The sequence below is a fragment of the Podarcis tiliguerta genome (assembly GCF_965153285.1).
Source record: "Podarcis tiliguerta genome assembly, chromosome: 1".
Classification (NCBI taxonomy): Eukaryota; Metazoa; Chordata; class Lepidosauria; order Squamata; family Lacertidae; genus Podarcis; species Podarcis tiliguerta.
In genome coordinates, this window is record NC_139534.1 from 15,457,478 (window position 1) to 16,610,910 (window position 1,153,433).

The 1,153,433-nt window shown below is 43.8% G+C and overlaps 7 long non-coding RNA genes across 9 annotated transcripts in view; 3 read left to right on the forward strand and 4 right to left on the reverse strand.

The window, feature by feature from the left end:
- Positions 1-148,674: 148,674 nt before the first annotated feature.
- On the reverse strand, positions 148,675-714,133 carry LOC310665027. The gene is made up of 2 exons (XR_014505150.1): positions 713,929-714,133; positions 148,675-148,829 (listed from the first exon to the last, which is right to left on the reverse strand). It is a non-coding gene; the product is annotated as an uncharacterized lncRNA (long non-coding RNA).
- On the forward strand, positions 163,248-176,806 carry LOC310665059. Its single transcript, XR_014505166.1, has 6 exons — positions 163,248-164,212; positions 165,508-165,681; positions 169,808-169,903; positions 170,005-170,217; positions 171,340-171,492; positions 175,952-176,806. It is a non-coding gene; the product is annotated as an uncharacterized lncRNA (long non-coding RNA).
- LOC310670902 lies at positions 251,596-252,537 on the reverse strand. The gene is made up of 3 exons (XR_014507643.1): positions 252,481-252,537; positions 251,962-252,102; positions 251,596-251,772 (listed from the first exon to the last, which is right to left on the reverse strand). It is a non-coding gene; the product is annotated as an uncharacterized lncRNA (long non-coding RNA).
- LOC310665239 lies at positions 349,637-353,044 on the reverse strand. The gene is made up of 3 exons (XR_014505317.1): positions 352,835-353,044; positions 352,565-352,674; positions 349,637-349,697 (listed from the first exon to the last, which is right to left on the reverse strand). It is a non-coding gene; the product is annotated as an uncharacterized lncRNA (long non-coding RNA).
- Positions 714,134-781,226: 67,093 nt separating the features above from the next.
- LOC310665162 lies at positions 781,227-795,149 on the forward strand. Its single transcript, XR_014505228.1, has 3 exons — positions 781,227-781,931; positions 783,231-783,273; positions 793,628-795,149. It is a non-coding gene; the product is annotated as an uncharacterized lncRNA (long non-coding RNA).
- The window catches only part of LOC310665447, a 434,943-nt gene continuing 66,634 nt past the window's right edge, over positions 785,125-1,153,433 (reverse strand). The window contains exons 2-3 of the long non-coding RNA XR_014505478.1: positions 785,751-786,212; positions 785,125-785,611 (exon numbers count right to left, since the gene is read on the reverse strand). This is a non-coding gene — a long non-coding RNA (uncharacterized lncRNA). The remainder of the gene's footprint in view (positions 785,612-785,750; positions 786,213-1,153,433) is intronic.
- Positions 1,124,057-1,151,526, forward strand: LOC310665163. Of its 3 annotated transcripts, none has more exons than XR_014505229.1 (5): positions 1,124,057-1,124,179; positions 1,125,016-1,125,066; positions 1,129,835-1,130,010; positions 1,133,134-1,133,283; positions 1,151,423-1,151,526. It is a non-coding gene; the product is annotated as an uncharacterized lncRNA (long non-coding RNA). The 3 variants fall into 3 exon arrangements; XR_014505230.1 differs by having other exon boundaries at positions 1,133,134-1,133,287; positions 1,151,423-1,151,472; XR_014505231.1 differs by lacking the exon at positions 1,151,423-1,151,526 and having other exon boundaries at positions 1,133,134-1,133,870.

Consider the following 1,153,433-nt stretch of genomic DNA (forward strand, 5'->3'; position numbering starts at 1 on the left):
ACATGATGGCAATGCAATGACCTTCAGGGAATAATATTCTGAGGTCCATTTATAGGCCCGGCTCCACTGGGCAACTCCTTCCCTTGAACTGTGCCACCTGGTCATTATAGAAATAGCTGTTTAGAAATTGGCACCTGGGTTTAGATTTCCTCTTCCCTCCATGTCCCTTCTCTCTTGTGTGCCATAGTTTTCGTTTGTTCATTTTAGATTGTAAACCCAATAGTTGGGGCTGTCTTGTTTTGACTGCATGTAAGCTGCTCTGGAAAGGGACACAGGTGGCGCTGTGGGTTAAACCACAGAGCCTAGGGCTTGCCGATCAGAAGGTCGGCAGTTCGAATCCCTGCAATGGAGTGAGCTCCTGTTGCTTGGTCCCTGCTCCTGCCAACCTAGCAGTTCGAAAGCACGTCAAAGTGCAAGTAGATAAATAGGTACCGCTCCGGCGGGAAGGTAAACGGCATTTCCGTGCGCTGCTCTGGTTCACCAGAAGCGGCTTAGTCATGCTGGCCACATGACCCGGAAGCTGTACGCCGGCTCCCTCGGCCAATAAAGCGAGATGAGCGCCGCAACCACAGAGTCGGCTACGACTGGACCTTATGGTCAGGGGTCCCTTTACCTTTACCTTTAAGCTGCTCTGGGAGTTTTTGACTGAAGTGCAGAGTACAAATGCTCTAAATAAAAATATATATATATAAATTTGCACCTTAGGGGGTGCACAGGCACTGAGGATTGGTGCTTCCTTTAGAATAAGCCAGTTGCCAGACTCTCTCCTTCCCTCTCTTCCTTCCGTTATTTATTATTTAATTTAACTTACTTAAAGCACACACACTTCTATAGCATCTTTCATCATATTAGATTTTAGGGTAGTGCACAACATAGAAGATCAATACAATAAAACACAAATATAAAAGAACCAGGAGAAACCTTGCTGCAGGGCTGGGTTAAGAGCCCTGTGAGGGAGTCATATATAACTTTGATATGAATTGGCTTAGTAACCAGCAACGGTATGTGGAACCTAATTCCAGCAGTCAAGATTCAACAGGCAATACTGCAAGGTTGTCACAGACCTAAGTCCATTGATTTCAGTGGATCTGCTCTGAGCGGGTGGCGTTGTGGTCTAAACCACTGAGCCTCTTGGACTTGCTGATTAGAAGGTCAGGGATTCAAATCTGTGAAACCGGGTGAGCTCCCGTTGCTCTGTCCCAGTTCCTGCCAACCTAGCAGTTCGTACCAATGTGTGTAGATAAATAGGTACCGCTGCAGCGGGAAGGTAAACGGCGTTTCTGTGCACTCTGGTTTCCATCACGGTCTTCTGCTGTGGTGGAAGTGGTTTAGTCATGCTGGCCACCATCGGTGGAGCAAGTCGATGGGGTGGGGTCAGCCAGGGCAGGACACTCCACGGGGCCTCCGGAGTCTGCCTGCCTCCTTCCACTCACCATCCTACAGCTGGGGGGGGGGGGAGACATTGAGCAGACTGTTTGGGGCCTGCAGAGAGACACGTGGCTCGGGCGCGCTGCAGAGCCCCCGGTGGGTGTTGCCTGACATTTTGTCACCCGCCTCAGTGGTGACTCTCACCCTCACCACACACCCCTTCCTAGACCCCTGCTGGCCACATGACCCGGAATGCTGTCAGTGGACAAACGCCGGCTCCCTTGGCCTGAAGCGAGATGAGTGCCGCAACCCCATAGTCGCCTTGACTGGACTTAACAATCCAGGGGTATGACCAACAATGAAAATCATCCATTGTGTTTGTACATCTGAGAAAAAAATATTTATACCACACAGGCAATTATTGTGTACAACAGATTGCCCCCCCCCACTTATTCAAAAAACACATTTTTTAGAAAACACAATTATTATTAAATATTGCTATTATTAAAATGAACAAAAGCAGACAAGACGGTACAGTGGTACCTTGGGTTAAGAACTTAATTTGTTCTGGGGGTCCATTCTTAACCTGAAACTGTTCTTAACCTGAAGCACCACTTTAATGGAGCACGATTTCTGTTCTCATCCTGAAGCAAAGTTCTTAACCAGAGGTACCATTTCTGGGTTAGCAGAGTCTGTAACCTGAAGCATATGTAACCTGAAGCATATGTAACCCGAGGTACCACTGTATTATTATTATTATTATTATTATTATTATTATTATTATTATTATTATTATTATCAACCTGTCCTTCACCATAAGGGTGCAGTTACAGCAATATTCGCAATGAAATATTAATATGGCAAAATGAAATATTATAGAGCATCCATGTCCAAAGTACATTTTGGTGGCCTAATCCAGCCTGCCGGTCAGTTTAATCCGGCCCTTGTGGCAGTTGGTTTGCCCTTTGGTCAGCCCTCACAGCCCTTCACTTCATCAAATCTGGCCCTCTTTGAAAAAAGTTTGGACACCACTCTTATAGAGCATTATAGAGCATTATAGAGTAAGCTCCATGTGGCAGACTTTGTCGATGCTGGTTTAGGAAAGCATAGAATCATAGAATCATAGAGTTGGAAGAGACCACAAGGGCCATCGAGTCCAACCCCCTGCCAAGCAGGAAACACCATCAGAGCACTCCTGACATATGGTTGTCAAGCCTCTGCTTAAAGACCTCCAAAGAAGGAGACTCCACCACACTCCTTGGCAGCAAATTCCACTGTCAAACAGCTCTTACTGTCAGGAAGTTCTTCCTAATGTTTAGGTGGAATATTCTTTCTTGTAGTTTGGATCCATTGCTCCGTGTCCGCTTCTCTGGAGCAGCAGAAAACAACCTTTCTCCCTCCTCTAGGTGACATCCTTTTAGATATTTGAACATGGCTATCATATCACCCCTTAACCTCCTCTTCTCCAGGCTAAACATGCCCAGCTCCCTTAGCCATTCCTCATAAGGCATCGTTTCTAGGCCTTTGACCATTTTGGTTGCCCTCCTCTGGACACGTTCCAGTTTGTCAGTGTCCTTCTTGAACTGTGGTGCCCAGAACTGGACACAGTACTCCAGGTGAGGTCTGACCAGAGCAGAATACAAAGCAGGGTGCCCGAAAGTAGGTAGGGAGTTGAATCAATGAAATTCATCACAATGTAACTGTTGTGGGTACACATAACTGACACACAACAAAGTGGCAGTGAAAATTTCCAGCTGGCAGTTGGACAAAATAGTGTGGCAGTGCGGGGGAGGGGGGACAGTGGAGTCAGATAAAATGATTAGTTTTCTTTACCGATATCGTGAATGATGAGAAATTGAGTCAATAACAAAACAAAGAAAGTGGTTCCTATCGTTGTGTACCTATTTTTCTGGCCACCCTGTATCTTTTCTTAACAAAAGATTTCACTGAATCCAAGTTGCCCTCCTCCACCCTCTCCCTTCTGAATAACATATGGTGTTGTAGTAAGCGATAGCTACAGCTATGGATGACTCAGAACCCACAATTTCATAATGCCCCTTTAATGCTCATAATGGGGCTCTCTATCACCCGCACAGCTGCGTGGTTGCAAGTTAACACGTAATGGTTCCGCTAAGTAGCTGTGCGAAAGACGTCCCAAATGGCCGCCAGCACTTTCTCGTCCCTCACGGCCAGCTACAAATCAGCTCCTATGGCAAAGCACAAGGCTGGAAGATATTAAAATAATAATAATAAAAAAATACCCCAGCCATTTATTTCTGACAGTGATTTGACACCTGGCTGATGGAAGAAGCTCACACTCTGACCTCTAGACTGTAAGTTCTGCTAAGAGAGAGATTCGCTTGAAATGCCCATGGGTTTTTGGATTCCTGCTAATAGCAGGCAGTCAAATGGATGATAACATTATGGCAAGGGAAGAAATGCTCTCTCAATTAATTTTCCATCATGTTATGGCCATTATCATTGGATGTCATCTAGAGAAATGTGATGGGGGTGGGGTAGAAAAGTTTGGAAAGTGCCAGTCGTTGAGCCCATTATGTAACAGCAAGATCAGAGAGTGGAGTAGCCCATATATATATAACTTTAATGCTACTGATTTCAAAGTTACTTTGGGTAGAAAAATGCACATGAGAAAAGGTAAAGATGTTCAATGGAGAAATGCATTCACTGTTACTTCTTATTAGTAATAATAATAATAATAATAATAATAATAATAATAATAACAACAACAACGTCAAAAACATAGAATATATCATTTGGTTAGGACATCCAGGCAACCTAGCTCCATTTTACTGAGACAGGATTACCTGGTCCTAAAGAAATCTGGTCAGGTTATCCAGGTATGTGTGCATTTGTTTCCTTGCCCAACCTGGCAGAGTTTGAGCTCAGCAGTGGTGTAACGGGTGTGAGCCATAGGGGCGATTGCCCCGGAGAACAAAATTGTTAGGTGTGGAAAATGTCAGTACCAGGTGCTGCCTCAGTACAGCTTCATGCTTCCATTTCTGGGCTCCATTAAAACGGGGTCCCCATGCGAACCAAGAAGTGACCTCTCCAGACAATGGAACGACTCTTCTTTTATTATCTTTGGGGCTGCGATCTCCTGGGTGAAGCAGGCACTGTTAGGCAGTTGAATATGCAAGTGTACTCCATCCATTTCTCTCCCTCTCGTGCACCCCTCTGCATTGCCCCGGGTACTGGCAACACACGCTATGTTACTGGAGCTCTGATGACATTGCACCTGGGTTGGGAGAGAGGTGGGGCACCTTGACATGTGATGTGGAGATCCACGTGCTGATGCCAGCCTTGGCTAGAACCTATTGGGCCATGAGGAAAGAGGCCATAGCTCAATGGTAGATCATTCACTTTGCATGCAGGAGGTCCCAGTTTCAATCTACTGAGAAAAGCCCATGTCTGACGCTTGGGAGAGTTGCTGCATGGCCCTATCCAGTATAAAGCAGTTTCCTATATAAGTCCATGCCACCGCCACCAGCCAATTCTTCATGCTACCTACTTTCCCACCATTGGAGTGCAATGCAGGAATAGCTGGTTGCTTATGGGCTGTGGAGGATCTCTTTTTTTCTACCTCTCAGACAGGTGGGCCTGGGTTTGTCTGTTTCCCCATCAATTCAACACTTCGTCCCCAGGGAGAGTGTAAAAAGGTAAAGGGACCCCTGACCATGAGATCCAGTCGTGGCCGACTCTGGGGTCGCAGCACTCATCTCGCTTTATTGGCCGAGGGAGCCAGCGTACAGCTTCCAGGTTATGTGGCCAGCATGTCTAAGCCATTTCTGGTGAACCAGAACAGTGCACGGAAACGCCGTTTACCTTCCTGCCGGAGTGGTACCTATTTATCTACCATATTTGCACTTTGACGTGCTTTCGAACTGCTAGGTTGGCAGGAGCAGGGACTGAGCAACTGGAGCTCACCCTGTCACAGGGATTCGAATGCTGACCTTCTGATCGGCAAGTCCTAGGCTTTGTGGTTTAACCCACTGCGCCACCTGCGTCCCTAGGGAGAATGTAGAGGAAAGTAAATAGGAAGCAAAGCAGTGTCAAGTACTGGACTGGAGAGGAGAGGAAGTGTAATGGTGGAGGCCACCCTCTACCCTTCTCTGTTAGCTTCCAGAGAATAGGAAAGCAGTCTTGAATTACAGCAGGGCTTTTAGGTCGATAACAGCTCAGAGACAGCCAAAACAGCAGAGTTATGAGGTGTTAGGAGGAGGAGGAGGGGAGGCAGAGCAGCTAGCTGACACCTCACTGGATAGCATAACCGACCCCCCTTCTCCCAAGTTCATTAAGGGCGGAAGAACAAAGGGCACAGAGACAGTTGTCCATGGGTGGGCGGACACTGTAGAGGCAGGTGTCATTGCTAGAAGGGGAGGAGGAGGAGCTCGGTGTGAGCAACGCCATCATTGAGGAATGACTGGACTTCTTTGTCTCTCGCCGTGATGACTCAATAAAATCAGAAGTGAGAACTTCCTGGTTTCCTCCCTGCTTCTTGGAGCCATCGAGAGAGGCAGAGAATTCCTCAAGCCTCACAAGCGGTCATGATAACAGGACTGTACCAGAAAAGTAATGCCATCTGCAAGACCACAGGCGAGCACTCCAGGACCCCTCTCAACTGATGGGTGACTCTTGAGACTGACCACCTAGGACTTTGAGTCTGGGTTGGGAGGGAAAGTCTCTTGTCAGCCTGCCTCATGGACCCAGAGTTATTGTTGTTGTTGCTGTTGTTATTAATTAAATTTGAATACCACTCTTCATCCGAAGATCACAAGGCAGTTCGCAACACAAAAATGTAAAATGAGAATACAAAATACACAATACAACGGTACCTTGGTTCTCAAACACCTTGGTTCTCTAACACCTTGGTTCCCAAATGCCAAAAACCCGGAAGTAAGTGTTCTGGGTTTCAGACGTTTTTCGGAAGCCAAACGTCCGATGTGGTTGTCGGCTATTGTTTCTGGGGCACCTGCATCAATCCGAAGCTGTGGCTTGGTTTTCGAACATTTTGGAAGTCAAACGGACTTCTAGAACGGATTAAGTTTGGCACTTTTGTATTTGCTATTTATTTTGCATTTTTGTTTTAGAGGCTTTTTTAGTTAATTTGTTTTTGTGACTGTGTGGAACACAGTTCAACTACTGATTTATTGTGTGATTGCAGAAATGGATAAAAGCCTCCCATCCAAACAAGGACTATCATCAGTGCAGGTAAGAATTTTTTATTATTCTTATTATTTTTATCATCTACAATACTGTCTTATTTATTTTATAGTACAGTACATTGATTATTGCTTTCATTTTATGGACAATGGTCTCATTAGATAGTAAAGTTCATGTTAAATTGCTGTTTTAGGGGTTGTTTTTAAAAGTCTGGAACAGATTAATCTGTTTTTCATTACTTCCTATGGAAAAGTGTGTCTTGGTTTTGGAACGCTTTGGTTTTGGAATGGACTTCCGGAACGGATTAAGTTTGAGATCCAAGGTATCACTGTAAAGCAAAACCAAAAAGCCCCCCCCCCATAACCCCCTCCCACAAACACATTATTACTATTCATTAAAATATATTTATTAAGATATATGAGAGTGTGAGTTCTGATGCCACATCCTGAGGGACTTCCGAGTAGTCACTGTTTTAGGGCCAAACTGTGGATATACTGTACTGTAGCTGCGGAATTGATGGTACTGAGTCATCAACCGGTGTCCCAACCAGAATGATTCATGTCTCCAGGACATGTGGAAATAAAGCCCAACAAAATCAGTTCTTTGTAGACGTAACAGCAGGTTTTCAAATCTCATGAAATCAACGGGACAAGTTGATTGCACAATCTGCTTGTACAATTTGCGAGGTCTATGGGAAGAGTGACCTGCCTGAATAGGTAAGGGAGCAAGAACCAGACTTCCTGGTTAGGTCAGAGTTATCCTAGGAACTAGCAGGTTTATTGCTTTTGAGTATCACCCCACACATTAGCACTTCCGTACAGATTCCTTGGCCAGAGAACCAAATTGCAAAATTCAGGGAGGCATGGCTTTCAAAGCATGGCTTTGTTTCGGTTCATGTGCTGTTTGGAAAATGTTAACATTGGGAGGTTTGCCTTTAAATATGAACTGAAAAGAATTTCTGCCCCATCCCTAGCAGTGGACAACTTTAAACTACAGTGGTGCCTCGCAAGACGAAAAGAATCCGTTCCGCAAGTCTCTTCGTCTAGCGGTTTTTTCGCCTTGCGAAGCAACCCTATTACCGGATTAGCGGATTAGCGCTATTAGCGGTTTAGCGGCTATTAGCGGCTATTAGAGGCTTAAGGGATTAGCGGATTAGCTGCTAAAAGGCTATTAGCAGCTTAGTGCCTTAGAAAAAGGGGGTGGGGAGCAGAAAAAAATCGCAGGAACTCACAAAACATTTTCGTCTTGCGAAGCAAGCCCATAGCAAATTCGTTTTGCGAAGCACCTCCAAAACGGAAAACCCTTTCGTCTAGCGGGTTTTCCGTCTTGCGAGGCATTCGTCTTGCGGGGCACCACTGTACTTTTAATTGTGCAAACTTAAATTTTCCAGCATTCACTTGAATCCCACCTGCAGAATATTGACGGTCTGGAACCACCTGGGGCCTCATGTTACACAGAAGACATGTTTATTCTTACTTGAAAACAGCTATAGAGCAGGGCTGAATTGGCTCGGACCTGTGGCACTCAGTGTTAATCCTTCCCATTCCTTTCTTCATCTAAACTGCCCTTTGATGGTGCTGTTAGCACCATGGGAAGGGGGGGGGGAATAGCTGCCCCTTGGGAACAGGTTTGCCCCATTAGTCTTGTTTTTATCAATGTTCCAGCCAAGGCACCGTAAGCCAATCATCTGAAACTCTTAGGAGTTGGAGAACCATTAAAATGGAAACAAAAGTTATTTTAAGCTTTTCGGCTACTGCGTTTCAAAGTAAGCTCTCTGGAAGCAAGCGTTCTTGTTTATTTCATTTTGCTTTTAGGAACTAGCTCATGTAATAGAAAACGGAGGCTTCTTGGCCTTCGGCAAGAGAGATCTGCACAAAACAGTCCATGGGACTATTTTATCTGGCCACTGTTTTAAGATTTAGATGGATATGTTTCTTTGTGGGATTGCGTTTCATTTCCCCCCAGTTCTCGTGTATATTTCCAATGCCAACAACTGTGTGATTTTTTTCAAATGAAAAGCAGTATTATCAATGGATTCAATAAATTCGCTCCACTTCGCAGTGGGGAGGAGTTGCGGTGGACCACGTGGCCACCCACTCCCCACCGGGGGTGGGGGACCTTGTCCCCCATTGCCTGGGGGATCCCAGACACGTCAGAGCCCGGCCAGCCAACCCGCTGGCCAGGGGGTGGGGGTGGCCGGGGCCGTTTAAACAGAGGAGAGAGCCAGAGGACTTCCTCTTTGGCTCGCGTCCTCAATCACCACAGATGCTCTTGCTGGTCGTTTTGCCTTGTGGTGTATTGGGTTGGATGTTTTGTTGTTTGTGGGGAAGCCTTGTTAAGCTTCATTGTAACCCCTAGTGGAATTACTGAGCTACGCGCCAGCACAACCTGAGGGAAATCGCTAGGGAACAGCTGACTGGCACGGAGATAAGGAGATAAGGAAACAGCCGGGGAGTGCCCCGGCAGCCTTGCAGCGGCTGCAGCGCAACTTCTACGAAGGACAGAAGGTTCCATAGGTATTGTTTCCCTGGGGGTGCCCCTGCATGCGTCACATTCTGTAATTTCAATAAAGTTATGGCCAAAATTTGCCCAATAACATAAACCTAATATCCGTGTCCTTGTGTGAGTTATTTCCAACGAGGGGGTGGCTGCGGGGTCTCGACATGCAAATGAATCCACCAAAGAAATTAGGGCAGGAGTCCCTGGTGTGCTCTGGTCTATGGGGTCACGAAGAGTCGGACACGACTAAACGACCAAACGGCTAAGGGAGCTGGGCATGTTTAGCCTGGAGAAGAGGAGGTTAAGGGGGGATATGATAGCCATGTTCAAATATATAAAAGGATGTCACATAGAGGAGGGAGAAAGGTTGTTTTCTGCTGCTCCAGAGAAGCGGACATGGAGCAATGGATCCAAACTACAAGAAAGAAGATTCCACCTAAACATTAGGAAGAACTTCCTGACAGTAAGAGCTGTTTGACAGTGGAATTTGCTGCCAAGGAGTGTGGTGGAGTCTCCTTCTTTGGAGGTCTTTAAGCAGAGGCTTGACAACCATATGTCAGGAGTGCTCTGATGGTGTTTCCTGCTTGGCAGGGGGTTGGACTCGATGACCCTTGTGGTCTCTTCCAACTCTATGAGTCTATGATTCTAACAACAGCAACAGGAATCAACTGAAACAGCTCTATTACACATAGCAGGTTTCTCTAGCATAGTGACCCCAAGATGTTTCTTGACTACAACTCGCATCATTCCTGGTGATTTGCTGTGTTGCCTATGACTGATGGGAGTTGTAGTCCAAAAGATCTGGATGGAACCATGCTGGTTGCACCAAAATAGACTCTCTTCTCTTGGGGCAGAAGGAACTGACAACTTTGGAAACGGGTGCAAGGAGCAGGTTAAGCCTAGAAAAGTTATGCTGGATGACATCAAAAGAAACTTGAATAAATTCATGGAGGATAATGCTCTCAGTGACTACTAGCCATAGTAGCTATGTCATAGTGAAGGAATGGGTTTCTGTGTAATAAGTTCAAAACTGACTCAACCCCCCCTTTTGTTCTTTCCAAAGAGAGCATTTTAAAATGTGTAAAACTTGAGCTCCTGAGCAAAAGCATAATAAGGACACAGCTGCATAAACAAGCTCTCTCCTTTATCAGTCATGGCAAGGGATGACCCTGGCTCTCTAGGGGAACAAAGAAAACACATCAGTAACTTATCTCATGTGCTGACCACAAAATACATGCAGACCAATGTCCAGGAAAAACGCCAAAAGCGTGTTCCCGGAGATGATGACTTCTTCCCAGATAAGAGTAGGAAGAGGAAGATCCTTTTATGGTCAGAAGTACAGGAAGGAAGATCTTTTATGGTTGAGAGTACCAAAGCAGGAACATATGTGATGTCAACCTGCGTACATAGGCCGACGTGGTTGGGCTCCTAGGGGAGGAGGGAGAGGGTGCCTGGAGGATATATATACTGCATGAAACTTGTCATTTCTTTGGACTTGCTGTGGACTCACCACGCAAGTGCCTTCTGCTATCCGGAGAGCAGAATAAACTCTTTCTTTGAACCAACTCGGTGTCATTTGACTTCCTTCCTCCTGTCCCGGAGCAACGCAGACCCAATCAGTGAACTCCAATAAGGCTTCCTTCCTCCTGTCCCAGAGCAACGCAGACCCAATTGGTGAACTCCAATAAGGCTACAATAGGTCTGGTATCGGAGGAAGTATTCCTTAGTATACCAGTTGCTAAAGCTCACAAGAGGGAAGAATGATGTTGCCATCCCACTAGACCAGATCCCATTTGTGGGCATCCCATTGGCCAGTATGAGGTCAGGATGCTGGACTAGTTGAGTCTTTGACCTGATCCAGCAGATCCAGATCTAACATTCTTAGATTCCCTCACACAATCCTAACAATGTGAGGGGAAACTAGCACTTTCTCTAAAGGCTTCACCCCACAAGACTTTTGGGAATTGAAGTTCAGCAAGGGAGCTGAAAATCATTGGGAATCAATTCCTGCTATTCTCACAGTACCACAATTTCCAAGGTTCCTTGGTGAGATGGAGTAGCAAACCTGTTAATGGCTATAGGTGAAGATACTGGCTTCTGTTTCAAGCACTGCTCAAATGCTTTGATGTGGGTTACCTGTTGGGTTTGAACTGACCCCCTAACTTTCACTTAGCTTCTTCCATAGAAAAGGGAATGGTTGGATTGGGAGCGGCAAATGCATCCCTTCATTCGTTTCTTTTCTGAGAACCGCCCTGAGACCTCCAGGTATAGGGCAGTATATAAATTCTTTTATTATCATTAAAAAGGTAAAGGATCCCCGACTGTTAAGTCCAGTCACAGGCGACTCTGGGGTTGCGGTGCTCATCTTGCTTTACAGGCGAAGGGAGCAGGTGTATGTCCGCAGACAGTTTTTCCAGGTCATGTGGCCAGCATGACTAAGCCGCTTCTGGCACAACGGAACACCGAAACCAGAGCAGTGCAAGGAAATGCTGTTTACCTTCCTGCCGCAGCGGTACCTATTTATCTACTTGCACTTTTTGGTGTGCTTTCGGACTGCTAGGTTGGCAGGAGCTGGGACCGAGCAACGGGAGCTCAGCCTGTCGCGGGGATTCGAACCGCAGACCTTCTGATCTGCCAGCCCAAGAGGCTCAGTGGTTTAGACCACAGCCTCATTATTATTATTATTATTATTATTATTATTATTATTTCATTGACTGTGTAAATGGCAGTGAAGAAATTTCCCTGTGTTTTGCCCCTTCAGTCCCTAAAGAAAGATATAGCATGTCGTTTCCCCCTCCAGTTGCTTAAAGTGTGAAATTCATTCAGAGTGCAAAACAAGCTGAAGATGACAGATCTAAAAGGAGTGAAGAGCAGAGCTGACAACACTTGTTTTGTGTGGAAGGGTGCCCAGAGACTAACAGCAGCTCTGAGTTAGTATCTCATTAGATAATACCTTGTAAAGTTAGTCTTTATTGAGTCCTTTAAAAAGAAAAGAAAAGATTATAGGACCATAATTTGAAAATCATTACAGCTTTAAATTACTCCAGCAACTTCTGTACTGTAAAACCAATAGATGGGCGTCTGGAATCAAAAGCCGATTAGATGAGGCAGGGCATGACCACAACGTAGGAATTTCTTACAGGGCTGGAAAAGTCAAAGATATCTTAGAAGCATTTGAGCTTACGGAGGGTTATGACCTGGTTTCAAAAAAAAATAAAATGATCCAGTTTTCCTGGATCATTTGATGGCTTTAAAAAGAGGATTCTGTCAGTGTTTGTAAAAAGCAAAAAAAAAGAAGGAAAGGGTTCTGACCTCCCTTTGTCTCTTCAGCCTGGTCCTCGGACCCTTGTCTGCATAAAAGAGTCCACGAGAATATCCTTGCAGAGTTTTATTCTTAAAAGTCTTTGTGCAAAACACGACTGAATAACTATACACACCAGCACTAACTAACTAACCAACCAACCAACCAACCCAAACACGAGCCTCAGCACCAAACTAACATTTCTCACTATATATATATATACAACCTCCTGCAGGCTGCTGAGTCATGCTGACCCAGCTTTATTCGCATTAAAGAAACAGCGGCCATTTTAGCCGTGACAGATTCGACAAAAACAAGAAGATAAGAAGAGCCTTCTGGAGGAGGCCAACAACCCATAATGTCCAGCATCCTGTTCTCCCAGTGGCTGAACAGTTGCCTGTGGGGAAATCATGGGGGATAAAGCTATCAGGGGCTGATATGTTCTTTTTTTTCTTTACGTAATTTTAATTGAATTTTCTGTTATGCAATTTAAAATATTCATTTAAACAACCTTAAAATATCAATCCCTTGCCTTCTTCACTTTCCATGGCTCATTTTGAATATCATAAATCCCTGCATATTTTACACAAAATATTTATGATATTTTGCATATCATAAATCCCTGTATATTTTACACAAACTAAGCCATTCATTATTCCCTTATTATATCCATCAAAACTTATTTACCCCATTGAATTTATCTTAATGCTGTCAACATTTTCAAATGTACACAATTTCCCACCATATATTCAATAAACATTTCCCAATCTTCTCTAAACATATGTTCTTCTTGTTCTCTTGTTGTGTCCGCAAGCTGCGCATATTCCATCAGTTTAAGTTGTCGTTCTTCTTTGGTTGGGTCCTTGCATGTTTTCCATTTTGGGGCTAACGAAACACGGGCTGCAGTAGTGGCATACATAAATTACCTCTTTTGACACCTGGGAATTTCCATCTGAATTATCCCCAACAGAAAGGTCTCTGGGGTTTTTTTGGAGGGGGAGTGCTTTTAACCCCCCCCCAATTCATTATAAATTATTTTCCAATACTCTTTAACCCTTTTACAGATCCACCACATATGAAAGAGCATTCCCTCAACCTCATTGCATCTCCAGCGCTTATCTGATTCAGTCTTAAACATCTTAGCAAGCCTACTCGGAGTTAGGTACCATCTGTACATCATTTTCATGTAGTTCTCCTTCAAGTGGCTGACATGTTCTACTTCCACTGTCAGAGACAATATGCCTCTGAATACCAGTTCCTGGAAACTGCAGGAGGGGAGAGGGTTGTTTCATTCAGGTCCTGTTCATGGGCTTCCCATGGCCATCTAGGCCATTCTGAGAACAGGCTGTCAAACTAGAATTGTTCACTGGCCCAATCCAATCGGCTCTTCTTATTTTCTTATGTTCTTACTTGCTTGAAGTGGGTTGCTTCACTTTCTTTGAATGATCAAGCTAGTCCAGCCTATTTGTATAGAAGGTGCAAACATTCTCTGCTTAAGAGCTTCCCATAGTGTATCTCCCTCACAGCTGGCAGCCAGAAATGGGAAAACAAGGCATTCTTACCATGGTATTTTATTCAATATTCACAGAGAGAGACAGATGATGCCGCCTCTCAGGTAATGGCATTGCTCCCAGTAAAGTCCCATCCCCTCTGTCTCTCCTATTCTACATCATCCCTGCGTCAGCTAATCTGTGCTTTCCGCCTCTGAGCTTTCTGTTCTACTACTCTCAATGCATGCCGGGTCCTGGGGGGGGGGCAGGTCAGGAATGCTGTCCAAAGACACAGAGTCTGTCGGCTGTCTCTTCCCTGGTGCTTCTTCTTCCTGCTCCTGCTCCCCTCCCAATGTCACCAAGCTTCTCCCCTCTGCAGCCTCTGAACTATGACCTTCTGCAAGCCACTGTTCTAAATCTATACTGTCTTCCTCTTCTAGGGTAGGTTCAGGGGGTGGACTCCATGGTTCCTCCTCAGACCAGTCCCTAACACATAGGCATCTGATTGGGCACTGTGGGAACAAAGAGGTGGACCTGGTAGGCCTTTGGCCTGTTCTAGAAGTCTCTTCTTATGTTCTTTCCCACAGTTGATTCTCAACATTCTCAACAAGCTTAACATTTTAGAGTGAGAAATAAACTCTTTAAAGTACTTCTATATACGGTATATAAAAGAACTTTTCTTTAAAAGCACACTGTACCAGATTGTACCAGCTGCAAGTTGGGGGGGGGGGGACACAGCACCAACATCTAGAAATGTCTTGGGAGAACATCTTGTGCTGTTTCTGTCCCAAGTTTGCAGAACTTGGATTTTTCTTACATGGCGCAGATAAGCAAGTTAGGGGGAAAAAAACTTGCAACGTTTTAAGAGGTCTAGTTTGTTCAATCAAAAACTGAACTGAAGAGTTTTCCTTCCACAGAATATATGGAAAGATAAGGCAATGAAAACTGTAATGTTTTCCTTGGATTAGCAAGGAATAGCATCTTCCAGAAAGAGGACTCAGTGATGAGAAAATGGATCAAACATGAAAAATAGCTGCATGACTGTTCCCATTTTTATGTTCTTTTTTTTTAAGGGGTGAGGATTCACTAGAGATGTAGTATATTACCAAATGATTGCCATGAGTCCTACTATGGGAGAGAAGATAAGAAGAAGAAGAAGAAGAAGAGGAGGAGGAGGAGGAGGAGGAATTTGGATTTGATATCCTGCTTTATCACTGCCTTAAGGAGTCTCAAAGCGGTTAACATTCTCCTTTCCCTTCCTCCCCCACAACAAACACTCTGTGAGGTGAGTGAGGCTGAGAGACTTCAGAGAAGTGTGACTAGCCCAAGGTCACCCAGCAGCTGCATGTGGAGGAGCAGAGATGTGAACCCGGTTCACCAGATTACTAGACTAATGCTCTTAACCACTACACCACACTGGCTCTCTTACTTTTCTCTTCACCTGTATATTTGTCGATCCATGTCTGTGGACCTTCCCAGGGTGTTGTGCAGTGGTCAGCAAACTTTTTCAGCAGGGGGCTGGTCCACTGTCTGTCAGACCTTGTGGGGGGCCGGACTATATTTTGAAAAAGAAAAAGAAATGAAAGGATTCCTATGCCCCACAAATAACCCAGAGATGCATTTGAAATAAAAGCACACATTCTGCTCATGTCAAAACACCAGGCAGGTCCCACAAATAACCCAGAGATGCATTTTAAATAAAAGGACGCATTCTACTCATGTAAAAACATGCTGATTCACGGACTGTCCACAGACCAGATTTAGAAAGCGACTGGGCCGGATCCAGGCCCCAGGCCTTAGTTTGCCTACCCATGGTGTTGTGGCACAAACTTTTTTCAGATTACTTCTTTAACTTTAGAACTTGCAATCTGATATACAAATTAGGGATGTAGAGGTAGTGCCTTTCCCCCCCTAAAAAAATATGTTTAGGGGTACTCTCATTTTGGCTGCTCCCCCTCGCTCCCTTCCTCCCCCAACCCCTGGATGAGGGACTCAAGGTGGCGGCGCTGAGAGGACGGGAAGGGCAACGGCAGGGTTGGCTTGAGTGAGGAAGGGTGAGTGCTTGCCAGCTGGCTCTAGCCCGGCAAGAGGAGGAGGAGGAGGAGGAGCGCTGTCCCCTCCACTGTAGCTGCCCCAGACTCCCCTCCCTGGGCACCGTTGGGGAGAATGACGGAGCTCCAGTCTGCACTGCTACTAAGGAGACAGCTGGCATGTCAGTCCGTTGGTCCATTGGGGCAGCACAAAATGTTTAGGGGTACACGTCCCTCTGTGTCCCCTCAGAAAAAGCACTGCCTAGAGGCTTAAGAAAGTGCCTTAAACCAAGTGAGGATACTGGTCCGCCTAGCTCAATATTATCTATATGGACTGGCAGTGGCTCTCCAAAGTTTCAGGAGATGCCAGCAATTGAAGCCAGAACCTTCTGCATGCAACACAATATGCTCTACCACTGAGCTTCTGGCCGTCGTCTCTTGTGTTTGTATTAGGCATGTGTTGTTGGAATGACGGCTGACATATTTTGAGAGATAAACAAAATACAGGAAGTGAACCAGCCATTGGTAGGGCACTTGCACAATCCTATGCATCAGAAATCAGCCACAGTGAGTTCAGTGGTACTTACTCCCAGGAAGCATTGCAACATCCCTTCCATTAATATCAAAGGGACTTGAAAGTTCCTTATTTTGGTTGAATCATGCCCAGACATTAGGTATGATCTATTTTCAAAAGCCCTCAACAGTCATCTTCTTGTAGTACTAGGCACAATTGCTGCAAGATTTTGACTTGCTCCTGTGCCTTTCATGGAAGTTTGACTGACATGAAATGAAACACTGGAACCTGCCCAGGCCTTAAAATCAGCCTCAGAGACCTTACGTTCACATCCACCATCAAAATCGACCACAATGATGGGCACCAGAGACAGGACTTTGTCAGTCGTGGCTTTGAATCTCTGGACACGGGTGGCGCTGTGGTCTAAACCACTGAACCTCTTGGACTTGCTGATCAGAAGGTCAGCAGTTCGAATCCCCGCATCGGGGTGAGCTCCTGTTGCTCAGTCCTAGCTCCTGCCAACCTAGCAGTTCGAAAGCACACCAGTGCAAGTAGATAAATAGGTACTGCTGTGGCGGGAAGGTAAATGGAGTTTACGTGTGTTATGGTTTCCATCACAGTGTTCCGTTGCACCAGAAGCGGTTTAGTCATGCTGGCCACATGACCCAAAAAAGCTGTCTGTGGAGAAAAGCTGGCTCCCTTAGCCTGAAAGCGAGATGAGCGCCACAACCCCATAGTTGCCTTTGACTGGACTTAACTGTCCAGGGGTCCTTTACCTTTTACTGTATATCTGGAACTCTTTCCCGAAGGAAGTGCAGATGGCCCCATCTTTTTGAGTTTTTCAATCCACATTAAAAGGAAAAAAAAAACACCTCTTGTTTAAACTTACATTTTACAAAAAGTGATTTACTGGGTTTTTAAATGACTACTGTTCTTCGTTTTGCAAGCAGATTTTTATTATTATTTTGTGTGTGTGTGTGTGTGTGTGTGTGTGTGTGTTTAATCATTTTAAATTGTTATTCATAGGCTGCCTTTGGAGGGCTTGAGAGATGGCACATACATTTCTTTAGTAAATAAATAATACTAATCTCCATGCTGTGAAAAGCTTTGCAGGCTAATTACTCTACACTGAGACACACAAGAGCAGGCTGGCCAATTTGTTCTGGTCAATTGGCAACTTTAATACTGTGCCCGTCCAGATTCTCATTGTTATCCACACATCATCTTGTTGAGCATGACATGGGTTGCTCTCTGTTTTGCAATGCAGATGGAAATACACATTTTCAAACAGTCCCAACACACATTGCAGCAAATTCCTCCTATCTTTTACAGCAACCGCCTGATATGCGGCTAGTAATTTTTTAGACTTCTGCCCTATGCATCCCAGCACCTCTGGGACTGTATGGAATATAAATTAAAAGCTTGAATAAACAAGTGCGCAGCAAAACAAGGTTAATACAATAACCAGACTTTCATGTCTATTTAGGGAACACACACACAAAATGTAACTAATCCCAGCCTTACAAAATCTTAAAACCACAAGACAAACACAATTGTAACCTGAATCTCTAATTTGTTTGTTAATGTATCTCTAATTGCTCCATCGCGGTGTTCGCATTGCTGTAAAGGCAGAGCCAGAGGCAGAATTTCCAGAGCTGCAACTAAAAGGCTTGGATTTCTGAAACTTTAAATAATTTGATGGATGATGCTGTAGAAAATATTAGTGAAAAGAAGAGGAAAGGAAGAGGAAGAAGAAAAAACAAAGAGAAAGAGAACAATGACAAATGAAACAAGCATCTGCATTCAAACATCAAAGGCTGCCCCTATTCAGAGTATATTTGATGCCAAAGGCTTTTGTGATTTTTGTGTGACTTGAATCGTATCCTTCACTTCCAAAGAGGGAAAAGGCATTAATCTTTTATCTGTTTTCTGCTGGGTTTCAGCTGTACACCGTAATTCAATATTTATTTGATCAGCAGAGACTCACCAGAAATGCATGCTCTGTGAACAAGGCTTGTAAGCTTCTTTACAATTGAATCACTAATGTTAGAGCACCTTATGTGACCTGGATAAGCCGGTGGACAGCTGCAACGGCCCAAGGCAAGCCACCATCTCTTCCCATTTCCCCGCTACCTCCTGATTCCTCAAGACAGTGCTGCAAAAAAGGTGTATAAAATCATATACGGTGTGGACTGAATGGGGAAGAGTCCTTTTTCATAGTACTGAAACCCACAATCATCAAGGTGAAGCTGAAGGATGGAAGATGCACAGACCAGATGAAGACATGCTCAGACCCTCCAAGTGTCCTTTTCCAGGGACAGTCCCAGATTTACAGAAGCCACCCCAATTTCTGATTTGATCCCAGATCCTTATGACATCCCTCTTTTCATTGGAGAAATATTGGAGGTTATGGCGTTATGTGACACCCCCCCCCCCCCCGAACTAAGGCAATAAGTAACTATACAACCTTTAGAATACATTTGAAGGCAGCCCTGTATGGGGAAGTTTTTTTTAAAAAATATCCATGTTTTATTGTGTTTTTGTTTATGTTGCAAGCCACCCAGAGTGGCTGGAGCAACTCAGTCAGATGGGTAGGGTATAAGTACACTGGAACCTTGGTTCTCGAACGGCTTAGTTGATGAACAAATTGGCGCCTGAATGCTGAAAACCAGGAAGTAAGTGTTCCAGATTTCAAACACTTTTTGGAAGCCGAACGTCCGATGCGCCTGTTGGCTATTGTTTCTGGGGCGCCTGCATCAATCGGAAGCTGCGCCTTGGTTATTGAACATTTCAGGAGTTGAACGGACTTCTGGAATGGATTAAGTTCGAGAACCAGGGTTAGAATCATAGAATCATAGAGTTGGAAGAGACCACAAGGGCCATTGAGTCCAACCCCCTGCCAAGCAGGAAACACCATCAGAGCACTCCTGACATATGGTTGTCAAGCCTCTGCTTAAAGACCTCCAAAGAAGGAGACTCCACCACACTCCTTGGGTTCCACTGTAATAAATTGTTGTTGTTGTTTAGTCATTTAGTCGTGTCCGACTCTTCGTGACCCCATGGACCAGAGCACTCCAGGCACTCCTGTCTTCCACTGCCTGCCACGGTTTGGTCAAACTCATGCTGGTAGCTTCGAGAACACTGTCCAACCATCTCGTTCTCTGTCGTCTCCCTTCTCCTTGTGCCCTCCAACTTTCCCAACATCAGGGTCTTTTCCAGGGAGTCTTCTCTTCTCATTGTAATAAATTACGATGATGAAATAGGGTGTCCCTATTTTCATCAGAGAAATGTTGGAGAGTATGCATGCCCTAAACTGTGTTTAAGGCCCCATCTGCACTATACAGTGGTACCTCTGGTTGCAAATGGGATCCGTTCCGGAGGCCCGTTTGCAACATAAAAAGCCTGCAACCTGAAGTGCCGTATCTGCACAGGTGCGCGGCGCGATTTGGTGCTTGTGCGCATGCGTGAGCGGCGAAACCCAGAAGTAACCCTTTCCGGTACTTCCGGGTCGCCGCAGGATGCAACCTGAAAAAAGGTATTGTGAAGGAAACATGAGGTATAACTGTACATTTAAAGCTGCTTTAAATGCTCATGTAGGATCCTGGGAACTGTAGTTCATTAAGGGTGCTGAGAGTTGATAGGAGGTGCTTAGTCCCCCCACTGGGCTAATATTTCCAAAGTGGTTTACCAATCCACCCCTCTTCCCAGCTGGTATGATACTGCCTTAAATTGATAGTGCAATTGGGGTTTAAGAGGCCTCATAGCATTATCCCTTTATCCCCACCAAATGGGTATGAAACAATGAAAATAGAAATAACAAACATTTATATTTGCATATCAGCACATAGGCAAGGCTGTGACTCAGAACCGACCATCTAACTAAAACATGTATCTTGCAATGAGCCTATTTGCCTATGGAACACCTTGTGTTTTCTTACTTAGCATACATGAAACATTTTAATGCACCACAATGCAGGCAAGAGGAGTTGCACACCGTTAAGCACTTACTAAATAGAAGTGGCAGTAAAGTATGCCCTGGATGTGTTCTGCACATGGCACATTTAAAGCACTTCCTTTCACGATTATGTAAAAATTAAAGTATACTCATAACCCAAGGCCCTAAACTGTTCCGTACATAGCTTGTGCATAAATCCAGCACGGATGAAACCCAGTGCCCATTTAAAGGGGCTGCAGATGATTTTTGTGTGTGGAGTCAAATAACACAGAAATGAGCCATAAATGGGCACTATATTCTATTAAGGTAAAGGTACCCCTGCCCGTACGGGCCAGTCTTGCCAGACTCTAGGGTTGTGCGCTCATCTCACTCTATAGGCCGGGAGCCAGCGCTGTCCGGAGACACTTCCCGGTCACGTGGCCAGCGTGACAAGCTGCATCTGGAGAGCCAGCGCAGCACACGGAACGCCGTTTACCTTCCCGCTGGTAAGCGGTCCCTATTTATCTACTTGCACCTGGGGGTGCTTTCGAACTGCTAGGTTGGCAGGCGCTGGGACCGAACGACGGGAGCGCACCCCGCTGCGGGGATTCGAACCGCCGACCTGACGATCGGCAAGTCCTAGGCGCTGAGGTTTTACCCACAGCGCCACCCGCGTCCCATCCATATTCTATTAGTTTCCAAGAAATGGCTTTTACATTGGGTGAAAGCTCAAACATACAGTGGTACCTCTGGTTACGAACTTCATTCGTTCCTGAAGTCCGTTCTCAACCCGAAACCGCTCGTAACATGAGGCACGCTTTCGCTAATGGGGCCTCCTGCTGCTGCTGTGCTGCCGGCGCACGACTTCCGCTCGCATCCTGGGGCAAAGGTCGCAGTCGGGAGCACCTACATCCGGGTTAGCGGAGCTCGTAACCTGCAGCGTTTGCAAGGGGGACGGTACGTAACACGAGGTTCCACTGCAATGTAGAAGTTACATACCCTCCAAGTGTCCTGTTTTTCCAGGGACAGTCCCAGAATTATGAAAGCCACCTCGGTTTCTGATTTGATCTCAGAATGTCCCTATTTCCCCCACCACTGCTGCCACAACCAAGCTCTGAGAGGAAGATGAGCTGGTGCTTGTCTTGAGTAAAGGCGGCGGCTGTGAAAGAGCACCCCGTTGCCTTTCCAGGGACTCTGCAGGGCCGCCACTGCTAGCCTGCTCCCTTGGGCAACTCATAGTGGCTGCTGGAGAGTGGTTGAGAAGGAAGTGATACTGCCACTGCCGAGGCCCAGCCCCACATGACGTGCTGGCTCTGAGGGGCAGGCAGAAGGGCAGGGCTGCAAAAATGTATAGAGCAAGTAAGTAATAAAATGTGTTGGAAATGTCAAACAAAAGACGGTGAATTTTTTCACATGTGGTGGACGTGTGAAAAAATGAAAAAATATTGGGACATGATATACAGTGGTGCCCTGCAAGACGAATGCCTCGCAAGACGGAAAACCCGCTAGACGAAAGGGTTTTCCGTTTTGGAGGTGCTTCGCAAAACGAATTTCCTATGGGCTTGCTTCGCAAGACGAAAATGTATTGCGAGTTCCTGCGGGGTTTTTTCCCTCCCCCCCCCCCTTTTCCCAAGCCGCTAAGCTGCTTATCAGCTGATCCGCTAAGCCGGCTAAGCCGCTAATAGCGCTAATCCGCTAAGCCGCTAATGGGCTTGCTTCGCAAGACGAAAAAAACCGCAAGACGAAGAGACTCGCGGAACGGATTCTTTTCGTCTTGCGAGGCACCACTGTATAACGAAATGAAAAAACTATTTAAATACACTTTCCCAAAGAAAGCAGAAGCATTTTTGCTAGGGATAACAGGGGATGACTTAAAAAAGGAAGATTACAAACTATTCATGTACGCAACGACCGCCACTAGAATCTTAGTGGCTCAGAAATGGAAACCCCAAGAAATCCCAACTTTAATGGAGTGCCAGACAAAACTGTTTGAATACATAGAACTGGCGAAATTGACTTATAAGATTCGGAACCAAAAAGAAGCAAAGTTCGAAAAGGATTGGAGTAAATTTGTCGAATATATATGGAGTAATTGTAAGAATTTAAAAACTGTAGCAGGATTAATGTAAATCTTGTGATGTGGATGGAGTGTAAATAAGAAACTGTAAGAAAAGATTTGAGACATGAGAACCGTTGAAGGGATGGAAGGAAGTCCGGGCGCAATAAGGCGCAGGGTAAATAAGAAGACATACAAATTTTTGAATGTAAGAGTATTTGTTTTATTTGTTGTTGTTACAAAAAGCAATAAAAAAGTATTTGAAAAAAAAGAAGAAGGGCAGGGCTGCTGTGGGCAGGGAGAAAGTGGGAGCAAAGTGGAACACAAGGAGTCTTGATTTTTTATTATTTAAAAAACGCTTTGAGCACCTGTGTCTGATCTTGCCCCTTTCTAAAAGTTATTTCTTTTTGTGTGCTTTTCTTTTTGTCAATCTACCAAATAATAAAATTAAATAAAATTGGGATTAAGGGATTTTCTCGGGATGGTAGAGGGCCTGTGTGCTGTATCCTATTTCATGCGTTCTTCTGATACGGAGTGAGAAATGTCCCTATTTTCATCTGAGGAATGTTGCAGGGTATGAAATTAACAGGGACTCATCAAGGAAATTGAGTAAACTTCAGTTCCAGCTTCCATATCACATACTCCTCTCAAGGAGGAAGCACCAGAGCCAAATCATCAATCAGGAATGCTCTGAGTCGACAAGTAACTCATAGGTTTCTCGTTGGCTAACTATGAATGGGTTGATCATCAGACAAAGTAAAAATTTATCTTCCTCAGAGTGGTGGGCTATGAAACCTATGGACTGATTTGTGATCTTCTGGAGCCATAAGGTCCTGAAATGATGCCATTTCAGAATATAACTAAGGCAGTGTGACAGGTGATTATAAACCAATGCCATCAGCCAGTGCTTTAAATGGGTCTTCCATGCCAGGCTACCTAGTGAATCTGTCCTGCAATTTGTGGAAAATTGGTGCCAGCTGGCTAGCCATGCCAGGTTTTGTGAGTGGTCTGGATAATATATTATGAGATCCTCATATTGTTTGTGGGAATCTGAAACAAAGCGTTCCGGCAGGGCCTTGGCCGTTTTGCTGGAATTTGAGCCAGCTTCTGTCATTATTCATGAAGTTTTCCAAAGAAATATCAAGCTGTCTAGCAGGGCATCGAGCCACATTATGGAAGCCTCAGCTCCACAGCAGTTACAAGGCAGATTAACAACATATAGAACTGGAATTTCCATGGTCAAGGAATGAACAACAACCCTGCTAATTGGGCAGGGTTGCCACATTTCAGGTAGTAAAAATCTGGACACCCCCAAAGTTGTTGAGCTCTTTAAAGGAAAACCTGAAAATTGTTGAGTTCCCCCCCCCCCACAAAAAAAAATGCCAATAAACTGCCACTTTCTAGAAATTTTCCCCAGGTATCACTTCTGCCTTCAAAATCCTGGGAAATCCCAGATGTATGGCAGTCTTATAGTTGGGGTAAAAAGGTAAAGGTATAGGACCCCTGACAGTTAAATCCAGTCGCGAACGACTCTTGGGTTGCAGCGCTCATCTCGCTTTACTGGCCGAGGGAGCCGCCGTTTATCCGCAGACAGTTTTTCTGGGTCATGTGGCCAGCATGACTAAGTCACTTCTGGCGAAACCAGCACACGGAAACGCTGTTTACCTTCCCGCTGGAGCGGTACCTATTCATCTACTTGCACTAGTGTGCTTTTGAACTGCTAGGTGGGCAGGAGCAGGGACCGAGCAACAGGAGCTCACCTCGTCATGGGGATTCGAACCGCGACCTTCCGATCGGTAAGGCCTAGGGTCAGTAGTTTAGACCACAGCGCCACCCGCGTATGTTGGGTGCATAGGCAGATTCTACACTTTCATTCAAAAGGGCCAGCTCTACCATTAGGCAGACCTTTGGTGTCTGCCTCAGAAAACAGATGTTGGAGATTGTGGCACGGGAGTGCAGTCTTGGAGGATAGGTAGCCTGTTGTTTATCCCCCTAAGCTAGACTTCTGCCCTCAAATGTGACGGAGGATGGTCTTGCATCCCCACTAGTGATGTAACATTCAACTACCAGTGTGTTTGGCATCTGTACATAGATCAGGTGAGGAAGGCATCTCCTTGCTCTTTGCTTCAGGCAGCAAAATGTCTTGGGCAAGCACTGTATTGTCTCAATGGTGGTCCCAATATGCTCTTAGCTTGTCAGTGATCATTCTGATGATTGTTGCTCTGCTTTTGGAAATAGTCCCTGAGATATTTTATACCGATCACAGTTGGAGACAGAAATTATTATGATTATTATGATTACGATTTCAACAGCCATACTTAGAGCAGATCCATTTAAACTGATGGCCTTAATTCCATTAGGTTCAATGAGTCAGCTCTGGGTTTGATATCGCCCATGTTTCTTCCTTTCGTTTCCATGCTGACTTTCTTCCTGAGAAAGCCCAGGATGGTGAACAGCACACCAATGAAATTTATTCAGTAAAAGCATCTTTTTTTAAAAAAAAATAATCTAACCCCCTCCCCCCCAAACTGAAACAAAGCCAGCTACTGAAATTTCTGTCTCCTCATTCCTTGTAAGTTGCGGCTGACTGTTCTCCTTCCTCCTTTTTTATAGTGCTTTGCTAGAATTCTTTGAAGAGAAGAAGAAGAAAACCCTAATTATTTACCTGCCAAAGCCCTGACCTGTCTTTGACTTACTGTTATTTAGTTCACGGTCAGATTTCTGGAAAGAAAATTGAAATGATGGTGATATTCACCTGTGATATTCACCTCTCAGCTTCCTCTTCTGGGTGCCTTTGTACTTTTCAAAACTTCTACTGTACAAGGAGGAGCCAGAGCTCAAGGACCAGCAGTCTTGTCCATTCATAATTGACAGTACCTGGAGATCCTCACAGGCCCACTCGAGAGACAAATTCTCTACATGAAAAATGAATTCAGGGGGAAACAGGCATTTGTGTCTGCAGAACGATATTATATTTCTGCTTTTTCCGTGTGAAGCTCGAGCTTGCCAAGTGTGTGAAGAGTTGACAAGTGCAAAAAATTAGTCATCTCATTTGCTTTCACATTTTTTTAAACTTATCCTTATTTTCTCTGTTAATTTTAAAATCAGTCTCAAAAAGAGCTACTGCCATTCTGGGCAGAAATAAACCACAGCAGATTATATTTGGGGTGGAGAAAAGGGGAGGAAGAACAACAATATATATTTAGGCACCAGGCAAAAACATTCCTCTTCTCCTAGGTCTTTGGCAAATTAGACCATCTATGTCCTTTTTAGATGGGGGGTGGGGTGGTGGTAATTGTTTTTGTTAGTTATTATGATATGTATTTTTGTGTTTCTATATTGTAAACAGTGCTGTGATCCTCAGATGAAGGGTGGTATAGAAGTTTAATAAATATATAAAATAATACACCACAGTTGGAGAGCCACCACCGAAAATGCTCTATTCCTTGTTGCAGCATAATATAGTTCTTCTAGCAATTTAGTTGGAAAAGAGTCTTGAGTGCAGGCCCGCCTATTGGACCTGGTTGCCTCAGCCACTCTGGGCAGCTTCCAACATATATAAAAACATTAAAAAAAACTTTTTTTAAAAAACAACAACAAACCCTTCCCTGTGTGGTGTAGTGGTTAAGAGTGGTAGACTCGCAATCTGGGGAACCTGGTTTGTGTCTCCACTCCTTCACATACAGCTGCTGGGTGACCTTGGGCTAGTCACACTTCTCTGAAGTCTCTCAGCCTCACTCACCTCACAGAGTGTTTGTTGTGGGGGAGGAAGGGAAAGGAGAACGTTAGCTGCTTTGAGACTCCTTAGGGTAGTGATAAAGCGGGATATCAAATCCAAACTACTACTCCTCCTCCTCCTCTTCTTCTTCTTCTTCTTCTTCTTCTTCTTCTTCTTCTTCCCTATTCAGATGTCTTCTAAAGTTTGTATAGTTACTTATCGCCTTGGCTCAAGAGTCACATAATTCGATGCCCTCCAACATTTCTCCAATGAAAAAATGGATGTCCTAAAGAAAAGCGGAACATTGCGGGATCGAATCAGAAACCGGGATGGCTTCTGTAAATCTGGAACTGTCCCTGGAAAACAGGAACACTTGGAGGGGCTGTCAGGAGGTCCTACACACGAGTAGGAGTCCGGCAGAGATACATGCCTGTCTGGCATATTCTCTTCCTCCTGGTCGTTCATTCGGGAGATTCAAAATCTTTCTCCAGTCAGCGTACAGACTCAGTAGCGCAGCATTTGGCTATACTATGTTTATTTACATATACACACTTGGAGCATCGTAACTCAGCTCCTTCCTCTTCAGCATCAGACAGCAAAGAGAAAGAGCAAAGGACCAATGTCTTACATCACTTCCCACAATGTGGAATGAAAACATACACCGTCATGTGATAAAAACAATCCCATATCTGCAACACGGGAAAAGAATCCTAACAGGGTCTGCCTTGAAACCTGGCCTGCTGGGTGAAGCTGATGGGAGTTATAAACCAAAAATGAGGGAGGGCACCACATTGGCTTTCCCTGTTAGAGGGAATTTGGTTATTGCAGGGTTACACTTTATTGGGCCCAAACTTATACATTAGCTGGCTGGTATAATTTACTGTGAATTCTGAGTAAGCGCAGCATAAAATCAGAATGAACTGGGCATGTCTCTGTTTTCTGGCAGAATTTATCCAGTGTGGAGGGAGACATGTAGACTCTTGGAACGCAATGCTTTTCTTCGACTCTTGAGATGCTTGTCCTACAGATAAAGCAAATGTAATCTGTAGTTAAGCTAACATTCTTTCTGCACTTACTCAGCTCATAGAAGCTGATGGCATTTTCAAAATCTCTGTAGAGCCCCTGGCAGATTTGTCTGCAATCTCTCACCTCATATTTGTCAATGGATTCTGAGCTAACATTTCAAGGCTATTACCCAAGGGTTAAAATGGTTCACTGTAAACAGCTGCAATATGTGCCTCCTTTAGTGTGTGATAAAGAGCAGTTACGTTTCATACTTGATTTATAATTTATAATTGAGCATGAGGCCTTTGCACCAAAGCTATGTTCACCATCACTGATATGTTTTAGGCATCATCCAAAAAAAAAAAAAAAAAAAAGGGCAAAAGAGAACACACATTTGCACAAAAATCATATATGCTCATTTATTTTTTTACAATTTGGAGGTCTTTTAATTTTTTTAAGGTGTTTTCAGACCCTCCAAGTGTTCCTATTTTCCAGGGACAATCCCAGATTTACAGAAGCTGTCCCAGTTTCTGTTTCCCCCCCTATTTTCATCGCAGAAATGTTGCAGGGCATGTGCTTTTCAGTGTTCTACATTTTAAAAGTATGTTTTTATTTTACTTTTAATTGCATTGGGTTTCTATCTTTTGCTTGTGCTGTCCTGATTCACTTTGGGAGGAAAGGTGGGATATGACTTGAAGCAATCAAGTAAAATATTTGTAGAGACACACTTTTAGAAGTAGTAACTGCAAACTACCTGCTCCCTGACATATCACAGAAGCTGAGGAGGGGGAAGGGGTTGGCTCCATCAGACAGAGGTGTGATGGAGCCAACCATCATTTCATCTCTGGGATCTGCGCCACCATCCCAATTAAACAAATGGAGAGGTGGTTGACAGCATCTTGAGGAACTACCAATGAGGACAGGGTTAGAGGAGAACATGCTCTGCTTCTGGGCTTCCCATAAGCTCCTCCTTGGCCAACAGAATGCTGGACTAGATGGGCCTTTGGTCTTTCCCAGGAGAGCTCTTTCATAGAATCATAGAGTTGGAAGAGACCACAAGGGCCATCGAGTCCAACCCCCTGCCAAGCAGGAAACACCATCAGAGCACTCCTGACATATGGTTGTCAAGCCTCTGCTTAAAGACCTCTAAAGAAGGAGACTCCACCACACTCCTTGGCAGCAAATTCCACTGTCGAACAGCTTTTACTGTCAGGAAGTTCTTCCTAATGTTTAGGTGGAATCTTCTTTCTTGTAGTTTGGATCCATTGCTCCGTGTCCGCTTCTCTGGAGCAGCAGAAAACAACCTTTCCCCCTCCTCTATGTGATATCCTTTTATATATTTGAACATGGCTATCATATCACCCCTTAACCTCCTCTTCTCCAGGCTAAACATGCCCAGCTCCCTTAGCCGTTCCTCATAAGGCATCGTTTCCAGACCTTTGACCATTTTGGTTGCCCTCCTCTGGACACGTTCCAGTTTGCCAGTGTCCTTCTTGAACTGTGGTGCCCAGAACTGGACACAGTACTCCAGGTGAGGTCTGACCAGAGCAGAATACAGTGGCACTATTACTTCCCTTGATCTAGATGCTATACTCCTATTGATGCAGCCCAGAATTGCATTGGCTTTTTTAGCTGCCGGTTAGGTTGTTCCTACTGGGATTCAGTGTTTTCTGTCCCCTCTGCCTTTGCTTTGCTCTCTTGAATCTTCCTCTTAGAAGAAAGAGGACCATTATCAGGGATGGACCAGGCGAAACCAGATGGCCTCAAATATATTTATTTCTTAGAAACATTTTCTCCCAGACGCTATTATTTTATAAAACCAGACTGTCTACTGTACCGTTCTTTAGGACATAGCCATAATGCAATAGAGAGGCATATGAACTTTAGCAAGCAACAGCTAAGATTAATGTATTCATAGAGCTTTATAGGGCTTTTGTTTGTAAAATCCATTAAAAGAAAAGTTCTAGAAATATATTTTGCAAAATAACATTTCCCCTCTTTTTCTATTATTTACTTACATACTTTGGAAATCCAAGAGGAATACCCCATTGCACCTAACTGTTTTCTTTTTCTTTATTGAAGTTACACTATTGAGGTACACACTATCGGTTAGAACACAGCCCTTAGGTAGCAATATACTCTTCCTGTTAAATTCAAATTTCTGGACTCCAGTTCTCTCCCAGAAGACTCCAAGTTTCCCCAAGCAGCTGCTGCATTTTGTCCTTGCTGTGAGCTCGGCGAGGTCCAGGAGTACAAATTGTTCTTTAGCAGAGCAAAACCCCTGAAAACGATAAAGGAGGTTTTGCAGACAACCAATTAATTTGTTAACATACAGAATGCACTGCAGTTTTCTACATCCTCTTTAATTCAGATCTATAGTTTTGCCATGAGGCTTCAGGCCACTGGGGCAATTGCCAAAATGACCACCGCATTAGTTGCCAACTTGACAAAGACTCTCCTCCTGCAAGAGAGGGGAGTGGCTGTGGGCGGGAGCCCGTCTTCGCCTCAAGCAGGGGGCGTTAGCCCCCTGCCTCCCACTCACCTGGCTGGCGCCCACGCCCACGGGCAGACACCCAACCAGGTGCCTGCGAGGGGGAGTGTACAGCAGCGTAAATTGCTGCGGTGCCAGCCTTCCGGCCTCACTCTTCGTCGTCCCGTCGCGAGTCACCCACCCTCCACTCCCTTAGAGCTCAGGGTCTCAGTTTTCTTTTGGCCTTGCTATGGATAATGGCTTCTGCGGAAACTGCGGCATAACACAAAATGGACTCCGCATCTAAAAGGGTGGAAAACACAAAACAATGTGGGCATGCCCCACTTCAGTCACACCTATCAACAGGGCACCCACATCAGCCACTGTCATGTTTGTTTGTTTGTTTGTTTGTTTGTTTCATAAATTATCCCTAAAAATATGCAACCTTAATTTAGGTACAGTGGTACCTGGCAAGATGAAAAACTCGCAAGACGAAAGAGTTTTTTGTTTTCTGAGTTGCTTCGCAAGACGAATTTCCCTATGGGCTTGCTTCACAAGACGAAAACGTCTTGCGCCTTTTCCTTAAAACCGTCAATGCATTCCTATGGGAAACCGTGCTTCACAAGGCGAAAAATTCACAAGACGAAAAAAACTTGCAGAACGAATTAATTTCGTCTTGCGAGGCACCACTGTAAAGGTAAAGGGACCCCTGACCATTAGGTTCAGTCGTGGCCAACTCTGGGGTTGCGGCACTCATCTCGCTTTATTGGTCGAGGGAGCCGGTGTACATCTTCCGGGTCATGTGGCCAGCAGGACTAAGCTGCTTCTGGCGAACCAGAGCAGCGCATGGAAACGCCATTTACCTTCCCACCGGAGCGATACTTATTTATCTACTTGCACTTTGACGTGCTTTTGAACTTCTAGGCTGGCAGGAGCTGGGAACAAGCAACGGGAGCTCACCCCGTCGTGGGGATTCAAACTGCCGACCTTCTGATTGGCAAGTCCTAGGCTCTGTGGTTTAGACCACAGTGCCACCTGCATCCCCAACCTTAATTTAAATGCATACAAAAAGTTAAAGCCATTTTCACTCACAGACAGAAACTCTTTGCACCCCTTTCTTCAGAAATGAAGGGAAAGAATCCATTCTTGACATCCAATGAAATGTTGGCATGTTTAAAGGGACGGGTTCAATGTTGAGAGGCCAAGGCCATGAAAAGAGGAACTGAGCCAGTGAAAACAGTGTTTTGTACACTGCGGATTTTTGAGGGAGTGTTCATTGACACCATTTGCTTTTTTTAAAAAAAATAAAAATTTATTAGATATTTTATACTTATAAAAGAAAAACAGTAAAAGAAAAACAATACACAAATTCAACAAACAATACATCAACAACAGAAAAATAAAGAAAAGAAAAAATACAATACAACAATACAACCTAAGAAAAAAAATACAAAAACACAAATCCAAATTTTTGTATCCAGATCTTTCATTAGCTTATTTCCTTGACTTCCTCGCACCTCCCTTTTTTGTATTCTGGTTCAAATTATCTGGTTCAACAAATCCTCTTCTTCAATTTAGTCTGTAGTTTATCATAACATAATTTAACTTTCAATTTCCCAATTTAACACATTAACACTTAATGTTCATATAATTCTTAATAACACTTCTGCTAAAACCTTATAATTTCATTCCAATATTCATCTAACATTCATTAATTTTGCAATATTTCTGTAAATATACTTTAAATTTTTTCCAATCTTCCTCCATCGACTCTTCTCCCTAGTCTCGGATTCTGCCAGTCATTTCCGCCATTTCCATATAGTCCATCAGTTTCATCTGCCATTCTCCCCGGGTGGGTAGCTCTTGTGTCTTCCAATACTTTGCGATGAGTATTCTTGCTGCCGTTGTAGCATACATAAAAAAGGTTCTATCTTTCTTTAACACCAATTGGCCGGCCATGCCCAATTTGCAGGCATCATAGGAGGTGTTGGCAACCTCTGAGCAAGAGTATTGGGCTTGGAGCAGGGAGATCTCTGTTCAAATCCTTGCTGAGACACGGCCAGTCACTATCTCTCAGCCTAAACTATTTCATAAAGTTATAAGTCACTACATCACTTCCCCCTCAGCTGCCTAAGGAAAGTTGTTTCATATGTGCAATCCATTGTACGACATAAGGTCAAAGGCTCTCTCCCGCTTTAGTTTCCATATGGGTAGTTGTTTGAAAGCACCCTAATGAAAATCATATTCATGTGAAAAGAATGTGGCTAGTGTACAATGGGAATCTTCAAACAAATTGTGTCCTACTTGAAAGCATCTGATGGACCCCCCTAGAGGAGATATGTATGCATATTTTGTTTTTTTAAAATATAATTTTTATTCAGTTTACAAATAAAACAAATTAATACAATTCATACAATTTATAAAACCATTCTCTCATTTTTTGACTTCCCTCAACTTGGCTGGTACTCCTTCCCTTCTCAATTTTCCACACATTTCTTTCAATCCATAATTTTAACTTTCATTTTTACAAAGCTTCACTAAACGTTACAAGCGTTATTTGTTTTTCACTTAAATTATGCATATATTCTGAGAATTTTTCCCATTCTTCAATAAATCTCTGATCTCGTCGATTCCTAATTCTTCCTGTCATTCTGTCCAGTTCTGCAAAGTCCATCATTTTCATTCTCCATTCTTCCAGTTGGTAGTTCTTCTTGTTTCCATTTCTGGGCTAACAATATTCTTGCTGCTGTTATGTATGCATATTTTGATGGGACCCTGGCTCACCTCTCTACCTTAATTCTGAGACAGGGAGGTAGCTGAATGTGTATAAAACTACCTGTACTCTGTCTGTGATCATTGTGGCTGCTGGTGGCAAAATAATTGGTACATTTTAATTTTCTCAGCTTTTGCCTTCCTTTTCTCAGTGAAAGTTACTGTACACAACTTGAAACCCCCTTTTTGAGAGGGGAAGATTGCCTTTTGCTACCTATCCATGGGTTATTTAGAAGTTCATTGGGGGCAGTCAGCAGAAATGGGGAATAATCAGGGCTCTTTTTCAGCTGGAACTCAACGGAACTCAGTTCCGGCACCTCTCAGGTGGACACCATTGCCATTATAAGAAAATAAGGGAGGTGTTCAAGGTGAGTTGCAGCACCTCTTTTTCTAGAAAATAGCACTGCAAATTATCTCACTTACACTAGGTCCCATAGTCACGCTGTCCATTCTTCTAGTGGGGAGATAGACAAGATCTCTGGTGGTCATATGGCTTTTTTTTTTTTTTTTTTTTGGCCTCTGGTCATATGCAGACATATAGCCTTGACAAGGATGCTAAGGCACACAACATTAAAGACTATGTTTCACAATACGCAGTGTTCCTAGCACAGAACCACCGACTATTATTTGCTCAATTTATAATAGGTCAACATTTTACCAGTCTGGGTATTTCCATTGCTTCACTGACTCTGCTGGCAGTATTTCACACTGAAATTTTTATAAGCCTGTCATGTGCTGGATAATCTCCCTATAAAATATCCCATCCAGTAGAAGTGTAGGAACGACTGGATCAGAAATAGCATATTGATCATACTAGACTGTAAATATAGTGAGACGCACATGGAGATCAATAGCCTACTATGTGCGGTTCTACTACTGTGAGTGCAGGTGAATCAATTTTAGCTCTTAACTGCAGGATTTTTGATTCCATTGTTTGAAGTCGAAGAGAAACATTTGTGTGTGCCTGCACACACACACACACACACACACACACAACGTCGCCTACAGTCCACCGTACTTTTGCAAGGAGAAAGAAGCAACAGACATATTTCTAATCTGGAATCTGAAGCATAGTTTTCTCTGCTCATGGCCATTTAAGCTCATATATTCTGCTATAAAGCTGCAGCTGTGATTGGCGCCAGGGAATGTTGCATTCTCTCCCTCCCTCCCTTGCTTGCTTTGAACACTTAGCTACACGCTTCTCTTGCTCATATCTAGAATTACAGTCATTCTCTTTCGCAACGTCACGGTTATGAATGTCACTGTTGAGGCAGCCGAAGTCATCCTGATGCAGGAAGTGTAATATGTAAATGTCATCCTTTCAGTGGTTAAAAAGAAATGACAATAATTTCAATGAATGGCAATTTGTTGTCCTTCTGTGATACCCCAATTCTGCTTTCTGAAGCACTTCCTTCACCTCCTTCTCACAGTAGGGTTGGATCATAGTTCATTCTAGCTGGGAGTAGAATTGGTTTAAAACAGAATTCCTAAGATGAAAGGGTGAGGAGCTGGCTTAAGAAACCTACACTCAGGTACATCACCCCTGTGAAATTGCAAAAAATGTATAAGACCAGAGATAATAGGTGTTGGAAGTGTAGAACTAAAGAAGGAAGTTTCTTCCACATGTGGTGGAAATGTGAAGAAATAAAAAAATTCTGGGAATCTATATACAATGAACTGAAAAAAATACTTAAATATACTTTCGTTAAAAAACCCGAAGCTTTTCTCCTGGGAATGATCGGAGATGAGATCAAGAAAGAGGATCATATAATGTTCCAATACGCAACTGTAGCTGCTAGGATCCTGTTGGCACAAAATTGGAAAACCCCAAATATCCCGACTGTGAAAGATTGGCAAATTAAATTATTTGAATATATGGATTTGGCAAAAATGACGCAGAATATTAAACAGCAAAAGGGTACAAAGTTTATTGACGATTGGACTAAATTTATAACATACATGGAATCAAATTCTGGAGATATAAAAATCACAGTAGGTTCAATATAACTCTTGTGATGTTTAGAGGACACAAAATGGAAACTGCAGAACAGAATTACCATTGTACATAGCCCAAAAACGAGATGGAGGGAAGTCAAGCATTATTTGTGTTAACTAATGTCTGTTTTTTCAATTATCTACGTTTATTTTTTTTCTTTTCCCCCCTCTATATTTTTCTTTTTCGTTGTACTGGTCTGTCTTAATTACTTTTCTTTTTCTCTGTTTGTTGTTTGGTATATAAAACTAATAAAAAGAATTAAAAAAAGAAAAAGAAACCTACACCCAACCGTTCCCATTCAAGGCTTCTCAGGAAGAGTGTTTGTTTGTGTGAGGCAAATTTTTCCCCACTCAAGAGAGAACATTGATATTTTTCAGTATACAGTAATACCTCGGGTCAAATGTTCTTCAGGTTGAGCACTTTCGAGTTGCGCTCCACGGCAGCCTGGAAGTAAAAGAGCGTGTTACTTCCGGGTTTTGCCACTCGCGCATGTGCAGACTCTCAAAATGACGTCACACGCATGTGCGGAAGTTGCAAAACGTGACTTGAGCACGTGCAGACGCTCCGTCATGTCTTATGTTCCATTCAGGATGCGAACAGGGCTCCGGAACAGATCCCGTTCGCATCCCGAGGTACCACTGTAATCACTAGGAAAGATGCACAGTATAGGAGAGTATGATGAGGGGGGTACTTGTTTTTCCTGTTCCTTTTGTGTTATTGTGATTCCTAAGCCTATTCTTAGTGATGTATGGAAGTGAGAGCTGGACCATAAAGAAGGCTGATCGCTGAAGAATTGATGCTTTTGAATTCTGGTGCTGGAGGAGACTCTTGAGAGTCCCATGGCCTGCAAGAAGATCAAACCTATCCATTCTGAAGGAAATCAGCCCTGAGTGCTCACTGGAAGGACAGTTCCTGAAGCTGAGGCTCCAATACTTTGGCCACCTCATGAGAAGAGAAGACTCCCTGAAAAAGACCCTGATGTTGGGAAAGATGGAGGGCACAAGGAGAAGGGGACGACAGAGGACGAGATGGTTGGATAGTGTCTTCGAAGCTACAAACATGAGTCTGACCAAACTGCGGGAAGCAGTGGAAGACAGAAGTGCCTGTCGTGCTCTGGTCCATGGGGTCACGAAGAGTCGGACATGACTAAACGACTAAACAACAACAACAAAGCCTATTCTGGGCAACACTACAGCTTTGCAAGGCAGTTTAGTTGCACTCTACACTTCAACAACAGATAAAAAGGTGTGCCACCTTCTAAAGTTGGCAAGAGCAACAATTTAATTCTATTTACAATTCCATCTTTGTATTCTTCTGGAACACCCGTTACTTTGCTTCCTTTCTGACACTTGTGATGGCTTCTTTAATCTCGGAAGCTTTGTAGGCTATCAATGGAGAAGACTAATACATGCAAATGTAACATTTAGACCACTGGATATATTTTTTGAGCAGTTCAAAGGGAACATCAGCTTGAAGCTATTGGTTAGATTGCGAAAGCGGAGGCAGGAGACCAAAGCGTCTTCCAGCTTCAAGGACTCTTTGCATGGGGCTAATTGCAAAACAAAGCCATTGGACTGGTACTGATTAGCTATTTACGTTTTTGATGAAATGTTCTGAAGTAATGTTTTGATCTCTAATTAGGGCTGGCCTCTAGAAGCAATTCTTTCCCTGCACTTCTAACAAGACCTACTCAGGAATCATTCAATCAAGTTGGTGAAAATAACTACCATCATGTTCTTAGCCCTCCCTGGAATAGACATATTTGTAAGTGCAATGGAGGGAATAGAGAGGTGGAATGGACCGGGGTGGGGGGTGGGGGGAGGGAGAAAGGATTTAGAAAGAGCTGCCATGTGAAAGCATTCCAATCACTCGCAAGTTGGAAATAATTTCAATTTTAAACTACAATAAATCATGTCCTCCTCTTTTCCATTCTTCATAACCTGTGTTACAGAATTAGCAGCTGTTTGTAAAGAAAAATATACCCCAAAGGGGAGTAAGTTATGATTGATCATTTTTTGACATGCTAGGGTGGGGAAGATAATGTTCCACTTTAGTTATTGATGCAATTTGATAGCATCCTGTTGTCTCAGAACATATGCTTTTCTTTAGATGAATCATATTTTGCTTTTCTCAACAGAGAATTACATGAGAACAGACTGGCTGGTCTATAATCCAGTTAAACTGAACAACATGGATTTGAGCTTGTTCGGTTCCCACTGGTGCACAGATCTTTGCATGAATCAGATGTGTGCCGGCTCTCGTGGGAAAGAATGGAGAAGTGGCAGCATTCAGCCGAACTTTATCCAATTCAAACAATTCTTGGCTAAACTAGAAGCTACACGAAAAGGTGTCGCTTGAAAGCCTGTCCGGTTTTTTGTTTTAAAAAAGCAGGTGCAGCTGGGGGCCATCTGCACTGCCCAGGGAGGGAAAGTTTAACCCTACCTTCCCCAGAGTTGTGCCACTAAGAAAAATCTCCCATTGATAATGCTATTGGCCTCAGGGCAGGAATTGAGAACCGCTGGACCTCCTGATGTCTCCAAACTACAACTCCCATTAGCCCCAGCAGCCGTGGTCAATGGGTAAGGAGGGTGGAAGTTGTAGTTCAGGCAAAGGTTCTTCACAGCTCCACTGGAAGAAGAAAAATGTTCCCATTGGTGCCAGCAAGAACCTTGGGGTGAGGAGAGATTCAATTCAAAGTGTTGGTGCTGACCTTCAAAACCCTAAATGGCCTTGGCCCAGTATACCTGAAGGAGCGTCTCCATCCCCATCGTTCAGCCCAGACACTGAGGTCCAGCTCTGAGGGCCTTCTGGCAGTTCCCTCACTGTGAGAAGTGAAGTTAAAGAGAACCAGGCAGAGGGCTTTCTCAGTAGTGGCGCCCTCCCTGTGGAATGCCCTCCCATCAGATGTCAAAGAAATAAGCAACTATCTGATGTTTAGAAGACATCTGAAGGCAGCCCTGTTTAGGGAAGTTTTTAATATTTCATGCTGTATTGTTTTTAACACTTGATTGGGAGCCACCCAGAGTGGCTGGGGAAACTCAGCCAGATGGGCGGGGTATAAATAATAAATGATTATTATTATTATTAATCGGAACATAGATGTAATTTTCATAATTTACATACACTTTTTAAAAAGCTGCCCACTTTGGCTGCAGAGGCCAACCAACTGAGCTCTGCCATCACTGACATTCTACCTTCCCCGGTTTTAGGGTACATAGACTGATGTGTCTGAAAATGTGGTAGCAAATCAGAAGTGGCTTTCTTCTTTCTTTCTAGAACAGAAACTTTTAAAAGATTGTAAGATTGTAAAGGTAGGCTGATGCGTTGTTTTCATGATTGCCCCTCAGTATTTCTACACTAAAAATGCAAAACAAAAACCCACATCAATTTTATAATGGGGTAACTGTCATGGCTTTCATGGAAGTATCCAGAAACTCCAGCTGCTACAAAATGTTGTGACTAGACTGCTGGTGGGGACTGCAGATGGTGACAGCCGTCATGAAATTAAAAGACGCCTGCTTCTTGGGAGAAAAGCAATGACAAACCTAGACAACATCTTAAAAAGCAGAGACATCACCTTGCCAACAAAGGTCTGTATAGTTAAAGCCATGGTTTTTCCAGTAGTGATGTATGGAAGTGAGAGATGGACCATAAAGAAGGCTGATCGCCGAAGAATTGATGCTTTTGAATTATGGTGCTGGAGGAGACTCTTGAGAGTCCCATGGAATGCAAGAAAAGCAAACCTATCCATTCTGAAGGAAATCAGCCCTGAGTGCTCACTGGAAGGACAGATCGTGAAGCTGAGGCTCCAATACTTTGGCCACCTCATTAGAAGAGAAGACTCCCTGGAAAACACCCTGATGTTGGTAAAGATGGAGGGCACAAGGAGAACAACAGAGGACGAGATGGTTGGACAGTGTTCTCAAAGCTAACAACATGAGTTTGACCAAACGGCGGGAGGCGGTGGAAGACAGGAGTGCTGGCGTGCTCTGGTCCATGAGGTCATGAAGAGTCGGACGCGACTAAATGACTAAACAACAAGACTACCACCAGAACAAAACACTGGTGCTTCAAAACATAACACCTGGCTGCCCAGGTGCTGACAGATCGTTTAAGGTTCTTGTGGTATAAGCTACTTAAGAACTTGGGCCCAGGATTCCTTAAGAACCACCTCATTCTTTATATCCCTTCCTGATATAACTGAGGTCTTTGATGAGTCAATGTTAGGGTCCCCCATGGCTCAGATACCTGCCTTGTGTCTACCAGGAGCCATGAGTTCATACTGCTCTGTGGAACTCCCTAGTAGTTGAGATCAGGCAGTTTCCCTCTGTGTTGAACTTCAGAGGCAGTCATACCTCGGGTTACAGACGCTTCAGGTTGCATGTTTTTGGGTCGTGCACCGCGCCAAACCCTGAAGTACTGAAACGGGTTACTTCTGGGTTTCGGCACTCGTCATGCACAGAAACGCTAGATCACACTTTGGGCATGCGCAGAAGACCGAATTGCGACCCACGCATGCGCAGACGCGGCGCTGCGTGTTGCGAACACTGTGGGTTGCGACCGTGCCTCCCGCACGGATCACGTTCTCAACCCGAGCGTCCACGGTACTTTTTGTAATATGTATCAGCAGACCATTTGCACAAGCCGCTCTGATTTCATGGTTAAATTTTTACTGATTTTATCTTTTGCATCTTTCATAGCCCCACAGCGTCAAGCAGCCTATAATTTATTGCCGCAAATGAAATATTGCATTTGGATTAGAATTCTGTGTTAGATATCCCTCACAGAACTACAGGGATAGTGCTGAGAGAAGGGATGAATCTTTTTTTTTTTTTAATAGAAATTTATTAGATATTTTATACTTATAAAAGAAAAGCAATAAAGGCAAAACAGTACACACATTAAACACAATACATCAACAACAAAAGAAGTAAAAAAGAAAAAAAAGATGCAACAATACAACATAAGAAAAAAAAAACATAAAAACACAAATCCAAATTTTTGTATCCAGATCTTTCATTAACTTATTTCCTTGACTTCCTCACACCTCCCTTTTTTGTATTCTGGTTCAAATTATCTGGTTCAACAAATCCTTTCCCTCTTCTTCAATTTAGTCTGTAGTTTATCATAACATAATTTAACTTTCAATTTCCCAATTTAACCCATTAGCACTTAATGTTCATATAATTCTTAATAACACTTCTGCTAAAACCTTATAATTTCATTCCAATATTCATCTAACATTCATTAATTTTGCAATATTTCTGTAAATATACTTTATTTTTTTTTTCCAATCTTCCTCCGTCGACTCTTCTCCCTGGTCTTGGATTCTGCCAGTCATTTCCGCCATTTCTATATAGTCCATCAGTTTCATCTGCCATTCTTCCCGGGTGGGTAGCTCTTGTGTCTTCTGAAGGGATGAATCTTTAAACAAGGATAAGACCTCGGTCACAGTCATACATGCCTATGCATCCTTTTATTTTTCTACACTCTGTATTTTAGAACTCATCATTGAGTGTGCGAATTGACTCCATATATAGCATTGTGTCTCTGGTGAGGTGCAGCAAGGAAACCGGAACCGGTTCAGACCGGTTGAAACCGGTTTAGACCAGTTGAAACTGGTCTGAGCCGGTTGATACCGGCCCATACCGATTGGAATCGGTAAAGACCGGTTGAAACTGGTCCGAGCCGGTTGGAACCGGTTCAGACTGGTTGAAACCAGTTTAGACCGGTTGAATCCGGCCAAGACCAGTTGGAACCAGTACAGACCGGTTGAAACTGGTCCCAGCCAGTTGGAACCGGTTCATGATGGTTGAAACCGGTTCAGTCCAAATGCTTCAGGCCGGTTGGAACCGGCCAGGACCGGTTGGAACTGGTTCAAACTGGTTGGAACCGGTTCTGACCAGTTGGAACTGGTACAAGACGGTTGGATCTGGTTCAGACTGGTTGGAGCTGATCTGAGCCGGTTGGAACCGGTTCTGACCAGTTGAAACTGGTCCGAGCCGGTTGGAACCAGTTCAGACCGGTTGAAACCGGTTTAGACCGGTTGAATCTGGCCAAGACCGGTTGGAACCAGTACAGACCGGTTGGAACTGGTCCAAAGCGGCTGGAACCGGTCCGAACCGGTTGGAACTGGTTCACATCTGTCGAAACCGGTTTAGACTGGTTGAATCCGGCCAAGACCGGTTGGAACAGGTTCACAACCGGTCCGAGCCAGTTGGAACTGGTTCAGACCAGTTGGAACTGGTCCGAGCTGGTTGGAACTGGTTCAGACCGGTTGAAACCGGCCCAGACCGATTGGAACCGGTTCAGAACGGTTCAAACTGGCCCAGACCAATTGGAACCTTTTAGAATCTTTTGAAACTGGTCCAAACCGGTTGAAACCGGCCCATACCGGTTGGAACCGGTTAAGACCGGTTGAAACTGGTCCGAGCCGGTTGGAACCGGTTCAGACCGGTTGAAACCGGTTTAGACCGGCTGAATCCGGCCAAGACTGGTTGGAACCAGTACAGACCGGTTGGAACTGGTTCAGACCAGTTGGAACCGGTTCAGACCGGTTGGAACTGGTAAAAGACGGTTGGATCTGGTTCAACTGGTTGGAGCTGGTCTGAGCCATTTGGAACTGGTTTAGACCGGTTGGAACTGGTCCGAACCGGTTGGAACCGGTTCACATCTGTTGAAACTGGTCCAAACCCGTTGAAACCGGCCCATACCGGTTGGAACCGGTTAAGACCGGTTGAAACTGGTCCGAGCCAGTTGAAACCGGCCCATACCGGTTGGAACCGGTTAAGACCGGTTGAAACTGGTCCGAGCCGGTTGGAACCGGTTCAGACCGGTTGAAACCGGTTTAGACCGATTGAAACTGGTCCGAGCCATTTGAAACCGCCCCATACCGGTTGGAACCGGTTTAGACCGGTTGAATCCGGCCAAGACCTGTTGAATCTGGCCAAGACCGGTTGGAACCAGTACAGACCGGTTGAAACTCGTCCCAGGCAGTTGGAACCGGTTCATGATGGTTGAAACCGGTTCAGTCCATATGCTTCAGGCCGGTTGGAACCGGCCACGACTGGTTGCAACTGGTTCAGACCAGTTGGAACCGGTTCAGGTCGGTTGAAACCTGTTCAGACCGGATGGATCTGGTCCAAGCATGTTTGAACCGGTTCTGACCAGTTGTAACTGGTCCGTGCCGGTTGGAACCGGTTCTGACCAGTTGGAACTGGTACAAGATGGTTGGATCTGGTTCAGACTGGTTGGAGCTGGTCTGAGCCATTTGGAACTGGTTTAGACCGGTTGGAACTGGTCCGAACCGGTTGGAACCGGTTCACATCTATTGAAACTGGTCCGAGCCAGTTGAAACCGGCCCATACCGGTTGGAACCGGTTAAGACCGGTTGAAACTGGTCCGAGCCGGTTGGAACCGGTTCAGACAGGTTGAAACCGGTTTAGACCGGTTGAATCCGGCCAAAACTGGTCCGAGACAGTTGAAACCGGCCCATACCGGTTGGAACCGGTTAAGACCAGTTGAAACTGGTCCGAGCCGGTTGGAACCGGTTCAGACCGGTTGAAACCGGTTTAGACTGGTTTTACTAGACTATCAAACAAAACATATTATCTTAAAACATATCATCCTTAATTTTTTCCCCCATCCCCCCCATAGAATGACCCCCCTTCCTCTTCAACTTCCCTCAGCTCCAGTCTCTGGTTTCTCTACAAATGCTATTCTCTGCATGTTACAAAATTGTATAAATCCTTAATTTATCTGACTGGTTATTGCCAATAAAAAGTTTTTGAGTGTTTATTCAAAACCTGCCAAAGAGTCCGGTTCACTTTGTTGCTTCTTTAAGTACTTTGTAAAAGCTTCCCATTCATCTTTAAAGTCACATTTATCCTTGTCCCGTAGTTTATGTGTCAATTTTGCCAATTCTGCATAGTCCATCAGTTTCTCTTGCCATAGTTCTTTAGTCGGGGTTTCCTCATTCTTCCATCCTTGTGCTATTAAGACTCTCGCCACCGTTGTCGCATACATGAAGATATTTTTCAGCTTCCTTGTCGGGTCTTTTCCTACAATCCCCTAACAGAAATGCTTCAGGTTTCTTAACAAATGTTAGATGGAACATTTTCTTCGTTTCACTGTACATCATTTCCCAAAACTTTTTAATTTCATTACACTCCCGCCACATATGGTAAAATGTCCCCTCCTTTTTCTTACACTTCCAACACATATTTGAGCTGGTTTTATACATTTTCCCTGACTGCACTGGTGTCATATACCATCTATACATCACCTTCGTATAATTTTCTTTCAACAAAGAATGATCTGTAAATTTTAAATCAATTTTCCATAACCTTTCCCAATGAGTGGGAAAAATTAACCACTGTGGCTGCCAGAAGCAAAATGAAAAATGGAAAAGGAAAAAAAAAAATCATGCTCACGTCCTGGCTTTGGAACCTAAACTCCTTTCTTTCTGAGCTTGTAACTTCTTATTCTTAAATCCTCCGTGTTTCTTTCTGATGCAACAATCACCTCTAAAGCATTTCTCTTTGACCACAAACTTGACATGAGCCAACAGTGTGACACGGCAGCTAAAAAAGCCAATGCAATTCTGGGCTGCATCAATAGGAGTATAGCATCTAGATCAAGGGAAGTAATAGTGCCACTGTATTCTGCTCTGGTCAGACCTCACCTGGAGTACTGTGTCCAGTTCTGGGCGCCACAGTTCAAGAAGGACACTGACAAACTGGAACGTGTCCAGAGGAGGGCAACCAAAATGGTCAAAGGCCTGGAAACGATGCCTTATGAGGAACGGCTAAGGGAGCTGGGCATGTTTAGCCTGGAGAAGAGGAGGTTAAGGGGTGATATGATAGCCATGTTCAAATATATAAAAGGATGTCACATAGAGGAGGGAGAAAGGTTGTTTTCTGCTGCTCCAGAGAAGCGGACACGGAGCAATGGATCCAAACTACAAGAAAGAAGATTCCACCTAAACATTAGGAAGAACTTCCTGACAGTAAGAGCTGTTTGACAGTGGAATTTGCTGCCAAGGAGTGTGGTGGAGTCTCCTTCTTTGGAGGTCTTTAAGCAGAGGCTTGACAACCATATGTCAGGAGTGCTCTGATGGTGTTTCCTGCTTGGCCGGGTGTTGGACTCGATGGCCCTTGTGGTCTCTTCCAACTCTATGATTCTATTCTATGATGCTATAATATTCATATACCGTTTAAGCAGCAATTCCTCCTTCTTCAGGCACATCATCAGAAGCATGAAGTGGGCACTCTCCAAGGTAGTCTATACTCTCTAGGGATAGCGGACAAAATCATTTCAGTTTGCATTTTAAACTGAACCTACCTGATTTTCACTTTCAGGCACAATTCATGAACCAAAACACACCCATCCCTCAATATTTGCACTTATTTGAATTTTGCAATGCAGTTATCCAGCCAAGGAATTTGTATAAAATATGCATATATTGGAATAAAGCAGGCTTCCTCAACCTCAGCCCTCCAGATGTTTTTGGCCTACAACTCCCATGATCCCTAGCTAGCAAGACCAGTGGTCAGGGATGATGGGAATTGTAGTCTCAAAACATCTGGAGGGCTGAGGCTAAGGAAGCCTGGAGTAAAGTGTCCATTAAAAAAAAATGTATTAGTGAACACAACATACAGCACAAAAATGCATTATTTTAGGGGAAACTGCTTTGCAAAAATGTGTTTATTAGGATAAATTTGCAATAAAATGCTGATGGATTTTCTTTGAGACCATTTTTCTTTAAAAAAAATTAAAAAAATAAGTCCGATTGAACTTTGTTTATCTTTGTTTACCCACACAGGACTGCACTATTAATCTCTGGTTCTCCCCAACACAAGTATAAGAAAACATGAGATGCCTTTAAAATCTTTGCATCTTCTTTTGGTTCAAGTGTCTTTGGCTTTCTGCAAAAACATTTAAACATTTAAAATAAAAATTAAAATAAAACCAAACATTAAATAAGTTTTTCAGGTTTAAAAGTAAGGTTGTTTGGAATGATGTGCTGTGATGGCATATATTAAACAAGCCTGCTACAACAAATGCCCTTACTAGGGACGGGTATTAACCATCAGTGAGTGGCAAAAGAGGCAGCCGTTTAAAAAAAAGAAGAAGTTGGCAGCCATTTTGAATTTCTCAAAATAAAGAAGTAAGAACCGGAACAACAAAATGGCAGCTAATTCTCCTCAAACAGAATTTTGTCCACCCATGAGATATAACTTAAACAAAATAGCTGACTTTGAGGCAGGTGAAATGACTGAGAAATGCTCTTTCTAAATTTCATAAGGTACGGCATGTCCTTCTAAGCTGGTTTCTAGCACCCATTTAGCTCTGACCTATTGGTGCTTCTCTTATTTTTTATTATTAATTTCTTCTTTTCCATGTTCATATTCACACCATACATTTAACATACTCTTATACCACTTCCCTCATGTTTTCTCACTACAGAAATGTGTCTCTGAGCCAGTTTGGGAGAGGGTGGAATAGTGCTGAAAGGAGGAAGTTAAAAAGTAACTGTGACGGGAGTGGGGGTGTTTTTTAAATATCAACTAAAAGGGTAAATTGGTTTGCAGAAATTTAATAAATGGTGTTGCTTTGGGATGGGACTTCAACTCTGAAAGTTGGAATTGCTGTACAGTGGTACCTCGGGTTACAGACACTTCAGGTTACAGACGCTTCAGGTTACAGATGCTTCGGGTTACAGACTCCGCTAACCCAGAAATAGTGCCTCAGGTTAATAACTTTGCTTCAGGATGAGAACAGAAATTGCGGGGTGGTGGCAAGGCATCAGCAGGAGGCCCCATTAGCAAAAGTGGTGCCTCAGGTTAAGAACAGTTTCAGGTTAAGAATGGACCTCCAGAACGAATTAAGTTCTTAACCCGAGGTACCGCTGTATATGGTAACTGAATTATATAAAAATGTCATTATCAAACTATCTATTAGCCCCCCCCCCAAAAGGGGGCGCTATGTCCATTACAGATTACAAATCTGTACTCATGACTACACCTGGCTAAAATTAATGATGCAGAATTTGTGGTCCTCAATACTACATATCACTTCACTCTGGACCATGATTTTGTTTCACCCTGAATGTGCTAGTTGGAGTTGCTGGGAACTGGAGTCCAACAACAACTGGGGGACCACATAAGTTTCCCACTTCTGGCTTAGGTAAACCTCTAAAAAATTATACTAGTTGGATAGTCATTTCCAGAGGGTGACGGTTGGGGCCCCAATGTGATCCCACATGCTGTTTAACATCCATATGAAACCACTGAGTGAGGTCCTCCAGAGGTTAGGAATACATTGTCAGCGATAACACACAGCTCTACTTCTCCTTAACATCTATGGGTGTGCAGTGGCTGTGCTGGACCATTGTCTTGTCTCGGTAATGGACTGGATGAGAACCAATAACCTGAAGCTCAATCTGGATAAGACAGAGGCACAGTTAGTGGGAGGTTCCCTAGAGTGGATGGAGGGAAGATTATCTACTCTGGATGGGGGTTACACGCCTTCTGAAGAAGCAGATATGCAGGGTTCTTCTAGATCCATTGCTCTCGCTTAAGGCTCAGGTGGTCTTGGTGACATGGAGTGCCTTCCATCAGCTGTGGCTGGTGGTCCAGCTGTAGCCCTTATCTGGACAGAGATAGCCTAATTTCTGTCGTCTATGCACTGGTAAGGGACGCGGGTGGTGCTGTGGGTTAAACCACAGAGCCTAGGACTTGCCGATCAGATGGTTGGCGGTTTGAATCCCCATGACAGGGTGAGCTCCCGTTGCTCAGTCCCTGCTCCTGCCAACCTAGCCGTTCGAAAGCACGTTAAAGTGCAAGTAGATAAATAGGTACCACTCCAGCGGGAAGATAAACAGTGTTTCTGTGTGCTGCTCTGGTTCGCCAGAAGCGGCTTAGTAATGTTGGCCACATGACCCGGAAGCTGTACGCCGGCTCCCTCGGCCAATAAAGAGAGATGAGCGCCGCAACCTCAGAGTCGGCCATGACTGGACCTAATGGTCAGGGGTCCCTTTACCTTTACCTTATGCATTGGTAACCTCTGGGTTAGATTGCTGCAACACATTATATGTGGGGCTACCGCTGAACACAGTTCAGAAACTTCAACTGGTAGAGAATTTAGTGGTCAGGTTGCTCACCGGAGCAAGACGCTTTGAGCATATTACACCAGACCTGGCCCAACTGTGCTGGCTGCCAAATTCAAAGTGATGGTTTTGACCTATAAAGCCTTAAATGGCTCAGGACCACAATACCCCAAGGACCATATCTTTCCATATGAACCTACACAGAATCTGAGATCATCTTCTGAGGCCTTCCTTCATGTTCCGCTGCCTCCTTGAGAGGTCTGAAGGGTGGCAACACAACGATAGGTCTTTTATGTGGTGGCCCCTCACTTGTGGAATACTCTTCCCAGGGAGACTCACTTGGCGCCTTCATTTTATATCTTTAGGTGCCAGGCGAAAATCTTTCTCTTTTACCAGGCCTTTGGCTGATTAAACATTCTATGACCTTTTATATGTGATTGTGGGAGGGGGGAAGACCGGTTTAGCATAAACAAGAATCACTTTGCACAGCGCATCATGAAAAGACCACAATAGATGGTGGTGTCTATAAGGTCTGATAGCTTTTCAGAAACTTCAGCAGTGATAAATAATTTGAACTCTTCTATTCCAGGAAAGCATAGCTCTGAGTATGAAATGACAGGGGACAAATCGCAGGAAGTGGCTTTCACTATCACACATTGATCACGAGCTCCCAGAGGTGCTTTTGGAGAAGGAACGGTGAACGTGATGGCATTTCATACTGACTCAAAAAGGTGGAACTGACATTCTCATGCAAGCAGTGCTGGAGATGAAAAAAGACAACCTTTTTCTCCTGGCAAGCTGGACAGCATTGGCTGAGTCTGCTCTAGTTCGAAAGAGCACCTTCTCTGTCTTAAGGAAAAAAGGCACACACAAATGCTGTCACAGGAGATGTGATGGCAGTTTCTGCAGTACCAGCAGGAGTTGAGTGGGTGTGGAGATGGCATTTTTAGTTTTCAAGGAAAGGGATAACTAGCTGATGAGATAAATAGAGATAGAGATAGAAATCGAGATCCACTAGTCTTCTAAATTTCATCTAATAAATTATAGAACGTAGAACATTTGAATTTCTCAGATTTTGAAAAATCTTGCAACTTGTCCTGAGAAGTAAAGAAGCCACAGTCAGAATGGAAAATCAGGTAGACGAATGCCATGTTGTGATTGGCTGTTGCTCTTTCTTGTCCCTATATAAGCATATAGGATGCTGGAATGATAAAAAGGGAGGAATTATTTTAAAAATCCACCACCCTCAGATGAAAACCCCTTCTTTCCTCATGCCGTTGAATCAGTCTCGCTCTCATTTGTTTAACTTTGGGGACTGCAGCAGAAAAGAAACCAGCCCCATCTCCCCCCCCCCACCTAGAATTTGGAAACATCCCCTGATATTCTGGCAGCAGCAGAAAAACAGAGATCATTTAGCTGAATTCATATTATGAATGTTAGCTCTTCAAGCAGATACATTATTGAAATTCAAGAGAGATAAGAAAGCTCCTTAGTTAACTCTGGAAACTTTTCATTTTTATGGTTTTGGTTGGCACTGATTCTGCAGCACAGGAAAGCACACAAAGGTCCCATAATATTCCAAAGGATTTTAAGTAAAAAGCTATTTAAATTAGCCCCACTCCAGTCTGAGACGTTAATTTCCTACAGAAACTAAAAGGCAAAGGTCTCTGGGGTCTTATGAATGTTTCCTAATTCTAGCATTTGGTGCTGTTAAAAATACTTAAAACCAGTCAATTTTGCTTAAAGATGCCAACTGCATGAAAATAACCCCCCACAGTTTGAGCTTCAACTATATTCTAAAAGCTACAATTGAAACATTCTTAACATAAATGTTTAGAGCTCTGCTGTTTCATTAGGAAAAGGAATCAAACAGAATATGCCATATTATTTCATCAATTCCGCATTGCTTCTGATATGCAAAGAACGTTACAGCCCTTGTATTTCCGTTCACATTTTAAAATCTGGATTTTGAATTTGAAATTTGACCTCAAAATTCAGAAGCTGACACTTTTGCTTCTGTTGCATTCTTGCAGAAAGGTTACACGATTGATGAAATACATGAGAAAAAATAGTAGAACAATGGCTTACTAATGCCATTGCTTTCCCTACTGAGGCCTCCCGCCGCTGGTGCCCTTCCACCGTTCGGTTTCCGTACATCTTCCGAAGCGAAGTTCACTAGCTGGAACACCTACGTCTGGTTTTTGCAGCGCTACCACTGTTGTTGTTTAGTCGTGTTCGACTCTTCATGACCCCCTGGACCAGAGCACGCCAGGCACTCCTGTCTTCCACTGCCTCCCGCAGTTTGGTCAAACTCATGCTGGTAGTTTCGAGAACATTATCCAACCATCTCGTCTCTGTCGTCCCCTTCTCCTTGTGCCCTCCATCTTTCCCAACATCAGGGTCTTTTCCAGGGAGCCTTCTCTTCCCATGAGGTGGCCAAAGTATTGGGGTCTCAGCTTCAGGATCTGTCCTTCCAGTGAGCACTCAGGGCTGATTTCCTTCAGAATGGATAGGTTTGATCTTCTTGCAGTCCATGGGACTCTCAAGAATCTCCTCCAGCACCATAATTCAAAAGCATCAATTCTTCGGCGAGCTACCACTGTAGTCTGAGCAAAATATCTGTTATTGCCCCTTTAAGAATCTACATTTTTCCAGCAAGGGGGTGGAGCCTAGAAGGATTGGACTTGCACACCCAGGCTCAACAGTTTCACGCCAGCATTTCTTGGACATTGTAGTCACTGGGAGCTGTCCATAGTGCTGAAGTCACTGCCCTGCTGTGTTGCCTTGCTTGTCTCCAGTTGCACAATGGTCCATTAGGCCCCCACCAACCTCAGTCTCCCTGTAGCTAAGCCTGCCTACTTTCTTATTTACAGCCAGTCCAGTGGGTCACCCTGTATGACAGTTTCCTCTTCCTTCGACTCAGTGGTGCCCTTGTACAACTCCCAAAGGTGGGTAAGAAGGCGTGAGGGCCCTGCCATGGTCCTAGAGCCCTCACACCACCTTCCCAAGCTGTGAAAGTGCTAACTAGGCTTTGGGAAGGAGATAGGATGATTCTAGGACCCTGTCAGAGCCTGCTAGCCTCCTTCTCAAAGCTCAGCGCCTTGCTTGCCTGGCTTTGAGATGGCACCCCCTCTGCTCAGTGCTGAGTGTGTGCTTGCACAGCCCTAAATCCATCCCTATTTTTCCTGGGTCCAGAGTGCCTTCCATCAGCTTTGCCCCTATCTGGACAGGGATAGCCTAACTACTGTTGTCTATGCTCTGGTAGCCTCAAGGTTAGACTAGTGCAATGCGTTATACGTACGGCTGGCTCTGAAGACAGTTTGGAAACTTCAGCTGGTGCAGAATTCAGTGGCCAGGTTGCTCACCGCAGCAAGATGGTTTGAGCATATTAGACCGATCCTGGTCCGACTGCACTGGCTACCAATTAGTTTCCGGGCCCAATGCAAAGTGCTGGTTTTGACCTATAAAGCCTTAAACGGTTCAGGACCGCAATACCTCAAGGACCGTCTCTTTCCATATCAACCTACCTGGACCCTGAAATCATCTTCTGAGGTCCTTCTTTGTGTGTCTCTTCCTCGAGAAGTCCAGAGGGTGGCAACACAAGAACAGGCCTTCTCTGCAGTGGCCCCCAATCTGTGGAATGCTGTCCCCAAGAAAGTTTGCTTGGCGCCTTCATTGTACACCTTTAGGTGCCAGGCGAAAACGTTCCCTTTTAACCAAGCCTTTGGTTGACCTGATGGACATCCTATACCCTTTTAAAATGTGGGTCTTTTTGCGGAGGGATATTATTAGGATATTGTTCTTATTTTGATTTTATATATTGTGATCTTTTCTGTGAACCGCCCTGAGACCTCCGGGTATAGGGCAATATATAAATACAATGTATAAATATATAAATTCAATAAATGAGGATAAATAGTGGGATACTACCATATTGTGCCTGTAGTGCTCCCTAAGCAACCATTTGTGTGGAGTCACAGAAGACTGATTAGTTAGGAAATACCATATTTTTCGCTCTATAGGACACACTTTTCCCCCTCCAAAAATGAAGGGGGAATGTGTGTGCATCCTATGGAGCGAATGCAGGCTCCTTGGCTTCAGCGATAGCAATGTGAAGCCTCCGAAGCGCAGAGGGAGAGCTCCCCCTGCGCTCCGGAGGCTTCGCGTTGCTTTCGCTGAAGCCGCCTGAAGCCCCCGGAGCGCAGGGAACTCCCGCTGCACTCCGGGGGCTTCAGGCAGCTATCCGCAAGCCTTCGGAGTGCAGCAGGAGTTCCCGCCACGCTCCGAAGGCTTGCAGATAGCCGCCTGAAGCCTGGAGAGCTCACCGATCCCTTTTGCTCTCCAGGCTTCGCTTCGCTGGAGAGGCGCTGCACAGTTTTCCCTCTCTGCGCAGCGCCCCTTCAGTGAAGCGGGAGGAGAAATGGAAGGGGCTCTGTTTCTCCTGCCTCTTCGCTGAAGGGGCGCTGAGCAGAGAGGGGGAGATCCCCCCCCCCGCTCTCCCTCTCCTATGGTGCGTCCTATAGAGCAAAAAATACGGTACTTATGTGGCTGGCCACTCAACTATGATTGCTTTGTTCACCCACATTCCACTGGTTTATGTCTCATGGAGGAATCTACTGCCACCGCCATCCCGGCTTTGTGTTCGTATGAAGAACAGCTCACTGATCATACTGACTTAGCAATGTTAATGTCCATGGTCTGTGCATGTAAGGCAAAGCCGGTCAGCCACTTGCCAGTTCTTTTCTGTTCCCGGGCAGAATATTACCCAGACAGCTACTCATCGCCCTTGAACTCAGGAGAGTTCATAAAATGGGTTGGGATCCTTTGAGGTAGGAGGAAGTCAGGTAATATTAAAAATGTAAGAAATCTTGAGATAATATCATTTCACTTTTCACTTCCATGGCACCTTTCATCTCCAAGGATCCCAAATTGCTTCATAACTATACATAATGGGTGCCATTAAAATTTTTATGCTCTCTGCAATGCAGCATTCACCTTCCTTGTAGAACTTTCTCTACTTCGGCATGTCATATTCAGTTTAACAACGGATAGAAGTGTAGCAAAAGGAACTTGGGCTGCAAATCTCAAAGGGGCTTACTCGGGCGAGGAACTTTTAAATTCTCAGGCCCTGTGCCAGAGATCCTGTTCAATGCTTGGGGTCCAGATGGTCCTTTGAGGCACATTCTACGATACTGTTCTAGAACCGGTTTGCAGATGCATGGTTGTCAATGGATGGAGACATGGTATAGACCAGGCTTCCTCAACCTCGGCCCTCCAGATGTTTTGAGACTACAGTTCCCATCATCCCTGACCACTGGTCCTGCTAGCTAGGGGTCATGGGAGTTGTAGGCCAAAAACATCTGGAGGGCCGAGGTTGAGGAAGCCTGGTATAGACAATGCAAGACAAAGAGCAGGACATAAGCAGCACTCCAATTAAATAAGAAAACCATTGACCATCCAGTTTGACAGAAGTGTCTTGCTAATGGACATCTTTCTGCAGGGCCTGTAAGACGGAGATGTTCCACCAGGCCTTTGGTCCGGGCCCAGTCTGTCTCCCTTCTTTTATGGGACCCTGTATGTAAGTGGCCCCCTTGGCTTTTTCTATCGGCCCATCTGGGACCAGCACGGGTGGCCAGGCCTGGTGAACATTTAATATTCCTTACCCCTATGGTTGTGATTCATGGGTTCCCACTTAATTTTATTTTGACTTTAAATGTGATTTCAAACTGTATTTTAACCAATTGTTTGTTTTGTGTTTTTAACGTATTATATATTTGGCGTTAAAGGGATATGGGTGGCGCTGTGGGTTAAACCACAGAGCCTAGGACTTGCCGATCAGAAGGTCGGCGGTTCGAATCCCCACGACGGGGTGAGCTCCCGTTGCTCGGTCCCTGCTCCTGCCAACCTAGCAGTTCAAAAGCACGTCAGAGTGCAAGTAGATAAATAGTTACCACTCCAGTGGGAAGGTAAACGGCGTTTCCGTGCACTGCTCTGGTTCGCCAGAAGCGGCTTGGTCGTGCTGGCCACATGACCCGGAAGCTGTGCACCGGCTCCCTCGGCCAGTAAAGCGAGATGAGCGCTGCAACCCCAGAGTCAGTCATGACTGGACTTAATGGTCAGGGGTCCCTTTACCTTTACCTATATTTGGTGTTAACTGCCCTGAGTCTGGTCTTGGCCAGGGAGGGCGAGGTATAAATAAAATTTATTATTTTTTATTATTAGTATTATTATAATTCACCAGTGAGACATTTCACGTTTAATTAACAGTTTGTCTTAGAATGCAATACAAATTACAGCCGCATGACAGGGAGGGAGGGTTTTCTCTTCTAGCGACTGCTGAAAGTGCCAGGCATAGTTAGCTTTTAAGGCTACCTGGTGGACCAGACTGGAAGCCTCCATTTCCTGGTCCACCAGCAAGGCTCTGCCCCTCTCTGGTGTCCATGAAAGGGCAGGAAATCCCACCCGGCAATGCAGCCAGCTGGATGGTCTTCAACAGCCAGCCATGCATTCGAGTCCTGGCCACTGGGAATGGTGGCTGGCCTGCGAAGTGCTGCAACAGCAGCCCATCCAGAATAGGGTAAGAGGCCAATGTGACCACTGACTGCTTTTCAGTGACATCCTTTTAATTTCAAACATTTTCTTTTGTTAGGCTTTTGGAATGGAAAACGTTTTCCACAGTCGACAATCGTTGAAATTATTGTTATCCTTTAATTGCAGCATACGCCTGCTCTGGGAATGATGTTATTCTTGCTAATCATAACCTGCCGTTATTTGCTTTATTGCTTCCTTTCACACACAGCAGTGTAAAAGCAGTTCTGAGCAAGCGAGTAGTTGTACGGTTGAGGCAGGTTGCAAAACAATATTTGATGAGCAGCAAATAAATAGATTCTCTCTCTCTCTCTCTCTCTCTCTCTCTCTCTCTCTCTCTCGCAGCAGATTTCCAAATCCCAAGCATCTGACAATACTTTTAAGTAGTGGTGTTTGTTGACAAGAAAGAGGACTCTTCCAGACTTCCACTTGTCCTGTACCAGAAGGCACGGGTCTGAGTGGATTCTGCTTATACCCCAGGCTTTCTAGACACCAGTCTGAGTCGTTTTTTGCTTGCCTCACCACTTTCCCCTTGATAAATTGCAGTAAATTGGAGCAATCATCAGTCCGGAAGAAACCTGATTGACAATTGCTCCAATTTGGCAGTAAATATTGGATTTCCTCGGGGAAAAGTGGTAGGGCAAGGGCAAGTCTGGATGAGCCTTGAAATAGAAAAGGGAATCTGGTAATCAATATGCCCGTATCTTGCTTGCAATTCTCCACTCCTTTCGAAGGTCACATTCCCTTGGGGGTAAATGGTTGGGTGCCAGATGCCCTCATTGTTGCAGATATTCATGTTGCAGATATTCATATTCAAAATTTGGGAGAAAAAGACTCAAAGGCAACTCCCTTCAATATGGATACTTTGCAACCTAATCCCTCTCACATGATCTAAAGTTACAAGACTCACATGTTAGCTACCAGAGAAAAAAACAATCAGTGAGTTAATAATTAACTTAGCAAGAGCTCAAAGTGCTCTTCTTGCTTCCAAAATAGCCCCGTGGGAAAACCCCCATGTTAAACCTTCTCAAATATACCTTTACCCATTTTTCATTTCTGTGTCAATTGAACCATTATACTTAATAATCATTGGATAGCGCCAGAGCCAATGGTGGATGGTATTGAAGCCAGTGATGGGCAGGTTCAAAGACAATGCAGGTGGGGCACCCCTTTTCTCTCTCTTTCAGACACCCATTTCTCTCCCTGCCACCTCCTCTCATACATTTTCCTTCTCCTTGTCCACTGCAGAAAACTAATATGAGGGCCACATAACCCAACTCCTCACTGTATGCAGAAGTTTCTGCTTCCTGAAAGAAAATATGTGCAGGGTAGTGATTTCAGGGCTAACAGTTGTCACATCCATGGTAACAAGTGTACTTAGGATGTTCAGGTTACGGGGAGCCACTGCACGGTCAAATCACAGGGTGTTTCAGATAATTGCAGGAATCAGCAAATGGGCACAGCAGGTTATGCAGTTAGAAACTGACAGTGTTCTTGGTGCCAGGAATCTGACCAAGCAAGCAAGAGGAAGGAATGCAAAATAATATGTGGGGAAAAGAGAGCAGAATTCCAGCGTGTGGTATCTGTTGCTGGGCTGTACCATTACATATGCCAGACAAGGAATCTGGAATCATATATTTGAATGCTCCTCAACCCAGAAGGTTTTATGAAAGCCAAATTGTGGTTGAGTCTAATGGCATGCAGTCCCATTTAGATATGACAATGCATCAGTTTTGCAATGATGCAGCCATTTCTATGGTGATTTGTTTCAAACTGTGTGTTTGAAACACCATTAATCCACTTGATAATGGATGTCTCACTCAATCCTGTACAGTGGTACCTTGGGTTACATACGCTTCAGGTTACATACACTTCAGGTTACAGACTCCGCTAACCCAGGAATAGTGCTTCAGGTTAAGAACCTTGTTTCAGGATGAGAACAGAAATCGTGCTCTGGCAGTGCGGTGGCAGTGGGAGGCCCCAATAGCTAAAGTGGTGCTTCAGGTTAAGAACAGACCTCCAGAACGAATTAAGTACGTAACCAGAAGTACCACTGTATTTGCTTACTTGGAAATCCTACTAATTTCAAATTGAAAATTTCAATGACATTTAAGCCCAAGCAAATGTGAGTTGTGATGTAAGAGCAAGTAGTCTCCCCCTCTCATTTTTAAAGAAACATTGTTCCCGGAATCGTTTTATTCATGGGGGCATGTTATGCATGGAAAAATACGATATATATATCCTGTCAAATTGCAAAAACGGAAGAAAAAGTCCAATCACCCAATATGGTCAGAATTGGAAAACATATCAATACATAGTAGAGCAGCCATGTAGTTGTATGATCCACATAGCTTTTGTAACATTACCTGTACATTTCTCAAACGTTACCTATCATAAAGTGACATTCAGGATGTCCCTGTAATAAATCAAAGAGACCCACCATCATTAAATACCCAGGGACACAATATGATGCAATAAGAAGATGTGAGATGCTGCCTGCAACTTGATTGATGGGTTCTCCACCTTACATGCTGTACCCATATGTCATCTGCTTAATGGCATAATTCTTGTGCATAATTCTTGTGTTCTGTATGCATTGGCATACAGAAAGGAAGAAACAAAGGAATTGATAATGGACAATAAGGGGCATAATCAAGACCACAAACTGTCTGCAATCTGCATTACCAATAGATCTCAAATCCAGAGGTAGCCCATTTGAGGCATGATCATACTGAAGGGACTTCTGCTTTACAGAAACACTTGCCTCCCCGAAACATTTCTGAAAGGATTACGAGAGAAGGAAGAAGATGGCAACAATGTTGTTGTTGTTTAGTCGTTTAGTTGTGTCCGACTCTTCGTGACCCCATGGACCAGAGCATGCCAGGCACTCCTGTCTTCCACTGCCTCCTGCAGTTTGGTCAGATAGCAACAATAACTGTGTGCTATTTCTACACATTTGTCCCGGTTTTGAAAAATTGGTTTGTATCCCATGGTTTTAATAGTGGAAAACAGTTCATACAACCAGTCTCTGTCTCTCACCACTTTTCTACCTGCAATCCCCTGTGCACCCCTCAAAAACCTCTATTGTACATGGCTGAAGGGAATTGCAAGAAACTGATCAAAGACTTCTTGCTTTGGGGCATCTTTGAGCCAGTGTGGTGTAGTGGTTAAGAGCGGTAGACTCGTAATCTGGTGAACTGGGTTCGCGTCTCCGCTCCTCCACATGCAGCTGCTGGGTGACCTTGGGCAAGTCACACTTCTCTGAAGTCTCTCAGCCTCACTCACCTCACAGAGTGTTTGTTGTGGTGGAGGAAGGGAAAGGAGAATGTTAGCCGCTTTGAGACTCCTTCGGGTAGTGATAAAGCAGGATATCAGATACAAACTCCTCCTCCTCTTCCAGCACCTTATTTCTAAAATGGGAAGGATAATAATACATGGGAACTAAGACATACATTCATACTTGGTAGGATCTCTGTGAAGATTAATATACTTTCCTTGGGTGGAGCTTGTGGTGATCACACAGGGTCCCCGGACATTTCACTGTCTATTGATCCCTGTGCCACCACTTTATTTCTCGCTGCCACCACCCAGGCCCTACCTAGTAAATTACTGAGTCCAGTCAGGGTTAAGTTGGAACATAAACTTCTGTTTATTTATTGCAGTTTAACAAGCGTGTGGTTTCATAAATGGTCTCAGTCAATCACAATCATGGGCTGCCTATCCAGACCTATAACGTCTTCTACCTGCTCTCACTCACTAAACCACCTCTCAGATATTTCCTTGTCTTCCTAGCTCCTAACTGTTCCTGACTCAGCTTATTTCACTACGCTAACTCAAGCTACCCACACACTCTATCCCAATTCACTCCCACTCCAACTAACCACCCAACTCCCAACAAACTCCACCCTTTGCCCCTCCCAGAGCTGGTTTTATAGTCCCTCTGACTCCACCCCCTGGGTAACCTGTTTAACTATTTCACCTCCAGCACTCTCATATGTTAACGTCACATAGCTTCCCTGATGAAGCTCTGTCTCTTAAGAACCTAAGGAGAGTCTGGTGGATCAAATCAATGGTCCATCTATGTCAGGAAATGGACTGAGAGAGGCTGGAATGAGGTGGAATGGATACCACCACTCCCCTCCTGAACCTTCCAGAGAAGGGGAAAGCAGTCTTGATTTACAGCAGTGGTTTAAGGAGGATCACAGCTCAGAGACAGCTGAACAGAAGAGTGTTAGGAGAAGAGAGGGGAGAGACAGAGCAGCCAGCTGACACGTTGTCAATGGAAAGCATTCCAGAGCCCCCTTCTCCCAGAACCCAACATGCATTGGAAGTGCAACAGCAAAAGACATCAGCAACAATTGGCCCCTGGCAGCCGCTGTAAGGGAAGGTGTTGTTGCTAGGAAGGGAGGAAGAGGAGCCCAGTTGGAGCAACCCCATCTTCCGAGTGGTTGCACTTTCTAAATCTCTCTGTGAATTTTGAATAAATACATTGGACACTGAGGTCCAGCACCGAGGGCCTTCTGGCGGTTCCCTCACTGCGAGAAGCCAAGTTACAGGGAACCAGGCAGAGGGCCTTCTTGGTAGTGGCACCCGCCCTATGGAATGCCCTCCCACCAGATGTCAAAGGAAAAAACAACTACCAGACTTTTAGGAGACATCTGAAGGCAGCCCTGTTTAGGGAAGCTTTTAATATCTGAAGCACTATTGTATTTTAATATTTTGTTGGAAGCTGCCCAGAGTGGCTGGGGTAAATCCACACTGTGATCAACTCCTGCCTGGAAACCTATGTCCCCACCATGGAAGGACATGTGGACCCAGAATTGGCCTCCACACTCCCTTACGGACTCATTGTTAAAACTGTGTTTATGGAAGACAATCTTACTCAACTACGAGTTATCGCCAAGGAAGAAGAAGAAGAAGAAGAAGAAGAAGAAGAAGAAGAAGAAGAAGAAGAAGAAGAAGAAGAAGAAACTTTCTATATTTAAAAAGAATAAAATATTATTATACTTAAAAAGGCAATGGGTGTAGATCATAGCCATTGTGGCTAGTAGCTATTGAAACCCTCTTGAGACCCTCATCTGCCATGAATTTGTCTAATCTTCTTTTAAAGCAATCAAAATTTTTGGTTTTCACCACTTCCTGGGGGAGCAAATTCCCCAAGGATTCTCTTCCACAAACTGAATTGAACCTCCCATTTGTAGAAAGGCAAGTCTGGACCCAACCCATTACAAATAATGGGTGAAACAATAGCAACTACCATATTTTTCGCTCTATAAGATGCACCAGACCACAAGACGCACCTAGTTTTTGGAGGAGGAAAACAATTAAAAAAATATTCTGAATCTCAGAAGCCAGAACAGCGAGAGGGATCGCTGCGCAGTGAAAGCAGTGATCCCTCTCACTGTTCTGGCTTCTGGGATAGCTGCGCAGCCTGCATTTGCTCCATAAGATGCACACACATCTCCCCTTACTTTTTAGGAGGGAAAAAGTGAGTCTTATAGAGCAAAAAATACGGTACTTAAATTTAGCACAGTCTCTCCTTAAACTTTTTGTTTTTGGGTTTCCACTGAAAATAGATTCAAGAAGCAGAATCTGTCTGCTTATCCAATAGTTTCTTCCCAAGACTCTCGAAAGGAGACAGACCTGCTTGCTGGTTAGATAGACCAGGCTATGACATACTGAGAAAGGTCATAAAATTACAAATGCAAAACTACAATATTTCCTGTCCTTCACTTATCATATGAATTGCAACCTGTCCGGGTATGTTATCTTTGCTTCCTTGCATTAGACAAGCTGCCTTGCCAGTAGCTTCCCAGATGCCAATCTCCGTATGCAGGCCTGGTTACTTTGTGCTAAAACAGAATGTCTTGTACTTAGGTGATTACATTGAAATGCTTCTTCCCCTTCAAAGTATGGCAGAGGACAATGGGTATTGGACAGACTTTGTTAATGCTTCATTTATATGCAGAGCCATGAGCTGCACCATGTAACCATCAAATTAATGAAAGGCATTCCTTCATATTTAAAGTCTTTCTATCACACCAGATAGCAGGATGTTTTATTAAAATAGATGCCTTCTCATCTGTTAATGCTCAGAGATTATTTGGGATCACCAGTATAAACTTGGACTTTCTTACTGTACCTTCAAGAAAATGAAAAGTGTTTTTTTAATATATAAAAGGGGGGGGGGGATCCAAAGGATAGAAATGCAAAAATTAACTAACTGAGTGACAGCTTACCAGGCTAGCTTCTCCATTGCTCCAATAAAATTGATCTCTGTGGACTAAAACTAGCATATGAACAAGTAGGGTTGCCATATTTCAAAAAGTGATAATCCACAAAAGTTGTCAAGCTTTTTTAACCAAAGTTGTTGAGCTATTTTTAAGGACATTTGGAAAAATCTACAGTTCTGACCAGGGCCAGATTTAGGTTTGATGAGGCCCTAAGCTACTGAAGGTAAAGGGGCCGTTTATATGTCCAGCTGTCCTTTGTCAACAACAAATTGTGGCTGTTTTTTGTGTGTTGAATATATGCCATATGGTAATTTATGGACCTAATGAAGCCATTTGCACATAACAAAATATGTATTTTATCAAAGTAATTGTTGAACTGAAATACAATTAAGAAGAAGTATATTAATATTGAAATACAATTAAGAAGTAGTATATTTGGCTGGAGGCTGCAAGAGAGTGAGGCCCTAAAGCTATAGCTTGTTTAGCTGATACGTAAATCCAGCCCTGCTTCTGACATAGGTTGTAATATGTCCAAATTTTCCCAGGCATTTAAGTGAGTCCCACCCAGGCACTGTTACAGATGGCCAAATCCTGGCTAAATCCAGGAAATTCTGGATGTACGGTAACTCTAGAACAAGCTAAGTTGTGCACAGGTGCTTTCTGGCTGGCACTGATCAATGAAAAGTTCTTCTCATGGCAGGTTACAGTATACAGAATGCCCTCCCTGGTGTATCTTTTCCATTCATATTAATCTTCAGGACGAATTCAGAAGCATTTCTATTCAGTCTGAAATTTACTGCCCCCAGTGGGGTGAAACTGTTGATGTTGGCTTCTCTCAGTTTCTTATTTTTCAATTCTTAAGTTCCTTTCTCCACATTTGCACATTAGTGTGCAATTATTATTATTATTGAGTGCCTGATCACCTCATCTGTCTCCTGAGAAATCTCTATGTGGGACAAGAAGCTACAGTTAGAACTGGATATGGAACAACTGATAGGTTCAAAATTGGGAAAGTAGTATGACAAGGCTGTATATTGTCTCCCTGCTTATTTAACTTATATGCAGAATTCATCATGCGAAAGGCTGGGCTGGATGAATCCCAAGCCAGAATTAAGATTACTGGAAGAAATATCAACAACCTCAGATATGCAGATGACACAACCTTGATGGCAGAAAGTGAGGAGGAATTAAAGAACCTTTTAATGAGGGTGAAAGAGGAGACAGCAAAATATGATCTGAAGCTCAACATCACAAAAAACTAAGATCATGGCCACTGGGCCCATCACTTCCTGGCAAATAGAAGGGGAAGAAATGGAGGCAGTGAGAGATTTTACTTTCTTGGGCTCCATGATCACTGCAGATGGTGACAGCATTCACGAAATTAAAAGACGCCTGTTTCTTGGGAGAAAAGCAATGACAAACCTAGACAGCATCTTAAAAAGCAGAGACATCACCTTGCCAACAAAGGTCTGTATAGTTAAAGCTATGGTTTTCCCAGAAGTGATGTAAGGAAGTGAGAGCTGGACCATAAAGAAGGCTGATCACTGAAGAATTGATGCTTTGGAATTATGGTGCTGAAGGAGACTCTTGAGAGTCCCATGGACTGCAAGAAGATCAAACCTTTCCATTCTTAAGGAAATCAGCCCTGAGTGCTCACTGGAAGGACAGATCCTGAAGCTGAGGCTCCAATACTTTGGCCACCTCATGAGAAGAGAAAAGACCCTGATGTTGGGAAAGATTGAGGGCACAAGGAGAAGGAGACGATGGAGGACGAGATGGTTGGACAGTGTTCTCGAAGCTACCAGCATGAGTTTGACCAAACTGCAGAGGCAGAGGAAGACAGGAGTGCCTGGCGTGCTCTGGTCCATGGGGTCACAAAGAGTCGGACATGACTAAACGACAACAACAACAATTATTTAAAAAATCCATGAAAATGCTTCAGCATTTCAGTGTGAATTTCTCCAATAATACACATGTGTGCATGCAATTCTGCCCAACATACACATTTTCACAAAGTAATTTCTCTCAATAGAATGCCTTTTTAAGCACACTTTACCCTAGGACATACATTTTTATTTTTATTTTTATTTTTTACATATACAATTTTTCAACTGCATTGAAAAATCCAGAGAAGTGAAAATGTCAAAGGGTGGCTATATTTTGGTTTGCCTGTTGCCTTGGAAAATGCAAATTATATAGAGTCACCTTTAAATGTGAACTGAATTCCATTTCTCTTCCCCACCACCATTCCGCACAACTTTGAAAATAGTAGCTATGAGGATAGGAGATGGTTTTAAAATATTTTACATATTTTATATTTTCTGGCTGCTTTGTTTTTTTGCTTCCCTGAGCTCCATCATCATCATCGCCACTTTTACCACTGCCATCTCCTTTCATTTGACACTTAAAAAGCAACTCACATTTCAATTGAAAATTGTAGCCTCATCATTTCTGTAAATCATGGCAGCCAGTCTAAAATCCACAATGCCTTGCCATCTGTCAATAAATCTACTAATGAGTCATGCTAACACAACCAGGCATTCTGCATTCTGGACATATTTGCATTTGTATGATGTATTTCCAGTGTTTGTTGCCAAGCTTCTTTTGTTTCCAAAACACGTCTGCATGGCAACAACTGTTTATTGCTGCCTTGAGACTACAAAACCCGTGATACAGTGAGATCCCAACTAGCACACAACTACAGGAGAAGTCCCTTTCATGCAGCCTTAAAGGTACAAAACCCGTGTGAAAACTCCCCTCCCCTTTATGTTCTCCATTTTAATACGTGGGATTAAAAATAATGGATGAAAAAAATGAACTAGAACTTGCTGAAATTTAAAATCAGCAGCTAGGTTTTCCATGGAAATTTGCTGTTTGAAAAAGGATACTCTTCCAGTAAGTAATAGTAGCAGTAGAAATGGTATTGGAAGGAAGCCCTCTTTAGGGAAGTTTTTAATGTTTAATGCTGTATTGTGTTTTAATATTCGGTTGGGAGCCACCCAGAGTGGCTGCGGAAACCAGCCAGATGGGCTGTGTTTAAATAAATTATTATTATTATTAGTAGTAGTAGAAAAGTTGATTTAGACCAGGCTTCCTCAACCTTGGCCCTCCAGCTGTTTGGGGACTACAGTTCTCATCATCCCTGACCACTGGTCCTGCTAGCTAGGGATCATGGGAGTTGTTGGCCAAAAAACATATGGAGGGTCGAGGTTCAGGAAGTCTGATTTAGACCAGACATGGCCAAACTTGGCCCTACAGCTGTTTTGGGACTACAACTCCCATCATCCCTAGCTAACAGGACCAGTGGTCAAGGATGATGGGAAATGTAGTCCCAAAACAACTGGAGGGCCAAGTTTGGCCATGCCTGATTTAGACCCTTGCCTGTCTAGAAGGAGCAGAGAGTATAGAAACTCTCTAACTTCATAGAAACTAGTCTACTGTACAAATGCAAATTTCAAATTGGTTCAACCCATTTTTATCTCTAGCTCCATCTACCTCCGTCCTCTGTACCCCTTTGTTGTTTGATACCACTACTGTCAGTTTGCATTTCTTAGTGCAGAAAGTCTTGATCTAATGTGTTACCTGTTCTGATTAGTTCAAGAGGGTTCTAGAAGATTTCTTCTCTTGGTGAAAGAAGTCTTTCTTTCTATGTGAAAGAAACAGGCAGAAGGTTTTGGTTTGGGTTATTTCTTCTGGGAAGCTGAGTACAACTGATTTAAAGTGGTTCTGTTATCTTTTTGTCAAGGTCATACTGACTATAAAAGTAGGGCCAGAAGGAGCTTGGGTCTCACTCACTTTCTCTTTTCTATCTCTTTGTTCTGGTATTCCGTGTGCTGTAGTGTTAAGGTTTAGCCTTATTATAAGTAATGGAAGTTTTATTGGAAGTGCTGCAACTGGATTTTTATGGACTATGCCAATCCTGAATGTTTCTTGGTTTATGACCAGTACGCTCATTTGCCTTCAGTAAAGTACAGCTCTGCTGGAACAATTGCCTCTGGTTTATTTTTTGGGAACTCTGCTATGTGTTTAAGTTTTTTCCTCCTCCGGCGCGATCTAGCAGTGCCATTGCATGACCATAACAGACTTGCACTCACGCAATGGGACTTCTCATTCCTCTCCCTGACCCTCAGTTCTGCTCAGGTGGTTGGGAATTCTCCAGTCACAGAGGCTGCAGGGAGCAGGAGTGGACTTTCATGTGCCATTAGAAAAAAATTAAATCTTCCGAGCATTTGGAAATATTTATTGAACATGTTACTAAAATAAACAAGCACAGACTGTGTAGTTCATCCCATTATAAGGGTTCAGCTATAGTTAATCGTTTTTTTTGTGTGTGTTTTTTTGGTACACACACACACACACACATTTAAATCTTTTATATCTCTAAAAAGAGCACAAGAGCTGCATATTTATGACCTTTCAATTTTCCATTACTGCTAACGAGAAAAGTTTTCTTATTGTCTATATATAACTCATAAGGTTCAAGATTCAAGTGTCATATCTGACTGTGAATTATCCTTCATTGCCTGGCCTTCACAAATTAAAACACAGAAGTGTTTTCCTGTCTTGTAATTAGACAATTGATTTGAAAACACACACACACACAGAGAGAGAGAGAGAGAGAGAGAGAGAGAGAGAGCTGTCCATCTGGTGGCCATGTTCTGAGAAACAGTGCTGGGATATTCCCTGTGTTGATAAAGGCACTGGCAGTGAATCCTTCCCTACGTTAAAATACAGATCCGTTTAATGCAGGACAACGAAGGGGTACTTGAACTACAACTGTTCAACTACAACTCCCATCATCCCTGACTATTTGGCTGGGTTGGCTGGGTTTGATGGGAGTTGGAGTCAGACACTACCAGGAGGGTCACAGGATCCCCTCCATCATGTAAAAATCTGTGGGGGGGGGGGTGTGGAGGAGCCCACGTTGAAACAACCCTGCTTGTACTTTTTTTAAAAAAATCTTTATTGGAAAAATTAAAAATTGCAAAACTGCAAGCGCGCAGAGTAAGAGAAGAAAGGGAAAAAACGAAGAAGAAACAAGAAATAGTACCCATGTAGAAAACAAAAGAGAATAACAAAAAAAATTGTGTGCATTACAAAAAGGGGGCTGGGATTTGTTATTATAGTTAACCAGACCTTAACCTAATATGGTATTTATAAAAATGAATTCCAAATATCGTTAAATTTGTCCATGGAAAATCTACATTTGTACACAACTTGTTCATGTGTAGCGGGTTTGTACATATTTTCAATCCAGTCATTAAAGGGTGCTGCATTTTTATTTCCACCGTTCATCAATGCCAGTCTTTTTGCCATAGTAAGGGTGCGGAGAGTCCAATCATATTGTCCCTTTGTTAGATTCCATGTATTGGGTATATAATTTAAAAGGATGTGTTCTTAAAACCTGCTTATACTTTATGCACCCATTCTGCAGTCTACATACACACAAACACACACACACACACAGAGAGAGAGAGAGAGAGAGAGAGAGAATAATACTTACATCTTTGCAAACAGTAAAGTGATATTCAAGGCTATTAGTACAGATTTCAAATGATGAACCTGCTAGGAAATTAAACTGCTAGGCAATCAGACAGCATTACATTGTTCGGGTACACATGAATTACCCTGTTTTACTGATAAAGTGATTTCCATTTTCCCCATTTTTTACTGGCGTCTCTTTCAATTAGGACGGTCCCTCTTCAAGGAGAATTAGAGAGATTCTATTTGGCCCATGGTCTTACATCGTAAGTCCTTTCTCTGCTCTTCATTTTAGCTGACAGGCCAGTGAGTTTTACACTTCTGAAATTATATTATATGGATCATATCATTCCATTTATTTCGGGAGAACTGAACCTGTGCCATGCTTGTTATATCCAAAAGTAGGAAGAAGCAGCTTTCACATCTCATTCATTCAAGTGGAGTTACAAGTACCTATTTAACCTATAAATGTGGCGGTTTATCAAAGTATAAAAAGCTTTCTACCAGTTAGGATGAAAAGATTTAAAGTCCCATATTGTTCAGCATTTACTTGGATTTTTCATTAATACTGGTTGCTGTATGCAAACGGAATTTTTGGTGCGTGATTTGACAAAAAGGTAGTTCTTAAAGTGTTGCCTGGTTCATTATCAGGTGGCCGTCTATAAAGGAAAATAGAGTGAAAATACTGAAGAGATAGAAATTTCATCTCCAAGAGACCACCCTCATTTTCGATTCAATCTAAAAAGCAACTAGACTCAGTCTTCAACAATGTAACAGACCCTCCAAGTGTCCCTGTTTTCCAGGGACTGTCCCAGATTTACAGGAGCTGTCCTGGTTTCTGATTTGATCCCAGAATGTCCCGCTTTTCTTTAGGACATCCCTATTTTCATCGGGGGACACGGGTGGCGCTGTGGGTTAAACCACAGAGTCTAGGACTTGCAGATCAGAAGGTCGGCGGTTTGAATCCCCATGATGGGGTGAGCTCCCGTTGCTCGGTCCCTGCTCCTGACAACCTAGCAGTTTGAAAGCACGTCAACGTGCAAGTAGATAAATAGGTACCACTCCGGCGGGAAGGTAAACGGCGTTTCCGTGCGCTGCTCTGGTTCGCCAGAAGTGGCTTAGTCATGCTTGCCACATGACCCGGAAGCTGTATGCCGGCTCCCTCGGCCAATAAAGCGAGAGGAGCACTGCAACCCCAGAGTTGGCCACAACTGGACCTAATGGTCAGGGGTCCCTTTACCTTTTATTTTCATCGGAGAAAAGTTGGAGGGTATGGAGTTATATGACCATCTGAGTCATTCAAAGGCCATATAGGGAAGCTTTTTTAATGTTTAAGGTTTTTATTATCTTTTTATATATGTTGGAAGACACCCAGAGTGGCTGGTGCAACCCAGGCAGATGGGTGGGGTGTAAATTTTAAAATTATTGTTGTTATTATTGAATAGAATGTCCCTGTTTTCATTGGGAAAATGTTGGAGGGTATGGTGTAAGTAGCAACTGCAAAAAATAAACACCCTGGCTCTGTGTATGTTTCTTTGTCCCCCATAGAGTTGGAACAGACTCCAAAAGTCATCTAGTCCAACGCGCTACAATGTAGGAATCTCAGCTACAGTATCCATAGTGCATATTATTGGCCATAGATCTATTTTGAGTTCATATAACTCCTGTTTCAAAACAGTTGCTCAGCTCAAGGTACTAACACCAGTGTTTAAAGCCCTAAGTGACTTAGGCCCTAAATATCAGCAGCAAAGTATGACTGCAGCTATTGTTGATTGACACTCAACAGTTTCCTCACCACTGCTGTCATTTCCTTTTATGGATCAAGTTCATCCAAGACAGCAAACCAATTACAGTTGTACCTTGGAAGTCAAACGGAATCTGTTCTGGAAGTTTGTTCGCCTTCCAAAGCATTCAAAAACCAAAGTGCGGCTTCTGATTGGCTACAGGAAGCTCCTGCAGCCAACTGGAATCCGCGGAAGCCCTGCTGTATGTTCGACTTCCAAAAGAGCGTTCAAAAACCGGAACAGTCACTTCTGGGTTTCGATCGTTCGGGAGCTAAAACGTTTGAGAACTAGGCTGTTCGAAAACCAAGATATGACCATACAAGCAGGAAAATGCAATGAGTTAATATTGTAATAAGCCCAACAGTACATTTAAACATAATTTGCTTGTCTTGACCCCATGATCTTTGGATTCCCTGATCCCTGGACCATCTAACCACATGGATTGCTATTCACTGGGCCCTAGCACTGGACGCAAGTACACCTCAACATAAAAACAAGATTCCAAGGAAAGTCTTGAACTTCCCTCCTCCCCTTTGGGGGTCCTATTGTTAACCATTTCCTCCTGAATCTCTTATGATAACCCAAAATCATTTACCTCTCCATTGTGTCCAAAATTCACCATTAAATTACAAATGATATTCCAATCCTGCTAACTATTTTAACTGTTTCTAACTTGCCTTAAAAACCATTGTCAATTTCCCCCATTCCTTATTAAATTTTTTGGTCTTCCTGATTTCTGACTCTTCTGGCCATTTTGGCATAATCCATCAACTTGATCTGCCATTCTTCTCTGGTAGGGACTTAAAGTTCTTTCCATCTCTGGGCCAATAACATCCGCGCAGCCGTGGTCACATACATAAATAATCTTTTCTGCTCCCTTGGAACCTCAGATCTTGTTCTGGTTGGCTGGAGTTCCCACTCCACTGAGCTCTGCATTTTGTGGCTTGGCAATGAGGCCATGACAGCTATTGGCTTTCTTATGCAAGTGGTAGAATTGCAAGAGAGCAATTCAGCCCTCCAGCCGAAATACTTGATGAGGACTGTTGTGCTGATGGCCCCAATTCCATTCTCATATATGGAGCAAGCAATAAGAAGCTGCCTTATACTGGGTCAGACCAATGATCTACCTAGCTCAGTAACGTCTACAATGAATGGCAGACCTATGTCCCTTCCCCAATGTCTTGTCGCCAAACTCTTAAAGCAACTGAACCGTGAGTGGGATTGCAGCCAAAATGATGATCATTTATTCCACTGTCTATTATTATTACCTAAAAGGGAGCCTGCTCCTCCATTCTGCGCTGTTCCCTGGTGCCATGGTGCTGATATACTTTGGCATGCTAACACTTAGCGAGAGGCTATAATAAATGAGCGTCTTCTAGCTCTTGCATTTTGCCTTTAAAAAAAGAGAAAATCCTGTGAATTTGGAGCCAAAGCAAGTGATAAAAAACACACCGAGTCAATGCCACTCTTGGCAGGCCAAGCAATCTTACAGAAAAGTCCCACTGGTGAGCCTGCTTAGGGGAGAAGGAAACAGGCCTCTGTGGAAGCTCCATCAAATCATGTCGACATTCATTTCCTATGCAACACCCTTTTCTCCCAGAATTTGAGTGTTTTTTATTTCCAACTTTTAAGAAACCCTCCTAATGGTGCTAAAAAGACCCAGTTAGAAAAGCTGTGATTTTCTGTAAATCTTCCTCTCAATTCTCTTTAAAATGATGCATCAGGGACTAGTTTCAGTAGACCTTAGGTCAGGCATAGGCAAACTCTGGCCCCCAAATGTTTGGGACTACAATTCCCATCACCCCTAGCTAAAAGGACCAGTGGTCAGGGATGATAGGAATTGTAGTCCCAAACATCTGGAGGGCCAGAGTTTGCCTATGCCTGCCTTAGGTGGACCCATGGACAGGGCCAGATTTAGGTTTGAAGAGGTCCTAAGCTACTGAAGGTAAGGGGGCTCTTTATATGTCCAGCTGTCCTTTGTCAACAACAAATTGTCACTGTTTTTTGTGTTGAATATGTGCTATATGGTAATTTATGGACCTAATATGTATCTGAAGCCATTTGCACATATCAAAATATGTATTTTATCAAAGTCATTGATATAGAAATGAGCTAACCAGTGATATTTTAAGGAGCAGGCTAGCAGGCGGGGTCCATGACTTACATCATGGGAGCCTACACAACACAAAACACTGTTGCTGTATGTAGGTTTTATTTGATTTGATTTTTTATCTTATATTTTGGAAATGTACATCCAGTTGTTGTTTTCCTTTAATTTTTTTTTTTTGGGGGGGGGGCCGAGAGAGTGGGGTCCTAAGCTATAGCTTGTTTAGCTTATACGTAAATCCGGCACTGAGGCAAGCACTTTGACCTTCTTTTACACTTTCAATTGGGGAAGTTAAAGAATGGCAAACAACATTTATGCCTTCACATGGCACAGTCTGGGCCATCATGAAATCAGTTGAGTTACGGACCAACTGATTGTTGAAAGGACCACCTTGGTGTTTGATTTAAGAAAGGCTGAGCAGCAGCTGCTCCATAGAATCTTATCTAATTAGTTTGGGGCTTGGATTCAACTGAACTGGACTGCATCAAAGTGCCCTAAACAGATTAGGGGACCTGTGTACATCCCAAGTTGTAGCACTTTGCCTCTTGATGTGGCTCTGATCCATATTGTCCTCATATTTGCTCCGAAGGCTGTCCCCCCCCCCCGCAAATAGCAGGTGAGAGGGGGCAACTGTAACTCTAACAGATAGCAAAGGGTGAAAACCACTATCCACCATGAATGGGTCCCAGTTGAGTTTGGGCCCTTGCGCCTCCCAATTTACTTTAAAAAATATATTCACACAAAAACTAATTACCTGATGGCACCTAATTTAGTGCAGCCCTAAATTGGTGCCAGCTGCAACAACTAAAAACAATTATTTTCCCCTTCAAATCTACTTTTCTAGTAATATACAATTTATGTAAATTAAACCCATGTATTAAAGTGCATGCAATTAACAAACGTAATTGCCTTTATTAGTCAACTAATTTATTTGAATGGGTGACTACCCAATACTTGAAACCTAATACACATTAAAAATCATGTATTCATTCTTAGGTAAAGGAGTCCATTTCATTCTTCTCTGGGTTGTATGGAACTTATTTTCTGTTTAATTAAAAAAAATATTTGTTGAAAGTTCAAAAAGTACTTAATTATATGTGCACTAAACATGGTGATATGTAAATAAAAGAGAAAAAGAGAAACAGAATCCAGAGAAGGGAAAATAAAGGGGGGGCGAAAACCCCAAAATTGTATATTTTACAATATTATTGTACTTCCGAGATCTTAACCTATCACAGTACTTGTAAGGATGGATTCCAAATATTGAATTTGTCCACGGCAAGTAAATGTTTATATGCAAGGTGTTCATATGTTGCTAGTTTATATAAGTCTTCAGTTGTATGAAACTTCAAGGGTACTTGGAAAGCTTGTTCAGACATTGCTGTCTCCGGTAGATTTAAAATAAGAAAGAAAAGATTTACCTCGCGCACAGGTCAAAAAAGATCTGGCTCTTTATCCTTACAGCTGGGGAGATTTTTGCTTGTCTCCTGTTACAAAACAGTATTGGAAGTCATCCAAAGCGTGGTGTTCTCTCAGCAAAATACATTTGAGAATAGCCTCTTCAGTAAGAATGTGATGTGACTCATACAAGGCTTGGTAACATTTCAGGGACTGCACTATATATTTCAGAAGCATCCCATGCATGGGATACAGACAGATGGAAAAAGTCCAACCTCCTGACTTCTGGAAAAGAAAATGGCTAATCCCCCCCCCCCCATTTGACAGAAGTGTACTAAATCTGTGAAGATATTGGTTCCCCCCATGTGGATAAACCCTACTAAGCAACAGGCAGCTAGATCAACAGACTTTTGTTCTAGGCAGCATTAAAAAATGGTTTGTGTGTATATACACACACACACACACATATATATATGTGTGTGTGTGTATATATATGTGTGTGTGTGTATATATATATATATATATATATATATATATATATATATATATATGGGAGGAGTGGAATTAGATAAAAGGAGCAGGCAGGATAACTTCTGAATTTTTTTTGTTCATTTCAGATGGATATCTGCAGACATGAGAGAGGTGTCTCTGAGCAAGAAGCCTGTGAACTTTCAGGCAAATAGGTCCAGGGGCTTTTGTGCTAGGCTGGAAGGTGGGGTGAACTGACATGGATTCACTTTCCAGTTTAAATTGTCTGCTCTGACTAGAATATTGACCTGTTAGTCACAATTGGCCTTTCCTCACTCTGGTGAGGAAACCAGCAGTTGTCCACAGACAGCTTTCCGGGTCATGTGGCCAGCATGACTAAACCGCTTCTGGAGCAACAGGAAACCATGACGGAAACCAAAGTGCACAGAAACACCATTTACCTTCCTGCCATAGTGGTACCTATTTATCTACTTGTGCTGGTATGCTTTCGAACTGCTAGATTGGCAGGATCTGGACAAAACAATGGGAGCTCACCCCATCACGGAGGTTCAAACCACCAACCTTCTGATCGGCAAGCCCCAGAGGCTCACTGGTTTAGACCACAGTGCCATCCACTTCCCATTACCCCACTGTGGTAAGCTTCACGGATCCCCACTTTGACTTCTGTCCCCCTTTTTAAATCCCATTGCACCTATGTTAAGTGATACAGAAGGGGGGGGGCATTTCTTCTTCACCTTCTTCTTTGCTACAATATATCCATTTATTTCCAATTGTCAATGTCAAAAGGGACTAAAAATCTATAAAATTCATAGAAAATCAACATGCCAATTTGCTCAATTTCTCTAGGACTCCATGACACCTCCCCTGTCCTCCATAATCGCTCAAGCAAGGTGTCAAGACCCTAATCCTGTCAAATCACTCTGCCAAGCCTTTCCTCTGGGCAATGTCAGGTGGCAGACTATGCATACATGGACCATTGTCTTCTCATCACCGGTACTCAAGATGTGCTTATCTGCGCATATCTCCAGCTCTGCATATTCCCCCCTCCCTCCTCCATATGCTAATCCTATGTAACCCAACCTCTTCTTAATGTATTCATGATGTAACTGGAATGTATTTTGCACTGTATTCTGGGACATGGAGGGAAGTTTCAAAAGTTCATGTCACTCCTTTCTCGCTGTTCAATCTCGCCTTGAACCTGTTGCGCAATAAACTTGGATCTTCTGCAGTTTGCTCCTGTCTCTAGCTGAGCTCATTTTCCTCTGCAGGGACCCGCGGACTTAGTCCGACGAGCTGGGTGACAGAGCAGCCTCGCACCCAGATTTTACCGTAACATAAGTAAAACAAATCTCTCCAAGCAACCCCACTCCATCTTGAAATTTAGGATTTGTTCCCTGGACCCAGCTCTTTTTTTGATCATCCTACCAGAACAGTTTTCACATGTTATTTCAGGGGAGCTGTTTAGATGCTAGAAATGTATTGTTTATTCATTTAGGTTTCTGTATCCTGCCTTCCTAAATGAAATCAAATTCCAAGAAGCTTGCACATGCAAATCTAAATCACAACAAATTAATATTTCCAGCCGAATGCTTTAGTTAGAAAATGTTGAACTGTCACAGAGAAGCTGCTTATCTATCTTTCAGGGCAATACTTCCCCTATAAAGATTTTCCATGCACTGTTGATTGAAACAGAGGCTGTAACAGCCTGGTCAGTGAATTTTATGACTTTCAGCCATATCAGGAGATTTTCAAAATGGAATCCTACACATCAGATGGGGTCTATTGGTTCTGCAGAGGGGGTGACTAACTCCTCCCTCCCCAATCACAGGTCTAACGGAAATTGCACTATCAAGTGCTGCAATTTAATAATAATGTAAAGGTAAAGGGACCCCTGACAGTTAAGTCCAGTTGTGACTGACTCTGGGGTTTGCAGCACTCATCTTGCTTCATTGGCCGAGGGAGCTAGTGTACAGCTTCTGGGTCATGTGGCTAGCATGACTAAGCCGCTTCTGGCGAACCAGAGCAGTGCACAGAAATGCCGTTTACCTTCCCGCCGGAGTGGTACCTATTTATCTACTTGCACTTTGATGTGCTTTCAAACTGTTAGGTGGGCAGGAGCAGGGACCGAGCAACGGGAGCTCACCCCGTCGTGGGGTTTCGAACCGCCGACCTTCTGATTGGCAAGTCCTAGGCTCTGTGGTTTAACCCACAGCACCATGTATCCCATTGCTAATTTCAGCATGGCACTGAATCGCTGGCAGGATCACAGCTGTGGAAGAAGGGCTAAACCTCCCTTCCTTATGAACACTAGCCCCCATGGAAATTGGGAGAGAGGTGGTATTCATTGCTATAAATGTATGTAGGTAAATCCCTAGGGCCTCAGTAAGAATTACCTTTACATAAACAGTCAGGCAGAGTTCATCCTTTGATGTGGACTGATTAAATTATGTTGTAATGCAATATTCTAGTTTATGCTGAATATCTACCATATGGTGTAGATATCTGTTCCATCAATTCCAAAATGAAAGGAAGAGGAGGGTATGGGCATAAGCAAATACACTGAAGTGGAAAAATGTTTGCCTTAGACATGGCATTCCTTAGCCCCCTTTTTTTCAGTTAGACTGTTTGAAAAATAGAAAAAGCAATAGCTTGAGAGGTACATTTTCAATCATCTTGAAATGGCCTTTTACCCTAGTAATTTACTTCCAAGACAGCACACACATTTTAAATGAATACTTTGCTAACATTTTTTTTTTTTTTAAAAAGGGAAAGTGGTTAAAAGTGAAATGAACACATCACGTTCGAAAGATGAATGAGGGTGGAAAATAGAGGTCATTTAAATTATACGCAACAGATCTATAACTCATGGTGACGATAACACTGACAATGACATAATGGCAAGGAAGCTGGGCAAGAGACAGGTGGGGAACTACCAATTCTACAGTCCCTTCTCCCTGAGATAGGAAACGTAGAGCAAAACCAGAAGTCAATAGTCACTGGTGTAATTGCTTAGTCTTCTCAACCTGGTGTCCTCTAGAAGTGGTTGGACTCAAACTCCCATCAGTCCCAGCCAGAATGGCCAATGGCCTGTGATGATGGAAATTGCAGTTTAGCAACCTCTTAAGGCCCAAAGGTTCTGCAAAGCAGTCATAGGTGAAGCTGCTAAGAAAGCCTGTTTTAAACTTTGCAAGCTGGCCCAATATAGCTCAGATATCAGTGATTTATTATTATTATTATTATTATTATTATTATTATTATTATTATTATATTTCTAACTTGCCATTCACCATGATGCTCCAGGATGGTTTACAGCCATTTAATAATCAAATGCAAATTAAAGTCAAGAGAATGAGGTGGAGATCTATATGGTGTCAAAAACCATAGAGAAGTAGGGCCTCTCCTGAACTCCTGAAGATCTTACAGCCTTAGTTGGGTTCAAGCAGACAACTGATAATCTCTATGGCTGCTAATAAAATCCCAAGGAGCCATGGGAAAGGGGAAGGAAGAAAGAATAACCAGTAGAGAAAGCAAACTGGCAATAATGAAGTCACAGTTTTGCCCAGTGGTTCCTCATGAGAACCATTCCTCATCTAGTCCAGCATCTGGTTTTCACAGTGGCCATTCAGATGCCTGTGAAAAACCCTCAAGCAGGAACTGAGCACAAAAGCACTCTCTCCTCCTGTGGGTTCTAGCAACTGGTCTTCAGAAGGATCTTGGTGACATCACATACCCATCATTGACAACCTTCTGCTCTTCTGTACAGATGACTTCGTCCATCACAGCTGCATGGACATGGAAGTCAGGCAACCTTTCCCAGCTCTAGGGAGGCAGAGCTTGGCTTGTTTTAATTTGGTTAATATAACACAGGTATGGTCCGTATAGTAAAAGCTATGGTTTTCCCAGTAGTGATGTATGGAAGTGAGAGCTGGACCATAAAGAAGGCTGATCGCCAAAGAATTGATGCTTTTGAATTATGGTGCTGGAGGAGACTCTTGAGAGTCCCATGGACTGCAAGAAGATCAAACCTATCCATTCTTCAGGAAATCAGCCCTGAGTGCTCACTGGAAGGACAGATCCAGAAGGACAGATCCAGAAGCTGAGGCTCCAATACTTTGGCCACCTCATGAGAAGAAAGACTCCCTGGAAAAGACCCTGATGTTGGGAAAGATGGAGGGCACAAGGAGAAGGGGACGACAGAGGACGAGATGGTTGGACAGTGTTGTCGAAGCTACCAGCATGAGTCTGACCAAACTGCGGGAGGCAGTGGAAGACAGGAGTGCCTGGCGTGCTCTGGTCCATGGGGTCACGAAGAGTCGGACATGACTAAACGACTAAACAACAACACAGGCATGTCCAACTCACAAGAGACTGCGATCTGCTCCCACTATAAAAAAAACTGGCAGTGATCTACCCATTGGATCCATCGCTGAGGATCACGCAATTGACCAGGATTGAACAGGGACGCCCCGTGATCGACTGGTAGATCGCGATCGACCAGTTGAAGATCCCTGATGTAACAGATAAGCCAACTCTTAAATTTGTTTATGCAACAGTCAGGAACACATTTCTTTCCTCTTACCTTTGTGTTCTATTTTCACCCAGCAATATTACCTGAGCTTCTGAGTGCACCGGGGATAATGATACTGAGGAGAGAATTAGCTCCATGGCAATTCAATAACTGAATTCTATTCAGATGCTGACAGCCTTAGAAACATGCCCTTTAAATAAATAAATATAAAGCGCTGACATCTAAATTGCTCCAGAGTGTTGCACAAAACTTCACTTGCCATGCTGATGAACAGCTGTGGCTTTTGCGTTCTCCTAAAAGGTGCCAAAACGGTGTGTATCCATGCACCGCAGCTGGAAAGGTCTAATCAACCACTCACAGCACCTCCCAAGGACAGACATGTCAATGATATGCAGAACCGAGTAATATAATATTGACTTTTGCATACAGTATGGTTTAAGGGATGCTTTGATTGCTTAGCGGTGGAGGGCGGCGCGTCGAATCGTGAAAGTTAAATAACACCGTTCCAACCATTTCTAATGACTTGTTTCGTGGGTAGCAATGCACATCGAAATGTCCCGTTCCAAAGAAAATGCCATTGCACCTGTAAAAAAATAAAGGTAGGAGAAGAACTGAAAATTTTGGTTGCAAAGGTAGAAGTGGGAATCCATCTCCACTAAAAAGCAGGGGGTGGGGAGTGGCAGGTCGTTGCACCTGGGACCATGGCTGGGATAAAGCTACCAGGAGAAGAATCAAGTTTTGCTATCAAATGTGTAGGTAAGTGATGGCAGAAAGTGAGGAGGAATTAAAGAACCTTTTATTGAGGGTGAAAGAGGAGAGCGCAAAATATGGTCTGAAGCTCAACATCAAAAAAACGAAGATCGTGGCCACTGGTCCCATCACCTCCTGGCACATAGAAGAAATGGAGGCAGTGAGAGATTTGACTTTCTTGGGCTCCATGATCACTGTAGATGGTGACAGCAGTCACAAAATTAAAAGATGCCTGCTTCTTGGGAGAAAAGCAATGACAAACATAGACAGCATCTTAAAAAGTAGAAACATCACCTTGCCAACAAAGGTCCGCATAGTAAAAGCTATGGTTTTCCCAGTAGTGATGTATGGAAGTGAGAGCTGGACCATAAAGAAGACTGATCACCGAAGAATTGATGCTTTTGAATTATGGTGCTGGAAGAGACTCTTGAGAGTCCCATGGACTGCAAGAAGATCAAACCTATCCATTCTTCAGGAAATCAGCCCTGAGTGCTCACTGGAAGGACAGATCCTGAAGCTGAGGCTCCAATACTTTGGCCACCTCATGAGAAGAGAAGACTCCCTGGAAAAGACCCTGATGTTGGGAAAGATGGAGGGCTCAAGGAGAAGGGGACGACAGAGGACGAGATGGTTGGATAATGTCTTTGAAGCCACAAACATGAGTCTGACCAAACTGCGGGAGGCAGTGGAAGACAGAAGTGCCTGGCTTGCTCTGGTCCATGGGGTCACGAAGAGTCAGACATGACTAAACGACTAAACAACAACAGTGTAGGTAAGGGTGGGAAACTGCGGTCTTCAGGATGTTACTGGGTGTCACCAGGAAGCTGACAGGCAGCACGCTTGGCTAACAGCCGAGAGAAAACTAGGCACCCAATGAGCTTCTTTTCCAGTTCATTTATTTAGTATCCAACAGAGCACTCCTTCAATAATAATAATAATAATAATAATAATAATAATAATTTATTATTTGTACCCCACCCATCTGGCTGGGTTTCCCCAGCCACTCTGGGCGGCTTCCAACAAAGATGAAAAATACACTAAAATGTCACATATTAAAAACTTCCCTGAACAGGGCTGCCTTCAGATGTCTTCTGAATGTCAGGTAGTTGTTTATCGCTTTGACATCTGATGGGAGGGCGTTCCACAGGGCGGGCGCCACTACCGAGAAGGCCCTCTGCCAGGTTCCCTGTAACTTGGCCTCTCGCAGTGAGGGAACCGCCAGAAGGCCCTCGGAGCTGGACCTCAGTGTCCGGGCAGAACGATGGAGGTGGAGGTGGAGACGCTTCAAGGCTGAACTGTTGCCCAGAATGTCTACTTCTCCACCCCAGCAGCCTACTTCCTACATATCAGACCCCTCCCGTTGTCTACGGCGGCTGCCAAGGGACTTCTTTTGCCTGTTTGGGTTTCTGCTCTGCGGCATGAATGAAACGCCTGGTTCTAGGGGAAGGAGGGTGTGGCGATCATGCAGGGTCCCCAGACGTTTAACGGTCTATTGATCCCTTTGCCACCACTGTGCTCACTTCCCCGCTGCCACCAACCCGTTACTCTCGGGTAAAACACTGAGTCCAGAAATTTGTTTAAAGTGAACCAAATAAACAAATTTATTTTATAAATATTAACAAGTTTCTCAGATAATATTCCTGTCAGTATCTTAACTTTGGTTTCTTTACCGGCCTATACCTTCCTAATACCTTCTGACTGATTATCTCAACTGTTTGACTGACTCCTCTTAACAAATTCTCTCACTCTCTCACATCAGACTAGCCCAACCCACAGACTTATCCAGGCTGTCTTCTCAACTACCCTATATCTAACCCTAACTCCTCCCCTTGGGTTCCCATTGCTTAGTCATTTTACAATTAGTTAACCCTTTCCTTATGAACCCAGTATGATGTCACACACCTAGGAGGGCAAACGCCACAGAGCAGGATCAGGCTCTCAAGGGACATAGCATCATCTGTCCCTGTTGCATCTGGCTTCTGTCTCTGTTCAGGACTAATGTCTCTGCTAGCTTGCTCCTGTCCCCCTCCTCCTATTATTTACCAGCTCTTTTCTTCTTCTGGTGTGTGTCCTGTCTCCCACCACAATCAACTTCAGTCCATTCTATCTTGATCTGCCTCCTCTTCAGAAGCATCTCCCCCCCCCCCCCGCAACCACCTCATCAGACCAGTCCCCAACACTGGGCTACCAATACCACCATTCCTGACCACTGATGGTGATGGATGGGGCTGGTGGATGTTGAAGTGCTTTAACAGCTAGTTTCTCATCCTTGGTATAGATTCTTCAAGTGCCGGTAAGGGAAGCATAGAGAACAATTGAAATGCAAGTTCTAGGCTCTCCAAGCCTGTTTCTTCTTCTTCTTCTTCCTCCTCCTCCTCCTCCTCCTCCTCCTCCTCCTCCTCCTCTTCTTCTTCTTCTTCTTCTTCTTCTTCTTCTTCTTCTTCTTCTTCTTCATCTTCTTCTTCTTCTTCTTCTTCTTCTTCTTCTTCTTCTTCTTCTTCTTCTTTCTTCTAAAAAAATTGGAGTTTATTTAAGTTGGGGAAATAAAAATAGGCTTGGCTTTGTAATGCACCAAAGAGTTCATGTCAACATTGTTACACTCTGACTAGATCAGGGCTGGCCGCCTTGTCTGTCGCCAAAGCACAGTGCTTCTGTCCTGCTGAGATGTCAAGCAGACGGGGACTAAATTAGGTAGGTCTTGTCTATCAGACTCTTCCACGCCTGATGAGCACCGCATTTACTGATGAAAACACAGTGGGAACAATGAAACAGATCATGGCAAAATAGAGGTCTCCCCCTCCCAAGAAATCAGTGTTGTCTGCATGCCTGTTGAAAACTTTGCTCAAATGTCCCCTCAAAGCAGCCTGATGAAGACTGAGCTTGCGCACTAGTCTGATAATAAACTGAAATAATAAACTGAAAGGAGTGTCTCCACAAGCATCGTTCAGCCCAGACACTGAGGTCCAGCTCCGAGGGCCTTTTGGCGGTTCCCTCACTGCGAGAAGTAATGTTAGAGGGAACCAGGCAGAGGGCCTTCTCGGTAGTGGTGCCCACCCTGTGGAATGCCCTCCCATCAGATGTCAAGGAGATAAGTAACTACACAACCTTTAGAAGACATTTGAAGGCATCCCTGTTTAGGGAAGTTTTTAATGTTTGATGTTTTATTATGTTTTTTAATATTCTGTTAGGGACACGGGTGGTGCTGTGGGTTAAACCAGAGAGCCTAGGACTTGCCGATCAGAAGGTCGGCGGTTTGAATTCCCACGACGGGGAAAGCACGTCAAAGTGCAAGTAGATAAATAGGTACCGCTCTGGCGGGAAGGTAAACGATGTTTCCGTGCACTGCTCTGGTTCGCCAGAAGTGGCTTAGTCATGCTGGCCACATGACCCGGAAGCTGTACGCCGGCATCCTCGACCAATAAAGTGAGATGAGCGCCGCAACCCCAGAGTCGACCACGACTGGACCTAATGGTCAGGGGTCCCTTTACCTTTAATAATCTGTTGGGAGCTTCCCAGAGCGGCTAGGGAGATGGACAGGGTATAAATAAATTGTTGTTGTTGTTGTTGTTGTTGTTAATTATAACTATTTCAGTATATGTGTACTCAGATGGTACATTTGTTGACTATAACATGTGAATAACACCTACGGGATTCCCCACTGAAAGACCACAGGCAAGAAGAATCGCATGGCTGTTTCTGCTATATTCAGTCCAAAAATGTGGTCTTATTGTAACCCTTTCTTTTCAAAATGACCTGCTTTCATTGGGGCAAAAACATTCCCCCTTCTTGACTAGGAACATCTATCATAGTTTTAACAGTATTTCAGAAATGACAGGTACCTTATTTTGATAAGGTGACACATTACTGCTTCCCTTTCCCCCCCTCATCCTTTCCCCTTATACCCTCTATACAGAGAGTAAATTACTCTATCACGCTAAGCAAGTATCAAAGTCAGACCCCATCTTAGTTTTCTGTTTCATATCCCCTTGAATCTGTCGTCTTGCCGTTTGAAGGACATTCTAGTAGCTTTCTGGTAGCAGCACTCTCGGAATCAAATATTTCTGTTGACTATGGCTAATGATCACCCTAACTGGATTTGTTATTTACTCTCCCCACTGCCCCATAGTAGTTTATTGCTTGGAATTGCATTGCTGCTGAATGACTGCCATGGGTTGCTTAGGAGCCAAATTTACTTCCTCCTCCTCCTCCTCCTCCTCTTCTCTTTTTAAAAATGAAATGACTGTGAATGTCAGACTCAGCTGTTTAAGATCAATTTTACATGTCAAATTTAAATTGCATTCTTCACAAGGAGAGGGAAAAGGGAGGTGGAAATGGCACGGATATGAGGAGTTGAGATTTCTCGGAGGACATTTCTGAAATGTCTAAGGGTCAGCCATAAAATATGTCCTTTAGACTCGAAGGATTTTGGATTGCAAAGGGAACTTTCCTCTCGGTTTTGAGGTCTAACTATTACAACAGCTCTATCGTAGTGCAATATATGATGACACGATCTAGGGAAATACAGCGGAATGGTATGTATGCGTAGAATAATAGAATCAAAGTTCATTTGGGATTCTACTGCACTTGCACAACAACATCTGAACAGAGTGTTGGGGGGGGGACTTCTGGCCAGCCTCCCTGCTCAATAAAGGAAATACCATATTTTTCGGTCTATAAGACGCACTTTCCCCCTCCTAAAAAGTAAGGGGAAATGTGTGTGCATCTTATGGAGCGAATGCAGGCTGCGCACCGATCTCTCTTGCTCTCCTGACTTCAGGGATAGCCACACAAAGCCTCCGGAGTGCAGCGGGAGGAGCGCTCCTCTTGCTGTGCTCCAGAGGCTTTCTGTTGCTTTCGCTGAAGCCAGGAGAGTGAGAGGGATCGGTGCGCACTGATCCCTCTAGCTCTTCTGACTTCAGGGATAGCCATGCAAAGCCTCTTCAGGGCTACGGGAGGAACACTTCCCCTGCCCTGAAGAGGCTTGGCATGGCTATCGCAGAAGCCAGAACAGCAAGATGGTTCTCTGCTTTCGCTGCACAGCGATCCCTCTTGCTGTTCTGACTTCGCTTCGCTGGAGAGGCGCTGCACAGCTTTCCCTCTCTGCACAGCACCTCTTCAGTGCTAAAGAGGTGCTATGCAGAGAGGGAAAGCTGCGCAGCACCCCTTCAGCAAAGCGGGAGGCGAAACGGAGCCCCTTCCATTTCTCCTCCGGCTTTGCTGGAGAGGCGCTGCGCAGAGAGGGAGAGAATTTTTTTTTCTTGTTCTCCTCCTCTAAAATTAGGTGCATCTTATGGTCGGGTGCGTCTTATAGAGCGAAAGATACGGTGCACAGGCACAGCATCTCCAAGTGACTGTATAGCCCATGGGTAGGCAAACTAAGGCCTGGGGGCCAGATCTGGCTGAATCGCCTTCTAAATCCGGCCCGCAGGCGGTCCGGGAATCAGCGTGTTTTTACATGAGTAGAATGTGTCCTTTTATTTAAAATGCATCTCTGGGTTATTTGTGGGGCATAGGAATTCGTTCATTTTTCCCCCTCCAAAATATAGTCTGGCCCCCCACAAGGTCTGAGGGACGGTGGACCGGCCCCCTGCTGAAAAAGTCTGCTGACCCCTGGTGTAGCCTATGATGGAAGAGCTCCAGTGAGGGAGAGCCTACCACTCATCTAGGTCTTTGCTTGCCTTGTTGAACTGCTCTTCCAGTTGATATGTTTCTCCTAATGACTAACTGTTCTGTGGTGCATACATACATGAAACATACATTATCAAACTCTGATGCAATATAATTGTGAGAAAATACCTGAGAGATTCAGCATCATGGCATCCCCATGGCATGTGTCAAGTGTGATGCAAAGGGAGATGTGGCCAAAACTTGAAGGACCAGGCGCACAGCCTGGGAGTCATTTTGGACTCACAGCTGTCTATGAAGGTGCAGTTAAATTCTGTGTCCAGCACAACTGTCTACCAGCTCCATCTGTTACGCAGGCTGAGAACTGCTTGCAGACTGTCTCGCCAGAGTGGTGCATGTTCTGGTTATCTCTCACTTCAACTACAGTGGTACCCCGCAAGACGAATGCCTCGGAAGACGAAAATCCCGCTAGACGAAAGGGTTTTTTGTTTTCTGAGGTGCTTCGCAAGACAGATTTTTCTAAGGGCTTGCTTTGCTAGACGAAACAGCCCTGCCTCTCCTGTCCTGGCGACGGTCACTGCACGCACGCACGCTCGCTTCCCCGCTCCTCCGGCTCCCTCCCACCTTCCGGCCGACCTTCCGACCTTCCGGCTGCCTCGCGCCACTGCCCACTGCCCTCGCGCGTTCCCCATAGGAGCCGTTGCCGCCAGCAGCCAGCGTTGCAGCCAGAGTCGCGCTCCTGAGCCCCGCCGCCCTCCAGCAGCCGCGTCACACGGTCTCCACAAGGCGCAGGTGAGTCCAAGGACCGGCTGCAGCAGCTGCCCTGCTTCTCCCCACCCCTCCCTGCCGTGGTGCTTTGCAAGACGAAAAAACTCGCTCTACGGAAAAACTCGCGGAACGAATTAATTTCGTCTTGCGGGGCACCACTGTACCGCAATGCACTCTACATGGGGCTACCTTTGAAGGTGACGGGGATACAACTAATCCAGAATGCAGCAGCTAGACTGGTGACTGGGAGTGGCCATGGAGACTACATAACACCGGTCTTGAAAGACCTACATTGGCTTCCAGTATGTTTCCGAGCACAATTCAAAGTGTTGGTGCTGACCTTTAAAGCCCTCAACGGCCTCAGCCCAGTACACCTGAAGGAACATCTCCACCCCCATCATTCAGACCAGACACTGAGATCCAGCTCCGAGGGCCTTCTGGCGGTTGTCTCACTGTGAGAAGCCAGGTTACAGGGAAGCAGGCAGAGGGCCTTCCCGGTAGTGGCGCCTGCTCTGTGGAACGCCCTCCCATCAAATGTCAAGGAAATAAAAACTATCTGACGTTTAGAAGACATCTGAAGGCAGCCCTGTTTAGGGAATTTTTTAAAGTTTGATGTTTTATCATGTTTTTAATATTCTGCTGGGAGCCGCCCACAGTGGATGAGAAACCCAGCCTCCGTCTGCCATGGCCACCGTGACACGAAGTGGCCAGCTGAGCCAGTGTGGTGTAGTGGTTAAGAGTGGTAGTCTCGTAATCTGGGGAACCGGGTTCGAGTCTCTGTTCCTCCACATGCAGCTGCTGGGTGACCTTGGGCCAGTCACACTTCTTTGAAGTCTCTCAGCCCCACTCACCTCACAGAGTGTTTGTTGTGGGGGAGGAAGGGAAAGGAGAATGTTAGCCGCTTTGAGACTCCTGAAGGGGAGTGAAAGGCGGGATATCAAATCCAAACTCTTCTTCTTCTTCTTCTGAGCCAGGAGGTGCCACGTCTAGCCTCCGCCTCTTCCCCGCCAGAGGAGCTGCCCTCTAACTGCTGCCTGCCTCCTTCAGCCCCGCCATCAGTGCCGTCCTCCCTAAAAAATACTCTGGGAAATGGGGGGAGGGCACCAGAGGGAGCTTTGCACCATGGCACCAGATAGATATGCTTAAGACGGCTCTGGATTTGTGGATCTTTTTGTATGATTCAGAGGAGAACCTAGAAGCCACCCCATGGGATAGATTCAGGGAGGACATGACTTGGTTCATCTCTGCAGAATAATGTTTGGCTTGTAAGGAATGGAAGACTGTAGAGCTAACCAGGTCTGTTTACTGTTAGTCTTAGAAACTCCACTGGGAGGGACTGCCCAATTAGCATGTTAATGAACGCAGACCTCTGATGCACTCTCTGAGAATGGCTGAAAGCGACTAATGAATATTAATAGCAAGGGGACATTCACATGCATTTGGAGTGGAAGGAAATGGGAATTATCCAGTGCCGATATCTAAACAACAGCCTGTTTTTGTCTTTGTCTTGAAAGAGAGGCCCTCGATTTTAAGTAGCCGAGGATTTAATTCCAATGGTTTGTTCATACCCGGGGCTTATCCCTGAGCAGCAGGTCTGCCACCCAATGTCAGCTGAAGTATTAACACAGGCTTTCAAGGGTAATTGACACTTAATCCCTAACAAACTGCACCTCATTAAAGAGGTTCAGACAACCCTTGTTAGCCAACCAGCTGATTCCATGGGGAGCACGATATATTTGTCCTAAGTCACAGGGGTGGAAATTGGGATGTCTGCCTTGATAGGCACACATTATTATTATTATTATTATTATTATTATTATTATTATTAGCCATTGTGAGAACAGGATGCTGGACTGGGTGGGCCATTCAATTGCCCTTGTGTTTTTATATAATGTCATTCATAGTACACTTGTACCTTGGTTTTCAAACGGAATCCGTTCCCGAAGTCCATTCGACTTCTGAAAATGTTCAAAAACCAATTGGAAGCCATGGAAGCTGAGTCAGACGTTTGGCTTCCCAAAAATGTTTGCAAACTGGAACACTCACTTCTAGGTTTGCAGTGTTTGGGGGCCAGAATGTTTGAGTCATAAGGCATTTGGGAACCAAGGTACGACTGTACAATGGTACCTCGGTTTAGGAACAGTCCTGTTTACGAATGATTCGGTTTACGAACTCCACAAAACCCGAAGTATTGTCCCCATTTGAGAACTTTACCTTGGTCTAAGAACGGAATCTGAATGGCGGAAGGGCGCTGGCGGCAGGAGGCCTCATTCGGGATAGCGTGCCTCGGTTTAAGAACGGTTTCAGCTTAACAAGGGACTTCTGGAACGGATTAAGTTTGTAAACCGAGGTACCACTGTACATTTAAAGAAAGCTAGGAAAGAAGCATGCATGCTTTATCTGCAAAGTTTCATAGTCCCAATAAAATAAAAATATGCATCAATGTATATATTTTAAATATGAATTTGAATGTGCATCTTCTCTCAAAATGCATGTTTGATCTGCTGAAAACAGAGAACTGCACCACAACATTAAAAGAAGTTTAAATTTGGTGCACAGCTAACTTCTAGACCAAGAGGTGATAGTCAGATAATTTCATATAAGTGTACATAAAGAATGAATCCCTAAAGCATGTGTAAATGAGCCATATGTTTCTTTACTTTCATTTGCTTGAGAGTATAATACTACTGAAGAGTACTTCTTTTTTAGGTTGTGTTTCACAGGGATCTTGTTTTTGCAAAGGATATAGGAAAACACAACAAAGCTGTCAGCATACACTCAAGCTGCTCATTTCCTACAAAACACACAGAAAGAGTTGATTTCTATGCCATCACTTCAACCTAGAGCTCCAATTTTGACATTAAAAGCTCCTTGCAAAACAACAGCATCCTTCTTCCCCTACCCTCTTGGTCTTGTCTTTGGAAATTTCATTCACAGAACTAATTCGAATTTGCAGAAATCATTGCATTTATTTATTTAGTCGATTCATTTCCACACTGCCCTTCGTATGATTAGATTCACAGTGCAAGGTGAAATATAGAGTGCAGACAATAACAGCGAGGAAGAAAAGCGGGAGCCATCTAAAGAAACCAGTGGGGCTGCATAAGGAGCTGGAGGCGGTTGGAGGATGGATGGCGGCTAACAGATTGAGGTTGAATCCTGACAAGACAGAAGTACTGTTTTTGGGGGACAGGGGGCGGGCTGGTGTGGAGGATTCCCTGGTCCTGAATGGGGTAACTGTGCCCCTGAAGGACCAGGTGCGCAGCCTGGGAGTCATTTTGGACTCACAGCTGTCCATGGAGGCACAGGTCAAATCCGTGTCCAGGGCAGCTGTTTACCAGCTCCATCTGGTACGCAGGCTGAGACCCTACCTGCCTGTGGACTGTCTCAGCAGAGTGGTGTATGCCCTGGTTATCTCCCGCTTGGACTACTGCAATGCCCTCTAAGTGGGGCTACCTTTGAAGGTGACCCGGAAACTACAACTAATCCAGAACGCAGCAGCCAGACTGGTGACTGGGAGCGGCCGCCGAGACCATATAACACCAGTCTTGAAAGACCTACATTGGCTCCCAGTACGTTTCTGAGCACAATTCAAAGTGTTGGTGCTGACCTTTAAAGCCCTAAACGGCCTCGGTCCTGTATATCTGAAGGAGCGTCTCCACCCCCATCATTCTACGCGGACACTGAGGTCCAGCACTGAGGGCCTTCTGGCAGTTCCTTCACTGCGAGAAGCCAAGTTACAGGGAACCAGGCAGAGGGCCTTCTCGGTAGTGGCACCCTCCCTGTGGAACGCCCTCCCACCAGATGTCAAAGAGAACAACAACTACCAGACTTTTAGAAGACATCTGAAGGCAGCCCTGTTTAGGGAAGCTTTTAATGTTTGATGTATGTCAATATTTTTTTGGAAGCCGCCTAGAGTGGCTGGGGAAGCCCAGCCACATGGGTGGGGTATAAGTAATAAATTATTATTATTATGAGCTGAGATTTAAGAAGGGCATGCACACTGGCATCTGTTTGTCTTGAGAGACAATGAAATACTCCTCCAGGGTGAAGTTCAACTGCTAGAGAATCACAGCGCCTGCTGGTGCCGCAGAGACCACTAACTCATAACCACTGCCTCCAGCATTGATGTGCTGCGTTAGCCAATGTGGTCCAAAGAAAAGCAGAGCAATATGTTTGGCAGCCGCTTGGCTGCAGGACTCCTGTGTAGGGTTTACTCCTTAACCTTTTCTTCTCCCCCCCCCCTTTTTATAAATAGTTTTTATTAAGTTTCTTACAAATATAACACATACTACAACAAAAAAGAAAGAAGCAAAATCACAAATATAAACAAAAAAGAAAATAAAAAAGAACAACAATAAACACCTAAACAACACAAATTAATTGGCTGTTTAAACTTCTAACCTCATAAACATATTTTGGACTTCCTCTGGGTCCTCCCATCTGAATTTCCTTGTATTTAAATGTAGCAGTTCCCTAATATCATTATTAAAACACAATGTTCCAATTAAAGTAAAATTTCTTAACTTTTCTTGAGGTTCTCGATCTCATTTATTTAACTAACTAACTCTTAATTTAGTCCTAGGCCTATTTGGTACTTTCAAGTAATTTCTAATTTTTAATGTCACAGTATTTATTCAAATAGTCTTTGAATTTCTTCTACTCTTCTTGATAGTCCTCTTCTTTCTGGTCGCAGATTCTGCCAGTAAGGTTAGCCAGTAAGGTTAGTCCATCATTTTCATATGCCATTCTTCCACAGTTGGTAGTTCTTGTGTTAACCTTTTCTTCTCCTGAAGACGTCCCACACATCAGTGGGTATGGATTATTCCTTGGGGCTTACTCCCGAGGCCTTTTGCATGAATAAGTATAGCTCCAAGGCAACAAAGGTTTAGGACAGGCATAGGCAAACTTGGCCCTCCAGATATTTTTGGGACTACAGCTCCCATCATCCCTGACCACTGATTCTGTTAGCTAAGGATCATGGGAGTTGTAGTCCCAAAACATCTGGAGGGCTGAGTTTGCCTAGGTGTCCTATTCCTAGATGGGCTACCTATCCAGGTTGCTGAACATCATCTGCCCCTGATTTCCCTTTACAGCACATGCAGTAACCAGTTGACCATTGGACCCAATATTGGTCTCATCTGCTCAATCCGCCAGAGCCTATCTTTGCATGCAGGGGATAAAGAAGTCCCCAAGTCACTGAGGATTTAAGATTGCATGGCTATTCCCACCCCCTCCCACAGAAGAGGTAAATAAAGACACCGGACAACAGAATTTAGGTTAATGGGCGTAAAATGGCCACAACTTTATTGATTACAGGTAAGAGCGGTATTGGCTTTAGGCATTGGCCCTTACAAACTATCCGGTCTAACCGGGAAGGGTTAAACACCAACAGGGGGAGCCCCCAAGATGCACATCCCTGGGGCACTCCCCCAGGGGTTACCGCTCCGGGGCGCGCTTTAGGCCCTAGCCTCTGTAGGTTTCGGACGAGGCGACGCCCCTCGGAGTCCTTTAACGAACTACCCTTCACGAATTGGGGGAGGTGATGGCGTACCTCCCCCCCAGCCTCATTTGCATACAACTACCCCTGCCAATGCCTAACCGCCAAAACCAAAGAGTTGTGATGTTTTGCTACGAGGTAGGCGAAAAAACCAAGTGACTTCAAAATTCCAGCCAATTAGCCAAATGAAAAAATTCCTACCAGGCCCCTGACGGCGACCAGCTGAAGCCCATAGCAAAGTCCGAAAGCAAGCCTAGAGGGTGGGAAACCGCAGCTAGAGCAGAAGGAAAAGGGGCGAGCCAGGGCTGCCCCGACCTTAAGTGCCCCCTAGTCAGCCCGCCCCTGTTGCCAGCCGATTGGCTGGTGCTGCAGGATATGAATATTGATGAGCCTCCTGATTCCCGTGGGGCTGTCCCCAGCCTCGCAAGAGTGTGGGCGTGGGCGTGATCCCGCAACCCCGCCCCCTCCTTAGTTCGGTAGCGGCTTTCTCTTTAATTGGATGTCTCTTTAAGCAGAGGTTGGATGGCCATCTGTTTTGGATGCTTTTGCTGAGATTCCTGGATCGCAGGAGATCGAATTAGATGATGATGATACTACTACTACTACTACTACTACTAGTAGTAGTAGTAGTATCTGGGCGGCTCCCAACAGAATATTAAAAACACGATAAAACATCAAACATCAAACACTTCCCTAAACAGGGCTGCCTTCAGATGTTTTATAAAAGTCAGATAGTTGTTTATTTTTTGACGTCTGATGGGAGGGCATTCCACAGGGCGGGCACCACTATTGTGAAAACCCTCTGCCTGGTTCCCTGTAACCTCACTTCTCACAGTGAGGGAACCACCAAAAGGCCCTTGGAGCTCGACCTCAGTGTCCGGGTAGAATGATGGGGGTGGAGATGCTCCTTCAGGTATACTGGGCCAAGGCTGTTTAGCACTTTAAAGGCGAACACCAACACTTTGTCCCTTCCACTCTATGATTCTACATCAATAGAAACATCAATGAAATTGTAAACCATTACCAACTCTCTCTAGCAGGTGATGAAAGAATACAGATGACCTAACCAAAAGATCTATTTGGTCCAAAGCCCTTGGACTAACTCAAAGCCTCTTGTTTTGCTAATAAAAAATGCCATAGATTTATTTGAACTAGTGCTGTGCTGAAAGCTGCCCTCCAACTTCTCAAAGGTCTTCTCCACATGAGAAAAAGTCTACCACTTTCACAGGGCATTTTTGTTTTGTTTTGTTCAACTTCTCTATTAAATGCTTGTATCCAAATTGGAATATCATACAATAACTGAGAAAGGACCTTGACATTAATATATATATATATATATATTGCAGCCGGGACCATACCAGATGCCTCTATAGGAGCATATGGAAGTCCATAACAATTAAATACGTAAGGACATTCAATCCATATGAAAGGTATCATATATGAGAAATACTAGTATAGGATTGAATCGTACTGAATGGCATCTAACAAAAGATACATATTGAACGTCGTGTGCATGTGTGTGTGTTTGTCATTGTTTTTGATTTGTCTTTTTCTTGTTTCTTTTTTTCTTTTCTTTGTATATATGTAGAGATGTAAGGTTTTTTGGGATTTGATATCATTTGATTTGGTTATTATTATTTGATTTCTATAGAAACTACCAGTGTATGCATTCGTTATCTATGTATTATCTGTATATTTGAAATATATATATATATTTTAGGAAGACGCTACATTTTATTCTATTCAAGGCCTTTTTGTACATCTTGGCATTTTTAATGGTCTCTGGCTTCTTCCAGGAACCTCAGTTTTTGTAGCTGGAGTCAAGGCCCTCCCCTCCCAGGGCAAGTGGAAAAAAGGACCTGTAAGTCAGGGAGTAGTTTTTTCAGGACTCACAGCCAAGATGGTGAACAATAGTGATGACACATCACACAATCCGTTCCCTCTTAAACTAAGAAGAAAGTTGTGTTGTATCCTTAGTAAGGATTAATTTGCAGTAGGTGGAATACTCAAGCCCCATTGAACACTGTGGGACTTACTTCTGTGTCAAAACACAGGAACTAAAATTTGATAAATTGTCAGATAAAAGCACAGCGCAGAATGCACCATTTTAATATGTAATTCCACCCTTTCACCAATAATTACAGACCTCCCATCTCATTTCTACACATACCTACCATATGTCACAATGTACATAAAGGAGTAGAGCATGTGCATTTATGTGTATGAAAGCATTGGCAAACCACCTCTATACGCATGAGTAATTTAATTAGCCATCCTTAATGGGTAATTATGCATGGCAACGGGTGCTCAGGGTTGGGTGTGGAAATGTTGCTTGTGTATGCAATTATCCAATTTGTGCATGACACAAAATAGTTGTATGGCAAAAGAAAGTTCAAAGTGACTATGTCTGGCGTTAGGCCAATAATAATATTATCATTATAAATGCATAAATTTCATTGAAACTTGGTGCCTTAGAATGTGAAATCTCTGTTCTCGGTTTTTGTATTGGTTCAGAACTTGTGATCTAGCTGATCATAACCTATAACACATTTATTGTGCTTTGCAAGATGCTCAACTTCAGTCCTCCATCCTGAGAATCGCAGGAAGTGGCAAATAATAATATATAATAATAATATCTTTATTGTCATTGCCCCCTTCGGGGACAACGAAATTACTTAGTGCTTATCTTATTGTTGTTAGCCGCCCTGAGCCCGGCTTTGGCTGGGGAGGGCGGGATATAAATAAAAAATTATTTATTATTATCGTGCCTATGCTTTGCCATTATGTATTTCTGATCTAGAATTGTGAGTTTTGAGCTGCTTAAGTAGTTGAGGAAGGTCTGTGGCCCAGTGGTAGAACATCTGTCTAGCATGCAGATGGTTTTGGATTAAATCCCTGGCACCTCTGTTGATCCCTGTACGAAACTACAGATGGGGCGGAGGAAGGGGTGTGTGGTGGGGGTGGTCTGCCCTGGATGTCACCACTTAGGGGGGGTGACAAAATGCTGGCTGGCACTCACTGTGGGGCATGCCTGAGCTGCGTGTCTCTCCTGGGAGTGACATGGTGGCTTGGGTGCCTGCATGCTCCACACTGCCCCAAACTGTCCGCTCACTGCACCCCCCCAGCTGTAGGCCGGCTGAGTAGGAGGAGGCGGCCATGAATGAATTTTATTATTTCGGTCACAAACCAGCCCCAGCCCACATAGAATATCAAGGAAGTCATAAAACACGATAGGGATACATTTGAATTTGCAATTAGGTATATCAGGGACAAGGGACGCGGGTGGCGCTGTGGGTAAAAGCCTCAGTGCCTAGGGCTTGCCGATCGAAAGGTCGGCGGTTCGAATCCCCGCGGTGGGGTGCGCTCCCACTGTTCGGTCCCAGCGCCTGCCAACCTAGCAGTTCAAAAGCACTCCCGGGTGCAAATAGATAAATAGGGACCACTTACTAGCGGGAAGGTAAACGGCGTTTCCGTGTGCGGCTCTGGCTCGCCAGAGCAGCGATGTCACGCTGGCCACGTGACCCAGAAGTGTCTCTGGACAGCGCTGGCCCCCGGCCTCTTGAGTGAGATGGGCGCACAACCCTAGAGTCTGTCAAGACTGGCCCGTACGGGCAGGGGTACCTTTACCTTACTAACATGATCTCAGGATCCTTGTCCTCTACCAGGGATTTTAGAAATTGAAGTTCGGATTCATTTGGAGATTTTTGCATAGTGGGGGTAATAAATACCAAGCGTATATCTCCATAGAAACGACAGTGTAACAAGGCATGAGAGACAGTTTCTACCTCCATCAAGCCGCAGGGGCAGACTCGTTCTGCATATGGTTTACCCTCGAATCTGCCCTGTAATAAGGCAGGTGGCAGCATGTTGACTCTAAAGAAGGTAAATGATCGTCTGTGAGGCAGGCAGACTCTCGGGAGGCCCCACGGAGCGTTCTGCCCCAGGCACCCAACCGGCTTGCTCTGCCGCTGACTACAGAGAGCCTCTGCCCATCAAAACAGGCAATCATATGCTAACCGTAGCAACGGCAGCTTCTAATGTTCCTAACAGCACAACATTGGTCCAAGGGTGTGTTCTGGAGGCATGTGATACAAAAACGTTGTGGACGATCATGCAAAACATGGAGCAAACTTGATCTCTGTTGGTCCAGAGGGTCAGAATAGAAGCAATGATTGGGGATTGCATGGAAGCTAAGTGTTAGGAGAAGCATCCTGGCGATGGGAGCTGTTCCACAGTGGAAAAGACTGGTTGTGGGGGTGATGGGCTCTCCATCATTGGAGCAGTGGTGGAACTATCTGCTCTGGCACTTGGAGTGGCGTACCTCCGGGGGCGTGGCTGGCACACATCCCAGGGGACGTGGTGCGTGTCCCAGGGGGCATGGCGTTGTCACTCCTCCCCCAGGGATGGCACCCGGGGCAGACTACCCCCCCCATCATCCACCTGTGGACTGGAGGGATTTAAACAGAGGTGGTGGGGCACACCTGTCAGGGGTACAGTAGTTGCAGTGCAGAGCTTGCATCAAGGAAAGAGAAGCACCGAATGACCTCAAAGATCCCATCCAAGCAGTGGCGTAGCGTGGGTTGTCAGCACCCGGGGCAAGGCAAGTAATTTGCGCCCCCTAACCCATGGATTTGCGCCCCCTAACCCGTGGATTTGTGCCCCCTAACCCTAACCCCCAGATGTTGCGCCCGGTGCAGCCGGCCCCCCCTGCACCCTCCACGCTACGCCACTGCATCCAAGTCTATGGTTCTATGATTTTAACCCAGGCTGGTCTAGATCTGGCTAGTGGTTGGATGGGAGCCTGACTGGGAATCCCCTGAGTGCAACAAAGGTAGGATATATAATGTAAGCAGTAAACTACCGCCACCAGAACAATTCAGCAAGTATGGGCCGGTTCACTCCAGTGGGCCAGATTTCCAGCATCTGCATCTGGGAACCTGAGACCCTCCAGATATTGCTGAGATCCATCTTCCATCAACCCCAGTCAACATGACCAATGGTCAGGGATGATGGAAGTTGTAGTCTGGTATCGTCTGGAGGGCCACAGGTTCCTTGCTGAATCTAGGGTCCTTGTAACCTGTCCAGGGTCCTGCTGGTGAAGGATGGGAAATTAATAATAATAATAATAATAATAATAATAATAATACAGTGGTACCTCGGGTTACAGACGCTTCAGGTTACAGACTCTGCTAACCCAGAAATAGTACCTCAGGTTAAGAACTTTGCTTCAGGATGAGAACAGAAATCTCGGGGCGGCAGGAGGCCCCATTAGCTAAAGTGGTACCTCAGGTTAAGAACAGTTTCAAGTTAAGATTGGACCTCCAGAACAAGTTCTTTACCTGAGGTACCACTGTAATAATAAAAATAAAACATTTCTAATTGATTACATTTATATCCTACCATTGTTGAACATGTGCTTGTATACATGTACTCAACACATAACTGAGGATACAAATGCTGTTCTTTGCTTGTATTTATTGTTTATGTTTTCAAAATCAAGAAAACATAATTTAAAGAAGAGGAACCACCACCTTTAGAAGGAGGAAGTTGTACTGTGTGGTCCTTAGACTGATAGAGTTGGGGCCTTCTTATGTTCTTAGCAATGCTGTTTTTCTTAAAAGAGAGAGAGAGAGAGAGAGATGCCAGAACTCACAATGAACTCACCTTTGTTCTCTTATAATGGCAATGGAGCCCACCTGAGAGGTGCTGGAACTGAGTTTTGGTGAGTTCCAGCTGAAAAAGCCCTGGTTCTTTGAGGGGGGGGGGGAGAGAGAAAGAGAGAGAGAGACACTAAATAATGCCAACAATTATCTCCATCTGGCTGGCTGAATATTTGTTACCTAATATTTGTAGAATGCTTTTGAAAATCTCCCACCGAGGAGTCAAGAGAACTGGGGACTCTTTGATTTTATTATTAGCATTCATTACCGACTTGGAGTTCCTTCTTCACGAAAACTGACTTGTTCACTCCCCTTAGTTTTTAAACAGTCAGGGAATGGAGCTTCAAAGCACATCTCGTGAAAGAGATACTGCAAAGGAAGTGGGCACATACTAATTTGCATGCCTTCGAAAACAACAACAACAACAACAACAACAACAACAACAACAACAACAACAACAACAACAACGCCAGTTATCGGAACACAAAAGGGTCTGACTCCGTATGAAGCTGCGCTCAGCTCAGAACAGTCAAGGAAAATTGTCTCTGGGGGACCTTGTAAGAAAAGAAAAAGACAAGAAAAAACCAATTAAAGAGAAGGTTTTGCAGTAAATAAGTGAATAAATCTGCTTCAAAAATCTGGAGGACATTATTGCTAGAGATACACATTAACTTACAGAATGGGGAAAAGTTCTGTGCGTATACATATCTGTATATCTATTTCTATCTGTGTGTGTCTGTTATACGCTTCAATATTTCTCCAATGAAAATAAGGATGTCCTATTTAATAATAATAATAGCCTATCTGACTGGGTTACCACAGCCAATCTTGGCAGTTTCCAACATATATGAAGACATATACATAAAAAAACTATAAAAAAAAGCATTAAAAAACTTCTTTATACAGGGCTGCCTTCAGATGTCTTCTAAAAGTTGTATAGTCACTTTTCTCCTTGGCTCGGGGTCGCATAACTCCATACCCTCCAACATTTATCCGATGAAAATAGGGACATCTTAAGGAAAAGTGAGAACATTCCAGGATCAAGTCAGAAACTAGAACCAGGCAGAGGGCCTTCTCGGTGGTGGCACCCGCCCTGTGGAACACCCTCCCGTCAGATGTCAAGGAAACAAACAACTATCTGCCTTTTAGAAGACATCTGAAGGCAGCCCTGTTTAGGGAAGTGTTTGATGTTTGATTGTGTTTTTAATACTCTGTTGGGAGCTGCCCAGAGTGGCTGGGGAGGCCCAGTCAGATGGGCGGGGTATAAGTATTAAATAATAATAATAATGACGGCTTCTCTAAATCTGGGAATGTCCCTGGAAAATACTTGGAGGGTCTGGTGGGTGTGTTTGCACGCACTGACGCACCACCTGACTTGTCGTTTCTATGAAGGCATACTGGGTATTCTGGAAATGTAATTGTAGGCAGACCTACAATTGCCTTAAAATGGCAGACCTGGGTAATGTTTATTATGATACCTGAGAGGAAGATCACCTATGCATGTCACTGCTTCAGGGATGGGCAACTTTCACCATCCTGGACCAGTGACCATGCTGACTAGGGCTGATGGGAGGTGGACCCCAGAAACACATTGAGGACTACAGATGGAGGACTGCCTGCTGAGAGCCTTAAGAGCCCCACCCTGGCCTCTCTCCACCTGACTTGGGGTGGGGCCTGACAGGCTCTTAAGTACTGCTGCTGCTCCTCAGCAGAGAGGGCTCCTCTTTTAAATTGTTTTTAATTTTTATCTGTGCTGTTTTAAATGAGACCATCTTGGCCGTGAGCTCTGGAAGACCTGCACCCTGCCTTGCTGGCCCTTTCGCATCTGGCCTGGGAGAGTGGAGTGCTGACTGACTCCAGCTACAAAAGCTGAGACTGTTGAGCAGATTCTTGGGCTGGAGTATTGTTCACGGGGGGTTGAGAGAGCGGTTGCTGTTATTGATATCATTTGTTGTATCTTTAGTTTTAGAGCTTATTATTTATGTGGAAATTGTTTCTATTTGGTTGTGTATAGTGGTACCTCTGGTTGCGAACGGGATCCGTTCCAGATTGCCGGATGGAACTCTGAGCACACCAGGCAGAGCATTTTCTGTACTCTTTTCAGTGGCTGCTTCAAACATGTTTGCTTAGGCAAACCTCTCCAGACACGTAGATGTTGAGAGATTTTTACATTTAATTATCTTTTAAATGTTTTTAATTGCTTTTGTTAATTGCTTTTAATTACTGCTTTTTTAAATGACAGTTTTAAGATTTCTTGTAAACCGCTTGCAGGTTTTATTGCAATCAAGTGGTATATAAATTTTGGTCAATAAATAAAGACATGCTCTGATAGTATGCATCTGATTTGGCTTTTCTCGGAGTGCCGCTGGGGGAAGTAAAAAGAGCCATCATGAAAGTTGAAGTTTATGCTGATCCCAACATACAACAGCCACAAAAAGGGATGCGGGTGGCGCTGTGGTCTAAACCACTGAGGGCTTGCTGATTGGAAGGTCGGCAGTTTGAATCCCCACAACGGAGTGAGCGCCTCTTGCTCTGTCCCAGCTCCTGCCAACCTAGCAGTTCAAAAGCATACTAGTGCAAGTAGATAAGTAGGTACCGCTGCGGCAGGAAGGTAAAAGGCATTTCTGTGCACTCTGGTTTCCATCACGGTGTTCCGTTGCACCAGAAGCAGTATAGTCATGCTGGCCACATGACTCGGAAACCTGTCTGTGGACAAACACTGGCTCCCTCAGCAGAGGCAGAGCTACATGTTCTGGCACCCAGAGCGGCGCACATGCTGTGCACCCAGGGGCGGTGCTAGCCATGCACCAGGGTGGTGCTAGCCACGCTTGTCCCAGGGGGCCTAGCTGCCCGCCTGTGACTCTCCCCCGACTCCTGAGCTGTCAAAATGAAGAGGGAAGGCCTCTGGGAAATGGTGCAGCCCCCCTTCCCCCGACAGTTTGGGACTACCCTAAGCCGTAGGGGGGAATGGGAGAGCTGCACCACTTTGCCGGTGGCCTTCCCCCTTCGTTTTGACAGCTCGGGAGTCGGGGGAGGCTTGGGATTTGCGGGTGGGCAGGCGGCACGCCAAATGTCACCCCTCCGGGATGACGTCCGGGGCGCACCGCACCCCACTGCACTGTTAGGATATTTCCGTTCCACCTTAAAAGGGAGCAGGCTTTGAGTCACAGAGTCTGCGCATTTCCTGTTTTCACAGGATGTTTCTGGTGTGTCTTTTTTTTCTCTCTCTCTGCCGGAGACATTGAAGCAGGCAGTCCTGTTTTTCTTTGTTCTGATCAACGCAGAAATAAACTTGTAAATAATGCTCTCCTGGGTGCATCTTTCGCTGTGTGCATTATCTGCTGATAGAGTGTGCATCGGCTCTGGAATGTGGGAAGCTATTTCTGGAGCTCGTGTCGCTAATTGCTGATACTGCGTGTCTACGGGAGATCGATGGACGTCCGGAGACGACATGGAGTCATGATGGACTTTGTCTCCCTGGCAGTATCCCAACATGCACCCCCTTTCTCCGCTACTGTCCCTCCACCTGAGAGCGAGATGAGCGCCACAACTCCATAGTCGCCTTTGACTGGACTTAACCATCCAGGGGTCCTTTAACTTTACCTGTACAACAGCCACAGGCAGGAACTGGCTGCAGATGCATTCAAACTCAATGCCATATCCACCTATAACACAACCATCAACCTGCCCTTTTAAATGAACTGACCCAACCCAACAAGCGTATAATGCTGTGATGCTCCTTCTATTAAGGACAGAAACACCTTATCAAAATCAGATTTGACTAGAGGACACACTCCTGTGTTTTTTCCTTAGCCTTATGGCATGAAATTTGCCTGGTACAACTTAGCATAATCCATGAATCCATATCACTTATGCGTAGTATAAGGGTGCAACATATTGTGCCCCCTAGAGCTTGATTGAACCCCTAGAGTTTGACAGGTGATGTCACACAATGCCCCACTCAGTTTTCCCCTTGCCCCTATTAACTGGTCGTCCCACCCCCCCCCCGAACCTCTGCCTACTGGTCCATGATAGCCTGCTATCATTGTAGAGGGGTCACATGACTCCCAGAAGGCGTGTCATGGCAGTTCTCTGGGTTAGAACCTCTTGGGCACATCTTCCTGGGCAGGTCATTGTCAAACTCTAGGGAATAATTCAAACTCTAAACGGGCAGAGCTTAAGCATGTGGCATAAAATACTACCCTTATACCACTGCTGTGACTTTTATTTTGCAGTGAAGTTCATGTCCAGTTTGGATCTTTGTGAAAGTTAGGACTGGGCACTGAATTTAGCTAAGCCCTGAGCCCTATACAGAGGGCACTGGTCTCCCACACCAGGCTTTCTATGGCTGTGTAAACACCATACATTTAAAACACCCGCACCCTGGCAAAATAATCCTGGGAACGGTAGTTTGTTAAGGGTGCTGTCTGGGGTGAACTATAGTTTCCAGGATAATTTGCAGTGTGTGTTTGTGTGTGCTTTAAATGTATGATATGTGTATACCCTGCATTTCTGCAGCCTAATTTAGAAGAGGAGTAGTAGTAGTAGTAGTAGTAGTAATAATAATGTTGTTGATGATGTTAAACTATACAGAGTCAGAAAACTTGCTCATCGACTACAAATCTACTAGATCCCAGATTACCTTCTGTCCACACCTGCTGTACAGAAGACAAATGCTGTATTAATACAAATTAATGCTGTATTCTTAGTTTTAGATTTTATGATTTATGTGGAAATTGTTTTCCATTTGGTTCTGTACTTTTTGATGTGTGTGGCATAGTTTGTCTGAGTATCTTATATTGTGTGTGGCATAGTTTGTCTGAATATCTTATATGACTCCACCCACCCACACATCCATTATCTACCCCTGACCAGAAAAGCCTACCAAATTTTCCAGGTCAGGTCAGGACAGGACAGGACTTCTCCTGAACAATGACTTCCTTCTTAGGCCTTAGACTAGTGCCTCTCCTTTTGTGATCATCATCATCATCATCATCATCATCTTATTTGTATGCCACCTTTCCATAGTTAAAACAATGCTGAAGGCAGCTCACAACATGTCAAGATTTACATAATTACCAACATAACAAAACAATAAATAAATCAACAATAAATAAAACACATCAAAAAGTACACAACCAAATGGGAAACAATTTCCACACAAATCATAAAATCTGAAACTAAGAATACAGCATTAATATCAATCACAATTTAAAATGGCATAGATAAAAAATAAAAGCAGATTAAAACGAAAAAAGAAAACTGCAATAACAGCAGCAAGAATATTATTGGCCCAAAAATGGAAGCAAGAAGAGTTACCATCGATCGAAGAATGGAGGATGAAGTTAATGGACTATGCAGAATTAAATAAACTCACAAGAAGGATTCAAAACCGGCGAGACCAGAAATTCATGGAAGACTGGAGTAAATTTACGGACTATTTGAAAAGTAATTGTGAAGGACAGACGACGTTTGTAGTGTTGCAAGAAGTTTTGTGAGGAGTATTATTAGAAGTATTGTAAAAATGGATAAGGGGGAGGATGATTTGTCAAGAGATGTAAAGGCAATATAAAGTTAAGAAATGCATAAGAAGTGGTTAAAACGGTGGATCATCAGAGGTGCTGATGGAAGTCCAAAAAGATGGTATAAGTGATAAGTTCTGTGGTACATTTTATAATTTATATGTTAAAATTAATAAAAATATTATAAAAAAAGAAAATGAAAAAAGAAAACAAAAGCAGAGCCCTCTTTGCCCGGTAACAGCAGCAGCACTCCTTTATGAAGCGTGTCAGGCCCCGCTCCAAGCCAGGTGGAGAGAAGAAGGGCAGGACTCTTCAGGCTCCCAGCAAGACAGTCCTCTTCTTTCTTGAGCCAGCATCAGACAGTGACTCACAAGCCCAAAGCTGGCCATTCCTGCAGTATACCAATTGGAAAACCTAGACTTATGACTTAATAATTTCTCCTGTCTAATCTGGTCCATTTCCCATCCAATGCATTATGGAAGTGCCACGGACAAATGCTGGCCTGCCTTACATTAAGAGCATGCATCCACTTTAATTCCAAATATATCAGGCTCTCCTGTTCTCAGTAAGGACAATTTAGGATAAAGCCTGTCTTGGTGCCAGAAAGAACGCCAGTTGTAGCCAGGACTGAATGGAAATCCATAATGGATGTCAAGCTCTGTTGATAGTAACACTTTGGTTTACTAATCTCTGCTTCTCTTCAGCAAACAAAGTGCTGAATACCAGGGAAAAAATAGAACTCCTTCAAAGGATGGCTTCCTCTGAAAGAAATGAACCACTTTGGATCGAATCCAGCAAACGTTTTCACAAAGGGAAACATTCCACAATATCAGTTCTGCAAAGCGTGTTCTCCTGAAAAGAGAGTGTTGCGGTGGGGCCCGCCGAGCCATCCCTCTGTTGCCAGGCAGGGTTGAATATGATGACCTGAAGCAATGATTGGATGGCTGGGTTGCTGGGGCAAATTGCATGTTGCAATGTGGTGGGTGGGATCGAAGGTTTTAAATACTGGAGCACTCAGCTTATTGCTTTCTCTTTCGCTGTGCGCATCGGATCGCCCGCCCGCCAGCCCGCCCTGAGTTCAGGGTGTTTTGGTTGACATTGCTATGCCTGTCATGGGGTTGTCTGCCGTTGGGGCAGGGGCCTGGTAGGAATTTTGTCCATTTGGCTGATTGGCTGAGCCATTTGGTTTTTGCCTACTGCGTAGCAAATCGTCACAACTTGTAAGGTTGCGGTTAGGCATTGGTTATAAATTGGTTGGAGGAGGGGTACGGATAGGCTGGGCCTGCCCCTCCAATGCTGGTGTGGAAGGGAATTCTGTTAAAGGAATCCAGGGCCTTGCCACGATTTCGTCCGAATCCCTGAAATGGGACCAGGGCCGGCAAGCCCTGGGGAGCATGTGGGTGAGCGGTGAGGGCCTGTGACTCAGCTCCATTGCTCCCCAATATTGTTTTCCCTTCACTGGCTTCCGAGGGAGTTCAGAAGTCAGTTCTGTCTCCAGTGGGGGTACAGATAGTCTTAACCAATGCCTAAGCAACCAATCACAGATTTATGTAAAGTTGTGGCCAAAATTATGCCAAAAACCTTAAACAAAAATTATGTGTGAGTTGTGAGTTATTTGAGGGGTGGCTTGAGGACCTCGACACGCAACTGGTGACTGATCCTCAAAAAAGAGAGCCTGGGAAGTAATGTGCCTAGAACTGCATTGAAAATAATATCCTAGACCAGCCTCTCTAACCTGGTGTTCTCCAGTTGATACTGAACTCCATCATCTCAAGCAGCATGGCCAGTGGTCAGGGATGATGTGTGTTGTTGTCCAACAATACTCTGGAGAGCACTAGTTTAGCGAAAGCTGCATTAGACCCATTGTCACCAGGACATCTCAATTCACTGTACAATTCTATGCTTGCCTACTTAGACGTAAAGCCCACTGAGGTCAAAGGGACCCACACTCTGGTAAATATTCACAATAGGATTGCAGTATCCTAACTTTTGTTGTGTTGTTGGTATCCAGCTGTCTCAGGAGATAATGGAGGAGTGTACAAGCCTGGGCAGTGTGTATGGAGGTCCTGGGCTGCACAGATGACAAGATTCTCCCCTCTTGGTCTTGCTGATGTGGTCCAAAGCAAAGCAAAGCAAAGCAAAGCACCATTTTGGTTGGAGGAGTTGCTGGAAGGAAGCATACAAGATACCATCCAGCCATATTTGGGACTCCACTCCAGATTTGTGTAAGGTTTACTCCTTAGCCTTTTCTTCTCCCAAAGATGCCCCAAAAGGCAGCAGATATGGATTCAGGTTTACTCCCAAAGTCCTTCTCACAAACAAGAATAGCTGCAAGTCAGTGGAGATTTCCTTCTTGTCAGTGGGCTACCTTCCCAGGTTGATGAGCCCCATCTGTCCCTAATTAGGGTGGTAGTAAGGTGGTACTGTGGTCTAAACCACTGAACCTCTTGGGCTTGACGATCAGAAGGTTGGCGGTTCAAATCCCCACGACGGGGTGAGCTCCCATTGCTCTGTCCCAGCTCCTGCCAACCTAGCAGTTTGAAAGCACGCCAGTGCAAGTAAATAAATGGGTACCACTGTGGCGGGAAGGTAAATGGCGCTTCTGTGCACTCTGGTTTCCATCACGGTGTTCCGTTGCACCAGAAGCGGTTTAGTCACACTGGCCACATGACCCAGAAAGCTGTCTGTGGACAGGCGCCCTTAGCCTGAAAGCGAGATGAGTGCCACAACCCCATAGTGGCCTTTGATTGGACTTAACCATCTGGTGGTCCTTTACCTTTTAACCTTTGGACAGGGGTCAGAAAACCTTTTCAGCAGGGGGCCGGTCCACTCCCTCTGACCTTGTGGGGATAGCTGTCAACGTTTGCCTTTTTTAAAGGGAAATTCCCTTATTCTGAATAGGATTTCCCTTTAAAAAAGGGAAAAGTTGACAGCTATGCTTGTGGGGGGCCTGGACTATGCATTTTTTTTAAAAAAGGACACATTCTATTCATGTAAAAACACGTTGAGTCCCAGACCGTCCGCGGGCTGGTTTTATTAGGCGATTGGGCCGGATCTGGCCCCTGGGCCTTAGTTTGCCTACCCATGCTTTAGTATCTGGCCCTCATTGCTGTGGGAGACCAATGCATAAATCCCTCTGCATAGGGCTCAGGGCTCAGCTAAATTCAGTGCACAGCCCTAGCTTTCACAAAGATCCAAAGTAAAGAACCTGCATTCCTGACCGTCCCTTGATAGCCTGCTGGGACCAGTTTCCAAGATACTTTGAGTGCAAACCTGCTCACGTTCAGACTGAACTTGACACCACAGTTATTACAGGCTTGAGGGAAGTGTCTCAAGTGCCACTGAGTGTGTATAAGTCAGAGGCAATTTACTGGGTGGCTCTGAGAAGTGGTTAAAGCTTCCTTGTGGGTGCTTGTTGTTGTGTCAGCTAACTTAAAGAAGGTGCTTCTGCTGCACCTCCTTCCCCAAAGGTTCTATCTACACCTGGAAGTATGTGACAACGACCACCCATCATCCTTTGGGTGCAAGGTCATAAAGAGGGTGATGGCTGCTCAGCTTCGGGTGTGCTTGGAAGAAGGTGACTACCTAGAGAGCCAGTGTGGTGTAGTGGTTAAGAGCGGTAGTCTCGTAATCTGGGGAACCGGGTTCGCTTCTCCGCTCCTCCACATGCAGCTGCTGGGTGACCTTGAGCTAGTCACACTTCTTTGAAGTCTCTCAGCCCCACTCACCTCACAGAGTGTTTGTTGTGGGGGAGGAAGGGAAAGGAGAATGTTAGCCACTTTGAGACTCCTTAACGGGAGTGAAAGGCGGGATATCAAACCCAAACTCTTCTACCTAGTCCTCCACCCATCTCAGTTTGGCTCCTTCAGTTGTCAGCCTAACTGCTGCATTCTGCAATAGCTGAAGTTGATGAACCAACCTGAAGGGCAGCCCTACATTGAGCAATGTACACTAGCCCAATCTTAGACTCCTTTTTATGGATATGGTATAAAAATAGCACTGTCTCATTACTTTCTTTTTAATTAGCATTCTATAAATGTAGATTGTTTTCAGAATGAGTTGTGTGTTCTGCACACAACAATGTTAGCAGTTCAGTTACATTTTCTCAGCATATCTTAGGCATGGAACAATGCAAAGCACACTTTATTTATGGAGTGACTCAAATTAATTCCATTCTTCCTTCTTTGTGTTAATTGTTGTTTAAAAACAAAAGCTCAGAAGCAATATAGTCTTCTACATAATAAATCTCCAAGAAAACAACAACAACAAATGAGCTGAAATCACACTGTGATCGTAATAGAACTACGGTTGTCACTGGTGCATGTAATAGTGATGGAGTCTGGTGACACTGTGATTTAATTCATTAGATTAACTGAAAAATCTTTGTAGAATGCAACAATATCTTCACCTTAGAGCAGGGATGGGAAATGTGGGGTTCAGGAGATGTTGATGGACTACAACTCCCATCATCCCTGATGGGACTGATGGGAGTTGGAGTCCAAGAACAACTGAAGGGCATCCATGCCTTAGGGAAGTATAGTTTGGAAATAGCTGGTGTGGTTCCATTAAAATTAAACACTTTAAAATAATGAATTTCAGTGGGAGAAATTGAAGCACATGCCTAGCTCTTCGTTTGATAGCCATGAGACTTAGTAGTTGCAGGGGATACACTCCGTGTTTGCAAAATTCACAGGAAAGCAAACTGTGCTGCTTCACACATATGCTGAGATCTCCTTCCTTTCTCCCTCCCTGTGCCCTTCCAGCAGGGCCTGTAAAATAGTGCATTCTGCAAGGTGAAAAAGACTGTCTAGTACTGATGGTGGAGATCCATAACCATATCCTGAGGATTGTGCAGAGAGGGCACTACCTACATCCTTGTTGTTGTTGTTTAGTCGTTTAGTCGTGTCTGACTCTTCGTGACCCCATGGACCAGAGCACGCCAGGCACTCCTGTCTTCCACTGCCTCCCGCAGTTTGGTCAAACTCATGCTGGTAGCTTCGAGAACACTATCCAACCACCTTGTCCTCTGTCGTCCACTTCTCCTTGTGCCCTCCATCTTTCCCAACATCAGGGTCTTTTCCAGGGAGTCTTCTCTTCTCATGAGGTGGCCAAAGTATTGGAGTGTCAGCTTCAGGATGTGTCCTTCCAGTGAGCATTCAGGGCTGATTTCCTTCAGAATGGATAGATTTGATCTTCTTGCAGTCCATGGGACTCTCAAGAGTCCCACATCCTTACCCTTGAAGAATCTTACATTAGCCTTGCACAGAACATCTGCCAACACGGGAAGCATTGAACAGGATAACGCTTGTGAGACTTTTCCCATTCTTGATGTGACACCAGGTTCTTCAAGATTTTCTCATCTACTGAATCTCAGTGACCAGGTGATAGGACTCCTTTCAAAGTGAGTCCCTCAGTCCTTTCCATTCCAATTGAAAGGATCAGGAGAATAGAGGCAATAAGGTGGAAGCAGATAAGATGCCATATTTTTTCCACGAAAAAGAGGTGCCAGAACTCACCATGACCATGGCACCCACCTGAGAGGTACCAGAACTGAGTTCCAGTGAGTTCCAGCTGAAAAAAGCCATGGGTGGAAGGAAGAATGTCCTTTAAAATAGCTCAAAAACTTGTCTTTTTAAAAGATTTAGAAGAGGAGGAGGAGGAGGAGGAGGAGGAGGAGAAGGAAGAAGAAGAAGAAGAAGAAGAAGAAGAAGAAGAAGAAGAAGAAGAAGAAGAAGAAGAAGTTGTTTTTCAACATCTTTTGTGTCTGGATTTTGAAATATGGCAATCCTATTCAAGGGTAAAGTGGGACTGCTCTATCTAGGGGCTATTCCAAAAAATAAAACAGAAGGAGCTGTACATTTCAAAATGATCTCTGCAAAAGCTAGCAAGCTGCATTGCTGCAAGGGGGGAAAAAAAGGCTGCTGGAAAGAATGGTTGCTTCGTGTTTTAATTAGTAGCAAATGGATAGTGTACACACACACACAAACACACACACACACACCCTGCACATCTCCCCCAGCTGCTTTGGAAAACAATGCACTCTTTTGACAGGTAAACTTGCTTGACCTCAATCTTCACTTGCCACAAGTGGTGTTAATTGCTTGACACTGGAAATATTCTTCCACAATGACAACTGACATAGCAGGGTCTTTTAGAAGGAAATAAACATGGTGCTGGAGAACAAACAAGAAACAACCTAAGAATTATAAAGTCTTGGCTGTTCACCATTGAGGAATTGTGACTTGATTGACCCTCTACCTTGAAATAACTGATCAGCTAAATGATTGCATTTAATATATCTACATATTTTCAACCCACACTTTCAGCTATTGAAGGAAATGTGCAGTAACTCTTAGCCTTTGTTGGGGCAGAAAGCCACCTTTAATATTCCCTTTTTGGTCTTAATTTCAGTATCACATCAGAATCAAACATAAATAAGCATTTGTTAGATTGATTATACTTCATAGTACTAGCATTAGTAGAAGCGGTACTAGTAATAATATTAGTATCAGCAGCTCTGGGCGAGTCAGGATGCAATCTTAGGACTGGGAGTCATTTTGGACTCACGGCTGTCCGTGGAGGTGCAGATCAACTCTGTGTCCAGGGCAGCTGTCTACCAGTTCCATCTGGTATGCTGGCTGAGACCCTCCCTGCCCGCAGACTGTCTGGCCAGAGTGGTACATGCTCTGGTTATCTCCCGCTTGGACTACTGCAATGCGCTCTACATGAGGCTACCTTTGAAGGTGACCCGGAAACTACAACTAATCCAGAATGAGGCAGCTAGACTGGTGACTGGGGGCGGACACTGAGACCATATAAGACTGGTCCAGAATGACCTATATTGCCTCCCATTACATTTCTGGGCGCAATTCAAAGTGTTGGTGCTGACCTTGAAAGCCCTAAATGGCCGTGGCCCAGTATACCTGAAGGAGCGTCTCCACCCCCATCGATCACTGAGGTCCAACTCTGAGGGCCTTCTGGCAGTTGCCTCCTTGCAAGAAGTAAGGTTACAGGGAACCAGGCAGAGGGCTTTCTCGGCAGTGGTGCCCACTCTGTGGAGCACCCTCCCCTCAGATGTCAAGGAAACAACTACAGTGGTACCTCGGGTTAAGAACTTAATTCGTTCTGGAGGTCCGTTCCTAACCTGAAACCGTTCTTAACCTGGGGTAGCACTTTAGCTAATGGGGCCTCTTGCTGCCACCATGCTGCCAACGCATGATTTCTGTTCTCATCCTGAAGTGAAGTTCTTAACCCGAGGTACTATTTCTGGGTTAGTGGAGTCTGTAACCTGAAGCGTCTGTAACCCGAGGTACCACTGTAGCTGGATTTTAGAAGACATCTGAAGGCAGCCCTGTATAGGGAAGAATTTTTATGTTTAATGTTTTATTATGTTTTTATATTATGTTGTAAGCCACCCAGAATGGCTGGGGCAACCCAGTCAGATGGGTGGGGTATAAATAATAAAGTTGTTGTTGTTGTTGTTGTTGTTGTTGTTGTTGTTGTTGTTGTTGTTGTTCTTCTTCTTCTTCTTCTTCTTCTTCTTCTTCTTCCTCTTCCTCTTCTTCTTCTTCTTCTTCTTCCTCTTCCTCTTCTTCTTCTTCTTCTTTAGGATGTCCCTATTTTCATTGGAGAAATGTTGGAAGGTATGCATTTGAGCCCTGGACATGAGGTTTTCTACCTCTGTGTTGGTAGATGGGTCAAAAGCTTTTTTCTTTGACAGCATGGATTTAGCCTTGCATTTTAAAAGTAATCCACACACTACAGAAATGCTCCGGAAGATTAGTTTGCCCCTCTTTGCCATCTTTAATATTTGTGAACAGCAAAAGCAGCGGCATCCCAACTACCCATGTTTACATTAGAAATATGTACCTTCCTCACAATACTGTAGTGCTTTTACGCTGCGGCTAATAGTTGATCAACTGGAGAAAATAGATTTTTTCTGACATTTTTATTTGTTCGCATTCAATAGCGTCTGCTTCAACAATAAGCCCTCTAATGTGCTGGAAAACGAGCTTTCGCTTTCAGTGTGTTGGAGAGGCAGCCACACATACCTTAGCTATTGGGGATAGTCTTGGGATGCAAACAAAGGCATTGGTCAATTGAATGAGCAAAGGCAGAGATAGTTGTGTTTGCATTTCCCATGTACATCTTTGTCACGTGTCGAGGTCCCCAGGACCACCCCAATAACTCACACATCACAAAGAAATTTTTGTTTAAGGTTTTTGGCATAATTTTGGCCACAACTTTATTAAAATACAAAAATGTGAGTGGTTGCTTAGGCATTGGTTGCGATTATCTGGGGGACAGATGGGGGACAGACTGACATTCCGCACGCCTGCGGAAGTCAGAAAAGGGGAATACATTTGGGGGTAGCGACGGAGCAAGGAACCTGCCCTCAGCCCTCCCCAAATGCAACCAGGGGCTCTTGCATGGCCCGAGCCCCTTGACAGGGTGGACAAAAGCAATAGTGAGCCCCTGTATTCCTTTAATGGAATCCCTTGCAGCAGCAGCAGCATTAGAGGGGCAGGCACAGCCAATCCATGCCCCTCAACCAACCAAACCCTGAACCAATGCCTAACCACAACCTTACAAGTTGTGATGATTTGCTACGCAGTAGGCAAAAACCAAATGGCCCCAGCCAATCAGCCAGATGGACAAAATTCCTACCGGGCCCCTGCCCCAAGAGCAGACGACCCCATGACAGGCATAGCAAGGTCAAAGCGAACAACCCTAATTCTAGGGAGGGGGGGGCGGGCAATCCGATGCACGGGGCGAAAAGAGGAAGCTCCACGCCTGTGCAGGGAGTTTTAGCATTTCTGGCTGTCAATCAACAAATGGCAACATTAACTTCTTCCCAACAACAAGGGAAGACCAATCACATCAGTGGCCAATGATCAATTAGCCTGCCCCACAACTTTGGAGTGTCCTGTCGGCCCCCGTGACAGGAGAACATGCTATGTCCGTAAAGTGGGGAATATTAGCCACCGGCTTCCTTGGAGCCCCTGTGCAAGAAAACAGAAGTGGGGAGAAGGAAAAGTAAGTGAGGAGGGGACAAATGCAAAATACCAAGAGACAGAACACCCCAGACTGCTAATTTATTTTAGTTTGTGGTTCCTCTTAAACCAGGGGTGGAGAAACCTTTAGAGCCAAAGGGCCACATCCCCTTGTGAGTAACCTTCTGGGGGCATATGCCAGTTGTAGGTGAGACCAGAAGCAAAAATTGGGTGGAGCAAATGGATGTGACTCTTACCCTGTACAAACTGCATTCCATCCATGCAAAACCCATGTCTCCAGCCTCCATCAAGCAAGGGGCACAACCAAAGGTGAGGACATGTTCCAGCTATGCCAGTGTTTCCCAAACCTGGGTCTCCAGCTGTTCTTGGACTACAATTCCCATCATTCCTGACCACTGGTCTTGCTAGCTAGGGATGATGGGAGTTGTAGTCCAAAAACAATTGGAGACCCAAGTTTGGGAAACACTGGGCTAAGCAAATGCAGTTGAGGAGGGTTCAGTGCAGGACTAGTGAAGGTTGTGGTCTGGGGAACAAGTGTGGTCTGAAGGATGTTCCAAGGCCCAGATAAAGGAAAGTCCCAAAGTCCTGGGGATGTTTCATCCCTGTAATACAGATGGATTGAATTCCATTAATGTGATTTAAAACTGTTTTGCATTCCTTGAAAGATACATTAAAAAATAGTGTTGCATGCCACCCCAATCTCCAAGCGATGCAAGATTCCAAGGGTTCCGGGCATTTGGTGTTTCCTTTGGGAAATGGGACACAACAGAGACTGTGGTGTCTTTATGATATAATGTTTATTTTCTGAAATATACTCGGAGTCGAGAGTGGATTTCATGCTCTTTATTCGGCTCATAGCGGTGAGGAGGAATGGAAGTTCCCCCAGAATGTCTGTTCTATATACATTATTTACACAATGGGCCCCACGTGATTGGCTAATTCCGGGATTCACCTGTAGGCCAATCTGGTTGCGGATTCACTTCCACCTGGAGCTGGACTGGGTGGCCCCTGTGGACCAATCAGAGTGTTGCATTCTGGACCCTATTGTTCTAGGACCAATCAGACTGTTGCATTCTGAATCCTATTGTTCTAAGACCAATCAGACTTCTGCCTTTTGGATCCTATTCAACTCAGTACATAACATTTATGCATATATTGAACTTGAGTCTGAGATGGAGGGGTTCACAGCATTAACACCCCAAAAGTGTCCCATGGCTGCTGCCTTGAATTCAAGCAAAAATCAAACGTTGCTCCCAAATGTTGCTCTGACTCTCTCTCCAGCTTGCTGCTTTCCTTCCCAGTTCTATCATTGCCACAAAAAATTCAGAATTCTGGCTTTGTCTGTTGAAGGGGGGGGGGCACAAATTTGCCATCTCACACCAGGCGCCTTAAACAGCCATCACCTCATCAGGAAGCTAGCTTGGTTTATTTATCTTCTAACACTTGTGGACCCAGGGATTAAGGGGTCTTTCACCCCAACCCCCAAACTCATAACAATAGATTCCAAGTTTAGCATGTGGGGGGGGGACCACTAGAAGTTTACAAATATTAATTCAGCCTTAAAAACTGTCATTCATTTGCAGTTTCGAAGCATTGATTACTTCCAATCAATCTTTATTGGCTTACATGTGCATTGGATCAATTGGACATTATGCAGACATGGTTTCATTTTGTCCGATGAAACTGTGGCAAACAGCTACTTTATAGGGTTTTTAAAATGACTTTTTACAAAATTGATTTAGTCTGCAATCCCAAACACACTTACTATGGAGTAAACCCCAACAAACACATTGCCAAACATAAATTAGTAAATACACAATAGCCTGACAAAGTTAAGTTGTGGATATGCAATCGTTATACAGTGGTACCTCAGGTTACATATGCTTCAGGTTACATACGCTTCAGGTTACATACGCTTCAGGTTACAGACTCTGCTAACCCAGAAATAGTACCTCGGGTTAAGAACTTTGCTTCAGGATGAGAACAGAAATTGTGTCCGGCGGTGCGGCAGCAGCAGGAGGCCCCATTAGCTAAAGTGGTGCTTCAGGTTAAGAACAGTTTCAGGTTAAGAACGGTCCTCCAGAATGAATTAAGTACTTAATCCGAGGTACCACTGTACTCAGGGACGTGGGTGGTGCTGTGGGTTAAACCACAGAGCCTAGGACTTGCAGATCAGAAGGTCGGCGGTTTGAATCCCCACGACGGGGTGAGGTCCCATTGCTCCGCCCCTGCTCCTGCCAACCTAGCAGTTTGAAAGCACGTCAAAGTGCAAGTAGATAAATCGGTACCGCTCCGGTGGGAAGGTAAACGGTGTTTCCGTGTTCTGCTCTGGTTTGCCAGAAGTGGCTTAGTCATGCTGGCCACATGACCCGGAAGCTGTACATCGGCTCCCTCGGCCAATAAAGTGAGATGAGCGCTGCAACCCCAGAGTCGGTCACGACTGGACCTAATGGTCTGGGGTCCCTTTACCTTTACCACTGTACTCAGTTTAGCACATTATGCAGCACAAAGTCATTTGAAGTCACTTCTGGTTGGTTTGAAGCCTGTTATTCCTTCTGATCTGGGGAGGGTGACCTTCATATAGAATACTAGCTACTCGTATCATGCTCTCCACTTGCTTTTCACCAATCTCTTCTCCAAAACATGGTGCATTAATGGAACACTGTTTGGAACCGACTTTGTTGGTGAACAATTCCACAAGAGTGGGCTGATAGTCAACCTGACATAACTGATCCCATCGTGACATTTTTCTAATGAAAGAAGTCAGCTTCTTACAAGTAGTTCATTGTCCTCTGCCTTCATTGTCCCTTTGTTGTCGCCCAGCAAAGAGAGAATCTCAATACGTACAAACATTTCTTTTGTTACTGTGCAACAACCATTTCTCGGGCTATTCTGTCAGTTTCATTAGTTGCTATCTCAAAGCGTCACACACACACAGGCTTGCTCAAATGACATTTCTAGAGTGTCGCCATCTGTTTGCCAATTTAAACTGGGATCATTGTTTCCTTTTTGACAAGAGCAGCAACTCGGGGAGAAATGAGCAGCCTCTCCCCAAAAGATAACTGAACAAACAAATATGACCCGGTGAAGTTGTTTGAAGAGTGCTCCTGAACCTCAGCTGTGCTGGCTCAGTACAATGTTTCTACCTTTGCAGTTTTTCCCTCAGGAAAGTGCTCCTTTGTTCTCTGTCAGAGAAATGAAATACGTTCTGTGAAAATTGAAATATGTTCTATTGTGAGGGCATGTTGATACCTACTGAGAGGCAATTGACCCTGTTACACCAAGTGGCTTTGAGACATTGATGCATCCAGAATATGGGCATAACTTAATAGATATGCTTCCTTCATAATGCCTCTGATATTTCAGGTGACTTCCCCCACTTCCTTTCTGCTAACATAATTGTTGTCTATCAGATTGTAGGCATTTCTATATTTCTGGGGGCACACGCTCAAAACTACACATTATTGACACAATGAAAGCAAACAGAGTCCAGTTATTATTTTAGTAAACAGGGTCAAGTTATAAAGATAAGTCCCGAGGCTTAAAATATCAATTTACAAAGAGTCTGTAATCCAATATTTGTTGAGGGATGATACTCCCGAAACTACCAAGATTGTTTCAGGGTATTTAGCCAAGATTTAGCTTTAAAGAAGCTAAATCTAAAGTTGCCTGATTTATTCAATGGTGGCCTTCTAGTTTTTTATGTATACAGTGGTACCTCGGGTTACATACGCTTCAGGTTACATACACTTCAGGTTACAGACTCCGCTAACCCAGAAATAGTACCTCGGGTTAAGAACTTTGCTTCAGGATGAGAACAAAAATCGTACTCCGGCGGTGCAGCAGCAGCAGGAGGCCCCATTAGCTAAAGTGGTGCTTCAGGTTAAGAACCGTTTCAGGTTAAGTACGGACCTCCAGAACGAATTAAGTACTTAACCTGAGGTACCACTGTCGTATGTGTTTGGATTATCAATGTATTTGGATGACTTTGTATGATTTTATTGTTTAAACATATGCTAATAAAGGCCAATAACAATAGCAATACTGAGCTAGGTGAACTAGTGGGCTTAATAATAATAATAATAATAATAATAATAATAATAATTTAATAAAATAAACATCCAACAAAAACCAATTCAAGGTTCAAATATCGAGATTGCTCTGAATCTTCTGACTTCCCTCCATCCCTCCCATGGGTCCTAGTGATAATATTTACATCTGCATATCAATGCTGTTCAAATTTTGTCTTTCCAAATTGTCCATACTTTCCATTAATTTACAAGTGTGGCTAAAATCCTGCTAATGTTTACAATGGTCTTGTAAATAAATTGTAAACTTTCCCCTTTCTTTTTTAAAGCTCTTGCCTTATTGATTTCTGAGCTTCCCGGTTAATTTTGCCATTTCAGGACTAATGGTCTGACTCTGATGAAGTTTGCTTGTAGCAAAATTTGAGGGCACCTCAATTCCCTTCTGGGTTTGTTTGTTTGTTTTGCGTAGGGGATGAATGAGCCTGTGTAGAAATAATAGTGACATCCCTGGCACTACAATGACTTCCTACAATGACTTCCTATCATATTCAGTAACCCACTGTCAACCATCATCAATGCACATCATCTTTTAGAGACTTCTGTCTCTTGTACTCGTATCCATTGATTCTGTCACAAATCTTTCATCGTAAATAGAGGCTTTCTCTAGAAGATGTGCAAAGAAGAAGAAGAAGAAGAAGAAGAAGAAGAAGAAGAGTTTGGATTTGATATCCCGCCTTTCACTCCCTTTAAGGAGTCTCAAAGCGGCTAACATTCTCCTTTCCCTTCCTCCCCCACAACAAACACTCTGTGCGGTGAGTGGGGCTGAAAGACTTCAGAGAAGTGTGACCAGCCCAAGGTCACCCAGCAGCTGCATGTGGAGGAGCGGGGACCCAAACCCGGTTCCCCAGATTACGAGACTACCGCTCTTAACCACTACACCACACTGGCTCTCTGTCCGCAGTTGTGTCCGCAGCCCGGCATTGAAGGCAAACAACACAGCTCTCTGAGTCTGCAACAGGGCATTCCATCCTAGTCCCTTTCCCTTGCATGAGCTGCCTTAGAATGCATTCAGACATCTGTGGACCCCATGGAGAGACCAAGTGTGACAACATCATTGTCTTTGCCACCACTGGTCCATCTCAGTATCTGAGGTAATGGTGGTGAAGTTATGAGCTGTGACAGATGAAGCAGGAAGATTAGAAAACCCAACACCGATGAGGGAAGAATCCACTTTACCAAAGGATTCACGAGGTATTTTGTAAAAGTCTGTTATGTACCGAGTTGAATAGGATCCAAACTGTAGCAGTCTGATTGGTCCTAGAACAATAGGATCCAAAATGCAGCAGTCTGAATGGTCCTAGAACAATAGGATTCAGAATGCAGCAGTCTGATTGGTCCTAGAACAATGCAGCAGTATGATTGGTTGGCAGGAACCACCCAATCATGCTCCAGATAGATTGGCTTACAGTAGAATTCCGGAATTAGCCAATCATGTGCAGCCCATTGTGTAAATAATGTATATAAAGCAGATACTTTGAGGGGACTTTCATTCATTTCTCCTCACCACTATGAGCTGAATAAAGAGCATGAAATCACTTTGCGACTCTGAGTATATTTCAAAGTCCTAAGTTGCTACGGCGATGGAAGACTAAGATGTCATTCACTTCCTTCATGGTATGGTTTGTTAAGTCACGACAAACAGAATGTTCTGGGTGATGAGCCATTTCATCAACCTGGGCTGCTGTTGCTAGGTGTCATCTTGGAACTTGCCAGCAGGTAAAAGACTTGAGGGAAAGGACCTATAAACGAAAGCTTTGGGACAACCGCTGATCCACAGTTATACATAACACTATAACATGAGCGCTGCTGTGCTTAACCCTAGATGGTTAAGTTCAGTCAAAAGTGACTATGGGGTTGCGGCGCTCATCTTGCTTTCAGGCCAAAGGAGCCGGTGTTTGTCCGCAGACAGCTTTCCAGGTCATGTGGCCAGCATGACTAAACCGCTTCTGGCACAATGGGACACCGTGATGGAAACCAGAGTGCACGGAACACTGTTGACTTTCCTGCCGCAATGGTACCTATTTATCTACTTGCTCTGGGGTGCTTTCGAACTGCTAGGTTGGCAGGAACTGGGACAGAGCAACAGGAGCTCACCCCATCATGAGGATTCAAACCACCAACCTTCTGATAGGCAAGCCCAAGAGGCTCAGTGGTTTAGACCACAGCACCACCCACGTCCCTTTAAAATGTGACCCTCTGGACCTCTGTGTCTTACCACTGGAACTCTTCCTAGGTCACAACCCGCATCAACCTGGCTCTAGGCCTCCCTTGTGCCTTTGCCTTGTGCTTTGGTCCAAAGGTGTCTAACAATCTTCTGGATAGCTCAGTTGGTTACAGTGTGGTGCTAATAATGCCAAGGTTGCAGGTTCAATCTCCGTAAGGGGCATCTGCATATTACTGCATCGCAGGGGGTTGGATTAGATGATCCTTCATGTCCCTTCCATCTCTGCAATTCTATGATTCTATGAAAACTGTAATAATACCATTTGCTTCCCTGGATAGAAGAAGAAATGTGTGGTTTGTTTGTGCATATAGTTCATGTGGCTGGCACATAGTCTATGACACAAAGGTAAGAGTCACACATGTTGCTCTGCCAGCATTTGCGTCTGGTTCCCATAGCAATGATAATGATAATGATAATGATGATGATGATGATGATGATGATGATAATAATAATAATTTATTTATACCCCCGCCCATCTGACTGGGTTTCCCAATCCACTCTGAATGGCTCCCACCAGAATATTAAAAACACAATAAAATATCAAACATTAAAAACTTCCCTCTACAGGGCTGCCTTCGGATGTCTTCTAAAAGTCAGATAGTTGTTTATTTCCTTGACATCTGATGGGAGGGCATTCCACAGGGTGGGTGCCACTACCGAGAAGGCCCTCTGCCAAGTTCCCTGTAACCTTGCAGTGAGGGAACTGCCAGAAGGCCCTCAGAGCTGGACCTCAGTGTGAAAAAACGGAAAGGGTATCTTCCCTGTGCTAAAAGATACTTGGCAAATACACAGGAGGACAAAAGGGAATATATAAATTCAAAATACCATCATCATCATTTTTAATTTGTATACCATCTTTCTATCTTACAATACTCAAGCCAGTTTACAAGCTGAAGAAACAAAAAATGTACATCTTATAACAATCTAATGCAATACAAAAATGTGATAATAAAACATAACTTTTAAATAGGCAACCTACATCAAAAACTAACATTCAACAATCATTAGAATAGTATTAAATAATAATAATAACATATACAAGTTTAACAGAAATCCACTAAACAGTTACAATAAATAATTTCTAAACTATAATCAATAAAACAATGGCAAGCCACAGTGCATAAAATAATACAATACAAACTGAGAAGCAGAAACTAGAGGGTGGGGCAAGGCAAGTGGAAAGAGGCCTTGCCTGACGAAATCTCTCCCCTCACTACTCAGCAGTTTGTTTCTCAAAGATTTTGGTCGATGCCCCATTGGCTATATGCTTCTTACCACACTAAATACCATTCATATGAATGTGTACCTCGACTCAGCTTCATCAGGGACACTCACTAGTGAAGCAGATGTACCAAAACTGCATGCAAGAACTCTGTGCCTGAGGCACAACAGATTATTTGAGCCTATATGCCTCCGCTTCACATTCCATATCAAAAGACATCTTCTATACCAGAGTGAAATGCGACACAACCTTAAGAGATACTCATAGGCTGGTATCTAAAAGATCTGGGTAGTGAGTTCATATCAATACCTGCAACTGTCAATATCTAACTTCAGTTCACTCACCTCTGAATTCCTCGCTGCGTTGACTTCCTGGCCTGCAGACCTCTGAGCCCACAGTGCTCTTATCAGCTCGTGTTCTTCTTTGTCAATATCTCATGGCCTACATGATTTGCCGAGCAAAATTAGAGCTACCACCTAGAGCAAATTTGGGAAGAAATGAGGCTGCAACACTGGACAACTAATCCAGAACGCGGCAGCTAGACTGGTGACTGGGAGCGGCCACCGAGACCACAGAACTTGAAAGACCTACATTGGCTGCCATTGCATTACCAATTCAAAGTGTTGACCTTTAAAGCCCTATATGGCCTCAGCCCAGTATATCTGAAGGAGCGTCTCCATCCCCATCGTTCTACCTGGACACTGAGGTCCAGCGCTGAGGGCCTTCTGACGGTTCCCTCCCTGCGAGAAGTGAGGTTAGAGGGAACCAGGCAAAGGGCCTTCTCGGTAGTGGCAGCCGCCATGTGGAACGTCCTCCCACCAGATGTCAAAGAGAACAACAACAACTACCAGACTTTTAGAAGACATCTGAAGACAGCCCTGTTTAGGGAAGCTTTTAATGTTTGATGGATTACTGTATTTTAATATTTTTTGGGAAGCTGCCCAGATGGGCGGGGTATAAATAATAAATTATTGTTATTATTATTATTATTATTATTATTATTATTATTATTATTATTCACATTTACATGGGAGGAAATCCAATGGGACACAAGAGAACTTACTCATTCATAAACAAGGTGTAGGATTCTTCTGAGAAAGATACAGCATTTCTTAGTCTATTAAAGGTGGAATTTCAATGTGTTGATACATAAGGAATAGTGACCTGCTTTTGATCTCATAGCCGCCTGATGAATCAATCAAAATCAAGCACTCTCTTCAGAGAGCATAATCATCAGACTTGTGGAACAGAGCTTGCCTATTGATCTTTTATTAATCTAATCTCCCCTTTAGCACTGTCCTATCATTAGACTTCTTCCACCCCTTGCAGAGCTCTCACCCTATAGCAATGACAGCTGGAGCCATTATTATTATATTGACAATGCTCTCATTAAACAGTTGCATTACCATATATTATCAAAATACAGTCGTTCGGTGGTGTGACAGTGAGCACAATTCATGTCCTTCAGCTAATTATGAAACTGACATGACTGCCCCTGCAGTTCTACTGGAACAGGAGTATTGGATAATGAGATATATCAAACAATATCTCTGTTGTTTTCATCTAACCACTGCTGGCTGCTTTCATTATGGGCAGATTAGTTATATAATGTTTCACAACCACGCAGGGATTGGGGGTGGGTGGGGAGTGCTTCATACAACTTGCATTTCAAGAAAGAAAATCAAGTTTTCTCAAAGCTGGATTGCAGTATTTCTTGCAGGAGTGGAATCAGAGATCACAATCCCCACTTGTGTGTCTAGATTACCTACATGAAGGTGATGGCATTCCCCCAACCTGGCACAATTTAGGTTTTTTGTTTTTTTTAAAATGATATTTTATTTTTTCACAGTCAATAAACAAAGAATACAAATCAACAAATACATCAAAGAAAAAAGAAAAAAGAACAATACATACATTGTACAAAGACAAAAAATAAAAATAAAATAGAAAAAAGTTAAAAACAAATATTGTGTCTTTATATTTTTCAGCATTAACTTGGGTCTGCGACTTCCCCATACCTTCCCACTCTGTATTCTAGGTCTTATATTCTGACAGTAAACTCTTTCCCTCTGGCGTATCTTTAGTTCAACTTAGTCTTATTATCTTAACAATCATTGCATTTCCATATGTCTTAAAAATTATTCTTTCTTTATCATTAAGTTTTTATACTAACATTCTTTTAAATTCAATCTGATGTCCTCAAACGTTCTTTATTTTATGATACTTCTGTAGATAGTCTTTAAATTTCCTCCAGTCTTCCTTCACCGTCTCTTCTCCCTGGTCTCTGATTCTGCCGGTCATTTCTGCAAGCTCCATGTAGTTGATAAGCTTCATTTGCCATTCTTCCAGCGTGGGTAGATCTTGCGTCTTCCAATATTGCTGGCACAATTTAGGTTTTTTGAACTACAGTTTCCATCATCCCCTAACCATTCTCCATAGTTCAGGAAGGACTGTATCCTATCTTCCAAGAAAGACGTTAACTCCATGGTATTCACAAATTATTATTATTATTATTTTAAGCAGTGTAGGAAGTGGGGCAATTGAGAACTGAGAAGTGATGGAGGAAGATGGCACACCTAATCCTTTCCTCACCTGCTTTCCCCTCACCATTCAGGCTTCCAAGTGTATATTTCTAAAGAGCAAATGCAAAGCTGATATCCTGGACAGGAAATAGTTGCATGCATTGAGAGTTTTGAAGCAGAGAAAAAGCAGGCGATGAAAGGGTTAAGCATTTCCTGCTGCTTCTGCATTGGGGAATGAAAGAGAGAGAGAGAGAGAGAGAGAGAGAGAGAGATGATAGATAGATAATTTTCTGTTTTACAATTTAGAATATCCATTTAAACAACCTTAAAATATCAATGACTTCCCTTCTTCTCTTTCCATGGTTCATTTGCATAACGTTAATCCCTGCGTATTTTATATAAACTAAACCCTTCAGCGTTCCATTATTACATCCACCAAAACCTTTACACTGTTGGATTTATCTTAATGCTGCCACAATATACACAATTTTCCTCCATATATTCAGTAAACATTTTCCAGTCTTCTTCAAACGTCTCTTATTCTTTATGTTACGTCTGCAAACTGCGCATATTCCATCAGTTTAAGTTGACATTCTTCTTTAGTTGGGACCTTGCTTGTTTTCCATTTGGGGGCTAACAAAACATGGGCTGCAGTAGTGGCATACATAAAAAAAACATTTTTGACACCTGGGGATTTCGCTCTGAATTATCCCCAACAAAAAGGACTCTGTTTTTTTGTAAAAGTGATTTTAACCAATTTTTTTCCAATTCATTATAAATTATTTCCCAATACACTTTTACCCTTTTACAGGTTCACCACATGTGGACGAACGTACCCTCAACCTCTCCAACACTTACCTGATTCAGTCTTATACATCTTAGCAAGCCTAAAGGTAAAGGTAAAGGGACCCCTGACCATTAGGTCCAGTCGTGGTTGACTCTGGGGTTGAGGTGCTCATCTTGCTTTATTGGCCGAAGGAGCCGACATGCAGCTTCTGGGTCATGTGGCCAGCACGACTAAGCCGCTTCTGGCGAACCAGAGCAGCGCACGGAAATGCCGTTTACCTTCCCACCGGAGCGGTACCTATTTATCTACTTGCACTTTGACGTGCTTTCGAACTGCTAGGTTGGCAGGAGCTGGGACCGAGCAATGGGAGCTCACCCCGTCGTGGGGATTCGAATCACCGACCTTTTGATTGGCAAGTCCTAGGCTCTGTGGTTTAACCCACAGCGCCACCCGTGTCTTAGCAAGCCTACTTGGAGTTAAATACCATCTGTACATCATTTTCAAGTACCTCTCCTTCAAGGAATTGTAAACTTCTGAATCATCCCTTACAGATGATGTTTATCTAAACATAAAAAATAGTGCTGAATCCAGTGTACATGTAACACCCCACCACCAACCCACAGCTAGCTATACAGTGGAACCTCTACTTACAACCATAATCCGTTCCAGAGGTCCGGTCATAACTAGAAATGTACATAAGTAGAGGCGCACTTTTCCATAGAAAGTAATAGAAAAGTGAACTGCTCCGTTCTAGACGATGAAAAACACCCCCTAAAACAGCAATTTAACACAGATTTTACTGTCTAACGAGACCATAGATCCATAAAATGAAGGCAATAATCAATGTACTGTATTATAACATAAATAAGACAGTATTGTAGATGAAAAAAATTGACTTTTTTTTCCTTACGTGTGCTGAGGGTGGGTGTACCTGGCTACAAGCTGGGGGTGGGGGCAAGGGTCAGTAAAGAGCTGATTCACTTCGGCCAGGGTCACTTTGTTTTCTTGCCAGGCCAGGATCTTCTCTGGACTTCCTCAGGTTAGTTCCTTGGTGGGGTTTGGGGCTTACAGCTGGCACCAATTCCACAGTTTCGGGGGTGGGATGGGGGCCCTCTCCCCGGCAGCGTAGGCCCCAGCACTGCTCTGCAGCCAAGCCAGGTGAGCTCCGGGCTGCTGGCAAGGCCTCCGTTCATATCTAGAGGAGAGTTCATAAGTCGAAGCACCCACTGAAGGTCGTAACTGGAATCATATGTAAGTAGAGTCGTATGTAAGTCGAGTTTCCACTGTATTTTGTCTAGCGTGGTTATCTTCAGTGAATGGAACTCAGTCAGGTCTTACCAATACAATCATAACTCGGGTTACAGACACTTCAGGTTGCATTTTTTCGAGTTATGGACCACCGAAACCCGGAAGTACTGAAACGGGTTACTTCCGGGTTTCAGCGGTCGTGCATGCGCAGAAGCACCGAATCACAACCCACAGGTGCGCAGATGCGCTGCTGCGGGTTGTAGACACTGCAGGTTATGAACATGCATCCTGCACAGATCACGTTCACAACCCGAGTGTCCACTGTATTTTCATTCACCTTGCTGCCTTACATTTCAGGTATATAAATATGCCTTGTATTTATTAAATGGGTAGTAGGTAATGCTAAAATGGGCACGTTTTGCAAAGGTAATCATTCTTTACTTAACAGATAAATGGTTAGGATGCAACAGGTAAGTGACTTGATATTATGCTGCCACCAGTTTGTAACAACAAAGTGCTAATGTATATATTTTAACAAAATACTTCCTTCTCCAATATCGTAGAATATAGGAAATAATGTACAACATTCTTTTTTTAAAAAAAAGTCTTTTCTATTTCCTTCCCCCCTCCCCCTGTGGTCAGAAATAAAAAGCACAGTGAACATGTATAAAGAGCTGATGAGTCCCAAGCAACCAGGTTCTCATCTTTGCAAGACTTTTATGGAATGTAATTAGATAATTACTGCTAATTGCTATAATGGGAAGGGAGAATATGATGGGTGTATAAGAACAAAATAAGTTCCAACAGTGTGAGAAATCTCGGCTTCTTAATCAGGCACCATGGGGGGATAATATATAATTTGCCATGCAGCGTTGCAAACTTATAATGTTTCTTAGTTTGCAGCTTTTACTAATACTTGCCTATTTATCACAACTTGATATTTAGTTTCTTTACCTGCAGGGCCTAGGAAATTTGCTACATCCATTATTTAGTTTTAAAAGTGAACTTAATGTATTTTCACATATTCATTAATTTGAAACTTTCATCTTCTTTATTTTAAAACAACCAGGCAGAGGATCTACAAACAATAAGTCCCATGGGTTGCAGCAACTGAGGGGAGGTAATACTCTGATGAGAACCATTTTGCTTGCGGGAGATGTGGGTTAATGATATCCCCCAAGCTATTTTCCCAACTGAAATCCAAATCACACCTGTCCCCAATGCTGCTGTTTACCAAGCTTGGGAAAATATGCAGGTACAATATGGAGACGGAGCCAGATGTGGGTTGACTCAATTAAAAACCAACTTCATCTGTGAGCATCTTTGACAGGGCAGATTATAGCTCTGGGGGATGCAAGTCATACTGGGGAGAAGGCATGGAAGAAAAAGATTCAGGAGAAGTGCCCACAGCCCTGATCTCCTGATCTAATTCTTCCCTTTTGCATGTCGAGGTCCCCAGGGCCACCCCAATAACTCACACATCACACGGAATTTTTGTTTAAGGTTTTTGGCATAATGTTGGCCACAACTTTATTAAAATACAAAAATGTGAGTGGTTGCTTAGGCATTGGTTGCGACTATATGACCCCAGTGGGGACAGACTGACATTTTGCAAGCCTGCGAAAGTCAGAAAAGGGGAATAAATTCTGTGGATAGCAACGGAGCAGGGAACCTGCCCTCAGCCCTCCCCAAATGCAACCAGGGGCTCTTGCGTGGCCCTAGCCCCTTGACAGGGTTCGGACAAAAGCAATGGTGAGCCCCTGTATTCCTTTAACGGAATCCCTTGCAGCAGCAGCATTAGAGGGGCAGGCACAGCCAATCCATGCCCCTTGACCAACCAAACCCTAAACCAATGCCTAACCGCAACCTTACAATTTGTGATGATTTGCTACGCAGTAGGCAAAAACCAAATGGCACCAGCCAATCAGCCAGATGGACAAAATTCCTACCTGGACCCTGCCCCAAGAGCAGACGACCCCATGACAGGCATAGCAAGGTCAAAGCGAACAACCCTAATTCTAGGGGGGGACGGGACGGGCAATCCGATGCACGGAGCAAAAAGAGGAAGCTCTACGCTTCGTGCAGGGAGTTTTAGCATTTCTGGCTGTCAGTCACAGAATGGCAACATTAACTTCTTCCCAACAACAAGGGAAGCCCAATCACAACAGTGGCCAATGATCAATTAGCCTGCCCCACAACTTTGGAGTGTCCTGTCGGCCCCCACCGCAACACGTGAAGGAGAACATGCTTTGTAAACCAGCATCTGTGTTTCCCATCAAAAACACCAACATGGTAGACCCAATCTAGTGTTTTGCCTAAAGCTTCTCCTGGGCTTGGCCACAGTAGTTAATACATTGGTTATTTCAATAGCAGATTACTACAATGCCGCTCTTACATGGGGCTGTGCTTGCACTTGATCCAGAAGCTACAGGTAGTGCAGAATGTTGCAGCACAATTGCCGACAGAAGTGAGACCTTGTTTCCATCTCACACCTGTACTCAGAGACAAGGCCGGATTTAGGTTTGATGAGGCCCTAAGCTACTGAAGGTAATGGGGCCCTTTAGATGTCCAGCTGTCCATTGTCAACAACAAATTGTCACTGTTTTTTGTGTTGAATATATGATAGATGGTAATTTATGGACCTAATAGGTATCTAAAGCCATTTGCACATGCAGAATGTAGGCACCCTATATATAGAAATGAGCAAACCAGTGATCTTTTAGGGAGAAGGCTAGCAGGCGGGGCCCCATTACTTACCTCATAGGAGCCTACACAACACAAAACACTGTTGCTGTATGTAGGTTTTATTTTATTTGTTTTTTATCTTATATTTTGGAGATGTGCATCCAGGTTTTTTCCCTTTAATTTTTTTTGGGGGGCCCCCAAGAGAGTGAGGTCCTAAGCTATAGCTTGTTTCGCTTATACGTAAATCCGGCACTGCTCAGAGATCTGCAGATTTGCTATTGGTTCCAGTTTGAGGTGTTACTATTATTATATAATGTCCTTTATAAACATGAGCCAGTTAATAAATCCTTGGCCATTGGCTGTGCTTGCTGAGACTGGTGGGCGTTGGAATCCAACAGTATCTGGGGTTGGAGTGAGGGACAGATGTTTCCCACCCCTACATTAACATGAGATACTCAAACACCAATGCACACCTTGAAACGTTCATATGCTTTATGACCTCAGTGTACCATCGTAATCAAACAAGGAGAACCAATTGATGTGCTTCAGGAAAACCAAATGATGTGCGCACCATTACCTGTGTGGTTGGGCAGGCAGCAAGCAAAATATTCCTACTCATCTTTCTTTGTCTAGTAAAATACAGTAGAATATTCCCAACACAGTAAAGAGTTCCAAACCTGTTAGTTTTCCAGCTGCAGCAGTGCTTAGCAAAAAAAGCAAAAAACCATTGGTGCACTGGTTAACAACTGCTGCAGCAATAATTCTGCTGTGATGACAAAAATCATAGACAGCCACAAAGAAAAACTGCTGATGCTGAAAGCCTCTTGGATGCTTTGTAGATTCAGGCCTTTAAGGAAGCACACAAAGGACACGATTCATGCTTTCCTTTGCATCCTCTTTTGGAGTTTCTCCATAACGGGTTAAAATAGAGTTGACTTGAAGGAGTTGCCATTTGAAGGCCATAATGGAAACTGATATAATGAGAGGTAACTTGATTCACAATTCCACATTAGAGCCATTGTACAAGGGCCAGTTTTAGAAAGGCAGCAGAATCTATCACTTGATTCGGGGGGGGGGGGTGCTCAATATGTATAGAACTGTTTATTGGAATAGCAATGAAACACGTAGGCTTCCACCTGCACCTTGAAGTGGTACAGCCCAGGAAAAAAGTTTAATTGTCTCTTTCTGCTGAAACATGTCTAAGGCTTGATATATAATGAATTGAAAAAAATGTTTAAATATACATTTGTTAAGAAGCCAGAAGCATTTCTGCTAAGTATTGTGAGAAATGAGATAAACAAGAAAGATAGGAAATTATTTTTGTACGCAGTAACAGCAGCGAGAATATTGTTTGCCCAGAAATGGAAACAAGAAGAACTACCAACGTTGGAAGAATGGAGAATGAAAATGATGGACTTTGCAGAACTGGATAGAATGACAGGAAGAATTAGGAATCGACGAGATCAGAGATTCATTGAAGAATGGGAAAAATTTTCAGAATATATGCATAACTTAGGTGAAAAACAAATAACGCTTGTAATGTTTAGCGAAGCTTTGTAAAAATGAAAATTAAAATCTTGGAGCGAAATTAGATTTAATTTAAGAAGTAGATAAGAACTAAGAAATGCGCGGAAAAGTGAGAAGGGAAGGAGTACCAGCCAAGTTGAGGGAAGTAAAAAAAATATATGAGAGAATGGTTTTAAAAAATTGTTTGAATTGTATTAATTTGTTTTATTTGTAAACTGAATAAAAATTATATTTTTTTAAAAAAGAAACATGTCTAAGGCTGTGTGGCGTTTTCCTCCTAGGTGGGTCATAAGGGTTAAATGAGTGTGATGTGATTGGCCAGAGAGAAACTGATAGGAGGAGTTAGAGTGAGAGTTGGAGCTATGTGGAAGTCAGTTGAGAGTGGGGAGTTGGAGAAGGAAGAGGGAGGTTAAGTCTGTGGGTTGGTCGAGTTGTGTTGTGAGTGAGTGAGTGAGAGGAATCGTTAGGTGGAGTCAGATAGATAGTTGGAATAATCAGTTTGAAGTTGTTAGGAACGCATAGGACAGTCAAGGAACTAAGATTAAGAAACTGCCAAGAAAATTTAACTAAAACCATAAGCTTGTTCATGCCTATAAATAAACTTGATTATTTGTTAATGTTGACAACTGTCTGGACTCCGTGTGTACCTGTGAGAAATGGGTTGGTGGCAGCGAAGAAAGCAATCACAGTAGTAGCACAGGGTCAATAGACCGTCAAACGTCCAGGGACCCTGTGTGATCACCACAGGCTGTGCACTGGATTTGTTCCAATACCAAAATATGAACCCACTTGGGGTCCTCAGTTCCATAAGGCTCTATAGGTCAAAGTCAGAACTTTGAATTATGCTTGGAAACTAATTGGTAGCAAATACAGCTGTGCAAGGGACGCGGGTGGTGCTGTGGGTTAAAGCCTCAGTGCCTAGGGCTTGCCGATCGAAAGGTCGGTGGTTCGAATCCCCACGGCGGGGTGCGCTCCCGCTGTTCGGTCCCAGCGCCTGCCAACCTAGCAGTTCGAAAGCACCCCTGGGTGCAAGTAGATAAATAGGGACCGCTTATTAGCGGGAAGGTAAACGGCGTTTCCGTGTGCGGCTCTGGCTCGCCAGAGCAGCGATGTCACACTGGCCACGTGACCCGGAAGTGTCTTCGGACAGCGCTGGCCCTTGGCTTCTTTGAGTGAGATGGGCGCACAACCCTAGAGTCTGTCAAGACTGGCCCGTACGGGCAGGGGTACCTTTACCTTTACTTTTACAGCTGTGCCAGAATCAGTGTTATGTGTTCAGATCATTCTACTCTGGTCAACAATAATCTGGCCACTGAATTTTGCACCAACAGCAGTTTCCAAACCATCTGCAATGGCAGCCCAACATATAACACATTGCAGTAATGTAACCTACAGATTACTGCAGCATAGACAGCAGGAGTTAGGAGCTGGGCCACAAACCTATGTTGAAGGAAGGCCCCTTGCACCATCATAGTCACCTGAGCCTCTAGAAAGTAGTAGAGCTAAAACAGGCATAGGCAAACTCCGGACCTCCAAATGTTTGGGACTACAATTCCCATCATCCCTAGCTAACAGGACCAGTGGTCAGGGATGATGGGAATTGTAGACCCAAACATCTGGAGGACTGGAGTTTGCCTGTGCCTGAGCGTAAAGCACCCCAAGCTACACTCTTGTTCCTTCAGAGGGAGTGTACTTTGCAGGCCACACCACAGCGATCTTATAATTCCTAACAATTGCCTCCAACCGGGAAGGTAGAGCATGGTTGTGGTGGCCATTTTGGCTTCTGAATGCCAGTTCTTGAAAGTTTACATTGACTGCTAATGCTACATAGCTAAATTCAAGGTGCTTATGCCAATTTACAAAGTCCTACAAAACTTGGGACCTAGATATTTGAAGGACCCATACTGACTTGCCTGCAGGTTAAGATCTATGGGGAAGCCCTCCTAGTGGTGCCCCAGATATCTGAAACATGTTATGTGACAACCTGAGGGGACGGCCCTCCAGTTCTAGAACTCTCTCCCCTCTGAGATGCAACTGGAACCAACTTTGAAGAGTTTTCGCTGCTAGCTAAGGCATGCTAGTTTGCTCAGGTATTTACTTAGTGTTGATGCTGTTAATTATTGTTTTACGGATGGTTGAGTTTGGAAATAATATTTTTTATACATTTTATCTTATGTACTGTTATTTCAGAATTGTCCAGGTACCCTGTTGTAGGAGTGTGAATGCAACTTAATGGGTTAAAAATGGATTGCCTCAAGGAGAAAGATGATGTGATTGTTTGCTACATGCAGGGAGCTTTTCATGTGGGAAAGCATTCCAAAATAAAACCTCCATACCTACTGCCTGAAGAATTTTACCACCTCAGTCTGTATAATTTTGTGGAGCTGCTTCTACTCTAATCCTCAAACGGGATATCATTTGGAAGATGTGCACCAGGAAGTAATGATTTTTGCATCTGATTAAATTGTCTCCATTATTCAATGCTCTTTGGATAGCAAGATAATGTCAGTCACCTAGGTGCTTGCAGTAACACAACAAAAAATGAACAGCTTAAGCTTCAAAAGGTTTGAAGGACACTCTGAAAGGGGGGCATGAAATAAGAGGAAGAAATGGATGATTAATATTGTTGCGGTTGTGGCCCATCCTATGAGACCTCTAAATTCGCTTCTAGAGACCTGTTGCTTCACTTTATTTAGTCATCATATTTAGAAAACATCCCATTTTTGTTCTGTCAGGGGCTGCAGACCATTTGTTTAGAGAAGTGCTGTTACAGATATATACAGTGCTTAATCACCACCGACACCTTATTGTGAGTTTCCAGAAATAGGCCTGAAAAAACACCGCCTAGACTAGAGAGATTTCTTTGGAGACAAAACATTTTTAATAATAGAAGTGATGGCCCAGAAATGATACACTGCAGGGAAGATGAAGAGGAAGAATGGATAGGAGGTGGATGTTAACTAGACCCTGAGATCTTTCATAAATGAACTTATACTTTTAAGAAAAAGGATATGTGGGAGGAGAACCTAAGATTCTGGGCAGTCTGGGAATTCAAATGACTGGATGGTGGAAAAGCATGGAAATCGACAGAGGCTGGCTAGGGAATTCCCCAGCTGTTGGTCACTTGACCCCAGAGTTGCTCTTTGGGGATGGGAGCCTGGCACAACAGGCCACAACAGCCACTGTGTGAGAAGGTGCATAAATTCATCATTTAAGCTGTTCCTTAGGCATGTGCATAAAGGTAAAGGTAAAGGGACCCCTGACCATTAGGTCCAGCCGTGGCCGACTCTGGGGTTTGCGGCGCTCATCTCGCTTTACTGGCCGAGGGAGCTGGCATACATGTGGCCAGCATGACTAAGCCACTTCAGGCAAACCAGAGCAGCGCACGGAAACACCGTTTACCTTCCCAGTGCAGTGGTACCTATTTATCTACTTGCACTCTGACGTGCTTTTGAACTGCTAGGTGGGCAGGAGCAGGGACCAAGCAACGGGAGCTCACCCCGTCGCGGGGATTCGAACTGCCGACCTTCTGATCAGCAAGCCCTAGGCTCTGTGGTTTAACACACAGCGTCACCCATTTCCCTAGGCATGTGCATAGCTCAGCACAAATAGGCATCAGAAAAAGGAAATGACCTAGGCAAATAAGCACTTTCAAATTATTATAAAATTTAAATTTGCTACTAATAAGTAATGAACAGGTATTAGCCAAATAACATTCAGGGATAGCAGGGATAGGTGAAATCTGTCGGTTTTGGTCTGCCCCCCGTTTCTCATTTTTCCATTTTCCAATTCAGTTCTCAAAATTCCCACACCAGTCCACATTTTTTTAGAAATGGAAAAACCATTTTGGAAATTAATCAGCATGGGGTAATTTCCCCCCCTCCTAATACATTTCCTATACAGTGGTACCTTGGGTTACATACGCTTCAGGTTACATACGCTTCAGGTTACAGACTCCACTAACCCAGAAATAGTACCTCAGGTTAAGAACTTTGCTTCAGGATGAGAACAGAAATCGTGCAGCGTCAGCAGCGGGAGGCCCCATTAGCTAAAGTGGTACCTCAGGTTAAGAACAGTTTCAGGTTAAGAACGGACCTCCGGAACGAATTAAGTACTTAACCCGAGGTACCACTGTATAAACATGAATTGAATCAAATTTCTGCCTATGTATTTATGGAATTCAGAAATAAAGAGAGCTGGAAGAGAAAGATGTTCCTTTTTAGTCGAGTGAAAGGTCTCCTTATGAGGAACAGCAAAATAATCTGTGAGCCCCACAACTAAGAGGCCAAAAATAGTCCTCCTTTTGGCTCCTCTATTTTATGTAGTCTAATTAAGAAGTTTGCCTGAGAGCAAAATGTCTTAGGGCACATTCACAGCGTGCATTTAAGGTATTATGATACCACTTTAAATGGTCATGGCTTCCGCCAAAGAATTCTGGGAGTTGTGTTGGTTAAATGGTTTGGAGAGTTGCTAGGAGACCCCTATCCGTCTCACAAAGCTACAATTCTCAGAGTGGTTTATAACCAATCCCTCTTCACAGTTCTTGATGTCTCTTATTAAAAGATCTCCAGTCTGGGAATTGGAGGGCCATTATATAACCATGCTGTGACAGCCCCAGCCCCCAGGGATCATAAGGAAGGAATAAAGACTCTGACAACGTTATATGGAATTAAAATTAGGCCACAACTTTATTAAACTTCAGAATGTAGGAAGACCTTGGCTTTGGCCTTGGGCATGTATCCCTCCCAGCCCCCCAGCCAGGGGGAACTGGGGCTCATCAGCATAAATGGGATATGAGACGTAAGTGTAGCAGGCAGCCCAGCCCATATCCCCACACACAGGGTAGTTCACTGACGACCTTTCAGTGTATGGCCGGTGACACCCAAAATATAACCCCTTTAAGAGGGGACCCTGGAATTGCCATCGCAGGGAGCTGAATCACCACTTCATGCCCCCCTCCCCCATATAGGGAAGAAAAGACTAAAGGATTCCACCCAATGCTGTAACTGCCAAAGTTGTGACGAATTGCTATGGGGAAGACAAAACCTGCCAATGCAGGAAAATTTCTTCCCGGTCCTTCAACAGCAACCAGTCAAAGCGCCAGCTAAACAGGAAGAAAAAGTTAACCTGCAAACAAGAAACATTAAACAAAGGGAGGGGAGGGAGGGTGAATCTCCAGAGCCAATAGCCTGGCTATTATCGGCTCCACCCTCTATTTATAAATGGTGATGGCCCCACCTTCCAGTGTGTTATGTACTGACTTGAATAGGATCCAAAAGGCAGCAGTCTGATTGGTCCTAGAACAATAGGATTCAGAATGCAGCAGTCTGATTGGTCCTAGAACAATAGGATTCAGAATGCAGCAGTCTGATTGGTCCTAGAGCAATGCAGCAGTCTGATTGGTCCTAGAGCAATGCAGCAGTATGATTGGTCCGCAGGAGCCACCCAATCCAGCTCCAGGTGGAAGTGAATCCGCAACCTGATTGGCCTACAGGAGAATCCCAGAATTAGCCAATCACGTGTAAATAATGTATATAAAGCAGATATTTTGGGGGAACTCTCATTCCTCACTACTATGAGCTGACTAAAGAGCATGAAATCCACACTCGACTCCGAGTATATTTCACAGTGAGAAACTTGATTACTGAGGATGAGCGTGAACCTCCAAAACTGAGACACAAGCCAGCCCCTGATTGCCAGTAAGCTCCCTGAGAAGTGTAGCACCACGCGTGTTAAGTGTGAGTGCTCACTGTTGTCCAGAGAGCTGATCCCCCACACCAAGAAAACCAGCATATCAGAAGGCTATGCTGAGCCCTTTTCTCTGACATGCTAACTTTCAACCTGTGGGCAGAGCTTTTTTTCCTTCAGAGAACCATTCAGGTGTTCTCTACCACCTGCAGTGTGAACCAGTGTAGCTCTCCTTTAAGCCCCCGCCCCTCCTTTTTGCGAGAATATTTTGCATTTGATTCCACAGGAATTCAGGGAAGATATCCTTTTAAAAACAGAGTTATGGAGTGATGCATTTCTTGCAATGTTTTTGAATTTGCTTGAGTTTGCAGAGACATGAAACACGGAGATTCACTACCTATGTCACTTTTGGGTATGCTTGACAAAGACGCACAACAGTTTGGGCTCATTCTTATCTATTATCTTTCTAGATATTTATTCTGTGCTTGTCATTGTGATTCTGAGCTTCTGTGATTGATTTAGTCACTGGCAGTATAAGACTATCTATAAGCCGTTCTATTAATCCTAAAGCTCTCTCATCCATCATCGGCAGTTCCTTCAGAGGAGTTATAAAGGAAGAAATTTAGAAGTGTGATTTAACATGGTCTGAATTAATATTTTTCCCTGTGCAACCAGATGGCCTAATTGATGGAGAACCTAACGGCATTCATGTCCTTGTCTCTAGAATGTTCTTCTTAACTCACTTCATAATGTCACGGCACAGAAAATGTTGAAAAAAGATAGAATCAGCTTTGAAGTTGACAATAGCAATGGGTGTTCTTTATGCTACCTAAACTGATGTCAGAGACAGGTCAGATCAGGAGGAGTGGTAGAGACTTCCACTCCAAGAGGCTTCTGGGCAGGAGGAAGATGATGGTAGTATGGACCCAGGTTCGTGGTGATGACGAACAGGACACGCCCCAGAAGAAGAAGCAAAGAGCTGAGAAATAATGGAGGGTGAGGATCAGCAGGAGGGTAGCAGATGCTCTAGTCCTGAACAGAAACAGGACTCAGAAGTGGGAGAAACACTACAGCCAACAGTGGACACTACATCACTTGAAAGCTTGGTAGAACCTCCTCCTTCTTCAAGGACCAGGTGCTCCCTTCGTATCATGGAGCAGAAAGTCAAACAGAGACAGAAACAGCCAGTGTGGTGTAGTGGTTAAGAGCGGTAGTCTCGTAATCTGGGGAACCGGGTTCGCGTCTCCGCTCCTCCACATGCAGCTGCTGGGTGACCTTGGGCCAGTCACACTTCTTTGAAGTCTCTCAGCCCCACTCACCTCACAGAGTGTTTGTTGTGGGGGAGGAAGGGAAAAGAGAATGTTAGCCGCTTTGAGACTCCTTAAAGGGAGTGAAAGGCGGGATATCAAATCCAAACTCTTCTTCTCTTCTTCTTTGTGTGGACAGGCAGAGTCCCCCAAAACCCTGGGTGGCCCCCGTGTGGAATAATGACTCAAGACAACGTGCTATGAGATTAAAATTGGCCACAAAATTATTATGTTTCAGATGAGGGTAGACCTTGGCTCAGGCATTGGCCGTTTATCCCTCCCAGTCCCCCGCCGGGGATCTGGGGAACATCAGGACTATCCAGAGTGTGGGGGGGGGATGGGCTGGCTCTGGAGAACATACGTTCAAGCAGAGAGAGCCCGTCTCCGTTACGCTGCCGTAGCAGAGGAGAGCAATGACAACCTCTTGGCGTACAGCCAAAGCCTCCCCTCAAAATAACCCCTTTAACAGGGAACCCTGGTATTGCCGCCACAAAGAGCAGGGGGGCGTAAGTCACCGCTACATGCCCACCCCCAATTTAGGGAAGGTAGACTAAAGGATTCCGCCCAAGGCCTGATACCGTCAAAGTTGTGATGTTTTGCTACGGGAAAGGCAAACCTGCCAAGGCAGGAGAATTCCTTTCCGGCCCTTCAACAGCAACCTTGACGTAGCAGCGCCCGCATACCTGTGGAGAAGAGGTTAACCTGCAAAAGAAGTCTAAACTGAGGGTGGGTAGGGTGGGAGAAGCTCTGGAGCCAACTGACGATTCCCAGGTAAGATCCTCCCCGTATTGTGTGGGCAGGGTGGTCCCTCCCCCTACCTGGCCTAATCACCTTGGCAATGCCTCCCAGATGGGATTGGGCAACTGGCTGAGGTAGGCAGAGACCTCCAGGTATCCCACCTGGAGAAGCAAAATCCAAGCCTGTGCTAATGGTGCCACATAGGGTCCAGGGGGATGTGTGGGAGCACGCAAAGGGCGCCCCCCCCCATTTAATGTGGGGAGTGGTCATTAGTGGCCACCGTAGGCAGTAAGGAGGGGTTTGGAAGCTAGGAAGTATCACTAGGGGGGTGGAGCAGACATTCTGAGTAGCGTCTCGAGACAGAGGGAGAATAATTCATGGTCTCTCTGTGTATTCGGTTGATTTAAAGAAAAGAACTGGAAGAAGCTCTCCACATCTCTGATTTCACTAGGCAGCTAGCCCCTTGAGTCGTGACAACTGATAATGCAGTCTGAATTATATTTTGCAAAGTCCGGAGTCTTGTGACCAATATGCATGTACCATTCAAGTTACCTTTAGCAAGGACCTGCCTGCTTAGCTACCTAGGAATATGGATAGCTGCATTGCAATGATCCAGAACATTAGTCCATCTTGTTTGCTGTTGTTTACGCTGATACACAGCGGATGGCTAGGATTTCAGATGAGAGTGTCAGGGATCAATGATAAGACCCTCTGCCTACAGAGTGTGAGATCGACTACTGAGTTATGGCTCTTCCATCTGCAGCCTCCCTGCACGCCTCTCATTTCCTGGGTTTGACAGGTGTCCCCTCATCAACACAATGTCGTGGGAGAAACGGCCTTCAAGAGGGCTCTGTCTTTTGTCAGAACAGTAAAGCCACTTCCGAGCTAGGGAGGAGGTGGGGTTGCGGGCTTCATGCCCCTTCCCCGCACTTGCGGGGGCTGGCCTCAGCCCCCACGATACCTGGGGAATCCTCGGCCGTGTCACTGCCGAGCCAGCCTATCGGCTGGCTCAGGGGGCGTGGCCTAGCTGCATTTAGGTCCGGCGTGGCCGAGAGACTCCCTCTTTGCCGCGCCACAGCCAGACAGGTTTTTCCCCCTTCCCTTCCACCCGTTAGGCTAGGCTCTCTGATGTTGCTATGAACTGCAGTTGGTCGCCGTCAAGGGGCCTGGTAGGAATTTTTCCTTTTTTTTTATGATGATATTTTATTAAATTTTACAATTAATAGACACACAATACAAATAAACAAATACAAAAGAGAAACAATACAACAACATATATACGTTACAACAACAAATGTAAAAAGAAAAATATAAGAAATAAAGAAAAAAGATTAAAAGCAATCATTGTGTCCTTGTATTTTTTAACATTAACTTGGTTCTGCGACTTCCCCAGATCTTCCCACTCTGTATTCCAGATCTTATATTCTGACAGTAAATTCCTTCCCTCTGTCATATCTTAAATTCAACATAATCTTAGTGTCTTAATATAGTTACATTTCCATATATCTTAAAACATTAGTCTTTCTTAATCCTTAAATTTTTATGCTAATAATCTTTTAGGTTCAATCTGGTGTCATCAAACATTCATTATCTTATAGTGTTTCTGTAAATAATCTTTGAACTTCCTCCAGTCTTCCTTCACCGTCTCTTCTCCCTGGTCTCTGATTCTGCCAGTCATTTCTGCTAATTCCATATAGTCAATAACTTTCATCTGCCCTGGTAGGAATTTTTCCAATGGCACCAGCCACTTGGTTTTCTCCTACCTCGTAGCAAACCGTCACAACTTGCAGTATTGGCGGTTAGGCATTGGTAGGGGTATTATTCTATTGCTATGCAAATGAAGGGGGGGAAGGAAGCGCCATCACCTCCCCTGAAAAAGGGTAGTCCGTTAAAGGATTCTGAGGGGCGTGGCCTTGTTCTAAGCCTATGGAGGTGTGGGCCCCCGGCACACCCCCAAGCGGTAACTCCGGGGGGAGCTCCTGGTTGACGTGCCTCAGCAGGACTCCCCCTACTGGTGGTTAACCCTCAACGGACTTCTAGCAACTGGGCTGAAGCCGGTTAGTTGTTAGGACCAATGACTAAGCCAATACCGCTCAGTTCCTGTAATCAATAAAGTTGTGGCCTAATTCGACCCATTAACCCGAATTCTTGTGTCTCGTGTCTTTATTTCTGAGGGGGGAGGTGGGAACTCGCCACGCAACTGCTGTAGCAAGAAAGAAAGGAGAAGTGAGAGGTGTGGGGAGTGGACAGAGTGAAAGGTGGGGAAGGATGAGGAAGAGCCAAAGCTCTTCGATAGCATCTGTCTTGAACATAGAAGGTCTCAGGTTCAATCCCTGGCATCTCCTCATGGGGAGGGAGAATAATAATAATAATAATAATAATAATAATAATAATAATAATAATAATTTATTTATACCCCGCCCTTCCCGGTTCAAAAACCGGGCTCAGGGCAGCTAAGAACAAATTTAAACACTTTAAAACACTTAATTATAAAGCAGCATAAAATACAGTATAAAAACATGAATAACAATAAAAGTCAAAAGTCAAAAATCAATTAAATAATCCCCGGGGCTAGCTGGCTGAATTGGTCCTACTTGGGAATTAGCTGTTGGAGTTTCAGAGTGGGCGATCTTCCTAAAAGGGGAGGGGGAGGGAAGAGAAGGGAAATAAAAGATCAGGCTGAATTCAAATTAAAATCCAGGTGGAATAGCTCTGTCTTACAGGCCTGACGGAAGGAGGTTAAATCCTGAAGTGCCCTAGTCTCATGGGACAGAGCATTCCACCAGGTTGGAGCTCTCACTGAAAAGGCCTTGTCCCTAGTGGAGGATAGTCTGACTTCCTTAGGGCCTGGGACCTCTAAACTATGGTTATTCATGGACCTTAAGGTCCTCTGCATACCAGGGCATACCAGGAGAGGCTGTCCCATAGATACGAAGGTCCTAAGCCACATAATCCTCTGTCTGAAATCTTGGAGAGCCATTATCATTCGGTGTGGACCAGGGCTTAGCAACCTAAGGCCCACGGGCCACAAGCACGGGCCCTCGAGCTGCCCCCAAACTGAGCTGCCCGCTTGGCGAGTCCCCGCACACTGCGCTAAATCGGCGCAGTGCAGGGACTCGCTTCCGTGGCACTGGAAATCTCGTTTGCGCAGACCTTGGAAATTGTATGCACATGCGCAGTCCAGCCCATGGAAGGATCTTTGCTGGAGTTAACCAGCCCAGGCGAGGTAAACCTTGCTGACCCCTGGTATAGACATTGCTGAACTAGATGGACCAAGTGCCTGAATACAGAATATAAGGCAGGTTCCTATGCTCCTAAGCAGTGGCGTAGCGTGGGTTGTCAGCACCCGGGGCAAGGCAAGTAATTTGCGCCCCGTTGCACTGTCCCTCCCCCAGATAGTCCCTCGCTCTCTCTCCGCACCGCACCGCACCGCACCGCACGCCTGGCACCCTCCCCTCCACAGTGGGCGGCGACCCAGCGGCTCGGATTGGATTCGCACAGCCAGCACTGCAGTGTGAGAGAGTGAGGGAGCCAGGTAGGGGCAGAGAGCTGCGAGTGCGAGCGCCCCCCCCCCCAGATGTTGCGCCCGGTGCGGCCAGCCCCCCCTGCACCCCCCACGCTACGCCACTGCTCCTAAGACAATGAAGGGTAGGGGAATCTATGACCTCTTCCTCATATAGGTTTGCTTGCCTATGTAGCCTGGCTAAATAAATTTTTTAAAAAGCCCTCATGCATAGCAATGGATTTATATCTCCAAAATCAGAACCCTTTGTAATTAACTCTGACAAGGATCTGATTCAATTGTCCAATATGCTCTCTTCAGTCTTTAATGAGAAGTGGATAAGAAACAAAAAGCAGTGAGTTAATAAGAAATTAAGGAAAATAGCTGAATGGCCAGGCTTGAGGGGAATTCCGAGAAGTGTCTTGGCTTAGATTGGAAAACCACATGGGGAAAATAAAGGGTAATTAAGAAGCAGATGGGCCGTCTTCCCAGACGAGTACAAGAAGACGGAGAATTTCATTGCGAGGAATGCAGTGGAATGTGTGTGTGTGTGCGTTGATTGGAACTGCAGCTGCATAGGAGGTGAGAGGTGTCTCTAATAAATGTTGGCAAAGGACTGTACTAAGCAAAGTTATTACGCATACAGGAATATGCTCTATCACATACAGGATTCTATTACGCATACAGGAATATGCTCAAGGAAGATGCTCTATCACAGCCAGCGTGGCGTAGTGGTTAAGAGCGGTGGACTCGTAATCTGGTGAACCGGGTTCGCTTCCCTGCTCCTCCACATGCAGCTGGTGGGTGACCTTGGGCTAGTCACACTTCTCTGAAGTCTCTCACTTCACTCACCTCTCTCACCTCTCTCACCTCACAGAGTGTTTGTTGTGGGGGAGGAAGGGAAAGGAGATTGTTAGCCGCTTTGAGACTCCTTAAGGGGAGTGAAAGGCGGGATATCAAGTCTAAATTCTTCTTCTTCTTCTTCTTCTTCTTCTTCTTCTTCTTCTTCTTCTTCTTCTTCTGGCATGCACAGATCTATCAGTTTTGGTTTCTCTCTGTTTCCAAATCATCTTCAAGGGCAGCCCCATGTGAAAGCACATCGCAGTAATCCAGTCTGGCAACTGGCAGAGCATGGAGTATCGTGGCCAGGATGTTGTGGCTGGCAAACCAGCCATAGCTGGAAACAGGGTCTTGTAGCCACTGAGGTTGCCTGAGTCTCCAATGACAGTGCTGGACCCAAGAGAATCCCCAAACTACATACCTACTGGGTCTAGGTTCCCTTAAGAAGGGGGCACAGCACCATCTCCTTCAAGGAATATGATATATGCCCTTCCTCCCATGAAGCAATAATCATTGCCTGGACATACCCATAGCCTCCTGTGGTTAGCTCTAACAAGTGATGATGGGCAAGCATCAAGGAGGCAGGTGATCTGCACTTGTTCGCATCCTTGAGATGCAATAATCTAAACTGACTCAGACCGTGCTCTGGACACCTCTATCAGACTTCACTGTGACATCCAACACTAAGCAATTTTGTCCCTAAAGTGCCTTAGAAAATAGTTACATCATGCTGCCGAGGGTATCATAGTAATAATAATAATAATAATAATAATAATAATAATAATAATAATAATTTATACCCCGCCCATCTGGCTGGGTTTCCCCAGCCACTCTGACCGACTTCCAACAAAAGATTAAAAATCCCTGGCCAGTTGGCCACAGCCCATTCCCCAGTTGGCCAAGTTCTGCTGGACTTGTTGATGCAATGGTGGTGGTAGAAGTAAGCTTCTGTTTCCTGCTTGGCAGGGGGTTGGACTCGATGGCCCTTGTGGTCTCTTCCAACTCTATGATTCTTCTTCTTCTTCTTCTTCTTCTTCTTCTTCTTCTTCTTCTTCTTCTTCACTGTTGCTGCCACCACCACAGGATAGGCATGATGATGTCTTCTCATCTGTGTTTGGTTAGGTTCAGACTGAGGTTTACTCCACCTGCAGTCCAGCTGTCAACCCTCATGTTTCATTGATTCAGGATCCCTTCTTGCATCTCATTTGATTCACATGTCGCTGGCCAATGTTTAGAGCTGTCGACTTTCTCCATTGTAGACAGCATCTTACACTATTGGGCCTACAGGGTAAGGTAGGCTGGCATCCCGACATACGACTGAGAAAGAAATACACGGACTGATTTGAGATGTCTTTTGAATTCTCATAAAAGTTTCTGGGATAATTTTATGGTTACAGTAGACTCCTCCCAGATTATACAAAACAGTCATCAAGACCAAGGGTTCGGCATACAGAGAGCACCAACGAACAATGCAATGGATGGATATTTTATTGTAAGAGTACTGAGAGATTTTACTTTCTTGGGCTCCATGATCACTGCAGATGGTGACACAAAATTAAAAGACGCCTGCTTCTTGGGAGAAAAGCAATGACCAACCTAGACAGCATCTTAAAAAGCAGAGACATCACCTTGCCAACAAAGATCCATATAGTTAAAGCTATGGTTTTCCCAGTAGTGATGTATGGAAGTGAGAGCTGGACCATAAAGAAGGCTGATCGCCAAAGAATTGATGCTTTTGTATCATGGTGCTGGAGGAGACTCTTGAGAGTCCCATGGACTGCAAGAAGATCAAACCTATCCATTCTGAAGGAAATCAGCCCTGAGCGCTCACTAGAAGAACAGATCCTGAAGCTGAGACTCCAATACATTGGCCACCTCATGAGAAGAGAAGACTCCCTGGAAATGACCCTGATGTTGGGAAAGATGGAGGGCACAAGGAGAAGGGGACGACAGAGGACGAGATGGTTGGATAGTGTTCTCGAAGCTACCAGCATGAGTTTGAGCAAACTGCGGGAGGCAGTGGAAGACAGGAGTGCCTGGCGTGCTCTGGTCCATGGGGTCATGAAGAGTCGGACACGACTAAACGACTAAACAACAACAACTACTATTGGTATATAAGGAGATACTGGCAGCCCACACTGGGACAAAAGCACAAAACATACTATGGTTGTTTTGCTGGTTGGCCTTTTTAGTAACCTATCTGTGAGACAGTCTAGCTTGATATAGCCAACATGATGTCATTTGGATGCTCTTTGACTACAACTTCTGTCTGGTCAAGGATGAATGGAGCTGCAGGCCAGCAACATCTGGTGAAAACTACATTAGCTACCCCTGAACTAGGCTAAGAAGTGGTGACTTGGGCATGACCACCTAGTGAGCTTCACTGAACTTGAAATTTGAAAGCGGATGCCTCTTATCCAGCTCTCCCGCTCTGGCTATTGCTCAGCAGATACGCCCTGTAAGAAAACAAAAATTCCTGGTTTCTCATCATAATGTAACTGGGAACAATTGCTCTAATGCCTCATTACCGCTGAATCTGTTGCAATAATGTTTGGTCTCTCAAGGCAAACCTCTTATGCTCTGTAAAGATTTCTAACAAATAGTGGTTCAATCAATGCTAAAAGTTTGCGGGTGCTTTCCGTTAGAAGTAAACATTGTGTTGGGGACAGACACCAAACAAATAGTCAAACAGTTGCTAGGGTCATAAAAACATGTTTCATGACTAGATTCTGATCATTCCAGAGCTAATTTTTGACAGGTCATTTTTACTTTCATCTCCCTCCTTCCCCATCCCATCTGATCATAATTTAAACTTAAAAGAATAACAACAGACCCTAAAGACCACAGGTAGCAATAAAATGCCTAATGACAGCTTTTCATAGTAGGAGCATATGGTTTATGCCATCTCCGGATGAGAAGGCACAGAACACACACTTTCATGGTCCATTGGATTCATTTGAGCAAGCAGCACAATGACAAGCTGTGATGTGGAATCAAGGTTGGCTATTGCAGAACTTGGCTTTTGCAGAAGCTGACTCTAAACTCTGAAAACTCAGCTGAAAGCAAGGCTCCTCTGAAATTGGGATGGCAATAGCAGCAGCAGGGGAGGAGAAAACATCTCTCAAACCCCTTAATTAATTGAAATATATCCCCTTTAAAAAATAATGTTCACCAAGTTTCCATTATCTGCTGCATGTCCTCCCCCCTTTCACTTCCAAAATGTACTGTATATCAAAGATCACATATATACAGTTAACAAAAACGCATAAATCAAAGTCGAATGGGTGCTGGAAATGAAAAGAGAAGGAGATTACTTTTGACCACATGTGGTGGTCCTGTAAGATAGCAAAAGCTTTCTGGGAAATGATATATAATGAATTGAAGAAAATGTTTAAAATTAGTTTTATTTATTTTTCAAATCAGAAGCTTTTGTTTTAGGGATTATTGGTTTAGTGTTTCCTAAAGACAAAACAACAACAACAACAACAACAACAACAACAACAACAACAACACACACACACACAACAATAGTTTATGTATGCTACAACAGCGGCCAGGATGCTTTGCGCTTAGAGACGGAAAGAAGATTGTGTACCAACCAAGGAGGAGTGACAGATTAAATTAATGAACTATGCTGAAATGGCAAAGCTTACGGGAGTTATAAGGAACCAAGAGGAGAAAGACTTCATCACAGACTGGGGGGAAATTGTGGATTAATTGAAATGTTATTGTACACATATAAGTTTGTTAGCAGGGTTAACTTAAACCAAACAGTTAAAATGAAATTCAAGGAGAAATCAAGGATTAACTAATAACTGGAATAATGAAGAAAATGCAATGACAGAAATTAAAATAATACAGTGGTGCCTCGCAAGACGAAATTAATTCATTCTGCAAGTTTTTTTGTCTTGTGATTTTTTTCGTCTTGCGAAGCACCACTGTGTATTGACGGTTTCCCATAGGAATGCATTGGCGGTTTTAAGAAAAAGGCGCAAGACGTTTCGTCTTGCAAAGCAAGCCCATAGGGAAATCCGTCTTGCGAAGCAACTCAGAAAACGAAAAACTCTTTCGTCTTGCGAGTTTTTCGTCTTCCGAGGCATTCGTCTTGCGAGGTACCACTGTATAAGGAACCACCAAAGGGGTGGGAGGAAGTCAAACTATTGATGTTTATTGTAACATTGGATTTGTACTGTTGTTCAAATATCTTTAAAAAAGTGAAAAATAAAATTTATTAAAAAATAAATAAATCACATGGTATACATGGCAATGATCGTCTTCTCCCCGTTGCCTTCTCTTGTTTGCATCAAATAGAACATAAGCCCAACCGTATAATACATTATTAACGCAAAAGTTTCTAACATGATGGAAATACCCATCTCCTTGCTGTAATATTAATACCCCACTATGGGAAAGCAAAGCCAAACAAGTGTATTTCCTTCTGCCGACATGCAGTTAGATCAATGGTATAAAAACAAACAAAGCAAATGTTGCTAGTAAGAAACATTCAGCACAAGCCTGAATATCAATGGCGTTTACAACCCGAGGGATCATAGAAAAGCGTATTAGCCATGCTGTAGAAAACTGCATAACTTTTTTCAGAATCCTCCTCAGATAAATTCCATCATTTTGTAACATATAGATGCTTCATGATGTTTCTGAATTGGATAATCCCTACACTACAATGGAAAGTATGCTCGCATAATGCAAAAACGGCGCTTGGGTTCGCAAGCATGGATTGAACTGAGGTTTGAGGGCTGAATCCTAATGCAAAATTGCTTCCGAATAGGACTGGGGCTGCCTGCTCACTATACTGCCAGCTCATTATACTCTTTCCCATGCTAAGCATACATAACTCCCTCAACCATTGCTCATAAGGCTTGGTTTCCATTCCTTTTATTGTCTTGGTCGCCCATTTCTGCACACATTCTAGCTTGTCAATATCCTTCTTAAACTCTAGTGCCAGAATTGGATGCAACACCTCGGGTGTGGTTTGATGAAGGCGAAATAGAGCGGTACTCTGACTTCCCTTGATCTGGACACTAGACTTCTGTTTATGCAGCCTAGAATGGCATTGCCTTTTTTATCTCCTGCATGACTGTTGACTCATGTTAAACCTGTGGTCTACTAAGGCCCCTAGATCCTGAGAGAACTGCATTGGCTCACAGTACGTTTCCAAGCTCAATTCAAAGTGTTGGTGCTCACCTTTAAAGCCCTAAACGGCCTCCGCCCAGTATAACCGAAGGAGCATCTCCACCCGCATCGTTCAGCCCGGACACTGAGGTACAGCTCTGAGGGCCTTCTGGTGGTTCCCTCACTGCAAGAAGTGAGGTTACAGGGAACCAGGCAAAGGGCCTTCTCGGTGGTGGCGCCCACCCTGTGGAACACCCTCCCATCAGATGTCAAGGAAATAAACAACTATCTGACTTTTAGAAGACATCTGAAGGCAGCCCTGTTTAGGGAAGTTTTTAATGTTTGATGATTTACAGTGTTTTTAATATTCTGTTGGGAGCCACCTAGATGGGTGGGGTATGTATGTATGTATGTATGCATGTATGTATAAATATATAAATAAATAAATAAATAAATAATAAATAAATAAATATTTCACATGTGCTGATGTCAAGCCAGATCTTCCCCACTCTAAATTTCTGCAACTGGTTATTCCTTCCTAAGTGCAGAACCTTAGAATTGTCTCCATTGAAATGCATTTTATTAGTACTCCAACCTGTTAAGGTTATCTTGAATCCCAATTCCACCTTTATGAGGTATAAACTGCCCCTCCCAGAGAGAGAGAGAGAGAGAGAGAGAAGTAAAGATAATTGGCTCTGTTGCTTTAAAAATATCTCTGTGTGTTTCTCGAATCAACCTTTCCTTGGAGAATTTGCAAAAAAAACCCACGCTGGCTGTGGCAGCAGGGATTTTATCCTTGTTTTCTTGTCATTAATATTGCATTATGGTTAAGCACTGTGCAGCAAGGAATTCAATACCCCCAAGCTCACACTTCTACCACATTTATCTGCAACGTCCTCTTAATTCATATTTCAGATAAGCATATTCATCTCATGGGCAGAGCTCTCATGGGGAGTCAACCCCACAAACAGGCCAGCAGATTGCAGATGGAAAACCTTCTTTGCTTGTTCAAATGGCTAGCAGCTCAAGGTGGCTGGTGATCGATCAATAAAAACTCATATGAAGTGTGTGTATTCTATAAAAATGAACAGTTTGATCATGATCATCATCATACATGTAAAGCCAGCAAACTTAAAAGTTGAAGCATAATTCGGGTCCTCCCTTAAAGAGGGCATGGATTGCGGTGAGACCTGGAAATCGACACCCGTGTTGTGGGTGGGTACGATTGGTCAGCCAAAACATCCGATTGGTAGGTGCCTCATAGCTGGGTGCAATCTGGCCAATGGGACTCAGTCTAAGTGGTTTGAGGGACCTATTCATACCCATACACGTGACCCAGAGCTTCCTCTTTCAGCGCGTGCATTCAGAACACCCGTCCACCTCTCCCTACTTTAAGGGTTTTGCGCTTGACCTTGCTATGCCGTCGTGTGTCGTCTGTCGTTGGGACAGGGGCACAGGAGGAATTTCCCACACTTGGCTGATTGGCTGTTGCCATTTGGGTTTCGCCTGCTGCGTAGCAAAGCGTCACAACTTGTAAGGTTGCGGATAGGCTCTGGTTCAGGTGATAGGGATGGGAGAACGCTCTCGCCATCCCTGTGTGAAGGGTATTCCGTTAAAGGAATCCAGGGACTCAATGGTTTGGTCAACCCGTGAGAGGGAGTTGTGCCTGTGCCTGAGTCCAGGGGGACATTTGGGTGGCGGAGTTAGTCTGTTCCTGGCTTTCCGCTTATCCAGGTGTTCACCCTTGGCCGACCTATGCTGGAACCCTGGGTCAGTGCTACCTGCATGGCAGGGAGCTAGTCGAACCAGAGCCTATGCAGCCAGTCACTTTCTGTAATCAATAAAGTTGTGGCCTAAAGGTAAAGATACCCCTGCCCATACGGGCCAGTCTTGACAGACTCTAGGGTTGTGCAGCCATCTCACTCAAGAGGCCGAGGGCCAGCGCTGTCCGGAGACACTTCCAGGTCATGTGGCCAGCGTGACATCGCTGCTCTGGCGAGCCAGAGCCGCACACGGAAACGCCGTTTACCTTCCCGCTAGTAAGCGGTCCCTATTTATCTACTTGCACCTGGGAGAGCTTTCGAATTGCTAGGTTGGCAGGCGCTGGGACCGAACAACGGGAGCGCACCCCGCCACGGGGATTCGAACCGCTGACCTTTCTATCGGCAAGCCCTAGGCGCTGAGGCTTTTACCCACAGCGCCACCCACGTCCCTTTGGCCTAAATTCTGCAAAAAACCAAAACCAAAATTTGAGTCAAGTGTGAATTTATTTAGGGGGAGGTTTCTGGGTCTGAACACGCAGATAGCAACCTAGCATGCTGTGGCATTCGTATGGAGCCACCGGTCGTTTCATGGACTATTGACCCGTACACCACTAATCCGCTGCCACCAACCAGGTTCCTCCTGGTAAATCACTTAGTCTTAATCAGGTTCTTAAGTTAACAATGAAGATTGTAGTTTATTGCAAACACAAATAAACTCTAAATGCATTCGAAATGCTGTTACCCTTTACCCTCTTAGTCTTATTTTATTCTGCCTCTAACTCTTCTATCTCCCCTCACACAAGAACCAACTGCACTGTCTCTCTATTTCCATCTGTCTGCCAACTGCCCTTTCCCAACTGCCCTTTCCCAACCAACCAACTAACTAACTAAACCTCAGGCTAAGCCCTTTTATAAACAGGTAGGCTCCGCCTCTCGCTTTTCTATTGGTCTACCTATTAACCCTTTCTCTCCTCCTGTACAGACATTTTCAAATGAATGGTCAAATGCCACTATGATGATCACATAGGGTCCCCGGACGTTTGACGGTCTTTGAACCCTGTGCCACCACTATGATCACTTCCCCGCTGCCACCAACCCGTTTCTCTCGGGTACACATTGAGTCCAGACAGTTTTTAACATTAAAACAAATAATCAAGTTTATTTTATAAGCATGAACAAGTTTATGGTTTCAGATAATTTTTCTTGTCAGCTTCTTATCCTTAGTTTCTATACTGGCCTATACCTTCCTAATAACTCCTAACTAATTATCCCAACTGTCTATCTGACTCCTCCTAACAGTTTCTCTCTCACACACACACATCAAAACTCGACCAACCCACAGACTTATCCTCCCTCTTCCCTCTCCAACTCCCAACTGACTTCCAAACAACTCCAACTGTAACTCTAACTCCTCCCCTTGGGTTCCCACTGGCCAATCACTTCACACTCATTTAACCCTTTCCTTATGACCCACCTAGGAGGGCTAACGCCACAGCCACACATACCCTCCAACATTCCTCAGGGTGGAGGCCAGCAGCAGTGGCCATGGAGAGGCAACATAGAGGCAATGAAATGGTCCCTCGCAGCCAATGCTACAGCCAACTTTGCTTGGAACAAGCGCCGGCTCATCCTCCTCCCAGTGGCTGCTCTGGCAGGGGAAATAGAGGCATTCTGGGATCAAATCAGAAGCCGGGATGGTGTTTGTAATTCCAGAACTGTCCCTGGAAAATCAGGTCACTTGGAGGGCATGACCTATTACTAAAACTTCAGCAAAGCACCAATAATTCCTAATACCCACCTTCAGCAGATCTGGGCCTTCCACCTTCAGATAAGTATGGTGTGTACCTTTTAGGAACATACTCCTAGATATTCCAAAGAATATGAGGATGATCTTCTTGTATGCAACAGTGGCAGCAATAATCTTAACAGCCCAAAAAATGAAAAGGAGACTCCACTCCGACCAAAATGGACTGGCAGACGGAATTATTAGAATACACAGAATTAGCAAGGATGACAGGAAGAATTAGAGATAATACAGAACAAATGTTTACTAGAGAGTGGGACATTTACATAAAATATCTTAAAGAGCATTGTAGAAATGTGAATTCTCTGGCGGGCTTAGAATGACCACTGTATGAACATATAAAACCTTATTGAAACAAAAAATTGGGAGAAGTTTGGAGTGATTATGAAAAGTGCGCTGACTAAAAGAAAACTGGGACTCTCGATAGGGTGACTGGAAGTCATAGTAGAAGTTGTATTGTAAGACGTTATTTTTATTTTTATTTTTGTAATTTGTATTATCCTTTGGTTTTTTCTTTGTTGACTGTTTCTTTTCTTTTTTATAATCAATAAAGCATTTTTTTTTTTTAAGGGAACATACTCCACTCCTTCAGGGCTTTGCTCCATCCCTGACATTCGTACAAAGTATTTTTTATTGACAGGGCTTTCAGAAGGGTTTGGCCCAGCATGTTTGAAAGAACATCTCCACCCCCATCGTTCTGTCCAGACACTGAGGTCCAGCTCTGAGGGTGGTACCTATTTATATACTTACACTTTGACATGGCTTCGAACTGCTAGGTTGGCAGGAGCAGGGACCGAGCAATGGGAGCTCACCCCATCAAGGTGATTTGAACCGCCGACCATCTGATCGGCAAGTCCCAGTCTCTGTGGTTTAGACTACAGCGCCACCTGTGTCCCAACATTACAACCATATACTAAATGGAATCAGTGCACAATAAACACCCCATACTTTAATACAGTGGTACCTTGGGTTACAGACACTTCAGGTTACAGACTCTGCCAACCCGGAAGTAGTACCTCGGGTTAAGAACTTTGCTTCAGGATGAGAACAGAAATTGTGCGGCGGCGGCGCAGCAGCAGCGGGAGGCCCCATTAGCTAAAGTGGTACCTCAGGTTAAGAACAGTTTCAGGTTAAGAACAGACCTCCAGAACAAATTAAGTTCTTAACCCGAGGTACGACTGTACTGCTGAGAAATGAAATATTTTGTAAAAATATTTTTTGTAAAAAAAGCTGCCATATTTCCTACTTTAATCAATAGGATTTGAATGGCATTGTTTAAAGCCCAAAGTTTCAAGCACTGGAACTGAAACTGTTACTAATAATTGGATATTTGTCTATTTTGACTGGCTAAAGTAAAGCTTAATCTTAACCCGCCTGATATTGAGGTCTGAAGGAAATGTGGTTGTAGTATTGGCATCTCTCTGCCATGGGGTGGAATGGGGGATTTATTCGTGCAGGCAGAAAACTGTGGATCTGCCAACTTGAGGTTTATTGTGTTGCAAATTTAGTTGCAACTCTGAATAAGTTTATTCTGCCACAAAGTTTGCTTGTAACTGGTGACTGGCAAACTTCTCCCGGCCTGGTTCAGAAGGGCCCTCAAGAAAGCGATTTACATTTAAAATAAATCCCCAAGATAAACTATTGGGGATGAGTGTTGCTTCCAACAATCTCCTAAAGGCCTCATTGTCAGCCTGTCTCCCCACTGCCCCCCCCCCATCTCTTTTCAAAATTGCTCAGTGGGATCTGGTGCAGAGAAGCCTATCACAGCAAAGGAGTAGATGCAAAGTCATCAAAATAAAAATGGCATTTCCTTCCCAGTATTACCGTTCAGAGCCACCAAAGTAGTTTAAAGATCATCTCATCTCATTTTTGACGTTGTTAAGAATTCCCTAACAAGGTCAGATGCTTGGCAAACATCTCAGTAGCTGCCGGTGAAGCTTCAGCTCCAAGTCATAAAAGTAGGATTAAAAAAGGTAAAGGACCCCTGACAGTTAAGTCCAGTCGTGAACGACTCTGGGGTTGCGGCACTCATCTCGCTTTAATGGTCAAGGGAGCTGGCGTTTGTCCACAGGCAGTTTTTCCAGGTCATGTGGCCAGCATGACAAGCCACTTCTGGCAAAACCAGAGCAGCGCACAGAAACGCCATTTACCTTCCCGCCGGAGCGGTACCTATTTATCTACTTGCACTTTGACATGCTTTCAAACTGCTAGGTTGGCAGGAGCAGGGACCAAGCAGTGGGAGCTCACCCCATTTGAGGGATTCGAACAGCAGACCTTCCAATCAGCAAACACTAGGCTCTGTGGTTTAGACCACAGCGCCACCCGCATCCCTCATAAAAGTAGGATAGGTACCCCTGCCCATACGGGCCAGTCGTGTCCGACTCTAGGGTTGCGCACTCATCTCACTTAAGAGGCCGGGAGCCAGCTCTGTCTGGAGACACTTCCGGGTCATGTGGCCAGCGTGACGAAGCTGCTCTGGTGAGCCAGCACCAGTGAAGCACACAGAAACGCCGTTTACCTTCCCGCTATAAAGTGGTACCTATTTATCTACTTGCACTTAGGGGTGCTTTCAAATTGCTAGGTGGGCAGGAGCTGGGACCGAAAGACGGGAGCTCACCGGGGATTCGAACCGCCGACCATACGATCGACAAGTCCTAGGCACTGAGGTTTTACCCACAGCGCCACCCGCGTCCCCTTAAAAGTAGGATACAAGAAGCCTAAAAATTAGCAATGGTAACAGCCTAGGCTTCAGAACGTTTCCTTGGATGTAAGTTCTATTTATTCCAAAGGGATTTACTTCCAAGCAAGTGTGCTTGCAATGGTAGCCTCCACTACCCCATTACTGGCTCAGATAACTGCTTACAACTTGCATAATGCACAAAAGCAGCTTCCAATGTACCTCACTGGGCTGATAATTACAATTTGGTGAGTAATACCAGTCCACTTATGCCCTTGCCATTTGATAAAAGGCAACTTTGAGTGATTGCTCTTTGAAAGAGAAGCAACAACAGAGCATTGCAGTCCCAGTTGCAGTGCCACCCTCCTCTTGACAGTGGTTAAATTAAGGAGTGACAAAGTGAACTCAAACAGATAATAATCTGGATTAAAAATGGCCACAACTTTATGGACTACAGATGAGGCTGAAACTTTGGCTCAGGCATTGGGTGTGCAGTAGATCTATTCCAAACTTCTCCCAGAGGGCTAAAACCGTTTCAGGGTCATGCCAAAGATTATGCCCTTCACCCCCCCACCCCACCCCCAAGATGCTGATCTCCAGAGGTGAAGATCATTCTCCACTTGAAGCTCAATGGCCCATCTCCCCCATGCTTGGCTTTGGGACAGAGCCTTCCCCGAGACCCCTCTAATGGGATACCCTGAAACCACTGCTGGTTCAGGACAGGGTGATGCCACAGGGTGATGGCAAAGAGTGAGGACGAGGCACCAACTGTCTCCCACCCAGGAAAGGGGCGAGCAGCTATTCTAGTACAGAGAGCAGCACTACATGGTCAACAGGACGGAGTGTGCAGCTCTTGCTGGACTGTACCACTTCAGTGCTGTGAAGGAATAGATTTCTTTACAGTGAAGTGAAAAGCCACAGTGTGGTGTTAGTATGGAGCCCCCAGTCGTCTCATGGACTATTGACCCGTACACCACTAATCCGCTGCCACCAACCAGGTCCTCCCCAGTAAATCTCTTAGTCTGGGTCAGGTTCTTAAGTTAACAAAGAAGAGTGTAGTTTACTGCAGACACAAACAAACTTTAACTGCATTCCAAAAGTTGTTACTCTTTACCTTCTTAGTCTTATTTTATCCTGTCTCTATCTCTTCTACCTCCCCTCACACAAGAACCAACTGCACTAACTGTCTCTCTATGTCCAACTGCCGGCCAACTGCTTTTCCAACTGCCTTTTCCCAACCAACCAACTAAAACCAACCAACGACCCGCACCCAACCTTGGGCTAAGCCCTTTTATAAACAGATAGGCTCCGCCTCTAGCTTTCCTATTGGTCTACATTTTAACCCTTTCTCTCTCCCCGTACAGACATTTTCAAATGAATGGGCAAACGCCACACACAGCATCACAAGTCATAGCATATTACATTAACCAACCTTCTAATGATACCCAAGTAAGTCTTTGCATTAGACCAGGGATGGGGAACCTGTTTCTCTGCCTGACTGCAGCTCCCATCCTCAACTAGGACTGTTACGTATTCTTGCTAGGGCTTATAGGCATCCAACAACATTCCTTCATTAGATAATTAAGAACATACCTTTCTTTGAGACCTCGTTGTGGTCTTTGTGGAAGTTGTTCAGTTTAGTTGTGTATTTTTTTAACGTTTCCTTTATTGCTTGACTGCTTTCCTTATACTGTAGTTGAAGTAGATGTGGGTTCACGAAAGACCCAAGGCAACGATTCAGCTTAAAGGCTTTATTGAGGCCTCAGGAACAAACCGGGGAAACAGGGGAAAGGGTCTGATTTATATACATTTTGGCCAACCCCTGGCAACACCCACCTAGTACATGATTGGCTGCTTTGCACCAGGCAGTGAAGCCTGCATTGTGATGCGGACTCAAGCTCAGAGCAGGAGACATTATGGAATATACCCAACATGCATTTTTTCATGTCATAAGCCACCTTGAGCATGTTTTGAACTGTGGAAAGATGGCGTACTGATATAATTATGTACGTATGCATGTATGTATGTACAGAGCCCTGAATAACTTGGGACCCAAATAACTAAAGGAGCACCTTCCTCAGTATCTACCAACCTTGGCTTTGAGATCATCAGGAGAGGTTCTGATGGTGGGCCTGTGGGACCTCCTTGGTGGTGGCACACCAGTTCTGGAATTCGCTCCTGGTGGACACTTTGTAGGCTCCCCACTCCCCACTATTATCTTTCAGACAACAATACATATTTGTTTGACTGAGCCTTGTGTACACAGCTGGAGTGGAGCTCCAAATAATGCAGAAGTCCACTGCCCACTGTGTTGTATTTCATCACAGAAATGGGTTTCAGCTGTTCTTTTATGTGGCTTTCATTAAATTTTTTTTGTTCTTTGTTAGCCCCCCTTGACCCCTATAGGGCTGAAGGGTGGGATACAAAAACAGTAACACTCCCCACCTCCCTGTTTTGGAGACCAAGTGAAACGTGAGACTAAGCCCTAGTGAGGATGCCACAGCTAACTCCCCAGTGCGCTATCTGTATCCGCATCTTCTCTTCATGACCCTTTACAGTGTCCATAGGGAGGCATCAATGTACGTAGATGTGGCTGACACATCTGCTGTGTAAGGTGTGAATCAGGCCTAAGTGATTTTTGTCATGCCTTTCCCTTTCTGTTATTTCTAGGCTGATGAAATCCCCATGAGATCTTGCAATGGAGCTAAAGCGTACGTACTGTATTCATTTCCCTTCTTGTGTCTGAGTCAGGCTCTGTTGAAATGAATTATAGTTAGAAATGGGCATGTTAGATATGAATTTGTTATAAATTAGGGGGAAAGAACATGGTGAGTGTATTTTTAAGCCACTAGGCAGGACATGTGAAGTCTGATATTTACAGATAAATATACCTATCGGTTTTGCAGCGACAACCGTTTAGGTACCTGGAAGTAGAAATCAGCATATGATAAAAACGAACCAATCCCGGGCCACATAAAGGAAAGGACAACAAAGAAAAACTGCAGTACTCCCCAGCCAGCTGCCATATCGTTGACCAGGCCACAATGACCGCTCCCCACATTAAATGGGGGGCGCCCTTTGCGTGGTCATGCACAGCCGCCGGACCCTATGAGGCACCATTAGCACAGACTTGGCTTCTCCTTCTCCAGGTGGGATACCTGGAGGTCTCTGCCTACCTCAGCCAGTTGCCCAATCCCACCTGGGGAAGCGCTGCCAAGGTGATCAGGCCAGGTAGGGGGAGGGACCACCCTGCCCACACAATACGGGGAGGATCTTACCTGGGAATCATCAGTTGGCTCCAGAGCTTCTCCCACCCTAACCACCCTCAGTTAAGACTTCTTTTGCAGGTTAACCTCTTCTCCACACGTAGGCGGGCGCTGCTACGTCAAGGTTGCTGTTGAAGGGCTGGAAAGGAATTCTCCTGCATTGGCAGGTGTGCCTTTCCCATAGCAAAACGTCACAACTTTGGCAGTATCAGGCTTTGGGCAGAATGCTTTAGTCTACCTTCGCTAAATTGGGGGTGGGCGTGTAGCAGTGACTTACGTCCCCCTTCTCTTTGTGGCAGCGATACCAGGGATCCCCATTAAAGGGGTTGTTTTGAGAGGAAGCTTTGGCCGTACGCTGAGAAGTTGTCATTGCTCTCCCCTGCGACGGCGGCGTAACGGGGGTGGGCTTTCTCTGCCTGAACATATGTTCTCCAGAGCCAGCCCATCCCCCCACATACTGGATAACCCTGATGTTCCCCAGATCCCCAGCGGGGGACTGGGAGGGCTAAACGCCCAATGCCTGAGCCAAGGTCTACCCACATCTGAAACATAATAAAGTTGTGGCCAATTTTAATCTCACAGCACATTGTCTTGAGTCGTTATTCCACACGGGGTTTGGGGGACTCTGCCTGTCCATGCAATGCAGACTTACAGGAGAGGGGGAACCACTTTGTGGAGTTGAAATCTGCAAGATCATGCAAAGAAAAAGAAAGAAAGAAAGAAAGAAAAGATGGTCTCAGACACATTAATAAGAGAATCTCCTCCTTCTTTGCTTCTGACAAAGCCTGATTACAATTGAGCATATTTCTGTAGGCAACTTGAACCGATCCACCTAAATATAATTTAAAGGGGAATGCAGCTTTTAAACATGGCATACACCAAGGTGATGTTGTTGTTTTTTTAGTTTGGAAAGAGTTCTTAGGGTTTTGATCAAAGTGATCCAAAGTGAAGAATGTCAACCAATATTTATGAGCATTAGCATTATAGTGATATGATTAATCTTCTTATGCCTTTTCTATTTGACAGGATTGTAGATAACATGGGTTGTTGTTAGCTCCTTATTCTAAATCAAGAGCCCATTTGTTACACCTGCCTGGTGAAATATGGGGCACACTAACCCTCAGTCACTAATGAAGAGCATCCTGAGGTCCATACGTCACTCAATGGACATGATTTCTTTACACTTGATTGCTTTGCAGCCGGCATCACATTTCTGCTTAGCTTTCAACTTCTATTCCATGCCCTCCAACTTTACTCCGATGAAAATAGGGACGCCCCATTCCATAATTACAATTTTACTATTTATACACTACACATCTAACTGGTTTGCCCCAGCTACTCTGGACAGCCTCCAACATATCTGATAACATAATAAAACATTAAACTTTTTAAAAAACCCTTCACTATACAGAATTACCCTCAGATAGCTTGGGGGGGGGCAGATAACTCCATACCCTTCAACATTTATCCAATGAAAATAGGAACATCTTAAGAGAAAGCGGGACAATCTGGGATCAGATCAGAAACCTGGATGGCTTCTCTAAATCAGGGACATCCCTGGAAAATAGGGGCACTTGAAGGGTCTGCTAAAAGGTAGAAAAGGTAAAGGACCCCTGAATGGTTAAGTCCAGTCAAAGGCGACTATGGGGTTGCGGTGCTCATTTCACTTTCAGGCCAAGGGAGCTAGCGTTTGTCCACAGACAGCTTTCCGGGTCATGTGGCCAGCATGACTAAACCACTTCTGGCACAATGGAACACAATGACAAAAACCAGAGCACAGGAATGCCGTTTACCTGCCCACCGCAGAGGTACCTATTTATCTACTTGCACTGGTGTGCTTTAGAACTGCTAGGTTGGCAGGAGCTGGGACAGAGCAACGGGAGTTCACCCCATCGTGGGGATCCGAAGCACCAACCTTCTCATCGGCAAGCCCAAGATGCTCAGTGGTTTAAACCACAGCACCACCCACGTCCCTTTTTAGGAGGGTCTGCTATTCCCTAGATTACTATATATTTTATTATTTTATTATTATTTATTAAATTTGTAAACTGCCCTTCACCCACAGATCTTAGGGTGGTTCACAACATTTTGTAACTGGTATCTGACTATATTGGGGGGGGGGGAGAGAGAGACACTTGGTCAGCTCAGGTCAGAGAGAATGTGACCAGATGGAGTCTTAGGGACCAGACAGAGGTACCTTCAGCCTGTGTCCCAGAGGATTCCTACCACTGAGTTTGCGCAATTGGACAGCAGCTCTTCTTCCCAGTTCATTTCCGAGCACAATTCAAAGTGTGGTGCTGATCTTGAAAACCTTAAACGGCCTTGGTCTAGTATACCTGAGGGAGCATCTCCATCCGCATCGTTCAGCCCAGACACTGAGGTCCAGCGCTGAGGGCCTTCTGGCGGTTCCCTCATTGCAAGAAGTGAAGCTACAGGGAACCAGGCAGAGGGCCTTCTTGGTAGTGGTGCCTGCCCTGTGGGACGCCCTCCCATCAGATGTCAAATAAATTAACAACTATCTGACATTTGTAAGACTTCTGAAGGCAGCCGTGTTTAGGGAAGTTTTTAATGACTAATGTTTTAATGTATTTTTAATCTTTTGTTGGAAGCCGCCCAGAGTGGCTGGGGAAACCCAGCCAGATGGGTGGGGTATAAATATATTATTACAGTGGTACCTCTGGTTGCGAACGGGATCCGTTCCGGAGGCGCAACCCACAGCGGCGCGCCTGGGCACACATGGGTTGCGATTCGCCACTTCTGCAAATGCGCACGATGTCATTTTGCACTTCTGCGCATGCACGAGCGGCGAAACCTGGAAGTAACCCTGTCCGGTACTTCCGGGTCGCCACAGGATGTAACCTGAAAGAACGTAACATGAAGCGGACGTAACATTGAAGGACCACACATCTGCTATTGGGTCCCTGAAGCACAGATTCATACAAAGCGGCAAAACGTCCTTGCAGGTTATTAACAGGATTTTTTATTTGAAGTGCATATGCAGAACAAAGGTACAGGGCGATAAGTACGCAACCTGCACACCCAGTCAGGGTGCGCCCCCCTTTATATGGTTTTGCAGAATAGAATACCACCTGATCTCTTGTAAGCCACCTGATTTCTTGTAAACTGAAAGTTATGGCAACTTCCTATGTCCTTACATGGGCTTAGAATCATAGAATCATAGAATCATAGAATCATAGAGTTGGAAGAGACCACAAGGGCCATCGAGTCCAACCCCCTGCCAAGCAGGAAACACCATCAGAGCACTCCTGACATATGGTTGTCAAGCCTCTGCTTAAAGACCTCCAAAGAAGGAGACTCCACCACACTCCCTGACAGCAAATTCCACTGTTGAACAGCTCTTACTGTCAGGAAGTTCTTCCTAATGTTTAGGTGGAATCTTCTTTCTTGTAGTTTGGATCCATTGCTCTGTGTCCGCCTCTCTGAAGCAGCAGAAAACAACCTTTCTCCCTCCTCTATATGACATCCTTTTATATATTTGAACATGGCTATCATATCACCCCTTAACCTCCTCTTCTCCAGGCTAAACATGCCCAGCTCCCTTGCCCCCCCCTTTCCTTCCTGCACCAGCCTCTCCATGCCATGAACCTCGACACGTGTTCAAATGCAAAACATGTGATTTATACTAGTAGCAATAAAATGGGGCTTTGTCTCTTGCATTACCCTCCTCCCTTTCAACTCGCCTCCTTGTCCTCAGTCTCCCCCCCCCCCCCCGTCTGGGGCCAGAATAACACACATTCAACCTTGCTCTTATCTTTCACCGCCTAAGCCTAGACATTCCAATGAGAGGCCCATTTGCACTGTAACATTTAAGCATGTCCTTCTGGTTGGTGTAGAAACCTCCCCTTTTGGGATAAAAATAATAACAATTATATTGTAATATGCCCCTTCAACATGAGGTATGACTGTATTGTTATTATTATTATTATTGGTTTTTGGACTGGAATCCTTCCCAGTCATAAGATGGAGATGCTGAGAATTGAAGCAAGGACATTCAAAGCATGTGCTTTGACACTGAAGGCAACACTTTCTCTATGGCACGATCTCTGTGGTAGCCCGTTCATATAGGCAAAGCATCACTGGGTGCTGTACTAAATCACCAAGTGATGTATATTCAAATGGGAACCAGGTTTGATGCCAGGGATTGGCTGGAAGAGGAAGAGAGGTGGCAGCCAATAGTCCAAGAGGGAAGCAGACTTTGAACCGGGTTCAGGCCGGTGGAGCAGGGAGGAATCATCGGCAGAGAATGAGGGGGAAGGGGAGAGGCCACCAGCCACACACTCCTAGAGGAGAAGCAGGGGCTGTGTCTCCTGTCCTGCAATACAGTTCTGATTCAGCTCCTTCCCCATCCCCCTTCTCAGCGCAGGAAAGAAGAGTCGAGGAAAGGCTAGAACAATTAAGAAAAGCTGAGCCACGGTGAAAAAGTGCATAAATACAGGGGAAGAGAGGACGGAACTTTAGCTTCTGCAACTGACTTGCTTAGCTGACAGATGTGCCATGAGCTGTCTCCTTGGTTACTGGGCAATAGAGTTAATTACTGTCAAGCCATGCCTGTTTCTGCTTACAGCATTGAACCACAGACGGAAGGGCTTTTTTGGCAGCCTGACACCTGATGACTGGCAGAAGAATCTATGAGCTGACTATATGTATGAGATTATATGAAAGTTCTGTTACATCTCCGATATCCCATTCATACATCGCTCCATGACTGCAACATCTACTGATGGGTATGCTGTGTGTGAACCACCCGATAGGTGTGATATTATCCTTAACTTGTCCATCATTATCTAGGCAAAGGGGGTAATGGAGCAAACCAATATAATCTTCTAATTCAGCTTGTCTCAAAAAACCCACAACAACCTGCAAGGAACATTAGGCTATTCTAGTTCTGCTCACCGTGTACATAATGCCCATGAATGAGGGAACAGATTTGCAATAAGTGGAATACCAGATGTAGCCAATTCTTTTGCAATTGAATAGATTTTGAATCCAGTCCTAATATACAGCTTTCGGTAATGACCACAGCAAAAATTCACAATATCCAATCTTAGCCCAAGCATGGGGTTGGCACTTACAGCATTTAGGAAGCAACTTAACTGCTATAGATGTGACCATAGAACAGATGCCTGCTATCTTCTTTTCCAGGCTTCACCAACTGGGCTGTAGCAGCTGAGATTCATGGAAACTGAAGTCCAAAACATCTGCAGGGAAGCAGGTTGAGGAAGGATGCTCTAGCCCAGGGATGCCCAACAGGTCGATCACGATCTACTGGTAGATCCTCGGGAGGTTTTGGTAGATTGCGGTCGATCCGTGGGTCCCTTTCCGCCCCTGCCCCCTCGCCCCGATTGTATCTAATGGGATTATTTTTGGTTTCTGAACACAACACATAATTGTGAGAAAAACAGGAATCCTTGGTGGAATTCATGTTTTGCTGGAGTTGGAATGGCTCCTTTTCTTGCTGTGCAGGCAGGGTCCATCTTCAAATGACCTACCCCGAGCAGTGGTGAACCTTGAGGTCTCAAATTTCAGCAGCACCCTGTGCAACACCAAAATTTGGCACTCCCGCATCTTGTGCCCCAGTGTCCCCTGCAGCCCTCTTGAGGCTCCATGCCCAGTGTGGCCAAACTGGCCGTGCTCCCCTAAATCTGCCTCTATCCAGTGGGGGAAGGACCGTTTTACACTTCAGACCAGCTAGTCGAGCAAGGATTACCTCTCAAAGCCCACAACTCCATTGATGCAGCAAGAACACATGACATGGTTATTCCCATCTCTCCCACAGAGCAACTATAAGGTTGCAAATTGAAAACAGCCCCAGCAGGAACAAATGGAACATCACTAACATGAACTGGATTAGAAATGGACATGTCAGGAATTCTATAGGGAGCCCTAGCTACCATCCCACTTGTACTATGCCAACAAAAGTCATTGATACAGACATGACCCAGGCAGCTGAAAGAGGAAGGGGACAACTGGCCTCCACGAATAATTTCCATTTCCCTCTAGAGGTCCCTGGATGGCAGCCCTGGTACTCAGTATAACTTAACCAAAGAACATAGACAAAATAGTTTTTTCCTAGATACTAGGGGTGGCCCCTCCTTCTCCTAGTGTGCAGGTAGGGTCCGTTTTCAAATGACTTCTGCAAATATGCGCTGCAAATCTATCTACATTATAGGTGTGTACTGATTTATGTAGGCTCCAGGGCACTCTTTCCCAAGTTCACAACAAAACTGTAGACATGACAGAGTGGTCGCCACATTTCTCTCACACGGAGTCCTTAAAAATGCCCTGACTAGGACATCATCCAAATTAGGGGGCACCGACCCATAGCCCCAGGTCCTCAGATGGGCTACCAGAACCATCAGTACCTTGGTAAAAACTCCAGGGGCAGAGGTGAGTGGAACAACCCTTCCCTCCTGGGTGTCAGGGACTGGGCTGGGGAGGAATGGTGGAGATCACCCCCCCTACCTCCTGAAACTTCCAGAGAAGAAGAGGACAGTATAGGTTTATAACAATGGTTTGCAGAAGGTCACAGCTTAGAGATAGATGAGGGGCAGAGCTGAAAAATAATGGGAGAAGGGGGGAGGGAAGAAAAGTAGAGCCAAAGCAGCGGGTTTGTTATCACTTTTCATGTTATCACTAGAAAGCATTCTAGAACCACCACCTCCCAGAACCTGGTGGGCCTTGAAAGTAGGAAAGCAAAGATCTAAGAGACAAGTGGCCTTAAGCAGCCACCGTAAGGGGTGGTGGTTGATGATTGAGAAGGCAGGGGGGGAGGAGATTACACTGAGCGACTACCTTTCTAAGCCTCTCTCTGTGAATATTGAATAAAAGACTTTGGTAAGAGCTTTTCCTGTCTGCCTTCCTGCTGGCTGCCATGGGGTGGGGGTCAAATTTTCAGACATGTGACATTGGGTGAAGTTGTTTGAAAAAGGACCCCCACCTACACACCAGGAGGAAAAGCCATCTGAAGTATCAGCACTGCCACCTGGAAACATCTTTGGAAAGAGCTAAACATTGGTCCCTACGTCTGTGGCTAATGTATATGAATGATGAGGCCAGCATTCCCATTATCCTGGGATGCTATTTCAGATTTCAGTAAGGGTGGGGGGAGTGTGAGGCCTCATCTGGACCATGTCTCAGGTGCGATTGCTGGCATCTCAGTTGAAAAAGGCTCTCGGGTAGCAGGCCTGGAAAGGACCTCTACCAGAGTCCTTGGCTGTCTGACACTGTCTGACTGTCAGAATAGCAAATGCTGGGCTAGAAAGACTAATGATCTGGATCACTATAAAGCAGATGTATACGTTCATAGATATGTAAGAGATTTCAGTAGCATGGGGACAATATTCTCATTAAGGTTTAAAGACCTCCTGTTGGATACATTCAAGGTTACATTGCAGAATTTTAAGAACTTTTGTTGTGGTTGCTTTCTGTACTTCAAAATAGCTACAGCAATGCAAGAGGACCAGTCCCACTTCCTAAGCTTCTGCCTTTGACATTGTAGCTAGCATTAATACATTTTAATAATAGTATCAAGGTTATTCTGCAGCAGGAACTCACTGGGACTCAGTTCTGGCACCTCTCAGGTAGGCACCATTGCCGTTACAAGAGAACAATGGAGGTGTTCGTGGTGAATCCTGGCACCTCTTTTTCTAGAAAAATAGCACTAACAACATGGGGCTTGTAGTCCAACAGTATATGAAAAGCACCAGGTTCCCTTCCTCTTTTTAAATGTACATATTAGACATAAGGTGGTTGGAGGATGGATGGTGGCTAACCACTGTCCTGACAAGACAGAAGTACTGTTTTAGGGGGACAGGGGACGGGTGGGTGTGGAAGACTCCCTGGTCCTGAATGGGGTAACTGTGCCCCTGAAGGACCAGGTGTGCAGCCTGGGAGTCATTCTGGACTCACAGCTGTCCATGGAGGTGCAGGTCAAATCTGTGTCCATCGCAGCTGTTTACCAGCTCCATCTGGTATGCAGACTGAGACCCTACCTGCCCGCAGACTGTCTCGCCAGAGTGGTGCATGCTCTGGTTATCTCTCGCTTGGACTACTGCAATGCGCTCTATGTGGGGCTACCTTTGAAGGTGACCCGGAAACTACAACTAATCCAGAATGCAGCAGCTAGACTGGTGACTGGGAGCGGCCGCCAAGACCATATAATACCAGTCTTGAAAGACCTACACTGGCTCCCAGTACGTTTCCGAGCACAATTCAAAGTGTTGGTGCTGACCTTGAAAGCCCTAAACGGCCTTGGTCCAGTATACCTGCAGGAGCGTCTCCACCCCCATTGTTCTGCCCGGACACTGAGGTCCAGCGCCGAGGGCCTTCTGAGGGTTCCCTCACTGCGAGAAGCCAAGTTACAGGGAACCAGACAGAGGGCCTTCTCGGTAGTGGCTCCCGCCCTGTGGAACGCCCTCCCACCAGATGTCAAAGAGAAAAATAACTACCAAACTTTTAGAAGACATCTAAAGGCAGCCCTGTTTAGGGAACCTTTTAATGTTTACTAGGTTATTGTATTTTAGTGTTTTGTTGGAAGCTGCCCAGAGTGGCTGGGGGGACCCAGCCAGATGGGCAGGGTATAAATATGATGATGATGATGATGATGATGATGATGATGACTGGTAGTTATTATGACTGAAGAGGAGACCTCTCCAGAGCCTTTCCTACTAACGGTATGGTCAAATCCACACTCAAACAATGGTGAATAAGGTGTTTCTAGAAGCATTTGTTGATTTCATTGTTGGCTGCTGCAAAATGATTGGAGAAGAAAACGCCATTTCAAAGCAAAAGCTTATAGCTACTGCAGCTGAGCTTAAGTAGGTTCAGGGGTACTGCAGCTCTGACACATCATTTCTCTCAGTTGCAGATCTAACCACATTTCAAACTGACAAGCAAATGGTGTTGCTGAGTTGCAGTGCAAATTTCTCTGTTCAACAGAAGGCATCGTGTCTTAAAAGCCCCATGCAGTATGTTTTGGAAGTAGTATCATACCACTTTAACAGCCATGGGAATCCTGGGAAATGTAGTTTGTTAAGGATGCTGAGAGTTGTTAAGTGAGCCCTATTTCCTCACAGAGCAACAATTCCCAGAGTTCCATGGGAAGAAGGATTGACTGTTAACCCTCTCTGAGGACTGTAGCTGTTAGGCTGTTCTGACTATTTTCAATTTCTTTTCCACCAGTCTATTTTAAAAAAGAGAGAACATAGTAACCGTAACATTTCCCTTGTCATTTTTTTTAAATGAGAAAACAAAACAAACAAACAAAAATCCATTGAAAAGTGAACCAAAATTGCTAACAACTTAAGACTAGGAACAGCATTATTAAGATTCACTTTGCCTACACTGTAGACTGATAAAAGGGGGGAAAAGGAATGCTTTGGGGAGATAATTGGTTTCATGTATCACATTCCTGAATATATCCTTGAGATTATTTAGTCACAGTTATGATGAAATATGATTTTTAAAACACAGGAAATGCACTGAGATTATGAAAAGCTATTGTGATGTTAGTTTGGGTGCATATGAACATCTCATTTTTTAAATATATGATTGCAGCGTTCACATTTTTCCATTTAGGGAGATCTATGTAATGAGATCCTGTTCATTATGAAAAAAGATAGGAAGAAACCATTTTCATTCATATTACTTGTTTCAATAATGCATTCCCACCAAGATCTGATTGGATAGCATTGTATACAATTATCTTACCTGTATAAAAACACAGTCTAAAAGCAGTAACTGCAGAAGAGGGAAATTATTATTTCATGTTATGAATATTTAAAATACAATTTATTTTCTAAAAGAGGGTAATTCCCAGCTTTATTCAAATACATAGAACAGCAAAGATTATTACCTCATTAAATAAATACAAGAAATAAAATGCACTTGGGGGGGGGAAACATTCTTTTTCTTTAAAAAAAGAGAAGATAACATGTGGGTGGCACAATAAATGGTTTTATTCTGCTGTGAAATTGAAGTTCCGTTTTCAATTTTTAAAAACCCAATATGTGAATTGCAACTTCAGATATTTATATGTCTCCATAGATGAGAAAAGTCATCTGCATTTCTTATTCCAATTTATTCTCTCTGAAAGATGACATCAATCAGGAATCATCATGTGAAATTATATCTCAGGTCTTTCGAATCTGAACTGCCGTGGTGAAAAGCATGGAACATAGTATACTGGAGTCACTTTCCATTGTGTGTTTGTTTGCTGCATTTCAGAGGAAGTTCTAGGAGTAGCAATTCACAGGATCTATTTTCTCATTAGATGAGAATACTGGTGCCAATGCTGTTTCTTTGATGTGTGCTTTTCATTTTACACTGCAAGCTACCTCTACACATGTTGCAAGCATTCATGTGAAAATGGGTGCAATTGTTGATTCCCCCAATAGAATTTTTTATTGATTTTAAGTAAGCAAGAACAGTTCAAATATTGTAAACATTCCAAGCCTTAGATGTAACTAGTAGACATTTCGCTTACGTAGCTCATATATTGAGTGCCTAATCATATAGACAACTCTAAATAAAATTTCTAGGTAAGTCATTGATTAACATTCTGCCACCTTGTGCACACAGATGCACAAACTACATACTCATTGCCCCCCCCCCCCCAAGTCTACCTGAGAAACTTAGCGTGTGAAGAGATTTGAATTGGTTGTTCCAGCTCAACTGTATGGCTGAACTTTTGCCACTTTGTAACTAGCCTAAGTATTACTTCCTGTGCAACTTTTCTGAAGCGCATGAACCAGACCTTTGAAGAGTTTGTAAGCAAGCCATTTTTTTTCCTACTCTGGAGGAAGTGGGAAACTTTGGAAGGAACTTTGAAGGGCATATTTCAAAGGTCTAACATCCTATACTTCCACAATTTACTTTGCTGTATATTTTGTGACTTTAAATTACTGTACTGCTGGGATTCTCTCGCCAAGAATACTTGTCCCAAAGTTGGATCTTGGCCTCCAGGGAATCCTTCCTTCCTTCCTTCCTTCCTAACCAATCAACCAACCAACCAACCAACCAACCTGCTTTTCTCTATGTCACACAGAGAAATGCAGAAGAGTGGTTTCACCCCTCATCTGCATCAGTAGATGTCTAGCAACTATCAGTTGCCATCATGGTCCACCAATGCTCATTTAAGAAAACATCCATGGCCATCTGTCATAGATGCTTTAGTTTAGATCAGGGGTTGGCAACCTAAGGCTCATGGGCCACAAGTGGCCCATGGGGGTTGTTTAACCGGTCCATGGACCCCCGCTGCCTGCTCAGTCAGCTCCTGTGCACTGCGCTAAACCAGTGTGGAGCAGAGCGGGGACCGTCTTCCGTGATGCTGGCTGGCTTCCCAAGCTGTGCACGCCTCCTCCGTGCCAGAAGGAGTGCTGGAAATAGCGTTTGTGCATGTGTGTGTGTGTGTGCGCGCGCGCGCGTGCGCATCCACACACTTCGGCTCACCGTGGCATCTGCGGGACCGTGAACCTTCCCAAGCCACAAAAACTTTGCCGACCCCTGGTTTAGATTTCTGCATCGCTGGTCAAATCAGTTATCATCAAATGGGCACAAGATATAGGGCACAATATACAATTTGAGTATTGGGGAAAGCTGTGGAAAGTAGATGTGAAATTTACAGATTGTTCTCTTTTGAAAGAAAATTATATGAAAATGATGTGTAGATGGTAAATCACACCAGTACAAATAGCAAAAATGTACAAAACCCCGGTCAAATATATGTTGGAAATGTAAAGAAAAAGAAGGTACTATGTATCATATGTGGTGGGAATGTAGAGAAGTTAAAAAAAAATGGGAAATGATATATAATGAATTGAAAAAAAATGTTTTAAATGACATTTGTAAAGAAACCAGAAGATTTTTTTTTAGGAATTTCAGGATGAGACCTGACAAGAAAAACAAATAATTTATTTATGTATGCCACAACAGCAACAAGAGTCTTGTTAACACAAGGATGGAAGGAGGAGGAAATCCCAACGAAAGAACAATGGCAAGAAAAACTGATGAGTTATGCAGAGTTGGCAAAGTTGACACATAAACTATGTGAGAAGGACAATCGTGACTTCAAGGAAGATTGGGAACTTTTTACAAACTATTCAAAAAACAACAACAAAATGACTTGGACTCCTTGGCAGGTTTTGAATAAACACCCACAAACTTATTAATAGAATATATGACAGATAAAGTAATGATATGTACAATTTTTAACATGAAGAGAATAATATGTGTAAACAAATCAGAGAGGGGAGCTGAGGGAAGACTTTGGCGGGGAGGTTAGGGAGGGATGGGGATGGGGAATAAAAAGGGGGGGTGTAATTGATTATTTGGATTGATAATTTGTTTTGTTGAAATTGTTTAATAAAAATATATTTAGATTCCTGCATTGCAGCAACTTGAATGAGTTGACACTTGGTGTCCCTTCCAACTCTTCAGTTCTATGATTTTATGATCTCTTCCAGCCACATGCGTCCATAGAGCAAGGCATTTAGCTGTTAGATATTCAGAAGCCTTGGGATTACTAATTCTTCCCTTGTCATGGCTCAATCACAGCCCTGTTACATCATGTATGCCTTGACAGAAGTCACAGAAAAGCATCAGCCGTCCATTACAATTTCTCACATACCATAAATGAGACCTACCTCTTTGATGTCTCATTTGGCAGATTTGTCATATTATCAGGACTTCAATTGACCCACGGTTTGCCATTCAACTTTGGGGCTTGTGAAGTAGGAATAGCTTATAAATATGTACCAAGTACTATTTCCAGCACAAAGGGCTGCTTTAGCCTGTGGTGTTTGCCTGTTCTTTTTAAAATGTCTGTACAGGGGGAGAGTTAATAGGTAGACCAATAGAAAAGCCAGAGGCGGAGCCTACCTGTTTATAAAAGCGCTTAGCCTGAGGATTGGGTTGGTTGGGTTTAGTTAGTTGGTTGGTTGGGAAAAGGCAGTTGGGAAAGCAGTTGGCTGGCAGTTGGACATAGAGAGACAGTTAGTGCAGTTGGTTTTTGTGTGAGGGGAGGTAGAAGAGATAGAGACAGGATAAAAATAAGACTAAGAAGGTAAAGAGTAACAACATTTCGAATGAAGTTAAAGTTTATTTGTGTCTGCAATAAACTACACTCTTCTTTGTTAACTTAAGAACCTGACTGAGACTAAGAGATTTACTGGGGAGGACCTGATTGGTGGCAGCGGATTAGTGGTGTACGGGTCAATAGTCCACGAGACGACTGGGGGCTCCATACCAGACATTCAAAATTCCTGCTCCATCTTGACTCTTCTGAGGCATGTATTTGTTCATGAATTACACCAGGTTACAAGGGTCATTGCAGTGATTTCCACAACTGTGGCAATACGTTTATCAGTCACCATAATAACAGGAACTGCTTGAAGGAAGCGACATTTATATTCCTGGACAATCCCAGTCCATGCGATGTATCAGCAGAGACTGCCTGGTTCTCAAAACATATTGCATGGATGAGTTTTTTTATATACAAAAAAGTTCGAATCAGACTGATTTTCAATACAATAAGTAAACATTATAATTATAATGAGTGAGGAAGCATTAGGCACGCACCTCCTATGTAAAATAATAATAATAATAATAATAACAACAACAACAATAATAATAATAATAATAATAATTAATGGAAAAATATCCTAGAAGATTGATATGTGGGTGTCTTCTTTTTTTGTTTTTTTTATATAATATTTTATTAAGATTTTCAAAACATTACAAAAGAAAAAAGAAAAAGAAGAAAAATACAAAAATAGAAAACAATTAAAAACAATTGATATTTCATAACTTATCTTGCATTTGCTTGTTTCCCGGACCTCCCCACACCTCCCCTCTTTGTATTCCAGTTCAATTTATTTATTCAGCAAATCCTTTCCCTCTTTACCTCTGTCCTTATCTTTGATCTTAATATATTATAACTTTAAATTTTCACCTGTTAACAATCCGTTTTTACATATTCCTTCATGACATTATTACTAAAAACCACTTAACCTCAATCCAACATCATTCTAACATTCATTAATTTTGTAATATTTCTGTAAGTAGTATTTAAATTTCTTTCAATCTTCTTCCACCAACTCTTCTCCCTAGTCTCGGATTCTGCCGGTCATTTCCGCCAATTCCATATAGTCCATCACCTTCATCTGCCATTCTTCCAGGGTGGGTAGATCTTGTGTCTTCCAATACTTTGCAATAAGTATTCTTGCTGCTGTTGTAGCATACGTAAAGAAAGTTCTGTCCTTCTTTAACACCAAATGGCCGACCATGCCCAGGAGGAAGGCCTCTGGTTTCTTCGGGAGGGTATATTTAAATACCTTTTTCATTTCATTATATATCATCTCCCAGAAAGCCTTAATCCTTGGGCACGTCCACCAAAGGTGAAAGAATGTACCTTCAGTTTCTTTACATTTCCAACATTTGTTATTGGGCAAATGATAGATTTTTGCAAGCTTGACTGGTGTCATGTACCACCTGTATATCATTTTCATAATATTCTCTCTTAAGACATTACATGCCGTAAACTTCATACCTGTGGATATGTGGGTGTCTTCTCATTACCAAGGCCAGATTCAAAGGAAGGAATGTCAAAGTTCAAGAAAAAGAAGAGAAAACAAGGGAGAGAAGATGATGGAGGTGGAGAGGATCTTTGATAACTGGCTCTTTGGTGTACAGAGCATTCATGGGGTGGTCCAATTGGCTGAATTTAAGTGGAGATGAGTGGAGCCAAGTTGTTAAGGTTGGTGCTAAGAGCTTAGACGCTGTTTGGTGACTCTATTGCAATGGACTAAAGTGAAGTCTTTTGCCAACAGAGCATTATAGGGCACTGGAGTCTTGTTAAGACACTGAGAGGCCCAGGGCAAAATGCTTATTTGAGGGCCCCTCCCTGAAATCCCACAGCACAATCCCACAGCACTTTGTGTCAGTTTAATTTCCCCCTCAGCCGGAAAAAATATATATAATACTTGAAAAAAACCCCAGCTATATTTGATATCAGAATATTAACATTTTATGACTAAAGTTAAAGAAAATATTTACACAAAATGACAAGCTGCATTCATAATATTTAAAAAGTCCTCTCATCTTCTCCCCGCCTAGTTTTCTTGTCAACAAATTCAGTGATGAGATTACCAAAAAATATTTCTCTCAGAAGATCCCAATCTATAGATAGAACAGATAATGATGACTGTCTTGACTGTAGCTTTGTGGAATGTAACTTATTTTTTTTAATAAAGACTAATTTGGAGAATGCTGTTTCTCCTTCAGCATTCAAAATTGGCAGAATTAGATAAAGGCTGAGAGCTATGATAGCATCTGGGGAAGCTTCAACCAGATCCTTACTGTAAATTATCTTCAAATGACTATGTGCAGGAGTCTCAGATCCATCACACACCCCAGCAGTATCTAAGAAATGAATAAAACATTTTAGTTTAGAGGATGGAAAAATTTGCAGATCATTTGGGTAAGCTCTCACAAAGGCTTCTGCATCCTTTTCCAGTGCACCATTATTTTGGGAAGAACTGTTCAGTTTTGCCAAGAATCCAAATATATTCACAGCTTCTATGTAAGCACAGGAGATTATCTAAGACACAGTAGTATGCTTCCACCCTAAATTTGTCTCTTCCTCTTTTGCAATTAATTTTTTTCCATCTGAGAAAACAGATCTGTGTCTCTGAAGATACAGATTCCACTTGATTACTCAGTTTCTTTGCCTCCTCTTCAAATTATTCAAAGTTGTTCTGTATATCAACCTGGACACTGAGGTCTAGCTCCGAGGGCCTTCTGGCAGTTCCCTCACTGTGAGAAGCGAAGCTACAGAGAATCAGGGAGAGGGCCTTCTTGGTAGTGGGGGAAGAAGAAGACGAAGAAGAAGAGGAGGAGGAGGAGGAAGAAGAAGAAGAAACAACGAGAGAAACAGCATCTCCCTCCCCTGACACAATATAAAGGGGCCTGGTTTTTGAATTTTTTGTGGACACAGTCAAATCTGTGCAGGACTTTGTGCCAGAATACAGCATAAAATATATTTCAAATGTTTAAAATTTCTAACTTCTTACTTAACTCACCTTTCCCTTTGGAATCATTGGCAATCTTTAGCAAGGCTTCCCTATTACAGTCATAAAAGATGACAAGAGTTTGTGTAGCATCTTCTCTACAGGACTATCTTGTTGGAGACTGGTTTTTCAATGTGTTTTTGGGTGTATTATTGCTATCTGTGGATCATTGATCAATATCGCCTTGAAGTATTCTCCACCTGTGTTGGGCTATCACACTATTGCCTCGGGCTTAGGGGCTAGTGTTTGCTTCCAAAACACTCACATTGCTTGTGGGTTCAGGCAAGTTCCCAGCACATGTGCAGGGTGGATGAAAGTTTCCAGCAGGTGGAAAATTGGTGCTTGGATTCCTACCAAACTCTGGTAAGGAAGCCTGTAACCAATACGAACTGTGGCCACTTCTAATCCACACCAATCTCCGCATTGTTGTTGCTCCCAAACAACACACCTCGCTACATGTGGAGACACAATGAATACACTTCCTTATATGCACTGTTTTCTGTGTTTATAAGACGGCTGCAATGGCAAAAATTTAAAACTCTTGCCGCAACGTAATTTACCAGGGATTAAATATTGTGGGGTTTCGAATAAACCATCCATTTTATTTGCCCTGATGGTGCCAAGCAAACCTTCCATGCTCTCTCCTTTGGAAAACAAATTGCGTTCAAAGCTATCAGATTAATGACGCTTATAAATAAATAAGAATCTTCCATTTACTGTTAATAGAAGACCAGCTGGCATCCCACTGTTCAGCCGGAGGGGCAGGAGGTGCCGACAGAGATTGGTGATAGGTTGCCGAGTCATTTTTCATTTCCTCGCTGCTACAGAATGCTTGCAAACGCTGCGATGCATAGATCTCTTCCTGAATGTTAGTTATCACACTTGCCTAACAGAGAAATAAGTAATTAAAGTTTAATATGCAGCATTTAGACTATCTACATCTCTCTGGAGGCTACTCAAAGGAAATTTGGAAAGAATGAAGCCAGGGTTTGTGTGTGTGTGTGTGTGTGTGTGTGTTTAAATAAACCTATTTGATACCCAATTCTAATTTTGTCAGGTTTGTATGGGAAATTGAATAGGAACCTCAAGGGGCAGGAGTCGCGTGGTTCCAGTACGTTTCTGCTTAATTAAACAGGACACATGGAAAATTGTATACTTGCTCAGTGGAAAATCTGTAGTTTTCATTGATTCAACATGGGAGATAACCAGGTTTGCACCGGTGGCTCTGACTACAAGATGTACTTATCTAGAGGAAGATATGCAACATTTTGGACCTTACTTGCTTATGTAGCCTGGAGCTACTTCAGTTAAGTAGTTTTGGCTTCATTTCTGTGCTTTGCATCTGTTCAGCATTGAATTATTATGTACAACTGTACAGCTTTCCCTCTACTGAACCATCACAGCCTACCAACTATGACAGGGGGGCCACCATTGGTTTAATAAACCTGCTGCCCTCCCCACACCAGTCTAGGACTGCAAAATCTAGGGTGTGGTCAAGAGTATGACCTATATGTTGTATTTTGTTTGGTAGGTCATGCAGACCTGTGCTTAAAGTGAGTTTTCTATTTTTTTATTTTTGAAATATTTTTTATTGGTTTTACAAAATAAATCACACAATTAACATTTTTTTAAAAAAATATTAAACCTAAAACAAGATTCTTCCGAATCTTAGGACTTCCCTCCTCAGGTCCTTTAAATATCTTAGTCAACTGCATATTACAGTTCATCCAAATTGCAGTCCTCCAATATGTCCAAAGTCTTTGTAACATTGCAAGAGTTATTCAAAGCCTGCCAGAGAGTTCAAGTGTTTACAGTGTTCTTTTAAATACAAAAACTCTCCTGGAAGAGAGGGGAGTGGTTGTGGGTGGGAGCCCGAGCTCCGCCTCTCGCAGGGGGGCGTGAGCCCCCTGCCTCTTCCGCCCACCTGGCTGGTGCCCACGCCCCCCCATGGCAGGCACCCAATCAGGTGCCTCTGAGGGGGCGTTTACAGCAGCCTTTTGCTGTGGCACCAGCCCCTCCTCTGCCTCATTCACCTTCGTCGAAGAGCTAGGTGTGGCCATCGCCCAAGCCTTCAATTTTTGGGTATTCCGTTAAAGGAATCTGGCGGTCATGTATTCTGTCCGATGCCTGCTTGGCGGGAGGCCATGGCACGACCCTCGGTGACATCAGGGGGGTGAGCCTTTAGTTGGATTAGCATCAACAGGCTCCACCTACTGGTGAATAAACCCCCCTTGTTTAGAAATCCAATGCCTAAGCCAATACCTTCTCACTGCTGTAATCAATAAAGTTGTGGCCTTTTCTTGCCCATTAACCTTATATCACGTGTCCTTGTGTGTTCATTTCACATCGCGGGGGTCAGGCCCTCGAACCACAATCTATATTTGTCCCATTCTCTATTGAAGTTTTGATCCTCCTGATTTCTGATTTTCCCAGTCAGTCTAGCCATCTCTGCATAATCAAGTAGTTTCATTTGTCAATCCGCATTTGTCAGAGTATTCTCCTTTTTCCATCACTGGGCAAGCAGCATCCTTGCAGCTGTAGTCACGCACATGAACAGTCTTCTCAAATTCTTCGGTATATCTGCACCTAAAATTCCTAAGAGAAAGGCTTCTGGTCTTTTGACAAAAGTTATTTTAAACATTTTTTAAAAAATTCATTATGTATCATTTCCCATACTTATCTTTTTTACAGTTCCACCACATATGATAAAAAGTGCCCTCTTTTTCCTGACATTTCCAGCAGTGAGTTTTCTAGGATAAAAAAATTAGAAAACGTTCTGAGAAAAATTGTAATTGTGTATGAATTTTCTTGCAGATCAATGCAGAAATCTGTTAGGACAGACTTTTGAAGACATGCAAAATTGATATAGAAAGGAAATATGCTGGCCCATCCAACCCCAATATGAACATGGTAACTTTGCCTATAACATAGGAACATCAGTGGAAATGTTCATGAAGTGTCTTATCAATACTGATACGGATGTATTTACAGTCTTCTGTTCTTATTTTAAGACAGAGTACAGATGATTCTCTGGTGTTCTCCAAGCAGTGACCACACCCAGATCTGCTTAGGTTCAACAAGATGACCTTGTCCTGTACCTTTGGATCATTTTTCTGGAATTGCACTGTGCATCAAGAATAAATGGTATTTAGACATTGCTTCCACTTCATCTATGGAACATTCGTGCAGAATTCATGAGGGCATTCATGAAAACCATTATTGAGGTAACAGTTTTTGATGTTCCAGGCCCAGAACAATGATGAACAATGATCTTAGTAACCAGGGCTGTCTTAAGCATATGCAGTGCTGGAGTGCAAAGATCTGTCTGGCACCCCCCCCCCCCAGTTTCCCAGAGTTGTTGACCCTTTTTTAGGGGGGGGGGGCAAAGTTGTTGGCCACCTCAGCTACAACACAGGAGCCCGAGGCGGCAGCCGTGGCAGCAGAACAAGGCCGGAGCCGAGCGCCTGGGGGTGGGGTGGGCAAGCACAGCCCAGCACAACAGCAGTTGAGCCCAAGGCTCATGTGAGCAGCATGTGCTGGGCGGGCCTCTCGATGGCCCGCCAATCCCAGGTGTGCAGGAGGGCGGAGCTTGCCCACAGCAGAAGAGCTTTGGTACTCCGATGGGCTCTTCTCCACTAGGCAGCAGCTGTCGGCTATTCCCAATCCCTGGACTCCAAATCTCAACCGCGGACTCTCGACCTGGCGCCCCCGTGAGCCCAGTGCCCAGGTGCCCTGCACCCCTAGCACCTATGGGTAAGACGGCCTTGTCAGTAACAACAACCCTGTAAGGCAGGTAAATGGGAGGGGGATGAAGTGAGAGGCTTTCCTATAACCACCAAACAAGTCCATTCCAGAGGAGAAACTTGAACGGGAGGTTTCCTTGCTCATTGCTCTTAGCTATGATATTACGCCATCTTCCTACAGCACTGTATTGCAAGTTGCACGCAGTGTAAGGGTGGTCTCTCGTCCTACTCGTGATTAATAAAAATTTGCATAAAGAGTAGAAATGCTGATTGATTTCTAAGGTTGTAGTCAAGGGTGCGGAAATCACACAGCCCAGCCACTTTGCTTTCCCGACCTTAAATAAATTCACCGGCACTATTCTTTCCTTTAGCGCCACCACAATGCTATTATACATGTGGCGTATTACATGATGAAGTGTTCTTCAGATAAAGGCACTGCAGGTGTTGGAGCTTAATGGGTTGTTCATGTACTAGAATTCAGTCATAAACCAGAAGAGAAAAAAAGGTGCTGTGCCGGGGAGGGGAGCTGTTGATGAAGCAAAATGCTGAGCTCAGTATTATAGCACTGTGTTGAATTGATGATCTTTGTGCTTTGCTATTTAGAGTGCCAGTTTCCAGAGTTAACAGTGCAGCTGGCGGCTGACCTCTTATTCACCAGCTTCCTCGACTAGATACAAACAGTGCTGCTGCCTTCTCCATGAACTCAATTCTGAAAATGACATTGTCTGTTCTTCTTTGGCGATCACTCATAGTCAAGTAAGATTGTCTTCCATAAGCACGGTTTTAACAGTGAGTTCGTAAGTGACTGTGGAGGCCAATTCTGGATCCACACGTCCTTCCACAGTGGGGACATAGGTTTCCGGGAGGGAGTTGATCATAGTGAGGGTTTGCCAAGCATGCCTTCCTCTTCCTCTATCCACATGCGCCTCCTCCCTCCAATGACAATGTGTAGATCACTGCCAGTTATTTTCATAGAATCATAGAATCATAGAATCATAGAGTTGGAAGAGACCACAAGGGCCATCGAGTCCAACCCCCTGCCAAGCAGGAAACACCATCAGAGCACTCCTGACATATGGTTGTCAAGCCTCTGCTTAAAGACCTCCAAAGAAGGAGACTCCACCACACTCCTTGGCAGCAAATTCCACTGTCGAACAGCTCTAACTGTCAGGAAGTTCTTCCTAATGTTTAGGTGGAATCTTCTTTCTTGCAGTTTGGATCCATTGCTCCGTGTCCGCTTCTCTGGAGCAGCAGAAAACAACCTTTCTCCCTCCTCTATGTGACATCCTTTTATATATTTGAACATGGCTATCATATCACCCCTTAACCTCCTCTTCTCCAGGCTAAACATGCCCAGCTCCCTTAGCCGTTCCTCATAAGGCATCATTTCCAGGCCTTTGACCATTTTGGTTGCCCTCCTCTGGACACGTTCCAGTTTGTCAGTGTCCTTCTTGAACTGTGGTGCCCAGAACTGGACACAGTACTCCAGGTGAGGTCTGACCAGAGCAGAATACAGTGGCACTATAACTTCCCTAGATGCTATACTCCTATTGATGCAGCCCAGAATTGCATTGGCTTTTTTAGCTGCCGCGTCACACTGTTGGCTCATGTCAAGTTTGTGGTCAACCAAGTTTGTGGTCAACCAAGACTCCTAGATCCTTTTCACATGTACTGCTCTCAAGCCAGGTGTCACCCATCTTGTATGTCACCCATCTTGTATTTGTGCCTCTCATTTTTTTTGCCCAAGTGCAATACTTTACATTTCTCCCTGTTAAAATTCATCTTGTTTGTTTTGGCCCAGTTCTCTAATCTGTCAAGGTCGTTTTGAAGTGTGATCCTGTCCTCTGGGGTGTTAGCCACCCCTCCCAGTTTGGTGTCATCTGCAAATTTGATCAGGATGCCCTTGAGTCCATCATCCAAGTCGTTGATAAAGATGTTGAATAAGACCGGGCCCAAGACAGAACCCTGTGGCACCCCACTAGTCACACTTCTCCAAGATGAAGAGGAACCATTGATGAGCACCCTTTGGGTCCGGTCAGTCAGCCAGTTACAAATCCACTGAGTGGTAGCATAGTCAAGACCGCATTTTACCAGCTTCTTTACAAGAATATCATGGGGCACCTTGTCAAATGCACCTTGTCAAATTTTACACTGGGAGTAGATCACAACCTCTTATGCGTTGGACTTGCCTGCACTATACAATTGGTAACCAACTAGGTGCCTTCTAGATGCTGTAATTCCATTCCCATCTTCCTCAAACAGCAAGGGCAAAGTTCAGGGATGATGGGAATTGTAGTCTACTAACATCTGGAGTAGGGATGTGGGTGGCGCTGTGGTCTAAACCGCTGAGCCTTGGGCTTGCCGATCGAAAGGTTGGTGGTTTGAATCCCCATGACAGCGTGAGCTCCCGTTGCTCGGTCCCTGCTCCTGCCAACCTAGCAGTTGGAAAGCACATCAAAGTGTAAGTAGATAAATAGGTACCATTCTGACGGGAAGTTAAATGGCGTTTCTGTGCGCTGATCTGGTATCGGTTTTCTATTGCACCAGAAGCGGCTTAGTCATGCTGGCCACATGACCCAGAAAAACTGTCTGCGGAGTGGACAAACACCATCTCCCTGTAAAGCCAGATGAGCGCCACAACCCCAGAGTCGTTGGCGACTGGACATAACTGTCAGGGGTCCCTTTACCCTTTACCTTTACCTTTACCTAACATCTGGAGTGCTCCATGTTGGCTAACCCATGTACTATTTATATACAAGAGAGTTAATTAAATTGTTTTGCGGGTGTCAAGTCTGATAAAATCCACTAGTCTTTGTTTCTCAGCGAGCCTCTTGTCTGTTTTTGCAGAGATCCTTTTTCACAAACGGCTCCCGTTCTCCCCCATTTAGCAATGCAACCTCAACATCTTGTCAGATTCATTTATTCCTATTGGCAAGCCAGTTAAAGGCTTGTAACAGGGTGAAGACCTTTTGCGGACCCCGGGGGCTAGTGAGGGCAGACCCCTGAAAAAGATAGAAAAAAGGAGGCGTCAGATTAATTGGGAGTAGATGCAACAAAATGGTGCCATCTCGGCCATCAGGGATTTGAAAAGGAGTTCAATAGAGAGAGAAGCTGAAGTGAACTTAATGAGCTGCATGGAGACCAAATGCTCCAAATCTCCTCAAAAGGGATTGAGGCTAGATGGAAGGGCAGAAACATAGCAGCTAATTCACTGACCAACCTCTCTTGCAGTTTCTGGATAGCGTCTTCATAACTAGAATCCGCTTTCAAAGTTTGGGGGACCATGTGTGCAGTGAAAACTGTCCACTCTATAGTTCAGATCCTTAACCATGCTTCTATAGTATGTGGCACATTGGGTAAAACGCACATGTTTGTTACTTTACGTTTTCCCCTCCCCAAGCCATTTCTATAAAGTTAAAGGGACCCCTGACCATTAAGTCCAGTCGCGGACTACTCTGGGGTTGCAGCGCTCATCTCGCTTTATCGGCCAAGGGAGCCAGCGTACAGCTTCTGGATCATGTGGCCAGCATGACTAAGCCGCTTCTGGCGAACCAGAGCAGCGTACAGAAACGCCGTATACCTTACCACCGGAGCGGTACCTATTTATCTAATTGCACTTGATGTGCTTTTGAACAGCTAGGTTGGCAGGAGCTGGGACCAAGCAATGGGAGCTCACCTCGTTGTTTGGATTCGAACCACCGACCTTCTGATCGGCAAGCCCTAGGCTCTGTGGTTTAGACCACAGAGCTACCCGCGTTTTTCTGGGGGTACTCAAAGGTATGCAGTGCCCACACCTTTCCCCATCCCCTGAAGAAGAATAGCATTGTCTATACCTGTTACTTAGCCTGCGGTAACTTAGATGCAATTGCTATAAGCTGATGGACCCAAGTCTACAAGTATGTCAGCAAAGGGATTTTACCCTCAAATTACATTTTACTCGTACTAGAAAACAAGACATGGGTTATGACAGAGGATTTGATCCACATTCTTAAACCCAGGGCTTTTTCTTTTTTCCTTAGCTAGAACTCAGCAGAACTCAGTTCTGGCACCTCTCTGGTGGGCGCCATTGCCATTATAAGAGAACAAGGAAGGTGTTCATGGTGAAATCTGGCACCTCTTTTTCTAGAAAAATAACACCGCTTAAACCTAAATTCTAATTTAGGGTTTAGAATGCTAAATTAGGATTTAGAAGTTTTAAAAGCCTTTCTCACTGCTGTGGAAATCCATAGCAGTGCATGTCAACGCCTGGCCTCCCCACCCAGAATTATTCTCTGAGAATAAGCATCTTCTTGGCCCTGTCTCAGAGCCCACAGGAAGTAGGAAGCTGGAAGTGGAGGTGAATGGCTAGCCAGCAGCTGCCGATGGGAACTGGACCCAACAATCAGTGGTGAAGTTGCACGCTCTGGCACCAGGGGTGGACAGCAGGCGAGAGCGTGGCTGATGCGCATCCCCTGTGGCATGGCCTCCCGGGTGGTGTGCGCCCTGGAGGCGTGGCACATTGCCTGCGGGGGCGTGGTATGCCGTCTGCTGGGGCGTGGTGTGCCGTCTGTGGGGGCATGGCGTGAGTCATGCAGTGGGGGGTGCACAGTGCGTGTCCGGGGGGCAGCCACGATGGTACCCCCCTCCCCGACGGTGCTGGGGGTGGTGCGCTCCCCCCACCCCACCCCCATTCCTCCACCAGTGCCTGTGATGAGTGAGTGGGTAGCAGGCTGGGCCTGGGAGGGGTCACGATGAGTTTTGGGGCCCGTGGTGTCAGGTCTGCCAGGATCCACTGCCAACGATGATCTCTTCTGGGGTGTTTGTTCTGGGTTCCCAGTAAACACAGCTGTGGCCAACATCTTAGTTTTTCCAAAATGCAATGCCCTGGATATTTTGTCAATCCATTACATTGTGGGTAAACAAAACCAAACAAAACCTGGTGCTGACTTCAAAACATAACAGCCATCATGCTTTGTCATGTGTGCTGTTGTTTTTACCCACAATGCTGTCGGACAATTGAACTTCTGGAGCACCATATTTAGGGGAAATCACAATGCTGACCACAGTCATGGCTGCTTGGGATTCATCAGATCATACACTGCCAATGAACCCCACCATCCTGGAGTCGGTCTGGAATGTACCCATACAGAATATCTGCCAAGGGCTACACAGCATTCCAAATTAGTAAAATGGCATTTAAAAGGTATAATAGAGATGGATTTTATTTGTCTTTCAGCACAGTTACAGCATAGGCTCCCATGGTGCAGAACACTATTTTCTGTTGGAAACTGCAAAGTTAAACAGCTTTTCCAAGCCTCCTGTTCGTGTCCACCATTTTTCGGAAATGTCAACATTTGAGCGATTGGCATTATGGGAGCCTGGCATACAGTTTGGCAAGGAGGTACTGTGCTGTGGGTGTCAGAGAGGATGTCATACATCAGCAAAACAATATTCACCAGCTGGCATCTCGTAAGTGACATTTTTAATTAAAAACATATTTTTTTAAAAGAGTTCACAGTTTATACATCGTGATATGTTCCCTTTTGGGATCACTATTGAGCCTGAATGTTAGCAAGTGTGTGTGTTGCGGGGGGTGCTATTTATTTATTTTCTTTCATTGAATCAATCAGCATGTTGATTTTCCAACAAGACTCTGCTCCGTCTCAAGAACAGGTTGTGTGCACATTTGCTACCACTCTGGGAGTGCAAATTTGCTATGGAATGACTTCTGCTATCACACAAGACTTTGAAATTTCTCAGTGCTAAACTATACATGAAACAGTTATGCTTCATCTATGTGTGTAACTTCTATATGGACCATAGCTCAAAGGTAGAGTATCTATGTTGCATGCCAAGGGTCTCTCGTGTCTATAGGTAGGACTAGAAAATGCTCCTAGTTTCTCTGTTCCTATGTCAGTCTTTTCAATCTTTGTTATGTTTTGTGCCATAGAAAAGAGCTATTTTGAGCCACATGCTCCTAATGAATGTCGATTAATGTCAGTCTTGGGGAATCAGATCCCTCCCCCAGTGGCAATAAAAGATGCAGATAAAAGAAAAGGAGAGTTCTTACCATTTAAAAGGTAAAGGGACCCCCGACAGTTAGGTCCAGTTGTAACCAACTCTGGGATTACAGCGCTCATCTCGCTTTATTGGCCAAGGGAGCCGGTGTATAGCTTCCAGGTCATGTGGCCAGCACGACTAAGCCACTTCTGGCAAACCAGAGCAGTGCACGGAAACGCCGTTTACCTTCCCGCTGGAGTGGTACCTATTTATCTACTTGCACTTTGATGTGCTTTTGAACTACTAGGTGGGCAGGAGCAGGGACCGAGCAATGGGAGCTCACCCCGTCACGGGGATTCGAACCGCCGACCTTCTGATCGGCAAGTCCTAGGCTCTGTGGTTTAACCCACAGTGCCACCCGCGTCCCTTACCACCAATTAGTTTATTCAATAATCACAGCGAGAGACAAAGGAATGCATCTCTCTCTAGAAACTGTGTTGCTCCAAGCAAAGTCCCACCCCCTCCATCTCTACTAATCCACGTCACCCCTATGTCGACTAATCTGAGCTTTCTGTCGCTGAGCTTTCTGTTCTACCACCCTCAATGCCCGCCTAGTTTTGGGAGGCCGGGTCAGGAATGCTTTCCAAAGACACCGAGTCTGTCAGCTGTCTCTCTCCTGGTGCTTCTTCTTCCTGCTGTTCCTCTTCCAATATTTCCCAGGTTCTCCCCTCTGCAGCTTCTGAACTATGCCCTTCTGCAAACCACTCTTCTAAATCTATGCTGTCCTCCTGTCCCCGAGGACAGGTTCAGGAGAAGGGGGTGTGGCCCCCACCATTCCTCCTCAGTCCAGTCCCTGACAATTAATTTCAGAGGTGGAGTTCCAGGTGAATTGGAGGTGGGATTTAACAGAATCTGTGAATAGTCCTGACAGCTCCCCAAATGTCTGTATGCTACATTAAGCTTTGACTAAGATGTGCAGAGGACTTCGGGGCATTGGACAGGTTGCTAGTGTTAGTCGTGGGTGCTTTCATACATGTACAGCGGTACCTTGGTTCTCAAACGTAATCCATTCCAGAATTCCGTTCCAAAACCAAGGAGCACTTTCCCATAGAAAGTAATGCAAAATGGATTAATCCGTTCCAGACATTTAAAAACAACCCCTAAAACAGCAATTTAACATGAATTTTACACTCTAATGAGACCATTGATCCATAAAATGAAAGCAATAATCAATGTACTGTACTATAAAATAAACAACACAGTATTGTAGTTTTTAGTTTTTTTTAAAAAAAATCTTACTTCATCTGATGATCATCATTGTTTGGAGGGGGGGCTTTTATCCATTTCCACAGTCACACAATCAATCAATCAGCTGAACTGGGTTCCACACACTCACAAAACCAAATTAACCGAAAAAGCCTCAAAAACAAAACCACAAAATAAATAGCAAAACCAAAAGCGCCAAATACAGTGGTACCTTGGTTCTCGAATGTAATCCGTTCCGGAAGTCTGTTTGACTTCCGAAATGTTCGAAAACCAAGGTGTGGCTTCTGATTGGTGCAGGCGCCCCGGAAACAATAGCCGACAGCCGCATTGGACGTTTGGCTTCTGAAAAACATTTGAAAACGGGAACACTTACTTCTGGGGTTTCGGTGTTTGGGAACCAAGGCGTTTGAGAACCAAGGTACCATTGTACTTTGGAGCTAAGTGTGGCTGTAATGTTACGGATTGATTTCAGGCCTGTGACATGTCCCTTCCACATGCTTACAGAAAGCATGGCAGAGGAAGTGGGACAATACCTACGAGTCTTGCTGCCATCCAACAACTTCCATCCATGTGCTCAGGCCAAAGGATTAGTGCCAAAGGACCAGTGTACGCTTGGCTTCTTCCTATGAGCAAAAGCTTTGAGGCAATCAGGGTTCAAATTGCATGGGGAACCAGAATGAGCAGGCATCAAGACATGGTACTAGTCTTCCCCTGCCCCTTTTCTGTGTGTATCAGTAGTGGGGGGCATGATGGGACAGTGGCACTCACCTGACAGCCTAACAGCTGAGATTTTTCTGCTTACCAGAAAGAGAGGAGAATGGTCAAGGTGGTCAGGAGTTCTGTGCGGTGCATATGCAATGGCAGGATGTTAGTTTAGTTCTGCCAGTGGGTTCGCACTGCAGCACCCTCCCCATTGGCTCACCCTCAATCTCTCCCACCCATTAATCAGCAGTGACTCAGCTGCCGAGAGATCAGGTGAGTGCCACCACCCCACCATACCACCTGCTACAGCTGTGGTTGTGTGTGTGTGTGTGTGTGTGTGTGTGTGTTTGTCTCACACGCCACTAGCATATTTCGAAATTTCCAGTGTTAATTTTGAACATGGTTTCATTTAACAAAGTAAAGGCAGCTTCTTAGCGCTGACTCTGATTCAGAGATCAGGCATGCATAACTCTAGCCAAGGCGTTGCAGACTGGAGAGAATGGATGGGTATCATTTAATCTGGTAAATTTCTAAAGCAGAGATTCCCATTGTTCAAGTCTACTTTGATGCTAGAGCTTTTGATTTGGCAACCATTATCTCTAACCCTGGATGTATAGGGGTTGCTTAAAAGTTCACTGTTTATACATCATGATGTATTTCTTTTCTGGGTGATCATTATGGAGCACAAGTTCAGGCACACCTCATTTAATTAATCATTCATTCATTCCCTGCCCATCCGTCTGGGTTTCCCCAGCCACTCTGGGCGGCTCCCAACAGAATATTAAAAACACGATCAAACATCAAACATTAAAAACTTCCCTAAACAGGGCTGCCTTCAGATGTCTTCTAAAAGTCAGATAGTTGTTTATTTCCTTGACATCTGATGGGAAGGCATTGCACAGAGCGGGCGCCACTATCGAGAAGGCCCTCTGTCTGGTTCCCTGTAACCTCACTTCTCGCAGTGAGGGAACCACCAGAAGGCCCTTGGAGCTGGACCTGAATGACGGGGGTGGAGATGCTCCTTCAGGTATACTAAGCTGAGGTGGTTTAGGACTTTAAAGGTCAGCATCAACATTTTATTGCATTTTGATTTAGGTGCTTCACGGATATTGTTCCTTACAAGGAAGCAGCTGTAGATGCAAGTAGCCCAGCCACTTCTAGGGGAAGGAATTCCTCCCACCACCACTGCCCCTCTTCTTGCCATGAGAATGGACCTGGCCAGTGGTGTAATATAGTTTGCTGGCACCTGGGACATGTAGCCGTGTTTTCCAGGGGGCATAGTGTAGAGGATGAATAGAGCCTGTTGTGCCATCCCAGCCCTCGCTGCCAACACCACCAATGGGCAGGGATGATGGGAAATGAAGGTCCAGTAATATCTGGAGGGCCACAGCTCCCCCCAGCCCTTCCACAGATGTTGCTACTTTGCCTGCACCATTCACGAGAAAATGTTGGCGTTGCTACTTTTAATTCAGATAATTTTACATGTTAATTCCAGCTTAACACTATACGAGACCCATCGCTCTGCTCCAAGATTGTTATCTTGTGGCTATTTTGTGCCACATGCAGTTCAGTTTTTCAATAGCTGTAATTTATTTTTTCTTGCCTTGTCTCCTTATTGCCATAATTGTGGCTGAATGTGGATAATAGAAGAAGGCCAATCTGAAGGCTTGGTATTAATCACCCTTTCATTTTTGAATGTTGTGGAAAATTAAGCAGTAGCCAAGAGTAATTTGCTACGTGACAACTTTTATTATTATCTTGAATGGTGGGATTATTTTTTTTCCTAGTGTTTAATGCGAACATTCCAACTTATATTACTCTCTCAATTGAAAACGGTTTTCTTCTTGCAGGGAAGGAAGTTAATGTATTTTTACCAGAGCAACACAATGTAGACATAATGAATGGTCTTCTGTAGGTGCAAGTGCTATGCTATGCTATGCTATGCTATGCTAAGTATGGATAGGTGGTTCTGTCAATATCCGTTTCTTTCCATTTCTCTCCCCGACCCTGACTCCTAAGGACATAGAACAGGCTGTAAATCTGTTCCTGGATAATAGAACTACCTTCAACCACACCTCCTTCTTGTCAGGATTCAGTCGGACTTTGCATTCATCATCTGAGAAGTTTCTTCATTTGCTTCCTCCATGAGAGTTCTGGAGGTTTGCTGCATGAGAATTGGCCTTTTCTGTGGTGGCTCCCCATTTGTGGAAGAGCCTAGGGCTTGCCGATCCGCTCCGGCGGGAAGGTAAACGGCGTTTCCCTGCGCTGCTCTGGTTGCCAGAAGTGGCTTAGTCATGCTGGCCACATGACCCGGAAACTGTACGCTGGCTCCCTCGGCCAATAAAGCGAGATGAGCACCGCAACCCCAGAGTCGTCCGTGACTGGACCTAATGGTCAGGGGTCCCTTTAACCTTTACCTTTACCTACTGAGGGAGTCTCACCTGGCACCTTCATTATATATCTTTAGGCACCAGACAAAAACATTTCTCCGTAACCAAGCCTTTGACTGATTAACATTCTATGGCCTTTAGGCTCCAACAAATGTTGGAAGCACACACACAAAAAAAGAAGGCATGTCTTTTCATATGTGGTGGAATTGTAAAATAATTAAAAACTATTGGGAAAGGATATATAATGAAGTGAAAATATTTTTTAATTATTTCAATCTATTACTTGCCCTTCAACCATCAAGTTTATGGGAGGGGGCTATTAATTTGTGTTTGTTTTCATTTTATTATGTATTTTGTGTTATCATTTTGTATTGTTATGTTGTGAACCATCCTGTGATATTCAGAAGAAGTATAGTATTCAAATTTAAATAATAATAATAATAATAATAATAATAATAATAATAAGTTTCTTGAGCCTCAGCAAGCCCACTACTGAACTTTACAAAAGAGATCGGCTCAGAGAAGGCGTTAATTCCAACGAAGAGTAGGATTGTATTCTCTTTTTATTTTTAAATTATTTCAATTTATTACTTGCCCTTCAACCATCAGGTCCTAAAAAAAGGTAAAGGTACCCCTGCCCGTCAGGCTCTAGGGTTGTGCACTCATCTCACTCTATAGGCCGGGAGCCAGCGCTGTCCGCAGACACTTCCGGGTCACGTGGCCAGCGTGACGAAGCTGCATCTGGCGAGCCAGCGCAGCACACGGAACGCCGTTTACCTTCCCGCTGGTAAGCGGTCCCTATTTATCTAATTGCACCGGGGGTGCTTTCGAACTGCTAGGTTGGCAGGCGCTGGGACCGAACGACGGGAGCGCACCCTGCCGCGGGGATTCGAACCGCCCACCATGCGATCGGCAAGTCCTAGGCTCTGAGGTTTTACCCACAGCGCCACCCGCGTCCCACTATCAGGTCCTAGGGTGGGCTACAAATATTTCAAATTCATTTTTAAAAACAGCTAAAACAAATTACAGTCATAGGAATAGGATGGTTCAGTGAAGGTGCCAGATTCACCTCTGTGTGGAGGGAGTTCCGCAACCTAGGACCGGCCAAGGGCAATTTTCTCTTCCAGGCCACCCCCCCCCCCGAACATCTGAGGGTGGTGGAACCAACAAGAGGACCTTCTTGGCTGCCCTTAACACCCAAGAGGGTCTACAGGGATTTCCACATTTCCACATCAGGTTGAAAATTTATTTTTTTAAAGAAGTCCTCATGGAAATTAATCAGTATTTTAATGCAAATTTATCCTAAAATACATATTTTTGTATGTAGTTTTGCTGAGCATATCCTTTTTTTTTGCAAAGCACGTTTCCTCAATATTCACGTGTTACCTAATAAAATTGATTTTTATGCACACTTTCCCTTAATGTACACATTACATGGTTGGAGAATTCCATTGAAAAATTCATCTGTGTTTCAGTTCATATATTCTTTAGGAAACATTATGTAGACTTATTTTTAAATGCGAATTCAATGCAATTTCCAGGTGCAGGCAATGTTGCCTTTCAAAGGTACAACAGGTAAGGAAGCTTTAGTTACTGGCTAGTCCTTATTCCGTCGTAATTTTATTCCGAGCCAGGTATTTGTTTTTCTTATATTATTGGGTGAATTGATTTTTCTCTTAAATTATACTGAACTAATCAGTGCTCCTTATCTGAAAATTACACTTGAAGTGTTACAATTATTATTGGTATTTTAAAAATTGCTTAAGAGATAGTGATGCAGCTAGCTCCAGGTGAACTCAGATTCTGCCTTATCCCCCTTTGTGCCTTATCATATGCTGAGCCACATAATAATATCATAATAAAAGCACAATTCTATGAATGTTCAATCAAAAGTAAGACCGCAGATGTTTATGGCACTGACTCCCCATACTTTATATAGAATCACAGCCTAATTTATCAAGGATTGACAGAGCCGTTTTTCATTTCAGTAATTTAATTATTACACCGTTATCTTCCACATTAGCTAATCTGGACCCCATCAGTTTAGGCAGCTGTACTGCATTGTTTTCATTTAACCTAATTTTTATTTTATTTTACAAGTATAACATTATAAAAATAACATTAACACATATCCACAATTAAGAGATTTCTCTGAATTTCTGGACTTCCCACCATGGGTTCTGTTATTCAATCTTTTCTACTGCATCTTTTTCTATACTCCATATTCTTTTTTAACAAAAAAAGTCATTATCTCGATAATACCCATTACATTACAAGTGTTGCTGCAATCCTGCTAATGTTTTCATTTGTTTACAGTGGTCTTTAAGGTAAATTATATATTTTTCCCATCCCTTGTTAAAGTTTTGGTATTCTTGGTCCCTGAGCTTTCTGGTCAATTTTGCCATTTGCCAGTCTTCTCTGCTGGGACTTTACTGTATCTTCTTTCTATCTCTGGGCTAATAGCATCCGTGCTGCGATTGTTGCATACATAAATAGTCTTTTCTGCTCCCTTGGAATACCAGCACCTAGAATTCCAGCTGTAATGCACTGTTTGTGGGGCCTCTTTTGAAGGCTGTTCGGAAACTTCAGCTGGTACAGAATTCAGCTACAGAGCCGTTGACCGGAACATATTGAACATTGCAAATGAACTTGGAAAAAGCTTCACTGACTGCCAGTTCATGCAAAACGCTGATTTTAACCTTTAAATGGCTGAGAACCAAGGTACCTGATGAAACATCCAGGAATAGCTTGCCTGGTGGGGCCCGACCATAGAAATAGCCTCTCAGCAGCAGTGTTGCTGCTGCGGACTGGGTGAAGGAGGGGTGAGACAGTGAAAAGGTTGGGGCTAGGCAGTTCTGCAAAGGTGCTGCTGCTATTAGGGAGCTCTTCATCCAGCTAGTAGTAGTAGTAGTAGTAGTAGTAGTAATAATAATAATAATAATAATAATAATAATGTAAATGTAGCAAATCAAATTATAAATCAAATATAACCAATTACATTTCCCCCTCCCTCCCTCTTCCACCCTCCAGAGACTTCCCTCAGATCCCCTCTCTGATTTGTTCATACATATTTTTCTCTGCGTATTGTAAAGTTGTACATTTAAAAAGTAGAGACATCACCTTGCCAACAAAGGTCCATATAGTAAAAGCTATGGTTTTCCCAGTAGTGATGTATGGAAGTGAGAGCTGGACCATAAAGAAGGCTGATCGCCGAAGAATTGACGCTTTTGAATTATGGTGCTGGAGGAGACTCTTGAGAGTCCCATGGACTGCAAGAAGATCAAACGCATCCATTCTTAAGGAAACCAGCCCTGAGTGCTCACTGGAAGGACAGATCCTGAAGCTGAGGCTCCAATACTTTGGCCACCTCATGAGAAGAGAAGACTCCCTGGAAAAGACCTTGATGTTGGGAAAGATGGGGGGCACAAGGAGAAGGGGACGACAGAGGACGAGATGGTTAGACAGTGTTCTCGAAGCTACAAACATGAATCTGACCAAACTGCGGGTGGCAGTGGAAGACAGGAGTGCCTGGCGTGCTCTGGTCCATGGGGTCACGAAGAGTCGGACACGACTGAATGACTAAACAACAACAACAACATATCATTACCTTATCTGTCATATGTTCTACTAATAAATTTGTGGGTGTTTATTCAAAACCTGCCAAGGAGTCCAAGTCCTTTTGTTGTCTTTTTAAATTATTTTTTAAATAGTTCCCATTCTTCCTTGAAGTCACGGTTGTCCTTCTCATGCAGTTTATGTGTTAATTTTGCCATCTCTGCATAACTCATCAGTTTTTCTTGCCATTGTTCTTTCATTGGGACTTCCTCATTCTTCAATCCTTGTGCTAACAAGACTCTTGCTGCCGTTGTAGCATACATAAATAAGTTCTTTGTTTTTCTTGGCAGGTCTTGTCCTAAAATCCATAGCAAAAATACTTCTGGTTTTTTTACAAATGTCATTTTGAACCTTTTTTTTTCAATTTATTGTATACCATCTCCCTTTTTTAAAAACTTCTCTACATTCCCACCACATATGATACAAAGTACCTTCTTTTTCTTTACATTTCCAACATATATTTGACCCAGTTTTATACATTTTTGCCATTTTTACTGCTGTAATATACCATCTATACATCATTTTCATATAATTTTCTTTCAAAAGAGAACAATCTGTAAACTTCAAATCTACCTTCCACAGCTTTTCTCAATCCTCAAGTTGTATGTTATGTCCTATATATTGTGCCCATTTAATCCTGAATGATTTAACCTCCTCATCTTTCGTTCCCCATTCTAGCAGAATGCTATATGCTTTCTTCAATAACTTCACTTCTTCTTCTATAACCTCCTTTTGGAATCTAGAGATTGTATAGCTAAACCTTTTTTTGTTATCTTCCTTATACATCTCATATAATTGTCTGTAATGCAACCAACTCTGGACATCATCCAGCTCCTGTTCTTGGGAGCACCTGCTCTCATATAAATCTGCCCAGTGAAGCTCCCTGAATGTCAGGGATGGGACTGAAGAGGAGAGGTGGTGATCGCCCCCTCCTACTCCTCGGCTTCTTTTGGAGGAGGAGGGGGAGTGGGGGGATCTCCCCCCTTCTCCAGTAGTTTCTGTCGGAATACGCCTGGGGGTCACACGTAGCCCCCGGGATGAGACAAACCTCTCCGGTGTCTTCCTGATGAAGCGCAACCCCGGGACACTCAAAAACATCAGTCCCGGTGCGCACCAGCGACACGTATCTTGAAGACTATTGCACACTCTTAACCAGCAGAGTTTAGCAGAAACAAAGTGGGGCATTTGTGTGTGCATTCTAAGTATTTATTAAGCAATATATACAGGACAAAGAAATCATGACGTCCTCTCGCTTCTTTTCCAAGAGACAGAGAAAGTACAACCGTACAATGGAGCGGAAGAGATAAGAGCGGCTTCCGTTCTCACACTTTCCAAGCCTGGAAAGTAAACACAGGCATGTGATATAACCATCACACATCCAGCAATGGAGGAGTGAAATGCTGACAGTTTCAAGAGGGAGACATGATTTCATTACAACAGAACTCAGAGCTGCCAAGTTATGAGGTGTTGGAAAGAAGAAGAAGAAGAGTTTGGATTTGATATCCCGCCTTTCACTCCCTTTAAGGAGTCTCAAAGCGGCTAACATTCTCCTTTCCCTTCCTCCCCCATAACAAACACTCTGTGAGGTGAGTGGGGCTGAGAGACTTCAAAGAAGTGTGACTGGCCCAAGGTCACCCAGCAGCTGCATGTGGAGGAGCGGAGACGCGAACCCGGTTCCCCAGATTACAAGACTACCGCTCTCAACCACTACACCACACTGGGAGAAGGAAGGGGAGTAGAAGTGCCAGCACGGACATCCTTGGAGAGCACAGAAGCGCCACCATCCCCATGTACTTGCCACTCAGAATTCAAGAGCAAAGGACTCAATGATAATTGATTCTTGAGGTCTCCCATAGAGCCATGGGCTGTTGCTGGGGAAAGAAGGGGAGGAGCTCACAGTGAGCAACGTCACAATGGAGTTAAGGACTGGATTCTTTGTCTTGCACCACGATGACTGAATAAAACCATAAATACAAACTTTCTTGTTTCTTCCTTGATGCTACTGGTGGAGGAGAGAATCCCCCAAGCCTGACACTAAAGGAAAGATGCTCAATACCGATGAAGCTCAATGCTAGCAAAGAACATTGGTAGAGTTCTGACTTAGGTGCCCTTCTGAGGTACTTCGCAGGTGAGATGGGTGTCTACCAGGTCTTGTGAACTCAGTGGTGCCACGTCAGTTGTGAAATTTCCACTCTTGGCATCAAACTTTGTAAACATCAGGTGCCTGGTGAAAATAATCTTATTTTCCTATTCTTTTAATGGCGTTCAAGGTGCTGCAGCTGCTGAAAACGACTGATACTTTATTTATCTATTATTTACTTATTTATGCATGCATGCATGCATGCCATTATAAATGTTTGTTGCAAGCTGACTTGGAAATATTTTATTGAAAAGTTGCCAGAGAAATGTTTTAAATCAATCATTCTCTCTCTCTCTCTCTCTCTCTCTCTCACACACACACACACACAGAGAGAGAGAGAGAGAGAGAGAGATTTCTGGACACTTTCTTCAGCATATATTTAACCTCCAATCACTTGAAAGGTAAAAAAGTACGACCAAACCACTTCTGGTGCAACAAAATACCGTGACTGAAACCAGAGTACACAGAAATGCCATTTGTCTTCCTGCCGCAGTGGTACCTATTTATCTACTTGCACTGGCATGCCTTTGTACTGTTAGGTTGGCAGGAGCTGGGACTGAGCAATGGGAGCTCACCCCATCGTGAGGATTCAAACCACTGACCTTCTGATCAGGAAGCCCAAGAGGCTCAGTGGTTTAGACCACAGCACCACCTACATCCCTACTTGTAAGAAATGAGGTTAATTCTAAAGGTGTAGGTGCAGGATTTCTTTCTCTCAGTTACATTAACATATTGGAGACAAGGGTCTCTGGAATTTTGGTACCCCAGGTGAAACCACCTTGCTTGTCTCTATGGTGGGGCATTGTTCTGGATCAGAATCAGGAACTGAGTCATGAGGGCACACACAGAGTCAAATTAGCTGCAGGAATGCTGAGGTTTCACATCTGCCTAAACCTATGTAGGATGAGTGAACGGGACAGAGACATAGAAGATGATGTGCTGTCAGAAATCTCTTGGAGAGCTTGCTTCATTTAATTCCCATATAACATACTGACAGGAATGATGTATCACTTAGTACTTTAAAAGATTCTTCAAACAGGCAGAAAAGTGATGAACAGTTCTTTTGACCCTGGCACCCGGCATAATTATGATTATCTGCACTATTTAACCTCCAAAGAATTGGACATCGTTCATGGTCTGTTACTTTAGCTATGATGGTTGATAATCTATATATGCAAGTCATTGAAGGTCACTCAACCTTAGAGCACTTCCACTGCAGTTAGTTAGCCTTTTCTCCCAATAATACCGCCAGTCCCACAGCTCTGTTGCCACTGCCCTTTTTGCAAGGCTTGGCCGAGAGATGAAAATCAATTTTGCTTCATATCTCGGGTGTAGAAAGATATGAATAAATCAATTGCTTGGCTTGAACTATTAGTCTGGAGGCTGTCAGCCACTGGGCCACTCCAAGAAGAAATGGAAATAAACTAAGAGTGCAGTCCTTAAAACAACAACAACAACAACCCATCTAATACTTACCTAGAATTAAAATCAACTGAAATCAGTGGGTATTCTGAATAAATATGCATAGGATTGGGTTGCAAGGAGTGCAGAGCCAAAGGGTAATTAATTATGGGGGAAATGTTTGGCTAAATACATATAGTAGTTGGATGAAAATTGCCTATTATTTTTTCAAATGAAGTAGTCCATTCATACATCCCCCTTTCCAAGATTAGAGCAAAAAACTATCACCATCATCATCATTATCATCATCATTTATTAATTTTGTACACCACCCTTCATCCATAGATCTCGTGGGTTCACACCATACAAATACAAGACAAAAACACAAAATACATAATAAAAGGAAGAACAAAAAACAACAACACAACAACCCACAAACCAAGAAACTCTGATCATCATCCAGAGGGCATGGTGCACTGAAGATAGGAAGATGGTTTATGAGAAGAAGCTGACAAGTGTGAGAGGAAAGAGGTAGGCCAGGACATCATAATATTTTTCTCCTCTCTTCTTTTTCTCTCCTTTTGGCCACTCTGGCTATAGCCTACTCTTTCCCTGACCCTATACAGTGACTAAAGCCTAGGGTTTCTAGATGAGTAGTGTAATTATTTGGTGGAAGTCAAACTGTAGTAGAATGGAAACAGTGCTGTGTGTGATCAACAGTAGATCTCTCTCTGGACTACAGATGGGAGAAGGGATGTTTTCCCATTCCACCCTGTTTCATCACACGCAGCACTGCTTCCATTCTACCACAGTTCGACTTCCACCAAATAACTACGCTCTGCTCATCTAGTAGTCTGACGAGACGGAACTGTGCAATTTATGTAATGAATTAGGTTATATCGTCAGCATGTTATTCTACCCCATTTGATTTAATGCAGAAGGGAAACAGGGCAAATGGCGATCAAAACATACCTAATTCCCATTGTGTATCATTTGCAGACTGAAAGCAACAAGAGTGAATATGGATAGCATTCTCTGGATCGTGTTCATTCTCGGACAAGGGAAGAAGAAGGGAGCATCACCCATTTTTTCCTCTTTTGTTGTCCTTGTTGGACTTTGCCAATGTCCCTTGTCTGCACAGTACCACTTCACGCTGTGGGTGAATACTTCTGTACCTCTTCTCAGGAATGTTTCTCTATTCCCCAGAAAATGTTGTCACACTAGGATGGTAAGTGGTGGATATAAGAATCTTTCTTCATACTTACTGCTTCTGGAAAGCTAACACGAAAACGTGATTTGGCTTCATGTCAATAAGCTCTTCTGCCTTTCCCCTCAAAATGTGAGTACTGAGAATAATTCTATCCTAGCTTAAACCCCTGACACACATAATAATAATAATAATAATAATAATAATAATAATAATAATAATAATTTATTATTTGTACCCCACCCATCTGGCTGGGTTTCCCCAGCCACTCTGGGCGGCTTCCAACAAAGATGAAAAATACACTAAAATGTCACATATTAAAAACTTTCCTGAACAGGGCTGCCTTCAGATGTCTTCTGAATGTCAGGTAGTTGTTTATCGCTTTGACATCTGATGGGAGGGCGTTCCACAGGGCAGGCGCCACTACCGAGAAGGCCCTCTGCCTGGTTCCTACTTTTCTGCTTGCTGGAATGTGATTTTGTGAGATAGTGTTCCATCACCTAAGCCCCACACCTGCAGACTGATGTAGTACAATTGAGAAAGAAAGAGTTATCAGTCCCCCTGCAATAGGAGTTTGTTTGGGATCAGCAGTTGGTGTAGTTAGTTACACACCGCCCCTGCCCCAACGTACGCATTTCCCAAAAAGTGGGCACAGATTTGCATAACATTTCCACATTGAACTATAAAGCCTTAAACGGCTCAGAACCACAATACCTCAAGGACCACCTCTGTCCATATGAACCCTGAGATCATCTTCTGAGGCCCTCCTCCGTGTGCCTCCTTGAGAAGTCCGGAGGGTGGCAACACAAGAACAGGCCTTCTCTGCAGTGGCTCCCCGTCTGTGGAATGCTCTCCCCAGGGAAGTTTGCCTGGTGCCTTCATTACACACCTTTAGGCACCCGGCAAAAATGTTCCTTTTTAACCAAGCCCTTGGTTGATCTGATTTACATCCTATGCCCTTTAAAAAAAATGGAGGGGGGTATTGGGTTTTTGTTTTATTTTTTATTATGCATTTTGTGGTTTTATATCTTGATTTTGCTCACTGGAAGGACAGATCGTGAAGCTGAGGCTCCAATACTTTGGCCATCTCATGAGAAGAGAAGACTCACTGGAAAAGACCCTGATGTTGGGAAAGATGGAGGGCACAAGGAGAAGGGGATGACAGAGGATGAGATGGTTGGACAGTGTCCTTGAAGCTACCAGCATGAGTTTGGCCAAACTGCGGGAGGCAGTGGAAGACAGGAGTGCCTGGCGTGCTCTGGTCCATGGGGTCACAAAGAGTCGGACACGACTGAATGACTAAACAACAACAATCTTGATTTTACTCTGTGAACCGCCCTGAGACCCCCGTGTATAGGGTGTTATATAAATTCAATAAATTATTATAATAATAATATCTCATTTATATACGGTGAAAATTAAGAAATTAAGAAATAATTAATAATTAAGAAAATTAAGAAATAATTACTATGGTTTGAAATATTGCCCACCATGGCTGCAAAGACTGACTTACTCAGTGAACTGTTGCGGGCAAGGCTTTTTTTTCCTTCCAGGGGGAACTCACGGGAACTCAGTTCCGCCACCTCTTAGGTAGGCACCATTGCCATTCTAAGAGAATGAGGGAGGTGTTTATGGTGAGTTCCAGCACCAGTTTTTCTAGAAAAACAGCGTTGGTTGTGGTCCTCACTGTTGATGGTCAAATTATAGGTCCCTGCTCTCTCTTATATTGCTTCCTTTAAGAATTTTTTCTCCCTGAGATTTACTAGACATATTGGATAGCTTGCAGTAACGCAGACCTTGAAAATAAACCAGTAGTCTCATGATAATGTTAATGATTTAAGGCAGCTGCTTTACATATTTAAATCAAAGCCTGGAATCAATAAACAATTATTTTTATGCATCTGTGTTTGTCTGGGCCTTCTTTGGATTCCTCGGTTAATCTTGAATTAATTTTACTTATGCAACAGGCATAGTGACATAATTGGTGTTCGCATGGCAAGATAAAATAAAGCACATCAAAAATTCTAATCTAATCTAAAATCCCAATATCATGGTAACAGATCAAAGTCACATATTTCATTTTTATAACCAAGTAACGAGATTGCTTGTTCTCTGGTTTAGCTCCAATAAATTATATCCAGTGGTAGGATGAAATAGTACAAGAAGGGCCATCCGATGGGAACATAGTTATCTGCATGTATCGTATTAAACTGAGATTTTCAGGGTAGCCAAATATCAGTTCCAAAGTTTAGCTTAATTCCTCCACATTATGACAATAGAGAAGACAGCAGATTGCAATTGCCGTGTGCTCCGGTATACGGTCCAAAGACCTCTTCAATGTGCTTTCCATAAAAGCAAAGGTGGAACATGCATGACACAGTTAGCTCAACACCTGATTTATTTATTTTTTAGAATGCTTCTATCCCATCTTCCAGCCCTGATAGGCTTTTTAAAAAGCTTGCAAAAAGATTAAACTTTAAAGAAACCTTCCCTATTGTTGTAAGCAAAATCTGCCCTTATTTCCTTATGGGGTACACAAGAGCCCTTATTGAGTCCTTTGTAGGTTCTCCATCGGTAGAATAAAATAACAGAGGCCATCCATAGAATATTGAGAAGCAAAGCAGCTAGGAAGCCTGATCTTTATTAAACTGTTGCAACAGGGTGCTCCCCCCACACGCAGGCGAGAGGAGGAGGACAACGAACCATGTGTGCTTGCCCTTATATAGCCATTTTGAAATTCCCTGCCCTAGAGCTCAAGACCACCCCTCCATACATCATACATACATCACAGAAGGGGTGTAACCCAAGACCACCCGCCACAAACATCATACCTACTTCACAGAAAAGGCGGTCTACAACAGAAATTTGAATGTTGTTGTTTTTCCTGTCTGCCAGGTTATCGGATAATGCCTTATCTGATTGCCTTTCCTGGTAGTCTGGCCATTCCTTTGAGATGGTAATTACCCAATTTCTGAGACAAGGGGAAGGTTCCCTCACCCTCTCCCTTCTTGCAGAGAAACATTTGGTCAGTTTGGGAGTCAAACTGGTTTCAGGACTGTCTTCCTGTGCTGCTTCAGACATGTGGTTTATATATTTATGTACAGTGGATGGGTTGCAAACATGATCCGTGTGGGATGCATGTTCGCAACCTGCAGCATTCACAACCTGCAGTGGCGCGTCTACACACGTGCAGGTTGCGATTCGGTACTTCTGCGCATGCGCAAAGTGTGATTTAGTGCTTCTGCACATGTGTGACTGTCGAAACCCAGAAGTACCCCCTTCTGGTACTTCCGGGTTTCGGCCGTCTGTAACCCTCCAAAAAACGCAACCTGAAGTGTCTGTAACCTAAGGTATGACTGTACGTGTTTGCTTGGTACATTTATGAACATCCATTATATATATAAGACCTTAAAATTTTTATTACACTGTGCAGGGCTGCCTTCGGATGTCTTCCAAAGGTTGTATAGTTACTTATCTCCTTGGCTTGGGGTGTGTGTGTGTCTCATAGCTTCATATTCTCCAACATTTTAGTCTCAGTCATCTGGACTTCAATATCATTTCACCCTGTTGAGCTTCTTCACAGGAAATGGAAAGCATGTGGTTCTTTCAAAGGAGACCACCTCCTGGATAGCAAGATTAATGATCCATTTTGAAGATTACACTGTTAACACTGAAGTGGAAGCCACATAAATCAGTTCCTGGCACACACACACACCCAACTTCAAATGGGATAAAAATGTCTCTAAACTATGGCACTGCTATTGCTCACTATCACAATGGAAGAAACTCGATGGGCAGAACACAAATAATTTGCCATATCTGGTTTTAATACTGGATTATTATATGGATATAACCAGTGCTATTTTCCTAGAAAAAGGTGCTCACCATGAACTTCTCACTTGTTCTCTTAGACTGGAAGTGGTGCTCACCTGAGAAGTGTGGGAGCTGAGCTCTGGTGAGCTCCGGCTGAAGAAAGCCCTGGTTATAACCCGCCCTGAGTCCTTATGGGGAAGAAATCCTGTAAATAAAATCTAAAAATAAATAAAACCAGTAATCATGATTTCTGTACTACACTGCCTTGTGGGATCATTCAGTTTTTAACAAACTTGGAAAATGGTGTTAGGATATCTATCTGTCTATTCCTTCCAAAAAGCAGGACGTCAAGAATAAGTTTGGCTGAATCAGCCGTTCTAGAGCCTGTTTTTGAACATGTGGTTCGGAGCTCTGTTGAAGCTTGGTAAATGGCTACCGCTGATGCACACTGGGGCAACGAGATCCATAAATAAGTGTTGGGCAAGCAGTACATCCTTTCTTCCACCACCACCTTTCAACAGCCAGGTGGAGGATCAAATTACTCAGTGCAGGAAGGCCAACTTTCACTAGCAGTGACTAATATGATTTTGATTTGTTATTGTTATTTTGCAGATTCAGAACACCATGCGGTATGACATGGCAGGTTTGGGGACACCCACCCACCCCTGTTCTCTTTAACTACTTAAAGCAAATTCAGCCCAAAATTATAGCATTTCCTGGCACCTCTAAGGGAAGTGAAAGGACCAGCCATATCTATGTTGCTAACAATCACCAGATGACTGCGTTGCTGACAGCATTTTGGTGCTCTGATCTCAGGTACTCCCAAATAATTCTGAGCACAATTCTTGAGTGGAAGTGACAGCTGGCTTCCTAGTTTGGAACGGCAACAGCTCTTCCTTCCACTTCCATAGAACAGCTCTTTTTCAGTTTGAATGAGATTAGTTGCAACAGTGATGGGAAACTTGGGGAGGTAGGAATGACGAGGCGGCCATTTTAATAGATATCAGACGATCAAGGGAAGTGTTTCAATTCCACCATTTTTGTTCAGATCCTTGAACAAAAGATCCTTGTTCTTTTAAGATGTTTCCATTTGAGGGTTTAGGCTAACTGATGACTCATCCCAGACACCCTAGCAGAGATCTCTGTCAGCATGAGATGAAATCCGAGAATTCAGCATTTTAGTCGATCGTTGGAGCCAACAGCAGTAGCAGTTCATCAGTGATGATGAACAAGTGAAATGGTTGCATAGGATCTCTCTCTGAGACCAAATAAAGGGAGGTTTATTGAACTGTATTAAGGACCAAAAAGAAGCTGGGACGACACTGCTTGCTGTTTAAGAGCACTGCACTATTTTGTATTTTGCAACATTTATTTGTAATTTATTTTAAGACTGTTCTGCAGTAACTCATTCTTGTGCTGGAGAGCAAATTCATTTCTACTCTGCAGAAGGGCCAGAGCAGGGATTCCATTTGCAGCAACTCTAACACATAGAACAGGATCCTGAAATGTACTTAACTGTGACTGGATAGTGCCCACCAAGCAACAAGGGAAATGTTTTCTTTAAGCAAGTTTTATATTTTTCCCATTCAAAAAACTTTTCAATTGGTATTATTATTATTATTATTATTATTATTCCTCTTGGAATATAACAAAAGTTCTCATCCTCCCTTTGTTGCTTTCTGTACAGTAGATGCTATTGATTACTAAGAAGCTGTTCATTTGTTCTCTGTGAACAGAACTTCCTTGCATTTGTCACTCGTGGTGCTCTTTGTTCTCCTTTGTCTGTTACTGGTTCACTTACAAGTTTTCATTAGTTTGTATCGACTTCATCCCCCATTTCCCCTGTAGTCTCCATTAATTGTTTATTCTCAGGTTCTCAATAGAGGCACCATGTAAAATGTTTTAAACGATTACTTCGTGACATTTTAGTTTTTAAAAAGAAAGAGGGGGAAAGGATGGGACTGAGAGAGAAACTGCCCATAGATAGATAGATAGATAGATAGATGAATGGAGACCTCAGGGCAGTGGCGGAGCTTCATGCTCCAGCACCAGGGGGTGGAGAGCAGGTGGGAGCGGGGCTGGTGCGCGTCCTGGGGGCGTGGCACACCATCTGTGGGTGTCCGGTGTGCGTGGCCTACGCGGGCGGGGGAACAGCCGCAATGGCACCCCATTGGGATCATGCGGCCAGGGGGTGTGTGCTCCCCCCGCACTCCTCTTCCTCCGCTAGGGCCTCAGGGCTGGAAATTGTTACCCACCTTTCACCATAAGGTCCCTGAGCAGGTCACAACAATGTAAAATGCAACATTAAAAATATTTTGAAAGACATTCCTATCACAACTGGGATGGGCCCATTCATGTGTGTGTGTTTGTATGTAATCTCAAGTGTCAAAGGTCAGGAGTTAGAGGTGTGTCTTCGGTGCATACACCGCAGACCCCCCAAGTGTTCTTATTTTGCAGGGACAGTCCCGGATTTACAGAAGCCACCCTGCTTTCTCATTTGATCCTGGAATGTCCTGCTTTTCCTTGGGCTGTCCCTATTTTCATCAGAGATATGTTGGAGAGTATGGAGTCTTGTGACCTCACCACCACAAACCAAGGAGATAAGTAACTATACATGTTGTATAGTGGGTAGACATGGCAGACGACACAGCGATTTCTCCAAAGCAGCTCTTTATTTTGTAAGCTGGAACAGAACTGAACAGCAAACAGCTCAGCCGGCCTGCTTTTATAGGCAGCCGGCTGTCAACATTGTAGCAACAACAACCCAGGGTTTCCCGCCTAAAATAACTGACGTGGACCTGAGTGAAAACTATGTACAGTATCCCCCTGCTGGCCCAGGGTGAGAACTTCAGTACATAACAATCTGTCTTTGGAAGACATCTTTGGAAGATAGGAAGGCAATCCTGTGTAGGGAAGGTTTTTAAAAATGTTTAATGTTGTATTATGTTTTTATATATGCTGGAAGCCATCCAGAGTGGCTAGGGCAACCCAGTCAAATGGGTGGGGTATAAATGATAACAGTTATTGCTATTATGGAACAGGACATCCCTATTTTCAGCAGAGAAATATTGTAGGGTGTGTATGATGAAAGCTATGTAGAGAAGGTATCAGCTGTATAACGACGGTATCAGGTACACCTCTGTAGGAAAGGAATTCTGTGATTTAGAGGCTGCACATTTTTATTGTGAGAATCTTTTTGCAAGCTTTTTAAAAAGCCTATCAGGGCCAGAAAATGGGATAGAAGCAGAGTGACTGAGGCAACTGAGACAGATGGATGAGTTGTTGTTGTTGTTGTTGTTGTTGTTGTTCTTCTTCTTCTTCTTCTTCTTCTTCTTCTTCTTCTTCTTCTTCTTCTTCTTCTTCTTCTTCTTCTTCTTCTTTCTTCTTCTTGAATAGGACATCCCTATTTTCACCTGAGAAATGTTGGAGGGTATGGCAGGAGTCTAAACTCTTGGAATTGTGCACGTTATAGCATATTTTGAAATCTGGGCAAGCTCAACAGCTTCTTGTTTCTTGATGAAAGTAATCTACCAGAGTTCAATTCCCGCCTCGATGTATTAAAAGCACAATTGCCATACAGGGTAGCCGGGAATGTGTCATATATGCTACTCCCTGTGCATCAAAGCTTGCTTGATTTGGTTTTTTTACCCCCAAGCTGGTAACAGAAGGTCTTCTGTTCTTCCATATTGCTGCAACAGAAATAACAAGGCTGTAAAGAATGGGCAACGGCTTCAGAATTCTGCATTACTGGCTTAATACAGGAATACCTAATTGTTTTGCAGCTCTAAATGGCTCTCTTCTGCGAGGAGTTGTACAGAATGTGTCACTACCGGTCAGCGAAGACCAGAAAACGGGATCACCAGTATGTAGCAAGGTACTGTGGGGAGGGGTGAGGAAGAGGGGAGCTTCCTCTGTTTTGCAGCACCTCTCAGTTTCATTTCATCAAAGGTGTTTATGTCACGCTTAATAAGATAAGGGACAGCAGAGGCCTCGGCAGTAGGGCTCCAACAGCACAGCAAATAACTAGATAACCAGAGCAGCCTGGGAATGAGCACTGACTTACATTTAACATTTTGAGATGTCTGGAGAGACATTGTGCTGAGCCAAAATAAAAATAAACACGCACCCACGTTAAATCATGCTGGGTTTGGAATTAATTCTTCCAATTTTACATTGGCTGATGGTATTGCAGTCGCATTGCGTCATCGTTTCAACCATACTGTAGTTTTGCTGTTGTAACTAACGTTTATATCGTTGCGTGTTGAGTCCCACAATGCCACCCCCCTAAAAAATTCACACTTCACACATCAATTTTTGTTTAGGTTTTTGGCATAATTTTGGCCACAACTTTATTTAAATACAAAAATGTGAGTGGTTGCTTAGGCATTGGTTATGACTATCTGTCCTTGCCCTCAGGGACAGAGCTGGCCTTCCGGACACCAACGGAAGCCAGCGTGGGAAACAAATATTGGGTGAGAAAATGAAGCTGGGCATCAGTCCCTCATTTCTCACCCTCATGTTCCTTTGGGGCTTGCACGGCCCAAGTCCGATGCCAGGGACAAGGACGAAAAGAATGGCAAGCCCCTGGATTCCTTTAACGGAATTCCCTTTCCGCATCATTTGGAGGGGTAGGCACTTACCCCTCCAAGCACCAATTTAACCAATGCCTAACCGCCAACCTTACAAGTTGTGACGATTTGCTACGCGGTAGGCAAAAACCAAATGGCACCAGCCAATAAGCCAGATGGCAAAATTCCTACCATGCCCCCGCACCAAGGCGGGCGACACCTAGACAGGCATAGCAAGGTCAAGCGAACAGAAAAAACCACCCTATTAAAGGGCGGGAGGGCGGGTGATCCGATGCAAAACGGCCAAGAGGACGTAACTACGTCTGGCCCCTGTATATATAGACTCTAACCCCTCCTCCAAATTGGCAACAATCAAAATTCCCCAGCAACCCAATTTTAACCCTTCAACTGCTTGGCTCCTCTCCAAAACTGCCAAGTCATTGCAGGGTGGCTTGTTCCCCCAACCGCAACACGTGCTCTCTGTTAGGGAGAACACGCTTTGGGGGACCATTGGTCAAAAAGCAGGATAAACCGAATGAGATAGTGAAATACAAATATTCACCCTGATCCAACTAGGGTCCAGATGCTCACGGAAACAAAATAATAGCTGGATGGGTAACTGCATTCACAAAATTGGTGCTACATATGCAATTCCATATCCTGATCCAAAAGCCAGGGCTGCAGACTTCATAGTGCTTTTTTTTTAAAAAAAAATGCCCAAATTCTGCCAATCACCCATTCAGGAACAGGAGCAAGGAAGCTGTGTTATGTCCTCTCCTTTCTCTTCTCAATAAAACAGCTGATTGGGATTTTAGCAATGTGGATTTAGCTCCAGATCCCCTGCACAGTTTGTTTTTCAGAGCCACTTATATCTTGATATTTGGCAGAGCACTCCTATGGGAGCTAGGGGGTAGTCTACTTTTTAAGCCCATTTCTTTTCTTCCCAGTGGCTTTTCTGGCATGCCCCCCCCCCCATTCTGGGAGCACTTGTCCAAGCAGTCTTCTTCTTTGGCGATCAGTCGTAGCCGAGTAAGATTGTCTTCCATAAACACAATTTTAACAGTGAGTCCGTAAGTGACTGTGGAGGCCAATTCTGGATCCACACGTCCTTCCACAGTGGGGACATAAGTTTCTGGGCAGGAGTTGATCACGGTGTGGATTTGCCAAGTGTGCCTTCCTCTTAGCACGTTTCTCCCTTGCGTCCTGAGTTCGAGTGTCTTCAAATCCCATGACACCTTTGGTAAAGGCTGTTCTCAAATTGGAGTGCTCCCAGGCCTCTGTTTCCCAACTGCTGGTGTTTATGCTACATTTTTAAAGATTTGCCTTGAGAGAGTCTTTAAACCTCTTTTGTTGACCTCCAGCATTACATTTTCCATTTTTAAGTTCAGAATAGAGTAGTTGCTTTGGAAGACGATCATCAGGCATCCCCACAACATGACCAGTCCAATGAAGTTGATGTTGAAGAATCATTGCTTTAACACTGGTGATCTTTGCTTCTTCCAGTACACTGGGGTTAGTTTGCCAGGTGGAAGTTCAATATCTTCTGTCGATATAGGAAGGAGTCTTCAGAAGGGTCATCTTGAGTAATGATTCTGGAGGCTTTGTCAGAGCCGTCCGGAGCTATCTGTTTGCTTTTGCAATAAAGACTCCTTTTTAATTACCTACATCTGTGTTATCAAGCTGGGAACGTACTAAGAGGAAGGCACGCTTGGCAAACCCTCACCATGATCAGCTCCCTCCCAGAAACCTATGTCCCCACTGTGGAAGGATGTGTGGATCCAGAATTGGCCTCCACAGTCACTTATAGACTCACTGTTAAAACTGTGTTCATGGAAGACAATCTTACTCGGCTATGAGTGGTCGCCAAAGAAGACGGAAAGTCTACATGGGCTGGCAACTGTTCTCCAGAATTTCAGAGAAGAATCTCTCTCTTTCCCCCTTGGACATGCCTGGGTTAGAAGCAGGGATGCTCTGCAATCAAAAGCAGATATTTCTTCTACTGAGCTACAGCCCTTCCTTATTTTACTTGTCTTGATTTTGGAATTCATTGCCAACCTTCCATACTTCCTGAGCGAAGTAAAATATTGGTTTTGCTTGGCTGATGTCAAGTCTAAAAGAAAAACTTTTAACGAGGTTTATATTTTTGTCCACTCATTAAAGCAGACAATCCATTGAGCATGTTCCTCTTCTTAAATGATAAATTTGAATAATAAGTGTGTTGGGACATATGATGGCCTTTTCAAGTGGGGTTAGCCAGTCATTAATTCAGAACGCAACTTATTATCATAATCTTTTGCACATATATTGTGAGGCATACATTTAGCCTTATTTGCATATGCAAAACGAGACGCCATTATTTCATTAATTTTAATGCTGCACTTTAATCCAAATGAGATTAACACGTTTCCTTAAAAGGTATTGACAACATATGTTTGTTAACTACCCATTAGTGTGTTAGCCTAATATTAGAAAGGATGAATTATGATGAATAGAAATTATTCATTTGAATGTGACAGATATAAATGAGGCACACATTCATCCATAATTCATATTTTCACACATTTTTAGACAGACTGTGGCATTCCTCCTATGAAGCGAGCTGGATAAAATTTACTTGAAAGGTGCTATTCTTTAATATTAAAGCTCATAACTCAAACAAATATGCCCCCCTCCAATTTTCCTCCGCAAATTTTTTTCAAGCAAATATCCTCCAAATATCTTGCAATGTGTGAACAATGAATATTTGATGTTCAGCATTAGTGTTTGGCATCCAATTATTTTTCACTAGCATTCAACATTTGAAAGAGCTTTTGACAGCTAATATACAATAGAAGCCAGCCTTTTAACAGCAGCTGACAGCTGATAAGCAGTAGGATTAGTTCATTTTGTAGTAACTTCATTAGTTCATTTAACTAATCTGGAAATCTCTCCTTGAATGAGGAAAGGGAATCACCAATAAGTTTTCAAATTTCATTGTCAATTGGCCCAAATCCAAACTTGACTCTGTGCCCCACCCCTCCTAAAGAATCCATTTAAATTCTTCTACTTGAGATTACAGTGGTACCTCGGGTTACATACGCTTCAGGTTATAGACTCCGCTAACCCAGAAATAGTGCTTCAGGTTAAGAACTTTGCTTCAGGATGAGAACAGAAATCTTGCTCTGGCGGCGCAGCAGCAGCAGGAGGCCCCATTAGCTAAAGTGGTGCTTCAGGTTCAGAACAGTTTCAGGTTAAGAACGGACCTCCGGAACAAATTAAGTACTTAACCCGAGGTACCACTGTATACTCTTATTCAATATGGGGGGGGGGGGTGGACTTGAAGACCCTACAGTGAAATGCAAGTGATTACATATAGACAAGTAGGCTCTGCAACAAAATGTTACAGTGCCTTTTCCCAGGATATTTAATTCCACTTTCCCTGTCATCGACTGTGCCCATGCAGCATGTGCAGTCCTCATTTCTTCCTCTTGAGTGCAGATGGTCTCAGTTTGGCTACACAAGGTCTGCCACTCAGAGAACTGACTTCGCTGTCAATAGATAAATGAGAAATGGGGAGCTGTAACAAAATGTTGCACTGCATTCTCACTTTCTAACAGCCAGCCAGCCACGGTCCCTTGCAGCATGCTACAACTTATAAGGAACACAAGCAAGTCAACTCACTTTCTACACCCTTGGTTAATTTTTCCCATTTCCATTTTTTACAATTGATGCTCAGCTACCTCATACCCTCCAACATTTCTCTGATGGAAATAGGGGCATCCTATTCCACACCCTCCAACATTTCTCCAATGAAAACAGAGCTGTCTCCTCCAACATTTCCCCAATGAAAATAGGGATGTCCTATCCTATAACCTCCAACATTTATTTGATGAAAATAGAGAGACCCTCAGGAAAACTGGGATCAAATCAGAAACCAGTATGGCTTCTGTAAATGGAGGGTCTGCTAACTGGAGCTTCAGGAAGCCACTGAACTTGGTCAGGACTCATTGGGCTCCTTATTTGGGTGTGAGTGGCCTCTGGGTTTTTTTAAAAAAATGTTTTGTACTTCTGCATACCTTGGAATTCACTCAAGCAACCTTCTCCCTCCCTTTTGATTCTCAGTGATCTCATTTTGGCTTCTGTTGGCACTCAACCACCCTGAGTTTGCTGTTAGTGGGGATGACAGTATGACAGGCAGACAGGAAGCAGGTATGGCAATGCAGACGTTTGACTTTCTATCTTTTCAAAATATTATACAGTGGTACCTCTGGTTACATACTTAACTCGTTCCGGAGGTCCGTTCTTAACCTGAAACTGTTCTAACCTGAGGTACCACTTTAGCTAATGGGGCCTCCTGTGGCTGCTGCACCGCCACCGCGCAATTTCTGTTCTCATCCTGAAGCAAAGTTCTTAACCTGAGGTAATATTTCTGGGTTAGCAGAGTCTGTAACCTGAAGCATATGTAACCTGAAGCGTATGTAACCCGAGGTACCACAGTATAGATATACATAATATCCTCCAAAGCATTTAAAAAACAAAAAAAAACCCTGCGTTTACAGTGCTGCCTTGGTTCTCAAACTTAATCCGGAAGTCTGCTTGAATCCCGAAACCATTCGAAAACCAAGGTGCGGCTTCTGATTGGCTGCTGGAGCTTCCAGCACTCAGTCGGAAGACGCGTCAGACATTCAGCTTCCGGAAAACATTCACAAACTGGAACACTTACTTCTGCGTTTGCGGCATTTGGGAGTCGATTTGTTCAGAAACCAAGCCGTTTGAGTACCGAGGTACCACTGTACTTTGTTTACTGTGTTTATCAATGCATGTTTATACCCACCATGTAGGGGGCTGGTGGAGACACAAATGAACTGAAGAATCAGAAGCTGCAGTTAATTACGCCTGTGCCAATTCTGAATTTTTTGGGGGGAAATTGTCCTTGTTAAATTGGAACTGAGTAAGAGTGAGGTGCAGGGCAGAGTGAAACTAGAGAAACAATCAAGGAACGGAAAAGGAAAATGTATTTTACATAACCTGGGAATGGCATTTCGAGGCTATAGGCTTTACGCCCACTTTGGTAGCACTGGGTGCAAAACCTCAGGGGCACCATAGGGGGCACCACAACTATGATGCAGAAGTGAAGGTGAGAGGCCAGGGCAATGAATTTTAGTGTTCCTGATATTTGAGACCCCAAGGTCCACTCTGAAATACATCTTTGGGTTCCCTTCCTATGAAAAACACTTTTCGCATACTGTCCCCCCCTAAAAAAAGCATTTTCTTACAAAAATGCAGTTTCGTATGTACTTTTGAACCAAAATCACATCACGAGATTCATAAAAGTGCAGGATCCAGTCGATACTTTCCAATCTGCATAAAAATCCAGGAACTGTGAATTTGCTTAATTTGCTTTAACATACAGACCACACGTGGGTGGCGCTGTGGGTTAAAACTCAGAGCCTAGGACTTGCCGATCAGAAGGTTGGCAGTTCGAATCCCCGTGACGGGGTGAACTCCCGTTACTTTGTCCCTGCTCCTGCCAACCTAGCAGTTCGAAAGCACGTCAAAGTGCAAGTAGATAAATAGGTACCACTCCGGCGGGAAGGTAAACAGCATTTCCGTGCGCTGCTCTGGTTCGCCAGAAGCAGCTTCGTCATGCTGGCCACATGACCCAGAAGCTGTATGCCGGCTCTCTCGGCCAATAAAGCGAGATGAGCGCCGCAACCCCAGGGTTGGTCATGACTGGACCTAATGGTCAGGAGTCCCTTTACCTTTTTACAGACCACACCAGCATTCTTTCCCATCCTATTCTCAAGGGTGGGGTGGGGGTCAGACTTTGTCCCTGTGTCACCTGAGAAACTTTTTCTGTATGGAAGTGCCCTCATCACAGCCACCCTTCACTTCCATAGAGAAAAAGTTTCTGTGCCTCACTATAGTCTTAAGAAATGCACAGCCTGATCTGGTGTTTACTCAGAGATGACAAAAATATTGATTCCAATGGGTCTCACTTCTAAGTAAATAGGAGAATGGTCTGTTTGTCGATGGCCACAGAAGGCTCTTTCTCTGAGGAATAAAGAATAACACAAATAAAGAATAGGAGAAAGGGCAGAAAGAAAGTGTTACTGCATAAACTTCTGAAATCTAAAAAACACACACACCAAGTTTCTTTCTCTTTTTTAAAGACTACACAGAATTTTTCAGAAGCCCCAGATCTCCTAGTTCTTGAGGGAATATGTTGCTGTTTTTAAATCATTTGAGCCAGTTGCACACTCGTAGGTGGTCATTGTGAAATATATCACCTGCACTTAAAATATCTCTCCTCCCCTCAGTTCCTTCAGAAGTGTTGTGTTTGGATGACTCAGCTTGCTTTGCTGAAACAAGTTCTGCTTCAGGCCTGCATTTCCCTGGAATTGAAATCGCTCTCTGGAAACTCTGATGATAACATGCCAAGGTTTCAGAAGTGCGGAATGACCGCTGACTGCTCTCTCCACCTTGATAGGAAAGCAAAGTGAAGCTGTAAATCATTGGTCTTAAAAACTCCTAACAGCTATCTACCCAAGCACACTTACTAAGGAGAAGTCCCATTGAACTCAGTAGGGCTTATTTCTGAATAAACAGACAGGTGTATTACACATCATGTGGCAATTTAACTACAGAGTTATTCCTTCCTTCCTTCCTTCCTTCCTTCCTTCCTTCCTTCCTTCCTTCTGTCTCTGCCTCTTTCTTCTTGTTCCAGAATTGAAGCCAGTTTAAGTTTGGGATCAATAACAGTCACTGTATCTTCATTTCTCCTTTATTACACAACTGTGATTCATCTCTGACTCTTGTGAAGTGTGTTAGCAGCCACCTCCTTCCCTGGCAGATGCTCCTCTGCCTTTTACAGCCCCATACTTGTGAGAAATTCAACAAGTCCAGCTTTTCTTATCATGAAGGTGAAAGTATGAGGGAAGGTGAGCAATGACGGAAAGGACTGCTGGGTGGAAGCTCACCCCCTCCAAACCCAGAGCTGACACTGGGGGTTGAGTAAGTTCAGGTGGAGAAAAAAGGGAAATTGTAAGTCATTCCACTACATGCTGTTCTTCCTCATGTGCTATAGTAAACAGTACTTTATTGCCCCCTTCCTTTTTATTGAGATGATGGACATTGAAGATGGACAAACCCTATAGGTTAAAAATGATGGTGGCTGCCACAGTTGGAAAAATGATGGATTCTTTCAATATCCTATCTAGAAAGCAAACTATGTTGTGATTAATATAAATATATTTTCAATTTGCACGTATTTCTTTCTTAAAAATAAATAAATCACCCTGGAGTAGATGAGGGGATGAGAGTGAGCAGAAGTTCTGGGGAAGAAGAAGAAGAAGAAGAGTTTGGATTTGATATCCCGCCTTTCACTCCCCTTCAGGAGTCTCAAAGCGGCTAACATTCTCCTTTCCCTTCCTCCCCCACAACAAACACTCTGTGAGGTGAGTGGGGCTGAGAGACTTCAGAGAAGTGTGACTGGCCCAAGGTCACCCAGCAGCTGGATGTGGAGGAGTGGAGACGCGAACCCGGTTCCCCAGATTACGAGTCCACCACTCTTAACCACTACACCCACACTGGGGAAATAATTAGAGGGATTTCTGCAAGGCAGTTGCACTATTTCCTGCTGAATGGCTAGCGTTACAGGTAAAGCTGGGCTCACCTTACCCCATCCAGGAGGCCAGATCTCATGATTTTGAACTAATCCTTGGAGTGGATCAGCAGAATCTCTGCTTTTGTTGTCTGAAGAGGCAAGTGCCTTCAGAGGATGGTGCCCATGAAATGAAAAGGTTGTTTATTTCCTAAGGAGTTAGAACTGCCAGGAGAGAAGTAAAAAAAGACCAAAGCTTACTACTGCAGAGGAATCCAGAAATGTGAAAGTACAGTGGTGCCTCTGGTTAAGAACTTAATTCATTCTGGAGGTCCATTTTTAAGCTGAAATCGTTCTTAACCTGAGGTACCACTTTAGCTAATGGGGCCTCCCGCTGCTGCCGGCGCACAATTTCTGTTCTCATCCTGAGGTAAAGTTCTTAACTTGAGGTACTACTTCCGGGTTAGTGGAGTCTGTAACCTGAAGTGTTTGTAACCCGAGTTGTTTGTAACCCGAGGTAACACTATAAAGACATGTTATGGTGGATGGTAGTAACACACACACACACACCCTTATTCTCAGGATGTACAACTAGCTATTATGTAAATGCAATGGAGGTCTATCTGCCTCTGATTCAGTAGACCCTGTGGTTTTGGGGTGACAGTACTCATTGGTATAGATTGCCAGGACCTTCTTCTTTTCTTTTTTTTTTTTTTGGCATCCCATGGCAGCCATTTTGTTCTGGCAACCACATCACTGTTAATAAGAGTACCCGACACCCAGAAAAAAACATTGATTAGACAGCATACATGTTCCTAAAAGGGCAGTACTTGCTGCATGTACAGATGAACACATTTCACATCACATAGTTTAAGGCACCTCAATTCAGTAAATATTTATAGCTTACTTTACCCCTAAGGGTGAGGTCAAGTAACATTTCCTTAACCTGTTTATTCAACCAACAGTTTTGCGAGGAAGGACAATATTACTCATAGTTTCAGTATGCTGAAAGGTTCAGTGAGGTCTAGCAAGGTGGAGAAGATGAGGGGAGCAACTATCAGTGTCTATGGCCCTCATGCCTTTTAGGGGTCCCCATGGCTATTGATCAAAATAATAATGATTTGATCTTAAAAAGAAATTACCATCAACCTTTCATAATTCAATGTTATCCCACTTGAGCACATGTGTGAGGCCCCCCCCCCACCCCAGTTTTCGACTGCCTAGGGGGCTCCATGGGGTTTAATCTGGCACTGGTACCTAAATGGAGAATGTGGGGAACTCCATGTGGTTAACAGCATCTATGGAATGTCCTCTCTCTGTGTGTGACAAAGCTCCCCAGCTTTGCTTATCTCACATGGGAAATATTCACTTTTTTGATGTGAGCATTTGCTTTCTGTGTATAACTGCTACATGATGCAACAGGAGAACTGGATGGCTTCATCTATTTGTCTGTCACACTGCTTCCTCTTCTTTCCTCAGATCCTTTCTTATTTAATAAATCTCCGTTGATCCAGTCTAGCCCTGCCTTACCCCCTCCTACTTCTGTGACCAGAATCTTTCCCACTCCATCTCTTCAACGCATTCATTGTCATGGTCTCTGAAATCAAGCTCATCCCATCTTTTTCTCCCATAACACAGACCACAAGCCCTTTCAGTGCATACTTTGTTGTTTCTGTGTTCTGTGTAGAGTTATGTATCTACCTGTGCAATATTTCATCACATTCTGGGGTGACCAATATCTTGGCCTTAGTATATGTGGCGCAGTGGTCTAAACCACTGAGCCCCTTGGGCTTGCTGATTGGAAAGTTAGTGGTTTGAATTCATGCAATAGGGTGAGCTCTCGTTGCTCTGTCCCAGCTGCTACCAACCTAGCAGTTCAAAAGCACAGTGGCAGAGCTTTATGCAGTAACACCACTGATCCTTCTAACTTAAAATTGTCTACGCTGAAGGAGTGGGTCCACCGCTTTCGTTCAGCCTGGACACTGAGATCCAGCTTCAAGGGCCTTCTGGTGGTTCGCACTGCAAGGAATGAAGGTGCAGGGCCTTCTCAGTAGTGGCACCTGCCCTGTAGGATGCTCTCCCAGATAATCAACTATTTGACTTTTAAAACATAGCCCTATTCAGGGAAGTTTTTAATGGTTGATGTTTTGTTGTGTTTTTAATATTTTGTTGGGAGCCGACCAGAGTGGCTGGGGCAACCCAGTCAGATAGATGACTTCTTCTTCTTCTTCTTCTTCTTCTTCTTCTTCTTCTTATTCTTATTCTTATTATTATTTCTCCAGAATTTCAGACATGTGGCATTACCAGTTGTACTTGGAGATTCTGGGAACAGAACCCAGGATCTTCTGCATCCATTGAGCTATAGCCTTTCTCCTGATCTTGATTCAGAAGAACCTTTGTTTTCCTACATGCCCTGTTCTTGTCACAATGGCAAGCATTTCAGTACTAAATAATAGTTATAGCGGGGTTGGCAGCTGACTCAGTTGGCTAATTCGTGTGCGGACTTCTACTTCGCTTTTTCTGCAATGCTCTGCTGTGCTGTGGCTCACACTGTCACACGACATGCTCGCTGGAGTATGTCAGATAAATGAATAATTATAATTACAGCTATGAGATGCACTGATTACAGTAGTTTAGGGACTGCATTAATCACTTATTGACACTTTAGGCTGCTGAGATTTTTATTTTTTTAAGGAGCCTTAAAGGAAAAGGTTGCTGCCAACTTTAGTTATTTCTCTGAACAACAGCTCTATTATTCACCAAGCTTTGAAAAGTGTTGGGTTTAGAGATAATAAGAAATCTATACTGTATTTCAGATTCTTCAGGCTTGGGCTCTTTACATCGGAGGTTACCGCTTTCAAATGTGATTTAGAAAGATGTAAAGTGTTTAATATTACAGTGACAAATGATCAAATATTGTGAACTACAAATATATACTTTTTGCAAACTTCTTTTTGGTTCAAATGGATTTCCCTCCTCATTTCTAAGGAATGTCAGTACATACACACAGAGAGAGGATGTATAAAATATGTATTAGCCTGTCTTCCAGCTTCAAAAGGAGATATAAATTCCCTATATTTTATAAGGGTTTTTTTTGGTTTTTTTGTAACTGTGTCATTAATAGCAGAATGAAAACATCAGAATTGCAATTTGAACATGAGCAGCAGAACATTACCAGTGACTTCTGGGAGGCCTTTTCTGGACTGTGCATGAATTTTGTCTATACAGTCGTACCTTGGTTTTCGAACAGCCTAGTTCTCAAACGTTTTGACTCCCAAACGCCGCAAACCCGGAAGTGACTGTTCCGGTTTGCAAACTATTTTTGGAAGCCGAACGTCCAATGGGGCTGCAGTGGCTTCCGATTGGCTGCAGGGGCTTCCTGCAGCCAATCGGCAGCCGCACTTTGGTTTCCGAACGTTTTGGAAGTCGAATGGACTTCCAGAACGGATTCCGTTCAACTTCCGAGGTATGACTGTACTGGAATGATGGAGCATTTGCTTTCCATGAAGAAGGTACCTTGGTTCAGCTGCCAGTATCTCCAGGAAGGACTGGGAGAAAAATAAACAACTGTGGGCATGACACTTTGTGCATGTGTGGAAGTTTTCTTAGTCTTCTGAAGTATATTTTGCATGTTAAGATTTAATCATCAAGCTGTGCATAAATTCTGTGAGATAAAATAAATGATCACAGAACTGTAGAGTTGGAAGGGACCAAGAGGAAGGTCTAAAAGTCCAAGCCAATGCAGGGATCTCTTTGCCCAGTGTGGGACTCAAACCCAAGAACCTGAGATTAAGAGTCTCATGGTCTACCAATTGAGCTATCCAAGGTGCTCAATTTCTTTCTTTCTTTCTTTCTTTCTTTCTTTCTTTCTTTCTTTCTTTCTTTCTTTTACATATTTTCTTAAATTAAATTTTCTCTTTTACAATTTAGAATATTCATTTAAACAACCTTAAAATACCGATGACTTCCCTTCTTCTCTTTCCATGGTTCATTCTGCATAACAGAAATCCCTGCATATTTTACATAAACTAGACCATTCAGTATTCCGTCAGTTTAAGTTGCCATTCTTCTTTGGTTGGGACCTCGCTCGTTTTCCAAGCTTTCTTTCTTTCTTTCTTTCTTTCTTTCTTTCTTTCTTTCTTTCTTATTTGAGGCATCATTAAAAAAAAAAATCTTTAATAATAATAATAATAATAATAATAATAATAATAATATTTTTTTATTTATACCCCGCCCTCCCCAGCCAAGGCCGGGCTCAGAGCGGCTTACAAGCAATAATAAAAACAAGATGAATGATTACAACTTAAAACAAAAGTAAAGTACAGCATTAAAATAATGGAACATTAAAATATTAAAATGTAGCCTCATTGGAGGAGGGGAAGGAAAAGAAAAAAGAAAGAGAAAGAGGGAATCAAATTGGCTCCAAGCCAAAGGCCAGGCGGAACAACTCTGTCTTACAGGCCCTGCGGAAAGAAATCAGATCCTGCAGGGCCCTGGTCTCATGAGGCAGAGCGTTCCACCAGGCCGGAGCCAGAGTTTAGGCATCATACAAATAAAAAAATGGATAAAAATGTAACGATAAGGCCATGCAGCAATAAAACCACAATAAATTTAAAAGCAGCGCACATATAACCACAAATACAAAACCAGCATTGTGAAATATTACACACACAAAGAATTATTAAAAACTCATTGAATACATGTATTAAAAGCACATATTCAAAGGCCTGAGAGAAAAGAAATATATTAATTTGCTGTCAAAAGGACAGCAGTGTGAGTACCAGGTGAACTTCCATAGGGGGAGCATCCCATAGCCAGGGGTGGGGGGAATCACTGAAAAGACCTTCCTTCTCATGGCTGCCCTCTAAGCTTCAGGTAGGGGGGAGCACACAGAGAAGTACCTTGTGAATGAGTCAGCCACATTCAGTAGCAGCAAGTGCTACTTTTTCCCTGGTCTACTAAAGTCAGCTTTTTCTCCCTAGGTCATTGCACAAAACAGTACAAAAATCAAAAGAACAGATCCAAAGTTACCTGAAATGGAGAGGCAGAGGTCGGAATTACTTCTCATCTTGTAGAGGAGCAATTCCAACACTCTGCTGGAAATGGACCCTAGATTTATTCCTAATTGGCTTGCTCATGGCTCCTTACTTTCCAATTCAAAACGCAGAATTTTATTAAGCAACTATTAATTTATGTCGCTGTATCTCTTATTTATAGCTCCCGTATTAGCATGTGTTAATTAAATTCAAGTCTGTAAATACAGTCATAATTTTGCATTACAACACGTTGCGGAAGCAAGGGAATGAGAATATTCTGTTCTGTAAAAAAAGAGAGAGAGATGTGTATATCCTGAAGGTCACATCTCCAACAATAGTTGTCATGAATCACTTTAGGAAATGAGATTACATTATTTCAGCATTACCAAAGTTTGTTCTCTGTAAATAGAGGAAGCTTAACTCAGCTCTGAACGTGATTTTAATGATGTCAATGTTTTTAAAGAAGCCTGAATGGACGTCCTACAGCTGAATTAAAATAAGAGGAGTGGACCTCCTTTTCTGGCTCCAATTTGGGGGATATTTGGTTTCAGTTTTTGTTATTGGCTCTATGACCCCCCACTGGAGGTTTGAGGCAAAGCCCAGAGCTGATTTAGGGGGTGCATAGGGGGAGGGGAAAAATCCCATTATGCTAATATAAATCCCTGCCCTGATGGGACTGTAACTTAGTACAGTGGTACCTCGGGTTAAGTACTTAATTCATTCCGGAGGTCCATTCTTAACCTGAAACTGTTCTTCACCTAAAGCACCACTTTAGCTAATGGGGCCTCCCACTGCTGCCGCGCCGCCACCACACGATTTCTGTTCTCATCCTGAAGCAAAGTTCTTAACCCGAGGTACTATTTCTGGGTTAGCGGTGTCTGTAAACATTACAGTGAACCCATAGCACCCTGACAGAGCTGCCAACTTGTGCCAAATTTTATTAGTGGTGTGGTGGTTAAGAGCAGTGGACTTGTAATCTGGTGAACTGGGTTCGCTTCCCCGCTCCTCCACTTGCAGCTGCTGGGTGACCTTGGGCTAGTCACACTTCTCTGAAGTCTCTCAGCCCCACTCACCTCACAGAGTGTTTGTTGTGGGGGAGGAAGGGAAAGGAGAATGTTAGCCGCTTTGAGACTCCTTTGGGTAGTGGGATATCAAATCCAAACTCTTCTTCGTCTTCCTCTTCTTCGTGTGTGATGTCATGTGTGGGGTGTCACATTGTGGCGTGGAGTAGCATCAATGGCTGGCAGCTCCTCCTCTCGAATGCTCAGCCTCCTTCCATCAAAGGAGGAGGAGGATGAGCTGGCCACTGAAACCGTACCACAGTCAGCTCTGCTCTTGGCCTCCTCTGCCCTCTCAACATTGGGATGGTCACTCCCACAAAAGATATTGGGTTCCACAAAACATCTTAGCCCCCCATGAATTGGCACCCCTGCACCCCGGGATGTGAATCATCTGTGCATCCCCAGAGTACAGGAGTTTTCTTGCAAAAATAGCCAACATTAGGGGTTCAATGCACACCAGCACCCCTGAGTTGGGACTAGAGAGGCTTTTAGCCCTTTGCCTCCTGCTGTGGCCTTGATCTAGATTGCCCCCTCAAACCTGCAATTTCCATGAGTGGGGAAAAAAAGACTTCTATTCCCTTTAATGCTCAGTGATACAGCACATGCATCATGAGTTTAGTCCTTGTCATCTCCAGTAAAATGGGTCTTGAATTATCAGGGCAAGGAATGATCCCTGCTTGAGTACCTTGAAAGCTACTATTAGTAGTAGCAGTACTTCTGCTAGAAGTAATAATGAATTAAAAATAGAGATTATAGGGTTAGACAGGCCAATCATCTGACTCAATTTAAGGAAGGTTCATGAATTCCTAAGAGCTTGTACACACATAGAAAACACTGATTCCCCCCCTAAATATTTCCCTTGAAAACAAAATTTATTCCTTTTCATTGAAGGAATTTATATTATTCTTAAAATGTACATACATGCATGTCACAGAATCACTATCTATCTAGCTATCTAGCATGCAGCTTGGGCTTTAAAAGGTGACAATTTCCCCCTGAAAAAGTAATTTAACACCCATATTAAGTGGCTCAATACAGAAAAGCACTTAGTTTCAAATCCATTTTAATGGGAGGCTAACCACAAGCTTAAAAATCAATTAATGAGCACTATAGATAAGCAGAAAAACTCCAGATCTTTTTTCCTATCTAAAACCTTTTCCTCCTCAAATTACTAAAATATTGAAATATACAATTACTATTGCACTATGATTTGGTGTTTCTCCAGCTGATAAAAAAAGTCTAGAAGTTAAAGTGTGCATGTAAAGGAATAGATATATTACAATATGATGACTGCAGAGGTGAACAAATATAGATTTCCCCCCAAATGATAAATTTAAAATTTAAAATTACTTTCGAGTTCTAGGCTAGAATCAATATGATGAAATTCAATAAAGGAAGACATGTAAAAGTGTTACTCATGTACGGTGGAGGAGAAACAGATATGAAATAGTGCAAAGCAATTTGGGGAGGGTTCCCTTTGAGCTGTAATGTAATTGTTTGGATAAACAGAGCATTCATTTCATCACGTGAGATGTAATTAATTGCAAGTAGAAAAGCAAAAGGGCTTCCTGCAGGTTTATCATGCAGGACTATATGATGAACAAATAATTGAAGACTTGGTATTAGTTAATTCATAAAATAAGAGCATTGCCATAAGGTTTTCAAAATCATATAAAAAGGTTTGGAAACAAAATTCCACCACCATTCTATTATGCTAGAATTTGGAATGCATGGTACTGTATTGTTTTTTTATTTACACACACAAACTTTATTGCGGTCTATAGACCCGAAATACACAATGCATTATTTTTTTTTAATTTACATTGTTGCTGCTACTTTAATTTCATTTTTGAATTATTCCCTTGTATTCATGGGTGCATATTTGTACTTACTTTCACACTGATTTGAAATCACTTTGTGTCCTTCCTAAAAGAGGCTCCTAGGAGGTGGAGGGAAATTGCTGGAACATCTCATGTTTTTAAATGTTTTAAACGGTTCTAATTTTGATTCCTCTGTTTTGTTTTTGTTGGGTTGATGTTGGTTAAATGTTTAGTTGGGGTTGGCAGTTATTTTAATTTTGGTAGAGCCATAAACTCTTTATTATTTTTATTGTTATGATTGTTGTTGTTGTTATTGGTTTCTATTGGTTTCTTGGTTCGTTTGTTGCTCGTATAGGATATTTTGTTTTTTCATGTTTGATGTTTTGTTGTTTTTTTATATATGTTGTAAGCTGCCCAGAGTGGCTGGGGAAATTCTTACTCTTATTCTTCATATTTGTCAGAGTTGAAAATCCCTGTTCACAACAATATGTCCCAGAGACCAAAGAAAAATAGCCAGTGCTCTTGCTTTCATTTTGAAAAGATATCTATTCCTATTCTGCAAATTAAAAAGATTATTTTGATACTACACTACACTACAGTGAAATGTATAAATGTTTCTTTGATTGTCCTTGAATCTTTCTGCAACACTTGCCGTCCTCTCCTGCCATACCAGTGTGGCACACTTTTGAGAATCACCGTTAGACACATTCCCTTGAATGGGGCACTGTTCAATTCTTTCATAGAAAATGGCAATTTGTGGACATGCCCTAAGATCTCATGTGTATTGCAGAGGAAGACTTGAGACTTCTGTACAGAGTACTAAGTCACTCTACAGAATTAAGTTGTGCTTTATTCCAGCTCTTGCTTTATGGTTTATATTTATGGACCATAACACACATGCAAGCACAGACCTGCCTAAATCACAGATGGCTTTAGGGAAATGCCAGATGGGCGGGGTATAAATGATAAAATAATAATAATAATAATAATAATAATAATAATAATAATAATAATAAACAACGATAAATGATAAAATAATAATAATAATAAACCATTTTGCATATAATATTTTATCATGCACCTTTCCTAGTAAGGAAGAATATATTGATAACCAGAAGTGCAGCCCGGTCTCAGTTTAGCTCCTGTACCTACTTAGCTTGCTAAATACATTGAACGTTAACATGTTGTTTATGACGTATGGATATGTTACAACTTTCAGTTTGATAACGGTGATACTACCTGAAAATTGTTCAAATAAACTTTGGTTACAGTGTTAAGTTGTAATTGAATAAACATAAAGGGAAGATAGCACCTATATTTAGAGTGCAAAAGTATTCATGCTAAGCCCCGACGAATCTTAAAGGTAAAGGTAAAGAAACACCTGACAGTTAAGTCCAGTCGCAGATGACTCTGGGGTTGCGGAGCTCATCTCGCTTTACTGGCCAAGGGAGCCGGCACTGTTCACAGACAGCTTTCTGGGTCATATGGCCAGCACGACCAAACCGCTTCTGGTGCAACAAAATACCGTGACTGAAACCAGAGTACACGGAAATGCCATTTGTCTTCCTGCCGCAGTGGTACCTATTTATCCACTTGCACTGGCATGCTTTCAAATGGCTAGGTTGGCTAGGAGCTGGGACGGAGCAATGGGAGCTCACCCCGTTGCGGGGATTTGAACCACCAACCTTCCGATCAGCAAGCCCAAGAGGCTCAGTGGTTTAGACCACAGCGCCTCCTGAGCCCCCCACCTCGAGACTTACTTCTGAGCAATTATACTTAAGACCTCTCCTAATCTTTTAGTAAAAAGTTCACTAGGTAGAGACTCCGTTATCAAGGACACATTAGCAAAGCACAATGAGCAAGGACACATCACATAAGGCAACTACAAGCAGAGTCATTCGAAGCAAGGTCAGTTTCAGGAAACTGGTAGGGTGCATTCATTGTCAGGGAAATCATTTCAGGACCCTGGAGAGCTCCCAGTGAACTTGTACTGACTGACACACTTCCGCTATTGTAGGAGTTTTGCCTCAGCAGAGAACTGAAAGCACTTGAAGACTTGTGAGACATGGCAAGGCCTGTTCTGTATTAAGTTTCACCTCTCTGGGGAAGCTGGCTATGTTCTTCAAAGAGCCATCGCCTAGTTCTGTATCTGCCAGCTTCTCCAACGATGCGGAGAGAAAGATTCTGCTCGGGACTAGTTCTCTGAGTGGAGCAGTCTTTACCTAGTCACTAGCTGAATTGTCATTCACAAGTACACAATTTTTTATAATTTACCCAGAAAAGTTCACCACACTGTCAGCTCTCCATTTTTAATGGACAAAGAAGTCAAAGTTTTACATATATGTAAAATTTATGCATAATTTTATAACGCACAAACATTTGCTGTTGTTGTTGACATCCGTCTGTCTCGAGAGACATTGAAGTGTGCCACAGGGGGCAAAGCCAAACCACTGTGATGGCAGCACGAAAGTGACCTTCCCAGGGGTGCAAGCCTGGGCAGTGTGTATGGAGGTCCTTTGCAGCCAAAATGACAAAACCTCCCCTGCCCCCACTCTCAGCCTTGCTGATGTGGTTCAAAAGAATTCAGAGTAATTCTTTGGCACCAGCTCAGAGACATCACCTTGCCAACAAAGGTCCGTATAGTTAAAGCCATGGTTTTCCCAGAAGTGATGTATTGAAGTGAGAGCTGGACCATAAAGAAGGCTGATCGCCGAAGAATTGATGCTTTTGAATTATGGTGCTGGAGGAGACTCTTGAGAGTCCCATGGACTGCAAGGAGATCAAACCTATCCATTCTGAAGGAAATCAGCCCTGAGTGCTCACTGGAAGGACAGATCCTGAAGCTGAGGCTCCAATACTTTGGCCACCTCATGAGAAGAGAAGACTCCCTGGAAAAGACCCTGATGTTGGGAAAGATGGAGGGCACAAGGAGAAGGGGACGACAGAGGACAAGATGGTTAGACAGTGTTCTCGAAGCTACAAACATGAATCTGACCAAACTGCGGGTGGCAGTGGAAGACAGGAGTGCCTGGCGAGCTCTGGTCCATGGGGTCACAAAGAGTCGGACACAACTAAACGACTAAACAACAACAACAGCTGCAGGAGTTGCTGAAGGAGGTGTACAGGATGCCATCCAACTGTCTTAAAGATCCCACTCTGGATTTGTGTTGGGTTTGCTCTTTAGTCTTTTCTTCTCCCGAAGATATCCCACAAGGCAGCAGAAGTTTAGGACCAGAGTTTTCCTTCTCCTAGATGGGCCACCTTCCCAGGATGATGAGCCCCATCTGCCCCCCGCTTCTCACTACAGCACGTGCAGAAAACACCTTCTACTGGTCTTGTCTGCTCAATCTGCCAGAGCCTGTCTTTGCATGCAGAGAAAGTCCTTAGCTCACTGAGGACTTGACACCCCCACCTGGTTTAGCCAGCCAGTCAAAGCCGTACCTGGGGTGTGGCTGCCGTTGCATGCTGACAAGGTCTAGAAGCCACAAGTGAGAGATGAGTACAGGTGGGGATCAAAGGTGGACAAACTCCCCTAGAGGGAGCATGATGTGTCCCCCACCAGGTACCTCCCACTCTTAACATCCTATACACCCTATAGGATGCACAAACTATAACCTCACCCAGTCTCCAAATGAATCTGAACTTCAATGTCTAAAATCCCTGGTAGAGGACAAGGATCCTGAGATCATGTTAAGGGTAGCCAAATTCTGTGCGATTGCCATAAAACTTAGGGAACAAGGTGTGTTATCATAATGATTAAGGCCTTAAATGATAATTTAAGGTTATATGTTAGTGACTAAGTTTTTATTTATATATTTTTCAACTGTTGCTATATCTGTATTGTCCCTGTTATAAAAAGGTAAAGGTACCCCTGCCCGTACGGGCCAGTCTTGACAGACTCTAGGGTTGTGCGCCCATCTCACTTAAGAGGCCGGGGGCCAGCGCTGTCCGGAGACACTTCCGGGTCACGTGGCCAGCGTGACAAAGCTGCATCTGGCGAGCCAGCGCAGCAAACGGAAACACCGTTTACCTTCCCGCCAGTAAGCGGTCCCCATTTATCTACTTGCACCCGGAGGTGCTTTTGAACTGCTAGGTTGGCAGGCGCTGGGACCGAGCAACGGGAGCGCACCCCGCCACGGGGATTCAAACCGCCGACCTTTTGATCGGCAAGCCCTAGGCGCTGAGGCTTTTAACCACAGCGCCACCCGCGTCCCTGTCGCTGTTATACCTAATTGTAAATTCAAATGTATCCCTGCCGTGTTTTATGACTTCCTTGATATTGTATGTGGGCTGGAACTGGTCTGTGACCGAAATAATAAAATTAATTCACTGGATGTACATTTCCAAAATATAAGATAACCTCACCTCCACCTCTCTCTCTCCCCCCCCCCCCCCGGTAATGTCAGAAAAGCAATCCTAGGATTCTAAGCTGCAGAAGTGGTGAAATGAAGGTACCATCTGTCGGTGTTAATTGAGATCATGATGTCATGAAAGCAACAGAGCCAGATCAATAGCCAGTGGCTAGACTTGGTGTCAAAATGCCCTAATGTCATTCCAGCATAATAAATTCTGGTTAAATGAAAGACCCTTGATTTGCTGATCTGAATCATGCATGGTCGTGTTGCGCCATCTGAAACTTAGCCAGCTTAGAAGCTTATCGTTGGCATGCTTAGAGAGCAAGCCACAGCTGTGTTTCCCTTTGACGGGCAGCTGAATGCATAGAGGAGACATCTGTGAGCACCCATAGCATCTAGGAGGTTGCACTGGGAAAATGGAATGTGACACAAGGAACAGAGATGGTGTTGATAAGGTCTGTGCACTGCCGAGCACATCAGACATGAGATGGCTCGGGGTGGAAAGCCAGCAGATTCTAATCAGCAGGGGGGACTCACTGTTTGTTAAAAGAGAGAGCAAGGAGCAGAAGCAGCTCCACCAAGCCAGAAGTGCCAGAGGCCACAAGCTAAGGGCTTGAGTCCAAGCAATGGAGGATGTTCCTTTTGCTATCGACTGGAAATTGCCTTGAGGAAGACAGTGTGATGCCCTCGCTTTCGAAGCAGACATAGCACTATAGAAATAAGCTATTAAGGCTTGTCCTCTGCAGGGTTTGAGGTTGGTTTTCGTCGTTTAAGGGAACAATGGCAAATCTGCCATTGATTTTGATAAAGCTGAATTGCAGTCCAATCCTATACATGTTTACTCTGAAGTAGTCTTCATTGTGTTCACACTGGGAGAAGAATTGTCATCTGACAGACCCAACATCAGGCCCAGTATACCTGAAGGAGCGTCTCCACCCCCATCGTTCTGCCCGGACGCTGAGGTCCAGTGCCGAGGGCCTTCTGATGGTTCCCTCATTGCGAGAAGCAAAGCTACAGGGAACCAGGCAGAGGGCCTTCTTGGTAGTGGCACCCGCCCTGTGGAATGCCCTCCCATCAGATGTCAAAGCGATAAACAACTACCTGACATTCAGAAGACATCTTAAGGCAGCCCTGTTTAGGGAAGTTTGTAATGTGTGACATTTTTGTGTATTTTTGGTCTCTGTGGAAGCTGCCCAGAGTGGCTGGGGAAACCCAGCCAGATGGGTGGGGTACAAATAATATATTATTATTATTATTATTATTATTATTATTATTATTATTATTATTATTACATAACCATATTTATTTGGAGGCAAGATCTCTCAAGCAGACTTCAACACCAGTCTTCAGATTTAGTTTACACCTTGGAATTTCCATCATTGTTCTTGGTCTCCAAGATTCAGCTTGCAGTTCTGCTCAACTCACTGCGGTTGGTGAAGGCACTTCACACCACATCTGACCGTGACCACAATGTGTATTGGAAACTGTCTGTGCACTCTGTCTTCTCTGTCTACTTTGTTTTAAAATGCAGATTTAATGCAGCTTCTCTACACTGTGATATGCACAGGCAAAAGCAGAAAATAGGGGAAATAACTGAATATACTTTGTTTTTAGGCAATGAGGGTTTTTTTCAGAAAAAAATTCCTTTTTCAGTGCAGCAACATTAAATCAACTTAAAAATGTATTTCTGCTCAAAATGTAGTACTTCTGCTCCCAATTTTTTTTTAAAAAAATATATGTTTGGTTTGTTTGTTTTTTACTAAGATATGACTTTTATTTTTTGTAAAATAAAACACCTGGAGAATACTTGCCGTCCAGCTCTTCTTTCTCTTCTTCTTTATAAAACTTGCAGTTCAGTAACTATATTTTCATGAATTATAATCTGCATAATTTTGGGGGTTCTATTTCCAAACATCACATCATTGCAAAATCATCATCATCATCACCATCACCATCCCACAGACTACCTTTCCCCCATTCCACACACCACTGTTGTTGTATATAAGTGAAGACTCTTTGTTTGTTATTCCCAGGAATGAGTGCTGTGCAGCTTTGGCACTGTGACCAGAGTTCAGTTTTGGCTCAAATTCAGCCCTGGTTATAGGATTAATTAACTACATACTATCGTGATCGTCCGGGATGCAACATAGTGCCATCTTACCTCAGAAATACCCGAGTTGGTATCTATTTGTAGGCTGCATTGAACTCATTTCTGGTAATTAGTTTAAATCACACAGGATGAATGCCAAAAAGTCACCTCCTGGTATAAAAGCAGCTGTGTGAACCAACAGCTATAGTGGTAGTAAAAGGGATGTGGGTGGCGCTGTGGTCTAAACCACTGAGCCTCTTGGGCTTGCCCATCAAAAGGCCGGTGGTTCAAATCCCTGTTACAGAGTGAGTTCCCATTGCTCTGTCCCAGCACCTGCCAACCTAGCAGTTTGAAAGCATGCCAGTGCAAGTAGATAAATAGGTACCGCTGCAGCGGGAAGATAAATGGTGTTTCCGTGCACTGCGGCAGTTGTCACAGTGTTCCATTCAGCCACAAGCAATTCAGTCATGCTGACCACATGACCCGGAAAGCTTGTGGGCAAACGCCGGCTCCCTCGGCATGAAAAGCGAGATGAGCGCCACAGCCCCATAGTCACTTTTGACTGGACATAACTGTCCAGGGGTCCTTTACCTTTTTCCTAGTGGTACTAAAGGACTTTCCTAATTGTCATATGGAAGGATGGTTGAAGAAGAGGCTTTCACTGGAAAGAGCTAAAGATGAGAAAGTGGGCTTGAGAGGATGATGAAAAGGTAAGGTCTGAATTGCCTGATTGTAAAACTTGTAAAGTCAGGAAATAAAACAGGGAGAACGGCACTAGAGACTGTCAAAAACATGGTATGTAGCCAACAGTGCAGATGGATGTGCTGTTGCCAGGGATGATGGCTGTGGTTCTTATGAGATAGCCACCATGATTTCTATGGGAACTTACTGTGTACTCAATCTGAAGTTGGCAAGCTTTTGAATGACAAAATACTCACTCTCACTGCACAGTACAAAAGGGATGGATGGAAGTTATCAGGCACAACAGCTTTGTGAGATCCCCCCACAACCACCTGGAGAGAATACATGGCCTCTTCTACAAACAGGGAACATGCAAAAAGGCTATAGGTATTTCGGTTCTTAGAAGATAGGCAAATATTTGAGGAGTCATATTATCCTGCACTTAATATGAGACGGCAGATGTGAAAGACTGTGTGTGTTTGTGTCTATGTCAGGAGCTAGGGGCTCTACAAGGTCAATAATCTCTCTAGTTTTTAACACCAGAAATTATCCAAGAGTCCTAGTTGGAGTTTATAAAATATCCACTTTATATATGACACATCTATTACAGATAGGCAACTATAGAAGCACAAACGTCTGTTCCATACATGTACATGCTGTTGACTTTTATCTATGAATAAACCATGGCAGATCATACGCTATCCACTTCCTGCTGTATACATTTCTCTGCTTCATTACTTAACCCAGAACTGGTCAAAGGTGTTGTTCAGATTTCACGTACGATTTTCGAAAGGCATTCCTTCGATCTTCTGTGTCATCTGCTGATACACAAGAGGCAGCCGGTGCAGAGTGCACCTGGCCTCATCATTTTGCTGTGTTTCATCAAACATGGAAAAGATCGTTTTTTATTGTGCGTGGCTAGGAACTAACTATGAGAACAAATTAGGTTGAAAATCCAAGCATCATTCTTCCTGCACCCAGGAGTAATGGCAGAGCAAGGCAGGTGTGTGCTACATGAACAGATGAAATCAAATGTGATTATGGGGAGCTGAAAAATGTATTTATTCTCTGGGTAATTCATGGATAAAGCATTTCTCTCTCTCTCTCTCTCTCTCTAGTATGAAACATAATCCAAATTTGAACAGTTTATTGCCAGGAATTACTCCTCCTGCCCAATCCTGAGAGAAGTTAAGGACCTAACAGAGAGCCCCTATTTTCCAGGGACAGTCCCAGATTTACAGAAGCCATCTCGGTTTCTCCCCCCCCCCCCACTTCCTTTCCTTATTATTAAAGATTTTCTTGTTTTACAGAAGTAAGTGTAATGTCTCTCATATTTTTTCCATGTAACATTTTTACAAATCTGTTTCATTTGTTGAGACATTAGGGGGAGAAAAAAAAAGGGGGTGGAGGGAGGGAAGATGGGTGGGGGTGGGGTCGGGTGGCGATGTTTCTATTATGCTTAATGTATGTAGGGTTTGGTGTCAGCGTTGCTTGTGCTGTTCACTTGTGTTCCTTTGGTGGTGAGAGAGGTTGGGGTTGGCCTAGGGTGTGGTTGTTTGTTTGTGATTGGCTGTGGTGATCTTTGTTTTCGCGTGTGAGTGGGGTGGGTGGGTGTTTTGGATCAGGTTAGCCATATTGATTTGTATGCTGTTGGTGGATTATTGTCATTGTCTTGTTGGGCTGTGTATGTGATAAAGGGGAGCCATACCGGGGTAAAGGCGTCTTCTTCTGTTTGTCCCCGTGTAAGTTTCAGTTTATTAGTTAATTTTTCTAGTAGGGCTGTTTCCCATACTATTTGGTACCATTGGTCCATGCTTACTCCTTACAGGTCTCTCCAGTGTCTGGCTATGATGTTTCTGGCTGCTGAAAGTAGGTGGGTTATAAGTTCGTTGTGGTGTAAATGGGCATTGTTGTATGTTTATTAGGGCCAATTCTGGAGTGATGTCTAATACTTGCTTAGTTATTTTACATATTTCTCATGTGGCGGTTTCTGACTTGATCCCGGAATGTCCTGCTTTTCCTTAGGATGTCCCTATTTCCATTGGATCAGGAGTGCCAACTTAAATTAAAAAATGAGGGGGAGGGGGGTAAGCCCTGAGCTGCATAATCGATCTCAAGACATTGGAAAAATGTTGGAGGGTATGATAGGTTGTCCCTGTTTTCATCAGAGATAAGTTGGAGGACATGGAGTAATGAGACCCTTGAGCCAACGATATATGTAACTGCAGTGCTTGTTTCTAAAAAAAAATGCTTAGGGGTACTCTCATTTTCCTACCCATATTGAAATACTGTCCCTCAATGAGGTCAAACTTAGATTCACAAAATGTTTAGGGGTATGCGTACCCCTGCGTCCCCCCAGAAAAAAGCACTGAGTAACTATGCAATCTTTAGAAGGCATGTGAAGGTAGTCCTGTATAGGGAAGTTGTCTAATGTTTAATGTTTTATCATGTTTTTATATATGTTGGAAGCTACCCAGAGTAGCTGGGACAACCCACTCAGATGGATGGGGTATTATTATTATTATTATTATTATTATTATTAGGCATCCACAACCTTCAGCCCTCCAGATGTTTTGGCCTACAACTCCCATAATCCCTAGCTAACAGGACCAGTGGTCAGGGATGGTGGGAATTGTAGTCCAAAACATCTGGAGGGCCAAAGGTTGGGGATGCCTGATTTAGGGCATACCTATTTTCATCGGAGAAATGTTGGAGGGTATGGGGAAAGGAAGAGGAGGGGGCTGCTAGCACTTCCTGTTTCCACACTTCTGATACATCTGAAATGAGGGGTGGAAGTGGCCAATCATTCAGTACTCTTCAGGTATTGGCTGATGCCCATTGGACAAAAAGCAAGGCCAACAATAGGTGGCACCAGAGCCAATGACAGGCAGAGTCACTTCTGGTTTTAACCGGCCCTGTTCCCTGTTGAGTTGTACAAGGACAACCCAGAAACTGAGGAGGAGGAAGCAGACAGCTAGAGCCACCCTCTGGAAATGCTCAGCAAAAGCTGAGTTTATTCTGAATCCCCGTTGGAGGAGCACACTTTACCCTGGATATAAACATGCCAAGACTCTGGCTTGAAGAGAACAAGAGAGCTATGTTTATTGCAGGAAATACACTGAAATGAAAGATTCCTAGTTCTGCTAACTAGGATAACAACAACAACAACAACAACAACAACAACATTTTTACTATTTACACTCTGTCTATCTGACTGGTTTGCCCCAGCCACTTCAGGCAGCTTCCAATATATATAAAAACCTAACAAAACAATAAACATTTTTTAAAAAAACAACTTCCCTATACAGGGCTTGGGGGTTGGATAACTCCATACCCTCCAACATTCCTCCGATGGAAATAAGAACATTCTAAAGCGGGACATTCCACAATCAAATCAGAAACCAGGAGGTCTTCTGTACGTTCAGGACTGTCCCTGGAAAATAGGGACACTTGGAGGGTCTGTGTCTGACAAGTGAATATGCAGTTAAAAACGGCAAATCCATGTGCTACATGGTGTGCCACACAGGTACACAAGGCAGACCTGCTAATTGTGCAATGGCTAGTGTAGCCCTAAGATGATACAAGGCAAACTCACAAAGAGCAGAGATTGTGCCTGGGTCTGCCTCAGGAATTTATTTTTCTCTCTTCTAATATAGTTGTAATCTTAAAAGATCTACATTGAATACTATGGCAATGCCATCTCTGAAAGCTCAACTTGTCTGTTGATCGTTTTTCTGCAAAGCCTAAGAGTGTATCTGCCTTCAAGCTGTCATGGGCATAGACAGGAAGCCTATGTCATACGTCAAAGGAGCAGGAAAAAAACCTGGGATCTGCTCTCTTATCACATCTGAGGAGAAAAGATAAAACAAACACTTTGGTTTAAGGAAGATGTTTGAGATATTCACTGCTTTTGACTCTATAGGAGTGGTGTATCACCCAGGGCCACAAGCAGTGGAAAGGATTGTCTTTGTAGCATCTGAATTTGTGTTGAAGTTAAAACTGAGCTGAAACAACTTCCTTTACATGTCATATCTCTGTTTGTGGGTTGCGAAAGACACCTCCTATTTCCACAAGCGTTTTCAGACCCTCCAAGTGTCCCTATTTTCTAGGGACAGTTCCAAATTTACAGAAGATTTGATCCCAGAATGTCCTGCTTTTCCTTAGGACATTCCTATTTTCATCAGAGAAATGTTGGAGGGTATGGAGTTTTGTGATTCCCTAAATCAAGGAAATAAGTAACTATACAGTCTTCAGAAGCCATCTGATGGCAGCCCTGTATAGGGAAGGGATTTTTTTAATGTTTAATGTTTCGTTATGTCTTTATATACAGTGGAACTTTGGTTCCCGAACTTAATCCGTTCCGGGAGTCTGTTCAATCCCTGAAACAGTTCGGGAACCAAGGCACAGCTTCTGATTGGCTGCAGGAGCTTCCTGCAGCCAATCAGAAGCCGCAGAAGCCGTGCCGGGTGTTTGTCTTCCAAAGAACAATCGAAAACCGGAACAATTACGTCCGGTTTTTGTTTGTTCGGGAGCTGGAACGTTCGGCTCCCAAGGCGTTCGGGAGCGGAGGTTCCACTGCATGTTGGGAGCCAGCCAGAGTGGCTGGGGCAACCGAGTCAGATGGACACAGTATTATTATTATTATTATTATTATTATTATTATTATTATTATTATATGGGACATCCCTATTTTCAAGAGAGAAATGTCGGAGGGTATGCCTTTTCAGTGATTATTTGGGAGGGCCCTGGGAATAGGAGGGAAGCGTTGACCTAACCTGGGGAGAAAATAGCAAAGACCTGATGAAGAGAGCACAGCAGAGGTTATATTTTCTGAGAATCCTCCGGAAAAACAATCTCTCAAAGGACCTGTTGATGGCATCTTACCATTGTACTGTGGAGAGTGTATTAACTTACGGTCTGTGTGTGTGGTTTGGGAGCTGCACGGCCAGGGAAAAAACAATGCTGTCCAGGGTTGTAAAGACTGCAGAGAGAATAATTGGGTGCACTCTTCCCACCTTAGATCAAATCTACGCTGCCAGGTGCCATAAGAAAGCTGAGAGATAGCGCAGGATAGGACGCATCCCGGAAATGATCTCTTTTAGCTTCTGCCTTCTGGAAGAACGTATAGGGTTATAAAGACCAGGACTAGCCACCTGAGAAACATTTTCTACGCAAATGCAATTCTGGTTCTAAACACAGCATAAAGGTAAAGGTAAAGGGACCCCTGACCATTAGGTCCAGTCGTGACCGACTCTGGGGTTGCGGCGCTCATCTTGCTATATTGGCCGAGGGAGCCGGCGTACAGGTTCCAGGTCATGTGGCCAGCATGACTAAGCCGCTTCTGGTGAACCAGAGCAGCGCACAGAAACACCGTTTACCTTCCCACTGGAGTGGTACCTATTTATCTACTTGCACTTTGATGTGCTTTTGAACTGCTAGGTTGGACCGAGCAATGGGAGCTCACTCCGTTGCGGGAATTCGAACTGCCGACCTTCTGATCGGCAAGCCCTATGCTCTGTGGTTTAACCCACAGTGTCACCCGCGTCCCAGCATAAGGAGCACAGCATAAGGAGTTTCTATAGTATATTGTATTTTAAAATGGGGTTTCAGAGTTTTTAGGGGTTTTTGAATGTTTTATGTAGATTTTCAATTTCATTGTTCTGTATGGGACTATGACAATAAAGATATTGTATATCGTGTATATATATCGTATACGCATCTTACTGGTGATAGTAGTACTGCCTAAATTGCGGCATCTGTGTTCCCTGCCACTGTCTGGCACTGTTCTTACTTCTTTGCCCACTGCATGATGCCTGTTATGTACTGAAGTTCTCACCCTGGGCCAGCAGGGGGATACTGTAGATAGTTATGCAAATAAGGGATCGAAAGTGACGTTCAGTGATTGGATAGTTACAGAAAGTGGTTACTGTTGCGTTCTAGTGGAGCTCTATATAATCAGGCTGACTGAACCCTTCAGTTCAGTTCTGTCCTGTCCTGTGAATAAACAAGAGTTGTTTGAAGAATCGCTGTGTCATCTGATATGTTCACCCATGCCAGAGCAACAGCATGAAGCATCACTAATCAGATTTGGCTGCTCAACAATGTCATGAAACCAATTCAGAGTGAGGGCAATATTTTCTTCAACATGTCCAGGAACCAATCAGCACTGGAGGAAGAAGAAGAAAATTAACCTAGCAGCACCAGGCAGGCAGCAGGTCATGGAAACAACATAGCCATGAGGACATAGAGAAAAAGGAATGAAATCGGTGACCAAAGGGGCCTGGTGAAACCTGGTCTTGCCAAGATTGTTTTCATTCACCAGCTGCTTTCCTAGCAAGGTCAATTTGCCACAGTATGCAAAAAGTTAAGTGAGTCAGCAGTTTAACATATGCAATCAATTCACCGTTCAGCGATCGTCTTCTACACTTTTCCATGCACTTGCCACAATGTGTTGCTCACCAGCTTAAAATGAGATTCTGAAAGCATTTTTTAATGTCATTCAGATGAATAGAGGCTTCCCAAAGCTGGGAAGTCTCCACTTCTGGAATCTTTTATTTGGGGATTTTGAGAGTGATGCTTGAGATGAAGTCAAGCAAGCCTTGATTTGAAGCATAGTGGTATTTGAGCTCAATCCAGATAAAGGGATCTGCATACATAAGCAGGCTTGTGTGTGTGTGTCACCTGTTATATCAGGAACTGCACGTGTAAATTGAATGGACATTTCAATGAGCAGAATGCACGTTTGATTGTGAGTTGTGTGCCTACAACTGACAGTCACTTTTTTAAAGACAAATTTTGAACAATTTTTACATTTTTATGTATTATTCAATTGTGGAATTGGAGGCCTCCGGTTTGAATTTTGTGAATCTATTTCAATTCTGGCTCAAAACCTCCATTTCTCTGTAGACTTCCCCCCATAACCTTTAATTATAAACATTGCAATCAAGAACTGTGCTAGTTTGGATCTTTAGTTTTTTGATAAGTGATCCAATACCATTGATTTATTTTGTATTACTTAAAGCATTTCCTTCCCACTCTTACCCTCCGCCCCCAAGGCTTCCAGAACAGCTGGCAAATACCAGTGAGACAATCTCTACCCTCTGGCTTGCAATCTAAAAGACATGGCACAGAATGAAAGAGGATTGGGAAGTATGGGGTGTGAGGGAAGAAATCAAACTCCGATACCATTTCTCAGTTACTGAGTTCTTGTAATGACCAGCTAGGCTCTTTGAGTCTTCTAGTTTCTAGCCCCCTCGAATTCAGCCCTGCAAATTTTGCTAAGGAAGTTCTTTAAAAGACATTTCAAATGCATGTCATTTCCTTATTCTCAATATGGATGGAGGCTGGAAAATATTATTCCATGCCTGCTGGATTCTATTTGTTAACTGACTTCCATGGTAGCCGAAAACAATAGTTCAACCAACCCAAATGACGCCACCCGCAAGCATACGATTTCCATGGACAATATGTGAATTTCAAGGCAACTTTCTTTCCGAAACAGTATTAAAGAAGTTTGCTTCTGTGTCCTAAGTGTTGCAAACTCTCCGACTATGAACAGAAGAAATCTATGGCTAGGAGCCAATCGGCAGCCCGATGTGCAAGATGCATCCCATTTATTATTAATGTGACAACATTCCATGCAACGGCTACAGCGAAGACAAGTGAGTGGTTACCATGGAGATACGTTACTCAAGATGCAGCTAAAAATATTCCCCTCCTCTCTTACCATGATAAATATTGCATTATATGAAGGCTAACAATGATGCTATCAAATGCCATTTCTCAGCAAGTATCCAGCTGTGAGCATTATGGCTATCTAATGGATTGCCCGATGGTCACATTGAATTTGCCATTTGTAAAATGTGTAACTCTCCCTCCCGCCTCGTCTAAATGGATTCATCATCCCATGGTGAAATGTTAGAAGACAGCTGTTGATACGATTAGGCAAAAGTGTCGCTCTCCGTATCTGGGCAAATTTCAGGTCCCTCTGTGGCATTTGAGCTCGTTTCAGTGGAGCAAATGGGAGCAGAATTGAATCTACGTATTAGAGTAATGTCGGAAGAAGGGATTTCCTTGACTCTACTTTGCATCATCCCCTCTATTAATTGCGTACCAGGTGCCAATGATTAGCAGCCTCATAGAATCATAGAACTGCAGTGGTAGAAGGGACCACAAAGGTTATCGAGTCCATGGGTAGGCAAACCAAGGCCCAAGGGCTGGATCTGGCCCAATCACCTTCTAAATCCGGCCCATGTACTGTCTGGGATTCAGTGTGTTTTGACATGAGTAGAATGTGTGCTTTTATTTAAAATGCATCTCTGGGTTATTTGTGGGGCCTGCCTGGTGTTTTGACATGAGTAGAATGTGTGCTTTTATTGTGGGGCATAGGAATTCATTCATCTTCTTTCTTTCTTTTCAAAATATAGTCTGAGGGACAGTGGACCAGCCCCCTGCTGAAAAAGTTTCCTGACCCCTGAATTCTAGTCCAACCCCCTGCAATGCAGGAAACTTTTTGCCCAATGTGGGGCTTGAACCCACAACCCTGAGATCCACAACCTCCTGCTCTGGAGGATAGGACTTGAACCAATGGCTTTCAAGTTACGAGAAATGTGGTTCCAACTAAACATCAGGAAGGATTTTCTGACAGTAAGAGCTGTTCAACAGTAGAACAGACTTCCTCCAATGTTTGTGGACTATTGGAGGTTTTCATGCAGAGATTGGATGGTCATCTGTCATGGATGCTTTAGCTGAGATTCCGGCATTACAGGGGGTTGGATTAGATGACTCTTGGGGTCCCTTCCAACTCTACAATTCTATGATTCTATTACTCTACCTCACTCTAGACCGGTCTAGTATGCAAGCAAAGCATCAGAGTGCATTTCCTGCTCACAGTTATCAATGGTTTGTTGCTGTGATTTTCCTAGAACCAAAGAGCTCTGCCCTCGCTTTTCAAGCACAGAAAACTAGTTTGGAGCAGCCAATTGTTAGATGTAGCAACCAAAGAGCAGTTGTAGGACTTGACACACCCATCACCGTAATGTGCAGATTAGCAACATGAAGTTAGATGAGTAACAGATGTTTCTAATGTTAGCCAACTTCCCTTAGTATCATTCCTAATTATTTGAAGGGTGGGCACATTCCACACCAGGGGTCAGCAAACGTTTTCAGCAGGGAGCCGGTCCACTGTCCCTTAGACCTTGTGGGGGGCTGGACTATATTTTGGGGAGGAAATTGATTTAAGTGTGGCGTTTGCACAGGGCCCCCTGTCGTTCCACAGACTACTGACCCTGCACCACCACGGCTTATCTCTTCCACTGCCACCAACCAGGTTTCCCCGGTAATATATTCAGACTCAGTCAGGTTGTAACATATTAACAAAGATTCCAGTTTATTGTGAAGGCAAACAAGTTTTAAATACTTTGAAACACTGTAATCCGATTCACTCTCTCTGTCTCCCCTTTGTCTCCAATTCACTCTGATTCCTCTGACTCCCACCCACAAGAAACCAACCAAACTAACTGCCAAAACCCCTGTGTTGAGCCTTAAACACAGTTAGGCTCCGCCCCTGGGCTTTCTTATTGATCAGCCTATTAACTCATGGGCTTTCTTATTGGCCAGCCTATTTCTCTCTCTCCCCCAGTATGACATCTCCATAATGAGTGGGCAAACACCACAGCAAGAGCACCATGAGCCCCTGTGGCTGCTTACCTGTGTCTTGGGAGGGGCAGGGGCTGGTGGCGGCGAAGGGATGATGAGTGGCGTGCGAAAGGGCTCCGGAGGGGGGCTGCTTAAAATGGCAGCCGCTCAAGCGCTGCTGCTGCTGGCATCATCAAAGCCCAGCCCCCTTTCTTCTCTAGGCAGGGCAGGGAGAAGCCAGGGGGAGGGGGGAGGGAGGGAGAGGGAAAGAACTTGTGCGCTGGCGATCCACGCCGTGATTCCCGGACCTTCCATGGGCCGGATCCAGAAGGCAATTGGGCCTTATCCAGCCCTCAGACCTTAGTTTGCCTACCCTAAATGGCCTCGGTCCAGTATACCTGAAGGAGCGTCTCCACCCCCATCGTTCAGCCCGGACACTGAGGTCCAGCACCGAGGGCCTTCTGGCGGTTCCCTCGCTGTGAGAAGCCAAGTTACAGGGAACCAGGCAGAGGGCCTTCTCGGTAGTGGCACCGCCCTGTAGAACGCCCTCCCACCAGGTGTCAAAGAGAAAAATAAGTACCAAACTTTTAGAAGACACCTGAAGGCAGCCCTGTTTAGGGAAGCTTTTAATGTTTAATAGGTTATTGTATTTTAGTGTTTTGTTGGAAGCCGCCCAGAGTGGCTGGGGAAACCCAGCCAGATGGGCGGGGTATAAATAATGAATTATTATTATTATTATTATTATTATTATTATTATTATTATTCCCATGTTCTACACCCATAGGATATTTCTTCTTTCTACAAGAAAGAAGATTCCACCTAAACATTAGGAAGAACTTCCTGACAATAAGATCTGTTCGACAGTGGAATTTGCTGCCAAGGAGTGTGGTGGAGTCTCCTTCTTTGGAGGTCTTTAAGCAGAGGCTTGACAACCATATGTCAGGAGTGCTCTGATAGTGTTTCCTGCTTGGCAGGGGGTTGGACTCGATGGCCCTTGTGGTCTCTTCCAACTCTATGATTCTATGATTCTATGATTCTTAAGTATGAAGTTATGTTGCTTCCAGCAGATATCCCCTCAAGCTCTCTAGCCCCAGTACAAATGCATGGCTTTTAAATAAGGTTTGTCTTTAAGTGACAATGCCTGTACATCTTGCTAGGTAAATGGAACAGTGCTGACCTCAAAGGAGGTCGTAGCTGGTTGAGCCTCTGGGGGTTTGCATTCTTTTTTTGCAGAACTTCCAGCATGATGATATTTGACATGGTGCACAAACCTGTTTGGATTTCTTACCTAGGGAAAAGCAACATCCTCTCACATGCCTTTCACTGGCAAAGCAAATAGGACCACACCTTGATTTCATTTAACATGTTGAAATAATGGGTGCTCTTGCTGGCTGTTTAATCTGTTTTTTCTACTGTACATGGAAATCCACACTTCACTATTATTTGCTATTTAATGATCTGGCGGGGAAAGTTAATTTAAAATAAACATGTTTAGCTTTAGTTGTGTCTTGAGCAAAATTAACCCTCGCTTTTTCAAGAAATAATCAATCTTAATTAGGACACATTGTAAACAGTCCATTAAGAAGATTGGCTTTCTTTTCGCTGCTGTTTTTATACAAGAAAAAGGAGAGAGAGAAAAAAATCCAATATATGAAATAGCACATACCACAAGGAGTTTGCATGATGGTAAAATGTCTAAGAAGGCTCAAAGGGGTGTGATGTAGAATATTACTTAGGAATTAAAGATATATAAAGACATCACATAACAATAGAAGGAATGAGCTACTCTGAATATCATCCTTCAAGATCAAAGGCTTATGCATACTTTCATAAAGTTATGTGAGTCAATGATACGATTAAATATTTATTAGGTCTGTAAGTACACGAAGTGTAGAAAAATTGAGCGCTGTTTTAAGAAGAAAAGTAATGAGTTATTGGGTTGTTTTTGTTTTTGTTTTTATAACGTATTTTGTGTTCTTCTATTGTGATTTTATGTTGTAACCAGCCTGAGGCCTGTGGGTATACAAATTTAATAATAAATAATTAAAGGACACACAAGTGGGCAAGAGAAAGCATATCTACTGTACAGTGGTACCTCGGTTTACATACGCTTCAGGTTACATACGCTTCAGGTTACAGACTCCGCTAACCCAGAAATAGTGCTTCAGGTTAAGAACTTTGCTTCAGGATGAGAACAGAAATCGTAGTCCGGCAGCGCGGCAGCAGCAGGAGTCCCCATTAGCTAAAGTGGTGCTTCAGGTTAAGAACAGTTTCAGGTTAAGTACGGACCTCCGGAACGAATTAAGTACTTAACCCAAGGTACCACTGTACATCAATATAAATTTTCTTTAAATCTTTCTCATCCCAATGACTCACAAACCACCTTTTCCAACATCTATGGGCTGTAACACAGGAACCCTTCTTGTGCCAGGCCATTGGTCCATCTAATTCAGAACTGTCTCCACTAAGTGGTCTAAACCACTGGGCCTCTTGGGTTTGCCAATTGGAAGGTTGGCGGTTCTAATCCATGTGACGGGATGAGCTCCTATTACTCTGTCCCAGCTCCTGCCAACCTAGCAGTCTGAAAGCATGCCAGTGCAAGTAGATAAATAGGTGCAGCAGGAACAGTGTTTCCATGCACTCTGGTTTCTGTCACAGTGTCCCGTTGTGTCAGAAGCACTTTAGTCATGCTGGCCACATGACCCGGAAAGCTGTCTGTGTACAAACGCTGTCTCCTTCAGCCTGAAAGCGAGATGAGCACTGCAACCCCATAACAGGCTTTGAATGGACTTAACTGTAGGGGGCCTTTACCTTTTTTTTACCTTACTGTCTCCACTAAGTGGCTGTGGCTCTTCAGGGTTTCAGATGCAGGGACATTCCCAGCCCTATTTAGAGAAGCCAGGGATCAAACATGGTGATCTCGTCTTTCCAGTGTCTAGCTATGACTCTTCTGGCTGCTGAGAGTAGGCGGGTTTATAAGCTATTTATAGTGTGAGTCGGCATTATTCTCAGGAGCAAACATGGGTATGGGAAACAGCTCTACTAGAGAAGCTAAGCAACAGACTGAAATGGACACTGGGTGTTATGTACTAAGCTTAGATTCTAGAACAATAGGCAAGTAGGATTCCAGAATGCAACAACTGATTGGTTTGTAGGAAAAGACCAATCAGGCTCCAGGAGGAAGTTAATCAGCCTATTAGGCTGGTAGGATCATAGAATGCAACAACTGCAGGAAAAGACCAATCAGGCTCCAGGAGGGAAGCAGAATCAGCCAATCAGACGGGAATCATTGTATAAATAATGTATATAAAAGCCTGAGGTTTGGGGGGCAAATCAATCACTGTTTTACAAGCTGCAATAAAGAGCATGAAATCACTACAGGATTCTGAGTATATTTCACTGGGACAAATAAAACAGGACGCCTGCAGAGGACGGTACGGCTCCCAACAAGACAACAACAAGAACCCATTGACAGCATACAAATCAATATGGCTAACCTGACCCAATAATCTCTCGCCTCCCACACACACAAGCAGACGACTCTCTCTGCAGTCAACTAAGGAAACCAACCATGTCGTTCCCTCACATGCCCACTTTTCCATGTATAACATGCCCCCATGTATAAGACGTCCCCTATTTGGGGGACTCCAAGCTACAAACATGAGTCTAACCAAACTGCGGGAGGCAATGGAAGACAGGAGTGCCTGGCGTGCTCTGGTCCATGGGGTCACAAAGAGTCGGACATGACTAAACGACTAAACAACAAATTTAAGAAAATGGCCCAGAGTTGTGGAGCTTTTGGGGGGAGGATTGCCCTGAGTTGGGGGGGGGGTTGGGGGGTGGTAAAGGTACCACTGAGTGTTAGGTCCAGTCGCAGACGACTCTGGGGTTGTGATGCTCATCTCGCTTTACTGGCCGAGGGAGCCGGCTTACAGCTTCCGGGTCATGTGGCCAGCAGACATGGCCAGCACACTCTGGCAAACCAGAGCAGCACACGGAAATGCCATTTACTTTCCCGCCGGAGCGGTAGCTTTTTCTCTCCTTGACTTTGATGTGCTTTTGAACTGCTAGGTTGGAAGGAGCTGGGATGGAGCAATGGGAGCTCACCCCATCGCGGGGATTCAAACCGCCAGCCTTCTGATCAGCAAGCCCTAGGCTCCGTGGAATGCAGTAAATCACTAACCCAAGGGTTGCAATTGCTAGCGCCACTCACTGAAAAATGCTCATGTCAGCAACAAACATCTGCCCAATAGCAGCAGGAAACCGTAAGCTCAATTCCTGCAGTGGCAGCCAATCAACAGCAGCCCTTGACACAGCAACCAATCACACACCCGTTTACCCCAGCATCAGACAATACAAAGCAGCCCTTCCCAGAGCCGCCAATCACACACCAAATCACCAATGACAATCTGCAGTTCATGGCTGCAACCAATCACCCATCGCCCCACCCACTATCTGAGTATAAGACACCCCCAGTTTTTAAACACTGTTGTTGTTTAGTCGTTTAGTCGTGTCCGACTCTTCGTAACCCCATGCACCAGAGCATGCCAGGCACTCCTGTCTTCCACTGCCTCCCGCAGTTTGGTCAAACTCATGCTGGTAGCTATGAGAACACTGTCCAACCATCTCATCCTCTGCCGTCCCCTTCTCCTTGTGCCCTCCATCTTTCCCAACATCAGGGTCTTTTCCAGGGAGTCTTCTCATGAGGTAGCCAAAATATTGGAGCCTCAGCTTCAGGATCTGTCCTTCCAGTGAGCACTCAGGGCTGATTTCCTTCAGAATGGAGAGGTTTGATCTTCTTGCAGTCCATGGGACTCTCAAGAGTCTCCTCCAGCACCATAATTCAAAAGCGTCACTTCTTCAGCCTTCTTTATGGTCCAGCTCTCACTTCCATACATCACTATTGGGAAAACCATAGCTTTAACAATACGGACCTTTGTTTGGCAAGGTGATGTCTCTGCTTTTTAAGATGCTGTCTAGGTTTGTCATTGCTCTTCTCCCAAGAAGCAGGCATCTTTTAATTTCATGACAGCTCTCACCATCTGCAGTGATCATGGAACCCAAGAAAGTAAAATCTCTCACTGCCTCCATTTCTTCCCCTTACAGTAAAAAAAACAACAACTTCGTCTTATACATGGAAAAGTACGGTATATAATGTTGATCACATACTCTACTCTATGGATGTTTTAGCTGAGTTTCCTGCACTGCAGGGGGTTAGACCCTTGGGTGTCCCTTCCAACTCTACAATTCTATGATTCTACTCATGAGCTATGGTTCCTCTCCTAAAACTAAAAGAAGTTGCCTGATACAAAATCAGAGCAATGGTCCCTCCTTTACCTGATCTGACTAGGAGCAGCTAACCAGGGTTCCAGGTGGGCTCTTATACCTCACTTGCCAGCTGGGCCTCTTTTCAAAGAAAACCAGGAGACTGGCAAACGTGAACTAACTGAAGAGCAGTTTTTGACAGGGTAGGCTGGTGCTAAGGAAAACTATTGCATATGGGAATTTTCTTAGGACAAAAGTAGGGGCTGCAGCCATAACATTTTCCAGCAGAATCATAAAAAAGTTGTTGCCTTTGTTGTCTTTTCAACAAATATTGCCTATAGCTTAGAAAAATGTGCACGGTTGGAAAATACATAACATCCTTCAGCGGGAACAGGACTAAATAACTTCTCCCTCCATCCTACTTTTTACACTCCTCCCAAAAAAATTAGGTATAAGTCGCTAGCAATCCCAGCAATAATTACCCATATTACACTTTGTTAATTGGTTGGTGGGATATTTCTTTTAAAAACCAGAGTGTTAATTGGGAGCAGCTCATGAAAGCGAGTGACTAATTGAGTTGGCAGGAGCCTGATATGCAAGTTTCACCACTAAAAAGACAACATTTACAATGTAACACTAATTTAAAATGTCAGCTTTTAAAAAAAAAAGGAAAAAAAAGGGGGGGGGACTTGTGATATATTTTATAGTTTGCTCCTGCCAGTTCAATTAGGCACTCACTTTCCTGAGCAGCCCCCAATTAACATACACTTTCCCTTAAAGGTATATTTCACTATTCAGTTATAGCAGTAAGTTACAGCTAATGATGTTTTTGATAATCAACTTCCTGTTACTCTAAGCTGCTGGATTGCTTTGATTATTTCCCTTACCAAATTGTGTTTTCCCCCATATATAGTTGCTGCTAACCTTTTGATCCACAACTCAATTTCTTTGGAGCGGTTCCCTTTTTTGTTTTTTGTTTTTGTTTCGTAATGATTGTAGATTAAGTGTATAGGAACTGAAGTCATAATGGTCCATCAACAGCCTCCTGAGATGGTGATTCAGATCTCTGTTCTAGATATCTGGAGGTGATTTGCTAAAATTAAAACTGCTAAGGTTGCCCCAGGGACACGGGTGGCGCTGTGGTCTAAACCACAGAGCCTAGGGATTGCTGATTAGAAGGTTGGCGGTTCGAATCCCCACGACGGGGTGAGCTGCCATTGTTCAGTCCCAGCTCCTGCCCTTCTAGCAGTTCGAAAGCATGCCAGTGCAAGTAGATATATAGGTGTTTCTGTGCACTGCTCTGGTTCACCAGTCATGCTGGCCACATGACCTGGAAGCTGCCTGTGGATAAATGCTGGCTCCCTTGGCCTATAGAGTGAGATGAGTGTGCAACCCCAGAGTTGTCCGCAACTGTACCTAATGGTCAGGGGTACCTTTACCTTTTTAAGGTTGCCCCTGGCTGCTACAGGCCTGGGGAACAAGCAGCTCACATTCCTGACCTTGCTAACAAAGGACACCTTCATGAGATTGTGTGCTTGTGTTTTTTTGTGTGTGTGTATATGTGTACATATACTGCCACCTACACAGAGGCATTCTTGTTCTCATACAATATTTAGCAAATATTAACCAACCAATTGCAATTATTTGACTGGTCATTTGAGCATTGCGCCAACCCAAACGCTTTTTGACCAACATGACAATCAAATCTTTGCTTACCAAGAGCTTGGGAGTCAGGGCTGGCTCTGATGTAGCTCAGCACACAAGGTGTTCAGCAGTGTATTTTAATTCTTTATTCAGTGAAACAGCTTATAGCTTGGCAATACTGCCCAGCTGAACTTGCTCCCAATGAGCAGTTGCTAGGACTGAAGGTCTCCACCCTCTACTTCCCACTAAATCTCCTCCTCCTCCCCAGCTGGCTGCTTCTCCAGACTCTGTCCGCTCCTCCTCTGTTTCATCTGCAGAGTCTGCACTGCTTTCTGCACCTGACTCTTCTTGCTCACTAAAGCCTGTTGCTTCTTCAGCCTCTAACCCTTCCTCCCCCCTTCACCCTCCGACTTGTCCTTAGTGTTCCGTCACCACTCCCCGGGCTCTGAGCTTTCCTCTTCTGAGGCTTCCCTAGTGGGTTCCCCACCTGGTGCCATCCACCACTCCCCATCATCCCTCCAGTCCCTGAAGGCCCCATTTGGTCTCCAAGCCTGAAGTTCCCACCCCTAGTTTCAAACATGTTTGCCTTGCTTGTTTTGGTTGATGACCATATATGAGCTAATCCAATGTAAAAGTGAGCTATCCCCAAGTCAACCCACATAACAGATGGCTGATATTACCATTTCATACTTTACCACCTGGCAGAATTGTGTGGCCCACCAGGGTGACGTGGTGGACTTCCAGATTCAGCGATCTCTCTTGCTATCTTACAAGAAATTGCCCTCCTTCCTGAATGCCTTCCTTGAATTGCCATTGTGTGCTCTGATGACACTATTCAAAGAGTGCCTATTGGGTTCGCCCACACAGGAAGATGATTGAAGGAAAACTCACTACCTCTGAAAGGAAGGATGGTGTAGCAGCAGCAGTGTCCCTGCAGTCCACTACTAGTAATCCTGGCAGCGGCAGCATGAGTCATTCATTTCATGCTTGGACTAAACTTCTGTTATTACTACTTGTCAAAAGTAGTTATCAGTGGGATCCCCCGTGGAGACCTTCACACTGATCTAAAATGTCATTACCCAGTGTGACATAGAAAAAGAACATACAAAGCTATTTGCCTTAGGATATTACATGCTTGCCATTGTCACAGCTCTAGCTAATGGCATTACCTAAAATTGTGTACAGGTGTACTTGTCACTAACATTTTCTGTTAAAGAAGCAGTGACTCAGAACTTAAATAAAATTCAAGCACATGTAGCTTTTTTGGGGTTGGGTGGGGTGGGGAGAACCCACCAGGCTTAAATTGCTTCTGGATATATATATATATATATATATATATATGGGTGAAAATCAGACAAACACAAGAAGGTGGATTCAGAGACTGGAGAGGGCAGAGAACACGCTGACATCCTGTATTTGGAGGCAGCTTAGCCACCTTTCGACTGTTATAAATAATGCTGATGAACAGCAGTGACTGCAATTAAGAAAATTAATTGCTGGAGCAAAGGGGTTGTTACGGGCAACCATAAAATACTTTACAAAGACAAGAGACCCCATCTAAAGAAGTTTGCAGGCAACAGTGGGCTGTTTCTTCTTTGTGGCATAGCAGGGTTTCCCCTCTGTCCCTTTTTCTTAATTAGGTGTTTTGCACATTGCCCACTTTGGCAGCACTGAGTCGTCATCCCCCCCAAAAAAAAAAATATTGGGGAGACGTGGGATGGGATATTTTCACTCAGGGCCTGCAAATGGGGACAGAGAAGGCATTGCTGGAGCTGAAAACACTATCGCCACCATCAGCATTATGACAAACTGCCTTGATAATTTCTGCAGAATGGACAGCGAATTGGACTCAACAGGAACTCCCCCCTATCAGTCCTGAGCTGGAACATTGCGGGCTGGAGGGGAAAAAAACTTGATCCAGAATTCCTGGAATTTATTAACCCATTTCATATCATCCTGTTCCAAGAATCGTGGGAAGTAGAGAAAATTGTCCTAAATGGTTTTGAGCTTCTAGAACTCCCAGCCTGTCCCTCCCTGAAAGGAGGCCGCCCTAAAGGGGGCCTAATAATAGGCATTTCTCTCAACCTTCATTCTAAATTTTCTCTAGTACAGGCCTTACCCCCTTACGCCCTTACCGGGCTGATAGCGGGGGAAAAGATCTCACTCCTAGTTACAAATGTTTATTTGCCTCCTGGGGGTTCCTCTCTTGAACTGGGCTCTAAATGGGCCTCGCTGGAAGATCATTTGCTCTCATGTTATGTTAAGTTTCCCAACACCCCGGCCATAATAGGTGGCGATTTTAATGCCCGCACAGCAGCAAACTGGGATTCGCTGACCAAAGCCAAATGGTGGGTTACCCCAAATCTTGATAATTATGATCTGGAACACATCATGAGGAGAACCTCTAAAGACCACAGAGTAAATGAGGCTGGAGTGCTCCTATATCAAATGGCCATCCGTTTAAATCTGGCCCCCTTAAATGGCGCTTGTCTCCCTGATATCCCAGGGGATTTCACTCACCTGAGCGTTAAGTCAAACAGCGTCCTCGATTACCTGTTGGTCTCCAGGGATTTACTTAAGTGTATTTCCACCTTTAAGATTGAGAATGTACAATCTAGTGATCATCTCCCCCTGGTAGCCAAGTTTTCCCTGAACTGGCAGCCAGAGGCTGATAGACACACGACCCAGATGGTAACCAACGAATCCTTCCAAATAAGAGGAATCAAATGGTCGGAGACCCAGGCTCAAAGGTATCAGGAATTCTTTCAAAAAGAAATCCTTGGGCCTCATCCCAACATAGGCTCTGCCCCAGACGAGCATAGCATAGTGTTGAATCGCTTCCACCATCATACCACTGTTCTTACGTCCTTCTTCAGGCTACCACCCAAAAATTTAAATCGTAACGAGTATACTCACGGTGCCCCCTGGTATAATTCTCAGTGTAAACAAGCAAGACAGCGCCTTCGTGCTATATATAATGTATATAAGACCTCTGATGCATCTACTCTGCCAGCTAGCTACGCACAAGCCAAGCAAGTTTATAAACGCACGCAAAAAATTGCCAAACGCGAGTGGCAACATAATCGTTGGCAGGCCCTGATTGCTGCTTCAAAACCACACAGATCCAGGGAATTCTGGTCCTTGATTAATAGAAGGGTGAGGATATACCCAAGGGCAGTCATCCCTGCACCGACATGGGAATTGTTCCTGAAGAAATGTTTCTCACAAGCAGATGCTCCCTCCGACCATCTGACGCACCTGTTTACCCATCTACCCATTTGGCCTCCCACCGATCCTGACGAAATAGTCAAGCTAATAGCCCAGCTTAAACCGGGCAAAGCCCCAGGGCCCGATCTGATCCCTGCCGAAGCCATCAAACTACACCCAAAATGGTGGGCTGGCATCTTGGCCAAAACCTTCAACGCAATCAACGCCTCTGGTCACATCCCCAAAATATGGAAGGAGGCCATTATAGTACCAATCCATAAAAAAGGTTCTCCAACGGAGCCGGAAAATTACCGTAACATCAGCCTCCCTTCGATTATAGGGAAAATTTATGCCAGCTTCTTGCTGACTAAACTATTGCGTTGGGTAGATGAGACTAATCAGATTGGCCATGAACAAGCAGGGTTCAGAATTAAACGCTCTACAACCGATCATGCGATAGTGCTCTATCACCTGGCACGGAAGTACTCCTCCCCTCCGCGGGGCTACCTCTGTGCGGCCTTTTTAGATCTAAAGGCAGCCTTCGACAGCGTGCCCAGAAATATTCTTTGGGAGAAACTTGCGAAACAGGGCATTGATAGAAGACTCTTATGGCTTATAAGTCAACTCCACGAAGGTACCCTTGCCAGAGTGAGACTCACTCCTGCGGGCGACCTCACAAACCCGATACCAATAAACAAGGGAGTGCGCCAAGGTTGTATATTGGCTCCCTGCCTATTCAACCTATTCATCAGCGACATGCGAGCACCCCTAGTTAATTCATCTCCAAGTACACACGCGCCTAGACTAGCGGACTATCGTTGCCCACTCCTTTTATATGCGGACGACGCAGTACTCCTATCTTTTACACGTGTTGGACTAACCAGAGCTCTGAAGATCTTTGCCACGTATTGTCAACTCAACCAATTAACCATCAACTATGCCAAATCCAAGATTCTGATTTTCTCCAGAAGCCGGAGATTATATAAATGGAAGCTTGGTGGAGCAAAAATAGAGCAAGTCCTAAAATTCCAATACCTAGGAGTTATTTTTCAATACAATCTGGGGTGGAAAGCTCATATACAACACCTACTTAATAAGGCCAAAACTCTGTCATATGCGCTCCTCCGATTTTTCTTTTCGGATGGTGCTTTGCATGTTCCCTCGGCCCTAAAGGTGTTCAAGGCAAAAGTGGTGGCTGTGCTCGCTTATGCTGCCCCGCTCTGGGCCGTGTTGACTGATCTTGCTCCCCTTGAGACTCTGCAAAACCAATTCCTACGCCGGCTCCTAATGCTTCCTCTGTGCGTAAGCAACGCAGCCATGCGACTAGAATTGAAGATCGCATCCTTAGAAACTTGTTTGTGGAAGCAAGTCTTCAATTACTGGTTATCACTGTGGCATAGATTACCAAACCATTACCTTATCCAATGCCTATGGCGAGATGAATTCTCTAGCCTTTGGTCTAGTAGAATTCATGCCAAACTCTTGAGCTATGGAATCTCTCCTGCAGATTCCCTAAAATTAGATCAAATCACAGCTCAAAGACTGATCCGCCAAAGACTGGATGACATCGACTTACAGCGAAATTATATGCTGGGGGGAGGTGTTTGTTCGCCCCAGAGCATTGGTATCACTTTAACTTACTGCGTCCCATCATACCTCTCCTCCCTTTCGACTGTTGCCCATAGACTGGCCTTCACCAAAGCGAGGTTTAACGTTTTTCCCTCCAATGTCCTGAGACATAGATTCTCAAAGGGCCAAGTCCCCGCCATGTGCGAATGTGATAAGGTGACGCCGGAGTCGCTCCAGCACATTATGTTTTCTTGCCCCTTGTTCAATGTGTTACGAGCAAATCTGCTGGGATCAATCATACAGAAACTAGCGGGTACCCCTCCAACATTCCACCTTGCCCAAATCCTGCAGGATAAGGATACCCATACGACCCTGAAAGTGGCTAGGTTCCTGGTCGCGGTCCTTACCCAAAAGCGACGCCAAGGAGCACTACAAGCTAATTAAGGCGTAGGATGCCATTTTATCTTATAGTATTTTATTGTTATAGCGGTGTTTTAGCGGCTGTTTTTTTCTTTTTTTGTTCCCTTCCCTATTTTTTTTTTTTCTTTCTTTTTTCCCCACGTGCACAAGTTGTTATTTATGTTTTTTCTTGTATGGGCCTATGGCCGTAATAAATAAATTGTTGTTGTTGTTGTCTCCTCCTCCTCCCCAGCTGGCTGCTTCTCCAGACTCTGTCCGCTCCTCCTCTGTTTCATCTGCAGAGTCTGCACTGCTTTCTGCACCTGACTCTTCTTGCTCACTAAAGCCTGTTGCTTCTTCAGCCTCTAACCCTTCCTCCCCCCTTCACCCTCCGACTTGTCCTTAGTGTTCCGTCACCACTCCCCGGGCTCTGAGCTTTCCTCTTCTGAGGCTTCCCTAGTGGGTTCCCCACCTGGTGCCATCCACCACTCCCCATCATCCCTCCAGTCCCTGAAGGCCCCATTTGGTCTCCAAGCCTGAAGTTCCCACCCCTAGTTTCAAACATGTTTGCCTTGCTTGTTTTGGTTGATGACCATATATGAGCTAATCCAATGTAAAAGTGAGCTATCCCCAAGTCAACCCACATAACAGATGGCTGATATTACCATTTCATACTTTACCACCTGGCAGAATTGTGTGGCCCACCAGGGTGACGTGGTGGACTTCCAGATTCAGCGATCTCTCTTGCTATCTTACAAGAAATTGCCCTCCTTCCTGAATGCCTTCCTTGAATTGCCATTGTGTGCTCTGATGACACTATTCAAAGAGTGCCTATTGGGTTCGCCCACACAGGAAGATGATTGAAGGAAAACTCACTACCTCTGAAAGGAAGGATGGTGTAGCAGCAGCAGTGTCCCTGCAGTCCACTACTAGTAATCCTGGCAGCGGCAGCATGAGTCATTCATTTCATGCTTGGACTAAACTTCTGTTATTACTACTTGTCAAAAGTAGTTATCAGTGGGATCCCCCGTGGAGACCTTCACACTGATCTAAAATGTCATTACCCAGTGTGACATAGAAAAAGAACATACAAAGCTATTTGCCTTAGGATATTACATGCTTGCCATTGTCACAGCTCTAGCTAATGGCATTACCTAAAATTGTGTACAGGTGTACTTGTCACTAACATTTTCTGTTAAAGAAGCAGTGACTCAGAACTTAAATAAAATTCAAGCACATGTAGCTTTTTTGGGGTTGGGTGGGGTGGGGAGAACCCACCAGGCTTAAATTGCTTCTGGATATATATATATATATATATGCAGGTTTTGGTGTCCTCGGGTGTCTTCCCGTGTAAAAGTTGGGGTGTCTAGGCGACGTTTCGACGAGGTCTCACTCGTCATCTTCAGGCTGGTGCTTTCGGCTTCTTGTTACTGGAACAGAGCAGGATCTCAGTGTTTGAGTTCCTATAAATACTGTTGAGGAGGTGTGGTGTATAGCCTCCAAAGTTCTGGGCAGAGAGGAGGTTCCCAGGCTAGTGTGCCTTTTCTTCTTTTGTTCCTTAATTACTTGAGGGATATCTTGAGTGATTTCTTGAGTGATTTCCTGAATCCCACTTAGGTGGGTCATTAGGTGTGGATTAGTTGCTAAAGCCTTCGTGTCTTGAACTCTTGAACTTTGTGAAGAGTTTTTCTGAGAAGATGGCTGTACTGCACTTGGTTGTGCTCTGGCTTGGCTTCGTGTATAGGGGCGAGCTGTGGTTTTGTGGCTTGTGCCAGCCAGATCTGTGTAGGGATTGCAGGGGGGTGCAGCATCCGGAGGTGCCACCCTGGTTTGGCTACTGGATGGTGTCTGTAATTTATCTGTGGAGAGGGTCTGGGTTTGGGTCTGGTGTGGTTGATTGGTGATGGCGTTCTGTGTGCCTCTGGATCTGGTGTCGGATTTTGTGGGGAGGGCTAATTTCCAGATGTCTGGCAAGCGGGATGTGTCGTCACGCTTGTTCATGTTGTGAGGGTGTTTCTCTATCTCGATGGCTTCCATGATTATTGCTTTAGCAACTAATCCACACCTAATGACCCACCTAAGTGGGATTCAGGAAATCACTCAAGAAATCACTCAAGATATCCCTCAAGTAATTAAGGAACAAAAGAAGAAAAGGCACACTAGCCTGGGAACCTCCTCTCTGCCCAGAACTTTGGAGGCTATACACCACACCTCCTCAACAGTATTTATAGGAACTCAAACACTGAGATCCTGCTCTGTTCCAGTAACAAGAAGCCGAAAGCACCAGCCTGAAGATGACGAGTGAGACCTCGTCGAAACGTCGCCTAGACACCCCAACTTTTACACGGGAAGACACCCGAGGACACCAAAACCTGCATTCCTGTACCCGTGAAAATCTACGAAAGCAAATATATATATATATATATATATATGGGTGAAAATCAGACAAACACAAGAAGGTGGATTCAGAGACTGGAGAGGGCAGAGAACACGCTGACATCCTGTATTTGGAGGCAGCTTAGCCACCTTTCGACTGTTATAAATAATGCTGATGAACAGCAGTGACTGCAATTAAGAAAATTAATTGCTGGAGCAAAGGGGTTGTTACGGGCAACCATAAAATACTTTACAAAGACAAGAGACCCCATCTAAAGAAGTTTGCAGGCAACAGTGGGCTGTTTCTTCTTTGTGGCATAGCAGGGTTTCCCCTCTGTCCCTTTTTCTTAATTAGGTGTTTTGCACATTGCCCACTTTGGCAGCACTGAGTCGTCATCCCCCCCCAAAAAAAAAATATTGGGGAGACGTGGGATGGGATATTTTCACTCAGGGCCTGCAAATGGGGACAGAGAAGGCATTGCTGGAGCTGAAAACACTATCGCCACCATCAGCATTATGACAAACTGCCTTGATAATTTCTGCAGAATGGAAGTACAGATGATTGTTGGTTACTCACAGATATGCAGACATATGCACATCGTTGACTGTGTTCAAGCAGTACCAAAGGAGCATGCATGCTCCTTAAGTGCCTCTGTGCATGTCTACCCTCCCCACTGGATCAGAGCAAAAGAGTCCTACAGGCAGGGCATGTGGGAAAACCTGCAGTCAAAATGACAATTATGTTTGCTAAATAACCATATGAGAAAATAGGTCTGTGTGATATCCTATCCCCTACTTCCTATCATGGGAAATAGGACAAGGGATCTCAATCTTTTTCTCCTTCCTCCTTGCCTCAGTCTCTCTCTCTCTCCCTTTCAAGCCAGTGATGTGAGCAGATACGCATGTCTGGGATCTGCTTATTTTGGAAACCTATTTTGTAAATAAGATGTATTTTTATCTACATACTCCTTTGATATATTTGCTGCCTGCATTGAAATGTAAGGAAACATCCTCCCGCCCTACTAAAACGTGTGATTCATTGTTAGCAACAGGGATAGAGAGGGGGAAGGTCAGCAGACCATAAATAAATAGGAATAAGGATGTAATTGCCTAATTCCTAGCTTCTTGCAAGCTGCAAAAGCACATAAGTGTTTTTACTCTGCTAAATAGCTTCACAGTTTAGAGTCACATTTCTCTCCCACACACATGGGACAGGAGGCTTAAATTTTAGCTTACATATTTAATCCACAATCCATCTCTACCAGGACTAGCACCAGGTTTTAACACCCCTGAAGAAAGTGGCTTCTAGTGTCTCCCATAGCTTAGGGAACCTCAGGACCAGAGTTTATTTAGGTCCAACACAGGGCTTAATTTAGCACACAAGGCTCTTTGCCTAAAACCGGACCCACCTTCCCCAGCCTGACATCACAGCTGTTAGTGAACAGCTGGGATCATTAAAGTGAACTTCCAGATGTTCCTTGGAAAGGGAGGGTAAATTTTGAAAGCACCACCAGCAGCTGCTATTTGTCTCCAGTGTTTCAATTCCAGTAAAGCTGTAACTTTTCTGGCAAACAGCAGCTGGCGAGAAAGTGAGTAACATGGGAGAGGTGCTTCTAGGACCAAGGTAAAACTGTGAAGCTCCCTTATCATCTTTGCTGCTGCCAGGAGGTGCAAAGTTGTAAATGAAATCTTGCTATAGTTACAGTATATCACTGAAATCTTCTTGTTCGTTGCATGTTGTTATATTCGCCATTATGTTGCTGTTTTATTATGTACTTGTGAAATTGTTCTTTTAATGTATTGAATATGGGCCTATGGCCGTAATAAACTAACTATCTTCTTTTAATGCTTTAATTTTATAGATGTTTTCCAGCTCTCTTTGTAAGCCGCTTTGAGCATGATGCTGCTTTTTGTGGAAATTTATGAATGGAAGTGATTTTCAGCAGGAAACCAGTGTGGGGCTATGATCCAGACTGAGAACGTAACATCGAGAGCATAAAGTGGTAGTGATGAAAACACTTTTTAAAAGCACGCATGAGACAAGCCAAAATTGAATATATCTGTCCACCCCTTTTGTTCAAAACCACTGCTTTATTTTTCAGTAAGCCCATTTTGCTCCCGAAACAATTCCCCCTCCTGAACTTACCTCAGGAAACAGAGGGCTCCATGCAGATGTAAGAGCATTTGTGTAAGAAACTGTTGCTTAAAAATACAGCCAATTTTTTTTTTAAAGGAGATGTCTTCTGCCTTTGCTTAAGGAACTTAAAAAAGTGGATACTCCCCATCCCCTCAAAGTTTTGGGAATGTGGTACATACAGCAGAAAAAGGCTGAAGTGTGCAATCTCTTTGAAGCCCATTGAAATGTTATGTGATACGGAATTTGGATCACTCTTGCCCATTCTGCTGCTCAGGAGATCTGAAATTCCCCTGAGGAAAGAAGGCAAGAGGCATTGCAAAGAAATGTTATGAAGATGGCAAAGAACAGAAGCTCCTGGCTTCCTTGGGAGTTCAGCACTTAAGAACATGTCTTCAGAGCTAACCTTGTGCATGAACTAGATAAAACTCCTGGATATGTTATTTTGGCTGTTGCATTTTCAAGGGTTTTGTTTCCCTCCTGCGTACATGACTACAGTGAGAGCTCACGTATAGCTTTGCACAAAGGAGCACAAATGACTTCTCTCTCCCTTAGGATTTGGGTCTCTTGGCATGGAGAGTAGAACATTCTGCTCAGAAAAAGCTATTGTTGCCCGAGAGACCCATTCTTCATGAGTCAGGGATATAAGTATTTGGCATAATAATAATATGTTGTTGTTGTTGTTTAGTCGTTTAGTCATGTCCGACTCTTCGTGACCCCATAGACCAGAGCAGGCCAGGCACTTCTGTCTTCCACTGCTTCCCGCAGTTTAGTCAAACTCATGCTGGTAGCTTCGAGAACACTATCCAACCATCTCGTCCTCTATCGTCCCCTTCTCCTTGTGCTCTCCATCTTTCCCAACATCAGGGTCTTTTCCAGGGAGTCTTCTCTTCTCATGAGGTGGCCAAAGTATTGGAGCCTCAGCTTCAGGATCTGTCCTTCCAGTGAGCACTCAGGGCTGATTTCCTTAAGAATGGATAGGTTTGATCATCTTGCAGTCCATGGGACTCTCAAGAGTCTCCTCCAGCACCATAATTCAAAAGCATCAATTCTTCGGTGATCAGCCTTCTTTATGGTCTAGCTCTCACTTCCATACATCACTACTGGGAAAATAATAACTCAGAGAAGCTATGAACTATGCTGAGCAGGGCACCCAAGATGGACAGGTCATAGTGGAGAGTTTTGACCAAACGTGATCCACCTGGAGGAGGAACCGACAAGCCACTCCAGTATCCCTGCCAAGAAAACTCCATGGACAAAGACAACAGGCATAATAAGATGGCAGTGTATTAATTTCTAAGAAGAACAAGGGTGGTCATTTATTTTTGAAAGCTAGCAGCATTAACAAGTGCCCCAAAGGCCACATCTGCACTACACATTAAAAGCAGGACCATGGCATTTTTAAATTGTCATGGCTTCACCCCAAAGCATTTGGGAAACTCCATAGTTTGTTGAGGGGCCTGAGCATTGTTAGAAGACCCCTATTCCCTCACAGAGCTAACATTCCCACTGTTCCCTATTAAGAGGGATTTTCTCATCCTGCAGTTCCAAGCCCCCTGCTGTTCATTTCCTAGCCTAGGCTCAGATAACTTGAGCCCAACTCTTGTCTCCCAGGAGATGCTCTTTGCCTTGCAAATTGATCTCCCATTATCTCTTTTGTTCTCTGCATTAAGCGTCACAATAAATCCCTAAGTAGAGAAGGGAACTGCCATTTACAGATTAACTGTTTGTTTGTTTTCATGTCTTTTAAATATATATATATCCATTTGCAGATATCTGCATTTAAAATCTGATTAATATTAAGACTTAATTTATGTTAGATGGATGTGGCAGAGGTGGGGAAGGGTAAAAGAGGGTCTATCGGTATAAGGCTGAGGCTACAGAAGCTCAACAACAAGGGTTGGTAAAAGGCTTTTCAGCCCAGGCTCACCTTTGTTTTCTTAACAGCTTCCCTGTTCTTGGTCTTCATTAGAAGTGTTCCTTACCCAACTTTGGGGCTGGAATTCAACCTGCTGGGCATCATGCAGATGTTGGGGCCTGGCTCCAGGCTTGTGAAGGCCTCAGAGAGCTCTCGTGGCTGGAGGCTGATTGCGGAGCCTCCGTAGGCCCCTCAGATGTCCAGGCTTGGCTCCGGCCAGCGGTGAGGCCTCCAAGAGCTCAGAACACTCACTTCCGGGTTAAAACCATTCATAACCCGAAAAAACGTAACCCGAGGCAATCGTAACCAAAGATATCACTGTATCTGCATCAGCATCTGTGGGGTGGGGCTAGCCTGGATGTTCACATGTTTGATATTTATGAATACCAAATAAGCCTAGATGGGTAGGGCAAGGCTACCACCGGCAGATGAGCATGTATGAATGTGAGAGACATAGAAGGTAGGGGTCTCAAAGAAGAAGAAACAGTTAGGAACAGAAGGCGTAGAGCTGTAAAAGTTAAGCACGGGGAGTTTGAAGACAGCAAAGAAAAGCAAAATGCTCATCGAAGGGAAGGACGACCATGGTAACAGCAGAATGGAACTTACTATATAAAGTAACAGCACAGAACAACACATACTATATAAGAAAGAGAGAGATTCCACTTGGGATTATCTTGATGCGAGGGGTAACAGATTTGATCAACAATATGTGTTAATAAACCAAAGTGTGAGAAATGTCTCTGCACTTTTTTCTTTTTTTACCAGTCCACAAGATCCTCTTGAAAGAGGCAGTAACAGACCTCGCACAGCATGTATTAGGAAAACTATGGAAAGTGCTGTTCATTCGTTCTCTAGATTTTTGTTGCAGGCTAACAGGGTTCTTAGAGGCCCTTGCACATGGGCATAAATAGTCACCATTCTCTTATGCAGTCAGGAGTTTTGCTAAGAACAACAATAATATCGGTTGATATTCAATGATGTCTGCCTATTTGTGTAACGGAAATCCACTTCCGTAACAGGACTTCAGGTTTCTTGCTTCCTCTTCCTACGCCAGAGCCGGATTTAGGTTTGATGAGGCCCTAAGCTACTGAAGGCAATGGGGCCCTTTATATGTCCAGCTGTCCTTTGTCAACAACAAATTGTCGCTGTTTTTTTGGTGTTGAATATATGCTGCATGGTAATTTATGGACTTAATAGGTACCGTATTTTTCGCCCTATAGGACGCACTTTTTCCCCTCCAAAAATGAAGGGGAAATGTGTGTGCGTCCTATGGGGCGAATGCAGGCTTTCACTGAAGCCTGGAGAGCGAGAGGGGTCGGTGCGCACCGACCCCTCTCACTCTCCAGGCTTCAGGAGAGCCCCAGCACCAGCCCCACAAGGTCGGGGGAGAGAGGGAGGCGGAACGCCGTCATCCCGCTGTCTCCCGAAGTGGTTTGGAGGCTGACAGCGGGGAGACCCCGCCGCCAGCCCCGCAAGCTCCAGGGACAGTGGGGAGGCGCAGCACATCTTCCCGCTGTCCCCGGACCTGATCTGAAGGTGGCCGATGGGAGAAGAGCGCTTCTACCTGCTGCCTGCCCCACAAGCTCTGGGGACAGCTGGAAGGCGCAGCACGTCCTCCTGCTGTCCCCGGACCTGGTCTGAAGGCGGGCGGCGGGGAGAAGAGCACTTCTCCCCGCTGCCGGCCCCACAAGCGCCTGGGGGGGGAAAAATATTTTTTTCCCCTTTATTTCCCCCCCAAAAAGCATGGTGCGTCCTGTGGGCCGGTGCGTCCTATGGGGCGAAAAATACGGTATCTAAAACCACAAATCACTGTTGCTGTATGTAGGTTTTATTTTATTTGTTTTTTATCTTATATATTGGCAGTGTACATCCAGTGTTTTTCCCCCTCTAAATTTTTTTGGGGCCCCCAAGAGAGTGGGGCCCTAAGCTATAGCTTGTTTAGCTTACACATAAATCCAGCACTGCTCCTACTGTATCTCCCCTCTAGACAACAAAATCTGTTCTGGAGGGTCCCAAAGTGCTCTGGAGCAGATTCGGGGAGGCAGATACAGGGGGTGGAGACAGGAAGGAGGAGGAAACCTGTTGGGTCTCCTATAGCAACAACATTTCATGTTAAAATTAAGATAACAACAACATTTTATGTTAAAATTAAGATATCAATATATGGCTATGCTACGTTTTATCAATGAAGAATGATGACGATGGTAATGGAACTCTGATTTTGCTGTTGGCACCTAATCATTTTAAAACTGATCACTTGAAACTGTAGAGAGACCAAATTTAAGGATGCCATGTAGTTCAGACTGGAGAACTTCAGGATTAGCTAGTTGAAGCATGAAGGTTCACATATGACATGCAAAGAAGTGCAGGTTTGGGAGAGTCTGGTTACCTGGGGCTCTGGATGCATCATGCAAAGGATGAATCACTGTAATTACTGGTACTTCTCCACCTCTCCCCTTCCTCCTCTTCCTTCAAGTAAGCAGCAGCGATGTACTTGCTGAGAATTTAGCATCCTACCTCCATCCCACGCAGGGAGCACCTTCTGGCTAGGCATTCAACGTCCAAACCAACACCTAATGAATGTTAGAATGATGTTGGATTGAGGTTAAGTGGTTTTTAGCAGCAATGTTATAAAGGAATATGTAAAAATGGATTGTTAACAGGTGATAATCTAAAGCTATAATATATTAAGATAAAAGATTAAGATAAAATCAAAGAGGGAAAGGATTTGCTGAATTAACTAATTGAACTGGAATACAAGAAAGGGAGGTGTGAGGAGGTCAGGGAAACAAGCAAATGAAAGATAAGATATGGAAAGACTGATCTGTTTTTAACTGTTTTTACTTTGTATTTTCTTTTTCTTTTTATTCTTTTTCTTATTTTTGTAATATGTTGAAATTTTAATAAATATCTTTCAAACAAAAAAACAAAAAAACAAAGTCCAAACCAACACCTTGGCTTGAGCCTAGGAGCAAATGTCATGTATGTCAAGAAGATGGCGAATTCGCAAAGCATGATATGCTGGCAGGCGAAGCGAGAAACTGGTTTTATCAAGGGAAAACGTATAACTGTGTCCCAAAGAACATTGGTTTTGCTTAATGAAAGCAAAAAAAAACCCTGATGCAAAAATCCCCGGATAAAAACAGGATGGAACTGGCGATGAACAACAGTAATAAATATCCTCTGAAAAGAACAAAGACAAGGAGGAACTGGTGGTGGGCCACGGATGGATGATAAACGTATTTCTGAGGTACGTATTTCTGAGGTACAACAGCACAGGTGACATGGTGGTCCAGAAGGAGAACAGGAGGAGAGTGGTGGAAGCTCAGCCGTTCTAAAAGCCAGCCCATAGATGTCAAGGGGGAAGAAGACTATACAAAGGGCACTCTGCTTACCCTCAGTGTCGCCGGGACCAGCGCTACAACCCAACACCCACAGCTCTTACGTGAGGCTTGATCAACCCACGTGAAGGGCCTTGTGTGAGTATTTGTGTGAATGTGTGAGTGTTTGCACCTCTTGGAAAAAGGTAATGGTAAAGGTACCCCTGACCGATAGGTCCAGTCGCGGACGTTTCTGGGGTTGCGGCGCTCATCTCGCTTTACTGGCTGAGGGAGCTGGCGTTTGTCCGCAGACAGATTCTGGGTCATATGGCAAGCATGACTAAGCCGCTTCTGGCGAACCAGAGCAGCACACGGAAACCCTGGTTACCTTCCTGCCGGAGTGGTACCTATTTATCTACTTGCACTAGTGTGCTTTCGAACTGCTAGATTGGCAGGAGCTGGGATCGAACAATGGGAGCTCACCCCGTCATGGGGATTTGAACCACCGACCTTCTGATCAGCAAGCCCTAGGCTCTGTGGTTCAGACCACAGTGCCACACATGTCCCTAACCTCTTGGTACCAATGTATTAATGTATACTTGCCTATATGAAATAAATGTTACATAAATGTTACATGAAATGTGTGTAAACCCAGATCTGGTCTCCGATGTGTCTTATTGAAAGTCCTATAGCATACAGGATATCACTGGCCACCTAAACCATGCAAGTGTTTCAGAGCACACCAGTTTCATTCTCCCCAACTCATGCTTCTCAATGCACAGGCAACAGCATTCTTCTACCAGGCTCACGTGGCTGCGGTGACTTGATCCTTGCGCTATGTAAACGAGCAGACATTCTCCTCTAGAGGTTTCTGTCACTGGTAAGACAGTCTATTATTCCCCTGTAGGAAAATTAGGGCGAGTGTAAATAGAAGTGCTTTTAAAACTCCAAGTGCAGCAAAATATTTGGTTAGAGTTTGACTTTCCTGCCTTGGAGATTGTAGAAGAACTGCTACATTGAACCCTCGTGAGAATTAGAGGATGAACAACAGCACAGGAAAACAAAACTCGGTCTGCAAGCCAAAAGAAAATCAAGTGCTTTTCAAGAGTCTCTCCTTTGCTTATATGCTGTAGGCAAGGGCACTTGCTGCCCCTGAGCGTCAGAAGTCAAGTTTGTAATTCTTTTCCTGCCAAATTATCCGCCATACTGTATTCCCTTGTGCCAAGTTGTTATTTTCTGCGATTGCTGTCAGCGCATCAAGAAAGCGAAGGGAGGGTCCTATTGTTAGAGCTTTATACAGAGGATCAAATTGCAGTTAGAAGTTGAAAAATAACAACAGACTTTGCAAGCTGTGGTGATTTTGAAGCCTCAAAGGTGAGCTCATGTTTGCCTAAGCTTAGTCGGAGGGCCAAATTAAACTTGCAAGTCACATTTCAACTTTTGGACATGCCCATTTGTTTACTACCCAGATAATATTTCTGAGAATCCCTCTTCCTCATGACAAGCAGCTGCTTTTTGTGGGTGTGGGTGTGTTAAAATTCAAATAAACCACCAATTTCAAAGAACCCCTCTTTTTTAAAACACACAGTTCTTCCTTTTCTTCTAGTCATACACTAAAATGGAGATGGCAGTGTTTTTAGTTTTCCTGTCTTGTTCTCAAACACACCTGGTCCTCTGTGGGTGCTATGAAGCTGATATTTGAGCCAAACACAACCTAAGAAAAGGGTTTACCAAGGTTCTGTGGCAGTCTACGGGTTCCCAGCCTAAGATGCAAAACTTAGACTAAATTATGGATTATACTTGAGGATGTTTTTGTGAACTTATCTGTCTTACGTTTCTATATCCAGATCTGGTAAAAAAAGTTGTGACATTTGCTGTATGCAGCTGATTTTTATTCAAAGTAGACCCACTGTCATCAAAGACCATAACTTAGATCCATTAATTTCAATGGGTCTACTCAGAGTAAAGGTTTGTGGAATACAACCCATTGGGTGCTATTCCAGAAAGTCATGCTTCGAGTAGACCCATTGAAATCAATTGACTTAAATTACACAATTCCACTTATTTCAATGGGTCTTCCTTGAGCATGACTAACATTGGATGTCATCCAATAAGGAGACAAATTAGATTTTATAAGTAATTAAACTAGAAAATATACTTGGAACCTATATTTGCTGCATAGGAAGATAATACGTAAGCATTTGGGATGAAGTGTGGGATATGAATAAAAATTAATAATCATAATCATATTGAAAATTATTATTTAAAAATCCCTCCCGTTGCATTGTGTTTAGCTGCTGCTGACTTGCTAAACTTGATCTTGGTTAGTTGTGTGGCTTTATTTTATGAGCTTATTAAAATGTGTACTGCTTTTAACTTTTCTGACCCGTCTTCATCACAAGCAGTGCTGTTTCCGTTCTACTGCAGTTCCATTTCCACCAAATACTGTGTTATCCATCTCACTGTATTCTACCTAATGCAATATATGTAATTATTTGCATAATTTACATAAGTGGCGAATTAAATTAATGATGTCATTATTTCCACCACTTTCAGAGACCATTTCATTTCAATTCAATTTAAATGGGTGGGAGAGAGATGATGTATTTTTCACAGACTGAGTGGTATTCACTGGGTTGACTTTTGTTCCACATAATGGGATGACTAAAGGAATACCAGAAATTTCTGCTCATTTTACAATTTTTTAAAATTCCCTGAAATCCCTAAACTCAGGTCAGTTGTGCATACAGAACTGCAACTTCACTCACCTTCTGGAGAGACAAGTGGGTTAGGGTTTTTAGAAGGAATAATAATAATAATAATAATAATAATAATAATAATAATAATATTTATACCCCACCCATAAAGAGAAATAAAAAACTTCACAGCAGCAGACCAAGGCCTGCCTCAACCACCTCTGTTTTATTTGCTATATTTTCCAAGCATACCTCATGCTGCCTAAAACTTCCCTCTTGCATTTGAAATGCCATAATCCTCATTCCTCTCACAGAATATGCATTGGCTCAGCACATGCTTTCTCTTCGTTGCTCTGAAGATTGGGGTTTCTTTCTTTTAAAAATAAAAAATAAAAAAGGCAGAAATGGTAGGTCAGTAGGGGCAAACAAAACAATACATACTTATGCGCTGAGATTCATAATGAAAGATTTCTTGTTAAGTAGGTAATCGTTTTTTATGATGTGGTAAAACTGCAATGTGAACAACAGGAATGCCATTGGAGCAGAACTTCGGAAGGAACAAACAAAGCTGCTGTTGAATAATTGTTATTGTTCAGGAACACTGGGGCATGTGCTCTTCTGCGGCAAAATTGCTCCGAACCACACTTGTGTAGCATGTTTTATGTGCCATAGCAAATGGTTTTCTAAATGAGTTTCCTTTCCCCCCCAATTTCCTTAGACAGCATCTAATTATCCTAAATGCCTCTGTTTATTTACAAAATGCTCAGAGTAGTGGCTGGGCTTGATATGGCTCCCAAACCAGCAGTCTGTTTAATTCAGCAGAGGACAGAGAATGTGCCTGCCACTTCTATCGCTTCTGCAATGGCAGAGTGGGGAAGCAGAGAGGAGAGAAAAAACAACCCCCCCCCTCTCCTTTCTGTACTTCTGACAAAGCATGGGCAACTAAACCAGAGAGCAGGACTTGCCAGCTGGCTTTTGTTCACCATTTCCCTTCCCTCTCTCCAGATCTGACTTGCTCTTCCTGTAAACCAAGCCTGCGCATTTTTCTTCGAAGCCAAATGCAGTCCATCAACCATGTGGCAGACAGCTTAGATAACACAGTGAGCAATTCAGTAAACTTCCTGGTTCTCATGCCTACCCAGAACGGCAAAAACAGGAAATTTGGCAAGCCCCTGGAAGGCCACAGGACATAGGTGTTTGACTGCACTCAGACTGGTAGGTCACAAGCAGAGCCTCAAGTGTTCCCATTTTCCAATGACAGTCCTGGATTTACAGAAGCCGTCCTGGTTTCTGGTTTGATTCCAGAATGTCCTGCTTTTCCTGAGGATGTCCTTATTTTCATGGGAGAAATGTTGGTAGGGCGTCCCTATTTCATCAGAGAAATGTTGGAGGGTATGCATAAGAAATGCAAGAAGTCCTCTGTACAGCAAAGTGAAACGGGAACAACATCACTTACTAGTAGCCAAAGAAAATATATAGACAATTAACTTCAGTGTACTTCTCTGAAGTTCAACACATTCTAATAATAAATAATAATATTTTTTTAAAAATTTATACCCCACCCTTCCTGGTTCAGAAAACCGAGCTCAGGGCAGCTAACAACAAATTTAAAACAATTGATGCTACAAAAACAACATAAAATATGGTATAAAGTGTAAATAACAATAAAATCAAAAATCTATTTGGGGGGAAGTAAAGGTAAAGGTACCCCTGCCCGTACGGGCCAGTCTTGACAGACTCTAGGGTTGTGCGCCCATCTCACTCAAAGAGGCCAAGGGCCAGCGCTGTCCGAAGACACTTCTGGGTCACGTGGCCAGCGTGACATCGCTGCTCTGGCGAGCCAGAGCCGCACACGGAAACACTGTTTACCTTCCCGCTAGTAAGCGGTCCCTATTTATCTACTTGCCCCCAGGGGTGCTTTCGAACTGCTAGGTTGGCAGGCGCTGGGACCAAACAGCGGGAGCGCACCCCGCCGCGGGGATTCGAACCGCCGACCTTTCGATCGGCAAGCCCTAGGCACTGAGGCTTTAGCCCACAGCGCCACCCGCATCCTATTTGGGGGGAAATCCATCCAATAAAGATTAGATGATCACCAGGGCTAGCTGGCTAAATTAGTCCCACTTGGGCCAGCGAGGAAACCAGGGGAGAACCAGCTGTGGGATCCCAGAATGGATACTCTTCACAAAAAGGGGAGGGGGGAGGAAGGAAGGGGAACAAAAGATCAGACCAGGTTCAAATTGAAAGCCAGGTGGAATAGCTCTGTCTTACAGGCCCTGTGGAAGGAAGTTAAATCCTGCAGGGCCTTGGTCTCATGGGACAGAGCATTCTACCAGGTCAGAGCCATCACTGAGAAGGCCCAGGCCCTGGTGGAGGATAATGTAAGGATGGGACTACAGCTTCTCTCATTCATGAACATTGGCCATGCTGGCTGAGGCTGATGGGAGCTGGCAGTGGCGTAGCATGAGGGGCACAGGGGCGGTTGCCCCAGATGCAAAATTGTTAAGGGCACAAAATTTTGACACCCGGTGCTGCCTTAATACAGCTGTGTGCTTCTGTCACTGGGCTCTGTTGAAAATGTCTTCTCCATGTGAACCAGGAAGTGACCTCTCCAGAGAATGGAACAACTCCTCTTATCTGTGTCCCCTGGGTGACACATATGCCATTAGGCAGTTGAATGTGCCTGCCTACTCCGTCTGTTTCCCTCCTTCCCATTGACCCCCTGTGCAGCCCTGGGCACCAGCAACCCATTCTACGCTAACTGGGAGCTGGAGTCCAATGGCGTTTGGAGGCCCAATGATAGCTCCATCCCTGCAACTGACTGAAGCCATGACCCTGGAGAACTGTTGAGTTAATGGGTTGCTAAAGAAACTTTAATGGGTTTTAACTCTATACTATAAATGGGAAAAGGTCATATTTTGGGGGGCCTTCAAGTGTTTTGAGCTGCTTGACAAATTGGGAAAATGAGATGTAATTTTAGCTGTTAGTCAAGGGTTCCAATCAAAGGTGCAGGACTCTGGTGACAACCTTGTCGGAAAGAAACAGCAGCCTGACTGTAGTTTGGAATATATTTGATGGAACTTTATTACATACTATCAAGGATTTTGAACCTCACTTCCTGTTATTTTATATCGAACTTCCTTCTTGTTATCAGATGATGGTAGCATTCTACTCCAGAGTTATCTGCATATTTATTTCTTAAGTTGAAGCATAGGAAAACATCTCTTTCCAATGCAGGGATAAAAGGCATTGTAAAAAGGTAAAGGTACCCCTGCCCGTACGGGCCAGTCTTGACAGACTCTAGGGTTGTGCGCTCATCTCACTCTAGAGGCCGGGCACCAGCGTTGTCCGCAGACACTTCTGGGTCACGTGGCCAGAGTGACAAGCTGCATCTGGCGAGCCAGCGCAGCACACGGAACACCGTTTACCTTCCCGCTAGTAAGCGGTCCCTATTTATCTACTTGCCCCCGGGGGTGCTTTTGAACTGCTAGGTTGGCAGGCGCTGGGACCGAACGACGGGAGCGCACCCCGCCGCGGAGATTCGAACTGCCGACCTTTCGATCGGCAAGTCCTAGGCGTTGAGGCTTTTACCCACAGCGCCACCCGGGCATTGTAGGTGCTAACAATTGTAGGCGTTGTAGAACTTTGCAAAAGCATTCACAGAAATCTCTAGTCGCACTGATTGGCCCAGACCCTTTCCTCACACAGAAAAGATATTTGTGCTGAGGTAGTTCATCCCATTTCTCCACGTGATGAGAAATGAAAATGGCCCCTCTGCTGCCCCTCCAAAGCCTTGCTCACCAGGATCAACTGGTGATGGCTTCCGGTGAAATCTAGGTAGAAGCCACTGCTTCTCCTCACCTCTCCAGTGGTGGTGGGGTGGCTGTCCATGGGGACACTGCCCCACAGCATTTCGTCATCTGAGGCAACTGTCTTAGTCCACCTCATGGCTATGTACAGGGCTATTTTTCCAGAAAAAGAGGTGCCAGAACCCACCATGAATGTCTCCCTTGTTAATAATAATAATAATAATAATAATAATAATAATAATAATAATAATAAATTTTATTTATATCCCGCCCTCCCCAGCCGAAGCCGGGCTCAGGGCGGCTAACAACAATTAAATAATCAAACAATCAAATAATCCAACATTCTAAAAACATTCCATTATAAAAATTAATTAAAATCAAATTAATGGCAACCGTTAAGCAAAATTCTGTGCAGGTTGCCAGAGGAGGGGGTCAGGCTGCGCCCTGACCAAAGGCCTGGTGGAACAATTCTGTCTTGCAGGCCCTGCAGAAAGATGTCAGGTCCCGCAGGGCCCTAGTCTCTTGTGACAGAGCGTTCCACCAAATTGGAGCCGCAGCCGAGAAAGCCCTGGCTCTAGTTGAGGCCAGCCTAACCTCTCTGAGGCCTGGGACCTTCAGGATGTTTTTATTTGCAGACCGTAAGGTTCTCTGTGGGGCATACCAGGAGAGGCGGTCCCATATAATTCTCTTATAATGGCAATGACGCCCACCTGAGAGGTGCTGGAATTGAGTTCTGGTAAGTTCCAACTTGGGGGAGGGGGGGAGCCCTGGCTATGTACACCATAACTGCTACAGCACAGTGGCTCTCCTCAGAGGAACTCTATCCAGATCTACATAAGCCACATGCTGTCCATTATGTAATAATCGGGAGCTGTCTGTTATTTTTGGCAAATCTCTTGCTTCCTGTGCCATTTGCTGTAAAAAAAAGGACAGAACTATGTCCTCCACCTTTCAAGGAAGATTTCTCCAGTATTCTCTTTTAGCTGTTACTGCTGCAACTTTCCTTCTAAATATTCCACTAGATGACATTTACACTTGAGAGTCCTTAAAACCCATAGCTGATCTGTGATATTCACAAAGCTCCAGCCTGTCAATGATGGATGTTACTTCTGTTTGATTAAGAACAGCTAGAGTTGTCCCTAGCAATAAACAAACATTTAAGAGGAACTTGATTACTGTCAGCTTTCATTAGGCTTCAACCGATAACTTTTTTAGTCCTTCCTATTCAGCACATCACTGTTTTTGTTTTGCTGGGTGTGGAGTCGATCACACGGCAACAAATCCTTTACAACCAACACACAACCCTTGCATGGGGTCCTAGTCTATGCAATTTTATCAGGGCAGGGAGATTGATCCCTGTAACAGGATGGGAGTCACCTGACTATAACTCAGCATGTTTTGAACATTCACTGTTGTTACAAATAGTATAATCTGGTTTGGAATGACCACTAGACAACAACACAGAAGTAAGGCATGATTATGCCCATATCAGATTGCTACCACCAGGATGAACAGTGCAACACAGAGTTAAGCATGCTTAGCCACTTGAGGTAATAATTTGCATCACTTTCTCCACAGTTCTAAAAATTATTCACAATTCAGCACAATGCCTCTCTCACATTCAAGCTGGACCATACCCAGGAAGATGTGCAGGCCGGCTGGCCAATCGGAGAGGGAAGGAAGCCAGGCTTTATAAGCTGGCTCATGTGGACATGAGAAAACATGATGCGGTACCCTCCATTCAGCTTCTCCTGCTTTCTATGCTCCTCTGAGAGGGGCCCTTCCTGAGTCTCAGAGAGGGCGATCAACCTTCCTTCTTCTGATTGCTTAGCAACAGCGACTGAGTGTTTAAGCATCCCTTGCAATTGTGCTGCCCGCCAAGTGCCAGAGCATTAGCGCTGCCTCCACAGTTTGTGTTCTAACTTTCTTCAGAAATGTCTCCTCAATGTCTCCTCAACTTCCTTTTTAAAAGGAACCAATACATGTGCAACCCCTCTACCCACTGATGGCACAGTACCCCAAGTCTTTTTTTAATGTATTTTTATTAAAGATTTTATTGGTTTGCAAAAGTATGTGCAATGTCTCTCTCTCTTTTTTTCAATTAACATTTTTTACAGATCAGTTTCATTTGTTGAGATATTAGGAAGAAAAGGGGTAAAAGGTGGAGGGGGGAAAGGTGAGTGGGGGTGGGGTGGGGTGGCAATGTTTCTATGTTACTTAATATATATGGGGTTTTGTGTCAGATCAACAAAAAGAAAAGAACTCACTCTGAAACTCACCTACAGGTGCCACCTAACACTAAGAAAAGTAGTGCTAATATGCCCAGGAACCTCACCAAAATGCTGGAGAGGGTGCACCTCCACAGGCACATACCTCCACATGTGGTGGACAACAGCCATATGAGAAATATGTAAAATAACTAAGCAAGTATTAGAAATTACCCCAGAACTGGCCCTACTAAAGATCTTCCAAGAAAATAATGCCCATTTACACCACGAAGAACTCATAACCCACCTACTTTCAGCAGCCAGAAACATCATAGCCAGACACTGGAGAGACCTGTCAGGAGTAAGCATGGTCCAATGGTACCATAGTATGGGAAACAGCCTTACTAGAAAAATTAACCAATAAACTGAAACTGACATGGGGGCAAATGGAAGAAGATGCCTTCACCCAGGTATGACTCCCTTTTATCACATACACAGCCCGACGACAAGAATCCACCAACAGCATACAAATCAATCTGGCTAACCTGATGCAAAAACACCCACCCACCCCACTCACACATGAAAACAAAGTTCACCACAGTCAATCACAACCAACCAACCACACCCTTGGCCCACCCCAACCTCTTTCACCACCAAAGGAACACAAGTGAATAGCAGAGAACCTATACCCCAAGTCACTGTACCCCAAGTCTCATCTGTGAGTGAGGCATTTAGAGGGTAGGGTCTTTTCTGTGGTGAAGACATAATTATGGAACACTCTCCCTAAAGATTCCTGCCATGTGTTCCCTTTGCTAACCTTTGGAATGTTAATTAAAACTTAACCTATTTGGCCAGGCATTTAAGGAGAACTCATGTTTCACCTTTTCTGTTTCAGAGTTTATATTTTAAGAAATGTTTATAGCAGGAGGCTCCTTTGAAGGTGCGCTTTTAGGCATGAACAACCAGCTGATTATCAGTGCTTGCAAAGGCACAGAGCTTTACAGGTACTGCCAATCAGCTGATCACTCATGCCTGCAAACCCAGCTTTGCTGCGTCTTTATCTCTCCAGGCCTTATGTTAAATATTACTATCCCCTACTTCACCAAAGCTTTATTAGGCAATACAACAATAGGCCATCATAAAACACCTGTATATAAAAAATTAAAATATATACAAATAAACATCCATGTAAAAAATATGTAATAACAAGGATTTTTATTGGAGTTTCTTCCTGCTAAATAGTGCCATTCACCACACCGGGAGATACTATTGATAAAAACTCAGTCACTCTTGCAATCACTTCCGGGTTATTGTCAGACAGCTAGAATCTGATATTTTCATTGTGCCGTGATATTAGACTACCCCAAAAAGTGGATAGCATGTGTTTGTGTAGCTGGTTGTACAATTGATTGTAGAAAAGAATATGTTCTACATTGTCCGGCACATTCAAAGAACATCTGCAATGTCTATCTTTTCTGGGGGTGTTTGAATATCTGCCCTTGACAAAAGCTGAGGGGAAAACGTTCAGTCAGGCTAACATAAAGGCCCTGCGCTGAACTGGAATTGTTAATTTTGAGATATAAGTGACCCTGTTATCTGTTGTATTTAAACCATAGAACTTGGGGGGTGCACATTTTATTTACAGCTGACTCAACGTTTTGTTTTTCCATGTCCCTTAATCTGATTTGAATATTGCGATAAATATATCTCTCAGTTGAATTCTGCAAGAGTTCCAAGTCAATACCAATAGATCTGTTTTTGCTATGTAAGAGTGGATTTATAAGAGTCCTTATGTAAGTCAGAGAGCAGACTTGAAGGCTGGCAATGAAAATGGCAATGCAACCAGTATTTTATAGTGCTAGCCCCCATTCCATCATGTGTATACCTCGTTTCTTGAGATGCACCTTGGGGCTCTCAAGTTCAATCAAGTATGAGATGATGTGTGCAGAAGTGGGTATACACACAATGGAAAAATATATATTACTGTGCATAGGGCAGGTGGGGGTGGCTTGCATTCTCATGAGCTAAATGAGGTCTTTAAATGAACTGGTTTACTGTTGTGCTACGATGTTATGTTGCGGCGATACGGTGCCTTTCTGCTTTGCAATATGACTATTGCGCTATTAGTTCTTCTTCCTTTATTATCTTTTTAGTTGCCTCATGCCCAAGGCTCTAGGTGGCATTTAAATTTCCAGCTTTCTGTGACGTGCTTTGAGCACCACATATTTGTGGGAAATGCAGTATATAAATAAACTGACTAGGGCTATGTATTCCCTCACACAACACACAAACTTCACAAGCCCAATTATAATGATATAGGATCTTCATTGTTCTGACAGCTTCCTGTGGCACCTGGGCATGTTTTTGTTCTTTCTCATTAGCTCCTCGGTTTTTGTCTCCCTGAGGAGAAGCTGGAGTCATGATGTATCAGATGATGCTGATATAACTGGTATTCCCAAACAAAGATATATATGCAATATCTCTTCCAGCCATATATTTTATGTAGTACCTGAAACAACTTATGCAGATTATTTCCCCTTTAGACTATAGCCTTACTAATGCTTTTCTTTTAAGATAAATAATAATAAGAAGGCCCCATATCCACTGTACATTTAAAGCATTAGTATACCACTTTAAGCAGTCATGGGTTCACCCCAAGGAATCCTGGGAGTTTTAGTTTCTAGAGTTGTTTGACAGTCAATCTCTCTTCCTGGGGAGTTCTGAAAATTGTAAATCTGTGAGGGATATAGGGGTCTTCTACCAATTCCCACGGGACGCGGGTGGCGCTGTGGGTAAAACCTCAGCACCTAGGACTTGCTGATCATCAGGTCGGCGGTTCGAAGCCTGCCAACCTAGCAGTTCGAAAGCACCCCCGGGTGCAAGTAGATAAATAGGGACTGCTTACTAGCAGGAAGGTAAACGGCGTTTCCGTGTGCTGCGCTGGCTCGCCAGATGCAGCTTGTCACGCTGGCCACGTGACCCGGAAGTGTCTGCGGACAGCGCTGGCCCCCGGCCTCTTAAGTGAGATGGGTGCACAACCCTAGAGTCGGACACAACTGGCCCATACAGGCAGGGGTACCTTTACCTTTACCTTACCAATTCCCAACACACTTAAATGATGGTTACTAACTTTGTAATGGTTTCAGCTTTGCAAATAAATAGTATTCATTCAATCAGTTAATAACGTCATGTTACTAAGGTAACATGAAGAAATAACTACGTGGTTGTGTGTGTTTGTTTGTGCATGTGCAAAGAAAACACCCAATTGTGTTTCAAATTTTGCTTTAGTCAAAATTTTGATGGTTCTGGTCTGGCTGGAGGCAATGTGCAACAGCATCATTATGTTAACAATTGTGATAGAAGGAATGCCTTTATGTTTCCAGCTTGCCCCTAATGAATAGATTTCTGGTTCCTGTGCTTTATAGTTAAGGGTACAGATAATCCTTTCCTGCAGGAAACGAAAAGCATTTTTCTATATCCTGCTTTTAAAACTAGTGGGATATTCATTTTGTATAATTCGCATAGTTAAACTATGGCATTTGCTACCTCAAGACATAAATTTTAACAGCCGTAAAAGGGGGTTAAACAAATTCATGAAGGGTAAAAATATACATGGGCTCAGGGCCCCTATATTTCCTAATAACACTTGTTGGGGAATGTAGTGGTTGCATATTTTTATTATTATTTCTTTACAACTACTGTTGATTTTAACCATATTATATGTTTTAGAATACTTGTTTTTAACGTATTTTATTGATAATATTAATGTTTCATTTTGCATTTTTGTGAAGCTTTTAAATGTTGTTGGAGGTTTTTTTTTCCAGTTGAGGAGTATATAATTATTGGTAAATAAAATAGCTAAAAATAAAACATCTGGAAGACATCAGGTTGGGGAAGGCTGGGTCCAAGCCTCTTTGTAACCTTCAGTCCTTTGTCACGTCAATAGTCCCCATCTGGGGGTATGGCAGAGGCGTCTCAGCACTGGCATTGCTTCAAGGTGGCCTTGGTTTTGTCCATAAATTATTCTTTCTAGCTGAAGCCCCACATCCACTCTGGATTCCTGTTGGTTAGGATAGGACCAGAAAGTATTCCTCCTTAATTCTTAATTCCCCCATTGTTCTTCTCTTGTTCCTCTCCAGAGTTTATGCTTAAAACTGGGTTCTTATTGCTGTAGTAGGTATACAAACACTTCAGTAAAAAGAGAGAGCACATTTGCATAATCATGACTGCCACTTTTACTGTCGGGATTAGAAGTGGCAAAAGGGGTTTATTAATTGAGTTTAGTGTCTCATGGCAGCTGTGAAAATAGCGTCTCACCACTTTACCTGGCTATATTGATTTTAAGACACAGCGAATCTCAGAGAAAAGAAGCGCATTGATTTGACAGATCTGAGCAGAAAATAAAGACAGCTCAGTAACAAATGCCCAGTTCAGTTGCTTCCTTTGGATATAAGCAAAGAACATGATTCATCTAGGCCAACTGAGAGAGACGGGAGAGGACGGCAGCAGCCTTGACTTTTTATATCAAAACTCATACTGGTGCCCCACTAAGAATACGGATGTGCAAAATTCAACATTGGACCTTGATTTAGGGGGTTACATCTCAGCGTTGCTTCTGCTCTTCTTTAGTCACAACACAGTGTAACAGTTTCTCTCAAACAAACAAACAGTATTTCAGCAAAATCGATAAAATCTTGAGCACAGCTCTTAATATTATGGAACCAACAATTTCAAATCCAGCTTCAAAGTCTTTTTACACCCCCATTACCTCTCACAGGATCTAGTTGGGTGGTAGCACCCCACAGAATCTTGTGATGGGGATGTGGGGGGGGGGCACACTCATGTGTGCTTGGGGCCATTTTGTCCCTACCAAACACCCCACCCCCACCCCACTCTTGGTGTTAGAATCTCACCAGGCTATTTGGGTCACCAGCTGACAGGGCCAGAAATGATTATTATTTTTCTCCCAACCTTAATTGCCCACCCTGGCTGAAGAGTTTTTGTTTGTTTGTTTGTTTTGCATTTCTCTCAGTGACTTAAAGCTTACCTTTTGTTTTTTTAAAAATATTTTATTAAGGTTTTCAGATAGAAAAAAGAGAAAAGAAAAAAGTACAAAATACAAAGATACGAAATACAAAAATAAAAACATGTAAAAACAATTCAATTTCCATGATATTTCTTACATTTGCTTGTTTCCCGGACTTCCCCACACCTCCCTCTCTGTATTCCAATTTCAATTATTTTAGTCAGCAAATCCCTTCCCTCTACCTTGTCCTTATCTTTATCTTAGTATGATATACCTTTAGTTTTTCATCTTTTAACCATCCATCTTTCCATATTTCTTCACCACTTTATTACTAATAACCCTTTAACCTCAATCCAACATCATTCTAACATTCATTAATTTTATAGTGTTTTTGTAAATAGTCTTTAAATTTCTTCCAATCTTCCTCCACCAGCTCTTCTCCCTGGTCTCGGATTCTGCCGGTCATTTCCGCCAATTCCATGTAGTCCGTCACCTTCATCTGCCATTCTTCCAGGGTGGGTAGATCTTGTGAAAGCTTACATTTTGTTAGTTGATGGTTGGAGTTGTGTATGTTGGTCTGTTGGAAATGGCACTAAGCAGGAATAACATATCAAGAGAAAATCTTACAAGACACCTTGGGGAAAAGATTGCCCATAGTATGTCCTAAACTTGGGATAGTCCACGACTTCTCAGGAGGTTGTGGACTATTGGAGGTTTTTAAGCAGAGGTTGGATGGTAATCTGTCATGGATACTTTAGTTGAGATTCCTGAAATTCTGTCAGGCTGCCAGACAAGGCTTAACTTGCTGCTCTCTGTAGATAACAGCACAAAGCGAAAGCAGTCTTTTGCAGCAACAGAGAGGTTTATTGAACACAACACAAATACTCAGTGTCGATTCTCACTGTGCAGGTACTCCCAATTGAGTTTCTCCCACTTCCCTCTAGTTAACTCCGTCTTCCCATCTCCTCACCAAGTGAGCCCTCCACCACTGGGCCTTCTGAGAGGCTACCCTATCCAGATGCCTGGCCCTCAGGCTCATGGGATGCATTTCTAGCGAGGGAGATTCAGCCAGCTCTCTCTCTTCCTGTTCCTCTCCCCTTGGTCACTCTTTTCCAGCTCAGCCCAACTGTCAGTTCCCGAACTGTGTCCTTCTTGCTCTAGGTCGATCCAGAGGAGCTTCAGGATCAGGCCCTTGTGCAGAGGGAGGGGGGGCTCCTTCAGTCTGATTCCTGACAAATTCAGAGGTTTCGGCTAGATGAACCTCGATATTCCTTCCAGCTCAATAATTCTATGATTCTATTAATTTTATAATAGCCCCAGGTTTTCTTTAACTCCCCGTGCTCTTATAATTTCCCTCATAATCATTTATGCAAAGTGTCATCCATCAAATTTTGCTAAAATAATGATATCCCATCACATTGCTTCACTATCCGAGCTTTAAGCTGATTAGTCACTTTGGCAACATATTTTACATTTAAATTTGGAACTGAAGGCCTCCTCTTTTCCTTTCATCAACTGACTTTTTTTTTTTTTTGCCCTCAGCCTTGGCTTTTTATTATTCCAAATAGAGTTAGAAATCATTTGTTGTCATTTATTTACTACAGAGTTTAGTATTATAATAGACACATTTTGAAGAAAAGATGATGCTTGCAGCTATCATCATCTTCACTGCAGAGATCCCACCTGAAAACAGGCGAAGATTATTTTTGCCATTCCAACAACAAGGGGAAGTTTTCACAGCTATTTTTATACATACACATGTTGCATTTCTCCTGATAAATTTGTGCCTCTTTTGGCTTTCTTCTCATCCCTCTGCAACCCTTAAATTCTGGCTCCTCAACATTGCCAGTCTCCCAACAAGTTACCTCAAAGACTAAAATGTGATTAAAAAAGAACTGTCATGAGAATGCAGAAGGCCTTAAAAGTCAAGAAAGTATGTACATCTTAAACAATAGAATCTGCTAAACTATCTTAAACTATTTGAAGACTATGAAAATTAAATGCTAGATGTAGTCAGTTACCTCATGCATGCTGACTTAATACTAAGTCCCACTAAGTCCTCCTATAAAGAGAAATGAATGTGAAAATGTTCTAAAGAGAGAGAGAAGGAGAGAGAAAAGAACTCCCAGGAGGAAAAAAAAGCACTGGATGTAGTGATGTCTGAAGTGTAGGTGGGTTCCCACAAGGCAAGACATAGTGATAACAACATTAACCTTTATTGAACTAACAGAACTGGACAACAGGGGCAAAGCAACTGCTTATATACCTTTCAGAAGGCCCGGGCCACTCCCACTCCCAATGTGATTGGCTATCTAAACTTCCAAGCTGCGAATCATAACTCAGAATTTAAGGGCCAGTGGCAGAAGCCCAAATCCTGAATTGTTCTGTGATTGGATATCATGTATCAAATCAGAACGCAAGGGCTCAGAATTCTTAGTCCAGACTTAAGCTCAGGCAAACACAGACCACTGAATACATAACAGTCCACCAACCTGGATGGCTTTAAAAGAGGGTGAGACAAATCCAGTGACGTTAAGTCTATCAACCATGACTAGCCACAACGGCAGTATTCTACCTCCTCTGTCAGAGGCATTATGCCTCTGAATACCAGTTTCTGGGAATCACAAGGGAGCGGATTGAAAATGCGCTCAAGTTCTGCTGGGGGGTTCCCACTGTGAGAACAGGCTGCCAGATGAAAATGACTTTTCTCTTGATCCAGCAGGATTCTTATGATGTACAAATGGCAATGGATAAAGGAAGAGATTTGATACAGTTTACATAGAGAAAACTATTTAAAGGATAATATTTCAGGAAAAACAAGAGGGAGAGAGGCAGCGCTTTTGCTTATGAGGAATAAAAGAGGAGACTATAAACATCAGTGTATTGACATAAATAGTACTGTAAATAATAATGAAAATAGATATATTATTTCATTCGAAATTTAATTGTACAATTCTCAGCTCCAAGCAACTGGCTTCAACGTCCGCATTTTACAAACAACGACATTTGATTTCTCCCTCCACATTTGTTTCAGAGTCTTGTGCTCTAACCATAACTGTATTTGCCGTAAGTTGTTTATCAGAGTTTCAGGCTGCAGCAAACAGGCCCCCATAAGACTTCATGAAAATCGGTAATTTATCCTCCATGCATTCATTAGATTCACATTCAACTTGTTTATGCCTTGCTGCTCTTCTGTAATATACTGGCTTCTCCCTGGTGTGGTGTGGCCAACACTGAAATACCATTTTTGTGCTATGCTGAGAAACTTATTGCTTCTTGGAAAATAGATTTTGGGATTACAGCAACATGATGAGAGAGATGAAATCTAGCATTTCTCAGTGGATTCCCCACTTTTCCCAAGCAACTTTCAGAAAGCCTCGGCTTCTCCTTGAGAACCAAGGAAGAGCTGGCATTCCCATTACAATGGAAACTCCTTAAACACACTGCTCTGTAGCTGATTATTTCCCCCTGCCTTATATGCCCCAGCCAGCTGCACTCTGTATGTGGTTGGACTCCAGGTGTGGTTGCCCTGATGCCCTGCTTGTGAGTTTTCCACAGTCGTTTGTTCTCATAGCTTCTGGGGAAGAATGCTGACTAGATGGGCCTTTGGTCAGGACTCTTCTCATCACTTGATGAGAGTGAGAGAAGAAGAAGAGTAGTTTGGATTTGATATCCCACTTTATCACTACCCTTGGGAGTCTCAAAGCGGCTAACATTCTCCTTTCCCTTCCTCCCCCACAACAAACACTCTGTGAGGTGAGTGGGGCTGAGAGACTTCAAAGAAGTGTGACTGGCCCAAGGTCACCAAGCAGCTGCATGTGGAAGAGCGGAGATGCGAACACGGTTGACCCGGATTACGAGTCTACCGCTCTTAACTACTACACCACACTGGAGAGAGTTAGAGAGAGAGAGAGAGAGAGAGAGAGAGAAGATCTTGTTCCTCCAGAAAACAACTGCGATGCTCACTGTCATATTGAAGGTAAGCAGTTATGTATTTCCAGAGTTTATTTACTGAACTAGATTTCTTCTTCTTCTTCTTCTTCTTCTTCTTCTTCTTCTTCTTCTTCTTCATCCAGAAGCATCCACATTGAATTGTCACTAGTAATTATGGCTGCTGAGGAAGATTTGAATTCAAATGAGTCAAACCTGTTTTAATATTTTGAACTTGCACTGAGTGATGATAACATTTGTAGCTTCAGAGCTTGATCTTATTAACAGTGGCTTGGAGAAATGATATTAAGTCAGTGCTAGTTATAGTTTTGAGGCTAGGTATTTCTACTCCAGCTGACATCAGTCTTTTCAAATCCTCAGGTTGAGTCCATTACTGGTTCTACTAACTGGAAACCTTTAATTTTAAAAATCCACTGAGGGACTTGAACCTGTGACCTTATGCGCACGAGGCATCCACTTTATCTCTGAGCCATGGTTATCCCTTCCCTATTTCCTCTATCTTTAGCTTTGCAAAGTTGGCAACTCTTATTTTCATAAGAAGTAGCCATGGTTTAACCTGCCCTTGCATTCCTAGGCCAAATACAGATTCTTAGTTCACCTTTTCAGCAACTGGCCAAATGTATTTCAATCATTTATTTTCAGTTAACAGTGTGGCATGTTGTGGGGAGGGGGGAAAGGAACAAATGTGATAAAAAGCTAGCTAATGTCAACCTCTTTTTGTCTTTCATTGTTAGAACATTGTGCACTCTCTAATTAAGCTGCAGCAGGCAAAGGCATTAGACCCACAAAAGCATGAAATCAAAGGCAGCTATTGGAAAGCACATGCTGTTTTAATTGAAATACAATGTGTATTTGGCATAGTGCAGTGTTTTTAAACTGATGGGAAAGTATGCATGGCTTTGTTTTAAATATTCAGAAAATCACAGGTTTTAAAGAGATGTCAACATGCTGGGTTAAGCACAGAAGCAGAGGGAAATACAAAAGAGTGTGTTAAATTGACCATACTGGAACAGGTTTTTTTTGTGCCTGTAGGTATGTGCACCATCTCTACTCTTGTCCACTTTTTGGATCCCAAAATGAAACTCTGTACGTTATTATGCATCTATTGCACTGACATTTTCCTTAAAAAGAAAACCCCAATAATCCTAACAGTAGTTGGCATGAAGGCTTCTCACTTTACGCTCACGACAAGAAATGGGGATGGTTAGACTAAGAGATAGTAACTGGCCCCAAAGTCCATCACAGAGAAACGAAGGTGTTCCCAGTCCACCTTATGACTCCATCCTCTACACCAGGGTTTCCCAAAGTCGGGTATCCAACAGTTTTTGGCCTACAACTCCCATCATCCCTAGCTAGCAGGACCAGTGGTCAGGGATGATGGGAATCGTAGTCCCAAAACAGCTGGCGATCCAAGTTTGGAAAACCCTGCCCACACCATAGTGAGTTTCAGGATGCACTGAGAACAGTGTGGGTTGAATTGCTCAAACTGGTTTGAATCATAGAATCATAGAATCATAGAATCATAGAGTTGGAAGAGACCACAAGGGTCATCGAGTCCAACCCCCTGCCAAGCAGGAAACACCATCAGAGCACTCCTGACATATGGTTGTCAAGCCTCTGCTTAAAGACCTCCAAAGAAGGAGACTCCACCACACTCCTTGGCAGCAAATTCCACTGTCGAACAGCTCTTACTGTTAGGAAGTTCTTCCTAATGTTTAGGTGGAATCTTCTTTCTTGTAGTTTGTATCCATTGCTCCGTGTCCGCTTCTCTGGAGCAGCAGAAAACAACCTTTCTCCCTCCTCTATGTGAATCAACAGCCATTTCCAACTCAATGGTCTGGGTGGTCCTCCATGAGATTCCACAAACACCCCACTTTCCCCACAACTAGTGTCCAACATTATTTAGAAGTGGATTCAGTAGGAATCACAGTGATGTACCTCATTTCCCTGTATCTATCTCCAGCAGTCCTTTGTAAAAAAATAAATAAATCCTTTCTGTGTTTGTTCTCCCCTTCTCCAACAGGTACTGAGAAAACAAAGAACATTTGGAAATGATGAAGAGGGAGAGGACATTTCAATGAAAATCTAATGGGTAGACTGCAAGGTTTATGTTGCACTTACAAAGACTCTTGACTACTTTGAAAGTGAAGGTGAGTGTCCTTTCTTCCATTCTGCAAATCATCTTCTACAAATTACCTGCATTCTTCAGCCTTCCTGGGTGTCTGAGGTTTCTGAAAGCTCCAGGGCATCTTTGGATTGGCTGTCCTGTAAAAGCAGGAAGCTGGAAAGACTGCTTAACAGGTATCAGTCAACTGGTTGTGTGTGTGTGTGTGTGTTCGTGAGTGCATGTCTTTTTACTTTAAAAGAAATCAAATCAATTTTTTGTTTTAAAAGCCTTAATTTGACGCTTTAGTCCAGGCTTCCTCAACCTCGGCCCACCAAATGTTTTTGGCCTACAACTCCCATGATCCCTAGCTAGCAGGACCACTGGTCAGGGATGATGGGAACTGTAGTCTCAAAACATCTGGAGGGCCGAGGTTGAGGAAGCCTGCCTTAGTCAATTCCAGATGACCTTAATAAATTCTCCAAATCTGGCTTTGACTGCACAAATAAATACAGAGGTGCTCCATTCTTTGAGCCCTCAAGTAAGCAGCCATTTTAGTCTCTCCACATTGATTATTTACACTCTACACTCTTCTTATTAGTATTAAATCTGGTGAATTTAGTGTGCTTTGGAAGCAAACACAATATCATGTAACCCAATTAGCTGTGTTTTGTTGCAGTGAAACAAATAGGTCAAAGAGTTAGAAATAACCAATATTTTCATTTTCATTTAACGTGTTGCCTTTTTTAAATTAAAGACTTCATGTTATTTTGTAACTATGATAGCTTGCAAGATAAACTTAAATTTAATGTTGACACTAAGGGGGTTTTTTTTTTGTGTGTGTCTATTCAAAGCTAATGAAATTGCTAATCAAAATGGTTTCTAAACACGCTTCATTAATATTTATAATGGCTGGGAGTCTGGAAAGCAAATATTGTCTGTGGAAGTAGGCCTAGCTACAGTGTGCAACCTTGACATAAAGAATAAAGGACTCTGTAGTCTGAGGTGACATTTAAAATGGCATGTATTGTAGATCATTAGGAGAGAAGCACATTGCATGGGAAGCTACAGGATGTATTTATCTGGTCCAACAAATCATGGAGAATCTAATCTAGGCCAGCCTCCTCCAAACTTGTGCCCTCTAGATGTTTCTGGACTACAGTTCTCCTCATCATCGGAGACCATGCTGAGTGGGACATGATGGGATTTGGAATCCAACAACAGCTAGAGAGCACCAAAATGGGGAATACTGAACTAGTGTCCTACTCTGTACATTAAGCAAGGAGAAATGCTAGACAGATTCACCACTCTTCCATGACCTTCATATAACAGCCTCTATTTTCATTGTTTGACCATGAGAGTGGCGTTGCCAAGAAAACAGCTTTGGTAAAGTCTTCCGGGTTCCATCTTATCTTCACCCCTTGGTCACCTGTCCCAGTGAAGCCAATATCCTGGCTCATTCTGAGACAGGAAACATTTCAAAAATCAAGGCATGAGCATGATTGCGAATGGAGCATGTTCCTCCCCATAGTCACTGCTTATTTTTTGTGCTGCCTATCTCCATAAAAACCGTATGATGTAAAATGCATACACATGGCAGCCCAAACACAGTCTCAAACCAGAAAAAAACAATGCTAGAGGAACAGCAGTGCAAAAGATATAAAAAGCAGCAAGATCACATTCTTAGAATGCCTGGAAGATTGAAACGGTTGTCATTTGGCATCCCAAAAGCCACAACTCATGTACCAACACATTCAGAAAAGAGTCTCTTCTTAGTAGTCGACTACACTACCACATTTGGCAGAGACACCCGGAGAAGAATCATGGAAGACAAATTAGGATTCAAGTACTTCTGCATGGGCAGAGATGTTCCTTCAAGTCCCTGGGCCCTTTTAGGGCTTTAAAGGTTAATCCTGCACTTTGAATTGGGTCTGGCTAGAATTGGTTACTGGATTCCAGAGATGTACAGAGCATCTAGTTTTTTCAGATTAGTGTCCACTTGTTAAAATTCTAGCCCTATCATTTTCAGGAGTTTGGGTTGCTTCCTCCTCAACCCCCCAGTGTAAAAATGCACCCTCAGTTTCACCAGTCAAATATAAATGAATCGATACCTTTTATCTATGAGCAGATGTGACTGAGCAGAGGAAGAGAAGGAGAAAGAGTTCAAAGCTGCAGCTGTGTCCTTTGATCTGGAAATGGTATACTTCTTTCAGAAAATGAACTTAAACCCCACTCTGGTATCTCCATTTGATAGCCAAGATGAGTGTGAGATCAGATGATAAATTTGTTATTTGGCATCGTTGGTCTAAAAACAGAAGAAGACTGATGGTGCAATCAGCAGACACAGCATGGTTTGTGTAGGTTCATTTTGGGCAGTGGACATCTGCTTTGGAGTGATCATGCTGAGAGAAAACAGAGAGGGTGCCATCTTTCATGTGAGCAAGTATTAGGAAAGAGCAATTAACTACAATGATTTATTAATTTTTCTTTTGAGTTCTATTGTTTGTTTTCTTCTCCCAATGCTGTTTATTCTCTGTGTGTGACATGATGGGGCCATTAGCCAATCAACTTGACAATCTTTTGTCAGTGATGGGAGATCTCACCCTGGCTGGTTCTATTGGGGATGGGTGTTGGGGAAAACGTGTGTGTGTGTGTGTGTGTGTGTGTGTGTGTGTATCTAACCTAACTCTACTTCAAACATTTCATGTACAGTATATATGAGTGGGGCTTCAGGTCCTCAATGTGTGCCCTTCGTGACCCCATGGACCAGAGCACGCCAGGCACTCCTGTCTTCCACTGCCTCCTGCAGCTTGGTCAAACTCATGTTAGTAGCTTCAAGAAGACTGTCCTACCATCTCGTCCTCTGTCATCCCCTTCTCCTTGTGCCCTCAACCTATAATTCAAAAGCATCAATTCTCTGGCGATCAGCACATCCCAATTAAAGTGGAATTGCCCGCCCCCAAAAGATAGAAATTAAAAGCTTGTATAGCATAGCAGTTAAAGCTGTAATCTTATGCATACTTACTTGGCAGAAAGCTCCACTGAATTAAATGGGTTTTTGCTTCTTTGTGCTGTTATGCGTGTGCCGGGAGATTCGTGGTTCAAAGGTCTGTTTTGCCAGGAGCTTGTCATAACATAAATCCCCAGAAAAGGAAGGAATAGGGAAATGAATGAAAAACAATGGCTACATTCCAAGAGAGGATTAGGCACATTTAAGCCAAATGATTTCAACGGACTGAAGTGCAGCTAACTATTTGCTAGATGATAGCCCTTGACTTTGACAGTATGAAACAAACTTGTATCCCACATTCTAAAGCGGAGCTGATTGACAAAGGCAGAGGGTTGGATCCTAGTCAGAGCAGATGTAATGAAATTGATAGACTTAAGTTGGTCATGCCCACTGACTATGCCTACCCTCTTTTTGCACAGCATGAAATACTGTACATGAATGAGCAGATCATCCGGTTTATATTTTGCACTATCAAACTGTTTCTTTTGTTTATGCGGCAATAAACTGTAAACGGAGCTTTGTCTGAAATCTTGGGTTCAGATAATTAAACACTTCCAGATTGCACACATCATTAGATTCCCCCTCCCCCTTTCTATTCCTATCTTTGTTTTGCTGTTATGTAACTGGGCAGATTTATTAAACGAAAGAAACAGATGGGTAGGAGGGGCTACAGAATTCACCTCCGGCCAATGAATTACATTAAAAAGTGCTTAAAACTAATTTACAAGGTGCTGCTCTTTTATATACAAATTTACAGTTGCTGAAGGATAGTTACTGAGATTGCTAACTTTCTGGATGACTTGCATATATTCAGCCAGGGATAGGTGGTGCGGTTTAGGAGGTCGGGGGGGGGGGAGCAGAAGCAAATTTGCACAGCTGCAACTGTATACTGCTCTTTACATTTCACTTGCTGGTATAGAGGCCAGCTCACAGCCAACGTCTGTGTCTGTGCCATGGTACAGTGGTACCTCAGGTTACATGCGCTTTAGGTTACATACACTTCAGGTTACAGACTCCGCTAACCCAGAAATAGTGCTTCAGGTTAAGAACTTTGCTTCAGGACGAGAACAGAAATCGTGCAGTGGTGGTGCGGCAGCAGCGGGAGGCCCCATTAGCTAAAGTGGTGCTTCAGGTTAAGAATAGTTTCAGGTTAAGAATGGACCTCCGGAATGAATTAAGTACTTAACCCGAGGTACCACTGTACTCATATAATATCCTTACGTGGCCTGAACATATTGGTTGTTGTGTCAGTAAAGCCACAGATCAGGTTAGGATAAGGTTACCATTTTTTTTCCAAAAAACCCGGGGACACTTGTTTTTTTGATAAGAGAAAAAAAGTTATTTTATATATATATATATATATATATATATATATATATATATATATATATACACAAGTAATATCATCTCTTCTGTAGTCTCCTTCTGTAGTTGTGCGGCCTTCCTCTGGGCCTTGGCCTGCTCTCTTGGAGCGCTAGCCACCGTGGAGTAGGCTTGGGTCACGCCTGGGCTCAGCCACATGTTCTTTCCCTCCCGGTGCTCTCCTACCTTTCCTCCTCAGTGGTAGTGCCGGTAGTGGCGCGGCAAGGTCGGGGCTCCCCTCTTTTTTCTCCTTCCTCTTTCTCTCTATTCCTTCTCCTTCTCCTCTCTTCCTTCTCCCTATGCCCGCTCCAGGACTTTCCTGGCCCCAGAGCACTGCTGGGCAGTCAGCCGGGTAGCCAGGCACTCTCACTCCTGGCTCAATTTGGGTCACGGGAGTGAGTCAGTGGTTCCCCCATTTGTCATGCCAGGCGTCCCTGGTTCTCCCTCAGCAGTGGCAGCGGCAATCTCAGCAGCCCAGAGCCAGCCTGGTAGCGCTGTTGGCTCTGGCTTGCTACACGAGCTGCTCGTTGCCATGGTGTCCGCCATTTCGCCTTGCTGGAAGTCCCCATATGACATGTCTTCTGCCGTTGAACCAACCACAAAACATTCATAGAATCATAGAATCATAGAGTTGGAAGAGACCACAAGGGCCATCAAGTCCAACCCCCTGCCAAGCAGGAAACACCATCAGAGCACTCCTGACATATGGTTGTCAAGCCTCTGCTTAAAGACCTCCAAAGAAGGAGACTCCACCACACTCCTTGGCAGCAAATTCCACTGTCGAACAGCTCTTACATTCATTCCCTACTAATAAAGCTACAACACTTGAAATACAAATCCGGGGACATTAAATGAAATCCAGGGACATTCCGGGGACGGATTTTCTCCAGGGACAGATTTATAGATCTGGGGACTGTCCCCAGGAAACGGGGACATCTGGCAACCATAGGTTAGGATCGATAATCAAACTTATCCAGCACTCTTATGCCTGAATCCAGCCTCTGCAGTGACATATGTAGCAGGAGTAGCTGGCAGGAAGGGACATCGCTGCACACCTGACGTCCAAGCATTGGCATTACTGCCACACAGTGGGATGGGGCAGTGGGACTAGTGGAAGTTTACACAAACTAGCCCAGCTTTGCCACCATTCTGATGCAAGAAAGCATAGTTTCCCATTCTGTTATGTTTTCAAAATGTGTTTTTAGGGGGCAGGGAGGGGGGTGTTATTGGGTTGTTGTTGTTTTTATTATCGGGAGCCAGGGTGGTGTAGTGGTTAAGAGTGGTAGACTCGTAATCTGGGGAACCGGGTTCGCGTCTCCGCTCCTCCACATGCAGCTGCTGGGTGACCTTGGGCCAGTCACACTTCTCTGAAGTCTCTCAGCCCCACTCACCTCACAGAGTGTTTGTTGTGGGGGAGGAAGGGAAAGGAGAATGTTAGCCGCTTTGAGACTCCTTCGGGTAGTGATAAAGCGGGATATCAAATCCAAACTCTTCTTCACCTTCTTATGCATTTTATGTTTTTTATTGTGTTTTTATCTTGTGAACCACACTGAGACCTATGGGTATAGGGCGGTATAGAAATTTAAATAATAATAATTAGAATTGGAATAATATACCATGAGAGGCTGTTTCCACTCCACCGCAGTTCACCTCCTGCCCAAGAAACTATGCTATACATCTCATTGTTCTCTGTGGCAAAATTACATAATTTACCTAAGCAGTTACATAAACTGCATTGTCACTATGTCATTCCACCCTGTTCATTTCAGTGCAAAATGGGGGGTGCGCAAATTGGGGTGGGCATAGGGAGTTATGCATCATTTGTGGACTGATAGCAGAAACAGCTTCAGAGAACATTGATAAAAAAAAATCTAGATAGACTTCTAATCTGTACATGGAATGAATAAGCTAAGATAGGCAAATCCTTATCCTGTTTCTGTTTTTGTTAGAATTCTCCAACATCCCTCATCTAGTGATACTAGGAGACTGAAAAGGAAGAAGAGAGGGCAGACCTTCTCTCCCCCCCCCCTTTTCAAACAAGTCCCCTCTAGAACCTCTCCAGAGGAACAAAGTCACCAGTGCTCATTGAGGCTAGTTTATTTTTCTTTCAATGAAATAGGTGGGTTTCAGGATTCCAAGAGGTCTCCAGTGAGGCTCTAGAGATCCATTTTAGACTCATAGAACATGTTTCTATCTATCTCGCTTCTCTTTAGGGATAGAACTGAAGAATTTTCCAAGGCATCAGAGCGGTGCATATAAACCAAATGTCAAGGTTTTACTTCTCAGCAAAACAATATTCAGAAATTTCCCCCCAAGAACCCAGAGACTGGGCATTGGCAACAGTCCAACACAAAGGAAGGATGCCGTGGGGCGCTTCCTCCGTCTCTCCCCCCCCCCCCTTTCTTCCGAATTTATATAGGGAAACAGAACAGCCCTTGATATAATATTGATCCAACTGAACAAATTTAGAAAGATCACTGATGTTGACATATGGGGAGAAGTGTCTTTGGAAACAAGACTGACAACAGCCCTTGCAACTGTAATGTTAAACGGAAACACTCAAGAATTCTCATGGTGGGCTGCTTCTGCCTAACAAGCTACCTGCAGACTCCGGCTCCAGACAGTTATGTAACTCTCTGTGTCCAATGCACTTGGCTGACGTCTCTGGCCCTGAAATGTGAAATTGAACATTCTTCTGTATTCTGCCAATGCCATGTGCAATCAGGGGTGTAATGCAGGCAGACAGATTCTATTGACTTCGCTCCATGGGCTCCCTGCATTCGACTAGGTGGGGTTGTGCCCCAGTGCTGCATTGCTACTTGACTCGGGGCAAATGTACGCCTTACAACTGTGTTCAGTGGAATTGCTTTCACACAGAGAGCCTGCAGGCAATGCTTTCCACTTAGATATAGTTCAATACCTAAGCGCTTTCTCCCGCAGAAACGAAGTCTGGTTACAGGCCAGACTTCACACAAGTACCAGAAAGGGCTCCGTAAAGTGCCTGGGCACAGTTCCTTCCTGGAGGGAGATGCTTTTTGTGCAACTGCGCTTTTGCAATATTCACTTCATACTTAAAAAAATATATATTTATCTGTCCCATTAGGGTGGCCGTATGTCCTTATTTTCCAGTCCTCTGTTTGAAACCACTTCCACAGCATGCATTTAAAGCACTCACTCAGATACCACCATAACCATCATAGCTTCCTCCTAAAGAATCCTGGGAACCGTGTGTGGCGATCACACAAGGTCCCCGGACGTTTCACCGTCTATTGATCCCTGTGCCACCACTTTATTTCTCGCTGCCACCACCCAGGCCCTACCTGGTACAATACTGAGTCCAGTCAGGGTTAAATTGGAAAATAAACTTTTGTTTATTTATTGCAGTTTAACAAGCGTGTGGTTTCATAAACGGTATCGGTCAATTACAATCATGGGCTGCCTATCCAGACCTTTAACTTCTGCTACCTGCTCTCACTCACTAAACCACCTCTCAGATATTTACTTGTCTTCCTAAAAAGGTAAAGGTAAAGGTACCCCTGCCCATACGGGCCAGTCTTGACAGACTCTAGGGTTGTGCGCTCATCTCACTCTAGAGGCCGGGAGCCAGCGCTGTCCGCAGACACTTCCGGGTCACGTGGCCAGCGTGACAAAGCTGCTCTGGCGAGCCAGCACAGCACACGGAAATGCCGTTTACCTTCCCGCTAGTAAGCGGTACCTATTTATCTACTTGCACCCGGGGGTGCTTTCGAACTGCTAGGTTGGCAGGTGCTGGGACCGAGCAGTGGGTGAAAAACTGACCGAATATATATATTTACACTAGGATTAACTGACTGTAATCTTACCTAACTGGACTCAGGACAGGAAATAACCGTGGCAAGTAGCAACAATCTTCATTTGATGTTGCATTAATCATATTCAGCAGTATTAGGGAAAGCTATAACTCATCTTGAGAAATTAATGCCTGGACTGTTTTGGATTCTCGTTCATTTTCAGCGCTGGTTAAATGGCAGATTTTGCAGTTAAGGGCCTAACTACATATTGCATGAAAATGTGGGTAGCATTAAATCCTGAAGACCTTAAAAACACCTACACACACAGTAAAAACACTGTGTTGGCAAAGGGATTTCCCCACTTTTTTTATAGCTGCTGTAGCAGTAGTAATTCAGTGGAGAGAGAGGAACTGCCTCAGTCTTTTCCCAAATGCTTTTACAAATTATCCTCACCCAAATGGCTTTTTTCCTGGGTAGGGAGACAAGGTTCCAGATATGGGAAACAGGTCACTTTTTGAATGTTTTTGGACAGCTAGCATGGCCAATGGCCAGGAACAGCCGCAGCTGTGGTTCAGCAACTTGTTCTTTGGTGATCCCTCATAGCCAAGTACGATTGTCTTCCATAAACACAATTTTAACAGTGAGTCCGTAAGTGACTGTGGAGGTCAAATCTGTATCCACATATCCTTCCACAGTGGGGACCTTCATTACTGGGTGGGAGTTGATCATAGAATCATAGAATCATAGAATCATAGAGTTGGAAGAGACCACAAGGGCCATTGAGTCCAACCCCCTGCCAAGCAGGAAACACCATCAGAGCACTCCTGACATATGGTTGTCAAGCCTCTGCTTAAAGACCTCCAAAGAAGGAGACTCCACCACACTCCTTGGCAGCAAATTCCACTGTCGAACAGCTCTTACTGTCAGGAAGTTCTTCCTAATGTTTAGGTGGAATCTTCTTTCTTGTAGTTTGGATCCATTGCTCCGTGTCCGCTTCTCTGGAGCAGCAGAAAACAACCTTTCTCCCTCCTCTATGTGACATCCTTTTATATATTTGAACATGGCTATCATATCACCCCTTAACCTCCTCTTCTCCAGGCTAAAGATGCCCAGCTCCCTTAGCCGTTCCTCATAAGGCATCGTTTCCAGGCCTTTGACCATTTTGGTTGCCCTCCTCTGGACACGTTCCAGAGGACACGTTCCATCATGGAGAGGGTTTGCCAAGCGTGCCTTCCTCTTAGCAAGTTTCTCCCTTTCATCCTGAGTTCAAGCATCTTCAAAGCCTATGACACCTTTGGTAAAGGCTATTCTCCAATTGGAGCGCTCCCAGGCAACTGTTTCCCAATTGCTGGTGTTTATACTACATTTTTTAAAAATTGCCTTGAGAGAGTCTTGAAACGTCTTTTGTTGACCACCAGCATTATGCTTTCCATTTTTAAGTTTGGAATAAAGTAGTTGCTTTGGAAGACAATCAACATGACCAGTCCAACAAAATTGATGTTGAAGAATCATCACTTTGACACCGATGAGCTTTGCTTCTTCCAGTACATTGCCATTAGTTTGCCTGTCTTCCCAAGTGATGTGTAAATTTTTTCAGAGACACCATTGATGGAATCTTTTGAGGAGTTGGAGATGGCGTTTTTAAGTGGTCTATGTTTCACAAGCGTGCATTAAGGTTGGTAGTGCAATAGCTTTGGAAACAAGCATCTTGGTTTCCCTGCAAATTCCCTCACAGCTACCTCTGGGCCCTTACATGATGGGCTCTGTATTCCCAAGATGTTTAAGAGCCTTATTATATTTAAAATATATACCCTGCTTCCCCCCACCACAAATACTTAAAGTAGCTTGGAAATAAAAAGCAAACACAGAAGCAATGATGATGCACCCATTAAAAATGAAAACAAAAAAAAATCAAGAGCAAAACACAACCCCCCCCAAAAAAAATCATATCCAGCATATCTCTCATGTAATATTCCTCTAACTTTGCAAGCTCTTCGTTGCTCTTCAGAATTCTTATATGCCCTGACTTACAGCCAAGAACCCTTTGCTGGTATAAGCCTTTTAACATTTGCAACACCTCTTAGAAAGGTTCCCTCCTGCTGTTCTCTATTTTAAAAGAAAGGTCCCCAGAAGTTTCCTTTTGGTATTAAACCTTTTTTTGTTGCTGTTTTTTTGACTCGTAAGGCAGATCTACCATTCAAGAGGTCACAAGGCGTGTGTGCTCAGTGTGTGTGGTTCATGTTAAATGCATTTACATCCCAAGAAGAAATCCATCTTAAATCATATTCATTGGCTATATAATATATTCCTGCTTCCTTTCTCAGTCTCAGGATTTTCCAGCATGCTCTTGATTATTTTAGTTTATTTTTGGCTTGAATATGCCTCATTATGGCATCCCATTTGTGCTCATTTTTGCTCTCATTTCCTGAGCTTTTTGGGCTGCCACAAAGGGATGATTTATTCTTACTTTCCATTTTCTTACTTGACTATGGATGACCACATACTATTTATTTATGGGAACATGTATAGACTATCTTTCACCCTGTAAGGAGCACCAAATGCTTTACAACAATTTAAAATGTTATGGTTAAAAAACCAGCACAAAATGGGTGCAATATTTAAAAACTTGATGGAACAAAAACAGCTTAGCTGTCCACCTCAAAGACATTGCAGAAGAGACCAATCTAACTTGCCTTGGAAATAAGTTTGGTGCCAACACCAAAAAAGGCCCTGTCTTATGTCCCTGTCAGATGCACCTAATTTCAAGGATAGAATGCAGAGCAGGGTCTCTGAAGATGTCCCAAAATGATGGGCAGGTTCAGGAAGGTGAAAGTAGTATTTAAAATAACCAGATCCTAAGCACCTCAAATTGAGTTCACAGACAAATTGGAAACCATACCAGGGCTGTAATCACCCTTCCCCAGGCTCTATACAGAGTACACTATAAATTTAAAGCACCCACACAAAAACCAAACCCACAAGGGAACTGTAATTTACCCATCACAGAACTGTAATTCCTTATCAAACTACGGTTCCTATTATTCTTTGGTGGAAAAATGTTCTATGAATGTGCTTTAAGTTTTGCTTCCATTGAAATCATGCCAAAATCCCAGAGCAGAATCTCTTGGTTTCATTTGCAAGAGGAATCTGGTGAGAAATGTGTGATTCTGGTAAAGTGTAATAGTATTCTGAAAAAGCTGGCTTACTTGCTAGAGTCCAAACATTTCCAATGAATTTAACCAAAACCTAGAGCAGTATGATTTTGGTCTGGGCATCATCGATTGAGCCTGCCTCTTCTGATGTTATACTAACTATGGTAACTAACCCTGATGGCTATCGGGGGTGCTGGATTTTACATTTTAAAGGAAACTGACCAAATTTGCACTTCCTGTAGACTGGAATGCAGTGATTTGGTTTGCCTTCAAGCCTCTTCCCCACCCCCAAGTCTCAGCTAAAAAAAGGAGTACTGGGGAAGAAGTACCAAATGTACCCCCAAAAAAGTACCAAAATGCATATTTTAGAAGGAAATTCACCGAGAAAATATAGGTTCATGGATTTTTTAGTTGGAAGGGACTAATCCACCCCCTGCAATGCAATCTTGTCGGGTTCAAACCCACAGCCCTGACATTAAGATTCTTGTGCTCTACCAACTGAGCTGTCCTATATCCTATTTATATACCTATTTTATGGTGGGGGGATACATTTAAAATAATGCACACACAGAGAGTACACACACATAGATACGGGAGTGGGATGGAACAGATTTATGAATGAACTCATTTGAAATGGACACAAACCAGAAATAGACTGATCCATCCATCCTAACTTGGAATTGATTAACATTTGGCAGCCTTTCTTCCTCAATGGAAAATCTTACCTAATTAGGCGATTATTTCTGCTTATTGAGGATCCTTTAGGATTTTGTACCCTTAGGCTACAACCTCACAGAGACCATACACTAGATTGTGGCTCTAATATACAATGGAAGACAGTTTATGTTTATTAACATGCTGAAAGAAGCATATATGAGGTAGCCATAAAAAGGAAGCCGACATATTTTACAGGTATTTCCCCCCTCCACATTTCTGTTTACTATTCTTAACCTTCCCAGTATAAAAACCACAGGATAAATCCTTTGGCTTAATCTTGGCTTTGGATTTTTATTTTTATTTTTATTTTTTAAAAAATGTCTTCTATCCTCTGCAGTTTTAGTACCTAGGGAATGAAAGTTCAACATATTGTAAATTGGGATAAAATTGTTGTCCAAAGATGACAGGCTGGAAATGGGGAGAAACAGTGATAGATGTTGATAATGTTTGTTTAAAAATTGCATGTAGAACTCTTGGAGGAGAAGAGCTACAGAAAATTATAAGCAGACGCTATTCCTGCCAAGCTAACAACTCACTTCATCCTATTGCCCTTGAATGCTGGGACTATTAACTCAAAAAGCAAGGCCATCTCCTTCCATATCAACCTTCTGTTGCTGTGCAGCAGGGGTAGCCAACACAATGACATTTAGAAGCTTTTGGACTCCAATTCCCATCAGACCCAGCCTGCAGGACCAGTGTCCAAGATGATGGCAGTTGTAGTATCATGGTGAAGCAACAAACGTAAGCTGGTACCCTCTTGGAGTAAATAAGGACCAGGCAGACTCAGCAAATGGAGAATTAGAAGGTGAAGTTTATTGCCAGGCAATAAGGACCCAGTTTGGAATCTCTTCCAAAAGGAACTGGGACCCTGATGACAGAAATCCAGAGGTCTTTATACCTGAACAGATCACAGCAAATCATAGATCATGAGACAACCATGAGGCAGTCACAATATCGCCAGCGAAATTAGCCAATTAGCAAGCTCCTTGCCATGCTTCCAGCTCCTGGTCAAGCACAGAGTTCTAGTTCTGCTTTCCGTTGCTTGCAGTGACGCTCTGTCTAACCTTTCCCCTAGTTATGACAGGACAGGGAGTTTGGAGATTTTGTGGTTTTGCTCTTCCTGTTCTGTGGATTAATTTAGCCTGTATCTGAGGGGATTTTGTACCAGAATCTCTGATTCACGCCTCCCCCTTGTCCAGGGTACACGGATGTTTGTAGGGAAAAGGTCGGCTCCTAATTTTGCTGTTTCAAGCAGTATGCAGTTAGCTAAGGCACAGCTTCCCTTTGATTCAAAATGGATTATAAAATACTGTAAGCCCTGATTATGTGTGAGCATATATGAATATATTGATTACTGATAACTGATTATATGGATAGCATAGGGGTAGCCCTTCTTCCTTGCCTCAATGGAATGGCAGAGGTGGAAGGCCCCAACTGGGGAACCCCCAAGGGAAGCAGGCTCAGAGCCAGGGGACTGGTGGTGGAACGATGATGAGTGGTCAGAGGGAGAACAAGGGAGTGTCAGGGATCTTGCTGAGGAGGGCTGCACTGAGGAGAAATGGTGGGAGCCTCCCCCTCCACTTCCTCCTGATCAGGATCCTGAATCTTCCCAGGAGCAAGAGGACAGTATAGATTTGGAACAGTGGTTTGCAGAGGGACATAGTTCAGAAGGCAGAAGCTGGGAAGTACTGGATGGGGAACAGCTAAGAGGAGGAGAACTGAGAGAGAGAGAGTTAACAGGCTCACTGTCTCTGGAAAGTGTTCATCTGCTCAGCCCAAGGTCAAGAAGAGCAGCACAGAAAGCACAGTGGTTGCGAGATCAGGTTACAAGACGTGAGAGTGACGTGGGTGACTAGGGAGGAAGTGGGTGGAACCCTTAATTGGGAGCACCTTCATTCCTGGGAAATGGAGTCTTTGTTCCCTCGCTGTGATCATTAAAGTTCTAACTAGTAAGAAGACTCCTTTCCCTTTGTTCTGTTTATCTACTGACAAAGGGGGGAGAAAGTCAATCCCCTGAAGCCTAACAGGGAGCAGCAGACTGGGAGGAGAATGTGTTGGAAGCTGAAGAGGCAACGGGGTTTAGGGAGCAGGAAGAGGCTGTGGCAGAGAGCAGTGTAGACTCAGAGGTGGGAGAGGAGGAGACAGAGATAAGGCAGGCTGCTGAATCATAGAATAGAATCATAGAATCATAGAATCATAGAGTTGGAAGAGACCACAAGGGCCATCGAGTCCAACCCCCTGCCAAGCAGGAAACACCATCAGAGCACTCCTGACATATGGTTGTCAAGCCTCTGCTTAAAGACCTCCAAAGAAGGAGACTCCACCACACTCCTTGGCAGCAAATTCCACTGTCGAACAGCTCTTACTGTCAGGAAGTTCTTCCTAATGTTTAGGTGGAATCTTCTTTCTTGTAGTTTGGATCCATTGCTCCGTGTCCGCTTCTCTGGAGCAGCAGAAAACAACCTTTCTCCCTCCTCCATGTGACATCCTTTTATATATTTGAACATGGCTATCATATCACCTCTTAACCTCCTCTTCTCCAGGCTAAACATGCCCAGCTCCCTTAGCCGTTCCTCATAAGGCATCATTTCCAGGCCTTTGACCATTTTGGTTGCCCTCCTCTGGACACGTTCCAGTTTGTCAGTGTCCTTCTTGAACTGTGGTGCCCAGAACTGGACACAGTACTCCAGGTGAGGTCTGACCAGAGCAGAATACAGTGGCACTATTACTTCCCTTGATCTAGATGCTATACTCCTATTGATGCAGCCCAGAATTGCATTGGCTTTTTTAGCTGCCGCATCACACTGTTGGCTCATCTGCCAATGAAGAATCTGCTGCAATCTGCTCCCCTCCTCCCTGGTCTCCTAGAACATGCAGAGAAATAAAGAGAGCAGAGCAAAGAGACTTTAGTCCACATTGCTTATTTTTGGGGTGTCTAATACACCCAGTCGCCCAACTCAAATCATTCTATGTTGCATCATGCATATATATTTTAATCCTCCTTATAACTTGAAAATTATAAGGCATAGGAGATGTTTATTCACACCAGTGACTTTGACATGGGAGATAATCTAGTACAGCAATTTTATTCAAAATCTGAGATGTATTGGTTACATTTTTTTTATAAAAAAAGATGATCTGTAATGGGACAACCCCATTGAAGAAGATAACGATGGTTACACAGAGCTCGTTGCTGGTTGAGAAAGGTCAGTGCTCTGGATATCATCATCATCATCATCATCATCATCAAAGTTGGAAAACAGGGACTTGTGAATCATACATTTGTTCTGCTATTCTTATTAATTTTTATTAAAGAAAAAAAGCTTTTTTAATGTTAACTGATAACTCAAGAAAGAAAAGGGAGAAGGGACATCATCTTAGCATTTGTATTCCAACATATTACAAATGTCTACTTTTTTATAAATATATTAATCTACATTCCACTGTGTTTGCTCCCTTGTTCAGCTTAGTATTGCATTGCATTTCTTATACATATGGATAATGTAACATTTTTCTTAACCATCCATTTCAAATGACTTTGGGGTCTGTTCCTCCTGCCCCACATTTACAATCACCCCAAAAGAGTGGTTGAAGAAATCTGTGCTTATTTGATTTTGCTCCTTTGCTCCCAGGAGAAAGTCCACTTTGTTAACTCCGAACACAATTCTTAACCTTGCTTTTAAATGATAGGAATGACTTGCTATCCATTCTTGGACACAATGAGAGTTTGCATCCTCTCTGCATCCTCTCTTTCTTCCTCTCTGCAATAACCAGACTGCTCTGAAGTCCAATTCCCAGCTGATTGGTTTTGAAATTAATCTTAAGTCACCCAACTCTAATTCATTCTTCTTTCAGAGAACGTATTAACCTGCTTCTTCTGAATTACCAATCAGTAAGTAACTGAATAACTATTTAAGGACTGTGTCTCTCGGGCCCATCAAAGTGTTCAAAGTCCCTTTGATGGCATTTCCTCTTTAGCTCATGACTTATCTAGAAAATTTTCACTAGGCACAAGACCTGACACCACAATGTCAAACACATTAGCCCTCTGCCTGCTGCCATCTTAACCTGTTAATTACAGTGGCTTACTTACCACTCGTGCCAGATTCTTCGGTTAGAACAAAATTCAGTCCAAAATTAAGATGTGAATTTGTTTAACTTTTATTCTGTTTATCTGACTTAACACTGGCTGTTCCCTTAGAGACTCTGTTGAGAAATTTCCCATCTTTTCCTCCGCCTTTGATCTAAAGCTGTCAGAGCTTTACTTCATTTGCATTTCTGACCCACTGATTAAAAAAATAAAAATTATATCCTTTGGGTACTGAAGTATTGTTGGATGTCAGAGCTAAGATATACAAATCTAACTTCCTCATTCAATTGTATCAACACAAGGTTCTCATCTGCTCTTGTTTATTGTTGGCTTTCAAAAAATCTATCCTACTGTATGTATATTATTATTATTATTATTACTCTGTTCCCATCATCTTACTTCTTGCTGGGAGACAACATGCCTACCTTATGTGGGTCTCTACAGCACTAACGGATCAGGGCATGTAATGTAGCTGTGTTGTTGAATCAGTGATTGATTCAATTCCTATAGAAGTTTTACAACTTATATTTGAGTTAAAGGATCTTCTGGGGAACAGAGATATCTCAAGCATCATTCATGCCTTTGTAATTTTGGGGGATGATGAAGATGTCATCCTATGCTCCCTATTTTAAAGCAACTGTACTAAATTCAACATAGGATGGTGGATATGAAGATCTGACCCCACAGACTTCACCTCAAGAGGGACTTTTCTCATCATCTAGTCTAAAGGTAAAGGTAAAGGTACCCCTGCCCATACGGGCCAGTCTTGCCAGACTCTAGGGTTGTGCGCTCATTTCACTCTAAAGGCTGGGAGCCAGCGCTGTCCGAAGACACTAGTCACTAGTGTGACTAGCCCAAGGTCACCCAGCAGCTGCATGTGGAGGAGCAGGGAAGCGAACCCGGTTCACCAGATTACGAGTCCACCGCTCTTAACCACTACACCACACTGGCTTCACCTCAAGAGGGACTTTTCTCATCATCTAGTCTAGTGAAGGGCAAGCTGCCCTCAGACTGATTTGGCTAATATTTGCCCCCCCCCCCCCAAGTTTTGTTTTGTTTTCCTGAACTCATTCTAAATGTAGAGATCATGTTTTCTCCCAATGACACAGGCAGGTCAGAAATAAACCCACAAATCATGACCCCACCCCCAGCCCATCTGTCCCCTTCTATTTACTCAAAATCTAGCTGATGGTCACAGTGGTGACAGATGCCCTTTGCTGCGAATAAAATAAAATAAAATGAAGTAGTGCTTTCATCTTAAAGCAGGCAAAGCCATATAATATATAGAGAAGAGGGGGAAGCCCCTGTCTCTCACTGCTGCAGTTATTGAGTTGAACTGGCCGTTGGCTGACTCACATCCGCACCTGCTTCTTATCAACACTGCAGTATCACTGTTATGATATCGTTAAGTTAAATTCCATTTTAAAAAGTCATCCTTGTAAGTTAGGAATATAGCCTCTTCTGTATCATCTATTAGTCTAGCCAATATATATGGTGATTAAAACAAAATCATAATAACGTATCCTTAGTTGTCCTTCCTTTGAATTTCAAAAGTCGGACTCTTGGCGGCCTATATCCGTAACCACACAAACCACCTTTCCTTTCTTTGTTCTCTCTTTTTTTTCTCCCCACAAGAGTCTCAGAGTCTCTGTGGCTTTGATAACAGATGCTTCTGAGTGATAAACAGGAAGATGGGAAAAATACATAACTGTGGTTATTCTTGCAGTCTTGGCAGATCAATGGTAGAGGCAGGTGTTTCAGGAGCATTTAATGGAATTGCCTGAAAAAAGGGAAGCTTTTGCTTCCATTACCTATATTGCTATGTAGTGTGACTTTGCCTTTTAAAGTATTGCCTTTTTGGAGGTCACTTAGACCTCTGGTGCACTTCGTTCTTCCACCCTCCATCACTTTTAGACATGTTCATGTTGCTTTCTTACTTTTTTGTGTGGAGGGCTTAGTGGCAGAGAAACTGCTTTGCATGCAGAAGGTCAAAGTTTTGATCTCCAATATCTCCAAATCAGAATAGGAAAGACCTGTTGGGCCTCCAACAGTAACGACAACGTTTTGTGTTAAAATTAAGAGATTAATATATGCAGTGCTTTTTTTGGGGGGGGGGGACACAGGGGTACGCATACCTCTGAACATTTTGTGAATTTAACGGGAGAAGAAATTTTTAAAAAATAATTTTTTAGTTTATTCTCTAGCATGGTGAATCATCAGTTTCATTGCTGGCAAAATGTTATAAACTTCTATCACAAGAGACTAGGGCCCTGCGGGACTTGACATCTTTCCGCAGGCCCTCAAGGCAGAGCTGTTCCACCAGGCCTTTGGCCAAGGCACAGACTGACCCCCTCTCTCCTGTAATCCTCATAGAACTCTAGCCCAATGGTTGCCATTCATTTGATTCTGAATTGATTTTAGAATGAATTGATTTTAGAATGTATTTCAATTAATTGACTGTGATTTTATGTAAACTGTGCTATTTTTACTGTTGTTAGCCGCTCTGAGCCCAGCTTTGGCTGGGGAGGGCAGGATATAAATAAAAGTTTATTATTATTATTATTATTATTATTATTATTATTATTATTATGTCACCTTTTGCTTCTTACAGTGGTACTTTGGGTTAAGAACTTAATTTATTCTGGAGGTCCGTTCTTAACCTGAAACTGTTCCTAACCTGAGGTACCACTTTAGCTAATGGGGCCTCCCGCTGCAACCACACGATTTCTGTTCTCAACCTGAAACAAAGTTCTTAACCCAGGGTACTATTTCTGGGTTAGTGTAACCTGAAGCATCTATAACCTGAGGTGTCTGTAACCCAAGGTCCTACTGTACTTGGATGTTTTTGATCCAAAGAATTTCTGTTTTGAACATATAGTTCTTCTGCAATATATAAGTACAGTGGTACTTTGGTTTATGGGACGCGGGTGGCGCTGTGGGTTAAACCACAGAGCCTAGGACTTGCCGATCAGAAGGTTGGCAGTTCAAATCCCCGCGACGGGGTGAGCTCCTGTTGCTCGGTTCCTGCTCCTGCTAAACTAGCAGTTCAAAAGTACATCAAAGTGCAAGTGGATAAATAGGTACCGCTCTGGTGGGAAGGTAAACGGCGTTTCTGTGCGCTGCTCTGGTTCGCCAGAAGCAGCTTAGTTATGTTGCCCACATGACCCGGAAGCTGTACGCCGGCTCCCTCGGCCAAAAATATGAGATGAGCACCACAACCCCAGAGTCGGCCACGACCGGACCTAATGGTCAGGGGTCCCTTTATCTTTACCTTTACCTCGGTTTAAGAACAGCCCTGTTTACGAACTATTCAGTATACAAACTCTGCAAAACCAGAAGTAGTGTTCCAGTTAGCAAACTTTACCTCGGTCTAAGAATGGAATCCGAATGGTGGAAGGGCACTGGCGGTGGGAGGCCTCATTAGGGAAAGCACGCCTCAGTTTAAGAACAGATTTGGTTTAAGAACAGACTTCCGGAACGGATTAAGTTCATAAACTGAGGTACCACTGTATCACAACCCCAATTAAGCAACAGTCCTCTGCTCCTTTTCCATTTCTTTTGAAGACAATACTTTTTGCCTGAAAGATCACATATTAAAACTGCTTATTCAGCAAATTAATTGAACTTGAAGAAAATAATATATATATATAGGCAGCCTCTGAGAACAACACAATCAAATGAATATGAAGGCTTGACAAGTTTTTTTAATCACTCACAGTGAAATTCTCAAATACTTCATAAATGTGTCATAAGTTAACATTTTATTGTGATGTTCTGTGGTGGAATAGTAGGAGGAAATAAAATTAGAGTGTGTTCATTCCCCCTTCAGATCAAAGTGTCAGCAAGCTAGACATATAGAAGATATTCACATATAGGAGAGTAGTAGTTTTATCTGCCATCCAAAGAGAGAGAGAGAGAGAGAGAGAGAGAGAGAAATCGTGAGGAAATTTGTTTCTTTCCATTTTCATTTGTGCAGAGGAGTCTTATCATCCAAACCTGCAGACCAGAGAGGATTAAGATGGAATGGATGAATTGGTGGAAAAGGACCAAGTCTCAGTGACAGAGGCATTTTTGTATGCCTATTTCACAAATGCATGAATTTATATGCCTATTGTACATGCATTTTCCCACACATGGTTTTGGTTGGGGAACTGCATTGCAAAATTCGCAGAAATGCAACACTCAAAGGATAATTGTGTTCTGCTTCATGTATTGGTTCAAAATATTTGAAACAGGTAGACCCTCATTAAAACGCAAGCAAAATGAAATTTCCTCATTTCTCTCCATGCGTGGATCTGGACTCCATTTAACTTGATGACTTGGAGAACTTCAATATTTCACTGGATTCATACTTATTTCTTCAAAAAAGGATAGCCACTTGAAAAATCTTAGTGAAACACTTTAAATATCCATCAAAATGTTGTGTGCTTTGCCTGAGAAGGCCCACCCAGACCATTGCTCCATCTGGCCCTGCATTGTCCATTCTGAATGGCAGCAGTTGTTCAAGAGTTCTGCAACAGGCCTTTCCCGATCCTTCTGAGATCCATTTTTAACGAGGGAAGCCAGAGACTGAAAACTGTGACCTCCTTCTGCCAAAGCCTGTTGTACAACTGAGCTAGGAAGCTTCCATTAGACAAAGTAAGTGGCAAGAAAGTAATAACGCTGCCCTTTGGAGAAACATCACACATCTTAATGTAATTCTTTTGAACTTATCTCAATGCCCTACAAGTAGGAATCACGTTAGCAGAGAAATCTGTATGCAAACAGCCTCTGTTACATACAGTACAAAGACTGGCTCTTTCTCTCCAATCTCCAAGTGCTTATCCTCCATCATTTCTCCTATGAAAATAGGAACATCCTAGTCTATTATTATTATTATTATTATTATTATTATTATTACCTTACCCATCTAACTGGGTTGCTCCAGCCACTCTAGGTGTCTTCCAACATATATAAAAGCATAATAAAACATTAAACATTAGACAACTTCCCTATACAGGGCTGCCTTCAGAAGTTTAGTTACTTATCTCCTTGGCTTGGAGGTCACATAACACAACATCTCTCCGATGAAAATCGGGACTCCTAAGGAAAAGGAGTGGGATATTCTGGGATCAAATCCAAAACCGAGTCGGCTTCTGTAAATCTGGGACTGTCCCTGGAAAATAGGGACCTTTGTGGGGCCTGCAAGTGCTAAGTGAAGGCCTGAACAGGGAGCCAATCGTACTTACATAGGCTCCTCTGTACAACCAGGAGCCATGATTTGGTAAAAAGGTAAAGGACCCCTGGACGGTGAAGTCCAATCAAAGGCGACTATGGGGTTGAGGCGCTCATCTCACATGCAGGCCGAGGGAGCCGGCATTTGTCCACAGACAGCTTTCCGGGTCATGTGGCCAGCATGACTAAACCGCTTCTGGTGCAATGGGACACCATGACGGAAACCAGAGCGTATGGAAACCAGAGCGTATGGAAACCAGAGCGTTTAATAATAATAATAATAATAATAAAAATTATTTATACCCCGCCCTCCCCAGCCAAAGCCGGGCTCAGGGCGGCTAACAACAATAAAAACAATCCAACATTCTAAAAACTTTTCACCATAAAATCAATCAGAAACAAATTGATGGCAACCAGCAAGCAGGACCCTGTGCAGATTGCCAGAGGAGGGGGTCAGGCTGCGCCCTGACCAAAGGCCTGGTGGAACAGCTCTGTCTTACAGGCCCTGCGGAAAGATGTCAAGTTTACCTTCCCACCACAGTGGTACCTATTTATTTACTTGCACTGGTGTGCTTTGGAACTGCTAGGTAGTTAGGAGCTGGGACAGAGCAATGGGAGCTCACCCCGTTGTGCAGATTTGAACTGCCAACTTTCTGATCGGCAAGCCCAAGAGGCTCAGGGGTTTAGACCCCAGCGCCACCCGCATCCCTTTAGCAGCAATGATTGGAGAAGGCTCCATCTGGAGGAACCAACCTAAGGAGACCTGGCTCCTATTGCAGACTTTTGCCAAACATAGAGCAGTCAAAGGGATGGAGTCAGATAAGAGCAGGGATTTGGGGGGCAAGGGAGGAGGGCATGTGGCACTGGAAGCGAGACTAGGACCTTTGCCATCACAAGTGAAACAAATTAGACCTCTGATCAGATGACTAACTTCTGGACAGGGTGTAATGAAAATTAAGGGAAGTTCAGACTTAAGGAATTCAAAGTAACAGTTATACATTTCTAGCTCTGAACGTAATAGGGGAATATATTTTTTGTTAAAAATGTAGGCATGCACCATCCTTTATAAGCAAAGTAATGTCTGTATAATATAATATTTTATCCCGGTAATAGGCTCATGTCTTTAACAGCCAATGTATTACATTTTATTTTTTAATAATGAGAGTTATAACTGTACTTCACAATGAGTAAGTGTATTAATTATGAGACAAATCAAGCCAGATAGTGTTTCCTGCTCTGTTTCCTTGAATTTCAATGACTAAGATTTTACCTTTAAAATTAAGGACCTTTTAATATATCTAATAATGAATAAATGAACTAATTACAGATAATAAATATATTTTTATTGAAATCTGAATGACTACACTTGTCGTTAGCCCATGAAAGTGAGTTGTACACCCTTGAATTATGCACCTCTATGTGTATTAATTATACATTTGTCTTATTACTGACTTAAATATCTGGGTTCTGCAAACATTCCATTGGATTCAATATTTCCCTGAGCTATGTAGATAAAACTCTCCTTGATTTAAATAGTTGTCTCTGTCGATCTGTCAGCAGAAATGGCTCTTTCTGAAAAGCTTGAAACATATTTTAATTTTTACCGCAGGAAATATATGGACTCATAAGTTGAGAGCAAATTCATTTCAATCTAATAACAAAAAAGGAAAATGAAAGAGCTGGAATAGTGGAACTCCGCTAGGAAACTAATAAAACTATTAGCTTCTGTCTGCCATGGTACGCTTTAAAACAATGAAGCCACATACACAACATGCTTTAAAAACATATTCAAAGCACATGACTTACCCCCCAAGAATAATGAGAATTGTAGTTTGTTGTTGGGTAACTGCAGTTCCCAGAATCCTTTGGGGGAAGTCATGTGTTCTAAATGGATGGTGTGCATACAGCCTGAGAATCTTTGAGTTCTCAGCCCTGTATACCTGAAGGAACATCTCCATCCCCATTGTTCAGCCTGGCCACTGAGCAAGAGCAAGAGGGAAGAAACCACTTCATGGTTCCTGTTCATTGTTCTTTGGCTGCACCTTCTTTGAAACTATTGATAATTCCTCAGGTGTATCTATATTGCTAGCCAGCTCTCACTGATATTGTACAATGAGTGACTATTGCTACAGTTGCATAAAAGGTAAAGGTACCCCTGCCCGTACGGGCCAGTCTTGACAGACTCTAGGGTTGTGGGCCCATCTCACTCAAGAGGCCGGGGGCCAGCGCTGTCCGGAGACACTTCCGGGTCACGTGGCCAGTATGACATCGCAGCTCTGGCGAGCCAGAGCCGCACATGGAAACGCCGTTTACCTTCCCGCTAGTAAGCGGTCCCTATTTATCTACTTGCACCCAGGAGTGCTTTCGAACTGCTAGGTTGGCAGGCGCTGGGACCGAACGATGGGAGCGCACCCCGCTGCGGGGATTCGAACTGCCAACCTTTCGATCGGCAAGCCCTAGGCGCTGAGGCTTTTACCCACAGCGCCACCCGCGTCCCTTACAGTTGCATAGGATGCTGTATTCTAATGGGTCAAACTATTTGTCACTTGATTAATAATAATAATGATAATCACTTTATTATTAATAACCCGCCCATCTGGCTGGGTCATTCAAGGAAGGTCTGTTGCCAGGGAGAACTGTTAAAGAATCAGAGGGAAGGGGGATGTATATTTTGTAGGGAGGAAAGAATTTGGCTTAAATAGTAGATCACATTCAACCCAGCAAAAACCATAGTGTTCCAAGCATCATCATCATCATCATCATCATCATCATAAATTTTATTATTCATGTCCTGCCCATCTGGCTGGGTTTCCCCACCCACTCTGGGAGGCTTCCAACAAAATATTAAAATGCAATGGTCCGTTAAACATTAAAAGCTTCCCTAAACAGGGCTGCCTTGAGATGTCTTCTAAAAGGCAGATAGTTGTTTATTTCCTTGACATCTGATGGGAGGGCATTCCACAGGGCAGGTGCCACCACCGAGAAGCCCCTCTACCTGGTTCCCTGTAACCTCACTTCTCGCAGTGGGGGAACCACCAGAAGGTCCTCGGAGCTGGACCTCAGTGTCAGGGCAGAACGATGGGGGTGGAAATGGTGCATAGATTCTCAGGAGAGCAGGACTGATATGTAAAAAATGATGAAGGAAACATCCTTCCCTCCCAGTCCATAAAGTCTTCAGATGGTGACCTCTAACATGTCAAGAGAATTCTATGGACAAAACTCCTGAGGCTCCAGATGTCTTCAGGGGAGAGTCCATCAACAACCTGTATGATACACTGTTAGGCATAAACTCCACGTCTGGTGTTTCTCCGCACTTTGGTGACCTGTTCTAATAATTTACTTTTTCCCTAGTACGTCAGACATATGTTTGGTATATAATCCTCATTCCCCTCCTGTCAGTCATCAATATATTTTATTTAATACAGTCGAACTGAAAAATTTAATATGCTAACTAATATAAAGCAGGCTTTGCTAATCTTAAGAGACTACAAGCAGGATGCTGTGCAAATTTATATGCTACAGAAAGAATTTAATACTGAACAGCTGAGTAATTTCCTGTACGATGGCACAATTTGGTCACGTGCTAAGTTTTCTCAGTTTCTGTTAAAATGAATAGAGGTGGAGGAAAGTCAGCCTCTGGCCCACCTAAATCTAAACTTCTCAAAACTACATTTTTTCTCAAATTGTGGCAAATGGTCTTGGAGCACTATCATTGTAGCATCATTTAGAAGTGTGTCTGTACCTGATCATTCTCTGCAGAGGAAACCACTGGGGACCCCATGTTAGCTATTCTGTTCCTTCCTTGAAGGGACGCGGGTGGCGCTGTGAGTAAAACCTCAGCACCTAGGACTTGCCGATCACATGGTTGGCGGTTCAAATCCCCACGGCGGGGTGCGCTCCCGTCGTTCGGTCCCAGCGTCTGCCAACCTAGCAGTTCGAAAGCACCCCGGGTGCAAGTAGATAAATAGGGACCGCTTACCAGTGGGAAGGTAAACGGCGTTCCGTGTGCTGCGCTGGCTCGCCAGATGCAGCTTGTCATGCTGGCCACGTAACCCAGAAGTGTCTGCGGACAGCGCTGGCTCCCGGCCTCTAGAGTGAGATGAGCGCAGAACCCTAGAGTCTGGCAAGACTGTCCCGTATGGGCAGGGGTACCTTTACCTTTCCTTCCTTGAAAATGCTCTGGGTAGAAATAGAACAAAAGGTGGTAGAATCTGAAAGCTGATAATAGGAGGAGGGCTGTGGCTCAATGGTAGACAATAATAATAAATTTATACCCTGCCCATCACTTTGGGTGGCTCCAAACAGAATATAAATAATAAAAATAAAAAGCGATAAAATATCAAACATTATAAACTTCCCTAAACAGGGCTGCCTTCAGATGTCTTCTAAAAGTCACATAGTTGTTTATTTCCTTGACAGCTGATGGGAGGGCGTTCCACAGGGAGGGCGCCACTACTAAGAAGGCCCTCTGCCTGGTTCCCTGTAACTTTGCTTCTCACGAAGCTGGACCTCAGTGTCTGGGTTGAACAATGGGGGTGGAGACACTCCTTCAGTGCAAGTAGATAAATAGGTACCTCTCTGGCGGGAAGGTAGACGGTGTTTCTGTGCGCTGCTCTGGTTTTGGTGTTCCGTTGCACTAGAAGCGCCTTAGTCGTGCTGGCCACATGACCCGGAAAAAATGCGGACAAACACTGGCTCCCTCGGCCTGTAAAGCGAGATGAGCGCTGCAACCCCAGAGTTGTCTGCGACTGGACTTAACTGTCAGGGGTCCTTTACCTTTACCTTTTACCTCAGGTATCTATGGAAGAGGCTGAACCCACAAGGAAAGAAACGTAATTCATACTGTGGCGAACCTCTGCTGAACAAAACTTACCTTCCAGTAAACAGAATAGGAAGATCTTGGGAACAGGGAAGGGCACTGCTGAATAACATTGCACCGTTTCCTGGAAATAGTTCTTAAGCTGAGCGTTCGCATAATGAGTCCACAATTTCCATTATTTCCTATGGAATGATTTATAATCCAGAGTTGTTCAGATCTCTCCTCTGACTTTTTCAGTGGTTTCTGACTGAAATGGCTGCAGCCAACCCAGCAAAAGAGAGCTAAAGGGGGGGGGGCTGAATTGTCCACTCTCTCCTGCTCTAAGGTTAGCCTGATCTGCTTCCCTCTCTCCCTGAATCAGTGGCGTAGCGTGGGTTGTCAGCACCCGGGGCAAGGCAAGTAATTTGCGCCCCCTAACCTGTGGATTTGCGCCCCCTAACCCTAACCCTCAGATGTTGCGCCCGGTGCGGCCGGCCCCCCCCCCTGCACCCCCCACGCTACGCCACTGCCCTGAATGCTTTCTGCCCCAAAATTGCTGCTGCTAACCAGCAAAGTAGAAACAACCAAGAAAATAAGGAAGTAAGCAAACTCCTGGTGTTTGGATATCTGAATCTGTGGCAATTAAAGTGAATTTTGGTATAGCGAGTGGGCAGGTAGCAGGACTTGCGTGTACCTTGTATTCCTGGAAATAAAGTAATATTTCAAGAAGGAAGTTGTACCCATATCCCCACACAAGTGAACCCCAAGCTGGAATCAGAAATAGAAAATGCATGTCACCAGCTAAAGGCAGCATTTGCTAAAAGCCAGACATTTTGCCGAAGGCCAAAAACAGCTAAAATCACGGCATCCCCATGCCTAAATCTGTTAATAAAAACACACAAGTTTTTTAGTGTGTGCCGCAGTACAGCAAAGCCCTCTGTTTCCAGGGGGCAGCTGGTCCTCTGGAGCAATTCTGACTCCTAAATTAGCGAGAAACTCAAACCAAAGAGCCAGAATTCTCTCAGAAGACATTCCCCCCTGGCACACCCTCTCTAGAAAAAAGGTGCAGAATCTTATCTGAATATTCTGCAGCATTTTGGTGGCATATGCCATTTCTCCCACCACAACCCCCCTCCCCAAATGCCCCAAAATTGCATTAGGTGGGAGAGGAAATAAGCAACTGGAATAACTAGTTACAAGTTATTCTAATGTTTAGATGGGATGGAAACATTCCAGGGGAGGAGGCACAAAAAATGATAAGCGATAAGATGCAAGCAGTATAATAGATCCATGTTGTACAAATCTTTGGGGGGGATAATCGTTTGTTCATGACAAATATTATATTTTTCTAGGATGGCCCTGTTTGTTTTATTCATAGAAGAGTGTAAGATGACATGAGGCATCTCCCTTCATGCCTTAAAGGCTAGCAAGTCCATCTGGGAGATAGAGAGAAGGAGGTTTAAGTGATTGCCAGAAACCCAGTTCAGACAAGCAGATGTAATAAACCACACCAAAGGGAGAATTAGGAAGCGAGAGAAGGGCAGAGAGGTGCCATCACACAAGCAAATCTGCAGAGATTAGGGGGAAACTCAGAAACGCCAGAGCGAATGGTGATAATGAGGAGGAGCTTGGATGTAGCAGCAAGCAAGAATGAATGAAAATTAGGTTGCCTGGGGGAGGAAAAGGGGCTTTGAACAGAGGAGTCGGCTTGTGAAATATAAATGCAAATGCCTAGGGCTTAAATTAAAGGAAATGCGAAAATACAACCTGGAGATCTGAAAGGGAAAGTGGAGCATCTGAATTTGGGCCAACGCATATACAGCTGGGGATTTCCTTCCCTACTTTTTTAGGTGGAGAGTAGAAATAAAAAAAGGAATTGTAGAATACAAAGTGCTGCTACAGGTGCAGAAGTGGAGTAACGATGATAAAGGAAGTCACACTGATGCCTCATCGTAGAGCTGGGGTGGATCTGCACTCAATGTCTTTAACGCTAAGGAAGGGTTAAGGAATGGTTTTGATAATGTAGATGAACATATGACAGCCTACTTTTTACATTCATAATGCGTTATTACTTTGCCCTTTTTATCGCTTAATCCCACTGGGATGTTGTTATGCTGTAGTGGCTGCTGATATCCCTTCAAAGGGGTTGTGTGCATGATCTTCCTTTTAAAAAAAAAGGAAAAAAAGAAGCCCAAATGTTATCCACTGTGTATAGTTTTGATGCTGGAATCTAAAATAACCGTAGACCGGGATAGCCAATGTGGTATCTTCCAGGTGTAGTTTGACTACACTTCCATTTTTGGGTTGTTGAATTAATTTTATTAGCATTTATAAAGAGAAATACAGAGCTTAATAACAAATAAACCATACTTTTCATTGTATAAGACTAGGATTTTTTTTCTTTAAAAGCTATGTTAAAAATTGGGGGTTGTCTTATGGGGGTATGTTATATACGGAAAAATGCGGTATATATTTTTTGTCCAAAACTAAAACATTGATCTAAATAATTTTTTACTTTCTTAATCTCTTGTCTATTTCATCTTTCTTATTCCTCCCTTCTTTCCTGCTTTTCTTTCTCTCTATATATATATGAAAAGAGAGAGAAAGAAAAGCAGGAAAGAAGGGGGGAATAAGAAAGATGAAATAGACAAGAGATTAAGAAAGTAAAAATAATGTTCAGAAATTAAAGAACTTTTGAATTTTCTTCTGACCACTGTCTATAAGCAATATTCACTTCAACCGCTCCAGTGTAACACCCTATAAACAAACATTATCTTCCATTCCAGATGTAGTTTGACTACAGTACCCGTGATCCTTTGACCATTGTCCATGATGCCAGGGGCTGATGGGAGTTGGAGTCATCTAGAGGGAACCTGCCTTAGACACTTGGACAAGAGGACCATGTTTTTATGGGCTCTGAGAAACCACTGATCTTCTGCTTATTTGTTTGATGCCCCACCTAGCGATGAAGCAGCATATCACAGAATCAGATCTTTTGTTTCCCCCAATGCTTTATTGTTTATATTTGTACATATCCCAGAATCAGATCTTAACTGGGTGCATTCCTTTCACTCCCAATGGAGCCCCCGCACCTCCGAGATCAACAATAATAATCCTGGGCTGGTCCTGTATAAAAATACTCACTGGTGCAGGAATGCAATTATTTTATATCTACACATGGGAGATATGATAGAAATCTTATTTATTACACTGCTGTTAATACTGGCAAACTTACTAGCTCAAGACAACCCAATCTATACACCACAATTTCCAGATTCATTATATACAACTGAATACACATGGGGAAATGTGGATGGGGCTTTGTTGTGTAAGGGTTTCTACTCGACCTAGGCATTTTGAAACTCTTGTTAATTCATAGCTGCTGCCCCTCCACTTCGTCCCCTCCATGTTGCAAGGGAAGATAGGTCATGGGTCCAGCCTAAACCCAGGTTTATTTATGATCATTTATTTCTGGGATTTATATCCCGAGGCTCAGCATCACAGATAACAGCTTACGAGTATAATGAGTCCACAGCAATGTAGTAAAACAAAGCTTCATAAAGCAGATTTACGCGAGTTCACCCACCACCACAAAAAAACAACAACCCAAATTTCAACACAAGCCAACAGCAAAGCACGACACAAACCGGTTCTAGAAACTGAGCTAGTAGCTCATCCATCCACTTCCAGAATAGCAAAAGTGGGTTGACAGGGAAACGTTTTCCGTGTTAAGAGCAAGACAGAAATGACTCTCATCCAACAGAGCGTGTGCAGAACAGCTGGAGTTGTACATGTGCAGCCCTTTAAAAAACAAAACAAAAAATGAAATCCTGCACATCAGATTTTGGGTGAGAAATGGGGTATGAGGAAGGCTGGATCCAGGCACTTTGTTTCTCACCACCTGATGGCTGAATTCTCCACCCAGTTAGGATTACAGACACCCAGAATGGACAAGGGATGTGCACTTGGGAGAGCAGTTAATTTAAAATTTCATTTTGGGGATTGAAATTATTCTTGGAATTTTATTTGTACAATGTTTTCTCCTCTTTTTTTGGTTAATTTCTATGTAGTTCATTCCGTTTTTGCATTTCGTTTTTTAAATTTGGCTGCTCTTGAGGAAAAGCTGGGGCTATACTGCCCCAATGGTCCTTTGTGTATGTATTGGGGGGGGGTAAAGTGCCCCCAAACCAATTCATAATCTTCCTTTTCCACTTGTGCAAGTTGAGATTCTTAGATTCAAAATGAAAACAAAATATGAATGAGAAATCCAAAAAACGTAATGTTTTAATTCAGAATTAGTTAATTTAAGAACCATTTAATTCTTGTTTATTAAATACAAATACAGTGGTACCTCGCAAGACGAATGCCTCTCAAGACGAAAAACTCGCAAGACGAAAGAGTTTTTCGTTTTCTGAGTTGCTTCGCAAGACGGATTTCCATATGGGCTTGCTTCGCAAGACGAAAATGTCTTGCGCCTTTTTTTTTAAACTGCCAATGCATTCCTATGGGAAACCATCAATACACAATGGTGCTTCGCAAGACGAAAAAATTCACAAGACGAAAAAACTCGCAGAATGAATTAATTTCGTCTTGCGAGGCACCACTGTACAAACAAGGATCTTTCATTTTTCATATGCTTTTCAGATAAACCAAATGGACATCTCGAGAACAGATTAAATGTCTGCACCAAGTGCAAGACTGAGTTCAGTACCAAACTTTGAATTTCTTAAAACAGCAAGTTTCAGTCCGAACCACTTCAGGAGGGTCTGTGATTCAGTTCGTGTCTAAATCCCAATTCAGAAAAATGAAAGTCCATACCTTCTCCATTCACTATGATGGGGAATTTTTTTAATCAGCTATAACTTTCCCCCTTGTGGCATAATTAGATAGCTTTCAGGCACAGTAGCTCCTGCTCAATGGATAAAGCATGTCAAATTACATACAGATAAATCCAGGTGTTTTTGTGCTGGGCACTATTTAAATTTCAGAAGAATAGCAGCAGTAGTTTTCCTGAAAGGGCAGCTTTCATAGATGGAGTGGTTGGGTGTGCTTAAAGATGACTCGATTAACCTCTTCTATTCTGTTGTGGACTATATACACATACACATACAAACACACACACACACACACACACACACACATGGAGAAGGAGAAGGAGAAGCTGCCAAATTACAAAGAGGCCCAAAGGTTTCTAGGATGGGCACCTTTACATATTGATTATTATTTTTAAAGGATCTAGCTATAATTTAACAATTTTCAGCAGAAGTGAATGAAATTTGCAGTCATTTCTGTGGGGACGAAACTTGCCAAATTTCAGAAGTAGACCTGAAATGTCCCATAAACGTGCTTTTTCCATAGTTATGTCATTAAAAAAAGAATCCATTGAATCTTTCATATTGTTTTGGGGCAATTTGTATGAAAATAGCATACATCCCACTTTGGTTTGGGATTGTGCAAAGGTGACACACACACACACCATTCCAGAACACAGCAAGTTAATTTCTCTGGAACACAATCTCCGGTACTGGGTGAACTGAGAGAATACACCCTTGTGTAAATTAATTGAAACAAACAATTAATTGAGTACAGTAGTTTATTGTACAAAACTCACATATAGATGTACAAAATTCACATATACGTACATTAGTAAAGGATATGACCGCCGCTATTTTTAAGCAGCATTTGAACACAGTTTGACATGGAGTCTACTAGTTTTGAACAGTCACTGTTGATTTTCAGATCCCTGTACCACACTTGAATCAGCGCCTGAATGAGCTTCTCCATAGCCTTACAGTCTACAACACAGAGACGACTTTTGCATATAGCCCACGAATTCTCAGTGGGATTTACATCCGGGGAATTCCCTGGCCAATCAAGTATCTGTATTTGCTGTTCTGTCATGAATTTCTTCGCCACTTTCGATGTGCAACAGGGGGCTAGTTCCTGTTGCAATATCCCAGTACCGTCAGGATACCTCTTTTCCAGCTCTGGAATAACTCTCCTTTGTAGAACCTCAATATATTGTGGCGAGTGCATCATTCCTTCTATTGGCTGCAGGCTTCCGAAACCATAATAAGTATCCCCAAAACATCTTCTTTTGTGGGTGCTTGACAGACTGATCGATGTGGCATAGAAAACATGCTTTGTTTCAATAAATTTGCACAAAGGTGTAGTGTCGTGCAAAATCCCTGCACTGTCTAGTCCTGCCAGGTCTCAGGATTGCTGGACCTATAGCAGCCATTATAAATTATATAATAATATCTAATAATAAATTATTATTTCTACCCCTCCCATCTGGCTGGGCTTCCCCAGCCACTCTGGGCAGCTTCCAACAAAGATTAAAAATACATTAAAATGTCACACATTAAAAACTTCCCTGAACAGGGCTGCCTTCAGATGTCTTCTAAATGCCAGGTAGTTGTTTATCTCTTTAACATCTGATGAGAGGGCGTTCCACAGGGCAGGTGCCACTACCGAAAAGGCCCTCTGCCTGGTTCCCTGTAGCTTTGCTTCTCGCAGTGAGGGAACTTCCAGAAGGCCCTCGGCGTTGGACCTCGGTGTCTGGGCAGAATGATGGGGGAGGAGATGCTCCTTCAGGTATACTGGGCCGAGGCTGCTTAGGGCTTTAAAGGTCAACACCAACACTTTGAATTGTGCTCGGAAACGTAGGTATTGGCTTCCTTCTGTTAGTCATTTGGTTATGTGGGGTTTTCTGTTTTACATTTATCAGCAATGCTAAAACATCACCGAGAAACCAACAACGATTGTGCAGTGTTGTGCATGGACTGCACTTTGACATGATGTTTAACGTCCTCAAAAATAGCCTTTAAATGAATTCTAAATTGGGTTCCCTTTTTTGCTTTTTAATGGCACTCTCAATCATTCGCATTCCCTCCGGTGGGAAGGTGTTTTAAACCGTTCCACATTTTCTAAGGTTCTAGTTGATGTGAATGATTGAGTTAGATGGAAATTTCCAGCTAATAATAATACCATCTGCAAATAGACGAGAAAGGGGGACTAAAATGCATTCCAATGAATGGCCTTCGCTCTATTTAGATGGCATGAATTACTTACTGGCATATCATTCAACCTTTATGAGGACTCATTATGTTGGCTACCCCTTTCCATCTTTCAGTGTGTACACAGATGGTCCCGGCAATGTTTATACCCTTTTCTTTAAGAGATGCATAAGGGGGAAATCTAATTAGGTTCTTCCTTTTCCTTCTTCTTCTTCTTCTTGACTTGAAGTTGAAACAGGCATCCCCCCTGAACTTACTTTCTTCCGGTTTCACAGACAGCTGTGGCCTAGTTATGTCTTATGGGCCAGGCTAAATCACTGGTCTTGTTTTCCTGGGTGTGTTATGTGGGTGATTCAGGAATGGTGTGCAGGATTCCTGCTTGAAATAATGAGAAAACGGAATCGAAGTAGTAAAACTGCATTTATAATTTAGTGAACTTGTTTATTTGCTTGAGCTTAAGAATATGGAATTTTCAAGCTGAGGAGCAGAGAGGGGAGAGAATCAGAATTCAGCTACAGGTTCTTAGCATTGTTTTGTCTTGCCTGCTGCAGAAGCTTTCAGATCCCCCCCCCACACTCTATACATAATTGCCTTTCCCTACAATGCAATCTGAGAGATGACAAGAGATCAGCAAAGATACTTTGTGAAGCTCAGTCTGGGCATACAAAACAAAGCAACAGAACCACTATTAGAAATGCTATACAATATTACAGCTAAGAACTATAGCACCACCATATTATGTGAGTAGTTGCTGCCGTAGATTTTACGGGGGGGGGGGGGGGAACCCTGATAACTTTTGAATAACATTTGAACAATCAAGACAATGAAAGGCTGCCTTCCTTGACATACCTGCATAATATATATCTGTAGTCTCCATCAAAATTGGAAATAGATGATATGCTTGTTTAAAAATCATAGGGGGAAAAAACCCAAACCTTTTAAATTTGCTGTAGTTGTGGATATTGTTATTATATCAGTTTGAAATTCGCTATACTCCTAGAACTCAGATAGGTGCTGTGTATCAAATTGCAAGTTGTTAGCTCAGTACGTGCCACTGCTATAACCTATAGAATTGTGAGGCTTATAATGGAGGGGTTTTTGTTTGCTATTCATCAATAATATTAGTTAATATCAGTAACAGTCAGTTGTTGTTTCTTTTGGTCAAGAATTTCCTTCCAGGTTCTTGGTAACAGTTGATGTGGGTGCCAACACAAAATGGGTGACAGCAGCAGTAAGGGGGGGGGAGGGAGGTGATAGCACTCCATACCAGTGAGTACCATCACAAAAAGCATTGCTTAAGACTTTCCATATTTGATCCCGTGGTTCACATTAAAGGTAAAGGGACCCCTGACCATTAGGTCCAGTCGTGACCAACTCTGGGGTTGCAGTGCTCATCTCGCTCTATGGGCCAAGGGAGCCGGCGTTTGTCCGCAGACAGCTTCCGGGTCATGTGGCCAGCATGACTAAGCTGCTTCTGGCGAACCAGAGCAGCGCACGGAAACACCGTTTACCTTCCCACTGGAGCGGTTCCTATTTATATACTTGCATTTTGACATGCTTTCGAACTGCTAGGTTGGCAGGAGCTGAGACTGAGCAACGGGAGCTCACTCCATCACAGGGATTCGAACTGTCAACCTTCTGATCGGCAAGTCCTAGGTTCTGTGGTTTAACCCACAGCGCCACCTGTGTCCCTGTGGTTCACATTAGGCATCACCAATTGACAGTTAAGTGTAAAACCATCCAGCTGTGCAGAAGAAAGTATGAGCCAATCCAAAGTTAGAAATGCTCAACAAACCAATTTGCTTGAGCATAAAAGATGAAAAACCTGGATAGTGGGAGAGACAAATTCACTTGCAACAACCTGATTCAGCTCTACATAAAAGGTAAAGGGTAAAGGGACCCCTGACCATTAGGTCCAGTCACGGACGACTCTGGGGTTGCAGCGCTCATCTCGCTTTACTGGCCGACAGGTTTGTAAAACATTTAGCGAAAATCCTCCAGTCCTGATGACATTTACATACAACATGAGAAAAGCAAATACAGTTAAAAGGCAGAAACACCATCATTTTAAAGTCCAAATGAAGTTTCAATGATCTTTCTCACACATTATAAAATTCTTTAAAAGTGAATATTCGATGCTCCGGATTCCCATTCCTTTTCAAACCCATTAATGAATTTTCTTTTCTGTCCTTTTCTTGCAAATTTCCTTGCAGCGGAGATAAGAACACGGAAGACCGTTCCCCTACAGTTCAGCATCACCATGCTCACAAATATGATTCACTGGTATGAGCTATATTTGGTTTCTGAGGAAGAACAAAGAGGTGTGTGTTTTTTTCACCCACAAGGGAAAAGTGCATAATATTTCTGACTCCCCTCCCCTCACACACATCAATAATTATCCTTCCGCAGGCTCAGCATGTGCTTAGAAGCCTGATGAAAGGAATCGCTCGGCTCCAAGTGGCTGATTCATCTGTCCCAGGAGAGACAGTGTGAGGAGAAGACAGATGCCTCCTCCTTCCCCCACTCGTAAGTGTTCCATGTGCAGGCTTACTGAGCACACGTTGTAAAAACGTGAACCCACCATTCTATTCGAGCACCTAGTTCCTCAGAATGTGGGATCTCACATCCAGGAACACAGCATATCTGCCATGCCCTGCAGTCCACTGCCTTTGTGTCTGAGACCAAACATCTCATGCCATGCATGCAAAGCCACTTCCGCCCTTTGGAGGAGGTGAAGTTGCGGGCTTCATGGGCCCCCCGCATGATTGGAGGGATTCCTGGCTGTGTCAACCTCCTCGCAAGCCAATCGGCTGGCTCTGGGGGTGCAGCCTGCCTTATTTAAAGCAGGACGCAGCCAGGGCTCTCCCTCTTTGCCGCTTACCAGATGTTCCTGCTTTTCCCTCCCTATAAGGTTTTCATGCTCTAGTTATCTCCCGCTTGGACTACAGCAATGCACTCTACGTGGGGCTACCTTTGAAGGTGACCCAGAATCTGCAATTAATCCAGAATGCGGCATCTAGACTGGTGGCTGGGAGTGGCCGCTGGGACCACATAACATCGGTTCTGAGAGATCTGCATTGGCTCCCAGTATGTTTCCGAGCACAATTCAAAGTGATGGTGCTGACCTTTAAAGTCCTAAATGGCCTTGGTCCTATATACCTGAAGGAGGGTCTCCATCCCCATCGTTCAGCCCAAACACTGAGATCCAGTGCTGAGGGCCTTCTGGCGGTTCCCTCATTGCGAGAAGTGAGGTTACAGGGAACCAGACAGAGGGCCTTCTCGGTAGTGGTGCCCGCCCTGTGGAACGCCCTCCCTTCAGATGCCAAGGAAATAAGCAGCTATCCTATCTTTAAAGACATCTGAAGGCAGCCCTGTTTAGGAAAGTTTTTAATATTTAATGTTGTATTGTTTTTAAAACTTGATTGGGAGCTGCCCAGAGTGGCTGGGGAAACTCAGCCAGATGGTTGGGGTATAAAAAATTATATGATGATGATGATGATGATGATGATGATTATTCTTTGACCTTGCTATGGACTTTGGTTGGTCACGTTGAGGGGCCTGGTAGGAATTTTTCCACTTGGTAAATTGGCACCAGCCACTTGGTTTTCGCCTACCTCGTAGCAAATCGTCACAACTTTCTTGGTACTGGCAGTTAGGCATTGGTATAGTTCTGTAGATTGAAGAGGGGAGGTTATGCCATATTGAAGGGTAGTCCGTTAAAGGATTCTGGGGGTGTGGCCCTGTCCGAAGCCTAAGGAGGTGAGGGTCTAAGGCACACCCCCTAGCGGTGACCCTGGGGGAGTTCCTAGTTGATTTGCATCAGCAGGACTACCCCTACTGATGGTTAACCCTTCCCGGACTTCTAGTGGACGGGCTGAAGTCGGATATAGTCGGTTAGGACCAATGCCTAAGCCAATACCGCTCATCACCTGTAACCAATAAAAGTTGTGGCCTTATTTAGCCAATTAACCTTAACAATTGTGTCATGTGTCATTATTTCCACTGGGGGGTGGGGGTGGGAACTCGCCATGCAAGCATTTCTTTTTAAACCAATATATATCCCAGATGCAGCTTGCAAACATGTATGAATAAGGGTTCCTTCAGTCTCACTTGGGCGAGGAGGCCTCCATATGCAAATCTTCCACCCCAGAGCAAACCAACAGGCTTCCTCACTGATGTATCTGGTGGAGGGCCACAGGATGATGATAACATGTGGAATTTGAAGCACTTCACATAATTATCTCAGTGAGCCTTACAGCAGCCCTGTAAGAACATCGGTATTGTTGCCCCCCGCCCCCCATGAAGACAACTGAAATTGATGGATGTGGTCAGTGTTATAGGAATTCTAAGGTCATATATATATATATATAAAAAAAATAAATGTTCATAAATGTACAAGACAAACACATACATAAGCATGTAAACCACATGTATGAAATGGTACAGGAGAACAATCCTGAAGCCATTTTGACTCTCCCAAATTGACCTCAGATATTTCTATGCAAGGAGGAAGGAAATGTGAAAAGCTTTCCAATTGTCTTTGGACTGTAGGGGCTTACACCTCCCTGTAAATACAGTCTGGCAAGTATCTGTTTAGCTGAGCACACTATCAATATGAGTAAGAGATACAGGAAGTATTTACCACCTCAAAGGAATGGCCAGGCTACCCAGAAAAGGCAATCAGATAAGGCATTATCAGGTATCCTGGCAGGCAGAAGAGAAGCAACACACTCAAATTTCTGCTGGGGACCACCTCTTTCTGTGATGTATGTATGATGTTTTCGGGGATGGTCTTGAGCTACAGGGTAGGCAATTTCAAAAGTCTATATAAGAGCTTGCACACCAATGTTCTGGGTTCCTCTCCCTGCATGGGGAGAGTGGGGGACCCTGTTGCAACAGTTTAATAAAGATCATGCTTACTAGCTGCTTTGCTTCTCAACATTCTCTGGTTGGCCTCTGTTATTTTCTTCTACCGATAGAAAACCTACATAAGGACTCTATACGGGCTCTTGGATACCCATAAGGGATAAAAAAGAAGTTTTTTTTTTCTTATAACACCAGAATATCAAACCAAGACCAGGGAGGTCTGAGCTGAAATCCCCAATGAGCCCTGAAGCTCACTGGGTGACCTGGGTTCATCACTATATCTCAGCCTAACCTACCTCACAGGGTTGTTGTCATGAGAAAACGTGAAGGAGGAGAATTTGTATGCCACAATTCTTGGAGGAAGGGTGTAATACAGGGGTTGGGAACCTAAGGCCCAGGGGCTGGATACGACCCAATCGCCTTCTCAATTCGGCCTGCGGACGGTCTGGGAATCAGCATGTTTTTACATGAGTAGAATGTGTCCTTTTATTTAAAATGCATCTCTAGGTTATTTGTGGGTCCTGCATGGTGTTTTTACATGAGTAGAATGTGTGCTTTTATTTAAAATGCATCTCTGGGTTATTTGTGGGGCATAGGAATTCGTTCATTTTTATTTTTCAAAATACAGTCCGGATCACCACTTGGTCTGAGGGACGGTGGACCGGCCCATGGCTGAAAAAGGTTGCTGACCCCTGGTGTAGTAGAAACTCAGCATCAACATCATCCTAGAAGCTCCTATTGAGATCACAGCTGTGGTGAGATTTAAACCAGGGTCTTCTCAGCTCACATCCTAAAGTTTTTGTCAATCCATTACACTAACTCACTAGGATGCTAGTGAAAGATTACTGTCAGTGATGGGTCCCCATTCAGCAAATGAGAACCTCTTCTATCCTTGCAGGGGCCATACATGCTAAGCCTTTTAGCTGTTGTACTTGCCAGAGCTTGAGAAAGTAATTTCACATCCTTAGATGCGACCCCGCAGTGCAATAAAAAGGGGCAATAAAAAATAAAGTCTTTTTAAATACATGTTTAAATAACACATTTTAACATTAGCTATTGGGTGTTTTATAAGCATTGGATCATCATCGAAGTTAGAGCAATTCCCTTCTAGGCTCTGCACGATTCACTGATCAAATATTAAGTACACAAATAACATTGTGTTGAGCTGCCCATTACAAATAGTGTGTTTGTGAAGAAACTGCAGAGAAAAGACAGCCTTTGATGTAAACACATCGGCGTGGCTCACATTTGCAGAACCGTGCTCTTTGCTGAGATTAAAAACCAATTCAATCACCTGTAATTTAGAACTGAAGATGGGATGGATTTGGTTCGAGGCGTTACAAATGTTACCATTCAGTTTCAATAAATCTGATGATATAATGCATTGCTGCAAGGTGTGATCCAACCAAGACCAAATGTAATGTTTTACAGCGACTCGCTGTGAAATTTTGCACCCCTGTCTCGGATTCCCTCTGCCTCTTTAACAACGCCACCCCCAATTTAGGGAGAACTTATATCGTATTTAATCATGTTTGACATGATCTAGCCAAAGTCCCGTTGAGATCACATGCTTGCTTCCCTATTCTGCTTCTCTGCCTTCGCACCATTCAGTCATTACTTTGCCCATTTTATTCTCTGTTGAATAAGTGTCTTCCTGAAAACAAGAATCTAATAATGAGGTGCAATATACAGAATATGGGGAACATGATGTCCTGATGTCTTAAAACAGATACCGGGGAAATGAAATGGGCAAGGAGGGAGGCAGGGGAAGAGCTCGCTATGAACAGAATTGTATTAGGATCAGACCTGTGTTTTCTCCCAGAACAAAGAGGTCCTGGCCATAGAAGAAGTGTGAACACAACTGCCCAGGGGCAATTTGAGACTGAAATTGACTCTAGCAATTTGTGCATCATTACTGAGGTGGAAATGATCACTTCTTCACTTGCCTTGCCAAATTCTGCCGAGACGAGGGGGTTTGTGATCCGATTCCTAGTCACCTTGGATTATAGGAGGAGTGTTTGACAACGCTGTCCTGCACAAAAGTAAGTCCCTCTGATTTCAGTGAGGCTTACTGTCAGGTAAGTGGGTACAGGATGACAGTCTCAAACTGCAAAGTAGCACATCCAGAGGAATCACTTCCACTGGAAAGGAAGCATTATCTCAGAGCTCCGAGGGCAATAGTTCAGTGCTAGGGAAATGTGATTCTTCCCCAGCAAGTGCATGCCATCTCAACTGATGCCATGGGCATATTGGCTACTGCCTGTGTGGTAACTGTGGGGATATACTGTTAGGATTCTTGCTCCGTGTTTGCAGTCATGGGATTGTTGTCTATCACATGACGGTGTACGTTTTCATTCCACAGTGTGGGAAGTGACGGAGACAGGATGTTTTGTACTTCTGTGTTCCAGAATGTAGGACTATTGTCCTTTGTTTCTTTCTCTTTGCTGTCTGATGAGAAAGAGGAAGGAGCTAAGTCAGAATGTTCCCAGTGTATTATATGTAAATAAACATGTATTAGCCAAAATGCTGAGCTACTGAGTCTGTTTCAAGAACCGCCAATACTCTGCAGGATCCTTAAGCATGCTAATGCCTTTTTGTATCAGTCGCTGTGATGTTTGGGCTGGAGAAAGCTTTTGAAGCTCCCGAATAACCGACAAGGAGGGAGAGAACATGCCAGTTGGGCATGTGCCTCTACCATGGTCCTACACGCGAGTAGGACAATCCTAACATATACAGCGTGCTTTTTTTCACTTCTATGCATCTCATATACCAATATCAAACTCAATTTTCCAGAGCTCCAATTCCCAGAGTTCCCTGAGAAGAGGGATTGATTGTTAAACCACTCTGGAGACTGTAGCTTTGTGAGGGGAATAGGATCCTCCTAACAACTATCAGTACCCTTAACAAACTACAGTTCCCAAAATTCTTTGGGGGAAGCTATGACTGTTTAAAGTGGCATCATAGTGCTTTAAATGTATTGTGTGAATGTGTTCTATCATGTCTTAGGTAACTGTAACAGGGCTGCCTTCAGATGTCTTCTAAAAGTCAGATAGTTGTTTATTTCTTTGACATCTGACGGAAGGGTGTTCCACAGGGCGGGTGCCACTACCAAGAAGGCCCTCTACCTGATTCCTTGTAGTGGAACCAGTGAGGGAACCGTCAGAAGGCTCTTGGAGTTCGACCTCAGTGTCCGGGGCAGAACGATGGGGGTGGAGATGCTCCTTCAGGTATACGGGGCCAAGGCCATTTAAGGCTATAATCAAGACAGAAGGGTGTTTCTTTTCAGCAACATGAGCTGCTCGAAAACCCCACAATCTGAACATCTAGGACTTAAAATCTGCCTGAGCATAATGAAAGTGTTTGTCTACTCTTGCCTGTAAAAAGCAAGAGTTGCCCAGAATGTCCATTATCAACTAATCAGAGAGGAAAGTCTGCCAAATGGAACGATCGCCTGTCTTTCTGGTATCTTAGCAAATAATAGTGATGATGCTTGTGGGCACCTGGAGCAAACACCAAGTAATCAACCTCTTCTCTGTGTAATTGTTCACCAGAAACAATTTGGGCGAATATGCCGACACTTTATCAACACTGTTATCAGGCAAATAAATGACTGCCAGCCCCATTCACACAGAAGCTTCAGATAACTGCTGTTGCCATAGAATGTACTCTTTGGGTTCCTTGGATTAGTTATTTTTATAAGCCTGTTAATTAAAAGAACAGAAAATAGAAGCATGGAAATGCTAGCAGAAGGAATAATGAGCAGAAAGACAAAGGGAAAGACTCCCCCCCCCCCACCGTTGACTGAGAGCTAAGAAAAGAATCCGTATTAAATAAAACTGGCAATTCCATTTCCCAAGACTGACATTTTATTAAGAGGAGAGCAGGGTGGGTCTGGTTCAGATATTGTTTTGGCTGCTTTCTGTACTCATGGAAACGAGAAATGTAACACGACAGCCTCAAGGTCACACAGATCTCAAGCAGGCCATTTCCCATGACCCGAACTGGAGGTGGCTACAGTTGAGCATCTGGTTCTCATGTCACAATGCTGACAATTTGTAGATGGACCTTGCGAGGAGACAAAGGTATGATCTGAACTGGCCCTCGGATTCCCTGAAAGATGGATAGCCCAGGTAAAACCATTGTATCCATTTGTACAGCGAAAGCCAAATTTGATTAAATCTGTAGCACACATTCTGCAGTCAAGGAGAGATGAATGGGGAGTCAAACTTAAGTGCCCCAAATGGAGATTTGCAAGGTTGGAATGGGCAGACGTCTCCTCTATAAAGCATTTCCTTTGCTTCTGCCCTATGGGGCAGAGTATACATGATGACAGGGGAAAGGCTTGGGCTGTGCATTAGGAGTGAGCTCAGCTGATATGTCAAATGCTTTCCAGCCACCTAATTTAGCTAGTTCACTAAGATTTCCTAACCCTGTACAGTGGTACCTCGGGTTACAGATGCTTCAGGTTACAGACGCCGCTAACCCAGAAACAGTACCTCGGGTTAAGAACTTTGCTTCAGGATGAGAACAGAAATCGTGCAGCAGCAGCAGGAGGCCCCATTAGCTAAAGTGGTACCTCAGGTTAAGAACAGTTTCAGGTTAAGAACGGACCTCCGGAACGTATTAAGTTCTTAACCCGAGGTACCACTGTACTAGATTTAGGAAGGGAACTGTGGCAAATGCAGCAATTTAAGTGATTTATGCTCTCATTGTTAAGAAACACACTCTTGGTTCTACATATGCTGTCAACGTCAAATGTTGAAATACTGCGTGACTCTGTCTGGGAGTCCACAGGGCCAATACACCTCCCCCAATGGCGGTCTGTGTGGGGTCGTGGCACCCAATCCATGTCAGAGTGACTACCCAGCACAAGCTGGACCCCATCAGGTTTCTATCATGTAGCAAGCGGGCTGCCTGATGATGGAGACATGCCCAGTGCTTTAGCCAAACATTTCTTTCCTGGAATCAATAAAATTGTGGCCTAATTCAACCCAGTGTCCATTCTTTAGGCCCTCCCTGCTCCAGCTGTGACCTTCATGCACTTGTGATGGCAAAGACGAGGAGCCTGTGAGTTTGACTTGCTATCTGTGCTGAATCTACATCTCTGGCTTTGAGACCCTCCATAGAAACCTAATGGAGAAGATCTGTTGGAAGTGTTGATGCTGTGAACCTTTAGGATCAGCCAGTATAAATGTGTGTCAGGCTTCGGGGAATCGGCTTCCTCCCCAGTGGCCATAAACAAGGATCAAACGAAAGGAACGTCTTACCAGTTAGAACTTTTAATAATCACAGAGAACAAAGAACACGTCTCCTAGAATGGCGGTGCTCCCAATTAAGGATCACTACTCCCTCCATCCCTATGAATCTACGCCACTCCTATGAGTTTGTAACCTCTGCACTTTCTGTTCTGACGCTTTCTGAGTTGTCTGTGACTTTGGAGACGGGGGGTGAATACTATCCAGAGACTGTGAATCTGTTAACTCTCTTCTCGTGTTTCTTCTGCTAGCTGTTCCCCTTCCAGTATTTCCCAGCCTTCTGAACTACTGTATATTTCTGTGTATAAGACGATAGGTTTTTTCTTAAAAATAATAGGCAAAAATTGTGGGTTGTCTTATACACTGATAGCAGAGGGGAGACGGGCGATTGGTGGCAGCAGCCAGCATGAGATTGGCAGTGACATTTGGGCGTGTTATTGGTTGCTGCAGCAAGGCCTGCTGACGATTGGCTGTGGCTGAGGCAATTGGATGTTGCTTTAGTGCAACGGCGAGGGCGTGCGTGCAATTGACTGTGGTTGCGTCGAGTGGGCAGGTGGGCTGTTGGCGGCGACGGTGCAGACGATTGGTGGCTGTGACGATGCGTGCAATTTGCAGTGGCGGGCAGGCTGTAGAGCGATTGGTGACGGTGACCCCCCCCCAAAAAAAGGTCAACAACTGTGGGCAATCTCCCCCCCCCCCAAAAAAGCTCCACAACTTTGGGCACCCCCCCCCCAATAAATTTTTGTTGTGGTTCCAAAAAGTAGGGCTCGTTTTATACATGGGGCATGTTATAGACAGAAAAATATGGTATGCCCTTCTGCAAACCACTGTTCTAAATCTATACTGTCCTCCTGCTCCTGGTAAGACTCCCACCAGTCTTCCTCGGTGCAGCCCTCTTCAGCATGGTCCCTGACAGTGTGCAAATAAAGCAAGAATGTCACAAAGACATCACAGTCTCCATTGACTTCATTCTATGCAAACAAATCTGAGCTATATGCTGGCATCCCTGAAAACTCTCTCTGCTTGGATATTGGGGTGCCCATAATAATATCAGCCCAGAGCATTTGGATATGCACTTGAGTCTCTTGTGGACTTTCCCTACTGACTTCACATGCATCAATTCTACATTGTAGCCTTGTTTTTCATGAAGGATAACTGTAAGCCTTAAAATAGTGACTTGCATGAACATGATGCAATTGCCCTAGTTTTAAATGAAGTTTCAGTGTTCCTATACTTTAAACAGTTCTGTTACACAAAGGCTTTGAAGTGTAACATTCCAATAACTTAACGTCATCCATCTATGGACCTTCTCCTGACATGCCTTATTGTTTTTTATCTGTATGGTTGTCCTTCAAAAATAGATGAAAACTGATCGTGGTATATTTAAGGCACAGCTGAATTATCACTGTTTTTGTACCGTCATTAAAGACATGTTGTAGCTTGGAAAATGTTATTCAGGCATTGTAGGTGAAGGCTTTGCATGAAAGGCAACAAGCAAGTGTGATACATCTTCGAAAATATGCAGAGAAACAATGGACACAATCAAACCAGAATTATGCACCACTGCTTTCTCAGGGCCAATTAAGTACACGTTTAAATCATTTATATTGAAATCAGTGCTCACCATGACTACAGGATTTTTGTCTTTTGGCATGCTGCACAGCAAACACTGAATTGGCATGCCTTTTTTCCATGACCCTCGGTTCTTCGTGTTTGAAGATGAAATTCTGTGACTTTGGTGAACTAAGAATGCCTAATCACAGCATGTTGAATGGATCAGTTGGTTTGTCATAAATTCAGCCAGGTAATTGTGAGCTGGAACCATAACTAAAATAGCAAAAGTTAACTTGAAATCTTAAAGGCTTCCTGTTGTTTATTACACAAAAGCTATATTTTCCCCCACTGGGGCTAAAAAGGTAGACTATTTTTGGCCCAAAAGACACATTAAACTGCATTATGCTAACTGAAATGACATTGTAATGGTCCTATGTAATCAAGCTAATCAGATTTTACTGTGACTTCTCTTTCTTTCTTTCTTTCTTTCTTTCTTTCTTTCTTTCTTTCTTTCTTTCTTCCTTCCTTCCTTCCTTCCTTCCTTCCTTCCTTCCTTCCTTCCTTCCAAAAATAGCCACAGACTATCCTTAATTTCCCAAAAATGAGGCCTGGGGCTATGCTCTCTCTGGAAGCACTGAGACAGATTGTGTAGTTTTGTGCAAGGAAGATGTTTTGTGCAGGAAATTCTCTTTGGTAGGTATTTCTTCGCATGTTCCAGGACATAGCCTTGATAAAATGCAGTATAAGAGTTTAAGCAGAGACTGCTTGATCAGACCAGTGGCCCATATATTCCAGCATCTTGTTTTCAAGTGCCCATCCAGATATTTATTTTATTATTCTATTTATGAAAGTACTTTCTTTTGTAAACTGCTTCAAGGTTTAATGCTCTATTAATATTAGGAATATTAATGTTGTGCAATTAATAAAGGTGTGTGTGCAGCCTCTTTCTTGGGCTCCATGATCACTGCAGATGGTGGCAGCAGTCACGAAATTAAAAGACGCCAGCTTCTTGGGAGAAAAGCAATGACAAACCTAGACAGCATCTTAAAAAGCAGAGGTATCACCTTGCCAACAAAGGTCCGTATAGTAAAAGCTATGGTTTTCCCAGTAGTGATTTATGGAAGTGAGAGCTGGACCATAAAGAAGGCTGATTGCCCAAGAATTGATGCTTTTGAATTATGGTGCTGGAGGAGACTCTTGAGAGTCCCATGGACTGCAAGAAGATCAAACCTCGCCATTCTGAAGGAAATCAGCCCTGAGTGCTCACTGGAAGGACAGATCCTAAAGCTGAGGCTCCAATACTTTGGCCACCTCATGAGAAGAGAAGACTCCCTGGAAAAGTCCCTGATGTTGGAAAAGATTGAGGGCAAAAGGAGAAGGGGACGACAGAGGACGAGATGGTGGGACAGTGTTCTCGAAGCTACCAGCATGAGTTTGACCAAACAGCAGGAGGCAGTGGAAGACAGGAGTGCCTGGCATGCTCTGGTCCATGGAGTCATGAAGTCGGACACGACTAAACAACAACAAACAACAACAAATGCAGCCTCTGTAAGAAGAGTGGTCCAAATACCTGCATTTCCAAATCAAGTGTTCCACGGATACATTTGCAGCAAGCCATTTATTGTACATCGACCAGCCGCTTCTTGTACGTTGACCTTTATGTAATTGTCAACCTTGTGAGACATTACCCCGAGATTACACTGATTTTTTTTAATCAGGGGGGATGCATAAATCAGTAGTAATTAGCACTTTCACAATGCCTTCCATTGTCAAACTTGGAGGAAAAGGAAGGACCTGATTGGACTTAATCATACTTCTCATGCTTCAGTGCAACTGAAATTGGCTTGACTTCACTGGAGCTATTTCTGCCCTGCTATGTATTTCCAACAGATAAGAATATGTCTCACAATGCAGGCAAGCAGATATCCTTATCCTCCGGCACCATAGCAGAAATCTGAAATGGAAAGAGCCACTGGAGTCAGCATGGTGTTAATTAAGTCCAGCCAAGAGATTTTCTGCCTGTCTTAACCCACCTGCCATAATCTTTCCCTTGCCTGCATCACATGAGTCAGGTGAGTTGATCAACAAAAGATTAGGAATGATGCACGGCCATGATGCATTCGCTCCACATTTTCATCATTTTGGGTCATCGTCGTTAAAAGAACCTAGCAAATAAACATGAGGCTGCTCTTTTTAGAGGTGTGCAGGAGAACGCAGCCAATGAAAGTACAGAAAGGTGGGGGGTATATGTGTGTTAAGGATTCATTTGTTGTTTAGTCGTTTAGTTGTGTCCGACTCTTCGTGACCCCATGGACCAGAGCACGCCAGGCACTTCTATCTTCCACTGCCTCCCACAGTTTGGTCAGACTCATGTTTGTAGCTTCGAAGACACTATCCAACCATCTCGTCCTCTGTCGTCCCCTTCTCCTTGAGCCCCCCATCTTTCCCAACATCAGGGTCTTTTCCAGGGAGTCTTCTCTTCTCATGAGGTGGCCAAAGTCTTGGAGCCTCAGCTTCACAATCTGTCCTTCCAGTGAGCACTCAGGGCTGATTTCCTTCAGAATGGATAGGTTTGTTCTTCTTGCAGTCCATGGGACTCTCAAGAGTCTCCTCCAGCACCATAATTCAAAAGCATCAATTCTTTGGCGATCAGCCTTCTTTATGGTCCAGCTCTCACTTCCATACATCACTACTGGGAAAACAACCCCTAACTCTATTCTAGGTTGCATCAACAGATATCTACTGTCCAGATCAAGGGAAGTAATCGTACCACTCTATTCTGCCTTGCTCAGACCACACTGGGCCCAATTCTGGGCATCACAATTTAAGAAGGATGTTGACAAGCTGCAATGTATGCAGAAGAGGGCAACCAAGATGATCAAGGGTCTGGAAACTAAGCCTTACAGGGAACTCTTGAAGGAGCTGGGTATGTTTAGCCTGAAGTAGAGGAGACTGAGAGGAGAGATGATTGTTGTTGTTTAGTTGTATCCCACTCTTCGTGACCCCATGGACCAGAGCATGCCAGGCACTCCTGTCTTCCACTGCCTCCCGCAGTTTAGTCAAACTCATGCTGGTAGCTTTGAGAACACTGTCCAACCATCTCGTCCTCTGTTGTCCCCTTCTTCTTGTGCCCTCCATCTTTCCCAACATCAGGGTCTTTTCCAGGGAGTCTTCTCTTCTCATGAGGTGGCCAAAGTATTGGAGTCTCAGCTTCAGGATCTGCCCTTCCAGTAAGCACTCAGGGCTGATTTCCTTCAGAATGGATAGGTCTGATCTTCTTGCAGTCCATGGGACTCTCAAGAGTCTCCTCCAGCACCATAATTCAAAAGCATCAATTCTTTGGCAATCAGCCTTCTTCATGGTCCAGCTATCACTTCCATACATCACTACTGGGAAAACCATAGCTTTTACTATACGGACCTTTGTTGGCAAGGTGATGTCTCTACTTTTAAGGATTCATAGAACCATGGAATCACAGAGTTCGAGAGCTGGAAGGGATCCCAAGGGTAATCTAGTCCAACCCCCTACAATGCAGGATTCTTCACTTTAAAGATGAAGCAACAAAAGCAGTGACTGAATGAGCAGGTATTCAGAAAATCATTGAACTGTAGAGTTGGAAGAGACTATGAGGGTCATCTAGTGCAACCCGTCTGCAATGCTGGAATATTTTGCCCAACGCGGGACTTTAATCCATGACCCTGAGATTAATAGTCTCGTGCTCCACTGACTGACCTAACATACTTTCCATTTACTGGAGCTTTCTTATTTACATATAAATTTATTTATTTGGTTTTTCATATAAAATTTTTACAGTCACATATACAACATACAACATAGAAACAAGATTCCTTCCTCCCCTTTGTGGCTCCTATTGTTAATCATATCCTCCTGCATCTTTTATAATAGTCCAAATCTTTTCCCTCTCCATTGTGTCCAAAATTCACCATTAAACTGCAAGTGTTATTCTAATCCTACTAACGATTTTTAACTGTTTACAATGGTTTTTAAGATAAATTATAAAATTTCCCCATTCCTTATTAATATTTCTGTCTTCCTGATTTCTGATTCTTCTGGTCATTTTAGCCATTTCGGCATAATCCATCATCTTGATTTGCCATTCTTCTCTGATAGGGACTTTATCTTCTTTCCATTTCTGGACCAATAACATCCGTGCAGCCGTGGTCACATACATAAATAATCTTTTCTGCTCCCTTGGGATTTCAGCACCTGGAATTCCTAAAAGGAAGGCCTCTGGGTTGTTTTTTTAAAGAAAAGCTTATTTTAATCATTTTCCCCAACTCATTATATATCATTTCCCAAAATTCTTTTATTACCTTATATTTCCACCACATATGATAAAAAGTGCCTTCTTTTTCCTTATGTTTCCATTTACTGGAGCTTTCTGTCCGGCTCCTCTGTCCTAATCTCTCTCTTTCCCTCCTCTCCCTTTCTTCTTCTTCTCACCATTCTCTACTGTGATTGTTCTGGGCAGCCGCAAGTATTTAGGAAGCTGTTATCTGGAAGGAATGGACAAGGACTAGAGCAAACCTCATTGGCAGTCAGGGGTAGGTTCCTTTTTATATAACAATCTCTTTTATTCAGGCAAAGCAGAAGGACAGATCCTGAAGCTGAGGCTCCAACATTTTGGCCACCTCATGAGAAAAGAAGACTCCCTGGAAAAGACCCTGATGTTGGGAAAGATGGAGGGCACAAGGAGAAGGGGATGACAGAGGACGAGATGGTTGGAGAGTGTTCTCAAAGCTACCAGCATGAGTTTGACTAAACTGCGGGAGGCAGTGGAGGACAGGAGTGCCTGGCATGCTCTGGTCCATGGGGTCACGAAGAGTCGGACACGACTAAACAACAACAAAAATGGAAATTATACTTTTTTTTAAAAAAGGCATACAATTCAAACTTCTAAGCATACCTACTTTCAGTGGAAACCCTTCCAAACACACACAGCAGAATGCTTAGAGTGGCTGTCAGAAGATTGCTAAAAGCAGAGACTCCATGTCTCCGACCTACAGATGTGGGTTCTTCTTTGCACCAGTGTGTGGATCACTGTGATCTTGCTGGTGAACCCTGCTGGAATTGTTTTCTTTCTTTTTTTAAAGCACAAGTTGCAACAGAGGCCCCTTGAGCCTCCTACTACAAGGATGATTCTAGGAGCTGCATTCCTTCAGATGCAGTGCAAAGCTGTACAGGACAGTTAACTTTCCCAATTCCCAGACCTGGAAACTGTCTACTTGATAGCATCTCACCCCCAGTCTTCTAATGACTATACCCAATGCCTTCATGTGCCCGTTAAACAGCACTGGGGACAGAATATAGATCCCCTGCTTTCATTTTATGATGTGCATATCCACTATTTGTTTTTTACTGTTTTTTAAAAGAAAGAAAGAAAAGTTTCAAGCTACAAGACTGAACACACTCCTCAGGGCCATGTCAGATCTTTTAAACAGCATGTTCTTATTTTTTTGTTTTCTTCAGAGGGTAAAGAATCCATCTCTACAGCATACTTAACTCCCCCCCCCTTTCCTTTAGGAATGCGATTGACTGGATTATAAGCCACTAACAATTCGGGCTAGTCAATTTCATTGCTGCATTAAATTCCATGAAAGGGGAATTAAATTCCATGAATTGGGGAAGTAACTGCAGTTAGGGAAAAAAAACCACAACGCTTCTATTTCCTCTCTCCCACTCCCCCCCCCCCCAAACAGATCAAGCCGTCATTGCTCAATTACCCAAGAAGCACAGGGCAGTCTGCTACCCATATATCATGGCCTGCAAACTGATTGCCAATGCATGTGGCTTTGAAGTGCCGGACAGGCCGTGAAAACAGAGATTCATCAAGTCCTTGGTGGGTTGCCACACATAACAGGCTGGTGGCTGGATTTTTCTTGATGGGTGACCGGTTGTGCAAATCTGCCGTGTGTGTTATTGTACTGGCTTTCATAAGTGATTGTAAAATGCCAGGCACTCACTATTAGTGGCAAACCCCCCATATTTTCGAATTGCAGGCATGAGCTAAAGGCAGAGGTTTTCAACCTTTTGGAAACCACAGCTCCCTTGGCCAATTATATTCTTTCTGTGGCTCCCCTGTAGGGAAGCATGTTCCTAGCCTCAGAAGCCCAGTTGTGTCGCCCCTTACCTGCAGAGCCAGCAGCCCCTCACCCATTTTCAAACACCCTTCCTTGTGGAGTGTTCCCTTAGCCCAGCAGCAGAGGAAGGCTCTCAGGCACCTGGGGCGGTGTGCCCAGGGGTGGGACGAACCGCCCATAGGGGCGGGGCACGGTGCCCATAGAGATGGAATGGGGTGTGTGGCGTCCTGTGCCATTCCTATGGGCACCGCAGCGCACCCCATCACTATGGACGCCACGTGCCCCATGCTATCCCGTGCTGTCTCTATGGGCACCCCATGCCATCCCTTTGGGTGCTGCACACCACAGAGTGCCCATAGGGATGAGACAGGGCGCACAGTGCCCATACGGGACAAGACAGGGCATGCGGCACACATAGGGACGGGGTGCGCAGCGGGGCCTCAGCTACCCTACAGCTGGGGGAAGGCAGCGGGTGGACAGCACGGAGCCTGCAGGCACCCAGACGCTGTTAGTTTCTGTTTGCCACTGAGCAGCTGCTTAGAGTCACAAGGCTCTGTTTACATTCCAGAGACAGCCCAGGCTATTGGAAGTCTCAAGGGAGAAGGGAGACGGATGTGACGTACTGGTTTCTCTGTTTCCTTTGTGGTTGTTCAGTTGCTCTCTGTCTTTCATAGAGAGAGGATGTATATTTCTTTGCTGTCTGCGTAGTAAGAAATAAAGCATAGCAATGTAGCCATAAATCTCATCACTTCTGCTGCTTTGGAAACTCTGTTGAATGGAAAAACGTGCCTGAGGCCTTATCAAAGGCTCGGGTCATTAATTATTCATCCATGGGGTCACGAAGAGTCAGACACGACTAAACGACTAAACAACAACAACAACAATTTGTAGAACTCAACAGAGGGGAGGGTGGGGAAATAGTTGGCTCCCCCTGTCATTGACTCTGGTTTTACGTACTGCTTGGAATACCTGCCTTCTAGCCACCCACCCCAGTCCCAATGGGCACCAGCCGCTACTGAACATCAGGCAGCTTTCTATGTTCAACATTGGCTAATGATGCAAAAGTGTGTAACATGCAAGGTGATGCAAGACTGTTATGAAGGGTGAAAGGAAAGCCAGATTATTGGCTGCAGTTTTTGGAGGCAGCCATGCGCTTACTATCACATATAATTTGGACCTTGGTCACTATTCAGGTGGTATATATGGGTGATAAGACAATTCTGGACCCAGCATTGTTCCTTGAGGTGACTGGGTGGTCAGGATTGCCTATTTACAGTTGGCTCACCAGTTATGGGTCCTTTTGGACAGAGATGAGCTGTGGGGAACTTCCATATTGCATTATTGCATTGCACTCTACATTGGGATGTCTTTGAAAATCATCATCATCATCATCATCAAAATTTTATTTATACCCTGCCCTTCCTGGTTTAAGAACCAGACTCAGGGCGGCTAACAGCAAATATTAAACAATGATTAAAATGCGACTTACAAGCAACATAAAAACAGCATAAAATACAACATAAATTAAGCATCAATGTCAATAAAATTCAAAAATTCAGGGGTCATTTGGAGGGGAACCCCAATCAGTAAACATCAAATGATCACCAGGGCTAACTGGTCAAGTTGGTCCTACTAGGGCCAGTAAGGAGACCAGGGAAGAGTTTAAATGTGGGGTCCCAGAAAGGTTTCTTCATAGAAAAGGAAAGGGAAAAGGGAACATAGAATCTGGCTAATTCAAATTGAAGGCTAGGTGGAATGCTCTGTCTTACAGGCCCTGTGGAAGGAAGGAGATCAAGTCTTGCAGGGCCCTAGTCTTGTGGGACAGAGCATTCCAGCAGGTCGGAGTCATCATTGTAAAAGCCCTGGCCCTGGTGGAGGATAGTATGGCTTTTTTAGGGCCCAGGACTAATGAATGGGAAACTTCAATTGGTCCAGAATGCAGTGCCCAGATAACTGGCTGGGGTTTCATTTAGAACTTGAATAACGCCTGTTCTAAAAGAGCTCCTCCTTAAATTGCATGCTCCTTTTGTGTTCTTCTTTTTTAAAACAACAACAACAACAAAAGCAGAGACAACTGATGTCCGCTTAGTCCCCAAAGTGTCCATGGTTCCTATGGAAACCTGGTGGATTTAAACTGAAAAAGCATTATTAGGATAAGACCACAAACCAACACTGTAAAATGGGAATGCGAATGCGTATGGATATTTTATTTTTGCAATGGCCAGTGATTAAAACCTTTGAGTGGCTTTTGACCAAGTCACACTCAGAGTAAACACACTGAAATAAGTCATGACTAACTTGAGTCCATTGATTTCAGGGGGTCTATTCTGTGTACGGCTTCGATAGTCACCATCCATTGTGGCTAATGACTTGCAAATAACCATAATTTTTATAGCATTTGAATGGCCTCAGTAAAAAAACAACAACTGTTACCATTGCAGAGAACTGAAAGCCTTCTTCAGGTGTTCATCTGAATGCACGGGTTAAGCATGTAAGCCCTGTCCGCAATGCCCCCCAGCATGCCAACATCTCTCTGTCTTTTGCATATTGAGCATGATGTCTAAGGATGTTTCTGTGCACGTTCCCCCTGAATGCACTTAGAAGCTTCTATTCACTAGGAATCAGCGTAAGGCAGAATAAAGCTTCTAAGTGCCTTTAGTAGAACATGCATAGAAGCCACTTTTGAGACCTTCTTCGTCAATGTGTGAGTTGTGGGGGTGGCATTGGAGGCAGGTCTTGTGTGCTCACCAGTCCACCCCTCTCCACTCCGTTAACCCTCACATGTTCAGGCAAACTCCTGCAGAGGGCTAGAGCAAGGCTGTTCTTTTTCCAAAAGATCCTGGTTTTCTTTCCAAGCTGGTTCAAAGATTGCCAGAATAATTTAGGGAGGAGTTTTTGTTTTCACAAGCAAAATCCCAGAAAAGCTGTGCAAAACATAATGTAGGTCTCCGCATGACCTCCCAATATATGTTATGGGAACCTCGCTTCTGATGCATCTCCCAACACGCATTATTGGGACAGTTTTGTAGTCGTTTCTGAGATGATGCCTTGTGTGTGTGTGTTTTTCAGAATTAATTACACTAGAGGACATTGGGCACAATCCATTGCCATTCAGATCCATGGGAGCGCTGCCATGTATTTCAATAGGATGTAGATGGAACCGACTGAATCTGAGTGGGAGATGTAGCTTCAGATTAGACTGGCAGATCTCCAGGAAGAATCTCCAAACTAGGGATAATGGAAAAGTCAGTACAGACCAGATGGTGACCAGCCACCATCTGGCATTCAGCTGCAATTGGAGGATATGCCTCGTATGAGCAATCAGATGGTAACATTTTTTTCTTTTCCAAAGAGTAACCATCACAGGCTGGTTTTAGATAACTAATGAAGATGGACATGGAATATTTTGCTGATGGGCAGAGAAGTACTTTGATTCTATGAAGAACTGTGGGTGGATGCTTGAAGACAGTTCCAGGAGAACCAATCAAGAGTGCCAATCCACGTGATCAAAGAGGAGATATCAGAGATGGCAAAATAGCTTCAGATTCATGTTCTTGCTCCAGCTGAGATGTCTCCTCCTCCCCACACAAGGCCATCTCCCACCAATTGTACCATGGAAAGAAACAGGAGAATAAGAAGGGCAGGCAAAGAGAACACAAGACATTTGTTCCTGAGCTAACTGCCCCTCCTGTCCAGCTTCTGGGCCACTATTCTCTCCATGACCCAAGGTGTACCAACTGCCTTTAAAAAAAAGTTAATATTTCTAATTTTCAAATTTATACATTTCATTAATTTTACAATCATTTTAACATTTCAGAATTTGACTTCCTCTCCCCTCTTTCTGCAGTTCCTTAAATTTATTTAAAGATATACTCTTCTGAAACTGCAGGTTATTACAATGATCCTGCCAATGTTTTTATCTGCTTGCAATTTATCTGTAAATGTTCAATAAACTGTTTCCATTCTTTTATTTTAAAAAGTTTGTTATCTTGTTTTCTTATTCTTCCAGGAAGTTTCACCATTTCTGCATATTCCATAAGTTTTTGTATCCATTCTTCCTTTGCTGGGACTTCTAGGTTTACCAGCTGCCTTGACAAGTTTTGATATTATCATTTTGTGATTTTATTGGTGTTTTTAAATCTTTAGTTGGGTAGGATCACTGGGGGGGAAATTCACATCTGCCAACCAATGTGCCTCTTTCATTTCAGATAGTACGTGGGAAGACAAGTCTAAAAAGCTTGGGACAGAAATTCCCACGGCCATCTTTCAACTATGGTGGCTCATTGACCAGAAGTAATGTAGTTAGCATTATCTCTGGAACCTAAGTTAGCCATGTCTATTAACTTTAATGGACCAGGATTTGATACCATCCTATTCCTGTATTTTTTTCCTGATTCTGCTTGTGTCCCATCAATCCGCAAAGACCTCAGGGTAGTAAACATGGACGTTCTCATTTTATTTTCAAAACAAACCTGTGAGGTAGGTGGGGCAGAGAGAAGCCAACTGTTGCAAGGTGCACCCAGTATGCTTGATGGCTTGGTGAGGATCTTAACCGAGGTCTTCTGAGTTGAACTACAACACTCTTAACCCCTACACCCCTCTAGTGCCGTAAATGGTGGAAAAAAATGAAATATAGGCTTCAAATGAAAATAGCTGTGTAGTGTGAACCTACTGGTCTTCCTATAATCAAGATTTTCTCCAATCCATTAGTCCATTACACCCCTTTTCCTCACACAGGCTCCATAAAAAAGTATTGAGAAGGCTTCGAAGAAGCTATTCTTTCTGATGGCAGCCCATTCTTCGTTGGGAAAAGAACAAAGCAATGCTTGCTCCTTTTCTTCGCAATTCATTTCCAAATCCTTTGTGATATATAAGAAAACATTAATCTACTGGAATTCATTTCTCTTGCCTTAAAAAAAGAACCCTGCAAACCCTCCGAGTGCCAGAAGAACATGCAAATTGTAATTAGTTTATATAATCACTTCACCTCCGTAAGTCTGCTTAAGTTTTATTATGCTAATGAAGTCTGGGTGGAAGAGTTACAAACCAGGTTCTCTGGAAAGGAAAGAAGCAGTGATTTGGCCAAACCACAAAGAAGGGAAGAAATGATTATATTACCCTACTTTGCACAGACAAATGCTGACCGATCACATCCTCTAGGAAATGTAACATGCTTGTTACCATAAAGAATTCTTAAACATGGATCCTGAATATTGTCTGGCCTCAGGAAACAGTTAATTGCCAGCTGAGTCTGATGTCATTCACCCATGGCTAAAAGCAGTGTCTGCCTGCCTGTCCGTCTACATGAATGTGTGTGTGTATTCACACGTACAATTATCTGACCCCCAGCAAAGTCTTCCGAGATATTCAAACCGCAACCTTCTGATTGGCAAGTCCTAGGCTCTGTGGCTTAACCCACAGTGCCACCCGTGTCCCTTACATTATAGCCTGTAGATGTGTGTATATATAGCTCACACTAAATATACTGCACTGAAGAACCTGGAACTCTGAGCATTTCTGCTAAAGCGCCATGGAGAATTCATGACAGCGCCATCCCCTCATTTGTGTGCAGTTGCATGTAAGGGAGGGGATATACCCAAGGTTCAATAAACCACTAGCTTCTCTTCCCTCTCCTCTTCCCCATCAACCTTTGCCAACACACAGCATCACAATGCTGGCTGATACCTGAAATCCCACCTGACCTGCTCCTCTTCACTATCCCTTTCTTATGACATCAGGCTAAGCACTTTGCAAGTCAATAATTCAAAAATAACTTGATCCTGTTGTTCAGATCAGTTTTAAAAAAGGACTGATTTCACTTGTGCAGGATTGAAAACTAAAATCAATTTATTTTCCGAACATTGCTATAGCAACATTGCTTTGTGATAGTGAAGTAGGAAAAAAAAAACCCTATTTTTGCTCGTATTATTTCAGTATTCTTTGCCTGATACATCATGGGCTACAAACACCTCAAATGTGCACCTAAAATCAGCCCCCGCGTATGTGGGGAGGGCGTGGGCCTGCAACCCCAGCTCCTCTCCAACTTGGAAGTGGCTATGTTGACAATTGGACCCACGGGAGGAGATGGTTGGAAGTTGGGGAATTCAGAGAAATCTCAATATAGGGTTATGTACTTGCGGTATTGTTATAATCTTTTGTTTTGTAAAATCTAATAAAAAAATTCACCGATAAATAAATAAATATATATTCCTCCTTCCACCTGAAAAAAACAACTTAAAAAGAAGGTACTTTTAATGGTAATTGGAAAACCAGGTTCTTGTTCTAATAATACACATCTCAGTGTAAGTAAACTTCACTCACCTAATAAGTGAGTATTGGTAGTCCATCCTTCATTAAATCTTACCCCAGGGCAATCTACAGTATAATTTACAAATATAACATTACACAGCGACAATTGCAATTCCCCCCCCCCAAAAAAAAGCATACAACCAAAAAGAAAAATCATCAAAATCCATCGAAGTAGAACATTCTGCTTTTTGCTAGGTACATGTCATGAACATGCCACACATTGCAGGGAGGCATCAAAATAGATGAACAAGTTCAGGAAATGAAAACCTGTCTGCATATTGATCGGGAGCCAACTCCTTACAAAATGCAGGACTGCACAGAAACAAGACTTTCTTCTTCTTCTTTTTCTTTTTGAGCAGTTGATAGAACCATCTTTTAAATTTTAAAGTCTCCCCTGTGCCGGGAAGCAAACTTTTGAGAGCGAAAGGTTGGGCAAAGTGAATTCAAACAGAACTGGTGAAAAAAAATTACACGGTATGGTAGACTGAGCATGCAGTGCTCCTTTATTCATTCTTGGAATTGGCTTCATACACCAATGAACATTTCTTGGTGTTCTAGACGAATTTGAATACTACCCCTGAGAGCATACCTGTATCTCTGGCAACGGAATGTCACCCAGGAGGGTATTTGTAATTTCTAAATAGGAGCCATAATTGCAGCAGTGTGTTTTGTGCATGCTCCAAACTAGGGTGGGAGGGAAACATTTACAAGATGTCCCTTATATAGCGAAGCATCAACAGCTGAGACAAAAAGAGAATCATTGCATCCTTATTGGTAACATAAAATGGCTATTGAGATTAGCCCAGTATACCTGAGGGAGCATCTCCACCCCCATCATTCAGCTGAGGTGCGGTCCCGGGGGCCTTCTGGCAGTTCCCTCACTGAGAGAAGTGAGGTTACAGGGAATCAGGCAGAGGGGCTTCTCAGTAATGGCACCTGCCCTGTGGAACGCCCTCCCATCAGATGTCAAGGAAATAAACAACTATCTGACTTTTAGAAGACATCGGAAGGCAGCCCTGTTTAAGGAAGTTTTTAATGTTCGAAGTTTTATTCTGTTTTTAGTCCTCTGTTAGGAGCCGGCCAGAGTTGGTGGGGAAACCCAGACAGATGGGCAGGGTATAAATAATAAAAATAATGAGGATGAGGATGCTTGGAACATTGTGGTTTTTTGCTGAGTTGAATGTGATCTACTGTTTAAGCCAAATTCTTTGCTCGCTACGGAATACACATCCCCCCTCCCCCTGCTTCTTTAATGGTTGTCCCTGGCAACATACCTTCCTTGAATGACCATGTTGCATTTTGGCCGTGTGCCAAGTTTTTTTAAGGACGCATTCTTGAAGAAAAACTCTTGAATTTTCCTCCCTCCACATTCCAATAAATGATTTTATTTTTTATTTTTTTTATTTTTATAACTCTTCTCTGGCCCAGAGACCTCTTCCCACCCAGTGAGTGGGGATTTGAACTCGGTTCCCCAAGGCCCTAACTCAGAATTATAACCTCTAAGCAACACTGGCTCTTGGATGCTGACCTATATGAGCAATTGTTCCTGGGTATGGTGAAGCCAGAAGGCTCTGGTGGAGGTCCATAGTGGTCCTGATGTGCCAACCAGTTGTCAGACCTGGGTATATGCCAGTGATGGTCAAACTGGGCCCTCCATCTGTTTTTGGACTACAACTCCCATCATCCCTAGCTAACAGGACCAGTGGTCAAGGATGATGGGAATTTTAGTCCCAAAACAGCTGGAGGGCTGAGTTTGGCCATCACTGGTATATGGCAAAGGACTAAGCTAACCATCTAGTAGCTGGTTAATCTGAAATATCATTGAAAGTTAAGTTATAGGCATGTCTTTATGAACCAGCTGCCTGAGAGATGTGTTTTGCAGCATATTGTTTACCACTTTCAAGGGTATGTCTTCCAATTCAGACCTCTGTAGAATCATGCTTTAGTCCAGCCAGTAGTGAGTATATATTCTGGTTAATGACAGAGTCAAACGTATTGGTCAATTCAGAACCTTCTTTTTAAACTAAATTGAAAAATATTACAGGAGGAAGGAATGGCATTTCAAGGAATCGGTGTTGCGTTAAAAAATGAAAACCCCCAAATGAAAAGCAGTTCATTTTCCTCCAGAACTAATCTCACTGTCTCAATATGAGACAATCAACAGATAAACAATGGAAGGTTTCTCCCCACCTCACCCCCCACCCCCACCCCATCACATTCTGCTTTCAGAAGAGTCCTCAAGAACACAACAATGGAACTGCGGAGGCTTTCTTTGGACTTCTTTTTATTTCATTATTAAAATTGTAAACCTGTTTTAAATTGAAGCACTCTGGCTTCATAACCTGCCAGCCTCACAAAGGAACTTTGACACATTCCCCGTTTTGAAAGCGTTATGGGGATTTACATTTTGCACTTTGCAATTATATCTGTATTAAAATGATTTAGTACCTTGTTGCATGGGAAAAGGCAATTCATAATAACAGTCGTAGAAGCATGCAGAGTTTGGGGCATCAAGAAGGAAATGAAGCAAGGAAGTCAGAAGGGCTCTGAACAAGAGAGGCTTAAGACAGAATACATATTTGTCAGGGAACTGCCATCGGAGCGGTAGGTGGAGAGAAGGCTCCTGAGGGATGCCGGAGAGGGTCCCAGCAGGGAGAGAGGCAGCCCATCCTCTGGGGAAGGAAATCAGCGTAACACCAGTGGAGAAGGGGGGCAGATGGGGGAATCGGAGAGGTGGCTCCAGGACTCCTCACCGGAGACCAGCGGAGAGAGTATGGGTACTCCGCTGCCCACACCCACCCTGCTCAGAAGACTTCCGCGCAGGGAGAGTAGGAGAAGACTGGGCGTCAAACAGCTTTTATGCTGGAAGAGGTTCAAGAAACGCCCACTGACGGATTCTGCCAGTGAGTGAGGCAGCCACGAAACTTGAGGCTGTCCAGACAGAAAGGGTTCAACCAGGTAACCTAGCCAGGAGTGGCGGCAACTTACGCACGAGCAACCCCTAGAACCATTACAATATTAGAGAGCGAGAACCTTTCTAGTCCTTACCATAACTTTATGTAACAAGATATCAGCAGGACTTGAAGCTAATATGCTTGTCTTTCTGTGTAAATAGAAGGAGGGAGGTGGATCTGGAAAAGGTGTACACACTTCTGCCTTTATTTCGTGTGACACACAATGCAAAGTTTCAATTGACCATTTTCCCCCAGTGTCTGGCAGGACTGTATTTTGGGCAAACGTCCTCCTGCTGGTAAGATTTCTTAAGAGAATTCTGGTTTGCAAACCAACATTCCAAACAAAAAAATGAATTTATGGGGGGGGGGGGGAATCAAGGGGCAGGAGTGGGAAGGAATCAAACTTGTCATCAGCTGCTAAAGCACACTGGAGAAGCAGCACAGTGTAGTGGTTAGAGTGTCAGACTAGGACATGGGAGACAAGGGTTGAAATCCACACTCGGGCATGAAGCTCACTGGGTGACCTTGGACCAGACTCTGACTCTCAGTATTACAGTGGTGCCCCGCAAGACGAATGCCTCGCAAGACGGAAAACCCACTAGACGAAAGGGTTTTCCGTTTTTCGATGCGCTTCGCAGGACGAATTTCCCTATGGGCTTGCTTCGCAAGACGAAAATGTCTTGCGAGTCTTGAGATTTTTTTTCGCTCCCCACCCCCTTTTTCTAAGCTGCTAAACCGCTAATAGCCTTTTAGCAGCTAAACTGCTAATCCCTTAAGCCTTTAATAGCCGCTAATAGCCGCTAAACTGCTAATAGCGCTAATCCGCTAAGCTGCTAATAGGGTTGCTTCGCAAGACGAAAAAACCGCTAGACGAAGAGACTCGCGGAACGAATTAATTTCGTCTTGCGAGGCACCACTGTACCTACCTCACCGGGTTGCTGTGGAAATGAAATGAGGAGGGGAAGATCATGTATATCATCTTGAGTCCCTTGAAGAAAAAGGTGGGATATAAATGCAATTAAAAAATAAAATAAAATGTAATTTGAAATGAACCTGGATGATGTTTGGCAACATGTACTGTAAGACCACCATAGCTTTAGAAAGTTCATCCACTTGCATGGTCAAGTCCAAATTGCTCACTATACTTCAAGAACATTTTCAGCCTGCAAAATTTTTCAGCTTTACTGACCTCAGTGATGTAATCACAAAACCACATCTGATTGGCTATCTAGCTTCATGATATCATCCTGTTTTTAGTGTGATTTTTGAGGGCCAAACTGAATGAATCACCATTCACACAATTAGAAATCACATTAATGGCCCCATTAAAAAAAGTAAATACTGTAGTATGTGTTAAAGAAATCAGAGTAGGTGTGTGTGTGTGTGTGTGTGTGTGTGCATGCGTGTGTAAAATGAAGCATTTCTCTTAAAAAAAAAAAATCAGTGTGTGCTCTGTTGTCAGCCTCCCTGGCCTCCCATGCTTCAGTTAACATCCAGGAGAAGATGCCATGGGGGCGTTCTTTAAAAAAATCAGGAAACAGGGGAAGTCTGTATGACTGAAGAGTGCTGGAGAAATGTTTAACAGGAAGAATGAAAGCAAAGTGGGATGCCATCTTTGGCCATCTTGAAACCTTAAAGTAAGTTCAACCTCACACCCAATGGAAGTCTAAAGAAATTTTGAAAAGACTTGCAAACGAGGCAGAAAAAGTGTCTCTTGGAGGTGAAGGAAACTTGCCGAAGGACATGTTTTGGCTCTGTTGCCAACAGTTGAGCAAAGAGTTAAGTGGCCTTGAGTCCATTGCCATCAAGACCTTGTGCAGTCTCGCATGGAGATATGGAATGCACACCTCAACAATCTTGGTCTTCCAAGCTCCAGAGTCTCTGGACAACAGAGGGAGTACCAAAGTTTTAAGATACACAAATCTTCCTAGAAACTGGCCACCCCACCCCACCCTGCTGATTGACTGTGGCTGCGTTTCTGCTCAAGGCTATGGCAGTAGTTTTGAGTCATATTTTGAGCCTGACTCCAAGGGGGAAAGAATGCCTCAAACATTTTCTTGTACTTTGTGTGACTTGGGAAAGGCAATGCTCACCCTGCCAGCTTGCCAGGTCATTGTCTGCATGAGGGACTTGTGCTGGTGTGATGGAACTCGAAATGCACAACGCCATCAACGATATCATGCAGAACAAATTCTTATTGCTCAAATAATAGAATTAAGTAGTTTGACTTTGGCTGGATTCAGATCAATAGTTATCAAGAGGGATTCAAGAATGGACAAGCACCCCCTGCAGTCCCAAATGAAATAGCGCCAAATAAAAACAATCATTTAAAAATCATTCTAGCATGGTCCTAAAGCATCATTTTAATGTCACTGGGAGCATGCCAGGGCCAAGCAGCCTCTTACTGTAGGATCCCACTACTGTAGGATCGGATGCTGCTAAGGATGTCAGAAACTGCAAGAACGATGTTTCCATAGTGTCTGGCAACATATCTCAGCAGCCTGTGGACCGTAGTGGAGACCTCACCACAAGCTCACCAAGCCACTGGATAGCTTTGCAGAGAAAGGACAGTTTATCACAGTGAAGGCCTCAAGGTGTGTCAAGGGGCTGTCGAGCAAGCCTAGGTCACCCACAGGGCAGGAAAGCACAGGAGGCACCAAATGCTTTTTATGAACCCAAAATAACAACACAGCAGTGTTACTCAGGCTCGACTCATTCAGCTTGAGACACTGCTGAAACTGACCCAACCCTTACCCCCTCTAGCCTCTCATTGTCTTGCTCAGCAACGTGCAGGACTCTCTGTGAGCAGGGTGTCAGAGGAGGATGGGAGACAGAAGGCCTGGAACTGTCCTGCTTCTGGGTGACAAGGGCAACCTCCTCTCTGTCTGAGACTGCACTCACACTTCAACTCTCATCCTCTAACCCTGTCCTGGAAGGGCCTCCTTCTCCTTGATCGCTCAATCCCCCTGCTTCTAGCATCTCCCAGCTCGTTCCTTCCCCAGACTTCTCTTCAGTGTCCAACCACCACCATCTGGAGTCTACATCATCATCTTCTGTGTCCTCCCTGCGGGGATCTTGGGCAGGTGACTCCCACCACTCTTCCTCATCCAGCCAGTCCCTGACAAGGTGGTGAGCCAAAACCAGTCCATCTCATGAGAGCCAGTGTGGTGTGAGAGCCAGTGTGGTGTAGTGGTTAAGAGTGGTAGACTCATAATCTGGTGAACCGGGTTCGCGTCCCCGCTCCTCCACGTGCAGCTGCTGGGTGACCTTGGGCTAGTCACACTTCTCTGAAGTCTCTCAGCCCCACTCACCTCACAGTGTTTGTTGTGGGGAAAGGGAAAGGAGAATGTTAGCCGCTTTGAGACTCCTTAGGGTAGTGATAAAGCGGGATACCAAATCCAAACTACTCTTCTTCTTCTTCTTCTTCTTCTTCTTCTTCTTCTTCTTCTTCTTCTTCTTCTTCTCCTCAAGCCAGGTATGAACTCCAAAGGGAATTGGGCATAATTTAGCATGACATTTTCAACTCTCTTCACAAGAAAGGAGATTGCAATCACTTGCTGTACAGGCCAGATCTGTACAACTAGGGCTCAATAAACACTTATTTTTACACCTCCCTGAGATTCTCAAAGACATGTGGCTTCTGCGCCCCACCATCCAAAACCTTCGCTTATTTTCCTATGCTCTTCTAATATCCCTATTAAATATTTAGAAAATGATCGATATACTCCCTTTCCCTTATTTGCTCCCGTTCTAGTCAGTTCTTTCAACCCCTCTGAAAGTCTCACTAGGGTCTAAGTACAAAGACACGGATGCATCAAATGGTTTGAGAATGTGAATATATTGTTTATGAATCGAAAGAGAGCTGAGCGATCTGGGTCGACATGAAACCTAACCGAGGGCAAAGGTCTATAAAACAGAAACATAAGCACGCCAGCCTGCCATTAAAGTGCTGCTTTTTGTTGTAAATCATTTTTCTCTTAAATGTCCATTTTGGTTCTCAAGTTTCTCGGCTTATCTGTAGGGTATCCTGTCCAGAATGGCTCAGCTGTTTTGTAGCGATGTGTGAAACTCCCGTTTATTTCACATCTCTTTTCTCCTTCTCATAATATTTAGATAGGGGAGAAGAGGTCTAGATTTTCCTCAGTTGCCCCAAATCCTACATTTTGAAGAATCCTATGTGCTAGCCTTCCACAACACAGTGTCATCCATATCCTTTTGATTCCCATCACTCCTGACCATTAGCTATGTTAGGGGGGCTGATAGGAATTGTGGTTCAAAACATCATGAGGCCATCACATTGCAGGATGCTGTTATGTGGTTACCCCACGAGAGTGATTTCTGTTGTTGTGCTTGTGTTTTGCCAACATAAATATGGCAGCTTAGGTAAGTACTGACATCAGTGCAGTCTTATGCATTATCTTCAGCGGAGCTAACACTCAACTTGTAAGTATGCATAGGACTGAAGCCTTGTTGCGCAATCCCACACATGTTTACCTGAGTAAAGAACATTGAGTTAAGTTGACTTATTCTCAGTTAGGAGTTATTGGGTTGCAACCCTAGTTTCCCAAGGAGCCATCACTGCCTTGGCATTCAATGCTTCCTTGCGCACAGGGCCAGATTTAGGTTTTATGAGGCCCTAATCTACTGGGAGGGACGCGGGTGGCGCTGTGGGTAAAAGCCTCAGCGCCTAGGGCTTGCCGATCGAAAGGTCGGCGGTTCGAATCCCCGCAGCGGGGGTGCGCTCCCGTTGCTCGGTCCCAGCGCCTGCCAACCTAGCAGTTCAAAAGCACCCCCAGGTGCAAGTAGATAAATAGGGACCGCTTACTGGCGGGAAGGTAAACGGCGTTTCCATGTGCTGTGCTGGCTCGCCAGATGCGGCTTTGTCACGCTGGCCACGTGACCCAGAAGTGTCTCCGGACAGCACTGGCCCCCGGCCTCTTAAGTGAGATGGGCGCACAACCCTAGAGTCTGTCAAGACTGGCCCATACAGGCAGGGGTACCTTTACCTTTAATCTACTGAAGGTAATGGGGCCCTTTATATGTCCAGCTGTCCTTTGCCAACAACAAAATGTCATTGTTTTTGTGTTGAATATATGCTATATGGTAATTTATGGACCTAATAGGTATCTAAAGCCACTTGCACATAACAAAATATGTATTTTATCAAAGTAATTGTTGAATTGAAATACAATTAAGAAGGAGTATATTAATAGTGAAATACTTTTAAATTTGGGGGGCACGAGAGTGGGGCCCTAAGCTATAGCTTGTTTAGCTTATACAGTCGTACTTCAAGTTACAAACGCCTCAGGTTACAAACGCCTCAGGTTACAAACTCTGCTAACCTGGAAGAGTTACCTCAAGTTGAGAACTTTGTCCCAGGATGAGAACGGAAATCGTGTGCTGGCGGCGCAGCGGCAGCAAGAGGCCCCATTAGTGAAAGCACATCTCCAGTTAAGAACAGATTCAGGTTAAGAACGGACCTCCGGAATGAATTAAGTTTGTAACTAGAGGTACCACTGTACGTAAATCCAGCACTGCTTGCGCACACCCTCCAGTCCTGGGAAGAATTGACCTGTCATTTCCCTCAAGTTTCTTAATGTGTGATATGGTCATTTCTCTGCCCTGGAAGCTGATCTCTACTTGTGTCTCAACCCCAGAGTGCTTGTTACACATGTTCAACTCTACTGCTCCACTTAGGTGCAAACAAAGTTTCCATGTAAATCAAGACTTTCCCGCTCACATCAGAGAGACCAAATGGGAGTTCCTTCCGGTGTCGTAAATAGTAAGTGCAGGGGGCTGATCTGGATCAGGACCAATTAAAGGCTTAAAACCACCTACTTCTGATCTCCGTACCAACTCAGCAGGTCCTGCTGTTAGTTAAAAAAATGCAACATCAACTTACACGATGAAATGAAAACATGGTCTCTTTGCCCCCTTCGTTTGGTCCTTGCTCTTTGGAAAGCAGGGCTATAAGAGTAAATATTTTTGCCTTGGTACCAATCACATTTTTGCTTCCAGTAGCAAATGTATTGCTAAATTTATTTTTGCAGTTTGTAAAAGAAGGAAAAAAGAGAATTAGGCACGACCATTGATAAAAGATAATACGCCATAAATCCATTTAGCCATACGCCAAAGTCTTGGGTGAATTTTCTTACTTACTTGTTTTTGCTGCATAAAAAAAGCTGCCTTTTTGACTCATATGAGCATATTCACATTCCCTTGTAGTGTTACAGGGAAGACGATGAAGAATATAAAAAAAGATTAGAGAAACTAACACGCTGACTTGGGAGCGGAGAGGGGGGGGAAGGCCTATAAATAAAAACAGATGAATTTGCAATGAAAACGCATTTGAACGATCACATTTTGTGCCGGTGGTACAGTGCATCTGTAATTATTAGTGTGCTTTGTGTACATATTTTCCAATTACGACATAAAACCAAAGCAGATGGAGATAAAGTTTATTTTAAAGATTTGTCTTTTTATTTAATCAGATTGTTTTCCAGCTCTGTGCTAAGGGACGCATCGGCATCTATGTAATAGCTCCAGAGGGAGAGAGAAGCTGATTCTGGGCCTGATCCTGTATGGCTGGTGGATAGCAGGCATCAGGAAGGCCATGGAACAGGCAGCACTGTCAGAATGGGACACGTGAAGGCAGGAATTGATGTCTGAACAGCACACCAATGCTTTCTGTAACGTGTTGGCCCCAGTATGGGTGCGGAGATACATATGGGCTCTGCTTCAGGCAGAAAGAAATATTGAACTGACACAGGATAAGAGCCCCAAATTCTTTATTCTGCTGTCACTCAAGCCATTGCTCAAGACACAGAAGCTCTGCTGGGGCCACTAGCTGGCAACCCTACACCAGATCACCATTACACCAGATCCTATGCTTTTGTGTTAAAGGTAAAAAGGTAAAGGACTGTTCAGTCCCGTCAAAGGTGACTATGGGGTTGCGGCACTCATCTCACTTTAAGGCCAAGGGAGCTGGCGTTTGTCCACAGACAACTTTCCGGGTCATGTGGGCAGCATGACTAAAACGCTTTTGGAGCAATGGAACACCGTGACGGAAACCAGAGCGAATGGAAATGCTTTTGTGTTACAGGTCTGCTAGCTCAGCTTCAGTACTGAAAACAAATTCCTGGGTAGGTGAGGGTGAATCTCTCAATTTTGGTTCCTTTGTTTCTCATTTTTACAGATACTTTCCAGTTTGCATGTATTAAAAAACAATAAATCCCTATGAGAATTGTTCAGCATTTTCATGCATATTTTTATAAATATAGTACACACTATATTTGGCCAAACTGCACATTTTTAGAAGCAATTTCCCCCAGTGTAATGCATTTTTTGTTCATTGTTACCAATTCATATGCATTTGTACTACATTTTCCTCTATTTTTTCCACACGTTCTTTTGGGTTGGAGAACAACACCACAAACTTTGGAAAAGTGTGAATTTTGAATGATAGGGTCATCTAATGTTTTCAGAAGTGTGAATTAGGTAGATTCACTTTCAAATGGGAACTGGAGTTTGTTGTTAATACGTATGGTTGGTGGATCTTGGAATTTTAATAAACCAAAAACAACTATTCTCCTTCCTGCTCTGACCCCTTTAGACTACTGCTTCAGTACCTTGGTTGATAAAGCAGAGCTGCGCTAGCTATCATTATGTTGTAATTTGTTGAGCAGGTGAGCTATAAGCAGAAAAAATAACAAGTGGCCTGAGAAGCCTGTTCTCAGATCTCCAAGAATGCTTCTATATTTAGCTCAAGGAGCAGGTAGCTTTGCCAACTTTTTTTTTAAAAAAGGACTAATTGCATGTGGATGATTTGCTAGTTGCCAGGAAATATGTTGGCTACATCTGCTACATCGCCACAGCAGGTATACTACAAAGAAAGAGAGAGGTGAAGGACTTGAGGTCTTAAGGAGACTCTCTCCTAAGGCAAGATGCTAGGTCCTGACACCAAGATTCCAAATGAGATCACTTCACTGAAAAGTGAAATGGGGTTGTATCTCTCCATTGAGGTTAATGAGCCCACCTTCTGCATCATGCTTCAAGGCTCACTTCCTTGAATTCACCCATTCATCACCTCCCCAAAACAGAGATTGTTCCTAAGGCAGAAAACCCAGATGGTGTTCCTACTGGAAATCTAATAGCAAATTAATTAATAACCATTCACTAACTGTTAATGATGCCCCTCAAATGATTGGGTCTGTGTAGGCAATCTATCTGGAAGATATTTGTATTTTGAGCAGTTACTGATCTAACTCAGCCCTCTTCCTGCCCCCTGTTTCTTCCTTTTCCCTATCGACCACGATTGACAGGTCGATCCCCGGCAGATTGCGGTCGATCGCAGTCGATCGCTTGTTCATTTCCATTCGCTGGGGAAGAAGAGCTGTAGAATGAATGTATCCGGCCCCGGCTCCTCGCTGTTTCCTTCATTTGCGCAGGATCACTAAAACGTAAGATGGAGTTAGCGCTGCCCGGCAAATTACCTAAACTCTGCTGTCCCCAGCTAAAAAGAGCTCAACAACTTTGACCTGCCCCCCAAGCCCCTAAACCTTGACTTGGCTCCCAAGCTCAGCTCAACAACCCCCCCCCCCAAAAAAATAATAATACTATGGGTAGACCACTGCCTTTTGTTTTTTCCTGGGAGTAGATCGCAGTCTCTTGGGAGTTGGACGTCCCTGCCCTAATCTATGGAAGGAAGTGATAGTGCTGGGTATCATCACCTTCTTTGAAGTTAGATATTGTTTGGAGAATGTAAGGCACTGGGAGAGGTGGCTAATGGATGATCTGCATGTAGTTAGTCCGGCAAGCCACACAGGCTAACAGGCTAGTTATCTATAAATCAGATGGTGTTGGGCATAGTTTTCTTAGAAGCTCGTGCACGGACTGATCGATCGCAGGGCCATGCAAACCTGAGGCTACCTGGGACAGTCACTTTGCCACTTCTTGAGGGCTTCCAAGTGGCAGACTGAGGTGCTTGCTTGGTATGTATGTACCGTATTTTTCGGTCTATAAGACGCACCAGACTACAAGACACAGGAAAACAAGAAAAAAAAATGTTCTGAATCTCAGAAGCCAGAACAGTAAGAGGGATCGCTGCACAGTGAAAGCAGCAATCCCTCTTGCTGTTCTGGCTTCTGGGATAGCTGCGCAGCCTGCATTCACTCCATAAGACGCACACACATTTCCCCTTACTTTTTAGGAGGGAAAAAGTGAGTCTTATAGAGCAAAAAATACAGTATATATTGCTTGCTGTTTGGAATAAAATCTTTAATCTTCTCACTCACTTGTGTTTGTATTGCCTCTGAATTTCATTTAAAAGAACCACCTTGCATTTGGCAAGACAGGGTCTCCTTACCCTACCTTACCCTTACCTGACCATGGTATGAGGAAAAAACACAAAGCCTAGTGCACCAGTCTAGTGTGGAGTCCTCTTTCCCTTCTAAAACAGGCAGGAGTAAATAGCTACTTGCTGGAACCCACCCTTCCTCAGCCCAACCCATTTCTTCTTCCACTACTTTCTGCTCACTGAAATTTCCTCTTCTACAGGACTCTTGAAGGTGCAAGACCACCTCAATACACCCTATGCAAAATCCTCTGAATGCCATCATGCAGATGAACAGGGAGAGATGTACACCAGCAAGAAAAACAAGGAGATTCTCCATCCATTGAGTGCTCTTCTCATTCCTTTCCTCTGGCAAAGAAAGGCCAAGGAACAGTTTTGAAAACTTCAAGAGAAGAGGTTTAATTATTTCTTTTAAAACCTGGCAGTCATGGATCAAACAAAGAGGGAGAAAATATATACACATCTCAGCGATCCTGTGAAGAAGAAGAAGAAGAAGAAGAAGAAGAAGAAGAAGAAGAAGAAGAGGAGGAGGAGGAGGTGTTTGGATTTGATATCCCGCCTTTCACTCCCCTTCAGGAGTCTCAAAGCGGCTAACAATCTCCTTTCCCTTCCTCCCCCACAACAAACACTCTGTGAGGTGAGTGGGGCTGAGAGACTTCAGAGAAGTGTGACTGGCCCAAGGTCACCCAGCAGCTGCATGTGGAGGAGCGGAGACGTGAACCCAGTTCCCCAGATTACGAGAATACCGCTCTTAACCACTACACCACACTGACTCTTAAGAAAACAGTTTCAACAAATGTTAGGTTATAAGAGACCCTGGAACTAGACATTTTCATGTTTGAACTAGGCCTCAATCTCCCATGGTGTCCCATTTTGAAAATAGTTTTAAAAGTTGCAGATATGTTCATAACATAAAATAGTTCAAATTGAATAAATCATACAAAATAATCATGCATGCAAATTGGAATATGATACCTTCAGAGCTCAGCATCTGTAACCTTGTTTGCTATACACAATGCAATTTGATGTACATATTCTCAAGTGTCATGGGAGTGGTCCAGAGAAATTTCAGTCTTGATTTCATCCATCCTATAGGCAAAGATTCATTTTATTTGTCATTCTGATTGTGCTGAAAGATTGGGTTAAGATTAGGAATCTATAATATAGCACATCCCCAGCTACCGTGGGCAAAGTCTATTCTCAATTTGGTTGACAGCCAATAAAGCTTTTTTCTTATTCTCCTTGGCTCTGTTCCCCCCCCCCCTTTTTTTTTTGGCCTTATTCTGATGCCTACAATATGCATAAATAATTTCTTCATTATTTCGGAATGATTCCCAACATCTATTTACAGGATCATCAATCATGCTATTGAATAACAATAGGCTTATAACATTTCCTTGCGGAGTGCCATTCGCCAGCACAAATTCATTAAAAACACTTGCTTCTCTTCTCACTTTACAGCAGCGATATCAAACCATTTGGCAATTAGGAGCCACTTAAGAGATCTAAGTAAGCATAAAGTGCCACCGGCTGCTAAAGGTACATAAATATGATGGGATTCGGGGATGAAGGCTGAAAGTGTTTGCGCTGGCAAGCTATTCTGTGTGTGTGTGTTCTCTTTCTGATTTCATTAATGTAAGGCCTTCAGTGTTATGCATGAAATCGGAAAACTGTGCTGGACCAAGAAGCAAGGAAGGCATCGCAAGCAAAGTGAGACTCTCTCTGCCAGCAAATAAAATGGACAGAATTTGAAGCAGCCCAAATGAATCGTATTCCATTCTATTTCATTTCACTTTTAATTTGTATACCGCCTTTCTATATTACTATACACATGGCTGTTCACAAGAGGAAGAAACAACAAAATAGCCAAGATCACACACCTAATAACAATCTGACCCAATACAGAAAAAGTCATAATAGAAAAATGTTGTTGTTTAGTCGTTTAGTCGTGTCCAACTCTTCGTGACTCCATGGACCAGAGCACGCCAGGCACTCCTGTCTTCCACTGCCTCCCACAGTTTGGTCAAACTCATGCTGGTAGCTTCGAGAACACTGTCCAACCATCTTGTCCTCTGTCGTCCCCTTCTCCTTGTGCCCTCCAACTTTCCCAACATCGGGATCTTTTCCAGGGAGTCTTCTCTTCTCATGAGGTGGCCAAAGTATTGGAGCCTCAGCTTCAGGATCTGTCCTTCCAGTGAGCACTCAGGGCTGATTTCCTTAAGAATGGATGGGTTTGATCTTCTTGCAGTCCATGGGACTCTCAAGAGTCTCCTCCTGCACCGTAATTCAAAAGCATCAATTCTTCGGCGATCAGCCTTCTTTATGGTCCAGCTCTCACTTCCATACATCACTACTGGGAAAACCATAGCTTTAACTATATGGACCTTTATATAGAATAGAAACATTAAATAGAAACACAGCATTAAAATAAATGACTTCTATCAAATAAAGTGATATTCAATAATCCATTAGAATATAACAGTAAATAGTAAAATTAAATACCAGCAAATAATAATTAAAGTTTACACTTAGCAATTACAATCAAGAATGAGTAAACTATATAACAGCCACTCTCAATGCATAAAATACCACAAAATCATGTGAAAGGATCAAATTGAGAAACAAGGAGACACAACTTTTTTAAAAAAAAATATTTCTGAACTTCTCACTTCCCAGCTGCTCCTGCTGTTTTCAAAATCATGGTCTAGGAAAGGTTCCTAGAGATGGAGGGTGGGGCGACGCAGATGGAAAAAGTCATTCCATGACCAAACAACCTGCTGGTTTAAGGACAGATTTAAAGCTATTCCATATTGGATCAAGCTCCATAAAGTTGGGGAATTGATAGCTGGCTGGTATCTTAATGCATGTGACCTGCAATCAGCAATTATGATGAACAATGTCACCAATTACTCTTGCCTGAAACTACCTTGTACACTTTCTTTAATGTTTCAGTCCTAAATTCATATGGACTAGCTGGGGCCCCAAATATTCCCTGTGTTGTCTTTGTCCTGTATTGCCTTAGGAAGCAACTGAGATTTATTGTGTTGCTAGAGGAATCCTCCGGAGAGATTACCCAGGCCTGTTTATTGCTTACAACAGTAGCTGCCAGGATGCTCATAAACCTCTAGGAAAGTTCTGCTTTCTCTCTGAACGTGTGAGGCTTTTTGCAGCTGATTTCCAGCTGGGAAGCTCCTCCAAGAATGACAGTGCAATGTTGCGTTTCCATTCCTGTAAGAGCTGCCTGGCCAGAAGCTGGCCACAAAGAACCTCATGCTGCTACAAGTCAGTGTAGAGTTTACCCTAAATGCTTTGGGGCAAAAGATGACCTTCTTCCATCTTAGCCCAGCCACCTTGTTAATCTCAAACACAAAATGCAATAATCATGCACAGGCCCTAAAAAACTATTGATTAGAAAATTCTAACCATCGCCAACACGTAGACATCTTGTTCCGTTACAGACCTTGGGTGGTACAAAATTAAAATATTGGGTGCATGTCAGTTCAGCACATCACTTTCACAACACTTCAGGAAGGTTGGTCCTAATTCTAACAACATTTTGTATAACCTGAAGAAAATCCAGAGCACAAACAGTATATTAAATCAATAACCTTGTGACATATCATTTTTGAAAGTTGAAAAATAAGTTGCAATGTTTCGTAAAACAAACTGCAGAACAGTTACATTCTTAAATGTTTAAGTATTTATGGAAGATAGAATATTGTCCCACTCACAGTTTTGATCATCTGTATTTGAAAGTTATAGTAGCATCTATGAATCATTACCATGAACAGAAAAAGGCATATGGCTGAACCTGCAGCGATGGACTTTGTACAATATCCAAAACATTTTGATAAAAGCTTATTACTTTTGGTTATAATATTTAGATGATTTATGCCTAATGATCAAAAACCTAAGCTAAAGCCTTTATAGTCCCACTCTTCAAAAAATTCACTTACAGGCGTTTCTCTCCAAGGGATTCTTCAACAAAAGAGAAAACATTTGTGTGGCCTCAGAAAATACCAAAGCACGAAGCATCATCCTTGCCAGAGGAAGGAGATGATGGCCTCTCCTGACACAGTGGACATCAACACCAGCCACTTGCTGTTTGATTGGCCTGGAGGACTGAATGAGAAACCGCTGCTCCCTTAGCTGGGCAGAACAAACCAAGAGCCAAAAGCAAAGTCCATTGGGGTGCCAAATACTGGCGAAGATCTCTGCAAAAGATCATGAGTGAACAGGGCGTGTTGAATTTTTCAATGTTCAAAGTACTTGAAAATCAGACCCAATATTGCTGCATGTAGCATCACATTTGAAACTGCAGGTACAGGCTTTTTCTCTCCTTAGTGGCTCGCTCAGCTTAAAATGCAAACCTAGGAAATTCAGGGGAAAGAGGCCAGCATTTGGTGGAAACCTCCCCATGTCTATATAACAATAGCTGTGGAGTCTGCTCCATTAGAGGAAATCAGGCACTGCCACACCAACCTTGGTCTGCCTTTAACTAGCCCCCACCTGCCTGCCACCTTTCTTTCTTCTTTGAAATGATTTTTATTGGTTTTACAAGATAAACCTCACATTTAGATTTTAAATTCAAACAAGATTCTTCCGAATTTTTGGACTTCCCTCCTTCCCTCCGTGGGTCCTTTATATATCTAAATCAACTGCAGATTATAATTCATCTGCATTATAGTCCTCCGAAATACCCAAAGTCTTTGTAACATTGCAGGAGTTATTGAAAGCCTCCCAAACAGCTCGAGTGATTGCAGTGTTCTTTTAAATACAATCTGCATTTGTCCCATTCCCTGCTGAGGTTTTGATCCTCCTGGTTTCTGATCTTCCCTGTCAGTCTCACCATCTCTGCATAATCATGTAGTTTCATCTGCCAGTCCGCTTTTGTCGGCGTAGTCTCCTATTTCCATCACTGGGCAAGCAGCATCCTTGCAGCTGTAGTCGCGTACATGAATAGTCTTCTCAAATCCTTCAGTATGTCTGCACCTAAAATTCCTAATGAAAAGGCTTCTGCTCGTTTGACAAATGTTATTTTAAACATAGGAAGATGGAGCCTATCATTGTTTCAACCTACACCTGCCATTAGCTCTGACTCCACCTACAGTTAGCCTCTCAGCCTTCTTCCCTGCCTCTCCCAATGGTCATCAGGTACCACTGAACTGCGGTCATGAACACAAAGGCTTTTTTAGAGCAGCCCTCTGCATTTCTCTGTCTCTCCAGAATACGCAATAGTTATGTGGCGCAAGAGACAGAACCTGGCAACGTCATGAACGCACAGATCATTGTTATAGTCAGTTTGAAGATTCCCTTGGAGAGATATCGGAGGCATGAAAGCCGCCAATATGAACACCATCTCTGGCCAAGGCAGCTCATTGCTCTTCTTTTCCACAGAGCTGCATTTGCGGCATTTAAATCACAAAGTGGTGTTTATTGCTGCCAGAGACTGAGGGAAACAAGATGAGAAAGAGAGCCTATTCTCTTCATAAAATTGTTAAATTGCCAATTTGTTTCATACTTCTTCTTCTCTCCCCCCCCCCCTTATTTTGAGCCTTGGTATCCTGCTTCGAGTGATCAAATAGGAGCCCACTTGTAACCCAAAGGAAGTGATTTTTAGCACAGTTTAAGTACCAACAAATTGTTTATCCCTTGCAAGCCAGGCTGCTCGAGACTATATTTAATGTAGCATCATTCCCACTGTTATCATTCGCATGAAAGAGATGATTATTTATGCAACAAGATGTAACTAGGGAAGCAGTTTTCAGAAATAATCACACCCCAGGGACATTGCAAGGCACAAGGTTCATTACCGTTGAGAGGGGAAGTATATTTTGCTCTGAAAAGGATGAAGCTGGAGTTTAGAATACTGAACTGCAGTTTCAGCTAAGCTGCTCGGTTCACTTAGATTAATCTGTCCCTTTAGACTGCTTACCTCATCAGTCCGTTGGAATTCTCCTGCAGCTCAAGTCATGTTCTTTAACCCCTTACATATGCAGCTGTACCTTGGAAGCCAAACGGAATCCATTCCGGAAGTCCGTTCGACTTCCAAAACGTTCTGAAACCAAGGCGTGGCTTCTGATTGGCTGCAGTGTGTGAACAGGGAAATCTCATACTCCTGCCTCCTATCAGAGATACATCTTGGCTTCCTCTCAAGTGCTGATTGCTATTCTGACAAGCTTTACATTGGGTAAGAGGGTCTCTTTAAATGAAAAGGAGGGGGGGGGGACTAACCAGCATTTTCTGTGTTGCATTCCTAAAAACATTTTCCACAAGTAAGCATGTTGTTGTTTAGTCGTTCAGTTGTGTCCAACTCTTTGTGACCCTATGGACCACAGCATTCCAGGCACTCCTGTCTTCCACTGCCTCCTACAGTTTGGTCAAACTCATGTTGGTAGCTCTGAGAACACTGTCCAACCATCTTGTCCTCTGTCATCCTCTTCTCCTTGTGCCCTCCATCTTTTCCAACATCAGGGTCTTTTCCAGGGAGTCTTCTCATGAGGTGGCCAAAGTATTGGAGCCTCAGCTTCAGGACCTGTCCTTCCAGTGAGCACTCAGGGCTGATTTCCTTCAGAATGGATAGGTCTGATCTTCTTGCAGTCCATGGGACTCTCAAGAGTCTCCTCCAACACCATAATTCAAAAGCATCAATTATTCAGCAATCAGCCTTCTTTATACATCACCACTTCATACATCACCACTAGGAAAACCATAGCTTTAACTATACAGCGGTACCTCAGGTTAAGTACTTAATTCATTCCGGAGGTCCGTTCTTAATCTGAAACTGTTCTTAACCTGAAGCGCCACTTTAGCTAATAGGGCCTCCTGCTGCTGCCTCGCCGCCGTAGCCCAATTTCTGTTCTCATCCTGAAGCAAAGTTCTTAACCTGAAGCACTATTTCTGGCTTAGTGGAGTGTGTAACCTGAAGCGTATGTAACCTGAAGCATATGTAACCTGAGGTACCACTGTACAGACCTTTGTCAGCAAGGTGAGGTCTCTGCTTTTTAAGATGCTTATTTCAAAGCAAACATGGATAGGATTGCTATACCTGAGAATATATCTACCATATTTCAAACTTCTGTCAATGGTCAAAATATCATATGCATTTTGTATATGAGCTCCATATGACAATGAATGAGCTGCTCAAGTTTATATATTTCTATTATTCTTTTGGATCTGTGCACCACTTAATCATAAAAACCTCTGTTTACATATACTGCCTTTCACATGAGTTTCAAGGTAGTATACAACAATAAATCCAATTTTGTTAAAAGTTCACAAATATACAACAAAGCAATAACTTTTTTAAAGGTCTGGTAAAGGTTTTCCATAGCTTAGACTTAGAAAGTCTGGTTTTCTTGTTTTCTAACCTCTTCCCCTCAATATCCTTCTAAGGTCTATAATATTTTTTTACCTAATATTACTCCTGATTCATAGCAGCATTTCCCCCACATGCTTAGTTGCAAAGAAAGAAAAGAGAAGTATCTGTCTGTTTCTTTTTGGGGAAAATGAAAAAGGGATATAGTCTTGGCATATAAAATCATTTAAAAATTGTTCATTTGAATTAAACATCTAAGAATGGTTGAGATCGAAATTAAGATACCAGCCAGTTATTACAATAAAATCCAATATTCTCATCGCCAATGCATTCAATACTATTATAATATATGATTTTATTGCACGTCTGTGCTTATCATAGCTGTTTTCTCCACAGGGACATGGGTGCTTCACTAGTTTACTGTAAGCAGAATCCAGTATTTTCACACTAATGCAAATTCCACAGGAATTTCCAGAGGACAGGAAAACCTCTCCCCTGAAGTTGAAAACTCACCTTGATCTCCCCTTGATGTGTATGTTGGCCCTGAATCAGGAAATCATGGTTGCGATTTAATCTCACCTTTGCTCAATACTCACTAGATGATTTGGGGCAATCCACCCAGCTCCCCATTTGTAGTATGGGGAGAATGACTTGACTTAAGAGGGTCTCAAGAAGATGAACTATACAAAGAGCTTTGACTACAGTGGTGCCCCACAAGACGAATGCCTCGCAAGACGGAAAACCCCCTAGACGAAAGGGTTTTCCGTTTTGGAGGTGCTTCGCAGGACGAATTTGCTATGGGCTTGCTTCACAAGACGAAAATGTCTTGCGATTCCTGGGTTTTTTCCCCCGCTCCCTACCCCCTTTTTCTAAGGCACTAAGCTGCTAATAGCCTTTTAGCAGCTAATCCGCTAATCCCTTAAGCCTTTAATAGCCGCTAATAGCCGCTAATAGCCGCTAAACCGCTAATAGCGCTAATCCGCTAATGGGCTTGCTTCGCAAGACGAAAAAACCGCTAGACGAAGAGACTCACGGAATGGATTCTTTTCGTCTTGCGAGGCACCACTGTATTTGAAAATGCAATATAAATGCTTACTTATCATCATCATCTTCATTGGGAGCAGAACAAAGAGACACATGAACAGCCGTGTGTTCATCTAAAGGGGAGAAAGAGAGAGAGAAAGGGAGAGAAAACAGCCTTCTGTCAATTTATCGAGAGTGTAGCTGAAGCATGTAATATGCATTTATGTGCTAAAAGGCCCAGAGCATTTTAGAGTGTCAAACACGTCATACATTTTTGGTATAGGCAATTTAATATGTATGTGTCAACACTGATCAGGCAAACATTAAGGTGTGAGAAAAGTGGCATTCATTACATAACATGCTGTCATAAGGAAAAGGTCACTTTCCCTTTAGTACAGCGCCCAGGATTTTCACGGGATTTTTAAACTGGCGAGCATCCTCTTTCACAGCAGTTCTTAGACAATCTTCAGCAGCACAATGGTGCACTTTTCTTTCGTATATTTGGGAGACAATTTAAAAACCTCCACCAAGGTATGGAGCATATTGGGTTGGATCCAGACTTACAGTGCAGTCCAAGCCAGTGGCTTTTTCCCCTAAAAAAAATCATGTTTAGGGGTACTCTCATTTTGACTCAAGAAAACCGCCATTTTATACAGTAGTACCTCGGGTTACATATGCTTCAGGTTACATACGCTTCGGGTTACAGACTGTTAACCCAGAAATAGTGCTTCAGGTTAAGCACTTTGCTTCAGGATGAGAACAGAAATCATGCTCTGGCGGCACGGCAGCAGCAGGAGGCCCCATTAGCTAAAGTGGTGCTTCAGGTTAAGAACAGTTTCAGGTTAAGAACGGACCTCCGGAAGGAATTAAGTACTTAACCTGAGGTACCACTGTAGTTCAAATCAGGGAAAATAAATACAGTAAATGGGCAAAAGTACAAACATTCACAAAATGTTTAGGGGTATGCATACTTCTTGCATCCCCCCAGAAAAAAAAAACACCTGTCCTAACTATGACCACTCAGAAGTTAGTCCTATTGAATTCAATGAAGGTCACTCGCAGGTAAGTCGGTTTAAGGTTGCAGACATAATCATTCTTAGAACAGACCCATTAAAATAAATGTGATTCAAGTTGCTCATGATTAACTTTATTAATTTATTTAGAAGAGGTATATGCTGCCTTTCATTTCTGTGATGAATTATGAAAGCGGCTTACAAATAAAACATAGTGCATAAAATACTTTTTTTAAAAGTAATGCAATCAAATAAAATATAATCAGTAACATTATATTATTAAAACCAAATCAAAATTGTGGGGTGGGGAGTGAATAAGCCACATCCCATTGATTTCCAATCAGTGGTTGATCCTATTGTTTTCAAATATGACCATGAGTAGAAATCACCATTAAAATCAAGCCAAAAGCTCAAGAAGGCAGTTACGACTTTGAGCTCACACAAAGCAAATCTTGGAAGCACATAGTTTAACAAATGGTTCTATGGGGCTGCCCAGCACATAAAATTTGATCTAGCGAATAAAGAAGAAAATTGAGTCAAAGGCTGACCTATATGTTGGACTGAATAGGAGAGTCCAGAATAATAGGAAATAACCGGGGCAGAAATACTTCATGCAATTGATTGCTGTGACATTAGAACAAAAACATATTTTTGGCTGCTCCTGGGGGCTTCTGTGGATGAAACTTTGCTAATGCTCTCTCTCTTTCTCTTTCTCTTTCTCTTTCTCTTTCTCTTTCTCTTTCTCTTTCTCTTTCTCTTTCTCTCTCTCTTGGCAGTTCCAATCCCCGTGACCGGGTGAGCTCCCATTGCTCTGTGCCAGCTCCTGCCAGCCTAGTAGTTTGAAAGCACACCAGTGCAAGTAGATAAATAGGTACCGCAGCAGGGGGAAGGTAAACGGTGTTTCCGTGTGCTCTGGATTCCGTCATGGTCCTCTGTGCACCAGTAGTGGTTTAGTCATGCTGGCCACATGACCCGGAAAGCTGTTTGTGGACAAATGCCGGCTGCCACGGCCTGAAGCGAGATGAGCTCCACACTCCATAGTCACCTTCAACTGGACTTAACCGTCCAGGGGTCATTTTCCTTACCTATATTGCCTAGCTAAGGAATACAAGGCAAGGCTGTAGCTTATACTACGAGAGCAGGACTGTTAGGAAGAGCTGTATAACTGAATTTAAATCATTTCTTGTTTTAACAGAAAATTTTTAATGAGGGTGAAAGAGGAGAGCGCAAAATATGGTCTGAAGTTCAACATCAAAAAAACGAAGATCATGGCCACTGGGCCCATCACCTCCGGGCAAATAGAATGGGAAGAAATGGAGGCAGTGGGAGACTTTACTTTCTTGGGCTCCATGATCACTGCAGATGGTGACAGCAGTCACGAAATTAAAAGATGCCTGCTTCTTGGGAGAAAAGCAATGACAAACCTAGACAGCATCTTAAAAAGCTGAGACATCACCATGCCAACAAAAGTCCGCATAGTTAAAGCTATGGTTTTCCCAGTAGTGATGTATGGAAGTGAGAGCTGGACCATGAAGAAGGCTGATCGCCGAAAAATTGATGCTTTTGAATTATGGTGCTGGAGGAGACTCTTGAGAGTCCCATGGACTGCAAGAAGATCAGACCTATCCATTCTGAAGGAAATCAGCCCTGAGTGCTCACTGGAAGGACAGATCCGGAAGCTGAGGCTCCAATACTTTGGCCACCTCATGAGAAGAGAAGACTCCCTGGAAAAGACCCTGATGTTGGGAAAGATGGAGGGCACAAGAAGAAGGGGACGACAGAGGACGAGATAGTTGGATAGTGTTCTCGAAGCTACCAACATGAATTTGACCAAACTGTGGGAGGCAGTGGAAGACAGGAGTGCCTGGCATGGTCTGGTCCCTGGGGTCATGAAGAGTTGGACACGACTAAACGACTAAACAACAACAACAAATGACACAATCTTCAGACAATATTGCACCGAACCATATGCAAAATGCAGTGCTCACCATCAATGCTTCCACTGATCGCACGGCAACTGATAGTTTCAGGAATACAATATATTTCCCTTTTTTGGTGGCAGTGGGGGTAGGGGTGTTCTCTTACACGATGGAGATTTCTGAAAAATATATATGACCAGTTGTATTCAGTTCCGTAAGACAGAGTCTAATCAACAATTGTTTGAAAAACACTTCAGTTTGGCCCATGTTCAAAGGATGTAAAATGACAGAAAATAGGAGAGTAGATTCAGAGAGAAGATTTGCAAAATATGTCTTTACAGTAAGAAATGGAATTGTGGCTATAAACAGATCGATATCAAGCAGTGGAATGAGAGTTCCAGAGATGTGGTTTAACATCTGATGTAACAACTACAGGGTACCAAATGGAATTCTCAGAAGAATCCAACATCACACGTTCCACGTCTTCTATTCCTGCTCCTCGGAATGAGCTCAGTGGCAAAGTTAATAGCAATATCATTTCACAAATGAAAGGGCCATGTGAAACCAATTACAGTGTAGGCCAGATAATGACAGGTGCCGGTGGGTGGGGACCACATGAAAAACCCAACAGAATTTGCCAGTACTTTAGGAGATAGTGAGTTACCTCTGCATAAAATCACATCAAAAGAGCAATTGTGAGTGGTGATAGCATTAAGGAATATTCACCCCCCCAAATGGAGCTTGATTATAAGTTTTGAACACATTCAAGAACAGCCTGGATCTCAAGGTTATTGCAGGAGAAGCAACTGGAAATCTTGTAGGACTTGCCAAAACAGAATCCTCTTCAGAGTTTTCTTTTCCTTTCAGTTGCAATTAAGGCAATTTCCCACACAACTAGCCTTTGTTCTGACCATCAACAAACAGTAAATGAACCCATAATAACTGAAAATTATACTTACCCATGGATAAATATAAAGACATATTATTATGTCTAAAGTTAGATCTTTTAAACAGAAATTCAGAGTAAGATATCTTGAGGCTACAATCCTGTTCACCTCAATGGGACTTCTAAGTAGACAGATACAGGATTGCGTGCTGAGGTCCCCCAAAACACCCTAACCCAATAACTCACACTTCACACATCATTTTTGTTTAAGGTTTTTGGCATAATTTTGGCCACAACTTTATTATCATACAAACTGTGAGTGGTTGCTTAGGCATTGGTTATGACTAGCTGTCCCCCCCGCCTTGGGGGACAGCACTGACTCCCGGACTCCGGCGGGAGCCAGTGTGGAGGAACAGGACCCAGGGATTACTGGAGCTGCGCCGTTCAGACCCTCAGTACCATCCCTGCCTGCTCCCAGGAGCTTACGCGGCCTGCACCCTGCACCAAGGGTTTGGACGAGGGGGATGGTAAGCCCCTGAATTCCTTTAACGGAATTCCCGTGCAGCAGCAGCATTGGAGGGGTAGGCACAGCCAATCCACACCCCTCCACCAACCAATTTTAACCAATGCCTAACCGCCAACCTTACAAGTTGTGACGATTTGCTACGCAGTAGGCAAAACCCAATTGGCACGCACTAATCAGCCAAAAGGTAAATTCCTACCAGGCCCCCGCACCAATGCAGGCGACCCCTAGACAGGCAATAGCAAGGTCAAAGCGCAAGCCCAATCAAGGGAGGGCGGGCGGGTGATCCGGTGCCCACAGCGAAAGAGAAAGGAAAATGCTGTGCACCTTGTTTAAATAAGCTCTGATCCCACCCCTAAATTGGCAACATCAAATTTACCCCAGTAACACCAACCACCAATCCAGTTCCATCCCTTTGAAACTAGCCTGCCTGTTAACCCTGGGGTGCTTTGTCTGGCCCCATCCGCAACACGTGCTCTCCTTTATTGAGAACACGCTTTGTACTATGAATGGTTTTCAAATGTAGGAGTGAGGTAAAAGGAACATAGCCTTCAAATGTGGTCCTCAAATAAGTTTGGAATTCAAAATGATTCAACTAAGCGGATCCACAATTATGAACCTCTGTACTCAACCTAAGCCTTGCTTCATAAGACTTTCTTCCTCGATCCTGACACTCCACAGGGCTATAGTTATGAGCCTCACGCCACTGTCAGGATCTGGTTTAGATTGGCAGGCTCTTATGCAGGAGGAGGAAGAAAAGGGAAAGGGGCTGAACCTGGGTTGGAGTGAGGAATCTCCCATTTCCACCCCAACTTGGACTGCTTCAGAAGGGAGAGCAGAGATGCCATTTCCCCCAGCACAACTTTCCTTTAGATCATGGAGTCTTAGTGGGGTCTAAAAAGGGCTTGGAGCAGCTCAGTGGTGGTGGTGGCAGAACCAGAGATAGCAGTGATAGAACAGGAGTCTGAAAAAGAGGGCAGAGCCTAGAACCAGATGTCGCCTTTGCAGATGGGAGCAACCTACCCTCTCTGAATGGAACGCACAATCTTAATATTCTCACAAGGCGATCAAGTCTTGTGAGTGAGTATGCCGGGTCTTGTCTTTAAAAGCTTGGCAGGTAGGGCGTGAAAACTTGTTGGAGCACCTTGGTTGCTTCCATCCAGTTCTGAAGTTCTTGCCCTGCTCCTTAACTGTGACTCCTGAGCCCTGTGTTGGCTGCTGAGCCTGGACCACGACTTGCCTGAATAAAGATCTCTTTCTTACTTACAAGTAAGAGCCTCTGCTTGCATGTTTTGGGGTAGGAGCCAGGGCAGCTATCATCTGACTCTTTTTCCTCTTTAGGAACTGTTGAAATTTATTTGGCATTTGCATGCTGACACTCTTCTCACTGGAGGCTTGCCAGTGATCTGTGAGGCCGCCGCTTCAGCTTGTCAGTTTTACAGGAGAGATTCAGAAGAGATGAACACATCAAAGGCTGAGCTCTGGCACTGCCAGCCCCACGTTTCATTATTTTTGGTCACAGATGATTCATATCTTCTTGTAAGGACATCAGCTTAAAAAGAAGAAGACACAATACAGGCATGTGTAGGATTCCAGAGAAAATACACAGATTGCCACTCATCTTGTAATGATCAGAAAACCTTATTGCTTTATATTATGAATAGTTCAGAATTCAGGGTCTTGTAGTATTTAAGGATTCCACTTCCTCCCCAGCCCATTTTTAGCTGGGCTCAAGCTTCTCTGAGTTTTGGGTTCAACTGGTAATTGGCAGGCTAATCTTTCTCAACCACTCTCATCCTTATGAAGAGGGCAGGAGTTGGTGGAACTGGCTACTGTATCTGGTAATGTTGAGAGCCTAAAATGCCCCATCCTTGCTCAGGGATGGATAGAAATTATAGCTTCTAACACACACACACACACACACACACACACACACACACACACGGTCCCATGGCCCAGGAGACACTGGAAACTACAATTCCCACATATCTCAGGAGCAATGGATGCTCCAGACAGTACATACAATTGTCCATGCCTTAGAACAAGGCCACAAAGGCATCGGAAATCAGGAGTCTGATCTCTCTGCTGCTAGTTTCCTCCTTCACAAGAAAATGTCTGCTTGGGGAAAGGGAGGTCTCTAGGCCAGGTGGGCAAGGACCACCTCCCAGGAACAACCACACTATGAGCTGTCTCAGATAACTCTTGAAAATATAACAACTTTTTGAAAAACAGAGTTCTCTAAAGGAACTGAAATTTTATTGCTGGCTGGGACCTTAACAGTGTTTGTGTGACTGCTCTTGGATTCTCTGCAATATCTGTATATATGCAAATAAATAAGAGTGGGATTTTTCAGAGCAATCCTCCTTTGTCCAGGGTGGTGTGGGGGTGAATGGAGCAGAGATATATCCATCCAATCACCCTGATGGCTGCTGATGGTCTCCTGCCAGCTCCCACCTGTGGAGAGATAGCAATGACACCTGTCCTTTCCAGCTGCCAGATGTGTGGATGGGTGGAAGTGCCAACAGTGGTATGCTCATTGTGAGAAACCAGCAGAAGGTATTGGAACAGGGTGTTCTGAAAAGGGAATAATAATTGGCACAAAAATGGAAGCAAGAAGAATTACCAACAAAAGAAAAATGGCGGATGAAATTGATGGACTATGCAGAATTGGATAAATTAACAGGAAGGGTTCAAAATCTGTGGAACCAGAGATTCTTAGAAGACTGGAGTAAATATATGAACTATTTCAAAAGTAATTGTAATGAACAGATTACACTAGTAAGATTGCAAGAAGTTTTGTAAGGATGATTATTTGGAATATTGCAAGAAATACTATGAGGAGAATTATTAGTTAATAATAAGTAAGAGAAATTAAGAAATACAGAATAAGTGATAAAGAACGGAAAATCATCAGAGGTGTTGATGGAAGTCTAAAATATTGTATAAGATAAGAAGTTGTGTTATATGATTGTTGGAAATGATATGTTAAAAAAACTAATAAAAATGTATACTAATAAAAATGCAAAAAAAGAAAAGGGAACAACAACAACAACAACAACAACAATATTTTGTACTCCATCCTATGGCTTCACAACAAAACATTGAACATTAAAATCTTGCCGAAACAGGGCTCCCTTCCGGTGTCTATGAGAAGGACTGAGGTGGGTTGGAATCCCAACAGATTGTGAGGTGGCCCTGACAGTGGCGTAGCGTGGGTTGTCAGCACCCGGGGCAAGGCAAGTAATTTGCGCCACCTAACCCGTGGATTTGCACCCCCAACCCTAACCCCCAGATGTTGCGCCCGGTGCGGCCGGGCCCCCCTGCATCCCCCACGCTACGCCACTGGGCCCTGATGTTGTGAGATGACAGCATTGGGCTGGTTGTAGGCTGGATCACTGCACCGGCTCCAGAATGACAGAATAATCTGCCAGTCCCCTCTATCTTCCACCTGCAGCAGGGATGTGGACATGGTGGTACCCCCCCCAACTCTATTCAGCCCTGCCAGAGTTAGGATAACAAATCTGCAGTGTATTTTCTCTTCCAAAAGAAACTGACTAGTAAGGGTTGCCCCATGTTTCTACTACCCAGGGAACAATCATATCCACAGCCTCATTTGCAAGATTGTCACATGAGCGCCTGGACTAAAATTGTCTATCAGAAACTTCACTCTTGTGCTTTATCACCACAACAGCTACTCACTTTGGGCTCTAGTCAAGCAAACAGTCTAATTTGTCAGTGCCTAAATGATATCAAGCGTCAGAACAACTTGGCCACAAGAAGGAAATTTGCCCATGGTATGACTATTTTCCACCTACCCATTTTGACTCTCTGGAACCCTACCTGCATAACCTAGCAATTCTAAAATATAGACGCGCTTTTACTCTCGCGAGATTGAATGTATTGCCCTCAGTTTTACTTGAGGGATGATTCCAACAGATTCCACACAAAAAATGCTTATGTCCCTGTGGAGATGACAGTACCGAATTGGTGGCACATGCCCTTCTGGCTTGCACACTTTATAAAGACTTCAGGAATGAGGTTATCATCCCTCTTTTATTGTCTATTCCAGGTCACTCAACCACTGCCACAGTGTCCTTTCTCTTGGCAGATCAAGAGGCGCAGGAGACAGCAAAGGTTGCAAGGTTTTTAGCTCGGGAAATCAGAATAATATTCCACTATTTGACTATTGATCCAAAACCCTATAATGTGTTTTATACAATTGACTTTTTATTTCTATTCTTTGTCTATCCTATTGTTGTTTTGTTGCTATGGCCGATGGCTGACGCAAATAAAGATTCATTCCTTCATTCCACATCCTCATTTGTATCTGCAGTGCAGTGTGGGGAGGACATCCAACTATGGAGGAGTCACACAAATTTTCTTATACACCTTTTTCTCCATAAGCTATTTAAGGTTATCTTCCTTATAAGGAAAACCCTGGTGATTCCATTAACAAATCAGGATCAGGGAGTCCTTCCCTATAGAATTCAAGAATAGCAAAAAACAAACCATCACCATTTCCAGGCCCAGCTGCCAGGCTCTCTGCTTCCACATAACTCTCCCTAAATAACTGGAGCAGAAAAATAACCCTGCAGCACTCTCCAGGGTAAAGGCAGATAAGCAAACTGCAGAGAAGGGCAGAGATTTGATTGCTTCCATTTTGATAAAACTTATTGCTTCCCGTCTTCTATTAATATAGCAGCACCTTGCTAGTCCAACGGCAAGGGCTTTAGAGCTGGGGGGAAAATGTTCTGACATCCTGAGTTGCAAAAGCATGGGGACGTACGAAAGCAAACACATGTCTCCTACAGATGCTCAAATCCGTTGTTATGCTCCAAATCTTGTGCCATGTCTGATGTGTTAAAAATAGCAACTCAGGGATAGGCAACATGGTGGCCCGCAGATGTCGCTGGACTCCAGCTCCCATCAGCGCCAGCTAACAAAGCCACTTCCGAGCTAGGGAGGAGGTGGGGTTGCGGGCTTCACGCCCACCCCACCACCCTCGCGGGGCTGCCTTCAGCCCGTGATAACCCAGGGAATCACCGGACGCGTCATCCCCCACCCAGCCAATCGACTGGGCCGGGGGCGTGGCCTAGCCGCATTTAGGTCTGGCGCGGCCGAGGGTCTTCCTCTTTGTCCCGCAGCTTCTAGCCAGGTTTCCCCCCCCAACCCACCCGTTAGGCTAGGCTCTCAGACGTTGCTATGGACTCCGGTCGGTCGCTGTCAAGGGGCCTGGTAGGAATTTTTCCATTTGGCAGATTGGCACCAGCCACTTGGTTTTCGCCTACCTCGTAGCAATCCATCACAACTCTGCGGTATTGGCAGTTAGGCATTGGTAGGGGTATTGTTCTACTGTTATGCAGATGATGGGGGAGAAGGAAGCGCCATCACCTTCCCCCAAAACAAAGGGTAGTCTGGTAAACTGGAGGGCCGAGTTTGCCTATTCCTGGCTTAGTGTCACTTGCAGATTTAGGACCAGCCAGTGGGGAAGTTGACTTCTAAAATGGCTCTCCCAAACTGTAAATAATGATGATGATGATGATGATGATGATAATAATAATAATAATAATAATAATAATAATAATAATAATAATAATAATTTGTAGCCCACCACTACTCTGGGAAGTTTCCAACATATATAAAAACATAATAAAACATTAAGCATTAAAAAGCTTCCCTATACAAGGCTGCCTTCAGATGTCTTCTAAAGGTTATATAGCTACTCATCTCCTTGACATCTGATGGGAGGGCATTCCACAGGATGGGTGCCACTACCGAGAAGGCCCTTTGCCTGGTTCCCTGTGGTTTCAGTTCTCACAGTGAAGGAACCGTCAGAAGGCCCTCGGAGCTGGACCTCAGTATCTAGTTTGAATGATGGGGGTGGAGATGCTCTTTCAGGTAAACAGGGCTGAGGCCATTTAGGGCTTTAAAGCTCAGCACCAATATTTTGAATTGTGCTCAGAAATGTACTATAATTACTAAAAGGAGCATCATATCGCCGAGACATATGTGTCTCCCAATTATCACCACTTAATGGTGATAATTTATCAGATGGAATACATTTGCAGGGAATAGTGTAAGGGTGGCATGGTGCCCTTTAGATATTGCTGGAGAGTCGCCCCCATCATCTCTGACCACTGGCCATGCTGGCTGGAACTGATGTGAGTAACAGTCCAAAAACATCTGGAAGACACCATGTTCTAAGTGAATGTTGGGTTGGAAGTACACCTCATAGAGCCATGAGGTCTGTTTCTTCCTCTTTTCACTGATTAAGGGAACCCCCTAGAAATTCTTATCTAAGGGTCTCAGAAATTATAGACCTGTCCCAGACACAGATGCTTGAATGATAAACTGGAAGTGTGAGCCAACAGAGAATAAACTGCTGTTAAGTTTCCTTGACTCATTGGGAGATAGTCTTAAGCCGTGAGACTGAAATCAGTGGGACTGAAAAATGTCACAATTCAGGAAATCAATTTACTATCCCTTCCACTGACTTGTCAAGTTACTGAAGCCTAGTTGTTGCTTTTTCTCTCAGCTGTTTGGCATGCACTGGATAGCATTTGTTGCAAATGCAGAATTCCCTGGGATTTTTCCAGCACGGGGTCTAATTCACGTGTGCAAAATGAGGCTTAGATTTATCAGTGTGGCTGTGAGACGCCCTGCCAGCCAAACAAACACACAAACAAACAAATCTGCTCCGAACCAGAATCCAAGCATTGCTCAGCAAAGATTGAATCACCACTTTTTTGACAGCAGTGATAGATTAATACCAGAGAAGGTTTAATAAAGAAATAATGTCAACATCGGCTATATAATATGCTTTCTACATTGCTGGGAAATCACCCAACACTTTGGCGGCAAAGGAAAGCATATACTGTATCCCCTTTTCCTTATTTCTCCCAACTGCACAGGGTTGATTACTGTGCTTACGTGTGTTATAACTGCATACTAGCAAATTCAGTTCACAGCAAGACGAAGGCCTGTCTCTCCAGATTTCCTGAATCACCTCCTTTGAACATAGCAGGTTTCTCCTCCAACACTGACCCAAATGTAATTGATTGACTACGTGGCCAAGTTACCTGAGAAAGGTAACAACTAATAATGCCCTGCCAGGTGTAAAGGAGCAATTTTTGGATCAACCTTGCACTCGGTGCAACCCCACTGAAACCAATTAGATTTCATAGCACATCGCTGAGGGCACCATTTTATTAGAGCCACTTAGAAGTTTGAAACTAACTTTTTTTAAAAAAAACGGAAACCACAAAGCATGAAACAAGTGCTTATTCATTCATTACAATATTTTGTCCATGTAGCAGCAACCTTTGCATGCAGTGGGCACATAAATACAGTGGTGCCTCGCAAGACGAAATTAATTCGTTCCACGAGTTTTTTCGTTGTGCGAGTTTTTTTGTCTTGCGAAACACCACTGCATTTAAACACTAACAACGGCGGGGAGGGGAGGGGAGGGGAGAAGTAGGACAGCTGCCACAGCCGGTACCTCAGACTCACCCGCGCGTTGTGGCCACCGTGCGACGTGGCTGCTGGAGGGAGGCGGGGCTCAGGAGCGCGACTCCAGGGAGAGAGAGGCACTGGCGGCAACGGCTCTCTGAGGGGAGCGCGCGAGGGGGGTGGGCAGCGGCGTAACCGTCAGCCGGAAGGTGGGAGGGAGCCGGAGGAGCGAGGAAGCGAGCGTGCATGCGTGCAGTGACTGTCGCCATGACAGGAGAGGCAGGGCCGTTTCGTCTAGCGAAGCAAGCCCTTAGGAAAATCCATCTTGCGAAGCACCTCAGAAAACGAAAAACCCTTCCGTCTAGCGAGTTTTTTTTTTTTAAAAAAATAATATTTTATTTTCCACATTCAATAAACAAACAGAAAACAAATCGACAAACACATCAAAAAGAAAATAGCAAAAACAAAACAAAACAATATTTGTTTTTAATTTTTTTTATTCTTATCTTTTTCATTATTTTTTTTTTCTGTATAACGTCTAGCGAGTTTTTCGTCTTCCAAGGCATTCGTCTTGCGGGGTGCCATTGTAATGGGAAATGTAAGTCAATTTCATTTTGGGAAAGCTGGGAAGGATATGCCATTTAGGAAGCTATTTAGGAAGGTCTGTAGAAATTGTGAAGCAACATTGTGCATAACCATATAACCCCTTATTCTCCTTATTCTCCTTCTTTCTCTCTGGCTTTCCTTGGTGGATAATTTGTGTCTTCTATGCGATCATTCACATGGCACAAATGTCACTTCTGGAAATCTAGTGGACTGCAGAGGATGTTCCAGCAGACGTCTCGTTACTGCATTTGTCTTCAGCAGGACTGGCCAAAAATTGGGGCAAAAGGGCATTAAAGAATACTGAGAGAATGAGAAATTTGGCAGGGAAACTGTCAAGGAAGCAGGAAGGCCTTGCGAAATGAGGAAATGTGATTATGAGATAATGACTTCAGAAACGGCTAACAAACTAACAGGCCTACCAAATAAGGAAATGCTTTAAAATTAATCCATAAACTAATGTGTAGCCGAAATGACATCACACGATTTGTTTACCATTGTGTATACTAAGGCTATGAATTTGTGCATTTGGGGTCTGCCATCATGTCAGATAGGTCAGGGCACACTATTCTTAATTAAGAATAAAACTGCTTTTTTTGCCAATTCTCATCTGGCTTATTGACCTCCGCCTGACAAAACAAACTCATGGATGAATTCACATAACAATGTGCAAGCCACTGACTACATTGTCTAAATGGACAATACTTCGACTTTCTGAACAGGTTAGCTATTGTGCAGTACCTGTGGCTTGCAGATGGATTTAAATCAGTCCATGTTTTCTGCATTTCAGCAGTCTAAGCTCCTATGCCACAGTCATACATGATACCTGAAGCAATAATGTTGCTGTCAGAGATGGGGAAGTCACACACACACACTTCTTGGTTTCTCTTCTATTTGTCCTTCCACCAAACCAGTCACTCACTCCTATGTCTCCAGTACTGCCTCCTTCCACTTAATTTATCTTCATGACCCTATTCACTCAGAGCTATAAACTCTTCCTTCTCCTTCTTCTGCAAGTGCATTCCTCTTTCCTTCTTTCTAACTTTTATCCATTTCCCCCCTAAAAAAAGAAGAAACTAGTGCTAAAGCAAAACCTTTTACTCAATTATTCCCTCATACCATCTTATCTCTTTTCCTGCTTCCCTTTTAAACTTTGTGCAGATACATGCCCTCAAATCTTGGTTTTATCTCCGAGCTAAGCCCAAGATAGCTCTTCTTCATGCTGAGCACTTCTTTCTCTAGCAGATATCGTGAATCATTGTCTCTGAAGCTGGCACTTCTCTAAAGGCCTATTTTGAGACACCTTTGTTTATTTTTAATACACCTTCCCTTGGTGACCTCACCTGTTACTCTGTCTAGTCACATGATTGATGCATCTGTCTTTAGCCCCTGAATCTCTCTCACTGTTCTGATTTTCCTTCCTTCCTTCCTTCCTTCAAAAGAAAAGAAAAAATCCCTCCAATCAATAATAATAATAATAATAATAATAATAATAATTTTTATTTATACCCCGCCCTCCCCAGCCAAGGCCGGGCTCAGGGCGGCTAACAAGCAATAATAAAAACAAGTTGAATGAATACAACTTAACAACAAGATTAAAATACAACAATTAAAATACTGAAACATTAAAATATTGAAATGCAGCCTCATCACAGGAGGAGAAAGGAAAAAGAAAAAAGAAAGATGGGGAGGGAATCAAATTGGCTCCAAGCCAAAGGCCAGGTGGAACAACTCTGTCTTACAGGCCCTGCGGAAAGAAATCAGATCCTGCAGGGCCCTGGTCTCATGAGGCAGAGCATTCCACCAGGCCGGAGCCAGTGTTGAAAAGGCCCTGGCTCTGGTTGAAGCCAATCTAACTTCCTTAGGGCCCGGGACCACTAGGGTAATAATAAACAAAGACTATTCAGTGTTATGTTGGAGGGGATGCCAGGAAACAGGGAATTATGTTCACATGTGATGGGGATGCAAATACGTACATTTTTTTTCTGGCAAAGAGTGTTTAAGGAGATAACAGAAATCACTGGGTTAAAGCTGACCTAAAGTCCGGAGGTAGCATTATTATCAATTTACGATGGGATGGAAGGTTCACATTTCTGCAGCAATTTATAATAAATCACCGTGAAAATTCTCCAGCATTTTGATGCAAATTTCATCTGCAATTCTGTATGCAGTCTTGACCATTCTTGCAAGCAACTTTCCTTAATGTAATACATTTCAGTATGTCATTTCCACTAATTTATTTATTTTTATCCCCGTTCCGCCCCCTCACCAACATACGAATTTTGGTACACATTGTTGGAGAATGGAATCACAAAATTCGGGTAAGTGCGAATTTTGAAAGAAGGCTGTGTACCAGTTCATTTATTGTTACAGAATGTGCAGATAAATTAAGCTTTACACTGGAGCTGAATAGAATTTCTCCCCCATCATTTGTCTTGATCTTGGTATCCCTCCATTTCTATGAGCTTCAGAGATTTTCCTTACAAACATGAGCTCACATAAGTAGCTGGGCTTTCTTACAGATTTGAGACTAACTATGGCTATTGAGAAGTAAGCCCCATTGATCTCAATTGGGCATACTCTCAGGAAAATGGGGTTGGGGATTCCTCTTTTTTAATATAAATTTATTTATTTGGTTTTTCAGATTAAAATTTTAAGGTCACATATCGAACATACAACATAAAAACAAGATTCCAAGGAATCCCTTGGACTCCTATTTTTAATCATTTCCTCCTGCATTTTTTATGATAATCCAAATCTTTTGCATCTCCATTGTATCCAAAATTCAACATTAAGCTACAAGTGATATTCCAGTCCTACTAATGATTTTAACTGCTTATAATGGTTTTGAAGATAGGTTATAAATTTTCCACATCCCCCTGGTCCTGTATACCTGAAGGAGCATCTCCATCCCCATTGTTTAGCCTGAACACTGTGGTCCAGCGCTGAGGGCCTTCTGGAGGCTCCCTCACTGCGAGAAGTGAGGTTACAGGGAACCAGGCAGAGGGCCTTCTTGGTAGTGGCACCCGCCCTGTGGAATGCCCTCCCATCAGATGGCAAGGCAATAAGCAACTATCTTACTTTTAAAAGACATCTGAAGGCAGCCCTGTTTAGGGACGTTTTTAATGTTTAATGCTGTATTGTGTTTTTAATATTTGGTTGGGAGCCACCCAGAGTGGCTGGGGAAACCCAGCCAGGTGGGCAGGGTATAAATGATAAATTTTGATTATTATATTATTAAAATTTTGATCTTCCTGATTTCTGACTCTTCCGGTCATTTTAGCCATTTCGGCATAATCCATCAACTTGATCTGCCCTTCTTCTCTGGTAGGGGCTTTATCTTCTTTCCATCACTGGGCCAATAACATCTGCACAGCCGTGGTCGCATGCATAAATAGTTTTTCTGCTCCCTAGGGATTTAAATCATACACCTTCGAAGCCTAAAATGGATTTGGTTGCTGGGGAAAAGAAACTTGCACACACTTTTTGGAACAAATAGACTGTAGGATGGGGACAAAATCTCTTCAACATGTTGATTTTATTATGGCTTTGTGATGGGAGTCACCATTTTCTTTAGACGGTGTCATTTACTGCTAAGTAAACATAAAGGATTAAAACAAAAAACCAGCAGCTTTGATAGATCCCCCCCCCCCATCTAATGGATATCCATCACGTTCATCTGCAACTAAGCCAACTGGCATGCGAATTGGACTGCATACAAATCAGTGCCCTTGTAGCTATTTATATCCAAACGCAGGTGTATTATTAATTATATATTTGCTGGTAACCAGCCAGCAGTGTGTGCTCGTACGAATGTTGCTCTCTCACAGAAGTCCACTATTCTTATGTGTTCTTCTCTATTCACTGTAATCCTCCAAGGTCCAAGATAGAATAATTGAAAATCTGGAAAGACTCCCAGAGTGAGGCTAAAGAAAATCAAGTATTCTGCACAGGGTTCATTGCAAGGTATATTTCAGCCTGTCACAAGAATATTGTTCGTAGTAGAGAAGAGGCAAAATAGCTGCTGTACTTTCAGGGCGTAAGGAAGAGCCCTGTGTTGTCTCACCAAAGCTTTATTACACACAAATGTGACCAGTTTCAAGCAATGAGGATCTGTGTGTGATACAAACATCCATGCATGTCTCCCCTGCAATGATCATCTGGGCACCACTCAACTGAGTGGATGTGTCTGTTGATGCAATTGGAGCCACATGGTGCACTCTGCAAATGCAGCAAGCTACAGCACTATCATCATTTCCCACCATTTTTTTCAGGAACTGGAAAGCTATGTCCCTCTAGATGTTGTTGCACTCCAGCTTCCACTGGCTCCAGTTGGTATGGTCAGTGATGGGAATTGTAGTCCGGCGATATCTGGAGAGTCAGAGGCTCCGATCACTCATTTAGTTGCAAGCCGAACCTTCATTTAGCACAACTCTGCATTGTGACATGTGGTTCCTGAAGGAGCCTCTCCACCCCCATCGTTCAACCTGCACACTGAAGTCCAGCTCCAAAGGCCTTCTGGCGGTTCCCTCACTGCGAGAAGTGAGGTTGCAGGGAACCAGGCAAAGGGCCTTCTTGGTAGTGGCGCCTGCCCTGTGGAATGCCCTCCCATCAGCTGTCAAGGAAATAAACAACTATCCTACTTTTAGAAGACATCTGAAGGCAGGCCTGTTTAGGAAAGCTTTTAATGTTTAACGGACCAATGTATTTTAATATTTTGTTGGAAGCCGCCCAAAGTGGCTGGGGAAACGCAGCCAGATGGGTGGGGTATAAATAATAAATTATTATTATTATTATTATTATTATTATTATTATTATTATTATTCCTGCCTTGACTGGTAGATCATGGGTGAGTATTGCTAGTGTCAGCTCCACTTTAAAGGAGAACTCAGCAAAGCCCCCTCCTACTGCAGTTATACGCTGGTCCTGGGCTAATATGGTGGCAGCAGTGGTTGGCTTTGAGCCACCATTTAAATTCTCCCACAATGCCCCAGAGCAGTCTTCCTGAAGCTGGTGCCCTTCAGGTGCAATAGATTACAACTCCCAAAATCCCTGACCATTGACAATGCTGACTGGTTCTGATGTGAATCATAGAGCGGCAACATCAGGGGGCGGGTACCATGTTGGAAGAGGACTGTCGCAAAGTGACAAAGGGGGAAACAAAAGAATTAGCTTCCCCACAGTGGACTCTAAGGTAGGTATCAGTACTGATGGGCCCTGGCAGGACACTGGGCCCTGCAATTTGCATGAAAATGCCAAATGTTGACCCAGGGCCTGACCAAACGATACACCTAAGGGGAAGGAAATCCACTTGAGATAGACCACCCTGTGGAACACCCTCCCATCAGATGTCAGGGAAATAAACGACTATCAGACTTTTAGAAGACACCTGAAGGCAACCCTGTATTGGAGAATTTTTAATGTCTAATGTTTTACTTATTTATGTGCTGTAAGCTGCCCAGAGTGGCTTTGGTTTTGCTGTGCGCACATGCGCCAAGTCACTAAACTGCGCCACACGCATGCACAGAAGCAACAGCTCTGGTTGTGAATTCCTTGGGATGCGGCAGGAGCTCCGGAACTGATCCCATTCGCAACCGGAGGTACCACTGTATTATTATTAAAGTTCTTTACCTAAGAACGGTAAAGGTAAAGGTAAAGGGACCCCTGATCATTAGGTCCAGTCGTGGACGACTCTGGGGTTGCGGAGCTCATCTCGCTTTATTGGCCGAGGGAGCCAGCGTACAGCTTCCGGGTCATGTGGCCAGCATGACTAAGCCGCTTCTGGTGAACCAGAGCAGCACACAGAAATGGTGCTTACCTTCCTGCCGGAGAGGTACCTATTTATCTACTTGCACTTTGACGTGCTTTCGAACTGCTAGGTTGGCAGGAGCTGGGACCGAGCAACGGGAGCTCACCCCGTCCCAGGATTCGAACCGCCGACCTTCTTATTGGCAAGTCCTAGGTTCTGTGGTTTAACCCACAGCACCACCCGCATCCCCCTAAGAACAGGCTTGGGTGATAATTATATTCCAGTTACATGCAGACCAAGCCTTTGTAGGTCTACACAGAAGTAGGTCTCATTCAATTCAGTGGAGCCTATCCCCTGGGACTGCAGCCTCCACACACTTGACAGGAGATTCCACTGAACACATTGAGACTTGCAGCTGAGTAAATACACATAGGATTGTACTCCACAACTTCCCTTTTGTTTGGAAAGACAATTAATATCCAATTTCTTTTATTTATAGATTGCTGACTTCTTCTTTTTTAGAATGGCATTAGCTAAGCATTTTCCAACCCTCCTGTCAAAACATTTATTTAACATATAAACGTTCAATAAATTTAGGGTTGCAATTATATAGACTTACCTAGGGCTAGAGAAAGTCTCACAGCGCACAATAGGACTTACTTCTTACGGTATATATGTATGCGATTATGCTGTGATTATGCTTACAGCACAGAAAGACACGCTTTCTCTAAGAATAACAGTGAGAATGATTTATTTGCAATATTTTAATAGCTGTGATTCTTATAGTTACCTAAGCCAGGGTTTTGGTTTAAAATGCTGGTGCTTTAGTTTTGAAAAAATTAAGACACCGAGCAAGAAAAATTGAATGAGAAAAGCTACCTTCCACTTTCTGCCACAATTATTTTTGTCAAACGTAAACCTTTTTAGGAAACAGTTTCAAGACGTATAACACACTCAGCATCCCATACCTTGTTGCCAGTAAAAGGGAATTGCTTCAATGAAGCCATTTTCTTTCAAGGGTAGCAAATGTGTACATGACTCTACACTCATTGAATTCAACATGTACAGCTAAACTGTTGCATACACAGACTACACAGACTGTGCACTCATTGAACATTGCATGTGAATATCTGTTATAGAATCATAAAATCTTGGAGTTGGAAGGGACCCAAGGGGCATCTAGTCCAACCCTTGTAATTTAGGAATCTTAGCTACTGCATCCATGACAGATGGCCATCCCACCTCTGCTTAAAAACCTCCAAGGAAGGAGAAAGTCTTGTGGGAATCTGTTCCCCTGCCAAACAGCTCTTACTGTGAGAAAGCTTTTCTGAATATTTAGTCAGAATCTCTTTTCTTGTAACTTGAAGCCATTGCCTCGAGTCCTACCTTCAAGAGCAGGAGAAAACAAACATGCTCCCTCTTCCATGTGACAGCCCTTAAGATATTTGAAGATGAAGCTCAACATAAAAAAAACGAAGATCATGGCCACTGGTCCCATCACCTCCTGACAAATAGAACGGGAAGAAATGGAGGCAGTGAGAGATTTTACTTTCTTGGGCTCCATGATCACCGCAGATGGTGACAACAGCCACGAAATTAAAAGACGCCTGCTTCTTGGGAGAAAAGCAATGACAAACCTGGACAGCATCTTAAAAAGCAGAGACATCACCTTGCCAACAAAGATCCGTATAGTTAAAGCTATGGTTTTCCCAGTAGTGATGTATGGAAGTGAGAGCTGGACCATGAAGAAGGCTGATCGCCGAAGAATGGATACTTTTGAATTATGGTGCTGGAGGAGACTCTTGAGAGTCCCATGGACTGCAAGAAAATCAAACCTATCCATTCTGAAGGAAATCAGCCCTGAGTGCTCACTGGAAGGACAGATCCTGAAGCTGAGGCTCCAAGACTTTGGCCACCTCATGAGAAGAGAAGACTCCCTGGAAAAGACCCTGATGTTGGGAAAGATGGAGGGCATAAGAAGAAGGGGACGACAGAGGACGAGATGGTTGGACAGTGTTCTCAAAGCTACCAGCATGAGTTTGACTAAACTGCGGGAGGCAATGGAAGACAGGAGTGCCTGGCGTGCTCTGGTCCATGGGGTCACGAAGAGTGGGATACGACTAAACAACAACAATCATCTCTCCTCTCAGTCTCCTCTGCTTCAGGCTAAACATACCCAGCTCCTTCAAAAGTTCCCTGTAAGGCTTAGTTTGCATACCCTTGATCATCTTGGTTGCCCTCCTCTGCATACATTCCAGCTTGTCAACATCCTTCTTAAATCGTGATGCCCAGAATTGGGCCCAGTGTGGTCTGAGCAAGGCAGAATAGAGTGGTACGATTACTTCCCTTGATCTGGACAGTAGATATCTGTTGATGCAACCTAGAATAGAGTTAGGGGTTTTTTTTTGCTTCTGCATCACACTGTTGACTCATGTTGTGTATAAATGCAGACAGTCCACACAGTCTGGTTTAAAAATAAAAGAAAATAAAAATGAGCTACAAAGAGGAGGGAGAGAGAGAGAGTTTATTGTGCCCCTGTGGTCTTTTACCTTTGGTTAATTCTGAGAATGCTGTCACTGCGATATGCATCTTACAAGACACAAATTTGCAGACAATCATTTACCCTCATTTGCTAGTTTTACACAAAGGCAGAGCACTGTGACTCATTCTGGGGGGAAAAAACTGCTCTTCACCTTATGGATTCCATAAAGGCAGGCTCTCAATTGGAACTCTATTAAGCCATCATAACATTCTCCTCAAGGAAATGAGCAGACAAGCAATTACTTGAAGCTATTTTCCACTTAGGGATTCTGTTTTGTAAAGCTGAGCGTTAACATTGGGATGGAAACAATTATGCTCCGACTTGTGGAATACCTCTTGAGAAATGTTCAAGAAAATTTTTAAAAGGATAAAATAAAAATACACCCCATACCTCCCCCCCCCAAAAAAAAACCAATGGCAAGCAAACAAATCTCAGACCAACAAGCAACCTCATTGTTCCCCAACCATACACATAGGGTTGCCATATTACAAAAAGTTAAAATCTGGACCATAGCTGTCAACGTTTCTCTTTTTTTAAGAGGGAAATTCCCTTAATTCTGAATAGGATTTCCCTTTAGAAAAGGGAAAAGTTGACAGCTATGATCTGGACACAAAAGTTGTTGCTGCCATATCCAGATTTCCCTGGACATTCCAGCGATTTCTGCCCTGACACTGCTTCCAACTGCCGTATTCCGACTATGTCTGGAAAAATCCTGACATATGGCAGCCCTACATATACATAAATGAACATGGGAAGGTATAAACCACTCAGGAGGGAAAAACACACTGGAATATGTACCCCCAACTTAGGGATGATCTACACCAGGGGTGGCCAACTCCCAAGAGACTGCAATCTACTCACAGAATTAAAAACTGCCGGTGGGGAGAGGGGGTTCAGGTCAAAGGTGTTGAGCTAGTTTTAGGGAGGAGGAAAACCATGTTTTGGAGCCATTTGGAGCAAAGTTGTTGAGCTTTTTTTGCAGGGGGAGGAGGAAAGAGCTACTAGTGATCTACAGCAGACGTTCAATGATCTACCAGTAAGTCAAGATCTACCTGTTGAACATACCTGATCTACACTCATGATTTTTAACGTTAAGGAAGGGTTAAGGAATGGTTTTGATAATGTATAGGGACATATGACGTCCTACGTTTAACGTTCATAATGTGTCATTAAAATGTGACACCAGAGAGACAGCAGAGCAACAGGCAACCATCAGTAGGGAGACAGCATTTTGATGGTGGGAGAAGCTTAAAAAACCCAGCTTTAGTGAACAAGTATGTCCTGTGATGATTTTGAACGATATATCTAATATCACTCCAATAACGTTAAACAGGTCAGTGTAGATCCAGCCTTAGTTGCAAAAGCACTCCAGGCTGAATGAAACATTTTAGGCAGGCATTCTCCTGTTAAAGTCAATCTCTCTACCTGTGTGGTAAAACATGCATGTACTAAACCAGGTATATTAATTGGATTGATTGATTATACTTTTGAATTATAAAAAATCACGTGTTCTTAAGTAATCCATAACAACTAACAACTGCAGGTTCAATACTGAAAGGAATGAATTGTTCATAAGGAAGTGGCTCTTTCTTAGCTGTGGTTGTTTTTTCAGGTTAGTAGGGTGAGAATCTGAGGTGCTTTGCAAATAAATACATAACTAAATAATTATCAATCAATCCATCTCCTTTATTGGCATAAAAGCTAAATAATTATGAAATCACACCAAGTCAAACTCATGCATGTCATTGATTTTTGAGTTTTATTAAGGTCAGGTTGAGTGAACAAAAGATCGAGTCTGATCACAGTCAAACAATGATGTTTTTCAAGTGGGAGAATATCTTCAATGAAATGTCAATGTATTCCGAGTGCAAGCTCAGCAAAGATAAACACGACATCAAAAGGTGCTTACTCATTGTGCCATCTTGAGCGAGTTGTAAAAACACGCAACTGTCACAGATGGAAAGATTAAAATAGGATGATGTTTCACACAAAAATTTGGGGACATTTTTATGAATCAGAAAATTAGATAGGAAAGAGGAAGGACAAATCTAGGCATACTCACTTGGAATTAAATAAGGTCATTTTGCATTGGTGGAATGTGAGTTGATGAGGATCAGAGCAATTGTGTAAAGATGAATAGACAACACCAGGGAACATTTTTTTTTTCATTTTCTGTTGCATGAGATTTTTCAACTGTTCTTATATGTTCTTTCAATGCTGATTTCAAATCTGAAATTGATTTTTGTGTACATGCTATAGTTATAAGTTTTGCAAACTTAATTTTTCTTTATAGTTTTGTAACCTAAATATTTTGTTATGTAGGTGGCTGCTATGCACTTCCTCGTCAAAGACACAATATAACTGTGTTCGTGAGGCGTGCCTATAAAAGCTACCGTATTTTTCGCTCTATAAGACGCACCAGACCACAAGACACACCTAGTTTTTGGAGGAGGAAAACAAGAAAAAAAATATTCTGAATCCCAGAAGCCAGAACAACAAGAGGGATTACTGCGCAGTGAAAGCAGCAATCCCTCTTGCTGTTCTGGCTTCTGGGATAGTTGCGCAGCCTGCATTCGCTCCATAAGACGCACACACACTTCCCCTTACTTTTTAGGAGGGGAAAAGTGAGTCTTATAGAGCAAAAAATACGGTATTTTGAAATTCCCCTGGGTGGCCAAGACTAGAAATGGGCTCCACATAATGTTTTTCACAATTGTGAGGAAATGCTTAGAGACTGGACAAAAGGAAAATGGGAGAGTATGCCTTTTGGGGTTCCCATGGTTTGGCAAAAACCCAAGGATCACACAAGTGACTGCTATTTTTGTTTCCCAGTGGTATCTACAATTGTTATTCAGGTACTTGGTAAAGCCTTTCTGTCATCCAAGCAAGACGTTGACCTTTTTGAGATCCACACAGATGATCCAGTTATGCTCCTCATCATGTTCATTTCCTTCATCTTCGGAAGAGACAAACCCCTTAAAAATTGGAATTGGGAGTTCCTCAGAGTGTGGGATAGGTCTGATTGCTGAAGGAATACTGGGATAGGCAACAGCATATCATTTTTTCTTGCCAATACCCTTCGTATTGACCAGATGAAAATAGCATAACAAAAGGCATCAGGCTTGTTTACACATTTTTGTCTACTTGAAGAAGCCATTGTCTGATCGGAAAAATACAAATATTTAGCTTACAAAACTGTAAAAATAAAGAAAAATTAAGTTTGCAAAACAATAATTACCATGTGGTTAGGGTAGCTCAACCTGTCAGTGTCCACTTATCTCCAGTGTAAATATGACATATCGGCAAAAGTCAGAAATGGAAGATAACTGTAGCATGTACACAAAAATCAATTTCAGATTTGAAATCGTCATATAAGAACAGCTGAAAAATCTCATGCAAAAGAAAATGAAAAAAAAAATCTCCCCAGTATACTGTGTATCCCAAGGGAATACATTTTTTCTGCATACCTCCAACTGTACATAGATATACATGTCATTTTCAATGCTATACATGTCATGTTCAATAACCCAATAACCCCCCCACCCCCCCAAAAAAGCCACATTCTAAAAAGGTGTTGGATGTGAATAAGATCAACCAAAGACCTGGCTAAAAAGGAACCCTTTTGCCTGGTGACTAAAAGTGTATAATGAAGGCATGAGGTGAACTTCCCTGGGGAGAGCATTCCACAGATGGTGAGCCACTGCAGAGAAGGCCCGTTCTTATGTTGCCACCCTCTGGACCTCTCGTGGAGGAGGCACACGAATGAGGGCCTCAGAAGATGATCTCAGGGTCCAGGTAGGTTCATATGGAAAGAGGCAGTCCTTGAGGGCCCAAAGCTTTGGTGGATGGAAGCATTATTGCCTGGCACCTAAAATGCAGGCAATGTTGGTGCCGGCCCTGAGGAGAGCATTCCACAAACAGGGAGCTACCACTGAAAATGGCCGTTCTCATGTTCCCACCCCCTGCGGCTTCCTTGGAGGAGACAGAAATAGTAACTAGTTGGCTCACTTTGTAGAAGGGGCCAGACTAGCATCATCATCATCATCATCATCATCATCATCATCATCATCATCATTTATTTATACCCTGCCCATCTGGCTGGGTTTCCCCAGGCACTCTGGGCGGCTTACAACAGAATATTAAAATACAATTATCTATTAAACATTAAAAGCTTCCCTAAACAGGGCTGCCTTCAGATGTCTTTTAAAAGTCTGGTAGTTGTTTACTTCCTTGACATCTGGTGGGGGGGGGGGCATTCCACAAGGCGGGCACCACTACCAAGAAGGCCCTCTGCCTGGTTCCCTGTAACTTGGCTTCTCGCAGTGAGGGAACCTCCAGAAGGCCCTCGGCACTGGACCCCAATGTCCAGGCAGAATGAAGGGGGTGGAGATGCTCCTTCAGGTATACTGGGCTGAGGCCATTTAGGGCTTTAAAGGTCAGCACCAACACTTTGAATTGTGCTCGGAAATGTACAGAGAGCCAGTGTAGGTCTTTCAAGACCGGTGTTATGTGGTCTCGGTGGCCACTCCCAGTCACCAGTCTAGCTCCCACATTCTAGATTAGTTGCAGTTTCCAGGTTGTGTGTTCTTCTGCGTATGACATTCGGAGAGCAACACAGAGGAGGCAACTACCACATTGTCTTTCACACTTCTGAGAGAATATCTGGAGGGGTCTGTGTGTACCATTTATGTCCTGATTACAACAAGATGCGGGAGGTGAAACAAACCTTAAGGATCACATGCTTTTGAATAAAGGATGAGTTTCCTCCAGAGTGTCAGCGAGCTCTAGTCTTTGTTAGGCTCGCACTGATGGCTATTTTATCTGAAGAAGAAAGCAGCTGAAATGCTAAGAGCACGACGTTTTCCCTCGGTTGTGACTCTCTCCAGCTGCGTGACTAATGTGCCCTTTTGATTTCCATTGTATGAAAATCCTTTGGGAAGTTTATTGCAGAAACCTATGGGGCCTCATTGGCCTTCCAAGCTGATTAGTGCGAGATTGGTTCCCGTTGCTCTTCTCTTCTTTATCCTTGAGCTGCCCCAGGATGGTTTATGATACTAAATCTTATTTCGTGGGACTGTGTAGGATGCTTTCAGTAATGTAGCTGCAGTATTGTATATAGAATTCCAGAAGATGTCCTTTGAAGAAGGGGGGTGGGGAGAAGATAACAAAAAATTGGTTGAGGCAGGTCTCACTTTTCACTTTATATGGTTTATTGGTCTTCAGAGAGAAAGCATACAGCTCCATTCAAACTCAGAAAGCGTCTAAATGAAAAAAAAGAAACAACCTTTGACAGGATAGGGAACCTGAACAGCCAACACGAGTAGAGAACAGATTGGTGTAGAGGTGATACAGCAGCCTTGCCTTCCGCTCCATCACAGGGTTTAAAGATACAGTGGTACCCCGCAAGACGAATGCCTCGGAAGACGAAAAACTCGCAAGACGAAAGGGTTTTTCGTTTTCTGAGGTGTTTCGCAAGACGGATTTCCCTAAGGGCTTGCTTCACTAGACGAAATGGCCCTGCCTCTCGTGTCATGGCGACGCGCACTGCACGCACGCACACTCGCTTCCCCGCTCCTCCGGCTCCTTCCCACCTTCCTGCTGACGGCTCCTCCGGCTCCCTCCCACCTTCCGGCTGACGGTTAGTGCCTCGCGCCGCTGCCCACCCCCCTCGCGCGCTCCCCTCAGAGAGCCGTTGCTGCCAGCGCCTCTCTCTCCCTGGAGTCACGCTCTTGAGCCCCGCCGCCCTCCAGCAGCCACGTTGCACGGTGGCCACAACGCGCGGGTGAGTCTGAGGTACCGGCTGCGGCAGCTGCCCTGCTTCTCCCCGCCCCTCCCCGCCGTTGTCAGTGTTTAAATGCAGTGGTGCTTCGCAAGACGAAAAAACTCGTACAACGAAAAAACTCGCGGAACGAATGAATTTCGTCTCGCGAGGCACCACTGTACATATCTGGGATGCAAAGTGGAAACGCTATTCCAGTTGTAAAGTGGTACAGTTTGAAGGGAAGGATGGCATCATGACAGCCTCCATACCTATGGCCCTGTGGATAGTCCCAAAGGTGTGTTGATCTGCATCCAGAGTAGGGAACCTCAGGTTTGTGTGCAGGATGAAGCCCTCCAGGACTCTCTGTATCAGGCACCCCCAAACTTGGCCCTCCAGATTTTTGGGACTACATCATTCCTAGCTAACAGGACCAGTGGTCAGGGTTGATGGGAATTGTAGTCCCATAACATTTGGAGGGCCGAGTTTGAGGGTGCCTGCCTCTATATGGTCCTGGAAACTATCCCTGTGATCTCACCTTGCTGGAATGTGTCTGGTTTTTGTTACCGGAAGTAACTGCTCTGGTTTTTGAACTCTTTCCAGAAGCCGAATATGCTATGCGGCTTCTATTTTGACTTTCCCCATTGTGTTGAGGCTTCCACTTTCAGTTTTCGGTTGTCAAACGTTTCGGAAGTCAAACGGTCTTCCAGAATGGATTATGTTCAACAACCGAGATTTGACATTTATCTGACACTGGAGAAGTAAGTTAGAGGGGTTTTTTGCATTTAGGTCTCCTTTTGTTTAGGCCTCTTGTTACAGGCCATTCCTTCGGAACACAACAAGCTGTTGGCTTCGGTCAGAAGGTTTCACTTCTATGATTAATGGCTGGAAGATCAAGCTTTAGACAATTTGTGTGGAAGGACCAAGGGCATATTACATCTCTTCATGTTATTGCCTCATAGATCTTTGGATAAAACCTATCCCTTTGCTTGACCTGAACTGTTGAGCAAATCTTAACTTTTTATATGGGCCTCTTACTCTGTTGGGAAAACCGAAACTACCTAAGGAGACTGAGATGCTGAAGTAGTTTTATGATGATTTGTAGTTTACAGTTTCTAAACCTCTGTAAGAGGGTTCAGAGTAAAGCACTCATAAAAGGTTTAAAGCACTCCAATAATTTCAAATCATTTTGCACAGTAGAGAGCAATTTAAAAAATGTTTGAAGTGCTTTAATATTTTTGTTATAAGTGCATCAATTTGGAAATAAGTCAGGCTGCATGCACTTATAAATAGTTCAAGACACACTGTACTTGAATGTTGCATCTAAAATTGAAATTTTTTTTTGGGGGGGTTGAGAATGAGGTAAGAAGAATTTACAGAAGAATGGGGTAAGAAGAATTTACAGAGTATTGGCAGAGTGGGGGGGGGAAAAGGTTAGTAGTTGCAGGAGCAATTAGAGTAAAGGTGTTTACAGTCACCTGTGCTATTAAGATGGAGATGATTAATTTGTGAATGGAAACATTTATTGTTTACTGACGATGAAAGATAACTTAACTGATTATAGGTTGCACTACTTTCTTGTCTCCTTGGGTCCTGGGGATAGGAGATGCATGTTTCTTCTCTTCTTCATTGACTGCGTAAACACATTTTATTCTAGAATAAATGGAGACTGGGTTCTTGGTTTTTTTCTGTGTAGTTCACACACACACTAGATCCATGGATCCCAACGTGGGGCATCCCCCCCCCACAGGGGGCAATTTGACTTTTTCGGTGGGGCAATTCAAGAGTTATTAACAGTTAATGGCTTTTTAAGCTTCCTCCACGTGAATAAGACTTCCCTTTTTGAATGATAGGAATTGAATGGTAAGAATGATAAGAATTATATGTCACATGGCATCAGGATTTTAGAGATGCTTAGGTGGGGCGTGGCTAAGAAAAGGTTGGGAACCACTACTATAGATGTACTGCATATACGTGTGTATACACACACACACACGCACAGGTACTTCTTGAGAAACTGTTTTTGCGTGTTCAGACCCAGAAACCTCCCCCCTAAATAAATTCACACTTGACTCAAATTTTTGGTTTGGTTTTTGGCAGAATTTAGGCCACAACTTTATTGATTACAGAAAGTGACTCAGTGGCGTAGCGTGGGTTGTCAGCACCCGGGGCAAGGCAAGTAATTTGCGCCCCCTAACCCGTGGATTTGCGCCTCCTAACCCTACCCCCCAGATGTTGCACCCGGTGAGGCCGGCCCCCCCTGCACCCCCCACGCTACGCCACTGAAGTGACTGGCTGCATAGGCTCTGGTTTGACTAGCTCCCTGCCATGCAGGTAGCACTGACCCAGGGTTCCAGCATAGGTCAGCCAAGGGTGAACACCTGGATAAGCGGAAAGCCAGGAACAGGCTATCTCCACCACCCAAATGTCCCCCTGGAGTCAGGCACGGGCACAACCCCCTCTCACAGGTTGACCAAACCATCGAGTCCCTGGATTACTTTAACAGAATACCCTTCACATATGGATGGCGAGAGCGTTCTCCCATCCCTATCAGCTGAACCAGAGGCTATCCGCAACCTTACAAGTTGTGATGATTTGCTACGCGGCAGGTGAAACCCAAATGGCAACAGCCAATCAGCCAAGTGGGGAAAATTCCTGCCGTGCCCCTGTCCCAATGACAGACGACACACGACGACATAGCAAGGTCAAGCACAACAAGCCCCAAAAGTAGAGGAGAGGTGGGCAGGTGTTCCGAATACACGTGCCGAAAGAGGAAGCTCTGGGTCACGTGCATGGGCCTAAATAGGTCCCTCGAACCATTTGGCCTGCATCCCATTGGTCAGATTGCACCCAGCTTCAAGGGACCTACCAATCGGGTGCTGTGGCTGACCAATCGTACCCACCCACAACACAGGGTGTCGGTTTCCAGGTCTCACCGCAATACGTGCCCTCTTTAAGGGAGGGCCCGGTTTGTTACAAAAATAAAAGCTCATCGCAGATTAATTCTGCTTCACGCCATGGTGTGCCCATTTGAAAACAGATGTAGGTGGTCCTGGCAATTGGGGGTGTCTCTGCATCTCCACGGTGGCCCAATGATGCTTAAGATGGGGGCATGCCAATTATCGCAATCACCACTCCCTTCTTCATTCACTTGGCGCAGGTGCAAGGAGAGGGAAACATGGTTAGCCTAATCAATGGGAGGCTTACCACTGGGGATCTCAGGATCTAGAATCAATCTTGATTGAGGGCAGCATGTTGAGGATGAACATAAAGAATTCCTGATTTAGAAAACAAACAGATGGGTTGGTGTGCATGCTGTGCCACGCCATAAACGAGACCGTACTATACGGCATCAGTCACTACTGAGTCCTCACTCCCGCTCAAGGAAAGGGTGACACTGTCATGTCATGCCTTTTCTTTTAATACCCACTACCAGAGGACAAGGGACGTGGGTGGCACTGTGGTCTAAACCACTGAGCCTAGGGTTTGCTGATCGGAAAGTCGGCGGTTCGAATCCCCGTGACTGGGTGAGCTCCCGTTGCTCAGTCCCAGTTCCTGCCAACCTAGCAGTTCGAAAACACGTCAAAGTGCAAGTAGATAAATAGGTACCACTCCAGCAGGAAGGTAAACAGCGTTTCCGTGCGCTGCTCTGGTTCTCCAGAAGCAGCTTAGTCATGCTGGCCACATGACCCGGAAGCTGTACGCTGGCTCCCTCGGCCAGTAAAGCAAGATGAGCGCCGCAATCCCAGAGTCGTCTGCGACTGGACCTAATGGTCAGGGGTCCCTTTACCTTTACCAGAGGACAAAGGAGAAGGAAATGCAGGGAAGCTGCCTTTTTGTGTGGCATTTAAGAGGTTTCCTACAAAATGTCGCCCCACCTTGCATCCCTTTGGGAATCAAATGCAGCTAAAGAAAGTACAGTAGTACCTTGGTTGCTGAATGTAATTCATTCTGGGAGTCTGTTCGACTCTTGAAATTGTTTGGAAACCAAGGTGCAGCTTCTAATTGGCTGCAGGAGCTTCCTGCACTCAAGCAGAAGCTATGTCGGATGTTCGGCTTCTGAGAAATGTTCGCAAAATGGAACACCTACTTCCGGGTTTGCGGCATTTGGGAGCCGATTTGTTTGGGAGCCAAGCCGTTCGAGTACCACGGTTCCACCGTAAAAGATTTCAGTTTGTCACTAAGGTGCACTCTACTTTTGCCATCCTAATCAAAGAAATCAACACAATCAAAACATCCAATTAAATCACTGAGTGCAATTAATTGCATGAAACTCTCCGTCATCAGCAGTGAACTGGAACGATAAAAATAGATAATCGTGTTGATGTTTGGGTTGCAGTCCAACATTCAGGCCGGTGCAGGTGCAGTAAGCAAGACAGAGCCGAGAATGAGGCATTCTGTCACGATCATTTTCTTCTCAAAACTGCTTCCCTCTGGATTGTCTCTTGGAATTCCATCAAAAGAGATTGGAAGTGTTTACCTATGCAGAGTGAGGACAGTACTCATTGAATTGGCTCTTCTGGCATTCATGGATGTCAGCATATAGTCAAAACTTACTTATAGTCACATGGCATTATGACATCAAGTCATGTGTCCTTTCCTTGCCAAGATAAGACTGACCCAGGAAGCATTTCCCTCGCCCTCAACTGGCTTTCTTTACCATCATTGATTACTGCCCCCCCATGTTGTTGTTTAATCGTTTAGTCGTGTCCGACTCTTTGTGACCCCATGGACCAGAGCACGCCAGGCACTCCTGTCTTCCACTGCCTCCCGCAGTTTGGTCAAACTCATGCTGGTAGCTTCGAGAACACTGTCCAACCATCTCGTTCCCTTCTCCTTGTGCCCTCCATCTTTCCCAACATCAGGGACTTTTCCAGGGAGTCTTCTCTTCTCATGAGGTGGCCAAAGTATTGGAGCCTCAGCTTCAGGATCAGTCCTTCCAGTGAGCACTCAGGGCTGATTTCCTTCAGAATGGAGAGGTTTGATCTTCTTGCAGTCCATGGGACTCTCAAGAGTCTCCTCCAGCACCATAATTCAAAAGCATCAATTCTTCGGAGATCAGCCTTCTTTATGGTCCAGCTTTCACTTCCATACATCACTACTGGGAAAACCATAGCTTTTACTATACGGACCTTTGTTGGCAAAGTGATGTCTCTACTTTTTAAGATGCTGTCTAGGTTTGTCATTGCTCCCCCCCCCCCACATAGCCAAATCTAATTGGCTATATAGGGTGGTGACATCAGTCCATTCACTATACAGTGGGACCTCGTGTTATGGATGGAAAGTAGTAGCAAGGCAGGAATACTCTCAGAATACACTGTTTCCAACCGGAAAATTAAAATGAGAGAACATGTGGCACATCCTGATGTTGAACTGACAGCATTGCTCATCTGGTGAAGAGTTCCCCATTACGCTTACCAAATGTGTTGCTGGGTGGAAGTGCTGCCTGTGAGATTTTTGCTTGTAGCAACCAGTAGAAAACCCTGAAATGGGAGTTTCTGGGTTTGGGGCAGAGCATGGCTGCCCCATTGCCTTCATGTGATAGCATTGGACCTTAAGGTAAAGGTACCCCTGCCCGTACGGGCCAGTCTTGACAGACTCTAGGGTTGTGCGCCCATCTCACTCAAGAGGCCGAGGGCCAGCGCTGTCCGGAGACACTTCCGGGTCACGTGGCCAGCGTGACAAAGCTGCATCTGGCGAGTCAGCGCAGCACATGGAAATGCCGTTTACCTTCCCGCCGGTAAGCGGTCTCTATTTATCTACTTGCACCCGGGGGTGCTTTCGAACTGCTAGGTTGGCAGGCACTGGGACCGAGCAACGGGAGCGCACCCCACCGTGGGGATTCGAACCGCTGACCTTTCGATCGGCAAGCCCTAGGTGCTGAGGCTTTTACCCACAGCGCCACCTGCGTCCCAGCATTGGACCTTATCTGGGCCCAATTGATGCACCAGTTCCAGGCTGGTGCCACTGTCTGCCTGCCCCCTTACTTTCTTCCATGCCTGCCATGGGTGGCCTGGCCAAGAGGTCACTAGATAGTCCCAAGCAAGCCACATATTAGCTGTCCTATCTTACAGGTTTCTTGCAGAGGTTGCATGAACAATGTCTCAAAACTGCTTTATTTGCAAGTGCACTGTGTATGACTGGTTGTTCCTTTCCTTTAAATGGCTCTACATTTTAAAAGCAACAGGCAAAACAAAATCCAGTCCACATGAATTAAAAAAGGTTTTTAAATATAATTTTAACAAAATACAAGAGGCATTTCTGTTAGGTTTAGTTGGAGAGGATATTCCAAAAAAAGATGTAAACAGCTGCAAGGATTCTTCTGGCTCAGAAATGGAATCAGCAGGAAATTCCAACATTGTAAGAATGGCAGATTAAGATGGTGGAATACGTAGAACTGGCAAAGCTGATGGGAAAGATCCGGAATCAGCGCGACGACTGGTGCAAATTTATATCATATATGAAAGAGCATTGTAAACATCTGAAAATGTTTGTAGGTTTAAGTTGAAATGTTTTGCAATGTGAATATAAGAAAGTGATTTACATATAATGAGGTGAAGTACAAAAAGAAGATAGAAGGTAAGTGAGCCAGTGGAGTGTAGTTAGAAGGTTAGTGTAGATAGAAGGTTAGGGAGCCAGTGTGGTGTAGTGGTTAAGAGCGGTAGTCTCGTAATCTGGGGAACCGGGTTCGATTCCCCGCTCCTCCACATGCAGCTGCTGGGTGACCTTGGGCCAGTCACACTTCTTTGAAGTCTCTCAGCCCCACTCACCTCACAGAGTGTTTGTTGTGGGGGAGGAAGCGAAAGGAGAATGTTAGCCGCTTTGAGACTCCTGAAGGGGAGTGAAAGGCGGGATATCAAATCCAAACTCTTCTTCTTCTAAAAAAGTAGTTATAGAAAGGCTAAGAGAGCCAGTGTGGTGTAGTGGTTAAGAGCGGTAGTCTCGTAATCTGGTGAACCGGGTTCGCCTCTCCGCTCCTTCACATGCAGCTGCTGGGTGACCTTGGGCTAGTCACACTTCTCTGAAGTCTCTCAGCCCAACTCACCTCACAGAGTGTTTGTTGTGGGGGAGGAAGGGAAAGGAGAATGTTAGCCGCTTTGAGACTCCTTAAAGGGAGTAAAAGGTATCAAATCCAAACTCTTCTTCTTCTTCTCTAAGAATCCAGTAAAGATATTTGGAAGTCAGAAAGAGGGAGGGAAGGAGGTCGATGCTCAGTTTGAGCAAGGTTTTAGGTTACAGAGTTATGTAATAGAATGTGATAATGATAAATATGGAAAACTTAATAAAAATATCCAGTCCACATCATTCCAGTATCATTCAGGAAAACGCACCAGGGAAAGACATAAATTTATGGGGCAAAGGCCTTCTGTAAATAGTAACCCTAGAGAGGCACTCTTTTGGGAGTTGGCAGTAGGAGCCTTAAAGCAGAAAACAACTCTGCATGTGAACATGCTTGAAATCTTGACCTTCTCTGTACAGATGTAAACACCCCTGACGATGACAGAGGTACCGGATTTTAAGCCCATGCATTTCCCAGAGTTCCTGTCATATATATGTCACCCGAAATACATAGAGCTGGTTTTCAACCCTTTGGCTGCCCAATAATGTCACAGCTCCAGAATAAATGAGCTGGGATATGAATTAATCAATATCTCTCATAACTCATGCTGGCCTCAGTACAGTGTTGCTTAATCCTTGTGCTGTAAATTGATTCTGAAATAATAACGTAGGGAAGTGGTGGGGAGCGGGGAGAGAGAGAGAGAGAGACCATTTTCTTGCTTCCAATTCACTTTAAGGTGTGGATTTTCTCTCTCACACACTTTTGAAACAATTCAATTTTTCTGACTGCATTGTGTCAACTTGATTGGCAGAACTGTGGGTAGACTTCCATATGGCACATGTTGGGGGAGGGGGGCGTATGCAGTTCAAATAAATACCTGTCAATATATTCTCCTACTCCTTCCCTCCCACATTTTGCATGGAAGAAAGGCATTAAAGATACTGGAAGTTGTTCTGTTCAGTTTTCAAAAATGGATTGTGTCTCGTAGCTCAATCAGCCCACAGAAGAGAAATCAATTTATCCCAGACAAGAGAAATATTTTTGGGAAGAGATTTATTCGTAAGCGTGGCAGTGATGTTAATCTGGTTTATACTCACGATTTTGAAAATAACAACCTTATATTGATAAAATTATCCTTAACAAGTGTAGCACAAACAAGTATTTCGTAGCTAGGATTTGAATGTTTTCCCTTCCATGAATTCACTAGGTGGCCTTGAGTGCTATCTCTTGCCCTCAACTTTCCACCTGCAGTATGGGGATAATAATACTGACTTACCTTACAATATACTGTATACGTATGGTACATATATATCAGTTGATTTCAGTAGGGTTTCCAATATGTAAAAGCAATACAAATAAAACAGCATCTGCTACAATTTACAATGAAACAACACAAGACAGAGCTCAGTTTAAATCAGTCAACGTATCTAAAAACTTTAGATGAACTAAAAGGGTTGTTTTATGGATTCTAGATATAAAGGGTTTTATCCAATTGGAATTAGTTTTTCTACATGTGGAAGAGTCTTTTTTATAGCAATTTTTATTAATTTTTCAGTTTACATCTCAAAATAAACTCAAAATAAACATTTTACATAATACCATGTAACAGTTGACTTCCCTCCTTGCCCTTTCATTTTTCATTTTACTTATCTATCATTCCTGCATATTCTACTGTAGCCAATCTAATTGTTTCTCCATTTTACATCCTTCAGATATTTACCATACTGTTGAATTTATCTAAATGGTACCAGCGTCTTCAATTGTACACAATTATTTTCTAAATATCCAGCAAAAAAATTCCACTCCTCTTTGACTAAAGATTCTTCTTGCTCTCTTACTCTATAATTTAAACCTGCCGCTTCCACAAATTCTATCATCTTAAGCTGCCAATCTTCCTTACTAGAGATCTCGCTCACTTTCCATCTTTGGGCTAGCAAAATTTGAGCCGCTGTGATTGCATCATTTTCATATAATTATCTTTCAAAGTAAATTTCAAATGATTCTTCCAGAGTTTCTCCCAGAGGTTTAGGTCTATATTATGTCCTATATCCATTGCCCAGTGTGTCACTGAAGCTTTGACTTCATATTTGATTTCCCATTCTAATAATAAGTTATACATTTTTGACAATAATAGATATTGTTGGGCTACAGCTCCCATCATCCCTGAACATTAGCTATGCTGGATGGAGCTGGATGGAAGTTGGAATCATCTCAAGAACATCTAGAGGGTCACGTGTTAGCTTTGGAAAATACATAAATTAGGCACACTTCCTGCCAGAACACAATCCTACAATGAGATTGCAGAAACGCTTCTAGGTGGAGAATGTAAGAAATCCCTCAAACAGGTCTGCCATTGGGATGTTGTACACATCACACAGCAATTTCCCATCCGTAGACACCAGGAATGCCACCTCCTCTTCCAAAAGTATCAGGATGTCTACCAACGGCCACATCATGAGCCACAGCTTATGAATTACGGATGCTTTTTGTGTCTGCAGAACTTCAACAACCAAATGCTCAAGAGGGACCATTTCAGCAAATGTTAGAAGTATTGTTGTGTTATTATGAAACTCTTTATACTGATGGCTGTGAGGCAATGAGAGAATTTGAAGAGTTGGGTTCCTCAGCCCTGATCTTAAGACATTTGTTTGAGGTGGGTTATTGTTGTCTGGGCCAGCAAGGTCAGCTGTTTCTTTCTCATTAAGAAAGAACCACAAGAGCTACTGTGGCTTGGTGACTAAATAGCCTGGCAGCACTTAGTTCAGTGAATTGGCCTTCTGCTCTTCCGTATTAGCTGGGGACTCCAAAAGCAGACTGAGATCCCAGTAAATTTCTAGGCCAGTTGCACTGAAATTAAAGGGGTGTGTAATAGGTCTTTTGGTTTTAATATTAAGGAGGCAATTCACTTTGGGGACCATAAATAGAGCATCTGTTTGGGGAGATAACTGGCTCTTGTGTAGGGATTTGAAAGAGCGCATTTGTGTTTTGCTGGTGATTTTATAAAATGAGGCATGGAGAACTTTTATGAGGTAAAATAATTTCAGGACCCCCAGACAATGTTCTTTGGCACATTTTGTAATATTTGGATAGAGCTGAATTCTTCATCTCTGAGGGCAAAGTCTTAGCAGCATAGAAAATGAAGCGACAAACTTCCTTTGTTACATAAAATAATGTTGCCAGAGTCATACGACATGGGTAGTAAGTCTGGCAAAAAGATTCATTGAAAAATGTGGAGGTTTTCTTTAGTTTTCCGAGTAAACCTAAAGCAAGTGCAGTCATGAGGATAGATTAAACAAAATGATTGAGTGAATTGTGCAAAATGACGGGAGAATTCCATCATTCTAACAAGAAGGTGGAAAGACATTTACAGCTTGTGAGTTTGTTGGTGCAGGGAGCATGCAGCTAGGTTATGTGTTGTAATGCCACAATCTCTCATTGGGGAATGGGTGAAGGTAGATGGGGGAGTGAGGAACGAAATAGCATTTTTCTAAAGAATGAGAACCTTGCTAAAATGCAACAATTTGAAATTTTGACACCGTGGAAAAACTGAGGAGACTGGTCGAAACAGAAATGCCAAGATGCTTCAGAAATGCTAGGATATGTTGTGTTTGGGGTTTTTGTTGTGTTTTGTATAGAGGGAGAAAAATGCACTCACGTTATCATCACCGTATCATGGGTGCAGCCACAGGTACAGTTGTGATGATGGGGCTGGTGGCAACTCTGGCATGACAGCAGGGACAGGGATGCAGATTTGTGACCTGGGAAGGGCATCATCATCTGGACAGGAGACACTTGCTTTTTTCGCCTACAGTGGCAAAATTTCTCAGGCTGGCCCTGGTTGTTGTGTCACACCACACCCACTGATATGAATGGAATTCAGCAGAGTGTGCCACTACTGTCAGTTTGCATTTCTTAGTACAGAAAGTATTGATCTGATGTCTTTCCTGTTCTAATTCATCCAAGAGGGTTCTGGAAGCTTCTCTGTGTGAAACAAACAAACAGAAGATTCACTATGTTTGGGTTATTCCTTCAGAGTAACTGAGTACAGCTGGCTTAAACTGGTTCTCTTATCTCTTCTGTCAAGGTCATGCTGACTATAATAGTAAGACCATAAGGAGCCTGGGTTTCACTTTTCTCTTTCTATCCCTTTTCCTTCTGGTTTGGTGTTCTGTACATAGTATCCTTAGAGTTGAGGTTTGGACTTGTTATAATAAGTTATTGTAGGTTTATGTTAAGTCTGCTGCGACTGGATTTCTTATGGACAATGCCAATCCTGAAATGTATTGGATCTGTGACCATTATGCTCATTTGCCTTCAGTAGCAGTAAAACTCTGCTGGGTGAAATATTAATTGCCTCTGGTCTATTTTTTTGAGCATCCGGCAATGTGTTTAAGTTGTTACTCTGCTCACTATACATTGGAATCTACTCTGCATCAATATTGAGTAGAATCTCAAATGACAACTATGTTGTTCAAAAAGCCACCATTCTGTGACACAACAGGTACGGCAGCATGAAAGGAACACTAGAAAACCAGGGGAACTGACATAATATACCCTAGGCCTGAATCCAGCCATCGCGCCGCCGCAGCCGCATGTGGAGGATCCTCTGTTCGCAGCTGAAGCCACAAGCAGAGGATCCCTGTGCCGGCAGCAAACCGCTATGTACAGCGCATGTACGGCGTCACACGCATGCGCTGTACATAGCAACACCGCACATGCACTGTACGTAGTGGTTTGCTGCTGCCGCCGCTCAAGCACCGTATGGACAGCGGTGGGATCCCTCCATCAACTCTACAACCACATGTAGAGGATCCTACTTTCACAGCTTCAGCAGTGATGGAGGGATCCCGGAACCATCTGGAGCGGCGGTGCTGGCAAACAGCTATGTAGCGCGCATGTGCGATGTCATTACGTACAGTGCATGCGTCTTATGTAGTGACGCCGCACATGCACCCTACATAGTGACGCCACACCCTGAGTGTCACGATGCTTTGGTTCGCCCCTGCCCCCTGGTCCACTGACCACATACCACTGCTTGCAAGGATTTGGTAACACTGCATCCAAGACGTTACCAAACATTTTTGAGACCTCTGTGCGGATATATCCAGATCCTAGCCTTAAAGGTAAAGGGAACCCTGACCATTAGGTCCAGTCATGGCTGACTCTGGGGTTGCAGTGCTTATCTTGCTTTACTGGCTGAGGGAGCCAGCGTACAGCTTCTGAGTCATGTGGCCAGCATGACTAAGCCGCTTCTGGCAAACCAGAGCAGCACACGGAAATGCTGTTTACCTTCCCGTCGGAGCGGTACCTATTTATCTATTTGCATTTTTGACGTGCTTTAGAACTGCTAGGTTGGCAGGAGCTGGGACAAAGCAATGGGAGCTCACCCCGTCACGGGGATTCGAACCGCCGACCTTCTGATTGGCAAGTCCTAGGCTCTATGGTTTAACCCACAGCGCCACCCGTGTCCCTGATCCTAGCCTTATGTCAATGCAAAAAAGGAAGATGAATTATGAATTCTATTTACATGCTTTCCCTTTTTTATTATGCCTATGAGAAGCAATCTATTCCAGATATCAAAGTGGGTGGCCAGCGACTGTTCTCTAGGCAACGTGGTTGGAGGCGGTATGAATAAGGAGGTGCTAGAAAGTGCAACACTTTCTGCCGAAATCAACAGCCTCCTGTGGTTTTTATCCCCCGCAATCAAATTCTCGTGTTTGCCGAGGTGGTTCTTTGTGTGCCCCCCAAGTCTTCTGTTACTGTTGCTCTAATTGGGGATTATGCAATCACAACATTAAAGTGCTGTATGGTATGCAGTGCAGAATTAAATACTTCCCACACAGAGTTCATTAAGCCCTGAAGTTTGCTAATTAATTAATTAGGTCTGCACGATTCCTGGGGATTACAATAAAATTAGCATTTGAATCTGTTTTCCATCAAGCCAACTTCAGAGCATACTTCTTGAGCATTCCGGCACTGGGAAAACACTGTGAATTCAAGCAAAAAAGGGGAGAAAAACCCATTTCTGATTTTTCTCATGCAGATCCAAAAGGCAACATAATGTAATAAGTTAACTGGGGTGGCGAGGTGGATATATATAGTTCACTGGTGACAAGTCTGGTCTGTGCTAGATTCCCATAATATAAGCTGCTTTAAAGGAGAACCACATCTGAAATAGCATACTTTTGCTGCAGAGTGGGAAAATTCTCATTTTTTTTTTTTAAAAATGAAGCAATTTCACAGCCAGCTTAAGGATAATTGAGACTAAAGGCTTGGTTGTATGCTAACAACACTCCCATCACTATGGCATGCCGGAGAGGGAAATTAATTTTACAAGAACTGTATTTTGAAAATTTAACTCATGAAATCATGGCCAGTTGATTCATAAAATGAGTGGAAAAGATTCCGAACTCTTTCATAGGGCAGACTGTGAAGCCTCCCAGTGACATTGCTCTGTGCAGATGTTATACACACAAATGGCAAGAAGAATGCAAATCGACAATTAGTGGGAAGAATGCATGCATGTGCATTTGTGCGCATAGCATATGCTGAACTCAAATAAATCCAGGGTACTGGTTGCATGTTCACCTGTATGTACATGCAGCCTGGTCTACATTCATTCACAGTCTATATGGTTCTTACAAGTACGCCTAATTTATGTGCATAAGATATGTGCGCATGGCCAAGTTTTTCTCCCACACACATACAGATACATTTGCTGCATGTGTGATGATCATGTGAAAAGTGCTAGCAATGCAAAGCAGTGCATATTGTTTGCCTGCCGTATGTTGCTCATTGTTAGCATTTCCCATTTAACTTCTTACTGTATTTGTAGGTACTAAATGCTCATGGTCCTGCTGGGGGTGGGCCTGGCAAACCCTACACAAGATTATCTGAAGTTCCATATCTGCACAGAGGTGAGTTTCAGCACTGACTGTTTGAAAAACTTGTAACTCCCCTCATGTTATCAATGTGACTTTGGTGCTTTAGATTATATATAACTATGGAACAATTTGTCAGGATTCCCGTTTTTTTTCTCCCAGTTAGGGGCTGAAAATTATTCCAAGTTCATCTGCCAAAACCAACAGCGACAATGTTGCCAACTGATCAGTCAAATGGTCTGGCCAACATCTGTGCTTTTAATAGTTGCTTGAGCTGCAGAAAGCAGAAGTTGAAGCTTTTCACAGCGTATAGATAAGCGCTCTCACCTGCTCGGGTTTGCATAGGAAGCTGCTATGAAACTGTTAAAGGTCCAGGCTCCGTGGCCAGTAAATAGTTTGAAGCTCTACATGGCAGGCGTTTGATGATTTGAATGGACTTTTCCCATGTCTAAATCTGATGCTAATTCTTTTGGCCTTATTTATTTATTTGTGGAGTCAGTAGAACCTTGCTGCAATGAGACCATTCCAGTCCCAATCATCTAGAGAGAAGCTTTGAAGTTCCAGATGGATAGTTTCCTTTCCCTGTTTTTACAGGACTAATTGGCTTTCTAATGAAAGTGCCCTGTCAATGCTAATTTGAAGGTCTTTTGTGAAGGAAACACCTGCCTAGTACAACTGAGATTACCGTCTCTCTGCCCTTAGCTAGCAAAAGATGGTGATTATTGTTGACACATGTGAAACGCATTGTTGTGGGAGTGTTGAAAAGAAAGGTCGCAGATGGAGCATCATCCTTAATTTAGCGGCAAGACCACATCACGTTTAAAAATATCTGTGGACCAGATATGATGATGGTGGTGGTGGTCCTTTCCTGTCATTCTCATGCCTGACTTGTTTCATGTACAAAGTGTGTGCAATTTTAATATTAAAAGGAGCCCATTGGTGGGAGGGTATGAACTCTTTCCTGTCATCTGGGCACTTCCACTTAAGTCAAGGAGAAAAGTACACGAGATTGCAGAGCACTTGAAGGTAAGGTATTGGGTGAGGAAGGTTTAATTTATTTCACCCACAAGCTATTTTTGATATACAGTGGCACCTCGATTTTTGAACGTCTCCATTGGCAAACGTTTCGGAACTCAAGCACCGTAAAGCCGAAAGTAAATGCTTCAGTTTTTGAACTTGCCTCAGAAGGCTTCCGTATTGAGTTTTCCTTATTGAAATTTTCGTTTTGAGTCTTCCGTTTTGAGTTTCCAGTTTTCAAAGATTTCGGAACTCGAATCCGAGGTACCACTGTATATGAAAAATAGACCCTTTCCCAGTTTTATAGGGAAACATGAATCCCCTCATCATGTCTGGTTTGGTTTTCATTTCCCCTGAGGCCTTAATCAATTTAACAGTACGATCCTCTACATGTTTGCTAAGTCCTCATTCGTTCAGTGGGGTTCACTCCCAAGAATTTGAGTTCAGAATTGCAATCAAATGTAGTATATTTGTTATTTATATCCTATGAATAGTTCCCATAGTAGCAAGTAATTGGACTTGCTAGCCTCTCTGGTTATGGCAGCTGAAACAAGAGTAGCATCTTCCATGTCAGCAGCTGTCCAATTACCATTGAATATAGTGAAATCATTCTCCGGATGTGCAAACATAGATAGGAAACTATGCTTTATGCCGTCGGTTGCACTCATCAGTTTCTGTGGGTGGAATAGCAAGAGAAATGATTAACTGCTATAGGACCAGGTCTACAAAAGTGAAGGCCTGGGATGGAGGGGAAATGCTCCCCCCCCCCATTTTTCTACGTCCCACCCCACATTTTATGAAAACAAATGGGAAAGAAAATGGGAAAAAATGTTTCCCCACTGCCGGCCTTCACATCTCTAGCCAGGTCATGCTATAAACTCTCCAAATGATGAATGTAATGTAGATAACATAGCAGGTCCAACCACATATGACTGTTCTGAGAAAGGCAAGTACAGGGATAACCAAAGTGGTGATTTCTGAAGTACCAGTCCCATGAGCCATGAAATCTGGATTATGACAACATTGGGTGGGCCACAAGTAAAAGGTAAAGGGACCCCTGACATTAGGTCCAGTCGTGACCGACTCTGGAGTTGCGGCGCTCATCTCGCTTTATTGGCCAAGGGAGCCTGCGTACAGCTTCCAGGTCATGTGGCCAACATGACTAAGCCACTTCTGTCGAACCAGAGCAGCACGCGGAAACTCCATTTACCTTCCCGCCAGAGAGGTACCTATTTATCTACTTGCACTTTGATGTGCTGTCGAACTGCTAGGTTGGCAGGAACAGGGACCGAGCAACGGGAGCTCACCTCGTCGCGGGGATTGGACCGCCGACCTTCTGATGGGCAAGTCCTAGGCTCAGTGGTCTAACCCACAGCGCCACCCACGTCCCTTGGGCCACAAGTAGGGGTGGACAAATTTGTCATTTTTGGTTTCTCATGCTTCCAGCCTTAAATTCAGTTCTCCACATTTCTGCTGCAATTTGCATTTCCTTGTTCTTTAAACAGCCTCGTGAATTTTTTTTACCACGAATTTCTCCTCTAGAAACACATTTGTTATGGGGTTGTGACAAACATACACACAACCTCCGATAATATCATGTGTTTTTATATTATTTTCACTAACACATGCATTTCTATTCACACTTTCCGTTACTATATGCAATTCTGCACACATCTGTTGGAAAACTACATTGCAAAATTCAGAGAAGTGTGAATTTCAAAGGATAGCTTTTTTCCGTTAGTGTATTGGTTTGAGAAGTGAGAATTAGGTAGTTTCTCATTAAAATACAAAGTCATATTTCTGCCTCACCCCAAGTCACAGGTTCCTTATCCCAGCAATACAGGTTGAATGTGCTTTCCCCCCTCCATGTGAACCCACATGAATTATTGGAAACCTAGGGGAAAGTCAGAAAATATCTGATAGTACAATGTTGCTGAAAATAAATAGATTAGTGCATCAGTAGGAAACCATCCTGGAGCTCCATATATCCAGTTTGGAGCTCAGCAGATGAAATAATAACAATAAATGATTTAAATAAAAAATAAACAAGTGGAGAGAGATATTCAATTGTATAAATTATGTGAATAGGTTTCCTTTCATACTTCCATACCCTTTCTTCTTTCAGATTCATAATAACTTTCTATTTAGATAGAAGATTAGGTTGGTGTGTATATACAATCCTGGTATACAATGTTTTATGCATGATGTTATAGTACTTCTAACAATGTTTTGTCCAAAGACAAACAGCATCCTAAGAAGTGTGTGTTTGTGCGTCTTGAAAAAAACAAAAAGAAGCAAACAAAATAATAAAATTGCAAGCTGGAGTATAGCATTCAGTACAAAATGAAATAATCCCAAAAGAGAATCACATACAGTGTGAAAAAATGAGAGAGAATAACTCAGGGGATACAAACATTTAATGCTAAATAGGGATCATGGCAGAAGTACCAATATATATATATATATTTCTTTTCATTTTACAGTTGAGAAACAGACAGAAACAGATAGCAAATTATTTGAAATCTATAATTTCTCTGTTTCTCATTTTGTTGGTGTTAAATCTGTTTCTCTTCAGGCATTTTGCAGCTGTGGTGATGATGAAGATGATGATGATGATAGTACAGTAGTGCCTTGGTTGTCAAACTTAATGCATTCCAGAAGTTCATTTGACTCCTGGAAGCATTCAAAAACCAAGGCATGGCTTCCAATTGGCTGCAGGAGTTTCCTGCACTCAATCGGAAGCCGCGGAAGCCTTGTCGGACGCTCAGCTTCCGAAAAACGTTTGCAAATTGGAACACTCACTTCTGGGTTTACAGCGTTCGGAAGCCAATTTGTTCAGGGGCCAAGCTGTTCGACAACCAAGGTACCACTATAACAGCAAAGAGTGACATCAAAAAAAAACCAGGCAAGAAGACAGGAAATGCTGCCTGAATGATACTGGAATCATATGGGAACTAAACTGATTTTGTCTCAATATTACACTTGAATGCAACTTTAACTGCACCTTTTGCAGGTCACTTGGTGAGCCTCCTGGGGCTACGAAGTGGAATGTTGTAATTCTAAATAACACATATGCAGAAATGGGCAACACTCTCAAACAGCAGGTTAGGCTTTCTGAGAAGACCCTTGCTGTCAACAGACTGTCTGCCACACTTGAATTTGAAATCGAAAGCACTGCACTTGAGAACTGAACCCAGGCACTTCTTGGTTCGTCAAGTCAACACACAGCAGACACTGCACACACCTTTGCAGCATTGTTGGCTAGCAAACCAAGAGCTAGAATGAATGCCTGCTGGTAGCTGGATTGGACATACTTTGGGTTTCCACTTCATGGTCACATAACCTCACATAACTTAGGGATGGGCAAATCCATTGCAGGGAGGTTTACCTGGCACTTTCATGAGATATTTTTTGGCACCAGGCAAAAGCGTTCCTCTTCAACCAGGCCGTTGGCTGACTAATATTCTACAGCCTTTTAAATAATAATTATGTTTTTATATATGTTGGAAGCAGCCCAGAGTGGCTGAGGCAACCCAGTTAGATAGGTGGGGTACAAATCAATTATTATTATTATTATTATTATTATTATTATTATTATTATTATTAAATGTGTCTGTCGGAAGGGGGGGTTGTTGTTTTGCTGTTTTGTTTTACATCCTTCTGCAAATTAATTGAAACAAAGCATGTTTTCTATGCCACATCAATCTGTCTATCAAGCACCCACAAAAGATGTTTTGGGGATACTTCAGTTATTATGGTTTCGGAAGCCTGCAGCCAATAGAAGGAATGATGCACTCACCACAATATATTGAGGTTCTATGAAAGAGAGTTATTCCAGAGCTGGAAAAGAGGTATCCTCATGGTACTGGGATATTGCAGCAGGACCTAGCCCCCTGTCGCACATCGAAAGTGGTGAAGAAATTCATGACAGAGCAGGAAATACAGGTACTTGATTGTCCAGGGAATTCCCCAGAAGTAAATCCCATTGAGAATTTGTGGGCTATATGCAAAATTCGCCTCCGTGGTGTAGACTGTACAACTATGGAGAAGCTCATTCAGGCGCTGATTCAAGTGTGGTACAAGGATCCGAAAATCAACAGTGATTGTTCAAAATGAGTAGACTCGATGCCAAACTGTGTTCAAATGCTGCTTAAAAACAATGGAGGTCATATCCATTACTAATGTACCTATATGCGAGTTTTGTACATGTATATGTGAGTTTTGTACTATAAACGGCTAAATTCATTGTTTGTTTCAATTAATTTGCACAAGGGTGTACTTATTTACTTGTTTTTATCCTGTCTTTTATTCTGTGATGCACCCTGAGATCTTATGATGAAGGGTGGTATGTACATCTAATGAATAAATAAAAATAAATAAATAAACATTCAAAGAAATGTGAATCTCAAAGGATGGCCATGTTTTGGTTCAGTTAGGTTTGCCTGTAAATGCCAGTTGAATCCAATCTCTTCCTCCATCCCTAATTCCACCTGCTTCTCCCCATGCAAATATCACCAGTGACAAAGTCTTTGCTTAAAGGGAGAAGACATCTAGATTCATTCCATGCACTTGTTTAACTCCCTGCTAAAATAATTTCCCCTGTACTTTAATTAGGTGATTCATTTTTAATTGCTGGATGAAATCAGTAGTCTGATGAATAACTAATATGCATATTCCTTTTGTCGTTCTTGCAGATCTAGCAAGCACAGGGCAACCAAGATTGTGGTCCTCCATGAAAGGGGCAGACATGGAAGATTGTTTTAAGGGAGGAAAGAAATTACCACAACCACCAACCTTAGTCACACTGAGATTCTCACAACAGGCACAATTAAAGGGCAAAGCTCTGGTTCACTCATTCAATGTGTGCTTGGAGACGCGGGAATCTTAGTCTATGCTCCTGACTGTGAGCATACTTTGAAGGGCGGAGCTGGCAAATTGTCAATGTGATGGGGGGGGGGAGAAATAATGGAGGGCTTCTGTGAGGAATGGTTGCCCTGCTCGCCTCTCCTCTGTTTGAAAAAGGTAAGACACTGGAAATATTAGCTTGAACCCAAAACGCCGCACAGCACATTTGGAAGGACTTGTGATATTGTGCAAGGGAGTGCAGGTTCAGAGTGGAATTGGTGAACGTTAATGACTACTGTGCTTTAGCAGGTTCTCAAACAAACCTGCTTGGGCAGTGAGATTTCCGGGCAGACCCTTCTCTTTTTTTGGGGGGGGGGGAGGGGGGAATATGTATGTATGTATGTATGTATGTATGTGCTGTGATCTGAACCACTGAGCCTCTTGGGCTTGCTGATTGGAAGGTCAGCGGTTCGAATCTGTGTGATGGAGTGAGCTCCCGTTGCTCTGTCCCAGCTCCTGCCAACCTAGCAGTCACTGCTGAATGTGGAGTGATGTCCCCACTGTGTGAGTGAATCAGCCCTCGGACTTGAGGACCACAACACTTCAAGTAACTCCCAAAATTCCATATAGGATTTAGGGTTGAATTCTGCACCTTTGAAGCAGGACTCAGGCACAAACACACCTATGTTTAATTGAGTATTTGTATGTTTTGCATTGAGGTTGCATCGCTTGAATTTACTCATGTTGCCAAAAAGAGAATACGTTGCTTTTGTCTTCATTTCCTGACTCCTGTATAATTATCCCAATCTCTATTTGAACATTTTACTGCTTCGTCGGTGAAATAATCTCCCTCTGAAGCACGTCCAAATTTATGCATTGCCATTTCTGCTTCTTTCATTTCTTTTGTTCTTCCTTTGTTATAAAGAGAACAATGGCGACGGAATGTGCAGGCACAAATTAGAGCCATTTATTCTCATTAACTGATCTCACAAAGGAGACTAGGGGAAAAATGAGCACTACTCACTACAGATTTGTCAAATGGTGATTTATGCTGCAGGATGGTAACTTATGGAAATGTGAACTTGAGAGTACTTGTTGCAGGCAGTCCCCCAAAAGCATGCGGCAAATCAGTTTCATCACATCTAATTCAGTTGCAGTTTGGTACCAAAATGCCAAAGATATCATCATAGTATAATTTCTATATATCAGTTTTTACCTGCAGGGTGTAATCTTTCTCCTATGGCAATAAGCGCACCACATGCTCAATAAACGGATGCTCCTCAGATTATATGGTGATTTACAATAAAATATGGGGTGCCTTCGAGAGAAAGTCATTTGCACAGCAGGCCTGCTGAAATCAATGTAATGGTGGCCTAGTCAAAAAACAAAAACAAAAAGGCAACGTACTAGAAAATAAGGTCCATTCAAAACCAGTGGGTTCTCCCTACACACAAATTAGCATATGGGGATATGTTCTGTTTACCTGTCTGGATACGTGTGGCATTCTCTGGATTCTTTTAATCATTGTTTAAGAATCTAATACAGGCATCCCCAAACTCGGCCTTCCAGCAGTTTTGGGACTACAACTCCCATCATCCCTAGCTAACAGGACCAGTGGTCAGGGATGATGGGAACTGTAGTCCCAAAACAGCTGGAGGGCCAAGTTTGAGGGTGCCTGATGTAATAGGTGCTAATAAGGCCACATTTCATGTGAGTGTGTGTGATCACAATGACATTTTTATGAGTGCAATTTGAACTAAGCATTCCGAATTGTGTAGCCAAATAAAGCGTGCATATTCTATATGTACGTATATCTGTATGTAAACAGTCTCCCTCGGGAGATTGTGGGCTCTCCCTCCTTGGAGGTTTCGAAGCAGAGGTTGGATGGTCATCTGTCATGGATGCTTTAGCTGAGATTCCTGCAGAGCAGGGGCTTAGACTAAATGACCCTGTGGGTCCCTTCCGGTTCCACAATTCTATGATTCTATAAGACTGTGAAGGTTTGCACAGAAAGCAACAATGCTGACCGTCTCTTGTTCTATGGGCCCAGCCATCCTGGCTATTGTCATGACTGTTCAAGGTAGCCAGATGTACTGGGAACTGTCACCTTTCCCAGTAATGGAGGTAGTGTCTGCTCACACACCATCAATCCACTGGTTTCCTGGTACAGTGGTGCCTCGCAAGACGAAAAGAATCCGTTCTGCGAGTCTCTTCGTCTTGCGTTTTTTTTCGCTATTAGCGGTTTAGCGGCTATTAGCGGCTATTAAAGGCTTAAGGGATTAGCGGATTAGCTGCTAAAAGGCTATTAGCGGCTATTAAAGCCTTAAGGGGTTAGCGGATTAGCTGCTAAAAGGCTATTAGCGGCTTAGATCAGCTGATAAGCGGCTTAGATCAGCTGTTAAGCGGCTTAGCGAACAGCTGTTAAGCGGCTTAGGGGCTTGGGAAAAAGGGGGGGGAGGGGGGAAAAAACCCAGGAATTGCAAGGCATTTTCGTCTTGCGAAGCAAGCCCATAGCAAATTCGTCCTGCGAAGCACCTCCAAAACGGAAAACCCTTTCGTCTAGCGGGTTTTCCGTCTTGCGAGGCATTCGTCTTGTGGGGCACCACTGTATGCTTCATGACATGCAATAAAGAATTATAAACCAGAAGGCAGTGGGGTTTGAATGCAACCCAAATAAATGCCAAGGAACATTGGAAGTTCTCCTTGATTGGGTCAGGGTATTCATCTAACCCAGCATCTGTGGCTCTCCCAGCTTTGGGGCAGTGAGACTTCCCATCACTTTCTGCTAAGGATGGGGGAGAAATTTGCATTTAAAGGCAAACCTATCTAACTTACCTGATCTGCATTTTCTGAAATAATACGTGAACCAAAACACTGCCGTCTTTTTAATTCGCAACTCTCCAAATTTTGCAACGCAGTTCTCCTGCAAAGAAATGTGCACAGAAATGCCTACACTAGAGTAAAAGATGCATTAAAATGCATTTATTTGTGTAAATAACTGCAAAAATGCACATATTTGTAAAAATAACTACAAAATGCGTTATATTAGGAGAATTGCTTTGCAAAGAAAAAGGTTTATATTGGGCAAAATTGCATACAAACACGTCCACTGGGAGAAATTTGCACAAAAATGCTTATGAATTGTCATGAGGACTTAAAAATTAAATAAAAAAGTAACCCGACACTAATGTGGAAATGTGGAGAACTGAATTTAAGATGGGGGGGGGGTGAGATTGGAGAGAAAGCGAAAATGGCAGATTTGCTCATCTCTACCTACTTACAGCTTCCGGGTCATGTGGCCAACATAACCAAGCCGCTTCTGGTGAACCAGAGCAGTGCACGGAAATGCTGTTTACCTTCCTGCCGGAGCAGTATCTATTTATCTACTTGCGCTTTGATGTGCTTTCAAACTGCTAGATTGGCAGGAGCAGGGACCGAGCAACAGGAGCTCACCCCGTTATGGGGGTTCGAACCGCCAAACTTCTGATCAGCAAGCCCTAGGCCCTGTGGTTTAACCCACTTACCTGATCATTTTAAAAAGCTGAACCTGGGACCTTTTCATCCAAGCAGTGTGTCTTGCCACTAAGAGATGGTCCATTCTTTCCTCCTGCTTTGCTGATGATATCTGAGGACCTTTCTAGGACGCAGCTTCACACCATGAACCAGGACACAGTAATCCAGAGTTCTGAAGAGCCCTTCATTCTTCTTGAAGAGAGGTGATGTGTTACCCAGCCTGTGATGCTGAGCATGGGATGGCCATTCCAGAACGATCAACAGAATGACTGAAACATTGGCATTGCATCAAATGGGTTGGTTTATGGCCAAAGAAGATGCCACAGCAAGCCAGAGTCTTTCCAAATTGACTGCTAGCTTTGAAATATTGCCCAGTGGAGTTTTCCCAAGAGTTGTTCCCAGATCTGCTTACGTGCTGCCATTGAAGAATATTTGCAGGGTCTCTAAAATCTGCTGTCAGTAAAATGTTTAGCTAATCTGCATATGTAAATGGCAAACAATTTGAAGTTAAGTGTCAATTTCCATAAGCATTACAATATCTGGCTCAATATTATACACGCACATTTGAAATTCAAAGCCTAATTAGACCTCAGGAGTATATATAAATAACTTTTATTGTTTTGCTATTTGAACCTAAGCTTGGAGGCAACAAAATACTGATATCAGTATTCCCCTCCCCCCCTTGCATACATAAACACCGTTTCTTCATTATATACTGTTGTCTTTTAACATCAGAACTCGTTTTGCTGTGATAACCCTCACCTCTGATCATAATTATGCTAATTATAATTTATTGCAACCACCAAAGAGTTCTCCCCACCATAGTTCACATCTATATCTAGAAGAAAGAATATTTTATTGCCTCCTATAAAATGTATTTTGATAGCGGTGCCTGGTAATAGTGAGAGTCAACTAATTACAGTGCAAGTTGTGTTTAGACAAATAGGGAAGAACACAATGAACATTTCCATCCTCAGTTTCTTTCAGACTTGATAATGGATATTTGATATGTGCTTGTGGTGGGAGATTGAGATTTTGATAATGGCACATGAATATTAGAAGGAAGCAGGTCATGATGAATAAGAGAGAGAGAGAGAGAAAGAGAGAGAGAGAGAGAGAAATAAAGAAATAAAGAAGTGTGTGTGTGTGTCTGTAATATGAATTTCCATGCAGTCAGATTTTCAGTGTAGAAAAGAGAATGCTGAACACCAGGAAGGCTTTACCATCAGAATAGGCAAAAAAAATTATACACATCAGTTGAGACTTATGAAAGATCAAGGCAAGCTGGAAATGGTTTATATTAAGCAGTCTCCTGAAAAACAACAACAACAACAACAACAACAACAACAACAACAATTCAGGTAGGTAGCCGTGTTGGTCTGACACTGTTGAAATACATAAAAAAATCAAAAAAATGTCCAGTAGCACCTTAGAGACCACTGAGTTTGTTCTTTGGTATAAGAAGTGTGCATGCACACGAAAGCTTATACCAAGAACAAACTTAGTTGGTTAATAATAATAATAGATGTTATTAGGTCTGTGTTTTCGGTTTTGGGTTACACTTTTACTGCTTCACATGTTAATATAAGAGTTCATATAAAATTTTAAACAGAGCCCTTTTCTCATCTCAGACCCATGAGTCAGGACACAGTGCGATAGCCATGATTTTGTTCAAACTGCAGAGCTGACAATGTAACAGAGTCCAGCCACAGGGCAGTGGCAGGCCTTGGGGGGTCTCCAACCTCAGTGGCACCCTGTGTGATGCCAAAACTCAGCACCCCTGCATCTTGAACTCCGCACTTGCATCCCCTGCAGTGCCCCCCAAGGCTCTGCATCCAGTGTGATATCCATCTCTGCATAGGGACTCAACAATCATGGATGGAATGGAGGGTGGATTCAGATAAAAACTACAACTGCTACATAATAATAATAATAATAATAATAATAATAATAATAATAATTTTTATTTATACCCTCCCCTCCCCAGCCAAGGCCGGGCTCAGAGCTGCTTACAAGCAATAATAAAAACAAGTTGAATGATTACAACTTAATGGGGGCAGGATTCAACTAAAGCGTTCCATCAGCAGAAGCCCTACGAGGGGACTTCTGCTTGTGAAATAGGGTTCCTCGCTCTCCCCTCCCCATGTTCTTTTTTTTTCTTAAATGTTTTATTAAGTTTTTTACACAAAAAAATAAGACAAAAAAGCAACAGAAAAAGTAGAAAAATACAAAATTACAAAAACACAGAACAACAAAAAACATCAAAAAGAAAAAGCAATAATAAAAACAATTCCATCTTCATAATATTTCTTGCATTTACTTATTTCTCCGACTTCCCCACACCTCCCTTCACTGTATTCCAAATCACATATTTAATCAGCAAATCCCTTCCCTCTGTCTTAATTGATCTTTGTCTTAATTTTGGTATCTTAATATAACTTAATCTCCTTAGTATCTTAAAATATTAAATCTTTTGATTTTACAACTTTTTACTAATACCCTTTACATTCAATCTGATGTCATTCTAACATTCATTGATCTTATAATATTTCTGTAGATAATCTTTAAATTGCTTCCAATCTTCTTCCACCGTCTCTTCTCCCTGGTCTCTGATTCTGCCGGTCATTTCAGCCAATTCCATATAGTCCATCACTTTCATCTGCCATTCTTCCAGAGTGGGTAGCTCTTGTGTCTTCCAATGCTGTGCGATGAGTACTCTTGCTGCTGTTGTGGCATACATAAAAAAGGTTCTATCCTTCTTTTTCACCTGTTGGCCGACCATGCCCAGGAGAAAGGCCTCTGGTTTCTTCAGGAAGGTGTATTTAAACACCTTTTTCATTTCATTATAGATCATTTCCCAGAAGGTCTTAATACTTGGGCACGTCCACCAAAGGTGGAAGAATGTGCCTTCAGTTTCTTTACATTTCCTCCCCTCCCCATGTTCTTCCTGTGCCCTAGAAATTGTCTCACCTCATTCATTTTGATTTGAAGGCAGCACCCTGCAAAATAAATTATGTATTCCTTGCAGACGGAAAGCTACCACCACAGGGAATGCCAACTGTATTTGTCAGAACGATTTCCATTCTGGACATGGGGCAAATAAGGGAGTGCCAGCAACTTCCGCTCCCGTTTCTGTAAAAATTCTCAGACATCCACAGCACTCCGTAAAGAAGTACTTTCTTTTGTCGTCTGTCTTCACCAGAGATCCCTGAATTCTAGGGGTACTCTCATTTTAAGTCAAGAAAGCCACCATTTCATAGTTCAAATTGGGAAAAATAAATACAATAAATGGACAAAAGCACAGAGATTCACAAATTGTTCAGGGCAGGCTTCCTCAAACTCGGCCCTTCAGATGTTTTTGGCCTACAACTCCCATGATCCCTAGCTAGCAGGACCAGTGGTCAGGGATGATGGGAATTATAGTCTCAAAACATCTGGAGGGCCGAGTTTAAGGAAGCCTGGTTTAGGGGTATGCGTCCCCCTGCGTCCCCCAGGAAAAAAAACACTGAGTTCTAGTATGATGAGAGAGGGAGAAAAAACCCTCATTGGACAATCACCTTGAGACATGTACAGTTCCCCCAAACCACCTTATATCCAACTATAGTATCCATGAGGGAAATAAGAAATGCCTCACTTTTTTTTTTTTTTTACATAAAGTGGCACTAGTGGAGATGAAGGGAGAGGACAAGAGATCCTGTCAGATTTGGCAGACTGGAAGTAATAGAAATGACTGAGCTTCCCATGCTGACGATGACAGTTCAGTCTATTCTTTGGTTTGGGGAGTGGAACGGAAAGGGGGAGGAATGTTCTCTCTTCCCTGGGTTGTCATTTAATGCCACAGAAGCTGTTCACTCTATATGTATGAACCTGCTTATGAATTATAACACATTTCATTACTCATGTGTCAAGTATCAAACATGAGCTTTCAGAGAAAAAGGGAGGGAGGGAAAAGTAATAAAAGAAGGATAAAGTGGGTGCACGGTCCTTAAATAATGCGAATGTGAAACAAATCTGAAAATCACACACCAAATTAAGCATCTTACGAGAAAACTGAAGGAAGTAGACGGCGAGGCACAAAGCTGTCGTCAGGGGAGGTCAAACGTCAGAGTATATTATACCGCTGCATCCATGCAGTACAAACAGCTCAAAAATTATTCCGATAAACATCGCTGAGGACAAATGCCACACAGAGCCTTTACATTTAAATTTAAGAGGCAGTCTTCAATTTCATGGTGTCTTTCTGATAACCCTCAACTAGTTAAAGTCCGTTGACACAGCTAAAGTTGGCCATTCCCTCCCCCTACTCTAAGCAGGACAACTGCATTAATTTCATACAGGGAAGTACAAGATGGTTGTAGCCCCTTTCAGACATTCAGTGTGAATACACTCGATGCATGCAGTGGTGTCGCAACAGGGGGTGGAGGAGAGGTGCACACCGGGTGCCATGTCTGGGGGGGTGACAAGAAGGCACCCTGCAGGGGTTTGCAGCGCTGTGAGCAGCCATCACGCCACCGCAGCCGTATGTGAAGGATCCTCCGTTCACGGCTGCAGCCACGAGCAGAGGATTCTAGCGCCAGCAGCAAACCACTATGCACAGCGCATGTGCCGCCAGTGCCGCTCGAGTGCCGTAAGGACGGCGGTGGGATCCCTCTGTCACCACTACAGCTGCATGTAGAGGGTCCTCTGTTCACAGCTGTAGCGGTGACAGAGGGATCCCAGTACGGTACTGGAGCGCCGCCACCAGCAGACCACTATGTACAGCGCATGTGTGGCACCACTACGTACGGTGCATGCATCGTACGTAGCGATGCAGCACATGCGCCCTACGTAGCAGCACCTCAGTGGCCTCTGATTATAAATATTGACCAGCATGTTGGATGGTCCTTGCAAGGAAGGTTGACAAACAAATACTGCGGCAGCTAGCCTACTAGCATCCTGTTCTCCACTGGCAGGGTCCCACCAATCATTTGGAGATGTCTATAAAAGGAAGAAAACCCTGGGGCAATTGTAGGTACTTTTAGGGTGCAATCCTAACCCCACTTACCTAAGACTAAGCCCCATGGAATACAATAAGACTTACTTCCGAGGAGACGTGGTTAGGATTGTAGCCTTACTCAGCAGACTTGGCAAAGAGCAGAGACAGAACAATTTCAATTGCAGAATATGCAATGCATATAGTAAGGAGTGTTATCGTTCAGAAAAGTGCTATATATTGTTTGTGTGTGTTTGTGGATGCTTAATTGTGCTTGATTGAAAGGTCAGATTTATTCAAAATAGGAGGACACCCAAAAATTGGGGAGTGTGGGGAGAGAAAGTTTCATCACTCATGACAATCTTGACATAAAGTTCCTGATTATGTTGTGAGTTCATTTCCCTTTTTAATGAGCTGGATTCTTTAAAAAGCACAACCCTCATTTGCTGCAGACTTTATGGGAACTGTTTATGGCATGTTTGTGCTTTCTCCGAAGAAGCTGTCAAATATATGTAAATCTGTGTAGATTGTTAAGCATAAATTGGTTTTTAGTACCTTCTGCTCTTATCTTAATGACTAAAAATATCTGTATTAGTGAAAGTTAAATTTGTCATGCTCCGATTTTATACCAGGGAATGCAACAAACTGATAACGAATCTATATTATTGTTAATTCTGAGTTAATCAAAAATGTAATTATGACTTTTAATTAGAAAAGAAAAAGTGGCTGACTCCACGCTTAATAAAGATTGCTTTTTTTGTCTTGTCATCATCTCAGGTTCTGAAAGATAATGGGTGTTCTCAATAAGCACAGGACCATCCATCTTCAAATGACTAAAAAGTGGATTTCACTTGACTTGAAAACTCATTTTAACTCATGAGTAATGAAGTTCCAAAATCTTTTTCCAATATGTGTTTAAACAACAGAGTTTCGTAATCACCTGAGACAGCCATCTTTGTTTCCCCAAGTCATTTTGCACTTTCATTTTAAACTTCTCCAAACATTTATAGCACACACCCTACCCAGGGTATTATTATTACCAGAGTCAATGCTCCATTTGCTGATGGACCAAGGGCATATGGCAGCTGGCCTTAATGTTTTACTACCAATTCTGGGATATTATCCACTGTGCATGAATCAACACCAGAGTCACAGCTGCTTGGCTGTAGACCTTTAAGGGATGCATGAGTCAGGAGAGCACAGGAGAGCAGCATGGCTCCATATTGCAACACATCTTTCTTCCATTTTTACTTTGCCCTAGGAGGACTGCAAGAGGTTGCATGACTCGATTACAGTCTTCATGATGTGATTATGCTGTCTGCTTCATCTATAACACTTGTCTATGCTTACTTGCTCCCAGATGAAGCCTTCAGAGAGGCCATGTGAGGTGCTTGGCTTGCCAAAGCCATCTGTGAGCTTTTATTCTTTTATTGTGATAAATCAGCTGTTTTGGTTCCATGGCTGATACCAAAAGTCCATCCTGAGATCTTGCTGTCATACCATCTCCTGCTCAGTGGGATTGGGGGTTATTCTATTTCCTTTCCTATATAACTATAGAGCAAGGGGCAGTCCTTTCTACCACATTTCCAGTTATCTGTCAGAGACCAGGCTGAGTAGTACAACTCTGATGGGGAATGGTGGAAGCCTACCACTTCCCTAGCTCATGGCCAGCATCTTGAAACTCCACAGCAGCAATGGAGTAGTGTTGATTTGAAACAATGGTTTGCTGAGGGCCACAGTTTGGAAGACAATAGTTGGGCAGAACTGGGAGGGGAACAGCAAGAAGAACGGGAAGAGAGTGAGCTAGCCGACTTTCTCTCACTGGAAGATATGCAGCCCCTCAGTCCATAGCTGTCAACGTTTTCCCCTTTTTAAGGGAAATTCCCTTATTCCGAATAGGATTCCTCACAAGAAAAGGGAAAAGTTGACAGCTATGCCTTAGTCTCAAGGCTAGGAGATTAGATAAGGTGGCTGTGCAAAAGGCTCAATGGTTGAGAAATCAGGTTGCTAGGAGGCAAGAGGATGGAAATGACTAGAGGGAAGTGGAAGGAACCTTAACTGGGAGCACCTGCACTCTGAAAATGGCCGCTTGTTGTTTTGCTGCATTCATTAAACATTTCTTTTACTGGTAAGCGACTGCTTTCTCTTTGTACTGCTTATCTATGGCCAAGGGAGGAGGAAGATGAGCCCCTGAAGCCTGACATTATCCCTTTCAGAGACTTATTTCCGCCGCCACCCCCCCCCCCCCAATTATACCTATCTTAAACCTATATATGTCAAAGAAACATGGTACATGCTTACAGGTCTTCATAACAACTTTACTCTTCATAACAGGGGGGGGGGGACCATACACACATGTGTATATGCTACACCATTCTGCCACTACACATTGGGGCAATGGCCTTGCGCCAAAGTCCTTTAAGCTTCTGCCTAGCTTAGGGAAGAAGGCGTGATGCTCTGAAAGAGTGTGAGAACCCTCCCGCTTCCTTCCCAAAGCCCCGTAAGTGCTTGCTGGCTTAGGAAAGGAGGCAGGAGGGCTCCAGGAGCCAGTCAGAGCCTCATGCCTCCTTCCCAAAGGTCAAGAAGCACTGCTTCTCAAAGCTGCTGCACTGCAGGATCTGCTTCCCCGAGCCCCATCCACAGCAGGTATGAAACTGGGAAGATCCCGGGGCACCTTCAAGGAAAGCATGGAAGGTATGCAGTTGTGGTCTGCATCACAGCAATGTTTATTGGGTAGATCAGTGTATGGTCTGAAGGCACTTTGCTTCTGCTCAGTGCCTGGGTCAGTCTGCCTAGTCCACGGGTAGGCAAACTAAGGCCCGGGGGCAGATCCAGCCCAATTGCCTTCTAAATCCAGCCTGTGGACGGTCCAGGAATCAGCATGTTTTTACATGAGTAGAATGTGTCCTTTTATTTAAAATTCATCTCTGGGTTATTTGTTGGGCCTGTGTGGTGTTTTTACATGAGCAGAATGTGTGCTTTTATTTAAAATGCATTTCTGGGTTATTTGCGGGGCACAGGAATTCATTCATCCCCCCCCCCAAAAAAAAAAAATTCCCCCCAAATTTGCTTTGGTTTTATTTTGGGCAAAAATTGAGGTGTCCACTCTAACTGGGACATACTAGGCTTCTTTTCCTCTATGGCACAATGCAATTACCACAATATTCCTTTTCTTCATTCTAAAAATGAATGAGTTTCCCAAGGGCAGAGACCTTTGTGTGCCACCAAAGACTGTAATCCTAATCTCTGGAAACCCGCTTCTTCCAGAATATTTGGAGTGGCTCTTGTCTTCTCTCCCTCTAAGACTCCTTTGGTGCAAAAGGGAGCTGGCAGCATCTACAGAAAGCAGCTGAAATAGTTTAATTATGTTATTTCTGTCGGCGAATGATAAAGACAAATCCAACCTTGAATCATGGCTGACTGATTTCTAATGAATTTTAATTTTATTTCTCCTTGTGGGGGAAAAAATTAAATGTTCTAATGAAAGGTTGGGAGCTACTGTGTAGGCCTTATTATGATTGCTGTATTGAGAATGATTGCTTTTTAAAGAAGTGAAAATGATGAGGAGACAGTATTTGCTCAAGCAGCAAAAGGGGCAAGCTATTCACCATGCTGAGGTGGATTCAGACTTTGTCACGCTTAATCCCCATTGATTTAAATAGATCTGTTGTATGACTAAGTCTGAATCCGACCCATGCTCTGTAACCATAAATGGAGAACTGACTGGCAGAGGAATGCTGCTTTCAAAATGGCACAGGAGCCAGACATAGCATACCCTCTAACATTTATCCATTGAAGATAGGGACATCCTATTCCATACCCTCCCAACATTTCTCCAAATAAAACAGAGATGTCCCCTTCGACATTTCTCCAATGAAAAGAGGGGCATTTTAATCCATAGCCTCCAACATTTCTCTGATTAAAATAGGGACGTCCTAAGGGAAAGCGGCCCATTCCAGGTATGGCTTTTGTAAATCCAGGGCTGTCCCTGGAAAATAGGGACAATTGAAGGGCTTCTCATTGGCATCTGATTGGCTACTGTGGGAAACAGGATTCCAGACTAGATAGGCCCTTGGCTGGTTCCGGCAGGACTATATTTAAGTTCTGAAGAGAAGCTTACAGTGAAAAATTAATACACATTAATACACCACCAGCAGCAATCAGTTCCATATGTTTACTGCTACTATAAAGATTGTGGGTTGCATCTAGATGGCCCTTCTGTTCACTGAAAGGCTTTGGGTACAGCAAAGTTCTGTGCCAACCAGGACAGTCTTAAGAATATCCGGTGCCGTGGTGCAAAGACCCCCAGCGACTCCCCTTCTCCTGTGCCAACCAGGACAGTCTTAAGAATATCCGGTGCCATGGTGCAAAGACCCCCAGCGACTCCCCTTCTCCGGAGTTGTTGACCTTTTTTTAAGGCTGGAGGAGGCAGGGAAGAGGCGGAGGCTGGACGTGGAGCCTTCGAGCTCAGCTGGCCGCTTCGTGCCACAGTGGCCACGGCAGGCAGCACACCGAGCGAGTGGGCCTGCACCAAGCGAGCAAGCGAGGGTGCATGGCCTGCTCCTGCCAAGCGTCAGCTCGGTTTTTCCCCTTTTAGCCTTCGGGCGCCCCGCAGAATTCGGCTTCTGCAGACTAAAAGGGAAAAAACCGAGCCAATGCACAGCGGGAGCGGTGTACGGACCCTCACTCACTCAGCGCGCTCATTCGGGGTTCCCCAGACTCTTGCCTGGCGCCCTCCAGAACTTGGCGCCCTGGCGCCCTGCACCACTAGCCACTATGGGCAAGACGGGCCTGGTGCTAACTAAAGGAGGGAGGCAGGTTTTCACTCATTCCTCCTGCCCCCTGTGATCCAGGGCTCCCCTGAAAATCCACTGTTGAGGGTTTGACAATTCTCCAAAGAAGCTTGGGAAGGGCTGTGCTGCAAGTGGAAGGAGGAATCAGTGAAAATTATACTCCATCCCCTTCTGTTAGCAGAGGTGTTTACTGGATTAAAAGCCCTTCCAGAAATGGGAGGGCACCAGTAGATGCAATTGAAAGGGAAAATTAGTGTTGTTACGGTCTAGCCTGGACCAGTTATGCATGTGAAGTAAGCTGATTTACAGGGCAGAGTTAGGGGTAATATAAAAGAGCAGCAAATTATACATTACACATTGTTAATTGTTAATTATACATTACATATTGTTAAGAGAAGCAGGAAGCACCATTTAGTTTTTCTACATCAAGCCATAAACATGTCTTAGGATGTTTCTGGACCCACCCAATTGTTCTGGATGGATGTGTGGAAGGAAGTCATGGGGCTGGCTGCGAAGTGACTGATGTGGACCCTGGCAAGTTTCTATCAAAGAAGCGATGCGGAGGCCACTGTGATCCTGTTAGCCAATAATTTATGGCTATTCTAGTTGCCGTGATCACAAATGGCCTGGAATCCTTAACTACTTCATCACCCCGCAGCCTCCAGTTAGGTGAGCAGTAGTCACATTGTTCGGAGATCCTGGTCTGAACCTTGTACATGAAAGAGATGGAGAACTTGTGGTTCTCCAGATGTTGTGAGGTTCCAGCTCTCATCAGCGTAGCCAATGCTCAGAGATGAAAGGAGCTGTAGCCCATCTGTCAGCATCGCCCTAGAGCCAGTGTCGCCAACTGGACTCATCCACTCAGCCCCGACTGGGCTAGGCGAGCTGGGTAGCACTTCCAGAAGACCACCTTTCTCACAGGAACAGGTCTAAGTGCTGTGGACTCACAACTCAGAGCTGTGAGCACCGCAAATCTCTCCAACAAGAAGACAGTCGTTGTACAGCAGAGTACAGCAGAGCATAAATCACTCGGACGACAGCGCTGAAGAATATCTTCTTTTATTCACTAACAGCTACTGTACTATACAAACTATATACAAATGGAGATGCTGGAGTGCACTGAGTGTTTCAGCTGCTTTCTGCAGCGACCTTATCTACACAGAGATAACACTCAGTCTTTTCGACACACTGACTGACTCACTCCCTGACTCTCTCACTGACCGACTCTCTCTTTCAGTGGCCGACTCACTCACTGACTGTGGTGCTGGAGCAGAATAAGTAGAGAGCAGAACACGCCTCCTCCTCTCTGCAGAATCAGCAGACTGCTCAGGAGATTCTTGGGTATGGGAGGGGTGAAATCTCCTCATCAACATGTGGAGGACCAGAGGACACAGGCGGAGGAAGGGGGATGCGGTGGGTGTGGGCTGCCCCAGTGGGGTGTCACCACTGAGGGGGTGACAAAATGTCGGGCGGCACTCAATGTGAAGCCTGCAGTGCACCCAAGCCACACATCTCTCCTGGGAGACCTGCAGTGGCTTGGGGGCACAGACGCCTGCACTGCCCTAACGGTTCGCCCGCTGCCTCCCCCTAGCTGTAGGGTTTGCTGAGTGTGAGGAGGCAGGCAGACTCCAGACGCCCCATGGGGTGGCCCAGGCGCCCGAATGGCTTCCTCCATTGCTGTCAGAGGATCCCCATCATAAGCAGTACCAAGGGTCCAGTCCTCTGTTAAATTTTTGTGTGTGAGATGGTTTCTTTTTGGTGTGCCAGGTATGCTTTTTGTAGACCGTGAGTTTGTGCAGATGCCTACTAGCACTCTTCTAAGCTTTCCTACATCTGGAGGACTGGAGCACCACAGCCAGGATCCAGATTATGTGTGTGTGTGTGTGTGTATATATATGAATTAAACTGATTCATGACCTTTTTCTATTCTTCCTCCTCTGTGTATAACCTTTTTGCCATCTGCAAAGCAACGGTCCGCCTGTTGTACTTGCTAGATCAATTTGCACTATTTTATAGCCCAACAATCACACATATTTTAAGTGGAGTTAAATGTCACGCTGGAGTTCAGAAATTCTCAATTCGGCTAATTGGAGCCGTGAAAAGTTGGTAAAACTTCTGACGGATAATGGAAAGTTTTATATCATCTTTCAGCTGCAATGGAGATTTTATAGCCACAAGAAGATGGGAACATGATAGAAGAGATAAGAGAATAATTAGGGTGTAGCTTAGTTCGTTGATTTGAGAATTAGCAGAGGGATAAAAGGGAATATTAGAAATATGGAGAGTTTGTATGTATATTTGGTTTCAATTATTGGTCGTATGCATATTTCACTTTACATCTTATTCAGGAAAAGTGATTGGCAGCTTTTCTCTGAACTGACAATAGCCTCTTAAATAAAACTCAAAGAGAAGAGGCTCAGTATAGGCACATCATGAGAATGATTCTGTTAAAAAATGAATCACATCTCAGAATCATTACCATAAGACATATGATTCATTAAATGAAGCTCCAGCATAATTTATAATAATGGGTCCAGGGAAAGGATGAGGTGTCTGCCTCAAAGACTTTTCAGAAGCTGCTTTATACTGAGTCAGTTCAGTGGCAGATTTTGGGCTCCCAAATTTCAGCAGCACCCTGTGCAATGTTAAAATTTCATGCCCCCCCCCCACCTCTCATGCTCCATTCTTCAGCATTGTTGTGGCGCCCCCTGCAGGGCACCTCCCAGTGTGGCTGCACCAGTCGTTCTACCCTAAACTGCCTCTGGTCATAGCACTGGGCCATCCAGCTCAATAGCTATTACCGTATTTTTTGCTCTGTAAGACTCACTTTTCCCCTCCTAAAAAGTAAGGGGAAATGTGTGTGCGTCTTATGGAGCGAATGCAGGCTGTGCAGCTATCCCAGAAGCCAGAACAGCAAGAGGGATTGCTGCTTTCGCTGCGCAGTGATCCCTCCTGTTGTTCTGCCTTCAGTATTTTCTTCTTCTTGTTTTCCTCCTCCAAAAACTAGGTGCGTCTTATGGTCTGGTGCGTCTTATAGAGCGAAAAATAGGGTATATTGGCTGTGAGTCCTCCTGGAATATGTTCTCCCTGCCTTGCAGGCTTTTCCCACCTCGCTTGGGTAGGTGAGGCCCTGACTGAATCCAGCTACAAAAGCTGAGGGTGTTGTGAATTTTTTTTGGGGGGGAGGGGTTGTTGTTGGGGGTGTTCGTTGCTGTTATTGATAGTATTTTTTTTCATCTGTATTTTTAGATCTTAGTACAGTGGACGCTCAGGTTGTGAACATGATCCGTGCGGCAGGCACGCTCGCAACTCGCGGCGCCGTGTTTGTACATGCGCGGGTTGCGATTTGGCGCTTCTGCGCATGCACAGATTTAGTGTTTCTGCGCATGCGCGAGCGCCGAAACCCAGAAATAACCCATTCCAGTACTTCTGGGTTCGGTGAGGTGCACAACCCAAAAACGCGCAACCTGAAGCGTCTGTAACCTGAGGTATGACTGTATTATTTAATGTGGAAATTATTCCATTTGGGTGTGTACTTTTTGATATTCTTAGAATCATAGAATTGTAGTGTTGGAAGGGACCATGAAGAAGAAGAAGAAGAGTTTGGATTTGATATCCCGCCTTTCACTCCCCTTCAGGAGTCTCAAAGCGGCTAACATTCTCCTTTCCATTCCTCCCCCACAACAAACACTCTGTGAGGTGAGTGAGGCTGAGAGACTTCAAAGAAGTGTGACTGGCCCAAGGTCACCCAGCAGCTGCATGTGGAGGAGCGGAGACGCGAACCCGGTTCCCCAGATTACGAGACTACCGCTCTTAACCACTACATCACACAGATGAGTTTCATCTTATCCAATCCTCTGCAATGCAGGAATCCTTTGCCCAACCTGGGGCTTGAACTCACAACTCCAAGACTAAGAGTCTAATGCTCTATCAACTGAGCTATGCATGATGTGCCTCATTGTTTATGACTATCTTTTGTTATATTTGCATTTATTTATTTTTCGCATGTTGCAAGCCACCTTGAGCATGGTTTTGAATATGAAAAGGTGGCATACAGATAAAATGACGATTGTATATTGGAGTGTGTGGTTTGCAATACGCTGATGGAACACAGCTCTGTTTCTCCTTTTCATCTGCAAGAATTGCAGCTCTGTGAGGGGTCTCCTAACAACTTCGGCACCCTTAAAAAAATACTGTATTTTGGGGGGAATCTATGCCTGTTTAAATGTATGGTACAAATGTGACCTGAGAGTCAAAACCATGGGAGGAGGTATGCGGTTGGGAAGCTCATGATTTGGGTTTGCTATATTGTATCTAGACTACAACTGGGGAATACAAAGGAACAGGAAAGTGTTATTTGTTTCTGGAGGGGGGAGTAGATAGGGGGAAAGGAAGAGAGAAAATAGAGCTAATGGAGGGGCTCGTGTAGGGTTGCCGTATTTCAAACAGTAAAATCCGGATAGAAAAGTTGTTGAGCTTTCTGGGCAAAATCAGTTTAAAAATGCCATTTGGGGGCTATTTTTATGCAAAGACGGCACTGTTGACATGGGCTGCCATAAATCCAGATTCTCCCAGACGTTTCCCCAATTTCCATCCAGACGCTGCTGCTGATTACAGTATTCCAGATATGGCAGGGAAATTCTGGACGCATGGCAACCCTAAATGGGGGAAATGATAAATCAAACATGTCAGATTTTATTTTGGTCACGGTTGTATATGTTTACATTTATCGTAACTTGCTCAGAGCCCCTAGGATTAAGTGGGATTAAAAAAATAAAAATCATTGAATCAGCCAATTCCATCGTGACAAATTGGCTGTGGCTATTAATTAGCATCCTACTATCAGATAAAATAAATGCAGAAAGAAAACATTCTCTGTGATTTGAAAGCAGCCAGAGAAAACAGGGGCATTGCCAGTTATTTGCATAATAAATGCAAAAGTGAAAATGAAACAAAAAGAGGCTAATCCATGATTGAATGGAGGGAGGAGGGGGTCCATCCCCAGTGTCCCTAATTAAGAATCCTCCAACTGCATAGGAGCACAGTCAACCAATCACACAGTTTACCCATTCAGAAAAGGTCATGGGTAGAGCCAATGGGAATAAGGGTGCTGGGGGTGGGGATAGCTGGTGTGGCCTCACCCTTCCTTCCAAGCATTCTGAGGATGCAGGGAGGCGAACGCCTCAAGAGAGATTCCTTAAAATGATGGCACTCATTGCTGACAGCAATCCTAAAGTGTGCACACAACCCCAGAGTATGCACAGGGTTCCAGAGGTCCAGCTCTGAGAGCCTTCTGGCGCTTCCGTCATTGTGAGAAGCGAAGTTACAGGGAACCAGGCAGAGGGCCTTCTTGGTAGTGGCGCCCTCCCTGTGGAACACCCTCCCTTCTGATGTCAAGGAGACTATACTAAGGTTACCAGACATCACCGTTTTCCGGGGACAGTCCCCGGATTTACAAATAAGTTCACATACATAATCAATTGAAGTTGAAAAGTGTCCCCAGATTCATTGAAAAAAATCTGGTAACCTTAGACTATACAACATCTAGAACACATCTGAAGGCAGCCCTGTTTAGGGAAGTTTTTAATGTTTGACATTCTATTATGTTTTTATATGACTTGGAAGCCACCCAGAATGTCTGGGACAACCCAGCCAGATGGGTGGGGCATTATTATTATTATTATTATGCCAGTTGAACTGAGATTCTTGGTAACAAAATGGGCCTGCTATGCAGAACAACGAGGTTCATTTTGTCTGGCTTTTGTTGCTTCAAAAGAGAGATGAACAGTTTCCAACCATGTTTTCTACTCACTAATAACCTCAGACCCACTGCCTTCTAAGGTGACCACTTGAACATTCATGCTAATTTCTACTGCCCTTGTTTCTCTGTAATACTTTCAAATATTCATGACTACAATTTTTAGCTAAATATATTCTGAAGAACGCATTACTCTTTTTTAACTATGTATGACATGTGCACTATTGGAAGTAGGGTTTGTAAATTATTAAGAAGACAGAAGAGAGAACTTTTTTTCCCTCCCCTGATTACGAAATGGGAGGGGGGAAGACAAATCATACACCTTTCAAGACTAAAAGAGATTTGGTTGCTGGGGAAAACAAACATGCACACAGTTTTTTGAACAAACACACTGTAGGATGGGGACAAAATCTCCTCAACATGTTGATGTTATTATGGCTTTGTGATGGGAGTCACCATTATACATTTAACCATGAAAACTACCACCATCTCCTCCCCCAATTTCATTATCATGTCCAAGTGACTTTAATGTCAATGTCTTGATTTGGCAATGTCATTCCACCTAATTTCCACTGCACCTGTACTCTTATCAAGTGATACAAAGGGTTATGTGTTTTGGTTGCTTGTGCAACCAAAATTTCCTTCCCTCTTCTCCCTGATGCCACTCTCAAATTTGTCCTGAGTTGTCCCCCAGCCCTCCAGAGCAGATTTGGAGGGGCAGGAACAGCTCTGCTGTACAGATGGACATCCTTCTGTGAATATAACAGCTTAGTTAGATACAACCCATAGTTATTTTTAACTGCCAGTGAACAAGGAGAAAGAAGTTAAGAAAAGAGCAGGCTTAAACTGCCTGGCTCTGTGTGGGATGTAAAAACATATTGCGGTCAAATACAACATTCCTACAATGCACATGCTGGGGAATGCTTTGAATCACTCAGGAGAAAACTTGCTAGTTCCTCCTGAGCTGGGACAGACTTCCTTTGCATGTGACTTAATGTGGGTGTGGCCTGTTCTTGGACAGAGGAGCACACGGCCTCCATGTTCTGCTCTTCTTGGTCTCCTTTTTGTGCTCCTAAGAGTTAGGAAAAGTGACTGCTGAGTCGCAGTCACTTGAGACCATTTGCCTTATGGGATAGTTCCAGTGGCGTAGCGTGGGTTGTCAGCACCCGGGGCAAGGCAAGTAATTTGCGCCCCCTAACACGTGGATTTGTGCCCCCTAACCCTAACCCCCAGATGTTGCGCCCAGTGCGGCCGGGCCCCCCTGCACCCCCCACGCTACACCACTGGATAGTTCACATAGTTATATGTTGTTCTGCCAATTAAGTCTGCCTTCAGGGATCTTATTCTGAACTGGATGATTGTCAGTAAACTAGTTTTATGTTAACTTTAATCAGATGGTCGTGTCTATTCTTTTAGGAGGGATATAAAAAGGGAAACCAGGAATCCTAAATAGTGAGGCTCAGACGAGCCAGCTAACCACTGTGCAATTTAAAAGGGGGATTGTTTAACAACTCTGCTAGGGTATAGAACTTGCTGACTCAAGTTAGGAAGGATATAATAAAATAATGTATCCTTTCCTGCCTCCCTAAACATCCCCACAAGAACAGCTTAGTTAGATACAACCCATAGTTATTTTTAACTGCCAGTGAACAAGGGGAAAGAAGTTAAGAAAACAGCAGGCTTAAATTGCCTGGCTCCCCCTGCCCTGCCTTCCCTACTGGCTCTTAGCCCACCACACAGATTTCCTTTCCCCCCTTCCTTCCAGGAAAATGAAACCCAGAGGAAACAAAACTCCAGAGCTCTCTTTCAATGGGGCATTGGCAGGGGGAATCTGCCTTACCACACAAGATGAGCATAGTTAACTGAAGGACACCCATAGCTTTGCCAAATTTGTATGCCTGATGGAACAGAGGGAATCACCTGCCACTTGCAATGCATTCTGTCCTATGTCATCCTTTTATGCCCCTGCCTAAAGTAAGTTCAGGAAAACTGTCGAATCAGCCTGAGTCATGTGGGCCCTTCTAGGAGGCATGAACTCCCTGGTAGCAGAGATTCTACAGAAGGCCACAGAAAAGGCAAACAGATATCAAACACTCACCAACTTCCCTCCCTTTGCCCCCTTCTTCTGGGTGGATTCACATCTTTCTCTCCCATGTCACAGGTGGTCTGAGGCTGGTCTTCTCAGTTTGTGTTGCGGTTTTAAACTCTCCCAATTTACCCTTGCAACAGCTCTAATTCTTGAAAGGCATTTGCTTCCCGTTCCAAATGTGTCAAAAGAGAACACCGTGAATGCACGCCAGACTCATAACAAAGAGGTCTCAGCTCAGCTGTGTCCCATGCCCATGTCCAAGATGCGGTGGTGAGGAAGCAGTGCCACCAGACGCAGATGTCACCAACAGACACAGATGTCGGCTAAAGCAACTATCTGAGGTGCTAGGTAGAATCAGAAGAGGCAATGAACTCAAGCGGGGTTTGGCCGTCATGGATCTCCAGTTTTTATTGGCACAAACAAAGCATCTGAAGGACATAAGAACTAATAAGACTCTTGCTGGGATAGGCAGAAGGCCCATCTAGTCTAATACCGGAGTCAGCCAAATGATCATGAGCAGCATCATGGCGGCCGAAGCAAGTCCGAAAGCACAAGTAAGCCTTGAAAATAAATGAAGTGGATATTCAGGATCCTCCATGAGCTGTTCCACTGGAGCGAAATTTGGCCTACTGTCAACACACTGTTTACTGATCTGTCTTTGCTGGAATTGTCTGCATTATTTGCAATGAGCAGGGGTTTCGACTCTAATGGGGCCAAGGTGTTCTCAATGTTGACAAGTGTGGTGTGGCTTCAAGGACCATTGAAGGCATGCCACACTCTGCTCTATGCTCGGCCTCCTCCCAACAACGCAAAGTTGTGCATGGAACATGTACATGATGTCACACATGCGTGCCAGGTGCATAATGCTCCACCTGGGTGACACATGACGTATATGTGATGTCACACTTGCACAACACGCCGGGCCCCCTCAATCTTGGGTGCAAGTTGGCGTCTCTGGGAATGAGTGATTTGCTCAAGGTTCCAGATAAGTTCATACAAGTCAAGGAACAGAGGTAATGAAATAGCTCTGTATGTTTTGCCAGAATATCTTTTCTCTCTCTAGGAGATAGCAAGCTACATTTCAAGGAACAAAGGAATCAATAAAGCTAGGAAGCTATAATCACACTATTACTGTGACACCCGCATAGTGCAGAATGCCAAAGGATACTGAGAAGATTCAAAGAAATTCAGGGGTGATATTCTGGGACAGAATGATTCCCAAGCAAACAGCAGAAAGACCAATTAAAGATAGCTAAAGGCTAGCATAGTATTTGCTCGTGGAAACTTTATAATAGATGTGAGCAGCACACTGGAGTGTCTGCAACGAAGGAACTTTACCTAGGCTGTGCAATGTTCACAATATTATTAAATGGCTGGTGTCTAGGATTTTAGTCCCACATAATAACTCACCTAATTGCAATGGGCTGAAAATGCATACCCAGGGCTTGCCCATATTTGCATAGGATCTTGTGTTTTCTCCATCTGAAGCTGACCTCATTAGTCCACACACACACATTTGAACATCAAATGTGCATGTTTCCATCCATATACATTTGCATGCTGAGGTCCCCCAAAACACCCCTACCCCAATAACTCACACATCACTCATAATTTTTTGTTTAAGGTTTTTGGCATAATTTTGGCCACAACTTTATTAAACATACAAATTGTGAGTGGCTGCTTAGGCATTGGTTATGACTATCTGTCCCCGTCCCCCCCCCCCCCGCCTTGGGGGACAGCACTGACTCCTGGATTCCAGCGAGAGCCAGTGTGGAGGAACAAGATCAGGGATAACTGGAGCTGCGACACAGACCCTCAGCTTCTCCCCGCATGCTCCCAGGGGCTTACGCAGCCCAAACCCGATTCCAGGGGTTTGGACGAAAGGATGGTAAGCCCCTGAATTCCTTTAACGTAATTCCCGTGCAGCAGCAGCATTGGAGGGGCAGGCACAGCCAATCCATACCCCTCCACCAACCAATTTTAACCAATGCCTAACCACCAACCTTACATGTTGTGACTATTTGCTACGCAGTAGGCAAAAACCAAATGGCACACACTAATCAGCCAAATGGAAAAATTCCTACCAGGCCCCCGCACCAAGGCGGACGATCCCATGACAGGCATAGCAAGGTCAAAGCACAAGCCCAAACAAGGGAGGGCAGGCGGGTGATCCGGTGCCCACAGCGAAAGAGAAAGCAGCTTGCTGTGGACCCTGTTTAAATAACCTCTGTTCCCACCCCCAAATTGGCAACATCAAATTTACCCCAGCAACACAAACCACCAATCCAGGCCAGGCCCCTTCAATCTATCCTGCCTGGCAACTACGGGGTGCTTTGCCTGGCCCCATCCGCAACACGTGCTCTCCTTTAGTGAGAACACGCTTTGTCTTCATTCCCGCCTTTCAATTTGTGGATTAAAATGTGTTAGTTTTGCAAAAATGGAGCATTTGTGTCCACCCGGGATTTGCCTAATAGAACAAATCTGGGAATCTCCAACTGCTGACAAACTTGGGATCAGATTCAACTAACCTGGTGCACCAATGGAAGCTAGGGTAGGTACTTCCAGAAGCTCAATGGGGCTCCTCCCACTTCCTTCCATTCCCCCTTGCCTCCCACACTTTGATTCTCGAGGGGTGGGAAAACCCCTAAAACAGTACACAGGGGCAGGAGAGGGGAGATCAGAGCAAAAATGCTCATTTTTCATTTCCTCCCTTCATTTTATATGTCTGTATCATCCCGCGGTGGGGGTTAGGGTTAGCGCCTGCCAACCTAGCAGTTCAAAAGCACCCCCGGGTGCAAGTAGATAAATAGGGACCGCTTACTGGCAGGAAGGTAAACGGTGTTTCCGTGTGCTGCGCTGGCTCGCCAGATGCAGCTTTGTCACGCTGGCCACGTGACCCGGAAGTGTCTCCGGACAGCGCTGGCCCCCAGCCTCTTAAGTGAGATGGGCGCACAACCCTAGAGTCTGTCAAGACTGGCCCGTACGGGCAGGGGTACCTTTACCTTTACCTTTATCATCCCAGTTAACTTTATAATTTCCAGCTGTTCCCATATCTTACTAATTAATTCGTGCTTTCACAGGACAAGACTCCACTCCCATCATTTATCAAATATTATTCTTGCTATAGTTAACATATACAGAATCTGTGATTGGTAACTTGTGATATTCACATTGTCTTGTGTACAGTTTAGAAGACATAATAGTGGCTCAGGGCTTATCTGAACCTGTAACGTTTCCTTAATAACTGTTATTATCATTTGCAAGTACAATTTAGCTTTCTACGCCTCCACCCCATGCAGGGGAAAAAATCCCCTTTGACCTCATGGCATATCTAACATTTACTATCCCATTTTATTACTTTATTCTTCCATGGGGTCTAATGCCATTGCACTGCCCATTTTTATGCGGTTCTCCATATAATTTCTTGCTATTGAAAAATCTAAACCTTTCTTGAATAAGAAGTCATAATTATCTCATTTTGCATATAGTTTTCCATTTTATCATATTGTTATATACTGGTTTTTTATATATTAAAAAAACCTTCCTGGTCTGTTTTTGGTTTTTTTACAGTAACTCAGACTCTTAGAGCCAGTGTGGTGTAGTGGTTAAGAGCGGTAGACTCCTAATCTGGGGAACCGGGTTCGCATCTCCGCTCCTCCACATGCAGCTCCTGGGTGACCTTGGGCTAGTCACACTTCCTTGAAGTCTCTCAGCCCCACTCACCTCACAGTGTGTTTGTTGTGGGGGAGGAAGGGAAAGGAGAATGTTAGCCGCTTTGAGACTCCTTAAAGGGAGTGAAAGGCAGGATATCAAATCCAAACTCAAAATCCAAACTCTCTTTCTTTCCTTTCTGTATCCCCTGATTTATTCTCGTTTAATTCAGAAATCCATAGATGGCAATTCCTTCATCTTTTATTTCACATGCTCAAAGGTTTGTATATGCTCCCAATACTGAAAGGCTTCCAGCGTATCTTATTTCTACAGTTGGATATTTTCCAGTCATTCCTCTAAAATTATTGTGAGTTTAGCCTTTACCTTATATCTGTGTGATTTTTTTCTTTCTAAGCAAAGGCTGCAGTTATATGCTGCAGAGGTGCCACCAGAATCTTAGCCTTTTGGAGACACAAGACTCGTTGGCTTTGAGTTGCGCTATGTCTTCAAACTGATGTTAAGTTGCAGCGATATCCTAACTGCTTTTCATCCAATATGTCCAGCTACATCATCATTGGAAAGTGAAATGTAGAGACATGTCCTAAATGAAGCAGAACCTTTCTCCCTGAGAGTCAACCATTGTGATTACATTTAGGGAGTTATATCATTGCTGTCAATTCAGGCAGACTCCAACATCTTGCATAGCTCCTGTAAAACACAGCAATGAGAATTCAGAGGACAGACGTCATGAAATTATACACATTGTGTTCCTGGGTCTAGCCAATCACAAAATGATATTAAAGCTCAGCAAGAGTCAATAAATTACACGTTCTTCGTCTCCTATCCTCATTCATTCCGCTTTCAGACAGTAGAAGCAAAGTTTCATTTTGGTCTAAGTGATATATACTATGAATTTACTTTTCTTACAGAATGTCTCAACTAAGGCTGAACTTTTACTTAGATCCAGGTCATTTTGATACCTCTTGAACAGCTCTCCCTAAGTTTTACATGAACTGCAGAATGGTAATTTTGAATGCTCAGTTCCAATCACTTCTCCATTCTCTGAATCCTGCTGAACAAAATATAATGCCTTCCATTTAGTTTAATTCTAAGGTGCCTGGAGTTTTTCAAGCTTTTACACCAGAAATTCAGATATCAGATTCCCTCGCCCCCAGTACTGTTTCTGAGCAAGTCATACAATATGGTCATATCTGAATATATTCTGCCCAGATACAAAAATGCTTTGCAAATGTTCCCAATAGCTTTTTTCCCTCCCATTGTCTACAAAGCACTTATTGTCTATCACAGTGGCTTTCAAACTGTGCTCTATAAAAGCCTCAAGCTCCTTGGGGGCTGCTCAGTGGTTCCTCAGTGGGATGATCAATATAGGGATGAACTATGCAACCGAATTCTGTCTTAAATCAGTTTCAACGCTGTATAGTCATAGCTCTGTTCCATCCTGACTTTTTGAAAGAGTGCACAAAAGTCCATTTTCAATAGTACATATTTTGTACATACTTTTAACATTAGAAAACCCATTTGGCAATGCTTTTAACTCCGTAAAACCTACTATTTTTTTAAAAAAATGTGGAATATATTTTTGTGCACACTAAAATTGCATTGAAAAAAGGTGTTCTGATCTGCAAAGTTGGGCTGCATACATAGCAATACATTTGATATTTATTTTTTATATTACATTCATTTCCCCTCTTTCCTCCAAGGAAATAGCGTGTGCGCACAAGCATGGGTGCTCCTCCAACCTGGAAGAGCGCACGTGTGCACACGCTCAGACGGAGCATCGACCGGACCATCCTCGGATAAGATTGCCGACCTCTGGCCTAAGGCTTTCATGGCAGATGGTGCATCATCAGCAGATATGCAATAGGGCTCTGTCGGTCAAAAGTCTGCCTTGTCACTTTGTCTTGGAATACAGCTCTGGTCATGGAGTGGGGCCTCCTCACCTTCCACTGACCACTGCAGCCCCTTCTTGTTGTTGTGTGTCTCTGCGCGCGTTATACAGTGGTACCTCAGGTTACATACTCTTCAGGTTACATACGCTTCAGGTTACAGACTCCGCTAACCCAGAAATAGTGCTTCAGGATAAGAACAGAAATTGTGCTCCAGCGGCGCGGCAGCAGCAGGAGGCCCCATTAGCTAAAGTGGTGCTTCAGGTTAAGAACAGTTTCAGGTTAAGAACGGACCTCCGGAATGAATTAAGTACTTAACTAGAGGTACCACTATATAAAATTCAGTGCTAATAAAATGCAACAGTACTGTTCAGCACTCTCACACTACAATAAATTCATACTTAACAAATAAATATTTCTGCGTGATTTGTATTTCCTTCTGCAGTATATAAAATAAGAACCTTCCCATTTCTGAAGTGTGAGAGTAATTAAATTGTATCACAATTCAACAAACACGTTCCATTTCTGCACAAATCTGTTAATAATTATTTTGCCCTTATATACCGTCTTTTTCGCTCTATAAGACACACCAGACCACAAGACGCACCTAGTTTTTGGAGGAGGAAAACAAGGAAAACAAACAAACAAAAATATTCTGAATCTCAGAAGCCAGAACAGCAAGAGGGATCCGTGCGCAGTGAAAGCAGCAATCCCTCTTGCTGTTCTGGCTTCTGGGATAGCTGCGCAGCCTGCATTTGCTCCATAAGACGCATACATATTTCCCCTTACTTTTTAGGAGGGAAAAAGTGAGTCTTATAGAGCAAAAAGTAGGGTAACTTATAAATTTAATATTATTGCATTTTAATACATTTTTTGATTCTTATACCATCACGGAGCATTTTTTACTACTATTCAAAATACTTTCCCTAATATTTTGCATGGCACGATATCTTTGGTATAGCCCTATATGATATAGAGTCCCTTACTTGGTCCAGGACATATTTTTCTAAAAGGACAAAAAAACCAACCCACCCATAATACAGTGAGTATTACCCTTGTTATTTTTTTCTGCTATGTTTCTTATTGATGAGAAATATCAATATTTTCCTTTTGCAAAAGTCATCCCTGAGGGTTAGGCAGTGGCGTAGCGTGGGTTGTCAGCACCCGGGGCAAGGCAAGTAATTTGCGCCCCCTAACCCGTGGATTTGCGCCCCCTAACCTGTGGATTTGCGCACCCTAACCCTAACCCCCAGATGTTGCGCCCGGTGCAGCCGGCCCCCCCTGCACCCCCCACGCTACACCACTGGGGTTAGGGGATCTTCTGGAACAAGATGGCATGTGGTGTGTCAAGGTTGTAGAAGGAAGAGCAAAATGAATTCCTAAAAACTGAGGAAACCCTGTCCTTGTGAGAGTGTAGATGTGTTTAGCTTGCACAACAACCCCTTTGGATCCAATCCATTATCTTGAACTCATCATTTATCTCCTCACCTGCAGTGTGAAGCAGTAAAGACCAACAATGGATATATGAATCTGGTGGTCATCTGTTTTGCTTCTGACATAGAGTCTAAATTCTCTTGCTCCGTGACCAATTCGTGTTTCTGTGCTTGGTGCAATACTGGTGCTATATAACAACAGCAGCCATTGCTGTAGTAATATCCCCCATAATGTTATTTATTTTCTTTCTGTACAATCCAATCTAAGCTTCTCTTGCTTGTGTCTTTGAAAATGATTTCCATGGCTGGGCACAAAATAAGTCAAGGCCTGTTGCAGTCAACTGTTACAGAAATAAACCCAATCACTCAAAAACTACTGTAGCCAGAATCCCAGTCAGCCTTAGGCAAAGGTCACTGAAGGCCATTTGCTTTCTTCTATCTATGCTGCCTTGAAGACACAAGGCAGGGCTCCCTTTTACATTCAGAACTCAGTGAAGCAGAGATGCTCATTTATCTTATAGAGATTTTGGGAGGAGGACATAAAAACCCCAGAAATGGCTACTGTAGCATACATTGGCAGACACTAGCAACAGTTTCATAGAATCATAGGAGGACACCCCCCAAAATCTCACCAAGCAGTAATAAGTAATAAACAGCCTCGGCCCTATATACCTGAAGGAGTATCTCATGCCCCCCACCTTTCTCTGATGAAAATAGGGACGTCCTATTCCATAATATTAAAAATAATAATTTCATCACTTATACTCCACTCATGGGTTGCCCCAGCCACTCTGGGTGGCTTCCAACATATATAAAAACAGAATGAAACATGAAACTTTATTATTTAAAAATCCCTATACAGGGCTGCCTTTAGATGTATTCTAAAGGTTGCATAGTTACTCATCTCCTTGGTGTGGGGGTCACATAACTCCATAGACTCCAACATTTCTCAGATGAAAATAGGGGAAAGTGGTACATTCTGGGATTAAATCAGAAACCAGGACTGATTCTGTAAATCTGGGACTGCCCTTGGAAAATAGGGACACTTGGAGGGCCTGGTATCTCCACCTCCATCATCCAGCCTCTGAGGGTCTTCTGGTGGTTCTCTCATGGTGAGAAGTGAAGTTACAGGGAACCAGGCACAGAGCCTTCTTGGTAGTGGCACTCGCCCTGTGGAACGCCCTCCCCTCAGTTGTGCTCCGAGCCCTAAAACCCATCCCCCATGGAAATAAAGACACAGTGGAGACAGAATTTAGTTTAAAGGTTAATGGGCAAATTTTGGACACAACTACATTACATACACAACTGTGACTGGTATTGGCTTAGGCATTGGTATCAAAACTATAACTGGCTCTTGCCCATCCTGCCGGATGCCTGGAAGGGTAAACAACCAGCAGGGGGAGTTCCACCAACCAGTATATTGACTGGTGTTCACCCCTGGGGTTCCAGGGAGTCCTGGCATGGCCCTAGCCCCTCCCTGGTCTTTGGACAAGATCCAGACCCCCAGATTCCTTTAACGGAATACCCTATTCATTGGAGGGGCAGGTGATGGCCGCACCTCCCCACCCCACCCCACATTCCCCTAAACCAATACCTAATCGCCAAACCTTACAAAGTTGTGATGATTGCTAAGAGGTAGGCAAAAACCAAGTGGTCACATCCAATCTGCCACACTGGAAGAAATTCCTACCCAGCCCCCGTTCCAAAACAGGCGACCAACCAAAGTCCAAAGCAAGGCCAGACACGACCTAACTAATGGGTGGGTGGGCAGGTGTTTGGCAGTGCAAAGCAAGACAGGGTCCCCATGTCACACTGCCGAATAAGTACCCCCAACCTTGCCACGCTGCCGATTGGCTAAAGGCCAGTGGCATAACTGTGGCACCACCGGCTGGAGCGAGGCAAGCCAGTGGTGCACAACATGGACCCTCTGTTAGGAGGATCCAACATGTCAGACATACTTTTAGAAGACATCTGAAGGTGGCCCTGTTCAGGGAAGTTTAATATTTTGTTGGGAGCCACCAAGAGTGGCTGGGGCAACCCAGTCAAATGGGCAGCATATAAATGATATAATAATAATAATAATAATAATAATAATAATAATGCACTACATTTAGGTTGTTGGGGCATCTAAAGTGGAGAGCCATGATATACCGTGACCTGAAAATGCATAAAGTTCCCTAATATTGCAGAGGCAGTCCTTTCAGCCAGCAATGCTCCTTCCCATTTTATGGCTGTCTAAGGAAGGAAGTTCACAACCAATATCTACCTCCACACAAGTTTCTTTACCAAGAAACACTGATGTGCTTTTTCTATGGAGCTGATTGCATTACGCCTGCTTAGTGTTTCAGAAATGTGGGCTTTCGAGTGTTTCTGTCCAGCGACTGTCTCCAAATAAATAAATAAAGGTTCTGCTCACTTTGCGTCACCAGAAACTGAGAAATGCGGAGCAACGGCACTATGTGTCTTCCTCAAAGAGAAACGGCTGTGTTAAAACAATTTCTATTGACTTTCCGTGTTAAGTGTGACAGTGATAAACACAAGGTATTTTAGCTCTGAAATACTAACACAAAGAGTCCATTAATGCTTAACACTGCAAGAGAGACACAAAGGTATTTTAGCTCTAAAATAGTAACAGTCACAGTACATTGATACTGGTAACATTGCTATTAAATATCAGCTCATGCACCCCCCCCCCAAAAGTCCCAGACTACTTCTATTGGATTAAAGTACCATAATATAACTAAAGTACATGCCTATTATCAGTAAAGATATGACTAGATAGTTGGTAGTAAATACAATATCAAACAAATGGGTTCACGGTTTTAAAATGTGAATCAATAATAATAATAATAATAATAATAATAATAATAATAATTGTACCCTGCCGATCTGACTGAGTTTCTCTAGCCACTCTAGGTGGCTTCCAACAGAAGGTAAAAGAAAACAACATATCCTAAGCGATAAAGATGCAATCCTGTCTCAATACTCCTTCAGCAGTTTGCTGATGGGGATTGAGCCAGGACTGAGACTGGGCACATTGTCTCTCAACAGACTTATTTTATGGTAGCAGATTTTAAAAAAACCTACAATCTATGTCCAGACTGTGCATTTCATATTTACCATCTGCACTCCAGGCAACAACAACAACAAAAAAGAGCAGTCGGCTGAGATCTTCAGTGATAGAGCCGCAAGCGATCAAATTCCATTTAAAAGTGGAAGTTTATTGTGGCAATCACATTAACATATTGAATACTACAACCGTTCACTAGAGGTCAGGTTCCCTATGTGCTGAATGAGACATAAGGCAGCAGACCTTGGCCACCACGGAGCAGCTGAAAAGTGGCAGCAGTCTATGATCTAGAACAGGGGTAGAGAACACTCCAAGTGCTGTTGGACTCCACCTCCCATCAGCCCCAGCTGCCATGGCCCATGGTGAGAGATGATGGATGCTTGAGTCTAGCAACAGTTGGAGGACCACAGGTTTCTCATCTCAGATATATAAGGCAGAAGTGCTGGGCAGGGAAAGGGGTGAGTCACCCTTCTCCTCCTACCCCTTGCAACCTGAGCCCCTTTCCTCCTCTAGTCATGGCCAAAACTCATGGGTTTTATTTATTTATCTTGTGTGTTAATATCACACTTTTCAGCCAGTACCATATTTTTTGCTCCATAAGACACACCTGACCATAAGGCACACCTAGTTTTTAGAGGAGGAAAGGGAGAAAGCCCTGGTTTTTTGAGGATCAGCTCAAAGTTGTTGAGCTTACTTTGCAAAGGGAAAAAATCCCTGGTTTTATGGGGTTCAACTCACAGTTCTGCAGTTTCTTTAGGAAAGGAAAGGGAGCCATTTCTACAGTTTCCAGACAGATAATCTAATCAGCCAGTCACACGTCGCTGGGGAAACAAACAGCTTCCGTCTGCAGAACATTCAAAAATGGAGGCCGGGGCAAGGGGCCAGAGCCGGAAAGGGAACCAGTGGTCGAAAACACATTCGCTCCATAAGATGCCTAGACATTTCCCCTTACTTTTTAGGAGGAAAAAAGTGTGTCTTATGGAGCGGAAAATACGGTACCGTGGTACCTCGGGTTACAGGCGCTTCAGGTTACAGATGCTTCAGGTTACAGACTCCGCTAACCCAAAATAGTACCTCGGGTTAAGAACTTTACCTCAGGATGAGAACAGAAATCATGCGGCGGAGGCAGTGGGAGGCCCCATTAGCTAAAGTGGTGCCTCAGGTTAAGAACAGTTTCAGGTTAAGAACGGATCTCCGGAACGAATTAAGTTCTTAACACAAGGTACCACTGTATATTTATTTCAGTCAATGACCAGTAGAGAGAGTAGGAAGAAAACAGTTTCTATGGACAATAGAGAAGGGTTTGCATGCAAGCTAGCCTATTGTACCAAGTCAAAATTTAAATTCTTTGCCCTCCCCATTGCACCCTCTGGCCCCACCAACCAATGGCATGTGGTCCATAGAAGGTTGTGCTAAAGAGAATGCATTTCTCAGGCTGAAAAGGCTTCCCCACGTCTGCAACCATCTCCCAATAATTTTGAAGTAGTTTCTATGCTCCACTCCTGCAAGAAAAACAGCAGGAAATTGGTCCCCACTTTCACAGGGGGTGAATATTCTCAGAAAACTGGGATGGGAATTTGAGCTTCATTTTAGTTAATAGTAGCTATTAGATTGTGGCATATGCAGCCGATAAATGGAAGCTGATTATAATAGTGTGTTGGTAATACAACAGCCAGTGTAATATTGCTCCATACCCGCGGGATTTGTATAATAAATGCATTTGCAATTAGAGGTTCACTGCTCATATATGATGTAAAGCTCATCTTTCTTTCTTTGTTGAGAACAGCTATGTTAAATAGAGTCACAATGAATATATATATATATATATATATATGCAACTATTCAGAATAATTGTGCTTAATAACCATTAGACAAAATTAAGGAGTGGAATGTATTCAAGGTATTATTTCACATACACATTTTTTTCAATTTGAAATTTCACTTCAACTTGAAATTTAAGCCTGTCGTCATTTCTCTGTGAGTTGTCCCATCAAAGTGACTAAAACTCCCTTTAGAATAAAGGTTCATGTTTGCTTCCCTTGGCTTGTATGTATATTATGTAGATGAACTTATCTGATCAATAAGATCAATCAAGAACAGGCTTCTCTATTGCATGCCAAGGCACCCGAGCCCCAAAGTTCCCAGGAGAACGATAAATCACACTGACACAGAATATTTGGTTTATGGGTTCAAATAGGCCACAACTTTCTTGGTTACAGATGCGAGCGGTTTGGCTTAGGTCATTGGGATGAAGCCAGGCTATATCTTGACTCTTGCCTGTCTGCAGGGAGTCCATGGAAGGGTAAACCACCAATAGGGGGTGCCCTATAACTTACGTCAGATAGTGGCACCCCATGGGGTCCCTGTAGGGGCTGTGACATGGCCCTAGCCCACGCCCAGGCTTCGGACAGTATTCACACCTCAGATCCCTTTAACAGGATGCCCTTACTGAGGAGGGGGCAGGCAAAGCAACAACCTCCCCTCCAACCAAACAAATTTACTCCACTTAACAGTGGGGAGGAGTTGCGGTGGACCACATGGCCTGCATCACCCGGAGGCTCCCGGCCACACCATCAGCCACCCAGCCATTCCGCTGGCTGGGGAGGCTTGGCTGGACCCCATTTAAACAGAGTTCTGAGCTGGAGAGCTTCCTCTTGGCTCGCTTCCTCAATTTCCTCCCCGCCCTCCCTAATTTGCAGGTTTCGATGATGGCCTTGCTATGGACCTCGTTTGGTCACCATTGAGGGGCCTGGTAGGAATTTTTCCACTTGGCAGATTGGCACCAGCCTTTTGGTTTCCGCCTACCTTGTAACAATCGTCACAACTTTGTAAGGTTTGGAGGTTAGGCATTGGTTGATTGTTGGGTTGAAATAAACGACAGACGAGTGACAAGTGTCATACGGGAGGCATCTCTCGAGCATGTCTCGGGGAGTCCCTTTTATTGAATATTATAGCATTGCCACGTATGTGCTTGTTGCTGATTGGTTAACACAAAGACAATGCAAGGGTTGCATATAAGCATTAATCATCAATAGATTAAAGGTTGGGAAAGGAACACAGAGTTGGACAGGTATGAAAACCTCCTTATTAAACTAGTGATTGATATAGCAAAACTTAAAGGGGCATAACCATCACATTCATAGATGTGGTCAACCATGCATTAAGAACAGGTCAGGATACGATGTTTCATGAACTCAATGTTCTAGGCAGAAGCAAAACTTCCCATCAGTTGATCTTATGATGGGGGAGGGGAAGTGTGGCCATTACCTGCCCCTCCAAGCTTAAGCGTTGAAATAAATAAATAAATAAATAAATAAATAATTCTCGAGTAGCACCTTAGTAACACCAAACTTAGTTGGTCTCTAAGGTGCTATTGGACAATTTTTTAATTTTTAAAATTTATTTTAACAATGCCTAGTTGATCTATGAAACTTACTACCACAAGACGTGGTGACAACAAATTAATATAGGATAAGACTGTAAATGGCTGTTAGCTATGATGGCTGTCTGCTACCTCCAGTATCAGAGAGATATTCTTCTGAATAGGTGAGAGGGGAGAGTGCTACTGGATTCATGTTCTGCTTTTGGACTTCCCGGGGGGCTTCCAGTATGATATTGTGGGAAATAGAATGGCCTATGGCCAGATACAATAGGGTTCAGTTTTATGTCCTTATGTTTCATTACGAAAAACATATTTTGAAACAAAAGCAAGAGGAGTGTATAAGTGAGCCACATTCTAGCCATAAAAAGAAATTGTTTCCACCTAAAATTGATGTTGTGAACTTGATGGAGTAATGAATGTGGTCAAGGTTTCAGCTCCACTATCTTCTGTTTCAATGTCTAGGCAACACAGTTCCAGTGAATATCTATTGTGTGCAATTGCTGCCCGTTACAATATATATTTTTGTGTTACCTGGAATGAGTTGTTCCACAGGCATTTTTTATGATCCCCCTGCTCTGTGCAATATGGCTGGTTGTGTGGGTTTGTAGTCTGTGGTGGGCAGAATCTAGTAATTTGTTTATTTTATTATGCCACTTTTTTACAAAGTAACTCAAAGCAACTTAAATTAAATCAAACTAAAAACAATCATAAAAATCCAAAAGCACAGTTATACAAATAAAATGCTTTTTTTATTTAAAAAACAAAGCTAAAGGAAAAAGGCAGCACCACATCTCATGCCCTACTAAAATGGTGGAGCTGTGGGTTAAACCACAGAGCCTAGGACTTGCTGATCAGAAGGTCGGCAGTTTGAATCCCTGCGACGGGGTGAGCTCCCGTTGCTCGGTCCCTGCTCCTGCCAACCTAGCAGTTCGAAATCACGTCAAAGTGCAAGTAGATAAATAGGTACCACTCCAGCGGGAAGGTAAACGGCATTTCCATGCACTGCTCTGGTTCATCAGAAGCAGCTTAGTCATGCTGGCCACATGACCCAGAAGCTGTACGCCAGCTCCCTCAGCCAATAAAGTGAGAAGAGTGCCGCAACCCCAGAGTGGTCTGCGACTGAACCTAACAGTCAGGGGTCTAGGATTCGGACTAAGTTAGTTGAACCCTTGTTCACATTAAATCAGTACAGTAGCTTAAAGCCATGACCAACTTCTATTGATTTCAATGGGATCCAAGTTTGTTTGGATCTATCTCTTAGCTCAGCTTGGATCCCATTGAATTCAGTAGATGAACGCCTGGGGAAAGGGGGCGGGGAGTCTCTGCATGCTGCCTAAAGGTGGATAAATATGGGATCAGACAAAGGCATTTTCCATACCAAAACTGGCCCTAGATCCCAGTTGAAATCAGAATCATAGAGTTGGGAGGGATCCCAAGGGTCATCTAGTTCAAACCCCTGCAATGCAAGAATCTCGACACATAGTCTCCCACCCAATTTGAAACCACACCAGACCCTGCTTAGCTTTTGCAAATGTGCAAACAGTTTTATTGCTGCACCGCGCAAAGATCTGAGAACCCTGTTCTGTCCCAAAGTACCTGGATCTGGCTCACAGCCACCCACTCAAGAACTTGTCCCAGGAAGGGGAGTTTAGGGACCAGTCATTACTTATTTAGATTTCTTTTCTGCCTTAGTTGCAACTGAATAGGCTTAATCATGAGCTAGTACAGTGGTACCTCGGGTTACAGACACTTCAGGTTACAGACGCTTCAGGTTACAGACTCCGCTATCCCAGAAATATTACCTCGGGTTAAGAACTTTGCTTCAGGATGAGAACAGAAATTGTGCCGCCGCGGCATGACAGCAGCGGGAGGCCCCATTAGCTAAAGTGGTACCTCAGGTTAAGAACAGTTTCAGGTTAAGAACGGACCTCCAGAACAAATTAAGTTCTTAACCCGAGGTACCACTGTATTTGATTGTATGCATCAGGAGTTTTCCTGCCCTTGCATTCCAGCTCTCTCCCATATATTTTTTTCATTGTCCTCTGCTCTGATGCATATCACGGGCTCTACAAAGCAGGAGAGGGCACTCAGTGGCCCAAGCCTCTCGTCTACTTCACAAATCATCCAGGGCTTCAACAGGAGCACCAGTCATATTAACCAGAAGATTCCCCAATTCAAATAAAGTTCTGAAAGCATCAAGAGAATTCATGAAGATCCTCAGGAGTCTCTCACACATCTTCATGTGCTATGGCAGGCATAGCCAAACTCGGCCCTCCAGCTGTTTGGGGACTACAACTCCCACCAAGCCTGACAACAGGTCCTGTTAGCTAGGGATGATGGGAGTTGTAGTCCCAAAACAGCTGGAGGGCTGAGTTTGGGGATTCCTGTGCTATGGAATATATTGTGTGGGCAATAAGCTGTGACCCATCACTCTGTCTTGAGCACCTCATTTTTCATTGTACTAGGATGGTACATGGGCAGGATTGCTATTCTCTGCGTAGCCATTGGTACCCACTAGTCAGCATGTGGTAGAAAAAGAACTGCCTGCTCATCCATTCCCATACAGAGGCTGTGAAATAAGAACTTTAAGGCAGACACTAATCTTGAAATTGGGGAGAAATGGTTTGGAATTACCTCATGTCACAGCATTAAAGACTTCTGCACGTCTTTAATATCATAAACACATCTCGCAGTGTGCTTCCACTTACTTGACAGATGATGTAGTACTGCATGTCGTGTCTGATGCATAAGTGATAGATTGACAATACACATCCTCACTTTTCATTACATCACCCTCTTCTCATGAGGCAAACCACTACTGCATCTTCCTGTTATTTCCTAATGCATGAGGTTTTGTGCCTTATCTTTTCCCCACAGATACGTAGATGACAGATAGGTAGATATATCTATCCATCTCCTCTCCTCTCCCGCAGAATCAGCTGGACCAATAGGCATGAGCTGATGGCTTTAGCGTGCCATTTACTGAAGTAAAACCAACTATTCCTTTGTTTACTGGACAGCAGCCTAGATCAACATTCAGACATGAAATTCAATAGAAACTCAATAATCAGTTGGCTGAGACAAGTCCTATTGATTTTAAAGGAGCTAAACAAGAGTGTATATTCCCTTACTTGCGGCTTGCCTTACATTATGTTCAAATTATGCCCTGGATGTAGCTATTTGTTTCTTAGTAGCCTGCTAATTAAAATAATTTTATAGCACTTTTCCCAGCCTGATTCTTTGAATTTTTAAACCGAAGCAAGCCCCACTGAATTAACAGGGACTCTGTGTGCAGAACTTTCATTTATGAACAACAGAGGAAAGATGCTGAAAATAATATTCTTACGAAAAGTTTACTTTATTTATTTATTGTAAGTAGGGCTTGAGAACCTACAAGCCTCCCAGACGTTGTTGGGTGACAACTCCCATCATCCCTGGTCAATGTCTATGCTGTCTGGGGCAGGTGGGAGCTGGAGGGCCACAAGATCCGGAGGGCCACATAAAACTAAAAATGAGCATTGAAATGCCAAGAAGAGCAAAACATGTTGGAGAGTATGGAATAGGATATCCTTATTTGCATCAGAGAAATGTTGGAGGGTATGCCCTGTCCTCTAGAATAACAGAGGACAAGTCTGATCCATCTGTTACATGACTAAGATATTTCAATACCATTATCATGCATGCTCTCAATCTTCTCCAGGTTAAAGATATTCAACTCTTTCAACTGGTCTTCATTAGTCTTGGTTTTTTGTTTTGTTTTTTTTTAAAAAAAAACACCTCACCATCCTAGTCACTCAAATTTGTTGATGCCTTGCTGAATATGTGGTGCTGAACATAAGACCAAGCACTCCAGATGTGGTCTGACTAATGCAGCCTAAGTTTGAATTCTCCTTTCAAGCATTCATATCACTGCTGGCTCATGTCCAGCTGATGACCAGCTAAGATATCTAGAACCTATTCACACAAGAAGAAGAAGAAGAAGAAGAAGAAGAAGAAGAAGAAGAAGAGGAGGAGGAGTTTGGATTTGATATCCTGCTTTATCACTACCCTAAGGAGTCTCTGAGCAGCTAACATTCTCCTTTCCCTTCCTCCCCCACAACAAACGCTCTGTGAGGTGAGTGGGGCTGAGAGACTTCAAAGAAGTGTGACTAGCCTAAGGTCACCCAGGAGCTGCATGTGGAGGAGCGGAGACGCGAACCCGGTTCCCCAGATTACGAGACTACCGCTCTTAACCACTACACCATACTGGCTCTTACCCAAGAGGCCAGTAGGCACACGAACTTCCATAGTTGGCTAGGAAGTTATGTTCTGCTTTCTGGCTCACAAGATAGGAAATCAAATAATGGAGGGAAACATAATGCATTTTCCCCCTTGGCAAACAATATAGGGTTCAGCAAGACATTATGGAATTGCCTTCTGCTGCTAAAAAAATGTCAAACACTGTGGAACATCTACCGTCAAATTTGAGTCCACAGAAAGAAAATTGGTAGGTACCCCGCAGCTCATATATTATGACTGTACAATAGAAGAAGATGCTCTCTTATACTGTACAACGGAGTATACCACTGAAGAATGCAGGCCAAATAAATTCCTATGGGAGTCCATTGTTTTATTACTCTAAAATTACAGTTCTGTTGAAGTCGACCTAAAGTTTGTTCAGAGTTGAAGACTGGGGTGTGTGTGTTTATTCTACTGTGGTCACTTTTCCTTGAAGAAGAGCCTATGCCTGAAACATATCACAAACTTTTGTAATAAAACACCAAACGCCTGGAGGAATTCACTGTTTTGTGTCTCTTACCCAAACTTCAGGGTTGGGGACCCTGAGACCTGCCAGATGTTATTAAATTACAACTCCCAACAACCCCAGTCACCATAATGAGTAGTTAGGCTGGCGGGGGCTGATGGGCATTGTAGTTCAGTAACATCTGGAGGGCCACACATTCCCATAGCAGTGCATATGCTACACATTTTAACCAACACACTTGTATAAAGAAAGATAAAATGATATTCAGATTGGGTTTAAAGATGGCTCTGGTCTTTTTAAGTATAAAGGATATATCTGTGAACCTACCTTGGATCATTAGTGCTGAATTAAATATGCCACATTCATTCACTTAATGGAGAAAATGAACTATAGAAAGCCAGTAATTTGGAGGAGATGGGTAGATTTTAGAATCCTTGTATAAGAGAAAGTACCTTTTAACTTTCAGCCACCTTGTAGAAACATAAACTCCTTTCCTGTTCTTCCTTGCTCTTTTCATGGCATATTTTCATTTGTTGTAAAATGAATGGCAAAGAAGGGGCTTTAACTGTCATTTAATTGTTCATAATTTAACAATAATTTGAACTTCTGATGGTGAAGTCTTTTCTGCACCTTCCATGTGTCCTGTCAAAATGCATTGCCATTTAGTTTAGAGTCTGAGATAAACATGAGACCCACATTTTTTTTTGTCAAACCAACAGGAAAAAGAAGTTGATTATCATCATCATCATCATCATCATCATTATTATTATTACTACCCCACTCATCTGGCTGGGTTTCCCTAGTCATTCTGGGCGGCTTACATAATATATAAAACACAATAAAGCATCAAACATTACAGCCACAATGCATTGCACATATTCAAAGCATATGTTCTGTTCATAAGGCGTAACAAGGCATATAATTGTTGGGTTCTCTGTTGTTTCATAATCAAGTCCTGTTCAGGAATTCAACTGAGCGTGCAAGTGCCAAACATGGGAACATACACAAATCCTGCTCCCAGTATCACTGTGTGTGCAAACTCTCTACTCACTCTGCAACCAGTCCTATGCTGTTTGATGAACCTGTACATGGGAATTCTATTTGAACATGAGTATAACTCTTGTGCAGTTGTGGACATTGATAAAGAAGGGTCTCCAATCACATGAAGCTTTCAAGTAGAATCACTATGCAGAACTTCCCTGAACAACAACATGTATTGAATTCTTTTTTTAAAAAAAATACTTTTTATTGCTTTTTTGTAACAACAACAAATAAAACAAATATTCTTACACTCAAAAATGTGTATGTCTTCTTATTTACCCTGCGCCTTATTGCACCCGGACTTCCTTCCATCCCTTCAACGGTTTTCATGACTCAAATCTTTTCTTACAGTTTCTTACTTACACTCCATCCACATCACAAGATTTACATTAATCCTGCTACAGTTTTTAAATTCTTACAATTACTCCGTATATATTCAACAAACCTACTCCAATCCCTTTCGAACTTTGCTTCTTTTTGGTTCTGAATCTTATAAGTAAATTTCGCCAATTCTATATATTCAAACATTTTTGTTCTGCCACTCCATTAAAGTTGGGATTTCTTGGGATTTCCATTTCTAAGCCACTAAGATTCTACTGGCAGTTGTTGCGTACATGAATAGTTTGTAATCTTCCTTTTCTAATTCATCCCCTATTATCCCCCCCCCCCCAATCCAAGCTGAGCTAAGAGATAGATCCAAACAAACTTGGATCCCATTGAATTCAATAGAAGTTGGTCATGGCTTTAACCTACTGTACTGGTTTAGTGTGAACAGGGGTTCAACTAACTTAGTCTGAATCCAACCCAATATATTTATCCATACTGTAAAAGGTAAAGGGACACCTGACCATTAGGTCCAGTCGCAGATGACTCTGGGGTTGCGGCGCTCATCTAGCTTTACTGGCCAAGGGAGCCGGCATACAGCTTCCGGGTCATGTGGCTAGCATGACTAAGCTGCTTTTGGCAAACCAAAGCAGCGCACGGAAACGCCGTTTACCTTCCCGCTGGAGCGGTACCTATTTATCTACTTGCACTTGGACGTGCTTTCAAACTGCTAGGTTGGCGTAGTGTAAAGGTAAAGGGACACCTGACCATTAGGTCCAGTCATGACTGATTCTGTGGTTGCGGCACTCATCTCGCTTTATTGGCCGAGGGAGCCGGCGTACAGCTTCCGGGTCATGTGGCCAGCATGACTAAGCCGCTTCTTGCAAACCAGAGCAGCGCATGGAAAAGCCGTTTACCTTCCCGCCGGAATGGTACCTATTTATCTACTTGCACTTTGATGTGCTTTCAAACTGCTAGGTTGGCAGGAGCAGGAACCGAGCAATGGGAGCTCACCCCGTCACGGGGATTCGAACCACCAACCTTCTGATTGGCAAGTCCTAGGCTCTGTGGTTTAACCCACAGCACCACCCACGTCCCCTGGCATACTGTACCATCCCCTAATTTCCTGCCTTATTGTATTTCAAGTCAAAGTGAGAAGGATTTAGTGGTAGTGATTTTTTAAAAAACACTCACACACAAACCACCTTCTGGTTTTAATAGAGGGCTGAAAATGCACAAACAGACACACACCAGCAGATTATCAGTACACATGGCAATCAAGGAGTTCTGCCGCCATTCTGCATTCTGCTTTGAAGCTCCAGTGCAACCAATGATAAATTGTGTGTTTGCTTTCAGCTGAGCCTGACATAGCATTTTCTTTCCTGCTCTTTTCCTTGTGGTACTTTAATCATTTCTCCATTGTACAAGTAGTGGGCTTCTCCTGGGATCTCCTGGGGCCAAACATTTAAACTTTTGAAGATTTGCTGCTTTAAAATATGTGGCAGCCGCATTACCAGCTAGGCAACTGCAGGAGTCCCTGGTGCTTTCAGACAGCAATCTAACAGGAAAGGCTGTCAATTCCACTAGGCTCCCTCAAAAACACAGGTCAGCTTTTCTCCAGGGCAAATCTTCAATGCTAGCATCCAGCCAAACCCTTTTACAAAGATTCACTTTTGATACGTAGCCAATTGAGAGTAGAGGTTCCGAGTTCAGTCAAGCTCATTGTAAACATTAGCGGTTTTAGTTCCAGAAAGAAAGCAAAAGTGACAGCAAAATAAATCAAGATATCACCTTTGAAGGCGTACTGGTGGGAGACTACTAACGATGATAGAAACAACCAAACCAAAACAATCATCAACCTTGTTTTACTACTTGAGAGGGGAAAAGCCACAGCCTTGAAACCTAATTTATCACTAGAAGAACATGCCTCCTCTGGAGGATTGCCCATCCATCCATCTATTTACAAAAGAATGTTTGGTTGGAGGGCAGGATCATGCCCACTAGCCTTGACCTTGATCTCCATGCAGTCATCTCAAGATGTGATCAGGCTGGTCCATTGGGGCAAATAGGGCATTATGGTCTAAACCTCTGAGCCTCTTGGGCTTGCTGATCGGAAGGTCAGCAGTTCAAATCTGCACAATGGGGTGAGCTTCCTTTGCTCTGTCCCAGCTCCTGCCAACCTAGCAGTTCGAAAGCACACCAGTGCAAGTAGATAAATAGGTACCACTGTGGCAGGAAGGTAAATGGTGTTTCTGTGTGTTCTGGTTTCCATCCTAGTGTTTCATTGCACCAGAAGCGGTTTAGTCATGCTGGCCACATGACCTGGAAAGCTGTCTGTGGACAAACATCAGCTTTCTCAGCCTGAAGCAAGATGAGCACTGCACCCCATAGTCGCTTTTGACTGGACTTAACTGTCCAGGGGTCCTTTACCTTACCTTTACCTTTTATCTGCCCCATCAACCTCCATCTGCCTTCAGCCTACTTGCTTTCTTACTTACACCCAGTCCTAGGGTTGCCTTGACTGTCAACCTCCTCCTCCTTAAACCTCAATGTTGCCCTTGAAGAATTCAACAGGGAGGAGGAGGAGGAGGACAAAACTACTTGGGTTTGCCTGTCATGGGGTATTGCTCTGCTTACTCTTTTGTCTCCCTGCCTTCTACTCTACTAGTCCCAACAGGTACTGGCCTCCACTGGGTAAGCATTTACTAATGGTATCCTTGGCTGCATCAACAGAAGTACAGAGTCCAGATCTAGCAAGGCAATAGTACCACTTTCTTCTGGCTTGGAGTACTGTGTCCAGTTCTGGATACTGCAATTTAAGGAGGATATCGACAAGTTGCAATGCATGCAGTGGAAGGTGAACCAAGGGTGTGGAAACCAAACCTTATGAAGAACAGTTGAGGGAGTTGGATATGCTTGGCCTGCTAAAGAGGAGATATGATAGCCAACTTCAAGTATCTCAAGGGCTGTCACATGGGAGATGGAGCAGGCTTGTTTTCTTCTGCTCCGGAGTGTAGGGCCTGAAGCAATGGCTTGAAGTTACAAGTTACTTCTCGTTGCTGGCTCAAGGAGCTGTGGGAAGGGTGCAGCCCTTGAGAGGTGAAGATTTTTTTTGGCCACTGGATGCTGACTAGCATGGATGGTGCTGAGAACCCCATGCCCCCTCTGCTCACCTTTATGGTAAGCAGGCAATGAAATGTTCCTGTTGCCCAAGCAAGATGGAGGGAGTCTCTTCCCATTCCTTCCTATTGTGTGATACATTTGCTGACTGAATATTCCCAATTATTTACTTAATCTACTAGCCCTTTGGATAGAAGAACCCGATTCCTTTCCTTCACATGTCATAAATTCGTAACTGCATCCAATGTTATATATTTTACCTTGCAGTAGCCACCCAACATTTTCACAGCCAGTGAGTTCATCATGCACTTACACCTTGGCAATGAATCTCATTTTATGCTTACTTTATCATCTCAAAGCATTAAGAAGATTTAATAGTCCATACATACAAATGAATGCACACTGTTAGCACATACTATGCTGCTAATGTTAAGGTGTCAGCATTAATTTTGCTTCTTACTTAAAAATACGTTTTTGTCTTGCACTTTTTTGTGAAACTATAGTGCATCATTCCCATACGGTTAAGGTGAGTACCAAATACAAAGTCCCACCATTATAACTCTCAACATACCATAATTCATAAAAATTGCACCTGTTTCGCTAATAGCTTAACAAGGTCTACAAATGTGCCAAATTCCGAACAGACCTGATACGAATTACCACAGGTACATCAAGTATAAAATATACTGAAAACTGACCCCGTTTTCTCAAGTTTTTCTCCAGGCATATTGTAGACTTATTTCCAACTTTTAGTGAAAACTACTGAACAGGCTCTTGTCAAGGAGCACATACTTTCTTTGGGATGATTAAGTTCTGAGCAGAGGCTATTATTATTATTTCCAAGAACTCTATCAGAACATTTCAGAAGTCGAAAGGCACCAGCGAATTAAATAGGACTTACTTCTGAGCAGACATGGTTAGGATTGTGCTGTCAGTTCTGACCTTCACGTTATTCTGGGCTATGAGGATTAGTTCAGTTAGAGTTCACAAAGACTGAATTCCTTAAACAACGCTAATTCTCTGTGTACCATTTATCTGCGCAAATGAATATGCCACTTTTCAAAGATATAGTTTTCCTAATGACTGGATCACATCCTAGCATAAATGTTTGAAGTGCTGACTGACTTGCTGTTCCACACAGTGTTGGACTCATAGCTGTCAACCTTCCCTTTTTTTGTGGGAAATTCCCTTATTCCAGCGCCATTTCCCGCTGCTATCCTGGATTGTTAGACATCCCGTAGACTGTCCCCGGGACAGGTGAGGCTGCCGATCCCTGATTTTCGAGGCTACTGATCCCTGATTTTCAAATCTGAAAGTTAACAGCTATGGTTGGACTGCAGCTTATCATTGATCCCCACCCCTTTGCTGACCAGACAGTTTCATACTCTTCTGTGCTCCTTGTAATTAGCTTAATTGTGCAACGTTGAGTAAAGCAGTTGCTCCACCATTTTGCATACATGAAAACGTCTAGAAACCTGTTGCTTTATTTGGACCAGGTTTATAAAAAAGAGATTTTTCCAGCGTGCCCCGAAAGGATTTTGCTGTACAGTAGTACCTCGGGTTAAGTACTTAATTCATTCCGGAGGTCCGTTCTTAACCTGAAACTGTTCTTAACCTGAAGCACCACTTTAGCTAATGGGGCCTCCCGCTGCCACTGCGCGATTTCTATTCTCATCCTGAAGCAAAGTTCTTAAGCCAAGGTACTATTTCTGGGTTAGCGGAGTCTGTAACCTGTAGCATATGTAACCTGAAGCGTATGTAACCCGAGGTACCACTGTATTTAAAAACTTTTCCAGTGACGTGTTCACAACCAACTTTTGCTCCAACCTGCTTCGTAATGTTGGAGAGAAGTGACTCTCTAATTGGGGCAAAGCCACAGCAGTGGCCTCCTGGCATGGGGACAAGACCACCAGCCCTGACCTCATCAACATCTTACCTTTTCTGATGAGGGGGGACTTGGACTTTCAAAAAGTTTTTGATTCAGTTACTTACTAAAGACTCATGAGTAAACTTAGCAGTTGTTGGATAAGGGGAGCGGTCTGCCAGCAGATCTGCAACTGGTTAAAGAAAGAAAGGTAAAGGGACCATTAGGTCCAGTCGTGACCGACTCTGGGGTTGTGGCGCTCATCTCGCTTTATTGGCCGAGGGAGCCGGTGTACAGCTTCCGGGTCATGTGGCCAGCATGACTAAGCCACTTCTGGCGAACCAGAGCAGCGCACAGAAACGCCATTTACCTTCCCGCCAGAGCGGTACCTATTTATCTACTTGCACTTTGACATGTTTTCAAACTGCTAGGTTGGCAGGAGCAGAGGCTGAGCAACGGGAGCTCACCCTGTCGTGCGGATTTGAACCGCCGACCTTCTGATCAGCAAGTCCTAGGCTCTGTGGTTTAACCCACAGTGCCACCCGTGTCCCTTAAAGAAAGAAAAGCAGAGTACAAATAAATAGACAGTTCCCCAAAGGGGAGCTATAAGAAGTTGTGTATCCAAAAGATATGTATTGATATGTATGTATCGTCACTAAATAATCAGGGGTTGGGCTGTGACCAAGTTTACTAATGACACCGTATTATTCACAGTAGTTAAATTAAAAAGGAACTGAGGTATTAAAAGAAAAACCTATCCAAATTCGGTGAATGGGCATTAAACTGACAAATGCATTTCAAGGTAAGTCAGTGTAAAATACCCCTCTCCCTCAATCCTGAAACATATATACTGATAAAGCGTGTTCTCACTAAGGGAGAGCACGTGTTGCGGCTGGGACCTGACAAGCACCCTTTAATTGCCAGGCAGAATTGAAGGAGGGAGCCTGGCATGGATTGGTGGTGTTGTTGCTGGGGCAAATAGCATGTTGCCAATTTGGGGGTGGGGTCAGAGCTTATTTAAGTCTGGCCCACAGCTAGCTGCTTTCTCTTTCGCTGTGGGCATCGGATCGAACACAGCTAAGGACTGGTTGTATAGAAACTTTCTCTCCCCTTTCTCCTTTATTTTCCTTCCCTTTTGTCTCTTGAATTCTTTGTCTTAATCCCTCTACCTGTTATTTTACTGTTTTGTTTGTCCCTGGTCACCTAGGCCTCCCACGCCTTCCCGGGGCTTCGGGCCCTGTGGGCCCCCGGGCCATAGCCGGCCGGCGCACGGCCCATTTCTGGCCCTAGCAGGCCTTGGGGGGGTGATCTGGTAGAGCCCGGGGACCGTTTATTTTAATTTCATTCGGTTTTCGTTATTTCCCAATATTTTCTCCCCTCTATTTCTTTACCTTACCTTTGCCGGTGGGGGGTTGATTTTCTCGCGTCGCGGCCTTATCGGGCGGCTGAGTCAGGCCGCGCAGGGCGTGGCGCCGAGCAGGCGCCTTTACCGGGCCCTCTGGGCTTGATTTTTGGGGGAGGCCTGCCCGAGGCCTACCCCGGCCTAATTTGAAACCTGTGAGGCCTTGACCGGGGGGAGCCGCCATTTTGTCAGTTTGGGCGGGAGCGCCATTTTGTTTTGCCTCCCTGAGAGTATTGGCCTCTGGTGGCCAGTTGCTGTAGGTGCGGCCTGGGCCTACCCGGCCTAATTTGGGGCCTGTGAGGCCTTAACCAGGTGGGGCTGGGGGAGCAGCCATTTTGTGAGGGAGCCACCATTTTGTCAGTTTGGGCGGGAGCGCCATTTTGTTTTGCCTCCCTGAGAGTATTGGCCTCTGGTGGCCAGTTGCTGTAGGTGCGGCCTGGGCCTACCCGGCCTAATTTGGGGCCTGTGAGGCCTTAACCAGGTGGGGCTGGGGGAGCAGCCATTTTGTGAGGGAGCCACCATTTTGTGAGTTTTGGTGGGAGCGCCATTTTGTTTTGCCTCCCTGAGAGTATTGGCCTCTGGTGGCCAGTTGCTGTAGGTGCGGCCTGGGCCTACCCGGCCTAATTTGGGGCCTGTGAGGCCTTAACCAGGTGGGGCTGGGGGAGCCGCCATTTTGTGAGGGAGCCACCATTTTGTGAGTTTTGGCGGGAGCGCCATTTTGTTTTACCTCCCTGGGTGCATTGGCCTCTAGTGGCCATTTGCTGTAGGTGCGGCCTTCTTAATTGGTTGAATACCGATTGCGCCACCTGCTGGTGAGCGGTATAATTGCACCTGCCTGGAATTGTGTGGATCTCTTTGCTGACTAATTGCTTATTGCCTGGATAAGTGAACTCCAATATTGGTGCCTCTGCTAATTATTCATTGTTTTTGCTAGTAGTAGGTATGGCTCCAAAGAAGAACGCGGCGAAGAGGTCTGGACCCACTCCCTCAGCGAAGCGGCCCATAAAAGGCCCGTCGCAGGCGCTGCGTTCTCCTGAGCCAAGCCAATCGTTGAAACGCCTCCAGTCTATGGTTACGGGTTTGGCTGGTGACCCGGTGGCGTTGGCACGTGTGGAAGCCGGGATGGACGGGTTGCTCCAACATTGCTCTACCCTGACGACGTCTTCTGCGGGCCTAGCCACCCATGTTGGTGCATCCCCCTCGGTGTCTTCATCTAGTGATGAGGAGGGGGAGAACTTGTTGGCGGGGGGTACCCCCCTCAATGTTCAATTGCCCCAGCCCGCAGTCTCACCTGCTTCCCAGACTGCCACCCCACGGGTGCGGGGTAACCCCAAGGGCGTAACCAGGCGAAGGGCATCCGCCCGCATCCGGGCGGTGAGGGGGTCAGCGGTGCAGCCCTCAGCAGGGGTGAGGTCAGTTCCTGGTCCCTCACAAGCTGTTTCTCTTCAGTCAGTTTCAGGTACTGTTCAACAGGATGATGTCTCGGAGTCTTCGGTGGAGGATAGTCTTCCCCCACCTCCAAAGCCCTCATCTGGCGGGCGCCGTCACCGTAAAAAGAGTTCTAAGAGGCGTGCCAAGAGGAGACGGAGGGACACATCATCCTCTTCCGCAGGTACTTCCTCCCAAACTTCCAGTAGCAATGAGGAGTCATCGCTTAAGCTTTACTGGGGTTTTGCAGAGGCTTCGGGGCTCCCAAGGTGGGCTTGGGAGAGGAGAGCAAACTCCCACAGGGCGAAGTATGGGGCGGTGCAGGAATGTCAGGACGGGGTGTTGGTGCCTGATGTCAAAGTTTCCACCAATTCGGCTAGGGACCTGATTCCCGGTGCCCACTTGCCCACGAAATTGCGGTCCAGGATTTTGGACGGCCGTTACGTTGATATTTTCAGCCTGGCTCCCCAGTTGGATGGGCTGGATTCGCAGGACAGGGTTTCGACCTCCGCTAGGAAGCGGACGGTCGTGGCAAAAACAGACAGGACTTTTGATCGCTGGCTGGATGGCTTCCAGGTTTTTGCTGGAGTCGTGGCAGCGGTTTATCCTAGAAGGCCAATGCATTTATGGGTGTACCTGTCTATAGTACGTTCAGCTTTTACGATGGGTGGAGAATTTGCTGCGACTTCCTATGGTGAGCACTTTAGACGCAGGGCGGCCAAGATCCCCACGGCCCGCTGGGACCGGAAAGACTTGGATGTGTGGACCACCTATGTGGCTCTGCGTATTGACAAAAAAGCCGCGGATCCACTGAGGCCTAAGGCTGTGCCAGTGAAGGTGGGTCGCAAGCTAGTCTGCTGGGTTTTTAACAAGGGCACCTACCAACGTCAATTTTGCAGATACTCACATGTGTGTGAGAAGTGCTCAGGGAGTCATCCAGCATCTACTTGCCAGGGGGTCTGACGGCCCTTTCGGAAAGGGGGGGGGCGCTCAGCAGCCCTCAAAAGCCGCTCCCCAGGCTCCAGCTGCTGGAGCGGGAAAGTAGTGTACTTTCTTCCCTAGCCCATACCCCGGTGCGGCTACAGCCGTTGCTTGCGTTGTTGCAGTTGTACCCACTCCAGGAGGCAGCGTCTTACTTGCGCAATGGGTTTTCATTTGGCTTCCGGATCCCGGTGGTGGCATCCCCTGTGGCCAGGAATCCTTCAAACCAGAAGTCTGTGAAAGAGATGCCAGAGGTGGCACGCAGGAAAATTGGGAAGGAACTGGCCCTGCGTCGTATGGCTGGCCCCTTTGTTATTCCCCCCTTTCCCAATTTGCATATTTCACCCTTAGGTATTGTTCCTAAAAAAGCACCGGGTGAATTTCGCCTGATTCATAACCTTTCTCATCCTAAGGGCACATCAGTAAATGATGTTATTCCCCCGGAGCTTTGTTCGGTGAAATATGCCTCGCTTGATCAGGCAATCAAGATGATAAGGAAATTTGGGCTGGGTGCCCTGTTGGCAAAATGCGACATTGAGTCCGCATTTCGGCTGCTTCCAATTCATCCTGATGACTTCTGGTTGCTGGGTTTTCAGTTTGACGGAGGATTTTACTTTGATAAGGCTATGCCCATGGGCTGTTCGGTGGCCTGTGCGGCCTTTGAGTGCTTTAGCTCATTCCTGGACTGGGCCTTGCGAAAAAGAACTGGCTTGGGCGGAGTCACACATTATTTGGATGACTTTTATTGGCCTCCGCTGGGGATACAGGGCACTGCGTGGTGCTATTGCAGGCCTTCGCCGCTTTGACTGAGGAATTGGGGGTGCCGTTGGCTGCAGAGAAAACCGAGGGTCCTTCTACGCAGCTGACTTACCTGGGGATTTTGCTGGATACGGTGGCGCAAACTTCCAGTTTGCCGGCGGATAAGATAATTACCCTAAGGGGAGTTATCGCGGAGCTCCTTCCTTTAAAGAAGGTTACTTTACGACAGCTGCAGTCGCTGCTGGGTCACCTGAACTTTGCTTGCAGAGTGATCGCCCCAGGGCGGCCATTCTGCTCCCGATTAGCCAGGCTTATGTCAGGCTTGAGAGCCCCACGGCATAGGGTGCGCTTGTCCTGCCAGGTTAAGGCTGATCTGCGCATTTGGTTGGAATTCCTGGAAGGTTACAACGGGGTGTCTCTGTGGCAGGACACTTTGAACCTCCACAATGATTTCCAGGTGCACTCGGATGCTGCGGGATCCTTGGGGTTTGGCCTGTTCTGGGATGGTAGATGGTGCGCAGAACGTTGGCCTTTAGCTTGGCGTGGGATGGCGATCACTAGGGACTTAACCTTTCTTGAGTTTTTTCCCATCGTAGTGGCCGTCCATTTGTGGGTCGAGCATTTCAAGGACCGGCGAGTATGTTTCTGGTCCGATAACCAGGCGGTGGTAAACGTGTTAGCCAAACAGTCTTCACGTTCACCAAGGGTATCTGCCCTGTTGAGGGTATTTGTTTTGCATTGCTTGCGTTTTAACATTGTATTTTCTGCTCGTTTTGTGCCTGGAGTGTCTAACGAGATTGCTGATGCTCTGTCCCGTTTTCAGATGCAGCGATTCAGGTCCCTGGCGCCAGTGGCTCGAGACCGTCCGGAATTTTTCCCGGATCATCTCTGGAACCTTGGCAGCATTTAGTTTTACAGGGAGTAGCTGCATCTATCGCCCCCTCCACATTGCGGTCTTATAAGAAGGCCTGGGCTGATTTTTTGCATTTCAGTGGGCAGTCACTGGCGGGGGAAGTCCGAGCACCTCATACTACTGCACAAGTGCTCCGCTACTTGGCCCATCTGTTTCAGATGCGGAGGGCGGCCAGGACCCTGAGATTGCATTCAGCAGCGATTTCCTTCTTTAGCAAGGCGTACTTTAACAAGGACCCATGTGGGAGGTTTGTGGTGCGAAAGGCACTTGAGGGATGGGGGCGGCTTCGTCCATCCAGGCCTGCTGCCAGGAAGCCCATCACGTTTGAATTGCTGACCAAGATGCGATGTAAGCTGAGGGGCATCTGCTGGTCTGGGTTCGAGGCGCGGTTATTTTCCGCAGCGTTTTCACTGGCATTCTTCGGGGCCCTGAGAGTCGGGGAGGTTGTGCTGGAGCCCAAACCTGATGGAGGTTCTAAGGGATTGTTATTGCAGGACGTGAGTTTGTCTCAGTCCGAACTCCAGGTCTTGGTCCGGAGCTCCAAAACTGATCAACTGGGAAGGGGAGCGGTCATTCGCCTATCGGCGACCGGGGAAGGTGGCCTTTGCCCAGTTAAGGATCTCAGGAGATATTTGGCCTTGCGGCCTCCAGGAGAGGGCCCCTTGTTTGTGCACGAGGATGGGCTTCCTTTAGGGCGCCACCAGTTTACGGGGGTGTTGCGCAAAGCTATTGCTGCATGCGGCCTTGTGGCCTCTGAGTTTGCTCCACATTCCTTCAGGATTGGGGCTGCAACAACAGCTGCACATTGGGGATTGTCGGTAAGGAGGATCAAAGACCTGGGACGTTGGAAGTCGGATGCATATAGAGGTTACGTGCGAAAGTGATGTGCTTTTCGTGTACTTACACCTCTGTTTTACCCTAGGTCTGGCCACTATTCGTGTCTGGATAGTGGGGCACAGTATTGTGCATTGGGCTGCTTGCAGAGCACGGCAATCCGGACTGGGAGCTGGTCTTGGCCTTCCGCAGCACGTACAAGTGTCCTGGTTCGCCAGAAGGGGGATGCGGTGGAAGGAACTCCTACCGCTTATGCAGAGGCGTGTTCTCCTGGAGGGCCCCCCTACGGTGATGGTGGTGCAGCTTGGGGAAAAAGATATGGTTTCCTCTGCATGTTATGTTTTACGTGCTGTTATTTTGCAGGACCTGAAGGAATTGGCGGCAATGGTGCCCAATACTAAGCTGCTTTGGTCACAGCTGCTGCAACGCCGCATTTGGCGGGGTAGCTCATGCCCAACTGCCACGGAGCGTGTCAGGAAGCGCATTAATTCGGCAGTGAGCAAGCTGGTGGTGGATCTGGGTGGGCTGGTGATTCCCCACCCAGATATTACTGCAAAAGCCGCTGAACTCTATCGGGGGGATGGAGTCCATCTTTCCTTGGTTGGAAATGATGTCTGGCTGCAGTCGGTGGTGGCTGAGTTGAGAGAGTGCTTGGGTTTGTGAGTGGCTGGCGGCGAGCATATGGGCTCGAATGGCGGTTAGGCATTGGTTTAAATTGGTTGGTGGAGGGGTATGGATTGGCTGTGCCTGCCCCTCCAATGCTGCTGCTGCATGGGAATTCCGGTAAAGGAATTCAGGGGCTTACCATCCTTTCGTCCAAACCCCTGGAATCGGGTTTGGGCCGCGTATTGCCCCTAGGAGCATGCGGGGAGAAGCTGAGGGTCTGAACGGCGCAGCTCCAGTCATCCCTGATCTTGTTCCTCCACACTGTCTTCCGCTGGAATCCGGAATTCAGTGCTGTCCCCCAAGGCGGGGGGGACAGCTAGTCTTAACCAATGCCTAAGCAACCACTCACAATTTGTATATTAAATAAAGTTGTGGCCAAAATTATGCCAAAAACCTTAAACAAAAATTAACGTGTGATGTGTGAGTTATTGGGCTTGGGGTGTTTGGGGGATCTCAGCACGCAAGGTTTGGACCTTTTGTGACCGACCAGGAAATGAAACTTTGGTTCATAAAGGATTGTTGGCTTAGAAATATAATCTAATGGGCCACAGCAGCTGTGAGAAAGGTGGATTCCATGCTAGGGATTATTAGAAAAAGGGTTGAAAATAAAACTGCCACTATCGTAATGCTGCTATACAAATCTGTGGTGCAGCTAGCCTTGTGTACAGTTATGGTTGCTGCACTTCTAAAAGGATATTGCAGAGCTGGAAAAAAGTTCAGCAAAAGGCAGTGAAAAGGATCAAGGGTCTGGAGTATCTCAACTGTGATGAAACGGTACATCATTTAGGACATTTTTTTTTAAAGTGAGCCAGGGGTGTGTGATAAAAAGGTAAAGAACCCCTGATAGTTAAGTCCAGTCACGAACGACTCGGGTTGTGGTGCTCATTTCGCTCTGTAGGCCGTGGGAGCCAGCGTTTGTCCGCAGACAGCTTCTGGGTCATGTGGCCAGCATGACTAAGCCACTTCTGGTGAAACCAGAGCAGCGCACGGAAACGCCGTTTACCTTCCTGCTGGAGCGGTACCTATTTATCTACTTGCACGTTGATGTACTTCGAGCTGCTAGGTTGGCAGGAGCTGGGACCGAGCAATGGGAGATCACCCCGTCACAGGGATTCGAACCGCCAACCTTCTGATCGGCAAGCCCTAGTCTCAGTGGTTTAGACCACATGCATAGCATGAAGAGAGAGAGTGTTTCTGTCTCTCTTTCTTAATACTCGAACCTGAGCCATGCAATTAAGTTGAATGTTTTGAAAAATGCTAGGGTATGTAGAGATGGATGAATCAGGCCTTCATAAGCAAGGTACCTCCTGATACATATTCAAAGTGCCCAGTATTTCAGATGGCAAGTTATATTTTCCAAAGCTTATTTTATAGTCTACAGTAGAACTCTATTCAAATATAAGTGACAGAGAGCTGAGAGGGTCTCCTACTAATTTCCCCCTTTTGTGTCTCTATTATTGAATTCATTTAGTATTTGAGAAAAGGAGGTGTGGACAACTCCTAAATTCAAGAAGAAGATTATATCCAGTAGCAGGACTATGTTATGAGTAAAATCAGTTGGGGTGAAATAATAATAATAATTTATTATTTGTACCTCACCCATCTGGCTTGGTTTCCCCAGCCACTCTGGGCGGCTTCCACAGAGACAAAAAATACACTAAAAACTGAGCCTCTTAGAGATTGGTGTCAACAGCAATGACTCTTGAGGCCCTAAAACGTAGAAACTGTCATCAAGAATATGTAAATCCACAAAGTAAATATCAGAATTCCCTTAATGTACAAAATATATCTTCAATAAACAATAAACAATATTAGTTCATTCGGCCTGTGACGCTGGTGCCAATAAGCTCCCTGGGAACTGTAGCACCACGCACGATCCCTCAAAAGGCACCCACAATGTAATAATAATAATAATAATAATAATAATAATAATAATAATAAATTATTTATATCCCGCCCTCCCCAGGCGAAGCCAGGCTCAGGGCGGCTAACAACAATCAAATAATCAAACAATCAAATAATCCAACATTCTAAAAACATTTCATTATAAAAATTAATTAAAATCAAATTAATGGCAATAGTTAAGCAAAATTCTGTGCAGGTTGCCAGAGGAGGGAGTCAGGCTGCGCCCTGACCAAAGGCCTGGTGGAACAACTCTGTCTTGCAGGCCCTGCGGAAAGATGTCAGGTCCCGCAGGGCCCTAGTCTCTTGTGACAGAGCGTTCCACCAGATTGGGGCCGCAGCCGAGAAAGCCCTGGCTCTAGTTGAGGCCAGCCTAACCTCTCTGAGGCCTGAGACCTTCAGGATGTTTTTATTTGCAGACCGTAGGTTCCTCTGTGGGGCATACCAGGAGAGGCGGTCCCGTAGGTAGGAGGGTCCTAGGCCGTATAGGGCTTTAAAGGTTAAAACCAGCACCTTAAATCTGATCCTGTACTCCACCGGGAGTCAGTGCAGCTGGTATAGTACCGGATGAATGTGATCTCACAGCGAAGACCCCATAAGGAGTCTCACCGCGGCATTCTGCACCCGCTGGAGTTTCTGGGTCAGTCTCAAGGGCAACCCCACGTAGAACGAGTTACAATAATCCAGTCTGGAGGTGATCGTCACGTGGATCACAGTGGCTAGGTCAGGGTGAGAGAGATAAGGGGCCAACTGCTTAGCCTGGCAGAGATGAAAAAATGCTGCCTTTGTTATAGCTGTAATCTGCGCCTCCATAGAGAGGGAGGTATTGAAGATTACACCCAAACTCTTAATGGATGGTGCTGGCACTAATTGCACCCCCGCAAGAGATGGGAGTTGCCCCCCCAATCCCATATCGTCCCGTCCCAACCACAGGACCTCTGTCTTCGAAGGATTTAACTTCAACCGGCTTCCACGTAACCATCCAGCCACAGCTTCCAAACATCTGGTCAGTGTGCCTGGGGCCGAGTCAGGATGGCCATCCATCAACAGATAGAGTTGGGTGTCATCGGCATACTGATGGCAACCCAGCCCAAAACTCTGGACAAGCTGGGCGAGGGGGCACATAAAGATGTTAAAAAGCATCGGGGAGAGTATCGTACCCTGAGGCACTCCACACACCAAGGAGTGGTGCGATGACAATTCCCCACCAAGCGCCACCCTCTGTCCCCGACCAGAGAGAAACGAGTGCAGCCATTGAAGGACTGTGCCCTGGATCCCCATGTCGGCAAGGCAGTGGTCCAGGAGTTCGTGATCGACCATGTCGAAGGCTGCTGACAGGTCTAGAAGAATCAGCAGCCCCGACCCGCCTCGATCCAGCTGCCTGCGGAGATCATCTGTTAAGGTGACCAGAGCTGTTTTGGTCCCATGACCAGCGTGGAAGCCAGACTGGAATGGATCCAGAGCCAATGTTTCATCCAGAAACCTACCAAGCTGTTCAGCAACCGCTCTCTCAATCGCCTTGCCCAGGAATGGAAGATTCGAAACCGGGCGGTAATTGGATAGATCTAAGGGATCTAATGATGTTTTCTTTAAGAGTGGGCGCACCACTGCCTCCTTCAATTCCCCTGGGAATATCTCGGTAAAGTGTGAGGGCTCATTATCACTTATTTTTTAATCATTTGATGCTCCTATAGTATTGAAACATTGCTCATATGTCCCTATGTAGCATTTTACCTTTTTTTTACTGCATTCAAACTCCACCCCACCCCCCTGGTGTGGCCAGGTATTACTTACATTTGGCGGGGGAAACCAAGGTAAAAAACATTTTCGTTAACAAGTATGCCCTGTGACATTCTGGAACAACTTATCTAATATCGTTCCAATAGAGGAAATAACATTAAACAGGTCATTGTAGATCCCGCCAAAGTCAGGGGTGGAATGAGGATTTTCAAGGTATGAGCAGTGGTGTTGTCAGAAGCAGTGACCACTACAGGTACACAGAGAGGCTTCTGTCTCTATGATCCCTCATTAAGAAGACCAAGCGCGAACCCGTTCTCACTGTCATCCGATTGCCCTTCTAGCTGAACAATGATGCAGCTGGCTTTGTTTTTACAAAGGATCACAATGCACTGTTCAACAGTTTGATGTTTTGTCTCCATTTAAAGGGTTTTCTTTAATGGGAGCTATTTAAAGTTTGGAAATGAATAATAGGGTATTTATTATTGTTGTGCAGTTCACATAGCAACTGTTTTAATATCAGGCCTAACATATATAAAGGGCAGGATAATGGATGATAAATAGGAGTGCATTTGTTATCAGGTTTTTGTTTTTTTTAAAAAAGCCAGATAACTCAATTCCAAAGAAAAATGGAACGGTATTAAAGTTTCCAGGCCTACCTTTGCAAATGGAAGAATTCACAAGCATACTACAAACAATTTATCAGAGATGTGCAATAATAGGAAACAATGGCAAGAGAAAACTATTACATTTAGTGCGCTGTGTAGAGGTTTATTATATTGATCTTGAAAGATTTGGAACAACGTATTTCAAATGCTGATCTTATAAGCAACAATGTGCATACATATGAAGAAAGAGAGGTGGAATTTAACCGTCTTCTTCCCATTTGAGATTACTTTTCTTTCCCACAAAAACTGGACTTCTAGACGTCAGTTTTGGGGATGCTTCCCTTTGCATCTTCATGTTTTAAATACTACATTTAATTCTTCCACATTAGATGCATTCAAGACCTGTACTTGCACAAAGGGACTTCCGTTTTAAAAAAAAGTTTCTATTGATTTTCTTTTCTCATAACAAATATCCAAAATCATTACAAAACATTCATTTTCCAATTTCCCCCCTCCCTGTTGACTTCCCTCAGCTTCCATTTCTGGTTTATTACATCAGATGATACATTCTGCTGTTTGTATATAATGCTATGTTATCATATTGTTATACTTCTTGTTCTTTATAAATTAAATTGTAAATGTTTATTTAAATCCTGCCAACGAGTCCATTTTTTGTTTGTTTCTGCAAATATATTGTAAAGAGTTCCCATTCTTCTTCAAAATCACTATTGTCCTTTTCACGCGGTTTGTTCGTTAACTTTGCTAACTCTGCATAGTTCATCAGCTTTCTTTGCCATAATTCTTTTGGTGGTACTTCTCCAGTCTTCCAGTTTTGTGCTATTAAAATTCTTGCCACTTTTGTGGCATACATAAATAATGTCTGTTTTTCTTTCGGCAACTCTTGTCCTAAAATACCTAACGAAAAAGCTTCTGGTCTTTTAACAAATGTTATTTTAAACATTTCTGTTCATTGTATATCATTTCCCAAAATTATTTCCCAAAGGGACTTCCTTTCCTCTCACCAAATGCTCCCAATTCTGTCCTGGGAGTTCCCCAATCTTCTGGAGGATATGGGGGAATGAGGAGCATGCAGGTAAGAGTGTATGGGATTGCAGCAAATCTGCCTTGTTTTAAAAGATTTCTTATTTTAAAAGATCTCACAAAGGGGTAAATTATGTGCTATATCTGCATCCACACTTTGATTTTCTTTAATGCTCTTCATTGTGTATTATTGAATGCCATTGTGTTGCCCTTGCTGTAATTGTTCCACTGCTTATTATGATGCATATATTTTCTAACCGATGCTAGCAATGTAAAAGTCAGCCAACAATTTTATAATATACAAATAAACCGCATGCTTGCAGTTAATGGAAACACACGGACAGGGTGCATTTGCAGGGGATAGCCAGCAGAGAATGTTAACTTTTCCGGTGCTACTGAGTTTCCCTGAAGGTGCCCACCTCACATCCACAGAAATGGATTTCCCAGCTGGAGACTGGCTGCATTAAAAACAAGAGGGGAGATGGAAGAAAAATACAAAGGAGCATTTTCAGGGACAGGAGGGGAAGAGTTAAGCCAGGCTTCCTCAACCTCGCCCCTCCAGATGTTTTTGGCCTACAACTCCCATGATCCCTAGCTAGCAGGACCAGTGGTCAGGGATGATGGGAATTGTAGTCTCAAAACATCTGGAGGGCCGAGGTTGAGGAAGCCTGAGTTAAGCCCTACTTTGTCTTGGAGATTCAACACTGCAAATTCACCCACTCCCTTGGTAGTGCTCTTATGGGAACATGGGGTTTGGAATCCTGTGTTTTCCTAAAAACATATAGTCAGACTCTTAACTGTTTACAGTTGCTTAACAAATGTATTACTTAATCTGTAGAAGCCTCAGTGAGAAGACAGTAAGGTCTGAGGCAAATTTAATTAATTACAGAACATATTGCCTGAAATTTGTACTGAAATATGTTTACAACATGAAGGAATGGAAAATCAATGCCAATATAGAAGGCATGCAAATCACCCAAAATCACCTTGGGCAATGGAAAATTATTCAATATCTGAAATATTTTTTTATTTTGGCTTTTCTCGTGATTATAGGTAGTCACATTGTGAATCTATTTCTTCATACATAGAAACATACGTAAATGGACATCCCTGGCTTTCCCCCTCACATCTCAGAATAAAAATGCAAGACAGGAAGGGAACTTAGGGCCAAAATTTTATTACAGTGGTACCTCTGGTTACGAACTTAATTCGTTCCAGGGGTCCATTCTTAACCTGAAACAGTTCTTAACGCCGTGTCACCGGCGCACGATTTCTGTTCTCATCCTGGGGCAAAGTTCTCAAACCAAGGTACTACTTCCGGGTTAGTGGAGTCTGTATCCCGAAGTGTTTGCAACCCGAGGTACCACTGTAATGTCAAAGATCTGCAAGGAATTAAACCAGCAAACAGGGACATGGGGGCCTACCTAACTTGGTGAAAGTGCTAGGAGGGTTTCACACACTTTCACTTGGAACATTCAAAGGTTATCTTTTCTTTCCATTTATTTTTTGCCTGTTCACTATAAAAGCATACTCCTTTAAAAAACGAGGCAACACTACCATATCTGAACCACATTACGATATGAAAGCATTCTCTGAGCTAAAATAAATAAATATAAAATGAGCATTGCAAACACAGTGTAAAAGCAGAACATAATCCATAGCACAGTAGTACCTTGGTTGTCAAACGGCTTGGCTCCCAAACAAAATCGGCTCCCAAACGCTGCAAATCCAGAAGTAAGCTTGCAAATGTTTTTTGGAAGCTGAACATCTAACTACCATGGCTTTCGATTGAGTGTGGGAAGCTCCTGCAGCCAATCGGAAGCCGCACCTTGGTTTTCAAATGGTTCCGAGAGTCGAACGGACTTCCAGAACGGATTAAGTTCGACAACCAAAAAAGCAGAAAATTGAAACAATTGTACTGTCTGAACAGCTTTAGTCAGAAGGGGTTACTTGAATGACTCCTATTGAACTTTCCAATGTCTAACAAATTATACCAATCAATCTGTGCATTATTTAAAAATACAGGTAACGTAAGAATATATCACCTATGAATCAGGCTTACACTCAAATTAGTATGAATTGGATTGCAGTTGTGCAGCAGATGCCTATTCCTATTTGTTTGGAAGTAATTCCCATTGGAGATATATCTCCAAGTAAACATGCATAAAATTGGGTGGTGCATCTGATTCCCGAGAACCTCTTCAAACGCCCCACATAAAAAAGGTTATGATGGAGGTCACAATTTGTTACCATATACACTTGTTACTGTGGGGACGCAGGTGGCGCTGTGGGTAAAACCTCAGTGCCTAGGACTTGCCGATCGCATGGTCGGCGGTTCGGATCCCCGCGGCGGGGTGCGCTCCCGTCGTTCGGGCCCAGCACCTGCCAACCTAGCAGTTCGAAAGCACCCCCGGGTGCAAGTAGATAAATAGGGACTGCTTACCAGCGGGAAGGTAAACGACGTTCCGTGTGCTGCGCTGGCTCGCCAGATGCAGCTTGTCACGCTGGCCACGTGACCCGGAAGTGTCTTCGGACAGCGCTGGCTCCCGGCCTTTAGAGTGAGATGAGCGCACAACCCTAGAGTCTGGCAAGACTGGCCCGTACGGGCAGGGGTACCTTTACCTTTACCTTTTTACACTTGTTACTGTATACACAGTATATACATATACTGCTGACATCTTTTCATTTATTGGTTTTCGGAGACACAATACCGGACTGGATAGCCTTCTGGTCTAACCACATACTGTATGATGGTTCTTATATTACAAAAGGTCAATGGGCATTCTGAAAAGGGCCATGAATGAAAAATCTTGCTTCAACAAAACCTAATAAAGGTTCTGTCAACACACAGCATTCACATTATAATTTGTTCCTGGCGTATTCCTTAGTGGATAGGATTTTCTTCCCCGGATGACTGCTGCTATCTGTGAGGACCAAATAGCAATATATTTTTGTTTGCTGTGTCACAGGTAATGAGAAAGCGAGATAGACTTTTAAATAGGACATCCATCCTGGTATCAACTGCTACCTATGTGATCATCTGACCTTAATGATACTGAAAGAGCATCCCTAAAAAGAAATAAATAAATGGATCCTCCACACAGCAAGTTAGCAAGCACCAGCAACTGCACACTATATGGAAGGGATGGTGCATTATATTTGTAGATGCATATCAACCCAGCTATTCAGAAATGGTTGGGTATCTTACAGCTGTTGTTATCTGTGTTCAAAGGTAATTTAAAGAAAAAGACCTGGATGATTCACGATAGCAACCGTGGGAAGCAGAGCTTGAATTCTGAATGGATGAAACACCCATTTAGAAGTTGCAGAAATTCATCAACAGAGACTCTGCGATGAGGGATGGGCAAGAAATCTAGTCTCATTCACAAGTCTTCCCAAACTGCACTTTCTGAAACACTACACAAACCAAAACACCACTATCCTTTGAATTTGAATTTTTGCAACCAAAAATAATGTACAAAAAATGCATGTACAGTGGTGCCTTGGTTTACGAACTTAATCCGTTCCGAAGTCCATTCTTAAACCAAAGCGTTCTTAAACCAAGGCATGCTTCCCCATAGCAGCGTGGGACTCAATTTACACATGTCAAAGAGAAAAAACAAGTACCAGACTTTTAGAAGACATCTGAAGGCAGACCTGTTTAGGGAAGCTTTTAATATTTAATAGACTATTGTATTTTAATATTCTGTTGGAAGCTGCCCAGAGTGGATGGGGAAACCCAGCCAGATGGGCGGGGTATAAATAATAAATTTTATTATTATTATTATTATTACTCAACCGGAAGCGGAACATGTTCTGCTTCCAAGGCAAAGTTCACAAACCAAAACACCTACCTCTGGGTTTGCAGCGTTCTTAATCCAAGTTGTTGATAAACTAAGCTGTTCTCAAACCAAGGTACCACTCTATTACTTTATTTAATTATGTTTGTTTGCAACTCCCCCTTCCTCAGTGACGAAAAAAGCGGTGCTATGTAACCAAAATAGCAACAACAAAACAACAAAACAACGAGCTATACACAAACAAAATGTAGCCATTTAATTAAAGCAAATGCTTGCAATGTTTGTGTCATGTGACCCCCAAACTAACCAGGCCTTAGGTCTTCAACTATCTCTGGCCTTTTAGAAGTGTGTAGGTTGTTTTTAATGTATTTCTCTGCCCTTTTGGTTTTAATGCATCTTTGTGAGGATCTTTGTTTCTTTGGTTATAAGTTGTTTTGGGTTGTCCTGGGCAATATGAATATGAAGTAGTAGTAGCAGTAGTAGTAGTAGTAGTAGTAGTAATAATAATAATAATAATAATAATAATAATAATAATAATGCATTACTGATGAGGAATTTATCACTTATTTATCAAACATGGACAAATAAAAATGTTTTCACTTGGCATGTGAAACTTGATAATGTGGAAGACAGGCACACCTCTAAAGGGATATTATTTTGGAGTTGGGTTCTACCCAGTGCTATTTTTTAGTTCTGGTGAGCCCTGGTCCTACCACAGAATAGTCCTTTCCACACATGTTGTCACCCCAAATTCCACTGATGGAACAAGCACCTTATTCTGGCATTGAATTCCTCCTATAGCCTCCTCTTTCTTCCCCTGCAGCTCACCCCGATATGTCTAAGTCATCACTGAGTTTTTCTTCCCTTCAGTGTTCAGACTACTTTCTTCTTTCTCTAGATAATGCCCCAAACGAGATCACAACTCTAGCGAGACGTTGGGTCCATCCATGCGCATCTCAGGCTTTTACTTGTTATGCAAGTGTTAAAATGGTTAGAGAGGGGAGAAACTGGGTTTCTGGGATTGCACTAGCCTGACCCAGATACAAAATAATGAATTTTCTTTGCAAATGAGAAACTGGGAAAAAGCGGTGCGAATTTTTTTTCTGTATAGCGTGTTCTCCTTCATGGAGAGCACGTGTTGCGGTGGGGTCTGCTGAGCCACCCCTCTGTTACCAGGCAGGGTCTCTAAAGATGGCCTGGGGCAGTGATTGGTTCACTGGGTTGCTGGGGTAAAAGTTATGTTGCAATTTTGGTGGGAGGGGTAAAATGTTTAAATACTCTGCACACAGCCTGGAGCTTTCTCTTTGCTGCGTGCAACGGATCACCCGCCCACCCGCCCTTGAGTAAGGGGTTGTTGCATTGACCTTGCTATGCCTGTCATGGGGTCATCTGCCGTTGGGGCAGGGGACTGGTAAGAATTTTGTCCATCTGGCTGATTGGCTGGGCCATTTGGTTTTTGCCTACTGCGTAGCAAATCGTCACAACTTGTAAGGTTGCGGTTAGGCATTGGTTATAAATTGGTGGAGGAGGGGTTAGGATAGGCTGGGCCTGCCCCTCCATGGTTGCTGCGGAAAGGGAATTCCGTTAAAGGAATCATGGGGCTTGCCATCTTTTCGTCCAATCCCTGGAATGGGACTAGGGCCAGCAAGCCTTCGGGGAGCATGCGGATGAGAATTGAGGGTCTGTGACTCAGCTCCATTTCTCCCAGACTTGCTTTCCCCCGCACTGTCTTTCAGTGGTGCCCGGAAGTCAGTTCTGTCCCCAGGCGGGGAGACAGATAGTCTTAACCAATGCCTAAACAACCACTCACGGTTTTGTATTTAAATTATGCCAAAATTATGCCAAAAACCTTAAACAAAAATTAAGTGTGCATTGTGAGTTATTTGGGGGGTGGCTTGGGGACCTCGACACGCAAATATTTATTTTGACACTTCCTGTGCCATTCTGCCAGCTCTTTGGCAGCACTCATCAAATGTGGAGGATCAAAATAACTTCTTAAAAGGACAGATGGAAATAGGATATGAAGCATTTCTTAAAGGAGAAACAGTTGAACCCATTTAACATGAATTTCCTTTTTGATTACATTTTTTTCTTTTTTAAAAAAAGAATCTCTCCCAGCTGATTAAACACAGAGAGAAAAAACATTTCCCACTGTGCCTACTATACTTGTTTTATTCATATAATCCACAAATAATTTATTTAAAACTTGTTACCCTGGACAACACAGTATCTGCTGACTTTAGTGAATGGCCACGGATGCATCACTATTCTCAAGGCATTCTCTCAATTCTTAGACAATTCTAAATTCTTAAACAAACGCCCCTCTTCCCACATACAAAGACACCTATTCATTTCTGTTTATGTGTGATAATCTGAAGTGAGATCATGGAATAGCGTGTTCTCCTTCATGGAGAGCACGTGTTGTGGTGGGGGCCGCCAGGACACTCCAAAGTTGTGGGGTGGGCTAATTGATCATTGGCCACAGTTGTGATTGGGCTTCCCTTGTTGTTGGGAAGAAGTTAATGTTGCCATTTGTTGATTGACAGCCAGAAATGCTAAAACTCCTTGCACGAGGCTAGGGCTTCCTCTTTCGCCCGTGCATCGGATTGCCCATCCCCCCCTCCCTAGAATTAGGGTTGTTTGCTTTGACCTTGCTATGCCTGCTTGCTATTGCCTACTGCATAGCAAATCATCACAACTTGTAAGGTTGCGATTAGGCATTGGTTTATGGTTTGGTTGGTTGAGGGGCATGGATTGGCTGTGCCTGCCCCTCTAATGCTGCTGCTGCTGCAAGGGATTCCGTTAAAGGAATCAGGGGCTAACTATTGCTTGTCCACCCTGTCAAGGGGGCTTGGGCCATAGCAATGAGCTCCTGGTTGCATTTGGGGAGGGCTGAGGGCAGGTTCCCTGCTCCGTCGCTACCCCCAAGTGTATTCCCCTTTTCTGACTTTTGCATCGTGCGGAATGTCAGTCTGTCCCCCACGGTGGGGGCAGATAGTCGCAACCAATGCCTAAGCAACCACTCACATTTTTGTATTTTAATAAAGTTGTGGCCAAAATTATGCCAGAAACCTTAAACAAAAAATAATAATTCTGTGTGATGTGTGAGTTATTGGGGTGGTCCTGGGGACCTTGACACGCAACTATCACAAATATGTGACAATGGGGGAAACTGGGCAAAGGTAGAAGCATCAAACACAATATGGTGGTGAAATGAAACGTAGGTAACACCACAAAGCTTGGTGGGATTATGTTACACCTAGGAAACAACCACAAGAAATTCTGAAGGGCACATAACTGTAAGGACAATATATTGGTAAGAAGAAGTTACAACAGAATCCACAAAATATTATTAGAATTGTGAGGCTTACAAAATGCTCTGAACAGCTGACAAATATCATTACACTCACAAATAGTACATTTCAGCAAGGCTTACAAAACACCATGTAGCACAAAAATTATTACTATTGTATGGAAGAATGCTGGTCACCTCTCTGTTGTTTAGGGTCCTTGCAGTGACACTGTCACCTTGGAACTGAGTAAATCAATATTATTATTATTATTATTATTATTATTATTATTATTATTATAGTTATATGCTGCCCATCTGACTGGATTGTCCAACAAAATATTAAAAACACAATAAAACCTCAAACATTAAAAACTTCCCTGTACAATCGTACCTTGGTTGCTGAACGCCTTGGAACTGGTATGTTTTGGCTCCCGGACGATCGAAAATTGGAAGTGAGTGTTTCGGTATTCAAACGATTTTCAGAAGCCAAACGTATGGCACGGCTTCTGATTGGCTGCAGGATGCAATTGGAAGCTGCGCCTTGGTTTTCAAACAGTTCCAGGAGTCAAACGGACTCCCTGAATGCATTCTGTTTGAGAACCAAGGGATGACTGTACAGAGCTGCCTTCAGTTGTCTTCTAAAGGTCATAGAGTTGTTTATCTGCTTAACTTTTGCTGTGAGAGCGTTCCACAGGGCAAACACAACTACTTTGAAGGTCCTCTACCTGAAAGAGATAGACTTTCCTGAAGGCCTCTCAGTTGTGAAAACAGCCATCAGGGCCTTGAAAAACTTTTGAGGTTTCATCGTCATTTGGGTCCAATACCCAACCCGTAGGTTGGATGATTGCAGTGTGTTATATGTGTAGCTGCCTCTGAAGATGGTTTGGAAACATCAGCTGGTGCAAAATTCAGCAGCCAGGTTGTTCACTGGGGCAAGATGGTTTGAGCATATAACACCAATCCTTGCCCAACTACGCTGGCTGCCAATTAGTTTCTGGGTCCAATACAAAGTGCTCATTCTGGTGCATAAAGCTGGCTCTGCACCACAATACAGTCGTACCTTGGATCCTGAATGCCCTGGAACTTGGACGCTTTGGCTCCCAGACACCAAAACCCAGAAGTGATTGTTCCAGTTTGTGAACTGGAAGCCAATCCTGCAGCCAATCAGAAGCCGTGATTTGGTTTTTGAATGTTTTCCAAAGTGGAACAGACTTGTGGAACGGATTCTGTTCGGCTTCCAAGGTATGACTGTACCTCAAAGACTGCCTCTCCCCATATGAACCAATGCAAACCCTGCAACCATCATCTGAGGCCCTTCTTCATGTGCCTCTCCCATGAGGTGTCTGGAGGGTGGCAACACAAGAGTGGATTTTTTCTGTGGTAGCTCATCTGGCAGCTTCATTACATATCATTAGGGGCCAGGAAAAAGCATTTAACTTCTCCCAGGCCTTTGGCTAATTAGACAATCTATGGCCATTTACAGGGACACAGGTGGCGCTGTGGGTTAAACCACAGAGCCTAGGACTTGCCTATCAGAAGGTTGGCAATTCGAATCCCCGTGACGGGGTGAGCTCCCGTTGCTCGGTCCTTCCTCCTGCCAACCTAGCAGTTCGAAAGCACATCAAAGTGCAAGTAGATAAATAGGTACCGCTCTGGCATTTCCATGTGCTGCTCTGGTTCACCAGAAGTGGCTTAGTCATGCTGGCCACATGACCCGGAAGCTGTACACCGGCTCCCTCAGCCAATAATGCGAGATGAGCGCCGCAACCCCAGAGTTGGTCACGACTGGACCTAATGGTCAGGGGTCCCCTTACCTTTACTTTTATGGCCATTTACACTGGGGGAAAGTATTGTTTTAGTTTGTTACTATGTCATGTATTTTTCTATTTTTCCATTGTAAACCACTCTGTGATTCTCAGATGAAGGGTAGTATAGAGATTTAATGAACAAGAACGATAATAAACATACACAACACATTTTCATTATATAAAAAAAGAACAGGAACTTTTTTTCTCCACATTTATGACTTTGCAGTAAATGTTTTTCTCATCATGACTTCCATATCTTAATAGAGGCATTGCTGAGGTTCATTTTTTTTCCTGGTTATCTTCAGATGAGAGCCTGGGGATCAAAATTAAGATTGTCTGCCTTTGTTTTTCCTTGTTTTACGCACCACTAGGATCAACAAGAATCAAACGTGAAAGAAAGATCTGAGCTTTTATAGAGCACAAACCAAGTATGTATTGAGAACTACAGCTGTTAAACCATTCCCACTTATAAAGCCTAACTTAATGTAGTGCTTCTAGGCTGCAGGGAAGATATTGCTCTCAGATACTTACCACCTATGGCTAAAATGCTTCATTTTTATACTCCTATAAAACATTACCTCCTCCTCCAATATGACAAGCAATAAGAACCTGAGAAGGAAACAAAAATAACCACCTGTGCTGAACCCAACTCATACTGTAGGATCCAGTTGTGCTTACTGAAAAATCTATAGTATATGTATATACTATAGGCTAGGGCCAATATATACATACCGGTATATATGTAAAAAAAAAAAAAAAAACAAGTAATAACTGTAATTCCCACTGATTTGAGGGGAGAGAGAAAATTGTAAAGTATAGAAATATGGATATTGTTCTCCTTCTGTATGTGCAGTAGAAGAAAAATGAAGAAAATGTCTCTTGCTTGATGATTCATACAAACCACATGCAGAGGTGCATGTGATAAACCTTGCTGGATTTGATCAAGTTATCCACATCATAGCAGATATTAGGTCCATTTAGCTTTCATGATGCCAATCATTTTTTTCCAGAAGTGTTAGAGAGACTGAATACAGATTTCTCCTTCACCCAAAGAGGTGCTCTGATGTCAAAACTGACTTCACTTACCATCAGTTCGGCAGGTATTCCCAGGTATGTAGAGAGCAGTATGCATGCAGCCAACAATTGCAAGTGAGCATTTTTAAATATGGTCTGCTTAATCTCAAAAAAAGGAAGGGACTAGTAAAAAGGAAATTGAAAGAGAACATTACAATGGTGAAATCTCTCCAGAATGCTTGGGTGAGGGAGGTAGTAGTCAAAACTGCAAAAACAGAAGCTGAGCTAGAATGCACACACACACACACACACACACACACACACAGAGAGAGAGAGAGAGAGAGAAATAAATGGCCAAAATTGTGGAAACCTTTTGGGAAAAGTGTATTTCTGAGGTTTGATGGCTCATGACACCACTTTTTGGGAAGTAATACCATAAAATTATATATCAATGGAAAGATGCACATAAACTTTTTTTGGGGGGGGGAGTAATGCAAACAAATGGGACGCGGGTGACGTTGTGGGTTAAACCACAGAGCCTAAGACTCGCCTATCAGAAGGTCAGTGGTTTGAATCCCTGCGATGGGGTGAGCTCCCATTGCTCGGTCCCTGCTCCTGCCCTCCTAGCAGTTCGAAAGCACATCAAGGTGCAAGTAGATAAATAGGTACTGCTCTGGCGGGAAGGTAAACGGCGTTTCCGTGCGCTGCTCTGGTTCGCCAGAAGCGGCTTAGTCATGCTTGCCACATGACCCAGAAGCTGTACGCCGGCTCCCTCGGCCAATAAAGCAAGATGAGTGCCGCAACCCCTGTCTAATGGTCAGGGGTCCCTTTAATGCAAACAAACAAGAAGGGATAAAAGAGAGAAGGCAAATAATATGAGGGACATATCACTAAAAAAAGTTAAGACAAACTAAAAAGAAATATAGAAATGCATCAGGATCAGAAAAATGGTTAGGGAAGCAGTTAGACTATAAGAAGATGAGGAAACTAAAGCTGTACTAAGGGAGGATAAGGAGATTGCAGAAAAGGTGAATGAATTATTTGCATCTGTCTTCACTGCAGAAGATCTAGGACAGATAACAATGCCTGAACAGACTTTACAGGAGGGGAGTCTGAAAAATTGAGGCAAATAGTGATAAGAGGTAATTTTTAATTTGCACATAACAGCCAGAAGCTTAACAAAATCATTGGGTCCAGATTGTATCTACCTGAGAGTTCTTACAGAACCACGATGTTTAATTGCTGATAGTCTAACAAAAATATGTAACTTTGTCCCTAAAATCACCCTTAATACCAGAGGGCAGGAAACGAGTCAATGGAATGCCATTTAAAAAAGAAAGAAAGAAATTACAGACTAGTTATCTTAAAGTTACTTTCAGGTAGATTGGTTTAAAGCACTACTGAAGATAAAGTCATTGTGTATATGGAATAACTGACCTTCCTGAAGAATTATCAAAATGACTTCCAGAAAGGTAAATCCTGTCTCACTAACTTTTTAGAGTTCCTTGAAAGTATCAACAAACATGTTGGTATGTGTGATCCAATAAGACATTGTGTGGTTATACTTTCAAAAGCTTTTGAGGAAGCCCCTCACCAAAGGCTGTCATAGTTGCTGCACACTCAGTTGAAGTTTTCATCAAGCTGTCAACTACGATCTCTTTTTCTAGTCAGCCACTGCTCCTCAGAAGCCATCAGTGTGGATATTTGTTTTCTTTTTTTGTTTGATGTGTAAATGTGAATGAATGAATGAATAAATAAATAATAGAAGCCATCAGTGTACATGCAAAGGCTCTTTTGAACCGTAAATGCCATTTTTACTGCACTTTCTTTCTTTTCTTTTTTTAATTTTGCTCTATAATAATATTTATTAGTTTTCCAACAAATTGAACACAAACTACAAAAAAACCAAAAAAGAAAAAACATACAAAAATACAATACAATACAAAACCCCCCCCACTACAATACACTAGCATACAACTAACAGAACAAAACAAAACCCATTTAAAACACAATCCAATTTCAATATCTTATCTTTCTTTCACTAATTTCCACGACCTCCTCACACCTCCCTTTTTGTATTCCACTTCTATTAATTGTTTCAGCAATTCCTTTCCATCTTCCTCTGTTTTCTATCCTGTAATTATCTTAACACTTTCTAACCTTATTTTTCCCTTTAATGCTCTAATAACCTATTTATACTTAGTTCCTTATAACATTTCTACTAAAGCCATATAACTTCATTCCAACATTATTCTAACATTCATTAATTTTACAGTATTTCTGTAAATAATCTTTAAACTTTTTCCAATCTTCTTCCGCTGACTCTTCCGCATTTTTTCTGCACTTTCACCCAAACTGGAGAGATTCTTCTGGAAGGCCTCACAATCCCTTTTTGGTTTTTATCACTCTGAATAAATTTGACAGCATCAGCAAACCTAGTCCCCTCACTGCTCATTCTGAACCCCAGGTACTTTATTAACAAGGCAAAAAGCATGCTGTCCAACAAAGCTCTTGAGAACATTCCACTCTTTACATCTCTCGATTGTGAGAAAAGCTCATTGATTCCTTCTCTTCACTCCCTATTTGTTATCCAGTTACTGATCCACAATAAAACTTGTTCCATTTACCCAATGGTGGGGAACATTCAGCATTTGGGTCAAAAGTAGGCCCTGCAGTGGTCTTCCTTTGACCTGCAAGGCTGCTTTTCTCAAGAAGCCTTGGAGCAAAATAACCTCCCTTTGCAGATACACTGATGGCTTCTGAGGAGCAGTGGTTGACTAGAAAAAGGGATTTTGGTAGGTAGCTTGATGAAAACATCAGTGTGCAGCAACTGTGGGGGAAAAGTGAACTCCATGTTAGAAACCAGTGGAAAGTATTGATTTGTCATCAGCAGATTTCCACAATAATGGATACCTGTTCTATATTCCCCTGAGACTAAGTATGCACACAGATATGCACAGTATTTTGGTTCCTTACCTTGACTGTTACAAACAGCATAGCAAAAAATATGATGTCCATGACACAGAGGCTGAGAAGAAGATGAAACGACCTTTCCCTCAATTTCTCCAAAGGTAACTTGAGCAAATAACTTCAAAGGAGGCAGAAAGAAGCAATGTCTTCATGTTCAGAGCTGGTACTCACCACCTACGGAGTCTTTAGCTGAAAATGTTCCTCTCCTCCCCACATCTCCCACCAGGAAATGATTCAGGCTCCCTGATTCTGAGGGTCGAACATGGCCTCCTGACCAGATAATCAGTTGGAAGATATCCAACAAATGTCTGACACAGCCATTGTGAACAGAGGTGAGTATTTTGTTAATCTGTGTTATCGGGTTCATTTTTGTGTGGACGTGCTTTTTGGAGGAAAGTTCTTATTATCAGGAATGTATGCCATAGAAACCACCAGCTGTTAGCAGGCAGATGGGGAGATGAGAGCTGTGGCCTAACATCTAAGACCCTCTCACCTCTTCATTTCCAGGTATTGATCACACCAAGTTCTCCACACAACTAAGTCCCAACAGAGGCCTGCCGGAAACTTGGAGAAACTTCCTTTTATTGGGTAGAAGGTACAGGAACGGGCCTCTGCAGTCATCAAAATACTAACTGTATATTTCATGAAGGTTCTGAAATTGGCTTCAATTAAAAATACATAGAATAAATTAGCCAAGCCGGCTGCAGCAGGAGCAATAAAAACTGCAAAGGAGAAATCTACAGCAGCCATGAAAATGGATCTGTGATTTCTAGTCACCTGCCCATTTTTAGAATGGATCTTCATGATGGTTTCCATTGTTACATCACTTTCTTGGCTTAAAAGTGGAGTATAAAATAAACAAACCACCCCAAACCCAAATGGAATATATGTCCAGAACTCACAAATAAATGAAGGATCTATCTCTGCTTTTCACCAGGCTTTTAATTAATCAGGTCCTGCTTGCTTGGTCTTGGTTTCTAAGGGTGCTCTCTCAGTGTCTGGTACGTCCCTGGAATTGCTGTGCAGATATACTAAAAGCTTATTGATCCTCGCGATAGGTGAAGAGTTTGATTGCCAATAGGAATCATCGAAAGAAAAAGAAAGAGAGGGATCAATATCACTTAGCTGTACAAAAGGAAAAAAAAATGTGCTGGAGCTGTTAAATGAGTAACTCAGAACTGAAATGGTAACCACAAATGGTACCTCCTTTCGACCTCTAAGCTGGACCAGCTGAGCAGCCATCCATTTTAACAGTCCCCCCGAGGAGCTGAATAGCAGATTCGGCTTTTTAGAGTTACCCATCTTGTTTTTAATCAGACACAATATACTATTATCACACAGAGTTTAGTACTCTGTGCTAAAGAACTGCCATTTCTATTACCAGAAAATTTGCATCAGAAAAAAAATGAAGCCTGCACACATTTGCTTAATTGCAGCATATTATTCTGATTACTTTTTTTGTGGGTCAAATATGGGTTGTTTCTCCAGGGGCAGGGGAAATGGGAATCACATAGAGAAATAGTTTGAAGAGGAAAGATTGATACAGCTCAAGAAGCCCCATCTGTCAAGCACAATGGTATCATCACTTAGAACAGCTGTAATCTCTAAATTTAACAACCCCGTACTAAACACACTTCCTATCCACTGACTCCTTGAATGCTGGAGATGTTCTGATATGCACACAGAATTTCAATGCACAAGAGCTTCTCTGTTCATTGTGATAGTCAGGGGCAGCTCTATGCATGTATCCTCTGCCGTTGTGGCACCAAAACCAAGCAGCAATCAAAATACAGAGCCAGAGACCACAGAGTTACCAGTTACCAAGAAGCTAGAAAGGGTTATCTGACTCTGGGCCTGATGTTGTTGACCAGCAAGCAACTAAGCCCAAGGCTGGTGGGCAGAGCACCCTGGTCCAGATCTCCACAGCAACAGGATCCATAGAGCCACAGCTGTGATCCTCACAGGCATCTTTCCCTTGGCCTGAGGCAGTGAGTGCCTGCCTCCGAACTTTCCTTGCTAGCCCACCAGCATGAAAACACATCATGCAATGTCAGGAATGAACCAGCTCCTAGCAAAAGTTTGCAGCCAACTGCAGAAAGCAGCCAGGAACAGAGAGGCTTAGATGTTTAGGCAGGGGAGAGCCAGCAGCTGCAGACTCTGGCTCTTCTTGACATTGAAGGGCAGGCTGATAAGGCAGTAGCTGAGAGAAGGCTAGAACACAGTAAAAGCTCGCAGGAAGCAAAAATAGGCACAAGTAGACTCAGCCTCTCAGAACAGGAAGAGGTTGGAGCTGACCCACCAAGTCCAAAGAGTAGATGAATGGGAAGGCTTCTAGACAGGAAGCAAAACAACAGATGCAAAGGGTGATGGTTCAATTTATTCAGTAGACACCAGAAGGAATTTTCAGAAGGGTCATCTTGAGTGATGATGCTGGAGGCTTTGTTAGAGTCGTCCAGAGCTATCTGTTTGTTTTTGCAATAAATCCTCCTTTTTAATTATCTACGCTTACTGTGTTATCAAGCTGGGAACCTGGACTCCTGACAGGCAGAGGCCAAGGAGCACACAGGAGTATCCATCTGCAGGCCGGAGAGATGGCCCTTGAGGGTCTCGCAAAAGGGGTGGAGCTTAGGAGAGGGAGACTGGATGACGAGAATCAAGTGGCTTTAGCCCATCTCTCACCTTTGCTAAAGCAAGTTGTACATGTGGAGTTTCCTGTGGTGTTGCATCTGCTCTGAGGGCTCTTTCAGTAGATCAGAAGAGAACACCCGTGTCTGCATGCAACAATGCATTATATTTTGCAAACGTCTCAGAGGTTGGGTTGTTTTTAACACTTAAGTGGCACATACCTTTTGTTAAATCATGTCCTCCTTCCAGAGAGCACGTGTTGCGGTGAGATCATCAAGACTGACCTCACTGGTGTTGTGGGTGGGAGCGATTGCTGGGATAAATCTGGCCAATGGGCAATTTCATGCATTAACCAAGGGACCCATATATATCGCTGCATGTTGCATAGAGCTTCCTCTTTTCGCTCTGTGCACCGGATCACCCGCCCACCCTCCATATATTTAGGGTTCATCATGACCTTGCTATGCCGTCGTGGGACGTCTGCAGGGGCCCGGTAGGAATTTTCCCATTTGGCTGATTGGCTGGTGCCACTTGGGTTTCGCCTGCCATTAGCAAATTGTCACAACTTTGTAAGGTTTGGTGGTTAGGCATTGGTTCAATGGTTGTGGAGGGGATGTGGATAGGCTGTGCCTGCCCCTCCAATACGAGAGTATTCCATTAAAGGAATCCAGGGGCTCGCCTTGCTTTTGTCTGATTCCCTTCCAGTTGTTAGGGCCATGCCAGAGCCCCTAGGAGCATTTGGGGTGAGTTTGAGTCTGAACCTGGTCCAATGCTCCCCCAGGATGTTCTCCCTTACTGACGTCTGCTGGAGTCCAGGCATCAGTGCTGCCCTGCTGTGTTGGGTTGAATAAATGACAGACGAGTAGTGGGTGTCATCTGGGAGGCATCTCCCCGACCAAGTGTCGGAGAGTCCCTTTTATTGTATTGCCTCATATGTGCTTGGTGCTGATTGGTTACACGTGGTGTGCGTTACAAGTTATAGTGTTGCATATACATACAAGGGGTTGCGTGTAAGACATTAAGCATCATTAGATAGAGGGAACACAGGAACACAGTAATCTATGATTGATAGGGTGGTACTCAGAGATTGTACAGAGGTCACTTAACATTCTTCCAGGCTACGGTGATAAGGAGAGGATGTATACAGTTAGATAGGAAGGTCGTGACATCACTTAACATTCCGGGCTAGCGGTGCCAGGGTAGCTTAGAAGGGAATGTACAGAAATACAGCCTACGCAGCATCTCAAGGAATACAATACTCTACACTGCTGAGGTCAGGTGCAGCTAGTTGGGAACCAATACCTAAGCAAACCACTCACGATTTGTAATCAATAAAGTTGTGGCCAAAATTATGCCAATAACCTTAAACTAAATTCGTGTGAATTGTGTCTTTATTTATTGAGGGAGGTCTTGGGATCTTAACACACAAATAAATAAAATTGTAATAAAGAGGGAAAACCTGGCTGGGACATTCCCATAGTTTTGGATCAGGTTCATTATTGAGATCCTCATTCAATTCAGTGGGACGTACTTCCTAAGAATGGGCCTAAACTTGCCAAGACGAATTGTCACCATTCAACAATTTTTCACATGGCTGAAAATGGGACAGGGACTGCTAGAAATCAGTGGCCACTGCAGCCACTGGGAGGCTTCTTGTTAAGAAGATGGGACTTTTGTATTACCCAGTTTCACGTCAAAAACAGTGCTATTCACATGTCCATCTGCCAGCTGCCAAATGTTGATTAATCAAGTACTGAATACAGTGGTGCCTCGCAAGACGAAAAGAATCCGTTCCGCGAGTCTCTTCGTCTTGCGGTTTTTTTCGTCTTGCGAAGCAAGCCCATTAGCAGATTAGTGCTATTAGCGCTATTAGCGGTTTAGCGGCTATTAGCGGCTATTAAAGGTTTAAGGGATTAGCGGATTAGCTGCTAAAAGGCTATTAGCGGCTTAGATCAGCTGATAAGCAGCTTAGATCAGCTGTTAAGCAGCTTAGCGAACAGCTGTTAAGCAGCTTAGGGGCTTGGGGAAAAAAGGGGGGGGGGACCCAGGAATCGCAAGACATTTTCGTCTTGCGAAGCAAGACCATAGCAAATTCGTTTTGCGAAGCACCTCCAAAACGGAAAACCCTTTCGTCTAGCAGGTTTTCCGTCTTGCGAGGCATTCATCTTGTGGGGCACCACTGTATAACCAACTGATGTCCATACATAGGTGAACCAGTCTTATGTGTATATCACAATTTGGGAACGATAGTGGTGGGATCAAAAGCAAGAGCAATTCACAGAAGGAGATGTGAAATTCCAGCTTTCCCTACAAAAGAGTTTATAAAGGGAGTTATTGTTTGTGAACAGAAGAAGCCATTATTTGGTTTGGCTCTGTGCTTTTGCATACAGCCTTTTTTAAAAATGTAATAGCTGCAGGAAGCAGAGCAGGGAATAATAATAATCGCTGCCATTTATATCGCTATTTTCATCCTCAAACATCCTTTAGTTCTTTATAGACTTTCCCAGGTGAAGCGAGCATTTGTCTGAAAGGGGAGAAGAAATGGACTCATCAAAATGCAAATGACATATAAGAGGGATGTAAAGAAAGTGAGGCAAGTTGGTTCCTGCCTTTTTTGAAATGGTACCAGATGGCCCAGTACTGGAATAAAGCTGTGTTAATTAAATCACAAAACTATCACTAATTCTCTGTTATTTGCTAATTCAACACATTGGGTTTTTCTTTTTTTCTTTTTGGCGCAATACAGCACATTTTAATTAACTCTCGTAAAGCCGATCGTATCAATAATGAATAGGGAAAGGCAAATAATATTATGCTCTGTTCAGAATGCAAGCAAAATGAGGGTGTGCCAGCATGTTTGAACACTGCTACTTCATCATGGCAAGAGGAGGGAGGGAGGAATGTGAAGCAGTCAGAGCTGGAGTGCTCTTCGCAAAGATCACTGGGCAATAACATAATGATGTGAGCATATCCAAAGGGAGACGCTGTGCAAGGAATAGATATTCATGTAACTTTTCTGGAGCTGTGTTCTGGACCTCTCTGACCATCTATAATCTTGTTGAGAGATCTGGAAAACATTGTAGTCTCCAGATCAGACTTCCCCTTAGATACACTCACAAGGTTCCCAAGGTTGAACCAATTGTTCAGCAGAGGTGTTCAGAATGGCAGCTCAGGAAAACTTCTCCTTTTAATGTCAAGGAGACATGTACCTCGGGTTACATACGCTTCAGGTTACAGATGCTTCAGGTTACAGACTCCGCTAACCCAGAAATAGTACCTCGGGTTAAGAACTTTGCTGCAGGATGAGAACAGAAATCGTGCTCCGGGGGCGCAGAGGCAGTGGGAGGCCCCATTATGCCCCGATGGTGCTTCAGGTTAAGAACAGTTTCAGGTTAAGAACAGACCTCCAGAACGAATTAAATACAGTGGTGCCTCGCAAGACGAAAAGAATCCGTCCGCGAGTCTCTTCGTCTTGAGGTTTTTTTCATCTTGCGAAGCAAGCCCATTAGCGGCTTAGCGGCTTAGCGCTATTAGCGGCTTAGCGGGCTTAGCGGATCAGCTGATAAGCGGCTTAGCGGATCAGCTGTTAAGCGGCTTAGCGGCTTGGGGAAAAGGGGGGGGGACCCCGCAGGAACTCGCAAGACATTTTCGTCTTGCGAAGCAAGCCCATAGCAAATTCGTTTTGCGAAGCACCTCCAAAACGGAAAACCCTTTCGTCTAGCAGGTTTTCCGTCTTGCGAGGCATTCGTCTTGCGGGGCACCACTGTACTTAACCCGAGGTACCACAGTATCAATTTCTTCTTTCATATAGGAAGAGGCATACCCAACACCAGTGTTGATGGTGTGTTCTGGGCAGTGCTTTTTTCTGGAGGGACACAGGGGGACGCGTACCCCTAAACATATTGTGTTGCCCCCCACAACTGACAGACGAACGGACTGACATGCCAGCTGTCTCTGCAGTAGCAGCGCGGACTGGAGCTCTGTTATTCTCTCCACCGGCGCCCAGGGAGGGGAGTCTGAGGCTAGAGCCATCTGGCGAGTGCTTGCTGCTCCTTGCTCAAGCCTACTCCATCGCAGCCGTTGCTGGGGGGCCTTCCCATCCTCTCAGTGCCTCTGCCTCAAGTCCAAGGGTTGGGAGGAGGAGGGGGAGCAGCCAAAATGAGAGTAAAAGGTAAAGGGACCCCTGACTATTAGGTCCAGTCGTGGTCGACTCTCGGGTTGCGGCACTCATCTTGCTTTATTGGCCGAGGAAGCCGGCGTACAGCTTCCGGGTCATGTGGCCAGCATGACTAAGCTGCTTCTGGCGAACCCGAGCAGCGCACGGAAATGCCGTTTACCTTCCTGCTGGAGTGGTACCTATTTATCTACTTGCACTTTGATGTGCTTTCGAACTGCTAGGTTGGCAGGAGCAGGGACCGAGCAACGGGAGCTCACCCCATCGTGGGAATCTGAATTGCCGACCTTCTGATCGGCAAGTCCTAGGCTCTGTGGTTTAACCCACAGCACCACCCGCGTCCCATAAAATGAGAATACCTTTAAACATTTTTAAAGAAAAAAAAACCCACTGGTTATAGGAAGCACTTTCAGGTAATGGGGAATGCAGGCATCTTTTTTCCCCAAGGTGGGGCTCAAACCCCCCACCCTGAGATTAATAGCCTCCTGCTCTACGACTTTTTCTGTTATTTTATGTCCTACCTTTCCTCATCCTGGTTCTTCATGGAACTCTGAAGTCCAGGCGCCAGACAGAAGAGTCCTGCAGTTGTTTACACTATCACTATCGCAGAACGGAAGGTGAGTCAAAAAGATTCCGTAAGGGTTTGTTCTGTCTCTTTCCTCTTGCTTCAACCTCAGACTCACCCCTGTGTTACGCAAACAGATTAGAGCTGGAAGGCCCAATGTCAATTTGACCTAGGATGGAGTCTGAAACGGCCCAGGACGTAGCTAGAATTTTAACCAATTGAAAAAGCACAACAAAGAGAGACTCACATCCTAAGGGAATGTTTTTTCCCTGTTTAAGTTGAACCTGGCAATTAAGCTTTGTATCTGCATTATAATTACACTCCTCCACTCCCTCAAGGGGGTCTTTAATTAAATGCTTATGAAAATATTACTTTTTCTCTTATTATTGTGCTATGCTAATCTATAAACTTCTTCATGCAATTTTTTTTACTGCCTTTCAGAAATACATTCTTATGCGTGGTTACAGATCTCTTTAGAAAAGATGCAGCAGTGCCTTCTGTGTTTTTGCTTGGAAGTAAATCTCATTGTATACAATATGTAGACAACTAGTGTGGTGTAGTAGTTATAAAGTGTTGTGCTACCATCTGAGAGACTCAGTCATGAACAGAGGCATGGCGCTGTCTGAAAGATTCCCATATGTGAACAAAACCACGCCTCAGAATGTGAGAAGTTACACAGAACTGTTTAACCCTGTAAGTTCTGAATGTGTAGTTCAGGTTTTTCTGAATGTGTAGTTTGGCCCTTGCTTTAACCTACCCATATGCCAATCTAGTATAGTGGTACGTTGGTTCACAAACTTAATCCGTTCCGGAAGTCCTTTCCAAAACCAAAGCATTCCAAAACCAAGGCACGCTTTCCCATGGAAAGTAATACAAAATGGATTAATCCGTTCCAGACATTTAAAAACAACCCTAAAACAGCAATTTAACATGAATTTTACTATCTAACGAGACCGTTGATCCGTAAAATGAAAGCAATAAACAATGTACTGCAGTCACACAATCAATCAATCAATCATCAATCAATCAATCGGTAGCTGAACTGGGTTCCCCACAGCCACAAAAAAAGAGCTGCAAAAACAAAAACGCAAAATAAATAGCAAAAACGGACAAACCACAGCGGAATACTCAAAATACTCAAATGTGTGACACTCAAAACGGAAGTGTGGCACTCAAATCAGAAGCATATCACTCAAAATGGAGCACGTTCGGCTTCCGAAAAAGGTTCGCAAACCGGAACACTTACTTCCGGGTTTGCAGTTTTGGGTTTCAAGTTGTTTGAGTACCAAGGCGTTTGAGAACCAAGGTACCACTGTAAATTGGTTCTTACTAGTTTAGCTCTGAGCGTGGCAGCTTTTAGGACTGGTACCGTAGATCTCATAACCTGGGTTGGATAAAAAGGATTTGTTTACTTTTTATTATTGCACAGTAAAAAATCCAGCCATGGAATAAAAAGACAATAGCTGTATGTAAAAGCCATAACCAAAAACTAGTGAGCTACATCTTCCACTAGCCGCCATGTAACCATAAACATGTTGTAGTATTAAGGCCGATGGCTGCTGGGCTTTTTATTTTTGCAATATTAAAAAAAACGTAAAGAATCACACATGAAGATTTTTTTCTTTTTTGAAGAAAACTCCTGCCAGCTGCCTCTAGCTGTTCTGCTTAGAAAGCGGGATATAATATCCTATTACCCAAAGACTGTTATTTCATTTCCCCACTGTTCATAGGCACCCTGACTGAAGTCTGGGTGATTCTCTGTTGAATAGGTACAGAAATTAGAAACCTAACTAAATTATTTAAATCATATGATTTAAATGTCTGAAACTTCTAGTTTCTCAGAGATTGAAGATGCATAATAGTAATAAGCAATAAATGTGTCTTAATCAGAACAAGGGCTACAGTCTCGATTTGACATTTTCTGCTGTCTCTACCATATAATTTGTGCAAGGCATAATTATGTTTTTGGTGCTTTTATCAGAAAACCGATAATATTTTCAGAGTCTACTGCTAAGGATGGCAGTTGAATGCTGTCAAGTCTGTGGATCCAGAGAATTGTGGGTAACGCCATAGCTTGTTCTTGAAGAAATTCTGTTTCCATTTATTTGCAAGTTTCTTGGCATCCAGTACTAAAAATACACATTATAATTAACATAATTTCTCAGACTCACTGCTTTTGATTATGTTGTACCTATTTGCATATTAGTCTCTGATCCCATAAGCCAGAATGGCACCTGTTAAATTAGCTGACTTCTGTCTCCTGCTGATCAGATTGTTTTATCCATACACTTGCCTTTGTTTTTCACTGCAATTCAGAATGGATACTTCAGAAACTCTGACAAAAGAGTTGAGAACATGACAAAAATAGATTAAGTGCAAATCTGAATTATTCATTGTACTCATGGCTTCTGTGTCAATGAAAACGGAGCCAACATAATTAATTTCACTTGTCAAAAACAATTGCGTGTAATAGATCTGTTAACCGACATTTTTAAAAAATGTAGAACTAATATAACAAAGCTCAATATATTTTACCAGGAGCAACTTCTTATGTCGGCAGTTAGACTAGATGATCCTTGGGGTCCTTTCAGCTCCACAATTCTGTAATTCTATGAATGCCAAACAGCAATTAAAAGAAGCTGCCATCTTTCTTTTCATAGAATTGTCTCCAAAACATGGGTCTCCAGCTGTTTTTGGACTGCAACTCCCATCATCCCTAGTTAACAGGATCAGAGGTCAGGGATGATGGGAATTGTAGTCCAAAAACAGCTGGAGCTTGGGAAACACTGTTCTAGATTCTAGATTCTAACAAAGTCCAGCATTTTAGCTTTGGTAGGGTGCAGAAAACATGCTTCTCCTTAGTTTCAGTAGTCAGGGATTTAGCCCATTCTGTTATCTGATGCCATGAGTATACCATTAATAAATGTCACAAGAAATATAAAACAATGATTAGGTAAAGGTAAAGGGACCCCTGACCTTTAGGTCCAGTCATGACCGATTCTGGGGTTGCGGCGCTCATCTCGCTTTATTGGCCAAGGGAGCCGGCGTACAGCTTCCAGGTCATGTGGCCAGCATGACTAAGCCACTTCTGGCGAACCAGAGCAGCGCACGGAAACACCGTTTACCTTCCCGCTGGAGCGGTACCTATTTATCCACTTGCACTTTGATGTGCTTTCGAACTGCTAGGTGGGCAGGAGCAGGGACCGAGCAACGGGAGCTCACCCTGTCGTGGGGATTTGAACCGCTGACCTTCTGATCGACAAGTCCTAGGCTCTATGGTTTAACCCACAGGGCCACCCACGTCCCTAAAACAATGATTATCCTGAGGTAAATACATAGCAATGGTGCCAAGCTGCTCTCCCGTGCTGCACCTAGATTTATTTTTGAAAAGGTGTTTATCATCATGCACCCTTGCATTCAATATTGGAGGAGCTGAAGATTAGCGCACACTAATTCAGAACAGACTTTTGCTATACATATTTGGGAATACTGAAGGGTCAGATTAGGTGGAAAAAACTTCAATAAGAGATCATGCCTTAGGATGAACAAACTGTCATAAAGAAACCCAGGCAACTTATTCTTAATTAATTGGTTCAGTGATCAAGCTTTAATAAACTCACCTATCTTCTGCAGTGATACCCACTAATTTCTAAATGCTTATCTTTTTTTATTTATTTGAATTTACATTGCTAAATGGGATTTGTCAACAGGTTGTGACTCCAATGTTGCTGTAATGCTTTGCATTTGTACCCACCCAGCATCGCCTTTGGAAAATATCTGACGTGTATCCTAGTATTTTAATTCATCCGTATTCCAGGAAAGTTAAAATACCAGAAATAACTCTCCAATAAGAAGCATTAGCTGTATTTGTTTATTGATAAGTCGAGTCTTGAAATAAAAGAACAAGAAGGAAGTCCGCTTTTTCAGGATTATATTTGTATGGATACATGTGGTTTGGATACAGGGATATTACCCTATTTTTGGATCTCATGAAGGTGAGTCTAAACATGGGTTGCTTGTGTAGACTGATTCCTAGTCGTGTTATATTGGTCTCTGCCAAATAGGCTTCCATTTAAATTTTTGAACATACATGAAATATCTGAGGAAGGCTATGTTTCTTAAATAATGTGTCAGGCTTCAGGGAATTGGCTTCCTCCCCCCGTGGCAGTAGATAAACAGAACAAAGGAAAATGAGTCTTCTTACCAGTTAGAAACTTTAATGATCGCAGCAAGAGAACAAATAACAAATTGCTTAGAAATGGCGGTGCTCCCAATTAAGTTCACCACCCGCTCCATCCCTATTACTTTATGTCACGTCTATGTCTTGTAATCTCAGCTTGTAACATCTGAGCTTTCTGTTCTGACACTTTCTGAACTCTCCGTGATTTTGGGGAAGGGAGGCGGATACTATCCAGAGACTGTGAATCTGTTAACCCTCTCTCTCCCAGTGTTCTCCTAGCTGTTCCCCATCCAGTATTCCCCAGCTTCTGCCTTCTGAACTATGCCCCTCTGCAAACCACTGTTCCAAATCTATACTCTTATCCTGCTCCTGGGAAGATTCAGGATCCAAATCAGGAGGAGGGGGTGGCTCCCACCATTCTTCCTCCCTCAGTGCAGCCCTCCTCAGCACGGCCTCTGACAAAATGTTTAGTGCAGAAATAGTCATCTTTTTCTCAGTTCTCTTAGGTACAGAAAGCTTTTGCTGGCATTTTCTTTCCTGGTTAAGGCATCTTTCCCCTCTCTTCGTTACTCCAATGGGACCTTTCTCCCCATGCAAAACTGAGGTGTGGGCACCCTGATGCAGAATGGGCTGAAAGCTGGAGAGCATTACAGAGCTAAAGCCCCCTTTCTTCCACCAAGTTTTTGATCTAGATTACTAGATCATTCAATGGCAAACCCAAGATGGTAAGCATATCATGGAGTATGGCCCTAAGAGAGTTGTTGGCCTTTTCAAAAGCATTTTATCAGTCCCCACAAAGCCTCTGAGATATTTAGGCTCTAAAATTCCTTTATTCACAAGAAGGGGGGGGGGGTAACCATCTTTTCCAGAATCAATCAGTAGTACTTATATCACTCCTTCCTGCATTTCTGGGAAATAATAAGAAGCCTCTTTAAGTCACCAATAGCTATTGTCTTGTATCTCAAATAAATGGTTACCACCAGCTTTGAAAACAAGGGGGAGGGGGAGAGCAATTAACTGCTCTAAAATATCTGACCATGATTCCTCTGTTGGCATATGTAGCTAGACTGGTTCTATTGGTACAATTTCATTAAATTACTATCTTTAATCCTGACAGATAAAGATCAAATGAATTAAAGGTTCCTCCCATGCCAGGGCCTTTTAATTAAACTTTTAAAGATGGTATATATACCCACATTTCAGTGACCTTATAGAGCTCTTTGAAAAGAAAGTGACAGTGGAAGTGCTTCTTTAAACAGTTATAAGATCTTTAATGCAGGAATTCAAACATCTCAGAATCATATGCCTTCTCTTTAAGAAAGAAATTGGTAGAAAGGAGGTTTGACTTTCTCCAGAAAAGGCGACTTGTCCGGCAGTCACTTGGTCAGCTGGCCTGAAGTCGAGACGAGACATTCGGCTGTCAATTAAATTAGAAAGGATTGCCACGTTTTGTTGCACCCAGGAACAGGTGGAATTGTTCAAGGTGCTAAATGAGTGAGCAAGCTAGGTGGCTTCCTCAGTACAGTCCCTGAGAATTTGCCAGCTTGGGGGATGTTGGGTTGAAATAAATGACAGACGAGTGACAAGTGTCATACGGGAGGCATCTCTCGAGCATGTCTTGGGGAGTCCCTTTTATTGAATATTACAGCATTGCAACGTATGTGCTTGTTGCTGATTGGTTAACACAGACAAAGCAAGGGTTGCATATAGGCTGCATATAGGCATTAATCATCAATAGATTAAAGGGTTGGGAAAGGAACACAGAGTTAGACAGGTATGAAAACCTCCATTACTAAACTATCACTAATGATTGATATACTCCTTTATTAAACTACTGATTGATATAGCAAAACTTAAAAGGGCATAACCATCGCATTCCATAGATGTGGTCAGCCGCACATTAAGAACAGGAACAGAACAGAAACAAGTCACGGTACGATGTTTCATGAACTTAATATGAACTGAACATTCTAGGCAAAACAAAACTTCCTAACTGAACATTTTAGGCAGAAGCAAAACTTCCCATCAGGGGGACAGTGTCTCCTTTTGAAGCCAGTTTTTTTTCCCCAGCTCAGAGCTAGCTGGAGATAACATTAGTTGCTCTGAGACCCCTCTGCACACTTTCAGGGTGTTTCAACTGGGAGGAGCCTCGCAGCTGTTCTGAAGCTCTGAGCTTGATCAGTTGCCCCAATATGACACATGGAACTATGAATGCACAGAGACAGCAATTTCTATTCAAACCTGTCTTCGTCACAATCAGCACTTTCCATTCTCCTGTAGCAGAAAATTTAAGAGTTACTGGATCAAAGCAATGGTTTTGGATTGCAGGCTTTTGGATCACAGGCATAAGAGAGAACTCTCACACTTAGATCTTGTGGCCAGGATCCAAAGCACAAGAGGTTTTGTAATTTTAACAGCAACCCTCCCATCCGCAATGCCACATGTCAAACTGATGAGGGTCCAACTGTTCAAGGGCGGAAAGGTCAACAATTCTACTAGGATAAGGTAAAGGTAAAGGTACCCCTGCCCGTACGGGCCAGTCTTGACAGACTCTAGGGTTGTGCGCCCATCTCACTCAAAGAGGCCGGGGGCCAGCGCTGTCCGGAGACACTTCCCGGTCACGTGGCCAGCGTGACATCGCTGCTCTGGCGAGCCAGAGCTGCACACGGAAACACCGTTTACCTTCCCGCTAGTAAGCGGTCCCTATTTATCTACTTGCACCCAGGGGTGCTTTCGAACTGCTAGGTTGGCAGGCGCTGGGACCGAACAGCGGGAGCGCACCCCGCCGCGGGGATTCGAACCGCCGACCTTTCGATCGGCAAGCCCTAGGCGCTGAGGCTTTAACCCACAGCGCGAGCCAAAGAAAGAATGAGCAAATCTGTCAGTTTTGGTTCCTCTCAGTTTCACATTTTTCCAATCTTAAGTATACTTCTCCACATTTTCACATCAGCTTGGGGTTCTTGTTGTTTTTTAAAAAGTTTTTATGAAGATTCATCCACATTTTACACTAAATTTATCCCAATATGCAGAAGTTAGCATGCAATTTTGCCTAATATGATATGTTTTCATCATCAACCTTTATTACGGTCCAGAGACCCAACAAATCGTTACAAAGCAATACACAATTCATACAGCCTACCTCCAGGTTAAACAAGCATTTCGTTCAGAATATCGGGATCATTGGTTCTTACAACCACAGATAAAAACTTGGCCACTGCTAATGTTCTAGCATTTGTCTGGTCTTCCAATAGGAACCTGACATAGTGAGCCTCTGATTTTCCCGGGAAAGGTACCAGCAAGGGTAATATCAGTTCAGCCCTGGCTTGCTCATATGTTTTATGGAATTGATGTCTTGAGCACATGAGCAAAGTCTGTCCTGGTAGGGAACTCTTCTCAACCTGCCATCCAACACTGTAGAAGGAAAGACGTTTAGTCTGGCTTTGGTGAAAAGCCTTCGATAGTTTGGTACTGTCAGGTTTTTAATGTAACATGTTAACTTAAAGACATGCCCATATTGTACTCCTACTGCCAGTGGACTACAGACTGCGTGTGATTGAGATCGCAAGTCACTGTGAGCATTATCCCATAATCTTTGCTTTAACATCTTTAGGGCTCCTTCATAACCCAGGTAATACAGTTGGGGGGGGGGTGCCAGACCAATAGAGGTGGCTTTTCTAGCCATGGTTTTCTGCCACTTGCTGACAAATTCCTCATTGGCCAGGTGATGTGTTTTGTATATTTGCAACAGTATATACGTTCCACGCATACTTTGCCTCAGTATATGCATTTTTGTACACAGTACTTGGGTGGGGAATGGCACTGCAAAATTCAGAGCAGTGCAAATTTCAAGAGATAGCTGTGCTTCAGTCTCGTGTTGTTTTGGAAAGAGCAAATGAGGTAGGTTGGCATTTAAATGCAAATTGAATTGATTACCCATCCCTATATCTAACCATCTCTTTGGCTCCCAACTATTGGGTTTTAGGAGACTTTATGGTCTCCATTCCTAGGCACACTGAGGAGAGGTCGCATCCAATTGAGCTCAGTGGGACTAATTTCTATGTAAATATGCTTAGTAATCTACAGCACATCTCTTGGTTCCCGGAATTTGTTCAAATAACTCAGAAAGGTGCTCTGAGATTACCATCTCAGTTAACATGATCATGTAAACAAGCTTTGCCTCCAGGATGCAAGAGGAGTCAAGATGGAAATGTCTCCAGAGTGGTTATGACATTGGCAGCCCATCGTTTGAGTCACTCCATTGTAGACTGTTCCTTCGATTTGTCCTTGTCATTTTTGCTTCCAATCAAAGGGAGGAGGGAATAGCACCGACCTACCCAAATATTTGTCGAAATCTCTGTGCTCTCCTAATATAATCAGATTCCTAATAAAATAAGCACAGGATCAAAGATACCCAATAATAACCTTCCACCTTAAATAATCCTTTTTAGATATTAGAAAAAATTATATATGTCTCTGCAGTTACATTATCTTCCTATTACATTTTTTGATATAATGAGTAAATAATCCTTTCATCATTTCCTCTGGATTTGGTTAGTATATAACATGCATCAACTCGCTGAAATGAAATCCATATTGTGTTCCTTATAAAGAACAAAATTGCACAGAACAGGTTTATTAAAAGTCGCAGCATACTTTGTGACTTTTAATAAACCTGCTCTGTGCAATTTTGTACCTGAACTCCTGGGTAAAGTGTAGATTGTTGTTGTTGTTGTTGTTGTTGTTGTTGTTAGGGTTTATTTCTTTGTGTATCCCTTAGAAAAAAAACCCTCACACAGTTGGTTTAAATCCAAAGAGGAAAAGAGCCCCTTGAGTGGGGGAAAATATTACCAGATCTGCTTATATATTGACACTTTCCACTATGAAAAACTTCAAACTTTACTTTATTCATTTAGTTTTTGCTTTCTCCTTTCTTTCACACTAGTAATAAATACAATCGTTGTGCAGGGCTATTAAATCCGAAGCATCTATGGTAAACTCCTATATGTGTTTACCTGGAAGTAAATCCCAGTGTTCATTGGGGCTTTGTTGTTGTTGTTTAGCCGTTTAGTCGTGACCTACTCTTCGTGACCCATGGACCAGAGCACGCCAGGCACTCCTGTCTTCCACTGCCTCCCGCAGTTTGGCCAGACTCATGCTGGTAGCTTCGAGAACACTGCCCAACCATCTCGCCCTCTGTCGTTCCCTTCTCCTTGTGCCCTCCATCTTTCCCAACATCAGGGTCTTTTCCAGGGAGTCTTCTCTTCTCATGAGGTGGCCAAATAATGGAGCCTCAGCTTCAGGATCTGTCCTTCCAGTGAGCACTCAGGGCTGATTTCCTTCAGAATGGAGAGGTTTGATCTTCTTGCAGTCCATGGGACTCTGAAGAGTCTCCTCCAGCACCATAATTCAAAAGCATCAATTCTTCAGCGATCAGCCTTCTTTATGGTCCAGCTCTCACTTCCATACATCACTACTGGGAAAACCATGGCTTTAACTATATGGACCTTTGTTGGCAAGTTGATGTCTCTGCTTTTTAAGATGCTGTCTAGGTTTGCCATCGCCTTTCTCATCGGGGCTTACTCCTAGACAAGTAGGTTAAGATTGCAGCCTAAAACTAGAGCTCTATTGAATTTTGGAGAACAGATATTTCACACATGAAAAATGAGGTTTTAGATTCCAAACATGTTATTCAAATGAACCATTCTCGCAAAGCAGGAAGAAAGGTATCCCCAAACTAAGGAGAAGAAGACTTCATCACTCTAGCTACTTAATGGATAAGAAGGAACCATGGTATAAAAAACTGTTTTTGCAGGTGTTGATGCTATCTATTCCCACTGTATTGTGTTGATGCCATCTACTCACACTGTGAAATGCACATATGGATTAAAAATTGGGGAAGACCATCCTTGGTACCCATTCCATTGAAAGCAACGGAAGCTTGCCAGTATCTGCACACTGCTATCCATTTTTATATGCGTGCCTGAGCTTTTAAATGATAAGTATGGATCAACCTGTTTCTGCACATCCAGCTCCTTGGTTGCCTCAGCTTGCACGTGTTGGCTGGGAGATTTAGTTCCAGCTCTTGCAGGTTGGCAAGACCAGGTAAGCAGGCCTTGCCCTGGCAACAGATCAACGTGGTCCCATGAACGATTGTAGGTCCTGTCGTGCTTTGATCTTGGTTGGGGAGGAGAACCAACATATGAGAATGGGGTTCAGGAAGTGCAAAACTAACTTAGGCCGCCTCCCTTATCTTCCAAATACCAGTTTGTGGAAACCACAGAAGAGAAGAGTGCTCTGGGGCTCCTATATTGCTTGCTGGTTTTTCTCAAACACCTGGTTGGCCACTGTAAGAACAGGATACTGGACTAGATATGTCTTTGGCCTGATCCTGCAGGCTATTCTTATGTTCTTATCTCTATTATATATTCTCTCTCTCCCTCTCTCCCTCTCCCTCCCCCTCTCTCTCTCTGTGTGTGTGTGTGTGTACTAGAATACTTCAAACCTTCCCCCACCTTGCAGCATAGCTGTCAAAGTTTTCCTTTTTTTAAGGGAAATTCCCTTATTCCGAATAGGATTCCTCGCAAGAAAAGGGAAAAGTTGACAGCTATGCCTTGAAGTCATTTGGCTTTGGAAGGAAGTCAGATTATCCTCCAGAAGGGCCAGGGCCTTCTCAGTGATGGCTCCGACCTGGTGGAATGCTCTGTCCCATGAGACCAGGGCCCTGCAGGTTTTAACTTCCTTCCGCAGGGCCTGTAAGACAGAGCTATTCTGCCTGGCTTTCAATCTGAACTTAGCCTGATCTTTTATTCTCTTTCCTTCCCTCCCCCTCCCCTTTTTATGAAGATTACTCACTCTGGGATCCCACAGCTAATTCTCCCCTGGTCTCCTCACTGGTCCAAATAGGACTAATTTAGCCAGCTAGCACTGGTGATCACCTAATGTTTATCGGATGGATTTCCCCCCTAAATTGATTTTTGAATTCTGAAATTATTGTTATTCATATTTTATATGGTATTTTTTGCTGTTTTTCATTGCATCAATTAAGTGTTTTAAATTTGTTGTTAGCCGCCCTGAGCCCGGTTTTCTGAACTGGGAAGGGCGGGGTATAAATATTTATTATTATTATTATTATTATTATTATTATTATTATTAACCCTATCATTTTACAAAGAATTGCAAGTATACAAAATGCATATGTACCAGTCAGACTACTCTCTGTTATGAGTGTGTTTTGTCATGTTTTTGCAGGGTTTGGCATTTCAAATACTTGGTCGTCATTTGTGTTGCTCCCCCTTCAGAACATGGCTCCCTTCAGAACTCTTCCTTCCGGGAACAAGGCTTCGCCTCCTCTCATCCAAACCCAACTATTTTAAATCCCCAGAAACTCATTGCGTTTCCTAATCCCCACATGAACCTTACATTTCGGAGAAGCATACACTAGCTATAGCCATTGTTCATCCTGAAATAGTTTGCATAGAAGCACTTTGTTAGCCCTAGAGACAGATTTATTGACTTCAGCTAAACCGGAGACCATTAAAACCCGAAAACATTAATCCTTTTGATTCAGCGGTGACTTTGGAAGGTAACATAAATAGATACCTGAGCAGAAAAGATGATATAGTTTGCAGACTCCTCGAGCACAACAAAGCCCATTGAAAATCATTAAAGCAGTGGCTTTAAAACCCAGAGTGAATTCACTTTTATTTACTCACTTTGTTGTACGCAGGCAGTATAGTTGCCAAAATATTCGGAGATGAATGGGTATGTCGAGGCCCTCCTAAGAAAGGTAAATGAGATCATGCAATATTTAGGCACGATATACACAAACCTTCAGAACCGTAGTTGCAGAGCTGCTTTTTAAAATGTACTGTGTAATGTTTTATAATGGGGATGGCGAGAAGGCAGAGGGTTTCTTGAAGGAGAAAAAGCACAGTCATAGACATTTTATTTCTATGCCACACTTTCTGTAGATTTGCACTCAGAAAGGTTTATGAAAAAACACCCTCAGAAAACAAACAAATTTCAGTCTAAATACAATAACATGATCATTACAGTGGTGCCTCGCAAGACGAAAATAATCCGTTCCGCGAGTCTCTTCGTCTAGCGGTTTTTTCGTCTTGCGAAGCAACCCTATTAGCAGATTAGCGCTATTAGCGGTTTAGCGGCTATTAGCGGCTATTAAAGGCTTAAGGGATTAGTGGATTAGCTGCTAAAAGGCTATTAGCAGCTTAAAAGGTAAAGGTAAAGGTACCCCTGCCCGTATGGGCCAGTCTTGACAGACTCTAGGGTTGTGCGCCCATCTCACTCAAGAGGCAGGGGGCCAGCGCTGTCCGGAGACACTTCCGGGTCACGTGGCCAGCGTCACATTGCTGCTCTGGTGAGCCAGAGCTGCACACGGAAATGCTGTTTACCTTCCCGCTAGTAAGCGGTCCCTATTTATCTACTTGCACCCGGGAGTGCTTTCGAACTGCTAGGTTGGCAGGCGCTGGGACCGAACAATGGGAGTGCACCCCGCCGCGGGGATTCGAACTGCCGACCTTTCGATCGGCAAGCCCTAGGCACTGAGGCTTTTACCCACAGCGCCACCCACGTCCCTATTAGCAGCTTAGTGCCTTAGAAAAAGGGGGTGGGGAGCGGAAAAAAATCGCAAGAATCGCAAGACATTTTCGTCTTGCGAAGCAAGCCCATAGAGAAATTCGTCCTGCGAAGCTCATTGAAAAACGGAAAACCCTTTCATCTAGCGGGTTTTCCGTCTTGCGAGGCATTCGTCTTGCGGGGCACCACTGTATAATCTGTGGTTGAAATTATATCACTTGAGCAAGTAACGACCCCCTCAACCTTCTCCCGCCTCCAATGTAAACCAGCTCCTTGAAAGATTCCATCAACGGTGTCTCCGAAAATTTTTACACATCACTTGAGAAGACAGGCGAACTAATACCAGTGTACTGGAAGAAGCAAAGATCACCAGTGTTGAAGCAATGATTCTTCAACATCAACTTTGTTGGACTGGTCATGTTGTACGGATGCCTGATTATCGTCTTCCAAAGCAACTACTCTACTCCGAAGTTAAAAATGGAAAGCGTAATGCTGGTGGTCAACAAAAGAGGTTTATAGACTCTCTCGAGGCAAATCTTTAAAAATGTAGTATAACACCAACAATTGGGAAACACTAGCCTGCGAGCGCTCCAGTTGGAGAACAACCTTTACCAAAGGTGTCATGGGCTTTGAAAACACTCAAACTCAGGACACAAGGGAGAAACGTGCTAAGAGGAAGGCAAATCCACACCGTGAGCAACTTCTGTCCAGAAACCAATGTCCCCACTGTGGAAGGACGTGTAGATCCAGAATTGGCCTCCATATTCACTTACGGACTCACTGTTAAGACCGTGTTTATGGAAGACAATCTTGCTCAGCTACGAGTGATCGCCAAAGAAGAAGAAGAAGAAAGAGAACCTACCCCAATGGCACTGACATAAAAACCTCACACATATACGAAGTTGGAAAAATGAAAAAAAATAGTTTATCGCTCACCGTCTCTCCTCTACTCCCTCCCCTCCTCTGGATACCATATTGTCTTAAATTGAATGTACCCAAAATACTTTATAATCTGAACAACGAAAAAAGAGAGAGAGATTGCACATTCTTTTGTAATTCATGAAAAGCTTTAATAAAAATTATTTAAAAAAATAATAATACATGCATATATTTTAAAAAATGTATGTGAACAGAAAGCAAATAATATCCCAAAGTTAATGCTCAAGTTAATGACACTAGGCTTGTTCACACATTACACTGGCATGACCCATCTCTACGCATGTATAAGTGTTTGTCTGAAAGAGCATACACTTAGTAATTTGTACAGTTCATCTGCTGTGTATAGAAGGTGATATTCAACCAAGCACACCCACAGAAATGAATGGATCAAACTTAGTCATGTTCCTTCAGTGAAGTTGGTCTATCCTGAGTAAGACTTAGTTGAGTACCACCCACAGAATGGGCCAGATTCAACTAAACAGTTGTGCTAGTGGGAGTCAGCACACCGCGTCCCACTAGTGCAACAGGGCTTTCCTTTGCTGTCTTCTCCCCAAAATCAGCTCAGGGGAGGTGTGAAAGTTTCCCGAAACAGCACACAAGGAAAGGAAAGGGGAGGTTTTTCTGTCTGGCAAGCACTGAATGATCATAATAGTGCAATGTTGAATTCTTCCCTCTGCACACCAACTGAACTTTATACAGTGGTGCCTCGCAAGACGAAATTAATTCGTTCCGCGAGTTTTTTCGTCTTGCGAAGCACCACTGCATTTAAACACTAACAACAGCAGGGAGGGGCGGGGAGAAGCAGGACAGCTGCCGCAGCCGGTACCTCAGACTCACCCACGCCTTGTGGCCACCGCGCGATGCGGCTGCTGGAGGGAGGCGGGGGTCAGGAGCGCGACTCTGGCTGCAACGCTGGCTGAGGGGAGCGCGCGAGGGGGGTGGGCAGCAGCGTGAGGCAGCCAGAAGGTTGGCCATCAGCCGGAAGGTCGGAGGGAGCCGGAGGAGCCGTCAGCCGGAAGGTGGGAGGGAGCCGGAGGAGCGGGGAAGCGAGCGTGCGTGCAGTGACCATCACCATGACACTAGAGGCAGGGCCGTTTCGTCTAGCGAAGCAAGCCCTTAGGAAAATCCGTCTTGCGAAGCACCTCAGAAAACGAAAAACCCTTTCGTCTAGCGAGTTTTTCGTCTTCCGAGGCATTCATCTTGCGGGGTACCACTGTATGTGAATATTTATGAGTGTGCAGGATAATAGGTAATTTGAATGATGTTCAAATTTAACAATGGACATGTGGTATGTTAATAAAGAATGGAACCAAGGAAGGGACTAGGAGAAAGTCCATTTGTTTTGTTTTGATTTGATTTTGTACTGTTGTTGCTGCTGCTGCTGTTGTTGCTGTTGTTTTGAAAATTAATAAAATATTATAAAAAGAGAAAGAGTGCATAGGTCACTTGTCAAATGCAATGTGTGAAAACTTAGGGAACTTAAAAAAATAAAATCTTAATCAAAACCAAAGCCAATCTTGATAACTGAGAAGATGGATAGCAACATACTGCATCATCGAATAAATCCAGTGGATCAATTCAATAATTCCAATGAAGGGTGCTATATAAATCTAATAAATAAATAAAAATAAGAAGATAATAAGATTTTTTAAAAAATAGAAATTGAGGGATTTAGCCATTCTTATTCTATGAGATGGTTTCAGTCCTTTTAACATCTAGCTGTGCCCAAAGATCCTTGAACTAGGATGTCAGACCTATTAGGACAAACTTTAAAACGAAAGAAAGAAGAGTTGTAGACATGCCTCCGATTTATAGCATTTAGCAGGAGAACGAGCTTTCTAATTTCCCCTGGATCTATAGGAGTTTGAGTTAATTAGGAGTCAATGAGCCACAAAAATCAGTTGTGTCCTCAGCCTTTCAATGTATCTCTAAGCAGCAGGCCTTGTGCTGGCAAACTCATTGTAATGTGTCTATGAGTTCCTATCGATTTCTGGTAATACGTTATTTTGTGTAGGTTTTTTTTAAAAAATGTTTATTTGTTTGTTTTAGGTAAACATTTCTGAATTTTGTAGATTGTCATCTAATGTCACAGGACAAAATATTAGAGTGATATAAGGTAGGGATGGTGATGATGATGTGGATGATAATAATAATAATAATAATAATAATAATAATAATAATAATAATAATAATAAATTTTATTTATATTCCGCCCTCCCCAACCGAAGCCGGGCTCAGAGCGCCTAACAACAGTAAAACAATAAAACATTCTAAATGGGGAAGAAAATTGCATTTTAATTCTAACCTACGTAATTTGCAACTCCCAAACAAATAAGCAAAGTGAAAAATGTAGCTGTCTTTCAAAATTTATAATTCTCTGACTTTTGCAAATCAGTGCTCAAGTAGAAAATGAAAAGAAGGAAGTGTCCCAAATCTTGCAAATTTGGGAAATGTTAATACAAAAATGTAAATGCACAATATATGCATTGGTGGAAACAGTGAATTCGGGGGACGCATTTGTGGAAAATGTGGAGAGTACAAAAATGCATTATATTAGGGGGAAATGCTTGGAAAAAAATGTGTATATTTGGAGAACATTATTCCCAAAATTCAAGCTGTATACTTCTGTACCTTTGGACTTCATCACTTTTTTTTTTTTAAAAAAAAGTTATATAGGGAAGGGGCAAGGAGAAGGGTGAATGTATGTGTGGTGGGTGGGTGTGTGTGCCTCACATGACTGTGCAAGGAGGGTAAAATGAGGAAGAAGATAAGGAGAATAGATGCCTTCTGGGCCACCTTAAACATAAAGGTAAAAAAGGTAAAGGATCCCTGGACGGTTCAGTCCAGTCAAAGACGACTGTAGGGTTGCGGCGCTCATCTTGTCCCTGTTACTAAGGGCCAGAGAAAGGACTAGGGGTGGGCAGGCTGGAATATATTCCCTGTGTAAGTCCCAAAGGAGGAAAGGAACAGTATCATGTTGAGGGTTCAGTCCTTGCTGCCTGTGGATTCCTTACTACACATAACAGATCAGTGGCCAGGTAGGTTGCAGCAGCTCAGCACAAGACGCTGGGGCCTCTGTGGTTTCCAGGTCCAGTACAGATGGTGCAGCTGTGTTCTCCTGTCAGTGGTCCTGGCCACATTCTCTATTGTGTGATGAACTGGTGCCTTACGCATTGGCAGCTCCTATAGGGAAGAACCACAGCACAGTGATGGAACCTTTTCCCTTCATACTGAAGGTACTTGGCTCAATCTCCAGCAACTATGGTTAGTCAGGTGATGGGGAGGTCCTCTCCCTGAGACTCTAGTGGGTTGCTTCCAGTAGGTCATGGCTGTCTGGTGGAAAAGCAGAAGTCAGCATTTTCACTGCTAATTAAAATCAAGTAAAAAAAGGTAAAGCACCCCCGGATGGTTAAGTCCTGTCAAAGGAGACTATGGGGTTGCGGCGCTCATCTCGCTTTCAGGCCAAGGAAACCGGCGTTTGTCCACAGACAGCTTACCAGGTCATGTGGCCAACATGACTAATCCGCTTCTGGTGCAACGGGACACTGTGACAGAAACCAGAGCGTATGGAAATGGAATTTACCTTCCCGCCGCAGTGGTACCTATTTATCTACTTGCACTGGCATGCTTTTGAACAGCTAGGTTGGCCCAAAAACAATATTTAGGGTGTGATACTGAGAAATGAAGCCTTTTAAACTTCCATTGGTTTCAGCTGGAGATATCTGAACACACGTTTTATGATTTCACTTAAATAATGGGAATTAAAAGTGCTTAACCGTAGAAATTATCCTTCTTAGTGTCTACTTGCTCTGGGCAATTATATTTGCAATAGCCAGAGCCATTGTGATAGCCAGTGAGCTTTCTATCTATCATCTATCTATCTATCTATCTGTCTATCTATCTATTCATTCATTCATTCATTATTATTTTAAGGAAAAGAAAGTTCAAAAATATGAAACCTTTAATGTTGCTGGAGCATGGGGGAAAGAAATGCAAGAGCATAACTTTCCTATTGCAATTTTGGAGTAAGTGTGTGTGTGTGTGATTTGGGTTGGTTTGATTTCTGCATGATTTAAAAACAAACAAAAAAAACATACAATATGTATCCAAATTAAAATGATGTAAATAGAAGTTAATAAACACTATTGCCCAAGTTATTAGAACTTTCTGCATGAAAACATTTAATCCAATTTACCCATATTTAGCCCTGCCGGCAGCAGTGGTGCATGCAGTTCAATAGTTCAGATTTTCCCGTTTTCTAATTGCTTGCAGCAGACCTTAAAAAAGCATTTATGTTTCAGGATACAGCTAAATGGAATAAATTACCTGCAATCACTTCAAATGCAAACAGAAAAGTGATTATTGTATGCTGGGGCAGAGGGCGTTTCTCCCCCTTTGAGGAGCATGAGGAAGAATTAAAAAGTGTCATTAACGAAGAAGTGAAACAAACCTCTGTGATCTAAGCATTAGGAAACCCAGGCATATTCAGCTTAACTTAATTGGTATATTTGAGGGGGGGAAATGTCAGACTGAAATTTCTATTCATTTATCTTGACAGCAACTAATTCACTGAACGGTGGCAGTCTAAATAATTCACAAATAATAAAGTGTGTTCATAATTTTGTTTTGTATAGTAACACGGAGTATTTGTACACCTGCAGAGAATGACAGAAGGATGCTTCCTACATTATGTTCTCAACCAAGTGTTTAACTAGGTTGAAACACGCATATGCTGAATTTTAGAATTCTGGTTGTGATGAAACCTGAGAAACTGGTAAATTAAAACTAAAAAGATATATGTGTGTGTGTGTATATATATATATATATATATATAATGATATAGAATCTTGTACAAATCTCCACGTTAATCCATATCCTTCTCCAAACCCACCTCAAGGCATGGAGATTCTCAGAAGTCCCTGAGCGAATGAAGATCTTTCCAGCTTTACTAATCAGAAACATCAGCTGGGTCACTGTAAGTTACATGATACAGGAAGTAGACAAGTGGAAGAATGATGGAGGTGGACCAAAAAACCCTTCCCCCCCCCCATGGCCCACCTCTACCACAAGGTTCTCGCTTGTCCTTTAGTACACAGAAAATTATCAGGTAGAGTAGGCTTCCTCAACCTCAGCCCTCCAGATGTTTTGAGACTACAATTCCCACCAACCCTGACCACTGTTCCTGCTAGCTAGGGATCATGGGAGTTGTAGGCCAAAAACATCTGGAGGACCGAGGTTGAGGAAGCCTGAGGTAGAGAGCTAGTGTGGTCTGATGGTTAGAGTGTTGTACAAGGGCTGGGGAGACATGGATTCAAATATATCAGGGACGGCCAACTTCCAAGAGACTGCAATCTACTCACACAATTAAAAACTCCTTTGGGGGGGGGGGTTCAGGTTAAAGTTGTTGAGCATTTTTTAGGGAGGAAAGCCCTGTTCTTAGGGTGGATCAGGGGAAAGGAATAAATGGGGAAAAAAAGTCACTCACCATGAGATCACTAATGAAATTGTCAGCCTCACAGTGAGATCTCTGTCTTCCATTCGAGCAATGGTCAAAGGCCTGGAAACGATGCCTTATGAGGAACGGCTAAGGGAGCTGGGCATGTTTAGCCTGGAGAAGAGGAGGTTAAGGGGTGATATGATAGCCATGTTCAAATATATAAAAGGATGTCACATAGAGGAGGGAGAAAGGTTGTTTTCTGCTGCTCCAGAGAAGCGGACACGGAGCAATGGGTCCAAACTACAAGAAAGAAGATTCCACCTAAACATTAGGAAGAACTTCCTGACAGTAAGAGGTGTTCGACAGTGGAATTTGCTGCCAAGGAGTGTGGTGGAGTCTCCTTCTTTGGAGGTCTTTAAGCAGAGGCTTGACAACCATATGTCAGGAGTGCTCTGATGGTGTTTCCTGCTTGGCAGGGGGTTGGACTCGATGGCCCGTGTGGTCTCTTCCAACTCTATGATTCTATGATTCTATGATTCAATCTAGAGGGCGGGGCAAGGGGCGGGGACGTATAGAGGAGCTAGTGATTGACTGCGATCTACCAAAACCTCCCGGGGATTGACCAGTAGATCGCGATCAACCTGTTGGAAATCCCTGAAATATATTATTAGCTATGACGTACACTTGGCCTCCTTTGGCTAGTCACACATTCTCTCAACTGAACCTAAATCATGATGATATACAATGAAATGAAAAGGGTGTTTAAAATAACGTTTGTAAAAAACAAAACAAAACCCAGAAGCCTTTCTCTTGCGAATTATAGGGATAGAACTACCTAAATTGTAGAGAAATATATTCATGTTTGTGACTGCAGCGGCAAGAATGCTACTTGCCCCAAAATGGAAAGAAGAAGAAGTCCCAGCAAAGTGAGAATGGATAGAAAAACTTATGGAATATGCAGAAATGGCAAAATAAACTTTTTATGAAAGAATGGAAATGGTTTATTGACTATTTACAGACAAAGTGTAAACAGGTAGAAACACTGAAAGGGTTATTGTAACAACCTGCAGCTACCTAACAGTATATATTTAAAGGAGATAAATAAATGAGTAAGTTGATTTGTATATGCAGAAGATATTAAAAATAAATTTAGGGAACGGCGGAAAGAGAGGGAAGGAAGTCAAATTTTAAAATGTTAAAATGACTGTTAAAGTCGTATCTGAAAAGTATACGGTGGTACCTTGGTCTACGAACAGCCCTGTTAATGAACTATTCAGTGTACGTACTCTGCAAAACCAGAAGTACAGTGGTGCCCCGCAAGACGAATGCCTCGCAAGACGGAAAACCCGCAAGACGAAAGGGTTTTCCGTCTGCAGAGGCGCTTCGCAAGATGAATTTCCCTATGGGCTTGCTTTGCAAGACGAAAATTGACGAAAATTCTCGGGGGGGTTTTCCCGCTCCAAAACCCCTTTTCCTGAAGCGCTAAGCTGCTAAAAGCATTTTAGCAGCAAAACCGCTAATCCCCCAAGCCTTAAAAAGCCGTTTTTAGCCCTTAAATCGCCAATAGCGCTAATAGCGCTACTCCGTCTATGGGCTTGCTTCGCAAGACGAAAAAACCGCAAGACGAAAAGACCCGCAGAACGGATTCTTTTCGTATTGCGAGGCACCACTGTAGGTGTTCTGGTTAGTGAAATTTGCCTCAGAAGCCGAACGGAAGTCGAACGGTGGAAGAGCACCGGCGCCGGGAGGCCTCAGTAGGGAAAGCGAGCCTTGGTTTAAGAACGCTATGCTTTAAGAACGGACTTCCGGAATGAATTAAGTTAGTAAACGGAGGTACCACTTGTGTGTGTACACATACCTACCTCACGTGGAACTGTGAATGGATGGATACCCAGGCTCAATGAAATAAAAAAGCACAGCAATCACAAATCAGGAATGGGATGCAACTTCTTGAGAAGCTTGCCATCAAGAATTTTTCCTACACCTGAGGGGAGCAGAGACACTCTACTGGGCTGCCACCCCAACCACTGGATTGGGCCCATGTGAGCAGGCCAGTTACATGGGTCACACCTGACATGACACCCAACCAGGAAGCAGGGAAGGCACCTACAAATGACTCTGCCTACGTGGTTGAGGTACACACACACACACACACACACTCCAGTGGTGTGAGATCATACTCTGGACAAAAAGTTCCCATGCCTACTCTCCTCTCTGTAATAGAGACTCAACAATCCAGAGATGTGGGAAGATTCCCCTCACTGTTTGACAAGATGATGTGGGTGACCACCTTTCTAAGTAGTTGTACAAACACTGCTGAAAGTTACCAGGTAGCATAAATGTTCGCCTGTATTTCCTGAGAGGCTGGACTCTCCATGCTTGCTCACTGCCTATTGCATCTTTCTTTATTACCTCTCATAAGGCCAGCATGGAGAGAGCAGGTGCGGCAGAGCAGCTAAAAGACTGCACTATGTATCCAAGCATCCTCTACATCAAATCTCATTTCTCCCACAACTGGATGGTGTATGAGGAGTGCTTGAACTATAGAAGCCGCAGAACACTTGAACCGTAGAAATGTTAAGTATTGATGATGGCTATGCCCTCCTGGTGACACAACCTTGATGGCAGAAAGTGAGGAGGAATTAAAAAACCTTTTAATGAGGGTGAAAGAGGAGAGCACAAAATATGGTCTGAAGCTCAACATCAAAAAAACAAAGATCATGGCCACTGGTCCCATCACCTCCTGGCAAATAGAAGGGGAAGAAAGGGGCAGTGAGAGTTTTCACTTTCTTGGGCTCCATGATCATTGTAGATGGTGACAGCAGCCACGAAATTAAAAGATGCCTGCTTCTTGGGAGAAAAGCAAAGACAAACCTAGACAGCATCTTAAAAAGTAGAGACATCACCTTGCCAACAAAGGACCGTATAGTTATAGCTATGGTTTTCCCAGTAGTGATGTATGGAAGTGAGAGCTGAACCATAAAGAAGGCTGATCGCTGAAGAATTGATGCTTTTGAATTATGGTGCTGGAGGAGTCTCTTGAGAGTCCTATGGAAGGACAGATTGTGCTCACTGGAAGAACAGATTGTGAAGCTGAGGCTCCAATACTTTGGCTACCTCATGAGAAGAGAAGACTCCCTGGAAAAGACCCTGATGTTGGGAAAGATGGAGGGCACAAGGAGAAGGGGACGACAGCGGGCGAGATGGTTGGACAGTGGAAGTCAGGAGTGCCTGGCGTACTCTGGTCCATGGGGTCACAAAGAGTCGGACACGACTAAACGACTAAACAACAACAACATGCCCTCCTGGCCCCAATCCCTCCCTTTCTCCTTGACTTATTTTAGCAGGAAAGGGAACAGCCAGCAATAATTGCTGGCATCCGTCTGTTTTGAGGGACAATGGGGAGAGTGTATCATTGGGGGTAAAGTCAAACCATTGGAGAGTTACAGCGCCTGCTGTGGCTGTAGAGACCAATATTGCAAAGGCATGTTTTATTGCAGCTGGGGCAGACGAAGATGTCCTGTTTTGCTGATACAGGTGTGCTGATACAGGTGTTTCTTCTCTCTGCTCTCCTCCCAGCAGTCATTTCTCCTCTGGTCACTGCTGTGGATACATAACCTGGCTGTCTCCATCCACTTCAGTCAGCAATCAAACACTTCAATAAATCAGATTTTTGTGTGTGTGGCTACTGGCTTCTCTGTCTCCAGAACTGGATTAATGCTTGCGGAAGGGGAGGAGGGGAGAGAATTCCACTTATAACGTGTGCTACTGCATCAGTGTCATATAAGCCCAAAGCTAAGCCTCCCTACGGAGAGGCCTCAGGAGTCATCTAGAAAAGAATAGAATCCTAACTAGGCTTACCGTGCCGCTTGCCGTCCAGACACCAAAATAACAGCAGCTCTTGAAAAGAGAGCAGTCAAAGGGATTTTTCACTTAGCAAGCAAGTGGCAAATGAGTCCAAGGAGATGAGCGAAGTTACTTTAGAACCTGAATGGTCAAACAGGCATGTGGGAGGCAAAAAACGCAGAGGGAAATCTCAAGTGTGATTGAAATGCACTGGGACTGTTTTCACATACATCTGCCAAGAGGATCATTGGCAGTGTCCCCCCCCCCCTCCATATCCTAGGAAGCATTCTGCAACAAGCAATCACAGTTCAAGAAGCCATAATGGCTTCAACAAAGTGATGCTATGAACTTGGACTCTGGACACAGCGGGGGTTTTCAGTAGTGCTCTTTTGCTCGCTCACCCTTCAGTTTGATCCCCCCCCCCCTGCTTTCCTCCTTACTGTTGAAAAGTCACAGGAAGAGGAGATGTGTGTTGAAGACACTTTTCTGCAGCCCCCCCAAAAAACCCAAGGCATGCCTGAAAACCCAAGGCATGATCTCTATCCACATGTTTTATGCATCTAGTTCAAGTTCACAGCTTTAACCTCCATTTCAAATGTTTTCCTAGATGACCATTGGTTCTTGTTCGGAACCCAGACTCTGTGATTCTAAAGCCCACTTTGCGTTTTTGGGTACATAATTTACAACCCCCCCCCCCAAGATTGTACCATTGCAGAATGCATGTGGGGGACTGATTCCATGTTTGAAAACTTACTGTATCAAAAATTTCAGTGTTACTAATGGAAAGTTATACCAATGGGTAGTTATAAAGTTGGAAGGAAAACCTGATAGCCTAGCTATCATTCTGATAGGCAGGATTTCTTTGTAACCTGGGAAAATATCCAATTGCATTTCCTTAAGCTTCATTCTGAAATGAAACAGCCCCAGAAGGCCACCTGGGTAGCTCAGTTGGTTAGACCGTGGTTCTGATAATGCCAGGATTGCAGGTTTGACACCCCCCCCCAAGGGACAGCTCAGGGTCCCTTCCAACTCTTTGAGTCTATGATTCTATGACCATTGAAACTAATTACATGGCCTGACCAATGGGCTGTTCCTGAACTTGTTCAAAGAGGTTGTGTGCTAGTGGCATTATAGAGTTTAATCACATGGTGCATTGTAGTTGTATCTATGACTTAAAGGTAGGTAAAGGACCCCTGGACGGTTAAGTCCAGTCAAAGGCAACTATGGGGTATGGTGCGCATCTCACTTTCAGGCCGAGGGAGCCGGCATTTGTCCACAGACAGCTTTCCAATCAGCTTTCTGGCCAGCATAACTAAACCACTTCTAGTGCAATGGAACACCATGACAGAAGCCAGAGCACACAGAAACGCCATTGGGACGTGGGTGGTGCTGTGGTCTAAACCACTGAGCCTCTTGGGCTTGCCAATCAGAAGGTCAGCGGTTTGAATCCCTGTGATGGGTTGAGCTCCTGTTGCTCTGTCCCAGCTTCTGCCAACCTAACATTTCGAAAGTACATCAGTGCAAGTAGATAAATAGTTACCACTGTGGCAGAAAGGTAAACGGTGTTTCCATGTGCTCTGGTTTCTGTCACGGTGTCCTGTTGCACCAGAAGTGGTTTAGTCATGCTGGCTACATGACCCGGAAAGCTGTCTGTGGACAAACGCCGGCTCCCTCGGCCTGAAAGCGAGATGAGCGCCGCAACCCCATAGTCGCCTTTGACTGGACTTAATCATCCAGGGGTCATTTACTGTTCCTTTTTTATCCAGTACTTAGTTGTATCTAGGTAGAGTCAGCCAGTTTCCTTTTGGTGTTCTGGTCCTGTTGCAGATGGACAGTCAAGCATATATTCCTGACTGGTGTGTCATCTAAACCTTCCATGACAGGAGGGCTGTCTTATCTCCATGGGCACTTTTATTTCAGACAGTTTTATGACACAAGGAGTCTCAATTATTCAAAGATACTGATTTTTTATGACACCATCTCCAATATAAAGTTCATTATTTCTCCCGATACAAGTATATGAACACCGTGAACATTGTATCTGGTTTTTGTCATCCACAGGCTGTTATGTAACAAGGTGACATCTCTGATAGCACCGGACATGTCGAATCATTATAACGATGCCCCAAAGTGAACAACTCACATTCACAGTGGAAATATATCCACTGCAAAATGGATTGGAATAATGATCTCGTTTCTAAAGAGAAGTGCCACATGTTTCCAAGCAGGTTACTCTCTGGGCAAAATGTTACTGGTGTGTGTAAAATTCTTCTCAACATTGGTGACAGAGTTGTCCAGAAGTTAAAACAATATGGTGATCACTGATGATAGGTTTAGGTCTCAGGCAGAGAGGCCTTTCTCAGCCCTCTGATATTCACAGACTATGCAGCTTAGTGGCAAAGTACAAGCCTTGTGTGTAGACCAGGGATGGAGAACCTGTAGACTCCCACTGTCAGGGATGGGCAGAGGAGGAATGGTGGAGACCGCCTCCCCATCCTGACCCTTCCAGGGAGGAGGAAGAGGAAGATAGTATAGATTTACAACAGGGAGTGGAGGGAGGTCACAGCTCAGAGGCAGATGAAGGGGAAAGTTGGGGAAACATGGGAGAGCCAGAGCAACACCTGGCTGACATGGTGTGGTGTCTTTAGAAAGTATTCCAGACCCACCATCTCTCAGAACCTGGTGAGCCTTAGAAGTAGGAGAGCAAAAAGCTCCAAGACAGAGGGCAGTTAGCGGTACCCATAGAGGAGATGATGATGATGAATGCGGAAGTGGGAGGAGGGTGGAGATTCACTTGGGACAATGCCATTACAGTGGTACCTCGAGTTAAGAACTTAATTAATTCCGGAGGTCCGTTCTTAACCTGAAACTGTTCTCAACCTGAGGTACCACTTTAGCTAATGGGGCCTCCAGATGCCGCTGCAGCACCGGCCCACGATTTCTGTTCTCATCCTGAAGCAAAGTTCTTAACCTGAGGTACTATTTCTGGGTTAGCGGAGTCTGTAACCTGAAGCGTCTGTAACCCGAGGTACCACTGTATTCAAGAGGCTAGGTTCTACAGCCTCTCTCTGTAAAGATAGAAATAAAAAAGACTGTAAGAAACTTTTCCTTGTCTTTATTACAGTGGTACCTCAGTTTAAGTACTTAATTCATTCCGGAGGTCCGTTCTTAACCTGAAACTTTTCTTAACCTGAAGCACCACTTTAGCTAATGGGGCCTCCTGCTACCACCGTGCCGCCGGAGCACGATTTCTGTTCTCATCCTGAAGCAAAGTTCTTAACCCGAGGTAATATTTCTGGGTTACCGGAGTCTGTAACCTGAAGCATATGTAACCTGAAGCGTATGTAACCCGAGGTACCACTGTATTTCCTGGGCAACCAGCCAGAAGCCACTGACAGCATCCTGACACCCGCATGTTATTGGACTCCAGTTGCCATCACCCCTACTCATTGGACACCTATGATGGGACCGAGCTATCAGATACGTCACATGTATGTGAGAGTATATCCCATTGATTTGAGTTATTGGAATTATAAGTTGACATGCATAGGATTCCCTGTGAGATGTTTGGAACTTGGAATCTTATACACCTATCACCAAACTATGGGTTCCCCCCCCCCCAAAAAAAAAAGATGGGCAAGAATCACAGGTCCCAGTGAGGTGAAATAATGGTCACAAAATCCAGCTAAAGTTATGCACTCTCAAGTTATATTGTTTTCAGTAGAAGAGGCTTATTGCACTCATCTGCTGAAATCAATAGGAATTAAATGTGCTTAACTTTGTGGCTGGCTCATCCCATAGCTTCCAACAAGCCCGTGGAAAAGGAGAGGTTTTGCATACAAAATATGCAGGACCCGAACTGAAGCTCAGTGTTTCTGTGTAGATAACAAAAGTTTTGATAACGGAGTGTGTGAAAGACAGCAAGAACAGCTACGCCAAATTAATTAGCCTTCAGAAACCAAGCTATTCCCATGAATGCTGGTTCAGCTTCTCTTGCATCAACCGGGCACCATTGCAGTGATGGAAACAGTCAGTTGTGTTGAGGAGAGAATCATCTCAATTATTGTTATTCATTTGCATTGCAGCTAAGTATGCGGGCCTGATTCCAACTTTGCTTGGAGGAAACGAGTAGAGGAGGACAACTTGCAGCCTTGTATACAACCACGAGTCACATCTTCCAGAGAGCCAAATCAATCCTAGAGCCTACATGAAATGAAGGTCGTCCTGGACACTGCATTGAATAGGGTTATGAGGCTCAAATCCCCTACTACTACTGGAACGGGCCAGGTGGTTGTTCCAGAGAGAGGGGCCAACCCAAAAAGACCCTGCTCATTTTTACCTTTGGTCTTCAGAAGGTTGGGCAGTGTCTCTGAGGGTGATCTTTATTTTTTTTCCCTGTTGCTCATAGTTCAAATCGTGCTTGCGTATTCATCATACAATAACATTTCCTTAAATAGTTCGAAAAAGGCTTTGATTCTTCCACAAACCTTTGCCATTAGGTTCTCTTATTTGGGTTCTTTACCATGCCAGTCCATCACTTACCCATTCTTCTTTGGTGGGAGCTTCTGGTTTATTCCTTTTTTGTGCGTAAAGAATCCTAGCAACCTAGATTCTCCTTAAGGAATACCTGCAAAACTGTAAACCTGAACCTCACAGATCTAACAGATTATGTGACCCTATACTCATGGCTACTCAGATGTAAGTCTTGTTGAGTTCAGTGGGACTGACTCCCAGATAAATGAGCCTAGGTTTGCAAACAAAACATTTCTAAGGGACACAATAATAAGGGGTGAACACACAATCCCTCAAAATATGCTCATGAAACCCCTTTCCCAAAGCTGAGAGTTGAGACACAATCAAAAAGAGCCACACAAAATTCTACCTGTGTGACTCTTTCAACAGCTCTCCTCATGTCAAAAGCTGACCAGGTACTCTTATAATGGAATCATGGCTTCAGCTAAGAAGGCACCTATGCTTTTGTCGTATAGAAGACAGAATTTCACCTGAGAACTCTTTTTTTCTATACTGTTGTATTCATAAGACAAGCTGCAGCTGGTGATATTCTGCCTTCTGTCCAACCCTTTCAAGCGCATAAACTACCTTAGGTTTTTCAGCAGGGCACTTTGCAATTTTTTATATTCAGGCACCAGCATTCCTTGCGTTTTTTTGTTTCTTTTTTTTTTGCTGTTGTTGTTTCTTGTTTACATAGGGAAGAATGTTATTGCTCAGTGTTTCCAGGAAGAAGGATAACCCTTGCATTTCTAGACCGGGATGCTCATTCAAACAAAACTGCTCAGCGAGAAGGAGAAGAAACAGCAGATGAATATGTCAAGCAGAACGCAGGCTGCATATATCTGGTATGGCTGAACAGTGATAGTACCAGCAAGGGACCATCTACAGATGAACAAAAAGGTCACAAATCTACCCGAAATGTCAAAAGAAATTGGGAGTGTGAAGATAGTCGAGATATACTGGTACTTTGGAGATGGAAAGCAGATTCATTGTGAATCTCATAAATTACAGTTAGATTAAGTACTAGTCCTTTATCAGAAAGAAACACAAAGTTGCTCCTTTTTTTCTTATTGTTCCATGCCGTAAGAAGTAGTTGAATGGTTGCCTTACAGCAGATTTGATCTGTGTGCGGATGCAAGGGAGCATCACAATGAAGACTCGTCCTGCAACTGTCTCTTGGGCCCTACCAAACTGGCTGGATGCATCTTTCAATGAGAGGGATATGCATCAGGGGCTATCAGTTCTGATGCACAGCTAGAGTTGCATCCAGGTCTATGTCCAACCACGTTGGGAACAGGAATGATAGATGAAAGCCAGCAAGGGAAATCAATTCATGTACGCAGCTTCACAATGCATTGCTCACTTTAAGCTTATTTCACCTGGGTACGTGGCCCTGGGTAACAGGCTGGTTAAGCTGCCTTGCTGATGATCACAGCTGGCATGTACCATGTCAGGAATGAGCCAGCTCCAGGCAAAGGTTTGCAGCCAACTGCAGAAAGCAGCCAGGAACAGAGAGGCTTAGATGTTAGGCAGGCAGGGGAGAGCCGGCAGCTGCAGACTTTGGCTCTTCCTGATCTTGACAGGCTGACATATAAGGCAGTAGCTGAGAACAGGTTGGAACACAGCCAAAGCTTGCAGAAAGCACAATTAGGCACGAATAGACTCAGCCTCTCAGAACAAGAAGATGTTGGAGCTGACCCACTAAGTCCAAAGAGTAGGTGAATGGGAGGGCTGCCAGATAGGAAGCAAAATGAGAGACGTAAGAGTTGTAAGTTCAATATCTTCTGTCGTGGCCGGAAGGTATCTTCAGCAGGGTCATCTTGAGTAATGATGCTGGAGGCTTTGTCAGAGCCGTCTGGAGCTATCTGTTTGTTTTTGCAATAAATCCTCCTACACTCACTGTGTTATCAAGCTGGGAACCTGGACTCCTGACACACCCTGTGGTTTGAAAGGGGAAAGAGGGAGTACTTTGGCTATCATGAATAAGACAGTAAGATCAGACAAAACACCCATGTGTTGGAAGCTGCCTTATACCAAGTGGTGACCATCTAGTTCAGTATTGTCCATACTGAATTTGCAGGACAAGGCTCTCTACCAGCTCCACCCATAGGTGCCTGGGATTGGATCTTGGACCTTTGCATGCACACCTGGTGCTCTGCCACTGTCCAAAACAGAAGCTGACCAGATGCTATGGGAAAGCAGCACTCTTCCCACTTGCAAATCACGTGATAGGAGCTTCCTCAAGCCAGTCCTGCCAGGTTGGTTGGTGGGAGAAGCACCTGGCTGGCTCACCATCACCCGAACCTGAGCAGTGACAAAGCCAGCCTCTCCCCAACATAATGTTAGGCATGTATGAGCAAGGATGAGACAGTAATCTGGATACTAGCCTTCGTCTTTGAACCAGGGTGGCTCAGTATATATATCTGTGTATGTTCATTTAAATGTGTGCTTTCTCTCAAAACAAGTACTTTAATTTGCATTGCCTCAAGAAATGCATATTATATGCATGTTTTGATAGGTTTGAACTGGCAAAAGATTGGTACAACTTTAAGAGAATGTGAAATCCTATTGATTGCTGTGTCCTGATGTGCACCTTAGTAAAGGTAAAGGTAAAGAGATAGGGATGCGGGTGGCGCTGTGGTCTAAACCACTGAGCCTCTTGGGCTTGCTGATCAGAAATCAGTGGTTCAAATCCCCATGACGGGGTGAGCTCCCATTGCTCTGTCCCAGCTCCTGCCAACCTAGCAGTTCGAAAGCATGCCAGTGCAAGTAGATAAATAGGTACCGCTCTGGCAGGAAGGTAAACGGTGTTTCCGTGCACTCTGGCACTCATCACAGTGTCCCACTGTGCCAGAAGCAATTTAGTCATGCCGACCACATGACCTGGAAAAGCTGTCTGTGGACAAATGCCGGCTTCCTTGGCCTGAAAGCAAGATGAGCACTGCAACCCCATAGTCACCTTTGACTGGACTTAAGCGCCCAGGAGCCCTTTACCTTACCTTAGTTCCAGAGGTGTAAATCAGATTGCTTTATATATGAATTTAGATGCATCCAATTTTAAATGGTGTTGCCATGGAATTAATTTGGGACTTTCTGTATGCAGATCATTTCCTCTTCTAGAAAGCTATGGGCTTAGCGAATGGCCTGAACTGGAGAACCAAGAGCAGGAAATTACTTCCTAAACTGGAACTATGGTATTGTGGAGGGTTGGGCTGTTGTTTTGCATTGGCAAGACCTGTAGCTCAGGCTGTCCCGATCTCAGCGATTTGACTTTTAAAGTTTCTCAGGACTGGAACATTCTGGTTATAGATTTTCTTAATCCATTCAGACCTTTGCAAAAGTCAACTGTATGCATCTAAATATTTTCATGCGCTGTTCAGTACTTTTATCACACTCTCACTGAAGGTCTGAATGCCTCCCACCCAGGTTGTGTTAAGCGCCAGGGATTTGACAATTCAAAAACCTCCAGGAAATCTTTTTCATTTGCATCCAGCTTGCCCATCAACATCAGCATTGCTGGTCTTATTCAGGTTAGTCCCACTGGCTGAAAAAAACAAAATCTCATTTCATTTCTTTTCCTTTCTAATTTTTATCCTACAAGTTTTGACAGATGGCAAGCAATCTTATCTACTTGCTTTCCCTTATTTCCATTTCTGCGAGTCTCTAAATCCTCAGGGTCTGATTCCATATCGGCTTGACATGTAGCTCTTCCATTAAAATCTTCTACTAGCTGATAAAACATTGTAGGCTAATGATTTCTTTCAGTTTGCGATGCACCCATCTGCATACAAGGCAAAACACTGAATCTCATGTCACCTCATTTGGGAGCAACTTTTTTTCTTACTCACCCCAAACAAATGTTCAATAGTAGTTGCCAAAATTAATCCTCAGCGCTGAGGGGTTATAGTTTCAGATAAACCTGGGTGAAAAGTAGTGGCTGTTTTCAGAAAAGCAGGGGCGGCCCATCCTATTTTGCCACCTGAGGCAAAACAGGAATTACTGCTTCCTGTCCCCTCCGCCACCATACCACTCTCAATTGCCTTGTTCCAGTTTTTGATGGGAGCTGGGGCACTGCTCCAAGTGTTGCCAATCAGCTTCCCCCAGGGGTGAGGAGAGAGCCGACTGGCAGCATGGCACACGGGAACACCTTGGCTCTCATCAAACTTGGTAGGAGCCAAGTGTTGCTTGGCTTCTCCCTGGGGGTGAAGAAGATAAGCAGCAACGCACCAGAAAACCTCCTTCTCACAGGTGGTGGAAGTGGTGGAGTGGGCACAACATCACTTCTTGCAATTCTGCCACCTGAGATGGGCACTGCACCCTGCCTTGTGGGCGAGGCTGCTTTGCAAAAAATCTCTGGACGTTGGTTGCTGTCCCAAAATGGGTGTATGGGGGGGGGGGAGGTGTTACACGTATGGCCAGAGCTTATATTTTGTTGGGTTTTTTTTACTACAGTGGTACCTCAGGTTAAGTCCTTAATTCATTCTGGAGGTCCCTACTTAACCTGAAACTGTTCTTAACCTGAAGCACCTCTTTAGCTAATGGGGCCTCCTTTAGCTAATGGGGCCGCCGGAGCACGATTTCTGTTCTCATCCAGAAGCAAAGTTCTTAACCTGAAGCACTATTTCTGGGTTACCGGAGTCTGTAACCTGAAGCGTATGTAACCTGAAGCGTATGTAACCCGAGGTACCACTGTACGTGCAATTCTGTGCAGCTTCCTACAGAGTCAATTAAGAGTTGGCCAACAGCCAAGGATGACTGAACAGAGAGGAGTTATCTAGAAGCAGCTTTACCATTGGTTGAAATCTCACACAGGAATAATGATTTATAACCTTACTGACTGGAATGTGTGTATTTGGTCAGTGTGGTGTTCTGAGAGTCGTTTGGAGTTTCTTAAGAGAGAGCTAGTTAAGATCCGTATCTATTCTGTTCTTGTAGACAGTAACTTGTAGGTAAAGGTAAAGGGACCCCTGATCATTAGGTCCAGTCGTGACCAACTCTGGGGTTGCGGCGCTCATCTTGCTTTATTGGCCAAGGGAGCCGGCGTACAGCTTCCGGGTCATGTGGCCAGCATGACTAAGCCGCTTTTGGTGAACCAGAGCAGGGCACGGAAATGCCGTTTACCTTCCCACTGGAGCGGTACCTATTTATCTACTTGCACTTTGATGTGCTTTTGAACTGCTAGGTTGGCAGGAGCAGGGACCGAGCAACGGGAGCTCACCCCGTTGTGGGGATTCGAACTGCTGACCTTCTGATTGGCAAGTCCTAGGCTCTGTGGTTTAACCGCATCCCAGTAACTTGCAGAGTCTGCTGTAAATAATAAACACCTCTAAGTAAACAAGCTACTGGTAGCAGCGTCTTGTTCCTGCTTCGTCCCTCCTGCCTGCAACTGATTGCTTTCTGGAACTCTGCGTATGCTCTGCTAAGGTCTGGCTAAGGTCCTGCAACAGGTCAAAGATGCAAAACACCAATATATTTCTACAATGTGTAACCAGAAAGTTCAGTGAATGGTCACAGAAACCGGATAGCGAGAAATATTCAAACATACAGTTGACATCGGAAACCCACAAAATGCTTAATTTTTGTATGGTGATGAAGTTGTTACTCAAGAGAAAGTTTATGAGTGTTTAAGTGCTTCTGGGAAGGGTGGCAAACCATCAAAGACAAGCTTCAGTCTGGCAGACCGTCAACGAGCTGAACGGCGGCAAATGTTGATAGAGTCAGTGAGTTATTAATGTGGGATCGGCGATTGTCCATCCGAATGATGGCGGAAGAATTTCATATTCTGCGTGAAATTGTTACACCTGGTAACAATCTGATCCAATACAAAAAGTCGTAATAAAAACATAACTTTAAAATAAGCTGCTTATATCAGATAAAGCAATGTTCAATAATACATTAGAATATGATAGTAAACAGCAAATTAAATACCAATTAAACAGTTGACACTTAACAATTACAATATACTAAACCATAATCAATATAAATAAGAGCCCGTCACAATGCATAGAATACAACAAAACATATGAAACCAGGTAAAAGGATCAAACTGAAAAACAGAACACACAACACACACACACACAGTCCCTGAACTCCTCTTCTCTCTTCCCAGCTGCCTCTGCTGTTCTTAATCTAATGGGTGGAATCTAGACACATAAAAAATGCTATGAAAATGTTTAATTTTATATATATATTGAATTTGTCATAAGCTCACCATCGCCATCTAGTGTCACATTTGTATAATGCAGTTAAAACACGCTTGAAACGCTATATTTGCAGCTGTATAGTTGAGTCCATGATCTGAGAAAGGTTCCTAGGCCTGATGGGTGGGGTAAGGCAGGTAGAAAAAGCGGTAGGAACAATGACTTTGGTTATTAAAGTTTGGAAAAATCATATGCAATTACAAACGGGACCTATTAAAAGTCATTTCCTCTTTTTTTTTCTGTAGTGAAGCCTGTATTTTGTTTTGGTGTTAACATTACCCAGAGCTGGCAATTACTGCCTCCGAGAATGTTACCTACATTGGCAAATTGTCTTAAACATGGTGATGGATGACAAAGGGAGAGGAAAAAATTGGAAGTGTCATATTCCCACAATCATGTGTCGGGTAAATCATTTTCAATGTAACTGCAAATCTGTCATGAGTGATCACAGGAGCAACTGATGAGACTTACTGTATCAGGAGCAGCAATGACTAACAGGGCCAGGTTGCCATATAAATAACCAGCTATGACAATGAGCTTTCACCTCTGACAACTGGCACTAAACTTTAAGTGGGAGCTATAATGAGGCATTCCTTTTGAGGATTTAGAAAGCAGAGGGGGTGGGGTGGGGAGTGACAGTCTCAGAGACTTGTCAGCTGCAGGGAATAAGCCACTTGGCAGAAAAGGAACTCTACACAGCTTAGCTCCCCATACTACTTCATCAGTCAGACGATGCTTCAAAACTCAGCATCAAAAAAGGGAGAGGAAAGGTTTACAGTAAATTAACTTGCTTCTAAACGCTCTCTTCTCTTACAAGGCTATCAACTGCATAGGATAACACAGCTGTCTTGCAATTGGGCTTTTACTCTTCTTTTTGGATAAAATCAATGTTGTCAATGACCACTATTTCCAGTGTTTTAATTTGTATTTTTATATAATAGCTGTATTTGTGCTTTGTTTTGTGTGTGTGTGTGTGTGTGTGTGTGTGTGTGTGTGTGTGTGTGTATATATATATATATATATATATATATGCTTTCGTAGATTTTCACGGGTACAGGAATGCAGGTTTTGGTGTCCTCGGGTGTCTTCCCGTGTAAAAGTTGGGGTGTCTAGGCGACGTTTCGACGAGGTCTCACTCGTCATCTTCAGGCTGGTGCTTTCGGCTTCTTGTTACTGGAACAGAGCAGGATCTCAGTGTTTGAGTTCCTATAAATACTGTTGAGGAGGTGTGGTGTATAGCCTCCAATGTTCTGGGCAGAGAGGAGGTTCCTAGGCTAGTGTGCCTTTTCTTCTTTTGTTCCTTAATTACTTGAGGGATATCTTGAGTGATTTCTTGAGTGATTTCCTGAATCCCACTTAGGTGGGTCATTAGGTGTGGATTAGTTGCTAAAGCCTTCGTGTCTTGAACTCTTGAACTTTGTGAAGAGTTTTTCTGAGAAGATGGCTGTACTGCACTTGGTTGTGCTCTGGCTTGGCTTCGTGTATGGGGGCGAGCTGTGGTTTTGTGGCCTGTGCCAGCCAGATCTGTGTAGGGATTGCAGGGGGGTGCAGCATCCGGAGGTGCCACCCTGGTTTGGCTACTGGGTGGTGTCTGTAATTTATCTGTGGAGAGGGTCTGGGTTTGGGTCTGGTGTGGTTGATTGGTGATGGCGTTCTGTGTGCCTCTGGATCTGGTGTCAGATTTTGTGGGGAGGGCTAATTTCCAGATGTCTGGCAAGCGGGATGTGTCGTCACGCTTGTTCATGTTGTGAGGGTGTTTCTCTATCTCGATGGCTTCCATGATTATTCTCTTGTGGTGATGTTCCATGTTAAAGAGCAATTTGGAATCTGCAAAATTAATTTCGTGTCCTGTTTCTTTCATGTGTTGGAAAAGAGAGGAAGTTTTTTCTTCTTTTTTGACGGCATTCTTGTGTTCTGCGATCCGTGCATTTATTCGTCTGTTTGTTTGTCCAATGTACGTGGCTGGGCAGACTTTGCAGGGTATTTCATAGACCCCTTGGTTTTCCAACTGAATTTTATCCTTGGGGTTTCTGAGGATATTGGCTATTTTTTGGTTGGTGCAAAAGGCTGTTTTGATATTGTGTTTATGGAGGATTTTGCTAATTTTATCTGTAGTGCCCTTGATATAAGGAAGGAGGGCTATGCCATTGTTTTCTTCTGTGTCTTGGTTTTTGGGGGGTGTTTCTTTTTGGATTAGCTTCGTAACCCTGTTTTGCTGGTATCCATTGGCAATTAACACATTTGAGAGATTCTGTAACTCAGTTGTCAAGTGGTCTTCGTCAGCCAGGCGTTTGGTTCTGGAGATGAGAGTCTTGGCTACGGAGTTTATTTGTGCAGGGTGGTGGTGTGATATATATATATAGGGCCCCATTACCTTCAGTAGCTTAGGGCCTCATCAGATGTTTTGTTTTGTGTATATATATCTTTGTGTATATATCTGATGACTTTGGTTATTAATGTTTGGAAAAAGAGTCCTAAAAGTTTTGATCACTTCCATTTAGGATGGCGTATATATGAAAGATGTTACTTGGAAGTAAAGGAGCACAGGGTGACAATATATATATATATATATATATATATCATATCATATGCAATTACAAACGGGACCTATATATACACGAAACAAAACATCTGATGAGGCCCTAAGCTACTGAAGGTAATGGGGCCCTTTATATGTCCAGCTGTCCTTTGTCAACAACAAATTGTCCCTGTTTTTGTGTGTGTTCAATATATGCTATATGGTAATTTATGGACCTAATAGGTCTCTAAAGCCATTTGCATGTGCAGAATGTAGGCACCCTATATATAGAAATGAGCAAACCAGTGATATTTTAGGGAGCAGGATAGCGGGTGGGGCCCATGACTTACATCATAAGAGCCTACACAACACAAAACACTGTTGCTGTATGTAGGTTTTATTTTATTTGTTTTTTATCTTATATTTTGGAAATGTACATCCGCTGGTTTCTTCCTTTAATTTTTTTTGGGGGGCCCAAGAGAGTGGGACCCTAAGCTATAGCTTGTTTAGCTTATACGTAAATCCAGCACTGGTATCTGGTAGGGAGGGGAATGGAGGGGTATGGAGGGGAATTTCCGCAGCACATCCACTTTTTGTGGAAAAGAGAATTTCAAAAACCAGAATTGAGGAAAAATTGCTTCCCCTCAACTTGAAATTCTGTCCTGCTTCTGTGCAGCCAACAAGGCTTTAAAAGTTTTGGGTCTTCTGCCTCTGCCCCCCCCCCCCAATAACATTGCTTTGTAAAAGTGCAAATAAGGACATAAGCATGGGAAAGTGGAATCCAAAGAGTCGTTAAATTAAGAAGTCAAGGCACAAGACAAATGGCTGGGGCATTTCAGCTGCGGAAGACTGATTAAATAAATCCATCTGCATCTTTGTTCCAGTGGACTTTGATTTGTCCTGCATAAGTTTTTTAAATGGTAGCTGACTGCTCTGCTCTCAGAACTCTCATTGGTGGGCCGTAATTGTCTTCCCAGCTTTGAACACAACTGCTGTGTGCCAAGAGACAGAGCATCCGTAACTGGTTTATAAAAAGCATTATCAGTGACAATTCTGTAAACTGGCAGGGTTGCCCCAATGCTGCATGCAAAGGGCAAGGCAACGAGATGCTGAATGGCACATAGAAATTTTGCAGGATGCTTTTGAAGTGAGCGTTATCATCCATTACTACTGATATCCTGGGTGGTGGGTGGAGAGTCACCTTTAATTGCCCGAAGAGCAATTGAACTGAAAAGTAATATCTGAAGAGGCCAGAGATTGCATGTGTAGTTCATTGGAAATATTTGACAAGTGAGCAGAATGATAAGGTAGGAAAGAACCACACCGGGAATGATTTCCTTTGAAACTACAGGCTTTCCACTTTCAGACAAAACAGCTCATTGTGCAGTGAAACCTTTCCTGAATTGCGCATTTGAATACTGCCCCAAAAAGGGGGTGGAAATTACCAGCTGTAGAATATTAGCATGCCAGGGAGAGGACCAGGATAGAACTATTATGCATTACATTTTAATTCTGCTTTTCTGCCAATAAACTTGAGTCAGGGAGCTTCCAGATGACCTGTTCATTGAGCATTCATCCTGATTTCTTTGCAGGGTGATGCAGACAATGCTGATTATTTAAGTGCAATCATTCTGAGTTGCTTGCAGGGAAGTTAGATGACGTTTCATCAAAGCAAGTGTTATCCCACCCTTTCCAGTACATTTTGTTCTCTTTTTGCCTCATCACAAAAAGTCTGATCTTTTGAGGTAGCAGGTTTGTTGTCCAAGACATCCCAATCTGCTCTAATTGCACAACCTGAATTTAAACCACAGAGCCTAGGAGTTGCTGATCAGAAGGTCGGCGGTTTGAATCCCTGCGACGGGGTGAGCTCCTGTTGCTCGGTCCCTGCTCCTGCCAACCTAGCAGTTCAAAAGCACGTCAGAGTACAAGTAGATACATATGTATGGCTCCGGCGGGAAGGTAAACAGCGTTTCCGTGTGCTGCTCTGGTTCGCCAGAAGTGGCTTAGTCATGCTGGCCACATGACCCGGAAGCTGTACGCCGGCTCCCTCAGCCAATAAAGCGAGATGAGCGCCGCAACCCCAGAGTCAGTCACGACTGGACCTAATGGTCAGGGGTCCCTTTACCTTTAACTGAATTCCACCTGAAAATAGCTAAAGTCTGTAGGCTACAGAGTAGATGTTTATAGATATGAGGTGGCAGCAATATCAATTCCATCCTCTGTTCATCACAACCAGCACTGTGTCCATTCTGCTACAGTTCAGCTTCCACTAAAACCTGCATGATTTATCTTGCTATCCGCTATGGCTGGAGCAAACATAATTAGCTATGCAGATAATTCCAATGCCATTCAGAGAAAGAGAAATGTTGAAAACAATGCAGAAAATATAATTTGCAGGCTGAAAAAAACAACAATTGCAAATACCATTTGAATAGGCATGCTTGATTTCCATTCATAACTATAGACGAACATGTGAATTGTGGGAAATTTCCTATCCAATTGCTACTTGAATTCTTTGACCTCCCTACCCACCTCTAGACAAACATTATACCTTAACACCAATACTGTGAGACAGTTTTTGGCCATGAGGATGCCGTGGACTTCATAGCTGAATGCCATAATTTGGCAGATATTCTGTTCGACAAACCGCACTACCTTTCTCTCCGATATCTAGATCTGAAGCGAAGATCTGCAACCAGCTAGCATTAGCAATACAGTGGTACCTCGGGTCAAGTACTTAATTCGTTCTGGAGGTCTGTTCTTCACCTGAAGCACCACTTTAGCTAATGGGGCCTCCCATTGCCGCTGCGCCACCAGAGCATGATTTCTGAGCATGTCCAGAGGAGGGCAACCAAAATTGTCAAAGGCCTGGAAACGATGCCTTATGAGGAACAGCTAAGGGAGCTGGGCATGTTTAGCCTGGAGAAGAGGAGGTTAAGGGGTGATATGATAACCATGATCAAATATATAAAAGGATGTCACATAGAGGAGGGAGAAAGGTTGTTTTCTGCTGCTCCAGAGAAGCGGACACGGAGCAATGGATCCAAACTACAAGAAAGAAGATTCCACCTAAACATTAGGAAGAACTTCCTGACAGTAAGAGCTGTTCGACAGTGGAATTTGCTGCCAAGGAGTGTGGTGGAGTCTCCTTCTTTGGAGGTCTTTAAGCAGAGGCTTGACAACCATATGTCAGGAGTGCTCTGATGGTGTTTCCTGCTTGGCAGGGGGTTGGACTCGATGGCCCTTGTGGTCTCTTCCAACTCTATGATTCTATGATTCTATGATTCTGTTCTCATCCTGAAGCAAAGTTCTTAACCTGAGGTACTATTTCTGGGTTAGCGGAGTCTGTAACCTGAAGCGTATGTAACCTGAAGTGTATGTAACCCGAGGTACCACTGTATCTTCATGTCAGTGTAAAAGCAGCCATGATTGCAGCTGGCAAGGTAAAGGTAAGGCAAATTCACATTGGTTCATGTTGGTGGATTGTGCTGCAGAGCCGGCCAGCACATTGCGTGAGCTGAAGCACCCTTCCGTCTCGGGCAGTGGAAGTGCAAGAGGCAACATTTTGACTGCCTCGCTACTTCCATCACTGAGAGGGAGGCACCTCAGCACAGGACATCACCACACATCTTCTCCACTCCCAGGTGAAGAAGCCGAGCAAACAGAAACACTTTCAGGAGCACCCCAGCTCCTGCCAACTTCTGCGAGAGCCAGGTTGCAGCGGCTTAAGTGGGGTGCGGCAGGCTGGGGGTGGCAATTCCCATTTTGCCTCAGGTGGCGAGATGGGTGTTAGTTTCTGTTCTTATCACTGTGCAGCTGCTTGGAGTCACAGGACTCTGTTTACATTCCAGAGACAGTCCAGGCTATTGGAAGTCTCACGGGAGACTAGAGACGGATGTGACGTTACTGGTTTCCTGCTTCCTTTGTTCCTTTGTTTCAGTTGCTCTCTGCTTCCATAGAGGGAGGATGTATTTTTCCTTGCTCTCTGTGTAGCTTAGAAATAAAGCATAGCATGTAGCCAAACCTCTCGTCTCTTCCCTGTGCTGGATACTCTGCTGTATTGGAGAATGTGCCTTGGAGCCTCATCAAAGGCTCGAGGTCGTTATACGTCGGGAGGCGATTCCGAAGGCTCAGCCGGAGGAAAATGAGCCTTTATCAGCTTGGCCGAGTGGAGATTCCGACAATGGGACGGGTCGCCCCCGATTGCTTGTGATGTTGTGGTGGAACTCATATATGTCACAGGGCAGAGCAGCCAACTACACATTCAGAGCTCCACACAGCTGCTTGCTGCTGGTATGTTTTGGGCCTCGGAATTATGGCTAAGAAAGCTTTGGACATGCCAATGCTTGTCTTAATTAACAGCTTTCCCCGCGCAACTGTGTATTTGTTTCTGGTTGTCATTTTAAATTTGGAACCACCAAACTTTCCTTCCTCTCTCTTATCTGCTACAGATCACATCTTTCAACATATGTAATGTACTGTAACATAACGTCAAGTAGTAGCAGTCATAAGATGTACACTGATGGGAGCTTTTCTTTCTCTGTACAGAAGCACCTCTTAAATACCAATTAAAAGCTCTTTATGTCCCGGTTAATGTAGCGTTCCAGTAATGACAAGTATAATTTTGTTATAGTTTACAATAATAGAACTTTGAAATTATGAAGAACTGGGAAGATGCCTTTTCATAACTGAATGGGTATTATGTTACTTTTTAGAACTCTCACTGCTGATTTATGAAGTTCTCCCATTTATTTTGCAAAGTTACCATGATCAAAAGTGATTTGAGAGAGAGAGAGAAAGAGAGAGAGAGAGACCCAGTTTATGTGAAATATAGGATGTCCAGATAATCTTAGAAATTTTCTTGAGGAAGAAGTACCCTACTACATTCCCCAAGTCATGAGGAGGGTTACACAAGTTAGAAGCACCAAGAGTTTAGGAGGAAGTGACTGGTTCAACCAGTTTCGATGCAGCAAATCCTTCCTCGAATTTTTGCACAAAACTTAGGGAAAGTGGCTCTTGTTTTATTCGTGTGATGGAAGCAACCTGAGAATGTGTGGCTCATTCATAGGGACATTGCCACATGTTAAATTGTTATGTTGCGGGTAGGGTAGGGTGGTGGAATGCAGAGAAAAGGGGAAGATTGCTTTTCCTGAGCTATATTTTTGTTTCTGTACAGCCTGCGAAGCATTTAAGAAGTCAATGGAAGTTGTTGACTTTTATACTTATTGTAACGTAGCATGTGAAAGTGATTACTGAGTTTATAGTGCACCACCTGGGTTAATGTCTTTAACATGTGAATGGTGGGAATTGTTAGCTCACGAAATTTTTGCTGTTTTTAATGAATCTGCTACTGATGGTGCTGCTGTCACTCACTGCTCCCAACGTTTATGTTTTCTAGCCAAAGGAAATTCTAATGCTCTTATAGCCATTCCATTTTCCCTTTTATAGCCTGTTCTTAGGTAATTTCATTTACTTAGAAGTAAGGGCCCAACTATTTTTTTTATACAATTTATTAATCTTATGATAAAAAACCCAATTTAAAAAACCATCATAATCAAAATCATACATCTTAATTGACTTCCCTCCAACTCCCCCTCCTAGTTCCATTTTTTTTACTTATTTATACACGTTCCACAGAATCTTATACTCTTAACTATCCAATTTTAAAACCTTATACGTATTATTACAAGTGACCTTTAAAAGTTCAACTAATGTAGAAATCAATACACAAAGCTTACTGATTATGCCTCAACATTTCCCCCATTTTTTAAAGAAGGTAAATGTAAAGGTAAAGGACCCCTGACAGTTAAGTCCAGTCGTGAACGACTCTGGGGTTGCGGCACTCATCTTGTTTTTAGGCCGAGGGAGCCGGCATTTGTCCACAGACAGTTTCGGGGTCATGTAGCCAGCATGGCTAAACTGCTTCTGGCGAAACCAGAGCAGCACACGGAAACGCTGTCTACCTTCCCACCAGAGTGGTACCTATTTATCTACTTGCACTTTGATGTGCTTTCGAACTGCTAGGTTGGCAGGAGCTGGGACCGAGCAATGGGAGCTCACCCCGTTCAAACCACCGACCTTCCCATCGGCAAGCCCTAGGCTCAGTGGTTTAGACTACAGGGGGTGAGGTTTGTCTGGTGTGTCTGGACATTAGTTCATTAGTTTGTTTTGCCAAACTCCTTTATCTTCTTTGGCAATGGCTTCTTCCTTCTATAGGGATGCACTGGTCTTGGCTGGTCCATACTCAGATGCAGAAACAAAGTCTTTTGCATGGTAAATCCATTAAATCCTGTACCTTCCAGGATCATTGTTGTTGTTTAGTCCTTTAGTCGGTGCCGCCCTGGTCTACGTGCTTGGCCTCCTCCCAGTGATGCAACATTGTTAGCACATTATGCGCATGACATCACACATCTGTAAAATAATAATAATAATAATAATAATAATAATAATAATAATAATAATAATATTTATTTATACCCCGCCCATCTGGCTGGGCTTCCCCAGCCACTCTAACAAAATATTAAAAAACAGTATTTCATCCAACATTAAAAGCTTCCCTAAACAGGGCTGCCTTCAGATGTCTTTTAAAAGTCTGGTAGTTGTTGTTCTTTTTGACATCTGGTGGGAGGGCATTCCACAGGGTGGGCGCCACTACCGAGAAGGCCCTCTGCCTGGTGCCCTGTAACTTGGCTTCTTACAGTGAGGGAACCGCCAGAAGGCCCTCGACGCTGGACCGGGTACAATAATGGGGGTGGAGACATGCACCTGCCCCCTCAATCTTAGGCACAAGATGGCGCCTCTGGTCATTATCCCAGCATAACCAAAAACGCACCTGGACAAAGAAGCAACGTTTTTAAACATTTCCGTTTAAATTCTGGTTTGCCACATGTTGGCCGTATAAGCAGCTATAATGACAACTCCCATGAACCCACTAGTGTTGTGTATGGTTTTTGTCCGATGTGAGTATAAAATTTTGCCATGCCCTGATCTTCAGCGCCAATGCCACAAAATGCAACCTGCACTGAAATTAGAGCTTTAATTTTCTTTTATGATAAAGGAAACAGGATGACACCCGCTGGCTGCCATCCTGCGACCAGTTGCACAATCACAAATTAAGCTTTTTCAGTGGGGACCTGAATATACAAGCTGAGCATATAATTGCATTTTAAAACAGCAGGTTTCCCCAGACTGCTTCTAAGCTTGGGACTGTCTTGAAAAATCCAACCTTTTATTTTCTTTGCCTATGTTAAATTGAGCATCACTAGGACCATCTTTTGCTAGCAGGTATGTTAATCATAAAATAATCCGCTGGAAGTTTATATATCGAGGCCGATGCAATCCATAGCATTAAGACAAAGCTCTACAGTCACTGATTTCTATTTATTCCTTTCTAATCATACAAGATTAATAAAGAAGTGAGAGACTGAATTAACTATGTGGTGCACATAGCCAGTTTTGCAGGCCAGAAAAGAAAAATACAAAATGCTTGGCTGCTACATTTGCATTCTCTTATACTTAAGGAATCGTGTTTTTCCTTTACCCTGTCTTAACACTGGGCCAGATTCTAGTCCTGCAAGAATAACAGGACTGTTGAAGTCAGAGTAGCAAAAACACAGCCAAGAAGCTCATATCATATACAGTCGTACTCTGGAAGTCGAATGGAATCCATTCTGGAAGTCAATTTGACTTCCAAAGCATTTGAAAACCAAAGCACGGCTTCTGATTGGCTGTGGAAACCCCGTCGGATGGTTGGCTTCCAAAAGAACGTTCGAAAATCAGAACAGTCACTTCCGGGTTTTGATTGTTCGGGAGACAAAATGTTCTAGAACAGGCTGTTCGAAAACCAAGGTACGAATCTTCTTTAGAATTTAAACCAACATCTAGACTTTAACATTCAAAAACTTTACTTGCAGAAACTTATAGATGAATTAAAGCATACTGTAATATTTGTAATCAAATGCTTCTCCAAGCACGGGTTTACAATCTCTTCTTCTAACTTCCAAACAACTGTACTTTTCTCTCTTTCCAGAGCTTAGCACTTTCAGCCTTCTGTATCTCAGGCCACGACTTGCAGCTCCTGTGAGAGATTTCCACTTTCATCTTCTCCTGCAACTTTGCTCTCTTTCTCTCAAGCACAGAAGAAGCACACCTATAAACACTCTATTCAACTTAGCAGTGTTCACAGTGGATTCTAAAGCACAGTCATCTTACTTCACATAAAATGGAGTCACTCTACACTCCCATGTAACCAAAGTTAGCCAATCACATGAGAACTACTAGAGAACTCTAGAATTCAGTTACCAACCTATCAAACTTAAACACATAGGTGGAATATATATAATGAGGACCTCCTCCTCACCTTCCCATTGGTGCTATGGACCCACAAATTAAGACACCTTTGCAGGAGAATGTTGTTGATTTATTTTATTCACCAAATACTCCAGGAAACCAGTGACCACTCCCGACATTTATACTAACTTGTGGATCGTTTAATAAGATTGTGCTTTATAGATATTGGGAGCCGCCCAGAGTGGCTGGGGAGACCCAGCCAGATGGGCAGGGTATAAACAACAATTTATTTATTTATTTAATATTGTGTGGAAATCTGGACACAAAAGTTGTTGACCTTTCTGTGGCAAAGTTGTTGAGGTGGTGGTTTGTTCGTTTTTTGGCCAACATTGTTGAGCCTTTTTTAAATTTTATTTTATTTTTTGCAAACCTTCCCATGAGTCAGATATTATTGGGAACAAGTACACTCCTAAAATGAGCCTGCACAGTTCCGAAGTCTGCGCTAGATATTCAAATAGAGCAACCGCAGTCCAAATGTCAGTTTTAGTTAAAGCTGCCTCAACTTCTCAGATCTTTCTGCCTCTGATGCAAAATCCAATAGCACCCTTTTTCATCCTCTCTCCACAACAAGCTGGAATGTGTTACATTTTAAAGGTAGGGGAGGACAGGAAGCCAGTCAGGTGAGGCTCAGCAGATCATTCCCAGCTATTAGCAAGACATAGATATAGTCGGGTCCATTTAATGCCTAAGCCAATACCGCTCACAGTCTGTAAACAATAAAGTTGCGGACAAAATTTACCCAATAACATTAACCTAATATCTGTGTCCGGTGTGTTTTATTCTTTACGAGGGGGTCTAGACACGCAACACCCTTTTTCATCCTCTCTCCATAACAAGCTGAAATGTGTTACGTCTTAAAGGACAGGAAGCCAGCCAGGTGAGGCTCAGCAGATCATTCCCAGCTATTAGCAAGACATTAGTTTAATGAAGGATTGTCACCCAGAAATTCTAATAATATTTATGCATGTTGTAGCCTCAGATATTACTTTTCAGATTGCTATGGGGCAGGTTCAGCAATTGGGCTGTTGAGTGTGCAAGTATCACTTGCATGAAAACTGCCTATAGCATGGGAGGATGTTGTCAAAAGACCCAAAAAGATGAGATCCAATTCCTTTTAAATGGGAATGTAGATGCAGCCTGGCAAACGCTGACCTCTGATCAATTGTGGGTCTAGCTTCTTTTTACCTCTGGCTCTTTTTATCTGTTTCATTTGTAAGCTTCCTTTTTCTGTGTACTGCATGGTCCTATCTGATGGCATGATATATATTGATTTACTTTTAAGCCTGAATAGCCTTTTCCACTGTGAATGGTGCCTGGAGGTAAACAGAAAATATCCACCGGTTGTCTGGTTAAGAAAACAGGAAAGACATGTAATGAGATTTGGGGGAAGAAATAAAAACCGTGTGCATTGCTTTTGAAAATGTTTTTTTATATATATATAAAAAGCTAATCCATATCCCTTTCTTTTATAACTTAATATATTTCCCTTTTTATCTATCAAGCCTAGCTCCTACCTCATTTGAACATTTTACAATTATGAATACTCATGAGTAAGACCAGGGCTGGATTTAGGTTTGATGAGGCCCTAAGCTACTGAATGTAATGGGGCCCTTTATATGTCCAGCTGTCCTTTGTCAACAACAAATTGTCACTGTTTTTTTGTGTTGAATATATGCTATATGGTAAATTATGGACCTAATAGGTATCTAAAGCCATTTGCACATAACAAAATATGTATTTTATCAAAGTAATTGTTGAACTGAAATACAATCAAGAAGTAGTATATTAATAGTGACATTTTCTGGGGGGAGGGGGCCAAGAAAGTGGGGCCCTAAGCTATAGCTTGTTTAGCTTATACGTAAATCCGGCATTGAGTAAGACTGAGATAAATGGGCTTGGATTTCTTGTTCTTATTCCAGATGTCAGTGCAAAGGCATAGTTTTCACTGAGGAGGTAAAGGTAAAGGTATGTTTTCAGACTGTACTACTTCAGATATCCTCCATACAAAATATTTTTATGGAAGCTTTTTCATAATACCAGGGAAGGGCCTTCTCGGTAGTGGCGCCCACCCAGTGAAATGGCCTCCCATCAAGTGTCAAGGAAATAAACAACTATCTGACTTTTAGAAGCCATCTGAAGGCAGCCCTCTTTAGGGAAGTGTTTAATGCTTGATGTTTTGTTAGGGACCAGACAGAGGAATCTTCAGCCTCTATCCCAGAGGATTCCTACCACTGAATTTGCACAACTGAACAGCAGCTCTTCTTCCCAGTATGTTTCCAAACACAATTCAAAGTGTAGGTGCTGATTCTGAAAGCCCTAAAGGGCCTCGGCCCAGCATACCTGAAGGAGCGTCTCCACCCCCATTGTTCAACTGGACACTGAGGTCCAGCTCCAAAGGCCTTCTGGCGATTCCCTCACTGCAAGAAGTGAAGCTACAGGGAACCAGGCAGAGGGCCTTCTCGGTAGTGGCGCCTGCCCTATGGAACGCCCTCCCATCAAGTGTCAAGGAAATAAACAACTACCCGACTTCTAGAAAACATCTGATGTTTAGGGAAGTTTTTGATGTTTGTTGCTTTATCGTGTTTTTAATATTCTGCTGGGAGCCACCAGTTGAGAGCCAGATGGGCGGAGGATAAATTAAATAAATTATTATTATTATTATTATTATTATTAGACGCAAGGAAGAGGAGGAGCAGAGCCAGGAAGATGCAAAAGTCCGCAACAGTGCCCCCCTGTGTGTGTGCAGTCTCAGCAAGGTGCCTGACACTACCACAACCTGAAACACAGTTAACTTGCACTAACATTACTGTGTAAATAAAGTATCTGACAATGAAAAAAAGGGGGGAAGGATAATGATTCATCTGGGACCAAAAAAGTGGAATTCCCTTTGGTTAATGGGGATAGTTAGAAGTGCTCACTACCTATTGATGGCCCTATGTAAATAAAGGCATTCCATAATGGAGGCAGAGGGCCTTCTTGGTAGTGGCACCCTCCCTGTAGAGATAAAGAATTACACAACTTTGAGAAGACATCTGAAGGCAGCCCTGTGTTGATAGGTTTTTAACGTTTGATGTTTTTAGATATGCTGTAAGCTGCCCAGAGTGGCTGGGGAAACCCAACCGGGTTGGGGGTGGAATAATAATAATAATAATAATAATAATAATAATAATAATAATAATACAGTGGACGCTTGGGTTGTGAACGTGATCTGTGTGGGATGCATGTTCACAACCCTCAGTGTTTGCAACCCGCGTCTGTGCACATGTGGGTTGCAATTCGGCGCTTCTGCGCATGCACAAAGCATGATTTAGCGCTTATGCGCATGCGCGGCTGCTGAAACCCAGAAGTAACCTATTCCAGTACTTCCAGGTTTTGGTGGTCCATAACCCCCCAAAAATGCAACCTGAAGCGTCTGCAATGAAAGGCAGAGTGAGGCCCAGCCATGAACTCTGAACAGGACAAGAGTCCAATCTGAATCACTGACCATCTGCATTGAAACATTTTGCAAAAAGTCAAATATTTCTCTGTTTTACAACCACCTGCAGAAGTCTGCCTCACTTTTGTTCTCCTTTGGTGGGGGCTAGATGGCTCTCTCAGTACTTTATGTGCGATTCCATTGTAGAGGCTCGCAAGACTGAATAGCTGGCGGGCTCGCGCCCCGCTTTCAAGCAATAAGGAATTCAATACTTTCAAAAGGAAACTCCACTATAACTGGAGCAAGCCATTGTGTTTTTCCTCTCCATCATTTTTATGGAAAAATGTATTTTCTACACAATGGGCAATTTATAGATTCAGTGAGCACATTCCGGATTTGAGTCTGGGGTCTGTTAACTAAAAAAAAAAGCATGAGCGGAAGAAAGATCGAGAGTGCTATAAAAAGGAGGAGGAGGCATGTCTGAGGGATATATATATATGGATCTGAGCCGAAAACAAGAACGGGGAACAAATCAGTCTTCAGAAAATGGGGGCAGAGAATTGTGTGTGTGTGTGTGTGTGTGTATAATTGCTCCAACTGAGAAGCAGCTCTGAAGCTTGCAGCTGGAGATGTTATGCCCTATTAATTATATCTTTCGCAAGAGCAGCTGTAAAGGGGCAGGCATCTTTTAATTTCTGCAGATATTGCTGATATTAACACAAAAAATCCTTAGGGCTATATTTACAAGTTATTAATAATTGAAACGACGCTTTCAGACGTTTTGAAATTTGTACGGATGAAGCGAAAAATTGCTGGTGATTTTTCTTCGCCGTTTATTATACTAATGTGTAGCAGGTATGCCATTCGTCGTTTAGCCCCTCCCAAAACATATATTTGATCCCCCCCCCAAAAAAAGCAACAGTAACAGTAATAAAAACAGCAACAACAATTATTGTTTTATTTTTAATGAAATTTATATCCCACCCCTCTGGGGTCTATACACCAGTTAGGGTAGCCAAGCATCAAACGCAACCATAAAATGCAATAACATTCCAAAATCACCCCCCCCCCCAAAGGTGAATATATATAATGAAAACAATTGAGACAAATTGCATCCTCCTAACTGAGGGTCCATGTTGCACGCAGCCCTGGGACTCCCCACAACCTGCCTGGAGGTGGGGCTCTTAGCCAATTGGCGTGGTGGGGTGATTGGGGCTTTATTAATTAAATGGTAGCGTGACGTGGGGAACCCCTCTTGCTTCATGCTGCCAAAAACCCACCCACCCATTGATAGGTCGGAGTTTGACCTTGCTTTGGACTTTGGTTGGTCGCCTGTTTTGGAACGGGGGTCGCGTAGGATTTTTTCCCAATGTGGCAGATTGGCAGTGGCCACTTGCTTTTTGCCTCTTAGCAATCGTCACAAATTTGTAAGATTTGGTGTTTAGACATTGGTTTAGGGCATGGGGACGTGGGTGGCGCTGTGGGTTAAACCACAGAGCCTAGGACTTGTTGATCTGAAGGTTGGCGGTTCGAATCCCCGTGACGGGGTGAGCTCCCGTTGCTCGGTCCCTGCTCCTGCCAACCTAGCAGTTCGAAAGCATGTCAAATTGTAAGTAGATAAATAGGTACCGCTCTGGCAGGAAGGTAAACGGCATTTCCATGCGCTGCTCTGGTTCGCCAGAAGCAGCTTAGTCATGCTGGCCACATGACTTGGAAGCTGTACGCCGGCTCCCTCGGCCAATAAAGCGAGATGAGCGCTGCAACCCCAGAGTTGGCCATGACTGGATCTAATGGTCAGGGGTCTCTTTACCTTTACCTTTAGGCAAACTAAGGCCCAGGGGTCGGATGCGGCCCAATCACCTTCTCATTTCGGCTCGCGGACGGTCTAGGAATCAGCGTGTTTTTACATCAGTAGAATGTGTCCTTTTATTTAAAATGCATCTCTGGGTTATTGGTGGGGCATAGGAATTTGTTCATATTCCCCCCCCAAAAAAAAAAATAGTCCGGCCCCCCACAAAAGCTGAGGGACAGTAGACCGGCCCCCTGCTGAAAAGGTTTGCTCACCCCTGGTTTAGGGGAATGTGGGGAGGGGAGGTGCGGCCATCACCTGCCCCTCCATTTGATAGGGTATTCCGTTAAAGGAATCTGGGGGTCTGGATCTCGTCCGAAGCCCAGGGAGGGGCTAGGGCCATGCTAGGACCGCCGGGAACCCCAGGGGTGAGCACCAGGCAATAGCCATTGTTGGATCTCCCTCTGCTGGTAGTTTACCCTTTGCAGTCTCCCTGCTGGGTGGGCAGGAGTCAGTAGACACCAATGCCTAAGCCAATACCAGTCACACTTGTGTATTCAATAAAGTTGTGGCCTAAATTTGCCCATTAACCTTTAAACTAAATTCTGTGTCCATTGTGTCTTTATTCCACGGGGGCAGGTTTCGGGGCTTGACGCGCAAGTGCCACAGATAAAACGTAGGCACTGTGTGACAACTTTTCTGTTAGCCTGAGCAGGATATGTTTTGCCATACAGTGAACCACCATAAGAGAAAAAAGCAATATACAGTTGTGCGTCGCAAGACGAAAAGAATCCGTTCCGCGAGTCTCTTCGTCTAGCGGTTTTTTTGTCTTGCGAAGCAACCCTATTAGCGGATTAGCGCTATTAGCGGTTTAGCGGCTATTAGCGGCTAGTAAAGGCTTAAGGGATTAGTGGATTAGCTGCTAAAAGGCTATTAGCAGCTTAGTGCCTTAGAAAAAGGGGGTGGGGAGCGAAAAAAATCGCAAGAATCTCAAGACATTTTCATCTTGCGAAGCAAGCCCATAGGGAAATTCGTCCTGCGAAGCGCATCGAAAAACGGAAAACCCTTTCGTCTAGCGGGTTTTCCGTCTTGCGAGGCATTCGTCTTGCGGGGCACCACTGTAATAATAATAATAATAATAATAATAATAATAATAATAATAATAATAATAATAATAATTTATTATTTATACCCCGCCCATCTGGCTGGGCTTCCCCAGGCACTCTGGGTGGCTTCCCCAAAAATATTGAAATACTGTAATACATCAAACATTAAAAGCTTCCCTAAACCATTTAGCTCACAGAAAAGGCCTGCCTTTCTTCTTTTAGCATAGCAGGGGCATAGCATGGGGGCCTGGGGGGCTGTGGCCCCAAATGCACAATTTTGAGGGGGCACGAACCCAGGGAGTCCTGTCCCACCCTGCCTGACACTGGGGGTCTCTGGGCCCCAGAGACAAGCTCCACAACCAAAAATGAGATAAAGGTTTACTTCCTCCCCAAACCATGGCTTAACAGAACTGAAGTGAAATCACAATCGTCTGCATATGGATAATTCACGGCATGTTTTAGGGTGTTGGCACGAGCTGTAAGAATTTCAGTGGCTTCATTTCAAACATTCGTATATAGGATTTAAAATGCAAGCACAAAGCATATTATGAAGTCAAGGTATTTGTCCTTTTTAAGATATCTAATGGCACGTGCTTAAAAAGGCAATAAAATATTGCAATAAGCGCATCTAATGACATTGCTGAATAAAGATTCAAAATCAAGTAATAATGTCCTTGATTCTCCAGTAAATTGAACTGGCTAAAATATTGCCAATATATTCCTTTTTCTAATCCATTTAAAGCGAAATGATTCTGTAATTATCAAATTGCTTAGAAATTGACCAATTTAGTACTTAAGTGTGATTTTCATTTGTAAACGTCTTTTCTTTCCTAAGGCAATTTTAGAAAGATAACATAACTCTGGCATTTAAAATGGCACAGGACCCATTGTAAGTTAAAGCATACAATAAAAAGGAGACATTGTTCTAAACAAAACAGTCCTTGAGGTATCTCTGGCCCTCCAGATGTTGTCAATTGCCAATACGCATCAGACCAAGCTAACATGGCTGTTGACCAAGGATGATTGGAGCTTGAGTCCAACAGCAGGTTGGGGGGCCACAGGTTTCCCATCACTGTTTTATGATGGTGGTTGTATATCAAATTGCCGCCATTTTAAATAGCTTGTGATGACCTGGCTACTATAATGTTAAACGTTCCACTTGTGACATCCCATTAATTGTAAATCAGGTTCAGGAAGAATGTTGTTGTTGTTCAGTTGTTTAATTGTGTCTGACGCTTCGTGACCCCATGGACCAGAGCACGCCAGGCACTTCTGTCTTCCACTGCCTCCGCAGTTTGGTCAAACTCATGCTGGTAGCTTCGAGAACACTGTCCAACCATCTCGTCCTCTGTCGTCCCCTTCTCCTTGTGCCCTCCATCTTTCCCAACATCAGGGTCTTTTCCAGGGAGTCTTCTCTTCTCATGAGGTAGCCAAAGTATTGGAGCCTCAGCTTCAGGATCTGTCCTTCCAGTGAGCACTCAGGGCGGATTTCCTTCAGAATGGATAGGTTTGATCTTCTTGCAGTCCATGGGCCTCTCAAGAGTCTCCTCCAGCACCAGAATTCAAAAGCATCAATTCTTCGGCGATCAGCCTTCTTTATGGTCCAGCTCTCACTTCCATACATCACTACTGGGAAAATAATAGCTTTTACTATACGGACCTTTTTTGGAGAATACAACTTTGCAAAGAACACAGCCTATCCCAAGGGAGGCATGGGAACGATTGTAGAATATGGATATAATATTTACAGCATGTTATGGTTTAAGAGAAAATGATATGAAAATGATATATCGATGGAATCTAAAACCGAGAAAACGAGCAAAAACATATAAACCTAAATCAAATGAGTGTTGGAAATGTAAAGAGAAATAATGCTATTTTTTATCATATGTGGTGGTCTTGTAGTAAGGTTAAAGCTTACTGGAAAATGATATGTAATGAAATGAAAAGGATGTTTAAAATCCGTAAAAATACCAGAAGCTTTTCTCTTTGGAATTATAGGCACATACAGGCATAGAAACTTAGTCATGAATGTGACTACAGCGGCAAGAATGTTACTTTCCCAGCAAAGGAAGAATGGATACAAAAACTTATGGAATATGCAGAAATGGCGAAACTTACCAGAAGAATAAGAAATCAAGATAACAAACTTTATAAAAGAATGGAAATGGTTTATTGCACGTTTACAGATAAATGGTAAACAAATAAAAACAGTGGTAGGATTAGGCAGTTTCATAAGAGTATGTATTTAAAGAAGATGGATAAATGAGCAAATGAAGTTAATTAGGATATGCAGAAGATATTAAAAATAAATTTAAGGAACCGCAGAAAGAGGGGGAAGGAAGTCAAGTTTTGAAATGTCAAAATGATTGTAAAATCAGGGAAATGTATAAACCTGAAAAGTATAAATAAAAATTCAAAGAACACAGCCTATAACAACGCACATACATCAATAAGAAGAGAGCTTATCAGACATCTCAGAAGCGAGAAGTTGTTAAGTTGGGGGCGAACATATCAGACGACACAGTGATTCTTCCACAGCAGCTCTTTATTTGCAAGCTGGAACAGAACTGAACTGAGGAGCTCAGTCAGCCTGCTTATATAGAGCTCCAGAACAATTGTAACTGTTGCCATTTTCTAAAACTATCCAATCACTGAACGTCACTTTCTATCCTTCATTTGCATAACTATCTACAGCATTCCCCTGCTGGCCCAGGGTGAGAACTTCAGTACATAACGGAAGTGACTTTTGATACCTCCACTCCCATTCACTCAGCTTGCGAAATTGTTACATACAGGGCTTTTTTTCAGCTGGAACCTGACAGAACTCTGTTCTGGCACCTCTCAGGTGGGTACCACTTCCATTATAAGAGAACAAGGACGAGGTTCAGGGAGAGTTCCGGCACCTTTCCCCCTGGAAAAATAGCACTCGTTATATATTCCCTGCAGGAAGTTACTAATTGGCATTTCTGGATACTGTTTGGTCGCCATTAAGCAATAGCAAAGAACCGGGGTGAGGATGGGTTGAAAGTTCCTAATCTTCACTTCCTTCTATGCACCAACAATAGCAGAAGAGGCTGTGTCAGTGAAAGCACTGTGCAAGGACTTCTGCTTGTGCAACAGGACTCTTACTCCTCTCATTCCCCCTCATGCCTCCCCAAATTGGCTGGGAGGAGAACACAGTGCCAGATTTACGTATAAGCTAAACAAGCTATAGCTTAGGGCCCCACTCTCTTGGGGACCCCCCCAAAAAATTTTTTAAAGGGAAACAAAAAAGGGGATGTACATTTCCAAAATATAAGATAAAAAACAAACAAAATAAAACCTACATACAGCAACAGTGTTTTGTGTTGTGTAGGCTCCTGTGATGGAAGTCATGGGCCCCGCCTGCTAGCCTGCTCCCTAAAATATCATGGGTTTGCTCATTTCTATATATAGGGTGCCTGCATTCTGCATGTGCAAATGGCTTTAGATACCTATTAGGTCCATAAGTTACCATATAGCATATATTCAGCACAAAAACAGGGACAATTTGTTGTTGACAAAGGACAGCTGGACATATAAAGGGCCCCATTACCTTCAGTAGCTTAGGGCCTCTTCAAACCTAAATCCGGCCCTGGAAGAACCCAACAGAATAAACACACAGAGGAAGGAGGGTGGGGGTCGTTCCACATGGCCAGGTTGAAATGCGTACACAGACAGAAGAACTGGGTTAGTATGATTGTGAATTCCACCCTAGAATTTTAAATAGTTCTGTGCCTACTATTTAGGACCAAATTAGGAAAAGGGAGAGTGGGGGCAATTTTGATGGGGGGCGAGCGGAATCTCTTGAGGGTTAAACAACACTCCCCCTCCCAATTTCTCTGCTCAAACTGGCAACCTCCCATGGCTGTTTTTCATTAACAAAACACGTCTCAAGATTTGTCCTCAGAGGCAGAATGAAATGAAAGTTTACCAGACCAAGCCACTGCATGTCATTTCATACCTTGGCTCAATACGCCCAAAACAATCAGATCGTTCGTCCCTGCAACGCTCAAGCTAATCACAAAATCTGGCATTGTACAAAGGTACGTTGGAAGCTATCTCAGCCTTTTCCTCCCTTCGTGATAAAGAAATCAAGGTTTTGTCTCGCTGCAGCTAAAGAAAGGAGGTATGCTTTTTGTTTGCCTTGGTCTCACATGGTATTTTCTGTTTGCTCTACTGTGCCGTCTCCTATCTTCAGAGAGCTACCAGTTGGAGATCTGGAATTCACAGTATTAGCAGGAGATTGAAATGGTTCATTCTATTCTCTCTAGTGGACTCAATAGCTTCAATTGATACACGGTGATAGCCCATCTTTCATACAAAAACAATCTAGGTGCTGCACATATGAAAAAGAAAAACAAATTGACAAGGCGAATGAACTCCAAAGACACACTACAGCTCTCAAGATCTGATTTTCTGCAAGCCGAATCACAGACTTGCTGTGTCAATATGTAAAACCCTTTCAATTTTGTGCCGCAACAGTTGTAGCCTGTTGACAAGGACCGGGAAGTCAGTTGGGATACCATGACAGCCTTCCAGAGAAATTCCCACTAAGTCTCTGAAGGCAAAGGAGGGTGGGCAAAAGGCTTGCCTCAATCTTCATTAAAACATATATTCCTGCAATGTAAATAAACTAGTTTCCCAATGCCTTGTTCCTGGGGAAATGTATTCCTAGCTGACATGACTGCTACAAACAATGTACTGTACTTTTTCATATAATTCTTCCCAAGCCAGTGAATTTTTCACACACACACACACACACACACACACACACACCTCACTTTCATACTATCTAGCTCTCTCTAAGTGATCAAGAAGTTGGAACGTACCCAGTCTTTGTAAAACTTGTTTAACTTTTCCGGTTGCAGCTGTGACACCCTCAAGCTCTGAAAGAATGTGTTGTTGTTTAGTCTTTTAGTCGTGTCTGACTCTTCGTGACCCCATGGACCAGAGAACGCCAGGCACTCCTGTCTTCCACTGCCTCCCGCAGTTTGGTCAAACACATGCTGGTATCTTCGAGAACACTGTCCAACCATCTTGTCCTCTTGTCGTCCCCTTCTCCTTGTGCCCTCCATCTTTCCCAACATCAGGGTCCTTTCCAGGGAGTCTTCTCTTCTCATGAGGTGGCCAAAGTATTGGAGCCTCAGCTTCAGGATCTGTCCTTCCAGTGAGCACTCAGGGCTAATTTCCTTAAGAATGGAGAGGTTTGATCTTTTTGCAGTCCATGGGACTCTCAAGAGTCTCCTCCAGCACCATAATTCAAAAGCATCAATTCTTCAGCGATCAGCCTTCGTTATGGTCCAGCTCTCACTTCCATACATCACTACTGGGAAAAACATGGCTTTAACTATACGGACCTTTGTTGGCACGGTGATGTCTCAGCTTTTTAAGATGCTGTCTAGGTTTGTCATTGCTTTTCTCCCAAGAAGCAGGCATCTTTTAATTTCGTGGCTGCTGTCATCATCTGCAGTGATCAAGGAGCCCAAGAAAGTGAAAACTCTCACTGCCTCCATTTCTTCCCCTTCTATTTGCCAGGAGGTGATGGGATCAGTGGCCATGATCTTCGTTTTTTTGATGTTGAGCTTCAGACCATATTTTGTGCTCTCCTCTTTCACCCTCATTAAAAGGTTCTTTCCTTTTCTTTTATAAAAAAATGTTCTTTTTTTTATAAAAAGAATATTTCCCCCTAATATTTTATCTCTTAGGAACACAGGAAGGACTACTGGACTGGACCAAAGTTCATGTCACAGAGCCAACAGAAAGAGCAGGTCATTCACTGGTGTGTGTGTGTGTGTGTGTGTGTGAGAGAGAGAGAGAGAGAGAGAGAGAGAGAGAGAGAGAGAAGACTATCTTGCAGTTAGTTCATTTATTAAGGAAAGAAGAAGAAAATACAAGGAGGCTCATTAAGGCAAATCCCTCAAATGATGCAGTTGTTTGAACTGGTGTGCTGCTCTCTAGCCTTCCAAGTCTGGGCCCCTCTCTCTGTGTTCGTCTGCTATGGCAAGTCCTATCATATGCTCCCACTTTGGGAACTAATTTTTACCACCTGCCTGAGGGGCCCCACCCTGCGATACTTGCTCACAGGATCACTCTTTCATGACAGGAGTAAGTGGGGCCAGAGAGCTGTCAGTAGAAAAGTTGTCAAAGTGAATCTGTGGAAGAGCTGTAGGTCCTGATTCCCCTCTGTCATCTCTGTCAGCACCTGTATCCAAACTGGACACTTCATAATCCTGCCCTGTGCTGGGTCACCTGCCTGCTTCTGCCTCCTCACTACCCCTCAACCTCCCTGCTTCTAGTACCTCCCAGCTCGTCCCCTCCTCTAAGGTGTGACCGGTGTCCCACCACCAGGATCTGAGATCTAAGTCATCTTCTTCTGTGCCTTCCCTGGGGGAGCTCTTGGGTGGGCAGCTTCTCGTCTGACGGTCCATCTTGTTCCCACAGTGGTGAATCAGATGCCACCTGAAGACAGTAGCCAACTTCTGTGGCTGTTGCACACTGATCACATCAGCAATAGAGTCATTCCAAACCCCTCACGCCCCAGGAACAATCTCACGGGAGGACAGACGTCATCACGATACATCAAAAGAAGAAGTAAGCATCTCTGGACCCCTCCTGAGGGCACCCAAGCTCCCTATTGGAAACCAGTAGATTACAGCTGCTTCAATTCATTCCATGTGTCTCGACTCTACATATCACAGCTCATTCCATGGTTTGGATTTCCCCACCTGCCCTCAACACTACCCCACACTTGGATGCCTTCAGTGACCTCCAAAACCTTGCTCATCCACGTGGCAAGCCATCACACCAGACCCTCCAAGTTTCCCAATATTCCAGGGACAATCCCAGATTTACAGAAACTGTCCTGGTTTCTGATACGGTCCCAGAATGTCCCACTTTTTCTTAGGACCTTCCTATTTCCATCAGATAAATTTTGGAGTGTATGGAGTTATGCAGCTCCCAACCCCAGGAGATAAGAAACTTCAGAAGACATCTGGAGGCAGCTCTGTAACTAACCCATTAACCAGAGGCCTTGGAAAAGGTGAGAAAGCAGTGGTGGAGAGTGGAATGGTCCTGACCTAGCAACCAGAGGCTTCGGAATAGACACCATCTATGCATTAACTCTTACAATTCTACTAGGACTCTAACTTCACAGTACTTCAAGCTACTGAATACAACAAAACCTTATTCACCATCTCAGACAGTGTCTATAGCACTACAGTGGTACCTCGGGTTAAGTACTTAATTCGTTCCAGAGGTCTGTACTTAACCTGAAACTGTTCTTAACCTGAAGCACCACTTTAGCTAATGGGGCCTCCCACTGCCGCCGTGCCGCCGGAGCATGATTTCTGTTCTCAACCTGAAACAAAGTTCTTAACCTGAAGCACTATTTCTGTGTTAGCGGAGTCTGTAACCTGAAGCGTATGTAACCTGAAGCATATGTAACCTGAGGTACCACTGTACCTTTTTTGTGGCCACGGGATTCCATGGTAATTGTGTTTTTATATAGGTTGGAAGCAACCCAGTTGCTGGGACAACCCAGTCAGATGGCATGGTGGTGGTAATAATAATAATAATAATAATAATAATAATAATAATAACAACAGAAGTAGTAGAAGAAGAAGACACCCCTATTTTCATTAGATAAATGTTGGAGGGTAAGCCACAAACAAATATCTTGTTGCAGGGAGAGCGCCATCATGTGGTTGAACCTTTTATTGCTCTCTTTAAAATGCAGCCTCATCTCATGCACCTGCCTTGCCTCTGGCCCGTCCTGTTAACTAGCAGCTAGCAAAGAGACCCACATGCACATAAACTGGATCTCACTACTTGTCAGCACTCTGCAAGTACCAGGGCACAAATGCAGTGCAGCTGCCAAGGTTTCCCTTTCCTCTGTTTCAGTCATCTGCAGCTGGCACGGATGTGGCTGTCCTCATGTGCTGCGGAGAGCAGATGGAACGAATTACATATTTCAACAGCCCTTGACATAGCATCAAACACCTTGGCTTTTAGCTCGGAAAGAGAAGCTCCTGGGACGCCAGGCTTTTATTCTCCCCACCTCTCCGCTGCTTCTTCAGCTCCGGCTTCCGCTTCCAAATAAAAGTCATATGCCATTATTTCCCTTCTTTATAGGCCAATAGAGCAGAGCCATATGCTGTACAGTTGCAAGCCTTGCATAACAAAAGGGTACAACAGCCGCAAAGGGAAGGAAGGCCCTGTATTAGACTCTCAGTTCATGGTACTGCATTGTACTCTGTGCACAACTCTACAGACACGGCTGTGCTGCATTTCTGTGTGTTTTGAACCCTGGTTTCCACTGGTGCTGGTGGGGTTCTACATGCAAAATGTAGCTATGCTGAATAAAAACGCCCTGTTTTTATTCCAAAGCTGGTCCTTGAATTTTGCTCATGTTAACTGCTAATATGAAAGGAAAGGAGGGGAGGGAGGAATCCAAACAAAATTGGAGCTCAGCAAAAGGTTTGCACTGGCGAAGACAACAGAGAGAGAGAGAGAGAGAGAGAGAGAGAGAGAGAGAGAGAGAGAGAGAGAGAGAGAGAACCACTCACTCACCCCATGCCCTCTGCATAACGTTGCTGTCTTTTGTTTCCTGCTCGTTTTGTGGCCTTTCCGGGATGCACAGAGATTATAAAAATATAATTATGGATATTACTCAGTGTCTCCAAATCAAATATCCTCCTGACACCCCACAGCTGAGAGACAAAAGGCTTTTCATAAAAGATTCTCCCAGCGCTTCCTGCCAGATGCTCATTTCTTCTACATCCCAAAGGTCTCAAAGAACAAACGGTCACAAAACATCGCTCAGGAGCCAAGGGAAAGAAAGTCTTTCAGGGAAGAGGAACAGAGGAAGCTGCCTTCTATCAGGCCAGACTATTTGTCCCGCTAGCACAGTCGGGTCTGCTCTGATTGGCAGAGGCTCCCCAGAGCCCCAGGCAGAGAGGCTTGCCTCCTGATCTTTTTTTTTATATATATAATTAATTTTTATTCAATTTCCAATATACACTTTATCCAAATTTAACATTCGCCTTATACATAAACATCTTTTGGACTTCCCTCAACCTATCTGACAATTCTCCATATTATCACTACATCTCACATTTCTTAATTTTATGTTGCACTTTACCTCTCTTGTCGGATTGTCAGATAGGTTGAGTGAGATGGGCGCACAACCCTAGAGTCTGTCAAGACTGGCCCGTACGGGCAGGGGTAACTTTACCTTTACCTTTACCTTTACCTTTACCTCTCTTAATTTTAACCTGTTTTTCAAACAACATTTCATTCAGTCTTTTTCACAAAGCTTCTTGAAAGCCAACAAGCGTTAGTTGCTCCTCACATACATTTTTGATATATTCTGTAAATTTATTCCAGTCCTCGGAAAATCTCTGACCGCGTTGGTTCCTTATTTTCCCAGTCAATTTGTCCATCTCTGCATATTCCGTCAACTTCATCCTCCATTCTTCCTTGGTCAGCATTTCTTCCTGCTTCCATTTCTGGGCCATCAAGATTCTTGCTGCTGTCACTGCATACCTAAACAATTTCACATCATTCCTGCTAATGTCATTCCCTACTATTCCTAATAGAAATGCTTCTGGTTTCTTAATAAAGGTATATTTCAACATTTTCTTCATCTCATTATAAATCATTTCCCAGAAGCATTTCACTTTCTTACATTCCCACCACATATGGTAAAATGTTCCCTCTTTTTCTTTACATTTCCAACATTTGCCTCCTGATCTTTTTACCTGGAGATACCAGTGATCAAACCTGAGGCCTTCTGCATGAAACTGACAGTGGCAGGGAAATTCAGATGACAAACCCAACACCAACACCCCAATCCACACGAAGCCTTGCTGCTGTTTTCTCACGGCCTCCATTTTCTATAAAACAATTAGCGGTCAAGAAAAAGGAACATGATGTTGTTTGCGTGCATCCAAATTGTTTTGGTCACAGGCAGAATCCAAGACCAGGGAGAAGAGACGGTAGAAGAAGATTGGAAGAAATTTAAAGACTATTTACAGAAATATATTAAGATTAATGAATGTTAGAATGACATCGGATGGAGGTTATTGGGCTATTAGCAACAATGCGGTTAAGTATGAAAAATCTGAATTAAGATAAGGATCAAGATATACCAAAATATTAAGATGAAGACTAAGAAAATATAGAGGGAAGGAATTTGCTGAATAAATTTCTAACCTGGAATACAGTGAGGGGAGGTGTGAGGAAGTCTGGGAAATAAGTAAATGCAAGGAATTCTATGAAAATGGAAATGTTTTTATTTGTATTTCTTTTGTTTTCTTTTTTGTATTTTTGCACTGTTTTTTTCTTCTTTCTTCTTTTTCTTTATGTAAAAGCCTTAATAAAAAATTATTATAAAAAACAACAACAAATTGTTTTGGTCACTTCTTGGAAATCCATTCTAAAGTTTTTGGGAACATGACATGGAGCTTTGACCTCCCTATCTTTCTTTCTTTGTTAAATTCATATACTGCCCTTCACCTGAAGATCATGGGGAAGTTTACAATATAAAAATACAAAAAAAAAATTCCATAGTAACAAACACAGAAACAACACACACGCACACACACACACACACACACACACACACAGCGAAAGAGTTTTAAAAGTCATAGACTGTTTAATTTGCCAAAGGCCTGGGAGGAGAAGAATGGTTTTCCTTGGTGACTAAAGATATGTACTGAAGACGCAAAGCGAGTCTCCCTGGGGAGAGCTTTGTTTTTCCATTTTCAAAAAGAAAGAAAGAAAGATTGGGGACAAGTGCTTTCATATAATAAATTGCTTTGGAACACCCGACCCTGGACTCCCCCCCCCCCTTTTTGCACATCTTTGGTTCAAAACGTATTTGAAGTGTGTGGCCTTGTAGATTCTGATCACTGGTGTCAATCTGTTTGGTTATCCTATTAAGCTTCTTCTTTTTTAACTCTTTGTGAACTTTAATGGCAGCTGCCTTCCCTCTTTTTCAAGGCTATTTTCTGACATCTGTTTAGCAATTCCACCCCCTCAACAACAACAACAACAATAACAATAACAATAACAGGAAGGCTACAAACTGCACATTAGTCACTGGTCTTTATGACTTCCTTTGCAAAAAAGAAAAATAAAAAAGACATAAATCACACACACCTATAGCATGTTTATTTTAAGCCTCAATTTATTTTCTTAATAATTACAGTCTGAAAAGCCTATGTAAAATTCACAAACCAGGACGCGCACTTCCGGGTTTGAATTGGTCGTAATCCAAAATGTTCTTAAACTAGGCTGTTCGCAAACCAAGGTACCACTGTAAATAAATCCATTAGGTAGCTGCCTTATATGATACCAGACTGTTTCTCTATCCATTCCATTGATGGCTACTCTGGCTGGCAGTGGCTCCCTAGGCTTTCAGGCAGAGGATGATTTTCCCTGGCACCTGCTACCTATGATTGCAAGTAAGTTTGAGATGTCAGGGAGTGGACACAAGACCTTCTGCTGTTAGAGACCAGGCTGAGGAGTGCTGCTCTGCTGAGGAATGGTGGCAGCCTTCCCTTCCCCTGACCAGGATCCTGAAGCTGCCCAGGAGCAGTGGAGCAGCATAGATTTGGAGCAATGGTTTGCAGAGGGACATAGTTTGGAAGACAAAAGCTGGGCAGAGTTGAGTGGGGAACAGCTAGGAGAAGAAGAACACACACACAGAGAGAGTTAACAGACTCTGGTTCACTGGAAAGTGTCCAGCCGCTCAGTCCAAGGTCAAGGAGATTAGATAAGGTAGCTACACAGAAGGCACAGTGGTTGGAAGATGAGGTTGCAAGACGAGGAAGTGACGAGGGTGACTTGGGGGGGGGGGAGTAGGTGGAAACCTTACTTGGGAACACCTTTACTCCGAGAATGGACTCTTTGTTCTTTCGCTGTGATCATTAAAATCTATTTAAATGGTAAGAGACTCTTTCTGCTTTGTTCTATTTATCCATGGCCAAAGGGAGGGAGGAAGCCACTTCTCTGAAGCCTGACAGCTGCACACACAGCCTATGTCTTACCACTGGGCTAAAGTCCTTTATGAATTACAGTATCATTGTATAGTCTCTGATACCCTGACCCTACTAACCTACATGAATTTATCTGCATAAAACATCACCATTTCTGTCATGTGCAATATGGATTTGATAATGGTTATGTACTGAAGCTCCCACCCTGGGCCAGCAGGGGGATACTGTAGATAGTTTTCACTCAGGTCCACATATGCAAATAAGGGATTGAAAGTGATGTTCAGTGATTGGATAGTTACAGAAAGTTGTTACAGTTGCGTTGTAGTGGAGTTCTATATAAGCCGCCTGGCTGAACCCTTCAGTTCAGTTCTGTTCTGGCCTGTGAATAAACAAGAGCTGTTTGAAGAATAGCTGTGTCGTCTGATATGTTCACCCACAACTTAACAATAATAATCCATAGTGTGGTCAGACTCAGGGAAATCCTTGTATCAACTGCAGTGTCAACTGTGACCCGTCCGGAATACATGTTTCCCTCCTGAGAAGTCAAGTGAGAATATCCATTTACTTGTTTGCCTTTGATCAGCATAGACTACAGCATAGACACTGGTGGTGTTGTGGTCTAAACCACTGAGCCTCTTGGGCTTTCCAGTCAGAAGGTCACCGGTTCAACTCCACATGACAGGGTGAGCTCCCGTTGCTCGGTTCCTGCTCCTGTCAACCTAGTAGTTCAAAGGCACGTCAGTGCAAGTAGATAAATAGGTACCACTGCGGCGGGAAGGTAAACAGCATTTTTGTGTGCTCTGGTTTCAGTCACGGTGTCCCCTTGTATCAGAAGCAGTTTAGTCATGCTGGCCACATGACCCGGAAAGCTGTCTGTGGACAAACGCTGGCTCCCTCAGTGTGAAAGAAAGATGATTGCCACAACCCCATAGTCACCTTTGACTATCCAGGGGTCCTTTATCTTTTTACAGTTAATAGCACAGAATACAATTAACCTTGAGCATTATATATATATATATATATATATATATGTATATTCTTTTTCAAAACCCAAACAGAATGGGAATCACTCATTTATTTATCTAAAGAACAAATGCTAACACTGTGTCTATGTGCCTTTGTGCTTAGCGCTCCTGAAACTTGCTGAGAGTTCAGTACACATTCATTATGCACAATGCTTTGCAGTTGCTGTCAGGAGTCAAGGAGAAATTTTGCCCAGCTAATGACTGAAGGATCAAGCTCTGCGAGGAAAGCGGAGCTTAGCTTTGAAATCCTGCTAAATGCTGAAACAAACAAGCCATGACTTTTACTTCACTCCTGGCAAGTTTCACAGTCATTTTGACCCAGAGGGCCCAGAGGGCTGATGAAATGGGCATAGGTCCACACAAGTGAATGGAGGCACGCCACCTTGTTGGAATGTCATTCCCAGTCAGCTGTGAGATTTATTTGGGACAGTTCCCCCCCAAAAAAAACCCGCCCCCAAATCTTGAAACTTCACCAGACCAGGCCCACTGTTCATTCTGGCCTCTTTAGCTTACCCAGATATGCTACTTTGAGGCAAGGGTAAAGGTAAAGGTACCCCTGCCCGTATGGGCCAGTCTTGCCAGACTCTAGGGTTGTGCGCTCATCTCACTCTATAGGCCGGGAGCCAGCGCTGTCCGCAGACACTTCCGGGTCACGTGGCCAGCATGACAAGCTGCATCTGGCGAGCCAGCGCAGCACATGGAACGCCGTTTACCTTCCCGCTGGTAAGCGGTTCCTATTTCTCTACTTGCACCCGGGGTGCTTTCGAACTGCTAGGTTGGCAGGCGCTGGGACTGAAAGATGGGAGCTCACCCCGCCGCGGGGATTCGAACCGCCGACCATGCGATCGGCAAGTCCTAGGCGCTGAGGTTTTACCCACAGCGCCACCCACGTCCCCTATGAGGCAAGGGTACCAACTTGAATAAAATTGAGGGAGCAAGTAAGCCCTGCTCCACATAATTGATCACAAGATGCGATACATGCCCAGCATTTGAATGGCAATCCCCATCAACTTTTGGGGGGCAGCCCTCTCAAATATTTTATCGGGGGGTGAAGGGACCTTGGGCCCTAGGGGTTGGCTTCTATGTTTGAGGACTTTTTCCTAGGGATGAAAAGATCTCCCCCGTTCTGTCCCTTTCATTGTGCCATGGGTTCTCTCTGTCTATGCATCCTTCTCCTCCAGGTAAACTCGGGGAATTTCAGAAATTAATTCTGGAATTGAAGCATGCCCACTTTTACTGGCTCATTTGGGTCTTCTGCATTGCCAGCGTCAACTGGTTTATACAATGATAAATTGCTGCATCATACAGTAAAAAAAAAGGTAGAGGTAGAGGACCCCTGGATGGTTAAATCCAGTCAAAGGCAACTATGGGGTTGCAGTGCCCATCTCTTTTGGGAAAGGAGTACGGCAAGGCTGTATTTTGTCTCCCTGCTTATTTAACTTATATGCAGAATTCATCATGCGAAAGGCTGGGCTGAATGAATCCCTAGCCGGAATTAAGATTGCTGGAAGAAATATCAACAACCTCAGATATGCAGATGACACAACCTTGATGGCAGAAAGTGAGGAGGAATTAAAAAACCTTTTATTGAGGGTAAAAGAGGAGAGCGCAAAATATGGTCTGAAGCTCAACATCAAAAAAACGAAGATCATGGCCACTGGTCCCATCATCTCCTGGCAAATAGAAGGGGAGGAAATGGAGGCAGTGAGAGATTTTACTTTCTTGGGCTCCATGATCACTGCAGATGGTGACAGCAGCCACGAAATTAAGAGACGCCTGCTTCTTGGGAGGAAAGCAATGACAAACCTAGACAGCATTTTAAAAAGTAGAGACATCACCTTGCCTACAAAGGTCCGTATAGTTAAAGCTATGGTTTTCCCAGTAGTGATGTATGGAAGTGAAAGCTGGACCATAAAGAAGGCTGATCGCCGAAGAATTGACGCTTTTGAATTATGGTGCTGGAGGAGACTCTTGAGAGTCCCATGGACTGCAAGAAGATCAAACGCATCCATTCTTAAGGAAATCAGCCCTGAGTGCTCACTGGAAGGACAGATCGTGAAGCTGAGGCTCCAATACTTTGGCCACCTCATGAGAAGAGAAGATTCCTTGGAAAAGACCTTGATGCTGGGAAAGATGGAGGGCACAAGGAGAAGGGGACGACAGAGGATGAGATGGTTAGACACTGTTCTCGAAGCCACAAACATGAACCTGACCAAACTGCGGGTGGCAGTGGAAGACAGGAGTGCCTGGCGTGCTCTGGTCCATGGGGTCACGAAGAGTCGGACACGACTGAACGACTAAACAACAACAGTGCCCATCTCGCTTTCAGGCCGAGGGAGCCAGTGTTTGTCCACAGACAGCTTTCCAGGTCATGTGGCCAGCAGGACTAAATCACTTCTGGCTCAACGGGACACCTTGACGGAAACCAGAGCGCACGGAAACACCGTTTACCTTCCCACCACAACCGTACCTATTTATCTACTTGCACTGGCGTGCTTTAAAACTGCTAGGTTGGCAGGAGCTGGGACAGAGCAACGGGGGCTCACCCCATATACATGATTGCGACAAAACTATATAATGTATTTTTGTGTTTGTATATTACAAGCTGCCCTTTGATCCTCAAATGAAGGGCAGTATAGAAATTAAATGAATAAAAACTCATTTACCCTGTTTCACTTATCAATTCCTACTCGTCAATAAAACACCACACAAAAATAAGCATGAAATGGACAGTTGTGTCCTGCTTTGCCTACCCCTGGCTCAAGATGTCAATTTTTGAAGGAATAAGCCATAGCTCACAGAAGGAGCAGGTGCTTTCGATGCAAAAAGTCGCACTCTCCGGCATCCTCATATTAGGGGAAAGATCCCTGCATAAAACCTTGGAGACTTGCTGATATTTAAAGGATGCAAAAGCAGGCTAGATAGACCATGGATGGTCTGCCTTCATATTAGGCAGCTTGGTATGTTCGTGATTTGCAGTTATGCAGCGGTGACACAGAACAGCTGGAAGCTGTTAACTGTCAAACAAGCTAATTGGTGATAAACACCAAATGATGGAGCAAAGCTGTTTAACAATACCTGTCAGTATTGCTACCAATCACAATCACAGCTACAGCTATCAACAATATGAGTAGGAATGGTGAGCAGTGATGCTTCTGCAAATTCCCTCTTCCCAATGTTTCCCTGGGTTGTGGAATTCCTAAATTATCTGATGGAGTTGGTGCAACAGGAATTCTCCCTTAGTTGATATTTTGGGGGGGTCTAAGTTTTGTACAGAGTGCTGTGCATGCCCCATGGATTTTTTATTATTTCAGTAAATATGCACATTTCTAACTATCTTCACAAACAATCTGCATGCACATTTCTTCATAATCACCCATAGTATGGTTACCAGACATCCCCGTTTCCTGGGGACAGTCCCCGGATTTACAAATCTGTCCCCGAACAAAATCCGTCCCTGGAATGTCCCCGGATTTCATTTAATGTCCCCGGATTTATATTTTAAGTGTTTTAGATTTATTAGTAGGGAATGAATGCTGTGTGATTGGTTCAACGGCACAAGACACATCATATGGGGACTTCTGGTGAGGCAAAATGGCAGATGCCATGGCAGTGAACAGCTCCTGAAGTCAGCTAGAGCCAACTGTGCTATGAGGCTGGCTCTGGTCTGAGACTGTCGCTGCTGCCGCCACTTCCGAGGGGGAACTGGGGACACCTGGCGCTTCATCTGGGGGAACCGCTGACCCTCCCCACGACCCAAATCAAACCGGGAGCAAGAGTGCTCAGCCATCTGGACGACTGCCCAGCGGCTCTCAGGGGCCAGGAAAGCGCCAGAGCTGACGCAGGGAGGAGGAGGAGAGGAGAAGGAGAAGAAAGAGAGAGAAAGAGGAAGCAGAAGAAAGAGGAGAGCCCTGACATTGCCGTGGCTCTACTGCCACTGAGGAGGAGAGGTTGGAGAGCACCGGGGGGGGCAGGGACATGTGGTTGAGCCCAGGTCCGACCAGAGCCTACTCCACGGTGGCTAGCGTTCCAAGAGAGCAGGCCAGGGCCCAGAGGAAGGCCATGCGACAGAGGAGACCACAGAAGAGAAGATATTCTTTTGAAAAATATATAAAACACTTATTTTTTCTCTTCAAAAAAAAAAAAGGTGTCCCCGGATTCTTTGAAAAAAATCTGGTAACCTTAACCTATAGTGCCTATTGTTGTATCTGTTTCAACCTTCAACAGTATGTTCATTTTGGTGGGAACTATTCCTTCTGGAATTCCCTTTAGCATTTCAGTTTGGCAGGAAAGCACCAAACTGGACACAGATACAGCTGGAAGCTAATGTATAGATGGACCGTGTGTGCTCCATATTTTGGGTTTCTTAGCTGCTACAATGTATAATTCTGGGGCTAAACTGCAAAGAGCATTATCCAGCGACTTAAGTACATTTACAGCTTGATCTGATGTAATGCATCATGCAAACAGAGAGCCCATCTAACACTGAACATGCTGCACACTACATCAGCGTGGGATGTATTTCTGCTCCCCCCAAATAATGTTTCTCACTCTTGGGTCTCCAACTGTGGTTGGACTATAACTCTCATCTTCCCAGATCACTGGCCCTGCTCGCTAGGGATGATGGGAGTTGTAATCCGACAACAGCTGGGGACCCACGTTTGAGAAACACTGCCCTAACACATCGACTGAATATGTGGAGGGGGGCAGGTTTCACTACCCCTCTTGTGAGTGGACAGGCCCCCAAAATGCAAAATTCAGGAGTGGCTGGCCAATTGGGACAGAGCCACAGTAATAGCCTCCCAGCAGCAGCCTTGCTACTATTTATTGGGATGGCAAGGGGGTGCAGGGAGTGAGATCAGAACTGCATGGTTCACTGATAGAGCCAGTCCAGCACTCCTGCCAATGAGGAGGCCTGGCCTCACTGTTGACACAACTCTCCCCACCCCGGGGAGTAGCAGTAACACCACTGTCAGGAAGGAATCATTCTTCTTCTTCTTCTTCTTCTTCTTCTTCTTCTTCTTCTTCTTCTTCTTCTTCTTCCCCCACCCATCTGGCTGTCAGATAGTTGTTTATTACTTTGACATCTGATGGGAGGGCTTTCCACAGGGCGGGTGCCACTACCGAAAAGGCCCTCTGTCTGGTTCCCTGTAACTTGGCTTCTCGCAGTGATGGAACCGCCAGAAGGCCCTCAGCGCTGGACCTCAGTGTCCGGGAAGAATGATGGGGATGGAGATGCTCCTTCAGATATACTGGGCCGAGGCTGTTTAGGGCTTTAAAGGTCAACACCAACACTTTGAATTTTGCTCGGAAACGTACTGGGAGCCAATGTAGGTCTTTCAGGACTGGTGTTATATGGTCTCGGCGGCAGCCCCCAGTCACCAGTCTGGCTGCCGCATTCTGGATTAGTTGTAGTTTCCGGGTCACCTTCAAAGGTAGCCCCATGTAGAGCGCATTGCGGTAGTCCAAGCAGGAGATAACCAGAGCATGCACCACTCTGGCAAGACAGTCTGCAGGCAGATAGGGTCTCAGCCTGCGTACCAGATGGAGCTGGTAGACAGCTGCCCTGGACACAGAATTGACTTGCGCCTCCATGGACAGCTGTGAGTCCAGAAAGACTCCCAGGCTGCACACCTGGTCCTTCAGGGGCACAGTTTCTCCATTCAGGACCAGGGAGTCCCCCACACCCACCCACCCCCTGTCCCCCACGAACAGTACTTCTGTCTTGTCAGGATTCAACCTCAATCCAATGTAAAGCTTCCATTAATATAGCATTCATATTTTTCCTCTCTAAAGTTTGATGAGCATATTAGGTTTTGCCAAATCCGTTCACCTTGAAAAATGTCCACAGCCTTATTCCCCCCCCCCCCTTTAGTCCCGATGATTAGCAGTTTTGGAAGTTGGGCATCTAGGGAGACAACACAGAACTTCCAACATCTGTTGCAGAAATGTTGCAGCCTCTTTGACATTTTCATTATGACGGTTGCCGCAGCCAAGGGTTACTGTAAATTGATGATTTAGCCGGATTAGTTGCTAATATGCGGTTTGATATATATTATTCATGAGAGTGAGTCACAGGCCTAATTAGAGGCATGACATGAAAAGCTTCCCAGCCCACAATCTGGATTTCTCCCCAACATGAAAGATTTGACATGCAAATAAATTTTCACTTACTGCGAATGACCTTTTACATCCAGATCTGGAGTGCTAAGTTCGACATTCCTGGGCTGTTCGTTTCTGAAAGCTGAGGGCGAGAGGGACACAGCACTGGCACTAAATTTGATTTAACCCTAATAGAAGTCCTTCAGAATTGTAAAGTGGTCCTCTCCCTCCCTGCCCCCCCAGAATCTATCTATTAAACCTAGTTCCTGTCGACTGGAAGGAAAGCAGTTGACGGATCCGTCCAAGGCTGAGTGCTTTGTTCATCACCTTTCCAGCTTTAAAAATATATTAAGTTTCAGTAAGAGGGCATCTGGGATCAGTCAATAGAATTCAGCCGAGTGTCTAGTGAATGACCTTGCTCCCAGTAGATGTGAGTGACACCATAATATTATGGGCTTGTAAGAAAAGTGACAATTGGAACTATTCCTCCGTGGGCTCAACCGATTTAGCCATTAGAAGATGAGGACAGCTGATGCATTATTTAGCAAAGTGTGCGTACAAACAGGCACACACACACACATGACCAGATTGACCCTCTTCCTGTGTTCAAAAGAACAAGCTGTTCACTCAAGTCCTATAATGCTTACATTTGTCCTTGTAAAACCTGGTTGTGTTTTTTTTTTAAGGGGGGGGGAATGAAAAAGTCTGGAGAATGTTTTCAATTTTCTAAGCTTAATTGATGATTAAACTAATCTTAGTGCTCCATTAGTTAACATTTGGCCAGGAGTACTGTATTAGCAGAATTAGCAACACTAAGTTCAAACAACAGCAGAAGGGAGACTCCATTCAATTAATGATAATGGCAAAATAATAGTAGTGGTCAATATATTTAACGGCGGAGGCATTAGCGAAGTCTCATGTAAGGGGACTGCTTGGTGCATTAGGTTAATGCACCAGACATTTATTTATTGAGGCATAGGTCCAAAAGGCAATGCGGTATAGATTCCAAGCGAAACAAGTAGGATAAATATTTGGCTTTATCAAACATTCCTTTGTTCAAGTGGATGAAATGGAAAGCCAAAGGCAGAATCGTTTTCTGCACAGAGACATTGAAATTGCAGGGGGTGGGGTGGATCATTGACTTTCCTAAGGTTTATTACATCCTATGCCCTTTTTTAAAAAAAAAATGGGGGGGGCGGCTAGTGGGTTGTTGTTCTTTTTTTTTTTTTTACAGTATTATGAATTTGTGATTTTATATCTTGATTTTTAATCTGTGAACCTCCCTGACACCCCCAGGTATAGGGCGGTCTATAAATTCAATAAATAATAATAATAATAATAATAATAATAATAATAATAATAATAATAATACAATTTAGTACCTAGTTCTTGTGCTCCACATTTCAAGACAATGCTGTAAAGGCACATATTTCATCTGCCACTGTTGTCATGCCTGTCCACCACTGCAACGTGTTCCTAGATATGGTTTTGGAGCTGAAAGCAGTGCTTTTTTCCCCTGGGGGTACGCAGGGGTACACATATCCCTAAAAAAAAAAGTGAATCTAAGTTTGGTCTTATTGAGGGGCAGTATTTCAATATGAGTAGGAAAATGAGAGTACCCCTAAACTTTTTTTTAAGGGGGGGGGAATGCACTAGACGAAAGAATCAGTCTATGAGATCTTCTCATCTGGTGATGAGAAGGGAGCTGCAGTATATACCCCACAGAGGCACACATACAGGCCTTCCTTTCCTGAGCTGCAACATGGCTACTTGAACAACTTGGCTACTTCTGAGTACAAGGGAATTCAGAAAATGCAAAACACTCCAGACCTTCCCACTTCCTTGTGTCGTCATTCTTTTGAAGTCTCTTCTTTTTTTAATTGTGGGCATTCAAACCAGTCACAGACATGGTAATAACATGTGAACAGTTTTTAATACAGCCATACCTTGGAAGTCGAACGGAATACGTTCCGGAAGTCTGTTTGACTTCCAAAATGTTTGGAAACCAAAGCGTGGCTTCCAATTGGTTGCAAGAAACTCCTGCAGCCAATCGGAAGCCGCGGAAGCCCTGTCAGACGTTCCAAAGAGAATTTGTAAACTGGAACACTCACTTCCGGGTTTACGGTGTTTGGGATCCAAGGTATGACTTTAATAATAACTATAACCATACCAGTGTTTTAAATAAGAAGATTAAAATTAATAATGCTATTATTTTTTCCTAATTTCACTTCTCAGATTTTAGAAGGATGGGGTCCACACTTAGCATTGTAGATTGTGTTGTAAGTTCATTGTTTGTTTTAGAAAAATCCTTCCCCCCCTGTGCAAAGGAATTAATCTACGTTCAGTTTACTGTATCATCAAAACAGCAACTTATGTTTTTAAGCAGCCTCACAGGTATTACCCAAGTATTTATGTAGAACAATGTGCCGCATGGAAGCATTAAAAGGGCACCTGAAGAGACAATAACAAAAAGTGGCATTAAAACATTTTGTAAAGGTGTAATGGATGTGGCTTCCCACGCAATGAAAACAATGCTAAACATTTGTTTTAAAATTCAGCTTACACACACAAACACAAAGAGAGAGAGAGAGAGAGAGAGAGAGAGAGAAACCACAATGCCATGCTAGAAAATTACAAGTACTTTCAGAGCATAAATAAGGAAGTGGGCAAATTGGGGCTTTGAAATAAGGGTGGGCATGGGTGATGGAGATGTAAAAGGTAAAGGATCCCTGGACGGTTAAGTCCAGTCAAAGGCGACTATGGGGTTAAGGTGCTCATCTCGCTTTCAGGCCGAGGGAGCCGGCGCTTGTCCACAGACAGCTTTCCAAGTCATGTGGAAGGACATCTTGATGGAAACCAGAGCACACGGAAACACTGTTTACCTTCCTGCCGCAACGCTACCTATTTATCTACTTGCACTGGCATGCTTTCGAATTGCTAGGTTGGCAGAGGCTGGGACAGAGCAACGGGAGTCCATGCAGAATGTAGGCACCCTATATATATAGAAATGAGCAAACCAGTGATATTTTAGGGAGCAGGCTAGCAGGCGGGGCCCATGACTTTCATCATAGGAGCCTACACGACACAAAACCCTATTGCTGTATGTAGGTTTTATTTTATTTGTTTTTTATCTTATATTTTGGACATGTACATCCAGGTTTTTTTCCTTTAATTTTTTTTGGGGCCCCCAAGAGAGTGGCTAGAGAAGGAACTGGCAAACCACTCCAGTATTTTGCCAAGAAAACTCCATGGGCATAAAAAAGGATAAGGTTTGGGAAGGAAGTTATGGAGTTTCCAGGGCATGTTTAGCTTCATGGGGTCACGGAGAGTCGAACATGACTAAGATGACTAAACAACAAAGAGGGTGCGGCCTTAAGCTATAGCTTGTTTAGCTTATGCGTAAATCTGGCACTGCATATGAATGTTGTGATGTAGTGCTTAGAGTGTCTGACTCAGACCCGTGCGTTCAAATCCCCACTCAGCCATGAAGCTCACTGGGTGAGATTGGGCCAGTCACGGAAGACACAAGAACTACTCACTCTGGAAGAATGGCAGATGAAGGTGATGGACTATATGGAATTGGCGGAAATGACCGGCAGAATCCGAGACCAGGGAGAAGAGTTGATGGAAGAAGATTGGAAGAAATTTAAAGACTATCTACAGAAATATTGCAAAATTAATGAATGTTAGAATGATGCTGGATTGAGGTTAAGGGGTTTTTAGCAATAATGTTATGAAAGAATATGCAAAAATGGAATGTTAACAGGTGGAAAGTTAAAGCTATAATATATTAAGATCAAGATTAAGATAAAGGTAAAGAGGGAAACCCCTTCATGGATCACTGCCTTGCCGTGGCGAAGGGGCTTGAAGAACTCAGAGAAGCTATGAACTATGCCGAGCAGGGCACCCAAGATGAACAGGTCATAGTGGAGAGTTTTGACCAAACGTGATCCACCTGGAGTAGGAATCGGCAAGCCACTCCAGTATCCCTGCCAAGAAAACTCCATGGACAAAGACAACAGGTATATAAAAGTTATGACGCTGGAAGATGAGCCCCTCAGGTCGGAAGGCGTCCAACATGCTACTGGGGAAGAGCGGAGGACAAGTACAAGTAGATCCAGAGCTGATGAAGCGGCTGGGCCAAAGCCGAAAGGACGCTCAGTTGCGGATATGCATGGAAGCGAAAGGAAAGTCCAATGCTGTAAAGAAAAATATTGCATAGGAACCTGGAATGTAAGAACCATGAACCTGGGTAAGTTGGATGTGGTCAAAAATGAGATGGCAAGAATAAACATTGACATCTTGGGCATCAGTGAACTAAAATGGACGGGAATGGGCGAATTCAGTTCGGATGACTATCATATCTACTACTGTGGGCAAGAAACCCGTAAAAGAAATGGAGTGGCCCTCATAGTCAACAAAAGAGTGGCGAAAGCTGTACTGGGATGCAATCTCAAAAATGATAGAATGATCTCGATACGAATCCAAGGCAGACCTTTTAACATCACAGTAATCCAAGTTTATGCACCAACTACTGGTGCTGAAGAAACTGAAATTGACCAATTCTATGAAGACTTACAACAGCTTATAGAAGTGACACCAAAGAAAGATGTTCTTCTCATTATAGGGGATTGGAATGCTAAAGTAGGGAATCAAGAGATAAAAGGAACAACTGGCAAATTTGGTCTTGGAATTCAAAACGAAGCAGGGCAAAGGCTAATAGAGTTCTGTCAAGAGAACAAGCTGGTCATCACAAACACTCTTTTCCAACAACACAAGAGACGACTCTACACATGGACATCACCAGATGGGCAGCATCGAAATCAGATTGATTATATTCTCTGCAGCCAAAGATGGAGAAGCTCTATACAGTCAGCAAAAACAAGACCTGGAGCTGACTGTGGCTCAGATCATCAGCTTCTTATAGCAAAATTCAAGCTTAAACTGAAGAAAGTAGGAAAAACCACTGGGCCGGTAAGATACAATCTAAACCAAATCCCTTATGAATACACAGTGGAAGTGAGGAACAGGTTTAAGGATTTAGAATTGCTGGACAGAGTGCCTGAAGAACTATGGATGGAGGCTCGAAACATTATACAGGAGGCAGCAACGAAAACCATCCCAATGAAAAGGAAATGCAAGAAAGCAAAGTGGCTGTCCAATGAGGCCTTACAAATAGCGGAGGAGAGAAGGCAAGCAAAATGCGAGGGAGATAGAGAAAGATACAGGAAATTGAATGCAGAATTCCAAAAAATAGCAAGGAGAGACAAGAAGGCCTTCTTAAATGATCAATGCAAAGAAATAGAGGAAAACAACAGAATGGGAAGAACCAGAGATCTGTTCAAGAAAATTGGAGATATGAAAGGAACATTTCGTTCAAAGATTACCATAATAAAGGACAAAAGTGGTAAGGACCTAACAGAAGCAGAAGACATCAAGAAGAGGTGGCAAGAATACACAGAGGAATTATACCAGAAAGATATGGATGTCTCGCACACCCCAGGTAGTGTGGTTGCTGACCTTGAGCCAGACATCCTGGAGAGTGAAGTCAAATGGGCCTTAGAAAGCATTGCAAATAACAAGGCCAGTGGAAGTGATGGTATTCCAGCTGAACTATTTAAAATTTTAAAAGATGATGCTGTGAAGGTGCTACACTCAATATGCCAGCAAGTTTGGAAAACTCAGCAGTGGCCAGAAGATTGGAGAAGGTCAGTCTACATCCCAATCCCAAAGAAGGGCAGTGCTAAAGAATGCTCCAACTACCGCACAATTGCACTCATTTCACACGCTAGCAAGGTTATGCTTAAAATTCTTCAAGGAAGGCTCAAGCAGTATGTGGACCGAGAACTCCCAGAAGTGCAAGCTGGATTTAGAAGAGGCAGGGGAACCAGAGACCAAATTGCAAACATGCGCTGGATTATGGAGAAAGCTAGAGAGTTCCAGAAAGACATCTACTTCTGCTTCATTGACTATGCAAAAGCCTTTGACTGTGTCGATCATAGCAAACTATGGCAAGTTCTTAAAGAAATGGGAGTGCCTGATCACCTCATCTGTCTCCTGAGAAATCTCTATGTGGGACAAGAAGCTACAGTTAGAACTGGATATGGAACAACTGATTGGTTCAAAATTGGGAAAGGAGTACGACAAGGCTGTATTTTGTCTCCCTGCTTATTTAACTTATATGCAGAATTCATCATGCGAAAGGCTGGGCTGGATGAATCCCTAGCCGGAATTAAGATTGCTGGAAGAAATATCAACAACCTCAGATATGCAGATGACACAACCTTGATGGCAGAAAGTGAGGAGGAATTAAAAAACCTTTTATTGAGGGTGAAAGAGGAGAGCACAAAATATGGTCTGAAGCTCAACATCAAAAAAACGAAGATCATGGCCACTGGTCCCATCACCTCCTGGCAAATAGAAGGGGAGGAAATGGAAGCAGTGAGAGATTTTACTTTCTTGGGTTCCATGATCACTGCAGATGGTGACAGCAGCCACGAAATTAAGAGACGCCTGCTTCTAGGGAGGAAAGCAATGGCAAATCTAGATAGCATTCTAAAAAGTAGAGACATCACCTTGCCAACAAAGGTCCGTATAGTAAAAGCTATGGTTTTCCCAGTAGTGATGTATGGAAGTGAGAGCTGGACCATAAAGAAGGCTGATTGCCAAAGAATTGACGCTTTTGAATTATGGTGCTGGAGGAGACTCTTGAGAGTCCCATGGACTGCAAGAAGATCAAACGCATCCATTCTTAAGGAAATCAGCCCTGAGTGCTCACTGGAAGGACAGATCGTGAAGCTGAGGCTCCAATACTTTGGCCACCTCATGAGAAGAGAAGACTCACTGGAAAAGACCCTGATGTTGGGAAAGATGGAGGGCACAAGGAGAAGGGGACGACAGAGGACGAGATGGTTAGACAGTGTTCTCGAAGCTACAAACATGAATCTGACCAAACTGCGGGTGGCAGTGGAAGACAGAAGTGCCTGGCGTGCTCTGGTCCATGGGGTCACGAAGAGTCGGACACGACTGAACGACTAAACAACAACAACAACAACAAAGAGGGAAAGGATTTGCTGAATAAATAAATTGAATTGGAATATAAAGAGGAGAGGTGTGGGGAGGTCTGAGAAACAAGCAAATGCAAGATATGCCATGAAAGACTGAATTGTTTTTAATTGCTTTTTACTTTTGTATTTTTCTTTTTGTGAAAACTTTAATAAAATATTATTATAAAGAAAAAAGAGATTGGGCAGTCACTGCCTTTCAGCTTAACCTACCTCACAGGGTTGTTGAAATGAGGGGTGGGAGAACCACTTACACCACCTTGAGCTCCTAGGAGGAAAAGATGGGATATAAATGCAATACAGTGCAATGCAATGCAATAAAAAAAATAAAATAAAATAAACCTAATTCCCTGCTAAATTGCAGGGAGAAAAGCTTTCACCACTCTGGGCTAAGTTAAGGTAAAGGTACCCCTGCCCGTTTGGGCCAGTCTTGCCAGACTCTAGGGTTGTGTGCTCATCTCACACTATAGGCCGGGAGCCAGCGCTGTCCGCAGACACTTCCGGGTCACGCGGCCAGCGTGACAAGCTGCATCTGGCGAGCCAGCGCAGCACACGGAACGCCGTTTACCTTACCGGTATAAAGCGGCCCCTATTTATCTACTTGCACCCGGGGGTGCTTTCGAACTGCTAGGTTGGGCTAAGTTAAAAAGGTAAAGGTACCCCTGCCTGTACGGGCCAGTCTTGACAGACTCTAGGGTTGTGCGCCCATCTCACTTAAGAGGCCGAGGGCCAGCGCTGTCCGGAGACACTTCCGGGTCACGTGGCCAACATGACAAGCTGCACCTGGCAAGCCAGCGCAGCACACGGAAACGCCGTTTACCTTCCCGCCAGTAAGCGGTCCCTATTTATCTACTTGCACCTGAGGGTGCTTTCGATCTGCTAGGTTGGCAGGCGCTGGGACCGCACAATGGAAGCGCACCCCGTCGTGGGGATTCGAACCGCCAACCTTTTGATCGGCAAGCCCTAGGCGCTGAGGCTTTTACCCACAGCGCCACCCGTGTCCCAGCGCCACCCGCTAAGTTACATGACATTAATTACACTGCTCCTCATCATATCAAATTTTAAACAAATGCATCCAATTTCTTGGCTTCGCTCCCCCCCTTTTTTTATTTGCGAGAGAGAGAGAATATGGAGATATTTTATCTCCGTCAGTGATTGTTGTAATGTAAAAAGGCCGTTCAGTTCACTGTTCATTTTAATTATCCGGTGTCGTTCAACTTCATTCCCTGAAATGAAGACATAATTTGGGGGAGAGGCAGGGAAGCTAGCATAGCCGAGACGAAGCTGAAATTCACCTGTCTAACTAACAAAAAAAAGTATTAAAACTACTTTGGGTTGCAAATCATCTTTCTTTCCCTCCCCACCTCACGGAAACGGGCAGGAATAACGTTGATAGATCTTCATTCATCATGGTGGAAGCTTTTCCTGTGCTCTACTCCCGGGGCTGCTGAGCAGTGATCAATATCATTCTCAGTACTAATTCAGCTAATCGTTAGGAAGTGCCTGTCAGCTGTGAAAACAATCAGTGTCTAGATTTGCGTGGTTCAGCCAACTGTAACCTTTTATCGCCTCTAATAAGGAAAGTGAGTCCCATCTTATATAAAACTTGGAATTGCAGCATATTTAAGTGTTCTGTGGGGGCATAGGAGGAGGAGAGAGAGCACCAGGTTTTTAAATCCCCACATGATAGATAATGAGCAAAGATTGTCCAAAGACAATACTGATATTTGCAATTTATATTTATTTAACACAATTTATAAGCTGCTTATTTGTAACAAAAACCACAAACCTAACTGAGATGAGCTAGATTATCTCAGGATAAAAGATACAGATAAGCTAGTTAAGCAAAGAAGCAACCCTGTTGCTCCCAGAAGATTGGACTACATTTTTATTTTTTAAAAATAAATTTTATTAGAGTTTATAAAGAGATATACAAAGATGATTGTCAAATATCTTTTGTTGTTGTCCAAACTAAACCATTAATCCAGTGGCAAAACAGGGAGAGGAGAGAGAAAAGGAAAAAGGGAAAGGGAAAGAGGGAGAAAGAGAGATAAAACAGAATAAAAGAGGAATTAAGAGAGAGTGAAAGTAAAAGAGAGGAAAGAGGAAAGCTGTGGAAAGGGAGAGAAGAAGAAGACGACGATGAAGAAGAAGCTAAAGATCTGCCCATTCTTTGTCTGTATGCTATACATAAACATATATATAGCATCCACTCCAGAATGACACTCAATATAGCCACTTTCTATAAACCGTTATGTTCAATCCTCAAATCCAAATGCTGTAACAGTGGTACCCGGGTTCTCAAAAGCCTTGGTACTCAAACAACTTGGAACCCAAACACTGCAAACCTGGAAGTCAGTGTTCCGGTTTGCATACCTTTTTTGGAAACCAAACGTGCTCCGTTTTGAGTGTTACGTTGAGGTCTGTTTGTTTTTGCTATTTGTTTTTGTTTCTGCAGCTGTTTTGTTTCTGTGGCTGTGTGGAACCCAGTTCATCTATTGATGATTGATTGACTATGTGACTGCAGCACAGTAATACCTCCGCGAACGTCCGCCTTGTCTAGCGGAAGTACCGGAACGGGTTACTTCCGGGTTTGCCACTCGCGCATGCGCAGAAGCGCTAAGTGCTCTGCATGCATGCGCAGATGCGGTGCTTTGCCCTGCGTCCTTTTCAGCTAGCGGCTGGGGATCCAGAACGGATCCTGGCCACAAAACAAGGTACTGTACATTGTTAATTGTTTTCATTTTATGGATCAATGGTCTCATTAGATAGTAAAATTCCAAACATTTCAAACATTGTAATTTTTGTTGTAATTTTGCATTGAAAATAAAATTATTTTTTTAAAAAATTAGTAAAATTCATGTTAAATTGCTGTTTTAGGAGTTGTTTTTAAAAGTCTGGAACAGATTTAATCCATTTTGAATTACTTTCTATGGGAAAGTGTGCCTTGGTTTTGGAACGCTTTGGTTTAGAACAGACTAAGTTTGAGAACCAAGGTACCACTCTATTTCTTTTCCTTTTCCAGGCAAAAGTCTATCAGAGTATTCCAATCTTTAGTAAATGTTAAGAATGCCTTTTCTCTGATTGAACATGTCAATTTTTCAGCATCTCAGCCAAGACCATTTACCAACCATTCTTCCATTGTTGGATTACATAAAATAATAGCACAATCCTCTGCGTATCTACTGAGCAGTAAGACGGGCTTACTCCTGTGTAGGGATAGGAGACAAATATGATTCAACTCACATTTAAAGATGATGTGTATTAAAATGCATAATAAAATAAAATAAAATAATTGCTGCAGAAAGAGGGAGAACTGAATTTATGATTGGGGGGGGGGAGAGATGAGAAACTGAGAGTATCAGATTTGCCCATCCCTACCCTCATGTTAATGGGATGCGGATGGCACTGTGGGTTAAACCACAGAGCCTAGGACTTGCCGATCAGAAGGTCGGCGGTTCAAATCCCCACGATGGGGTGAGCTCCTGTTGCTCGGTCCCTGCTCCTGCCAACCTAGCAGTTCGAAAGCAGTGCAAGTAGATAAATAGGTACCACTCCAGCGGGAAGGTAAATGGCATTTCCGTGCGCTGCTCTGGTTCGCCAGAAGCAGCTTAGTCATGCTGGCCACATGACCTGGAAGCTGTACGCCGGCTCCCTTGGCCAATAAAGCGAGATGAGCGTTGCAACCGTAGAGTCGGCCATGACTGGACCTAATGGTCAGGGGTCCCTTTACCTTTACCTTTTTACCCTCATGTTAAGTTTGTACAACATTGCAGTCCAATTCTGTTTTCGGGTCATTTAATTTCACACAAGGGTTAAATAACAACAAAATAAATATTTTCATCCGCTCTGCACCACATTAAACAATTGACTGATGCACATCCATGATTCTTTGATTTTTTTAATTCCAGTTCCTTGTAAGTCCTCCTGCAACGACCCTGCCAAGGTACACTTTGTCCCATAGTTTCATCCATATTTAAACAGCATTTAATTATTTCTGTTGCTAAATGGAGCCAAGACCCTCAAGTGCAGAATTTCATTTAAAAACATTTACTGAAAGTATTAATGAAGGCATCAGTACAGTATCTATCCAAGGTTGTACTGTGAGCATTTTCTGTAAAACATTTTGGTACTTCAGAGTGGGCAGAAATTATTGTACTTATCTGATCCCACCCGTTCCCTCAGGAGCTCAAGGAAGCAGTTTGTTCTTTGCTGCAGGCAGAACCTCTATTTGGGCAGACAAGGTGTAAAAAAGGTAAAAAGGTAAAGGACCCCTGGACGGATGAGTCCAGTCAAAAGTGACTATGGGTTGCAGCGCGCATCTGACTTTCAGGCCAAGGGAGCCAATGTTTGTCCACAGACAACTTTCTGAGTAATGCGGCCAGCATGACTAAACCAGAACATCATGACGGAAGCCAGAGTGCACGGAAATGCCGTTTACCTTCCCGCCGCAATGTTATCTATTTATCTACTTGCACTGGTGTGCTTTCAAACTGCTAGGATGGCAGGAGCTGGGACCGAGCAACAGGCGCGCCGCCCCGTCATGGGGATTCGAACCGCTCACCTTCTGATTGGCAAGCCCAAGAGGCTCAGTGGTTTAGACCACAGCGCCACCCGCATCCCTAGAAAAGGTGTAACCTGAAGAGGGAACATGGGTTCGTTTTGGGAAAGGTTAGGGCATAAGGTCTGCAACCTCATCATCCTAGGATGAAGTTCACTCAGGATCTATATCGTCAAACATTTCATCTCCCATGGAAATCAGTGCTTGGATATCCACGAGGCAAAACCTACTTATTTGGGTAAGTGTTTTGATGCCCTGGTGTGCCCCCTGTGTGGACTTCAAACTATCCCAGCCTGCTCCCTTTGTTTTCTCACAAGCTGCTGCTTGCTCTCATGCTGAGGAAAAGAGTCTTCGTGGCAAGTATAAAAGTTTTGTCGCGGTTGCAACTAGCACAGTGGGAGACTTGAGCAATTGTCTCCTTGGAGAGGCTCAATTTTCCAGGTTCGGAACCCCTACCAAAGAAGAAAAGAGCCTATGATCATCTTGATTATACCATGCTACATGCAGGGAACAGAACAGAAAGTTCCTAGAGCCTTTGCTTTTGTCAAGACAATCCTAGGGAAAAATAAAGTCACCATCATAACTTGATATAAATCATGCAGCTAACCAATCATGGCGTGAGACTGCCCCTGTTTTTTAAAGGCATATACAACAATGGAACTCTATAGGGCTGTACCCGGTCTCATTTCACACGCTAGCAAGGTTATGCTTAAAATTCTACAAGGCAGGCTTAAGCAATATGTGGACCGAAAACTCCCAGATGTGCAAGCTGGATTTTGAAGGGGCAGAGGAACCAGAGACCAAATTGCAAACATGCACTGGATTATGGAGAAAGCTAGAGAGTTCCAGAAAAAAATCTACTCCTGCTTCATTGACTATGCAAAAGCCTTTGACTGTGTCAACCACAGCAAACTATGGCAAGTTCTTAAAGAAATGGGAGTGCCTGATCACCTCATCTGTCTCCTGAGAAATCTCTACGTGGGACAAGAAGCTACAGTTAGAACTGGATATGGAACAACTGATCGGTTCAAAATTGGGAAAGGAGTACGGCAAGGCTGTATATTGTCTCCCTGCTTATTTAACTTATATGCAGAATTCATCATGCAAAAGGCTGGGCTGGATATGCTTGCACAAATGGACTTTCCCTGCCTCTCTTCTCCTCACATGTCTCCAAACATGCTCTGGAGCACATTTTGAGATCCGGGGAGGGCAGCAGAGGACAAAAAAAGAGAGGAGGGGAAAAGAAAGGAGTGGAGAGTTTCATTGTGCAATCTAAAGTCTGGACAGCTAAGAAGCTCAAATCATATATTTGACTGACACCCTTCTTTGGAAATTAAACCAATGTCCAGACCTTAACATTCAAAAATTTTACTTGCAGAAACCCATAGTTATAGATGAATTAAAACATAATATTTGCAGTCACGTGAGCTTACAGTCTCTTCTTCTAACTTCCAAACATCTGTACTTTCTTCTCTTTCCAGGGCTCAGCCCTTCTGTATCTCAATTAGGCTCCTATGAGAGCTTTCCACTTTTACCTTCTCCTGCAGTTCGCTCTCTTTCTTTCAAGCCTAGAAGAAGCATCCTAACACTCTATTAAACTTAGCAGTGTTCACAGTGGATTCTAAAACACAGTCATCTAGCTTCACATAAAATGGAGTCACTCTTTTACTAGATACCTCCCATGTGACCAAAGTTAGCCAATCACATGAGAACTACTAGAGAACTCCAGAACTCTGTTACCAACCAATCAAATTTAAACACATAGCAATGCATACAAGCATTTACAATTTCAGTGAATTAAATTACTATACTTAACACTCCAGATGTTGTTGGACTCCAGCTCACACCATCCCTGCTTATTGGCCATACCAGCTTGGACTGATAGAAGTTGGAGTCCAATGACACTGAGTGAACCACGGGTTCCTCATCCTTGTTCTATATTGAGGCAGGAGCACATGTCCTCAGCAAGCCTGCCCTTCTCTGTCCTAGAAGGCAGGGCTAAAATCTAGTGTATGGACTGGATTAAGCTGCCTCAACAACTGGGGCAAGTAACTCCTGCATTTACATGTCCAGAGTTCTCGTCTGTGGAAGAGGGCTGACTTTCAGTGTATACCGAGAAGGAAATGCCTTCTGTTATACTTAATTATATGATGATTTAAATATTTTGGGAAGCACACATATTCCCTTGCCATATTTCAATTTACATTGACTATCATAATCATCATAATTTTATGTTGATATTTCTCTTCTGATTCAGTGGCACACATTTATAACCCCCCATATTCACGGGTAATAGATCCTGGCAAGGACTTTTTGGTAAAGCAACACAATCTGTCAATTCAACTGGCAGTAGGTAACATTTCACAGATAATGGGCCAACAGTTAGCAGATTGATGGAGAAAGCCTATTATTTCCCCACTTACTGCAGACAAATATGGTTTGTTTTAGAATCTTTTGCTAACTTCATATGTTCATCCTTGGCTTCAGCAGTTGTCACAGTTCTTCTAAAGTTAGGTGAGATTCTGGTCAAAGTTGCTTTCAACTTCTGGTCCAACTTCTTTCAGACCCTTTGCCACAGCTGTAGCTTATCCAAGAGAGGAAGCCCATTTATCTGGAGGCTGCTGGGTTCAAATTTCAAGGGAGGAGAACCCTTATGCCTCTCTTCTTTGGCATGTGATGGAGATGAGAGCACTCACCGGTGGTTTTGGATGGGCTCCTAGGTGAGAGACTGGAGCAGCTTGAGAGGGATGTGGGGTTTACCTGTCTTCCCCTTGATAGTTAGAATGCTGGAGAGCTGAGTCTGAGTGCTGAGACTATGAATGCAACTCACAAACACTTATCCAGTATGAATGGCTGGTATTTTGTAATTTTGCTATTTTAGTGCCTAGGAAGTCAGACCACTGGTCTATCTGCCTCAGTGTTAGCAAAGTTTTTAATGTTTGATGTTTGATCGTGTTTTTAATATTCTGTTGTGAGGCGCCCAGAGTGGCTGGGGAAACCCAGCCAAATGGGTGGGGTATAAATAACAAATTATTATTATTATTATTATTATTATTATTATTACACTGAGTAGCAGTGGCTTTCCACGGTATAAAGCATAGTTCTCTTCCAGACCACCACTAGTAGATATGTGGGCTTCTGTAAGTCACAAGCTGATCAGGCTTATCTGATGTTTTATGCATCATAACTCATTCACAAATGCATGTCATCATTTCACGATGGTAATCAAGTCATGAACATGCATGTATGAACCCTCCCCAAGTAAAATGGTGAAAGTACAGGGTCCTGTTTTCTTTTCTTCCCAAATCTCCATCCATGGTATGTATCCTTCACCACATGTATTTTTTTGTTTTGTGTTCTGCAACACCCTCCTCTAGAGTTTCATATTTAAGGAAAAAGTGGAGCCACCCAGTTCTGTTCCACATAATTCTGAAGGATTGCAGAATGAAAGCATTCCACAGGATTGCAGAAGACAAAGTTGTTTACACAATTCCCTGAAGTGATGTAATGGGGAATCAGTAAAATACCATCCCCTTGCTGGATCAGAGATGCATTGGTAGGTTCAGTGCAAAACTATGCTAGACCGCCATTTTGAATTCCAATGCAATTCCAGAAAAGGAATTGTTGCTACATTGATTTGGAGACATTTGGGATGCTAGGCCCCTGATACAACTTGAGGAGCTGTCCTACATTTCTAGCATTCTTCAGGAATACTTCTGTCCCTGTCAGAAGTTGAGCTCTGCCCCAGATCCAGGAGTGGGCAGAATTGTCCTTTCTGTGTCATCTGTAATCTTAGTGGATGGAATGTCACCTCCATGTTTTTACCTGCCTTGAGTAAGAGGTTTACTTCTGAAAGAAAGAAAAGAAGACTACAGGCTATCCCAGCAACATCATCTTTCTCCCTATGGCTTTGAGCCTGGCCTGCAGTCGTACAAGAATATGAATGCACAGAGAGAGAGAGAGAGAGCACTTGAAAGGCTTTTTAGCAATTTGGCAATGGATCAACACGTAGCCAGCTTCAAAGGGAAGAGGAGAACCTGCAAACAATAATTTAAAAGCTGTTGAAAATGCCTCCCAAATGATAGCTGCACCTCAAACACATTACCGAAGTGCTGCATCTGGTATCCGTCACTTGCCAAAAAGACTTTATGGCTGTGGATGACCCACGAGGCATCTCACACAGCTGAGGCAGGTTAAAATAAAAGCCCCCCGAAACCAACTCCTGTGTGACTGACGCAAAACACTTCTCCGCTGAGGTTGCCCAATGCAGCAGTTTGGATGGGCTGAGCAAGAGGTAGGGGAGAGAAAGAAAATAACTGGCTCTCCCTGTAAAAGTCTCTCTCCCCGCCCCCCGGATGTCAGTTTTTATTGCTACTGATGTTGGTCCTGTTGCAAAGGTAGCAATGTTCAGATGAATGCTATGAGCATATCTGCCGATCCATTGGCTTTTGGAATTACATTCCTTAGCATCTATGGGGGGGGGGGGAGAGAGAGAAAATGGAAACTCTTCAGGTTGGACAAGTTGAATGAGTAAGTATTTGCTTGCATTTGGTCTACAGAAATGAAGAAACAACCTGGGAATGTGTGAGATTACAGTGGTATACCTCTGGTTGTGGACAGGATCCTTTCTGGAGCTCTGGTCGGATCCTGAGGTTTCCACAACTGGAGGGACAGCTTCTGTGCATGTGTGTGTTGAGAAACACTTCCGGGTTTGCTGGTTTCGCAACCCGAAGTTTACGTTATCCGAGGGTAATGTAAGCCAAGGTGCAACTGTATTTCTTTATTATTACGTTTTAAAAACAACCAATCAAAAAACATCATATTATGGAGAAAAGACTATGGCCGCATTCCAATCAGGGTTAGTGTCAGGCTTCATGAGGCCTGTGGAGCAATGCTGATGACGGGCCCCCTAACTTCCAACCTGTGTGGGCATATTCCTACCTGAACCTATGAAAATAGAGAATCTTATTGATTACATCTTGGCTGATTTAAAATGGCAGGCAGCTACTGTAGATGGGATCTGAGTTGGGCTCCCATTCAAAAGTGACTCCACCTCCCACCATTGACTAGCATTCAGGGATTCAGCGTGGAGGTTGGTGAATGAAAATGTGACCAGTTCAGACTGGTAGAGAGGCCCTTTCAAGTTCCTGGGGCACCCAACAAGTGCTCGTCTGGTGGTACAGCACCTGGTTCGAATGGAGCGGCCTTACTAAGGTGTACAGGGTCAAAGGAACAGACTGCCTATATCCTTAACAGGTGCTACTTGCCATGAAGGAAGTGAAACAAGCTGTACTAACTGAGATCCTTGCTCCACATTGGCTATTATTCATGGTATGTTTGTCTTTCACACAACTGATAGTTTGCAACTGCTTTGGTAAGAAACTAAAGAAAGGGATGGGGGGACGCGGGTGGCACTGTGGGTAAAAGCCTCAGCACCTAGGGCTTGCCGATTGAAACGTCGGCGGTTCGAATCCCCGCGGCGGGGTGCGCTCCCGTTGCTCGGTCCCAGCGCCTGCCAACCTAGCAGTTCGAAAGCACCTCCGGGTGCAAGTAGATAAATAGGGACCGCTTACTGGCGGGAAGGTAAACGCCGTTTCCGTGTGCTGCGCTGGCTCGCCAGATGCAGCTTGTCACGCTGGCCACGTGACCCGGAAGCGTCTCCGGACAGCGCTGGCCCCCGGCCTCTTAAGTGAGATGGGCACACAACCCTAGAGTCTGTCAAGACTGGCCCGTACGGGCAGGGGTACCTTTACCTTTTTAAAGAAAGGGATAAGAGCTGAAAGCACGGTGATCCCCAAGTTTCCAAACAAAATTATGATATTTGCCTGCTACAGAAAACTACTCTCACCTGTAATCCTTGCAAAACAAAAACAAAAAAACCCCACAATTTATTCCTAAGCATGCACAGCAACACTTCTATTATTTTTATTTATGAGTTGGCACACTTCTGCATGTGTGACAGCAACCTTATGAGTGGAACAAAGCACATAGGTCCCCTTGCCCACTTAACAGGAAATCTTTCCACCCAGTGTCCTCGATTTGTACTATATTTGTTAGAAAATGTATTTTACAAAGAATAAATTGTACTGGGGAAAAGAGAACCTATGTCAGGGTTTCCCAAACTTGGGTCTCCAACTGTTTTTAGACTACAGTGGTACCTCGGGTTACATACGCTTCAGGTTACATACGCTTCAGGTTACAGACTCCACTAACCCAGAAACAGTGCTTCAGGTTAAGAACTTTGCTTCAGGATAAGAACAGAAATGGGGCTCCAGCGATGCGGCAGCAGCAGGAGGCCCCATTAGCTAAAGTGGTGCTACAGGTTAAGAACAGTTTCAGGTTAAGAACGGACCTCCGGAACGAATTAAGTACTTAACCCGAGGCACCACTGTAGAACCCCCCATCATCCCTAGAAAGTAGGACCAGTGGTCAGGGATGATGGGTATCGTAGTCCAAAAACAGCTGGAGACCCAAGTCTGGGAAACATTGGCCCATGTAATGCAATGTAATGTCACAGCTGAAAATATTGTGACTCCAGTTATGGTCACGGAAAAACTGAATCATTGTTTTGATAATTGGTTAGTTCCCTTTAAAAGTGAGCATGTGTGTGTCTTAGGTACTTATAGTAGGGAAGGGATCAGGGCCGTCTTACCCATAGGCGATAAGGGTGCAGGGCACCCGGGCGCCAGGCTCTCTGGGGCACCAGGCCGAGAGTCCAGGGCATAAGAGTTGAGTCCGGGGAAGGCTGCCAGGCCCCCCTCCTCGGGTGCTGGCGATCACAGACAGCCCGCCGCGGTCGGCAGCGCCACCTCCACCCCCGACGCCACCTTGACCATATCTGGAAAGCGCCAAGCGCTCGCACTCCATGCAGTGCTGTGGCGGCGAAGAGCAGCAGTCGGTGCCCCCCTTAGAAGGAAGGAGTCGCAGGAGCTGGAGAGCAAGCGGGCAGGTGGGCAGGCGGGCAGACACACGCCCACCGAGGAGGAGGAGGACAAGGGGTGGCGGCAACAGCAGCGAGCAGAAAAGGCGGAGTGCGGCATCTCCTCAGAGCGTGGCGGAGCTATGAGCGAGCTGCTTCCTCGTCGCACCTTCCCCGCCTCTCCTTCGGCTTCGGCAGTGTTCCTTCACTCCTTCTCTGATGCTGAAAGCAGCAGCAGAAGCAGCAGGCAAGCAGCCCCTCCTCATGCTGCCCTGGGTGGCGGAAGGGACAGGCAGGCCAAAGGGTTGCCGCCGCTTGCCCTTCCCACGCATTTCTCCACTTTGGTTCGACTTTGGGACTTGAAACGCACCGGCGGCAGCTTCCTGAGAGAGAGAAAGAGAGCAACTCTGGGCAACCTGGGGGGGGGGGGTCGCCGGGCAGATCTTTGCACCCTGGCACCCCATATGCTTAAAACAGCCCTGGTAGGGAGTTTGAAGTTGGCTGGTTGCTTTGCCATTATTTTGGTGAGGACAGACTGATAATTTATGGACTGCTTTGAAGGAGTTTCAGAAGCAAGAAACAAGAAGACCCTCTCATGGGCTCAAGAGAGTGAAATGCATTGCATTGGACCTAGTATATACATATGCTACTGCTTGTAACAGTTGCCATTCTGCGAATAAAGATTCATCTTCAGAATCTTGTGGGTATTTTAATATTTTGTTGGAAGCTGCCCAGAGTAGGAAGCCCAGCCAGATGGGCGGGGTATAAATAATAAATTATTATTATTATTATTATTATTATTATTATTATTATTATTACTACTTCATCACTATGCTGCATCACTCTGCATGACTCAGACAAATAGCCAACAGGTTATTCTGTTGGTGTCTGGCTATAGATCACATATTTGTGACATAGCTTAGCCAACCAAGAACATACAGAAGAGAAATGTTTTGAAAGATGGAAAGATGGAACCTACATGCAATTTCACAGTTTTGTTTTAAAACTTCTCACAATCCAGCTGCTCAGGTTAAAATCCGAAGCTGCTCCCCTCCCCCAATAGGGAAGAGAGGGAGATACTGGTATTTTATTTTTCCTAGGGAAAATAAAATCAGTTGTGGGGTAGAAATTTTCACCAGGGGAAGCTCCTGGCAGGCAGGGGGTAGGGAAGGCATAGGACTTGGGGCAATGCGGAAAATTACAGGATTACAATGTGATTATAAATAGAGGGAAAATTGTCAGACAAAATAACCGCAAACGACTGAAGAGATACCTTCTGTACAATATCCCCCCCCCCCCGGAACTGAAAAGCTGAGTCAGAAACTTTTCCTTCAGATGGTTTCTCTCTACACAGCTTGAAGTAACTGGCTTGCCGGTTGCCTTAAGGCAATGTGGTGCTTCTCAATTTTCCCCTTAGGTTCCTATTTTATGTATTTTAAAAGCATTAACTATCAATGCACATTTGCAAAATAGTCTGAAATTTTATTGCAGAAAGGGGGTCCTGCAATGTTGTTGTTTTTTAATCTGGGTTTGTTTATTTTTTTGTCTTGGCACAAACTCATATAAAATGTCTCCAAAAGTACACTGATGCCCCCAAGCCCTTTTATTGTTGGTATCAAATTTCCTATTTTCTTTTTCAGCTAATAAGCTAAGAAACAAATTAGCTTCCTTTTTTCTTTCCCATTTCCAATTTTCTGATTGTCTCAGATCTTCCTGAAAGGCAGAGAGGAGCAGAGACGTTTTGAAAATGCTGCTAGGCGTAATCCTTTGACTTCACACTCCTTTTGATCCAAGGGGTGTCTGGTGAAACTCTCCATTTATTACACGCTTCTGGCATCATATGATAAAGCAGAAGGGACATTGTTAAGCCAGACAATTGAGCTTCCTACCTCGGACTTTATGAACAGGTGTGAATTTCATAGTGTAGCTATCATACCCATTTTCAGTTTTACTAACCACACTCAGGAGTTAAAATCTGGTCTCAGATGGCAGAGTTATTGGGTTCACCTCATAAAGCAAACAACTCTCTCCCTCTGGCCCATACGCACTACACAGTTAAAGTAGCATCACGCCACTTTAAACAGCTATGTTGTTGTTTAGTCATTTAGTCGTGTCGGACTCTTCGTGACCCCATGGACCAGAGCACGCCAGGCACTCCTGTCTTCCACTGCCTCCTGCAGTTTGGTCAAACTCATGCTGGTAGCTTCAAGAACATTGTCCAACCATCTCTCTGTTGTCCCCTTCTCCTTGTGCCCTCCATCTTTCCCAACATCAGGGTCTTTTCCAAGGAGTCTTCTCTTCTCATGAGGTGGCCAAAGTATTGGAGCCTCAGCTTCACGATCTGTCCTTCCAGTGAGCACTCAGGGCTAATTTCCTTCAGAATGGATAGGTTTGATCTTCTTGCAGTCCATGGGACTCTCAAGAGTCTCCTCCAGCACCATAATTCAAAAGCATCAATTCTTTGGCGATCAGCCTTCTTTATGGTCCAGCTCTCACTTCCATACATCACTACTGGGAAAACCATAGCTTTAACTATACGGACCTTTGTTGGCAAGGAGATGTCTCTGCTTTTTAAGATGCTGTCTAGGTTTGTCATTGCTTTTCAAATTTATACATTTTACAATCATATTAACATTTCAAGGTTTGACTTCCTCTCCCCGCTTTCTGCACTTCCTTAAATTTATTTTTTGATATCTTCTGCATATTCAAATTTGATTAATTTGCTCCTTTAATTATCTACTTTGAATATATTCTCTATTGAAACTGCAGGTTATTATCATAATCCTGCCAATGTTTTTATCTGTTTGCAATTTAGCTGTAAATATTCAATAACCTATTTTCATTCTTTTATAAAAAGTTTGTTATCTTGATTTCTTATTCTTCCAGTAAGGTTCATCATTTTTGCATAGTCCTCTGTCATCTCCTTCTCCTTCTCAGCCTTCTTTATGGTCCATCTCTCACTTCCATACATCACTACTGGGAAAACCATAGCTTTAACTATTCGGACCTTTGTTGGCAAGGTGATGTCTCTGCTTTTTAAGATGCTGTCTAGGTTTGTCATTGGCTTTCTCCCAAATAATCCTGGGAAATATGTTTATTAAGGGTGCTGAGTGCTAGTATGAATCATGGAATCATAGAGCTGGAAGGGACCACAAGGGTCATTTAGTTCAACCCCCTGCAATGCCGAGCTCTCTCTCCTCTCCCCCCTTAACCCTTACATGGCCTCACCACTTACATTCCTGCCTAGGAGGAAACTGCACAAGGCACTGGAAAGGATCCAGATCCCGCCGTGAGATCTCACTAGATTCAGGACATGACTCTGCAGCACTTGGCTAGACTCCCATGCTGGGAAAGGGGCAGACATAGGGGCCAGCTCCTAGGGGTGAACTCTTAAGGGCCCAGCTCCCTTGCGGGGGATGATGACAAATCAGAGGGGTGATAGGTGGGATGACTCAGTGGGACCAGAGTTAGCTGTTAGCTGCTCTGGCACCCGTAGTGGCACACATTTTGTGTACCCGTGGCGAGCGTCCCCGGGGGGCAGCGTGGTGATATCACACACCCCAGGGATGACACTTGGGGCGGACCACCCCCACCACAAACCCCTTCCTCCGCCAGTGCATGAAATTAAGAGTCTCGTGTTCTAAATGGGATTCAGAATGTTAGAGAGCCAGTGTGGTGTAGTGGTTAAGAGCGGTAGTCTCGTAATCTGGGGAACCGGGTTCGCGTCTCCGCTCCTCCACATGCAGCTGCTGGGTGACCTTGGGCCAGTCACACTTCTCTGAAGTCTCTCAGCCCCACTCACCTCACAGAGTGTTTGTTGTGGGGGAGGAAGGGAAAGGAGAATGTTAGCCGCTTTGAGACTCCTGAAGGGGAGTGAAAGGCGGGATATCAAATCCAAACTCTTCTTCTCTTCTTAAGAAAAGTGAATAAGATGGACTATAATTGGAAATTGTTTTAGTTTAATAATGATATTGGAAAGCTGTTACTTTTAACTACAAGGAAACTCAGAAGGGAGGGACTTGAGGAAGTCAACCAAGATGTTTAGAACGTTGGATTTGTCAAGAATTAAGCTTGTTGTTATTGTTTATCTGTTTATTGTTGCTTTTTTTCCTTTTCTTTCTTTCTTTTTCTGTTTTTGTGTATCATTCTGCTTTGTGGTTTTTGTTACCACTGTAGAAAATCTAATAAAAATGTATTTTAAAAAAGAGTCTCATATTCTACCAACTGAGCTATCCTTCATGAGATCCCCACTACTACCAATGCCTCTTCCTAGGGAATTCTGGGAATTGTAGCTGTGAGGGGAAGAGGGGTTTCCTAACAACTCTCAGCACCCTTAGTGAACTGCAATTCCCAGAATGCTTTTAGGGAAGCCATGGCAGTTTGAAGTTGCATACAGTTTTAAATATGTAGCACAGATGGGGCTTCTCTCTCTTTTAGTGTTATGAAGTTTTCATGTTATCCTCGCTAATGGTATCTTCTTCCTACCTGTCATAACGATTTAAGATGCAAGACATTCTAAAACCATTCTGCCAGGAACAAGCCAGTTTCCCCCATTCCTGCCTAGCTTGATTTATTTATATTTACCAGTGGCTTCATCAAAGCATTTATAAATCTTCTAAATGCGCAAAAATGTGCAACAGCCAGAGTTTAGTGTGGATACACAGAAACCAGAGGGCTGCATTAGTATGGCACCTCATGCCCTCTACTCAGTAATGACGCAAGCACAAAGAGGAACATGACTTTGCATCTTGAATCATGACTCCAGGTACACAACATAGCCCTTTCTAGCATGGGGATTTACTTATTTATTTAAATCATTCGGAACCACTTAATATTTTTTTTGTGGGGAAGGAATCTCTAAGCTGTGTATGACATGAAAACAGCCACCAGTGTCATTGAAACAAAAATACAACATACAGTAAGGCAGTACTATAAAACTTGCTGATCGGAAGGTCGGCGGTTCAAATCCCCGCGATGGAGTGAGCTCCTGTTGCCCTGTCCCAGCTTCGGCCAACCTAGCAATTCGAAAGCACACCAGTACAAGTAGATAAATAGGTATCGCTGTGGTGGGAAGGTAAACGGCATTTCTGTGCGCTCTGGTTTCCTTCAAGCTGTTCCGTTGCACCAGAAGTGGTTTAGTTATGCTGGCCACATGACCTGGAAAGCTGTCTGTGGACAAACGCCAGCTCCCTCAGCCTGAAAGCGAGATGAGCGCCGCACCCCATAGTTGCCTTTGACTGGATGTAACCGTCCAGGGACCATGTACCCTTTACCATTTATTTATTTTTAAAAAAATAAATTATAAAAGCATATAAAACCAGGACTTCAGGGACTTTCTACCAATAAAAACAGGGTCCAATCTTATATGACATGGAAAACCTGGACAAAAATAAATAAATGATGCATTTACAATTCTTGTGAGGCAACTGCTGGTTTTGCTGCTCAATATGTGGCAGAGGGAAGGGCATTTTTGAAGACAATTTGTTTTTGTTTTTTCTTTGATTGATAAGAGAATAGTCAGGGGGTAAGGGAGTGGGAGATTTTTTTTTGGCACAGCAGCTACTTTCCACCTCTCTTTTATTTTAAACAGCATTGACTTGAAAGTGCATTTTGTTCCAGAAATTGGCATGCAGTTCGTCGTTTCCATTGACTGAACACGTGAGCATATCATGAAGGGTGTTTGTGTGGGTTGTGGGGAGGAAGCATAACAAAACTACAGCCCATGGCTCTGAATGAATGCGGCCAGATTACTGCTTGAATGTTTTGTGTTTAGGAAAGACTGAGTAACTAAATATTGAAGCCTAATTGACTTTTTGCAAGTCACCTCGGACTGGATTTTGCCTTGACAGTCGTCAATGCGACATAGCTGAATAGCTTATTGAGTCTGGAGAAAGCAAGTCACTCACATTCTGGGCAGAGATTACATTTTTCAAGTACTAGGGAAACAGCTGCATTAAAAAAAAAATCCATCAAATGATGCCTGGCAGGGAAAGGATTTATATACATGACAGTAGAAATAGCCACTACTGCTCTCTCATTTTATTTCTATTGCTAAAAGAGGGCAGGGAGTTCTGTTTTCATGAGGAAACACAGAAATATTTGAGGATCTAGTTATTCATACTCAACATAGGTCAAGTGTAAAAATCAGGATGTTGGCCTAGAAGGGCCTTTGGCCTGATTTGGCAGAATTCTTATCTTCTTGTGAATATAAAGCAGTGAGTGGCTTGCCTTACTGCCTTTATCACCTGGAACCATCTGCACCCACAGACCCTCTAAGTGTCCCTAATTTCCAGTGACAGTCCTGGATTTACAGAAGCCAACCTGATTTCTGATTTGATCCCAGAACATCCTGCTTTTCCTTAAAGGTAAAGGTAAAAGGACCCCTGACCATTAGGTCCAGTCACGGACGACTCTGGGGTTGCAGCGCTCGTCTTGCTTTATTGGCCAAGGGAGCTTCCGGGTCATGTGGCCAGCATGACTAAGCCACTTCTGGAAAACCCTAGGATGTTCCTATTTTCATTGGAGAAATGTTGAAGGGTACAGAGTTATGCAACCCCAAAGCCAAGGAGATAAGTAACTATACAACCTTCCAAACACATCTGAAGGCAGCCCAGTATAGGGAAGTTGCCCCCCCCCGATGTTTAATGTTTTATTGTGTTTTTATATATGTTGGAGAGGGACGCAGGTGGTGCTGTGGATTAAACCACAGAGCCTAGGACTTGCCAATCAGAAGGTCGGCGGTTCGAATCCCCACGACAGGGTGAGCTCCCATTGCTCAGCCTCTGCTCCTGCCAACCTAGCAGTCAAAGTGCAAGTAGATAAATAGGTACCGCTCTGGTGGGAAGGTAAACAGCATTTCCGTGTGCTGCTCTGGTTCGCCAGAAGCGGCTTAGTCACGCTGGCCACATGACCCGGAAGCTGTACGCCGGCTCCCTCGGCCAATAAAGCGAGATGAGCGCTGCAACCCCAGAGTCGGCCACAACTGAACCTAATGGTCAGGGGTCCCTTTACCTTTATGTATGTTGGAAGCCACCCAGAGTGGCTGGGGCAACCCAGTCAGATGGGCAGGGTATAAATATTAAAGTTGTTGTTGTTGTTGTTGTTGTTGTTGTTGTTGTTGTTGTTGTTGTTACGGACTAGTACATCCCTATTTTCATCAGAGAAATGTTGGGAGGTATGCAGCCATATTCTTTCAGCCATCTTGCTTTTTATCTGTGTCATACATATGATTATGTCTTGCATTGGCCCCACCATTGTTCACTGTTGGCCTATCAGAATCAGTCTCTAGCCCCATCCACACCGAACTGCATTGTATTGTGGCCTGCCTGATACTTGACACCCCCTCTTTTGCCAAAACTTTCATGCATGGAGTAAAACTAGGAAGATGTTTATTGAGCCCCTGGTGGGCTAAATGCTAAACCGCCTTCACCTTAGTGGGTCGCAAGTTCTGCCACGGTTAAAGGAAACTAACTGAAATGTCTTTGGTCCTCCCTGTCCTTTATAATGATTAAAGCAAACAATCACACCCTATGCCAACCCCAACCTCTCTCACCACCAAAGGAACACAAGTGAACAACACAAGCAACGCTGACACCAAACTCTACATACATTAAAAATAATAGAAACACCGCCACCCGACCCCACCCCCATCCATCTTCCCTCTCTCCACCCCCCTTTCTTTTTTCTTTTCTTTTTTCTTCTCCCCCTAATGCCTCAACAAATGAAATGGATTTGTAAAAATGTTACATTGGGGGGGGGGGGGAAATACGAGGCATTACACTTACTTCTGTAAAACAAGAAAATCCTTAATAAAATATCAAGGGGGGGGGGAATAAAGTGTTCATTCTTTGCTCTGATTTGCTATATGTTATTCCGGCCTTGCTTTAATCCATCTTGCAATATTCTGCTGTGTTTCTGTTTACCCCAGTTCAGAATGATGTGGTGTTTCTTTTTTAAGTTCACAGGCTTTTCTGTTTTCTCTTTTGCTCCTTTGGTCAGGAAACTGTTTCCCTATATTTCATTCAAAAAAGCAGATGCTGTTCCTCACGCAAAGCAACATAAATCATGGCAGAGCTGGCTGGCGACATCGACCCTGGTTCGCATCAGATACCCAATTGGGTTGTTTCTTTTCAAACAAACTTGCCTGCGCTGTGTGTGCGGATTTGTGCCTTGTTTGCAACAGCTTAATTCCCCAGGCTTGGCAATCCTGCTGAAGAAGATGATACACATCAGAGAGCCCTTTATCTTTTCATGATATACATATTTGATATGTATTATTAAGGCATATGACAGGCCTAACTGCGGTGTTGTCATGCATATAAAACACATGTCATCAGTCACTGAAAAATGGGCCTGAGGGTATTTAAGGCTGAGTGGGTGGGTAACTTATTTGTAACAGTAATGTGACAACTCCTTTAATCTCGGAAGCGAAAGCCAGTAAATGTTTTCCCACAGCTAATGAAGTATTTCATCTGCCCCCCCCCCAAAGGAAGAGCTTTTGACATATCCCTTGTTTGTCAGAATTATGCTGCATTTCTTTCTAACCCATATGAAAGGTTTCACAAGACACAATGGATTTAAATCTCTCTCTGTGTGTGTTTGTGTCCCTGCGATATCTTTCTTCAGTTTGGGATTTTGTTTTCACTGGGTTTTAGTCAGTCTTGTAAACTAATTGTGCAGCTAGGTCAAGTATTTATTTATTTGTTTAATTGGTCTAAATGGATGCAGGACTTCAAGGCCCTGTAATGATACAGTTTTTGGTTTGTTTGTTTTTAAAAATCATTTTTATTACTTTTACAAATAAAAAGTTATAAACAGATAATCCATACAGTATATACATACAGTGGTACCTCGGGTTAAGAACTTAATTCGTTCCAGAGGTCTGTTCTTAACCTGAAACTGTTCTTAACCTGAAGCACCACTTTAGCTAATGGGGCCTCCCGCTGCCGCCTTGCCACCGCTGCACGATTTCTGTTCTCATCCTGAAGCAAAGTTCTTAACCCGAGGTACTATTTCTGGGTTAGCGGAGTCTGTAACCTGAAGTGTCTGTAACCTGAAGCATCTGTAACTTGAGGTACCACTGTACAAAGAGATTTCTCCAAATCTCAGGACTCCCCCCTCTCCATCACCTCCATGGGGTCTCATTATAAACATTTAATACTGCATATTCTTCCATACTCCATTTTTTATATCAAACCATATAATTGCAAAACTACAAGTGAGATCAAAATCCTGCTAATGTTTCCTTCTGCTTACAGTGGTCTCCTAAATAACTTATACATTTCTCCCCATTATTTTATAAAGTTTTTATCCTCTTGGTTTCTGAGTTTTCCATTCAGTTTTGCCATCTTGGCATAGTCCATCAGCTTGGTTTGCCATTCTTCTCTGGTAGAGACTTTGTCTTCTCTGGGCACCTGTAATGATACTGTTAACCCATGTCATATTCTACTGTTGAAGAAGAAGAAGAAGAAGAAGAAGAAGAAGAAGAAGAAGAAGAAGAAGAAGATTCTCCGGGCTTGCAGTAGCCTGCTTATCATCAGCACAGAAGGTAAATAGAGAGGACAAAGGAATTAGTTTAGTCTGCAGTGAACCAACTCAATCCAGAGGTGTAGCGCAGGTTCTCTCCATGACCACTGCCACCGGCCTCCTTCCTTGGGCAGCTCGCAGTGGCTGCTGGAGAGGAGGCGAGGAGGAGGGGAGGCTTCCACAATCACCAAGACTCAGCCTTGTGTGACACACCAGCTCTGAGGTACAGGCAGAGACCATGGTGGTGGAAATTCTCGGGGGGGGGGCAGGACCAAAAGGAGTGGATGGGGTCAGTTGGGGAGAGTAAGAAATGTCCTTATTTTCATCTGAGGAATGTTGGAGGGTATGGAACTTGGAACGCAGCAAGCCATATCTTCACTTCCAGCTGGAATCTTCTACAGTGGTAACTCGGGTTACGAACTTAATTCGTTCCGGAGGTCCGTTCTTAACCTGAAACTGTTCTTCTTTTTTTAAGAATAATTTTTTATTAACCGACCAATCACACCAAATCAAACCAAATTACATAAATTGCAAATTACACAGCCAAATTTTAAATTTTTGTTGGGGGTACCCATATTTCAAGTTCCAAAGGGATCCAATCAACTTCTTGCTTCTTACTGCTGTTTTAATGTCCACAAATCTAACCTATGATGTTCACAGTACTATCCAGTCCTTTCTTATTATTTTTCCACATCTCTTGTTGTTATTTTCATATATTTTTCCTTTCTCTTTGTGACCTGTGATAGTCTCCGCAAGCTGGTTAGACCAGTTTGTAATCCTGCGTGGGTATTATTTTATTTTATCCAGTAGCCATATCCAGACGTTTTCCATATAACATCACTTCCATACATCAAAACAGTCTTAGCATCATTAATCTTCACCAATCTGCCTCCTTTCTCAAAACCTCTGAGGAGATTCACTAGGAATGCAGTCTGAAAACAAGTCCATTCTTCCTCCCAGGTATAAATCCTTCGGCAAGATGGCGACTCCGAATTAATTGCTGCGCCATTCCCAAAAGCTCTTATTGCTTCTCGGTCTCCATAAAGCATACTTTTGGTTAAAGTTTATCTCCACACAGAAGGAAAATAAAAAAGCCCCCCCCCCCATTCAGCCCCGTTGTCAACATACCCTGCCTTTGGTGTATCTTCATCATAAAATATTCCTGTTTCTCCAGCCCGTCGTCTTCTTTCGCAGAGGTCACTTAAATTAGCAAACTTCACTCCCCTTCTTCTCTTGAAATATGTGCATTTGCTTCTTTTGTAATTAATTATTCCAAATTGCTGCAACTAGTGCGCGATCAGAGACAGCATCCAGGAGAGCTGAGGTCCACACGGGGGCATTCTGCCTAGGGCCCTCACCCCATTCTTTGGAATTAGGGGGTGATTTATGGGCACCACAGGCAAGGGCAGTGTTCCCCATTTCCTTGGGGCAACAAGGGAGGCTGCCTACTCCCATAACAGCCTCTTAATTACCCCGTGTGGGTCGGAGAGATGGTATTGTTAGCCATCTTCCAATGCGCCCCCTAGTGGCCCCCCAACCTGAACCTGTTCTTAACCTGAGGTACCACTTTAACTAATGGGGCCTCCCACCGCCACCGCACCGCTGACGTGCAATTTCTGTTCTCATCCTGGGACAAAGTTCTTAACCTGAAGTACTACTTCCGGGTTAGCGGAGTTTGTAACCCGAAGTGTTTGAAACCCGAGGTGTTTGTAACCCGAGGTATCACTGTATTTAGACTCCAGGGAATAATCGCATTACCCTTTTTCTTTCTCTTGGGGCATAACCCAGAAAATAAAAAGTATTTTTAAGGCCCATTGATTTCTGCTGAAGAGAGTGTTTAATTCTCTTATTGGAATCAATGGGACTTAGCAGAGCTTAGTTCGGGTTAGGTTGCACTCTTTGTGTCATTTTTAAAGCACTTTCTTCTGAGCTTGACTTTGTGATTCTTGAGATTTATTGGATTCTTGGAGAAGCCTTCTGGCTTCTCCAAAGGACACTTAGGACACTTAGGAACCCCTGTCCTGAATGGACTTGCAACATATAAAAAGAGCAGGCAATGTCTGTAGCACTTCTCTATTCAAGAGGTGCTTAAAGTGATATAACTGTGCTTGCCGTGTTTATTAACCACACATAACTACAATGGTTTTGCGTATTGATGTAACTTATTACAATCACATGGGACATGGGTGGCGCTGTGGGTAAAAGCCTCAGCGCCTAGGGCTTGCCGATCGAAAGGTCGGCGGTTCGAATCCTCGCGGCGGGGTGCGTTCCGTTGTTCGGTCCCAGCGCCTGCCAACCTAGCAGTTCGAAAGCACTCCCGGGTGCAAGTAGATAAATAGGGACCGCTTACTAGCGGGAAGGTAAACGGCATTTCCGTGTGCGACTCTGGCTTGCCAGAGCAGCGATGTCACGCTGGCCACAGGACCTGGAAGTGTCTCCGAACAGCGCTGGCCCTCGGCCTCTTGAGTGAGATGGGTGCACAACCCTAGAGTCTGTCAAGACCGGCCCGTATGGGCAGGGGTACCTTTACCTTTTATTGTTGTTGTTGTTGTTTAGTCGTTCAGTCGTGTCCGACTCTTCGTGACCCCATGGACCAGAGCACGCCAGGCACTTCTGTCTTCCACTGCCACCCGCTGTTTGCTCAGATTCATGTTTGTAGCTTCGAGAACACTGTCTAACCATCTCGTCCTCTGTCGTCCTCTTCTCCTTGTGCCCTCCATCTTTCCCAACATCAGGGTCTTTTCCAGTGAGTCTTCTCTTCTCATGAGGTGGCCAAAGTATTGGAGCCTCAGCTTCATGATCTGTCCTTCCAGTGAGCGCTCAGGGCTGATTTCCTTAAGAATGGATGCGTTTGATCTTCTTGCAGTCCATGGGACTCTCAAGAGTCTCCTCCAGCACCATAATTCAAAAAATACCTTTTATTACAATCACATAAACAATGTTTCCCAGGAGATCTGAACTATATTGCTGGTTCCTCTGTAGAAACACACAGCAACTTCTTTCTGCTGGTCCTGTTTTGTTTGATAGCACTTTACAACCTGCAAGACTGCCTGCTTTGCCAAGCCGTTTTAAAATCCAATTCTACAGCCCCAAAGTGCCATAATTGTATACATCCTCATAAGAAAGGTTTAGAATAAAATGTACAAATTGAGGGCTGTTAGAATGGTTGCCTTTTTCTTTGTTGTTTTGTTTTTGGCAGGCTTCAAACCTGAAAACTCAAAAGCCAGCAATTGTCAGCTGGTTACTTAGAGTCCACGTTTTCTACCACACTGTGCTAGTTATAAAATACTGGCAGACACAATATGTTCCTGGTGTGTGTTTTTTTAATCTTAAAGGTAAAATAAGGTTAGAATGTGTTAAGATAATTATAGGACAGATAACAGAGGAAGATGGAAAGGAATTGCTGAAACATTTGACAGAAGTGGAATACAAAAAGGGAGGTGTGAGGAGGTCGGTGAAATAAGTGAATGAAAGATAAGATATTGAAATTGATTGAGTGTTTTAAATTGGTTTTGTTTGGTTTTGTTAGTTTAATGTGTTTAGTGTTATGTAGTATCTTTATATTGTATTGTATTGTTCTTTTTCTGTTTTTGTTTGGTTTTGTAGTGTTTAAATTGTTCAAAAAGCAATAAACATTATTTAAAAAAACAAAAACAATATGTTCCTGGTTTTCAAGTTATCTTCCAGGGATCCCTAGATAACTTGGAAGGGGGTCATCTTTTTCAGTCCATGCTGAATGTGCCTCGGAATCCTTTGCAATGTGAAAAGGTCTTGTGGTGGGCAGATCGAGGCTCCTGAGCAGATGTCTATGTGGCAAGCAATTCTTGGGGGAAAGTTTGGAAACCACTACAATGTACCACTGAGTGCCAACTATCCATGCTGTCAATTGCTAAATATCACTTCATGTTAACTATCAAAAGCTGCAAAACACTAACTTTCAAATATGGAATACTGGAATCAGATATAGCTGTGCATCAAACAAAGATGTCAATCAGTCAGAGAACATTTGAAATGTATTCTGGTTTTAAATAATCCTATTTATTTAAACTTAAAAGTTTGCAAAGGAGAATTTTGAATATTTCTTTCTATAACAACAACATATTTTATTTAATTTTATCCCTCCTTTCCTCCAGATCTGGGACCTGAGTTAAGCTGTCTTGCCAAAATTAAAACAAATACAGATAAAACACACATAGCTAAAAGGTAATTAAACTATCTATGGAATCAAAGCCATGTAAAAAAGTATCTACTTGCTGTTGACACTGGGTGTGGTACCCATAGCATGTGAAGAGTTCAGACCTGTTGCCTGCCCAGGATAGGATAGGATTCTTTGGCAATTTTTAAAAATGTTATTAAAGGTTTTCAGCATATAATACAATAAAAACCAAACATAGCTGATATTTAAAGAGAGCAAAATGATAAAAAGAAAAGAGAGAAAACAAAACAAAAAAGAAACATACCCACACAAACACAAAAATTTATATTCTACCATCCGTCTATCTTAATCTTCAATTCGCAAACAGAGATCTGCGTCTTCTAAGCTCCTACCTTGGACAGCTCCCATCTTTCTCAGCCTCACACCCTGAGACAAAACACTCTATTCTGAAAAGACCATAAAATGATATCTGCTGCTTCTTGCTTCGTGCTTTGTGTTTCCTCATCCTTTAAATAAAACCTGTTAAACAGCAACTCAGGTGGTCTTCACTGACTATCTGAATCTGGAAGAACCACTATTATGTTCAAACATCCATCATTAAAAGACTTAGTCCTGCTGCTGTTTGTCTGTGTGTGCGTGCGTGTGTTTAATGCAACAACCTTTTTTGCTGTATGATTTAATTCAAATATTACATAATGCTGTTAGAATACAAAAAACACACTAGTTTCCATGCTGTGCAACTGCTTTACCCATCTCCCCTTTTTAGTACAGTTGGAGTATTGGAAAATGTATGTTATTTAGACCTAAATCTCACCCTTTGAAGGTTGGGATCGAAATCCCTTGACATGCTACAAGCATGAGAGGAAATGGACTGTTGCAAGCCTGTCTTCACAATGTATCACACAGATCCCTCATGTAAACAGCAGAGGGGTTAATTGGCATGAACCTGATTTTGGATTTGTGTGTGTGTTTGTGTGTTCTGTTACATTGTACACTTAAAACAGTCCTCCTAACTATGCTGCATTTTTATTTTTGTTATGGCTTTGTTTTGTGCTGTTCTGTTCATGTAGCAGAAATAAGTATTGCACTTGGTACCATGCTTTACCTCATTTCAAGGAGAAATATACTTAATTATATATACATCTGAAGGCAGCCCTGTTTAGGGAAGTTTTTAATATTTAATGCTGTATTGTTTTTAGCATTCGATTGGAAGCCACCCAGAGTGGCTGGGGAAACTCAGCCAGGTGGGCAGGGTATAAATAATAAATTATTATTAGTAGTAGTAGTACAATGGAACCTCAGTTTTCAAGCGTCTCAGAAGCTGAACGATTTGGAACCCAAATGCCGAAAACCCGGAAGTAAATGCTTCCATTTTTGAATGTGCCTCGGAAGTAGAATGGCTTCTGAGGTGAGTTTCTCCATTTTTTCAATTCATTTTGCCAACGGCCCATTGATGCTTGGTTTTCGAACGTTTCGGAAGTCTAACAGTCTTCCAGAATGGATTACGTTCAAGAACCGAGGTTTCACTGTAAAACCATCACACCAGACAATTAGCATATAATCATCCATCATTAAAATATGCAATAATTTATTTATTACATTTATATACCACTTTCTCCAAGGTGATCAAGGTGGCATACATGTTTCACTCTATCCTTGCAACAATCATGTGAGAAACGGTGACTAGCCCAAAATTGGTGAGATGCATTGTTGAGTGGGGACCACAATCCCTGTCTTCCAAGTTTCAGTCCAATGGTGTCACCTTTATTCCACTCTACATTAAAACAACGCACTATCTCTTGGGAGAGACTTTTTGTGGGGTTACAGGTGGTATCAGGGGGGAAGAGGATGAGGAGACTTTCCTTCCATGAATTTCAATAAGCTAGCTTCCCTGAGGATCTAGGCTACTGCTTTCAAAGGGTTTAAGCATTCTTTAGACTTCAGAAATCTTATGAAGTTACTTTAACTATTTGGCACTTCCTTAAGATCTCCATGTTAAGCCATGACAGCTGTAATTTCACTGATATTTCACAAAATATCATCCACAGCATAGCTCATAGCCACATAATAAGGCTGTTTTTCCCCTGAAACTGAGGAAAATGGGGCATTTTAGAGCTAAATGCTATTATTATTCATATACCCAGAGAATGATTTCCTCCCACCAATCACGATGCAGTCTCTGAAAAGGGCTCCACATTTCAGGTGTGATGAGTACCTTTGAAGCAATCTGAATGCTAAAGAATGCTCCTCAATTTCCACTTCTTCCTGTCCTCCCTTTGGCATTACTTTGGGCTCCTTATATATGGGGCCGGGTCTGAATTATTGTTATCAGCAAAGAAAATATATTTTCACAATGCTGCAGAAAGCACCTGTGTCCTGAATACGTCATTGATCTGGTGAGTCTAAGGGTTTTGCTTGAGGATTAGAACTTCCAAGGATCTGCCATTTAAGAAAGACCTATCCCCCGTTCTACCTATTTTTCCTCTCCTTCTTTTTAAGAGGAGTTCCTTCTAGAGAGCCCCCACCTTCAGTATCTACAGCAATCCGATGTTCTCCTTCAGAACATTGAGCTCCTGGGTAAAAACACAATTGTAGAACTGATGGATCTTCTGCACCATTTAGCATCTTCCTCAACAGAATGCACAAGGAACGTAAAAAAGAAAGAGAAAGGAATTACATCACACCCTTGGTTCCTTTAAAGCAATCATAGTGCACATGCTCAATGGTAAGGGATGATGAGAGTTGTAGTCCAGCAACACCGGCTAAAAAAGCCAATGCAATTCTGGGCTGCATCAATAGGAATATAGCATCTAGATCAAGGGAAGTAATAGTGCCACTGTATTCTGCTCTGGTCAGACCTCACCTGGAGTACTGTGTCCAGTTCTGGGCACCACAGTTCAAGAAGGACACTGACAAACTGGAACGTGTCCAGAGGAGGGCAACCAAAATGGTCAAAGGCCTGGAAACGATGCCTTATGAGGAACGGCTAAGGGAGCTGGGCATGTTTAGCCTGGAGAAGAGGAGGTAAGGGGTGATGTGATAGCCATGTTCAAATATATAAAAGGATGTCACATAGAGGAGGGAGAAAGCTTGTTTTCTGCTGCTCCAGAGAAGCGGACACGGAGCAATGGATCCAAACTACAAGAAAGAAGATTCCACCTAAACATTAGGAAGAACTTCCTGACAGTAAGAGCTGTTCGACAGTGGAATTTGCTGCCAAGGAGTGTGGTGGAGTCTCCTTCTTTGGAGGTCTTTAAGCAGAGGCTTGACAACCATATGTCAGGAGTGCTCTGATGGTGTTTCCTGCTTGGCAGGGGGTTGGACTCGATGGCCCTTGTGGTCTCTTCCAACTCTATGATTCTATGATTCTATGAACATCTGACATCAGTAAAGGATATTTTTTTTTAAAAAAAATACTTTAGTTCAAGAGCTGAGATTTCATTGGATAGCAAATTAAATCCATAACAACCAATCGATTCTCAATTTGCAAAGACACACACTACAAATCTTCCACGGTGGGGAGGAGGACACTGGTGGAACTTCATCCCTCTTGTTCATAATCTCCATTATGTTTCTACTCTTGAAAGTGGCATAGGTAAATGTTTCCACTGCTCAGACAAATGTTAGCTCCATGCTAGCAAAATTGATACAAAGCTATTCCATCAATCTGGCACTGCAACCACAGGCTTTTAAAGCCTGAGTCTTCTGAGCCCTACCCAGAGTACAGCCACAAGCCATACGTTTTGCCTGTGGATTTGGTTTACTCCTGAGAAACAGCTCATTAATGAGTATCCCTTTACTTCTAATGTGTTCTTGTACCTCAGGTGGGTCCTCTGAAGTCTGGCAGCTGACTGAGTCTGTAATGTCAGGTTCTTGCACTTCCTGGGACTCACTGACTCCTCAAAGTTCACATCTGTTTCCTTGAAGGGGCAATTTCTGTCTTGAGAAGGATTTTGGGTTGTCATGTTCTCTGAGGGATCTAGATTCCCCTGCTCTGCCTCTCGGCACCTTGACACTGCTCTTCCACCCAGCTGACACCCAGCTCTACCTCTCCTTTAAATCAGAACCAGTGAAGGTCCTGTGTGAGTGCCTGGAAGCGGTTGGAGGATGGATGGCGGCTAACAGATTGAGGTTGAATCCTGACAAGACAGAAGTACTGTTTTTGGGAGACAGGGGGCGGGCAGGTGTGGGGGATTCCCTGGTCCTGAATGGGGTAACTGTGCCCCTGAAGGACCAGGTGCGCAGCCTAGGAATCATTTTGGACTCACACCTGTCCATGGAGGCACAGGTTAATTCTGTGTCCAGGGCAGCTGTCTACCAGCTCCACCTGGTACGCAGGCTAAGATCCTACCTGCCCGCGGACTGTCTCGCCAGAGTGGTGCATTCTTTTGTTATCACCTGCTTGGACTACTGCAACGCGCTCTATGTGGGGCTACCTTTGAAGGTGACCTGGAAACTGCAATTAATCCAGAATGTGGCAGCTAGACTGGTGACTGGGAGTGGCCGCTGGGACCACATAACACCAGTTCTGAGAGATCTGCACTGGCTCCCAGTACGTTTCCAAGCACAATTCAAAGTGTTGGTGCTGACCTTTAAAGCCCTAAACGGCCTCGGTCCTGTATACCTGAAGGAGCATCTCCACCCCCATTGTTCAGCCTGGACACTGAGATCCAGTGCCGAGGGCCTTCTGGCGGTTCCCTCATTGCGAGAAGTGAGGTTACAGGGAACCAGGCTGAGGGCCTTCTCGGTAGTGGTTTAAAGTAGTCCTTTAGATGTGAAGGAAATAAGCAGCTATCTTATCTTTAAAAGACATCTGAAGGCAGCCCTGTTCAGGCAAGTTTTTAATATTTAACGCTGTACTGTTTTTAACACTTGATTGGGAGCCGCCCAGAGTGGCTGGGGAAACTCAGCCAGATGGGCGGGGTATAAATAAATTATTATTATTATTATTATTATTATTATTATTATTATTATTATTCCATGATGTTTACTTCAGGGTTGGGAGGTTCCAGATCATCCTCCAGAAAGGACCTCTCTGGCAGGGGCGTGACGAGGACCACAGTGTTGCACATGCCAATAAAAGCTGTGAAGGGCTGAATTGGATCTGAATGGGGTAGGGGCTGCTCAATCCTTTCTTCTCAGTTAGTTCCCCTCACAACTGACTGATTTTCTTTTTGTGAAATAAAAGGCATCAGGATGCATATGTATCTTTCTTGTGTTTGAAGTGGGGAATAGTTTAGGTAGTGATTTTTTTTTTTTTTTTTTTTTTTTGCAAACCTTTTGTGAAGATCACATGCCAGTGGTGGGTGTAGAAGAAGAAGAAGAGTTTGGATTTGATATCCCGCCTTTCACTCCCTTTAAGGAGTCTCAAAGCGGCTAACATTCTCCTTTCCCTTCCTCCCCCACAACAAACACTCTGTGAGGTGAGTGAGGCTGAGAGACTTCAAAGAAGTGTGACTGGCCCAAGGTCACCCAGCAGCTGCATGTGGAGGAGCGGAGACTTGAACCTGGTTCCCCAGATTACAAGACTACCGCTCTTAACCACTACACCACAAGCCAAAAGTGGGTGGTCCACCCCACAATTTCACATCCAGACACACCTGAACACCCACACCCACACACCTGCTGTCAAGTGATCCATGCATAAGTTTAGCCAAGGAGGGAGAGAATATTGATGAACAGGGAAGAGGCAATTTTTATCCCGGTCAAGGTGCTGGGCTCGATGGAGAGGTTTAAATTGTGGTCCTACAAGGGGCAGAAAAGGCACTTCAGGCAGCAAAAGGTCTTGTGCGAACCCTGTTGAGCAGATCCTCTCCAAAGTGACCTTGATTTTTTTCCCCTATAGGCAAAATTTGTGTTGCTTCTATCCAGTTTATTATGCACACAAAAAAGGCTGAAAAAAGCCTCAACGTATTGCTTGATTACATTAAAATAATGATTTCATTGGCCTCTCTCTGACATTTCTCCAGTGGTTCCATTGTGTAAGAAATAACAACGCTAGTTAGAATTTTATCTCCCTCCCTCTCACTTTTTCTCTTTCTCTCTGAACCCAAGTCGCCTCTTACATGCCACCAGCTCTTTTAAGCTTCTTCTGCATCTTCACTGACACACAAAATTGAGATGGTCTCTCGTGCCATTATTCTCAGAGGCCCTGACTCTCAAAGACAGTATGTCGGGGAATGACAGTTCACAGGCTCAGCACTAAAAAAATGCTGATTTGCAAGAGTTTTAAAAAATCACTCCTGTTAATGTTGGTTCCTGACATATTCTTGTGGAAATATACTCTCGCTGTGCCATGTACCATAAAGAGACAATGGCTGCATATTAAAATCCTGCCACTACCATTCATACGTTCCAAAGCCACTGGACTGGCTGAAAGGATAGCTAAAGGCCACTAGAGTGCAATTAGAACATCATATTTTCTCACACACAAGAACTGTAAGCCTGTGCCCATAAAGGTAGGGATGATGTTTCCAGGATGAACAGAGAAAGATTTCACTCTGTCCACTTTGTGCAATGGATTGACCTGATTTGACACTCTTGAATTTTGCTTCTGGATCAGATTGAGACACTTCTTCAGCTCTCCCGATGCAGTTTCAGGCTTGTTTTTTTCTGCATTGTTTTTGAATGTTTGCCTTCTGTTGAAATACATAGAAGTTAATGACATTATTAATTACATTCATTTTGACAATGACGGATAGCAAAACAAATAACATAGGTTTCAGAGGAAGCTGGACTGTAGCGGAAACAGAAACGGTGATGATTGCAAACGAAAACAAGACAGGATGGAAATCTCTATTGTACATCATTATGCCACTCTGGCAGCAACCAATCATGGTAATTTATTGCAACTAAAATGTTCACTCACATTGTTTGATTTTTCAACCATAATGTGATTTTTAAAAGCTGGTTTAAAGTTCTGGAAGCTTACAGGTCTTGGATGAGTAGGGAAGGTGAGAAGCAGAGCCAATCTAACAGCTCCAGAATAGAGGCAGAACAGAATTTTTGTGGATCAGGCATCAGGAACTGAGGTTGGAGGTGGAAAAACATGAAAGATTCTGGATTTGGGGGCCTATCAACTTCCAGACATAATATGGTTTAATCAGCAAACTTGCAAGCTGATTCCAGCAGTAGATTGGGTTTGCGTTGTACTTTTCCTTGTACTTTCCCCCCTATCCAATCTCCTAGGTTTCACTATTGTACCATTTTTCTCAGTAGGTTAAAACATAAGTTGCTTTCTATAAATCTTTGTGGAATGGCTCAAGGAAATCAGAGGAGAAATCTGGGACACAACACCAGGCTGATTTCATTTCATAAAGCAACCTCTGAAGACTAATGGAGGGGAAAGCTGCAGAAGAAAGTGCTTTCAGAGAAAATGTTCTGAGATTCATATTTGTCGCTTGGACTAGCCCAATAGCTGCTTTCATTTTGCAATACAAAAAGGATGTTAACACTCTTCATTTTATTTGTCTATTTCTTTAGGGTTCTGTTCTGTTACCCACCTACCTGGATCTGGAGCTCAACAATATCTGGATTACACTGAGTACCAGGGGATAGCAGCTGGAGACCCTGTGAGAGGGATCATTAATGGTTTAATTTCCTAAAATGGGAATGTTTACATATGTTAAATTACTGGGTATTTGTAACATGAGGGTTTTTCCTTTGGCAGTAGTTTTCATGTGATTGGCTGACTGTAAGTGACATGAGAGAGACATTCTATTCTGTTGTGACTGTTATTCAAGTAACTGTCGTTTTTAACAGTCGTTCTGTTTTCTGTGTGTGTGTGTGTGTGTGTGTGTGTGTGTGTGTAGAATGGCTGCTGAGAGAGACTTCTCAGGATACTGCAGAGGACATCGTGTGTCAGCATTATCTGTGAAAACAAACAGAGGAAGATCCCTAATTGTTAATAGGGAGAAACATGTGCAGGAGCTCTCTATGAGGAACAAAGTGAATAGGGGTGAGATTATCAATATACTCTTCTCAGTTATATATTTTTGAAAGTAAACTTCTTTTGACTATAAAGAGTCAACAACACCTGGATCACTGCAAGTTCCCCATCCCTGCATGTTGGATCCAGACTTAGTTGTGCTCTGTGAAGTTAGTCATGACCAATTTGTCTGTCAGGGACTGGGCAGAGGAGGAATGGTGGAGACCACCTCCCCAGCCTGACCCTTCCAGAGAACAAGAAGACAGTTCAGAATTACAACAGGGGTTTGAGGGAGGTCACAGCTCAGAGGCAGATGAGGGGAAAAGCTGGGAAATAATGGGAGAGGAGGAGGAGAAAGAGGAACTACCAGGAGGGCAACAGCTGATGGACACAGTTTCTTTAGAAAGCATTCCAGATCCCCTCTCTCCCAGAACCTGTCAAGCCTTGAAAGTAGTAGAGCAAAGGGCTCAGAAGCAAAGAGTAAGGCTACCAGATGTCCCCGTTTCCCGGGGACATTGCCCGGATTTACAAATCAGTCCCCTGACAAAATCCATCTATTTAGTAGGAAGTTGAAAAGTGTCCGCGGATTCATGGGGGGGGGGGGGATCTGGTGACCTTAGCAAAGAGCCCTCAGTTCTACCCGTAGAGGAGATGGTGATAAATGAGGAAGTGGGAGAAAAAGAGGGTGGAGAGCCACTCGGGAAAACGCCATTATTCCAAGAGGCTGTGTTCCAAGCCTCTCTCTGTAAATACTGAATAAAAAGCAGATGATAAAGGACTTTTCCTTGCCTTATCCGTTCCTGGCAATCTGCCATGGGGGTTGTTTCCTCTGCCACCTGACATTGTCCCATTGATATCAGTGAGTCTATGTCAAACATGAAAGGCTGGGCTGGATGAATCCCAAGCCAGAATTAAGATTGCCAGAAGAAATATCAACAACCTCAGATATGCAGATGACACAACCTTGATGGCAGAAAGTGAGGAGGAATTAAAGAACCTTTTAATGAGGGTGAAAGAGGAGAGCGCAAAATATGGACTGAAGCTCAACATCAAAAAAATGAAGATCATGGCCACTGGTCCCATCACCTCCTTGCAAATAGAAGGGGAAGAAATGGAGGCAGTTAGAGATTTTACTTTCTTGGGCTCCATGATCACTGCAGATGGTGACAGCAGCCACAAAATCAAAAGACGCCTGCTTCTTAGGAGAAAAAGCAATGACAAACCTAGACAGCATCTTAAAAAGCAGAGACATCACCTTGCCAACAAAGGTCTGTATAGTTAAAGCTATGGTTTTCCCAGTAGTGATGTATGGAAGTGAGAGCTGGACCATAAAGAAGGCTGATCGCCGAAGAATTGATGCTTTTGAATTCTGGTGCTGGAGGAGACTCTTGAGAATCCCATGGACTGCAAGAAGATCAAACCTCTCCATTCTTAAGGAAATCAGCCCTGAGTGCTCATTGGAAGGGCAGATCCTGGAAGGACAGATCCAATACTTTGGCCACCTCATGAGAAGAGAAGACTCCCTGGAAAAGACCCTAATATTGGGAAAGACTGAGGGCACAAGGAGAAGAGGATGACAGAGGACGAGATGGTTGGACAGTGTTCTCAAAGCTACCAGCATGAGTTTTACCAAACTGTGGGAGGCAGTGGAAGACAGGAGTGCCTGGAGCTCTGGTCCATGGGGTCATGAAGAGTCGGACGCAACTAAAAGACTAAACAACAACATGTCAAACATGACTCAAGGTGGAATTCAGTGTAGCATTGAAGCAATTGTTCCATCAGTGCAATAATTCCCCCTTTTCACAACTGGACAATTGCTGTAGCACTTACCCCTCGCCTTCCCCCCATCCACCCCCTGAATCTATTCTAGGGCTTCCCCAACCCCCTGAAACACATTTGGGAAAGGCGCAGTGTGCACATTGAGCAGGAAGTCCCATTGTGCCAACAGAAATCATCGTAGTGATGGGACTCATGGGTAGAATGCTGTCCTAAGTCTGGATCCAGCCCTGTGTGTTCCCACATAATTGCAGTGCACACACCTCAACAATCCAATCTACATTACATGTGTAGAACTAGATTTTGGGTAATATCCAAAGTCTATTGATTGAAATGGGTCTGCTTTGAGTATGACAAACTTTGAAGATCACCTTTTATACATAGGCCAATGCAATTGCATAACCACTTCTATGCATAGTAACCAAGTACTGATAAATACATCCTCAAATGGCTATCGGTTTGCACCTTTAGGCACCCCATGTTGGCTTTTCCTGGGGGCTACTGTCATGATATGTGAAAGTATCCTTAAAATATTTCTACATGGCAATCAGTGTCAGTTCAGCTTATCAAATTCACAAAGTGGCTTATATTGAGACAGACAGTAATTCCCCCAACTGAGCCTTCATCGTGCATGTAGAAAAGAAGATAAATAGCTTCTCATTAACCTAAACCGATCTGCTTTTGTCATTCCACTTCTCCCATCAGGGAGTGCCTATCATCTGCCATATTTGCATGCTCACCTTGGGATTGCTCTGCGTACTTCTGCACCGAGCTAAATTCCAAAAGACATTTCCAAAAGGAGCACTGCACAGCAGAACCAATATAATAAATGGGATTACATGGAAATGACGCACAGTAAAGTGAAAAGGCAAAGTTGAGGTAGAACATGTGCCCACCATGTGCCAGTTTTAGAAGGAGAAGTAGCCAGCCATATTTATGCAATAATTGTTATTCAACTTGATGCAGGGCAGGCCAGAAATCTAAAGAGAGCTATTCATTATTTTCCTTTTATTGTTCAGTATTTTTGAAATTAAATGACAACGAGCTTTTCTGTCTTGAAATTTAATAATACAGAAACAAAAAACAATATTTAGGTTTGCCTCCCTACTCTGCCAGTCTATTGTCAGAGCCCTAGAATGCACCCTTACACCACGGTCTATCGAGTGCTTCCTCAATTCCAGGGACGCAGGTGGCGCTGTGGTCTAAACCACTGAGCCTCTTGGGCTTGCTTATCAGAAGGTCAGCGGTTTGAATCCCCGCGACAGGGTGAGCTCCCATTGCTCTGTCCCAGTTCCTGCCAACCTAGCAGTTCGAAAGCACACCAGTGCAAGTAGATAAATAGGCATCACTGTGGCAGGAAGGTAAAGAGCGTTTCCATGTGTTCTGGTTTCCATCACGGTGTTCCGTTGCACCAGAATTGGTTTAGTCATGCTGGCCGCATGACCCGGAAAGCTGTCTGTGGACAAACGCCAGCTCCCTTGGCCTGAAAGCGAGACGAGCACTGCAACCCCATGGTCACCTTTGACTGGACTTAACCATCCAGGGGTCCTTTACCTTTTACCTTCCTCAATTCCATACTGACCCAGATGGACCAATGGTTTCATGCACTATAAAACAGCTTCCTGTGTTTTGAAAAGCAGCCATCCCCGTGGGAGGGTGTTCTACATTGTTGACTCAACATTAAGGGATAGCTCAGTCGGTAGAGCATGAGACTCTTAATCTCAGGGTCCTGGGTTCAAGCCCCACGTTGGGCAAAATATTCCTGCATCACAGAGTTGGACTAGATGATCCTCATTGTCTCTTCCACAGGTGCCATCTTCTTATGAGGATTGAGGGGGCCTGTGCATTATGACATATGGCATTATGATGTCATGTGTGTGATGCTGCACTACATCATGACATCATGTCATGTTGCACAATGCCCAGACATCACACGCGGGATGCTGCACAATGCCCTGATGTTGCAATGCCATGAAGAGCCAATTGGCAGAGCTGAATGCCTTCTGAATATTGGGAGGGCTGAAACTACCTTGGCCCCTAGGAATTGGCACGCCTGGTCCCTTTCAATTCTTTGATTCTATGATCAAGGCAAAGGACAAGATTACATCCTGCATTCTCATTCCATATGCAGAAGATGACTGGATTAGCAGACAAATCTTCAGTATAGAGGACCACAGGTTCCCCGCTTTTTTATTTCCAAAAATGAGGGAATCTGTTTCCAGGGATTGGCTGAGCTGCTCCGACATAATGGAATTCTTATAAACATTCTAGGGTTTAAACATGGGTAGGCAAACCAAGGCCCGGGGGCCGGATCTGGCCCAATCGCCTTCTAAATCTGGCCCGCGAATGGTCCGGGAATCAGCATATTTTTACATGAGCAGAATGTGTGCTTTTATTTAAAATGCATCTCTGGGTTATTTGTGGGGCATAGGAATTCGTTCATTCCCCTCCCCCTTCAAAATATAGTCTGCCCCCCCCCACAAGGTCTGAGGGACAGTGGCCCGGCCCCCTGCTGAAAAAGTTTGCTGACCCCTGGAATAAAACTTCTGACATGAAGGCCCAGAGAGGTGGAAGGAGTGTGGAGCAGCCAGAGCAAAGCACTATTTCCAGAACAATGTAACATTAAGCATGTGTGGTGTGAGCCTTGAGCACATAAAAGTCACTGCACACAAACAAAAACCTATGGAGGGCTATGCATCTTCACTTATTTTATATAATTAACCACAGCTTCGGCAAAAGAAGAGAGCAAGCAAGCGAGAAAACAAAAGAAAGGAAGAAAGGAAGACAAAATCCATGACCGACAATGAAAACGGGTGATGCCTCTTTTATCCAATTCTCTTTTATTTATTTAAGCAGAGAAAAATGTGAAGAGACATTCAGATACATTAGGATATTATGATAATTCTGGTGCATTAATAATGCAAATGGTATGTGAAGGTTAATTACTTCTAAAATGAGCGGCTATTGTTCAGAGCATTCCCCCCGCCCTCTTCTTCTTAGAAAACCTTCCAACTCTTTTGGAGACAAAGCAATTCCCTCTTTTGTAACCGCAGCTCTCCCATCAAAATGCCCCTGTGTATTTTTGATCTGCTGGATGTCAGAAAATTATGTGCTTGGGCTTTGCACTCAAGGCTCTGGAACAAACTGTCAATGAAATGCTCTGACCTTTTCCAGAAACCAGAAGTCTGGCAGGATACTCTTTGTGAGAAAGGGCCATGTGACTGATAACAGGCCCCAAGGATTTGCACAACCAAGGTCTCATTCCTTTAGCTAATTGAACTCCTTGTCTGTTCAAGTCAACAAGACTTCTACTACCAATGGTACACTAGGCACTTTATCTGCTACTCTGGTTGTAGACAACTGTCCTCATCCTCCATTTATTTGTGAATTGCTGTGGCGTTCGTACGGAGCCCCCGGTCGTCTCACGGACTATTGACCCGTACACCACTAATCTGCTGCCACCAACCAGGTCCTTCGCTTCAGTCTCAGTCAGCTTCTCAATTAATAAAGAAGAGTGTGTTTTATTTCAGACACAAACAAAGCTTTTACTGCATTCCAAACGTTGTTGCTCTTTACTTTCTGAATCTTATTTTCCTCTCTCTATCTCTTCTACTGTCTTTCCCAACCAGCCAACCCACTAAAACCAACCAATTACCCACCTACATCTCCCAACGAACTCCTCCCAGAACTGGTTTTATAGTCCCACTGACTCCGCCCCCCTAGGTCCTGACTGGGCAACCTGTTTAACTATTTCCCCTCCAGCACTCTCTCATATATGTTAACGTCACAATTGCTTCCTATGAAGAATCTTGAAGTGATTTCACAATTCTACATACACACAAACCAACATACACACACACACATACACATGAAACAGTTGCATATCCAAAAACAGTTGAAGAATTCCGTATATAAAAGCAGATAAAACAATTCCATATATATATAAAATAATAGCTTTAAAGAGAGTTGAAATTTGTATTTTGGGTGGGTAGGTAGGGAGTATCTTTTAACCTGTAGTTCTATGCAAAAACACCTCCCCAATTGCCCATGCTATGTATATGTGTGTGTGATTTTGTTGAATATTCTGTGCTGAGGGAAGGTGGGGCAGGTCATAAAAGCATTTAGAATCATTCCAAGTTGACAATTAATTAAATGGGGATCATAAAAAACCCTGAATGATTAAGGAAGGAAGAAGTGCTATATAGATTGTGCATCTAAAAAGAACATAGCTATATAATACACCAAGTTCTTCATTGATCTGTTACATTTTTTGCGGTTGCTTTTCATTTCCTTAATTGTTACCATTGATAGAAGGATACGCAGGACCAATTTCATAATGCATTTTCCCCCTGCCTCACTGCCTTATCAAACTGAATGCATTCTGCAGCTAAATAAGTTTTATTTTATTTTTTTATAAGAAATATATATTTTGCATGCTGAGAGTCTCATTTTTAAAACCATGTTACGCAAAAGTTTCTTACTATTTTTGAGAAAAATGAGAAAAACCCCACAGATCTACCCCACTGTGCTACCTACCTTTAAATAATAAAGGTAAAGGTACCCCTGCCCGTATGGGCCAGTGGTGTCCGACTCTAGGGTTGTGCGCCCATCTCACTTAAGAGGCCGGGGGCCAGCGCTGTCCGCAGACACTTCCGGGTCACATGGCCAGCGTGACAAAGCTGCATCTGGCGAGCCAGCACAGCACACGGAAACGCCGTTTACCTTCCCACTAGTAAGCGGTCCCTATTTATCTACTTGCACCCGGAGGTGCTTTCGAACTGCTAGGTTGGCAGGCGCTGGGACCGAGCAACGGGAGCGCACCCCGCTGCGGGGATTCAAACCGCCGACCTGACGATCGGCAAGTCCTAGGCGCTGAGGTTTTACCCACAGCGCCACCCGCATCCCATTAAATAAATAAATATTAAATAAATAATTTAAATAATACTAAGGTTTAATTTTGGGTGCAAGTACACCAGCCTAATTGAACTGTTCCTTAGTTTATTTTAAATGGATGCTCTATGTCATAGGCTTCAATTCAGTCTTAGTGCTACCTGTTCCACTAGGATAGATGAGTTAGCAGCAGCTGCCTGTATGGATCTTTTCATAAAGTTCAGGGATTCTGCTTGCTTATCTGGATTCTGTTATTGATTTATGCCTATCTATAAGACAACACTCCATAATGGATGTCACCCTGTGTTAGCATTTTCTGTGCCGTTTGATGGACCTACCCATAGACATATAATAGAATGCTCTGCCTTTCAATAAGAAAAAAAAATGTCAGAGCAAAAAAAGATGTAAGTTGAAAATCGGAATTTTGTGCTCACATTGGGGTTGTGTATGAGGATAAAGTTTCATGGCAAGATACACTGAGTGTGTGACTCAAGTGATCTCAGGTGATCTCATCAGTGTTCAAGGGCACAGCATGAAACTGACCCGACCACAATTTCCGATAGCCAGAGGTAGAACATTCTGCAATTTATACCTTAAGCTGGTTTAGTTGTAACTTGTGCTAGCAAGTTCCTTCACTTAGCAGAGTTTTCACATTCCCCTTTTATACACACAGCAGGTGTGTTTGGTTCCTGGTAAGTTCCCTTATATCCCTCTTAAAAGAATAAACATGCCACATTTTTTAAAAAAAAGTATATAAAAGAGGTTTACTCACATCATCAGTTCACAGTTGGATCCCTGAAGGCAGACTTAGTTACAAACTATATACATATGGATCTATCCCATATGAGGATAATCTCAGTGTCCTCTGTTGGCTGGAAGCAAACAGAACATCTCTAGCTAAAAAAGCTGCTCCAACTGTGGAGGAAGTCAAAGAGAGAGAGTGTGCTGCATGTCTTGCCCTTTTGTTACCTGGACAGGTAAAGTCAAGCCCACCTCTAGTCACATGCAAAGGAAGTATACTCCAGCCAGCATGAAACAGGAGGTTTTCGAACGACTGGATCAAACATTCCCCTGCATGTCCACTCTAGGAAAACAAGGAATGTTGTACTTGACTGCTACTTATGTATCACATCCCACAAGGAGTTGAACCTCCATCTTGTTTGTGAAGATGAAACAGTGGTAGTGATGGCAGGCATGTACTCTGCATTGAGCCACTTGGATAAGGGGCAAAATTCAAGAACCATACAGCATTTAAAGCAGTATCATACCAATATAAACAGTCACGGCTTCCCCCAAAGACTCCTGGGAAATGTAATTAGTCAAGAGTGCTGAGAGTTGTTAGGTGACCTTTGTTCCCTTCCCAAAGTTCCCTGGAAAGAGGAATTGGCTATTAAACAATTCTGGGAATTGTAGCACTGGGAGGGGAATAGTGGTCTCCTAAGAAATCTTAGCACCCTTCACAAACTACAGCTCCCAGGATTTTTCGGGGGGGGGGGCATATTTTTTCTTCTGGCAACTGTTCTTTTCTACTTTCTGGATTAGTTTGGCAGGTGATCCCAGTCAACTGGGAGATCACATAATAAATGGGATGATGGCATGACTTGATGTAACCCATCAAATTCGGCTATGTGATGACATTAGTGAAAGCCATTAAGATTTAGGACAATATTTCTTTCTGGCTGGTCAGATAACTGATTCATGCTAATTATGGGTCAAGCGGAGAATGAGATTATGTCATTACTTTATGTAAGCGGTTGAGTGCCAGCAACTGGAAAAGAAGGCACTGTAAATCATAGGTGAGCATTTGGGCAGGCATTGCTGGGGAAAATAATGCTTAAAGAGAGGCTGCAACATTGGCACTACCAGAATGTTTCCTCAAAAGTGAACCAGTTTAGCTCTGCACCTCTGATAATCTGAATTTCATTTATTCAGCTTAAGCAAAATAGGATGTTCCAAACTTTTTTTTTTTTAACCACACATACATTTCTCAAGCCTGAAATTCAAACCATAATGCATAACACACACACCCTTAACATAGTCGGGGTGCAATCCTATGGACCCTGGAAGTAATAATAATAATAATAATAATAATAATAATAATAATAATAATAATAATAATATATTATTTATACCCTGCCCATCTGGCTGGGTTTCCCTAGCCACTCTGGGTGGCTTCCAACAGAATATTAAAATACAATAGTCTATTAAACATTAAAAGCTTCCCTAAACAGGGCTGTCTTCAGATGTCTTCTAAAAGTCTGGCAGTTGTTTTTCTCTTTGACATCTGGTGGGAGGGTGTACCACAGGGTGGGTGCCACTACTGAGAAGGAAGAACCCCGGGGTGGAGTGTAGGGTGTATTGGATCTACCCCTTGACATCAGACAGGGAGATCCAAAGTAGCTTTGATCCAAAGGATACTAAACCATCAAAGTGCCCAGATATGTTCCAGATACAGGGAGGTGGTTAGTTATACCCACTAAGCATAACTAAATCCCAGCTGCTGCCCAGCAGGGGTTAACAGAATGAGAAGGGCAACAGCTGCTTCTGCAGCCCTGTTGCACATTGCATCTGGGGTGGAATTCAGAGCTGCAGGCAAATTGATGCTGCAGCTGGGACCTAGAGCAATGATTGGGTCTGGATCAGGCCTGTGATGGCAGTGAACCCAGGTGAGGAAGCAACACATTGTGTGGCGAGTTCCTCGCCACAATGACACGACACAATTATTAAGGTTAATGGGCTAAATAAGGCCACAACTTTATTGGTTACAGGTGATGAGCAGTATTGGCTTAGGCATTGGTCCTAACCGACTATATCTGACTTCAGCCCGTCCACTAGAAGTCTGGGAAGGGTTAACTACTAGTAGGGGTTGTCCTGCTGATGCACATCAGCTAGGAACTCCCCCAGGGTCACCGTTTGGGGGCGTGCCTTAGGCCCTCACCTCCATAGGCTTCAGACAGGGCCACGCCCCCCGGAATCCTTTATTGGACTACCCTTCAATATACGGGGCAGGTGATGGCACTATCTCCTCTCTTCCTGCTGCCAAATCAGCTGGAAGGATAGGCAGAGGTTGGCTTATCTTGTTGAGGGGAAGCTTCTGCTCAATACTAATAGAAAGCCCCAGCCCAGTGCAAAGTGGGAGTTGGATTGCACCCTAGACCTCTCCCTCCCACCCCACCAAGAGGATGGAAAATGTTTTCTAAAAATTGACAGCCTGGAAACAGATGGAGAGATGCAGCATGTTCCTGAAGCCTCATTTGTACCCTTTAGGCTCCGGGCCAGCAAAGCATCAGCTAAGATGGAAAAACAGCCTTCATATTTCACCACCACCTTGGGATTGCTCTGTTCATGGAATGAAAGAGGATCAGTTGGTTGAGGTGAAGCGGAGCTCATTTCATGCTAACTGTGCTTGCTTGGGGTAATTTATCCCCTCCTGTATTGTATTAGTAATAAGCATAATTTTCGAGCAACAGAAAGCAGGCCACAGCCCAAAGGCTTTCAGTCCTATCAACAGCCTATCATGCTGATATATCTCTTTAACTATTTCTATAATGCTACTTACGGTAAGCAAGGACAGTTAGTTTGGCCTTCCTGGAAGTGGGCTTAAACACATCCTTCATATTATAGATCAGCATGCTTCTGTTCAGAAAGATTTGTTTCAGGATAGTTACGTTCTCCCTCCAATGTCAAAGGAAGTATGCCTCTGAATGCCAGTTCCTGATAATTGCAAGCAGGGAGAGTGCTGTTGTGCTCAGGTTCTGCTTGCAAGCTTCACATAGGTGTGTGATTGGTCCCTGTGAGTGCAGCATGTTGCACTAGATTGACAAAATGGAAATATGCAATCCCTGTCACACACAAACCCTGAAGCATCCCTTGTAGGGGTCATGTACAGTGGTACCTCGGGTTACATACGCTTCAGGTTACAGACTCTGCTAACCTAGAAATAGTGCTTCAGGTTAAGAACTTTGCTTCAGGATAAGAACAGAAATCGTGTTCCGGCAGCGCGGTGGAAGCAGGAGGCCCCATTAGCTAAAGTGGTGCTTCATGTTAAGAATAGTTTCAGGTTAAGAACAGACCTCCGGAGCGAATTAAGTACGTAACCAGAGGTACCACTGTATTGTGTTTTTAATATTTGGTTGGGAGCCACCCAAAGTGGGTGGGGTATAAATTACTATAATAATAATAATAATAATAATAATAATAATAATAATAATAATAATTAATAATAATAGAATTGTGCATTGCTCTGTAATGATTTGTTGGGTCTCTGGACCGTAAGAAAGATTGATTGATTGATAATAATTTATTATTTATACCCCGCCCATCTGTCTGGGTTTCCCCAGCCACTCTGGGTGGCTTCCAACAGAATATTAAAACACAGCAGTCTATTAAACATTAAAAGCTTCCCTAAACAGGGCTGCATTCAGATGTCTTCTAAAAGTCTGGTGGTTATTTTTCTCTTTGACATCTGGTAGGAGGGCGTTCCACAGGGCGGGCGCCACTACTGAGAAGGCCCTCTGCCTGGTTCCCTGTAACTTGGCTTCTCGCAGTGAGGGAACTACCAGAAGGCCCTCGGAGCTAGACCTCAGTGTCCAGGCTGAACAATAAGGGTGGAGACGCTCCTTCAGGTATACTGAACTGAGGCAGTTTAGGGCTTTAAAGGTCAGCACCAACACTTTGAATTTTGCTCGGTAATGTACTGGGAGCCAGTGTACGTCTTTCGTCTTTCTTCTTCTTCTTCTTCTTCTTCTTCTTCTTCTTCTTCTTCTTCTTCTTCTTTTTCTTCTTCTTCTTCTTCTTCTGTGATGATGGCTTTCTTGTGAGATCTCAATGGAGGCCACCACTGCTGCAGCCACCACAGGCTAGCCCTGTGTAAAGCTGTATCAAAACTGCATATATGGCAGCCTCCGTGGTGAATCCTTAACCCAGATTTTTTTTGAAAGAAGCACTGTATTGGCTTTGCTGGGAAATTTGCACGCTCTCATGTCTTGGTCATTCCCCTCTACTTCCTGGTGACCAGCAATGACCCACCTATTGAGAAGCTAGCCTGCTCCACCTGATGAGCCATTTCTGATCCGATGGTCCCAGGGAGGGTCCCCCAAAGTCCAAATGAACTTTCAGGTCTTCCTCTCCATGGCAGGGTGGAGAGGGAGGTCCACCCTCCAGGGCTGGTGATTCACCCTTGGAAGACCTGCCACAGAAAGTCCTACCACTGTGACTTTTCTACGATCAGTGCTCTGATGGCAGAGAGGAGCCAAAAGGAACATTCCACACCACCTTCTGCCCTGCTGGTGAAAGTCCAGTAGAGCTTTGGGTTTGATAGTTCATCCACCACAGCAGCTTCTCACCAGATTGCTCTGGAAGGTCCTACAAGACTTATTATTCTTATTATTTCATTCCAGAATATAGGCCCCATTGAACTTAATGCAACTGACTTCCATAAAATGTGTAGAAGATCAGACTGCAAGGCTTTGAAGAAATCTGAAAGCCAAGATGACTCCGCACATGGCAAGGAGCCTGTGGCTAGAGAGGGGAGGAGTTTTGATCCAATTCACATTTAAAAGAAATACTTTCAAATTTGCACTTTATGGAACAATATGTGAACTGTTCCACAGCCTTTCTCTGAAATTCACATTTATTTGAATTTTGTGGTGCAGTTCGCTAACCAACCCTTGGTTCCAAAAAAGAATATTTTCAAGAAAAGTGTGCATGAAAATAAACACACGAGTGGACTTTTTAAATGCATCATATTAGGAGAAAATCCCTTGCAAAATTTGTTGGTCAAAACTGCATTTAAAGAGCATTTGTTGTGTGAAATTCACACAAAAATGCTGGTGAATTAGCATCATTTTTAAAAATATATAAATAACAGATTGGTGCAGAAATGTGCACAGCTGATTCTGAGACTGGGAAAACAAGAGAGAGTATAAGAGAACTGAACATGGACAGATCCTTTTATCACCTACCTGGGGCTGCTCTCTCCATTTTCCTCGTATAGACAAATGCAGTGCCTGTCGCATGTGGCATACAAATTGCTACACGATTCTATAAGCTGCTGTATAATGCATTGCACCGAAGCATTCAGCAGCTGAAATGACGCAAGTGAATAATAGGCAAGGATGAGGAAAAAGTACATTGGTTGGTTGCATTGGTTGTATTTTCTGCCCTCATGTGTCCCATGTATCTGATGGCGAAATAGCTGGCATTTATTATGTGTCCTGTGTCTGACCCTCATTCTGTTCTGCCTGCGTAAAAACGACCCAGCTTGAGACTGACCAATGCTGTAAAGATCCAGCTGTCTATTCTGAATTGGGCTTGAATGCAGCTTGTTTGTAGCCGAAGACTAGTTAATCTATTATATTTGCCTTTTCCCCTTGGGCTGGCCGGAAAAGATGCTGGCATAAAACAGCATTCAAAGGACATCAGGTCCTCGTTTTCTTTTCCAGTGGGGAACTGTGTAAGGTGATTCGAATCTTCTGAAAACCCGCCTTTTACAGTGTTTGGCTCCCGGTGTGATCAGATACACAACAATAAACAACAACAAGAAAGGCTTTGTGTGTGTCCTTTTTGTCCCAGGCAAAGGCAGAATTGGCCTCCCAACTGGCGTCTGGAGTCAGGAGGTAACTAGATCACATCTCTGACCTCCAAAACAGGACTGTTTCCAGGCCTGCCTGCTCCTCGTTGGCAAAATGTAATAAAAACACGTCGCCTCGGGAGCCAATTCTCCCAATAAAAAAAGCCATTGAGCGCTGTAATAGCAAAGCTAATCAGGAGCACTGCGTGGAGGTGGGGTGAGAGTGGGAAGTAAGATTTCAAAGGATTTCTGAGAAAGAGGCCCTGGCTGGTACAAAAGCAGACTTGAAGAGTAGCATAGGGCAATGAGTATAATTGAATATCTTCCTGGCAGAGGGCATGGCAGGCATCCCCCCTCAGATGCAATTACAGAAGATGACATCTTTTGTATGAATCATACTTTACAGCCTCATTTGAAAGGGTTTTCCTCTCTCTCCCCCCTCCCCCACTTCCCCTTGTTTGTAACAGCAGCAGAACAGTTCAGCGGATAATATAACCTGAAATAGTTGTATTAGGGTCGGCTGCTTTTCGACAGGTCAAAAAGGAGTAATTGGTCAACGGACAGATCAACATGCTCAAATAACTTCTGGGTACTTAAAGCACGAATGGTATGCAAATGGAAGCCAGACAAAACAGGCAGAGAGCACAGGATCCCCCTGAACTGCGACCCAGTTGTTTTATGGAATGCTAATTATACAATTAGGGACGTGGGTGGCGCTGTGGGTAAAAGCCTCAGCGCCTAGGGCTTGCCGATCGAAAGGTGGGCAGTTCGAATCCCCGCGGCGGGGTGCGCTCCCGTCGTTCGGTCCCAGCGGCTGCCAACCTAGCAGTTCGAAAGCACTCCCGGGTGCAAGTAGATAAATAGGGACCGCTTACTAGCGGGAAGGTAAACGGCGTTTCCGTGTGCGGCTCCGGCTCGCCAGAGCAGCTTCGTCACACTGGCCACGTGACCCGGAAGTGTCTCCGGACAGCGCAGGCCCCCGGCCTCTTGAGTGAGATGGGCGCACAACCCTAGAGTCTGTCAAGACTGGCCCAGACGGGCAGGGGTAACTTTACCTTTAATTATATAATTACAGAAATGGTTTTATTGGCTTCCGTTTACTGACTTGGTAATTTCCTCTGTGTGTGTGTGTGTGTGTGTGTGTGTCAGAGGCGCCAAGTTGCGCCCAACATTGGGGGAGGGGCGTCTCATGTGGGTGACATCACATGCATGACATGTGCATGTGATTCAAACGTGTCGCGACATCACGCAACTGTTGCAGACCTCCCAAGTGTCTGTGTAGTGTCTCCAAATGCTTTGCAGCCCAGGGCAACCTTCAGCCAGACAGTGCCAAGCCATGCAGCATCTTCCAAGGCAGTGGAGGACGGGCAAGGGGAGAAGAGAAGGGGGAGGGAGGGAGGAAGGGGCAGGCAGGTGAGGAATGGCTTGGCTGCCTCTGCCCCCCTGCGCAGGGCTCGGGGGGCTCAGTCCTATCCCAATGGACATTGGGGGATGAATACATGTATCTCATTGTACATTGATTTGGCAGCTGTCAGGGAATGGTCTGGATCTGAAGATTGGGGGATGCAGTCACAGGCAGATCAGCTTCTGAGCTGAACAGATTAGGGAGGAGCTACCCAGCTATGAGCTCCTTCATGGATTATGGTGCTGGAGGAGACTCTTGAGAGAGCCAGTGTGGTGTAGTGGTTAAGAGCGGTAGTCTTGTAATCTGGTGAACCGGGTTCGCATCTCCACTCCTCCACATGCAGCTGCTGGGTGACCTTGGGCTAGTCACACTTCTTTGAAGTCTCTCAGCCCCACTCACCTCACAGAGTGTTTGTTGTGGGGGAGGAAGGGAAAGGAGAATGTTAGCCGCTTTGAGACACCTTCGGGTAGTGATAAAGCAGGATATCAAATCCAAACTCTTCATCTTCTCCTTCCCATAAACTGCTGATCCATTCTGAAGGAAATCAGCCCTGAGTGCTCACTGGAAGGACAGATCCTGAATCTGAGGCTCCAATACTTTGGCCATCTCATGAGAAGAGAAAACTCCCTGGAAAACACCCTGATGTTGGGAAAGGTGGAGGGCACAAGGAGAAGGGGATGACAGAGGACGAGATGGTTGGACAGTGTTCCCAAAGCTATGAACATGAGTTTGACCAAGCTGTGGGAGGCAGTGGAAGACAGGAGTGCTGGCGTGCTCTGGTCCATGGGGTCATGAAGAGTCGGACACGACTAAACGACTAAACAACAACAAACCAGCTACGAGATAATGACAAGGGATCCAGAAGGGAGGGGGCAGCTGGGAGACAAATCAATTGAGAGTGTGGGGGAAACCCCTTTCCCACGGACTCAGAGGTCTGAATATATCAGAGAACAAAGGAGATAAGAGGTGGAGGAACTTCCTCTTGGCACACTCCTTGCTGCAGAAGTAGGACGTCGGATTCAGACTAGGCAGAGAGCTGTGTATTTTGTTGTTTTTTTATAATAATTTTTATTAATTTACAACAAAAACAAATCATACAATAATTTCACATCCAATTTTTCACAAAATCTTTCTTTTCTGGACTTCCTTCAGCTTTTCCGTAAATCTTTCGTAGTCATTATTAATTTACGCATTTCTTAGGTTTGTATTGTCATTATTTAAACCTTTCTTTTTCTTTTCCCTTTTAACAATACTTCTCGCGTTTCACAGTGCTTTTTTAAATCCCTCCAGTGTTATTTGACCATCACTTATACTCTCCAGATATTCCACAAATTTTCCCCAGTCTTCTGTGAACTTTTGGTCTCTTAAGTATCTGATCTTCCCAGTCATTTTATCCAACTCAGCATAGTCTAGCAGCTTCCTTCTCCATTCTTCCATTGTCGGTATTTCCTTTTTTTCCCATTTCTGAGCCAGTAACACCCTTGCGGCTGTCACTGCATATTGAAAGAATTTACTATCCTTTCTCTTTATCTCCTTTCCTAAAATACCTAACAGAAAGGCCTCTGGCTTCTTTATAAATGTATATTTTAATATCTTTTTTAATTCATTATATTTCATTTCCCAGAAGCCTTTCACTTTCTTACATTCCCACCACGTGTGATAAAATGAACCTTCTTTCTCTTTACATTTCCAACACTTATTGCATGTCTTATACATTTTCGCTAATTTTACTGGTGTTATATTCCATCTGTAAAACATGAGAGCTGTGTATTTTGTGATCGCAACATGAAGCTGTAATAAAAGGACTATAAATCTATCAAAATCTCATTAATTCTTATCTGTGAAGTTACCAAAGCGAGGGGAGGACTCTCAGAGCAACTTTTTGTTGTGAAGGAGTTTATAAACCTTCAGACAAAATAAAATAAATCACTATTAGCAAAAACGTGACACAAGTGTTGCTTTTCAGTTGTGGCTACAGCTACAGCAGAGGACAAAGGATCATTGACCTCAAATTAGATGTGCACAGGCTAACAGCTGCAGGCTGGGGAGCAAGGAACCCAATTTTCTATCTTAGTTATCATCCATGTCTTCATGTCTTTCATTTGTCACACACACACACACATCAGAGTTGAATGAGTATGGATGGATGGATCTGATTTCTTTCAGTTTCTCATAGCTCTAATCATAAGTTCAATTTATTCAGATTTCTGCATCAGTTAAACAATTTTTTTTAATGCCACCCCGAAAATTCATGAGCACTTTAGTATACATTTCTATGTATACATTAGTATACATTTCTTCAAGCACCCCCCTCCCACAATATTATACATTTTCAGTAACATATGCATCTGCCCCCCCCCCATTTCCCCTTAGCGTTCACATTTTTGTTACTTGATTGAAGAACTGCACTGCACAATTTGGAAGAGTGCAAGTTGTAAAGAACAGCCACGTTCCGTGTGATTTGTGAAAGAGCAAACAAGGAATTTTCACATTAAAATGCCAGCTGAACCAATTCTCTCTCCCATCCCTTTCAGAGTTTGCTTGCCTTTCCTTAAGCATGTTAAAGCACGATAGTGAACTTTTATAAATCCACCTTCAAAAGCAGTAGCTGTGTTAACCTAAGTCACTAAGGTAAAGGTAAAGGTACCCCTGCCCGTACGGGCCAGTCTTGACAGACTCTAGGGTTGTGCACCCATCTCACTCAAGAGGTCGGGGGCCAGCGCTGTCTGGAGACACTTCCGGGTCATGTGGCCAGCGTGACATTGCTGCTCTGGCGAGCCAGAGCCGCACACGGAAACGCCATTTACCTTCCCGCTAGTAAGCGGTCCCTATTTATCTACTTGCAACCGGGAGTGCTTTCGAACTGCTAGGTTGGCAGGCGCTGGGACTAAGCAACGGGAGCGCACCCCGCTGTGGGGATTCGAACCGCTGACCTTTCGATCAGCAAGCCCTAGGCACTGAGGCTTTTACCCACAGCACCACCCGCGTCCCTTACCTAAGTCACTAGAGGAAGGCATATCAGCAGGAAACATTTACAATGTAAGTTAACGTCAGTGTTAACTGAAATAACTTGTGCATTTCAGCAACTGTGTGTATGTGTAGACAAGTGGGACCTCTGCTTATACATGTCCCACTCTACCCCACCCCATACATCTGTTGGATAAATGAGAAGACTCCTAATAAAATATAGCATAGAGAAATATCATGTGGATATGTGCCATACTCTCAGAAGAATTTTGGGTTAGCAAAGCAATGAATAAATTACTAGAAAACATATAGTCGGGGACTTTCAAATTCCATCTTCTCCTTTAGAGAATTTCATGCCCTCTAGGGTAAATTTCTCTGAATAACAGAAAGATTCCCTTAAGAAAAAAGGAGACTCAAAATGATGTATATAAACTGTCTGAATGCACCGTCGGCTATTAAAGATGGCGAGGGATGAAACATCAGACTGGAAATCTCCCAGTAGTTACTTGGGTTCAAACTACATGTTACATTCAGTCTTATGATTGGTTCCCCCAAGATGTTTTCCCTTGGGGGGCAGAATTTGTAGGAGGGATTTTGATAGGAAAAACAACACACCAGGAAAGATATGAACACTTGTTTCCTCCCCTCTGCAAGCTTTCTGTTTTGGATGGTAAATAAAAAAGAATAAATCTGCAATTCCCTTAGGGCTTGGGTGGAGAATCTTTTTCACCCCAAAGGTGAAAGGGGGCATGGGTCAGTGGTGTGTGGGGCCGGAGACAACAGTGGGTGGAGCAATGGATATAATTGTTAGCTTTTGTACAGTAGGCTTCTGTAATGAACTGGCTGGGCACAGAAGAATGGTGGGAGGCAGCAGCTAGGGAACCCCCAAGGGAAGAAGGTTCAGAGTCCAGGGGTTGGTTGTGGGACAACGATGAGTGGCCAGTGGGAAAAGAGTGAGAAGCCTGGGAGGAGGCAATGTTGGCAGCTGAAGAAGTAGCGGGGTTTAGTGAGCAGGGAGAGTCTGTGGCAGAGAGAGGTCCGGAACCAGAAGCAGAGGCAGAAGCAGGAGAGGAGGAAAGCTAAGAGGCAGAAATGAGTCGAGCTGGTGAAGACGTCAGGGGGTCTCTCCCTCCTGCTGCAACAATCTCCCCTCCCCTCTGGTTTCCCAGGACCAGAAGCGGTATGAAGAGGGAGGAGCACAGACAGGCGCATCGGCATAGTTCCAGATTGCTTCAGAAAAGAGCTGGGGTGGGGGGAGGTTTGGGCAACTGTGGGAAGGCAGAGACCTTCAGCCTCCACAACTGCTTCATAAGGGCAAGAAAGAACTACCAGAGTTGCTGTGCTCATTAGGCCTGGCACCCTTGAGCAGGCTTGGTTTCTTCTAATAAAGTGTTAGCGTCACGTACTCTGTGTGATTTATTGCTGGCTGGCTCCCAGACAGCAAGCTTCTAGACACACACACACACACACACACACACCACTCTCTGCCCTCTATCCAGGTAACCGAGAGGTATTACCTTGAGGTTGAAGGACAAATTCCAGGGAGGCAGGAATTTTCAAGGGTGGTGTGAAGCAGGGTTTGTGACTGAGGAGGAGGTGTAGCCTACAAGGGTGAGCCTCTGAAGACAGCATTCACCTTGAGGCCGAAGTTTCCTACCCCTGCTTAAAGAAAAGGTTTCCACAACTATCTCAAGTAGCTTGACTCTGAAGGATTTGCCATGTGGAAGTTGAGAGCAGAGCAATCATTCGATGCCTGCAAACACTGTTGTCAAAACACCTTTAAAAACAACAACCAGAGAATTCAAACATACCAGAGACAGGCCATTGTTCCATGGTAGAGCATCTACACTACATGCAAAACTTCCCAGGTAAAATTCCAGATATCTCCAGGTGTATCTGTGAGTCACTCTTGCCTGAAATCCACTCTTGCCCTAGAAATCCATTCCCAACCATGGCTAGAATTACTGAGCTAGATGGATTGCTAGATCTGATTGTGTACAACGCAGTTTCCTATGTTCCAAGGCATGATTGGAAAACAACTTTTGGCCTATGGCTTACCCTCCAACATTTCTCTGATGAAAATAGGGACATCCTATTCAATAATAATAATAATAATAATAATAATAATAATAATAATAATTATACCCTGCCCATCTGTGCTATAGCCACTCCAGGAGGCTTCCAACATATATAAAAATATAATAAAACTATATATTTAAAAAATAATAATTGTCCAGTAGCACCTTAGAGACCAACTAAGTTTGTTCTTGGTATGAGCTTTCGTGTACACGCACACTTCTTCAGATACTAAATAAAATAAAAAATATTTTATTGCAGATAATAAAACTATACAGGGCTGCCTTCAGATATCTTCTAAAGGTTGTATAGTTACTTATCTCCCTGGCTTGGGAGTCACATAACTCCCTCCAACATTTTTTCGATGAAAATAGGGATGTCCTAAGGAAAAGTGGGACAGCTTCTGTAAATCTGGGACTGTCCCTAGAAAATAGAGGCACTTGGAGGGCCTGCTATGGGCTGTCTAAGAGTATAGTTACACATGGTTTTTATTGCACTAGGTTTACTGATTATACTGATGGCAATTTTGTTTCGATTTCTACTGTCCCTTTCACACTGCTGTACCTTTTTTTTTTGCATGTTATACCACCATGAAGTGTTAAATGTCATTCATAGCACAGTCATAGTGAATCTGAGCTCCTTGGGTATTTAATCCAGTCATTGCAAATGGTAAGTCAAAAGACAATGAATAAAGTAGAACACAAAGTGGAATCTGTAACATTTACAAGAAGAATGTGCTAAAAATCAATGTGTGTGTGTGGACGGGGGAATGTCTGACTTGACCACAGCGGATGTAATGATGGATGCTTTGAAGTCTTTCAGTCAGAAATAGCAAAGGGACCCCTGCTAAGGCTGAGCCTATTAAAGAAATTGGTATTAAAAATGAAACTGGAAACACCTGTGGACAGCAAAGGAAGAGTTGGGAAACTTGGACTAGAAGAGAATAACAACGAGAAGGAAAGGCTGTCAAATTCCACTCCTGTGGTTTAAAATGTGGGGTCGCCACTTGGCAGGTTTTAAATCCAAGTGGCCTTTTCATTCACCTCTAAGCCATTTGAATACCGCTCCCTTTGAATACCGCTCCCTTTGAATAGTTTTCGGCTTTCAGTCTGAAGGCATTCTAAGATTTCCACTTTATTATTGAGGAGTTCACTACCTCCTTCAGACATGGAGCAGACAGGGGAAGGGGCATGTAAATTCACTCCACTCAAAGTGATGCCCTTCAGAGACCATTGGACTACAACTCCCATCAGTCTCAGCTAGCATGGGCAATGGTCAAGGATGATGAGAGTTGCATTTCCTACAATTTGTGAAAGGGACTGTGGTGACTACTCTTGGATTAGGTGAAGATGCTCTGCATTGTCCTTAATGTTTGCAAAGGAATCCATTTTAAACAACCCATCTCTTTAAAATAATAATAATAATAATAACCATATGTCAGGAGTGCTCTGATGGTGTTTCCTGCTGGGCAGGGGGTTGGACTCGATGGCCCTTGTGGTCTCTTCCAACTCTATGATTCTATGATTCTATAATAATCCAATGATATTCCAAATAGAAGAATGCTGCTAATATATTTTTGTGGCTCTGAATTTCATATATTATCCTATGACATGCTGTTTATACTGATACTATGCAATCACTATGTGTACAGGATGTCTCCATATTACATATTATTCCTCTTGTTGATTAACTGGTTTTTTTTTTATAGATTCAGTTACTCCTGGAGTGCCATTCTTAATCTATTTGAAGTTTATAGGAATATATGAATGTATCCCTAGATACTTTGAAATTATCCCTTGAAAGAAATTAGCATTCGTTTAATTACTTGCATAATTTGGAGATGGTAGGACCCTTAGGACTTTGCTTAAGGAAGAATTCTTAATAGTAGGTATTTCTAAGCTATTTATAAAGAATGGCTTTAAGATTCCTGTTTGCACACTGGTGATTCTCAGTGCTATTTTATTTCTTACTTGTTTGTTGACTTGTCTCCGTTCAAAGCTGAGAAGCAGTCAAAGGTTCCCCCCTTTTTCTTCCCATAAACTGTATTAAATTACTATTGAAACAAATCAACTAAGTAATAGATCTAAGAATAAAAGGCATCCAGAAAATATTAATGTCTTATCCCAAAGAACTATAGACAATGGAACAATGGCAGTAGACTCTCTAAGGATGCTTGAAGAATTACAAATTCCAGTAGGATCTGACTTGAAAAACACCCCTTGGGCTAAGGTGAATATTCAAATTCAGTTGCCCATAAACATTCTCCCTTCTTGAATTTTCCAGTATGCTTATTGGCTCAAAAATGCATTACAAATTTATATGCTTAGATAGGTATGGATATGTGTGCATTAAAATATAAAATGAATTTAGAAATGCTTTCGTTTCATTGGAGAAATGTTGGAGGGTATGTGGGCAGAGAAATCCAACCATCACCACCACTCTGCTGGGCTAGAGCCTCTCTGCTGCATCAGTCTAGGATCTGCCATGGTGGAGACCACCACCATCTTCTTCCCTGACCAGCATAAGCAGCAGGGTTGCAGGATTTGACCGGCCAATGTATCTGCTCAGTTCCAATCTTTCCACTGACTCACTTCTTCCTCTCCTCGTAGGTGGCAGTGTCAGTAAGGGAAAAAATACTGGGGGAGCACGGAGCTGAGTGCAGGCTCCAGTTCACCCCTTATGCTCCCAGGGACTCTGGCGTTATCCTTGGCAGCCAATAGAAAACCCAACAGGCTACATTTCTGCCCCAGAAATTTCTGCCCCGACAACCGAGGGGCAACCAATTGGGTGTTGTGGCTATCCAAATGGTCCCGCCCCACAACAGGGAGGCAGTTTAGGTGATCTCACCGCAACACGTGCTCTCCATGATGAAGGACACAGTTTGTTGTTGGGCCTGTATGGCTTGGTAGGTTATACATTACGAAAAGCAGACGAGAGCTTATTGCAGAATTGCAGGTCTTGCTCTCCTCACTTCCTCCAGTAGCCAAGAGTTTTCAGGAAAGTAGCAGTCCTGTATGGGCTCTGTCCAAGCGTGTTTTAAAGGTGCCCATGCTTTTTATTAATTATTACTGAAGTTCATATTTTCGCTCCAACCTCAGTACAGGAGCTGCTGGAATGACTGAATTACGTATGAGGAGCAGGAGTGCTTGAAAGGAGTGTGATTTTAGTTGCTCATCGGGCCCCTCTCTCATTTCCTACCATACCCACAGGCTAACACAGTAAGGAGGGAAAGAAAACACTTCAAAGCAACACTTTAGGTGCAGTTCACATTCATTTCTCCCACCCCTTAAGACATTTCTGAAGCAATTTTTAGAGTTCATTATCAGTGTGAAGTTTCGGTTTCTCAAGGGAATTATCCTGTCACTTGAAGACAAGAAGGAATGCTTCTCGAAGCCTCTTGAAAAGAGGAGCAAAACTGGCTGCTTTACATGGATATAGGATTCCGGCCATTTTCCATGAAGGTTGGTGAATTTATGAAAGAACTGCCTTGTTTCTGAAAGGACCTTATAACTGTCAATCTTCTTTCTTTTTTAAAGGGTTTTACTGCATCTGCCTTTAATGATCAGATTGCATCTTCAAACTTGTTGTCACAGAAACTACCTTGGTTGCCCTAATTGCAGGAGGAGGAAGAGAGGAACAACATGACTCTGCTAATTCTCCTGGACCTCTTAGTAACTTTTGACACCACTGGCCTGGCACAGTTCTGCAGCTTAATTTCTGCCATTCGCCAACTCTGGTGCCCTTGACCTACGACACTATTATTTCTGCATTAGCTCATTTCTCTTGATCAGAGTACAGGGGTACCTTGGTTTAAGAACAGCTTAGTTTATGAACAACTTGGATTAAGAACGCTGCAAACCTGGAAGTAGGTGTTTTGGTTTGTGAACTTTGCCTTGGAAGCAAAACATGTTCCGCTTCCTGTTGAGTGTGTTCCATTTGCAAATTGAGTCCCCCGCTGCTATGGGAAAGCACGCCTTGGTCTAAGAACGCTTTGGTTCAAGAACGGACTTCCGGAATGGATTAAGTTCGTAAACCAAGGTACCACTGTACCTGCATTTACTTTTCTTTCTTTCTTTTTAAATGTATTTTTATTAACCAACACAATTCGCAAAACAGCTGCAATGCAGTATGAATCCCCCAAATTCCTATTTTATTTGTTCTTTTACATGCTTCTATACTACTATTTTACTGGTTGGATGCTGTATTTTTGTTTTAATGCTATTGTTTATTGTGTCTGTGTTTGTAAACTTCTCAGAGATCTTTTTTTTTTAAAAAAAGCAGCTTGCACATGCTTTTAAAGAAATAAATAAATTTCCCAAAATTAAGCTGGGACTGCCAATATTGTTTCTATCAGTTTTTGGGCATTGATAGCAGCACACACATTGCAGCATAGCTCAATGTCTTGCTTCCAATCACCTTTCCTTTTGTTTCCACTTTATCTTGGTAGCATCCTCTGGTAGCGTCATCATCCATCTATGTTTCCTTAGATACTGTCATTTACCTCCAGCGGGTGTTTTGTGTGTGTGTGTGTGTGTGTGTGTTTATGTATTTCCAGTGTTTTATTCAACTGCTATCAAAGCAATGCTGCACAAAAGTTTTCACTCCTAGCTTTTTGCATAAGACAGATCCCATCGGAGACTTGATGACAACTTTGATCTTGACAGCAAGAAGTTTTTCACTTCACAATGGGAACCAAATGGAACAGAAAGAGGGGGGAAACACAACACTGCAGAGTCTGATAACCTTGAAATTAAAGTTTGAGAATACAGAAGGCATGCAAATAAAAGCTCTCACCCTATTGTCCCTGTTCCTGATGATCAATACCCAGTATCTCTGCAGATCTAATTAGGAGGCACTAGAAAGGGCCTTCCTCATTAATCAACTATTTAGTGATTTCCTATTAAAATTTTCCAATTGAATTTCTGCATAAAACATGATGCTTATTTCTTTACCCCTTGAAACTTCAGTTCCTTTCTCTTTATAACAGCCATTTCAACCATCTCATCCTTTGCAGATCCAAGAGATTGGCCAGTAAAAAGAAAAGGGCAAGAATCCTGAGCTACAAGAAGAGGTCACCACCATGAGACAAATGCTGAGCGGATCAGCAAGGTTGTGGTGTGCCAAAGTTACGGTGGAAGGTTTGCATATCTCTCAGAGCCAGCACTGTAGGACAGAGATGAGGACCACCAAGAAAAGAGGTCTCAGGTTTTACAAGGCTCATACCCTTACAATGTGCCCACTTGTATGTTGAAGGGAACATAGGGATACCCAAAAGCGTAGCTAGACTCTAGGGGCAGCTAAACTGGTGGCTAGGAGTGGCCACCAAGACCATGTAACACTGGCCCTGAAAGACCTACGTTGGCTCCCAGTACATTTCCAAGCACAATTCAAAGTGTTGGTATTGGTGCTGACCTTTAAAGCCCAAACAGCCCAGTATACCTGAAGGAGCGTCTCCACCCCCGGTAACCTTCCAGTGGTTCCCTCAGTGCGAGAAGTGAGGTTACAGGGAACCATGCAGAGGGCCTTCTCAGTGTGGCGCCCATCCTTTGGAACACCCTCCCATCAGATGTCAAGGAAATAAAAAACTGTCATACTTTTAGAAGATATCTGAAGGCAGCCCTGTTTAGGGAAGTTTTTAATATTTGATGTTTTATTGTGTTTTTAATATTCTGTTGGGAGCTGCCCAGCCCAACAGAATATTAAAAACATTTATTATTATTATTATTATTATTATTATTATTATTATTATTATTATTATTATTTAGGGTTGGGTCCAGCAAATAAACATGAGGAATGACTTGCAACATCAGGCATCGCGTTCCCATCTCTAACCTTACTTTCACATTATTATGATTTTGAAGTTACATTTCATATATGGAAACCTTTAGCCCTCCAGATATTACTGAACTACAACTCCCATCAGTCCCAGCAGGCATGGTCAATAGCCAGAGATGATGGGAGTTGTAGTTCAGCAAACATCTTGAAAGTGCCTCGCACCTTTTATACCTGAACAAGGACATCACTCAAAATGTACTAGGGCATGGTTTTTTTGTTTCCCCCTCAAATTGTCCAGCCTTTAATTTCCTTCCCACTGTTTTTCAGTCTAGGATCATCCGCATCTGGAATTTCATTGGTGCATTCTGGATGCCGTTCTACCTGCTCATAATCACTAGCATGCAAACACAAGTAAAGAGGATCCAAAAGAGGGACATATGTTACATCAAAATCTCACTCCCCAATGATTGGAAGTAGACCAGAAGTCTGACTGCAGTGTAGTCTTTCCATTGGGAATCTTGTCAATGGTTGACTAGCCAGATGTGTCCAGGTGTTCAAAAGCAAAGGATGAAAGTGATGGCAATTCCCTGTTGGTTGGTTGCAGCATCTGCTATTCAGAGATCTCTGTATATGGAGCTATCATGTCTAATAGCCACTGGAAGGTCTTATCCCCCATAAATTTGTGGAATCCCTTTTCTAAACTATCTGTGTTAGTGGCCAGAATAACAACATGTAGCACCAACAAATTAATTGTGTCACTACATACACAGTGTGGAACTAACACTGGTTCACAGAATTCCAGGCTGAAGAAGGGATGGATCCTATCACCCCTTTTCATCAGAATCTAAGGTCAGTGACTTAACACTACTGCTACTGCTACTGCCAATGCTAATGTGATCATTTCCAAGTACAGTGGTACCTTGGTTTATGAACTTAATCTGTTCCGGAAGTCCGTTCTTAAACCAAAGCTTTCTTAAACCAAGGTGTGCTTTCCCATAGCAGTGGGGGACTCAATTTACAAATGGAACACACTCAACAGGACATGTTCTACTTCCAAGGCAAAGTTCACAAACCAAACCACCTACTTCTGGTTTTGCAGCGTTCTTAATCCAAGTTGTTCAAAAACTAAGATGTTCTTAAACCAAGGTACCACTGTAATTGGTGGTCAGTGCTAAGACTCGAGATAAGTCATGCTCAGAGCCAACCCACTGAAATCAATGGACCCAAGTGTACAATGTTTATTTATTTCAATGGATATTACCATTTACTTACTTACTTGTTATTACTTTAGATCTCAAAAAAGATTTTAATCCAGATTAGGTTACCCAGTCCGAAACATTTTGTAAGCCTCCCAGAGCACGTTATGTTGTGATTGGCATACAAATGCCATCAGCTCAAATACATTGTCAAGAATGACCCAAATGAAATGAGGCATGTTTATAGACAAAGGAATGATAGAATGGGGCTGTTGGCGTGTCAAGTCAGAAACTATACGGTCAACCAGTGAAAGATCCTGGTTAGGCAAGATGGAAATGAGCAACATTTAGAGGAGTTGGTTTATTTCACATAAGGAGTTTAGCCCCAGAGAGATTTGATTCCTAGCAATGCCCTTCATACATCAGAAAGTGTATCTATAATATGTGGTCAGGACTAATGGAGGCTTTAGGATAAGGCGAATAATCCGGTATCATACACACTCTTTTGAGTCTTTACAGCACATCAGTTCAATTCAGTGAGATGGATGAGAGACTGCAGAAGTGCAACAGAACGTTTGAGATAGTCTGGGTAAAGTGGAAGTTGTCCAAGGCCTAGAGTGAACTTATTTAGTGAGCTTTAGTCTCCTTGCAACTATAGAAACTACAAAGGTGTACAAATACAAATGTCCCTCATGTGTTGAATGAATGCTAGCCACACCCCTCCCAAATCAGTGTGTCAATTGGCCATGCCTTCCAGGTGGCGCTGTGGTCTAAAGCACTGAGCCTCTTGGGCTTGCTGATCGGAAGGTCGGCAGTTCGAATCCCCTCGACAGGGTGAGCTCCCATTGCTCGGTCCCTGCTCCTGCCAACCTAGCAGTTTGAAAGCACGTCAAAGTGCAAGTAGATAAATAGGTACCACTCCAGTGGGAAGGTAAGTGGCGTTTCCATGCACTGCTTTGGTTTTGGTATTCCATTGCATCAGAAGCGGCTTAGTCATGCTGGCCACATGACCCAGAAAAACTGTCTTCAGACAAACGCTGGCTCCCTTGGCCTATAAAGCAAGATGAGTGCCACAACCCCAGAGTTGTCTGCAACTGGACTTAACTGTCAGGGGTCCTTTACCTTTACCATTACCTTTTTCCCCAGCAGCCATGTTAAGGGCAGCTAATACTTTTGGTAAGGTGATGGAGAGAGTAGTGGTGGCACAACTGCAGATATTCTTGGAGGATACCAGTTTTCTTGACCCTTTTCAGCCTGATGTTGGGACTGAGTTACCCTGGCGGAAGAACTTTATCAGTAGAGGGATGAGGGAGTGTGACCCTGTTGCTCTTATGCAGCAGCTTTTGATAGCTTTAATTGTGATATCTTCCTGGCTCTATGTGAGGGAAACTGATGGCCTTCTAAATAATAATAATAATAATAATAATAATAATAATAATAATAATAATAATAATAATAATTTATTATTTGTACCCCGCCCATCTGGCTGGGTTTCCCCAGCCACTCTGGGCGGCTTCCAACAAAGATGAAAAATACACTAAAATGTCACATATTAAAAACTTCCCTGAACAGGGTTGCCTTCAGATGTCTTCTGAATGTCAGGTAGTTGTTTATCGTTTTGACATCTGATGGGAGGGCGTTCCACAGGGGGGGGGGGCACTACCAAGAAGGCCCTCTGCCTGGTTCCCTGTAACTTGGCCTGTCGCAGTGAGGGAACCGCCAGAAGGCCCTCAGAGCTGGACCTCAGTGTTTCCATTCCTACCTAGAGGAGCACCCACAGAAAATAGCACTGGATGACTGACCATCAGCCATCAGGAATTTACGGTATGGTGTCCACAGGATACCACTCATTGTTACCTGCATTTTTTTTAAAATGCATAACACCAAGGCATCACATCTACCACTTAACTTAAAAATGGCTTTGGTTGTGGGCTGGGATAATGAAATATAGTGGAGATGTCTTGGGCAAGCGTCTGGTATTGGCCTTTGTATTAATTGCCTCTTTGACTCTGAATTTATTGCTCCGTGGTCAAAGATGACCTGTCTGGAGAAAAGGGTGAGGAAAGAGAAATGCAGTAAAAGTTTAAATCGGCTTGCCTTAAATCTGTTGACAAAGAAAGACCTTTTGTCATGAATCAAAAGCCTGCATTTTATTGTCCATTTGACTTTTGAGTCAATGCAATAATATGCTCCTGGTGCTATCTTTGTAACGGCTGCGTGATTGAGTGAGTTATGTTTCCAGTCCTTGGATACAGAGGGCAAGTTGGTTCACATTGATTGTGTCAGTTGGTAGGCACTCAGTTCAAACCCTGATTTTCTGCAAGGGCTGGCTGCGCTCCTGGATTTTCCTTAGCGAAGCCTGTCAGGGATCTTGAACTGAGCACATGTCAGTTGGCACTGGTGCTCAGATCAAGCGCCACTTTTCTTCAATGGCCAGTTGCACTGCTGAGTATCCTACAGGGACCTCAACAGTATAGCACAGAGGTTTTCAACCTTTTCGAGTCTACAGCTCCCATGACCAACTACATTCTTTCTGCAGCACTCCTGTGGGGCTCAGGAGCCCAGTTATGTCACCCCTTGCCTGCAGAGCTGGCAGCCTCTCACCCTTTTTACCCTCCCTTGAGGAGTGTTCCCTCAGCCTCCTTTCCTCTCCCCTTTCCTTAGGAGCCCTCTGGGCAGCTGCAACTGCCACCCCAGTCTCCGAGCTGCTCCCCACTCACCCCAAATAGATCCCTCCTCACACTGCCCCCCACAGGGGCCTGGGAAGCGCCCCCTGGCCAGCCCCAGAGGCTCCATTCACCTGCGGAGCTTATAGCCAGGGCTGCTGCAATAAACAGCTGTGCAAGCCTTTGGGAGACAGAGATGCAAGAGGGCATCAGAGAAGGAGGGAAGGAAAGAGGGACAGAGGCCAGTGTTGCTCGTGGCGCCCCTGACCATAATTCAAGGCACCCCAGGGTGACACGGCACACTGGTTGAAAACCACTGATATAGCCAATCCCAGCTGATCAGTGGTGAGATTGAGCCTCCCTTAACAATGCACAAATGGTAGTGCACTGTAAGGCTCCTGGTTGCACATTGACAGCTGCATGCTCCTCAACTGACATCTAATATGATGTTAGGTGTGAGGCAGGTGGGTGGAAGAAGATTGGAAAAAATTCAAAGTATACTTACAGAAATATTGCAAAATTAATGAATGTTAGAAGAATGCTGGAATGAAGTTATATGGTTTTAGCAGAAATGTCATAAAGAATTAAGTAAAAACTGATTGTTAAGGAGTTAAAGTGGAAAATTTAAAGTTAGATTGTGTTAAGATAAATTTTAGAACAAAAATTTGAGAAAGATGGAAAGGATTTGCTGAAATAGCTAATTGAATTAGAATACAAAAAAGGGAGGTGTGAGGAGGTCGATGAAACTAGTAAATGAAAGGTAAAGATATGGAAATATTGGATGTTTTAATTTTTTTCTTTTTGTTTTTCTTGTTGTTTTGATGTATTGTTTTTTCTGTCTTTCTTCTTATTTTTGATGTATTGCTTGTTAAATTTTTTAAATAAATATTATTTTTTAAAAAAGGTGTGAGGCAGGTGGACATGGTTTGGGAAATGGGTCTCGTGAGCCAAACTGTCACCTTTTTTTAGAAGTCTGAAAAATTATTGCCACACAATAATGTTCAGACCAGAGTCTTGACAAGACTTTGCTTGATTTAGGCCAGGAGTCGGCAACCTAAGGCCCATTGGTCACAAGCGGCCTACAGGGGTTGTTTAACCGGCCCATGAGCTGCTCCTGAACCGAGCCACCCACTTGGCAAGTCCCCACATCCTGCGCTAAACTGGCACAGCGTGGCGCAGGGGCTCACTTCCGCGACACTGGAAATCGTGTCTGCGCAGATTCCAGAAATCGTGGGTGCGCACGCAATCTGGCCCACAGAGAGATCTCCACTGGAGTGAACCATCCCAGGCAAGGTAAACCTTGCTGACCCCTGATTTAGGCCACTGGACGGCATGCAGTAGACACATGGACAACCTATAAGTAGGGAACCAAGAATGGTTTTGGACTACCAACATCTCTCAAGGTTTTGCAGAACCTTTAGTTGCTAGTACATTTCACCAAAAACATAGTTTGGAATAAATCTTGGTAACATGAAACTAAGAAGAGGTTTTAGTTTAATAAGGCTGAGGACAGTCTCTCGTATCCTTACATTTGTCCCGTGTTAAGAAGGTCAATGTGAGGTTTGTATACAGCAAGCCTAGTCAGCCACTGGAATAACATCCATGATAGGTAACCATCTCAAGACCTTTCATCTTTGCCTGGGAAACTTCCAATATCCTAAAGACATGACAAGTGGAAAGCCAAGTAGCCCCTTATTGTACAGGAAAGTCCTCTTCTGCAGAAGAAAACTGGGGCTGAAGCATCAGCATCAGGGTTGGACATACAATCCACCTACTGATGTTCTGGTTCCACTAGCTCCTGAACAAAACCGTCATCAGAAGACTATGAGATGAATCCAGGTGTAACATGTAGTTTTGCCCATCGTCTACGTGCTAGCGTTTGAGCTTTTAATTATGCTAATATATTTATATACTTTATTCTTTGTGGGTTTATTTGACTTGAAATTTTCTTATGAAAACTGTCGGCTTGAATTCTGGGAATGGAGAGTAGGCAAAAGGGCAGACAAAGCCTTTTGTAATTCTGCCTAAGTTTTGCAAGTAGTCTGCCTGCCTGTCTTCTGTGATTTGCAAGAGGCAATGACAGAGCTCTTGTTAGATGTTGCTGTATTTCTGTGTGGTCTAAAATGTGTGGACCCAGATAAGCATAAGTAACAAAGTTGTTTGTGTTACAAAAATGTCTGCAAACATGACCTGAAGGCTGGCAACATTAACCCCACCATGTGGGAAACCCTTGCAGATGATCACAGTGCCTGGAGACAATCACTCAGGTTGTATATCCACAGCAGTGTCCAGGGAAGAGCGCAGAAAGAAGAAACATCATCACAAATGGACAGCTTTATCAGCCCCAGCTGAAACAAAATATGTCTCTCCCACATTGGTTTCTATAGCCAAAGCAGGAGCTGTAACTCTCAAGTGGTTTGGTTTCACCCTTGAAGGAGCACTCTTCCACTGTCTCCCGAGACAGACGGATGTCAGCAATGATCTGCACAATTTATGCATTGCAGGTTTGGGCATATGGCCTGAGCTATTCTGCTCTACATGCATGAAGACCTGATCTAGAATGCACAGACATTAGGCTTGAGATTTCATAAACACATACACACATGTGCACTTAAGGAATAATGCCTACAGTGGTCATCCTTGATTAGACCACCTGTTTCATAGTAAAGTAAAGGTAAAGGACCCCTGGATGGTTAAGTCCAGTCAAACTTGATTATGGGGTACGGCACTCTTCTTGCTTCAGACCAAGGGAGCGAGCGCTTGTCTGCAGACAGCTTTCCAAGTCAGTTAAGTCCAGTCAAACTTAATTACAGTGGTACTTCAGGTTACATACACTTCAGGTTACATAAGCTTCAGGTTACAGACTCCGCTAACCCAGAAATAATACCTCGGGTTAAGAACTTTGTTTCAGGATGAGAACAGAAATCACACAGTGGTGGCGCGGCAGCAGAAGGCCCCACTAGCTAAAGTGGTGCTTCAGGTTAAGAACAGTTTCAGGTTAAGAATGGACCTCCGGAATGAATTAAGTACGTAACCAGAGGTACCACTGTATGTGGTATGGTGCTCATCTCGCTTCAGGCCGAGGGAGCCAGCGTTTTGTCCGCAGACAGCTTTCTGGGTCATGTGGCCAGCATGACTAAACTACTTCTGGCGCAACAGGACACTGTGATGAGTGCTGGAGTGCACAGAAATGATGTTTACCTTCCCGCTGCAGTGCTCCCTAGTTATCTACTTGCACTGGCATGCTTTTGAACTGCTAGGTTGGCAGGAGTTGGAACAGAGCAACAGGAGCTCACTCTGTCACAGGGATTTGAACTGCTGACTTTACAATCAGCAAGCCCAAGACCACAGCGCCAGCTGTATTTTTGTCATAACAGTTAGTGCATATCAAATGACTTGCAAAGTGAACAAACCAAAAGGAAAGATTCCACCCACTTCAGTCCCCTTAAGAAAACTGTTTGCTGGTGTTAATGACTGCTTCTATTAATCCTCCAGCATTTTAATATCCCTATCTGTTTAAGGCATTCCAATCCATTCCTTTAGGTTCCTTTGACACACATATAATATGCATGAGAATGAAGTGGATGCAGTACTTGAGGCCACTGGAAAATTGCTGTTCTGAAACTCTTCATATGGTGAAAATGGCTCTTCTAAAGTCGTTAGTAATCATGAATACAAATAAATCGTTCCAAACCTCCGAGCACTGTAGAGGGGGCAGTATTTAAAATGTACAATGAAAAGTTTATCCAGCATGTTATGGTAGTGGTAAAATAAAATAAAATAAAAGTCAGACAAACCTGTTTCCTCCTTCACTTTCGGATGTTTTGTTTAGTGTGGATCTTTTGCAATGCTAATTCACTGGCAAAACAAAACCCTCCCCCCAAATAATATATTCCACAATAATCTCTAGAGATAATTTGAATCTATCAAGCTCAACTCACACCTTGTCAGTTTGCTTCACCTCATCTCATCCCCCCAGAATGACCACATTTTACTCATTCACAAATTTGATTATTCACATGGTCAATCAGAAAGCATGGCTTCAGCCATCTTGTTTACAGCTGGGCAAATATGTTGATTGTCTTGCACATCTATAAGGGCACAGCCGTGTTTGAATGCAGCTGTCGATAGTCAATGTAGAACAGACTGGAGTACAGTTAAACTGAAGTATGAGAAACAGCCACGTGCAAGTCATTCTACTAGTGCCACACAAACCATATCTATTCAGAATCAAGTCCTACTGAATACAACAGGTAAATGGCATTCAAACTGCAGCCTCCACTCACATCTTCAAGTTGTCCATTTGTAAAACAAACAACTTACAGGCTGCTTCCTGCAATCTGTATGCTATTTTTCTGTTTGCTTGTTCTCTTTTTTAAAAAAAAGAGAATTGAAAGATAAATTATGGAAGCAGCCCGGAAAATATCTTTTGAGCATTCTCCTTCCTTGTTTCTACTTCTGGAATTCAATATGTTCCTTATTTTACCCCTGGAGCCGTATATTTCAGTGAAAGGGTCTTTGAGGAACAGTGCCAGATTTAGGGCTGTGCGGGCAGTTCCCACACACAAGAGGTTGCAAAATAGTGCACTTGAGAGCATGCACAGAATGGAAGGCAAGAGGGGGGAAGATGCTTTCATTTTTTAAAAAACAACAACACTTTTTTAAAAAATTCAAAATTAAAACAAAACATATTATCCAGAAACATATCATCCTTATTCCCCCCCCCCCATTGTCCCCCCCCCAAAGGAATTCTTGTGAAAATAAGAAATATTTTGGGCATAGGGGTGTCAAATTTTGTTCTTGCTCAGGGCGCCATGTTACCCAAGTCCATCTCTTTTGAGGAGGGTATATGAGAGAGCTGCCTGTTCAGTGGTTACTTCCTTATTCTTCTTGTGAGGTGACTGTAATGATCTTACTTGGTTTCTTTGGCTTACATGGTATGTGTGTGTGAGAGAGAGAGAGTGAAAGATTGAGAGAGAGAAAGAGAGAGAGAGAGAGAAGGGGGAGCTCCTGCTGAGCCATCTTGCCCTCAGAGGAGTGAGAAGAAGCAGTAACAACCACCTTTATGCAAACAAGTTGTCTCTTCCATTTTATTGTAACTTTAAGAAATTGATGCATATTGGTGTAGCCATCTAGTTAAAACACTTTGTGGCAGTTCACGTAAAAAAAAAGTATATGAATGTCTTCACACACACACACACACACACACACACAGAGAGAGAGAGAGAGAGAGAGAGAGAGAGATTACATGTAATCTAGTTGATTTTGCCATTGCTAGGCTTTTATTTAATGCATACAGAGTAGGATTCTGAACCTTAAAAGACAGCAAACAAACTTACAAATGAATCAGGGTTTGGGCAACAATTTTGTTGTGCTTTTGCCAATTGTCAAGAAAGGAGCAATTATCACTTTTTTTAAAAAAAAAAAAAGGGTTCAGATTTTAGCTGAGTAGGCAGTTTTTGTGTTTGGTTCTGACTCAAGATCCCAGAAACACTGATCTCCATTTCCAGATCCTCAAAAAAACATTTCATTTGTGAAAGTGGGAAGTCAATTAAAAGAGAAATGTATAACAAATGTGAAATTAATTGGTTAAAGTTATGAAAGTCTAATAAAAATATTATTATTAATAATAAAACATTTCATATGCTATAACACTTGGGTTAGCTACAAGCCACGAGGCTCTACCCTTATTCAACTATTTCCACTTTTTCCAAAGCCAGACTGACTTTGGGCTCCACCCCTTGACCTAAATGTCTTTTAACAGCAATGCTCACATAGGTTTATATTGCTAGAGAGATTTGCAACTCCAGCTGAAAGTTCCTGTGAGCAGCATTCAGGTAATATAAACACAGGAAGGGAAAGAGGGAGGGAGGGAGAGAGAGAGAGAGAGAGAGAGAGAGAGAGAGAGAGAGAGAGATCACTGAAACAGGCTATCAAATTGGGGAAAACGATAAACTTTCAACATGGAATTAAAATCAAATTATATTTCCATAATTATAGTCAGGTTTATTTGAACCAAATGGCTACCTAAAATGAAACTCAAGCATACTTGACATTACTGAGTTATGTTCTCCAATAATTTCAAAACACATCTTTCTGAAAAGTCAAGTAGGTGTTGATTGCATTTTGGCAAATTGGTTAGGTTTTTGAGACTCTGTGAAGGGGGGAAGAACATATTAAAATGGCCAACAGAGCACATACTTAAGTGCTGTTTTGCATGCTCCTCGTGTTTGTTAATTTTGAAATGCTCCATCTGCTCTAAGGGTTAATCTTGGATGCTGTGTTCTTCAGCAAAACAGAAGCAGTGCTTTTTTGGGGGGGAATGCATACTCCTAAACATTTTGTGAATCTAAGTTTGGACTCATTGAGGGACAGTGTTTCAATATGAGTAGGAAAATGAGAGTACCCCTAAACATTTTTTAAAGAAAAAAAGCACTGAGCAGAAGTATAATAATCAGGAGACGGTAATGGTTCATGTTATGTACTGAAGTTCTCACCCTGGGCCAGCAGGGGGATACTGTAGATAGTTTTCACTCAGGTCCACATATGCAAATAAGGGATTGAAAGTGACATTCAGTGATTGGATAGTTACAGAAAGTAGTTACTGTTGCGTTCTAGTGGAGCTCTATATAAGCAGGCTGGCTGAACCCTTCAGTTCAGTTCTGTTCTGGGCCTGTGAATTAACAAGAGCTGTTTGAAGAATCGCTGTGTCATCTGATATGTTCACCCACAACTTAACAGTTCAGAAATAGTGGAATCTATTTTCATAATGCTAGTGTGTCTTAAGGCCAAACACACTGGAGGAACCATATTTGTTTCTCTTCTATATATTTGGGGAAAGTTGTTAATCTCTTTGTTCTCTATACATTTAGACACGCAAGTTGTTACTAGCACAATTTTGCATGATGGTTCCTGAGATCAGGGAGAAAGTTTTTCTGTATATAAACTGAGCCTTTCAAAACTGCAAGGCTTTTATACACTGATTTTGAAACTGCAGTGGTGATTATGATGGTGGTGATTTCCCCTTAGAATTGCTAAGCAACACTGGGTACTTTCCACTCATTTTATTTCATAGAATCATAGAGTGGAAGTGACCCTGAGCATCATCTAGTCCAACCCCTGCAATGCAGGAATATGCAGTTGCCCCATACAGGGACTGAACCTGCAACCTTGGCGTTATCTAGCCAACTGAGCTATCTAGGCTATTGCATCTCACTCCCCCCCCCCCAAGAAATTAAGGTCAGCATTGAGAGGTAGGTTCTACTAGTCCCTGGCCCACAGTTACCCCATGAGATTCATAGCTAAATGGGTATTTCAACCTGGGTCTCTTAAAGTCCTGGTCTAACAGGATGCACTACACAGCGCTGGCCTTCAAATCTTTGCTCTGCCTGTCCATTGCTTTCAACTATCAATGAATGTGAGTGCGTCATTTTGGGTGACACAACAAAATATACGTGCAGTTGAGGAGAGATGATTCCTCTCCAATCTTATTACACTGTGCTCCATCACTTCAGGATCTTCTCTTCCAGCCAGGCTCAGTTTCAGTCAGTTTGGCTCTGATCTGGTGGAACGCTCTGCCACAAGAGACTAGGGCCCTGCGAGACTTGACATCTTTCCGCAGGGCCTGCAAGACAGAGCTGTTCCACCAGGCCTTTGGCAAAGGCACAGCCTGACTCCCTCCTTTGGCAATCCTCACAGAACTGTAGCCCAATGGTTGCCATTAATCTGATTGGAATTAATTTTATAATGAAATGATTTTATAATGTTTTATCATTTTACTGTTGTTAGCCGCTCTGAGTCCGGCTTCAGCTGGGGCGGGTGGGATATAAATAAAAATGTATTATTATTATTATTATTATTATTATTATTATTATTATTATATGCTTACAGCAATAGATTGCCCAGGTGACAAGGAGGTGGCCTGTTGCTCAGCAATGTGCAGGACCAGTGGCGTAGCGTGGGGGGTGCAGGGGGGCCGGCCGCACCGGGTGCAACATCTGGGGGGGGGCGCTCGCACTCGCAGCTCTCTGCCCCTACCTGGCTCACTCACTCTCTCTCACTGCAGTGTTGGCTGTGCGAATCCGATCTGAGCCGCCGGGTCGCCGCCCACTGTGGAGGGGAGGGTGCCAGGCGTGTGGTGTGGTGCGGTGCGGAGAGAGAGCGAGGGACTATCTGGGGGAGGCACAGTGCAGCGGGGGGGGGGCGGAAATTACTTGCCTTGCCCCGGGTTAGGGGGCGCAAATTACTTGCCTTGCCCCGGGTGCTGACAACCCACGCTACGCCACTGTGCAGGACTCTCCTTGAGAGGGGTGTCAGAGGGGAGAAGAGCTAGCTAGCGGCAGAGTAAGCTGATTGGGTGCCTGGGGCTGGGCACATATCCTGCACCCAGGGGCAGGGCCAGCTGCCTGCAGGGGCATGGCCAACCACCCATGGGGCAGGGCGAGCCACCCGTGGGGTGGGGCCAGCCGGGGCGGGGCGCACCACAGGGCCTTCAGAGTCTGCCTGCGTCTTCCCACTCAGCTGCCCTACAGCTGAGGGGGAGACTGCGGGCAGACCGTTTGGGGCAGCACAGAGCCTGAGGGCGCCCAAGCCACCACGTCACTCCCAGGAGAGACGTGTGGCTTGGGTGCACTGCAGGCCCCACGGTGAGTGCTGCCCAGCATTTTGAGTCGTCCCCCCAGTGGTGACACCCCAGGCGACCCACCCCCACTGCACACCCCTTTCTCCGCCCCGGGACTATTCAGCTGTTGGGTAGCAGGGGAAACCTCTGACTCCTCTTTGAGTCTATGCTCACATGGAGATTCTCAGCCTCCAGCCCTATCCTGGAAGGGCCTCCTCCTTCTGACCGCCTTTGATCGCTCAAACCTCCTGCTACTAGCACCTCCCAGCTCGTCCCTTCCCCATATTGCTCCCCAGTGTCCCACCACCACGGTTTGGGGTCTAAGTCCTCCCTGAAGGGGCTCTCAGGCAGGCATCAGCTTATCCAGTCAGTCCCTGGCACTCCTGATATAGTCCTTACCTCTGCGCACGCACACACACACACACAATCTGTCAAGACAAGAGGCATTTCTCCATAGTAACACTCTAAAGGCAGATTCATACGGCTCATGACTGGTTCTTTGCAGGCTCTTCTGCTGCGAAAAAATGGAATATTTTGAAGAAGAAAAAAGTGGGAGAACAACAAAACAATGTAAGAAAAGAGAGTCTGTCACCTAGAAAACAATGAAAACAACAGCCCCAGAGTTTAGGGAGACATTTGACTGCTGTTGGTAAGTCTCAAGGAGGAGGGGAATCAATATTTATTTCTCTGAGAGTGCTGGCCGCGGCATGTGGTATCGATGTTTTCAACACGGCAGAAAAGCTTTTCACAGCAAGACTTACACTTTTTCCCACCCTTGGAGGTGATCTGGGCATCAACTGAATGCTGTTTGGTTGCACCTTTCTTTGCTTGTATACGAAGGCAAAAGAGAGAGGGATAACACCTTTTTATTAACTCCTCAGTCACACTGCCCTGAATATTCTTTTATTTGAGGGGGGGGCATGACAACTGTTTTCCCTTGAATTCATTTGCCTTCAAAGCCTTCTGAACAAAATCGCAAGCTGTGCCGAAGTGCAAGACTCTTTCTTCCTTTGAATTTAGAGAACAAAAGGGAATGCCTTCTCCCACTGCACAGGGTCTGAGTCACTGGCTGATCACAGGGTGGCCTATTGACATCTTTAACAAACTCATTCTCTACTCCTTACTGGCCTTAGAAATGCATTTATGGATTACAGAATAGCATTCACAATTGCCTTTCTCCGTTATCATTGCACATGGGATCTCTTTAATGATGGCTAGTTCTCTGACATTTGACTCGCTGGGAAGAAGGGCTTCACTTCCAAATGAACCATAGCGTGACCCGTTCTTGGGCTCCCTAGTTAAAAATGAACTTCGATTGGTGCCTCTTTCTCCCTGCCTTTCAGGACATTTTTGACCTTCGTATGTTTCTTTGGTTGCTACTGCATCTCATGGGTCAGTCGGGGAGGGGAAGGAAATGGTGGCTTATCCATGTTGAAAAAGAGGGGAATGTTTTGGAATCCATTTAGCATGACAACCAGGAGCGTGAAAATAAGAGGTGCCATTGTGAACCACGCTGTTAATAAAGCTAAAAGCTTCTAACTAGCTAGCCAGAAATAACCTTTAGAGACATTTTTACCCTCCCTTGATGGAAATGACACTCTGGGCCAGTGGAAAATGGATTAGGCAGCCATTCCGATGTCTCAGTGACTTTCAGCTTCTGTGCACCCCTGTTCTGTTGGTACAGGAGAGTTTATCTTCATCAGCTGGGTATCAGACAAGAGTTATAAGAGAAGCGTTACATGGAAGCTGTTCCACTCAAGGTTCTTTAGTTCCTTGGAGCGGCTAGAAAATGCAGCTAATGATGCACTTCATCAGCACCTTGAAAATGCCCCCTGAACTTTGGGAGTGATGTGATGGGATACCATCCCCTTTGTCCCAGGTGGTTTGTATGCAAGGGGGGAAACATGGCTGCCCCAACAGTTCCATAGACTGGTATAATAATAATAATTTATTATTTATACCCCGCCCATCTGACTGGGCTTCCCCAGCCACTCTGGGCGGCTTCCAAAAATATATTAAAATACTGCAATACACCAAACATTAAAAGCTTCCCTAAACAGGGCTGCCTTCAGATGTCTTCTAAAAGTCTGGTAGTTGTTGTTCTCTTTGACATCTGGTGGGAGGGCATTCCACAGGGAGGGTGCCACTACTGAGAAGGCCCTCTGCCTGGTTCCCTGTAACTTGGCCTCTCACAGTGAGGGAACCGCCAGAAGGCCCTCGGTGCTGGACCTCAGTGTCTGGGTGGAGACGCCCTTCAGATCTACTGGACCGAGGCCTTTTAAGGCTTTAAAAGTCAGCACCAACACTTTGAATTGTGTTCGGAAACGTACTGGGAGCCAATGTAGGTCTTTCAAGACCGGTGTTATATGGTCTCGGCGGCTGCTCCCAGTCACCAGTCTAGCTGCCGCATTCTGGATTAGTTGTAGTGCCCAGGTCACCTTCAAAGGTAGCCCCAAATAGAGCACATTGCAGTAGTCCAAGCAGGAGATAACTAGAGCATGCACCACTCTGGCGAGACAGTCCGCAGGCAGATAGGGTCTCAGCCTACGTACCAGATAGAGCTGGCAAACAGCTGCCCTGGACGCAGATTTGACCTGTGCCTCCATGGACAGCTGTGAGTCGAAAATGACTCCCAGGCTGCGCACCTGGTCTTCAGGGGCACAGTTACCCCATTCAGGACCAGGGAGTCTTCCACACCTGCCTGCCTCCTGTCCCCCCAAAACAGTACTTCTGTCTTGTCAGGATTCAACCTCAATCTGTTAGCCACCATCCATCCTCCAACCACCTCCAGACACTCACACAGGACCTTCACCGCCTTCACTGGTTCTGATTTAAAAGAGAGGTAGAGCTGGGTATCATCCGCATACTGATGAACACCCAGCCCAAACCTCCTGATGATCTCTCCCAGAGGCTGCATGTAAATGTTGAAAAGCATGGGGGAGAGGACAGAACCCTGAGGCACCCCACAAGTGAGAGCCCAGGGGTCTGAACACTCATCCCCCACCACCACTTTCTGAACACGGCCCAGGAGGAAGCAAACTGACTCAATATTGAGAGAATGTGGGTGTGTAAGTTACATAGCTGATTTTAAAAAATAAAAATAAAATAGGTATCTGTTCTTGATGCACAGGTGCCCAGAAACTTGAAGGGTGCCCACATAAGAGATATACAGAAACCATGGCATCAATGGGATCCCTTGTTTACACATGCTGAGTAAGTTTGTCCATCTTCACAGCCTCCCAAATGTTACCACTCAGCTGTTTTTCAGAAGGTTGTGTGGCACTGACTTTCCAGTCGCTTACCATCCATCCTGAAGCAGCTGTTTCAGGTTTGCATGTGTCCTATTCCGCTGCGTAAAATAAAAATAAAGAAATCTTGCTGCACAAACAACATTAGCACGCCGATTAGTTTTCTTTGTGAAAGGAGTTTGCCTTTGCTCTTAAAACAAATGAACTAACTCTGGGGCAATTGTTAAACATGGAAACTCACTACCATCAACCTGCAGCCACACAACCCAGGGGGGAAAATTGTCACTTGATTTCGCTGATTGCGTGTTGAGTCCCACAATGCCACCCCCCAAAAAATTCACACTTCACACATCAATTTTTGTTTAAGGTTTTTGGCATAATTTTGGCCACAACTTTATTCAAAATACAAAAAATGTGAGTGGTTGCTTAGGCATTGGTTATGACTATCTGTCCTTGCCCTCAGGGACAGAGCTGGCCTTCCGGACACCAACGGAAGCCAGCGTGGGAAACAAGTATTCGGTGAGAAAATGAAACTGGACATCAGTCCCTCACTTCTCACCCTCATGTTCCTGTGGGGCTTGCACGGCCCGAGTCCGATGCCAGGGACAAGGACGAAAAGAATGGCAAGCCCCTGGATTCCTTTAACGGAATTCCCTTTCCACATCATTTGGAGGGGTAGGCACTTACCCCTCCAAGCACCAATTTAACCAATGCCTAACCGCCAACCTTACAAGTTGTGATGATTTGCTACGCAGTAGGCAAAAACCAAATGGCACCAGCCAACCAGTCAGATGGCAAAATTCCTACCAGGCCCCCGCTCCAAGGCGGACGACCCCATGACAGGCATAGCAAGGTCAAGCGATCAAGAAAAAACCACCCTATTAAAGGGAGGGAGGGAGGGTGATCCGGTGCAAAATGGCCAAGAGGACGTCCAACGTCTGGCCCCTGTATTTAAAGACTCTGACCCCTCCTCCAAATTGGCAACAATCAAAACTCCCCAGCAACCCAATTTTAACCACTTAAAGGCTTGGGTTCTTCACCAAATCTGCCCAGTAACGGCAGGGTGGCTTGTTCCCCCAACCGCAACACGTGCTCTCTGTTAGGGAGAAGACGCTTTGTATGAACCGGCCCATCGTAAAGCTATTGCTAAGTTGGAAAAGTCCTGAAGAGTCCTGACGTATATGGTTCTTTCGCCATTCCCTGGCTGCAACACTTGGGAGGAGGCGATACTTTTGCAACAGGCCATTCAACCATGTAGAGTCACTGGACTCCAGTTACCATCAGTCCAAACAGGCACAGCCCATGATCAGGAATGATGGGAGATGCCTCCAGAATCATCTTGAGGGCTGCAGATTCCTCATCTCCGAATCAGAAGGAAATGAGGATGAAGGAGGTACTGAAACTGCGATGAAGTCATATTAATACTTAGCTGCCTTATACTGAATCAGACTCATTGGACTATTATTTTTTATTACATTTCTATCCCACTTTTCCTCCAAGTAAACGAGCCCAAGGTGGTATATGCATAGTTCCTCCCCATTTATCCTCGCAACAACCCTGTGAGGTAGGTCAGGCTGAGAGAGAGAAACTTCTCCAAGCTGCATGGCTGAGTGGGGATTTGAACCCTCGTCTCCCAGGTGCGTCTGGCACTCTGACCACTACACGGCCTAGGACCCTCGTACCTACGGGACCACCTCTCCCGGTATGCCCCATGGAGGACCTTAAGGTCCATAAATAGCAACACCCTTGTGGTCCCAGGCCCTAAGGAAGTTAGATTGGCTTCAACCAGAGCCAGGGCCTTTTCAACTCTGGCTCCAGCCTGGTGGAACGCTCTGCCTCATGAGACCAGGGCCCTGCAGGATCTGATTTCTTTCCACAGAGCCTGTAAGACAGAGTTGTTCCGCCTGGCCTTTGGCTTGGAGTCAATTTGATTCCCTCCCCCTCTTACTTTTTTCCTTTCTCCTCCTGTGATGAGGCTGCATTTTAACGTTTTAACGGTGTATTTTAATCTTGTTTTTAAGTTGTATTCATTCAACTTGTTTTTATTATTGGTTGTTAGCCGCTCTGAGCCTGGCCTTGGCTGGGGAGGGCGGGGTATAAATAAAAGTTATTACAGTGGTACCTCAGGTTAAATACTTAATTCGTTCTGGAGGTCTGTTCTTAACCTGAAACTTTTCTTAACCTGTAGCACCACTTTAGCTAATGGGGCCTCCTGCTGCTGCCACGCCGCCGGAGCACAATTTCTGTTCTTATCCTGAAGCAAAGTTCTTAACCTGAGGTACTATTTTTGGTTAGCAGAGTCTGTAACCTGAAGCGTATGTAACCTGAAGCGTATGTAACCTGAGGTACCACTGTATTATTATTATTACACCACGCTGGCTCAGTATTGTCTACATTGACTAGCAGTGGTTTTTAAGAGTTTCATACAGGAGTCTCCCAGGCTCACCTGGAGATGCTGAAGGATTGAACCCGGAACCTTCTAGATGCAAATCCCTTCCCAACTTACTTTTGGTTCATCCTGAACATTGCTTTTAGCTGGAGCCCATTGCCTTGCACATTTGATAGCACGCAATTATCCCCTTACGTAAGGCGGCCCCATTAAGTGTTAAATGTTTTTTTCCATGTGCCCTCATGAGATACCATCAATATTGAAGCAATTACCCAGGTAGGCTAAGGCTTCAAATGATGTCTTTGTGGTTTAAAATGAAAATCGAAGAAAGGCAACCATTCTAATAGGCTCAAGGTTGCACGCATATGAGGCAATGTATCATACGGCATTGAATTATGTTGTTTGTTCTGTTTAAAATAACAAAGAGTAAGCCAAGGAGAGAAGACACTTCCCCATTAAGACTAGTTTTATTAGACGTGCCTGGTGCTAAACGATGACAACGCTAAAGTAAGACAAAGGGAAACAATATGGAAATTGAGTAAATGGGGGACCATAGAGGAATCGTTTGTTCAGCACTCGAAAAAATATAAAGCACACTTCTAAAATGCTGAAAGCGTTTGACATCCACAACTTTTTTATCATTTAAGTTCAACCTGCCAAGCTTTTGTGCAAACCAAGCTGCAATCATCACAATAAAATATACATTCAGGCCAATTTAAGTGCCAATGAGAGATGGGTTTTTACAAAGCATGTTTACGGAGAGCTTTTTCATTTTTGGAAAACCTAACAATGAAGTGTTGTGCTAAAACACAAGCGCCTTGATTGAAATGACAAGCTCCAAACAAGTACTCATGTGAGACCCGCTGATTTCAGCTGCGGTGTGTATTACAAACTAATGACCAGTTCATAGATATGGAAATGGCCTATGTTTGATGAACTGGTGTGATTGCAAAGATCAAGAAATTCTTGTGTTTTTCTAGTGCATCTTTTCTAATGATGGGTGAGGAACCTGCCAAGGTTGGATTCTAAAGCAGACTCACCTGAGGCACTCATTTCCGTTTTCAGGCCAAGGGAGACAGCGTTTGTTCGCAGACGGTTTTCTGGGTCATGTGGCCAGCATGACTAAACCGCTTTTGGTGCAACGGGACACCATAACAAATGCCAGAGTGCATTTACCTTCCCGTCGCAGCGGTACCTATTTATCTATTTATGCTGGCATACTTTTGAATCCTAGGTTGGTAGGAGCTGGGACAGAGCAATGGGAGCTCACCCCGTTGCAGGGATTTGAACTGCTGACATTCCAATTGGCAAGCCCAAGAGAAGGGGTCAGCTAACTTTTTCAGCAGGGGGCCAGTCCACTGTCCCTCAAACCTTATGGGAGGCCGGACTATATTTTGGGGGGGAGGGGGAAGGGGGGCAAGAGCACCATGAGCCACGCTGGATGCTTACCTGTGTCTTGCGAGCGGCAGGGTTGGTGGCAGCAGCGGAGGGACGATGAATGGCGCATGAAAGAGCTCCGGAGAGGGACTGCTTAAAATGGCGGCCGCTCAAGCGCTGCTGCTGCTGGCACCAACGAAGCCCAGCTCCCTTCCTCCTCTAGGCAGGGCTGGGAGAAGCCAGGCGGAGGGAGGGAGGAGGCGCCGCCGCTGCCGCCGCGTGAGGGAGAGGGAGGGAGAGGGAGGGAGAGGGAAAGAACGTGCGCGCTGGTGATCCACGTGGCGATTCCCAGACCGTCCATGGGGCGGATCCAGAAGGCATTGGTCCTGATCTGGCCCACGGGCCTTAGTTTGCCAACCCATGTCCAAGAGGCTCGGTGGTTTAGGCCATAGCGCCACCCGTGTCCCCTGCCTTTCCAACATTCTCAGGGGGAACCAAGGCATCCCCCAGTCTTTACTTGGTTTCCCATTACAGAGATAATCCAGATCACCTTCTTCATGCAATTTGCATAGGAAAGTATAAACAATGAAATGAATGAGAATTCCCTACCCCCATGCAGATTGCAGACATGGATACCCCAGAGCTGAATCATTACTCTAGGAAGGGGGAGGGGTAAAATGCTTGATCCCTGCCATGCTAGAGTCCCAATCTCAATTGCTACCCCCATACCAGCAGTTTTATTTTATTTTATTTTATATTTTTTTTAAAGTTTGCACCAAAGACCAAACGTCAAAGTAGATATCATATATGACTGGACACTTATCCACTAAAGAGAGAGAGAGAGAGAGAGAGAAATGGAGATAAATAACAAATAGAGAAAATGGCCAGGGACTTGTTCTCCCCTGGGTGCTTGTAGCAATTCCAAGTATTGTCAATTTAGGACTTGAGGATGGTGACAACGGAAGTCATGGCCTTTTGTGTTGTGACTCCTATTCTACATAATGCCTTGTTGAGTGAGGACCAAGGAGCCCCATCACTAAACCTCTTCAGTCATCTAAGAGTCAGATTTGGCGGCGGCGGCGGCGGGGGGGGGGGCTTTGTTTAATTATATCACCTTTTTGCTGGCTCAGTTCTCTCTTAACTTTCTGCTGCTTGAATTATTTAAACAGGCTCAATTCCAGGTGCTTGCATTGGTGTTTTAAAATGGCAGAGGCTCCAAATATATGAAAGATCTGTCAGGAGCTCATCCTACACTCGAGTAGGACCCTAGCAGAGACACATGCCCGACTGGCATGTTCTCTCCCTCCTGGTCGTACGTTCGGGAGCTTCAAAAGCTTTATTATGCCCGAACATCACAGCGACCAGTGCCAACAGACATCAGCACACTTAGGGATCTGCAGAGTTTTTGCAGCTTGTGTAACAGACCTCAGTAACTCAGCATTTTGGCTAATCTACTTTATTTACATATAAACACACGTGGAACACTGCAACATGGCTCCCTCTCTCGCTAGCATCAGACAGCAAAGAGAAAGAACAAAGGACAATAGTCCCACTTCACAGAACACAGTAACACAAGCATCCTGTCTCCATCACTTCCCACTCTGTGGAGTCAAAACATATACCATCATGTGATACACAACAATCTCATGACTGCAATCACGGAGCAGGAATTCTAACAAGATCAACTCCTTCCCTACAGACCCTCTCTGGTACTGAGATTGGCAAGTGGGGCCATCTTCATAGTTCCATTGCCCTTGGAAGTTCAGGCAGTGGAGACCCAGGAGATTGCATTCTTTGTGGCAGCCTCTAAATTGTGCAATTCCCATCTCACAAAGGTGTGCCTGGCACCTTCCTTAGATAGTTTCCATTATATGCTGAAGACACGCCTTTTTAACTTGGTGTTTGTGACATATATAGATATACGACATATAGATATTAATTGTTTTGGCTGGTTTTAATATTGTTGCAAGCTACCTTATGGAGAAGGGAGGGGCAAGAAATCCAATTAATAATTAAAAAACAATATTAAGTTATTAATTTATGTGGCTACTAGACATGGGTGGCACTGTGGTCTAAACCACAGAGCCTAGGGCTTGCCGATCGGAAGGTCGGCAGTTTGAATCCCCGCAATGGGGTGAGCTCCTGTTGTTTGGTCCTAGCTCCCGCCAACCTAGCAGTTCGAACGCACGTCAAAATGCAAGTAGATAAATAGGTACCACTCCGGCAGGAAGGTAAACAGCATTTCCGTGTATGCGCTGCTCTGGTTTCGCCAGAAGTGCCTTAGTCATGCTGGCCACATGACCCGGAAAAACTGTCTGCGGACAAACGTTGGCTCCCTCGGCCAGTAAAGCGAGATGAGCACCGGAACCCCAGAGTCATTTGCGACTGGTCTTAATTGTCAGGAGTCCTTTATCTTTTTTCTTTCTTTTTTTACTAGGCTACTTTACGTTTAAGTTTGCTTTATTCTGTTTTATTAAAGTTTGTTAGCCACCTCTGAAGGTCTTCAGAGAAACAGGTGATGGGATATATGTATATATATGTTAGTGGTAAATAAATAATGTGCCTCAAGTAAGCATAGATGAATCTGTCAATCTTGGTTACTTTCCATTTCTCATTTTCCTGGTCTTCACTGCAGTTCACATTTCTGTATCAGTTGATGATATTTGTTTTATAAAAAAGATACAAAATTGTCATTTTATTGTGTATTTCTGTTCAGCTACACATTTTTTCTTGCAAGCATTTTTCTGAATAGAATACCTTTTTGTTGTATATTAACTTCACTGATATTTGCGTTTTTAGCACACTTCTTGCATTTATTTGAATTCTACACACTTTGGGGGGGGGGGTGGATGAGGCTGGAAAAGTGCATTGTAAAATCTGGGAAAATGCAAATTTTTGGATTTGTGCACTAGGCCTGAATTAGGTAGGCTCACATTAAGTGCAAACCAAGCTGAATTCCTCCCATATCCCCATACTCCAATGATTCTTTGAATAAAATGAACGGCTCCATCTATGCTGAGCTGCTTGGAAGGAGGATGGAACACAAACATGATTAATAACAATAACGGATTCTTAAAGTCAGAACTTGGCTAATGTCTTCTACATCATTTGGCAGCGCACTAACAACTTACTGTACATTACCTCACATTTCTGCAAATTTAAATTCAATTAATGTCATAAATTACAATGCTATGCCATTACTATTGGTAAATCTTGTAAATAATTAAATCTCTCAAGAGAAATGTAAATAATCCAATGCAGTAATATAGTACTGGGGTATACATGACAATAGCACCTCTACATTTCCATTGATTTCATTTTTGAAGCATTGGTACTATTGGAGAAATAACAGCCTCAGAAATGCATGGGGGTACTTTCAGATCTCATAAAATCAAGCCACCTTAATTATTTCATCGCACACAAAAAAGGATCTGCTGGTTATTTTGTTGTTGTTGTTGGGGAATATGTCATGAAGTTTATATTGAAGACATTTTGTGAAGTCTGGATTAATTATAGAACATGTTTAATGTACTGGGGACAGGGTAAAATGTAGAGATTTCCTTTCCCTCCAGATATGCCTGTTTAATGCTGGTTGTGACTAGAACACATCAGGTGAGATTTACCTTTATCACAGAGTAGACACATTGAAATTAATCAGCTTGAGTTACAGAAGTCCATTGAATTCAATGGATCTCATCTGCATTCATATTCAAGTTAGGCACCACCCAAAATATCAAGAAATAGAGGGGAGAGAGATCATTCCGAAGCATATTAATTCTCTACAGACAGTACAGAAACACCGTGTTGTAGGCGTATTGAAGACAGGTGTTCACGGGCAACATGCCAAACTGTTTGGAAGCAACGGCTTCAGAGATGCTTTCAGAATAATCTCTCCTGTGACTAATCAGAGCTCTCTCTCAGGAGGGAGCTTGTAAGTTAGCATACTGGCTGTGTGATCACAGCGCTAGAGACCACTAAGCAGACCACCCACAGAACAGCTGTCTCTTTGTTGGCATGCAGATTTGAGGTAGACTGTAACTTCCAATTGATTGAACTTCTTTATCAAAAATCGGTGCTTCCTTATTACAATCTGTTTTATTATAGCACCAGCATGCATCTCTTCTCACAAATATATTTGTGCACTAGTTGAAATTTGTTGGCATGGTTTAGGTCCAAGGTATGCTTCACCTGGGAACTCCATTTGGAAAGCTGTGGCTGAACAAGAGAGTTGTTGCCAAGTTTCGTTGGCTTGATGAGGATGAGGATTTGGGCTGGGCAAACAGAACTATTCCTTGTTCCAAGTCCAAAAGCTTGGTTCTGAGTCCAATTTGGACCCAACGGTGCTCATTCTGACAATTTAAGAGGTTCTTACATTATAGTGAAAAAGAGGGGGGGGGGAGAGAGGATTCAGAGGGAACCATGACAGGGGGGTTGAATTCTTATTTAGAGTTCTGCAATAGATATTTGTTATTAACAGATGTAATTTGGTTCTGAATAATGAATTGAATTGAAATGATCAGGCTGTTTTCCCAAGATGCTGCTGCTGCTATTATTACTATTATTATTATTATTATTATTATTATTATTATTATTAAGATTAGTTAGTCACTTGTTACCCAGAAGTCTCCAAGTGACTTGCAACATTGTTAAAAGCATAAATACTTTGTACCATAACACAGAAACAAGAAAGCCCCACGACAACCCTCTGAAATAGCCCCCATGTCAGGCATGAGAGGATCTAACCCCCATGGTAGGCTGCCAGGAATGAATAAGACAAGGGAAGTTCTTACCAATGCCTTTTATTTAATATTCACAGAGAGAGGCTTAGAAATGCAGCCTCTTGGAGTCATGGTGTTGCTCCGAGTGAAATCTAATACTGAGAGGCTTACACAAGCCTGCAACCAGCTATCCGATGCACGTTTAAAAGGGGAATGTAAAACTCTGCGAAGTTATAGAACATTCAACAAACAGGGAGCAGCAATAGAATAGACCCTCTGCCTTGTCTCCACCCTCTGAGACTCCCTCAGAGAGGAGACCTTGAGAAGGATTTCACTGGGCCCAGACAGGTTCCTATCAGCAGAGGCATACCAGAAGATATTGGGGTTCTGAGCCATAAAGCATTTTAAAGTTCAAAATCAGCACTTTCAACTGGGTTTGGAAATATGCAGGAAGCCAGTGTATTTAGAAAAAAATTGGTGTTACAGTGGTACCTCTGGATATGCACACCTCCGGTTGCGTATGCTTCAGGATGCGAACGTGGCACACCCGGAAGTATTTTCATGGGTTTTGCTGCGTGCGCATGCTCAAAAGCGCTCTACCAAGTCGCATGCATGCGCGGAAGCGGTGCCTCTGGTTGCAGAAACCTAGGGAACCGCCCGGAGCTCCAGAATGGATCCCATCTGCAACCGGAGGTACCACTGTATATGATCCGCTCACCTTGAATCTGTTAACAGTCAGGTGGTTGCATTCTATACTAATTGAAGCTTCTTCAGTGGCAGCCTCACACAAAGCACATTGCTGAAATCCAACCAGAACATAGATTACTGTTGCCAAGTTACTGCTGACAAGATAGCTTGTAGTTGGACCATCAGCCTAAGATGATGGAAGGCATTCCATGCTACCAACACCTCAGGCAGCAGCAATGGATACAAGGGAAACCCCACCACTATTATTTTATTCAGAGTAATTTTAATTTGTATTTGTAAAAACAAAACAAAAACAAATTCAAAATAAATGTGAATTAGGCTGTATCCTATTTATTTCTTCTTTTGGATTAAATGCACACACATACCTTATTGATTTCAACCAGACTAAACTTAGTATGACTCCAGATGCAAGCCACATTGTTCTAGATATCGGAAAGGCCATCTGCATCGCCTCTGACCTTCTCAGGTGATAAGCAGAAGGTAATTCCACCACCCTCAGAAATGTGAGGATTGGTGGCCTAGGAGGGGGATTTCTCTGTGGCAGATCCTAAATTGTGAAACATCCTCCCCACATAGGTATGTTTAGCATCTTCATTGCACCTCTTTCCCCTGTCCTTTCACAGTGAAGGTTTTGTTCTGTTTTGTGGGATCCACCTCTTTTTCTGAATCTATGCTTTTCTGTTCCATCTGAAATAGTGCTTTACTTGTTTTATAATTGCAGCAGTTGTATTTGTTTTTCTAATTATTTATTACATTGTTTTAACCCACCCTGGGACCTTACCACAAGGAACAGGTAAGAAATATTACAAATAAAATAAAACAACACACATACACACACATGAATCCACCTTGATATAGACTGGGGACTCCCATCATGCATTGTACCAAACCATAAAGCCTTTTCCCTGCCAGGCCCATGAGGAAAACTATTCTGTACGCATGGACCCAAGAGAACCAGACACAGCAACTTAATTTTCCTCCTTGTCTTTTATTCCCCACTTTCCCTGCACCTTTTCTGCTCTTATAATATGTTTTCAGCCTTATCATATTTCCAAGCTGCTGGGGGAAGAAAAAAGCCTTTGGCAAAGCTGAAAATGTATTTCCAATAAAGCTAGCTAGCTAGCTCACTTGCTCCCTCCCTCCCTCTCTCCCATTCTATGGATCCAACGATTAGGTTTTTGTACTGGTATGGTCAAGAAAAGACTTTAAAATTGCAGGAAATATTGCCACTTTTTCACATGTGACAGAGCCAAGTGGTTCTCTTAGAGAACGATTTCTTTTGGTTCCAGGAGAGTTAAACAAACCAAAGCTGCCACAAACTTTTCACCACAGGCTAACTCTGCGGAACAATTGCTTGTAAACTCAGGGGGCAGTGTGGGGTTACTTGAATGGCTCTGAGGCTTTATATATCCTGGATTATGGGGCTCTTTCATTCTAGGTCACCGGTTCAACTTTGGGCCATTTAAGGGTAAGCTGTTCTTGCTACTTGACTGGTTAATCTGTTCCACGAGAAATCTATGATCTGTAACCCTTGTGACCTAGATTTCCCCTGCCAGGATAAATTGTCCTGGTCTACAGGACAGCTTTGTAGCAGCCGGGCAGGGTTGTTTGTCAATACAAACATTTTGAGGATAGTTCAGTAGTCAAGCGCATCCTTTGCATGCAGAAAGTCCCAGGTTCGCTACCTGACATCTCTCCAGTTAAAATGGATGAGGTTAAAGTTAGGGATGAATGGACCTGTCTCCCTGTTGCCTGTGTCAATGTTGCCTGTATTCAATCTCAAATCCATTCCATACCCTCTCCACATTAATCTACAATATGTTTTCTTTAAATAAAAAACACCAATAACAACAGAAGCAGCAGCACTGCATGGACACTTGTATCTGCATGCTTATTTTATCTTATATTATCTTTATTTGGTTATAAAAAAGCAAATATATATCCATATATAGAGATTTCTCTGAATCTCATGACTTCTCCCCACCCCCTCCATGGAGTCCCATTTAAAATACTTAAAACCGCATCTTCTTCCAACCTCTAACTTTTATATTAATCCATATTATCCATGATAATTGTTACACTACAAGTGAAATCAAAATGCTGCCAATGTTTCCATCTGCTTACAATGGTCTCATAAGTTTAAGGCATGCTTACAATGGTCTCTTGGATAACTTATAATTCCCCCCGCCCATTCTTTTGTAAAGTTTTTGTCCTCTTGATTTCTCAGTTTTCCAGTCAGCTTTGCCATTTCAGCATAGTCCATCAGCTTGGTCTATAGTGCACATTTTAAATCTAGATTTTGAAAAGCTGCCTCACAAAATCTGGAGATGTGCAAAATCAAAGGGATAATTAATGTTACATCTGGGAGGCGTGGATACACACAAATTGTATCCCTCAAGGATCAACCACACAACATAATTTGGGGGGAGGGGGCCATTAGAAATCATGTCATATATTGCATAGAAATCATGTCATATATTACCAGATCAACATAACTGCAATAGCGGCAACAAAACCACCACCTTGTAAAAGTAATGTATGCATGCAAATCACACATGGAGCAACTGGATTGCATAGTAATTTCCCCATAGCAACCTGCAGAGGGTACAAAACAAGTCTGGCTGGTCCACGTGAGTAATAATTGTGTGTAGCTCTGGTGAAGCAGTGGCAATTCTTCAGTGGCAGCTATGTTGCTTGAGTAATGTATCAAACTGAACCACTCGTACCCATGACCCCCTATAATCCTATGAGCATTGGCTGCACAATTCATGCAGTCATTGGTGTTATTTTATTTAATCCTCTTGGGTCCCGCTGATGGAAGTATGCATTGTTTCATCCTACTATATCACACACCCAGGTTAAGTTCCGTGTGCTGAGCTGGTGCTGGCTTGCCAGAGCAGCTTCGTCACGCTGGCCACATGACCCGGAAGTGTCTCCGGACAGCGCTGGCCCCCGGCCTCTTAAGTGAGATGGGCGCACAACCCTAGAGTCAGGCACGACTGGCCTGTACGGGCAGGGGTACCTTTACCTTTACTATTTATACCCCACCCATCTGGCTGGGTTTTCCCAGCCACTCTAGTGGTGCCAGCAAACAACCAAACCTAAAATGATTTAAAAACAAATAAATATCTGAGTGAGGTTCATATGCCAATTTGCAAGTAGGGGCAGAAAGAGGAAATCTAATTGAATGAGTGGGCAAATGGTGATTCTGGACACCACCTCTGGGTTCTGGCCATTCCTCCTTCAGCTTCAGTTTTCTACAATGAGGATTAACTTTTAAAAACACCACCCAGGACATACCAAGTAATTCTTGGGCATTAAGCCTGTATAGTGTGGGATTTCACTGGAAAATGAACTGTGATCTTTTAATGTGATAGTTTAGTTCATTAACCCACCAATACCGCCTGCACAAATCTTTTGTGCTTGAAGGGCAAAGCATTGAATCACATTACACTGCACATTAGAATGAGTTACTGTCAAGCACCAGGGACTTTTCCTAAGCCCTAATAGCACAGTCAGGATTGTGTACGTGCAGCAAAAAAAGGTTTTGCAGGGACTTCCACCATCTGAAATAAACATGAGGGCTCCTCCCATTAAAAAAAGATCAATAGTGTTATACAAGGGCATTAGTCATGCTATTGTCAGAGGTGGTGCATTGCAGCACGTAAGCTGAGACCCCGTCGCTGGGCACTTAAGGTTTTCTCTGCTATAGTTTTGAGAAGGAACTAATGAGCACTGGTGTGTTTTTGTTTCCCATTCCAAGGAGAAACACACATGCAGAGAAAGAGAGAGGCAGAGAGAGTAAAGGATAAGGAGGAAATAACAAACTAGCCAGCTTGACAGTTGAGTCTGAAATGTCCTCTGCAAACCATCAATCCAAAATGTCACCAAGCGGATTACAGTTAGCTTTCCAGAGTGCCCACTTGTTTGTGAAAGCGTCTCAATTTTTACGCGCAAGTTGGCTCTGCAAGTAATTGCTCATAAGAAAGATTCAATTAAATTGTTCGTTGTTTTGAATGCACCCTGCATAAAAAGATAATTGAAACATCCCCGGCCTTCGTACAGAAGTGACTGGTCAGGGATTGAAGAATGCACCAGCTCCTTAATGGAGGGTGGCGGAGGGAGAAGGAAGTTGTTAATAATTTTTCAGTCAACACTAATATTTGCATTTGTTTCTCCAAGCGTAACAAAGACAAAAGAGGCATCTGAAATTGCCAGAATCCCCTTGGGTGGAGGCAGGAAGGATTAGCAGTACCAAGGCCACGTCAGCCTACATACAGCATCCTTTAAAATGCTCACATGTAGATCTATGCCAAGAATTTTGCAGATGGAAGTTTCAGACTCATAAGAATACCCTGCCTCCCAGAGTCACCATTTTGTGTTGTATTGTTTTGGGGGTTGGGATGAAATTCTTAGCAAGATTTCAAGGCCTGGTCTGGTGTATGTCCAAGATTAAAAACAATATGTTTTAAGAGAATTTGTAACCATTAAATAAATAAATGAGAGAGGGTAGTTCATATTAAATAGAATAAGGTTATAAACACATAAAATGTTTAGTTCACAGGCTCATTTAAGATGCAATCTGATGCACACTTGATGTAAGAGTATGTCCCATTGATCTCAATGGGAACTCAATGGGACTCACTTCTGAGTAGGAGCGCATGGTTTATTTCAGTGGATTAGACCCAACAGTCCTGTGAATTAAATTCTACTCAGGGGAAAAAAGGTACTCATTTGTCTGCTAATAAAATTGGATTTTTTTACCCCAATACCCCCCTTCCCCTTGTGAATCCACCAATCTGTGTTGCAGGGATGCCCACCACTGAGGAGGCTGGGGGATGGCCCAAGTTAGCGAAGATAAAGTAGTCCCTGGTTTCAAAGGCACAGGCAAATTGGAGAGAGAATGAGTTCAGGACCACGGACAGTGCTCCATCAACCAAACATTCAATATATCCAAGGACATCCTGGAGCAACTGGCTGAATTTTAGAGCAGGACTAGGTAGGCACTGGCCTTACTCTTTGTCTCCTGGCCAGTTAATGGCCAGTTAATAATAATAATAGTAATAGTAATAATTTAAATAAATAAATAATTAAATAAATACACCCTCTGGGCGGCTTACGGCATGTATAAAAACTGTGCACATTATGTTCTTTGGGATTCATTTAGGACTCCCCTGAAGGATGGCATCAAGCAATGGCTAGGGGAGATTTTTTTTTCCATTTTAAAACCAGACTAAGATGGCTGAATGGAGACCATATTAAAGTTGAAATTAAGAAGGGAGTGAAGCATCTTATCCTTTTGAGAGTTGATGAAAAGATCCCATGATTTGGGAAGGTGGTTGACTGTTATTTCCTGTATGTAGGGGATCCTGTGTAATATGTCTTTATTAATAGTCCTTGTGCTCTTTAATTTTCTGTACAGGCATTTCAAGTTGCAAGGCCGTTATTTTTACATTTAGATCATTTCCTCTTCTAATCAATAAAGATCACGATTGCAACAATAGTGCAATCATGGCTAGTTCTCTACAGCTAATCTATCGGTATCGGTTTTCATTGAGCATTCACGAATCCCCCAAAGTAAGCAAGGTCAACGCAATCCAATCTGAAGTGTGGAATTGTCGCGAAGAACGATTCCAAAAGCTGTCTCAGTAATTCCCCAAACAAATGCATTTTCATGCCGATATTGAAGGTAGAGTAGGCAAAAGAACTGCTAGGTTGGCAGAAGCTGGGACAGAGCAATGGGCGCTCATCCCATCGTGCGGATTCGAACTGCTGACCTTCCGATTAGCAATGCCAAGAGGTTCAGTGGTTTAGACCACAGGACCACCCGCGTCCCCGCATACCAGTGGACAAACATACCAGTGCAAGTAGATAAATAGGTACCACAGCAATGGGAAGGCAAACAGCATTTCTGTGCGCTCTGGTTTCCGTCACAGTGTCCCGTTGTGCCAGAAGTTGTTTACTCCTGCTGGCCACATGACTCATAAAAGCTGTCTGTGGACAAACACCGGTTCCCTTGGCCTGAAGCAAGATGTCGCCACACCCCATAGTTGCCTTTGACTGGACTTAACTGTCCAGGGGTCCTTTACCTTGACTGCTCCAATTCATGCCCTTTTTGAACATGTGTTAAAACAGACATAGCTAAGGATGTTGTCACTTAAAGCAGGGGCCTTTTTATTTTGCGTGCCAGTGCTGCATGCCAATGTGCTTAACCTATTTTATTTATTTATTTATTTTGGGGAAAATAAAAATCCTTCTGTGAATATTTTCAAGTGGTCTCCCCAGAATTGTCAGAAAGGAGCGGTAAACATTTAAGAAGCATTGGAAAAGGACAATAGTGACTTTGGAAGAGAATGGGAGCCCTTTACAACATATTTGCAGAAACAAAAACAACAAAAAAAATGGACTCGTTGGCAGGATTTAAATAAACATTTGCAACTTTATTTACAGAGAACAAGAAATACAATTAGTGGTAACAGAACATTGTGTATATACAGCAGAATGAAACATTTTGATGTAACAAACCAGAAATGAAAGTTGGGGGAAGTCAATGGGGGAGGGGAGCAGAAAATGAATGTTAAATGATATTGAATAATTGTTATGAGAAAAGAAAATCAATTTAATTTAATTTTTTTAAGAAGCATGGAAATGGAGGTGGAAATTAATTTCAGCTACGAAAGTTATATATACCGTATTTTTCGCCCTATAGGGCACACTTTTTCCCCTCCAAAAATGAAGGGGAAATGTGTGTGCGTCCTATGGGGCGAATGCAGGCTTTCGCTGAAGCCTGGAGAGCGAGTGGGGTCAGTGCGCACCGACCCCTCTCGCTCTCCAAGCTTCGGGCAGATATCCGCAAGCCTGGGGAGCCCACGGGAGTTCCCGCAGGGCTCCCTAGGCTTGCGGATAGCAGCCAGCAGCCTGAAGCCCGGGGCACACTGAAGCAGCGCGCCCCGGGCTTCGGACAGATATCCGCAAGCTGCTGCCCCACGGAGGCTAGAGAGGCTGTCCCTGAAAGCAGAAGAGCGCTCCGTCTCCCTCTTCTAGCTTGGGGATAGCTGCGCAAAGCCTCTGCAGGGCATTTGATTCAGAATATTTTTTACTTATTTTTCTCCTCTAAAAACTACGGTAGGTGCGTTTTTAAAAGCTCGGGCTTCCACTGCCCCAGCCCCGCGGCTGTGGGGGGGGGAATATATTTTTTTCTCTTTATTTCCCCCCCAAAAAACTAGGTGCGCCCTATAGGCCAGTGCGCCCTATAGGACGAAAAATACGGTGTGTGTGTGTGTGTGTGTATATATATATATATATATATATATATATATGCTTTCGTAGATTTTCACGGGTACAGGAATGAGACCTCGTCGAAACGTCGCCTAGACACCCCAACTTTTACACGGGAAGACACCCGAGGACACCAAAACCTGCATATATATATATATATATATATTCCCATGCCAATGGGGTGAGCAGGCGAAGGAGAGAAGAGAGAAGTCCTCTCAACAGCTTTGGGTGGTTGTTGCTCCCCCTAAAAACAACTTCCAGCACCTCTTTTTCTAGAAAAAAAATGTCCTGCGTACAGCAACATAAAATGAAAGTTGGATGCATATCTTTGCCTTTGTCCCACATCAATCCGAAATATAACATGCTTTGTTTCTGGTCTTTCTAGATAGTAATCTCTTGCGATCCAAAATATAATTATTTCCTTGCAAAAAGAGATAATAAAAATAAATTAATTAAACTTGCAATAAATCACTGTGAAAGAAAAAGAAGCTGCCACTGGAGGTGGTAACAATGAAACCAACTAATTGCCATGCTAGATTCCAACTCCTTCACACATTAAATGCTTGCTTCTGTCTGAGACTCAAGAAACACTGTGACAGGAAATGAGGCCCTTGAGGGTAGCAACGGAACTGACGATTCACCGCGCTGTTCAACAGAACTGACGATTCACTGTGCTAGAGAATCTCCCGTTAGATTCACAAAAAGCACAAACACATACACACACACACACACACACACACACACTCATGAAACTTCATTAGCTTGTGCACTCATTAACAATATACAAATGCTACTATATACATTTTTACAGAGCAATTTCCTCCAAATAATGCATTTTTTGTATGTTGTTTTCACCAATAACATGCATTTTTGATGGACTCTTCACCCCTTTATATCCTCTCCCCCCCCCACCTTCTTTTACACATTACAGTGTTACAAATGCTTTGGGTTACAAACACTTTGGGTTACAAACTCCGCAAACCTGGAAGTAGTACCTCGGGTTGAGAGCTTTGCCCCAGCATGAGAACGGAAATCGTATGCTGGCGGTGTGGCGACAGCAGGTGGCCCCATTAGCGGAAGCACACCTCAGGTTAAGAATGGCATTGGGTTAAGAACAGACTTCCGGAACGAATTAAGTTTGTAACCCGAGGTACCATTGTAGTTAGCTGGAGAACTGCACCTCAAATGACAGAGAAGTGTGCCTGTTTTTTGGTTCTCGTATTGTTTTGCAACACGAGTTCATCTTTCAATGCAAACTGAACCAAATTTCGCGCTAAAGGGATTAGGGAGACTTGGATGGGCTTATAAATGAGTTTGTTCTGTGCTATTTTGTCTTCCCCAACCTTGGGCCATCCAGAGGTGTTGGACCAGGGTTCTCTTCTGTACGGGTGTACTAGCTGGGAACGATACAAGTTTTAGCCCCAAATCTCTGTATGCCCCATTCTGTTCAGTGGAGGTTCCTCAACAGTTAGTGTGCTTAGGATTGCACTCTTAAGACTAAAGGGAAAGGGAAAATATTCAGAAGAGGAAGATCTCTTAAAACCCCTTTGGTATACGTTTGATTTAAATAAGCTTAGAAAGCATGCCATCCACACTGAGAACACTGTTCATGACATAAATAGCCAGACCTTTGCTAAAGTGCCCTTGGACATTTGTTCTAGATCAGCACTACTAATTGGCTACATTACAGTTACTGCTATTCATTTGAAGCAACGACTTAAGATGCATTGATTCCACACGCTCTCGCCTTATTGAAATAAACACCACCAATAAGGACCTCTCACTGGGAAGAAAAATCTGGTCAGAGTTGGAAGATGAAAGTGCATCTGAACCCCATGCTAACAATGCTCTTCGGTCATGGCCCACAGTAAATATGGCTGATTGAACGGTTTGCTGCAATTAATTTAACCAATTAATTTAAGCCCACCAAGAGAAAATATCTTTCAGGAATGTATTTATTTGCAGTTGGTTCTGCAAACACACTGCTGGCTAGGGATATGTCACAGAGTACTTGCTGTTAAATGGTCATTCATTATTTACTGTCTGCTGTTCGAGCGCCATGATGTACCACTAAAGCCATATGTTTAGCACTGCCTGATTTGCCCCAGTACTGCAGCCTCTGACACTTTATCAGCAGAGAGAAGGGAGGTGGGTGGGAGGAGAGAGAAAGAGAGAAATATCCACTCCACCTCTCTCAGCTCCCTCTGCTAATGTAGCACAGGCAGGAAACGTCATCAAAGCAATAAAGCAAATGTTAAACCCTTTTCAATGGTTGCGCATCAAGGTCCCCTAGACACCCCCACAAAGAAAAACACAATTGATTTTTGTTTAAGGTTTTTGGCATAATTTTGGCCACAACTTTATTCAAATTACAGCAATGTGAATGGTTGCTTAGGCATTGGTAGCACTAACTGACCCCGCCCGGGGACAGCTCTGACATTCGCACCCCCCACGAAGTCAGCAAGGGTAAGTCACCTGGGGAGAGAGACGGGACTGGGAACCATGCCTCACCTCTCCCCAGAATGCTCCCAGGGGCTTGCCCTAGCCCCTTGCCAGGGGGTTTCGGACAAAAGCATGGGGAGCCCCTGGGTTCCTTTAACGGAAAACCCTTGAAGCAGCAGCTGCAGCAGCATTTTGGAGGGGCAGGCACAGCCAAATCCATGCCCCTCCACCAACCAATTCCAAGACCAATGCCTAACTGCAACCTTACAAGTTGTGACGATTTGCTACGCAGTAGGCAAAAACCAAGTGGCACACACTAATCAGCCAAATGGACAAAATTCCTACCTGGCCCCTGCCCCAAAGCAGACGACTCCATGACAGGCATAGCAAGGTCAAGCAAACAGCCTAAAATTAGGGAGGGAGGGCGGGTGATCCGAAGTAAGCAGCAAAAGAGGAAGTTCCCCACTGCGTGCATTGTATTTAACAAATAGGGTTGTCAATCAACAAATGGCAACATCTAGATTTCCCCAGTAACAGCCCCCCCCCTGCTTAAAGGATGGCCAAACCATTTGCCTAGTAACAGTGAGCTGTCCTGTCAGCCCCGCCCGCAACCTGTGCTCTCCATGAGGGAGAACACACTTTGCAAAAAGTGCAAATGTTTGGTGATGATGACATTCAAAGAAAATGAAAGAAGCAGGCCGGCGGGAGGTGGGAGCATGTCTCAGTGAAGAGTCAATTAAACGTTGTGGAAAATGAATGTAACATGGTGCTGGTCAGGTGGGCAGTGTTTCACTCACTGGCCCTAATCCTGGACCCTATGAGCTCATCCAAACCCCTGCACAGAGTGCACACAGTTTATACAAAACATCTCTTTCTCATGCTAATTGGTCAAGCACAATGTGCTAGTGTTTGTGTAAAAGGTAGGGTGAAGGGCCCCTGGATGGTTAAGTCCAGTCAAAGGTGACTATGGGGTTGCATCACTCATCTCGCTTCCAGGAGGAGGGAGCTGGCGTTTGTCCACAGACAGCTTTCCGGGTCATGTGGCCAGCATGAATAAACCGCTTCTGGTGCAACGGAATGACCTTCTGATCGGCAAGCCCAAGAGGCTCAGTGGTTTAGACCACAGCACCACCCGCTTTTGTGTATAAAGCCCTATACAACATGGGACAGGAAGAAGAAGAAGAGGAGGAGGAGGAGGAGGAGTTTGGATTTGATATCCCGCTTTATCACTACCTGAAGGAATCTCAAAGCGGCTAACATTCTCCTTTCCCTTCCTCCCCCAGGACAAACACTCTGTGAGGTGAGTGGGGCTGAGAGGCTTCAAAGAAGCGTGACTAGCCCAAGGTCACCCAGCAGCTGCATGTGGAGGAGCGGAGACGTGAACCCGGTTCCCCAGATTACGAGTCTACCACTCTTAACCACTACACCACACTGGCTCTCTGAAAGATCATCTGACCCCTTATATCAGGGGTCAGCAACCTTTTTCAGCCATGGGCCAGTCTACCATCCCTCAGACCTTGGGGGGGGGGCAGACTATTTGGGGGGGTGAACAAATTCCTATGCCCCACAAATAACCCAGAGATGCATTTTAAATAAGAGCACACATTCTACTCATGTAAAAACACGCTGATTCCCGGACCATCCTTTGGCCAGATTGAGAAGGCGATTGGGCCACATCCAGCCCCCGGGCCTTAGGTTGCCTACCCCTGCCTTATTTACCCAAAGCTTTTTTTCAGCTGGAATTCACTGGAACTCAGTTCTGGCACCTTTCAGGATGGAGCCATTGCCATTATAAGGGAACAAGGAAGGCATTCAGAAAAATAGCACTGTATATACTAATTGAGTACTGTGCTCTGCAGGTGAGGGTCTTCTTATCATCTTATCCGGAGGTCTTCTCCACACAATGCCATGGCACTTTTCTTCTGATTCACTTTTGGAAATGTCTAGATTTGAAATGGAATCATTTGAAGGATTACAGCAAGCCTCCTTGCTGTAATTGGTGCAAGCAAGGAAATAGAGATTGCTAATATATACTAAGTAAAGAGAAACTTGAGCTCCTGGATTTGGAATATCTGATAGTACTTCAAAAATAGCCACTCAGAAAGACAAGTGGAATTATCTCACTGAGGTCACGTACATGGAAATAATTCTCAATCCACACAGCAGGCTCTCCATGTATCCCTATTCTCCAAGGACAGTCCCAGATTTACAGAAGCCGCCTGGGTTTTATGGTTTGATCCCAGAATGTCCCACTTTTCCTTAGGACATCTCTATTTTCACAAGAGAAATGTTTGAGAGTATGGAATAGGATATCCCCATTTTCATCAGAGAAATGTTGGAGAGTGTGGAGTTATTGTGACCCCTGAGCCAAGGAGATAAACCAAGATGCAACCTTTAGAAGACATCTGAAAGCAGAGGATTTTTTTTAATGTTTATTGTTTTGTAATGGTTTTTATATATGTTGGAAGCCACCCAAAGTGACTCGGACAACCCAGTTAGATGGGTGGGGTGTAAATAATAATTAAAAATTCTTATCGTCATCAGTATTACTTTTATTATTGAATAAAGGTAAAGGTAAAGGTACCCCTGCCCGTACGGGCCAGTCTTGACAGACTCTAGGGTTGTGCGCCCATCTCACTCAAAGAGGCCGGGGGCCAGCGCTGTCCGAAGACACTTCCGGGTCACGTGGCCAGCGTGACATCGCTGCTCTGGCGAGCCAGAGCCACACACGGAAACGCCGTTTACCTTCCAGCTAGTAAGCGGTCCCTATTTATCTACTTGCACCCAGAAGTCCTTTCGAACTGCTAGGTTGGCAGGCGCTGGGACCGAACAACGGGAGCGCACCCCGCCGCGGGGATTCGAACCGCCGACCTTTCGATCGGCAAGCCCTAGGCGCTGAGGCTTTAACCCACAGCGCCACCCGCGTCCCACTTATTATTGAATAGGACATCCCTATTTTGATCAGAGAAATGTTGGAGGGTATGTTGTTTCATCAAGACTGTCTTCATCTGGCTGAGCTCCTGAGCTGAGTCAGGAGCAAGCATCACAAACAGGTAGCTCTGCCCCCGAAGTGACCAGTAGAAGGATCACCACCTGTTCCTTCAATCTGATATTTTATTGATAGCTGTGCCAGTCAACAGCAGTGTGAAGAGAGGCGCTGGCCTCGATTGAAGCCCTGGCTGGAAGCAGCTGACGAGGTGACATTTTGATCTTTTATTCATTGTCCTCGCAAACCGAGGACTTGCCTGCTGATGTGAAATATTCTATTTGTCCAACTGCCTCCGAGAAATCTGGATGCAGCAAAATTGTAACTTGTAAATCAATACACCGAGTGTGATTTAAAGTTGCCTTCGGTGTCAGCATATGCAAGGGATTGAAGCGCATAGAGGAAGCACACTGCGGGTAAGGCTGGGCACAATTAACAATAGGAGAGTAAATGCATTTGTATGTCTCATGTAATTGGACTTTCAGAGACCACCCACCCACATCCTGAAGGTCAAGTGTTTTGAGAAGTACAAACATTATGATGAGAGGTTCTGAGAGTGAGGCAGGCTGGTAGTCCTATGACAGAAACTCTCTTTATTTGAGCTAGCATTCTGAAAAAGTTCATATTCATGCATACAATCTTATTTAGTTCGGCACATCTTGTGACCCACCAAACTGAATCCAGCTTACACCAGACCCTCCAAGTGTCCCTATTTTCCAGGGATGTCCCTGATTTACAGAAGCCATCTCAGTTTCTGATTTTTTCCTGGAATGTCCGCTTTTTCTTAGGATGCCCCTATTTTCATTGGAGACATGTTGGAGGGTATCGAATTATCTGCCCCCCGAGCCACCTGAAAGCAATCCTGTATAGTTCTTTTTAATGTTTAATATTTTATTGTGTTTTTATATATGTTGGAAGCCACCCAGAGTGGCTGGGACAACCCAGTAAGATGTATGGGGTATAAATAGTAAAATTATCATTATGGAGTGGGATGCCCCTATTTTTATTGGAGAAATGTTGGAGGGTATGTTTACACCACTTGGTGTGCTTTTTTGTGTGTTTTTTAAAAGGCCCTAAAAGTGGTTTACAAAGTGGGATTGGGAGCACTGGATTGGGTTTCCCTCATGTGACAATTTTGATGCCACCCTGCCCCGCCCCACCCCTCCATTTTCCTAGTAAGTACAACAACACTGGTGCTGGAAGACTACTGCTGCCTGGTCTTGTGCCTCAGCCTGTCATCCCAACTTGGAAAACTTTAGAGGAGACACCATTCAGGGACTTAAACAAGAACTTTATTGTCTCTCCAAAACAAGAACGGATCAAACATGCCAGATACAACAAAGTCCAGCGTCGTTTAGGCCCAATCTGTGCCATACATTTAAAACACAGACATGGAACTGGGGGTGCTGTGGTCTAAACCACTGAGCCTCTTGGGCTTGCTGATCGGAAGGTCAGCAGTTCGAATCCCCATGAGGGGGTGAGCGCCCGTTGCTCGGTCCCAGCTCCTGCCAACCTTGCCGTTTGAAAGCATACCAGTGCAAATAGATAAATAGGTACTGCTGTGGCAAGAAGGTAAACAGCATTTCTATGCACTCTGGCTTCCATCACAGTGTCTCATTGTGCCAGAAGCGGTTTAGTCATGCTGGCCACATGACCCGGAAAACTGTCTGTGGACAAACGTCGGCTCCCTCGGCCTGAAAGCGAGATGAGCGCAGCAACCCCATTGTTGCCTTTGACTGGACTTAACCGTCCAGGGGTCCTTTACCTTACCTTTTTACCTTTTAAGTATCTAATGATACTATCCACACAGTGGCGTAGCGTGGGGGGTGCCAGGGGTGCGAGCCGCACCGGGTGCAACATTTGGGGGGGCGCAAGTCCAGAGGGAAGGGACAAGCAATCGAGGCTTGGTTGGGGTGAGGGATCGTCGTCTCCGTTTGGCCGGCCCCCCTCGAGGAAGCGGGAGGGAAAAGAGCCGCGCAGCAGCAGCAGGGAGGAGGAGGTGGAGGAGGAGGTGGAGCAGCAAAGCCGGGAGGAGAGCGGGCCCGTCCAGGAGGAGGCGCGATGCTCGGGACCGATCGGGGCTCCGGTTCGACAGGCGCCGGCGGCCGGCTACAGCCTGCCGGCCCGCGTCTTCCTTCCCCCTCGGAGAACTCAGCAGAGAAGGGCAAAACTAGTTTGAGTTGGTTCTGCGGAGTCTCTTTGGCTCTGGCGCCCCCCTACCGCTTGTCTCCCTCCTGCCATACCAGTCCCAGGGGGCACCGACCCCCCACATTGACCCTAACTTCCATGTGGTTTGCTCCTGAGTAGCCTCTGGTTGGGCAGAAGAGCTTGTCCACCTGGAAAGGCAGCCCACCTAGGAGAAAGAAAACTCTTATCCTAAACATCTGCTGCCTTGGGAGAGATCTCCCAGTGGTGGAGTTTCCTTCCTTGGAGGTTTTTAACAGGTCGGTTGGCCACCTGTCATGAATGCTTTAGCTGAGATTCCTGCATTGAGGGGGTTGGGCTAGATGACCCTTGGGTCCCTTCCAGCTCTGTGATTCTATGAGAGAAGAAAAGGCTCAGGAGTAAACACTACACAAATACCGAGTGGAGTCCCCAACATGGTTGGATGGCACCTGGAACACCTTCATCAGTGAGGCCGAGAGGGGGGCTGTCATCTGGGCAGCAGTCAGTGGCGTAGCGTGGGGGGTGCAGGGGGTGCCGGCCGCATCGGGCGCAACATCTGGGGGTTAGGGTTAGGGGGCGCAAATCCACGAGTTAGGGGCGCAAATTACTTTCCTTGCCCCGGGTGCTGACAACCCACGCTACGCCACTGTATCCACATACCTCCCTACCTAACCATTCCCCACTCTCTCTTCACCAAACCAAAAAAAGGCCTTATTTCGAGGGGTGAGTCATAACATATGACAGAGGGCTTCAGAGCATTCTGTTGGAAAAGGCCTGAACTTAGCTGGCAACAACTGTACATCTGTAGGATCTGTATGCATAAGTGGGGACCCTGCTGTTTTCAGGGTTCCCTCATCACACAGAGAGACAACAAATAGACTCTGATCTGAATTTCAGCCGAACTGTAGACTCTATTCACACCTTCACTTGAACAAACCCACCTCCCTCCACATAGTCCCTGGACGTGTGAAGAAAACTAATATTTTGTTTGTTTGTTTCAACAATTTCATACTGTTTAGTTGCCTGTGTCTCTAAACAGTGTAAAATAATCTTAATAAACAGAACAGAGATTAAACCAATTAAAGATTAACTATAAAAACCAGTAGCACAAATCCATTTAGCCTGGAGAAGAGGAGGTTAAGGGGTGATATGATAGCCATGTTCAAATATATAAAAGGATGTCACATAGAGGAGGGAGAAAGGTTGTTTTCTGCGGCTCCAGAGAAGCGGACACGGAGCAATGGATCCAAACTACAAGAAAGAAGATTCCACCTAAACATTAGGAAGAACTTCCTGACAGTAAGAGCTGTTCGACAGTGGAATTTGCTGCCAAGGAGTGTGGTGGAGTCTCCTTCTTTGGAGGTCTTTAAGCAGAGGCTTGACAACCATATGTCAGGAGTGCTCTGATGGTGTTTCCTGCTTGGCAGGGGGTTGGACTCGATGGCCCTTGTGGTCTCTTCCAACTCTATGATTCTATGATTCTATGATATGTTCACATAGAGATAGTTGTTGCCTCCCTCCCTTTCTCTTATTCACACATACACCTCTAATTATTGTCAGTGGTATCGAGAAGTGAAGCTGTGCTTTCAGAAACAGGAATGGAATGGAGTTTAAGGGCATTTATGTAAGTACAGTGGGAATGAATGATTACCTTTCAAAAAGATACTTAAAAACTAGCATGCAGAAATAAAGATTTTACAACTCGCTATCTTCCGTCCTTTGAATAGAAATTTATTTGTCATTGTCCGTATATACGCAGTATACACAACAACGAAAATCAAACACTCACCCAAAGACCGGCTTCACATACACATTTGCACGTACCTCCAACACTCTCATCCCATTCAGACATAATCTATAAAACATACATAATCCAGAATATAACATGACCTATTAAAAGCATAACATGACCTAAACCCTATCTCATTTCTTCCTACTCCCTACTTGCTATTTCTTACAACTGGCCCTGAGATAATTATTTAGTGCAATCAGAGCTCTTGGATAGAAACTATTCAGAAGGCGTGTGGTTCGTGTTTTCATTGTCCTATATCTTCTGCCCGAAGGCAACAGTTCAAAGAAGTTGTGAGCAGGATGGGTGGGATCTCTCAGGATATTGTGTGACTTCTTCAAAGTGCGAGACGTGAAGATCTCATCCAGGGTTGGTAGCTGGAGCCCTATAACATTCTGGGCAATTTTTGTTATTCTCAGTAAAGCTTTTTTATCCGTTTCAGAGCTGCTTCCATACCACGATAATATACTATAGGTTAAGACACTCTCGATGGTACTGTGATAATAGGACAGGAGTAGGTGCTGAGATAGATTCAGTCCCCTGAGCATTCTCAGGAAATACAACCTCCCCTGCACCTTCCTCACAACCATGTTAATATTTGCAGTCCATGAGAGGTCCTCAGAGATATAAATGCCCAGGTATTTAAAACTACCAACCCTCTCCACCTCCTCGCCATTTATGTGCAATGGTAAAAATACACTTTTCTTTCTCCTAAAATCAACTATGAGTTCTACGGTTCTGGGAAATAATGGTGTAGTAAAGCACACCATCAAGGTAAAGTCACTTTGACAAATTCACTGTTGATGTAATTCCATTAAAGCTCAGTAGAGGTAAACTGTGCATGAATTTGCCCCATTAGTTCTTAAAAAGTACATTAAGGACGGCATTAGGTTGCTAAATTACTTGTGCATCTCGTCATGTATAAATCTGCAAAGATGCACCTCCTGATCAAGAGGGTAATTAGACAAGGAGGGATATCGTGAGTGATGTCTCAGCATTTATCCTTGAGGAAAGGGAAATGTATCCATTATTACACGGGTTAAAAACTTGTTCAAGGAGTAATTGCATTACCATTAAAAGAGTTACACCGGGGTTCAATGCAGCCCTCCGTGTTCTGAGTGTAAATAACATAATCATTAATAACTCCAAAGCTCTCTGCTCTTAATGAACTGATCAGGTTATACACCTCTCATAAGCTTGACAATGATGAGGATCATTATGCATTGTCAAAAGAATCGGGAAATAGCATTCATAATCCCGATACTTAACTGAAGTAACGATGTTAAAAGGCGGATAAATTAAGCAGCTTTAGAGTAGTCATTAAGAATGTCAAGCTGCACTACTGTATGTTTTGCCATAGTTAATGGGTTGGGTGACTAAAAGCAATTTACAATAGACCCGGGCCTGTAAATATGAAGGAAAGGCTTGTTTGTAAGTCTGAGAGTGCTGCTAATGAAAGGGCTTAAGTAAAGAGGTGAGAGAGAGAGAAAGAAGGTAAAATATCTGCGGCCAGTTTTATTCCCCCCCCCCCAAACCTTCTAAGTAATCTTCTTTTCAGAAGTAGACTTATAATCGGTTATTAAAACAGAGCAGATAGGCACAAACTGGCTACCTGAGCCAATGCTCATTTCGCATTTTATAGTCAGGTTTGTGCAGTGCTGTTTTTCCGGGGGGGGGGGGGGGAATGTACTCTCATTTTGACTCAGGAAAATCACCATTCTATAGTTCAAATTGGGAAAAACCTCCTGGCAAATAGAAGGGGGGGGGGGGAATGGAGGCAGTGAGAGATTTTACTTTCTTGGGCTCCATGATCACTGCAGATGATGACAGAAGCCACAAATTAAAAGACGCCTGCTTCTTGGGAGAAAAGCAATGGCAAACCTAGACAGCATCTTAAAAAGCAGAGACATCACCTTGCCAACAAAGGTCCATATAGTTAAAGCTATGGTTTTCCCAGTAGTGGAAGTGAGAGCTGGACCATAAAGAAGGCTGATTGCCGAAGAATTGATGCTTTTGAATTATGGTGCTGGAGGAGACTCTTGAGAGTCCCATGGACTGCAAGAAGATCAAACCTATCCATTCTGAAGGAAATCAGCCCTGAGTGCTCACTGGAAGGACAAATCCTGAAGCTGAGAAGAGAAGACTCTCTGGAAAAGACCCTGATGTTGGGAAAGATGGAGGGCACAAGGAGAAAGGGACGACAGAGGATGAGATGGTTGGACAGTGTCCTTGAAGCTACCAGCACGAGTTTGACCAAACTGCGGGAGGCAGCGGAAGATAGGAGTGCCTGGCGTGCTCTGGTCCATGGGGTCACGAAGAGTCAGACACGACTAAACGACTAAACAACAACAACAAATGGACAATAGCAGTGGCGGAGCTTCATGCTCTGGCACCGGGGGGCGGAGAGCAGGCGGGGTGGGGCACACTGCCTGCAGTGGTGTGGCGCCCGGTGCAGGCAGTGAGGAAGCCGCGATGGCACCCTGCGGGGATCGTGCTGCTGGAGGTGGTGTGCTCCCCCCGCACTCCTCTTCCTCCGCCAGTTGACAAAGATTCACAAAATGTTTAGGGGTATGCGTCCCCCTGCGTCCCCCCAGGAAAAAAGCATTGGGTTTGCGTTTTATTATTTATACTCCGCACATCTCACTGAGTTGCCCCATCCACTCTGGGTGGTTTCCAACATATAAAAACACATAATAAAACTTCAAACGTTAAAAAAACTTCCCTTTAGTTACTTATCCCCTTGGCTCAGGGACTGCATAACTCCAACATTTCTCTGATGGAAATAGGGATGTTTGAAGGAAAAGCAGGACATTCCAGGATAAAATCGGAAACTTGGGTGGCTTCTGTAAATCCAGGACTGTTCCTTGAAAATAGGGACACTTGGAGGGTCTGCGACTCACTGGCGGAGGAAGAGGAGTGCAGGGGGAGCACACCACCCCCGGCAGAGCGATCCCAGTAAGGTGCCATAGCGGTTGCCCCCCGCCCACGCTAGGTGCCACTCTGCTGCAGGCGGTATGCCCTGCCCCCAGGGACATGCACCAGCCCCGCTTCTGCCTGCTCTCCACCCCCCAGAGCCGGAGTATGAAGCTCCACCACTGCTGGGACTGGCTTCCATTTCTACATGTTAAGAGTGTCCTAGGTAAAGGTAAAGGGACCCCTGACCATTAGATCCAGTCGTGACCGACTTTGGGGTTGCGGTGCTCATCTCGCTTCATTGGCCGAGGGAGCCGGCGTACAGCTTCCAGGTCATGTGGCTAGCATGACTAAGCCACTTCTGGTGAACCAGAGCAGCACACGGAAATGCCGTTTACCTTCCCACTAGAGCGGTACCTATTTATCTACTTGCACTTTGACGTGCTTTTGAACTGCTAGGTTGGCAGGAGCAGGGACAGAGCAACGGGAGCTCACCCCGTCGTGGGGATTCGAACCGCCAACCTTCTGATTGGCAAGTCCTAGGCTCTGTGGTTTAACCCACAGCACCACCCGCGTCCCCAAAAATGTCCTAGTTCTGATTAAATGTAAGGTATTGGATGTGTTTATAATAGATTTAGGAAAGATTTAGGAAACTTATTGATTAGAATATTTGTGTGAGATTGTATGGGAAAAATATGGAATAACAGATACAATCTTGCTTAAAATGTATATAGGAAGTGCAGTGCAAGCGATGGAAGTCAATCAATGAAATTTTATTATTATTTTCATATTGAGATATTTGTAGAATAAACTTGGAAGAAATTCTTCCAACTTTTCTTCTTCTTTTCTTCTCTTTTTTTCTTATTTTTCTCTCTTTTGTTCCTTTTTTCATAAATATGTGCTTATTTAAAATATATATGTATGTATATATTTGCAATATTTTGCTTATATTGTGTAATATTTTTTTTAAAATAATTTTTTTAACAAATATTTTTTTAAAAGTGTCCTAGTTCTGTATGTTGCTATAAAAACAAAACAAAAGAAAAACCCCAGTTGTTTCCAATGACTTGCCATTTGTGTGTCTCTGCTTTATATATAGTTTGACTTCCCAAACATTTGGAAACCAAAGTGCAGCTTATGAAGCTCCTGTAGCCAATCGGAAGCCACAGAAGCCCCATCGGATGTTCAGCTTCCAAAAGAACATTTGAAAACCAGAACACTCACTGTGCCGATTTGTTTGGGAGCCAAGGCATGACTGTAGTTGCCTGAGCATTTGCGCCTGAGGCACTGAGCAGTGGTACATTGCGGAAATTGCCTGGCTTGCTGGTACAGTGATCAGTCTCGTGTCAAGCCTGATGCCAGCTGGTGTCAGCTGTGAGAAAGAGCTTGGGATCCAGTGGATCCCAATCCAACTCAGCCCTGCCCTCAGAATGCCCCATTTGGGGGCTTTCCACAAGGCTCTGCTAACTGCCAGTGGGTCTTTTTGCCTGTCCTTGGGCATAGGACAGAGGTCTACACCAGTAGGAGATCAGATGAGCCAGCAGATGTGAGAGGAAGGATGCCCCAGTTGAATCCAAATAGGCTCCTAGTCTGACAGAAGGGGAGTTTGAATTGCAGCCCAAAGCCCAGATGTTGTAGAATGGCACCGTTTTCAAGTGTGACTCATGTTTCAGAATTTTGTAAGGCACATTTTCTCCCAGGCAAAGGATAGGAAAACAATATTTGAACCTCTGAGACTTCAGTGGCAGTAAAATGAGGGTGTTTTTTGTCATTATATTGGAGGTGAATCAGATCAAGAAGGAAACCTTGCTGAGAGAAATTGCTGTTGGGTTTACTGAAAGCTCACCCATATTGTGCCTCTGACCCTCAACATTGACCCGCTTTTAAATGCAGGTGTAATTTCCCCCCATATTATTTTCTAGAAGCTCTTGTAATCTTAAAAAGACAGCTTAAATTGCTTCCATCGAATATGCTATTTTGAAGGCATCTTATAAGAGATTTGTCAGCGACGAGGGAGGAGAATTTGGATCTCAAGCCTGCTGGATACAATTTAACAAGATCACATATTTTATTTATTTTTTGAATTTATATACCGCCCTATAGCCAGAGGTCTCAGGGTGGTTCACAGAAAAAATCACAATATATAAAATAAAAATAGAAACAATAACCCAATAACACCTCCCGATAAAGAGCCACATTTTAAAAGGGTATAGGATGTCGATCAGGTAAACCAAAGGCTCGGTTAAAAAGGAATGTTTTCACCTGGTGACTAAAGGTGTATAATGAAGGCACTAGGCAAACTTCCATGGGGAGAACATTCCACAGATGGGGAGCCACTGCAGAGAAGGCCCCGTTCTCGTGTTGCCACCCTCTGGACCTCTTGAGGAGCAGGGCCTCAGAAGATGATCTCAGGGTCCAGGTAGGTTCATATGTAAAGAGGCGGTTCTCGAGGTATTGCGGTTCTGAGCCGTAATGTATGATATCTCATGTGTTACATCACTTCCTTACATCACTTGTTTTATTCTGGAGTCATACAGGACAATACAGGTGCCTGAGATGAGAAGGGTGTAATTATAAAGAGATAATTCTGAGAACTTTTGATGTTCTCTGGGTCTAACCATGTATGAGTGTTGAGGCCCTTCTCCAGCTTCTCTCACCTAAAGCTGTGAAACAGGTGATTACTAAGGAAGCAGGTGACACCCTGATGATGGAAGGTGCTCCATAAGAAGATTCGCCTGCCACCTAGGCTTAGAAAAGCCATTGGTATTCTAGGCTGCATCAACAGAAGTAAATAATAATAATAATAATAATAATAATAATAATACCATTCTACTCTGCCTTGGTCTGACCACACCTGGAACACCGTGCCCAATTCTGGGCATCACAATTGTTTTTAATATTCGGCTGGAAGCCACCCATAGTGGCTGGGGAAACCTAGCCAGATGGGCGGGGTATAAATAATAAATAATAATTATTATTGTTATTATTAAGGATGTTGACAAGCTGGAACATGTGCAGAGGAGGGCAACCAAGATGATCAAGATGTCTGACCACAGTGAGTAAAAGCAAAGCAAAGAAATCAAAATATACCGTATTTTTCGCTCTATAAGACACACTATTTTCCTCCTTAAAAGTAAGGGGAAATGTGTGTGCATCTTATGGAGTGAATGAAGAGGCTTTGCATTGCTTTCGCTGAAGCCTGAACAGCAAGAGGGAGAGCTGCACAGTGTCTCTTGTTGTGATGCCTTAGCCTGATCCTCCCTCCTCCTTCCTCTTCAACAACATTTGATTCAGAACATTTTTCTTGTTTTCCTCCTCTAAAAACTAGGTGCATCTTATGGTCTGGTGCGTCTTATATAGAGAAAAATACGGTATCTATTTTTCCAATACTGTTTGGTCAATTGCTGCAAGAGGAACCACATCCCAACTAAAAAGGTAAAAGGGAAAGGACCCCTGTTCTCAGGAAGGTTCAGAAGAAGGGGGGTGGTCCCCACCATTCCTTCTCAGTCCAGCCCCTGACACTTAGTTAAGGATCCTACTTTTTTGCCAGAGGTAAAGGTAAATACCCCCTGGACAGTTAAGTCTAGTCAAAGGTGACTATGGATTGTGGCGCTCATCTCGCTTTCAGGCTACAGGACCCGGTGTTTGTCCACAGACAGCTTTCCGGGTCATGTGGCCAGCATGACTAAACCTGTTCTGGTGCAACAGGATCACTGTGTCGGAAGCCAGAACACAGGGGAATGCTGTTTACCGTCCCGCCACAGTGGTACCTATTTATCTACTTGCCCTGGTGTGCTTTCGAGCAGCAAGGTTGGCAGAAGCCAGCAGCAGAACAACAGGAGCTCACTCCGTCACAGGGATTTGAGCCGCTGACCTTCCAATCAGCAACTAACCCCTGTGAACATGAGCATTCTCTTTGGGTGCTGTGGTTTTGATATTGAAATTATATTCATTGACTTGTTCAAAAGCTGACAAGTGCTGAGTATTCCCCATGTATTTCTTGTTTAGTGTCTCTACCCAACAGATGGAATTTTATGCCATGCAGCATTAGGCTACTGTTAAATTTTAATTTCAATTAATGGTCTTTACACTCTTTCTTTACACACGAGGGATATTTTGTGCATTCATTTCCCTTCTAATTAGCTTTTGCTGCTGAATTCACTCTGAATCTCCGGAAGTCATTAGATTCTTAAACATTCACAGCTGAATTTACTGACTTTAATAAAATTAATTGGCTCTCCGCAGGAGAAAAACATTGCCAAAAATTTGATTCACCTAGTATTCTTTGTTGTGTTAGTGTACTTCTGCATTCCATTACACTACCTCTTCTGTTATTGTTGTTTAGCTCACCTTATCTCTCACATAATAGGAACCTAGATGCTTTGGCTTCTTTAAAGAGACACAGTCCATTTCAATTTTTTTACTACCAATGTTGAGCTACAAGCTATGGGTTTTGGTTGAGAAGTCTTTTATTCTACAGGTTTCCTTGAGAATAATATTCAAGGCCATATGCATAGGGACATAACCATCTGCCTTATGTAGGAACATCTACCAATGTTCCGTTGCGGGTGGCGCTGTGGTCTAAACCAGTGTTCCCCAACCTTGGGCCTCCAGCTGTTTTTGGACTACAATTCCCATCATCCTTGACCACTGGTCTTGCTAGCGAGGGGTGATGGGATTTGTAGTCCAAAAACAGCTGGAGGCGCAAGGTTGGGGAACACCTGTCTAAACCACCGAGCCTCTGGGGCTTGCTGATCAGAAGGTTGGCGATTTGAATCCCCATGGCGGGGTGAGCTCCCGTTGCTCTGTCCCAGCTCCTGCCAACCTAGCAGTTCAAAAGGATCCCAGCACAAGTAGATAAATAGGTACTGCTGCAGCGGCAAGGTAAATGGCATTTCCATGCGTTCTGGTTTCTGTCACGGTGTTCTGTTGTGCCAGAAGTGGTTTAGACATGCTGGCCACATTAACTGGAAAGCTGTCTGTGGACAAACACCGGCTCCCTCAGCCTGAAAGTGAGATGAGCACCGCAACCCCATAGTCACCTTTGACTGGACTCAGCTGTCCAGGGGTCCTTTACCTTTACCTACCTCAGTGTTCTCTACACTGATTGGCAATGGCTGTCTATGTCTGTCTAGACCTAGACTAGGGCTGTCTAATGTCCTAAAGAGGGAATTCCCTGCTCTACCTTGAGATGCCAGGGCTTGAACTGGGAAAATTTGGCATGCAAAGCTAGTGCCATACCACCAAGCTATGACCCTTTCCAAGGATGAGGGTTCAACTACACGTGATGTGAAATGCATCATCAGAAAGCACATCTTTTATTCTAGAATCATAGAACTGTAGAGTTGAAAGGGACAATGAGGGTCATCTCGTTCAACCCCTTGCAATGCAATAAATCTTTTGCCCAGTGTGGGGCTCCTACCCACGATCCTGAGATTAAGATTCTCATGTTCTACCGTCTGAAGATCAAATGTGAGGGGGCACCTATAGAAGCTTCTCTTCCGTAGCAAGCAAGCCGCAACTATGGAGTTTCCATTGGACTGTGATGGGAGAAATAAAGGGTCAAACTTCTCCTTCCCGCATACTGTGGTTCTGATTAAAATTAAGGGCCCTAGTGCCCAGTATTACTATTTTTAAAGACATGTTTCCAATGATGCATTTAACTTCATGTCTAGCTTAGCCCTAAAAGGGACAGTATGCGTGGTGTGAAGGCATGAAATGGAGGCATGACACATACAGAGAGATAGAGTGTCAAATCATAGAGCTCTTCTGTATTCTGCTCTGGTCAGACCTCGCCTGGAGTACTGTGTCCAGTTCTGGGCACCACAGTTCAAGAAGGACAAACTGCAACGTGTCCAGAGGAGGGCAACCAAAATGGTCAAAGGCCTGGAAACAATGCCTTATGAGGAACGGCTAAGGGAGCTGGGCATGTTTAGCCTGGAGAAGAGGAGGTTAAGGGGTGATATGATAGCCATGTTCTAATATATAAAAGGATGTCACGTAGAGGAGGGAGAAAGGTTGCTTTCTGCTGCTCCAGAGAAGCGGACACGGAGCAATGGGTCCAAACTACAAGAAAGAAGATTCCACCTAAACATTAGGAAGAACTTCCTGACAGTAAGGACTGTTCGACAGTGGAATTTGCTGCCAAGGAGTGTGGTGGAGTCTCCTTCTTTGGAGGTCTTTAAGCAGAGGCTTGACAACCATATATCAGGAGTGCTCTGATGGTGTTTCCTGCTTGGCAGGGGGTTGGACTCAATGGCCCTTGTGGTCTCTTCCAACTCTGTGATTCTACTTTTTGCTAGAGGGGATAACGTGTGGCAGGGCAAAAAACTGGCTGGCTAGCTAGGGTGCCTTCTTAGGAGGGATGCCAAAGAAACAAAGCAAATTGGGATCCTCTAGATCAGGGGTAGGCAACCTAAGGCCGGATCTGGCCCAATCTCCTTCTAAATCTGACCCACAGACAATCCGGGAATCAGCGTGTTTTTACATGAGTAGAATGTGTCCTTTTATTTAAAATGCATCTCTGGGTTATTTGTGGGGCATAGGAATTCATTCATCCCCCCTCCCCAATATAGCCTGACCCACCACATGGTCTGAGGGATGGTGGACCAGCCCACGGCTGCAAAAGGTTGCTGACCCCTGATATAAGGGGTCAGATGATCTTTCAGGGATCTAGATCATACCATGACTTATCACCTATTCCTGTGGAAATTTCTGCAGGTATTCTGGAGGACCCTAGTTCCTGCTCTGGCAGAGGTGTGGAACTTATGCTACATTCAAAAACCGCTCCATCATCCTTGGGCTAGAATATATCTATGGTAGGCCCTGTAGGATTAGACCAAAGGCCCATCCATACCCTCCAACATATTATAGCCCAAAACTGGGCCAGACATCCTCCGCACTCCAGGGTGAATCACATGACCCACATGAGAGTACAGAGCCCAAAAGCACATATTCCTGGGCAACATGCTCTCGCACGTTTTTGGGTGAGCATGTCTCAATTCAATCAGGACAGTTGAGAAGTATTCCCATCTAGTCCAGCATGCTGTTCTTACAGTGGCCAGAAGCCCAGAAGCCTATGGGAAATCTGAAACTTTGGGATTACAGCTTCAGCAAAATTATGTCATTTTTTAAAATGACCTTACCAATGAAGTCAGATACAACAACAATAACAGAAATTGGACCCCACCTCAAATGGCACATTCTCCTTTTTCTTAGATATTATTTACAAGCATGGGGTCTGGGGAAGTCAATTCTGTGCCATTAACAAAGCGATTTGACTTCACCACAACAAATTTGCAGGCATTGCTCTATTCTAACATGAAACAAAAAAGTAAGTGCATGCATTTATATATTTAAAAAATGCATGGGCACAAAGCATGGTGCAACCTCATTTTGTGTTATTCATACTCACGAATAGTGAAATAAAATAATGTTATCATTCCCCCCACTCTCGCTTCAATCTTTTAAAAATGCTGATGGAGACAAAAGGCTGCCTCTCAAAAGCAGATGATCTGAAGAAAAGGATTGGTGCTAATTGAAAAGCTTTAATTTTCTCTCTCTTTCCAAAGCAGTTATGTGCTTTTGTCTACAGTTTTTGCATAAATGGCTTTAAACAATGGCTGCTCCAGATTTATGAATTTATCAGACCAGAATTTAAATAGCTTTAAGAAATCAGATCAGTCAAAACAAATAATAATAATAATAATAATAATAATAATAATAATAATAATCAGCCACCTGTTCCAATTAACACATTCAATTTTATCTTTGCACATTTTCTCCTCTGTGCATGCTCCTATTCTGAATGAAGAAATTCATAAAGAACGATCTCTTATTCTGCTATTTCACTGAGGACAATGGTGAAATCTTAAACCAGTTTATTCTTATTCTCTGTTCATATTTAAACACACACACACACACACACACACACACACACACACACACACATTTTTCCATGAAAAGAAAGACACTCAGTAACATATTCTTTAATATCTTTGTATAATTTTGAAACTTTTCTGAAGTGCTGAGCAAACCGTTCTCTGAAATTTACACGTGTTTATTGCCTTTTCTTTTTAAGCAAGTGTCTTGAGGCAGCCCTGCTTCGCATAAACAATACTGACTTCATTACCAGTTTCGTGCGCAAGCAGATCAGTTGCTGCCATAATATTGTCTGGGGTCCATTTCCCCCCTTATCCCTTCAGCTTTTGTTTGGGATCATTTTATGGTGCCAGTAACTATCTGGCCTCCTTGGGTTGTTGTCTTTTATCATCTGCATTTGCCAGCTGCAATTACAAAGGCTGCCTTTTAAAAGCATGAGTTGTTATGAGCAGGGGAAATGAGGATTTTCTGCACATATATTTCTCCCCCCAATCAGAAGATTATCATTCCTGAGTCATATTAGCCCCATTAAACTCGAAAGTAATGCAAAATTTGAAATAATCCTTAATATTAAACTCTAATAGAACACTGATTGTTTGGATTTAGCTCTCACCTTCACCCCTCTTATTGTTAGTAATGTGAGGAATAATGGTCAAAGTGCAGTTCTTGATTCCAGAAAATTCATTGTACTTGTTGAAGCTGTACAGGCGCTGTGGGTTAAACCACAGAGCCTAGGACTTGCCGATCAGAAGGTCGGTGGTTCGAATCCCCATGAAGGGGTGAGCCCCCGTTGCTCGGTCCCTGCTCCTGCCAACCTAGCAGTTCAAAAGCACGTCAACGTGCAAGTAGATAAATAGGTACCACTCCGGCGGGAAGGTAAACGGCGTTTCCATGCACTGCTCTGGTTTGCCAGAAGCGGCTTAGTCATGCTGGCCACATGACCCGGAAGCTGTATCCCGGCTCCCTCGGCCAATAAAGCGAGATGAGCGCCGCAACCCAAGAGTCGGTCACGACTGGACCTAATGGTCAGGGGTCCCTTTACCTTTACCTTTTACAGCCATTATCTGACCACCCAGTGGTTAAACTGAGTCCAGGAGCACTCAGTCTGCAAGCTTGGTATTTCCACATGAGTGCAGCCTCAATCAAAGCAAACTGTGTACCTCAGCTTGGTTTAACTTCACTATCAATCCAAAGTATATTTGTCAGATCAAAGAAAAGATATACAGTGGTCCCTCGGGATGCGAATGGGATACGTTCCGGAGCCCCGTTCGCATCCTGAATGGAACATAAGACACTACGGGTTTTTATTATTTCCTATCTTTAAAAGACATCTGAAGGCAGCCCTGTTCAGGGAAGTTTTTAATATTTAAAGCTGTACTGTTTTTAACATTTGATTGGGAGCCGCCCAGAGTGGCTGGGGAAGCTCAGCCAGATGGGCGGAGTATAAATAATAAATTATTAAATTATTATTACAGTCTGTCTGTGCATGCGTGGGTTGCGTTTTGCCACTTCTGCGCATGCACGTGACGTCATTTTGAGCGTCTGCGCATGAGCGAGTGGCGAAACCCGGAAGCAACGCACTCCATTACTTCTGGGTTGCCCCAGAGTGCAATCCGAAAGTGCTCAACCTGAAGCACATTCAACCCGAGGTATGACTGTACCTCTCTGTGATTTTGATGGGGAAATGGAGTCATGCTATGCACAGAATCTACAACAGGGATGGAGAATTCAGATTCCAGCTGTAAATTTCTGACTATGAGAGCAGTTCAACAGTGGAACAGACTCCCTCAGGAGGTGGTGGCATTTCCTTCATTGGAGTTTGCTAAGCAGAAGCTGGATGGCCATCTGTCATGGATGCTTTATTTGAGATTTCTGCATTTCAGAGGGTTGGATCAGATGACTCTTGAGATCCCTTCCAACTCTACAATTCTATGATTCTATGTTTCCTGCAGGACCCATAATGATATCTGAGATCACCGGGTTATTGGCAAAGCTTGAGAGACCGCATAGTTATGTCCGACAAAAAAGCATTGATACAAATGAATGTTTAACGTAGTTTGGGCTACTTTGCTGCACAACTCAATAGTAGTAGTAACCAGTGTTGTGCAGCTTCATTACCACGTATAAAGGTAAAGGTACCCCTGACCGTTAGGTCCAGTCACGGACAACTCTGGGGTTGCGGCGCTCATCTCGCTTTACTGGCCGAGGGAGCTGGTGTTTGTCAGCAGACAGCTTCCATGTCATAACAGCTTCTTATCATGACTAAGCCGCTTCTGGCAAACCAGAGCAGTGCACAGAAACGCTGTTTACCTTCCCACCGGAGTGGTACCTATTCATCTACTTGCACTTTGATGTGCTTTCGAACTGCTAGGTGGGCAGGACCTGGGACTGAACAATGGGAGCCCACCCCGTCGTGGGGATTCGAACTGCCGACCTTCCAATCGGCAAGCCCTAGGCTCTGTGGTTTAGACCACAGCGCCACCCGCATCCCTATCACCACCTATGCATACCAACAAAAGATGAAGTCTTTGTTCTGCATGACTTAATCTTAACCTTATCTCTGTCTGTCTCAGAGTTGTTGAATAGCAAACATTATAATAATGATAGAGATTAAAATGTTAGCCCGAAGTCACATACCTGATACAATAGATGAATCTTTAATTCAGCTTCAAAATTGCTAAAATAATGTTAAATTCAAATTTTTCTGCACCAGCGAGCAATAGCTCATCTAGAAAAGAAATGACGCATGTTTAATTCATCACTTCGAATGTGTTAGTGGTTTGGAGAGATTTTAATTCCACCTTTTCCTTTGGTAATTGGCGGCATGTCTAGCAAAAAGTCGCACCAACAGCCACAGAGGAGAAAACAAGAACAAAACCACCCTCCCTCCCTTTTTTTCTTAGGCAAGTTAAATGACATATACATAATTCAATAACAAATTCACTGTTGGTAGGGAAGTAAGCAATAAATAAAGTGGAATAGGGCCGAGGCATCAATTTGTAAGATATTTGACACATACAGGGATAGAGCAACCCTACTGGGATGTGGGCGGGAGAATCTACTGCACACCTACCACCACATCCTAAGCCATGGGTAGGCAACATTGCGCCCTCCAGATGTTGTTGGACTCCAACTTCCATCAGCCATAGATATAATGATCCCTGGCAGACGACCAGTCGGATAAACAGTAATGAGACGCTTTCAGTTCTATTTTGGTTTATTTACAGAAGAAACACATCAAGAGCAGGGCTTTCTGCTTCCACTCAGTAACAATAGTTGGCTAATCTGAATCAGTACTCTTCCACCAGCAGGAAGGATGCCAGGGCCACAACTTTCTTCCCTGCCCCTTCTGCTGATTTCTGAGCTTCTCTACCCTTCAAGTTTGAGGGTTCATGGCAGTGCTGGATTTAAATATAAGCTAAACAAGCTATAGCTTAGGGCTCCACTCTCTTGGGGGCCCCAAAAAAATTAAAGGGAAAAAAACTGGATGTACATTTCCAAAATGTAAGATTAAAAAAACAAATAAAATAAAACCTACATACAGCAGCAGTGTTTTGTGTTGTGTAGGCTCCTGTGATGTACCGTATTTTTCGCTCCATAAGGCACACTTTTTTCCTCCTAAAAAGTAAGGGGAAATGTCTGCGCGTCTTATGAAGCAAATGCCACGGAGGAGGGACAGATGGGAGTCATGGCTCCCCTTCCTTCCCTCTTCCGTGGCTAGCTTTAAAACAAGCAAAGAGAGAGCTGCTTACATTCTTGTAATGGAGGCTTGGCAGCCCTCTAGATTCTGATGCTGCTTTGTGACAACAAGATAAGAATGCTGGTGGTTGCATACCCCTAAACACTTTGTGAATCTTTGTACTTTTGTCCATTTACTGAATCCCCCCCCCCCCGATTTGAACTATACAATGGGGATTTTTCAGGAGTCAAAATGAGAGTACCCCTAAACATTTTTTGAGAAAAAAGCTGGATAGATAGATAGATGATAGATAGAAAGCCTCACTCCTGTATTAAGCAGCTAAAATATATGTCCACCACTGCAATTTTCATGCTTCATCTGTTGGATTTCCCTCCTTTCACCCAACAAGATGGGACTTGACAGGGAAAGATAACGACAATTGATTAATTTATTATTATCATTTATTGATTTTATATCAATAAGATAAAGTTAGATGGCAAGCCTACAAAGAAGAACCTTGACTTTACGCACACACATACACTCTCTTTTGTGTTTCTCTCTGCCCTGGAGAAGAGTGGTCACTCCCCTCTGGTGGGTTGTGGACCTCTCTTCCGTCCATCATCTCCAGCAGTTAGGGCGAAATGTTTTGCTGGTTGTCTCCCGGCTGGCAAAATCAAGGAGCAGGGATCCCCTGCCAAAATGAGCCAATCGATGGCCCTGCTGTATGGGCAGAGCCTTGTCAGCTGACCAGTCATTGGCTGCAGGCCATGTCTGGTCAGCTAGGAACACATAAAAGTTGGTTGGCCTGCCATTCACAGCACAGCCAGCCAACTTGGTAGATCAACATCTTGGAGTCGGCTTGACCCTGATGCAGTTTCAGCTGAAATGGATCTACATGTCAGGAGCCCAGGTTCCCAGCTTGATAACACAGTAAGCGTAGATAATTAAAGTGAGGATTAATTGCAAAAACAAACAGCGCCAGACAGCTCGAACAAAGCCTCCAGCATCATTACTCAAGATAACTCTTCTAAAGAGTCCTTCCGGGATCTACAGAAGATTTTGAACTTACATCTCTTAAATCTCCTGTTTTGCTTCCTGTCTAACTACCCTCCCATTTGCTGACTCTTAGGACTTAGTGGGTCAGTTCCACCTTCTTCCTAGTGTGAGAGGCTGCCTCTGAGACTCTTTGTGCCTTTTTGTGCTTCCCACGAGCTTTAGCTATGTTCAAGCCTGAACTCCGTTACTGCCTTATCAGATGGCCCGTCAAGGTCAGGAAGAGCTGGAGTCTACAGCTGCCAGCTCTCCGCTGCCTGTCTCACATCTAAGTCTCCCTATTCCTGGCTGCTTTCTGCAGTTGGCTGCATGCCTTCTCTTGGAGCTGACTCATTCCTGACACTACATGTATTGCCTGAGCCAAAGACCCACCTACACCTGTAATCAATAAAGTTGTGGCCATTTTTAATCCAGTTCATTGTCTATTTGAGTTCATCCTATCATACCTCAAGGTACTCTCTGTGACGGGTGCTGCAAATGCACCCTCCTATCTTTCTCTCCAGCTGCAATTATTTAGAGTAGATATCTCAACCATAAAGTTGCTCCGCCGGCACAAAGGCCCCTTGGAAAGGCACACAAGCAAACTCATACAACAATAAGATTCGTGATGGTAAAGCAGTTTGAGAAGTGCTTCCTAATTTACTGTAGCCCTCCGATAATAAATAGCCCAAGCTCAAGGATATACAGATCCATCTCATTCCTCAAAGATATAGGCAGGAGGGTGTTTTGAATCAGAGCCTTAAAATCCCATTGCATGTACAATCACAGCATTCATCAAAGACTCCTGGCATATCGTCCATTAAGAATACTGAATGGAGGCAGAGCGAAGATGTTGAAAGGGAAAATCTTTGACAGCCGCTGTGCTTTATTTGTGGCAAATAGTGTTTTGTGGAGTGTGGGTTTTTTTCCTCCCCCTTCTCTTGATAGGGACGAGTGAGAGATTAGAAGTGTACCATACAGTTAGTGCCAACAGAGCCTTTTCACACTGCTTTTACGCTAAACTATTTAGTTCTTCCATTTGTGTTTTTAAAATGTTTGGATCTACACAGATTAGGAAAGCCATATGTATCTATACAAACATTGGGATATTGTAGAACCCCTTGAAGCAATGTGACACAGAACACTGTATATCTGAAATCCTGTAACTTTATCTGTCACAAAATATTTGCGGTCTGAAGGGTATCAACATGAGAACGGGCCTTTTCTATAGTGCCTTCCCATTTGTGGAATGTTTTTCATCATAATCTGGTGAACCGAGTTCGCATCTCCGCTCCTCCACATGCAGCTGCTGGGTGACCTTGGGCTAGTCACACTTCTTTGAAGTCTCTCAGCCCCACTCACCTCACAGAGTGGTTGTGGTGGGGGAGGAAGGGAAAGGAGATTGTTAGCTGCATTGAGACTCCTTAGGGTAGTGATAAAGCAGGATATCAAATCCAATCTCTTTTTCATCTTCTTCTTGACTGGTGCCTTCATAATATATATTTTAGACACCAGGCGAAAATGTTCCTCTTCAACCAAACCTTTAGCTGGTTCTACAGCCTTTTAAATGTGTCTGTGGGAATTGGGGGGGGGGGGTATTGTTCTGCTGCTTTGTTTCACTTATTTATTTGTTTTTATCCTGTATTTTGTTCTGTGAACTGCCCTGAGATCTTATGATGAAGGGTGGTTTATAAATCTAATAAAGACTGTGGTGTCTTTATTCTTTTAGGAGGGATTCAAGGGGTCTTACCTGGAAAATATTAGAACATATTTCAGTCTGGACAAGGCAGACTGAATTGTGTATTATCTTTAAGAAACTCACACGAGTTCGCAACCAGTTTTCTGCTGTGCGTGAGAAGGGGAACGTAAACTCTGCTAAGTAAAGGAACTTGCTAGCACAAGTTAGGAAGGATATTAATATACAATATATCCTTTCCTGCCACCCTGAACATTGCCACAAACAATGCAGTAACACTGGGGAAACATGGCAGAACAAATCCTAAGGACTGTCCAGTACAAATCCTCCACTATTATTGTGTCAATGACACGTTGCAGAATGTCCCTACATATAGACCAACAATAGTTTGGAGAGGTCTGTAGTATCCCTCCCCCATTTCAAATGTATTTCTCTACACACAACTGGGCCACAACTGCTCTATGCTGGGGGAAATAAGTTGTGCAGATAGGTTTCATTTGATAGCAACTTATATGTCCAAGGGCTTAAGTTAACAAAAGGACCTTGCAATCAGTTACTCTTGGAACCTGGGCATAAAGAGGCTGCAGCAATGGTTTTTTTATTCAGGAAGGTATATTAATTAAAGTTAATGATATAAAATGGTTCGTCACCAACATTTCCCAATTAGACTGGGTCTATGTGAAAGGTTGCCCTTTGACATATTGTTATAGCAATGCAAAATGAAAGCTACTTGAGGCTTCTATTTTGCTTTTAACCGGTTTTTATTTATTTATTTTAAAAGGGCGACTCTCCTGACATGTCTATAATTAAAAACGCAAAATGTCTGCAGTTCTGAAAGGAACTGCGTGGATGCTCAAAGCAGACTTTACAGAATTTAATAGTGACTGTTCTGAATTACTCTAGAAGCACCAAAGGATTCAGCTGAATGTGATTACGAGCTCACTTTGGAACTTTCAGGGAGCTCAGATATGGAATGGGCTCGTTCAGGATGCCTGAGGACATTGGGAGTGGGCTGGCACATTTGTGCCAGTTGCCCCTTCCTTTCCAATTTCACCCCTTAGGCATGTTTTGCCATTATTAATAGTTAAAAAGGTAAAAGGTAAAGGACCCCTGGACGGTTAAGTCCAGTCAAAGACAACTATGGGGTTGTAGCGCTCATCTCACTTTCAGACTGAGAGAGCTGGCGTTTGTCCACAGACAGCTTTCTGGGTCATGTGGCCAGCATGACTAAACCGCTTCTGACCCAATGGGACACCAGGACGGAAGCCAGATCGCACAGAAACGCCGTTTACCTTCCCACCACAGCGGTATCTATTTATCTACTTGCACTGGTGTGCTTTCAAACTGCTAGATTGGCAGGAGCTGGGACAGAGCAACGGGAGCTGACTCCATCACAAGGATTCGAACTGCTGACCTTCCGATCGACAAGCCGAAGAGACTCAGTGGTTTAGACCACAGCACCACAGGCACCTGCTGTAGAGGGAAGCAAGAAGCAGATGGGGCTCACAACCCATCTAGGAGAAAGAAAACACTTCTTCTAAACCCCTGCTGTCTTGTGGGATATCTTCTGGGGAATAAAAGGTTAAGGAGTAAGCTTCATGCAAATCCTTAAGACGGTTGAATGGTGCCTTGTATAGCACCTTCCAGCAACTCCTGCAGCCAAGCTGGTGCCAAACTTTGTGCTCTGCTTTCCTTTGGACCACATCAGTGAGGCTGAGAAGGGGGTTCTTGTCATCTGGGCAGTCCAGGACCTTCATACACAATGCTCAATGGAGGTTGGTCTTCACCCCTGGAAGTGTGCTCCATTGTCTCTCAAGACAGATGGATGCCAACCAGACCATTGGTATACCTAGCTCAGTACTGTTTAGCCTTATGGGAAGCAATTCTGCGGCCTTGCAGGCAGGGAATTTTTCTCAGCCCTACCAGGAGCCTTAAAAAAACACACCAAAAAACCTGGGATCTTTTTAATGCCAAGGATGTGCTCTGCCACTGACCTAAGACCCCCAGAGCTATGTAGCTGATGTCACATGTCAAGCGATAAGTGTTGCTGCTTGTCAGCTGTCACACACTGTCACATGTTAATTGCTACATTGGCACTTGGAGTCAAATGTTCCCAGTGACGGGGAGAAAAAACAACAACATCATTTTGTGCCATGCATCAATTGGCAGGTGTCAGCTGGGGATTCATATAAAATTTTTACATGCTGTCGATCAATTTTAACTATCTTTTCTCTCTCTCTCTCTCTCTCTCTCTCTCTCTCTCTCTTTGCCAGATACCCCCATACCCCCAAAATATTCACTCTGAAGTTCTATCAATGTTTCTTCAGTGAATCCTACTGAGATCAATAGACTTACTTCTTAGTAAAATAAAATAAAATAAAATAAAATAGGAAGACTGCAGCAGAGAAGGTTGGTTGAGGGTTTTGTGGAAAATGTTGGGGAATCTATTGATTTCAGTGTCACTTTTTCAATTTAATCCAGTATTACTATAATGAAATATTAGATATTTAAACACAGAGACTTCAGAAATCACATTTTTAATATGTATACCTAAAACTGGAAGGCAACAGAATAGTAGTAGTAGTAGTAGTAGTAGTAGTAGTAGTAATAATGCTATTATTTATATGCCACTGATGTGACTGGGTTGCCTCTATCTCTCTGGGCAGATGTGTATCCTATAACAAAGGGGAATATTGTTTTGTTGTTTTTGTTTGTTTATTTACTTGTGTTTTATCTTGGGTTCTATTCTGTGAACCGCCCTGTGATCTCTTAATGGAGTTTAGTATATAAATTTAATAAATAATAATAATCCTTGTCACAAGATTATGGTTGGCTGCCATTGGCCTGTTCTAGCAGGCTCTTCTTACATTCTGGTGAAGACATTTTTATTCTGTCAGGCTTTTGTCTCCTGACTGTAAGTATTATACGTGAAGATGGTTTGTATGTGTGACCTCTGCTGCTCTTGCTTTCTAAATGTATTTTAAGTATTGCATGGGTTTGGGAGGGAATTGTTTTTCCAAATTATTATTATTATTATTATTATTATTATTATTATTATTATTATTATGTGATTTTGTACTTAGTGTAAGCTGCCCTCAGTGGTGCCATGGGCACCGGCGGAGGATTGGGGGGCGGCAGAACTTTTCCATATAAATAAATAAATAGCATTTGACCATGCCTAGAATTCTGAGAGCCTCCTGAGACTTCAAAGGTAGAGGACTTCCTTTATAAATGAGAGCGGTTCCTTTATCTGATCCTTAAAAACTTGCCTTTGAATTCTTCTTCCCTCAAATAGGAGTTGGTTAGACTGAACTGGAAGAAGCGGCCACTGAGTGAATCTTTTAACAGATCAGCACTTGAAAGGCAGTTTCAAGTGCAAAAGAAAAAGAGAGACTTGCTTCAGAAGTAGTTTTTTAAAGAAAAAATGGGAAGGAAAATGTGGGCACCGTCAGAAATGTAAATGTGCTCCTAGCATCTGAAAATGCCACCTGCTTTGCAGAACGTTTTCTGATATCTTCATTAATTGCAATTCTGCTAATAAGTGAGGGGTGAAATAGGCACCTTTTCTCTTGAGGTAGTCTGGTGGCCCCACTGATAAAGAACCAGCCTGGTGTTGCATGGGGAGCTAATTTCTGTTCGAGTTCCGAAACATTCAAAAGCCAAGGCACAAATTTAATTTAATTAAATTTAATTTAATTGTAAATTTAATTGAGAAAATTGAGAAACATGCAGTGGAAGTCGTTCGACTTTCAAGGCGTGTTTGAAAATGGAAGCATTTACTTCCGGGTCGTTGGCGTTTGAAAACCGAAACAATCGTCAACGGAGACGTTTGAAAACCAAGGTGCCGCTGTATTAGGAAAAATTACATACAAATTGTATTAGAAATCCACATTAAAATGCTGGCGAATTTCCATGAGAACTTGCTTTTTTAATAATAATAATAATAAAAAAGTGAAGACATGAGAAATTGAAAGGGACACATTCACCCATTCTTACCACCAACCCAGAACTACAGTATTTTAGGGCACAAAGCCAGGATGACCATGGAGGAGGATGTTAACATGAGAGCGCTGAATTTAAGTGATTATTCTTCATGTTCCAGAACCCAAGTAAATATGTTTTCTGCTGCTCCAGAGAAGCGGACACGGAGCAATGGATCCAAACTACAAGAAAGAAGATTCCACCTAAACATTAGGAAGAAATTCCTGACAGTAAGAGCTGTTCAACAGTGGAATTTGCTGCCAAGGAGTGTGGTGGAGTCTCCTTCTTTGGAGGTCTTTAAGCAGAGGCTTGACAACCATATGTCAGGAATGCTCTGGTGGTGTTTCCTGCTTGGCAGGGGGTTGGATTCGATGGCCCTTGTGGTCTCTTCCAACTCTATGATTCTATGATTCTATGAGTCTATGTCTGAAGCTTAGGGAAAATCAGTCTGTTTCCAGTTCAAGTCGCTTCTGCCCATATTCCTCTGTAAGTCCATTTCTTCAGTTATCCAGGAATTGGGGGGAGGGGGGGCTGCATGAAAAAATTCTAAATGTGTTTTCTGAATACACATTATTTTGTTAATGAACTGGGATCTGAATTAGAACATTTGGGAAATACAAAACTGAGTGGATAACATAGGTGGTAATCTGAACCTCACCTACTTAAGAGTGAGTGCCACTGAATTTAATAGGACTTGGCAGAGGAGTGAAAGGAATTGTACTTAGACAGGTTGGTAGATAGGTGGAACAGGGCTGCTGGGGAGCTTTCTTCAGCTTAGATTTTGATCTGATCTGAGCCAGAGAAGAATCTGGGGTTTTTTAAAATCTCGCTTCCTTTTTGCAGAGGGCTTCTATGAGCTTCCAAAGTGGGTATCCAAGTTTAGCCAGAAAGCATGTCACCAATACGTCTGATTCTTGGGTCCTGAAAAAGTGGGGTGGCACTGTGGTCTAAACCACTGAGCCTCTTGGGCTTGCCAATCAGAAGGTCGGCGGGTTCAAATCCCCATGACGAGGTGAGCTCCCATTGCTCTGTCCCAGCTCCTGCCAACCTAGCAGTTCGAAAGCACACCAGTGCAAGTGGATAAATAGGTACCACTCTGGCAGGAAGGTAAATGGCATTTCCGTGCACTGATCTGGTTTCTCCAGAAGCAGCTTAGTCATGTTGGCCACATGACCCTGAAAAACTGTCTGTGGACAAACGCTGGTTCCCTCCGCCAGTAAAGTGAGATGTGTGCCACAACCCCAGAGTCGTCTGCCACTGGACTTAACTGTCAGGGGTCCTTTTGTTAGAATTCCTGCTTCGTGATTGCAGTCATGGGATTGTTGTCTATTGCATGACTGTATAAGTTTTAACTCTCCAGAGTGGGAAGTGACGGAGGCAGGATGTTTGTGTTACTATTTTCCATGAAGTGGGACTATTGTCCTTTGTTCTTTTTATCTTTGCTGTCTGATACTAGAGAGAGAGGGAGCCATGTTGCAGTGCTCTTTGTGTGTTTATATGTAAATTAAGTAGATTAGCCAAAATGCTGAGTTGCTGAGGTCTGTTACGCAAGCTGCGAAGACTCTGTGGATCCCTAAGTGTGCTGGTGTCTGTTGGCATCGGTCGCTGTGATGTTCAGGCTGAAGAAAGCATTTGAAGCTCCCGAACAAACGACCAGGAGGGAGAGAACATGCCAGTCAGGCATGTGTCTCTGCCAGAGTCCTACCTGAGTGTAGGATGAGCTCGTGACACCTTTACCTTTTTTTTTTAAGACACAAGGAGTCATCCCCCTATTTGCCGTCTAGATTGTTGTCATCTTAGCAGGGCTGTATCACATGATTCTGCTTTGGAATAGACTGGCAGTAAGAGACTGCTGCAATCATGAGTACATAGATGGGCTCCTTTGAGAAAAGCAAAGAAGAATGAGTAGCCTTCATACTGGGGAGGGGTGTCTGTAACAGATCGTCATGAAATCCAAAAGTGGCCTGATGTATAGTGCTGTTGATTATGTGCCAAGCATTTCTAATCCCATTCTATATTCAGGGGTGACAATGGCTGTAATGAATAGGAAGTGAAACATTATGAATTCATTCTTGTGATGATAATTGTAACGAGAATAGTGATTGGTACTGCAAATCGAATCCATCCTTGTGACAATTTGAAGATGGCAATTTGGTTGCTATGTTGTGATTCTACCAAAGTAGGTATTGAAGCTGTAGAAAGGAATGAGACTCTAGGCATTCCACAGGAGAAAATAAAGCCTTAATTGGAATGAAATATGAATGTTTGTGCTCTTTGTCCTGGTACCCGCAAATTTCCAAGTATCATCTACACAACTTAGGTGTGAAAGGAAAGAGGAGGGGCAGGGGATCCGCTAAAATAATAGTCAGTGTCTCTGAATTCTCTACAGTATAATGACATGTACTCAATTTAACAGAGGAGAGAAATCCATGAAAGATCCACATTGAAAAATGTGATGAACATACACTGATCTGTCTCTTTACCATCTCTCTATCTTTCTACTATCTATTTATCATCTATCTATCTATTTATCATCTGTCTATCTATCTATCTAGCTAGCTAGCTCTCTAGTTCTCTAGCTTTCTATCTATCATTTGTCAAACATCTATCTATCTAGTCACCGTTCGAAAACATTTTTATGATTATCATCATGAAAAAGACAATGTGGATGACTTTCAAGAATAAATAGATTTACAGAAACCAAAAAAAGATACTTGAACTCCAAACAAGAAGGCACAACATCAGCTTTAGACAACTGTGGGTCCTTGCAGAGGACACCCACAGTGGATTTTCCTTAAAATATGATGGGAGGTGAGAGAATCAAAATAGCACCCACCCTTTCTGTGTCACCCAGAGTGGGCCACTTCCAAGTTGCCCAGCATAAAGCCAGGGAGTGTCTTTCCCCTCTATGAATTTCTGTGTATTGCAAATCGCTTGGAAGGCTTAGGGTCTCTCACTTCATGGTAGATGAAGCATGGAAGAATAGGGGGGAAGGGTAGCTGCTGGCGTTTTGCTCACTGTCACCTATCACCACCATCCCAGGAGGGGGAAGCAATTGGCCAGGCCATACAGGTGAGGAGTTATAAGACTGGGAATGCCATCTAGTCCAACCCAATGCTGATGTAGGAAATCCACAACTGCTGCATCCCTAATAGGTGTCAGGGAGTCTTGATAACAAACAAGCGTAGTTAATTAAAAGGAAGATTTATTGGAAAGAAACAACAACGTTCATTGGAGTGGTGAGCACAGACATCTGTCCATTAATCTAAGATATCGCTCCTAAGGCGAGTGTTTCCGGCGAGGCCAGAAACAGCCAAACTTCCTCTTGTGAAGTGTTCTGTCTTGAAGACCCCCCATACACCTAGACCTAGGGGAGAAGGGGTCAGCTCCCACCTCTTTCTTATTCTCTGAGAGTTTACTTCCATGCTCTTTCCCACTTCCTAAGCTGGTTTCATTTCTAACTCCTGCATTTTGCTCTTCGCTAGCATGCTGGCTCTCTAATAGGTTTTTATCATTTGGCATTCCTAACGGTGGGGGAGTTGGCTCACGGCGATAATCCTCTTGTTTTGTAGTTAACCCTCTCTCCTCCTGGCTCCTCTCTTGACTGGGAACTAGCTGCAAACTTCTCCTGGGGTCTGGCTCATTCATGACACCCAGCTTCTGCTTAAGAAATAACAAAGGAAAACCATCACTTTCCGAGACTGTTTCTTCCAGTGTTAGAGAAGCAGGAGCAGTTTCTACCTCCATCTTCCTCACCTTCTCTCCCTGGGCTTAAGGCTATTGTGCATTAGCTGCAGGTGGAGAGGAGGAGGAGGAGGAGGAGGAGGAGGAATGCTGGTTGACAAAGGGAACCAACCATGCCAGTTTTGATTCTGAGTCCAAGGCAGGAGAGGTAAGCCTGGTCCCCTTCTGGTCCATTTGGGAATGCCACTCCCGACATCCGGAGGGGGGGGGTTGCGGGCTCACGCCCCATTCACACCCTCGCGGGGCTGGCTGCAGCCCCGCGAGACCAAGGGAATCCAGGGATCATTAGTATTCATTATTCACTGCGCCAGCCAATCGGCTGGCGGCGGGGGCGGGACTTGTAAGGGGCATTTAAGGTCGGGGCAGCCCATACTCGCCCCTTTCTTTTCCTTTCAGCAGCTGCGGTTTCCCTCCCTCCCGCCCTTTAGGTTCTCATTTGGACTTTGCTATGGGCTTCGGCTGGTCGCTGCAAGGGGCCTGGTAGGAGTTTTTCCATTTGGCTAATTGGCTATATTTTGGAAGCCACTTGGTTTTTTTTCCTACCTCGTAGCAAAACATCACAACACCTTGGTTTTGGTGGTTAGGCATTGGCAGGGGTATTATTATGCAAATGAGATGGGGGGGAGGAACGCCATCACCTCCCCCAAATGCTGAAGGGTAGTTCATTAAAGGACTTCAGGGGGCGTCGCCTCATCCAAAACCTATGGAGGCTAGGGCCTAAAGCGCGCCCCCGAGCGGTAACTCCTCGGGGAGCGCCTAGGGATGTGCATCTCGAGGGCTCCCACTGTTGGTGCTTAACCCTTCCCGGTTATACCGGTTAGTCTGATAGGGCCAATGCCTAAAGCCAATACCGCTCTTACCTGTAATCAATAAAGTTGTGGCCATTTTTCGCCCATTAACCTAAATTCGGTGTCCTGTGTCTTTATTTATTCCATTCCATGGGAGGGGGCGGGAATAGCCACACAATTCTATCAGCCCAAGCCAGCGTGGTCATTAGCCAGGGATGATGGAAACTGTGGTCCAACAACATCTGGAAGATCCTAGGTTGACCACTCCTAGTTTAATAATAATAATAATATAATAAATTTTATTTATATCCCGCCCTCCCCAGCCGAAGCCGGGCTCAGGGCGGCTAACAACAATTAAATAATCAAACAATCAAATAATCAAACATTCTAAAAACATTCCATTATAAAAATTAATTAAAGTCAAATTAATGGCAACCGTTGAGCAAAATTCTGTGCAGGTTGCCAGAGGAGGGAGTCAGGCTGGGACCTGACCAAAGGCCTGGTGGAACAACTCTGTCTTGCAGGCTCTGCGGAAAGATGTCAGGTCCCGCAGGGCCCTAGTCTCTTGTGGCAGAGCGTTCCACCAGATTGGAGCCGCAGCCGAGAAAGCCCTGGCTCTAGTTGAGGCCAGCCTAACCTCTCTGAGGCCTGGGACCTTCAGGATGTTTTTATTTGACGAGCGTAGGTTTCTCTGTGGGGCATACCAGGAGAGGCGGTCCCGTAGGTACGAGGGTCCTAGGCCGTATAGGGCTTTAAAGGTTAAAACCAGCACCTTAAACCTGATCCTGTACTCCACCGGGAGCCAGTGCAGCTGGTATAGCACCGGATGAATGTGATCTCGCAGTGAAGACCCTGTAAGGAGTCTCGCTGCGGCATTCTGCACCCTCTGGAGTTTCTGGGTCAGTCTCAAGGGCAGCCCCACGTAGAGTGAGTTACAATAATCCAGTCTGGAGGTGACCGTCGCATGGATCACAGTGGCTAGGTCAGGGCGAGAGAGGTAAGGAGCCAACTGCTTAGCTTGGCGGAGATGAAAAAATGCCGCCTTTGTTATAGCTGCAATCTGCGCCTCCATGGAGAGGGAGGTGTCGAAGATCACACCCAAACTCTTAACGGACGGTGCTGGCACTAATTGCACCCCCGCTAGAGATGGGAGTTGCCCCCTCAATCCCATATCGTCCCGTCCCAGCCAGAGGACCTCTGTCTTCGAAGGATTTAACTTCAACCGGCTCCCACGTAACCATCCAGCCACAGCTTCCAAGCATCTGGTCAGTGTGTCTGGGGCCGAGTCAGGGTGGCCATCCATCAACAGATAGAGTTGGGTGTCATCAGCATACTGATGGCAGCCCAGCCCAAAACTCCGGACAAGCTGGGCGAGGGGGCGCATAAAGATGTTAAAAAGCATCGGGGAGAGTATCGCACCCTGGGGCACTCCACACACCAAGGAGTGGAGGGATGACAATTCCCCCCCAAGCGCCACCCTCTGTCCCCGACCGGAGAGAAACGAGCGCAGCCATTGAAGGACTGTGCCCTGGATCCCCACGTCGGCAAGGCGGTGGTCCAGGAGTTCGTGATCGACCATGTCGAAGGCTGCTGACAGATCTAGAAGAATCAGCAGCCCCGACCCGCCTTGATCCAGCTGCCTGCGGAGATCATCTGTTAGGGCGACCAGAGCCGTCTCGGTCCCATGACCAGCGCGGAAGCCGGACTGGAATGGATCCAGAGCCGATGTTTCATCCAGAAACCTACCAAGCTGTTCAGCAACCGCTCTCTCAATCACCTTACCCAGGAATGGAAGATTCGAAACCGGGCGGTAATTGGATAGATCTAAGGGATCTAATGATGTTTTCTTTAAGAGCGGGCGCACCACTGCCTCCTTCAGTTCCCCTGGGAATGTCCCGGTGCCAAGGGACAAATTGATGATATCCCCCAGGGGGGCCCGCACCTCGTCTGGACACGCTCTAATCAGCCAGGACGGGCACGGGTCGAGAGGACAAGTAGTGGGCTTTCCAGCTTGGAGGAGTCTGTCCACATCGGCTGGGGATATCCGGTCAAAGTGGTCCAATACTGGACCCGAGGACAGTTGAGGGGCCTCCAGTTCCTTTATTGTATCCAAATTGGCAGGGAGGTCATGGCGGAGCAACAAGACCTTCTCCGCAAAAAAGCTCGCAAATGCCTCACAGCTGTGTGTCAAATTGTTATTTAAATTTGGCTGTCCTTCAAGGGACGTTAAAGACCTAATTATACTAAATAATTGCGCCGGGCGAGAGCTAGCGGATGCAATGGAGGCCGAGAAGTAAGCCTTCTTAGCAGCCTTCACTGCCATCTCATAGGTTTTCATAAAAACCCTATAAGATGTTCTTGAAGCTCCGTCACGGGCACCCCGCCATACTCGCTCTAGCCGTCTGAGGTCCCGCTTCATTTTCCGGAGCTCCTCGGTAAACCAGGGAGCCCGGTTTCTGCGGGGTCGCAGAGGGCGCTTGGGTGCGATCTCATCGATGGCTGCCAGGAGCTGGGTATTCCAGCCCTCAACAAGCTCAGTCAATGAGTCGCCAGGGGGAGCAAGGTCCCGCAAGGCTTGGCGGAATCTATCAGGGTCCATCAGCCTCTGCGGGCGAGCCCAAATCGGCTCGCCACCTAAGCGGGGTGGGGGTGGAACATCAATCCTGGCTTTCAGAGCGTAGTGATCTGACCATGGCACCTTCGTCGAAGGAAACATGATCACATCTATACCGGCCCCAAAGATCAAATCCAGCGTGTGGCCTGCTTGATGTGTGGGGCCCGAAACAAACTGGGAGAGCCCTAGTGTCGCCATGGAAGACACCAGGTCCAGAGCCTGTGAGGAGGGAGTGGCATCAGCATGGATGTTGAAGTCCCCCAATACCAATAGGTTAGGAAACTCCAAGGCCCAGCCAGCCACAGCCTCCAGCAGGCCTGACAGGGTGGCTGCTGGTGCGCTAGGTGGCCGGTACACCAGCCAGACAGCCAAGCTCACCTCGGAGCCCCACACTAGGCCAACACATTCAATGCCGGGGATCGATGGCGATGGTAGAGCCCTGAAAGAACAATTTTCCCGGATTAATAATGCCACCCCTCCCCCCCGGCCCACAGTCCGTGACTGGTGGAGGATGGAGAAACCCGGGGGCGCCATCTGTCGTAAGGTAACAGTATCCCCTTCGCGCACCCAGGTCTCCGTCACACAAGCCAGGTCGACCCCCTGCGAGATGAAGAAATCTCGCAGGGTGGCGGTTTTGTTGCCTATAGACCTGGCATTGCACAACACCAGTGACGGAGGTGAGTAATCCTTGTTCACCCTACCCTCGTCTCTCGGGATGGGGCGCAGATTGGAAGGGGTACGAGCATATCCGTATCTCGATCCCCTTCGCCTATAACATCTGCCCCCACCGCCAGGTTGGATACTTATTACAGAAGTAAAGAGAGAATTCTAGCAGTCCTATTCAACTGTGGCATCAGTCCAGAATACACCAGCTTTTGGTCATGGATTCAAATACCAAGGTTGTATTCAACGTAGCGTTAAGCAGATTTATTGTTGTGCAATGGAATTATTTTCCTTCTCAGTTGCCCCCCCTAAATTTTGGGCTCCCCCCTCCCAATCCTCCAGAGCATTTGGGGATAGCACAGGTCATGGGCTGGAGAAGAGAGGAGGATAATCCTCTTGCACCAGCACAAAAAATGTAGTTGAATATTGCCCAAAGTTATAAATATAGAAATGAATGCTAAAACACAGGCCATGTTTCTACAGCTGTGACCTGTTTAGCGGAGTTTTATGAATTGGTCCTTCAGATAATTTTGATTAGTTTACTTTATAGATTTCCATTTTCACTGTCTTCTCAATGTGCTAACATTTGCAAATGAGTTCAAAATATTTTGATACGTTTTGGTCTTGGATCTGAATTAAGACCAAATGATGTCTAGTATGTACCTAATTAAGGCTTGCATTTGGAGGAAGGATTCAATTTTGCTTTTAAGGGGTAATTTATAGCTATCAAGTGCCTGTTCCATTAAAATATTAAGATAATATTCTGAAATCGTTAAAATAAAATATGTGTTTTTCTTTTTAAAAGAGAATGACAGCTTGCAATTATTATGTTCTGCTGTAAAAATAAAAAATACTTGAAGTTGAAAGTGCTTCGAAAAAACAGTGACTTGCATTGGTGTTGTCACCTTCATAAGTCACGGGCGGTCTTTATCAATTTTTTTTAAAAGAACGTTATTGATTTGCTTAGGAGAAAATGTATTTAAAAAGTGCCCCAGTGGTGTAGTTCTGCTTATTATGAAAACACTAAATAGCTGAGGGGCATTAAAATAGTATTTGAGGGGGAAAGGAATCTATTTTTAACAAATTAGCTTTGAACCATTTGTCCAGAGAATCCATGTTTTCAATCTATGCCAGCGTTTGGGATGTAATTGAAAACCAGCTCTCTATCATGCTTAAGTCGCCCCCAGTGTAGTACGATTCACTGTAGGGTGCATGAGTATTGGGGAACTTGTAAGAAGTGTCAACTGGAATGTTATTAAGTGAAACCACAGGGGTCGGGACATGGTTGTTAATGAGAAGCACTCCTTCCTGTGTAAGCATTGGCTGAAGCCATGATCCTGAGCATTTTTGGTCTCACTGGGACTCCTCTGCAAGTTAATGGATGTAGGGCTAAAGTAGTTATTCAAATGGAAGCGTTATCACTTTACCCAGTTGTTGGTAGAAAGTCAAGGTGGAGAGTGGGGTGGGGTGGGGTGGGGACGAAAGAATGGCTTGGATCAAAATGTAAATGTATCTGCTGGGAATAGATTTTCAATTTCTGTAAATGGTGTGCAAAGCTCTGTTACTGGAACACGCTGCATTATTTTCTGTACACCGTGATCAATAAGCAGGAATTGATTATTTAGGGAGCACATCTATAATGGCATAGAAATAATGGGGACCTAGCAGAATAAACACAGGGTTGCATTTTAAAATGTGCTTGGGCAGAGAATGTACGGTACTGGGAATGCACTCAGCTTCATTAGGAGGAAAATAAATGGGCCCAAGCTGGGTATAGAAGCAAACTGAGGATCATCCCGGGGGGGTGCCATTAGAAATATTTTATGAAGGCAAAGCCAACCTACAATGAAATGGCCAATTAAAAGTCGAATGAAGTCCGGCCCAATAAAAATATCTTTAGCAAGCTATTGAAAGAGCGTTGATGGGTTTTTAGGGGAAAGGAATTCTGTAGCAGCCAATCAGAATTGGATGCATGGATGGAATAAGTAAACAAGCATTGGATGATAATGGCGCTAGGGCATGGATTAGTGCTAGTATTCCACATTCCCCTCCTCTCCTCCCCCAAATGTGCTCCAGTGTGTTGGAAGAACCCCCCATAACAAATTTAGGGGACTTACAAGGAGAGGGGAGAGAACCTTTTGTTGTGCAAGGAGAAATCTTTGCACCAAAGAACAATTTGCTTAGTGCTACATTCTCAGCTTATTTGAGATACAGAAATAGAATGCAGGGAAAGAAAGAGCGTCTTGTGCTGTTTGAGATCTGGATCACTTAGAGTTTGTAGATTGAAGCTACAGTGGTACCTTGGGTTAAGAACTTAATTCGTTCTGGAGGTCTGTTCTTAACCTGAAACTCTTCTTAACCTGAGGTACCACTTTAGCTAATGGGGCCTCCCGCTGCCGCCGCACTGCCGCCACGCTGTTTCTGTTCGCATCTGGAAGCAAAGTTCTTAACCCAAGGTACTATTTCTGGGTTAGCGGAGTCTGTAACCTGAAGCGTATGTAACCCAAGGTGCCACTGTAGTGCCTTGAATTGTATTCAGAAAAATGGAGACACATTTCAGATGTTGGGGTTGTGGTGTAGCGTGTTCCTAATAGCCTACCCATACAAGGAAGTGTGACATTCTGTTTTGATATGATGAAGTTCCTGAGCAGTCACAACTTTATCAATTAAATATTTAGAGGCAGAGAAACTGATTGAAATATTCATTCAGGGCATAATAGGATAATAGAAAGAATACAGTCAGAAACACATGTGGACTAGGAAGAGAAATTCTGGTGCTCCTCCCATGAAAAAAAATGAGTAATGGGTGTTAGGGTATGAGACTAACAAGCAATTACCTAAGTGAGTACTCAGATTTGATTTCATCTCATCTGTCTGCCTATAAAATTGGGAAGAACTGCTGAAGTGCACATTCATGGTGTGTTGCGATTTTCTCTCAGCATATGCAACTGGACATGATGGGGCCAGTGACAGATCTCATTTCTTTAGCCACAACTCTCTCTCTCTCTCTCTCTCTCTCTCTCTCTCTCTCTCTCTCCCTTTCATGCTTGCTGTCATTTTATAAAGACAATATATTCTTTTTTATTATTATTTTGTACAGTGGATGCTCAGGTTGCAAACAGAATCTGTGCCGGATGCACGTTCGCAACCCGCAGCATTCACAACCCACAGCGGCACGTATGCGCATGTGTGGGTTGAGATTTGGTGCTTCTGCTGAAAGCACGATTTAGTGCTTCTGCGCATGTGCAACCCCTGAAACCCAGAGGTAACCCGTTCCGGTACTTCTGGGTTTTGGCAGGTGCGTAACCCCCCCAAAATGCAACCTGAAGCGGCTGTAACCCAAGGTATGACTGTATGGGGTTGGGATGTTTTGCACACCCAAGAAATTGTTCCCCGTTCATTTGGAATAGTGTTCCTATGTGCATAGAAGCATGCCGGGTGGTTTGTTTGTCCCCCCCCCTTCTAAGTTTGAGGAGAATGAAAGCTGAGGGGAAGATGAAACAGGCCGTTTCATAGAAATAGCATGGCTGAGCAGGAGTGCAGTGATTATTTCATACCTGTGAGTGGAGAAAACAACAGGCTGCCAAGAATCCCTAAAAACAAGCACAAAAAATGTGACAGTAGCATCCTAAGCAAAGCAAGGGGAGCAGGTTTGAAGTGATAACTATGGAGATAACTTCCAGGTGCTTTGAACAGGTGAGTTCATCAGAAATGGAACCACATTTTGTCTCAGGCTTTAAGATCTTGAAGGTTTTCAGGGTAAGTCTAAGCCCAAATACCCTCCCTGTTTCCAGAGGCGAAAACAGGGAGAGGAAAGGAGGGACCTCCCAGTGTCAACCGCCATTTCCCCCAGAATGCCCTTGTGGATGATGCTATGTGATGAAGCAAGGTCGCTGATTGCAGCTTTGTGAAGGGAAAATGGCAAACAGTGACTGATAGCTGCCGCTGGGGAAACAGGCATTACGAGCAAGCAATAGCAGAAAGGTAGATTAAAACAGATGATTCATTTATTTCAGAATTTATAAACTACTCTACATTCAGAGAATACCTTGGCAGTGTTCAGAAATAGATTGTAAAATGGAATGCAGATGTATCACAGAACAGTACTAAAACCAGCAGGAATTAAAAGATGAAGAAATGAAATAACAGTTACTTGGGAATGCTTGGAGCAAACTTGTTTTCTGCTGCTCCAGAGGGTAGGACATTAGGACGAATTTTCTGGTGGCAAGAGCTGTTTGATAATGTAATGGACTGCCTTGGAAGGTAGTAGGCTATTCTTCACTGGGTTTTTAAAAAAACAAATTGGATGGCCATCTTTCAGCAATTCTTTATCTGTGATTTCTTTTCCAACTCTTCAATTTTATGATGGGCCCAAAGTTTGAACTTTTGGCCACCTTCATTCTGAGTATGTTTATGGGTTAGCATATTTACCCTCATTCCAAGACTGGCGGTTCTAAATAAAGTTAATTAGATATATATATATATAGCTACTTATTTATGTTCCCAGTAGGTTCTTCTTAGTGTTAGAACTAGTATTATTGCCAACTTTCAGTTGAAAAAACTTCACCTGATTGTTAACTGCAAAGATATTTCTTTGAAGCTCGAGAAGGTGATGAATAAAAACTAGTAGGTGGCTCATAATTTGTAATGTGCTCACCAAATAATGAACCCAGTAATATAAACTCAGGTGGAAGTTCACTGTTGTGATATATTTTAAAATTATGCTTGTTTTTGTTTCGTTTTTGCACATGCAGCTGGGAAATGTGGTGTGCATAAGGTAAAAAAGGTAAAGGACCCCTGGATGGTTAAGTCCAGTCAAAGGAGACTATGGGGTTGCTGCGCTCATCTTGCTTTCAGGCTGAGGGAACTGGCGTTGTCCACAGGCAGCTTTTGGGTCATGTGGCCAGCATGACTAAACTGCTTCTGGCACAATGGGACACCGTGATGGAAGCCAAAGTGCATGGAAACGCTGTTTACCTTCCTGTCGCAGCAGTACCTATTTATCTACTTGCACTGGTGTGCTTTCGAAATGCTAGGTTGACAGGAGCTGGAACAGAGCAACGGCAGCTCACTCCGTCATGGGGATTCAAACCACCGACCTTCCAATCAACAAGCCCAAGAGGCTCAGTGCTTTAGACGACACATGCCACCTGTGTGCATCAAAACATCAGAAGAGTCCTGTTAGGTCACTGCAATGAACCATCTAGTCCAGCATCCTATTCTCACATTGCCCAACCAGATGCCTGTGGAAAACCGTCAAGCAAGACCCAAGCATTAGAGCACTTTCCCCTCCTGTGGTTTCCAGGAACTGGTGTTTGGAAAAGTACTGCCTCTGATCATGGAAGCAGTGCATAGACATCATGGCTCGTAGCCATTGATAGCCCTCCATGACTTTGTGCAATCTCCTTTTAAAGCCATTTAGGCTTGTGGCCATCACTGCCACCTTTGAGAAGGAGTCCATTAGTTTAACTGTGTGTGTGTGAAGTACTTAATTTCATCTGACCAAAGGTGCATGCGTATTCCCAATAAGACTTTTTCATTTCCTTCCCACAGTAAAGGGATATGTCAAAGCTGGCTGGATCAAAGCCAGAGCTCATAGTACATTAGATAATTCTGACACCTGCAAGATTCGAGTTACAAGCTGACCCATTTCAAGTTTCAGCAGTGTCACTTAGAATGACTTCTGTGAAATGCTCTGGGGAAACTGATGTGAGGTTCCCTATACTGTGGGGATGTCATTATGATGACACACCCCCCCCCCCCAGTATAGAGAGACCACCCTGGAAACGTACCTTGACGTTCCCATGCGGGCAGAACTGTCAAAGGGTGTAGTGCTGAAATGTGAAGAATTTTGTATTTCTCTTAGTGCTCTTTCTCTGTTTCCCTTGAAATCTGCTCTGTTGTTTGCTGCTTTTAAGAGAATTGAGAGGACATACTACCCAAAGGTCTATTAGAGCACTAGGTGAAGGTAAAAATAAAAAAGATAAAGGACCCCTTGACAGTTAGGTCCAGTCAAAGGTGACTATGGGGTGTGGTGCTCATCTTACTTTCAGGCCGAGGGAGCCAGCATTTGTCCACAGACAGCTATCTGGGTCATGTGGCCAACATGACTAAACTGGTTCTGGCACAACGGAACACTGTGCCGGAAACCAGAGCGCACGGAAATGCCATTTACCTTCCCACCACTGTGGTACCTGTTTATCTACTTTTGAACTGCTAGGTTTGCAGAAGCTGGGACAGAGCAACAGGAGCTCACCCCATTGTGCAGATTCGAACCACTAACCTTCCGATCGGCAAACCCAAGAAGCTCAGTGGTTTAGACCACAGCACCGCCCACTTAACAGACTCTCAAAGGAGCCCCAAACACACTTGGATGCATATTTTCTGTACATTAAGATTGCCTTCTTGTTTTCTTATTTTCTTTTACAACAGAAAGGAGATGCAAAAGTGATTCAACCTATTCTCCTTTAGTTCCCAACCGCAAAGGTCCATAGAATCCGGTGCTGTTGGCTGACAGTTCAGTTAAGTGAACTCCCCTGTGTCTCAGTATGTCTCTCGTTTCCTTCCTCTTGGGGTTTGCTTTCATCTTGTTGTGCATGTCCCCACTCCGCTTTCTCTTGAAAGGCGATCAGGAGCATGTCTGTTCCTGCAGGATGAGTCAGAGTGCACCACCACCAACTTCTAATGGCTTCAATTATTAACTAGACAGCAAAGGAAAAGAGGAAAGCAATTGACAGCATGACACAGACAATGCAGGCTAAGTTGTTTAAATCATCTGTAGGCATGCTCTAATTTGGCCCCTTATTAATTCCCTGCCAGGAAACCACTGGCCTCAACCTTCTTCAGTCATAAGTGGGTCCAAACCTTTGCACAGACAACGAACCGAATGCAAAGCTTTTGTCTCATTACTGAAACCTCAGCTATGTCATGTATTTCCTGCTAGAAAAGAAAAGAAATAGCAACTCACTAATTGAGAATGTTGTGGTCACTGCTGAACTAGGTTATCCTCTGAAGAATTTGCTTCTTCTGTACCAGTCCGGCATTCACATTTAACAATAATGCAATGTTGGTGCACACAAACATTGATGGTGATGCAACTGAGTTCCAACTGTGTCACAAAATGAATATTAGAAAACATATTATTTGGAGGCAAATGATGCGAAGAAAAGAAGGAACATCTAACCGGCTTTCTCAGGTAAAAGAAAATGTTTGGCCATTAATCATCTTGATTCACACCACTTCTTTCTTTTTTGGGTTTTCTTTTATGCCTGCTCTTTGTATGTGCCTCCTACATTGGAGGGATAAGGAAAGAAAAACAAACGAGGAAACGTTTCCTAATTGCCAAAACAGAAAGCAACAACAACCCAGAAGAACAAATTAAGAATGCTAGGGGAGAGATATTGGCAAGTATCTGTTGTTAGTAGATAGCTATCTTGACAATGGAGGAGAACTGCTTTCAAACATGCCAAACAACACTTGAGCCAAGGATACAATTAACCAGTGCCATTCCTACCTAACTGGCATGGCGGTGAATTTGCCACATGCGCAGTCCCCTCCAAAGAAGACTCTCTTGGTTTTGCCCTGGGGATAGGCTTGGGGAGCGTCAGGTGTCTGAAGTGAGCCAATCAATGGGAGGAGCAGAGCTGGTTTGCTCCTCCTCAGATTGTCCAGTCTACTCTTCGCTACTCTCTCCCTCCCTCAATATGCAGTATGGACTTGGGCTAGTCATCTTTTTAAGGGAGCTGAGTAGGAATTTCTAGGGGAGCCCTTTGACTGGCCCTGGACTCTCCTTTTTTGCCTACTTTATACTCTTGTAAATATTGTGTTGTTTTTGTTAAGTTTAATTGGGACTTAGTCCACCCAGAAAGACAGGTTATGAGTTGCAGGGTAATCAAATGATACAATATTGGGTTAAGGGCACTCTTGGTCACCATATGCTTTCTTGAGTTCATTGGGGTGAACCCTGAGCTGGTGAGGCTTGTTGACTTCACATATCCAAGGTACTTGGAGTAAGGAGGAGGGTTTCCTTCCAATCCTTTTCTCCGACACCACCGCTGATGCCTACAAACAGGCCCATGATTACGGAGGTTCTTCAACTCTTCAAATTCGGAAGCTTCACTGCCCAAAATATACATTGATTTGCTTAATCAGGTTATGTGTTTCTGTAGACCCTCAAAGTTGTTAAGATTCAATCATCCAAAGATTGTGTGCTGAGTCTTTTTTCCGAATGCTAATGCCTATTTCTTAAGCGTAAGTATGTGTCAAGTATGGGAGTTCCCCTCTTCCTCCTAATAGCTCAAACACAGATGGGCCTCCCTCTGCCAGGATCAGAGTAGCTCACTCTGACTCCTCCCCCCCCCCATTTCTGCAGCAAGAAGTGCGCCAGCAGAATGTCCCGCCTCCCCTGAGTCTCTTTTGCTCTCTGACATGCTCATATGTCCGAGATCGGGGGGTGTTGAATAGTGGGTAGACATGGCAGACGACACAGCGATTTCTCCAAAGCAGCTCTTTATTTTGTAAGCTGGAACAGAACTGAACAGCAAACAGCTCAGCCGGCCTGCTTTTATAGGCAGCCGGCTGTCAACATTGTAGCAACAACAACCCAGGGTTTCCCGCCTAAAATAACTGACGTGGACCTGAGTGAAAACTATCTACAGTATCCCCCTGCTGGCCCAGGGTGAGAACTTCAGTACATAACAGAGGGGGTCCCCCGATCCCCCCCCACTCTGTATTGATATACCAGTTGCTCCCTCCCTTCTGGTTGCCAAGCAACCATCTCAAAGCTGGGCAGCTCTGTGGCTTCCTGTCTCTCTGTTTCGGGAAATGCTGGAAGTGAGGGGGGAGAATAGTCCCCCTCCTCTTCCGTTAGAAGTTGATCTCCCTGTCCTCTCAGTCCTCGTCTTCAGAGTATACTCTGTCAGTATGGATCCATTTTACTCCATTTCCACCTGTCTACTTATGCAAGCATGGGCACACAGAGAGAGAGAGACTCAAGCCTGGCAACAGTGGTCAACTGGATCAGGCACTGGTCAAGGGCCTAGGAGCTTGGAAGGGTCCCTCACAAGCCCAAACCATTCACATTATCATTCACCCAGGTCTCCACCAGCCCCCTTAATGCTTTTCAGTGGTGGGCAGCAGTGCCATTTTGTATGGGAGCCTGGCTCATTCCCCATCTGTGGTGATAACTCCTCATTTTTTAAAAGTGCATGCACTGGGGCATTGCATTTTGGGTAACTTAAGATGGCGTAGGGAGCTGAGCATTCATTCACAACTGAATGAATGTCCTGAGGTCCAGAAGAAGGTGAGTGCTGCCGCCTAGGCCTGACCTCACAGCTGGTACTCTGCCAAGACTACCCCCAAGTCTGGTGCCAGCCCAGTGCAGACTTGGATCTAGACCTGCTCTTTCATGAGTGGAAGGGCTCCTTCAATCTGAACAAGGGTCTTTGGTCCAGTAGAGGTTCTGATAATGGAAGAAGCAGATGACAATTTCCATCTATTCCTTCTCCAGGTCCCCAGCATCATGTTCTGAAATGTCAACCAGGCACCCGGAACAAATTTTCAGAAGGCACAATGGGCTGTAAGCAGAAATTGAGGGGGAAACCCCTTTCTCACTTCCGCCACCTGGAAATCTTTGGGAACAATGATCCATTCACAGTACTGTAGTGTGCTCAAGTGGAAAATATCTACTAGTAATGCCAATATGAATATTCCTTGCTTGAGGTTAAAGACTGGTGCTCAGCTACATGGAAAATACATGTGGAACTTTTTGCTGTCCATAGTATACAATAGAAGCTATGCATGTTTTCCACACAAAGACTGAAATCTCCAGCATCCATCATCTCCCATATCCATATTGACTGGGCAATGTGCAAGAACCCTGTCAATTTGTGGACGTTCTCCACCATATTGTGAATGTGCACCATCATCTGTATTTACGGGCAGCCTCCAGAAAACTCACAGTAACTCATCTTTGTCTGTCAGCTGCAAAAATAATTATTTTAGAAGCTGCCAATGCTTGATTTGCACTATAATTGTAAATGGGTGGGGGGGTTTTTTTGCTGCTGATTTGAAAAAAAAAAATGCCCCTGACAAGGTTACATTAGTCATGAACTCTCTAGTTTTAGAAGCCCAAACCTTTAATCATCCTGCAACTGCTGAAAAGGAAATTTGGAATGACTGCCATTCTGCATTTATTCAAATCGGCCACTCTGCTATGCTCTCAGAAGAGATTTTCACAGCTATAGTGTCCATCAAAGCGAATTAGGGATTTTTTTGGGGGGGGGGGGAATGTCTTTTAATGCAAGAAATGCCAGATATAACAAAGAAATCAGCTTTATTAGTGCCATCACCTAATCACATTCTATTGCTAAGACAGCTGGCAGATATGCAGCCAGCAGAAATATTAGCCAATGAAGCCAGCTTCGACATTTCCCACTGAACGTTGGCTTGTATGCTATGATGATGGGTAGAGCTGAACAGCAGTGTGCACTTAAGAAAAAGCTGATTATCAACTCTAACAAATGATAGAGCTAACTGTGCATGGTTGCAGCAGTGCAGACAATTGGCTATCCAAGGCTAAGACCACATCTGCTGGCTCTGGCTGTGCAGCTCATGATTGGCACCTGCCCTGAGTTCCTTTTACATTGCTTGTTGGCAATTGTTTTTCACTCTCCTCTTGCTCTTCACAGGCTGCTGCCCTGCATACAGTGGTACCTTGGTTCTCAAACTTAATCTGTTCCGGAAGTCCATTCCAGAACCAAAGCATTCCAAAGCCAAGGCATGCTTTCCTATAGAAAGTAATGCAAAACGGATTGATCCATTCCAGACTTTTAAAAACAACCCCTAAAACAGCAATGTAACATGAATTTTACTATGTAACGAGACCATTGAGCCGTAAAATGAAAGCAGTAATCAATGTACCATGCCATAAAATAAATAAGACAGTATTGTAGATGATAAAATAAAATAAAAAAAAACTTACCTGCACTGATGATAGTCATTGTTTGGATGGGGGGCTTTTATCCATTTCCGCAGTCACACAATCAATCAATCAGTAGCTGAAGTGGGTTCCACACAGCCACAAAAACAAATTAACCAAAAAAGCCTCAAAAACAAAAACGCAAAATAAATAGCAAAAACAAAAACGCCAAGTACAATAGTACCTTGTTCTTGTACTTCTAATTGGTGCAGGTGCCCCGGAAACAATAGCCGACAGCTGCATTGGTCGTTCGACTTCTGAAAAACATTCAAAAACCAGAGCACTTACTTCAGGGTTTTCAACGTTTGGGAACCAAAGCGTTTGAGAACCAAGGTACCACTGTACGTAGGAACCATCCCACACCCTTCAGGCTATGAGGGAGACATTTTCCATAGCCCAGGAGTGTCTCACCCAGTGGGGTAGAATTGCACCAATAAACCGCTTCCAGTGTCAAGGGGCTGACAGGTCGATCAGGTCATTCCCAGGTCAGAAAGGGAGATGCGAGGCTAATGTGCAGTTAGTTTCTTTATTAAGGGAAGGAAAATAAATACCAAACATACTGAAGCTAAACAGGTGTAAGTATGTCCAGTCCCTGGATGGGAGATTACCATGCAATGGATCCAAACTACAAGAAAGAAGATTCCACCTAAACATTAGGAAGAACTTCCTGACAGTAAGAGCTGTTCGACAGTGGAATTTGCTGCCAAGGAGTGTGGTGGAGTCTCCTTCTTTGGAGGTCTTTAAGCAGAGGCTTGACAACCATATGTCAGGAGTGCTCTGATGGTGTTTCCTGCTTGGCAGGGGGTTGGACTCGATGGCCCTTGTGGTCTCTTCCAACTCTATGATTCTATGATTCTATGCGCCCCATAGAAGAAAAGCAAGGCATAAATATATTTTAAAATATTTAATTGTTTTGTCTTAACCATAAACATATATATGTAGCTCAACAACCCCACAGAATGCAGGGGGGAAACGCCATGCATGTTAAAGGTAGAAGACTGATAGATACAGATGATATAGCTGTAGCCATGGATAATTGATATTTTAGTCCTTAGATTTTTATCGACAGGCATCAGTTGCTAAACAAGCAATTGGGAGGATCGATAATAAATTACATTATATTTGCAGGCACTAATAAATATGCTTTCTTTCTTTTATAACCACTCTGCAGGAGTCTAATATTATACAAAGCACTCAAGGTTTTCCCCCGTTGTTCCACATGGCTACTACTCAAGGCACAATTGTTGAAGAAATCATTGGGGACTTTGTTTTTTATTTCATTTCATTTTCAATCATGTTCTGCTCTGACCCTCCTTTTGCAAATTCTAGTCACAATTTTGGCCTCCAAATTTTATGAAATACCCTCGCCTGCAAATGAGGTTATTTTAATTTGCACAGTAGGATTCATGTGGCAAACTGCAAGTAGGGCCTATAACAAAATGTGACAGTGTGGAGTGTTAAGTTGTGGGTGAACATATCAGACAACACAGTGATTCTTCAAACAGCTCTTGTTTATTCACAGGCCAGAACAGAACTGAACTGAAGGGTTCAGCCAACCTTCTTATATAGAGCTCAACTACAAGGCAACAGTAACAACTTTCTGTAACTATCCAGTCGCTGAACGTCACTTCCAATTCCTTATTTGCATATGTGGACCTGAGTGAAAACTATCTACAGTATCCCCCTGCTGGCCCAGGGTGAGAACTTCAGTACATAACATGGAGTGCTCCTCTGCAGGCTTTCAACCTTTCCCAGTATGTATTCCATCTCCCTCAATCCAATTTTCCACCTCCCCCCACCAACAGCTGGTCAATATATGAAGAGCCCCGTTGCCATTAGACGAAGCTCCACCCGTTCTGGATTCCGACAACCTCCTTCTTCTAGGAGGCAACCAGATGCCCCAAGGAAGCCCACAACCAGGGCTAGCAAGCCATCATTTGCTGCTGCTGTTCCATATCTATTCAGAGACATATTGCCTCTAATAATGCCAGCTTGGAAACTAGCTTTGGGAACTTCTAAAATGTATGGAAGTGAGAGCTGGACCATAAAGAAGGCTGATCACTGAAGAATTGATACTTTTGAATTATGGTGCTGGAGGAGACTCTTGAGAGTCCCATGGACTGCAAGAAGATCAAACCTATCCATTCTTAAGGAAATCAGCCCTGAGTGCTCACTGGAAGGACAGATCCTGAAGCTGAGGCTCTAATACTTTGGCCACCTCATGAGAAGAGAAGACTCTCTGGAAAAGACCCTGATGTTGGGAAAGATGGAGGGCACAGGGAGAAGGGGACGACAGAGGACAAGATGGTTGGATAGTGTTCTCGAAGCTACCAGCATGAGTCTGACCAAACTGTGGGAGGCAGTGGAAGACAGGAGTGCCTGGCGTGCTCTGGCCCATGGAGTCACGAAGAGTCGGATACGACTAAACGACTAAACAACAGCAACAAAAAGCCTGGCAATCAAAGGAGAGTTCCTCAGTTTGGATTAGAGTCCAAGCAAGAGAAGAATACACAGCTTACCTCCCACCAAACCTGGTCACCCTCTGTGACCTCTCAAGCCTTTCCCAGCAACAGGTATTCAGAAGCAACATACATGAATAAAGTTTAGGTAGTTTTTGCTGACTGTATAGAGCTTCTCCATCTTTGGCTGCAGAGTATATAATCAATCTGATTTCGATGTTGCCCATCTGGTGATGTCCATGTGTAGAGTCGTCTCTTGTGTTGCTGGAAAAGCGTGTTTGTGATGACCAGCTTGTTCTCTTGGCAGAACTCTATTAGCCTTTGCCCTGCTTCGTTTTGAACTCCAAGGCCAAACTTGCCAGTTGTTCCTTTTATCTCTTGACTCCCTACTTTAGCATTCCAATCCCCTATAATGAGAAGAACATCCTTCTTTGGTGTCACTTCTATAAGGTGTTGTAAGTCTTCATAGAATTGCTCAATTTCAGTTTCTTCAGCACCAGTAGTTGGTGCATAAACTTGGATTACTGTGATGTTAAAAGGTCTGCCTTGGATTCGTATCGAGATCATTCTATCATTTTTGAGATTGCATCCCAGTACAGCTTTCGCCACTCTTTTGTTGACTATGAGGGCCACTCCATTTCTTTTACGGGTTTCTTGCCCACAGTAGTAGATATGATGGTCATCCGAACTGAATTCGCCCATTCCTGTCCACTTTAGTTCACTGATGCCCAGGATGTCAATATTTATTCTTGCCATCTCATTTTTAACCACATCCAACTTACCCAGGTTCATAGTTCTTACATTCCAGGTTCCTATGCAATATTTTTCTTTACAGCATTGGACTTTCCTTTCGCTTCCAGGCATATCCGCAACTGAGTGTCCTTTTGGCTTTGGCCCAGCTGCTTCATCAGCTCTGAATCTGCTTGTACTTGTCCTCCGCTCTTCCTCAGTAGCATGTTGGACGCCTTCCGACCTGAGGGGCTCATCTTCCAGCGTCATAACTTTTATATGCCTGTTGTCTTTGTCCATGGAGTTTTCTTGGCAGGGATACTGGAGTGGCTTGCTGGTTCCTCCTCCAGGTGGATCACGTTTGGTCAAAACTCTCCACTATGACCTGTTCATCTTGGGTGCCCTGCTCGGCATAGTTCATAGCTTCTCTGAGTTATTCAAGCCCCTTCACCACGGCAAGGCAGTGATCAAACTGCGGGAGGCAGTGGAAGACAGGAGTGCCTGGCGTGCTCTGGTCCACGGGGTCACGAAGAATCGGACACGACTAAACGACTAAACAACAACAACAAGTTCTGTCCCTATAATTCCCAAAATGAAAGCTTCTGGGTTGTTGTTTTTTACAAACGGTATTTTAAACATCTTTTTCAATACATTATATCTCATTTCCCAGTAAGCTTTAACCTTACTACAAGACCACCCCATATGATAAAAACAACCTTCTTTCTCTTTACATTTCCAACACTTATTTGATTTAGATTTCTACATTTTTGCCAACTTACTCGGTGTTAGATACCATTGATATAACATTTTCGTATAATTTTCTCTTAAAGAGTGCCACACTGTTAACCCGTAACACATGTGCATACCAGAGAAAGGAGAACCCCATGGCTTGCAGGTTGAATGAAGGAGTTGTAATATATATGTGCTTAGATAGCTAAGTTAATCATACACCCTCAGCATACGAAGTCTTGTTCGGTATGGTTCTTAATCCTTCTTCAGTTTCTTTAACCAAATCATATTGTGAATTGGAAAGCTGCAAAGGAAGCAAGTAAATCATACTTAATTTGATCATTACTCAAAGATTCAGGTTATAGGGAATAAGCAGCTATGACACAAATAACGCCTCCATAATCAGGCCATAAATCAACATTTATTCATAAGACAATGCTCAGCATTTCTAATAAGAAACTTGATGATACGGTATCACACCAGGCCTGGGAATGAAGAAATTAATGCCCCTTCTCCCCCAGCACAAAAAACCCTCTTTACTGTCATATGTTCATCCATGTGCATTTACTGTTGTTTTTGTTCTTTAATTGTTATCCAGTTATATTAGGCCCTTGGGTTAATTCCACAAGAAGTAACAGTCAGTGCTCAGGAGTAGCCAATTAGTCTTGGCCAGAGACTGACAAAATCTGTGATGTCATGGAAAGGGGGCAGGAGAGAATCTGATAGGACATGGGTGGCTCACTACATGCCCAGAGATGAGATCAGTACTTTCTAAGGTCAGCTCTTGAAGATTGCTGCTGTTGTTTTTTCAGACTGCACACTGGTTAATCTGCCTTCCTATGGTTTTACTGATTGGATCATAATAAATACAGCTAGTGGTTGGCATTCCTAAATGCAACCCCCACTACACCCATAAGAATGTATTACCAGTCTGTAACCAACCTGATCAGACATATAAATCTGAAATTGCCAAACCAAGTGTTGTTCCTCAAAGGTGGCAAAGAATGTGGACGTTTTTAAATGAAGGGTTGTTTCATCTAAGCTATGGGTTACCAAGACAATAACAAACCATTATCTGAAGAAGAATGAGCCTTATGCTGTCCATCCGTGCCCTACTTCTCCTCTGCTTGCACACCCGGTTCCCATTATGGTTTATTAAACCAGTTTCCCATTATAGCTGAACCAGTAAACTGTGCTTTCATCACTGCTTACGGAGGAGGATTGAAACCAGGACCAGAAAACAAACCATAGTTTCTCTGATCTAATGTGGTTAGAACAGTTTCTCCTGATGTGGTTTAATAGACATCAGGAGTCTTTTATTGCAAGTGAAAGGGTGAGGGAAGGATGTTGTTGTTGTTTAGTCATTTAGTCGTGTCCGACTCTTGGTGACCCCATGGACCAGAGCACGCCAGGCACTCCTGTCTTCCACTGCCTCCCGCAGTTTGGTCAAACTCATGCTGGTAGCTTCGAGAACACTATCCAACCATCTTGTCCTCTGTCATCCCCTTTTCCTTGTGCCCTCAATCTTTCCCAACATCAGGGTCTTTTCCAGGGAGTCTTCTCTTCTCATGAGGTGGCCAAAGTATTGGAGCCTCAGCTTCACGATCTGTCCTTCCACTGAGCACTCAGGGCTGATTTCCTTTGCAGTCCGTGGGGCTCTCAAGAGTCTCCTCCAGCACCATAATTCAAAAGCATCAATTCTTCAGCGATCAGCCTTCTTTACGGTCCAGCTCTCACGTCCATACATCACTACTGGGAAAACCATAGCTATAACTATACGGACCTTTGTTGGCAAGGTGATGTTTCTGCTTTTTAAGATGTTGTCCATGTTTGTCATTGCTTTTCTCCCAAGAAGCAGGCGTCTTTTAATTTCGTGGCTGCTGTCACCATCTGCAATGATCATGGAGCCCAAGAAAGTAAAATCTCTCACTGCCTCCATTTTTCCCCCTTCTATTTGCCAGGAGGTGATGGGACCAGTGGCCATGATCTTCGTTTTTTTGATGTTGAGCTTCAGACCATATTTTGCGCTCTCCTCTTTCACCCTCTTTAAAAGGTTCTTTAATTCCTCCTCACTTTCTGCCATCAAGGTTGTGTCATCTGCATATCTGAGGTTGTTGATATTTCTTCCGGCAATCTTAATTCTGGCTTGGGATTCATCCAGCCCAGCCTTTCGCATGATGAATTCTGCATATAAGTTAAATAAGCAGGGAGACAATATACAGCCTTGTCGTACTCGTTTCCCAATTTTGAACCAATAAGTTGTTCCATATCCAGTTCTAACTGTAGCTTCTTGTCCCACATAGAGATTTCTCAGGAGACAGATGAGGTGATCAGGCACTCCCATTTCTTTAAGAACTTGCCATAGTTTGCTGTGATCGACACAGTCAAAGGCTTTTGCATAGTCAATGAAGCAGAAGTAGATGTCTTTTTGGAACTCTCTAGCTTTCTCCATAATCCAGTGCATGTTTGCAATTTGGTCTCTGGTTCCTCTGCCCCTTCAAAATCCAGGTTGCACTTCTGGGAGTTCTTCGTCCACATACTGCTTAAGCCTGCCTTGTAGAATTTTAAGCATAACCTTGCTAGCGTGTGAAATGAGTGCAATTGTGCGGTAGTTGGAGCATTCTTTGGCACTGCCCTTTTTTGGGATTGGGATGTAGACTGATCTTCTCCAGTCCTCTGGCCACTGAGGGAACATGTAGTCATCATGGCTCTGAGAAAGCCCTCTCTTCACTTTTGAGCTCACTTCAGTATTTTGTATTGGGCCCCATTTGCTTTGGCTCACTTCAGGGAGCCCCTCCCCTGATTCTGAAGTCCTGCCATTGACTTGCTTTGGGACTGCAAAGAGCAAAATGATAGACTACAGTTTCAGTGTGGTCTCATCCTTAGGTTGTCCCAAAATTCTCCTTTCCCTTACCCTGTGACTAAAAACACTAGCTCCTTGCACCTATCAGAAGCCTATTCCTCCGAATGGATCTGGTGTGATTAGGTGGGGAATAAGCAGTTCCTCGTTTTCTCAGTCTACCAATCTGTCAATCACACAGGAACTGATGTGACGGCAGCAGCAGCACCATCCATCAGTGTGTTAGTGAGCAGCTAGAGGTGGTGTCTGGTTGATCAGTCAATTTCCCTCTCCAAGGCCCATAACTGTCTCAAGCAGTACTTGCTATATTTGTCTACACTGATTTTGGGGATTCTATCTGGCTCTTCAGTGATTGTCTGCAGGAAACATATATCTGTTATTCTAAAGACAAGTTATTTACCCTCGCCGCAGAGACAAGATCAACACTAATGGCCTCGTGCATTCAAATGGCAGAGCCTTAATGGCCTTTGTAGAAAGCAACTGTGGGATGTTGGGTTTAGTGCGTCTATTTTTACTGCAGGGGAAATGATGTTTGCATCCTGTGAAGAACGCAACCCCCTTGCCCCTTATCTGTCAGAGCTCCTGCGCGTATAGAAAATCACTGAGGCTGTGATAAGCTTGTACCTGAAGCAGGGACTGACAGATGTTTGCCTTTTTACAAGGTGAATCAGTCCCCCCCCCCCCCCGCTCACTTTAAAACATATTAGGGAAGATGGTCTGTTGTTTTTAACTCTGGCAAAAAGAAATGACTTTTATGGAGGTCAGAGCTAAGATTTTGCAGGTGTCTTACAATTCTGAAAACTGTTTCTGGTAAAGAACATTGAAGCCCTGAAGTCGTCGTTCTGAACAGCATGGATTCTTAAGGACCTGGGTTTGCTTTTAATTTCTGATGGGAATGATCTAATGAGTGAATCAGAACATAACTTTGCTTAACAACAGCAACTTTCCTACTTAATTTTGCAATAAAAGTTCTTGGGTTAGGGAAAGAAAGGGGTGGGGAGATCTTTCTCAAAAATGTCCATCTCAGGATAAAGTACATACAGAAATGTATATGTTGAGATGAAAAACATAGTTATATGTGCTAAAATGGTTTTTTAAATATATATATATATTGCACATTTTTTAATACACAAATTAATGCGGTGGGGGAAAGGAAACATATGTATGAATGAACATAGGGAAAACTGGGGAATGGGGTGACTGGAAACAGACTGTCCCTAGTTATAAGTATTGGTTGTTACAGCAAGTAACTTACCATGACGATGATTTAGCTGATAAGCTAAAAAGGCACCCCACAAAATGTGCCTTAAAAATATTTTCACATTAACTCTTGCAGGAAGCAGTTTGCTACTGTGTTGTAATTGTGATCACTTTACTTGTTTTTATTGTTATTTTAAGGGAACTCACTTCTCTGTCTTCCTATACACACTGACATAAATCAAGAAGACTCCTCTGAGAAATCAATTAGTGCTTTATCCTGTACTGTTAGATCACATCTTTCCTCTGCTAACTAGATACTGGATCGATGTTGTGGACAAGATTTCTTATCAAATTATATATATTTTCAATAAAGTTTGGAAGCTGCAAAACTTTCTAAAAAGACTGGTCACACAAAGGGAGGCTCATATGTTGCTCAAATGAGAGGAAGAGACTTTAGGTCACCCCTGCGTTCCTGCTAATAGGCAATTGATGGACCTCAGGTTCAGGCGGCAGATGTGATAGAGGTCTGTATGAGCAACTAAAATTTAAAGAATCCTGTGAAATCCTGTTAATCAAAGTCTCCCCGTTTCATTTGTGATACAAAATCAAAGGTGGAAAAAAATCAAAGGCAAAGAAGAGTAACTGAGCTTTCTCAGAACGAAGTGAAATGTATAGACCACAGCGCCACCTGCGTTCCTTATATATACCTTATATATACCTATACCTACCTATAAATACATCCATACATGTGCATTACACATAAATGGAAGCAAGAAGTGTCCCAATCAGCAACAAGTTCTTTAACATAAATTTCTAGGAATTAAAATTCACCGCCATATTAGACAAGGACTGAATGCGAGATGTTTCCTTGCTCAAAAACACACTAAAACGAAAGACAGAAACAGCCGTCTATAAATGCTTCCCAGCAGGGGAACAAACCGGAACAAACTATCATGGGTACCACACATACACAACACAACCAAGCATAAATCACATATAAAGATGACTACAACACGTGCATTTATAGCTAGCTCCACCTTTCATCAAAGTGACCTTCCCTTCTGAAAACAACATTGTCTTAAAGATCCCAGACCAAGCTAAAAATCACTGGAAACCAGTGGTTGTCTTTTAAGGGAAAGGAACACAGTTACTTAATTATATTTTCTAGGCAGTATGACTCTTTGGCATCCTAAGGATATGAAAAAGTAGAAGTTGCAGAAACACACCACAAAAATTATTGATAAGGTGCTAGCCATTGTACTGAACTTCCAATTCTCCTCACCAGGGCTAGTCACTCTCCATCATCTCTGACTATTGGCCATGTCAACTGGAGCTGATGGAAGTTGTAGTCCAACAGGAACAACATAATTATCATCATTATCAATTACTATTATTACTATTAATTATATTTGTCAGTCACTTTATACAAAAGTCTCGAGAAAATGTAAAAAAAAGGGCAACATTTATTTATTTGAAGCCAATGAAAGGTGAACTAATGAACAATAACAAATACAGAAAATGCTTCTCCATTAACATAATAAGGACAATTGCCAGCCAGGTTGGCTACCCCTACCATATAACAAGCATCTGATTTCACAGGGAAGGAAAAAAAGTAATTTTCTGATTCATATTTTGAAGGTTGTTCTGCAGTTCCTTGAACACATTAGAGTCAGGTGCTGTTAACTTCTTGACAATTCCTTTAAAGTTGCTCAACTTGTCATACAGCCTGTCCAATTTGGAGATTTGTGGCTGTTGGAGCTTTAAGAGCCTTATATTGCAGAACTTTATTACCTCTGACAACCAAGAACTGACTCTTTGCAAGAGACTATCAATAGAAACTCGAACACTTCCAAGTGTTGTTTGGCAGTTTCGTTACATTCTTTCAACGCTTGCACTTGGAATGTCATCTAGATTTCCCAGCAATCATCTCATAAAGTAATTTTTTTGAAAAAAAATGTTGAGGTTTTTCTGCTTTCTGAAAACAGTAGAGGATTTGTTAACAAAGCCCGAACGTATAAGAGATCTAGCGCTGATAAAAAAATGCCACCGAAATTTGTCCGCACATTAATAGACATTTTAATGCGGGAGCTGTTTTGCCAATCTGAGGGTTGGCCATTTTCTAACTGGTTACAGGACCCACCAGTAGCAGTGATGGCAGACTTGTATCTCTTTTTTTAAACAAACAAACAAACAAATCCTGCCACTATCACTTGGGACTAGGGATGGAGGAGAAAATCAATTCTCTTAATTAAAACTTTCCAAAGCAATATACAGTGGTGCCTCGCAAGACGAAAAGAATCCGTTCCGGGAGTCTTTTCGTCTTGCGGTTTTTTCGTCTTGCGAAGCAAGCCCATTGACGGAGTAGCGCTATTAGCGCTATTGGCTAAAAAAGGGCAAAAAACGGCTTTTTTAGGGGGGGGTTAGCGGTTTTGCTGCTAAAATGCTTTTAGCAGCTTAGCGATTCAGAATAAGGGGTTTTGGAGCAAAAAAAAAAATATCGATTTTTTTCGTCATTTTTCGTCTTGCGAAGCAAGCCCATAGGGAAATTCGTCTTGCGAAGCGCCTCTGCAGACGGAAAACCCTTTCATCTTGCGGGTTTTCCGTCTGCAGAGGCATTCGTCTTGCGGGGCACCACTGTACAACTCCAGTAAATAAAATCTGATAATGTATAGGGTTGGGCGATATATTGATATATTGTCCAAAACCAATCTGAAGTCCATATCATGAAAACAGTTTCATAATTTTTAGAAGAAGAAGAGTTTGGATTTGATATCCCGCCTTTCACTCCCTTTAAGGAGTCTCAAAGCAGCTAACATTCTCCTTTCCCTTCCTCCCCCACAACAAACACTCTGTGAGGTGAGTGGGGCTGAGAGACTTCAAAGAAGTGTGACTGGCCCAAGGTCACCCAGCAGCTGCATGTGGAGGAGTGGAGGCTCGAACCCGGTTCCCCAGATTACGAGACTACCGCTCTTAACCACTACACCACACTGGCTCTCAATTTTTGACCTGGCAATATATCACAAATCATGGTGTTTGTGTGTATGTGTGTGTGTGTGTGTGTAAAAATCATAATGTGGGAAAATCTGTGAAGCCAGTCAATGCCTCTACATAGTTCCATCCTTATTTCAGACATTATGATATCACAATGTTTATCTGGTGAACCACCCAGAAACCTCTGGGTATAGGGCAGTGTATAATAATAATAATAATAATAATAATAATAATAATAATAATAATATATTATTTATGCACCACCCATCTGGCTGATTTCCCCAGCCACACTGAGTGACTTCCAACATAAGATTAAAAATACATTAAAACATCAGTCATTAAAAACTTCCCTAAACGTCAGATAATTGTTTATTTCTTTGACATCTGATGGGAGGGCGTTCCACAGGGTGGGCGCCACTACCGAGAAGGCCCTCTGCCTGGTTCCCTGTAACTTCACTTCTCGCAGTGAGGGAACCACCAGAAGGCCCTCGGCCCTGGACCTCAGTGCTCGGGCTGAATGATAGGGGTAGAGACGCTCTTTCAGGTATATAAATTAAAATAATAATAATAATATCACAATGCTGAAAAACAGGTTTCACCCAGCCCTACAGGGTCGCCTCTGCATAGTTCCAACCTTATTTCAGACATTGTGATATATCAATATATTGCGATGTTTAGCTGGTGATATATTGCGATGTTGAAAAACAGATATTGCCTAGCCCTAAACTTGTCCTGAGGTGCTTTATTTCACTGTCAGCAACTCATAACCATTAGGAAGTTCATCCCAATAGTTTTCAGATTAAATCTGCTTCTTTGATACATGGACCTATTGGTTGTAGCCCTGCTTATCTGTACAATAGAAAGAAAGTCTGCTGTATCAATCTATGACATGGTTGGATTTTTGTCCCCCAAAAGGAATGTTCCTTTCAGTGAACCCACAGCTGTAGCAGAACAGCCCACAGTGAGAAATAGGCCGTTGTCCTACAAGCCAGCTAGGACAATCGTGACTGAAGGTTATTTATTTTTTAGTTCCATTGAATTCTATTTCATTTTATCCTCTTCTCCAGCAATGTGCTGCGCAGGTGTGCTCTTTAACCAGGACGTCCCCCTTTGTATAACAGTGACAGCTTGTCTCCATCTCGTCTCAGAGGACCGTTTTGTAGCTTTGGCAGACTGCCTCGCGAGAATGCAATATGACCAAACAAATCAAAACACTGCCAAAAAGGCTCGAGCTGCAAGATCTGATAGATAGTCCAAAGTCCTTGCACTTTAAAGTTTGTCATCATGTTGTTCTCAAAAATTTGACACCAGCCTTTACCTGACTCGGAGCATCAGCTGAAAAACAACAATAATGCAGGACTTTAATCAGAGAGTTGGGTGCTTTGTGGCAGCTATATAGGGTATAGGTTTGTGCAAGAGCCTATAGGCTATAGAGGTCCCAAGGAATCCAGAAATCTTCTTAAATTATCATATACATGCAGGCTTAGCTATGCAAACACTTGTTATTTGGACATTCACTGAACTGAACACAACAGATTAGTACCCTGACTTTGCTATACACACCACAGATTCAGATATCCAAGCTACAAGACCTGCATGTGGTAAGGTAAAGGTAAAGGACCCCTGACAGTTAAGTCCAGTCATGAATGACTCTGGGGTTACGGAGTTCATCTCACTTTACAGGCTGAGGGAGCCAACGTTTGTCCGCAGACAGTTTTTCCGGGTCATGTGGCCAGCATGACTAAGCCGCTTCTGGTGAAACCAGAGCAGCCCATGAAAATGCTGTTTACCTTCCCACCAGAGCGGTACCTATTTATCTACATGCGCTTTGACATGGTTTCCAACTCCTAGGTTGGCAGGAACTGGGACCGAACAACAGGAGCTCACCCCATCGCAGGGATTCGAACTGCTGACCTTCCGATCGGCGAGCCCTAGGCCCAGTGGTTTAGACCACAGTGTCACCCATGTCCCTTCTAAAACAAGCCTTACTTTTTTGTGTTTTGCTGGATCGCAGCAGTTGTTTTGTTAGAAACCACTGTGGGAGAGAGAAGGAAGGGGAGACATTAGATAAATAAAAAAGCATCCCTCCCTATTTTTGCCTTATTCAAGGTTTCAGGGTGGGGGTGGTTCTGGGTTTTCAACCATTTTGGGGTCAAAATTCTTTGGCCAGGAACACATTATAAAATTTCCCATAGGAATCAGTGGAAAGCATTGACTTCTTATGAGAACGCTCACCTAACAATTTCCTGGGAACACATTGTGTTTGGATAGTGAGACCTGTGTCTATTTCCATCATACACCATGGTTATATGAGAATTTAAGTTCTTTTTCATTTTCCCCAAATCAAATGGTCATGTCCATTAACAGGAGAAAGATGTGTCTGCAATTTATATACCTTCTTAAAATAGGCATTTTATGGTTCAACCTCTCATAATAATGTTTCAGCTCTGATTAGAAGGCACGGTACATAATCAAACTAAACTAGGACACACATACAACAACCAAAATGTACTTCATACAAGAGCTCACAGCGCAGGACGGCTGTCAGTGTGGGCACTTGTGATATATTTTAGAAAAATGCTCTTTAAAATCAGATACTCACTAGCTGAACCTAGAACTCTCCAGCCCCAAATAGGCATGTTCTTAACACACAGGTGAAATCAACAAAATTCGTTGTTGTTGTTGTTTAGTCGTTCAGTCGTGTCCGACTCTTCGTGACCCCATGGACCAGAGCACGCCAGGCACTCCTGTCTTCCACTGCCACCTGCAGTTTGGTCAGATTCATGTTTGTAGCTTCGAGAACACTGTCTAACCATCTCGTCCTCTGTCGTCCCCTTCTCCTTGTGCCCTCCATCTTTCCCAACATCAGGGTCTTTTCCAGTGAGTCTTCTCTTCTCATGAGGTGGCCAAAGTATTGGAGCCTCAGCTTCATGATCTGTCCTTCCAGTGAGCACTCAGGGCTGATTTCCTTAAGAATGGATGCATTTGATCTCCTTGCAGTCCATGGGACTCTCAAGAGTTTCCTCCAAGAGTTTCCTCCAGCACCATAATTCAAAAGCGTCAATTCTTCGGCGATCAGCCTTCTTTATGGTCCAGCTCTCACTTCCATACATCACCACTGGGAAAACCATAGCTTTTACTATACGGACCTTTGTTCAACAAAATAGGGTCTTATAAAGGCAGAAACCATTTGCTCAGGGGTTCCATACCTAACCCTCATGTGTCTGTTGGAAGAGCATGTATAAGTGTCCCACACCCCCATTCCACCCTGTTCTACCCCCCCCCCCCATTCTGCCTTCTTCGTCCGGGTCCAAAAGGACTGCGTGCCAGTGATCCCACATCGATTGAACAAGCCCAAAATGGGCACCACCTGTAACTGAATCAGGGGCAGCTTCAATTGATCATTCCATGGGAGGCCATGTGTAAATGAGGGCACATTTTAACCCATTGGTCTGTGAAGGGCCAGGGGTGCGAGGGGTGCAGGGCACCCAGGCGCTGATTTGTGAGGGGCTCTTGCCACCCGCCGCTGAAGCCGCCTAAGCTCTTAACTATCTACCTGTTATGAAATAATAAATAATTTTGATCAAGCTAGAAGAACAAAATACATATAGGTATTACCGAAATGTATACCTACAGTTTCACTAAAGGACTTTCGCCTTTGTGCGCTCATTTACCAAAGACAAGCGGTGGCGCTTGTCATTCACAATGATGGCACTTGTCAGACTCAACGACGGCTCTTGTCATTCACAATGGCACAGGGCACGCAAAATTAACTCTTACATGAAAATATTATGTTACATATTGTATTGAGCTGCTGTGCAGCAGCGGGGTCATGACTGATGTTTCTCCTAAGTGGGTGCCTAAACAATACTTATAGGTTTAAGTGGGGTGGTGTTGTATACTTAAGTATAAGTGTATTGTAAATAAGTGAGCAAAGAAAAAAGTTTGTTTCTTTTTCCTCCCTCCTTTCCTAAACAAGAGATAAGGTGTAAGCGTGGTGTCTGACATAAGCATAATAAAAGTTAATTTGGGGGCTAAACTAAATTTGGGGGCGCTGGGAGGATCTTTGCACCCCGGCGGCGCATGTGCTAAAGACAGTGCTGGGTCTGTGAGTTAAGAAACCAGAGGCCTTTCTCCTGGGCATGGTCAGCCAATTGGTGCCAAAGAAAGACAGGACTTTTTTCTTGTACGCCACAACAGCAGCAAGAATACTTATTGCAAAGTATTGGAAGACACAAGATCTACCCACCAGGGAAGAATGGCAGATGAAGTTGATGGATTACATGGAACTGGCGGAAATGACTGGCAGAATCCGAGACCAGGGAGAAGAGTCGGTGGAAGAAGATTGGAAAAAATTTAAAGCTTATCTACAAAAACATTGTAAAATTAATGAATGTTAGAAGGATGCTGGAATGAAGTCATATGGTCTTAGCAGAAATGTAATAAAGAATTAAGTAAAAGTGGATTGATAACGGGATAAAATGAAAAATTTAAGGTTAGACTGTTAAGATAAATTATAGAACAAAAATTGAGAAAGATGGAAAGAATTTGCTGAAATAGTTAACTGAAATAGAATACAAAAAAGGGAGGTGTGAGGAGGTCGATGAAACAAGTTAATGAAAGGTAATGATATGGAATATTGGATGTGTGTGTTTAGTGTTTTTTTCTTTCTTTCTTTTTTTCTGTATTGTTGTATTGCCTTTTTATTGTAATTGTAATGTATGTTTTGTTAAACTTTTTATTGTTTCTTCTTCTTCTTTTTTCTTTCTTCTGTAATTTCTAAACTTCTAATAAATATTTTTTTTTAAAAAAAGCACTTGTTTGTTTAGAGAAACTATTTTGGTTTCGGTATGTAAGATGGTATTGTAAGGTAGAATGAACAGTGGAAATAAGGAACCCTTTTCTTTCAACAATAAACGGTAGTATCTGTATATTAAATGGCATGCTATTTGAATCTTCCTTCAGCTTCTTTTAAAAAAGTGAGACCTGGAAAGTTCACAGGCTATGAAGGCCTTTGCTCACAAATTTATTGACAGCTGCACAAATTATTATAGCTAGGAAGTGGAAGGAGCAAGCAGAATATAAATTGGAAGACTGGTATAAAGAGGTGTGGGATATAGCTATTAATGATAAATCAACATGTGCCATTAAGGTAAGATGGGGAATATGCAGGAGAAATGATTTTGAGGAGATATGGAGGGTGTTTGTAGAATTTGTACTGTTAAAACGGAAAGGGATCAAACCAGCGCAAGAGGTGTTGAAATTTTGGGAGGATGGATAGTTACAATGAAATGGTCTTGGGGGTGGGGTGCACATTTTTATTCTTATTTATTACTTTATAAAAATAAAAACAAAATAAAAAAGGGAGACCTATTTGGACATTTTCACAGGACGCAAACACATTTCGGTTTAACCAGTTCATTAATCAATCAGGGAAAATGTAGAGGATTAATCAACTGAAGTTTTTCTCATTGGTCAACAAATAAATAAGAATTGAAAATTAAATATCCCTTTCAGAACTATACTTGAACTATAGGCACGCACAGTGTCTGCATAACTGCTGATGCGTCCAGCCATTTATTTGTTTAAGCAAACCTCTCGCAGCTCACCTTGTGTGCCGTCCACCATTTCACTCTCTCGATTTCCCCTCTGGCCTTTTTCTCCTTGGACTTCCTGTCATTATTCAGTTCAGCTTGAGAAGCCGAATGGATTTGAGGGATGACATCTCGTCATCTCTTTCTGTGACTTTCGGTGCCACGTTCGGAATGGAAAGCTAGGGAAGCAACAGAACACACACATACAGACACACACTCTGCATTGCCAGGCACAATTCCCCACCACAACCACAACCACAGCAAGAAATCAACAATTGCAATTGGGCAAAATGGAAAGGCTTCACTTCTGAAAGGTAAATTCAAACTGAAATCAGCCTTACCCGGGGCTGCTTTTGTGCGCGCTGCATGTTTTCTTGGCATTATAAAGGAATTATAGTTCTCACAGAATATACCAGTTCTCTTATGTGTCTCTCTTCCTCCCCCATTTTTTAGGGGGTAAAGATGCTACATATTTCCTTTTTTCATCAATTGCTCCATAGTTTCCAGCTCTTGGGAGACTCTATGGCGCTGTGGGTTAAACCACAGAGCCTAGGACTTGCCGATCAGAAGGTCAGCAGTTCGAATCCCCGTGACGGGGTGAGCTCCCGTTGCTTGGTCCCAGCTCCTGCCCACCTAGCAGTTCCAAAGCACGTCAAAGTGCAAGTAGATAAATAGGTACCGCTCCGATGGGGAGGTAAACGGCGTTTCCCTGCGCTGCTCTGGTTCACCAGAAGTGGCTTAGTCATGCTGGCCACATGACCCGGAAGCTGTATGCCGGCTCCCTTGGCCAGTAAAGCGAGATGAGCACCGCAACCCCAGAGTCAGTCACGACTGGACCTAATGGTCAGGGGTCCCTTTACCTTTACCTTTCCAGCTCTTATGAGGGTACCTATGGGTTTAAATCCTCTTTTTTTTCCCTTTTCACCATTCCCCCTCTGCTCTTTCATCTAATGTTAATTAGAGACTGCTGGCTTTGTTCTTCCTATTCAGCCATCAAGGCATTCTTTCTACTTTTTCTTCCTCTCCATCTTTACTAGAGTCCTATGCAACTTTAAAATATTGATATCCTGTTCCACAACTGTAAAGTCAATAGGCAAAGGACGCCATGACAGATGTAGGCCAATATAGACATTAAAGAAGTCTTATATCTTATTATCCCCTGGGAGGCTGGAGTGTGCATGTTGATTAATGATGATTACAATTCTGGTGTAATTAAACATGACCCAAGATTCCTTTATTTACTCGTTAATCAGCATACCTTTTGTTAACCTTTCAGAATAAATATTCCTACCTGATTCAGTCAATCTGCAAACATTTTATCAGCACACTGTGCTTTCTTCTGACCACCACTCCACCTTGGAACATGGGAGGCAAAACTGGAACATTTATCATCAATATATTGATTGGATTATGCTTTTAGGGGTGTTATCATTGATCAGTCAATACATCTGATCTTGCCCTCCTGCTTCTCAGAAGTATGGTAAATTACAAGTTTTTTCTTTTCTTTTCTTTTCTTTTCTTTTCTTGTAACTCTTGTAGATAGTTTTGCCATTTTTATTTGTTATAATCAACTAACTGTACACAGTTCCTTAGCATGGATAGTTATTAATCTATTTGGTTTTGGTGGCCCTTGCTTCTAACTAAAAGCCAACATCCTGTAGACCAGGGATGGGGAACCTGCGGTCATCCAGATGTTTATTTATTTTATTTGTATTGCATTTATAAAAGTATTTCTATACCAGCAGCTCATACACTATAACGTTGGGGTGTATAGGAGCGTGTGCATCTGACACATAAAACACCATGAAAACAGTTCCAAATGATTAAAACGAAAAGAACAATTTCACCAAGACCATTTCATTGCGTATGCATTGCCAGAATGGCAATTTGCTGCCAAGGAGTGTGGTGGAGTCTTCTTCTTTGGATGTCTTTAAGCAGAGGCTTGACAGCCATATGTCAGGAGTGCTCTGATGGTGTTTCCTGCTTGGCAGGGGGTTGGACTCGATGGCCCTTGTGGTCTCTTCCAACTCTATGATTCTATGAAATAATACACAGCTCAGGGAAATGGAGAATTCTCAATTGGTTTTGGAAGTTGAACTAGACAGCCCTTTTTTGTGCATGGTACAGGATCTGCTTAGTCAGGCCCTGAACTGATATTGAGGAGCTGAATATAACTGCTGTGTGCACTGTATTGCAAATTGGCACGGATGCAGGTATAATAAATACCTATCCCTGAACTAATATTATTTTCTTTCACATTTGTATATCCCATAAGGTGATTTCAACGGAGCTATCACCAATGTATAAAAAAAAAATATATGTAAAAGGAAGGGATGGAGGACACCAACAATAACAAATTCCATTGAATGATTATTTTGGTCTGTTCCATCATATCCGTATGGTATTGATTAGGTTTCATTATTCTGATCGCTCGCAGATTGAAACTGAAAAATAGTAGATATGTTTTTAAAAATTGCACATTAGTAATGAAAAAAATGTTGTTTTTCTTGATAACTTCAGTTTCAAATTGCCTGGAGCATACCTTGCGGTGAATTATATTGTATTCTTATGTTTCTCAGTGAACACACACACACACACACAACTTTTAGAAACAACCACTCCAAGTACAGCATACGCCTTATTTGCCTGATAAAAAGGTAAAGGTAAAGGTACCCCTGCCCTTACGGGCCAGTCTTGACAGACTCTAGGGTTGTGCGCCCATCTCACTCAAGAGGCCGGGGGCCAGCGCTCTCCGAAGACACTTCCGGGTCACGTGGCCAGCGTGACATCGCTGCTCTGGCGAGCCAGAGCCGCACATGGAAACGCCGTTTACCTTCCCGCTAGTAAGCGGTCCCTATTTATCTACTTGCACCCGAGAGTGCTTTCGAACTGCTAGGTTGGCAGGCGCTGGGACCGAACAGCGGGAGTGCACCCCGCCGCAGGGATTCGAACCGCTGACCTTTCGATCGGCAAGCCCTAGGCGCTGAGGCTTTTACCCACAGCACCACCCGCGTCCCAATATTTGCCTGATAAGCAAACCTCAATTAAAAGGTTCTGGACTTCCTGGACAAAGAAAAAGCTTACAGACAAAGAAATATGAAATGCAAAGCTAGGGCTGCCATATTTCAAAAAGTAAAATTTTTGTCACTCGCAAAGTTGTTGATGTTTTTCTGGAAGACCCCAAAATTGTTTTTGGGGGAGAAACCTAAACCCCCAAAATAGTGATGTTTGAGCTGTACATCTGGGTTTTCCCTGATATTTTGCCACATGGGCAAAATCCCCCCTCCCGATACCATTTTTACACCCGAAATCTAGGACATGTCAGGAATTTTTGTTACGTATGGCAAGCCTGTGCAAAGCAAACATTTGATGGCTTTTGTTATCTCAGTTTAAGCTCTTTCACAATCCAGGCTTTCCGGTCCAGTGTTTCTATGGTACTAGGTAGGTCAGGATGCACATATACAGTAAACCGAAAATGTGTTGTTGACTCATTATCAGTCATCTACCGTTCTGATCCTAAATATTTGAACCACCGGATCTGTTAGTTGCACCAGAGTAACATCGTTGTCAACAGTGCTGTAGCTTCATGATTTTGTGTCATGATACTGATGCAATAAGATCAGCCACTTAACGCACTGGAACAGCAAACCCTCAGGAGAAGACTGTAAGTGCACCAAAGCACACGATAGCTGTTTCACAGCTATTTATGCAAGCTCTGGTCAAAGTGGAGTTTTGCATGACCAGATGTGGTCCTACTGAGGACTGCAATGGGATAATGTATATTTTGGTTGGTGCGCCACAAGAAACTGCTTGTGAAACGTCGGTGATGAGCAAATGGGTTTAAACATCCCCCTCAGTTCCCCCCACCCACCATATCCATTTCTCCTTATGGAAAAAAAAATGTGTTATAAATTTGAGAGCAGATATTCTTCCAAGGCACAGGCCAAAGTGTTTAAAATTCCATTTGACAGGTCTTCATCATTATTATTCATCATGCTCTGTCAAAACTGTTTAATCATCTGTAGGGCCTACAAAGGATTTCTTCCCTTTTCTCTTTTTAACAAACATGCTTTTGAAGGTAAGCTTGCATAGCAAATAACTTATGTGATAGAAATAATTACAGACAGAAAAGGGCGGGGGAGGGATCTAATCTAATCTGCCGGGAATTAGCTCTTGCTTCCATTGTCCTGCAGCACCATTTTATCAGAAAGAACTCTGAATAATTAAAGGTCTGCTAATATGATTGCAATGTCTTCTGATGTTCCCTACAATAGCTCTAAGGTTGCCTGGATAGGTGGTTGTATAAAGGGCTCAGAGGAAGGAAATGTAATGAACTCAGACACTGATGGCAGTACTATGCAATAGTCCTTCTTAATTAATTGAAAGATATCTGAAGAAGAGGAAAAACACAGGGCATATCAGCCATCATGAAAATGTGCATTCCAACATTTGTAAGTGGGGGGAAGATATAATCTATCTGCTTTATATTTTGAAAGAGGTCTGTTCAACACAAGGATATAAGCAACATGTACAGACTGTTTTTTGTTTTTGTTTTGTACAGTGGTACCTCGGTTTCTGAGCGTCTCGGAATCCGAACATTTTGGTTTTCAAACACCGAAAACCCAGAAGGAATTCCTTCCACTTTCAAACATGCCTCGGAAGTCAAACGGCTTCTAAGGCATGTTTTTTTTCCGATTTTCACCACTGAAATTGACAATTTCCCTTTGTGCCTTGGTTGTTGAATGTTTCAGAAGTCGAATGGTTTTCCGGGATGGATTACATTTGACAAGTGAGGTACCACTGCAGGTCCAATTGCAGCCTGGTAGGCCTCTAAGTTGGTGCTAGAGGAGACTCCTGAGAGTCCCATGGACTGCAAGAAGATCACACCTATCCATACTGAAGGAAATCAGCCCTGAGTGCTCACTGGAAGGACAGATCGTGAAGCTGAGGCTCCAATACTTTGGCCACCTCATGAGAAGAGAAGACTCCCTGGAAAAGACCCTGATGTTGGGAAAGATGGAGGGCAAAAGGAGAAGGGGACGACAGAGGATGAGATGGTTGGATAGTGTTCTCGAGGCTACCAGCATGAGTTTGACCAAACTGCGGGTGGCAGTGGAAGACAGGAGTGCCTGGCGTGCTCTGGTCCATGGGGTCATGAAGAGTCAGACACGACTAAACAACTAAACAACAACAAGGCCTCTAAGTCTATTCCAGAGGTGCCAACTTGAATAAAATATAGGAGGGGCAGGTAAGCCCAGCCTCACATAATTGACCATATGACACGTTGCACAAACACCATTTGAATGGCTATGCCCATCAACTTTGAAGGGGCCCAGCACCCTTAGATATTTTATTGGGGGGATTCAGCCCCTAGGAGTTGGGTCCTATGGTCTATGCCACGGGATTCTCCCCAGGCCACACCCCTTCTCCAGGCCACACCCTCCTTGGGTGCCAAGCTGAAGTTCTAGCAGCCCCTCCACTCCAGGGCTGGCAAAAGACAACAAACTGCACTGAGAGGAGGAGGCACTGAAACGAAGTTGACTCGAGTCCTGGGAATAGGTGGTTGTGGAAGCATCAGGAGTCTGCCAGTGGGCAGGCTGGCTACTGTGAGACAAGCCTTCTTTCAAGTCTATTTTCAGTGGGCCAGATGGGACTCTGTGGCCTTCACAGGCACCACATGAGGAGTATTCAAGTAAATAGCAGAAAGAATTTTTAAATAAAGCATTGAGGTTTCTTCCTCCGCCCCACCCCCTGTGTGTTCCCTTCACTGTCCTCAAAATCTGCTGTGTGGGGTTGGGGACCCCCAGAACATATTTAGGGAGTGCTGGGGGTTGGAGAGGTGTCAGGCATCAAGGAATTCTATCCCTCCCGTGGTGGGATGCCAAGAAGCAGATTGTGGCATTCAAATGGAGCCCCTGGTCGTCTCATGGACTATTGACCCATACACCATTAATCCGCTGCCACCAACCAGGTCCTCCCTGGTAAAATCACTTTAGCTTCAGTCAGGTTCTCAATTAATAAAGAAGAGTGTATTTTATTTCAGACACAAACAAACTTTTCTGGCATTCCAAACATTGTTCTTCTTTACTTTCTTAGTCTTATTTTCCTCTCTCTATCTCTCTATCTCTTCTACCTCCCCTTACGCAAGAACCAACTGCCCTGTCTCTCTATTTCCAACTGCCTGCCAACTGCTTCTCCAACTGCCTTTCCCAACCAGCCAACCCACTAAAACTAACCAACTACCCACCAACAACTCAAACAAACCTCAGGCTAAGCCCTTTTATACACATGTAGGCTCCGCCTCCAGCTTTCCTATTGGTCTACATCTTTAACCCTTTCTTTTTTCCCCCTGTACAGACAGGCTCTAAATGAATGGGCAAACGCCACACAGATAAACAAGAAGAGTTCTTACCTAGTAGTTTATTTAATATTCACAGAGAGAGAGAGAGAGAGTCAAAGGAATGAGGTCTCTCTTAGATAATGGTGTTGCTCCAAGTAAAGTCCACCCCCTCAGTCCCTCCTATTCTACGTCACCCCTGTGCCGGCTGATCTGTGCTTTCTGCCTCTGAGCTTTCCGTTCTACTACTCTCATGGCATACCTGGTTCTGGGAGAGCAGGGGTCAGGAATGCTTTCAAGAGACACTGAGTCTGTCAGCTGTCTCTCCCCTAGAGCTTCTTCTTCCTGCTGCTCTCCCAATATTTCCCAGCTTCTCCCCTCTGCAGCCTCTGAACTATGACCTTCTGCAAACCATTGTTCTAAATCTATACTATCCTCTTCTCAAGAAGGTGCGGGAAGAGGGGGAGAGTTTCCCACCATTCCTCCTCAGTCCAGCCCCTGACAAGAGGGGAAGAACCTTCCATTGCACAAGGAGAAATCCTTGCGCTGATGGAATATATTGCTTTGTGCTACACTAATACAACCCAGAGCCTTGCAAAAACGAGCAGATTCACATGGTAGGCATAACATACAGAGCAACTATGGATCACACAGTTCCTATTGAAATCAGTGGGGCATTTTGAATACAACTGATTTTCTTTAGATCAGGCCCTTTGAATTCAGGCAACAAAAACAAGAAAGATGTTGGATGCCGAATAGGCTCCTGTATGTGGCTTGTGGGTACATTCACCTTGTCACAAGGGGGTGGGGAGGAAGCACAAGAATCATATGAGCACTTTCACTCCTGCCCGTTTTACTGTGTGCACAGACAGTGAAATAGATTCAGGTCTGATCACCATGTGTCTGATGATCTACAGCATGGCTTTTGAACACTTTCTGTAAAAGAGGCAGCCCAAATTTGTGTAGGTTGTCCCTTCCTCGTGTTGAGAGCTATGTTCCGTGAAATGAGTTCTGACTCAACCAGTTGCTATACCCAACCCTTTTCTATTCCCTGGGCAAAAACCTCTAAAGAGCAGTGCAAAACGGACCTGAAATTAACCAACTTTTGCATGGTAGTCAAGGTCAGGAGTCCAAGCTATATGATTGAATGCTGTGAAGCCGGAGAAGAAAATGAAACAGAGGGGGGAGAAAAAGGGATGTAAATTCAAAGGGATAAAGAAGGGAGAATTTGAGGGCGGGAAGACAGGCTGGGCCTGGAAAAACACATGCTCATACGAAAGCTCCTAGGCGGTTCCCCAATAAAATATTTGAGGGAGTTGATGGGCTCCCCATCATGCGATCTATTAGCCGGGGCAGAGCTTTCCTGCCCCCCTCCCTAATATTTTATTCAAGTTGGAACCCCTAAATGCTCAGTACATTAACTTGGACTGCTTATTATTGCAGGCCTGTTAGAATCGAGCCCTGGGCAGGAAGGCGAGGAATTTTTCATTTGGGTCACAACAATGGAGAAAGGGTTAAACTTGACCTTGCATCCCCTGCTACTCATTCTCCCTTCAGATGCTATTGATGTAACAAAATACTAGCACTGTGGACTCAGCTACATTAGTGAAAAAACAGCACTTTGAATGTGTTGTTGTTGTTGTTTAGTCGTGTCCAACTCTTCGTGACCCCATGGACCAGAGCAAACCAGGCACTCCTGTCTTCCACTGCCTCCCGCAGTTTGGTCAAACTCATGTTGGTAGCTTCGAGAACACTGTCCAACCATCTCGTCCTCTGTCGTCCCCTTCTCCTTGTGCCCTCCATCTTTCCCAACATCAGGGTCTTTGCCAGGGAGTCTTCTCTTCTCATGAGGTGGCCAAAGTATTGGAGCCTCAGCTTCACAATCTGTCCTTCCACTGAGCACTCAGGGCTGATTTCCTTCAGTATGGAGAGGTTTGATCTTCTTGCAGTCCATGGGACTCTCAAAAGTCTTCTCTAGCACCATAATTCAAATGCATCAATTCTTCGACGATCAGCCTTCTTTATGGTCCAGCTCTCACTTCCATATAGACATGCAACACCAGATGGCTCTGGAAAGTAAAAATAAATAAATAAAAATTATTTGCAATTTTACATACCTCCCTGCCCCCATTTGTTATAACAATTCAATTTCTGACATTTATAGCGCCCCCCCCCCCGTATGTAGATCCACTCTAATTACCGTATATTTCCACAATGAATATTGCACCTCATATGGCCCTAAGGTCCATTAATTGGTGACATCAACCAGAAACTTTGATAGCTTTAAACAGTCTCTTAAGATGTATTTGTGCATTGTCTCTACCACTATATCCTTTTTTTTTTTTTTTTTGCACATTTTACGATAGTAAATAGACTTTTGCATACGTTACTGTCAGTTTGCATTTCTTAGTGCAGAAAGTATTGATCTGATATGTACAGATCTTTCCTATTCTAATTCATTCAAGAAAGATCTGGGAGCTTCTCTGTGTGAAAGAAACAAACGGAAAGTTCATGATGTTTGGGTTATTCCTTCAGAGAAGCTGAGTACAGTTGGTTTAAACTGGTTCTCTTATCTCTTTTTGTCAAGGTCATGCTGACTATGAAAGTAGGGCCAGAAGGAGCCTGGGTTTCACACTTCCTCTTTCTATCTTTTTTCTTTCTGTGTGGTGTTCTGGACATAGTATGCTTTGTGTTAAAGTTTCCAGGCTTCCTCAACCTCGGTCCTCCAGATGTTTTTGGCCTACAACTCCCATGATCCCTAGCTAGCAGGACCAGTGGTCAGGGATGATGGGAATTGTAGTCTCAAAACATCTGTAGGACTGAGTTTGAGGAAGCCTGGTTTAGACTTATAAGTTATTGTAAGTTTAAGTTAAATCTACTGCAGCTGGATTTCTTATGGACAGTGCCAATCCTGAATGTATTAGATTTGTGGCCATTAGGCTCATTTGCCTTCAGTAGCAGTAAAACACTGCTGGATGAAATACAATTGCTTCTGATCTATTTTGGGGGGAATCCTGCAACGTGTTTAAATTTTTACTCTCCTAACTATACATTGGAATCTACTCTGCTAACTATACATTGGGATCAATATCGAGTAGAATTCCAAATGACAGTTACATGGCAAAATTTGGGTAAGTGGAAATTTTGGAGGATATCTATGTTTTGATTTGCACATTGTTTCTGGGAGAGCACATTAAATAAATCCACTTTTAAATGTGAACTGAATCTGATATCCTCCCTCAGTGGACCTTCACTATTGTTGTTTAGTCTTTTAGTCATGTCCGACTCTTCGTGACCCCATGCTACTGTAGAATGTAGCAAAAGTTTACATACCTGTGACCGGAGAACAACCTTGCTAAGTGACCGCATCTTTCATCAGTAACAAGATGAAAAGCACAGATCAAATAACAAAAGCATACAACAAGAGAGGGTACCATATCACCGAGCATCTTCCTGATGTGTCTGTGGGGCATGGTGCTCTGAAAACAAGCTTGCATTTCTTTTTTCTTAAAAAAAATCCTCCTGACTCAAGCAATCATTGCATATAGCAAACATTACGCTGCAGGCAACACTGATTTGAGCTGCTTAATGCTTTACTGTGGGTAAGAAATCAAATCAGTCCACTTAGCCTGCTATATATTTGGAGCTTTTGGGGGCTCGGTTTCAAATCATTGGCTTGTACATTACACAAAGCCCATGAGAAACTCAGCTAATTGTCTCTGTCCATCTTTGTCCTTGTCATATACTTGCTGAAACAACAGCAGCTCTCTGAAGCTGGAAAGCAGATGCAGTTTGCAGACTGGGAGACAGATAATTTTCTAGTGCAATGGACTTCTCGGGCTCAATATGTCTCCACGACTTACAAAGTTTGCTGTCACACTGGAAAGAATTACTGTATTGGCCCGAATACAAGCAACACCCAAATATAAGCTGCACCTTTAAAATTCAAAGGGGGGGGGGAGAGACAATATCCAAATATAAGCTGCTCCCTTAAAATTCCACAGGCATTCACACCCGTTCCATTTTACCGTTTCAGCAGCAATATCGTAAAAGCCTATTTTTGTAAGGTCACGAATTTAAGCCACACTTTAACTTTTCATGGACAAAATTTGGGGGGAAATGAGGCTTATATTCAGGCCAATATGGTACAGTGGTGCCTCGCAAGATGAAAAGAATCCGTTCCGCGAGTCTCTTCGTCTTGCGGTTTTTTTCGTCTTGCGAAGCAAGCCCATTAGCAGCTTAGCGGATCAGCTGATAAGCGGCTTAGCGGATCAGCTGTTAAGCGGCTTAGCGGCTTGGGAAAAAGGGGGGGGGGAGGAAAAAACCCCCGCAGGAACTCGCAAGACATTTTCGTCTTGCGACGCAAGCCCATAGGAAATTCGTTTTGCGAAGCACCTCCAAAATGGAAAACCCTTTCGTCTAGCAGGTTTTCCGTCTTGTGAGGCATTCGTCTTGCGGGGCACCACTGTACTTGAATTGATCCTATTGGGAAAAGGTTGGGTTAATGGTTTAGGTGTCCTGGGATTGGCTGGGTTTCTAGAAAATCCTAGACTTTTGAATGGGGGGGAGGGGCATCAAAATGCAGTGCATCTGATTCGATGCACGTTTCCCAAACAGCACTCAAGCTTAACAGCATCTGTTCATCCCTTGCCCTGTCAATGTTTCAAAGGAGACAAATAACAATGAAATGAACTATAATCATATAATCATCTTGTTTTAGACAACAGTTAAGGCTGTTGCTTCATGTTTGTTTCATGTTTGCTGAGAGGGAGGGAGGGAGGGGAGAGGTAAAAGCTGCCATCTCATATTGGATGTCATGTGGACAAATTCTGCTTACATGAATGGGACTATTGGCTTGCTTCTATGCTCCATCATATTGGAATGATTATTATTATTATTATTTCAGCTGATGTTTGTGGCAGATACGTTTATTCACTTATTTAAGACATTTATTACCTGCTTTTCAGTGGAAATGCTGTTCCGGAGTGAGTTATAGTTAAAAGAAATACATAATACAGTTACACACAAACACACACCACCCCAAGGCAGATAACCACCCAAATACTGGTTCAATGCTATTTTGTGGTAGGTCCATATTGCTCCTTCAGACAGCATGGAGCCAAAATTAGTCCTAATTAGTCATCTGTCATCTGGGGCAGTGCTGGGCCTGGAAGGCCAATGAGTGGACCCATGTGGTTTCCAGGGGTGAGGTCTGAGGCATGGACCACAGTGAAAACTTGCCCTCTCTTGTACATGACCCAGGAGATTTAAACAAGGACACTTTGTAAAGGGAGAATAGCAGCTGCCCAAGAAAAGTGCCACAAGAGAATCCAATGAAAAGAGGGAAAGCAGTGGAGGAACTTCCCCTAGGAACATATTGGAAGAGTGGTCAGGCAGAGTAGAAGACCCAAGGTCCTGCTAGCTAGGGATGTTGGGAGTTGTAGACCAAAAACAGCTGGAGACCTAAGTTGGGGAAACCCTGATCTATAGCAACCTACTTCAAAGGATTGTTGTGAGACTATGGAGACTATGAGGAGGACTGCCTGCTGAGGGCCTGAAGGGTCCTGCCCTGGCCTCTCTCCACCTGGCTTGGGGTGGGGCCTGACAGGCTCTTAAGGACTGCTGCTGCTGCTCAGCAGAGAGGGCTCCTCTTTTAAATTGTTTTTAATTTCTATCTGTGTTGTTTTCAATGAGACCATCTTGGCTGTGAGCCCTGGAAGACCTGCACCCTGCTTTGCTGGCCCTTTCCCATCTGGCCTGGGAGAGTGGAGTGCTGACTGACTCCAGCTACAAAAGCTGAGGCCGTTGAACAGATTCTTGGGCTGGAGTGTTGTTCATGGGGGGGGGGGGGTTGAGAGAGCTTGTTGCTGTTATGGATATCATTGTCGTATCTTTAGTTTTAGATCTTACGATTTACATGGAAATTGCTTTTTGGTGTATTTTATGTATAGTTTAAGGGACGCAGGTGGCGCTGTGGGTTCAACCACAGAGCCTAGGACTTGCTGATCAGAAGGTCGGCGGTTCGAATCCCCGCGATGGGGTGAGCTCCCGTTGCTCTGTCCCTGCTCCTGCCAACCTAGCAGTTCGAAAGCATGTTCAAAGTGCAAGTAGATAAATAGGTACCACTCCGGCGGGAAGGTAAACGGTGTTTCTGTGCACTGCTCTGGTTCGCCAGAAGTGGCTTAGTCATGCTGGCCACATGACCCAGAAGCTGTACACTGGCTCCCTCGGCCACTAAAGGGAGATGAGCGCCACAACCCCAGAGTCAGTCACAACTGGACCTAATGGTCAGGGGTCCCTTTACCTTTACTATGTATTGTTTATGACTTCTGTTATGTTTGTAATTATGTAAAGCTTGTCATGTTGTAAGCCGCCTTGAGCATAGTTTCAACTATGGAAAGGCGGCATAACAAATAAATACAAATAAAAAGATGGTGGTGGTGGAGGAGGAAAGGTAAGCAAAAAATGGAGTAAACATCTCTTTGAAGTCCGGGAGCACCTCTGGTGAGTGATGTACCAGAAGAGTGGGCTGCTGTTTTTCTTAGGCTCCTGTCACTTGTGTTTTCATGACATGCTCTCTGCTTCCACTCCAACAGTGTATAAATGGCACGACTGCCTCTCTACCCCCATTGAATACTAACTCCCTCGCCGTGTCATATTTATGTATATCAGGTGTTTGGAAACTGTAATAGCAGCTCTCATAGACTAAAGCGGCAACATTTAGAGGTCTTTGTCTCCTCGCAGATTTTTGACAGATCCATTACTAGTTCATTAGCCTTCAGTGGCAAGAGACATTAGGTAAACAAATGAAAATAACTCTGTTTTAAAAGCTACTGAGCTAAATGTGGTTCTTCTTTGGCTCAGCTTGCTAATTACCTACGGTGTCATGCTTGCTTACACACTGAAATTGGTGCCGGCTTGCAATAAGAGGTTCGTTTTAAAAAACGGCAAGTGCTAGAAAGCCGCTTCCCACATTGCAACGGGAAGGCAGTCTTGCAACCGAAACCCTCAAGATCGCTCTGTATGCGATGGCTGGTGAATTCCCAGCAAGACTTTTGAGTCCCCGCCACCACTGCTACCTTGGAAAGCAGCCCCTCCGTGCTGAGTCCCTGGCATTTCAAAAGTGGTTTGGCACACAGAGGGCTCCCATGAAAAGAGATGTCAAAGCCTTGTTGGAGTTTCTCATGTGGTTTTCTGGATCATGGCCCAGGAAAGAATAGGCGCACTTGTTCCTTTGTGAGTGATAACAACTTCACGCATTACGTTTTGGAGCTAGGACATTCACTGTCAGAGACTGGACTGAGGAGGAATGATGGAGACCGCCTCCCCCCTTCTCCTGAACCTTCCTGAGAAGAGGAGGACAGTATAGATTTACAGTGGTGGTTTGCAGAGGGTCACGGCTCAGAGACAGAAGAGGGGCAAAGCTGGGAAATAATGGGAGAAGCAGAGCAGGAACAGTTGGCTGACACATTATCAATAGAGAGCATTCCAGACCCCCCTTATCCCAGAACACAGCGAGCAATGAAAGTAGGAGAGCAAAGAGCCCAGAGGCAATTGTCCCTAAGCAGACACCGTAAGGGAGGTGGGGCTGTTGGCGACTGAGAAGGGAAGAGGGGGAGGAGATTACTCGGAGGAATGCCATTATCCAAGAGATGGCATTGCTACGTCTCTCTCTGTGAATATTGAATAAAAGACCTTGGTAAGAGCTTCTTGTCTTTCCATTACTGGCTGTCTGCCGTGAGGGAGGGGGATCGGATTGGCTGAAGCCTGACATTAACTTGGGGTTTTTGTACATATTTTTCAAGCATATTTTTATTTTTGTGGCAAGCTGCCATGAGCAGAAGGTTGTAGTTTGCATATATCTGGGTGTTTGCGTGCATGTGTGTATCAAGCACACATATTCACTGTAACTCAGGCACAGGCAAACTCGGCAATCCAGATGTTTTGGAACTACAACTCCCATCATCCCTAGCTAACAGGACCAGTGGTCAGGAATGATGGGAATTGTAGTCTCAAAACATCTGGAGGGCTGAGTTTACCTATGCCTGCTGTAACTCCTTGCCTATTAATATTCACCAGATGCCTTCACTGCCTCATTTTCAATGCCTTCTAAACACTTTCTTTTGCCTACCCAAACATATAATTTTATTATGTGTATTTTTTATTTTTTTAAAAAAACACAAACCTGTTGATTGCACATAGCTTGATGAATTTATTTAGTTTATTGGTATTTCCTAATGAATATTTAATGTAAGCTGCTTAAAGGGATTTTGTTGTTATATGGTGTGTACGTATGTCTTTGTGTGTGTGTGTGTGTGTGTGAATATAAATGGACCTCCGGTCAAGATGGCGACAGGGCAGGCAGCTAGCTCTGGAGCTCCATAGAAATGCAATTTGAATTTAGTTTTAATTGAGTACTAATTTATTTTAAAACAATTATTTTATCAACAATTTATGTTTTGGTGCTGGAAGGTAAAGGGTATGCAAATATAAATGTACAGTGGTACCTCTGGATTGTGAACTTAATTCGTACCGCTTTAGCTAATGGGGCCTCCTGCTGCCACTGTGCTGCCACCACACGATTTCTGTTCTTATCCTGGGGCAAAGTTCTTAACCCGAGGTACTACTTCTGGGTTAGCAGAGTCTGTAACCCGAAGTGTTGGTAACCTGAGGTGTTTGTAACCCGAGGTACCACTGTATAGATAATGTTTTCCATTACCCCATTCATACACACACCCTTTGAGTCATAGTCTGTTTGTATTGGTATTTTCCTCCATTAGGATGGTCAGATGGAAAAGAGAACAGAATACCCATATCTGTAAGGGCTCCGTAGAAGACAGAGATGGGTGAAGTTTTCAGTTTTGCTTTCTCTTGGTTTCTCATTTTTTCACCACTCTTAAGATCAATTCTCCAAACTTCCTCATTACTTTGTTATTTAAACAAGTCCTCATGAAAATTGATCTGCATTTTACTGGGATTTGTCCTAATGTGCACCTCTTTGTATGCAATTTTGCATAATATACGCAATTTTGCAAAGCAATTTTCCATTGTCTAATGCATTTTTTGTATGACATTTTCACAAATGTGTGCCTTTTACTGCACACTTTACCCTAGCATTTGCAATTTGTAGTCCCTATATCTCCCAAGAAGTGCACTGCAAAATTCTGACAGGTGCAAATTTCAAAGGATAGCTGTGCTTCAGTTCATGGAACGTTTCAAAAAGTATGAATTTTGTAAACTTGTCTATACATGCAAGCTGAAATGAATTTCTCTCCCATCCTAGGGGAGGAGGACATTTCAGCAGGTATATTATTATTCAAGTGACACCTCAAAAATAAATGAATCCCCTATTCCACACAACTCTCACATGTGGAGGAGTCCCATTGTCTCTTCTCTGCAGGCCTAGCTCCAAGCGATCAGCTTTGAGTTTATGTGCAAGAAGGATATGCTCATACCATACTTACTGAAGAATGAGCATGGGCATTCAGGTTTAGAGGCCTGCTGTAGATGTGACAAAGGATGAATCAGGTTTCATTTCAGTCCCTCTCAAGTCATTTTTAACTTGCAGCTCTATAAGACTGTTCTTTTCCCCCCTGTTGTGTTTTAACCAGCACCATATCCAAATGAGATAAGCGTATATGATTGAGAACGTTTGTATTTTCCCAGCAAACAGTAATGGATCCATTCTCGTTGTAATTGCCTGCTATAGAAATATGTACACAGACAATTTTAAAACAGTTATGTTGTTTGGGGGCCTTTCGGAAACTGGTTTATTTAATCAACAGTCAATAATGGCTCATGCTGCTTGCATCCGTTTGCCATTTTCTCAAAATGCTTAGGAGAGGCAATTCTACAAATGCATAGAAAATAAAATAAGAGCACAAAAAAGTCTACATGCAGAACTGGGGGGACTGTTAAATGTGGGGCAAGGACTAGATGCTGGACTGGCAGTGGCCACCCTTGCTGTGAATGAATGCTCTGTTGACTTGACCTTTTTAGTTTATATATATGTCCATAGAGTTGTATATTTGAACGGGATTTTTCCCCAGGACCTCCCAGCTCTGCTTAGTTAATGAATGAAAGCTCTATGGAGCTTTTTAGTGCATCATAAAATGCTGCCTCCATAATGATATCTATCTGTCTGAAGTCATTTCCACATTTTATTGGTGACATCTTTCTCTGCGAGAAGTTAAAAGCAGTGCTACATTGCAGCAGTCTTTTTTATTTTATTTTAAGGTCAGTTCCAAACAAGGAAATAAAGCTAATGCTCATAAAAATAAAACAAAGATAGAAACCGGCTTCATAGTATCATGGATAGTAAAATGTTGTCTTTTGGGAGAAATCATGACAAAGCACTATAAATTCTTACGTTGGGTCACCAACTATGAGATCCCAGGTGTCCGTTTCAGATTAAAATGGATCTAGAAAGTGATTGGCTGAGCTTTCCCAAAGTCACAGAGGGAGAAGCCAATTACAAGGCCTCTCTCTGCATTGACTGATCTACTCAGATCAGAGAGGGACAAACAATGTGTCAGAGAATATTAAGAAATTGATTTTGTAGTATTAATATTGTCTGGGAAACATAGCGAGTCTCAGGGCAATAAGTAGAACAGAAGAACAGTAGAACAGAAGATGGTGTCAAAATCCTGGAGTTGGGGGAGGGCATTCTGGTTCATGTTCATAACATGAACAGATGAAGATGCTTTATACTATCTTAGACAATTAGTCCAATTGACTCCCTGGTCCTGAATGGGGTAACTACATGGGCCTACCTTTGAAGGTGACCCGAAAACTACATCTAATCCAGAATGCGGCAGCTAGACTGGTAGCTGGGAGTGGCCACCGAGACCATATAACACCTGCCCTAAAAGATCAACATTGACTCCCAGTATGTTTCTGAGCACAATTCAAAGCCTTTAAAGCCCTAAACGGCCTTGGCCCAGTATACCTGATGGAGTGTCTCCACCCAGATCATTCAGCCTAGACGCTGAGGTCCAGCTTTGAGGGCCTTCTGGCGGTTCCCTCAATGCGAAAAGTGAGGTTACAGGGAACCAGGCAGAGGGCCTTCTCGGTAGTGGCGCCCACCCTGTGGAACACCCTCCCATCAGATGTCAAAGAAATAAACAACTCTCTGACTTTTAGAAGACATCTGAAGGCAGCCCTGTTTAGGGAAGTTTTTCATGTTTGACTTTTTATCGCTTTTTCTTTTTCTTTTTAATAATTTTTATTAATTTACAACAAAACAAAACAAAACATACATTATTTTCACATTTCACATTTCAATTTCCAAGTCTTTGATTTTGAACTTCCTTCAGCTTTTCCGTAAATCTTTCGTAGTCACTATTAGTTTCCACATTTCTCTCCTTAACCATTGTCATTAATTATATCTTTTCCCCTTATACCTTTTAACAATGTCTCTCGCATATTCACAGTGCTCCTTTAAAACCTTCTAGCGTTATTTGACCATCACTTATATTCTCCAGATACTTAACAAATTTCCCCCAGTTTTCTGTAAACTTTTGGTCTCTTAGGTATCTAATCTTTCCAGTCATCTTATCCAGTTCAGCATAGTCTAACAACTTAGACCTCCAGTCTTCTATTGTCAGTAATTTTTATCGCTTTTTCATCATCATTATTACTAATAATATTCTGTTGTGAGCTGCCCAGAGTGGCTGGTGAAACCCAGCCAGATGAGTGGGGTACAAATAATAAATTATTATTAAATTATTATTACAGAGTTCCACAGCACATCTGCATTTTCACCATGCAACTCCCCGTTTTTTTGTACTGGTGCGGTGGTGTGGCTAACTTGCATCCGTTGTGCAGCCTCCTTGACTGAGCATAGCATCGTATTCTCACTCATGAAATGCTATGATTTCCACTCTGCTCCTGTCGTGATAGGCAAGGTTGGAGTCATTTTGATCAAACTGCTCAACACAAGGAAGCTGTTCTTACACACACCAAGTCTGTTAATGGCACGACGTTAGTTAATAATGAAAACATGTCACCAGCATGTCTTAGTCAGCTGCTAATTTATTTTCAAGGTAGGGGGAGTGGGGGGAGATGCCAGTCTCTTTTAGAAATGACACTGTTCTTTACAAATTACCACTATCAGGGCTTCCATATTCTGTAATTCTATCACCATACATGGTAACAATTATCTGTGGTGCCTTCTTCTCAGAGAGTTTAAATGCATGAGAAATGCTTTCTGTCAGGGGAGCTCAGAGTTTGTTTGAATATGGCACATTTCACAGGATCTTCCTGAGATGCATCTTTAATTTTTACCTCCCCCTTCAAAATATTTTAATTGAAGTCCTGAGGGAGAAAAAGCCATTCCCTACATTAAACATGAATCCCATTATGTTAAAATGTTCCTCAAAGGCTATTTATAGATGTTCAGCTTGAGCTGTGAAAACATAAGATACCACTAATGAATACGGATCCCCAAGCTCTGTTTAACACTTCTTGTGCCCTTGACATGTTTTTTTTTTAATAAATAAAATAAAATAATAATACTAATAATTATCAGTTGTTTTGTTGTTCAGGGTTTTTGGGCAATATTTGGCAAATTAACCATTGATGTGTATGTGTCCATGACAACAAACATATATGCAGTGGTACCTCGGGTTACATACGCTTCAGGTTACATACACGTCAGGTTACAGACTCCGCTAACCCAGAAATTGTGCTTTAGGTTAAGAACTTTGCTTCAGGATGAGAACAGAAATTGTGCTCTGGCGGCGTGGCAGCAGCGGGAGGCCCGATTAGCTAAAGTGGTGCTTCAGGTTAGGAACAGTTTCAGGTTAAGAACAGACCTCCGGAATGAATTAAGTACTTAACGCGAGGTACCACTGTATATATATATATGCACACATATAAACATACAAGCACATCCAGTGCTGTTTTTCTAGAAAAAAGAGGTGCCAGAACTCACCACAAGCACCTCCCTTGCTCTCGTATAATGGCAATGGCGCCCACCTGAGAGGTGCCAAGTTCTGATGAGTTCTGGCTGAAAAAAAGCCCTGTGGCAGAATATGGCCCTGGGAGTTTGAGGATTTGTCTTGTCAGAGCTTATTTTAGGGGAGGTTCCCATAGCTCATTCAGTACTAGAACAAAAGTCTGAGTGCACAAAGTCTCAGGTTTGTCCAGTTAAAAATGATATCAAGTAGCAGTGGTAAGAAAGACACCTTCAAGTAAAAATCGATAGCTACTACTGCCCTCAGTCAGTGCAAATGACCCTGGGCTAGATGAACCAATGACCTGACTCGGTATATAAGGCAAAGACAAGGGTAATAACTTGTTAACTTAAAATGAAAACAGTCAGTCAGAATGTCCAGCATTGCATACTGGTTAGAGTGTCAGGAGATCCATGTTGAAATTCCCACTCAGTCAGGAAGTTTGTGGCAGGAAGCCAGTTTTCTCTTGCTCCCTCTCTCAGCCTAATCTTCCTCAAATGATTGCCGTGAGAATAAAAAGGAAGAGAGAAGTACTGGGGGCCAGTTGAAAATAACAAAATAAATCACCTTTCACCTTTCTCTCCCCCACCCTCCACAACATTAGAAATGTGTTGACGTTGGCAGCATGGCACATCGTTCAAATGTGAGGAACCCCCACCACCACGAAAGAAGAGGTAGACTTTGGTGCTATGGGTGCCCTGAGCTAGGCCAAAATTTGGTTCTCCACCTCCCACCTTTGCACCACAAAGCGCTTTGGGAAGGAGGGATACGGCAAAGTACTAGAGCCCTCCCACCTTCCTCCTATAAGCAGGCAAGTACTTACTGAGAGCCCTCCCCAATGCGGGGAAACTGGGTACACTGCCTTAAAACCGCCTCTGACCAAAGCAGGGGGCAGGGACACTAACCATTTTGGGCCAAAGGCTTTGCTCATGTAGGCTTCCTCTTTGCTGAGATCTACAACCTATGTTAATACATTGAGGCAGGGCTAGCAAAGCATATTATGAGGCAAGAGGTGCAGTCCCCCTCCCTCTTCATATGTTCATATCTTCCCCACCTGTCAGGGGCTGGACTGAGGAGAAATGGTGGGGCCCACCCCTGCTTCTCCTGAACCTTCCCGAGAAAAGGAGGACAGGACAGATTTAGAACAGTGGTTGGAAGAAGGTCATAGTTCAGAGGCGACAGTGGGGAGAAGCTGGGAAATATTAGGAGAGGAACAGCAGGAAGAAGAAGAAGCACCAAGGGAGAGACAGCTGACAGACTTAGCATCTTTAGAAAGCATTCCTGACCCCCTTTCTCCAAGGACTAGGCGAGCATTGAGGGTAGTAGAACAGAAAGCTCAGAGACAGAAAGCTCAGATTAGCCAACACAGGGGTGACGTAGAATAGGAGAGACATAGGGGGTGGGACTTTACTTGGAGCAACCAGGGCCAGATTTAGGTTTGATGAGGCCCTAAGCTACTGAAGGTAATGGGGCCCTTTATATGTCCAGCTGGCCTTTGTCAACAATAAATTGTCCCTGTTTTTTGTGTTGAATATATGCTATATGGTAATTTATGGGCATCCTATATATAGAAATGAGTAAGCCAGTGATATTTGAGGGAGCAGGCTAGCAGGCGGTGCCCATTAATTCCATCATAGGAGCCTACACAACACAAAACACTGTTGCTGTATGTAGGTTTTATTTTATTTGTTTTTTTATCTTATATTTTGGAAATGTACATCCAGTGTTTATTTCCTTTAAGTTTTTGGGGGGCCCCCAAGAGAGTGAGGCCTTAATCAATAACTTGTTTAGCTTATACGTATATCCAGCACTGAGAGCAACACCATTTTCTAGGAAAGACTGCATTCCTTCATCTCTCTCTGTGAATATTAATAAATTATGTGGTCAGAACTTTTATTGCTTCTCTACTTCTTGGCTGCTACCGTAGGAGGGATCATATTCCCCAAAGCCTGACACCACCACAAACACACATGCAGAGGTAATGTCTACAAAGCAAATTTGTGGTTCGAGGACCCCCGACCCCCGTGTGGTGGAAATAAACACACAAGGACGCGTGGTATAAGGTTTATGGGCAAGGAAAAAGGCCACAACTTTATTGGTTACTGCAATGAAAAGGTATTGGCTTAGGCATTGGATGACCACAGCAGAGGGGTTGAATCATCAGTAGGGTAGACGGAGCCAGTTGATGCCTATCCAACTATAGGCTCACCCCTGATGTCACCGGGGGTCGTGCCATGGCCTCCAGCCAAGCAGGCATCGGACAGAATACACGACCGCCGGATTCCTTTAACGGAATACCCAAATCGAAGGCGTAGGCGATGGCCACACCTAGCCTTCCCACACAGCATAACACCCAAATCCAATGCCTAACCTACCCACCAATACCACAAAAGTTGTGACGGTTGCTACGAGGTAGGCGAAAAAACCCATAGGCCTAATGCCAACAGGAAAAACTCCTACCAGGCCCCCAGACAACCGGGCGACCAACCTAAGGTCCATAGCAAGGCCAGAAGAAAACTTGAGCCCTGAGCTAGAGGGAGTGGAGGGTGGGTGACTCTCGAAGCGGCTGCGAAGAAAGAGGCTGAGGAGGGGGCCGATCAGCATCATTCAACTGCATGGCAGATGAACAAATGCACATTTCCATAGTCTGGAGGTAATCAGGAGCAAGAAGACACTGATAACCTTGGAATGGGTTCACATTTTAGAAACCTGCCACCTCTGTTTTCATTCCATTAGGGCCAGTGCTTGATATAGTAGGAAGTAGCTGCTTCCTAGCCTTCCAGGCAAGGGGACCCCATATTGAGGTAGCCATATGAAAGCTGATACCGCATGCCGTAGTTTTTGCATCCCACAGCAAGAGTGAGCTTTTCCTCCACACTCTCAGTGAAACTGTGACTTGTATAGTGAGAGATGGTGATGTCGATAGGCTCCTCTGGTTCCACAGTTGAGACATAACAAAGAGAGATTTCAGCATTGCTTCTAATTACATTCAAGCTGCCTTTTATGGAGTCACATCAATGGTCCACCTGGCTAAACCTTGTCAAGCTTTTGGCAGTGGTTCTCCAGACAGGAAACATTCCCATTCCCAACAGGAAATATCAGGGATTGAACTGGGAACCCACTGCAGGCAAAGCACTTTTTCCCCCACGGATATATTTTGCTTGTGCTTCCCAAAACCTTGTGCTTCCTGTTCCAAGTTATTTTCCTTAGTGCACAGGCAATGCCTTGTCCTTGGTGCAGAACTGTCAGTTTTGCTTACAGTTGATCCAAGTCTAAAACAAGACAGTTTCCTCTCTGTTATCTGACCTAGTTGGGGCAGGGGATTGTTCCCTGGGCTCTAGGCATTAGTGGTGAGCTGAGGTCACTGGAGAAACAAGCTGTTTTCGATCACCTCTGTACAAGGGCTGATGCACCTGCTTTTAAATTACAGAAGGGGCTGTGCTCTGCTACGCTGGTACTTGCTGCAGTACGAACAAGAGCAGGAAATATCTGGAATTGACATCTATGTGTGTTTCCAAACAGCTACTTCCCTTGGAGGGTAGGGTACTCTTCCTCCAGGCGTAGTAATGACAAATCGGGTCCTCCCTTAAAGAGGGTACGTGTTGTGGTGAGACCTGGCAACCGAACCCTGTGTTGTGGTTGGGTACAATTGGATAGCCATAACACCTGATTGGTAGGTCACTTGATGCAGGGTTTGATCAGGCCAATGGGACACAGCCGAAATGGATCAAGGGACCTATATATATATATATACCAATGCACATGACCCAGAGCTTCCTCTTTTGGCCCGTGCATTGGAACACCCCCCACCTCTCCCTACTTTTAGGGCTGTGCACATGACCTTGTTATGCCGTCGTGTGTCGTCTGTCGTTGGGACAGGGGCACAGCAGGAATTTCCCCACTTGGCTGATTGGCTGGTGCCATTTGGGTTTCGCCTGCCACATAGCAAATCATCACAACTTGTAAGGTTGCGGATAGGCTCTGGTTCAGGTGATAAGGATGGGAGAACGCTCTCGCCCTCTGTATGTGAAGGGTATTCCATTAAAGGAATCCAGGGACTCAATGGTTTGGTCAAGCCTGTGAGGGGATTGTGCCCGTGTCGGGGTCCAGGGGGACATCTGGGTGGTGGACATAGCCTGTTCCCGGCTTTCCATCTATCCAGGTGTTCACCCTTAGCTGACCTATGCTGGTGCCCTGGGTCAGCGCTACCTACAACGGTGCAGGTAGCTAGTCAAACCAGAGCCTATGCAACCACTCACTTGCTGTAATCGATAAAGTTGTGGCCTAAATTCTGCCAAAAACCAAACCAAAATTTGAGTCTTGTCTGAATTTATTTAAAGGGGGGGTTAAAGGTCTGAACATGCAAATATAAAATGAATTATTAAAAGAGGGGAAATCTAGCTGGATCAGGCAAATCAGAGATAAATGTTTAGTGTCTTGTCAATGTGTTAGCTAATGTGCACATAGGGTTGTTTTTTTTATGTGGGAGACCATTCAAAAAATTATGGCACGCATATCCTCTGCAGTCTGAAGTGGAATAGGCCACATTTCTACCGCATTTGTTTACTATGTCCTTCTGTGTAGTTTCACCTCTTCCATTCTAGATTGTGATGGTAAAGTTCTGAGGTGGAAGAATGGACCATATTAGCAAGGAGAAAACTAGCACAGGTGGACAGAGGGTGGATGCTCACCAGAGCAGTAGGAAATGACACACCCCACCAGCAGCCTGAATTGGTACAATCCACTGAGCTACCTCAGGATTCTGCCACCATATTATGCTGACTGTGCAGTCCAGGCGAAAGCCTTCTGCGTTCTGGTCAGTAACAATGCTGCTGACCTCTTCTTCTTTGACGATCACTCACAGCAGAGGAAGGTTGTCTTCCGTGAACACAGTATTAATAGTGAGTCCGTAAGTGACTGTGGAGGCCAATTCTGGATCCTCACATCCTTCCACAGTGGGGACATAGGTTTCCAGGTGGGAGTTGATCATGGTGAGGGTTTGCCAAGCGTGCCTTCCTCTTGTACCTCACAGCAGTGCAGCCCTGGAGTCTAAGGCATCTCTCCCAGCCAGACTGCAGCCAGCCTTCCCAAGATGGATCCCAGTCATTCTACTTCCGTCTTCTTCCCAGAACACCCTGCTAAAAACTCTCTTTTCCTGTCATCTCACACCCAGTTACCCTGGCAACCTTCCAAACCCCTGTCTCTGCTCACACCTCAGGACAAGAGGGGAGGACAATTCTCTTGCATTGCCAATGTCCCTCAATGTCCCTGTGTTGTTTCTTAATGGCCCTAGCTTGTCCAGGTCATTTTGCATAGGCTAGCCCAGGAATTCCTCTGCAGCTTGTATTTCTCCCTTCACATCCCAAATCATCAAAAGCCAAGCATTTATTAATTTCTAGTGTTTGGGAGGGGGTCCCCCTAAACATCTATAGCACCATGATAACATTACACATACAAATAAACTAGAAGATTAAAAATGTCCTGGGAATTTTAGTCAAATATATGCTGAGTAAAAGCAACATCAGTCATTTCCTCTGGTTATATTTCAATTTTTATTACAAGCATTGATAAAGATTTTACAGTTTCCTACAATTGTTAAATAATTTTCATGAAAGAGTCTGGAACCTAACAGATTTTGTAATTTAATGCTATTCTTTACTTAAGCGACCTTTATATTTTATTTTTTCACATTGGGACTGGTTGACACTTTTCCCCTTAGCCAATTAAGCAAGCAATAGGCAAATGTGAAACTGAAGTGCTAAGCCATTACGATTCACCAGATGCAAAATATTTTTTAAAATGTTACAAATGAAGGTTTGCTATGCTTGGAATGACTAAAGGTGGACACACAGATACTACTTCTAATTGGGGTGCCATATGGGAATTTAAGAGGAAGGAAGCTCACTTAACTTCATTGGATGTGAATCTGACTGCATAGCAAAGCTGTGTTCAGATTTTTCCATTTTCACATTTCCTTATCTGATAATTTCCACATTTTAAATGAACAGAAATTAATTTTCCTCTGGCAGATTTTTTTTTACTTCCTCCTCCATTTGCCCCATCATCATCACCACCACGATCAAAACAGGGGCATGCATCGTGAAGTCAATTCTATATAACAGGGGGGTGCATAATTTGAATTATAGAGCAAATTGGGGTAGTTATGCTAGCAAAAAAAGGAAAAGTATGCCCTTTGGTCTCAACTCTAAATAGAATGCAAAATACAGTTGATCTAGCACACGCAAATCCGCTCTGAGAATGGATTACTTGATTCACGATTCAAAGACTGAGTCATCAACTTACCTTGTTGTTGTTGTTTAGTCGTTTAGTCGTGTCCGACTCTTCGTGACCCCATGGACTAGAGCACACCAGGCACTTCTGTCTTCCACTGCCCGCAGTTTGGTCAGACTCATGTTTGTGGCTTCGAGAACACTGTCCAACCATCTCGTCCTCTGTCGTCCCCTTCTCCTTGTGCCCTCCATCTTTCCCAACATCAGGGTCTTTTCCAGGGAGCCTTCTCTTCTCATGAGGTGGCCAAATCAACTTACCTACAATGTACCAAAACACTGAGTAAAGCATGACTTCAATAACATTTTCTTGCCTATTCTAAAGTGCATGGATCACCTGTGGTTTTCCAATTGCTCTTGGACTCAATTTCCATCAGCCCCATCCAGCATACCCAATGGTCAAGGATGATGGGAGTTGTAGTCCAATAACTTCCAGAGGGTTGCAGGTTCCCTATCTGGGGTCATCTATGTACCACAGTATTCTTCTATGCCATTCAACAGCTACAATACAAATTATACAGGTAATGATGAGTGCAGAACTTCTGATCCTATCTGGGTGGTTCACCTCAACTGACCTCTGGAACAGGTAAACGAATCGGACTTCATGTTCCTTCAGTGGCTGTTATGCTAGGATGATAGGATTTCCCCATAATGCACAAAAATGCATTTTTAGAGGCAAATTCTGAAGTGATTGCAGAATGGAGGTTTCAGCTGTAATTACTTTAAGTAACACATTTAGAATTGAGGAATATGGTCCTTTCTGCATTAACCTTTCAAAATTATAGTAGATCTTACTCCCTTTGCCTGATTATTTATGTGGGAAGTAAAATATCTGAAACATAATTTTCTAAACTTCCTCCCCTACTGCCTTACTGAAGTTTGCATTTAAAGCGTTTTCTCAAGCTGGTTCTATTTCACACCCATCGAAGTTTCTTCGCCATAGATCACTCCTTTGCCGCACCCACATTTCTTCGGCAAAGTTTTTAAATTGGAAATGCAGAAGCCACAGCTTTGTCTAGGAAACAGGCCTCTGGGATTAAACCTATCATCGCTGAAGTGTGAAGTTCTAATTGTATTGCTTTTCATAATGTATCTGCTAGATAAATATTATTCAATACCTGCACCTTCTCACTAGTGGGAAATGGGGAGAGGTTATAATGCAAGGAAGATTTATGCCCACTAGATGCTGGGCTGTCATGATTAAAAATTTTCCACCCATTATGTGAATCCTATTGATCATCTCAGGAAGCAGAAAATGGTGCTGTTCATTGATTTTGCGTGGCTACCGAATGCATTAGGCCTGATGCGTTTGATGGGTAGGCAACTTTTCAAAGGGAGCTCAGTTAAGCTAATCTTAGTTCAGAGGAATGTGCACAATGGAATAAGAAACCTTGTAATTGCAAGAGCAACTATAATGTAGTCCTCTGACTCTTCTAAGCCATATCAGCATAAGAATGAGACATGAGCCTTCCCAGGAGACAACAGTGAAACGCTATCAAGGCTTTGATGCTGGTTTTCATGAACGTAGCAATTACTGGATAAATTGGGTTTTAGCTTCTCCACCATCAACCAAGACAGTCAGCTGAAAGCAATTAGTCGGCTGGACTTCTTTAGCTGAAGGGGGTTATGGAGAAGCCATCGACTCCATAAGGCAGAAGCTAAAAAGCTAAAAAGAAAAATGGAGGGAATTGAGGCGACTGAATTATGAAAGGAAAAGGGATGGGAATGCCGATAATGTCAAGCAATGTTTTCCAATTAAATTATGGATGTGCTAAAGCCTGCCCTTTTATTTTCATAGATATTTTTTCCCTCTTGCATCACAAGCTTACATCACAAGCTTTGGATGTTTCTTACCAAGAAAATGAAATAAAAATAATATATTAATATATATGATTTTTGAAAAATGCTTTATTTAAATCAGTTTTTAATCAGTTATAAGAACTGTCGCTCTTTGAAATTTGGCCTGGTCGAAAAGAAAACATTTCAAGTAAGTGATCTTGTTTAGTGTCCTTGTTGGCATATAGCGAGAGTGACAAATAGAATTCTCCACTGAAAGTGTATATGGACTACAGGATAGAATGCTCAGATTTATTGTTCTTTAATAGATTTCAAAAATATAATTCTTCTCTAATCAGTTTTCAGATTTGTCTCAAAATGGAATTTGAAATAGGAACAGTGGTAGAAAATTGATCATATATGTTTTAGGTGAAGCATGTATTAGAATGCAGTATGTAAATGGGATCAGATTAAGAACAGTGTGAAGGGGAAGGGGGGAAGTCAACGTTCAAAGAGAAATGTATAACAAATTTGGAATCTGGAATTTATAGCTAAAGGTTTTTAAGTTCAATAAAAATTTGACACCTGCTGCCTTTTGTGGTGGTGGTGGGAAGATTTACCCACATGATGATGCCGTTTCCCTAATATGGTTTTTGTATCAGAAGCATAAATGTCTACAAAGCATCTCTAAATTTAGTACTTCTTTGTTTCCACTGATGTCATTTGGGGATTAGCTGTCTTTGGAACTGTCTGTTAGTAAGGTACATGTCTGACTCTTGGGCTCCTGTACCTTGACAAAGGCCTTTGGTGAACCTTATCTCTAAAATGAGTTCCTTCAGGATCTAATATAGGGAATAATTGCCATCTAGTAACTAAAGCTTGAGAGAGAGAAATACCTTGTATCCCACTTGGGCCCTATCTTGATGGCATGCTATCATGTGAGCTTATAGCATTTCGTCTCTGTAATACACAGCGTGTCAGAGGGTCTTGTATCTCTTTCCAGTACATTAGGTATCAGAGCACAGTGCACACCCACCCACCCCGCTTTTAAAAGCAGAATATTAATTAAGTCACCGTAAACAATGGGGGCCTTTCTGTCTCCGAGGCAAAGTTGTGTGCTGTATAATCAGGCCAATCTCATCCCATCGTTCCGGACCATTTAGTGTGCAGCCTCACTTTATATGAACAAATGAAGTTATATAGCCATTTAATGGCGCTCTCGAAACAGAAGCCTAATGCAAACAGGAAGAAAACAGATATCCCATCTAGAGACATTATGAGCCAGCCCCTTATCTGTTATCTCCTTAACTAACTATGGCATGGATTTCCAAGGGGGAAGCCATAAAGAGAGCCATTTGCGGCCTCAATGCACTCACGTGCCCTTAAATGCTATCTCAGGCCACAAAGTGCAAACACTGAATTTTGAACTCCATGATCCTTCTGAACGCAAGGATAACTAGGACATGCTCCCATTCCCTGGCTACTTACCCTGAGCTGAAATGCTGACCCTGAGATTGTTCTTCATAGGTCACAGATGAGTCAGGACTCACACATGCACTCAGCCATTGATACAAGGGCCATTTTTTCAAGCGTCTATAGAATATGACTTGCCCTGTGGTATAACATGTAGGAAACCAGCCCATCAATCTATCTTTTTATCTGTGGGGGTGCTCTTTTATGGGAGCAGGGATCGTCTTATATGTGATTCTCATCTCAATCTGAAGTAGCAGTCCACAGCTATGGGCAAGTATTTGTATAGACCTCAGCTCGTATCCAACTAGGGGACACGGGTGGCGCTGTGGTCTAAACCACTGAGCTTCTTGGGCTTGCATATCAGAAGGTGGGTGGTTCGAATCCCCACACAGGGTGAGCTCCCGATGCTCTGTCCCAGCTCCTGCCAACCTAGCAGTATGAAAGCACACCAGTGGAAGTAGATAATTAGGTACCGCTTTGGCAAGAAGGTAAACGGCATTTCCATGCGCTCTGATTTTCGTCACGGTGTTCTGTTGCACCAGAAGCGGTTTAGTCATGCTGGCCACATGACCCAGAAAGCTCTCTGTGGACAAATGCCGTCTCCCTCAGCCTTAAAGTGAGATGAGCGCCACAACCCCATAGTCACCTTTGACTGGACTTAACCATTCAGGGGTCCTTTACCTTGGACTACTGCAATGCGCTCTACGTGGGGCTACCTCTAAAGGTGACCCGGAAACTGCAATTAATCCAGAATGTGGCAGCTAGACTGGTGACAGGGAGTGGCCACCGGGACAGTGTAATACTGGTCCTGAGAGATCTGCATTGGCTCCCAGTACGTTTCCGAGCACAATACAAAGTGTTGGTGCTGACCTTTAAATCCCTAAACGGCCTCCGTCTTCTATACCTGAAGGAGTGTCTCCATCCCCATCGTTCAGCCCGGACACTAAGATCCAGCGCCGAGTGCCTTCTGGTGGTTCCCTCATTGCAAGAAGTGAGGTTTCAGGGAACCAGACAGAGGGCCTTCTCGGTAGTGGCGCCCGCCCTGTAAAGGGCATGAAGGATGTGAAGGAAATAAGTAGCCACATTATCTTTAAAAGACATCTGAAGGCAGCCCTGTTTAGGGAAGTTTTTAATATTTAATGCTGTATTGTTTTTAACACTCTTGGAAGCCGCCCAGAGTGGCTGGGGGAACTCAGCCAGATGGGCGGGGTATAAATAAATTAGTAGTAGTAGTAGTAGTAGTAGTAGCAGTAGTAGTAGTAGTAGTAGTAGTAGTAGTATTACCTCTCTTTTTTTACCATATCCAACTTTTAGCCAATCTTCATCTCCACACTCTTTATCAGCTTTTCCCAACATGGCACCCTCTAGATATTTTGGACTACAACTTTTCTCAGCCCCAGCTAGTATGCCTGAAGCACCTGAGGTAAAACAGGGTGCATCCCCCACTGCGCTCGTGGCCGCAGACCCTCACTCACTGAACCCTCGCTTACCAGGGTCTTGCAGCTAAGTGCAAATTTTGAAGAATGGCTGTGTTTCATTTCACCTATTGTTTTGGAATGCACAAATTAGTTAGGTTTGCCTTTGATGTGAAATGAATTAAATTTCTTCCCTTTCCCTGACTTGGAGGAACTTTAACTTCTTGACTGAAAAGTGCTTTTAGGTCAATTTAAACTCTAGACTTCATAAAATAGTCTGTGTAACGGTCAACAAACAAACGAAAAAAGTCCAAGACTAACTGGCTGAAAAAGGAGGAGAAAGAAATCTACTCAAGATGGAATCAGTGAGAGAAGACTAGTCTGCCTTTCTGTTTATCGCCCCCACTGGTTCGAGTAATGTATTACAAGCATTATTGCTTTACCTCTAACAGTATAAAGTAGAGTTTTCAGGACACTAACTTTCTGAGCCTAGATTGCGACTTGACTTTGGTTTCCTTGTTTTGTTTCGAACTGGCTTGCGCCTAAAATAACTACACAGTCCTTGCTTATTTTTAAGTATACTGTTCCTTAGGGTTGTTTTTGTTGGTGTTGATGTTTGAAAGAAACATGGTTTGTGAAACAGTGCCGTTTCTCTCTCGCTCTCTTTTTAATGATGATTTCAAAGCTTGTTCTAACTCTTTTGTACAGTGACTACTACATGGACTGTGTAATTATATTTTGTAGAATAATTAAACAGCTGAAATGGGTTTTACACTCTGCCTGATTGTAATGAATCTTTATGGGGAACTGTAATTAACCTCTGCTGATGCTAATTATACACCAGTAGGGGACCCTGAAATTGCTGACTGTGTAATCCCGTGGAATGCTCAGAACGCAACATGGCTTTGTAGTGTGTCTTTGAAGTGCTCCTTCAGATGGACAAGTTGCATGAAGCCCAGGTGGCCAGATCTGCGTGTCTTGAACTCAGTTGGCGTTCGTAGTATTCACTAGGGCTGGAAGCTTAAAGCAGTTTCATTGGCAGATTCATTAACTAATCTTTAATTGCACAAGATGGAATTTTGTCCCTCCTCTCAACCTAGTTAATCACAGGCTGTCCAAATGCACCTCTGTCTCCCCTCTCTGTGCCACATTTGATGAAAAAGAAATCCATTAAGTCACTCAAATCCAACTTTTCCCTTCCAGATTTATTTCCAAAGCTAACAAAGAGTTGGTACCGTATTTGCTGGAATGTAACATTTTTTGGCCAAATTATGTCACGAAAATTAGGGTGCACATTAGATTTGATGGTGTATTTACACTCACCAGCAAATACTTTTTTGGTTTAGAAGTTTTGGAAACTGAGGGGTGCATTAGATTCGATGGCGCATTAGATTCACGTGAATACGGTATTTGGGGATAAAATGACAATGACTGTCCTTTTGGCAGTGAATAACACAGGAAACTCAACGTGAAAGTGCACAGTTCAAATACCTATGCCTTTGTAACTTTTTAAGGGCAAGGGCCACCTGGAAATTCTCCTATATAAACACCCTTGTACATAAGAAGAGCCTCATCGGATCAAAGTATAGCTGGATCCCTTTTCCAGCCAGTGGGCACTAAATAGCAAGATACTGCAGAGTATGTATTTCTAGAGATGCTGCGTAGACGTGCATTTTCGCATTTTGGGTGACAACCCAAATTCAGGTTTCTGTGATGCAAAGTAAGATTTGAGATTCTGATGAGGCAAAAGCTGAGCATAGAAGAAGCCATTTAGGAAGAAGGCAAGGGTGAATGAAAGCAGCACCTTGGAGAGCTCATTGGAATGCTCGGGCTGGAGAGTCTCATGAACAGGCTTGATTGTTGCTTCAGAAAACAAGGAAAGCCAGGCTAAGACCACATGTGCTCCATACATTTAAAGCACTTTTATGCAACTTTCACAGCCATGGTCCCCCCCCCCAAAGAATCCTATAGGCTTGTAGTGGGAGTTCTAAAGAGTTCTATGGGAGTTCTAAAGAGTCTCTCTCACGCGACTCAGCTACATTACCCCAAAACTGTCCTTTGAAGGCATTATAAACATGCAAAACCCGATGGTGCTGAAGAGTAAAAAATAAATAAAAAATTATGCGATTTTCCATAACATTTATTTTCTTTTGTTGTACAATTTAATTTCTGATTTATTTATGGCGTTTTTTCCTGTGTACAGATCCACCCTCAGACAGCTACAATTCTCATGGTTCTCTGAGAAGAGGAAATGATTGTCAAACCACTCTAGGTACAGTGGTACCTTGGATTACAGACGCTTCAGGTTACAGACTCCACTAGCCCAGAAATAGTACCTTGGGTTAAGAACTGTGCTTCAGGATGAGAACAGAAATCGTGTGGCGGTGGTGTGGTGGCAGCGGGAGACCCCATTAGCTAAAGTGGTACCTCAGGTTAAGAACAGTTTCAGGTTAAAAACGGACCTTCTTAACCCGAGGTACCACTGTATGATGATGATGATGATTAATTTATTGCATTTATAAACCCCAAATTTATATACTCCCAAAAGGATTTTGGGTCACCATTCTCTGGTATCCTACAGGGTGTGGTGCCACAATTTTTTTTTTCCTCAGATGATCTGAGTTTTTCTCACCCCCACTCATAAAATGAGAACTCAGGGATATTCAATGAAGCTGAATGTTGGAAGATTTGGGACAGACAAATGTCCTTCATCACACAACACGTAGTTCAACTATGGAACTTGTTGGGTTGGAAATAATTGGCAGACGAGTTGAAGGTGTCCATGTGGGAGGCATCTCCCAGCTCGAGGCTAAGAGAGTCCCTTTTATTGTATATTACCCCCATTGCAGCATATGCGCTTGGTGCTGATTGGATACACGTGGGATACGTACAGGCATCGTACATATTACACATACGTATGATAGAGTTACACGCAGGCATTACACATCTTACTAGCTAGAAACAGTACAGGGACATGCTATCTATGATAGATAGGGGATGTTACGCAGGGATTATATAGAAGCACTTAACATTCTTCTAGTCGTGGTAATAAACAGGGGAAGTTTATAGTTAGATTACAGGGTCATGACATCAGCTTAGAGAGTTAGAGCTTTCCGTACCAGGGTACCGTACTGAAGGCACAAAGCGAGAACTTTCACCTACGCAGCGCCTCTGAGAGATATGCAGCAGGAACACAGGAAGGACAGGAAGAAACACATCCCCTCTAGTCACATAGGATCCGGAATACACACTACATCCCCCCCTTTCTTTTATTATATACGAGGTTTTTATTCCACTAGGGGAGGTAAGATAAGGAAAACAAAAATATTTCGGGATACGTGGTGTGCCAGCGCATGCCCAAAATAAGTTTGCTCCTATTTACCCCCAAGAGTTGCTGCTGGTGTTGCCACTTAGTAAAGTGGGCGGCAATGAGTTTTTGCGGAGGTTGAGGGGGAGAGAAGAGTTGAGCCCAGAGACGTATGAGACTAGGAAAGCGATGTCCACCAACTTGGATGGCTTTAAAAGAGGATTAAATAAATTCACTTGTTAAGAGGATGAGCGAGGAAAGGAACTTTTTTAATGCTTGATGTTTTTATTATGTTTTTAGATATGCTGTGAGGCACCGATAGTGGCTAGGGGGACCCAGCTAGATGGCTGAGGTATAAATAAAGTTGTTGTTGCTGTTGTTAACTAGTATGCATGCTGTCAAGGCTTTGGGAATTCGATCCCTCCCCTGGTGGCAGCAAGAAGCAGAGAGAACAAGGCAGAGTCCTTTTTAATAAGTTTATTCATTCATAACAGTGAGAGACAAAACAACGCAGCAAGCCCTGACAATGGCATTGCTCCAAACTGGGCTCCTCCTCCCTCCTTCCTAGCAATTTCCCTTTACGGTGGCCGCTCGTGGCCAAGTGCCTCTGAGTCCTTTGTTCATGCACTCTTAACAAACATTGAGTTCTGGGAGATGGGGGGTCAGAAATACTCTCCAGTGACAAGGTGTCAGCAGGCTGCTCTGCCTCTGTCTCCCCTTCCCCTTCTCCTAACACTTCCCAGCAGTGGCGTAGCATGGGTTGTCAGCACCCGGGGCAAGGCAAGTAATTTGCTCCCCCTAACCCGTGAATTTTAGCACTCGAGTCTCTTCCACTAGATTAGTTAGTGCGAGCGCCCCCCCCCCCAATGTTGCGCCCGGTGCGGCCGGCCCCCCTTGCACCGCCCACGCTACGCCACTGCTTCCCAGCTCCTCTCTTCATCTGTCTCTGAGCTGTGACCTTCCTCAAACTTCTGTGGTAAATCAAGGCTGCATTCCTCTTCTCCCGCAGCACCAGGAGAACAGGTGTGTGTGTGTGTGTGTGTGTGTGTGTGTGTGTGATCTACACCATTCCTTCTCCATCTCGTCCCCTTGGGTCCAATCCCTGGTTAAAAAAAAAAAAAAAAGGTAAAGGACCCCTGGATGGTTAAGTCCAGTCAAAGGCGACTATGAGGTTGTGGTGTTCATCTCGCTTTCATGCCAAGGGAGCCGGCGTTTGTCCACAGACATCTCTCCGGGTCATGTGGCCAGCAGGACTAAACTACTTCTGGCACAATGGGACACTGTGACAGAAACCAGAGCACACGGAAATGCCGTTTACCTTCTTGCGACAGCGGTACCTATTTATCTACTTGCACTGGTGTGCTTTCGAACTGCTACGATGGCAGAAGCTGGGATAGAGCAATGGGAGCTCACTCCATCACAGGGATTTGAACTGCTGACCTTCTGATCGGTAAGCCAAGTTTAGACCACAGCGCCACCCACGTCCCTATGTCCAATCGCTGACGCATGCCTCACCACAACTGAAGCTTCAGCCCCTTCCCCATTTCCACTACTATTGCACCTACCCCCAGAAGTTTATTTAATGTCTCTTATGTGGCATGTGTGCTCCCACGAGTGAATTGCCCTTTTCTGTGTTCCCTTCGTCCCACCCTGTCTGTGGACTCCCCAGTATAAAAACGTGCTGTCAAGACTGTCTACCACTGCTGTTCTGCTTCAGCCCTGTTTTTCTATGAAGTCTTTAACATGTAAAGATACACAAGTGTATATGATTGTTTGTTTTTAATGTGGGTACTAGCAAATGGAGAGCTAAGAAAGAAGAAGAAAAACATGATTTTTTTTGGGGGGGGGGGAGGCACCAGAGTAAGCATACCTATTATAGCTCTTCTCCCAGAACTCACTGAACTCATTAACTCATTTCTGGGATGCTACAAAATTAGCTTTTAATTGATACATTTTCATATCCGCTACATTCTTGTAAACTGTGATTATATGCATTTGTGAAATGCCAGTCACTACAGTGGCATTCAGCCAAAGCTGTCACAACATTGTCTCACTGGACTAATTTAAAATGTGTGTGTGTGTGTGTGTGTGTGTGTATGTGCATGCATGGTATTGACTGTGATTCAACAACTGTTTGTGTGTGAGAGAGAGAGAATGAAAGAATGAATCATTCATTGTCTGTATTGGCCCCTTCTGAAAGCAGCGCATCGCTGGTGCTTACTGAAGGAAAGGGATGATGTGCAAAGCGCAGTGCTGTGCAGTGCGGCAGAGACAATCCACTGTTTTTGACATGATGCACCTACACTGAGCACCCCAAAATTCCCACCTCCCCTACTTCCTCCAGTAAGCACCAGTGACATGCTGTGTTTGGAAGCCCCAGGAGAGCAGTGGTGTGCCACCTGCGCTGCTACTACACATTGCTCCAGTGCTCTTTTGATGGTGGCAGAAGTTGAGGTTGCAAAAATGCCCTTTTAAAATGTATCTGTCATAGAAATACAAAGGCTGTTGCTTCAGGAGAGAAAGAAGAGACACCAAGCTGAAAGCGTATCAGAGATGTTCTCTCCCCTTGCAATTAGTGCTGCACTGAATTTCTGCAATAAATAAATACATAAATAAATAAATTTCAAGGTGGAGAGTGGGTTAGGTGTGTGGTGTATGAACAACATTAAAGAAGAAGAAGAGTTTGGATTTGATATCCCGCCTTTCACTCCCTTTTAAGGAGTCTCAAAGCGGCTAACATTCTCCTTTCCCTTCCTCCCCCACAACAAACACTCTGTGAGGTGAGTGGGGCTGAGAGACTTCAGAGAAGTATGACTAGGCCAAGGTCACCCAGCAGCTGCATGTGGAGGAGCGGAGACGTGAACCCGGTTCACCAGATTACGAGTCTACCACGCTTAACCCCTACACCACTCTGGTGAAAACACACTCACACAAACCCCCCATTGCCTTGCTGGTCTTTCTTCATTTCTTTTCACAGCCCTACTGTTGAGGTGGCTAAGATATGTTTCCAAGTGTCTTTTCTTTCATTCTGCAAATCATTTCACCAGTGGTCTATAAGCTGCAGCATTTCCAGGTGCCTCTACTTCGATTAAAGCCCAGGGAATACATCAGGAGGTAGCTCTTCCTGTATTTTTCCTTTAAAAAAATAAATAATAATGTCAAGAAGCATGGACAACTAGGGAGTCTTTCTCTGTGTGTTTGTGTTCCACCCTTGGCTGCCTCACAACAATAATACAAGTTCAAAGCCCACTGCAATTCTAACAGAATTTTAAAGTGCCATGAGAATGAGGTAGAACAATGAAACCTCTTTTGCAGGGTAAGAAAACTTTCAAGAAACTGAAGAACAGAGTTTGGCAACACACTGTTTTATATGAATTTTGCAGCAGCCAAAATTCCACAGAGTCTCCGACTAGTACATCTACCTAGTACTGATGCCTAGAGGTAAGAATCCAGGTAATGGGCAACTGCCAGAACAACCGGAATTAATTTGCTTGCAAAATAGGGTGTGCAGTGTTCACCTGTTGTTGCCTACCGTCTCCTTAAGCGAGGCAAGTCCAGGACTTCTCAGGATGAAGCAGGCCAGGTGAGTGAAATGGAATGGCTTTCTGGGTTCAGTTCAGTGTGTTCTAACCCTAAGTGGTTTGGAACCCAAATATCTGCAAGCACATCTTCTCCCATATCAATCCAAAGTCTTAAAATCATCAGATGAGCTCCCTACATGGTCATTAACAAGCCTCCTCTCTTTATCAGCTTCACTGGGCTGATTAACAAACACATTTTTGGAGGGTACTGATGCTTTTGTTAGCAATTGTTCGCTTAGTTGCTGTGTTTCTGATGGACTGCATTTTAATGGGTTTTATGTTCTCTGCTTTTTGAAAAACATAAACCAACCTGCACAAAGGGTGGTATGTTAATGATCTCCAGTGGTGTCCAAACTGTTTTCAAAGAGGGCCAGATTCGATGAAGTGAAGGGCCATGAAGGCCAACCAAAGGGCCGACCAAAGTTGTTATCCTTTTTTTTGGATTGAAGTTGTTGAGCTTTTTAGGGTTGAAGTTGTTGAGGGTTGTGGGTTTTTTTTTTTTTAGGATTTTACCCCAGGAAATAAACTACCACGGGGGCTGGATTAAGCCGGCCGGCCAGCCAGATTAGGCCCCCAAAATGGACTTTGGACATGCCTGATCTAAACAGATACATTCAGCAGCCTTTGGGAACTATAATGAACTTAAAATTATTTTTTAACTTTCATTCCCAAACGCCCCCGAAGCCTTCCTGTTAGGAATAATGTCCGTGGAATTTTTTTTTAAAAAAATTGAGACCCCTTTTCACAGTGGCCATGATTTTAATAGATAAGAACTGGAAAGGTGATAATATCCCCACTAAAACAGACTGGCAAGCAAAAATGATAGAATATCTAAAACTTGCAAAGATGATAGGGAGAAGAAGAAACTCAATACAGAAAGTCAATAAAAACTGGATAATATTTAAAGAATATCTTAGAAATTTTTGTGACAATGTTAATCTCCTGGCAGACGTAGAATGAATCATGAAATACAGAGCAAGTATGTAATAAAATTAGTTGGATACGAAATGGGAAAGTAATATAATGATAACAAAATGTATATAGATTAACAAAATGTAAAATAGCACAATGAAAAGAATCAGAAGTTAGTGTCTATGGGTGTGGTTGGTGTGTTTCTGTTGTAATATGAACAGTGTGTATTGGATGTGTTGTATGTACTGTATAAGTTAAATGTTATAAGAGATATGTAATTTGATTTTAATTGATGTAGAATAAAGGTTATTTTAAAATTTTAAAAAATCTAAATAAATAAAAGCAGGAGTCATTGGGCCTGCATAATCTCCTCAGGGGCCTGATGAATCCTGGACATAGACGGACCATGAGCCAAGGCCAATTCTCAAACAAATTGCCTTTGTTTTCGAAAGCAACCCTGCTGAGCCCAAGTTCATAACATGTGAACCAAGAAACAACATTTCCCAGAAAGCTTCAAAATGCCGCCCACAGGGGCCAGCAACAAAGCAAAGAACAAGAGAACGGTCTTGACCGAACGTGCCCCCTCAAGTGGCCTGAGTGCCTGTGTACATTTCTTCAAGGTAATATGGAGAGCGATGTTTTCTGGCAGCTGCCAGGGAGTATCATCCATCACATCAAGAGTTTGGGCAAACAAACTGCTCACTAGGCTCTTGAAAGGATGTGGAATTCAATGCAGAACTGGCTTATATGATGGACGCTGCGACAGGTGATTGCCGAAGGAAAAGACCAAGCGCCTGCTTAGATTTGGTGAAGTTTCAAGAAAATCATTTGTTAACAACTGTAAGAAGGAGAAAAACATGCCCTCCACCCCCCCTTTTTTTATTTCTACCAATAATGAATTAGGTTGTTGTTGCTTAAAAGCCTCCAGATCCAAAGTCAGTCAGCATCTTGATTCTACATCACTTCCTTTGTGTATATGGCATTTTGTCTGTGTTGCTGTTTAGAGTAAATAAACTTGTTTCTATTAAAAAAAAATAACAACAATTATTTTGCTTTCTAAGAGTGAGACATGTTCTAGCCCTTCCCCCTTTTTTAAATGAAACCCAGTCTTTTCCATTACTGTCTCAGATAACATCCATTCCCACCAACCTTTCTTTACACTGAGCCTTGGTTCATAAAGTGAGTTTCCCACGTGAGAAAGAATTGCATATTACAATGAAAAGTTGCTTCCTGGAAGCATTTTAAAAGACATTTTACTCAGACAACAGTGAACTTTCTATCTGCTCGTAGCAGTTGTAAAATGTTTGTTTGTTTGTTTGTTTAAGTGAAAGGCAGTCATCAGGTCATCTTGTAAGTTCTTGTTGTCGTTGTCGTTGTCGTCATCCACATCAGCGCTTTTTTTCTGCGGAGACGCAGGGGTATGCATACCCTTAACATTTTGTGATTCCAATGGGAGAAGAAACTAATTAGTTTCTTCTCTAGCACAGTGAATCGTCAGTCCATTGCTACCCCCGATGGTGGCCTCATTTACTGTCACGGTGTTTCCTGAGTCTCAGACAGAAGCGAGCGTTTAATGTGTGAAGTAGGAGTTGGAATTGAACACTATGATTGGTTAGTTTCGTTGTAATTACTGTATTTATTTTTCCCAAGTTGAACTATAAAATGGTGGTTTTCTTGAGTCAAAATGAGAGTACACCTAAACATTTTGCTAGAAAAAAAGCACTGGTCATCGTCGTCGTCATCATCATCAAAGTATGTTGATCACTTCAGATTTAGGTGAAAACAAAAGGAAGTACTTCTTAACAAAGTGTTTGGTCAAATTATGAAATTTGCTTCACAAGATGAAGTGATGGTCATCAACACACCCTCCAATATTTCTCCGATGAAATTATTATTATTATTATTTATACCCCACCCATCTGACTGGGTTGCCACTCTGGGCGGCTTCCCACATATATACAGTAAAACCATAATAAAACATTTTTTAAAAACCTTCCCTAAGGCTGCCTTCCGATGTGTTCTAAAGGTTGTATAGCTACTTATCTCCTTGGCTCGGGGGTTGCATATCTCCATACCCTCCAACACTTCTCCAATGGAAATAGGGATGTCCTAGGGAAAAGCAGGACATTCCAGGATCAAATCAGAAACTGGGACGGCTTCTGAGAGCCAGTGTGGTGTAGTGGTTAAGAGCGGTAGTCTCGTAATCTGGGGAACCGGGTTCGCGTCTCCGCTCCTCCACATGCAGCTGTTGGGTGACCTTGGGCCAGTCACACTTCTTTGAAGTCTCTCAGCCCCACTCACCTCACAGAGTGTTTGTTGTGGGGGAGGAAGGGAAAGGAGAATGTTAGCTGCTTTGAGACTCCTGAAGGGGAGTGAAAGGCGGGATATCAAATCCAAACTCTTCTTCTTCTTCTTCAGGACTGTCTTTGGAAAATAGGGACACTTAGAGGCTCTTACCTAAAGTCCCGTGGTGGACTTCTCCAATAGAAGCCATAGCGGTAAAACGGAAAAACACCCAGGAAAGTTGGCCAACATACAAAACACTTTTAAAATATAAGATAACCAACTAAAATTAAAAAGCTTCTAGGAAATAAGAGAACACATCTCAAACTGGTTCCAAGGCCATCAGTTATTTGACAAATTTAAATCAGACAAACAAAAGGGGTTCTCAACAGAAATTTCCCGATTTGAATCCGATCTTGTAAATTCTAAAAGAAAAGTGCAAAAAATGCTAAAGATCTCTTTAAATAAAAAAAACCACAGGCCTACCTCCTAGGAATTACAGATCTGGATATTCCGCAAAAAAGGAAGGGTATCTTTTTTATACGCTACAGGGGCAGCAAGAGTTCTTATCACGGCAAAATGGAAGAGTAATGAAATTCCCTCTATACAAGATTGGATCCAAAAGCTGACAGAATATGCAGAATTAGATGGCCTAACAGAAAAAATAAAGAATAAATCAAAACAGGAATTTGTTTCAAAATGGGAGGTTTTCAAAGAATATTTGAAATATAGATATAGTAGTTTAAACTCAGTTGCAGCATTCGAGGAACATTAGTAATAATTGCAAGGCAAATATAAGATTTGAGATACAGTGGTACCTCAGGTTAAGTACTTAATTCGTTCTGGAGGTCCGTTCTTAACCTGAACCTGAAGCACCACTTTAGCTAATGGGACCTCCTGCTCCTGCCATGCCGACGGAGCACGATTTTTATTCTCATCCTGAAGCAAAGTTCTTAACCTGAGGTATTATTTCTGGGTTAGTGGAGTCTGTAACCTGAAGCGTATGTAACCTGAAGCGCATGTAACCCTGAGGTACCACTGTATATTAAGAACAAGTTTAATAATTATAAAAGTGTGTACTGGCAATAAATTATATGAAATCAAAATATGGAATAGACGGGAGGTTGGGTCTTTAGTGTTAAGACCAATTTATATCTTATTGTTTGTTAAGAAAACTCAGTATCTATTGTTATTCCTGTGTGTAATTTGGTATTGGTGTTTTCTCTTTTTTTCCTTTTCTTGCTGTATCAATAAAAAAAAAAGGCATGGCTTTAAACGAGGATTAGACAATTCATGGCTGGTAAGGCTATTAGTGGTTACCAACCATGATGACTATGACCTGTCTTCATGGTCAGATGTAGTATGAAAAGCCGTTGCTGGAAATCACAGCTTGGCTTTTGTTAAGGTCTTGCTTGCAGGCTTACCAAGGGCATCTGGCTGGAAATTGTAGATGGTAGAAATCTTTTCTTAAAGCAAGAATACAAAACCCACGTATGAATGGAACAACACAGATCTGTGATTGTGAGTACAGGAAGCCACCACAGGAGAGAAACAGGCGGATCATTTCATCCCTACTCACACAGATTGGTGGTTTTGATCTAATTCTCCTGGGTGCAGTCGCAGTAAGTCTTTAACATGTGGTTTATTGGAATGGCCTAGCTTATATCTTCCCAGGACAAGAACAGGCTTTGTGGGGGTTGGGTGGGAGTAGAGATTCAGTTTTAAAAATAATAATAAGCAAGACTATTGTAAATGTTAATGGTTCTAGGGGTTGCTCGTGCGTAAGCTTGTCCCAACGTCTGGCTGGGTTGCCTGAGTGAACCTTTCCTGTCCAGGCAGCCACTCGCCCATGACCGTCTCAATCGCTGGCAGAATCCGTCAGTGGGCGTTTCTTAAACTTCTTCCAGGAAAGAAGTTCTTTGATGCCCAGTCTCCGCCTACTTGCCATGCGCGGAAGCCTTCTGCGCAAGGAGGGCGTGGACAGCGGAGGACCCCTTCTCTCCCTGCTGGTCCCCGGCAAGGAGTCATGGAATCGCCTCGCCGATTCCCCCATCTCCCCCCCTTCTCCACTGGAGCTACGCTGATTCTCTCCCCCAGAAGATGGGCTGCCCCTCCCACTCTGGGATCCCTTCGGAGCTTGCTCTCTCCCTCGGACACTGATGGCAGTTCCCTGACAGTTAAGTACTAGTCATATAAGAATGTTCTGATTTTAAAATTATATATTGTTGGTTTCCAAAGGGATATTTTATCAGGGAAAAGATAAAATGGACATCTGGGTGAGAGTGTTCCAACAGACTGTGTGGAGATCTGGAGGAAAGAAGGAAATAATTGCAGCCACCGCCAGTCTGAAAGATCAGCTGGATTACAACATTGCTAGCCACAGGCTTTGAGTTTAGTACTTGGAAGTTAAAAGTATAAAATTGCTGAGTTCAGTCTGTACCAGCCCTTTGAAATGTTTGCTTTGTTCCATGATGAGACATTTTAGGATTATGGGTGCCCTTTGCCAGTATACTGAGGAGGAGAAGAGGAAGGAAGGAGGAAATAGTATAATTCAAGGGGATGGTAGGTTTCAAACGCAAGCACTTTCCTCTCAAATTCATAAGATGTTTGATTCCTCCCACTACAAATTAATAGGAATGTGTTTTCCTGTCTTTCATCCTTCATCTTATTTTCAACCATTACTTTGTTCTATAAATACATGGCCACCTATTGTGGTTGAACCATTTGAGACGTATAGCTCCTGCAGCTATAGAGCCTGATACAGGAGAGAGATGTTTTGCATGTTCAGACCCAGAAACCTCCCCCCTAAATAAATTCACACGACTCAAATTTCGGTTTTTGATTTTGGCAGAATTTAGGCCACAACTTTATTGATTACAGCAAATGATTGGTTGCATAGGCTCTGGTTCGACTAACTCCCTGCCATGCAGGTAGCGCTGGCCCAGGGTTTAAGCATAGGTCAGCCAAGGGTGAACACCTGGATAAGCAGAAAGCCAGGAACAGGCTTTCTCCGCCACCCAAATGTCCCCCTGGACTCAGGCATGGGCACAACCTCCTCTCACGGGTTGACCAAACCATTGAGTCCCTGGATTCCTTTAATGGAATACCCTTCACATAGGGATGGCGAGAGCATTCTCCCATCCCTATCTCCTGAACCGGAGCCTATCTGCAACCTTACAAGTTGTGATGATTTGCTACGTGGCAGGCGAAACCCAAATGGCAACAGCCAATCAGCCAAGTGGGGAAAATTCCTGCCGTGCCCCTGTCCCAACGACAGACGACACACGATGGCATAGCAAGGTCAGGAGCAAAACCCTAAAAGTAGGGAGAGGTGGACGGGTGTTTTGAATGCACGCGCTGAAAGAGGAAGCTCTGGGTCACATGCATTGGTATGAATAGGTCCCTCGAACTGCTTGGACTGCGTCCCATTGGCCAGATTGCACCCAGCTATGAGGGACCTACCAATCGGGTGTTGTGGCTGACCAATTGTACCCACCCACAACACAGGGTGTCGGTTTCCAGGTCTCACCGCAATACGTGCCCTCTTTAAGGGAGGATCAGATTTATTGCAGCTGGGGCAGAGGAAGACATCTGGTTGTTTTGCTAAAAGTGCATTCTAAGAACTGTTTTCAAAAATTCACTTTTCTACGTTTTTAGAGGACACTTGCCCTAAACAGCAAGCTAGAAGCACACAGCAGTCACATGAAAGGCGGGGACAGGGTATTGTTCAATACACCTTTTGTGCATTGTTTTGGGGGCCTCGTGGGACTACTTGTTGTCATCAGTCCCTCCAAATGTTCTTGGTGAGTATTGGCCCAGGATATCTCTGCTCAGCTCTGCTGTCAAGATGTGGTTCAAAAGAGGACCCATGGCGTTTCTTATCTTTCCGAGTTCCTTCTAAGTCTGAAAGGTGAGCTGTACTTTCTGTCAGATACAGAAACAACCATTCATGCTCCTCTGAAAATGCTCTAGTTGCTTTCTGTTTTGTATGTGTGAACGCAGACTCTCCAAGTGTCCCTATTTTCCAGGGACATCCCTGATTTACAGAAGCTGTCCCGGTTTCTGATTCGATCCCAGAATGTCCCACTTTTCCTTAGGATGTCCCTATTTTCACCGGAGAAATTTTGGAGGTTATGGTAGGATGTTCCTATTTTCATCAGAGAAATGTTGGCGAGTATGGAGTTATCCGACCACCAAGCCATCTGAAGGCAGCCCTGTATACAGAAGTTTTTTAATGTTTAATGTTTTGCTCTATTTTATATATGTTGGAGAAAGGGACGCGGGTGGCGCTGTGGGTTAAACCACAGAGCCTAGGACTTGCCGATCAGAAGGTCGGCGGTTCGAATCCCCGTGACGGGGTGAGCTCCCGTTGCTCGGTCCCAGCTCCTGCCAACCTAGCAGTTCGAAAGCACATCAAAGTGCAAGTAGATAAATAGGTACCGCTCCAGCGGGAAGGTAAACGGTGTTTCTGTGTGCTGCTCTAGTTCGCCAGAAGCGGCTTAGTCATGTAGGCCACATGACCCGGAAGCTGTACGCCGGCTCCTTTGCCAATAAAGTGAGATGAGCGCCGCAACTCTAGAGTCGTTCACGACTGGACCTAATGGTCCCATTACCTTATATATGTTGGAAGCCACCCAGAGTGGCAACCCAGTCAGATAGGTAGGATATAAATAGTAAAGTTGTTGTTGTTGTTGTTGTTGTTGTTGTTGTTGTTGTTGTTGTTGTTAGTAGTAGTAGTAGTAGTAGTACTATGGATTAAGTTGTCCCTAATTTCATCAGGGAAATGTTGGAGGGTATGTGAACAAGAAAAATACCTTTTGTTTTAATATAGATAAACAGATGGAAATGTATTCCTTTTCTGACCTTCAGAAATGGAAAGGCATTTTGAAAGCACCAGGGACCATTTCTGTACACACACATTACATCCCAAGGGCCCTTGGATTCCACACGGTTACCCATCCCACTGCCTTTCGGTTGTCTTGTTGTGAGAATCTGAAAGGTCACACACCTTTCTGACATCAGCATTGCAAGTCCTCCTGAACAGGCCCGCAAGCAGTTTTGCTCCACTGTGACAAGATTACCATAGAGCAACCTATTTTCCACCAGGGCCATATTTTATTATCAACATCACTGCGTACCACAAAGATTAAACTTGGCAGCTTGCTCCTCTGCATGCCCTTGCTGTGTGTGGTGCGTCAGGGCTGGCTGTGTCTTTTTGCACAGATCTGATGACAACGATGAGGCAGCACACTTACACACTTTGTTACTGCTCATGCTTTTGCTGCAAACCAGCAGTTATGAAAATAATGGCATCATTTGCTTAAGAAGGGTTTTTGCAGGAGTGTTGCATTTTAAAATCCCCTTTCGTTGCTTTTTTCCCTGTGTTACCTCGAAGGAGAAATGTGGGAGAAATTCAATTCAGTTCTCATTTAAAGGCAATCTTACCTAATTAACACTTTCTGAAATAAGATGTGAATGGAAACACCGAAGCCATTTGAAATTCATACTTCTACCGTTTTTGCAGAGCAGTTCTCCAGCCCAACAAGATGCTTCTACAAGCGCAGTTATTTAGCTGGATCTAGCCCATAGTGGGAGCAGGATAGGTGCGTTTTGGAGTTGATTGGCAGAGGCAGCAGCCAACAGAGTCCTTCCAAACACAGAGATTCTTTCAGACCCAGCTCAGGGGAATTGTAGTTGAAAACATCAATAAGACACTACTTTGGCTCCTCCCGACATAAATACTGGCAATATAAGAAGGAAGTCATCACTCTTATAAAATTCTAAAGATTTGTGTGTCCAGGTCATAAAAATGTGCCCCAATGACCATTCTCAATACGTGTTGACGTTTGCCTGTCTCGGGAAACAATGGAGAAGTGTGTCTTTATTACTGAACATTTTCTTTTCCCCTTTTTCCTTTGGCTTGGAAATGAATCTTTTTAAAATAAATAAATAAATAAATAATTTTTATTTAATTTTACAAATATAAATTTATAACAATCCAAATGCATATCTACATAGCGAGATTACTCTGAATCTCGAGACTTCCCTCCCTCCTCTCCATGGCATAATCTATATTTTATATCCATCTCAAATTTCCATAGTATTTGTTGCATTACAAGTGTGATTAAAATTCTGCTAATATTTTCATCTGCTTGCATTGGTCTTTTAATTTTATTTTTTTTAATTCCCATTTTTTTAAAAAAATAATTGTCCTCTTGGTTCCTGAGCATTTTCTTACAGAACATTTTCAACAATATTAAGTTTGCTGGGATGGTTGTCATTCCCAGAATGGCGACTGATCTGCTGCTTTTTCATCCTTTTAGTAAACAACACAGAAAGTCAATCTTTCTGATGTTGTTTTCCAGTCAACAAAGAAGATATTTATATCACTGGATCACACTTCTCTGATTCAGTCACCATGAAACTCCATGAAATCTCCAGTGATATTTTGAGGCGTTTACCAAATCAAACAGTCATTTTTCACAGAGAAAATTTGCACCCGTTTGCCACATATTAGCATGTGGGGACTAGCAGAGCATTTCAAATCAAGCTATGTAGCTGATGCTCAGCCTTTACATCTTAGCACCGTTAATTGTTTGCACAGTTAATTAATCTATTGAAGAGGTATTTTGTTAAATATCCATGGAAATGCACATATTGACTGTTTCAAGGTCAACACTTTTCTAAAGCTTGAGCTATTGAGTGTTGCCTCTCTGCGGTCCATTCCTATAATTGGCTTACTTTTTCCTCTCGCTTCCTCTCCCTCTTGTGGTTTTCTTCCCCATTTAAGAAACAAATAAGAACATCAGCGTCTGTTTCAAGGGGAGCCGCAGAAGACAATTCTGGTTATGTGTTTTAAGGGCAATTTCCTTGCGTGCTCGTATCACGGAATTTGGAAGTCATCCCATCAGCACATGTGTTTAGAAATATGTTTAGCTGGGAGAAAAAGGTTAGACATATAAGGTTGCAAGTTGTTCTAATTCAGTTCCATGGATTTTTCTTCCCTTTGGTGCAATTTGTTACTTGGCTTCCCCTTTAATTGGCAGGTCTACCAATAAAAGGAGGCAGAGATGAAGAGCCAAGACAAGAGGTGAGTAGATTCACAGAATCGTAAAGTTGGAAGGGACAGTGGAAGTCATCTAGTCCAGGCATAGGCAAACTCGGCCCTCCAGATGTTTTGGGACTACAACTCCCATCATCCCTAGCTAACAGGACCAATGGTCAGGGATGATGGGAATTGTAGTCTCAAAACATCTGGAGGGCCGAGTTTGCCAATGCCTGATCTAGTCCAACCTCCTGCTAAATACAGAATGAGCCAGACAGGATACAACTAGGTAAAAAAAGGTAAAGGACCCCTGGACGATTAAGTCCAGTCTAAGCGGGCAATGGGGTTGCAGCGCTCATCTCACTTTCAGGCGACAGACAGACAGCTTTCTGGGTCATGTGGCCAGCATGACTAAACCGCTTCTGGCACAACGCAACACCATGACAGAAACGCCACTTACCTTCCCCCCACTGCAGTACCTATTTATCTATTTGCACTAGTGTGCTTTCGAACTGCTAGGTTGGCAGGAGCTGGGACTGACAACGGGAGCTCACCCCGTTGTGCGGATTTGAACCAGCAACCTTCTGATTGGCAAGCCCTAGAGGCTCAGTGGTTTAGACCACTGCGCCACCCACTGTGCATCTATGTGCATCTGTGACAGATAACTGTCCAGTCTCAGATGGCTGTCCAGCAAAGGAAAGCAGGCATTCCCTACACTCTCCCTGCCCCAGACACATTTGTACATTTGTTTGGTTGTGTATGCACAGATCCTTTTTTCTCATCTAAATAGCAGGAAAACGTGTCCAGACATGGCCATAAATTTGTATTTTCAGAGAAAACCCTGCTGGGTACCTCTGTGGCAGATTTGCTGCACTAGCAGAGACACACGTCTTAAATCATTTCACCAGTAGGCCCCATACAGGAGAATTTCCTTGTGGACGGTGTCCTTGCAGTGTCACAACATCCCTTCATGCTCCTCACAAACAAGCAAGTGGAAGTCACTGGGACAGAAACTTGAACTGATGCAGCAATTAAAAAACGTATTTATCTTACCTGTATATGAAAACATCAAAGCAGCATCTGATATGCACAATTCTTTGTTTTTCAGTGCTAAATAGGCAGGTATGTGTATGTGTTTTATCACTCCAAGTGCCACTCCCTGCAGCGTTTGCGATTCATTGTTTTTCAGCTTTATTTTTATCTGTAGATGAGAAGATCCTTCTAATTAGCTAGCTTTCCCCTTTTTCTTTTGCACAAGAGGTTTGTGGCAGGAAATGTTGACGATGGGAAGAGTTGGCTTTGAAAATTCAGAGAAAGGGGTTTGGAAAATTAGAGGTGACTTTTTAAAAATGTCCCAATGCAAATAGAACTTCTGTTGGTGTGTGTGGGGGGGGGGGGGCAAGACAATCTAATATGGCTTGGCAACTGAAAGCTGGGATCCTGCATAGTCCATGATAGGCAGGTTGCAGGTATTAAATATTGCACAGTTTGAAGCAACTGGAAGCATAAGAACTGACTCCTATGGAAATGAAACATTGTCCAGGCCTAAGGAAAATATTATTCAAACTTTAGTGGCTGAACATTTTTAAAAACATAATTAAAACATTAAAAATATCAATACAATATCTTGTGCTGTCCAGCATCTTCCAAAATATGAAATAATCCAAACAGACCTATAAGCAAAGGTCTCACTCTCTTTCTCTCTCCAGCCAATTTTCCAGCTTCCAGGCTATTTGCTCTCCCTTCAGGAAGGCCATTTACTTGCATTGTTCTCCCTGCAGATTCAGAGAGACAACTCCATTTGCATCTTCACTCCACTGAGTTTGGGAGAAAAAAGACTCAAAGGCAACTCTTTTCAAAATGGAGATTGCAGCCCAATATACCTGTCACATGACCTAAGTTTACAACCCTCCCATGTTAACTACCAGAGAACAACAATCAGTTAGTTAATCATTAACTCAGCGGAAGCTCAGAGTCCTTTAGAAAACATCACTGGAAATCCCACAGTGATAGCAATATACATTCAGCCATTGTCCATTTTAAACCTTCATTAATACATAGACATTTTTCATTTCAGTGTGAATTAAACCATTATACTTAACAGGGCACCTCAGAGCTCTTTGACCGTTTACACACTGTGGGCAAGGCGTTCATGAGTCTTTTGTCGTAGCTGCTGTGAGAGTGAACTAACATACCCTTCAACATTTCTCCGATGAAAATAGGGATGTCCAATTCCATAATAATAACAACAATAATTTTATTATTTAAACCCTACCGATCTGACTCTGTTACCCCAGCCACTCTAGGTGGCTTCCAACATTTATCAAAACATAATAAAACATTAAACATAAAAAAACCCTTCACTATACAGGGCTGCCTTCAGATGTCTCCTAAAGGTTATTACTTATTTCCTTGGCTCGGGGGTCACATAACTCCATACCTGCCAACATTTCTCTGTTGAAAATAAGGACATCCTAAGAAAAAGCGGGACATTCTTGGATCTCTCTCTGCAGCCTGTGACAGAGCATTTGCGATCAGGCCATCTGGTTTGTGTGTATGTATGTGCAGTGGCGCTGTGGTCTAAATCACTGAGCTTGGATGATCTCTGAATCTGCCAACCTGAACAACCAGGCGACATCAGGGGATGGGCAGAGGAAGGCGGGGCAGGCTCAGTAAATGCCCTATTCGATGCCAATGCCATGCCCGATGGTCTCAGGGGGCCTTCCTCTTGCTGTTGCGCTAGCACTTGTAGTGGCAGAGAAAGTGTTCCTCTTGGCAGTAGGAGTCCTCTGGTTTCCCCCACAGCAGAACGATGGGAGTGGAGATGCTCCTTCGGGTATGCACAGGTAAACAACCCTGTGAGGTAGTCTAGCAAGAGGCTCAAGGTCACCCAGTGGATTTAGTGGCTGGATGGCAATTTTTACACAAATTCTTCACAATGCCTCACAGAAGCTACTGTGATAGCATGAGCACAGCTTTATATAAAAAAACAAAAACAGGCAGGAGTCAGTGAATTCAGATTCCAATTGATTTTATTATTGAAGCCCACCTGACAACCTGAAACAATGTTGAGAGTTTTGAAAATCGCAAAGGATTTGTTCTGAAAGAGAATATTGAAGGGCTTCGCATTTGACAAACCAAAGGCCCAGTTTAATACATTTGCGGACAGGTTGGTGCGGGGGGTGGCGGGAGAGGAGAGAAAGAAAGAGTACAGACTTTTAATCTTTCCATTCCTGTTTCACTGTATCTCCTTTCATGCACTGCTATTGACTTTGTGGCAAGCAGTTCCCCCATCTTGAATTGATTAATGGCACGCTTTGTAGCCATCCAGACAGCTTCCAGTGAAGTGACAAAGAAGTTCTGCCTCTATACCTCCCTAATCAATGAAAGTCAAAGTAAGACCAGATGAAACTTAAATTCACACACTGCAGTGCTGGAAGCCCCCAAATGTGTACAGGTGTGATAATAAAGCATTTCTACTTAATAGACAAGCCACGATCCCTTCTCTTAAGCATCTTCTGATAGGAGCCCTACAGGACAAAGCAAGCTGTCCACAAATCAGTAGATATCATAGGGGAGACACAGGAGCCCAAAATAAGCAGAAAACAATTTTCTGATAAAATTTCCAAAAGTTTTTCAATCTCCACCTGAACTATTGGTGAATCTGGTGTGAAATCCCTACATCATGGGTAGGCAAACTAAAGCCCGGGGGCCGGATCTGGCCCAATCACCTTCTAAATCTGGCTTGTGGACGGTCCAGGAATCAGCATGTTTTTACATGAGTAGAATGTAAATTTATTTAAAATGCATCTCTGGGTTATTTGTGGGGCCTGCCTGGTGTTTTTAAATGAGCAGAATGTGTGCTTTTATTTAAAATGCATCTCTGGGTTATTTGCGGGGCATAGGAATTCATTCATTATTATTTTTCAAAATATAGTCCGGCCCCCCACAAGGTCTGAGGGACAGTGGACCGGCCCCCTGCTAAAAAGGTTTGCTGACCCCTGCCCTACATCAAGGTATTTCTACAGGGAGTTCCTATAGAAAATCATCCTACAGTCGGGTCACCATATGTCTGGTATTTTCCAGACATAGCTGGTATTCAGCTGCCTTAAGCAGCAACTGAGTGGCAATCACTGAAATGTCTGAGAAACTCTGGACATATGGCAGCCCATGTCGGTAGTGTAGATTTTGGTGATTTTCATTAAAAAATAGCTCAAAAACTTTGGGCAAAGAAAAGCTCAACAACTTTTGTGTCCGGATTTTCACTTTTTGAAATATGGCAACCCTATTGGTCCCTCCAGCCCTGTACTGTCACATGTGATTGACTGGTTTGAAGGGCCTCGTTGTGACCCCCAAATCAAATGTGGAATATGGACTCTAGTGGCATCGGCTCTGGATCCATTCCAATGCAGCTTCCACGCTGGTCATGGGACCGAGAAGGCTCTGGTCGCCCTAACAGATGATATTTGTAGACAGCTGGATCGAGGCGGGTCGGGGCTGCTGATTCTTCTAGATCTGTCAGCAGCTTTCGACATGGTCGATCACGAACTCCTGGACCACCGCCTTGCCGACGTGGGGATCCAGGGCACAGTCCTTCAATGGCTGCGCTCATTTCTCTCTGGTCGGGGACAGAGGGTAAGGCTTGGGGGGGAATTGTCATCGCGCCACTCCTTGGTGTGTGGAGTACCTCAGGGTGCGATACTCTCCCCAATGCTTTTCAACATCTTTATGCGCCCCCTCGCCCAGCTTGTCCGGAGTTTTGGGCTGGGTTGCCATCAGTATGCCAATGACACCCAACTCTATCTGCTGATGGATGGCCATCCTGACTCGGCCCCCAGACACACTGACCAGATGTTTGGAAGCTGTGGCTGGATGGTTACGTGGGAGCCGGTTGAAGCTAAATCCTTCGAAGACAGAGGTCCTGTGGCTGGGATGGGACGATATGGGATGGGGGGGGGCAACTGCCATCTCTTGCGGGGGCGCAATTAGTGCCAGCACCGTCCGTTAAGAGTTTGGGTGTAATCTTCGACACCTCCCTTTCCATGGAGGCGCAGATTGCAGCTATAACAAAGGCAGCATTTTTCCATCTCCGCCAAGCTAAGCAGTTGGCTCCTTACCTCTCTCGCCCTGACCTAGCCACTGTGATCCACGCGATGGTCACCTCCAGACTGGATTATTGTAACTCGCTCTACGTGGGGCTGCCCTTGAGACTGACCCAGAAACTCCAGCGGGTGCAGAATGCTGCAGCGAGACGCCTTACGGGGTCTTCGCTGTGAGATCACATTCACCCGGTGCTATACCAGCTGCACTGGCTCCCAGTGGAGTACAGGATCAGGTTTAAGGTGCTGGTTTTAACCTTTAAAGCCCTATACGGCCTAGAACCCTCGTACCTACAGGACCGCCTCTCCTGGTATGCCCCACAGAGAAACTTACGGTCTTCAAATAAAAACATCTTGAAGGTCCCAGGCCACAGAGAAGTTAGCCTGGCCTCAACTAGAGCCAGGGCTTTTTCGGCTGTGGCTCCGATCTGGTGGAACACTCTGTCACAAGAGACTAGGGCCCTGCGGGACTTGACATCTTTCCGCAGGGCCTGCAAGACAGAGCTGTTCCAACAAGCCTTTGGCCAGAGCACAGCCAGACTCCCTCCCTCGGCAATCATTGCGGAGCTCTGGCCGAATGGCTGCCAGTGGCTTGATTCGAATTAATTTTATAATGAATGATTTTAGAGTGTTGTTTGTGCTCTACTTTTGTACTGTTTTATTGTTGTTAGCCGCCCTGAGCCCGGCTTCGGCTGGGGAGGGCAGGATATAAATAAAATTTATTATTATTATTATCCCTCTTGCAAGTCTCCCAAGCAGATTGGGCTGAAATTAGATCTGCCAGAGGATGGTGAGCCTAGAGGGAAACTGTGGTGTGCACCGTGGCTGTATTAAAGGCAGACTTCAAAAGCTCTAGGAGCTCTACATTTTTGAGCATGTATGGATGAACAAAAGGACTACAGTTGTACCTTGGTTGCCGAATGGAATCCATTCCGGAAGTCTGTTTGACTTCTGAAAATGTTCGAAAACCAAGGTGCGGCTTCCAATTGGCTGCAGGAGCTTCCTGCACTCAGTCGGAAGCCGTGGAAGCCATGTCGGACGTTTGGCTTCCAAAGAACGTTCGCAAACCAGAACACTCACTTCTGAGTTTGTGGCGTTCGGGAGCCCAAACAGACGAGTGCCAAGGCGTTTGACAACCAAGGTACGACTGTACAGGTATTGAGGAAGGAGGGGCAGAAATCTACACTGCAGAACAGGAAAAAAGCTAGAGGATTAAGTGTGCTTGAGCAGGAACATTGGGTAGGAAACTTGGTTTATAGGTGGGGACTAACTTGAATGCTTGTAGAACAGTCAGCAACCAGCACCTGCGATGAGGAAGATGCTTGTCTTCCAAGGCAGCTGGGGACCCACCAGGAGGGTCCAGAAATCTCTGATCTCTCCCTATAAGAGAAGGTTTTCAAGGACCATAATGAATTCCTTAAAACAGAAAAGACTTCTTCTTATAGATCTTAGCAACAGTAAAAAAAATAAAAAGCACTGGAATATATACAAGAAACAGAACAATACAGAAAACACTTTATGTGTCTAATACTTAGACGTAGAGTTCCTCCTTATGTATTTATAGGTCACCATACCAATAAAAATAGTGTAAATGGGTGACATTGGCAGAGATCAATCAAAGCAACAACTAATTAAGATATTAGAGTGCCTAAATGACACAGAGGTTTGGAAGGGGTCAATTTTATATATCTATATAAAGATCAAGTAACCCTTTCTGCCCCCCAACAGACTAAGTTTGAAGAGACGTGTATAATTCAACAGAGTGACCGTGTATCCAGCTGGCCAAGTCTGGCAGATTCCCATTGATTTTCTCTTTTCTCTTCTAGCCCTGTCTGTCACAAACAACTAATTAAAAGTGCCGTAATCCGATATAATCTGTTTTCCAATTGGTCGGGACATCAAGCTATCTAACAGAAGTAATTGATTTGTAAACTGCCAAACTTAATACACGTAGACCTCCATTGTCCATTTTTGACCATGCCTGCCAAACAAATTTGGCTGCTTTTGCATTGAATAGACTGCATGTTTCAGGTTTCCATTCATTTTGAATCAAGGGCAGAGGAGCAATAGTTTAATGCTGCCTTAATAAAGATGGAGTTGCACAAAGTGAAGCAAATATCTCTGCTTTCCCCATTTCATTTCTGACTTTGGCTCCATGTTTTTTCCTCCATAGAAGAGAAAACTGGATTTGAACAGCCTCTATAATGAAACCAAATTTCTCCACTGAAATGGTTGTGACAACAAAACCAATTAAGGCTGGTTCAGGCATGAATATTTGTCACTTGATCTCTTGTCACTGGAGCCGTCATGACTCAAGGACTCGGCTTAATGTGTGAGCTGTCTCCATTGGAAAGGATTAGGCTTTGGTTTTACAAATTCTGTTCTGTTTTGCCCATAATGACTCATGCAAACATGCAAATTATCACTTGTTGCTATAGTCAAATGAGTGATGTGTGTGTAGACCAGATGACCTTGGACAGCAATTAAGTTGTTAAAGTGGGCAGTGTCATTGATTTGAAAATATTTTGCACCGTCAGTCATAGACCTAGTCAGCTTATTTACATAGCACATTTTCCTCGGAAAGACATTGTGGTCAAGCTGGTTTGCAGAAAATAGGCAAATGCATGATGAGCAAAATAAGCAAAAACAAAAAACATGATTAAAATTGCAATGCAAGTGATGTCATAGTTGTAGCCCACACTGCCACAAGGAGTAAAGCACCTAACTCAACTCCTCCTTCTTTGAACCACTGCTTTGTATTGCTGCTGCCAAGTGGATTGTCCTTGTATTACTGATGAAGGGTACTAGAAATATTTTAAATATTAATATTTTTATTCTCTAGCAGCCTCCACTAAACAGTTCTGAACAGTTCCACTTCTGGAGTTTGGGACCACTGCACGATCTTCAATTCTTCTGATTCCAGCTGTTTCTTCACCTGTGCTCTAACTAATTCTGTTTCCTTCTGTTATGCATATCCCTATCCCAACCTCTTGGGCAATCCAAAAGACAGTACAGTTCATAAGCAGCATCTCTTTGTTTGCATGCCGCTTCAACACAAGTTTGTGCCCATATAAGTGTCTGGCAGTGAAAGTGTTGGTGCTGACCTTTAAATCCCTAAGTGGTTGCACTGTAAGAAGTGAAGCTACAAGTAGCCAGGCAGAGGGCCTTCTTGGTAGTGGCGCCTACCCTGTGGAATGCCCTCCCATCAGATAAAACAACTACAGTGGATCCTCGGGTTAAGTTACCTTTGGGTAACGTAACTTTCAGGTTGCGAACGCAGCAAACCCAGAAGTGTATTCTTCCAGGTATTCTTCTGTGCGCACACATGCGCAGAAGCTCTCTGCATGCCTCACGCATGCGCAGAAGCGCTCTATCGTGCTGTGCGTATGAGCAGAAGTGGCACCTCTACTTGCAGATTTTTCAGGGTATGTACGGACCCCTGGAATGAATTACATTCGTATCCATAGGGTCCACTGTATTTGACTTTTAGAAGACATCCAGAGGCAGCCCTGTTCAGGGAAATTTTTAATGGTTGATGTTGTATTATGTTTTTAATACTTTGTTGGGAGCAGCTCGGAGCAGCTGGGGCAACCCAGTCAGATGGGTGGCTAATAATAATAATAATAATAATAATAATAATAATAATAATGGAAGACAATGGAGGGAATTGCTTTTTATCTCTCTGATAGATGTTAGTAAAGGAGGAGACAGAAGTTGCTGGTTTTTCAGCTGAGCCAATGGAGAGGCCCCACAGACTTCTCTCTCTCTCTCTCTCTCACACACACACACAGAGAGAGAGAGAGAGAGAGAGAGAGAGAGAGAGAGAGGACTGCTTCTCTTCAGTGCATAGTTAAAGTACGGAGCTCGATCTCACAGATTCCAACTTGGATGGCTCTGAAAGAGGATTCAACACGTTCATGGAGGAGAAGGCTATCAGTGGCTGCTAGCCATGATGATTTTGCTCTGACTCCATGGTCAGAGTCATCAATGCTTCTGAATGCCAGTTTCTGGAAGCCACAGTGGGTTCCACTTGAGCGTTTCCCACAGGGATCTGCCTGGCCACTGTGTGAACAGGATCCTGGGCTGGGCCTTTGGCCTGATCCATCAAGACTCCTCTTACACTCTGTGAATGAACCCAAAATATAATCTATTCCTCTTTGTATGAGCAGACACCTTTTTCTTTTTTAAAGTTTGACTCATCCTTGAGAAGATACAATGAAAGTAACATTATACATTAATTGTGCATGATATCTCCAGCAGCATTTCCCAGAAAAGCACTAATGAAAACAAGTATTTATATAGTCTCCGAAGTTGATAACAATTAACTAGAAACTTGCTTTTGCTCTCTCCGTACTTCAGCTCAATAAAAACGACGGGAGTGTGGAAGTGGTGGGGGGTTATTTTTTAAAAAAGTGAAGCCTTTCCCCCCTTCCTGAATATAATGAATTCAGCTTTATTGTTCAGAAACTCTCTATTAATCTTTTAATAGAATTCACATTGATTCAAAAAGTTCAGCCAAGCACTTAAACGAAGCACTTAACTCTGTAGGCCCAGGCGATGAGACACTGGCTGCAACCTGAGTGCTGCTGAAGACAATGGGGAAATTTCCCACTGATTGTAGACTATGCTTTTGGCCTTTTCAGAAACGTGCTGGGAAAGGGCTGTAGCTCAGTGGCAGAGCAGCTCAATGTGGAAGGCCCCAGGTCTCAGACTCTATTCCCTGCATGCCCAGGTAGGGCTGGGAATGTCTGAAACTCTGCAAAGTCACAGCCAGTCATTGTAGACAATGGTCTGACACAGCTTCTTCTTCTTCTTTGGCGATCACTCGTAGCTGAATAAGATTGTCTTCTATAAACACGGTTTTAACAATGAGTCCGTAAGTGACTGTGGAGGCCAATTCTGGATCCACACGTCCTTCCACAGTGGGGACATCTGTTTCCGGGTGGGAGTTGATCACGGTGTGGATTTGCCAAGTGTGCCTTCCTCTTAGCATGTTTCTCCCTTACATCCTGAGTTTGAGTGTCTTCAAAGCCCATGACATCTTTGGTAAAGGCTGTTCTCCAACTGGAACGCTCGCAGGCAAGTGTTTCCCAGTTGTCTGTGTTTATATTACATTTTTTAAGATTTGCCTTGAGACAGTCTTTAAACCTCTTTTGTTGACCACCAGCATTACGCTTTCCATTTTTAAGTTCAGAATAGAGTAGTTGCTTTGGAAGACGATCATCAGGCATCCGCACAACATGACCAGTCCATCAAAGTTGATGTTGAAGAATCATTGCTTCAACACTGGTGATCTTTGCTTCTTCCAGTACACTGATATTAGTTCGCCTGTCTTTCCAAGTGATATGTAAAAAATTTCAGAGACACCTTTGATGGAATCTTTTGAGGAGTTGGAGTGGTGTTTATAAGTGGTCAATGTTTCACAAGCATATAGTAAGGTTGGTAGTACAGTAACTTTGTAAACAAGCATTTTGGTTTCCCTGCAAATGCCCTGGTCCTCAAACACTCTGCACTTCAGTTGGGAGAAAGCCCCACTCGCAGAGCTCAGGCAATGCTGGATTTCCGAATCAATGTTGGCCCTTGTGGAAAGATAACTGCCTAGGTAGGAGAAGTGAATGTTACACCATTGAGTTGGATTTGTGGTGCTGCAGAGGGGTTATTTTGTACTTGTTGGTGCAGCACTTTGGTTTTTGGGATGTTGAGTGATAGGCCAAGCTTTTCGTAAGCTTCTGCAAAGATGATATATGATTTCTGACACAGCAGAAGGCAGCTTTCTGTGTGATTGAAATCAATGCTGTGGAATCACAGAAATCTAGGGTTGTAAGGGATTCCAAGGGTCATCTTGGCTAACCAGCTGCAATGTAGGAATCACAGCTAAAGATATCTGACAGAAGCCACACAAGTTCTGTTTAACACCTCCAATGAAAGGGAGTCCACCATCTTCCAATGTAATAATAATAATAATAATAATAATAATAATAATAATAATAATAATGTTTTTGTTGTTGTCTTATTTATACCCCGCCCATCTGACTGGCTTGCCCCAGCCACTCAGGTGGCTTCCAACAAATATAAAAACATAATAAAACATCAGACCTTAAAGACTTCCGATACAGGGCTGCCTTCAGATGTCTTCTAAAAGTTGCATAGTTATTTAACTCCTTTACATCTGATGAGAGGGCATTCCAAAAGGAGGGCACCACTGCTCAGAAGGTCCCTGTAACCTCACCTCTAACAATGAGGGAACCACCAGAAGGCCCTCAGAGCAGGATCTCAGCGTCCAGGTTGGAAGATGGTGGTGGTGACACTCCATCAGGTATACAGGGCCGAGGCCGTTTAGGGCTTTAAAGGTTAACACCAACCCTTTGAATTGTGCTCAGAAATGTATTGGGAGCCAGTGTAGATCCTTTAGGACTGGTGTTACATGGTCCCGGCAGCTGCTTCCAGTCTCCAGTCCCAGCAATGAGCTGGGAAGGAATGCGTTTATCCAGGGGGCTGCCACAACTTCCCTGTCTATGTTTCCTGTCATAGTGACCTGGTTCTCACCAGTTAGTCACATTTCAATGCCTCACCTTATCACAATTTACGGTAAGAAATAGCTGACAAATTGTGCCCCCTAAGAGTTAATAAGGACACCTCCCCCCCAACATTCTTACTCAGTCCTCAAAGAGTGACTGGCTAACCCCACACTATGATATAAGGGAAGGGAGGGGAGTGAGTTGTTGGAGTGAGTGCAGTGTAAAATCAAATTTTGCAATTGGGTCTGTCTGTGCTGGTCACAGCTATGTAGCGCCAACCTTGTACTAGGCAATAAAAGGAGCTTATTCCATAAATTCTCGCTTTTCATGCTAAACAGAGAATGTGAGCTAAGTGTTCTTTCAGCGCTGAGCCATTAATAATAGGATCCTATGCTTGTTTACATGGACTAAAGTTCCATGGACTTACTCCCTTGTAAACGTGCCTAGGGTTGAAGCCTTATCTGAATGAATTGTGTCTGTGTGTGTGCATTTGGGCAAACACACACACACACCAAATTAGATTAGGCTGGCAAAAAGCAGAAAGTGCTATTGCAGGCTATTAGGACATTCAGACATGTACTGGGATCACTTAAACAACAGAATGAAAAATAGGTTATTTCTTTGACAGCAGACTCCACAAAGGAAATTAAGCATGCAACTCTGTCAAAAAAATAAAATAAAAAACACCACAGGTTGTTTACAGTGGGACCTCTAGTCCTTAGAAATATGGGTTCTGTCAGGTTATGGTGGCAAACTTAAAAAACCCAGTCAATTTCCATTACATGGTTTTCATACATACATTCATCAGGGAAGCTTTGTGGGCAGCAGCTCTGTGGAAGAATTCAGGCTGCACCTGCAGAAGGTAATATATTTCATCGCTGGCATCTTCACTCGCAAAAGAAGACCCCTGCCTAATACCCCGGAGAGTTGCTGCCAGTCAAAACAGACAGCACAGGACCTATTGGTGTGACTCATCATAGGACAGCTTAATGTGTTCAGCATAAGCTCAGTTGCAAATGTATTTTGGCCTCTGAGTAGTGTGTAAAATTGCATAAACTGTGCCCCCCAATTAGAGAAAATCCTATCTATGTATGTATGTCTCAGCCTTGAAAAAAAGGAACCTGGAAGATATGAAGTGCAAACTCAAAGACAGCTGCAGGTGGGTGTGTTTAATGAAACCGACTTGAACTTCCGCCTAATTCAATCTGTGTTTGCATGAAAATGTGGAGAGAGTTTTCTGCTTTATGAAACATTTGGCAGCTTGATTTGACATGTGTAGCCTACCTCTTTTCGTTACCTGGATCGTTTATTTCGGCAAGTCCCCAAGTGAAAGAGAGAGAAAAGGGAAATCTAGATATACCTCCTTTTCTCACCTGGGTAATTTGCCATCGCTATGAAGGATTCAGGTTCCCTGTCCAGACACCATTGCGATACTTTAGGTGCCAAAAAATGATAGCTGCATGTACACAGGTGAAATCTTCCCCCAAATGATGACTGGAACATCACACTTTCTATCTGTTGCAGCAGATGATGAAGAAGAAGAGTTTGGATTTGATATCCCGCTTTATCACTACCCTAAGGAGTCTCAAAGCGGCTAACATTCTCCTTTCCCTTCCTCCCCCACAACAAACACTCTGTGAGGTGAGTGGGGCTGAGAGACTTCAAAGAAGTGTGACTAGCCCAAGGTCACCCAGCAGCTGCATGTGGAGGAGCGGAGACGCGAACCCAGTTCCCCAGATTATGAGACTACCGCTCTTAACCACTAGACCACACTGGCTCTCAGATGTAAAGCGAATTGGGCTCTGATGAGCTACCAAAAATCCCTAAATGACCACTTTTTTAAAAATAAAATAAAAATAAAAATCTGCAATATTAAGAGCAAGAAGCAAATTGATTTTGTGAATTAATATTTTGTTAAATCTGACTAAACTGATTTTGGTTTGTGTATAAGAAGCAATGCATTTTAATTTTTATGTATTCTATTGCTGCTGAGAGCCATGCAACAATCAACAACAGTGGACAGAAAGCTGGCTGAGGGTCTGTATCAGGAAAGTCTTAGGCTGAAGTTGTTGTTACTGTTGGCACTCCCAACATCTCCAGGTAAGAGGGACCCTTGTCTGAGTTCCTGCAGAGACGCTGCCAGCTAGCATAGACAGACCAGTGTTCTGATACAATAAAAAACAGCTTATTTTAGTTTCCATGTCAGAGTCACAGGCATGTAAGGGAGGGGTGTCGCCCTCCCATCTATTCTTTCCCCCAGCGAAGTCCACAACAAATCTCCAATTGTTTCTAATGACCATGGATCACGTTCAAGATGCACTTTCATAAATTCTGCTCCATTTTATGCTCCCCACCACAATATGTCTAGATTATTATTATTTTTTCAAGGCTGGCTTTTCATTTCTTGGCATTTAGTAAAGGTCACCATTAGTACGTTTTCAAATAAAATTGTATAATTTATCTAAAGTTTAAGCAGCATCTGCTACAGTTGATCTATTGCCCTGCTTGGTAAATAATGTTGGGAGGTCAACGCTCAGTTCTTAAACTTATGCCTGCATACTTATTCTTATTATTTCCCCCATACAGTGCAAACTATATAGTTTTGCTAGGATGTCCGTTATGGAAAAAGAGGAGGGAAAGAAGCATCAGTTAAAAAGTGGATTGTTTTATACACACATATGAAAAGCACGGGACGCGGGTGGCGCTGTGGGTAAAAGCCTCAGCGCCTAGGGCTTGCCGATCGAAAGGTCGGTGGTTCGAATCCCCGCAGCGGGGTGCGCTCCCGTTGTTCGGTCCCAGCGCCTGCCAACCTAGGAGTTCGAAAGCACCCCCAGGTGCAAGTAGATAAATAGGGACCGCTTACTGGCGGGAAGGTAAACGGCGTTCCGTGTGCTGCGCTGGCTCGCCAGATGCAGCTTTGTCACACTGGCCACGTGACCCGGAAGTGTCTCCGGACAGCGCTGGCTCCCGGCCTCTTAAGTGAGATGGGCGCACAACCCTAGAGTCCGTCAAGACTGGCCCGTACGGGCAGGGGTACCTTTACCTTATGAAAAGCACTCTTTCTCTTTCCTTTCTCCTCCTGTGATGAGGCTGCATTTTAATATTTTAATGTTTCAATATTTTAATGTTGTATTTTAATCTTGTTTTTAAGTTATATTCATTCAACTTGTTTTTATTATGACTTGTTAGCCGCCCTGAGCCCGGCCTTGGCTGGGGAGGGCGGGGTATAAATAAAAATTATCATCATCATCATCATCATCATCATCATTTCCTCACAGGAAACTAAGCAAGCATCCTTACAATTGTGGTGGAGGGTTTCTTGAAAACTCTCCCCTCCATCATGCTTCCCATTCGTTAATATTCGGAGACACTGAGCACCACAAACAGGTTTTATGTGTTTTCTTCGGCTACCATAAATTCTTATTTGATGGTTTATTGTGCCAGACATGAGCCCAGTAAATGCCAGCCCTATTTTATGATACAAAGGAGAAAGGGGGATCCTTTTAATGATGTGCCTAATGACAGCACCCCATGAAATTTTTTTATGTTCTAACAATAAAATGACTGTTTGTTTTTAATCTTTTGCTACTCTCTTGGGCTTCATCCACACTCTTTATTGCAAAGAATCCACACACACACACACACACACACATCTATCTAGTGGACATTTCACAGATTTTACCCTAATTTGCCTTTTAGTATAGTGTTTCATATTTCATTAGGACTTTCCCCTGTTATTATTACCTTTCAGCGTGAGGCCACTGCAGACAGAAATGGAGTCAAAATAAGGCCACAGGTGAGTGTTTTCTCCAGGCACATAAGGAGTGGATGACAGATGGACATCTTTAAGGAGTCGTGTATACATCTCAGGGAGCCCTTCTTGGAAACCAAGTTCCAAGAGAGAGAAAAAAAAAACAGCAGTGAGAAAACATGCAGCACCGCAGAGCTGATGTGACAGAAATATATGTATTTACTAGTTAAAATTGGTACGCTAACGATGCACACACACCTTTCGCCAGGAGACTCTCTCTGTGTGTGTGTGTGTGTGTGTGTGTGTGCACGCACGTGTAGGGGAGAGAATTGATTTATAGACCAAACTAAATCTATGTGACAATAAAGTGTAGAACAAAAGAAAATGAAATGAGTTGGAAGACCTTTCCTTTTGTAAATGTGTCGGTAAAATAAGGCAACAACAGGAAGAAAAAATACCATCTAAATCCTGTGATGTTGTAAAAATTCAGCAATTTATCACAAGTGACATCTCTAAGCATCACACACTCCCTCTTTCTTTTTTGGTATGTTTGTTTACAAAGTATTTCTTTTGAGGTTGTTGACTGGCACCTCTGCTATAGGAAAACAGTGCAGTTCTGAAACAGCTATCTGTTTTGCTTCTTATAAAAAACTGTGTGTGTGTGAGAGAGAGAGAGAGAGAATACATTTGGGTCGTGGTCCGCTTGGCATGTATGCACTGCCTTGGGTATTACTCATATTCATTAATTTGCCAGACTTTGCACTGCATTTTTAATTAGGTTTACCCGTCACACCTCAGGAGTGTATTTCAGGTGATCCGGATGACCTTTAAAGGGCCAGCAGCAGATGGCTTGAAGTTCGTCTGTTTTGTCTGTTAAATAAGTACATAATTACTCCCAGACTTAACTTATTTCAACAACCATGCCAGGAAATGACTTAGCACGCCTGAAAGTGAGGTAATCCTTTTGCCAACCTGATAAGCTTTAGCTTGACTTGTTGGTAGCAAATGCGCACAATTGATGAGAATAATTCCCGCCCCCCCCTTTATTTTATTGGGGGGAGGGCAGAGGGGAAAAGCTTTATTGCAAGCTTCAAAACTTTTCCACAGAACAATGGTTGGGGAAATCTGACCATTTGGGTTTCCCCAGAGATATTTTTCTAGAAGAAGAGGTGCTGGAACTCACCATGAGTTTTCTTATAATGGCAATGGTGCCCACCTGAGAGGGGGCCAAGCTAAATTCTGGCAAGTTCAGGCTTAAAAAAAAAAAGCCCTGGGTTTCCCATTCTTCCAGTCCTAAATTCAGTTTTCTATATCAGTTTGTTTTCCTTTTTTCCTTTTTAAGTGCTTATCAGTATTTGTGTTCACGTTTCTCCTCATATATACGGTTGTATGCAATTTTGCCTAACATACTCATTTCTGCAATACACTTTTCCTTAAAGCAATACACACACACACACACACATTTTTATGGACATTTCACCCCAGTGTGTGCATTTTTATCCACATTGCATGGATGGGCAAACACATTACAACATGCAAAGAACTGCAAACTTGGTGACATGCAATAAATGTAAACTATTTTGGGAAAAGATTTATAATGAATTGAAAAGAATATTTAGATATACCGTATTTTTCGCCCTATAGGACGCACTGTCCCATAAGGCGCACCTAGGTTTTTTGAGGGGAAATAAAGGGGGGAAAACTTATTCCCCCCCCCCCCAGGCACGGGGCTGGGGTGGGGGAAGCCTGAGCTTCCCCTGACCCCAGCTCCCAGAACAGGCAACTCTCTGTAAGCCGTGGGAGCCCGGCACCCGGCTCCCACGCCTTGCGGAGAGCTGCACGAAGCCTGGGCATGCTGAGCTCAGCGCGCCCAGGCTTCGGCTTGCAGTCAACTCTCCACAAGCCATGGGAGCCTGGCGCGGGCTCCCACAGCTTGCGGAGATCTGTGCGAAGCCTGAAGAGTGAGAGGGGTCGGTGCGCACCAACCCCTCTCACTCTCCAGGATTCAGCGAAAGCCTGCATTCGCCCCATAGGACGCACACACATTCCCCCTTCATTTTTGGAGGGGGAAAAGTGCGTCCTATGGGACGAAAAATATGGTACTTTCCCCCCCCAAAAAAAAACGGAAGCGTTTTTATTGGGAATAATTGGAGAGGAAATAACAAAGACTGATGACTGTTTATGTATGCCACTATGGCAGCTAGAACTTATTAGCCCAAAATTGGAAATAGCAAGAATTACCAATGATAGAAGAATGGCAGATGAAGACGATGGACTATGCTGAATTAACAAAGCTGACGCGGGAAATCCAAAACCAGAGTGGCCAAGCTTTCCAGAGAGACTGGAGTAAATTTATTCAATATATAGAAAATTATTGTAAACATTTAAAGACACCAGTAGGACTGTGTTAAATCTCACAACGTTTAATTGACGGACCTTTCTACTTGTATTTAAAGTTGAAAACAATTAAGAGAAATGTTCAATTAAGAAAAATTGAGAAGGTATAAATGTGTACAATGATGAAGTAGTTATAAAAAAAACACCAGTTGATGGAGCGGAGGGAAGTCGGCTGGCTCAACAGAGCTAAGATATTGTAAATGGAAATCAGATGCTACATGAATGTTAAAAATGGAAAACTAATAAAAATATTATTTAAAAAAAAGAACTGCAAATTTGGAAGGTTGGCTGTGTATCAGTTCTCATATTCTTCCATATATAGCAAATTAGTATGTTTGCCTTTAAATGCAAGCTGAAGTGAAATTCCTCGCACCCCTACAGACACCCCTAGTTTGTCAATGGCTACTTCATAGTTAGATAGATCTGCTTCTCCTCCCCCTCAAACTGCCTTGCTTTTGATAATGTCTTCTCAACTTTCTAAGAGAATTATGGGTCACACAGTTGTGAAGGAAAGGTTAACCAAGGCCCAATACCCAGGAGGAACCTGGCAATCAGTCAGGCACAGGGCTACACAAAGACTTATAGTTTAGAGTTGATTGCAGAGAGTAAGTTCCTCTACATTCAGTTCCTACCAATTACCTGTTGGGGGGGGGGACAGCAGCAAATGGTCTCTCTGTTTCTTGTTATGGTTGGTTTGTCTTGAGACTTGCGAAAGTCTAAGTCTAAGCATATCCATCTGAATTAGTTTTCAGATCTCATCTTTGCATAGCATTCATCACCATCAATTTTATTTAGCATTTCCGAGAAAAGTATTCTATGGTCATTTTAAAGGTGATTTAATAATAACCATAAAACATAATTATTCATATAGAAGTTAACCTAAAGTTTTTGTAAACAACCAAGGACACCAGGGCTCTCTGCAAGAGTAGAAGCATTTTCTCCAGTGTGGTGAGAGCCAGCGAGAGCCAGTGTGGTGTAGTGGTTAAGAGCGATAGACTCGTAATCTGGGGAACTGGGTTCCCTTCCCTGCTCCTCCACATGCAGCTGCTGGGTGACCTTGGGCCAGTCACACTTCTCCGAAGTCTCTCAGCCCCACTCACCTCACAGAGTGTTTGTTTTGGGGGAGGAAGGGAAAAGAGAATGTTAGCCGCTTTGAGACTCCTTCGGGTAGGGATAAAGTGGGATATCAAATCCAAACTCTTCTTCTTCTTCTTCTCCTCCATATTGCAGTAACAGAAGAAACACAATTGGGCTAAGCATAGCTGTCAACATTTCCCCTTTTCTAAGGGAAATCCCATTATTCCGAATAGGATTCCTCGCAAGAAAAGGGAAAAGTTGACAGCTATGGGGCTAAGGTGCATTTCAAATTTCTTCCAGGCTCTTACTATTCAAATGGTGTGTGTGTGTTTTCCAGCAGAAAGAATATAGGAAGTAGCATATGGTGTGAATATAACTCTCCGGGTGCCCTATGAACATAGGTAATGACTGCTTTATAGGTGATATAAACAGAATTCCCTAGTTCGCTTGCTTCATTCTCATTGCATCTGCCAGCTTTAAGTTGAACAGGTTGCTCGCCACATAATTTGATTGCAAGTTGCAGGTCTCAGAGCAATATTCATTAACAACTCTCTCGGCAGTGCCTTCTGTAGGTTAACGTCTTTCTCTCAACAAAGGATTTGATTGGGCTTCCAAATGAGATATTCTGACCATTGTCCTTGGAATAACCTTCCTATGACCTCTCCCTTTCTTTCTACTTTCCAACAAGGCATATAGCATCCTTTGGTTAGGGGTAATGTAAGCTGAACAGGTATTGGCATAGTCTGTCCATGAAGAGAGATTTGTGTACAGTTCCATACCAATATGTATACTCTACAAGCAGGGCCGGTGTCAGGCTAGTTTGCATTCTAGGCAAGGCTAACAACTTGTATCCCCCCCAAAAAACACTGCATACTTCAGTTTTCAGAAACAAATCTAATGTATGATTTACTTCAAACATGATAAAGTGTGTTCTCCTTCATGGAGAGCATGTGTTGCGTTGGGGGCCGACAGGACACTCCAAAGTTGTGGGGCGGGCTAATTGACCATTAGCCACTGATGTGATTGGGCTTCCCTTGTTGTTGGGAAGAAGTTAATTTTGCCATTTGTTGATTGACAGCCAGAAATGCTAAAACTTCCTCCATGAGGCCTAGAGCTTCCTTTTTTCGCCCCGTGCATCGGATTGCCCATCCCTTCCTCCCTATATTTAGGGTTGTTTGCTTTGACCTTGCTATGCCTGTCATGGGGTCGTCTGCTTTGGGGCAGGGGCCCGGTAGGAATTTTGTCCATCTGGCTGATTGGCTGGGGCCATTTGGGTTTTGCTTACTGCGTAGCAAATCATCACAACTTGTAAGGTTGCGGTTAGGCATTGGTTTATGGTTTGGTTGGTTAAGGGGCATGGATTGGCTGTGCCTGCCCCTCTAATGCTGCTGCTGCAAGGGATTCCGTTAAAGGAATACAGGGGCTCACCATTGCTTTTGTCCGAACCCTGTCAAGGGGCTAGGGCCACGCAAGAGTCCCTGGTTGCATTTGGGGAGGGCTGAGGGCAGGTTCCCTGCTCCATCGCTACCCCCAAGTGTATTCCCCTTTTCTGACTTTCACAGGCGTGCAGAATGTCAGTCTGTCCCCCATGGTGGGGGCAGATAGTCGCAACCAATGCCTAAGCAACCACTCACATTTTTGTATTTTAATAAAGTTGTGGCCAAAATTATGCCAAAAACCTTAAACAAAAATTTCTGTGTGATGTGTGAGTTATTGGGGTGGCCCTGGGGACCTCAACGCGCAACATTCCTCAACATGTAAAAGTAAAATATTATCAGAAATTTATAAACTGTAACAACAACTAATCATTATAAAGCTCAAGGCCTCCAAGGCCAGCACTGTGCCCCTCTGGGACCTGCACTCTAGGCAGCTGCCTAGTTAGCCTAATGATAGCACATACCATTGTCTACAATAGGCCTTGGGGGTGTACATGTACTGACTACATTTTTGTGCATTTGCACAATCCCCAACAGGCCTATGTGCATATCTGGACTCTGTGTTGTATGTCCTCCAGCCATTATGCATGATCTCCAATGGCCTTGGGGAATGTGCATATCTTGACTGCATTTTGTACATTCTCCAGCCAATACGCACATTTTCTGGTCAGTGTGTGTAGCCTCCATGTAGAATAGCCTTGTTTTCTATCTCAATTTATAAGAAGAATTCTGTGTATACTGCCCTTAGCACCTTCAAGGAATGTCAGGGTAAAAACATGATCAAGAGATAATATGTCAAATTAGTCACTGGTAAAGTTGGACTGCTCTTCCTTCTCATCAACTCAATTGTCTTTACACTCCCATTCTCTCCCCCCACTAAAAAAATCCAGCATCCTTTTCTAATACCTTAAAATTACATTTTCATAATGTTGACTTGAGCTACTTTGTCACTGCATATGAAGATGTTTCACCATTACACAATCTCACCTTGTTTATGGTCTACTGGGTAGTTTGAGCTAAGTTTCTGCTTAATAGTTCTTCTTTGTCTTCATTAGTAGACCGTGGTAGCTGGTGCCCATTGCGACTGGTAGGGCAGTAGGCTGAGAGGCCAACAGTAGATGGAACCATCCTCCCTGTTGAGTTTTTCAGGGACTCAGAGAAAGAGGGAACTAACAGCCACTGCCACCTCTTGAGCTAGTTGTAGATCACAAGTAGACAGGTAGGGTTTGGCTGAAGGCAGAGTGGGGTCGGTGGGGCAGTGCTCCATCTGCCATAATGGACCAGCCTCCTTGGTTAGAAGATGGTGTTGTCCTAAGAATGTGAACCTCCTCACCCCCACCTTCCCCCCAAAAAACAGAAGTGGAGGAAGCACATGAATGGGAAAGGCTTAAATGAAACTTGCAGGATGGCTCATTCCCTACTGCAGAAGTAAAAAAAAAAGCGGCAGATGGCTAAGTGCTAACAGCACAGGAAGACATCAAGAACCACAGGATAAGAATATTTCAGAAAGCTATAAGGGGGATCAAGGGACATTATAGACAGTACCAAGTGTGAGGCAATCATCTGCACAACCATAAAATAACCTTCACCTTTTTTTCTCCTGGCAGAGTCTGAAACTGCAGTAAACAAGCTCACAACAGGGAGGGCACACATGGCGCGGCGTTACAGATGAACTCATAAAAGAGGCTGGCAACTGTGCACTTACTGTCCTTCATAAAAACCTGTCAACAGGCAAATGGGGAGCAAGGGACTGGCCAGAGGAGCAGGGCAAATCAATCTGCATCACGCCATTGAAGGAAACGGGAAGAGCAGAAAAATGAAAGGCTGCCCACCGCTGGGTTATATTAAACGTTCACATGGAGCATCACGAGGTGATGTTTTGGGGAGACTGCCGAAGTCAGAAGACAACAGCAGGGGTGGGCGGGTTTAATAAAAACTGATATCGTTCCAGCCTAATTCAATCAGTGCGGGCGTAGAATTTCAAGCAGGGTTTACTGTTCTGTGACACATTAGACATCTTGGCTGGATACACTGGGGGTACCATTTTAGGGGTGAAGCTTATTTTTTGCAGATTCTTCACTGAGGGGTCTTAAAAATATAATTTTGGGTGTCAGGGACTCAAATCTGCTATTATTTTGTGATTGGAGAACATTTAGCTTGATAAGTCTACGTCTGATGAAGAACCAAAGGATTTTAATTCTACCTTCTAAAAATGTCAGATAATCCTAAATAAATAAATAAATAAATAAATAATATAAATAAATAAATAAATAAATAAATAAATAATATATAATATAACTGCAAGTACTTGACAATCATTTTTAATTAATTCTACGCAATTTTACACACATTTTGCACACCCACCAAGCAAAACCAAATTATATTCAGTTAACCAAACTACCTTTTCAATTTCCCAGTGATGTTACAACTTTTTAGCACCCCTCATTTTTGGAATTTGAAAACTGAAAAATTCAACACGTCTATTTATTTTGGGTTTTCTAGGTTTCTTCATTCTTCACATGTACTATGTGGAGCGGTTGCATCGGGTCCTGGGGGTGAAGGCACTTTGCCCCCTCCCCCCAAAGTTTTCAAAGAGGGGGCTCAGCACCCTCAATAACCAGCGGCGACTTCACAATGTCACATGGCGTTGTGAGTGGGATGTCTTGTCTGCAACCCTAATCCCGCATATCTGAGTGTAAGCCCCATTGAATTCAATAGGACTCACTTCTGAGTAGATGGGGTTAAGGTTGCAATGTGAGTCTTGCTGAAAGCGATGGCAGAGGTCTTAGTTCTAAGTTCTGGTAACTCAGTGCTGTCAATTTCAGTCAGTTTCAGTTGTGACTAACATCTGCTGGATGGTATCTCTAAAGTGGATGACATCCACAGGTCTTTAAATGACTAGGAGCCCTGGCACATCATTCACTATGACGCCTTGTTGAAAGAGACTGAACCAACATTGTGAGCCGTCTCCTAAGATATATACTGCCATTGGCACCTGTTTAAATTGCCAAGGAAAAAGTTACGTTTTTTACTGTAAGGCAAGTGTCAGTAAAATAGCCCCTCGGGGACCTGGTGGGAATGAAGCATACTTTTCAGAAAATGAAAGATTTCCATCCTTGCACATTGGGAGGAGATGAAGAACAAGGTTCAAATTGAGCTTTCTGCATCAGCCGCTTGCAACTCGAAGCTTGCCAAGATTATCACTTTGTCAAAATGGAAGAGACTACAGCACTTCCCCATAAGACAAGTAGGCTGTTACGCTACTTGGGAAAGTGAGAAGCAAATAAAAGAATGAGATTCATCTTCGATTTTGAAAAAGGACAGAGAGAAAAATTAATTTGACTCAATGAACAAGAATGCTCACAAAACTAACCACCCTAGAAGAGAAAACAATAATCAATGATAATCCAGCAGATCCCTATTACCCCAGCTTTATTTATTTAACCCTCCTTTTTATTAAATTATTCCTTTCCCAGCTGAGAAATGAAGAATGACTCCTTCCACATATTCTCACCTGTTAGGAGAGGGAGCAAGTGTCAGAATGGAGAACTGGGACTCATTAGTAGCAGAGGAAAAGAGGTATACGAACTTTGGTAATCTTTGGTAGTACAGTCATACCTCATGTTATGTTTGCTTCAGGTTGAGCATTTTCAGGTTGCATCTCGCAGTGACCCGGAAGTACCGGAAAGGGTTACTTCCGGGTTTCGCCGCTCGTGCATGTGCAGATGCGCAAAATGAAGTCACGCACATGCGCAGAAGCAGCGAATTGCGACCTGCGCATGCGCAGATGTGGGTTGTGTTCTTTACAGGTTGCAAACGAGCCTCCAGAACAGATCCCGTTCGCAACCAGAGGTACCACTGTATGTCACCCTGAGTCAAAATTTGGTGCCTCCAAAGGAATCTTCTCAGTGATGGATCTTCTCAATTAATTTGCACCCCCTTGGCTTGACACCCCGTGAGGTAGAACTGCCCACACTGCCCTAAATCTAGCACTATTGGATGGATGAACCTGGCTGGTACCATTTCTTGCAGGGAAAGGAGGGGTGGACAACAAAGAGAGGGAAGTATCTCTGATCCTACCCACTGCCATTTCTGGCACGGTCCACGGCTGGCCAATTACTGCAGCGTGAAATGTTCCCAATTACACCCATCTTTGGAAGTGGAACCTATCTTACAGCACCCACTCCAGTTTTTCATAATGAGGTGTGGAAAATAAAAGTGTCATGTTTGGTCCATTTTTATTTCCCTGCTTTGGCACGGAAGCACCGTATTTTTCGCTCTATAAGACGCACCAGACCACAAGACGCACCTAGTTTTTGGAGGAGGAAAACAAGAAAAAAAATATTCTGAATCTCAGAAGCCAGAACAGCAAGAGGGATCGCTGTGCAGTGAAAGCAACAATCCCTCTTGCTGTTCTGGCTTCTGGGATAGCTGCGCAGCCTGCATTCGCTCCATAAGACACACACACATTTCCCCTTACTTTTTAGGAGGGAAAAAGTGAGTCTTATAGAGCAAAAAATACGATACGTGCAATGTTAGAAATGTCGGGGAAATATGGCTAACCTGGCTCAACAACAATACCCCCTGCACGCGCATGCACACACACACAAGCAACCAGCTGAACACAACCCACAGAGCACTGGATCCTCCGACCCCTCACAAATGCCAATCAAGATAAGTAAATATATAACTAAAGGGCCTACCCTCGTGATGCTGACACAAACCCCCACACTAACACTTTGCAATAGAACAATACCCCATCTCCTCCCTCTCTTTCTTTCCCCCTCCTTTTTCCCCAACCGTAAGATGTCCATGACATTAAATGTCTCATACTGAACATTAACAGATACCGTGAAAAAAAGACTTGATAAACTGAAAGTGGAGGCACTATATGTACTTTGTTTATTTTGCAACACAAGGAAATCTTCAATACAAACTTTTTTAAAGAAAAAAGAACTATTTGGGATAAGAACATATGCTATTTGACAGTTACTGCCTAAACACCAGTTACTTGGGTGGGGTGGGATATTTTGTTATTTACCTGTATGATGTTGCTGTGCGTTGAAAGACTTTAGTAAAAAAGTAATAAAAATAAAACAAAATAATACAGAAAAACAAAGAGAGAGAGAAAAGCATTCATTGGAACTGCTAGTTATGTTTGCTGGCACATAATACTTGCACTTGTAATGAAAAGACCGCAGTGGCCACTTACTGGACTCCACAATGCCAGTGTGGTGGAGTGGTTAAGAGTGGTGGACTCGTAATCTGGGGAACCAGGTTTGTGTCTCCGCTCCTCCACATGCAGCTGCTGGGTGACCTTGGGCCAGTCACACTTCCTTGAAGTCTCTCAGCCCCACTCACCTCATAGAGTGTTTGTTATGGGGGAGGAATGGAAAGGAAATTGTTAGCCGCTTTGAGACTCCTTCGGGTAGTGATAAAGAGGGATATCAAATCCAAACTTCTCCTCTTCTTCTATTTACAACAACGTCTTTCTTTACTATGTTGTAGGACACAAGCAGAAATACAGATACAAATTTGTCACTGCATCTTTCTTTCTGTTTGTTTGCTTCCAGGAGGGCACTGAGTATTTTATTTTTCTGAAAAGGGGATGGTAGGCCAAACACCATATTTACACAAATCGAATGCAAATCTATTTGGCCAATGGCAGGCGAGCTGCGGCACCAGCCCCACCCCTGAGGTGGTTTTGACTGAGCCGGCAGGCTTCACTCTGGTCCGCTCCATGAGTTTTAATAAATAATTTTATAATTTCAAGCTTCAAGGTGTCTGAGAGCCAGCGTGGTGTAGTGGTTAAGAGCGGCAGACTCATAATCTGGGGAACTGGGTTCGCTTCCCCGCTCCTCCACATGCTGCTGCTGGCTGACCTTGGGCTAGTCACACTTCTCTGAAGTCTCTCAGCCCCACTCACCTCACAGAGTGTTTGTTGTGGGGGAGGAAGGGAAAGGAGATTGTTGGCCGCTTTGAGACTCCTTAAGGTAGTGATAAAGTGGGATATCAAATCCAAACTACTCTTCTTCTTCTTCTTCTTCTTCTTCTTCTCCCACAATGCCCCACTGTGCTGTACCATTTTCCAGGCCATTGTCGCGTCTCCTCGGCTGCTGCAGAGGCTCATGGGTTCCCGCCAGGCCGACTCATTCAAACTGGCCAATCTGTGGCAGCCTAGGGGGCATGGCTTGGGGAGCGGACCTGAGGGCAGCAGGCTTCACTCAGGTCCACTCTCCATCTATTTATTCTGGCCATCGCTGCACTTAGCAGCCCTGCACTGTCACACTATGACCATTCAAACTGGCCAGGTAGCAACAATTCGGCCATCTAAGCACTCACAATAGCTATGTTTGTGTTCCCCTCATGAATCTGCAAAAATTGGTGATGATTTTATGTCCGTAAGCATGATTATCTTGAAGACAATACCTCCTTGCTTATCTATCTATACAGAATCTGATGCACATTCTTTCTGGTGGGAATAGCCACCATGGCAGCTGGCTAATGTGTTTCACAGTCGCCTGCAATTCAGTAAGTAAGCGAGGTTATCAAGTACTCATTTGCTTTCCTTTGACTGTGAGGAACCCCTGGGCTTCCACAAATGTAAATTTAATTTACTTCTGACATGCCATTAAAAACAAGGAAGAAATGAAAGAATATGTGAAATGAGCTTCAGACTTTGCAAATGTCCCTTTTTATTAGTTAATTTTCACAGGGGATTACTGTACAGATTTTTTTTTTTTTTTAAGGCTCTTGTTTCCTTACCGTTGGCACGTTTCCTTTGCAGTGAGAGAAATGTGGGGTGTTTCAAGAGGTGAACGTCTACATTTATCACTCTGGTTTCCCAATTTGTCCTCTGAGGGCGAATGCTGTAAGTGTGAGGCCTGTAAGGTTTACCTTTTGTCCTTGCTGAGAGAGAAACAAATTACTAAATTACTCTTCAGGTTTCCCCAGCTTTGTTAGGTCTCCTGTGTAACATGAATGGCTACGTCACAGGATAGATAAAAGGAAATACTTCTTCAGGCACTGTATGGTTAAACTATGGAAGGAAGAAATCAGTGATAGTTACCAACAGGGATGGCTTTCAAAGCAGATTTTTCAAAGTGGATTAGACAAAATCATGGAGCAGAAGGCCACCAATGGCTACTATTCATTGGCTTCATCCAGCAGTCTTGCCTTATGTTCTTATTACCAATATCTGCACTACAAAATTATAGTTGTCCTTATGCATATAGGTGTCAGGCGGTTGAGAAACCAACCCTCACAGCAGGTTGCGAGAAATGGACAAGACAAGGAAAAGTCCTTACCATCTGCTTTTCTTAAATATTCACAGAGAGAGGATTGGGAATGCAGCCTCTCTGAATAATCATAATAAATAACAAGAAGAAAGATGAAAAAATATTTTTAAATAATTCCAGTGGCACCTTTAAGATCAACTAAATATAAGCTTTCAAGGTATGAGCTTTCGTGTGTAATACACACTTCGTCAGATACCCTGAAGCAGAGGCCACTTCAACCTTATAACTGTTGATGACTGTTATGGCAGTTGGTTCCACAGGGAAGGGGAAGGGATTTTTTTTCCCTACGCCCAAAAAAGAATGAAAGTGGGGTGCTTCTTCTGTGAAACATTTCTCAAAAAGTGTCTCTCAATGTTAAACCATCTTTTCCCCCCAGCTTGTGTTTACATTTCATTATTTTACTTTGCTTATAGGTTAGTCGCTTCACCTTCCTGCTAATGATTTGATAGATTAGTTTTTCCCCTGGTGATTATTATTTAATCCTTTCAGTCACATTATCATTCAGTAAGGAAGATTGTTGTTCTTTTTTCAGGGCAGGAAGTTATCTGTAAGAGACAATTTCTGTGGCAAAACAGGTGGGAGTTGTTTACCTTTTCCTTTTTCTCCAGATCAGGTTGTAACATCCTGGAGACAAATAATCACTTTGCTTACAGAATAAACTTGCATAATTTCAACCGGCTATAAAAACACTCAGGAATCTATTTTGTACTTGCGACTTGACTGAGTCTTTACGAATCACCTTGCCTTCATTTAGATGCTTGTTAGTTTCTTTGCAGAACTCAACTCATGTAGCTTCATTATAAAACATAGAATAGCAAATGACTCCCTAAGCAAGGAAATCTTACTCAGAGGTAAGCCTCACTGAGTTCAATGGAACTTGCTCTCATATAAGATTGCTGACTTTTGGTGGTAGTAGGGTGGATTTTTTCTCCTCCTTCTACCATCTCCAAATTTCTTGGGGGGGGGGGGGTTGAGGAACCCCCAGAACAGTTATTTAGCTTACTTTGGGTACAGTTAATGCTATTTTTCCTAGGAAAAGAAGAGCCAGAATTCACCAGGAGCACCCCCTTGTTCTATTGCAATGGCAATGCCACCCACCTGAGAGGTGCTGGAACTGAATTCCAGCAAGTTGTGGCTGGAAAAAAGAGCTCTGGATACAGCCCTTTCTTTCCTCCATCTTTCCCAGTGACGTTTGTTGATATGAATGTAGTTCAAGGAATGGGGAAATCTGAATCCACATCTCGTCGACTGATGGGAATTTAAAAAGGGATTGATGTTGTTGTTGCTGTTGTCTAGTCGTTTAGTCGTGTCTGACTCTTCATGACCCCAGGAACCAGAGCACGCCAGGCATTCCTGTCTTCCACTGCCACAGTTTGGTCAAACTCATGCTGGTCGCTTCGAGAACACTGTCCAACCATCTTGTCCTCTGCCGTCCCCTTCTCCGTGTGCCCTCCATCTTTCCCAACATCAGGGTCCTTTCCAAGGAGTCTTCTCTTCTCATGAGGTGGCCAAAGTATTGGAGCCTCAGCTTCAGGATCTGTCCTTCCAGTGAGCACTCAGGGCTGATTTCCTTCAGAATGGAGAGGTTTGATCTTCTTGCAGTCCATGGGACTCTCAAGAGTCTCCTCCAGCACCATAATTCAAAAGCATCAATTCTTTGGCGATTTTTCCCCTTCATGGATCACTGCCTTGCGGTGGCGAAGGGGCTTGAATAACTCAGAGAAGCTATGAGCTATGCTGTGCAGGGCCACCCAAGATGGACAGGTCACAGTGGAGAGTTTTGACCAAACATGATCCACCTGGAGCAGGAAACTGGCAAGCCACTCCAGTATCCCTGCCAAGAAAACTCCATGGACAAAGACAACAGGCACTTTTCCTTAGGATGTCTCTATTTTCCTTGGAGAAATGTTGGAGGGCATGGAGTTATCCAACCCCTGAGTTATCCAACCCCTGGAAAAGACCCTGATGTTGGGAAAGATTGAGGGCACAAGAAGAAGGGGACGACAGAGGACAAGATGGTTGGACAGTGTTCTCGAAGCTACCAACATAAGTTTGACTAAACCGGGAGGCAGTGGAAGACAGGAGGACCTGGAGAGCTCTGGTCCATGGGGTCACGAAGAGTCAGACAGGACTAAATGACTAAACAACAACAAGGAAAAGTGGGACATTCCAGGATCAAATCAGAAACCATGATGGCTTCTCTAAATCAGGGACATCCCTGGAAAATAGGGACACTTGGAGGGTATGCCATCTTGCCCTCTGCTTCTCCTGTGTCACAGGAGAGATCTTGCAGAACCTATATGTAAAAGCAGTAATCAGGTGGAATGATCCAAAAGTAGAGTGCTTTTCACAAATACATTTTCTGTTTTTCTTTTCCCTTCCTCCTCGTTGATTTATTCATTGCCTTCTAAACAACCATCTCAAGGTGATCTACACTGAAGATACATAAAAACAGTCAACTTCTAATATGAAAGTTCTTGGAAAAAACAAGGAAGTTTTCAGGTGTACAATTAAGGCAGTGTGAACCTTCGGTGCAGTATATTTTATGATTTAACTTATTCACTAATTAGGAGTAATCTTCTGATCTTCAGGCACCATGCAGATAAAAAGCAGGCGTCACACAGCTTGCAACTATTTGTACGTAATTGTGAAGTTCCCTCCCTGCTTTTTTCCTTTAGTTTTATCAAGGCTGCATTTTCAAAGGATTCTGATGGGAACGTTAGATGAAGCAAAAAGAAAGAAAGTCCCGTCCCCCCCATATCTGAAAGGCTGTTTAACTATGCATAAATTCAAGGGGGAGAAAAATAACACATAGTTTTTCCAGTCTAATAATTTAGATTCAACTAAAAGTTCCATAAAATGTTACACAATTGTTTCTGTTCTCCGTCATTCTTTTATTCCATCTCTCTCTCTCTGTCTCACAAACACCTCAGTCGGTAGAGCAGGAGACTCTGGATCGCAGAGTTGTGGGTTCAAGCCCCATGTTGGGCTGGAGATTCCTGCATCGCAGGGGGTTGGACTAGATGACCCTCGTGGTCCCTTCCAATTCTACCATTCTACATAGAGCTGAATTGATTTGAGTAATGATTTGCAATGAAAATGCAACTAGCTTTGATGAGGTCTCTCCCAACCCATTAGCTGGAACTGGGGTCACTCCATACCAACAAAGAAGTCTCTTGTAGATTTCTTCTGAAAGAAGGAAGCAATTTCCTGCTCACCATGTGGTCTGCTTTGGCTATTAGATTGGAAGGAGCTTGCCTATACAGTCGTACGTTGGATCCAGAACCCCCTGGAACTCAGATGTTTTGGCTCCTGAATGCCACAAACCCGGAAGTGATTGTTTGCGAACATTCTTTTGGAACCTGAACGTCCGACGGGGGTTCCGTGGCTTCTGATTGGCTGCAGGAGCTTCTTGCAGCCAATCAGAAGCTGTGATTTGGTTTTTGAACGTTTTGGAAGTCGAACGGACTTCCAGAACAGATTCCGTTCGACTTCCAAGGTATGACTGTAATAGCTTGCCCTCTGCCCCCAGAGTTTTCCTTCCTTTGTTATATTTTACTAGCTGTGACTTTTGATCAATTCCATTCTTACGGCCCCCTGTAAGCTCAGTCCACCCACTTTTAAAGTTTCAGTTGCCTGCTTGAATGAGTCTGGCAGCAAGTGGTAGTTTTATCCTATTGATGCTTCCCCAGAATACCACCCAACATTTCTCAAAATGGGGACATCCTAGTCTATTATTATTATTATTATTATTATTATTATTATTGCCCTACCCATCTGACTGGGTTGTCCCAGCCACTCTGGGTGGCTTTCAACATATATAAAAACATAATAAAACATTAAACATTTTTTATTTTTTAAAAAAACCCTATACAGGGCTGCCTTCAGATGACTTCTATAGTTTGTGTAGTTACTTATCTCCTTGGCTCTGGGGTTGCATAACTCCATACCCTCCAACATTTCTCTGGTGAAAATAGGGATGTCCTAAGGGAAAGCAGGACATTGTGGGATCAAATCAGAAACTGGGATGGCTTCTGTAAATTCGGGACTGTCCCTGGAAAATAGGGACACTTGGAGGGTCTGAGTTGAGCTCCCCTGTACATTCAGAAGCACACAGTCCCAGGCCAGCAGGCAAGTGTACATACATAGGGATTATCCGCTTTTTCTAAAGGGGAGCAAGAGATTTTTGTCTCCTGATTCTCCCACCTCAGTAAAACAACCACACCTGGCCATCGTGAAGCTAAATGCTCATTGCGAATAACTGTCAGATTATGCATCTGTATCAAATGGTTTAAAGAACCCTGCCTGGCTTGATACAAGTTTCCTGATCGCTCTCTTGTGGGTGATTACTTTGATTAAACACCTTTCCCTTCATTTTTATTGCTTTTTAATGTTGATTTTGCAAAACATTTTTTAATTATACAGAGGGCAAACTTTTCCTTGGGTACCCAAAACTCGGGTGGAAACATCTGCAGAGGTGGATAATATGGCATGAACTCTCATGTGATCTCCCTGGCTGGCTATTTCCTTCCATAGTCAGGGGGCTATAAACACCTATCTTTTGATATTAAATCCTTATTTGCACTTAACCATTCACTGAACCTTTCTCCTGCCATGCAGCCAAATTAAAAGAACAACAACAAAAAAGCTTCAGGATTAAGGCATTTGGGGGAGAGATAAACCTATGATTCACTTTAGTTGCAATGTGCCCAAAAATGTCATCATTTTTTACATGATATGCAAACATAAAGTCAATGGGCATGATTCACTTGAGGCCTTCAAGGCTGCAATTGCATAAAAGGTAAAGGGACCCCTGACCATTAGGTCCAGTCGTGGCCGACTCTGGGGTTGCGGCTCTCATCTCGCTTTATTGGCCGAGGGACCCGGCGTACAGCTTCCGGGTCATGTGGCCAGCATGACTAAGCCGCTTCTGGCACAACCAGAGCAGTGCATGGAAATGCCGTTTACCTTCCCGCCAGAGCGGTACCTATTTATCTACTTGCACTTTGTCATGCTTTCAAACTGCTAGGTTGGCAGGAGCAGGGACCGAGCAATGGGAGCTCACCCCATTGTGGGGATTTGAACCACCAACCTTCTGATCGGCAAGTCCTAGGCTCTGTGGTTTAACCCACAGCGCCACCCACATATTGAACCCTAATAACTTTATTGTACTAGCCATCGGCCAAGACAAATCTGAATCAAAAATAAATACAAGCAAAAGGGGTGTCATGACCATAAATAATGATCTCTGTTTAGATCTCTGCATCTCCCTTACAGTTCACTACTATATTGTACTGGGTCTTTTTTCTGATCTTTTTGGCCGCCAAAGCAAAAAGGGTGACTTTACATTGCTAAGAAGCTATAGGACCTTCTCTGCCAGGGAGAGACATCTTTCCTGTATGGATGCTAAGGTGAGTAATCGCTTCTTGGGTCCAATGTATCATGGGCAATATAATAAATAGTGCAATATGTATTCTACCTGCAGTTGCCCACATATACAGAGTCTGTCTTCATATGGTACCCTTTTATATCGTCCATCTAGAATGGCGGAGGACATAGCTTGAAAATGCAGCTCAATAACAGTGAATCTAAGTAAGGCTGGCCAGAAATTCAACAGGTAACTGGCTCTAAAATGGACTGTTTGGGGGGACGCGGGTGGTGTTGTGGTCTAAACCACAGAGCCTAGGGCTTGCTGATCAGAAGGTCAGCGGTTCAAGTCCCCGTGATGGGGTGAGCTACTGCCAACCTAGCAGTTTGAAAGCACATCAAAAGGCAAGTAGATAAATAGGTACCGCTCCAACGGGAAAGTAAACGTCCCCGACTGGACCTAACAGTCAGGGATACCTTTACCTTTAGCTCATGTAGTGATTCTGTCCAGTGGCACCAATCCCTTGATTGGCATTTGTCTGTGGATATCATCGTCTCTAGTTTATGGCAATAATAAAGTTCAACTTAGGTTGGGTGTTAGTTTTCCACGATTGGTTGTTCACCAATTCTGCATATACCCACTTAACCTGAAGTCAACAGAACTGACTTCTGAATAGATACATATATATAGGATTGTGCTGTTATGGGTGCAGACTAAGTACATTTACATAGAAGTAAGCTTCATCAAACATTGATATTTAATGGCAAGTAAATGTGTAGGGATGGGATGAGAAATTAGTTCGGTTCTCTCATTGTTGTTAAATTTATATACTGCTTAACTGCTAGGTTTTCACGTGTTTTAGAGGAAACCTATCTCACACTTACTGAAGCAATACCAGACCCAAAATGCAGCTAAGCTTTGAAATTCCCACTTCTCCAAATACATTTCCAACCAAAAATGTGTACAGAAATCGATTTATTAGGGTAAATAAAGTGTGAATAAAATTTCCATACTTTCGTAAAAAATAGCTTAGAACATGCATTATAAGGGGAAATTGCTTGCAAAAATGCACGCAACTTTGCGTACAAAGTTGTGCAAGTTAGAAACACATTCTAAAACTCTGCCAAATGCTTGTGATGACTCTTTTTAAAAAATAAAATGCCGACTGGTGGTGAGCAGAATTTAAGATTGGGAAAACAAGAAAAAAATAGAGGATCTGAAATTGACATATTTGTGCAGTCCAATCAACACTACAGAAGATTGTATGACACACCATATTTATTTCATATTTATTTCAAATGGGACGTGGGTAGCACTGTGGTCTAAACCACTGAGCCTCTTGGGCTTGCCGATCAGAAGGTCAATGGTTCAATCCCTGAAACAGGGTGAGCTCCTGTTGCTCTGTCCCAGCTTCTGCCTACCTAGCAGTTCGAAGGACACCAGTGCAAGTAGATAAATAGGTATCGCTGCAGCGGGAAGGTAAACAGTGTTTCCATGCACTCTGGCTTCCATCACGGTGTTCCTTTGCGCCAGAAGTGGTTTAGTCATGCGGGCCACATGACCCAGAAAAGCTGTCTGTGGACAAACGCTCCTGCTCCCTCGGCCTGAAAGTGAGATGAGCGCCACAACCCCATAGCCTTCTTTGACTGGACTTAACTGTCCAGGGGTCCTTTACCTTTATTTATTTATTTCAAAGTGGATTAAGTGTATGCCTAACCTCCTAGTAAGATTATTGAAATTTAAAACTGGATTTCGTCTGCTTTTTCCAGGATCACTGCTTTGGTGTCCTCCAAAAAAAAACCTCTTTGCCTTTCAAAGTTGTTGGGATTTAAAGAGACATTCTCTTCTACTTCCTTAAAAAAAGAAAAAGAAACTAATTATCTCCCTTCTCCAGAGTACCTGTTTCCACACACCCCTTCAAATATAGTCCTCCCCTTCCTTTCAGTGATTGCACTGCACTCATTTCCACCGACTGTTCAAGGAGCTTTCGTAAATGAGGTTAATAACCTCCTTGCCCCTCATGTGATTTTTGAGACTTGGGAATCTTAATTTTTCTTTAAATGCGCCATGTAATGTGCTGGGAAAGTGTTTTAAATTTAAATGACAATCTCCCTATAAACGTTCACATATATCCTCAGGGGTGCTATTTCATTATTTCATGTTTAGGGAAGGCCAAGGCTATTCTGGTAAATGGACAAAATACACAATAAATGCCTATTATTGGCTACATTTAAGAGATGAGCAGTGTAGTGCTGTGTGCGCCTACTCAGAAGTAAGACCCATTGACTGACTCCCAGGTAAGTGTGAATAGGATTGTTTCCCTCTAAACCCCATTGGCTTATTTTAATATTCTTGTTCTGTAGACTAGTTTGTTTCTTATTGTATTTTATGTCAATGAATTTCAAAAAAACATATAAAAAAACTCCATTCACTTCAATGACACTCACTTTTCAACAGACATGCATTTAATAATAATAATGATAATGATAATGATAATGATGATAATGATAATAATAATAATAATAATAATAATAATAATAATAAGGCTGGGTTTCCCAAGCCACTCTGGGCGGCTCGCAACAGAATATTAAAAATACGACAAAAAATTGAACATTAAAAATTCCCTAAACAGGGCTTCTAAAATTCAGATAGATTTTAATTTGCTAGATATCTGATGGGAGAGCGTTCCACAGGGTGGGCACCACTACCAAGAAGGCCTGGTTCCCTATAACCTCACTTCTCACAGTGAGGGAACCACCAGAAGGCCCTCGGAGCTGGACCTCAGTGTCCGGGCTGAATGATGGGGGTGAATACACTACTTCAAGTATAAATTGTGAGATAAATAGTGAAGAAGCAGATTCTCAATGAATTACTGAAATACACAAATGCCAGAGGGGTGTGTGGACCCATTACCTTCTCTGCTACCCCCTTTACATACTGTAAAGAAGATTTTGAAAGGGATGGGAGTCGGGGTGTGACTTGTGGATTTGTGCCCCAGAATCAGGGATAAACATTCTTCTTTCGTAATAAGCAGTCAAGGCTATGCCAAACCTATTGGAAGGTTATCCTACAGAAGGCAGCGATAGCTTATATAGGATACCTAGAAACAAAACACAGTCGTACCTTGGTTCTCGAACGCCTTGGTACTCGTACGTTTTGATTCCCGAACGCCAAAAACCCTGAAGTAAGTGTTCCGGTTTTCAAATGTTCTCTGGAAGCTGAACGTCCAACGCGGCTTCTGCTTGAGTGCAGGAAGCTCCTGAAGACAATCAGAAGCCATGCCTTGGTTTCTAAACGGTTCCAGGAGTCGAACGAACTCCTGGAACAGATTAAGTTTGACAACCAAGATACAGTCATACCTCGGGTTAAAGATGCTTTGGGTTAAATCTTTTCAGGTTGTGTCCTGCGGCGACCCGGAAGTACCGGAAAGGATTACTTCCGGGTTTTGCCGCTCATGCAGGCACAAACATTCAAAATGACACATTGCGCATGCGCAGAAATGGTGAATCACGACCCGCACACCTGCAGATACGCGGGTTGCATTCTGCTCATGTTGCGAACGGGGCTCCACTGTACCACTGTTTGACCCAAAGAACTCAAAATATCACCAGAACACTTCATTTTGAAGTTTAGGGGGTATGTGAATCATTGACATAAATGTAAGAGTCCAGATTGTGGGGTGTCAGGGAACTGCCATCTGCTCAGGGGGAGGGGGGAAAGCTGGATGGATTACAGAGAGCCCCCAAAGATCGTGGGAAGCAGCACCTCCTCAGCGGAGGAGAGTAACCACACCTCCAGCGGAGAGGAGCTGCAGGGCTCGGAGGAGGCGAGGCGGTGCCAGGACACCTTGCCTGGGCAAAGCGGGGAGGGGAGAGGTCCACTGTTACCCACGCCCTCCTTGCGCAGTAGGCTTCCACGCAGAGAGGGGAAGCGCAGACTGGGCGTCAAGAAACTACTCTGCTGGGGAAGGTTTAAGGACTGCCCACACTCAGATTCTGCCAGTGAATGAGCGAGCCATGGAATAGTGGCGCTCTGCATGGTGAAGGTTTCTTTGGCACCAATAACAAGGCTTTACAGCCAACCAGGAAGGCATTTGCCTGATTGCTCTCAAGCAGCCCCCTGATACCCTTACACGGGGGATGCAATGGATGGCTGCTGTTATGTCCCTCTGTGACATTAGAAATTATTACAAGGTTCGGAAGGGTGATGGTGATTTGTATACTGAAACAGAACATCCATTTCCCACTCTGCTGCTCACTTGCTCCCTCCTGGGTCCTCTGAGGATCTCCATAAGCATACTGATCTGCCGATCAGCTCCAGGGTAACTTTTAGTCAGTGCCTACCTCTGCATTGCTTCATGGTTCCGGCCCAGAAATGTTGCCATTTTTCATCTTTATGTTCATCTTTATTTTTCATCTGACACTTGGAGCAACGTCCTTTTTCTAAAATGCAGTTGCCTTTGACCATTAGACTGTAGCCTGGATAATAGAACTACTTGAAAGTTAATCGCAGTCCTGCTCAGGAGTCCTGAATAACCTTGATCCTGTCTTGAATTCTTCATGGGGGAAGGAAAGTGAAGAGAGTTTGGAAAATGTCAGAGTATTCTCAACACATTTCACCAAGGTGGCCTTCAGGAGCCTCTTAATTCTACGTTTTCTACCCATGATATGTGGCAGTGTAGGAAGGAGCTTCTGCGAGCGTCTCCACCCCCATCGTTCTGCCAGGACACTGAGGTCCAGCTCCGAGGGCCTTCTGGCGGTTCCCTCACTGCGAGAAGCCACGTTACAGGGAACCAGGCAGAGGGCCTTCTCGGTGGTGGCACCTGCTCTGTAGAACATCAAGGAAATAAACAACTATCTGACTATTAGAATGTATCTGAAGGCAGCCCTGTTTGGGGAAGTTTTTAATGTATGATGTTTTATTCTGTTTTTAATCTGTTGGGAGCCACCCAGAGTGGCTGGGGAAACCCAGCTGGATGGGCAGGGTATACCGGTAAATCATAAATTAATATATTATTATTATTATTATTATTATTATTATTATTATTATTATTAGGAAGTGCTGATTCCACTGTCAACAGGCAGGACAGCCACACTTGCCCCAGGGCAGCGGCAGAAGGGAAGAGAAAGAAAAGAAATGCTTCAGTCTGTTTTCTCCATACTCAAGGTTATACCCTAAAACAATACATTTCATTCCAGGCTTTGTAAAAGGTAAAGGTACCCCTGCCCGTACGGGCCAGTCTTGACAGACTCTAGGGTTGTGCGCCCATCTCACTCAAGAGGCCGGGGGCCAGCGCTGTCCGGAGACACTTCCGGGTCACATGGCCAGCATGACATCACTGCTCTGGCGAGCCAGAGCCGCACACAGAAACGCCGTTTACCTTCCCGCTAGTAAGCGGTCCCTATTTATCTACTTGCACCCGGGAGTGCTTTCGAACTGCTAGGTTGGCAGGCGCTGGGACCGAACAACGGGAGCGCATCCCGCCGTGGGGATTCGAACCGCCAACCTTTCGATCGGCAAGCTGAGGCTTTTACCCACAGCTCCACCCGCGTCCCTTCCAGGCTTTGAGTTCTGGCCAAATTCACTACACTTCCAGTCTGATATTAAATTCAAGCAAACGTCATGATCTTCTTAAAAGTGTGAAGGAGGAATTTCTGCTTCCACCATCCATAAGATACACACAGTGGGAGACTGAAAGGATTTCCTCTGCACTTCATAAAGGAACTCAACATGAATATGGAAGGAAGCCAGGTTTTTGAAACCCCTGCTTTCTTCTTAATCCTTTAAAAAGCTTTATAGTATTTTTTTTTATTATAATAACAACCGAAAACTATACTGAATAATAACTTAATTATCACCTAGTTTTATGTTTGCAATGTGACTAAATGTCTAAAGACTACCATGCTGTTCACCCAATTGTTCAGGGCCCTGTTGTTTTGTTAATATTTACGTAACACCCTTTAAAATGTGAGGCCTTTAATTCTGGCAAGTGGTGAATACAGGATATAAAATTTATCCTCTCAAGGTGTCAACCAGTCTACTTTATTAGCTTCTTTTTAAAAAAAAAAAAATGTTGACTTAAAAATTGGAATGGCGGAGGGGGGGGGAATGCTATTAGAAGGAATCAAATTTATGAATCCAATTTATTCAGATGTGCGACACGGAAAAGCATATAAATGACATTTATTGCTTAGGTAATTACTCATTTTTATTGAATGGCAGCATAATTACTTGAACAGAGTCGTATGTTCAGTAATGTATGCACCAAATGTTAAGCTGCCCTTGGCTACAGTAACTTTACCCCTCCCCCCCTTTCACGGATTTCTGCATAGTATACTCAGCCCTTGTTAAAGGATTCTCTGTTAAAACCAATTGTCGTGGCAGTTAGACTTCAACGGCTGTTCTTTGAACAACTTCATGCTCCACGACACCCAACCACAATTATTTCCAACCAGCGTTGTATTCAATTTCATTAGCCCGGTTAGGAAGGGCAACATTCAGCTAAGGAATCCGCTGGCTGAGAAACAAAATTCTAATTATGTTGAAAAGCACATCTCGTCTTGTTTAGTTTTCTACAAAAGAATAGTCTACCATTAAAAAAAGAAAGAAGATCCAAAAGAATTCAGATATCTATGCTGAAATTTTTAAAAAGGCACTTTTTAATTGGAATGGGAATATTTTGGCCACCTAACAAGCCCAGTTTCTGAATCAGTATTCTTAAAACAGGACATCCCTGTCTGGGATTTCAAATTTACAGTCTGGGCTTGTGTTGAAGGGTTTTCTCCCTAAAGCAGAGGCTCTGGCTTAATTTAGGGTTGTCATACATCTGGAATTTTCTGGACGTATTCAGCCTCCTTAAGCAGCGTGCAGACAGAAACCACTGAAATGTCCAGGAAAATCTGGATGCATGGCAGCCATGTTGGTAGTGTAGATTTTGGCGATTTCCATTAAAAATAACTTAAAAACTCATTTTTTGGGTTGAGATTTCATCAAGAAAGCTCAACAACCTTTATGTCTGGATTATCAGTTTTGGAAATATGGCAAACCTAGCTTAATTTGAACTAGAAGAGGGTTTAGTTTGTGTAGGATACAAATCCATCTAGCTCAGAATTGTCTACTCAGATTGACAGCATGTCAGGCCATGCTGAGGAGGGCCTGTTACCTCTCAGTCTTCTCTATGCTAAACATACCAACTCCTTCAAGCATTCCTCATAAGGCCTGGTTTCCAGACCCTTTATCATCTTGGTTGCCCTCCTCTACAATATTATTTCAATATTATTCTTAAATTATGGTGCCCAGAACAGAGTACAGTACTCCAGTTGGGTCTGATCAAAGCAGGATAGATTGGTAATATTACTAATCTTGACTGGGACACTATTTTTCTCTTGATGCAGCCTAGAATTGCTTTAGCCTCTTTTGCAGCTGCAGCACACTGTGGACTTCTTCTTCTTTGCCAAACCTTTATTAGGCATTACCACTGTTGACTTGTGGTCTACTAAGACCCCTAGATTTCACATGTATTTCTGTCAAGTCAGGTCGCCCCCATGCTATATTTGTTCATCTGGCTATTCCTTCCTAAATGTAGAACCTTACATATCACAGTAGCATTCTCTACTGACAAGCACTCAAGTCACAATGGCATTACCAAGCAATTGCGTCTCACGTTCCAGCTACAGGCAACTGCACACTGGTGACTACACCTCACCAAAAGATAACATAACAAAACAAATAAAGAAGAGAATCCCTAGTGATGCTTACAATTAAATAATGGATGCTCAATTGCCTCACATTTGCAGAAAGCATTATCACATTTCTGGGGGGGCGGAGGGGATAAGTCATCACTGGAGATGCAAATTAGCATTTTCTCCTGTGGATAGTTTTATTTAAATTGGTGCCACAAGGGGGGAATATTATTGCAAGCCCTCCATTGTGATCCACCTATAACATTATTCCTGAGTGATTCATGCAGCATAGATGCTTCTAGCCAGATTTAAATTGCATGAACTAAACAAGGAAAAGACCTCCTCTGTGTAAATTATCAGAAATTGTGATCTATCGAGAGTAAAACGCTTTGTACACAACTGGGCAATTGACAGCAATTCAGGCAAATGCAGGCTGTAAAAAGAACATATGCATGTTTGCATGTATAATGAGGTAAAAGGGGAAGGAGGGAGGAATTTTCCCCACTGTAAATTTAAATTGCAGAAATATTTTGAAGAGCCCAGTCGCATTAGGAAGGTGTGAACAACAACTGAGCAGCCAGCTGCATTCACAAACACTGTAACAAATAGATCGGTTATTTGCATAAGTTAGATTTGAGTTATACTGAAATCTACAGCCTCCGTTAAGCAGCTTATTTTCGCATCACGTACAGATGGTGAGCTCAGTGATGTCCCATCTTAAAACTTGGATGAGGCTTTCCCCTGCTGCCTTGCATTCATACACTGTTCAAAACTAGGATTTCTTCTGAAACTTCCAAGGGAAGTTTGTAGACAGATTTATTGAAATTGTATAAGAAACGGGGGGTTCTTTCGTGATGTGCTGACGGTGTCCACAAAGGAATGACTTATCAGTTTATATGGAATGTACTTTTTTAAAAAAATGAATTTAGATCTCCAGCTAAATACAAGTGTGTGTAAAATTTTGATACAAATTCTCTTTGAGCCCTTAGACCATACCCATGGCATACACCCACTGTTAACAGTCATGGCTTCCTCCAAGGAATCCTGAGAACTGTAAAACGTTAAGGGTTCTGGGAAGCGTCGTTCGAACAACTTGCAACACCCCTAACAAATTATACCTCCCAGGATCCTTTGGGGGGGAGCTATGACTGTTAAAGTGGTATCTTTTAAATGTATGCGATGGTGTGACCTTAGATTCCACCCTGCTTAAACTTACAACTTACATTCATAGACTTAAACTGAAGATTATTTCTTACGGAATCCTAATGTTGATATATTTAATGTTGATATTGTTAGGATTTTTACTCCGTGCTTGCAGTCATGGGATTGTTTTCTATCACATGATGGTGTATGTTTTCATTCCGCAGTGTGGGAAGTGACGGAGACAGGATGTTTGTGTTACTGTGTTTCCGTGATGTGGGACTATTGTCCTTTGTTCTTTCTCTTTGCTGTCTGATGAGAAAGAGGAAGGAGCTAAGTCAGAATGCTCCGAGTGTATTATATGTAAATAAAGTAGTTTAGCCAAAATGCTGTGCTACCGAGTTTGTTACATGGACTGCTAATACTATGCAGGCTCCATAAGTGTGCTGATGCCTCTTAGTATCAGTCGTTGTGATGTTCGGGCTGGAGAAAGCTTTTGAAGCTCCTGAACTACTGACCAGGATGGAGAGAACATGCCAGTCGGGCATTTGTCTCTGCCAGGGTCCTACATGTGAGTAGGACAATTCTGACAGATATATCATGTCTAAATTATTTAAATGCACATAAACACACTTAGGTTATACCAGTGCTTTTTTCTGAGGGGATGCAGAGGTACGCATACATTTTGTGAATCTTTGTACCTTTACCATTTACTGTATTTATTTTTCCCAATTTGAACTATGAAATGGTGATTTTCTTGAGTCAAAATGAAAGGTAAAGGTAAAGGTACCCCTGCCCGTACGGGCCAGTCTTGACAGACTCTAGCGTTGTGCGCCCATCTCACTCAAAGAGGCCGGGGGCCAGCGCTGTCCGAAGACACTTCCGGGTCACGTGGCCAGCGTGACATCGCTGCTCTGACGAGCCAGAGCCGCACACAGAATCGCCGTTTACCTTCCCACTAGTAAGCGGTCCCTATTTATCTACTTGCACCCGGGAGTGCTTTTGAACTGCTAGGTTGGCAGGCGCTGGGACCGAACAACGGGAGCGCACCCCGCCGTGGGGATTCGAACCTCCGACTTTTCGATCGGCAAGCCCTAGGCGCTGAGGCTTTAACCCACAGCGCCACCCGCGTCCCACTGAATCAAAATGAGAGTACCCCTAAACTTTTTTTTTTTTTAGGAAAAGAAAAGCACTGGGTTACACTGTAAACCAAATGTGAGTTTGAAGGAATATTGGTGGTGGGGCAGGAGAGAGGTGCAATAGCCTGAGAAAGCTTTGGAAAGTGGTTTCTGGAGGGAGAAATGAAATTGATTCCCGCCTCCCTGTTTCGGAAGATAACTCTGTAGGCTAAGCATTCAGCTTCAGAGGACTGTGCTTCGGCTGGCTCAATGCTATCAGCTTCCTTCATCATATGAAATATTTCGGTTGCTTGGCTTTTTCTGCTACGTGGAAAAGATACCCTACAGAATGTGATCATTTTTGACAAAAAGGCATTTATGACAAAAGCTCTGCTCCTACCTGCTGTGAAAGTGTGTAGATAAATCATCAGTGCGCCTTTTCTTCTGTTGTTGACAGCACACTGAATTAAAAAAAGGGTATCTACAGAACTATTTTTATGCTGAGGACCCGCATATCAAACGCCTGACAGATTTCACTTGGGTGACTACCAACCTAAGTTACAAAACAAACAAACAAACATTTTATTGGACCCGTGTCACCAGGATGTCAACTCAGCTCACAGATTCTGAGCGAAACAAAGGTGCTGGATGTTAGGGAGGGGAGAGAAATTCAAGTTGGTTCGCATTTTCCTAATTTGCAAAATAATACGGAAACTGAAAGTCAGCCATTTTTCGAAATTGGCACTTAGATGAATTTTGCAGTGCAGTTCTCTAGCCAAGTAATATGTACAAAACTGTATATATGTACAATAGGCAAGAAGTTCTACACAGGCCCTCTTCAGAAGAAGAAGAAGAAGAGTTTGGATTTGATATCCCGCCTTTCACTCCCTTTTTAAGGAGTCTCAAAGCGGCTAACATTCTCCTTTCCCTTCCTCCCCCACAACAAACACTCTGTGAGGTGAGTGGGGCTGAGAGACTTCAAGGAAGTGTGACTAGCCCAAGGTCACCCAGCAGCTGCATGTGGAGGAGCGGAGACGCGAACCCGGTTCCCCAGATTACGAGACTACCGCTCTTAACCACTACACCACACTGGCTCTCTTCACTGAAAATCAGAAAAGAGAATTTAAAATGATGATGTTGGTGGTGATGCAACTGTAAATGTACATTCAGATGTGAATTTGTGTGCAAATGCATCTCTTCTGTAGGATTATTTCCCTTGTTTGTTTTGAGTGCGAGAGTTTATAGTTTGAATTCCTTTCGAAGAAAGTGTTTTGACTAACGCTGGTTATCTGCAGAAAGGGGAAGGAATCCTCCATCATTCTGGGAATTACAAATGCCTCATATGTGCTTCTGAGCCACACTCTTGCCATTCTATCTTTAAGGAGACTTTAATTACCACTTGCTATGACATAATCTCACAGTTAAGCTGCTTGTGGCAAATAGTATTGGAAACTGCACATGTTTTCTGTGTGTGTGTCAAATAGATGCGGGAGTATTTGTGACATCTTGACAAAACTATTTACTTGTCACTTCAAGGCTAAAAAGGGAACGCTATTAAAAAATGCTCTGTGGCCAAGATGGATTTTTATTTAAACAGCTGTAGAGCTCCTAGAAAAATAAGTAGATTCCCCCTGCCCTTTGAAGCAGATCTCACTAATATTTGCAAGGACTGAGTTGAATGTTAAGAGGTGAGGCCCAAAATCACCTCCAACAACCTACACATGCAGGTGTCACGTGAGATACCTGGGAGGCATATAAACCTGGGGGGGGGGGGGACTGATGGATGAGAACCCACTTTCCCCTCCACAAGTTGGGCATGAACAGCCTTATAAAGCAAGCCAGATGTGTGGGAGAGGCTAAATCAAGGTTCCCCAAACTTGGGTCTCCAGCTGATCTTGGACTGCAACTCCCATCATCCCTTGCTAGCAGGACCAGTGGTCAAAGACGATGGGAACAGTAGTCCCAAAACAGCTGGGGACCCAAGGTTGGGGAACACTGGGCTAAATGAAGAGGATGCAAAAACACAGGTTATATGGGGCAAAACATTTAGGGAAATAAATACTTAAAGAAATTGATCTATGTGACTTCTGATCTGAGATGCATCTCCTGAACTAACACACAGATGAGAACTTAGTGTTCCACCATGATTCACATTCCTCAAACATTATGATGATGCAGTTTGGGGCTCAAAAAAGTTGGAAGGCCACATTTTACCTTTGGGAGAAACTACATTCAGAAATGTTCTAAGACTAAACCTGCGTAAATATGAAGTACAGATTTTTTAGATTTTTTATAATTTTCAATTATATACAGTACAACAATTATTTAACCATAGTTTTAACATTTTCAGTTTCCACCCCCTTCCCCCTCTTTCTGCAGTTGCTTACATTTATTTCCGTCCTTTCCTGCATACTACAAATTGCTGTAACTTATTCAAATATATTTTGAAAACTGCAGGTTTCCACAATAATCCTGCCAATGTCTTGATCTGTTTACAGTTTGTTTGTAAATACTCAACAAACCATTTCCATTCCTTTCTAAAAAGTTTGTTATCTTTTTTTCTTATTCTTCTGGTAATATTCTCAATTTCTGCATACTCCATTAGTTTCTGTATCCAATTATCTTCCGTCGGGACCACTTAATCTTTCCACTTTTGGGCAAATAACATTCTTGCAGCTGTAGTTGCACACTATACTGTTTGGGTAGTTGTAATCCTATAACTCCCAAGAGAAAAGCTTCTGTGTGTTTTTTTTACGAATGTTATCTTAAAAATCTTTTTCAATTCATTATATATCATTTCCCAGTAAACTTTGACCTTATTACAAAACCACCACATGTGAAAAAGTGCCTTCTTTCTTCTTACATTTCCAACACTTATTTGACTTTGATTTACACATTTTTTTCCAATCTACTAGGTGTTAGGAACCATCTATCTAGCATTTTCATTTAATTTTCTCTTAAACCATAACATTGGCTGAATATTCTTGAGCAGTTGTTGTTGTTAATTCAGGTGAATGTGGAGATGGAACAGAGCAGACATATGGTGGACATGTGCAAATGGCACACAGGCTGTAAACAGGCTGATTCATTTAACCCAACCTGAGAACAAAGGGATGTTGGGGTTGGCAACCGTTTACCCCACCCAGCTATAGTCCATCTTGACATTATGGGCATGAAAACATGAGCCATCTCACTCATCTATTTTATTTTTATAGGCCACGGGGAATTTCTAAATCTAGGTTTGGTTGGTTGGCTAATTATTTCACACCAAGCATTTAAACCATCCACTCTGGTTACTTCAAATTCACTTCATTGTCCTCTTGCTTCTTTGAATGGACTAGCCACCAACATTTTTCATCCATGGCAATATATCACTGGAATGCAACGATGGGTGACATAAAGCCGTTTGATCACTCAGCAGGCACTGCAAGCCTTTTCCTTTCCAGAACATGTTTTTTAAAATGATATTTATTATTTTTATAAAAGAGCATTAGTCTCTATAAATAAATTAAAAGTTTCTAATACATTTTCATTGCTCACAGCACTTAATATTTAAATGTTTTGGCTTAACTCACAGTGCACGAGGAGCACTTTAGATTGTCAAACAGACCTCTTGCAAGCTGTTAAAACTGTATTTACATTTCAGATCCTCACAAATTTCAGTGCTGCCTGGGGGCTTATTTGGCTGAAATGTTCTTTCACAAGTTGAATTAATATGGCCAATTCAGAAGAAGCTGGGGACCGTGTCCTGTAGCTGCTTGAATAGCAGGGTTACAGTGACCTCCATTCTTTCTGACCCAGGAAAGTGGCCATGCCAGAGATGAAGTCCAATCAGATAAGTGAACAGCTCAATGAGGATATGTGGGTGATGATTAGAGAGGAAAGAGGGATGAAAGATCTTGAGAGCTATAGATGTCCCGAAGATGGAATGGCAATGCTGATACATGGATGAACTAATACCAGTGTACTGGAAGAAGCAAAGATCACCAGTGTTCAAGCAATGAATATTCAACATCAACTTCGTTGGGCTGGTCATGTTGTGTGGATGCCAGATTATCGTCTTCCAAAGCAACTAATCTATTCCGAACTTAAAAATGGAAAGTGTAATGTTTGTGGTCAACAAAAGAGGTTCAAAGACTCTCTCAAGGCAAATCTTTAAAAAAGGTAGCATAAACACCAACAACTGGGAAACACTGGCCTGCTAGCACTCCAGTTGGAGAACAGCCTTTACCAAAGGTGTCATGGGCTCTGAAGACACTCAATCTCAGGACAAAAGGGAAAAACCTGCTAAGAGGAAGGCACACTTGGCAAATCCACACCGAGGTCAACTCCTGCCCAGAAACCTATGTCCCCACTTTTGGAAGGACGTGTGGATCCAGAATTGGCCTCCACAGTTACTTACGGACTCACTGTTAAAACCGTGTTTATGGAACACAATCTTACTCGGCTACAAGTGATCACCAAAGAAGAAGAAGAGAGCTGCAACAATGACGACATCAACAATGGGCTGATAGTGTTGGGAGAGCCCTTTTACATTACAACCCACTATTCCTTCAAGGAACTTAAGGCTTGTGGAATTGTCTCATTTTGTCTGAGCAAAGATATATACCTGGGTTCCCCCGGCCCATATCCAATGCTCTACCTAGCATGACATTATATAAACTAGTCTCACCATTGCACACACCTTATAAATATGGTTATGTCTCTAGATTTACACAGGATCCCTCAGAATAAACTGCAAAGTAAGCGTAATTTCTATGCGTGTTGAGTGTGGGGTGCTTGTGTGGGGGTAAGTACTGTTGATTCTAAATTTTGTACTGAGAGAGCAGACGCAGTGAAGCTCTTTGAAATAATAGGGAATTCAATATTGCAGTTGTGTTTGGTCCAATGAAATAAGCCAAGTGGCGCATTCTTCTGCACTCTCGCATACTATTATGGCACAGGGGCTGTAGCAATCAGACCAAGAGCTATTTGGGGGGGGGGGGGAATCCCCATCCTTGTATCCCCATGGGGGCTTCTCAGTTCTGAACCCTTTATGTGGTAAAGTATGCTATAGCTGAAGCAAGTGAAGTGCTTCAGACCACAGAGAATAATGTGTTTATTTTAGTCTCTCAAAAGGTCAGTAAAGCCGAACAGCAGTAAATTACACTGCTAAAAATGCATTGTCTGTCAACACAACACACTTTCACAGCTGGTTTCCTCACTGTTTGTTAGGTTTGTATTTATTCAATCAATGGATTGTGCTGACTGCCAGGCAGGCTGGCTTTCGTTATTGTGAGAGAGCATCCAGGAAGAAAGGGCAGCAGAAGAAGGCTCCAGTGATTTTTTTTGCCCCATCTTTTCAAAATGCACCTCAAATGATGCAGAAATATTTTAAAACGGTGTTAATGTTCCACATCATTCACTCTCGCAAACCCTGCCTTTCACTGTGACTTGAGAAAACTTAGGCTGTGGCATCTACCAAGGTGTTGTGCTTGAAGACTGTGATCACGCTCCACAGAGTTGGAACTCTGCTGCCAGGGTGATCAGGAACAGAATAGGAATTGGCTGTGGTGGTGGGGTGTTCTTTGAAAAACTCTACTGCACATGTGACTCAGAATTAGAGCTTGGGCATAAATGGCGACCTGAAATGGAAACATCTAGCCTTTTCTGCCGCATTTGCCAGAGTGAAACTTCCTGCTTCACACAGACTTCTCTACTTTGCACCTGCAAACCTTTCCATAGGTTTTTCAAACTTCAACGCACACAAACATTACATTTTCTGCATATTAAACTCAATATCTTCAACACAACTCCAATGAATTGCTTTTGATTTCACGTATTTTTGCTTCACCATTTCTTAATAATTTAATTGATTTCATTATAAATTATATGCCAAGTGTTAACGTGAAATATATGGTGCACTTCAATTCTGCTAATATTAAGATGGCATCGATTATTGTACGGATACATTTATTGATTGAAAGGGAGTGGGAGAAAATATGTGTGGTACTTTGACTTATCCCCACTCTCATATTAAAAAAGCAAAACCCAACCGCAACTTTTGTAAGTCCTTAAAAAAAGTGATTCCCTAGGTGGCAAGCACACTGTTAGTTCTTCTGCCAGGAGCTCAGTAAGAGACGTTATCACTTGAAAACATTTTGAAGGGGCAAAAATAGTACATTCCCAAGAGATGGCAGCCTACCCCATTTATGCCAAAAAGATTAAGGCTGGTGTTCTTGTGATGACTAAGTATAGATTTTGGACATTTTCCAATGGGAACAGGCCTGATGAAATGCTCACTCAAGAGCACTGGCAATGCATGGTGAAAGTGTGTATACAGACAGGTGAAAATTGAGTTCTGCATCATGAAAGTGTATTGAATACCCATAATTGCATGATTAAGGCAATTTGCACATTGTACCTGTGTTATGTTTCCTTATCTGATTGGAATAGCAGGAGCATATGACATCTTATTCATGATGTGGAAGAAATGAGGATACAAATAAACAGGGCCTCTATTTATCACTGCAGATTTCTCTTAAAGTAATTGCTCTTGTTTATGAAAGAAATCATATTGGTGGTGAAGGAAAAAAATAGATGCTGCTTAATTCAGGGACACATTTTTTAAAATGGGCAGAGAGCATGTACATAATGTTTGTACACCTAGATGTTTGGCAGTCTCCCGAAACTCTTTTTCAGAATCATTTAAGGCAACTAAAGTGTCAATTCTGTGCTCCGTATAGGGTGTCATTGGGGCTATAGCATATCACTAATGCATTTATATTGCTATATAATGCTACGTTTCATATCACTAATGCATTTATATTCTTATATTCTGAGTTATTAGCGGTAGCAATGATAAACCACTGCAGATTTTAAAATAAGCTTTAGTGAAGGTTGTGTAAAATCTACGACCTATTTGTACATCCTATGTTTTAGATGTATATCTAGGATGCGAAGATCTAAACATGTGAAGATGACATCAGGCGCAGGGCTGCTGGTTGTGGCTTCACCAAAATGGCCTGCTGGGCTGAATAGGGAAGCCTAGTGGACAACCTAATTAGGACCTAATTAGAGCCACCAGTCCTCCCCATTTGGCCCACCATGCCATTTTGGCCAAGCCACACCCAGAAGTGATGTCAGCTTCCGATGTTTAAATAATTACATCCATGGGCTAGAGGTTAACATGCCAAAAAACCCAGAAACCAGGACAGCTTCGGTAAATCTGGAAATGCCCCTGGACAATAGGGACACTTGGAGGGTCTGTTGTGTGTGGACTAGACTGAAAATAACAGGATTTTGTCTCATTACATTTGCTCTAGGATTTCTGCAGATCACAGAGGTGAAAGAATTTCACTGGACTACAGTGACAGACTGGGATTGGTGTAAAACAACGGGACCTCTTGATTTCTTGCTGCCTTTTTTATGAATGTGAAGGGGAAGTTTGAAGGCCCAGGAAACCCACATAGTAATTTGTTTTAATCCATGGTTGGTCATAATTTGAAAGTGCCTTAGAACTCTGAGGCATTGTATGTTATGAGATTGCCTTTCTAAACAATGACGAGTATTTCATTCTAAAGCATATGCTATCTGGGGAATCAAATGTAAGGGGATGCAGCTGTGGGCTTGGGCTTGAAATACCTTAGGGTGTCAATTTATCTGACTTTGCTCCCGAAAAAATGGGATGCTGATTTATGCTTTTGTGCCCCGATCTTTCAAAAGCCTGAGCCTTAAACACTCATGTTAGACTAAAGAATATCTTAATAATGAAACCAGCCGGCAGCAAGACGTCTGCATTCTCTCTGATAAATGGGTAATAAAAATTCATTAAAACGTGGAGAATACTGTTGAGAATTTTCTTAGCTGGTGTGTAAATTATCATTTAGACCAGGGGAATCTTTCTTGGCCTGAGGGCTGCCTTCCATTCTGGGCAGCGTTCCATTGGCCACACGGCCGTGGTGGGAAGGACTAGATGCAAAAGTGGCAGAAGCAATGAGGGCACATTTTACCAGTGCCCAACATTGTGTTTTTTTCAGGTGCATGCCACCACCCATGCGTGATGTCACTTATATGTGGCACTGGAACTCTGTGTCAGGAGTGCATGTAGGAGCCAGGCCCTGTGACCAGTAGGGCTTCGCAGGACTGGGGCCTTCCTAAGTTTGTTCTGGAGAGGCAAGGTGCGGCCGCACAGGTGAGGCCGCTTGGTAACTCGCTGCACCCGGTGGCAAGAGCCGGGAAGGGATATAAGGTCAGCATTTCCCTTCAGCTCTTTGCCACAGCAACACGTTTCGTGCCTTGCTGCAATTGGCTCCTTGACTCCTTGCTTCTCGACCCTTGGACCCTTGACTTCATGACTCCTTGCTTCTTGACCCATTGGACCCTTGACTTCGTGACTTCTTGCTTCTCGACCCTTGGACCCTGGACTTCATGACTCCCTGCTTCCTGACCCTTGGACCCCTGGCTTCTGGACTCTCGTTCCTGCTCCCACCCCACCATCTTTCCTCCAGTCCCGACGTCCTCAGCCAGGACTTTGATCACCCATAGACCGGACTGTGACACTCTGGTCTCGTCAGAGAGATGTGCTAGAGTCTTCTTTTTGACAATCACTCGTAGCTGAGTAACATTGTCTTCCATGAACACAATCTTAACAGTGAGTCTGTAAGTGACTGTGGAGGCACCGTTTCTATCTCTTTGCCAGATCTGAAAGGCCTTCCTTTTCTTGTCAATAATGCGTTCAGTCTCACTGTCATTCTCATCAAACCAGTCCTGGTGTTTCTTGGTTTGGTCAGAGCACACCTGGAATACTGTGTCCAATTCTGGCCACCACAATTTAAGGACATTGACAAGCTGGAATGTGTGTAGAGGAGGCTGACCAAGATGATCAAAGGGTCTGGAAACCAAACCATATGAAGAATGGTTGAGGGAATCGGGTATATTTGGCCTAGTAAAGAGGAGACAGAGAGGAGATATGATAACCATTTCTAAACATCTAAAGGGCTGTCACACGGAGGGTGAAGCAAGCTTCTTTTTTTCCTGCTCTGTAGGCTGTGACCCAAACCAATAGCTTCAAGTTACAAGGAAGGAGATTCTGACTAAACATCAGGAAGACCTTTCTGATGGTAAAAGTGTTTTGACAGTGGAACAGACTCCCACAAGAGGTGGTGGACTCTCCTTCCTGGGAGGTTTTTAAGCAGAGGCTGGCCATCTGTCACGTATGATCTAGTTGAGATTTCTGCATTGCATGGGGTTGGACTAGATTACCTTTGCCAGGCCCTTCCAACTCTACAATTCTATGATTGTACCCATCTAAGCCGCATAGCCTATGATGCATTTTGAAGGGTTGCCATTCAGGCTCCTGCAAAATGTGTCTTTAAAATGTAAGCCCCATCTCGGCTTTTAACCATAGTGTTTTAGGTAATACAGAATTCATTGCAGCTCTTATCTATATGTGCCTATTGAAAAGATGATGGGTATTTTGCACACATGAACACACAGTGCTCTGTCTTTAACTGTTTAAATAAGTAGGCTCTCTGCTTCTATGCAAGTGAGAACTGGTAATACAGGAACTGGGAAAGTATTCTGTAATGCACTGATTATCAGCTGGCAGGCCACCACCATCACAGCCATTTAAATTTGGTTCAGACTATTCCTCCAGGTCTTTATTCCTCAAGAAAAGAGATAAACTAGGCAGAAAAGGAGAATAGGGTCACTTAATCTTGAATTGTTGTGGGGGGAAATGGACATGTTGTCAGCTTGCTATCACAAAATAAGGAATCACTACACACACCACACCACACCACACCAACCTAACCTGGTTCAATCCAAAATCAGGCTTGGCAAACAGAACTATTTCCCAGTAAGTCAGAAAAAGAGTATGATTTATTCAGGCTTGTAATAAAGAGCAAAATGTTAGATGTGCCTTTTGTGGCTGGGTTTGGAATATTGGCATGCTTTGCGTGTGTAGGTTCCCAGGCCACCCCTCAAATAACTTCACAAATAACACGTGATTCAGTTTTGGTTTTGGGGCACTATTTTGGCCACAACTTTATTAAAATACAAAATCAGTGAGTGGTTGTTTAGACATTGGTTATGACTATCTGTCCCCCCGCCTGGGACAGAATTGACATCCCGAGGTCTGATCGGTAGCCAGTAGAAGGGAAAGTCAAACTTGGGGGGCATTTGAGCTAAGCGGACCCACGCCGCTCACCCCAGCAGCTCCCCGAAAGCTTGCCGGCCTGGTCCTATGACAAGGATTCCCATGACAGGGATTGGGCGGCCCTGGTCCCATGACAGGGATTGGACGAAATCATGGCAAGCCCCAGGATTCCTTTAACGGAATTCCCTTCAGTGCAATAGGAGGGGCAGGCACAGCCTGTCCTGACCCCTCCACCACCAATGCCTAACCGCAACCTTACAAGTTGTGACGAATTGCTGAGTAGTAGGCAAAAACCAAATGGCACAGCCAATCACCAAATGGCAAAATTCCTACTAGGCCCCTGCGCCAAGGCAGACGACCCCATGACAGGTAAAGCAAGGTCAACCGGAAAAGAGGGCGGGCGGGCGGGTGATCAGATGCACTCTGCAAAGAGGAAGAGAAACCAGAGTGCACCAATATTTAAAGACTATGGTCCCACCCACCCAATTTGCAACATACAATTTGCCCCAGCAATCCGGTTATCCAATCACAATGCCAAGCAACAACTATTAACCTGCCTGGCAACAAGAGGCCTGGCCCGGTGGCCCACACCGCAACACGTGCTCTCATTTATTGGAGAACACGCTTTATGAGAATACCAAATCTGAATTGCAAGCCAGGTCATTACAAAGTCCAGCAACACCGCTACTTGTGACATTAAAAACAAGCTGCATATTGCAAAAGCTCCCTCTTTAACAGAGTTATTAAATATATTAGAGTCATGTTCTCTATGGGTGGTGGTGGGTTGTTTTGTTTTTTGTTTTTAAAAAGAAAGGTATAATCCTTTTGTACACAGATAATGTCCCCCTATGTGCAGGGTTGCACTGTAAGTGAGACACATTTCAAGTTTGGCATTAAAGGTGGGCCTTGGGTAAGCTTGGGGAAAATTCATTTCAGTCCTATTTGCACTGCCCAAAACCATATGAGAACTTAAATACAACCATTCTTTGCAATTCACAATTCTCCGAATTGTGCAATGCAGTTCTCCAGCGAATGTGTACAAAAATGCATATACTGAGGTAAAATGTGCACATAAATCTATTTCCAAATAGAATGCAGAAAAACACATTATCTTCGGGAAAACTGCTCTTCAGAAATGTGTGCATTCGACAAATTTGCATGCAAACATGTGTACATTAGAATAACGTTCCACTTAAATGCTGGCGAATTTTCATGAAGACGTTTTTGAACAAATAAATAAATCACCAATTGATGTGGATATCTGGAGGACTGAATTTAAAGGTGTAATCCAGCATAGTACTGTATTAAAGGTAAAAAGGTAAAGGACCCCTGGATAGTTACGTCCAGTCAAAGGTGACTATGGAGTGTAGAGCTCATCTCAATTCAGGCTAAGGGAGCTGGCGTTTGTCCACAGACAGCTTTCTGGGTCATGTGGCCAGCATGACTAAACCACTACTGGTGCATGGAGGACTGTTATGGGTACCAGAGTGCATGGAAACACTTTTTACCTTCCCGCTGCAGCAGTATCTATTTATCTACTTGCACTGGCATGCTTTTGAACTGCTATGTAGGCAGGAGCTGGGGCAGAGCAATGGGAGCTCACCCCATCACGGGGATTCAAACCGCTGACCTTCTGATTAGCAAGCCCAAGAGGCTCAGGGGTTTAGACCACAGCGCCACTCGCATCTTGGAGTAGACACAAGGGGAACAAAGACTGCTTGTGCAATGAGAATTTATTACCCTCCCCCCTCTAAACCTCTTCTGGGTTTCCCCCTAACCCTCCAGAGTAAATTTTAGAGGATGCAGGGGGGTGCACAAGGGAAGAAGAACAGGAAAAGTCCAGTTGCACAAATAGACCTTGTTCTGCACATGCAACAACTTAGTTGAATCCTGCCCTAAGATTGGAAAAATGAGGAAATGGAGAACCTGAAAATTCACCCATCTCTAGTTTTGGGTCCAGAAAGGTTGAATACAATGGTGGGATGCAATTAACAGACAAAACTGTGTGTGTGTGTGTGTGTGTGTGTGTCTGTCTTCCAGCAGGTGCGTGCACACACACACACACACACACACACAAAATCGATGTAAGGACTGAGAAATCTGCCCAGCCTCCTGGACAATAATGAAGAGAGGTGAATTACAGACAGCAGTCACACATAGCACATGATGAAAATAGGAATGGATTATTGCTATGGATCCTTCTTCTTTATTTTCCTCTTCAGCAAATCCCCTTGTAATTGATGAAGGAGATAATGAAACACATTCTAAAACAATGGCTCACCGCGATAACAAGAAAACCCTCAAGCTCCATTTAACACATAACTTTATTGGCCATGCTCCCTCATACCATTTACCATTTACTGTGATAATCTGGGAATATAGCCCCAAAAGGGAAGTTGCTGTCACTTTTGTAGAGCAACAGAAACAAGAGCTGAACGCTTGGAGAGCTCACCAGCCGGTGAAATGAGACTGAAGGAAATTGAATGTTAAAGGCCAAACGTTGGGTATGCGCACGCTTGAAGCCTTCCATTGAATGTAGCAGGAGATTAAAGGGGAGGGGGAAATGAACAAATAAACTATAAACTATATGAGAGAGAAGAGAGGAGGAAAGAGATTGTAATGAATTCTGAAGACAGTGTTGGCGCAGACTCAGAAGAAAGCTTTCTCACATGAGCTCAAGCGCCAAGGGCCTTCTGGTGGTTCCCTCACTGCAAGTAGTGAGGTTACAGGGAACCAGGCAGAAGGCCTTCTCATTAGTGGCACCCGCCCTGTGGAATGCTCTCCCATCAAGTAGCAAGGAAATAAACAACTCTCTGACTTTTAGAAGACATCTGAAGGCAGCCCTGTTTAGGGAAGTTTTTAATGTTTGATGTTTTCTTGTATTTTTAATATCCTGTTGGAAGGCACCCAGAGTGGCTGGGGAGGCAGATGGGTGGGGCATAAGTAATAAATGATGATGATGATGATGATGCAGGTGACGGGGCTCAAGTTGTCTTGTGAGATGATTGAGGAGTGTGCCTTTGGGGGCCTTTGGGGGGGCAGGTAAGCCCTGCCCCCCAAGATGTGGTGCACACACACCATTTGAATGGCAATGTCCATTAACTTGCGGGAGGGGCCCTGGCTCCCTCAAATATTTTATTTGGGGGACCGAAAGAACCTCAGCTCCTAGGAGTTGGCTCCTATGCCTGGGTGAGATTTCTCCTGGATGCCATTTCACTTGCCTGAAACAAAACCTCAAAGCAGTTTTTCAAAAGGATCATAGAATTATAGAATCATAGTTGGAATGGGCCTTGTGGATCATCTAAATAAAGCAATAAAATAAAATAAACAAGAAAAGAAAAAAAAAGAAATATCAGTGAAGGGGGCAGGTGCAATAACTAGGCGTTATTCCACCAAAAGGTGAAAAGTAAAATAACATTTGGATGTTTCGCTAAAAAAACGCACACCTCCCTATATGAACTAAAGCTTTGAGGAAGAACTTTTTGAGGTTGAAGCATCCACAATTGCCTCTCAGGAAGACAGACGGTGGAAAGAGATTGGGCAGTGCATTTTTATAAATATATCCTCCTTCAGGCATCAGTTTGCTTCCCTTTCTTTTCCCAGGATTATTATACCATTATATGTTTATTTCAAAGTATGAAGGTATGAAAAGATCATGCCAGCTCTTCAAAGGGCTGAGGGGGAGTCAAGAAAATGTTCCTCAGCACTGAGCTCCTCAACAAATTTTCTTTTCTGCATTGCGCACTGACACAGAGTGTGAAACATAGTTTTGTTTCCTGCGGTTATAGCTTGTTTGTTTCACCGGGAACATCTGTTACGTGGAAAAAAAACAGGATCCGGTGCTGCTCTGGATTTTAGGAACAATCTCATTAAATCTATTTTTAAAAGTGTGACGATTTGTACCTGTCTGCTCTTCGTATCCCAAAGGTACCACTAAACATTATTGTGGAGAGCAGTTGTCTCACAAGAAGCCATTAGAAGCTGCATATTTATGGCTTCTTGGGGTACAACTTGCACAGAACAAGTTTCTGAAGCGCTACTTTTGTGCAGTTTTATTAAGTGGAGAAATGGTAGGCCCAGCCCTGTGAGACAATGAGGAAGAAGAAAGAAAGGGGAGGAACCTCAAAAGAAGGCAGTATCAATCACTCCACTTTATCTGGGGCATCCGTAGAGACCAAGACATGCTCAGGATATGTTGGTGATGCTAATCAATAAAAACTAGGCCAGAAATTTATTTATTTAAATTAAGAAAGCTTCAACAACACTTGAAAACAACACTTTTCATTTTTTAAAAAAATCAGAGCTGATTAGAACAGTCAGTGCCAACCCAACCATTAGGCAGTTGAGGCAGCTGCCTCAGATGGCAAAAGCTCCCAGGTGGCATGCCTAGAGGTGCCCCACCTGCCCTGCTGCCTTCACCAGTGATGGAGAAGTGCCACCACAACTGGCGCCAATTTTGGGCAAGATTATGTCCATTTGGGGTGAGATCTGGCAACAGTTATAAAGGGGAACCACCGCTTACGTGGGGAGTTCCATTCTCTGCCACCACATGTGTCAAGGGGACATGCACAGGTCCGCCCCATGCCCACCATGCCCTGTTCCACCCTGCTCCCACCTCCCTTCCAGCGCCAAAAACTGTGCGCATTTCTGTGACTGCACATGTGTTGATCAGTGAGGAGTGGGGAGAGGCATGTACATAAAACCATAAAATAAAAAACATATTAAAAAAATGACAACCAAAAATCAGCTCACTATTTTGGATCTATGAAAAAACCCTGATGCTGGGTAAGATTGAGGGCACAAGGAGAAGGGGACGACAGAGGACAAGGTGGTTGGACAGTGTTCTCGAAGCTACCAACATGAGTTTGACCAAACTGCGGGTGGCAGTGGAGGACAGGAGTGCCTGGCGTGCTCTGGTCCAGGGGGTCACGAAAAGTCGGACATGACTAATCAACTAAACAACAAATTCTTAATTACCTAGATCAGCCTGATGGAATATAGAAGTTTTTAGCAGGCATTTTAGGATTGTATACCTGACGACAGGGTATAACCGCTTGGGGGCCTTTTTCAGCTGAAGAGTGTGATCAATACATTTTTTAAATAAAAAAAAATCAATAAATAAAGAAAGGCACCTCCTTCGCAAGTGTATATGTTAGAACACCATCTGCAAACCTTACCTAGAAGTAAGCCCCATTGATATCAGTGAAAATGAACTCTGAATATGCATGCTTGGGAGAATGAACGCGGAAGAGAGTGAGCAGCTGACTGGGGCAATGTTGCATTACCTAGATGACTTCTAACAGAAGAACTTCCATTCACCTGGATTTTTATTTTAATAAACACCTAGGGGTATACTTATCTAGCCAAGCTCCTGATCCTTCAAAATTAAATTACCTCCCCTGATGAACCACATCAAAAAGGACACAGTAAAGTGGAATAAGTTCAACTTGTTCAGCTTTTCCTGATGAGGCATGATTAAGATAAATATCCACCACCACCTTTTCCATGTGAATTGCCACTCTGAGATCCTCCTTGTCCTGCCGCCCTTGAGTCATCTACAAAAATGTGCAGAGAGATTTACTAATGAAATGGGGACAGGGATAGCTCTGTCTTCAAAACTCCCCACTTCTCTATACTTTAGGTACTCCATCTGCACCGCAAGATGGTAAGTATTGACAGAACAGTTTTGCGATTGCAAGTGTTAATGCCTTAAAGTGGGACTACTTAAGGTTTTCAATTATGCCCTTCATTGAACATTACCAGAGCGATCAATGAAGTGCACATATAGAACACTATGTTAAGACAAAAGCAGCCTCCAAACCCAGAGATGTCATGATTGTTTGTTGGGGTTTATTATTATTATTATCATCCAACACTCCTGCCACTGAGGTGGCAGAATATTAAGAGGGGTAGCAAGAGGGTCCTAAAATCCCTTGATAGTTGCTCTGCACCCTGATTCTCGGTTGTATGATCCAAGTCCAACATGTGCATGTCAGGAGGTCCTACACACGAGTAGGAGTCCGGCAGAGACACATGCCCAACTGGCATGTTCTCTCCCTCCTGGTCGTTCGGGAGATTCAAAATATTTCTCCAGCCTGAACATCACAGCGACTGATACCAAGAGGCATCAGCACACTACACTCCAGGATCAGCAGAGTATAGGCAGTCAGCATTCAGACTCAGTAGCACAGCTTTTTTTGCTATACTACTTTTATTTACATATGTACACTTGGAGCATCATAACTAAGCTCCTTCCTCTTCAGCATCAGACAGCAAAGAGAAAGAGCAAAGGACAAACATCCTACATCATGGAAACACAGTAATAAAAACATCCTGTCTCCGTCACTTCCCACAATGTGGAATGAAAACATACACTGTCACGTGATAAAAACAATCCCATGACTGCAACACGGGGGAATGAATCCTAACAGTGCAGTGCCGGATTTACATATAAGCTAAACAAGCTATAGCTTAGGGCCCCACTCTCTTGGAGGGCCCAAAAAAAATTAAAGGGAAAAAACTGGATATACATTTCTAAAATATGAGATAAAAAACAAATAAAATAAAACCTACAAACAGCAACAGTGTTTTGTGTTGCGTAGGCTCCTATGAGGTAAGTATTGGACCCCACCTGCTAGCCTGCTCCCTAAAATATCACTGGTTTGCTCATTTCTATATATAGGGTGCCTACATTCTACATATTTTGTTATGTGCAAATGGCTTTAGATACCTAATAGGTCCATAAATTACCATATAGTATATATTCAACACAAAAAACAGTGACAATTTGTTGTTGACAAAGGACAACTGGACATATAAAGGGCCCCATTACCTTCAGTAGCTTAGGGCCTCATCAAACCTAAATCCAGCCCTGGTTTGATGCATGAACAACTACTGGAAAAGTTTATACAGGAGGCAGGAAAAGCAGGTTGGGTAAAAGTTGCTTCCTAGGGTACCACCTGCCAGTTGGTGTGCTTGTTGTTGTTTAGTCGTTTAGTCGTGTCCGACTCTTCGTGACCCCATGGACCAGAGCACGCCAGGCACTTCTGTCTTCCACTGCCTCCCGCAGTTTGGTCAAACTCATGCTGGTAGCTTCGAGAACACTGTCCAACCATCTCGTCCTCTGTCGTCCCCTTCTCCTTGTGCCCTCCATCTTTCTCATCTTTACTTGGTGTGCTAATGAGTGACTATTTGCTACAAGCAACAAGCTCTCAGGAGTTAATTTTCAGATCAGACAACACAAGGAAGATTTCAGGGAAGTTAGCATCTCTTTTAAAACAGTTGGCATGGACACTTCAACCTTGGCAGAACATGCAGGACCAAGAGCTACGACCAACAATAAAAAAAAGACTTTATAATGCTTCTAGAAGCTGTTTGGGCAAGTCTCCAGGAGATGAGGATCCCACAGCGGCATATTTGCTTGCCCTTGCGAGATGGAAATCCCACAACCGCATATTTGCTTGTCCTTGTGGTTTTTGCCTCAGTGCATGTTTATTAAAGAGGATACCCTTGGATAACGGTGTACATTCTGATTAATATATAGGAGGCAGTCTTCTTTGTATCTAAAAGCTATGGGCATCATGATCTTTTATGTGCTCATCTATGAGCTGGACAACATGCCAAGGTATCTCAAAATGGCAGTGACTATGTAGCAGCTGAGAATGAGATACACTAATATAGTTTACCGCAACTTCATTTGCTCCATGTGTTGCTGGTCCGCAGCTCCCATCACCACCAACTATTAACTGGTCTTGCTGGGGTTGTTGGGATCTGGAGTTCAACAATATCTCATGGGCATATGAAGTCCTTCTATATGGTCCCAAAGCGAGAATCAGGTGAGTCAGGTCTCCTTCTGCTTCCTTTCCCATTTCCAGAAACATTTGTTTGTGGATAGCAATGTGTGTGTTCAGTTCAACATGTTTGCATATTAGATAATAAATAACTCCTAGATACATGTAGCGAGATATAGACTTGTAGTTAGAATTAAGTATATCCAAAGGAGAACTTTCACCTACGCAGCGCCTCTGAGATACGCAATAGGAACACACACAGGAAGGACAGGAAGAAGCACATTCTTAGTCACACAGATCCGGAATACACACTACATCACACGAAAACAAAGATCACCACAGCCAATCACAAGCAAACAATCACACCCTAGGCCAACCCCAACCTCTCTCACCACCAAAGGAACACAAGTGAACAACACAAACAACGCTGACCCCAAACTCTACATACATTAAACACAATAGAAACACCGCCACCCGACCCCACCCCCTTCCATTTTCCCTCTCTCCACCCCCCCTTTTCTTTTTTCTTTTCTTCTCCCCCTAATGCCTCAACAAATGAAATGGATTTGTAAAAATGTTACATGGAAAAACAACAACGAGGCATTACACTTACTAGTGGTTAAGAGCGGTAGTCTCCTAATCTGGGGAACCGGGTTCGCGTCTCCGCTCCTCCACATGCAGCTGCTGGGTGACCTTGGGCCAGTCACACTTCTTTGAAGTCTCTCAGCCCCACTCACCTCACAGAGTGTTTGTTGTGGGGGAGGAAGGGAAAGGAGATTGTTAGCCGCTTTGAGACTCCTGAAGGGGAGTGAAAGGCGGGATATCAAATCCAAACTCTTCTTCTTCTTCTTCTTCTTCTTCTTCTGTAAAACAAGAAAACCCTTAATAAAAAAAAATCAAATGCTTAGGTTTTGTTATTTCCTCGTTCCTTTTCACTTTCTTCTTTGAGAACCAATAATTTCACTGATAAAGCTTTTAGTTGCTAAGGCCTTGTGACCGGCAGTTCCCTACTGGATAAATAAACACACAGACAAGGGGATTTTGGTTTATAGGTTTGAATAGGCCACAATAAGTTACAGATGTGAGTGGTTTGGCTTAGACATTGGGTGAAGCCAGCCTATATCTCAACTCCCTGTTGGAGTAGTGGCATGGCCCTAGCGAGCGGTGCTTGAGGATGGTCTCCAGCCGTGCCACGGTTTAAATTTCCCACAGTCACGGCCCCCACTAGTGCTGATTGGAGAGTAAGGGCTGCCCCTGGGCAGGGTCTCACCCGGCGTCACAGCCAAACAGTGACAAGGAGGGCATCGAACTCCACTCCCGGCCAGACCACTGTGGGGGCTGATGCCTGGTCGCAACACCACCTACCAAATGTGGTAAGCAAACTTCTAGGTAAAATACTCTCATTTCTTCTTCTTAACTCAGTCCTCCAGCTGCAGCTACCATGGCCTCCAGACGAAGAGAACAACCTGCTTCTTTTTGAGGCAGTGCAATTGGCTTGCCGATCAAAAGGTCGGCGGTTCGAATCCCCGCGGCGGGGTGCACTCCCGTTGTTCGGTCCCAGCGCCTGCCAACCTAGCAGTTCGAAAGCACTCCCGAGTGCAAGTAGATAAATAGGGACCGCTTACTAGCAGGAAGGTAAACGGTGTTTCCGTGTGCGGCTCTTGCTCACCAGAGCAGCGATGTCACGCTGGCCACATGACCCGGAAGTGTCTCCGGACAGCGCTGGCCCCCGGCCTCTTGAGTGAGATGGGCGCACAACCCTAGAGTCTGTCAAAACTGGCCCGTACGGGCAGGGGTACCTTTACCTTTAATTGTCAAGCCAAGAAAAATGAGAATTGTAGGTTGGCAATATTCGGATGTCATCATGTTGACTATCCCTGAGTTAAGGCAAGAACTTTAGTCTTGCTGACATTTTGGGGGTGAACTTAAGCAGGCACTGAGCAGTAAAGTGAGATGAGCGCTGCTGCCCATGAGTTTGTTGGCTGCCGCTCTGACTCTTTTATTTATTTCATGTGTTCATATAAAGGTAAAGGACCCTCGACAGTTAAGTCCAGTCGCGAACGACTCTGGGGTTTCAGGGCTCATCTCACTTTACTGGCCAAGGGAGCTGGCGTTTGTCCACAGACAGTTTTACCAGGTCATGTGGCCAGCATGACTAAGCCGCTTCTGGCGAAACCAGAGCAGCGCAAGGAAATGCTGTTTAACTTCCTGCCGGAGTGGTACCTATTTATCTACTTGCACTTTGACATGCTTTTCAACTGCTAGGTTGGCAGGAGCTGGGACTGAGCAACGGGAGCTCACCCCGTCACGGGGATTTCAACCACTGACCTTCTGATCAGCAAGCCCTAGGCTCAGTGGTTTAGACCACAGTGCCACCTGTGTCCCCATATGTGTCCACATATATCACCTTTTTACCAAGATACCAGAGGCGGCTTACTATTTTAAAATATGAAGTGTTCCCCTGAAACAGGAACTGGTGTTTTTTTCAGGAAAGGCTTGGCTTGGGCTTCTTTGAGCAGTTCTATTTTTCTAGAAAAAGAGGTGCTCATCATGAATGCCTTGCTTGTTCTCTTTTAATGGCAATGGAGAGATGCTAGGACTGAGTTGCTTTTCTTCTTCCCTACACCAGGAGAAGGGGGGAAGATGGGACCTTTGCTCATGTAATGAGCAGCCAGTGTACATATGAGGAAACTTTTGCCATCCCCTAAGTTTCAGAACACACACACACACACACACACTCGTGAGTTGCAAAACAGTTTGCCCAAAGCCCACTGATTTTTATCTTGAATTAATTTTATTCTTTAGACCTTCTTCACCTGCCAATACTATGCTATTCAGTGCTTGGGCTGCTTGTCTGTGAAGCATAAAATGCAGAATGCCTTTTAATAACACCCTAGATATAAAGCTAGCTGGTGAGGATTAAATGGAAAGTAGATTGTTATCTGATGTAATGTTAGGAAAAAAGCTGCATACTAAAGGGGGGAAATGGTCTGGTCTTTTTCTCTGATTGGCAGTTCTTTTGTGCTACAATATTGTTATGGATGGCAAGAAGACAAAATGAAGGCTGCTTTTTATACCCCTAAGTAACTTTAAATAACAGTCAAAGTTATTCCAAGTTCATCAAGGAACATTGCGATTTGCAGATCCATCAAGCTGGGCTTTTCATCCGTTTGACTACAATGCCTCCTGTCTCACATCTGAAGAATGACTCATATGGAGTGGTATATATTACTATAGGGAAAGAAGTAATTCTCAAAGTTCTAATAGGTTCAACAGTTGTGGAACTCTTTCTTTCTTTCTTTCTTTCTTTCTTTCTTTCTTTCTTTCTTTTTCGAATTCAGCAAAAAAAAGTAACACATCAGTCAACATGGAGAAAGCTTTGCTCTAGGGCCAAAATGACATATTATGTTAAACGCAAGGTTTGGCTTTCCATCTCTCACCCCCTTTAAACAGGAACCCTGGAAGGGTGAGTAACCTACATCAGGACCAAGATGGAAGTAGAGCTGTAATCCTTTCATCACCCCTTGCCACAATTCCAAGGAAACCCTCTCTCCCCAAAGTGTAGTGCTCAAATGAATCTCAGCCATCTTTTATGGTGGGTTTTGTTTTCCTTTGCTTGTTCTCTGCCAAGAAATCTTCTGGGCAAATCTAGTGAAATAATGTCCCGTATGCATTATACATTTAAAGCAATATCATCCCACCTTATGCAGTTACTGCTATCCCCCAAATAATCCTGGAGGTTGTAGCAGACCCTCCTCCTCATCATCATCATTGTCATCACTTTTAATTTGTATACTGTCCTTCCATCTTACAATACCGAAGGCAGTTTACAAGCTGAAGAAACAAAGAATGTAAACCTTATAACAGTCTAGTGCAATACAAAAATGCAATAATAAAACATAGCTTTAAAATAAGCAACCTACATCAAATAAAGTGACATTCGTCATTAGAATAGTATAGAATATTAATATCAGCATATAAAAATTAAACAGAAATCTACTCTTAACAGTTCCAATAAATAATTCCTTAACTACAATCAATAAAACAACGGCAAGCCACAGTGCATAAAACAATACAATACAAATTGAGAAGCAGAGACTGGAGGGTGGGGCAAGGCAGGTGGAAGAAGGTATTGCCTGATGAAATATTTCCCCTCACCTCCAAGTGTCCCTATTTTCCAGGGACAGTCCTGGATTTACAGAAGCCATCCTGGTTTCTGATTGGATCCAGCAACGTCCTGCTTTTCCTTAGGACGTCCTTGTTTTCATCAGAGAAATGTTAGAGGGTATGGAGTTCTGCGACCCCAGAGCCAAGGAGATAAGTAACTACACAAACTATAGAAGTCATCTGAAGGCAGCTCTGTATAGGGAAGTGTTTAATGTTTTATTGTGTTTTCATATATGTTGGAAGCTGCCCAGTGGCTGCAGCAACCCAGTCAGATTGGTGAGGTATAAATAATAAAATTGCTAGTATTGTTATGGAATAGGACGTCCTTATTTTCATTGGAGAAATGTTGGAGGTTATAATGTTGTCTCTTTAGGGGGCTAAGAGCTATTAGGAGACCTCTATTCCCCTCATAGTGGACGCGGGTGGTGCTGTGGGTTAAACCACAGCGCCTAGGGCTTGCCGATCAGAAGGCTGGTAGTTTGAATCCCCGTGACGGGGTGAGCTCCCGTTGCTCATTCCCTGCTCCTGCCAACCTAGCAGTTCGAAAGCACATCAAAGTGCAAGTAGATAAATAGGTATCACTCCGGCGGGAAGGTAAACAGCATTTCCGTGCACTGCTCTGGTTTTGCCAGAAGCAGCTTAGTCATGCTGGCCACATGACCCAGAAGCTGTACACCAGCTCCTTCAGCCAATAAAGCGAGATGAGCGCCGCAACCCCAGAGTTGGCCACGACTGGACCTAACGGTCAGGGGTCCCTTTACCTTTACTTTATTCCCCTCAGAGAGCTACAGCTCTCAGCATGGTTTAGCAGTCAATCCCTCCACCCAACAAACTCTGGGAATTGTAGCTCTGTGAGAGAAATTGGAGTATCCTAACAACTCTCAGCAAGTTTACGGAACTACTGTTCCCAGGATTCAGTGGGGTAAGCCATGACAGTTAAAAGTGTTACAATCATCCTGCTTTAAATGTATATGCAGATGGGGCTTAAGACAGCAATATGAATAATTCACCACTATTCTTTCCAGAGGGCACTTCTGTCTCCCCCAGTGAATTATATGTTTTCACTCTGGAAGGCCAGCTGAAGTGTGATTTTATTACTCTCATTTATTACTATTATTTAAAATATTCATATACCGCCTCTCATTAAAATAATACTCAGGTGGTGTGCAATATGAGAATTCAATATACAACAGCAATTCAAAAGGAATTCCATATATATTTTTTAAAAAAATACAATAAAAATACAACAATTATCATAACCAGGAAACATTCAGCTGGAAAAGCTTGAATAAATAGATAGGTCTCGTGAACCTATTTTACTCTTTATTTTACTAACAAGACCTTACCTTTGTTATTGGAGGATTCAGATGGGACTTTATCACCTCTTCAATGCGCAATAGATACAGATATAGATACAGATATACATATACATATACATATACATATACATATACATATACATATACATATGGTCTTGTTTGTTTGGACTATATTGAATGATGGCCTTAATGTGATGAATAAGCCTGGACTTGTTTTGCATAACTACAAACGAGCAAATTAAAGCTGTAAAGTTAAGCATTCTTACCGGAAAGGCAGATAGTCCCATCCAAACACTATGAACTTTCTTCTGAGTAAACCTGCTTAAGATCAGGCTGCCTTGTTGGCCTGATTTCATATTCCACATCTCTCATTCTGTGGCACAAATATCATTATGATAGCCTGCATCACATGACTCTCATTAACCATAACTCCTAACGAGCTGATTCCACCATGGAATTCCCCATTCGTCAATAGCAGTGTCAGTATGGAAATGATTTATGAGCCAAATTTCTGAAAGATCCCCAGGCTTTTCCTCTGCATTCATATTTTGCAGTATTTACGACAACAAAATATGGGGAGGAGATACTTTCACCAGGTAGTTTAGATGCCTCTTTCCCACTCACAGAGGCCATCAGAACCGCCTACCCTTGTAGGATGGGAGGTTGAAGCAGATAGCAGGGTGGGTTTCTATCTTCACCATCCATCTCCAGAATAGACGGACCTGTCAATTGCTCACAGTTGGGGAGGGCAGACTTCAATGGGCCTGCAAAGAACAGAGTGGAGTTGCGTACCAAGACCCCAAGACCCCACAGTTCCCAGGGAGAAATTAACCAGAAAAGACACCGATATCTGAATATTGTAGATATCAATAGGTAAGCCACCATTCCAACAGCATGAAGCCTGAAGATATGATTAGTGGGTAGTATTCAACTAAGTTTAATCAGAGTGTACCCACTAAAATAAATGGACCTAACTTAGTACAAGTAAAACTTAGTTGAATACTATTTATTATTATGACTATTATTATTTAGCTTATTAGTCTTTCGTTACTAAGGTTTCCAAATGGCTGAGATGGGTGCTGCTGCTGGTGAAAGCAGTATCTGCAAATCTCCTGAGCTTGGAGTTCTTGCAATTAGCTCTCAGTGCATACAAGTTACGCTGCCCTGTCACTGACTCTTGACAAATGGTGATGACTTGCAAGCCGGCATAAGTAGAGCTTGCCATAGATGTTTCAAACATATGTTTAATGCTTATCTTATCCTATGAGCATAATGGAAATCCATTTTTAATCTATACATAATGTATAGAAGCTACGCACATACCCGTAGTGGATGTAAATATGCTTCTGGCGAAAGAGCATCATCAGTTATATCTCTTGAAGGCCTAGGAGCTTCCAGAAGCAATACGTAATTTGTTGTAAATGTTGGAGGGGAAAGCGAGAAGTAAGCATTATTGCAACTGTTCACTGATCGCTTAAGACTGTGCTTGTTAATCAGTTGGAGTGTACACAAAAAGTTTAGGTCTCTTTTCTGTACAGGGGGTGGGAAGTATGGGCTGGGGCTGGGGCGGGTCTTATATGTAGGCTTGCCATACAACAGGAAAATGATTTGGGTTTAAAAATGGCATCAGGGGAAATTTTGCCAAAGCGAAAACCCAGATGTATGGCAACGCAATGGAAAAAGCAGTGGGCTTTTATATTATTTTGCATATCTCGTGCTGCATAGTGTGTATCATTTCTGTTTCTAATAGCAATTTCCAATAAACCTATACTGTATGCCAAGGTTATTGTTTCTTTTTAGTCATTTTGCAGAACAGCAAGATGATAATGTGGTTGGTATTATGGCTAAGACAGGGAGGGGGGGAAAAACTCCTTAGCCTTTCATTGCACCCATTACAGAAGATGCGATGCTCATTCTATTTTATTTTTTTAAAAGATGCCTTCATACTCTGAGGGCACTCCAGAATCTGATTATAAGAGATAATGGATCATTATCGGGACAATATAAACAGCATTTGTATTGATTAAGCCATCTTGCAATTCTTTAAAAGAGCTAATCATTTTACTGCCAAATAAATAAGGGATTGCAGCTTCCAGTGAGGAAATGGGCCTAATTGCCATTTGGGTAGTGGATAAGGGATATTTATGAGACATCATCCATTACTCGCATCCAACAGTTTTTTGGCAATGGTGCTGATGACCACCCACAGCCCATTAATTTCCTACAGATGCTTGGGGAAAGAAGAGAACAGACATTCTTCATTGGAGAAAGTAAGAAACTGCTGGTGTTTAAGCAGGGAAGCTCAGTGGCAAATTCCTTGCTTTGCATGTGAGAAATGCCAGGTTCAAATGCCAGCATCTTCAGAAAGCCATTTCCAGTCAATGAAGATAACGGATTGTAAGGCGGCTTCCTGAGTAGTAAATGCAAATAGTGCAGTTGCGTGTGTAGGTCCCAAGGCCACCCCTCAAATAACTTCACACATAACACGTAATTTAGTTTTGGTTTTTTGGCACTATTTTGGCCACAACTTTATTAAAATACAAAATCAGTGAGTGGTTGTTTAGACATTGGTTATGACTATCTGTCCCCCCGCCTGGGACAGAACTGACATCCCGAGGTCTGATCGGTAGCCAGTAGAAGGGAAAGTCAAACTTGGGGGTCATTTGAGCTAAGCGTCGGACCCACGCCGCTCACCCCAGCAGCTCCCCGAAAGCTTGCCGGCCCGGTCCTATGACAAGGATTCCCATGACAGGGATTGGGCGGCCCTGGTCCCATGACAGGGATTGGACGAAATCATGGCAAGCCCCAGGATTCCTTTAACGGAATTCCCTTCAGCGCAATAGGAGGGGCAGGCACAGCCTGTCCTGACCCCTCCACCACCAGCATATTATAACCAATGCCTAATCGCAACCTTACAAGTTGTGACGAATTGCTGAGTAGTAGGCAAAAACCAAATGGCACAGCCAATCACCAAATGGCAAAATTCCTTCTAGGCCTCTGCGCCAAGGCAGACGACCCCATGACAGGCAAAGCAAGGTCAACCGGAACAGAGGGCCGGCGGGTGATCTGATGCACTCTGCAAAGAGAAAGAGAAACCAGAGTGCACCAATATTTAAAGACTATGGTCCCACCCACCCAATTTGGCAACACATGCTCTCATTTATTGGAGAACACGCTTTGTGAGTTCTTGCAAACCAAAAAAACAGACTACCCTACAAACTTTGGGGTGTGTACAAATAATATATTATTTGTACCCCACCCATCTGGCTGGGTTTCCCCAGCCACTCTGGGCGGCTTCCACGAATACCAGAATGACTGCTCCCCGCATAAAACGGGGGGGGGGGCGCCCTTTGCGTGGACACACGCAGCATCTGGATCTGGAGCGGCTCCATCAGCATAGGCTTGGCTTCGCCTTCCCTCAGGTGGGATACCTGAAGGTCTCTGCCTACCTCAGTCAGCTGTCCAATCCCACCTGGGGGAAGCGTTGCCAAGGAGACCAGGCCAGGTAGGGGAGGGACTACCTGCCCACACAATAGAGGGAGGATCTTACCTGGGAATCCTCACTTGGCTCCAGAGATTCTCCCACCCTACCCACCCTCAATTAATGTCTTGTTTTGCAGGTTAACTTTTCTTCACAGGTATGCGGGCGCTGCTACGTCAAGGTTGCTGTTAAGGGGCCAGAAAGGAATTTCCCTGCATTGGCAGGTTTCGCCTTTCCTGTAGCAAAACGTCACAACTTTGGCGGTATCAGGGATCTGGGGGACTCCACCTGTCCACGCAAATACACTAATATGTCATACATTAAAAATTTCCCTGAACAGGGCTGCCTTAAGATGTCTTCTGAATGTCAGGTAGTTGTTTATCTCTTTGACATCTGATGGGAGGGCGTTCCACAGGGTGGGCGCCACTACCGAGAAGGCCCTCTGCCTGGTTAAAAAGTGCTGCATTGATTTCCCCAAGGAAAGATGAGCCATACTCTGGGTCAAGAGGTCGCATAGCCCTGCCCTTTCCACCCGAGTGATTTCAATAGCTCTTGCTCAGGAATTGTGGGTTTATACTGCATTATTTCATAACAGAATGCTGTTGAACTTGAACAGACCAGACACAAATCAACCCAGCCAGGAGCAGGCAACTGCCCCCTGCTAGTCATGATGGCTGTTCCGCAAGTATGCCTTGTGTTTGTTGGAGCTTAGCTGACTATGTTAAGTATAGCAATTTAATTCACTACAATTGTAAAGGCTTGTATGCACTATTTGGTTGGTTGGTAACTGAATTCTAGAGAGTTCTCTCGTAATTCTCATGTGATTGGCTTACATTGGTCACATGGGAGGTATCTAGTGAAGGCGAGACTTCATTTTGTGTGTAGCAAGATAACTGTGCTTTAGAAGCCACTGTGAACACTGCTAAGTTGAATAGAATGTTGGAGTGCATCTTCTCTGCTTGAAAGAAAGAGAGCAAAGCCGCAGGAGAAGGTGAAAGTGGAAATCTCTCACGGGTGCTGCAAGGCGTGGCCTGAGATGCAGAAGGCAGAGCTCTGGAAATAGAGGGAAATATGGTCGTTTGGAAGTTAGAAGAAGAGACTGTAAGCCCATGCTTGGAAAAGCATGTGACATTAAATATTATGTTTTAATTCATCTATAACGATAAGTTTCTGTGAGTAAAGATTTTGAATGTTAAAGTCTGGACATTGGTTTGATTTTCAAAGGAGGGTGCCAGTCATATACAGTCATATCTCCGGTTGAAGTAGCTTTGGGATAAGTATTTTCGGGTTGTGTGCTCTGGCAACCCAGAAGTAATGGAGGGTGTTACTTCTGGGTTTCACCACTCGCGCATGCGCAGACAGTCGAAAGGACATCACGCACATGCGCAGAAGCGGCAAATCGTGACCTTCACATGCGCAGATGCAGACGCAGGTTCGGATCGGATCCCGGAACTGATCTACGGAACGGATCCCGTTCGCATCCAGAGGTACCACTGTATGTGATTTGAGCTTCTTAGCTGCTGTTTCACTGCTCTTACTTCAACATCACCACCCTTAACAAACCACAGCTCCCAGAATCCTTTGGGGGGAGCTAGGACTGTTTAAAGTGGTATCACTGTGCTTTAAATGTGTGGTGTGAAAATGGCCTGAGTTGGATGGATCAATGATCTGCCTGAGTATAACACAGCTGTCTATGTTTGACACGTGAGTCACCTTTACAAGACTGGAGCATGTAAGTGTTCGATCGTCTTTCCTTCAAACAAAACTTTCTATGGAAGAACAGTTCTGGACTTGCTAAGTGCAAAACACTTCCTTTCTGATTTGGCTTCAGGTCAAATTGACCTCATCTGACTCCATGTCCAGCCAGCACTAGTCAATGGAAGGAACAATTCCCTTCACATCTTCTTTTTGTTGTTGTTGAAAAACACTTTTTTAATCATAATGTGTATTCAGCAAGTATACCTCACTGCAACACTGTTGTTGTGGTGGTTGTTGCTGTTTTTGTTACTGCTGCTGCTACTGTGTTATATGTGTGTGTTTTATCACTGTTTGAGGAGGGAAAGTGCCACCTATAGGGAGGAAGCAGATCCACTGAGGAAGACCAATGTTTGTCTTCTTCAAATATGCCTTTGACTTACTCAAGGGTGTGTGTGTGTGTGTGTGTGTGTGTGTGTGTGTACTCAGCTTTCTTTCAAACATTTCAGGCAGGTTCCTTCCCCCCAATTCGTGTTTGATGGGGAAATAGTTTGAAAACAAACAGTATCCCAGGGATAGCCTGAAGGGGAAGGCGCTCAAGGCAAAGAAAGAAATCAACACAGCAAAATATTGTGATTTCTGAATACTTAATGTTGACAGTCTTGTACTGTTTCGTTGCTTACCTAACAGTATTTCAGAACGACACACGGGAAAAGGGCAACTTGCCGCAGACGGTTGCCAACAGAGCAATCCGAACCAGGGAATAATCATTACACTCCATTGCTTTCCTGAGACTTGAGTGTCAAGTGGGTGTGCAGACAGGTCACCTGCCAATGGCAACCTACATGTTTGCTTTCTTAAATTTCCAGATGTTTTATCACTCCCAACCTGGATGCCAGTGTGGTGTAGTGGTTAAGAGCGGTGGACTCATAATCTGGTGAACCGGGTTAGCTTCCCCCCTCCTCCACATGCTGCTGCTGGGTGACCTTGGGCTAGACATACTTCTCTGAAGTCTCTCAGCCTCACTCACCTCACAGAGTGTTTGTTGTGGGGGAGGAAGGGAAAAGGAGAATGTTAGCCGCTTTGAGACTCCTTAAGGGGAGTGAAAGGCAGGATATCAAGTCCAAACTCTTCTTCTACTTCTTCCAGATGTTTTGAACTGCAATTCCCTTCAGTTCCCAGTTAGCATGGTCAATGGTCAAGCAGTGGAGTAGCATGGGGGTGGGGGGGCACACGGTCAGTTGCCCCTGGTGCAAAATTGTTAGGGGTGCAAAATTTCAGCACCCACTGTTGATCCCACAAAGATCACTGGATGCTGGATCAAAGCCATGGGACATACTGTATGTAATTATTTACAAATATTGTTCTCATGGTTTCAGTGTGGAATGGTTGCCTCCATCCCAGTCTCAAAGATGATTTGGGAGTCTGGCTGGGGTGGGGTGGGGGGAATACATGTGTGTCCAAACCGACAATCAGGAAGAGGTGGGAGCCTGGATTTAGAAATCTACTCCTCCTCCAAGCTGTTCCTTCTTGCAATTTTCCAACCCACCATATGTGGTGTGGACTTTGCCAAGTTGCCCGTTAGCATTGGGTAGGGGTAGTTTTTGTAGGTGAATCCTTGACTGCCTCTAAAGACCTTTCCTTTTTCCTGTCTTCTCCACACTGCTGGGAATAATTCAATTGGCATTCTGGAGTGGATTAGTTGCATTGAATCTGGGCAAGTGAGGAAGTGAATGAGAAACGTTTCGGGTATCTTGAACTATTTCTGGTTTCAAGTCACTCCTTGGGGATGTTCCAGCTTTATTTCTGGTAAGCCTTGAGGGTGCCCTTGAGGCCTAGTGTACACATTTTGGGTATATGCTGGACAGCAGAGCCTGAGCACATGTGCCAGTTTATTTCCCAGGCTCACCTAGCACAAAGAGAGTCAATTCCTCACCATATTTTGCCGGACAGCCACTGTCTACTGTTATTCACAAGCCCAGTGGTCTGGAGGGATACTTTTCTACCAGAGCTAGATCACATTCGAGGTAGGTTTAGACAAAACCCTCGCTTTCTCATGCTTTCTGAATTCAGTTAATTTGGTTTGCCATTCCTCCAGGCTTTGATATTAATAAATATAACCATAATTCCAATGTCTTTGTCTCATAAGTCTTCATGGATGGGAGGACAAAGTATATAAGTGGGGTATCATGTCTCAGAACCTTCAAATTCCAACCAGTTCTTTGCACAGCTTTAGAGTTCAATTAATTTTGATAGCTGGTAGAAGGAAACTATGGTTTGAAGTTGGTGTTTTGAAACTATTAAACAAAGTTTCCTAGTCCAGAAGACTTCCTGGTTTGTTTGCTGGCTTGCATGAAGGGAGGAGGAAAGCAACTGCCAGTGTGTCCGTAAGTTTTATTTGTATCTTGCTTATGTGCTCATTTGACTTTGCAAGCTAATGGCTATTATCTCAACCCACCTCAGGATTGTACATGGATATTACAGCTTCCTGCAGCAACGTGTGGGATAAAATCAATGTAGGCAGGGTCACAGAGGGGTTAAGATGTGCGGCTGACTAGCTGAATTATTGATTTGCTAAGAGAAATGCTAAAACTTCTGATCATTTGATTCAACAAAGCAAAATTCATAAAAAATGTGGCATTTCTCCTATTCACTGGAAAATAATTTTTATGGGAACAGTATATATATATATATATATATATATATATATAAAACCCACCTTCCCTTTTATCCTTCTTTCTTGAAGGACAATCTGAATTGCCCACCACTTTAAATTCAATTATTTTCAAATGACTTTTGTATGTTGGTCTATGGATCCTCCTCCAATTTAGCACTAATTGGCACTCGAAGTAAAGAGCTGCCTATATGGAATTTTCAACATGCCTACGGAGTATATTTCTTTTTAATAAAAAAAAAGTTGTGCCTTTGAGAACATTAGACTTCTCCGCTATTGAGTTTCCTCTGACATCAAGCACTATGTTTTCTATGTGGATTCAGAATTATAACATAAACGTTTTAAAGAGATTATTCAGTAAGATATGGAGGCAATTATCTAGATGGTGTTGATCACGGCACCTATATAAAAAGCTGTGTTGGCATGCTTGCTGATGGCTAAATGGCCCCACGTTAAAGTGTCTAGAAATTGTTTCTTTTTCCTGCTCCGATGTGATGCCTGTTACTCATATTGCCTTTCAAACCTTGCTTTCCAATGTTAAATGAAGCACTCTGATAAATCCACATTGTGCATAGTGTTAAAGTACTTTGAACAAATAAATAAGAGAAATTCAGCAGCCACTGCTTCACTCTTCTTGACAAAAGCACAGTGACAATCCACAACAGTAGTCATTGCTACTGTAGGTCTTCCAGACAAACACTCTTCATTTGTTTGGGGGGATGGAGTCATCCTCAGCATCCATTCTTCCCTTCTGCACATATGTCAGGGGTTGGACTGAGGAAGAATGGTGAGAAACGCCCCCCCCCCTTCTCTGCACCTTCCCAGGAAGAGGAGGAAGTGTAGATTTAGAGCAGTGGTTTGCCGAAGGGCATAGTTCAGAGGCTGACAAGGGGGAAAGTTGGGATATATTGGGGGAGCAGGAGGAAAGAGAAGCATTGGGGGAGAGGCAGTTAACAGACTCAGTGTCCCTTGAAAGCATTCCTGACTCCCCCTCCCAAAACCAAATGTGCTGTGCGAGTAGCAGAACAGAAATCTCAGAGGCTGAAAGCACTGACCAGCTTGCACAGGGGTGACAAATATTAGGAGGGACTGAAGGCGTGCGACATTACTTGGAGCAATGCCATCATTATAGAGACAGCGCTCCTCTGTCGCTCTCTGTGAATACTGAATAAATTACGTTTCGGTTATCTGCCTTTTGATTGCCCCGGGGGGAGGGATCGTAATTCCTTGAAGCCTTGCCAGAGCCTTGACATATAGTGACCGTGGTGTATGCACATAGTCCTCCAATGTGGCATCCTGTACCAGTCGAGATTCCCCTTTTCTGTGTGCACATCAGTGTGCCCATAAGGTCCCTTCTCATGCTTGCTGAATGTGTGACCAGCAGGGGACATGGTCACCAGCAGGGTTAGGCCACATGGCCATGTGACCCCACCCCCATGCGTTTTTTTAACATGCAAAGGGGTTCACCTGAATCCCTACTATCCTCTTCCTTCATTTCCAATACACACAAAACACCTGCAGTGTGAGAGAAATCCACTCTCCCCACAGGAACTGACCTGGACCCTGCAATCATAATCTGAGGACCTTTTTCATGTGCCTCTTTTACAAGAGGTCTGGAGGGCGGCAACACGAGAATGGGCCTTTCATGTAGTAGCTCTGTGTTGGTCCCGAGGGTTAACCATGCGGCGAGGTCCGAGTCCAGTCCGAGGTTGAGGGTGCGGTATGGAGGCTGTCCGTCAAAGCTGAAGAGGGGTCCAAGGCAGGGAGTCGGGTGAGGTCAGGAACTCTGGCAGAAGAGCAGGACAGGGTGCGGGCAGGAACAAGCCAGCAACAACGTTGCTCCCGCAACCTGGGGCTGGCTGGCTTTTATCTGCCCCGAGGCATAGGGTGACTCCTGGCCTGGAGGTGAGCACTCCTCCTGCGGGAACTTAGTTCCCCCCGCCTCTCTGCCCTGAGCCTCTGCAGCTCAGGAGAGGCTGGAGGGTTACCGGACCCAGAGGCAACCTCAGCTTCCCCTGATGGGGCTGAGAGTGGAGCACCTACAGGCAATGGGTCCTCCATCCCCTCAGGAGCCAGAGCAGACTCAGCTGGTGCCTGCACCTGAGGATCCGGCACAGGTGAGGACCCTTCAGGCTCAAGCCCCAGCCCCGGCTCAGCTGGTTCTGGAGGTGGGGACTCCTGTGCAAGCTGGCATTCCTCAGGTTCAGCCTCCGAGTCTGAGTCCCAGGCCATCACAGGCTCCCGACTTGTGGAATGCTCTCCCCAAGGAGGCTTGCCTGGCACCTTCATTCGGAGGAAGGGTGATATAGAAATTTAATTAACAATAAAATAATAATAATAATAATAATAATAATAATAATAATAATAACAACAACAACAACAACAACAACAACTCCTGGTCTTTACAGATCCCTAAGCAAATGCTGGTGTTCTCTCTTGAAGTTCTTCTGTTGAAAAACATGCATGTTTCCTCAACAAATAAGTCCACAGGCAAACAGAACATGAAAGGTAGATACCATAACACTATAAGCATCTTAAAAAGGGGCTCCCTGCATTGAATCTGATGCAAATCCATGCATGAATCCATTCCTATAGCTGTTTCCCATAGGAAAGCACCCCAAAAGCCATTGGCCTTACCTGGAGCCAGGTCAATGGGCCCTCCAGCACTACAAAGTCATGAGTGACTGGCTGTGGCTTTTAGTTTCAGGCCAGTGGCTTGCCGGAGGTTACTGACATAGAGAAACATGGGGCTCCTTCCCATACTTAGCTGGTATACACTGAGCTGCATTGTGAGACACTGGAGCAACACTGCAGTTTTCTCAGTTCTGGAATAAAATGGTGGCACATGTTGTTTGATTGCTAAACCAGATTGTTGGACCAGAACATGCCGGCACTGCTCTCTGTGGAATATCTACATTTGGAGCCAGCACTTAAAAAATGATGAAACTTCATAACAATCCCAATAAAAGGGCTATATAAATGGTAATATTCTATGGCAGTGAAAGAATATGGCATATAGATTAACAGCTCATAGAACAAAAGAAATAAGGGCAGGAAATTACTGTTATCATACTAGGCACATCAACAGAGGAGCATAACAACACACACACCATTCTTCTTATCATTCTTCTTGGCAGGCAAGACTTGTTGGCTACCGTGTGTTAAGATGCCCATTTTTAAGCTGCTGTATCCTGAAGGATCTGGGCTAGTTGTATTACATAAAGTAAACGAAATCAGGCAGCAATACTAGGCTTAAAACATTGTTACTAGAAGGGACGCGGGTGGTGCTGTGGGTAAAAGCCTCAGCGCCTAGGACTTGCTGATCGAAAGGTCGGCGGTTCGAATCCCCGCGGCGGGGTGCGCTCCCGTTGCTCGGTCCCAGCGCCTGCCAACCTAGCAGTTTGAAAGCACTCCCAGGTGCAAGTAGATAAATAGGGACCGCTTACTAGCGGGAAGGTAAACGGCGTTTCCGTGTGCGGCTCTGGCTTGCCAGAGTAGCGATGTCACGCTGGCCACATGACCCGGAAGTGTCTCCAGACAGCGCTGGCCCCTTGGCCTCTTGAGTGAGATGGGCGCACAACCCTAGAGTCTGTCAAGACTGGCCCGTATGGGCAGGGGTACCTTTACCTTTTTATCCTGAAGGTACCCCTTTTGTCCTAGTTGTATTACATAAAGTAAATGAAATCAGGCAGCAATACTAGGCTTAAAACATTGTTACCCAGGCATGGAACAAAAAGATGAGGCACGTACAGCATCAGTCAAATACATTTTGTTGCCTGAGGTGAAAAAAAAGGTCATGCACTCATGCCCATTCCACCAGTGGCATAGCGTGGGATGTCAGTGCCCGGGGAAAGGGCAAATATTCTCGGCACTGCCCACCAATAAGCTGGAATGAAGGGGCAATAAATCAGTGAACAACCTGAGAGGCAGCCGCAGTGTCCTGTGAGACTCGAGCACAGCAGAGAGCGGGAAGGAGGATTGGTCAGGAATGGGTATTCTGAGCAGAAGGCACCCTGGCAACCAACCATAACCCAAATCCACTCCTCAGTCTGCCCATGTGAACACTGGGAGATTTTCTGTGTGAGGGGGAGGATGCGCTAATGTTTATTTGTTATTACTACTTTCTTTTTAAAAAAAATAATAATGCACCCCTTAGAATTTTGCACCCAGGGCAACTGCCTCTGTTTCCCCACCCATGCTACACCACTGTATTCCACCAGTAGAGGTCAGGAGGAGGGCTGTTATCACCTGGCATCCCAATGCCATGCATTGTGTTTGGTTACTGAGAAGGAGCTTGATGCAGTGTGAGCACAGAACCAGCCCATTGCTCCCACTGTGGTGCCTGCACCATGCAGAGCTCCCTGTTGCCTCACTCTCTCGGTAACCAGTAGTGATGCTCAGCATTGGGAAGCCAGGTGAGCAATGCTACCCTGCTGACCTCTGCTGCCTTCACAAGCAGGTGCTCAGACGGGCAGCTTGGTCTCACTTCAGCAGTGATGATGAAACAGAAACCTCCATCACTCCAGAAGCTCTCACAGGCAGGATGCACCTGAATACCAGTTGCTGGTAACCACAAGTTTGGAAAAAGGTGTTGCACTCAGGTCTTTCTTGTGAGCTTTCCATTGGCTCAAGAAAGGTTGGAGAGGATTAGAGATGGTTGGATAAGGTTGGAGGAGAAGGTTAGAGGAGGTTTAAGATGGGAGGAGAGGGTTGCAAAGGATGAGGGAGGGTCAGAGAAGGTGGAGAGGACAAGAGAGCACCAGATTTGGGGTGATGCAGGCAGTTCCCCCACACAAGTTGAGGGGGGGACAAAGATCCATAGTTGAGAAGATCCATTTGGGGGTGCCAGGTTTTGACCTTGCACAAGGAGGCATATAGGGAGTCGGGTGGCGCTGTGGGTTAGAGGAGGGTTAGGGTTAGAGAGCCTAGGACTTGCCAGTCAGAAGGTCGGAGGTTCAAATCCCCACAACAGGGTGAGCTCCTGTTGCTCGGTCCCTGCTCCTGCCAACCTAGCAGTTCGAAAGCACGTAGATAAATAGGTACCACTCCGGCGGGAAGGTAAACGCTGTTTCCGTGTGCTGTTCTGGTTCACCAGAAGTGGCTTAGTCATGCTGGCCACATGACCCAGAAGCTGTACGGCAGCTCCCTCGGCCAGTAAAGCGAGAAGAGCGCCGCAACCCCAGAGACGGCCATGACTGGACCTAATGGTCAGGGGTCCCTTTACCTTTAAGGAAGCATATTACTGAAGATTACCAAACGCTGGGGGTTTAGAAGGCCTGAGAGGGTCAGGGAGGGTTGGAAAAGTCTGGAGAGAGGGGTAGAAAGGCTTAGAGAACATTAAGAGGCTTGGAGAGGGTTGGCCCAGTTTGTTCCACTTTAAAGCATGCTCTTGTCTTCTCTTGAACTTGACATGAAATATACCTTGAGGTTAGAAAACAAAAAGTTAAATCTGAAGAACTTAAGTTTCTATATATTTTAACTGGCTGCTTACCCTGGTGCACTGCAGTGTTTGCCATGCTATATATATATATATGTGTGTGTGTGTGTGTGTGTGTGTGTGTGTGTGTGTAATTGGATATTCCCAGCTACATGAAATTGGCTACACAAGTGTGACAATGCTATACGCTGCTGCTAAGCATGCTTTAATCAACCTTACGTTGGGTTTATTTGCCTGCTAATCTCATAAGTCTATGCTTCATTTGTGTATTTGTGGATGTGTTGGAGGTGAGGTGGGGAGGGAGGAGAGGTCCCTATAAATATTCAAGCCATGCTAACTGCATATAATTATTTTGGGTTTGACAGGGTAGGTAAGCAGATGAATGAATGAAAAGCTGTGTTAAGCTTTAGAGGAGGGGAAGTCTCTTTTATTAGCAGACTTGTAAGTTAGCATTACAAAAAAGCTGTAGAGAGGCTAAGAAAGGAATACAGGCAATCTGTTTACTTTCAGTCAAGGTACATTTGAAGGGTTTGCTTTCAATAACAAGAGTGCCCTATTCATTGATTGTATTTGGGGGCAAGGTGCTAAGAGGGCACAAGTTCCGAGGTCCAGCTCCGAGGGCCTTCTGGCGGTTCCCTCATTGCGAGAAGCAAAGCTACAGGGAACCAGGCAGAGGGCCTTCTCGGTAGTGGCGCCCGCCCTGTGGAACGCCCTCCCATCAGATGTCAAAGCGATAAATAACTACCTGACATTTAGAAGACATCTTAAGGCAGCCCTGTTCAGGGAAGTTTTTAATCTGTGATATTTTACTGTATTTTTTGTTTCTATGGAAGCCGCCCAGAGTGGCTGGGGAAACCCAGCCAGATGGGCAGGATACAAATAATAAATTATTATTATTATTATTATTATTATTATTATTATTATTATTATTATTAGTTCCCTATCGCTTCTCCATCCCCCAACCTTCCTGTATTAAGTGGGAAGATCTGAAGGGGAATTCGTACAAGCACAATTATACTCCTCCCTGTGATGATAGGTCCAGGTTTTCTTTTGGTTGTGTGAATGTTCATCACCCGCCTCCCAAGCCTTCAAGCCTACTAGAATGAACCTAAGTGCTGAATCCTGGCAGTTTGAAAAGAGGTCAATGGGTGGAGGAGTGTTGTTTGTTTTCAGAAATATTTTTCATCGTAAAATATCTTTCTTTTGTCATTTTCTTTTTCATGCCAATCACTAGCCTTCAGATACTTCAAGGTGGTACATTAATTTAATGGATCCTAATCATCTCTCTTTCACGCATCTCTCTCTCTCTTTCTCTCCCCTTCCCTCCCTTCCTCCCTCTCTCTTTTTCTCATGTGTGATCTTTACAGCAATTTGACACTTGTGCTGGGTTGGCAATTTTGTTCTCTTCCTGTTTATTTAGATATTTTGCACCAATTAAACACACTGAAGATATTTTATGTCTCTGAGTGGAATGTAGAAGCCTGGCTCTTTTCCAGAATATTTTCCATTAGACATTATTCGGTTACCACAGAATATTATCTAGTGATGGGTGATGCACAGATGCACACACATCTCTCAGTCACTGGCGGAGGAAGAGGAGTGGGGGGGGAGCGCACCGCCCCGGCAGCGCGAACCTGGTGGGGTACCATCGCAGCTGCCCCCCTGCCTGTGCTGGGTGCCCCACCCCTGTGGGTGGGGCGCCCTGCTCCCAGGACGTCCACTACGTACGTACGTCCCTGTGCACCACGCCCCCAGGATGCACACCCCGCCCCTGTGAGCAATGCGCCCCCTGGGACACGCACCAGCCCCCCCTGCCTGCCCCCCCCCCCGTGCCAGAACATGAAGCTCTGCCCCTGCTCTCAGCTTAGATTGGACTCGGCTGATACATTTCTTACTCTCACCCCTCAAAAGAATTATGGTGGTAATCTATATTATTTCTAAGCCCAAACCGAATCATAGAATCATAGAGTTGGAAGAGACCACAAGGGCCATCGAGTCCAACTCCCTGCCAAGCAGGAACCACCATCAGAGCACTCCTGACATATGGTTGTCAAGCCTCTGCTTAAAGACCTCCAAAGAAGGAGACTCCACCACACTCCTTGGCAGCAAATTCCACTGTCAAACAGCTCTTACTGTCAGGAAGTTCTTCCTAATGTTTAGGTGGAATCTTCTTTCTTGTAGTTTGGATCCATTGCTCCGTGTCCGCTTCTCTGGAGCAGCAGAAAACAACCTTTCTCCCTCCTCTATGTGACATCCTTTTATATATATTTGAACATGGCTGTCATATCACCCCTTAACCTCCTCTTCTCCAGGCTAAACATGCCCAGCTCCCTTAGCCGTTCCTCATAAGGCATCGTTTCCAGGCCTTGGACCATTTTGGTTGCCCTCCTCTGGACACGTTTCAGTTTGTCAGTGTCCTTCTTGAACTGTGGTGCCCAGAACTGGACACAGTACTCCAGGTGAGGTCTGACCAGAGCAGAATACAGTGGCACTATTACTTCCCTTGATCTAGATGCTATACTCCTATTGATGCAGCCCAGAATTGCATTGGCTTTTTTAGCTGCCGCGTCACACTGTGAACTGAAGTTCAGACTATGACCACATTCAGGCAAACATAACTTAGTATATAAATGAGCCTTATGCCCCAACATAAAGTCACTGTCAGCTACATTCCTTCACTGACAGGGAATGAGAAAGCCTCTCCTCCTTACAGAGGGGAGGAGTTGTGAGCAGGAGCTGTTTCCCGCTGGCAGGGGGCATTCCAGCCCCTGCCCAGCTGGCCTTGCTGCCACTCCACGCCTCCAGGTAGCCAATACCCCCAGGTAGACAACCCATCAGGTGGAGGCTTGGGGGTGGGGTTTTGCCACTCACATTTGGCCACGGCAGCACTTTCCTTTCATTCCGCTGCTGGTTTTCGTCGGATCACCCACCCTCCCTCCCATTAGTTCATTGCTTGGTTCTTGACATTGCTATGGACATGTGGTTGGTCGCCTTGGTTGGCCAAGGGGCCTGGTAGGAATTTTTATCCAACTGGCAAATTGGCACCAGCCACTTGGTTTTTCACCTACCTCGTAGCAAATCGTCACAACTTTAAGGTATTGGTGGTTAGGCATTGGAATATATTTGTGTATTGGAGGGCAGTGTGTGGCCATCGCCTACCCCTCCACTTTAGGGGCATTCCGGTAAAGGAATCTGGCGGTTGTGGATCCTGTCCGACTCCCTTGCTGGTGGCTAGGGCCATGGCACTACTCCCGGTGACATCAGGGGGAGCTTTCAGTTGTATTTGCATCAACAGGCTCCTCCTACTGCTGGTTAACCCTTGTTAGACTCACCCCTCCCTGAGGGGGTGGAGTCACACGCTGTTGTTTTATCCAATGCCTAAGCCAACACCTCTCACTTGCTGTAATCAATAAAGTTGTGGCCTTTTTTAGCCCATTAACCTAATATACTGTGTCCATGTGTCTTTCTTATCCCCAAGCGGGTGGCGGGTCCTTGAACCACAACGCTGGCATAGAGAGAGAGCAGATAAGAATGGAATGCAGAGGGGAGAAGCAGCAGGGAGCAGCCGTAACTTGATCTCTGGGCACAGGGATAACGGAAGGGAGAGCCGGAGTTAAATTATGCAGTTTCTCAGCCCATACAGTGACTTAGACCCAGGAATACCAGCAGTGCCCTCTCCAAAATCTCATAGGATCATGAGACTTTATGAGAAGTGCAAAAGGGAAAGCAAGAGAAGGTGGGGGTTTTCCTGTTGGGGGGGAAAGGGGTGCAGCTAAGTTCCTGCAACTGTGCTATCTGAGGATGATGGAGATTAGCTGAGCTCCGACCTGGTTTGTTTGTTTGTTTGGACAATAAATCTGAAATAATTGACTGCTGGAGTCATCTCACATTTGTGGGAGAGACCCAAGCCACTACAGTCACTTTGTTCTTCCCTTCACATGAGCAAACGGACAAGCCAGGAAGTCTTGTAACTTTAGCTTTCCATTACATCTGAATTTGATGGTTTTGGAACAAGCGTAGATATGAAGTCACCATTTGAATATGACATATCATTGTCCAAATGCATATTATGCAGTGCTCTTTGTGACATTAACCTCTGGCACTCTGAGAACACATCTGACTATCAGTTTCCTTTCCGCCCTCCATATGTTGCACACAGCACTGTTTCTGTTCTGCTGCGGTTCAGTTTCCTACAAAAAGAACATTATTCGCCTCACAGGCCCCTGTGGTGAAATTTTACATAATGAATTATGTTATCGTCACATCGTTTCACACCGTTCATTTCAGTGCAAAGGAAACACAATGCAAAGTGAGGGAAAGCGAGTCATTGTTTTCAGTCTGTAAACACAACACAAAGGAATACAGGGAAATAAAGAAACACACCTCACACAGCTCTGTAGGCAGTTATATAGAACTTCCCAAAGACCAAATATAAAAATAAGACATTTATCTTCCACCAAGTGTCCATTTCTTGAAATATAGATTTTTACATTGTGTATGCAATACCGAAATCATATTCAAGTGCAACACAAGGTGTTCTGTAGAAATATTCCTTTGTCCAATAGAGAAAAGAATCTCTACACGTATTTTTGTTCCTAAAGGATAATTCACAGACCGGGGGGGGGGGAGTTTTCACATTCTCAGGAGTGCTGTAGCTTTGCTCTCAGTCACTCAAACCACAGTGGCAGTGCCCCAGCTGTGTGAAATCCTAAGCGGGACTCTGACGACAAGATCACTGGATGCAAATGTCTGTTTCGAATGACTTCCTCCGGTTGGCCCACAATGGAATGATATGACGGCAAAACACTAATTTTGTACAGAATGAGCAGAGTGCCTTTTCAATTTTTTTGGAGCTGTCTTTTCTATTTGAGCAAGTGTTTTGCTAGGGGAGACCTTACCATACTAGGTGTCATGTTCTCAGTGCAACAACCTTATGATTTGTTGTTGTTATTGTTTAATCGTGTCCAACTCTTCGTGACCCCATGGACGCCGGGCACTCCTATCTTTCACTGGCTCCCGCAGTTTGGTCAAACTCATGCTGGTAGCTTCGAGAACACTGTCCAGCCATCTTGTCCTCTGTCGTCCCCTTCTCCTTGTGCCCTCAATCTTTCCCAACATCAGGGTCTTTTCCAGGGAGTCTTCTCTTCTCATGAGGTGGCCAAAGTATTGGAGCCTCAGCTTCACGTTCTGTCCTTCCAGTGAGCACTCAGGGCTGATTTCCTTAAGAATGGATACATTTGATCTTCTTGCAGTCCATGGGACTCTCAAGAGTCTCCTCCAGCACCATAATTCAAAAGCATCAATTCTTCGGCGATCAGCCTTCTTCATGGTCCAGCTCTCACTTCCATACATCACTACTGGGAAAACCATAGCTTTAACTATACGGTCCTTTGTTGGCAAGGTGATTTCTCTGCTATTTAAGATGTTTATGATAACCTTATGATAATTTTGTTCAAACAACAAAATGTGTCATTTGATACTTTGCCGCTTAGAAAATCAAGGAGTGCCTCTGCCCAGAATAGTACTGTAGTTTAGCAGCAGGCAGCACTGTGTGTTTGTGTGATAAACACACCCACTCAAACGCATTAACTATGACTTAATAAGGCAGACAGGTTTGGCAATAAAATAAATAAAAATCACTTTGTTGTTGTTGTTTAGTCGTTCAGTCGTGTCCGACTCTTCGTGACCCCATGGACCAGAGCACGCCAGGCACTCCTGTCCTCCACTGCCACCCGCAGTTGGGACAGACTAAATCACATATACAAAAGCACTAAGAATTTAACAGCGCCAAGCATTCAGTGGCAGAATGAAATCACTTGAGACAGCGAACGCCACAGACTAGAACTATCCAAAGGGGAAGAGGATCTACCAAATGCAAAAGAAAGAAAGAAATCAAAATAGCAAGATTAAATAAAAAGGAGTAAATGGAGGGAAACCCAAATCTTTACTATAGTTCCCCCCCCCCTCATTTATTATTTTGATTTAATCTTGCTATTTTTGTTTTCTTGCCAAGGTACTTGTTTCATGATTTAAAAGCATGGGCATGGCAAAGGGAGAGTACTGGGGCCATGGGATGGTTATGTTTTGATATCCCCAACCCAAGACAAATTACTTGAAACAAAAGGTCATGTTCCACACAAGATCGCTTTGTCATGATCTAACGGTAGCTGCTTGAGAGGTGAGCAGCACGAGAGCAGACTGATAAATTATACCACAGCCAGGAAGGAGGGAGGGGGGGAAAGCAAAGGCAGATTTGACTGGAGCTTCAAAATATGAAAGAAGCTGGACAGGAAGTAGAAAGATGGGCTGGGTATCCATTGTTATTTAGAAGACAGTGCAGCTGTCCAATGACATGCACTCACCCAATGCTGGTGTTTACCAACTCTGGGTGTAATAACAACAACAACAACAACAACAACAACAACAATTGTATTATTTAAACCCCCCCTCCAACTGGCTGGGTTTCCCCAGCCACTCTGGGCAGCTTCCAACAAAAGATTAAAAATACATTAAAACATCAGTCATTAATAACTTCCCCAAACAGGGCTGCCTTCAGATGTCTTCTAAATGGCATATAGGTGTTTATTTCTTTGGCATCTGATTGGAGGGCATTCCACAGGGTGGGTGCCACTACCGTGAAGGCCCTCTGTCTGGTTGCCTGTAACTTCACTTCTCACAGTGAGGGAACCACCAGAAGGCCCACGGAGTTGGACCTCAGTGAACGATGGGGGTGGAGACGCTCCTTCAGGTATACTGGGCCGAGGCTGTTTAGGGCTTATGGTAAAGACTAGAAACTTGCCCCAGCGCTGTGCATCAGCCAGGTAAGCAGCCCAAAGGAGGTGCTTCAGGGGTCTCAAATGTCAACTTTACAAGCTCTTTTATAGTCCCAGCACCCTTTGAAAAACCTTCAGCTCTCATGATCCTTTCAGGGAAGGCATGTGCTTTAATTGTACAGTATGGAGGTGACCCAAGCCTTATTTAACAGAGTAGGTCCAACTTCCAAGGAGATATGCTTTGGCTTGCATATTAAAATTGTTAAAATTTACTGTGCCTTCCAAGCTCCTCTTTCCAGAATGACAATTTGATTTTAAAAAAAAATTCAGAGAGGCTTGCCAGCAAGAGACCACCTTTAACTGAGGCTGAATGTAAAATTACATTTTCGGTGAAATATTCAGTCCTATCCACTAACTATGTGCTAAACTGCTCCAAGTCAGAACTGATTAGCTTCAAATTTGACATACTTTTCTTCCTTTTAGAACCTATTCAATTTACTTTATTAAGATTTTCACAGTACTAAGATCTGTGAAGAAGACTGAAGGGTATCTGTAAAATTATAGAAACACATTCGTGCCACTTTGCTAAGGACGACGTCAATTTTAAATCCCCCTTTCCTATTCCATGAACTAGGAAAGGTTTACAAAGTAGCCAGCCACTAAAACTTCCAAAAGAATAATTGCAATCCACTTTTCAATGATAAAAGCATTTCTGCTCTAAATGTTTTAATTACAATTACACATATGCATGCACAATACTACTAAACTCAGGAATTCTGCACATAGCACTAAGTCAATGCAATGATTTCTGTTTTCTTCCCTTAAATCTGTTCTGGGTTTCCCCCCCCCCCCAACCCTCTGGAACAGATTTGGGGAGGGTGAAAAACAAGCAAATACCAAAACTGAGATTAATATTGCCCTGGATTTATTTAAACGACTAAGGACCACAATGCCTCAAGGACCGTCGCTCTCTGTAAAAAAGCCTGAAGCACCTTTGTTAGGGATTGTAGAAAAAGACCTTCCAAGGAAACTGAAAAACATCTTCATGTACGCAACAATGGTGGCAAGAGTCTTAATAGCACAAGGATGGAATAACAAAGAAATCCCAACCGAAGAACTGCGGCAAGAGAAACTGATGGACTACGCGGAACTGGCGAAATTGACACACAAACTACGTAACAAGGACAACTGTGACTTTTAAAGAAGAATGGGAACCTTTTACAAAGTGCTTAAAGAAACAACAAAATGAACTGGACTCCTTGGCAGGTTTTGAATAAACACACAAATTTATTATTGATAACATAAAGGTAAAGGGACCCCTGGCCATTAGGTCCAGTCGTGACCGACTCCGGGGTTGCAGCGCTCATCTTGTTTTATTGGCCAAGGGAGCCGGCGTACAGCTTCCGAGTCATGAAACCAGAGCAGCGCACGGAAATGCCGTTTACCTTCCCGCCAGAGCGGTACCTATTTATCTACTTGCATTTTGATGTGCTTTTGAACTGCTAGGTTGGCAGGAGGACGGACCGAACAACAGGAGCTCACCCCGTCACAGGGATTCCAACCGCTGAACTTCTGACCAGCAAGCCCTAGGCTCTGTGGTTTAACCCACAGCGCCACCCACGTCCCTTTATTGATAACATAAAAGGTAAAGGGACCCCTGACCATTAGGTCCAGTCATGGCCGACTCTGGGGTTGTGGCGCTCATCTTGCTTTATTGGCCAAGGGAGCTGGCGTAGAGCTTCCAGGTCACAGAAAGATAAATTAAGGATCTTTACAATTTTATAATATGCAGAGAATAATGTGTGCTGAAAACCAGAGAGAGGAGCTGAGGGAAGTCTGGGGGTGGGTGGGAGGTTGGTTTCTTTTTGGGGGGGAGGGGGAGGGGGAAAGGGGTGGGGGAAATGAGGATGATATGTTTTTGATAAAATGTCATGTTGAAATTCCTAATAAAAAAATTGGCTGCTCTCCATATGAACCTGCCTGGACCCTGAGATTATCTTCTGATGCCCTCCTTCATGCGCCTCCTCCCGAAGAGGTCCAGAGGGCGGCAACACGAGAACGGGCCTTCTCTGCAGTGCCTCCCCATTTGTGGAATGCCCTCCTCAGGGAGGTTCGATTGGCGCCTTCATTATACACCTTTAGGCACCAGGCGAAAGTGTTCCTCTTTAACCAGGCCTTTGGCTGATTAACATACAGTGGTGCCCCGCAAGACGAATGCCTCGGAAGACGAAAAACTCGCAAGACGAAAGAGTTTTCCGTTTTCTGAGTTGCTTCACAAGACGGATTTCCCTATGGGCTTGCTTTGCAAGACGAAAGGTCTTGCGCCTTTTTTAAAAAATCACCAATGCATTCCTGCGGGAAACCGTCAATACGCAGTGGTGCTTCGCAAGACGAAAAAACTCGTAGAACGAAAAAACTCGCAGAACGAATTAATTTCGTCTTGTGGGGCACCACTGTACAATGTGCTTTCAAAATGTGTTGGGGACAGCGGGGTTTATTGGGTTGTTCTTGTTCTTGTTTTTATTATGTATTTTGTGATTTTATGTTATGAACCACCCTGAGACCCATGGGTATAGGGCGGTATACCCAATGATGATGATGATGATGATGATGATGATGATGATGATGTAACCTGGAGTACTAGGGCAGATTCATATTTAAAGTATATTCAATACATGTTAACTCATGACTTTCCACAAAGAATCTCAGAAACTGCAGTTTCCACCTCACAAAGCTACCCTTTGCAGCACCAATAACAAATTACAATTCCCAGCATTTTCTCTGTGGGGGAGTCATGTGCTTCAAATGTGCATTGAATAAGCTCTGAGTGTATAGTGTATATGAGTATATGTACATTAATGCACATGTGGTGGGACTGCGCAAAGATACGAGATTTTTGGGAGACAATATATCATGATTTATTTATTTTTTAAACAAACTCTCCTTCAGAAAAAAGGCAGATATCTTCCTGTTGGGTATTGTGTCCAATGAAATTCCAAAAAATTGTAGAAGAACCTGTATGCAACAATGGCAGCTAGAATTCTTATAGCAAAAAACTGAAAGGGAGAATTGATTCCTACAAAATTACACTGGCAGGTAAACATGATTGAGTATTTAGGATTAGCTAAAATGATGGGAAGCATCAGAAGTAATTCAAACCAAATTCATGAGTTAATAAAGAATGGATGGTATTTAAAGAATCTATAAAAGAGCATTGTAGAAACTTGGACCTTTTGACAGGATTTGACTGAATCTTGTGGGGGAAAGAGATACTGAGAAATGTAGAAAATTATAGTTAAGGAATGGATAAAATAGAAAGTGCGAAAGGGTAAATGATGTATAAAATACATGAGGAGGTGGATCAGAAGTCAAAGAAATGTGCAATGTCTTTTGTTAACTAAAATGTAGTGATATTGTTATGGTTTTTTAAGCGTTTCTAATTCGTTTTCTTTTGTATGTATGTGGGTTTTGTCTTCTTTTTCTGTTAAAAAAACTTATTTAAAAATAAATAATAATAATAAAAGAATAAGCTCTAAGTGTATAGTGTATATGAGTCTGAGAATAGGCTATCAGGTGCTTTTCTCCTCTTTCAGTTCCCCAATTATTATTATTATTATTATTATTTTATTTTTTAGTGGATGGGGGAGAAGTTGTGAACAGAATGCTCCACCACTTTGGGAAATCGAATCGCCAGCAATAAAGGAAGATTTTCTACAATGAGGGAAGAGTTTCCATGTGTCAGTTTGAGAAGCGGTTATTGAAAAGGATGTTCCCTTTGGGGAAAGGAGAAGGAAGAGAGCTGGGGGCTGGGAGGACTGTATGAGCCTAGATTAATGGCCAGGGGTGGGAAGACGAGGCTGTGGAAACTGAAATCTAATGACTCAAAGTGGGTGTAATTGGTATCAATGCTAATGAACCAAGGAGGAAGTAGAACATTAGGGGGGGAAATATAGCAGCGTTACAAGCATTTTTAACCCATTTGAAAACCATTTCTGGCTTTAGGAATCTTAACTATCCATAAAATCTGTTGATGCTTCTAATTGTTTAAAATCCCATCAAGGTTTCTAATAGCCCTGATGAGGATGTTCACCGGATATTGTCTAATAATACATACAATGATTTAATCACTGAGGCTCTGTATAAAGAAGGCCACTAATGGTGTGTTAGTCCAGATTGTGTTAGCAGTATCCACTTAAGTACTGTAAATGGCAGAGTGCTTAATGCTGTTATTCCCCTCCCCCTTCAATTTAATTGAAACCAAACCATTCAAACAGTGAGTGCAATTACAGAGCTCTCTGCCAGCCTAAGCATGGAAGAAGAACAGGAGGAAGAGGAGGAGGAGGAGGAGGAGGAAGCGAAATCTGTCTATACCTGGAGTGTAATACAGTGGTACTTCTGGTTACATACTTAATTCGTTCTGGAGGTCCATTCTTAACCTGAAACTGTTCTTAACCTGAAGCACCACTTTAGCTAATGGGGCCTCCCGCTGCCACCATGCCACCGCCACATGATTTCCGTTCTCATCCTGAAGCAAATTTCTTAACCTGAGGTACTATTTCTGGGTTAGCGGAGTATGTAACCTGAAGTGTATGTAACCTGAAGCGTATGTAACCCGAGGTACCACTATACAGTGGTGCCCCGCAAGACGAATGCCTCGCAAGACGGAAAACCCGCTAGACGAAAGGGTTTTCTGTTTTGGAGGTGCTTCGCAGGACAAATTTCTCTATGGGCTTGCTTTGCAAGATGAAAATGTCTTGCGATTCCTGGGGGGTTTTTTTTTCGCTCCCCACCCCCTTTTTCTAAGGCACTAAGCTGCTAATAGCCTTTTAGCAGCTAATCCGCTAATCCCTTAAGCCTTTAATAGCCGCTAATAGCCGCTAAACCGCTAATAGCGCTAATCCGCTAATCCTCTAATCCGCTAATGGGCTTTTTTCGCAAGACGAAAAAACCGCTAGACGAAGAGACTCACGGAACGGATTCTTTTCGTCTTGCGAGGCACCACTGTAATGGAATACTGAATGGTTTAGTTTCTATAAAATATGCAGGGATTTGTGATATGCAAAATGTATCATGAAAAGAGAAGAAGGGAAGTCACTGACATTTTAAGGTCATTTAAATGAAAATTCAAAAATGTAAAACATATATATATATGAGAAAGAAACAACACCAGCTTGTCCAAATTGCAATATTTACAGTGGTCACAACAAAAGAAGATGCTTTATATTGAAACAGCCCATTTATCCAGTATTGTCCACTTACCATGAACTGGTAGCAGCTCTTCAGCATTCACAAACTCTTTCCTAGTTTCTGAGCACAATTCAAAGTGTTGGTGCTGGTCTTTAAAGCCCTAAAAGGCCTCGGCCCACTATACCTGAAGGAGCGTCTCCAACCCTTCATTCAGCCACTGACTGAGGTCAGTGCACACTGAGCACACTGAGGTCCAGCTCCGAGGGCCTTCTGACAGTTCCCTCATTGTGAGAAGTGAAGTTATAGGGAACCAGACAGAGGCTCTTCTCGGTAGTGGCACCCTCCCTGTGGAATGCCCTCCCATCAGATGTCAAGGAAATAAACAACTTTTAGAAGACATCTGAAGGCAGACCTGTTTAGGGAAAGTTTTAATATTTGATGAATTATTGTATAATTATTGTATTTTAATATTTTGCTGGAAGCAAAGATGGGTGAGGTATAAATATTATTATTATTATTATTATTATTATTACTACCGTATTTTTTGCTCTATAAGACTCACTTTTTCCCTCCTAAAAAGGAAGGGGAAATGTGTGTGCATCTTATGGAGCGAATGCAGGCTGCGCAGCTATCCCAGAAGCCAGAACAGCAAGAGGGATCGCTGCTTTCGCTGTGCAGCGATACCTCTTGCTGTTTTGGCTTCTGGGATTCAGAATTTTTTTCTCTTGTTTTCCTCCTCCAAAAACTGGGTGTGTCTTATGGTCTGGTGTGTCTTATAGGGCGAAAAATGCGGTATTATTATTTCTACTTTGATAGCTTTCAAAGACAACCTCACCAATGCAGATCAGTGGGTAACTATTCTTCCCTTGATTCCACCCAATATTAGCAACATGTATTCCACCTGCCAGATCCATTCCACAAAGCAATTCCATTGCAGGGATCTCTAATGCTGTGTTGCTGAGCTCAATGGAGCTTTCACATGAGCTTCCAACCAAATATTGCAGTGCACATCCGTGTTGCCTCTCTCCCAATGCTTTTTGACAATGGCAGGGCTGATCAGATGGGTAGCAAAAGGACCAACCAGCCAAGTAAATGAAGCAGAGGAAAGAGACAGCAGGATATGGCAGTATTTTTGAATTATTATTTTTTGTTTCTGTTGGTATGCAAAAACTAGCAGGAAGGGACTGGGCCATGACCAAAGCTCCAAGATGCAGCAGCTACCAATTCCATGCATCTTTTAGATATACACATGGAAGCAAGAGGAGAAACCAGTCTTTATGTGGAAGGTGCAGTGCATCATATCCCAAATGCTGAAAAATGTTGGATCCAAAGCAAATTTTATAATGTAGACTAATGTAGTAATGTAGTAAGAGCTGTTTGACAGTGGAATTTGCTGCCAAGGAGTGTGGTGGAGTCTCCTTCTTTGGAGGTCTTTAAGCAGAGGCTTGACAACCATATGTCAGGAGTGCTCTGATGGTGTTTCCTGCTTGGCAGGGGGTTGGACTCGATGGCCCTTGTGGTCTCTTCCAACTCAATGATTCTATGATTTGTTCACGTAGATTAATTTTCTCAGAAAGGTATTTCAACAAAGTGGTGGTTCTCATGTCGGTCAGTTCAAGACCTGATGTATAAGATGAACAAGTGAAATCTGTAATGATAATCTGGGTGAGGGATCTGGGATATAATATTCAACTTGCAGATTGGGAAAAGTTATGGAAAACTGACTTAAACTTCACAGCCTGCTGTACGCTGAAAGAAAATTATATGCAAATGATGTACCGATGGTATTTGCAGTGGTGTAGCATGGGTTGTCAGCACCCGGGGCAAGGCAAGTAATTTGCACCCCCTAACCCATGGATTTGCGCCCCCTAACCCGTGGATTTGCGCCCCTAACCCTAACCCTAACCCCCAGATGTTGCGCCCGGTGCGGCCGGCCCCCCCTGCACCCCCCACGCTACGCCACTGGGTATTTGACTCCTAGTAAGTTAGCAAAAATGTTTAAGACAACTACGAATACCTGTCAGAAATGTAAAGAGAAAGAAGGCACCTTCCATCATATGTGGTGGTCGTGTAAGGTAATAAAAGCTTTCTGGGAAATGATTTATAATGAATTAAAAATAATTTTTTAACATAACTTTTATTTAAAAAACCTAAAGCTTTTTTTATTAGGAATTGTAGGTGCCAATATACCAAAGGAGCAGAAAAGACTTTTTATGTATGCGACAAAGCGTGTTCTCCCTGAAATGAGAGCACGTGTTGCGGTGGGGTCTGCCAAGCCAACCCTCTGTTGCCAGGCAGGTAAATATGATTGGATGGCCGGGTTGCTGGGGAAATTGCATGTTGCAATCTGGTCCCTTGAAGACTCCCCACAACAGAACAATTTCTAAGGGGCCTTTTGTTCCTCACACTTCTATTTCTTTGGAAATATATGCAGTACACCTGTGATTTCACACCTTTTGCATTTCATGATACCTCTGTTTCATTATAATAGCCGTTCTTTCAGGTTTTGACAAATTAATATTGTCTGTTAAGTCATTATTCTCCAAAGCTTCCTTTAAAATTAATAAAATGCTTTCACACTTACAGATAGGAGTGCTTGCTATGACTTTTTTTTTTAAAAAAAGCCATTTTCTACCTGTATGATTAATCTGCAAGAGCATTAATAAATGTTTCTCCAAAGGCATTTGCCCTGCACAGCCCTATTAAGAAGAGAAGTAGATCAGAAAAAGCATTCACGCAGTTCATACTATGTGACAGGCAGCTGGTCTGGGCTTGTGAGCTGAATATTTAACTCTGGCGACAGCTAGGCCTACCTTAAACACAGAAATAGGGAGGAAAATGCCCTGTGGATGTCAACCAGAGATAGAGATAGAACCTGTCACCTTCAAATGCTGAATTCCACCTCCCATCTACCACAGCTATTGTGGTAAATGATAAAGGATGATGGGAGTTGTAGTTGGCTGTCCAGTAACATCTGGAGGGTCATATTCTGGAGCTGTTCGACAGTGGAATTTGCTGCCAAGGAGTGTGGTGGAGTCTCCTTCTTTGGAGGTCTTTAAGCAGAGGCTTGACAACCATATGACAGGAGTGCTCTGATGGTGTTTCCTGCTTGGCAGGGGGTTGGACTCGATGGCCCTTGTGGTCTCTTCCAACTCTATGATTCTATGATTCTATGATATCTTCATGACACATGGTGTAAATGGAAGCCAAACTATTGGATGCTGAAACTGAAATCCATTAGGCAGAAGACTAATTTTTAACAACAAACAGTTTTGATTGGTCAAAACTGACTTACAGTTTTGCTGACATAAGGTGTGGCTTTTCCCAAGCAATGGTGATGATTTTCTCAGGATAACCTGCCAAAATACTAGCTTTTTCCTTCAAAGAACTCCCCAAACAACCTTGGCAATTTGTTTGTGCATGTGTATATCTTAAATAGGTTTTGTTGAATGATCTCAAAAGTTGAACAATGTCCTGTCGCTCAACAACTTTCAGCAAAACCAAGAAATGCTCAACAACTTATGCGTCCAGATTGTTGTTGAAACGTGGCAAATTTGGGTATACGTAGTGAAGTTAGCTTGGGGCGCGGGTAGTGCTGTGGGGTAAACCACAGAGCCTAGGGCTTGCCAATCAGAAGGTCAGCGGTTCAAATCCCCGCAACGGGGTGAGCTCCTGTTGGTCGGTCCCTGCTCCTGTCCATCTAGCAGTTTGAAAGCACGAAGTGCAAGTAGATAAATAGGTACCGCTCCAGCGGGAAGGTAAACAGTGTTTCCGTGCACTGCTCTGGTTTGCCAGAAGTGGCTTAGTCATGCTGGCCACATGACCCGGAAGCTGTACGCCGGCTCCCTCGGCCAGTAAAGTGAGATGAGCACCACAACTCCAGAGTCGTCCGCGACTGGACCTAATGGTCAGGGGTCACTTTACCTTTAGTGAGGTTAGGGAGCATACAGAAATACCTTCCTTTCATTCCTTTTATTCACGATTGAATATGTAATACTGCAACCAAATTAACATCAGTTGCCACCTTTTGCTTGTGATTGACTATGAAACATTAATCTGGACACTATATTTCTGTTGATGCCGCCAGGGCCATAGCTAGGGGGTGGCAAGGTGGGCCCCTAACAGGGGTGCAGGTGAGGGGGGCTCGCAAAATTGGCTAAATTTTTTTTCCATTAGTATAAATAAAAATATTGATTATTGCCTCATAATAAAAGCTTTTAAACAGAGGATGAATTGAATGTGTAGAGGGGGCGGGGTTGGAGGACAGGTAGAAAGAAGAGCTAATTTGTCCATCACTAGGGGGCACAATCTGGACGGTTATGCCAGGGGCGCAAGGTCACCTAGCTATGGCTCTGGATGCAGCCTAGAATAGCATTAGCTTTTTTTTTGCTGCTGCATCACACTGTTGACTCATCTTAAGCTTGTGGTCCACTAAGACCCCTAGGTCCTTTTCACATGTACTGCTAATAAGCCAGGTTTCCTCCCCACCCCCAAATCTTATATTTGTGCATCTGTTTCTTCCTGCTTAAGAGCAGAACCTTACATTTGTCCCTATTGAAATTCAGTAGGGACAAATAGGGTTTTTTTTTGGGGGGGGGTTCTGTTCTCAATATTGTTTCAGAAAGTGAACATTAGGTAGGGTTCACCTTGACATGTGAACTGAGTCAAATTTCTCTCCCCATTACTATTATTCAATACCACATAGATAAAACACAATTCTAGTATGAAATGCTGACATGAAACTTATGAATGAACACGTGTGAAACTGACATGGACCAAAAATAGACTGAGCCACCCATCGCTGTCAGTTAAATACAGCTGCTTATTTAAAAGATCTACTTTAAAACCTTTTCTGTTCAGGCTGAGCTTTCAACTATCTGCAACTGTCAGCTTTCCCCCAGAAAAGATTTCTTAGGCTTTATGAGATAATTCTAAAACATTACAATTTGTCAGAAGGTTCCGTTCCCACTAAAGGAAATCCCACCTTCACAGGTTCGGAATCCATTTCTATTATAGGAAGAACAGTAATACAAATATAGAGAACATAACTGAAACGAGCATTTCTCTATACAAGCTGCTGAATCATATGAAGAAGTTTAGAGATTGTTGGAAATGGTGAAATATATCCATAACAGAATGTAAAAATTCATGGCAGTAGAAAACCCCTGTGAGTATAAAATGCAGCCTTATATAATATGAAAAAGTGGCACAAATACTTAGAGATCTAAATTTCAGAAGGAGGAATAGTTTTTGATTGTTTTGTTTTAATGATGTAAGAATTATCTTACTGCTGCCACCTTAGACCTTTGTTCATCTGGCTTTTCTGAAGCAGCTGCAATACCAGCAACTCTTAAATCTATAAAGAGAGAGAGAGAGAGAGAGAGAGAGAGAGAGAGAGAGAGAGAGGAGATGGTAGGTAGGTAGATGGATGATAGGTGGATAGATAGATGATGACAGATAGATGATAGATAGATAGATGATAGATAGATAGATGATAGATAGATAGATGATTGATAGATAGATGATAGATAGATAGATGATAGATTTAAAATCACTAAAATAAAATAAAAATATGTAGTACAGTCGTACCTCAGAAGTTGAACAGAATCCATTCCGGAAGCCCGTTCAACGTCCAAAACTTTCGGGAACCAAGGCACGGCTTCTGATTGGCTACAGGAAGCTCCTGCAGCCAATCGGAAGCTGCAGAAGCCACAACAGATGTTCGGGTTCCAAAGAAAGTTCGCAAACCACAAGAATCACTTCCGGGTTTGTGGCGTTCGGGAGCCAAAATGTTCATCTCACAAGGCGTCCGACTTCTGAGGTACGACTGCAAATCACCTCAGGAAGAATCTTACAGAATATAAATTTAGACATTTTAACAATACAAGACAGGATTTTCCACTGTGCGTGGACGTCTCCTGGCAGTTTGGGGGGAATCCCTTCTCTCCTCCCCCTTCACCCCACCCCCAAATTATAGGAGAACACCCCCCCCCCCAGAAAACACTGCCCAGCGGGAGGAGAGAGAGAGAGAGGATTGTTCCATGTGGCAAGCTGAAAAGCTTGTGTAGATGGAATATTTGTAAGTCCACCCGCAATAATATAAATAAAAACAGTTTTTGTGGGAGAAGTTAATGGAAGGGATAGGGAAGGTAATGAAATACATCATTTTATATACTTCCTAAGTGACTCTTAATTGTTAGCCAGAAACTTTGAAGCAATACCATCAATACTTGAAGGAGACATATATTTATTCTTGGTTGTTTTCTATGTCGATTTCCCCACCCCCTCTTTCTTTAGTCTTTTCTTGTTCCTGTCAGAGTGATTTCCTCATCTTTAATGTAAAGTAAACGGATACAGCAAACAGACAGTAATACACAAAGCTTATGAAATAACATGGTAACATTGTATGAAATGAGATAATGGAGCCGTGCCAGTACGATGCCAATTTTCATCAGTGTTAGTTGGCTCATTCCCCCACTGCATAGATTGATTCCATTTCTGCTAGATCTAGCCAACTTCTTCCATTGATGTCAGTAAAAAATACATTTAATAAGGTGCTTAATGGAAATTCTTGAAATAAGACAAACAAATAAGGCCACTAATACAGATTAGTTACCACTTATCTCATGCCAACCAACTTTCCATACTCATGATGAAGAGTTCTGAGCTAAAAAGATGTTACAGCGGAATCTTGGATTGCGAATGTGATTTGTGCGGGAGGCACGTTCACAAGCCGCAGCGTTCACAACCCGCAGTGTCGCGTCTGTGCACATGTGTGACGTGATTTGGTGATTTTGCGCATGCGTGAGTGCCGAAAGCCGGAAGTAACCTGTTCCGGTACTTCCGGGTTTTGGCGCACCCATAACCTGAAAAGGTGTAGCCTGAAGCGTCTGTAACCCGAGGTACCACGGTATTTCGTTTTAATAGATGAAGAAAAACCAGTAGTCTGTGTGATAGTAGTTCTGCAGTTAATTCACCTGAAGTAAATTAAATGTGAAAATTTGTATTTATTAATGCTTTTAAAAGGCATCTGAGATTGTTTGTATATGTAAATAATGGACTGATTCCAGAGATGGGGAGAAATTTGGTTTGGTTTCCATTTTTATTTAATGCCAAGCTACCTAATTTGCACTTCCAAAAAATTATATGCCAACTGAATCTTTTACCTCATGTTGGGCAAAATCTTCCTGCACTGCAGGCGGTTGAACCAGATGACCCTTGTGGTCCCTTCCAATTATACCATTCTGTGATCTATGAAACACAGCTATTCTTTGGAATTTGCACTTCACTGAATTTTGCAATGCAGTTTTCCAACCAATAAATGTGTTCAAAAATGCATGTGATGATAAGTGTGCTTTAAAAATGCATATACTAGTTGTAATTCACATTCAAAAGGTCATTATGTCAGGCAAAACGTCATACAAAAATATTTTATCAGGAGAAATGTATGCTACAATGCTGATGAAGTTTCATAAGGCTCTTTAAAAAAAAAAAAAAGCAAACTGATACAGAAATGTAGCAAACTGAATTTAGGATTGCAACAGGGAAAAATGCTTTTTAACGTGTTCATAATTCAGTGTAAGTAATCATGAAGTGAGGAGGGACGCGGGTGGCGCTGTGGGTAAAAGCCTCAGCGCCTAGGGCTTGCCGATTGAAAGGTCGGCGGTTCAAATCCCCGCGGCGGGGTGCGCTCCCGTCGTTCGGTCCCAGCGCCTGCCAACCTAGCAGTTCGAAAGCACTCCCGGGTGCAAGTAGATAAATAGGGACCGCTTACTAGCGGGAAGGTAAACGGCGTTTCCGTGTGCGGCTCTGGCTTGCCAGAGCAGCGATGTCACGCTGGCCACGTGACCCGGAAGTGTCTTTGGACAGCGCTGGCCCTCGGCCTCTTTGAGTGAGATGGGCGCACAACCCTAGAGTCTGTCAAGACTGGCCCGTACGGGCAGGGGTACCTTTACCTTTTTAATCATGAAGTGGGCAAAAAACCCTAATTTCACACATATGCTACTGGGATCTGACCTGGTGCCGACTGACCAGAAACAAGACCTGGGGTTCATAGTGGATAACATAGAGTCATAAAATCATAGAGCTGGAAGGGACCCAACCAACCCCCTGCAATGCAAGGATCTCAGCAAAAGCATCCATGGCAGATGGCCATCCCACCTATGCTTAAAAACCTCCAAGGAAGGAGAGCCCACAACCTCCTGAGGGTGACTGTTCCACTGTTGAACAGCTCTTCCTGTCTGAAAGTTATTTTCTGAATGTTTAGTCAGAATCTCCTTTCTTGTAACTTGAAGCCATCGGTTCAAGTCCTACCCTCCAAAGCAGGAGGAAAAAAGCATGCTCCCTCTTCCATGTGACAGCCCTTGAGGTATTTGAAGATGGCTATCATCTCTCCGATGATGTATGGAAGTGAGAGCTGGACCCTAAAGAAGGCTGATCGCCAAAGAATTGATGCTTTTGAATTATGGTGCTGGAGGAGACTCTTGAGAGTCCCATGGACTGCAAGAAGAGCAAACCTATCCATTCTGAAGGAAATCAACCCTGAGTGCTCATTGGAAGGACAGATCCTGAAGCTGAGGCTCCAATACTTTGGCCACCTCATGAGAAGAGAAGACTCACTGGGAAACACCCTGATGTTGGGAAAGATGGAGGGCACAAGGAGAAGGGTGGACAGTGTTCTCAAAGCTACCAGCATGAGTTTGACCAAACTGCGGGAGGCAGTGGAAGACAGGAGTGCCTGGCATGCTCTTGGGTTCCATGGGGTCACAAAGAGTTGGACACGACTAAACGACTAAACAACAACATCATCTCTCCTCTTTTTCCGGGCTAAACATACCCAGCTCCTCCAAGTTCTCCTCGTAAGGCTTAGTTTCCAGACTCCAGATCATCTTGGTTGCCCTCCAGACCCTTGATCATCTCAAAAATATGCTAACCCACTGTGTGGCAGTTGTGAAAAGGGGAAATTTCATGTTGGGGATCATTGGGAAAGCAACTGCCAGTAATGTTGTTATTCAAACCTGTCGTGTGGCCCCAAGATTTTGTGATGGCCAACTTGGATGGCTTTAAAAAAGAATTACTATCCACCATTCTATGTTTTACCTCAACTCTCTGCAGCATAATGCCTCTGGATATCAACTACTGGGAAATCACAAGTGAGGAGAATGCTCTTGCGCTCAGGACCAGCTTTGGGGTTTCGTACAGGCATCTGGTTAGCCACTGTAAAATCAGGATGCTGGACTAAATGGGCCTCGGGCCTGATCTAGCAGATATCTTTTATAATCTTATAAGAGAAACTGAAAATGGCAGATCCATGTATCCCTATCGGAATTCAGAGTGACTTTGACTTCAAAAATGGAAGGAGCTCTTATAGAACAAAAAAAGATTGAGAAAGATGGAAAGGATTTGCTGAAATAGCTAAATTGAACTAGAACACAAAAAAGGGAGGTGTGAGGAGGTCGAAGAAACAAGTAAATGAGAGGTAAAAATATGGAAATTGGATGTGTTTTTAAATGTTTTTGTTTTTCTTGTTGTTTTGATGTATTGTTTTATTGTTTTTCTTTTTATTTTGATGTATTGTTTGTTAAATTTTTTATTTTTTTTTGTTCCTTTTTTCTTTCTGTAACTACTAAACTTTCAATAAATATTACTTTTAAAACAAAAAAACAAAAATGGAAGGAGCTCTTGACACAGCAGAACAGGAAGATTTTGTTCATCTCCCTGCAATGCCACATAAGGAAAAAGCTTCTCAAAATGGTTGGAGAGTGCTCTTAAGAACAGCATGGCGACAACAAAGTTATTTATTTGCTTCTGTCTGCAATCTCCTCCCTTGGGATTTCCAGCTGGATTGTTTAATTCCAGATTTGAAAATCTTCTGATCAATCAACATAGAATTTTGTATGTACAAGCAGAGTACATATCAGTAGCAATAACGTGTTTGTAGCCATAGCAATCACATGAGTAGAAAGAATTTGATTCTTTCTCCAAACAGATCAGAATCAGTATTGTTGTACAGATGTGGTTTGGTCCCAGCAACTTATTGCAGCATCAATTTTCCAAGCCATTGATGGGGAACCTGCCACCTTACAGAGGTTGTTGGGCTCCAACGTCTATCAGTTCCTCTAGTGAAAAACAAGCATAGAAATTTATACTTATTTTAGTGAGAGTGGAAGACTTATGCTTGCCAGCAAAGGCAGGGTATGTCCCTTATACAAGGCGTAGAACTAATTTTTAAGTTTTGTTCACTATACAATTTTAGGCAATATTCTGAGAGAGGCCAATGACTTTAATCACAGGTCTTTAATCACACTACAGTTCTTGCCAACACAAGGGAAATAGGAGAGGTGTGAACTTGCTATGCCCTTTCCTTGCCCTCTTTCACAACAGGAAAAGCATCCTTATGATGTACGGTCCTCCAGAGCAGGCTACAGTAATAAAGCTGAAGAGGGAGCAAGCTGGCAATTTTTTATTTATTGATTGGATTCTTCACCTGCCTCTGTCCTCAGAGGCTCAAGCAGTTAATGTTTGAAAGAAGCCATTTAAAATATAAAAATGAAAATGCAGAAGTAGCTTTAAAAAAAATTGTACACTGCCTGGTTCGTACATGCCCACCATGGGCTCCATTCAACATGGAGAACATTGTGTCTGCCATTTCCTCAAATATTCTGAATTTGGCTCTTTTGCATTCCCTAGAGGACAACTTTCAGAAGGCTCATTGTGGGCAGCCCAGAGGAGAATTATTTAATTTTTTAAAGGCAAGTGAACTCAGTAGTAAGCTTGATCCCCTAGTAGAAAACTTGATCTCTATGGTCATTCAAAGAAAATATATAGCTATGATTCTAGATTCAGGTAGGTAGGTAGCCATGTTGGTCTGACGCAGTCGAAATAAATAAAAAATTGTCCAGTAGCACCTTAGAGACCAACTAAGTTTGTTCTGGGTACAGTGGTGCCTCGCAAGATGAAATTAATTCGTTCTGCGAGTTTTTTCGTTCTACGAGTTTTTTCGTCTTGCGAAGCACCACTGCGTATTGACAGTTTCCCGAAAGGAATGCATTGGTGGTTGATGCAAGCCCATAGGGAAATCCGTCTTGCGAAGCAACTCAGAAAACGAAAAACTCTTTCGTCTTGCGAGTTTTTCGTCTTCCGAGGCATTCGTCTTGCGAGGTACCACTGTATAAACTTTCATGTGCATGTATCTGAGGAAGTGTGCATGCACATGAAAGCTTATACCCAGAACAAACTTAGTTGGTCTCTAAGGTGCTACTGGACAATTTTGTATTTATATAGCTATGAACGAAGGAGTATAAAATGTTTCTTGGTGTTTTAGTGGATGCACGCTAGTTGCTTGGACATTGTAAGAGGAAGAGTCCTTGGAGCGTGGTGTGTTTATTTACTTGTTTGTTTATTTGCTGCCCAAATTCTTCAGAGACAGCTGCAGCTTCTGAATGTGACTGGGGCAAATTAGGAAGAGAACGGCAATTATCCAATCACAAAGGGAAAGCTAAATGGGAACGGTACAGAAATAGACTTGCTAATAATGTCAGCTTCTCCAGGTGCAATCTTGGAAGAGTATATGGGACAGCAGTTACTGTTATATTCACATAGGAATGGTTTGATCTCTGGGGGTGAATTTTCAGTGGGTACAGGGTGCTTCCAACATGCAATCAGGTGAGCAATATGAACAGATGCATCTTGGAAGATGTGTTTTGGTATCCTCAGCACAATCATATTTTCAAAGCAAGAATGCTTGGGAACATATACCAAAAAGAGAGAGGAAAGAAATCAATGTATTATCAAATATATTCTCGTGCCGTGGAACAATTGCTGCTACAGAAACCTATAACTTCTCAACCAAAAGCTTGATGTGAGGGCCATGAAAACAATAGAACAATCTCTCACTCGCACCTGCTTACCAAGAGGCGGAAAAATGAAGCCATGAAGTTTCATTATCTCCAAACTTAAGTCTCTCTCACTTCCCCATTTGCCTTCATCGCTGAACACAACCAGCGGTTTTGCGACCAATGAAGAACCAAAAATCTCCTAGAAACAGGGCTGAGCCAAACCGTTGTAATGAATGATTCCATCAAATTGTTCCCACACCCGACAGCAACACTCCCCATGCCCTATGTGATATACAGACATTTTTAGAAGCCCTGCAGCGTCTCATGTCTGGAGAAATGAGAGGTATGTAGACAGAGCAAATTTAAGAATTTGATGTATGCGTGGCTTTAAAAATTGTGAAGTCGTGTAACCCTAATATTCCTAACTATTGCTAAATTGCCAGGATAAATTCTGAGACTCTCCTCAAACGAATCTTCAAAGTGGGTGTCTCTTTTAGCCAAATGTTTTATATCTTTCATAATTTTGTAAGTGTGTGTGAGAGAGTGTATTGCAGATATTGGTTTAGCAATTTCTGTCTCCCAAATGATACAAAGAACAACTTGGCCCCAAAGTACTCTTGATTCTCATTTTGTAATTCTGACAAGTTTGTGGTATGTTGTTCTTTAAAATAAAATGCAACTGCCCCCCTGTTCAGTTATATTTTAGGTATTGCAGTGCTGATGCGCACATGTACCTATCCTGTCAGCCAGGCTGATCCTTTTGCATCATTGAAGGGTGCTGCTTTGCAAGCCATGCCATCTTCCAAGCAGCTATTGCCATTCAAATAAGGGGTGCATATCACTTGTGCTAGACAGCACCTTAAAAAGTAGAGACATCACCTTGCCAACAAAGGTCCGTATAGTAAAAGCTATGGTTTTCCCAGTAGTGATGTATGGAAGTGAAAGCTGGACCATAAAGAAGGCTGATTGCCGAAGAATTGATGCTTTTGAATTATGGTGCTGGAGGAGACTCTTGAGAGTCCCATGGACTGCAAGAAGATCAAACCTCTCTATTCTGAAGGAAATAAACCCTGAGTGCTCACTGGAAGGACAGAGCCTGAAGCTGAGGCTCCAATATTTGGCCACCTCATGAGAAGAGAAGACTCCCTGGAAAAGACCCTGATGTTGGGAAAGATGGAGGGCACAAGGAGAAGGGGTCGATAGAGGACGAGATGGTTGGACAGTGTTCTCAAAGCTACCAGCATGAGTTTGACCAAGCTGTGGGAGGCAGTGGAAGACAGGAGTGCCTGGCGTGCTCTGGTCCATGGGGTCACGAAGAGTCGGACATGACTAAACGACTAAACAACAACATCACCTGTGCAAGAACACCATGCATAAGGGGGTATGAGTGGATCAGGTGGTGACTTCATATAAAACATCAAAGTACAATTGCATTTGTCCAATCATAACATCTGGCCTATTCAATTAATTTACTACATCCATAATGACTAAAGCTTCGGAATAAATTTAATTTCCAGCATAGATTCACTGTGGCCAGTTCTTCCTCTTACCCCCAGCCCCGGCATATTTATATATATTAGAGGAGGGGAGAGAGAGAGAGAGAGAGAGAGAGAGAGAGAGAAAGACCATTTATTGCTTTTTGCCTTCTTAGCAACAAAATACATAAAACAAAAGCTCCACAGATGAAACGTGCAGTAAAATATTTTAAATGCTAGTAAAATGAAATGGCATAGCTTGTAAGGAAATATTTATTTTACTGGAAAAATTCATAGCAAGCATTAGAATGATGTATTTAATATTGAAAAATAGGAGGGCTGATGATAAAATATAAAGAAATTAATAACGACAAACCTGCTAGGATCTTTGGAAATTTTCTTCATATTTCTGAACATTATTAAAAGCAGTTCAAAGGCAATGTAACCAAGATGCAGTTAGAGTGGTGAAACAGACCTGGAGAGATCAAGCTTCACATTTTCAATTTGCAGCGATGCTCACTGGGTGACCTTGGGCAACTCGACTGTCAGGGAAATGCCAACGGAGCCGGAAGGAGAGGGAGGGCTCCAGAGGGATTCCGGAGAGCGTCCCGGGAGGGAGAGAAGCAGCACATCTTATGGGGAAGGAAATCAGCGTAGCACCAGTGGAGGAGGGGGGCAGATGGGGAAATCGGTGAGGTGGCTCCAAGACTCTTCGCCGGGAACCAGCGGGGAGAGCACGGGTCCTCCGATGCCCACACCCTCCCTGCGCAGAAGGCTTCCGTGCAGAGAAAGTAGGTGGCGACTAGGCGTCAAAGAACTTTTATGCTGGAAGAAGTTCAAGAAACGCCCACTGACGGATTCTGCCAGCGATTGAGACAGCCACGGGTGAGTGGTTGTCCGGACAGGAAAGGTTCACTCAGGCAACCCAGCCAGGTGTTGGCACCGATATACGCACGAGCAACCCCTAGAACCATTACATCGACATTTCAGCCTAAGCTATTTCATTGGGCTGTTATGATACTAAGAGAAGTAGTAAGAATCTAAAAAGCATAAGCAGAGCCCTGCTGAATCAGACCAATGGCCAATCTAGCCCAGGATCCTCTTCCCACAGTGGCCAAACCTGCAAGCCAGACAAGAGTACAATGGCACTCTGCCCACCTGCAATTCCCAGGAACTAGTAAAAAGTAAAGGTAAGGGACCCTTGGATGGTTAAGTCCAGTCAAAGGCGACTATGGGGTTGCAGCGCTCGTCTCGCTTTCAGGCTGAGGGAGCCGGTGTTCGTCCACAGTCAGCTTTCCAGGTCATCTGGCCAGCATAACTAAACCGCTTCTGGTGCAACCGAACACCGTGACGGAAACCAGAGTGCATGGAAACGCCGTTTACTTTTCCGCCACAGCAGTACCTATTTATCTACTTGCACTGGTGTGCTTTCAAACTGCTAGGTTGGCAGGAGCTGGGACAGAGCAACAGGAAATCACCCCATCGTGCGCATTCAAACTGCTGACTTTTTGATTGGCAAGCCCAAGAGGCTCAGTGGTTTAGACCACAGCACCACCCATGTATTCAGCATTCCAGTATTCAGAGGCCATCATGGCTAGTACCCATTGACAGCTTTGTACTTCTTGAATTTGTCAAAGCTGGTGGTCATCATTGCCTCTAATAGAAGCAAGTTCAATGGCCTAACTTTGTGCTGCTGAATTAAGTACTTTTATCTGTCCTGAATCTTCCAGCATTCTGCTTCACTGGAAGGTCAAGGATGGCTTTTCCCCATGTGAACTGAGAAGGACTCTGTGTTCATCATCTGAGGACCTTCTTTGTGTGCCTCTTCCATTAGAGGTCTGGAGAGTGGCAACACGAAAACTGGCCTTTTCTGTGGCGGCTCCACCTTTGTGCAATGCTCTCCCCGGGAGCCTTGCCTGGTGACTTCATTATATATCTCAACCGGGCCTTTGGCTGATGAACATCCAATGGCCTTGATAATGTGTTTGTGCGATGGGAATTATTGGTTGGTTATGTTATGTACTGAAGTTCTCACCCTGGGCCAGCAGGGGGATACTGTAGATAGTTTTCACTCAGGTCCGCATATGCAAATAAGGAATTGAAAGTGACGTTCAGTGTTTGGATAGTTACAGAAAGTTGTTACTGTTGCTTTGTAGTTGAACTCTATAAAAGCAGGTTGGCTGAACCCTTCAGTTCAGTTCTGTTCTGGCCTGTGAATAAACAAGAGCTGTTTGAAGAATCGCTGTGTCGTCTGATATGTTCACCCACAACTTAACAGGTTGGTTTCTTATTACATATTTTGTTTCTGTTTTATTATGCACTCATGTGCCGGACTTCCGTGGGGAGTAGAGTTGCAGCCAGCTGGCGGTGCTGGGCTGTCGCAGGCTGGAACCAGGCCCCGAAGGCCCTGCCCAGACATGGCTTCCCTCCCCGCAGCTCTGGCCTCGATGAGAGAGCCTGTCGTGGTGGCACCTGGTTGTGCCCCCTCAAAAATATGAGCCCAGGACCTTGGCCCCCAGCTCCCATGCTGCAAAATTATACCTCCATGGCTTTTTGTACCGAACATCTTGCAGATGAAGAAGACAGCAACGCATACAGGGAAATCCTAAAAATATTGGTGTGCGCAGTCTGTCTGAATGGTATTCCCCACACCCACCCAAACCATTTCGATTGTATTTATCGCAAGGAGAACAAGCAGATAACGTGACACAGGAACTGAACAACACAGATACTTTCCAACGGCAACAGCCTTTGGAATCAGAATGAAACTGCCGACTGAAATATCCATTGTTAAAGGGCGGGGGGAATCAAAATGCAATCTAGTTATGCTGATCTGAATGGTTTGCCACTGCACAGTTCCTTTTGCACATGGGTCATAACAAAACAGAGGGACTGAATTTTTGTCTGTGGGTTTAAAGCAGATATCAGTTAACAGCTACCGCACCAGTGAGCCTGCACGACAATGGAGCGAAACGACAAGAAACTGGGAATAAACAGAAATCAATGTTGAGATGAGTGTCGTCTGCTGTTAGCTGACCTCCAACATGCCGGCTGCCTTCCTTGGTGCTTGTTGAATTACATAGGGGGTATTGTACCAAGTGTCAAACAAAGCCCAGCTGCCTTAGGTCAATCAAAATAAATAAATAAGCATCAGATAGGAGCAAGTTGCTGCTGTGTTGCAAGATTCCGGGTTCCGGCTCTGTTTAAGTGACGTTTATCTAATAATGAAAAGTGGGCAGAATGATGAATGTGCTATACCGTGTCTCGGCAGAAATGGGTTTATAAACAAGCACCTGCCATAAATCACCGAAACGGCTTTGTCAAAAGTAACTAGGGACCAGATGCATCTTTATAATTACCTGTGACACCCTTTGTCCTGCTTTAATATCCACCGCTCGTCACTTAGATCATTTGCTTTATTTCACTTTGGGTTTGAATGATCTGCATTCTGTTTTGAAACACAGGGTTTATGTCTGGGGAAGCTTAGAGGGGCAAGTCTTTAACAATTACATTAGAGACAGGAAGGAACGTTCTGCTCATTCAGTGTCTGGGTGCCGAAGGCATTTCTCCAAGAGCGTAGAAAGATCTACTCCATCATTCTTATATAGATGGAAAAAATACTTGGATTTGGACAAATCTCCTTCCTACTCAACCTCTCCCCCACTCACTTGAAATGGCTTCGTGATGAATTTAGTGGCTGTGAAATGTGAAAAACTGACAGTGCCAGAGGACACTGTGCGCTCACCAGACAAGTAAGGCTCCAAGGAATTTATCCAGAGCTCTTCATTAAAAAAAAAAATAGAAGAATTTCATTTATAAAAGGATAGAGTGAAAAAAGAAGAAAGAAAAAAGTGAGTGAGAATTTTAAAAAGTATATACTGTTGCATTACCATACATTGATATGCATATATTCTTATCCTAATACACATATAATGGTCAATAATCTAATATATTCTGTGTAAACTCATTCCAAAAATCACCGTATTTATACAAAGAAAGTCTGTGCTTATAAGCTGTCCGTTCATATGTTGCCAATGTTGCCATGTTGCCAAGCCACTGATTAAAGGGAATCATATCTCTATTTTGCCAGTTCATCAGTATCATTGATGATATTGGCCGCCATTAGGGCACGTATAATCCATTTTCACTGTCCTGTTGTCAATTTCCATACAATGGGTATACAGCTCAAGACCAGGCTTCCTCAACCTCGGCCCTCCAGATGTTTTTGCCCTACAACTCCCATGATCCCTAGCTAGCAGGACCAGTGGTCAGGGATGGTGGGAATTGTAGTCTCAAAATATGTGAAGGGCCGAGGTTGAGGAAGCCTGTTCAAGATAATGTTCACCTCTGAAAATCTTAATGTTTTCCATAGTGTCTTGTTCATATAGTTCAGCAATTTCTCCCAAATCTTAGTTAGGTCATAGTAAAAGCATATGTTGCAAAGTAGCATTGTCCATATTACATCTCCAACAAAGAGCTACATTAGATAGTCCTTTCTTATACAAATGTATTCTAAATAGTAGTTTCTGTAGTAGAAGTCTTAGTTTAAGGTCCATTGATACGTCTGATACTGAAGCCAAGACATTTTCCCACCATCTAGGAGGTAATAGTCAGTACTCTTTGTGACAGAAGCAGTATCAAGTTACAACAGCTAAAACTGCCCCAAGCCCAAACTATACTTCCTGGTTCCCTTTTCTTTTGTATATTAGGTTCAATGAAACAAGACCATAAGCCGTGCCCAACATTATCTACTCCTTAGTGCAAGAGTCTTTTGAAGATGGCGCAACAAAGGAATCCAATGCAACATTTGTGGGAGTGGAAGATTGTCCTTCTTGTATGACAGCTGATGCTTCTTGTGAAATTATCTTTGCTAATGTATTTGCGTCCTTCTTTGCACAACAGTGTTCCGCCAGTGCAACAAGGATACCACCAATTGGCTTTCATTTAGTGCTAAAATAGATACAACCCCATGTTCTTCATGTTGGGGATTCCATTCCACCATTTGCCATAGACATGGGATTGTTACATGTCACATGTCTGTTTACATTCCAGCATAGATTGCTGGCGTGAGCGGAACTTCCGCTCCGTATTGCTTTTGTTTTTTGTCTCCCCCCGAGAAGACGGCAAGGAGAGATGCCATGTTTTCTTTGTCCTGGTTTATGTATAATAAATGCGTAGTTTAGTATGTGTCTACAGCCTCAAGCCTCTTCTGTTGCGCAGTTTACACTGCTGAGTAAAGTGTGCTCAAGTCTGCAAGCTTGAGTCACTGATGTATGTTGGAGCAGAGGTCGATGAATCTCCACAGCAGCAAGCCAGCTGGCCTTTCGACCCCCTGATTCCGACACTTCATAGGGTGGATGAAGTCAAGGGCCAGTGACAGCTTTGAGGTAGCTGCTGGCAAACTGGACCTCATCAATGAACTACCAGTGGGCCATCTACTCGTGGCAGTGGATATCTCACCACCCTGCAGTTATTTTAAAAGGTTGAGAGCCCCATATATAAGATGTCCCCTATTTTGGGGGACTCGAATTTAAGAAAATGGGGGGGGAGAGAGAGAGAGATGGCTCAGAGTTGTTGAGCTTTGTTTAGGAGGGGGTTGCCGAAAATCGTTCACCCACAAGCATCACAAAATCCTCCTCCCATCTGCCCCATTGCTAGCGGAAGCTGACAATTGCCTGCCCAACTCCTGGAATGTCAGCCAATCAACCATTGATGCAGCAACCAATAACACACACAATAGCCACTGACAGCCACAGCAGCAACCAATCAAACGTCCACCCTATGCACTACCCATGTATAAGACGACCCCCACTTTTTAGCATGACTTTTAAAGGAAAAAACATCGTCTTATACATGGGAAAGTACAGTATATATCCAGCTGTCCAGGGTTGACGTAAGTACTGGGACACTGGGGTCTTGTCAGTTCCCTGAGGATTCTGGGTGTGGATGCCAACCCTTACTCCTTGGGTTAAATACTTAATTCCTTGGGTTAAATACTTAATTTGTTCCAGAGGTCCGTTCTTAACCTGAAACTGTTCTTAACGTGAAGCACCACTTTAGCTAATGGGGCCTCCTGCTGCTGCCGCGCTGCCGGGGCACGATTTCTTGTTTTGAATGCGTTAGATGCGATTGATTGAAAGGCAGTTTATACATCTACACATACATGAATGTTACTACTAATAGTGAAAACAAGAATATTATTGGGCAGTGGTTTCTGTTTTTGGTTGCCCAAGGCTAGCTTCTTAGCTGATGGATAATTTTCCGGTTTTTCTGCTCTTATCAGTTATCAGGAAATGGCCATACCAAACACGCTGGTGAGTTTTCCAATAGATGGCTTGTGGGGGGAAGGCAATATTTAGAAATATATATATATCTAAAACAGCTGGAAGGGGAAAGCTGATTGAGTTTGACTTTTTAAAAACGCACTTGCATTTCCTACTGCGACTCCCCTGCTTTAATTGATGCTCAATCACAATAGTAGCATGCCTTCATATTGGTTTACAAAAGAGCTTAGCCATAATCGTGGCACAGAAAGCACAGAGGTAGACAATAAAAGCCGCTGCACTGAGGTCAGCCCATTTAATTTCTCTTTCAAATCCAATTGTTGGCCCGCTGTGCTTATTAAATACAAGCATACTGTCTGTGTTTGAATGCTCCGACTGCACCGTTCTGGCACTGTTTACCTGCTGCCTTTTGCAATTACAGGCGCACATGCCTCTTCTCAGCTGGGCTGTATTTTTCGGACTCATACATAAACATGTACACAGGTGTGCGTTCCGTGCACACACAAAAACACTTACACACGTGCATAATATGAATATATGTTTATAAAGATGTTTGGACTGGCTTGCAAATTGAGATATGGAGGTTGTGGGGGTTCTGTAGCAGCTACAGCCCCGAAATCTGATATGGAAGACGCTCCGCGTTGTTAGAAAAACTTGAAAACCAGGCATTTGGGCATTAGTTAAAGCACTGCCAGCCCAGAAAGGAAGCTGAAATGTGACTCTCCCTATCATCCAAGATACACTGATGCCAAAATATGTAAGAAGGGGGATGTTTGTAGCTCTTCCCATCACAATGGGGCATGGAGTTTGTGCCCCCAAATTGCTAAAGTACTTTCAGAGCACCTTGAAATCTAGGAATTGTAAAGGGTTGAAGGGCAACGAACATACAAGAATGGCTGAGGTGTTTAACACCCTCTCTGTCCTTAGAGCCCTATACAAAATGGATGGGGAGCTATGAACCTTTTTTAAGAAAAATAATTTATACTTTTCAGATATATACATTTCACTGGTTTTACAATCGTTTTGAAATTTTAGAACTTGATTCCCCCCCCATTTCTGCAGTTCCTTAAATTTATTTTTAATAGCTTCTGTATATCCGAATTAACTTAGGTAACTTGCTCATTTATTTATCTTCTTTAAATACATACTCCTATGTAATTGCCGGTTATTACAATAATCCTGCCAGTGTTTTTATCTGTTTACAATTTATCTGTAAATATTCAATAAGCCATTTCCATTCTTTATAAAAAGTTTGCTATCTTGGTTTCTTATTCTTGCGGTAAGTCTCGCCATTTCTGCATATTCCATAAGTATTTGTATCCATTCTTCCTTTGCTGGGACTTCTTCTTTCCACTTTTGGGCAAGTAGCATTCTTGCTGCTGTAGTCACATATATGAATAAGTTTCTATACAATTTAGGTAGTTCTGTCCCTATAATTCCCAAGAGAAAAGCTTCTGGGGTCCCCCCCCCAAAAAAAAACCCACACACATTATTTTAAGCATCTCATAGAATCATAGAATCATAGAATCATAGAATCATAGAGTTGGAAGAGACCACAAGGGTCATCGAGTCCAACCCCCTGCCAAGCAGGAAACACCATCAGAGCACTCCTGACATATGGTTGTCAAGCCTCTGCTTAAAGACCTCCAAAGAAGGAGACTCCACCACACTCCTTGGCAGCAAATTCCACTGTCGAACAGCTCTTACTGTCAGGAAGTTCTTCCTAATGTTTAGGTGGAATCTTCTTTCTTGTAGTTTGTATCCATTGCTCCGTGTCCGCTTCTCTGGAGCAGCAGAAAACAACCTTTCTCCCTCCTCTATGTGACATCCTTTTATATATTTGAACATGGCTATCATATCACCCCTTAACCTCCTCTTCTCCAGGCTAAACATGCCCAGCTCCCTTAGCCGATCCTCATAAGGCATTGTTTCCAGGCCTTTGACCATTTTGGTTGCCCTCCTCTGTACACGTTCTAGTTTGTCAGTGTCCTTCTTGAACTGTGGTGCCCAGAACTGGACACAGTACTCCAGGTGAGGTCTGACCAGAGCAGAATACAGTGGCACTATAACTTCCCTTGATCTAGATGCTATACTCCTATTGATGCAGCCCAGAATTGCATTGGCTTTTTTAGCTGCCGCGTCACACTGTTGGCTCATGTCAAGTTTGTGGTCAACCAAGACTCCTAGATCCTTTTCACATGTACTGCTCTCAAGCCAGGTGTCACCCATCTTGTATTTGTGCCTCTCATTTTTTTTGCCCAAGTGCAATACTTTACATTTCTCCCTGTTAAAATTCATCTTGTTTGTTTTGGCCCAGTTCTCTAATCTGTCAAGGTCGTTTTGAAGTGTGATCCTGTCTTCTGGGGTGTTAGCCACCCCTCCCAGTTTGGTGTCATCTGCAAATTTGATCAGGATGCCCTTGAGTCCATCATCCAAGTCGTTGATAAAGATGTTGAATAAGACCGGGCCCAAGACAGAACCCTGTGGCACCCCACTAGTCACTCTTCTCCAGGATGAAGAGGAACCATTGATGAGCACCCTTTGGGTCCGGTCAGTCAGCCAGTTACAAATCCACTGAGTGGTAGCATAGTCAAGACCGCATTTTACCAGCTTCTTTACAAGAATATCATGGGGCACCTTGTCAAATGCCTTGCTGAAATCAAGGTAGACTACATCCACTGCGTTCCCTTCATCTACCAGGTTTGTAATTCTGTCAAAAAATGAGATCAGGTTAGTCTGACATGACTTATTTTTCAGAAATCCATGCTGACTATTGGTGATCACAGCATTCCTTTCTAGGTGCTCACAGATTGTTTGCTTAATGATCTGCTCCAGAATCTTCCCTGGTATTGATGTTAGACTGACTGGGCGGTAATTATTTGGGTCCTCTCTTTTCCCCTTTTTGAAAATAGGGACAACATTTGCCCTCCTCCAGTCTGCCGGGACTTCGCCTGTTCTCCAGGAATTCTCAAAGATGACTGCCAGTGGTTCTGAGATCACATCTGCCAGTTCTTTTAATACTCTTGGATGCAGTTCATCTGGCCCTGGAGACTTGAATACATCTAAACTAGCCAAGTATTCTTGTACTATCTCCTTAGTTATTCTGGGCTGTGTTTCCTCTGCTGAATCATTTCCTCCAAATTCTTCAGGTCGGGCATTGTTTTCTTTATCGGAGAAGACTGAGGCAAAGAAGGCATTGAGGAGTTCAGCCCTTTCTGTGTCCCCTGTTTGCATTTCACCATCTTCTCCTCTGAGTGACCCCACTGTTTCTTTGTTCTTCCTTTTGCTACGAACATACCCATAAAAGCCTTTTTTGTTGCTTTTAACCTCTCTAGCAAGCCTGAGTTCATTCTGTGCTTTAGCTTTTCTGACTTTGTGTCTACACGTGCTGGCTATTTGTTTGAATTCCTCTTTGGTGGTTTCCCCCCTTTTCCATTTTTTGTACACATCCTTTTTTAATCTTAACTCAGTTAGAAGTTCTTTAGATAGCCACCCTGGCTTCTTTAGGCACCTTCCATGTTTCCGTCTCATTGGTATTGCCTGAAGTTGTGCTTTTACTATCTCCCTCTTAACAAACTCCCAGCCATCATGAACTCCCTTTCCTTTTAGTATTACTGTCCATGGGATCTCACCCAGCACTTCCCTAAGTTTTATGAAGTCGGCTTTCTTAAAGTCAAGAAATTGAGTCCTAGTATGCTTGGCTGCTCCTTTCCGTTGTATAGTAAACTTCAGAAGAGCATGATCACTTGCGCCTAATGATCCTTCCACTTCTACCCCATTAACCAGGTCATCGACATTGGTTAGGACCAGATCTAAAATGGCTGTTCCTCTTGTTGCTTCTCCCACTTTCTGGACAATGAAGTTGTCTGCAAGGCCAGTGAGGAATCTGTTTGACCTTATGCTCTTGGCTGAGTTTGACATCCAACAAATATCTGGGTAATTGAAGTCCCCCATTACTACTATCTCCCTTCCTTTTGCATGCTTGGCCATCTGTTCCAGGAAGGCATCATCTATGTCCTCCGTTTGGCTTGGGGATCTATAGTAAACTCCCACAATGAGGTCACTGTTATTCTTCTCTCCCTTAATTTTGACCCAAATGCTCTCACTTTGGCTTTGAGGTTCTAAATCTTGGATCTCTTCACAGGTATACACATCCCTGACATATAACGCCACTCCTCCTCCTTTCTTGTCTGGTCTGTTTCTCTGAAATAGATTGTATCCCTCCATTTTTACATTCCAATCGTGGGACTTATCCCACCATGTTTCAGTGATGCCTATTATGTCATATTTAGTTTGCTGTACCAAGAGCTCAAGCTCATCTTGTTTATTTCCCATGCTTTGTGCATTAGTGTACAGACATTGAAGTCCATTAGTCATTCCCCCGTGTCTCTTATTTAAGGATTTTTTCCTCCCACCACTAGGTCTGCTTGCTGTTTGCTCCATTTGGTCTATGACATTTGGATGATCATCTTCATCAATTAATAGACTCCTACCTTCAGGAGCACTGTCTCCCTCCCCCACATTAGTCAGTTTAAAGCCCTCCTGATGAGGTTTCTTAGTTTTTTGGCAAAAACATTCCTCCCAACCGTTGTGAGGTGCAGCCCATCGCTTGCCAGAAGTCCATCCTCAAGAAACTGCAGTCCGTGATCTAAGAATCCAAACCGTTCCTGTTTACACCATTTGCGAAGCCAGCTGTTTACTTCCACTATTTTCCACTCTCTCCCTGGGCCACGTCGTTCAACTGGGAGGACAGATGAGATGACGATTTGTGCATTTAATTGCTTCAATTTCCTGCCCAGAGCCTCGTAGTCTCTTTTGATCTTCTGGAGGCTATTGCTTGCAGTGTCATTGGTTCCCACATGAACCAAGAGGAAGGGGTATTTGTCAGTGGGTTTTATGATTCCTTGCAGTCGTTCAGTTACATCTTGGATCTTAGCCCCGGGGAGACAGCACACTTCCCGAGACATCTTGTCAGGCCCACAGATCACTGCTTCTGTTCCCCTCAGTAGGGAATCCCCTATCACCACTACACGCCTTCTCTTAGGTTTGGTCAGGGTTCTTCCGTGAGCGGTCCGTTCCAAGGTCGCCTGCACATTCCCTGAGGACTGACTTTGCTGCTCATCTTCATATACGTGATCGACTGTAATGAGGGAGAGATCCTCAAATGGAGTCTGCTCTTCGTCTTCCATGCTAGGGGAGAGGACCTCAAAGCGATTGCGTATTTCTAGACAATCAGAGCGAACCCTGGGCCTCCTACTTCTTTGAGTCACGTTTCTCCACATATCGTGCTCCTGTGTTGGTGAACTAGCCTCCTTCTCAGGGGAGTCCCTTGTCTCCTCCTTGGTGGAGACGGTGTGCTCTGTTGCTTCCAAGAAGAGCTCCAGCTCTCTAATTCTTTGGAGCGTAGCTACACGTTCCTCCAGTTGCTGGACTTTGTCTTTTAGGAGGGCAATCAACATGCAATTGCTGCACGTAAAGCTGCCTGCAACCTTTGGCAAGATGGCAAACATTCCGCAGGAACCGCAGGCGACTGCAGCTGTTCCCTCCCCCTCCATCTTGAGAATGTGTCGTTGGGCTTGAGACTAGCTCCCCTAAATCTAAAAGATGGTTCAAACTGCGCGCGCAGCCGCTGCCCTGCAAACACTGATAAGCTCCTCCCACAGCTAATCACCTGCCTCAACAGAAACCCTGCCCCCTCTGACCTTTGACCAGGGAAAGCAGCTAATCAGCCACAAGAATCACACACACAAGAAACACCTTTTGGCTCCTTCTTCAGCCGCTGCCCTGCAAACACTGACTGATCTTTTTCATTTGATTGTATATCATTTCCCAGTAAGCTTTAACCTTACTACACCTCATATGATATGACCTCATATGACCACCTCATATGATAAAAAGAACCTTCTTTCTCTTTACATTTCCAACACTAATTTGATTTAGATTTATACATTTTTGCCAGTTTACTCAGTGTTAGATACCATCAAGAAATCATTTTCATATAATTTTCTCTTAAACCATAACATGCAGTAAATTTTATATCCATATTCCACAATCATTCCCATGCTTCCATGTCTATATTATGACCAATTTGCGTGCTGAGGTCCCCAAGCCACCCCAATAACTCACAAATTGGTAACATTGAAATCTCCCCAGAAACACAAGTACCCAATCACAGCCTGTGGCCATCCAAACAGATCAGCCCAGCAACAGTGGGGTGGCCTGCTAGACCTCACCGCAACACGTGCTCTCTATTAAGGAGAACACACTATGTATTGCCCTAGAGAGCTTAGTATCATAGAACCACAGAACTGTACAGTTGGAAGGGACCCCAAGAGTCATCTAGTTTAAGCCCCTGCAATGTAGGAATCTCAGCTAAAGCATCCATGTGGCGGAATCAATCAAATGTCAGTATGCTGTGTGGGTTTTTTTACAGCATCCATTCAGAAGACTATTGGAAATCCACAAGCAGAGCATAAAGGCAAAAGCCCTCTGCTACTGTCGTTCTCAAGTGATTGGCATTCAGAGATGTGCTACTCTGATTCTGGGAGGAAAACCCAAACATATAGCCACAATTTTTACTAGTCCCTGTTAGCCTTAAAGGTAAAGGAATCCAGACAATTAAGTCCAGTCGCAGACGACTCTGGGGTTGCAGCGCTCATCTTGCTTTACAGGCCAAGGGAACTGGCGTTTGTCCACAGACAGCTTTCCAGGTCATGTGGCCAGCATGACTAAGCCGCTTCTGGTGAAACCAGAGCAGCACACAGAAATGCCATCTACCTTCCCACCGCAGCGGTACCTATCTATCTACTTGCACTGATGTGCTTTCAAACTGCTAGGTTGGCAGGAGCAGGGACCGAGCAACGGGAGCTCACCCCATCGTGGGGATTCGAACCGCCAACCTTCTGATCAGCAAGCCCCAGAGGCTCAGTGGTTTTTAGACCACAGCACCACCCACATCCCCTTAGCTTTAATCATCCACAAATTTGAATGCAGGAATCATTGGTTAGGTCCAATCAGAAATTTCAATGCAGGGCAAGGGCGTCATGGGGGAGGGGGCGAGGCAAGGGCCCCATTTTTTTTCCAAAGAGAAGATAATGGGCTCCAACAGATCTGGGTATGCTGGATGTTGACACTGGACCCCTGACAATATGCAGGGCTTTAAAAACCACATGTTTTCCCATTTACTCAAAGTGACTTTTTTCCCTAGTTGATTCATATACGCCAATATCTTGTTTGCTTTGCTGTCTGCTATAAATTCCACATTCTGAAAACTTTTGATTTATTTTTTAATTTTTTGAAGTTCACTCTGTTTGGTGGATTAATTCCTCTCTGGGGTTTGTACACAATGAGGTCGTCATGCAAACTGCAGTTTCTAAGCATAACAATTGTTATCAAGCTAATAGCAGTTATTATTTTCTCTGTATCGACCTTTATTACTCAGAGATACAACAGGATTAGACTGAAGCAGAGCTCAATGGTAATCTATACAGAACGTGTTCACATAAACAAAGGTGATTTGCATTTGGTTTTAAAGAAAGCAAAATAGGAAGTTATTCAAGAGTGCCTTAATGCTGTTTGCGTTTTCTCTGGGCATCCATGTCTAGTCACACGGGCAACTAGGGCAACTTCATACCCTCCAACTTTTCTCTGATGAAGATAGGGAAATCCTAAGGAAAAGCGGGGCATTCCAGGATCAAATCAGAAACCGGTATGGCTTCTGTAAATCCAGGACTGTCACTGCAAAATAGGGATACTTGGAGGGTCTGCAGCTAGGCCTTAAAAAGGGTTAAAATAGGGGTGGGAAACCTGTGGCCCTCTAGAAGTTGGTAGACTACAGAATCATAGAATAACAGTTCTAACAACAACAACAACTATATTATTATTATTATTATTATTATTATTATTATTATTATTAATACCCCACCCATCTGGCTGGGTTTCCCCAGCCACTCTGGGTGGTTCCCAACAGAATATTAAAACCACAATATACGATCAAACATTACAAACTTCCCTAAACAGGGCTGCTATCAGATGACTTCTAAAAGTCAGATAGTTGTTTTTTTTCCTTGACATCTGATGGGAGAGCATTTCATATACAGTGGTACCCTGGGCTACATACGCTTCAGGTTACAGACTCCCCTAACCCTGAAATAATATCTCGGGTTAAGAACTTTGCTTCAGGATGAGAACAGAAATCGCACGGCGGCAGCGCAGCAGCATCGGGAGGCCCCATTAGCTAAAGTGATGCTTCAGTACATCTGTAGAGCCAGTGTGGTGTAGTGGTTAAGAGTGGTAGACTTGCAATCTGGGGAAACGGGTTCGCGTCTCCGCTCCTCCACATGCAGCTGCTGGGTGACCTTGGGCTAGCCACACTTCTCTGAAGTCTCAGCCTCACTCACCTCACAGAGTGTTTGTTGTGGGGGAGGAAGGGAAAGGAGAATGTTAGCTGCCTTGAGACTCCTTAGGGTAGTGATAAAGCAGGATAACAAATCCAAACTCTTCCAAACTTCTTCAGGTTAAGAGCAGTTTCAGGTTAAGAACGGACCTCTGGAACTAATTAAGTACATAACCAGAGATACCACTGTATATGGCTTTAAGAAACTTCTCAAAACCTGGTCAGACCAGCCCAAGGACTGTACAGCTTCTTTTTCCAAGGCCTTAGAAGGAACACTGGACTCGTCCACAGGTCCCTGGAACCCAGCAAATCACATTGGGGAGTGTTTGCTCAGCTGTGTTTGAGCTGAGATTAGTTCTTAGGATTTGGGACAAAAATAGAGAAGCTAAAAGGACATTCTTTGTATCCACAGGCTCTTGTACATTTTGCACTGTAAAAGAGCTTTTAAGGGGAAAGGCATCTGACTGGATTTCTTCCAACATATATACCGTATTTTTCGCCCTATAGGACGCACCGGCCCATAGGACGCACCTAGTTTTTTGGGGGGGAAATCAAGGAAAAAAAATTTATTTCCCCCCCAGGTTTGCGCAAGCATACCCAAGCTAGAAGAGGGAGACGGAGCAGTCCGTCTCCCTCTTCTGCCTTCAGGGACAGCCTCTCTAGCCTCCGTGGGGCAGCGGCTTGCCCCGCTGTCCCCCGAGGTTGTGGGGCTGGCGGGGGGGGGGAGAAGCAAGCTTGCTTCTCTCCCCCCCCCAGCCTCCAGATGAGGTTGGGGAATAGCGGGGTGGCGATGCTCCGCCTCCCCGCTATCCCCCAAGGTTGTGGGGCTGGCAGGGGGGAAAAGCAAGCCTGCTTCCCCCCCCCCGCCAGCCTCCAGATCAGGTCGGGGAACAGCTGGGTGGCGGTGCTCCGCCTCCCCGCTATCCCCCGAGGTTGTGGGGCTGGCAGGGGGGGAAAGCAAGCCTGCTTCTCTCCCCTGCCAGCCTCCAGATGAGGTTGGGGAATAGCGGGGTGGCGATGCTCCGCCTCCCCGCTATCCCCCGAGGTTGTGGGGCTGGCAGGGGGGAAAAGCAAGCCTGCTTCTCCCCCCCCCCCGCCAGCCTCCAGATGAGGTCGGGGAACAGCTGGGTGGCGGTGCTCCGCCTCCCCGCTATCCCCCGAGGTTGTGGGGCTGGCAGGGGGGAAAAGCAAGCCTGCTTCCCCCCCCCCCGCCAGCCTCCAGATCAGGTCGGGGAACAGCGGGGTGGCGGTGCTCCGCCTCCCTGCTATCCCCCGAGGTTGTGGGGCTGGTAGGGGGGAAAAGCAAGCCTGCTTCTCCCCCCCGCCAGCCTCCACATCAGGTCGAGGAATAGCGGGGTGGCGGCGCTGCGCCTCCCCGCTGTCCCCCGAGCATGTGGGCTGCAGGCTGCTGCCTGCAAGCCTTGGTAGCCCGCGGGACCTCCCACCGGGTTTACAAGACTTGCGGATAGCTTCCTGAAGCCTGGAGAGCAAGAGGGGTCGGTGCGCACCGACCCCTCTCGCTCTCCAGGCTTCAGCGAAAGCCTGCATTCGCCCCATAGGACGCACACAGATTTCCCCTTCATTTTTGGAGGGGAAAAAGTGCGTCCTATAGGGCGAAAAATACGGTAATAAGACATTAAACAAATTAAAAAAAAATAAAAATCTCTATACAGGGCTGCCTTCAGGTGGCTCAGGGGTTGGATAACTCTATACTCTCCAATGTTTCTCTGATGAAAAGAAGGATGTTCTAAGGAAAAGCGGAATATTTCAGGATCATATCAGAAGCTTGGATGGCTTCTGTAAATCCAAGAAAATAGGGGTACTTGGAAGGTCAGTTTTCATTGGATTTTGTGGTGTTAGATTGTATGGGTGCATCTTTGGCGGAACGATCAGTTTGGGTTTTATTTGTACGCTGTCCTGATTAAATCCAGTTTTACAAATATTTGAATAATAAATAAACAAAACATATATCCCTAGTAAGCAGCATTCATAGCAACAACAAATCATGCAACATTATGCCTAGTATTGATGAGATAACATGTTGTTGCACTGTAATAGGTCAAATTGCTTTGTTCATTTTGCCTAGCTGTTTCCGTAGCCATATCCAAGTTTATTTTGCAGAAATCCTGGGTTCTGACGCCTAATTCCTCCCCATTGAAACACTCCTGTTTAGAAGAAGATGTGCTTAGCAGAACCAGGCAGACATTCAAGCTCTGCACATGTGTTTCAGCAATGAGAAAGTGCCAGACAGGGGGACCATTCAGACTTTACAAGCTTTATGAAGCTTAACAAAAACAAGATTCAGACCATTCTTTACAGATTAAAAAAAAACCAACAACAAATACAACGTGAACAAGTGGAGAGATGAGATAAGCAACTGCTGCACACAGAATCCTAGCTTTTCCTTTTTATTTTTTGTTCCTTTCTATCATGGAGGATTTGAGAGCGCTTGAAGGCGTTTCTGGTGGACAGGTGAGGGGTGAAAAGGAAGTATAGCAGACTTGATTCTACCAAATATTTATTTGTATCACATATATAGAGAGAGAGTCATGAAAGCACCAAACAGTACTTCAGATAAGTTTTGGATCCTGTAGAATGCAGTTAATCACTAAAAGTGTGTGTGTGGCTTTTTTTTCATAGCTGAAATTCACCGGAACTCAAACCATTGCCATTACAGTGGTACCTCGGGTTACATACGCTTCAGGTTACATACGCTTCAGGTTACAGACTCCACTAACCCAGAAATAATGCTTCAGGTTCAGAACTTTGCTTCAGGATAAGAACAGAAATTGTGCTCTGGCGGCACAGCGGCAGCAGGAGGCCCCATTAGCTAAAGTAGTCTTCAGGTTAAGAACAGTTTCAGGTTAGGAACAGACCTCCAGAACAAATTAAGTACTTAGCCCAAGGTACCACTGTATAAGAGAACGAAGGAAATGGGTGGTGCTGTGGTCTAAACCACTGAGCCTCTTGGGCTTGCTCATCAGAAAGTCGGCAGTTCGAATCCCTGCAGCGGGGGCGAACTCCCGTTGCTCTCTCCCAGCTCCTGTCAACCTAGCAGTTCGAAAGCATGCCAGCGCAAGTAGATAAATAAGTACTGCTGCAGCAGGAAGGTAAATGGCATTTCCATGTGCTCTGGTTCTCGTCAGTTTTCTGTTGCGCCAGAAGTAGTTTAGTCATGCTGGCCACATGACCCAGAAAGCTGTCTGCAGACAAACGCTGGCTCCCTCAGCCTGAAACGAGATGAGAGCCATAACCCCATGGTTGCCTTTGACTGGGCTTAATCATCCAGGGGTCCTTTACCTTTACCGTTACCTTTTATTACATATGGAGTAAGGAATCATGCAGGAATTCAAGGCTTCAAGGCTTGCTTTGTGTAGCACCTTTAATTCTATAGTAAATGATTTATGCATATGTTGCCTTTGGTTTATTATTCATTAAGCACAGTCCATTAGTTTCTCCTCCCCCTATCTTTCTGATGGTACCTCCCCCACACAAAGCTGGCAAAATAGTTCAGGAGAAGTTGATAGAAAAGTTGTAACACAACGAGACTTTGGGTTTCCCTTAAACTGTTGCAAAAGTTTAACCCTCTCCCCACCTTTCCTGGAGAATATTAGACAGAATGTGACCCCTCCACCCACAAGTGTGGGGGGGACTTTGAGAGCATCAGCTGATGCAACCCAATATATTTTAATATTACTGAATGAAACAGTGGGTCCAGCCCCTTCTCCTCTCCGTCCTTCTATTTTTTATCCTATTTATTTCCTTCCTTCACTGATCTAAAGTAGAACATAATTTCAGAATTTCTTAGAAATAAATTTGACTTCCCGCTTTACAGCTCTTGGATAATTGCTCCCACACACCCTGAGAATATCCAAACATTTTCTAAGAACAACATAGCACGCTCTAGTCTAGGGCTGCCATACAATCGGGGTTTCCCAGACATATCCGGGATTTTGACTTTGAAAATTGCATGGGGGGGGGAGGGATTCTAGTTCACAGCAAACTGTATGGGAAAACTCAGACATACGACATTGCATTTTTTTTTTATAAAAAAAACTCCCAAAGTGGCGAAAATAAGCCCCAAAATAATTTGGGTCAGCACGCATGTTGGGCGACTGTGGCTGAGAGATAGGCTTCACCAGGATGAGGGAGAGGGAAGGTACAGTGGTGCCCCGCAAGACAAATGCCTCGCAAGACGGAAAACCCGCTAGACGAAAGGGTTTTCCTTTTTTTGATGCGCTTCGCAGAACGAATTTCCCTATGGGCTTGCTTTACAAGACGAAAATGTCTTGCGAGTCTTGAGATTTTTTTTCGCTCCCCACCCCCTTTTTCTAAGCCGCTAAACCGCTAATGGCCTTTTAGCAGCTAATCCGCTAATCCTTTAAGCCTTTAATAGCCGCTAATAGCCGCTAAACCGCTAATAGCGCTAATCCGCTAAGCAAGCTAATAGGGTTGCTTCGCAAGACGAAAAAACCGCTAGACGAAGAGACTCGCAGAACGAATTAATTTTGTCTTGCAAGGCACCACTGTATATGGGGTTTGGCAGCAGCAGGGTCTCATAGGAAGGGGCTCTGGGGCCCTGGAGGGCGAGAATAGGTTGGGATGTTTCTGGTCAAGCAGTGAATAATGCCCCCTCCCCCACAGAAAATGACCCTCAGCTTTGCCGGGCTGAGGGGGAGAGAAGGCACTGTGACTGGGGCACCAGACGCTCCCCCATGGCGGCTGCAGGGGAACCGAGGGGCAGAAGGTTCCTGAGGACTATGCCAAAGCAGAACCCGGGGAAGGGGGCACCCGCTCTGCGCCAGGCCAGGCCATCAAGCAAACCGTGCCAGGGAAGGTGGGGAGCGGGCCAGGAGTGGGGTGGGGGTTTGAGGGGGGGTAGCAAAAAAGGAAAGTGTTTTTTCCCCAGTTGTTGAGTAGATGGGGGCTGCAAGAAGGCAAGCCAGTCATCAGTGCACAGCCAGGGAAGGGAATTTACGAGCAGTGTTACGATGTGCCCCCCCCCCCCCCAGGCTCAAAAGCTCAACAACTTTTTCACTTTTTAAAAAATGGCAACCTCACTCTGGTCCAACCCCCCTCAATGCAGGAATATGCTGCTGGGTCAAACCTGCAACCTTTGTGTTATCAGCACCATGTTCTAACCAACTGAGCTATCATTCTCCCTTGGTTGTTATTTATTTATTTCTTTACCGCTTTATATTTTTAATAAAAATGGTTTGTTGTTGTTGTTGTTTAGTCGTGTCCAACTCTTCGTGACCCCATAGACCAGAGCACACCAGGCACTCCTGTCTTCCACTACCTCCCGCAGTTTGGTCAAACTCATGTTCGTAGCTTCGAGAACACTGTCCAGCCATCTCGTCCTCTGTCGTCCCCTTCTCCTTGTGCCCTCCATCTTTCCCAACATCAGGGTCTTTTCCAGGGAGTCTTCTCTTCTCATGAGGTGGCCAAAGTATTGGAGCCTCAGCTTCAGGACCTGTCCTTCCAGTGAGCACTCAGGGCTGATTTCCTTCAGAATGGAGACGTTTGATCTTCTTGCAGTCCATGGGACTCTCAAGAGTCTCCTCCAGCGCCATAATTCAAAAGCATCAATTCTTCGGCGATCAGCCTTCTTTATGGTCCAGCTCTCACTTCCATACATCACTACTGGGAAAACCATGACTTTAACTATACGATCCCTTCATGGATCACTGCCTTGCCGTGGCAAAGGGCCTTGAATAACTCAGAGAAGCTATGAGCTATACCATGCAGGGCCACCCAAGATGGACAGGTCATAGTGGAGAGTTTTGACCAAATGTGATCCACCTGAAGCAGAAACCAGTGAGCCACTCCAGTATCCCTGCCAAGAAAACTCTATGGACAAAGACAACAGGCAAAGCGGTTTACAGCATATTTAATCAATCAATCAATAAAACAATAGCCGGGTGATGTTCCTCTGGCCTCATGAGGAGCCTGTTTAGTAGGGTTGGTGAGTCTGGGCCCAGCCCCTTAGGCCAGGTGGAAAAGACCTTGTGAGGAGCGGCCTTCATGCCTCACAGCCGGGTAATGTTCCTCCAGCCTCATGAGGAGCCTCTTCAGTAGGGCTATGTGAGGCTTCCCCTGTGTTACCACGCTGTTGCATCGTGAAGGGGCACTCTTGCACCATTGCACGAGGGCAAACAACGAAGCCAGAACATTTGTGATGTAACAAGTTACAGGATTTCAGCAGAAAGTTATGAGGTGTGTGGCAGTAGGAAATGAAGCAGCATGTCTGACCTGAAACAGTATTGAAAGTTGAACCACATATAACCAGCCCAATACCATCATAATGACAAGACATCATGAATGCACAATACAATGGATACTCAAAGAAGACTATTAGAAGTAGTAGTATTGTTTAGTTTTGAACATGGAATTTGTATCGTGATTTTCTTAATATTGAGATATGCAACCCACTTAGAGATTTCTGTTGAAATATGGAGCAGTATATAGATCAGGCAGGCAGTTAATTAAAGAAATAAAGATTGTACATAAGCATTTGTATTAGAGTAAAGCCCATTTTCATATGATGTGCCTTCTTCTGATGAGCCAAGGAGCTGGCCTATGACACTGTTACAGTAGATTAAGCGTTTGAGGCATGTGTTTCATATATGAGATGTTTACACATTTTTCTTCCTTCTGGGTTCATGCTTTTTTTCTGTGTTGGGGTCATTAAAAGCAGGATGATGCTATTCACTGAGGCATGCCACTTGTGACAAATGACAGACATTTGACAAACGGGCACTCTAGCAAAAATGCAAGAACAGAAACATAAAGCTTGTCTGCTTCTTACACACAACTGTTCATCTCCATGTTTATAGGGTTTGGTCTAGAGAGAATACAGCCATTTAAGAAGAACCTGGAGTGCTGTCATTTGGAAAGGATGAAAAAATGACTAGAGGAGCTCAGTAAGTATAAAGTCATATATACCATATTTTTCGCTCTATAGGACACACTTTTTCCCCTCCAAAAATGAAGGGGAAATGTGTGTGCGTCCTATGGAGTGAATGCAGGCTTGCGCTGAAGCCTGGAGAGTGAGAGGGGTCAGTGCGCTCTCACTCTCCAGGCTTCAGGAAGCTGTCCACAAGCCTTCGGAGCCCGGCGGGAACTCTGAATTGCAGCCCCAAGCCCCAAGCCCAGGGAGCACAGCGCTGAGCACCCTGGGCTTAGGGCAGCTACCCGCAAGCCTTCGGAGCATGGCGAGAGTTCCCACCGGGCTCAGAAGGCTTGCAGATTGCAGCCTGCAGCCCCAAGCCCGGGGAGCACAGCTCTGTGCACCCCGGGCTTCAGGCAGCTGTCCGCAAGCCTTCGGAGCGAGGCGGGAGTTCCCGCCCGGCTCAGAAGGCTTGCAGATAGCAGCAAGCTCTGGGAGCGAAGGCGAGGTTGCACTCCCGGACCTGTTCTGGGGTCTGGGGTTGGGGGAAGCTCAGGCTTCCCCTGCCCCAGCCCCGCGGCTAAAAACAAAGCCAAGACAGTGAGCGGGATCCATCTTGCTCGCTGTCTTGGCTTCTGCCAACGCGGAGCGCAGCCTCTCCCGTCTGGAGAGGTTGTGCCTGGCTAAAGAGGAAGCCAAGACAGCCAGCCCACCCTCCCTGATTTAGGGCTGTTGCGTTTGACCTTGCTATGCCTGTCATGGGGTCGTCTGCTTTTGGGGCAGGGGCCTGGTAGGAATTTTGTCCATCTGGCAGATTGGCTGGAGGCATTTGGTTTTTGCCTACTGCATAGCAAATCGTCACAACTTGTAAGGTTGCGGTTAGACATTGGTTAAAATTTGGTTGCTGGAGGGGTAAGGGTTGGCTGTGCCTGCCCCTCCAATGCTGCTGCTGCAAGGGAATTCTTTTAAAGGAATCCAGGGGCTTGCCATTCTGTCGTCCGTACCCCTGAATGGGGCTTAGGGCCGTGCAAGCCCCTGGAAGCATGTGGGGAGGGGTGACGGTATGGTGCCCAGCCCTATTCTGTCCCCAATATTGTTCTCCCTTACTGACTTTCGCTGCAATCTGGAAGTCAGTTCTGTCCAGCGGCGCGGACAGATAGTCGTAACCAATGCCTAAGCAACCACTCACATTATGTATTTTAATAAAGTTGTGGCCAAAATCATGCCAAAAACCTTAAACAAAAATCCTGTGTGAATTGTCATTTATTTAGGGGGGTGGCTTGGGGACCTTGACAGGCAATTGTACAGTATGGGTTCTCTTACTATTCACTTGTTGTATTTCCTTGGTGGTGAGAGAGGTTGGGGGTGTCTTAGAGTGTGGTTGGTTGTCAGAGAGCCAGTGTGGTGTAGTGGTTAAGAGCGGTATACTCGTAATCTGGTGAACCAGATTCGCATCTCTGTTTCTCCACATGCAGCCGCTGGGTGACCTTGGGCTAGTCACACTTCTCTGAAGTCTCTCAGCCTCACTCCCCTCACAGAGTGTTTGTTGTGGGGGTTGAAGGGAAAGGAGAATGTTAGCCGCTTTGAGACTCCTTCGGGTAGTGATAAAGCGGGATATCAAATCCAAACTCTTCTTCTTCTTCTTCTTTGGTTGGCCATGGTAAGAATTGTTTTTGTGTGTGATCAGGGTGTGAGTCTGTATTTTTGAATCTGTTTAGAAAGATTGATTCGTATGCTGATTCTTGTCGTTGTCTTGTTGGGCTGTGTATATGATAAAGGGGAACTTAACTGGGGTGAAGGCGTCTTCTATTTGTCCCCGTTTCAGTTTCAGTTTATTGGTTAGTTTTTTGAAGGATCCAGAAGGCTTGACCAACTAGCTGTACCCATGAAAATCAAGAACATGGACACAACTGTGGCTGCTTTTAGTGGGGGGTTGCTATTCATCTAGAGGCAGCTGTTGGGTTAGGGAGCAGGCAGATTGCAGTGAAAAGACTTTTGTTAGCTGTCAGGTGGAGACCAACCCCAGCTTCACCAACTATTTTTTGGCTGCACCTAGAGAACAGCAACTAGTTAAACACACATGAGAGTAAGCAAAGGTCCGTGCCTCTGTGGTGCAGCCCCAAAAGTGCCGCATTGACCCCTATGCCTGGAGCCTAGGACTTGCCGATCAAAAGGTTGGCGGTTCGAATCCCTGCGACGGGGTGAGCTCCTGTTGCTCGGGTGTCTGCTCCTGCCCACCTAGCAGTTTGAAAGCACATCAAAGTGCAAGTAGATAAATAGGTACCACTCCAGCGGGAAGGTAAACGGTGTTTCTGTGCACTGCTCTGGTTCGCCAGAAGCAGCTTAGTCATGCTGGCCACATGACCTGGAAGCTGTACACTGGCTCCCTCGGCCAATAAAGCGAGATGAGCACTGCAACCCCAGAGTCGGTCACGACTGGACCTAACAGTCAGGGATCCCTTTACCTTTACCTTACAGATACACAGTGTATGTCTAGATTGTAGCTTACAAAAAGTCACTGCTTGGTGATTGGCTGTCCCAACTATTTATTGTATCGTAAGCAACCCATTTTTACCATACACCCCCAACATTATCTTTTATGAATTTTCATATGTTTGTTCTGCTTTTCTGGAAGCTTTTCATATATATATATATATATATATATATATATATATATATATATATTCCAATTAGCAAAGTTCTCTCCCCCTCCCTCTCTCACCCGGTGTTTCTTGCAAACTTTTAACTAAACATGTTGTCACCAAGAAAGTCACCTCGCAGGTCTTTCATCTTCCTCTTGCCATTTTATTTTGCCCTTTCTCCAATTCTATCGAGAAATCTTAGTCCTAATGAAACTCTCGTGTGGAGCTGTCTTTTCAAATACAGCTCCCTAGGCGCCTTTGTGCTGGTAGACTGAGGAGTAGTCTAGTATGACAGCAATAAATTTGGACTCTGCTACTTCAGTGATCTAGCCTTTTGTAGAATTCTTCTCTAGGGCTCTCTTAAAAGCTGTCACGCATGTTCTTGCACCCCCGTTATGTACAAGATGATATGCAGCAGCTCTGATAAGCTTTCGTACGCTCAACCTTAAAAAACAGAAAGTGTCCCCATCTTGCAGATCTATCACTAAAGGTATTTGCTGAGATAGGTTAGAAATGTACTCATCCACAGGTTTATTACTCTAAGAGTAGAATTAATGCACACTGTGATTACAGCAGGATCCCATCGTAGCATTTGCTTCAGCAGTTTAGATGGAAAGATTCTAGGGCCTGGCTTCTGTTTAGGCCACTCTGCAAAGTACTATATACGCTGAGGGCAGTGTAGGCTACAGAACAGGGGCAGGGTACCTCTAAGTACTGTTGGACTACAACTCCCATCATCCATCATCATTGGCCAAGCTCGCTGGGGCTGATGGGAGCTGTGGTAGCAGTTGGTAGAGTGTGAGACTTATAATCTCAGGGTTGTGGGTTCACGTTCCATGTTGGGCAAGTCCGCTCCCCTCCCCCAGGGGGCGGTGTTGCAGGAGGGTACCTGGGCCATGCAGTGACCCAGCGGAGTTTGGGGGATGCCACCCACATCGCTGGGACTCCCAGCCACTTCACACCCCCTGGCTGACCATTTAAACTGTGACACGGCCGGGGAGGTGCCCTCCTTTTTGTCTTCTGGCCAGAACTTCCAGCCCACCCTCTTTTTAAGCTCTAGTATGGCATGACCTTGGGACGTGGATGGTGCTGTGGATTAAACCACAGAGCCTAGGACTTGCCGATCAGAAGGCCGGCAGTTCGAATCCCCACGACGGGGTGAGCTCCCGTTGCTCAGTCCCTGCTCCTGCCAACCTAGCAGTTCGAAAGCACATCAAAGTACAAGTAGATAAATAGTTACCGCTCCAGCGGGTAGGTAAACAGTGTTTCCGTGAGCTGCTCTGGTTAGCCAGAAGCGGCTTAGTCATGCTGGCCACATGACCCGGAAGCTGTAAGCCGGCTCCCTCGGCCAGTAAAGCGAGATGAGCACCGCAACCCCAGGGTCGGCCATGACTGGACCTAATGGTCAGGGGTCCCTTTACCTTTACCTGTATGGCATGACCTTGCTATGGACATATGTCGACTGCCATATTGATGGTGCTGGGTAGGAATTTTTCCTACTTGGATAAATCAGCACCAGCAGTTTGGTCTTGGCCCACCTTGTAGCAATCGTCACAACTTTATGAGGTTAGGCATTGGTTAAGCCTTGTTTACGGGAGGGGAGGCTGTAGCCTCCGCCTGCCCCTCCTCATTAAGCATATTCCATTAAAGGGATCCGGGGATGTGGATCCTGTCCAAAGCCTGGGTGTGGGCTAGGGACATGCCAAGACCCCATTGGTGACCCTGGGGGTGCCCCGATTTGATGTACATCATAGGGCTCCCCCTACCAGTGGTTTACCCTTATGAAGAAGAAGAAGAAGAGTTTGGATTTGATATCCCGCTTTATCACTACCCAAAGGAGTCTCAAAGCGGCTAACATTCTCCTTTCCCTTCGTCCCCCACAACAAACACTCTGTGAGGTGAGTGAGGCTGAGAGACTTCAGAGAATTGTGACTAGCCCAAGGTCACCCAGCAGCTGCATGTGGAGGAGCGGAGACGCGAACCCGGATCCCCAGATTACAAGTCCACTGCTCTTAACCCTTCTTAACCACTACACCACACTGGCTCCTTGTAGACTCCTTGCAGATAGGCAAAAGTTAGGACAGAGTCCGGTTTCACCCAATGTCTAAGCCAAACCACTCACATCTGTAACCAATAAAGTTGTGGCCTATTTTATCCCATTAACCTAAATATTCATGTCCGTTTGTTTATTATCTAAGAGGGCTGCGGGGCCCTGGGCCTCACCATGCAAAAGATGACCCTCATGGTCCCTTCCCACTCTACAATTCTATGATTCTATAAAGCAATTTGACAGACTATTTTTGCTTATTGCATGGAACCCTCCGAGGATCATTTTCTACATATTGTAACAATCACAGGAACATAGGAAGCTGCCTTCTTCTGATTCAGACTATTGGGCCTTCTAGCCTGGCATTGTCTCTTGTGACTGGAAGCAACTGTCTGGTATTTCAGAAGAGGACTCTCCTGGCCTTACCTGGGAGACTGAACCTGGGACCTTCTGTATGCAAAGCAGGTGCTCTGACACTGAACTACAGACCTTTTGCCATTTTGAAGTCAGTTTGTCCATTGAAAATGCTGGCTCCATTGAAGTCCAGCAGGACAGATGAGTGAAGGAGCTCCACAACCCCTAAGCTTGTGGAGCTCCCTAGGCATCAGCGAAGAGAAGGTGCTTGGACCTTTCAAAGATGGAAAGAAAAGAGCGAGATTCGTTTGTTGTACTTCCTGCCCTGCTGAATCACTCTGATCCTTTCGCCCAAACTGGTCCTCTCCCATCTACAGTGCTATGGGGCAAAACGCTTGATGGAAGGAGAATGGGCAAAGTGACCAGCACTTCAACAGTGGACCTGGTCTTGGTAGATACTTTATGGACCACAGGGCTCAAGGAAGAGTTGCATTGCTCTGATGCCCTTTATTGTGGGCTTTGCAAAGACATCCGGTAAGAAACAAGATGTAGATTAAATAGACATTTGTACTGATCCTGTAGGGGTCTTCCTTCATTCTAAGTGTGAGGTTTTCTCTGGTCACTGCCAGTTACCTAGTTTGTACTACAGCATCAAGAGTATTATTAGGGAAAGGCCTTCATGATGTCTATCATATTCAAAAGGAAAGAGCCATTTGTTACAGTTTGTTGCTCCATACCCTTTATTTCCAAAACTGAGAAACCATGTTTCAACCTTTCCTAGTTTTAGGGCTCTGCATTGTTACTTGTGATTCGAGGACCTGTTTCCCGCTTGGGAATAATAAAGACACGTGGACACAGCATATTAGGTTAATGGGCTAGAAAAGCAGCCCATCATAGCCCCTTTATTGATTACAGCATGTGAGAGGTATTGGCTTAGGCATTAAAGGTAAAGGTAAAGGGACCCCTGACCATTAGGTCCAGTCGTGACCGACTCTGGGGTTGCACGCTCATCTCGTTCTATAGGCCGAGGGAGCCGGCGTTTTGTCCGCAGACAGCTTCCAGGTCATGTGGCCAGCATGACTAAGCCACTTCTGGCGAACCAGAGCAGCACACAGAAACGCCGTTTACCTTCCCGCCGGAGCAGTACCTATTTATCTACTTGCACTTTGACGTGCTTTCGAACTGCTAGGTTAGCAGGAGCAGGGACCAAGCAACGGGAGCTCACCTCATCGCGGGGAGTCGAACCGCCGACCTTCTGATCGGCAAGTCCTAGGCTATGTGGTTTAACCCACAGCACCACCCGCGTCCCCAGGCTTAGGCATTGGACAACCACAAATTGCTTCTCTGAGCTCCCATTGCTCAGAGAGGGGTGAGTCTGATGAGGGTTAACCACCAGTAGGGGGAGACTGTTGATGCAAATGCAACTATAAGTTCTCTCCTGATATCACCGGGGGTCATGCCATGGCCCCAGCAGCACAGGGCATCAGACAGGATCCACAACCACCGGATTCCTTTAATGGAATACCCAAAAATGAAGGGGTAGGCGATGGTCACACCTTGCCCTTCCATACACCAACAAGAGATCGGCAGAGCAATGGCGGGGAGAGCTGGCGAGGCCACATTTGAGCGGCTAAACCACGCCCCCGAGCTGCCACCCGATTGGGTGTTCTTTTGGAAGGCATGGCGCGCCAACGACGGAGCAGGGCAGGGGCCGGAACGCCCCCTGCATAACACGGGAAACTGTCCCACTCACAATCCCTCCCCTCCTGGAGGAGGAGAGGCTTTCTGAATAACGTTTGAGGATAGCAACTCTGTATTAATCACAACTATTTCCTGGGCGCACACCAGCACCAACATTTCTTTCTAAACTGCCTTTGTTCTAACAAAACACTTGCATTTGTGTTATCTTTCCTTCCAGCTTCTTTATGCAAGCGGGCCAAGGAAATCTCATAAAACAGAATGTTTTTCTGGATCGCGTCCCAGAGTATGAAAGACACTGAGGGAACACTAACTGGCGCCATGTCGCCTCGCCAAAGTTAGAACAACTTCCTTATCAGCAACAACAGGATGAAATGGAATTGGGTGCTGGAGGGACTTCTGAAATGTCAAGAGGCCAGCGGATCACACTTAAGTTTGAACTTCCCCATTTCTCCATCTATAATGACGTCAAGGCAGTACGGGCAAATAAAAAATAGCACATACTTTATTGATCTTCTGTGCAGTGTATAAAAATGGCACTGTGGGTTCGTTCATATTTTGAAGCAGAAATGACTGATATCAAACTTCCACCTCTCTATTTTGATAGCCATGGATGAACTTCTAAGACTAGTTCCGCCATACGGTGGTCAGCTCAAGAGACAGGGTACCTTTACAGGGAAACATAGGTGCCAAATCCCTGGGGTGCTGGGTGACCGAGCACCCTTAAAATTCCCCATAGAAGGGGCAGGTACCCACAAATTTCAGTGCCAGAGCCATGCGCAATGCATGGCACCACGGTCGCAGGGCCAAGCTGGCACGCTTGCAGAGCAACAAACATCCACTCACTTTGTTTATTTTACCACCATGTAAAGGGCTGGTCATTAAGGGACGTGGGTGGCACTGTGGGTTAAACCACAGAGCCTAGGACTTGCTGATCAGAAGGTCGGCGGTTTGAATCCCCGCGATGGGGTGAGCTCCCATTGCTCGGTCCCTGCTCCTGCCAACCTAGCAGTTCAAAAGCATGTCAAAGTGCAAGTAGATAAATAGATACCGCTCCAGCGGGAAGGTAAATAGCATTTCCATGCACTGCTCTGGTTCGCCAGAAGCAGCTTAGTCATGCTGGCCACATGACCCAGAAGCTGTATGCCGGGTCCCTTTTCCTTTTCAAAGGTCTAGTCAAGCACTAAAATCTTTCTATGAACACCTTTTTAAAAAAGAGGAAAAGTTCAAATAGGGTTCTACTTTCAATTCATAGAATCTTTCTCACAGTTCATTTATATTTGGAGTGTGACATCTTGCAGTTAGGGGGAAAATAAAGAGGGGGAGGTGTGGGTGTGGGTGTGTACACACACACATTCTATTGCATAGTGTTAGTGTGGGGATTTGTGTCCGCATCATGTGGGTAGGTCCTTTATTTATATTCTTCTTTCTTTGGTGATCACACATAGCCTAGTAAGATTGTCTTCCATGAATGTGGTCTTAACAGTGTGTCCATGAGTGACTGTGGAGGCCAATTCTGGATCCACGCATCCTTCCACAGTGGGGACATAGGTTTCCGGGCAGGAGTTGATCACGGTGAGGGTTTGCCACACATGCCTTCCTCTTAGTTCGTTTCTTCCTTTCATCCTGAGTTCATGCTCCTTCAAAGTCCATGGTGCCTTGGGTAGAGTTGTTGGTGCTTTTTAAAATTTGCTTGGGGAACATCTTTAAATCTCTTTTGTTGTCCACCGGCATTACGTTTACCATTCTTAAGTTTGGAATCAAGTAGTTGCTTTGGAAGACAATAATCAGGCATCATCAGAACACCATGACCAGTCCACACACACACACACACACACACACACACACACACACACAGGCACTGCAAGGGGTTGGAGATTGTGTTCAGCTGGTTGCAGTGTGGCTTGTTTTCAGGTGGACGAACCACTTTTCTTACTGTTTTTTTTGAGCAAGTGAGAATAATACAGGTTATAGAAACATGACTCATGGCTGTCGTATTGCTCATAGAGGACTGCAAGGTAGTTCTGAGACAGTTTGCTGCCTAAGGCAAAGAACAAGAGGCTCCTTCCACACTCTGCAATTCCATGTATTGAAGTTGACTAGGCTTGCTATGGAATCTTATTTCATTGCTGGCAATGGGATAACATCTCCCAATCCTGCTGAGGGAGCTCAGAGGTGCACAGCAGGGGGTGCAGAAAACAGAGCTAAGATTTTCATGAAGCAGAATTTAAGCAACTGAAAGGCATTTAATATGCCTTGGCTGCCCTTTCTTGTCTAACTCCTAGTTTGAATCACATGTGGGGGGAAAAGAGAATATTGTGCTGCTGTTATTTCTTTTTTAAGATCACTGAATGCAAAACAGCATCCCTGGATGATTACATATGGGAAGAATTTAGGGCACAGTGGGTGGCTCCTGAAAAATATGCTGTGCAGTAAGTCAGACTGCCTTGATAGACTGAGGAAAAAGTAAAAGGTTCCACAGAAAGAAGACAAGCAATCTGGAATGAGAGAAAAAATGCCACCACCTATCATTTTGCAAGTGAAACAAATTATGTAAGAATGGATAACAACAACAACAACAACAACAACAACAACAACAACAACAACAACTGTTATTTATATCCCGCCCTCCCTAGCCGAAGCCGGGCTCAGGGCAGCTAACAACAATAAAACAGTACAAAAGTACAACACAACACAACACTCTAAAATCATTCGTTATAAAATTAATTCAAATCAAGCCACTGGCAACCATTGGGCCAGAGCTCCGCGAAGATTGCCAAGGGAGGGAGTCAGGCTGTGCCCTGGCCAAAGGCCTGGTGGAACAGCTCTGTCTTGCAGGCCCTGCGGAAAGATATCAAGTCCCACAGGGCCCTAGTCTCTTGTGACAGAGTGTTAAACCAGATCGGAGCCACAGCCAAAAAAGCCCTGGCTCTAGTTGAGGCCAGCCTAACCTCTCTGTGATCTGGGACCTTCAATATGTTTTTATTTGAAGACCGTAAGTTTCTCTGTGGGACATACCAGGAGAGGCAATCCCGTAGGTACGAGTGTCCTAGGCCGTATAGGGCTTTAAACGTTAAAATCAGCACCTTAAACCTGATCCTGTACTCCACTGGGAGCCAGTGCAGCTGGTATAGCACCGGGTGAATGTGATCTCGCAGCGAAGACCCTGTAAGGAGTCTCGCTGCAGCATTCTGCACCCGCTGGAGTTTCTGGGTCAGTCTCAAGGGCAGCCCCACATAGAGCGAGTTACAATAATCCAGTCTGGAGGTGACCGTCGCGTGGATCACAGTGGCTAGGTCAGGGCGAGAGAGGTAAGGAGCCAACTGCTTAGCTTGGTGGAGATGGAAAAATGCCGCCTTTGTTATAGCTGCAATCTAAATTAAATTAAAAGTGATGATGATGATGATAATGTAATCTGTTCTGACTTGAGAAGCACCCCAAAGCTTGGATCTTTCAATCCTTGCTACTCAGTACCCTTTTAATTGGAGAGTCAGCAACCGAACCTGATACTTCTATGTTCCATTTTACCCATTTCTATATTTTTAGAATTCTATAAGGCATTGTTCAAAAGAAAAGATTTCTGATTAAGCCAACTCTTACCCACCGCTTCTCTGCTGCAAATCACCCTTTCTCACTGCTTCTGCCTGTAGCAGAAGCCATCAAGATTTTGACCATTTGCCCAAAGACTGAGCAATCTCGCATCCCTTTCAAAAAGCAAGATGCTTAGACTGGTAAGCTGTAAAAATGAGGGTTTGAATTTGACCAGGACATTGAGGATAATACCCTCCAATTTTACAAAATGTGACAAGATCATGAGCAACCATGGAATTTTCACGCTTTTTCATCTCACCTGAAAGTGGTACCTGTAATACAACAGCGGCTCAAACACTGTTCTTGTTCTGCTTTTTAAGTGCTGAAATGGCCAGACCATTCTTTTCCCCAGTACCTATAAGGCCTGTTACACTTTCAGTTCAAGCAGTTGAACATGAGCGAGTTCAAAACTGGAAGTGATGGATATTTTAAGCAAAATCCATCTAATGTAATTGGACACCTGGTTCTTCTATGGACCACAAAGTCTTCTTCATTGGTTACATAAAGAAGTCATCCTCACTGCTGAAATTCAGGTGTGGATGGAGGAGGGTGGAAGTTAAAAGAACATCAGATACTGAAGCTTTGCTCAAGTCCTTTGCAATAAGTGATGAAGTAGTTTGTTTGCCATCTAAGGAGGATGAGGCCCTGTCAGGCAATTAAGCTCAGTTAAAAAAAAACAAGTCCAAGGTCTAAAATATTTATTTAGTTAGTTTAAGTATTACTTTGCTATTTATTGTTTGCCATCCCAAGTTCCTTTGGTAACAGAATAGAAATTTATGTATTTATTTAATTGATATACCTATCTACACTAGCTGTTTGTTTTTCAGTTGTAGCTCTTGTATTGTTTCAAAGCTATTAGCTCAGCTAAGCTTCTGCTAAGAAAGAAATGGAGCTTCTCTATACTGAGTCAGTAATGACACAGTTGTGTCTATATCTCCTCAGAGGTAAGTATACATCAAGGGTCCTCAAATTTTTTCACAGGCTCACTGTCCTTCATACAGGTTCACTGTCCCTCAGACCTTGTGGGGGACCGGACTATATTTTAGAGAGAAAAAATTGAATGAATTTCTATGCACCAGAGGCATAGGAAGGTCAGGTGGTACCTGGTGTGGAAAATTTCTTGTCACCCCCCCCCCCCGAACACACATTGATTTTATTTATTTTTTTGCCTGCAAAAATGGTTTTATGTTATTCCATATTTTCTTACAAAGGAATAATAATAAATAATAATAATAAACTTTTATTTATATCCTGCCCTCCCTGGCCAAAGTCAGGATTAGGGCAGCTAACATCAGATACATAACATTGGTATAAAATCAAACAATAAGTAAATTACCTCCTAAAAACATGTCAAAATCAAATTAAAGTCTAATTAGATGGCTTTCTGCCGGGTTAGGGTTGGGAACAGTAAGTGCCCCATTGAACTGAAATTTCAGCCTTCACGACAAAGGAAAACGGCCAAGTAAACAGCTAGTTTTGTGGAGGGGGGGGGGTCAAGATATTAACTGATATGCATGAAATGTCATATATAGCTATATACAGTGGTACCTCGGGTTAAGTACTTAATTCGTACTGGAGGTCTGTTCTTAACATGAAACTGTTCTTAACCTGAAGCACCACTTTAGCTAATGGGGCCTCCTGCTGCTGCCTCGCTGCTGGAGCACGATTTCTGTTCTCATCCTGAAGCAAAGTTCTTAACTTGAAGCACTATTTCTGGGTTAGCGGAGTCTGTAACCTGAAGCGTATGTAACCTGAGGTACCACTGTAATCCCTAGTGTAGTAAGATAAGACCTTTGGAGCAGGCATTTTCAAAAAAAAGTTTACTGCCTAGTAGGGCAGTAATTATTCCTTGATCATTTGTCACCCCCCTCCATGATGGCACCCGGGGCAACCTGTCCCCCCGCCCCCATTCCTAAGACCCTGCACTGCATATATATTTTTTTATATAATTAATTTTTATTCAGTTTCCAATATACATTCCATCCATATTTAACATTCACCTCTTACATATACATCTTTTAGACTTCCCTCAGCCTACCTGACAATTTTCCATATTATCACTACTAGTCACATTTCTTAAATTTATATTGCACTTTGCCAATCTTAATCTTATCATTATCTTTCAAACAACATTTCAATCAATCTTTTTCACAAAGCTTCTTGAAAGCCAACAAGCGTTAGTTGCTCCTCACATACATTTTTGATATACTCTGTAAATTTATTCCAGTCCTCGGTAAAACTCTGATCGCGTTGGTTCTGAATTTTTCCCGTCAATTTGTCCATCTCTGCATCAGCTTCATTCTCCATTCTTCCCTAGTCGGCATTTCTTCCTGTTTCCATTTCTGGGCCATCAAAATTCTTGCTGCTGTCACTGCATACCTATACACTCCTATAATTATCAATTTCTTGCCTTGCCAATTGACTTGGACTGCAATGTACCTTCCTTCCTCATCCTTAAATAATTGTTGTGCCTCTAATTTATTTTTTATGTACAAAACCACCCCTCTCTTTTTACTTTTATCCAATGAAATAAATTCGTTTCCTAATTTTTTGTTGACTAAAATTTTCCCGTGTGTTTTTTTAACATGTGTCTCTTGCACTGCATATATTGTATTTGCTGGCAGCAGCCAAAGCCCAGCCCCCTTCCACTTGGCTCTAGGCAGGGCGGGGAGAAGCCAGGAGGAGGGAGGGAGGAGGTGCCGCCGCCGGGTGAGGGAGAGGGAAAGAACGCGGAAGCTGGTGCAGCCCGAACGAACAGATCCACGCTGATTCCTCCCCCCCCCCCTAAAATTTTATTGATTTTCCACATTTATCACAAAAATGAGATAACAAAACACACAACAAAGAAAAACACATTACACTACAATAAACTAAACACAAAGAAAAATTGTTTCTTCAAATACCTAATTCTCATTACATTAATAACTGACTTCCTCGAATCCCCTCTAACTGAATTTCATTATGTCACTTGTATAACAGTTCTCCAAATTCATATTTCTAATAATATTAACTCCTTTCATTTACTAATCTCTTCTCCTTTATTAATATTTTAATCCTTAATATTTACTACCACATATTCTTATTCTATTCCCAAGCCTATTTATTATTTCCAAGAATTTTCTATTTATCTTATATCACAATATTTAGCTAAATATTATTTAAATTTCTTCCAATCCTCTTGTATCTCCTCTTCTTTCTGGTCGCGGATTCTTCCAGTTAGTTCAGCCAGCTCCAAAAAGTCCAACACCTTCATCTGCCATTCTTCTATTGTTGGTATCTCTTGCGATTTCTAGTTTTTGGCTAATAAAAGTCTTGCCGCTGTAGTGGCATACAAAAACAGTCGAACATCTTTTGGGGGCAATTCCAGTCCTAATATTCCAAGTAGAAAGGCTTCTGGTTTCTTAATAAATGTATTTTTCAACATTTTTTTAACTCATTATAAATCCTTTCCCAGAAGTCTTTCACCTTAGGACATGTCCACCACATATGATAAAAAGTACCTTCTTTGATCCACACTGATTCCTGGACTGTACGCAGGCCGGATTTAGAAGGCTATTGGGCCGGATCTGGCCCCCAGGCCTTAGTTTACCGACCCATGGTATACACAGCAGGTTTGAGCTGCATTGTGTCTTGGGCAAACTTCCAAGGACTACATGTTAGGGGTTGGGAGATCTGTGGGCAAAAGTAGGTGGAGTATTGCATGCAGCCCTTTGCACAATTGGCAGATTTCAGCCAGTCGTGCCAGAGGTTTCTATGTACACATCTCCTCCATGCTAACCAAAAGGCACAGTTCAAAGAAATATTCCGGATAAGTAAAAACACTCAAGCAAGGCGTGGGGCAGGGCTTCTGTGGGGTGTGGTCAGGAGAGAGTGGGTGTGGGAAGAGTCTCAAAGACTAAGGCCGCTGAGCCTTAGATTTCATCACCCCTCGTGCGTAGGGTTAAAATCCACAATTCCAGATACACTTGCCTGAGAGTAAGCCCACTTGAACTCAGTGAAGCTTATTTCTGTTCAGCAGTGCCAGCTTGGCAGCGCAACTGTGGGTGCCTGGCGGCATGGGTGCCATGCAGAGTGCAAGGCATTGGCACCAAAATTTGTGGGTGCCTGGCCTTTCCATGGGGAATTTTGTGGGTGCTCAGACACCCAGGGAGTTGGCACCTACGTTTCTGTGTATAGCATATGCATAGAATTACTGGATTAACTGGAGTCACTTGCTTTGGCCTATCTATCACAGATTATCAGTATTCAGGACAGCAATCACAGCTATTTCTAGACAGACAGCATACTCAATCTCCATATCTGAAGAAAAAATATGTAAATGCATTCACTTTGTTTTGAAAAATAAGCAATGCAATGGCGGCTTGCACACACATACACACAGGACTCTGCTTTGCACCTAGCAAGCTGCTGCAAGGTGGAAAACAAAACAGTAAAATATAATATTAAGGACAGGGATTGTTGCTGTATGATTTTAAGCCCTTGAGGTATTTCGAATATACTTTCAGGAAGCTTTGCTTCTCAGCAGGTGAGAGCACTGGAGGACAAGATTATAGTGTGGCTTAAGCAACAGCAATGCTTGTAAATGTGTGTTGTGAAACGGAAATTGTGTGACCTCACGGCACCTCACATAACAATAATGCATCAGTGTGTTCAGTAACGATCGTAATAGCCAAGGCGGTAGATTTGTCATGATTCTATAAATGTTGGTAATTTTCAAAGAAAAAGAAAGTAAGGAGGCTGCCATGGATTTTTGACATCTGTTGAGTTTTTGTGTGTGGTTGTGAGCAGTTGCTCTGGTGACTCAGTCTATTACAGGGGGCTGGACCAAATGACCCTGGTGGCCCCGTCCAACTCTACAATTCTATGGTACTGTGAACTAAGAAGAGGCCTGCATTTGTCACTGCCTCATCCAAAGAGATTTCCAGCAAGGGTCAGGGGGGCTGCAATTGCATCCTGCATTGCAGATCCTGCACTGAGCAGAGGTTGCATTAGATAACAATCAAGATCCTTCTCTTTTTTAAGGGTTTTATTTGTGATTTTCATTGTAATTTTTCCACATTCATAATAACAGTACATTATCATGGACTTCCCTTCCACCTTTCCATGGCTTCCTCCAACGATTACTGCTGCTGCATGTTCTAGTCACTCTCATTTTATCTCAACACAACCTAGACTGCTGAATTTATTCCAGCGTTTTATCCTGTTTACAACACTTTCCAATCCTTTTTAAACACCCTTTCCTCTTGTTCTCTAATTCTACTGGTTAGACTCGCCAGTTCTGCATGTTCCATCATCCTCATCTGCCACTCCTCCCTCATTCGGACAGCTCCTACATTTGTTGTTGTTGTTTAGTTGTTAATTCGTGTCTGACTCTTCGTGACCCCATGGACCAGAGCACGCCAGGCACTCCTGTCTTCCACTGCCTCCCACAGTTTGGTCAGACTCATGCTGGTAGCTTCGAGAACACTGTCCAGCCATCTCTACGCAGGGCTGCCCTTGAAGCTGTCCCAGAAACTCCAGCGAGTACAGAATGCTGCAGTGAGGCTCCTCACGGGGTCTCTGCCATGGGAGCATATTCACCCAGTGCTTTTCAAGCTGCACTGGCTCCCGGTGGAGTACAGGGTCAGATTTAAGGTGCTGCTTTTGACCTTTAAAGCCCTTCACGGCCTAGGACCCTCGTACCTACGGGACCGCCTCTCCCGGTATGCCCCACGGAGAGCCTCAAGGTCCATAAATAGCAACACCCTAGTGGTCCCAGGCCCTAAGGAAGTTAGATTGGCCTCAACCAGAGCCAGGGCCTTTTCAACTCTGGCTCCGGCCTGGTGGAACGCTCTGCCTCATGAGACCAGGGCCCTGCAGGATCTGATTTCTTTCCGCAGGGCCTGTAAGACAGAGTTGTTCCGCCTGGCCTTTGGCTTGGAGCCAATTTGATTCCCTCCCTCCCTCTCTTTCTTTTTTCTTTTCCTTCTCCTCCTGCGATGAGGCTACATTTTAATATTTTAATGTTACATTATTTTCATGTTGTATTTTACTTTTGTTTTTAAGTTGTAATCATTCATCTTGTTTTTATTATTGCTTGTAAGCCGCTCTGAGCCCGGCCTTGGCTGGGGAGGGCGGGGTATAAATAAAAATTATTATTATTATTATTATTATTATTATTATTATTATTATTATTATCTCGTCCTCTGTCATCCCCTTCTCCTTGTGCCCTCCATCTTTCCCAACATCAGGGTCTTTTCCAGGGAGTCTTCTCTTCTCATGAGGTGGCCAAAGTATTGGAGCCTCAGCTTCACGATCTGTCCTTCCAGTGAGCACTCAGGGTTGATTTCCTTCAGAATGGATAGGTTTGATCTTCTTGCAGTCCATGGGACTCTCAAGAGTCTCCTCCATCACCACAATTCAAAAGCATCAATTCTTCGGTGATCAGCCTTCTTTATGTTCCAGCTGTCACTTCCATACATCACTACTGGGAAAACCATGGCTTTAACTATACGGACCTTTGTTGGCAAGGTGATGTCTCTACTTTTTAAGATGCTGTCTAGGTTTGCCATTGCTTTTCTCCCAAGAAGCAGGCGTCTTTTAATTTCCTGACTGCTGTCACCCCCTATATTTTGGGGGCATATAAAATTCAGCCTGCAGTAGTTGCATAAAGAAATAAATTCCTTTGATCCTTGGGGACGTCTGTCTCAATTATTCCTAAAAGAAATGCTTGTTTTCATCTCATTATATATCATCTCCCAGAAGCCTTTAGCTGCTTTACCTGTCCACCTTCAAGATCCCTTTTAAAGCCTATGATTCATGAACACAGAAATGTGGGGAAGCTGTCAGTCAGATCTTTGGTCCATGTAGCTCGGCACTGTGTGGTCTGACTAGTAGCATCCTTCCAGAATTCCAAGCCAAGGACCTACCTGGGGATGCCAGGTATTGACCAGGGGACCACTTGCATGCAGAGCAAACACTCAGCTACTGAGCTACCTTACACTAGATTGGACAGCACTAAAAAATGATGTGCAATTAAATCTGATACTGCTTCACCCACCATAGCTTATTTGGAGCACAGCAACTCTTTTCTTTGCAGAGTGTCAATCTCTTATTAATGGCAACGGTTCCAAATGGTGATGTGAAAACACCAGCGAGGTTAACAACTTCTGTTGCAAAGTTACAGCTCTGTTAAATTACTGGAGCTTGTAATCTTGATCTCGATTAGCTATTTATGTTTTTTTCCACGACAAAATGCGACTTAAATTATTTAAAAGATATAATGAATTCCAAGCTAATTTTCTGCACAATAATGCCATTTCTTTTTGCAGCGTGTGTGCTCAGCTGGGTTCAGCTTTGGTTACTGAGACTAATTCAGTTCAAAATAGATTTGATTAAAATAAACGGTGGGGTTTATTTTATGTAATGTACGATTTCTGCACAGCGATGTTGATTTAAGTGTTGCTGGCAAGTTTAAAAAAGAATCCCACACAACCCACCCCCGTGGTTTGATTTCAGTTGCTGAATTTAAAGTTACTGGAATGAAAGAGCTATCCCATATTTTATTATAAGATTTCCTATGCGTTTTCCAGGTACAGCCCGCACTTTCATGGTCTGTGTCTTTGAGTGCTTTTTTATTTTTATTTTTGCTCTGGCTATTTCCCTCCAAAAAAACCCACTCTTTAAAGCTGAAGTGCAACTAAGGGTAATTCAGGATTTCCCCGGATTGCTGTTTGCTCCAATTCAGCTTTAAAGAGTGGGTTTTCACAAACTCTGGAGAAAGAAAAAGAAAGAAAACCCAAACTTGTACCTGTGTCCAATGTAACTGTGTGAAAAAGTTTAAAGAAGGTGGAAAATATGAAGTTATAATATGTTTTATTATCTCAATACTTTATGTTATCTTACCAATGCCTCTTCATGGCCATATGAAGTGTGGGTGTGACTCCAATTTACCATGAATCTCCTACACATTTCTCCAAATATATTCATATTTGTAAACAGTTTTGCATATTATTCAGATTTTCGCAAAAAAAAAAAGTTATCCCTTATGTAATGCATTTTCACTAATATAGGCATCTCTAGGCACATTTTACCCTAGCGCATGAATGGCTGGCGACCTGCATTGCAGAATTCAGAGAAGAACTCATTTCGAAGGATAGCTGTGTTTCGGTTCGTGCAAAATAAGTAGATTTGCCAGTGTGGTGTAGTGGTTAAGAGCAGTAGTCTCGTAATCTGTGGAACCGGGTTCTAGTCTCCGCTCCTCCACATATAGCTGCTGGGTGACCTTGGGCCAGTCACACTTCTTTGAAGTCTCTCAGCCCCACTCACCTCACAGAGTGTTTGTTGTGGGGGAGGAAATCCAAACTCTTCTTCTTCTTCTTCTTAAAGGTGAACTGGACATAATTTCTCTCCCATCCCTAATCATGATATACTTCAATGAATGTATGAAGTGAGTGGTCTAAACAGGGCTGGCCCAAGGCATGTTGGCACCTGACACAAACCACAAAAAGGTGTGTGAGTGAAGATCCACATCAGGAAGAAGGGGGGGGGGTAAACATTGTTACAAAAGTTGGGTGCCTCCCTCTCTCTCAAATTGTGGGAAGAGTCCATTGAGTTCCAGGCATTCACCCAGTGTCAGCATTCCTTTGGAGAATTGAGACACAGATGAGACTATCATAGTTTTAAGAAATATGATTTATTTATTTATTATTTACACCTTCAGTCTGAATGGGGGAAGTCCAGATTTTGAAATGAATGGTCACTTCAAGAGGGACTTGTCCCCCATAGCAGTGCAGCCTTGGAGTCTAAGGCATGTCTCCCAGCCAGCCTTCAGCCAGCCTGCCCAAGATGGATCCCATTTTTTTTTTTACTTTTTTCTTTTTTCTTCCCAGAATGCCTTGCTAAAAAACCTCTCTTTTCCTATCCCCCCCCACACACAGTTACCATCAACCTCCCAAACCCCCAGTCTCTGTTCACACCTCAGGAAAGGGGAACAGTTCTCTTGTATACCTGAAGAAGTGTCTCCACCCCCTTTGTTTACCCAGACACTGAGGTCCAGCTCCGAGGGCCTTCTGGTGGTTCCCTCACTGCGAGAAGCCAATTTACAGGGAACCAGGCAAAGGGCCTTCTCGGTAGTGGAACCCACCCTATGGAACGCCCTCCCATCAGATGTCAAGGTAATAAATAACTGACTTTTAGAAGACATCTGAAGCCAGTCCTGTTTAGAGAAGTTTTTTAATGTTTGGTGTTTTTAATATTCTGTTGTGAGCCACCCAGAGTGGCTGGGGAAACCAGCCAGATGAGTGGGATATAAACAATAAAATAATAATAATAATAATAATAATAATAATAATAATAATAATAATATCACCATATTGCCAATGGTCCTCAGTGGCTCTGTATTGTTTCTTAATGATGCTAGCTTGGCCAGGAATTCTTCTGCAGCTTGTATTTCTCCCTTCACATCCAAATAATCAAAATCCTACCATTCATTAATTTATTGAGTTTAGCTCCCGCCCCTAAATCTATAACAATATCTACTGCCCCTGTGGATCCTGCCACCTGAGGAAGTTGCCTTATCTTGCCTCATAGTTTGGTCAACTCTGGGTCTGCAATGAAGGCCAGTCACACAGTTCACAGTGGGCCCAGGTTAGCAGAGTTATCTCTGGAATTGCTTCTGCCTCCATCTCTGGTGGTTTTCACAGGGCTTGGCTTCCTGCCCCTGCATGGAGACATATCTGCCATAATCGGAGTGTTTTATCACAGCTTTCCGTGGGGAATGACCTTCAGAGTATGTAAATTACCTCAATCAAGTAGATCTATGCAAGTGTGAGTAACAACTAAGCATTATTTGAGACTCATTGATATGCAAGTTATCATATTTATCATTTCCATTGTTTGTTTCTGGCCCGTTTGCAGTCCCTGTGGCATTTTTGTTATCTCCTTTAGTTTCTGTTCCCGATGATTTATCTCTGTTTTGTTGTTTTATCTTTCTTACTGTCAATCAGCCTGACAATAATGTACATGAAGGTACCAAAGAACCAAAGAGTTATAAGGGCATCTGTTGGGCTGATAACTAGGGGAGGAGAGGTTATATCTTCCGGTAATAATTTATGGTTTTACTGACGACATAATTCAGAATTTCTTCCTGGGCTTTAATCTTTCAAATGAGCAATCATCTGCTCCTTAGAAGCATCAGACAGTGATGCTAGAAAATTACTGAATAAAGGTGCTGAAAACACCAAATATCTAGAAAGGGCAAATGAAAGAAAATAGGAATATAGGAAGCATGCTTTGGCACATCTTCCTCAGCATCACCAACACTGACTTGGCAAGAGCATCCCAGTGGTTTCTGGACAGATGTTCCATGCATCTGGAATTTCCTGGACATAGCTGGGAAATGTCCGGGGAAATCTGGACGTATGGCAGTCCATGTCAGAAGTGTAGATTTTGGCGAATTTCATTTAAAATAGCTGCAAAATAACAGCTCGACAACTTTTGTGCCTGGATTTTCACTTTGTGAAATACGGCAGCCCTGTGTTCCCTACCTGCGGAATGAAAATGTGTGCATTTGCTTCACCACTGAGCTGTGACTTTCCCCCCAAATATGTGGACTTTTAGGAATTCAAGGAGTTAAGAAGATTATGAAGAGACGGGCTTAGATATAACAGCCTATTAATCCAACCCATTGAGCTTCAGGGCTGCTTTGAACCTTGGTGATGTCACCTTTGGTAGAGTTTCAAGATTCTGCCCTTTGTGCAAGGAGGGAGTACCATTCATATTACCACTTGGGAACAGTCCCTCTATGCCAGGTACGCCCAACCTGAGGCCCTCCAGATGTTTTGCCTACAACTCCCATGATCCCTAGCTAACAGGACCAGTGGTCAGGGATGATGGGAATTGTAGTCCAAAACATCTGGAGGGCTGAAGGTTGGGGATGCCTTCTCTACGCCCTACTTCCTGGTATTTGCATGCAAAAATAATAAAGAGGTACAAACACTTATTGTAATTGGGGTTAAATGGTATTCATCTTGCTTCTTATTTCCTTGGCCATTATCTCACCCCTCCTCATTCCCTATCAGCGTATATTTATTTTCTTCTTATAACTGCACCTTTGCACCAGGCAAAAATCTTCAAAGTGGCATGTCATTGGGGGAATACATCTTTTATGTTATGATGACATACAGAATACATTTTAGGCAGTGCAAGGCTAGGCAGTGATATTCTGCAATTGTTGATATGCTCCTGCATTTAAATGTGACATTAAAAGTGGAAATACACCGGTCTGGAAGCAGAGGTGCTAAAATGAATGCCTTCCCCAAAGACTATAATTGAGAAAAGAAAATGAGATTAGCTAAACTGTAAACGCTGTACTCTATTTCAGGGTGGGTTACACTAATTCATGCCAGCTAAAGCACTGGCTTCAAAACTTAATGCAGCCATATATATTTTTTCTTAAGCCACTGGTCTCCATTTGTTTCTGAAATGAAGGCTGTTAATTTCAGGACTCTGAAATTCCAAATTAAAAAAGCTCCAAATCTGTAACCTAAATTCTGCAATTTGAAAGAAATGAGTTAGACACGCTTGCATAAATGTTCTTCATCTGCAGACTTTATTTTGATTGCACAATATGAGACGTGTGGGGAAAAGTTTTTAAAGAAGGGGTAGAATTCACAAGGTTTGGAGTACAGTTACAACAGAATGGACTGCTGAATACAAGAAGAAATTGGGACCGAAGCAGAATAAAAAAAACTTTTCCTGATAACTAGACTCCCTCTAGCTTCCTAACCATCGGCACAAATGTTCTAGAAGGCTAGGTCTTTTTCCAAATTATGAGGGCTGGTCATGCTCTTTAAAAATGAAGACTCAGTTCATCCACCTAATGGTCCAATCACAGAATGGTTGACCAGCCAATTAAAACTGAGCATAGCTGAGTTGTATTTCTTCTCTAAGATGTATATCAGACTGCAACCTCAGAATGAAATAACCCCTCATTGTCTCGCACATTGGATAAAGCCATCACACTCACAGTAAGCTTCTATTATGTGAGTCAACGCTATCAAACTAGTTTAAGGCTCAAGGCCACATTCCTAATGTTTTTGTAACAAACACTTAATGATACGGTGACGATGTGGCTAAAGGTTTAGCTAAATTGAGGTAAATTGCCTCTATTGGCATAGCAAATAGATAATTTGGAATCTATTATCCTTTTACAAGGGATTTCTGTTTTGATTCTTAGAGTAGAGTCAGGGGTCAGCAAACTTTTTCAGCAGGGGGCCGGTCCACTGTCCCTCAGACCTTGTGGGGGGCCGGACTATATTTTGAAGAGAGAGGAAAGAACGAATTCAGTCACTGTGAATAGCACACATTTCTGCATAAGTTGTTTGGAAGCACATTCTGCCACTTTTGGCTGCAATCCTTTTACCTAGGAGTAATTCCCATTGAATTCATTAGGACTTACTTTTAAGTAGTAAGTAGACACAGATGGATTGTGCTTTAAGTTACTGAACTATAAGACTAAAAATGATGATAATGATGATGATTAATGTATACAAAACTTTTTCATTTTATTTTTTTTAAATGTGCTTGCCTGCTTAAACCCTGGAATCACAAAGTTATTAAACTCAACATCCGCACACATACAATATCAGGAAATATCTCTATCCCCGCCCCATTCCCAAAGTTTCCCTATGTGTCATTAAACCAAAGTTATTCTCTTGAGACTTTTTAAATCTGAAGGTTAACTTTGCAAAAGGGTGATTATAAAGTATATGTGCAGAATGCGAACTTCAAATCCAGCCTCCGATGAGCAGGGAGCACATGAGCTTGTGCGGCAAGAAGCTCAAGAAATATCATCAGCAAACAGTGAAGTGAGGGGTTGGGGGATCAATGGTCCGGTATCTCGAAAATTCAGATCAAAGCATGGATTAAGAATGGTTCTTGGTTTGTGAACTTGAGGGATTTCAAAGGAATACAAGAGTATTTTTTGGTGAAAAAGGGAACTTTGAAGTCTGGAGCAGAGCTATCAACAGTACTCAGTGGCAGTGAAACAGACTCTGCTATGTCACTCCTTTGTTGATTAGAAAGCAAACCTCTTTCTTGTCGAAGGATTATGCTTGTTTGCTCAGAGCCAGCACTATTTTCTGAGCGGGAGTGACATATTTTGTGCGGATTCCTCTGTTAATACACCCCTCTGTTTCCTCTTTCCTCAACTCGCTTCGCATCTGCTGTTTAGGTGGCTGGATCCAGCTTTATTTCTATCCTCCATTAAAAATTTGTTTATTTACTAAATCCGGATTACAATGCTGAAAACAAAGCATATGAGTTCTTATCATATTTAGATTTGAAATTCAGGTTATAGACGCTTCAGACTCCGCTAACCCAGAAATAGTACCTTGGGTTAATAACTTTACTTCAGGATGAGAACAGAAATTGCGTGGCGGCAGTGCGATGGCAGCGGGAGGACCCATTAGCTAAAGTGGTACCTGAGGTTAAGAACAGTTTCAGGATAAGAACGGATCTCTGGAACGAATTACCGGTAAGTTCTTAACCCGAGGTAGCACTGTACTGTAGTCCATCAGGTATTATAATCATCATCATCATTCTATTTGTATGCCACCTTTCCATAGTTAAAACAGTGCTCAAGGCGGCTTACAACATGGCAGGATTTACATAATTACCAACATAACAAAAGTCATAAACAATAAATAAAACACATCAAAAAGTACAAATGGAAAACAATTTCCACATAAATAATAAAATCTAAAACTAAGAATCCAGCATTAATATCAATCACAATTTAAAATGGCATAGATAAAAAATAAAAGCAATTTAAAAAACAAAAAGGGAATCCTCTCTGCCCAGCAGCAGCAGCAGCAGTCCTTTATGGAGTCTGTTAGGCCCCGCCCCAAGCCAGGTGGACAGAAGGCAGGTGTATAATCAGTGCATCTTCAGCTCTGGGACTCCCCCATTTTCTTTTTATCTGCTGTGGTATGTCCCATTCCATTGGCACCAGCAATCCACATGGTAAATAGAGTGATTGGTCTTACCTGAAGTGTAGATTTGCGAGTAGGGATGCTAGAGCCAATGGGCACTGCCCTGGGAGATTTGCAGTGCACTGTTAGTGAAAATATAGTCTATCAATAATAATTTCCTTGCCTTTCAGACATCTAGCACATTTCTTCCTTTTTCATATTTGTGAGCACATTTATTTACTTTTACAAATCCACTTCTATTCATTCCTAGGAAGGTAAAAAGGTAAAGGACCCCTGACAGTTAAGTCCAGTCGTGAATGACTCTGGGGTTGTGGCGCTCATCTCGCTCTACTGGCCAAGGGAGCCGATGTTTGTCCGCAGACAGTTTTTCCAGGTCATGTGGCCAGCATGACTAAGCCGCTTCTGGCGAAACCAGAGCAGCACACGGAAACGCCATTTACCTTCCTGCCGGAGCGGTACCTATTTATCTACTTGCACTTTGACGTGTTTTCAAACTGCTAGGTTGGCAGGAGCAGGGACCAAGCAACGGGAGCTCACCCTGTCGTGGGGATTCGAACCACAAACCTTCCAATCAGCAAGCCCTAGGCTCAGTGGCTTAGGCCACAGCACCACCCGCGTCTTCTAAATCTAATTTCAATTACTGAAATGAAGTTGGCGGGTATGCCTTTTCAGTGGGGACACCTAGGTTTTGGGAACTGTTTTCTCCAGGATGCATGTCCACCCTTTTCCTCCTCCTGATGGATTGTGAATATGCCATTGAGCTTAAATCCTCTTCCCTAAACCCATCCACACCCAAACATTTTTTTAAAAAAAATTCCATGACATTGTTGCTCCCTCTTCAATTTTACTTTGGCACATTTGCTTTTTAAAGTTGTTCTGGTGTGCCTTTATTGGTGTCTTTTATAATGAGCAGCATCACTCTATAAGACACCCCTGTGTATAAGACTACCCCCATTTTTTGGGACTCGAAATTAAGAAAATGGGGGGAGAAGTTGTTGCAGAGGATTGCCCAGAGTTGTTGAGCTTTATTTGGGGGGGGGGGGTGCTGAAAATCGCTCACCTGCACGCATCATAAAATCCACCTCCCATCTGTCCCATCTCAGGCAGGAGCTGCCAATCACCTGCCCAACTACTGGAGTGTCAGCCAATCAACACCGCCCATTGACACAGCAACCAATAACACGCACAATAGCCACTGACAGATGTGGCAGCAACCAATCAAGTGTCCATCCTATACACTACCCATGTATAAGACGACCCCCACTTTTTAGCATGATTTTTAAAATAATAAAAAATTGTCTTATACACGGAAAAGCACTGTAACTATTTTTATTATAGTAGTTCAAGCTGTTCTGGGGATCTGTTTCTCACATTTCGTTAACTGCGTGAATGTCCCTTTCATGGAGTTCTGGCTGCCTAAATTCCAGCTGTGAGTGAGTGCGGGTGGCGCTGTGGTGTAAACCACTGAGCCTTTGGCTTGCATATCAGAAGGTTGGCAGTTCGAATCCCCGTGATGGGGTGAGCTCCCGTTGCTTGGTCCCAGCTTTAAAAACTCCAGCTGTATACCATCAACAAATGGTGAGTTTCTAATATAATATGAGAAAAGAAGGGATCTATCAGATGGTGACCTTCCTCTGCCATTCTCCTGTGTCAAAGATATTTTTGCAAATGCACCTCCGCTGGGTCAGATTTACAGTTTACTGCATCTGGAAGAAAGGTACATTCTGATAATTCCACGGATGTTTGCTGAATATAAATCTGACACTAGGGCATTGCATGCTCGCAAGAAAGTTTCACCTTGGGATAGGTGAGGAAAGGTCAACACTTGGTGACTTTTTATCATGATAAATTATTGTATCAAATTGCCCTTTTAACTCAACAGCATCTTGATGGAAATACACAAAATGTTGGGTTGTAATTCAGCTACACTGCTCCCACATGAGACATAACTAAGCAAGGAAATTAAAATGTGTTGTATGCATATTATGAGCCTGAAAAACAGAAGGGGGGGGGGACCTAATAAATTGAGGCAGAATTATAATATCAACTAATGAAAAACAATCACATTTTGCAGATCAGATTCTGCAGAGAGTCACATTTTTCTTGCTTATCTGTTACCACAGTGGAATAGGAGTTCTTCCTCAAGAGAACTGTCATATGAACTTAAAAAGTGCCCTTGTTGCTAATTAACATGAGCAGAGAAATGGATAAACCAGAATCGGGGGGGGGGGAGGGGGGGAGGGTGCAAGCACAAAAACTCTAATACCCATAAATCTTTGCACAGCAATGACTTCAAGTTACATGAAAGGATATTGCGTGTTGAGGTCCCCAAGCCACCCCCTAAATAAATCACAATTCACACAGAATTTTTGTTTTTAAGGTTTTTGGCATAATTTTGGCCACAACTTTATCAAAGTACATAAATGTGAGTGGTTTCTTAGGCATTGGTTCCGACTATCTGTTCCCGTCCAGGGACAGAACTGACTTCCAGGTTCCAGCAAAAGCCAGTAAGGGAAAACAATATTGGGGAGAACATGGAGCTGAGCCCCAGGCCCTCACGTCTCCCCACATGCTCTTTGAGACCTCTATCAGTTCTAATTGGTAAGGAGTGCATTTATATGACACAGTGTGTCTCACATAGCAAAAAATAATAATGATTCATTTAGCCTCATTGCCCTGGTCCAAAAATCTCTTGTGGGGAAGGGAGTTTGCTTGTACTCATTTAGCTCCCTTGTCCACAAGAGCTTCAGCTGTCATTTCACTTCCTTTTGAGTTTGTGGACACAGCCCGGGGTGTATACTGAGGCTTCCAGTGATTCCAACATTGCAGCGAATGGGAATATCTCTTCTTCCAAAGATCCTCCATGTGAGCCTTGAAAATGTACAGTGTTCTGGGCAAGAGCTCATGTATTGATTGTGACAAATCAATTGCATGAAGTTTGCAGAATGATACACAGCTGTGGAAATCCTTCCTTGACTTTGGTCTGCTTCCCCCAAAATGGCAAAGATGTCTGCCATATTATTATTATTATTATTGTTATTATTATTATTATTACTGCCCCGCCCATCTGGCTGGGTTTCCCCAGCCACTCTGGGCAGCTTCCAACAAAATATTAAGATACAATAGTTTGTCAAATATTAAAAGCTTCCCTAAACAGGGCTGCCTTCAGATGTCTTCTAAAAGTCTGGTAGTTGTTTTTCTCTTTGACATCTGGTGGGAGGGTGTTCCACTGGGCAGGTGCCACTACTGAGAAGGCCCCTCTGCCTGGTTCCCTGTAACTTGGATTCTCGCAGTGAGGCAACCGCCAGAAGGCCCTCAGTGCTGGACCTCAGTGTCCAGGTAGAACGATGGGGATGGAAACGCTCCTTGAGGTTTACTGGACTGAGGCCGTTTAGGGCTTTAAAGGTCAGCACCAACACTTTGAATTGTGTTCGGAAACGTACTGGGAGCCAATTTAGGTCTTTCAAGACCGGTGTTATGTGCCATGATTTGATGTTGATCTGCTCTAAAACTACACAATTTAATATTAATATTTTCCACACCGTCCGTTTTAGAGAACACTGAGTAAGAAATATAATAAATGTCAAAGAATAATAGTTATGTGATGCACTCAGTAACACAGTAAAGTATTCTTCCAAATGCTGATTTATTATGGCTACTAAGGGAAAGGGTTGGGTAAGAGTTCAGAATGCCAAGTCCTCTATGTCTATTTCTGTTTCAGTGGTTTTTGCACGCACTTGGAAATACTTCTCTATGAACATTAAAATTAAACAAGATGTACAGCTTTCATGGGCTGCGACTACAGCACAAAATTTAATGCGCAGCTATTTGAAGTGTTTATGGCCCCAAAGGGAAATGCATTAATGACCAATAGGATGGAGGAGATATAGGTAGAAGACAGTAAAAGCGGAGTGATGTAAAGGGGGGGGGGGAGCTGAAATTTGACCTTCTAAAGATATTAGCTGAATGTCGGGTAAATAAATGTGCCTTGCATATGTAAACCGAATATAAAATAATAATAGTTATGTGACATACTCACTAATATAATAAAACATTCTTCCAGAGGCTGAGATACTACACATACAAACTGAATGATTTATCCATCATTTAGAAATTGGTATAACTATAAACTAGATGATATGATGCTGTTTAATCTGATTGGTCTATAACGGCTACAATTCAGGGTCTGGTGGGAACAGCCAGCAGTCAGGTTTGGAGAGACACTAAGACTCCTGCTACCCCACCAGCATGGCTGTTTGCTCAGTAGACCCTAACCCTAACCCTTTGAAGGCATGAAAGAAGTAGGAGAAGAGACTGCATGAGTTCTGGCTTCAGGTATAGTGTGACTCCCAAATGGTATTGCTACAAAGGATCTAAAACTATGTAGAGTATGTTCTTTCATATGCAGTGGACCTGTAAAAGGGTAAAAGAGTTCTGGGAAACAATTCATAACAAATTGAAAAGAATGTTTAAAAGCACTTTTCAGGTGGGTGGGAGGAAACGGAGTCCTTTTTGTTGGGGACAATTCAGATGGAAATTCCCAGGTGTCGAAAAAGGTTATTTATGTATGCCACTACTGTGACCCGTGTTTTGTTAGCCCCCAAATGGAAAACAAGTGAGGTCCCAACTAAACAAGAATGGCAGCTTAAATTGATGGAATATGTGTGGCTTGCGGACCTAACATATAGAATAAGAGAACAAGAAGAACATAAGTTTAGAGAAGATTGGAAAATGTTTATTGAATATATGGGGGGGGGGGGTTGCGTACACCTGAAAATGTTGGCAGCTTCATAGCTTCTTCTTTTTTATGTCCATGGAGTTTTCTTGGTAAAATACTGGAGTGGCTTGCCAGTTCCTTCTCCAGGTGGATCACATTTAGTCTAAACTCTCGGCTATGACCTGTGCGTCTTGGGTGGCCCTGTATGGCATAGCTCATAGCTTCTTGGAGTAATTCAAGCCCCTTCGCCATGACAAGGCAGTGATCCATGAAGGGGTAATAGGCCTTAGTAAAGGTACCCCTGCCCGTACGGGCCAGTCTTGACAGACTCTAGGGTTGTGCGCTCATCTCACTCAAGAGGCCGGGGGCCAGTGCTGCCCGGAGACACTTCCGGGTCACGTGGCCAGCGTGACATCGCTGCTCTGGCGAGCCAGAGCCGCACACGGAATGCCGTTTACCTTCCCGCTAGTAAGCGGTCCCTATTTATCTACTTGCCCCCGGGGGTGCTTTCGAACTGCTAGGTTGGCAGGTGCTGGGACCGAGCAATGGGAGCGCACCCTGCTGCGGGGATTCGAACCGCCGACCTTTCGATCGGCAAGCCCTAGGCACTGAGGCTTTTACCCACAGCGCCACCCGCGTCCCGTAATAGGCCTTACCTTTCATTATTATTATTTTTTTACATTTCTAGCCCATGCATCCTCCATGGAGTACATGTTTCTTCCCATTACTTAATCCTCACCCTGTCAGGTGACCCTGACAGGGTGGTCAAGCTGAGAGATGATTGTGCATTGAGCTTCATCTCATGGGTTCTTTTCTTAAAAAGAAAAGAAAAGAAAAGAAAAAAAGACACTGTGTCTTTAATGAGATGAGATGTTATTGTGCCTGTTGAAATTTTGCCTTGTTAAAATTAAGGAATAGGCATGTACGACTCACAGATAAGGGTCTCTATGCAAAACCATTATCTAGGTGACTTCATGTTGGCCTTTCTTGAGAACTTAGGTCAATCTTGAAGCAATATAACGCCGTGTTCATATTGTTTGGGATTCAGTTGTAAGAATATAATTGGCACATACATACAGAGCGCTATCTCTTTTCTTACAAATTCTGTACTTACATTTTTCTGACCAGCCAGGCAACCACATACGCTGAAGGGTTTCCTTCATTCAGAATGTCACCGTACCAAGAATGCTTACTGAGTGTGTCTCCATAGGGGTCACCCAATTAGACTACAATTGCGCTGCTGAAATCCATGGGAGGTTGCAGAATCCTATCAGCAAATGGATCAGAAGAAACCGATAGGCAACTGTTTCCCCTTGATTGGAAATTGCTTTGTATCGATTCAAGCCACGGTCCAGTGTCATGTCACCTGGAAGGACAAGAGGGCTATTGTCAATCAATATTCAACTTTAGATGTCTAGGCAGATTATTCTGGGAATAATATATTTCTCCTCAACTAAATATGCATGCAATCAAAGCAGAGCAAAATGCATACAATTTGTTCATCCACAAATAGCCTTGGTGTGATTGTCCAAATCAGCCTCTGTCCTTCATTACAACATTGAAATGTTCTGTTTAAATACTTAGATAGGTATTCCTATTTTTATATACTTTGTCAGTGTTTTTTTCTGGAGGGACTCAGGCGTAAACATACCCCTAAACATTTTGTGAATCTTTGCATTTTTGTCCATTTACTGTATTTATTTTCCCTGATTTGTACTATAAAATGGTGGTTTCCTTGAGTCAAATGAGAGCACTCCTAAATATTTTTAAGGGAAAAAAGCACTGTACTTTACAGCTCATAACTCAGTCGCAATAATTTCTTGTGTTACCATTTTGGTGGGGAAATTGGTGTGGAATGGGTCCTTTCCTATATGCCAAAATGACTACTTGCAGTGGTAGAAACAAATAATAATAAAAAAGTCGACCCTCGGGGGGGGGGATGATGTGCTGTTGACATTGCTAGGATATGTTCATCACACAGGGTATACCCCTCACAGTGGGATGGTGATATTATTATTATTATTATTATTATTATTGTTATTATTATTATTATTATTCCTATATACAGTGGTGCCTCGCAAGACGAAAATAATCCGTTCCGCAAGTCTCTTCGTCTAGCGGTTTTTTCGTCTTGCGAAGCAAGAAGGGATTAGCGCTATTAGCGGTTTAGCGGCTATTAGCAGCTATTAAAGGCTTAAGGGATTAGCGGATTAGCTGCTAAAAGGCTATTAGCAGCTTAGTGCCTTAGAAAAAGGGGGTGGGGAGCGAAAAAAAATTGCAGGAACTCGCAAGACATTTTTGTCTTGCGAAGCAAGCCCATAGCAAATTTGTTTTGCGAAGCACCTCCAAAACGGAAAACCCTTTCGTCTAGCGGCTTTTCCGTCTTGCGAGGCATTCGTCTTGCGGGGCACCATTGTATATATATAAAAATGCAAGGTTGCCAACACACTGCAGTTTGCATAGCCACAGGTAGGTGGCCACACCAATCCCAGCATGATAAACTCAACAGGGGGAGGAACTTCACAGAGTGGTTTGGCAGCAATTCTTAGTCAATAATAAAACAATATCATCTTTGTGGTGTGGAGGCAGCTACAGTACAGACTCTTTCTGAGATTTTTGGAAAGAAAGACCACAAAGAAAATCTACATTTGAACCGTTCCCATTCCGTACATACTTTTTAGATGAAGTACGTATTTTCCAACGCATTGTAATGGATTCTTCTGTAAAATAATTCTGCCGTACGTGAAAGATGTATCTATGTATTAAATGAACTTTTTGCGCACCAACTCTGCATCACAAAATCTGAAGAAGGGTGGCCTTTTGACTGAGAGCTGTGTTCCCATCTGCAAGCCTTCTTTCAGGTCCATCCACTGCGAAAATCGGACGGAACAAATTCCTCCTCCATCGCTGAAAGAATCCTCCACAGGATTCAACAAGTCCATAACTTTTTGCACACTCTGATCTGTTGAAGGTTAAGACTGGGGCGAGAGAGAAGCTACAGCAAGGCAGCAATAGAAATAGCAACATGAAGTACCTTGGGGAGAAAAAAGGTAATTTTGCTTCTTTGATAAAATGAGGACAATCTGAATTTTAGGCTCCATTTCCCTGCTGCTGCCTCAGGCTTTCATTGTGGGTGCTCTCAGCTGAAGTAGGGAGCTTTACTGGGACTGAAGCACATCTCTGGGAAGTGTATACGTGGTGATGCAGAAGCAAAGTTATGTTCTACTTTCATAGCTATTGTAATTAACTATAAAATCACCTAGGATGGAACCACTCCATTGCTGCAGGCATGCTGTATCTACAAAAACGACATCATATAGAACATGCAGAAAATTCTGATCTGTCCACAGCCACTATGGAGCACATTACAACAACAGAAGGGAAATGAGCTGCTATTGTCCAGGTCTGCTGTGTGTGTGTGTTGAAGGGGGTGGGGTTTTTCTCTTTGATAAATTCAATGCAGCTGAAATAGAGGAGGAAATGGCTCACCATTCAAGTATCACCACCAAGCAAGGTGGTGGTGGTCATTGTATACTAACAGCAGAAGTAATAGAAACATCAGTTGCAGACCTGAAGGAGCGTCTCCACCCCCATCGTTCTGCCCGGACACTGAGGTCCAGCTCTGAGGGCCTTCTGGCGGTTCCCTCATTGCGAGAAGCAAAGCTACAGGGAACCAGGCAGAGGGCCTTCTCGGTAGTGGCGCCGGCCCTGTGGAATGCCCTCCCAGCAGATGTCAAGGCGATAAATAACTACCTGACATTTAGAAGACATCTTAAGGCAGCCCTGTTCAGGGAAGTTTTTAATCTGTGATATTTTACTGTATTTTTTGTTTCTATGGAAGCCGCCCAGAATGGCTGGGGAAACCCAGCCAGATGGGCGGGGTACAAATAATAAATTATTATTATTATTACTGCTACTGGTAGTTGCGCATCGAGGTCCCCAAGACACCCCCCCCAAAGAAAAACACAATTGACACTTAATTTTTGTTTAAGGTTTTTGGCATAATTTTGGCCACAACTTTATTCAAATTACAGCAATGTGAGTGGTTGCTTAGGCATTGGTAGCACTAACTGACCCCACCCGGGGACAGCTCTGACATTCGCACCCCCTGCGAAGTCAGCAAGGGTATGTCACCTGGGGAGAGAGACGGGACTGGGAACCATGCCTCACCTCTCCCCAGAATGCTCCCAGGAGCTTGCGTGGCCCTAGCCCCTTGCCAGGGGGTTCGGACAAAAGCATGGCGAGCCCCTGGGTTCCTTTAACAGAAAACCCTTGAAGCAGCAGCAGCAGCAGCATTTTGGAGGGGCAGGCACAGCTGAATCCATGCCCCTCCACCAACCAATTCCAAGACCAATGCCTAACCGCAAACCTTACAAGTTGTGACGGTTTGCTACGCAGTAGGCAAAAACCAAGTGGCACACACTAATCAGCCAAATGGACAAAATTCCTACTGGGCCCCTGCCCCAAAGCAGACGACCCCATGACAGGCATAGCAAGGTCAAGCAAACAGCCTAAAATTAGGGAAGGGAGGGCGGGTGATCCGAAGTAAGCAGCAAAAGAGGAAGTTCCTCACTGCGAGCATTGTATTTAACAAATAGGGCTGTCAATCAACAAATGGCAACATCTAGATTTCCCCAGTAACAGCCCGCCCCTGCTTAAAGGATGGCCAAACCATTTGCCTAGTAACAGTGAGGTGTCTTGTCAGCCCTGCCCGCAACCTGTGCTCTCCATGAGGGAGAACACACTTTAAGGTAAAAGGTAAGGGACGCGGGTTAAACCACAGAGCCTAGGACTTGCCAATTAGAAGGTCAGCGGTTCGAATCCCCACGAAGGGGTGAGCTCCCGTTGCTCGGTCCCTGCTCCTGCCAACCTAGCAGTTTGAAAGCATGTCAAAGTGCAAGTAGATAAATAGGTACCGCTCTGGCGGGAAGGTAAACGGCATTTCCGTGCACTGCTCTGGTTCGCCAGAAGTGGCTTAGTCATGCTGGCCACATGACCTGTACGCCGGCTCCCTTGGCCAATAAAGTGAGATGAGTGCCACAACCCCAGAGTTGGCCACGATGGGACCTAACGGTCAGGGGTCCCTTTACCTTTACCTCAGGTAAAAGGTAAAGGACCACTGGGTGGCGAAGTCCAGCCAAATTCAACTATGGAGTGTGGCACTCATCTCTGCTTTCAGACCGAGGGAGCCGGCATTTGTCCACAGACAGCTTTTCCAGGTTATGTGGCCAGCATGACTAAACCACTTCTGGCGCAACGGAACACTGTGACGGAAACCAGAGCGCACAGAAACACCATTTACCTTCAGCGGTACCTATGGTATTTATCTACTTGCACTGGTGTGCTTTCGAACTGCTAGCTTGGCAAGAGCTGGGATGGAGCTCACTCCATCACACGAATTCGAACCTCCGGCCTTACGATCGGCAAGCCCAATAGGCTCAGTGGTTTAGAACACAGCACCAACCACGTCCCATTTAAGATATTATCAGGAGTTAGTTGTGCTACTGGTGGTAGCAGCTGGTGTCTTAGCCGCAGACAAAGGATCGTCGGAGGTTCCTGTAAAGATAATAGTAGAAGAAAAAGGAATGGAAAAGGAATTAATGTAGTGCTATTAGTTAATGCGAGTTAATGTGATCAAGAAAGGAAGTGGATGCCTGGTTATGAATGGGAGATTTAAAATGGCAAATCTGCAAGAGACTTTGTGGATATTTAAGTTGTAATTAGAAAAATCTTAATAATTATTCAAAAAGGAAACAGCTTATAAGAAGTAAATATGGAGGCCCGATACAGGATAAAGGAAGTCTTTTATTTGGTTGTTTGTATTGTTGTATGTTATGCTTATTGTATGTCATCTTCACGTTTAATGAGGGTGGATTTCTGTATTGGGGGGGTGGGGGTATACGTTGTAAATAAAATTTCCAATAGAAAATTATTTTTAAAAAAATAAAAAAATAAAATGGCATATTTTATTTTAGGCTAGACTTTCCATTCAGACTGGAAACAGGATATAATAATCAAGAGTAAATACCCCCAAGGCACCACCATTTGTATGTATGTGTGTTTATGTACACTTTCTATGGTAACATGGGACCTGTCTGCAAAGGACACTCTGCCAGAAGAGCAACAGTCTATCAGTGGGGTGGGGTGGGGGGTGGTAGTGCTTAGGTTCCTAAACCATAACACTTTCTTCTAATTTTTATTTATTTCCCCCACAGTAATAAGCACCTTGCAAAGTGCTCTAGGAAAAGGAAGTAGAGGGAGAGAAACATCTTTGCCTGCAGTGAGCTGAAACTCGCTCGGGAGGCGAGAGTCACAGCAGAAGGAAATTGTTGTCTTTATAGGAGAACTGTTCCTATTTTTAAAGCAAGTTTTGGTCCCTCTCAGAAGCCAGCCACAGGCTTTCTTTTAAGAGACTGAGTCGCCTACAAACACAGCAAGACACATTTTTGTGATAGCACGTGGGGGGGTGTGGGGGAAAAAATATGGTGAACTACCTGGCAGCATGAAGAGGAGGGAGGAAAGGGGAGCGGGGAGGGAAAGGATGTTTACTGAGGAAGGAAATGCTTGTATCAGGTGCAAAACCCATCTAACAGCAGAAATACTTGTTACATTAACAAGATATACTGGCAGACTCCATCTGTGTCTTCGCCACTAAACAAGGTCACTCAGTCAGAACCTTAGAAGCCTAATGAGCAAAGTGCCAAGTCTCCAGAGTGGTAATGGAAGTTTGCTCTGACTTACGCCTCAGGCACAGGCAATATTTTAGCGCAGAAAAATAAAATAAGGTAGACAGGGCGGGGGGAAAGGTCATAATTTTTTATCCAGTTGCTCCACCTTGAGAAATACCGAGTGCTAGTCTGGAATTTGTGGCTGTGTCCATTATTAACCTCTAAGGGTCCAAGGGCCCATTTCTTATACAAGTCTAAGGACACAGACATCTTTGAGAGAGCACCCATTGGCCAACTCTTTGTGGAAACCCTCTAACAAATTTCAGATTGTGTTTCACCTTCTTAGCTATGAAAGCGCACACTTTGAAACTACTACACACTATAGTCAGTCTCCAAGCCACATTAAGAAGCTGCCCAACGCTGATTCAGAACAAAGGTCTATCTAACAGAGCACCATCTACTGCTCTCTCTGCTTCTTGCGAGACTTTATCTAAAGACGGTAAGGGTTGCCACTGGTATAGTCCAGGCATGTCCAACAGGTAGATCATGAACTACCAGTAGAACATTGGACATTTGTGGTAGATCACTGGCTCGCCCCAAAGAAGCTCAAAAAATTCAGTTCCCCTAAAATAAGCTCAACAACTTTGAGTAGATCACTGCCAGTTTTTAACTCTGTAAGTAGATCACAGTCTCATGGGAGTTGGCCACCCCTGGTATAGTCTATATGCCTTACTACTGAACTATGGCCAAAGGATTCAAGCTAGAACTCCCCATTTATGCAGGGGTTGTGTTATGATGCACATTTCTGCCCCACCTTGGGGTGCATGTCAATTGCACACAAATGTGGAGTTGCCTGTGATGCTCATATTACCGTCCTACCATGTAGAGTAGGGGTAGTCATTGCAATGTATACACAGGACCAAGACACACCCATAATAACAAAAAAAATGAGTGTTACATTCTGTATCATGGCCCAACCAGCAAGGTCACTCTGGAACAACTATAGAAGCATAATGAGCAAAATGTCAAGTGAGGGCTGATGCTCTTGACCAGTGAAGCAGGCGCTAAGCCAACATTTACAATATTGTCATTGGTCCTATCTCCTGTGTCAGAATGCTTCACAGGGAGTGTGATGCTCTGTAAACTCTGTAAGGCTTCCCACATTTCCCCCAAAGAATGGTCAGGCTATGGAATTCAGGGCATGAGACTACTGGAGGTCTTTTTCTGAAAGGTCCGCCACTTGTGTGTGAAGTGCATTGGTGGCAAGAGCCCATCAGCAACATCATGCCAAGGGCCCCAGGAGGTCTGACACCAGCCCTTTAGGCCCCAGTTAAATGAGGCTTACTCCCAGATAAGTGGATGTTACAGGGATAGGGAAACTTTTCAGCCCACCAGGCCAAGATTCTAATCCAGGGGCCAGCACACTTTTTCATCAGGGGACAGGTCCACTGTCCCTCAGACCTTGTTGGGGGGTGGATTATATTTTGAAAAATAGAAATACACTGCAAACTGGTCTCACAGCTGCCTCTGGACCTGGAGAAGGAATGTACTCTGCACGTGCTCAGGAGCGCGTCTTGGTGTCCCTCGCTCACTGGCACTGTTGACGAGCAGCAGCCGCTCAATCTGCTCATCCCCGCAGAGCTCCCAGGCAGTGTGCATCATGCGCTGCAGCCCATCGCCCGAGGCCAGGTCGATGGGCAGGCTGCGCATGTGGGAGCACCGGGCAGGTGGCAAGCAGCTTGCTCTCCAGCTGCTCCAGCGTGGCCGCCAAGTGCGCCAGCAGCAGCAGCGCCGGGCCCGGCCCAGCAGGCGTGCCAAGCTCCAGCTGAAGTCCTGCGATACGCCTGTCACGATGCCCATAGCGCTGCTCAGACCCACCGCCCGCACACCGGCCTCTCCGTCCATGGCCGCACTGGGTTTACCTCAGTGCGCAGGCAGTAAGGCTTCGGATTGGCTGCAGGATTGGCTGCAAAGCCGCACCAGCGTTGCCGCCTGCCCAGAGTTGTTCACAGCTTCAGATTGGCTGCAGGAGCTGCGCCAGTGTTGGTGCCTGCCCAGAAGGTGTGCCAACATCGTGGAAGTCAGTCCCTGCACGATGAGGCGTCCGCAGCGCACAAGGACTGACCGAGTGGGCAGCAGGGTCTGTGGCCTGGATCATCAGGCCCCCAGGCTATAGTTTGCTGACCCCTGTTCTAATCTGTCTCCAGCCCTATTGGCCAAGTCTGACAAGTGGGCAGGGCTACCTGTTAACAACATCTTTGAAGTGCATTTCCAAGCAGTTTCCATTTAGACTTCAGTGTGAAGGCCATACCTTAACCTTCCTGGCACCTGATGTCACCTCAGCGATGGGTCTAGTGGATGGGACCAAACTGCCTTGTAGGACAAATTAGAACCTCTGTCAGGCTATTGACACATGGATAAGAGGTCCCTCACCCCTGGTGTTATGACATTGCCCTGGTGTTATGTTCAGGAATGTCTAAATCACAGTTTTTGTTCTATCCCAGTGAGATGTCATCATTCAGGCATCTAAAAGGAACCCTCTGAAATTTCAGGAGTCTCCTCACTTCAGACTGTTGCCCTCTAGCTCATGGATGATATTGAGAACAAAGACAGGTGTGAAGCTTAAAAAATGTGTGAAGAAGGTTTTGGAGTGAGAAAATTTTGATTTACTATAGAGAGGGAGTGGTGCTGGGTGCCACTGACAATTTATATACATATATATATATATAAATCATTTTGTGTGTGTCAGTCTTGCTTGGCTCTCCATGAACAAAGTTTCTTGCCATTGTATTATTATGTAAAATGTCAACACAACCCCCCACTCTGACAGAAATCGTCATTTAACAGAAGTATTTAATTTCTTCAGTCTCCAATTAGCTGCAGTATTTTTACTGGTCACAGCTGATGTTTACAGCTAGCGAGTAGGAAACATTAATTGCTATTAAGACTGTCAACCAATTAAAGGTGCTTGGTCAATTAGCTGTTGTGCTTTTAACCAATAAAATCAATTAATTGAGCAATTAAAATATTGCAGTATGTTCAAGAGATATTTATTTGAGGATATTTAATTAGCAAAAGAGTTTCTCCCGACTAAATGAGAATTTGCTATGTGAACAATTTATCTCAGCGCATTGTTTTGATAAGTGACATGCAGAACATCTTTGCAAGGATACTCTTAGCTGCAATTGCGTTTTCCTTAGAATAACATGCATCTTTATTCCTTTACACGAGTCTTGTTTGTCACTATCCTGATATCTTCACGCTGGCCTTCAATCACCAACCCAACGGCACTTTTGTAGAGAGATTTGAAGGCAGAGAGACATATCTATAAATAGCATCCAAAATACTCCATGTTAATTACTATCTCCTGTTTACTCTAGGTTATAACACCTGTCTCCCTGTTGGTGCTTTAAACCAACTTGCCTGAAACAGAACAGCATGTTCTAAAATAATTGCTTGTTTTCCTTTTTACCTTCTCTGCTTCCTTAATCTCTTGTGATGTTTGCTGCCACTTCATGGCAGCGTGGAAAGTGACAGAATATGTGTTTTTTAAAGGGAAAAGGAAAATGCAATGTGGGAAATGACTCCCCAGTATGTGGGGTCACTCCCCATATCACATTCACATGGTGCAGAAATAACTCCATGATCACTCCAAAGACAATGGGTTGCTAGACATGCAGCCAGTTCACTACATTTGGCATTCTATTGCATCTACTATCTGCCAAGACCATATAACACCGGTCCTGAAAGGTCTACATTGGCTCCCAGTACGTTTCTGAGCACAATTCAGAGTGCTGGTGCTGACCTTTAAAGCTCTAAATGGCCTCAGTCCAGTATACCTGAAGGAGCGTCTCCACCCCCATCGTTCTGCCCGGACACTGACGTCCAGCGCCGAGGGTCTTCTGGTGGTTCCCTCACTGTGAGAGGAGAGGTTACAGGGAACCAGTCAGAGGGCCTTCTCAGTAGTGGCGCCCACCATGTGGAATGCCCTCCCATCAGATGTCAAGCAAATTAACCATTACCTGACTTTTAGAAGACATCTGAAGGCAGCCCTGTTTAGGGAAGTTTTTAATGTTTGATGTTTTACCGTGTTTTTAACCCCCAGAGTGGCTGGGGAAACACAGCCAGATAGGCAGGGTATAAATAAATTATTATTGTTATTATTATTATTATCTATATAGCCAACCTTCCAAGTGCCATTTTTTCCAGGGGCAGTCCTGAATTTACAGAAGCTGTGTCAGTTCCTGATTTGATCCAGAATGTCCCACTTTTCCTTAGGATGTCCCACTGCTATTTTTTGAGAAAAAGAGGTGTTGGAACTCACCATGAATGTCTCCCTCTTTCTCTTACAATGGCAATAGCGCCCACCTGAGATGTTCTCACCAAAGATGTTCCAGAACCCAACTTAGAGGTGCTAGGACTGGGTTCCAATAAGTTCCCTCTGGAAAAGAAAAGCCCTGGGGTGCCCCTATTTTAATCAGAGAACTGTTGGCGGATATGGTAGGACGTTCTTATTTTCATCTGAGAAATGCTGGAGGGTATAGAATCATGCGACCCCCAAGCCAAGGAGATAAATAACTAAATAACCTTTAGAAGACATCTGAAGACAGCCATTTTAGATCTGGTCCTAACCAATGTCGATGACCTGGTTAATGGGGTAGAAGTGGAAGGATCATTAGGCGCAAGTGATCATGCTCTTCTGAAGTTTACTATACAACGGAAAGGAGCAGCCAAGCATACTAGGACTCAATTTCTTGACTTTAAGAAAGCCGACTTCATAAAACTTAGGGAAGTGCTGGGTGAGATCCCATGGACAGTAATACTAAAAGGAAAGGGAGTTCATGATGGCTGGGAGTTTGTTAAGAGGGAGATAGTAAAAGCACAACTTCAGTCAATACCAATGAGACGGAAACATGGAAGGTGCCTAAAGAAGCCAGGGTGGCTATCTAAAGAACTTTTAACTGAGTTAAGATTAAAAAAGGATGTGTACAAAAAATGGAAAAGGGGGGAAACCACCAAAGAGGAATTCAAACAAATAGCCAGCACGTGTAGACACAAAGTCAGAAAAGCTAAAGCACAGAATGAACTCAGGCTTGCTAGAGAGGTTAAAAGCAACAAAAAAGGCTTCTATGGGTATGTTCGTAGCAAAAGGAAGAACAAAGAAACAGTGGGGTCACTCAGAGGAGAAGATGGTGAAATGCAAACAGGGGACACAGAAAGGGCTGAACTCCTCAATGCCTTCTTTGCCTCAGTCTTCTCCGATAAAGAAAACAATGCCCGACCTGAAGAATTTGGAGGAAATGATTCAGCAGAGGAAACACAGCCCAGAATAACTAAGGAGATAGTACAAGAATACTTGGCTAGTTTAGATGTATTCAAGTCTCCAGGGCCAGATGAACTGCATCCAAGAGTATTAAAAGAACTGGCAGATGTGATCTCAGAACCACTGGCAGTCATCTTTGAGAATTCCTGGAGAACAGGCGAAGTCCCGGCAGACTGGAGGAGGGCAAATGTTGTCCCTATTTTCAAAAAGGGGAAAAGAGAGGACCCAAATAATTACCGCTCAGTCAGTCTAACATCAATACCAGGGAAGATTCTGGAGCAGATCATTAAGCAAACAATCTGTGAGCACCTAGAAAGGAATGCTGTGATCACCAATAGTCAGCATGGATTTCTGAAAAATAAGTCATGTCAGACTAACCTGATCTCATTTTTTGACAGAATTACAAGCCTGGTAGATGAAGGGAACGCAGTGGATGTAGTCTACCTTGATTTCAGCAAGGCATTTGACAAGGTGCCCCATGATATTCTTCTAAAGAAGCTGGTAAAATGCGGTCTTGACTATGCTACCACTCAGTGGATTTGTAACTGGCTGACTGACCGGACCCAAAGGGTGCTCATCAATGGTTCCTCTTCATCCTGGAGAAGAGTGACTAGTGGGGTGCCACAGGGTTCTGTCTTGGGCCCGGTCTTATTCAACATCTTTATCAACGACTTGGATGATGGACTCAAGGGCATCCCGATCAAATTTGCAGATGACACCAAACTGGGAGGGGTGGCTAACACCCCAGAAGACAGGATCACACTTCAAAACGACCTTGACAGATTGGAGAACTGGGCCAAAACAAACAAGATGAATTTTAACAGGGAGAAATGTAAAGTATTGCACTTGGGCAAAAAAAATGAGAGGCACAAATACAAGATGGGTGACACCTGGCTTGAGAGCAGTACATGCGAAAAGGATCTAGGAGTCTTGGTTGACCACAAACTTAACATGAGCCAACAGTGTGACGCGGCAGCTAAAAAAGCCAATGCAATTCTGGGCTGCATCAATAGGAGTATAGCATCTAGATCAAGGGAAGTTATAGTGCCACTGTATTCTGCTCTGGTCAGACCTCACCTGGAGTACTGTGTCCAGTTCTGGGCACCACAGTTCAAGAAGGACACTGACAAACTGGAACGTGTCCAGAGGAGGGCAACCAAAATGGTCAAAGGCCTGGAAACGATGCCTTATGAGGAACGGCTAAGGGAGTTGGGCATGTTTAGCCTGGAGAAGAGGAGGTTAAGGGGTGATATGATAGCCATGTTCAAATATATAAAAGGATGTCACATAGAGGAGGGAGAAAGGTTGTTTTCTGCTGCTCCAGAGAAGCGGACACGGAGCAATGGATACAAACTACAAGAAAGAAGATTCCACCTAAACATTAGGAAGAACTTCCTGACAGTAAGAGCTGTTCAACAGTGGAATTTGCTGCCAAGGAGTGTGGTGGAGTCTCCTTCTTTGGAGGTCTTTAAGCAGAGGCTTGACAACCATATGTCAGGAGTGCTCTGATGGTGTTTCCTGCTTGGCAGGGGGTTGGACTCGATGACCCTTGTGGTCTCTTCCAACTCTATGATTCTATGATTCTATGATTCTATATATATATATTTTAAAAAATGTTTAATGTTTTATTTTGTTTGTATATGTGTTGGAAGCCATCCGCAGTGGCTGGGGCAACCCAGTCAGGTGGGCAGGGGATAAACAATATAATTGTTATTATTATGATGATGCAATAGGTCATCGCTATTTTCATCGGAGAAATGTTGGAGGGTGTGGCCGTGCATGTAGTGCTACCAGTCCCACGCTGTGGAATAAATCTTCCAACAGACATTCAGTGGCCATTCTCATGGCTAAACTGCCAGGGATATCTTGAAGAATTTTCTATGCCAACAGGCCTATTCAGTTACTTTTTTTTTTTTTTCTAAAATGAGCCAGTCATTTTTATAATTACAGTGGTACCTCGGATTAAGTACTTAATTCGTTCCGGAGATCCGTACTTAACCTGAAACTGTTCTTAACCCTAAGCACCACTTTAGAATAGAATCATAGAATCATAGAGTTGGAAGAGACCACAAGGGCCATCAAGTCCAACCCCGTGCCAAACAGGAAACACCATCAGAGCACTCCTGACATATGGTTGTCAAGCCTCTGCTTAAAGACCTCCAAAGAAGGAGACTCCACCACACTCCTTGGCAGCAAATTCCACTGTCAAACAGCTCTTACTGTCAGGAAGTTCTTCCTAATGTTTAGGTGGAATCTTCTTTCTTGTAGTTTGGATCCATTGCTCCGTGTCCGCTTCTCTGGAGCAGCAGAAAACAACCTTTCTCCCTCCTCTATGTGACATCCTTTTATATATTTGAACATGGCTATCATATCACCCCTTAACCTCCTCTTCTCCAGGCTAAACACGCCCAGCTCCCTTAGCCGTTCCTCATAAGGCATCGTTTCCAGGCCTTTGACCATTTTGGTTGCCCTCCTCTGGACACGTTCCAGTTTGTTTAGCTAATGGGGCCTCCTGCTGCCGCCGCGCCGCCGCTGTACGATTTCTGTTCTCATCCTGAAGCAAAGTTCTTAACCTGAAGCACTATTTCTGGGTTAGTGGAGTCTGTAACCTGAAGCGTATGTAACCTGAAGTGCATGTAACCTGAAGCGTATGTAACCCAAGGTACCACTGTATTTTGTATAGGTTTTTTATTTATCTTACATTTTATGTCTATATTGTCATAGACAGCCTTGATATTTTAAATAAGTGGATTGTATATAATTTTTAATAAAAACTATTAAAAATATATCTGTATGTCTGAATACCTACCTACTATCTATAGATATACATACTAGGTTGCATGTGGAGTTCTGAACTGGCCTTATCACGTGTGTTTTGTCCACCACTCCTGTTTAGTGAGCAACAAATGAAAGACTGATTAGGAGAAAAGAGTCAAGCTTCAAGTTGGAAAGGGCGGAAAAGAAAAGAAAAAAGCATCAACACTGAGCTCAACACATTTTACTTTTAAAATTCTCCTCGGAGCAATTAAGTTAGAACTCTCCTGTAATCCTTCCTTTTGCAAGCTTTCTCTCAGAAAAATTACGTGAGCCTCTTTGTCTTGTCTCCCAGTAAACAATTACCCCCTCTGAAAACTAAATAAAGTCCTAGAGAAATGGCCGTGTCCACAATTTAATTAAAGTATTTTATAGCGTGTGTGTGTCAAAATGGCTGCCTTCACGTCGGCGCAATTCCCTTTATGCCCCTTCTATGCAAAGAGGAGAGAGCATATTTTATAAAGCCAGTATTTTCCTGGGATTTCATCCAGTCACTCATTTGTCTTTCGGCTAAGCTCGGAAAACCCTGGATGAAATGTTAGCATCTCAAAGACAAACAAAATAAAATATATATATTTCAACTTCTAGTGGAAACAGCAATTATGGAGTGTCTGTGCACCTCTGCAGACTTTCACGGTGTGATACCCAAACTGATGGGCGGCCCTCAGATCTTTCTGCCATGCTTTCTGACTGATGAATTTTCATCATTGGTTTTCATCATTGTCTGCTTTCCGTCACAATTTGAGATAACTTTTATCCTGACTATGGCAGAAAGGAATGGAGAAGCATAAGGAGAAGGAGGGGAGGAGATGGGAGGTGGAAACAGTGTTGCATGTTCAGGCCTTTAAACCTCCCCCCTTAAATAAATTCAGACAAGACTCAAATTTTTGGTTTTGGTTTTTGGCAGAATTTAGGCCACAACTTTATTGATTACAGCAAGTGAATGGTTGCAGAGGCTCTGGTTCGACTAGCTCCCTGCCATGCAGGTAGTGCTGACCCAGGGTTCCAGCATAGGTCGGCCAAGGGTGAACACCTGGATAAGCGGAAAGCCAGGAACAGGCTAACTCCGCCACCCAAATGTCCCCCTGGACTCAGGCACGGGCACAACCCCTTCTCACAGGTTGACCAAACCATCGAGTCCCTGGATTCCTTTAATGGAATACCCTTCACACAGGGATGGCAAGAGCGTTCTCCCATCCCTATCACCTGAACCAGTGCCTATCCACAACCTTACAAGTTGTGACGATTTGCTACGCGGCAGGCGAAACCCAAATGGCACCAGCCAATCAGCCAAGTGGGGAAAATTCATGCCATGCCCCTGTCCCAATGACAGACAACACACAACGGCATAGCAAGGTCAAGCGCACAGCCCTAAAAGTAGGGAGAGGTGGGTGGGTGTTCCGATGCATGCACTGAAAGAGGAAGGTCTGGGTCACATGCATGGGTATAAATAGGTCCCTTGATCCATTTAGGCTGCGTCCCATTGGCCTGATCAAACCCAGCATCAAGGGTGTTGTGGCTATCCAATCGTACCCACCCACAACACACGGTTTGGTTGCCAGGTCTCACTGCAACACGTGCCCTCTTTAAGGGAGGACCCGATATATCATGTAAGAAAGTCTAGGGGCCCCTTGAATACCTTTCTAGCAAATGGTTTCGAGGTAGGGGAGAGAGGAGATGAGGCATATTTTCATTTACAACCCAGCCAGTGCTGAGCCCTTTGAAACTATATCAGCTTCAAGAGAAGTGGTTTAAGCAGGTATTTAACACATAGGAACCTAGGAAGCCATGGTTCATTCTAAGACAGACCATTGTTCCATCTAGCTCAGTATTTTCTACACTGATTGACAGCAGCTTTCCAGGGTTTTAAGCAGGGATCTTTTTCAGGACCATCTGAATATGACAGAGATTGAACCCAGGACTTACCGCCTGCAAAGTGGTTGCTCTGCACCTCTCCTGCTGAACTACAGCCCCTTGAAATAAATGGGACCGAATGTGCTTAACGTTGGTTGTGCTGTTCCAATGGCGTATAGAATTATTTGATGTTATGCAGTAGCTTTTCATGGAGAATAATGCAATTAAAGTGTTGAAGAAGACAAGAATGCTAATGTTGCTGCCAACGTTGACCTAAACATTTCTGTACAACTCTTCATAGGAAGATATTTCAGGGCAATATGCGACACATATAGATCAACCTTCCCCAACCTTGATTCCTCTAGATTTTGCTAGACTACAGCTCCCATAATCCATGTTGGCTGAGGCTAATAATAATAATAATAATAATAATAATAATAATAATAATAATTCATTATTTATACCCCACTCATCTGACTGGGTTTCCTCAGCCACTCTGGGCAGCTCCCAACAGATTAAAAACAGAATAAAACATCAAACACTACAAACTTCCCTAAACAGGGCTGCCTTCAAATCTCTTCTAAAAGTCAGATAGTTGTTTATTTCCTTATTATCTGATGGGAGGGTATTCCACAGGGCGGGTGCCACTCCCAAGAAGGCCCTTTGCCTGGTTCCCTGTAACCTCACATCTTGCAGTGAGGGAACCGCCAGAAGGCCCTCAGAGCTAGACCACAGGGTCGGTAGAACGATGGGGGTGGAGACACTCCTTCAGGTATACTGGGCCAAGGCTGTCTGGGGCTTTAAAGGAGTTGCAGTTTGGCAACATCTAGAAGGCACCAGGATGGGGAAGGCTAGCCTATAGCAAAATTCACAGAGACATAAGAGGCTGCCTTATATGAATGACTGAAGCTTGGGTCTTGCACTTCCACTGACCTATAGTTCTCCATTTGCCTGGACAGAAAACTCCAGAAATTCTACAGGACATTGAAGCCGCAATCATATGCAATTGTATGCGTGTTTAACTGGGAAATGTCAAAGTGTGGTCTGATCCATTAAAATACTATTTGAAGAGAAGACCACTTTTAGATCATCTCCCCAAGTGCTGTATTACTTGCTTCCTGTGGGCCCTTAATAGGTCTGGTTCTGTGTTTGGTTTTCCCATTTTTTGATGAGAAACAGTTGGCAGACATGTGGTCTCCCACTGGTGTTGAGCATTTCCCTGATCGTTTTGAAGGGGAAAGGAAAAACCCTGCATTCTCTCTGCATTCATATTCATTCATTCATTTCATTTATTATATTTCTATTCCATTTTTCATCCCGACATCCCGACATCCATTTTTCATACCGACACTGTGTCAGCGTTTGGGCTACTGGCATTGGCTCTTAAGCTCTGGGTTACGATTTGCAGCTTTGGGGGTTTAGACAGCCAATCACGTTGAGAGTGGGTGTGGCCTAGGCCTTCAGAAATACATATAAGCAGTTGCTTTGCCCCATTTGACTGTTCTGTTCTGTTAGCCATTGACTCAATAAAGTCTCTTACTGCTATCACTGTGTCTCGCCTCTTAGAAATCCTCGTACGCTTCAAATTGTATATAATATCTGATATCTGAGTTGCTGACCACTGAGTTTAGGATTCATACACATATATATAAAAAAATCCAATTATACTGGAAGGAATATATCGTTTGGAAGAGCGGTGTACATTATGCTTAGTCTCTGTTTACTAAAATTAATTGCCAATATGTGTAGGTTAGCGCTTTAGGCATCAGTGCTTCATCAGTGAAATAATTTAATGACTGGCTCTTAGAGGCTTTTAATTGGGGATCTCGTAGATGAGCATTAAGTGGCTGGTTAGCGTCCAACCTTTATTGAAAACCTCCACACCTCAGGAATTTTCTTACTGCACTTGCAAAGCTCCTTCTCAAACGCATTATAATTCTAGATTATAGAGTGGGCCTGCAGATTTTAGAGTAGGCCTGCAGTGACCATAGAGTCCAGGGCAAGCCCAGAAAGGACAGCAGGTCACATGGCATTAGGAACTCATGGGCTGCATGGGACTGAGGTCACAAGACACTGTTTCTCAGCACTGGGTAGATGTCAACGAGGGAGTTGAGAGCAAGTCAGCAATAACTCACAAGGTGTTAGCGAACTCTTTATTCAAAGAAACAAAACAGCTCAGGTCTAGTGATCACAGAAACTCTTCCTAGGAGGTCTTGCCCCAAGGAGACACTGAAAGTCCTTCCCTTCCACTGCTCTCTAAGGCTCCTCCTTCTCCAGTAACCTGAGACTCCTTCATCTTGTTTCTCTTTGCTCTGCCCTCTTCATTTCTCTTCACGTTCTGGGAGACCAGAGGGGAGGGGAGCTGGTCACAGCAGGAAGGGGAGACTCCCTGGCTTCTTCATCAGCCTGACTCCACTCTACCTCTTAACCCCCTCCTCACCAGCCTCTACCTCTGCCTGATTCTGTCACAGCCTCTTGCTGCTCATTAACCCTGTTACCTCTTCACCTTCGGATACCTCCTCCTCCCAGTCTGCTCCCTCTTCTCCCTCTGACCACTCATTGCTGTCCCACCACCAATCCCCTGGCACTGAGCCTTCTTCTCCTGTTGGGTTCATCCCAACAGATGCCTCCCACCACTTCTCTATGCAGCAGCTGCCAGTGCAGTGCTGTGTATTAGCTACACTCCTGATACTGGTGTCACTGCTGTTTACTTGAATGGTGTGGCAGCGGGATGAAGCAGGAGTGCCAACTTGGCCCCATGATCATGGGTGCCCGGGGCCATGGATGCCATGCAGTGTGTATGGCCCTGGCACCAAAATTTGTGGGTGCCCGGCTCCTTCACAGGGAATTTTGTGGGTGCTCAGGCACCCAGGGTCCCAGGGAGCTGGCACCTATGGGATGAGCTGGTTGTGGGGTTGTGGGCTCATGAGCACATCAGCACACATATTGTCAGGAGTATATTTCCCCCATGAGGGAACTCAGAGGTGCCGTTTGGAAATGTACGGAAAAAGCATGGCAGTTCTGTTGATTCTAGATTTATTCTACAGCTAACCATTGATTCAAAATCAACTGCCCAGCTCTGCCACAGCAAGAAACATTTGGGCTTAATCCAACTAAAGTTAGCTGTGTAAGGCTGCAGTCCTATTTAAGTACCATTCACCAAAGGTGGGTATGACTTGCCCATATGACTCAGCTATGGCTTGGCCTACTGTTCAGTGTATGCTTATTGAATTCAGAGGTACTTACTTCCAAAAACGAAGCATACATAGGCCCTAAGTCCTATCCCACAATTTCCAATGAAACTTAGTTCACAAATAAACTTCTGCTGGAACAGACCCACAATTTGCCCTGCCTCTCCAGCGAAGGGAGTGACAGCAGATTTAAATCATACATCTAAATCTAACCACATCTGTCAGGATTGCATACCACCTGTGGTCTCTTTCCTATTTTTGCCTCTGTCAGTTGAAGGCATTTAAGTACTTCAATTATAGCAACATCTGTCAAATGGACACATCTCCATTCATGTCAAATAGTTATTTGGAGGTGGAGAAAGGAGGCTGAAATCATTGCTTGACATGTATTTCTGCATCACGGAAATCTGTAAAGTACCTGACATCATGCTGTCCCGTCAAAGCTACTGAAGTTGAAGAGGATAGGGGCATCAGATGTTTGCTGGAAATTTCCTGTTTGAAGATGGGAGAGTGGAATCACACCTACTGTGATGTTAGACAGATAGTGAAGGTTTTTTTGCAAACTGTGGGAATGGGTTCACAAAGCTAGCATGAAACTTTCAGGACATCCCTTTCCTAATAATCCAGTCCCTTTCTCCAGGCTGGCAGCTAAAGAGCTGTTTATACTTTCTGTAGGATAGAAAATGTACTTCTTCCTACATGTAAAAATGTCTGCATCAAGACTTGGTCTTGTTATTGTTGTTTAGTCGTTCAGTTGTGTCCGACTCTTCGTGACCCCATGGACCAGAGCATGCCAGGCACTCCTGTCTTCCACTGCCACCCGCAGTTTGGTCAGACTCATGTTTGTAGCTTCGAGAACACTGTCTAACCATCTCGTCCTCTGTCGTCCCCTTCTCCTTGTGCCCTCCATCTTTCCCAACATCAGGGTCTTTTCCAGGGAGTCTTCTCTTCTCATGAGGTGGCCAAAGTATTGGAGCCTCAGCTTCACGACATAGATGTATGTACTGGAGAGAGCCTACAGGTAATGAAGAATCAGGTATATGTTCCGACAGTGTGCCTGCTCTGTCTCCCAAGCCCTCTGCCCTTGCACCAAGGTGTTGGCATGTTATATTTGTATAGGGGTTAGTTCACATAGATCACATAGAATTGTGATGGACAAAGGTGGGGGAGCATCTGATCAGGGGTTCCTCATGGTAACACAGCATCCTGTGTAAGGCCAAAAATTGACACCTCCCACCCCAGCTCTTGTCCCCTTCCCAAAGCTGGGTAAGCTAGGCTTTAGGAAGGAGGCACAAGGGCTCTGGCCGAGTCCTAGAGATACCCTATCTCCTTCCCAAAGCCAGGCAATTACTTTTCTGAGCACAATTCAAAGTGTTGGTGCTGACCTTTAAATCCCTAAACAGCCTCAGCCCAGTATACCTGAAGGAGCATCTCCACCCCCATCGTTCAGCCCAGACACTGTGGTCTAGCTCTGAGGGCCTTCTGGTGGTTCCCTCACTGTGAGAAACAAAGCTACAGGGAACCAGACAGAGGGCCTTCTCGGTAGTGGTGCCCGCCCTGTGGAATGCCCTCCCATCAGATGTCAAAGAAATAGACAAGTATCTGACTTTGAGAAGACACCTGGAGGCAGCCCTGTTTAGTGAAGGTTTTAATGTTTGATGTTTTATTTTATTTTTATTCTGTTGGGAGCTGCCCAGAGTGGCTGGGGAAGCCCAGCCAAATGGGTGCGGTGGGGATGTACAGTATGTATGTATGCATGTATGTATGTATGTATAAATCATCATCACCACCATTATCATTATAGCTAGGCTTTGGGAAGGTGCTTCCTTTGGCTCAGTGCCTTGAGCAGGGGAGTGGATCACACTTCCCTAAGTCCACCTCTGATCTGATTTGTCTGCTGATAGACCCAGGTTCAATTGCTGGCATTCCCCGGGAAATGGAAAATCGGAAAGTCCTCTGGCTGAAATCCTGGTCCAATTATATAAGGCAGCTTTCTTTGTCTGTGTTGTATAGAGCTCAGTTGGTTACAGTTTGGTGCTGATCACAGCAAGGTTTCAGGTTCAATCGCATCTACCTATTCCAGCTTTGCAGAACTAGCTAATCCTCGGGTTCACTTCTGATTCTATGACCTGAATGACCCTTAAGATGGGAGCAGGGTCAAAGCATAAATGATACAAGTTAAGTATTGTTGGGGGGAATGGTGCCACCTGTAATACCTGTTTCATTTTTTTGCTGCAGCAGCATTTGGGAAAACTGCGTCCCCTATAGGTCACTGGGTCACCATCAGTCCAGGACACTGCTAACCAGTCTGATGGAGCATCAAAGGAGGACAAGGAAAGACCCTCCCCTTCTTGGCAACCACTGCTTGTTCCACTGCACCTATCTCCTTTTACAAGGGAAAGGTGAGTGCATGTTGGGGGCTGAGCAAGGAGGGCTTCTGGGGATGTGCTGGGACAGCAACTATGAGTGGGTAGGCAGCTCGGAGGGGAATGTTCTCTGGCGTGGATTTAGATCCTAGCTGGAGAAGCAATGGGGACGGGGTTAGAAGATTCCTCAGGTGAACTTCTTTGGCCTCTCTAATTTGGTGTGCCTGGCAGGCAAGCCAGCATATGGCAGCTGGGCAATTCTGCATGTGCCGGGAGTCCCCAAGCAGTCAGAATTAAAGCAGTTGTTCTTGTATCCAAGATTTAATGGCATTGTCCCACGGAACCTAAAATTGGGCTTCATAAATTCTGGAGAACAAAATACAATGAAGTCAGGAATGGATGGATAGCTGTACAAGGAAGTAACTGTGATTGATGTCTCGTGAGCAATGTAATGTTCTGGACAGGTGCAGGTTTTTTTAAAAAAAATAATGAGGCAACTAAGTGTGAAAATTATAGAACTGAGTTCTGACTCATCATCAGCTATCCTACTTATTTTGCTTAGCAAGAGATGGGTCAGAATGTTATCTGATAACAGGGAGAGCTGGTAGAATGTATGCCATTTATCCTTACAAAACTCTGTTATGTAAAAACATTGTTATTCCAAGTGCACAGATGGAGAGAGACACAGAGGCTATGTTTTGATTTGTATTTTTAGATTCTGCTCCAGGTGTTCTCAAATGTGTTTGACCTGGCATACTTCGACTAAGTAGAGAAGAGAGTTTGAGCATCAGCCAGTGGAAGGAAGAGGGATGGCTCATCCATCCATTCAAGGGGAAATAATAATAATAATAATAATAATAATAATAATAATAATAATAATAATAATAATTTATTTGTACCCCACCCATCTGGCTGGGTCTATTCCCACTCTATCCTTGGTCAGACCACATCTGGAAAACTGTCTCCAGTTCTGGGTGCCACAATTTAAGAAGGATATTGACAAGCTGGAACTTGTGCAGAGGAGGGCAACCAAGATGGTCAAGGGTCTGGAAACCAAGCCTTATGAGGAACAGTTGAAGGAGCTGGGTATGTTTAGCCTGGAAAAGAGGAGACTGAGAGGAGATATGCTGTCACGGGGAAGATGCAGCAAGCTTGTTCTCTCCTGCTCTGGAGGGTAGGATTCAAATTACAAGAATGCTTCAAATTACAAGAATGCAGATTCTGACTAAATATCAGGAAGAACTTTCTGACAGTAAGAGCTGTTTGACAGTGGAACAGTCTCCCTCAGGAGGTTGTAGTCTCTCCTACATTGGCGGTTTTTAAGCAGAGGTTGGACGGCCATCTGTCATGGATGCTTTAGTTGAGATTTCTGTGTTGCAAAGGGTTGGACTCCATCTTGGAGTCCCTTCCAAAACAACAATTCTGTTATCCTATTATTATTATTATAATATCTGTTAAAAAAGAAGGAAAAAAGAGAAAAACTGTGATAATATATGTTGGAAATGTAAAGAAAAGGAAAGTACCTTCTATCATATGTGGTGGACTTGTCCCAAGGTAAAAGACTTCTGGGAAAAAAATTATAATGAATTAAAAAAAATGATGAAATATACATTTATGAAGAAACCAGAGGCCTTTCTCCTTGGAATAATAGGTTCTGAATTGCCCAAAAAAGATGTAAAAGTATTTTTGTATGCCACAACTGCTGCACGGATTTTAATAGCCAAAAAATGGAAAACACAAGAATTACCAACGGTAGAAGAATGGCAGATGAAAATGATGGACTTTATGGAGCTGGCTGATCTCATCCATGACCAGAAAGAAGAGGAATATCAAGAAGACTGGCAGAAATTTAAAGACTATTTGAATAAATATTGTAATATTAAAGATTTGAAATTACTTGAAAGAACTAATTAGGCCTAGGATTAAATCAGGATTAAATAAATAAATAAGAAATAGCAGGATAAGAAAAGTTAGGAAATTTGATTATAACTGGAATATTGTTATATGGAATAATGATATTGGAAACTGCTACATTCAATTACAAGGAAATTCAGTTGGAAGAGAGTAGAGGAAGTCAAGTAATATGTTGATGAAGTTGGAATTTAACCAATTAACTAAGTTTTATTTATATATGTGGTGGTGGTATATGTAGTAATATTCTATTTTCTTCATTTTCCTTTTTCTGTTTTTTTCATTATTATTACTTTTTTTTATTATGTTAAAGTTTTGTCTTTGTATGAAATTCAATAAATATTGTTGGGGGGGGAGAAATATTTAAAAAATACAAAGCCATCTCTTAAATGTAGATCTTAACCCTTATCTCACACAGAAGCGGGTGTCCCGCCCAGCTCTCACCTCGGAGCTTCCTTCCCACCCCCAGCCTCCCCCCACCCTGACTCTCATACAGGGTCTTTCACCAAGCACCCATCAATGTCCTGTGCATACTCTCATTAACCCAGAGTAGAGGACAAAGCAAAGCAAAAGCAAAAGCAAAATAGATAACAGAAGAAAGAAAAAGAGAAAAGACAGGAAGAAAAAAAGATAATAAAAATACCAAGAGAAATAAATAAAAATGACTTTTGATTCTCCATCTGTCAATTTTATATACAGTGGTGCCTCGCAAGACGAAATTAATTCGTTCCGCGAGTTTTTTCGTAGAGCGAGTTTTTTCGTCTTGCGAAGCACCACGGCGGGGAGGGGTGGGGAGAAGCAGGGCAGCTGCCGCAGCCAGTCCTTGGGCACCGCGCCTTGTGGACGTCGCGCGACGCGGCTGCTGGAGGGCGGCGGGGCTCAGGAGCGCAACTCCGGCTGCAACGCTGGCTGCTGGCGGCAACGGCTCCTGAGGGGAGCGCGTGAGGGCGGTGGGCAGCGGCGTGAGGCAGCCGGAAGGTCGGCCGGAAGGTGGGAGGGAGCCGGAGGAGCCGTCAGCAGGAAGGTGGGAGGGAGCCGGAGGAGCGGGGAAGCGAGCGTGCGAGCGTCGCCATGACAGGAGAGGCAGGGCTGTTTCGTCTAGCGAAACAAGCCCTTAGAAAAATCCGTCTTGCGAAGCACCTCAGAAAACGAAAAACCCTTTCGTCTAGCGGGTTTTTTGTCTTCCGAGGCATTTGTCTTGAGGGGTACCACTGTATATAAGAATTATTCAAAATGTTCAAATTACAAATAGCTGCAGAAATGCACAGAACTGAATTTAAGTCTGGAAAAAATGAGAAACGGAGAGGACTGAAACTGACAGATACTTCCATCCCTACTGAGGACTAAACTATAATTCCCAGGATTCTTGGGGGGAAGCCATGATCGCTAAAGTGGTATAAATGTGCTTTAAATGTATGGTGCAGATGTGGCTTCTCTGCTGGACAACTTTTCCTAAGCTGGTTATTTCCTTTTACTACTACAGGAAACTGTAGAGTAGCTAAGTTTAGCATCAGAAATATATTCCTACCCTTAACAACCACAACAAATCCCAGACAGACTTACATTTTCCTAATAAACACTGTGGTGTGTAAAAATAAATAAATGCATTTTTCTTCCTCAAATGGGGAGGGGGGAATCAGCTGTCTGCTCTTATTTCAAAGCAAACATGCATCACTAATCAAAGGAAATTGTATTCAAAATGACACTTTGGTTTGTCTCTGCAGGGGAGATACCAAGGACATTCTGTCTGAGCAAAATGCATTAAAAATCACCTCATTCTTGCATTAATTCAACATAACTGATTGTGAAGAGCCTGTTAGTCAAATTAATATTTTACAGTGGTGCTGGGAGGGATATTTTTAACGTGCAACACTCCAACCTCTGTCTTTTGTCGCTTGTGTCAGCCTGTCACTGTGTACACCTTCAGACACAAGAAGGCTGATACTAATGAGCTCACAACGCCATGTTTTCTCCTCACGAAGTTCCCTGCTAATGAGGGGAGGGCAGGGAGACAGAAAACCCTACACTGCATTAGGTCTCCAGATCAAATTGGCTCAGCAAAACAGTCATTAATGTTTGCCATTCTTCACACTGAACCAGGTCCTGATGTTTTTCAACGGCGGTGGACAAAACACTCTGCAATCTGCATTATACAACAGTTCAGATCTGCTCACTTCACCATCATTTGCTGCTGAGTTGGTGTACGTCACAGGCAGAGAACCTTTTTTGGCCTCAGAACCACATCCCCACATGGACAGCAGTGTAATGGGAAATTCAGATGTGCAGGACCTCTTTGTGATTGTCATAGCCATGCCCCTTATGAGATTAGACCACCTTCTCAGAATATGCAACAGTATTATAATAATGGGACACAGTGCAGCAATTAATGCAGATCTCCATGTGTTGCCTTTTGGCTAAATCTGCTATTTTCCATGCAGGTAAGGTAAGGTAAGGGACGCGGGTGGCGCTGTGGGTTAAACCACAGAGCCTAGGACTTGCCGATCAGAAGGTTGGCAGTTCAAATCCCCGCGACGGGGTGAGCTCCTGTTGCTCGGTCCCAGCTCCTGCCAACCTAGCAGTTCAAAAGCACGTCATAGTGCAAGTAGATAAATAGGTACCGCTCCAGCGGGAAGGTAAACGGCATTTCCGTGTGCTGCTCTGGTTTGCCAGAAGCGGCTTAGTCATGCTGGCCACGTGACCCGGAAGCTGTACGCCGGCTCCCTTGGCCAATAATGCGAGATGAGCGCCGAAACCCCAGAGTCGGACATGACTGGACCTGATGGTCAGGGGTCCCTTTACCTTTTGAAGGTAAGGTAAAGGACCCCTGGATGGTTAAGTCCAGTCAAAGGCGACTATGGGGTTGTGGCACTCATCTCACTTTCAGACTGAGGGAACCAGCATTTGTCCACAGACAGCTTTCCAGGTCATGTGGCCATCAGGACTAAATCGCTTCTGGCACAACGGGACACCGTGATGAGTGCCAGAGCGCACAGAAATGCTGTTTACCTTCCTACCACAGCGGTACTTCTTTATCTACTTGTGCTGGTGTGCTTTTGAACTGCTAGGTTGGCAGAAGCTGGGACAGAGCAACGGGAGCTCACCCCGTTGCGTGGATTTGAACTGCCGACTTTTCCGCGCACATACACAGGGAAATGATTTGGAGTGATCCAGTAACTTATTTCAGAGCGGCTTAAGTTGTGTTTTCCATGAGAGCTATGCTATGGCAGAGAGTTCCAAACAATGTGCCGTGATACATCAGTGTGTCAGCTGTGGCATGTAGGTGTGTCACACGAATGGTCTCTTCGCTTCTCCCGGGGCTGGAAAGGAGTTAGTTTAAACAACCTCCAGTTTGCCAGTGAATCTGAATTACTGTGTTGTGAAATGATGCATGTCTAAAAAGTGTGTCCACAGCATCAGAAGTCTGGAAAGCTCTTATCTATGGTACATAACAGAATATGCACATCAGCCTCTTGAAATGGAAGCACCTTGTTTTTTTCAGTGTTCCTGAATGCTTTGCTCTGGAGCATACAGTGGCTAAAAAAGCTCTCCTTTCGTGCTGATTGGGCATTCAAAACTTGAATGATTCTTGTAAAATAAAGGCTACAGATAACAACTTTCTTTTGACAAGAACCAAGAAAATAAAATGGTAATTTGAAACTGTGTGTAAAACAATAACAGGAATAACAGTACAATGAGTCTAATCAGAAGTCGAATTTATTTATTTCTCGATCTTCTCTTTTCTTTTCTTTTCTTTTTCTTTCTTCTTCTTTTCTTCTTTTCTCTCTCTTTTTGTTATGTAAAATAGATACAGATAAAAAACAATGGAATGTTGATCTATTTATTGCCATGTTTTGTAATGTTATGTATTGTTAAGGATGGCTGACTGTAGTAAATGGTGAATTGTTGTGTAAGTTACTGTTGATTGTTATTGTTATTGTTGATTGCTAAATAAAGCCTTTATAATAACAAGAAACTAAACAAAGCACAGTTTCTTGACTAATGTAGCTGAGTCCCCAGTGTCACCTTGCGAGGCACCTTAAAGGTACCCAGACTAAAAAAGACAATAAATATCTCCAATATCTGTCAACAAAGAACTCAGGGTGACCAATCGTGCCTTCGAAAGGCAGCATGCACAAAAATAGATGGGTGAATAGAGGAATTGTTGGGGGGTACCTGTGCAGAGAATGCAATAAATATTTTCCAGTTGAATGTGATGTTTCCATACTATCCTTTGGTCAGACATCTCCCCACCCCCCGCTGTGTCAGCTCTGATAAGTTTAGGTTAGTACACAGTGTCTTCTCCCCACATATTATTTCAAGATAAAGCACCAGACTCCGAGCCAAAAGTGACATTAGCTGACTAATACACAGCCAGCTGGCCTGAGTGCTAGGCTAGGTCTGGGCACCACATGTCAGAGAAGCACAAATTAGAGTGAGAGAGATTTACAGCTCTCAACTATGATGCTATCTGCTCTTTTGCAGGGACAGCAGAGCGAATTCGCGATGCCACTTGCATAAATGTCTCAAGCCTCGATTAAGTCATATATTAGTGAGCCTTGCTGGTTACTTTTGGCAGCTGAGAAAATGGCTATTGAGCATTTCACTTTGCTATTTTGATTAATTGATTAAGAACTATTAAGAAATCCTCAACAGACATGGGAGCCATTGATTATACTGTAAGGTGGAGATTCTGTGCTTAAAAAAAGCTGATGGGGGGTGGTACCATGTTGGACATTTGGGTCACCTTTTTAAAAAAGCTTGTTTAGAATCCACACATTTTTATATAGTACCCCAGTGATGCCTGGAATTCACTGTCTTGAATGAGTTGCCTTACCTTGCCTTATAGCAGGGGACTTCTTTGGTGATGACTTGTAGCTGAGTAAGTTTGTCTTCCATGAACACGGTTTTAACAATGAGTCCGTAACTGACTGTGGAGGTCAGTTCTGGATCCACATGTCCTTCCACAGTGGGGACATTGGTTTCTGGGTGGGGAGTTGATCACGGTGTGGATTTGCCAAGTGTGCCTTCCTCTTAGCACATTTCTCCCTTGCGTCCTGAATTTGAGTGTCTTCAAAGCCCATGACACCTTTGGTAAAGGCTGTTCTCTAATTGGAGCGCTCGCAGGCAAGATTTGCCTTGAGATTTGCCTTGAGAGAGTCTTTGAACCTCTTTTGTTGACCACCAGCATTACGCTTTCCATTTTAAAGTTCAGAATAGAGTAATTGCATAAGACGATAATCAGGCATCCGCACAACATGACCAGTCGAACAAAGTTGATGTTGAAGAATCATTGCTTCAACACTGGTGATCTTTGCTTCTTCCAGTACACTGGTATTAGTTTGCCTGTCTTCCCAAGTGATGTGTAAATTTTTTCAGAGACACCGTTGATGGCCCCCCAGATGGTGTTGGATTCCATTTACCATGAGTCCCAGCCAACATGGCCTATGCTGATGGATGGTGGGAACATAAGAACATAAGAAAAACATGCTGGATCGGAGCAGTGGTCCATCTAGGTCAGAATACTGTCCTTACAGTGGCCACCCAGTTGGAGTCCAAGAACATCTGGAGCTGTCACCAATATACAAAGGGCAGAGCATGAGACTCTTAATCTCAGGGCTGTGGATTCAAGCCCTGCATTGGGCAAAATATTCCAGCATTGGAATAGGTGACTTATGTGGTCTCTTCTAACTCTACAAATCTACGATTCGATGATTTCTCTTTTCCATCAGACAGAGGTGAGACTGTGGAGGCCCTCAGCTGGTGCTTACATGGGGATCAACTGCATGAAGGTCAACAGACTCAACTGAGTAAAAAACTGGTTGGTCCTCCACCAAAGTGTATGGTTTTCATTCATATATATATATATATATATATATATATATATATATACAAATCTCTCTCCTGTTTTACAATTTAAAATACTCATTTCAGCATCCTTAAAATATCAATGACTTCTATGAATGTTAGAAGAATGTTGGAATGAAGTTATATGGCTTTAGTAGAAATGTTATAAGGATTTAAGTACAAATAGATTAATAGAATATTAAAGGATAAAATAAGGTTAGAATGTGTTAAGATAATTATAGGATAGAAAACAGAGGAAGATGGAAAGGAATTGCTGAAACAATTGATAGAAGTGGAATACAAAAAGGGAGGTGTGAGGAGGTCGGAGAAATAAGTGAATGAAAGATAAGATATTGAAATTGTTTGAGGTGTTTTAAACTGTTCTTGTTTGGTTTTGTTAGTTTAATGTGTCAGTGATATGTAGTGTTTTTGTATTGTATTGTATTGTGTTTTTTGTGTTTTTTTGTAGTGTTTAAATTGTTGGAAAAGTAATAAATATTATTTTCAAAAAAAATTAAAATAAAATATCAATGACTTCTATTCTTCTCTTTCCATGGTTCATTTTGCATATCATAAATCCCTACATATTTTACACAAACTAAACCATTCAGTATTCCCTTATTACATCCATCAAAACTTATTTACAATGTTGAATTTATCTTAAGGCTGCCAACGTTTCAAGTGTACGCAATTTCCCCCCATATATTCAATAAACATTTTCCAATCTTCTCTAAACATCTGTTCTTCTTGTTCTCTTCTTCTATATTAGGTCCGCAAGCTGTGCATATTCCATCAGTTTAAGTTGCCATTCTTCTTTGGTTGGGACCTCGCTTGTTTTGCCTTTGAGGGCTGACAAAACACGGGCCACGGGAGTGGCATACATAAATAACCTTTTTTGACACCTGGGAATTTCCGTCTGAATTATCCCCAACAAAAAGGACTCTGGGTTTTTTTGGGGAAAGTACTTTTAAACATTTTTTTCAATTCATCATGGATTGTTTCCCAATACTCTTTTACCCTTTTATAGGTCTACCACATATGAAAGAATGTTCCCTTAACCTCATTGCATCTCCAGCACTTATGGTGTATGATTTTCAAAGTGTTCTAGATGGGGTTGGGTAAGAGATACTTTATGCAGTCTGGGGTTGCTTATTGAAACAACACTGTCATTAGAGGTTCAGAAGTACCATTTATCATCATATGAATTTGAATACAATATGAATACAAGATGGGTGACACCTGGCTTGAGAGCAGTACATGTGGAAAGGATCTAGGAGTCTTGGTTGACCACAAACTTGACATGAGCCAACAGTGTGATGCGGCAGCTAAAAAAGCCAATGCAATTCTGGGCTGCATCAATAGGAGTATAGCATCTAGATCAAGGGAAGTAATAGTGCCACTGTATTCTGCTCTGGTCAGACCTCACCTGGAGTACTGTGTCCAGTTCTGGGCACCACAGTTCAAGAAGGACACTGACAAACTGGAACGTGTCCAGAGGAGGGCAACCAAAATGGTCAAAGGCCTGGAAACGATGCCTTATGAGGAACGGCTAAGGGAGCTGGGCATGTTTAGCCTGGAGAAGAGGAGGTTAAGGGGTGATATGATAGCCATGTTCAAATATATAAAAGGATGTCACATGGACGAGGGAGAAAGGTTGTTTTCTGCTGCTCCAGAGAGGCGGACACAGAGCAATGGATCCAAACTACAAGAAAGAAGATTCCACCTAAACATTAGGAAGAACTTCCTGACAGTAAGAGCTGTTCGACAGTGGAATTTGCTGCCAAGGAGTGTGGTGGAGTCTCCTTCTTTGGAGGTCTTTAAGCAGAGGCTTGACAACCATATGTCAGGAGTGCTCTGATGGTGTTTCCTGCTTGGCAGGGGGTTGGACTCAATGGCCCTTGTGGTCTCTTCCAACTCTATGATTCTATGATTCTATGAATTTCAGGGGTTGGACTAGATAACCATTGGGTCCCTTCCAACTTTACAATCCTGTGATCTTTGGATGATACACTTACTTGGATGGAGATAGCTTGCCCATGCTCTGGTAACTTCTCATTTACACCATTGCAATATATGGTACATAGCTAAGTACTAATATGTTCCAGAAACTGCAATTAGCCTAGAATACTGATTTTTTTTTTTTTTTTTTTTTTTGCATTTATGAAGTTTCGCCCTCTTCTTTAATGGTTTTATGTTGTAGGTTGCATTTCTCATTTTTATTTTTACTTGTTTGTTTCAAGCTGCTCAGCAAATTCTGTCTTATGGGGAGAGAGGCAAATATCATTAAATTAATAAATCCACAAATGAGTATGTTTCACAGTGGGATCATAAATTCAAATAAACTTTTTTGGGGGGGGGGTGTTTTGGATTGTTAAACAAAGCTATACAATGCGTCCTAAAGCAATATCTTAACAAAGGTTCACACTGCAGAATATTTGCATAGCAGTTACAGAACATTCTGAATGAAAAATAATGTCTCTCATGACAAAGGATTGATGTATGAAATGTGGTGAGAATCCTGCATTAATAATCTGATCAGGGCTGAGGGGAAAAAAATAAGGGCTTTGTCAAACACATAAGTAATTATATTCTGGAAAACCCTGACATTTCAGACTGAAAATAAGATGACCCGGGGAAATAGCGTTTTTTTGAGGTTAATAAGAAATGTCTAATGTTAGTTTGATTTTAAAGAGAATAATTTCCCTAGACCAATTATTTTCTGCAAAACCTTTGCCATAAGTGCTGAAGGGGGGAAAAGGGAAGCGTATTCTTAAATATTCTGCTTTGCAACTAAGGTAACGTAAATGCTTTACACTAATGATGATGAGAGGATCTCAGCTTCTTCTATGTTATTGTGTTCACAGGCTCAGTAGATATATCTGGCAAGTGAAATTGTCGAGAGTGATATTTCTAAAAGGCATGCTGCCTTGTACAAAATAGTTCTCTTAATAGGCATGGTGTGACACCATCAGACACAATCAGACACTAATGGTTTGTTTATATGGTTTTATTTTTTTTAATACAACCATCCACCATTCCATGTATCAGGAATGTAAGCCACACCTACATGCCAAGGTTATTTTTCAAGGTTAGAGGAAGGTTATGAGTGTCAGGAGAGGGAATAAAGAGGCTGTTTTTTAATGTGGACGAAGAAGAAGAGGTGGAGGTGGAGGAGGAGAGTTTGGATTTGATATCCCGCTTTATCACTACCCGAAGGAGTCTCAAAGCGGCTAACATTCTCCTTTCCCTTCCTCCCTCACAACAAACACTCTGTGAGGTGAGTGGGGCTGAGAGACTTCAGAGAAGTGTGACTAGCCCAAGGTCACCCAGCAGCTGCATGTGGAGGAGTGGGGAATCAAACCCGATTCACCAGATTACGAGACTACCGCTCTTAACCACTACACCACACTGGCTCTCAGAAGCATTATATCCTGTGGGGTGCTGTTTCTTTGGCTACTCAGGAAGGAACAGCAACCAGCACCATACAAGACTGAACCCTCTGACAACCAGATGGTAAGTACATAAATATTTCTCCAATGAAAATAGGGATCTCAATAATAATAATAATAATAATAATAATAATAATAATAATAATATACCACCTCAATCACCTGACTGGGTTGCCCCTGCCACCCTGGGCAGCTTCAAAAACATAATAAAACATTAACCATTAAAAAATACTTCCCTGTGCAGAACTGCCTTCAGATGTCTTCTAAAAGTTGTGAAGTTACTTAGCTCCTTGGTTCAGGAGTCACATAACTCTATATTGTCCAACATTTCGCCAGTGAAAATAGGGACATCCTTGCCATACCTTCCAACAGTTCTCTGATAAAAATAGGCATATCCTAAGGAAAAGAGAGGGACGTGGGTGGCGCTGTGGTCTAAACCACTGAGCCTAGGGCTTGCCGATCAGAAGGTCGGTAGTTCAAATCCCTGTGACGGAGTGAGCTCCCATTGCTCAGTCCCTGCTCCTGCCAACCTAGCAGTTCGAAAGCATGCCAGTGCAAGTAGATAAATAGGTGGGAAGGTAGGGAAGGTAAACGGCGTTTCCGTGCGCTGCTCTGGTTGGCCAGAAGCGGCTTAGTCATGCTGGCCACATGACCCGGAAGCTGTACATTGGCTTCCTCGGCCAGTAAAGCGAGATGAGTGCCACAACCCCAGAGTCGTTCACAAGTTGTTGGAGGAGTTATGGCTTTGGAGATACCAACTCATCTCAGAATCCTTGGGTCATTTTAAACACCATCCCAAATTTCAAAGACCTCTTTCTTTTTATAATACTTTGCACATGGATTTTGGAAACGCTGGCAGCAGCCACCTCTTTGATGTATTGACACACTTCTCATGACTGCATGATTGCATATCCTTACAACAATAAAGTTATGGAAATGTAATAGCAAAAGAAAAATAAAATAGATTTCAGGAAAGCTCCACAAAATTGAGCCAGCTCTATAGACCATAAATGCAATTAAAATTGGAATAATAGTGCTCATCAGTCAATTCCAATCAGTTGCATTGGTAAAGGAGGGAGAAATGTTTCTGGAGTGTGAATTTGATTCTGTGTTAAGCATCACAATCCTTTCAAACTGCATGGCAGGTGCTACCAACCCAGTAAATGCAACACCATCGCAGTCCTTAAAATCATGGCTGTTTTCTTGACCGCCGTAATTGAACTCAAATACTAAGAGGAAGGACTGATGGCGTTAAGTCGTGGAAGGTTTGCAAACCAGACAGAGCAAAAGATCTGACTGGTGCTGAATATTACAATGTGATCAGGAGATCTCAAATGCCCCAAGCCACAGAGCTTGTGCAAAGGGATGCACAGCTAAATTTGTTCATCCTGAAAGATGTTTGCCCCTTGCAATTCAACCCTGATGTGAGATTTGATGCCTCTCCCTGCAGTGGCATCAGCACTGAGCAAACTATTACCTTAAAAAAAAATAATCAAAGTGTTTCCATAGTGCTGCAGAAAGGATAATGTTAAAAGCTTCGTATTGTCTCAGCAGACAGCGAACAGCTTTAAAATTCCACGTCTCCTTCTCTGAAACATTTCATAGCTATCTTTAAAATGGAAATACCCTAAACACAACCTTGATGGAATAGCAAGAACCATCTGGTTAATACTGATGCCTTTGCTCCAAAACAAGTTATACAAAATTCCCCCATGGACTTCCATTTCATGGAGGAACACTTAAGGCTTCTTTGCTAGTAACACCCCAGAGGGCAAAATACCTTTTTAATGCATCAGCATAATTGCAAGGGAGGATCTCAAGGTGTTCATCTCATGTCCCTTATTTTCATTTCAGTAGCATTTTTTGACTCCGCTCATATACACAATGTATAATCTGATGCAGTAGGCTCTTGGCTGTGAAAGTGCATGTCTGTTTTGTGATTACATAGTATTGCAAAACAGGTGCACATCAAACAAGCATTGCATTGTAAACTTTGTCTGAGAAAATCGGGTTGGCAAAAACGTAACTCCACGGCGCCCTCTGGTGTCACAGTGCATATAAAATGTGTTTTCTTTACCAATCTAGCTGAGTCCATAGTTTGTAAGTGCTGGAGATGGAAGAGTCACTTAAGGTCCATAAATAACAACACTTTGGAGGTCCCAAGCCTCAAGGAGGTTAGATTGGTTTCAACCAGGGCCAGGGCCTTTTCAGCTCTGGCCCCGTCCTGGTGGAACACTCTGTCAGAAGAGACCAGGGCCCTGGAGGATTTGACATCTTTCTGCAGGGCCTGCAGGACTGAGCTGTTCCACCTGGCTTTCGGCTTAGACTCACTCTGACCCCTTATATGGGATTTGGTATATAAATGTTCCCTTGGCTTTTTTGTTGGCCCATGTAAGACCAGCATGGAAAGCTGGCTCGGGTGAATGCCTGATCTTTCCTCCCTTGATGGTCTTGATTTATGGGCTACTACTAAAATGAGGCTGCATTTTAAGCTGTATTTTAAGCTGTATTTTAATTAACTGGTTGTGGTTGTTGTTGTTGTCTCTATTATGTTTTATTGTAATTCATATTTGGTGTTTGCCTCCCTGGCCGGGGAGGGCAGGGTATAAATAAATAAATATAATCATTATCACCATCACCATCATCCCAACCTTTAGGTGGAGGTGGGTTTGCTCCACACATTTGTTTGTTTGTTTGTTTAATTTGTATGCCTCTCTTCATCTGAAGATCACAGGACAGTACACAACGCAAAAATAAAAAAATAGATCACAAAATACATGCAGGAGCAAAACACATTTAAAAGGCCATAAAATGTTTAATCAGCCAAAGGCCTGGTTATAGAGAAACATTTTCTCCTGGTGCCTTAAGATATGTAATGAAGGTGCCAGGCGAGTCTTCCTGGGGACAGCATTTAACAAATGGGGAGCCACTGCGGAAAAGACCCCTTCTTGTTTTGCCACCCTCCAGATCTCTTGTGGGGGAGGCACACGAGGAAGGGAATGATGATTGCAAGCTCCACATTGGTTCACATGGGGGGCAACATTCCTCGAGGTATTGTGGTCTTGAGATGCTTAAGGCGTTATAGGTCAAAACCAGCACTGGAAACTGATGGGCAGCCAATGCAGTCGAGTCAGGATTGGCGTTATATACTCAAACTGTCTTGCCCTGGTGAGCAACCTAGTGGTTGAATTCTGCACCAGCTGAATTTACTGAACCATCTTCAGAGGCAGTGTTGTAGTACTCTAACCTAGAGATTACCAGAGCACAGACAACAGAAGTTAGGGTATCCCTGCCCAGATAGCGGTGCAGCTAGGTGGCCAGACAGAGCTGGTGACGCTGTGGTCTAAACCACTGAGCTTCTTGGGCTTGCCGATCAGAAGGTTGGCGGTTCAAATCCCTGCAACTGAGTGAGCTTCCGTTGCTCTGTCCCAACTTCTGCCAACCTAGAAGTTCGAAAGCAAGTCAGTGCAAGTAGATAAATAAGTCACGCTGTAGCGGGAAGGTAAACAGTGTTTCCGCACGCTCTGGTTTCCATCACAGTGTTCTGTTGCTAAACCAGAAGTGGTTTAGTCCTGCTGGCAACATGATCCGGAAAGCTGTCTGTGGACAAACGCCGGCTCCCTTGGCCTTCAAGCGAGATGATCACCACAACCCCATAGTCACCTTTGACTGGACTTAACCGTCCAGGGGTCCTTTACCTTTTACCTTTACTCCAAGCCACTAAGGCCAACTGAGCCTTAAGTAACAGCAAATGAGGCTTTCACTTGTGCTAGGCAGGGCATATGAGATTCACCAATCCATTGTTGCCCCCTGAGCTACCTTGCCCAAGAGAAGTGCTTTTCCGTACTACAAAACCACCACTGGATACAACCCAGAATGTTGTTTTCCACTTACTGCCACCCATAATTCCTACAGATGGACAGATCAATTCTGAATCAAATGTTTTCAGCTTCCAAGGCTGTCTGAACTAAGCTGGACATTTTGTTTAAAAGGCAGCACAGCTGAAAGCATATTTTCTTTAGTGCCTCTGTAGACCTTACAAGCTGTGGAGCTTTTATCTTAAATTGCCTTTCAAAACGCTTTGTTGCATTTGATTTTACGTTATGATATTGCGATGCATATCAGTATTTTTTATCTTTTCTTCTTTCATTTCAGAGGTGGGGAACAGTGTTTGAGTTTTCTGTGCATGGTGGAATCTACTTCCACACACTCACCCCCCCCCAAAAAAAGATTCCCCCTTCCTTTCATTGCATTCCTTTATTTCATTCCTTCTGGACATGCTTTGATTCAGCTGCAGAATCTTTTGGTAGGCTGTGTTAATATCTGCAAGCAAAATGCACGCACACACACACGGTACATTCTGTCAGTCGAAGGGAATGGAAAAACCAAGAAATTACTTACACCAAGCCTTTTGGTAGCTAGTTGTTTAATTTAAAATCACCCAGAAGAGCAGTGGAGAGGGGGGGGGGCATACTAAAACTTCCCTTCCCTTTCATAATCTAGACCAGAGGTTCCCAAATTTATCGTATTTACTCAAATGTAGTGCACACCATTTTTTTTTTGCCAAAGGCCGTCCTCCCCACAGGGGAGGGCGGTGGTTGTGGACGGGAGCTCCGACCCCGCCCACGCAGGGGCGGGAGCCCCTGCTCCTTCCGGCTCACCTGGCCGGCGCCGCACGCCCAGAAGGCGGCTCCCACCTGGAGCCGCCCGTAGAGGGGGCGGGTCTGGCCTTAGAATATATGCCGGCGCCGGCCCCCTCCTCGGCCTCTTGCCACGCCGCCGCTTCGAGAGTCAAGATCGTCGCTCCTGAAGACAGGGAAGTATTTTGCGGGTTAGAGGGGGAGAGCAGATCGCGTTGTTTTGTTCGCTCGGCTCGGTCCATCAGCTGCTAAAGCTGTCGCGGAGACCACGAGCGTCGCCCCTTTTCTTTGCCTTCAGTGCTCCGGCTTCCTATCCCTTTTGTATCACCCCCCCCTTCTTTAGTAAGAAGATAGCAGTTTTGGTTCTGCTGCTGGGGACACGCGGCTTCATTTCGCGATTTCCGACCGCTCTGCTGCTGGTGTCGGTCGGCTAACTTTTGCGATCCCCGCAAACGGTCGCTGCTGCCTGCAGTGGAACGCCTACACTGCGCTTCCCCTTTCCTTAGCTCCGCCCTCATTTTGTACTTCTGGCGCTCAGCTCCTGGTTGCTTCCAGGTTTGCCGTGAATTTCTGCTTGTTTCGTTAAAACTTGAGCCTCCACGTGGGCGGTAGGTCGCCTACTCTTACGTTTCTGTGCGATACCGTGTGCGCTTTCTTATTCCGGTTCTTTTCCCACTCGCTAAAATTTAAATCGCTCTGTCTCCCGCTCCTTGAAATTAGGCTGCTCTGTATTACTGGGCTTCGCTGCCGCATTTTAGACAATACCTCGCTTCGGCGCTACGTTAGCTGGGGCCTTTTTGGGGCTCCACGTGCTTTTCCGAGGGGTCGCAGAGTGGTAACCTGACCCTTAAGCGCGGGGAAGTTTATAGTGTGGGGGTGCTCACAGCGCTACCACGCTGCGAGGAGAGGATTTGAAGCAGCCACAAGTGGGGCGCTTGCAAAGTTAGCTCTATTTTGGTGCGGTTTTCCTGCTGTCGCTTATCTAGCAGTCCCATCACCCCCCCTCCCTTGCTGGCCTGCCTTGTGCTCCTCTGGCTGGCGCGTCGCGTTGCCGGACTTCTTAGCCCTCCATAGCCTGTTGCGCCTTTCCAGTTAATACTAAAACCTAAAGACAACCCCCCCCCCCTTCTTTACTCCTTGTTTAGTCTTCGGATCGTGGGTGGATAGCCGAGGTTCCAAGCAATTGTGCCTCTTCGATAGCGACTCATTTGTCGCCATAGCAACGGTTGCGGCTGGAGGGCTGGGACTTTGTTTTTAACAAGCGGAAGTTAGGAGTTTTTTTTTTGTTCAGCCTTCCTCTTTTCAGCCAGCGCTTCCTGGGATCATCCTTTGTCTTGGGCGGCTTGGTTTATTTCCAGCCGAATTTGCATTGCTTCTCCGGAGGGGAGAACAATAGAGGTAGCAGGGGCTGAGAAGACAGCATTAGTGTTTATTCCTCGAAGGGGCAAACAGGCTTTACCTGCATTGCTTAAGCCTCTGCTTTCCCTAGTGACGCGGTAGTTGACTGACCTCGTGGTATTGCTTATAGGCGCTACAGATAGCTCCATAATTATAATCAATAACCACTAGCTACGCTTGAGAGAGTGCCTGAAGGCTTTTATCCGATATCTGTTCAATCTGTTGGCGATCATCGTTAGTATTAGTGGCTATATAGCATTTGCCATTGTTTCACAGTGTGGTGTCCGACTTCCAGTTGGTTTTAAGTTTAATTCGATACCGATATCCAGTTCATTACTGTGCGTTCATCAGATTGGTTTGGTGTGAATATATGCTATAACAATATCTAATACTTATAAATAGAAGGGGCGATTTTAATTTTAATTCGATACTGAGTTTAGCTGAGTTGCAGTTCATTTGTAGAAGATCTGATTTAACAACTTAAACACATAATTTAAAATCAACCCTTTCCGTATAATAAGCTGAGGTGCATACTTTACTAACATTAATAATAAATAAATAAATAAATATACATATATACATATATATATATATATATATATATATATACATATATAATAAATAAATAAGTACATAAAAAAAAAAAAAATAATAATTAAAAATTATTCATATTAATATTTAGTCCTTGTCTAATAACAACTCCACACACACACATTCACACATATACACACACGCTACTTGCACACACGCACTACAATAGTTATACATAGTGGGATAATTAGCTCACCCACACATATCTGTATACCCACTTCGCAAGCACACACATTAATATATCCAGACTTATTGGGGACATATAGCTGGATAGATTGAAAGGTAAATAGATAGATAGATAGATTGATAGATACAAATTCTAGTGTATACTAATAGCAACAATAATAAGCATTAATAAGCAGTAAATCAATAATATCTGTGAGCCACCTTTCGTGTGCTGTTCCTGCCATGGCTCCAAAAAGGAAGCGCGCGCCCGATGCTGCACGCAGTGCAGTGGCAAAGTCATCGGGGAGGCCACAGGGAAAGAACAGTACTCCAAAACCTGTCTCCCATTTCCTCCAAGCTTTCAGATCCTTCATAGACGACTACGAACAGCGCTTCCCGGAGGAGAATGCCAGCCCCCCATCTTCCCCTGACGCCATCCCGGATACACAAGTGGTTTCCGAGAGCCCCCGGTCTTCTCCCGATGAGGAACTTCCGGGCACTTCCGCCGCCCTTTTCAGTGACACACAATTGGCAAGGGCGGGCGCATCAGGCAGGGTGGAGCCTGTGCGGACCAGATCACGGGCCCAGACCTCAACATCCTCAGCTAGGGAGGGAAGGGGTAAGGCGTCCAATAAGTCTGTGCGCGCTGACAATGTTTCCTTGTCCAGCTCTCCCACCCGGCGTCAGAACAGGCGGTCTAGGGTGCAGCGAACAGAGACAACCTCCTCAACAGAGGACGAAGAGCGGCAGGACGTGGACGAGGCGCCCGGCGGATCACCTGTGGAAAAACCTGCTGGCAAGAGACGGGAAAAGAAGAAACACACCTGCAGGAGGTCCAAGTCCAAAAAGAGCGACACCGACGATGAGACAGGTAGCTCCACCTCAGACTATGATAGCGACGCCTCCCTGGGATCCTATTGGGGTAAGGGGGAGGGGGTTTCAGGTCTCCCTGATTGGGCCATTGTTAGGAGGGCCAACTCTCACAGAAAAAAGTTTGGTGGCACTCTGGAATGGAAGGATGGGGCCCTGGTAAAGGATTCCCCAGCCTCCACTTATTCAACCTCCGACGTGATCCCAGGAGATCATCTCTCCCCCAAATTGCGTGCAAAAATTCTAAATGGAGAATTTGTAGACATGTTTAAACTAGTCCCTCCGGTGGAGGAATTAGGGAGGGGTGAAAGGAGGCCCTCCCATGGCAAGAGGAAGAGTAAGTACCCCTCTGTGCCGAGAACCTTTGAAAATTGGCTCGATGGCTTCCAAGCCTTCATGGGAACTATAGTAGCCGCTTATCCCAAGAGGGCGGTTCATTTAATTGCTTATCTTTCTCACATCCGCACCGCGTATGCCCTTTCTGGGGAGGCCGCTGCGATAAGTTACGATAAAAAATTCCGCAGAAAGGCCTCTAGGATCCCTACCGCACGCTGGGACCAGATTGAGAGCGGTATTTGGTCAATCGCAGTGGGCCCATATGTCAAGGAGAGGCAGGGCGACTCCTTGCGTGCTCTCAGGGCGGATCCCAGAAGAGACTTTAGGCGCAGGGTGTGCTGGGAGTATAATAAAGGTTCCTGCCAGCGGGTAGCATGCAAATACCCTCACGAGTGTGAGAGGTGTGCCGGAGCCCACCCGGTGACGACTTGTTTTAAAGGTGGGAAACAGCCCTTTCGGGGTGGCCGGGGGTTCCATCATACCAGTCCCAGGGGAGCCCCCGGATCTGGGAACAGAAGGTGAGGTGAGGCTGGAAATGGCATTTTCTCCTATTAGGTTGACCCCCCTTCGCGAGTTGCTAGCACGGTATCCCAACAAAACGGCAGCATCATACCTTTGGGAGGGCTTTTCGTTGGGGTTTCGCATTCCGGTAGTGGGCCACCTGTTGTCCAGGGACTCCCCTAATCAGAAATCAGTTAGGGCGAATCCGGATGTCGCGGAAAAGAAGATCGCCAAGGAAGTGTCCGCGGGCCGGGTTGCGGGCCCCTTCGTAAAGCCCCCCATACCAAATTTGCACATATCCCCATTGGGTATTGTGCCAAAAAAGACCCCGGGGGAATTCCGCCTCATCCACAACTTGTCATATCCAAAAGGGGGATCAGTGAATGATGCCATTCCGCCAGAGTACTGCACAGTGAAATACGCCACGTTTGACCAAGCGGTTAAGTTAATTAGGACTTTCGGCCAGGGAGCCCTTTTGGCAAAATGTGATATTGAATCGGCTTTCCGCCTCCTGCCGGTTCACCCCGATGACTTCTGGCTACTGGGTTTCAAATTCAGGGGTCAGTATTACGTGGACAGGGCCATGCCGATGGGCTGCTCAGTCGCCTGCTCGGCATTCGAGTCTTTCAGTACCTTTCTGGATTGGGCCTTGAGGTTTAGGACAAATTCCACCGGGGTAACACATTATTTAGACGATTTCCTCTTCGTGGGCAGGCCCGGGTCCGGGGAGTGTGCTTCACTCCTTCAGGCCTTTGCAGCCTTAGCGCAGGACTTGGGAGTACCCCTTGCGGCAGAAAAAACGGAGGGCCCGGCCACACGCCTCACATACCTAGGTATCGAGCTAGACACAGTCACCCAGTCATCTCGCTTACCTGAAGGAAAAATTGGCAACCTCAAGGAAATGATACAGTCCACCCTTACCCTCAAAAAGATCACACTCAGGCAGATTCAGTCTCTTCTAGGCCATTTCAACTTTGCATGTAGGGTTGTTTCCCCAGGGCGCCCCTTCTGTGCCCGGCTGGCTAGACTATCAGCAGGCCTTAAGCATCCGCATCACAGAGTCCGGCTTCCCAAGTCAATCAAGTCGGATTTGGAGGCGTGGGCTATGTTCTTGGAACACTACAATGGGGTCTCTTTGTGGCAGGACGTTACTAACCTTTCCTCAGACTTCCAGGTCCAATCCGATGCAGCAGGTTCTTTAGGCTTTGGAGTGTACTTCCGGGGTCGTTGGTGCGCTCAGCGTTGGCCGCGGAGTTGGCAAGGGACCGCCATCACTCGTGACCTTACTTTCCTCGAGTTCTTCCCTATAGCGGTAGCGGTTCACATCTGGGCAGAGGAGTTCCGAAATCGTCGGGTGTGCTTCAGATCTGACAATCAGGCAGTGGTAAAAATCTTGGCAAGCCAATCATCAAAATCGGCAAGGGTTTCTGCCCTCCTGCGATCTTTCGTCCTCCGGTGTCTTGAGTATAATATAGTCTTTTCAGCTAAATTTGTACCCGGGGTGGATAATAACATCGCTGATGCTTTGTCTCGATTTCAGATGTCCCGCTTCCGGTCGCTAGCACCTGGAGCGCGACCGTTGCCCGAACCCTTTCCGGAGCACCTGTGGAGCGTTGGAGACGCAAAGTGATCAAGGGAGTATTAGCGTCTATCGCGCCTTCCACTCTTAGGTCCTACAAGAAGGCCTGGTGCGATTTTCTGGCCTTTAGGGTCAGGGTATCCGGGCAATCTGCGGGCGTACCTCCCACCACTGATGACGTTCTAGAATACTTAGCCCACCTGGACGATTTGGGGCGAGCATCAAAAACCTTAAAAATACATACGGCCGCCATCAGTTTTTTCTCCAAAGCGACATTTGCCTCCGACCCTTGCTGTGACTTCCTAGTTCGTAGAGCTATAGAGGGATGGGGTAGATCTCAACCATCCAGGGCTACGGGCCGCAAGCCAATTTCCTATGGGCTGCTCAGCCAGATACGGGAAAAGCTAAGGACGATTTGCATGTCGAAGTTCGAGGCCAGACTCTTTTCGGCGGCCTTCGCCATCGCCTTTTTCGGCGCCCTCCGGGTGGGCGAGGTGGTGGCCGAGGCGGCGGAAAATGGTTCCATGCGCGGGCTCCTGATAGAGGATGTCCATCTGTCTGAGGCAGGCATGACTGTTCGGATTCGCCAGTCTAAGACGGATCAGGCTGGTAGGGGGGTCCTAATAAAACTCACAGCTTCGGCGGAGCCCGGGCCATGCCCGGTTAAGGATACCAGACGTTACCTCCGCCTGCGCCCCCCCGGTTCCGGTCCACTGCTGGTCCATGAGGACGGGTCTCCTCTGCTGAGACACCAGTTCTCAAGGGTACTCCGCAAGGCCATTGACGCTTGCGGTTTACCCTCACAGGATTACGCGGCGCATTCATTTAGGATCGGTGCCGCCACAACAGCCGCGTGCTTGGGGCTGCCTGCTGACAGAATTAAGGAATTGGGCCGCTGGAAGTCTAACGCTTATAAAACTTACATACGTTAATTCGGGGCCTACTTATCCCCCCCGCTTACCCCCTTTTTCTCTCTCCTTCATTTTCATAGTGGCCTTCGGAAGGACCGTGTGGATTTGTGGCCACAGTATCGTCCACTGGGCCCACAAGAGGGCTGTCAGCCGGGGCCTCACCGCCAACCTGGGCTTGCATCCAGGAGTACGTGTATATTGGTACGCCAGGAGAGGCATGCTCTGGCAGGAGCTTATGCCCTTGCTAAGGGCAAAGGTGGCAGCTTTCGGCCCCCCCGACATTCTGATCATTCAGTTGGGCGAGAATGATCTTGTGAGCAGGAAAAGCGTGGACTTATCTTGGGCCATAAGGACTGATATCGATGAAATCGCGGCTTTGTGCCCCGGAACAACGTTGTTTTGGTCATCCCTCTTGAAAAGAACTGTGTGGCGCGGTGCGCAGAACTGTATGGCCATTGAAAGATCCAGGAAAGTCCTGAACCGGGCCGTGTCCCGCTGGGTGCGCTTTTTGGATGGCCAAGTTATCAGTCATGACCGCATCCGGATTGGCGATGGCGCCCTATACCGGGATGACGGGGTTCACCTCTCGGATAAGGGGAATGACTTATGGTTGGACAGCTTAATCAGGAGTGTTAGGGATTGGTTTCGGCTTTGAAGGTATTGGCGGCAAGCCTTTTCGGCTCGGGTGGCGGTTAGGCATTGGATTTGGGTGTTATGCTGTGTGGGAAGGCTAGGTGTGGCCATCGCCTACGCCTTCAATTTTGGGTATTCCGTTAAAGGAATCCGGCGGTCGTGTATTCTGTCCGATGCCTGCTTGGCTGGAGGCCATGGCACGACCCCGGTGACATCAGGGGTGAGCCTATAGTTGGATAGGCATCAACTGGCTCTGTATACCCTATTGATGATTCAACCCCTCTGCTATGGTCATCCAATGCCTAAGCCAATACCTTGCATTGCAGTAACCAATAAAGTTGTGGCCTTTTCCTTGCCCATAAACCTTATACCACGCGCCCTTGTGTGTTTATTTCCACCTCGCGGGGGTCGGGGGTCCTCGAACCACAAAGGCCGTCCTCCCCACAGGGGAGGGCGGTGGTTGTGGACGGGAGCTCCGACCCCGCCCACGCAGGGGCGGGAGCCCCTGCTCCTTCCGGCTCACCTGGCCGGCGCCGCACGCCCAGAAGGCGGCTCCCACCTGGAGCCGCCCGTAGAGGGGGCGGGTCTGGCCTTAGAATATATGCCGGCGCCGGCCCCCTCCTCGGCCTCTTGCCACGCCGCCGCTTCGAGAGTCACCCACCCTCCACTCCCTCTAGCTCAGGGCTCAGGTTTTCTTCTGGCCTTGCTATGGACCTTAGGTTGGTCGCCCGTTGGTCTGGGGGCCTGGTAGGAGTTTTTCCTGTCGGCATTAGGCCTATGGGTTTTTTCGCCTACCTCGTAGCAACCGTCACAACTTTTGTGGTATTGGTGGGTAGGTTAGGCATTGGATTTGGGTGTTATGCTGTGTGGGAAGGCTAGGTGTGGCCATCGCCTACGCCTTCAATTTTGGGTATTCCGTTAAAGGAATCCGGCGGTCGTGTATTCTGTCCGATGCCTGCTTGGCTGGAGGCCATGGCACGACCCCGGTGACATCAGGGGTGAGCCTATAGTTGGATAGGCATCAACTGGCTCTGTATACCCTATTGATGATTCAACCCCTCTGCTATGGTCATCCAATGCCTAAGCCAATACCTTGCATTGCAGTAACCAATAAAGTTGTGGCCTTTTCCTTGCCCATAAACCTTATACCACGCGCCCTTGTGTGTTTATTTCCACCTCGCGGGGGTCGGGGGTCCTCGAACCACAAATTATGTTGTGAAAGGATGGCGGGTGGCACTGTGGGTCAAATGACAGAGCCTAGGACTTGCTGATCAGAAGGTCAGTGGTTCGAATCCCCGCGACGGAGTGAGCTCCCATTGAACGGTCCCTGCTCCTGCCAACCCAGCAGTTCGAAAGCACATCAAAGTGCAAGTATATAAATAGGTACTTCTCCGGCGGGAAAGTAAACGGAGTTTCCATGCGCTGCTCTGGTTCGCCAGAAGTGGCTTAGTCATGCTGGCCACATGACCCGGAAGCTGTACGCCGGCTCCCTCGGCCAGTAAAGCGAGATGAGCGCCGCAACCCCAGAGTTGGTCATGACTGGACCTAATGGTCAGGGGTCTCTTTACCTTTACCTATGTCGTGACAATTGAGATGTGCATTCAATTTGATGGTGCATTTGATTTGTGTAAACATGGTGTTTGGCCTACCATCCCCTTTTCAGAAAAATAAAATACTCAGTGCCCCCCTGGAAGCAAACAAACAGAAAGAAAGATGCAGTGACAAATTTGTATCTGTATTTCTGCTTATGTGCTACAACATAGTAAAGAAAGACGTTGTAAATAGGACACCTTGAAGCTTGAAATTATAAAGTTATTTATTAAAACTCATGGGGCAGGGCAGAGTGAAGCCTACTGGCTCGGTCAGAACCACCCCAGGGGCGGGGCTGGTGTCGCAGCTCGACTGCCATTGGCCAAATAGGCAGGCAGGCTGCGAACCAGCCAACCAATAAAGCTGCATTGTGTATAGTTAAACTATGGAACTTGCTCTCCCAGGAGGCAATGGTCGCCAACAGCTCAGATGGTTTGGAAAGAGGATTTGACCAATTCAATGTGCTCTACGTGGGGCTACCTTTGAAGGTGACTCGGAAACTACAACTAATCCAAAGTGTGGCAGCTAGACTGGTGACTAGGGGCGGCCGCCGAGACCACATAACACAGGTCTTGAAAGACCTACATTGGCTCCCAGTACGTTTCCGAGCACAATTCAAAGTGCTGGTGTTGACCTTTAAAGCCCTAAACGGCCTCGGCCCAGTATACCTGAAGGAGCGTCTCCACCCCCATCGTTCTGCCCGGACGCTGAGGTCCAGCACCGAGGGCCTTCTGGCGGTTCCCTCATTGCGAGAAGCAAAGCTACAGGGAACCAGGCAGAGGGCCTTCTCGGTAGTGGCGCCCGCCCTGTGGGACATCAGACATCAGATGTCAAAACGATAAACAACTACCTGACATTCAGAAAACATCTTAACGCAGCCCTGTTCAGGGAAGTTTTTACTGTGTGATATTTTAGTGTATCTTTGGTTTCTGTGGAAGCTGCCCACAGCGGGGTACAAATAACAAATTATTATTATTATTATTATTATTATTATTATTATTACTATTACTATTATCATGGAAGATGAAGCTGTCAGTGGCTTGCTAGCCATGATGATATTTTCTGCCTCCATGGTCAGAGGCAATAGCCTTCTGCAGGAGCGAAGAGGGTATTGTGCTTAGGTCCTCTTTGTTGTTTCCTACAGGTATTTGGCCGGCCAGCTGTGAGGATGCTGGACTAAGATGGGTCATGATCCAGAAGTCTCTTCTTATGTTTGTATGAAATAAGTATATGCTCTGCAGGTTAATGGTTCCTGCATCTTATCAAGTTGTCCTTTTCACACAATGTATGAATCAGATCTTTAGTGTTTGTGGTGCCAACCCTTTGGGATTCCTAGCCTTTAAATATTAAATTAAATGTTATATTAAATCTTAGGTGCTGCTTCTCTTGCAAATGGGTCTATCTTATGTCTTTCAACCACCATTTGTTTCTCTTCAATAAAATACTTTGAAGAGTCTCTTTTCTAGCCTAATGTGGCTTTAGGTGATCTCAGACAGAGAAATGCAAGGACAATAACAACAAACGTCCCAGACAGAGAAGGCGAGAACAAAAGCAACAAAAATTGAGGCTGGAGTCAACACAGCCAGTGTCTCCACTGAACAATTTGAATACAACAAAGGATGTGGTTACGCAAAACTAACATAGTGATCATGTTTTTGAAGAGATGCACATAACACAATGGAGACTATTGAGTTCGAGGACATTTTCAGACCCTATGAAACCACGGACGTAACTGGGTACAGTGGACTTGAAAGTCTAATGACCCAGTTAGATTTCTGTTGTACTGAGTTGCCTTAGCAACTGTAACAAGGACCTCATTGCAAGACATGGCTGGATCAAATGCCTAAACTGTGTCTGATTGATTAGAGGGAACTATATCTACCATGCTCACCTTCATGGGAAAAGGGTATCTGTCCTTATAATGTGGAATGTGAACTGGTGGGACATATCTGGCCCACACAGCCACTTCAGTGGCCCACCAGTCTTTGGTCAAAATTGGACTCCACTTTTTCTCTCTCTCCAGCACAGTACAATTACTACAAAGCTGTGAGTAGCTAAGGAAACAAGGAGTTCTAAGCACTTCTAAATAATTGTTGGTTATAAGATTATATCCCAGAGCTGATGACTGACAGTTTAAAACTGTGTACATAACTGAGCATTTGTCCTTGCTCAAAGGTGACTGATGTTTTATGTCACATAATGTGAGGCGTTTAGGCAAGTATCAGCATGTGCTGCAGCATGAAATGTCGGGCAATCATTTTACAAACCTCAAACTAATTCTCTGCTAAAGCCTCATCTACACATAGAGATTTTTGCATACTTCAGTCATTTACTGGATTCTATCGCATCAGGCCACAGATGGAGAATGCCATTTTTTTCTGTTTCCCAACATGAAATAAATTCCTTAAACTAGCCATTGAGTGGGGAGTTCTAACCCAGCTGACCCCCTGATGTGCTAGATTTTTGCTTGCAGGCTTCTGTTTTGTTTGGTTTAAATATACAGCATGATAGGCTGAATACATCCCAGCTAGAGAGAGTCTGTTAGCTCTCTCTTTTCCATATCTTATTCACTTTGTTGTTCACCCCCCAGTTCTTCCCAACTTTTGTCTTCAGAACTATGCCCCTCTGCAAACCACTCTTCCAAATCTATACTGCTCCACTGTTCCTGGGCAGCTTCAGGATCCTGGCTAGGAGCAGTGGGAGGCTCCCACCATTCATCATCAGAGCAGCACTCCTCAGCCTGGTCTCTGACATTATATAGGTCAGAAGCAGCTGACCTATAGCCTCACGAAGACTGTTGAATTCCAACTCTCATGTGCTGCAGCCATCATGGCTAATGGTTAGGGATGATGGGAAGTGAAGTCCAGCAACCACCAAATGGCACCACATTGGCAAACTACAACTTCTATAAATAAGATTGAGTGGGGCGAGAGTTTGGCTTACTCACATCTTCAACACTGGGGACCATATCAAAAACTTCCCACGAGTGCATTGAATTTTTAGTGCTTCAAACTATGAGAAAGAGATTTTTTTTATATAGCACAAACACTTTCCTGATACTTCCAGCCCTCCTGAGGCTGGTTTTCAAAAAGGAAAGCAAAACCCAGTGTCACATGTATATATTCTTACAATCAAAGGGAATAGAAGATCCGATAGTTCGCTCACTGTTTATACATGAGACATAAAAACAATGGTTCTTCTACATCTCAGGGCTCCTGGGAACTTCCTAACAGAACCACTAATAGAACAATGATTCTTTTCATGTATTTGCCAAATAACATTATCAATAATAATAATAATAAAAGATTACAGGATTTTCTCTTTGTTCCTATTTTGTTCCTCTCGCCGTCTCATTCCCTCTGTAGTTTTGAGCTGAAATGCTCACAACGGTGGGCAGGATCCAGTACTCAGGACCCCTACATAGGGTTCTCAGGTCACTAAAAGTTTAACCCAACACCTGTGGGCTCTTCAGGCAAAGTAGTAAATTGACGTAGAATGGGATGAGTGATACTGGATGAGTGGACAATATCCTGCATGATTTGTAGGGGATGTGGGATAGCAGAGTCTGTAACCTGAAGTGTATATAACCTGAAGCGTCTGTAACCCGAGGTACCACTGTACAGGGTTTATGTGAGGATATCCTTATCTAAGTATTGGTATGAAAATCCATCCGCAGTGCTTTTCCTCATACATATCCTCTCACAAGGAAACGCTTTGGGTGTCTGCCCCCCCCCCCCCCCCGCATGGGCCATTTAAAAATAATCATTGCTTGTACAAACTGACATACTATAGATCTGTATCATCTAGGTCATCACTAAAACAATTCGTGCGGAAAAATGCTATATCTGCGGAGCTTGTTGTTTCAGCTTTCCGGCATAATCCAATCGCTCAGTTTCCTGGCAACTGTATTTGCAGGGATCACTTAGAATAATCAGGGTCTTTTGTTTCACAAGGGTCCCCTATTTTAAAAGCTGTGTAATGCTGCCTCCTTAAGATCAGCCCTATGGATCCAGCAGCTCCTGAAACCTATTGCAGATTGCCAGTCCTGTATGCTGGCCCAGTAGACTCAGAAAACCCTCTTGGGTTTTGCAACCTACCTGGGACTGCCAAATTGGGAGTGGGGTGGTGGTCAAGTAATTGGCATGCCACAACGTGGGGCTGGTGGGTCACAGATTGCATAGAGTCAGTGGGCTTTTTCCTTACCAAGGAGGAATCTCATAACTTTGAAATTCCTCTGGCTCCACAGGCAGAAAGTTTTCAATGAGGTGGCATGGGCTGCATTCTTAAAGGGGGCCTTTCTGCCAAATACAGTGGTACCTCGGGTTACATACGCTTCAGGTTACATATGCTTCAGGTTACTGACTCCGCTAACCCAGAAATAGTGCTTCAGGTAAAGAACTTTGCTTCAGGATGAGAACAGAAATCGTGCTCCGGCTGCAGCAGGAGGCCCCATTAGCTAAAGTGGTACCTCAGGTTAAGAACAGGTTCAGGTTAAGAATGGACCTTCAGAACGAATTAAGTACTTAACCTGAGGTACCCCTGTACATACCCCAAGCTATCATAATATTGTTTGAAGTGTTGCTTTTTAAAAGTGTACACAGTGCTTTTTTTCAGGAGGTACTCAAGAGGATGCAGGTGGCGCTGTGGGTTAACACCTAGGACTTGCCGATCGAAAGGTCGGCGGTTCGAATTCCCGCGGCGGGGTGCGCTCCCGTCGTTCGGTCCCAGCGCCTGCCAACCTAGCAGTTCGAAAGCATGTCAAAGTACAAGTAGGTAAATAGGGACCGCTTACCAGCGGGAAGGTAAACGGCGTTCCGTGTGCTCCGCTGGCTCGCCAGATGCAGCTTGTCACGCTGGCCACGTGACCCGGAAGTGTCTTCGGACAGCACTGGCTCCCGGCCTTTAGAGTGAGATGAGCGCACAACCCTAGAGTCTGGCAAGACTGGCCCGTACGGGCAGGGGTACCTTTACCTTTACTTACTCAAGAGTAGTAAGGTAAAGGTAAAGGACCCCTGGACGGTTAAGTCCAATCAAAGGCGACCTTGGGGTTGCGGCACTCATCTCGCTTTCAGGCCCAGGGAGCCGGCATTTGTCTGCAGACAGCTTTCCGGGTCTTGTGGCCAGCATGACTAAACTGCTTCTGGTGCAACAGGACACTGTGGTAAGTGCCAAAGCACACAGAAACGCCATTTACCTTCCTGTCACAGTGGTACCTATTTATCTACTTGCACTGGTGTGCTTTCAGACTGCCAGGTTGGCAGAAGCTGGGATGACAGAGCAATGGGAGCTCACTCATGGATTCAAACCACCGACCTTCCAATTGGCAAGCGCAAGAGGCTTAGTGATTTAGACCACAGCACCATCCGTATCCCTACTCCCTACACAGTACCGGCACCTCTTTTGTTGTTGTTAAAAAGTGAGGCACTTACTGTAACGACATGATGAGTACCAGCACCTATTTTTCGGGGGGGGGGGCACTTTACATGCATACCTATGTGAGACACAACTGGGCCTCTAGAAGTGCCTTTTTTATCATAATAAATCCATACCTTGCCCCAAAATATAGTGTTCTCTTGCACTCTGATGGGAAATTAATTTATTTTACACAACTGAGGAGATTAAAAAAAAACCAGAGTGATCATCACCAGGTAAGAAGCATGAATACCAATGAGATTTTCACTCCACTGGCCAAATAGTCGCCAGTAATTGATGTATTTCGTTGACAAGGTCAGAATACTCTGAGTCCAAATCATTTACTTTTCACTCCATTTACAACATTCTTAAGTGAGCAGTGTCACTCAGAAAGTAACGAACTAAATGAAAGTGTGTCAAAACAAGTCAGGGTCATGTGGACATTGCTGCCAGAGCATTATATGAAGGCAGAACTTTATTTTTTTTATATTTTTGCAGCATGTGATTGTTGGTTCCGCATGCCATCTCAAAAAAGAGAGAGAAATAAATAAATTTCAGCTGCATTAAACATATATCACATCCTTCCATTCTTGCCAGGAACGTCTGAGTCAACCTTGAAACAAAGAGTAGCTCAGATGAAAAAGTGTCGCTGGCACACATTTCTGCCACATTCATTGTCCCCGTTTTATGTGAATCCTGACAAATCACTTTTACTCTTATTTTTTTTAATAATAAAAAAGAAGGTATATGCTGAGTATGATTCTGCAAAACTGACATTTACATGGCAATCCTGTCCATGTTTACTCAGGAGCAAGTACCAGTGTGTACCAGAATATTAAAACACGATAAAACATCAAACATTAAAAATGCCCTTAAACAGGGCTGCCTTCCGATGCCTTCTAAAACTCAGATAGTTGTTTATTTCCTTGACATCTGGTGGGAGGGCTTTCCACAGGGAGGGTACCACTACCGAGAAGGCCCTCTGCCTAGTTCCCTGTAACCTCACTTCTCGCAGCTAGGAAACCGCCAGAAGGCCCTCAGGGCTGGACCAGATGGCTTATTCCAAGGATGGAAGAACCTCAGACCCGAGAACCAAATGCAACCCTCCAGGTCCCTCTATCCCCCCCCCCTTGGGACTCTTGCTCTGGGGACCCTCCTCAGGTTATATTCCTCACTGGCCTTTCTTCACACCATCGTCTTCCTGGCTGGAATGTGTCATTGCACACAAATAATGCCTTTTGCTTTCCTGGATGGAGGACAGAGAAGGCATACATATGTTTAGAAGTGAGTCGACTGTACAAAGGTAAGGTTTACATTCATTGCTGTGCCATATCCTCCAACATTTCTCTGATGAAAACAGGGACCTCATATTCAATATCCTCCAACATTTCTCTGATGAAAATAGGGACCTCCTATTCCATACCCTTCAAGATTTCTCTGATGAAAATAGGGATGTCCTAAGGAAAAGAGGGACGCGGGTGGCACTGTGGGTTAAAGCCTCAGCGCCTAGGGCTTGCCGAACGGAAGGTCGGCGGTTCAAATCCCCGCGGCGGGGTGCGCTCCCGTTGTTCGGTCCCAGCACCTGCCAACCTAGCAGTTCGAAAGCACTCTCGGGTGCAAGTAGATAAATAGGGACCGCTTACTAGCGGGAAGGTAAACGGCGTTTCCGTGTGCGGCTCTGGCTCGCCAGAGCAGCGATGTCACGCTGGCCACGTGACCCGGAAGTGTCTTCAGACAGCGCTGGCCCCCGGCCTCTTTGAGTGAGATGGGCGCACAACCCTAGAGTCTGTCAAGACTGGCCCGTACGGGCAGGGGTACCTTTACCTTTACCTAAGGAAAAGAGGGACACTCTGGGATCAAATCAGACACTGGAATGGCTTCTGTAAATCGGGGACTGTCCCTGGAAAATAGGGACATTTGGAGGGTCCTCTGCACCCACGTTTGCCTCTGGTCCCACTCACCACTAGGATTTACTCCCTGAAAAGCATCCACATCTGAATGGGATTGGTACCCCTCTGTCAACAGTTGAAACTTGCAGGCAGTGCACTTTTTGGACAGTGTTGCAATATTTAAAATATACACATATATGACGTGAGTTGGGAAAGAAAATGCAGCTGATTGATAGTTGCATGTGAAATCGCCTGCCCAAGAGCGCTGATTTCCCCGGGGTCGTGAATTATATGATGCCCATTAGATGAATCTTGCATCGTCCACTCAGCCCCTCCTGATCCCTGACAGAAAGCTTTTACATCAGTGCAACCGGAGTTCAAAGAGAAAATAAATTGCTGCCGTGGTCATTTAGCATTTACACTTATTTTGCACTGGTGTAAATTGGTAGGCAGTTTGCAAGAATATTTTTTTTTAAAAAGGACAGTCTTACCCTAAGAATCTGTCTGCACAGCATCCTCCATAAATTTGCAGCTCTGACTCATGGTGTGAAATGAATCTTGCAAACAGCTCATCCACAGAGTCATCAGTCCTTGCTGGACGGGGGTGGAATCTACAGCCTGGATAGAGTGGGTTTTCATTTTGTCTCCTTGCTTCATGAATACAGCTTCTCTGTGTTCCTGAGCAATGGCATGTCTTTTATTAAGATGCTACCTGAGTCCTTCAGAACGGACAAACAACGATTCTATATACACAGACAGTTCATTTCTCCTCTTTCTCTCTCCAGACTGTTATCCCAGAATACCATTACAAATGTCATGGGGGGAAAGCAGAGATTTAGCAAGATGAAAAGGACCGTTTTTGTTGGGCAGCGTCAACAAAGTAGCAGGCTGTGAGATGGTCTGGACAGCTCGCTTGGTGCTAATAATCCATTTGTCTGCTCTGGCTAGTCAAGGCCTCAACTTGACCTTATGCTTGCTAAATTTTGGAAACACCATGTGACCGCAGTAAGTGGAACAACACAAGCGACGCTGAAACCAAACTCTACATACATTAAACATAATAGAAACACCGCCACCCGACCCCACCCCCATCCATCTTCCCTCTCTCCACCCCCCCTTTCTTTTTTCTTTTCTTTTTCTTCTCCCCCTAATGCCTCAACAAATGAAACGGATTTGTAAAAATGTTACATGGAAAAAAAAAATACGAGGCATTACACTTACTTCTGTAAAACAAGAAAATCCTTAATAAAATATCATAGAATCATAGAATCATAGAATCATAGAGTTGGAAGAGACCACAAGGGCCATCGAGTCCAACCCCCTGCCAAGCAGGAAACACCATCAGAGCACTCCTGACATATGGTTGTCAAGCCTCTGCTTAAAGACCTCCAAAGAAGGAGACTCCACCACACTCCTTGGCAGCAAATTCCACTGTCAAACAGCTCTTACTGTCAGGAAGTTCTTCCTAATGTTTAGGTGGAATCTTCTTTCTTGTAGTTTGGATCCATTGCTCCGTGTCCGCTTCTCTGGAGCAGCAGAAAACAACCTTTCTCCCTCCTCTATGTGACATCCTTTTATATATTTGAACATGGCTATCATATCACCCCTTAACCTCCTCTTCTCCAGGCTAAACATGCCCAGCTCCCTTAGCCGTTCCTCATAAGGCATCATTTCCAGGCCTTTGACCATTTTGGTTGCCCTCCTCTGGACACGTTCCAGTTTGTCAGTGTCCTTCTTGAACTGTGGTGCCCAGAACTGGACACAGTACTCCAGGTGAGGTCTGACCAGAACAGAATACAGTGGCACTATTACTTCCCTTGATCTAGATGCTATACTCCTATTGATGCAATATTAATATTCAATAATTCACAGAGAATGACAAAGGAATGCAGCCTTCCTAAAAATGGAGTTGCTCCAACTGAACTCCTTTCCCCCTTCTCTTCCTAACAACAACACTTTCCCTTACGGTGGCCGCCAGGGGTTAATTGTCTCTGAGTCCTTTGCTCTTCCACTTTCAATGCACGCCGGGTTCTGTGAGAAGGCGGGCATTAGAAATGCTCTCCAGTGATAACGTGTCAGCTGGCTGCTCTGTCTCTGTCTCCCCCTTCTCTTCTCCCACCACCTCCCAACTCTTCTGTTCACCTGTCTCTGAGCTATGACCTCCCTCAAACCACTGCTGTAATTCAATACTCCGTTTCTGGGAAGTTTGGGGGGCGGTCTCCACCATTCCTCCTCAGTCTCATCCCCCTCAATCCAGTTCCTGACAATAGTTTTATGGAACTCCCTTGCAACTGAGGTCAGACAGGCCCCCTTCCTGTTGAACTTCCGATACTAAATGAAGACTCTCTACTTTTATTCCAGCAGACATTTTAAGAAGATTCTGAGTTTATGACTTCCTCTGATATTCATTTTCATTTATTGAGTTAATTGTGCACCACTTAGAGACTATTGTAATTAAGTGGTGTATAAATTGATGGAGATAATTCCATCCCTAGTTTCCAGTCATTCTCCACGAGTTGAAGGGCAGCCATTTCTAGCAAAGAGTTTTCTTGGCTCATGAAGGCTCCCATCTGCATCTTCTGAATTTAGGGTTTCAAAACTAGGGGAACAAGCTTCTCGCGACGTACCGTTACCTTCCAACTTGTGGAGTACAACTGAGAATGTGATGGAGGAGGCCAAGGGAGCATCCCCACTTCTTCCTGTGTGTGATTAACATTGTATGAAGGAAGGAGCACCTATTAGGGCTGTGGTTATTTATTTATTTCAAAACAGATATGGGAACATAACTACACATATGATGGAGTGGGAAGACATTTGATTCTGGAACTTAAACACAGCCATCCTTTGACATTTTCACTTCTCCAATATTGGCAATGCAATTCTGTTACCAAGTAGTGTGTACAAAAAACCCACATCCAGTGGTACAAAGTGTGCAAATAAGTGCATCTAGTATTGAAAGCAACATACAAAGTGCATTATATTAGGGGAAAATGCTTTGCAAAATTGTGACTATTAGGCAAACTCACGTACCAAATTTGTCTGTGAGGAGAAATTTGCACTAAAACGCTGATTACTTTTCCTGAATATTTTTTTTTTATTGCAAACTGATGTGGAAATGTGGAGATCTGAATTTAAGATTGGAAAAAAGAAGAAATTGAGAGAAACTTAAATGGACGGATTCACACCTCCCCAATATAATGTAGTTCAGCCTCCAGTGTCCATCAATTATGCAAGACAACATATGCTGGCAACTTAAATTAATGGCCCAAAACTATTTGAAAGTTAGATATGCAACAGGGGAAGAAAACACTTGTTAGCCCCTCAACTCAATAATCAAAACCCAGTTTCTCCCTTTTCTTTTGAAATCCCCATCTGTCTTCAAGAGTAGCATAATGCAGAACCCAGAAACAAGCAGCAGCAGCAATTGCTGCTCTAAAGATAATTACATTCTCGTTCCTGCTATATGCATCCCTGTTTAACAGTTAAACATAAATATTCTCTGTCACTTCAACTTCCCTTTCATCTGCATCAAGACTTTAATCATGTTGCATTTGTACAACCATGTTCCAGTAGAACAGTTTAATATAGTCAGTTAGGAAATGTAATTTCAACATCAGTGGAACATGTTGCCATTATGAGCAGTTTCAGCAAAACACAACATAATGTTTGTGAACAACAACCAAAAAAAACAACCAAAGAACCCCCCTAAACAGTTAATGTTTATTTACTACATGCCACTTCTGGTTGTTCTGAAAACTCAATAATTGAATGTCTCAAGGAATATGATGAGTTGCATAACCAAAGTCATCAGCTGCAACATTTAATTTCTTTGTCCCAATATAATCCCTACAAGGAGAAGCCTGGCTCAAACAGCAATTATAAAATGTGACACTTAACAAGGAGGCACACAGATTGATATATGAAGCCGCATATATTATGCCATTTGTAAATCTGTGTCGGTGTAGAAAACTACATTTAGCAAGTAAGTGCGTAACATATAAATACGCTGCAAATAAGCTACAGCTTTTGAACAGCTTGTGATTAAAGCTGTTAAAAATACACTACACTGGACTGCCTTCTTTTAATTCTTAAGTAATGCACTCAGTGCATATAACAAGAGGAGAGAGTTCAGTTTTCCTGAGGCATCTGATAGGCCACTGTGGAAAGCAGGATGCGGGACTTAGGTGGACCTTTTGTCTGATAAAACAGGTCTCTTCTTATGTCCTTTGCCACTCTTCAGCAGAGTGCTTCTCAAACTTCAGATAACCCTATGCAAAGAGCTACTTGCGTAGCGTGGGTTGCCAGCACACAGGGCTGAGTGGGTGGGAGGGAAGGAAATGGACACATGAACATTCAACTGCTTTGCGGTGCATGCATCACCAAGGAGATCACAGTCACAGAGATAAGAAAGGAAAAAAGAGTCATTCCATTGACCTCTGGAGAGGTCGCTTCCTGGTTCACACAGAGAAGCCGTTTTCAACAGAGCTCAGCAATGGAAGCATGCAGCTATATCAAGGCAGCACTGGTTGTTGAAATTTTGCGCCCCTAACAATTTTGCGCCTGGGGCAACTGCTCCTTCCTACCCCCCCCCCCACTAAACCATTGTAAAGAGCCATGTTGTGGCTTTAAAGCACAAACTATCAGTTGACTAGAGGTATTTCAATGCACCATGCAGGACTCTTTGATCATTTTATTTTCTCTTCGTTTCTGACTTTTCCATTCTTAAGTTCCACCCTGCAGTTTCTGCATCCGTTTACAGCTGTGTTTGTTTGTTTGTTTAAAAAAGACAACATGAAAATCTGTACACATTTTTGTGTGCGCTTCACCCAATATATGGACTTATGCTTAATACACACCTTTTTGCAAGCAGTTTACCTTAAAATGATGCAATTTTGTACATTCTTTCCCCTGCTACAATGAATTCTTTTTGGTTGCTTCTTCCTAATGTATATTTTCTTTCTGTGCATTTGTTGGGCAGGGAGTGGGTTGAGAACTGTGTTGCAAAATTCAGAGAAGTGTGAAGTTCAAATGATATTTTAGCTTGCATATAGGTTCGGGAAACATGAATTAGGAAGGCTCATGTTAAACTGCAGATTGATGAATTTCCATCCTATCCCAAATTTGGACTGATTTAAATCAGCCTCCGTGTATTCTAACAGTGCAATCTCATGCATGTCTACTCAGAAGTGCTATTGAGGTTAAGAGAACACACTCCCAGATAAGTGGCTATAGAACTGCAACATTAGGCTCCAAATCCTAGGCACTTATTTAGAAGTTAGTCTCACTGATATCAGTGGGACTTACTCCCAGGAAAGATGGACAGGACTTGACTTAAAACCAATAAATCATCTTCCTATTTCTCTGCTGTAAGTACAAGATGAATCAGTAGCCCTTGTAGTTATTATATACCTAGAGAGCATATCAGGGTGAGAGCAAGCTATCGAAATATAAACTGGGTGCTGAAATTTTAACAGCCTCTCCTTCGGTGCTGCTTGGTGTATTCCTTGCATTTCATTTCTATTAGGGAACAGATAAATTATTAAACTGCTAAATTGTTCTTCAAATGCTCCAGCAAGCAAATAAATTAACTGGAGCCATGGCTGCAAAAACAACATTCTCTGTAAATGACAATCTACAATAATGATCATTTCAATCACAGTAATGGGGATGGAGGGGGTGTCAGAAAGAGCAGAGAATGAATCAATCCATCTACATTGTCCAAGCCTTATGCATTTATTTAGTTACGCACATGGCACAGAACTGGAACAAAATTTCCAAGAAAAGTCTTTAACATAAATTTTCTGAAAATTCGTTTTTGGGGCTAACTTTTGTGGGATGGGGCGCGGGTGGCGCTGTGGGTAAAACCTCAGTGCCTAGGACTTGCCGATCGTATGGTTGGCGGTTCGAATCCCCGTGGCGGGGTGAGCTCCCATCCTTCGGTCCCAGCTCCTGCCCACCTAGCAGTCGAAAGCACCCCTAAGTGCAAGTAGATAAATAGGGACCGCTTACCAGCGGGAAGGTAAACGGCGTTTCCATGTGCTGCACTGGTGCTGGCTCGCCAGAGCAGCTTTGTCATGCTGGTCACGTGACCCGGAAGTGTCTGCAGACAGTGCTGGCTCCCGGCCTCTTAAGTGAGATGAGTGCACAACCCTAGAGTCGGACACGACTGGCCCGTACGGGCAGGGGTACCATTGCCTTTACCTTTCTGGGATGTAAACCATTAGTACAGTCAAATGCAACATTCCTTATTTCCCTAGAATGGGCACAGGCAAGGGGACATCCAGTCAGTGTAACTTCCTGTTACACTGGTCTGGAGCTTCCTCCCCCTGCATGTGATCTGGGAGATGGGCATGGCTCTGGCTGACTCCATAAAAGAGCCAAGTCATGCAGCCATTTTCTCAGTCTAGTTTGTCTTGTTCTCTCTCTTGCTGCCATGCTGCTCCCCTGCAGCCATTTTGTTCTACTAATGTAATTCTTGCTGTCTGCTGGCTCTCAGCCAGCAGCACATGAGTTCAGTCTCCCTATGAGACAAACTCACTCCGTGTAACTACCAAGTAAAGCCTGCCTTTCAGGGATCAAATTGTGAACTGAAATGCGAGTAAACTTTTTGTTACTTTACTCAGAAATATTCTTGTGTCTTTATTCTTTTAGGAGGGATTAAAGGGGACACCATCTATGTCTTCTGGTTATCTAATTTAGAGAAGAGATGCTAAGGCAGCAAAAAGTTGATATTGTTCTGGGAGACATCAGAAGATACGGCTATTTAATCAATTTATTACATTTCCCCACCACCACCACCACATTTCTTCTAATGAGCTTAGGTTGATTTATGGGCTACCTCCTTGTATCTTTACATCACTAAGGAGCAGGTGGCCTTGTGGTCTAAACCACCGAGCCTCTTGGGCTTGCTGATCAGAAGGTCAGCGGTTCGAATCCCCGTGATGGAGTGAGCTCCCATTGCTCTGTCCCAGCTCCTGCCAAAGTAGCAGTTCGAAAGCACGTCAGTGTAAGTAGATAAATAGGTACTGCTGCGGCGGGAAGGTAAACGGCATTTCCATGTGCTCTGGTTTCCGTCATGATGTTCCATTGTGCCAGAAGCGGTTTAGTCATGCTGGCCTTATGACCCAGAAAGCTGTCTGAGGACAAACGCCAGCACCCCCAGCCTGAAAGCAAGATGAGCGGCGCAACCCCATAGTCACCTTTGACTGGATTTAACTGTCCAGGGGTCCTTTACCTTTTTACCTTACATCACTGTTTTGTGTGACTCATTACTGTTTCATTATTTCCTTTTCACAGATTACGTTAGCCACACTGATGGCCAAGTTGCAAATGAGGCTAAATGTATACTATGCAGTTGAATCTTTTCTCAGCCTCCCCACCCCCCAGTTAACAATCCTTGCCTAGTGCAGCTATGGGAGGTTTCACCCTCCAGTTGCGAATGGAATGAAAACCACTTACTATGAGAAAGAAGTCCCCCTGGGTACCATCAGCTCACAGCTTTCCGTGCAGGAGGGGAAGGGATATCTTTGTCCTGAGCACAGTTGAGTTCAGAAGGGATTAAGCTCCCCTCCCTGTACACTGTGGTCCCAATAACAAAATGCCCCCCACCTGTGCTTAATTAAAGGAAATCAGAGCCGCTACATTAGATTCAATTAGCATTACGTGTAATTGAAAATATGGAATTTGGCCTCAAGATGTCTAAAGAGTACTATATAAATTCTTTACATGCACACACGCACGCACAAATCCTTGTGGAGTAAATTAGTCTTAAAAAGTAACAGGTTGTTGAATGTTCCTTTCGCGCCTTCTGACTTTTCATGCACCTGGGAAAGAGGCCCATACAATATGGTTTTAAGGGTACAATAGAACTAGGGGCACTTGCATGCTGATTTGCATGTGTGGATATGGCATTACAAGCTGCCTTATACTGCATGCAGGTAACAAAATCCTGACAACCTACACCCTTGTGCAAATTAATTGAAACAAAGAATGTTTTGTGTTAAGTTGTGGGTGAACATATCAGATGACACAACGATTCTCCAAACAGCTCTTGTTTATTCACAGGTCAGAACAGAACTGAACTGAAGGGTTCAGTCAGCCTGCTTATATAGAGCTCCAGTACAACGTAACTGTAACAACTTTCTGTAACTATCCAATCACTGAATGTCCCCTTCGATCCCTTATTTGCATATGTGGACCTGAACTATCTACAGTATCCCCCTGCTGGCCAGGGTGAGAACTTCAGAACATAACATTTTGTATCTGACTTGTAATCCTGTACGCAAAACAAACACGAAGAGTCAGATGATCATGATGGTGTCAGAAGCCCGCAGCCAATAGAAGGAATGATGCACTCGCCACAATATATTGAGGTTCTATGAAAGAGAGTTATTCCAGAGCTGGAAAAGAGGTATCCTGACGGTACTGGGATATTGCAACAGGACCTAGCCCCCTGTTACACATCGAAAGTGGTGAAGAAATTCATGACAGAGCAACAAATACAGGTACTCGATTGGCCAGGGAATTCCCCGGATGTAAATCCCACTGAGAATTTGTGGGCTATATGCAAAAGTCACCACTGTGCTGTAGACTGTAAGGCTATGGAGAAGCGCATTCAGTGATTGTTTGAAACTAATAGACTCCATGCCAAACCATGTTCAAATGCTGCTTAAAAATAGTGGAGGTCATATCCATTACTAATGTACGTATATGTGACTTTTGTACAATAAATTACATTGTTTGTTTCGATTAATTTGCACCCGGGTGTACATCTTATGTGTCTAGGGAAAACAATTTCGGGAGGAAGCAATCTGGAGCAAAGAAATGGAGCCCAGTGAGGTGTTGCTTAAGCCACATAAAGCAGCATTCAGGGAAAACATCTATGTGGGGCTGCCCTTGAGACTGACCCAGAAACTCCAGCGAGTGCAGAATGCCGCAGCAAGACTCCTTACGGGGTCTTCGCTGCGAGATCACATTCATCCGGTGCTATACCAGCTGCACTGGCTCCCGGTGGAGTACAGGATCAGGTTTAAGGTGCTGGTTTTAACCTTCAAAGCCCTATACGGCCAAGGACCCTCGTACCTACGGGACCGCCTCTCCTGGTATGCCCCACAGAGGAACTTACGGTTTTCAAATAAAAACATCTTGAAGGTCCCAGGCCAGAGAGAGGTTAGGCTGGCCTCAACTAGAGCCAGGGCTTTTTCAGCTGCGGCTCCAACCTGGTGGAACGCTCTGTCACAAGAGACTAGGGCCCTGCGGGACTTGACATCTTTCCGCAGGGCCTGCAAGACAGAGCTGTTCCACCAGGCCTTTGGTCAGGGTGCAGCCTGACTCCCTCCTTTGGCAATCTTTACAAAACTTTAGTTTATGGTTGCCATCAATTTTGAATTTGATCTTAATTAATTTTTTATAATGTTTTATAATGTTGCACTATTTTAGTGTTGTTAGCCGCCCTGAGCCTGGCTTCGGCTGGGGAGGGCGGGATATAAATAAAATTTATTATTATTGTTATTGTTATTGTTATTATTATTATTATTATTTCAGCTCACCTGTGGAGGAACCCCTGTGTACAACAGAGGATGCTGGGGCACATCTCATGCTCAGTTCACAGGAGGGCATTTGAAATGATTCTTAAGGAGAGCCATAATTCAGTGGAATGCAGAGGCAGCTCCGGTGCAGTTTCTCGGGCATGGAGCTTCTGGGGCACTGCTGTAGGTGCATCCAATGGAAGCTGCTCAGAGTGGCTCAGGTAATCCAGTCAGATGGGTGGAATACAAATAACATCATCATCATTATGGCAAGAGGTGAAGGGCAACAGATTTTGGCATCACACTGTGCGCCACAGAAATTTGAAATGCCAAGGTCTGCCCTTGTGATGAGCACAAGATTAATATATTTATTCATTCATTCATTCATTCATTCCTCGCCCATCTAGCCAGGTTTCCCCAGCCACTGGGCGGCTCCCAGCAGAATATTAAAAACACAATAAAACACCAAACATTAAAAACTTCCCTAAACAGGGCTGCCTTCAGATGTCTTCTAAAAGTCAGGTAGTTGTTTATTTCCTTGACATCTAATGGGAGGGCCTTCCACAGGGTGGGCGCCACTACTGAGAAGGCCCTCTGCCTGGTTCCCTGTAACTTCACTTCTAGCAGTGAGGGAACTGTCAGAAGGCCCTCAGACCTGGACCTCAGTGTCCGGGCTGAACAATGGGGGTGGAGACGCTCCTTCAGGTATACTGGGCTGAGGCCGTTTAGGGCTTTAAAGGTCAGCACCACAGTGTCTCCAGTTCAAAATATGGCTTATCCGTACTTGTTGGGATATACTGTGGTTGTGTGCACTCACTAGTTCTCTGCATCCACACATTACTTAGGAAGATCAATGTTGTTGTTATTTAGTCATTTAGTCGTGTCCGACTCTTCGTGACCCCATGGAACAGAGCATGCCAGGCACTCCGGTCTTCCACTGCCTCCCGCAGTTTGGTCAAACTCATGTTGTTAGCTTCGAGAACACTGTGACACCATCTCGTCCTGTCATCCCCTTCTCTTTCCCAATATCAGGGTCTTTTCCAGGGAGTCTTCTCTTCTCATGAGGCGGCCAAAGTATTGGAGTCTCAGCTTCAGGATCTGTCCTTCCAGTGAGCACTCAGGGCTGATTTCCTTAAGAATGGAGAGGTTTGATCTTTTTGCAGTCCATGGGGCTCTCAGAAGTCTCCTCCAGCACCATAATTCAAAAGCATCAATTCTTCGGCGAAGAATTGAAGATTATTCAATTCTTTGGCGAAGAATTGAAGATTATTCAATTCTTCAGTGAAGAATTAAAGATTATTCAATTCTTCAGGAAGATAAATAGTGGTGGATAAATTGTCTGGCAGGAAATGTCGCCAGTGCTGTTTTTCCCCATTGAGGGAACCCCAATTACCTTTTGCATAACTGCAGGTCTCTGTGGGACAGTTTGAGAACCGCAATTGTACAAAGTGTTAAGCTGTATTTTGGAACACTCAGTGCTCTTGACCCCTTTGGGGTTGATTCTGAGAAGATTAAAGGCTGCAAGACTCCCTCCACCTCTATGGTTCTATGAAACCTGGTGATCCTTCTTATTCTTCTAGTGACACTCCTTGCTACATAGCCATATTCCTTTGCCTGTGCATTGCTGTTGTGAAGACACGCTCCCTGACCTCGAGGGAACAGCTGTGGCATTTTCAGTGAATCCAACAGAATTCAAATGCAGCCTCAGCATCTGAGCAGTGCTCTGAAATGAGACACATGCTCTGACACATGTCTCCTTAATTGCAGCGTAGGTCTTGCTATGTTTTGGATGTGCTGTAATAAAGATGGCATCCTGATAAGCCACTTTCCCCAGGCTGACAGGTTTTTAAGAAGCGCTTCTTAGGAAATGGCTTGGACTTATTATTTGATTTCATGCCTGACAGCTGCCTCCAGCCATGGGGGCCTCCGTGTGAGCTTAAAATGCAACAGCAACAACTTTGAAATGCAACCGATGGTTTTCTCACCATTTCTCCAAAAGACTGATTAGGGGGGAAATAACATTTGAGAGTTGGCAAGGTAGGGGTCAGTAGCAGAACATATGGTCTGCATGCGGAAGGTTCAATCATTAATATCTCTCCATAACCTCCAACTTTTCTCCAATGAAAATAGGAACATCATATTCCATCATCATCATCATTTTATTATTTATACCCCGCCCATCTGATTGCATTGCTCCAGCCACTCTAGGTGGCTTCCAACAAATACAAAAACATAATAAAACATTAAACATATATTTTTTTTAAAAAAAACCTTCCCTACACAGGGCTCCCTTCAGCTGTCTTCCAAAGGTTGAATAGTTACTTATCTCCTTGGCTTGGGGGTCACATAACTCTATACCCTACAACATATCTCCAATGAAACTTGTTGTTTAGTCCAACTCTTCATGACCCCTTGGACCAGAGCATGCCAGGCACTCCTGTCTTCCACTGCCTCCTGCAGTTTGGTCAAACTCATGTTGGTAGCTTCAAGAACACTGTCCAACCATCTCATCCTCTCTCGACCCCTTCTCCTAGTGCCCTCAGTCTTTTCCAACATCAGGGTCTTTTCCAGGGAGTCTTCTCTTCTCATGAGGTGGCCAAAGTACTGGAGCCTCGGCTTTAGGATCTGTCCTTCCGGTGAGCACTCAGGGCTGATTTCCTTCAGAATAGATAGGTTTGATCTTCTTGCATTCCATGGGAGTCTCAAGAGTCTCCCCCAGCACCATAATTCAAAATGAAATGAAAAAAAGGGATGTCTTAAGGAAAAGAGGGACATTTCAGGATCAAATCAGGAACCAAACGGCTCCTGTAAATCCGGGGCTCTCCCTGTCAAATAAGGACACTTGGAGGGTCTCTCTCTCTCTCTCTCTCTCTCTCTCTCTCTCTCTCCCTCCCTCCCTCTCTCTTAAAAAAAGATTGCAGGAAGCAGACCATGGATATAAGTTTTTAGGCCTTCTTTCCCTTAGTAGGGAGAGTACTCAAGTCTTACTTGTGGGTTTCCCAAAGGCTTCTGATTGGCCACTGTGAGAGCAGGAGGCTGGACTAGATGGGACTTTAGCCTATCCCAGCAGGACTTTTCTGCTGTTCCTGACAACACTAAACAGGTGTTATAAGAATTCTAAGGTCTCAAATATAAAAGAAATGTTCATAAATGTAAAAGGCAAACACATACACAAGTATATAAACCACGTGTCTGAAATAGTATAGGAGAGCAATCCTGAAGCCATTTTGACTCTCCCAGTGAGCCTTCCCCTTGTCTTTTTGCTTACAAATCCTGTCTTAAAGGGTGTATTTGTGTATGAATAGGGTGAGCCTGTCACCTGGATTCCGGAACTAATGGTGTGATGGGTCACAGAAGAATGGCCATCTGTGATGTATGTATGATGTTTCAGGAGGGGTGGACTTGGGCTACAGGGTGGGCAATTTCAAAAGTCTATATAAGGGCTTGCGCACCATTGTTCTGGGTTCTCTCCTCCCTCTTGTATGTGGTGAGTGGGGACCCTGTTGCAACAGTTTAATAAAGATCAGGCTTACTAGCCGCTTTGCTTCTCAATGTATTCTGGTTGGCCTCTGTTATTTTCTCCTACCAATAAGGAACCCACTTAAAGACTCTATACGGGCTCTTGGATACCCCATAAGGGAAAGGGAGCAGTTTTTTTCTTATAACACAGGGGAAACTGTCTTATACCAAACAGAGTGTCTAGCTCAGTTGCTGTTAGTTGCTTTTCTTATGTTATTATGAACCCCACCATCCACCAGAGGTCAAAAGCATCAAGTTTGATGCAGCAATGGAGCAATCAGGAGAAGACAACTTCCTTCAGTCTGTAATTGCATGTTAAGTTCCCAGGCGACAAAGATGGCTAAACTATATATGCAGAAGAATGCACTATATTTCTCTTCTCAGTGTGGACTAAACCGAGAACAAGCTGGATGTCCCCCCCCCCCCCCCATTACGTTGCATTACATCTCCCTAAACTCACTGCTCCTCAATCTCATTTCCAGTCTGTGGTACCTGGGCCAAGGGAGAAATGTCTAGTTTATTCATGCTGAATGAGAGACAGGGGTTTTTCAAATGATTCCCTTGACCAAATGAAACACTTGTTCAGAAGCCATAAGAGAATTAAAAGCATGTGCAGCTAAATTAGCCTGGTGGGGGTGGGGAACATATTTCATGTCAACAGCATCTGAAGATGCAAACCTATGCATATTTACTTTGGAATAAACCCCACCAAATACAGTGGGACTTTATTTCTGAGTTAGCATGCACAGCCTCACCTGTAGGACCTAGTTCAAACTGAGATGATAAACCTGTGTCTGGGGTATACCAGACTGATGATAGGGCCTCTCATGACTAAATGTTCATGCATACAAAATGCTCGCTGCGTACAGAGGGGATACATACTGCCAGGGAGGATGGCTAATTTTCTCCCAGACATGCTAAATTTCTGCGTGTGAGGATTCTTGTTTAATTACATTTGGAGCACTGGTGGACAATCAGAACACTGAGTTTATTAACCAAGGACTAAGCTTTATGACAGAGGCAGCTGAGACCACCTAAAAAAGAATATGAGAGAAGGAACTTTCCCCATATACCCTGGAACAGAGACATGAAACAATATTTACAGTCAATACAGTGGTACCTCGGGTTACATACGCTTCAGGTTACATTCGTTTCAGGTTACACACACGGCTAACCTAGAAATAGTGTTTCAAGTTAAGAACTTTGCTTCAGGATAAGAACAGAAATTGGGCTCTGGCAGCACGGCGGCACAGCAGCAGCAGGAGGCCCCATTAGCTAAAGTGGTGCTTCAGGTTAAGAACAGTTTCAGGTTAAGAACGGACCTGCAGAACGAATTAAGTACTTAACCTGAGGTACCACTGTATTACTTGTTAAGAACCTGCAATGGGCATTTACCATTCAACCCCCTGCAGGCATGCCCTGCCACTAACTCAGGCAGCAAAAATACAACAATGACCACTCCCCACATTAAATGGGGGGTGCCCTTTGCGTGGTCATGCGCAGCCCCTGGACCCTATGTGGCTCCATTAGCACAGGCTTAGCTTCCCCTTCCACCAGGTGGGATACCTGGAGGTCTCTGCCTACCTCAGTCAGTTGTCCAATCCCGCCTGGGGAAGCGTTGCCAAGGTGACCAGGCCAGGTAAGGGGAGGAACTACCTGCCCACACAGTAGAGGCAGGAAGTTACCTGGGAATCTTCAGTTTGCTCCAGAGCTTCTGCCACCCTACCCACCCTCAGTTAAGACTTCTTTTGCAGGTTAACCTCTTCTCCACAGGTACGTGGGCGCTGCTACATCAGGGTCGCTGTTGAAGGGCCGGAAAGGAATTCTCCTGCATTGGCAGGTTTTGCCTTCCCCGTAGCAAAACATCACAACTTTGGAGGTATCAGGCCTTGGGCGGAATCCTTTAGTCTATCTTCCCTGAATAGGGGGGGGGGCGTGCAGCGGTGACACACGCCCCCTTCATCATTGCTCTCCCCTGCGACGGCGGCATAACGGGGCGGGCTCTCTGCTTGAACATATGTTCTCCAGAGCCAGTCCATCCCTCCCCCACACTGGATAACCCTGATGTTCCCCAGATCCCCGGCGGGAGACTGGGAGGGATAAATGCCCAATGCCTGAGCCAAGGTCTACCCACATCTGAAATATAATAAAGTTGTGGCCTATTTTAATCCCATAGCACGTTGTCTTGAGTCGTTATTCCACATGGTAGGGGGGCGCCCAGGGTTTGGGGGCCTCCGCCTGTCCACGCAAAACATTAAATGATGAACTATTTGCTGCCCTTTCATGATACTCAAAATCAGCCACCTGAAGCAGCTTCATCAACCTACCTAATGGTAGGAGTAGGAGAAATAAGCGCCTCTCTTGGCCAAACGTCACCCCAAAAGTGTTGTCTGGCCTCTGTAGGCAACCACTTGATCCAACACTGTTATATTGGGATGGGTGAACAGGTAGCCATGATGAATCCAAAGAGATTGTGCAGGAGGCTGTGATGCCTTCATTTTAGTCGACGTGTCTCTAGCAACCAGGACGTCTCCTTTGGGAAAAGGGGGGCAACCCTACCCCTGGTGAATGCCAACAGGAGCAATGTTCTGATTGAAGGGTGTTATGTACTGAGTTGAATAAGATACAATAGGATCCAAAATGCAGCAGTCTGATTGGTCCTAGAACAATAGGATTCAGAATGCAGCAGTCTGATTGGTCCTAGAACAATGCAACAGTGTGATTGGTCTGCAGGAGCCACCCAATCCAGCTCCAGGTGGAAGTGAATCCACAACCTGATTGGCCTACAGGAGAATCTCGGAATTAGCCAATCAGGTGCAGCCCATTGTGTAAATAATGTATATAAAGCAGATATTTGGGGGGAACATTCATTCCTCCTCACCACTATGAGCTGAATAAAGAGCATGAAATCCACTCTCGACTCCGAGTATATTTCAAAGGGGATCATAGCCCACCCAACAACTAGCCCATGTTACTCTTTCTCTAACACTGCCTTATGCCATGTATGGATCCTGGTCTCCTTGTCAGTCAGATTCCCATTCCCTTCCTTCAAATCTCCTCCATGAAATACATGCCAATTATCTCTGAAAAGCCTGCCATCACCAATATTCCCATCTGCACTCTGCACATGACAATTTGCGTTTGATTTCTCCAGTGGAATACTCTGAATATTCATTGGGGGGGGGGTTCCCCAAGGGCATAAATATTGTCTTATATTTGTTCACACAGCATACTCTGTATATACAAGGTTTGACAAATAAGGATGAAAGCTAAACAGCTTGAGAATTGTGGGTGGGTATTTCAGATATGCCCATCTTCCCTCCCAAAAAAGCTTTGTAAATATATCACTTCAGTTATATATCTTTAATTTTGTGTGAAAGAGAAAGTAAAAAGGTTGTTGCTTGCCAGAAGAAAAGATGAGCCTTGGGCTTGGTGACAATGTTAGGATTTTCTCAGAAACAAATTCTGACAAATTTTTGGTTTCAGTGGAATCTTCCAGTTAAACCCTTTCAGCAATACACACAGGCGTTCTCCATTTCAGTGTGAATTAAACAATTATACTTAACAGTCCCCAAACTTGATTTACAGCACATTCCTTAACCTTTCAGCCAAGGGTTTCTTGGTGAAAAATCACGCAGCACGTTCCATGGGGATTGCAATCCTATCCAGTTCTCTCACTACTTCATTGGACACCACTCCTGAGCCAGTGTGGTGTAGTGGTTGAGAGCGGCAGACTCGTAATCTGGGGAACTGGATTCACGTCTCCGCTCCTCCACATGCAGCTGCTGGGTGACCTTGGGCTAGTCACACTTCTCTGAAGTCTCTCAGCCACACTCACTTCACAGAGAGTTTGCTGTGGGGGAGGAAGGGAAAGGAGAATGTTAGCCGCTTTGAGACTCCTTCAGGTAGTGATAAAGCGGGATATCAAATCCAAACTCCTCCTCCTCCTCCTCCTCCTCCTCTTTTTCTTCTTCTTCTCTAAATATTTTAAAGATGGAAAGTAGTTCACAGCTTTGATAGTCAACTCACACCTATGAAAATAGAGTTTTCCCTTTATAAAAACTGGGGTGCAATCCCTTCCTCTTTTCTAAGTACTCTTGTCACTAATAGTGAACAAACCCACCGGTGGAGGAAGCCTCCTGGGCACATGGGGTGGTGTGCCCAGGGGCGGTGCATACTGCCCATAGGGGCAGGGGACACAGCTCCTATAGGGGTGGGCTGTGCGGCACCCATAGGGACAGGGTGTGTGGTGCCCATAGGGAAGGGGTGCACAGCGCCCTTAGGGAGGGATGGGACTGGGCTCATGGAACCAATGGGGGTGGCAGCGGGTGGAAAGTGTGGAGGCCTGCGGGCACCCAAGAAGCATGGCTGTTGCCCACCATTTTGTCAACCCACTCAGTGGGGACACCCAGGGAGGACCACCCCCACAGCACCCCCCTTGATATGTCCCTGAACAAACCTGATGGACATTTTTTTAAAAGAGAGAGAAGAAGCTATTGAAGGGGAACCCTTCTATAAACCCTGTCCATTCTGAAGGAAATCAGCCCTGAGTGCTCACTGGAAGGACAGATCCTGAAGCTGAGGCTCCAATACTTCAGCCACCTCATGAGAAGATAAGACTCCCTGGAAAAGACCCTGATGTTGGGAAAGATTGAGGGCACAAGGAGAAGGGGACGACAGAGGACGAGATGGATGGACAGTGTTCTCGAAGCTACCAGCATGAGTTTGACCAAACTGCGGGAGGCAGTGGAAGACAGGAGTGCCTGGCGTGCTCTGGCCCATGGGGTCACGAAGAGTCAGACCCGACTAAATGAATAAACAACAACAACAACAACATATTGAAAGAAAGACTTGTATGAAACAATATGATTTGTTCTGACTTTGATCAGATCTGGCGGAACCACTTCTTTTCCTCCCACCCATTAACTTCCTAAAATAACATTACACATATTGCCCTGCATATGAATTAAATCAGATCCTATCGCTTCACACACATGCTCTGAACTGCAGCTGGAAAGACCTGCAAGGATAGGCAAATGCTCGTGTGCTCGACAGAAAACCCGACCACACTGTCATTTGCTCCAAAACAAAAAGGCAGAGCTGTCAATGGGATGCCCTTGCCTAGTTCTGCTGTAGCTACTTGTGCAGAATTTTATATGACTGCAGAAGATTGGATCCTACTGTACTACAGAGCAGGAACGCTTTCCCTGAAATGTAACTTTCTCGTTTTGCTGCCGTAGTGTTCCTGATGAAATCAAATGTCGTTGCATGAACTGTATCCCTGAATGAAGAAAAATGCTGTCTCCTTCTTACAACTGGTGGTGGTCTGGAATACATTGGAGCATAGGTAAAGATAAAGGGACCCCTGACCATTAGGTCCAGTCACGGACGACTCTGGGTTTGCATCGCTCATCTCGCTTTATTGGCCAAGGGAGCCGGTGTACAGCTTCCGGGTCATGTGGCCAGCATGACTGAGCTGCTTCTGGCAAACCAGAGCAGTGCACGGAAACGCCGTTTACCTTCCTGCCGGAGCGGTACCTATTTATCTACTTGCACTCTGCTGTGCTTTTGAACTGCTAGGTGGGCAGGAACAGGGACAAAGCAAAAGGAGCTCACCCCGTTGCGGGGATTTGAACCACTGACCTTCTGATCGGCAGGCCCTAGGCTCAGTGGTTTAGACCACAGTGCCACCCGCTGTGGAGCATAGTTAAGAATAAATCAATAACTTAAAAAGGACAGAAAACAATACTGAGAAAATGACACTCACTGGAGAGTTCGTCTTTCAACAATGTTTTTGCATCAAATCTCCTGAGACGGCCACATAAAAACCATTCAGGTTAATTTGGATGGGAAACATTTCTCATGACTTGCATGGGATTCCTTTCTTCCCCCAGTATCCCCTCCCCTCCCCCACTTTTTTTTTTTTAGATGATGCAGAAAAATAACTTATTCTAAAGTCGTTGCTCCCAGTTGGTCTGTGTTGTGTGTATAAATCAATAGCTTTCTGCTTTCTAGACAGAAATGGTGCACTAATAAAGTGTTCGAACTTAACAAGTGTGTTGACTTATATACACTACTTCTGATGCTGCTGTGATTGTTCGTACAATACTTGATTGCCCTGTCACATGTACATCAGAGAGATGCCTTTCAGAATAAAATAAAGGCTATGCAAAACCTTTCATAGAATCATAGAGTTGGAAGAGACCACAAGGGCCATCGAGTCCAACCCCCTGCCAAGCAGGAAACACCATCAGAGCACTCCTGACATATGGTTGTCAAGCCTCTGCTTAAAGACCTCCAAAGAAGGAGACTCCACCACACTCCTTGGCAGCAAATTCCACTGTCGAACAGCTCTTACTGTCAGGAAGTTCTTCCTAATGTTTAGGTGGAATCTTCTTTCTTGTAGTTTGGATCCATTGCTCCAACCACTTCAAAAGTAAGGTAAGCGCACACACCCAAAAAACCCAACACCCTGCACACCATGAGAATTTCATTGCTCCCTCCCCCCCCCCGCCAAGGGAGAATTTGCAACAGTTTTGCACCATTTCTGAGTAAATTGGATGACGTCAGATTTTTGACGAAATTGTGAAGAGAAAAAAAATTTCCGCAGGTTAAGGTTTCAAGGGCTGATTTTTTGGCCTATGATAAAAACCCTTCTGTTTCCACTGCCAAACCTTCCAGGGGAGAATTTGCAACAGTTCGGCACCATTTTTGATTGAATTGGATAATGTCAAATTTTGGGTGAAATTGTGACCACGCGGGTTAGGGATTTTTTCGAAAAAATGTTTTTCCACGGGTTAAGGCACTGAGGTCTGATTTTTTTGGTTTATGATACAACGTGGTTTTTGCACTGCCAAATCTTGCAGAGGAGAATTTGCAACAGTTTGGCACCATTTTTGAGTGAATTGGATAACATCAGATTTTGGGTGTAATTGTGAACCTGAGGGTTAGGGACTTTTTCCCTAAAAAAGTTTTTCCACGGGTTAAGGCATAGAGGTCTGATTTTTTGGCCTATGATAAAAAGCCTTCTGTTTTCACCACCAAACCTTGCCTGGGAGAATTTGCAACTGTTTGGCACCAATTTTTTAGTGAATTGGATAATATCAGATTTTTAGTGAAATTGTGACCCTGAGGTTTATGGATTTTTTTCACAAAAAAGTGTTTTCATGGGTTAAGGAGCCGAGCGCTGATATTTTTGGTCCATGATAAAACGTGCTGTTTCCATTGCCAAATGTTGCAGGATAGAATTTGCAACAGTTTGGCACCATTTTTGAGTGAATTGGATAACATCAGATTTTTGGTGAAATTGTGACCCCCGCATCCACAGAACAGATTTCTCTTGCCCTTGGAAGGAAAATTTAAGGTTAAAAAGAAGAAGTGTCTCTTTAAATAACTACCTCTTTTGTTTTGCAACTGGAGAATGCATGAGGGGAGCAAAATCTCTAGACATAGCACTTAGCTAGTTATAAGCATCTTGGGAAATTTCCACTTTCTTTTGAATTCAACCCGACAACAACGATGATCAAATGTCACCGATCACTTAATTGAAGAATGTTTCCCACTTTATAAGCATCTAGAATTCTCAGAACCTCACGCATTTGCAAGGTCAAGATGTAACATTATCTAGCAAAGGACAAAAGTACCACTGATACTTTTGAAATAAAGTTTGAGTGGGTGGGGGGAAGTAGATAAATTTATTATTAGCCCACTAGGACTGGGGACTTCCAGCCTCTTTTTTTGCAACTCTCTCCTTTGTTTTCCCTGCTGCTCCATTTTACGATCCAGTATCGAGAAAAAACTTGAGACCAGTCAGATGGGTGGGGTACAAGTATTGTTGTTGATATTTTTCTTGTCATTATTCCTAGGCTTCATAGGGCTCCACCCCTCTGAATGAAGCGGTGGTGCATTTAATATATTGTTTCCCAGTTAGAATTCTAATTCCAAGATTGGTAAATACAGTAAGGTGGCTTAAGTCCCCTTTCAATGTATGTTCCATGTGCTGCTTCTGCTGCCTATCTTCTGCTTCCTTCATGTTTTAGTATCAATTATATATAACTGATGAAGGGCTTTCAAATTTCTTTAGGGATGGAAGTTCTGTAGCCATCCAAATATTGCTAGACTACAATTCCCATAATCGCTTACCATTGGCCATGCAAGCTGGGGCTGATGGGACTTGTAGACCAGATATTTTGGGACTACAATTCCCATCATCCCTGACCACTGGTCCTGTTAGATAGGGATCATGGGAGTTGTAGTCCCAAAACATCTGGAGGGCCGAGGTTGCCCATGCCTGACGGATGTGTAGTTTCTTCCAAAGATTCTATTCCTGGCCTCTTCACTGATGTACAATGTGTCTCAAGGGATGAACAATGAAACTGACAGGATTTTCTTGAATGTTTGACAAGTAGAAGAAGGAAAAGAATGAAGAAAAGTAAACAGAACGAAACCACAACTTCGTTCTAGTTCTTTCAGTTCTCCATTATTTATGGATTCTTGGCTACAAGAATATCTAATTTTGTCACCATATCCTGCCTCTTTGCTTGCTTTCATCAGTACGATTCAAGAATGAATCTAGATACAATGCAATTTCCTTTTTAAAAATTATTCATACTTTTCAGGTTTATACATTTCCCTGATTTTACAATCATTTTAACCTTTCAAAACTTGACTCCCCCCCTTTTTCTTAAATTTATTTTTAATGTTTTCTGCATAACCACATTAACTTAATTTGCTCATTTATTCATCTGCTTTAAATATATGCTCTTATAAAACTATATGCTCTTATAGTTGGATCCATTCAGTGCCTAAGCCTATACCGGTCACATTCTGTAACCAATAAAGTTGTGGCCAAAATTTGCCCAATAACATTAACCTAATATCTGTGTCCTTGTGTGTGTTATTTCTCAACGAGGGGGTAGCTTCGGGGTCTCGACACACAAATGTCTCAGTGATTATTCCCTCAAAAAAAACCTGCATTGTATGTGAGACTGTTGTTCTTACTGCTCAGATTTTGCTTATACAGGCTCAAGCCTCTTCTACATTGAAGCTACATTAAGCTTCCCCACATATACCATATTTTTCGCTCTGTAAGACGCACCAAACCATAAGACGGACCTAGTTTTTGGAGGAAGAAAACAAGAAAAAAAATATTCTGAATCTCAGAAGCCAGAACAGCAAGAGGGATCACTGTGCAGCGGAAGCAGCGATCCCTCTTGCTGTTCTGGCTTCTGGGATAGCTGCGCAGCCTGCATTCGCTCCATAAGACGCACACACATTTCCCCTTACTTTTTAGGAGGGAAAAAGTGAGTCTTATAGAGCAAAAAATACGGTAATTGGATGCCAGGACTGGACACAAGCCCTCTCTTCCATTCTGAAGAGAGAAATGGTGCAATTAGCTTTTCCTTGTGGGTTTATAGGAATGATACTGCTGCCTTTTTCCCCTTGAAAGGGGTGGCTGATGGGGAAGGCATGCCCACAGCATTTTGCATTCCTGCCCCCTTTTCTGCATCATTTTATAAGTGGCAGTCATTTTGCATTACGCTCCATAACAGTCATTTTTTAACTAGTGCCTATAGCGCAAAAAGCACTTCAAAATTCCAAATATGTCCACTGGGTTGTCAGGCCCCTGGATACAAATTTGTGTTATTTTCCTTCTGGTTTTCCTTCCTTCTCATTCTCAAAGCATTCTTTTGCTACTGCCTGTGTTGACAGGGGCAATAAAATTTCTCTCAAAGGTTGTCGCTCCTCATTTTGTTTACCCAGAATGCCCCACCGTGGGAAGGAAGTGGCAGCCCTGCTCAAGCCACTCTGGCTAAGTAAAATAGCAGCTGGCAGAAGGCAGCCAATGAGAGAAGCCCAGGGATATGCATGTTGTCTGCCAAAATGTTGTCCCCAGTATGGAATGCCTGTGCTTGGGGAAGCTTTGGAGAAATAAATAAGAATGTTTTACACTTCTCTGCTCAGAAGGTGTGAGACCAACTTCCACTTCTGTGACAAGAAAGCTAACATTCTGATGCTCTGATTAGGCTGGGCCAAAGGAAAATGCAACTTTCGCATGACAAAGAGTTGTGCTTTCACATCACAAAGAGAACGTACCACTGAGTACAGTCCCTTTCCTTTTTTTTTTTCGTGATTGGGTGCCATCAAGCAGAAAGCAGAATAAGAACTCCATTTTCTGAACCAAATAATATATACATGCTTTGTGTCGAAACAAAAGCTATGAGCCAAAAATCGATCTGAGTGAAACTCCAGAAAATGTGTGTGTGTGTGTGCGTGCAGGGCATTTCCGCTTCACCTGTTCATTTTCCAGCTGTCATTTGGTCTCTACATTCATGCGTAGAAGCTTAGATGTTACAGTTCCTCTTACAAGAAACGAAAAACAACATTCTGTCATTGGTGGGGTGAAGCGGCATCCTGTCCCAAAGAAAAATTAAAACCACCAAAACCAGGTCAGGAATCTTCATCCTACCAAGACTCCCTGTTTGGCCCATGAGGCCATTTTGGCCAAGCCATGCTCTACGGTGTGGGGTTAGTTGTGGGGCTTTGCTGGGCCAATAAATTGTCAGCCATTTTGGAAGCACCGTGCAAAGTGCTTAGCAATCCCTGTGCCCAGTGCTTCCCCACCTATTCTTCCTTGCTTAGACTGTCTCTGATAGAAGCAATCCATTTTGTTGTCAACAAGCACCGACATGTCACTTTGACAGAAATATTCCCAGCCTGAAAAAGATTGGTCCAAGAAGGTGTGCTTAGACTTTTTAAAGAGAGCTCTAAGTCATAAGTATTTTTAAAGAAGTTTAGTGCTGGTAGCTAGAGTGCTGGACAATGGTCCAAAATCCCCTGCCCCAGACTTCTTGAAGATTGCCAAGTGTCTAGAGTAGACCATGCGTAGGCACACTAAGACCCAGGGGCCAGATCCAGCTCAGTTGCCTTCTAAATCTGGCTCACAAATGGTCTGGGAATCAGCATGTTTTTACATGAGTAGAATGTGTGCTTTTATTTAAAATGCATCTCTGGGTTATTTGTGGGGCATAGGAATTTGTTCACCCGCCCCCCCGCCAGAATATACTCTGCCCCCCCCCCAAGGTCTAAGGGATAGTGGACCGGCCCCCTACTGAAAAAGTTTGCTGATCCCTGGCTAGACTGATCAGTTAATGATTTTTCTGCCTGTTGTTTAGCAATTGTAGTTCATGGTGCTATGTGCTAAAGTGTTTTTAAATATAAAGAAGGCAAAAATATACAATTAAAAATCAACGCAAATACTTTAATGTGATGGATGTGCCCATTGTGTTAAACAAAGTTCTCTGATATTTGGTATAATGTTTATCAGCTAACAACTACCGCTTGGAGTCTCTCTCTCTCTCTCTCTCTCTCTCTCACTCTCTCTCTCTCTCTTATGAACTGTTTGCCTTTTCCTCACTGCTTCCTTCATTCCCATGCGTTGACTCTCCACTCCTTTCAAGTGCCGAACAGAAGGTCGGCGGTTCGAATCCCTGTGACGGGGTGAGCTCCCGTTGCTTGGTCCCTGCTCCTGCCAACCTAGCAGTTTGAAAGCACGTCAAAGTGCATGTAGATAAATAGGTACCGCTCCGGGGGAGGGGGTAAACGGCATTTCCGTGCACTCTGGTTTCTGTCACGGTGTTCTGTTGTGCCAGAAGCGGTTTAGTCCTGCTGGCCACATGACCTGGAAAGCTGTCTGTGGACAAAGGCCGGCTCCGTTGGCCTGAAAGCGAGATGAGTACCTCAACCCCATAGTCTTCTTTGACTGGACCTAACCGTCCAGGGGTCCTTTACCTTTTTTAAAAAAACTTTCAAGTGCCTTGTTAGCATCTTTCCCCCACTCAGTACCTTTCCCCATCTTGCCACCAGGTGGGGCTTTATTCCTTTGAGGAAAGGCCCTTGTCTATTCTGGTCCATCCTGCTAAACCTCCACAGGGTTCAAAGAACAATGGAGCTGCTATGGCCCCCGCCATTCTTCACACACACATCATTCTTTGCAAAAAGAAATACTAGGCTGCTCCCCAGAACCATCACCATAGAACACCTGAATGAAGCTCATGGACCAGTGGTGATCCACGGACCACACTTTGGGAAGCCCTGGACTAGGAGACAAATGGGATCATATCAGAGGGTCCTGGTTGCGCTCAGGACCCAAGAGCTCACCTGACAGGGTTAAAATGGGGGGGGGGGAGGAGCAGGAAGTCCTGGCCATTCCCCTGGGATCATGCCAGGCAGTTTTAGCCAATAGCCAGTAGGTGGCGTGATCCCAGGGGCTTTAAAAACAGCAGTGTGATGCAAGTGGGGCACTTGCATTTGCACGGCTGAACTCCCTAGTTTAGGTAGAGTTGCTTGGCCTTGCTTTGGTTTGGGTCGCCTGTTTTGGAACAGAGGCTGGGTAGGATTTTTTCCCCATTTGGTAGATTGGCTTTAGCCATTTGGTTTTCACCTGTTGTTGTTGTTGTTTAGTCGTTCAGTCGTGTCCGACTCTTCGTGACCCCATGGACCAGAGCACGCCAGGCACTCCTGTCTTCCACTGCCACCCGCAGTTTGGTCAGACTCATGTTTGTAGCTTCAAGAACACTGTCTAACCATCTCATCCTCTGTCGTCCCCTTCTCCTTGTGCCCTCCATCTTTCTCAGCATCAGGGTCTTTTCCAGGGAGTCTTCTCTTCTCATGAGGTGGCCAAAGTATTGGAGCCTCAGCTTTACGATCTGTCCTTCCAGTGAGCACTCAGGGCTGATTTCCTTAAGAATGGATGCGTTTGATCTTCTTGCAGTCCATGGGACTCTCAAGAGTCTCCTCCAGCACCATAATTCAAAAGCGTCAATTCTTCGGCGATCAGCCTTCTTTATGGTCCAGCTCTCACTTCCATACATCACCTACCCTTTTCACCTACCCTTTAGCAAATCGTCACAACTTGTAAGGTGGTGGTTAGGCATTGGCTCAGTTGGATTGTGGGGAGGGGAGGTGCGGCCATCACCTGTCCCTCCAGGGTATTCCATTAAAGGAATCTGGAGGTCCTGGATCTTGTCTGAAGTCCACTTGAGGGGCTAGGGCCATGCCAGGACCACAGGAACCCCGGGGTGAGCTTAGGTTGGTCCTCATCGACCTAGCTCCCTCGTTTAGTTTACCCCATTTGACGATCACCCTGAGAGGTGGAGTCAGTTATAGTGGGGAGACAATGCCTAAGCCAATACTGCTCACGTGATTGTATTTCAATAAAGTTGTGGCCAAAATTTGCCCCAAAACTTAAACTAATATAAGTGTCGGTGTGTATTTATTTTGGGGGTGGGTCTTGGGGGCTCAAGACGCAACCCAGGTTTGATCCCCATTTGCCCATTAATCTCAACTGGGTAATATTGTGCCAGACACACTTTCTCATCCAACCCTACTTCACAGGGCTAGAGTGAAGATAAAATTGGCAGGTGGGTAACTGTGTATGCTCTTTGGAAGAAAGGCAGGCTAGACGCACCATTTTTAAAAACAAAAACGGAAATTGTGCATTTCTTTTTGTTAAATCCTCTGCCATTCCAAATTTCAAATGATTAAGTTTAAACTTGCCAGGAAGAGGAGTTGTTGGGAAAGTGCTGACAGGCCCCCTACTTGCCCGGATGTTGCTAGGCAACAATATAATTAGCTATCCGTTGCCACTGTTGATTTTTTTGCAAGCAGTGCGAAGCCTTCTATGTAGATGCCTGTTAATTTGAGATCAAGAACTATTTCAACTTGAGCCAACTTGAGAAGGCAGACAGAAAAGAGCTTTGGGGGGCTCGCTTTCTCTTCGTTCTTTCCCCGGAGATGAGTCTACACAAGCCTTAGGTCTTGACTGTTGTGAGGTTCCTTTGGTCAGCAGAAACTGGCAGCCGCTGCAAGATCTGAGGCCTCCGCAACTCAGTCAAGATTTATTTCATGGAGTGAACTCTGCCTGAAAGATAGACTGTTCAAGAACCAGAAAATGACAGAGAAATATCACATTAGCATCCTGCGATGGGGAGTCAGCAAGTGAGTGAGAGGTAACATGAAAAACCATCTTTTCTTTTCTTTTCCTCCAGGAAAGGAAGGTGGGGCAGAGAGAGAGAGCTATGAAAATGTGCAGCTTTACGACAAAAGGAAAATAAGAACAATGGAGGAAAGGAGGACATTGGATGGCCTAAGGCATGAAGTCCATTTACATTGCAGAAGGAAAGGAACAGAAAGCTAAATTTCAGTTGGTGAGAAAAATATACGAGCACCCAATAAATAAATAATAATCAATGAACATTTTAAGAGCGAATACAGCCAGACTTTGAAGCTCCAGTTATTACAGATCAAATGACGTGGATTCTACCTAGGGAAGCAATGTGTTTTGTTTTGGTTTTTTGCATTGCCTGCTTGAGGCAAAATGCATATTACAGAATGGCTTACCTTATGCTCAGGAATGTGGGGGAAGCATTAACTGCCAATGAAGTGGCAGAAAATCAACAGGTGCAGCTTTTTGGCATGGAGGTATGATGGAGGAAGCTGTGCCTAGTGGATTAAGTCTTATTAGCTGGTGGTGAAAGGCCCAAGGGAAGAAGTTGGCAAATGTAGTTACCGATTTTTTTATGATTATTTAATGTATTCCACCTTTATGGGCAAAACCCTCTAAAGGCAGCCAACAGAAGACAATAAATTTATATATCAAGCAACAAAACATTAATAAGCTAACAGCCAAAATATGAAAGCCAGCATAAAATGCTAAACAACAAAAAAGTAGTAGCAGTAATGTGATCAGTGAGGGGGCCACCACTGAAAAAGCCCTCTGCCTGGTACCTGGCAATTCTGTTTGTTTGTGTGTGTGTGTGTTGACCCCTCCTTTAGTTCCTTTGTCACCCAAATATCCATCTTTTGTATTCTTTCCAAAATGAAAGATGGAAAGAGATGGGGCTCCTCTTATCTATTTCTTGCCACGTTCTCTCTGCTTTCCCTATGATGGTCTTACTTATGTAATGAATACACTGCCTCATCCTATATGTCTTGTTGTCACATGTAGAAGCAGCCATCGTGATACATTTTTGCTTTGCTGGTACTGTTCAGCTTCCTGGGTTTATGAAGTATCTTGTCTAAAGCAGTATCTTCTTCAGCAGCCTGCCTCATCTCTGCCTCCTGACTCCTTTGTCCTCAGCCTCCACTTCTGCCTCTGATTCTTGACTGTTATCTGCCACAACCTCTTCCTGCTCACTAAACCTTGTTACCTCTTCAGCTTCTGATATAGTCATGGTTTAAGGCTAGGTTAAGGCTTTATGTTCAAGCTAGCACCCTGGACAGCTCCTGTTTGAGTTCAAGCCAGAGGCTCATACAGGTTGTTGCCACAAACAGTCCTGGACTTGGGGCAGCATTCAGCTAAATAATAGTACAAGCAAAGTGTCTTCTTCTGCTACTTTGGGACTTTCTCCCCCTCCCTGCACCATCCCCAAATCTGTTCCAGATGGTAGGGGGCATGCAGCAGGGAGGAGAGAGGGAAACTGTTCCACTGTACAAGGATAAATTCTTGCACAGATGGACAGACCCCAGTATAGCAAAGACAACTGCCTCTCTCAACCTTTCAGCATGAGGGGATGTAGGGATGGAGCTACTCATGGATTTGACCCACCTAAGGGTGTTCATCTGTGGTGGAGGGGAAGCTACCAGGTACCTTCTTGGCACATCAGTTCAGTGATCAAGCCAAGGAAAGCACAGATCAGTCAGTGGAAACCAATTCAATTTTGAATTGAGCTCAGAAACATACAAGGATCAATTTGTTTTGAAATTCGTATTTTAAGACCAAAGACATGGGTCAGACATGTATGTTTAAATGTGAATTTTCAAAGCTGCAGATTAGTTCAGAATCAAGTTGGCATGGACTTATGGGTGAATACTTATGAGAGTGACATAGTAATTGACTGAATCATTAGTTCCTGCTCATAATGTAATAATATAGTTAAACCCATACAATGTCTTCATCCCGAGTTATAAGGAGGGACAAATGGCTCTCCATCCGTAAAGGCATTTTTCTGCGAGTCCTTTAATCCATGGTTCTGTGCACTTTCTTGGGCAACAGTCACAATCTTACAAGCTTCCCCAGTTTCTTTTATTTTTCTTCTACATTAACCAGCATAAAAGAAAAAGGACACAATAGACAGCAGTTCTCAGAACAGATAAATTTCCGGAGGTGTCGGAGGGAGGAGAGGACTCCGTGCACCTCACAGTTAGCTGATTATAAAGAGAAGGGAGGCTGCTTTGATGAAGGGATTCAGTAACGCAATGAATTGGCACAACTATTGCGCGCGCTCTCTCTCTCTCCCTCCATATATATATATATATATATATCAGTCACTCTTTCTCCTTCGGAGCATGCATAAACATGCTCAGACGGGGAGTTGAGATAAAGGATTTCAAGCTACATTTATGATCAAAGGGTATTCAAAAGACAGAGACAGCACTCTAGATAGAGGGAGAAAAGTATTAATAGCTTGTGGCATCTTGTCTTTGCAACAAGCACACCAAAGGGGTGAAACATGACGTATATATCCGCATGTATACACACACACATGTATTTGGGTCCATATGATTCACTAATGAAGATTTCTAACCCTCTCCATTCCATAGGTTCAGGGTTGGGGGGTAATGATACTCTAAATAGAAGAATTATTAATGGGATGGCCACCATACAGAAATATAAAATGTGCCAAAGTAATGATTCACTGTGTTCCTACACCCATCTATGCACTTCATTCATGGCCACCAGGCGCACTCGGCATGTGCTCAGCCGCAGCTGGAGCCACTCCAGAGATATGGCCAGTCAAGGCTCCGCAAAGCAGGGCTTACTCACTGCTGCTGCTACTACATCAAGTGCTCCGGATGACTGACTGGTGCTGCCTCTGACTCCTCCATGGCCACCCCAAGCATTCATGTGCTTCAGCGGCATGGCTCCCTCTACTCTGCCATGAGGAGAAGATGGCACCTCAGCCCCAAAGACCCGACCCGGGCCTAGTTGCAGCCTCTCAAAATTTTGTGCCCAGGGAAGCTGCCTGGGAGCCCCACCACTACCACCAAAGCAGTGGATTTCGAGACTCGAGCTTGAATAATGCTTCCTTAAACAATAAGCTTCACTGTTGCATGCAGAAAGCACAATCACTAATCCAGAATGCGTTAACTAAACTTGTGACTGGGGGTGCCTGCAGGGAATATATAACACCAGTCCTAAAGGCTATTCGCTGGCTCCCAGTACGTTTCTGAGCACAATTCAAAGTGTTGGTATTGAACTTTAAAGCCCTAAACAGCCTCAGCCCTGCATACCTGAAGAAGTGTCTCCACCCCCATGATTCAGCCTGGACACTGAGGTCCTCCTCCTAGGGCCTTCTGGTGTTAGTGCCCTCCCTGTGGAACACCCTCCCTTCAGATGTCAAAGAGATAGCCACACCATTTTTAGAAGACATCTGAAGGCAGCCCTGTACTGGGAAGTTTTTAATGTGTAACATTTTATTATGTTGTTATATTCTGCTGGAAGCTGCCCAGAGTGGCTGGGGAAACCCAGCCAGATGGGCAGGGTATAAATATTATTATTATTATTATTATTATTATTATTATTATTATTATACCAAGGAAAGAACATAGGAAGAGCCTCCTTGATCAGGCCAATGGCCCATCTAATCTGGCCTTCTGTTCTCACAAGCCTTCTGTTCTTTAGCCTGGAGAAGAGGAGGTTAAGGGGTGATATGATAGCCATGTTCAAATATATAAAAGGATGTCACATAGAGGAGGGAGAAAGGTTGTTTTCTGCTGCTCCAGAGAAGCGGACACAGAGCAATGGATCCAAACTACAAGAAGATTCCACCTAAACATTAGGAAGAACTTCCTGACAGTAAGAGCTGTTTGACAGTGGAATTTGCTGCCAAGGAGTGTGGTGGAGTCTCCTTCTTTGGAGGTCTTTAAGCAGAGGTTTGACAACCATATGTCAGGAGTGCTCTGATGGTGTTTCCTGCTTGGCAGGGGGTTGGACTCGATGGCCCTTGTGGTCTCTTCCAACTCTATGATTCTATGATTCCATGAACCAATTTCCTGTGGGAAATCAACAAACACATTGGCAATTATTGGGTGCTTTCTCCATCAATAGGCTCCCCACTGGCTCCTGAAACCACTTTTTAAAGTTCTTTCAGTTTTCAGGTAGCTTGAGGTTTGGCAGGGAGAGCTGCGGCAGCAAAGAGAAACATCAAAGACGAGCATGAATATGCATATAGACATGATATCCATGCTAGAGTTATGGTGAAAAGGATGCTCTCCATCTGCCTTAGCGATCACGATGACAAACAGGAGATAAGCTTGTGTCAGGACTCAATAGCCCAAGCTGTCTGGGGTCTTCAAGGCGGAAACTAGCACCTCTAATTGTATCCAAGAGAAAAATAAAATAAAAAACCAATGCAGAGTCTGTGAAAGGACAGATAAGGCACTCCTTGGCAGAAAGAAATTAGGCAGGAGAACGAAGGGAAAGAAAACTTCAGTACCAATAAAGGACTTGAAAGCACAACCCCGGAGGACAGACATGCAATCCCGATAAGCGAGTTGCATCTGCGGCCTTCAGTCAGTCAAAATAGTATGACAGAATAAGGAGCCAAATATTGGAATAAAAGGACCAATAATGGTATCTCACCTGACATAAAGAAATGGCCAATTGAGGCAGTTTCTGGGTGGAAACTATAAACTGACTCAAACGAACGGCAGTCGCAGATAATAGGGATACATGAAATTGAGAAATAAGGAGAGAGAGAGAGAGAGAGAGAGAGAGAGAGAGAGATGTGACGTAATGTCTTTTGAAATCATTCCAGGATGGTGGAAGAGAAAGAATATTGTGCTCTTGTTGCTTATTCACCTACCAGGGTGGATGATGCTGTCAGTTTGCATTTCTTTGTATTGTATTGTAGAAAGTATTGATCGGATGTGTAAAGATCTTTCCTGTTCGAATTAATTCAAGAGGGTTCTGGAAGCTTCCGGAAGGTTCTCTGTGTTGAAAGAAACAAGCAGAAGCCTCATGATGTTTTGGTTATTTCTTCAGAGAAGCCAAGTACAGCTGGCTTAGACTGGTTCTCTTATCTCTTTCTGTCAAGGTCATGCTGACTATAAAAACAGGCCAGACTTTCTCTTTCTATCTCTTTTTCTTCTGGTGTGGTGTTCTGTATATAGTACTGGATGCTTAGTGTTAAGTTTTAGACTTATTGTAAGTTTAAGTTAAGTCTGCTGCAACTGGATTTCTTATGGACGGTGCCAATCCTGAATGCATTGGATTTGTGACCATTTATGCTCATTTGCCTTCAGTAGCAGTCTTCTTCTTCTTTGGCGATCACTTGTAACTGAGTAAGATTGCCTTCCATGAACACGGTTTTAACAATGAGTCCGTAAGTGACTGTGGAGGCCAATTCTGGATCCACACGTCCTTCCACAGTGGGGACCTAGGTTTCCAGGCGGGAGCTGATCACGGTGTGGATTTGCCAAGCGTGCCTTCCTCCTTGCATGTTTCTCCCTTGCGTCCTGAGTTTGAGTGTCTTCAAAGCCCATGACACCTTTGGTAAAGACTGTTTTCCAACTGGAGCGCTCGCTGGCCAGTGTTTCCAGTGTCGGTGTTTATACTACATTTTTTTTAGATTTGCCTTGAGACAGTCTTTAAACCTCTTTTGTTGACCACCAGCATTACACTTTCCATTTTTAAGTTTGGAATAGAGTAGTTGCTTTGGAAGACGATCTTCAGGCATCCGCACAACATGACCAGTACATCGAAGTTGATGTTGAAGAATCATTGCTTCAACACTGGTGATCTTTGCTTCTTCCAGTACATTGGTATTAGTTTGCCTGTCTTCCCAAGAGATGTGTAAAAAAATTTTGGAGACACCGTTGATGGAATCTTTCGAAGAGCTAGAGATGGCGTTTATAAGTGATCCATGTTTCACAAGCATATAGTAAGGTTGGTAGTACAATAGCTTTGTAAACAAGCATTTTGGTTTCCCTGTGAATGTCCCAGTCCTCAAACACTCTGCACTTCAGTTGGGAGAAAGGCGTACTCACAGAGCTCAGGCGATGCTGGATTTCGGCATCAGTGTTGGCCCTTGTGGAATGATAACTACCTAGATAGGAGAAGTGATCTACATTTTCCAATGTTACATGATTGAGTTGGATTTGTGGTGCCTCAGAGGGGTTATTTTGTATTTGTTGGTTTAGCACTTTGGTTTTTTGGATGTTGAGTGATAGACAGTAAAGCTCTGCTGGATGAGATACAATTGCCTCTGGTCCATTTTTGGGGAATCCTGCAACGTGTTTAAGTTGTTGCTCTGCTAACTATATGCTGGAATCTATTCTGGATCAATATTGAGTAGAATTCTATGGCAGGTGCTGTGTAGTTTCTTCTTTTTTGTGAGTTGGTACCCTTCAGGGGATATGGGACGTGGGTGGCGCTGTGGGTTAAACCACAGAGCCTAGGACTTGCCAATCAGAAGGTCGGCATTTCGAATCCCCGAGAAAGGGGTGAGCTCCCGTTGCTTAGTCCCTGCTCCTGCCAACCTAGCAGGTCGAAAGCATGTCAAAGTGCAAGTAGATAAATAGGTACCGCTCTGGTGGGAAGGTAAACGGTGTTACTGTGCGCTGCTCTGGTTCGCCAGAAGCAGCTTAGTCCTGCTGGCCACATGACCCGGAAGCTGTACGCCGGCTTCCTCGGCCAATAAAGCGAGATGAGCGCCGCAACCCCAGAGTCGGTCACGACTGAACCTAATGGTCAGGGGTCCCTTTACTTTTACCTTTACCCTTCAGGGGATCCATGGGGTGTTGGATGCAGCAGATCCAGAGCTATTGGCACTCACATTCTGCCTGCTACTACCAGGGAGAAGCAGCTGGCAAGAGCATTCTGCCTTATTGGGTGCAGTTGCAGACTCCAGCATTAGGGTGTGTCATTTTAGGGGGTGGAACTTATTTTTTTGCAAATTTCTTCAATGAGGGGTTTTAAAAATACGTTTTGGGGTGTGAGGAATTCAAATCTGCTCTTATTTTTGGTTTTTCACATTTTATATTCTTTACTGAAAAATAAAAAGTACATCATTACAAGTGCACAAAGTAAGATAGGACACAAAAAAGAAGAGATAAATAGTACCCATGTAGAAAACAAAATAGTACAAACAAACAAAAGGAAATGGCATACATTACCAAAAATAAAAGAAATAAATGCTATTGTAGTTAACCAGACAGTAACCTAATACAGCGGAACCTTGGCTGTCAAATGTTATCCATTCTGGAAGACCGGTCGGCAAATTCCTTGTTAAAAATGGAGAAACACACCTCAGAAGTAGTTCTGACTTCCAAAGCGTGTTTGAAAACAGAAGCATTCACTGACAGGTTGTTGGCGTTCGGGTTGCGAATCGTTCAGCTTCCAAAGCGTTCGACAACCAAGGTTCCACAGTACAGCATTAATAAAAATGAATTCCAAATATCATTAAATTTGTCACTGGCAAGTCTACATTTGTACACAACTTGTTCAGGCATAGCAAGTTTGTACATATCTTCAACCCAATCGTTAAAAGGAGTCACATTTCTATTTGCTATTATCTTTGTGATTGGACAACATTTAGCTTATTATGTCTACGTTTGATGCTTTGGAAAACCAAAGAATTTTAATTTTGCCTTCTGAAAATGTCAGGTGATGCAATAATAATAAGTAATAACAGTAATAATAACAGTAATAATAATAATAATAATAATAATAATAATAATAATAATAACTGCAAAAACTTGACAGTCATTTTTAATGATTTCTAGGCAATTTTACACACATTCTACTTGCCAAACAAAACTAAATTATATAAATTTAACCAAAATATCTTTTGAATTCCCAGGTCATATTACAACTCTGAAAGTGGAAAAATTCAATATGCCCTTCTCTAGCATGGCAGAGCCCAGCAGCAGCCAGCTATGTGTCTCTCTCGTAGAGGGTGACAGCAAGGCACCAATATGTTCCCTGATTGGCTGGATCATTTAGCTTCCAGGAAGGAGAGTAAAGAATAACAAAAGGGATTGTGAATATGCATGACATGCAAAAGAGTGGGAGGGTGTTGGTGGGAACACAAGGATGCCTTCAAAAGCGCATTGTTCATGCTAAAAACATTTGGTGTATTGCTAGTTATTAATTTTAAAAGGCCTTGACTGAAACACTTTCAGCATCTTGCAAGGATTTCATGACATGGCTGTGTCATGCGATGTAATCCCTTTGGATTTTAATTGTGTGCAAATTGACTCCTTGGCTATGTGATTCCTCATTCTCTGACTTTTGTTTCTCATCTTTAGTCCAACTCCCAATCCTCTCTTCCGCCTCACCATCTAATGAAACGGCTGGGTTAAATGGGGCTGGTTGTTAAACAGAAGCAAGAGATCCTCTTTAACCCCTATTATTTGATACCTGTTGTGTAATTTTAACAATTAACCTTTTGGAGAGCAGCAAAAGGGATGTTGCGCAGGAGACATAGCACCGGGAGCAAGACTCTGCCGTTAAGTAAAAGCTGCTCTCGGGGCAAATTAGTATCCCTGAAGAAAATATCATAAGCTTTTTCAGTCATCTCTTCCTGAAATGCAAACTCAGTACAGTGGAAACCTTTTCCTTAGCATTTGAGTTGGACGTCAAAGTTTCTTGCCATTTTCTTAAGCAATGTGACGCCGATGTGCCTTTATGGAAACGTTTGGAAGTAACAGCCTGGTCCGGTTTCCGACAGCAAATAACTATTGCACAAGCACAAAGCCGTATGGCCATCGTTCAGTGGTGAAGCATCTGGTTGGCATGTACAGAAGAAAATCCCCGGATCATTCGCTAGCAACCCCAGGCAGGGCTGGGATAGAAGCTTTTCTGAGATCGCCCCAAGATCTCCTGCAACGATTTTGCAAAGTTTTTTGCAGATAAAAATCACTCATATTCGGAAGGAGCTAGACACCACCGTGGGAGCAGGGCCGGGGCGGGAGAGTGCTAGAGCTCTGTCTGATCAAGTTGCATGGAATCAATTTCAATCCGTTACCCCTGAGGATGTGGACAGGCTGCTTGGACGCATGAAACCAACCACCTGTCTCCTTGATCCTTGCCCATCCTGGCTAATAAAAGCAAGCCGGGAAGGGCTGGGCGATGGGCTCTGCGGGGTGGTGAATGCTTCCCTCTGTGAGGGAACATTCCCAGATCCGCTGAAAGAGGCGGTCATTAAACCGCTTCTTAAAAAACCATCTTTAGACCCGGCCAGTATGGCCAACTATCGCCAGTCTCAAATCTTCCATTCTTGGGCAAGGTGATTGAGCGCGTGGTTGCTGAACAACTCCAGGCACGCCTGGAGGATGCGGACCATTTGGATCCCTTCCAATTGGGATTCAGGCCTCATCATGGGACTGAAACTGCCTTGGTCGCGCTGCTTGATGATCTGAGGCGAGCTAGGGACAAAGGTGAGAGTTGTTTCCTAGTTCTGCTGGATCTCTCAGCGGCCTTTGATACAATCTACCATAACATCCTTCTGGACCGTCTAGAGGGGCTGGGAGCTGGGGGCACTGTTATACAGTGGTTTCGCTCCTTTCTCCTGGGTCGTGTTCAGAAAGTGGTGGTGGGGGGATGAGTGTTCAGACCCCTGGGCCCTCACTTGTGGGGTGCCTCAGGATTCCGTCCTCTCCCCCATGCTTTTTAACATCTATATGAAGCCGCTGGGAGAGCTCATCAGGGGGTTTGGACTGGGTGTCCATCAATAGGCAGATGATACCCAGCTCTACCTCTCTTTCAAATCAGAACCAGTGAAGGCGGTGAAGGTCCTGTGTGAGTGCCTGGAGGCGGTTGGAGGATGGATGGTGGCTAATGGATTGAGGTTGAATCCTGACAAGACAGAAGTACTGTTTTTGGGGGACGGGGGCGGGCTGGTGTGGAGGACTCCCTGGTACTGAATAGGGTAACTGTGCCCCTGAAGGACCAGGTGCGCAGCCTGGGAGTCATTTTGGACTCACAGCTGTCCATGGAGGCACAGGTTAATTCTGTGTCCAGGGCAGCTGTCTACCAGATCCACCTGGTACGCAGGCTGAGACCCTACCTGCCTGAGGACTGTCTCGCCAGAATGGTGCATGCTCTAGTTATCTCCCGCTTGGACTACTGCAATGCGCTTTACGTGGGGCTACCTTTGAAGGTGACTCGGAAACTACAACTAATCCAGAATGCGGCAGCTAGACTGGTGACTGGGGGCAGCCGCTGAGACCACATAACACCTGTCTTGAAAGACCTACATTGGCTCCCAGTATGTTTCCGAGCACAGTTCAAAGTGCTGGTGTTGACCTTTAAAGCCCTAAACGGCCTCGGCCCAGTATACCTGAAGGAGTGTCTCCACCCCCATCGTTCTGCCCGAATGCTGAGGTCCAGCACCGAGGGCCTTCTGGCGGTTCCCTCATTGTGAAAAGCAAAGCTACAGGGAACCAGGCAGAGGGCCTTTTCGGTAGTGGCGCCCGTCCTGTGGAACGCCCTCCCATCAGATGTCAAAGTGATAAATAACTACCTGACATTCAGAAGACATCTTAAGGCAGCCCTGTTCAGGGAAGTTTTTAATGTGTGATATTTTAGTGTATTTTTGGTTTCTATGGAAGCCGCCCAGAGTGGCTGGGGAAACCCAGCCAGATGGGCGGGGTACAAATAATAAATTATTATTGTTATTATAAGTCCTGCAGAGCCTCTGCCATTCACTGTAGACAACACAGAGATAGATTGACCAATGGTCTGAAGCTGTACAAGGCAGTTTCCTTGTGTTTCTTAACAATGCTTTTTTTCCCTCAAGAAAAATAGGTGCTCGAACTCAGGGCCAGATTTAGGTTTGATGAGGCCCTAAGCTACTGAAAGTAATGGGGCCCTTTATATGTCCAGCTGTCCTTTGTCAACAACAAATTGTCGCTGTTTTTTGTGTTGAATATATGCTATATGGTTATTTATGGACCTAATAGGTATCTAAAGCATAGCTGCCATCCTTTCCCTTTTCTTGTGAGGAATCCTATTCAGAATAAAGGAATTTCCCTTTAAAAAAGGGAAAAGTTGACAGCTATGATCTAAAGCCATTTGCACATAACAAAATATGTCTTTTATCAAAGTAATTGTTGAAAAGTCCATGCAGAATGCGAAGTCCATGCAGAATGTAGGTATCCTATATATTGTAAAGGAAAAGGACACATGACAGTTAAGTCCAGTCATGAATGACTCTGGGGTTGCGACGCTCATCTCGCTTTACAGCCGAGGGAGCCGACGTTTGTCCGCAGACAGTTTTTCTGGGTCATGTGGCCAGCATGACTAAGCCGCTTCTGGCGAAACAAGAGCAGTGCACGGAAACACAGTTTACCTTCCCGCCACAGCAGTGCCTATTTATCTACTTGCACTGGTGAGCTTTTGAACTGCTAGGTGGGCAGGAGCTGGGACCGAGCAACGGGAGCTCACCCCGTCGCGGGGATTCGAACCGCCAACCTTCCGATCGGCAAGCCCTAGGCTCAATGGTTTAGACCACAGCGCCACCCGCGTCCCTATCCTATATATAGAAATGAGCAAACCAATAATATTTTAGGGAGCAGGCTAGCAGGCAGGGCCCATTACTTGCATCATAGGAGCCTACACAACACAAAACACTGTTGCTGTATGTAGGTTTTATTATATTTGTTTTCTATCTTATATTTTGGAACTGTATAGCTTGTTTAGCTTGTACGTAAATCCGGCATTGCTTGAACTCACCATGAAGTTGTTACAGTAAGTTGCCGAGAGACTCGGGGCAGCCCTGAACAGATCCTGGTGGCCCTAATTCTGGTGCAGGTCAAATAAATGCACCCCGCCATATAACTCCATCCCCTCCATCATTTCTCTGAGGAAAATAGAGATGTCCTAAGGAGAAGCAGGACATTCTGGGATCAAATCAAAAGCCAGGATGGCCTCTGTGAATCCAGGACTGTCCCTGGAAAACAGGGACACTTGGAGGGTCTGATTTACATGGCAGAAAGTCCTGTTGAAATATGCCAGCCTAGAAGAATGGAGGATGAAGTTAATGGACTATGCAGAACTAGATAAACTAACAGGAAGGATTCGAAACCGGTGGGACCAGAAATTCACGGAAGACTGGAGTAAATTTACGGACTATTTGAAAAGTATTTGTGAAGATCAGACGACGCTTGTAGGTTTGCAAGAAGTTTTGGGAGGAGCATTATTGGAAGTATTGCAAAAATGGAGAAGGGGAAGGATGATTTGTTAAGAGATGTAAAGGCAATATAAAGTTAAGAAATGCATAAGAAGTGGTTAAAACGGTGGATCATCAGAGGTGCTGATGGAAGTCTAAAAAGATTGTATAAGTGATATGTTTTGTGGTACATTTTATAATTTATATGTTAAAAATCAATAAAAATTATTTTTCTTAAAAAAGAAATATGCCAGCATAACCTCAGAGTGAACACACATAGGAAATGGGGCTATATCTTATTTACAGCAAAATCTTATATATGCCTACTCAGAGGAAAAGTCCATTGAGTTTAGAGCTCAATCCCAGGGATCGTTTTTAAAAAACCAATAATAATAATAATGTCCATGTCTAATCCCTTAAGTGCCCATAGAATTCCCTGCAATTGTCTCAATGTGGCATTTGCTACTGCAATCTGAAAGGTCCACAGCAATTTTGCATCTGTGAATTGTTTTTTTACGAAGAGTTAGATTAAATTCAAGAGATATTTTTAATACACAAAGGTGTTGGAAATAATGGGCGGCTGAACAAAGAGATAAAGGGGCCTAATCACAGGGTTTTTAAGTCATTCATGAAAAGCAGGTTTCGATGCAAATTATAAATGGAAGCTGAAGTGTCAAAACTGGAGCATTAGGTGTGAAAATAATGTATTAAGAGTTCTGAGGAAAGCAAATGCTTTTGATGTGAGAAGGTTAGTGGATTTTCCTAGTCTTCAGACAAAGCATCAGTTAGGAAGGATTATGAAAATGGTAATGAGCTGGCTTTCCCTTTAGTGTCGTATTTTTTCCTGCTTTTGAAACCAGTGAAAGAATGTCTTCTAATAATTAAGTGGCTGTCCTGTTCCAGCAATTATAAGCCATGTTGTGACATAGGTATTGTTCTCAGGAAGTTGAGCAGTGCTAAAACACATTTAGGGTAAATTTATGACACAGGTAGTTGGGACTTCTAAGTTCAACAAACTTGAACTATTTTAATTACATTTATTTTTGAGGCAGCCATATCCATACAAGCATTACTTTAACAACAACAACACTACTAATACTACTAATACTAATACTAATACTAATACTAATGGAGTGTTATCTGCATTAATAATAATAATAATAATAATAATAATAATAATAATACCTTTATTGTCAATGTACAACCTGTGTACAATGAAATTAACCGTGCCTCCCCCCCCCCCAAACACTCAGTCTCATTGCACTCTGTGTGCTTGTCGCACAACACACCAACCCCAAAAGTCAGTTGCACCCTCGGAGCTGGACCTCAGTGTCTGGGCAGAACAATGGGGTTGGAGACGCTCCTTCAGGTATACTGGGCTGAGGCCGTTTAGGGCTTTAAAGGTCATCACCAACACTTTGAATTGGGCTTGGAAACATATTAGGAGTCAATGTAGGTCTTTCAGGACCAGTGTTATATGATCCATGGCTGGGAGAGACCCTCAGAGAGTTGCTGCCTACCAGTGTAGACAACACTGAACTAAATGGACTAATGGTCTGATGAATTATAAGTCAGCTTCTTGGGTTCCTTTTAGCTAGGGGAGATTCTGGTCTAAATTTTAGTCATAAAATTGTCCTTTCCTAGTTTCCAGGACTGCTGTGGGAAGATATGAGATGGAAACAGTTCTGGGAGCCTTTGGTTTGAAAGTGCAAGTATTCTTCTTATTCTTATTCTTATTGATTGTAAAGTACTTTGTACACTGCAAAAGTGATTCATATTAAATAGAAGCATTGCCTTGGATCTCTGTGGGAGAAGCCTTTAATTTTTGCATGTAGGTTATACACAGACCCAACATCTTCCAGAGATGTACTTATTAAGGTTATAGATAATAAATAATGTGCATTTTGAGCAGGAGTGTGGCAATTAATTAAATACTCCCATTGCATTGGCGCTTCAATTTACCTTCCTGAAAATTGCTTTCTAGGAAAAGAAAATTGTTTCCAAGTGACAATATAAGAGGGGCATTCGAAAAGCATCTTGCTCTCCCCCCCCCACCTCTTTCAGCACAAAAGATTGGCCCGTAAACCATTGCCGCCTCTGCAACTCCCTTGCATAAACTGTGATATATAGTTTAATGACATGCCTGAATTCCATTTAACTTAGAATGATCTACATTCATTTGTAGCAGGAGGCAAGGTTGCATTTGTTGGAGTACCATCTTTGCAGACAAGAGGCAGAAAATAGATGAGGTCTTGTATTGATGCGCTTGGATTTCAGCTCTGAGCAAATACAGGGATTGCTACCCCACATGGGTTAAGGAGTGTACACAACAACAACACCACTCCATCAGTACTACACACATTTTGTTTGGGGAAGTGAGTAGTTTAGAAATGAAAGTATCCTGCAAACTTTGCTATTAACAGAGGTGTATTTATGTTCAGCAAAAATTTACTAGGGAGGAAATCGGAAAAGCAAGTGATGTGAAGCAGCTGAGGGCACAGAAAGCTGTAAAGATTCAAGGTATGCTATGTCTCCTGGATTTTTCAAGACAGAGGGAAAATCCCCTGCACAGCTGGACTCAAAACATTGTTAAATAGGAGGGAAAAATGGGATACACTCCTTGATACATCTCATTTCAGATATTAATACTGTGTAAAAAGGATGCGGGTGGCGCTGTGGGTAAAAGCCTCAGCGCCTAGGGCTTGCCGATCGAAAGGTCGGCAGTTCGAATCCCCGCGGCGGGGTGCGCTCCCGTTGTTCGGTCCCAGCGCCTGCCAACCTAGCAGTTCGAAAGCACTCCCGGGTGCAAGTAGATAAATCGGGACCGCTTACTAGCGGGAAGGTAAACAGCGTTTCCGTGTGCGGCTCTGGCTCGCCAGAGCAGCGATGTCACGCTGGCCACGTGACCCGGAAATGTCTTCGGACAGTGCTGGCCCCAGGCATCTTGAGTGAGATGGGCGCACAACCCTAGAGTCTGTCAAGACTGGCCCATACGGGCAGGGGTACCTTTACCTTTACCTTTAAAAGGTAAAGGGACCCCTGACCATTACGTCCATTCATGACCGACTCTGGGGTTGCGGCACTCATCTCACTTTATTGGCTGAGGGAGCCAGCATACAGCTTCCGGGTCATGTGGCCAGCATGACTAAGCCGTTTCTGGCGAACCAGAGCAGCGCACAGAAACGCCGTTTACCTTCCCGCCGGAGTGGTACCTATTTATTTACTTGCACTTTGACGTGCTTTCAAACTGCTAGGTGGGCAGGAGCAGGGACCGAGCAACGGGAGCTCACCCCATCATGGGGATTCGAACCACCGACCTTTTGATCAGCAAGTCCTAGGCTCTGTGGTTTAACCCACAGCGTCACCCACACCCCTTTAATACTGTGTAGCTTGAAGCAATGGGATGAATAAAAACTGAATCCTCTTGAAATAAAAATTGTCCAGACCTAAATAGGGTTCCAAAGCTTTAGTAACAGAACTTTCTTCAAAACAGACTAATAATAATAATAATAATAATTTGTTATTTATACCTCGCTCATCTGGCTGGGTTTCCCCAGCCAAATAGTTGCATAAAATCATGTGCTTGTCCAAGCACAGGTTCATCTTCTTAGTAAATTATTGCCATATGCCCTCTTTTTCCAGGACACGTCCTCTTTTTCATGGGAATGTAAAATGAGAGTTGTCGTAGTGATTCATAGTTGAAAGTAGAAGTCGGCAAACCTGAAATCAAAGGTCTTTCTCTCAGCACACAAGACTCCATTAGCCGGCATTCCAGCCTAAGGTTGTTTTCTCTTCAGTAGAGACTTTAGCACACTTTTCTTCTACAGTGGCTTAAGAAAAAAGGGCAACTCCCTCAAAATGGTGATGTGCAACTCAATACTTTATTCATGTGATCTAAGGTTAGGCACTGACAGAGCAACGGAGGTACATCAACAGTTAATTATCAACCCATTAGGTACCCAGAGAGCCTTAACTTTGCTTCAATTGGATTCTTCCAAGGTTCCCTTTAGCAATACACATACAGATTCATTTTCCATTTCAATGTACAATTAAACAATTGTTCTCAACACATCTCAGAAATAGATCTCCCTACTGGCAGTGGTACAGAAGTTCTGGGAAGAACTGAGAGGGCAAAGTGATGGCAAACAACAGGAAAAACAGAGAAGGACATTGTTGTGTAAGGAAGAAAGTTCTAGAATGTTCCAAACCAACGCTTTCCAACTTTGGGTCCCCATATATTTTTGGACTACAGGTCTCATCAGACCCAGCCAGTTTGGTGAATGGTCAGGAGGGTCTATGAGGGTTGTAGTCCAATCTAGGGAGGAATCAGATTGAAAAGTTCTGTTCTAAGCTGCTGGAAAAAACATTTAACCAAATCTATCATTAAAAAAAAAATTAGAAATGGGTTTCACTAAATACCAGAGAGTTTATTCCTAAATAATAATAATAATAATAATAATAATAATTTATTTATACCCCACCCATCTGGCCGAGTTTCCCCAGCCACTCTGGGCAGCTCCCAATCGAGTGTTAAAAACAATACAGCATTAAATATTAAAAACTCCCCTAAACGTTCAATTGCAGCTTTAACTAGGACAATGTTGGTTGAATTAGAGGGTGGAAGATGAGGGAGCTTCCTAAAACTGTGTTGCAGCAACTCCTCTTCTTCACCTATTGGGCTGTTTCAGACTTTAATCTTCAGGTGCAATCCTTTCCAGACAAAACTGCCATACCCCACAAGGAGACAAGGAGCGTGCCAGGCTAATAGAAATCAGAGGGAACAATCCTTCTCAAGGAACAAGAGTTAAAATCTCAATAAACACTTATCAGTAAGACATCCAGGAGCTAGAGACCAAGTTCTAAGAGCAGCTTAAAAGAGAAATAGCGGGAGAAACTGTGCTAATCTCTGTTGCTCATGTCATCAGATAAGCAAGCTGGAGTGTGAGAAAGCAACGCACCACTCTATGTGTATCAACAAAACAATTTACTTGTGCATATTTAGCAGTTAGAAGAGCTTAGATGAGTCAGCCCTTTATCTTGCCTTCATCGCTGCAGGTTACAAAAGAATATTTCCCATGAAAAGGAATAGTTTAAAGTGGGATTTTTCACACGGAGGGGAGGACATCTTTTAAAATGGATCACCAACACTAATATGATGTATTAATTTATTGAAGTCTCTCTGTGGGCTTCACCAGAGTAAAGGATTTTAGAAACAGAACTAGTAACAATGTTATTGGTTAGCAAGTCTATTAACAGAAAGCTATTGGTGTCCAATGTGCTTGAAAGAACTTATTCCATAAGCCTCATCATGTCTCTTTGTGGAGTTTCTCCCCATTTTGCAAGAAGCTGGAACGTGTTGGATCTCATACAGTGGCCTGGCTTGCACGACACACAAAGGTAAGCTATGGTTTTCTGGGACCACACAAATGTGTGAGCACTCAGAGGGGAGTTTGCAGCCACTTTGCTTCTGCCAAGTCTCTTTTACTCCCATGACATGCTGAGCTAAACCAAGGTTTAGTTTGTCATCCAAATCTGGGTTTGTGATGAAGCTTTGTCCTTGCTAGCCATGAGCTGTAAGCCAAGGTTTACTGTGTTGTATGAACAAAGTCCCACCTGGTCCCATCATCTCCTGGCAAATAGAAGGGGAAGAAATGGAGGCAGTGAGAGATTTTACTTTCTTGGGCTCCATGATCACTGCAGATGGTGACAGCAGTCACAAAATTAAAAGATGCCTGCTTCTTGGGAGAAAAGCAATGACAAACCTAGACAGCATCTTAAAAAAGCAGAGACATCACCTTGCCAACAAAGGTCCGTATAGTAAAAGCTATGGTTTACCCAGTAGTGATATACGGAAGTGAGAGCTGGACCATAAAGAAGGCTGATTGCCAAAGAATTGATGCTTTTGGTGCTGGAGGAGACTCTTGAGAGTCCCATGGACTGCAAGAAGATCAAACCTCTTCATTCTGAAGGAAATCAGCCCTGAGTGCTCACTGGAAGGACAGATCATGAAGCTGAGGCTCCAACACTTTGGCCACCTCGTAAGAAGAGAAGACTCCCTGGAAAAGACCCTGATGTTGGGAAAGATGGAGGGCACAAGGAGAAGGGGACGACAGAGGATGAGATGGTTGGACAGTGTTCTCGAAGCTACCAGCATGAGTTTGACCAAACTGCGGGAGGCAGTGGAAGACAGGAGTGCCTGGTGTGCTCTGGTCCATGGTGTCACGAAGAGTCAGACACGACTAAACGACTAAACAACAACATGAACAAAGTCAGCAAAAACTTTACTGGGAGCTCAACAGAAGCTCAACTTTTCTGTTCAATCCAGTCTATCAAAAATGTTCTGGGAGATTTTGAAGCACTCAGTACTATGGCTCTGGAGGTGAGCTGCCATGGAATTCCACCTATGGTTCCTCAACTTAAAAAGTAAAATTTTGAACGCACACTAGTACCTCTGCAAAAAAAAAAAGGGGGGGGGGGAGACCGCAGCTCAGAGGTAGAGGACTTGCTTTATATGCAGAAGGTCTCAAGTTCAAACTTTGGCATTGGCAATTAAAAAGAAGACCAGGTAGAGAAGGTGATGGGAAAGACCATGGCTTTTGAGACTCAGGAGAGCCATCGTCAGTCGGAGGAGGTAATATTGAACTAGACTTGGGATGGGGAACTTCCACAGTCAGAGGCAGTAATGCTTCGGAATTATGCATGGCACAGAGAAAATTGATAGAGAAATGGCATGGAGAAAAATGGATAGAAAAAATTTTTTTCTCCCTGTCTCATAGCACTAGAACTTGTGTATGTCAGATGAAGCTGAAAGCTGGAGGAAGAGGAAAGCGGGAGAAGAACAGAACTGAGCAAGCATCTCTTCCCAAACTTACGTGCACCTACTAATCATATGCATGTTTGCACATAACCAATGCCGGATTTACATATAAGCTAAACAAGCTCTAGCTTAGGGCCCCACTCTCTTGGGGACCCCAAAAAAAATTAAAGGGGGAAAAACTGGATGTACATTTCCAAAAGATAAGATAAAAAACAAAAATAAAATAAAACCTACTGTACAAACAGCAACAGTGTTGTGCATTGTGTAGGCTCCTATGATGTAAGTAATGGGCCCCGCCTGCTAGCCTGCTCCCTAAAATATCACTGGTTTGCTCATCTCTATATATAGGGTGCCTACATTCTGCATGTGCAAATGACTTTAGATACCTATTAGGTCCATAAATTACCATATAGCATATATTCAACAGAAAAACAGCGACAATTTGTTGTTGACAAAGGACAGCTGGACATATAAAGGGCCCCATTACCTTCAGTAGCTTAGGGCCTCATCAAACCTAAATCTGGCCTTGCACATAACCAAGTCCTATTCGCCCTCAGAAGGTTGTGGACTCTCCTTCCGTGGAGGTTTTTAAGCAGAGGTTGGATGGTGCTCTGTCATGGATGCATTAGTTGAGATTCTGTCAGGGACTGGACTGAAGAGGAGGGCTGGGGATCTCCCCCTCCTTCTCCTCTGCCTCCCTCAGAGGAGAAGGGGGAGTGAGGAGATCGGTCCCAGCTTCTCCAGAAGAGGGAGAAGAGGGAGGCAGGATTGCATTACAGTAGAACTCAGAGCTGCCAAGTTATGAGGTGTTAGGAGAAGGAGAAGGAGTAGAAGTGCCAGCAGAGACATCCTTGGAGAGCATAGAAGCGCCACCATCCTGTGTACTCGCTGCTCACTTAGAATTCAAGAGCAAAGGACTGAACGACAATTGATTCTTGAGGTCCTCCATAGAGCCGCAGGCTGTTGCTGGGGAAAGAAGGGAAAGGGCCAAAGTGAGCAATGTCACAATGGAGTTAAGGACTGGATTCTTTGTCTTGCACCACAATGACAGAATAAAACCATAAATACGAACTTTTTTGTTTCTTCCTTTGACCCTGGATGCTACCGGAGGAGGAGAAAATCCCTCAAGCCTGACAGATTCCTGAGTTGTAGGAATTGTCAAACTCTACAATTCTATGATTCGAAACAAAACAAAACACACCAGAAAATATTGGTGGTCGTTATGGACCCTCTAAATCAAAAGTTGTTCGGCAGATAAAGTTAAACATTGTGGTACTGTCATGAAGCTTCAGAGTGGACTTCATACGATTCATTATTCTTCACTGGACACTCAGGGACAGACAATTCCTAACTGTTCAGTCTATTTTATCTCCACAGCTACACACAATGTAGCATTAAGAACCTCTGTACTCTTGGATCATAGGTGGGAAATCTGTGTTCTTCCAGAAGTTTTTGGTCTGTGATTCCCATCAGCCACAGCCAGTACTCAGGGGTGATGAGAGTCCAGGAACAAGTTCCCCATCTCTACCGGTTACCAACCTGCATTTCATTCTCTTAGATTCTTTACTGTCTGTCGCTGAATTCTTGACTGTGGCAGTTGTATATTGAGATGAGTTGCTCATCCAACCATCCCAAACCATTAATGTCATCCCTGACTTTATCGTCATTCCCCTGTTCTTGACACAAGCTTTGCTGCTTTACATCTTGTACCCCAGTCTCTTCTTTCTCAATATCAAGTTCTACCAACCATTAAGAGCTGTAATAGAATGCAATAAGAGAATCAATATAGGGGATATTTGCAATATTGCAAGAAGTATTTGCTCGTCGATAAGCAACATGTGCTTACAGGCCGTGCCTAACCAAACCCAATCATCTTTATTTTTAAAATGTAATTACTGATCCGGGAGATAAATATAATGATGGTGAGATTATAAAAGCAAAAGCCTGATAAAAGCATAGGCAGACATAGGAAAAGACTTTAAGAGTTGCACTGGCTGCTAGTTAGCTACTGAGCAAAGTTCAAGGTGCTGGCCTGGTGGACGCGGGTGGCGCTGTCTAAACCACTGAGCTTCTTGGGCTTGCCGATCAGAAGGTCAGTGGTTTGAATCACCATGAAGGGGTGAGCTCCTGTTGCTCTGTCCCAGCTCCTGCCAACCTAGCAATTCGAAAGCACGCCAGTGCAAGTAGATGAATAGTTACCACTGAGGCGGGAAGGTAAACAGTGTTTCCATGAGCTCTGGTTTCCGTCACGGTGTCCCGTTGCACCAGAAACTCTTTAGTCATGCTGGCCACATGACTTGGAAAGATGTCTGTGGACAAACGCCGGCTCCCTGGTCTGAAAGCGAGATGAGTGCCGCAACCCCATAGTCACCTTTGACTGGTCTTAACTGTCCAGGGGTCCTTTATCTTTACCTTTTACAAAGCCTAAAGAGTTTGGGACCAGGAGAACACAAAAGTGTATACAATATAAAAAGGGTTGCCATATGTTTACAAAGACACATCTGCAAGTCCCTGAGCCACAACTTGAATCTGACCCTGACCATTAATCACCAAACAAGAAGACAATAACTTATTGTCAAAATGTCACCAGCTCTATTGGCACCATGAGATGCATGACACTCTCACAGCCAGTATTACCCCTACTGAAAATTGATTGCCTATTGACTTGTTTCTGCTTTTTTTCCTACTTTGTCAGGTTGGTAGGTTTTTCTCTCCTCTGTTTTCTCTCCACCTGTTCCCATGACTGTCCTGGGGAAGCTCTCCATACCTAACAAGCTAATCCACTGTAGAATATGGAACTGTTGCCTGATTGCTAGAACACATTTGCCTGGCAGGTGGATGACAAGAAGCATGCTTGTACAAGGTTAGGACATTAAAGCATTTTTTTTAAAAAATGCATCATATATAAATAACCCCACTCTTCTCAAAATTGCAAATTTGTGGAACTTCCTTCCCACAGAAGTTTGTGTGGCACTTCATCATACAGCTTCTGGTGAATGCTGAAGACACACCTCTTTACCTTGACTTTTGGCACTTGGGATATATATATATATTAGGAACCACCTTGTTTTTGTAAATGTAACTTGTTTTGAACTGTTTTCAGTACAGGGTTTTAATGTTGTAACCTGTCCTGGGACCTTAGGGTGAAGGGTGAGTAATTAGTAGTAGTAATATTTGAGGTGGCTATATTTAGGGATGCGGGACGTGGGTGGTGCTGTGGGTAAAACCTCAGTGCCTAGGACTTGCCGATCGCATGGTTGGCGGTTCGAATCCCCGCGGCGGGGTGCGCTCCCGTCGTTCGGTCCCAGCGCCTGCCAACCTAGCAGTTCGAAAGCACCCCTGGGTGCAAGGAGATAAATAGGGACCACTTACCAGCGGGAAGGTAAACGGCGTTCCGTGTGCTGCGCTGGCTCGCCAGATGCAGCTTGTCACACTGGCCACGTGACCCGGAAGTGTCTGCGGACAGCGCTGGCTCCCGGCCTATAGAGTGAGATGAGTGCACAACCCTAGAGTCTGGCAAGACTGGCCCGTACGGGCAGGGGTACCTTTACCTTTACCTTTATATTTAGGGATATCAATTTTGGCTCCTCTTTTTTCCCAGTCTGACTTTATTTTCTTTCTTTCTTTTTTAGAAATTTGCCAGCATTTCTTGTACATTTCTCCTAAAATGCATGTTTCCATATGCATATGTGCACATATTTCATAAGGTATCTTGTATGTTATTTTTCCTAATACGTGCATTTTGTGCAAACTTCCCCCTAGTGAGGTAAGCAAAGGATATTGTGTGATTTCTGTTAGATACAGGGATATGCAAGATATGTAAGACCAGTGCTATTTTTCTAGAAAAAGTATCCCACCATGAATGCCTTCCTTTTCTCTTACAATGGTAAACGGCGCACCCACCTGACAGGTGCCAGAACTGGGTTCTGGCAAGTTCCAGCTGCAAAAAATGCCCAGTGTAAGACAGAATTTGGGTGTTATGTGTATATGTTTCTGGGGGTGACTGTTGTATGCTGTGAGTCAGAATGTGGAGGGTTGCCCAAATTGAAGGGTTATCCAAGAGATTTCCCCAGTGGCCAGCAGCTTCCATTTCATAGTTTCCCATTCCTTCTCCCTGGGTATATTTAACAGACTTGGTAGACTTTGGAAAGCCAGTACAGTCGTACCTTGGTTCTCGAACATAATCCGTTCCGGAAGGCCGTTTGACTTCCAAAAACATTCGAAAACCAAGGCACAGTTTCTGATTGGCTGCAGTAGTTTCCTGCACTCCATCAGAAGCCATGGAAGCTGTGTCAGAAGTTCGGCTTCCAAAAAACGTTTGCAAACCATAACACTTACTTCCAGGTTTGCAGCGTTCAGGAGCCAAAAATTACAAGAACCAAGGCATTTGAGAACCAATGCACGACTGTATTCTGGGTGGATATAATTATTCAGCTCCTAGTTTGCTCTGTCTGGTCAGCTGAAACAATGCAGGATTCCAGCTGAAGTCCTGAAGAAGAAGAATCTGCAAAAGCAACAGTGACTACATGATCAAAACTCTCAAAACAATTGCATATATTTTGCTGAAGTTTCCGTTTTCAAGTTCCACCAAATCTCTTTGGTTTTTAAGGTCACTGAAAAAGGCAAATGTCCAAGTGTCATCTATTACAGGATGCCGCAACCAGAGATTTGACATCACATCACTCACATGAGGTTTAGCATTCTAGGACAGTTGCCCATTAAATCATATAAGAAATTGCCTTATTGACCTTCAAAGCACTACAGCGACTTGATCTCAATACTTCACAGATCTGCTGTGTAATTATCTTGCAAGTTGTTCCCCAGGGTTAAGCAAAGCTTGCCCTCCTGTCATTTGAATTGAAATCTTTGGCCACAGTGGCTTTATAAATTGTGCTCCATTTTTTTTTTTTTTAGTTCATTACCCAAGAATCGTTAACAAGGGGTCAAGCAAAAGGGAGCTCTCCTATGTGGCAATCACTAGCTATAAAAGCAGCCTGTGACACACCTGCTATAACACTCATCTTGTTGTTACAGGTCTGGCTGAAAAGATGGGCACCTTTCACTCTAAAAAGCTATTTAAAAAGGGGAGGGGATTCTGCTCTTCCCACGCCTTGAATGAAAGTTGTCCTCTGGGTACAAAGGTGATGATGGAAAACTTTGGCTTTCTGAACTAGCAGAGCAGTAGAGCCCATTACTCCTGCCCCAACTTGCCTATACTGACAGATTTGATGAAAGGTGCTCTACAAATACTATGAATGAATACATGAATGAATTATCAAGGAGGAGGGCTTGGGATAATGGCAACCACAAAATCATGTTTCCAAGGGAAATGTCCATTTTACGCGGAGACACAAACACATGTAAATAGCCGCCAAAGGAGTTAAATCTGTATCACCGTGAGCTCCGATGTGTGTCACACATTTGACAACTGCAACTGCTTTATGACTGCAGAAGGTGAAAGGAATGAAACCCAGAGCAAATTGCGGTGAGGTTAATTCAGATGTTTGAATGGCTGGAAGGCTGTCCTAAGTAAGTACTGTAATTTATTTCCATTGGGGACAAGAATGCTGTTTCTGAAATTGGAAGGAAAGGATGAGGAACCAGTGGCCCTCCAGATATCGGTGGACTACGACTCCCATCATTCCTGCCCATTGGCTATTCTGGATGAGGCTCATGGGAGCCAGAGTCCAAAAATATGTGGAAGACCAATCCTGTTTTAGAAGGATATGCTCCAACCAATGCTGTTATTGTTGTCACCATATTATTATTATTATTATTATTATTATTATTATTATTTTCAAGAAAATACATTTGGGGGCTCAGAGTGTAAAAGGCACACATACACAGCTTCACTGTTGATAAGTCCACCTAGGAAACCTTCCCAGCTACTTAGTATAAAAACAGCCAAGACCTTGCTTTTAGAAGTTGTGTGCATTATGAAGATTTAAACCTACTACTACTACTATAATTATTACTACTGTAGGTACTACAGTTGTACCTTGGAAGCCAAACGCCTTGACAATCATACATTTTAGCTTCCAAACACCACAAACCCAGAAGCGAGTGTTCCGGTTTGAGAACGTTCTTTGGAACCCAAACATCCAGCGTGGCTTCCGATTGGCTGCAGGAGCTTCCTGCAGCCAATCAGAAACCACACCTTGGTTTTCAAATATTTTGGAAGTCGATTTGACTTCTGAGATACGACTGTTTTATTTTGTGCTACAACTACTATGGATGACAATGATGACAATGTACTTGTTTGATTTGCAATGCTGCTGCTATGAATGTCAACTGACTGCCCATTATAATGGTTTATTTAATTGACCATTTAATATGCCAATTTAATGGTTTATGATTGCTGACCTGGTTTTATCATTGCAAGAGGCCTGTGAGGTAGCTTAAGCGGAAAGATAATGAGTGGCTAAAAATCACCCAGCGAGTGTCATGGCTGAGTAGGGCCTTGAACCCAGATCACCCCAGTTCCAAATGCAGCTTTCATTTCACAATGTAACCATGGCTCTCATTGTACCTTTCTGTTACATTAGCCCTGGGGAACTGGAGGATGGCAATAAAATAACTGGTGAGGGAGTGGAAGAGACCCTTTTGAAAAACATCTGATCACTTCCTACTCCCGGACATTATGGACTACAGTTTCTTGCTATAGAAAAAGACAGAGAGATGTATTCAAGTGTGTTCTACTCAGAGTAGAACCATTGGAATTAAACATTATAAACATATTCATTAACTTCAGCGAATCTACTCTGAATAAGACTAGCATTGAATACCACCCAAAAAGATGATGCAAGTGGCACAGTGGTCTAAGCCACTGAGCCTCTTGGACTTGCTGATTGGAAGGTCAGTGGTTCGAATCCCCATGATGGGGTGAGCTCCCATTGCTCTGCCCCAGCTTCTGCCAACCTAGCAGTTTGAAAGCATGCCAGTGCAAGTAGATAAATAGGTACTGCTGTGGCGGGAAGGTAAACAGCATTTCCATGCACTCTGGTTTCCATCACGGTTTTCCGTTGCACCAGAAGCCGTTTAGACATGCTGGCCACATGACCTGGAAAGCTGTCTGTGGACAAACGCTGGCTCCCTGTGCTTGAAAAGCGAGATAAGTGCTGCACCCCACAGTCGCCTTTGACTGGACTTAACCATCCAGGGGTCCTTTACCTTTTACCGTTTACCTACCGCCCAAAATAACCATGGTGGGGGTGGTTGCTGAGTGATCAGTGGGCCATAAGCACATGAAATGAGCACACCTGAGAACAAGAATATTTTTTTTTTTGCAAAACTGTCCTCAAACACAGCATCCTGGCAAGCTGCTTATTAAAAGCTGTTGGGCAGGAAATTTACTAGAGGCTACAATTTGCAAAGTTTGCAAGAACCCAACTCTTGTTGAATAAGCATGTGAAACTTCATGAAGACACACATCACTGTTTCCAGCCTGACAATACTTGTGATAAGTGAGAGAGCAAGAGAGCGAGCGCAAGATTTCTGTTTGATGGAGTCTTGAGGGACAAGCTCAGCTCTGTTCCAGTGTCATCCACGGCCTTATTCTTATCCCCCTACTTTTATGGCTGACTTCACATTGAGCCACTTCAGTCACCAGAGATATCGTTCAGAAAAGCGCCTGCCAGCCTTTCGCTCTCTGTCTGAGCTGGCCTTGCCTTTGAATCCCCGTGTTTTGATTCTTTTAGTGGTTGGATTCCTAAAGAGTTATTTAAAAAGAAAAGAAAGAGGTGATGAAATTCAGCACCCCCCTACTTCAGCCCTTTCCTTTTGCACACTAATCAAATTAATTGGCTTTTTTGGGAGAGCAGGCATGCACGTGCTATGGAAAAAGAAAAATTAAAGGAAATAGGTTTTTGGAAGCCGAGTGTAGAACAAACATTGGGCAGAAGACCCTCCTTTAATTTCACAGTATAGTATTTTCATTGCATGAAACATTTTATCTCTCTGTGTGTATGCATGTGTGTGTGTCCCTCTAAGAAATCAAACTCAACTGTTAATCAAAATACATTTGGTTCTGACAGATGCAATTCTCCCACTGACACCCCCTCTCAAACTCTTGTATTTTTAGTCCTCGGCCTTAGATTCTCTTGCAATCATTTCTCATTTACAGAAGAAGTTATAAAAGAAGTAATTAGGCAGCAGCCTGAGGTTATGCCTATTCTTTCACAGAAGGAGGAGGGGGGTGGAAATACTGTAGTCAACATTCAAACTAAGCAGAAGGGATGGACTTTCAAATGGAAAAAAAAAGTTGCCTTTGCTCACCCCATCAGCAGTATTGCAATCACAGACCTTAACCAGCCACAGTTCATTTGGTATAAAATAGTTCAAGCAATTCCAATCCATATTCAAAACGTACAGATGCTCAAACCATTATTTGTTAAAAACAACAACAACCAAACCACAAACACCTAGAGCAAAAAGGAGAACGGCAAACCTCCTGAACAAAGCCACTAATTTCCATTGAGTACCGAAACCTAAAATGTCATAACCGATCTCACAAAAGGCCCTGATTGCTCTTCTTTTTGTTACTTTATAGCTTGCTAATTTGCCTGGTGCAATCAAGTGCAACTAAGCCGGCAATCCTCAAACCAGTTAAAAGAGAATTTATGCTGCTTCATTCCAATCCTGTATCCACTTCAGTGGTTCACAGGTAAATCACTCTCTCTACTTAGCAAGCCAGAATCTAGATCTTCCTTACTCTTCTCAGGGAGTATTATGGATTTCCCACTATTGAAAGCTTTATATACCCAGAGAGCGAACCCAAGTGAAACCTGCAAACCCATGTTGAGCCCTCCCCCCTGGAGTGGCCCACCCCCTTGCCTGTTCATGATTGGGCCAATTGTGTGAGTGGTCAAAATACACTCTCCGGGCAGCAAGCTCAGCCCAGAGACCACTTTTGATGCCTGGGAAGCAGCCCAAGGTGCCTCCATCGTTTGGGAAGAGAACCAGCCCGTAACGGTGCCCACTGAGGAGGGTGTTTGGAGTGGACTATTATAAATTTGTTACTACTGAAAGCCAGGAGGGGCCATCTTCTCCATTCTCCGCACTGTGATTCAGGGGCTCCCTCCTCCTACAGGTGCTCATATACAATACTGCCAGTAGTTGAGATGGCTACCAATTGGGTAACCAATTGGGTAACTTTTAAAGAAGGTTACACAAATGCATGGAGGCAGAGACTATCAACTGCTCCTAACCATGACATCTAACTTCATTGTTGGAGGCAGTGTACCAAGAACAAGATGGCAGATTAAGTTGGCCATTGGCCTGATCCAGCCAGACTCTTATTGCCGTATTTTTCGCTCTATAAGATGCCCCAGACCATAAGACGCACCTAGTTTTTGGAGGAGGAAAACAAGAAAAAAACTATTCGGAATCCCAGAAGCCAGAACAACAATATCTAAAAATATTTCTTCATTTATTGCTAGGAGACAATAGTTTCTTCTTCTATTGCCCTCATCCCACCTCCTTAAAAAATGACATCCAGTGGCATACTGGCTTTGATCCTAATGGCCCCATGTAGCCATCTTGACTAGCAGGTGTTTGACTAAAGCTAACAAACACCAAAGTCCTGTTTACACGTTCTCTACTCTGAAGTAAATCTCACTGAGTCCAATGGGGCTCCCCCCTGGGTAAGCATGCATATGATTGCAGCCTCAATTCTGTTATGGAATTCTATTGATCCAAAGCAGAACTCGGATATATAGTTAGCAGAGTAAAAACTTAAAATACATTGTGGGATTCTCCCAAAAATAGACCAGAGGCAATTGTATTTCATCCAGCAGAGCTTTGCTGCTACTGAAGGCAAATGAGCATAATGGTCACAGATCCAATACATTCAGGATTGGCACTGTCCATAAGAAATCCAGTTGCAGCAGACTTAACTTTAACTTACAATAACTTATAAATTAGTTTAAACTTTAACACTAAGGATACTATGCACAGAACACCACACCAGAAGGAAAGAGAGCTAGAAAACAGTGAAACCCAGGCTCCTTCTGGCCTTACTATTATAGTCGGCATGACCTTGACAGAAGAGATAAGAGAACCAGTTTAAGCCAGCTACTGTATTCAGCAGTGGCATAGCGTGGGGGGTGCAGGGGGGGCCAGCTGCACCGGGCGCAACATGGGGGGGGGGCGCTCGCACTCGCAGCTCTCTGCCCCTACCTGGCTCACTCACTCTCTCTCACTGCAGTGCTGGCTATGCGAATCCGATCCGAGCCGCCGGGTCGCCGCCCACTGTGGAGGGGAGGGTGCCAGGCGTGCGGTGCGGTGCGGAGAGAGAGTGAGGGACTATCTGGGGGAGGGACAATGCAGCGGGGGGGGGGGGCGCAAATTACTTGCCTTGCCCCGGGTGCTGACAACCCACGCTACGCCACTGGTATTCAGCTTCTCTGAAGAAATAACCCAAGAATATCCCAAACATTATGAACCTTCTGCTTGTTTCTTTCACACACAGAAGCTTCCAGAACCCTCTTGATTCAATTAGAATAGGAAAGATATCTACACATCAGATCAATACTTTCTGTACTAAGAAATGCAAACCCAACATTTTCATTACAAAGCCCCCAGAGAGAGGTTTCTTTTTGATTCTTTAAATGCAAGTTGCATCCTGGTTTGTTTTCAACATTTAAAACAATTTTAGAAATGCAGGACTTACTGTTAAAAAAATAATAATAATCCCAAACCTTCAAATGCGTCTCGCAATTTTCCCCTCTCACATTATCACCCACACAAGGAAGGCATTTGTATATATGCATACATTTCAAAAAGCCTCATTCGCTTTGCCAAGGCGATTTTTCGTTTTTAAACATATAGATATGTGGGCTGTGTGAGGTTCCAGTAAGAAGCATGATTATCCCATGTGGACATATGGAATGGACCACTAACTGCTATAAAAGCAGCCTTCAGTTGCAGAAGGCATCACTTTGCCATTAATAAACACTGAGTGGCTGGAAAGACTCTGATACCTTGTTTAGTAACCCAACTTGCTACATAAATTGTTGTAACAAATGGAGAGAGGTTATAGGGCTTGTGTCAGCTCTGTGACATCCCTCTCCATGGAATGGGCACTATCTTGAACGGAAGGTTTTAAGATTTAGACACTGAACAGAAATCGACATTACCGAGAGACATTCAGTATCAGTCAAGGACAGGTTCACACAATCAGTTTGCTTTGCTGCCTGAAACCATTCCTATGTACATGACTGGAAAAAAAAATGAATCCAGGTAAAAAGGTAAAGGTAAAGGACCCCTGGACGGTTAAGTCCAGTCAAAGGTGACTATGGGGTTGCGGTGCTCATCTCACTTTCAGGCCGAGGGAGCTGGCATTTGTCCACAGACAGCTTTCCGGGTCATGTGGCCAGCATGACTAAACCGCTTCTGGCGCAACAGAACACCATGACGGAAACCAGAGCGCATGGAAATGCCGTTTACCTTCCTGCCACAGCGGTACCTATTTATCTACTTGGACTGGCGTGCCTTCGAACTGCTAGGTTGGCAGGAGCAGGGACTGAGCAATAGGAGCTCACCCTGTCGTGGGGATTCGAAACACCGACCCTTCTGTTCGGCAAGCCCGAGAGGCATTAGTGGTTTAGACCACAGCACCACCCGTGTCCCATAAAAATGCATGCATATATTGTATGACGCAAAAATGCACATTCACTCTGTGGCAACTCTCGCATGATCAGTGACTCCCAAAGCATTACTGTGATTACAGACATTGACATGCCTCATAAGGAGGATTAATTTGCAAGTGTGTGTGTGTGTGTGTTTTACATGGCAGCACACACAAGGGCCTTGTCAATTTCAGCTTCCCATTTGTGGAATGTGCTTTCCTCATGCATTTCACTACCTCTGACCCTGATGCGATTTCAATGCTATTTAAAAATCTTTTTGATAATAATAATAATAATAATGTCCAGCTTTTGGCTCAAATGATGTGTGAAGCATGAGGGCATGTCCTAGCTAGAATTGCTCCTTTTCTGCATGTAAACAATAACGGAGTATTAAGGATATTCTGGTTCTATGTTCTTGATTTTGGTACGTTGTACACTTATCTGTAAAGTTAAGGGTAAAGGGACCCCGGACCATTAGATGCAGTCGTGGCCGACTCTGGGGTTGTGGCGCTCATCTCGCTTTATTGGCAAAGGGAGCCGGTTTACAGCTTCCGGGTCACGTGGCCAGCATGACTAAGCCACTTCTGGTGAACCAGAGCAGCACACGGAAATGCCGTTTACCCTCCCGCCGGAGCAGTACCTATTTATCTACTTGCACTTTGATGTGCTTTTGAACTGCTAGGTGGGCAGGAGCAGGGACCCAGCAACAGGAGCTCACCCCGTCGCGGGGATTCGAACCGCCGACCTTCTGATCGGCAAGTCCTAGGCTCTGTGGTTTAACCCACAGCGCCACCCGCATCCCACACTTACCTGGGGAATTTTTAAAATGAAGAGCAGGCTAAAGAAACATTAAATCTTAGATCCGTAGAGTTGGAAGGGACCCTGTGGGTCATCTAGTCCAACCCCCTGCAATGCAGGAATATGCAGCTGGATCAAACCTGCAATCTTGGTGTTACCAGCATCACGCTCTAGCCCAGGGGTCAGCAACCTTTTCCAGCCATGGGCCAGTCCACTGTCCCTCAGACCATGTGGTGGGCCGGACTATATTTTGAAAAAGAAAAAGAGATGAACGAATTCCTATGCCCCACAAATAACCCAGAGATGCATTTTAAATAAAAGCACACATTCTACTCATGTAAAAACACGCTGATTCCCGGACTGTCCGTGGGCCGGATTGAGAAGGCGATTGGGCTGCATCTGGCCTCTGGGCCTTAGGTTGCCTGCCCCTGCTGTAGCCAACTGAGCTACCCCGGAGTGCCAAAACGAATATATCCATAAATAAAAGGAAGTATCCAAATCCCAGCTCATAAGAGTTTTCGCTGCTCTTCCCTCTTCATGACTGTTGAAGGCATTCAGCAATACATGGCACATCCTTTGATCTGCGGGCGCTGTCCATGGTTGCTGATTCTATCTAGGGATTGAGAAAGCACTCCTGAGTCAAACTAACACCTTCATGTCTTTTTAAATACCAGCTTGACATCTCGGAACACCTTTCTCCATTTCTTTTTAAAGTGTTATTCCCTGGAATCAGACAGCCATTTTTATTTTTTATTTGTGTGTGTATGTGTGAAATGTTGATGTGGCTGGTTAGGTGACGGCAGTGGCGTAGCGTGGGTTGTCAGCACCCGGGGCAAGGCAAGTAATTTGCGCCCCCTAACCTGGGGCAAGGCAAGTAATTTGCGCCCCCCCCCGCTGCACTGTCCCTCCCCCAGATAGTCCCTTGCTCTCTCTCTGCACTGCACCGCACGCCTGGCACCCTCCCCTCCACAGTGGGCGGTGACCCGGCGGCTCGGATCGGATTCGCACAGCCAGCACTGCAGTGAGAGAGAGTGAGTGAGCCAGGTAGGGGCAGAGAGCTGCGAGTGCGAGCGCGCCCCCCCCCCAGATGTTGCGCCCAGTGCGGCCGGCCCCCCCTGCACCCCCCACGCTACGCCACTGGGTGACGGCTTCCTTCAGTTTCGTATACATAGAAGTCTTGATGCTGGCCTGGACTTCAGCTACTTATTGCATTGTAGCATTTGCAGAAAATAAATTGGTGAGAGTCCCTTATTTCAGATTCAACTGCCCGAGGAAAGGTGCATCTTGGTTGTCAGAAAGACAGGAATGGCAAAAGGGGGACCTGGAAGGGACGCGGGTGGTGCTGTGGTCTAAACCACCAAGCCTCTTGGGCTTGCCGATCAGAAGGTTGGCAGTTCGAATCCCCGCGACAGAGAGAGCTCCTGTTGCTCTGTTCCAGCTCCTGCCAACCTAGCAGTTTGAAAGCACACCAGTGCAAGTAGATAAATAGGTACGGGAAGGTGGGAAGGTAAACAGCATTTCCGTGCATTCTGGCTTCTGTCACAGTGTCCTGTTGTGCCAGAAGCGGTTTAGTCATGCTGGCCACATGACTTGGAATGCTATCTGCGTACAAACACCAGCTCCCTTGGCCTGAAAGCGAGATGAGCGCCACAACCCCATAATTGCCTTTGACTGTCCAGGGGTCCTTTATCTTCTTTTTACCTTTAGAACTAAGGAGATTAAAAGGTTTTGAAAATAAAACAGGAGAAGGAAAAAATATGTGCTCTAAAGGAGTGGGAGAAACAGCACCTCTTAAGAACCCCAGTCATCTTTATAACCAGTTGTCTAAATAACTCACTCATCAATTACAGTTCTGAGGTCACTCACTGGCTGAAAAAACTGAGTGGCAGGACAAGGTAAGATGGCATATCTTGCAAAAATAACCTAAAGGGTGCCTGCACATTTTACTTATAACCCTCCTTGTAGTAGGGCCACACACACTCACACACACAAATATTTTCTTCTGGAAAAAAGTGGGGGAATAATAATAATAATAATAATAATAATAATAATAATAATAATAATAATAATTTTATTATTTATACACCGCCCATCTGGCTGGGTTTCCCCAGCCACTCTGGGCAGCTTCTAGCAGAATATAAAAACATAATGTTTGTTTGTTATGTATTGTGGGCCCTGTTGCAGTGGCACCCACCCACCCTTGGCAATGGCGAAAAGTAAGATGTGATTAATAAACTCAAGCAGACAATGATCTGAATTAGAAATGGCCACAACTTTATTGATTACAGATATAGGCGGATTTTTGGCTCAGGCATTGGGTGTATATCCATTCCAGTCCCCTCCCCCTTGACAGAAAATATAATTGTTTAATTTTGAAAAGGTAAGGGAGCTCAGTTTCCCTGAGTTCCTGCTCAAAAAACCTGTGTGTGTGTGTGTGTGTGTGTGTGTGTGTGTTTATACATTTATCTATCTATCAATGAATCCCACTATTATTAATCCAGCCATGGTTTGAGAAATGTTGTGGATAATCAGGGGTATATTTCTGCATGCATAATTCTGTAATGTCTGTCTATGAACGCTTTCCAAGAACCCGATTGTGGTCTTTACCTTTTCTTTGCACTCGTCACACCTGCCACAAGTGTTGAGTCCAAAAGTACGTGGGCAGGTGGAAGGGAAGGAGATCTGCAGCAAAGACATGCAAACCAAAGTTTACTGCTTTTCTGTAGTTTTCAACTATTGCCTGCCCATGCTGGCACAATTACAGCTACCAGTGCAAGATGCATAAAAGTCAACTCGCCATCTCATCTCCCCATGTCCATTCCTTTAAAAAAATATTATTATTGCAATCTAATGTTGCGTGCTTGCTAAGGCTAGGAAGACTATTTATCTCCAGATTTCCTTTCCTCTGTTGCTGTACAAAGCTAATAAATAGTAATAATACTAAAATATGGCTCGAATCCATGAGGCAGCTCTGTTTGTTAAATATTTACAAGCCAAATAAACATTGCACAGACAATTTAAATTAAGCAGAGAACTAACCTACTTTCCCTGCTGCAAATGTCTGACCGAACTCCAATAAATTTTGCATATCTGTAAACTGTGACCCTTTGCCCTTCTCATTTACCCAACAGGTATTCAGTTCTGTATATTCTTGCTCTTAAGAATGTATGCTGAACAGGGATAACTCCCACAATGAATTCAAAAGTAGTAAACTTCAGAAGGGAAATCCAGAAGATTTCATGTGAGCAGGGGTACAATTAATAAAATCAGCGAAAAAGGAACACACATACTGTGAGTAAACCAATATACAGAGCAATATGGCCTACTATTTGCATATGAGTCTGCATTGTGAAGTCTCGCATTGTGAATCTTTGGTCACGATGAAGCAATAATGTTTACATTGTATTCAGCTGTATATCCATGTGGAATATCACTGTGTCACTGACACTAATGGTGATACGATGCCTTTTGCTGAAAAGCTGCAACTCAAGTTCCTGTCTGGATTTTATTCAATACTAATAAAATACATTATAGAAATTAATGTGTGTGTGTTGTGTATATATTGTATATCCAGCTCTGAGGGTCTTCTGCAGACCCTCCAAGTGTCCCTAATTTCCAGGGACAGCCTTGATTTAGAGAAGGCGTCCCGGTTTCTGATTTGATCCTGGAATGCCCCACTGTTCCTTAAGGTAAAGGTAAAGGGACCCCTGATAGTTAAGTCCAGTCACAGACAACTCTGGGGTTGTGGCGCTCATCTCGCTTTATTGGTCGAGGGAGCTGGCGTACAGCTTCCAGGTCATGTGGCCAGCATGACTAAGCCACTTCTGGCTAACCAGAGCAGTGCACGGAAACGCTGTTTACCTTCCTGCCAGAGCAGTACCTATTTATCTACTTGCACTTTGATGTGCTTTCGAACTGCTAGGTGGGCAGGAGCAGGGACAGACCAACGGGAGCTCACCCCATCGCAGGGATTCGAACTGCCAACCTTCTGATCGGCAAGTCCTAGGCTCTGTGGTTTAACCCAAAGCACCACCCGCGTCCCTCACTGTTCCTTAGGATGTCCCTATTTTCATTGAAGAAGTGTTGGAGGGTATGGAATTATCTGATCTCCGAGCCGTCTGAAGGCAATCCTGTATAGGGAAGATTTTTTTAAATGTTTGACGTTTTATTATGTTTTTTATATATGTTGGAAGACCCCAGAGTGGGTGGGGCAACCCAATACGATGTGTGGGGTATAACTAGTAAAATTATTATTATGGGATGGGACATTTTCATTGGCGAACCATTGGAGGGTATGCTTCTGGTGGTTCCCTCACTGCGAGAAGTGAGGTTATGGGGAACCAGGCAGAGGGCCTTCTTAGTAGTGGCGCCCGCCATGTGGAATGCCCTCCCATTAGATGTCAAGGAAATAAACAACTATCAGACTTTTAGAAGATATCTGAAGGCAGCCCTGTTTAGGGAAGTTTTTAATGTTTGATGTTTTTTTTTTTTTTTATAAATTTTTTTATTGCGTTTCTTTCCATAATTTTATAGGTTTATAAACAAATAAAGTAGTTACAAGAAACAAATTTTCTCTTTTTTAACAACAAAAACAAAATAAAACTTGGACTTCCCCACCCCTTCCGATTCTGCGTTCTTTGCATTAACAATGTCAGCATTTTGTTACCTTATTTCATACCTTGTTGTAACTTTCGAATGTTATGTATCCAAATACAATATATTATATCTCAATTTCAATACCTTTAAAATAAACATAACATATTCAATTTAAATTGTCTCCTTTTCTCTTTTGTCACTAATTTTACCATTTACTTAATCATATTCGCAGAAGCTTAACGTTTCCTAATCATGCACTTTCTTAGGATTCATACAGCTTATAATATTTTTTCAGATAATCTTTAAATTTTCCCCAGTCCTCCTCAATTGTTTCTTTATCCAAATCTCGGATTCTGCCGGTCAGTTCAGCTATCTCCATGTAGTCCATCAACTGCGTCTGCCAGTCCTCCAGCGTGGGCAAATCTTGTGTCTTCCAACTCTTTGCAATGAGTATTCTTGCTGCTGTGCTAGCGTACATAAACAAAGTTCTATCTTTCTTTGACATTTTCTGGTCCACCATGCCCAACAGGAAGGCCTCTGGTTTCTTAGGAAAGGTATACCTAAATACCTTTTTCAATTCATTATAAATCATTTCCCAGAAGGCCTTCACTTTTGGGCAGGTCCACCAGAGATGGAAGAAAGTCCCCTCTGCTTCCTTACACTTCCAACATTTGTTGTCAGACAGGTGATGCATCTTGGCTAGCCTGACTGGGGTCATGTACCACCGGTATATCATTTTCATAATGTTTTCCTTCAAGGCACTAGATGCCGTGAATTTCATTCCGGTGTTCCATAACCTTTCCCAGTCTTCAAACATAATATTATGTCCAACATCCTGTGCCCATTTTATCATAGCAGATTTAACTGTCTCATCCTGTGTGTTCCACATAAGCAGCAAGTTATACATTCTAGATAAAATCTTGGTCTTTGGTTCTAACAATTCTGTCTCTAGTTTCGATTTCCCCTCCTGGAAACCAACCTTTTTATCCATTTTAAAAACCTCTTGAATTTGAGCATAATGTAACCAATCTCGCACCTTGTTTTTTAATTTGTCCTGGCTCTGCAACTTCCAACCGTCTCCAATTTTTTCAATTAATTCCCAATATTTCGGCCAATAGGCCTCCATATTGGGTCTTTTTCGAGCTTTGGCCTCCACCGGTGATAGCCACCTCGGTGTTTTACTCTCTAATAAGTCTTTATATTTCATCCAGACTGCAAAAATCGCTTTTCTGACAATATGGCTTTTAAACAATTTGTGAACTTTAACCTTGTCATACCATAGATATGCATGCCAACCAAATGCATTATCAAAACCTTCCAGATCTAGGACGTCGGTGTTTTCTAGCAAAAACCAATCTTTCAGCCAGCAGAAGGCTGCAGCTTCATAGTACAACCTCAAATCCGGCAGGGCAAACCCCCCTCTTTCTTTTGAATCAGTTAATATTTTATACTTTATTCGGGGCTTTTTGCCCTGCCAGACAAACTTAGATATATCCTTCTGCCATTTTCCAAAACATTCCTCTCTGTCCACGATCTGTAGGGTTTGAAACAAGAATAACATTTTCGGCAATACATTCATTTTAATTGCTGCAATCCTTCCCAACAAGGAAAGTTTCAATCTTGACCAAATTTCTAAATCCTTCTTTACTTCCAACCAGCATTTTTCATAATTGTCCTTAAATAAATTCAAATTTTTGGAAGACAAATAGATCCCTAGGTATTTCACTTTCTTTACCACATTTAATTCTGTTTCTCTCTGAAACCCCTCTGTTTCTGTAAGTGTCAAATTCTTGGTCAAAACCTTGGTTTTTTGTTTGTTCAACTTAAACCCCGCCACCTGACCAAACTCAGATATAAGTTCAAGAACTCTTTTTGTACTGGATTCTGGCTCCTGCAATGTCAAAACTAGGTCATCTGCAAAAGCTTTAAGTTTATATTGTTTCACTCCGACCTCTATCCCTTGTACCAGCCGGTCCTCCCTTATCATGTTCAATAGCACCTCCAGGACTGAAATGAATAAAAGAGGGGATAGAGGGCACCCTTGTCGTGTCCCTTTTTCAATTTTGAACTCCTCCGTCACCACATTGTTCACTATTAATTTGGCCTTTTGCTCTGAATAAATTGCTCGTAACCCATTTTCAAACCCCCGCCCCACTCCCATCCCTTCCAAGTTTTTCTTCATGAACATCCAAGATATATTGTCAAATGCTTTCTCCGCATCAACAAAAATTAACACCGCCCTTGTGTTCCTGTTAGTTTGTAAAAGTTCCAAAATATCGATGATGTTTCTGGTATTCTCATATAAATGTCTACCAGGGAGAAAGCCTGCTTGGTCTTTGTGAATTACTTCAATTAAAACTTTTTTAAGTCTACTTGCCAAAATGTCTGCAAATATTTTGTAATCCACATTCAGGAGTGAGATGGGGCGGTAGTTCTTGAGTTGAGTCTTTTCAGATTCTATCTTAGGTATCAATGTGATGAACGCTTCTTTCCACGTTTCTGGTGCCCTCTTCCCATCCATGATCTGGTTGCATACCTCCAACAAGGGTTGTGTTAAATAGTCTTTCAAAGTCTTGTAGTATTTGGAGGTAAGCCCATCCGGGCCTGGAGATTTGCCTAGTTGCATGTTCTGAATGGCACTTTCAATTTCCTGGGTGGTTATTGTAGAGTTCAAGATTGATCTTTTATCTTGAGTTATTTTTGATAGTCCATTTGTCTTTAAAAAATGATCTATCTCTGATTCTTTCTGAGGCCCCTGTACATAAAGTTCTTTAAAATATCTGTGGAAGCACTTCCTAATTTCCTCTGGTTTCTGCACCGTTCTTCCTTCAATCTCTAGATTTGTAACTGTATTCAACTTTTGTCTTTTTTTCAGCTGCCAAGCTAGCAGCTTTCCACATTTATTTGCTGATTCAAAGGATCTTTGCTTCATCTGTTTTATTTTCCATTCAATCTCCTGATTAATCAATTTTGAATATTCTGCTTGATGGAATTTAATTTCTCTCAACAGATCCTTTGACTTTGGTTTAGTTCTCAATTTTTTCTCTCCTTGATGTATTTTCTCCAGTATTTTATCTTTCTTTCCATTCCAGAGCTTCTTCTTAATTGTATTCTGTTGTATCAGAAACCCCCTCATGACAGCTTTGCTTGCGTCCCAGATCGTTCTTTTTTCTACTGTAGTATTCAAATTTATCTCAAAATAGTCCTTTAATGTTTTTTGGGCCTTTTTCACAATCTCTTGATCTCTTAAAAGAGTGTCATTCATTCTCCATCTGAAGGAACCGGTTTGAGTAAGTCTGAGATCTAATTTCAGAGCGTTGTGGTCGGAGCATGTTTTTGGGCAGATTTCCACCTTTTTAGTCTTGGGTGCCAGCCCCCTGGAGGTCCAGATTTGGTCGATCCTTGACCAGGACAGGTGGGCCTCAGAGAAGAAAGTTCCTTCTTTACCTAGGGGGTTCTTTGTCCTCCATATATCAATCAAATCCAGATTGTCAGTCATTTCAAAAAAAGTTTTAGGCAGTCTGCCGTCTGATGTTAGATTTTGGTTATAAGACTTATCCATATGTGTAGACACCACTCCATTCATGTCTCCCATCATTATGATGTTAGCATAGTCCAGATAGTCCAGCAGCGTCTCATGCAGCTTCTTGAAAAATTCTGATTTCCCGTCGTTTGGAGCATAAATTCCTAGTATCAATATTTTTTCTCCTTGGGTCTGGATTTCAATTGCCAGAATTCTTCCATATTCATCTTTGAATAAAAATTTAGGTATCAGGCTCTCCTTAGCATAAATCACCACTCCTCTTTTCTTTACCTTGTCTGAGGAAATAAACTCTTGGCCTAGTCTTTTGTTGACCAAAACTTTCCTGTGGAGCCTGGTCACATGGGTTTCTTGTAAACAAATAATATCCAATTGTTCTTTCTTCAATATATGAAACAGTTTCCTTCTTTTCTCCGGGGAATTTCCGCCATTTATATTCCAACTGAGTAGCTGCAGAGACATCCTGAACTATTCTGTTACACCTAGAGCGGTGTATCTTCTTTTTCCTCTAATTCCGAGGGTTTAGGCGTCCCTCCGCCTGCTGGCAGAGTGGGTCCTGGTTTAAGTATAGGCCAAAGGGCTGCTGCTTCTTTTTGGAGATCTTCTCCGTGGTCGTGCTGGAACTTTTGTAGATCCTCTGGTAATCTTATTTTAACCTTCTTCTGTTTGTAAGTAAATGATAGTCCTTGTGGGAACTCCCACCTATAAGGGATTGAGTTAAGTCTCAACAACTTAGCCAATTCTGAATAGGTGGCTCTCAGATCCAATAGCTGTTTAGGAATATCTCGGTAGATTTCCACCCTTTTCTCTTGTATCTCAATTGAGTTTTTGAAGTGTAGGCCTAATATTTTGTCTCTCTCCTCTCTTGATCTCAAAGCTATTAGACAGTCTCTAGATCTATCTTTTCTTACCAATCTTCCCAGTCGAAAAGCCGATACTATTTTAAAATCACTTTCTTCTTTTAAGCCCCAGAACTTTGAAAATTCTGTTGTCAAAAATCCAATCAAATCTTCTTGTTCGATTTCTGGGACCGCCCTAAGCCTAAGATTAGTCTCCCGGTTTTTCAGTTCCACCAAAGAGAGATAGGTTTGTTGGTCCCCTATCTGTTTATGCAGAGGCTTGACTTCTGCTTTAACTTCCTCAACCTCTTTTTTAGCTGATGTTGCAATTTCAACGGCTTCCCCTGCCAATTTACGGTTCTCTTCCGTTGCTCCTTGCAATTTTTCAATTGCTTGGGTGTGTTGGGAAACCTGATCTGTCAATTTCTGGATCGAGGATGTAGCTTGGTCAATTTTTGTTGATTGGTTATCAATTTTTTGATTTAATGTTGACAATTGTTCCAAAACTTGTTTCAGTGCTGCCTCTGCTCCTCCTGATGCCATATCTTCCTCTTCAGATTTTTCAGGCTTTTCACTTTCTACTTTTTGTGTTGCAAGCACAGCAGGCACTGATAGTCTACGTCCCTGAGTTAAAGTTGTTTGCAAAAGCTGTGCCTGCTTTTTTGCTTTTTCTTTTTCCTTAGCTTCCTTAGCTTTGGCTGCTCTTGTCTTTCCTGTACCACTCATCAGTCAATGTTCAAGGTCAGATGTTGTAATCCCATGGGAAAGACAAGTCCAAATTTATAAACAGTCTGGAGAAAGAAAGTAAGCAAAAAAACTTTTCCCAGGCCTTTGTTATCCAATGTCCTCTAGGGGGAGTGCCACCAAAAGTTAGTAAGAAGAAGGTAACTTTTCCGCCATTAAAGTTTCCGTTTTCAAAAACAATTTTAAAAGCAAGTTAGTTCCAAAACACTAAGAAAAAAGTCCTGCAGAGCACTTTAAAACGTTTAACAATGTTCCAACAAGGTGCCTGCAATTGTATCCACTCAAACTAAGTAAGCCCAAAAGTTGCACTTCAGTTACAAAAGTATCTGGAAGTTTGTAACAGTTCCGCAGTCAAGCAACTTCACCCGGCCACCCGAAGATTTGGGGTTAGAGTCTTCCCTCGCCCCATGGGGGACCGCTCCAAGTCCAATTTAAACTGTATTTTTTCTTCCTTTAAGAATAGAATTTCAAGTGTGCACGAAAGTCCCACTTTAAAGCCTTAAAGCTTCCCTGTTCACAGCGCTTTCCGCTCTTTAAACAGTCTGCTTTGATCTTATAAGCAGTGCCGGAAGACGGACTTCCTCTTTCTCGTCTCCCGGTTTCAGCCAAATTTCTTCAAGTTATTGTAACAAATCTTAAGTCCTTACTCACGGGTTTGCTGTTTCAGAGTAGTATTTTTTGGAAGAAAGGTCAGCGCTCATCCGTGACAGCCGCGCGGCTTCGCCTCCGCAGAAAGAGCGATGAACTCACAGCACCGCTCCCCCTCCTTCACTCCGGAGCCCCTTACGGGGTCCCTTCCGCGAATTTGGGGTCGCTCCAGGTGCCCGCCGAGTCCCACGGCCACGGACTCTCTCTGTCCGTGGTTTTTCTTGATGGGTTGCCGCTGCGCCGTAGCGAAACAACCCTTTTCTGCGGTGCCCCTCTTCAGAGCTCGAAGAGGTCCGCCATCACGGTTTCGCGCCGCCTCCGGAAGTCTAATGTTTGATGTTTTAATGTGGTTTTATAATTGCTGGACGCTGCCCAGAGTGGCTAGGGCAGGCTCCCTCAACCTCAGCCCTCCCGATGTTTTTGGCCTACAACTCCCATGATCCCTAGCTAGCAGGACCAGTGGTCAGGGGGTGATGGGAATTGTAGTCTCAAAACATCTGGAGGGCCGAGGTTGAGGAAGCCTGGGCTAGGGCAACCCAGTCAGATGGGTGGGCTACAAATAATAAATTATTATTAACATTAGCCAGGTTGCTGGTGTGAAACTTTATTGTCTCTGAAACAGAATGGCCACAGCAAATCTCCCCATTTTGCCCTAGGAAGAATTTATTCCAGTGCCATCTACTGATTAAACCACAGAATGGCACTATCCATATGGTTGCACTGCAGGCAAAATGAGATCAAAATAAAGTGATAATCAAAGGAGAGCATAATTGCATGCAAATTCCAATTGGCTAGCCACATTCGGCTGTCAAGAACTCACAGCACAACACCACAAGCCGAGTGAGATAATCAGAAATCAAAAGAGATGACGCTTCATATTTGCAATGCCGATGACATGTGAGGGGACAGCAGCCAATTCTTTCATGTTCCGGCATATGTATCACAGAATGAAGATTGAAATGCTTGGGAATAAGCCCAGAGTTCATAGCCTTGTCTCTACAAACATAACGTATGAGCTCTGCCACTTTCAAAACTCTGTTGGTAAGATACGCTGTTCTGAAATGGCCATGAAGATTATCCCTTGGTACAATAAAATAATAATAATTTGTTATTTATGCCCCACCCATCTGGCTGGGTTTCCCCAGCCACTCTGGGTGGCTCCCAACAGAATTGATGATGATGATGATGATGATGACAATAATAATAGCAATAAAACATCAGACATTAAAAATTTTCCTAAACAGGGCTTCCTTCAAATGTCTTCTAAAAGTCAGGTAGTTGTTTATTTCCTTGACATCTAATGGGAAGGCGTTCCACAGGGCAGGTGCTGCTACCAAGAAGTCCCTCTGCCTGGTTCCCCATAACCTCACTTCTCACAGTGAGGGAACTGCCAGAAGCATACCATCCAACATTTCTCCCATGAAAATAGGGACGTCCCATTCCATAAAGATAATTTTACTATTTATACTATTACTGTTTATACCCCACACTGTGAGGAAACCGCCAGAAGGCCCTCGGCGATGGACCTCAGTGTCCGGGTAGAACGATGGGGGTGGAGATGCTCCTTCAGGTATACTGGGCCAAGGCCGTTTAGGGCTTTAAAGGTCATCACCAACATTTTGAATTGTGCTTGGAAACGTACTGGGAGCCAATGTAGGTCTTTCAGGGCCAGTGTTACAAGCTAGGACTTGAGCAGATTCTACTCAGGGCCAGCACAAATCATGTTGCCAGCACTAGTCAACCCTAGCTGGCAGCGACTGCTGATCTCTGAGGAGCATTGTTTGCAAAACGCACTCAGGTTTGCTGCTGTTTGGCGTTGTCCTCCCTGTATGTTGTGATTTCCCATTACCTTAGACAGGTGCACATTCACGCACCAAGTTGAACTTAGTCAAAACAAAACGCACTCCACCAGTTTATCCGTTATAGCAGTTGGGCCCAGAGGCTGACATCTGGTATTGTTCTTCACATTTCAACAACATTATGACCTCACTGATCATGACATTACAACTCAGGAGCTATAAAGCAGCCCAAAGAGCTACCTGCCATAATGAGGAATGAATGAGAGGAGAAATCAGCCTCCAGTTAAAAAAAAAGAAATGTCCTCTCCAAACACACGTTTATTTATGCACCGAACAAAGCCTTCAAGCTGACAAAAAACAGCACCGCTATGCTTTGAGATGCCAGGGGAATTGTGGGTGACTGGAAAAACAAAAACTAAGTCAGTGTCAGAACTGGAATACTTATCTTGGGGACAGATTCAATAGCCTGCTATGCACAATGATTCACGATAGATGAGAATGTATTTCAAGAAAAGAAGTGAAAAAACTGTGATGAAATGTTATTGGGCAACAGAACTATAGTTTTAGAAGTGACCAGGACTCATCATTCAATGGCCAAACAAGTTCTTGTGGCTGATACTGAAAATGGCACCTGCTTGTTTAGTTAAGAATCATATAAAATCATAGAATTGTAGAGCTGGAACGGACACCAGAGGTCATCTAGTCCAACCCCCTATAATGCAGGAATGTCAGCTAAAGTGTCCATGACAGATGGCCATCCAACCTCTGCTTAAAAGCCTCCCTCAAAGGAGAGTCCGCAACCTCCTGAGGGTGACTGTTCCCCTGTCAAACAGCTCTTCCTGTCAGAAAGTTTTTTCCTGATTTTTAGTTGGAATCTCCTTTTTATAACTTGAAGCCACTGGGTTCAAGTCCTACCCCTCAGAGCGGGAGAAAATAATCTTGTTCCCTCTTCCATGGGAGATCCCTGGAAATATTTAAGTATGACTATCATATCTTCTCTCAGTCTCCTCTTTTCCAGGCTACACATACCCAACTCCCTCAACTGTTCCTCATAAGGCTTGGTTTCCAGACCCTTGATCATCTCGGTTGCCTTCCTCTGCACACATTCCAGTTTGTCAACATCCTTCTTAAATTGTGGTGCCCAGAACTGGACATTTACTCCAGGTGTGGTGTGACCAAGGCAGAATAGGCAGATTATTTCCCTTGTTCTGGACTTCCAGCAGAACTATTCTTACACACCCACCCTCCCATTTTATCCTTACAACAACCTTGCAAGGTAGGTCTGCTGAGAGGCAGTAACCCTTCTTATGTTCTGAAAAGCAACACCCATATTCCAGGCAACCCCCTCAAGAGACCGAGATCATTCTGCCGTAGTCAAACCACACCCTGAGTATTGAGTCCAGTTCTGAGAACCACAAATTAAATCATATGCCTGATAATAAATGTTGGAAATGTAAAGAATCTGAAGGCACTTTCTTTCACCTTTGGTGGACGTGCCCAAGGATTAAGCCCTTCTGGGAGATGATTTATAATGAACTGAAAAAAGTGTTTAAATACACATTTTGGAAGAACCCAGAAGCCTTTCTCCTGGGTATGGTTAACCAACAGGTCCAGGTGAAGGATAGGACATTTTTCATGTACGCCACAACAGCAGCAAGAATACTTATCGCACAGTATTGGAAGACACAAGAATTACCCACGCTGGAAGAATGGCAGATGAAAGTTATTGACTATATGGAATTAGCCGAAATGACTGGCAGAATCAGAGACCAGGGAGAAGAGACGGTGAAGGAAGACTGGAGGAAGTTCAAAGACTATCTACAGAAACACTACAAGATAATGAATGTTTGATGACACCAGATTGAACCTATAAGATTATTAGCATAAAAATTCAAAGATTAAGAAAGACTAATGTTTTAAGATATATGGAAATGTAATTATATTAAGACACTAAGAATATGCTGAACTAAAGACAAGCCAGAGGGAAAGAATTTACTGTCAGAATATAAGATTTGGAATACAGAGTGGGAAGGTTCGGGGAAGTTGCAGACTTAGGGTAATGTTAAATAATGCAAAGACACAATGATTGATTTTAACTTTTTCTTTATTCTTTCTTTAGTATTCTTTTGTTGTTGTATTGTCTGCATGTATTGTTTTTGTTTTTGTTTTCTTTGTATTTGTTTATTTGTATTGTGTGTTTATTGATTGTAAAACTAATAAAATATCATTTAAAAAAAAAAAGAGAACCACAAATTAAGAAGGATATGGGCCAAAAGTTCCATAAATGTTGTGCAAAGGAATTAAAATGGACTCGTCTGCTGAAAGCATTAACCTGCTTGCCTGCTGATTTGCATCTGCCTGATAAGAGAAAAGAGAATATTGTGGGTGTTGCTTAGCACTAAGAATATTTTGCCTCTTGTTTGGAAGAAATCAGTGAGGCCTATACAAAAAGCAGTTGCCTGTTGATTAATCTCTAATGTGAACATTGTGCTAGACTCTAGTCCAGGCGTCCCCATACTCGGTCCTCCAGATCTTTTGGGACTACAACTCCCGTCATCCCTAGCTAACAGGACCAGTGGTCAGGGATGATGGGAATTGTAGTCTCAAAACATCTGGAGGGCCGAGTTTAGGGATGCCTGCTCTAGTCCATTGTAAGTTAGTGAACAGCAAATTCTGCTAAACTGAGTAGGACAAATTTCTCCTGATTCTTGTCATCCCCATGAACTTTAATAGGACTTGATTGCGACCAACCTGAGTTCAATTGTCAATTTAGACTCTCCTTTCACCTAAATTCAAAGTATTGTGATTCCTTATTTATTTTAAACCAACTCCATTCCGCTCCCCCAAGTAGGCACGTTAGCGAAGACTTCCCTATGCCACTAGTGCTGTGTTTAAAATGCAATTAGATCCCAGCGGGAGATTGCCAAAATATACCAGAAACCATGTTGTGCAAGTATCTGCCTCGTTCTATTTTGAGATGTCTTCACAATATCACCTTGTAGCAACAGCTGTTGAGAGAGATGGGATTGGTGCGAATTCCGCTTCTATTGCTTGGCAAGCTTAAAAGCTGTAATACATTTTCAGTTCATTTTAGGTTCAGGTATCCCCATGAGCAATTTCCCTCATGTTCATTAAAAAAAAAAGGAACGAGATACGAAGATTACACAACAGAGATTTGGAAGCAAGATGCAAGCAGTTCTCGGCTGGAACCCGCAACTGAAGTTTTACTGCAAAAGGGTTGTGCTGATCTTCTATCAGCTGCTAAATTAGCCAGAATAAACATCCCAAGGTGCAAGCCTAATGCCAAGCCAAGCCGCTCACTTCGCAACAGACAAGTAGGTTGGCAGTAGTCCTGAGTACAGACCTCCACAAACAAGCCCTAATTCAAGGACCAATGTAGCTTGCTATCTCTGCCGTGATAAGAGCCAAGCCTAGCTTAAGTTACTGTACTTGGTAGTGCCTTAAGGGAAAAGCGTGTTCTCCAATAAATGAGAGCACGTGTTGCGGTGTGGGCCACCGGGCCAGGCCTCTTGTTGCCAGGCAGGTTAATAGTTGTTGCCTGGCATTGTGATTGGATAACCGGGTTGCTGGGGCAAATTTCATGTTGCAAATAGGGTGGGTGGGACCATAGTCTTTAAATATTGGTGCACTCTGGTTTCTCTTTCTCTTTGCAGGGTGCATCGGATCACCCACCCGCCCGGCCTCTTTTCCGGTTGACCTTGCTTTGCCTGTCATGGGGTCGTCTGCCTTGGCGCAGGGGCCTAGTAGGAATTTTGCCATTTGGTGATTGGCTGTGCCATTTGGTTTTTGCCTACTACTCAGCAATTCGTCACAACTTGTAAGGTTGCGGTTAGGCATTGGTTATAATATGCTGGTGGTGGAGGGGTCAGGATAGGTTGTGCCTGCCCCTCCTATTGCGCTGAAGGGAATTCCGTTAAAGGAATCCTGGGGCTTGCCATGATTTCATCCAATCCCTGTCATGGGACCAGGGCCGCCCAATCCCTGTCATGGGAATCCTTGTCATAGGACCGGGCCGGCAAGCTTTCGGGGAGCTGCTGGGGTGAGTGGCGTGGGTCAGACGCTTAGCTCAGGTGACCCCCCAGTTTGACTTTCCCTTCTACTGGCTACCGATCGGACCTCGGGATGTCAGTTCTGTCCCAGGCGGGGGGACAGATAGTCATAACCAATGTCTAAACAACCACTCATTGATTTTGTATTTTAATAAAGTTGTGGCCAAAATAGTGCCCAAAAACCAAAACTAAAATTACGTGTTATGTGTGAAGTTATTTGAGCGGTGCCCTGGCGACCTACACATGCAACTATTGTTTTGCGTTAAGCAGTGTATGCATGAGAAATTGGTCGAGCTGAAACATTCAATGGTGGAGCGAGCACTTCTCACACCAACGCTCTCAGACTGAATCCTCAGCATCATCAAGAGTTTGTGAATGCTGAAGAGCTGCTACCAGTTCATGATAAGCAGACAATACTTGATAAATGGTCTGTTTCAATATAAAGCATCTTCCTTTGTTGTGACCGCTGTAGACATTGCAGTTTGGACAAGTTGATGTTGTCCAATGAAAATATAATTTTTATTAAATTTTCTGTTTTACACTTTAGAGCATGGGTAGGCACACTAAGACCCAGGGGCTGGATCCGGCCCAATTGCCTTCTAAATCTGGCCCGCAGATGGTCCGGGAATCAGCGTGTTTTTACATGAGTAGAAAGTGTCATTTTATTTAAAATGCATCTCTGGGTTATTTGAGTGGCATAGAAATTTGTTCATTTTTCCCCCTTCCAAAATATAGTCTGCCCACCCACAAGGTCTGAGGGACAGTGGACCGGCCCCCTGCTGAAAAAGTTTGATGACCCCTGCTTTAGAATATTCATTTAAACAACTTTAAAATGTCAATGACTTCCCTTCTTATCTTTCCATGGTTCATTTTGCATAACATAAATCCCTGCATATTTTATATAAACTAAACCATTCAGTAGTCCATTGTTACGTCCAACAAAACTTATTTACATGGTTGAATTTATCTTAATGCTGCCAACATTTTCACGTATATGCAGTTTCTGTTAGGATATTTCCGTTCCACCTTAAAAGGGAGCAGGATGTTTGTGTCACAGCCTGCGCATTTCCTGTTTCACAGGATGTTTATGTTGTGTCTTTGCTTTCGTTTCACTCTCTATGCCGGAGACACTGAAGCAGGCAGTCATGTTTTTCTTTGTTCTGATCAACGCAGAAATAAACTTGTAAATAATGCTCTCCTGAGTGCATCTTTCGCTGTGTGCATTATCTGCTGATAGAGTGTGCATCAGCTCTGGAATGTGGGAAGCTATTTCTGGAGCTCCTGTCGCTAATTGCTGATACTGTGTGTCTACGGGAGATCGATGGACGTCCGGAGACGACATGGAGTCATGATGGACTTTGTCTCCCTGGCAGTATCCCAACAGTTTCCCCCCACCCATATATTCAATAAACTTTTCCCATTCTTCTTTAAACGTATGTTCTCTTATTCTATATGTTAGCTCCACAAGCCATGCCTATTCCATCAGTTTAAGTTGCCACAAGTTGATGCTGTTTCTAATCAGGAGCGCACTTCTTATGAGGTTTGGGGGAGGCAAGGAACCACGGATCCTGCTGGCCCATGTGGATGAGCATGGATGTTGTTTTCTATCATTTTCATTGCGTTTTTATATTTGGGTTGTTATTTTGCATTTTACTCTACATTTTATGGTGAGCTACCTTGAGCACCATTTGACAGAAAAGTGGGATGTCAGGGATTCTTATGAAATTCTCCCTGTGAAAATTTTCCTTCTGGATTTTAGTGTTCTGAATTACATTGGCTCCCCAATCCTGAATTGCCACTAGGGATGGAAGGATCTGTCAGTTTTGGCTATCTCAGTTTCTTGTTTTTCCCTTCTTAAATTCAGCTCTCTACATTTCTGCAGCAATTTTCATTAAAAAAAAAATAAATTCTCATGGATATTCATGGGCATTTTAGTGCAAACTTCTAATAGACACATTTTTTAATGCCGTTTCAACTAATGTAACATATTTGCGGAAGCCATTTCCATAATAGATGCAATTCGTATGCAATTCTCACAAATATATTTATTTTTACGCAGACCTTCCCCTAAAACCTACATTTCCCTAATATTCCCTAACATAAAACATTGTTTGCTTGGAGAATTACATTGTGATAAATGTGAATTTCCAAGGGTGTGTTTTGATTCTCATATTGTTTTTAAAAAACGCAAATCTGATACATTTGCAAACTGAATCCAATTTATCCCCTCTCCCTACCTGCCACTCAGCCATTTTTCCTTTCTAGATTTTGTCAGGATCAATAGCATATCAGTTAGCACAGGAGGCTTCTTTATAAAGGTAAAGGTAAAGGTACCCCTGCCCGTACGGGCCAGTCTTGACTCTAGGGTTGTGCGCCCATCTCACTCAAAGAGGCCGGGGGCCAGCGCTGTCCGAAGACACTTCCGGGTCATGTGGCCAGCGTGACATCGCTGCTCTGGCGAGCCAGAGCCGCACACGGAAACGCCGTTTACCTTCCCGCTAGTAAGCGGTCCCTATTTATCTACTTGCACCCGAGAGTGCTTTCGAACTGCTAGGTTGGCAGGCGCTGGGACCAAACAGCGGGAGCGCACCCTGCCGTGGGGATTCGAACCGCCGACCTTTCGATCGTGTCAGGATCAATAGCATATCAGTTAGCACACGAGGCTTCTTTATAGGTGCCTATAATTTCCCCATGGCATGCCTGTAACAAGAGAGGGTGTGGGATTTTTCTCCACCCCCCCATGGTCTGCCATCAGCCAGCTGCACCCTGCAAATGTTTACTAATGTGAACTCAGTAGATGCTCACACCTTGGCAATCAATAGAATTTATCATCTTCCCAATAAACCGTCTCACACTGGTACACCAAAAACTGTCTGATAATGGAAAGGATTCATCTAACAGTGTTGAGACGATACATCACACCATCACATCCTTCTTTAGTGAGGGGTGAAACACCTGTGGCTCACATTGCCTTGGTCTCAGAAATAAGTTGAGGTACTTCTCTGAATGTGGGGATATTTAGCTCAGCTTATTTCTGAGCCAAAATCAAATTTGCTGCCCTCTCCAAAAGCTCCTAAAACTGTTTTCTAATCTGCTAGCCCGCTCCCCGTTCAGTCGCCATTTACCTGATGGAACAGGGCAATAGAGTTTTAGCTGCAGGGAGTGAGAAGGCAAGAGGTGGGATGTAATCCACTGGGAGTAGTCAAATACAACATTCCTTGTTTTCCTAGAGTGGACATGCAAGGGGATGTTTGGTCTAGCCAGTCGAAACTTCCTGTTTCCTCCAAGGCTGGAGCATCCTTCCTTTGCATGTGACTAGAAGTGGGCGTGACCTTACCTATCCAGGTAACAAAAGGACAAGTCACATAGCACTCTCTCTCTTTTGACTTCCTTCTTCATTGGACCAGCTTTTTATCTAGGGACTGCTATGCTAGCTTTCAGATAGCATAAGCACTGGGATTATTCCCCCATATGGGGGAGATCCACATGTACATATTTGTAACTAAGTCTGCCTTCAGGTATCCAACTATGAACTGATGTGAGTAAACTTCTTTTATTGACTTTAAATAAGATTGTCGTGTCTTTATTCTTTTAAGAGGGATTAAAGGGAATTTACTAGGAATATACAATTCAGTCTGACACAGACTGAATTGTATAATAGTGAGAGGCTTACACAAGCCTGCAACCAGCTATCTGCTGTGCTTGAGAAGGGGAATGTATACTCTGCTAAGTAAGGAACTTGCTAGCGCAAGTTAGAAAGGATATTAACAAACAATATATCCTCTCCTGCCATCTTGAACATTCCCACAACCCTCACCAACAGGACCAAAGGCCTCAGTGGCCACGGGAAATATAATTTTCCAAAGGCCTATTGCCATTGAAATAGTCCTCCCAAGACTCAATTTGGGCCTTTCCTTCAACTGCACTGCAGTATTACAGCAGCCTTTGGAGAAATGGCTGCTCAGCCTTCTATGGTGGGCAGCAGTTGTGGACCTTCACCCCATCCACCATCCCTAGCAGCAGAAGCCCAGATGTTGGCTGGCCATTAAGGGAATTTGCTGGCTGGAAGAAGTACCAAGTGGGATTCCCCACAAGAAAATCCAGATAAAATGAGCCAGTCAGAGGCACTGCTGGAGAGACTATGTCTTGCCACCTAACTGTGGCATAAAAGCTGGCTGTGAGTGCCTCATTTGTCTTGAAGCAGCGGCATATACAGGGCATCCCATACAGGGTCTCAGTGGAAATCTCCAAGTGTAGGGCAGACAGGCCATAGAACTTTGGTAGATCAACGTTTTGGGGGATGCCCACATTCCTTAGCGGTTTCAACCCTCTGGTAGGAGACTGGAATGGATATATGCCCAATGGCTGAGCCAAAATTCCACCTACACCTGTAATCAATAAAGTTGTGGCCGTTTTTTAATCCAGATCATTATCTGCTGGAGTTTGTTTCTATCACCCCTTTTATTACTCGCTGCCTGGGTGAGGGTGGCACTGCGACCGGTACCGCAATTACATTTGCAATGGGCAACTTTGTGTGCCGTTTTGACTCATGTGCACAATTTTGCAAGCTATTGCCCCAATAGAACGCATTTATGTATGCTATTTTTACTAACAGATGCATTTTAATACACACTTTCCGCTAATATATGCATTTTTGCAAACGTTGGTTGGAGAATTGAATTGCAAAAGAGTGAGAATTGTGAATTTCAAAGGGTGGCTGTTTCACTGTTCTCACATTGTTTCTGAAAGGCAGTTTCACTTTAAAATATGAACTGAATGAAATTTCTCCCAAGCCTTGATTGAGCTCCATAGCAATTACCTGCACCCAGAATGTATCAGTCCTTACACACTTGAATTATCTAATCTTACACTTGTTGGACATATGTATTTATTTATATGCTTAATTTTTGTTGCATACATTGGCTGTCATCCAGTATTTCAAAACCAAAATATCTGTGATTCTATCCATTTCTGGATCATGGTGATTTTCTCATCGTTATCATTATTACATTTATTTCATGAACAGCTGAAATTACCCCCCCCCCCAGTAACCCTGCAAAATGAAAGATTAGACTCTGTGCAATAAACAAGTTATTCATGGCTATTCTGTATATAGGGATTGGATCCGTTCCATATACATGGGATGGCATATTTCTCAAAAGTTTTTCATTTCTTCAGTTAGCGCTACAGCTAGATCATTAGAGTGGTCCATCAGGGCTAATTTGGAAACAGATCAAATGAGTCTGTTTCTTGCTAAAGGAGGAGGTGCAGTTCTGTGATATAAATATAGTTCTCTTCATAGCTGAAGCCCCCAGGTTGACCCATAAGTAAACACATTTGTGACTGAAAATCACTTGAGGCTATTAATGATTTTCTAAGCATGTGCCTTTCCCCTTCACAGCTGTTCTTGTATATATTTCACAAATGCCATCTATACTGTGCATCAATACATTGTATCTGGGTACAAAGATGATATCCCTGTAGACAGCTGAATATTTTCATGCATCTCTGTGTGCAGCTACTTGAAATACTGTCGTCTGTCAATGTTTAAAGTATTTCTTCTGCCTCAATTTTAGGTGCCCAGAGTTTTTCAGAACATTGGAGCATCAATTGAGATTGTGGATAGTGCTCTGGTAAGCCAAGACTCTTAAGAGTATTATAGGAGTACCTCCAGTGTGGTACAAGAGTGCCTATAGATGTCAAGAAACGGGATGATGGACAAACTGATGAGCTGAGGTGGGGTGGGGGGCCAGGACGACTGAACTGACAGCAGGAAATGATGTGACAAATGATACCCCTGGGTGGTTGCAGAATAATAACGTGTCCAGAGGAGGGCAACCAAAATGGTCAAAGGCCTGGAAACGATGCCTTATGAGGAACGGCTAAGGGAGCTGGGCATGTTTAGCCTGGAGAAGAGGAGGTTAAGGGGTGATATGATAGCCATGTTCAAATATATAAAAGGATGTCGCATAGAGGAGGGAGAAAGGTTGTTTTCTGCTGCTCCAGAGAAGCGGACACGGAGCAATGGATCCAAACTACAAGAAAGAAGATTCCACCTAAACATTAGGAAGAACTTCCTGACAGTAAGAGCTGTTCGACAGTGGAATTTGCTGCCAAGGAGTGTGGTGGAGTCTCCTTCTTTGGAGGTCTTTAAACAGAGGCTTGACAACCATATGTCAGGAGTGCTTTGATGGTGTTTCCTGCTTGGCAGGGGGTTGGACTCGATGGCCCTTGTGGTCTCTTCCAACTCTATGATTCTATGATTCTAATATTCTCAGGGACATTAGCAGCCCCATTTTTATAGGAACACAGGAAGCCTGTCTGAGTCAGGCATTTGTCCATGCTAGTTCAGAATTGTGTACACTGATTTGCAGTGACTCTCCGAGGTTTCAGGAAGGGATCTCCTTCAGCCTTACCTGAAGATGCTGGGGACTTTCTACAGGTAAAGCAGATGATTGGCCACTGAGCCACCGCTCTTCCCCCAGGTGTGCACCAGGTGAGTTACATCCCAAATCCTGTCAGGGGCTGAGCAGAAGAGGAATGGCGGAGACCACCTCCCCAGCCTGACCCTTCCAGAGAAGAAGATGACAGTTCAGAATTACAACAGGGGTTTGAGGGAGGTCACAGCTCAGAGGAAGATGAGGGGGAAAGTTGGGAAATTATGGGAGAGGAGGTGGAGGCAGCGGCAGAGCAAGCCGCTCGGGTGCCTGGGCGGTGCTTGTGCCGCTCTGGGCGGTGCTTGTGACACTCTGAAGGGCCTCCAAGGAGCCTCTCTGCCTCCTGCCACTCAGCTGCCCTACAGCTGGGGGGGGGGGTGTGGAGGCAGCGGACAGACCATTTGGGCAGCGTGGGGCCTGCGCATGCCTAAGCCACCATGTCTCTCCCAGGAGAGATGTGTAGCTCCGGCGCACTGCAGGCCTCGCAGTGAGTGCCAACCACCATTTTGTCACCCCCCTCAGCGGTGACACCCGAGGCGGCCTGCCCCCACCACACCCCCTTCCTTCGCCCCTGGGAGGAGGCAGAGCCGGAGCAGCTGGCAGACACGGTATCACTAGAAAACATTCCAGACCCACCATTTCCCAGAACCCGGTGAGCCTTAAAAGTAGGAGAGCAAAGAGCTCGGAGGCAGATGGCCCTAAGTGGCAGCCATAAGGGTGTGTCTGTGTGTGTGTGTGTGTGTGTTCTGTAAATGAATGAGGAAGCGGGAGAAAAGAGGGATAGAAATTTACCGGGGACAATGCCATTATTCCAAGAGGCTGCATTCTCAAGCCACTCTCTGTAAATATTGAATAAAAAGCAGATAGTAAGGACTTTTCCTTGTCTTATCCATTCCTGGCAACCTGTCGTGGGGGTTGGTTCCTCGGCCACCTAACAGATCCTACAGAATCAGTCTGAAAGAGATGGTGCTATGTTATTTCTCCAATACATGGCTACTGACGCTTCAACAATTGTATCAACAGATCCTTCCAAGTAATTTATTGAAATCCTAATGGGTTCATTTGGGATGTTATATCCCGTAATCTGTTCAATGGGATACAATACTAATTGCACAAAGCTTTTAATTTCGCCACACCTCCAAAATGTGTGCTTATAAATCTGCATGAGGTCTTTCACCTCTGCAGCAATTAAGCTGAGATCAGCTGTAGTTTCTACAGCTCTTGCACCAGCAGCTGTGGGGCAAGCCGAAAGCAGAAATTTGACTGCTTGAGCAGAAACTCAACTCTTTAAGCCTTTCTTTAGTGGATAAATGCAGTTATGAATAATGCTTCAGCTGTTGACATTCTGTTTGCCACATTTTTTACTGTTTGTATGTGATCAGGTTCTTTTACCCCCCTATATAGAAATATAGAGAGGTTCCTCTTCCTGGATTTACAGACCCTCCAAGTGTTCCTATTTTAGAGGGACAGTCCCTGATTTAGAGAAGTCGTCCCAGTTTCTGATTTGATCCTGGATTGTCCCGCTTTTCCTTAGGATGTCCCTATTTTTATTGGAGAAATGTTGGAGGGTATGGAGTTATCCTACTCCCGAGCCGTCTGAAGGCAATCCTGTATAGGGAAGTTTTTTATGTTTAATATTTTTTATGTTTTTATATATGTTGGAAGCTGTCCAGGGTGGCTGGGCAACCCAGTAAGATGTGTGGGGTATAAATAGTAAAATTATCATTATGGAATGGGATGTCCCATTTTCATTGAAGAAATATTGGAGGGTATGGCTTTATTCTGGACAAGGAGGTCCAAACATGGGTGAGAAGTCAGTTTTGCGAGAAGCAAAGCTACAGGGAACCAGGCAGAGGGCCTTCTTGGTAGTGGCTCCCGCCCTGTGGAACGCCGTCCCATCAGATGTCAAAGCGATAAACAACTACCTGACATTCAGAAGACATCTTAAGGCAGCCCTGTTCAGGGAAGTTTTTAATGTGTGGTATTTTAGTGTATTTTTGGTTTCTGTGGAAGCCGCCCAGAGTGGCTGGGGAAACCCAGCCAGATGGGTGGGGTGCAAATAATAAATTATTATTAAATTAAATTATATTATTATTAAACAGGGCTGCCTTCAAATGTCTTCTAAAGGTCAGATAGTTGTTTATTTCTACAGGGCAGGCACCATTACCCAGAAGGCCCTCTGCCTGGTTCCCCATAACCTCACTTTTCTCAGTGAGGGAACTACCAGAAGGCCCTCGGAGCTAGACCTCAGTGTCCAGGCAGAACAATGGGGGTGGAGACGCTCCTTCAGGTATACTGGGCTGAAGCCGTTTAGGGCTTTAAAGGTCAGCACCAACATTTTGAATGGTGCTTGGAAGGGACCCAACCTGTTAAGGATCTCATATACTAATGGTAGCACCTTAAATTTGGCTTGGTGATACACTCCTTCCAGCAACCATGCTGAAGCATACTGCACAGATTTCAGTTTCAGGACCAAGAACAAGGGAAGCCCCATGCGGAGTCCATTGCAGTAATCCAGTTTTGAAGTGATGGCGATTATTTCAATATGGCGTCTATCCATATACATTCATAAACATGTGTCCTACACAATACAGTGGTGCCCCGCAAGACAAATGCCTCGGAAGACGAAAAACTCGCAAGACGAAAGAGTTTTCCATTTTCTGAGTTGCTTCGCAAGACAGATTTCCCTATGGGCTTGCTTCGCAAGACGAAACGTCTTGTGCCTTTTTTTAAAAAAACGCCAATGCATTCCTATGGGAAACCGTCAATACGCATTGGTGCTTCGCAAGACGAAAAAACTCGTAGAACGAAAAAACTCGCAGAACGAATTAATTTCGTCTTGCGGGGCACCACTGTATATAGGACCCAGAAAATTATGCTGACCGCCCAATTGTGATCCACAAAAGTGAGCCAAAATTTAATAGCAGCCCAATCTTTTGTCACCTTCTCAGGTTCACAGAAATAGGTGAGGCCCTTAAGAGAGGTCAGTGCTTAATTCTGTGAACTATAAACTATGCACACTTGGATTACTGCATATTATATGACTCTCTCCCCAAATCTCTGACTGCTTTCTATTTTATTCCCTTCTTTCCCCCACAGCAAGATCCAGCCCCCAGCCCCCGGGGGAATAAAATAAGAAAATTATTCCGAGCTTATAGCTGAATTGTGGTTTCCCCTAGCAACAGGCACTGCGGATCCTTTTAAAACTTTATCTCCCTGCAATCAGCTACATTCTGAGGGTTTCTTTCAGGATCTTATCTCCGCTAATGTCTTTTTAAATATGTCTATATTTGTCTCTTGGAAGGAGCTGCATTGTTGTTGTTGTTGTCACGCCAGAGGAAAACATATCTGCATGAGTTTCGGGAGATATTTAAACACAGGTTTCTGTCTGCACAATGACAGTTGTATTTTCATATTAAATGTTTCCCTTGTGGAATGAAAGGGTACATATTTTTTCTAAGACTTGTATATGTGTTTGTGCATGTTTGTGTGAGCATGTACTACTGAAAGCAAGAGTGGAAATCATTTCAATCAAAACGGAGATAACCATGACTGCGGTTGGGGTTTTGTCAAATCTGTAATGTAATCTGGGTGGTAATTGGCAGCAAGATTTGTAACTTGGTAAATGTCCCTTTTTGGTCAAGTGTCCATGTTGTGTCACCGCATGAAAACGTGGCATCCATGCAGATCAAGCACATTTTGCCACAAGGCTTCAATCCTATGTTTTCAGAACATGATGTTTAACAGAGTTGTTTTGGACCCAATGCATGGCCTGAATCAAGCCAACCATCTCACAAAACGACTCAGAAGAGATTGGGCTGCTTCCCAAAGATCCGAATGTTATGTTGTGGTAGTGCCTGCCCCTCGTGCTTTAACATAATACCGTGGTACCTCGCAAGACGAATGCCTCGGAAGACGAAAAACTCGCAAGACGAAAGAGTTTTTTGTTTTCTGAGTTGCTTCGCAAGACGGATTTCCCTATGGGCTTGCTTCGCAAGACGAAAACGTCTTGCGCCTTTTCTTAAAACCGCCAATGCATTCCTATGGGAAACCGTCAATGCACAGTGGTGCTTCACAAGACGAAAAAATTCACAAGACGAAAAAACTCGCAGAACGAATTAATTTCGTCTTGCGAGGCACCACTGTATATGGGTTGGAACCAACACTGTGTGCTCTGAGGGGGGCGGGGAAGCGATATAAGTCCAAATGCAACACAGGGACGCAGGTGGCACTGTGGCCTATACCACTGAGCCTCTTGGGCTTGCCGATCGAAAGGTCAGCAGTTCAAATCCCCACAATGGAGTGAGCTCCCATTGCTCTGTCCCAGCTCCTGCAAACCTAGCAGTTTGAAAGCATGCCAGTGCAAGTAGATAAATAGGTACTGCTGCAGCAGGAATGTAAACAGCATTTCCATGCACTCTGTTTTCCGTCATAGTGTCCTGTTGCACCAGAAGCAGTTTAGTCATACTGGCCACATGACCCAGAAAGCTGTCTGTGGACAAAGGCCGGCTCCCTTGGCCTGAAAGCAGGATGAGTGCCGCAACCCCATAGTCACCTTTGACTGGACCTAACTGTCCAGGGGTCCCTTACCTTTACCTTTTTAAATGCAACATGCTTAACATTAAGGCTTGGCACGAAAGAGAAACAAAACAAAAGCATAAGAAGAAAACAGAATGAAAACCAAGTGATTACCATTTCTTGGTAAGGCTGTTGGAAAGATGCAGGAGACATTCTAACTAGTCTACCATTTTTCTAAGTGTCCTGTGTTGGGAAGAATGAATATGCAAAAGAGTTCCAACTCAATACCAATAGATCTGATTTTGCTATGTAAGAGTTGGAGCTATTGGGATTCATAAGAGACCTTAAGTAAATTAGAGAGAAGACTCGAAGGTTGGCAACGAAAATGGCAAGCAACCAGTATTTTATACTGCTAGCCCACACCCAATATTCCATTGTGTGTATACCTAGTTCTGCACACATCGTCTCATACTTGATTGAACTTGGAAGCCCCAAGATACATCTCAAGAAACTTGAGTGTACAGTGGTGCCCCACAAGACGAATGCCTCGCAAGACGGAAAACCCGCTAGACGAAAGGGTTTTCCGTTTTGGAGGTGCTTCGCAGGACGAATTTCTCTATGGGCTTGCTTCGCAAGACGAAAATGTCTTGCGTTTCCTGGGGGGTTTTTTTCCGCTCCCCACCCCCTTTTTCTAAGGCACTAAACTGCTAATAGCCTTTTAGCAGCTAATCCGCTAATCCCTTAAGCCTTTACTAGCCGCTAATAGCCGCTAAACCGCTAATAGCGCTAATCCGCTAATCCGCTAATGGGCTTGCTTCGCAAGACGAAAAAAACGCTAGACGAAGAGACTCACAGAACGGATTCTTTTTGTCTTGCGAGGCACCACTGTATCTTATCTAAATCACTATTATATGCTTGTATCCATATTGGAATCCCCAAAAGTAGCTGAAAAATCCAAATAGCAGACCAATGAAGAAGCACGTCAAACAAAATGTTTTCATTAACATCCTTCCCAAGAAGCACTCTGATTTGTGATCCCCAGTAAAATAATTCCTTCTGATGATGATGATGATTTTATTTTGCAGGGAGGGGGGTTGTGACTGCGTTAATGGACTGACAAGAGGCATTTGAGGTGTTGCTGCTCTGACTCAGGAAGTCTTGTTAACATTGTGATTTTACTCCGGCAAGTAAATGAACATCCGAGACACCCTGATTGGCTAAAATGTTTTGTTTTCCCTATCCTTCTTATTAATATCATGGATTTTATTATTGCATGTTTTTATTTAAAAAGTATGAATAGAACCTCTTAAACTATGAGGCCCCTGTGCAATGCAGTTCTCATATAACTTCTGGCTTTAAGCATCATTGCAGATGTCTGCAACTTGTCTCTCACCATATGGGTAAAGGTAAAGGTAAAGGGACCCCTGACCATTAGGTCCAGTCATGACCGACTCTGGGGTTGCGGCGCTAATCTCGCTTTATTGCCAAGGGAGCCGGCATACAGCTTCTGGGTCATGTAGCCAGCATGACTAAGCCACTTCTGGCAAACCAGAGCAGGGCACAGAAACGCCATTTACCTTCCCGCCGGAGTGGTACCTCTTTATCTACTTGCACTTGGACGTGCTTTCAAACTGCTAGGTTGGCAGGAGCAGGGACTGAGCAACGGGAGCTCACCCTGTTGCGGGGATTCGAACTGCCAACCTTCTGATTGGCAAGTCCTAGGCTCTGTGGTTTAACCCACAGCGCCACCTGCGTCCACCATATGGGTACATAGAAAAAAAGAAATGATTCACCAGATAGAGCAGCTTAAAGTGCTGTCTCTTTCCACAACATGGCTATATGCTCCTTACTGGGCCTCATTCTAGGAATTAAAAAGCATATGGACCATAGCTCAATGGCAGAGCACAATTTTTGCATGCTGGAGGTCCCCAATACAATCTCTGGCATCTCCATACATGACTAGGAAAGACTCCCTATCCTGTGTTAAGTATAATGGTTTATTTCAAAGAGAAATTAAAAATGTCTATGCATTAATGAAGGTTTAAAATGGAAAATGGCTAAATGTGTATTGCTAACACTGGGAGTTTTCCACAAGCGTTTTTTCTAAAGGACTCTGAGCTTCTTGGTGAGTTAACGGTTAACTAGCTGATTGTTGTTCTCTGGTAACTAACATGTGAGTGTTATAACCTTAGATCATGTGACAGGTATTCAGTTGCAAATCTCCATTTGGAAAGGGAGCTGCCTTTGAGTCTTTTTCTCCCAAACTCAGTGGAGTGAATATGCCAATGGAGTCGTCTCTCTGAATGCCACAGATATTTGGTGCAAGTTATGACTGTCCTGAGGGGGACGCGGGTGGCGCTGTGGGTAAAACCTCAGCGCCTAGGGCTTGCTGATCTCATGGTCGGTGGTTCGAATCCCCGCGGTGGGGTGAGCTCCCATCTTTCGGTCCCAGCTCCTGCCCACCTAGCAGTTCGAAAGCACCCCTAAGTACAAGTAGATAAATAGGTACCACTTTATAGCGGGAAGGTAAACGGCGTTTCTGTGTGCTGCGCTGGTGCTGGCTCGCCAGAGCAGCTTCGTCACGCTGGCCACGTGTCCCGGAAGTGTCTCCGGACAGCGCTGGCCCCCAGCCTCTTAAGTGAGATGGGCGCACAACCCCAGAGTCGGTTACGACTGGCCCGTACGGGCAGGGGTACCTTTACCTTTACCTTTACTTTATGACTGTCCTAAAGGGAGAGCCAACAGCTGGAGGCTGGAAAGCAGGCTGGGGGAAGAGAGAGAAAGACCTTTGCTTATAGGTCCATTTGGATTCTTTCTTTCATATTTTGTAAGATGATGTGCCTGTGCTGGACAGAACAAGATATTGTATGGATATTTTTGATGCTTTAATTCTGTTTTAAAGAATGTTCTGCCAGCAAAGGTTTTAAAAAAAGCCTGGGCAATGTTTCATTTCCAAAGGAATCATTTTATATGCTTCTGGTCACTTCAAACTGTGCAATATTGAATACCCGCAGCCTCTAAAAACCTGAAGAGCGTTTGCCAGGTAATGGAGACAATGCTGAACAAGATGAACTAGTAATCTTACTCGGCATATGGCAGCTTACTCTCTACAACAGCATTTCCCAACCTTGGGCCTCCAGCTGTTTTTGGACTACAACTCCCATAATCCTCAGCTAGCAAGACCAGTGGTCAGGGATGATGGGAATTGTAGTTCGAAAAACAACTGGAGGCCCAAGGTTGGGAAACACTGCTCTACAAGATGGCAGCAGGTAAAGCAAGTAGGGACTGTACCGGATGTGTCTACTATGATTTGGAGAGATACAATGGGGTACCATTTTTAAACAAGATATTCCCAGGTACATTTGGGATTGGGCTTAAAAAAAAAAACTCCTTAACAACATCATGACTTTAAGAGCCGTTTTGGTGAAAGCCACCTGTATTAGTCAATTATTCCATGCACAAGTAGCTCCATTCAAATATTTATGTTTCCAGCTCCCCCCCCCTCCTTATTTCCTTATACCAGTCTTGTAAACAAGTCGCACAAACATTCATCATTAGGCAGTAATGTAAGTGGGATAGCAGATGTCGAATCTGAATATTTCTGGGCTAGCAAACTCATAACACGGTTTTAAGGAGCAGAATACAAAAAAGGCAAAAAAGGGAAGGAGGGGGGGACATCCTTTCTGCAGACAGTGCCATAAATTTGCTGTCAAATCAAATATATTTTGCAAGCAGCACGTGGCGTCATGAAATTGTTAAATAAGCAACTCCAATATGTTTTTGCTGTTTCGACAGGGCATAATTAACTTGGCGGCATTTTAAAGCCAGACATGAAAAACGTGTGACCATTCAATATATTGTTGGACTCTAGTTCCCGTCAATCCCAGTCAGCATAGCCACTGAAAGCTGCAGTACAACAATATCTGAAGGGCCACAGGTTCCCCAATCCTGTTTTAAAAGCATCTGGTTTCCAAAACCAGTACAGTGGTACCTCAGGTTAAGTGCTTAATTCGTTTCGGAGGTCTGTTCTTAACCTGAAACTGTTCTTAACCTGAAGCACCACTTTAGCTAATGGGGCCTCCCATTGCCGCCGCCGCGCCAGAGCATGATTTCTGTTCTCATCCTGAAGCAAAGTTCTTAACCCGAAGTACTATTTCTGGGTTAGCGGAGTCTGTAACCTGAAGCGTATGTAACCTGAAGCATATGTAACCTGAGGTGCCACTGAATTTCTTATGTATAGCTCACAAAGGCAGTTGCAATCATGGATTTCCTACATTTCTTCTGCGGGAAAGGTGCTACCTTACCATTTATTCTATTTAATTGTCCCTCTTTTTTTTGAAGGGGGGGACAGGTGGAAGGTTAATGCTATAATCCTCCTTTTACTATGCAACCCATTTCCAACTAGCACTGAAAAATAGATTTGAAATTCATCTCCCCATTGCCACATTTTGATCTAAGCTTTTTTGCCTGGATATTCTTGGGTCAAATAGAGAAGTAACTCTACATGTGACATGACAACTGTGTGTGCAGCCAACAGTTAAATGGGGAAATGACAGACCTCTTTGTGTTGAAGAGTTGCTTCTCCAACCAATCCAAGCTCCTAGGTGTGAGATAACCAGCTTCATATAATCAATATGCTTAAGTCTAATTAATACATGAAGGGTTAACACCATAAAGTAAGCTGTCCTGCCAGGCTTAGCTAGGTCCTCCACTCACCTTGGAAGGAAGGTAATCAAGCCTTTGTTCTTCAATCAACCTAAGAAAATCACTCTGTAAAAAGGACTGAGCATGGCTCTACAATCCCTTCTTGAGTTCCTATACCAAAGATTTAGGAACTTCCACCACTGTAACTAAACCAAGTTTTACTGCCTGTGTTTTCTGAATGCTGTATGGAATAGCACATGAATCTGACCTTTGGAGAGTTTATAAGTAAACCATTTTAAACTTATGAAACACATGGTCTTTTTCTATGCTTCGGAACTCATTTTAAAGGGCTCATTTGAAAAGTTAAAGTGCAGCTTAAATTCGCGACCTTGCAGTATGCAATTAGGAGTGCGGGGCAAATAATAATAATAATAATAATAATAATAATAATAATAATACCTTTATTATCAATGTACAACCTGTGTACAATGAAATTAACCGAGCCTCCCCCCCAAAAAAAACCACTCAGTCTCATTGCACTCTGTGTGCTTGTCGCATAACACACCAACCCCAAAAGTCAGTTGCACTATATTATTTTCCATTCAGCAGCCTCAAACCCCCGGATAGAAATTGTTTTTTAGCCTGTTGGTACGGTTGATTATACTTCTATATCTCTTGCCCGAGGGTAGAAGTTTAAAGAGGTGCTGGCAGGGGTGTTAACCGTCCCTGAGAATTTTTCTCACTCTCCTAAGGCAACAATCCTTTGCAGTGTCATCTAGCAGGCTCAGAGGACAGCCCATGATATCATGTGCTGTGTTCACCACCCTCTGTAAAGACTTTCTGTCTGTGGCTGTCAAGCCAACGTACCACACTGTGATACAATATGAGAGGACACTCTTTATTGTGGACGGGTAGAAGGAGGTCATCAATTGTTCTTTAACATTGTTCTTTTGCAAGATCCTGAGAAACTGGAGTCTCTGTTGGGCCTTCCTAACCACCTGAATTATATTGTTTTTCCAAGTGAGGTCTTCACTAAGGTAAACTTCCAGGAATTTAAAGGAAGAGACTCTTTCCACACAACCCCCTCGATATACAATGGGGCTAGTTCCCCACTCTTCCTCCGAAACAGCGCCAGGAGTGCCGCAAAGCAGCACCCACCTTATGCATATTCCCCCGTTCTCTCCCCTAAGGCAGGAAGGGAGAGAGCGAGGAAGGGAAAATGCCGCCAGTAATGGCTCTCCGCCCCCTGCCCAGTATGCAGTCAGAAATAGAGCAGCTTATATTCGGGTATTGTTATGTACTGAGTTGAATAGGATCCAAAATGCAGCAATCTGATTGGTCCTAGAACAATAGGATTCAGAATGCAGCAGTCTGATTGGCCCTAGAGCCAGTGTGGTGTAGTGGTTAAGAGCGGTAGACTCGTAATCTGGGGAACCGGGTTCGTGTCTCCGCTCCTCCACATGCAGCTGCTGGGTGACCTTGGGCCAGTCACACTTCGTTGAAGTCTCTCAGCCCCACTCACCTCACAGAGTGTTTGTTGTGGGGGAGGAAGGGAAAGGAGAATGTTAGCCGCTTTGAGACTCCTGAAGGGGAGTGAAAGGCGGGATATCAAATCCAAACTCTTCTTCTTCTTCTTCCTCTTCTTCTAGAACAATAGGATCCAGAATGCAGCAGTCTGATTGGTCCACAGGAGCCACCCAATCCAGCTCCAGGTGGAAGTGAATCTGCAACCTGATTGGCCTACAGGAGAATCCCGGAATTCGCCAATCACGTGGGGCCCATTGTGTAAATAATGTATATAAAGCAGGCATTCTGGGGGGAACTTCCATTCCTCCTCACCACTATGAGCTGAATAAAGAGCATGAAATCCACTCTCAACTCCGAGTATATTTCAGGTGTTTTTTTATTTTTTCATTCCCCCCCCCTCCAATTTTAAAGGTTCAGCTTATATTCAGTTGTGGCTTATATTTGGGACAAAACAGTGTTATTTGAGTGGTGACACACACACTGAAGTGTAGCCTGAGAAACCAGCAATACGAAACCAGCATCCACATGGACTGAGCATAGCAATTTGCATCTGTCAGAACCTCCTATGGAATGAATTAAGCATGATAGCTTTATTTCATGAGTTTTTCACTGCACTAATACATAGTTCACCCACATTGATCGAGTCTCATTGAAATCCTAGCAGGAGCAAAATCCCGATGCCTGCTAGTCAGAAAAGACTTGGCTGCCAACAACTTTGACTATCGCCAGTGCCAAGTTCTTGTTTCACTTAAGCAGAGAAGTCTAATTCGGAATCTGATTTGAAAAGATGCTTTCCAGAGGCTACCTGGGCCAAAGCAATTTTAGTCTTTGTGGGCTCTGATCATTACTTCGAATTCCACCTGACAGTTAATTGGCAAGCAGCTGTGAAAGCTAAGTCACAGCAGCCGACTGCACTCAAAGGCAGAGCAGCTGTATGCAGCTCTTGCCAAGTTGCTATCTTGCTCAGTTCCACACATGGAACTGGGGGTTGCATAACTCCATGCCTTGAAACGTTTCTCTGATGCAAATAGGGATGTCCTAGTCCATGATAAGGGGATGCGGGCGGCACTGTGGGTTAAACCATAGAGCCTAGGACTTGCCGATCAGAAGGTCGGCGGTTCGAATCCCCATGACAGGGTGAGCTCCCGTTGCTCGGTCCCTGCTCCTGCCAACCTAGCAGTTTGAAAGCACGTCAAAGTGCAAGTAGATAAAGAGGTACTGCTCCAGTGGGAAGGTAAATGGCGTTTCCGTGCGCTGCTCTGGTTCGCCAGAAGCGGCTTAGTCAGGCTGGCCACATGACCCGGAAGCTGTACGCCGGCTCCCTCGGCCAAAAAAGCGAGATGAGCGCCACAACCCCAGAGTCGGCCACGACCTGACCTAATGGTCAGGGGTCCCTTTACCTTTTTTTAATTCCATGATAATAATAATAATAATAATAATAATAATAATAATAATAATAATGTTTTTTTTAAATACTTTAATTTTGCTTTAAACAAATACATATAAATATAGACAACCAAAATTACAAAAGAAAATTCCTTAATAATAATAATAATAATAATAATAATGGAAAAAACTACAAAAACTACAAAAAATATCAAAGTACATGGCATAAAACATAAGCCACTATGGGAAAGAGAAAGGAAAAAAGAAAAGAAAAAAGAAACAAAGGGGGAAAGGGGGGGAGGGGAGGGGAGGGGAGGGGAGGGGAGGGGGGGTGAGAGAAAAGGAAGATGAGCCAAAACACAGGAAAGCTCATCTATTGTACACTTCCGTCAAGGTCACAACAGAGCATTATTCTTATCAGTTCTCTCTATCTGCATTCCAAAGGAATCCCTCATCTTGGTATCAGGGAGCATTTCTGTATGCGGTATAATAATAATAATGTTAATAATGTTATTATTTATCATTTATACCCTGCCCAAATGTCTGGGTTGTCCCAGCCGCTCTAGGCAGCTTCCAACATATATAAAAACAGAGCAAAACATTTTTTAAAGCTTCCCTATTTTCATTGGAGAAATGTTGGAGGATATGCAGAAGACAACGTGGTTAATCAGAACCTCTTTTCCCTCTCATCACTAGATAGCTGGTTAAAGACATTCATGGGAGATCAACAAGCAGGCAGGTGGACTCTTGCTACCTATTTGGCTCTCCAGGCTGTTTCGAAGATGTCGCTCAGAATCAGATCAGTCACTCTTCTTCTCGGCAGGTGTCCCTGTGCCAAAATTCTCCCTCCCTTTTCCTGCCCTCTTTTTTTCCCTCTTTTGCAAAAGTCCTTCCTTTCCTGATTCCCACTTCTCTTCTCGCAAAGTGCTTCCGAGAATGTCACACCAGCCTCTTAATTCCTCCTTCCTCACCTAGATCACGCTTCTTCCAACTTTGTCCTCATTCTGTTTGTCTCCCCCTCGCACACATCTCAGTTCCCCAAAACCCTGTCAATGATTTCTTATTTATCTGCCTCCCCACTGAATGCTGATGTGCTAATAAACAAACTCTACAGTGTGCCGATATACCTGTGGGAATAACATCTCCTCTTTTAGGAAACAGACAGAGTAATTACTAGCACAGCAGAGTTCAGGTCATATTACATTTTATTACAGGCAAACACACCCCACAGCCATTTACTTGGGACTGTTCTATAAATACGTTCCTTGCATTCAGTCACTGCCTGATTATTTGCACAGACTAATAAAAGGCAATTCAGCTTGACATGTAATTAATGTGATAAAAAAGAAATAATTTACATACCGAATATAGCAAACATTGAGTGCTGTCTAATGACACCTGACAGGTTTTGAAGTTGACTGATGGTTCTGGAAAGAGTTGGCAAAATCATAGACTCTGAATCTGAGGGGGGCAGTAAGAGGAGGAGTACTGGCTAATGGCAAGTCATGGGCATGGAGGAATTAAGCTATTGAATCCTATTTCCTTGTTTTGTGGGGAAGGCAGTTTTGTGAAACTGGGCTGCCATCCTCTGGAAAAAGAATTGAGAGGGTTTTTTTTTTTTTTTTGCCCTGTGGATGAGGATTTTTACACATATTTTCAGTGCCAATATTGTTCACATCTCACAGAATCATAGAATTGTAGAGTTGGAAGGGATCCTGAGGGTCATCTAGTCCAACCCCATGCAAGGCAGGAATCTCAACTAAATCATACATCTCCTAGAAGTAATAATAATAATAATTTTTATTATTTATGCCCTGTCCTTTCCGGTTCAGAAAACCGGGCTCACGGCGGCTAACAACAAATTTAAAACACTTAATTGATGCTACAAAAAAACACACCACAAAAACAAAAAAAACAAAATACGGTATAAAACGTGAATAACAATAAAATAAAAAATCAATTTAGGGGGAAAATCCATCCAATAAACATTAGATGATCACCAGGGCTAGCTGGCTAAATTAGTCCTATTTGGGCCAGTGAGGAGACCAGGGGAGAATTAGCTGTGGGTTAATTAGTAAAGGGAAGAGGAGCAAAATTCTTAATATTTGAGATACAAAGTACAGCCTTACATATCTATTGGTACATTGACATGTGGAAGATGAAACATATTCACTGCATGAATCTCAAAAGTAGGACAATTGTAGGAGGAAGTAAAATTTACATGTTTCTTTAAGGTTGGTGCAAATACTATTCCACTGTCTCCCTGCTCTTTAATAGGCTGATAGCATATCCTCCAACATTTCTCCAATAAAAATAGGGATGTCCTGTTCCATCATCATCATCATCATCATCATCATCATCATCATTATATCTCACCCATCTGACTGGGTTGCCCCAGTCACTGGGCAGCTTCCAATATATATAAAAACATTAAATGTTAAAAAACTTCCCTATGTAGGGCCGCCTTCAGATGTCTTCTAAAGGTTGCATAGTTACTTATCTCCTTGGCTCGGGGGTCGCATAATTCCATACCCTCTAACGTTGATCCAGTGGAAATAGGGGAGTCCTAAGGAAAAGAGATGGCAGAAAAGGAAAAGGGATGCCGGTGGCGCTGTGGGTAAAAGCCTCAGCGCCTAGGGCTTGCCGATCGAAAGGTCGGCGGTTCGAATCCCCGCGGCGGGGTGCACTCCCGTTGTTTGGTCCCAGCGCCTGCCAACCTAGCAGTTCGAAAGCACTCCCGGATGCAAGTAGATAAATAGGGACCGCTTACTAGCGGGAAGGTAAACGGCATTTCCGTGTGTGGCTCTGGCTTGCCAGAGCAGCGATGTCACGCTGGCCACGTGACCCGGAAGTGTCTTCAGACAGCGCTGGCCCTTGGCCTCTTTGAGTGAGATGGGCGCACAACCCTAGAGTCTGTCAAGACTAGCCCGTACGGGCAGGGGTACCTTTACCTTTAAGGAAAAGAGGGATGTTCCAGGATCAAATCAGAAACTGGGACTGCTTCTGTAATTCTGGAACTGCCCCTGGAAAAGAGGGGCACTTGGAGGGTCTGCCCTAAACACGTTTCATTGGGAGGATTTCATTTGGGAACACAAAGGATTCGATCTCAAAACAGAAGGGTGGCTTGCATGGACATTTGGGAGGTAGGAGAGAAGGCTGGCTCATTCCAACTAGGAGAGAATTTGGCCTCTATGGATGCAGAGAATAGACAGTAGAGAATGCTGGCAACATTTTTGAGGAAGTGCGCATAATGGGATTTGAGAGATTACACATACATCATTTGTTTCATTCCGAGCAGTAATTTATGTGGCTCCATTAAACACGGCAGTGACATTTTAAGCTTCAAGAGGCATGCAACATGGGCCAAAGGATTTACATTACCACTCTCTAAAGCACCGCTGGAGATTGAATTGAAGGCCACTGATGTTAAAGATCTACCCCCCCCCCATACACACACTGATTCACACACTGATTTTCAGCAGTCGGCATCTTTTGCAACATGCTGGGATTCCCAGAGCCCCCTCACTGCAGCCCCACAGATTGTCAGCGGTTCTCCAGGATTTCCAAATAAGAGTCTCTCCCAGCCCAGCCCTACTTGGAGATGCCAGGGATTGTACCTTCTGCATACCAAGCAAAATCATAGAATTATAGAATTGTAGAGGCAGGTGGGGATTCCCAAGGGTCATCAAGCCCAACCCTCTGCAATGCAGGAATCTCAGCTAAAGCATCCAGGACAGGTGGCCATTCAACCTCTGTTTGTAAACCCAGTGGCGTAGCGTGGGGGTGCAGGGGGGCCGGCCACACCGGGCGCAACATCTGGGGGGGGGCGCTCGCACTCACAGCTCTCTGCCCCTATCTGGCTCACTCACTCTCTCTCACTGCAGTGCTGGCTGTGCAAATCCAATCCGAGCCGCCGGGTCGCCGCCCACTGTGGAGGGGAGGGTGCCAGGCGTGTGGTGCAGAGAGAGAGCGAGGGACTATCTGGGGGAGGGACAGTGCAGCGGGGGGGGGGGCAAATTACTTGCCTTGCCCCGGGTCGCCGCCCACTGTGGAGGGGAGGGTGCCAGGCGTGCGGTGCGGAGAGAGAGCGAGGGACTATCTGGGGGAGGGACAGTGCAGCCGGGGGGGGGGTACAAATTACTTGCCTTGCCCCGGGTGCTGACAACCCATGCTACGCCACTGTGTAAACCTCCCAGGAAGGAGAGTCCACAGCCTCCTGAGGGTGACTGTTCCCCTGTCGAACAGCTCTTCCTGTCAGAATTTTTTTCCTGATGTTTAGTCAGAATCTCCTTTCTTGTGACTTGGCTCAAGACCTACCCTCCAGAGCAAGAGAAAACAAGTTCGCTCCCTCTTCCATTTGACAACCCTTCAGAAGATGGTTATCATATCTCCTTTCAGACTCCTCTTTTCTATTCCCCAAATGCATCAATATGTGATGCAATTGGAAATTTTGCTTCTTCCTCCCGGTGATGACAGTTTCCAAATAGGTTATCCTACCAACTCTCTCTCTCTCTCTCTCTCTCTCTCTCTGTGTGTGTGTGTGTGCACGTGTCCACAGCTCCTTAGTTTTTTATCAGTCCTCAGCAGTTGTTTGAGCTCCTATGTATAGCTTTTGATAAGCATCTTTTCCTTTAAGAAGTGATGCTACTTGGATTGGCTCACCCAACCCTTGACAGAATTGAAATATCATCACTGATGGTAAGATGGTTGGTGGGGAAGTTTGGTTGTTTATGCCTTTCAAAGAAATGCCACAGTAGCAGAGTGAACAGGCTAAAAGACAAACGACCAAGGCAAGCACATAAATTAGACAACAAGTGAGACTCGGTTCACAGATCTCAGAATACAGCAGTGAGTGTGCATGAGCATACACTCATAAAACAAAGGGCTGCCATGTTTAGCTTCTGTTAAGTACCATTGATTTAACTTACACAGAAATGAAAATTGCATGTGTATTAAAGAAGGTTGAATATGGGAAATGGCTAAATGTATATTGCTAACTTTGGGGTTTTTCCACAGGAGTTTTTCTAAGGACTCTGAGCTCTTACTGGGTTAATGATTAACTAATTGATTGTTGTTCTCTGGTAGCTAACATACGAGTGTTGTAACCTTAGATCATGTGAGAGGTATTGGGTTGCAAATCTCCATTTTGAAAGGGAGCCGCCTTTAAGCCTTTGTTTCCCAAATTCAATGGAGTGAGGATGTAAATGAAGTTATCCTGAAGGAACAGTAAACGATCTTAGGCCAATGAAGGCATGAATGTAAGCTATGGAGTGAGACATTTGCTTATAGGTCTGCTTGGATAATTTCATATTTTCTAAGATGTTGAGTCTGTGCTGGACAGCACAATACATTATATGGATATTTTTGGATGTATCATTTGATGTTTCTGTTTTATTTTAAAGAGTTCTGTTAGTAAAATTTCAATAACATTTTCATGGGTCTGGACAATGCTTCATTCCCAAAATAAGACAGTTCTCATGCATCTAGTCCCTTCAAACTGCAACAGCTTTAACCTCACTGATCACCTGTTGGGGTGGGGCTAAGAGTTGGATAAAACCACTGCTATCCATTTGGTCTTCTTCCTCTTCCTCTTCTTCTTCTTCTTCTTCTTCTTCTCTTTAGAGATCACTCGTAGCCAAGTAAGATTGTCTTCCATTTTTGGATGGGTTTTTGGAAGATGCCTGTGCTTCAATTTGTTTTGTGAGTGGAGATCAGTGCACGCTGATCAACGCACGGTCTTCACAGTAAGGTTTTATTCTGATGGCAAGAGTATCACGACAACCAGTAGTTTCTTATCTGCTACAGCCTTCATCCACCTTCACAGCCATTGTAACATACTGCTTGTTATCTTCTGCCTGTTCTGCCTCTAAGAACTTCTTGGATCATTCTTTGTCTAGCTCATCCCCCTTGACCTTACCACTTTGGGTGAACCTCCTCGGAGTAAGAAACTCTCGATGGCTTTGTTTACAAGGATCATAGGAACGTGCAAGCCCACTCACCACGACAAGGTGATATCCAGACAGTGAGCTGCAAATGTATAACAAATCTAGCAGAAAAAGCAGTGCACCTACCACTTTGTTCTGGATACAGTGTTTTGTATCTTAGCAAACTTGTGGTCAGGTGAAACCTAATTCGGGGATAATATAAAATACAAAACCAGCCTGCAAACAGTTTGGGTATTATCCTTCTATGTGTTTGCCAGGCCCAGAGGTCTCCTTCACTTTCCCTGGTGGGTCCTTGGGCCTTTGCTTGGTTCCAGAGCATGGCGATGCTAGACATTTTCCATGCTCTGACTCCAGTGGTAGCTGGCAACCACTGGAACTGGTAAGGCAAAAGACAGAGAGGCCAACAGGATGTGGAATAAGAACCAATGACAGGAGAGCAACTAACAGTCTGTCCCCAGGAGGAAACTGACAGCTAGCACCACACACTGGATGTAAGTATGAAGGCAGACAGTGGGGTCTAGCTGAGTGGAGGATTGTCCCTTATGACATCATTCTTGTCCTTTTAGGACTCCACAGGGAGGAGGATGTTAGAATTAATTGGTTCTGTCTACCATTGGCTATGGCTCCACCTGCTGTTTGGTTCCCTGCCTTTCACCCCACCAGCCCCATGACACACCAGCCACTACTGGTCTGAGGGCAGATTGTGGTGGCTGCCACATTCCCTTTGACATGTCCCTTTCACAGTCTGACACAGAACCCAAGAAAAACCACTCATTTTCACAGAGCTCCCAGGAACATGGGAGACAGCATGGACAGTTTCTTAGGACTCAGCTATACAGCTGCAAATAAAACGTTTTAAGTGTGCTTTAAGGGCAATATGCAATGTGACACTAGATGGCAATGGTGAGCCTTATGGGAAATTCAAGGTATTTTTAAAAACGCTTTTTAAAAAAGCATTTTCAGAACGGTTTTTATGTGTGCGTAGATTCCACCTTAGTCTTCATACACCCACATGCTCCAGATTGAGACTGTGTGTGTGTGTGTGTGTGTGGTGCTATTGAAGGTGCTTTGCCCAAATGAAACACAGTTACTTTTCGTTTTAATTCACACCAGAAATCGTCAAAAATATATTTCTTCATAGTGTCCAACTTTTTGTCATTTTTTGGTGCACGCTTCCAAAACACATAAGACAACGGAGCGTTACAAAATTCCACTTCTTTCAATTTATTTCTTGCTGTTTCCAACATATGCTGACTTGGTGAGGCAATTAAAAGCTCCACAGTCATAGAAGGGATATTTATCTTATCATGGGGTGCTTACTAAATTATTCCCAGGACTAGCCAAAGTTAAAAGAAAGAGCTTGACTTCGTATTACTTTTGCCACACTTCTTACAATCCACGGCACCCAGGCCCAAGTGGACTGCTTTAAAGTCTGGGCTAAAGTCTGCACAGGTAAATATCACAAAGGAGGAGAATGTTGAGGTGGTAGAATGGACTGTACCATGGCTGAATATTAGTAGGGCATGCCAGCCAGGACTGTCCTACCCATGAAGCAGACTGCAGCAGCTTCCTCGGGTGGCAGACTCCCATGGGACGGTGCCCCTGTGGGTGTGTCACCGGTCTCTGACACTACCGGGGTTGTGCGGTTGTGGCTTCTGGTGATACCTTGTAAAATCTTACAGGGAGCTGTGGCTGTGTAGCCCCAGCAAGCAAGGCTTTGGCAGCAGGCAGAACCTTCCCATTTCACCTCAGGCCACAAAATGGGATGGGCCGTCGTCCCTGATGCCTACTTTGAATGTTCCCCCACGTAATAAAAAAATTAAAAAAATAAAAAATCATCTGAAAGCAGAGAAGTATTTAAACATGAGATTTCGCCCCCCCCCCCCTACAATCTGAAGTGGTGCAGTCCATTCCACCACTTCCAGATTGCATCACTGCAGGTATAAGCCAAACCGTTTGCGGAAGGGCTATAGCTGTTTTGCATGCAGCATCTGTTTTGCATGCAAAGGTCACAGGTTCAATCCTCGGCGTCTTCAGGTTAGGACTGGGATCGTCTCCCGAGTCTGAAATCCTAGAGATAGCTGCAGCCAGTCAGGGGAGACAATACTGAGTTAAATTAACTAATGGGCTAACTTGGTCTAAGGAATTTTCCTGCGTTGAAGCCTCATTGATTCAAGTGATTGATTTACAGGACAATGCACATATGCACTAGAATTCATTGGTAGACTGCAACAAAGGAAAATGTGAATTAACATGGCAGCAAGTTATAAAACAATTTCACCAAAGAAAAAGATACCAAAAATAGTATTGGCCAGTAGAATCAGTGGGGATTCTGAGGCCCCATTAGCTAAAGTGGTGCTTCAGGTTAAGAACAGTTTCAGGTTAAGTACGGACCTCTGGAATGAATTAAGTACTTAACCTGAGGTACCACTGTATTGCCTTTACAAAAAGTGAGCCACCTTCTTGTTTCGTCTTCAGATGCCGTTTCTGATCCAGTAACAACAACAGTGCATGTATTGTATCTCTAGAGGCTCGATGAGGTCTGAAGCAATGCTGGGGTTCTCATTGTCCACATGGCTCCTGATTCAACAGGAGATATCACATGAAAACCTGCCTTTGAACAGCTATTGTCCTGCTCAGATAGGGGGCCTATTCCACTGAATCCCTAACAAATGGTATCACTCTGTAAGAATACACAGCGCTTAAATACAACAAAGGGATTAGAAGGAGTTTTCTTGTTACCCAGAGCATGCTCAGCATATTGCTTTAAAATAGCTCTGTGGTACAGATATGAGATACATTATGAGACCTATTTAATTCAGGCAGGTTGCCAAGAGGCAGCAATGATCTTGCTTACAGTTTATTAATACTGAATAAAGGGAAATTATATTCAATTTCTGCATCTGGAGGACATGGTTTACAAAAAGGTTAGACAATTAAAAGGCTGACCAGGTTCCACAGAATAGAGAAGTTGAGAGGCTCTGACCCAGAGGAGCCCCATAACAGCATTAAGGAAGGATGTAATTGAAAGGCATCTGATGCAAAATGTTTATTCTCTTGCAAATTGCTGCATCACACCCATCTCATGTAAATTAATTTGAGCGATGGCATTTCCCGAGCCAGGCGTTCAAGGGCTCCGTACCAAGAAAATGCATTTGGAAGAATGACAATTTCTTAAAAGCAAACATTGACACATCAGACCCCAAATTACATCTAGACAGCTTGGCATATCCAGAGTTCAGGAAAATGGGGAATTCATTTAAGCAACCCAGTTCTCCGGGGCAGCATTACAGGCATGTCTGAAAATAGCTACCTACTGTCTAGACTCCTGATGAATGTGCTGGGTGACCAGAGCATTCGAGATGCAAGCTATGCACACCTGGCAAGTACCATTCTGAGACCACCCAGACCATTAAAATTAGGAGGCTGCTGCAGCTTCAGTTGCATTCCTGCACATAGTTATACACTTAATTTAGGATTGTAGAATCATAGAGCTGTAGAGATAGAAGGTACCCCCAAGGCTCATCCATGTCTAACCCTCTGCAGTGCAGAAATATGCAGCTGCCCCCAACGGGGATCAAACTTGCAACCTTGGTATTATCAGCAGTGCATGACATGCTCATGTCACATCTGCATGCCGTGAGATGTGCTGAGGTGTTGCACACACCACATGACAGGCTGATGTGTCGCCCACACGTTGCCATGGAATTTTGAGAGGGTTCATGTTATGTACTGAAGTTCTCAGCCTGGGCCAGCAGGGGGAAACTGTAGATAGTTTTCACTCAGGTCCACATATGCAAATAAGGGATTGAAAGTGACGTTCAGTGATTGGATAGTTACAGAAAGTGGTTACTGTTACGTTCTAGTGGAGCTCTATATAAGCAGGCTGGCTGAACCCTTCAGTTCAGTTCTGTTCTGGCCTGTGAATAAACAAGAGCTGTTTGAAGAATCGCTGTGTCGTCTGATATGTTCACCCACAACTTAACAGTCCGGCCCCCTACTTGAAAATTTGGGGGTCTCCGTGGGTGACGAGGGTGCAGTTCCCTACCAGACAGATATGCCAAGCTTTGGGGCACAGTGGTCAATCATCCCCTCAGGCCCCCTATACTATGGGGGGGCCCTATACTAGGTTGATCCTGCCCAATGCCATTTCTGCTCTCATACAAACAACATTCTTTGCCCAACAAAGGAAGGCCATCATTTTGCTGATGGAAGACAAGAAAACCCCAAGTACCAATCAGAATGAGAGGGGGGCGCGGAAAACATTTCTTCCCCTGTCAACCAGCAACCCAAAATTGCTCAGGGAAGGCTCTAATCTGAGAGTGGGTGGGTGGGAAGCTCTCGAGACAAAATGGCCCTGAGCTCCAGGGGAAGCAACCCTTTGCAAGGGCTCATGGGACAACTTTTTCCCATGAGCCCATCACATAGAGAAGATGGGCCACAGTTGTGCCAGGCAAAGGCGCCCCACACTTATTGGGCATGAGACTTATTTCATTTGGTCAAACAGCTCACAAAGTTTAGAGCTAAAACAATAAGCATTCACCCCAGCCAGTCATGTATGAAGTTAACTGGAAACTCTTATCACTGAAGTACTGAAGACCAATCTCTTCAAGTTTTGTGCCCTCAGATTACACAAGGGCTGAAAAACAATTAGGGGTTTTACTCTGCTTTTATTTCTCAGGGGGTAAACCTTTGGCTGGATCGTGCCCAGTATTCCTCCTGCCTACTAAAGGAAGCAATAATGTGAAGCAGACTGTTTCTCTGAAGATACAAGAGCAATCTTTGGGAACAGAAAGAGTTGTGAGGACACTAGCCAAGTGCCTGTAGCAGTTATGAGGTGTTGGAAGGAGACTTTAAAAAACAGAAACCACCACAGCACTCTGAAGTTCTGTTCCAAGTCTGTGATGCTCACTCATGTTTTCCTAGTGATTATACTACTGTGGAAGAAGAAATTAGAAGAACAAACATTTTTTAAAATCCCCCACACCTTTGTCCAAGTAACTACGCATGCCAAAACCTCACTTTTGTTATTGGCTAGGACTGTAAATATTTCCATAATGTACAATTCAGTCAGTGTGCAGTTTTGATTATCGGTCTTCCCTATAAACAACTGGTTGGCCAGTGTGAAAAGAGAATACTCGACTAGATGGGACTTGGGCTCAGGACTGCCAGCTTGGTTCCATGACTGTGGGTGCCAGGGGCCGTAGGTGCCATGCAGCCTGCACGGCCCTGGCACCAAAACTTGTGGGTGCCCAGTCCCTTCATGGGGTATTTTGTGGGTGATCAGGCAACCAGGACCCCAGGGAGTGGGTCCCTATGCATGGGCCTGATCCACAAGGGCTCTTTTTATGTTTTCAATCCCTTTCTTAATCCTAAAAAAAGGATACCCCTGAAATTTCTCCCAAGGCAACATCCAAACCAAATTCGCCATCCAAACCAAATTCACCAGCCTTGAACTTATCTCAGATAAAGTTAAGATTGGTTCATCTGTTCTTATTTAAGGACAGAGCTCTGAATAATAATAATAATAATAATAATAATAATAATAATTTATTATTTGTACCCCACCCATCTGGCTGGGTTTCCCCAGCCACTCTGGGTGGCTTCCAACAAAGATGAAAAATACACTAAAATGTCACATATTAAAAACTTCCCTGAACAAGGCTGCCTTCAGATGTCTTCTGAATGTCAGGTAGTTGTTTATCGCTTTGACATCTGATGGGAGGGCGTTCCACAGGGCGGGCGCCACTACCGAGAAGGCCCTCTGCCAGGTTCCCTGTAACTTGGCCTCTCGCAGTGAGGGAACCGCCAGAAGGCCCTCGGAGCTGGACCTCAGTGTCCGGGCTGAACGATGGGGGTGGAGACACTCCTTCAGATATACTGGACCGAGGCCGTTTAGGGCTTTAAAGGTCAGCACCAACACTTTGAATTGTGCTCGGAAATTACATTAATTTAATATAATATAATGTTATATAATTACATTATATTATAAATTATAATGAAGAATGCATGATCATTTTAAAAGAACATTTACCCAATTCATGGACTCAGCCCAGTGGCAGATAAAGATGTTGGAGACCAAAACAGAAAAGAAAGTGGAAATTGCTGCAATTTGCGTCTTCATCTGTGGTCAGGAATGGAAATCTGTCAAGTGAACACAACCGGTCATAATTGCTGTTTTTAAGTCTGCAAATGTTATTAATGACCATTTTCACATTGTTTTGACATTTGCTTTACATGAACGTAATGTAAGTCATGTAAATGGTTCTATAAGTTGTACATAACTTGCATTGAATAGTGGGCAGCTTTTAGTATTCGACGGAAACCGAATTGTAATAGAGTGGAAAAGGTGCTATTTGTCATTAATACAGGCCAGAACAGAAACGTCTGTCTTCTTGCATCCTTAGTGGCAAAATATTTGTTTTGCATGCAGAGAATCATGAGTTCAGTCATTGGCATCTCCCGTTAGGGCTACGTAAGACCCTTCTCTGACTCAGTACAAGGCAACTTCCTGTTTGTGGATCGATAGATACACTAGTAGCCAAAATTGTGGAAACCTTTTGGGAAATGTATTTCCCAGGTTTGATGGCTCATAACACCTGATTGGCTCTCTAAATGCTCATTGGCTACATTCAAATGATGGAAAACTACTGCGTATCAACCTAAGCAAGTTGTGCTTCCTTTTTCTGGTTATTTGGTTATAACTTCTGATAGAATACAGATAATTGAACAACTTTTGTTGCATTACATTCTTCATTAAATTATCTTTCCATTGATATATAGGTTTATGGTATTACTCTCAAAAAAAGTGGTGTTATGAGCTATCAAACCTCAGAAATACACTAGATAGATGCAGTGCTTTTTTTCTTTAAAAAATGTTTAGGGGTACTCTCATTTTCCTACTCATATTAAAATACTTCCCCTCAATGAGGGGCTCTACCTCTCTTTTAAATCAGAACCAGTGAAGGCGGGTGAAGGTCCTGTGTGAGTGTCTGGAGGTGGTTGGAGGATGGATGGCGGCTAACAGATTGGGGTTGAATCCTGACAAGACAGAAGTACTGTTTTTGGGGGGCAGGAGGCAGGCAGGTGTGGAGGATTCCCTGGTCCTGAATGGGGTAACTGTGCCCCTGAAGGACCAGGTACGCAGCCAGGGAGTCATTTTGGACTCACAGCTGTCCATGGAGGCACAGGTCAAATCTGTATCCAGGGCAGCTGTTTACCAGCTTCATCTGGTTCACAGGCTGAGACCCTATCGGCCAGCAGCCTGTCTCACCAGAGTGGTGCATGCTCTGCTTATCTCCTGCTTGGACTACTGCAATGCGCTCTATGTGGGGCTACCTTTGAAGGTGACCCAGAAACTACAACTAATCCAGAATGCGGCACCTAGACTGGTGACTGGGAGCAGCCGCCGAGACCATATAACACCGGTCTTGAAAGACCTACATTGGCTCCCAGTACGTTTCCGAGCACAATTCAAAGTGTTGGTGCTGACCTTTAAAGCCCTAAACGGCCTCTGTCCAGTATATCTGAAGGAGCGTCTCCACCCCCATCATTCTGCCCGGACACTGAGGTCCAGCTCCGAGGGCCTTCTGGTGGTTCCCTCACTGCGAGAGGCCAAGTTACAGGGAACCTGGCAGAGGGCCTTCTCGGTAGTGGCGCCCGCCCTGTGGAACGCCCTCCCATCAGGTTTCACAGCGATAAACAACTACCTGACATTCAGAAGACATCTTAAGGCAGCCCTGTTCAGGGAAGTTTTTAATATGTGACATTTAATGTATTTTTCATCGTTGTTGGAAGCTGCCCAGAGTGGCTGGGGAAACCCAGCCAGATGTGCGGGGTACAAATAAATTATTATTATTATTATTATTATTATTATTATTATTATTATTATGAGGTCAAACATAGATTCACAAAATGTTTAGGGGTATGTGTCCGCCTGCATCCCCCCAGGAAAAAAACCACTAGATAGATAGATAGCTATATAGATAGATGATTGATTGATAGATGATAGATAGATAGATAGATAGATAGATAGATAGATGATAGATGGGTAGATAGATAGTTGATAGACAGACAAAGCTTCAAAGAAAATACTGCATATGTCTCCTTGAATCCAGCTGTATAACTGCTTAAACATATGTATAGCCACATGTGAAGTACAAAAACAAAAAAATCCTCCTCAAATATCTAACAGATGCAAGAGCACATCTTGAAGCAAATGTATTATTTAGGACCACGAAATTATTGCAGGTGTATTGCCACAGGTATAGATGGCATAAGCAGATTTTTAAAAGCAGTTGTGAAGGGCTTTTCTAACAGCTCAATATTTATAATTCATTCATCCCTGGGTGTATCACTGCATCTGTTATGATATGTTTTTCTATGGATGTTTAATAGTTATTTAAAAGCTGAATTTCAAATAAGACGACAAAGTGAAATAGCAAAGTGAAAACAACCCACGCTGGGTGTTCTAAAAAGACCCAGGGAAAGGGAGATGGTTAATTGGTGGGAAAGGAGGCAGGATAAAAGTCGAGACATAGTAGCTAGCAGGTAAGGAACTGGTAGTTTTTTTACTCTAATTAAAGAAAGAATTTGGTTGGTGGTGTCAAATGTTCAGCTGCTGCTAGAGATCAAGTAAAGGAAATGCCTGAATCGCCAGAGGAGGCAATCCTTTCTTTCAAAAAGTTTAGCATCAGTTCTGTGAAATTGGAAAGAAAGACAGTACTGAGTCTAGGGATTTTTAAATGATTTGATCTTTGCCAATTTCAATATGGATTGATCTGATCTGCATGTCTTGGACTAATGTATAGATTGCAACATAAAAATGTAGGATTTTGCACTTTTTTTACTGTGGCAATTCAGTTCTAAGCTAAAAACACACACACCACAAAGTACCAAATGTTTTCCAAAGCATATTTTGTGATTAAAGATAGAGAGGAAGTAAGTTTACATATTTATGAAAATGGGAGTTCTTCTGCAGATTGAATTAAATATTCACAACTTAATGGAGGGAGGGAACGGTCTTTAGAGCAAATAAATGTGAAAGCCACACTGATTGGAAACAGTGGCGTGATATTTTTATTTGTGGAATTTATATCCTGCCATTCCTCCTGAAGGAACCCAGGGTGGCGTGTCCCTATTTTCACTGGAGAAATGTTGGAGGGTATGCAAACAGATACCCAATTGCAATACGAAGCAAAACCAAAACATTCTGGAAACCATTGCAATTAAATACATCTAAAAGTGATTGTAGCTAAAAACATTCTAAAAGTAGTTACAGTGGCACATTGGTTCTCAAACGCCTTGGTAATCAAACAACTTGGAACCCAAACACTGCAAACCCAGAAGTAAGTGTTCTGGTTTGTGAACTTTTTTCGGAAGCTGAACGTGCTCCGTTTTGAGTGTTACACTTCTGATTTGAGTGCCACACTTCCATTTTGAGTGTTACGCTGAGGTCTGTCTGTTTTTGCTATTTATTTAGCGGTTTTGTGGCTCTTTTCCTTTCCTTTTGTGACTGTGTGGAACCCAGTTCAGCGATTGATTGATTGATTGATTGTGAGACTGCAGTACATTGTTTAATGCTTTCATTTTATGGATCAATTGTCTCATTAGAGAATAAAATTCATGTTAAATTGCTGCTTTAGGGGTTGTTTTACACAGCACAGCAGATAGCTGGTTGCAGGCTTGTGTAAGCCTCTCACTATCATACAATTAAGTACTGAATTGTATGTTCCTGGTAAGTTCCTTTTTTATCTCTCTTAAAAGACTATAGATGCCACAATCTTATTTAAAGTATATAAAAGAATTTTACTCACATCATCAGTTCACAGTTGGATCCCTGAAGGCAGACTTAGTTACAAAGTATCTACATTTGGATCTACCCCATATGGGAGAATAATCCCAGTGACGGCAGACTAGCAGTCACTGTAGTTCACACGACAAAAGGAACATGGAAAAGAGTCAAAAAGAAGAAAGTGTGCTGTGTGCCTTGCCCTTTCGTTACCTGGGCAGGTAAGGCCACGCCCACCTCTAGTCACATGCAAAAGGAAGTATGTCCCAGTCAGGAGGAAACAGGAAGTTTTCGACTGACTGGACCAAACATTTCCCCGCATGTCCACTCTAGGAAAACAAGGAATGTTGTACTTGACTGCTACTTATATATCACATCCCACAGAGGAGAGAGTCATCCTGCTTCTTGCTGGCCACACTTCCTTGGGAGCAATGCTTTTCATGAGGTGTGGCCAGTGGAAAGTTGAAGAGATCTTTCCAGAAAGCACAGCAGCTAGTGTAGCTGGTTGAAGAGGAGCAGAGAGCAGGGCAACGATTTTCATTTTCATTTTCTTTTTTAAAAGAAAGTTAAAAGGACTTCCTGCTGTCATTGCCATGCTTTTTAGTCTGATCACTCTCTTTTGTTCCTTGACATTTCCTTGTCTTCGGGGAACAAGCATCATTTGAAATGTTAATTGAGGAAGAATGGCAGATAGTGCAATAGGCACACTGCAGATCAAGGGATCAGTATGTAAAGCAAGTTCGCCGCTTTCCCCTGGGCCAAATGTCATTACAAATGATCTAAAGCAGACTTGCGAGCATTAATAGAATTGCCCTTTCTGCTTCCCTTGTCCGCAATATAAGTGGAGGCTTCAATCATGTTGCAAATAAATTAATACTTTGTGGGAATATAACCTTGTTTTATTGGGAACCAACATTTTTGTAATGCAAGCAGAGCCTACATTGGGCATTTTCATTTCTAAGCCACCTAAGGCTGGCATTTTCACCCTTTAAAGCCCTTCATGGCCTAGGACCCTCGTACATACGGGACCGCCTCTCCTGGTATGCCCCACAGAGAAACCTACGGTCCGCAAATAAAAACATCCTGAAGGTCCCAGGCCTCAGAGAGGTTAGGCTGGCCTCAACTAGAGCCAGGGCTTTCTCGGCTGTGGCTCCAATCTGGTGGAACGCTCTGTCACAAGAGACTAGGGCCCTGCGGGACCTGACATCTTTCCGCAGGGCCTGTAAGACAGAGCTGTTCCAACAGGCCTTTGGTCAGGGCGCAGCCTGACCCCCTCCTCTGGCAATCTGCACAGAATCTCGCTTAATGGTTGCCATCAATTTGATTTTAATTAATTTTTATAATGAAAGGTTTTTAGAATGTTGGATTATTTTGATTGTTGTTAGCCGCCCTGAGCCCAGCTTTGGCCGGGGAGGGCGGGGTATAAATAAAATTATTATTATTATTATTATTATTATTATTATTATTATTATTCTAGGCAACTTAAGGCCCATGGGCCACAAGCGGCCCCTTGGGGGTTGTTTTACTGGCCCATGAGCCACCCCTGAACCAAGCCGCTTCCGCGGCGCCAGAAATCGCATCTGCACATGTGCAGATCCCGGAAATCACACCTGTGCAGACACTGATGCCGGAAATTGCATCTGCGGAGATGCAGACCACGGAAATTGCATCTGTGCAGCTACCAGAAATCGCAGGCACTCACTCATGTGCACTGGTGATTCGGCCCACAGAGGGGGCTCCACTGCAGTGAACCGGCCCAGGCAAGGTAAGCCTTGCTGACCCCTGTTCTAAGCCATGGCAGGGGAATTTGTAGCCCTCAACAAAGCAGAGACATCACCTTGCCAGCAAAGGTCCATATAGTTAAAGCCATGGTTTTCCCAGTAGTGATTTATGGAAGTGAGAGCTGGACCATAAAGAAGGCTGATCGCTGAAGAATTGATGCTTTTGAATTATAGTGCTGGAGGAGACTCTTGAGAGCCACCTACAAGAAGATCAAACCGATCCATTCTGAAGGAAATCAGCCCTGAGTGCTCACTGGTGATATATGGAAGTGAGAGCTGGACCATAAAGAAGGCTGATCGCCAAAGAATTGATGCTTTTGGTGCTGGAGGAGACTCTTGAGAGTCCCATGGACTGCAAGAAGATCAAACCTCTCCATTCTGAAGGAAAGCAGCCCTGAGTGCTCACTGGAAGGACAGATCGTGAAGCTGAGGCTCCAATACTTTGGCCACCTCATGAGAAGAGAAGACTCCCTGGAAAAGACCCTGATGTTGGGAAAGATGGAGGGCACAAGGAGAAAGGGACGACAGAGGGCGAGATGGTTAGACAGTGTTCTCGAAGCTACCAGCATGAGTCTGACCAAACTGCGGGAGGCAGTGGAAGACGGGAGTGCCTGGCGTGCTCTGGTCCATGGTGTCATGAAGAGTCAGACACGACTAAACGACTAAACAACAACAACATGTTGTTAGGCTCCAGCTCCCAGTCATAAAGAAAAGGGAAGTTCACATGGCAGCCTTTGTGCTGTCATCTACCTGCACTTAGCTTCCAGTCGGAGAAATATCGACTTTGAATAAGGGACTCTGCTCTCGGTTGTCAGTCATGGCTCGTTGCCACTGATACTATTTGCAAACCTGTTGGCCACCCTCAACAGCTGCACAAATCTAGTGCTCTTAGAAACTATGTATTTTTTTGTATTTTGTTGCACACGGCTTCAATAGCTCCTGGCTGTGAAGCAGTCTTTAAAGCCGTAATACAAATAAAATAGCCCATTGGCTATTTTCCAGGCATTGCTATGAAAAGGATAAAAGCATTTCCCTCACTAGGCTTCAGTGATATTGAATCAACTACATGGTCAGTCCAAGAAGCACTGCCATTGCTCTAAATTAGCTTCATTTGTCACCATCTGTGATGTCAAAACGTAGCCAAATCTGTTTGGTGTTGTAGCATTCGCATTCACTACGTGATCTCTGATTGGCTGGAATGAAGATATGAAGAAGAAGAAAGCCCTAAGAATGTGGTGTCAAAACCACCATTATACAGAATACAACAAATGAGTCTGAAAACGGATCAAAGCTCTCACTAGGTATTTTCAGGAAATAAGTCGCACAGGAAAGGAATTGATACAGTCCTAGTTTCCATCACTGTCCTCATCTAGAACTGAGTACAACACACACACACACACACACACACACACACAGCCAAAGTGGTTTGGGTCACATCCACACCATATGACTTTCCCCAACAATTCCGGCAACTGTAGTTCATTAAAAAGGTGCTAGCTCTGTGAGGGTTAAACATCAGTTCCCAGGAATCATTGGGGATGGATTAACTATATGGTGTGGATGTTGCCCCTTCCAACATGTGGAAATAGCATCTGTATCTGCACCTTGTGATGCAGACATTGCTTGTCTCACATTTAGATGCCTGCCTAATATTAGTCTGCAAATCTACAGCAGTGTTTGAGGTCTGGCACTCCTCACTTCTTGTTTGCCTTAACCCAAGGCCTATTCCTTTCTGCGAGCCCCCACCTTTTGAGAAGTAAAAGGAACCATTTTCCTTCTTCACTATATCTGCACTGCAAATGATTTAATAAACCTTTCTATCATGGCTCTTCTAGCCACACACTGTAATTTCAGCTTGGGGAAAATCAAAGCCAACGTTTGCTTTCTTGGTTCAAGTTGCTGGGTTGGAAAGCTAAATAATATTGAGATGAGCTCTGCTTCTTCCTCACTGAAACCTTCTTAAGTGAACAGGACACACACAGGGCTTTAAATCCCTCTCTTATTGTGGAAATATTCCTAATTTTTCTTATAACCCATGCAAGTTGGAACACTACCTGGGAGAAGCAGAAGGAGCCAGCAACTGTCAGGCATTTGTTCGTATTTCCATATTTCCATATAGAATACTGTCCCATTTTTCTGCTTCCTGGGAGCTAAGATGTTAGAGGCAAGTGTTCTACTCTAGAATTTCAGCTCAAACTAATTTCTCAATACAGACAGGGACTTTTTAAGGCCAGAGAGAATTCAGTTATGTGATTCCACTCTTGCACAGAACAGTCCTAGAGAGTTCAGTTCTGAGAAGCAACATGCCCACACGTTGTGGGAGGGATTCAATCACATACCAAAAAATTAGGTTTGCACAATTAAAGTGGATTAAAAAACTATTCTGCAACAGTCCACAAATGGAGTTTTTGTGGTTAGGAAAGTGACAAGGAAATGGATTTAAAAGTGTGGGTTGCCTATTGGTTGACAGGATGTATAACCTCTGTGCAAACAAATCAGGATGAACGCTTATTGTTGTATAACCTTGCTGCAAACAAATCAGAAATCATGCTCCATAAAGAGTGAGTATCGCACAGGGCTGCCAACTCTAGGGGGCTGGGGTATCTTTGACCCTCTCAATATTAGGTGCAAGTTGACTGTGCCCCCTCAATATTTAGGGGGCCTATTGCACATTGTGTGCATGATGTCATGTGTGTTGCACATCACAGCTTCAGCAGCCAGCCTCCAGGCGATGTGACATTGTGCGCATGCTGTCACATGTGCACTATGCGCACTAGACCCCTTGGGGACAACCTGGCATCTCTGGTATCATATGACCTCTGTGTAACTTTGTGGCAGCAAATCAAGATGAAAGCTCAAGAAAAAGGCCATCTGGGGCAGCCAGTATCCCTATAATTGACATCAAGTTCTAGAAATAGCTGGAATCTGAACGTGAGTTTAGATATAAATTTCACTATGCTCCTTTGTGGCTATAGGGATGGTTCCTCATCCAGTTCTGGGCTTTACTAGGCTTGCACTAAAACAGACCAATGCAACATACTGGAAGGATAAACAGTATGGCTAGAGAGGAGATGAATATTGGCTCATGTCTCACTCTGCTTACCCTTTCCCTCATAAACACCATCTGTTTTCATCAAGAAAACTGCATCATTTTTAAAGGCCACCATGAAGCACTATACATGTAATTCAAAATAATGGGTCACAGAAGAGGAAGAGGAAGAAGGAGGAGGAGGAGGAGGAGGAGGAGGAGACAGTAGTAACTACCTTTTAATAGGATGATTCCCAAAACTACAACAGTATCTGATTTTTAGTGGGACTTTAGCTCTTAAAGAGCATTCCATTTCAATACACACTGTGCACCAATCAATTTTCCTTTAATAGGGTGGTTCTATCTAGCAAATGAACCCCAAACCAAGGCAAATACATCTATTAAGCACTTGTGGGGATATGGTTTGGAAGCAGAAGGCTGAGAAGTCCATGTGGTTGTTCCAGTCTTTGCTCTTACAACACCCATGCCCAGTGCTGCCTGCACCACACATTAGTCAGTGGTTGCCAACAGAGGCTGCAGTGTCTGTTAAGGATCTGGTACTAGTGCTAGATCCATAATACTGAGAGCATCCATAGACCCAAGACTGTTCAGCAAACCTCTATCCCACACACGTACACCTGGTTTCAGCACCCACAAATAGCAAGTGGAATTTGGGGAGGCCATCTGTACTCATCCCTAACATTTTTACCATTTGAACTGCTGAAGGCAATTTGGTACAATCAGTTGCCGTTAAACAGTTGAAAGCTACACCAAAAAAAACCCACAACAAAACCCAGCAGAAGCAGTCCCTGCAAATGCCTGCTTCAAGTCAGAGGCAGCTGTTGCCTGTAATTTCCAGTCCTGACTGAGAGGTGAACTCATTCAAGAGAGGAATGGCTGTAAAACTAAATGTCTACAGCCAGATGAAGAGACTGGAGATGCCCGTTAAATCCCATTAATGCCAGAAGCAGAATTCGCAGCCCTTTCAGTGTGGAGCTAACCAGCACTGCAAAATATTATCTAATATAATGGTTCATTTTTATTACCTAAATAAGATGAAGTAATATTCTGAATCTGCTGTGTTCAAAAAAAGGGGGGAGGAGGAAGTTCATGAAATGAAATATTACAGACTTTCCCCTGCCCCCATAAGATTTGAAAGGTCAAAAGGGTAAGCAGATGGCTAGCAGCAGGATTTATGGCGCTTTTAGCCATTGTTTGGACGTGCCAGGCAAATCTCTGCAAATTTATGAGATTGTAAAATCTAGTGACACCCACATTAGAGGAGGGTGGTGCCCCTGATATATATGTGTGGTTTTAGACATCACATTGATCATTAGTTTACTATCTGTCAGAACTTGGACTCTGAAGATTCAGTTTTTATTAACCGCCTCCCCATCTTTATTTTCCATAGGGAATGTGTGTTTGTGTATGTTTATGGATTCTCTATGTCAAAGAATGGAACTCAGCTTGTGGCGATGATGAAAACAGAAGCTCTTTACAACAATGAGTGATTTTCTCAACATCTTTTTTGCTAATAAAAATTTACGGGAGGTATAAAGTAGGTAGATCGTTTGCACCACGCAAGTCCCCTCGTGAGCCACTCAGGTTGTCATCGGTGAAGCCCTAATGAAGATCAAAGGCAGAAGAATGTGATCACTTTGTGTGTGTGTGACTGTCGTACAACAAGGAAATTATTAGCTCATAAAAGGAACTATGCAATAATGCTGACCTTGGAATTCGCTGCTTGCCCGACAAAGAGAAACCGAGGGCTGGAATTTGGCTGTTTCTCGACGGCTTCTGCTTTTGTTGAACTGTGCCATTGGCACTGGGGTTGCAGTGTGCAACCCCAACTCTACTCTATGACCTTCTCAGTCAATGCGGAATAGTCTTGTGTGCGACTCGGAAATTGTGAGAGACATTAAATTGGTATAATGATCCATTCTGTGGAATATATGTGCTGTTGAGCCTGTATTTCCTTCTCAGCACCAGCACTGAGTATCACAGGAACAGATCAGAATAAGTGAATAGCATTTGTATGCAATTATCAGTTCGCTCCTAAGTGAAATCCAACAAGTTATTTTTGCTTAAATGAAGGGAAATGAACGATGCAGCTAAACCTTCAGTTCCTGCAGCATACATCACTGTGCAGATCTATCACAAGCAGAAGCTCATTTTGCAAAGCAGCATGGTTGGTGGTACCCCACGGATATCTGCAGGAATGATCTCTCATTTTATATGCATTCTGACCTGAGCCTGCTTAGAATGGCCTTTTTCCTTAAGGTAGTCTTTAATAACTCCCAAAAGACAAGGCTAACATGTCACTAATTCAGAAACTAGTGCTGCTCATTCTCAGCTGATGAACTGATGCTCCTCAGTCTGAACTGGTAAATTAACTGATTGCTCAGCAATGCCATGGAATTGGGAGCTTCCTGAACATCAGAGATCACCTTGGAAGCAAGTCTCAGAGGCTTCACACCATCCCTGAGTATGCATTTGTGTGGGCAAGGTGTGAACTGGTCCTGAATAGGGCAACTGAATGGGGCAACTGTGCCCCTGAAGGAGCAGGTGCATAGCTTGGGAGTCATTTTGGATTCACAGCTGTCCATGGCGGCGTAGGTCAATTCTGTGTCCAGGGCAGTTGCCTACCAGCTCCATCTGGTACGCAGGCTGAGACCCTATCTGCCCATGGACTGTCTCGCCAGAGTAAGGCATACTCTAGTTAACTCACACTTGGACTACTGCAACACACTCTACATGGGGCTACCTTTTAAGGTGACCCGGAAACTACCACTAATCCAGAATGCGGCAGCTAGATTGGTGACTGGGAGCGGCTGCCGAGACCACATAACACCGGTCTTGAAAGACCTACATTGGCTCCCAGTACGTTTCTGAGCACAATTCAATGTGTTGGTGCTGACCTTTAAAGCCTGAAACAGCCTTGGCCCAGTATACCTGAAGGAGCGTCTCCATCCCAATCGTTCTGCCTGGACACTGAGGTCCAGGGCCTAGGGCCTTCTGGTAATTCCCTCAGTGCGAGAAGCAAAATTACAGGGAACCAGGCAGAGGGCCTTCTCAGTAGTGGCAGCCACCCTGTGGAAGGCCTCTCATCAGATGTCAAAGAAATAAACAACTCTCTGATGTTTAGAAGACATCTGAAGGCAGCCCTGTTTAGGGAAGTTTTTAATGACTGGCGTTTTAATGTATTTTTAATCTCTTGTTGGAAGCCGCCCAGAATGGCTGGGGAAATCCAGTTAGATGGGCAGGGTATAAGTAATAAATTATTATTATTATTATTATTATTATTATTATTATTATTATATTAAGCAATCTCACTGGTATGACTAGCAGGCCTGTGGTTGAGATAGGCAGGAAAAGGTCTGTTATCATGGGATCTAATTTTGCTCCTATTCCAAGATGATTCAGTGCACATCTTGATTTGTGGGGAGATGTAGCTGAAGACAGGAAGTGCTTGCATGTAAGAAACCAGAATGTATTGAGCAAAATGTTCCTAGATGGATAGACCGACAGACACAGACTCACCACTTTCTTCTCATATCTGCCTTTCCGTGACACTCCCAACCCCCTGATGTATAAGGATTGGGCTCAGTGCCCTCCCACATACCAATTGCACATTTGACCAACACATTGAAACTCTGGCTGTACTGACATATTGCATACTTGTCAACTGAGAGGAATATCCCAGAATTACGGAAGCCATCCGACTTCTGATTGGCTCTAGGGATGTCCCATTTTGGCTCCTACGAGAGCATGGCCCCAAAAGATGCTGCTTTTGGGGGGGAGCCAGGTAACTCACATGAGAGCACAGCCCCCAAAACAGGCATCTTTGGGGCCACACTCTCATGTGACTCACCTGGTTCCCACGAGGGCATGGCCCCAATAGATGCACATCCCAATTTCCCTCTGTGACCTGTTGGAGGGTACAATATTGATCCTCTATTTAAGGGAGGAACCTTGGCCCAAACAGAATTCCACCTTGCATGGAGGGCTTTCTAAGCAAGTCTGTTAGTAAAGATCCCTATTTCTTCCAACTGCTCACAACGAGTTCCCTGGGAACAGAAATAACTGCTTAGTTGGTGGCATAGACAAATATTCCATAAGAGTGAGTCTGTTTTGAAAGTGGCCCCAAATCCTCAAGCTCAGTGGATCTGTGAGGAAGTTTGGGAATTACGCTGGAATGTCGCTGCTTAAGACGGGCTTGTAAAAAGAAATGTATACAGCAATTTCTATCTGCAGGATAATTACTGCTGTGCTCCTCAAGGTAATTTGTTTACAATTGCTCTTTTTCCTCATTCTATGTGCTTCTGGGTTCACTCGATTCTATGCACAGAGTTTTCACACCAAAATGAGCAGTTAGCTAAATGCTAATTAAAACCAGTGTGCCAGTTTAGCAAGCACAGCAGGAGCCAGAGCAAAAGAGCATGCTCTGGAATTAATTTTTCAGTGTTTACCTCCATAGCTTCTTTTTTAAAAAGACAAAGAAAATGTTAGATAAATTCATGTCACCGAGCCTGACCACTTTATGCCCGGAGACCATCTTTCTCCTGGCACAATTGCCATAGTAATTCCTTTGGAAAGACGGCTGCAGCAGGGGCATAGCTTGGGGGTGGGGTGGGAGCAGGCGGCACAATTTTGATGGGGTTCCACCAGGTGCCCCCATGCAGGTGTGCAAAAGAGTTTCATTCGTGGTGACGTGTGCAACCCATCACACCGTCGCAGCTCAGTTGCTCTGACGGTGTCAGTGGTGATGGCTGGGTGGGTGCTGCGGGCTCCGCTCACCCTCCACACCTCATCCCCTGGTGTGCGCCTGCCCCAGGCACCGGCAACCCGCACTACACCACTGGGTTGCGGTTCAATCCTGTGCTATCTATATTGCCAACAGCCTGATTTTCCTGAGTTTCCTGTTCATAGGTACCATGCCTGTATTTCAAAAGGCCATCTCTTAAGTCTAAAGCACACGATTGATTGTATTTTTCTGTGGTGGCCTTCCTCAACATGGTGACCTTCGGATGTTGCAGACTACAACTCTCATCTCCCCTTGACCATTGGCCATGCTGACTGGGCCTGATGGGAGTTGGAGTTCAAAACATTTGGACCCCATCAACCTGGAAAAGGCTGGTTTCCTGCATTTTGTTGTTGTTTAGTCGTTTAGTCGTGTCCGACTCTTCGTGACCCCATGGACCAGAGCACGCCAGGCACTTCTGTCTTCCACTGCCTCCTGCAGTTTGGTCAAACTCATGCTGGTAGCTTTGAGAACACTGTTCAACCATCTCGTCCTCTGTCCTCCCCTTTCCCAGCATTAGGGTCTTTTCCAGGGAGTCTTCTCATGAGGTGGCCAAAGTACTGGAGCCTCAGCTTCACGATCTGTCCTTCCAGTGAGCACTCAGGACTGATTTCCTTAAGAATGGAAAGGTGTGATCTTCTTGCAGTCCATGGGACTCTCAAGAGTCTCCTCCAGCACCATAATTCAAAAGCATCCATTCTTTGGCAGTCATCCTTCTTTATGGTCCATCTCTCACTTCCATACATCACTACAGGGAAAACCATAGCTTTTACTATACGGACCTTTGTTGGCAAGGTGATGTCTCTACTTTTTAAGATGCTGTCTAGGTTTGTCATTGCTTTTCTCCCATACACACAACTTATTCCTGCATACACATATCTTCTTCGAATGGGCTGCATAGGGGAAAGAAGGCTCTTGAGCAGTATAGTGACATGCTAGTAAAAGTGAAGTTATTAATTAATCATATTAATATGCATCTCTTATATGGCTGTTCCAAACTACTAATTAGGAGATGGTGGCCCATAACGGTGATGTGGGTTTTTAAGTAATGAGCACTCAAGAGAATCGTGTTTTAGTCGCAAAACAGCCTCTTAATGTTCTTTCCAAGATACAGTATATCGTTCTTTTAGCCCTTGATTTTGAGGTCCCGTTAGGATCACTAGATTAATGGGGAGGGGGTGTTAATCGCCAGATCCCACTATCCCTGCAGCATGAACAACAACAGCACACAGACTCAACAGCATACAGTAGACCAAATTGGATGAAAATTTCATCCTGAGATATTTAGTGCAGGCTGCGGGTTCTTGGTGTTAGTTGTTTGAGGCCACAGCATCTTGGATGGGGATAAGATAAAAGGAAACATCATACCATCAGCATAAATAAGACGCTAAAGAATAATGAAGAAAAAGAATAATGTGGAACCATGCCATGGTTGAAAATGAAATGTGGAAATGACCCAAGTAAAGCAATTAACTGTTATGCTATTTTAATGGGCTTGTTGTATTGTGCATTTTAATGATGACCTTCTGAATGTTTTGGTGAAATGGTTGTATTTTCATAGACAGTCGGAAGTGACCCAAGGGTCATCTAACCCATCCCCCTGCAATGCAGGAATCTCAGCTAAAGCATCCATGACAGATAGCCATTTTAATTGTGTGTGGATATATTTATGTGATTGGTTTTACATTTGTAAACTGCTTAGAAGCCAGTTTGGCAAGTGAGCAGTATTTAAATTGATAAAAGATACTTATGCTGCCAGGCTCTTGGGTGTTCCTTCCGCCAGATACATTATTTTATTATACTGATTGGTTCGTTTTATTTAATTTCTGTACTGCCCTTCATCTAAGGATCACGGGGCAATTTACAATATAAAAACAAAAAAATGCATAACAGAGTAATAAACAAAAGCTCACACACACACTCGCTCACACACAAACAAACAAACAAACAGGCAGTTTAAAAGGGCATAGATTGTTTAATTAGTCAAAGACCTGGAATAAGAGGAATGTTTTTGCCTGGCACCTAAAGCAATGTAACAAAGGTGAGCCATTCCACAAGCACAGAGCCAGTGCAGAAAAATACTCTGGACCTCCTGCAAAGAAGAGCCTCAAATGATGATTGTGGGGTCTGGTTCAGTTCATATGGGAAGATAAGGTCCTTGACGTATTCTGGTTCTGGGTCATTTAAGGCTTTATAGCTCAAAAGCAGCCCTTTAAATTGGGCCTAGAAACTAATTGGCAGCCAGTGCAGTTGGGCCATGATTGGCATTATATGCTCAAACCATCTTGTCCCAGTGAACAGCCTGTCCCCTGAATTCTACACCACCTGACGATTCTAAACCATCTCCAGAGGCAGCTCTGCATATAACACATTGCCGTAACTTATCTAAATATACTCGGAGTTAAGTGTTGGTGCTCTTTATTTCAGCTCATGGTAGTGAGTGAGTGAGTTCCCCCAAAACCTCTGGCTATATATACATTATTTACACAATGGGTCCCGTGTGATTGGCTGATTCAACTCCCCTCCTGCAGCCTGATTGGGCGGCTCCTGCAGGCCACTCTGGTTGCTGATTCACTTCCTCCTGGAGCCGGATTGGGCGGCTCCTGCAGACCAATCAGGTCGCTTCCTTCCAGGATCCTACCTGCCTACTGTTCTAGGATCCAACCTCAGTACATAACACTATCCTAGAGGTGACCAGAGCATAGACAACAGGTGTTAGGCTATCCCTGTCTGGACTGGGGTGCAGCAGGGCCAACAGCCAAAGGCACTGATGCCAACCAGGCCATCTGAGCCTTAAGCAACAACAATGGATCGAGAAAGTCCCCCAGCAGTATATCTGCTCCTTCAGAGGGAGTGTAACCCCATCAAGGGAAGCACTCACTAAGTGTTTCTCAGTCTTACCTCGATAGAGCTTTAGTTTAATTACTGAGGCAAGAAAATGAATAAGTACATTCACTGCTATACCTGCAGGTGTAAAGGAGAAGCAGAGCTGTGAGTCATCATCATATTAGAGACAACCAGGGCAGAGTCTGGTCATCTTTCGTAATATGGCACCCTGTGTGAGGTTGAAATGGATCATCTCAATTATGGAGCTTCTCAATTTTGTGCCACCTCAGCTTGACCCTGTGTGAGGGAACTGCCTGCCCTGCCCAAAATCTGGTACTGCTAATAACATACTCCAAAACTCAGGATGATCCCATTCCCCGTCCCTCAAATCTGCCATAATACTGCACAAGGTAGGTGCAATTATGGATTCTCAAAGTCTACATCTGTTCACAGATACTATGAGGACATAGACGCTGGCAACTGCCAGGATCTCTATAGCACAACGGAGGGAATCATTAAGAAATCTGACTATATGCTTATAAAAATCTCTGGAATTTAGTTATTTCAGAAAAAGCAAAACACATAAGTTATGAGTCTCTAAGGAACAGAAAGATTCTGATCCTTTCTATTCAGTATGATGCAATTTTATTTCATCTAGTTTAGTTTCAAATTTACAGGTATCTCCCCAAGCCATCTAGAGAAATACAGGTGTCATCATTTCAGATTGCCTGTTATTATTTAATATGTTTAGTTTTCGTATGCCCAGCCTTTAGTTGGATATATTATTGAATACTTTTTAATGTATACTTGTCTCTGTGGCTCCATAATAATGTGAAAACTATTTAAGAAACCAACCTACACCAGTAACAAAACTGACATGAAAGGTAGAAAAATCCATCTATCTGGTTCAGTTCCTAATCAATCTAAAATGTGTTCAGAGAATCATTCTATCCCTCATTCTTTTTCTTGCTGCTTTCTGCCTAATTAACTTTTCTTCACATGCATTCACCAAGCCGAAGGCAATGGCATCCTGGCCCATCGCTGGCTTGGTAATCATGAACATTATTCCAAATTGCTAAGAGTGCTAGGAAACCTTAGAAATTAGGATATGCCATGGAATGTAGAAGTTCTGTTTCACGACTAAAAGGGCTTGAGAAAGTTAGAAGGAGTCCAACACTACGGTTCGGGTTGTGTTGTATTCTAATCCCATGGGAAAGTTTCCAAGGCTGGAGGTACAGAAAGGCAATATGAGCCTTGAGGCAAGACAAAACTTCAGCACCATGGATACCTCCAAGTGAGCAGCGTGCCTCTGGTAAGAGTTGGGGCCTTTTAATCCTCAGTCTTTGACCATGGAGTTTTCCTGGCAGGGATACTGGAGTGGCTCGCCGGTTCCTCCTCCAGGTGGATCACATTTGGTCAAAACTCTCCACTATGACCTGTCCATCTTGGGTGCCCTGCTCGACATAGTTCATAGCTTTTCTGAGTTATTCAAGCCCCTTCGCCATGGCAAGGCAGTGAGAAAGGAGTACGACAAGGCTGTATATTGTCTCGCTGCTTATTTAACTTATATGCAGAATTCATCATGTGAAAGGCTGGGCTGGATGAATCCCTAGCCGGAATTAAGATTGCCGGAAGAAATATCAACAACCTCAGATATGCAGATGACACAACATTGATGGCAGAAAGTGAGGAGGAATTAAAGAACCTTTTAATGAGGGTGAAAGAGGAAAGCGCAAAATATGGTTTGAAGCTCAACATCAAAAAAACGAAGATCATGGCCACTGGTCCCACCACCTCCTGGCAAATAGAAGGGGAAGAAATGGAGGCAGTGAGAGATTTTACCTTCTTGGGCTCCATGATCACTGCAGATGGTGACAGCAGTCACGAAATTAAAAGATGCCTGCTCCTTGGGAGAAAGGTGATGGCAAACCTAGATAACATCTTAAAAAGCAGAGACATCACCTTGCCAACAAAGGTCCGTATAGTTAAAGCTATGGCTTTCCCAGTAGTGATGTATGGTAGTGAGAGATGGACCATAAAGAAGGCTGATCGCCGAAGAATGGATGCTTTTGAATTCTGGTACTGGAGGAGACTGTTGAGAGTCCCATGGACTTCAAGAAGATTCAACCTATCCATTCTTAAGGAAACCAGCCCTGAGTGCTCACTGGAAGGACAGATCCTGAAGCTGAGACTCCAATACTTTGGCCACCTCATGAGGAGAGAAGACTCCCTGGAAAAGACCCTGATGGTGGGAAAGATGGAGGGCACAAGGATAAGGGGACGACAGAGGACGAGATGTTTAGATAGTGTTCTTGAAGCTACCAGCATGAGTTTGACTAAACTGCGGGAGGCAGTGGAAGACAGAAGTGCCTGGCGTGCTCTGGTCCATGGGGTCATGAAGAGTTGGACACGACTAAACGACTAAACAACAACAACAATCCTCAGTTATCAGAGTTCCTAAATAAAATTAACTTTGTCCAATCTTAACACAAACTGGATTTATTTTAATCAAATAACATGTAAAATCACAAGCTCTGAGGCCCTTAACACAATCTGAAAATTTATTAAACACAGTTGGGTGAAGCCAGGAAGTATTAGTTTCTAAATTGTACTTTATATTGCTCAATATAACTGATGAATCTATGGAACCCAGCAAAAAGATATGGGAACAAAATATTGGCACACACATTATTTCTAAGTACTGGAATAAAATTTGGGAATCACAGCCCTTAAAATCTGTTTCCAGTTTTCTTATGGAAAACTCCTTGAAATTATTACACAAGGTGGCATTGCACTCCGTTGCAAATGTCAGAAATGGTTTCTTTTATATCACCTAATTGTTGGAGGGGTTCCCATAAACTTAGTACATATTATCATTTACGGTGGGAATGTGAGCTGGTGCAAGGTTTTCGGAATTTATTTTTGATGGAATGATAAAGAAACTATTGCATGTGGTCCAGAAGTAATGTTACCAAATATTTTTGATGATGCAAGCTACGCATCATGATGGCTTTGTGCTGTCTGCAGGATCAGAGGCAGTTGGCCTCTGAATGTCAGTTTTTAGAGATCATGAGCAGGAGGTATGGCTACACACATGTCATGCTTGTGGGCTACCCAGATGCATCTAGTTGCCACTGTGAAAACAGAATGCTGGACTCCTTTGGAGCCTTCTTAAGGGGAAGAAGAGTTTGGATTTGATATCCCACTTTATCACTACCCGAAGGAGTCTCAAAACGGCTAACATTCTCCTTTCCCTTCCTCCCCCACAACAAACACTCTGTGAGGTGAGTGGGGCTGAGAGACTTCAGAGAAGTGTGACTAGCCCAAGGTCACCCAGCAAATGCATGTGCAGGAGCGGAGAAGCGAACCCGGTTCACCAGGTTACGAGTCTACCGCTCTTAACCACTACACCACACTGGCTTCCATTGGGAAGTCAATGGAGTGCTGAGTGTCCAATTTCATTGCCTACAAATGCTACAGCATTATGCACCTCTGCACCCTGCTGGAATGGATTATTCAACAGCATTCTCTTGGTTGAGATTCACTCATTTCTAATCACCCCCCAAGGCTCTGGATCAAGGTGAAGATGTTTATCATGCCAATGAATCGCTTCTAAGCATTATGCTGGAAAGGTTATAATAGTATTCTATTGCTATCCATTAATGATTTCTACATCTGTACCCTGAGTGGCACAGATTCACTCCTTTGGTTTTAACAGCAATCAATAGATATTACACCAGATGAGATTTTAAAACACTGATTCGACTAATGCCTCAGTGCAACATTATATATATATATATATATATATATATATATATATATATATATATATAACTTGCCAACCCATTGAAAAGTGTTCGTATGCCCCAAAACACGAGATTTGATTACCCTCATCATTACCCTACCTTAGAAGCTACAATTCTTATTAATGACCTTCAAATTATCTGGCTTTTTACATTTTAACTCAAAGCCCAGCATATGTTTAAATGCCATCTCTTTCAGCAGAGAATTTCACAGACTTAAATGAGAGCAGTATTTCTTTTGGTGAACTCCAAGGTTTGCATACAGAATTTTCCAATTTGTTTCCCAGGGCTGAAAGCATTTGTCAGTTCATTGGTAGCAGAGATGAATTGCTTATACCTTTTTTAAAAAAAAATAAGAAAGGGATTTATATATTTATTGTTCAAAACAAATTAATTTGTACATGAATTGTTGTTACCTGTGTTCAGGCCCTGCTGAGCTGCAGAAGAAGAAGAAGAAGAAGAAGAAGAAGAAGAAGAAGAAGAAGAAGAAGAAGAAGAAGAAGAAGACACTATGTTCAGTGATGGAGGCAGTCTGATGCTTCCACCACTGCATCCACAGCATGCCTGCACCATGGTGAGCTTCTGTCAGGAATGAGCCATCTCCAAGCGACGGTTTGCAGCCAACAGCAGAAAGCAGCCAGGAACAGAGAGGCTTAGATGTTAGCCAGGCAGGGGAGAGCTGGCAGCTACAGACTTTGGCTCTTCCTGACCTTGACGGGCTGACTGATAAGGCAGTAGCTCAGAACGGGCTGGAACATAACCAAAACTCTCAGGGAGCTCAAACAGGAGCGAACAGACACAGAGAGAGTTTCTCGCAAAAGAAAGAGGCTGCAGATGATCCAATAAGTCTGTGGAGTTGGTGAATGGGAGGGCTGCTAGACAGGAAGCAAAACAAGAAACTAAGGTGCGAAAGTTCAATATATTCTGTAGACACTGGATGGAGTCTTCAGAACGGTCATCTTGAGTAATGATGCCGGAGGCTTTGTTAGAGCCGTCCGGAGCTATCTGTTTGTTTTTGCAATAAATCCTCCTTGTTAATCACCTACGCTTACTGTGTTATCAAGCTGGGAACCTGGACTCCTGACAGTTCCCCAGCCTTGTCTGTCCTTTGGTAAGTGCAATATGTGTCAGTAAGGCAGGAGAGCAATGCAGGCCCAATGCAGCCCCAGCCCCACATCTCTGTTGCCCGCTATTGAATTCAGATATCCACAGACCAAAACAGGATGGGACAGACTGAAATAGCTTGGTCCATCCCTACTTTCTCCCCTCCAACTATGCTCAGCAATGTGGTGTCTAGCTGCAGGTCAGTTACTGTGCTGTTCCCGGGGGGGGGGGTACCGTGAGGTGTGGTCAGAGTCCGGTCCTGGGCCGAGGGTCTGGAGACTGTCCACCAAGGGCTAAGCGGGGTCCAAAGCAAGAAGTCGGGCGAGGTCGGGAACTCTGGAAAAACAGATCTGGGTGCTGGCAGAAACAGGTTTCCAACGTCGTTGCTCCCGCAACCTGGGACTGAGCCGACTGGCCTTTATCTTCTCTGAGGCCAGGGACGGTTCCGGCCCACAGGTGACCCGCTTCTCCTGGCCTTAAAGCGAGCACTCCTCCTGAGAGAACCCAATTCCCTCCGCCTCTCTGCCCTGAGCCTCTGCAGCTCAGGAGAGGCTGGAGGGTTACTGGACCCAGGGGCAGCTTCACCTTCCCCTGACAGGGCTGGGAGAGGCGCACCTGCAGGCAATGGGTCCTCAATCACCTCCGGAGCCAGAGTGGATACATCTGGTGTCTGCTTCTGAGGATCCGACACAGGTGCAGGCCCTTCAGAGTCAAGCCCCTGCCCCGGCTCAGCCGGTCCTGGAGGCAGGGACTCCTGTGCAGGCTGGTGGGACTCCTCAGGCTCAGATTCTGAATCAGATTCCCAGGCCATCACAGTTATGCAAATGCTGATGCCTGTGACCTAATTAGAATATTATCTAAGGTCCATGAAGTCTTAACATGGAAATAGATTCAAATCACTAGGACAAATTGCTCTTGGACTAACTTTATCTGTGCCAGATAACAGTCCTGGTGCAAATATTTATGGCCTGATCATAAAACGCACACGAATGTGCATTTCTCAATAAAAATAAAATGCTGACACAACCCCAATACAATAATTCTTGGTCAGGTTTCAAGCCACTGGACTGAGCGACGAGTAGAAATAGCTCTAAATAAGCCATCTCTGTCTTTTTTGTCAAGCTAGTGAAATTGGCTATCTAGAGGGTAAAATGTGCATGTATTTCATAATTGTATATTACTGCTTCCCCTCAAAGTCTGGATTGACTTAAAATGTGCTCTCCTGGTTATGAACACACACACACACACACACACACACACACACACTGTATTAAGTTGCATTTAGTTCTGTATTCTCAACAGTGTGAACTAGTGAAGAGATCACCATGAAGCCAAATTTGCTTGAGCATTTTTACAGACTAGTGACCTTCATTCTGGCTTGACATAGACAATGGGTTGGTGCCTGGGATAAGTTAACTTGCAGGGAAATCTTATGCATATCTGTTCACAGGTGAGCCAAGCTGAATTCAATGGAACTTACTACAAGGTAAGTATATGATTGCAGCCTTAAGATAATTCATGGAAGGAAAAATCCCCCAGTCTAAACTCATGCGCTATTGCAAAAGTATTCTGCTTCATTTTTTAATCTGTCCTTTATTGCTTTGGACAGCTCTTACTCTATAATTAAAAGCCTGTCCGCTGCAGAATGATTAATTTAATGGCATTTCTATCATTCCACTCCTCTCGGTAAGTACTTCACTTGAGCCTATCACAGACAAACCTATTATTGGCGCAGTTGACTGTCAAGAGCAGAGCAACATTAGAACATAAGTAGAGCCCTGAAGGGTCATAGAGTCACAGAATTGTAGAGTTGGAAAAGACCCTGAGGATCATCTCGTCCAACTCCCTGCAGTGTGGGAATATATGGTTGCCCCATACAGGGATCGAACCTGCAACCTTGGCATCATCAGCGCCATGCTCTAACAAACTGAGCTATCCCTGGCTCAAGCAAAGCCCCATCTTGTCCAGCATCCTGTTCTCTCAGTAGCCAACCAGATGCTTATGGGAAGCCTGAAAGCAGGACCTGAGGTCAACAGCACCTTCCCCACCTGTGATTCCCAGAAACTGGTATTCAGAGACATACTACCACCAACGGTGGAGCAGCAAATGGGATCACTGTTTTAGTTTCTCATTGCAAGTGAGATTTGCATGAAGAGGATATTGGCAAAACCTATCTGGTGCTTCGCAACTTTCTGACTAGTTGCAGGACCTTAGCCAGACCTAGCAGAGTACACGCAGAATCCACGGAAGCAATTGGCGACTTCGCTGCAGACAGGATAGACGAAGCAGGTACCAGGAACTTGTAGTTAGGTGTTTATTATATACAGTGGACTATTTACAGGAACAGAACATGGATCTTATGCTAGCTCTCTCTGACACGACTCTCAACTCCTACACTAACACACTAAACTCTGAACTACAAATTACCAGTTAATAGGCCATTAATTATCACTCCCTTGAGAGAGCTTGACCAATCAGGGAGCGGTCTCCATGCCTTCGTTATCACCAGGCAGACTTACTCCTTCAGATTGCCTTCTGGCTGTCTGCCAAACCTTAATTGACTCTGTGTGAGTAGCTGCACGTACACAGTTTCCCAACAGAGGAAGAGTGTGATGGCCTGGGAATTGGATTCGGATGCTGAGCTTGAGGAATCCCAGCCTGCACAGGATTCCCTGCCTCCAGATCCAGCTGAGCCGGGGCTGGGGCATGAGCCTGAAGGGTCCTCACCTGTGCTGGATCCTCAGGTGCAGGCACCAGCTTAGTCTGCTCTGGCTCCTGAGGGGATGGAGGACCCATTGCGTGCAGGTGCTCCACCCTCAGCGCCATCAGAGGAAGCTGAGGTTGCCTCTGGGTCCGGTAACCCTCCAGCCTCTCCTGAGCTGCAGAGGCTCAGGGCAGAGAGGCAGAGGGAATTAAGTTCCTGAAGGAGGAGTGTTCACCTCCAGGCCAGGAGAGGCGAGTCACCTGAAGATCGGGGCCGTCCTATGCCTCGGGGGAGATAAAAGCCAGCCAGCCCCAGTCCCAAGTTGCGGGAGCAACATCGTTGGTTGTCAGTTCCAGCCTGATCCCTGACCTGCTTCCCTACCGAAGCTCCTGACCTCACCCGATGCCCTGACCTGCACCCAGCTTCAGCTTCTATGGACTGCCTTCATATTGCACCATCAACCTCAGACTGGACTCAGACCTCACCTCTCGGTTATCCCCCGGGACCAGCACAAAGAGGTTTTCCAAAGATGGATTGTCTTCACCAGGAAAAGGGCTGTTCATGGAGAGCAGAGAAGGGAAGCAGAGGGTTGGATTTTATAATTTATCTAGATGACTATCATGATGTGGTTTTTGTATATATGCATGGAGCTTTATTGAGTACAAGCAGGGCTCTTTTTCAGCTGGAATTCACTGGAACTCATTCCCAGCAATTCTCAGGTGGGTTCCATTGCCATTATAAGGGAGGTGTTTGTGGTGAGTTCTGGTACCTCTTTTTTGAGAAAAAATAGCACTGAATTCAAGAGACCAGGGCACTGCCCCAAGGACTGTACAGTACAAGGAGAAAAATAAATAAATAAATATGGAAGGGTTTGGATTGCTCTGTTAAAGGTGGATATGGGAACTAGATCGTTCTTCCCAAGAAGAAGAAGAAGAGTTTGGATTTGATATCCCGCCTTTCACTCCCTTTAAGGAGTCTCAAAGGGGCTAACATTCTCCTTTCCCTTCCTCCCCCACAACAAACACTCTGTGAGGTGAGTGGGGCTGAGAGACTTCAGAGAAGTGTGACTGGCCCAAGGTCACCCAGCAGCTGCATGTGGAGGAGCGGAGATGCAAACCCGGTTCCCCAGATTACAAGACTACCGCTCTTAACCACTATACCACGCTGGTGCCCTCTGAACATTTTAGACTACAACTTCCATCACAGCCAGCTGGCATGTCCAATAGTCAGGGATGTTGGTAGTCCATCAACATATTGAAGGGGAAAGATGAACTAGACTAGGGTTGTGCCAAATGCTTGCTTTATTTACCTGCTTTCTAAATTTGCACCAAATCTGCAAAAGCCTCAACACAGCTAACCACAATGTAGTTGAAAAACAGTGATCAGCTCTAAATGACTACCAACAGCAGAAAGGAAATGAATGAAATCAAGATGAATTCTGCACAGTGTCAGGGACTCGCTTTCTGCCAACTCCAACTCTTTGCCTGCCTCCAACCAGTCTCCACTGGTGTCGGGTCATTTTGCCCTGTTCAACCACTCTCAGTGATAAGAGACCCTTTCACAAGGCTGCCTGTCGTATCTCTGAATGAGTTAGTGCTGTGGTTTCGATACTTTCAAAAGCAGGGAGACTCACACAGACACCCATGGGCACAGAAGGTGAGTCATTCTAAACACAAAACTTCCTTCCTGTATGAGTGATGCTTACATCCAGTTTGGCTACCAGAAGTTGGAAGATCTGCCTCAGGAGTTAGAGAATTAAGAACATAGTGTTCTTCCAGCAAACATGCTGAGTGAGACTAAAATGTGCACCGCCTTTTGATTAGCCTCATGTTGACTATGGTTTTGTGGGGGGGCGGTTGTGTGTTTTGGGTTTTTTTACAAATTAAGCATATTTTCTTATTAATTAGAGAAGGTTTCTTTAATTCAATCACTTATGACAATATCTCCAAGATGCAAGTTAATTAAAGCTGCTGCGATGGCTGCTTTCAAGAATTCTTTCTTTCCATTAATCATGATACGTTTTCTTTTCTGGAGCCCCATAAAATGAAGTGACATGAATAAATTAGAAAATGTACACAACGTGATCAGCAAAGTTCGAGTAAATGCAACGTGCAAGGGATATTGCATAAAAGGTAAAGGTACCCCTGCCCGTACGGGCCAGTCTTGACAGACTCTAGGGTTGTGCGCCTATCTCACTCAAGAGGCCGGGGGCCAGCGCTGTCCGAAGACACTTCCGGGTCACGTGGCCAGCGTGACATCGCTGCTCTGGCGAGCCAGAGCCACACACGGAAACGCTGTTTACCTTCCCGCTAGTAAGCGGTCCCTATTTATCTACTTGCACCCAGGAGTGCTTTCGAACTGCTAGGTTGGCAGGCGCTGGGACCGAACGACGGGAGCGCACCCCGCCACGTTGATTTGAACCGCCGACCTTTCGATCGGCAAGCCCTAGGCGCTGAGGCTTTTACCCACAGCGCCACCCGCGTCCCAACGGATATTGCATACCCTCCAACATTTCTCCAATGAAAATAAGGACATCCTATTCCATGATAATAATATTTTTTTTTTATGTATATCCCGCCCATCTGACTGGGTAGCCCCAGCCATTCTGGGCAGCTTCCAACACATATAAAAACATAATGAAAATTAAACATTTAAAAAACTTCCCTATACAGGGCTGCCTTCAGATGTCTTCAGGGTCAGCCAGGGCCACATCCATCTACCTGGTCACACACAGGGGGAGGAGCCATCATCCCTTTTTGCCATTTTCTCCTTTCAGACCTCTCTGCAGGCCTTAGGTGTTGCCATTGCGAATATTGTTTCAGCTACTGCTGTTCAAAGATGTCCTTGTGTCCAACACACAACCCCCAGATATGTGTTGCCAAGCAACCTGATGATTTGGATGGGGGCAAGGCATCTCCAGAAGTAGTATGGGATGGGGAAACAGAGCAGCAGTGATACCTGCCTCCCAGTGGCAACAACACTGAGCTCCCTAGGGTGGGGTGGGACTGTTGGGATGCGTCCAAGGAAACAGGGTCAAGTGGCAGGCCCCCAGCTGGCTCCATCCCACCAGCCGGCAGCTGGGCGATCTCCGGTCCTTGGATCAGCGTGTAACTGCGACTCGAGCTTCAGAAACCTTCAGAAGCTGAGCACGCAAGCCAGCGGAGAATAAAACTCTTCGCAACAGAAGGGCAGATAGAGGCTGTGTAAAGCGTATTTACAGGCATTTTATTCAGCATCAGGACAAAGGGAAACACATGTCTTCTCCCCTTCATGTCCATGCAAGCAGCATAAGCAAAAGCTATACACACAACAGAAGTTCCCAGCAAGCTGTACTGGAATGTAAACAGACATGTGACATACAACAAATTCGCACATCTGTTAAGGTGGAATAGAATATCGTAACAGGAACAAGGTAGTGCTAAAGTGGGAGGAGTTCTGGGCTGGCAGCAACAACCCCAACAGAGAGGAGAGTCTGGCTCCTACTTGAGCAAATGAAAGGAGAAACCTGCCATAAATTTGACTTGTGTGTGAGGGCAGAGCTTGTATGCACACTTTTGTCCTCATCCTTACATCCAGTATTCACTGAACATGGCTAATGACTCCACACACATTCCTTTCTAACTGATTTTGATGAAATGAGGAAATCTTGGGGTGCGGGCAGAAACCAAGCATGGATTTCCTTGTGAGAAAACGCATTTTGGTACTGAAAAACAAAACCCTGGACTCAATTTTAAACTTCTAAATGTCAATCCTTTGCACTTCATGCAGGTTGGGGTTTCTAGTAAAACATTAAAAAACCAAACTGATGTTGCCAGCCATTCCCTGTATTATACCATGCGTTTTTGTAGCTTCAAAGTAATTTAAGCAAGACATGTGCTTGTTCACTATTTCGTCTTAAATTACTATTCAAATATCTTATTACCTTGTAATTTTCCTCTAAATCCCCCTCTGGGAAGATCTCTGCTTTAAACTGTCTGCATTTCTCAATAGATTGATTTTCACACTCTCACACCTTTTTTCACCTATTCACCTGAATTGGCAAGGAAGGTCTTAACACAAATTAGAGGGAAATAAATTGGAATCGTGTTTGTATCTGTTTCTTTTCAAGATAATTAAGAAGAGCCTCTTGGATAGAGTCGTTGTATCTTGCTTTTTGGAATGCTGTGGCTTGGCTGGACAGCTGCACTATGGCTGGAAGGTATTTTGAAACAGGTCCTCCGTTGCCACCTTGGCAGATGAGTGGTGGAGTTCAATGCCACCGGTTGTTGCCATCAGAAGCAGGGGTTAGCATTGCAATCCATGGCTGGGCTCCGGGCCACTTTGGCAAAAAGGCAGTGAAGCAGGTGGTTGCTCACAGTGTGGCCACTCGGGAGAGGATGTGAAGCCATTTGGCGCATACATGCTTTCTGGATGGAAGCAAGCAACACCTTTAGCAGAGGCAACTGGCCCGTTTGCTGAGGACACACAAAGGCCTAGGAAGCGGAGAATCAAAATTTGCAAACGCTGCATTAGAGACTACTGGAAAGTGAGGCTGATTTTGACTTCACAGCATTGAATAGATTGGAGAGCCAGTGTGGTGTAGTGGTTAAGAGCGGTAGTCTTGTAATCTGGGGAACCGGGTTCGCGTCTCCGCTCCTCCACATGCAGCTGCTGGGTGACCTTGGGCTAGTCACACTTCTCTGAAGTCTCTCAGCCCCACTCACCTCACAGAGTGTTTGTTGTGGGGAGGAAGGGAAAGGAGAATGTTAGCCGCTTTGAGACTCCTTAAAGGGAGTGAAAGGCGGGATATCAAATCCAAACTCCTCCTCTTCTTCTTCTTCTTCTTCTTCTTCTTCTTCTGTTTGTTTGCTTGCAGCAAACAAATAAAATAAAAACTGTACACATCAGTGGTGCCTTGGTTCTCAAATGCTTTGGTACTCAAAAACCTTGGTTCCCAAACACCAAAAACCCGTAAGTAAGTGTTCCAGTTTTCGAACGTCTTTTGGAAGCCAAATTCTGCTGCGGCAGTCGCTATTGTTTCGAGGGCACTTTCACCAATCAGAAGCTGCACCTTGGTTTTCAAACATTTCTGGGCTTCCGGAACGGATTAAGTTTGGCGCTTTTGTTTTTGCTATTTATTTCGCACTTTTGTTTTTGAGGCTTTTTTGGATAATTTGTTTTTGTGACTGTGTGGAACCCAGTTCAGCTACTGATTGATTGACTGATTGTGTGATGGCGGAAATGGATAAAAGCTCCACATCCAAACAATGACTATCATCAGGTGCAGGTAAGAAAAAAAATTAATTTAAATTTTTATCATCTACAATACTGTATTATTTATTTTATTGTATTGTATTTTATTGTACAGTACATTGATTATTGCTTTCATTTTATGGATCAATGGTCTCGTTAAATAGTAGAATTCATGTTAAATTGCTGATTTAGGGATTGTTTTTAAAAGACTGGATTAATCTGTTTTGCATTACTTTCTATGGGAAAGCACGCCTTGATTTTGGAACGCTTTGGTTTTGGAACATACTTCCGGAATGGATTAAATTTGAGAACCAAGGTACCACTGTAGAATCATGACTCAATGGGAAGAGCACATGGTTTACATGTTTTAGGTCTCAAATTCAATCCTTGACACCTTACTTCTCCGGCTAAAAAAGATCTTATCATCAGGGCTGGTTAAAACCAGTAGTGTACATAGTTGGCTGAAGCTGACAGTGGCCTAACTCAAATCTAAAGCAGCAAACTAGAAGCATAAGAAGCTGCTTTGGTCCAACAAATTCAGTATCGTCTAACCGGCTGGCATGCTTCTGCAAGGTTTCAGGCAAGGAATTAAACCTGGAGCCTTCTGAATGCAAAGCAGATCTTCTTCCATTGAGCTGTGGTTACATTATGCCCCAAAATGTTAGAAAGGTTCCCTATCCCTATTAAAAGCTGGTCACCAATTTAATGATAATAGATTAGGAACTTTTAAACTCCCATCACAAGAAGCCTTCGAGTAAATAGTGTTCCTTTCCTGAAGAAAGAAATTCTGAACGAACAATGCCAAAGGACAGCGTATAAACGAAGGCGGTAAATTCTCAAATTATTATTTTGATCAATGTACTAAGTGGTTGCAAAAATCTGGTCAATCCATTAAATGCAAAAGTTAATAAGGAGATAGAACTATCTCACACTTCATAAAATAGAACAGCAAAGTATAATTTTTCAAGTCTTAGCAATTACATTGCCTATCACACCATTACTGATATAATGGGAAGCTAATAAGCCAAGTAATTAGATGCACTAGGTCAGAGTTTTCACCTTCGATTTTGAAGGGTACCACAGAGACTATGCTTTACAATATTTAGCATATAACTCAAACAGCAGAAATTGAATGTAAGCGAAGGTTTGCTTGTGGGGGTGGGTATCCTGTGAGCTTCATCATAGCTGAGTGAGGATTTGAAGCCATGTCTTCTGAGTTAATGATCTGTGCGTCTTTGTTTTTAAATAATATTTTATTTTCCACATTCAATAAACAAAAAAAAGAACAAATCGACAAACACATCAAAAGGAAAAAAGCAAAAGAGAAACAATACATACATTATACAAGAACAAAAAGAAAAATGAAAACGGTAAGAATAAAAGAGTTAAAAACAAATATTGTATCATTGTATTCTTCAGCATTAACTTGGGTCTGCGACTTCCCCATGCCTTCCCACTCTGTATTCTAGGTCTTATATTCTGGTAGTAAACTCTTTCCCTCTGGCGTATCTTTGGTTCAGATTAATATTATTGTCTTATTTATCCTTACATTTCCCTATGTCTTGTTAAATATACTTTCTTTAACATTGTCATTTTTATAATAACATTCTTTTACATTCAATCTGATAACCTCAAACGTTCGTAGTTTTATAATGCTTCTGTAAATAGTCTTTAAATTTCCTCCAATCTTCCTTCACCATCTCTTCTCCCTGGTCTCTGATTCTGCCGGTCATTTCTGCAAGTTCCATATAGTCGATGAGCTTCATTTGCCATTCTTCCAGCGTGGGTAGATCTTGCGTCTTCCAATATTGCGCGATGAGTATTCTTGCTGCTGTTGTAGCGTACATAAAAAAAGTTCTGTCCTTCACTTGAACCTGTTGGTTTACCATACCCAGGAGAAAGGCTTCTGGGGTCTTTCTAAATGTGTATTTAAATATTTTTTTCAATTCATTATAAATCATTTCCCAGAAAACCTTAATCCTTGGGCACGTCCACCAAAGGTGAAAAAAGGTACCTTCTGCTTCTTTACATTTCCAGCATTTGTTATCAGGCATATGATACATTTTTGCAAGCTTGACTGGTGTCATGTACCACCTATATATCATTTTCATTATGTTCTCTCTTAAGGCATTACATGCCGTAAACTTTATTCCAGTGGTCCACAACCTTTCCCAGTCAGCAAACATTATGTTATGGCCAACGTCTTGAGCCCATTTAATCATAGCCGATTTCACTTCCTCATCCTGTGTGTTCCATTTCAGCAACAAATTATACATTCTAGACAATATTTTTGTTTTAGGTTCTAATAGTTCTGTTTCCAATTTTGATTTTTCCACCTGGAAGCCAATTTTCCTGTCCATTTTAAATACCTCCATTATTTGATAATAATGAAGCCAATCTCGGACTTTACTTTTTAGTTTGTCAAAACTCTGCAGTTTCAGTTTGTCACCATCCTGTTCTAAGATCTCCCAATACTTCGGCCAATTTGCCTCCATATTGAGTCTCTTTACTGCCTTAGCTTCCATTGGAGACAACCACCTTGGGGTTTTGTTTTCCAAAAGATCTTTATATCTAATCCAGACATTGAGCAGTGCTTTTCTGACAATATGAATTTTGAACATTCTATGCACTTTAACTTTATCATACCATAGATATGCATGCCAGCCAAATGCATTATTGAACCCTTCTAAATCCAATATGTCTGTGTTTTCAAGAAGTAGCCATTCCTTCAACCAGCAGAAAGCTGCTGCTTCATAATAGAGTTTTAAGTCTGGCAGGGCAAAGCCCCCTCTTTCTTTAACGTCTGTTAATATTTTAAATTTTATCCTTGGCTTTTTGCCCTGCCAGACAAATTTAGATAGATCTTTTTGCCACTTCTTGAAACAGTCAGTTTTATCAATAATCTGCAGTGTCTGAAACAAAAATAGCATTCTTGGCAATACATTCATCTTAATTACAGCAATGCGCCCCAGTAGTGAGAGTTTCAAGCTAGACCACGTATCTAGATCCTTTTTTATCTCCGTCCAGCATTTCTCATAGTTGTCTTTAAATAAGTTCCCATTTTTTGCTGTCATAGTTATTCCCAAATATTTAACTTTCTTCACTACTGTTAAACCTGTTTCTTTCTGAAACCTTTCATTTTCAATTTCTGTCAGATTTTTTGTCAAAACCTTAGTTTTTGTTTTATTTAATTTAAAGCCTGCCAATTGGCCAAATTCTTGAATCAGTTCTAAGACTTTTTTTCCACTAGATTCTGGCTCCTGCAACGTCAAAACCAGGTCATCTGCAAAGGCTCTTAATTTGTATTGTTTAGCTCCGACCTGTATCCCTTTAACCAATTGGTCCTTTCTGATCGTATTCAGCAACACCTCCAGGACCGATATAAAAAGTAATGGGGAAATTGGGCACCCTTGTCGTGTTCCTTTTTCTATTCTGAACTCTTCTGTCAAAACATTATTTACAATTAATTTAGCTTTTTGTTCAGAATAGATTGCCCCTATACCATTTTCAAATTCTTGGCCTACCCCCATGCCTTGGAGATTCTTCTTCATAAAACTCCAAGAGATATTGTCAAAGGCTTTCTCCGCATCCACAAATATCAGCGCCGCTTTTGTATTTATATTTTCCTGTAAAAGTTCCAAAATATCAATTATATTTCTTACGTTCTCTGATAGATGTCTTCCTGGGAGAAAGCCTGCTTGATCTTTATGAATCTCCTCTGTTAGTACCTTCTTCAATCTTCTCGCCAAGATATCCGCAAATATTTTGTAATCCACATTTAACAATGATATAGGCCGGTAATTCCTAAGTTGATGTTTTTCAACGTCTGTCTTTGGTATAAGAGTCACAAAAGCTTCTTTCCACGATTCTGGAGCCTTTTCCCCCTGAAGTATTTCATTACATATTTCTTTTAAGGGTTGAGTTAGCCAGTCTTTCAATGATTTATAATATCTTGCAGTCAGCCCATCAGGTCCCGGAGCTTTGCCTAGTTGCATATTTTGGATGGCACTCTCTATCTCTTGTTCTGTTATCCTACTGCTCAGTTTAAGTTTGTTTTCTTGCGATATTTTTGGTAGCCCATTCACTTTCAAAAATTCTTCTATCTCTGTTTCTTTCTGTGGTTGTTGAGAGTAGAGCTATTTAAAATATTTTTGAAAAGCACTCCTGATCTCGTTGGGATATTGCAGCATTGTTCCTTCAACTTCCACACTTGTAATAGTGTTCATTTTTTGTCTCTTCTTTATTTGCCATGCCAATAACTTTCCACACTTATTTGCCGAATCAAATGTTCTTTGTCTCATCTGTTTGATTTTCCATTCAATCTCTTGGTTTATTAATTGCATGTATTGTACTTGATACAACTTTATCTCTCTTAATATTTCCTGTGATTTTGGGTTTGTTCTCAATCTCTTTTCACCTTCCTTGATCTTATCCAAAATCTTTTCTCTTTTTTCCTGTTGTAATCTTCTCTTGAGTGCATTTTGTTGGATCAAAAAGCCTCTCATAACCGCCTTACTTGCGTCCCTTATAATTCTTTTCTCCACCGTAGTGTTCAAATTTATTTCAAAATAATCTTTCAGAGTTTTCTGGGCTTTCTTCACAAATTCCGCATCTCTAAAAAGAGAGTCATTCATCCTCCATCTGAAGGATCCAGTTGGTTGTAAGTTCATTACCATCTTAATAGCGTTATGGTCGGAGCAAGTCTTTGGGCAGATTTCCACCTTATTTATCTTTGGGGCCAGTTCTCTAGTGGTCCAAATTTGGTCAATTCTAGTCCAAGTCTTTTGGGCTTCAGAAAAGAAGGTTCCCTCTCTTTCCAGGGGATGTTTCGTTCTCCAAATGTCAATCAAGTCCAAGTTATCAGTCATTTCAAAAAAGGTTTTCGGTAGTCTCCCATCTTTAGTAACTACCTGTCTTTGTGCCTTATCCATATTCGTTGAGACTACTCCGTTCATATTTCCCATTAGAATCACATTGTACTCCATATAATCCAACAATGTCTCATGCAGTCTTTTAAAGAATTCTGATTTTCCTTCATTGGGCGCGTATACGCCCACCATCAAATATTTCTGTCCATGATACTGTATTTCAATAGCCAAGTATCTTCCTTGCTCATCTTTAAAAACAAATTTTGGCGCCAGGCCTTCTTTAGCATAAATTACAACTCCTCTTTTTTTAACTTTGTCCGATGAGATAAATTCTTGTCCCAACTTTTTGTTAATTAAAATTTTTCTGTGAAGCCTGGTCACATGTGTTTCTTGCAAGCAAATCAAATCCACATGTTCTTTTTTTAATATGTGAAAAATGGATTTCCTCTTCCGAGAAATGTTCAAACCATTACAATTCCAACTCAAAAGCTGCAGAGACATGTTGTATTATTGTTATTCTGTTCCTCCCGTTGCTTCTGATAACTTGTCTTCTTCTGCTCCCGGTGGAGTCTTTCCATCCAAATTTAGATTCAATATTGCCTCTGCTGTCTTCTTCCTTCTTTCCTCTAGTAGTCTGCTGTCCCTTTCTGTAGGTCCTCCCCGCAGGCCTCCAGAAAACTGTCTCTGTCTTCCACTGACTTTATTTTAATCTTTCGTCCTTTGAAACTAAAGGAGAGTCCTTCTGGGAATTCCCACCTGAAGATGATATTATTTCTTCTCAGCAAGGTCACCAAGTCTTTATATCTGGCTCTGAGATCGAGCAAAAGTTTGGGGATGTCTTTAAAAATTTCAGCTCTCGATTGAGAAATTTCCAAAGGTTTGTGAAAATGCAGACCTAGGATCTTATCCCTCTCCTCCTTGGATCTTAATGTGATCAGACAATCTCTGGTTTTAATCTTTTTACTTGCTCTTCCCAGTCGGAAGGCACTCAAAATTTTTATTTCTTCCTTTTCTAGATCTAATTCCCAAAATTTCACAAACTCTTGTGACAGGTAGTCCCGCAGGCTCTCCTTCTCAATTTCAGGCAAACCTCTGATCCTGAGATTTGCCTCTCGTTCTTTCAAGTCCAATAGATAAAACTTAACCTTGTAGTCCTCCAGCTGTCTGGTCATCGATGGTAATTTCTCCTCCGTGGCAGCTGCGACCTGTCGAGCTTCTTCTGCAATCTTTCGCGTTTTATCGGAGTCGCCCAATAATTTCTCTATTGCAGCTGTATTTTGCCGGATGCTCAGCGTATTTTGATCTATTTTTGAAGATGCATCTGCAATCCCTTTGTTCGTTTCTACCACCTGATTTTTGATTTCTGCAATCTCCTTCTTCGTGCCTGACACCTCCGCTGTAAGTTTATCAATGGCCCCTTGTAATTTTGAAAAGCCAGAACTTATCAGTTCATCTGTAGTAGACATTCCTTTCCCCTTCTGCTGTAAGGCAATGCCTCCTGTAGGGTCTAGAGAACCTCTTCTTCCTGGAAGAAAGGATTTGCCCGATCTTGTTGTCTTTTCCTGATAACTCTGATAACTCTCTTTCTCAGCCATAAGCCAAGCTTTCCCACGGTCAGACTGCAGCTGCAGCTGAGCTTGTGGCACAAACAGACAGTCCGATAAGAAATTGCAGTAAGATGTTACAGTGGAAAATTACCAATAGACTTGTGACGATGTCTGTGCCCACTAGGGGGACTCTAAGATTCCATAATCAGAAGAAACAAAATGTCCTTTGGTTTACAGTCAAGACCGAATTATATCATCAATCCTTTTGGCGACAGTTTTATGGTTCTAACACCTTTATAACAGTTTTATAGCACCTTTAACTCTCATTAATCAAGCGCCGTCCACTATCCCCTTTCTGAGGCTAGTATTTTCAAATTCGACAGCTCAGAACCTGGGAGTCAGAGCGATGTTTCTGTTACCGCAGCCTCTTTCTCCGGGGGATTTAGTCTTTCCCAAAATACTCCCCCTCCTTCCAGTTCTTGGGAGGGGGGTTGCAATCCTTTCTATGGCTTCAGAGTAGCTTTTTCAGTCTCTTATTTTAGAATGTTAAAAGCATAGTCTTTACTTTCTACTATATACAAAGCGGAAGGCTGACTTCCTGTTTAGACCTTCCCGCCTCTGTTCCGATCATTCTTAAAGAAATTTAAAGTCCCGATTCTTTTCCAATTCAAGTTTTCCAAATTAAAGTCCTTCAAATTTACTGTAGTTTACTCACGATTATTCTGTTTTGTAATCCAAATTGTAACAAGAAGAGGTCGAACGCTTTCCGATTGGCAGTGCGACGTCGCTCTGAGAAGGTAGCGATAGCCTCACAGCACCACGCCGGCCCCCCCTCCGTTCCCCGGGGCTATTTACGACCCGGAGACGATCTGGAGCTGTGCTTTCGGTGCCCGCTGAGTCCCACGGCCGTAGGCTTTCCCCGCCTGCGGTTTTATGGAGTTTCTGCGTCGTCGAAGCAGTAAAACCCCGTCCTTCTCAGAGCTCTTCCTCTGAGACATCAGAGGAAAGCAGCCATCTTCCGATCGCGTTCAGACCCGGAAGTGATCTGTGCGTCTTTGGACAATGAATATATAAAGGGGGGAATTCTATGTCACTCTTTTTCAAAGGTTTCATCAGCACAAGCATTTAAAAAGCAGAGACATCACCTTGCCAACAAAGGTCCGTATAGTTAAAGCTATGGTTTTCCCAGTAGTGATGTATGGAAGTGAGAACTGGACCATAAAGAAGGCTGATCGCTGAAGAATTGATGCTTTTGAATTCTGGTGCTGGAGGAGACTCTTGAGAGTCCCATGGACTGCAAGAAGATCCAACCTATCCATTCTTAAGGAAATCAGCCCTGAGTGCTCACTGGAAGGACAGATCCTGAAGCTGAGGCTCCAATACTTTGGCCACCTCATGAGAAGAGAAGACTCCCTGAAAAACACCCTGATGTTGGGAAAGATGGAGGGCAGAAGGAGAAGAAGACGACAGAGAACGAGATAGTTGGATAGTGTTCTCGAAGCTACCAGCATGTGTTTGACCAAACAGTGGAAGGCAGTGGAAGACAGGAGTGCCTGGCATACTCTGGTCCATGGGGTCACAAAGAGTTAGACACGACTAAACGATTAAACAACAAGAACAAGAACAACTGAACAATCCCTCCTTTCCTCACCCATGCACTGTTCTGGAGCATCTCCTGACACACATACCATGAGCAAGTTGGGTGTGGTGCACAAGAGGAAGAGAGTGAGGGCAAGCTCCATTACACTAGTGAAACTCCTTGCATGGGCTTCCAGTAGTGAGACTGATGAGTTGAATCTGGCTCAGAATCTGTGTGTATATGTGAATGGATGATATACACTGGAACCTGGGGTTGCGAACATGATCCGTGTGGGAGGCACGTTCGCAACACGCAATGTTCGCAACCCACAGCACCGTGTCTGTGCATACACGGGTTGTGATTCGGCGCTTGTGCGCATGTGCAAACGCCGAAACCTGGAAGTAACCATTCCGGTACTTCTGGGTTCGGCGCAGCATACAACCCGTAATCGCGTAATCTGAAGTGTCTGTAACCCAAGGTACCACTGTACAGCCATACCTTGGAAGTTGAATGGAATCTGTTCTGAAATTCCATTTGAAAATCAAATCACAGCTTCTGATTGGCTGCAGGGACCTCCTTCAGCCAATCAGAAGCCGCGGAAGCCCTGTCAGAAGTCCAGCTTCCAAAAATAGTTCGCAAACTTGAACAGTCACTTCTGGGTTTGTGACGTACGGGAGCCAAAACGTTCGAGAACTAAGCTGTTCGAAAACGACTGTACATATAAGTGATATACCCACATGCTTATATACTAACACAGATATTACACAAACACACATATTGGCATTAAAACATTTATTTATATATTTTACTTGATTAATGGACCAATTCATTTTTTAAAAATACTTTAGGGATTTATATAAACTAGTGCAAATTGTGTCCCCTGTTTTTAATGTCTTTTTTTATCACTATTTTAAAGGTGAAGTGTTTATCTTTAAAAATAGTGATAAAAACATACATTAAAAACAGGGGCACAATAAAACCAACATTAAAAAACAAACAAACCCATACATAATAAAATGGCATTTCTGCCTAAACATAAAACAGCAGACATTGAAAAGTGCAATGATTTATGAATACACTTGTGTTATTTATTTATTATTATTATTGAAATTGAAGATAGAAACCAATTTAAGGTTCCCAAACCTAAAATCTATATATAGCACTATTAGACAAAATCTACAAATGAAAAAAGACTCTTTCAGCATATGAGCCAGAACTACATTAATAAATATTCTGTGCTGTGAACACACAAAAGGGGCTGTCCAGTCAGAAAAGGTTACCATATGGTACCAGCAGTGTACCTGCAGTGTTTTCAGAAGATGATGGATCAGAAGCACTGGCTGCTAAGTGGCATCATCCATTACTTAAGAAACATATGATTAAGGGTTGGAGAGAGAAACAGGCCAATGCGGAGTATCACATCCTCAACTTATCTGTAAGAAACCAAAACTTTATCAAGGCTGCAAAATATGTGCCACAAGTGGCATAACAGGCAGCAGGCTGGATAGAGAGTAAGCGGGCTTGTGGGCATGGCTATTGTATAGAAAATGTGGCATGATATTAATGCTAATAATAATAATACTTTATTGTTCACTGGTTTCCCCAGCCACTCTGGGCGGCTCCCCAAAGAATATTAAAAACACGCTAAAACATCACTCTTTAAAAACTTTCCTAAACAGGGCTGCCTTCAGGTGTCTTCTAAAAGTCAGATACTTGTTTATTTCCTTGAGGGCATTCCACAGGGCAGGTGCCACTACTGAGAAGGCCCTCTGCCTGGTTCCCTGTAACCTCACTTCTAACAGTGAGGGAACCACCAGAAGGCCCTCGGAGCTGGACCTCAGTGTCCAGGTTGAATGATGGGAGTGGAGATGCTCCTTTAGGTATACTGGGCCAAGGCCATTTAGAGCTTTAAAGGTCAGCACCAGCACTTTGAATTGTGCTTGGAAACATACTGGGTGAAAATGTATGTCTTTCAGGACCGGTGTTATATGGTCTTGGCAACCACTCCCAGTCACCAGTCAAGCTGTCGCATTCTGGATAGCTGTAGTTTCCGGGTCACCTTCAAAGGTAGCCGCCCATAGAGCGCATTGCAGTAGTCCAAGTGGGAGATAATCATGACCTTTCCTCAGAAAACGGACATCATTCTTCATGTGATGTATGTTTGTATAACTAAATAGGAAGCTGCACTATATTGAGTCAAACCTTAGTCTATCTAGCTCAGCATGGCCTAGGCTAACTGGCTCTCCAAGATTTCCAACTGGGGTCTCTCTGTCCTACAAGGAGATGTTGAGGACTTAACCTGGGACCTTCTGCATGCAAAGCAGGTGCTCAGTGACTGAGATGTAGCCCTTCCCTCCATTACTGTATGGACTTAAGGACTTCTGTCTAAAAGACACAAGGCCAAAAACCCATTGGGGGCATAGATCCAGTCTCATGGGCTCTTTTGCTTGTGGTGTCCATGACAGTCATTAATGAAACCATGTTGGCAGCCCCTGTTTGTGAGCCTACATAAAGGTAAAAGGTAAAGGGACCCCTGACCGTTAGGTCCAGTCGCGGACGCTTCTAGGGTTGCGGCACTCATCTTGTTTTATTGGCCGAGGGAGCCGGCGCACAGCTTCCGGGTCATGTGGCCAGCATGACTAAGCCGCTTCTGGCGAACCAGAGCAGTGCATGGAAACGTAGTTTACCTTCCTGCCAGAGTAGTGCCTATTTATCTACTTGCACTTTGACGTGCTTTCGAACTGCTAGGTTGGCAGGAGCAGGGACCGAGCAATGGGAGCTCACCCCGTCACGGGGATTCAAACCACCGACCTTCTGATCAGCAAGCCCTAGGCTCTGTGGTTTAACCACCAGCGCCACCCACGTCCCTGTGAGCCTTCATAAGAGAGAACAAAGTGAGCATCTGGAGTAAACACGACGTTAAAAGGAGGAAGAAGACCTTGAGCCAGGTGCTGTTCTTCTTCCACTAGCTAGATTGTATACCTCCTTGGTTCTCATTGATCCACCTTGGACCTATGGGGGTGTGAATATGACTGCAGCCTTATTGCCCTGTCATCCCAGTGGCTTGCAACCAAGTCATACTCAGAGAAGATGCACCAAAATCAATACAGTGGTACCTCAGGTACTTAATTTGTTCCGGAGGTCCGTTCCTAACCTGAAATTGTTCTTAACCTGAAGCACCACTTTAGCTGATGGGGCCTCCTGCTGCCGCCGTGCTGCCGGAGCACGATTTCTGTTCTCATCCTAGAATCATAGAATCATAGAGTTGGAAGAGACCACAAGGGCCATCGAGTCCAACCCCCTGCCAAGCAGGAAACACCATCAGAGCACTCCTGACATATGGTTGTCAAGCCTCTGCTTAAAGACCTCCAAAGAAGGAGACTCCACCACACTCCTTGGCAGCAAATTCCACTGTCGAACAGCTCTTACTGTCAAGAAGTTCTTCCTAATGTTTAGGTGGAATCTTCTTTCTTGTAGTTTGGATCCATTGCTCCGTGTCCGCTTCTCTGGAGCAGCAGAAAACAACCTTTCTCCCTCCTCTATGTGACATCCTTTTATATATTTGAACATGGCTATCATATCACCCCTTAACCTCCTCTTCTCCAGGCTAAACATGCCCAGCTCCCTTAGCCGTTCCTCATAAGGCATCGTTTCTAGGCCTTTGACCATTTTGGTTGCCCTCCTCTGGACACGTTCCAGTTTGTCAGTGTCCTTCTTGAAGTGTGGTGCCCAGAACTGGACACAGTACTCCAGGTGAGGTCTGACCAGAGCAGAATACAGTGGCACTATTACTTCCCTTGATCTAGATGCTATACTCCTATTGATGCAGCCCAGAATTGCATTGGCTTTTTGAGCTGCCGCGTCACACTGTTGGCTCATGTCAAGTTTGTTGTCAACCAAGACTCCTAGATCCCTTTCACATGTACTGCTCTCAAGCCAGGTTTCACCCATCTTGTATTTGTGCCTCTCATTTTTTCCCCCAAGTGCAATACTTTACATTTCTCCCTGTTAAAATTCATCTTGTTTGTTTGTTTGAAGCAAAGTTCTTAACCCGAGGTACTATTTCTGGGTTAGCGGAGTCTGTAACCTGAAGCGTATGTAACCCGAGGTACCACTGTAAAGTTGATAATGACTAACTTAAGCCCATTGATTCCATTAGGTCTATTCTGGGGAATGACATATTTAGATACAACCCAATGTGATATGGGGAGAAGGCGGTTGAGAAAGATCTTCTCTTTTCTTGGCTCTGCTGTTATGGAGCAGGGTTATTCCTTTTTGAATTCTAGTTTTCGCTTATTTCTTATTCGCTTATTTCAGTCTGCAGATCATCACATAGAGTAACAGGCTGTATTTACATGGCTGCATGCAATGATCTCTACCTGGTCACCTGTGGAGCAAATGATTGATGCTGAGTTGGGGCAACTTCAGAAAGACAACAGAAGGGGGAGGGGGAGTTTTCAAAGTTTTCCTGATTCCTTTTCTTCCTTTTTTTAATATTTGCCCTAACAGTTCAAACACCTGCTATTGACACTTTGGCATTGTTGTTAACTCTTCCCTCCCACCCTGATATATCCATTTCCTTAGGCATAAGACCGAACTCTGCAATTAAGTCCTGCTGCTAACAGTGTTTAATGGATAGGGGCATACTTAGAATTCTGCGTGCAGATTGCCATTCTGTTTGAGCCTGCTGCCCTTGGCTCGATTTTCACCCTCCACTCATTGGTTACAGTTCCTATCCTGATATTATTTCCTTGAGATTCTGCTAGCTCTTGCTGTTTTCCCTGCTGTAAATATTGGTTGCTGTTCTCATCGTTGCTTCTGTATGATTCCTTTCTTTCCTTTCCCGCCTGACCTCTGCTGTCACCTACAGCTGGCAAACTGTTTGTCCCATGTTGTACTTTGGTTGCTATCAATAAATAACTATCTGCAACCAAACGATTTTCTCATCTGGAAACCTTCCTGATATTCAGCTAGTAGTAACAAAGGTCCGTACAGTAAAAGCTATGGTTTTCCCAGTAGTGATGTATGGAAGTGAGAGCTGGACCATAAAGAAGGCTGATCGCCGAAGAATTGATGCTTTTGAATTATGGTGCTGGAGGAGACTCTTGAGAGTCCCATGGACTGCAAGAAGATCAAACCTATCCATTCTGAAGGAAGTCAGCCCTGAGTGCTCACTGGAAGGACAGATCGTGAAGCTGAGGCTCCAATACTTTGGCCACCTCATGAGAAGAGAAGACTCCCTGGAAAAGACCCTGATGTTGGGAAAGATGGAGGGCACAAGGAGAAGGGGACGACAGAGGATGAAATGGTTGGACAGTGTTCTTGAAGCTACTAACATGAGTTTGACCAAACTGCGGGAGGCAGTGGAAGACAGAAGTGCCTGGCGTGCTCTGGTCCATGGCGTCACGAAGAGTCGGACACGACTAAACGACTAAACAACAACAACATATTTTATTCTAACTGCACTGCCCCCCCCCCCGCTCACAAATCTCTACTCATTCTGAATTTGGGTTTGATCTCATTACTTTGGATGGGTAGAATTAAAGATATTCATGCTCTGCTTAGCATACCGGTTGGGTTCCATAATGTGTTGTCTGTCGGGCTGCCCTTGGAGACAGTTTCAAAATTGCAATTAAGTGCAGAACATGTCAGCTAGATCACTAACCGGAAATGAGCCTAAATAACACATCTCACCAGTCTTACCACACTGCCTCCGAGTCCATTTCCAGGCTCACCTCAAGGATCTGGTTTTTTATTATTTTTTAAAAAAACCTTTAAAACTAATCAGCTAGAAATAAAATTCACAAGAGAAACTTAAAAACAAACCTAGATAATTTAAATTTAGAGAGTTTATGGGCACAATCTGAAGAGTGCAAATTATTATTATTATTATTATTATTATTATTATTATTATACCTCACTCATCTGGATGAGTTTCCCCAGCCACTCTGGGTGGCTTATAGTGCACAAAAAATTGTAAAACATTAGACATTAAACATTTCCCAATACAGGGTTGCCTTCAGATGTCTTCAAAAAGTCAGATAGTTGTTTATTTCCTTGACATCTGATGGGAGGGTGTCCCACAGGGTGGGCGCCACTACTGAGAAGACCTTCTGCCTGGATCCCTATAACCTCACTTCTCACAGGGAGGGAACTGTCAGAAGGCCCTCGAAGCTGGACCTCAGAGTCTGGGCTGAATGATGGGTGTGGAGATGCTCCTTTAGGTATACTGGGCCAAGGCCATTAAGGGCTTTAAAGGTCAGCACCAACACTTTGAATTGTGCTTGGAAATGTACTCGGAGCCAATGCAGGTCTTTCAGGACCAGTGTTATATGGTCTTGGCGGCTGCTCCCAGTCACCAGTCTAGCTGCCGCATTCTGGATCAGTTGTAGTTTCCGGGTCACCTTCAAAGGTAGCCCCACATAGATTGCATTGCAGTAGTCCAAGCAGGAGATATCTAGAGCATGCACCACTCTGGTGAGACAGTCCGTGGGGAGGTAGGGTCTCAGCCGGTGTACCAGATAGAGTACACAGTAATGACATGGGAATGACATGGTCTGGTCCTAGCTTAACTCCTCCTCCTACCTGTGATCACTGAGATCAGGTGTTCCTGTGCACCCCCCCCCCCGGAACCTGTCCCAGTTATTCTGTTCGCTGGGGCCCACTCACAGGCAGCCCTGACCCTCTCCCCTTCAGAATAGGATATGTCATGCAGACTGTACAATAAACCAATAAAACAGTAAAGGTAAAGGGACCCCTGACCATTAGGTCCAGTCGTGACCGACTCTGGGGTTGTGGTGCTTATCTCGCTTTATTGGCCGAGGGAGCTGGCATACAGCTTCCGGGTCATGTGGCCAGCATGACTAAGCCGCTTCTGGCGAACCAGAGCAGCGCATGGAAACCTTCCCTTCTTGCACTTTGACGTGCTTTCGAACTGCTAGGTTGGCAGGAGCAGGGACTGAGCAACGGGAGCTCACCCCGTCATGCAGATTTGAACTGCCGACCTTCTGATCAGTAAGTCCTAGGCTCTGTGGTTTAACCCACAGTGCCACCCTAATAAAACAGTAGAAGCTAATAATAAGCCACACATTTTGCAGTTATACTAAAATTAAAGTAATCCCCAACCCCAACTAAACATTTATCCCACCCCCCAACACAACAAAAACAAAACAAAATTTAAAATGCTGCAGATTAAAAACTATTTAAAAACATTTAAAGCATTTTAGACAGTTGCCCCAAGCCCAGAGTTTGTTCCAGTGAGTCTGGGCTCTTCACCACTCAAAGCAGGGCAATCTCTCCAGCCTCCCAGGAGCCTCTGAAGCAGAGCAAGGTGAGTCTGGTAGTCCTTGCCCCCTAGGCCAGGTGGAAAGGGTCTTCAGCACTCACAGCAGGGCTGTGAAAGGGATGCAAATGTGTGCAGGTGTCCCATCATTGTGTTTGCAATTCCTTACTTCCGGGGAGCAAAATCCAGATTCATTCTAAAGGAATAAAAAGGACCGCATTAATTGCCCCAATAAATCTGCAGGGCCTTACGACCAAGGAAGCAATGAAAATAATGCATTATATATTCCCACTGTTATTTGCAAGAGGCCACCATAACCACTAAATAAATGAGAAATTCAATTGATATAATGGCTTCCGATTCCAGAATGGGATTTTTCCTATTCACCATTCATGGAATTGTTAGAAGGAGATCAAAAGATAAATTTATTCATATTTCTGTACAGCATTCAGCATTATCCACTTTCACATCTGAATAGCAATTTCCCCCCTATATGTTTGTTTTTACCAGATTTCCTTTTGTGTATGTGCCAGTCTGGAAAGTGGCAGAAGCCTAATGAAGAGCATTGCTATTAGAGTTTCTAGAAGTTAAGCTTAACAAATTCTCAAATCATATGGAGAAATTATCATTAAAATAATACTATCAGAACTTCAGCCTTTTGGAGTTTCAGTTCATAAATATGCTCTTTGATCGAAGAAGCACGGGCCTCTTTTATGTCGTTTGAATGTCATCAAGGAGATATTCTCATGCTAATTATTGCAGACAATTCCTGACTGAACAGCTCATGGATAATAAAAGAAATAAGATGGGCTTATTTTCAGATTGCTCTTTTTTTTAAAAAAAAAGGTTTGTTAACCAGATTTGTTACTAGGATACAAGCAGGGAGCAGCTTCAGAAAGACACAATGTTTAATTTTAAGTATCTGTAAATGAGTTATTAAGCAAGCAGGTGGTTTTTTTTAAGGGTGCGGTACATTATTAAAGCTTGTATAATAATGCCAAGCTAATCTCTGCATATGTGGAGTTCCAGCTAAGCATCTAAAAACTGCTTCCAAAACCTTTGATAACCAACACCTTTAATATTTGCCGTGTTCCGTTTCTTCCATCATTCATGACCATTGGTAATGCTGATTGGGGTTGATGAGGAGCTAGAGTCTAACAACATCTAAAGGGCAGCAGTCCCTTGATTATTTTGGTTACCTTTTCTGTTTTCTAATAGTAATACAGGCTCTCCCAATAGGAACTGACCCAGAGGTGAGGACTCTTGTGTGAAGTATGTCAGACCATGCAGAAAAAGCTGGAGGCTTACAGTCTTTCAAAAACTCAAAGAAGGAACCCACTTCCTATCAGAAGACTCCCTGGAAAAGACCCTGATGTTGGGAAAGATTGAAGGCACAAGGAGAAGGGGATGACAGAGGACAAGATGGCTGGACAGTGTTCTCGAAGCTACTAACACGAGTTTGACCAAACTTTAGGAGGCAGTGGAAGACAGGAGTGCCTGGCATGCTCTGCTCCATGGGGTCAGAAAGAGTCGGACACAACTAAACGACTAAACAAGAACAACTAGCACTTTAGAGGTGAAATAACAGTAGATTCTGGTACCTACCGACTGTGCATTGTTGTTGTTTAGTCGTTTAGTCGTGTCCAACTCTTCGTGACCCCATGGACCAGAGCACGCCAGGCACTCCTGTCTTCAACTGCCTCCCGCAGTTTGGTCAGACTTATGTTTGTAGCTTCGAGAACAGTGTCCAACCATTTAGTCCTCTGTTGTCCCCTTCTCCTTGTGCCCTCCATCTTTCCCAACATCAGGGTCTTTTCCAGGGAGTCTTCTCTTCTCATGAGGTGGCCAAAGTATTGGAGCCTCAGCTTCACGATCTGTCCTTCCAGTGAGCACTCAGGGCTGATTTCCTTAAGAATGGAGAGGTTTGATCTTCTTGCAGTCCATGGGACTCTCAACAGTCTCCTCCAGCACCATAATTCAAAAGCATCAATTATTTGGCAATCAGCCTTCTTTATGGTCCAGCTCTCACTTCCATCACTACTGGGAAAACCATGGCTTTTACTATACGGACCTTTGTTGGCAAGGTGATGTCTCTGCTTTTTAAGATGTTGTCTAGGTTTGCCATCGCCTTTCTCCCAAGGAGCAGGCGTCTTTTAATTTCGTGACTGCTGTCACCGACTGTGCATAAGCTACTGATATATCTGGCTAACACAGGCCTTGTTGACCTCTGAAACTACCTGGTGTTGACTTCTTCACAGGACTCGCTTCAATTTCCCCACTCTCCTGAATTTTCCCCAGTGTAGTAGTCATAGTGATTTTTTTCTGCTTATCAGATTGATATGTGTTGCATGCATAATGTTTCAACAACAAAAGAGAAGAAGAAGAGTGTGGATTTGATATCCCGCTTTATCATTACCCGGAGGAGTCTCAAAGCGGCTAACATTCTCCTTTCCCTTCCTCCCCCACAACAAATGCTCTGTGAGGTGAGTGGGGCTGAGAGACTTCAGAGAAGTGTGACTAGCCCAAGGTCACCCAGCAGCTGCATGTGGAGGAGCGGGGAAGCGAACCCAGTTCCCCAGATTAGGAGACTACTACTCTTAACTCTACACTACATTAGGATATGGATAGTATGTCCCAAGTTGTTCAAGTAGATTTTAAAACAGGGTGAGAAACCTCAGTCCCATGGTATGAATGCAGACTCCCGAGGCCTCTCTATTTTACTTTTGGGATTCTCCCACAGCCATACCCCCTTGCTAGGCCACACCTCTTGTTTGCCCTGCTGCACACCTCTCTTAAGTACTTTTGCCTGGCTGAAACATGTCAATGATATGTGATAATGCCTCTTGCTTACTGGATGGAGGATTAAGAAATGTAACTAAGGGTGGTGCAGTAACCTCTGGCCTTCATGCGGCTAGAATGTAGTACCAAACCATATGCGGGTGGCGCTGTGGTCTAAACCACTCAGCCTCTTGGACTTGCCAATCTGAAGGCCGGCAGTTTGAATCCCCGTGAAGGGGTGAGCTCCCATTGCTCCGTCCTAGCTCCTGCCAACCTAGCATTTCGAAAGCACACCAATGTAAGTAGATAAATAGGTACCACTGTGGTGGGAATATAAACGGGGTTTCCATGCACTCTGGTTTCCATCACGATGTTCTGTTGCATGAGAAGCGGTTTAGTCATGCTGGCCACATGACCTGGAAAGCTGTCTGTGGACGAACGGCATGTCCTTTGGCCTGAAAGCGAGTTGAGCACCACAAGCCCATAGTCACCTTTGACTGGACTTAACCATCCAGGGGTCCTTTACCTTTACCTTACCCTACTGTACAAAATGAGAGTCACAGCCATTGCTCTGCCTCAGCTTTTGCCTCTTGCCCACCCCCATCATTGCCATGTGCACCCCAGAATATTGAGCTTGAAAGAATGTGGTCCTGAGGCTGAGAAAGGTTGCCCATGTTTGTGTTAAATAGATTGTATCCATTCATTTCTTAGGCTTTAGCATCATACTTGATATTCCATAAACTGATAACTGTATCACGGGCCTCAGATTATAGCATGGTACCTTTCCATGTGATCACTTGTAAGACCATTGTCGAAGCACTGAATTTACCTTTCATCACAGCAACTACATTATGAGAAACATTTGCTTCCATATAGTTCCAGATACTTGCTGTCCATGCCACCTCCAGGTCAAAGGATTTCAGGTAGCAAGACTGGTACACTGGAGAGTGACTCAATGGATCAGTTGTTTGGCAACTTGGTTTAAGGCAGCAGGGATGTTGGAGAATTTCGTGAGCAGATCTGATTTTTACCTCCTGGACTAATTCATGGATTGGAATGTAATTACCGTATTTTTCGCTCTATAGGACGCAATTTTTCCCCTCCAAAAATGAAGGGGAAATGTGTGTGCGTCCTATGGGGCGAATGCAGGCTTTCGCTGAAGCCTGGAGAGCGAGAGGTGTCGGTGCGCACCGACACCTCTCGCTCTCCAGGCTCCAGGAAGCTATCCACAAGCCTTGCGCACCCGGAGTGAGTTCCCCCGGGTGCGCAAGGCTTGCGGGCGGCAGTCTGCAGCGCAGAGCACCGGACCCCCTCCGGAGGACGCCCCGTGCTTCGCGCAGGTGTCTGCAGCCTGCCGCCCAGCACGTGGGGCGCCCTGAAGCAGAGTGCCCCTCGCGCCGGGCAGACATCAGCCAGCCCCACAAGCTCGGGGGACAGCGGGGAGGCACAGCGCCGCCATCCCACTGTTCCCCGACCTGGTTTGGGGGGGGGAAATAAAGGGGAAAATTTTTTCCTTTATTTCCCCCCCAAAAAAGTAGGTGCGTCCTATGGGACAGAGCGTCCTATGGGACGAAAAATACGGTATGGTTTAGATATTGCTCTGGTCTGAAATTTCTTATACAGGTCTTGGCTAAAAAAAAAAAAAAGATCCAAATGCATTTTTAAAAGAGTATACTTTAGGATAAAATCCATTTAGAAATCTATACACTGAAATAAAAATACACATTCCAGCACATAAATATCCTTTCAATATGATTTTTAATAAGGATTCCATGAGGATTTTTAAAAAAAGTAAATTGATGTGAAAATGGGATGGAAGGACATGTGAAATTTACACAAACAGAAGATAGAGATGTTCATTCCCATAAGCTCTACCCATTCTGTTTCAGATTTTTATTTAAATAGTTTTCTCGGTTCTTTGAGTACTTGAGGGCCTGTTCTACGTTTCATTCTCTTGTAAGATGTATTTCTCTTGAAAAGTACAATGCGGTGAGGAAAAGGGGGGGGGGGACTGCCTGATACCACAGCTCGTATTCCTTGCCTGCCTTAGCAGTTTGAAGCAACTGTCTTCAGCAGAATTGTGATGGAATATTCTCAAATGAGCTTGGATGATGTCCAGTTGGCACAGCTCACAAATCCTCCAGGTGTTCAGTGACAGGAACAGTGGAGACAGCAACAAAACCTGGGAGAAATATGGAGGCAGCTCCACGGTGGGGTAGACATGCTTGTTCAAGCAAATCCTAAATTTTGCCGGGACTTTGTATGGAAGAGTGGGTGAGCGATTCTATGCAGAAGTTCTCAAATGTAAGATTCAAGGTTGGAGTTTCATCATCTGCCTCGCCGACCTCAAATCGTCCTGAACGCCATATATTATTTAAATGCACAAGCAATGGCATCCGTAATCATCTTAGCATTTACTCTCCTCGACTTGTTTGTTTCTGAAGGTGTCAAAGCCGTTTGTTTGGACCTTTGCCCCTCCAGTCCGAAGCATGACTCCGAGAGTAGCTGAAATGTGCACAAGTGCGTAACAGTAAATGTCAGGTTTACAGGTCAGTGGGTCTGTAAAAAATAAACAGAGGGGGAGAAAATCCCTCTTGTCTGTAAAAAGGGCAGCCGGAGTAATTGACAGGTGGGATCTATACAAGAGAGTCTTTTGTTAATTGTTTGCAAGCATATCCTACAATAACTCCAGAGTCAATCAATATTTCTTTTTTTGCAGACCCAAACTAACACCTCCCTCTTGCAAAAAAAACATTCCCAGTGAGGAACCATCCTCAGAGAAGTACAACTACATTTTCCTACATGAGACATTGTTTCCATTAGATTACCATTGACCTCTTGCTTCATGCATCCAAGTTGGTAATTAGACCACTCTTTCTAGCAAGCATAAAACTGAGCTATAGAACAAAAGCCACTTTTCCTGCTGGTGAGTCTACACTAATAGGTTTACAAACCTGTTTGAATTTATCTGTATTTTTGATTAATATCTTCTGTTGTTTTATGTAAACCACTTGGTGGCTTTTGTTCACTGAGAGACATATCAATCTTTTAAAATAAACTACTACCACTAGCTCCTGTAAATGTCTCTCTCCGAGCCCTAAACTCTTCATTTTGGACTGAGATCATTCCTCTACAAATGTCTTTCTATTTGCAATTGGAACTGTTTGATCAATGAACAACCTATGTCCCAAGAAATAGAGCCTTCAACTAAGGGGAAACCTTAGAGGATGTCTTGATGGTGTTATTAAAAGGACCCTGGACATAGTAATTTTAATAAAATTCTAAATCTGTGTTTTCATCTTTTCTGCTGTAAAGTTATGTATGTTGTTCTTATGGCCTTTTGCTGCGTCTTTTGATTGTCAGTGTGTTTTTGATGTCACTGCTTTTAACAGGTTTATTCTTCTTGCATGGTTCCAAAAATTTTGTTGCAAAGCCTGATAATGAATAAAATGCTTTGAAATTCTTTGAAATTCACACTTAGACCAAACTCTGTCTCTTTGTGACTGGCTCTGTGCCCCCACTGCCATTTTGCAACTGGTGGGCCTCGGTAATCTTTAGCCATCTCAGGTGGGCTCTGGGGTAGAAAGTTTGAGAAACCCTGTGCTAAGGATTTTTTGTTGTTCTATTGTTGTGCCATTGGATTCGAAAGAATCAAGGTGTTTCTAGACATTGCTAGGGAAACAATGGATGTGGAAGGCCATAGGCAGGGGAAATTGGTAGCCACTGGTCCTCTGCGGCCTCAGCATTCGAGTTGCCCCAATTTCCAGCAAATGTGGGTTTGCCAAGATAGGGATCAGCCCTCCCTTATGCCACTGGATAAAAACCAGTGGGCCTCAAAATGAAACAGTGGGGTGCCCTCCAAGCACAAGCTAACCTCAGGCTAACCACACAGACCAGCTGACCTGTAACATTTAGATCCGAGCCCATTTAATACTGCGGGACCTGACATCTTTCCGCAGAGCCTGCAAGACAGAGTTGTTCCACCAGGCCTTTGGTCAGGGCCCAGCCTGACTCCCTCCTCTGGCAACCTGCACAGAATTTTGCTTAACGGCTGCCATTAATTTGATTTTAATTAATTTTTATAATGGACTGTTTTTAGAATATTGGATTATTTGATTGTTTGATTATTTAATTGTTGTTAGCCGCCCTGAGCCCGGCTTCGGCTGGGGAGGGCGGGATATAAATAAATTTTATTATTATTATTATTATTATTATTATTATTATTATTATTACACACCTTGGAAGTAAATAAAGGGACCCTTGACCATTAGGTCCAGTCATGACTGACTCTGGGGTTGCGACGCTCATCTCGCTTTATTGGCCGAGGGAGCCGGCGTACAGCTTCCAAGTCATGTGGCCAGCATGACTAAGCAGCTTCTGGCAAACCAGAGCAGCGCACGGAAACGCCATTTACCTTCCCGCCAGAGCGGTACCTATTTATCTACTTGCATTTTGACGTGCTTTCGAACTGCTAGGTTGGCAGGAGCAGGGACCGAGCAACAGGAGCTCATCCCATCGTGGGGATTCGAACCGCCGACCTTCTGATCAGCAAGTCCTAGGCTCTGTGGTTAACCCACAGCACCACCCATGTCCTGTTGGAACTAAGTAGGAAGTCTTAATTGGCCTAATTTTATAAGAAGGAAGAACATGCATCAACATGAATGCAAGCTATTTTCTCTGTTCCATAACAAAAATTGCCATATCAGAATATCCAATTTCTTTACTTTTTTTGAATAAAACCCTGCTCTTTAAATAATAAGAAGTCTTTGACTTTAAATAATAAAAAGTTTTTGACTTCCCTCTAAATGCTGCATGCACCTCCACTACCCATCGCCCTAATATGGAAAGTGAAGCAGAACTAAAGTTTTGAATATATTACATTAGGAGCTTAGACCAGAATGAAAGATGAGACTTCAGTAACACTGAAAAGACACAAAGGACAGAACCTGTTATAAATGATTTCTGCCTCAGAATTAGAAGGTTGGGAAGGCAAAGACTTAAATACTCCTGCACTCAGATATGTAAAATCATTGATCGGAATAAAATAAGATGACAGTAGGGTGGTTTTAAAAGGGAATGTATTTTTTTCCCGGGGTGTACTATCTCTTGTAATAAGGTTTATAAAAATGACCTTAGTATGTTTAGTTGGACTTGTAAAGACTTTGCAGTGTTTTAACATAACCCGGGAGTCTGATTTATCAAGAAATTCAACAAGTAGATATTAACTTTGTCCAGTATATTCATTCATGGCAATGACTCCATTCATTTCTCTCATGGCAGCCTATACCAATTATTTTGGAACAATTCTAAAGGAATCTCTCAGATTTTCAGCAAGGGTGAAGGAAAGATTTGAGTAAGATTTGAAGGAATGTGGGAGCAACTCGGGCAAGCTAGGCTCAAGGCGACTGAAGGGAAGGGATGCTGAATATTTTCAAATATTTAAAAGGAAGAGAAAAAGTAAGGAAGAATACACATTCTAGAAAGAAGAAGAAGTCCCAGCAAAGGGATACAAAAACTTATGGAATATGCAGAAATTGCGAAACTTAGCGGAAGAATGAGAAATCAAGATAGCAAACTTTTTATAAAAAGAATGTAAATGGTTTGTTGAATATTTACAGATAAATTGTAAACAGATAAAAAACATTGGCAGGATTATTATAATAACCTGCAGTTTCATAAGAACGTATATTCAAAGAAGATAAATAAATGAGCAAATTATGTTAATTAGCATATGCAGACGATTGTAAAAATAAATTTAAAGAACCGCAGAAAGAGGGGAAAGGAAATCAGGTTTTGAAATGTCAAAACGATTGTAAAATCAGGGGAAGTTGGGAAATAATGGGAGAAGAGGAAAGCATCCCAGACCATTCCAGAACCCAGCAGGCCTTAGAAGTAGGAGAGCAAAGAGCTCAAAGACAGAGGGCACTTAGCGTCACCCATAGAGGAGGTGATGATGATGACGAATGAGGAAGTGGGAGAGACGGGGGGTGGAGATTCACTCGGAACAACGCCATTATCCAAGAGGATGGGTTCTATATAGCCTCTCTCTGTAAAGTTTGAAATAAGAAAGGACTGTGAGAAACTTTTCCTCGTCTTTCTACTTTCCTTGGCAATCAGCTGGGAGCTGTCGGGAGCAATCCTGACAGCTGAGCATAGATTCTGTTGAGTACAGATTCAGGCAAACATCAGCGTTACTGTTTTCTCTGGCTGAATCACATGATGATACTGCTGTAGCCTTTGTAGACTTTACCAGTCTAAAGTGGTGGGGTCTGCATTGCTCCCAGGATGGAGAAAGGAAGTCAAATGACACCGAGGTTGATTCAGAGAAAGAGTTTATTCTGCTCTCCGGATAGCAGAAGGCACTTCCATGGTCAGTCCAAAGAAATGAGAAATTTCATGGAGTATATATATCCTCGGGACTCGGGTGGCGCTGTGGGTTAAAGCCTCAGCGCCTAGGGCTTGCCGATCGAAAGGTCGGCGGTTCGAATCCCCGCGGCGGGGTGCGCTCCCGCTGTTCAGTCCCAGCGCCTGCCAACCTAGCAGTTCGAAAGCACCCCTGGGTGCAAGTAGATAAATAGGGACCGCTTACTAGCGGGAAGGTAAATGGCGTTTCCGTGTGTGGCTCTGGCTCGCCAGAGCAGCAATGTCACGCTGGCCACGTGACCCGGAAGTGTCTTCGGACAGCGCTGGCCCTTGGCCTCTTTGAGTGAGATGGGCGCACAACCCTAGAGTCTGTCAAGACTGGCCCGTACGGGCAGGGGTACCTTTACCTTTACTTTATATATATCCTCCAGGCACCCTCTCCCCACCCCCTTCCCCAGGAATCCAACCACGTCAGCTTATACACGTAAGTTGACATCCATGACCATAAACAGATATTCCTGTTCCGGTACTCTTGACCATAAAAGGTTGTTCCTGTTCCTATACTCTTATCTTGGGGCAGGAAGGTCACCAACTCTAAGAGCACTCCTGGCGCCATTTCCAGGTCTCTTGTCAGACCTGACAAGGTCTGTGCCTCAGGGTAAGATAAGACCCAGATGCGTCATCCCTGCTCCACTTTGGAATGGACAAGGCCATTCATTAGGCGTCATGGACTGATAAAGGAGAGAGCTTTGAGCACTTGAGCTGGGTTTTGGCTCAAGAGCTCAAGTTATAGCATTTTAGAAATGCTCCCTTGGAAAAGGAAAAAAGTGGATTTTGGGTCCCGTTTCAAACTGACTGCACAGAAACCCATTCCTTCACTGCAGTGGTCAGTTTCTCCGTTGACCGCATCACAAACACTTTGAGGAGCAGGCTGTGTTACAAGTTCTTCTGTGGTTTGGGGGAAGAACTGCATTTTGCCTTTTTCATTTTTAAAAAAGGAAACCAACTAACTAGGGAAACAGTCTGACCTCAAGTGAGTAAGGAGTGGAGAGGTGGGGATTGGGATAGGGTCGCCATCAGAAAAGTTGTTGAGTGTTTTTTGTGGGGGGGGGGGGTTTACCCAATTCTGGGCGTATGGCAACTCTAGACTGGAATATTTTATTAGGAGAGGCAGGCCTAGGCTTTAATCACAGGGAATTGTTTTCTAATCACAGTGATTTGTGGGAGGGATGTTCCGTTCAAGTGATGTTTCTTTTTCACTCCTGGGAAAGCAGGCTGTATGATTAGCATCCTTTCCAATCACTTTCTGCTTTCTAATATACAATTAAAAACTAATACTTCAATCAGTTTCCTTTCATTCTGCTGCCTCCCTCCCCTCTCAGATTGCTTTAGACTGGTTATGACTAATTAATTAATTTATTTGTTCCTTGTTTATTCTAAACTCTTTCTGTCCCCCATTCCCCAAACCATTCTGTTTTTCTCTTATTTTTCCTTAAAAGGTAAAGGTACCCCTGCCCGTACGGGCCAGTCTTGACAGACTCTAGGGTTGTGCGCCCATCTCACTCAAGAGGCCGGGGACCAGCGTTGTCCGGAGACACTTCCGGGTCACGTGGCCAGCGTGACATCACTGCTCTGGCGAGCCAGAGCTGCACACGGAAATGCAGTTTACCTTCCCACTAGTAAGCGGTCCCTATTTATCTACTTGCACCCAGGAGTGCTTTCGAACTGCTAGGTTGGCAGGCGCTGGGACCGAGCAACGGGAGCGCACCCCGCCGCGGGGATTCAAACCGCCAACCTTTCGATCGGCAAGCCCTAGGCGCTGAGGCTTTAACCCACAGCGCCACCCGCGTCCCACCTATTTTTCCTTAGGTTTCTGCAAACCTCTCTTAGAGCCTGTCATCTCTCACCCTCAACCACTGTGTGCGAGTGTTGCTTTTTACATTTTTCCAGTTGTTTTCTCCCAGTTTTCCTTTGCTTGCTCAAAGTTTCACCCACCTGGCTTCAGTTTTTGGGTACCTCTGATTTCATTACATTGAATTCTTGCCATCCAGTATTATAGTTTTTAATTAAAGTTTGGTTCCCTCTCTCCTCTAGGTCTGGCACTTTCCCCTGTGAGAGGGAAACACTGTGAGAGGTCTACCCATCCCAAAATAGTAGTGCCCCCCTGTGAAAGAACCACAGCACCTATTGTTTTGAAAGCTGGCAGTTTCATCTCCACAGAAGACTCAACCATGTCTACAAATTTCATTCATTCTGGCCAAAAAGGGAATAATTCAGTGTTGCCCTTTGACAAGCGTCCCATCTGCAAAAGAATTTCAGCTTGCCAGATGGAACAACCCCAGCCTTTCAACCTCTCTGGTGTTCTGATCCCCTCCCCCACTTCTGAGCCAATTTTGGAGGGAGGTGCATAGTGGAACAGGGAGCCCCTTTGCACAAGCAAAAACTTTTGCCCAGGACTTTTTGCTGACAGGAATGATCAGGTTAGCAGTGCCTGGAGGCTTTTCATTTTCAATAAAACTTTGGGGTTTATCTGCATGAAAATCCCTGGATGGACAATTTGGCAAGCATAATACACTCTGGAGAGGCTCCTTTGCCTGAAAACTTCATCCACTTCTGTAAAAAGGGGTGGGGAGTTACAGCTGTTTTTGGATTTTCCTTTATAGTTAATATGGGAAACCAGTGATTTGAATTTAACTGATCCGATTCTGACATGAATAACAAGTCAAATTAGAAAGACACCGAGTAGATGCTTTCTAATAATACTGATACAAAGCGAATCCAGTTATCAGTGTATTCCCCTAAAAACAACAGTGTAGGACAACAGGACTAACATTGCTAGATTCTAGTCAGATTTATCTTCCAAAAATCTGGGCAAACAAGTATGCCTTCAGCTGGCAACTAAGAATTAAAAGGACAACTGCACTTTCATGGGGAGGACATTCCATAATAGGGACACGACAACGGTTAAAGCCCTCTCTTCAGTCACAACCTCACAAGTCATGTCCATGGGCAGGATCACAAACAGGGGCGCCCCTGTCGATCTCAAAACATGAATTTGATGGTTTTGAGGGAGCTACTCCTTTAAGTACTTGGGTCCTAATCCATTCTGAACTTCATATGCCAGTACCTCAGTGGACAAGCAAATACAATAGAAGATAGTGAGAATGTTGCACTAGAAGGGACCAGCCTTGCATATTCTTGTATGGACACCATGATCATGTGCTCTTAGATAAATGGACAGTTGCCTGGCAACAGTCAGCAAATGAAGATGCCTCTAAAAAAACCCCAGCCTGTGTTGATACACCACCCTCAGTTCTGCAGGTATGGGGTTATATACAAAAATAATTAATAATATCAGAGAATATATTCATAGCAAGTAGCTTACTGTTGAAATGTGTGGGGAACCTCTGACCTTACAGATGTTTCTGAACTACAACTTCCATCATCCATAGCCACTAGCATGCTTCTTGCTGTGGCTGATGGGTGTTTAAGTTCAGCAACATTTCCAGGGCCACATGTTCTCCACACCTGTGCTACAGTATCAAAGGACTGACCCAAGTGAACAGCTGTTCTTCTTGAGCTACATATGACCCAGTGAGGAATCCAGTATGAACTACCATGGGAAGTGAAACAGGTTTTTCATCTTATCAGTGTAGCATAGGGGTCACAGTGTCAGACTAGGCACCTGGGAGACCTGGGTTCAAATTCCTTTCAGCCTTGAAGCTTGGCTCCCTTCCTGAGCCCAGTCAGCCTAACCTACCCACCAGAGTTGTTGTGAGACTAAAATATGGGGGAAAGGAATGAGTACCATGTGTGTTAGCTTGAGTTCTTTGGAGGAAAGGTGCAATAAAACAAGTAAAGAAATCGGGCAACAAAGCTTTTTCTCTGTAGGTTGTCATGGGCCAAGGATGCCTTTCAGACAAGGAATACGCTGATGTGTGCCCTGTGTCTCATGGCTCCCAAGGATTCATTTTTAAGGGACTGGAATGAAACACCTGGGGCAAGCAAACAAACAGAAGAAGAAGAAGAAGAAGAAGAAGAAGAAGAAGAAGAGGAGGAGGAGGAGGAGTTTGGATTTGATATCCCGCCTTTCACTCCCTTTAAAGAGTCTCAAAGCGGCTAACATTCTCCTTTCCCTTCCTCCCCCACAACAAACACTCTGTGAGGTGAGTGAGGCTGAGACTTCAGAGAAGTGTGACTAGCCCAAGGTCACCCAGCAGCTGCATGTGGAGGAGCGGAGAAGCGAACCCGGTTCCCCAGATTACGAGACTACTGCTCTTAACCACTACACCACACTGGCTCTCCAGGGAAAGTCAGGGAAAGTCCACAGGGAAAGTGGACTTCTATTTAAAACTTAATGAAGTGCTTTCCCCCTCCCAGCCTTCTTTCATCCACCTGTGCTAAAGAGACTGGTAGGTTGTAGCATCACACAGGCACAATTCTAATTACAATTTTCTGAAAGTTAAAAACCAAAGGAAAAGGCAAGCGCAGGGAGCCAGTTTCTGTTTGGGGGAGGGAGGGAGTTGTTCAAAGCCACAGAAGCTTTTTTTAAAAAAAGCTTCTGCAACTCTTTTGAAATTACTGAAAGGTATTCATTAAGCCAAGAGTTTGTTTGTTTTCCTGCCGAGATTAGTAGGAGGTGGTTGATGGCCAAGGAGATCAAAAAGCGCTCGGCTACTTGTTGCGCAGCAGAGGCCAAAACACAGAGAAGTAATTAGAAGGTCAAAACCCACCATCATAATAACCAGAAACCCACCAAGAGGAAGAGGGAGGCTTGGTGGAGTCGCTACTTACCTTTGTTACAAATGTGTGTGACCAGTCAATTGGGGATTGCATTTTCACTGATGTGGTCCAAAGGAAATGTGACAACATGGAGCTTTCTTTCTTTCTTATTGAAATTTGTTGGGGGTTTCTTTTTTGGAAAGTGTAATACTTCAGCAAGGGAAGGAAGTGTGCACAACAGCTCGTGCTTGCTTTTGTTGTTGTTGTTTAGTCGTTTAGTCGTGTCTGACTCTTTGTGACCCCATGGACCAGAGCACGCCAGGCACTCCTGTCTTCCACTGCCTCCCGCAGTTTGGTCAGACTCATGTTTGTAGCTTTGAGAACACTGTCCAACCATCTCGTCCTCTGTCATCCCCTTCTCCTTGTGCCCTCCATCTTTCCCAACATCAGGGTCTTTTCCAGGGAGTCTTCTCTTCTCATGAGGTGGCCAAAGTATTGGAGCCTCAGCTTCAGGATCTGTCCTTCCAGTGAGCACTCAGAGCTGATTTCCTTCAGAATGAATAGGTTTGATCTTCTTGCAGTCCATGGGACTCTCAAGAGTCTCCTCCAGCACCAGAATTCAAAAGAATCAATTCTTCGGCGATCAGCCTTCTTTATGGTCCAGCTCTCACTTCCATACATCACTACTGAGAAAACCATAGCTTTAGTGCTTGCTTTTAGCATGTTCTGGGACGCAGGTGGCGCTGTGGGTTAAAGCCTCAGTGCCTAGGGCTTGCCGATCAAAAGGTCGGCGGTTCGAATCCCCGCGGCGGAGTGCGCTCCCGTTGTTCGGTCCCAGCGCCTGCCAACCTAGCAGTTCGAAAGCACTCTCGGGTGCAAGTAGATAAATAGGGACCGCTTACTAGCGGGAAGGTAAACAGCGTTTCCGTGTGCGGCTCTGGCTCGCCAGAGCAGTGATGTCACGCTGGCCACGTGACCCGGAAGTGTCTTCGGACAGCGCTGATCCTTGGCCTCTTTGAGTGAGATGGGCGCACAACCCTAGAGTCTGTCAAGACTGGCCCGTACGGGCAGGGGTACCTTTACCTTTACCTTTAGCATGTTCTAAAAGCTGCATGGCAGAGCAAAAAGTCAACTGGTCAAGCACATGAGTAGATAATGATATGCTACACCAGTGGCCATCTCTCATGAGCTTTCCCATCCTCAAGGGCACAAACTTGAATTCCCAGCTGTTATTGGACTACAACTCCCACCATCCCTGACCACCGAGTATGTCAGCTAGGGATGATGGGAGTTGTAGTCCAACAACAGCTGGAGACCCAAGTTTGGGAAACAATGCTCTAGGGCTGAGGTGAGGGACCTTTGCCTCTCCAGATTTTGCTGAACTACAACTCCCATCAGTCCCATCAAGCATGCCCAGTGGCCAAGTGAAGGTGGCAGTGGTAGCCCAGCAACAACTGGCGGGACAAAGGTTTCCCACACCCAGAGAGTGTTTCGTCAATGAGAGCTAATGACTGGAGATGGTATCTTGCGTAGCTAGAGAGGTCTTTTCAGGTTTTAGAATATGATGTTAGGGTCATGGTGTCTCTTGGGCTGCTTCAGACACTTCCTGTTCCAGCAGTCTACCAATGTTCTTTTCATTTCACACTTCAGCTGAAAACCACAGGACGAGAACCCCTTCACTCTCACCAAGGGACAGAAAGACCTGTCAAGTTTGGTGCGTCCAGTTTCTCATTTTTCCAGCCTCAAATTCAGGTCTCCAAATTTTTGGAGCAATTTTGATTTTTTTAAAAAATCATACGAATTTTCAGTATTTTGGTGTGAATTTCTCCCAATAAACAGATTTTTGTATGCAGTTTGGACTAATGTGAGCATTTTTGCAAGCATTTTCTCCCAATATTATGCGTTTTGTATGCTATTTCATTTTCACCAACCTATTCCTTTTCATATGATTTTTTTTCTAAAATAGGTGTGGCCGGAGGACAACATTGCAAAATTCAGAAAAGTGCGAATTTTGGAGGATGGCTTTGTTTTGATTTGCACATTGTTTCAAAATGTGTGGATTAGATAGGTTTGCCTTTAAATTCATTGAGTCAAATTTCTCTTCCATCCCTTCTCTCACCTTTTGGATTACACCCTTACCAGGTGGGTTAAATATAGTTCTGTGAAGTTTGTACTACACATTTGAAAACAGGTAACACGTTTGGGATGCGGGTGGCACTGTGGGTTAAACCACAGAGCCTAGGACTTGCTGATCAGAAGGTCAGCGGTTCGAATCCCTGCGATGGGGTGAGCTCCCGTTGCTCGGTCCCAGCTCCTGCTAACCTAGCCGTTCGAAGGCACATCAAAGTGCAAGTAGATAAATAGGTACCACTCTGGCAGGAAGGTAAACGGCGTTTCCGTGCACTGCTCTAGTTTGCCAGAAGTGGCTTAGTCATGCTGGCCACATGACCCGGAAGGTTTATGCCGGCTCCCTCGACCAGTAAAGCGAGATGAGCGCCGCAACCCCAGAGTCGGTCACGACTGGACCTAATGGTCAGGGGTCCCTTTACTTTTACCTTTAAGGGCTCCAAAGTTGGTTGATTTACGCTGCTCTGGTTCACCAGAAGCGGCTTAGTCATGCTGGCCACATGACCCGGAAGCTGTACGCCGGCTCCCTCAGCCAATAAAGCGAGATGAGCGCTGCAACCCCAGAGTCGGCCACGACTGGACCTAATGGTCAGGGGTCCCTTTACCTTTAACTCCCTTTCTTTTAGAGAGTGGTGTAGTGCTTTAAGTGTTGACCAGAACCTACGAGACCAGGGCTCAAATCCCCACTCAGTCATGTAGCTCACTAGGACAGTCAATGCTTAACTGGTTTGTTGTGAGGATTAAATGAGGGGAGAAGCATGTACCTTGTGCTCTTTGGGATATAAATGCAATAAATAAATAAATAAATAAATAGTACCTGGGTGAAAAAGCAGTGTGAGAGACAAAAGAGAGAAGGAAAGAGGTGGATTAGGAGACAGGCAAGAATAAGGAATGCATGTTGGCTGCAAATGCAATTATTTGTACTTAGGTTTCCTTTTAGCTGAGGGTGGGGGCTAGATAAAGGCTTCACAAAAGAGGTATTGTTGTTCTTTTCGGCCTGCATAAAGCCTCAATCCATAAAACAAGGGAGGAATCCTAATTTGTATTGGCATCTGCATCTAGATCTTCAACATTTGTATTAGGATGTTCAGAATAGAGAGGGACAAAAGCCAATACAAATTAGGGTTGAATATTGGAGCACAAATACAATATTGCAGCCCCACCAGCTCTTTCCTGTCCTCCTCCTATACCTTTTTCTTCCTTCTGTTATTGCCGTAGTTGATGACTGCGGATGGCGCTGTGGTCTAAACCACTGAGCCTCTTGGGCTTGCCAATCAGAAGGTTGGTGGTTCGAATCCCCGCAACAGGGTGAGCTCCCGTTGCTCTGTCTCAGCTCCTGCCAACCTAGGAGTTTGAAAGCACACCAGTGTGAGTAGATAAATAGGTACCACTGCAGCAGGATGGTAAATGGCATTTCCGTGCACTCTGGTTTCCATCACGGTGTTCCGTTGCACCAGAGGTATTGCACGAGAGCCAGTGTGGTGTAGTGGTTAAGAGCAGTAGTCACGTAATCTGGGTAACCGGGTTCGCGTCTCCGCTCCTCCACATGCAGCTGCTGGGTGACCTTGGGTCAGTCACAGTCTCTCAGCCCCACTCACCTCACAGAGTGTTTGTTGTGGGGGAGGAAGGGAAAGGAGAATGTTAGCCGCTTTGAGACTCCTTAAAGGGAGTGAAAGGCGGGATATCAAATCCAAACTCTTCTTCTTCTTCTTCAGAAGCAGTTTAGTCATACTGGCCACATGACCCGGAAAGCTGTCTGTGGACAAACACTGGCTCCCTCAGCCTGAGAGCGAGATGAGCGCCACAACCCCATAGTTGCCTTTGACTGGACTTAACCATTCAGAGGTCCTTTACCTTTACCTAGTTGTTGACAAATGTCTAAGTGTAGTATCTGTTGGATAGATGGGCATTTTCACATAACTTAATAATAGTGCCCAACAAATAGTTCTCTGGATCCTACTCATATAATTTGCTATACTCATATAATTTACTATATACCTATATTCATTTTTAAAGTTCAAATGGATTTTCCCCTTGCTTTTCAATGATAATTATTTCATGTATATTTGTTTTATGGATTTCATCTGTGCTTTTACTTAAAATCTGATTTATGCTCTGCTTAACAGGGCTTAAGTCATTCATGAATGACAATATCGCAGGCATCCGGTGGACCAGTATGAGAACAGGATGCTAAACTAGATGAGCCATTAGCCAGCTTCATCAGCCTCTTCTTATGTTCTTATGGTATCCAACTCACACATTCCAATCAATTCAAGGATTTGCATTTGTGGAACAGAACCTCAGCCCTCTCCTCCCCAGTTCATGCCCCACTTCCTCCTCAAATTTATTCCAGGGGAATAAATTTTTTAGTTTCTTCTCTAGCACGGTGAATTGTCAGTTTGGTTGCTGCCCCCAATGGTGGCCTCATTTCCTGTCACAGTGTTTCCTGAGTCTCAGACAAAAGCGAGCGTTTAATGTGTGAAGTAGAAGTTGGAATCTAGCACAGTGATTGGTCAGTTTTGTTGTTACCACCTCTGATGGCAGCTTCATTTCCGTTCCCGGTGTTTCCTGAGTCTCAGACAAAAGCGAGCGTTTAATGTGTGAAGTAGAAGTTGGAATCTAGCACAGTGATTGGACAGTTTCGTTGTTACCACCTCTGATGGCAGCTTCATTTCCTTTCCCAGTGTTTCCTGAGTCTCAGACGGAAGCGAGCGTTTAATATGTGAAGCAGTGTGGAATGTGGATGTGTGGTGTTTTACTGATGAAAGTTTGACCTCGTTGAAGAGCAGTATTCCAATATGAGTAGGACATGAGGCAATGCATGTTCTTTGTACTTTCGTCCGTTTACTGTATTTATTTTCCCCGATTTGAACTATAAAATTTTCTTGAGTCAAAATGAGAGTACCCCTAAACATTTGTTAAGGAAAAAATCACTGCCTAGAACAAATTTAGGGGTGCACGAGAGGATGGGAGAAAGTTCTGTTTTACAAGCATAAATCTTTGCTCTGGCAGGATGCGTTGGTTGGATCCCCTGCTCCCAAACTATCTAAAATTAATAAATAGGAGCAAAAGCTAACAGTTTTCTTTCTTTCTTTCTTTCTTTCTTTCTTTCTTTCTTTCTTTCTTTCTGTCTTTAAGGTAGCCGCTTGTTTCAGTAACAAACCTTCTGGCTTGAAAGAAAGAAAGAAAAACCCAGGCCAAGATCTTCAGCACAGACAGGCATAATGAAACACATACTGAGAAAAGGAATAAAAAATGGAGATGATTAAAGCTTTGGGAAGCCAAACAGTGAGTAGGTTTCTCGTGGCTTAAGGGATTACGTGCTTCCTAAGGTGGCTGTCGCTGCAGCGCATGGGGCAAGGAGGAGAAAAATGGAAATCAATGGATGAGCTTCCAGCACCATTTCGACAAATATGTAATGCCAGAACGGTTAAGATTTAGCAGCCGGGAGCCAGTGTGTGCCTTTTTTCTCCAGATGACTTTTCATGTACTTTCTATCGACACAGGCAGCTAGGCAATGCTCTCATACGTGCACTTGAAATAAGAAAAAAATGGGGAGATGTTAGTGTTTCATTGTCGGAGGTGTAGCTGTGAAGTCATCTAAAAGGGGGTGGGCTTCAGGGTTAAGGATTTTATCTCTCTCCGAGAGTTTGTCTTTCCTCTCTCACGGTGTAACAAGAAGATATAAATGCAATTATTTATATCAAGTGTAACATACTCCCCACCGCCGAACCTAATTCATTTATTCAAAGAGGTGCATTTTCCAGGAGTTTTGTTTCTACAGATGGCTTAGCTAAGAACACTATCTGGAGCAAATATACACAAACGTTGGCAGCCTTGCCAAGGAACAAGATTAGATTTTCAACACATTCACACATACCACAAATCCTCGGCAGAACCAGAAAAGTGTATTTGTGTAGGCTGTTTTAGGCTGCAGTCCCAGTTTGCGTTAGGAGTAAGCCCTACTGAGCTCAGCGGAGTTAGTATATATGTTTAAAGGTAAAAAGGTAAACGATCCCTGGATGGTTAAGTCCAGTCGAATACAACTATGGGGTGCAGCGCTCATCTCGCTTCAGGCTGAGGGAGTCAGTGTTTGTCCACAGACAGCTTTCTGGGTCATGTGGCCAGCATGACTAAACTGCTTCTGGTGCAACGGAAGACCATGACGGAATCCACACGGAAATGCCGTTTACCTTCCCGCCGCAGCGGTACCTATTTATCTACTTGCACTTGTGTGCTTTTGAACTGCTAGGTTGGCAGGAGCTGGGACAGAGCAATGGGAGATCACCCTGTCGTACGGACTCGAACTGCCGACCTTCTGATTGGCAAGCCCAAGAGGCTTGGTGGCTTAGACCACAGCGGCACCCGCGTCCTGTTGTATAGAATTTTATAGAGCTGTACAGTGAATTAAACTTTTAGACCAGGTGTTAGGAACATCAAACCAGGGACCAAATGCAGCCTTCATGGCATCCCTCAGAACTCTTCCCAGGCCTCATAGCTCCTCACCCCTTCTCAAGTCCTTTTGCCGAGGTTGAACTCTCATTACTTCCCTGGAGGGTGCCTCTGAAACGGCACATGTTCACAAGCTGTTATTCAGAATGGTGCATGTATTGAATATTATATACACAGACAGATAGACAGAGCTAAGAATTACATGCGCAAGATAGTTGAGCACCAGGCCTTCTTTTTGATTGCCAACCCCTGAGAGCCAGTGTGGTGTAGTGGTTCAGAGCGGTAGACTCGTAATCTGGTGAACCAGGTTCGCGTCTCCGCTCTTCCACATGCAGCTGCTGGGTGACCTTGGGCTAGTCACACTTCTCTGAAGTCTCTCAGCCTCACTCACCTCACAGAGTGTTTGTTGTGGGGGAGGAAGGGAAAGGAGAATGTTAGCCACCTTGAGACTCCTTTGGGTAGTGATAAAGCGGGATATCTAATCCAAACTCTTCTTCTCTTCTGGTAATTTGTACTGGCTTCTTTCTTGCCCTTCATTGGACCTGTCCACACCTCTGAGGGGAAAGAGTTTCACAGACTCTCCAAGCCACCCTGCTTTCTGATTTGATTCCAGGATGTCCCGTTTTTCCTTAGAACGTCCCTATTCTCATTGGAGAAATGTTGGGGGATATGCAGTTATCCAATCCCTGAGCCATCTGAAGGCAACCCTGTTTAGAAAATGTTGCTTTTTAAAAAAAAAATGTTTAATGTTTTGTTATGTTTTATATGTGTTGGAAGCCGCCAAGAGTTGCTGGGGCCACCCAGACAGATGGGTGGGGAATAAATAGTAAAATATTATTATGGAATAGGATGTTCCTATTTTCATTGAAGAAATGTTGGAAGGTTTGATTTCATAGGCAGAGTGCCACAACCACGAAGGCCCTATGCCATGTGAGCTAGACCTACTGGTTGGAGAAAGAGAAGGCCCGCCCATTTCTGCTGCCCATGGTACCTGGGCCAGTTGATAGGGGAGGAGGTGTTCTGACAAACAACTTTGTCCCAGGTTGTTAAAGACCCAGGCATTGCCTTTGTGGCTTTGTAATCACAGAAATTTGGCATTGCTTCCATTCAGGTAAATGTTGGCTTTTCAGATTATAAAATTCCCATGTTGCCTGCTTCTAAGAATGTCTTTGCAGATATTCTTCTGGTAAGGAAAATACATTCTGAGATTTTACAGTCCCTATAAAGTAATTTCTGCAGTCAGTGGGTGGCACTAACCAATTGCCAGTTCCCATCTTGTACATCACACTGAGCTATGGTTCTATCTCTTGCAAAACATACCTGAGCATTTAGCCTTTTTTAATGCTGTGAAATGATGTGGTTTCTTTCAAACTCAGTGGAAACCTAACATAAATTGACCAAGTCCGTCACCAGTGTCAATTCATTATTTTTGTAGAAAAGCACCTTTACATAATGTGAAATGATTAATCATGTCTCAATAAAATCCCACACTCTTCTGTGCCAAACAGTCAAGAGGTTTAATTATACTGAACATTTTTTATGACAGTGTCATTTATTATATGTTCCTTTATGCCATCCATTTATACATTTTTTTATCACTTAGGTGGCCAATCAGGGTCCAATCATTGAATTAAGCATGAATTTGACATTCTGACACATCTTGAATTGTCATTATTGTTCCTAACAACTTCCAACCTATCATCAGTCAAGGCATCATTATTAACTAGCAATAGGATTGCAAGTCATTTCAGTTGATTTTTGACATGTGGTGCTTGCATTGGGTTATGGCAATGCATGTTACTTCCACAAAAGGATGTCAGGATTAACAGATGATGAGATATTCCTAGGATAAGGTCAGCAGGCAAGTTTTTTAAGCAGCAAAAGTAATAGCCTGTGGGAGAGAAAATTCAGAACATGTAAAATCAACCCCAGCTAGGCTGTGACCCATCTCCATACTAAGTGGTGATATACTAAGTCCCTTTAGATGGTGTGGGACTCCAGCCTCCATCAGCCCTTGCAACAGGGTGCTGTCATGGAGATGCTATGTAGCAAGACCTCTAGTTTGGCTCTGTAGGATATATAGGACTTGCCGATCAGAAGGTCGGCGGTTCGAATCCCCGCAACGGGGTGAGCTCCCGTTGTTCGGTCCCAGCTCCTGCCAACCTAGCAGTTTGAAAGCACGTCAAAGTGCAAGTAGATAAATAGGTACCACTCTGGCGGGAAGGTAAACGGCATTTCCCTGCACTGCTCTGGTTCACCAGAAGTGGCTTAGTCATGCTGGCCACATGACCCAGAAGCTGTACGCCGGCTTCCTCGGCCAATAAAGCGAGATGAGCACCGCAACCCCAGAGTTGTCCACGACTGGACCTAATGGTCAGGGGTCCCTTTACCTTTTTAACAGTTGAACCAGCTGGGCACTGTGGGGCATCATTTGTCAGCAGTGAGATAAGCTGGCAGTATTTCAAATTGTTGCTCACCTCTTCCCCGACATGATTATGAGGAGTTTCACAAATGTCCAACGCATAATGTTTTTACATCAACTGTTCCATCAGATTCAAGATAAAACAGCATGTGTCTGCTCATTAAGGGAAGAAAAAGTCAACTGGTAAAGGAAATGAGAGCGGTGTAATTTAATTATGGCGCTTCGGGACATCCGTGTTGGGCAGTCAGATGGTCTTCTCCAACAGTAGCAGTGGAAAATGTTGGGAATAATTTGTACTTTCCAAAGGCTGCCTCCATTCTTTAGTATCTGAAGAAATAAGGCATATGATTTCACATGATTTCATTTTTAAAAGCCTGTTAAGTGGAAGAGGGCCGCGCCACTTAATAATATTTAAAATTATTGTTTGACTAAATTTATAGACCATTTAATCAAAAAAGAAAAGAAAAATCTAAACAGTTTCCACAAAGTAGTGTGAAATAATTATGAAATAATAAGAAATGGCTATATGAGGCTGCTTTATAATGAATCAGACCACTGATCTGCATGTTGTATTGTCTGCTATAAGTGGCAGTGGCTCTCACAGACCTCCTTTCCAATCTCTGTTGCCTCAGATCCTTGGAGCAGAGGTACCAGGATTTGAACCGTTGTTGTTTAGTCGTGTCCGACTCTTCGTGACCCCATGGACCAGAGCACGCCAGACACTCCTGTCTTACACTGCCTCCCGCAGTTTGGTCAAACTCAAGTTAGTAGCTTCGAGAACACTGTCCACTGTCCTCTATCGTCCCCTTCTCCTTGTGCCCTCCATCTTTCCCAACATCAGGGTCTTTTCCAGGGAGTCTTCTCTTCTCATGAGATGGCCAAAGTATTGGAGCCTCAGCTTCTGGATCTGTCCTTCCAGTGAGCACTCAGTGCTGATTTCCTTAAGAATGGAGAGGTTTAATCTTCTTGCAGTCCATGGGACTCTCAAGAGTCTCCTCCAGCACCATAATTCAAAAGCATCAATTCTTTGGTGATCAGCCTTCTTTATGGTCCAGCTCTCACTTCCATACATCATTTGAACCATAACTCAATCCAGTCTTCCTCCATGCCAAATGAATGTGACTTCTGCTTCAGGAATATCTGAGGAAGGTGGCGGAGAACAGAGTTCTGTTGAGCCCTACAAGAATTCTCCACACACAGATGCACAAACTGAGTGAATCATGCCTCACATTTTTTAGCATTCCAAGTCTACAAGGTACAGTTAAGTTAAAACTTACGAACAGCCAATAGAAGTGAAACTTTCTCTTTTTTCTTTTGTTATTGTCCAGAAACTGTGCTGGAAAGCCTCAGTTGTCACATTTCAAAGACTGTGACCCTTGGGGCCACTTGTCATATGTTGAACACTTCTTGGGCATGAGATCACTGAAGCTGTGGCCAAAGGTAACCTCTATAGATTATATCTGTGATATTTGAAAGGAGCTGATGCTTTTGCTTGTTGGGTGGGGAATGGGGAGAAACAAAAACTAGTTAGTTTTCTTTTTAGAAGGACTGTGACCTGAAAATAAATTCCAGATTATCTTCTGTCCTTCCAGCTTCCACTACCCCCCCCCCAACACAGTTTCTAATAATCTGTTTGATTCCCCCATGCCCCAAACCCAAATCAACCAACTTTGGAGCCGTTAAAGGTAAAAGTAAAGGGACCCCTGACCATTAGGTCCAGTCGTGACTGACTCTGGGGTTGCACCGCTCATCTCGCTTTACTGGTCGAGGGAGCCAGCGTAAAGCTTCCAGGTCATGTGGCCAGCATGACTAAGCCACTTCTGGCAAACTAGAGCAGTGCACAGAAACGCCGTTTACCTTCCTGCCAGAGTGGTATCTATTTATCTACTTGCACTTTGATGTGCCTTCGAACTGCTAGGTTGGCAGGAGCAGGGACCGAGCAACGGGAGCTCAGCCCGTCGTGGGGATTTGAACTGCCATCCTTCTGATTGGCAAGCCCTAGTCTCAGTGGTTTAGACCACAGCGCCCTTATCGTCCTTTAAGAAAATGAAGCTGGATCTTCTTAAACAACAACACCCCCATGTGTTGCTCTGTCATCCATCCCCACAAATGAAGTCTGAAAATGGACCTGCAGCCTATTACTCTCAATAGCAAGCAAGCAAATAAACAAATTTGTGAGACACTTGTTATTGCCACAGGCAACTCAAAGCAATTTTACAAAAGAAAGAAAAAAGAAAGAAAGAAAGAAAGAAAGAAAGAAAGAAAGAAAGAAAGAAAGAAAGAAAGAAAGAAAGTCTGCCTTTAGGTGTCTGTCTCAAAATAATTTCTATTGCTGCCCGCTGCCACAAGAGTTCTTATAGCAAAGAACTGGAAGGGAGACAAAAAAACCCCCACAATAATAGATTGGCAAACCAAATTTACTGAATTTGTTGAATTGGCCAAAATGATGGCAGCTATCAGAGAACCAAAAATTTAATAAAAGAATGGAGTTGCGTGAATGAATATACGAAAAAACATTGCTCCGGTACAGAAATATTGATATGTAAAGAACAGAGTTTGTAAGGGGGAAAGGTTACAAATGCAGGTAAAATCAGAATATTTGTCAAATACAATATAACAGCACAACTGTAAAGATAAGTTATTTAATTAAGGTCAAGCAACGATGGAAGGAAGTCAGATTTTAACTCACATTTCGAGTTATGTTGACCCAATGGGGGAGGTGAGGTGGGGTGATGCTTTGTGTTACTAACATGTACATATGTGTAAACCTTTCTTTTTTCTGTTATTTTGTTGAGATAAAATCTTCAATTAAAAAAAATTTGTTTCTGTTGCTGCTGCCACTGTAGTTGTCAAAAGGGAAGTGGTCTTATTTGGCCAAGCAGGAGAGGACTGACCTGATGTTCTCAGCAGCTGATGATGACTGCTTGGCTAGCATCATATTTTTTGGTTGCCTTCACAAATCTTTGGCTCGGATCTGCTTTTTCCACTCCACAAGATTTGTTTAGCGGCTTGTGCTGTGTTGCATAGGGCGGCATTTATTCTAATTCCTTTGCTCACACTCACCCCATTAAGCTTCCATTTTCAATCACCAGCTATTGAAGCACTTCACTGCACCACTAAGCAAGTCGCTGTAGTGTTTTATGCTGCAGCCGTGCTGTCGTCTCCTTTATCACTTTGCTGATACTCGGTGGATAAAACTTATCTGCTGCGGAGACTAGTGCTAAGGAAGGCTCCTCGGAATTTTGAGAGAACAAAAGGGAAGGGGAAGAAAGGGATTTTCTCAGTTCAAAGACAACATTGCTCGTAGACACATCAGCAAATCTTTAATCCACCATCAGTAGAAGATGGCTTCAGGATTTAGGGACAATGTGTGCTTTGTGTTTGGAATTATAGCTGCACTGTGCGACTATGAAAAGGAAGGACCCTCAAATAAAAGAATTATATTTTAAATCTTCTAAAGGGGGATCTCTAATAACATCTTTGTAAACCAATTTATATGTCCCAGATTTGTGTCATCTGCAACACTGATAAGGTGTCCCTCCATTCTTTCATCTAACTGATAAAATGCTGAAAATATATGGCCCAGGCAGATGTACCACCCCAACAGGCACCTCCCTTAGGATGTTGAGGACACATTGAGTACAGGATTTTAGCCAGTTGTGATTCTTCCCAATGACTCCCAATATTTAACCAGTTGACTAACCAGAATATCACCCATAACTTTGCTCAAATCAAGATAAATGATGTGCACAGCATTCCCACAATCTATTAAGATAGTAACCTGACTGAAAAAAGTCACTGCACTGAAAGAAATGTGTTTATTCTAATTTAACCTATCCTAATCTATTTTAGTATCTTCCACAGTACAGTGGTACCTCCAGTTAAGAACTTAATTCGTTCTGGAGGTCCGTTCTTAACTGCTGCCACACCACCGGCATGCGATTTTTGTTCTCATCCTGGGGCAAAGTACTTAACCCAAGGTACTACTTCCGGGTTGGCGGAGTCTGTAACCTGAAGCGTCTGTAACCTGAATCGTCTGTAACCCGAGGTACCACTATACCAAAGTCAGATTAACCAATTTTAATTTTCTCTCATTCGTCAGGATTTCTCAGTTATGACAGGGAGAAGTTATGAGAGTCAGACCACCTCTCCTAAGGCCTTTCCCCTGTTGGAGTGCTTCAGGTCAACCCTCTTGCCTGAAGGCAGACACTTCTCCTGTACTCCATGGTTTCCGGCCTAGGGTCCTCCCTCCACTGTTGGACTGATGAGATAGCTTGGGAGGCATTTGGTTCCTTCAGCCCAGGAGAAGATGCCCATGAGAGCTCTGACTCTGGTTCTACAGGACCCAGTGCTGAGGGATCTGGTTCCATGGGCAGTTCCAGTTCCAGTGCTTCCCTGCCAATGTGGTGTAGTGGTTCAGAGCAGTAGACTCGTAATCTGGGGAACCTGGTTCGCGTTCCGCTCCTCCACATCCAGCTGCGGGTGACCTTGGGCTAGTCACACTTATCTGAAGTCTCTCAGCCCCACTCACTTCACAGAGTGTTTGTTGTGGGGGAGGAAGGGAAAGGAGAATGTTAGCCGCTTTGAGAGTCCTTAAAGGGAGTGATAAAGCGGGATATCAAATCCAAACTCTTCTTTGTCTTCTAATCACCAGAATCAGCTTCAGTGTTGGGAATCTAGTGGCTCCTTAGTTGGTGAAACTGTAGCATCTGACTCAGGTGGAATCTACACATATATAAAAAACACTGTGAAAATGCTTATTTTTTTTTTGTGTGAAACATTTATTGAATTTGCACTAGCTCACCATCACCATCTAGTGTCACATTTGCATATTGTACTTTAAAAGGTAAAGGGAACCCTGACCATTAGGTCCAATCGCGGATGACTCTGGGGTTGTGGCGCTCATCTCGCTTTATTGGCCAAGGGAGCCAGCGTACATCTTCCGGGTAGTGTGGCCAGCATGACTAAGCCTCTTCTGGCGAACCAGAGCAGTGCATGGAAACACAGTTCACCTTCCCGCTGGAGCAGTACCTATTTATTTACTTGCACTTTGACATGCTTTCGAACTGCTAGGTTGGCAGGAGCAGGGACCGAGCAACTGGAGCTCACCCCGTTGTGGGGATTCGTATCTCCAACCTTCTGATCGGCAAGCCCTAGGCTCTGTGGTTTAACCCACAGCGCCACCCGCGTCCCATCATATTGTACTTTACAACACACTTAAAACAATTTACTTGCAGCTGTAAAGCTGAGTCCTCAGTGTCCTGTTCACTTCTGGACTTACCTCCTATGGCTCTATCTACCTTCTCCAGCTACGTAAGTCATCCAGTGTGCAGACTGAGGCTGTCAATGGCAATTGTATTACGATGGTGCACAGGTCCTTATGTAGACTTTTGAAATTGCCCATCCTGTAGCCCAAGATCACCCCCCAAAACATCATACATACATACATCACAGAAGGAGGTGGTCTACAGCAGGGGAGGTGATCTACAGCAGAAATACATCACAGGAGGCGGTCTACAGCAGAAATCCTGCCTGTCAAGATACCTGATTGCATTACCTGGGCAGTCTGGCCATTCTTTTGTGATGGTTAATACGTTAGTTCCTGAATTCAGGTCACAGGCTCACCCTTTTCATAGACAAATACGACCTTAAGACAGGATTCACAAGCAAAAAGACAATGGGAAGGCTTTCCCTATTTGCCTCCCTTACTGCAGAGGAATATTTGAGGTCATTGGGAGAGTCAAAATGGCTTCAGGATTGCTCTCCCATACTATTTCAGATGCATGGTTCATATATATTAAATATGTGTGCATTTATGAATATTTATGCTATATTCTTATAACACTTGTGAATTATCTTTAGCTTTTGCAAAGCTCAAAAAAACCTTAGATACCTTCCATATTCTATGGAAATCCTAACTCAAAAACTCCCACATTAAGTCATAGAATCATAGAATCATAGAATCATAGAGTTGGAAGAGACCACAAGGGCCATCGAGTCCAACCCCCTGCCAAGCAGGAAACACCATCAGAGCACTCCTGACATATGGTTGTCAAGCCTCTGCTTAAAGACCTCCAAAGAAGGAGACTCCACCACACTCCTTGGCAGCAAATTCCACTGTCGGACAGCTCTTACTGTCAGGAAGTTCTTCCTAATGTTTAGGTGGAATCTTCTTTCTTGTAGTTTGTATCCATTGCTCCGTGTCCGCTTCTCTGGAGCAGCAGAAAACAACCTTTCTCCCTCCTCTATGTGACATCCTTTTATATATTTGAACATGGCTATCATATCACCCCTTAACCTCCTCTTCTCCAGGCTAAACATGCCCAGCTCCCTTAGCCGATCCTCATAAGGCATCGTTTCCAGGCCTTTGACCATTTTGGTTGCCCTCCTCTGGACACGTTCTAGTTTGTCAGTGTCCTTCTTGAACTGTGGTGCCCAGAACTGGACACAGTACTCCAGGTGAGGTCTGACCAGAGCAGAATACAGTGGCACTATAACTTCCCTTGATCTAGATGCTATACTCCTATTGATGCAGCCCAGAATTGCATTGGCTTTTTTAGCTGCCGCGTCACACTGTTGGCTCATGTTAAGTTTGTGGTCAACCAAGACTCCTAGATCCTTTTCACATGTACTGCTCTCAAGCCAGGTGGCACCCATCTTGTATTTGTGCCTCTCATTTTTTTTGCCCAAGTGCAATACTTTACATTTCTCCCTGTTAAAATTCATCTTGTTTGTTTTGGCCCAGTTCTCTAATCTGTCAAGGTCGTTTTGAAGTGTGATCCTGTCTTCTGGGGTGTTAGCCACCCCTCCCAGTTTGGTGTCATCTGCAAATTTGATCAGGATGCCCTTGAGTCCATCATCCAAGTCGTTGATAAAGATGTTGAATAAGACCGGGCCCAATACAGAACCCTGTGGCACCCCACTAGTCACTCTTCTCCAGGATGAAGAGGAACCATTGATGAGCACCCTTTGGGTCCGGTCAGTCAGCCAGTTACAAATCCACTGAGTGGTAGCATAGTCAAGACCGCATTTTACCAGCTTCTTTACAAGAATATCATGGGGCACCTTGTCAAATGCCTTGCTGAAATCAAGGTAGACTACATCCACTGCGTTCCCTTCATCTACCAGGCTTGTAATTCTGTCAAAAAATGAGATCAGGTTAGTCTGACATGACTTATTTTTCAGAAATCCATGCTGACTATTGGTGATCACAGCATTCCTTTCTAGGTGCTCACAGATTGTTTGCTTAATGATCTGCTCCAGAATCTTCCCTGGTATTGATGTTAGACTGACTGGGCGGTAATTATTTGGGTCCTCTCTTTTCCCTTTTTTGAAAATAGGGACAACATTTGCCCTCCTCCAGTCTGCCGGGACTTCGCCTGTTCTCCAGGAATTCTCAAAGATGATTGCCAGTGGTTCTGAGATCACATCTGCCAGTTCTTTTAATACTCTTGGATGCAGTTCATCTGGCCCTGGAGACTTGAATACATCTAAACTAGCCAAGTATTCTTGTACTATCTCCTTAGTTATTCTGGGCTGTGTTTCCTCTGCTGAATCATTTCCTCCAAATTCTTCAGGTCGGGCATTGTTTTCTTTATCGGAGAAGACTGAGGCAAAGAAGGCATTGAGGAGTTCAGCCCTTTCTGTGTCCCCTGTTTGCATTTCACCATCTTCTCCTCTGAGTGACCCCACTGTTTCTTTGTTCTTCCTTTTGCTACGAACATACCCATAGAAGCCTTTTTTGTTGCTTTTAACCTCTCTAGCAAGCCTGAGTTCATTCTGTGCTTTAGCTTTTCTGACTTTGTGTCTACACGTGCTGGCTATTTGTTTGAATTCCTCTTTGGTGGTTTCCCCCCTTTTCCATTTTTTGTACACATCCTTTTTTAATCTTAACTCAGTTAAAAGTTCTTTAGATAGCCACCCTGGCTTCCTTAGGCACCTTCCATGTTTCCGTCTCATTGGTATTGCCTGAAGTTGTGCTTTTACTATCTCCCTCTTAACAAACTCCCAGCCATCATGAACTCCCTTTCCTTTTAGTATTACTGTCCATGGGATCTCACCCAGCACTTCCCTAAGTTTTATGAAGTCGGCTTTCTTAAAGTCAAGAAATTGAGTCCTAGTATGCTTGGCTGCTCCTTTCCGTTGTATAGTAAACTTCAGAAGAGCATGATCACTTGCGCCTAATGATCCTTCCACTTCTACCCCATTAACCAGGTCATCGACATTGGTTAGGACCAGATCTAAAATGGCTGTTCCTCTTGTTGCTTCTCCCACTTTCTGGACAATGAAGTTGTCTGCAAGGCCAGTGAGGAATCTGTTTGACCTTATGCTCTTGGCTGAGTTTGACATCCAACAAATATCTGGGTAATTGAAGTCCCCCATTACTACTATCTCCCTTCCTTTTGCATGCTTGGCCATCTGTTCCAGGAAGGCATCATCTATGTCCTCCGTTTGGCTTGGGGATCTGTAGTAAACTCCCACAATGAGGTCACTGTTATTCTTCTCTCCCTTAATTTTGACCCAAATGCTCTCACTTTGGCTTTGAGGTTCTAAATCTTGGATCTCTTCACAGGTATACACATCCCTGACATATAACGCCACTCCTCCTCCTTTCTTGTCTGGTCTGTTTCTCTGAAATAGATTGTATCCCTCCATTTTTACATTCCAATCGTGGGACTTATCCCACCAGGTTTCAGTGATGCCTATTATGTCATATTTAGTTTGCTGTACCAAGAGCTCAAGCTCATCTTGTTTATTTCCCATGCTTTGTGCATTAGTGTACAGACATTGAAGTCCATTAGTCATTCCCCCGTGTCTCTTATTTAAGGATTTTTTCCTCCCACCACTAGGTCTGCTTGCTGTTTGCTCCATTTGGTCTATGACATTTGGATGATCATCTTCATCAATTAATAGACTCCTACCTTCAGGAGCACTGTCTCCCTCCCCCACATTAGTCAGTTTAAAGCCCTCCTGATGAGGTTTCTGAGTTTTTTGGCAAAAACATTCCTCCCAACCGTTGTGAGGTGCAGCCCATCGCTTGCCAGAAGTCCATCCTCAAGAAACTGCAGTCCGTGATCTAAGAATCCAAACCGTTCCTGTTTACACCATTTGCGAAGCCAGCTGTTTACTTCCACTATTTTCCTCTCTCTCCCTGGGCCACGTCGTTCAACTGGGAGGACAGATGAGATGACGATTTGTGCATTTAATTGCTTCAATTTCCTGCCCAGAGCCTCGTAGTCTCTTTTGATCTTCTGGAGGCTATTGCTTGCAGTGTCATTGGTTCCCACATGAACCAAGAGGAAGGGGTATTTGTCAGTGGGTTTTATGATTCCTTGCAGTCGTTCAGTTACATCCTGGATCTTAGCCCCGGGGAGACAGCACACTTCACGAGACATCTTGTCAGGCCCACAGATCACTCCTTCTGTTCCCCTCAGTAAGGAATCCCCTATCACCACTACACGCCTTCTCTTAGGTTTGGTCAGGGTTCTTCCGTGAGCAGTCCGTTCCAAGGTCGCCTGCACATTCCCTGAGGACTGACTTTGCTGCTCATCTTCATATACGTGATCGACTGTAATGAGGGAGAGATCCTCAAATGGAGTCTGCTCTTCGTCTTCCATGCTAGGGGAGAGGACCTCAAAGCGATTGTGTATTTCTAGACAATCAGAGCGAACCCTGGGCCTCCTACTTCTTTGAGTCACGTTTCTCCACATATCGGGCTCCTGTGTTGGTGAACTAGCCTCCTTCTCAGGCGAGTCCCCTGTCTCCTCCTTGGTGGAGACGGTGTGCTCTGTTGCTTCCAAGAAGAGCTCCAGCTCTCTAATTCTTTGGAGCGTAGCTACACGTTCCTCCAGTTGCTGGACTTTGAAGCTTTGCTCTCTTTAGGACTTCTAAGGTAGCATCTCAGCACTTGGATAGATTTTTCTGCTACTCTTAAATCATAGCACTTATGTGCACTGGGAAATTTAAAAATGAAGCAAATACAGCAAAATGATCAGAACACAGAATGAAAGGGCTTAACATTGCTTAGTCAAGGGATCCAGGACTTCTGATATATAGCCGCAATGGGAATCAAAACATGGGACCATAATATTAATAAAGCAGCTCTGTCATTCTTTTAATGAGAAAAGCTAAGACTCTGCCTTTTTGATCCATGACGTTTCATCTCTTACAACCCAAATGGTGTCCCTGTGAAAATTATGAAAATGAAGACATAAGCAATGTGTGCATTGATTTTTGATAGATGCTATGTTTAAATCAAAAGCATAAAAGCACATAGCACAATTTTTTAAAAAAGTATATGAAAAACTGGGAAATGTTATCAATAGAAATCCAGATGGGACACAAAGACTAAAGATCAAATGGCAGGTGCATTAAATTTAAAAGGAGGCTGAGATTACACACACACACACACACACACACACACCTCACTTATCTCAGAACTTAATGCCCTGTCTATACAACTGATTAAACTGGCCATATGAAATATTAAGCATGAATAAACTGTGCTTTCAGAATCTTCATGGCTGGCCACCGATCACCTCAGTTCCTTTCCCGTAGAAAATTGATTGCAGATCAATACAGGGCCAAAAGGAAATATAAATGAGAATCTCAAACTTATCGCCCTGATTTAGAAGTAATTGAATAACATTCTGCAGTTCCAGGAGAGGACTGTGGATTGTGCCTGTTAGGTGAAATCTTTTGTAAGGTTCTGCTAGAACAGGGGTCAGCAAACTTACCCAGCCTTGGGCCGGTGTCTCCAGAGCCGATCGCAGGGCGGGCCGGAGAGCGGGGGAGCGCATGCCCATATGTGTGTGCACACACTATTTCTGGCGCACTTCTGGGTCAGAAGAGCACCGGCCTCCTCTGACCCAGATGTGCACCGGAAATAACGCTTGCGCATGAACAAATAATGCTCACAAGCTATTTCTGGTGCTCCTCTGAACTGGAAGTGGGCAACCGGGCAGCACAGCGCCAGTAAAAGCGGGCAGCAGGTGTCGCTGCGGGCCAGATAAACGAGTCCCTTGGGCCTTATCCAGCCCATGGGCCTTAGTTTGGGGACCCCTGTGCTAGAAGGAGACTGCCTGGGGTACAAAATGTGAGCATTTGCAAGGTGCTCCAGAGGCTCCAGCCAGTTTTGATTCTGTCTGATCTAGGATAAGCCAGCTGAACTAATGCTAGAGGAACTTGCACCAGCACTAACCCTGAAAAATAGGAATTCTGGGGGGAAGGGAGGGAGAGAGGTGAGAGCAAAGGGGTGGGCTTACTCGATTCTGCTTAGTTACATATGGCCTGGCAACCCACATCAGAACAGTGGCGTAGCATGGTTGGGCCAGGGGAGCCATGGCCCCAGGTGCAAATTTATGAGGTGCAATCAGGTGCCTCCATGACAAGCTCTGTCATGGAGGCTGGAGATGTGAGGAGGCAAGCTATGGCCAGGCCAGGCCTTCAGGGATGAAGAAATGCCTCCTTCTCCTCGTGGTCAGCAAAGGGACACCTGTGCGCACCCCGCCCCTCGACAAGCTGAGAGGGAGGAAGGAGGAAAGCATTGTGTGTCAAGGTCCCCAAGACACCCCCCAATAAAACACAAGTGACACATTATTTTTGTTTAAGGGTTTTGGCATAATTTTGGCCACAACTTCATTAAATTACAAGGAATGTGAGTGGTTGCTTAGGCATTCGTTGTGACTATCTGACCCCGCACGGGGACAGTTTGACTTCGCATGCCAGCAAAGTCAGAAAAGGGTAAGTCACCCAGGGAGAGAGACGGGACTGGGAACCATGCCTCACCTCTCCCCAAATGCTCCCAGGGGCTCTCGCGTGGCCCTAGCCCCTTGCCAGGGTTCAGACAAAAGCATGGGGAGCCCCTGGGTTCCTTTAATGGAAAACCCTTGCAGCAGCAGCACTTTTGGAGGGGCAGGCACAGCCGAATCCATGCCCCTCCACCAACCAATTCCAAAACCAATGCCTAACCGCAACCTTGTGACAATTTGCTAAGCAGTGTGGGTTAAACCTCAGTGCCTAGGACTTGCCGATCGCATGGTCGGTGGTTCGAATCCCCGCGGCGGGGTGCGCTCCCATTGCTCTGTCCCTGCTCCTGCCAACCTAGCAGTTCGAAAGCACCCCCGGGTGCAAGTAGATAAATAGGGACCGCTTACCAGCAGGAAGGTAAACGGCGTTCCGTGTGCTGTGCTGGCTCTCCAGATGCAGCTTGTCACGCTGGCCACATAACCTGGAAGTGTCTGCGGACAGCGCTGGCTCCCGGCCTATAGAGTGAGATGAGCGCACAACCCTACAGTCTGTCAAGACTGGCCCCTACGGGCAGGGGTACCTTTACCTTTACCTAGGCAAAAACCAAATGGCACCAGCCAATCAGCCAAATGGACAAAATTCCTACTGGGCCCCTGCCCCAAGAGCAGACGACCCCATGACAGGCATAGCAAGGTCAAGCGAACGGCCTAAAATAGGGAGGGAGGGCGGGTGATCCGATGCACACAGCGAAAAGAGGAAGCTCAACACTGTGTGCAGGGCATTTAAAGACATGGGCTGTCAATCAAAAAATGGCAACATATAATTCTCCCCAGCAACAGCCAGCCCTCTGCTAATGGTGGCCAAACTCTTTCCCGCCTAGCAACAGCGGGGTGTCTTGCTAGCCCCCACCGCAACACGTGCTCTCCATGAAGGAGAACACACTTTGCCAGAGCCACATGCATTTCCCAAAGCCCCTCACTGCAAAGAAAGGAGGGCGAGGCAACACAGCAGCACTCCTGGCTCCGTGTTTCTCTGCTCCCGGGTTGGGGCTGGTTTGCAAGGAGAAACTCCCTTGGTTAGACACCGGCCAGTGAAGGGACTTGGGCCCAGGTGCTTGGAACCCACACTACATCCCTAGGTCAGACAGCCTGTTATTTAAGATTGATAATTCAAGACTTTTTAAAGTTGGAGATCATAGCTGGCCTATATTTCAGGGAATAAGTACGAAAATGTTAGGAGGCTTTTGACAGCTTAGCCTCTAACACAGGGGTCAGCAACCTTTTTCAGCCATGGGCCGGTCCACTGTCCCTCAGACCATGTGGAGGGTCGGACTATCTTTTGGAAAAAAATAATGAACGAATTCCTATGCCCCACAAATAACCCAGAGGTGCATTTTAATTAAAAGCACACATTCCACTCATGTAAAAACACCAGGCAGGCCCCACAAATAACCCAGAGATGCATTTTAAATAAAAGCACACATTCTGCTCATGTAAAAACACCAGACAGGCCCCACAACGCAGAGATGCATTTTAAATAAAACAACACATTCTACTTATGTAAAAGCACTCTGATTCCAGGACCGTCCGCGGGCCGGATTGAGAAGGCGATTGGACCGCATCCGGCCCATGGGCCTTAGCTTGCCTACCCCTGCTCTAACATCTATGACTTCTTCACCTTTGAGACAAACTCAGAGGTGAGGCTTTTTAAGGAAAGGCTAGCTCCTTAGGAATTTTTAGAAACCTTTGTATCTCGCAACCGCCGCCACTGTGTCTTTTGTATATATGTTCTGTGCTCTGAAAGCTTGTCATTCTGTAAATACGGTTTGATATTGTGAACTAAATGAGTTTTTATACAAGACCTGTCTCTCTAGCAATTTGATTCATATACAATGTCCACAGAAGTCCCAGTGGACTATACCAGTATAGGCTCTTTATGGGCAATCTCACACAGTCTGGTTAACTGAAGCAATTCAGGGTTTGCTTAGTTACCGGGGTGTGAGAACTTATCTATAAGAAGCAAACTGTGGCAGGTCTAATAGTCCCTCTTGTTTCTGAGCAGCCTCATTTTGGCTACAATGTTCTCCACACTCATCAGCTGAGTTTGCTATTAGAAGGAACAATAGTTTCACAGCATGTATGAAAAACCATAGAGGTCTCCCTCAGTCCCACATGGGGAAAATGTATAAATAAAATCAGAAGGTGGCACAATTTGCAGAATGGCTAATATAACCCCCTTTGATGATATTGGTCTCAATAATATTCCCTGCATTATTAAGTATAACCTATTAGGGACCCGGGTGGTGCTGTGGTCTAAACCACTGAGCCTCTTGGGCTTGCTGATGAGAAGGTCAGCAGTTCAAATCCCCACGACGGAGTGAGCTCCCGTTGCTCTTCCCCACCTCCTGCCAACGTAGCAGTTCAAAAGCATGCCAGTGCAAGCAGATAAACAGGTACCACTGCGGCGGGAAGGTAAATGGTGTTTCTGTGTGCTCTGGCACTCGTCACAGTCCTCTGTGCCCCAGTATCAGTCTTGTCATGCTGGCCACATTACTTGGAAAACTGTCTGTGGACAAACGCCGGCTCCCTTGGATTGAAAGTGAGATGAGCGCCGCAACCCCATAGTCACCTTTGACTGGACTTAACCGTCCAGGGGTCCTTTACCTTACTTTTTTCAAAGCTTTAACCTATTCTTTCAAATTTTAATTTAACGTTAGCATTGGCCTCTTCTTCTTTGTTTGGTATTTGCATTGATTTGGGGGCATTTGTTAATACTCTCTTGCTTTCACATTATTCTCTCTTGTAGGCAGCATTGTCATGGGCGGTTATGAAAAGGCGCCACAAATATTTGCGATACTGCGATACCATCATGCTGACCACATTGCAGAAGTCCTTTCTGGAAATAAGAGGAATATTGGATAGCATAGCATATAAGGAAATGGGAGCCACCATCTGCTACGAAGGACGTTTTCTTTGATCTGAAACAAAGGGCAAAATTTTGAGTAAAGCTGCAGTTCCATACTAAATACTATTTAAATGTGATGAAATAATAATAATAATAATAATAATAATAATAATAATAATAATAATTTATTTATACCTCACCCATCTGGCTGGGCTTCCCCAGCCACTCTGGGACGCTTCCAACAAAGATTAAAAATACATTAAAATGTCACACATAAAAAAATTCCCTGAACAGGGCTGCCTTCAGATGTCTTCTAAATGTTAAGTAGTTGTTTATCTCTTTGACATCTGATGGGAGGGCGTTCCACAGGGCGGGCACCACTACCGAGAAGGCCCTCTGCCTGGTTCCCTGTAACTTGGCTTCTCGCAGTGAGGGAACCGCCTGAAGGCCCTTGGCGCTGGACGTCAGTGTCTGGGTAGAATGATGGGGGTGGAGAAGCTCCTTCAGGTATACTGGACCAAGGCCATTTTGGGCTTTAAAGGTCAGCACCAACACTTTGAATTGTGCTTGGAAACGTACTGGGAGCCAATGTTGGTCTTTCAAGACTGGTGTTATGTAGTCATGTGTCATTATGATTTGCTGTCCAAAACTGCAATTGGCTAGAGTAACAAGCCTTTCTCTGCCTCCAAGTGAAACAGCTACTATTGTTTTGAAAGTAACAGGCAAATGATATACGTAACAGCAATGTAAATGCACGTACCTATAAAGCATCAAAGAGCCAGGAGAGCTATGACATTGTACAGAAAGGTGAAGCCTAGGTAGCTGAAATGGGTGTGATTACCTTTGCACACCATAACATTAGGCTCAATTCCAAAACAGCACCAGAACAAAAGCACCGCCTTGGCTATTGGGTGTCAGGAGCATGGAGATGGACAGATGGCAGGTAGGATGAGTAAAGGAAATAAGGGAAAACCTTAGAGCCAGTTGGCTGCCGAAAATCCACAGTTAAAGGTAATTCAAAAGCCATTATCAAGATTCACATGCCATTACCCCATTGCAAAAAATAAAAATAAGAATAAAAACAGGAGGGTTGGGTGGAGTACATGGGTTTTTTAAATGTTTTATGGTATTGTGACTTGCCGTTATTTTTATTGATTAAAGTTTAGTTATTCTTTTTTTCCCTCATTCATTTTTTATTTATCTATTTATTTGATTGGGTTTTATAAACAAGAACAATGTTATACAAACAAGTATAGCAAGTTTTCTCATGTCGTTTGCATATCACAAAAATAGTGTAATAAAGTTTAAGGTAAAGGTAAAGGGACCCTTGACCATTAGGTCCAGTCGTGCCTGACTCTGGGGTTGCGGTGCTCATCTCGCTTTATTGGCCAAGGGAGCCGGCGTACAGCTTCTGGGTCATGTGGCCAGCATGACTAAGCCGCTTCTGGTGAACCAGAGCAGCACACAGAAACGCCGTTTACCTTCCCGCAGGAGCGGTACCTATTTATCTACTTGCACCTTGACATGCTTTCGAACTGCTAGGTTGGCAGGAGCAGGGACCGAACAACGGGAGCTCACCCCGTCACAGGGATTCAAACTGCCGACCTTCTGATTGGCAAGTCCTAGGCTCTGTGGTTTAACCCACAGCGCCACCTGTGTCCCATAAAGTTTACTTATTCTTTATTGCAATTTATAAATGTAAACTGCTATTTGCTGGTATTTAATTTTACTGTTAACCATTATATTTAACAGATTCTAATGGAATGTTGCTTTATTTGATGTGTTGTTTATTTTAAAGTTATTGTGACCTTCTTAAAGTTATTGTGACCTTCTTGTATTGGATCAGATTGTTGTTATTAATGTCTGACATTTTATTATATTTTTACATGTGTTGGAAGCTGCCCAGAGTGGT